This window comes from Trichosurus vulpecula, chromosome 4 (assembly GCF_011100635.1).
Source record: "Trichosurus vulpecula isolate mTriVul1 chromosome 4, mTriVul1.pri, whole genome shotgun sequence".
NCBI lineage: Eukaryota > Metazoa > Chordata > Mammalia > Diprotodontia > Phalangeridae > Trichosurus > Trichosurus vulpecula.
Window position 1 is genome coordinate 370,224,070 of NC_050576.1, and position 1,153,433 is coordinate 371,377,502.

At 37.9% G+C, this 1,153,433-nt stretch overlaps 6 protein-coding genes and 2 pseudogenes across 16 annotated transcripts; 4 read left to right on the plus strand and 4 right to left on the minus strand.

The window, feature by feature from the left end:
* The first annotated feature begins 3,132 nt into the window (after positions 1–3,132).
* IPO5 (importin 5) lies at positions 3,133–57,146 on the plus strand. The gene is made up of 26 exons (XM_036754196.1): positions 3,133–3,305; positions 13,078–13,158; positions 19,136–19,328; positions 21,023–21,125; positions 22,188–22,284; positions 22,521–22,625; positions 26,546–26,668; positions 26,747–26,867; positions 31,206–31,293; positions 33,635–33,741; positions 36,481–36,605; positions 36,712–36,801; positions 36,878–37,051; positions 38,978–39,196; positions 40,043–40,126; positions 41,107–41,239; positions 41,332–41,453; positions 44,783–44,879; positions 45,979–46,151; positions 48,554–48,665; positions 48,789–48,844; positions 50,416–50,538; positions 51,162–51,381; positions 51,819–52,047; positions 53,755–53,896; positions 54,620–57,146. Exons 1-26 carry the CDS (start codon positions 3,207–3,209, stop codon positions 54,704–54,706), a joined length of 3,303 nt encoding a protein of 1,100 aa, XP_036610091.1. The 5' UTR covers positions 3,133–3,206; the 3' UTR covers positions 54,707–57,146.
* Positions 57,147–80,367: 23,221 nt separating this feature from the next.
* Positions 80,368–92,821, plus strand: LOC118847273 (annotated as a pseudogene).
* Positions 92,822–163,058: 70,237 nt separating this feature from the next.
* FARP1 (FERM, ARH/RhoGEF and pleckstrin domain protein 1) lies at positions 163,059–498,233 on the plus strand. Of its 4 annotated transcripts, XM_036754657.1 has the most exons (28): positions 164,036–164,463; positions 171,248–171,301; positions 227,480–227,673; positions 381,019–381,123; positions 385,521–385,563; positions 387,345–387,423; positions 393,835–393,932; positions 403,592–403,706; positions 410,750–410,897; positions 413,383–413,478; positions 415,591–415,754; positions 416,433–416,501; positions 418,767–418,842; positions 420,503–420,743; positions 436,224–436,411; positions 438,737–438,826; positions 441,079–441,212; positions 465,259–465,340; positions 471,646–471,883; positions 473,045–473,175; positions 478,813–478,881; positions 479,320–479,409; positions 482,425–482,507; positions 482,595–482,707; positions 484,008–484,171; positions 490,980–491,087; positions 493,294–493,445; positions 496,553–498,233. In XM_036754657.1, the coding sequence occupies exons 3-28, from the start codon at positions 227,503–227,505 to the stop codon at positions 496,632–496,634; spliced, it is 3,129 nt and encodes a 1,042-aa protein (XP_036610552.1). In that variant the 5' UTR covers positions 164,036–164,463; positions 171,248–171,301; positions 227,480–227,502; the 3' UTR covers positions 496,635–498,233. The 4 variants fall into 4 exon arrangements, with proteins under 4 accessions (XP_036610551.1, XP_036610550.1, XP_036610552.1 ...); XM_036754656.1 differs by lacking the exons at positions 164,036–164,463; positions 171,248–171,301 and adding an exon at positions 163,059–163,180; XM_036754655.1 differs by lacking the exon at positions 171,248–171,301 and having other exon boundaries at positions 163,739–164,463.
* Positions 300,843–301,557, minus strand: LOC118846292 (annotated as a pseudogene).
* Positions 498,234–501,187: 2,954 nt separating the features above from the next.
* STK24 (serine/threonine kinase 24) lies at positions 501,188–650,753 on the minus strand. The gene is made up of 11 exons (XM_036755925.1): positions 650,313–650,753; positions 598,287–598,517; positions 548,794–548,850; positions 530,946–531,054; positions 530,414–530,571; positions 521,805–521,990; positions 518,250–518,395; positions 516,083–516,206; positions 514,905–514,973; positions 505,719–505,855; positions 501,188–503,075 (listed from the first exon to the last, which is right to left on the minus strand). The coding sequence occupies exons 1-11, from the start codon at positions 650,352–650,354 to the stop codon at positions 503,039–503,041; spliced, it is 1,296 nt and encodes a 431-aa protein (XP_036611820.1). The 5' UTR covers positions 650,355–650,753; the 3' UTR covers positions 501,188–503,038.
* A 12,698-nt stretch (positions 650,754–663,451) lies between these two features.
* LOC118847796 (10 kDa heat shock protein, mitochondrial) lies at positions 663,452–664,006 on the plus strand. Its single transcript, XM_036756422.1, has one exon. The coding sequence runs from the start codon at positions 663,506–663,508 to the stop codon at positions 663,812–663,814; it is 309 nt and encodes a 102-aa protein (XP_036612317.1). The 5' UTR covers positions 663,452–663,505; the 3' UTR covers positions 663,815–664,006.
* Positions 664,007–777,139: 113,133 nt separating this feature from the next.
* On the minus strand, positions 777,140–828,186 carry SLC15A1 (solute carrier family 15 member 1). The gene is made up of 24 exons (XM_036755783.1): positions 828,094–828,186; positions 827,004–827,191; positions 822,088–822,174; positions 818,387–818,403; positions 813,307–813,448; positions 812,508–812,627; positions 809,894–809,993; positions 809,600–809,690; positions 802,623–802,706; positions 801,290–801,372; positions 799,902–799,988; positions 798,777–798,866; positions 798,407–798,451; positions 798,285–798,317; positions 798,092–798,180; positions 796,650–796,731; positions 793,699–793,815; positions 790,281–790,424; positions 789,187–789,236; positions 786,432–786,539; positions 781,126–781,210; positions 780,339–780,485; positions 778,317–778,424; positions 777,140–778,032 (listed from the first exon to the last, which is right to left on the minus strand). Exons 1-24 carry the CDS (start codon positions 828,184–828,186, stop codon positions 777,826–777,828), a joined length of 2,397 nt encoding a protein of 798 aa, XP_036611678.1. The 3' UTR covers positions 777,140–777,825.
* A 64,275-nt stretch (positions 828,187–892,461) lies between these two features.
* On the minus strand, positions 892,462–1,119,225 carry DOCK9 (dedicator of cytokinesis 9). 8 transcript variants are annotated; one of them, XM_036756911.1, is made up of 57 exons: positions 1,119,094–1,119,225; positions 1,092,721–1,092,837; positions 1,071,243–1,071,332; positions 1,065,621–1,065,703; positions 1,062,602–1,062,671; positions 1,059,364–1,059,459; positions 1,058,286–1,058,420; positions 1,050,486–1,050,660; positions 1,049,671–1,049,738; positions 1,035,197–1,035,271; positions 1,034,948–1,035,088; positions 1,034,208–1,034,411; positions 1,033,029–1,033,151; positions 1,027,467–1,027,549; positions 1,026,269–1,026,391; positions 1,021,990–1,022,069; positions 1,021,714–1,021,901; positions 1,021,512–1,021,577; positions 1,019,279–1,019,371; positions 1,018,281–1,018,404; positions 1,017,126–1,017,247; positions 1,015,583–1,015,669; positions 1,015,016–1,015,105; positions 1,012,193–1,012,308; positions 1,011,652–1,011,721; positions 1,010,274–1,010,399; positions 1,009,732–1,009,803; positions 1,000,171–1,000,317; positions 999,514–999,597; positions 998,704–998,815; positions 998,279–998,320; positions 994,225–994,403; positions 993,054–993,167; positions 983,335–983,455; positions 977,255–977,388; positions 972,088–972,202; positions 964,631–964,697; positions 962,842–962,889; positions 959,445–959,581; positions 951,411–951,526; positions 944,114–944,251; positions 943,815–943,997; positions 940,201–940,314; positions 939,842–940,057; positions 932,561–932,618; positions 930,308–930,385; positions 928,656–928,762; positions 915,963–916,085; positions 913,989–914,102; positions 913,767–913,772; positions 913,274–913,309; positions 912,206–912,352; positions 909,460–909,670; positions 903,624–903,814; positions 898,800–898,900; positions 897,484–897,622; positions 892,462–893,725 (listed from the first exon to the last, which is right to left on the minus strand). In XM_036756911.1, exons 1-57 carry the CDS (start codon positions 1,119,208–1,119,210, stop codon positions 893,603–893,605), a joined length of 6,435 nt encoding a protein of 2,144 aa, XP_036612806.1. In that variant the 5' UTR covers positions 1,119,211–1,119,225; the 3' UTR covers positions 892,462–893,602. The 8 variants fall into 8 exon arrangements, with proteins under 8 accessions (XP_036612806.1, XP_036612813.1, XP_036612810.1 ...); XM_036756912.1 differs by lacking the exon at positions 930,308–930,385 and having other exon boundaries at positions 893,498–893,725; XM_036756917.1 differs by lacking the exons at positions 930,308–930,385; positions 959,445–959,581; positions 998,279–998,320 and adding an exon at positions 958,729–958,772 and having other exon boundaries at positions 893,498–893,725.
* Positions 1,119,226–1,153,433: the final 34,208 nt, after the last annotated feature.

Genomic DNA, 1,153,433 nt, shown 5'->3' on the forward strand with positions numbered 1-1,153,433 from the left:
ATTAAAAATTATCTGCATAGTTGATTGAAAATAAAAATTTCAATAAAAGTGAAGCCTATTTTCCCATTGACAATCTTTATATAAAATCTGAAATGTATTCCCATAGTGGGAAAAATGTCCAATAAAATTAATTGAACATTTTGGTGTGGGATAAGGGTTACTTTAAGAAATCAGCTAACTGCATAGCATTTTAAATAAATTGTAAAGTGCTTCTACATAACTGTATAAATTGGCTAATAAATATTAGTATTACGATTAGCCAGGTTATGTTATACCCATCAGAAGAGAGCATTTTGGACTTCCTGTTATCTGTCAGTCACCCTTTCTCTCACTAAACCTGCCATTAGTTATGGTCACATGATTTTCTACCACACTTGGGCATCTGATTCTCTCATACTAAGAAATTTCTTTCCTGCTGTTTTAGGTTGAATACTTAACCCAAGTAGGGTTAAATAGGGTTACTTTGTGATTTCACAGTTCACCAGTAGGTGACACCACCTAATATGAAAATTGATTTTTTTAAAAAATGTTGATGAAAATACCCTTCATATAAATAAAATCCTCTTCCTTCTGTTCTTAAGGATTCTAAATGATTGTTATCAGATTATGAAAAAAGGAATTGTCTTTATTCTTTACCACGTTGTTTATCAAGTTTATTAGTCAATATTCATTGCCATAATTAAACAATATTTGAAATTCATATGCAAGTGAAACTAAACTCCCATCAGTTTCTATTTCAAAAACTAATGTCCTACTAATGTTAGAATGCAACACAGGGCCACAATGTAACTGGGCAATCTTTCTAAGCAGCTCATTTTATTCAATGTCAACAGTTTCTCACTGCCCAAATTTCACTACATGATACTCAAGTTTTAGAGAATTTAAAAGTTAATTTTCGAGTGCAGAATCCTCCACAGAACACTAACTCTATCCTATCTACTCTCACAAGTAAACAAAAAAGTAACCACAGCCGGAATAATGGAGTAATTATAAATTAAACCTCAGGAAAAGGTATAGTAATTAATAAGAGACACAAAAAGGGCCCTGTATAGGGTTCCTTCCACTCTAGAATGGCTATAATTTTTAAAATAAAAATTGGTAGACTCTGACAAATGATATTCCATTTTCAAATTTTGATTTAAAATATACTTTTCTTGAAAATCCGAGCTATATATCCACCATAGTAGAGGAAGCCACAGGGCAGTTAAATCTCAGTAGGGGAATTATTTCTACAATTCGATTATAAAGCTTCACAATTCTTAAAGGATAGGGGAAAGAGTTAAAATATTTAATAATTATTTCCTTAAAATTAGTTCTATATGCTTATTTAGGGATTACAGAAAGGAAAGAGCCTAGTGGTTATATACAGGGCCATCCTCGGAGTCAGGAAGACTAGGGTTCACTCTAATCAATACAAGCCGTACTACCTGAGAAAGTCACTAAACCATTCATTGCCCCCCCACCAGACAACTGTAAAACTAACAGGCTAGAGAGAGAGAGCTACCTAACTCCACTACGGAAGGGGATTTCCACACCAGGATTTCCCATGGCATTGAATGACAGGTCCGTTCCAGAACAAAACTCATTAAGGGATGATGAATAAAGTGGGCCCTCCAGCTGCAAATCCTTGCCAAGATGCACCCTTTCACCTAATTTCCCCCCTTAAGGCATTTTATCTTCCTAGTGAAAACTAGGATGTTGGCGGCGGTGCTCTTTGTATTGGCCCTAAGGAGAAATCTCTTTCCTTTGGGATTACTCTGTACTCACACCCCCTTCCCCACTTGAATGACCATTGAATTGTCCTCGTTCCTAGACAGCAGTCCCAACCCTCACAGTCGAGGCAGGCTGATTTATTCGATCATTCCCTTTTTCATGGGATTTGGCTTTAAAGCAGCCCCGATTGTTTTTCATCAACTTTGCCTTCTGGAAGGCAGACACATTTTCTCGCATCAAAGCACTGGCATGAAAATTGGAGCTCCTTGGTACTGGGTCCCCCGTGATTCTCAGTCCGCTTCTTCCTGCCTCAGTTTCTCTATTGTGGTCTTCAAAAGGACACGCTACCCTTTTCGGCCCCTCACAGGGTGGAGTCCCAGAAATTAACATGTAACTGGCCTAGCCCAGACCCAACTAGCTCGCGGTGCAAATTGACTCATCGTCGCCCCGCCCTCCCGGAGGGAAGAGGCAATTCTCGAGGTCTGCAGGGACCCCGTGGCTGACACGGCCTGCGCCCCTAGATTGAAAGGTGCCGGGGAAAGAGTTATCTCCCGAGCATCCCGGGAGCAGACGGATGAGTGAGAGCTGAAAGAAACTCCGGAGAGCTCGAGCAGCTCCTGGGGCGGATCCAACGTGGGGGGCTGGGGGAGGGACTACAGTCAAACGTGGTCACATTTGGCGGGAGAGAGAAGAGGAAGCGGAGGGAGGGGGTGCGCGGAGCCATCTAGGGCCAGGCCTGGCGGGAGTCGGTGACTCACTACCCGGTCCGGAGAGCCTGAGTCACGCAAGCCTCTGGGGGGGGACCTCCGCCGGCGGGGAGAACCAGGGGCGTGGTTCGGGGGAGGGGGCACGTCCAGGGCTACGTTCCACCCCGATACGGTCCTCAGGCGTGGGAGTCCCCGGCCCGGAGGAAGCGGGGGAGGAGGAAGGAAGGGAAGAGCGTACCACGCTCGGCACCGAGGCTCGCGCCTGACCCCGCTACCAGTGACCGACTCCAGGTCCCTTCCCGCCGTCCCAGCTCTGCCTGGACTCACGACCTAGGCAATCTCCTGACCGCGGAGCTCTCCTTCCCCACCCCCAAGCACTCCCCTCGACCCCGCCCCGCCCTCGCGGCCAATGACGCCATCGCAGGACGCTGGGATGCGCGGCCAATCGGAGCGGGGCCGGCGAACAAGGCCGCCTCGGCCTCGAGCCTCCGGGACCAATGAGAGGCTGGCGGCGGTGTCCGCGGGGTGGGAGGGACGGGAGGTGAGAGGTCACGAGGCCCCGCCCCTCCTCTCCTTTCCCCTTTGCCCCGCCTCTCCCGCGCCCAGCGCCGCCGCGGCTGCTCCTGCTGCTGCTGCTGCCGCCGCTGGTGCTGCGCCGCTGCTGCTGGTGCTGGTGGTGGTGCCGGCAGCTCGTGTCCCCTCCCCCTCCCCGCCCGCGAGCGCTCCCGCCTCACGGCTCCGTGTCTCTCTCCCCCTCCTCTCTCCCTCTCTCTCACGCTCAGCGCAATGGCGGCGGCAGCGGCGGCGGCGGCCGAGCAGCAACAGTTTTACCTGCTCCTGGGGAACCTGCTCAGCCCCGACAATGTGGTGCGGAAACAGGCGGAGGTAACTGAGTCTCTCCTCCCTCTCCCCCTCTCCCCGACCCTGATCTTCCGGGCTCCCCCCGGCCCGATCCCCGGCTCCGTGGGCTGCCGGCCCCCACCCCGGCCCCGGGGGCCCCCGGCCGGGTCCTTCCCTCCACCTCAAGCTCCTCTTGCTGCCGCTGTTCTCCCGCCCGGCCTGACCTGGGCCCGGACAGGCGAGCTGGCGAAGCAGAGGCGCCGGGCCGGCCCAGCCCACGTGGGAGCTGGGGCCACCGCCACGGACTTTCCATCCCGGCCCCTCTGCCCCTTACAGTCTGGGATGGGGCGGCCTCGGCTCCCCCTCCCCCCGCCCTGCCCAGTCCGGTCCAGTCCCATCCTGCCTCGACAGTTATCCCCTCCCCGCCCCCCACTTTGGTACCCGGGTGCTGTTATGCATGCATGTAGTCTATGGGGTCAAGGAGGAGAGCCCCAATCCTGCCATTAGGGATGGGGGTGGGGAGGTTGGACCCCTACCCGACTTGGATCATCCCCTTCCCCTCCCCCCCTGCACAGTTTGACCTTTCCCATGCCCCCCCATGCCCCTTTTCCCGCTTTCTCCTCTTGGGATTTCCCCTCCCCCATCCAGGCACGTCTCCACCTCTGTCCCCCTCCCCCCACCGTTCCACCAAATCTCGTGCTGCCGCCTGTCCCATTTCTCCTCATTCTTTTCCACCTGGTACTTACTGTCCTCTTATCATTCTGCACCTTCTCCATCCCCCCTGGCTTGCTTTCTTTGCTGCTGTCACTCTTCCTTTTGGACTCCTTTAGCCTCATTTTCCTAATTATTCCTCTCCTCTCCATTCCCTAAGGCGGCGGGGGGTGGGGGTGTAGTAGATGTTTGTTCTCTCTGGTATTCTCTTCCTTAAAAGACTGCCATTTCTAAAGAACTATCCACAGCCAGCTGCCCAGCTTTATGTATGGGGGGGCCGGGAGGGGGGCAGATTTTCTACGACTCCAGGGAGCCATGTGCTCTCATTTTTGTGACACATGAGGGAAACTAGGGGGTTTTGCTGTTTCCTAGAGCCAGGGGCACAGGTTTTAACGAGTTCAAAAGGACAGAAAGTACAGCTGAGCATTGGAGTACTTGCTGCCTGTTTGGTCCACAGCTTTATCATGTTGGTTACCTGAAGGGACTGAAGGAAACGATCCTCAGCAATACATAATTTGAACTAAATTATTTATCTTGATTACCTATGAATGGACTTCCTTGCCCAAATTTTTGGAAGCTGGGGAATGAAGAAAAGTTCTTCTGAATTGTGTTATTGTACTGTGTGCCAGATATTATCACATAGCAAAGAAGTATTTTGTTTATGGGATACCATGGGCAAAGAATTGTTTTATATACACCTATATCCAGGAAAGTTTATTTGGCATCTTTCTTGGTGCCCCCTCCCCACGAAGGATTTCGTGGTTTTCTTCAAAATCACAGGGATTTTGATAGGTACTTTGAATAGAAATTATAAACTTCAGGTTTTTTTTTTTTTAAAAAAAGTCATTTATTTTGAAAATTTGGTTCTTGGGGAAAATATTTTAAAGAAACTTAATGCTTTTGCCATGGTGCTTTTTGGTTGCTGATTTTCTAAGCAAAATAAAACACTTTATCTCAGCTAACTCTCTGAAGTAGAACTTTTCATGTATTGCAAAAAATGGTATTATAATTAGTAAGCTAGGTTAATTCTCCTTCCTCCAGTTGCTTAAATCTCTATTGTCAAGCTTAGTGGGGAATCTCTCTTCTATTGAACTGAAATAGCAGTGTCTGTTCAGCATGAATTTCTATTGGTGGCTGTCTTTGGTCTTTTATCACTTGCATCACTTTGTTGGTGAGTTCAGCACATTCTTTCATAAGAAACAATTGAGGAAAAAAGCAGTGCTCTCATTAGTCTCATAATGAAGACTCAGGCACTTATTTTTTTCACTTGTGTCTCTTGATTATTATACATTTATCTCAAATCATTTATTTGTGTCTATAATGTTTTTTAAAAGGCCAACATGGTTAAAAGTGATTACACCACTTTATAAGAAGTCAGCTATAAGCCATATAGATCAAATTTTTGTGACTTAATTGATGGCAATAAGCTAATATTAAATAGCTGTCAACATCTAACTTTCAGTAATAGGAAGACTAAGTGCTTATATTACACTAAATTGAATTTATAGATTGAATAATGTATTCACTTTAATAAATCAAACTAAAGATAATTGGCCACCATAGATTAATATGATAAATAGAAAATAGTTACACAAATTTTCTTTGAACTAACTTGAACTGGTATTTAGGAAATGTCCATGTAATATACTAAAAAAAAATGTACTTTGTTGACATACCAATGCCAGAATGTTGAAGAAGTGAACTTGTTTTGTGTTCAAATGTAATCAAGTTTTGGAAATTTCGTTTGGTGAAATGTTACTCTTACTGTGGGTCATATGTTGTTTGTTTCCTTATGTTCCCAACATGTACTGTGTGAATCATTTATCAATAGGCCTTAATACTTTTTCTGTATCTTTGTATTTAAAAAAGGAGACAGTATCAGAATCTTTCAACTTGGTTGAATTTTTTTGTAAGCAAAAGCTTGCTTCACAGTGAGAAAAAAAATTCACCAGGTGTTTTTTTTTCCCCCCACTTTATCCCCAAAGTGAATCTTCACATGTTTTGGGGGAAAATAGAATATTCCCAGTGATTAGAAACAGAAAAATTATAATGAAATGGTAATTGTGAAAGAAAAAATAATTGAAAGTCAGGGTATTCGTTGAGGAAATTGATCTGGATTCTTAGTATAACTTAAAGTCAAAGTTTTTATTCTGAGTGGATTTACTATCCCTGTTCATTTTCCCCAGAAAGTTTATTTCTCTTTGATCCTGGGGGAAGAAAAAAAGCTTCATTAATATCAATGGAAGTTGGGTGAAAGGAATGAGACTAACTCTCTTGAAATGTATTTTAATAGTCTTAGGAACAAGTAGAAGTTGCTTTTTCCTATTTTACTACTCAACCATTTTAAATATTACTTAATCATCCCTTACAAATAAGAGAAGGATAAAAAAGACTTTCCCTAATAGTGACAGAATCAGATATGACCAAAATATTGGTGGATTTTCTTTGCCAGCACTTATGTACTGATAAATGCCTGGTAAATGACCTAGAGTAATGCTTCTAGTTTTTCTACTGTTGAAGTACTACTGAATGGCAGCCTCAAACATGCATAATGGTAATGTATTTTATATGGAACTACTCTGTATCTCTTTATAGTGTGTAAGATAAATGACCCTTAATTCCACAAGTCTGCCAGAGGAATGCAAGCTCTCGAAGGTCCTGCTGGGACTGAAAGGATTCCAATAATAGGCTTATGTTATGTCTGTTGCCCAAAGACCAGCATGGCTAAGTTCAGAAAGACTCATCACCAATTTGGCTGCAGGACAATCAAAAAGGACCATCTGTTGAATTGTTCAGGAAGTCCTAATTTACATCAGTGGAATAGGTGCACACCAAGGAAAAGCCACAGGTCCTTGGATTATTGAAATACAGAGCTAGTCTTAGCAGATCATCTAGAAGGTTGGTTATAGTATCACCTTTCTCAGGATTACCAGGGTTCACAGATCTAGAGCTGGAAAATGACCTTTGAGGTCATTCAGTCAGTCTTAATTTTGAAGATAGAGAAATGAAGTGATTCACCCAAAGTGACAGACAATCAAGAAAATTGACCTCAGGTCTAGTGATTGCAAATCTGGAACTCTACACCATACTCTTAAATTGAAGCCAGTAACTAAAATGAGATCATTTGGATTCTGTCTGTTGGTATTGTTATAGTCTATTAATATGGAATTTAGAGAATGCTGTGCTTCCTTCTCAAAGAACACATTATGTTGTAAGAACCATGATAGGAAGTTGAAGGCAGTAAGCAGACAGATTTTACCTCTTTGTGGTATAATGGAAGGAGAACTGGACTAGAACTCAGACCTGGTTTCAAGAACCTCCTCCAACTCATACCAGCTGTGCGATCCTGGGCTTAACCTCTCAGTGCCCCCGCAATTCTCTAAGACAAGTTTGCAGAAAAAATGCGTACCTGAAGTGGTAGAGGGAGTTTCTTCACCTAGGAGTTCCATATACCAGTGAAATCACTGATCCAGATGGATATCCCTATCAATCATGGCTTGAAATTTTTAACTTGTACTGTACCCAGAAAATTTGTTCATGTGGAACTTTTAAAAGGGACAGAAAAAAAATCTTCTGAATTTGGGTATTTCTTTATTGAAAGCAAGTGTTTCTTTGTCCCAGGATGGTAAATCCTTTTATTCTCAAGCTTTCTTGGCATTCAAGTTTAGATTAAGCTTGTCTTTTTGGGAGCCTTGAATGTAGCCTGGCTTTTTAAAAAATCTAAGCCAGTTATCCTTGTAAGAAATTACCTGTAGTCACAAATAGCTTTCATTTCCAAACTGTTCTTTTCTCAGAAACAAAGTTCCAACCAGAAGCAATACTCACCAACTTGATTTGACAATCACCAAGGCAGTCAAAGTGGGAGCTCATGAACTGAAAATTAAAATAATCCCACTTCCTAGTAGGAGCTGTATTCTAAAACTATACTCCATAGACTGCCAATCTGGAAGAGAATATAATTTGGTATTTTAACCTTCATTTTTAAGGCCATTACAAGGATAAACATAGATACTATGCAGATATCCCATATAGGGCTTATAAGCAGGTGAGAGGGTGGAGCCAAGATGGTGGCTGGAAAGCAGGGACTTTCATGAGCTCCTCCCAGGTCCCTCCAGACACCTATAAAAATGGCTCTGAACAAATTCTAGAACTGCAGAAGGCACAGAATAGCAGAGGGAAGCAGGGTTCCAGCCCAGGACAGACTGGATGGTTGCTGGGTAAAGTCTATCGCACAGAACTGGGAGCAGAGCAGAGCCCAGCGTGAGCTGCGCCTGGACCAACCAGACCAGGAGCTGGGCAGAACAGGCCCTAGTGCCCTGAATCGGTGAGCTGTGGCAGTTACCAGACTTCTCAACCCACAAACACCAAAGACAACAGAGAAGGTTAGTGGGAAAAGCTGCTGGGACAGAGTGAAAAGAGTTTGTGGTTTGGCCACTTCCCTGGGGGCAACAGAGGTGATGCAGCTCTGAGGCTGCTTACAGAGCTACAGCTGCAGTTGCTTCAGGCCCCAGGCCCACCTGGTGGGAGGAATTAAGTGGCAGATCTGAGTAGGAGTGCAGAGCCTGCTTAAGATCTGAGTCCAGTCCAGGTTGGGGGTTCTTGGGGGAGGAGGAGTGCTGGTGTGGCAGAGTGTGCTGTATAGAAATAGCTCTGAACACAAAAGCACATCACCTCAAGCTTGGAACAAAGTACTTTTTACTCTACAAGCAGTCATACCCCGATGAAAACTCAAGGGTCAAGTAAGTTGGCTGGGAACATGGCCAGGCAGCGAAAACAGACTCAGATTCAGGCTCACACTTTGGAATCTTTCTTTGGTGACAAAGAAGACCAAAACATACAACCAGAAGTCAACAAAGTCAAAGAGCCTACATCAAATGCCTCCAAGAAAAACATGAACTGGTCTCAGACCATGGAAGAGCTCAAAAAGGATTTGGAAAAGCAAGTTAGAGAAGTAGAGGAAAAATTGGGAAGAGAAATGAGAGTGATGTGAGAAAACCATGCAGAAGCTGGTGAAAGGAGGTTTACCTTCTAGGCATTTCAAAGAATGGTGGGCCAAGGAAGAAAACGCTTTCCTGACTGGAATTTCACCCTAATCTTTATAATTAGATTTGATTTGTGTGTGCTAAAGAAATCAATGATAACAGTATGAATCTTCTTGAATATCTTGAAGGATCTTTTTGTAAGGATCTTTGAGTAAGCATAGAATATGTAGGCTTAGTTCTAGCTTAGTATTGAGAGGGTGGAGAAATGATAATTATTCTAGAACTAAGCCTATATTACATTTTTTATGTTGTCTATGCTTAAAGATAAATGATACAAAGATTCTCCAAAACATTCTGGGATAAGAATTTAATAGCTCTTCATCTAATACCATTTAAATAAATACCAATATACCTAGTTAATAATCATGATTCAAAATCACATAGTTATTTTTCACCTGAATATTGTATTATGCCTAATTTTATAGAAGAGCAAACTAAGACTCAGATGTTAAGTGACTTGCCCAAAGTCTCATGCCTGGTAAGTATTAGAGGTAGAATTTGAACTGGTCTGATAAAGTCCAATTAGTGTACTTCACATTTCATCTTGCTGCCTCTCATGCCATCCTGCCTCCGATAATAGTTTGTGTAATATTGTATTTTATGTTACACTTTATATTCACTAGTATTGAGTATAAATTGCTAAAGAATCTAAAGATTCAAAAAAGTCTAAAGACTAAGGAGTGTTCACATCATCATATTACAAGTTTGCTACAAAAGTTCAGGGTCATTCAGAGCAAGACATAATAGCTATTCAGATAGGTAAACCATCTGATCTAAATACACTGAACATTTCAATATTTTATTTTTAATCATAAATTTAAGATGATCCACACCTAACTTTACTGATTTTGAGGTTTTCAAACCGCATTCACCAGTTTCTATAAAATTCTGCAGTCATCAGTATTACTTTGAATTTGTGGATCTGTCCTGTTATCCAAAAAGCAGTTTAAGTTTACCAAAACATCTCCCTCCCCTTCACCTCCAAATTTAACTGTTTTCCTCCTACAAGCAGCAGTGTGCCTGCAGTGAGCATATTTCTTATAAAGAAAAGATGAATTAGGCTATCATGTGGGAGAAAAGAGGTGCAGACTTGCATTTGAGTACCAGCAGCTTGACTTGGTTATGCTGGGCAAGTCTTCTAAGTTTCCTAAGCCTCAAAATGGAGATACACTTAACCCGCCTTGGTTTGGTCAAACCAGAGAATATGTGCTTTCTAAACCTTATTGTAAAGTTACCAGCCAAACAGCAAGCTTTACCTTGGTCTACAGTGCTGAGTCTTAAAGAGCTAGTATAGTTGTGGAGCATATTAAATGTAATACTTTCCTTCTATTAATGGTTAGTAAGTGGATAGTAATTTAGGTGAAAAGAGTAAGTGATATCTTGAGAAAAATTAATTTTTACCCAGAAAAAAATAGGGTGTAGTATGAAGTTTAGTCAACTTAAATATTGAGGTGCCTTTGATAAACTGAGTCTGGGCATCCATATCAGTTTAAGTCTTCTCATTTTGAGGTTTGTTCTTTGACTAGTAGATAATTATATGAGACTATTTTAGGTATGGTCTCATTCTAGTAAAGATAAGGAAAATGTAGCTTGGGAAATGGTAGGTTATCTTGTCTCCCTCCCCTGATTTCTGATTCCAGGTTAGATGTAGCTCTGTAGTGGCCTTAAGTAATTTAAACCAATTCTGGGTTATGTTTAGAACTGCGGTGGGGAACCTAACTCCAGGTTTTACAGGACAAATCCTTTTATTAAGGAGATTTGTTCTGTGAAGTTTGCATTCAGTCAAAGGGCCATACTTGAGGACCTAGAAGGCCACATGTGGACTTGAGGCTGCAGGTTCCCCACCCCTGATCTATAGAATACAGGGGAAATGACCTTTCCATTGATAGCCTTGTTCTTGGGAAGAGACTGGCATTAAGTTGTTGAGAGGCTTAGTCCTAAAAAGGAGGATGAACTAATGGGTCCCAAGCCATGGAGCATGGAGTTATTGCAAAGTGTCCTAGAATCCACATGTACATGGAAACATTTATTGGAATACCATTTTGATATATATATAATTATATCAAAATACACAGGGAAAGAAGACCTAGCTTTAGAACCAGGCTGGTTCTAAGTATTATGCTTGTAAAACTTTGGCTCTAGTACTCTCCGTGACACTCAGAAGTCGCAGATTCCTTATTTATAAAGTGATAGCTTTGGACTAGGTGATTTCTAAGGTCCCATCCAATTCTGAATTTCTAGGTGCAAATACAAAATCATTTAAAAGTTGCTGGTTTTTAAAAAATTTGAATAGATACCAATAGTATAACTACTATTATGGGGGGGGGGGGTCCTCAAATTTTTTTTAAAGTGTCCTAATACTCAGCAAAGGTTATTTACTAAGTCATTGTTTCTTCAAGAGGCTCCAGAGAACTCATCCTTGAACCATTGTCACAATCTCTGTATTTTTCATTCCCTTCTGCCAGTTTTTTTAATCCAGGAGAAGGAGAGGAAAGGGGAGCTGACCCGGGTAGGGTGATGGAACAGGAGAGGAGCTAGAAATAGTGACAACTGGGATTGAAAAAGGATAACTATATCTAGTGTATAAGAAATTGATAGGGAAGGGAGGAAGAATTTGGAAAAACAGATGGTTGGATAAATGGCAGGGAGAAAATTTAACCACTAACACCCCTGACATAGGTTCCTGGCCACTGTGTCCCAAGTGTAAAACATATATCACATGTTGAAAAGGGTTGGGGGTTACTGGACACAGTGACCTTCCTTGATCCCTTCCTACCTTGGTTCTATATCATTCCCTTTTTTTGTGCAGCCTTATATCCACATTCTAAGCAATAACAGATACCTACCTCTATATCTAAATTTTCTTGAGTCATTAGGCCTTTTCTAGAGATCTCACCCACACCACTTCTTCTTGTAAGAATCTTGACCTTATCTTCCTATAAATTCTCTATAAGATACTATGGACCTCTAAATCTAGAGACTTAACAGACACAGGAAATGAGGGCTATGCATAAGTAAATCCTAACTCTGTACCTAGGTTACTAGCCTCCGTTTTCTAGGCATATTTTTCTATGATTGTATTCTTTATGTTGGCTGTAATTGATTTAGTCATTCAGCAAGCATTTGCTAATTTCTGACTGTGCTAGATGTTGGGAATGGTGCTAGGCCTCAAGAATCTGGCCTCTGATATTTAACTAGCTGAGACCTCTGTCTCAGTTTTCTCAATTGCAAAATGATGATAATAGCAACTTTCTCCCAGGGTAGTTGTGAGGATCGAATGATGTCTTTGTAATTAGCACACAGCACTGTTATGTTATATAAGCACTAGCTATTGATATATAAAGAAAAATTGAAACAGTCCTTGCCCTCAAAAAAGGTACATTCTTTTAGGGAGAAGAGAATGGTGGTATGTACAAAAACAAATATATTCAAAGTATGTACAAAATCTAAAAAGTAATAGAGGGGATGTTGCTAGCCTTTGAAGGGGACAGGTATAAATACCTCGTTGCTCCCAAATCTTTGGGACAATTTGTACAAAATTACAGAGTATGGTGTACAGAGATCAAGTAGACCAGTCCGGATGGAAACTTAAAGTATGAAGGGAAGTAACATGTGGTTGTGGTAAACCTGGAAAGCCAGGCTAGAGAGAGATTATGGAAGTTTTTAAATGCTAAACAGAAAAGCTTGTTTTTTATCCTAGAGTCCAGAGAGAACCACTTACTCACACCTTCTTAAATAGGGAGTTACATGGTTAAATCTATGCCATAGGAATATCATGGGCAGTTCTGTGGAGAAATGATAGGGTTGCAAGATTAATTAGGAGGCTATTATAATAGTTAAGGCAGTGATAGATGATGAAGACTTGAACTAATGTGTTGGCCATGTGGGTAGAAAAAGTGTGAATGGAGAGATTTGTAGATCAGCAAGAGTTGACCAATGATTGAATAGGGAGGGGCAAGAGATAATGAAGAGTTGAGGTTGCAAACCTTGGTGAAGAGTAGGATGGTTTAGAAGAGATCAATTAATTTATATATTAAATTTTGTTAACTTTTTTTCCTCTTTAGGAAACCTATGAGAATATCCCTGGACAATCTAAGATCACATTCCTCTTGCAAGCCATCAGAAATACAACTGCTGCTGAGGAGGTATTAAAGCATCTGAAAATAACTTCACTTTCTAAAATAATTGAATTATTGTTAGTAGAAAGCAGGGGTAGTAGAAAGCTTATATACAGAGATGTACATTGGAACTACCCTAGAAGAATATAGTTCGACCCCCTCATTAGAAATTCTAAGAAAACTGAAATGTAGAAGGATTATAGAACTGGAACAGGCCTTAGAAATCTGGTCCAGCCCCTCAGTTTACAAATGAGGAAACTGAGATCCATGATGAATCTATTTACCCAGGTAAGTAGCAGTCAGGAATTGAAACTCATATTCTCTCTTTCAAAGTCCTCTGAGATCACCACACTGCTGATTCTATTCATTATATGATTGAATAGTTGACTAAATCTTAAATAAGACCTATGTCCATGTTATTAAACCATCAAAAGGTAAGCTGGTTTTGTTTTTTTGCTAGTAAAAAAGCAAACATTGTTAGTGATACTTATCAAAACTATTTCCTTATTTTTAAGTATATATTCACAAATCAGAAAAACCTAAAAAAAAAATCACTGCTGTTGGACAGTTTTGTATATAAAAACAGTAACCTTGGAATCTCAGTACCTGGAATTAGGTCTCACCTCCCTTGATCTTGCTACTGAGATGTTGAGGGCTCCTGGTTTTTATTATTATTATTATTACTTGAGTTTTAAGGTCACAACTCAGTTTAAAGGAATGTGTTTTCAGATAACACTATGTTTGAGTCTTTTTGGGAAACAATTATCTAAAAATCTTAAGTTTAAAGGTCATGAAAAAATGGGAGAAATTCAGTGTTTACCTAGTAGAAAAAAAAATCTGTCAAAAAGCTAGCTTTAAAAGCTGAGTAAAAGAATTTAAACTTGTCTCAGTTGTTTAATGCCCCGGAATGTACTCATAGGCACATGAAAGCTAACGTTTCTTCTTTGAGACAGATGTAGTGAATTTTATTATGTGACCTACAAGAGGCAGCATTAGTGTAATAATGATAATGATATAATAAGAGCTGGCCTTGATGTCTGTGAGACCTGGGTTAAGGTTGACCTCTGACTCTGTAGTCCTAAGCCGGACACGTGTTAAAAAGCAGCTGCTAATCTGCATTAGACAGTGCCTCACTGGGAGCTTCATACACTGATGAAATCCCAGGTTGGTTTCCTCTGCCTCCTTTTCCACTCCCCAATAAAAAAAGAGTTGGAACTGTACAAATGGGATGGTGGTATTTGTGTGTCTTCTGAGTTATATGCATCATAGTCACACTTTTACCAGGCCACAACCTAAAGGCTATTCCTCTAATTGTATGTCATTTTAGAAAGTACTATAAAACATCCTTTATGCTTTCCTACATTCTATTCTCATGTTGAATGTGGTAGCTAGGTGTGAGATGAGTGACAAGGTGTCGAGATAGATATCTTGCCTTACCCACTTAAATTTTTTCTCCTGATCTTTTCCCCCCAAAGTTACAGGTTAACTTGTTTAGTCTTCTCTTGTATTTGCTGCAGACCAGATTGGGTTTGTCTGCATTTCACAGCTGACCTAATAGAATTTCTTTTGTGCATTTTCATCTGTGGCCTTCAGATTTACTATTTAATAGGTATCTCTGTGGCTCTTTCTTTGCTGGTGGATTGGATGCTTAATTTTCCTGTTTTGTGATCTAAACTTGCCATTCAATATCTAGCTGACTTATAGATGACATTGATTGATAAAATTGCCAAGATAAGATATTAAATGTGATACATGTGCTCACAGAATAATAGAATCTTAAATGGGTCTTAGAGATCATCTGCTTACCCCATAATTTTAAAAAATCAATGAAGTTAAGCCCAGAGATATTAAATAAATTATTAAGGTCACACACAACCCACTGCTTTGGTCCATGTTTCATAGCTATAAAGAAGACCAAAAAAAAACCTTACAGGATAAGAAGGCATGAAGGGGTTGTTACCTAGATGTGAGTTCACAGCTCAGTTAAAGTACAGTCATTTTCACTATGTTAGGGATATGATAGGTAACATTCTGAGCATAATTTTGAATTTGCTGCTGCTCAACTTCTTCCTTGAAAAACAGCAATAATGCTGAAAACTTCCCAATAATTCCCAAGCTACAGCCTCCTTCCACAAGCAGATGTCAAGTTTAGTTCTAGGTAAAGTGCCATGTTTATTGTATATCTTCTGGTGCCGTAGCCATTGTGAGTCAAGAAGGGCTGGTCCTCTGTACCCCTTCCCTTTCGGCCATGTGTCACTTAGTTTTTGAGCTCTGTCCCCCAACCCCATGACTCCCATGATTCCTGTGGGTTTTATTGTGCAAGTTTGCTTAACTTTGAGTGAATACATGTACCTGTCACCTTGTAACAGAACTGACTGTAGTGACATTTCAGTGGATCTGTGATATACTGTCCTCTTCTGGTATTGGTATTGCCTCACCCTGTGTGTCCTTATAGCCATCCTATCTTTGTAAATCCTTGGTAGAGAATCTAATACCTATGCACTGGAGGCCTGCTGTTGTAGTTGGGCTATGGTTGTCTGTCATACTTCACTTTCACAGTGTGACAACTGGCTCTGCTCTTTTTCTGATCATGCTTGGCCTTAACAACAATGTTTTTGAGGCATTTCTCATGCTTGAGGGATCATTATGACCTGCAGCATGCATATACTCATCACAGCTCTCCATCGGCCTTTGGGTCACCTGCAGTTTGCAGTCTTCTGAAATCATGAAAAACAAGAATTGTGTGTGAGAGATGGAAGTAGTACAGATATTCTCATTTTACAGATTAGGAAAGTGAGGTTTGGAGAGTTTGATTACTCAGTAATAAGCTACAAACTATCACTGGCTCCCATGGCCAAGTTTTCTGAGTCCAATCAATACTCTCTCCACTGTGCTCTTCTTTTTCTTCTTCCTTGTTAATGTTATGTTGAGCTATACATTTCTTAAATGGCAGAGTTTAGTGAACACTTTTAGTTGGGTATTAAAACATTTTGATTTTATGGTCTCACTTTGCCCTGTATATGATAAGAGTTTAGGTTCATTGGTGTCTGGTTCATCTGCTGTCTTTTCGCATACATTTCTAGAATAGTCCTTAGCCTACAAGAAATACACCTAAGCATTCTAGAGTACATCAGCATTCAAGCTGATTTTTAAATCTTTGCTAATGATTACATAAATTATCAATATATTTGCTTTTATAAAAGAAATTGTGTGATGTAATATGAGCTTGGGTTTAAATCTTACCTCTACTACATATTTTCAGTGAAACTTTGGATAAATCACTTAACTCCTAGGGCTTAGTTTGCTTACCTATAAAGTGAGGGGGCGTGGCCTAAATAATCTTTTAAGGCACCTTAAAGTTCTTGATCCTATGATCTCATATATAGTCATTCAACAACCTTTAAGTACCACTGATAGGCTAGACAAAGTATTAGGTCCCAGGGAATAAAAAGACAAAAACATAAATCTGCCCTCAGGGGGCATTTTAAATGTTTCCATTTTGCTTGTGAAAAATAGGATGCTTCAGGAGTGTCTTAAACATAGTAGGAAATCTTTTCAAAGACAGCTAAACCATTGGTATGAATCTTTAATACAAGTTAAAACTTGGGAACTAGGCTGTATTTGTTTTTGTCAACATACATGTGTTTGGCAGCAATAATCCTTCCGACATTATTTAGATTTGAAACTTTTAAGAGCGTGTTTGGTTGATAGGAGATAACCAGATGTCTTGGCAAAATTTTATTGAAAACTACACTCCTGTTTAACTAGTTTTTATATGCCTGTCTGGTATTTCCTGAATTAACATTCTCATAGTTTTCTGTACCAATAAAAATAAATAAAAATAATAATTTTTAAGTGAAATTTAACAAAAATTTTAATGAAATAACTCTTAAAGTTTTTTGGTCTTTTTTTTTTAATAGAGGAGTTTGGTATTCATATTACCCTAGTTTGACCATAACTTACTTACTAAGGTTACATAGGTGTCTGAGGTTTGAAACAAAGATGAATCAGGCTAATTCACATCCTTAAGAAAGCTTTACTTTGGGTATCCTATGTTTCACTGAGGCACTTAGTAGATGGAATATCTATTTGGGCTCATGGGTTGCAAGTAGTATCAGTCAACAAGTACTTTCTGTGTATCAGGTGCTGTGCTAGATATGTGGTATATAAATACAAAGACTAAATACCTGTTCCCTGGGGAGATTACATTGTGCCACTGAAGACAAGGGTTAATATTTAGAATACTTTTAATAAAGAAGTTAAGCACAAGTTAATGAATTGGCCTAAAAAAGAGCCTTTGCCAAGGTTGAGTTGGACCTAAATTTGATATTCCTAATAACAACAGTAATGAGAGCTAGCGTTTATATAGCTCTTAAGTGTTGTGAAACACTTTACAGTCTCATTTGGTCATCACAACAACCCTGGGAAGTAGGTGCTATTATTATCCCCACTTTTTTTAAGAGGAGGATACTGAGGCTCAGAGAGGTTAAGTGACTTGCCCAGGGTCACAAAGCTAGTAAGTATCTGAGGTAGGATTTGAACTTAGGTCTTCCTCACTCCAGGTTCAGCGCTCACTGTGTGAACTAACTGCCTTAACAACAGCCATAGATAACAACATGGATGAGAACTAGAAGGTACATAGTATATGAAAGGAAGGCCAAGAAGAGCACCAAATCTGGAAGGATAGATGATTATATGGTCTGGAATTTTTCGATGGTAAGAAAGGAAAGAGAAAGAAAGGAAGAAAGAAAGAAACATTTATTAAGCACTTACTATGTGCCAGCCATTGAAAAATGGAACATGTGTTAGTATTGGGTCTTCTGTTACTATGTAAGACTTAATTGAATATATATAGAATATTAATGTAGAAAGTTCCATCATCTGTCAAGCTTTGAAAAGTAGGATATTGTTTTAAGGCTAAAACAAAGAGATTGGACTAAGTGATTTCTGAGGTTAGCTCCTTCCAACTAACAACTTGAGGATTTTGCTTCCCTATGTGGATTATAAAATTTCAAAAAATTTATAGTAAAACACTACTGATATATTCAAAGTATTTTAAATCTTAAAAGATACTTGAACCTTAAGGATCGTTAAAAGTTTAAGGTGTTAATGAATAAAGAAAATACATTTCGACAGAAAATTCTTATTTCCTGGAATCCAGATTCATAGGTTTACTTTAGGAATTTTAAATATAGCATAAAATAACAATCTATTATTTTGGTCAGCTGCGCCTGAAGTTTTATAGTAAACACTGAGCTGAGAATTCCGACTGAATTTGACAAATAATTATTAAGTACCTACTACATGGGGATGTTCTGTGCTAAGTGCTTAGAATACAAAGATGAAATAAAAAATAGTCCCAGACCTTGGATTTAGAAATCTATTTGGGGAGAAAGGATAGATAACACTGATAACTAGAATGTAAGTTCGTAAGAGAAGTCTGAATAGTTTGATAGTAAGAGCTTATTTATAACAAGAAGTGGGATCGGAGAAGCTTCGTAAAGGAGGTAGCAGCACCTGAGCGAGTCCTTGAAAGAAAGAAATTATTCGACCAAAGTGGAAGAGACTTTAGAAATGGAAAACCAAGGGGGCTCACATACTGCGCTCATTTGTGTAGATGATAGTTAAGGAATAAAATGGCCTTGAAAGCATTCTCTTCAAGCTACTTTGTGAAAAGGCAGCCATGCAGAATGATGGGCAAGGGTTGAAGAACCATGTTTAATATGGAAAGATGAATTTAAAAGGAGCATTATTTAATGGTTTTCCATAGTGATGAAGAACAGTATTGGTTCAAATATTATTATAAGTGGACAAAATCGATGGAAAACTTTCATATACATTAAATTCACTTTATTGGGGGCAGGGCAGTGTCAAAGTAATTTTCTGATGAACTGTAGAAATCTACTAGTGAAAATTGAAATTTATATGTTAATGAGTGGAATGAAATTAACTTCAATTTTTTCTCCCAGTAACATGCAAGGTAACAAAATTTGTTTTATTTTAGGCTAGACAAATGGCTGCTGTCCTCCTACGACGTCTTTTGTCCTCTGCTTTTGAGGAAGTTTATCCAACTCTTCCTTCTGATGTTCAGAATGCCATCAAAACTGAACTACTATTAATTATTCAGATGGAAACACAGTCTAGCATGAGGAAAAAAGTCTGTGATATTGCTGCTGAGCTGGCCAGGAATTTAATAGGTAGGTCTGAAATGAAAATGCAATAATAGAAAATGTACATATATTATTCGCTAAATGTCTTTTAGAGAAGTTCCTGGTTCACTTATGAGGACCTTTGTTCTCTTCCAAATGAGACTAAGGAGTTGAGAATAATCTCTACCCTGTTTCTCCTTATACAATAATTATTTCAGATTTTCAGTGTGTGACAGGCATTAAATTACATCAGCTAATGTACATGCAGATGTTCTTAGTGAGATCAATTTATATCTCTTTTTGTAAGGCCACTCCCTGAGTATTTAGCACTTAACTCACTTTGTAATTAAGAAACAAATCATTTGAACAGTATTGTCGGTGTTTGACTCTTACATTTTGGCAAAGATTTAGTACAAGCAAACCAATAGTAAAACTATCTATTAATTATGCCAGTGAAGCTGTGAAAAATGGCAATTCATTTTTTGAATTACTTGATTTGGGGTATTAGAATCTTTCTAGATGTGCATAATGTTGGTATCCTTAATGTCTGAAAGTTCAGTTGATAAACTTGAAGCCACAATTACAAAGTTGCCTGGTTTTATGATTTTTTTCTTTCCTTGTCTGAACTTTCCTAGTTCCCTCATTCCACTATAAAAATAAATGCTGTTGCATCTGATAGAAATCATTGTTTAGCCACATCTTCCTTATTTATTTAAAGGACTGTTATGGCAAATTCAGTTTCTGTTTCATTTCCCTGTAAATCCATCATATTAAATATTGATAAGCTCAGCTTCATTGAGCCCAATTGATATTTTAGTTTGAGTATTGAGTGGTATACTGGAAAAAGTGGAGTAAGGCAAGAACAGAGTTCACATCCCATCTCCGACACTAGCTGTGCAACTGGGTACAGATACATCACTGAACCTTTTCTGAACCTCAGTTTCCTCATCTCTAAATTAGGGAGTGGATAATAACTTTAGTGCCTGTTTTAGTTTGAAGCAGCTAGTAGTGTTTTGGAGAGAATGCTGGGCAAGTTACATGCTCTACTCTTCACCTTTTGGGGTCCATGGCCTTACCCCAAATCACCCACCACCTCTCTCAGAAGGACACTGCCTCTTTCCATTTTACATTACTCAAAAACTCAGCACTGTTCAGTCACTTAAAGTCCATATTGAAATTTGAATACAATTTGAAATTTGATCCCGTATTGTATTCAAATTTCAATATGGACTTTAAGTGACTGAACAGTGTGGATCCTTAAACTGAAGACCTCTTACAAACTAAGAAAGGCTGAGGGAGGCCTTAGTGACTTTGTTTAACTATATGGATTGTTGAAAAGTTAACCTAAGAAATAAAATTCCCTTGGTGCTATGGAATTATAAAATTTGCTTTAAAATATGAAAGAAATTCATATGGTTTTGAGTCTTAAGTGAAAGTGATACTAAAGGTTAAAATTTATTGAGGTTTTATGGCTATTTTAAAAGATGTGCAAATAATTACATTTAAGAGGAACATTTTGGTACCTACAAATTTAATATTAGATAGTGAACATTATGAATGCACATGGGTTGACCTTTTTTTTGGCAATTAAACTTACCCTTCTGAATTTATTATACTACTATTAAACTATAATATAATACTACATTGACTTCATTTTTTTTCTAAATGGGGAGTCACCCTTTAAGAATCTTTAGTTTTTAAGTCTAATTATACATTTACTGCCTAAATTTCTCTGCTTCCAGATGAGGATGGCAATAACCAGTGGCCAGAAGGTCTGAAGTTCCTTTTTGATTCAGTCAGTTCTCAAAATGTGGGACTGCGGGAAGCTGCCCTTCACATTTTCTGGTATATTCACAGATTTAGTTATTGATGTAATTTTTGGAAGAAAATAAAACATTTAATATTTGTTGCAGCCCCTGTTTAGGAGCTCTGAACTTAAATTGTTCAGCTTTTTATGGTGTTTAAAATACTTTTGAGTGTACATATATATATATCTATGTATATCTATACATAGATATATATCTACGTACATATAAATGCTCTTGGCATTTTGTATTAAAGGTAGATAGTAACGTCTTACTTATATATATTGTGCTTTCTATAGACCAGACTTCTGCCTCTTCTAATAATTCTAAATGGAATTATCTTGCTTTCCTCTATAATTAGGGGCTCAAACAATAATAAATTAATCTCTTTCTGTGTCAAGTAGTGTCTGATATAGCAGGTTTTTAAAAACTATAGTGTTCCAATTTAAGAAAATGTATTTTTTGCAAGCATGTAACACATTTATATGTATATACAAATTAGAAAAATGATACATTAGCGGTACTTATCCACATTACAAAATAATTATTTTGCTTTCAGGGTTATTTTCATTCCCTGGTTGTTAAAATTAAGATATTAACACACCAAGAAGCATAATCAATGTTCACTAAAGTATGCCTTTACTTTCAGTTACGCATTTAAAGAGAAGAGAAATGTAGGTGTCTCATTAGCCTATTCTTATTTTTCTACTTTATCATATTTCTAATTCCTGTTGTATTATCTTGACCACCTGACCTCAGACATCAATAGATAGATTCAGTTTTTCATTGACTTGAATATAGAAGAATTTCAAATGACCTGGATTGCTGGGAGTAGGACCCACGTATTCAACAGCCCCAGTTGTCATTCCTGCTTCAGATTTGATCACTGTCCCTATTCATCTCTTAAACCAGAAGCAGCTTCCAACTAGGAACCAAAGCGATGACAAAGGTGAAAAGCAGCAGGGATTATTACCTTTGCTTACATTTTCTACCCCAACCCAAAATTATATTGTTGAAATGGTAGGCAAGATTCAGTGGTAATTATTAAGAGATCATTTGACATGAAGACCTAGTTACTTTATATATTTTGTAACATTTTTAGGAACTTTCCTGGAATTTTTGGAAATCAACAACAACATTATTTGGATGTCATCAAACGGATGTTGGTTCAGTGTATGCAAGACCAGGAACATCCAGCGGTAATAAAAATGTATATTTCTTGAGATACACAGTGTAACATGGCATCTTGTTAGTAAGGAAATTAATTTAGCAAATATTTCATGGTATTTTCACTTCCAAATAGCTTAATAACTAGGATTTATTAGTAAACTACAGTAAAAAGGAAGTTTACATGATAATATACAGCATTGGAGGATTTGAATTCACAGCAGGAAAAAATTGTTTCTCCTAATCCACACTGTTTGACTCTTTTCAGATCAGGACATTATCTGCAAGAGCTGCAGCTGCATTTGTGCTTGCAAATGAGCATAATGTTGCATTACTCAAACATTTTGCAGACTTGCTACCAGGAATCTTACAGGTAAGAAATAATGTAGCAAGGATGTTACTATCCACTTTTTTTGTTTAAACATACAACTCTTTGCTTTATAAAATGTGTCTTGTGGAGTTTTAAATATTCCAAATTTAGGGTTTAGCCAGGCTACTTTATATAAAGTGGAAGGATATATATTACATGCATATAAACGTACATAAATCTTAATTAGATATAATTCTGTTAGTCCCAAGTTTGTTCTTTTAACCAGTACTCAAAGAGAACGGTTATTCATTGCATACAAGTACAAAGTTTCTAAATTGTCTTTGGATGCTTTTGTTATTTTAAACCTGAGCCATATTATCTTCATACCTTTTTATATCTTTCCCAGTGCCTAACTTTGCACTGAAGTGACCAAATATCAAAGTCTGTGTTGGACTTGGTTAAGTTTTTTGTAGTATTCCTCAATCTCTGTCCTCTCCCAAGAGATGTGAGCATACATACCTACACAAAAACACAACACATTCACTTCCCTTATCCTCATGAGAGTCTTTCCAGTGAGCTCTATAAATTGAGATAACCAAGAGCCTCATGAAAATAATGGTCCTTTTGGCCTTAGGAGAAAACGTGATAAAAATAAACTAAGGAGTACAGAACAGTCTTACTATTTTGCTTAAAATTTTTCTAGCTTCTTTTTTTTATAATACTGATTTAGTTCAATTTAACTAGTTTATTGGAAAAAAAGATTACATTAAAAGTACCAAGTATATTTATTTGTGCTCTCTCTTTTCCTTTTTTTGTTTCTTCTTTCTTGTGGTTTCTCCCATTCATTCTAATTCTTTACAACATGACTAATGTGAAAAGAAGTTCAATATGAATGTGTATGTAAATGTGTATGTAGAGTCTATATCAAATTGCACGTCATCTTGGGCTGCAGGGAGGAGAGAGATAGGGAGAAAATTCAGAACTCAGAATCTTATGGAAGTGAATGTTGAAAACTAAAAATAAATGATTTTTTTTAAAGTACCAAGTAGTTCAGTAAATATTTAGATGGACTAAAAAAGTGATTCTTAGTTCCTACTGCCTCCTTCACTCCCACTCCACTATCAGCATTTGGGAAGTGGGGGTGGGGAAGTAGGAGGAGGCAAAGTAGAACTGTAAGAAATTTTAAATTTCTTTTTAAGTTGCCATAGCCAGAGAACATCATGTAGTGGTAAACCTATTTGTACTCTCACTTAGCTTTTTAAGAATATCAGGACCATGATTTTAAATTTGTTTTCATATATGTGTGTGTGTGTGTGTGTGTGTATGTATGTGTATGTATGTGTATATATGTATATACGTGTGTGTATACGTATATATGTGTGTATATATACATACATATATACACATACATATATATGTACATATATATACATATATATATATTTTATATATATACACACACACATATTGGAAATTCGATACATTTATTCATGGTTATCCACATTTTGAAATACTAATTAGTCCTCCATAGAGTTAATTAGGTTAATCCTTAAATTTCATTACCCATCCTTCACTAAGATACCACATGCAGATTCTTTCAAGTGTAGTTGAACTTGTCAGAATTTTTGATGGCATAGCCTTTGAGAATCCCATGTCATCTCTACATGGTGATAAGAGGTTATAGTAGGATTTTATGGAGTCAGTGAAGTCAACAAGCATTTAGTCAGAAGGTGATGAATATGACAAGCACCCACCCACACACAAAACCCACAAGAAATGAAATAAACAAGAATCAAAGAATAGGCCCAATGTGCACACCATTGACTAGAATAAGCCCAAAATTATATTTTTTAAAAGGTATAAAATGAGGATATCCTGTAAACAATTGCAAGAAATTCAACTTGAAATTCAAATAAACTATTGAGCTTCAAAAATGGGAAATGGAACAGGACACATATACTGATTTTATTTATTACCATTTCCTGAAAAAGTTTAGTTGATTCACCTCAAGGATATGTCCAGAAGAACCCACGCACCAGCTAATGCTTAGCTTCAGAGCCAGTTGCCACCTCATTTCTTTGCCAAGGGGGAACACATAGCAGCCAAAAGTAACATTGGTTTGGAGAGTTGGAATTGAATGCCCCTGGATGATGGGCAAAAAAAGATTTACTGCTAATATTATTGGCAACAAAGTTTAGCAGAAAATATTTTCATTTGCCATATAACATCCTTCCAACTTAAGGTAAAGTACCAAAAAAACAAGTACCAAAGGATATTATTATAGATTAATGTTACCTTCATTCACAGTTACATTTAGAGTTACTGAGAGTTTATGTGATTTTTACAAAGTATTAGATGTAGACTATGTTTATTAAGAGCTTTTTTTTTCCCCCAAAGGGGGTAACAGCTGAGTTGTTCTGCAGATAAAATTGTACAGTGTACAGTTACTAAGCTATTGAAGTTCCATTAATAAAGTGGAATAGTTAAAGTAATTATCAATTTGTATATTTTTAAGATATAATGTTGATAATCATAGCTGATTTCCACTCTTGGGATATTGAATTGGTAGGGTGTATGTGGGTATTGCATACGGGTGTAGACAAGACAGAATATGACTGAACGTATGCCTTCCTCATAGGTTGTATGTGCCCATGTATGGCACAAATGGTTGTTGAATTGAACATAAGAGAGGCAATCCTGGGAGTGATGAGTAGTTTTTGTTTGACCCTGGTTCCATGTTTTACAAAGAATACCAGTGTTGGAGATTGGAGACTTGATTTTATATTTCATTTCAAACACCAGTTGTGTGACTAAGGACAAGTCAGTTAATCTCTCTGAGCCTCAGTTAACTTATCTATGGAATGGGGATAATAATATAGTACATTCTATAGTTTTTATGAGAAGCCATTGTGATAATGTATATAGAGCATTTGGCATATCTTAAAAGCAGTATATAAATACCAATTGTTAAAGAAGGCAGCTCAAGAAGATCTTGTGAATAGGCACAAGTGTTGTAAAATAGAGATTTTTGAGTAGATACCTAAATTGGTGCTTAAATAATAACTGTCCTTGATCAGAAATGTTTTTACATAGAAGAAAAATTAATCATTTTGAACTTGGATTTGCTGTATGGAGGGAATTTAACGAACAACTCCAGCAGAGCAACATTACTGGATATTTCTAATTAGAAGTATCAAATGGCAAGCCTGAAACTTGAGAAATCTGGGCTTATTAAAAAAGGAAATGTTTAACATAATATCCCAAGTGTCTTCTGAAAACTTGAGAAATCAATGTGGATTCTTCATATCTTCATTTAATAAAAATTTATTAATTTCTTATAGCAATCAGACCAGAAGTTTAATAACCATTAGAGCCTTAGACATATTTTCAGCAAATTTTATTCAGACCATTTCAGGCTACTTTTTTTATTATGAATTTAACAAATGCTACTTTACTATTATCAAATACTCTAGTAGCTTTTTATTTTTATTTTTAGATTAGTCTATAGTTTTGACATAGGCTCATAGACTTAGAAAAGACCTCGTGGTTCTTTAGACCAATACCCTCATTTTACAGATAGGAAGCCAAGGCCCAGGGAGATTAATTGGCCTGCCTAATAACATACAGGAAGTGGTAGAATTAAAATTTGAACCTGTGTCTTAGGACTGCAAATCCAACGTTCTTTCCTCTGCATTGTAGTCTCCCAACACGTATTTCCCATTATAACAGCACAAAGAAAAGCACAAATATCAAAAATTGGTTAGAAGATAATCCAGAATCTTATATTGTGGTCATTGGAAATGATTTGCTGATTATCAGTGTATGGAATATTATTCTAAAACAGTGATTACTGAATGAATAATTGTATGACTAAACTAAAAAACCTATAGTCATGGTAGTGTTGATATCCATTTACCTGACATGAATGTTTTGAGAAATAAGGCACTATATAAATAACAGTTTTCCCATTCCATCTCTCATAGGCCGTAAATGACTCATGTTACCAGAATGATGACTCAGTCCTAAAATCCCTTGTTGAGATTGCAGATACTGTTCCAAAGTACTTACGTCCCCACTTAGAAGCTACTCTACAGCTGAGTCTAAAGGTAAACTTTATCACTGTAAGAATATCTTTCCTAAATATTCTTTACTTGTAAATGTACTTAGATCTTCTTGTTTTATAGTTATGTGCAGACACTAGCCTCAATAATATGCAACGTCAACTTGCCCTTGAAGTAATAGTGACCCTGTCTGAGACGGCTGCTGCTATGCTGAGAAAACATACAAATATTGTTGCACAGGCTAGTAAGTAAAAAGTCTTTGTAAAATACTTTGTTTTCAATGATACTTAATTGAGAGAAAGTTGATGTTCTTGAATGATGTCTTCACTTGAACACCAGTTAAAAGTGGTCAGTTTTATCTACTACATAACCTCATTGAATTAAAACTAGGAGCTCATTTCACTAGCCATATCAAAGGATCACTTGAATTAAAGATTATTATGTTAAATTATATTTGGGAAAGCGGGCAGATTTGTTGGCACTCCCTTCCCTATTACTGTTTCCTGCGCTAAGCAGAACAAGTTGATGTTACTTTTCCCCTTTTTTACAACTCTCATCTGAATAGGAACCCCCCCACACCCCAACCCCACCATAACATCCCTGACAAATGATTATCCAATTTTTACTTGAAAAGCTCTAGTAACTTTTTGGACACACTATCTCTCAAGGCAGCCCATTTTGCTTTGGGACAGCTCTTACCATAAAACTTTTCCTTACATCAAATCTAAATTTGCAACCTATTAGCAACTTCAGTTGCTATCATTACTACTTCTGCTCTCCTGAGTCGAAAAGTATCTCATGCTTTTTCACATAGTAGCCTTCATTTACTTCAAGAGAGCAATCACATTCCCCCTCCTCTAGTTTTCATACGCTACCCTAGTACTGTAACAGAGCCTCATTTGACATTATCTTCAGTCCCTTCATTTTTCCTTAGGACCTCCAATTTGTCAGTATCCTTCCTAAAATGTGGTACATAGAAATGAGCATGGTGTTGTTCTAGATGGTCTGACTAGAGCAGAGTACTGTGGGACTACTTTCATTAAATGCACCCTAGGAGCCTGTTACCATTTTTGCTTTCTGTGTCATAGTTCACTCATTGAGTTTGCAGTCCCAGGGCCTTTTCAGCCAAACTTTTATGAATTTGTTTACATATTTTGATAGTTATATTTTAATCAATTCTTTTTACTTTGCAATATTTTATACGTATGTGTTGGACTTTTGCCAGAAATTAAAGTGAGGTTTATTGAACGTAGTTTGAATAATTGGAGTTGAGTATGCCTGTCTCCTTTTTTAAAGCCCCTCTTTTTGTTCTCTAATTTCTAAAAAGTCACTGATAACAACTATTTTTCAGTCATTTATGTAACTTTCAGTTCCCTGGCACGTAAATAATTTGGACCTCTTGGTTTGAACATATTGAGAGTAACCAGGTCCTTTCTAGTTCTCTCCTTGTATAACCTTCAGCATCACATTCTTGTTAGCCATTTTTTTTATTTTTGTAGTCTAAGGGTTGTTCTTATTGGTAGACAAAAATAGAAGATAAGAGTTAGATATTCTGCCCTTTTTTTGATGATAACAGTAATCATTCTATTTATTTACCCATAGCATCGATCTGATCCCTTCTTTGTCCTCACCACAACTCTTTTTTTGAATTATTATTTTTTTAATTTTAATTATACATCCTCACCACAGCTCTTTTAAGAAACAAAGTCTATTTTATTCATCTTAATACTCATTGTCATCTCAGCATCTGCATCATTACCCTTTTTAAAGGACCATTTTGTTCTTTATATTTGCTTCCATCTACTTGCTATTACTTCCATATGCATCATTTTAAAATCTTAACTCATCTCTTAATTCCTACCTATCCCTACAAGTCTTTATCTAGCTTTGACTTCTCTCCCTCACTGGAATCCTTTTGTGTCGTCAGAAATTTCATTCTTGACAGAGGTATCATGGGAACAGTAGAGTGTTGGACTTGACGTTTGGAAGAACACAGGTTTAAAACTTGACCTAAAACTTCAACCATATGGCCTTAAGCGAGTCACTTGACCTTTGAAACTCAGTTTCCTCATAGAGACTTAATTTCCTCATCTTCAGGGAGCTAGAATATTTACCTCAAGATTTAAATTTGTGGACCCCCTTCCTTCATTTAGTTACTGTGTAAAATTCTTGGCCATGGGGCCTGATCAATTGTTTATCACTTGAAAAAGGTACTCTACTCAATTGTAGACAAATGGCAGATATTCGTGAAATCTAAGTTATGTTGTCCTTCTCCCGAGGTTCTTTTTTTCATTTTAGTAAACAGCAGTTCTTCCTTATTGGTAATAATTAGGTCTAAAAAAACCTTTACCCCCATCACTTGGTCCAGTTTTTAAGGAATGAAAATATCTTTCAAATAACCCAGAGTTTATCAGCTGGTTCTTTTAAAAGAAAAAGAACTTTGAAAAAGGTAGTGAGAAATACATTGGATAGAGAGTTCAAAGACTTAGTCTCAGATCCTGACTGTTCTACTTGTGTGACCTTAGACAAGTAACTCCAGCTCACTGGGAACCCTCTCATCTGTAGAATGAGGGAGACTAGGTGACTTGTGATACTTATTTTGGATTCTGATCTATTTGAGAGTCCCTTCTTGTGCCATATCCCGAGGGGGATAGAAAGGAACAACCTGGAGGGTTATATTACCTTAGTCTTTTTGGTTGGGTGAGCTAAAGAGTTCAAGGCATACATCACATAAATCTATACTAATTATCTTTCTGTGTAAATAAGTTTTGTGTTTTGTTTTTTTTTAAACTCCCTCAAAACATTTTATTTGCTTATCCAATAGAAGCAAAACCAAAGGAACACATTGAATTTCTTGTGCAAACCAAAAAGACAACATCTTAGTGTTAATAGAATGCTAGAGTGGAAATTATCTCTTGATGAGGCCCAGGGAGCTAGACAGTCATGGAATTACATGCAAAATACAAGTCTCTTGACTTGTGAAGTTCAGTGGGTTTTTTCCTGCTCAACGACTCATCTCATCTTGCCTCTTGAATTATTTGTTCACAGTGTTTACAAGTAGGTGCTGTATATCTTTTTATTACTTTCACTTTTGGCAACATAAAATGGTGATATACAGGTTTCTTTGTTAGTAGTTTAGTAGGTGTCTAGTATATGTAGCTTATGATGTTAGATGATACAAGGATTGAAGTAGTTACGGTTTCTCCCCTGAGATAAAAATAAAGTTTTGGGCCATGCTGATACTTACGGGCTTTAGTCAAATGATACCATAATTTCATGATATCCTATTGTTACCTAAGTTTGGGTGCATATTGAGTAATTTCCCAAAAGAAAGTTGTAAAACAAGATTCATGTTTTTTAATATACCAAAATCCTTGGAAAGTTTCTTGGTAGAAAGATTTCTCTACACTATGAATCTGGACATTGTCACAAATATCTCATTAGTATACCCTCAATAGCTTTGTTGTGTCCTGACTGTAACAAGAACAGTGACCATCTTCACCTGAGTACCTTTTATTATAACACTCTCTCTTTTAATTCTCAGAAGCTTTAGGCCCATTACAACTCTCAAGCTCTCAGTTCTACTTTAACTTGCTCACAATTCACCTTTTTGTCAAGCCAAAGTGAATTTGGGTGTCAGGACTGATATCCTCCAAAATGCAGCCAGCCATTCCACCCTTGGCTAGTCAACAGCCTTGGTTCTTCCTGCCAGTCAGCAGCCCAGATACCAAGTGTTTATCTCCTTTGCCCCATTATCTCCCATGTGGAGTCTGGATTTTCTCTGTCAACAAACCTTCCGTCTCATTTATACTTGGATACTAAAGAACTAACTGCTTTCTGTGAGGTTGTTTGACCATCATTTATTTACAGAACCATTAACAACATTGAGAGAGATATGCATGTATTTCTCACATAACTGTTTTCTGTGTGCCAATTTAAGGGCAAGATTTGAAGCTTTAATAACTAAAAATCCACCACATATCCTTTCAGTGATAGTTATGTTTGAAGTGCCATACTGTATTCTGGTAGGGAGCGTTACTTTAAGTGTTGAACTCTTGAATTATCGTATATTTCTTGAGTTGATGTTTACAGCTATACTTCCTCTTTCATCATTGTATATATTGAGTTATATACTCATTTTAATAGCCAAAAAAACTGCTGTCCTCTATATTTCTTGGAAGTAATAATAAAATGGAATTATATAGTATCTATTTGACAGAGCACTTCACAGGCATCTCATTTGATCATCACAGCAACTTTTGAAAATAGTCTGCCTATTTTTCTTATATCACAGCTGAGGTTGCAAAGGCTCAAAGAAAATAAGTGATTTGGACACATGGTCTCAGCTTGCAAATATCAGGCAGGATTCAAACCCAAGTCTGTACTGAATCCAAGTCTAGAAGTCTCTCCACTATGCCACATTCCCACCAGAATATTTGGATTTTTATCAGATACCTATTCAGACAACTTTTTTTTAATTTTTTTTTTTTTTTGCTTTCTAGTACGTGTTGGGTGGAGGGGGGATATCAAATTAAGAAACCTGTTTCTGTAGGTAGGAAGTAAGTAATTGTTTTGTATTTAGTTCCTCAGATGTTAGCAATGATGGTAGACCTGGAAGAGGATGAAGACTGGGCAAATGCTGATGAGCTGGAAGATGATGATTTTGACAGGTAATTGCTCAGAGAAAACTCAAACACATGGCCCAATAAAACTCAAGACTAGGAGTGAAAGCTTGTGAGTTCTATAATTCCAGCTCAACTCACTGGCTTCTGGTGTGGTGTTTGCACATTTATCTCAGAAACTACTTTGGAGGAATAAATGAGTAATTACATTTCACTAAGCATGTTTTAAATAGGCAAAGAGGGAGTTAGAATTTGTTATCTAGCTTAAATCTAGAGTATTTGTTGATTAGTCTGTGAATCAATATTTTTTCTCCTGCTCAGTCCTTTTTTATGTTCTATGCATCTTTCTGTTCATTTTGCTTGAGTTTTAGACTTAGACCACATAGTTTACTTTTTTTACAACAGACATTTAAATGCCAGCTACTTGGCATTGTAGTAGACATTATACAGTTGTTAATCTTGATTTTTAGCAGTCTAGAAGAGAGTCAAGAAAAATTAACAAGTACAATCCTAAAAACCTTTTGAAATTATCAGAAAGAGTGTTGGTGTACTTCTAAGCACTGATTTCTTTATATATCAAATAGCACGAAGCCTTTTGTGATGTTCTTTGCAAACCAGAACCCCTGGAAACACTGACTTGAAATGTATCATACAGCTTTCATTTGAGCTTTAATTAAATTATACATACTTGAATGAAGGTGGTGATTTGATTGATAACAAATATTTGATAGCCATATAGGTAAAGGTCTGACAGTCTGTCATTTTTAACATTATTTGTGAGTAAGCAGGAAAGATCTGACAGTCTGTCATTTAACATTATTTCAGAATGAGCAAGGAAACCTGTGCAAAGTCAGCTTTGTTCCCCAGAATATAGTGAATGAATGTAGTAAGACTGTATAATCAAGTTGACGCTTTTTGAAGATGAATTTAGAGAGCTGAGTTTTGCTAGCTTGTTCCTATTACTGTTTTGCTTGACTGAATTCTTAGTTTTTTTCCTCTTATCTGAAAGGTACCACAGACTTACTTCCATAATCTACTGCCACTAGTCTATTAGTATCATCCTCTTTCTGATTGATTGTGATACCACCTATTAACTCATTCATTGAGCTTCTTGGTTTATTGGGAAAAAAATGAAGCCTAGTTGGAACTTTAAATTTTGTATGAATTCCTTTCTTTGTCCAAGCTTTCTGAAAGCCAGATTTGATTGTTAAGTGAATACTCTTTCCCACTGGCTTTATATAGTTAGAGAGTTTCATGTAGCAAAATTCCCGGTAGACACTGATTGAACATTTTGATTAGGTGGGGGTAAGCGTGGTTACCTGGGCAAGGTACTGTGCTCAGAGCAAAACAGATTATGTATTCATTTTCCTTCAGTACTAAATATATTTTTTTGTATTTCTTGCACAAGTAACTAAATGCATTATTTTATCAAATATACTAACATTTTTAAAGAAACATGGCGTTTCCTTCCTAAGGCTTGTGCTTTATTCCTCCTAACCACCTACACATAGTTTTAACAATTAATGCTTTGTTATTTGAAATAATTATTGCTTGATGTACACAAAACAGGTAAATAGGAGATTAAGGAATGCAGGTGTTTTTAGAATATTAAAAAGGTAACTACATTTATTCTAGCAGAGGAAATGAGGTTTAACTGCAGCATATGATTTAGATATTTTGGTTTATTTTAGAAATAGTGAAATTAGCTTACTTGGGGCAAAATCTTCATTTCATTTGGAAGAGTCAAAGTATGTTATCATTTTGCTTTCATTGCAGTGGGGGGAAATGTCCTTTTTGTTACTCATTTACAAATCTGGAATAGATCTAAGGACAAATATTTAGGCCAAAAATGGTGTGAAATATTTGCACTGCTTGTTGAGGAAATTGGAAAATTTTTCTAAGAAGTCTTGAAACACAAAATCTATATTGCAAATACAGGTATGGTCTTTTGGGGATGGAGTAGGGAGAAAGAAAAAACTTTTCGAATGCTTGCCGGCCATAGAATTCTACAATTAATTTGAAACCAAATAGTGTCAGTGCCTTATTCAGTATTACCAGTAAAATCTTAAGTCTATACTATTACTATAGTGAACAAAACATTTAATAAGACTGTGTTTTATACCAGAATCATTTCTTTAGGTTAGTTTTTAAAATTTAAAGTTTAACAAGGTTTTACAAACCAGCGTCAAAAATGTTGCCCCAAACCACTATACTTTTTTCCCACTGATGTTCTAGCTATATTAACCATTTCTTTTTTTGAAATACCTATAACAGCTATCATAAATTTCATATGCTAAAAATATTCGACTAAAACTTCTAATTTACCAGTCTTTTAAAATTTCTCTGACAGTTCTGAATAAATTTATCAATGCATTGTTTCTATGTTTAGTAATGCAGTTGCTGGTGAGAGTGCATTAGACAGAATGGCTTGTGGGCTTGGTGGCAAGCTTGTTTTGCCAATGATCAAGGAACACATCATGCAGATGCTTCAGAACCGTAAGCCATTTTCATGACATTGTTTATGTTAGATTTAATTTTTATTCTTTTCTAGCAAAATTGTACGTAGGCATCATAGGCATTTAACCGGCTATTACCACTCCAGTGTCGTTTTCAATGAGTTGATCAAAATTGTACACTAGGAAAATTTTATATCTTATGGCTTACTTCAGTATATACTGCACAACCATCAACCTTGGGATTTACCTTTGCATTTCCCTTTTCCCTAGCTAATGAATTCAATCAGTAATAACTTTGTGCTTTCTTTACCATCTTCATTGTTCTTACTGTCTTTCCCTTTGCTAACCTTTAATTTCTTAGACCTATTAAATATCTCCGTAACTGGTTTTGTTTAAGATGCCTAGTCTTTTATTTTCAGTGTTTCTTTTTATTTCATAGCATACGAATTTGGTCACTTTGGAACATCTTGAATAATTGCCTAAGAGTTAACAATTCTCTTATATGATGATAAATGCAAATTCGCCATTGTAGTTGCCAAAGATCGATTTGAAGAGTAAATACTAAAGGCAGGAAAGCCAGTTTAGGAGTCTTCTACGTTCATCTAGGTGCGATGAGGCTTGGCAGTGGAAGTAGAAATGATTTTTTGAGGTAAAACATCAGGCCTTGTTGGCAGGCCTGATTGTATTAGTGGGAAGGATAAAAAATAGCTCCTGTGTTTGAAGCCTGGGTAACTGGGAGGATAGTAGTGCTGCCGCCACAGAAATAGAGAAATTAAGAGTCGGGTCAAGTAAGACAAAAAATGGGGGTTTTTGTTTTAGAAATGTTAAACTTGAGGTATTCCTGGGCATTCAGGTGGGAAAGTTCATTTTAAGTTTGATTAGTACTTGAGAGTGTTCAGTGCCGAAGGGAGACAATAGGGTCAGAAAAGTGAAAAGAATCTAGTATGGAAGGTAGTCATGGAAGTGGGCATTCCAGAGGTCATAATGGAAGTTTTATGTGTTGTATTTTTAGCATTCATTTTTACAAGATTTTGAGTTCCAAATTTTTCTCCTTCCTTCCTCTCCCCTCTTCTGAGCATGGTAGGTGGTTTGATATAGATTATACATGTGCTAACATTTAAAACATATGATGGAAATATTTTTTAAAGCCACCCATTCCTCATTGTCATTAGTAATATACTTCTCTTTTCCTGTCCTCACAGTATATATTTGTTCCTAAAAGAACATGGAAAAGTTACAATGGACAATTAACTATCCCACAGTAGCCTTGTAGTATGGTGGTTGTGAGTTAATAGATCAGACCTTCCTTAAATGACACTCTCCTTTGAGTAATCTCTAAATTTTTAAGTGGTTTGGGTTTTTTTGTTTTTGTTTTTTCAAAATAAACTAAAGCTTTTTGTCCATTCCATTTATCAAGAATTGGGCGTACTACCTAGTATTACAATATCCAGTGTGTTAAGTTTAAAATAAGACAGTTGAGAGGGAAAAAAACCTTTTGATCTCCTATGGTTTCCTTTCTTCCCCCCTACCCATCTGTCTATGTGTGTATTTAGCACTAGGATTGGTTTCTTTATTTTTGTTTGTTTTGCCAAATGTATCTCATTCATCATCATATAAATCATATCTTAATGAAATTGCCTAAAATTGCTATTAATTTTTTAGCCAAGAGTATATGCATAATCAATTAAATGATAGGTATTTTGATTTCATGATCTGACAACTGCATTCTTTCTTAGAAATTAAAAAATACAAGCTGAAAAAGTTTTGAGTAAGTACATCAAATGCTGATGTATTCAGTTTCGAGTTTCACCAAAGTTAAAATTTATGTTAATTAAATAACTGAAACTAATTAGGAATCTTGGTAAAAGTGTGGTTGGATGTGGATAAAAGTAGTAGTATACAGACTCAAAAGCTTAATACCTAGTTAACCTTGTTATTGTGGCCAATTTTACATTGACTCAGGTATAAGTTAAATTACACAAAATAATAAAGATGTCCATTGTGACATTTGTTAGTCTTGCATTCCAACCCAGTTTTATATCCGTAAAGTTCTATTGCATTTACATTTCGTTTTCAAATACAGCCAAAAAAACAATGGTTGACTAATTCCAATAAGCAAAAATGGGTATGCTTTGTTAAAGTCTCATTAAATTTGAAATTCAGAGTTTGTGGCATTATTGACATTTGAGCTCTTAATTAAGGAATTTGGGAGGCAATGAATTTTGTGACATTTCTAAATAGCTCCAAAAATCAACAAGCTATAGGAATTTCAGCTATCACTCCTTTATCCTATAATGGTAATCCTATACCAAGCTAATATTTTCTTGGAACTTAGGTTTATTTTCCTGACTTTACTACCATTTATCCTTTTATTTTGCTTCTGTATCTTTTTCTATGAAAATCCCTCTACCTGTCTATTTTCATTTTTATTAGGATTTATATGATGATGAATGAGATGCCAATAGAGTTTAATTTAGAGTGAATTCTTTAAATGTTTGTATTAATTCTGATATATTCTGTTTGTTCCCTCTGTCTGATCTTAAATTGAGAATTGGAATGCAGTTGTATGAAACATTTACTTTATGGTTAATAAAATGAAATTGCTTGTATAGAGTTCATATCTACTTTTTTTTTTTAAGTAAGAACGTTTATGAGAATTAGAAAGTTATGCCTATATTTTGGGGTTTTTAATACTTAAATCTCATCTTTTCTACCTTGTTTCTATAATCATTTTTATTTGTCTGATACTCATTTCTTTATTTGTAATGTTTTTCTGTAGCTGATTGGAAATACCGGCATGCTGGATTAATGGCTTTATCTGCCATTGGAGAGGGTTGTCACCAGCAAATGGAAGGGATTCTAAATGAAATAGTTAATTTTGTTTTGCTTTTTCTTCAAGATCCTGTAAGTGCCATTAGCTGTTTGGTTCAGTTTTTTTTTTTAATTAAATTCACTGCAGCTTTCATTACAATGCATTAACATATTTGCATGTGTGAAAATATGATTTCAGCATCCAAGAGTGAGGTATGCTGCCTGTAATGCAGTTGGACAAATGGCAACAGACTTTGCACCTGGTTTCCAAAAGAAATTCCATGAGAAGGCAAGTAAGCCCTCAAACACAAAAGAAGAAGAAAGTTGCAAAATGATGATTTCCTAAGAGTCTTTGTTTTGTACAGGTGATTGCAGCTCTTTTACAAACCATGGAAGACCAAGGTAATCAGCGTGTCCAAGCGCATGCCGCAGCAGCTCTTATTAATTTTACCGAAGATTGTCCCAAATCGCTGCTTATTCCATATTTAGACAATTTGGTGAAACATCTTCATTCCATAATGGTGATTAAACTTCAGGAGGTAGGTTAAACTAGAATTTGTTGGGGTTTTTTAACACCACTTTCACTTTGACTAAATATATATTCTCTTTGAGAAAATTCATATATAAAACCTTTGATTAGTTCAGCATCCCTCTAGTATAATTTCCAGGCTGAATTAACAATGTAGTACATGTTGTGTTGCCATCAACTAGGTAATAGCATGGTGTTTTATAATACAAAACTGAAAAAATTACTGAGAATAAAAAATGGAAAAAGAAAGGGCTTCAAGCCTGAGATGTTAATGACTGGTCCATTTCTTTCTAGTAGACTGCAAAGCCATGTCAGTGGAAACAAAGGTCTTCAATTTTTCCTTCCTTCAGTGAGGTCCCAGGACCTCAGTTTCCTCATGTGTAAAATGACACATTAAATAAGATGGCCCCAGATGTCCCTCTAGTTCTGTGTCTGATCCTATGAGCTGGTGTAAAAAGCCTCACCACTGCTGTTGCGGAACTGCCTTCCTCTCCATTCCTTACGTCCATTATTGGTAGTTAACCCAGAGAATTACAAGATAAGACATACTTGTTTGCATTCTAAAAATGAGCAAAGCAGGGTCAGTGTGTTGAAGCTACTGGGGATTATGAGGTGTAAGGTGCTGAGATTATATTTTCAGAGACCCACATCTAGCTGTCAAGCAAGCTGACTGGCATTAAAGGCAGTGAAGTGGATAGCATGGTGGTAGGGGGGGATTTGGGGGATGATTCGCAGAAAGAACAGTCTCCATCTAAAGGGTGAAGCTCAAGGATCAGTGACCCAGGAGTGACACTAAGGTACAGAATAAAGTCTGGCCTTCCCATCTTCCTGAGCTGTGAGGGTGACATGGCCATAGATCAGGAAACTAGCCTTGTAACAGAATGGGGTGAAGAAGGAAGGGATTTCTACTTTCAAAAGTAATCTACTTAATCTAGTCTACTTGGTTACAATTTTTTGTGTGCACATCATGTCTTTGGCTAGACTGAAAGGGCCTTGAGGAGAGAAAGTTAACTTTAACTATACAATGGACTCTTAATAGGAGGTCAATGCTAAATTTAATTAAGCTATATAGAAGGTTTGTGGTTTGGAAGATTAGAATCAGGGCGGGAAAAGTCTGAAGAGGGAGATGCCTGGTAGGAAGTATTTAAGAGTGTTGTGTCACAAATAAAATAGACATAAAGGGTTTGGCAGGCAAAAGCACAAGACTTAATCTCAATGTACCAAGTATAGAGAGGTGGTAGAATGATTGTGAGTGTGGGTACAAATACTTAGACATACTCTCTTCTCCCTCCCCCCACCCCCACCCCCCATTAATGCCTGGTAAATCATTCTAAGAAAATTTCTCATTGACATTGTGTTTACCCAGGAAAAGGAGGGAGGTTCTGGAGGAAATGATAATTGAGGCTATAGTACCAGGTTGAATTACTTACATTGCTTCCCTTTTTGGTTGTTTGTCTCAGGTTTCTTTTTTTCTCTGTTTTCACCACTTTTATTTGACATAGTGGTTTTTTGTCTTTGCATCACTGATTTCCCATTTCAGACCCTCCACCTTCTGGAGAGCCATCCCTGATAACAAAGAATATAAAAGAAAAAATCAACTTAGGAAAAAAACATGCAGTGTTCCCATACCCCTAGTGCCCTACTTCTGCAAAGAAGTTGGGAGAAGGTGCCTTCTCATATTTATTCTTGGGGGCTTTCAGTTTGGATTGTTTTGATATTCCCCTTTTAATTGTTATAAGCATGTGTAATTATTTTCACAGTTCAACTTCACTTTGCATCACCTCAAAAATGTTCCTATGATTCTCTATTTTCTATCTCTATATCCATCATGTTTGTCATTTTCTTCAGTATGATAATTTTCCATTATATTCGTATCACAAATTATCTTTTTTTGTGGTTGAATTTTTTTTTCCCTGTGTGTTTTTTCTTTTCCAAGCTGATTCAGAAAGGCACCAAATTGGTTTTGGAACAAGTTGTGACTTCTATTGCATCAGTTGCAGATACGGCAGAAGAAAAATTTGTCCCGTATTATGATTTGTTTATGCCATCTCTAAAACACATAGTCGAAAATGCTGTTCAGAAAGAGCTTAGACTTCTGAGAGGAAAAACTATTGAATGTATTAGTCTTATTGGTCTTGCTGTTGGGAAAGAAAAGGTAAGAATTATGAAGTATTTTGCATTTACTATTTATAATTTGATCATTTAGAATAATAATTTGAGAGTAGAGAAATACATTCCTTTATTATAACTTGATTTTGTGCCTATTAAATCAATTTTCCATTTTCATTTATCTCATATCAGTTACTCTTTTTCTAAAAACATAATCTAGAACTATGAAATAATTTAAAAGAACGAAACTTTTTTTTGCTGCTTCTTAGCCAAAAAGCAGTAAGAGGCTTCGGAATGTATTGCCCATGCATAAAACTCTTCAGAATAATATTTATCAGGGTTATCACAACCTGCTGTTTTCTTTTAGTCTCAAATTTTGAGTTTCTGATATCATAATCTATGTATTCTTGGAGATGTAGCACTTGATCCAGGAAGACTTAAGAACAATTCATACGTGTTAGTGCTCTGCCCCGATCACAAGGGATCCTTTCCTGCACTCCTTGCTTCCTAAACTACTCTTGCTAACTTTTCTGACCTATTTACCTAGCCATTAAAGGTTCAGAAGAACTTTGGTTGATATGAGTAATACTGTAACTCAACTGATGTATGGTTTTAATCAGTTTATATATCCTAACTTAAGAACCCAATCATCATTTATAATTCAATTCCAAAGATCTGACTTTAAAAACAAACTAGAGTATGTTGTGTACAAGATCTATGAAGGCATTGTGATTACTTAAAATTGTGAGGCATCTGCTGACCCAATAAGTATGTTGTGGTTGCGGTTTTTCAGAGTAACCATGAAAAGTTATATAAGAGCAAGTACTTTTCTGTTTCTAATTTGTTTCAGTAATATTTTGCAATTTTATCTTTGAAAATATTTTGTTTCTAGTTTATGCAAGATGCATCAGATGTGATGCAACTATTGCTGAAGACACAGACAGACTTTAGTGAACTGGAAGATGATGACCCACAGGTAAATCATGATGATATTAATTAGTTCATTGTTGTGTGTGTGTGTGTGTGTGTGTGTGTGTGTGTACATATAACATATGTATGTATGTATATGTGTGTATAGCATTAATTGTGATCAAAACAACAGAGCATGTATTTTTTTTTAACCACCCATTCTCCCTCCTTATATCCAGTTAGTTACTAATTCTTGCTGTTTGTACCTGAGTATCTCTTACAGCAGTTCTATTCTCATTTCTCAGACCTCTACCACCTTAATTAAGGCCCTCATCACCTCTCTTTTGGGACTGTTGCATTGGTTTCCTAATTGATCTACCTCTGTCAATCTTTCCCTGTCATTCCATTCTCCACAGAGCTGCCAAAGTGATACTCCTTAAGCACAGATTTTGACTGTGTCACTTCCTTGTTTAATAAACTCTGCTGGCATCTTGCCTCTGGGACCAAGTGATAAACTCCAACATTTGACTTCTATAGCTCTTCACAAGCTATCTCCAACCTATTTTTCTAGCCTTATTCTATCTTGTTGCACTTTCTACTTTGCAGTCTAGCTACATTTGCTTCACTTTGTGTATCTCATAAAGGACCCTTCATCTCCCACTGCCAAGCGTTTGCACTGGCTCTCTTATGCCTGAAATATTCTCCTTCCTCTCCATGCCCTCACTTTCTTTAGGGCTCACTTCCTGTACCACCTTCAGTACAAACCTGTCCCACTTCACTGAGCAGTTCATCTTTATTTTGTTACTTGTTAGATGTTGTCTCCCTTGATCAAATAAAAGTTCTTTACTGGAAGAGGGAACTGTTTCATTTTTTTTTTCCTCCGTGTTCCCAAGAATGTAGTCCCCTGCCTGGTACATAGTAGGCACTTAATAAATGTTGATCAGCTGATCAGTTATAAAATATTATCTTTGTAATGGTCATTAACATTTAATTACACACATACTAAAATCAAATTGTTGGAAGGTTTTTCCTCTTTCAACTCCTTAGATATCTTACATGATCTCAGCATGGGCTAGAATGTGCAAGATCCTAGGAAAAGAGTTTCAGCAGTACCTTCCTGTGGTTATGGGTCCTTTAATGAAGACGGCATCAATTAAACCTGAAGTGGCTCTCTTAGATAGTAAGCATTTTGATATATTATTTTATTTGTGGTAAATTTTCTCCATTTGTTAATGTTTCTTTATCTAATCTCTTTTCTCTTCCTTTTGATAGCACAAGACATGGAAAATATGAGTGATGATGATGGCTGGGAATTTGTGAACCTTGGAGACCAGCAGAGTTTTGGAATTAAAACAGCAGGCCTTGAAGAAAAATCAACTGCTTGCCAGATGCTGGTAAGAGATGGGAACTACCTGTATACTTGTATTACCTTAGGAAATTATACTTCATAGATGCCATTACAATTATTTTGAGAAATTTATCCTCTTAAAAAGAGTTTGTAGGATGGTGTATCATCCAGGACAGTGGTGTCAGCCTCACTGCCCATAGGCCACATTCTTAAATGTGTCCCAAACCAAATTAAGGTATAATTGGGAGATTACATTTCAAAAAAAAAATACAGTAAAACATAGATAATGTTAATTTTCTGTTTTCTGAGTCAATATGCAGCCTGCAGGGATCTGTTTATCTTTTAGTGTGATGCACTAACCTAGAATAAAGAAATATCAACATTAACATTGCATATATATTACTGCCTCCTACTTCGTGCATTTCTGATATCTTTATCATTTTTTCTTATAGAAAATTGGACTGTGTATTTCCCCATGTCTTATTTAAATGCTGATTGTGTTGTGCCATTTATCTCTTTATTCCCTCTACAACCCTTTTTCTCTGTCAGAGGGATGGGCAGCAGGGGCAGGGGCAGAGAACCATACAAATTAATTCTCTTCAACTCCTGCCCTTCTACTAAGAGACTCTCTCAAACTCCTTCCCTATCCTTCTGTTGCTTCAGCCTCCATGAATCGCCTAAGCCACACACAGAGATGATCATACCCTAGATTTTCATTGCCCTCAAGTTACACTCCCCTCTTTAGAAGCTCTGACATTCCCTATCTGACCATAACCTCCCAGCATCCTCTCTAATACCTTCACTTCACCCTTCCTTCACCTGTTCTTAGCCTTCATTGAAACCTCCATCCTCTGTACTCCCCAGGACTTTCTTGGGTCTTTCATCTCTCCACCGACCTGCTCATTAATTCCTTGGGTTCCTTGTCCTATGCTGCTCTTCTTTGCCAAACCTTAACCCCGGATTACTCACCCCATCTCATTTATCTGCTTAGAGTCCCACATGTTAACTGGGCATGTTGCAAATTCATGTTATCCACCTTCAGCTGGGCTTTCACAGTTCTTTCGATCTTCCTCTGCCCACAAAAGGATTTTAAACTATCTAGGAAGCTCTGCACAGAGGCCAGGGTCTGGTCCTGAAGCTGGGAAGACATGATTTCAAATCCATTCTCAGACACTTAGTAGATGGGTGACCCTGGACAAGTCGCTTAACCTCTTTGTTTCATTTTCTTCAACTGTAAAATGAGGATAATTATAGCACCCTCTAACTCTCAGGGGTGTTGTGAAGATCAAATGAGATACTATTTGTAAAACATTTTTGCAAATCTTAAATAGTAGATATGTGTGTGTGTGTGTATATGTATATATACATATACATATGTATGTATATACGTGTGTGTGTGTATATATATGTATATACACACACACACATATATATGCTAGCTGTTAGTGCTATTATAACACTCAAACCTTTCCCATTTCCTCCCTCCCAGCGTTTTAACTATTGAAAAAGAAATGCGACCATTCATGAGCCCTCTTTTTTTCCATTGGCAATATTTCTCTCCTTTTTTATCCACTCTCTGAAAAAGGGCTGACCCGTTTCCTTGCCAACACTAACTCTTCCATGTGTATGTGCACTTGATCCTATCCCCTCTCAAATTCTTCAGCAGATTACATCTTCAGACATCTCCCCCTTTTAGTCTTCAACTTCTTCCTATAGATTAGTTCCTTCCCTGTTGCCCTCAAACATTCCCAAGTGACATCCATCCTTCAAACTACAATCCTTTATCTCTCCTCCCTTTCTCAACCAACCTCCTTGAACTTGTTTTATATACACACTCCTTCTCTGCCCCTTCTTTAAAGTAGTCAGCCTTTTGCCACCTCTAGCTTTTGCTCTCATCATCACCAAATATGATGGTCTCTTCTCAGTCCCAGTCCTTCTCATCTGTCTGCTGCTGCTTTGGGAGACTCTTGACTACACTCCCTCTGGGTATTCTTACCTCTCTGGTTTTCCCTTATGTCACCCTATTCAATATCACATCCCCTAGCTGTGGGGTCTCTCCTGGGGCCTCTCTTGTTAGACATTTCAGCTCCCATAGGTTTAACTATCATCTCTATGCCAAAGATGCTCGGTTCTGTGTGTGCAGCCCAAGGTTTTGCCTTGATCTTCAGTTCCAAATGATCACTTGCATATTGGACGTTTCAAACTAGATGTCCTCAAGATACTTTAAACTGAACTCATCATCTTCTCTTCTAAAAGCCCTACCCTGCTCCAAGCTTTGCTATTTCTCTTGAAGGTACAACCATCTTTGTAGTCTCCAGATTTGTAACTACAGCATTATCTCAAACTCCCCTTTTTTCCTTATCTCACACATGCAGTCAGCTGCTAAATCTTACTATTTCATATCTCAACTAATTCCAGTGATTTCTCTTACAATCTGGCCTCAGCTTTGTCCTTTTAGCACCATTGGACGTTAATCCCCATTCATACTGTGATTCAGCCAAACTAGCCTTCTCTGTTCCTCACATAAGACATTGCATTCCTGGTGTCTGTGCCTTTGCACTATACCTGCTATACCATGTCTAGAATGCACTCCCTCCTTACCTCTGCTTTACAGAGTTCCTCTCTTCATTTAAGATGCAACTTAAACAACTTCATGAAGGCCTCCACTGATCCCTCCCAAACTGCTACCTTGTGTCTATACATATTTACTCTGTATATATTGAATATGTGCTTAATGTCTCCATCAGAAGGTAAGCTCTTGTGAAAAGGGATATTTCCCCTAGCGCAGTACAACTATTTTATAAAGGAGAGAACAGAGGATGAGGAGTTTAATGGTATTTCCCATTGTCAGAGCTAATGTCTTGGAGCTCTAGAACTGCAACCCTAGTCATCTCTTGTCTGATTCTAGTGCCTTTACCAGTGTGCAGTTCTGCCTTTTTGAGTTTAGGCTATATTTCATAGCCTTTCACTCATAAGGTTTTTTAGGTTGATTGATTCATTTGAGATTCCTGTATGCAAGGTCAAGCTTGTCTTACATTGCAAGAATCTAAGTGTCCTTATTCATTTTCTCTTTCTTATTCTTTTCATCCTATGAGTTAAATCGCGAAAAAGTAGGAAGACACATAGATATTTTCTTCAAAATTAAGAAAACTTGGGCATTGAATGACAGTACATTTTGTCTCCAACTTTTAGAAGTGAATGAAAATTCTTTTTATAACCAGAATATTCACAAATAAACACACTTAGAAAAGAAATTGATTCTGTGTATTTATCACTTGGTAGGGCTGAGTCTGAGAACTTGGTCATTTTCTATTCATGTTGTTACATCAGTACTGAAGCAGAGCATTAATATTGATATTTCATTGTTTGTTTCAGGTTTGTTATGCAAAAGAATTAAAGGAAGGATTTGTGGAGTACACCGAACAAGTTGTAAAGCTGATGGTTCCCTTGTTGAAATTCTATTTTCATGATGATATCCTGTGCCTTTTAAACACAAAATTCATTTCCAATTATGGGAAAACAGTTTTTTACCATTCATAGCCTGTTTAAGGTGGTACTGTTATCACCATGTTATAAGCTTGTTCTTTTAAAAAAAGTGCTTTAAGTAGAAGTTGCAAATAAGACTTCAATGATACATTGGCTTGTTTATTATTTGAAAAAACAACGCTTCTTGGAGCTTGAGATTAAAATTCCCTAGTTGCTATAATGTCTCTGGATTCTGTTGCCCTAAGGATTTCAAGAAATATGATAGTGAAATAATTCATAATTCATAGTTTCTGTGTTTACCGATGTCTCATAAGCTACAAATTCACAAAGAATTACCTAAGCTTATGTAATAGCATGCATTGAAGGTAATGAATCATATACTTAGAAGCTTTGAAAGTAATCATTTATTTTCAATATCTAGTTTTTAAAATTTTTTTTACTTTTTGGGTGTAGATCCAACACTATGCCAACTCTGTAGAGAAAATCACAGAAACTAAAAGAAAGAAAATTTGCTGGCTTCTATAATAACATTCAGATCATTTCTTTGAAATTTGAGTTAATTCTGGCATATCAGAGAAAAGGGGCAGTTGAACCCCTGCCAAGATTTAAATACAAATAAGTGGCAAACATTCATTTAGGCATGCTCATGTGGTTTTAAAAAAATATCTCAAGATGCTTATACTAACTAACTGCAGCAAACTTAGATTTAGTTTAGTTAAATGCCCTTTTAAAAATCATTTTGGAGCTCATTAGATTTTGTTCTGTGGCATTAAAGAGAAGCCTAAGCCAGATGAGCTCAATTTATAGTCTAGCTTATCCTAGTTACATTGATATCATTTGGACATGTTTGCTTGGAAAGGCTTGTTTATCCACTCTTGGCATTACCACTTTTCATACTGATTGATGAGAATGAAAATTATCATCCACTCTTGATTTGTTGGGCTTTGACTTAGGTAAACCTATTCTCCCATATTATGTGCTGCAGCTCGCACCATAAGCAAAAGTGATCAAGAAATAGGGAAAAAGATAACACGTGTTTGGAAGTCTGTTTTGTCCCAGTTACTGTCTTTCCTTAATAATGAAACGTGTCCGAGTGGCAGCTGCAGAATCCATGCCCCTTCTCCTGGAATGTGCAAGAGTCCGTGGTCCCGAATACCTCACCCAGATGTGGCACTTCATGTGTGATGCCCTTATCAAAGCTATTGGAACAGAGCCAGATTCTGATGTCCTGTCGGAAATCATGCATTCTTTTGCAAAGGTAATTGTTTTTTTTGTTTTTTTTTTTTCTGGGAGCGAGTTTGTGTGTTACTTGTTTACATTTTCTCAAAATGAAAAAAACTTAGCTTTTGCATCTAACCTAGAACAAAGGTTTGAGTTGAGCTGTATAGTCTGGTTAATACTTGTTCATCTTTTTCATTGTCAAATATAAGCAATCTGAGAAGTTCTTTGTTTTTTAATGCCCAAATATTTCAGAGACCATCAATTAATACACAAACGTTGGTTAAGTGAGGTTCAGACTAAAATACTTTTGTCTCAAGTCCTTTCATAGAAATCATCAAACAAAAGACAGTTCCACAACAGAGTACATAGAAGTATAATAATGTAAATATATGCCACCCATATTGTTGGTTCAATTGAGACCAAGGACTTCAGACCAGGATGCTGATATAATATTAATTCTTAAATGTTTTTTTTTTAACACAGCTAAGGCCTTAGTGTTATTCTTCCACATTCTCCTCCTCTTTGTTGTGAGTGTGAGCCAGTTTCAAGCATAAGCAGTGGTCATTAATTCTAGGATCTAATTTTGTACTTGCTCCTTTTCTTCCATGTACATATATAATTCATTAGCAAGTTAACAGTCTTCTTTTTAGCTCACTAGAAATAAGGTGCTTTCTGCCCTTTTTATTTTCAACATTCTTTTTTTTAATTTTGAGTTCCAAATTCTCTCCCTCCACTTCATATTGAGAAGGCAAGCAATATGTCAGTTATACATGTGAAGTACAAAACCTATCTCTAACCATATGGCAAAAAAAAAAAAAAACAAGCAAAAGCAAGAAACATAAAAAGTTGTTTTTTTTTAAGGTATGCTTCAAGTTCATCAGATCTCTCTTTGTAGTTAGATAATATTTTTCATCATGGATCCTCTGGAATTATCTCGTATCATTGTATTGATCAGAGTAGCCAGGTCTTTTAAAGTTGATCATCATCACAGTATTGCTATTACTGTGTACAATGTTCTGGTCCAGCTCACTTCACTTTGCCTAAGTTCATATGAGACTTCCAAGGTTTTTCTGAAAACCATCCTGCCCTCTATTTCTTACAGCGCAATAGTATTCCATCACAGTCATTCAGCCATTCCCCAATTGAAGGGCATCTCCTCAATTTCCAGTTCCTTGCCACCACAAAAAGAATTACTATAAATATTTTTGTACATATAGGTCCTTTTCCCTTTTCTTTGATCTCTTTGGGATGCAGCCCTAGAAGTGATATTGCTGGGTCAAAGGGGTATAGTTTTATAGTCCCTTGGGCAAGTTCCAACTTGTTTTCCAGAATGTTTGGAGCAGTTCACAACTCCACCAACAGTTTATTAATATATCTAATTTTTTTTACATCCCTTTTAATATTTGTCGTTTTCCCTTTCTGTCATGTTAGCCCATCTAGTAGTTGGAAGGTAGCACCTCAGAGTTGTGGTGATTTGGATTTCTTCAGTTATTAGTGATTAGAGAATTTTTTTTCATACAACTAATAGATAGCTTTGATTTCTTCTTTTGAAATGGTATAGGTACTTTGATTTCTTCCAAAAACTTGCTTGTTCATATCCTTTGACCACTTATCAATGGGGGAATGGCTCTTGTCATATTTATGAGTTAGGTTCAGTTCTTTTGCTCTCTACTTTTTCAGTTCATATTGTGGATACTCTAGAAAAATGAGGTGACAGGAAAACACTGGTGTAGATACTCTAACAGTGTAACAATGGTGGGTGGAGTGGAGGTGTGTCGTCTTGAATATGTGGTAATCTGTACTGATTGCAGTGCAGAAGGCTGTGTGGGAGTGTTGACGAGTGCCCCTTGCAAACTCATCTGAGTCTAGGAGCTTCCAATCAACTTGCAGCTCCATGGCCCTGTCTATAACAGTCTGGAAGAGATTGAGTTAGTTCTGCTAACCCCCGGTAGAATCTTTGGGCTTTTATCATCTGAAGTGGTACCATCTTCTAATTGTTCCAACTAGCAGGCTCATTCTAGGACTCGATGTACATCTCAGAATGAGATCGCAGCATTCACTATAATTGAATCTTGAAAGATTTATTTATGTTCACTGTACTAATTTGGTTTATTAGGAGCAAAGAGTAATTTGAATTTATCTCTTAGGTGACTTGAATTAGTAGCATTTTAACTGTAATTCATCTTAATGGTTTGTGCCAAACTAGCGTAAAACTAAGCATTAAACCATTCATACTTTCTTCAAACAAATAGAGCATGAGTTTGTGTATCTTTCCAGTCATGTTATAGTGCAGTACTGAAATAGAGACCATATTATAGCCAATTAATATTGGCCTTCCCAGGCCTTTAGTAAAATCCAATTGCATTTTAAGGGTGATTACTTTCTTTAAAATATAATAAATTAACATGAACTTTTGTGTTTTGCATTAAAATATTTTAGTGCATTGAAGTAATGGGAGATGGATGCCTTAACAATGAACACTTCGAAGAGCTTGGAGGAATACTGAAAGGCAAACTTGAAGAACACTTTAAAAATCAAGAATTAAGACAGGGTGAGTTACTCGTTATTCTTACTTCCAATTTTAATAATTGAATACTATAATTGCAGTTTTTAAATGCATATGTTAGCAATGTTTAACTTCCATTTAAGAAAATTTTATTTGGATTTGTTTTAGTTAAAAGACAAGATGAAGACTATGATGAACAAGTAGAAGAGTCCTTACAAGATGAGGTAATTTCTTCCGTTGTTAGAACTTAGATCCTTTTTTTTTTAATAATTTTTTCCTAATTATACGTAAAAGCAATTCTTCACTTTTTTTTTTAATTTTGAGTCGGAAATTCTCTTCCTCCTCTTTCTCCCCGAAATGATGAGCAATTTGATATAGGTTATACATGTGCAGTCATGCAAAACACTTCCGTATTAGTTGTGTTGTGAAAGAAAACACAGATTGCCACCACCACCCCGCCCCCCCCAAAAAACCCCTGAAAAATAGTATGTTTCCATCTGCATTCAGCCTATTGTCAGATCACTATTGTCTCTGGAGATGGATAGATAGCATCTTCCATCATGAGTCCTTTGCAATTGTATTGCTGAGAACAGGTAGGTAAGTCCTCCATCACCGATCATCATGCAGTATTGCTGTTGCTGTGTACAGTGTTCTCCTGGTTCTGCTCACAGAACTTAGATCTTTTAGACCGGAAATATAATCCAAATTTAACTGGTCATTTTAATGTAAAGCCAGACTGTACAAGTCTCTGGCAAGAATAAAAAACAAACATGTTTGAATCTTTTTTTTTTCTTTAAGCCATTGCATTGAGTGAAGGGAGTACATTTGATTCAGTTTTGTAGCAGTAGTAAATAATACTGGTAATTATTTTTCATTTTTTACTTACCACTTGAAAGGAAATCAGATGTATTCAGTAATTGTACTCCCATTATAGAACTAATTTTTGCCATCAAACATTTGACTGTTTTTAGGGCCCAAAATGACTAGCTTGTGATGGAAGATCATTACTAAAAAGTATCCAATTAACTGTGGTTTTGCTTTCTCCTGATAACTTTTGTCCTTTCTACCCCCCTCAAAATTGTAACATTTTTTTCATTCCATCTTTGGTTAACTCTTAAAACTGACAGCTACCATGTGTTGTATGTCAGAATGAGGTTGTTTTTCTCATTTGGGAAATTTTGAAGTTAGGACAAATGAGATTGAACTGGTGGTAAACAGAAATGAGAAAATGCATCCCCTAAGATAATTGGGTCACACATTTAGTTCCTAGAAAAGCTCTTAGAGGTCATTTAGTCCACTCCAATTCCTTGAGGCCTAGAAGATTAAATGACTTCTTTATTTACTTGTGATGACATTGCATATCCAGTTCTCTTTTTGCCATCTGGATTGCCCATTTTAGAACTAATAAGAGAATGTATTTTTTATATTTACAATCTTAACTTCCATTAGGAAAACTTTTAATAGAAATTAGATGGGGCATTCTGAGATCAATTTTTACTTGAGTTAGTACCTATACCATGTGGTATTAAGTTATTGTACATAGGGAAGCTTTTAGATACATGTTTCTTTTCAGCTCCTTAAAGGAAATCTGAGCAGCCAAACTAAAATAGAGTTTTTGTTTAGTTTTCTTGATAAAATCATAAAACAAGTTGAAGAGACTTAATTACAGAACCAGTATTTTTTTCCTAATTTGTTATACAAAATTGCAATTAATAATGAAAATTTATAACTATTAATGAAGATAAAGCGTTGTAAAAATTATGCAAAGATTAAACTCTTGTTTTCATTTTTTTAGGATGACAGCGATGTTTATATTCTGACTAAAGTGTCAGATATTTTACATTCAATATTTAGTAGCTACAAGGAAAAGATACTGCCATGGTTTGAACAGCTGCTTCCACTAATTGTCAATTTAATTGTAAGTATTTTCTCCCTGTTTAGTTTCATGACATTATTAGCTATATACTCAGGCAAATGGAGACAAAACTTTTAAATATAGGTTCAACTAAAATCATAGAATGTTAGCAGTACAAAGGAACTCAGAGGTCATCTGGGGCAGCATCTTAATTTTTCTGATGAGCAAACTCAGATCATAGAAGAAACTTCTAAACCACAAATCTCTCCATGTACCTTTTGATTGTCCTCAGCATATTTTTAGCTCACCAGCCTTTTCCCTTTTGCTTTGGACGTTGGCACTTACAGCTTTCCATTACTAGTCACATCCACCGTGGGTTCTTGGATTGGTATCAGATTTTATTATTGGCCTAATTAAGATGGTAAGGGCTACAAAAATAATTCATTTCAAAGGCAGACACAAAAGTATCTACTATTTTGCTTTATCCATGCCAATGTAATCTTTTTTTATGCTCCATGAAGATTTTCTGGTAATCTCAAATATTTTTGAAGTATTTTTGAGAAGAGGAGGCAATTATATATGCTACTTACAGTTGTAATTGTATCCCTAGAAATTGTCACGTTTTATCCTGTGGCACAAAGACTATTCAGAAAAGTTTTGAGAAGTTTTTCTTTTCTATTTTGTAGTGTCCTCATAGACCGTGGCCAGACAGACAGTGGGGATTGTGCATCTTTGATGATGTCATAGAGCACTGCAGTCCATCTTCTTTTAAATACGCAGAATATTTCCTAAGGCCAATGCTACAGTATGTATGTGACAACAGCCCAGAAGTCAGGCAAGCTGCTGCTTATGGCCTAGGCGTTATGGCGCAATTTGGTGGAGAAAATTATCGTCCTTTTTGCACAGGTACTTGTAGTTTCATGACTTTTTCATTCTAGCAGTGCTAGTCACTATCATAGTAGCAGGGCTCATGTATTCCAGATTTCTCCAAATTCTTTTCTTTCTGACCCTCAGTCATGAAGATGATCTGCTTCCACTTCATTCTAATGTAAATTCTCTCCTGACTGCTCTGCTTCTCTTTTCCCATCTTTATATTCCTGTCATAGGAAGGGAGGTCTCAGAGTGCAATCATTAGTAGTTTCTTATCTTTCATGGGCTTCACAGATTTTGTGGAAACTTATTTGTATATATAAAAGAAAAACCATACCTAATTACTGGCTGTCTGAGCCAGAGCCTTTAGCGCACAGGAGTACACAGACTAATAACTTCATAAAGACACACACAGAATTTTCTTTTGAAACTATTAAGATTTAACCAAAATTTTTAATGTTTTTATTTTTTAGAAGCACTTCCATTGCTGGTAAGAGTGATTCAGTCTGCAGATTCTAAAACCAAAGAAAATGTTAATGCAACTGAGAATTGTATCTCTGCAGTAGGGAAAATTATGAAGTTCAAACCTGACTGTGTTAATGTTGAAGAAATCCTACCACACTGGTTATCATGGCTTCCACTTCATGAAGATAAAGAAGAAGCAGTTCATACTTTCAATTATCTATGTGACCTAATTGAGAGGTACACTGTTTTTTAACAAAGAAAAAATAACCATACTTTTCAATATAACATATTGTTCTTTTTCTTTGTAAATATTTTTGAAAAGGATTAACTAGAGTATATATAAGTAGAATATGTATATTAGTTCAGAATCCTTAAAAATATAACCTTCCTGGGTTTAAAAGACCGCCTTATAATTAGATCCTTTTGGTATAAAAAAGATGTACATTGTCCTGAAATTTGCCAAAAAAAAAAAAGATTATGAGAATCCCATGCATTTTCCTTTTTATTTACAAAAAAATCAAAGCATTATTTTAGTTCAGTTGTCTGCTTGCATAGAAATTCTGATATTTTGGTTGCTAGTGCAAGAATTGACAATTGACTAAGCAACACAGCCTAATACAGGTGTTCTTTACCTTTTTTGTGTCATGGACCTTTTTGACAATCTGGTGAAGCCTATGGTCCTCTTCACAGAATCATGTTTTAAAATAATTAAAGGAAATTCTAATTTTTCTTTAAAGGTTAGTGAAAATAAAGATGTCATGTTTTCCTTATGCAAGTTCATAGACTCTGGTCTCAGAGCATTGCTTGATAGTAGAGGTCTGAATTTCTGTTTCTACCTTTGCTACTAGCCATCAGCCTTGAACCCATCACCTTTCTGGGGTTCAGCTTCCTTTTTTATAAAATGACATTTGGAATAGACAACCTAAAATACCTTTTGTCAATAAAATTTTGTAGTCTAAGACAAAGAAAGGATAGTAATATTAAAAATTCTTTCTAGTCCTATGTTTTGCTTAATAACCTTTTTCTACCAGCATATCAATGAAGTATGAGGCTAAATAAATAGTTCACAATAGGTTTGCATACGTACATACGTACATATATTATGTACATATTGAATTGCATTGTTCAGATCCACAGAGAACCAAATATTGTCTCTACACTGTGACATAAGGCTCTATGCATTCCATGGCCATTATAAGATTGTCTCTTTTTCTGGAGAGTCAAGTCTTCCTCTTTTGATTTTTTTTCTGCTGGTGGCATCTGATACACCAAGCAGCCAACCTGTTTTGAAAACATCTGTTTACTCTATTGGTCCTGATTCATAAGCCACACTACTAAAAGGAGATGCTCTGAGTATACACTGAGCAAAAAAAAAAAAAAACAAGGGCCGTGTTTAATGGAGATAATTTATTCAGGTTGCTTAGTTGGCATTGTGTTCAAGGCCCCTAATTGAATATGAAAAGAATGTGTTGCTGAGAATAATAGCTAAGTCATTCACAAGTTGATCACCGTACAGTATTGCTCCTAACTATGTACAGTGTTCTTCTGGTTCTGTTCATTTCACTTTGCATTAGTTCTTATAAGTCTTCACAGGTTTTTCTGAGAATATCTCATCATTTCTTATACCATAACAGTATTCCATTACAGTTATCACATACCACAGCTTGTTTAGCTGTTCTCCAATTGATGGGCATTCCCCTCAATTTCCAATTTTTTGCTACCACTAAAAGTTTGCTATTACTCTTAAAAAGCAACAAAATATCTTTTTGAAGAAAGCTGTTGTTTTTTAAGCAATCCACATTTTTTTCATTTGATATTTCTGTAAATTTTTCATTCTTAGAAGGGAGAATCCATTGTTTCAAATTTTTGCTATGTATAGATGATAACTTTCTACTCATGAGTGTTTGTGTTCGTGTCTTTCTTCTTTTTTTCCCTTTTCATCAGTAATCATCCAATTGTTCTTGGTCCGAACAATTCCAATCTGCCCAAAATATTCAGCATAATTGCAGATGGTGAAATTCATGAGGCTATTAAACATGAAGATCCCTGTGCCAAACGTCTGGCTAATGTTGTTCGCCAAGTACAGGTACGCTCAATTCTTTTAAGTTGAGAGAAAAGGAATACCATTTTCAAATGGGATTAAATTACAGTTTTATGATTCATACTCATTTTAGTGAATTAGTTCCGTTTCTTTTGTTTAAAGGAAAAAAAACTTCGAGATTAAGGTTCCTCCATTCTTAAAATGAATGCTTTCAATTTCAGAAATATATTTAAAGTACTTAAATGTAAAACTAGGTTCAGGAGTGAAAAAGACAAAAAATCAGAAACCCAGTTCTCAAGAAGCTGGCACACTTTATATAAAATATATTATTTTTACACATAAGGCAGCATAGTATTATGTAATGAGTGCCAGATCTGGGATCTGAAGACCTAGCTGTGAATACAGGCTTTGCTTTTTATCACCTGCCTTATAACTTTTTGGCATCTTAGTTTCTTCATCTATAAACTGAAAGGAGGGGGTAGGCTAGATGACTTCTAAGGTGCTTTGATCTTATGATTCTATGAAAATCAAAAATAGCTAATAAGCAAATCCCTTCTCTTAAGATCTACAAAGTCATTAAAGTAGTCTTTGCTTTCTAAATCAATATATTATAAATAACTGAAAATCCTTGCAACATAATAAAAAGTTAATTACTCTCTTTAAGTTTCAGCTTGAAAAGAAAAAAAATCAGATAAACTTGGGAATAGTTGTTGAAATTTTACCTGTTTATCATTTCTGAGTCCTGATGAAAATATTTTTTTTCCGTAGACTTCTGGAGGATTATGGACTGAATGCATATCACAGCTCAGTGCTGAGCAGCAGGCGGCTATACAGGAGCTCCTGAATTCTGCTTGAAGGGCCTTAATATCACCTACCAGAAAAACTAACTCCAAATAAACGTTTACCCTTTTGTTTAGGTTTCTTTGTTTTGTTTTTGAGCACAAAAGAACTGTAGTGCGTGTAGGCCATTCTTCTGCAAAGCGGCCAGGAAGGAGAAGCACCGGGTGTCAGAATGGTGTTTAACTGGATGCCCATCATAAGACCGAAGAAGTTCCCTGTAAACCTTACCGTAGAACTGAAGAGTATTTTTCTATCGGTATATGCCACCTGTGGGAAGGTGAAAGGGAAACAAAATGAATTTTCTCATTAGACATAATGAATTTAAGAAAAACAGCTTTAAGACCAGTTATTCAGCAGTAGATGTGCATTTTAACAGAAAACATTTCTATACATCTAGTGTTAATTGTATTAATTGGAGTGTGAGTCTTTTTGTAGGGTGGAAAGAAGCCTTCTACCCAGCACACCAGTAGATCACAAAGTAAAAATCTGAAGACAAAAACATCAAGCATGAAGATCTCATATTGATGTCACTTTGAGTTCTTTTTTCCTAAAAGACTTGTGCAGTGACTCAATGTGGGAAGCTATTCAGCTTCTAGCCCTTGAATGTGAAGTGTCTTTGGCATGTCTGACAGAGTCTCTCATTCACTCCTCAATAAACAACATTGAATTACAAAAGAGGCTTGTGTACAAATTCAGTGCTGTGTGGCTTTATTCATTTAATTCTTTTAAAGATGTAACAATAACTTGATATCACTTTAAATCACAGCTTGGCTTGTATGTTTGTTTGTTTGTCTTCCTAGTAAGATTTGCCTTATGCAATTCAAATTTTAAGCATTTTGTGTTTTTACCTTTTCCCACTGATTTTAAAATAATTAGCCATTGCTGTGATACTGTTAACTCTTTCACAATTGATGATCACATATTCCTTGAGATTTAGATATCTCAGCAACTACAATTTGTTTTAATTAGGTTTATCCTGATTAATTGCCTATTCCAAACTTAAACGATTTGGTTAATATTCTGGTTTTAAATTGCAGCTACTGGAATGCCACACAAATCGCCAATCTATTGACATTATTATGGAATATTATGACTAAAATATTTAATTGATAAATTCAGCAAAAAGTTTCATGTGTCTGAATGTTTTTTTCTTTATGTATTTATTAACCTCATAGCAGTAAATAGCTTACTGTTGTTTCTTTGAATATACAATTTTCTAAGGGATCTTATAAGATTTCTGTTGAAAGCTTCAGTGTTAACATTTTATAGTTTGTACTAAACTTAACCGTGATATGAAAATGAACTTTATGCCTAGACCAGAAAATTAACTTTTCAGAATTAAAGATTTTTCATTAAATGATTTGCATCACTTTCTTAAAACAAATTCAAAATGTACTGAAGTGCTTGTTATATTTTTAAGGTCCCCCCATTGTTATTTGAAGCATTTGCAGATTTGAGCACAGAGACTATATGGTTTTCAGTAGCTGTAACCAAACAGGACATCAGTCTACCCCTTGGTTAATTTTATTATTTTAAATAATCATCAACTAACTGTGATTGGGTGTTCACTTAATTTTTTGTGTAAGGTGCTCTATCAACTAATATATATATATTTATATATATATATTTAGTATTTCAATAATGAGGTTTTATTCCAAGGCTGGTCATTTGAAACTTCTATAACCTCCAATCCAAGTAAAAGTAAAGCCTAAGAAAAAGCAGTAGTGGGTCTGGTTCAAGTGTGTGGGAGGTCCTTACACTTGATATTTAACATCTGCCCCAAATAATTAAAGCTGAATGTTTTAACTATTTCCTTTGATCAATTAAAAACACCACTTTGAAGTATGTCCTCAGGTTCTCATTCTGAATGTCAGGTGAAATCAGGTACAGTAGTCTGCAAATTGGAACAAAGTAAAACATTGACTTGCACAATAAACCTTACAACTTTTTATATCTTTAAAAACATGTTACATGTTCTGTGTCCCCTTTTGGCTGCAGTTATTTGACATTTACACTAATATTTTGACATTCATTATGAAACCATTCTTTTATCTCTGGATATTAAGCATCTCTTTAAACAGTCCCTCTTTTTTCCAAGTCTAGTGAGTTCTCGGGCCATTGAAGCATATTCATTTCCATCTTGCAGAGAAATTTCTTAACTTCTTGTGACTTGTGGCATGACACGAGGTCATGTTGCAGAATTCTATCCTCAATTTAGTAATTATAGAATTCTGCAACAATTGTGTTTCTTGGTATTATTTAACAGTATTTATAGTACCCTCGGTAATAAGATATCCAAGTCCACTGGAAGTAAAATCCCCAAGACATTTTTAGGATATTTTGGTTAAATGAAAATCTCCACATCTCACAAACTCATCTAGATGTATTCTGAAAAGTTTTTATATAGCTTTGAATGAAGAAGTGGGTTTCACCAATAAAATTTTTACAGTCTTCAGTACTTGAGTCTATATTGTCTGACATTTCTTCATGGCAACTATGAGCAGCGGGGTGTGTGTGTGTGTGTGTGTGTGTGTTTTAACCACTCTGTTCTCTAGCTTCAAGAAATTTAATCACTGTAGAGGAAAAATCACTGATAACCCTTCCAGGTCCTTTGTATATACTTCCCCATATCAAAAGCCACTGCAGAATCACTGAGATGTATTCTTTAAAAGCTGAAACTTTTGCATGTTTTGGGGGGATACATTCTTTATATTCCTTGTCCCAAAAAGACCATATAAAAATTATTGCTTGCCCCCTCTTCTGATTCAGAGGCAGTTTGAACATGACTGATATGTTTGGTTATAAAGAATTAGCAATGATCATGTAACTGAGCTTTGATAATGTCCCAAGTAGAAACTGCATTGACTTGGTTTCTTTGTACTCACTGGATGTAACATTTCAGTTAGTGTTTTACTCGCTGTATTTTGGTAGCTAGGAGTGTGATGAACTGAATTCAAACCCTGCCTTAGATAATTAGTTATCCCTTCCACATTACAACTTTTCCCCATCTCAGTCTCGATAATATCTCAGGTTAGCAAAAGACATTAAATGGGAATTCTTGGGGAGCTTTGCAGGAAGCTGCAGACAACACACGGAGCCCAGCAGATGGCACAGAAAAAGTTAAACTCAGAAACATAAAATATAACTGCAGTAACATGTTCTCTTCTAATACCATAATAATTCAGACTTCTCTGGTATGAAGGGAGGGTCAAAAAATTTTATGCGGATTGTGGGGGCGCTGTTCCCCTAACCCCTGCTTTGTGGAAGGGATAACTAACAGTTATGTGACTCTTGACTTTTTTCCTCATTCCTAAATTCTAAAACCTTAGGATTGTTTTGAAGATTGAGATAACAATGCTTTATAAATCTTAAAGTATCTTCCTGATATTTGTATTTCAATTAATTTTTCAATTTGACATAGCTTTATTTGGTGTCATGAAAAGAACAAAGTAGTTCAGGATAATCTTAGAAGATTAGAAACTAGGAGATTTTTACCCTTTTGCTCGGAAGGCTTTATGAGGAGATAGGAACCTGGTTCTTACTTGTGACCTTTAGGTCCCCCAAGAATTTGAAAATATGCAGCTTTATTTAAAGGTAAGAGTTTTAATTTACCTTAATTCAGACTAATAAACTATGTTTTATCTATGTTAGGATTTTTTTTTTGTGATACAGAAAAGAGTTGAATTGGATATTGGGTGATAAAATTACCTTTAGCAGTGAAGTAAACCAACAAAATTGGCTCCATCTGCAAACTAGCTGCTATACTGCCATTTGCCTGCCTATGATAAAATCCCTAATTACTGCTAGAATTAGCTAACATCCTTTTCTATTAAGTGTCCTTTATGGAAACTTTTCTTGTGGGTCAAAGAGAACGTGATGAAAGGAAATTCTAAGATTAAAATTATAGGTTGCCCCCTCAGCAATTCTAAAGTAGGCAAATGGTGGCGGTGGGAAGTTCCTTTGCAAACAGGAATGACATCTGACAATCGGAGAAATTACTCACGGTCCTTCCAAGAGCTCTACCTACAGTTCTGATTTTCAATAGTTGAAAATGATACTGGAAGAAAATTTAAAACCATGTTGCAGACAAAGCTTCTTTGGGAATCAAACAGGAAATGGACTTTTAAGGAAGAATAAATGAGGTACTGTGACTATTAGTGCTTTGGGTCCTGGCACAAATTTTAAGGATAATTAACACTGGAACTTAGATGCCTATGTGGGAAGGTTAAGGCAAACTTTGATTATGTCTTCAGAAGCATTTAAGCAGAAGGTAACATACTGCTGAGTGCACCAGTGATAAAATAGTGAAAGTCTGCACAGAATGTACGTGAAGTATTTAGTGGTTAGTAATGTGGGTGACATTATCAAGCAGCTGTGAGATCATAAATGGAACTCACATATTGATTGCCGTGTGGTGTGCGTCTCCTGGTCTTACACTAATGAAATCCACCAGTGATCAAATACTTAAGTACCTACCGTGTGTACTGCCTTAACCTTCTTGCCCATGTTAGGGCAGGATGTGATAAGTGTACCATTTAAATGTAATGTAATGCTTATGTGAGATGCAACCACAAGTTGCATGGGGGGTGGGGGAGGGTATATTAACTTTATAGAAGAAAGCTAGTCATCCTTTTATCTCTTTTCCTAAAGAATGCCAGGATAGAATAAAACAAGCATATCTTGAGATGGAATGGTAATGTCTGTTTGACAACTGACTTTAAACAAAGCTTTTCGAGATACAGTAGTTGTCAAGGATCATAAATACATAAAATAATCACAAATATACTATACTTAGTGAAGATTTCTTCTCGCTTTTGCAATGATGCAGCTGAGTAAAATTTTGTTAGATACAACACACAAACTCAGAAGTAAAACCTTCATCAAAACACAAATTTTCTTTTGAAAATCATGATTCAAAGGCAGATGTGTTACTACATGCCATGTTTGCCATTCATTACCAAACAGGTGGCATCCAGTATAGTGGTAAAAGTGATAGACTTGGAATCATAGGACCTCTTATGCGAGGTATTTAATCATCTGAGTGCTTTTCCTCACCTGTAAGATTGGGTTGGACTCAGGAGTGGGGAACTTGAGGCCGTAGGTTCCCCACCTCTGGACCAGATGATTTTTAAGGTACTTTCCAACTCTTGATCTGTGATCCTAAGAGAATCTTAAAGTCCAACCTCTTCATTCTGCAACTGACTAGACTTGGAAAATGTAAGTGACTTATCCAAGGTCAAGCAGCTAATTAATTACCAGCAATATTGGGGGGGGGGTAGGAAATAAAGTCCATAACAAGCTTGAAAAGTATTGTCAAATAGTTCAGAATATAAAGCTTCAGATGTTTCATAGACTACATTTCTGAAGCAATCCAAGGGTATCCCTAAAATTTAGCAGCAAGGCCTTTGAACAACCTAATTCCTGATGACTTGATTCTCAGCTTTCTGATGCTTACATCTGAAAGAAATGTTCTTTTTGTAAGTATATTACATTAAGAGAGAAACTAAATTGTGAAACAGACAAAAAGGGTTTTCTTCGTCAAAGTTTTCTGGTTTTAGAAGTCTTTGGAGAGTAGAAAAACAAGTTCAGAAAATGAGACTGCACAGATTTATATGTCAGGGTTTCCTTGTATCTTTTTCCTTCCCTCAGATCCTTTTTGCAAAGTGATTGATTGCCTTACAAATCTGTTTGACACTAAGGTGTACTTAAATCCAATAACTAATTGAAAGGCTTCTTCAATTAGGTTTTTAAATGGCTTCTTCCACACTAATCCCAAAAGTGCAAGATTCTTTCATGTTTAACCTACAACTTCAAGAGTGACAAATGAAAGCAAAGTGAAAAATTCATACCACAACTTGAAGTAATCCTGGAAGAATGTCCCAGAGTCCAGAAAGCAGATTAACACCTAGAATTAGCAGTGGTTCTATTTAGAGTCCGTATCTTTTGTAGGTTCTTGTCACTGTTGCCTTTTTTTTTTTTAAACAGTTTAATGACCATTTATTAAATGCCTTCTATTTGCGAGGCCCACTGTGCCGGGGCCTTCAAGTTTGCAGGCAATATAAGACATGTATGTTACAAGGCAAAATAAAATGAAGAAAACAAAATGCTTTTAAGAAACTTGAGACAGGTTAAAAAGCACTGCTAGCTGGAAGGATCAGAGAAAACTTCATAGATGAGGTAACAGACTTGGGCTTTGAAGGAAGAGAATTTCAGGAGAATCTTTATCAGAAAACAATCTCATTGAGATTTTGACATCATGTCTTGATCTCATCGAAAGTGGCCTATATCCTGAAGGAGGAAGAGGAATGATACTGGACAGATAGGTTGGGGCCAAATTGTATATGGAGCTAAAAAATAAACAGAGGCTTATGTTTGATCCTAGAGGCAATCAAAAGACAGAAAAATTTATTCAGCAGGAGAATTGACATGGCCAGATCTGAACTTCAGGAAAATCATGTTGGAAAATACAGAGAAGAGAGAATGAAATGGGAAAAAATATTTAAGGTTAGAAGACCGCAGTTTAAAAAAGGGGTGGGGGGAGGGTGATTTAGAGCCTGACCTAAGTTGGTGACTGTGAGTACAGAGAAGTGATCAGGTGCAAGAGATGAGGAAGTACAAATGGCAAAATTTGGCAATGGATTTCTTTGTGGGGTAAGGGATAACAAGGTATCATTGATGACGAAGATGGGAGAGTAGAAGAATATTGGTACCTCTACAGAAGCAGGAAAGCTTTGAAGAGGGGTAGTTTAGGAGGAAAAGAATGAGTTGTTTTTGGATGTGGAGCTTGATGTGTCTTTGGGACATTTACTTTGAAATGTCCAATACATACTGACCTGGGACTAATGCTCAGATGAAACTGAAACTTGGATATGTGGATCTCTGAGCCATCTACATAGAGATGATGAAGGGAGTAGTAGGAGTAGTAGAAGAAGAGAAGAAAGTAGAAAACAAGGAAAAGATGCCCCAAGACAGAGTCTTGGAAAGCACCTACAGCTAGGAGACATCATGTGAATGGTGAGCCACAAAAGGAGACTTAGAAATGACTCACTGAGAGGAAAACCAGGATAGGACAGTGAGAAACCCAGAGTAAAGAGTATCCGGGAGAGGTTGGTCTGCAATGTTAAGTATTGCAGATAGGTAACTCTTACTCTACTCCCTGCCTAATGATTGGAGCAGGTGGAGAGATGCTTGGAAGCTTGATAATCATCTGACCAAATGGGGTTCTTGAAAAGGAAGTCTCCTCTTCAGTATTAGAGAGTATTGGTTCTTGAAACTGAAGTTACTTAACATCCCAGGCTTGGAAGTCTTGGAAGACTCCATGAATCAAGCAACTGTAGCATGCCCATCCTATCCCCCACGTCCCTTTAGTCCTGGACTTAATAACAAAACAAACCCACCTGTGCTAGGGGCAATTTACTTGAAACTGTGGGACTAACCCCATCCTATATGGGATGGAGATCTGATTAGAGGACCAGGATGAATGGTCCATCCCACTTACTAACTTCCCCATGTCTGTGTCAGTATCACTGGGTATTGGTGGTCCAGTGCCTTTCCTGCACCTCAAGATGGAATGCTTCTATTTCTACCTTGGTGAAGCCACCCTCTTCCTGAGGAGGGTGAGTTAGGCCTTGAAGACTTGGAGAACCCAAAGGACACTTCCACATTGGGTGTCCATTTTAAGCTTCTTTTTAATAATCTTTTATAAAGAAAATGTTCATTCCCCTTCCCCAGTCCAGCTGACCCCTTGTCCTCTTGCTCTTTTTTTTTCAGGGTCATTCTGAATCAAAAAGCTATAGCTGGCCAGAATTTGTGCCAAGACTACCTCCCCTGCCCCTGGCCACCTCCTTACCCATTCATCTTTCCTACTCCCTTCCTTTTCATTAAGATTTAAGAGGCTGCCAGCCAAGGCCTTTAGGTACTTCCATATAATTCCATGGATTTTGTGGAGTTTTTTTCCCTTTGGTTTTTATTTTAATTGTTCTTCAAAACCAGCAGGTATTTGAAAACATAAAAATAGTGTCACCAATGGTTGCTGTTAGAACAATAAAGGTCTTAACAAAAAAGATCATTTTTTATTTTGTTTTTGCCATCTTTCTGTTGTTCAATCAGAGATACTTCTGGAAGCACCATCATTTTGCCCCCTAAGGAAAACCTCAAGTTCAATTCAGACTTGTGTCAAACTTGGTGATGGAAGTACTATAAAAAACACACTATATAAAACATCATTTGACTGGTGAATTTGAGAAAAATATGTAGCCACCTTATTTGTAGGATCCATCACTTGTGTTCTATGCTAGCAAAAGTAAGTCCTAATAAATTTGAACCATGAGATATGGCCAACGATGAGGAGTTTGGTGATCTGAGAGATGCTTATTACAACCAAGCACTGTGCTAATACACTGTTTGATGTAGCAGCTGCAAGAATGTACCTCAATGGCATAGAGATCTGGTATGAGGATATGGAAAATAGCCCTATAATTTTTGACAACAAAGTGGATATTAAGGACATAAAAGTCAAGATGAAATCCAGTGTTTTCCATAGGAAGAATATAGTATTATGACATTTTGGCCATAAGTAACTACAACTTTGAGAAGACCTTTCTTTAACTCTCTAGAAAACTTACTGGACCCCCTAATTTGAAGTTTATTGCCATGCCTGCTCATGCATTTCCAGAGGTTGTCATGGACCCATCACTGGCAGCACAGTATAATCTGGATTTGCAGGTTGCTTAGACAGCTGTGGACCCCAATGGAAGATGAAGATCTCTAAGGGAGTGAAGCTAGAGCCCAGTGTCAAAGGTCTAGTGCTCTAGGCAACTGTCTTGTGATGTCCGTGGTGTGATCAGCCGGCCACTTTATCATGTCGCTGAGAAGAACATATGCTTAATTTGGGAGATGCTGAAGTGGATAAATGGGCTTTGGAGTGTATTTGTCAGCTTAAAATACATATTTCATCCATTGCACCTCTGTATTTCTTTTGGACCCAAATTATGTTGTTTCAAATAAGAGACTGCTGTAGTCTCATTACAATAGTCAATGCTGAATCTCGTTCACTACTATCATTCCCATTTCTTTTTCATTTAAATCATTATAACGTTGTATTTCATATGTAAGGGAAGGAAAGAGAGGATGGGAGGAGGGGAGGAGGAAGAGGGAGAGTTCATTGATAACTTCCAAGAGAGAGGTTCCCGCTGTCTGGTGAGGTTAAAAGGCAAATTGCAAAGAGTTGAATGAATGAAAGGAAAGGAAGAGGAGGCGACAAATGTAAACAGCTTTTTTTTTTTTTTGGAATTTGACTGAGAAAGGGAAGAGAGATCTAGGATAATTTGAGGGGTTGACCTTTTATGGTGAAGGTTACTTTTTTCAGAATGGGTTTATATTTGAATGCAGTAGAAAAGGAATGTATAGGTAGGGTCATCAGATCAAAGGAATATGTTAAAGGATTTTAATGGTAAAATTGAATTCTTTAAAATTTAGCAATTTTTACTATTACTTGGAGCCCAAGGATAAAACTTTGAAGATTTTTTTTGTTTGTTTTTGGAGGGGGTTAAGTGACTTGCCCAAGGTCACATAGCTAGTAAGTGTGTCAAGTGTCCGAGGTCAGATTTGAACTCAGGTCCTCCTGACTCCAGGACCGGTGCTCTACTCACTACACCACCTAGTTGCCCCTGAAGATTTTTTTTTTTGCTCTTCTACATCTAGATACAAAGATTATTTAAAAGATTAAATTTTTGATTATTTATATATGAATTTTTTTCATTTTCATCATTCCAAAACTAAAAGGCTGAGGGTTTTTGCTTAGAAAGGAAACAATAAAAAGAAACTAGGTGTTTGAAAGAGGATTTTTTTTAAAAAAATAAATTTATAATGAGAAAAATATATGTTTAAGGATTTTACCTTTAGATTGTGTACATTTTTAAAAAAGATTTTAAGCACCTGTGATTTCATCAGTGATTTTTGAATGATGCAGAAATGTTAACGCTTTACATTTAGTAGGCTTCAGGGGTTCAAAAAAAAACTGTCACCCTGATCTGGTAATAAGCATCTAGCTAGGTTGGTCCTCAGGAGACAAACATGCAGTTCTTCACTTGCCTGGATTCTAACTAAGCCTTTCCAGCTTAGGGCAGGACCTACCAAGGCTTGCAATCCATTGGGATAGCCTTTGAGAACCCAAAATGTCTATGCTATAATGACACATCGGAGTAAAACTATGGAAGCAATCAGGTGGGAGGGGATTTTTTTTTTCATTTATCATATTAAAAAAATACAACCTTCAGAGGGCAGTAGAGAAACATCACACAACCAATGCAAGGTTTAATGCTTTTGTGTGATTTTAATTTGCAAACATTTAGAACTAAATCAATTCTTAAAGGTTTTTCAATTTCTAACACTATTCTTCCAGTTTCTAAAGGATAATGGATTGAGGAAATAGCAGAAACACCTCCAAGTATAGGCCTCTCTTCAGTCGAAGAGGTAAAGTAACTTCCTTATATCTATACTTTGCTAATTTGAAAAATTTAATGTTGGCAAAGTTCTAACACTGATGTTCATTCTGAGTTAATACAGCCCTACTGAATTTAAAGACTCCCTTTCAGTTAATACAGAAGACAAAGAGGTGGCTAAGTTTGTAGCCAGATCTCTTAATAAACTATTGAATAGGAATAAACTTTCTATATATGTTAGTATCTGACATTAATGAGATAGTCTGGAAAGCTTATGGAAGACTTTGTTAGGGAATATAAAATACTATTATAAAATTGGAGTGCATTCCATGACTTAAAGGACAGACTTAGTCTTTGGCTCAATCATTTGGTCCAGTGCAAGACAAAATTAAGTAAAAGGATTAAATTAAGCAAAAAAAAAAATTACATATGAAGAGGCAGCATGATGAAGTGAATTAAACACTGGACTAGGAGTTAGGAGGCGTGGATTTCGTTCTAGTCCTGTCCTGGCCACCAACTTGCTGTGTGACCTTTACACTGCTTTTAGACTCATCGTTTCACCTCTTACGGCTTAATTTGCCTCATTTGTAAAATGAGAGATTCGATGAGAATTTCTGAGGTCCCTTTCATACCTCTCCTTTAAGCCTTCCCGCTTTCCCTGGTCATTAATAATACTTCCTCCACCAAACCTTGTATAGTGTTTGACTTGAGCTTCTCACTTAGACATGTTGTTTCAGAGTTATTTATGTGTGTGTTGTATTGTACTTATACTAAATTAGATGCTCCATTAGCATAAAGGCCAGGTCCGTCTTAATGTCTGTCTCTCCTAAGGTCTAGCCTAGTACTCAGCATGTAGCCGGTAGTCAAAAATCTGTCTAATTCATTCCCATCAACTAGTTAGTTCCCTCTGGGGTGAAGCATAATAAATCAAATCCCTCTTCCATGTGAGAACCTTTTGGATTTCTGAAGACAGTTGCTGTGGCCTACTTAAATTGTCTCTTCTCAAGGCTAAACATCTCCAGATACTTAACTGATGCCATGTTTTAAGCTCTCTTAAAATTTGAAGCTACTACAACATATCAACATCCCCCTTAAGGATCTGACTATGATACAACCTGTAATTATAGAGGAAGTATCACCTCCTTTTCTCTGGACACTTTATTACAAATGCAGCATAAAAATCTGAGTAGGAAAGAACATTTGTGAAGGCTACCTTTTGCTTGCCTGAAAAGAATTCGTAACGTACCTAACAAGTAGTAGTCCAGCCTTTCTTGAACACCAGTGTGGGCTAGCCTACTGCTGCCTTCGGCAGTCCATTCCACTTTTGGATAGTTCTAATTATTAGGAAGTTTTACCTCTCATCAGACCTCCTCCTATCTTCTACCTGTTGTTTCTAGTTCTTCCCGATGGGCTTAAGCACTATTCTAATTTTTCTTCCAGCCTATCAAACACTGGAAGACGGACATCAAGTCTTGAAATAGCCTTTTCTTCACCAGACTGAACATCAACAATTCCTGCAAATGCTCTTCATTTGCTGTGAATTAGCAGGCCTTCGTAATTCTGGTTGCCTTTGTCAAAACGAAAATTCTTGGTTTAGTGAGGCGAAACTCAGGACAAAGAAAATTAAAAGGAATATTTTAAAATATGTCAAGGTAGAAACACATTGACAGGCTGATCCCTAGAGATCAAGGCATTTAAGATGGAGCCAGCTTATATTGATAACTTTCATAATGAGATAGACAATTCATATAAGTTCACATCAGTACCTCAGCACCTCCCCAATTCCCAATACGTGAAGGCTAACAGATAATTCCTTCGTGATGTATAGCAGGTAATAAAAAGGCTGCAAATTGAATGTTGCCTCCTTCCTCAACACTGATTTACAAGTAGGACTATATGGGGTATTCAGGAAGGACAAGGACCTCTGGTGTGAAGGTTTGCTGAGCCCTTTTCAGGGCTGCTCATCCACCTTTATTGTCCACCTTCTCTCAACTCTCACGTGTGACTGAGAAACTTCAGCATGCTCCACTCCCTGGTAAGCCGTCTCAGCACACAGTGAGGGTAACCAACAGGTCTCAAACCTATTGGTGGGTTAGAGGGATGTCTACCTCAAGCATGCGAAGACTTTCCTTACAGGAATGGGCAGAAAAGAACAATTTGTTCCAATGGCCACGTAGGTCATTTTGAAGTTTGGCCAGATATTGGAGATGCCAGGATCATCCACTGCATCCTGGGCCATCTCCGGTCATCTTGACTTTTGTCCTGCCACTGGACTTCAACAATTCAGGAAGAGATAGTGAGGCTGACAGCTTCGTGCCACTCTGCCTCACTTGAATCCAATTCATGCAGAAGTCAAGGTATCACCCAGGATGTCATTGGTCCTCTTTGAAAATGAAAGACCAGCACTAGCAGCAACAAGTAGGACTTGGAACAATGGATCGCTGAATTGGCATAACTTTCAATACTTCCCTTTGGACCCTGCAGCTTGTGGGTGCACTTCCCAAAACATGGAAGGGAAAAGGAAGGAAATGAGCATTTACATAGTGCCTACTATGTACCAGATATTCTGCCAAGCACTTTGCAAATACCTCATTTGATCCCCACAAGCCTAGGTGGTTGGTGCTTTCCCCTGTTTTATTTATTTACTTAGTTTCCCCATTTTATATTTGATGAAATTGAGGCAAACAGAGATTCAGTGACTTTGCCCAGGGTTACACAGGGCAGTTTTGAACTCAGGTCTTCCTGACTCCAGGCCCGGCACTCTTATCTACTAAGACACCTAGCTGCCTCATAGTGCGTAGAACTATGTTCTCCAGATGTGATGTGGCCAGGGTGAAGGACAGGCTTGCATTAGCTTTTCTTAGGTGGCAGTATTGCACTGTTGACTAGTATAGGGGATAGGATGCTGATAATAGCTGTATGACTGTGAGCCTCAGTTTTCTCATCTGTAATAGTTGGACTAGATATGCTCTCAGGCTCCTTCCTCCTTTAAATCTATGATCCTATACAGGCCCTTTTCACATGAACTGACGTCTTGCTATGTCTACCCTAACTTATATTTCTGCAGCTGATTTTTTAACCTAAATATGGCACTTTCAAATCAAATGAAATCGTATTGGTAAAAGTGCTTAGCACAGTGCCTGGCACAGAGTGGGCACTGTATAAATGCATGTTCCCGTCTGGATTCTGCATTGATTAAGTTTCGTTAAATTGCAACTTATTTGGGTTGACTCATCATTCCAACCTTTCAAGATTTTCTTGGATGTTGATTCTGTCAGCCAATAAGTTCATTTGCCTTCCTAGTTCCATGTCACCTGCAAATTTTAATAAGCATATCATATATCGTCAACATTCAGGAACAGAACAGGGCCAAGGACAATATCCTATAACAAATCTCTATGGGAATCTCCCTTTAGTTTTACAGCGATTCACTTGTATGTCATGGCATCACCTCCCTGAAGTCATGGTCCTCTTCGAGAATGAAGGACAAACAACAATCCATTAACCAACTCTATGTATGTTTGTCTTGTTCGGTTGTTTTCCACTCTTTGTGACCCCATTTGGGGTTTTCTTTGCAAAGATACTGGGGTGGTTTGCCATTTCCTTCTCCAGCCCATTTTGCAGATGAGGTAACTGAGGCAGATAGGATTAAGTAATTTCCCCAGGGTCACATGGCTAGTAAGTGTCTGAGGCCAGATTTGAACTCAGGAACATGAGTCTTCCTGACCCCAGTCCAGCACTCAATCCACTGTACCACCTGAGACACACCCAATGTGTGTGTGTGTGTTACAAATCCACCTAACAATATCATCCTACTCACATTTCTCCATCATTTTCCCCCTTGTTATGATTTTTTTCCACTTCTGCTGTAAGCACAATATAATGTGCCTTCAGTTACTTTAGCTTAATATTTTTAAAGGTGGACCTACTCCTACTGGCTTTCTTCCCCTCACCCTCGTACCCCACTCCTGTTTGTTATGTCTTTCCCTTTAGGATCTTACTTTTCAGTTCCTTTTTCTTCCCTGCTTTTTCTGGTTATTAATTCTTCTCCTAGACTCCCTCTTCATCTCCTCCCTTTCAACTAGTCCTGTTCATTAATTTTCTCCCACTTTTTGCCCTCCTTTCCAGAGAGAGTTTCTCTTCATTATCCATCCTCCCTGTCTATTCTAGACCTTAATTCTCTGGTTCATGGCCCCTGTAATTACCTAATCTCTCTTTATTCTCTGTGTTCCTCATGGAATCGAAACATCAGAGGTATCCATTCTTGGTTCTCCTCTCTAGGCAGTTACTACCACTGTCTTAAAGAGTTTACCCCAGTATTCTCCTTGTGTCTCACTCCCAGAACAATACCAATTTCAGCAGGTGACAGAAAGGACACTGCTCCATGGTAAGATCCCCTCCACACCCTCACATCCCTGATTATTCAGTACCCCACCAATCTATTCCCTCCCCCTGGTTACTACTTGCCTCAAAATCTCCCTAGGTCCATGCCCTCCCATTCCTCCAGGTGCCAGTTGCTCCAGGAATTCCAACGCCCCCTCCCCTCTTTTCAAGTACCAAATCCCCGCAGACCACATCCGGTATAAATTTCCCACCTCCCTTCACAGTACATCTCTCTTCAACCCTAAGAGAATTCATCAGTGAAGCCCCCTCTCATCGCCGAAAACCTCCCTCCTTCCCTTCTCAACCATCCCCCTGAAGGTTCTTCTCTTCCTGAGATCACCAGGTCACCTTCCCCTCATTGCTGGCTCTTAAATTGACCCCGGCACATTACAAACTCTCCCTCTATCTTTCACACAATCTTCCATTTTGTAATGTAGTTCCACAAGAGCGATTGATTCACCTATAGGCAGGGTGTTGCCAGGTTCTTCCATAGTGCCCAATCCCCTCTTCACTTTTACCTCCACCTTGCCTTCACTCATCTCCTTCTGTACATTTAGAAAAAAGTCTCTCATCGGTCTCTCTGCATTCACTCTCTCCCTATGGCTGAACTTGGCTGCCGCATTTGTGTACTCTTCCTGTATTCCTATTGTCCGGGGTGGTTCGAAAAGCAAATAAGCTCTTCAGGTCTGGTTTTCTCTCTAAGAACGTTTCAAATGCCTCCATGTTATTGAACATCCATCTTTTTTCATTTATGGTAGAACTCCGACTCACAGAGGCTGCATCCTAACTGTATTGCTTTTAGGAACACATTATTCGCTTCCCTCCAGTATTTTCTGATGGGTGCAAAATGGTCTCGTGTTTTTCAAATTTACAGACCTTTGTGTCTGAAGCTCTTGTTCTGAATCACTTGCAGAGCTTATATCTGAACTGAATGGCTGAATTTAACCACTTGTGTCCTGGAGTCTTGCAGCCTTGGGTTCTGTTCCCCTCACTCCCCGGTGATGCACAAATTCTTTTCATTGGTGTGTCATTTTCTGTGTTCAGAAGTTCTGAAAAGTCCTTTGTATTATTCCTTGCATCATGGTATTCAGGTTTTTTTTGTCTAATTTCTGAGAGATCTATGGTCCTTCGATCACCTCTATGCATCCTGTCTTTGAGATCAGTATGTTCTGCTTAGTGAACATACCTTCTCTTAATGTTATTGTTTTCTGCTTCTCTTTTTCCAGATTATCCTCTTCTGTGTATCTGTGTTCCCGACCCATAGTTCTCTTTTGTTTCTTTGGTAAAACTTACCACCACAGGTACAAGTTTTTCTATTCTTCCCATTATTTTTTTACTGTGTGGGTCATAAATTCAACTCTCATAATTCTCAGTTCTCTTTTAAGCTACAACAGAACAGTGTATTTTGGTTCATGTTCCCCTCACATTACACAGGGTGACAAAACAGAGCCTCTGTTTTGTAGCATTTATTCATAGTGGCCATCAGATGCAACCCTCTTATTTTATAGCTGAAGCAACCAAGTCAGGAATGCCCAATGAGAAGTGGCACCTGTGTGCTTTGAAATTGGACAGGTGGAGGTGTGGAATAAGTACATTTCAGGCTTGGGACACAGCCTATACAAAAGCATAGAATTCAATTCAATTCAAACACATTAAGCAGCTACTATGTGCTAGGCAGTAAGCCAAGTGCTGAGGATACAAATAAGAAAAAGAAAGTTCCTGCCCTCCAAGGCACTTTCAGTCTAATGGGGAAGACAGCACACAAAAGGAAGCTGAAAAGGGAAGGGAGATGGGGAGGTTCTCTGGGGTCATGGTAGAAAACTCTATGTGTTCAAACTAAGCAGAGCTGCTGATTTGGAGAATTACCCGGAAACCTCTGAAAGTTCAAAGCCCCCTAAAAAAGGAAGAGCTTAATGCTCCATCCCCCAGTTATCCAGAGACCACTGAGGAGCTAAGAAGGTGTTGATGGTCAAAAACTTAGTCTAAGAACTGGATGATGAGACTTCAGGTGATCGGCCCATCCTAGGTAGGGCATCGTGTTTAGTGGAGTCAAAAGCAGAACTGCCAATGGAAAATAGAGTCACCTGGAAAAGAGGCAGGAGACAGAATTTATGGGGAACTATTAGGAAGCCAATTTGACTGCAAGAGATATGGTGACTAGGAGCTATAGGAAATGAGCCTGGAAAGATGGCAGGAACCAGATCAAGTAGGGTTTTCCATGACAGTATGAGATGAGAACTACTTATGGTTTTTGAGTAAGGGAATGATGTGATCAGACCTATCCTATAGGAATATCCATTTGGCAGCTGTATGGACAAGATCAACTATTGACATTATTAGAAGTGATACGGGCCTGAACTAGAATGATGGCTCTGTGAGTAGAGAGAGAAAAAAGTGGATGTGAAAGATGTGGCAATAGAGTTGTCTTAAACTTAATTAAATATGGCAAAGAAGAAAAGTCAAAAATAGCTCTGAGATGGTGAATCTCAGTCACTGGAGGGGTGGTTGGCATCTTCATCAACATGCTGCTTTTGGTACACTGGAAAGTGGCATCTCGTAATGAAGAGTACTGGATGTAGATTCATGAGATGCATGCCTTGGAAACCCACTAATCACATTAGCTGTGTGGCTATAGCCAAGTCCTTTAACTTCTCTGAACCTCAGTTTCCATAAGGGAGTTAAGTATAATATCTTTAATACCTACCTTACTGAGATTTTGTGAAGCTCTAATGAGGTATAAAGCATGACATCAGTAAATGAGTTATTATTTTCAGGTGCCATCACATCTGCTCCAATTTCATCTTGGGCTCTCCTCCTTGTTCATACACAAGGGAAGAGCAGACCAGCAAGATGGATAGATTAGAAAGAAAGGCCACCAGCTACTGGGGCTTCCTCCTGGCCTGTACATGACCTAGATAGGACCCCAGCCAGATGTGCTCAGCTCTCTTTTAGTCTCTTCCACAAAAAATCATTTTAAACAGTTCCATAGATCCTTTAAATTATGGCTGGGAACCAATAACCTAAGTAACATCATTCCTTTTCTCTTCTTCCCTTGAAAGCCCAGGTAGGGGGGAAATGCAACTATCACCTAAATTCAAAACAAAGTCAAAAATCCCTGGGAGGGAGATTGGACTAGAGGATCTCTGAGGTCCTTTACAATTCTGATTCTATGATTTTATGAATTTGAATAGACTTAGAAGAAACTTTGAATATTACAACTTTTAGATTTTGGTCATTCTTAAGTCAGTTTTAGAAATTCCTGCATCTGTCATTGGGTGGAGTTCCATTAGGGCCAGATGGAAAAGATGAAGAAATGACTTAATTATTTTATTATTGTTGTTAGTTGTGAATACAAAAGGGAGTTGAAAGAATCCATCTGCTCTGGCACATGCCATATTTTCCAACTGTTTTGTCTTACAATGTGAGCCAAAGCAAAGCAGTTTTACAAAGAGTGATAGAGCCACTGACTCTCAGCTCTAGGTCAGACTCACCGGGGTATTACTGTCCTATTTTTTCAACTGCAAGAATTGAGTCTGCCAGGACCAAGAGAACATTGCACACAGTAACAGCCGCATTGTGCGATGATTAACTTTGATAGACTTGGCCCTTCTCAGCAGTGCAAGGATCTAAGACAACTCCAAAAGACTCATGATGGAAAATGCCATTCACATCCAGACAAAGAACTATGGAGTCTGAATGCAGATTGAAGCACACATACTATCTGTTCTCCTTTTCTTTTGTTGTTTTGTTTTGTTTCTTCTTTCTTGTGGTTCCTCCCCTTTGTTCTAATTCTTCTTTACAATGTGATTAATGTGAAAATATGTTTAATAAGAATGCATATGTAGAGCCTATATCAGATTGCATGTTGTCTTGGGGAGGTGGAAGGGAGGGAGGTGGAGAAAATTCAAAACTCAAAAATTTATGGAAGTGAATGTTGAAAACTAAAAATAAATTAATTAATATTTAAAAAAGAATTGAGTCTGCCACACATCCAGATTTATTCATTCACCACTATTAAGTAGCTAAGTATAAATCTATAGTCATAGACACTGTGCCTATAAAGATGAAAAATGATACAATCTCTGCCTCCAAGGAGCTTTTAGGCTACTGGGAAGTTATGACATACAAACAAATAAATGTAATATAGTAGAGGGAAAGGGATATAATGGGGACAAAGGAGAAGTCTAGAAATTGTGTGCCAGGAAAATTTTATGAGGCAGAGAACACTTTCAACTGAGGAACCATAGAAGGTTTCATAGGAGGTAGCTTCAGGGTGGAGATGAAGAGACATGCATTCCCAGTATAAGAGATGGTCTCTGCAAATGCTGAGTAAGAAGGCATGTTGGATTTGGAAACCTGGTTTGCCTGGAACATAGGGTGTATTATGATAAAAGGCTGAAAGAAGCAAGTCAGAATAAGATCAGAGAGGGCTTTAAATGATGGGCTAAAGGGTTGTAATTTATTAAAGATTTCTGAGCCAGTGGAATGTCATTATCAGACCTTTACTTTAGGGAGAGTGTTTTTTAAACATTTAATTTTTATTTTATTTTTTCTAAATTACATGTTAAATAATTTTCACATTTTTAAAAAATTTTGAATTCCCTATTCTCTACTTCCCGCTCTCCCCTTCCCCCTCCTTGAAAAGCAAGCAAATTGATATAGATCATACTTGAGCAGTCATGTAAAACTTTTCCATATTAGTCATGTTGCAAAAGAAAATGCGGACCCCAAAACCCCCCAAAATAATAAAGAAAGTTTAAAAAAGTATGCTTCAATCTGCATTCAGACCAATTCTTTCTCTGGAGGTGGATAGCATTTTTCATTATAAGCCCTTCAGAACTGTTTTGGATCATTGTATTGCTGAGATAGCTAAGTCATTCATTAAGATCATCATACAATATTTCTATTACTGTGTACAATGTTCTCAGGTTCCTCTCATTTCACTTTGCATCAATCATGTAAGTCTTCCCAGGTTTTTCTGAAAGCATCTTACTTGCCATTTCTTATAGCACAACAGTATTCTATCACATTCAACTTGTTCAGCCATTCCCCTATTGATGGGCATCTCCTCTATTTCCAATTACCTGCCAACACAAAAAGAGCTGCTGTGATTATTTTTGTCCATATAGGTCCTTTTCCTTGCTTTTCAAATCTCTTTGAGGTACAGACCTAGTATTGGTATTACTGGGTGAAATGTTACATGCAGTTTTATAGCCCTTTGGGCATAGTTTCAAATCATTCTCCAGAATGGTTGAATTAGTTCACAACTTCATCAACAATGCATTAGTGTCAGGGAGATTATTTTCTTTTTTTTTTTTTTGAGGGGGGAAGGCAGGGCAATTGGGGTTAAGTAACTTGTCCAAGGTCACACAGCTAGTGTGTCAAGTGTCCAAGGCTGGATTTGAACTCAGATCCTCCTGACTCCAGGGCAGGTGTTCTACTCACTGTGCTACCTAGCTGCCCCTGGGAGATTATTTTCAAGGGTTTGGGTTTTTTTTAATATCTATTTGAAAATGTAAGTCAATAACATTAATAGTAACTGGCAAGATAAGAACACCATCAACAAGGTCCTAAATGAGACCAGACAATCAGCACTGGTTTGCTTCTTGCTATCCCAACTCTCCTAGGCAAAAGACAATCAAACTGATAGCAAAGCTTAGCAAACTACTGGGAGAAAAAATTACTACATGGCTGATACATACATATGTCTATGTATGTATCGTCTTTGTAGTAATTCTATATGTGTGTATATATATATACACATACACATACATTCATTTAGTTAAAATTAGCCTTAATCACTGAATGGGCTTTGCCTCAGTCAAACTGAGGCCTGCTAAAGACCTTAGCTTTAAAAGGCCAATGTCTTCAACTGCATCTGGGGCCATCTCCAGTTGTCCTGAAGTTCATCTGACCACTGGTCCCAGATGGCTCTGGAGGCGAAAGTGGGGCTGGTGAAGAAAGTGACTTTGCACAGCTCTCCCTCACTTAAATCCAATTCATTTCATTTCATGGCATCACCTTCCTGATGCCATGATCCTCTTCCAGAAAGAAGGACAAACAACAGCTATGAGGTGATGAACAAAAATAGAAAACTAGAAACTTCATTGAACATTTCGAGGCAGAGTGATGCCTTTAGAATAAAGGAAATGTGGTACAAATCATGATACAAATAACAAAAAACCATGAAGCAGAAGTTTGCTGCATACCAAAATACAATCTCCATGGGAATCAATTGTGGAAAGAACTTTTTTTCACATTTTTTATCCATGTAAAAGGGTGTTATCTAATATAGGGAATGGTGTTCATATGATACCCATTAAGTATGTCTGAAACATGTATTTACTTATATTATTTCCTTCCTTTCTGAAGAAATTTTATCCATAAGATAATGAAAAGAGAAGATAATGTAGGTCCTGGGAATACTTGAATCCTGCCAACTATTGAAGCCTGGAGTCTAATGTCTCTCCAAGGTGTCAGCATTAATGTTGGTTTCATTAAGCACAGTAGACATCTCTTTCACTGCTCTTACCAAATCATCAGAGGTTTAGGGGTACAGTGGCCTACTAGGGAAAAGAATCAAGTGGAGGAAAGCACCCCAGGTAGAATTGGCAAATTAATTTCTCAGTACAGCGAAAAGTAAGTAACAAGGCAATGAGTGGCTACTTCTCATTGACTCAATCTGTAAGAAATGACAGCTACGTTACTAAGCTGTAGTTTCTAAGAAGTCAAACATATGTGTAGGGGATGAGCTTTTTAAAAGCATGTAAGTTGATAACATGCAATAAATACATAGTGCCTCTACTACCACAAGGTAAAATGATATTTTTGTTAACCCAACTGATTTGGCACGTGAAATATGTATAGAGTTATAGGATTTAAAGATGCAAAAATCACCTAAGCCAATTCCCTTATTTTACAGTTGAAAATACTAAGGATCATAGACTGCCCCCAAAATGAAAGATTAATAGGTAGCCCATTGCCTACCTCCCCTTTTTTTTCATTTACAGTATAATTATTTCAGAATTAATGAATTTAGTATTTGGGTTTTTTTCCATAGAGATAATGCCTGTAGAAGTGTTTTTAAACTGTTAAACAACAGATAAACATGAGCTATTACTATATGTAATTATTGCTGTCCTTTTCTAAAAAGATATAATAAATCCTCACTAATTGAGACTAATTTGAGTAAACCAGTCTAAATTAATGAAAAGTCTGAATTAAAAAACCTTCTTTAAAATATAAATTTTTTCTCTCAAGATTCTACTACTATAAAATAAACTAATAAAAATTTATACATAAGAGGTCCTAAGGAGACTTGTTTTAATAAATAGACCTTTAAATATTTGTAAACTAGCATATCAATTGCACATAAGTGAGCAATTTAAAGTGTATATTTGCTGATCTTTGAAAAGAGTTCATTCATATAAATATAATGTATTTACGTAATTAATATATGAAATACAGTAATATTATTCCATTTCCCTTTATGTAATAGAACTGAAGTTGCCTACTCCCTGTTACTGTATAAGAGTTCTGTAGCATCATCTTTATCTTCATTGAACATGTAATGTACCATTACTACTTACAAAGAGCAGTATAGGCTCTGAGGATACAAAGAGATTTAAGAAGGATACATAGGTTCCCAAAGTGGGTGATACTGCCCCCTATGGGATGCTGGAATGATGAGAGGGCAGTAATAGTCTTGGGTGCAAATGGGGGGCATTCAATAAAAATAAAGGGATGGTGGAAGCATAAGAAAAGAAGATAAGAAAATTTTGAAAAACCATTCATACATGTTTCATCTATTGTGCAATAGAGTTAAAGTCGTAGTGATTACATTGTTTCAAAAAAAAACACAAAAAACAAATTATAACCAATCAGTGGTCAAGTACACCAACAGATCTTAACAAGCAAGTGTTGGCAGGTAAGCATGGTGCACATTGTCAGAAAGTCAAGCATGCATTTGCAGGAATATGTGTGTGTAATGACTTGTTTGCAATATGATAATATATGGTTACATGAAACAATATTGCATCATCAAAATTTCAATGCAGGAAACCCACAAATTTATAATAAGTTATTACATTTAAGATGTATCACTTTTTAAAAATATATTTTATATTTTTGAAATGACACAAATTTTTTAAAAACACATTAAATGGTTAAAGAAACTAGACTCCCAGGGGGTGCTGAATAATTTTTTAAAGGGGGCCATAGGCCAAATAATCTTAGGAACTTCTGATCTATACAGATAAAATCATTCACACTGAGGTCTTTACTGAGAAGGGAAAGTATGGGTACAGGGCAAAAGTGTGCTGGAGCCAGTTCTAATGGCTTGAGTCTGTTGTTAAATTTTCAATGTGGGCATTTACACTTCAGAAATCATCAATACTACTAATAAGGGTTTGATTTACTGTTTTGTTGATTGTCTAGACTTAAGAAAGTGTTAATAACGAAGATTAAACTTAAAAGTGTTTCATATATACTTTTTCCCCTCAGGACAGTCTGGTTGTTAAATATTTACCAGCACACCCATGATATAGAGAATGGGGAAAGTCCAGAGAAATGGAGTGAGTTCAGAACTGGTTGAATGTTGGACCCAAAACAGTCATTAATGGTTCCATATTGAAATCATAAAGAGATTTCTAGTGGAACACCCAGGAACCTGTGCTTATGTAATTCTAAGCTGTTTTAAAAGTTTTAACAGTGACTTAATATTTTATCAGTGACTTTATTACTGTCATCTGCATACCTCCTCCTGTCTGACACTCTGCTACCCTATTGGAAACTTCATCACCATATACTTGTACTACTACAATAGCCTAATAGTTGGTCTTTGTACCTCAAGTCTCTCCCCATTCCATATACCATAATAAACTCCATATGGATATATAAAATAAATAAAATATAAAAGGTAACATCATAAACTGCAGAAGCAGGAAAGAAGATATCCTTCATGACTACAGGTGGTAGAAAAGTCCCTAACCAAACAAGAGAAAGGGAGGATCCCAGGAATTAAAATGAAAATTTTTGATTCTATAAAATTGAAAAGATTTGTTCAAACAAAATCCACAGATTATTAGAATAGAAAGTTACCTTGGGGGAAAAATCTTTGCAGTAAATTTCCCAGATAAAGGTTTTATAGGCAAGATACATGAGGAACTGATATCAAAAAAGAAGAACAAGTGTCCATTCCCAATAGATGGTCAAAGGAAATGAGCTGGAACTTCTAAAAAAATAACTTTTAAAAAGAGCTTTTAGTGATCACATTAAAAAATTATCCAAATCAGTAATAATAAGACAAATTAAAAATTAAAACAACTATAAGTTTCTACCCATCAGATTTTTAAAGATGACAAAGAAGAAAAATGACAATTTTGGGAAGGGTATGAGAGGATTGGCACACAGATGCACTGTTGGTGGAGCTGGAAATGGACCTTGTCATTTTGGAAGGCAATTTGCCCCCTAAAGTCACTAAACTATGTATATATATATATACCCTTTGACCCAAGGCCAAGGTCACCCACTACATCCTGGGCCATTGCCAGTCAACTTGACTTTTGTCTCAGTGCTGGACTTCAAGTAAGGCTGAAGACTTTTTCAGCTCTGCCTCACTTAAATCCAATTCACTCTCAAGTCTTCACCCTCATGATGCCATTGGTCCTTTTTGAGAATGAAGAATGAGCAAGAACAACACTACAAAGCCCATACCCCAGCAAGATCAAAGAAAGAGGAAAAGAACCCATGTGGACAAAAATATACCCAGCTCTCTTTTTGTAGCAAAGAACTGAAAATAAAGTTGTAATATGTGGTATGTGGTACGTAATACATGAATGTAACTATTAAACTGTAAGAAATGGCAAAAAGGATGAACCCAGAGACCCCAGGAAGGACTTGGGTGAACAGATACTGAATGAAATAAATAGACCAAGGAAAGCAATTTATATAATGATGAGGACACTATAGAATATAACACCTTTGAAAGACTTAAGAACTCTGACTGATGCAATGACTAAACACAACTCCAGAAGAATGATCTTGTTTCCCCCCTGTTGGTTAAGAAGTGATGGACTAGAGGTGTAGAGTGAAACACAGATTTTCAGACACAGTCAGTGTGGGAATTTATTTTGTGTAACTATATTTGTTATAAGGCAGAGCTTTTATGTTTTGTTTGGTTGATGAGAGACAATGATAGTGATGCTTAAAAAAAGGAAAAAAAGGAAGAAAATAGCATCATTAAATTACTAAAAATTTAACAAGAAAGAATAAGGAAATTCAGAAAGGGAAGCAGGGAAGTGCAGGAACTTCTATATTAATTTTGATTTTTTTTTATAAAAACAAGTCTATGTCCTAGAGATTCAGTGTTATATACAATTCTCTTTTTCTTTGAATAGGGAAGTGTTCATATTTATTGATGTTCACTAAATTCATAATGATAACAAAGAGAATTTAAAAACCAAATACAAGTTGGGCACAGGAGATGGTTATACTGAAATTTATTTGAAAAAGCCTTGGGGGAAAAAAGAAAGAAAAAGCCTTGGGGAGTTTACCACTCTGAAAGCCCAACAGTATGATGTGGTAGACAAAAAAAGGATAAAGTTTGATCTTGGGATACATTAATGCAACTATTCCTGTTGTTGTTGTTTGGAAGAGGACCAAAATGACATCATGAGGGTGAAACAACCATAATGTCCCCCAAAAGGGATTTCTTTTGCTCATTTCAATTTAATTCTATCATTTATGCACCTACTGTTTGCAGGGCACAGTGGTAGATGATATAGCTACAAGAGGGGGAAAAACGTGATCAATACACTCACGGAACTTAGACTCAATGTGGGGAGATACAGCATGCACACAGTCGGGTAAGCATAATCCAAGGTAATCTGAGAAGGAAGACGTCACTAACAACTGAAGAGATCATAGAAACCTTTGCGGAGGATATTGTACCTGAGCTAAACCTTGCAGAAAGGCTGAGATGAGGAGGGAATGCTTTCCAGATAGGTGATGGCTTGTGTGAAGTGTATGAATATGAGAGATGGAGTGTTGAGTCTGAGGAACAGCTAGTTGTCCAGCACAGCTAGGCTATAGAGTACATGAAAGGGAATGAGAAATAAGGCTGGAAATATAAGTAGGAAACAGAGAACCTAATGAATATCTTTCTAAGAACCTGCCAAGGATAGAAGGCTGAACTGGAGTCCTCTGATGTCATAAAATATTGTCTTCTTGGCACATTTGGGCCTTAGACACTACAGAGAATAGGAACCCATGAGGCTAACTCCTAGCATCCCAGAATCAAAGTTGAGGCAAATCTAGTCCCATGAGCTATAGGAATCCCTCTGTTGGATATAAAGAGCATGCTAAAAGAAGGTGAAGACTGACCTCTAACTTCATCCATGCATATGCAAGAAATATAGTTTACCTTCCCCTGAATCAGCTTTCCCCCGGAAATTTTTGCCTCCATCCATTATTTTAGAAAGTGGTAAGGATTTTAGGAGGAGTTGAGAGGGTTAGAGCTGAGCTTTACTCAACCATTCAATTTTTTTCTCCCTTTGTTATGTTATTTTATGTCTTAATTAAATGCTTTGCTTTTGGATTTGTGGCATGCATGTCTGGCTAGAGTATTGCACGGGGGGTCAGGGAGACAGTTAGCTGTGATTTAGATAATTTATTACCCAGAACGCTTCATAGTGAGCCCATGAAAAGTAACAACTTATTCCTGAAAAGACCTACACGGACTGATGCAAAGTAAAATCAGCAGAACCAGGAGAACATTGTATACAGTAATAGCAATATTGTAACAATGATCAATTGTATATTCTTGTATTCTCAGCAATACAAAGCTCCAAGACAATTCTGAAAGATTTATGATGAGATACGCTATTCATCCCCAGAGAAAGAACTGAAGCATACTATTTTTTACTTTATTTTTTGTGGGATTTTGGTCTGTTTTCTTTCACAACATGACTAATATGGAAATATGCTTTGCATGACTGCACATGTATAACCTAGATAAAATTGCTTGCCTTCTCAGGGAGGGAGGAGGGGAAGAAGGGAGGGAGAGAATTTCGAACTCAATTTTTAAAAAATGAATGTTGACAATTGTTTTTAAAATGTTATTGGAAAAAATAAAATGTTATTAAAATGAAAAATAAATAAACAAACAAGTGATTCCAGAGCCAGACTATGGGAGAATTGCAAGAAGGAAAAAGGATATGGAGAGGCAGTGTTGTAGATTTAACAATATGCCAATTAGTGCAAGATAGAAAATCTCTCCACATTATTTTTCTCTTACAAATGACCCTCTAAATCTCGGATTCTGCAACATCTCTGCTGGAAGTTTATAGAATGATTCTTTTCTAAAGAATATTGGAATGAACATTGGCCAACTTTTCAAAAAAGCTCTTATGCAAAAACCATTTAAGGCACTTGAAAGATGATGGTGAGTGGTCAGTGTTCTGAGAAAGTAAAATTTGTAATTAGCCTGAAAATAAAAACTAAGAAGCCAGAAGTAAGATGCCTTTCCTCCTGGTGAATGAATAGTCAAGATTCTGTAAGCAAAGTCCCTGAATCTAGGCTGAGGCATCTGGAAGACAAATTAGTCCAAGTTGAATAATGCAAATGGATTTCAAAGTCAGCATATAATAAAAGTTAAGGTCAATTATTTCACAGAAAGGTCACAATGAGAAAGACTGCACTTAAAAGCCAGCATTTAAAAAGAGCAGCATCAGTTTTCTATTATTAAATCTTTAAAATGTTTCAATAGTGACAGAATAATGTGTGTTTAAAAAAAAAAGAAACTCAACATTCCAAGCAAACATCCGGGAATAGTTATCTTGATGGAAACAAAGGCTGATTGGTGGAGTTTTGCCAGAAGCCTAATTTGGTTTCTTACTAATACCAGTGGTCTGTCTCTCAACATGTGCAGATAGTTCTCTTGCAGGAAGCTCTTGCTCAAAACAGATTGTAAATGTAAATTTGGTAGGTTGCAACTACAGGAGGTCTTTTTCCTCTTCTCTTAGACTTTCTTCAATTTTGAGGGGGAATGAGGACCTTGCTGAGTAGGACGTTTCTCATCCTTCTCTATCTCCCTTATAATGGATAGACAAAAGGAAAGAACGATGAGAAGGTTTTTTTTGTTTTTGTTCTTTGTGGGGGGGGGTGGGGGGAGGGAGGTTTGATTGATATCTTTTGTTTTTATATCACAGTCTTTTTGGTATATTCTCCTTTTCACTCCCTATCTATCAATAAGCCTTCCCTAGGAATGTAATTAATGTACTGCATAAGCTACCCTCCTGCAGACTTAAAACTGTATTGTCAGTCAGTCTTTATAAATACAGCTGGGAATTTTAATTAAAATGTAATTCTTGTGACTTTTAGACATTATCTATAATGCTCTTGAACAGTGGTCTGAAGAAAAGCATGAGAGTCTCTAGAGCAAGATGATGTCTCCTTGATTTAGCCTAAAAGACTAAGATAACACCTTGTATTACTTATGGTTGTACAATAAAGAGTTTGCTTTATAATATCATCTTAATGGCTCATTAAAATCCATGGATACTACAAATCTACTTGTTTAGCCAGTAGACATAACATTTCTCTTTACCCACCCCTAATTCACTCCCCTCTACCAAATTAAAATCAGCCAATTAACGGTTCTTACTTCCATGTTTCACCCCTCTCTTTCCCTTTCTTTGTCTATGATATATCTATATCTATTTATCTATCTATATCTATATCTATGTCCATGTCTATATCTATATCTGTATCTGTATCTGTATCTGTATCTGTATCTGTATCTGTATCTATATCTACGAGGGAGATCAAGAGGTACAAACTGGATAATGTATAGAGGCAGCTAAGTGATACAGTACATAGAGTGTCTGATCTGGAGTCAGGAAGACACATCTTCCTGAATTCAAATGGGGCCTCAGACACTTACTAGTTGTGTGATTCTGGGCAAGTCACTTCACCTTGGTTGCCTCAGTTTCTTCATCTGTAAAAGGAGCTGGAGAAGGAAATGGTAAACCATTCCAGTATCTTTGCCGATAGAACCCCAAATGGGATCACAAAGAGTTAGGCATGACTGAAATAACTGAACAACAAATAGAAACAACTAGTTGGTTCAATGGATAGAGAGCTGGACCTGAGTTCAAATCCAGCCTTAAACACTCATTAGCCATAGCACCTACCTCCCAGGGCTTTTGTGAGGATAAAATATATTAATATTTGTAAAGCATTTTGCCAAACCTTAGAGAGCTATATAATTGCTAGTTGATGATGATGATGTTGTCAATCCAGGATTCTGAACCACCCCACAGTGGGGTGGAGACTTAGGAAACTCAATCTGGGTACACCCATACCTGGCTCCTCAATTTTCGTATATATGAAGTCAGGTGAAAATGGCTACAAAAGGCGGGCTTGAAAGGAAGACAGAGAGAGAGGCTTATTGTGGAAACCGACCAGAGGCTTTGCTTTGGTGACAGTGGTGAGGAAAGTATGAGCTGACTGTGTGTTTGCACATGGTTAGTAACCCTAGTGTTAGAGGCTCCCTCCTGATACAAAGAGCAGGAGGACATTTTGGGAACTTCTCATTTCTCTGACTCATTGTTCCCATTCATGTGATTTGGGGGGGAGAGAGGGTAGTCACTTGATTTGGGGGGGCCTCAGTTCCTCTGCCTACAAGGTAAGATTAGATTAGATGATTTCTAAGTTTCCTTCCAGTTCTAAATCTAAGAACCTATGAAATTGTGTCTAGGAGTTTGAAAACAGTCTGAACAACTAGTAGGATTCGGGGAGGGGGGTATTTATTTTTTTAGGATTCGTGGGCAAAAGGATCACAATAACAGGCACTTGATGTTTTCTCTTTGTTTCAGCAGATGTGCTGCTATATTGGGAGGGGATAGGGCAAAAGAGCTGATTAATATTCTTCTTCTTTTAAGTATACAGCCTCAACTGTTGATCTTCTCTGGGTCCATGACCAGTCAATCCATTAACAAGTAGTATTTATTAATTTTTAACTCCTCTACACTGTGCTAAGCTCACCAAAATTTAGAACAGGTGGTGGGACCTTTAAATATGCTATAGGAATATCTGAAATTAAGGTTTCAACCATTCTTCACATCTAAAGCAACTGAGGATAAAGATGAATGAGATGATAATTTCAGAATATGACTATAAATTAGTAGAACTTAAGAGAACATTTTACTTTCATTCAAAGACACCAGAGAGTAGAACCCATACTTGACATTTTGGAAAACCCTCCATAAAAATAAAAAATCTTCAAGACTGAAGTTGATGGAGTTCTAGGGAACTGAGAATCTGATGGTTAATTATTGAATCCACAATCAAACTCTAACGATAATCATCAAAAAGTCTTTGTGTTGATTTAGATATATTTTCAAGCTGAGCATATATTAGAGTAAAGATAATCTCCACTCCCTTATCCGTTTGCATGAGAACAGCTGGATAAATGATAACAAGAAAATTTCCAGAAAGATGGCAGAGTGAAAGCTTACCAGGTAACCAGGTTCCTTATGTCCCAATTCCGCTTCTAAGAAAAGTGTGGGAAGCCAAGAGAAACTCTGAAAAGAAGCAAAATTTTCTTGAGATTCTTACAGCATGGTCCACTAGAAAGAATAATAGATTCAGAGTCAAAGGAACTGGATTTGGATCCCATGTTTCCATTGAACTAACATGAAAAGTGAGTGAGAGAAGATAGCAGTAGTAGGGGAAGGGGAGTAAATATGAGAGCAGATTGGTTGGTTGTCTTTCACTCTCAGTGAGGTCCAAAATGACACCTCTATGCTGGGGTAAAAGTAGGGTGTATCTGACTGTAGCTGATCAAACGGTCCAAGCTCAAGAGGCTCTACCCAGGTTCTGCTGCAGGTTGGGCACAAATAGTTCATATCGACATTTCCAATGGAGATATCTCTAAATTTGCACATCTCACATTTCTTTTGAGCTGCTGCAATTCTGCTTTGCACAGCACCTTCTTTGATGCAGCACACCATACTGGTGTGCCAGTGTCTCCCACGTCTCAATCAATTCCGATGGTTCCATGTATGGATGGTGTACTGCTGGCTAGTAGAGAACCTCTGTTTTCTTGTTGTTAATTGTTAGGCCAAAATCAGAACAAGCAGCAGAGAATCAATTCATACTTTTGTAAGGGCAAAATGGAACTTTTTGTTGTCTTTTGTTTTGTTTTGGAGTGCTTCTCAACTCTAAGGCTGATTAAGTGCCTTTGATTGAGTCTTGCCTTTGTTTGTAGGAAGGCCCACACCCTTTTGCCACTAGAGCTGTGAAACACTCAAGAGGTGTGAAGCTCTCTGACCCTGAAAAAGGGTATATATACTCTGAGGTTAGCATTTTGTGTGGGGCTCACTCATTGGAACAGTGTTGATGTGGAGACTCTGGGTAGCCATTAAGGAGCCCCCCTGGCTTTGAAAAACTCACATGTGGGTGCTTATCTCCAGAGAGTTACCAGAGTAATTATGCATGTAATGTCTTGGACAGAGAGCTAGAAGCCTGTCTGCTGATTTGTGTTATTTTGCTCTGTTTATATAATTTCTGCTTGTAACTTCTGTTTGCGTTTTCTCTGAAGTTCAGGGTGCTGAAGTTTTCCCCTGGATGAAGTGAATGATACATGTATTTTGATTAAAGTGAGATTATAAACCTGTTAAAGTTACTTTCCTTAGAAAAGCAAATCAAAGAATCTGTGCTAGCAGCCCTCCTGTGTGCTGGTGTTATTGGCCTTACACAGCCACAGTAGCAGCAAGCAGCCTTGTTGTTACAGCTTTGTTGCATCTCAGCCTTAGAGAGGTATCGAGTACACAATCATCTGTGAACAAAAAGTCATGTACCAACTCTCTGTCCAACTATAGTCTTGGCTTGTAAATTTTTCAGGTTAAATAATTTACAATCAATGTGCAGCTGACCTTGACGCCATTTTCATCCACCTTGAAGGCATCTAAAACCATTGCTGAAAACATCATGCTAAAAAGCATGGAAGCAAGCACGCAGCCCTGCCTTACCCTATTGGTGACTGGACCCATGCAAGCATGCTGTCTAACATACAATATTGATAAATTTCACTGGGCAGGCAAATTTTGCCATAATTTTCCACAAGCCCTCGCAGCTGACAGTATAAAAGGCCTTGGTCAGATCAACAGCAAATGTTGTTTACTGACTTCTGTTCTGCTCCAGGTATCTCTCCTGGAGTTGTCAGATGGTAAACGCCATTTCTACCATTCTTTTGCCATTCCTGAAGCCACACTGGCTCTCGGGTTGATGACCATCTTCCAGGTCAAGGATCAAGCCCATTAAGGAGGACTCTGGCAAGAATCTTGCCGGCAATGACTAAGAGAGAAACCCTCCTCCCTCCCCCCCATCCCCACTTCCCCCATGCCTGCCCCTGTGATTGAGAGCAGATTAAAGAAGTAATGTTTGAAAAGTTGCTCAGTCAGAGCCGGGGCAGAAAAAAACATGAGAAAAGGCTTTTTGGCTCAATGATTCCAGATTGGTCAGACAGAACTGATATTATTGGCCTAGAGACCCACTAACAGCTATTGGAGAAAGCTAAAAAGGCTTTACGTTAGGACTTGTTGCTCTCTGGTGACACCTCTGGCTTGAGAAGGAAGTGCAGAGGATTTTGCATCTGCTTTGATATCCTGGGGATAGAACCTGTGTTGAGGTGAGCTCCATTCTGGTTGGATAGCACAGCATCCAGGTGAGTGAATAACTGTCTGGGATGGTCTATATTACCCCTGAGACAGTTTGATGAGCTTTGCAGTTCTCTAGATGAAATAGAACTTCCATTCACAATAAAAGCTAACATTTTCTAAACATTTAAGGGTGAAGGTTAATTGAAAGAATTTATAAAGGTTGTGTTTGAGTAGAGAAGAGAATTTCTCTAACTGAAGAGAGGTGAAGATGAATAGTCTAGGAGTGGGCAGAGAAGCAATTTTGTGTTGCTGAATAAAAAAGGAACATTGAAGCCCGTAATCTAGAGTTGTGAGTGCCTTAAAGCACTTAAGTTTTCCTCCTTCATGTAACCATGACAGGCTTCCATAAGTGTGTGCCAATTCTTTACTTAAGCTATTGAGTGTGCTGGTGGGATAGTGTGTTTCAGGTTTATTATATATGTATAGTGATATATTTATGTATTTATTTAATAGATTAGTACTCCTAATAGTACTTCTTTTGCTTTGCCAAGTAAATGATTGTGTTTAATAGCCAAAAGTGTCCTTATTGTGAGTGCTTGTTGTTCAGTCATGTCTAGCTCTTTGTGACCCCATTTGAGGGGTTTTTTTTGACAAAGATGCTGGAGTGGTTTGCCATTTTCCACTCATTATACAGATGAGGAAACTGAGGCAAAGAAGGTCAAGTTACTTGCCCAGGGTCACACAGCTAGTAAGTGTCTGAGGCTAGATTTGAACTCGTGATTCCAGGCCCAGGGCTCTATCCCCTGCACTACCTAACTGCCCCAGTAGTTGGTTATATAGATAGGAAACATTGAAAGGGGAATGAAGAACAAGAGTAGTGAATAGAGAAAATGTATTTTCCCTTAAAAGGGTTACCCCTAGGATCCTGAGAGTTTTAATATAACCATGTGATAGTAATCTGTCTCTGGGAACTGAGATTTGCTTGTATGAGAGCAGACTAGAGGACTAAGTCAAACCCAGAGAAAGAGTGTGCCTAACACATCTAGGTAAGTGTGAAGTGCCCAAGTACTACCTATTGTGAGAGTGGACTATATCCCACCATAGCGACTCATTTATCTTGTTACGTTGTGGAGTAACTGAAATAGACCACAGACTACTCACTCCATTCCTATTATTATAAATATCAATCATGAGATAGACATGTCTGGGCCCACTTTGTGAGAATGAGGAGTGCAGGGGTCCTTTGATCAGAGCAGATTGATAACAAGAGGAGGATGCCCCAGGAGTAGAAAACCACCAACAAAAAGGTGAAACCCAAGCCCTGGCCTGGCATGCCAGAAGATAATGGCTGTGAGGGAAACAGAGCCATGGTGAAATATAAAATACCTACTTGGCAATCCCACAAAATGCCTTTAGTTTAGAAGTTAAAGTATTCAAGTTATTACTGCCATTTGTTTAAGTTCTGCTGTTGTTCAGTCATATCCGACTTCATGACCCTGTTGTCCACGGGCTTGTCTTGCAAAGAGGCTGGAGTGGTTTGCTGTTTTCTTCCCTGGTGGATTAAGACAAACAGAGGTTAAGTGACTTGTCCAGAGTCACACAGCTGGTAAGTATCTGAGACCAGATTTGAACTCTGATCTTCCTGACTCCAGGCCCAGAGCTCTATCCACTGAACCACCTAGCTGTCTCCCTTGTTTAAGTTTGATTCTGTCAAATACACACTTGTGAGTGTACTGTTTAGCATTTCTTTTTTCTGAAATAAATTTATTTTTAGTTTGCAACATTCAGTTCCACCAGCTTCTGAGTTCCAAATTTTCTCCCCTCCCTCCTTTCCTTTTTCACCCTTCCCCCCTCCCCAAGATGGCATGGAATCCCATATAGGCTCTACACATATGTTCACATTAAACATATTTTCACATTAATCATGTTGCAAAGAAGAATTAGAACCAATGGGATGAACTATGAGAAAGAAGAAACAAAACAAAAGAGAGAGAGAGAGCAAATAGTCTGCTTCCATCTACCTTTAGCGTTTCTTTTATTGTAAGAAATAAATACCCCTCTCCATGCCTGATTTGCATTGTAGATTGAGTATTTTTCTATTCCTTTTTTGGGGGAGACCTTAAATATAAAACCAGATATTCTGTGTAAATAAATTGGCATTGAGGTCAAGGTTAATGAACTGAATAGTATGAGGAAATTGCCTTAAATGCCAATTAGAGGAAAGGCTCACCAAGAGAAAGGCAGCTAGGTGATGCAGTAGACAGAGTGCTGGGCCTGGAGTCAGGAAGATTCATCTCATGTTCATGAGTTCAAATCTGGCTTCAGGCACTTACTAGCCATGTGACCCTGGGCAAGTCACTTAGCCCTATTTGCCTCAGTTTCCTCATCTATAAAATAAAGTGGAAAAGGAAATGGCAAACCACTCCAGCACCTTTGCCAAGAAAATCCCAAATAGGGTTAAGAAGAGTCTGACACAACTGAAAACAACTAAACAGCAGCAACAACCCCACCAAGACCAAAGTCAGTTGGACTACATGCAAAGGTCTTGAGCAGAGGGGTCCCTTATTGACAAAGAATTGGGCAGTGTCCCCTTGGGGGTGGCAATGCTAACTACTATTAGAATTGGAATAATAGATACTTTTTAATTGTGATTAACTAAATGTTGCCTTATGGGAAGAACCACTGGAGGTTAATTTTTTTAAATGCCATATTTTTTTTAAATTACTAATTGATAATTATGATAGCTGGGAGTTTTAAATTACATTAGATTAGCAAAGTGTTTTATAGACATTATCGCATTCCTTCCTTAAAACTGGCTTGTGAGGTAAGCATTAAAGGTATTTTTATTCTAGTTTTAAAGAAGAGAAAACTGAGACACAGAGACAAGGAGGATCACAGTTAATAAATAACAGTGACGTGATTTGAACCCAGATTTCCTCTGACTCAAAGTCCAGCATGCTTTATGAGACCATGCTGACTCTCAGTAGTATAACTTGTCGAGAGAGAGAGAGAGAGAGAGAGAGAGAGAGAGAGAGAGAGAGAGAGTGGGGGGAAGGAAGGAGTAAGAAAAAATGTAGAAATAATGAAAAAGAGTAGGAAGTGGTGACTATCCCCAGGAGAAGCCTCTATCTTTGCCAAAGAGAGAAGGGGAGGGATAAATTGTAAACATAGATATGGAGCAAAAAATATGGGAATTTTATTTGATGCTCTTCTGTTTAGTTTGGCTTAAGAATAGAAATAGTAAAGTAAGAATCTGCATTCCTTTTTGCAAAAGTCAATAATTTAATGAAGCAGAAGGTCAGTCAAGTTCAATACTTGTGACATTGAACATAAGTGGATTAAATGTCCCGTTGAGAAGAAAAAATAGTTGTAGAATGGATTAACAAACTAAAGTCAATAATATGTTTTGTACAGGATACACATAAAATGCAAAATGAGTCTCAGAAAGTTATGGTGAAAAGATGGAATGAAACTGATCATGCTATATCTAGTAAAAAAATCTGAAGTTGCATTTATGGTATTTGATAAATTCAAGTTCAGATCAGAAGGTAGTAAAAGAGATGAACAAGGAAATTATCTCTTAGCTAAAAGTACCAATAAAAATGAGAACATATTAATTTGGAATATTTAAGTACTTACTAATGTCAACTAAATGTATAAAGGAAAACTTCAATTTTGTAGGAAGAAAAACATAAAATTTAATTTCTCTAAAGAATCTCAGCACCCTGCTTTGAAAATATAAGTCAAACAAAGATAAGTAATAGTTTGAGATAGAATGAATTTATTATTGTTGTTAGTAATGACACATTTATATAGTGATTCGGTTTAACAGACATGGAATGAATCTCTACAAATCCAACTCTGATTTCTTTCTTTTTTTTTTTAGTTTTTTTTTGGGGGGGGGCAGGGCAATTGGGGTTAAGTGACTTGTCCAAGGTCACACAGCTAGTAAATGTGTCAAGTGTCCGATTTGAACTCAGGTCCTCCTGACTCCAGGGCTGGTGCTCTACTCACTGTGCCACCTAGCTGCCCCAACTCTGATTTCTTATGATGTGTCTAGGTTACTCCAGGTTTTTGAAGTTTATGCACTAGAGCACAAATTCTGAATATACTGAGAAGGCTTATAGGCTCGTCCCAGCCACAGAAAAACCAACCTAGCTAAATATAGAGATTATTATCAATAGGCTAATTACTTGGTAATGAATTATTTGGCTGTTGCAAACTATGAAACAAAGAAAAATACAAAATGGCTTTCAATCCTCTGTGGCTCTGAATCCAGATTAGCTTAAACGTCTCCATTTTGGTAAACTATTCTCCATTGGACTTGAAGTGAAAGAGCATATAAACCTGTTTTCTCCCTTGTTTCAGCAACTACATTTTTCTATAGTGAATATACATTGTCCCATTTTTTCTATGCTTAGGAAGATATTGCCCATGAACACTGTGATATTTACCTGTTCTCTTAATTATGCTCATTAAAAATTATAGCACTTTGGCCCACCATAGAGACATTCTTTGAAAAGTGTGATTGTTTCCCAGCTGTTTTAATAAATTCTGAGTCACTTGACCTACTAAACAAAGACTAGTCATCATTCTACAGGGCTGGTAAGAACCACTTAGGTTTTATGTCCTCTATAAACGTCAACTTAGAGGTTACTACTTTAAATGTGAGATCCTGGTCTCATGACCAAATAGATATACTTATTAATGGAGGAACTGAATTATATTAATATTGATATTTTCACTATAAAAGAAACAGAAGTCAGAAAGAAGTCATACCCAATGGAAGGAAGGCTCAGAGGTTCTCCTTAGAGAGGTAAATAAAAATACTGACAGAGTTGGTTTTATTTATGTATAGAAGCAACAACAAACACCATTTCTTGGGGCATCTTGTCATTTTATACTGCAGAGCTTAGTATCTGTAAAGAAACAACCATGAAAATAATTGCAGTTTATTGTTGTGTAGGATGAAAAAGAACTTGGTAAAACCACTCAAATTAAACCAGTGTATAGTTTGATACACAGTAACTTCAATGCAAAAGTGAGACTGGGTAAGGTAGCAAAAATATGTTGGAAAATAGGCCTTCATCCCTTCACACTCCAGAGCCAACATAGGTCAAGTTTGGACCAAGACCGTGAAGAAAATGGTGCAAGTCATCATCGAAAAGTCCACCTGCCTGGGCAATGACTTCCACACCAACCAGGGCATATGCTAGGAGATCGCCGTCATCCCCAGTTAATTTGCAACAGACAAATAATTCATTACCAAATAATCAGCCTATTGGTAATAATCTTCTCTATATTTAGCTAGGCTGGTCTTTGGAAAGAGTATACATCCCTAGCTCCGCAACAAGATAGCGGGATTTGTTACTCATCTGTTTAAGTGGATCCAGAGAGGTCCTGCAAGATGTATCTGCATCAAACTTCAGAAAGAAGAAAGAGAAAGGAGGGATAACTATGTTCCTGAGGTCTCTGCTTTGGATCAGGAAATAGTTGAAGTGGACTTTGACACCAAAGAAATGTTGAAACTCCTGGACTTTGGCAGTTTGTCCAACCTGCAAGTTACCCAGCCTACAGTTGGGATGAACTTCAAAACACCAAGAGGAGCTGTTCAATATTTACTTTTGCCTTCTTTCCAATAAACATGGGAATGCCCCCCCCAAAAAAATAGACCTTTAAAATATCATAAGTAAATAAATATTGTAAGCAGAAAGTAAAGTGGTAAAAGACTCGCAGACTACATAAAAAGCTTACACCTAGGCATCATGAATACTTTGAGAAAACAAATTATAAGATATTAGACATGGTGAATACCAAATGATATACAAACAATGAAATCAATTATATTTACAATAGCTTATTGTGATATGGGAGTCATTTCTGAATCAGTTGACTCCACATATATCACTGACTCGGTAGAACAACGATAAAAATTAGTTTTTTTAAAAACTTAGAAAAATGAGAAAAAGATATGGCATTCAATTAAGACAATTCCAATCTGACCTACTATAAAAAACTCGTGATACCAAAAAAATGAAAACTTGGTAGAGGAAAAGACATTGACGACAACTGTAGTCATTTCATATAGAAATTTAACCCATGTTAATTGATTGCTATAATGAGGAGGCTAAAAGATCCTGAAAATTGTCTTAGCAAATACTTGACTTATTTTCCAAAGAGATAGATATGGTAGTCTAGGCAGTACTAATTTAGAATATGAACTAAAATCTTAAGAATGGTGCAAGATATAAACAATATTGCCTCTAAAACAGCAAGAAGCACTGAAGTAGAAAATCATTTTAAAGACTTTTGTAAAGTCATGCCAGACATTTAAGGATGAAACTGGAAGACAATAAAAAGATGAAAGATACTATGAAATACAATCCTTGCCTCCCCTACCCCCACCTCTACCTCTCCCACACTCCATGTAAGTTAAGCTATTTCTTTTTTTTTCTTTTTAAAGGCAATGAAAAAAAAGGCAATGAAGTAATCACAAAGTCTTGGCCTGTAGCTTCTTTCTGGTCTCAGGGCAAATTAACTGATTTCCTGGTCAAGGGGATAAAAGAGGTCAGCTCACACGGAAACAGACCCTTAAGATTAGGCAGATGTCCTAAAATTGCTCAAATCACCACACTCTACTCAACAGATGTGTTTCAGTCTGGATACCAGGATGCTGGTGTCTACCCAAACTAAGTGCTATGTCTTTGATGAGTATCCTTTCTGTTAAGGGTAAATAAACATACATTTGTTAACTGTTGTATGACCTATAATTTTCTGGTTCAAATATTGGACCAGTAGACCAGCCTGAGTCAGAGCCATGTTATAACATATGGAAAATATCTGCAAATATTTTTCTAATAAATGTTTTTCACCATTGAAGACAGTAGAGTCATCATTTTTTTTTGTCTTTAGCATCACCGTCCCATACATGCTTATCAAGGAAATAGAAATGATGCTAAAGAATTCAAAGTTGGGAAGAACAACTGGACTTCATTAAGTGTAGAGCTAGAGAAGGCCTTTCTACTTCAGAACTATGATCAATGCCATAATCAATCTTGACTTCAGAAGACTAAGAATAAAGCACGCTTCCTACCTCTTGGCAAAGAAACAATGGCCTAGAAATGCAGACTAAGACATTCTCACATATTGCCAGTATGTGGATTTGTTTTACCTAACTATCTTTATTTGTTACAAAGGAAGGCTTCCATGTTAGGTGGAAGGAGGGTTGTTGGGGGGGCAAGGGAGAAAGAAGGGTACTTAATGTAGTAATGATAGAAATGCAAAAAAAAAAAGGAAGAAGAGGAGGAGGAAGGGAAAGGGGAAGGGAAAGGGGAAAGCAAAGACTAATGAAGCATTTAAAATACCCAAAAGGAATTAGAAAGAAGTTCAGAAGGGGACAATTTTGTTGCTACCTTGATAATTTAAAGTACATATTTCTACAACAAATTACATAACAGAAGTTCATAATTTCATATATGATCCTTCCTTTTCATCCTTTATTTATTGACATGTATGTGTTTGTTGACGATTAAGTTCATAATAAAGGGGAAAAAATTAAAATTCAGGATGCTTCCCAACACATAAAATGGACCCCCTGTGGCAAACTCATGGAAGGGCTGGGGCAAGAGTTGCATAGAGTGGGCAGTATGTATGGATTACTATCTGACTCATTGGAGGGAATGTTCCTCATAGGAAGACCCTACTTGATTGTCTTCTCCCTTTAACTTCTCTCTCTGCCAACGGCCTTCCCAGATCCCAACTCAATCACTCAAAAAGGAGACGGAGGAGAAGAGAGAAGAGATCCCAGTGCTGACCATTCAGGGAAACAGAGACAAATGTGAAGAGTTTTGACAAACGTGTAGAGGGAGAGATTGCTCTCCTGGGGGTGGGAGAAATGGGAGGAGACTGGAAGGTAGAAATTAAGGGAATGATTCATTTTGGAGGAAGCACCTTCTGAGTTAGTACTTGAAGGAATTAATCAATCAATCAACACGCATTTGAGGGAAGGACATCCACAGACAAGGATTGGGTAGTTCATTCCAGGAATGGGGAAATCAAATAAGCAAAGGAATGGAAACAGATGGAGAGAGCCAGAACTCTGGAAGAAAATAATTAACTTTGCCTATAGCACATAATACATAAAGAGGAACAGTATGTGATAAGACTGGAAGATAGTAGAACTGGAAACAACCTCAATGTTGAATGACTGGGGAATAGCTTATATATTATGATATATTCATATAATGAAATATTACTGTGCTATTAAAAATGACCACACTAAAGAATACAAATAAATGTAGAAATGGATACTAAACATAGACATATAAAGTGAGACAGAAAGGTGTTAGAACTAGACAAAAAACAGACACATTGACTCTAACTATAGAAAAAATATCATTAAGAAACCTAAAGGACCACAGAGCAAATGCTATATAAACTGTTAGTTTTTCTCTGGTCAAAACATAAGTAGCTTAAATTTTCTAATTTGGGAAGGAGTTTTTCTTCATTTTGTTTCTTTAATTGTTGATGCCTATTTGATTATTTTTAATTATTATTATTAAATTTATAATATAATTATTTTTAATTTACTATAAAGTCATTCTACTACTTATAAGCTTAAGGGTAGGATATATATAGATAATCAAAAATGGAATTTGAGCATTACATATGAGATTAGGGGGTAGTATTTGAAGTTAATAACAAAATAATGAAGACCTTAAAATCAAAGTAGCAATATTCTTGACTTTCTCTCGAGCTTCTTCATGGAATTTTAATTCCTTATGTTTTATCATAATGAAGCAAAATTAAAAGAACACTATTATTTTTGTCATAAAACTTGAGTTTGGGTCATCAGTCAGTTGATGAAGTATTTATGAATTGCCTTTCATGTGCTAGGCACTCTGCTAAGAGCTGGGGATACAAAGAAAGGCAAAAACGTGGTCTCTGTCCTGAAAGAGCTCACACCCTAGTGAAGGAGACATTATGCAAAAGAAAAACTATGTATACACAAAATATACATAGGGTAAGTTAGGGGCAATCTCAGAGAAAAAGCTGTTGGTGGTTGTGGTGGTGGTGGTGGTTCCTTTGTTCTGAATCTAGCATTAAGGGGAAAGATTTCTTGCAGAAGTGGCATTTGAGCTGAATCTTGAAGCAACCCAGGGAAATAAGGAGGCAAAGGTGAGGAGGGGAGGCCCTCCAGGCACGTGGAACAGCCAGTAAAGGCATGGAGTAATTAGATGGAGTGTTGTGTGTGAGGAACAAGTGTAAGAATACTGGAAAGGCAGGAAGGGGCCAGATCACGAAGGGTATTAAAAGCCAAACAGAGGAATCATATCAATGAGTTTTAGAATTAGAAAGAGTCCTTAGAGATCATTTTGTCCCATCTCATCTTATTTTACAGATAAGCAATCAGGTTGAGAGAACTCCCAGATTGAAAGCTCTTAACTAATAAGAACAAAGGAAATTTTCTATTATATTCTGTCAACAAGACCATTCCATTTAACAATTTCATAAGCACTGAAATAGATGGGAGTGGGGTGGGGAAAATCAGAAGGAAGGAGAGAAAGAAGAGTTAGAAAAGGAAAAAGAATCCTTACTATTAAGGAATTCATCAATGAACATATGTACACAGTACAGAAGTTCACAAAATATGCATAAGAACAGTAACAAATGTACATATGTTAACACACAAAACCCTCAAATGAATGATAATAGTGTACTCTCTTTTGAGTGCAAGCATGATAATATTGGCTTATCCTCAAAAGGGCATGAATCTCCTAGTCAGGAGAATGGTAGACACATAAAATAACCAAATCACATAATATTTTATGGTATGGGGAGAACAATTTTGGCTTGAGGAGGAGTTGTTCCAGTCCTGTGTGTTCCCTGGTCACATTGTTTGTTCTTCATTTTAAAAAAGGACCAATGGCATCATGGTTGATGTCTTGACTTGTACATGTATTGGCTTTAAGTGAGGCAGAGCTGCATAGTCATCCATCTCACTCTCTCTTCCAGAGTCATCTAAGTCCCGTGGCAAGACAAAAATCAGGAAAACTGGCGATGGCCTGGGATGCAGTAGATGACCTTGGTGTCTTTAACGTCTGACCTAGCTCTAGGTGTTCCACAGTACCTGCTTCAGCTGCCTTCATGGCTGTTGGAACGAATAGTTCTCATACACCCATTCTGCTAGAGGAAGTCTTCACATGTTTGGGACAGACATCTCTCTAATTCCCTGATGGTTTTGAGGCCTATTTGTTACCCATAAGCTGGTTTAGCTTGTCTGCTAAGACTGCTTTACCAGAGTGTGGCCACTGTACTAGCTACAACTTCTTGGTGGACACCAAAGGTGATGAGCAGCCCTGAAGGAGGCTCAGCAGGACCTCACATGTTCGGTGCTGGTCCTCCCTGAATACCTCATGAGCTCCTCTGGTCATATATGTTCTCTTTATATATCCCCTCCCCCAACTGGTGTTGTGGTAAGTAACCTATATTTCTCTATATGGGGGGCCAGGAATCTTTCTTTTCACTATGTTGTTATATCAAATATGTTTTGCTTTCAGCTAATGTGTCCTTTCTGTAGGTTTAATTCATCCATCATCTATATGCAGATGATTGCCACATCTACCTGTATAATCCTATTGTTTCTCTTGAACTCAGGACAACCCACAAAGTGTCTTGAACCTAGGGCACCTTTCTGGGGTCCTGTATATAAGGAACCATGGGAGCTTCAATAACCAAAAAGATCCTTAGTAAACATTTAGTTTCAACCCCTCTCTTCACAAATGAGGAAACCGAAATCCAAAGCCCAAAATAAAATAGAAAAAGCTGGTAGACCCCTACTCATGTAGTGAAGTTGCATCATAGCTAAGGACAAGCAGATAGATAGATGGTAGCAGGAAGAATCTTGCAGGGCATAGTGACCCATGTCTGTGATCCCAGCTACCAAAAATGCTGAGACTAGTGGATCACTTGAGCTTGGGAATTCTGAGCTACAGTGGGATATCTGACTAGTTGCCTACACTAAATTTGCCATTAATGTGGTGGAGGCCCTAGCAGTGGGGATCACCAGGCTGCCTAAGGAAAGGCAAAAGACCCAGGTTGAAAAGCAAGCGGATGAAAGGTCTTATGCTGATTACTAATGGTATCGAGCCCTTGAGTAGCTGTTCTACTTCCAGCTTTTTTCTTTAAAATTTTTAAAGTAAAATGGAAAGCATCAGAAGCTAGGGAGAGATAAATAGAAAAAAGCGACAATGATGACATAATCCAAGGTCATCAGCAGTTTGGCATTGTCAGAAGTATGAGTTGACCAAGGTCCAAAACTAATGAGTGGCAAAGCCAAAACTAGAAAACACATCTCTTGAACTTCTAGTCCATGCACTTCCTACAAGATCAGGGATTCTTAACATTTTTGTGTTAGGGATCCCCCATTCTCTGTGAAGCAGTGACATTGGCCTCTTTGATGTCACTTAAACCAAACATTCCAGGCATTTTCCCCATCTGCCCCCCATAATGAGAATGTTCTCCCTCCTCATTTCTATCTATTGACTGGCTTCAGTGGCTTCCTCCAAATCCCAGCTAAAATTCAACCTTCTAAAGGAAGTCTTTCCTGATGCCTCTTAATTCTAGTTCCTTCCTTCTCTCTGTTGATTATTGCCAGTTTATCCTGACTAGAGCTTATTTGTACCTAGTTGTTTGCATGTTGTTCCTCCCATTCCAGGGGTGGAGAGGTCACATGTGGCTCTCTAGGTCCTCAAGTGTGGCCCTTTGACTGAATCCAGACTTCACAATGGTCAAAGGACTGCACTTGAGAACCTAGAGAGCCACATGTGACCTCTAGGCCTCAGATTCCCTACCCCTGCATTAGACTGTGAGCAACTTGAGAGCAGAACTGTCTTTTACCTTTCCTTGTACCTCCAGTTCTTAGTACATGGTAGGTACTCAATAAATATTTATTGACAATTTGACATTTGGCAGTCTGGTGAAGGAGGCAGCTAGATGGCCCAGTGGATAGAACGCTGGGTCTGGAGTCAGGAAGACCTGAGTTCAAATCTGGTCTCAGACTCTTACTAGTGTGTTATCCTGTGCAACTCATTTAACCTTTGTTTGCCTTAACTCACTGGAGAAGAAAATGGTGAACCACTCCAGTATCTTTGTCAAGAAAACCCCATGGACAGTATGGTTCACAGGATCACAAAAAGTCAGACACGACTGAACAACAACAAAGTCTGGTGAAACCTATGGACTTTTCTTAGAATAATGTTTTTAAATGCATGAAGTAAAATATATGGGATTATAACACAAACCAATTATATTAAAATAAACTTATTTTTGACAAGTTCATGGACTAAGGTTAAGAATATGTATCTAGACCAATAGTATCAAATTCAAAAATTTTCACTGTGCCATCCAAATCAGATTAAAATATATAGGGAAATATTTAACAAAGCTAATAAAAATACAATATAACATAGTTAATGTTAATTTGTGGTGTTCTAAGTCAGTATGCAGGCCATGGGGATTGTTTCTATTTGAGTTTAATTCCTATGTACTAGACCATACCTTTCTTGGTCTGTTGTTCTAGAGTAGATTGTATTATCAAATTAAAAGAGATCTGGGGAGTTATCTGAACAAAAAAACAAAACAAAACAAAACAAAAAAAAACCTTTTTTTATTGCCTAGACTGGTATGTCCACAAAGAAGTCATAGATAAGAAAGGGTTTTCAGGCTCATTTTTAAAACCCCATCTGCCCAGATGTGCTCAGTGTAGCACTGGTTCATTACAGGTGTCCACGTAGAACAGGGGTTCTTAACTAAGGGTCCCCCCAAAAATGTTTATGGATAGATTTCATGGGGACTATGGACTTAAATGGGAAACATATATATGCATATGAGTGTGTGCGTGTGTACGACTGTTATTAACCTCTAAGTGAAATTTAACATTTTCTTCAATTATTTAAAAAAAACATTGTTCTAAGAAGAGATCCAAAAGTTTTACCAGGCTGCCAAAGGATCCAAGTCACATACACAGAAAGGCTAAGAACCTCAGATCTAGAATAATAGTCTTCTGAACAATCACTCAGGTTTAAGGGAGGGAGTCAGAAAATGGACTTGCTTTATTTAGGTAGCAAGTATACATTTTAATTCTCAAGTTCAAAGACCATGGTGTGAGTAAGATCTCGGTCTGGTTTAGGAGTCTTGCTGCTGGAAGAAGTCAAGGCTGATTTCCGCCCCCACCCCCACCCCAGAAAAGCTCATCCATAGGTCCTACGGAAGCTCTATCCTGAAAGTTTTAGAATAGGAATATCAGCAGTGAGTAGCTGTTAAATGCTTTCTTTTCCTCTGTTGGCTTCCTTTGATTTATTTCTGTTGGAAAATCCTTAAAGCTTTGTGAGACAGTGTATTGCCAAAGCATCTGGTCAGTACAGCATGAGCAATACAAGATTAAGTCCAAGGTATAAGCAAACTGGATATTTGGCATCATCTAGATTGAAAGTCTGGCTGATTGGGGGTGGAGGGGGCTCTTGGACTCGGGTGTCTTGCAATCATATAGTCAATCAGAGAAACAGACGTCCCTCCAATAGTCAGCCCAAGAGGATCTTAATGGTTTCCCCATTTCCCTCCCCCTCAACGTCTTCTCTGTCAGTGTTCTGGGATTATTCTTCTGTTATTTCTCCTTCAGCTGCAGTAAGATGGATCCAAGATTGGCTCTAAGTGAGATGCTGAAGTAAGCAAATACTTGTCTCTACCGATTCCTTTCTCACAGTTGCATTTCCTTTGAACCTTGAAATCCAGAGCTTCTTGACTGCTTAAGTATCCTTATTACGAGCTAGGAGATGCAGTGGATAGAGCACCAGCCCTGGAGACCAGAGGACCTGAGTTCAAATCCTGCCACAGATACTAGCTGTGTGACCCTGGACAAGTCACTTAACCCCGATTGCCTCCCCCCAAAAATTATCCTTATTACAATATTAAACTTAGACCCACATTGTAATACTGCTCTGGTATTCTGAGAAGTAGTTAGTTGTAGTAGAAAGGCAACTATAAAGGAATTTAGGAGACTCATAGAATTATACAATATTTGAGTTGAAAAGAATTTGAGTGGTCACTTAGTCAAACCATCTCAAAGCATGAATCCCTCAGAAATGGTTCTACTAGTTGAAAAACTCAGTGACATAGAACTTATTATCTGCCGAGTTGCCAACCCATTCTTTTTCATAGCTCTAATTGCTAAGAAGTTTTAATTTCCACCCATTGGCCCCTAGGTCTATTTTCTGGCCCAAGAAAAACAAGTTTGGGATCCTCTTTTGTGTGGCAAACCTTCAAAAATTTGAAAAAGGTGATCATGTCTTTAAGTCTTCTCTTCTCCAAAGTGAGCCTCCTGATTTTTCCATTCATTCTTAACATCTTTTTTTTCCTTTTTTAAAAATTTATTTAATATATTTAGTTTTCAGCATTGATTTTCACAAGAGTTTGAATTACAAATTTTCTCCCCATTTCTCCCCTCCCACCCACTCCAAGATGGCATATATTCTGGTTTCCCCATTCCGTAGTCATCCCTCCCTTCTGTCACCCCACTCCCCTCCCAACCCCCTTTCCCTTACTTTCTTGTAGGGCAAGATAAATTTCTACCCACCATTGCCTGTGTATCTTGTTTCCTAGTTGCATGCAAAAACTTTTTTTGTTTGTTTTTGAACATCTGTTTTTAAAACTTTGAGTTCCAAATTCTCTCCCCTCTTCCCTCCCAACCCACCCTCCCTAAGGAGGCAAGCAATTCAGCATAGGTCACATGTGTATCATTATGTAAAACCTTTCCACAATAATGTTGTGAAAGACTAACTATATTTTGCTCCTTCCTAACCTATCCCCCTTTACTGAATTTTCTCCCTTGACTCTGTCCCTTTTTGAAAGGGTTTGTTTTTGATAACCTCCTCCCCCTATCTGCCCTCCCTTCTATCATTGCACCTTTTTTATCTTCTTCCTCCTTCTTTCCTGTGGGGTAAGATACCCAGTTGAGTGTGTATGGTATTCCCTCGTCAGGTCAAATCTGATGAGAGCAAGATTCACTCATTCCCCCTCACCTGCCTTCTCTTTTCCTACAGAACTGCTTTTTCTTGCCACTTTCATGCGAGATAATTTACCCCGTTCTATCTCTCCATTTCTCCCTCTCTCAATATATTCCTCTCTCATCCCTTAATGTGATTTTATTTTTTTAGATATCATCCCTTCATATTCAACTCACCCTGTGCCCTCTGTCTACATATATATATATATATATATGTATATATATATATACATACATACACACACATATATACATAAACACACACATACACACACACACACACACACACACACACACACACACACACACACATATATATATATATATATATATATATATATATATATATATATATATATATATATATGTATGTATGTATTCCCTTCAGCTACCCTAATACTGAGGTCTCATGAATTATACACATCATCTTTCCATGTAGGAGTGTAAACAAAACAGTTCAACTTCAGTAAGTCCCTTATGATTTCTCTTTCTTGTTTACCTTTTCATGCTTCTCTTGATTCTTGTGTTTGAAAGTCAAATTTTCTATTCAGCTCTGGTCCTTTCACTGAGAAAGCTTGAAAGTCCTCTATTTTACTGAAAATCCATATTTCGCCTTAGAGCATGATACTCAGTTTTGCTGGGTAGGTGATTCTTGGTTTTAATCCTAGCTCCATTGACCTCTGGAATATCATATTCCAAGCCCTTCTATCCCTTAATGTAGAAGCTTCTAGATCTTATATTATTCTGATTGTGTTTCCACAATACTCAAATTGTTTCTTTCTGGCTGCTTGCAGTATTTTCTCCTTGATCTGGGAGCTCTGGAATTTGGCAACAATATTTCTAGGAGTTTTCTTTTTGGGATCTTTTTGAGGAGGTAATCTGTGCATTCTTTCAATTTCTATTTTACCCTCTGGCTCTAGAATATCAGGACGATTCTCCTTGATAATTTCTTGAAAGATGATATCTAGGCTCTTTTATTTTGATCATGGCTTTCAGGTAGTCCAATAATTTTTAAATGATCTCTCCTGCATCTGTTTTCCAGGTCAGTGGTTTTTCCAATGAGATATTTCACATTGTCTTCCATTTTTTCATTCCTTTGGTTCTGTTTTATAATATCTTGATTTCTCATAAAGTCACTAGCTTCCACTTGCTCCAATCTAATTTTTAAAGTAGTATTTTCTTCAGTGGTCTTTTGGACCTCCTTTTCCATTTGGCTAATTCTGCCTTTCAAGGCATTCTTCTCCTCATTGGCTTTTTGGAGCTCTTTTGCCATTTGAGTTAGTCTATTTTTAAAGTTGTTGTTTTCTTCAGTATTTTTTTTCAGTATTTTTTTGGTTCTCCTTTAGCAAGTCATTGACTTGTTTTTCATGGTTTTCTCACATCATTCTCATTTCTCTTCCCATTTTTTCCTCTACTTCTCTAAGTTGCTTTTCCAAATCCTTTTTGAGCTCTTCCATGGCCTGAGACCAGTTCATGTTTTTCTTGGAGGCTTTTGATGTAGGCTCTTTGACTTTGTTGACTTCTTCTGGCTGTATGTTTTGGTCTTCTTTGCCACCAAAGAAAGAATGCAAAGTCTGAGAGTGAATCTAAGTGCGTGTTCACTGCCTGGCCGTGTTCCCAGCCAACCTACTTGACCCTTGAGTTTTTCATCAGGGTATGACTGCTTGTAGAGTAAAGAGTACTTTGTTACAAGCTTGAGGGGATGCATTATTGTTTTCAGAACTATTTCTATACAGCCAGCTCTGCCACACCAGCACTCCTCCTTCCCCAAGAACCGCCAACCAGGACCTGACCTAGATCTTAAGCAGGCTGTGCACTCTTGCTCTGATCCACCACTTAATTCCTCCCACCAGGTGGGCCTTGGGCCAGAAGCAACTGCAGCTGTAGTTCTGTAGCTGCACCACCCCCACTGCCTCCAGGGTGGTGGCCAAACCACAAACTCCTTCCACTCTGTCCCTGCAGCTTTTCCCACTAACTTTCTCTGTTGTCTTTGGTGTTTGTGGGTTGAGAAGTCTGGTAACTGCCGCAGCTCACTGATTCAGGGAGCTAGGGCCTGTTTTGCCTGGCTCGTGGTCTGGTTGGTCCTGCCACCACCCATGCTGGGCTCTGCTGGGCTCTGCTGGGCTCTGCTTCCCTCTGCTCCCAGCTCCGTGCATGATAGATCTCACCCAGAGACCATCCAGGTTGTCCTGGGCTGGAGCCCTGCCTCCCTCTGCTATTTTGTGGGTACTGCAGCTCTAGAATTTTTTCAGAGCCATTTTTTATTGGTGTTTGGAAGGACCTGTCAGGGAGCTCATGCAAGTCCCTGCTTTCCCCATTCTTAACATCTTTATAAACTACTAAACAATCTAGTCATTTTCCTTAAGGCCTAGGCAAGTTTATCAAAACACTTCCTAAAATGTGGGGCCCCAAACTGGGTATATTATTCCAGATATGGTCTGATGAGAGCCATGCACAGTGGAATGATTGCCTCCTTCATTCTGAATTCTATTATTGCTATTATTTTAGCATATTAAATATGGAAGGGGGTCCCACCTCCTCATTTTATAGAGTGGGAAATGGAGTACAGAAGAGATGAAGTGCTATAGAGTAATAGTTACATAGAGATTAATTGGCAGAGTTGAGCCTCAAACTTGTCTTCAAATTCATTCAAAGCTGTTGCAGAGACTAGACTTGAAACTATTCTAATCCTCTCTCTGTTCTGTGACAGCTATGTAACATTGTCATCAGCTATGTGACACTGAGCATTTGCTTAGCCTTACTCAGGCACTGTATATCATGGAATCATAAACTGAGAACTAGATGGGATCTTAAAGTCAATATAGGCCAACGCCTTCATTTTGTAGATGAAGAAATAGAGACCTGGAAGAGCAATATAATTTGTCCAAGGCCACACAGTAGTTAGGGAAATCTGGGATTCTGACCTGAATCCTTGGCTCCAAATCCAACACCCTTCTACATAACATCTGGGCAATTCTGTCATGGGAGTAAAATACATAGCACTTGGAAGCAAAAAGGAAATAGATGAAGAAGAATTTGGGAAACATTACAAGCTTGGCACAGAGACGTGTTATAAGAATGACAGGAGACCAATTATCTAAAGAAACGCTGGAACTCTCTATGAAGCAAAGCAGTCAATATTGCCTTCCCTTGTCTTTGTGATAATTTTATTCTCCCAAAGGCGAAAGAATGAACAAAGGGGAATTTTAGATCTTGGTTGTTGGGTTGGAAGTGATGGGGAAAGATTAGGGGGAACTGACCACTTCATCCCAGTGTTTTGATGGAGGAAAGGAAATCTGAGTACAGTTGGATGTCCTCCCTAAATTTTAGGAGAGCAGATTTCAAAGGAAAGATGGGTTAAGATTCAATGAATTATAATGCTTCAGAAAACATGGGCTCAAGAGCGATGGAAGATGCTTGAGGATAAAATTCTGAAGACACAAAGGAAATGATGAGCAAACATGGGGTTTATCTAAAAAAACCACTGTTGATGTGTAGGGAACTTAACAACCAACTCAGATTTTAAAAAGAAAATAGAAGCAGGGCCAGGTAATAATACAAAGGTACAATCCTGTAAAAATAGTGTCAAGAAAGCTAAAGCTCAAAATGAGCAGATGCTAATAAAGGGAGATAAGGACCACGAAAGGTTTTGGTTTAAAAAAAACTATATAAGATACATATATAGTGTGTATATATATGATACATATAATATTACATATATGATATTATATATATATACATATGTGTGTATATGTATGTATATATATAACTATATAAGAGATAAAAGGAGGATCAAAGAAAGGGTAGGATCTTTGCTTGGGGTACATGTGATATCTACCCCAGAGAGAAGACAGAGCTCTTCAATTGTTATTTATTTGTTTTCCGTGCAAGGGAAAACTGTTACCTTAACAGTGTAAAAGACAGAATAAAAGTAACTAACAGAGAGTTGGTACCTGCTGCCAGCGGCTATGGGGCCAGGCCACCGGAGGGAAAATGGATGCCACAGAGAGTGAAAACAAGACACAGGCCAGGCAGGAGAGTATGGCACAGATCCGTTTTTATTAAACTGAGGGAAAGGGCTTATATACTTTTTAGACAAGTTCTCATGCAAAACATTGCATGACTTCCTCCTGCTTTGTTCCCTTTTGCTGCAAAAACAATATTGTGTTAATAGCCCACAGAGGGTATTTAGCATGTGTGTGCTGAGGGGGTTTGGAGAGCCCACATCCTGAGTTATCAGCCCAAGGGCAAGAACAGGCTTCAGTGAAAACCTGGCCTGGACTCATCCTGTTGGGGACTTTCTCAGAGCTGGCCCTCTACAGGCACCTAAGATAAACAAGGACATAAGAAGGTACCCAGTTTCCTTTGATAAATTCTTCACCTGATTCAGATAAACCATATCCTCCATATTCAGAAAGAAATGGCAGGTGTGATTGCTGAGCAATAGCTTATCTGTGATATTTGAAAAAATATGGAAAACAGCAGAGATACCACAAGAATGGAGGTCAAATGTGGTCTTAGTTTTAAAAAAAAAAAAAGGGAGGGAGTTCAGAAACTCTAGGCTGGTGAGCTTGACTTCAATTCCCGAGAATTTGAGAACGAATCACTTGGAGCCGGTTGACAAACATATAGAAAGGGCAGTAGCAATTACAAAAATCCATTATTTCGATGTGACAAGGTGGCAGCATAATGCACAGAATGCTAGGTCTAGAGTCAGGAAGATCTGAGTTCAAATTTGACATTGGACATTTACTAGCTGTATGGCCTTGGGCAGTTTACTTACTTAGTACAATGCCTAGCACAGAGTAGATGCTTAATAAAGACTTATTTCCTTTCTCCCACCCTCTTCTCATCATGGGCCACATCAAAAACAGGTCATGCCGGACCAATCTCCTTTCCTTTTTTGACAGGATTATTAAACTAGTAGATGAGGGGAATGCTACGGATATAGTTTACTTAGATCTGAACAAAGCTCTTGATAAATACTTGATAAAGTATTTCATAATGTTCTTAGGGAGAAGATGAAGTGAGAAGATAGATTTAGACCTGGCTGGCTGGCCAGACTCAAAGAGTGATTGTTAATGATTCATTGTCACTATAATAACAGATAGCCAGCAGAGTACCCCTGGGATCTGTGGTTGTCCCTACAAGTGTTTGAGTTGGAGATGAAGTTAATTCTTTAACACTTTCTTAGTTTTTTTCTTACTGTCTACATATGATGATGATGATCATATCTGAAATTTATCATATTGATCATAGCTGAAATTTATATACCTATTATAGTTTCCAGAAATAATCCCTAACATTTATAGAGTGATCTACAGCCATGGTGTCAAACTCAAATAGAAATATGCCATGAGCCACAGGTTGACTTAGAAAAGCACAAATTAGCATTATCTACGTTGTATTTTTATTTATTTTGTTAACCATTTCCTGTTTATATTTTTGTAAATTAAGATTTTTTAGTTTTAGTTTACAACACTCAGTTCCGCATGATTTTGAGTTCCAGATTCTCTTCCTCCCCCTCTCCTCCTCCTCCCTCAGACAGCATTGAATCCGATATATCTTCTACATATAACTTCATATTAAACTTATTTACACAATAGTCAAGCTGTAAAGAAGAATTATGACCAATGGAATGAATTATGAGAAAGAAGAAACAAAACCAAACCAAAAACAAAAGAGAAAAAAAAACAAAAGAAAAAAAGGAGAAAACAAAAGAGGAAAAAAACAAAAGAAAAAAAAGGAGAGCAAACAGTGTGCCTCAATCTGCATTCAGACTCCATAGTTCTTTCTCTGGATGTAGATAACTCTCTCTGTCATGAGTCCTTTAGAGTTGTCTTTGAACTTTGTACTGCTGAGAAGGCCAAGTCTATCAAGGTTAGTCATCACAGAATCAATATATCTGTGGTTGCGTATAATGTTCTCCTAGTTCTGCTCCACTCATTCATGTAGGTTTTTCCAAGTTATTATGAAGTCCATATCATCCCCATTTCTTACAGCACAATAGTATTCCATTACATTCATATACCACAACTTGTTCAGCCATTCCCCAGTTGATGGGCATCCCCTTGATTTCCAATTCTTTGCTACTACAAAAAGAGCTGCTATAAATATTTTTGTACATATTGGTCCCTTTCCCACTTGTATGATCTCTTTAGGATAGAGCCCTAGAAGTGGCATTCCTGGGTCAAAGGGTATGAACATTTTTATAGCCCTTTGGGCATAAATTGCTCTCCAGAATGGCTGGATCAGTTCACAACTCCACCAACAATGTAATAGTGTTCCAATTTTTCCAAATCCTCTCCAGCATTTATCATTTTCCTGTTTTGTCATTTTAGCCAATCTGACAGGAGAGATGTGGTACATAAGAGTTGTTTTGATTTATATTTCTCTAATCAGTAATGATTTCAAGCATTTTTTCATATGCCTGTAGATATCTTTAATTTCTTCTTCTGAAAACTGTTCATATTCTTTGACCATTTCTCAATTGAGGAATGACTTGTATTCCTATAAATTTGGCTCCTTTCCCTGTATATTTTAGAGACACTAGTTGTAAAGATTTTCTCCCAATTTTCTGCTTCCCTCCTAATCTTTGTTGTATTGGCTTTTTTTTATACAAAAACTTTTCAATTTAACATAATCAAAATTATCCATTTTGCATTTTGTAATGCTCTCTATCTCTTGTTGTGTCATTAATTCTTTCCTTTCCCATAAATCTGACAGGTAAACTATTCCTTGCTCTCCCAAATTGCTTATGGTATCAGCCTTTATTCCTCAATTGTGAACCCATTTTGACTTTATTTTGGTATATGGCATAAGATATTGGTCTATACCCAGTTTCTGCCATACCATTTTCCAATTTTCCCAGAAGTTTTTGTGAAATGGTGAATTCTTGGCCCAGAAGGTGGATTCTTTGGGTTCATCAAAGAGTAGATTGCTATAGTCATTAACTACTGCGTCTTGTGTACCTAACCTATTCCACTGATCCACCACTCTGTTTCTTAGCCAGTATCATGTAGTTTTGATGACTGCTGCTTTATAGTACAGTTTAATATCTGGTATGGCCAGGCCACCTTCCCTAGCATTTCTTTTCATTAATTCCCTAGATATTCTAGACCTCTTGTTCTTCCAGATGAATTTTGTTATTATTTTATCCAACAATGTAAATTAATTTCTTGGTAGTTCAATCCTATTTACATTTTAATATAGTTCAGCTACACTAGAGTGTTTTGTGGGCAGCCCAGGGGCCAGGAGGTTGACACTTCCGATCTACCATTAACTTTTTTGTACATCATCCTGTATAATTCCTATAACTTTTTTTAGAGCTAATACTTATTTTATTTTGATTTTTAGGGGGAGTGGGGAAGGCAGGGCAGTTGGGGTTAAGTGACTTGCCCAAGGTCACACAGCTAGTAAGTGTCAAGTATCTGAGGTTGGATTTGAACTCAGGTCCTCCGGACTCCAGGGTCGATGCTCTACTCACTGTGCCACCTAGCTGCTCCAATTCCTATAACTTCTATTTCTAGAGTACTTTGAAGCTAACAAAAAGCTTTCTTTTTAATAACCCTGTGAGGAAAGTAATTTATCATTATCCCCATTTTACAGATGTGGAAACTGAGGCCCAGAAAAATTTAAATGATTTGCTTATTGTCAGAGTACTAGTTAAGTGCCACAGCTGGAGAAGCAGGTAGGTGGCACAGTGCCAACCCTGGAGTCAGGAGGTCCTGAGCTCAGATGCAGCCTCAGACACTAGCTGTGTGACCCTGGGCAAATCATCTAACCCTGTTTGCCTCAGTTTCTCATCTGTAAAATGACCCGGAGAATGAAATGGCAAATCACTTCAGTATCTTTGCCAAAAGAAAACCCAGAACAAATGGGGTCATGAAGAGTTAGACACAACTCAACAACTCAACAACAACAACCACAGCTGGAGCTTGAACCAAAGTCTTCTGACTTTAAGTACTAGGTAGATGAAGTCAGTCATATCTCCATTTTGCAGATGAGGAAACTGAGGTAGGAAAAAATTTATTTGACTCATCCAAGGACACACAGTTAAAAGAGGTAGGCCTTAAACTCAGGTGTTCTGATACCAAGTTTTTCCACTTATTTCTTTTTTTAACTGTGAGGAAGCAGGCCATTTCCATCTCTTCCAAAAAGGAGGCCATTTGTTATAATATGCTTTATAAACCTATAGCCCAGACTCCACAGGATGTTGATTCAAAATTGTGACCAAAGTGATTAGGAAGGGCAAGATAGAAAACAAAAGAAGGGAAGAATAAAGAATACAAAAGGAGGTGTGAGGAAAAAAGAGAAGCTACCATTTCTATAATTCTAAGGTATGGAATCCATCTTTTTTTTCCTTCCTTCTCTTCCCACTTCTCTATTCTGACCACATGGTTATTAACCTCGGTTGCTTAGCATTGCATTAGTATTGAATTTTTTTAAAAAAAAATAGTTTCTTCTATCTGTCTGAAATAAACCATGTTTCTTTGAAATTGTAGGGTCCAAATAGCCTGGGCAACACCTGCACGGCCATGAAATTAAACTTTCCCATGAATTCCTGCTCAAATTAGATATTATACTTATTTTAACGACTATGAATCTAAACTCAACTGGCATGTCTATATAACAGGGCTTCAGCACTGAGTTGTAGAGGACACATTCTTCTCTGAAGCAAAAGGTCTTTTCCAAGCAGCTTTTCTGTTTGTGACATGTCTCAGTGGAAAATCTAAAATGTGACAAGCCTTCTAATACCCAGAATGATGATGGGTGCTGCAAATCCCAGACAATTCAGTCACATATCCTGTGTTTTGTGTGAATAATTTTCATTCAGGAGGGATTGTACTTTGTTGTTGAGGAAGAAAAAAAAATTAAATGAATACTTCTTTCTGTTGCTAGTAATGCATATGGGATTATGCCGAACAATGCTTATTTTCAAAACCACTATCCGAATCAAATCTATGTCAGGCACAAAATATGTATCGACGAGACCTGTCTAACCCATTCAAAGGTTTATAGATTCCCTGTGCATGTAAAAAATGCTCACACAGTTCTTGAATATTGGATTTGGCATCTTTATTTGAGCTCCCAGAATGATTTGGAAATCATGCATAAGCAAACAGTTTCCTTATTGACTATTCATCCAGGAGGTTTGCAGGTGTTGTTTATTTTTTGGGATCATAGTTTTGGAAGGAAACAAACAGCTCAAGAGGTTGTCAAGCTCATGCCCCTCCATGTACTATTTGTAGTGGGGAAAAGCACTGATTTGGAGGCAGAGGACTGAACTTAGAGCACTGCCTTTGGTACTTATTAGCCAGGGGCCTTTGGTCTTGTCCTTGAGCCATCTAGGCCTTGGTGTTCCTCATTTGCAAAATAAGGAGAGGCCATGCTCTTTCACCCAGAGGCCCCAGGGCTAGGCATATTCCCTAAGGAAGTCAGAAACTTGGATTAGTCAAATAACTTTTGTCAATCTCAGTTTCCTCATCTAGAAAGAAAGGTATCATAAATACCAAAAGAGTTATGGCTTCATTTAGTGATAGCAAAGCTCTAGAAATAGAGCAGGTGGTACGTGTGTGTAATGGAATACAACTGCATTATAAGAATTGTAACACAATATGTAATGGATTATTCCTGTACTAAAACAAATCACGAATATGAAGAATTCATTTTCATGGGAGGATTTCTATGAACTGATGTAGAATGAAGTAAGCAGAACCAGGAAAATAATATATGCAAAGACTACAATGTAAATAGCAAGAACAATAAAAACAAAAATAAGTAGTATATCATTATAAAGTTTGAACTTCAATCTAGACCTTGAGAAAAGTGGAGAAAATGCTTTTTCCTCCCTTCAGTGCGGAGGTGAGAGAATATGGGTACAGAATATTATACATACAGTCAGATATCATTGGTCGATTTTTGCTTAATGGTTTTTATTCTTGTTCTTTTTTAAATCTTTGTTATGAGGAAAGCACTTCTTGGTAGAAGAAGGGGCACGAATTTATTTGGAAATTAATGTGGTATTAAAAAAGGAATAATTTTTTAAAATTTTAAAAATGAGAGAATTTTTAAGGTCTCTTCCAATTATAACTCTCTGATTTAATGATCCTATGACCTAATTGAACCAAGAAAAAATTCCAGTTCTTTACTGCATTTGGGGAAATTTTCAGGTTCAGATGAGGTAAATCTGTATAATTAGTAACAGCCCATATTTTTGTATAGCTATAGACAGTCATAGAGTATTTAACTGGGTGTGTCTGAGTAAAAGGGGAGAGACCAATGGAAATGTTCCCGCAGAGTTATCCTGGCACATCTAGTCCAGCTCTATGAATGCTTATACATATAGCACTACAATTATCATTATAATTATATTTGCATCTGTCTGCTCCTGTTTTAGATGGCATTATACTGATTATAGTAAATTCCATAAAGTTGCAAATCCTCCTAAGTGAGATTCTATACTTGAGCGAAAATAATTTAGTCCATGTAGGAAAAACCAAGTAGATGAAAAATATCTATCATCCAAACCAAGATATTGTAGTTATATTGACAGCTCATAAAGTTATTCAAGATATATGAACTGATGAACCATATTTGCCTAGTAGCATATCATCTTTTTTCCCTTTCTTCTCTTCCCACTTCTCTATTCTAACTGCATTGCATTAGTATTGGAGCTGTCTACCTAATAATATGACATAGTCTGGACTAACCAAATGTATATCAGTCTAAATGAGGAAGAGAGTTGGTTTCACCTTTGGGAAATTGAATGGTAAAGAATGAATGAGAAGGCCTCTCAGGTTCCTTTAGAATTCGTGGTACAGGAGATAAGAGATCAGACTTGGAAAGAGGAAGAGATGGATCCGTTTCCCACCTCAAAATACTTACCAACTGTGTAACACTGGGCAAGTCTCTTAACCTCTCTGGCCTTCATTGTCCTTATCTGTAAAATGAGAGGCTTAAACTCATGATCTCTTAGGTCCTTTTCAATTCTAAATCCATACACCTATGGCCTTGTGACCTATAAACCTGCTAAGATTAAAAAATGAGGATAAGTACCAAGTTTCTCCCTGCTACAAGCAAACAAAATACCTTTTTAACACTAATACTCTTTTAACGATACCATATGGCTCTAAATCATGAAATATCGCAATCTCCAAGAAATCAAAATTGATGGTCACTCAAAGGTCAATGAATATATGGATCATGGATGTAATCAGGCTGCAGCATATTAACGGTGATAAATAGCACACAATGAGAAGTATAAAATATATAATTAAAGAGAAATATGACAAAAAAGGGGACCTTCCCTCTCACCCCCAACCATTAAGGATTTATGGACAGATCTGGACAAGATTCAGAGGGTGAAAAGGCATGGACAGGTTGTGATGTGCATCACGGAGGGAATGTTTATATCAAAGTATTTATGTGATTCTTTAAAGTTTTTGTTTGTTTGTTGCTGTTGTTGTTGAAGGAAGGAAGGCAGAGCAATTAGGGTTAAGTGACTTGCCCAAGGTCACACATCTAGTACATGTGTAAAATGTGTGAGGCTGGATTTGAACTCAGGTCCTCCTGACTCCAGGGCCAGTGCTCTACTCACTGCACCACCTACCTGCCCCTGATTTTTTAAAGTTTAAAGAACACTTTGCTCATATGTCTTTAAACCACAGAACCTCAGAATCTCAGGGATATAAGGCGCATCAGAAACCATCAAGTCCAACTTGTATCTGGCCAAATATCCCCCTCTATAACATCCCCCCCCAAAAAATGGCCATCCAGTTTCTTCTTGAATACCTCCAGGAAGGGGAGCTGTCCCCTTACAGAATCTCAAATTTGCATGGATTGTAGAGCCCATCTAGTCCAATCCATACCTAAATAAAGATTCTCTCTCACCCCACGACTCCTGCAAGTAGAGCAGGACCCTACTGCCTCCAAAGATAGCCCTTTAACTCTTAGGGATAGCTCTAACGGTTAGGAACAATTTTGGACATCAAGCATACATTTATAACTCTTTGCAACCTCTAACCATTGCTCCTGGTTCTGTCCTCTGGGGCCAAGCAGAATGATAATAATAGTTCAGATTTATTTTTTATTTTTGATTTGTGAAATAACACAAGCATTTCCATGACGTAGTAGAATAAAAAAAAGATGATTGTACATAAAACTGCAAATCTGTTATGTAAAATTTGCTATTCCTTTTACATATACAATAAGACTATCATGTAACTTTCTTTTTTTCCATTTTCCCCCCAAGATATCCACCATTAGACAAAATAGGCATGTGTATATGTATATATATACACATACATGTATATATATATACATAAGTAAAATCATTCTATACATATTTTATTTATCAGTTCTTTTTCTGGATGCAGATAGCATTCTTCCTTCCCAGAACCTTTGTAGTTAATTTGGATATTTATTATAGCCAAAATAACTTAGTCACTCAAATAACAAATAAAACAATGAAGCATAAAAAATAAAACAATATTGCTGTTACCGTATACAACGTTCTCTTGGTTCTGCTCATTTCACTCATTATTTTGTGCAGGTCTTTCCATGTTTTCCTACAATCAATGAACTCGCCACTTCTTATAGCACTAGTTCAGATTTATGCAGCACTTTATTGTTCCACAGAGTTTTACATTTAGTATCTTATGTGACTTTCACAACAATCCTCTCAGATAGGTTTACACATGAGAAAGCTAAGTTTCTGAAAGTTCAAGTGACTTGCCCAGGGTCACACTGCTAATAAATATATGAGGTAGGATTTGAACAGATGTCTTTATGTGTTCTATGTCTTTGTGTGTTCTATCCACTGGGCAGAGCAAGCTTAATCCCTCTTGCCCATGACAACCATACAGTTAAATTCAACAAATTACCTATGGGCCAGGAACCATCCTAGGTGCTGAGGGCAAAAAGAAAAAGATAGCCCTTGACCTTAAGTTGATTATAAAGGTTATTTCAAGGATGTTAATAATGAGGGGATGAGGAAAGGTTTTATGTAGGAGGTGGAGCCTGGGTAAAGAGATTCTATAGGGAAGAAGTAAGGAGAGAATGAATTTGAGACAAAAGGAACGTTTTATTCACAGACAGAAGAGGAGAACAAACCGTAGGTCAGTTTGGAATAGAGGATGTGGGAAGGGTAAGAATATGAAAGAAGACTGGAAATGTACATGAGAGCCATATTTTGGAAAGCTTTAAGTGTCCTTCTGAGGAATTTATGACCATCCTGGAGGCAATAGGAAGCCCATTGAAGTTTTTTGAGGGAGGGATGACTTGATCAGATCCATGTTTTGGGAATATCAGTTTGGCAGCTGGGCAGAGAATGCTTTAGGGGTAGCAGAGATTGGAGGCAGAAGAAGACAGTTATCATGTTGTTCTCCATCCCTTCCACCGAGTCTTCTCTTCTCCAGGCTAAATTTCTTCATTTTCTTCAACTAATCCTCACATGATATGAAATTAACACCCTTCACCATCTTGGTTGTCTTTTTGCTGAACATTCTACAGCTTATGAACGTCTTTCATAAAAATCGACACCCTACCTGAACACATTAACATGATCAGACAACACAAGTACTTGAAGACAGCTGTCATTTCCTTGACTCCTCCCAGGTGATTTTTTTCTCTAAGCCTAGAGACACATTTGGTCCCTTTAACTAATGGCTTTGATTCTCTCCACTATCGTATGAATACTTTTCAGCTTGTCAATGTCCTTTCCACAATGCGGCACAAAGAACAGAAAAGAACAGAACATTGTTGCTATGGGTTGACCAGAACAAGAGTGTAGTGGTACTATCACTTCTTACATTCTGAACATTACATCTCCTAATATCGCCAAAGATAGCATTCAGTCAGCAGGAGCCTTCTCCCATTGTGTACTTGCAAAGCTAATTTTATTTGAAGCATTTTCCTTATTAAATATACTCTTACTAAATTTTATCTTACTGGATTTGGGAACTTGACAATAGCACTGTTCACAGAAAATCCAAATGATTATCTATTAGGAACGGTATGGAGGGCTAGTCCTTTGAATATATATGGATATTCCCTACTTGGGTCTAGCCCTATTGATGACATGGAAGCTTGGGATGAGCTCATTTCTGGTCATGATGACTCAGTGGTTTATACCATATAATAATGGAAAGTTCTCTAATTAGTTACAGAATTGGAAGAACTGATGACCCAGTGGTTGCTGAGACAGAATACAGAAAGAGTGCCCCACTTATCTCTCTCTCTCTCTCTCTCTCTCTCTCTCATCCCCTGCCCCTGCCATTACATTCCCCTTCTCTCCCTCTTGGCATTCAGGTGGAAGGGCTCTCTTGAATTGCCTCATAAGAGCCAGGTGAGGGAAAGGGTGGCTGCTTAGGCTTCCCGCTGGCCAAATGGCAGCCTTGAGCACACGTTCTTCCAGTGAGCCCTTCCCCAGGTGAGAGCCACTTCTATTTTGTATTTGTTCTTTTCCGATCTTAGTTGAATAAGTATGCTGAGATGGGAGTGCCCAGACAATGCTATGATTTTGGGAGATCCAGAGGCCCTTTCAGAGTTCTGTTCTCAGAGCTAAATGGCAGCTTGGTCCACTGGAGTAGCCATGGCTGATAGCAGTATCTGAACTGGGGACAGAAATATACCAAGGAAATGTGTAAAGGGAACAATAGTTCTCAGAAGGAATATAGCTTCAAGGAGTGGGACCCCTCAGAATATGTCAAGAAATGCCTCCAATGGACACAAAAGAGGCATGAACTTTAAAGGCCCAGCTGGGATGCCTACCCATCAGAAAGCAGTATATAATAGGAACTTAGTTAAGAAAACATAAAGGGAGAAAATGATTCCCAGTGCCAGGAGCTACAAGGTACCCTTCTGCCCTGCATCTGCCTCGTTACTTTTATATTCCAAGTTGTGTGTATAAGCAGAGAATGTATCCCATATTTGAGGGAATGTTTTATACTAATGGCTTTGATATATTTTCTCAGTAAATCCCTTTTCTAATGCCTAATGGAGTCAACTGGCTGATTACTAACGGGGAGCACAGAGGTGGTAGCTCAGGAGCTATGGTACCAGAAGTACAGACCCTCGGAGTTAACTACCCTTAGAATCCTCAGAGTATTAGCTGTTACATATCCTCTGGAAACTCCAAGCTGTGAGTTTGAGTGCCCAGTTATGAGAGTAGCCCCAGAAGGAGTGCTATGGGATGACAGGATTTAGAGATAGAAGGTATATAGAGTTCATCTAGCTCAACCTTCTCACTTTTATAAATAAGAAAATTGAGGCCCTGAGTGGCTAAGTAACATAATAATGATAATAATGATAACAAAAGTTAACAACAATATAGCACGTTAAAATTTGCAAGACACTTTGTATACGTGACCTCATTTGGTCCCCATAAAAACTCTGTGAGGGAAATACTATAGGTACCCATTTTACATATGAGGAAATTGAGGCTCAGAGAGGTTGTGACTTGCCCAAGATCCCATAGGCGGTAAGTTGCAAAGTTAGGATTCAAACGTAGGTCCTCTGATGCAAAATCGGGTGCTACTTCCACTCTACTTCCATCTCTACTGAGTAAGGGAAGACCTTTACGATCTGACTCCAAGATTCTATGTTTCTTCAGGAATGGTGGATTCCTTGATGGCTGAGTTTCAGAACATCCCCATTTTAGCTGGTTCGTAATAGAAATAGTTCCAACAGACCATATGTAGATTGTCTTCTCTTGTTAGAATACACTGAACATGATTTAAACTTTTGTTAATGACTCAAGGCTGTCATTCTGATTATTGGTTATTATGATGTGCTGTACAGTAGATGGAGCTGTAGATACAGATATTGGAACTGATGTCAGTGGAGTAGGGGGAAACAAGTACATCTGGGTACAGAGGCAGAAGAGAATTCCTGCTGTGCACAACACTCAGGATTCTACTCTTGGAAGATGCTTTGACAGTGCTCTGGCTACTGAGGATGGCTGCTGAAAAGCTGTCTTGTTTCCTCTACATATTCCCCTGGGTGGCTGCAGCCAGCATCATTAAGGGAAGCAGACAGAGGGAAGGCCTGCATACGTGTGTATACTTGGGGGAATATGCTGCTGTTCCCCCCTGTGGATTGTAGGGTATCTGAATTGGAAGACAGATTTAAAGAGAAGCCGAAGGTGGTGTACAAGCATAGTGAAGCAGTGAGGACCCACAAGACCCTGAGCATGCCCCTAATGTGGGACCTTCCCTTGGCGCATGATATCAGGAGAGCTGTGGTATCTGTGACCCTGAGAGGCTGTGTTTCTCACCAGTACTTTTCAGTGCCTGAGAAGCCATTTTGTCTGAGCTTAGGAAGCAGGGCTGTGATGAAAAGATTAGGAGGTGGAGTAATACAGTGGAAAAAGCATTGACTTTGGAGTCAGAGGATCTAGGTAAAAATAACCTGGAAAGACCTACATGATATGATGCTGAGTGAGTGAAGCAGAATCAGGAGAACATTGTACACAACCACAGGTATATTGATTCTGTGATGACTAACCTTGATAGACTTGGCTCTTCTCAAAGACAGCTCCAAAGGACTCATGATGGAAAAAGCTATCCATATCCAGAGGAAAAACTATGGAGTCTGAATGCAGATTGAGGCAAACTATTTGCTCTCTTTTTTTCTCTTCTTTTTTGGTTTTGTTTCTTCTTTCTCATGATTCATTCCATTGGTCATAATTCTTCTTTACAACTTGACTGTTGTATAAATAAGTTTGATGCGAAGGTATGTATAGAATTTATATCAGACTACGTGCCATCTTGAGGGGAAGGAGAGGGGAGGAGAGGGAAGGGAGGAAAATTTGAAACTCAAGAACATGTAGAACTGAGTATTGTAAACTAAAAATAAATCTAATTAAAAAAAATACTGTCTCTTGCCACTTTTAGCAGATCAGTTAACCTGGCAAGCCCCTTAACTTCCCTCAGTTTCCTCATCTGTAAAGTGAAGAGGTTGGCTAAATGGCCTATTCCAGCTTAAAGGGATAAATGGCCCTCGCAGCTCCACATCTACGATGATAGAATGATTCTATGGCCTAGCACATTGCCATGAAAGTAGCAGGCACTCAATGATGTTTCATTATAGCTGTTTTTGTTGTGTCATGAAAATATGAACTACTGCCTTCTGCCTGCCAAGCAGTACCCTTGCTTTCCAGAAAATTATCTTCTTTCCTCTTGTTATCAGGGTCCTCTGACTTGTCAACAGCATTGAAAGCATGACTGCATCCTTGATACAGTAGAGCACAAGTGCTTCCTGGTCACCCTCTCTTCTGTCTCAATTGGATTGTTAATCAACTAGGTATGAAGGAAGAGTAATTCTCATCTTTTCAAGAGATCCTCTTTCTGTGTTTTAAAGAGGGCTTGCTCAAAGACAACAATTCTTCTTTATAATTAGAAGCTGATAACCTTTCTCCAGACATGACATCAGGCCATAATTTTTTCCCCTAAAATTAAGTAAGATAAAATTTAATAGGAATAAATGGGAAATCTTATACTTGGATTCCCAAAATCCACTTCACAAGTAAAAGATGGGAGGGATGTAGTGAAACAGCACCAGTTCATCTGAAAAATATCTGGGTGTCTTACTGAACAGTAAGCTTAAGGTGAGGCAGGAGTGTGATATTTTAGCCAAGTTCATGTAATTTTAGGGTGTAATGAGAGCCAGACTATTGAGAACTAGAGAGGGGGAAATCCCACATGACTCTACTTTGGTTAAACCATAGCAGCAGTATTATAGTCAGGCCTAGGTGCCACATCTTAAGAAGGAAACTGATTAACTGATGAGCAGCCAGAGGAAGGCCTGGAATTCATGCTATAAACGAATCAGTTAAACCAGGAATGGTGGCACACCCCTGTAATCTCAGCTGTGTGGGATGCTGAACCTGGAAGATCTCTTGAGCTCAGGAGTTCTGACCTGGAGTGCACTAGGCCACTCAGTTGTTATCACTAAGTCTAGCACTAGTATGGTGAGCCCTTAGAGAGGTAGAAGGGTACCCCAGACTTTTAAAGAAGGATGAAAGAACCCAGGTCAGAAATGGAGCAAGTCAAAGCTCCCATGTTAATCAGCAGTGGAGTCAAGCCCATGAGTTGTTGTTGAAATTCTAGCTTGGGAGAGAGAGAGAGAGAGAGAGAGAGAGAGAGAGAGAGAGAGAGAGAGAGAGAGAGAGAGTGTGAGAGAGAGACTCAAAAAGAATCAGTTGAAGGAACTGAGGATGTTAAGCCTGGGGAATAGAAAACTTAGAGGGGTATGATAACTGTCTTTAGACATTTGAAAGGCTGTGAAGGGATCAAACTTGTCTTACTTGCCTGAGAAGGTAGAATTAGGAGCAATGGGTGGAAGTTGCAGACATAGATTTTGGCCCAGAATAAGGCAAATCCTCCCCAAAGTGGAAATGGGTTCTTTTCCACAGGAGAGCTTTAAGAACAGGCTGAGTGTTCACTTGATCAGTACTTTGCAAAGGGAATTCTTATTCAGCACTTGGAGATCTGCTGAAAGGATAATCCTTAAAGTTATTCTGAATAGTGGCAGCTAGGTGGTACAATGGATAGAGCAGAGGTCCCTAGAGTCAGGAGGACCTGAGTTCAAAATTGACTTCAGATACTTGACACTTGTTGACCTGGATAAGTCACTTAACCCTGATTCCCTCATCCCCCCAAAAATGTTTTTTAAAAGGTATTCTGATTAGATATAGTTTAGCCATTGGAAATTGAATGAGGGCTATGAGGGATTTCTAACCCTAAGTCAGATAGACACCCAAGATAGAGACCTTGTCTTTCATGAGCAGGAAGTTAAAGTTTAAAAATAGACAATGCTTTCAAGCACTGGGTTGGTTTTTAATCTTTGAATCTGCACCACTTACAACAGTGCTTTTCAACCACTAGGCACTGAGTAAATATTTGTTGAGCTGAATTGGGGCATGGACAAGTTACAGCATCTGCTACTTTGAAATACTTTCTCCTTTTTCCTAACATTTTACATATCATTTTTTACATTTGCATAGACCCATTAACAATCTTTAGTGTATGTTTAAATTCATGTCTTTGAGTCCTCAGTGCCTAGCACAAGGCCTAGAACACAGTAAGTACTTATTAAATGTTTGTGGATTGATTGAACAAATATCTAGAAGCAATATGAAAAGATCAGCAGACTGAGAATTAGGAGACTTGAATTTTTTTTCAGTGACTTTTCCATTACATAATGTCTTTGGGGACCTTGGCAAATTTTATCAACCCTAAGCTTAAGTTAAAATGAAAACAATCATACTTGCCCTGTCAACCTCACAGTGTTGTTATGAAAATTTAATAAAAAATAATGTATTGGAAAGAAATAAAGTGCTACCCACTTGTAAGTTATCATTACTGTTTCACCTTATCTTATCTGTCCTTCAGAAACATGCCAGTGATGGCTTGTGAAAGGATTACTTCTATAAATGTTATGAACTTGGATAGAGAGAGAAAGGTTTATTTTCCTTTTATTATCCATTATCATAAGATTACATGCAATAAGTGCCCCTGTCTGACCTTTATAAGAAATGGTGCTTTTGGAAAACATGCTGTCAGCTGATAATAATTGGCTTGTATCTGATTGCTCTTTAAAGCTGTCACCTGCCAGACATTTTTTTAAAAATCTAAAAAGCAAAATTGAAGATAAAATTCATGATAATTAAGTCATCTACTTTAAATGTACAAAGAGAAAAAAATCCCACTGAATATTCATATAATATGAAGGTGAATAAGGTTTCATGAAGAATCTTAGAAGTAACGGCTAGCATGTCAGTGATGCCTAACAAGAAGACAATAGCAATATGGCAGCTTTGTTTTGGTATTTTTCCTGAGAATTTTTAAACTTATTACAACAAAAGTTACTTTTAATAGTCTATTCTGTCACACTGACTGACTTTCAAGTTGATCAATACCTAAAAGTATTGACTTTAGGGGAAACTATTTCTTAAAATAATTATTGATATCTTGATGCAATGGACATTTTCCAACATAATCTAGCCTTACCCATCTCCAGAGTCATTGCCACAGAAACTGGGTGTGAGTCTTGCCTAGGAACTGTACAGGCTACCCAGAGTTCCTGAGGTTCACATAATCTTGCGGAGGAGAGAGGCTGAGAAGAGAAAGGGAAAGGGGAAAAATAAGGAAAAAGAGAAAGAGAAGGAAAAGGAAAGTCTTAACAAATTAAAAAGGAACTATAACTTTTGTAATTGACTAGAATTCTGGTGCCTCTCTGCGTTGATTCTATTTACATTGTTGTAATTTTAACTTGACTTAAATGTTACAAGTAGCAAATCCTAGGAAAGGAGACAAAATGTTACCGTAAAAGGAAGAAGTAAAGCAAGTTTATCATCGCTCCTCCCCCCTCCTCCAAACAGATCTAGAAAATGCACCAGACTGAATCTCGATCGGAAAATCCCAGAAAGTCACAGTGAATCATTTTTCCGGTTGTGATCGGCAGAGAGAGACAGATTTATGGATGCTCTGGACAGGGTCTGGTCACCAAGAATGCACTGAGCAGGACCCAGAGACTGAAAGAGGACTAACGGCCGTGCCTCAGGGCAAGATGAGGTTTCAGATGCATCTGGGGCACCAGAACCCCTCAGGCTTCAGGAGCAGGTTCCAACTGGCAGCTTTGTCACCCACTACCTAGTTCTGGAAAATAGATTCAGGGTGAACTGAGGAGCAAACCTGCTCTGGGGGTGAGGTGAGGTCCAGCGTCCTTGCCTGTATATTGAGCAATGAGGTAATTTAGAAGCAAGCAACAGCACTGTGTGTAGAGGAGTGGAGCAGGAATCACATTTCAGCTTTCACTCCAATTTGAAGGCTGCTGCGAAATAACCAAAGCAGGAATATGAACCCAAAGGGGAGCCTGCAATTCTTTCACTCTGCCTGAGTTGTGCCCGACCAGTCATAGAGCCTTCCAAAATCACATTGGACTGATAACGCCACAGCCGAACACACTATAATTGTGAAGTCATTGTTTTTCTTCAAGTATGAAAGACTAATCATAACAATAAAGGCTGAACTCAGTAGCAGTCATGGTAGCAGTTAGTCAGACTCAAACAAAGGTCAGAAACTTGCTGAGCTCCCACCAGGGGGCCAGTGATCAGACTTAACCCTGGATTGGACAATTTTGAAAGCATTGAAAGTTTGTAGGTACCCAGCCTGAGCTGTCCCTGAGACCCTGAAATAATACAATACTCAATACCTCAAGAAAGAAGCAACTAGATGAGCCCAGATCTTCCCTCCCGAGGTGCACAGAGCCTGTACCTAGCATAAAATCAGAAAGCAGAATGGAAGAAAGAGTATACAAATAAAAAAAAATCCCACCATAAAAAGGTATTGTGATGACAGGGGTGGTCAAGACATAAACTCAGAAGAAGAGAATGAATCCAAAATATTTAGAAGCAAAGCCTCCAAGAATAAAAATTAATTTAGGCACATATTCAACCAGAATTCCTGGAAGAGATGAAGAAAAGAGTTGTTAAACAAACAAACAAAAGAGGAATAAATGTTTTCAGCAATGAAATGAAGGTGCTAGAGGAAAAAATTGAAAAAGAAATGAGAGCTATGGAAGAAAGAATTGGAAAGGGAATTAGAAACTTGGCACAAGAGATATAAAACTTTACCCAAATAACAAACTTCCTGAAGTTAGAATGGACCAAAAATTAAGAGAAAATCTAAACTATCTCACAGCAAAACCAACTGACCTAAAAAACAAAGTAGAAACAATTTAGGGATCATTAAACTACTTGAAAGCCATAATAGCAACAACAAAAAGCCTAGATGTCATATTTCAGGAAATCTTAAAAGAAAACTGCCCAGACCTCTTAGATTCAGGGGGAAAAGTAGAAATAGAAAGGACCTGCCAGTTCCTTCCTTAAAGAAATCCCAAAATGTAAATTCCCATTATAGTCAGAGCTTCCTGGTCAAAGGTCAAAGAGAAAATACCACAAGCAGACAAAACAAAAAAAGAATTCAAGCTCTGAGGAGCTACCGTTGGAATCACACATGGTTTAGCAGCCAGCATTGAAAAGGAGGGGAGAGTCTGGAATGCAATATTTCAGAAGGCAAAGTATATAGGCTTATACCCAACAATTGCTTCCCAGAAATAATTGAGTAAAATTCTACTAGATTATAAATGTACCTTTAATAAACTAGAAGATTTCTAAGTACTCTTGATCAAAAGATCAGAGTTAAGTAGAAAATGTGCAGTTCAAACACAGGAGTTAAGAGAACATAAAAAAGGTAAACACAAATGAACAATGATAAAGGACTAAATAAAGGAAAAACTTACATTCTAATATGGGGAGATTACAGCGATGTCTACTCTGAACCCCATCATCATGAAGGGGCACTAGAGGGGAATATAATTAGATAGAAGGGCTGAAAGTGGTCCTGTTATGTCTTGATGACCCTAAAAGAAGAATGGAAAGGGAGAGGAAGCAGAACACACTTGAGAGGAGAGAGAAAGGAAGGTTAGGGGAAAGTATTTCACATAATTAGAGTGTACAAGGAGAAATCTATAAAAGCAAAGAGGAAGGGATGAGGGAATGACTAAAATTTGAACTTCACACTCATCTGGTCAATAGGAAGAATACACACACATAATTGGGTGAAGAAATACATATCACTCAACAAGGAAATCAGAATGGAAGGGGGAGAAGGGAAAATTAGAGGGAAGGTAGATTAAGTGAGGAATTAGTCCCAAGAAAAACTAACCCTAAATAAGAATACACAAAAATATTTGTAGAATTTTTTGAGGTTACAAAGAATTAGAATCTGAGGGAGTGCCCACCAATTAGGGAATGGTTGAACAAGTTACATAAATGTGATAGACTACTATTATATATTAAAAAAAATAGGAAGAGGACTGTTTCAAAAAAATCTGGGAAGACCTAAATGCACTGATGCAAAATGAAATCAACAGAGCCAGAAGAAAAATTTACACAATGACAACAATATGGCAAAAACAAACAACTTTGGAAGACTTAGGAGATCTCATCACTGTAATGACTAACATTAGTCTGGAGGACTAATGATGAATCATGCTACCTGTCTCCTGTTAGAGAGGTGACTCACAGTATGGAATGAGACACACACAGACACACATACATGAACACATATTACTATATATAATCATAAAACGTGATAATTTATAATATGTATATTTAGAAATTATGTATAAACATGATGTAATATATACATACACGTACTATATATGCATATATATGATATATGTATATATACACATATGTGCATATACACATATACAGAAATACATACACACACATATTCTTTTGGATATGGCCAATTCAGAAATTTGTTTTGCTTGACTATTTTGTAACAGGGTTTCCACCACCCCCCTTCATTCTCAATTGCAGGGAGGCGCAGCATGTGAAGGCAAATTTTTGCTGATTGGAAAAGAAAACAAATTTAAAAAAAGAAAGTAAATCTTGGGTTTGATTCTGCTTAGATTAAAAATATTAGATAGGAGATTAAACTATAGGTGAAAATTAGTACAACCCAAATTATTGACAAAAACAATTCAGTTGGTTTTGCTGCCAATCTTAACAGGAAAAGTTGAAGTAGTAAATTTTGTCCATAAAAACACTTAATATTAAGGCTCACACTACACAGAAAAGAACATGGTCCCATCTTGTTTTATTTTTAGATGATATCTAAACCAAGGAAATAATCAGCTAAATTATCTGGGATATTCATGTTTTATTGAGATCATTTTCCTTTTTTTTAGTAAGGAAGATGACAACACCAGTTCTGTGAGGGATCTTAGAGAAGAACCTTTCTATTTTCCAGCCAACGTTCACTGTTTGGAATAGATTCATAACTGGTTAACAAAGACATTTGCTTCATTCTTAAATATAATTTTTTATTCTGACCTTAAACACTAAAAAGCAGCATTTTTGCATACACAGCAAAACATACAAAAAGATTGTATATGAAACTATTGATCTGCATTTTATATTGCTTGTTTTTTAAAGGATATTATAAATTCCAAGTGTTTCTTTTTTTAAATTCTGCAAGCACTTAATAAGTATTTTTATTTTTATTGATAGATCGACTTGCACTTTTCTAGGTGGTATTCCTTCTTAATCCTTCCTTTTGACCTTCTCTGTTCCCCACTTCTGTCTCGCTCTGATTTTAGGGGCTCTTCATTGTGTTCCAAAGGATTACTTCTGTCAAAGTCAATGAACAAATTGATCAGCAAATATGTATTAAATGCTGACTATGAACAACCATCTCCCCTGCCCTTTTCTTGCAATCTACACTAGTAATTTCAATGTTGTAGGGAACTGCTAATGAAGAAATGCCTGCAACCAATGCACATCAGCAACTATTCTATAATTTATAGTAGAGATTTGACTGGGTCTTTGAGAGGTTAAGTGGTCTGCCCAGGGTCATGCAACTGACATGTGTTAGAATCTGGACTTTAACCCAGGTTTTTCTGACTCTGAGTCTGGCTTCAATTTTTCATATACAACCCAATGTGTATGATCTCCCATATGTGTTACCTGACCATGCATGTTACTTTATGCACTCATCCTTTTCCATTTCATTTCCTGACCACATATGTTCCTAGGCACATTTGCTCCTCTGCCAGTGGGCAGTTTTCCTTGTAATTTATTTTCCTGTACTTTGGAATTAAATTATTTTTGCTTTAGATTAGTTGTCTCCTAATTGGTCCAGTAGAAACATTGGTATGGACTTATGTGCTATAGTTTTTGATTGAATGCTTATCCAAATTGTGCTTTGAAAACAAAGTATTTTTTGAAAGTGCTCATATAAGAGGTAGAGAAAAGAAATGGAAAACGAGAATCATCATGAAAATATATGCTTAGAAAAAGAAGCTTGGATGTTTGTGTAGAGAGAATGAGGGAAACAGGTACTGTACTGGTGTTCACAAAATGTAAAAAGATCTAAAGGAAGACCTCCAGCACGTTGGCTAAATCCTCTATGGCACACACCTAGGAGAACATGGGCCAGAATCACACAGGATGAACAGGCATGGATGTATTTGAACTTGTGCTGAAGGAGAGAATGAGAACATGGAAGTATGGCTTTGAAGATGGCTCTGAAACTAACAGAGTAAAATAAATAAAATATAATATATAAATATATATAAATAAAAATATAATAAATAAAAACCTATTGTTCTTATAGATCCTGGCAATGGGGGACATGTTTTAAATATCATATATTTTCTTTCACATTTTTTCTTTTTCTTTTTTTTGTAGAAAAATTTGATGAGGCTCTGACTTTTTTTTTTAAATAAATGATCATTTTCTTCCTTCAAATGACTTGAAGGATTCTATTTTTATCATTGTAGTTTTGAAGATTGATGATAATATGCTTTAAATTTTCTATTTTATACCTCTATGTACTCATTTTATTTGCAGACTACCACTTGCCTTTGCTACTTCTGGAAAAAGTTTTTAGAATAATTGCCTAAAATATAGTGATTGGATTATTTTTTCCTCCCTGAAAACACAATAATTCTGAGGTTTCCTTTTCATGGTCTATCCTTCATATCTGTCCTTTCTGCCTGTATTAATACCAAATCTTTTCCCAATTGAATTGTAAAAGCCATTTTAACTACCCATACCAATTCTTAGTCATGGGGTGATTATCCTAATTTTAAAGTACTCTGGGAATTTGCATTCCTAAAACTATAGCTCGTAGGTCCCCATCAATGTATTTACCTTTACTAGTCAGTCAGTTAACACAATCAGCTTAAAGCAAAGGTATTATATATAACATACATACATACATACATACATATATATATGTATATATATATATATATAGGCATAGTATAAATAGTAGTAACAAAACATTCTTCTTATAAACCTTTGGCACTTTCCCACAAACATATACAGAGCCTTTAGGAAGAGAGAATGAACACACAAAGTATACCAGTAGAGGGTAATACTTGTAAAGAATACTTCTTCACACTTCCAGCACTGCAAGGCCCCAATGTCTTTTCATAGTATCCTCACAGTCCTATGTGCATAGACATTTCAATCTTCTGGGCTCCTTGAGACTGCTCCTTTCTGCAGCTCACTTTAACTGCACAATCAGACTTTGTGGGCCTTATTTATGTTGGGCAAGATATAACACACTTGGTAAGTTGTTCTGCTATAAGACACCATTGTTAATGGAATGAAGAGAGTTCCTACCCCTCAGCTGTATTGAGTAAAAAGGCAAAAAGTAATATTTTCTTGAGTTAAGTTCCTTTTCCATAGTTAGCTTTTTTCTCTACTAACAGAGATAACTGACTTGACTGACAGCTTCTCCTTGTGTGACTCCTTAGAGTGTCTTGCTTTTTAAAGGCCACAAAAGGTGGTTATTCCATTACCCAACCAATGGATAACTGCCCTATAATTCCATCAAGAAGTTGATCTAAGAACTTCACCTCTCCTAAGGGAGAAGTGAAGTATAAACACTTCCTTATACTGTCTTTAACATAAAAGCTTTGTACCACCCCTTACAATATGTGAATGCAGGCTACTCCAAGTCACAGAATCACAGAATCTGAAAAGTGGAAGGTACTTTGGAAGTCATCTAGTTAATGTAGTCAAACTTGGCCATGAAAGGTATCACCAGTGTAACATAATCTGATGTGGCCATCCAGCTTTTGCTTGAAAACCTAACTCAGTCATTCAGTGTCTTAGTTATCCCTCCCAGTTCTGTGTTCTCAGAAAATTGGATGATAGATTTACCTTCTATGCCTTTGTCCAAGTAACTGATAGAGAAAGAGATAGGAGAGGGACTGGACTTGGAACTTTATTAGTATAGGAACTCATTGGTAAAAAAAAGTCCTACCAATTCAGGTTAGCACCTTCTCTGAAACTCAGTCTATCTAAAGCACTGAGAGGCTAAATGACTTACCCAGGGTCATACAGCCTGAAATATAGTGATTAAATTATTTTCCAGTACATGTGAGAGGTAGCACTTGAATTTCCTGGCTTTGAGATTGCTCTTTATCTACTATACAATAATACCTTTCATATTGCTAAAATAAATAAGTTAGAGAGCACAGAGCCAAGCACAAATCACTGGAGGCCTCCCAACCACATTGACATTGAGCTATTAATAACTACTCTTTTAATTCAGCCATACAAGCTATTCTGAATTTATCTAATTATACTGTTGTTTCATCTACATCTCTCCATCTTCTTGACAAGAAGAACATGAGATACTTTATCAAAAGCTTTGCTTAAAGTCTAGGGAAACCATATCCACAGCATTCCCCTGTCACAAAATGGAAATGAGATTAGTCTGGCTGACATGACCTGTTCTTGATGAAGCCATGCTGGCTTTTTGTAATCATCACTTCTCTTTCTATATGTTCATCAAATTTCTCTTTAATGATCTTAGAATTTTCCTTGGAATCAAAGTTAAGCTCTTTGGTCTATAGTTTACAGACTGTTCTTTCTCTTTTTTAAAAAATATACTCTTTTCATATTTTATAGATGCCACTATGGCCCTCAGGTTTTCTAATGATTCTTCTTCTTCTCTTTCTACATGGGCAGATCAAATCCTTTTCCATTTGCATGTCCTTGGCAATGGCTTTTACACCACTTCTTGTACACCGTTTTCCTTTGCCAAATCTACCTACTTCCACTACACATCTTTCCATTGCCCACTGAGTTACTTGCAATTCTGATTCTTCAGAAATCATGGTGTTCTAAGATTCATAGCAATATACTATCACCCCTCAAATACTTTATAGTCCAGCCAACATGATCTTCTTGCTGTTCCCTTATTTAAAACTCTGTCTCCCACCTCTCTGCCTTTGCACAGGCTGTACCACATGCCTGGAATGCTTTCCTTTTTCACTTCTGTCTCTTGGAATCTTTAGCTTCATTACTCAGCTCAAATGTCAACCCCAAGTAATCTTTCTAGTTGCTAATGCCCTCATCAATATTACTTTTTATTTAATACATATACATTTGTATTGACCTATCTACATATTTGTATTGGACTATCTGTATGGGATCAGGGGATCAGATTTAGAATCAGAAGAGGCCCTGAAAGTCATCTAGTTCAACTTTTTCATTTTGCAGATGAGGAAACTGAGGCCTAAAGAGACTTAGTATTTTGTCTAAGATTACACAAGGAGTAAATGGCTGAGTCAGGAATTGAACCCAGGTCCTTGGCCTCCCTGCCTAGCTTCTTTTTCCCCACTGCACCATGCTCTTTCTCCCTATGTTGTTTCTGGCTTGAGTGCAGAGATTTGTACATTTTTCTCTTTGTACTACTAGAATTCAACACAGAACACAAGAAGTAGTAAATGTTTAATAAATGCTTGCTTAACAGATGAATGATTAACTTAATATTAGTGTTGAAAATATGGGATTCTTATTTAGCAAGAGATCAGGAACCAAGATGGCTGCCTCAACAGAAGCAGACTGCCTAGCTTCATGATATCCTTCTCCATTTAAAACTTCAAATTGACCATAGACCAAATAATGATCAAGAAATCCAATGATTAAATTAATAGTAAGCGAGTTTCTTTACCTAAGGAAAAAATCTCCCTACCCAAGGGTGAGGGACCTGTGGCCTCAAGGACACACGTGGCCTTCTAGGTCCTTGGGTACAGCATTTTGACTGAGTCCAAGTTTTATAGAACAAAATCCTTTTATTAAGGGGATCTGTTCTGTGAAGTTTGGATTCAGTTCCAACCTACAGGGCCACATGTGGCCTTGAGGCCACAGGTTCCCCAGCCTTGCCATGGACCATCATGGAAAAGGGAACTGCCATCAAAGTTGATGCCCAGAAAGTTTATAACTTCCCAGCTTAACCAGAGAAGGGCAAGTCAGTTGGTCAATAAACATTTATTAGGTGCCTCCTGCGTGTCAGGCACTGTACTAAGCACTGGGGATACAAAGACAAATGAAAACTTTGAGGGCAGTCAGCTTACAATTTAATAGGGAAAGACAACACACAAAAAGAAGCTGAAATCAGGGATGGAGGCTGAGGGGAAAGAACATTTTTGTCTGGCTCACTGGTATGATAAAGAGTTCCAAAAAAGTCCAAAAGCAACGTAGTTGGTGAGAAATAGGGAGAAAAAGTATGCTGAGCCTCAACTTTAAATAGAGGCCCAGGAGCCCGTAGCCCTGACCTCCAGTTACAGGGTCCAGTCAGAGGGGCCAGGGGGTACCTATGAGATGTGAATACCAGGCAGATTCAATCTTGCAGCATAATGAGATTTTCCAATGATCAATTTCCTGAGGGAAGAAGGCCACAGAAATGTGTAGTGTGCAGAGCAAGTGAAAGCAAGAAGAATGGAATAATTCCTCAGAAATCCTCAGGTTACTCAAAAACTAGCAGTGAGAAAGCCAGGCCTAATCACCCCCATAATCCAAAAGCATAGCAGAGAAAAGAGCTGACCCTAGTATGAAGCCTAATTCAAGAACTAAAGCTGAAGGGATGAATAAACTGAAAAAAGAAGTCAATCAACACAAAAAGTTACTATGAATCTATGTATTTCCCAAAAGAAGCAGGAATTAACTTTGAAACAATGCCAAGCAGAAACTCAAAGGAAAAAAAATGTATTTTTCCACAAGGATAGCAGGAATACTTAATACAGCAGAAGCAAGAAGTAAAAATGAAATAAAAGCTTTGGAAGAAAGAATTCAAAGGAGAATAAATAGCTTAGAAGAAAAAGTGGCAAATCTTTCCCAAATAAAGTTTTTGGATTCCCTGAAAAATAGAGAAATCAATGACTCCATTTGGCAGTAAGAAATATTAGAACAAAATCAAAAGATTGAAAAAAGGAAGAAAATCTAAGATGTCTGATATAAAAGCAACTGACCTGGAAACCATGTCAAAGAAAGATAATTTAAGAATCATTGGACTCCCTGAAAGTATGCACACATACTATATTTTAAGGAATCGTAAAAGAAATCTCCCCAGATATATTAGGATCAGAGGACAAAGTAAAGATAGAAAGGACACATTAATTGCTTCCTAAAGGAAAAAAAAGGAAAGCCAAAATCAAGAGTTCTAACATCAAAGAAAAATACTATGAAAGTATAAGAAAGAAGTAATACAAGTTCCAAGGAATCACAGTCAAGCTAACACAAGACCTGGCAACTTTTACTCAAATGAAAGGAGATCTTGGAATATAACATTAAAAAAGACAACAGATATTGCCTTATAATCAAGCATAATTAACCCAGATAAAACCGAATATAATCCAACAGGCAGAAAGAGGATTTTTAACAGAATAGAAGACTGTCATTTCTAATGGAAAGACCAGAAGTGAGTAAGAACTTTGAAATGCTAACAAAAAAGTAAAGAAAACCCTAGAAATGAAATGATAAAGAGACAACTGCAGAGCATCCTGGGTGATATAAACTGGTGCAGAATGAAGTGAGCTGAACCAGGAGAAAAATTTTTACAAAAGCAACTTTGTAAGACTTAACTCTTACCAGATCATGATTCCAGGGGAACAATAAGGGAATATTTTTTCTCACCTCCTGACAGAGAAGCAATCAACACAAGGTGTAGAAAGAGACTTATATTTTAGGACATGACCATTACGTTCATTCAGTTCACTTAGTTATGATTATTTGTTACAAGAATTTTTTTTCTTTTTGTATATTTCTTTTAATAAGGAAAGAAAATGGAGTGGGGGAATTACCAATATTGATGCCAAAATAAAGAGGTCCATGGAAACATTTTTTAAAAGGCATAGAAGAGAACAGAAGGAAGTTCAGAAGGAAGCACAAACAGGACAGTTTTGAAAGGAACATGTGGAATTATTATACATTTTTTTTAAACCTAGTGGTGTGAAATAGAGATTCATGGTTTCATATAAAATCTTTTTGTGTTCTACTGTGTACATGGAAATGCTCTTTTTCAGTGTTTAAGTTTAGAATTTAAACATTTGAACTTTTTTTGCAGGGGGGGAGGCAGGACAATTGGGGTTAGGGACTTTCCCAAGGTCACACAGCTAGTAAGTGTGTCAAGTGTCTGAGGCTGGATTTGAACTCAGGTCCTCCTGACTCCAGGGCCAGTGCTCTACTTACTGCACCACCTAGCTGTCCCAAGAATTTAAACATTTAAAAAGAGAATTGTTAACAACTTAGTTTCTTTTCAGTATGTCTTTCATTATTGTTAAAGGGCATCATGAGGAGCCTGTATTCCTTGTGATCTCTACTATCTATTTTTACTTTTTTATTCTTTCTTCTCCCTGGTTTTTCTATGACTTGCTCTATATTTCATAGCTGTGATTCCAGTAGGCTCAGCTTTTATAAGCATTACCAACCAAATACTGGGCTTTTTTTTTTTCCATTTGCCAACTGGCCAATCATACATTTAAACATTTAGACATTGAAAAACATTTAAAAAGAGAATTAAGCAGTTCGATCTTCTCCCTATTATCAGTTACCATTGTCCCATCACAGGAAGCAAAGTAAATCATATGTCTTTTTTGAGGGACTTCTATTTTCTCTCAATGTGGCTTTTAAAAAAACCTCAACAATGACCTTTTTGTTGTCTTTTGCTTACCTCAGCAGTCTCTGCTCGTTCTGACTCTAATCTGTATAGGACTGTGACACATCACTATATTCATCCTCTGTTACCTAGTCTTTCTTCCAACTTCTTTACACTTCTTTTCAAAAATTTAGTTGATTAATGAGTTCCTTTTGCTTCTACATTGGTCTCTTCAGCCAAATCCCATATGTCTTCCTCATTGGAATTGTTTCTCTTTGTATCATCAAAATTTCATTCTTGAGCATCTCTGGTCCCTTCTGGGATGACTTTGACTACAGTGTTTAGTCCATAGGATCCTACCTATATTCCCTCTGAACTGTTTGAAATCTGCTTTCCCAAAATCTACAATTCATTAAAGACTATGAATGGATTTCTTCTCCTCTATCACAAACTCAAGGAAGGATTAGTCAGTTCCATGATGAGTTCCCATCATTTCCTTTCTAGGAGTTCCTTCTTATTTTTTTCTTATTTTTCTTTTTGCAGGGGGGAAGGCAGGGCAATTGGGGTTAAGTGACTTGCCCAAGGTCACACAGCTAGTAAATGAGGAGTTCCCTCTTATTAGTGAAGAGCAGATTTAGAATAGAATTTCCTCTTGTTGGTTCCTCAACCATTTCAAGTATAAAATTATCACTGACAAGTCAAGAAGTTATTAGTTGCCCTGCATTTGGCAGAGAGAATTCTGCAGATGCTTGAGTAATTAAAGTTGGTCATCATTGCTAAATTGTGTCTCTGTGCTAGGACTGTGATCTGAAAAGTCTGAAAAAAGGAAAAAATGGTAATGGCTCGTTGTTTTTGTGGCCTACTCCTTACATTCTATCATTTTATCAAGTGAAATGGGGGAATTCAACTAGTCCAGGACCCCCTACCACACCCCCACCTATAAAAATGATTATCTAAGCTTCCCCCCTCCATTTCATTGCATTTTCTGCCTATTTCTTTGTATTAATGCTGCTTTTTATGATTCCATTCATATTTTCAAATTGTTTTCCATTTTGATGAGTTTTGTCAATATCTCCTCCTTTTAATTAAAGAAAATTTAATTTTCTATAATCCTCAAAGTGAATCTTTTATTCATTTGAATGCATCTCTCAGGACTTCTTACATCATTTCTGGTGCTACTTCTGATACTTATTTGGCATGCATTTCTTGTGTTCTTCCCTTCTTGTTTTCCTCTTCCCTTTTAATTTTAATTTTCTTGTGAGAATTGTTAACAATTTAGTTTCTTTTCAGTGTGTCTTTCATTATTGTTGAAGGGCATCATGAGGAGCCTGTATTCCTTGTGATCTCTACTATCTATTTTTACTTTTTTTATTCTTTTTTCTCCTTGGTTTTTCTATGACTTGCTCTATATTTCTTAGCTGTGATGCCAGTAGGCTTAACTTTCATAGGCATTGCCAACCAAATACTGTATTTTTCAAATTGCCAGCTGATCAATCACACTATGTCTTACAAAATCTATGATTTTGGGGTTTTTTTTGGGGGGTATGCTATAGCCATGTTTGTGTTCTGATGATGTTTTTGGATAAATCTGATATAAATCTGATTTTGAGGCCATCCAGGACAGCATGTAGATATATGTGGGTCCACATAGATCTATGAAACATTATGTAAATATCATTTACTAAATTAGATCATTTGAGTCAAAAGGAAGTTCTAAGTATGGTACAGAATTACAGAAGAAGACTCCTTGATGAGGAAGCTAGGCAGTACAGTGAATAGAGTTCTCAGCCTCAAGTCATTGAGGAATTATTATCCCCCTGTAAAATGGGGATAATAATAGCACTTACCTCCCAGGAACATTGTAAGGATGAAATGGGAGAATATGTGTAAAGCATTTTGTAAAGCTTCAAGTGCTACAGAAATGCTAGCTATTTTGTATGCTGAGGCTGAATTCTCCTGTCTACTCATATACCTAGAAAGGGTACAAGGGGTGGGAGGAGGAGAGGATGGGTCAATGCAGGAGGGAGAGGGAGAAATGAAAGAGCCAGTCCAACCAGTATCTGAATAAGTATTCATTCTACAATGTAACTGGCAAACGGTTATCCAGTTTTTGATTAAAGACCTCAAATAAGGAGGAAACCATTGTCTCCCAAGGCATCCCTTTTGATATACCTTTAAAAAAACTAATTATTAGGAACATTTTCCTTACTGATAGTCTAAATCTACCTCTTTGCAAATTTCCCCCATTTATCCTTAGCCCTGCCACCTAGGGCAAACAAAAGAAGTCTGCTTCCTTTTACACATAACATTTCTTTAAATACTTTAAGACCACTGTTCATTTTCTTTCTAAGTCTTCTCTTCTCCAGACAAAATACTCATAGTTCCTTCAACTGATCACCATATGGCATGGCATTGATATCTTTCACCATCTCAGTTGCCTTTCTTTGGATGCTCACCAGTTAGTCAAGGGCCTTCCTAAAACATGGTACCGAGAACTAACCACAGTACTCTAGATATGGTCTGACTGTAGGGCAAAGTCCAGCAGGACTGTAACTTCCTATTTTGCTTCTAAATGTTTCCCAAGATCCCATTAGCTTTTTGGCTACCATATCATACTGTTGTCTCATATTGAGACATATCAAAGATCTTTTTCAGATGAACTCTTACTTTCTACATCTTGACCTTATGAAGCAATTTTTTGATTCCTAGGGTGAGATTATATTTTTCCCTATTCAATTTGAACTTATTATATTTAGCCTGACATTCAGGTCATAGCTGTACTGAAACATGACTTGGTATTGCTGACCCATACTCTATTCATGCTCACAATATTTGTCAGGAAATTTTTAGATCCTGATTCTATTATCTAACGTTAACTATCCTTCCCAGCGTAATGGCAAGCAAAGTGGGACTTTTTGATGTTTTTTCTTTTGTAGTGCTTCTCAGCACTAAGGCAATCAGGAGTCTTTGATTGAATCAAGAGACTTTGCTTGGAAACAGTATATATACTTAGAGGTTAGCATTTTTCTTTGGGGCTCACTCATTGGAAGAGTGTTCATGTGATTTGATTAGATGAGACTCTGGGTAGCCATTAAGGATCCCCCCTGCCCCACCCCAGCTTTTAAAACCCAGATGTTGGTGCTTCTCTCTCTGGTAACTGTATCTATTGCTATAGTCAAACAGTTAGAAACCTGTCTGTTGATTTGTGTTATTTTTTCTGTTTGTATTTGCTCTGAAGCTCAGGGTGCTGACTTTTTCCCTGAATTAAGTGAATGATATATGTATGTTTAATTAAAGTAATATTGTTGACCCCTGAAACAGCTATCCTTCCTTAATAAAGCAGATCAAAGAACCTGTGCTAGCAGTCCTCCTGTGTGCTGGTGTTGCAGCTGCAAGCAACATTGCTGTTACACCCAGGTTTGTTCATTTACAATGTTATTGATTGTTCTATCTCTGCCTTCATTGAGGTCATTGACAGGCACAGGGTCACCAGCACTGATCCCAGAGGCACTCCACTAGACACCTTCTGTCATTAAACCATTAATGACTAGTCTTTGATTAATCAACTAGTCCCGAATCTACCTCATCTCTATATTTCATCCATATGATTGATTGCTAAGGTCTATTCTGCTTCCTATGATGTATGATCCCTACAGATTCTGAATCCCAAAATCTTAGAGGCTGTTTGTGTGATAGCAAGGCCTGTGATTTGAGCTGCTTTGTCCAGCTTGCCAATTGCTCCTGTATTAATGGAGATAAAATTGGCACTTAACTGTCTACAAAACTGATACTATGAACTCCTTCACCATAGTGTGTTTGGATCACTGTAAAAGGTAGCTAACTGCCTAGTTGTTAATGGCTCACTTTTTTAATAAGTGTCCCTGCCCCAAAATTGCAGGGAGAGTAGGAGGTGGGCGATATGCTGAGGGTGAATTCTCCTGTCTATTCACATACCTAGAAAGGGTACAAGGGGTGGGAGGAGGGGAGGATGAGTCAATGTAGGAGGGAGAGGGAGAAATGAAAGAGCTATTTCATTCACAAGTTCCATCCCAGCCTAGAATGTGGGTCACTGGAATGGCCTGGGGCTCCCTGTTGCACTCTCAGCAGTCTCCAAGAATTGGTGAGGAAAAGTTTCAGCTTATTATATATTTTTTTTGTTGTAAAATTGCCATTGCTTGCTCTCTCTCCTGTTTCCAGATTCTATTTCCCGTGTGCTTCATATTTGTGAATTTTCAGAATCTTCTACTCCCCACTCCTATCACTGGTTTTACTGTTTTCACATCTAACAATATCCATAATCAGAAAGTTATTCATATAGCTCATTACCTTGAGCTTTGGGGAGAGGGAGGATGTGATAAATAAGCCCTATAAGTAAAGCTTTGAAATGCAATTTTTTAAAGTTTTGCTAATTTTCCTGCAATCAATTCCAATTGATGTTTTGTTTTATCTTCTAGTCTAGCAGCTCTTAACAGTTTTTCCCTGTGTCTGTGATCCTTTGAGCAGTTTAGTGAAGCAGATGGAACCTTTTGAAAGATAATGTTTTTAAATAATTAAAGGAAAAGCTAAATTTCCATTAGAGTTTAGTGAAAATAAAGATGTAATTTTTTTCCTATCCAAGTTGACAAATTCCCTCCTGAAATTTATCCATAGACCCCCCAAATTAAGAACTTTTGTAATAGTTTTATAAAGGTATCTGTATCATAAACTAATATATACATATTTGCATGTGAATGTGTGTGCACACACATATGGATTCTATCATTGAACACTCAAATAAGTTTCGTAAAGCTTTGGCTTATCTATAGTTTTATTTGGCTTTCCTACATCTCAGGAAATTTTAATGATATTCTTCCATTAAAAATTCAATGAAATACATATTTTATGAAATAGCATCAATACATACTTTCTAGCCCACTCCTATGTATTTAAGGTTTTCTTTTCCAGTCCTTAAAACAGGAACTCTTCCATCATTGCTCATCCGAGCACAGATATTGTTTCCCAAAGTGTTATCCAAAATTTTACCTAGATAGCTGGTCTGAAATGAGGTCACTATTTATCTTTCTGGTAGTGACTTTTTCTTCCTTATGTCTCCCCATACATGTTGGCCTAGTTAGTCTCAGTATAATGATTTTTAACCCAGTTCCAGTGCTCCTACTGAATCAATGTCACTATCACAAAAACCACTTTTTCAATTGGCTTCTTTCTCAGGACCCACAGGGAGCTGAGGGCTGTTGTTCTATTTTTTTCTTTTCAGAAAAGGTCATAGGACATATTTCTGAGGCCAGGTGGAAAAAGTCCCTTATGGCTCTTTTTCTGGCTAAGCAAAGGACTGAATTGTATAAGACGGTCAGTTTAAAAAAATCTAAAATTAAGCAGAGGTGGGATAAAAAATGGGGAAAAGGCAGTAGAATGTCTTTAATTAAGATATTATTTTACATATTTTTGAAGTTCCTTTATTGCACTGTAAAAATGTAATTGCAAAAACAAATAAAAGAGATTTATAAATATGCATAGTAGTTATTTAAAATTTAAGGACTACAGGAAGAGATAGAAAGAAAAATTCCATTTAAAATAACTGTAGACAATATAAAATACTTGGGAGTCTACCTGCCAAGACAAATCCAGGAACTATATGAACACAATTATAAACCACTTTTCTCACAAATAAAATTAGATCTAAACAACTGAAAAAATATTAATTGTTCATGGGTAGGCCAAGCCAATATAATAAAAATGAAAATTCTACCTAAATTAATCTATTTATTCAGTGCCATACAAAACTAACAAAAAATATTTTATAGAGCTAGAAAAAATCACAACAAAATTCATCTGGAAGAACAAAAGGTCAAGATATCAAGGGAATCGGTGGAGAAAAAATGTGAAGGAAGATGGTCTAGCTACTAGACTCTCACCATAACAGATCTCAAGTTGTATTATAAAATAGTAATTATTAAAACAATCCGGTAGTGGCTAAGAAATAAAGTGGTAGATCAATGGAATAGATTAGATACACAATACATAGTAGTAAATGACCATAGTAATCCAGTATATGGCAAAACCCAAAGATCCAGGCTTTTGGAACGACAATTCATTATTTGACAAAAACTGCTGGGAAAACTGGAAAACAGCATGGCAAAAACTAGGTATAGACCAACATCTTGTACCATATAACAACATAAGGTCAAAATTTATACATAAAGGGTGATACTATAAACAAATTAGGAGAGCGTGGAATAGTTTTTCTGTCAGATCTATGGAATTTAGAACCAAACATGATATGGAAATTATTACAAAATATAAAATAGATAATTTTGATTATATTAAATTAAAAAGGTTTTGCACAAATAAACCAATGCAATCAAGATTAGAAGAAAAGGGGAAGCTGGAAAACAATATAGCAAGTGCCTCTGATAAAGGCCTCATTTCTCAACTATATACAAGCCATTCCCCAGTTGATAAACGGTCAAATGATATGAACAGGCAGTTTTCAGACAAAGAAATTAAAGCTATTCATGTGAAAAAATGTTCTAAATCACTACTGATTAGAGAAATACAAATTAAAACAATTTTGAGATACCACCTCACACCTATCAAATTGGCTGATACAACAAAAAAGTAAAATGAGAAATGTTGTGGGGGATGTGGGAAAACTGGGACACTAAAACACTGTTGGTGGAGTTGTGAACTTATCCAATTATTCTGGAGAGCAATTTGAAACTATGCCTAAAGGGCTATAAAACTGTGCATACCCTTTGACCCAGCAATACCACTGCTAGGAGACCAAAAAAGGGGGAAAGGACTGTAACGACAATTAGGCTAGCAGCAGCTGTTGTGTGGTGTAAGACCCAACAAAACCATCAACAAGAGCTGCTAGCACAGGTTCTTTTGATCTGCTTTACTAAGGAAAGTAACTTTAAGGGATTAGCAATCTCACTTTAATCCAACATGCAAATATCATTCACTTAGTTCAGAAGGAAAAGCCAGCAACCTGAACTTCAGAGCAAATACAAATAAATTACAAACATCAACAGACAGACCTTATCTTATTCAAATCTCAATTCATAGTTACCAGGTGTAACCAGAATGGCCTATGTTTTCTTTGAGTGACTCAATTTATCTCAGTGAGCTTTACTAGGCGCTAAGCCCCAGGCCCAAACCCCATTAGGTGTTAACATAATCCATGTGGATGTGAACCTCCCAGGATCCTAAGGGGAGGGGCCAACTCAAGAACCAATCACCAGAGCCTGAGCTCTGGTGATTCAGATGATGTCTGATGTCTGAAGCCCTATAAGAAGGGAGGACAAAGCCATTTGTGCGAGGCTCTGGAGATGGTGTTGATGAGGAGACTCCGGGCAGCTGTAGTTAAGGAGCCCTCCAGCTTGTAAACCCGGATGTTGAAACTTTGTTGAACTGTGGTAACTATCTGTTGGGACTTGACTCAGACAAAGTCTATTGATGTCTGTAATTTGCATTTTGTTTTGAAGTTCAGGGTGCTGGTTTTTTCCCCTGAACTAACTGAATGATATTTGAATTAAAAGTAAGCTTGTCAACCCCTTCACCTTGCTTTCCTTAATTAAGCAGATTGAAAGAACCTGTGCTGTTGGCAGCTTTCTGGGTGCTGCCTGTGGGTGAATCTTATACCCCCACAGAAGCTGCTAGCCAGGTTGTTGAAACACCAGGGTTTAACAAAGTCTCAACATCTAGGTTTGCAGGCCAGAGGGCTCTTAACAATGGCTGCCCAGAGTCTGTTCAAGTCACATGACACTCTTCCAGTGAGTGAGAGCCCCAAGGAAAAATGCTGACCTCTGAGTTTATATACTCAGTTCAGAGTCAAAGGGCGTCACAACATGCAATTCAAACCCACAGTGACTTAAAAACATCACAAACATGTGATTCAAACCCATGTAAACTAGGCTTTCCCTTGAGGCAGGGAGGTCATCAAAGACTCCTGGTTTAATCAAAGAAACAAAGGCCAGACTCTTCAAGGGCACTTGATTAAATAAGTGCTCTAAAAGAGAAAACAGTAAAAAAAAAAGTCACACCTTCATTACTGATACAAAAATATCTATAGCAACTCTTTTCGTGGTGGCTAAGAAGAAATTGAGGGGATGCCCATTAATTGGAGAATGGCTGAAGAAGTTGTGGTATATAAGAAATTACAAGCAGGATGATTTCACAAAACTTGGAAAAATTTATATGAGTTGATGCAAAGTGAAGTAAGCTGAAGTCATGTTGTACACAATAACAGCAATATTTTATAATGAAAAACTATGAATGACTTAGCTATCCTCAGTAATACAATGATCCAAGATAATGCCAAAGGACTCATGATGAAGCATGCTATCCACCTCCAGAGAAAGAACTGATAGCTGAATATAGACTGAAGCATACTATTTCTCTTCTCTGTCTGTCTGTGTCTCTGTCTGTCTGCCTCTGTCTCTCTTTCTCTCTCTGTCTCTGTCTGTCTCTCTCTCCCTCTCTTTCTTTTTCAATTCTTCTTGCACAAAATGACTAATATGGAAATATTTTAATGATTGCACATGTATAACCTGTGTCAGATTGCTTACCATCTCAGGGAGAGCAAAAGGGAGGGATAGAATCTGGAACTCAAAGCTTTAAAAAAATGTCTAAAAAAAGTTTTAACATGTAATTGGGGAAAAATAAAATATTATTTTAAAAAACTCTAAAGACTACTGCTTTTTAATTCTTTAAGTTAAGTGATTTTCTCAAATACTTCTTTAAATAGATGTGTTGCATTTATAAAACAGCACTCAATCCTTTAATTAAAAAAAAAACCTGAAACCAGTTTAACATTTTCAATTCTAACTTAAGAAATATTAATCACAAATGATAACCTTAGATGTGGGTTGAAGTGTGAGTTGGAGGCTGAACCAATAAAATAAGTCTTTTAAAAGTTTTTTTCTCTTCTATTCTTATGTTCTCTGGTTATTTTTATTCATCTGAAATTTTATAAAACTTAGGCAATTTTGTGGTTATAATAATAGATACACAACTTTCACCATCCTTAGCATTTTAGTTGAGTTGTGTCATGACTCATTAATTATATATTTGCTCTGAATGAATAGCATTATATGCACTTACTGCTTTCAATTCTCAAAGATTTAAAGAATCATGGAAGACAGGAGAAATACTTGAATATTGAATATAGGCATTGTTGTATCAGTTTTCAAAGACAAGAAAAAGGTTGATACCTACTACAAAAGTATGATGTTGATCTCCATCTGACAAAATTCTAGAATGACTCATTAGACAAATAGTTTGTAGCCGTTTAGATAAGAAAATGGTATTATGGGTCACATGACCAAAAAGATGGAGGACTATACATTTTCTCCTATCCTCATGAGCTCTCAAAATTCTTCAAATATATGAATTATTCCAGAAGATAAGTCATTACAGCTGCCTCTCTAGGCCAAGACATCAATACTCTGATGTGGCAACATCCTGATGAATTAACTGCAGAAAATGCTAATTACTAATCCCTAACACATTCATTCAGCACTCTTTTTCCCTCATTAACCCCCACACTCTGAAATGGCTTGTACTCTGGGATCTATTCATCAAGTGCATTGCTGCTGCAGTAGTCTTTGCCAACACAGCCAGTCTCTGCCCTCAAGCCACCATTCTGTGGCAACAGAAATCAATTCTCCCTCTCTCACCCCCCATGATGTCCCTCCCACCTGTGTAGAGAAGGCAGCGATATAGAAAAAGTGGAGGCATGTTTTACCTGGAGCCACAGAAGCAGCACTCAGCTAGAGAATCAAAGAAGAGAAGGAATTAAGATAGGGTTGCAGCTTGTGTGTACAGCTGCACCAGGCCTGAAGTAAAAGGGACTGGCATTTAGCTGGGCTTATTTCTGTTCTCCCAGAAGTTACTTGAGGAAGGGACTAAGGCAGGTGAAAATTGAATTCCTCCAAGCAGAAGGAGGCTGAGGCAGCATTGAAGTCCAGCCCTGGGGGAGTCTGACAATGAATGGGAAGGAATTGAAAAATTTCAGGAGCAAGAAATTTTAATTTTAAAACCTTGAACAAAAAAACGAATCAACATCTGATGAGGTAAAGGATTCTATCAATTTTTAAGAGTACATAGAGCCACAGCAGGGTCCTATATGGTCCCAGAGAGAAATAAGAGTCATGAAATCAGAATGTATGTCCTACATAGCAAAAATAATTGGCAGAATAGAAAAATTTGAATCATGGTGATAATCTTTATAATGAAATGAAAGAAAAAATGACTAATTAGGAACACAAATGCTCAAAAGTGAAGGATGATTTTGAAGAACAGTAGCAAAAAACAATAAAGTTAAAAGAACAAATGATCTCTATACAAGCAAAATATATTGATCTCAAAAAATGAATGCATAGAAACAACTTAAGGGTTACAGGTCTCCTAGAGGAACATAACAAGTCAAAACACAAGAAATTATAGAATAAAATTGCTCAGAATTCCTGGGCACAGAAAAAAAGTGCCAATCAAAAGAACCCACAAATCACCTAAAAAAATCTCACTATGCTGTAAACTCTAAGGCATAAAGTAGTTAAATTTAACAATTCCAATAATAAAAAAACTTCAAGTAACCAGAAGACCTTTAAATATGAAGGAAATGAAATTTGAATAATATGACTAGTTTGCACCCACCAGACGAAGCCTGAGGTGACATGCCCTGCAAACCTGAGCCTAATCATCAACGAAAACAGATGCATGTAATAAAAGAGAAGCATTTGAAGAATTCCTATTAAAAATCCATATGGGAGCATATATATACATGTGTATATATATGTATATATGTTTTGAAAATACCTCACACAACAGAAATACAGGAAAGGTGATAAATATAGCCACCAAGGAAAGCATAAGTGACAAAATAAACTGCCTCAGAGAGTTACAAAAACCCTCAAAACTACAAGAGACATCTGTGGGGTTAAGAACAAGAACACCACCACCAACAAAATAATTGAGGGACCATTAAGAAATTTCTCTCTAAAACTATTCAAAGAGATAAAGATGAAAACAGAACTTAAAGAGAAGAATTAATCATGGAAGAATAGGCCTGAAACACCCTGGTCTAAAACCTCACAACACCCCACCTATGATTGAATCAATATTTTTTTCTTTTTTTAAAAAAAATTTCTTTGAGATTTAATTTTCCCCCATCACATGTAAAAACAATTTTTAACATTCATTTTTAAAACTTTGAGTTCCAAATTCTCTCCCTTCTTCCGTTCCCATGTGCCACCTCATTGAGAAAGCAAGCAATTTGATATAGGTTATACATGTGTAGTCATGAAAAACATATCCATGATAGTCATGCTGTGAAAGAAAGCATAGACCAAAATTTAAAAAACACCTCAAGAAAAATATAGGTAAAAAATAGTATGCTTCAAACTGTATGCAGACACCATAAGTTGTTTCTCTGGAGATGGATACCATTTTTCATCATAAGTCATTCAGTTTTCATGGATCACTGTATTACTGAGAATAGCTAAGTCATTTGCAGAATTACTTTGTACACAGTACATTTCACTTTGCATCAGGTTCATAGTATTCCATCACAATCACATACCACGATTTGTTCAGCCATTCCCCAATTGATTTGCATCCCCTCAGTCTCCAATTCTTTGCCACCAGAAAAGAGCTGCTGTAAATATTTTTGTATATATAGGTCCTTTTCCTTTTTGTTTTTTTTTTTTCATCTCTTTTGGGATACAGACCCAGTAGTGGTATTTCTAGGTCAAAGGATATGCATGGTTTTATAACCCTTTAGGCATAGTTCCAAATTGCTCTGCAGAATGATTGAATCAGTTCACAACTCCACTAACAATGCATTAATGTCTTATTTTCCCCACATTCCCTCCACCACCCATCATTTTCCTTTTCTGTCCTATCAACCAATCTAATTGTTTTAGAATTGTTTTAATTTGCATTTCTCCAATTAATAGTGAATTAGAGCATTTTTTCATATAGCTTTGATTACTTCATCTGAAAACTCTTCATATCTTTTTATCATTTATCAATTGGGGAATGGCTCTTATTTTTATAAATATGACTCAGTTCTCTATATGTTTGAGAAATGAGGACTTTATCAGAGAAACTTGCTTCCAAAAATTTTTTTTTCACAGTTACTAATGGCTAACTGTATTTCCCTCCATCCTATCTCTCCTGTTTATTCTATTCTCTCTTGTTTCACCCTGTCCCTCCTCAAAAGTGTTTTCCTTCTGACTACCCCCTCCTCTAATCTGCCTTCTCTTCTATGACCCCCACCCCACCCCTTCTCTTATCTTGTTCCTCTCCTATTTTCCTGTACAGTACAAGAGATGTCTATATCCAATTGAGTATATGTTATTCCCTCTTTGATCCAATTCTGATAAGGGTAAGGTTCACTCATTCCCCCTTAACTCCCCCATCTCCCCCCCAACCCCGTAAAAGTTTTTTCTTGCCTCTATTATGTGAGATAATTTACTCCATTGTACCTCTCCCTTTTCCTTTTTCTCAGTACATTCCTCTCTCACCCCTTAATTTTATTTTTTTTAGATATCATCCCTTCATATTCAACTCACAGCTGTGCCCTCTATCTATATATATATATTCCTTATATCTGCCCTAATGATGAGAAAGTTCCTATGAGTTACAAGTATCATCTTCCCATGCAGGAATGAAAACAATTTAACTTTATTAAGTCCCTTATGATTTTCCTTTCCTGTTTTCCTTTTTATGCTTCTCTTGAGTCTTGTATTTGAAAGTCAAATTTTCTATTCAGCTCTGGTCTTTTCATCAAGAATGCTTAAAAGTTCTCTATTTCATTGAATATACATTTCCCCCTCTGAAGGATTATACTCAGTTTTTCTTGGTAGGTGTCTTTTGTTGTTGTTGTTGTTGGGTGTCTTTTTATTTTTTTATTAGTATTATCCTACTTTTATTTTTTTAGATTTTTTTATTTTTAGTTTATGATACTCAGTTCCACAAGTTTTTGAGTTCCAGATTTTCTTCCCTTTCTTCCCCTCCCCTCTTCCCACCAAGACAGCAAGTTGTAAAGAAGAATAATGACCAATGGAATGAATCATGAGAAAGAAGAAACAAAACCAAAAAAGAAGAGAAAAAAGAGAGAGAGAGCAAACAGTTTGCCTCAATCTGCATTCAGATTCCATAATTCTTTCTCTGGATATAGACAGCTCTTTCCATCATGAGTCCTTTGGAGCAGTCTTTGAACCTTGCATTGCTGAGAAGAGCCAAGGCTATCACAGAAGCAATATGTCTGAGGTTGTGTACAATGTTCTCCTGTTTCTGCTCCCCTCATTCATCATCATATCATGTATGTCTTTCCAGGTTATTATGAAGTCTGTATGTTCCCTATTTCTTGTAGCACAATAGTATTCCATTACATTCATATACCACAACTTGTTTAGCCACTCCCCAACTGATGGGAATCCCCTTGATTTCCAATTCTTTGCTTTGGTAGGTGATTCTTGGTTGTAATCCTAGCTCCTTTTCCCTCCAGAATATCATATTCTAAGCCCTCCAATCTTTTAATGTAGAAGCTGCAATATTTTCTCCTTGATCTGGGAGCTCTGGAATTTGGCTATAATGTGCCTGGGAGTTTTCATTTTGGGGTCTCTTTTAGGAGGTGATAAGTGGAGTCTTTCAATTTCTATTTTACCCTTTCGGTCTAGATTATTGGGGCAGTTTTCCTTGATAATTTCTTGAAAGATGATGTCTAGGCTCTTTTTTTTATTGTGGCTTTCAGGTAGTCCAATAATTCAAAAATTATCTCTGCAGATCTATTTTCCAGGTTAGTTGTTTTTTCCAATGAGATATTCCGCATCATCTATTTTTTTCATTCTTTTGGTTTTATTTTATTGCATCTTGATTTCTCATAAAACAATTAGCTTCTATTTGTTCAATTCTAATTTTTAAGGAATTATTTTCTTCAGTGAGCTTTTGGACCTCCTTTTCCATTTTACCAATTTTGCTTTTTAAGGTATTCTTCTCCTCCTTGGCATTTTGGACCTCTTTTATCATTTGGCCTAGTCTATTTTTTAAGGTGTTTTTCTTCAGTATTTTCTTTTCATCTCTTTTACCAAGCTGTTGACTCATTTTTCATAATTTCCTTGCATCACTATCCTTTCTCTTCTCAATTTTTCATCTGCCTCTTTTACTTGATTTTCAAAATCCTTTTTGAGCTCTTCCATGGCTTGAGATCAATTGAAATTTTTCTTAGAGGCTTCGGATGTAGGAGCTTTGACTTCATTATCTTCTTCTGAGTGTGCGTTTTGATCTTCCTTTTCACCATAGTAATTTCTATGGTTAGAATTTTTTCCGTTTCCTCATTTTCACAGCCTATCACTTGACTTTTAACTCTGTTAAAGTAATGTTCTGCTTCCAGGGTGGAGGGTACACTGTCCCAAGCTTCAGGGGTTTTGTGCAGCCATTTTCAGAGACATTTCTAGGGACCTGTAAGGTTTTAGTTCTTCGAAAATGGGATGATTTAAGGAAAGCTGTTTACTATCTTCCTGGCCTGTGCTCTGGTCTATGAATGACCACAGGCACTCTTTTCTGCCCTGGAATGTCAAGAATGTCCCTGCTTGTAACCAGAATGGCCTTTGTTTTCTTTGAGTGACTCAATTTATCTCAGTGAGCTTTACTAGGTGTTACCCCATTAGGTGTTAACATAAACCATGTGGATTGTAACCAGAATGGCCTTTGTTTTCTTTGAGTGACTCAATTTATCTCAGTGAGCTTTACTAGGTGTTACCCCATTAGGTGTTAACATAATCCATGTGGATGTGAACCTCCCAGGGTCCTAAGGGGAGGGGCCAACTCAAGAACCAATCACCAGAGCCTGAGCTCTGGTGATTCAGATGATGTTTGATGTATGAAGCCCTATAAGAAGGGAAGACAGAGCCATTTGTGCAGGGTTCCCGAGATGGTGTTCATGAGCAGGCTCCAGGCAGCTGTAGCTAAGGAGCCTTCCAGCTTGTAAACCCGGATGCTGAAACTTTGATTGAACTCTGGTAACTGTGTTAGGATTTGAATCAGACAAAGTCTGTTGATGTTTGTAATTTGTTTGCATTTTGTTTTGAAGTTCAGGGTGCTGGTTTTTTCCCCTGAACTAACTGAATAATATTTGAATGCTGAATTAAAAGTAAGCTTGTCAACCCCTTCACCTTGCTTCCCTTGCTTAAGCAGATCAGAAGAACCTGTGCCGTTGGCAGCTTTCTGGGTGCTGGCTGTGGGTGAATCTTATACCCCCACAGAAGCTGCTACCCAGATTGTTAAAACACTGCTCCACTGTGGCCACAAGCTCTGGTTTGCTAGTGCTTCTCCTCACCTTGGGACTGACACCCAGGACTCTGACCCAGATCTGAGTATGGGCAAAGCAACAGAGTCCTGCCTCAGTGCTAGCAAAGAAAGCCCTGTAATCTCCTTCTGACCAGTTGTTTTACCCCCTTACCATCTGTGGGCTGAGAGCTCTGGAAGCAGCCACTGCCACTGCTGATTAGTGACTCCCAAGGCCTACTCCTGGTTTGTTGGAACTGTGCTGGACTGCACTCCTCTCTCACCCTGATGTAACAGACCTTTCCTGCCAACCTTCTAAACTGTCTTGGGCTGTAAAGTCGTTTCATTCCATCTTTCTGTGGGTTCTGTTGCTCTAGAATTTGTTTAGAGTCTTTATTTAGAGGGGTTTGGGGGAGAACTCAGGTGAGTCCCTACCTTTATTCCACTATCTTGGCTCCACCTCTGAATTCTACAGAATAGGAGGGAGAAAGGAAATGAAAAATATAAAGGGGAATGTATGATGTACTCTCAAGAAGTCAATGGTAAATAAGGAAGGGAAAATAACTCCTGTAATCTATAAGAAAAAGGATTGCTATGGGGAGATGGGTGAGGTGGCAAAGGGAAGGACTGAAACAAGAGAAAAGTAAAGGGAAAATATTGATTCAGTGGAGGGGAGGGGTCCCATTGAAAAGGGTGTCTTCATCCTTTGGGAAGAGAAAAATATTCCATAATGGGGGACAATATAAAGGGCATAATCTGCAGGAATTTGGTATTTAGAGAGACCACTGCATTTGAGAGAATATCATGCTTCTATAGACACATCCTGCCTCAAGAGAGGCGGAGTCCAAATTCCTAGAGGCCACCAAAATCCTGAAGAATGAGATTTGTCCAAAAATGAGAGAAGGAAATTAAAGTCTCCTGCTACTATTGTACTACTGTCTATGTCTTCCTCTAATTCAGTTAATTTTTTTTCTTTACAGATTTAGATATTAAGATATGTGGAGCATGGGGAAGGGGGGATGACCCCAGGAGCATGGGGACTAAGGGAAAAGGAAAGGCAGGGAACAGGGGAACCCCAAGCAGGACCAGTAGAGGGAAAGAGAGTTCCTTTGGCAATTCATGGGTTTCTGTACGTGGTAATGAACTTAGTAACTCCAGTGAAGATAAATTAGGGACTTAGAAGGGTACTTGAGATTATATAATGTCTTTTCTTTCCAAGTACTTCAAGTACCTTAACATATTCCACATAATTCTCATTCCAACTTACACTTCTTAAAACTTTTTTTCCCAAGGGGAAGGATTAAAATTTAAAATTATTTTTTTAAAAACCCTCAGAACATTATCTTCTGGCACAATTAGGTTTATTACATTTGTTTCAAACAAGTGTTATTACCATTCTTTGTTTTAGTGGTAGAGATCTGTGATTTCAGGTGAGGAAATTTTCTCAACCAATGTAGGTCAGCACCTTCCCTGCAGTTATAATCTTAGAGATGCCTGGGGCACCTTGATGTTAAATTACTCCCCCAGGGTCACACAGCTAGTATGTGTCAGAGATAAGTCCTGAACTCATATTTTGTTGGATTTCAGGCAGCCCTCTGTCTCTTATGCCATGTTGTCTTTCTTCTTTCTTTAGATACAAACATAAAAATTTCAACCTAAAGCAGTAATAATGCCTCATAATTCAAAAAAAAAAGCCATTCATATTCATTTTGGTTCTCATAGTGACCTTTTAAGGTTGATAGGACAGGAATTATGAGTCCCATTTTTCAGATGTGGTAGCTGAGGTTCAGAAACAGTAAGTGACTTGTGTGAGGTTATACAGTAGCAAACTGGGACTAGAATAAAAGTCTTTGAAATGTTATTCTATTCCACTCTCCAGTGCTTTTGCTTTTTTTTCTTGCTCATTTCTGCTCATGGAGAAGATTATTAGATCATCCATGGTCAAGATATCAATTTTGTCTTCTCTATCTATTATGTTATAATGTCCATCTTTTTTCCACATCATTAACTATTGTAGTAAGCTGTATAATTTCTCTATGGTCCTCACTTTTCTGTGTGTTTCAAGCATAGTTTTCAGGAAACAGTGCATCTTCAGTAAATGTTCTTGGCTGATTTACTGACTCAATATACTTTTATATTTCAACCCTTTGATCTCTGGTACTTCCAAATCCTGCACAAAATGAGCACTAAAATATCTTTCTATAGAAGAACATCAGTTCAAGGTATGTAGAAGACAGATAGTATCAGATAAGAAAATGGGGACATAGTTTAAATGACTTACCCTCAAGCAGAGTTATTAGAAATAGGGCACTATTTCCCAGTGTCCTGATTCTTAAACCTTGCCAGTTCTATTAAATCAGTACTTCTAAAACTTTTTCATTTTTCAAACTCATATACCAATATAGCTTTCCAACAAAAACAGGGCATTATTATCTAAAATAAATTTTTATTATTTTTTGTTTTTAGATCACCTGCATTTCCTAGTGAATCCTTCTTGACATTGGATATGTTCCCTCTCCCTGTCTTTTTCTTAAGACTTTTGAACCCCATGTTCACACCATTCTTCTACTTCTCTCTCTTTTTCTCCTTTTTCCTCTTTCTTCCTGTCCTTCCTTCTCCTTCTCCCTCCTTCCCTGAGAAACATTTCTTATATATATATATATTAAAGAACTAAAAGGGAGGAGGAGAGTTCAGGAAAATTAACCATAAAAATTTTAAGAGTGTGATATTATATGTAGCATTCCAAATCCATTGTCCTTCTCCTCTACAATAAGTAGAAGGAGGTTGCCTTCTCATATACGTTGGGGCCAATCTTGCTCATTACAATTTCATATCACTTGGTTTAAAACGTTTTGTTATTATTCTTTCTACTTACATTATTGTAGTAATTCTATATATCATATGCCTGCTTTTTCTTCACTTTGCATCTGCTCATTTAAGTCCTCCCATGCTTCTCTGTATACATCACATTCATCATTTCTTACAGCACCATAATACTCTGTTACATTTATATACAGCCATTTGTTTAGCCATTCCTCAAGCAATGGGTATTTACTTTGTTTACAGGTTGTTGCTACTACAAAAAGAGCAAGCACTTCATTTTGTAAAGTGGTTCTGGGGACAAAGGGACAAAGTTGTTTCCTGGCTGTTGAAAGAAACAGAGATTGGATCACAGAGAGTACCATGGTATAATGGAAAGAGAAGTATAATAGAATAATATAATGGAAAGACTACCTGGGAGTTGAGACCTGAATTCTATTCTGGGTTATGCTATTTATTGGCTGTTTCGCTATCATCAAAGTGAAAAGATTGGACTAGGCAAAGTTAAAGGTGCCTCCCAGCTCTAAAAAAAATCCTAAGTTTATGAGCCTTTAGAAAAGGACCAAGATGCTGAGAGCTGGCGTAAGCCAGGATATAGCACACCTCCAGGTTGTGCTTATCTACTTAACTACCAGCCAGAGTGGTGTTTCACCTTTTACGGGGTGTTTATCGCTACTTGTATACTTCAAGGTACACTTGGCCCGCAACCCAAAATAAGGCTAGTGTCTCCTGAATCCCAAAATCAAACTGCTTAAGAAGTCAAACGGAACATGAAGAAAATGCCTAAAGGGAGGCATATCAGCTTGAATTTTAGTTAGAAGTAGAGAGTTGCTCCAAACCTATTCTATATGTAAGCCAAATCTTTAATAAATGCAAAACTACATGAATGAAATGTAAGATTTAGGCATTCGAACAGAGCATAATAGTTATCACTTCTACTTCATCAATGAATATAAAATGTATCAAAGCATGCTGTCATGGCAACAGCCTTGGAATGGGGAGTCAGAAAACTTAATAGCTTTGGGACTGTGAGGCTATTCAGCCTCTCTGTCTAAAATGAGGGGGTTGGATTGGATAATCTCTAAGATTCCTTCCAACTTTAACACCAATGATTCCTATTAATTAGTTCACAACTGAGTAAAAAAAATAGAGCTCAAAGAATGAGATCAAGAACTGGAAGGATTTCAGAGATCATCTAATTCAATTCTGGTTATTTTGTTGTTAAGTGCACTGATGGTCAGGAAGATTAAGTACCTTGGGAAGTCACACAAGTAGTAAATGTTAGGGGTAGGACTTGGATCCAGGTCTTCTGAATGTAGAAGCAATGCTTCTTATACCCATTGCCAATTGTGGCTTAGGGCAGTGAAGAAAATTAATGAAATCTTAAGCTGCTATTAGAGGCCAAAACAACAACAGATAACAACTAGAAATTATGGTTTCTCTGTTACCTATAAGCTTCATTTTTTGGCGGGAAGACTCTCTCTTAGGGCAGCTAGATGGCTCAATAGATAGAACACTGGGCCTGGAGTCAGGAAGTTCAAATTCAACCTCAGACATTTAGTAGTTGTGTGACCCTGGGCAAGTCACTTAACTCTCTTTGCCTCCGTTTTCTCATCTGTAAAATGAGCTGGAGAAGGAAATGGTAAACTAGTCCAGTATCTCTGCCAAGAAAACTCCAAATGGGGTCATGAAGAGTCTGACACAACTGAACAACAACAACAATTCTATTTTAGACATTGAGTATGTCCCTTCTTTCTTTTTCTTGAAACTTTCCTATCCAATGTTTGCACTCCCTGAGTGTTTGAGGTCTCTTTTACCAGCTAGTACCTATCTCCCTTTTTGTATCTTCAGAGATGAAAAACCAATCTAAGCAAGAACCTACCACCCCCCTGGAAGAACTATGACTTTCAGCACTCACAGAAAGTTGCCCAAATTTTATTAAGAAGGCACACTGTCTCTTTTCATATGGAGCAGAAAAGGTGTTTTTGTACCAAAAAAAGAGGTGATTTGTATTTATCATCAAAGGACATAAGAGATTGCTGCTGTTATAGAAGAACATTTTGATAAACAATACAAACGGGAAAAGACCTTTGTTTTAATATAAAATGCTAAAATGAATATATGAAGAAACAACTTTCAGATGGGATTTTGGACAGTTTTTGAAATAAAATAATTTGTGGTATGGATTTGAGGACTTGGATCTCTTTATTAGCAATGTGGAGTTATTGTGTGGAAACATGTTAATGTTACAAAGAGGCAGAGAAATTAAAATCAAAAATTCAAGAAATATGAATATGAAGTAACACAGATCCAGGGGCTGCAAAGAGACTACTATGTTAAGAATCCCCAAACTGCAATACATGATGGTACATCAGCTAATTTTCGTAGAACTGTTTTGTAACTAAATCTGGTAAAACTAAAGAAGTGAGAAATCATATTAACATTTGGAGATAGAGGTAGGCTTGGAAAAGGATTGTAGATTTGATAGGATCAACTTGGAGAGTTGTGACTTTTTGAGTAAAAGATGTCAAGATGTTCTAAGTTAAGCCATTGAACTACAGTTAGTCTGAGGTGAGGACCACTGGACAAAAGAAGAGAGTAGCAACAGCAGTGGGAGAGGAACCAGAGAAAAAATGAAGACAGCTGGCAGGCTAGTGACAGTCACTCAGAGAATGCCTTAGCCAGCTACTCCAGATTGGTTGGTGAGGAGTTCTAGTGACACATTTTGCCTTTTGGTGCCACCTAGAATTAAAGGAAAGTGAAGTTTTACATAAGAGTTTGCTCTCTGCTGCCACCTCTACCAGGAAGGAAAAGTAAGGGTAGTTTTATGTCCTGGTGGGCTGGCTTCGAGTAAACCTGAACACTGCTGCTGTGAGCTTCATTCTGGTTAAATAGAACAGCATTTAGGTGAGTGAATAACTGGCTGGTCTGGTCTGTACAGTCCAGAGATTGCTAGTGTGATGACATTGGCCGTTGTCTGGCTTAAAGAGAACTACTATTTACATTGTGAGCTAACACTTTCTAGGTGCTTTTTAAGGGACATGGTCAATCGAAAGGGCTTTAAAAGCTCTGTTCCAGCAGAGAAGAGAAAAGGTTTTCCCCAGCTGAAGAGTGGAGAGGTTCAACAGTCAAGCAGAGAGCAGAAATGCAGTTTTGTGTGGTGCAGATTTTCCTGAATGGCCCAGTAACATTGAAGCCTGTAGACCAGAGTCATGAGTTTTCTTAAGCACATCTGTTTTCTTCCCTCATAGGCTTCCCTGGTAGGTTTCTGTAAGTGTGTGTCCACTCTTCACCGTAGCTATTAAGTATATTGGTAGAAGAGTGTGACCTGATTATATGTGTACTGTGACGTACTTTATTATTTATGCATTTGCCTTAATATATTAATTTAAAAAGAATTAATTTAAATTAGTTTAACATATTCATTATAATTTTAATATATTACATAACAGTAACATTGTTTCTTTTGCCTTGTTATTAAATCAGTGGTTATGTTTAAGATTCAAAAGTATCATTATTGCTGAATGGCTGGTTTTGTAGATATAAAACATTGGATTAAAGTGTCAAGGAGTGAGAAGTATGTTTCCCCTTAACAGTGTTACCGCTGGGACCCTGAGAGAGTTGGAATGTAACTACGTTTTGGTATTCTAGCTCTAGACACAAAAATCTACTAGTATGAGAGCAGATGGGAGTGAACAAGCCAAACCCAGAGAGCCTTGAGGTGTCTCACATACTTAGGTAGGGATTTTTATATCCCATATTGTTGGTAGACCCCACCTACAGTACATGTTAGATATTATATCATGGAGGATGGCATTGGAATAGACTACAGAACACCTCATTCCAAGGATTACTGTTACATTGACTAGGATGAAAGAGAGCATGGTATAGCAGGGTGTGTCTAGTGTGACCTCTACAAATGACTTTATGAACACCACTTTCTGCTCCTGTTATATCCTGAGGAAAACCATTGTCTCAAAGGTTCTGGCAACCTCTCTTGTTCTCCTGTGCTCCTACTCCAGGGCATTTTATTTTTAAGCCTCAAAACTCCCCTTAGGTAAGTTAAACACACTGTAATAAACACCTACTTCTGTACCTATTTCTTTCCCCACTGATTTTTAGTTCCATTACTTCTTTTGAGGAAAGGAACATCTAAAAATGCATGATACACATGACTAGGGCCCAGGGTATGGGTGGAAGTGGAAATAGTCTTGTTATACATTATCTTGATCAGGTCACATATGAAGTATGATGTCCAGTTGTGGGTATCATATTTTTGAAATGACATCTTTAAGCTGAGGGCAATCAGGAATGTAAAGAATTTTGGGAATATGTAATATGTGGAGCAGTTGAAGAAAATGCAGGTGGTTAGAATGGAGAAGAGGCTTTGAGGAGATATAATAGCAGTCTTGGAGTATTTGAAAGGCTGTCATAGGGAAGAGGGATTTTTTATGCTTGGCACCAGAGGGCAGAAGTGGAAGCAAGAGGTAGAAGCTGTAAAAGAAGCAAATTTAGGCTCAACGTAAGGAAAGACTTCCTAAAAATTAGAGTTATTAATGACTCCTGTTTCTTGGCAAAGAAGTGATGAACTAGAGAATGTAAAATATATTCATCTGCTTTGCTTAACTGTATTTATTTAGCTATTTTGGGTAGTGAGTTAGTAAATAGTGATAGATATTTTAAAAAAGAAAACCTTGTTCTTTTTCTAATTATTATTAGAATAAGAAAAGAAGTATCAATAAGAAATTAAAATTCACAAAACCACCCCCCCCAATTCCAGAAGGTGACAAAAATAGCAATTTTGTTACCACTTTGTTGGATTTATTATAATTTTTTTAAATGTAAATAATTTTTTTGTATGAAGATGTCTGTTGACTATTGGTAAATTTGTAATAAAATGAAAATTTATACTGAAAAAGTTAAAAAAAAGAATTAAAACTATTCAAAAGTGAAAATGAGCTGCCTCTGGAAGTAGTGGGTTGAGTTTTATGTTTTGGAAATTGTGCAATGCTTTCATTGATCCCCAGCTGCTCCTCCTGAAAAAGCCCATCTCTTTAATACCAATATGTTTCCAGTGATGACATATGGTTTAGAATTTTGAAACACCACACTCTTGAAAGAATCAGAATTAAAAGAAAAAAAGGGGGAAAAATTCATGCTGTTAACACTGTTGCAGCTAGGTGGCACAGTAGATATAGTGCCTGGTTTAGAGTTGAGAAGACCTGATTTCAAATTAAGCCCTAGACATTCAGTAGCTGTGCGACTCTAGGCGAGTCACTTAACCTCTGTTTGCCTCAGTTTCCTTATCTGTAATATGGAGATAATGACAGTACCTCCTCTGAGCGTTGTTGTAAGGATCAAATGAGATAAAAATTATAAAGCGCCTAGCATAGTAAGTGCTCTATAAATGTTAGCTATTTTAAAAATCATTATTATTAACACATGACAAGTTGTATAAAAGATATGTATGACCAGAAAAGGAGATGAGCAATGATTCAGGGCGAGCAAGGGACAAGAATGAGAAGCAGGCAAATTTCTCTATGGGAGATTTCTGACAGATGTGGACAACAAACATACAGGGCAAGGAGTGGAAGAGGAGCTATGATATGTTGGGGGTGGGGTTCCACACCATTGAAGTCATAGATTTGACACAGCAGCAAAGCAATATGAAAAATGGAATTTTAAGAATTGAATGCTTGCAACATAACCAAGATCAGTGACTACAGGAAGTTAATAATTTTCTGGGTTTTTAATCCTTATATTCCCCTCCTCCCCCGAATAGAATTTTGCTTCCATGTATCATTGTTTATGGAGGTTTTCAAAGGCACAGGATTCAAGTGTGACTAGGAGATGTATGGTATTTCTGTCATCTGAAGATCAGTGTAGTTAAATTCAGAGAAGCCAAACATCAGGTCCTATGAAGGATGATGAATTTTTTGGCCATGGCAGTTCTCAAAGACTATTTGCAAGGTCCTAGAGGGCTTGAAATGTGCATCAGTGGAGGAGGTCCAAGTCTGATATGCAGTATCCTCAGAATATGTGAAATATCTTCATATATTTATTTGTTGCAGATTTTTTTTCTGTTTCAGGTAATATAAAAAGTTAGAAAATAAAGGGAGGCAAAAAATAAAAAGGCTGAGTGGGTTTTCTTAAAGGGTCACTGAGGGTAGAAGATATATTATTATATTTTTCTATCTCATATAAGATGGCCTTAAAAACTTTAACTAAAACATCATAAATAAGGTACCAGGATAAAAAAAAGTTATTTCAAAAAAGGAAGTATGAGAAATACTTGCCTAGAAGAACTATAAAAAAAATCTCATTCCTACGATAGAACAGAGTGAACTGGAAATCAATAATTTCTCATTTTATATCAATCAATCAATCAGCTAGATATTATTAAGCACTTATTATGTGCCAGTCACTATGCTAGGTGCTGGGGGATATATAGAAATAATTGACATTTGAAATCAGCTTATGTTCTAATGGGGAATAAATGAAAGTACATATGATAAATATAGATTAGTAAATATGTACAAAGTAGTTAAATACAAGGTAGTTTACTAGGGAGAGGACACATATTTGAGGAGGATCAGGACAGGCTTTGTGCAAAAGATAGTTTTGAGCTGAATCTTCAAGGAAGAATGGGACTCTCCAGGGTAGACATCAAGAGGGAGTATATTCCAGGCATTGGGACAACGCATGCAAAGGCACAGACAGAAAAAAAAAATATGGAGTATCTTATGTGAGGAAGAAAGAGAAGGCTACCTAGGTAGATGACAGGCCATGGAAAGGGATATAATGTCCCATAAGGCTGGAAATACAAATTGGGGCCAGCTTGTGTAGGACTTTAAAAGCTAAGCAGAGTGGTTTATATTTTATTCTAAAGGGAATAGGATGCCCAGATGGTTGAGTAAAAGGGTGACATGGTGGGATTTGGATTTAAGAAAAATTACTTTGGCAATAGTATGGGAGTGGGAAGAGAATTGAGTTAGAGCAATTAGGAGACTGTTGCAATGATCTAGGCGAGAGGTGATACAAGTCTGAACTAAGATGATAGTTGAATAAGTGGAGAGAAGGGGTCAAATGTGAAAGATGTAAAGCTAGAAACAGCAAGATTTGGCATTGGATTGGGTAAATGGGGTGAGTGATTAGTCCGGAATAAAGCTGATGTTATGAACCTAGGTTACTGGAAAGATGGCAGTCCCTTTAAGGGATGGTGGTCCCTTCAAGAGAAATAGAAAAGTTGGAAGAGGACAAGATTTATAGAGAAAGATATGAGTTAAGATTTAGACATGTTGAGTTTAAGATGTCTCCAGAACATCCAGTTTGAAAAGACCAACCAACAATTGGTAATGGGGGACTGAAACTCAGGAGAGAATATGAGGCTGGATATATAGACATGAAGGTCATATTTCATATAACCACAAGGCTCTACTAAGTCCAACTCTAATGCTACATTCTGGCATGGAGGTGGGTCATATATAATTTTAAGTTTCAGGTTTGGGACTTAACCACCTTTTAGTCTTGGGAAGAAGAACCAGTGCTACTTTTGTCTATCCATTGGATTATATGAGCTTTTGTAGGGAAAAACATTTTTCTTTATTCCCTTCTGAAAATATGAATGTTGGGATACAACAAGTGGTGTTCTGAAGGAACAAGCATCAGATTTATATTAGAAAATCTAGGTTTAAGTCCCAAATCTGTTTCATATTAGCAATGACCACAGGGAGGTAATTTTATGTCTAAATCTCAGTATTCTTATTGAGTCAACCACAAGAATAATAGTTGTGCTATTTGCCCCTCAAGTTTTGCTATTCAAATGAGTCACTACAAATAGATTTGTAAATAATGTAACATTATATAAATATCAGTTATTGTTAATAAAAGGACATGGATTATGTAAATAATCTCAGACATTACTCTTGAGACCAGGGTTCTCCTAGTGAGCTCTCTTTATCTTGCTTGGAACCAGGTAACTATGCTACTTCCCAGTAATTTCCAAAGCACTAAGAGTTCTGGTCTCCCTTCTTCTCTTACTAGAACTGCCCAGGGACCTTGGGCTCTGATAGGTGACCTTTCACTTTATCTTGACCAGAACTAGGTACCCACACCATTTGCTAGCCCTTTGCATTCTGTCCTGAGTTGCTACCTCCCCTTGCCTTTCCTGCTTAGCTCCTCTTTAAGTGTTGACCTTAATAGGGTCAACTTCAATAGGGTAGACCTTCATAAGTGCCTTAATAGAGGGCAATAGATCCCTTGGGGGCAAGAGCTTGCCTTGGTATTCCCAGAGCTAAGTAGCGATTGGTACATTGTAAGTGCTTAATAAATGCTTTTTTCATTCATTCAATATTATAAATCCTATCATAACACTTGTGGATATCAAGGTTATTTTAATTAGGACCTTAAACATCTAATCATAAAGCAAGGATATAAGGAGATTAGTTATCTTTAGGGGGAATACACATAATGCATATATAACTTTCCCCTCACAATCCTACTCCCTCCCAGAGGCAAGTAGGTGGGCAGGCAGGCAACAAGTATTTATTACTTACTGTATGCCAGACACTGTACAAAACCTTGGGAATAGGAATACAAGTTATCAAAAAGAAAGACCCCAGCCCTCAAAGAACTTAAATCTAATGGAAGAAAGACAAAACAAAAGGAAATTGAAGGGATGGAGGTGGGGGTGGGGGAAAAAGGTACTCGTCCCATAGCTTGGTGTTGAAGTGTGAAATGTCAGAAGCAGAAGGGAAAGGGGAATGAAGTTTGTAGGGCTGAAATCCTCCCCAAAATGGAGGTCTCAGAGGGACTCATCACTGGGAGAAGGAGGCCAGCATGTTGGTAATGGAAGAATTTCAAGTAACCACCAAACATGACTTATCTTCCCCATTTCACTCTCCAGAGATCAAAAAGCAAGAGACTATGGTCAAATTAAAAATATTAACAGTCTGATGCTCTCTTGTGACATTTTCCTGGATTTCTACCATTCTCCTTCAGAAAAGCAGAGGAAAAAACGGATGACCAGTAAGTCCTTCACTTTTTACCTTATTCCACTTTACTTCCTCCAAGAGCTATGCATTCTAATATTCTTCTCCAGACTTCAGGAGATATAAGATTGGAGTGGTGAGCAGTGAAGGAAGAAAAGATTTCAGAAAGTTTAAAAAGCAGAGGTTAGGTGTGAGGTGACTGCTTTATATCTAGAAAGGCTCTCAGATGTACATAAAGTTTTCTGACCTGCTAAGCTCAGCCCGGAAATTTATGAGAACAATGAGGATTAACTGGGGACCTAGAGGTTTCTGAATTTTTAAGCTTAGATATTTGTGTTGAATAACTGACACAAAATGACAGAAAATTCTCACTTTTTCAGGAACTTCTTTATTGAACACGTAGTCGTTTTCCTATTATCTTCCCAATTAGAATCATTGGGAAAATGGATTGTCTTTTGCCTTTGTTTGTACCCAGAGTACTTAGCACAGTTTGAGATTATAGCTAATCTATAATTATGTCTGTATAGTTTATAAATGCATGTGTTTACATACACACACATATAGGTAGTATTTGTGTGTGTGTGTATATCTATAGCTCTCTCTGTCTCTCTGTCTCTCTGTCTCTCTGTCTCTCGCCTTTGCCATGAAGGGCAAGCCTAGATCTCCTTGAGTCTTAAATTTCCTACTTTGTAAATGGAGGGGGAGTGGGCTAGATTTCTGGTCTCTTCTGAGGTTTGGATCTATGATATACGATCTTATAATTTGGTTTGTGAATTGGGAAGGACTTGGGATTTTTCTGAGCTAATTAGGAGATTTTTTGAGTGCCCTGGTACTTACCTAATACTGTATTTAGCTCTTGATAAGGAACCTTTTAAAATTGCTTTCAATTTAATTAAAAATTATACCAATTTTTGGAGCCAAAGAGTATTGTAGGTGTATCATCCAACCCCCAATTTTACTGATGAGGAAACTGAGGCCTAGAGAGGGGAAAATATCTTACCCAAGGTCATAGTTAATGACAGAGGTCTTTTGATTTCTAGCTCAGTGCCCTTTTCATTACACTTCACTCCTGCTAATCTCTGGAATAATTTTAAAACCACTCAACTGGAGAGGGAGGCTGACCCCTGAGCTTAACCTAATGGCTCATTTTTAATGTGAGACTCAGCTCCACTAGACTCATTGTTGAACTTCCTTAGATCTACTGTTTGCCCTCTTCATTGGCATTTTCACTGCATATGGAGGGTCAAAGAAATGAGATGAAAAATTTAAAAGTCTCTTTTGGAGCCATTCATTAAAATGAGGTCTCCTTAAAGCTTTGACTCTGTACTGAAGTGGGATGCTGGGCTTACCTATACATTTTAGACATCCAAAATAAAGGGGTTCTCTTCCTGACTAGCAAGTTGGTAGCAATGATAAATATAAATACTATACCATTTATTACAACTTTTCTTATTAGAGGAGATGCTCTGACAGCTATGGTCCATAATCCTGAGTAGGAGGTGAACTGGAAAGGGTCTTGGGTCCATTGTCCCTTTAAGTTGAACACACATTCACAAAGTGAGACTTTTTGGTGAATTAGGTGGCAGGAAGATTTGTTTGCACCTTTTTGTTTTTCTCCTTTCTGTCTCTTGAAGCTTAGATTCTGATCAACTGCTACAAAAGATTTTTCAGGTAAAAAAAAAAAATAGGCCAAGAGGTCTCTTATCTGTTAAGATAAGGGAAAAGAGGAGAGACTACCCGGAAGCTAGAAGGTGCTGGAAGGGTGATAAAGAAAGATAGCAGTCTAAAGGGTGAATACTTATGGCAGCACCTGCTGGAACAATATCTCTCTTTTGTCAATCGGGCCACAGGAGCACGCCTTGCCAGTGTTTCTGAGTTCATAGGAGCATTGCAAATGGCTGGGGGCAGAGTCCGCGAGCCTTTCAGGCCAAGGGAGTCCATTCTCCCCCATGGAAACAAAATAAACCTGGTATAGGGACTTTATCTGTCCTCGGGAGTGCCAGGCTTCTTGCTGGGGCGAGAGTGAGGGGCGGCGGATGGAAGGGGAGGAATCCAGGTGTGCCTCCCACCAGGGCGAATCTGTCCTTGCAGCAAAGTCCAGGAGAGGGAAGTAAGGGCCGGAATGGGTGGGAACAGCTAGGGATACTGGTTACGCCTGACCTAGGGCCCACTTAAGGCTCCTCCAGCCGGGTGGGACGGGCTTTTGTGGCAGCTGATCCCTTTGGGATTAACCCCTTTGCCGCCTGTAGGTAGCGGTGGCGCGGGAGAGGCGGAGCGCGGCGGCGAAGGAAAAGGGTGGCGCGGGTGCTTTTGCAGCAAAGACCAGCTCCTGTCCCCAGGGGGCCGCCGAAGGGAAGATACACATAGGTGGGTAGCTAGGTGGGACGTCGCTTTAGATTACCCCAGGGGGAGACGGGGAGAAATCCTCAGGTCTTGGTACCCTCAGTTATTCTTTTCAAACCTCTACAGTCTCGAGGTTTACCTGTTCATCCACCTCGCTAGTTTTCTTTCTTTAAAATCAGCAAACCTGGCTCTTTCTTTTAAAGGGTATAAAGAATGGCTTCAATCTCCCTCTTCCTTCTCCCATTTTTATTCCCTTCTCGGTGGCGTCGCAGAGAGAAAACATGCTCCGACCTTCAGTTACGATAAGGAACTAGGGGTAGGGAGTCCCGCGTGGAGCTTGGGGGAGGGGGTTGTCTCTTCGGGGAGAGGGGAGCATTGTTTGTGCCGGGTGGGAAGGATGGGTGACAATCCCCAGCCCAGCAGCTCCCGCTGCAGAGGCGGCGGCGGCGGCGACAGTCTGCTCAGACACCTCCTAGCTTCCTTTGGCGCTGTCCCCTAAGCTGTGTCCGCGGGACCCGGGGCGTGTCCTGGGGTCTCCCCGGGAGCTTGGGGCGGGGCGGGGCGGGGCGGTGCCTGAGAAGCAGGCTGGCTGGAAGCGGGGCCGAACGCTGGAGGGGGCTGTAGCTCTCCCTCTCCTTCTCTCTTCTCGACCGTAGCTTCCCCTTCCCCCCACCTTCTCCTTCTTCCCCCTCCCCCCTCCGGAGGGGGCTGGCTTAGGGGCGGGGAGGTGCGGCGACCGCGGCGGTGGGGCCGCTGAGTTCAGTTCCCGCTCGCCGGCCGGGTCTACCGGAGACAAGCTATTCACCAGCGTCTTTGCAGCCGCCGTTCCGCCTTTTAATTTTATTTGGAGGGGTGGGGAGGGAAAAGGGGGCGGGGAAGGAAAGAGGCACAGCCGCCGCCTCTCGGGCTTCTCCCGTGCAAATGGTGTTTGCCTAGGCGTCGAGCCGGACATGGCGACCCTGAGCCCGCTACCTTCCCTCTCCTTCTCCCCTCGTCTTTCGTCCTCCTGCTCCTCCCCTTCTTCCCCATCCCCGGGAACCCTTTAATGGCTCGGACCTCCGCCGGCCCCTGCCAGCTCTACTTGCGCGCGGGAGACGGGAGCCACCAGCGCCCGGGAGTATTAATAGAAAGCAGCCGCTGCAGCCCCAGTCCGGGAGCCGCGCGAGCAGCAGCAGCAGCAGCCGCCTCCCTCAGCAGTCCGGGGCCCTCGGCACGGGGGAGGAGGAGGAGGAGGAGAAGCAGCGGGAGCCCGAGCCCCGGACGCTGGGGAGTAGCGGCAGCTCCAGCCCTAGTCCCGAGACGTGGAGGTAAGTATGAGCTGCTATGGGAACAATGAAGGCTGTGTAGGGGGTGGGGTGGGGGGGCGGGGAGTCCAGGTCGGAGGAAGGGGAGGGCATCGGACTTGTCCCCGAGGGGGAGGTGTGGGTGTGGGGAGAGAGAGGGCAGCTGCCGCTGCAGCAACTTGTGGAAGTCTCTTGGCTACTGGAGAAAGCTGGGTGGTGGTGGTGGTGAAGGGCCGAGGAGAAGGAGATCGGACCTTGGACGGCCCCTGGAAGCGGGCTGGGGGTATGGGGCAGGTGAGGATGGTTTCGCCTCGATGGGAGACTGGGTGGTGGGTGGGGCTTTTTGGAAGCCGGAGGTTCCTGGGCCGGGCTGGTGGACACTGCTGTAGCATAACAATAGTAGGGGACTTCGGGTGCCCTGTTGGACTCCCGGGGCAGCGCAAGTATGGGAGGACACTTTCCATTGCTTTCCTTTGACTCCTCGCCAGAGGAATCCCAGGACGTTGGGTCGCCAGACCCTTTCCTTCTTAATCGAACTACCCCGCCCCCCATTCCCCTTCTTTGGTGACAGCATTGGGAAGCTTCTTCTGGACGCTTAGCGTGTAAATTTTAGACCCTAGAGCCAAGTATCAGGCCGATAGCTGTTAAACCTGATTGGGTGTTCTGTGAAGTGTCCGGAGCTTGTTCAGATCTGGTCGCAAAGTTAAGCTGCAGTCCCTAGACTTGGGTGACAAAGATGAATCTGGTCAGAGCACAAGTTAGATTTCATGGAACATCTGCCCCTTTACCCCCCAACCCTTCCTCCCCCTCCCTTCCACGTGTGGCAAACTTCTATCTTTGAAAAAAAAAATGGTGCACATTTTAAAAAATCTTTTGAATGTGATTTAAAAACCCTAAGTTCTGGAAACTTTAAATGTGTGATCCAGCTTGGTGCTGAGTGTGCATCTGTTTATTTTTAAATCAAAGGATAAATTCCTCTTAATGAGTCTGAAGTGCATTTATAGCTGTAATGCCAAATGGACAACTCATTGCTTCCTGCTGGTTTGGGGAATCTGTTCAGTGTCCCCCAGATTGAGCCTTACAAAGGAATGAGTTCCTTGTAGCCCCATGGGCTTGTTCAGTACGAGGACTGGGAGGGAAAAAAAAATCTCGATTTTCATCTGGAACAGCTTAGCAGTACACATAAAAGCAGCGTGGCTAGTGTGCCTTTTTTTAAAAATTCTATTCTGTGGTAAAAATCACATTGAATTTCCAGTTATTTGTTTAGCAGACTGGTCAGGAGAGAATGGACCTTTTCCTCTGTGACGCTTGTAATGCAGTATATGTTTTACAGCTCCTTTCTCTTGCTTCTAGCCCTTCTATAGCACGTGTACTCCATTCCTTATGAACCCAGCTAGGATCTCAATAGATTCCCTGAAGAAACCATAACTCCTCTGCTTCAATAAGCAACATAATCTTAGATCCAAAGCTGCTATGAAGAATCAAATGTGGTCTAGTTGAGCTACCTCACCATTATAGTGTCTGTCGGTTGGTCATTTTCTTTACTTGGCTTTTCCCATCCTAAGAGTGAAAAGGGCTTTGAAGGTTGATTTTAAAATTGGCTTCATTGTTAGGATGAGGCAAAGAAAGCTCTTTGGAGTTCTGTACATCTGGCTGCCTCCCCCCTACCTCCCCCCCTTTCTTGCTGGGGAATGACCCAATTTGGTGCCTGGTAGCCTTTTTTTTTCCTCCTTTTTTTTGGACAGACCTACCTCCAAGCAGTTCGTCTACTGGAAAATAAAAACAAACAAACAAAACAAAATTGTGCCCTTCAGATATGTATACAAGGCGATGGAAATCCAGACGGATAGGATTGTTCTGTATTCTTGCAACACATATCTGTGGCAAGAATTTGGTGTTGGAATTAGTTCAGCCATAATGAAATTGGCAGCTTGGTGGAACCATGAAGAAATAGAATCTAGTCCTGACTGAAACATACTAGCTTTATTACCCAGGGCAATCCTCTAAGGGTGTTATTGAGTAGAATAGTTGCCAACCTGCATTGATAGAGCACTTCCTTACACACAAGGGAATGAAGTCACAGGTACAAATTCCCCAAAATAAAAGAAAGAAATATAATAAAAAATAATAATATCCCACAGTATAGTTATTTAAAGTTTACAGAGCCCTACATACACATTTGATCTTCACAGCAACCATATGAGGGAGGTACAACAGGTGTCCTTAATCGCATTTTACATTTGATGAAACAGGCTTAGGGAGAGTAAGTGATTTCCTCATGATCATACGACTAGTATCAGAACTCTTATTTCACACGACCAAAAAACCCTTAGTTATCTACTTTTTATAATAGTGACATTACTAGGAGTTATTTAGTTTTGGATAACCTAAATTATCCTAAGCCTCACCACTATGTGAAGCAAGAAATACTGGTGGTGGGGGGTACAATGCTCTGGGGTAGAGATAACCAGATTCTAACCTCTTCAGATATAACTCAGAAAATCTGTAACTTCTTTGCTTAGTATGGAATGGAAAGAATCCAGGATTACTTGGATTGTGATGTAAGTTTTTCAGATGTTACTCCTAGTCTTTGCAACATTTGAGCCTGTGATTTTAGAGAGTGTGTTTCACTTCTAAGTGAAAATACTGGCATCCAAGGTAACTAAAGGATGTATTGTGGGGTTTGGTTTTTATAATCTCTTTCCTTATGTATCCTCTTTCTCAAAGGACCCTGGGGATTAAGTGCCATTGGGTCATATTAGAATACTATTGCTGCTCTACTAGTATTCCATCAGCTATGTTTAGCTATCTTTATTCATTTTTCTTCATTGGTTTTAGAAATTGCATCATGCTAATACTGAGACTGTAAATTGCACAAGTACTGTTCACAAAAAAATAGTTTCCAAGAGATTTAATTACTTATTGAACATTAAACAATACAGTGTACAAATTTACACTCCTCAGCAATCACGGTGTTTATGGATATTTGTCTATATAATTTACTGGGAAGTAAGCAATCTGAGAATATGATTTTGAGTAATAATAAATAATAAGATTCTGTTCCTGAAGTAAAGCAAGTTCAAAGAAAGAAAATAAATTTAATCATCATGTTAAAAGTTCTAGAAAAATTCCTTTTTAGAATTTCTCCAGAGAATGAGGGAAATTGCTTTCAGTAAAGATTCTCACCTATCTTTTTGGTAATGTGGTGATTAGGCTCTTTAAACAATCTATTTGCAAACACTTCTGTTTATGCAATGTGTTTTGAGTAATGCTTCTTTTACCTATTTGAGGATTTTGCTCCTAATAGTAGTGATGTTTGTTATTCTAAGGCTGTTGCTGCAAATGACTCAAGTTATTTGGCCCCTGGGCACACAGTTAATCTGCCTCTTGGTTGTCTATGAACTATGGAGACTGTCCACGTCTGTGGATTCTTTGTCTTCCATTCATGTTAGTTATATGCTGGTTTTGTTCAAATTGGGGCCAGCCCATCTCTGATTACTAAATTCCAAGTTGATCTCTATTTCTTTTGCTTAAACTAGTCCCTGATTGTGCTGCTCTGCAAAAATCTCCTTTTCTGAAGAAAGTATTTGATAGCATTTCTTCTTACCCTGCTGCCCACAGTGTTTAGATTACCATATAGAAGCTGCTTAGGTATTATGCCATCATTCATTTTCCAAATGCCCAATTTGAACTAAAATTAAGTAGCAAACAAAATAGCTATCAAAGACCTTGAGAAAGCAAATTTCTTTTAAAAATTAAATTTTTTATTATGAAATTATTAAAAACATGAACATGTTGGAATACAAAGAACAAAAAAGATTGATATGAAATATTGGTTTTATTACACACATTTATTTTCACTCCCAGCTCCCTCAATTAAAGGGAAAATAAACCCCCCATCACAAACATGCAAAACAAATTACCACATTGACCATGTTCAAAACTGTATGTCTCATTCTGAATTTTAATTCTGTCACTTCTTTGGGAAGAGATGAGTAGCACATCTTATCCTTGGTCTTCTGGAATCATGGTTTATCCTTGCAATTATGAGACTGCTAAAGATTTTTTTTAAGAGTTTTGCATCATAAGGTTGGACAAATAAGTTTTGGAGCCTTTTTTTTTTCTAAATACAGATTTCAGTTTTTACTAAGTTGTCTCAAAAATATTTAGTTCGTTTTAAAGTGGAGAAGGTTCTTTATCTAGAGTTTTTTGTTTTTTTTTTGTTCACTCTGTCTCTCCATGTGTGCCATTTAGGATCATAGCATCCTAGCAACACTAAAACTAAAAGCTTTAGTTGAGACATTGAAAAAAACATATTGTGTCTGGAGAACTTGATACTTTTGTGAGTCTGATAGGGCCAGCAAGTACAATGTGACTCTTAGTATCTGTGTTCATTACTGCCAGTGATCTTCAACTTTGACCTGTAATTTCCTGTCTATTAAAGTACTGAATGAAGATTGCCAGGTATGGCAGAAGATTTGCAGATTGAATTTATGTGGGAAGTAGATGAGTTCCCTCAATTTCATGTGTAAAATTGTCCTATGTGGCCATAAGTTTTCAAGAGAGATCTGGGTTGCATTTAGCTTCTAAATGAAGGAAAAGTCAGCTTGGATATTACATTATTATATTAGAGATAATTCACCATTATGAGTGATCTCTTCTGAGTTTACTTTATACAAGATTTTAGTCTAGCCTGATGGTTTGTTTTAAATTACATCACAACAATGGGAAAATGCAATTTTAAGGTAGTCATGTTGATTTTTTGGCTTGATTAGGTATTCACCATGATTTTAGAGTATTTAAAAACTAGTCTTTCATTTTTTTAAAAGGAAGTTTAATATTAATGCTGACAACTTCCTAGTACTCTGGGAAGTTGGAAACTAGATTTTTAATTGCTTATTATCTTGATTTATTTTGAATTTTTTCTACTAATATTGCTAAGAAACACATAAAGTGTAATTTTGCTTTTAGATGCCTAATTCTTTCCCTCTCCCACATCCTAAAATTGAAAAAAAACCCAATTTGTACTCATGGTTTTTAAATTAATAGTTTGTATCCTTATGAAATATTAAATATTGTAGAAATAACTTCCAATGATCAACCTAAGGGTAATGCCACCCCTTTTAACTCAGAAGATGAATGCTCAATGTAGCATGTTGTGCAAAGAAGTCTACCCTTTGGTCAGATCTGCTTTTTATTGCTGAATGATCTGCTGTATTAAAACCTTGCCAAAAGTGGTCCCTGATATTGCTTGTGGGGAAGGCAGTCTATTAGGATGAGCTAACTGTATTGGAGCTAGTAAAGGTCGATTGGCTTATTCAGATCTGAAAGTATAAAATATCAGTAGTCTTGTTCTATGAATTATGAAAAATACTTAGGAATTTGAGGTCAGATCACATTACATTTGAGCACAATTGTTATGTGCTTGATCACAACATATGATAATTTTGCTATTGCATCAATAAAACTGAGCTAAAAAGAGGTATAAAATGAAAATATTACATGCTTGTCTTAAAAAGACAGGAAATAGGAGCTTAAGACTGCAATCAAACAGACAGATGGTCTGAAAGCAAAAATGAAAAGTTGTTCTTCCTCAGAGTGCAGAAAGAGTTTGAGGAAGAAAAGGAAGAAATTATCTATTGATTTAATAGTTAGCATTTATTATAGCATTTTATAAATATTAGTCTCACAACAACTCTGGAACATAGGTGCTATTATTTTTTTTCATTTTACAGATGAGGAAATTAAAGCCAACAGGTTAAATGACTTGGCCAGGGTCATACTACTAGTAAATGTCTGAAACTGGATTTGATCTCAGATCTTCCTGGCTCAAGATCCAGTGCTCTATCCTCTATGCCAGCTACAGAAATGATGCCCCAGAAGTAATGTTACCTCTAAAGTAAGATAAACACGACCTTACCAGAAGTGTCATATCTCTATAAGCCTAGGAAATATTGTTATTTCAATTAATATTACATGATGCTTTAGAAGAAGATAAGCTGATAGAGATACTTCTGCTATAGAGTAGAATTTTGTATAAGATAGGCTTGTCTTCAACGTATTCAAAAAGCTTTAAACTATCATCTTTGCCAGTCTACTGTAAGGTTGAACTTCATAGTTGCTTTGACTTATATTTCTCTAATTTTATTGGTGATTTAGAACATTTTTTTTTCATATGGCTAACTATAATTTGGATTTCTTTCTTCTTTCTCTTTCCTTCTGTCTTCCTTCCTTTCCTTCTTCCTTCCTTTCCTTCTTTCATTCTTTCCTTCTTTCTTTCTTTCTTTCTTTCTTTCTTTCTTTCTTTCTTTCTTTCTTTCTTTCTTTCTTCTGTTATCAATTGGGGAATGGCTCTTATTCTCATAAATTAATTTTCTCTCTCCTCTCCTCTAAGAATTGACTTCCCTGGTTTCCTTTTCAGTCCCAATTAAAATTTCATCTTTTATAGGAAGTCTTCCCCGACCCCTCCCTCTTAATTCCAGTGCCTTCTCTGTTCATTATTTCCTATGTATCCTGTAAGTAGCTTGCTTTGTATATATTTGTCTGCATGTTGTCTCCCATATTAAATTGTAAGGACTATCTTTTGCCTCCCCCCCGCCCCCAGCACTTAGCACAGTGCCTGGCACAGTACGCATTTAATAAATGTTTATTGATTGAGTGATGTATCTGGGAAATGAGGTGATTGACAGAAAACTAATGGAAATTTTTTTCTTAGCTTTTTCCCTTCTGATTTTTAAATGTATTGGTTTTGTTTGTGTAAAAACTTTTAAATTTTATATAATCAAAATTTTTTTTTATCTTCACTTAGGCTCTTTATCATCAATTTCTTCATGAACTGTTCCCTTATTCATAAATGTGAAAGGTAATTTCCTTGCCCTCCTATTTGTTTATAATATGGCTTCTTATATCTAAGTCATGTATCCATTTGGACCTTATTTTGATACATGGTGTAAAGTGTTGGTATAAACCTAATTTGTGTCAAATTATTTTTTTTTCCCTGCAGTTTTTGTCAAATATCAAGGTCTCACCTCTGTAGCTAAAGTCTTTGAGTTTATCCAACTACAAGCTATTAGGATATTGTATACCTAATTTGATTCATTAGTCAACTTCTCTAATTTTTAACCAGTATCAAATCAACTTGTTTGTTCATTACATTCTTTTCTGAATATACCCCTCCCCCTCTACTACCCAGTGAGGCATCACTTTTAGTAAAGATTATAAGAGAAAAAAATCAGTTTAGCAAAAGCAGTAGTACATTTCTATACAGTCAATAGTACATTTCTCACATCTTGCCAAACTCCAACCCCGGATTGTTCCTTCATCTTCTGCCTCTATTCATAATCGACATTCTGTTGAATGGAGCTGTAAGAAGTTATGTAAATGTCTTGACTGAGTCCACAACCGATTTTATTATCTAATATCAAATAGACCTTCACTGCAACAAGGTAGTTCTTTTACTCCTCTAATTGATTCTCTATCCCATTCACCATAATGGCTGTTTCAAACCTTATTGTCTCTCCAAAAAACTCCCATGATACCCCTTTCCTTCTCCACACTGCCACATGTTACTAATAAGTGGAGTATTAGACTCTTACAAGGGTGTAGAGTTGGAGGTGCTTTTGCCAGTTTTAGGATGAAGGTTAGTGTCTTTTCCTAAAGTGGCACAATACCATGTTAGCTGAAGACATTGGCTAAGCCTGAATCTAGAAGTGATGGATGCTATAGTAGCTGTCCAGTAAGGTCAGCCAAGCTGAAGAACATCTTGGAAGAAAAGCATCAGAGAAGTAACTCAGTAGATGGACTAGTCTGATTGCTATGTTACTCAAGCACAGCATGGATGAGCACAGCTTGGCACTGGATGTTTTTGTTAACCAAGAGACCAATCCTCTCAACAGACTTTTATGTACAGTCTATAGTTATGGAGTTGTAAGCTGTCCTGGCCACATGTACTTCCCACATGTGTGCCTCACTACCCTGGGACTTTGAGTGTGTCCAATCACTCTATGGATACTCTGCATTATTGGGAAGTGGGGAAGTATAATTGTGAGTGGAAAATTATATAAATATGTGTTTGCTTTACATTTTTGGTAAATGTTTCAGTGAAAGTTGAGTATCAGTGGCTGATGCATTTATGAGAAACAAATTAGTAAAGGGTATAGGTATAGGGCTTTAGTGTCGATGGGAAGTCAACCACAAGGACTATCCCTTAAGTCCCTGAATAGTAGAATAATAGCTGGGTGGCCACCTCTCTGGGGCACCAATCCAAACTGCTGATGTGGGTTGGTAGGGTGAGTAAACAAGTCCCAGCCCAGGAAGAGAGACAGACTAAGGAAAATTGGGGATTGGAGCCACACATGGGCACGTGTCTTTACCCATATCCCTGCTACCAAAGAAAGGTGCTTCCTAGTGTCCTCCACCTTGTAGACAGCTATTCCATCTTACTCCCTCTCACTTACGTGACTTACTGCAACTTCCACTCCACCAGTTACCTTGCCTGAAACTTTACAGATTGTTGTTTGGTACCCTGGGAAGACTTCAACCTGAGTCAGATCATCTAGGAATTATGATTACCTGCTTGAACTTATTCCTCAATCATTACTGAACTCTCACCATATCATATCCTCTCCTTTACCGGTGATTTTGAACCCCTATCATTGTTCAAACCCCGGTCCTGTGTCCCTCACTGACCTCTTCTCCCCTCCCCCACTCCACTACCCTACTATAAAGCTATCCACCCTTTTGGCTATACTCCTTGGAATGCCTGATCCAAAAGTAACAAGTGTGCTGTCATTTTAAACCTTTTCCTTTCTTGCTCCTTCCATCTTCCTGCTCTCACTGAGACTTGGCTCTTTCCTACTGTCACCCTTTTCCAGTGCTGGCTGCAATTTCACTCATTCCCTGACTCATTGGTCGAGGTGGGGAGTTGGAATTCTCCTTGCTTTCCAGTGCCATGTCCTGGCTTTCCATCTACCACTGTTACTCTTACTTTGAGTTTCATTCAGTCCATATTTACCACCTAATCAAGATTCTGGTAGTTGTTATCTAACAACTTTTAGGATCCTCTTCTTCCTTCTTTTTTAAACTATATATATATATATATATGTATATGTATATGTATATGTGTATATATATATTTTATTAATTTTGTCAAATATTTCTCAATTACATGTAAACTTTTTTTCTAACATTTTTTTAACATTTTGAATTTCAAATTCTCTCCTTCCCTCTTGTCCCTTCCTCCTTGAGAAGGCAAGCAATTTGATATTAATTACATGTGTGACATCATTCAAACACATTGCTATTTTAGCTATGTTGCAAAAGAAGACCCAAACAAACAAAAAAGAAAAATAGAGGTTTTTAAAAAAGGTGAGTTTCATTCAGCATCCAGAGTTCATTAGTTTTCTCTTTGGAGGTGGATAACATTTTTCATCATGAGTCTTTTGATCCAAGACAATTCCATTATATTGCTGAGAATAACTAAGTCATTCACATTTGATCATCATATATGATATTGTTACTATGTACAATATTCTCCTGATTCTGCTCACTTCACTTTGCATCAGTTCACATAAGTCTTCCCAGGTTTTTCTGAAATTATCCTGTTTATCATTTCTTAAGGTACAATAGTATTCCATTACAATCATGTACCACAAAATGACTTGTTCAGTCATTCCCTAATTGATGGGCATTCCCTCAGTTTCCAGTTATTTGCCACAACAAAAAGATCTGCTATAAATATTTTTGTGCAAATACCTATCCTTCTTCCTTTTTTTAAGCCTCTTTGACTTTTTATTCCTAAATAATATTTTAAAATTAAATTTTATTTTTTTACACTTTAAGTTCCTAACTGCCTTGCTCCCTCCTTTCCCACTCTGCACTAGAAAAAAGCCTCTCTCTCTCTCTCTCTCTCTCTCTCTCTCTCTCTCTCTCTCTCTCTCTCACACACACACACACACACACACACACACACACACGCACGACCCATACAATACCTACTTTTATCAGTTCTTTCTCTAGAGGTAGATACCATCTTCCTTCATAATCTCTTAATTAAATCTATTTTAGCTTTAACTTTGTCTGAGGTCATGGTTGCTACCCCCTCTTTTTTTGCATCAGCCGAAGCATAATAAATTCTACTCCACCTTTATTTTTCCTCTGTGTGCATCTCTCATTTTAAAATGTGTTTCTTGTAAACAACATATTGTTAGTTCCTGGTTTTTAATTCATTCTACTATCTCCATCTTACGTATGAGTTCATCTCATTTACATTCAAAGTTGTAATTACTAATTGTGTATTTCTCTCCATCCTATTTTTCCTCACTACTTATCCTTCTCTCCCTTTTTTTCCCATCCTTCCTCCAGTGTAAGTTAAGAAGACTTTTATACCCTTCTAGATGTAAATGTTATTCCCTTTTCAACCCAGTTCTGATGAGAATAAGGCTCTAGCACTACTAGCTGTCCTCTTCCTCCTGCCCTCCGCTGTAGCAGTTCTTTCATTCACTCCTTGTTTTTATTTGATAATTGCTCCATTTTACCTCTCCCTACCCAATTTTATTTTTTAAGATCATCCCATCACTCCCATCCACACTCAACTCAATCCTAAGCCTTTTATCTGTGTATGCTCTTTCAGATTACCCTAGTAATGATAACATTCTTAAGAGTTACAGATAATGTTTTCTCATGTAAGAAGTAAACAGTTTGACCCTATTAAATCTCTTATAATTGGTCTTTCATGTTTATCTTATGTTTCTTTTGATTCTTGTAGGTCAGATTTTCCACTCAGTTCTGGTCTTTTCCTCAAGAATACCTGAAAGTCTTCTAATTCATTAAATATCCTTTTTTTCCTTGCCAGATTACACTTAGCTTTGCTGGGTAAGTTATTCTTGGTTGCAAACCTAGCTCCTTTTCTCTTTGGAATATAATGTTCCATGCCCTTCAGTCCTTTAATGTAGAAGCTGCTAAATCTTGTGTTATCCTGACTGTAGCTCTACAGTACTTGAATTGTTTCTTTCTAGTTGCTTATAGTATTTTCTCCCTGACCTGGAAGCTCCAAAACTTAGCTATAATGTTCCTGTGAGTTTTCATCTTCTGATCTCTTTCAGGTGGTGATTGGTGGATTTTTTCAATTTCTATTTTACCCTCTAAAACTTCAGAGCAATTTTCCTTAGTAATTTCTTGAAGTATGGTGTCTAGACTCTTTGATTATAACTTTCTGGTGTTCAACAGTTCTTAAGTTGTGTTTCCTAGATCTGTTTTTGTGTCATTTCTTTTTCTGGTGTTTTACATTTTCTTCTATTTTTTTCATTTTTTTGATTTTATTTCGTTATTTCTTAGTGTCTTATGAAGTCATTAACTTCTCCTTTCCTGGTTCTAATTTGTAAGGAGTTATTTTCTTCTGTAAGTTTTTGGATCTCTTTTTCCAATTGATTGGCTTTCTTTTCATAATTTTCTTGAATTTTTTGCATTACTCTCCCCCCTCCCCCAATTTTTCCTCAACTTCTTTTATTTAATTTTTGAAGTTCTTTTTATGCTCTTCAAAGAACTCTTTTTGGACTTGTGACCATTTGACATTTTTCTTTGAATTAAAATTAGCTGTTTTGACTTCACTGTTTTTTACTGAGTTTGAACCCTGATCTTCTCTATCAGCATAGTAGCTATCTAGAGTCAGTTTATTTCTCTGTTGCTTACTTTTTTTTTAATGACTTATTTCTTGGCCATTAACTTTATATTAGAGTTGGGCTCTGGTCCCAAGGTGTGAGGAATAATATCTCAAGCTTCAGGTTTTTTGTGCTGTTGTTTTTGAACTCTGTCAGGTACTCCTCTCTACCTCTAAGCATGGATCCAGAGCCCCCAACAGGGATGCTGTCACCTCAAACTCTTTTACTCCCTGCAGTCCCTGGTGGCTACAAGCCCTGCCTTGGAGCTGAAACCAGGAACTTTGTTCTCCTGCTAGTAACCACAACCAACAGAACCCTGACCCTTTGCCACTACATTTACCAGCATGTTTTGATTTCCATATCCACAGCCACAGTCTGGGACCATGTCTGGTCAGTGTACCCAGGCCCCAACTCCAGGGAATGTTCTATCCTTTTTTTTCCTTTGATTTCTTATGACTGTAGCGCACTCCTGAGTTATTCAAATTGGTGTTCCTTCAAATTTGAAAGTCCTTCTCCTGACTTCTTACAATTTGTCGTTAGGCATCAAAATTATAAAATTGAATCATTATATTTTCAACATGGTGGTGTTCTCTGATAATCTGTGTATTTAATCAATCATTTATTTATCAAAAGTTTTGGGAAGTTTTCTTTGATGATGAAATTATCCCTGTGCATCCTGTCTTTCAAGGCAGTTTCTTTGGCTTGTATGGAATGAATCTATTATTTTAAAGTATTTTCCTTTTGATTCTCTTCTTCTTCTGCTTCTGTATTTTTGTGTTCCAAATCTATTATTACCTCATTAAAAATTTATATTTTTTAAGATAAAAAATAGCATGGCATAAGGGACAAAAAACTGGTTTTGAAGCCAGAAATATATTGGTTCAAGTCCTGTTGCCTCACACAGTGAATGGATGTGTGAGGCTGGCAAGTCATATAACCATTTAGTGCTCTGGACATCTGTCTAAGAGTATAAGTTGCAAAGGAGGTACTGACCTGCATGGATAGATGAAGTTCCTCATCTAGGTGTTCCTTATACTAATAATATCACAGATCAAGGCCCTAACCCTAATGCATTTAAAAATTCTATTTTTCTGTGGATTTGAGAACTTCTTGCTGTTATTTATGATTACTGCGGAGGATGCAGAGTCCTTTCTTTCATCAGGGATTTGGTTCTTTTCCCTTAATTGTATAATGTTTGTTCATTGGGTTCTGTCCTCTCATTGAATTTTTAGTCATTTCTCTATATGAGTCTATTGGTTTGTCACACGACCAGGAGAAAGGGACATCCAGTGGTAGAGACACTGAGTACAGATGCAGAGTCTTGTGGAGGTTGTCAATTTCACAACCATATAAGAAAAAAGGAAAGAGGGCAAAAAGTGTCAAACTAATAGGAATGTCAGTTTGCTTAATAACAAAATGTGTTTCAGGAGACCATAAAGGGAAGCACAGAATAGAGGAAAGTTAGGGCTGACATGAATTACCAAGAATTTGCCTTTACTTTTTATTTCCCATTTGATTTCTATATATATTTGGTCATTTTTTCTAATTTTATAGAACAATCCGTTGATATTTTGATTGTCATCATATTGGATAGTCATAGAATCTCATAGTTGGGGAGGGGCAGGCTATGAGGTCTACCAGTATTCCTTACCAAGATCACTTAGAGATTTAGATTTAGAATAAGAATCTTAAATAATACGATTATAACAGGGATTGTAATCCTGTTATTGCTTTAAAAATTAGTAAATAATGCAGGATTAGGTGGTAAAAAATACGCTAGGAGTTGGATATTTAAGAAGGTGGAATAACTTGCCTCAGTCTAAATGTAGCAAAAAGATAGGAGAAATTGGAGAATGAGAAAAACACCTTTAAGGGAGCTCATTTGATAAATGAATTAAATAATCTCCTGGTTTAGCTGGTACTTCTCTATCTACTTTTCTATTGAAAGGAACACCAAAGAGAGCATCTCTATGGTATCTTCCAGCTCTAAAGTTCTAGAGTTCAATAATTCAGCTGTTTGTCTTAAGTAACAGAAGGCCAAATCAGTGATCCTAGCAGGAAGTAAATACATATAAAAAAGGAATAAGTCTTGTAAATGTTTATGTCAAAAGAAAACAGTCTAACTTTAAACTTTAGAACTATTTTAAAAATGCATATGCTATGTGTGAGAATGAATACAGGAACAGTGATGCTGATTAAACTATAAAACAATTTAAAAAGAGTCAGTTGGATAAAATATGTACTATCTTAACCATGGGAAAATAACAAACAAAATCTGGTGAAGAGCTGGTATCAGCATGCCTTTTGAGATTAGTTCTAGTAACAGATATGTTCATTTGCATGTTCTTTGAAGTGGTTTTTTTTTTTAAGTAAGATGGTCAGAACATTGGATTGGTATCAATGAACTCTGAGTTTTTGTTCCAGTTCAGCCAACCAACTAGCTATGTGACCTTGGGAAAATTATCTCACTTCTCTGATCTTCAATTTCCTTATTTATTTTAGAATGGATTGGGTTAGGAAATCTCTAAGGTCTCTTCCAAGTCTAAAGCCAAAATGTATGTTTCCATTTCTAAAAGAGCAAATCTAGTTATGTTAAGCCAGACAAAAACCAAGTCCTGCACCTGTTCTCTCACTTTGTCATTTCTAATAGACCAAGAAAATAATAAATGTGTTATCCAAGACACATTTTAGGCTTGGGAGATTGTGATAGCTTGATAAGTTAGCCCTGTTCAGAGAGTAGAAGTGAGATGATTACTGTGTAATCTGGACTTTTGTTTTTACTGTTTGAGAAATAACATAACACACAAAATCTTCAAAATGAATTTGTCCTGTAGGTTACTAAATTGAGTTCTTTTCTATATTGATCAGTATTCAAAATAGTGTAATTCCTGTTGTGACTATGGCAGAAATAAGTGACGTAGGAATAAAAGGGGACTGCTCTCTTTTTCCTTCTTGATTTTAAGAATAATTGGTATTTCTGTCTTTCTCTTGATGATTGCTGAGTGTTGCTGGCCTAGTTTTGCAAGTAAACAGTGCCAATGAAAGAGTTTTAAATGTGGGAGTGGATAAAGTTGGGACTCTAGCTGCTGCTCAGGTTCATTGAGTATATTCTAGTGGGTACCCTTCACCCTGTGACATTTTAAAAAATTGATGTTTTCTGTTTATTATATTACCATAATATGCAATGTATTTATTCCTCCCTCTCTTGCTAAGAGCCATCCCATATGACAACTAGTGCTTTTGTTTTTTTTTTTTTTGAAAGGAAAAAAAATCAGGGTAACTTATCAATACATTGAGAACATTTGAAAATATTTTTGTAATAACTGTGGTCCTCCAACCTCTGCAAAGATGTGGGTTAGGGATGTTCTCTCATATCTCTTTACTAGAGTCTCGGACAATCTTTATGATTTTGTTACATTTACTTTTGATTTTTTGGTATGTAGTTCTTTCCATTTCCATTTTTGTAATTATTGTGTATATTGTTTTCTTTCATTTTTTTTTTGGAGTGCGGAAGGCAAGGCAATTGGGGTTAAGTGACTTGCCCAAGGTCACACAACTAGTAAATGTCATTTGACAGATTTGAACTCAGGTCCTCCTCACTCCAGGGCCTATGCTCTATTTACTGTGCCACCTTGCTGCCCTGTATTTTGTTTTCTTATCTCTGCACCTCAGTTCATATAGATCTTTTCATAGTTCTCTGTATTCATCACATACATCATCTCATACAGCACAGTAGTATTCCATTACATTCATGTACCACTGTTTGTTTAGCCATTCCCCAATTGATGGGCATCTATTTTGTTTCCAATTCTTCACAATCACAAAAAGTTCCGCTATAAATATTTTGGAGTATGTGGGGACTTTTCTTATCAATGACTTCTTTCAGGTATAAACCCAGTAATAGAGTCTCTGGCTCAAAGGGTATGGACATTTTGGTTACTTTCTTTGCAAAATTTCAAATTGCTTTTCAAAATGGTTGGATTATTACCTAGCTCTACCAAGAATGCATCAGTGTGCCTATCTTCCCACAACTCCTTTAACATTGACTTGCCATTTTTTGACATTTTTGCCAATTTTCAGCAACCCTGTGGCATTTATCCAGGCTTCTCTGAGGAGGCTCTATGGCTAAAACCGGGAGTGCAACAGAAGAAATAGAGGCTATTTAATTCTCTCAACTTCTTTTTCTATTGCTTCCCCCTGACCTTGGTGGACAGATTAGCAAGGTTTAGAATAGGGTTAGGTCATAGTAGCAATCAGGATTTTGTAAATGAATGGTTAGTTTTGTAGTCCAAGTCACATTTTAAATCATAGGAGCCCTTCATCTACCTGTACTGTTTTTGAGGGGAATAAGACCCACGCAATTAAGTTTTCTATTCATTAACAAATTTACTAGGCTACCCTTCGCTACCATCCTACCCTAGGATTATTAGGACTGTCTTTTGCCTTTCTTTGTATGTCTAGCACTTAGCACAATGCCTGGCACATAAAAATTGCTTATTGACTATTTACCTTGCATAAGAATCCTGAAATGATTTTGTTCAACTTTAGCGAGTATGTAACATTAAGGAAATAGGATAGGGCTGGCAATGGCTCATTGGCCATCTGAAGCAAAACTATAGGGTCTGCTAACAGTAAGGAAAATTATAATAGTAATAGTTACACAGCACAGTAGGATTTACAAAACTCTTTACATACCATAACATTGAAGTTGTGGGGGAGCAAGGGAGCTCATAATTGGGAGTGGACATAGGGTGATCCAGATAGGAGAAGAAGTTGGATGTTTCCCTTCTGGATGAGTTGTGTGCCTCTGTGTGTTTCCATGTCCTAACTTATTCAAAGTTGTAGAGCCAAGACAGTGGCAGAATTGGAATGAAGAAAAACAAGTCTTCCAATTCCAAGTCCACTATACTGTGCTTCCTCTTACACTTGAACACTCATTTTTAGAACTGGATTTCTGCTTCCTATGTTGCCTTTAATAGCTAAAACATTTTCTTCTCAGATATATACTACGACAGATTTCTGATAATCCCTGTTCCCCTTTCTTCTGCCCTATACATTTGCTTCACTGCTCAGCCTAGTAGTAGTAAAAGGGGGAAAAAAGTAAAATGAGGAAAGCACTTCTGTTAATAGCATAAGGCAGACTACAGCCAACAACTAGATTTATCATTACAATTTCTTGTAATATAGTGAATTCTTTTCTCTTCATGGAAGTTTAATCACATTGCAAAAGCTTTCAAATATAGCTTGGTTTTGCTTTTGAAGATTTTACTTTTTTTAAAAGCAATTATTGAAATGCTATAGATATTTTTTAATTCTATCTTTGATAAGACTAATAATGTAGATTTGGATAAAATCTTTTAATGTCAGCATGGCCAGAAAGCTATGTGTTCGGCATCAGTGTACTAATGCATCAGAAGAAAGGAGTTCTGTTTTTAAATTAAAGTCACATAATAAAAGGGCTGGGAAATGAAGCCTTCTGAGAATGCTAATGCAATACAACCATTCTCTTTTTGATTCTGTTCTGGAGGCATATTGGAGGAAATGGTCACAGACTGATGACAATCTGTATTATCACCTGGTTTTCTTTTTCAGGTTCTCCTGTAGGTGTTCCTGCAACTCCTAAAGTCCTTAAGGGGACTTTAACGTACCACATATGTACCTTTAATGTAATTTGGATGAGAATGACTGTAATTCCAAAACCAATTCATTAAAGTCATGTATATGGTAGGATAGCCTCACTGTTGAAGGGCACAGATGAAGGCTTGACCTTTGGACATCTGTAGCTTATGGCAGTTTACTGGAAATGTGCTTAGCTCCAAACTGAGCAGGAAGGAGGAATTAGAATAAGCTACCTCCCCTCTCTTTGGAAAGCAATATTAAGGGCAGAGTTCCCCACAAACCCTATTTGCTTTGTTTTACTTTCGGTGGGATGAATGGATACTTTATTTGACTTCCAAAAAATACTGTTGTAAAGCTTTGGAAGAACAGTGGACTCAAAGTTAGAAGTCCTGCATTGAAGTATTGGCTCTGCCATGTCACATTAGTAGGCAAGTCATTTCTCTCTGGGTTTTATTTTCCTCATCTGTAAAATAAAAGGTTTGGATTATGGGCTACCTAAAGCTCTCTGCTCTGACCTTCCCCGATTCCATGTTTTAGAAAATTAAGCACTACAGAGAAATTACAACCTTGTTGTGCCCTCTTTTCTTTGCCTATAAAATGAAGGAACTGGGCTAGATTCTCATTGTCCTAGCTCTGAAATTCTGGTTCTGTGACTTCCTCAGTAAAGTTTTTCAGTACGAAATTCAGTGTGCTAGAGAAGATAAATGAGAACACCATGCTTCAAATATAGACCAAGCATTCATTTTCATTGGTAATCTTGTGACCTCCACATTTGCATCATGTTCAAGGATTTAGTAAGTACTGGGTAAGCAAAGTAAAGTTAGGCAAGAGCTTTGTGTGAATCTACTTTCTTACTTATATGAAGTGAAGCAGTAGATGATAGACAAATGTGGAATTTTGTGTGCCTGCCAAGTAGAGCCTTCTCCAGGCTGTTTGGGGAAAGTTTTGTTTTGTTTTTTGAGCCACTCAATAAAATAGAACTTACTTTCCCTCCAAATGAAACAAGCTATCTCTGCCACTACCTTTAGAAATTAGTGGTTCAGTGGATAGAGTGCTGGGCCTCAAGATTCATCTTCCTGAGTTCAAATCTGGCCTCAGACATGTACTAGCTGTATGACCATGGTTAAGTCACTTAACCCTGTTTGCCTCAGTTTCCTCCTCTGTAAAATGAGCTGGAGAAGAAAATGGCAGACCACTGCAGTATTTTTCCCAAGAAATCCCAAATGGGGTCATTAAGAGTTGGGCTTGACTGGAGAATGACTGAACAACAACTGTTTTGGTTGTAAATAAAAACTTAATAGTCAAAGGAAAGTTGATTCCTCCTATGATAACTAACCTTGACTTTCACATTTTGTTTTTGTTACTGTCTTATTCAAAACTCCAAGTAAAATGATAGAGATTTTGTTTGCCATGTAATGTCTTTAAATAGTTAGGGTATTCTTTAATCAAGTAATTGTAGTTTCTTTAAAACTAAATGAATGCTCAGGTGAAAAAGAAAACCAGGTATTTTGTCAATATAGCATCTTAAATTAGTATCTAACACAAAAAAAAGCATTGTCTTTTTTACACATTGCATGTTTAATTTTCTTCTTGGTTTAAAACTTTGCATATTCCTATATTGCTTTTCTAGGCCACTTGTGAACAATGTTATTGATACAAATTCTTGTCAAGTAATCTTAATATCAGGGAATCTTATAGTTAATAGAATGCAAAAACATAGGAAACGAGGAAAAACTAATAGACCTTTTTTATTTACTGAATTTGATGTGGAAGAACTTCTTTCCCTATTTATGCTCTGTTGATATGACATTCTGTTGTATTATGTACTTTGATAATGCTAAATAGATTTCTGTTTGTTTCTTTAAAGATCATAATATTGTTAAGGATATATCTAACCTTGAAGAAAAAGAGTTAATGGGTTAATCACACCATGAAAAATAACATATGGACAGCCTGAATGCTGTACTGGAATCCTTGAAATATTAAATGAGCCCGAGGAAAGTTTCATTGTGTTTTATAAAAAATAGAAGGTTAGGGTTCTTGTTTGGTTGGTGTTAGGGAAAAAAATGCTAAAATTAATAAATTTATTTTTATAAGGTGATCACCAAATTTTAGAGCTGGAAGGGAACCTAGAGATCATCTGGTACAAGCTTGTCATTTTATAGTGGAGAAAAATGAATCTTGGGGTAAACTGCTTACCAAAACCAGTTGATTGCAAAGACCTGACTAGATGCCAATTCTCCTTGTATTTTCAGTACAATATTCTTTGTATTATACTGCATTACTTTTATTTGTGGTTAATAGCATGTATGACTTTAATCTTTGATGATTTAACATCTTTCTGCTCTGAATAGAAAAGTTTTTATTTTTCTATGGAGAAACCTTAGATCGATGATTTGTGAGAGTGAGTTTAGATCTACTCATTGTTTCAAATATTAGTCAGTTAACTAGCATTTATTAAGCACCTACTAGGTGCTGAGTTCTGAGGTTACAAAAAAAAGACATTCCCTTAGGTTAAGGAGCTCACAGTCTTATAAGGGACACAACATGCAAACAATTACATAGAAACAAGATATATACAGGATCTAAACTGGAGATAATCTTAGAAGGAAGGTGCTAAGATTACGGAGGATTGGGAAAGCCTTTTTATAGAGGGTGATACTTGAAGGAAGTCAGGGAAGTTAGGGACTGAGATATGGAGAGAAAATTCCAGGCCTGGGGGGCAGCTAGTGAAAACAATGAAAGTTGGGAGTTAGGGGATTAAGTGTTATCAGTAGATGGACCGTTGTGTGTGTGAGGAACAGCAAGGAGGCCTGTCACTAGGTTGATCCAAGTTTGTGGAGGGGAGAAAAGTATATGAATTCATATGAGTCTTGAAAAGACAGGTAGGGGATAGGTTATGAAGGACTCAAAAAGCCAAACAGTGGGTTTTATTTTTGATCGTGGAGCTGATAGGAAGCCACTGGAATTTAATGAATGGAGGGGGTGGGGTAATGTAGTCAGATATGTATTGCAGGAAAATCATTTTGAAAATCATTCTCTTAGTGGAGAATGGATTGGAATGGGGAAAGCCTTGAGGCAAGGAGATCCAGTATCAAGCTACTATAATAATCCTGATGATGAAGGCTTGTTACAGGGTGGTTGTGGTAACAAGGGAGAAAAGGGAGACTCTCTTTGAGATGTCAAAAAGGTAAAACCAAGAGTTGACAACTGATTGGATTTAGAGGGTCAGAGTATCAATCAGCTTCTTTCTCTGACATTGTTCTTAGTCACCTCTTCTATTCTCTGAGTTTGTAGAATTATGTGAGATGGATTTCATAGCATAAATAGACATGCAGAAATTATAATAATAGCAATAACTCACATTTACATAGTGTTTCAAAGTTTGGTAAATACATTCCTTTGTTATATTTTATTTATTTTGCTTATTCACGTATTAAATTATATATTTTATAGAAAACAAGACATTTTTATAAAGCATACATTAGTATAAAATATATAACATTTATATTATATATGTCTTATTTATTTTTATATATTTTATTCCCAATCCTCACAACAACCCTGTGAAGTAGGGGCTATAATTATCTCCACTTTACAGATGAGGAAACTGAGGCTCAGATAGGTTAGCTTGTATGTCCAGTGGAAAACTTAATAAGTATTTTAAGTGAATTTGAACCCAAGTCTCTCTGACACCAAATCCACTGCTTTAGTCACTGAAATGGGTGAAAAGGCTTATGTGATTAATTTTAAAATTAATAATAGATCCTAGGAATTAAATTTAAAACAATTTTAAATTTCACGTATCTAGTTTTAGTTATTGATTTTAGTATTGCATTTTATGTTTTATAATTTAAATTGACTACCACTTTTCTGGATGATAATCGTAACCCTATTTATTTAAAAGATAGCCTTAAGATTTTAACTAAACCAATATGGAAATATTGAAGCAATAATGCTGATACCACATGGTCCATTGGTATTTCATATATGTATATATGTATATCCCCAAACCTCCTTAATTTGGATGGCATTAATAAATCTCTGGCAAATCAAATTCTGTTGAGACTAAAGATTTCCTTAGTAAAAATGACTAATGTAAACACAAGTTCGCAGCAGAGTGTGAGAAGAAACTTTTTAAGTACCTTAGAGCGTGTAAATAACATGCTAGTTGCAAATGATTTGTATTTATTAAACAGAGCAGGCAGGGCATCTACTTGTTAAAGTTTTGTCACAGATAAGCTTGAAATAAACAAATGGCCAGGTTGGATAAGCAGGAGAATGAACAGACTGGGAAACTAGAGTATTTTGTCTCTGGATAAGTTGAAGGGATAGTCTGCATTTTTGCCTAAATAATGAGGTGGCAGCAATGATGCACTCAATTAATCGACTATTATATGGTAAAACTGATATCCCTAAATTTCCTTAAATACATTTTGTTTCATTTAGTTTTCTGCCTTCTGTGTAACTGCCCTTTCCCCCCCCAATAGTAATCCACAACGAAGTTATATAACTGTCAGACAATGGAATTGTTCACTTAGTAGCTCAAGAAAAGGGTAATGTTTATTACTTTGCATTTGATGTTGTGTTTGTACAGATCTGAATATGTGTGTCTGTGTCCACACACATGTATCACATTTACTGTTTATTGTCCATCTAACTTTGAAAATAAATGTCAGGTTTAAACTTTCAGTGAAGGAAAATATTTTTGTGGGTGCGTCCTTTTACATCAGGAAAAATGGCAACACAAATTATTATTCCCTTTTATTAGACCTTACAGTCTCCCAGCTCTGAGTTTGGTAGTTATTTTTTTTTTACTGAGCTTTCTAGTTATTTCTTTTTTTCACTTATCCACCATTCTGCAATGACTTTGAACTTTCTTTTAAAAAATGTTCAAAAAATGTTTTTTTTTTTTTCAATTAGCAAGCGTTTATTCTCTACCTTCCCTTCTCACCTCTCTCCTTTTCTCTGGCCATGTCCAAAAATGTTTTCATTTTATATATTGAGTCTATCCTCTTTCTGTCAAGAAGTGTAGCACACCTGACCTAGTACATGAGTTGGGCTCTGCATTGAACAGAGATCTGAAGTTTTTCAAGGTTGTTCCTTTTTACAATATTGTTATTACAGAATAAATTGTTCTCATGGTTCTGTTCACTCTATATCAGTTCTTCCAGATTTTCACAGGTTTGTCTGTAATTGTATCTTTTGTCATTCTTTATGGCAAAATAGTTTTTCATTCTGTTCATGTACCACAATTTGTGTGACCAGTCCCCAGTTGAATTTTCCAAAACCCCCAAAATCCCATTTTGGATTTGAAATGATGGACAGTTTAAGTTGAATAGCTTTTGTAAAGAAATTGGATAGGAAATAAATGAGGAAGATAATAGTTAAAGGATTTTGGGTCTTGAAGCTTCCTATAATAGGCTCTGTCTAGATCAGTCACCTCATTTTATAGATAAAGAAACTGAGTCTCACAGAGGTTGTTACTTATCTATTGTGACTGAGCAACTAATTTGTGGCAGTGCTGAAAGTGCTGAAACTGTAACACAGATGTTAAATCTCCGACTAGTGTTTTCCTACTGTTGACTGCCAATAATGCCTTATAAATTCTGGCTCATGCAGTGATACTTAGTAATTCAGAAAATATAGTATATACCAGGTGTCACAGTTGAAAGGGACTTTAGGTGTTATCTAAACATAGCCTAACCTGACACATGAATCCCTCCAACAAATCCTTAAGGAGTAGTCATCTAGTCTTTGCTGAAACCTTCTAGGAAATTCACTATCTCATAAATACAATCTGTTCTATTTCCAACCTTTAATTGTTAGAAGATTCCTTTATTTTGAGTTAATCTGCTTGCCTTTCACTCACTGGTCCAAGTTGTGTCCTCTTTAGTCCTGACATCTGTTCTAATGCACTGGAAAATGCCTTAGGTACAGTCGGCAGTACTGAGTTATCATGGAAGGAAACTAGGGATAGGAAACTTGGGATAGTGGAAGGAGCTCTGGACTAAGAGTAAGGAGACTCTGACTCTGCCAATAACCAGCTATTTGACCTTGAGGAAAATAACTTAAAATCCCTAGGTTTCAATGAACTCATCTATAAAACTAAAGGGTTGGGTAAGATCTAAGATACACAACATTTTTGTTTATTTTCAGTAGTGGGTCACATGTCAGAAGTCTATGTGTTTGAAGTGAATTTTTTTTAATGATTTCTAATTTTGGTGACACCTTGGAGATTGTAAGTTACTTGACAGCTTTGGTGCTGGGATTGGTGTAACTTGGGGGTGGGATGACAAAAATCTGCCTCTTTTTTAAGCTGACAGACCACGTATTTAGATGGGGGGGAGGGCACAGTTAAGTGATCTCTGTGGTCCTTAGTTTAAGAGTTTTAGATTCTGAGATTGGGTGTGTTGGAGAAAAGGAAAGAAAAGAAAAAAAATAATGGAGATAGAAGAGAAAAAGAATTGATTATGATATGATAATGCCTACTTAAAGAAACAGAGCTATGACATGTGTATGTTGAGGGTGAATCTTGAAACTAGCCAGATGGGGAATGTCCAGGACAATTGTGATTTACCTCCAGATAGCATTTAGATTGTGAACATTTAAAACAATATACATATATTTGGATAAATCCTCGAGATATATTTCAGGAAGTCAGAAAAAGAGCTTATCTTACCACTTTCTTGTCAGATGTTAGAGAAAGCATCCAATGAGAGAAGCAAAATGTTGCATTGGGAAGCCCCTGTGTACACCAAACCCCATTTTATTTTTTATCCTCTTTGATACTTGCAGCAAAAAATTCCCTACTTTTAAAGATAGGAGTACACTTCATTGTGTGTTTAAGATTTGCTCAAATATAACTTCACATTTGTGTATTTTGCTAGGCTAATCCATGTAACACATTTTAATTTGTTTTGTAAATTAAGGTATGCACCCAGGTGGGAATAGCCCTTACATGATTTAATTGTATTTTCAAATTTGCTCCATTCAAAATTATATACCCATCTATATGTGTGTATATAATTTGCATATATATTTACTTCTTTCTTCTCTTTTTGCCGCCCCCCCTTAATCTCTTTAATTCCTAGCCTCCCCCAAATCAGCCTGGCAGCAAAGTTTTTTTTGTTTTTTTTAAAAAGGCTGAGGACAGCAGTATTTTCACTATTCTTTTCTGTGTTTGACAGATCTTCTAGCAACACTTAGCTCATTTTAGCAATTTTCCTCCTCTCTTCTGGGTTGAACAAAGAAAAGATGTTACATGTTAATAATATAGAAATACTTTTTTTTCTTTTTCCACCATGAAAGAATAATATGCATCATAGGGTGTGGTGGGAAAAAAGTATGAGAACCACTGTTTGTGATCAGTAATTTGGTTCAAAGAGTAAAGAGGGTGTGGCTGACAAAGGGAGATAGGGAATTAAGTGATGATGGGTTGTGGAGAGAGTGAGAAGGAGAGGTAAGGTGAGGGGGGAAAACAGATGTGTCTAGAAAGAAGAGAAAGCATCTGTGTTAATGTTGTGGAAGGATGTTATTCTGCCAAGTTATGTTGCTGTCACTTCCAAATAACTGTTTGAAGTTGTAGAGCTACAGTCTCTGATACCACCTCCCCCACCCCACTTGGAATTTCCCCATGACCTCACCACCCCAGGGGTTACAATCATCAGTGTGAGAAACAGTGGACTGCCTGTAGCCAAATAGCCTCGAAGTTCATGTATAAAAGAATTCTTATTAAAACCTAATATGAAATAAGAAAAGTAAAGCTTATCGGAACCTTTATTGGCCTGTTTCCGTATTTTTTTTAGGCCCCAGGCAATCATTATATGCTTATCCTTATGAGAGTGGAGAAGTTGGATAGAGAAGGAAATGAACCAATGCCCAGCTATTCAGCACTGTACTAACTAATTAATGTCACTATAGGAATTTGGGACCTTTGTTTTGAGAAAGTTACTTGTCTGATTCCCTCCTGACCTTATTGAAATTTTGAGGACGGTGGGGTGCTAAAGTTAAATTTTAAAAATGGGGTAGTTAGACATACTTCTGGAAGACCTGAATTGTAGTTCTGGGATCCACCTTATTATGGCAGCAACCTATTACTATATATTCTATTATAACATTTGTTTTAAAAATTAGAATTTATTCCAACGTGATTGATAGATAGGGAACATTTAGAGCATGACATGAATTTTGGGTTTGCTAATGTGAGATTTTGTCCTCAAGAAACAGTGAGAACGGAAAAAACTGCACCACTGAATAATAACTCATAAACTCTATGTTTTTGACTCCCAATTCCATAATCAAACTTCATCTTTTTCAAGGAAAAGTGCTGCATTTATTATCTTCTGGTGCAGTAGAAGTTGTAGGCACCCACACACTCCTCCCCCACCCCCTTTTAATATGTGCTCATGGCATTCCCCCTCCCCCCAAGAGTTGCTTGACCTCTCTGGTAGCCTTCAGCTTTTCCAGCCCAGGCACTATGGGAATAGGGGCAGAGACTGAGAAGCAGCCTAAAGCATTGGACACAGCCACAGTTTACTGTAGTATTTATAGATTTCCTAACATTTAACATGTACAAAACTTTGCTACCCTTTTTATTAGGTTCGTATCTTTTTTTTTCTTATGTGTCACTGACAAAGTATTTGTGTGTTGTGCTTCTAACCCCTTTTCCCCATGAGCCCTGTGGTTTTTAATTGCATGATTTTGCATAGCAAGGTGGTTTTTAGGATCACATGTCAGATTGTAGCAGAACTGACTACTCCCAGTTGACAAGTTTATTAAGACATCTTCAATAGCTCCTGGAGAGCTAGGCCCTACAAATGACCCTGAGGAGGTCACAACTTTAGCTGGTATCCCTTAGGGCTGGAGGCCTGGTGGAGAGATTGCTGCAGTTTGAGCCAGGACTCTCAGGGAGGGAGAGGTCTACTCCAGAGCCATCAATAGCCAATATTCCTTCCTGTAAGGATGTAGATCCCAACAAAAACTCAATCTCTCTTTTCTTTCTATCCCAGTCCGGGACCCAAAACTTGTCCTAACTCATCAGAGACATACAAATGATTTTTCTGCCCCTTTTTGATCAGGGGGCAGTAGGGGAGAGGGACAGAGCTGTTGGTAAACCACGGATTATGTGCTACGATCCACCCCTTTGCCTGGGCCAGGATCTTTGTATCTGGTACCTCTTCAGGAGGGATGTATCAATGGTGCTTAAGCTATTTCCCTTGGGCACTTTCACTCAGTTCTCCGAGGTAATGGAGAGGGACTGTATGAACTATGTTAAGGATTTTTTAAAAAGTGAAATGAAGAAACCTAAAAGGCTTTTCATTTAAAAAAAAAAGCTTTAACAAATAATGATTGCCCCAAAAGGTTTATTCATGGTTTTACATGATAATTACCCTGTTACAATGTCTGTTATCAATAATATCCAATAGCAAATGGGGTGAGAGTGTCCAGACCTGTGATTTAATTGATATGTGGAGAACTGCTGGGGAGGAAACTCTGCCAATGCAGATCTGCAACTGATCTTCTATTTATAATGTTAGAGAAAGACTAACTTCATTTTGCTCCTTCCCAACCCATCCCGCTTTATTGAATTTTCTCCTTTGACCCTGTCCCCTTTCCAAAGTGTTTGTTTTGATTACCTCCACCCCCATCTGCCCTCCCCTCCATCATCCCCCCCCTTTTATTTTTTTTTTTACTTCCTCCCTCTTCTTTCCTGTGGGGTAAGATACCCAACTGAGTATGTATGGTATTCCCTCCTCAGGCCAAATCTGATGAGAGCAAGGTTCACTCATTCCCCCCCTCACCTGCCCTCTCCCCTCCTCCCACAGAACTGCTCCCTCTTGCCACCTTTATGCGAGATAATCCACCCCATTCTATCTCTCCCTATCTCCCTCTCTCAGTATGTGGGGGCTGACTGGGGAACAGGGCAACCAGAATATATTCCATCTTGGAGTGGGGGGGAGGGGAGAAATGGGGAGAAAATTTGTAATTCAAACTGTTGTGAAAATCAATGCTGAAAACTAAATATGTTAAATAAATAAATTTAAATTAAATTAAATTAAATTAATGTTAGAGAATTAGAGGTGCCTGGGACACTGAAAGATTAACTCACTTGCCCAGTAGCAGACATTACAGGAAATATGCCTCTAGGGAGACCTACTGTATACTAATAATATTTATATGGCACTTTAAAGTTTGCAAAGCACTTTACAAATATTATCTCATTTTATCCTCAAACACAACCCTGGGAGGCAGATGAGGAAACAGAGAAATAGAGATTAAATGACTTACCCAGAGCCACTGATGATCAAAAATATCCAAGGATACCTAACATTTCCTTAGTTTAAATTTGGCCTGGCTTCAGATAAAAAAAAGGAATTAATTTGACACTTACATTACCTCAGAAATTATGGATGACCTCTCTGAGGTAGCTAGATAGGGCAGTGGATAAGAAGAGCTCTTGAATTGGAGTTAGGAAGACCGGAATTCGAATCCTGTCTCAGATACCTTCTAGTTGTGTGACTCTGGGCAAGTAATTTAACTTCTCTTAGCTTGTTTCCTCATTTTTAAAATGGGAATAATAGTAGCACCTTCCTAACAAGGTTATCGTAAGGATAAAATATCTTATTTGTCAAGTGCTTCCCAAACCTTGAAGAGCTATAAAAATGTTATTTATTGTTATTTTGCAGATTTGGATTTTTGAACTACTAAAACTCATTTAATCAGACTATTTGTTCTTGAGATGGTTTTTGTAGGAAAGAAACTCTAATCATGAGAAGATTCCATAACAAAAGGTTGAACTTTAATTTGCCTGCCATCTTGTAATGGCTCATTTTCTTTTTCAATTACTAATGTCACATACTCAATTTATCACAGAGATCTGATATTTCTGGTTATAACAGGATCTTTCTTATGCTATAACTTGAATTTCTCTACTTGGAAATGTGATTTTGGACTTGTCCTTGCTATATGTAAATGGATCCTCTATCTAATACTGTTCTTATTAACTTTCCCTCCCTTTGCTACTTAAACCAAAGTTAATAGGGCAGTCAGCCCCAGTGTCTTTGGCAAACACTTAAGCCATAAGCTGAAAGGAGCTATGCAGACCTTTTCTTGTTTGTCTCTGTTGACATAAAACACAGCTGCCAATAAGACTGATTTAGAAAAATTGGGGCCCAATTTAGAAAACATTTTTTTAAACCTTAAAATGTGCTACAAATAAGGGTGATAACTGAGTTTGTTGGAAAAGCCTTTGATAAAGTTTGAGACATTTAGCTGTGTCTGGAAAACAAGGAGTTCACCAAAAATATCTGAAATCTTTTGACAGAAAGTCTGCTGGAAGGAGGAGGAAAAACCATAGATTATTAGAAGTTTTTAATTTCTGCTTAAATCCTTACTTGAAGGTTTCAGATCAGGTGACTAAAATAAGATTTTGACAAAGACTTTCTGAAAAGTAGATGTCAATGCTTATAAATGGCTTTAGAGGCTATTATCTAGCGTAATAAGATTTCTTAGAGCAAAGCTGTGTGTAACATGGATATTTAATATAACAATGAAATGGCAGATTGACTAAATGACTCACCTTTTAGGATTACTTAAACAATTGGCTTTACATACCATTAAACCAGCAGTTCCTCTAACGTAGTGTATCAGGAGGGCAGAGTTTATAATCTCAAAGAGGATCATAAACATGTCTGAAAGGTTCGGAACCGCCGGATATAAGAAACTCTCAAAGTAGAAGGCAGAAGAATCAAAACATTTATTTAGGCTCCACAGTAACCAACCCATGAACCAGAAGCCCCATTTTGATATGTTGATCAAAATCTTCCAGGCCCAATAAGTACGCCTTGCAAGAGTAACCAGGAGGCTACAGAGAAGCATGATTGCGTAAAGCAAAATCATGCTTCCCCCTCGATGGTAATAAGATTACCCACTGGCCTGAAGTCTTTGTTCAGCTTCCTCCCGTAGGTCAGCTCTGCTACTGGCAGCTCCTGCCTCAGCTGTGTCTGTGTCTGTAACTGAAGCTGCAACTGTAACTGACGATGTAACTGTCGCTGTAACTGACGATGTAACTGTCGCTGGCTCCAACCGGAAAAGGAAAAGAAGATCTTCAAGCTGTCCTCTCCCCTCTTATAGGGTTTTTGACATCATCAAGCTCCGCCCGAATGACCAGGGCTGATTGGTTCTTGAGTTGGCCCCTCCCCCTAGGGTAGAGGTTAACACCTCCCCTCAGCCAGCCCCATGACTCATCACACAGGAAGTTGTCTGCTTCCCGGCATGCTCCCCGGGCCTCCTGCCCCGGAAGAGCAAGCCACAGTGTCCAGAGGCTCAATGAGGTAAGCTGAGTCATTCAAAGAAAACAAAAGCCATTCTGGTTACACGTAGGTCCTCTAATAATAAGTTGGGAAGTTTTTATTCATCTCACTATACAACATCTAAGCATAGAAATATTATATAGTGTTGGTTGGCCAATACACTTAATAGCTTTTGCAAAAATCCTAGTGGGTAGTATTGGCAAGGAAAATATAATTTATTTAAGTATTTTGTTGTTGTTGCTGTATTTGGTCCTTAACCTGTGATTTTATCAGAGTAGAGAACTTGCTGAGGAAACACCCTCCACCGATTTAAGTGATTTGCCTGTGATCACAAGCCCTGTGTGTCAGGGACAAGACTTCTATCAGTCAAAATCCAGGTTTTCCTGAATCCAAGCAGGCCATCTATCTACTACACCATAATGACTTTTAGGATCTTAGGATCATAGAATTACAGTTGGAAGAGAAATATAAGAAGAAATAATATTTCTCTGCTCAAAAATCCCTTTTTCCTATTTGAAAATGTGTAAAAGGTGGTGAGGAAGAAAGGCAAAGGTTCCAGGAAGTGGATGGGGGGAGGAATAAAATTTAATGCTTATTGCCTTTACACCCCCGAAATGATTGAATTTCACCTTAGGACAGTGTCTTCCTTTCTATTCAAGGATTAAGATATTGTTCATTGGAAAGAAGCCCTTTCAGTCCTTGAGAGGAAGCACCAAGGAAGGAACTGACTATTGATTATTATTCTAGAATATTAACTTTAGCTGATTTGATCATCTGTCTTTCCCTAAGCTAGAAAATGCTAGGATGTTAGATTAATTTTAGATCACAAGTGATAAAAGAAATGTAGGTAAAAAAAAAACCACTCTGAATTTTCACCTTATATCCAACAAATAGGCAACATGAAAAAATGATGGGAATAATCAGTGTTGGCAGAGTTGGGACACACTAACGTCCATTGTTGATGGAACTATGAATAAGTACAGGTTATCCTTTTCACATCACAACTTTCCCCATTGTAGTTTCAATATATTGGGGGAATTTTGTGGAAGCTGCAGATAACATGGGAAGCCCAGCAGATGACACAGAAAAAGTTTAGAAACTCAGAAATATATAAAGTATATGTATAGTATTGCATAATAGCAATAAAATTATCTTTTAATACCAAACTAATTCAGGCTTCTTCCCTGGTACAAAGAGAGGGCCAAAAATTTTTACATGAATTTTCCAGATCATGGGGGTTCTGTGCCCCTAACACTCCCCATCCCCACCCCATGTGGAAGGGATAACTGTATAACTATTTTGGAAAGCAATTTGGAATTATGCACATAAAGTGGCTAAAATATTCATACTCTTTGACTTAGAAAGTCCATGACTAGGCTTATATCCCCAGAGGCTATTGAGGAGAAAGCCCTTAACTACCCTGAAATATTTATATCTTCACTTTTTGTGATAGCAAATAATTGGAAACAAAGTAGATGCATCAAAATCGATGTAGTAGATGAGTGTAATAGAATATTACTGTGCTGTAAAAAATACAAATGTAAAGAATACAGTTCCTTATGAACTGATGTAGATTGACAATATCCACAATGACTTCAACAGTGTAAATCAAAAGAACTACAAAGAAAATCAAAAGTGAATATTGCAAAATTATAAAGAACAAGAGATATGAGAAGACAGTCTAGCCCTATTCCTTTGCAGAGCTGGGCAATCCACAAGTGTTGTATATTGAACATATTTTCAGACTTTTTTTTTCGTGTATTGATCAGTTGTGCTGATTTTTCCCTCTTTTTCTTTTTTCTGTTTTTAAATACTATTTGTTATATGGGAAGGCTCTCTGAGAGGAGCAGTAGGAGCAGTAGGTAAAATTATGGTGATATAAAAATACATCAACAAAACTTATTTTTTAAAATTGTTTTTGGCAGACTTATGCCTAAAACAGAGTACATTATTAATATTATTCTTTGACAGGATACTACTGAAATTATAGTGAATCTACAACACTTGTTTTTATTTTCTCCCTAAACAGTTTACTGTTTACAAATTGGTAATGGTTTTCAATATTTCCAGAATATGTCTAGCTGTTTGCTTTAATGATGTTCTCACTGAACTTTCAGTATTGTGTTGAGCAGCGCTGACATACTACACTATCCTTGTGAAAGTCTCTGTAGCCAACTTGCAGAATTTCTGAGGAAAATCCTTTGTATGGATAAAGTAGTCTTCCTATCCTTCTTTTTAGTTGGAAGCTAATTTAACACTCACATTTATAGCCAAATAGACCATCTTTTTAGGTTATATCTATTTTATTTTTAGGATATATAATTTTATTGCTAAGGTACTATTCTGTTGTGAATGGGAGAGAATCATTCCCCTTAGCTGGTGAATTTTAACAAGGGCACAGGAGGGATAGTAAAATTAGCTTTCAGTGTTCATAAATATCAATTGTTTGGGGTTATTTTAGTCAAGCTGTGAATTGTTGGTTCTTTTCGTAGCATTTGGACTGAGGTAATGTCTTTTTTTAAGACTGTAGGAATTTGGAATTCTTAAAGTGTTACAAATAATTAGAATTTAAAATTATATATATATATATATATATATATATATATAAAAAACTGATTCTCTGTGTCTATCCCTTACTATACTTTTTTGCTATCCCATTGTTTCTTCCCTGTCCTGACCACCTGTCCAGGATCTTTCCCTTCAGGTCCCTTTCCCCCTCCCCATCTTTGAAGTTTTCCCTACCACTGATGTAATCAGCAACCTCTCCCAGTTTCTTATCCTGCTTGATTCTTGTCCACATTTTCTCTCATAAGTACTCCACAGAAGACCTACCTAATGACTTAGAAGCTTTACTCTTGAACTTTAATCTTAAGGGTAATAAGGTACCATTCCTGTTGTCTCATTCTCTCCATTTGACTTTTCTATCTCCTTTCCTGGTCATGTGTTTATTTCATCCATGATGTCCTTCATACTGCTTCATGTGTGGGTAAAATGCTATAGTTTGCCTATGCCCACCATGTATCTTTTAATTGTCCTTTCCATTGTAATTTTGATTTTCTGGGATTATGGTGTTTCACAAAAATGTTGGTACTAAGATGGGCTTTTGTGGCAACAAGCAGTTTGAGGTCATTGAAAGTGTGATTCAATGTTTCCCAAATGCAATCTAGCCTAATGTCTTTTTGTTACTCAATATTGGACCTAGCTTGTTGTCCATCTATAGTTTCTGGCCAGAGGTAATATATAAAAATTTAAATAAGAGTGAATATTGAGTCAGAAAAGAGTTGGGTTTAAATCCCCTTTCCACAATTTAACTGCCAGGTACATGCCTGTAATCTCTGCTACTGGGAGGAGGTTGAGGCTGATGGATCACTTGAGCTTGAGAGTTCTTCAGTGAAGTTAACATGGATCATGTGTCTGTACTGTTATAAGCAAATATAGTAAGCCCTTAAGAATAGAGGTCCACTAAACTCCCTAAGGAGGGACAGAACCAGCCCAGATCTGAAAAACAAACTAGGTTAAAACTTCTGTGCTGGTCCTCATTGGGATTAGGTTTGTGAGTGAATGCTATACTTTCAGCCTGTGGGAGATAGGGAGACCCAGTCTCAAAATAAATAAACTTGTTAACTGTATGACCCTAATAGACAAGTCACTTATTATATCTAAGCCTCAGTTTCTTAGTATTTAACATGGGCCTAACAATACCTGTAGTATACATTTTGTAGGTCTTCCATGAGAATTAAATGAGATAATATGTATCAAGCACTTGGTAAACCTTAAAGTGCTATATAATGCCAGCCATTCGTTCTCTCTCTCTCTCTCTCTGTCTCTGTCTCTCTGTCTTTCTGTCTCTCTGTGTGTGTATCTGTCTGTCTTTCTCTCTTAAATCATTCATCTACTTTTCCAGCTATATTTCATAGTCTGGGCAATATATGTGCTCTTTCATATGTATTGTTTTCCAATTGTATATGATTAGATAAATGTCTTTTGTATTGTTATGAATTTAATTGAAGAGGTTTTATAATGTTCCAGGCTTAATGCAGCTAGTTGCGTCATTTTCAAATATTGTTGTTTTTCCTTTGTTCTCAAAGAGGACCATGACACAAGGGAGGTGATGCCATGACATGCAAATGAATTGGATTTAAGTGAGGGAGGGCTGTGCAAAGTCACCAGCCTCACTTTCTCCTCCAGAGCCATCTGGGTCCAGTGGCACAAAATAGATCAGGATGACTAGAGATGGCCCTGGATGCAGGGGGAAACGTTGGCCTTTTGATGTAATTAGTTATGTTATTTTCAAATAGGAACATTTGGAAAACCAAACCATCACTAGGATATCCTTCTTTTGTTCCATCTCCATGTGGTATATCTTCTACATCATTTTAGTTGAGCATAAATCACCCTATTTTATAATTTGCTAGATGTTAATAGCTAGTAGATGATTGAACAAAGTAAATGCAAAAGGTAAATTTTTCCTGGTCTTGTATAACTTTCATGCATGTGTGAGATTATACCTTGTTTAAGGAGACCCTTCAAGAGTACCTTTTGTTCACTGGAGACATTTTTTTTAAAATAAAAAGACATACTGAGATCATATATTTTTTACATCTTAGTCATTTATGTGACCGTAACAATATATTCTACTGTAGGAAATAATCTGATAAAAGCCTTCACATAACCTTCTCATGTTTTCAACAAGTATGCCCTTCATGATTGAAGAGACCATTTTCATAAAGATTTTGAAGAGGAAAAAGTAAACATTGTTCAGTAGCTGTTGATATCTCCTCAATCACTTTAAATATTATCCGATCTCATTCCATTCTTTTAGGCTCTTTCTGATATCCTGAAAATTGAGTACCTGAAGGCAACCTAGACTTTACCTTCAGAAAGGATTATATATATTTGTTTGGGTTCAGATGTCATTTCTGACTTAATCATAGGGTCGTAGATTTGGAACAAAGATTTAGGAACTTAGAGGTAAACTATTCCAGTTCCTTCACTTAACATTCAGAGAAATAGGCCCACAAAGGTTGTGACTTTTTCAGGATCACATTAGTAGTAAATAAAATCAGGAATTGAACCCAGCTCCTCTGATCCGAATCCAGCACTTTGCCCTGCCTACCAATGCTGTTGTCTTTAGTTGTAAAATTTAGCTGAAGACTATGCTTGGTTGGATTGGCTCTAAGTATATTTTATGGCGTTTAATCCCTAAGTCCTTCTCCATGATTCAACTTTCTCTGGATAACCTCACTAGCAAACTATTCTTTCTTTTGGTACTGGGAGTGAGGGTTATTCCCTATATAGGGCAGTAGACTAATAACTGACTCGATGGTTCACCCTCACTTAGTGAATGTACCTTTAGTTTGAGATAGCGGAACATCCTCACATCATCTTATCAGGTGCCTTAATATAGACCTTTACTGGCAGGGTTTTCCTCCTTTCTGAAGTGTGTGTGTGTGTGTGTGTGTGTTTTGAAGCAGTTATCTCCTCTCTCCCTTTTCTGCCTCCTACTCTACTTAATTCCTGCCTGTAATTTAATTTCCATCTCATAGGGTCCATGAAGCTTTTCCTAACTCCCTCTGTTTGTACCTCTGTTACACACTTTTCTTGAATCATTTCATTGCATTTCTGTAACAGTTCAAGATTTGCAAAATACTTTACCTGTGTTATCTCATTTGATCCTCACAACAATGCTGTGAGGAAGCTGAGACTGAGCGGTTAAGTGAGAGTAACATAGTTAATATGTAACTGAGGCATCTTCCTGACTCCCAGGTCTGGTACTATCTACTACGCCCCCTAGTTAAATAGATCTTTTTTTTTTAGAGTTAATGATTTTTATGTGATTTTTTTTTTTTAGTTTTCAGCATTGATTTCCACAAGATTTTGAGTTATAAATTTTCTCCCCATTTCTACCGTCCCCACAACTCCAAGATGGCATATATTCTGATTGCCCAGTTCCCCAGTCAGCCCTCCCTTCTATCACCCCACTCCCCCTCCACCCCATCCCTTTTCCCCTTACTTTCTTGTAAGACAAGATAGATTTCTGTGCCCCATTGCCTGTATATCTTATTTCCCGGTTGCATGCAAAAACAACTTTTTTTTTTTTGAGCATCTGCTTTTAAAACTTTGAGTTCCAAATTCTCTCCCCTCTTCTCTCCCTACCCACTCTCCCTAAGGAGGCAAGCAATTCAACATAGGCCACACATGTATCATTATGCAAAACACTCCCATAAGTAGTCATGTTGTGAAAGACTAACTATATTTCCCTCCCTCCTATCCTGTCCCCCTTTATTCAATTTTCTCCCTTGATCCCTTTTCAAAAGTGTTTGCTTTTGATTACTTCTTCTCCCTATCTGCCCTCCCTTCTGTTATTCCCCATTTTTTATCCCCTTCCCCGTACTTTCATGTGGGGTAAGATACCCAATTGAGTGTGTATGTTATTCCCTCCTCAAGTCAAATCCAATGAGACCAAGATTCACTCATTACCCCTCACCTGCCCCCTCTTCCCTTCCAATGAAGTGCTTTTTCTTGCCACTTTTATGTGGGATAATTTACCCCCATTCTATCTCTCCCTTTCTCAATATATTCCTCTCTCATCCCTTAATTTGATTTTATTTTTTAGATATCATCCCTTCATATTCAACTCATCCTGTGGCCTCTGTGTATGTATAGGTATATTCCCTTCAACTACCCTAATACTGAGAAAGGTCCCATGAATTACACAAGTCATCTTTCCATGTAGGAATGTAAGCAAAACAGTTCAACTTTAGTAAGTCTCTTATGATTTCTCTTTCTTGTTTACCTTTTCATGCTTCTCTTGATTCTTGTGTTTGAAAGTCAGATTTTCTATTAGCTCTGACCTTTTCACTGAGAAAGCTTAAAAGTCCTCTATTTTATTGAAAGTCAATATTTTGCCTTGGAGCATTATACTCAGTTTTGCTGGATAGGTGATTGTTGGTTTTAATTCTAATTCCTTTGACTTCTGGAATATCATATTCCAAGCCCTTCAATCCCTTAATGTGGAAGCTGCTAGAGCTTGTGTTATCTTGATTGTGTTTCCACAATACTCAAATTGTTTCTTTCTGGCTGCTTGCAGTATTTTCTCCTTGACCTGGGAATTCTGGAATTTGGTGACAATATTCCTAGGAGTTTTCTTTTTGGGATCTTTTTCAGGAGGTAATCGGTGGATTCTTTCAATTTCTGTTTTACCCTCTGGCTTTAGAATATCAGGGCAATTTTCCTTGTTAATTTCTTGAAAGATGATATCTAGGCTATTTTTTTGATCATGCTTTCAGGTAGTCCCATAATTTTTAAATTATCTCTCTTGGATCTGTTTTCCTGGTCAGTGGTTTTTCCAATGAGATATTTCACATTATCTTCCATTTTTTCATTTCTTTGGTTCTGTTTTATAATACCTTGATTTCTCATATAGTCACTAGCTTCCACTTGCTCCAATCTAATTTTTAAGGTAGTATTTTCTTCAGTGGTCTTTTGGACCTCCTTTTCCATTTGGCTAATTCTGCCTTTCAAGGCATTCTTCTCCTCATTGGCTTTTTGGAGCTCTTTTGCCATTTGAGTTAGTCTATTTTTAAGGTATTGTTTTCTTCAGTATTTTTGAGTCTCCTTTAGCAAGTCATTGACTTGTTTTTCATGGTTTTCTCGCATCACTCTCATTTCTCTTCCCAGTTTTTCTTCTACTTCTCTAACTTGCTTTTCCAAATCCTTTTTGAGCTCTTCCATGGCCTGAGACCAATTCACGTTTTTCTTGGAGGCTTTTGTTGTAGGCTCTTTGACTTTGTTCACTTCTTCTGGCTGTATATTTTGGCCTTCTTTGTACCAAAGAAAGATTCCAAAGTCTGAGTCTGAATCTGAGTGCGTTTTCGCTGCCTGGCCATGTTCCCAGCCAACTACTTGACTCTTGAGCTTTTTGTCAAGGTATGACTGCTTGTAGAATAGAGAGTACTTTGTCCCAAGCTTTAGGGGTTGCACTGCTGTTTTCAGAGCTACTTCTCACAGAAAGCTCTGCCATGCCAGCACTCCTCCTGTCCCAAGAACTGCCAACCCGGACCGTGACTCAGATCCAAGCGGGCTCTGCACTCCTGCTCTGATCTGCCACTTAATTCCTCCCACCAGGTGGACCTGAGGCCAAAAGCAACTATAGCTGGAGCTCTGGAAGCAGACCCAGAGCTGCACTACTTTTGAAGTCCTGGGGCTGGGGCTGAATGCACACTCCTTTCACTCAATTCTAGCAGTTTTTCCCACTAACCTTCTCTGTTGTCTTTGGTGTTTGTGGGTTGAGAAGTCTGGTAACTGCCACAGCTCAGTGATTCAGGGCCCTACCCCCTGTTCCGCCCAGCTCTGGGTCTGGTTGGTCCTGGCGTGTCCCACGCTGGGCTTTGCTCTACTCTGCTCCCAGCTCCCTGTGATAGACCCTTCCTAGTGACCATCCAGGCTTTCCTGGGCTGGAGCCCTCTTTCCTTCTGCTATTTTGTGGGTTCTGTAGCTCTAGAATTTGTTCAGAGCCATTTTTTTACAGTTATTTGGAGGGACGTGGGGAAGAGCTTAAGCAAGCCCCTGCTTTCCAGCTGCCATCTTGGCTCCATGCCTCCCTGCCCCCCCTCCCTCCCCGCAGGATCAATAGATGTGTTTTTCATATTAAGTACTGTAAGAACACCCTGTTTCAGCTGCTTCTTGATTATGGTCCTCTGGGCTCCTCCTTTTGGTGAGTTCTTCCTGGAACCTTCATTTTGGAGGAAGGGCCCCAGACAAGCCATTTCTGTATCTCTAGACTAATACCCATGTCTTAACTACATCCTGACTCTCCTTTTGCAGGCTTCATATCACTAGTGAGTTCTTACCAGTGGTGAGCCTCCATTTTGTGCAAGACTCTAGGAACTCTGATTCCTTGGCCACAACCACCATGCTCCCATGTGGGTACCTTCTCCCCTTGCCACCTGCTTTTCACCTCCTGTTTTCTGTGTTGTCTTTCCACTATTTTAATGTAAACTCTTTGAAGACTGGTAACTACCATTCTTTTTGTTTATATTTGTATTTTTGCTTAGCACAATGCCTAGGATATAATAATTAACAAATATTTAATAAGTGCCTACTATGTGCCAGCCCTGGTAACACTTAATAAATGGTTGTTGCTTGCTTAAGATAGAGACCGTACATAGTTATATCAAGTTAGAAGTAGAAGGGACCTTGGAGGCCATCTGGTCTAACTCCTCATTTTATAGATGAAGAACTGAAACTCAGAGTGTTTAAATGAGTTGCTCAGACTCACAGAGGCAGTAAGTAATGGTTCTGGGATTTGAGCATAGATCTTCAGAATCCAAATCTAGCAGTCACTCTACCATGCCACACTTCTAAATTTTCTACTTCCCGTCACTCCTAGCAAAGTGCTCTGAACATGGTGGACTCTAAATAAATTGAAAATAATAGGAAGTCAATTTCTCTTCTCTATGAAGAATTTCCTAATAATTAGAATTATCTGAAAATAGAATAAGCTGCCTCATGATGATGATATATGCTATCCATCATCCTAAGTGTCAGAGCAAAAGCTCTGTGACCACTTGGAGATGTGGCAGAGTCGATTTTTATTCTAGGTTAGTAGTTAGAATAGATGAACTGTTCTAAGATCCTTACTGCTCTGAAATTCTAGGATTCTGTGAGGGCAATGACTAGGCTTCCATGGGTACTCTGGAGAGGGAGTGATGAAACCTATTACTGTTTGTTGTTGTTCACTTGTTTTAGTTGTGTCCATCTCTTCATGAACCTACTTGGAGTTTTCTTGGCAAGGATGCTGGAGTGGTTTGCAATTTCCTTCTCCATCTGATTTTACACATGAGGAACTGAGGCAAACAGGGTTAAGTGACTTGCCCACGGCTACTGAGTATCTGAGGCCAGATTTGAACTCATGAAGATGATGCTTACTGACTCTAGGTCTGACACTCTCTCCGCTGCATCATTTAGCTGCCCATGTCACTGTTCGGCACCGTTTATATTGAGGAAAAAAAAGAATCCTTTCCAAGAGGATCCCAAGATAAACCATCCCGAATGGTCTTTTTCTTTTCTGTTAACATTTAATTTCCTCTCTTGTAGCAGAGAAACAAACTCCTTGACCTTTGGAACCAGGATATTTCGGGAGTTGAAACTCTATCATAAAAGTGTATGGCAAGTGGCACTTCATCAGGATGCCAGGAAGATACCATACGATTCCTTAGCCTGGTGCCCATTGAGCACTGGAAATGATGCCACCTGTTCTATCACACTTGTTACAATGCTGAGTATGCAGTGGATGCCCAGTACATACCAGCTGACTAAAACTTAGTAAATATTGACTGATTAAAATTTGCCTACTGGAAGGCATAAGTCATACAAAGAATACAGTCACAGAGTTTCTAAGACCATGAAGGTGTTATATGTAGATATTCCAGGCTCAGTTAATTATGTAGCATTGTTAAGATTTGTGAAGGTGAGATTCTCTCTCTCTCTCTCTCCCTCTCCATAGACATAATACATACATATATGTGAAATATATATATATATAAAAATATATATATATAAAATATGTACATATACAGGTACAAATATATGTAATTTTATTTTGTGTAAGCAAGCATTTTTTTTGCTTCCTCCCACATCCCCTCCTCTGAGAAAAAAAATAAAAAAATCCCTTTTAACAAATATACGTACTCAAACAAAACACATTTGTCCTGTCCAAAAAAAAAATAAACTTTATTTTGCATCTTGAATTCATCATCTCTTTGTCAGTAGTTGAGAAGCATGCTTCATCATTGGTCCTCAAGAATCATCTTTAGTCACTACATAACTCATAAATCTTAAAATTTTTTTTTAGGATTAAAAATTTTTTTTGTTACATTTGAGGTCCAAACTGTTTTCTTCCTTCTCTCTCTCTCTCCCTCTCCCTCTCCCTCTCTCCCTCTCCCCCCCTCCCCCCTCTCTCTCTCTTCCCCTCTCTCTCTCCTTCTCTTTCTCCTGATCCTGTATTAGAGAAGGCCAACATTTCTCATATACACATATACACTCACACGTGTACACAACTGTATAATACATCACTCCAGGTATCAAGTTCTTTCTCAGGAGGTGGAAAGCATCTTCCTTCATAGGTCATTTGTAGTTGATGTGAATATTCATGTAACTCAGAATAGTTTAGTCATTCATATTTACTCATTGCTATTACTGTGTACCACATTCTCTTGGTTCTGATCATTTCACTCTTTATTATTTCGTGGAATTTATCCCATGTTTTCCTAAAATCAACCTGCTCATCATTTCTTATGGCACAGTTGTATTCCATCACAATTATGTATCACAACTTCCTCAGCCATTCTCCAATTGATTCCACTTCCTTGCCACCACAAAGAGAGCTGCTATAAATATTTAGAACATATAGATTCTTTTCCTTTTCCCCTAATCACCTTGGGAAACACACCCAATAGTGGTATTGTTGGGTCAAAGGGTATACACAATTTTATAACTCTTTGGGCATAATTCCAGATTGCTTTCCAGAATGATTGGATCAAGTCACAGTTCTACCAGCAGCGTATTAATGGCCCAATTTTTCCACATCCCCTCTAACATTTGTCATTTTCCCCTTCTATCATTTTAGTCAATCTGATAGGTGTGAGGTAGTATCTTGAAGTTGTTTTGATCTTAAGTCTTTCAAAGTTGTTTGTCTTTACAATGCCGTTGTTGTATAAATTGTTTTCCTAGTTCTTCTGAAGTACTACGTTCTGATTCAATAGGTACAAATTTTCCCATGTTTCTCTGAAACTGTGTCTTTCATCCTTTCATATGAAGCAATTACTCTATTACATTCATATTCCATAATTCGTGGGCAGCTCCTTAAATTCCAGTACTTTCACACCCCAGAAAGAACTGCAATAAATATTTTAAAAACCTCTGGGTTCTTTTCTTCCTTCGTTGATCTCTTTAGGTATATTTTAAAACCATGCCGTTGAGAAAGCAAGAAACTAATTGAAAATTGCCAAGTTGTCATTTTCTTCCAATTTTTAAACATTTTTAATTTAAAGTTTTGAGTCCCAATTCTATCTCTCTCTTCCCTGCCTCCCTCCCTGAGATGGTAAGCAATTAGATATAGGTTATTCACGTGCAGGTATGAAAAACATCTCCATATTAGTCATTTTGTACAAGAAGACTAATAAAAGAAAAAAAGTGAAAAATAGCATGCTTCAGTTTCTATTAATCAATATCAGCTTTCTCTGGAGGCAGATAGTATTAGTCCTTTGGGATGGTCTAGGATCATTGTTTTGCTGAGAATAGCCAAGTCTTTCATAGTTCTTCATTGAACAATATTGCTGTTAACTATGTATAATGTTCTCCTGGTTCAGTTCACTTCTCTATGCATCAGTTCATGTAAATCCAAGCTGTCATTTTAAGGCCATCAATCTCAACTGTGTTATTTTTTAAAGATTTTATTTATCTTTATGTCTTTTAGTGCTTTATAGACTAACTTCCTAGGTGATACTTGTTAAGCTGTTCAGTTTTTTTTTTTTTATGTCAAGAAATGCCATCTGCAGAATTAATCTTTTTGGGGGAATGATAGAAAGGTAATTCAAGATTCAACTAAGTAGTTAGGTATTATAATCCTTAATGTAAGAACATGAGAAATAATAATAAATTACCTCTATATGAATACTTCACATTAGAAATTCCCTAACCAGTAAAACATCATGATAAAATTAAATACAAAGCTCAACATTCTAAACGTTGCCTTAAAAATTTTGCATACATTATAAAGAATTTGCAAGCCATGCACTGTTGAATTTTGATTTCAGTGTGAAGTCGAGCTATTAATAAGACGTGGATTGTTCTTTTATTCTTGTTTTCAGTGCCCCAGGAAGACTTCCTGTGAAGATGTGTAATCACAAAACCTTAGGAACAGCAGCTGATTTTTAGTTGATTTCATTTGTATTTTTTTTCCCTTCTCCCTTTCAGACAGCTGTGTCTTTTTTGTCGACAGGATTTTTTTGTTTTTTCCTGTTTTCTCCTTTGTTTCCTTGTGATTTAAGTCTTCGGAGCCCACCTTTCCCTTGATGGAAAAGCATACTTTGCTTCCTTTGTATATCTTTTCTCTGCTATTAATGTATACTTCTTCTTGCTTCCTCTCTTTGACTCCACCTCCCATCTTTTTAACAGCATGTCTTAACTTGAGCAGATCTACTGAAAGAGGAAGTAGTGTTGCTTAGCAATGCCTAGATATTAGTTGGTACTCTTGCATGATATCTTGAGATGAAGGTGGGGACAGAGTGTGCCCTAAAACACCAGAGAAATATATACCATCTATATATTTAATTATTCTCTTTTTAAAGAGTGTTTTACAGCATTATTTCTTTTGAAAGATATTTTGCGTTGAATGACGAACATACAAGAAATACAATTTAAAGCAGCTTTTTTTTCCTACAAAGAATAGAGCAGTACTGTGAAGAATGGAAAAACTTGTGAATGCTGCTCCATCTATTGTTTTTACCAAAGAAGTTTTCCTTAGAGATTAGCCTGTGCATAAGCTGCTGCCTCTGCTAACATTTCATATATTCCTACCACCCCCACCACTGGGGGAGCTAGAAGAGGCATTAAAGCATAGAATGTTAGAGTTGGAAAGAAGCTAAAGATTATGTTTTAAGCAGCAGGTAGGTTTCTAGTTAGCCCAACCCTCTGGTTTTCAGAAAAAAGTAATGCTCAGAGAAATTAAGTGACTTGCTCTTGGTTGCGCAATAAGCTTGTGGTGAGCTGGGACTGGAACTCAGAACCTCTTACTGGGATTGTTTTCTATCAGTGCATAGCCTCTGAGAGTAAAGTGTGGTGTATTTCTGGTATCCCAGTGTGGAAGTTAGGTTGCAGTTTTTCATAAAATAACATTTTTTTGGTGGCTATGGTCTTTAGTATGATAGTTTTGCTGTAGTATGAGAAAATAGTCTTTTGTGGGCAAGCTGGGCACAAATTAATCCTTTTTAGAAATTATTATTTCTGAAGGAAGATGGGTTCTGAGTCCTAAAAGACAAACAGCTTATCAGTTAACTTTTGGGAATACTCCTTTGAAATGTGGGGACTGCCTGTTTAACATTATTCCATTAAGAAAGGTGGTGTAGCAGCTTATTCTACTTTAAAGCTAAAATTCTCAGAAATATGTCTTCATCTTAAAAAAATCTAAAATGTCTGAGCAGACATGTTGAATGAGGAAGGCAGAAAAAGTCATAATAGCAAAAAACCTCTTTGTAGTAAGGGGTGGGGGGAAGAAGAGAAGGAAAACTTTGACATTGATGAACATTTTTTGATCTTCCCCATTTTTTGCCTTTTCCCAATCTAAGAATAGAGTAGTATCTAAGATCGTGGAGCAACAACACTTCAGAAGTGGGTTGGCCATGTTGCTGACCCATTTTTCTAATGTATAACGCAACTCTCATGCTATAATATTAGTCTTATCTCAGATTTTTCCCTTCCCTTCATATTTTGTTTTAGTGCAAATAAAAAACTTGGTGTCTTTATTCAGAGTAACTTAAGGCAGTGTGATGGTATGTACTACTAAAATATGCTTAATGCTATATTAGGTGATTTTGCCATTTAAAAAGTTCTTTGATGAGATAAAATTTTGCTGCTGTCTCAACATTAGTGCTGGTTTAATTTTTAAAAAATATTTTGCTAATTCACAAATTTTATTGAAATATGTAATCATTAATTTTTTTTCTGGTTTTGGACCAGTTTCTTTCTGGTTATGGAACCCAAATCCATTCATTTATACAAAGTAATGTGTGTCATTTAGCTTTCTTCTCTGAAACAATGTTCATTTGAATTTTAAAATTTCTAATTATTTTATTTTGAACAAAAATACTTAAAAGCATTTCCATATGTACAGAAGAACAAAAAAGAGGATTCTATATAAAACTATGAATCTTCATTTTACTGCTTGTTTTTTAAACAATTGTATAATAAATTTTAAACATTACTTTCAAAATTCTTCTTGTTTTGCTTCCTTCTGAACTTCATACAGTTCTGTGCATTTTAAAACATCTTTCAGTGATCCTCTTTATTCTGACATCACTATTGCTAACCTCCTTTCCTTTCAGGTCATTCCCTTCACCACAATTAAAATTGAGGGAAAGGGAGAAGGGGAATAAAACCTCCAAACCTCTTGTAACAAATAGGTTGTCAAACAAAACAAATCCACACAGTGGCCAAGTTGAGGAATGGTTGTCACTTTCTGGCCTCATGTACATAACCTTTTTGTCAGGAGCTGGGTAATGTGCTTTACCATAGGTCCTCTGGAGACATGATTAGTCACTGTATTATTCAGAATTCTTAGGTTTTTCAAAGTTGCACTTCTTTACATCTTTACCATCCTTGTGTGATTTTTCTCCTGGTTCTGCTTACTTCCCAGAATTCTCCAAAATTGTTTCTTCTATCATTTCTTACAGTGTAATAATATTCCCTTATGTTTGTATCCTACAATTGTTCAGTCAGTAACCACTTATGCAACATTCTCTTAGATTCTAGTTGTTTTTCCCCCTTTTAGTCCTCTTTTCAGGATTAGAAAATTTCTTTTGCTTGCAGCTATTCCTTCCCTGGTATTATCCTTCTTCTTGCTCCTTCCTACCCCTACTTGTTCCCCTGTTGAGTTTTATATATGTGTTGTATCTGACTCTGCATGACCTCATTCAGGGTTTTCTTGGCAAAGGTACTGAAATGGTTTGCCATTTTCTTCTTCTCCTCCTCCAGCTTTTCCATATGAGGAACTGAGGCAAATAGGGCCAAGTGACTTACCTGGGGTCACCCAGCTAGTAAGTGTCTGAGGTCACATTTGAACTCAGGAAGATGAGTCTTCTTGACTTCAGGCCTGGCATTCTGTCTACTGTGCTTCCTAGTTGCTGCTGAGTTTCATATATGCCTACACCAAACTTTGTGTGTACGTGTGTGTATGCATACTTGTGTTCAGTCCTCCTCAGAAAAGAGTGAGGGTCATCTGATTCCTTCGCCCTGAACTCCAGTTTACTTTCCTTCTAATTATGAGAACTAGCCAGTTCTAGTTTCTTTCTTCCTCTTTACACCAATGTATTCTTTTTACCTTTACTTTTCTTTGCTCTCTTCAAACCCTCAGAACAGAAACAGTACTCCTCCAGGACCTATTTTTTTCTAATTTAACTCTCTCAGTATCTTTTTAGTCCTAAGTCTGTATCTAAAAATGTTGTATTCTAAGATCTCTCATTTTTAATAGCTGCTGTCAGGTCATGTGTAATCCTGACTGCACTTTCCAGGATACTTGCAGCATTTTTTTTTCCTTTTATGTGGGCACTCTAGATTTTGACTATAACATTCCTGGGACTTTCGCTCTTGGTGTTCCTTTCAGGAGGTGATTAATAGATTTTTTTTCTATCTTTGGCTTTTTGTTCTAATAGATCTGGGCAATTTTCATTTGTAAGTTCTTGAAACATAGTGTCTAGGCCATTTTAAAGGAATCATAGTTTTCAGAGAGTCCAGTGCTTTTTTAATTATTGCTCCTTGACCTATTTTCCAGGTCAGTTGATTTTGATATTTTACATTTTCATTTATTTTTTTCTTTTTTTTAATTTATTTTTATTTTTAGTTTACAACAGATGGTTCTACATAATTTTGAGTTCCAGATTTTCTCCCCTCCCCCCCCTCCCTCCCCAAGATGATTTTTTCAATCTTTTGATTTTGCTCTAAAATTTATTGTTAATTCTTGGGTTGTTCGGGACCTAGGCCTCTAACAAAACGGTAACCATCTGTTTCATTTGTCTAAAATTTAATATGCTTTTAAAATATCAATATACAAAGCAAACACGTAGCATCCTAGGGGACAGATAAATAATTTATCTATTCATGGAGTAAAAGTATCTCGTGGCACAGAATATATCACTCCTATAAACTGACCTTAAGAGCCTCAATATCATCATACTCACTAATAATGTCTTTATTCCCATTTTACAATTTCCCATTTTCATTTCCATTACAGACAGTAGATTTGGTAGTTTGTAAGTTCATAGGATTATAAGAACGTACATTTAGAGTTGGAAAGGACAGAAGGAAGGAATGAAACAAGCATTTATTAAGCACCTGCTATGTTGCAAGCACTGTGTTAAGCACTTTCTGCATATTACCTCATTTAATCCTCACAGTAACTCTGGGAGTTAGGTGCTATTATTCTCATTTCACATTTCAGGAAACTGAAGCAACCTGAGTTGTAAGATCTTGGAATTTTGAAGTTTGTAGAGAAGCAATTTGTCTTTGATTTTTCATTGTAAAACTTTTTCTTCAAATAATTGCTCTTTTGAATCAGAGGATTATGGATATTAGTACTTGAAGGGACCATAAATGTCATTTTTTCCAGTCCCCTTATTTTACAAAACATGAAGCCTAAAAAGGTGAAGTGACTTGCCCATGGGTACACATATAGCAAGTGACAAATCCAGTTTCGTTTATCATGCAAATGACTTCCAGATCATTCCTAGTCTCTCTCCTAAGCTTCAGTCACCTATCACCATATGCCTTCTGAAGGTTTTGAACTAGATACCCCATAATAATCTCAAACTCAGTAGATTCAAAACAGAGCTCATCATCTTTCCCCCCAAACTCACTTTCCTTTCCTCCTTATTTCTTTCAAGGTACTGTTGTTCTAACAGTCCCCCAGCCTTGGAGACAGCCTTGATTCCTTGTTCTCCTAGACTTCATATATGTTCACTTAGTTGCCAAGTCTTGTCAGTTCCTCTTCCACATCACTTCTCACATTCATCTTCTTGCCTTCATTCACATGTCCGCCCATCCTAGTTCAAGCTTTGGTTACCCCTATCCTAGACTTTTGAAATAGTTTCCTCCAAATTGCTCTAGCTCCTTCAAGTCTCTCCCCTTTGCAGTTCATCCTCCATGCAATTGTCAATGTGTTTTCCTAAAAAACCAGTCTCATCATATAATTTCCTTGCTCTGGATATTTTTTTGGCTCTCTGGAATGTAAACTCTTGTTATTTAAAGCCCTTTAGCACATTTCATATACGTGTATGTAGATACACATAATAACATATTGTCTACTTTTCATATATGTGTGCACATATAGGTACATACAATGCATGTATGCATGTACACATGCTTATATATTCATACATGTATATGTGTGTGCACATACATATTTTAATTTTTTTCCCCACGATCGAATGTAAGCTCTGCATAGTCATTGACTGATTCTTGTTTTCATGTTCCCAATACCTAGCCTAAATTGCTAAACTCAGAATCATGAAGGCCAAGGTTAGAATCCTGATTTAGATATTCATTTGTTGAGTGACTGCGGGCAAGTTGCAACTTGACTGGAACTCAGTTTCCTCATTTATAAAATGAGAAGGTTGGATTCTATGTCCTTAAAAGTCCCTTGCATCCCTAAATCTATGATCCTAAATGGTACTTAATAAATGCTGTCTGACTGTTGGTTGATGTAAGGGCAAACAAAGTGGGACTTTTTACTGTTTTTTCTTTGGAGTGCTTCTCGGCACTAAGGCAGTCAAGTTCCTTTGATTGGGCCTTGCCTTTGTTTGTAGGAAGGCCCACACCCTTTTGCTAGTTAGGTCACAAGAGATGTGAAACCTTCTAGAGGTGTGAAGCTCTCTGATCCTGAAGAAGTGTATAAACACTTTGAGGTTAGCATTTTGTTTGGGGCTCATTCATTGGAAGAGTGTTGGTGTGGAGGCTGGGTAGCCGTTAAGGAGCCCTCCGGCTTTGAAAACCCAGATGTTGTTGCTTTTCTCTTTGGTAACTATATATGTATAGCTTTGGTCAGACAGCTAGGGGCCTGTGTGTTGATTTGTGTTATTTGCTCTGTTTGTAATTTCTGTTTGTATTTCCTCTGAAGTTCAGGGTGCTGGCTTTTCTGTCTGAACTAAGTGAATGATATACGTATGTTTGATTAAAGTGAGATTGTAAACCCCTTAAAGTTGCTTTCCTTAGAAAAGCAGATCAAAGAACATGTGCTAGCAGCCCTCCTCTGTTCTGGTGTTGTTGGTGTTGTTGTTGGCCTTATACAGTCACAGTAGCTGCAAGTAATATTGTTGTTACAGTTGATTGATTGAAACCAAGTCTTCTTACTCCGGATCTAGGTTGTTTCTGCCCCACATAGCATTAAGGATAAGTATAAGAAGGAAAAGTTATACAATGATGGGCTGGTAAATGTTTAACAGCTGGTTCTCTGGGAAAAAAGAAAAAGTACTCTAATATATACTTTCAAGTTTAATCTGCATTCTTAACATTTTATTCATCACCTTCTTCAGTCTAGACAATCAACAAAACAATAAATCAAGTCCTAATTCATAGTTTGCCAGTTTCTGAGTCGTAATTGCTCACACTAAAGTGTAGCTACTCACATTGAAAATTTAACATTAGATCTCTGAGCAGGTTCAACCTGGCTTTAACACAACCCTGGTTATATGAATGACACCTTATTATCATGTGTTCTTTATGTAAGATAGGCTTCAGTGATATAGATACAAATTTACTTAAACTTTGAAGCACCTAAAGTAAATATGTAGCTAACTCTTAAAGGCCTTTCAGAATAAATAGATTTTATATTCTTGTCTAATGTGGTAATTTTAGATAGTCTGGAGAAATTTTGATGTGAGTCATATTTGCTATGTCAAAATGTTAGTCTTTTCTCTTCTGGGAGTCTTGTGAGGGAGTAGGAATTCACCCAACCATATACTACTGATTTAAGTCTTCCCTGCAACTTATGCTTTGGACAATAAGTTTCTGTTGTCTAATGAAATTGAAAAATAGAATCTTCTTATTAAATTGAATATTTTAGTCATAGAGTCACTTTATCTCATAAAGGGATTACACTTTTTTTTAAGAATTAGAAATAAAACTATACTAAATTATGATTTTAAAAGTAACAGTATTCCTCTGATTCAGAAGGCATTTCAGGATCTTCAGGGTCACTATACTCCACTGCACCTTGTGCACTGCTTCCTGAAGTTATCCGTATGGGTATTGGTGTGGATCAGACTCCATCCATGCCTTCTTATTCTGTGTGACTCTGGTCCATATTCTTTGGTAAACTATCCTTAATATGCTAGAGATCTTCCTCTATATATTTGCGTGTATGTGTGTGTGTGTGTAATCAGGACAACATTCAAGTTAATATTTCTCATTTTCACTATATGACTAGCCCACTCCTTTCCAATTATGAAGATGCCATTTGTACTACATGCAAATGATCTTTAACATGCTGCCACTTGCATACATCATTTCTTTATGTAACCTACAATTTAGATTCTCCCAAGACCCTGGTGTTCTTTGAGTTGCAGCCATATAGCCTCACCAGATTAACATCAGTATTTGAAAAGATGGGCATTGTGTCTGGGAGCAGCTAAGAACATCACTTTTCATTGTACTGTAAAGCAGTAGAAGTGCTGGTTATGAGAAACTTCTGGCCAAATAGTGAGAGAGTTTAATGTATATTGATCCAGAAATCCAGCAAACATTTATTAAGTTTCTACAGAATGCAAGGGGCTGTGATGCGCCCTGCATACAGATACAAAAATAAGGCTTGGTCTGTGTTGTCAAGGATTTGATCAGTGAATGAAGAGATGGCGATTGAGAAAGAAGCCAGCTGGCTACCTAGGATTCTCACGCTGGTTATGCACTGGTGAAGTCCCTTCAGGTTAAGCTGTGAATTCCATGCTAATTCATTTGAACTTTATTATATGGGTACTAGAAAGTCATTTAAAGTTTTGGAGAGATAGAATAATATAAGTTTAGCATTAGAAAGATTATTTGGTAAGATGGGGGTGGGGTACAAGTGAGAGAACTATAAAGTGAGGAAGTTAATTAGTAGGCTATGAGGATAATGCAGCTAAGTTAATGAAGGCCTGAAGAAGGGTGATGGCTCTGAATGGAAAGGAGGCAAAATTAAGAGACATTTTAGAAGTAGAATCTAAAATTGGTGACCAGATGTGGAGGAAGAGGGAATCAAAGGTAACAGTTTCAAGCCTGAGTGATTAGGAGAAAAGTGATAAAATTAATCGGAATATGGAAGTAAAGGAGAGGAAAAAGAACAGGTTTTTGTTTTGTTTTGTTTTTTTGGAAAACTGATGAGTTCATTTTGTGGTCTTTTGATTTAGAAGTTCTGTTGGTCATTCTGAAGGAGATGTCCAGTTAGCAGTAGAAAATGTGGGTCTGGAGCTTAGGAGAAAAGTTGGGATTGGAAATACAAATTTCAGTTTTCTACATAAAGGCAATATTGGAAGCCAAGGGAATGGATGTATTTGTCACTTTCTTCATATGATTCCTAATTGCTTTTCAGAGTAGTTCGAACAGTTCATAGTTCCATCAACAAAATCAACAGTGTCCCTTTAACACCTATTATTCCCTCTTGTCATCTTTAGCAGTTTGTTAGGTATGAGGTTGTTTGATTGACATTTCTGTTCTTTAATAGCCTGAAGTTCTTTTGATGACCATTTGTTCAGAGATGCTACTTTTTCAAGAAATTTGGCAATAAAAACTCAGTTTTAGTCTGGGTGAGAAAAAGAAAAACCTCTTCCTGGCATAGGAGGAAAGGAAGAAAGAGTGGGTAAACACAGACATTTTCAAGTGTGAGTGTGTGTATATGTGTGGTTTGAAAGAATTATCAGTTTCAATTTTTTTTAAAGTGTAGTCAGAAGTGAAATCAGCTGCTAAAAGTAATGGGTACAGAGATAGGGTTGGGGTCTTGAGGAGAGTGGAAAAAGTTTAGTTGGAAAATTATTTAGAACAGCCACTGTGGGGAATGGTAATATGGGCTTGATAAGAAATATATAATAAGATTGTTTTTTTGAGTTTCAGTTGTGCATGAATTTGTGCAGTTATGTGACTTCATCATGGTCTGTAGTCTGGGCAAAGAAAGTAGATGGCCAATTTTCTACAAGGTTCCTGGGGGTGAGGCATTCTAGAATGGTAGTGAGAGCATTATTGAAATGACTCACTTTGATGGTCCAGACTGGCTAATGGGACAAATGAAGCCAGGCATGAATGAGGTGACAAAATAGGAGACTGAAAGAAGTTGAGGCCACTCTAAGGTTGAAAAGCAGGCTTAGTAGAGACAAGGGCATGGAAGAGGTGGAAGGACAAGACACTGTCAAAGACTTTTCAGACATCTCAGAGTTCAACATCTTCAAGGTGAAACAGTATCAAATGATGGTGAGGTCTAAGGTGTGACCATATGTGTGGATGGTGGAATGGGAATGGTGATAGAAGTGATTTGAATTGCAGAATAGGAAATTTAAGTTGCAGAATAAGAAATGTGAATATAGAGTGTTAAATGGATAATGAATGTAGTACGAGAAATTCTCTTGCAGAGTCTGTTCTGCACCCAAGTGTTGTATCTATAGGGACACATTATATGGGTAGGCCACATCTTGAAAGGTTCCCAATCAAAATTTTTTTCCCAAGACAAATGCCTGCCTTCATCATTTTTTCACCTTGGTTCCATGGTTAAGTCTTTGTGAACTGTTTATTCAAGTATATAAACATTCATTAAGTACCTGGTAGACAGGATGTGTAGATTTTTTTTTAAATCATAGATATTAAGTAAACCCATGCTAATGTGTACGCAGGTAAATATAATACAGGGTGTAATGCACTGTATGAGGTGCTCAGGATGTGTAGATTTTTTAAAAATCATAGATAGTAAGTAAACCCATGCTAATGTGTACACAGGTAAATACAATACAAGGTGTAATGGAGGCAAGGAAGAGATAGAGACAGTGCCCTTTCCAGCCCTTACTTTCTTCTCCAAGAATTTAGCAAGATGGTAATAATTTTTTACCAGACTGGGCTTACTCATGCACTTTTGATTTCAAATTCCACACCTGTAGCTATTTAGTCTAAAGCCTCTGGGGTCGTTGTGGTGCCCCCACCCCCAAATAACCTTAAGTTACTATTAACTAGCTTTTTCCTTATTTGCCTTTTGACATTTTTTGCTATTACTTTACAGAGCAAGTATGTAGCATGGACACTAGTCCTCTGCCAATGTTTCTCTCTCTGTCTCTCTCCATCCATTTTACCACCTATTCCCTGAGTGGTACATTAGGCTTACTTTGTGTTTTATATGGATATAGAGAGAGGACTTGCCAATAGGCAAATAACTTAAATCTTGGGTTTACACTCTTAGAGACTAAGGTGGCACTAAGGTTCACCGAGGTGGGAAATGTGGCATCCTGCCCTTCAAAAATACAGGAATTGGAAGTGTGAAATTGAATAGGTTTTTTCTGGAAACATAGACTGACTGCATTTATACCTGGTTGTTGATTCCCTTGTTTATCTGTGGTTTGGGTTTCACCTGGGATATTAGGTTCCTTTGATTATTTGGCAAATGTTTTCTTTTTGGTATTCTCAGGAAGGTTTCATGGATGACTGGCTCAGCAGCTTTTTAGGCCTAAAGCCCTTTTGTGCTAGAAGGCACAAGCAGATTTTGGAAAGAGAGGGGTACTTTTTAGTTGATGGAATGTGAAATGCATAGAACCAAAGGATTTTAGAATTGAAAGGGACCTTATAGATATAGTTCTACATATTTTTAATAGATTATTATTTATAGATGAGGAAATTAAGGCCCAGAGAGGTTGAATGATTTGTTTAAATTATATGAGCTAAGCAGTGACTAGAATTTGGGTCTTTTGAACCTCAGTAGAGAGTTGTAGCCATCAGGCAGAAACTCATTCATAGTTAATTTGTTTATAGTCCAGACTGTGTCACCACACCAAAATCTTTTCCCTGATATGTTTTTGTTGTTCTGTGACATTTCTAATTCTTTCTTAGACATCAGTTTAATGACTATAATCTAAAAATACTTAAATCTGTGATCTCATCATTTTGGGATTCCCTCCAATTGGTGAATATTGCAGATCACCCATGCCTGCCCATCCTATGTGATTCTTGTCCATTTTCACCTAAAAATTCATCATGTGGGATCCACCTAGCATACTAGAGGGTTTTGCTCAATTTTTCTGGTGAATCTTCCAGTAGAGCACCCTGTTCATCCATCTTTTATCCCTTGCTTTCAACTCATGATCAGTCTATCTTCTCTTTCTGTTATAAAATTGTTTGATAATCTCTTTTATTCCTGTTGAGAGTTCTTAGTTGGTTACATATTACAGTTTGCTCAAACTTGTCATGTGCATTTCTGGTGATGCGCATTAGTTCTTTTAAGGCAGTGAGCTTCCAGGTCTTGCTGCTATACAGAAACATCAGTAAAATGTTTGTATTGAAAATATGATTATGCTCAGTAAACTGGAAAGCATACTATCTAATTTGATGAGGTTGTCTAGTGTAAACGGTTTTAAAAGGAGTAGACATTGAGTCACTAGAACTTAGTCCCAGTTCTAATTTGAATACCTATTATTTCTTTGTTCAAGACTAAGTTCCTTAAGTAGCCTCTCAGAGCCTCCATTTCCTCATCTAAAACAAAAATAACATTTATTATGATATATACCTATATGTTATATAGTATATCATATTAATATATTATTGTTGAATGTAAGGTGGCATGGATCTAATAAGATGCAAGTTCCCAAGATCATGGCCCATAATTGACCCCAGTGGACTTATGCATTATTACATAACCATAAATAATAGAAACATTTCAGTTTAACCTGTAAACATTATACTGCGCCTGCTCTATGCTGACACATCATGATATAACCAAAGCTAATGAAAATTTGTGAGCTTATGGTTGGCATGTTGCCACTTTGTCTTTTTAAAAATCAAATGATCACTGGTCAGTGAATGTGGATGTTTCAGGGGCTGATACACTCCCTCTGCCTCCCGCCTGTCTCTCTGGCCACCACAAGTAGAGTAATTAGGCAGATGCTGTAGGGGCTGAGCTCCCCCACCTCCTCCCAACCCATTGCCATCAGGAAAGATAAAGTAATGTTAACCCCTTATCATGTCTCTGTTGTCCTTTTGTCTGCCCAGATCCAGAGTGAACCTGGTAGAGGCTGGAGAGGAGGAGCTCCTGTCTGACAATTTTGTGTGTGTGTGTGTGTATTACATATACATATACCTATATATACCTCACAGTATTGTGAAGAAATTTTTTTAACCTGTAGAAATATAAAGTGGCGGTTATTAATTAGACTATGGCTTGAGCATCATTTTAATTGTTTTCTTACATAATATTGTGCTTTTAAAATACATTTTTGGTTTTTTAATTAACTTTTAACTCAACTATTAACCTTAATATAAAAATAAGATTTTACTGTAATAAGTATAGCTTTTCAGTGCATGCAGTAACATTGATTGGTGTATTTTTTTACTAGTATGGGAACTATTACTGTATAATTTAACAAACAGCTTTTTTACATGTAGTAGCTTAATAGAGATTGATTTCCCTCTTTCCTTGTTCTACCCTGAGGGGAAACTGTCTTATTTTTAATAAATCAAGTTGGAAAACATTTTCCTATACCTCTTAAAAATTGTGTAAACAGTAAATTATAATTCATTGCAACATTAATGTCAATGAAATACTTTTCTTTAAAGTAGGATATGGTTATGTTTTGTCGTGTAGCTTCTAGAAAATTATTTTCATAGTGGTAAAACTACAGTGAGAATGGAGTGGCTTTCAGTGAAATAACTTCACAAGTGTTTGTGAACTTCATAATAGAGACTTCATTATTAATTAAGGTAGCTGTTAGGGTTATCCTGTCTACATGTCATTCTGAATTAATTTGGAAATACTTTAACAAAACATTAAAAAAAACTTAGAATTAGTTTTGATACATTATTCCAAACTCCTTCATTAATTTATTGCTTTCACATAAAATAGAGGAGCATGGTAAACTCATATTCCCCATGGGACAGCTGAGTTAAATTAATTGCCTCAGGTGTAGAGTTTCTATAATCAAGACTAGACATCATAACTACAAGTTCTACTACAATTTATTGTCTATATTTCTCATAGAATTTGCCTGTATAGTTGTTTCAAAGGGTTTATAAACTCAAATTTCTTCTGCCCCCTGATGAAAATAATTAATGGTTCTTCCTTGCTCTGCCACAACACCAATGTTGAGAAATAAATACTGATCTTATTATCTTTGTACTTTGTGAACTGTTAAGATACTAATTCTGAGATAACAGTAAACAATACTATTATGAGTTTTGTAAACTGTATAACAATAAATTTATTCTTTGCCTTTCCTAAATAATTAGTACCAAGCAATAGGAGGCACTTATAAATTTTGATTTACTGACTCATTCAATCTAATTCTTCTATAATTCTCCATTCGTATTAGAGATTCTGCTGCCTCATTCATCGGAATTACAGTTGATTTATATCTCTAGACTTCATACACAATTCTTAACATAAGGTTTTTGTGGGGGGAGGGGTAATTGCAAGAGTGAATGGTTCTTGTTACTTAGTTTTAAATAGCTTTTAGGCTAAAGAAGATCAGAGGTCTTAGTACCTGTTAGTGAGTGAATGTGAGTTAAGTAGAAAATAATAGCTTATAAACTAGTGAGGTGTACTGCTATGTAGAATTGGGGGCAACCTCTGTGTGTGTGTGTGTGTGTGTGTGTGTGTGTGTGTGTGTGTGTGTTTTGGGGTAGAGGGAGAATCCTTGTGGAATTTGACTCTTCTACTCCTCTCACAGAGGCCCACGAGACTATGAAGAGAAAATTATTATTTTATCTTACCTATTGTTGGAAGTTGTGATGATTGTAATAAAACCTCACCAATTTTGAAAAGAAATTAAGTTTTGTTATTTGTGAGTATATAGGGTAATTGAAGTTGGATTAACCAACCAAGTATTACTTGACAGAGGTCTTATTTAATGAATAGATAAGAATGAGTCAATGTATGTGGCAAAGCCGGAACCTGAAGATTAATGAACTTTGAATCAGGAAGACTTGTGTTTGGATCTTACCTGCTACTTTTGTGAGCTATGTGACCTCTCTTGGCCTCAGTTTTCTCATTTGTAGAATGAAGTGGAGTGAATGTTTAAGGTTCCATATAGTTCTCAATTTACTATGATCCTAAGTAGTAGAAAACTCTACTTACAGAATACTGACATTGCGTTTTATAAAAATAGATATTTCTAAGAATGTTGGAAAAGTATGAGATAATTGCACCTTTTTACCTTTTCCTACCCAATTTTGTTTTTTAGAATCACCCCATCATACTCAACTCAGCCCCAACCTTTCTTTCAAACTACTCTAGTAATGGTTTGACTGTCTACTGCTAAGAAATATCTTAATAACATTTTCATATATAATAAGTAAGTAGTTTGACCTTAAAGAGTTCCTTATAATTAATCTTTAATATTTTCCTTATATTTGTTCTGGATCTCATATATTGAATTTCCCTTTGAGTTCTGGTCTTTTTTTCCCCCACAAATATCTGAAAGTCTTTCAGTTTATTATATGTCCATTTTTTTCCATTCAGGATTATACTCAACTTTGCTGAGTAAGTTATTCTTGGTCACAACCCCAGCTCTTTTGTATGCAAGCATTTTTTGGTAATTAAAGCTATCCATTTGTTCAGCAAAAACAAAATAAGCAAATGTGAAGAAACAACCCAAACTATCTTGTTTATAGAGTTTAACTTTGTGCTACCAGAATCATTATAAAGTGAAGATTAGTGAGCTTTGAATTAATAGTAACAGCTGTTATTTGCATCACTCCTTCAGGGTTTGTGACATGTTTTGCTTGTTATCCATTGAGCTTCACAACAACTTTGTGAGATGTAGAAGTTACAAGTAGTCATCCTTATTTAAAGATCAGGAAAAAGGCTCAGGGAAGTTAAGCAACTTATTCATAGTCACTGAGTTAGTGAGTGCCAGCACTCTCCATCACACCACACTGTCATTATAATATTTTTTTTTAATTTTGTGAACTTTATTTCTCAGTTTGATTTCAGTATACTGCTTTTCAAATGCCTCTACTCTAGCTATATAGGGTATCCCAAAAGTCTTAGTGCAATTTGAAGCTTTAATAATTTAAATAGCTTTGATAGCTATTTAAGAACTTAAAATTGCACTAAGAATTTTGGAATACCCTGTATTATTCATCAGTTTTTATCTCGATATGATCTTTGAGAGGTACTCAAGAGGCAGAGTAGTGGATAGAGAGTCTAGAAGATAATGGGTTCAGATCCCACCTTTGATGATACATAATGTCTCTGTCACCATGGGCAAATTGCTTAAACTTTTGGTGCCTCCAATTAACATTATAAATTGCTGATCAGTTGTTAATTTGCGTTAGTAGAGGGAGTTTCCTTATGGGGTGTTCTTAAGCTGTTGAAATCCCAAGTTGGAATTAAAAATAATGAGGTTTTAAGGTGTGTTGAGCTTTTGGATATGAATACAAACCCAATAACATACATATATGTAGACATCTGTATATATAAAAATATATATAATATGAATGAAATATATAACATGTATAAAAATAATGGACAGACTAGTTTGTCCAGCTAAAACATAGTTTGTTTAATCAGGTAGGGAAAATATGAAAGAGAGTTTTACAGTGTCCGTTTTTTATCACAAAATTGGCACATGATGATAAACTAAGACATTTCAATTCAGTTGCATCACTTTAACTCACTTCTCAGTTTGAGAAAAAAATGGACCAACAAAAGGTTATTTGGGTCAGATTGCAGCCATTAGATTTGAGTAGACTCTCTTTGAGATGATTGAATTTCTTGTGCTGTGATCAAGGAAGATTATATTTTATGCTAATGACCTTAGACATATCATAGAAACTTTTTTATGACTTTTTATGGACTTTTCTTATGACTGGAGAATTTTTGGTGTGATATTTCTTTTTTTTTAAATAGCATTTTGATTATCTACAGAGATGTGTTTAAGGAGAAGTTTGAGTTATTGGGGGAGGGGAGGTGTGGATACTTTATTTGATTTCAGAAGTTTAAATTTTTTTTTTCTTGCTGTGTTGGTAAAATGGTATGCTGCTCCTTGGAGAAAGCTAACATCCTCTTCTGGGTTTCTTCAGATTGTCAAATAGTCCAAACCTTACTTGTTTTAAGTATTTGCATGATGTGAAACAGTGGCTCTTAGGGTTTTTTTCTTCTGAGCACAGACATCTTGAAATAAGTAAATTGACCCCAACAGATAATGGTCTCTGAACATTCTTACAAATACCTTATCTGAGTCTCCATAAGTAGTCAAAACAGAGTCTGCCCTGCTGCTTTAAACAACTGTTCTGATTTAGGCTTGTTTCTTCCCCATGTAGCCCTAGTAGAACCACTTTCTTCAACGGGTTTCTTTGAAGCTTAGATAAACTAGGTTTGGATAAGATTCCAAACATAGAGGAAAATTCACTCAATTTAGTACTTTTTGTGTTTTTGTCCTCCCTTCTCCCCATTGCTAACAAGAGAGTATGAGAGGATGGTTATCCTCGCATGGTACTGAATTTTCTCTCACCTTTGTACCTCCAAAGTATATTTGAGATTGCTTCTGGATCCAAAACTGTTTTTCTGACTGTAGCTTTGAATAAATCCACTTTTTTGGGGAGGGGGGCTTTTCTTTAAGAACTTATCTTAAAGTTGATTTAACTTAGTTTGAATTTAATTTAACATGGAACGCTTCTAATGGTCTATATTTTTGAGAGCTTAATTAAGAGTTGTGAACCCCACTCAGTACAGCATTACATCTTCAGCCTCTATATCTTTGTGTAATTGTCCCCATTTCAAGATTTCACTTCCTCCTCAGCTCCATTCTGGAGAATCCTTGGTTGATGAAAGCACTCTTCAGCTGCCTCTAGCCATAAGAGAAATTTTCCATTTCCCCTAATTATTTGCTCTCTCTCATTCTCTTGAATCATTTTGTATTTACTGGTCACTTGTCTACTTGTATTTCTTCAGTGAATGTAGGCTCCTTGGGGGCAGGGATGGTTTCATTTTCAACTTTTTATCTTTACTGCCTAGCCTGGTGCTTTACCCATAATCAGAGTTTAATAAATGTTTGTTGACATTGGAATCCTTTGGGGAAAAAATGAGGGGAGTAGATTAGATGATTTCAGAAGTTCCAGGCCAACAATTCGTAATATTGGTACTTATGATAGTATTGGTTATGGGATGGTGATGACATATGAACATTATATGGAATTCATGGAAACTGATGGTCTTCCAGTTTGTGGTGTTTTGTTTTTTGTTTTTTTTTTGTGAACTTGTGGAAGTGATAGGATAGTGATTGCAAAGGGATCAACTATGATGCTTCCTGTTTAAGATAAAAGTAGAAATTTTCCCTCCCTGCTCCCCATCATTAATTTTAAATCTATGAGTCTATACAAATCTTATCTATATCTATCTATATCCATAGATACATGTATGTATACATACATATTCGTACATATCTTCCCTCCTTTCCCCTCCCCTCCTCTCTCCTTCCCCTCCCCCCCTCCCCCTGGTTACAAATATCCATTCCTGGCTCATGTGCTACCCGTGTCTCTGGATAATGTGCCCTCCAATCCCTAAGAATCTAATGATCTTGACCATGAAGTTAAATATTTATAAGTTGGTTCAATATATTTCAAGCCCCAAAGTATACTGTTGCCAGATTAGTTTGGGAAAATTCCCTACAGAATTTTTTGTATTCTTGAGGATTGTGGGTTTGCATTTTCACCCTTTATTTATGCCATATCATATGCATAAAGTGGGTTATTCTGAAAAGCAAAAAGAATGAAAAAAACTACCCAAACAAACAAATAGTGTGAGTGGTCTGAGTGGTTACCTGGAAATAGTGGATACAGGATTGGTCTTCAGGTCAGAAATACTTGGGTCTCAGTTGTGTGGTCAATTAACAACTCTGTGACTATGGGCAAGCCATTTTAGGAAGTGCCCCCAGGCAACTCTCTGAGAGTTGATCTATGTCATTGATCTGCATTGCTGGAGAGAGTTTAAACACTTGAGAAATTTTCATATAAATGAAAGCATATGTCTGAATCCTTGTCTCCCAAACCCTCACCAAAGTGAGTGGCTTAGGACTCGTTATAAAGCTAATGATACTGTGAGGGGAGGAGTTAGTGTTGAAATTTAAAGTGAAATTTCTGGATTTCAGTTTCCTCATGTGTAAAACGAAAGGATTTGATTAGATGGCCTGTAAGCCCCCCTTCCAGCTCTAAAGCCTATGATCTTCTAACTAGAGCAACTCTTGAGAAGAGTCTCCTCCCCGCCCCCCGCCACCCCCCCTAAAAAAAGATTGACTTAACTAGGTATCTAGCTTATTGCCTTTAAAGGTCAACAGGGAGTAGCCATCTTTGGGGGGAGATGATGAAGAGGGCACTGAGTATTAGCAGGCATTATTAAGATGATATGCAGGTTCCCTTTTTGTCAGATCAAAGGAAATCCTTTTTAGGAAGTGGTAGTCAGAGCCTTTTGAAACTGACTGGGCAGTAAAAGGAGGGGTAAGGAAGAGTTGAAGTTTAGAGCGAAATTCTGAACCTTCTAGTTTCCGAACATCAATTCTGAACTACTAACTAGAGAGCCAATAGTCCATGCTTTTTTTTTTTTTTTGAGTTATGGATGTGCTTAGTATGATTCATAACAATTCAAGATTTGCCTAGAATTTGTTGAGTTAGGCTCCTGGGTACTTGGTTCTTCAGACAGTAATCTATTTCATTTTGTTATTGTTATAATCACACCCTTGGATGTGAGAGGGACTATGCCTTGGTCTGCTTTATAAAGCTTGAATTGAAAGATGTGAAGAACTGAGAGAAGTCTCAAGGGAGGACAAACAAGGATTAAGCAGGAAGATAGTGGAAATAAGATGAAAGAAATGGATTTTTTCTGAAGAGAAGAAAGGTGAAGTTAACTTTAATTATTGTCTTCAAGTATATAAAGCTTTCTACTTTTTAACACACTTGATGACTTCATCATTCTTGAAACTTTACTTCTTTGATACTAAATAGCCGTTTTTCTTTTCTTAACTCTTGGAACTGTTTAATTGTTCTTTCTACCCAAGCCCTAAATATAAGGTTCATTTCTTGACCCCTTGAATTTCTTTATATTCTTTCCCTTTGAGATCTCATCCGTTTGCATGGCTTCAACTATCTTCTATGTGGGTAGGCTTAATTTTATAGCTTTAGCCTGGTATTTTCCCTAAGCTTCTGTTTTGTATATCCATCTGGCATTACTTCTCATTAATCATATGAAAAAACAGAACTCAGCTTTCTTTTCTGTCTCCCTTCCCCAAGACCATTGGTCTCCCTTTCCTGATTTCTCTATTTTCTCATTCACATCAGTCATTCAGTTTTAAGGCCTTGCAACAGTTTTTTGTTTTTGTTTTTTTACTCCTCTTCCTCATTTATTCCTATATAGAGCCATAGAATGTCACCTGAAAGATTTTCTTATATTCTAGGTGAGGAAAATGAAGTTTGTAGAAGTGAGGTAATTCACCAAAGGTCACAAGTTAGTTAATGTCAGAGGTGATCCTGGCATAAATCTTCTGATTCCTAGGCCATTGCTTTTTCCACCAAAGAATGTGTCTTGGCTGGTTTCTTAGTTAAATGGAACACTGACACCAAGCTTTGAAAACTATGTGCATCTTTGTTAGAGAAGCACTGTGGGAGATTGGAGAGTGTTACCAGATTTGGAGTTTGGATCTCATCTCTGACACTTACTTAACTGTGTAAATGCAAGCAAATCACTTAAGTGTTGAAAAATAGTAGCAATACCTCTAGCACTCACAGTGGATTTCTGTGGGCATCCAGGAGAAAGACCTTTAGCTATTTATCTATCCCTTTCGAATATCCAGTTTAATTCCTATCTTCTTATGAAGCATTTCTTCACCTCTCCAGCTCACTGATTTCTTCCTTCTTTCTACCCTAAAAACTTATTGTTTGGCCTATTCGTTTTGACCTAGTCTTACACTGGCTTGAATTTTTCAGATGTATGTTTATTTCTTCATAACCAGATTGTAAACTTGTTGAGGGCAAAAATTGCATCATATTTATTTTGTATTGTGTAGACCTCACAGCATCTAGTTTGGGTGATGGGCAAATAGTAGGTATTTAACAAATACTTGTTGGATGAATAAATGAATTGGGGAGGGGTGTGCCTTGTAGTGTTTAAGAAATCCATTGTGAATAATTGAGCTGATAGCAAAGTTTTTTGAAAAAAGGAATACTATGCTTCAGAGGAGGATGGTTATTAATCTCTAGCATATAGTACTAAGTAACTTTGAGGAATAATTGGATCTCTAAATCTTATGCACCCTAGTAAAACCCTTGCGATTTTATTAAAAATAGTAAGTTCCCCTACCATTTTGGTTTATCTTATGGATAGTATCCTAGAAACTAAGGGACCAACAGTGAATTACCCTTCCATAATGTGCAGGACTTCTGACAAAAAAATTATGAGTGGTGACAAATACTGTGAAATGGTTAAAAAAAAGTACTCTTCTAATTCAGTTTCTTTTCTTTTTTCCTTCCTCTTAGATATTATATAGATTACTTTAAACATGGGTGAAATAGAGCAGAAGCCAACTCCAGGATCACGGTTAGGAGCACCTGATAATGCTGGGATCAGTACATTGGAACATGGACAGAAATTGCCCACAGCACCACCAGGAAAGCTTATTTCCATTAAAATCCAGATGCTGGATGATACCCAGGAAGCATTTGAAGTTCCAGTAAGTTGTTGGCAAACATGTAAACTCCAAAATATACCTTTTTGTGTGGTGGTAGTGGTGGTGGTGGTGGTGGTGGTGGTGGGAGGGGAATTGAATACTAGGTTGGTGTGAGGGGTATGATCTGGAATGGTAAGAGTTCTGCATTCTATATATGAGTGCAGTGACAGAACTACTTACCCATCTGTGCTGACCCATTTCTGTAATGTTCTGTGAAAGTCTGAGATGGTATACTGCTAGAGGGGAGAGAATAGGTATATGCTTTTCTCTTTGTTCAGTACATGATGGAGCTCTATGCACATCTTGAATGCATCATGAATTTGATAAATTTGGTTACTTATACATTGGTAAGTAGTATTTCATGAACTAGAGAAGATTTAAAAAAGACTAGGGAAGGAAAGGGTCAGAGAGTGAAAGTATTTTAAGACACTGTGAGGAAAAAATGCTTTGTATAGAATATGGGAAAGAAAAGAGCTTTGTGGATGGATTCTAGGTTTCTTTATTAATTACTGTTATTTCTATTGACTTAGAGTAATCCATTGCTTATAATACTGCTATAATTTGAGTGATTATATTTGTACCAAAAAATTATTGAAAAGGCATAGATTAGAATCAAGTGTTATTTAGGCAGAGAACTCTCTAAGAAGAGCTTTGTATAAAACTGCCTTTTAAATATATAGTATAGAAAGCCTTGGTAACTTCTTCATTTTTTGTTGTGGAATTAAAATCTGAATAAAGCTATGTTAATCTTTTGAAACTTTTGGCTATATTGTGGGATATCATATGTTGAAATTAAAATTAGACATTTGAGAACTTTACTGTGTTTTCTGTAGTTTTTATTTTTTTAAGTTAAGAATGGAAGGGTGTTGCTATTAGTCTGCAAACAGGTTTATTAGTGAGATACTTACTTTCAGCATTTCCTACTTATAAAAATATCTTAGGCTTAGTGACTGTTATGAATTGCTAAACCAAATTCTATACCAATAAACTATGTTAAATGATGTTTCCTGCTTGCAGTTTAGAAAATTTATCAAATGCTATTATGTGTAAGAAGTGCAGTAAACGTTAGACTGTATTCTTCTGTAGCCCTGAACCAAAGAAGGTAGAGTTGCTTGCCAGGCAAAGAAATTGTGAGCATAGAAGATAGATATTTACAGGGAGTTTGCAATGATATTGAATGTTTAAAATGTAATAAAATTGAGCTTTTGAAGTGATTTTTTTCGTTGGCAGTTTCTTTGTGCCTATAAATAGCTAGTTTAATTACTGAATAAGGGACACTGGAGGGTGATGGGGATGTGTGTCTTTTATTTTTCACATTCAAAATGACACTTTCATTTTGTCTATAGGAAGATTATTTTGTACTTTATTATTGTTAAGTTGTATACAACTCTTTGTGACCCCATTTGGGTCTTTCTTGGCAAAGATATTGAAATGGTTTGCCATTTCCTTCTTCAGTTCATTTTACAGATGAGGAAACTGAGGCAAAGAGGGTGAAGTGACTTGCCCAGGGTCACACAGCTAGTAAGTGTCTGAGGCTGGATTTGAACTCATGTCTTCCTGACTCCAGGCCCAGAAACCTTTCTGCTTCACCATCTAGCTGTCCCAAGTGCTTCAGGGAACACTTTACCAGAGGTTCCCAAATTTATTTGGCCTACCACCCCCTTTAAAAAAAAAGTACTCAGCACCTCCCTCCCCTCCCCCCACCCCTGGAAATCTACTTTCTTTAACTCTTTAATGATTTTTTGAAATTTGTGTCATTTCAAAAAAAAATATAAATTTTTAAAAAATGTATTTTAAATTTAATAATTTATTCTAAATTTGTGTAAAATTGTAAATTTGTGTGCATTGAAATTTTGATGATGCAGTATTGTGTCATGTAACCGTATGGTATTGCATTGTGAACAAGTCATTACACGCACATATTCCTGTCAGTGCATGCTGGACTTCCCAACAATGCCTAATACACTGGCCTGCCAACACTTGCTTGTTAAGACCTGTGGCGGACTTGACCACTGATAAGTTGTACCTTGCATTTTGTGTGTTTATTTGGAAAATAATTTAATCACAATGACTTTAACTGTTTGTTACACAGAAGATGAAACATATGTGAATGATTTTTCAAAATTTTCTTGTCTTCTTTCCTTATGCTTCCACTGCCCCCTTATTTTTATTCAATGCCCCCCCCAACTACCACCACCACCCCTGCCATCATTCCAGCACACCCCCTCCCTGGGGGCAATATCACCCATTTTGGGAAACTTTGTTTTAAACCAATGAAATCACAGGTCCAATCTCAATCTCTGTTCACTGTAAGTACATACTATACATTGTGGATTGTAATCATCCTAATTTTCATGATGGGATTGCAATTTTCAGATAGAGCAAATAAGATTAAAGTAATAGGCTTTGTATCATAGGGAAATTTTAAAAAGTCATAGATTTAGATCGAGATAGATTCTTAGAGGTCATCTAATCCATTGCTCTCATTTTCCACTGGGGGCCAAGAGAAGTTAAGTGATTTGCTCAAGGTCATGTAGATAATATGCAGCAGAGACAAGATTAAAACTCAGATCTTATAGTTCTAAATCTGGTCCTCTTTTCACTATTATCATGCTGAATTATAAGATTATTTTTTCTGCACAGTATGCTTTTATTCATAGGATTTCTGTCTCTTCTATTCCTTCTTATGCCCCTTCTCCATCTTTTAGAAAATGATTTGTTAGAGTTTTCTTCCTTGGAGTACAGCACATGCTTTCTCTCATCCTTTGCAAAAGAATAGGAAGAAAAGAAAAGAAAGTCACCACTGTATCTGCGGTGTAGAGGAATTGCCCTTTTAAGAAATAGAGTGGTTAGGCCATAAAACAGCTGGAAAACATCGTCTGACCACTGATTGTCTATGCTAGTGCTTACTGAATTGGAAGACTATAAAACAGTGGACAATTATACAGCTTTGCAAAAGAAAAAAATCCCTAAGTCTCTAAACATTTAAAGTCTTTGTTCCTAAAAGTTTACTATTAACCCATTGGGTTAATAATAACTTTCCAATTATTGTGCTAATTTAGGTCTTATACTCGTGTTTTCCTTTTGGAGTCACATGCTTCAGTGAATGAATTCTTATGGTTTATCTTTCCCTCCAAGAAGATGAACTGGGCATATTGCCAAGATTATTTGCAATTTTCCTTTGGGAAAGTTTTGTGGACTGTGTCTTCTTCCCCTGGGGATTTGGTTTCCTGGAACTTTCCTGATTGTTTTTATTTTAAAGTGGCTGTGCAGCCACAGTCGTCATAAAAGCACGGATTCCTTGAATATTTTTCCAGTACCCAATGCTACATCATACTCCTGTGGTTGACATCAATCATTATTTATACCCGCTTTGCCTAAGATTGATAACCCTTCAGGTGGCACACACTGTGTGACATGCTTTTTCTTTCTCTAGACGGATCTACACCCACCCTTTGCTGCTGACTTAAGGTTGGGTAACTTTGCAAGCTTGTCAGTTTTCCCCTCAACAGAGTGGGAAGCAAAAAAAGATGATACTCCTCCCTTTTTTTTTTAACAGCAGTTATCTATCTTTACCTGAATAAGGGTGTATAAATAAACTTTGCCTTATCCATGTATAAGTTGTATTAAATTAATCCTCTGGGTCCTAGAACTCAAATATGCCATCCTGAAGTGATCAGTTTACTTCTTTCTTACCATAAGAGTTAGACTTGGAAGTTAGTAGTAGGAAAATTCTACCCTAAAAACCTTTTGACTATTATCATTATAATTTGAACTCTCCCGCCTCTGCCAGAGACCTGCTATCAAATTATTTTCCAAAAGTTATTTGAGACCATTTCGGCTCTCTACATAATTGGGGGAATGATTTCCCTGTTTTGTTTAGGTATAATTTTGTTTTTGTATCCTTAGTCCCTACCGTAGTACCTGGTACATAGCAGGTAAATAAATGCTTGCTAAATAAATGAATCGTGCCATTACAAGGAGAGCAGGGAGAAGGTAAAGTAAAATTCATATCAGTCCATTTTTCCTAATTCTTCCTATCGACTCTGGGTAACCCACTGCAATTTTGCTAAAAAGGACTTGGGGAAGGGCAGCTAGGTGGCGCAGTGAATAGAGCACCAATCGTGGAATCAGGAGGACTGGAGTTCAAATCCAGCTCTTAGATACTTACTAGCTGTGTGACGCTGGGCAAGTCACTTAACCCTGATCATCTTTAAAAAAAAAAAAAAGGACTTGGGGAAGAAGCCTGGAGCTAAGGCAAAGTCTCTCTCCCTTGGACTGAACTGTTATAGGAAATGGCTAATATCCAAGCAGCTCCTACCTAGTAAGATGGAATTGTACTAATGATATTAATAAAAATTGGCTTTTACATAGTGCTTTAAAACTGGGAAAGTCTTTTATTTACTTTATCTTGTTTGAGGCTTATAACAACCCCATTTGTTAGGGGATATAGGTTTTGTGTTCCCCATTTTACAGATGAGGAAACTGAGGCTGAGAGAGGTTAGATCACTTGCTCATGGCTGTTACACAGTAAGTGTCAGAGACAGGAATTGAATGCGGGTTTTCCTGGATCATAATTCAACACTTTATTCAACACCATGACAATTGTAAGTCAGGTAGGAAGAAGGAACACTCCAAGTGTATACCACAAAATATGTACAAACTTCAACAATAATTTGGCATAGAGTCAGCCAGAAGAAACAGGAAATACAGCAGGCAGATCAAGTAAGAATCTGTCATTCTGAGAGTGTCCTATCTTCTGAATGAGAGTACTGCACCATCCAGGAGGCTGAAGATGCTCAGACAACCTGAGTCTTTTAGATTGTAAGGATGCTGCTACAGACTGAGGTACAGTGATCATGTGAATTATTACCTCCCCAATGCATCATTTCTATCATGTGACTCCCTTGTTCAGAAATCTTTAGTTGAATGCTAGAGGATATAGTCAAAACTCCCTATCCTGGCATTCGAGGTCCTCCAAAATCTGATCACAACTTATCTTTTCACATTCCTTATCCAGTAATTCCTTATATGAACTTCATTCAGATTTATCTACTGAACACACTGTGTAGATTTCCACCTCTTGTATTTCTTTTCACACCATTCCTTCTACCAGCAATGCCTCTCCATTCTTCCAAATCCATCCTATCTTTCAAAGCCTTCTCAAATCTTTTTTCCTTTATGAAGCCATCCATGAGTACTCCAGCCAGTCATATCTCCTCTTTGGACTTATGACAGAAATTTATATGTATTACTCATTTGGGATTTCATCAAGGAATCTCTTACTGGCTTTGCCAATAACTAATGTGTAACCAGTACATAGTATCTTTATTGGGTCTCAGATTTTCTCTGCTATAAAATGGAAAGATTCTCTGGATACCTTAGAGGGTTGCCAGTAAGCTCTCAGATTCCAAATTTTAAAAATCTATCTTGTACCTTGTGGTATTTCTTTTATTTATCTTTACATGTGTGTGTGTATATTTTGTCTCCCCAGATAGATTGGAAGCTCATATAGGGCAGGGACCCTATTTTATGCTCATTTGTATCTCCTTCAGTGTCTAGCACAGGTTTGTTGTTGAGTCATGTGTGACTCTTTGTGACCCCATGGACTGTCCATGGGGTCTTCTTGGCAGAGATACTGGAATGGTTTGCCATTTCCTTCTCTAGTGTGTCCCCATGATGAGGAACTGAAGCAAGTAGGATTAAATGAATTGCCCAGGGTCACACAGCTAGTAAGCGTCTGAAGCTGGATTTGAATTCAGATCTTCCTGACTCTGGGCCCAGTGTAAGAGGTCAAGAAATTGATAACAGAACTTTAAAGTTAAGCTATTTCTTTTTAGAAATAGATTTTTATTATTATGTTTTGTTTTCATATTATCTGCATTTCCCCAGAATCCTTCTCTGCTTCACATCTGGTAGGCCCTCAAGAGTGGCTCCAAGTCAAATTGAATTGAATCCAGGCAGGGTATTGGTTGTCAGAGTAGATACTAGCTTAACTAATTCAATGGGGTTTTGAACTAGTAAAATACTTTTTTTTTTTCGCAAAATAAAGTTTTTCTGGTTTACTCAGATTTCTTTTTGCCAACTTTTAAAAATTTCTGATCAATTTTACTTTTGGCATATATGATTGGTAAGTTTCTGAAATAGTAAATTATTTTTTCTCTGTGGTTTGTTAACTTTTTGTTTTATTTAGCATTATTTAGCATTGAGGACCTAACTAGCACTTTAAAAATAAATGCATTCATCTTTACTTCCATTAGCTTCCTTTTGACTTTCCATTTTTCTGTCTCCCTCCATCCTCCTGACAGGATATATGCCTGCACAGCGTACCACTTGACTTTTAACAGGTTTGCTGGTAGGTTACTTGCAGTCATATGTCAGTTGCTTGCTTTCCTGTTTACCTGCCAGTACCAATTGAAAGAAAAATAAAACAAAACTTTGGACAGGACTGTGCTTGGTTTTCTCATCTGATTTCTATGTCTGGGAGGTTCAAATAAAAGCTACTTCAGTATGTTAAAAATGTAGAACATTTTAAACGAATTATTTTAATCTTCCTTTCTTCCCTTCCTTGAAAGTGGATTTACATACTTGGCCTTGAAGAATTTGCATAGTGCAACAGTGCCCTTGGTTTGGAGTCAGAGGACCTGGTTTCAAATTTTGAATGTTTCACTTAATACTTCTGTGACTTTGGGCAAGTCATTTCGTCCCTCGGGGCCTCAGTTTCCTAATCTGTAAAATAAGATTGTTGGAAGAGATGGCCTCTAGGTCCCTTACAGCTCTAAAACTATGATCTTATGATAATATTTATAGGTGGTCCCTTACTTTTAGTTTGTAGCTTATTTATATTTATATTATATATATATAATGTGTATTTTATATGTAATTTATATTATATATAACATATATTTTATTTAGTTTTAGTTTATTTTATAATCAAAGCAGACTGTCCAAAATTCTGAAAATTATATGGCAGTTATCTTATAGATACATAAGAATTGTTACTCTAATTGGAAGAACCATTACTTTAAAAAATAATGAGAGGCATCCTAGAAGTACTGGATCTAGGGACAATTTTGGGGATTGAAGGGCCTGTGTTGACATCTGCCTCTGACTGTGCTGACTGTGTGACCTTAAGTGAGCCACTTCTCAACACCCCACAGGCAATTCTCAGACTAAATTTCAAATTAACTGCTAATTTCCTTTTTTAGAAGGAACTTCCTTACCTGGTTCTTACTACAGTAAGCAAATCATAGGTCTGGAAACCGCCCCCCCCCCCCCAAAGTTAACAGTAGTTATTGGTGTTACTCTTGAAAATTGTTGTGATTAAAGTATTTGCTTCTCTGTTTGGTATAAATAAAATTAGTTGTTTTAATAGCACTAATTAAAGACCTAGACATTTTATTAACATTTTATTATAAATTTGTAAATTAGGCATAAAGGCATATGGGCAAAGATGGTGCAAAGTATGTAAACAAGCAAATAGCTGAAATAGAAAAAATAAAAACAGATTGACTAAAACATTTGCATCCTTGGGGATTTTCTTTGAATATATTTACTGTAGCACAACTACCCTGGGCCTTGCTTCTCTGCAGGCAGCTGCTTATAAGTCTTGACTGAACATATTTTCCCTGACAATTCCTGGAAAGGAAGTCATCAGTAACTTTTTTATCATCTAATTTTGTTATAGGCTTAACTTTGAGCAATCATATTAAGTTCGTTTGGTCATATGGTGCTTAAATGGGCATTTGTCTATATGTCTGTTGTTGTACTTGCTGCCTAATAGCACACAATTGGTATCTTCTAATGAAGCTTAACACTGAATAGCTACAGTATTGAAAAGACAAGTTTGGAGCCTCTTTGTAAGCTGCTTGGGAATAACCACAATTTTTAACTATGATAATTTCGTTAGTGATATGCTTTTAAAATCACAAGAAAGTAGATTTTCTACATTAATATAATGAAATGAATTAATATAATGAAATGAATTAATATAATGAAAATATAAATTCCAACCTAAGTCTTATGAAGGGTTCCTTTAACACTAGTTTATTTCTACTATGCTTAAAAATGCTTCACTTTCACAATGAAAAAAAATGGAAGAATGACCTTTTCTTCTTATGGTAATGGTTTTTTTTTATTTTTTTGGTAACGGTTTTTTTAAAAAAGAGATTAATGGAGAGAAAAAAGAGGACTGACTTTTGGGTAAAATTGTAACAATCATTAAGATATGTAAAAGGGAAAAATACTGCAAATAGCCTGTTTTAATGTAATTTTAAAATATTGAATTTTAAAGCTTTGAATACTGAATTCTGAAACAGCTATCTTTGAAGAGGGCAGTCAGTGGTATATGGCTGAATTATTTTTGGAAGGTAGAAAGCTCAGGAAAAGCATGGATGTGACTCTTAGTCCTGATTGTTCTGTTTTGCTTTTGTGCATTATGAATTCATTAAGAAATGGTCCAGTGAGTCAGACTGGAACAGCAAAAAAATTTTTAAAAAATGAAGCAATAGCCTAGTATTCAATAAACCCTAGCATATAAATTACTTGGGAGAAGAACTACCTATTTGACAAGAACTACTATGGTAACAAAAGCAATTTAGAAGAAATTAGCTTTAGATCATCATCTTATCCCAAATACCACAATAAGTTCTAAATGGGTAAGTGACAAAGTTCACATCATCAAAAAACAAAGAAAGAAATTTGAGATCAATGAAAGCAGCTATTTTTTGTAACTATGACTATGAGGAAAAACTCTTAAATAGACCACAGATAGAGTAGATCATAAGATAAAATAGTTATCTGTGACTATGTAAATTAAAAAAAAAATTTTTTTCCATGAATAATAGAAGCTGGGGCGGAGGGGGGAGGGACTTCATTTTACATATCCCTGATAAAGTATATAGGGAATTGACAGAAATATAAGACCCAGAACTATTTTCCCATAGCCAAGTGCTCAAAGATAAACAAGAGTTTTCAGAAGGATTTCACACTCAGCAAACTCCCAAAGATGATAAAAGACAAAAATAGTCAATGCTTGAGGGCCTGTGAGAAGAGGGGCACACTAATTCACTGCTGGTGGAACTGTGAGTTTGTTCAAAAGTTCTAGAAAACAATTTGGAATTATGTAAGAAAAGCAAGAAAAGATGCTCAACCTTTCACTCAGAGTTGTACCGCTGGGCCTTTACCTCCTGGAAATCAAAGACAGAAAGGCATCCCATATATACTAAAATATTAGTGGCAGTTAATCTTCATGGTAGCTAAAAGGTCCCAAAACCTGGAAACAAAATTTGCACAATGGAAAGAAATATGTTTCATCTTCTGCTCTTTTCAGCCAAGATAGGTCATTATAGTTACTGAGTTGGACTTTGACTAAGTGGTTTTTTCATTTATGGTTACAACAGTCATTGTGTATGCCACTCTCTTGGTTTTGCATACTTCACTCTGAATTGTTTCATATAAGTCTTACCATGTTTTTTTGAACACGTACCACGCATGTACAGATGTATAACTGCAAGGGACTTTAGTGGTCATCTGGTCCAACTTCCTCATTTTATAGATGTAACTGGAGACTATGGATGTGGAATGTTGCATACCTAGTTAGCTATAGTTATTGTGTTGGCTGGTTTTGCTTAACTGTTTTTCTTTGTTATAAGGGAGAGCTTGTGGGGAGGATATATCTGAAAATGACTGTCATAAGAACAAGAGATTTCCATTAAATGTAAAAAGAAAATAAACTGAATTAACATCATAATTCTAGAAGCTACATAGGGAAAACCATCAGATGCAAACCAGAGGAGTACAATAATTTAATAATACAATATATTTTATTAATAGACATTACAATTAAATTATTAAGCGATCTCAGTTAATGCTAAACAAAGATCTCAGCAGATTATATGGCATATGCTGCACATTTCAATTAAAACAAAACCTATAAATCGACTTTAAAATTTTTTTTATCACATTTAAATCTAATTTCATTAACTTAAAAAATTACTAAGAAAAGTTATTAGAAATGCTAAATTATAAGTCTGTTCTCATAAGATTGCTTTCCCTCCTTTTATTATCTCTCTTTTAACAACTATTTTAACAGTTCATTGTATGCAGTTATATTTTACTGTGATGACTGCAGTTTCTTTTTGCCTGATGTCTGATTAAGTGTAAGGGAAAGATGACAGAGATTGCTTTGATTAGAACTCAGGTGATCTATTAAATTTTGTTATATCCCCTTTGTGCCCGTTAAACAGTAGACAATTATTTTAAAGCTAGATAAGAAAATAATTTCCACTGTTTAATGCTGCCCTTTCTGAAATTCCGTTAAAAACACACATAACCTTTATGAGTTTTTCTGTTTTTCTTTCCCTCCTAACACCTCTTACCTCCTGGGGACCTGTTTTTTTTGGTTTTATTTTATGAAAGAGGTTTCTAAAATACTAATTGGTTGACTAATTCCCCTAAGGTGACCTTTCCCACTGTCTGGTTTCTTTCCCTTTCTTTTTTGCCTTGTTGTTTCTTTTTTGAACCTACTGAAAGGTACATGGAACAGATATCCTTGGAAAATAACATTCTCATTTTGTTCACAAAACTGGTTCACCACTGGCCCAAATGCTGCCAGCTTCTCTCCGTTGTCCTGCCAACCTGTGCCCTATTTCAGAGAGTGCTTTTATGCGGGCAAGGGGGTAGCACAGCTTCCATCTTTATTCTTGGGCTCTATCTTGTTGCTGAAATTGTTGACAAAGGGAGTCAGTGAATTTTGGTTTTGACAATTGTTGAAAGCAACACAAGGAACTGAAGGAAGAGAAGCTCTTTTCAAAACTTGCCACTGAACCCATATGAACTCTCAGAAGGCTGTTGCTTTTTAGTGAACCAAATGAGATTTGGCAAGACCTAGATTTGTGACTTAGAGGTGGAAATGTCACATGTTTTTATCCTAAGCCTAGTAGTGATCTAATTTGTCATTTGTTGATATTCATGCCATAGGTGACCTTGTTCTTTTCTCTCATAGACTCAATTCATGGAAAGATTGGGGAAAAAAAAAAGATTTGTGGTCCTTAATGTTGGGATTCCTTCCTTTGTCCCTTGGAAAGAGCATCATAAAATGGCATGTTTCTCTGGGAAATAGAGCAAAGCTTGGTATGACCCAGTGATGTAGTGATGGGATGTGTTGTAAAGCAGTGAATTGGGTAGGAATAGATCAGCCAAAAAGAGGTCAATGTTTAGCTATGTTAGGTTGAATATCTTTATTACTTAATTCACTTGAGTTATAGGAAAGAGCATTGAGTACAGAGATGTTTGGAGACTCATTTCCTCCCTCCCACTAAGCCTTTGTTACTAGATTTAGTTAATGGGGATGCTGTCTGAGAGTCACTTTATACTTCCTCTCAACAATATCCTATTGAGTGGCTTAACAGTTATCAATCTCATTCTAGCAAACAGACATTCCTTTCTCTCTAGTCAGGGCTGAAAAGACTAAGCCTTCAGTATAAATTCAGGACCCTCCCTGTGTTTAGGAGGTGACAGAAGAGTACATTGTGCCAGACCCAGCAACAACCACTTCTTTTTGGTCGACTTCCAATTCATAGAAAAATAGTCTAGCTGTTAGTTTCTTTTGTGTTATGTTAAAGTCTGATTAGTTATGTATTTCCTCATTAGTTATAGTCCTTGATCTGAAGAATAAAATGGACTTCCAAGTGAAATGTGCCTATAATTCAGACACTTAGGTGTTCTTGTTCCAGCTTTCTCATAGGTTATGAAAGTGAGCATTTGCTCACATCTCTTCTTGACAATTTTATGTTGGCTTGTGTTTTTCACTTTCTTTTTATATAAATATGTCTTGTTTTTCCAAATACATGCTAATTCCTTATAGTCAGGGACCATGTCTTATAATTTGTGTCCCTGGCAACATCTAGTACAGGGATCTACACATAGTAAGTGGTTTTTCTGGCCACCATTTTAAAAACATGCTGCCTACTCCAGGAATTTACCTTATACTCAATGCCTCTCCTTCCCTCTGCCCCCAAGAACCTTGGAAAGTGCTTCTGAAATTACTGTGGCCCCTAACAGGTGAACTTTCACAGTATCTTGCCCTAGAAGACCACCATGCCCCTCTCTGGCTGCCATTTCCAGACCATACAACCTATATGCTAGTTGTAATCTATGTCTTCCCCCACATCAGAACCTCGGACTCTACCATTTGGACTCCATCCCCCAATTTCTAGAACTCTTTTATGTCCTCTCTTTCCTATTAGATTATAAACTCCTTCATGTCAGGGACTGTCTGGTTTACTTGCATTTTTACCTTCATGTTAAGCACAGTGCCTAACGCATATTAAGCACTTAGCAAACGCTATATTTGTCCCTATGTCTTTCTGTCTCTCCCTCTATTTGCTTGGTGGTTAATTAAGTCACTTGTGGGACCACAGGCAAGAGATGTGACCTTCAGGACCAATTGATTTTACATTGGAGTTTGTTGACCATTTTCCTGCAGGATTATGTATGATTTTACAAATACAAATATTCATTGGAATGATAAAAGCAATAAATGTTTAGCAGGTTTCTTTGGGCTGTAGTGAGTTCCCATATGGAAAAATGAAGTAAATATTGCTGTCCTTAGATATTAGTTTCTTTGAAGTTTAAGTAAAGTTTTCTTGGAGAAAATAAGCTAAAAAGTACAGTTATTTAGCACATATCTTCTCTAATTCTGTTTTAAAGTCATGACTAGTGATGTACAATATTCCTAGAAAAAAAAGCTGCCAAGAGATGGCATATAAGGTGCTCCAATTAATTCCTAGCCAGTGGTGAATTTCTTTTCCTTCTTCCAACCCTGCTTACATTTTAGCTTCTATAACGAAAGGTTCATTTAATAATGGAAATGAAGTAATACAAGAAGAATATTTATGTTAGGGTGTTGTAGTTTTAAATGATTGCAATTTTAAATGACTTTTGTCCTAGCCACACAACACATGAAAGAACCTGCCCAGCATTAAGTAGTTGAGCCCAGCTGTTTTCAATTTATATATATTTTACAGTAGGAACTGTGTGAAGTATTATTAATTATTGTAATAGCAACTCTTCTTTTGAGCCCTCAAATATAGATATATAGCTTAATCAACGACAGATACTAGAGGTGGGGGTGAATGAGGTGAGCATCACAGCCCTGAGTGATCATAGTGTAAGACATATTTAGCAACATTGACATAATGTGTAGTGTGGCTCTGAAAATCATACCAAAGCAACTGTGCCCAGAGGGCTATAAAACTGCGCATACCCTTTGATACAGCAATACCATTGCTAGGTATATATCCCAAAGACATAAAAAGGGCAGGGAGGCAGGAAGGACCTGTATGTACAAAACTATAGCAGGTCTTTTTGTTACGGCTAAGAACTGAAAATTGAAGGGAAGCCCATCAATTGGGGAATGGCTAAATAAGCTGTGGTATACAATTGTAATGGAATATTATTGTGCTATCAGAAATGATAAGCAGGATGTTTTCAGAAAAACTGGGACAGACTTACATGACCTGATGTAAAGTGAAGTGAACAGAACCAGGAAAACATTGTATACTGTAACAGTAATTTTGTTTGATGAAGAACTGTGAATGACTTACCTATTCTCAGCAATAAAATGATCCAAGAAAATCCTAAAGGACTAATGATGAAGCATACTATCTGCCTCCAGAGAAAGAACTGATATTGTTTAAATATAGACTGAAGCATGTTATTTTCACTTCCTTTCTTTCATTCTTTTTTTAAATTCAAATTTTCTTATACAGAATGACTATTACGGAAATATTTTACGTGATTCTACATGTATAACCTATATCAGATTGCTTACTGTCTCAGGGAGGGGGGAAGAAGGAAGAGGGAAAGGAGGGATGGAATTCAGAACTCAAAACAAAAAAAAAGTTAAAAGTTGTTTTAATTTGTAGTTGGGGGAAGTAATTTTACAAAATCCTACCAAAGCTTCCAGATTTTCTTTTTCCTTCCTCCCTTACCTCCCCTTACCAAAGAAGAATGGAAAGTAGTAGGAAAGGGAAGGGAGAATAAGCATTTATGTAGCATCCACTATGTGCCAAGCACTGTGATTAGCACGTAACAAATATCCCATTCGATCCTTACAACAGCCCTGGATACTGTTATGTACTCCAGAACTAGGTACTGGACATAACAGTACTAGGTACTGTTATGAACTCCATTGAGGAAACTGAGGGAAATAGTTTAAGTCCAGGGTCACCCAGCTAGAAAATGTCTGAGGCCAGATGTGAATTCAAGTCTTTCTGACTCCAAGCCCAGTATTCCTTCCCACTGCACCATCTAGCTATCTAGGTAGTATTTGAAGAGACTAAATAATTGCATCTTTGGTTAAAGGGGGAGAGAATTCTTCAATGGGGAAGCATGATTTTAAATATATAATGATCTACACAACTCAAATATTATGTAGTGCTTTAAGGTTTTCAAAGTATTTTCCATGTCATTGTTTTGACAGATCTCTTCTGATTCAGACAAATTCTACAAACATTATTTGTTAAAGCACCCACTATGTGCAGAACAAGCTAGACAACTAGATGAGATTCAGTGCTTAAGTAAGACAGGTCCCTTCCCTTTTTCTAGAACTTACAATCCAAAAGAAGGATTGGACATGCATGCAAATAATTAGTTCAAATCAGCTGGCATGGATGAACTCCACTTGAGTGGACTGAAAAAGTTATGATGCAGTGTCAATAATATTGGACTTGGAAATAAGAAGGAAGTTTTAGTTTTGGCTGTGTCACTTACTGTGTGACCTCGGGCAAGGCTTTTTACATTTCTTCAGTTTCCTTATCTGTAAACTGAAGTGTTTAGACGAGATGACATCTCTGGTCCCTTCTAGTTCTGTGTTTCTATGAACTTGCAAATATAAGTGCTAGGAACCCCATTACTGATCTCCAAGGGATCTTGGAAAATGGTAGAGGCATTGCAAGACTAGCAATGAGCAGGTGTCCTCTTTTTAAAAAAAAAAGGAATAAGGTGAATTCTTCAAGCTCTGAGCTAGTAATTTATTGGAATTACTTCTTGTCAGAATTCTGGTAGAACTATTAAAGCAGTGTGGTACAGGTGGTTATTAGAAGGTACGCTTACTGTAAATAGGGGTCATTTCAATCTTTGTACTTGTATCCCCAGTACCTAGTACAGGATAGGGCATAGAGCAGGTACTTAACAAATATTGCTGGTTGATTGATTGCTGGTTTTTTGTTTGCTTTGTGAGCCTATAGATGACTTTATTTATTGTATAATTTGCTTTCATAAATGTATCTTTTCTGTCATTGTTCATTGCTATCTCTTCTCTGAAGCCCATCAGTAGCCATGGAGGGGAGGGGTAGCTACCTCCAAGAAGGTAGATCACAGGGATGGAGGAAATGGACATAAAGAAACTACCATTAAATTATCACTAATGCATATTTACATTTGAAAGATATTTATTATGTACATTTTATGTCCAGAGCACTGAGCTAGGTGCTAATCGGGATACAAAGATGAAATGCTGCTGACATTCTGGAGTTTACAATGGAACACACACACCAGTTGTCGATAAAAGCTTAAAACTGCACTAAAACTTTTGGGTTACCCTTTACATACAAATAAGTACAATACAAAATAAAATATAAATATGTAAGAGTTACAAAAAAATTAGGCATGTGAAACCATGGGTAAAAAGAATTTTTGACTGAGGGCTTGAGCTAAGTTAAAGGGTCAGTAGGAGTGCAACAAACTAAGGGTCAGTATAGTAGAAGGAAGGCTCTATGTTTGCAATTTCTATACCAGTCAACAGGTGGACAGTGTTGTTAGGTTTGGCTGTATAAGTCCAGTGGTTAGGCTTTTCCCCAAGTGTGGATAATTGGGAACGTCATTCATGGCACATTTTCTGGTGGTGTGCTTCTTCTATTAATAAAATAATTATTAATTGAAATAGATACAGATGACTTGGGTTAATAATTAAAATCTTATTTAAAGCAAAATTCAATGTAGAACAAAATTTAAAGACATACAAGCATGTAAATTAATGTGCAGCTACTTAAAGATTATTAAACTACGTCTTCACTTCCATATCCTGGAAAATTTGTACTTTCTTTTAGTTTAAATTGCCTCTGGTTATTGTAAAGTCCCAAGCTCTTGCCTCCTGGGATAGCTTTAAAGTACCAATGGCATTTCTTCAGGTATCTGTGTTAATTAAGATCTGTTGATGCCGTAACATCCTTTTGCTTTTGCTTAACTCTTATTAGAATTGCATCCTCCTCAAAGATAGCTGCCTTGTTCAGGCAATGGTCCTATTTAAGAGGTCCTATTTTATGAACATACTGTGTTTCCCGATATTTTCTTTTCTAGACCAGAAACAGAAAATATAGGGAAAAGAGATTATTCTGTGTCTCTTCCTTCATTTTCATTAAGTCAGCATCTACTTTCATATTTTTTTAACATGAAAAGTTACCATAGCAATCAGATTGCTAACTTGCTCAAATCACTCATCTGTCTTCTCTTATTTATCAATTTTGAAGTAAAATTAAATCAATTTACTCCTAAGACCTGTGTTTTTTTAAACAACCTATCTATATCTTAAAGGAACCAGACTTTTTCCTCTCATTATTTTAAACACATTTGAAATGGTGCAACAGTTACAATTTTGACTCGGCTATTATGAGAATGCTTTTCTCGAAAATTTCAAGTGTGGATAACATAAATAAGTCTCTTGCAGATCTTATAGACTCTAAGACTTTAGAAGAAAAGAATGTGAAAAAAAAGTCTTTAGGACATTTTCCCTTTTCAATTATCAAGTATTGTAGGAAGTGCAGGAGTAGTTGAGGATGCCTTAAGAAGATGCAGTAATTATGTAGAGAACCATGACTCTGAGTAGAGTCCTTGCCCTGGAAGAGCCATTGAGAAGAGAATTCTTTCTCCAGATTGCCTCCTGGAGTCCCTGAGAACAAAGATATACCAGATTTCTTAAATTCTCCTTCCTGGCAAGGATGTTTTCAATTCCAGAGCCCAATAGTTACATGAACTTAGGTGGGAGAAGGTAATCTAAGAATATCTCTTAACATGGGATCCTCTATGATAGAAGGAAGTTTAATTGGGTGGTTGGGGTGGCAATAGAGGAGTTTGGCTATAGATAATGAGTCAGACTTACTAGGGAAACTGGTGGTGAGGTCATGGAGGTCCTTTGGTAATTAACCAGAAAAATCCAGCAGGCAGAGTCATACCTGCAGGTGGTGGGGAGTTGACAGTAAAGAATACAGATTTTTAATGCAATGACTTAGTGTTCAGTGATAAGATGCTAGTCAATAAAGACCGATGCACTCCTGGAGCCTTATATTTTATGTTTCTAAGGTATGGATTGGTCCCAGAGTTTGGAGTAGGGTTAAGTTTATAGGTAGGGGTTAAGAAGCTACAATTATGGTAAATTTGATGGACAGTAAGTAAAGAAGCCCATTCAAATTCTTGAGCAGGGGAAAATAGTTTCCTGATCTCATAGTAACTAAGCTGGAATAAATAGGAGAAATGTTGTGGTGGTGGTGGTTTGGTTTGGTTTTTTGTTTTATTTTAGCAATCAGGGAATTCTAGATAAAGGCTAGAGTCAATTTAGTAAACCCGGGGTTCTTCTTTTTAAGAGATTTCAGAATACCTTTCTCCTCAGGAACTCTCCAGGGTCCTGGAAGACCTCTGACTTGACCTGACCCACGAAACTAAGATGTTCCGCCTTTTACTGATACATCTTCATTTATAGACCCCTTAAATTAAAACCTCAACACAGGTGTGTAAAATGTATAGTAATCTACTGGGTTTCTGGTTCTTTTTTGAGAAATTATTATGATAATACTGGCAAAAAGTACCCTTAGTTTAGTTGTGGTTTCTACCCCCTTCTAGATAATGAGGCTTCTAGAATGAGAGGCAATTTTGCTTTACTAAACAAAATAAAATTAGTTCTCCAGAGTCCTCTTCCAGTAGCACATTGTGGTGAGGAGTTGACCTTAGATTCTTGAAGTCTTTGGCATCAGTCCTTAAGCCCTGGCATATCCTATGAAACTGGACAAATGTTTGAGTGTGAGCCAAGTAATAGACTGTGTGTCTGTTGTATGAACACTAGCCTAGGTCACTTTGTGGAAGCTCATCACCTCCACAAGTTGGCTTATCACCAACTAACAGATTGGATGCAGGGTGATGAATTTTTTTGTCTTAACAACACACAAAGAACACCTGTTGAGTCCTAGATTAGTTTATAATTCTCATTGGTTGAGGGAGGAACCCCACCAACAAAATGATAAATCTTTGAAGTAATGTTTTGTTGTATTTATTGACATACTTTTCTTATTAAACTAACTGATGTGCCTTCTCTGAAATTAAATACTTTTTTTCACATTCCGATTTTGGTTTGCTTTGTGTAAAAAACATTCTTTTGGAGTGGGATGAGGCAGATATAGATTTGTCAACTGCCATACTTATTATATCAGTTCACTAATGTTGAAATTGTTACTACAGATTATGTGCCCACATTCCCCCATCACATAACTAGTAAATGGTATGAGGCAATGGGGGTCATGAATTTGAAAAAAATATTTGGACATTACTTCTTCAACACATACTAGATGTTACTCTAGAGAAATCACTTAACCTTTTATTTTCTTTGGCAACTCTCTGAGACTGTATAAGTTGCAGAACAGGTGTAGAGAGAGCTTCCTCACCAGGAATTCCTTACACAAATAAAATCATATGACTAGAACTCTCCCCACTCCCCCCAAAACAATCTGCGTACCTTTTAGTATAAATTACTTGGCACATTCTTGTTATACATATTTTTAGTTCCACATTATTAATGAAACTGTAATTTTCCAAGCAAACATAAGGTGTGTTACTGAAGTGAAGAAGGGGCAAGGGAGGGAAAAATTGGGACATAATTTATTTGTTGGTTTGAGATAAATAATATGACTTTTATCTTTGAGGTTTTGTATCCTTAACATTTTTTTAGCTTCATTCTATGTTGAGAGGTTTTTCATAATATAATCATTAAACTATATAACATTTTGAAATGTTGGCAGCTGAGAGCCAGTCATCCCTCAGGGATGGAAAGGGGGATGGAGCATGGATAAAGATTGAGTGGATTAAGGAGCTCAGTCAAGAATTCTCATCCCTTCCTCATAGTAATTAAGCAGTATATTCGGAGTTCTGAGTGAAGCAATGTCAACTTGCTGATACTAAGTGGACATGATAGTGACACAAACTATTTATTAGTATAACTTTTGTGGTTTGTGAGTATGTAATACAGTACCTTTTAGATGCATTGGGGAACAACTATGGCTAGCCTTACCTTCTCATTATTTATTCTTCCTCTCTCTGACTTCAAAAGCATCTTAGATGTTTTACAAAGTCTGTCCAACCTTCCTGGGTCTTAGCAAGTAATGCAAGTAAGAATAATAGATAAGGAATTTAGCGTTACCCATTTTTTCCTGACTTGTCTTAGTCTACATACATCTTTCCCTTGTTACCTTCCAACCCATTAAGTCCAATTTTAAAGTGTTATTTAAGTGTTAGTTGCTTTTTCTTAATCATTATCATTGTGATCATCATTTTCTCTTGGTCCCTTTGCTTGATTCTCTAGGAGTCTGTATTCTTCTGATCTAAGCTTTACTTTTTTTTTTAACATACTAGAGAAGTCTAATCTCCAAATAATTTTCAGAATTAATCTTCTCTTTTTTCCTAAACTTTTTATTTCTTCTAGCCTAAATACCTGATTTCTCCATGATCAGCATTGAGATCTCTCTTCAGGAAGGCAGTAAGACATCAGAATCAGACATATTGCCATCCCTAATTATAAGTGTATAGAATTTAAAGTGTGTGTGTGTGCATATGTGTGTGTGTAAAGGAATCATTGAAGTTACTTAGTTCATCCCCTTGTTTAATAGATGAAGAACCTAAAGTCCAGAGAAATGATTTGCTCAACCTCAAAAAGGATTTGCTCGAATAATTTGCCACAAATGTAGCAAAACTAACACCAGAGCCGAGGTGCTCTGACTCACAGTTTACTGGTCATTCCACTGAGATCAGGAAAAAAAAATAACTGCCCAGAATCTATCTCACATTATGGCCCAAGTAGTAAAGCGCAATTCACTACAAGTATTATGTCTGCTTTAGAGCTTCACATATTTAAAAATATTTGAAGATGAGGTGAGTGATAATTTAAGGGGTCTGTAAATGAAGATGTATCAGTAAAGGAAGGGAGATTGAGAGTAGGCTTTGATAACTATATTCAGATGTCCGAAAGGAGATTATGAGAAGGATTCTGAGGAGCTCTATAGAGTACAAGACAAGATAGCACATGTCTAAGATGCAGAAAGATCAAGGGGCTTCTGGTTGCTGGGAGGTTGTTAAACACTCAGACTACCAAAGGATGTACAGTATAAGGATTGCTTTTTGGGGGACTCTGTAAGGGTAGGTGTTCATTCATTCAAGAATCATATTAAGTACTTGTTATTTGTAGAATATCGCCTAGACACTTGGGAAGATACCAAGTTTCTTTAAGATAGAGTTCCTATCCTAGAACTTAACCATGTATCTGGGGTGGTTTAGGAGCAATCATGCTTGAAATAAAGGCTATGGAACAGACGACAGTTTGAGGCCTCAGACCTTTCAGTGCAATTATTCTATGATAGCACTGGGGATTTACATAGAGGTTTTTAACCTGGGGCCCTTAATGGTTTATAGACATGAATTAATTAAGCCCTCTGACTTTTATGACACCCTTGTGCATGGATAACAAGCAGTTAAAGGTTTTACTTCCCACTAGTGAAATAAACACAGCTGCCTGTGATGCAGTACAGCCCAAAATTCCCCCTACCCCCACCTCCATTCCCTTTCCAGTAAAAAAAAAAATGGATCTCAGATACATGGATCTTATTCACAGGTATGTATACCCTCTTTTGAGACTCTATATCAAGGGGCAAAGAACAAAAAATTATTTTTAGAAATATTCTTTAAAATATTCAGATATGTGTACCTTTTTAGTCTTTCTGTGGTCAATATGAAGTACTGGAATATTATATGGAATGGAAAAATCAGCAGTTAGGTTGATACACTTTTTTTTTGCATTATCAGGATTTATTCTTCCCCACAATTCATGTCTTTAATTTTATTTATTAAAACTCCTGTAATTATGATATGCCAAATTTCCATGAAAGGATCTCAGAAAAAATACATTTCTATATTTTGTATTAATTTTCTACAACTTAGATTTTTTTTAATGGGCATAGCTGAATGACTGTAAATTTTATAGCTTCTTATAACCCTTTTAGAGGCATTGTCCACATTGCCTGTTTGCTTTGGCTCTCATTAAATGCTAATTAATTAACACTTCAGCAGTATATAATATATGTAATTGTTATTAGTGATACTTTAAAATAATAAACCAGGTTTTGATTAACCTACTAGTTTTTGACAATTTACCCTTATTTCAGCCTATTATTTCATTAATCATTTCTAGACCATACTAATGTCCAGTAGTTAATTCAGACAGGGATTTAACTTAAATTTATCTTTATGTTATCTATGAAAAAGGTTTACTCAGCAAATTAATTGTATAAGAAAAATTGCCTGGGGAAATATTTTTAAGCATTTAGTATCATTTGCATGCAAATGGATCTTATCCATTGATTGAGGCAGATCTTTGGTTCTTTACTCAATAGCACATTGTTGACATTGAACTATACTTTTAAAATACTGTGTAATAAAGACATTGTTTTATATCAATGAGATTTTGCTAAATTGACTACATTCCATTCCTGACTCTAGAAAATTATGATTTGTATTTAAATTCTATTAGGTCATCCCATAATATAAGTTAAAATGAGACTAAATATGCTTCTGATTTTAGCCCGTGGATTAGAAAATAGATTTTAGAACTCTTCTCAATTTTAAAAACAGATATTTTCCAGAGGAAAAACCAAACCATGTATGATGTTACATCATTTTGAAATGGACTTTTATTGCTAGATTTCAATTAGCTGCTTTCCTGACAAATATTTGACCTAAAATGCTGAAATGTGTCTATTAATAGGTTGAGACTCATTTTAGAGTCTAGTAGTTAAAATCTCCCCTCCAAAATAATTGAATATGTAATAAATGAGAATTTGAAAAATAGCTAATATGTAATCACTAGCTTGGAAGCATAACAGTTATATTTTATTAGAAAATTACTCGAATTGTACATAATGTTGTCTTGAAAATAATCTGTTTTCTAAAATGTTACATTTAGGGCTGTCAGGAACATTGAAAGTCTTCTAATCCAAGCCTCTCATTTTATAAAGGAGGTAACTGAAGCTCAGAAAGGATAAGTGATTTTCCCAAGGAAACATTGGTAGAGCTATGATTCTAACCTAGGTCTTCATCCTCCATAACTCTAAGTATTGTACCTTTTCTTTAGGGAAATGTGTTGCAGGGAGAGAAAACAAAGCAAAAGATGAAATTAATGTGACATGCAAAGTAATATTGATTTTACAGCATATGGAAAATAAGTAATTTGAAATTTTTAAATAAAATTTTATAGTAAGTAAGGTATTATAAACTCCCATGTTTAGGAAGTGGGAGGCACAGCTGGGAAGAAGTCTGACCTTCTTACTTCCAAACAAGCATAACATCCCCAAACATTTGCACCTCCTTCAACTTTCTTTTCCTTAGTATTTAAAACAAATCATGTTTCTGTATATTTTATTTCTTTAGTCAGGTAAGATAATCATATTGGATTCTTATGACATTACACAAAAGAAATTTAATAATTTTTAGTGTAGAACATATACAGTTGTCAATGCGAATAGCAATGAGCTAACATTAATATTATGCTTTGAGATTTGCAAACTGCTTTATATAGATTATATTATCTCCTCTTCATAACAACTCTATGAGGTAGTACTATTATTATCCTTGTTTTGCAGATGATAGAACTGAGACTGAGAAATTAAGTGAATTGTTCAGGCTCACAAAACGAATAAGTGTCTAATACCAGATTCAAATTCAGGTCTTCCTGACTCCAAATCCAGCCCTCTACTACCCTACCTCATAGATAAGTTATTGTTTTTTTTTGTCTGATTAGAAATCAAAAGGGCTTATGTACACAGGCTCAGATTTCATTCTTAGGTTGTTGGTATCTGTTAGCGTGAAGAGAGACCAGCTGATGGTTAGTTAAGTTTAGATAGAGGTGGCAATACTATAACTCTTCTATCTGGTGTGATTACAGAATAAAGTGTTCCACAAGTGAATTTCTATATTCTAGAACTTAACTGGTTAAGTACTAAAGCTTTTATTTAACAATTTTTATAGGAATCTTTCTAAAATGCGTTACATTTTCACCTGCTTTCTTGAATAGAATCTACTAAATATAATCTGACCTTTTCCTTGACTACCAAGGATCATCATTATTAAAGTGGATTGTACTGCATGCTTATATAGTGATGTTCTTGAGATATTGAAGAATGTAAGGTTGTTTGCTCATATTGTAAATGGTCTCAGATTGCTATGTGTTTAATTCTTATGTTTGCTTTTCATAGTTTTTCTATCTTTTCCCATATTGTAAGCTCTCAGGTTGCTGTTTTTTTCCCCTTCTATTATCAATCTTTCTGGACCTGGCCATATCCCTACCTGCCTCCCACCCCTACTTGGCTGATACTAATCTATTGTGGTTTGGGCGACTATATAGCTAGGCTTGCTGGAATTATGTGCAAAGTAAGAATAAAGGGGCCATGGTTGAGCTCTTGTGGACTTCTATTATGTAAAGCTAAAAATTTTTCATGTATTTACTTTGTGCCTTCCATTTTAGCTACATGGAGGTTTTTGTTGCTTCCTGCTTGGTCCTTGATGTGTTCTGGGGAATTGAGGTCCCCTCATGACTGACTCTGGAAAAACAAGATTGTCATTGTACTAGAGATTTTTTTCTGGTTGTCATCTGATGCCAGAGCCATAGCTTGTAGTTTAACACTCAATAAACATATATTTGGGATTTTAAAAAGTAATGTGCTCTTTATATAATAACAATTCAAAGATAGTCCTGTCTCTTAGGTCTTGGTTTTGCTAATACTTCTGAAATGATACTCCTAGTTATATGATTCTTGAGTATCTTCTGCAGTTGCCTTTAACTAAAACAGTAATATGGCCTCTGTAGACTCTGTAAAGGCTTTGTATAGTATTTAGTAAAGAAGTCAGGGACAGTAAGATGTAGAGCTGGAAAGAATCTTAGAGAACATCTATTCCAATGATTTTTAACCTTTTTTGTATCATGGCACAATAGTGGTCAGTCAAGCGACCTTTGGACTCCTCCTCAGAATAATGTTTTAAATGCATAAAAATACATAATATTACAAAGGAAACTAAGTATAATGAATTACAATCATCAGAATATTTTTAAAAAAATTTCACAGACCCCCGTATTGAGAGCTACAGTGTGTTGTTGTTTTAAAGTAATCAATGTAATAACCTACTAATTAGAACTGCAATTATAGATATGAGTGGATTAAGTTATTTAACCAGATCATTGTACCAGTTAACTTGTGGTTACATATTTATATTAACATATGTGTCATTTTAAATCTGGAAAGGATCTTCGAGGTCATGCAGGTAAACTCTTCATTCTGTAAATTAATAAACAGAGGCCCAGATAGATGAAGTAATTTTCACAGAGTGTTTAAGTAATTTGCATATCATTAAAATTTTTGTTCCCTAACCACTGAGAAAGTTTTTGAATACATGAATGTGGCTAACAAGTGCTTTCAGGTTCTTCAGAGAGCCATGTTATATAAAAAAATTGCTGGCTCAGAGTGAATATAAATAGCAATTGTTTCTGTTTGGCCAGAAACCCTGAGCGTCTTCCCCTTCCAGATTAATTTTTTTTTTTGACTAGGTAAAGAGGCCATTCTCTGCCTTATTTCTTACCTAGCTTTAATCACTGAATGGGCATTTTCTCAGTTAAACTGAGACCTGGAAAAGTTTAAAAAGGCCAAGGTATCCCACTGCATCCAGGGCCATCTCCAGTCATCCTGTTTATGTTTTGCCACTGGGTCCAGATGGCTCCAAAGGAGAAAGTGAGGGTGGTGACTTTGCACAGCCCTTCCTCACTTAAATCCAATTCACTTGCGTGTCATAGCATCACTTCCCTGATATCATGGTCCTCTTGAAGAACAAAGGACAAACAACAACAACTCCTTTATTATAGATTTCAAGTAAGATGATTTTACAGGGCACTCATAACTGCTAATTAAATTAAGAGTGTGGAAATTTTTAAAGAAGATGAATTTTGTCCTTTAATCAACCCAAAATACTGACAAAAGATGTATGCCACTTAAACAGTTAATTTTTGTATTTTATTCATTATTGGCAACTCTGTAAGTTTACAGTACGTTATCTCCTGTTAAAATTATTCAGTTGCCTTAGAAGATGTAACATTCTTAGAAGTTTCCTCATCTGGGGTTCCCTTTTCCGGTGAATTCTCAGGTTCAATCAAAAGGGAAAGAAGTCATTCTTTGAATCCCACCCCCACCCCCACTCCATTAGGAGTAGTTAAGTTGGAAATGAGACAGAAATAGTCAGTGGGTTAGGTGTGGTTATGGATTTCTAGGAGCTCTTCCTTTTGCTTCTAGACTCTCAGACTCCTAATCTTTGGGCTTCCAGTTCATTCTTATGATATCTTTCCTCTCTGGGCCACAACTCCTAGGTTTCTCACACCTCTATCATCAATAGATCATCTAAACATACCCTTTTGACCCAGAATTTCCGGGATACTCTGGATAAGGGGAAGAGGAACTGGGAGCAGCTGGATATACAACTTAAGACTTCTCTAATGAGCTGTGTAGTATGTTAGAAAGAGCTTTAGATGTATCCAGGAGACTTGCATTTTATGTCCTTTCTGTGCCACTAATTAGCTGTGTTTCTTTGGTCAAGCCCCAGTTCCATGAATTTTCACTGGTTGTCCTCTTCCTCCTCATCTCTATGTTCTAGTTTCTCTGGCTTCTTTCAAGTCTCAGCTAAAATTCCACCATTGGGAAGAAGCTTTTCTTCATCTCTCTTAATACTTGTGCCTTCCCTGTTGATTATCTTCAGTTTACCCTGCATATGTCTTTTTTGTACGTAGTTGTTTTCCCCATTAGACTATGAACGTCTTTAGAGCAGGGAATATCTTTTACTTTTCTTTATATCTCCAATGGGTAACACAGTGTCTGGCACATAGTAGGTGCTTAATAAATGCTTGTTGTCTGAGTGATTACATTCATTTTTTTGGATGTTTCCCTGTTTGTGAAATAGGTATAATAACTACCTCACCATGTAGTTGTAAGGTTAGATAAGTTAACTTATGTAGAGCACTTTGTAACTATGTTATTATGGAGGAGAAAAGGGTTGAGTAAAAGGGAACAGTGCCTACTATGTGTGCGGCACTGTTCTAAGTGCTGGGAAGGGGGCTTTTGATTGATGGGGAGCAGGATTAAAATCCAGGATTTTAATGTTTAAGTCTAATACTTTTGACCTCTAATATGTGTTTGTGAGAGAAAGGAAAATTAAGCTATATATGGTATCACAGAATATCAGCTTTGAGATTAATTCTAGAGGGCTAATAAAGTAAGAAGAGAAAAAACAGTATTGATTTGGCCAGGTGGCGTGAAAGTTATTACTAATTCTAGTCATTCGCATAAACTGTTTGCCATTTGTGCCTAATTGTCATTCAGCACAAAAATGATTATTTGTAGCATTAAGTATGTGTCAAATTAACTTCTGTAGGTTTTACCTGATAACAGTGTCAGATTCCATTTGTGCTCAAGCTTCATGGTTTGCTGCTTATGTAGAATCACCCTCTATCATGGAGACTCTGGGTGGGCAGACATAATCCTTGTATTTATACTGAACTTTTTACTTTTCACAGTGCTTTTGTTATAAATCATGTCCTTGGGATTTTATACCAACATTGAGAAGTAGACAGGGTAGGAATTAATGGATTTAAAGGCTGCTAGTACTTCAAGGGACCTTAGTGATCAACTACTGTAGAGATTCTTAACTTTCAAGTGTCATAGACCCCTCTGGAAGTCTGGTGAGGCCCTATGGACCTAGGTTCCTTCTCAGAATGATGTTTTTATAGGCATAAGACAGAATACTAAGAATTTTAAAATATAACTTCGATTATGTTTAAATCAAGTATTATATATAAATATATGCGTATGTAGATGTGAGTGTGTGTATGTGTGTACACACACATAATTTTTCCCCCCATCCAAGTTCACAGACTAACTGAAATGCATCCATGGATCCCTAGGTTAAGAACCTGTGAACTTGGGACAGTGAATAGAGTACTGTCAGGAGGACTTGAGTTCAAATTCTATCTCAGACACTTACTAGGTATGTGACCCTGGGCAAGTCACTTAATTCCAATTTCCACAAAACTAATTTTTAAAAACAACTTCTGAACTAATGGAATGCCTTTACAATGAGAAAACTAGAGAGCTGAAGTGACTTGATCACAGTCACACAAAAGTTAGTGGCAGAGGAATAATTCTAACTCAGATATTGCTCAGAGTTCATAAAACTTTGTTCTGTTCCTTATGTTCCTCCCTGTGATAGCTGAGAAACTGGAGACACTGAGGAATTTCTCTAAAAACTCCAAAAATTTTGGAGAGAAGAACAGGATCAAAACTTGGATCTTAAGACTCAGCCCAGAGTTTTCTAGATTGCCTCTATTCTCTGTTTATTGATCATTGCCAGAACTAATTTGTATGTCGTAGTAATTCTGCTCTGGTACTTAGGCATTATGGAATTAGTACACAGCAATATAGTATGCTAGGGAAGTTGCCTCTTCTGAACTTCCCAATATACAATTTTTTGTGTGTGTAAGAGCATCCTTGTTTTGGTTGGTTTGGTACATTAGCTAAGTTCTTAAGTTTCTCTGTAATATATTCAGTCCTTACAAGACATTTTGGTGTAATTTTTTTTTTGGAGGGGGAAGGCAGGGCAATTGGGGTTAAGTGACTTGCCCAAGGTCACACAGTAAGTGTGTCAAGTGTCTGAGGCCGCATTTGAACTCAGGTCCTCCTGACTCCAGGGCTGGTGCTCTATCCACTAGACCGCCTTTCCCTCCTTCATTTGAAATTTTACGTATTCCTACTGCCATTCCAGTTCTTGGTACTAGTAGTTTTTCTTTTATCTTTAGTTCCACAAAGTTAAATTTTTTAAGTGATACTTTCTTTTTTGCAATGTTGTTGATGTGATCCTTTTTAAGATGTACCTTCTTAGAGGACAAATATTATAGGGAAACATTTTGATGTAGCATAAAGAACACTGGATTTGCTTTTAGAAGGCCTGGGTGAGCATTTTCATTCTGGTCCTTACTCCTCTTCCCTTGGGTCCTTGGATTCCTCATCTGTAAAATGAGAGTGTTTGACGAAGTGTCCACTAAGGTTCTTTCCAGGTCTGAATTCATGGTGGGGAGGGGGTGCAGAGTGCAGAAACTATTTTATTTCATCTTTATATTCCTGGTATCTAGCACAGTGAATTGCTGTTGGTCAATCATGAAAAATTAACTTGATATAGTAAATGTCACATTATAGGCCCTTTTCCAACAAGGTATCTTCCATCCATATATCAAAAAAAATTCAAGATTACTTGAATGATGTAACAGCAGAAATTGCCTTCCCTATTCAACAATTCTCTAATTTTAAAAAAAATCATGAGATGATGTGTAAAACAGGGGCATAGAAATGTTTTTAGCTATTGTACTAGAGGAGGTAGAGTGAAGAATTCAGTTCAAGAAGGGATTCCCTGTGGATGGCAAGGTTCTCTACATCAGAGATATCAAATTGGGACAAAATGCAGCCCAAACCAGATTAAAACGTAATTGAGATGTGTTTAACAAAATAAATAAGAATGCAGTGCAACATAGGTAATGTTAATTTATGGCTTTCTGAGTTAAAATACAGCCTGCAGAGATCTCTATTTGAACTTGATGCCAAATTGATGTACTGTTTGTGGATGACTTGTGCTGATTTTATCAATCTCTAAAACACTATAGACCCCCTTGGAAGTGTTCTTTTATTATTCAGAGGACTTTGGCATGTTATCCACACAGGAAAGGCCAAGGCCAAGTTGAAGAATGTTGTCCAGGTTTCAACTTGCGTTTGGATGGACATCCTGTAGAACTTATCTAATAGTATGTATATCTGAGACAAACAGTACAGATGGATGAGGAAAAAGGCCCAGAGTTAGGAGGAAGGGAACATGCTGATTGCTTTTGGGAAATTGTCAAGCTCATGTCCTGAAAGCTCTAAATTTCTTGTGAAAGTAAAAAGACCCATCTTTTAAATATTTCAATAATTTAAAATGGCAAGGAGAGATAGAATACAACTGCTTCTGAAGAACTAAAAACCAGTATCACACAGAGGACAATTAAGAGACACAATGGTGGGTGCGAGCAGGTTTTGACATGTAACTAATAAACAACTCTGGATTACAAATATGAATGTCATTAAGAAACTATATGATAGGAGGAGAATCTAGATTGGTCATAAGGCAAGAATGGGAATGACAGGTGGGTAGTCAGAGGATTCCATTAGTAACTTCATCGTGTCAGGAAGAAGTAAGCTTCCTACAGGTTGAGTGGACTCCTTGTAATGAATCTAGAACGTCATTGACAATGGTCATTTAGATGGTCTGTGATCTGCATTGTTGGAGTAAATTCCTAAATTCAATAAAATTATTTATGTGTGTGTATGTATATGTGTGTATATATATATATATACATACATATATATTTGAGTACTTATTATGATTAATATCACAAATGAAGGCACAGAGTAAGCCAATATCTGTTCTCCATATATGAAAGAATGGTCAACATTCAGCTAATGGGAAGTTAATATTCCTTTGCTGGTGAAAGTATAATTTAAGTAAAACCATTGGAAGCTTTAGTGTGACTTTGGAGTGACAAAAGTGAATGTTAGCTCATTTTGCATTGGGTAAGATATTTTTCTCTCATTTCTCTATGCTGATATAATGAAAGAATAAACATGATGGAAATGTTTTTGTGAGAAGAGTTTTAAAAAGGGACTATTTCTGCACTTCTCTAACTTGCAAATTAGCAAAATTCGGGCTTTTTATACCCAATTTTAGTTAAAGACTATTGTTTAGAATTTTGATGTATTGTTAGCTGTGTTTAAGCCAGAATGGAATTTTAGGAGGACAGGCAGAATTTAGGTTAGGTTAAGACTTAGGTTAGGAGGACAGGCAGAATTTCATGAAAGTATTTGGTGGATTAGTCTAGAGGGAAGGTTACACGGAGAGAATTCCATTCTGGTTATGTTGCTTTCCCAAAGAAAATAAGTTCATTTCACTGTTCAACAAAAGGAGAATATTACTAGAGTTTCCAAAGACTCTTTTTAAATAGCAAAGAGGCCAACAAGTCCTATCAACATTATCCATAGTGTTAATGGTAGTCTTTAAAGACTCATTAAAATAATAGATATGGTCAATGTGGGATTTTTTTTTTGCTTGACTATGCATATTTTTTAAACAAGGATTTTGATTCTTTTTCATTTTTTTCCAGTGGTTAGGGGAAAGTTAAAGGGGGAAAAATGCTTCATAATTAGAAAAAATATTTTAATTATAAAAGATCTAGGGAGACAACAACAACAAAAACAATAGAAAATTTTGTATAGGGGTGGCAGGTCGAAAGATTGTATAATATTTAGTAAAACTGGATGTTGAAATTACCACTAAGCATTCTATTTTGGCTTTTAAAAATCCTTATACATATTTATTAATTCAAATATATTTTTTAGTTACTGATTTCTGTACCAAGTACAGAAGAGAGTCTAGTTTTCTTATTTTCAAAATGACAGTGTTGGCTAGATGATTTCTAAGGTCTCTTCCAGTTCTGACATCCTGTGATTTTATGAATACAAAAGAAATAGGACTCATGATCCCTTACCCTTAGAAGGTAGGGAGATTAAAGTCAGGAGGGGTGGAGGGGAGGGAAAGAGAGAGAGAGAGAGGGAATGGCTTGTGTAGAGTCACAATGGCAGAAATAAGCAAGTATGACAAGCAGATAAAATTACCTTGAGAGAAATGGAAGGATGTAATCCTGCAATAAGGAAAAATGAAATTGGCTAGATGAAGTATTGAGGAGGATCATATTAAAAGTTGTCATTGAAGATAAAGCACTATATGTTCTATGAAATAAACTTGATGCAACAAGATACTCCATCTTCTAACTTCGTGCAATTGCATGGTCTGCCCCCTATGCCTGGAACCCTCTCCCTCCTCATCTCTGCCTCCTAGCTTCCTTGATTTCATTCAGGTCTGACCTAAAGATTTCTGTAGGAAATCTTTCCCTGTCTTCCTTAATACTAGTATCTTCCCTCTGAAACTGTCCCCAGTTTATCCTGTACATAGATTGTTCATACATAGTTGTTTACATGTGGTCTCCTTCTTAGACTTTGAATTCCTTCAGAGCAGGGACTGTTTTTTTCTCCTTTTTTATATATCCCCTTCATTTAACACAGTGCTTGGCACATAGTAAGTGTTCAGTAAATGCTTTAGTGCCTGATTGACATAAGTTGCAGGTGCTTGATATGTGTTTATTGAATCACATCCAATTTGGAAGGAACCTTAGGAGTCATTTACACCAATGTGTACCTGAAGTAGTTTTGTACTCTATAGCTTATACTTAAATATAAGCTTTGGAACATAACAGGCCCTATATATGGCATATTTTGTTCTGATTTTAAAACTTAGGTTATTGCAACTATAGATGGTTCATTGACAAGCACCATTTAAAGCTAGAGTGCATTAAATAAAGTCCATTTTAGATGGACCATTTTGTAAGGTCAATTTTTCAGAAATGTGAAGAAGGCTTGCAGTTGTATATCATTTCTACGATGGTTTCTCTCCCTGCTGGCACTGATTTTTTTTTAAGGAACTTTTAAAAATAAAGGCATTGTAGTAAAATGGATAGAATGCTAGGCATGTAGTCAGGAAAACCTGAAATCAAATCCCCAGTTTCTAGTACTTAGAAAGCTTGTGGTGCTGGCATTGAGCAACTCCCTAGGACTTATCTTTTAAGCTATAGAAGAGTAGTGGTGGGAGTGGTTAAGGTCTACATTGGTCAAAGGAGTTCTCATATTGAGAGTTCACTATGCAGAAAGAGTCACAGATCTTTCTGTACTTTCCAAAGGCTCTTCCTGCATTGTCCAGTGGTATCAAGACAAGAAATAGATCTGTCCTCAGCTGAATTTTGAACTTGAACCCCCTGTTTGTGATCTCTTTTCATATTAAGCAGGAGCAGAGGTGTTTATTTTTCTTTCCCAGGGTGGAAGAATGCCTGTTTTCTATCCTGTTTCACAGTATGAACAATCCCAAATACTTTTCATTTTGTTATTAGCTAGTTATCATTAGAAAGTAGGATCCTCATAAAGATTTCATTAAATCAATACTAGAATCTGAAGGAGAATTTGTGATATTTTGTTCTTCTTTTCTGAGAAATAGATTTAATAAAATTTTGGAGAGTATTTGAAAGGCTGTCATTTGTATGGACATTGGTTTTTAAAGAAAATTCAGAATTGTGCACAGAAGTGCACATATATTGTCCATGACCTTCATTAATGGAAAAACCAAAACTTGTAGTTCTTTTGTTAGGATGACATGTATTGCCTGAAGGAAAAGATTATACCATAGACATTTAACTCAGGAAAAGTGAGACAAACTTTTATCAGTCATTTTTAACATTTATGTTTCAGTTTCAGCTCCTAAAATTCATGTTGCATTGGGGACACAAGTTTATTATATGCTCTATTGAGGTTTTAGTCCTTGTGAGGACTAGGATTCTTTTTTTTTTCCTTCCCTGTCCTCTAAGGATGGTGAATAGTAAGCATCTTTTAAGATATTTTCTTAAAAAAACCCAAACAATTAAATGTCTAGAAGAAGAAGGTTGGGAATCATTCTAGCATATTGATTCCCTTTAGTTGTGGGCCCAGAATGCCATTTTCAAAAGATTCTTTTTTGGAGGCCTCAAAAAACTAAAATTCGGTGTGCCTATGGAAGTAGTATTTGACATTCCCAATCTATTATTTAAATCTGGAGGGATGAGAAGCTGGTAACATAATGGCTATTAGTGTCTATTTCATTCAATGAAAAAGATTTTAAAAATCCTTGTGTTTGTACCATATTTGTGAATTTGATTTGTTCTTTTACTTGGCAGAATGTTGATTATTGAGTTTCAATAGATAATTTTTATTTTTCATTACTGAGCCCTGAGTGGATTCCATTTTTTTGTTGTTTATGTTGTAGAGAGAGATGCTATTGAATTTCAATGTTTTTTTAAAACCTCCTTTAAGATATACTGACATTTATAGGCAAATGGCTAAATATTACTTTTTTAGTAATATTTAAACATGCTTTTCAGTAGCATGTTGAAATTTTTAAATTCCTCACTCCTCCCCTAGTAAAGTTCAAAGTGACTATTGATTATTAATTCCCTAAAGGAAATTTTGGACCTGAATAAAATTACAGCCAGACTTTCATTTTGGTTTAATTATAGCTTAGAACTTAGTCTTATGAATACTGTGAGGTTTTTATGGGTGATTTTCCCCTACCTATATTAAGATTTAAAAATAAAACTACCTCACTAGTGATTGTGTGTTTATTTCTTTTAAAAAGGAATTATGTGCAATCTATGATTTGGGTACAGTGCCTACCAAATTATTTTTCTAGTAAAATCACTTTCAAATATCCAATACTTATTCTGCTTCTGAATACAACTCATTCATATCATGCTTTAAGGGTGATAGAGCCACTTTATTCAAAACAGCTCTGTAAAGTAGGTAATACAAGTTCTGTTATATACCTTGTAAATAGAGAAGAAAATGGAGGCAGAGAAAGAACAAGGAGAAATGTCACGAACATCCATCGTAAGCACAGTGGTATTCATAGGATTATAGACTGAGAGCTAAAAGGACCTTTGGAGGTCACCTAGTCCAGTCCCCTAATTTTAAAGATGAGAATTGTGGCATGAAGAAGTTAACATGCCTGGCCTGGACCCTTGGGAAGAACTGACCAATCAGAGTAAGTGGCTCCCAGGGTTGGATATATCTTACAGAGTGAAAAGCCAGCTGGGAAATGGTGGAGGAAAAAGTCCAGACAGTTAGAATCAGAACCCAGAGAGGAATTAAGGAGTGAACATGGCTGCCCTGAGCCCTTTCTTCACACGGGGGCTCTGGGAGGAGCTGATCAATAAGAGGAAGGGGCAGCAGGAGTGGAGGAATTCTTCAAGATAAGAAGGAATCTTCAACTTCACCTTCATACTCCACAATTTTTGCATGAGTAAGCCTTTTATCAGTTTGAGAGGAAGAATTCTATTCCTATCTCACATCTATTGCTTTCCTGGGATAGAATTGAAGACTTGGGTACAGCAGGAAAGTCAATTGGCTTCTTAGCAGCTCTCAAATTGCATATTTACATTGTGGTTTCCTTATTTTGACAAATTAATTCTTAGTAAGTCAGGTTTGATGGTTGCCACAAAATGACTATTCTCTTCTTGCTTGCTAACAGAAATGGACTGCTATTGCTTAATGTTTAAATGGTTTGTTTTTAATTTTGAGTTTGTGGTAATTATCCTGAGCCAGGGGCTAAGGGAAGAGCAACTTTATTATGAGTCTCCAAACAGAGATAACATGGTAAAGTGAGCAGAGCTGATAACATAAGGTAAGAAAGGTATGATTCTTTATTGAGTTCTGGACTGTATCATCTCTACTCAACAAATGAGCTGAGTGCTAACATTGTTCCTCAGAATTAAAAGAATAATTTAGCAAGAGTTCCAACAGGGGAGTGGTTTCAAAATGGAATGGAAAGAGTCTGCTGTTGTTGGCCACAAAGGAAGTGTAGGTTCCAGGAGGTGATGGGCTTGGCCAACCTATCTTTGTATTCTGAAAGGGGAAAGGAATAGGTATTTATTAAGTGAAGATGACTACTGCTGCTGCTACCGCCGCCGCCACCCCCATCCCCATCCCCATCCCCCCCTCACCCCCATCCCCCCCCTCACCCCCATCCCCCCCCTCACCCCCATCCCCCCCCTCACCCCCATCCCCCCTCCTCACCCCCATCCCCCCTCCTCCTCCTCCTCTTCCTCTTCCTCCTCCTCCTCCTTCTCCTCCTCCTCCTCCTATTTATATTCAGTCTCTGTGATTTACAAAGCACTTGCCTCATATAACCCCTTCTACAGCTGATGATTTTAAAGCCAGGTGTCTCCAAATGGGGCAGTGTTCCTAAATGTCCCCATGTGGGTACAAACCTGGATACTATTGAAATCTTTGAAAGTTGTTAAGCCCTTAGATTCCTTGACTTGATGAGTCTCTCTGATCATGGTTTTTGTATACCTGTGTTTTGTTTGGTCTCAGCATATTGCTTTTGTTGAGTTTATTGTTGTTATGGTTATTTAATACAAAAGAGGTACGTGTTTCTGGATACCTTGGTGAGGTGAGGAAAGGTAGAAAAGTGTTGTTACTTACGTAACTGAATCTGTTCTGTATGGTGGCAATTCAATCACTACTTTGTTCAAAAAGGCTCATATCAAACTGGCACCTTTTAGAAAAGAGGCCAAAAGCTTTTCTGCTGTGGGATGTTAGAAGCTAGATAATGGTTGATTTCTTCATTCCAGCCCTAGACTGGTTTGAAGAGAATAAAGGGAGAGGAATCACATTTGTTACTAGGTCTTAAAATTGAGACAGGTCTTATACCCTTCTCATTCCTCTCTCTAAACCCAGCTTGTGTCATAATTTTATTCATTTATTTTCCAAGTGTTCATCAAAATCATTGAGGTCTAATTTATAAGAATTTGTGTTTTTTTTTTAAAAATTTAGAAGGAAAACCTCATTTACCACCTACCAGTGCCCCATGCTATCTGCAATGATTTTCTCATACATTTTTCAGCTCAAACCATTAGAAAGGAGTATGACTCATGGAATACTGAAGAGACAAATAACATCCAAATATCTATATTGTTTAATTTATGATTGCCTTGGTGACTTTTTGATAAGAACTTCCAAGCTGTTTATGTGATGATAATTAATTTTGTTGATAAGACAGGCCTTCGGCTCCTGTGTTTGATTCAATATTTCCATGACAGAATGATACAGTACTTAAATAACATAGTGAAAACTTCTCTAATTGAAAGCAAGAGATAAGTGCATTTTTTCCAGGGTAACAAGAAGGTCATTTACTATTTGCTGGAACACAAACTCAGTTATTTCTTATCCACTCTAGTTCTCTTCTGCAGGGAGGATGCATAAACAATCCCAAACTGTTTAGAGTAGCAAATATTTCACTTTTAAATTTTATTGCTTTAGAGTATTAGCCTCATATCCTTAACAAATTTCAACTTCTGGATTCATGTCAAAAACAAGCCTTTTCTGATGTTTGTTTGACCTTTCTTAGTTTTTTTTAAATGGGCTCTTCTCATATTGTGTGGCTAGGGAAGACTGATGACAAACGTTTTGGTGAGATTTTCATTTTAATAATATTTTCTGGTATTGGTAGTTTGTCCTTTTCACATTTACAGGTGTTAGTTTTTCAGTTGTTTTATTTTTTGGGGGGCAGGGATTAAAGCTTAGAATCCTTAGTCATGAGTACTGGGATAATACTATGAGGGATTCATTTCAAAAAGTTTAACTTTAACCAGGTGCTTGAGCCCTATGATATCATTTAGGAATTTACTTAATGAATAGACGCTTTGTCCCTGTGCTTATATAGTTTGCTGCTGAAATGCAATATAAATTGTTAATTAAGTTAAAAATAAGTCCAGCTACTTGGTCAGGCCCCTTTAGTCTATATGTGTGATTTCTCTGCTTTTAGCCAGGGGCCTCATCTGTCCCACAGCAAGGTGGTGACATCATCAAATCAAGCTTGAGGCTTATTTCAAGCTGGCTAGTAGGTCGTTCCTACCCTTTCACATCTCATGAGGCTTTGAATTGGCTATGGACAAGACTTATAATTTTAAAAATTCTTCTTTTAGCATCATGAACAAGCTATGAATTATATTTAATGATAGGCAAGGTCACCACCATTGATGCTCTGAATCTGAGCCAGTTCAACCTCATAGTAACTCCAATTACTAAAGCAGAGCCCTGCTGGACTGAGCATACACAGAAGATGTAGAACAGCATGATGCCCAAGCACATACACTTGAGGAAAAGTGGGGTGACTGAAAGAAGGTCTGGGAAGAAAACACTTCCAAGATGTTGGAAGCATGACTTCAAAAGAATGTGGCATAGATTGACACTCTTGGAAATCAACAACCCATCTGAAAGCACCATGAATAGTGGGCTATCTTTGAATGATGACAAACTGGACAGAAGCATATTTTGTCAACAACTTGAGGTATAACAGATAGCGATCACTGTTGAAAATCCAAATATAATATGGTAGAAAGGGTGTTGGAGAACCTGGGTTCAAGTCTTGATTTTTGCTACTTATTTATTGCGTGGTTTTAAGTCATGTAAGCTTTCTGTGCCTCACTTTTTTCATCTTTGAAACGTGGAAGTTCACTAGATTATCATTAAGGTCCCTTCTTCTCTAAAAAGTCTTTGATTTTATTATTATTTTATTTTGGGGTTTAGGTGTACATAATGTGAACTAGATTGTTAAACTTTTTTTTTTTTAACTTTTCGTTGACATGCCTGTACAGAGACAGAAATCATTCTCAGTAATTTCATTATCAACTGTATGTGGGAACACTCTCTGATCAAATATAGAAGCCAACACTCTCTGCCTTTCTTTGTTTCTTTGTCTCTCTTTTTGCACATATACATACACTCACGTATACTATCAAGCAGAATTGAAAATACAGTCTTGAATTTGATTTAGACTGAAGGATTTAGAATTAGTTTGCCTTATATGGTAAATTACGCAATCTCTTTTCCATAAAGACAATAGTTTGTTTCTAAAGTTTCATTTTTACAGTTTATGCATATGGAAGAAAGCTAGAGAAACTTTGGAATTAGCGATTAAGAATTCATAAAGAAGTAGTGAAGTTAGGTGTAAAGGGCATTTGTTTATCGATGTTTAATGCTAGAAAATGCTGTTTTCCATGGCACATGTGTTTACTCTTTGTGGATAAGTCAAATAGTGTATCACATTGAAGGCTGAGTGCCTGTGGTAGGCAGTAACATGTGTTCAGGCCCACAGCTATGAAGGACAGACTTGCTCTGTCTTTCATTTTTGTGGACAGCATGATTTTAAAACTTTGCTTATGGCTCATAATGCCTAGTTTTAGGTCTGTTCTATGATGTGAGTTCCAAACCCTTATTTACCATCCTGATAACTTTGTTTTGGACATAATGTAGATGATCTATGCCTCTCTTAAGTAAAATCACCCAGAACTGAAGATGAGACTCTTGTCCTGTCTCGAACAGGATACTGTTGGCATAAAAATGCATTAGCTTTTTTTTTTTAAGCAGTCATACCATTCCTTGTTCTGAGGCAAGATGCTTAAGGTTTTGTCTGTAAATACTGGCTTCATCTATTTAATAGGTTCACTTAGATTCCCATAAAATTCCTTCCAGAACTGATGTGATATAGGGAAGGTGTGTGTGTTTCCCTTTCTCCCCTTTCCTTCTCACCCTGTCTACTCTGCCTACATCCTGTCTTTTTCTCCTCTTTCCTGTCTTCCTCCTCCCTCTCCCCAATGCTCTCACCCTTGTTTTTCTTCTTCCTCTCTTTCTTCATCCTGACCCTTCCCTCCCTTAACCCCACCCCCTTCACACACACACACACACACACACACACATACACACACACACACACACACACACTGTTGACTTGCAGAGACTGGAAATGAAAAGGAGAAAGTAGCATCTTCTGCCACAAATGGGTCCCAAATTGAGGTAAGTTAGGTCACAAATCACACATTTGTGTGATATAAAAGAACCAGGTGCCACTTGCCTGAAGAACTTAGAAACTTCTTTGCTCAAACCTTGGCTTTTGCTAAATGTGAATCATTTAGGAGGTAAACATTTATATAGTGTGTCCTGTGTGCTAGGCACTATGCTAAATGCTTTTTACAAATAATCTCATTTCATCCTTACAACAAACCTTCAAGGTAAGTGCTATTATTATTCCCTTTTTACTATTGAGGTAACTGAGGCAGAAGTTAAGTGACTTGCCCAGGGTCACCTAGCTAGTAAGCATCTGCCAGGTCTTTCTGACTCCAGGTCTAGTTCTTTGTCTACTGTACCACTAGCAGTCTCAGAATACAAGCCTTGGCAGTTGTCAACAAACTAAAAAGCTTTTGATGAAGAATTTGACAGTCTGACTCTATCTTTAATTCAGGGATTAGCTGAAGTTCAGAGAAGATAGCAACATCAATAAATAGTAACATCTGATACTTGGATGTTGTTTTATAGTATATTGCACGATCCTCACAACAACACAATGCAATATATAGGTCTTATTATCCCCATTTTATAACCAAAGTTAAGTAATATGAACATTTGTAAAAATTATTGTCACTAATCTTGGTAAACAATTCATTTCCTTCACCAAATTAACCATGAGGCTTAAGGAGGGAACATCCAGTTCAACCCCTTTATTTTATATGTGAAGAAAGGGAGGGTCACAAAACTTGTGACTAGCAAGATTTGAATCTAAGGTCTTAAACTCCAAATCTTGGACTCTTTTCAGTAAGGTATTTTCCTTCCCAATATTGTCTAATGATTTCTTATGGTACTGAATCAGAATCAATCACATAGTCTCTCAAGAATCAAAATTCTAAATAATCTGATGAGCAGTGGAGGAATACAATGTAAATATAAGAAGTGGTACAAAAGGTACCTTCCCAGAAATGTATACTTGGAGAATGAGGTGGGTTGATTAATTATGTATCAAGAATAAGGGATACCAGATAGGAATTGGAATCTGTAGAATCTTAAAACAAAACATAGGGGAAAGCTTTTAGCATGATGAGTGGGTCTTCTATGGAATATTTGTAGATGAACATGGACAAGAATAGCACAAGCCAAGAAGACATTGATGGGTGTTGCTTGTGGTAGGTACAGAAGGGAGTAGTCACATGGATGGGATCACAGATGAATGGAAGAATCACAAAATTAATCAAAATTTTATTTTCTATTTGTGTTATGAAAAGGATCCTTATAGTTTTTTTGCATTTGAGACCACAACCAGTGATTTAGCTCCCTAACAGCCATGAAGAAAGCATTTAAAATTCTAGTGTAAAATTGTTTTATACAATAGACACTTCCAATGTTATACTAATTTCGTTAAATTAAGCCAGTTTGTATGAGGCACAATAGTTATTTTAAATGGACATGGTGATTTAATCTTTTCAAATTGAAGATCAGTGACAAAATATTAATTTGAAACTAACTTAGAATGTGGACAGCCAAGTGAATTTACATAATTTACATTTACATAATTTCTCTGTAGTATAGCTTTGTATCTACATGAGTTTAAAAACATCCTTATATATTTCAAAGTATTTTCTTCAACAAAAAATTCTAAAGGGTCTGGGAACACTTATTTTTGACAGAGCTGAGGACCTCAGAATTTTGTAATTCATTCCTTTTTACTGGGGGTTAACTTTGTCCTCCTTCAGGAACCAGCAGCCCTGTCTGATGGATGACAACATTAAGAATAACTTCCTACCTAGTCATTGTTTTACTTTTCCTTTATGGTTACAAGGAATCATTGTAGTCGTGTTAACATAAATCGTACACTTTCTTCATGTTCTCCACAAAAGTTACAGTATTTTGCAGATGACATGTTAAATTGTTTGGCTGTTGAGATGATTGATGCCATAGGGAAGTGCATCTCAGTGTGAGGCATGAATAGAACCAGATGAACTTCCAAGAAATCCAGATCACACAGGTCCTGTTTCTAAGCATTTGCCTCTAGGAATTATCAGAGAAGAAAGGCTGAAGGAGCTGTGAAATAGTATAGCTTTCTCATTGACAGTGTGCAGACAGGCTTTAAAAAAAAATCCTAGCAAGAACAAAACATGTTAGCCATACCTTCGCATTTTCATCTGTGGTGTTGTGTGCTCTAATTGGTGTGTGAGAGACAGTGTAAACTCAGCAATCTCCTTTTGATAGCTTAAAATTAAACATCAGTTTAGGGATGAAGCTTCTAGATACTCTATTACAAATCTTGGCATTCTTTATCTCTTGAGCTTGAGTCTTATTTTCCCATATCTTTCACTGTCCTTCCTCGTGCCCACCTGTACACTGAGTCACCAACTATCCAAGTGCTTATTTATTTGGTTTAGAGGATCTGGTTCTGATGTGACTTTCTTCATATCTTCTACAACAGATTTTGGTTTGTAAGTAGTGCTTAGCACAGGTCCTGACTCATGTATGTAGTATGTGTTTAATAAATGCTTGCTGCTTAATTAGGTTCATGTTCCTCTGTTTGCTTGTGTTCTGCAGTAAGATGGACAAGTGCCCTTTGGAATGTTTGAACATGTTGAAATCAACTTTGCCAACTCCTTTCCCTTTCCAATGATAGCCTAAGAGCCATATTTTTATTTAACTACAACTTCATTTTACCCTTTGGTTTTAATCTAACACAGAGGCTGGCAAACTGAGTTAAGAATGGTTTTGACACTTTTAATTGTATTTAATCCTAATTGCATTTAAAAGTATAAAAGCTATTCTTAGCTCATGATAGGGAGCTGTAATTTACTGAACCCTAATCTAATATATGAATCTTCCACTTCATTGGTCATTGGAGAAAGATTTCACATTTAGAGTACCTACATTTCAGTGAATTTTTATACAGCATCTAAGAACAGCACCATTCTTAGCATCCATCCCTTGCCCTCTTTTCTGCCACTCCATTACCATCCTTGTGAAATTGAAGGAGGCCATTTTTGGTTTTTCTTTCATGGGTGGCCAAGACCAAAGGATACATCATGTAGTGGCCAGCCTAATAATGATGATCCCCTCTGTACTTTAAGGTAGATAGATCTTCAGTGAACAGACTCAGTCTGTCACTGAAATTAGCCCCACTTTTCCCATGAGACCTTTCCTGATCTCTTCCTCCCAGCTGTCCAAAAAGTACTTTGTATTTATCTTGTTTGTAGTCATATTTACATGTTGCCTCATCCCCTATGCTCTTTGAGGGGCAGGACTAGTTAACTTACTGCATTTTTATCATTAGTAATGGATAGAGAGCAGGCCTTAGAACCAGGAAGATCGAAGTCTTACCTCTTGACACATGCTGGCTATGTGACCCTGTGTAAGTCACTTAACTTCTTTAGCATTCTAAACTTTCTAGGACTATAAGTTGCATAGAATGTGCTGACCTGAATTGGTAGTGAGAATTTCTTTTTCAAAATCACAGGTCCATTAGTTATTCCTATCTGTATACTCATATTCTATAGATGGGCCAATCCTAATTGGCCAATTATGGGCCTGTAGGCAGAAAATGGGAAGAGGTTATCTTTATCATCAGGGTATAATAGTATTTTGAGATTTCCCTATTCATGAGAAACTAGTCTAAGCTCTCTGGAGATAGCATGCATTTGCTACATTTAATATGCTTTTGATGATACTGATTGAAATTTTAACTATCAATCTATACTGGACCCTCTGCTTTTTTATGCAGGCATCAAATTTTATGTGTCCGTGGTTGTATATGTAGGTGCATTTTTCTGCAAAGATATTTAAGGAAAACTACACTATCCCACTAAAAGCACTAAAAAATTTAATGGGCCCTAGCAATAACTTAGACTTCAGGAGAACAAGTAATTATAGCATACCCCATATTATCACAGTAAGTTATTTTTTTTTGAAGGAACACTTTTATATGATTTGGAACTAAAATAGAGCAGCTCTTAAAACTCAGTTTTGGCAGGCATCTTCTACTGCAGTTTTAAGTAGCTTTTATGAAAACAAAACCAACTGCTTTCCAAGAGAAAAAGAAACTTCCACTGGACTGATATAGTAAGGATAGACTGAGATAAATTAATAACTGTAAGTTTGTTTGGGACATAATAAAAGCAATTCTGCATAGCTATATTGTTCAGCCAGAAAAATATTTTAATTTAGAATCTTTGAGACTTTAAAACAATTTAAGACATAATAAATTACTGGTGCCTGACCATGGGATTTTTATTGGGAGTATTTGTACTAGTTTCATCTGTTGGCATCATTTATTATATCATAGCAATAGATACGAATATACATATTGCATGCATGTAGCAGGTGGAATAATGGAGGGGCTACATTTGGAAAGTATATTTCCCTGAAATTTAGCTGGAAGTGGGTAAATTCTATTAGTTGTGTTACATGATCTAATCAGTTCTAAGCTGAAGGAATGGAAGATGAGAAGACTTGGGGAAAGGGGTAGGGAGGGGAAGATGGCAGGATGGCCAGGCATGATAGCTATTGTCAAGTATTTGAAAGGCTGTCTTGGGGAAGAGGGAGAGTCAGGTTTTGGCCCCATGTAAGGAAAAGTTTCCTGATAATTAGAGCTCTCCAAAAGCATAATGAGCTGTTCTGAGATGTAGTTGAGTTCCGTATCACCGGAGGTCTTGAATCAGAAGCTGGATGACAGTGTTAGGATGTCATAGGAGGCACTCCAACTTTGAGATTCTGGGAGTCAAGAAACGCAGTTTCCAATCCTGGCTCCATTTATTATGTGCATGACCTTGGGCAAATTGTTAACTTCTCTGTGTTAGTTTCCCTTAACTATAAAATGGGGTTCTTTTTTGCAAACTTCAAAAGGTTGTTCTGAGCATTTGGCCCATTTATTTGTGGAGGTTTTGTTAATAAGAAATTTATTCCTCTCAAAATCATGTTCCATGTTCTAAATGAGATTTAAGCCAGAACGCAAAATGTATAATAATTTACCATGGCCAGCTGGGTACATATTCAGATTCAATCTCAGCACAAATAGCCTTAACATGAATTCTTAAGAAACTGCTGAGAATTCAGTATCTTAGCTCACTGCTGGGATTAATTTCTTTTCAACAGACTGGCTGTCTAGAGAATACTCATAATGCAGTAAATGAAAACATATGTTTGTGTTACTGACGGCAATGGGGAAATAGAAATGGAACTGAGGGATATTCAGGAACCACTTCATGGAGAGAAATTGCTGGCTTGGCAGCTGCTGGTGCAGGGAACAAGATACACTTAGTAAAAAGTTCCTTTTTATGTCCTATTTTTCTTCAATTTGTTTTTTAAGGTTAGAGTGCATTGAAATCTCCAAAATGTGAGAATAGTTTTTCATTAAATAACCATTTTCTGCAATCGGAAAATTTTGATCTTGAGATTAAAACCTTGGTAGAGGCAGGGTTAGTGGCCTTCGTTCTTCAGGCCCTTTTCCTCATCTCAGATTAGCACAAGTAAGGTCCATTGTTTACATGAAAAAAAAATAATTGTAAGTTTGATAATTTTGTTTCAAATGCAGAAGAGGTTGTGCTATAATTATCACATCCACCATAGCATGAGGAGGTCAAAAGATAATGAAACGTTGTTCTTTCTAATTAAGTTTGCTTTTATTGGCTAGTTGTCTTAGAGAAACCTTCAGTAATGAAAAGGACACTGGTTATGTTCAAATAAAATTCCTATAAAAAGAGGAATTCTTTCTTCTCTTGTATATGAGAGCGCAGTCTTTTTGGTTAAATTTTTCCTATTAGCTTAAACACCCCTATATTAAAACCCCTTAAAAGAAATACTATTATTAATTTTTATTAATATATAAAAATTTTATTAATTGTACCCCTTCATTGTATCCCAGTCATTTGCTCTTCTTCCTCCCACCTCATAAAGCTATCCTCCAATTCTATCTTTGGCTGTTTTCTCCCCCGCCCCTCCCAACAATCTCTTAATGATCTCATCTACTCCCAGGGCTTTTCAAATAACTCACATATCTATAGCTCCAGTTCAACCCTGAGTGCTACGTTCATGTTTCCAACTGCCTGCTGGACATTTTAGCCTTGATGTTATTTGGTCAGCTCAAGTTCTACATGTACAAAGGTGAACTCATCTTTCTTCATCATTCTGGCTTCCATATTTCTATGGATGTTAACAACCGTTCTCACAATGACTGATCAAAACCTCAGATACTTCCCCCTCACCTACACCCAATCCATTCATTTACCTAATTATGCAACCCAAATCTCATAATATCTCTGCCATTGGTTCCCTCCATTTTTTCTTCAGATGTATCATGCTAGTTCAGGCTAGCATGATTGGACTGTCACAATAGACTGTAGTACTAGTGTTCAAATTCATCTCATGCCTTCGGTTTCTCTGTGCTCCGGTCTGTACTACAGATGGCCCACAGAGTATTATTCCTGATGCATGTCTTTGATCACATAATTCTCTTACTAAAAAACCTGCATAGGCTCTCCAGTATCTAACAAATAAATTTCAACTACTTAGCCTAACATTCCAGCCCTTCCACAATCTGACTCTAATCTACCCTTGCTTCTAACCTACCCTTTCCACCCTTGCTTCACATTAGTCATCTTTACATGGTATGTGTTCCAATGATAACACTTTATATTTACTGTATATAGAATTTAAAAAAATTACAGTTGCTCATAATAACCTTGCAAAATAGGCAAGACAAGCATTATTAACCCCATTCTACAGATGAGACAACAGAGGCTCTTGGCAGTTAAATGACTTGCTCATGGTCACATAAAAAGCAGAGCTAAGATGTAAAGACAGGTGTTCTGATTGCAAGTCTACTCCTCTTTCTGCCGTGTCCCACTGACATCTCAATATCCCTGTGCCAGGCATGCCTTCTTTCCCCATCCCTGGCCTCTGTCAGCCTCACTTTATCCCTTTTCTTCATTTCTATGAAAGGCAGAAATGACAATAGTACTACCTTTGGCTCTGCTGCTTATTTTATTTGACTTTTGGTAAGTTATTTTAGTTTTCTGAGCCTTGGTTTCCTCAATTGTGGAATGAAAGGGCTGGAATAGGTGATCACTAAGGCCTCTTCCAGCTCCAAAGCTGTTATCCTATGGTGCTACCAATGTACCTGTTGGAATATTTTGGTTCTTCAAGCTGTCTTGAGGCAGCTAAATGGATCAGTAGTTAGAGAACTGGAGTCAGGAAGACCAGGGTTCAAAATGAGTTTCAGATAGTTACTAGTTGTGTGACCCTGAATAAGTCATTTAACCTGTCTGCTTCACTTTCCTCAAAAGTAAAAGGGGGATAATAATAGTACATTCCTCCCAGGGCTGTTGTGAGGATCAAATGAGGGAATATTTGTAAAGCACTTAGCATAGTGCCTGGGACACAGTAGGAGTTTAATAAGTGCTCGTGGTTCCTTCTTTCCTTCCTCTAGTCACCTTTTTTTCCCCCATGAAGCCTTCCCACAAACTTGCATACCCTTGTCATTTCAATTTTGTCTTCTATTTATATTTGTGCCTGTCAGGTTTTCCCTGCTAGAGAGTAAGCTCCTTAAGGAGAGGGAATCTAAATGGCTTCATAGTTATCTTTGAATACCACACAAAGCATAGTCCTTTTCTCTGTTAAGCGCAGTCCTGAATAAATGTTTAAATGAGAATTAAAATTTCCTACTAGAAACATATGTCTTTTTGAGCCACATGTTAAAATTTGTGATATTTATCCAAGTTATTTGATCTAGATGTCAGGTAGAGCTCTTTGGGGAGAAATGTCTTTTAAGTTAGAGCCTCAAGAAAAGAAAGGAGAGTTATACAGAAGACAGTGTAGCAAGACAATTGCTATGAAATATAGATGGCTTTCTATCATTAATGTAGAAATATTATCTGAGGTGTATGTCTTGAGAATTTATCGTGTGTATCTAGTATACTTTTATTAAATGACCTAGGGAGAGTTCATTGGCGTGTGTGTGTGTGTGTGTATGTATATATATATACATATATATTTGTGTGTGTGTGTATATACATATATAGGCATATCATATTGGCTTCATTTGAAGTAGTAGGATAGTATCTAACATGGAGGCACTGTATTATATTCTATTATATTGTTAATTATCAACTGATTGAGTTAGTGACTTTCAAAGTCTGTTCATCATGAGAGCATGTATGGTGCCAGGTGACTAATGTTTGTGAAAAAATTATTTCCCTTGATTGAAAACTTTCTCAAAAAAATCCCAATTCAATCATAGTTTCCTCTTAAAAATTTCAAGCTTGTCATGCAAATGGTAATTGATTTTGCTATGTATTTTTAAAGCATGTCATTGTGTCATTTGTCACTGGACTTGCTGGTATATATAGTTGTGATAATATGAAAGTGGGTATCACTGGAGTGTTCTTATGGCTGCCAACTATGATATTAATTTGAAGAGGGCTAGTGGTGGCAAGATGTGCTAATCTATCTTATTGAGAGAGCCATAACTTGTCAAATTAGACATGAAAATTTATCTACTTTTCTGTTTGCCATCGTCTTCCTCTCATCTCATGCTGATTTCTTTCTTTTTTCTTGACATATATATAGATATAGATATAGACATAGATATAGATACACACATATTTGTAAAATTAAGATCTTTCTGTGAAGAAGTAGATTTCTAATGGATTTCTGCCACAATAAAGGAACCTAGACTCATAATTACATTACCAAAAGTAGCTGATGCTCTATTATTTTATGTCTTTGTTGTTGTGGTTGTTTGATCATTTCAGTTGTGTCTGAGCCTTCATGACCCCATTTGGGGATTTCTTGGCAATGGTACTCCAGTGGTTTGCCATTTCCTTTTCCAGTTCATTTTATGGCTGAAGAACTGAGACAAGTGGGGTTAAGTGACTTGCCCAGAGTCACACAGCTACTAAATGTCTGAAGCCAGGTTTGAACTCAGGTCCTCTTGACTGCAGGCCTGGTGCTCTATCCACTGTACCACCTTGCTGCTAATGAGACAGGATTTAGACAAACAGTCTCTGTGCCCTGGTGAATTTCTTTTCCTTTTGAGAAGGTTAATCAGAGAAGAATTTGATGTTGGCACTTGTTAGACTTGCAGCTGACTCAAGATTATTTTTGAAGTATTTTAACATCTCCAATGTTTAGAATTTGTAAATCACTAATACCTCCACCCCCTGGCCCTCATCTTAGTTTCTTGAAATGCACTGGGACTCTTTGTGAGGATTGGACCATTTAAATGAATGAAAAAGCACTTACTCTGTGCCAAGTACTGTGCTTGGCACATTTCCATTCATTTTAACCAAAACTTAAGTAAATTTAAGTAAAATTTAAAACACATTCATTTAAATTTGAAAAGCAAAATGCTCTATACATATGGGTTTAAAAGGAAGTGTGTAGAAGTATTGCATTAATGGTGAAAGGAAAGTGTAAATATTCGTTAAGGCAACAGATATTCATTAATACTCCTTAAAGCTACAGAACCATTGTTTTTAGGAGCACATGGTAAAAAATTATACCTGGTCTTCACAGTTCATGAGAAGTGGAAAGAAAAATGATAGACCAAGGTAGACTATATTCATTTGACATTTAAAAAAATAATATACAAGTTGTCTGCAAGAGAACTAGACATGAATATTTCAGTCTGTGATAGCTCTTTTATTGAATATTTTACATTTTAAAATGGAATGGCTGATGAGAATTTGTGAATTTCTTCCTTATGTTCTTCTCTACACTTGTGTTAGTATTTAAATTACCTTACAATTTAAGTATGCCTCACATTGTATTTTTTCTCTTTGGTGTTCTTATAAGAATTTCCCATTTACTATTCTGTCTTAGACCTTGAAAGTTTTTCTGGATGACTGCCAGCTTGATCACCAGGGAGTTACGGAATCTTTGCCAGTTCATATACAGGCCAGATTATCCACCGAGAGCCTCCCCAATACATTAGTCCTAGGCTTTCCAATGAAAACAGAATCCACCAGGCCTTTTTGTAGACTGACCGTGGTAACCAGAGTCTGAGCTCTACAAAGCAGGATGAGCAGATTTTTATCATGTCAGGTCAAGATTAAAGTTCCTTTGCCATTCTGGATAAAAGTCTAATTACCAAGGGTAGACATTTTAAACTCGGTGATGCTAAAGATCATGTAGACTTCCATTTTTGGTAGCATGGCAGAGTGCCAGGTGTCAATCTATCTCTCTCTGACTCTGGCTCATTCCATCCTCTTTTCTCTTCCTCTCCTTCTGCCACACCCTCTCTCCCACTTCAGCACTGTTTCTTATCCCTCTTTTAATACTCAATCCAAATATTACCTCCTCCCTGAAACTGTCTATGACTCTCCCTCCCCCTCCCCATCCAGTGCTTTGTAGTAACACATTTCCTCCCTAGACTTGAAATAATACTTGTTTTTTGTACCTTATCAAAGAATATGTGATATTATGTAATATTGTAATGTATTTGTGTTTTCTTCTCCTATTAAATTGTAATGCTGTGAGGACAGAAACTCTGTGTCTTATACGCACTTTGCATCTCCCTTAATTACTAGCACACTTTTCATACAGTACTGTACCACTTAATAAAGTGTCTGTTGCTTGGAGATATGTATGGATTTCCAAATGAATGAATGGACTAGTAAGAGCTCACTACAGCACTTTATACCATCAGGTGTGTATTGTCATAGGTCTTACACTGTCCATCATGCAGGAGAAAATGAAAGAACCTTGGGGGATGGAGGATTTTGGGGTGGAGAAGGAATGGAAGGGAAATTGCCCTCAGTGGAACATATGCAGAGCTAGAGATTTGATTTGGGTTCTTGAACCTGGTATATTTGTCCTTCAGCTTCTGTAAACTTAAGAGCAGACTGATGATGGCATGTTTTTTTAATACACCAAGGTCAATAGCAACTTGCATCCTATGTTTACAGCCTACACCTTGTATTTTGATACAGCCTAAACCTAGTATTTTAAGGTCTGTTGTAGAGAATCTGGGTGGAGACCAAGATGAGTAGAACTTTTTTTTTCCCTAGGCACTTTTGCTTTCCACAGAAATCAACTTGAATATATTCCTTACATGCACATGCTTGATGGTGGTAATTGAGAAAGATGAAAAGAGAGTATAACTCAAAAAAGAATCCCACCTACACACGGCAAGCAGTTTTAATAACATGGGTGGCTTTTAGAAACCATCTGATTATACAAAAAACCAAAGATTTCCTGAATCGGTGAGCAAGCAGAAAAGAGTCATACTCTGGTTCTATGTAGGTATCATAAGCGTCTTAAGAAGTCTGTTTATAAGAGATGTCTTATTCCTCTCATACATTAAGGCCTGTGGATTAAAGGGGCTTTCATCTCCCTTACATGATTTTTAAGCTCACCCAAAACACTAAAATAAATCAATAACTGCGTGAAGCTTAGAGTTAATCAGAACCTAAATAATAGTAGTGTGCATTATTAATGTAGAGTTTTGAGATTTACAAAGCTCTTTACAAGTTATGTTCTTTGATCCTTATAACCATGTGAGATAGGTGGCGTTATTAGTTAATAATAATAACTGGCCTTTACATAGCATTTTTAAGTTTTCAAAGCACTTTCTATGTGTTTTCTCATTTGATCCTTACAACAACCCTGTGAAATAGATGCTATTATTAGTCCTGTTTTACAGATGGTGTAACTAAGTCTGGAAGAGGTTAAGTAAGTGTCTGAGGCATGATTTAAACTCAGGAATTCCTGACTGTAAGTCCAACCACCTTAGCTACCAAGAACTAAAATTGCTTATTCTGCCCAAAAATCTACCACAGGTGATTTGAGGACTCTCTGTCTCCTTTATTGGATATGCCTGTGATAAAACAGAGAAAATAAAGACAATATTTCCTTCAGTTTTTAAACTGCAAATTACTTGTGGTGTCAGAATTTCAAAGTGGATAACTGTAGATTTGCACTTTTAAAAAGACAGTGGAGAGAGAAAGGGCTGAAACCTTAGCTGAAATTGCAGTGTGACTTATTCATATGAGAGAAAATGAGGAACTTTGAGATGGTGACATGAATTTGGGCACATTACTTATCAGATTTAGTCTTCCCATCTGGAAAGTGGGGAGTATGGACTGGATTTTCTTTTAAGAGGCAGTGTTTAGTGGATAGAGCACTGAACTTGGAGTTGGGAGACCGGAGTTTGATGATAATGATGATATATAGCGCAAGACCCTGTGCTAAGCAATTTCCAATTACTATCTCATTTGCTCCTCACCACAACCCTGGTAGGTAGGTTCATTTTACAGATGAGAAAACTAAAGCAAACAGAAGTCACAGAGCTAGTAAGTGTCTGAGACCGGATTTGAACTCGGGTCTTCCTGGCTTCAGGACCTGTACTATAGTGCCTAGCTACCCCTGTTTAAGATCTAACTCGAAAATTTACCTAGCCGTAGCTATACAACCACTGACAAATCACTTCAATTTCTCTATGCATCTCAATTTTTTCATGTAAAAGGCAAATTGAGTTTAATAAAGATTGATTAAATGCCTATTTATATGGAAGGTATTCATGATGTAAAGATGTGTATGATACAAGCCCTGTTCTCTAGGAGCCTGCAGTCTCGTGTGTGGGGTAGACAATGATAGGAATAACCATGATATAAGAGACAGTGACATTAACAAAGGAGGGGGCCGCAGAAAATACTTTGAGAAATTTTAAGAGGAACAGATCACTTTTATCTGGTAGGAAGGGAGTATCACAGAAGGCTTCATGGAGGAGGTACCATTTAAGTTGAGTGCTGAGGGAAGGAAAAAGCTTCAGCAGATGAGGATATGAAAGGGGGGAGGAAGAACAGATTCCAAACTGGAGAATGACAGAAACAAGGGGATCCAGACAGGCAAGGGAGAGATGAGACTGGAGACAGGTTGCAGTAACACATAGAACACAGGAAAGTCAAGGGTATAGTCTTTGTCCCTGTGATATCTCTAATAGGTCAATACCCTTAAAGAGATCAAAGCAGGAGGAAAAGGACCCATATGTATAAAAATAATTGCAGCAAAGAACTGGAAATTTAGAGAGTGAGTGTTCCTCCTTTGGTGAATGGCTTATCAAATTACAGTATGTGAATGTAGTGGAATACTATTTATTGTGCTGTAAAATGATGAAAGGGTTAGATTCAGAGAAACCTGGGAAGACTTGTATGAACTGGTACAGAGTAAAGTAAGCACAATTTGGATGGACTTTAAACTTGGATAGACTTAAAATCTCTGGCTGAAGCAATCACCCATGATGTTTCCAAAGGACTGATGATGAAACCTGCCTCCTGACCATGTGGAATGAGACAAACATTTTTGGACATGGACAACATGGAAATTTGTTTTAACTGTGCAAATTTGCTATAAGTGACCAAAAAAATTTCAGGATATTGTGCTTTTTGTGGCATTCTTTTGATAGGTTAATTAAAATGTTACATCTTTTAAATTTGGGAGAGGTAGGATGGAGAGAAAATATTTATTTTCTTGTTTATTAATTTTGTTTCTTGTTAATTCTTTTTCCTTAATTTTTTTAAAAAGCAAATAAAGTGAAAAATAAAAGGAATAGTATGAGAATAAAATGAAGCTTAGGCTAGAAATATGGGTTGGAACCATACTGTGGAAGATTTGAATATCATGGTTATAAGTTAATATTTGATTTGGTCAGTGATGCTGAGTCATAGGAGGTATTTGTATAGGAGGATGGCATAATAATACACTAGGCTATTTTTCTGTAAACTTTAAAGACATGTATAAGTGTGAGCTAACACCTAAGCTTCATTCTTCTTAGAGGACACTGTGATTCTCTAGTCAGGCTGCTTGTCAGTCTTTGCTATTATTGAACAACTTTAACCAAGGTAATTTAGGTGAATTTGGCTTCATGTGGTGCTAGATGACTTTAATTTCTTAGATGAGTGGTTCATTTTAGAAATTTGAGGATTTTGCAGGAAGCAAGGTGAAACCTCAGAAATTGGGCTTCTGACAACTCACATACCTAGTTTCAAAATAAAAATGTTACTATGCTTTAAGGACTACTGTCTGTCCCTTATTTAGAAGGGGCACTTTCTAATTTTAGCAAGAAAAAAAAATCCATCCACCATTCCAACAAAAAGCTATTACCTTCTTAATCTGGGATATTTGAGTAAGTTACAGGTTTTGGACCTTCCTTCCTTTTCCCAGCCTTTTCCATTTATGAACCTGGCATACAGTTTAGTTGACCTCAGGGAACCAAGGCACTTCACCATGGAAGTTGTATGTAATGGCTTTTTATTTACACATCTTTGTCTATCAGTGGGCACGTCCTGGTTATACAGATGTAAAAATATGTTGTCTTTTTCATAATGCTGAAATGTCTATGTCCAGATAAAACCTTTTTACCTTTAATGCAGTTAAGTGACTTGCCTAGGGTCACACTGCTAAGTTAAAACCCTAACCCAGATACTTTATAGCCAAATATCTCTGGGCAAGTCATTAACCTCTCTGGCCTGAGGTTTCCTTGTCTGTAAAACTAGATTAGGGTTGGATTTGATGGCCTCCAAAGTTCTTTCCAGTCCTAATTTTATGTCCCTCTGATAATACTTCTCTTTATTCTCTTATAATCGATTTTGATATATTTAAAAAGGTTTTCCCAGCAGTAACTATTACCTCTTTTGCTCTTAGCCATTACAAGCAGCCTTTGACTTCTAAACAAACATCATAAGTATTTGAGAGATAGGGTTCATGCTACTCAGTGGTCTGGAACAAACTGAAAACAGTCCCAACTCTGGTTAGTGGAAGCAGAATGATGAAGATTTAACACATTCCAGTCTGTACTGCTTATACATGTTTGTTCTAAAGCACCTTATTGACCTACCTTTTAGATTTCCATTCTTAGAGTGAATTACTCCTTTGCTACTTCCTTTGGGAGAGCACAGGAAAACATTCATGCCACGTGGACAGATGCTCTGATTTTGCTCCATTCTCTGGCTTGCTCCAACATCTGGAGAATGTTAGGAACAGGCCAAGCCAAAATGTGAAGTTAACTTTGTACTTGGGGCTTCACAGCTTTCATTGAACATTGTCAGCAGGGTGAAAGTAAGAGGAAGAGGCATAGCTGGGGATAGCTGTCCTAATCCCTTGTTTTATTTGGAGAGAGCAAAAGCCTTCTTCAATGATAATCCATCCAGAGACAGAAAGATTTGGAGAGAAGATGCTCACGCCTGTTCCTTTGCTGAAATATCTTGTTGTGGCAGTTGGGGGTAGGATAGAAAAATTCCCACTTCTTGGGGAGAAAATAAAGGTGACAAAATGCATTCACACTCAAAGCAAATGCAGCCTCTTATTTTATATTATTATTGTTTTCTGCTCCTCTCATCAAAACTCCCCCAGCATACATTTAAGCTGTCTTCTCCAAATCTTAGTTACTCTATACTTTTTTTGGCTGGGGGAAAAGCCTGCTCTGCTTTGAATGGAATTAGTAAGTGGGAAAGGTGTGGGTGGGAAGGAGATTGTATGAAGTTATATGAAGAGCATTTACTAATGTTTATGAAAATATCAACATTTGTAGTACAGATGGTACTTTTTGATGCAAAACATGCTTGTGTAGGAGTAAAAAAAAAATCAAACATATGTCTTGAATTTTCTCTGTGCAGATCATTCCTTAAATAGCCTTCCTTGTGTTACTTTAGCTTTATACATGTTGAGACCACTATGTCTTATAAACACTCTTCCCCTTCCCCCACCATCCAAAACAAGACAGACAGACAGACTATGGCTGGTTTATTTGGGAGGAGGGGTGGAGAAAGCCTGCAAGCAGCTGGAGGGTAGTCTGTAAATTAGACTACAACTTTTTTTTTTTTTCCAGAGCAGGTTAAGTAACTGGATCTGTTTTCCTTGCTTAGTATAATTGAAAGCTGAGCAAGCCCTAAGGCCCTTCTACAAGTCTACTTTAAAGTGATGCAAAGGTTAGGATGATGAACTTATGTTGTAGAAGAACTTGGAATGACTTTTGGCATAGAATAATGAAACTAGCTGTATTTAAAATTTTTTATATATAGTCAAATCAAATCAGCAAGTATTTATCAGTTGACTACTCTGTACCAGCCACTGTGCTAAGCAGCTAAAGATACAAAATAAAAAGGGCAAAAACAGTCAAGGAACTCACAGTATAATGGGGGCACTGCATATAGAGAGCTATGTACAAACAAGACATTTATAGGATAAATTAGAGAAAAGAGAGAGAAAGCATTAAGGAGGACCGTGAGTTTCATTAATAGCAGTAGGTTAATATGTGACAATGGCATTTGCTCGTAGATTGTATAGGAAAAAAGACAAAGCCTTGTCATTTCTATTTAATGAAATATTTTTAATACATAAAAATAGAATAATGAGAAGCCCAGGGTATAATCCCAGGTAGTTCTTTTAATGCATCATCTTTTTCTAATTCTGATTCTAGGTGATTCTAGGTTGCAGATTACATGTATTGATTTACTTTAGACCAAGTTTTACTTTCATTAATGGACAGTGTGACATGATGGGTACAAGAGAGCCTTCCTTAGACCTAAGAAGACCTGGGTTTAAATCCCAGTTCTGACTGTGTGATACACTGTGCAAGTTACTCAACCTCTCATGGCACTAGGTCCCTCTATAAATTATAATTGCAGAGAAGTTATTAGCCTGTGTTGGTAGAGGGAATGTCTTCATCTATACCAATGAAATCATAGATCCAGTTCTTATCAGTCCTCATCAGCATCTTTATCATCTGTTTTTCTGTTGTCATATAATTTCCTACCAGTTTTTCCTTTGTTGTCTCCAGTTCCATTCCTGGCATTTGGTATTATGTAGCAACCCATTATTTTTTCTACAATTAACCTTTCTGGCTTTTTTTTAGCAACAATTGTTAAAAATTGATTGGTGTCCTGTTTTCACAAAGATAACTACGTATATTTAAGCATTTGTGTGTCTAGGGACCTGTGTGCATTTTCAGGATTTGAATTAGGGTATAAACAGTCAATGGAAACACCACAAATTTATAGGGTATTACCTATAAAATCATAAACAAATGAGATGCAATAATAATGTAGCACCAAATTCTCATGTATAAAATGGAACTTTTATTGAGGTATAAGACAGTTCTGGAAATGAGTAATATTAATCTGATTTTAAGATCTTAAGTTTTTAAAAAAAATTCCTGTTTTGTTTTTAGAGTTAAGTTTATTAAAATTATTGCAGCATCATTTAGAGTTGGAAGTCATAATTTAGAGTACCTCTTTATACCTGTGTTAATTTAAACTCTCCTTGACTTTTAACCAATTTCATTTGGAAAATGTTTTACAAAGTGAAGAACTGACCTCCATTGAGGATCCTGGAATATGAACCTCTGCCAAATTTTTTGCAAGTAAAGTGAATTTTGGCTTTGAGAACTGGAACTCTGGGTCCTAGTTCTGACTCTGTTACTAATTTGCTGTGTAACCTTGGGCAATATGCTCATCACTCTTTCTGGTTCAGTTTCTTTGTCTTTAAAAATGGGAATAATAATATCTGTCTAACCATCACAGGCATCCTGAAGACAAAGCAAAGTTATATATGTTGAAGCATTTTGAAAAATATAAAGTCCATCTCCTTAATGTATTAGCCCTAATGTGGAGAAGGAAATGGCAAGCCACTCTAGTATTTTTGCTAAGAAAATCCCAAATGGGGTCACAAAGTGTCAGATATGATTGAACAACAACAAATGGCTATGTAGGACAGAGCTAGAATGAGAACTTGGGTGTCCTCATCCAGTGCTGGTTACTTTAACTCTGTACATGTCACTTTAGCTATATATATTTTTAAAAAAATTTCCATAGTCAAAGTCAAATCAGTTTTTTACTGATTATTATAAACTTGTGCTAATTACTTTAGCTTTATATGTGTCATTTTAGTTTGTACATGTGCTTGTCTTTCTACATATTATACGTTATCTCTAGGACTGAGTTTGGCAATATCTAATCCCACTTCAGTGGTGTTGAAGTGATCTAGTTTGTTAAGGAAAAACATGATCGTTTGCTTGTTTTATAGGGGAAAAAACAGACACCTGTGTGAATTGGGAGTCACCATTTGGAATGCTATACTTGTTGGCATTTTGGGTACTTACTTGATTAAAGGCGGTTGGAAAGTGTGTCCCAATCCCAAATTTCAAATAGACTTTCAACATTTCCAGGGTTGAAATTTGGATTAAAAAAAATTCCCAAGTTGCTTGTAAAGCTTTTAACAATTGGAATACACTGATGGTATAGAAACATTTGTTAAGTGTTGCAACCAAACTGAGATCATTTTAAGAAAGTATGACGTTTTAATTTCAAGAAAGAATTTTAGCCAGTGGCTAATCCTGAAACAAGCACCACTTTGTACTGTGCAAAGAAATACTCCAATACTGACATAACCTTTTGATTTCCTGGCAATGTCCAGGCGTAGACTGGCTGGAATTGCCCCACAGCTTTGTATCCTTTGCAAGTGGCCTCGCTACAGCCTGACTACTGGGGAGTTAAGTTATTAGCTAATTCTACTTTGAAAAGTGTGCATTTGTCACCATTTTTCCTTTCGAGTTGATTGTTTAGAGTTAAAAAATGCATGTTATTTTCCCCTCCCCCCCTTTCCTTGAACTTTTTGAACAAAGTTAGCTTGGCTGTGCCCCAACTCCTCCCCTTTGGTCAGGAGGGTAAGTACATCCTGATACGTCAGCCAGCTGGCTACCTTCCCTTGTTCACAGCATTAATGTGCTTCCACAAAGTATTCAGCTGCTGTTGGTGAAGGGAGATCCCGTGGAACCTGTCTCAAACTCAGTTTTTCCTGCTTGCAACAAAGAAATCAGGGCTACCTATGCCATACAAATCTAAAGGAATGTGTCTTCATGTTTAGCCTGACAAAAATCATCAGGCAAGGTCAGAAGAAACATGACAGAAATCCAAGCAATGCCTGTCACTGTCATTTCAGATAATGATTTTAGTTTTGTGTTTGCTGTCCGTGTCTTCTCTGTGCTAAATGCAGTACTTTGTGAGTGGTCAATGTTAGCTAATGGTATGTTAATACTGCTCCCAAAGAGTTTACATTACAATGGCAAGGAGATACATACATAATATATACACACAATTATATATATATGTATATATAATATATATGTATTTATATGTATATATACATATGTGTGTGTTACACACATGAAATACAGAATAAAGATGAAGCGAATACACAATAGTTTGAGAGGAAGGGCACTGCCAAGTGAGGGAAACATGATGGAGAAGGTGGTGCTTGAGAAGCATCTTGAAAGAAGAGAGGGACCCAGTGGGGTGAAGGTGAGGAAAGGAGTGAATTCCAGGTATGGGACACTGGCATTGTGAAGACTGGGAGACAGGAGGTGGAGTGTCGTGTATGAGGAACAGAGAGAAGACCAATTTGGGTGGATTGTAAAATATGGAAGAATGAGTATGAGTATGTGGCTAGAAAATTAGAAAGGGCTTTAAAACTGAAACAGTGGCAGTTTTAGCAATAAGATGCCAAAGTGATAGTTTATAATGGTCAGATATTTCTTCTAATTTTAGACAGCTGAGTAGATTAAAAAAAATAAATTTCTTTAAGTACTTATTATAGGAGGTTGGGGGAAGAAGACCATTTTTGTTCTTACACATAACAGCCATTTGATAGGTTTTTTTTTTAATTGGGATAAAAGCTTTTACAAAAAGCACTTTGCCCCCTCTATGGGTTTCTTCTGCTTTAGCTTGTATTATGTCATCTGTATATATGTCCTGTCTCCCTACTAGACTGTAAGCCCCACGAAGACAAGAACTCTGTCTAATCTAAATTTTTTTCTCTTTCTTCATCCAGCATAGTGTCTTACAGGGCACAGTAAATCCATCGATGTTGAGTGAATTGGTGTGGGCCATCAACTCAGAGATGAATTTCCTCATGATTCTGAGAGTTGCTGTGGTTGAAATTTTCAACACACTGTGGCTAGACTAGGCATGAGCCTTTCAGAGTTTAGTTAGACAGCTTATCCAGTGAAGTTGTCTGTCACCACTTCCCATATTTGAATTCTTTCTAGCTTAGTCCAACCTGACAAAACTTTTATGATTTCTGTTGGCATAGACTTAGAGAAGCCATGGTTGCCTTCATGTCATGAGGAGGCATGAAGAAAGATTTTTGGCCAAATAGCAGATAACAATACATGATAAGTAACTGGTGGAGAGAAATGCTGTAGGAATTTAAGGATGGTACAATGTGAGATGGGCCTGAGAGAACTTTTAGTTTAGGGTTTTGAACCTTTTTTGTAACCTTTTGTATGGACCCCTTTGGAAGTCTGATGAAGCATTTCAACTCCTTCTCAGAATAATATTTTTAAATAATTGAAAGAAATGCTAAATTTCAGTTGGATGTTAATGAAAATAAAGATATAATTTTTTCCCATTCCAGTTCATAGTAAGAATCTCTGGTCTAGTCTAATCCCCTCCCCCAGTTTTATAAATAAGGTACCTAGGTCACCCAAGCTTAAGTGCAGAGAGTTCTAAAGAGCAAACTTAGTTTTCTTTTTCTGTAAATATAGGGTTTATTTTATAATACATTTTGTTTTTGAGGGGAAATGTGACTATGGTAGGAGAGGCAAAGGTTCATTTTACTAATTAAATTTTGCTTAGGTACTTCATACATACTGGGTAGTAGAGTTGGCCAGTGAAGACCATGAGGATTGTGTGAGATGGAAGGGGAAAATCATGGTAACCATAGATAAAAGTTAGTTTTGAATTCTGGGAGTCTTACGTTTGTGTGTGTGTGTGTGTGTGTGTGTGTGAGAGAGAGAGAGAGAGAGAGAAGGAAGGAGGGAGGGTTCCTTTTGGCAGTTTGATGAAGCCTATAGACTTCTCAGAATAGTATTTTTAAATTCATAAAATAAAATATGGTTACAAAGGAAGACCATTATATTGAAATAGTTATCAAAATATTAGAAAAAAAGACCAAGTTCATGGATGTCAAGTTAAGACACACACCACCCCCACCCCCAATAGCAAACATGATCTGTAAGCTTCCTTGAGGGCAAGGATTGACTTTTTTGACTTTGTATTCCCTGTGTTTTAACATAGTGCATAGCATATTTGTTGTTGTTCAGTTATTTCAGTTGTGTTCAACTCTTCTTGACCCCATTTGGGGGTTTTCTTGGCAAAGATACTGGAGTGGTTTGCCATTTAGTTCTCCAGCTCATTTTACAGATGGGGAAACTGAGGCAAACAGTGTTAAGTGGCTTGTCCAGGGTCACACAGCTAGTGTCTGAGATGGAATTTGAACTCAAGAAAATTAATCTTCCTGATTCCAGGCCTGGTATTCTATCCCATCCACTACCTAGCTACCCCAGCATAGCATATAGTAGTGCTTAAAGATGCTCATTGCATTCAATAATAGTCAAGTCAAGCCAACAAACATTTATTAAACACCTCTTCAGTGCTAAACACTGTACTAAGGGCTGAGAATATTTAAAAAAAAAAAAAGATCAAAAACCTCCAGTCCCTGCTGTCAAGTAACTCACTCAAACAGAGGAGACAACATGCAAACAATTATGTATAAACAAAAAGTATGCAACGTATTTGTTGCTGATCATATTTTTTTAAAGGAAAAACTGGAATATACTTAGATTCTTTGGATGTTACTAATGCATCTGCTTCAGTTTTGGCCATTTTACATGGGTACAATCCAGACTGATTTAGAACAAGAGCCATTTATTAAGCTGTAATCTTTCCCCATCTGGCTCAGTTCCATCAATACTTTTAACAGAGATTCTATTAGTCAAGTTCCTTCAGTTTCACACTCTTCCTCTTGTCATTGTCAAGAGAAACAAGGAGAACATAATTAACTCAGTAGTAAATGTGGCAAAATAAATTGTGTATTATTTTAGTGTATTTTCCCATAGATGTCACAGGCAACCATAAACACTTTATCACTCTAAGAATATTTTAGCAGTTTAAATATATATGTATATATATGCATAGATACACATACATATTCATATAGAAGATTTTATTGTACTTTGATTTGTAAAAATGTGATGTGACTTTTAATTTTTCAGTATCTCATTTTTAAAAAATCCATGCTATTAAATCTTTAGTAACACTTGCTTAGAAATAGCTTTCTGCTTGGTCATTTGGCAGCATTTGGGAACTTAAGGCCTTTCTTTTTTGTACTGTCAGCCAAGTGTATGAAATCAATAGGTCCTCTTAAAGTTGATAACTTTGAACTTAGCCTAAGCCTCTTGAGGAAAGATAGGCTCTCCAAGGCTGTCATGCTCCCTTTCCATTATTATAGGCCCTTGTTTTTACAAATGGAGATGACTTTTCTTAAGCTATTTCGATGGGAACAATCTTTTTTTTTTGTCCACTCTTTCACTGGTGCCAACTGTATCTTATTTTAGAAGTTAATTTGGTTGGGAGGATATCACTAGAAAGCTGAAATTGGTGTGCATGTCAGTGTATGGGTATATGTGTTTGTATTTTCTCAGAGCTCATATGAGGAGATTTGGGAGAACACTTCAAAATTTTCACATATAAGGAGACATATAAGACAATATAAGGGTAGCTGGGTGGCACAGTAGGTAGATTTCTGGGCCTGGAGTCAAGAAGACTCATTGTCATAAGTTCAAATTTGGACTCAGACACTTACTAGCTGTGTGACCGTGGGCCAGTCACTCCACCCTGTGTGCCTCATCTGTAAAGTGAGTTGGAGAAGGAAATGGCAGACCACTCCAGTATCTTTGCCAAGAAAACCCCAAATGGGGTCACAGAGTCAAACACAACTGAACAATAACAACAAGAAACCAAATACTTGACCGGCATCTAACACTTTAACTCCTTTTCAAGTTCTCTATCAATAAAAGTCCTTTAAAAATGTCAACAGTATTATAATGATTTCTTATATCAAGATGGCAGAAAACCTAAGTCCAGCAAGCAACAAGCCAGTTTATGGAATTTCCACACAAATATCTGAAATAGCTTAAATTTATAAATTATGGTCACAGGAGATATTTATGTTCATTATCACGTTTCGTCTTTACAACCCCTATGTTTTTATGTATAGGAAGAAACATAACCGTAAACCTTGCTTATGATTCTGTCTGCTATGCTCTCTAAGCAATCTTGTAAACGCTGTAATTAAAAATCACATGGGGGCGGAGCCAAGATGGCGGCTGGTAAGCAGGGAATAGTGTGAGCTCCTTACGGAGACCCTCCAAAAACTTATAAAAAATGGCTCTGAACCAATTCTAGAATGGCAGAACCCATGAAACAGCAGAGGGAAGCAGGGCTCCAGCCCAGGACAGCCTGGATGGTCTCTGGGTGAGGTCTATCCCACACGGAGCTCGGAGCTGGGAGCTGGGAACGGAGTGGAGCAGAGCCCAGCCTGAGCGGTGTGGACCATCCAGACCAGAAGCCGGGTGGAGGGGGCCCTAGCGCCCTGATTCAGTGAGCTGCGGCAGTTACGAGACTTCTCAACCCACAAACACCAAAGACTGTGGAGAAGGTTAGTGGGAAAAGCTGCGGGAGTGGAAGGAGATCGCGGTTGGGCTTCCAGCCCCAGGGGCAGCGGAGGTGGGGCAGCTACAGCTGTTGTTACTTCCAGCTCCAGGCCCATCTGGTGGGAGGAATTAAGTGGCTGATCAGAGCAGGGGTGCACAGCCTGCCGAAGATCTAAGCCCAGTTCGGGTTGGGGGTTCTTGGGGAAGGAGCAGTGCTGGTGTGGCAGAGCTGGCACCTCCCCCCAAACGTGGAACATAGAACTCTGTAATCTACAAGCAGTCATACCCCACTGAAAAACTCAAGGATCAAGTTAGTTGGCTGGGAATATGGCCAGGCAGCGAAAACGCACCCAGATTCAGTCTCAGACTTTGCATTCTTTCTTTGCTGACAAAGAAGACCAAAACATACAGACGGAAGAAATTAATAAAGTCAAAGAACCTACAACAGAAACCTCCAAGAAAAACATGAACTGGTCCCAGGCCATGGAAGAGCTCAAAAAGGAGTTGGAAAAGCAAGTTAGAGAAGTAGAGGAAAAATTGGGAAGAGAAATGAGAAGGATGCGAGAAAACCATGAAAAACAAGTCAATGACAAAAAAATACTGAAAAATACACTGAAGAAAACAACACCTTAAAAAACAGACTAACTCAAATGGCAAAAGAGCTCCAAAAAGCCAATGAGGAGAAGAATGCCTTGAAAGGCAGAATTAGCCAAATGGAAAAGGAGGTCCAAAAGACCACTGAAGAAAATACTACTTTAAAAATTAGATTGGAGCAAGTGGAAGCTAGTGACTTTATGAGAAATCAGGATATTATAAAACAGAAACAAAGGAATGAAAAAATGGAAGACAACGTGAAATATCTCCTTGGAAAAACCACTGACCTGGAAAAGAGATCCAGGAGAGATAATTTAAAAATTATTGGACTACCTGAAAGCCATGATCAAAAAAAGAGCCTAGATACCATCTTTCAAGAAATTATCAAGGAGAATTGCCCTGATATTCTAGAGCCACAAGGCAAAATAGAAATTGAAAGAATCCATCAATTGCCTCCTCAAATAGATCCCAAAAAGAAATCTCCTAGGAATATTGTCGCCAAATTCCAGAGCTCCCAGATCAAGGAGAAAATATTGCAAGCAGCCAGAAAGAAACAATTTGAGTATTGTGGAAACCCAATCAGAATAACCCAAGATCTGGCAGCTTCTACATTAAGAGATCGAAGGGCTTGGAATGCGATATTCCGGAAGTCAATGGAGCTAGGATTAAAACTTAGAATCACCTACCCAGCAAAACTGAGTATCATGTTCCAAGGCAAAATATGGATTTTCAATAAAATAGAGGACTTTCAAGCTTTCTCAGTGAAAAGACCAGAACTGAATAGAAAATTTGACTTTCAAATACAAGAATCAAGAGAAGCATGAAAAGGTAATCAAGAAATGGAAATTGCAAGGGACTTACTAAAGTTGAACTGTTTTGTTTACATTCCTACATGGAAAGATGATGTGTATGATTCATGAGACCTCAGTATTAGGGTAGTTGAAAGGAATATGCATATATATATGTTTATGTATATATATATAAGTGAATGTGTATGTATGTATGTATCTATGTGTATATGTATGCGTGTGTATGTATGTATATATGTGTTTTTATATATATATATATATATATGTAAAAGAGATAGAGCAGATACAGGGTGAGTTGAAGATGAAGGGAAGATATCTAAAAGAAATAAAATGAAATTAAGGGATGAGAGAGTAACATACTGAGAGAGGGAGATAGGGAGAGATGGAATGGGGTGGATTATCTCGCATAAAGGTGGCAAGAGGAAGCAGTTCTGTGGGAGGAGGGGAGAGGGCAGGTGAGGGGGGAATGAGTGAACCTTGCTCTCATCAGATTTGGCCTGAGGAGGGAATACCATACACACTCAATTGGGTATCTTACCCCACAGGAAAGAAGAGGGAGGAAGATAAAAAAAAAATAAAAGGGGTAGATGATGGAGGGGAGGGCAGATGGGGGTGGAGGTAATCAAAACAAACACTTTGGAAAGGGGACAGGGTCAAGGGAGAAAATTCAATAAAGCGGGATGGGTTGAAAAGGAGCAAAATGTAGTTAGCCTTTCACAACATGAGTATTGTGGAAGGGTTATACATAATGATACATGTGTGGCCTAGGTTGAAGTGCTCGACTTCTTAGGGAGGGTGGGTGGGAAGGGAAGAGGGGAGAGAATTTGGAACTCAAAGTTTTAAAAACAGATGTTCAAAAACAAAAAAAAAAGTTTTTGCATGCAACTAAAAAATAAGATACACAGGCAATGGGGTGTAGAAATTTATCTTGCCCTACAAGAAAGGAAAGGAAAAGGCAATGAGAGGGGAGAGGGGTGATAGAGGGAAGGGCTGACTGGGGAACAGGGGAACCAGAATATATGCCATCTTGGAGTGGGGGGGAGGGTAGAAATGGGGATAAAATTTGTAATTCAAACTGTTGTGAAAATCAATGCTGAAAACCAAATATGTTAAATAAATTTAAAAACTTTAAAAAAAATCACTGCACATGCCACCTTGTGCACACATGTAATTGAATTAGAGGAGATATGGGAGTATCTATTGCTATCAACGGGAGGTTTATTACTGTCAATTTGACTTGAGGGATATGCCTTGACCTGGTGACATAGACAAAAATTATTTTAAGTAAAAGTTAAACAAAAAAGGCCAAAAACCCATGGTGTCAACATTTGAATAAATACGGGAGTGATTGGTAAAGAATGAATGATTTTCGTAGTCTGTAAATGACCTAATCTGTAAAACAAATAAACCTTTAGTAGTTAAATTATTTTGGGGTTGGCATAGAGCTTTTAAAATTTGGTATTTTTTTCTCATCTCTCTCTAGAGTACAGAAAGCGTATAAAATAGGCATCTCAGTGAATACCTGTTGGATACGTACAAGGGAAAAAACCAAACCTCACGCAAAGACCAACTTGACTTCTACTCCATATCTAATCTCCACTATTTCCATAGTACACTTGGTTATTTCATCAGTGTGCTCTTTAGCTATATAAAATAATTTTTAAATGAGAACTAATTAATGAAAAAAAAAAGTAATTATTAAGCACATAGTATTTATAAGGCACTGGGCTAAGAATTGGGGATACAAATCCAAAAGAGACAGTTCCTATCTCTTAAGTACTTTATATTCAGAGGGGGAAGACCACACATGTGGTTGGGAGCTTGGGAAAAAATGTTTTGATTTGAGAAGTAATAGAAGGTGGTGAGTGGAGCCTTAGGGTGGTGAGCTAACTTGCCTTTAGCATATGTGATGGTAGAATTGAAGTGGAAAATGAGAGTGAAGGGCAGGCCTAACTGCACTGGTAGTGTGGCAGGAAGATGACCAAGTCATCAACTTAAGCATTTATTAAGCACTGACTGTGTGCCAGATTCTTTGCTAAGGGATGGGGATACAAAGAAAAGAAATGAAATAAAATCCACAGACCCTACCTTCAAGGACCTTACTCTCTAATGAAGGTGGAACATAGTTGGGGGCTTTAGGCATACTAGTGGTATAGGGGACTCTCACCAATCCAGAAATCACAGCCCCAGTGTCAGAGTTCCAGTAACTGTAGCTGGATCTTGTCAGAAAGATGGCCTCTGAGGATGTTTTACAAAAATCAGGATGACCCCCCTCCACACCAGTCAGGCAAGGTAATGTTGATGAACCAGGAATTTGAGAAGCATTTCCTCTGGCTGATATAGCTATGGCTTTTTTTTTTAATTCTCCTCCTTTTATCATGTTTCACTTTGTCTCATCCCAGAAAGGAAAGTCTTTGCTCATTTCTCCCTGAGCTCTTGGTCGCCTTATTTTTATCTTAACTTGATAGTAATTGGGCAAGTTTATTTGTCTCATACATTGTTTCCACAGAAGGAAAAAATGAAGTCTTAGAATTCCCGTCGAAAATGACTAAATAAGTACATCAAGGAACAATGAGCAAATTGTACAGTAATCTAGACATGAATGCAGAAATGCCACTTTCCTTTTCTTTTCCATTCTTCTTTTGGACCAGCAATCCTTACAAATGAAGAGAAAAGCTGAAGATATCATTCCATCAGGTGAAACCCCAAAGTGAATTTTTAGCTAGGTGTCACAGAGGATGGAATGCTGAACTTGGAGTCAGGAAGACCTTAGTGAATCAATTTCCTGCCAAAAACATTTAATTAGCTGTATGACCCTGGGCAAGTCACTTAACCTACCTTAGACTCAGTTTCTTGTAAACAATGGAGATAATCTTAGCAATCTATCTCACTGGGTTGAGAGGATCAAGTGACATTAACATATCTAAAACACTTTGTAAACCTTAAAGTGCTATATAAATACTAGTATCACTTTAAGGGAAAATGTAGATTTAAACTTTCCCTAAGGTAAATCTAGAATCAGGATTACAAGATTTAAAGTTGGTGACCTTAAGAGAGTGATTATAGAGTCCAAGTTAAGATCAAACCTTTTCCTCAGTTCTCCTCCCCTGAAGTCCCCATCCCTAGATATAGCTCTAGTTTCAGTCATAGATGGTTCAGAGTTTTGCTGTAGTATTACAGTCAATTCTCAAATAACATGCTTACTTGACAAAGTGGACTACTGCCACATGATACTGCTTCTAGACTATCTTCTAGCCTTCAGGAGTTTGGTGAATTAGGCACATAGCAATACTTGTCACATTATTCTATTTGAGAAAGGTCTGAAAGATTGGAAATATAGGTCTTGTTCAGTGGTAATGTGTAATAAGTGAATGATTTAACCTGTTTTCCAGGGTAACAGCGCTTTCAAAAGAACCCCTCAAAAAGTGAATTCAAGTCTTTGTCATTAATCATGGACTCTGACCTTTGACTGTTGTGCTATGGAATACAAGCAAGGTTATTTTTTTAATTAAAAAAAAGGGTAACTACATGATTTTAAAGTGTCCCCTCCCAAAAGCAAAATATGAATAACTCTGGGGAAAAAATCTGGAGCTCAGAACAATAAGCTAACATTTTGGTATTTTGGAGAAAAAGATCTTTTCCCTTCCTTTTTGTAGTTCTCCAAGACCCAGCTGAGCTATTGTGACAATTAATGAATATAAAATGCCCCTCTCTCCTTGTGAATAGTTTGGCAGTGGTGGCTGAACAATTTCAGGCATGAGAAGAGAATAAAGCCTTAGACCGATGAATAGCTGACATCTAACCCCTGTTCATTTCCTGGACTGGAGGCACACTTGATTCATGTAACAGTTAAAGAAATAAACCTAAAATATTGTGCTACATGTTTCTTATAGATTCCTTGTCCTTCAAAATATCTTTGAGAAATTCTGATAATCACAGCCTGTTATTAAAGTAGTGTAGATGTGAACAAAAACATAAAAATAATTGTTAAAAGTTATAGGTGTACTAAAAAATACCATTTCCTTTCCTCTATGGAATTAAGACAATAATAAAAATGTATTTGTTGAGTTAGCTTTGATGTCACTTTGTCAGATTCATTTCATATCGCCAGTGATATAAAGCATGACTGTATAGTAGACCCTCTTTGTTTGGCCTCCCTGGCGATACAGTTGATGGAAGCCAAATATAAAGAAGATGAGTTCCTTCAGGAATTTTTTGCCTCCCCCTTACCTGTGGGTCTTCCATAGAAGCTTCTAAAAAGAAACAATCATAAAGCTACCATATGTAGCTGATGAAACTGTCCAGGACCCTATAATGCACACAAACATGCGTCCAATCATATGAAATGGGTTCAGCTCTGTGCTCCAAAAGATTAGTCTGAGTGAAACAGAGATCTCAACCCAACCCAGATAAAACTTACCATGTTCAACGATTGTACCCAAACTGGACTTTAGGGACTAAAAAAGAGGTGGGAGGAAGGGAATTGGTATTTTTAAATGCCTATTATGTGCTAGGCACAATAGCAAATTAATCTATTTTAGATGAGTTGATATGTTTTACTAAGAAAAACAAAGATACTTTAGCCTGAGCCATGGGATGTGACACTATGTGGCATCAAATTCCGAACAAGTATTAAAATTTAGTGGTTTTTAGTTCCCTGTGTTGTTCTTCCTCACATCTGAGGCTTGTTTAAGCATAATTTATTTTCTCCAGAGTGGCAGAAATTGACATGTTTTATAGTTGTGTAGTAAAGGGGGAAGGAGGTAGAGAATCACATTTCCCTCTGAAATTAAAACTATTTTTACTGAAGGACACAGTTGAGGAGAGGAGTCTAAATTTTAAGATAAGACAGTTGGAACCATGTGCTTAAAATTTTTTTTTTAATACTGTGGGTTTTACTTGGTTATTCACCATTTAAAAATACTTATCCACCAAACTTTATGTGGAAATATGGAAAAGCTACCAATTGGGTTAGGATAATATGCAAAAAAAATTATGATCTGGATTTTGAGGAATATACATATTTTAAAATGAATCTCTCAGAAATCCTTGTAGTTTTATTCCAGTTTTTAAAATAAACCCATTGACCCTTTAAACTAATTTGTGGATAGAATATCTAGAGAGTAAGATTGCAGTTACCTCCCCATTTTAGAATGATATTGATTTCTACTCTGTGATTTGATTTCAAGCTTTAAGTATCACATGTTTACAACCATTATAATTTAAGCATGAAGATTTGAATATTTTAGGAAGACTGAGGATGCTGTCCAAGTTAGTGTATAGCCCTCAACCATTTTCTGTCAGTTCTGCTTTTGTTGGTATTGAAGGAACTGCTTTCCCTTCCCCATGCCAATTTTTAAAACATTGCTGTAATTTCTATTAGTGTTCTACTAAAGTTGACTCCCTGCTGATTCCATTACTTCGTGAATCAAAAGCCATAGGCTCAGTTTTATTGGAGTTTATTTTTGGTATTTGTGATTTGGCTTGAATAGCAAATACTTGTAACAATGAATAGTTTTCCCTGAGGAGTTGAAAGCTCTTCTTAAACAGTACATAAATCACCATTTAGGTAGAAAGCTGCAATCAGATGATAATTGGTGATAGAAACTTGGGCAAATCCTTATTAATGTTAGATCTAAGATTTGTGGTCTCCAGTGATCCTGTGCACTGAAATGTTTTAGGTTTAATCCTGTTCCCCCTACCCAGTCTATTTTCTACTATTCATTTGAATCCACAATGTTAAAAAAGTAAAAAATAACAAAACCTCTAACTTGTAAAAGTATAGGGACAATATATTCAAGGGATATTTTGCTTAGAGGGGAGTTGAAGGAACAAAATCACATCCACTGACTCCCAACCCAGCACTCTTTCCACTGGGTAGCAGTGGATTCTGGGGGCAAGGAGGTGTCCACTTAAGTCACTGAAAGAAGCTGCAGTTGGAAACTCTCCCTTCTAGATGCCCTGATGGCAAAGTGAAACATTGTACTAGGGTGGAAGCCCACCACTTCCCACTTCTCATTCCTCCTTTCTATTATTGGGATGCTCTGCATCCTCAAAGAACTAACATTCAAAAAAGAGAATTAAGACCCTTGCTGTCCCGATTGAAGAGTGCATCATATGGCTCACCTCTAGCAAACTGATTCCCTCCATGTTTCATATTCCACCCTGCCCATTTCATTCATTCAAAAAACTCTCCCATTAAAGAATGGAATGAAATTCCATTTACCTCTGCAATTAAATTGGAGTAGTTCTAAGAGGGCTAAGCACTATGTGATCCCTTAGAAGGTATTTAATCATTATAGATACAGCTCTACCTATTGCTGTTCTTTGTTTTTTTTTTTCAAAATTATAATTTTAAGCAAAAGGATAGTTAATTTCACAGGAACAATGTTATAAAGGAAGGATAAGCCAACCAGTGTAACAGAATTGGGGATTAGTTATTATTTATCCTAGTGATATTGTAAAACTGTTTGAGTAGCCTTATGAGGGACATATTTCCATGTACTGGTAGATTGTGAGAGATCCTTTAAATCAGGTTGGTTCTGGGTTGCTCCAGAGCAGGTGGACAGCTTTCATAGTTAGGTGTTAATATCCATCATCATGCTCACGCTCTAGCAGTGACCTCTATGGCTAGTATGGCTTTAAGACTGACATGATATCCTGTTCCTTGACCTCTCCAGATGCCCTCGAACCTAATATGACCTGAGGCTGCATAAGAATGCTGAAAACAATGTGGGATAAGGAAGATAAAGAATAATCTGACCTGCTGGTTTGGCCTGAAACCTGAGACCTTCCTTGTCATAACTTTTGCCTGGCCACACTGAGCAGGGTCAGGGAGTAAGAAAAGAGGAGTATTTTCACTTGATTCCTCGTGACCATTTTGATATAAAGGCCTCTGGTTGCCTCCTGTTAGAGAAGTGTAGAACATAGATTCGGAGTGAAGCATAAATTATCAATGACAGTGTGTTTATTTGCTTTGCTTCTTTATTTTAAGTGAAGTTTCTTTTTCTTTCCCTTCTCCTCTTCTTCCTCCTCCTGCTCCTCTTCCTTCTCCTCTTCTTTTTCCTCCTCTTTCTCTTCTTCTCCCTTCTCCTTTTTCCATAATAAAGCAACCATAGTGGTTTTTCTAAGCATCAATAAAACATTTTTTTAAATCCTCAGGTCTTTGAAAAGATGTCATAATTTGGGTTTATGAAATATAGTGGCCACTAGGTTGAATGGAGACTGTGATGTTCAGTTATTTGCATGTGAAACTAAAATAAGCACAAAGCTAGCCTCCAAGGTTATGGTGACATTAGAATTGATTCTTCTTAGTTCATCACTGCTCCAGCCATAACACACATTTTTTCAACCTTGCTTCAGTTCACTTTATCAGCGAGGTCATTTCTTAGACTCATCAGAGTCTGAAAGGCCAGTGTGGGGCAAGGAATGTTTGGTTTCTTTGAGAAATGATCTGCAGCTGTGTAATTCTCCTTTTCCAAGTTTTTCTCCTCCATTTTAATACCTGTTAGAAAAACAAGCAAAGAAACAAAACAAAATAAAATAAAAACCTTTTTGTAGTTTATCTCAAGGCCTCTCTGTAAACTTTTAAGCTTTCCGCTCTCATTTTCATTCTTCTTTGAGAAGACCTGTGCCAGTCAGCAGTGGACCAGTGAAATAAAAGAAGCTTGTTCAGTAGATTATAATTTTGGAGGTACTCAAAGAGAAGAAAGTGGGAAGTCCATTTCCTAATGATCTTTATTGGGCACACCATATAACAAATTGATGGCATGAAAAAAAGTTACAGGAGAGAATATTTTTCTCCTGAAATTGACACAAGACAGGATAGGTACTGAACCTTTGGTTTAAGGTTTCATTTACTTAAGGAACTCTCAGGTGAGGAAGCTCCCTCTATCAATGTAGGTTGGCACCTCAACTTTGACTTAGAGATTTTAAAGTTTAGTCTTAGAGAGTTGACTAGAGCGCTGAAAATTTAGATGATTTATGTAGGGTCACAAAGTCAGTATATGTTGGAGGCAGAACTTGGCCCCAGACACAAAATATGGAAATATTACTAGGTGATGCTTTTAGATGTAATTATTTCTTAAATTTCTTTTTTTGGATGTCATGTGATGGCATTTTAATTAATTAATTTAATTAATGCCATCAACTTCTGGGTTCATCAAAGTGATACTGATAATGGCAGAGCTAAGGATACCCCAGAGCTGATGGTAAGATATTTGAAAAGATTCCCTCACCTTTTGTTTGCATCAGTGTTTTTAGTAAAAAGAATGCTGAATTTGGAGTCCAGAGGCCTGCTGGATTCAAATGCCTGTTCCATCATTAAAAAGCTGTGTGATCTTGATACTGTTTCTTAACCTCCATGGTTAAGTTCTCTGGGCCTCAGTTCTCTGTCTCTAAAATGAGGGTTGGGCTAAATGACCACCAAGGTCCCTTCTGGTTCTAAATCTATGATTCAATAAATTGTTAGAATGTTTTTGAATTAAAACCTGAACCAAAAAAAATTTAAAATACAGCCCCAAACAATCCAAGTTCAGAAATGCCAGTCAAGTCCATTTCCTTTGCCAGAATGTTACCATAAAAAGACTCTGGGCCAACTGCCAAGTGGGGAGAAGGGGCACAGCAGCAAATCCTTCAGATGGGGATCCCCAGCATCACTCTCCACACCAAGGAGAGATTCCCTTGGAATTTGGAGATCTCAGGAGAGGAGGCATTTGCAGATTGCCCTGGTGAGACAGTGTCAATGCCTTGTGCTAGACAAGGAGAGAAGTTAGAGGCTGCAGGGTAGGATGACCTAAAGAGACAACTTCTGCCACCCAGCACCACACTGAGCAGACATATGACACCATTCTGTTTGGGCTTAGTCATCTCCCCAGTCATTGTTGTTTTTTTTTTTTCCCTACAGGTGAGAGACACAAACAAGGCTTAGCAGGTGAGAAACCCCTCAGTTTAGTGAACACAGCCCAGAGCTTATCCCTTTGTTTCTTGAAGCAGCATTGCCAAAAAGAAGATTCCTGTCTTGTTTATACCTGGCTAGAGATTCCATATGCCACTTTTGGTACTGTGGTAGGACATGTATCGGTGGAACATTTGGCATAGAAAGAAGGGACATTAATAGATGGCATCAATGGAGCCTCTGAGTCTTTAAGGGGATAGCTGGAAATGAGAGCATCAGTTAGCTTGAACCATACCAGTTGGGTAGGGAGAAGTCATTGAAAGGATGAGAGACTTGGAATTGTTTGAGAGTAGACTCACTGAAAGTAAAAAGGGAATACCATGGTCCTTGCTATTCCCCCTCCCCACCTATTGAGTGCCTGCTGCCCCAGACTGCCCAGTGGCAGCTGGAGACCAGACCTTTCACTTTGGACATCTTCTTAGTGGGCTCCTGTTGTTCAGCATGAGAGGGGCACTCTGGCTCTGCCAGCTGCTGCTCAGTCTCTTGAACTGATTTTAAAAAGCTACTGCTGTAGCTTTAATGTTTTCTTGATGTTAGTGACCTTGGCCTCCACCTGCTGCTGAGTCCAGCTGAAGTTCTGTTAGGAGGCTCTCAGGACCTGTTGCTCAATCTCTAACAGAACTGCTTCACATCTGTCTCGCCATTGCTGCAAGGTTGTGACAAGATTGATGTCCTTCCTTTGAATATCTTGGTCACTTCAGGAAGCTGGTTGCACTGGTCCAGCTTGCCTTGAATGATGTCTGTGTAGACAGCTTCGAAAATGAGGTCTAGCCTCCGAAGATTCTGCATCTTGAGGTTCTTCAGCAGCACTGAGCAAGGAATACAATTCATTCAGCTTGTTATTCTGGGCCATGGTTAGTTCAGGTGAGCTCTTCTTGTTGACTATGTGATCTAGGTATATTCCATAGGCAAGCAGGCTCAGCAAGTGAAAATAAGCAGCAGTAACACCTTCTGGAAGTTTCTGCTTATTGTTTCACTTGAGCACCTCTCCAAACATGTATACCTCAGAAGCCTCCAGGACTTGTAAGAGCAGTGAGGGCTGAGCTATTGATGTCCTTTGGCTAATAAAATAAATTGCTGCAGGAGTTTAAAGGAGGGTTTCTGTTTGCCTGCCATTGTATAGCCTGGTGATCTGCTCCTGCCACTAAGACTCAGTCTTCTCCTCTGCTTCTCCATGCATCAGCTCCAGGCACCTCCCCACAGGTTGTCACATGGCCTCGTAGGCTTATTTCTGAAGGTTATTTTCATGTATGCTAGGTGAGGCCAAATATCCCAGGCCCAGCCAGTGTGGGAGAAAAGTATACCACCCACTCTCAGTTGTTATGAGATAATATTTGTGAGGCTTTTAGCATAGTGCTTGGAATATAGTAGGTGCTATACATGCTCCCCACCCCCTCCACCCCCATCAGAAGTACAATTCAAAAGGCAAATTACTCATTACAAAGAGCTCAGCATGGTAGAAAATGTTTTGTTTCTTATATGCTATCTTATAGCAGCGGCCAATCTTTATTGTCTACCAGCATAGTTCTTTGTCCGAAGTTCCCTATACCAATTAAATAAACAAATTTGATTTAAAAGAAGCCATTATTGTATGCTATAGCTTACTGGATTGTAGAGGAGCCATTATTGTGTGGAGAAACTACACATTTAAATGCATTAAAGAATGTAGGGGGAAGGCCTTTCATGAAGCCAGCCCCTCTCTCTATTTTTATTACGAACAGTTATTTTAAAAATTTATTTTATTTTATTTTTTTTTACAAACAGTTCTTTTTGTAGTCACTACTTTAGTTGTTCAGCTTTCGGTTCCAGACTGGTAGGTAAGTACTAGCCTGTAGTATGCTTCTCTTTTTTAAAGGGGTGGAGGCAGGGTAGTAAGTGGACCTTCTGTAATTTTATCTGTGTAGGGGACTCCCATTTCTCTACCAGTGAAGAGCTGTTGCTGTTTGGAAACTTCTGGTCTTAAGTCTGGTCTCAGTGCCTGGAGCACTGAGAATTTAAAAGACTTAAGTTGGGCCAAGGACTCCCATAATGGCCCTCTATCCACTAAACCATTCTGCCTCTCATCATTATACTCAATTTTCACACCCTACTTCCCAGATAACTAAACCAGTTTGGTTTACATTCAGCCCATAAACTAAGTAGTTACAACTACTGGACTTTAAAAAACAAAACAAAGTTGTACCTTATTCCTTGGGGCTAAACCTCAAGAAGGTTTAAATAGAGAGCCCTCACTGCTCTTACAAGTTCTGGAGGCTTCTGAGGTATATATATTTGGAGAGGTGCTCATGAATTCTCTTTCTGTGTGTGCAGGAGCAGCTGTCCAATGCTTTCTAAGCACATGATCAGTCTGATTCAGTGGGTTGATATTTTATTTTATAACTTGTTAATATTTGGAGTATACTGTACTCAAATACACAGTCATCTGTCAGCTAGCTCTGTAATAGATCCTAAGAACCCATTAGAATGTACTTTAGTAGTATAATGCATTAATCCTATGCCAAAAATCAGAGGGAACATATTGAATCTAGTGACAGTCTCAGACCATACGCCAAGACTCTGTGTGTGTGTGTGTGTGTGTGCCCGCACGCACATGTGCATATGTAGGGGTGAATGCACCCATACCCACACTTAAGTCCAAACATTCTAAAAATAAGACAAAAAGAATATAGCTTTGTTATTTGAACAAAGCAAGGTGTTTCCATTAAATTAAGTACAGTTCAGGAAATTCCAGAAGGTTATCTCTACAATTAAAAATTCTTCTTTATCCCTGCCCATATGGTACTCAGCATCATGCACTGACTGATCTCAGGCTCTTGCAATTCCACACACAGCATGATGTTTTGAATTAAGGCCATAGGAATAGTCTAGCTCAAAAGAGAAATCCTTTTTTCCCCCTATATTAAATGATTGTCCAAATAGCATTTCCATAAAAGCTTTTTATTGTCAATAATCTATAAAATGTTAATGTAATGTTTGAAATCTCAAGTCAACTAATATGACAGAAAACTATGCTTTTTGTGTCTTAAACTCAATACCTACAAGAAGTGGATTTAGTACTTGGAGGTTAAGTAGTTTAACCTAATCCTGACTAGGTAAACAGATGCTCTCATAGAGAACCTGGCATCTGGGACTGTCAGCACTTATCATAAAGATCCAATGAGACAAAATCATAATTTTTCCTTACAAAAAATTCACAATATCAGCCAAATAAAAATATATTTTGTGTATTAAATTTCACACCCATTTATGTACTGTCATAATTTCAAAATTGATAGCTGGGTGGCTGCCTGTGAAGGTATGATCTTTACAATTCTTCCTAGCCCTCTATCTATAATCCTCTGATCTGAGGATCCCTTCTTAGATAAGCTGAGATTTGCTACAGTATAGAACCTTCAAGAAGCATCCCAAGATGATAGAATCATAGACTTTATGAATTGCAGAGTACATTAGACATCATCTAATTCAACGGTTTTATTTTACTGACAAAGGAACTAAGACTCAAAGAGGTTATTGTCACACTTCTCTGCATGCCTCAAACTCTGAGATCTTGGGTTTATGCAGAAATAACTATTGGAGTATGACTGTGGTTCTGGTCTGGCTTAGAAACTGAACTATTTTGTTGAGACCAGGCACTGTGCTAAAATATTATAGTAAAACCTGGTGAGCCAATTTAACCTCATTGCCTTGGTTATGGTAATATCCTAAGACCATTAACACTTTCTTTGAATGGTTCTGTTTTGGCATCTGCTGAGTTTTTTTTCCCATTATTGGAATATAGACTTTGGGAAGTAAGATCTAAAGAATTTGGCACTGAACATCCCAAGTGCTCATAGAAGGTATAGTGTAGAGATAGCAATAATGTTGAAACATTCCTCATGAACAAAAATGGTAGAATGATCAGCCATCCAGGGAGAAAAAAAATATCCCAAAACTAATAAGCAATTCTTATATATTCACTTGAATTTCCTCCAAGAGTAACTTTAAATCCTAATGTAAGTGGGATTCATAGGAGAATTTTATTAGAGAATTTAGTTCAGATGCTTAGGGTTTTTTTCCCCTATTCCTTGATTTTATTATCAGGCTTGCTAGGAGTTACTTATATACAGAAATTTGTCTCAGAAAATCCAAACACAACTATGCCAAAGGTATATGGGAAGGGAATTTTTGATATCTTAAAGCACCGACCACCAATTTAATATCGTTCCTTTGTTCACCAATTTCCTATTTATGTTTAAATAATAAACACATGATTTCCTTCTTGAACCAACTCATTCATCTGATTTTCCTTTCCCCTACCTTAATTATGGTATCTCAAACAGTATGAAAACATTTCTCTCAAGATAAAGCAAGTAGTAGTAGTAATATGAATTACATGTGGTTAGAAGAATTGGAGTTAGCTATAATCTTTAATGTAGGAGCTCCGTGTTAGAATTTGAGGTAATTGAGAACACATCATTATGGGCATGTGTAGAGTGACTGAGAAGAGATCGTTGAATTCTGTATTTCTGGAGGAAGGGATATACTTGAAGATTAATTTCTTAAATCCTGTAATCTTCAATTTCTCACTGGTTGAAGGATCTCACTATTAACAATGATTGCTTAAAAACATTTTGTACCACGATCGGGTTAGTATCCACCTGGAAATAGCTATGCTAGACACATTTCATTCTGGCTCATGAGTCATTTGGACTCTGGATGATGCCTAAGGTCCTTGATAGCTGTAGAATCTATGATTTGTAAATGCTTTGCAATAAAAACCCACTGAAAATAGATAGTTGCTATTTGAATAGTCTACTTGACTAGAGTATTACTTTCTTTAATAATAGTCATCTGCAGCTGCCTTTTGCCTGTGATATTTCCTATGGCTCTGGGTCACACTTGTTACAGGAAATAGGAAAGGACATTTTTTGTTGCTTGCTAAGTTCACAATAAAAAATAAAAAAGACAAACAGTATGACATCTTTAGAAATGTTGCATGGTAGTGGTATCATCCCTTGTCAGGGCATACTGATATATGCATAAGGACAGTATTATACTTCTTTAAAACTTTGGTAGAGAGAGAGAATGAGAGGGATAAAAGATTGTAAATATTAAAACTGACTTATTAGTTATTTTATTTTGTCCAAAAACCTGTCTTTGTGGGAAAACTCGCATTTTATAAAATGTTTGAATGGATTTTATTTGTTTAGGATTTTCAGAACACTGTATTTTCTCTTTTCTGCCTTATTAATTCATTCAGTTTTGGGAACTGCTCTGCATTAGAGTGAATCAAACAATTCTTACCTCAGATTTCTATATCTGGCTAGTCCGTGCTCTATCACATTCAGCCATTCACCATTTCAATCAATCAGTCAATAAGCATTTATTAAGTGCCTTATGTGTACTAGGTATCTGTACTAAGTGCTGGGGATATAAAGGCAAAAGACAGTTCTTGCCCTCAAGGAATTCATGATCCTATGGCAGAAACAACCTTCAAATAACTATGTACAGACAATCTAGTGCACAGAATGAGAAAATAAGAATGTCTTTTTACTTAAAAAATATTTGAAAATATATACAACTTTGATATAGTTTCACTTTGCTCCAAGGCACTCATGGCCACTTCATGTCTAGAATGGCTTTGAAAAGCTACAACATTATAATCCAATTAAACCTAATGAGGACATATGACACCATCACAAATAAAAAGTGTTTCATTTAATGGTGTTTCCTCTAATCTGTGGTAGTCATGTGGAGACACAAAATGGTACAGTTTGTCATCTTTATTCTCTTCCACTTCATCTTTCTTAGTCTTCCACCTCTACCATTTTTTTTTCTGAGCAGCTTTTCCTGCTCTCTTTGCTTTCTTCAATTTTTCCTTTCATTTTTAAATTCTTTTTGTATTTCTTCAATTTAGCCCTTTGTTGTTATAAAGTTACTTTTCAATGTTATTTAAATGGTTCAGTATTTTATCAAGCTTTTTTGCCACCGTTTGATGGATATGTCAAGGTGTTTTAGTCTTGATTTCAAGATAACATTGTAAACACACCATAAAGGTATGTGATGGTGGTCAGTTATGGACATTGGTATCCTTCTTCTTGCCTTTTTTCATTGGTCCATAGTTCTTCTTTTCTTTTATCATATCATACCTTGTCAGCCTTTGGCATCTCTTCAAATGTAGAGTTCTCTTTCCTTGACCTCTCTGAATACTTTTTAGAAAACTTTGCAAAGTTGATAAAGCCCCTTAGATTCTTTTTCTCATTCTCTTCATGACATGTTAGTGCAATGAAGGCATCAGTAGATATGCCTTCAGGCTGTGTGAGATCACATTTATCCAGGGATGAGCTGGTAAATTTTAACAACTGGCTCCTCAGTGGGGAAAAAAGTACTTAAGACCCACCTTTAAGTTCAATCTGTAATATTAACATTTCCTACAATTAACAGCATAACAACATAATAAATCAAGCCCTGATTTGTAGCATTTGCTGATTTCTCAGGTGTAAATGCTCATACTGAAAATTTAGGGCTCTCATGAGGTATAGGAGCTGACTCCAGCACTCCCTTGCCTTTAGCTGTATGGAACTCTGTATTGTTCCCATAATAGGAAATTAACAGATGCTTCTTGTTCTGTTCACAACTAGAGTTCAGTTCAATTCAGCACTTTGTGTCTGCTATGGTGCTGGTGCAGAGCTTAGCAAGAGGAAGGAAGGAAGGAAAGAAGGGAGGGAGGCAGAATTGCCAAATAAGTATAGTACACAGAAAATTGAAGGGAGAGTATTAACAAATATGGTGAGGACGGGGGGATCTAGGGAGTCTCAGACAAGAGGTAGCACCAAAGATGAGCTTTGAAGGCAGATAAAGATTCAAAGAGACAAAAGGGAATGTTTCAGGCGTAGAGAAACTCTGTGTGTGTGTGTGTGTGTGTGTGTGTGTGTGTGTGTGTGTGTGTGTGTGTGAGAGAGAGAGAGAGAGAGAGAGAGAGTTAGAGAGAGTTTAATTGGAGTGTTGATGTCATGAAGACTGAAATGAAATTGGAAAGATAGATGAGAGCCAGATTGTGGTGTGGCTTAAATGCTAGCCAAGGAATTCAGGTGTTTTTGAGAGTGGGTACTCTTTACCACAATTGAAGTCCATGACAGCTTAGCAAAATTCTTTATCCTAAAACTTAAAATCCTTTAAAAAAAAATAAAGACTTTTTACTCAGTGAATAATCCTGCTTATACCCCCACCAAGCTAGCTTAACCATCCATTCCTTCCTCCCCTCTCCCTTTGGTCTCCACAGGGCCAGGTGGTTGGTTGCTACCTCCTAGGGCAAGGATTCCCAGGGTTTCAAACCTTCAGTGGCTAAATGACCTGGTCTCTGTCAACTCACTATGGTCATCAAGTCTGCCTGTTCCTCCTTTGGGTAAAGCTCATACAGTGTGATCTAATTACACCCAGTACTCTCTGGAAGAATACTTACCTTGGCATAAACTTGGAAACAAAGCCTTACTTGAAAGATAGTTGAAAATAAAGAGGGTTTCTTTGGGCATATACTCTAAATACTTTGGTTAAGTATACTCTAAACTTAAGTGGGCAGATATAGACATGGTTTTTAGTAGGAAACAAAGCTGTAATTAAACTTTTTTTTTATAAACTTCTAGCCCACCCTTATGTGCTCCTTAACAAAATAGAGTGTGGTATAATCAAAGTTATGAAATGTGGTTTTAAATCAAAGCTATCATGCTTACAATAGAAGGGATTAAAAGGTCTTCTAGTTTACTGGCGTCATAGAAATAGGGCCACTCAACCTTTCCTTGTATCAGGGTCCCTGGGAGTGCATACTGACTGGAAAACTTTAACTTTATTTATTATTAACTTTATCTATGTTTGATTGTATTTTAATTTATTTCATTAAATATTTCCTCATTATGTTTTAATCGTGTTCCAGCCACACTTGTGACTGTTGAAAGCCATGTATGTCTGCCTGCACATTTGACTGTGATTTAGGCCATAGTCTTCATTTTTTTTAAATGAGAATTCTGAGGCCAGAGGGGACAAATGATTCATAGTATTGTCAAGTATCGAAGTAGGGGAATGACATGAAAGATTTGGAAACTAAGAGATTTACTTTTGACAGTTACATGAAGGTATATGCTCATGAGTTGGGAAAGCAAGAGAAAGGAAGCAGACTGACCTGTTCACAGTCTATTACAACAAAGGCCCAAATTAAGGTCGTGGAATTGTTATAGAAAAGTAGGAGACAAATGTGAAAGATACTGTGGTGGCCAAATCAGAAGTGATTGGGAGAGAGAAAAATCAATTATGATTTCAGGTTTTTTTTTTTTAATACAAGACATTAGAAGGGTAAACAGAATGGCAAATTTGGAGATATGGCAAAAGTGGGGGAAAAGACGACGAAATTAGTTAGAGGCATGGAGCTTGAGGTGTCAGTGGTTGACAATCACGTCCAGCAGCCAATTTTGGAATTTAGTCCTGGAACTCATATCCAGGGCTGGATATGTAGATTGAGGCATCATCTCCAGTCAGAAGGCAGTCAACAAGCATTTACTAAGTGCTTACTATGCGCTGAATATTGTGTTGAGCTCTGGGTATAGACAAAGCAATAACAGCATCTGTTTTTCAAAGAATCTTCTAATAGAAGAGACAACATTGACATAATTATAACTTATGCACATATGATCTATATGGTTTAGATAATGGAAGGTTGTTGTTGTGTTTGTCCTTCATTTTCAAAGAGGACCATGATGTCAGGGAAATGATGACATGACTTGCAGTTGACTTTGATTTAAATGAGGGAGGGCTGTGCAAGGTCCCCAGCCTCACCTTCTCCTCCAGAGCCATCTGGGTCTGGTAACTGGATATTCATCAGGAGGTAGCCCAGGATGCAATGGGAGACCCTGGCCCCTTTTGGCTAAGGTCTTTTCAGGTTTTCACTGTGAGTGAGGTAACACCCATTCAGTGAATAGGCCTTTTTAAGAAGTGAAGAAGGGATGGCCCCTTTAATTAAACAAAAAAAAAAAGCCAAACCTCAGAAGGATGGCAAAGGGTGAAGTGAGATGGGGAGAGCAGACAAGAAAGACTTCCTTGAGCAACATCTGAGCTGAGAGTTGAAGGAAGCCAGGAAATCTAGGAGGCTTTGTTGCATAAAGGGGGTAAGTAAATCCAGGGGAGTGAGTAAGAATTAGGATGAAGATAAGGATGTAGGGAAAGAAGAGATAAAGGCAAGGACAAAACCTTGGAGTACGTAAGGAGCATGCAGAGGAAGGTGAACCAAAAAAAAGATCAGTAAGAGAGGTAAAGGGAGACAGCAATGTCAAAGAAACCAAGGGATAAGAGAGTATCACAAAGTGGAGAGGGTGATCAATAACAGTGTCTCATGCTGTAACTGTTCAAGGAGGATGAGGACTGTGCAAAGGTTATTGGATCTGGAAATTAAGAGCTCATTGATGATCTTATAGAGAACTGTTTCAGCAAAGCAGTGGGAAATTGAAGCCAAGTTACAGTGGGCTAAGTGGATAGTGAAGAAATAGAATCAGACTATTTTAGAATTTTAGCACTCAAGGAAAGAAGAATGGTAGGATTTTTACTTGAAGTAGTAGCAAGGTCAAGGGAAGATTTGAAGTTTTTATGTTGCCATTATGATTAGAGAGACACAAGGCACATTTGTGTCAGTTGGAAAGGAAGTATTAAAGGTAAGAAAGACAAGGAATGCTCAGTGTAGAAAGGTCCTGCTGTAGATGGGAGGGGAAGGAATGCAGGGCACAAATGAAAGACCACCTTGTCCTCTGAGACTGCAAAGAAAAAGGAAAGGATGGGGAAAGATATATTGAGGTATAGATGAGAAATTTATAAGAGATTGAGTTTTTCTTTTCCGTAAGAGGACAAACTGTTACATGGAAGGAAATATATTTGCCAAGGGCTCTTTTCATCTAAGAAGGAAAGAAGATACATATTAACAGTGATTTTAGAATGTTACACGGAAAAAAAAATAGCAGGAATTGTAGCCGTTCTGTTTTCTCCGTCAGTCTGTCAGCCTGAATTCTAGATAGGAAGGAAAACAACTGAAGGGCTTGGAGATCTCCATTCATCTGAAACTATTCAGTCTGTGTACCCTTGCATTTGGAAAGCATTTGCAAACCTCAACTTTGATGTGTACCAATACTAGAGATATTTCTAGTGCAGTTAGAGTTAGAGAATTGTGAACAGCATCAGAGTTTATTATGCAACTTGTTTGCTTCTACCTTATATCTTTTTAGATTTAACTGTTGAATGCACAAGATGATTTCATTTAGAAATTCATGAAGATGCTTTAGATTTAAAGGGAACAATGCCTGAGAAGATAAGTGGGGCACTAGAGGAGGTGTTTCATAATAGTTATGAATTGTGGGTGATAAAAACTCCCAATAAAGGGCTCTACACTAAACTTTGCCAAACTTTTCCTAACTCCATCCTACACAATTGATATTTTATTATCTTGTTTATCAGACTCATTTAAATAGAGCCAATCGCTTCCCTCCTACCTCTTAATTCCAACAACAGGCAAATTGAGTTTATCACTTTTTCCTTAAACCTGATCGGGCATGCTAGGTAAATATTTACTAACTTGACTAAGGCTTGTGAAAACAGGAGTGGGACATGGATGCCCAGAAGTGGCTAACATTCCCATCATAGCAGTCATGTGAAAGAATTTCACTATCTGAAGTAGAAAGGCTGAAAAACCCTTAAAAATTCTGAGTCATTTATTAAATAATGCAAATGGGGGAGGACCTCAGAACCAGAAGATTAGAGTCCAAACTAAGTATGATTCTATCAGGAAAAGTGAGTGGTAATAAATGTACAAAGAATAAGGATGGAAACTTACAGAGAAGGGACAAAAAAGTTCCTCCTTTATGTTGCCATCAGCCTTTTTATCCTTTTCATTTTCCTCACTTTTCCTCCTGATCAGTTGTATCAAACTCAAATGGAAGTGGGTCCAAATTAACTTAGAAAACCACAAATTAACGTTATCTATGTTATATTGTATTTAGAGGGCAGCTACACAGTTTGGTGGATAAAGCATCAAGGCTGGAGTGAGGAAGATCCATCTTCCTGAGATCAAATCTGGCCTCAGACACTTACTAACTGTGTGAGCCTGGTCAAGTTATTTAACTTTGTTTGCCTCAGTTTCTTCATATTTAAAATGACTAGAGAAGGAAATGACAAACCACTCCAGTATTTTTGCCAAGAAATCCCCAAATGTGGTCACATGAGGTGAAAGGGAGCTGTAAGTACTGTGGTAAGGTGGACCCCGGTAACTAGATGATGGAGCCTAAAAGTAGGAGGTATCAAAGAACTCACATCAGGGAAGGCCTGCTCTTAGAATTTAATGAGATGCTTGCTACTGTCCACAGCTGCCTGTCAGAAACCTTCCCAGATATAATCTGCCCTACAGTGTGATTTAGAAACCTGTTCCTCATGAGATTAAATTGAATACTTTGAGATGGCTTCAGGAAGAAGCCTATGTAAAATGTAAAAATACAAAATGTCTTGTAAATGTTGACATTTTTAGCACCTTGTAAAAACATATGGAAATGAAAATGAGAGATATAATGATGAAATGAATGTAAAGATGATCATGCATAAAATCTGTTCATATGGTCATAGATGTAGAGCTAGAAAAAAGCTAAATAGACCATTGTGTCTATCCCTTTCATCTTACAAATGGGGAAAATGAATCTGAGAAAGATTAAGTGACACCACACAGTTAATAAATACCTGAAAGAGGGTTTGAACTCAGGTCCCCTGAAACCTAGCCAAGAGCTTTGTCCACTGGGATACTTGCCTCTTGGACCATAAGAATCTGTTAAGTTTTTCTCTAGCCCACTTGGATAGTAAAGGTAGGCATATTCTTTTGATAGACTTCTAGGTTAATAGGCACTTATATGGTCAGACCAAAATATTCCTTAAGGTCATCATCTAGTTTTCTTTGCTCAGGTTCTACATTCACCAAACAATCTTTGAGTCTTATTTCAGTTTCTGAAATAGATTTTCATACTGAAAAGAAAATGCACTGACCAGCTAAAATAGGTGTTCCAGTTTGATGGAAGAGGGTTTTTTCCCATTTTTTTCACTTGTTTTTCTGGTACAAAATAGTCTGTCTTGAGTTTGGATTATATAATCTGATTTTACTGGAACTTGATGACTTCTGGTTAAAGTGGCCATGAGGTTGACAGAGGAGAAACACTAATACTCCAGACCTTGAAACTACGGCAATGCCTTTCTATAATGTCCAGCTTAAAAAAACAGGCCTAATTATTCTTCTTACAATGCCTTTTAGTTATTTTGTAAAATCTTACTTCTTCCTTTATCCCTAATTTTAACAGTCTTCCTTCTATAGAAGTGAGGGATATAAAGTCTTATTCTGCAGTAAGAAAATTAGCAGTTAGGCAGTATTTTGCCTCGAGTAGAACTATGTTAACTATATACTTATATTTGGCACTGATGTTTAAGATTAACTGATCCATCAGTGACCCTAAAGGAAACATGCTATGTGGATACTTTGATGAATAGAGTACAGTAAAATGCTGTTTAACTGGTACTTAACTAACCTGAACCCTGGTAATTTTTAACTAATTTTTAATGTAAAAATAAGAGAGAGCTGAAATTGCAAAGAGAGCCTCATGCCAACAAAATTTAAGGGGATTAACTGGAGAGCTGATCAAGTAACTAGTAAAAGGAAACCTTATGGCCAGTTCATAGAAGGTAAGTATGGAAAAGTGAGATGAAGGTAAGGCAGAAAAGGAAAATAGCAAGCTAAAAATCGAATAGACTATCATTCAACAGAGATAACTTCACAAATGCAAGATTGTGGAGGTATTATTAGACAGCAATTTGAAAAAGATCTGAGGAATTTAGTGGACAGCAAGCTCAGTATGAGTCAGTAGTGTTATGTGGAAGCCCCCAAAAGCTCCTACAAACTTGGACTGCATTAAGAGGAGGCCAAGAATGAGGATGTGATAATCCCACCATATTTTACCCTGTTCGTACCACATCTGGAGACATTTATTTTGGGGAACCATAATTCAAGAAGAAAATTGATAAGTTGGAGAGTATTCAAAGGAGAACAACCAAGATGGTGAAGGTCCTTGAGTCCATATCTCAGGAAGATCAGTTGGAGTAACTGGGAATGTTTAGTCTGGAGAGCAGAAGATTCAGACTGGACGTGATCTCAGAATATTTTTAAGTGCATAAAATAAAACATATAGGATTACAAAAGAAACCAATTATGTTGAAATGCAGTTATTAAAATATTTTAAAAATGAGTTCCTGGACCCATGTTAAGAACCCCAATTTTAGAAGGTTGCCTGGGTCCCTGATGGGTTCAGTGACTTTCATAGGGGCATGCTCCCAGTAAAGGTCAGAGGCTAGACTTGAACGTGAATTGTCTTGCCTCCTAGGCAGGTTCCAGCATTTCTTTCTTTAATAACCTACAATCATAGAATCTTAGAGTTGGGAGGAACCTCTACCCCAAAGCATGTCTGGAACTAGAGAAACAGCAGATAAGGGTCACAAGTGTGCCTTCAAAAATGAACTACTCATTCACTATGAATGTGGCCAAGTGTCTCTGAAGTCCGTGGAAGTTTCCTTGTGTTGTGCACCTAGCATTTTGTGAAAGCTGTTTTCTTTTCTGCATGTGTATACTTTATGGAGGTCACCTAAGTAGTTATCCATTCAATAGTATCTACTATGGTTTGGGCTCTCTGAAGCATAACAAAAAGTATGAGACACTGGTTTCTGACTTCATAGGCACGTAGTCTCATTAGAGAGAGAAAAATCAATGCATAGGAAACAATGTCAAATATATGAGACAGAATATAATTAAATGCTTGTGTGTTGCAGAAGTTGAGAGGAGAGGCTCTCCTAGAATATAAAAGTGAAAAGGAACCTTAAGAGACCTTTTGGTCTAAGCCCTTCATTTTATATCTGTAGAAACTGAGGTCCAGAAAAATTAAGTGACTTTTTAAAAGTGAGGTAGCTGAAACTAGAATCCAAATCTACTGACTCTCATTTACAGATTCATCGAAGTATTGAATGTTTGAGCTGGATTGGACCTTCAGGATTGTCTGGTCTAACTGCTTCATTTTGCAGCCCACTGCTCTTCCCAGCTTACCATATTTCTTAAAATTGCTGTGAATGGAAGTAGTCAAGGAAAACTTTTGAAAGAAGTGGGACTTAAGCTTAGCATCAATGGATGATTAGTACTGGGATAGTTGAGAAGGAATAAGTGTGTAAAGTTTACTGCCCCTTATATCTAATCCAGGCAGTTCTGAAAGAACCCAAGAGAAAGGCTGCCCTCCAGAAAAAAATACTCAAGGAGATGTATGTGTGTGTATGCATATATGTTTATATGTATGTATATACGTACACACATATAGTTCTGGAAGAACAAAGTAAAAGCATGTCCTTCAGAAGTAAAAATATTCACTGATACTTTTTTTTAACAAAAAATTAATTTACGTGTGACTGTTTTTAGGACTTGGAAGTTTAATGCTGGGAAACTGGGAGAAGGGTGCTGTTTAGGGACTATGGGTCTATTTTATGCAAAAAATATTTTAATTATATCTGACAAATATGAATGGAGCTTCTCAATCAATGGTGGAGGTGATTTACTACGCATAAGGAAGCATGGGTTGAGGAATTAAGAAAGATGAAAAAGCAGCTTGAGAACATAGAGGGAAGGCAAGTTACTTAGAGAAGCAGGTATCTGAAGCCAGAATACAAAAGTACATAGAACTGAATTTCTGATGGGATCTGAACATAGCAGAGACCAACTGTCTAAAGATAGAGAGGCTCTGTAGGTTGATGCAGGGATATGATCTGATTGGAGAAAAGCTTTAATCCTGGCCAATTGATTTGAGAAAGAAGCATCCTATGCTGTGTGAAGAGTTGTTTGGGAGAAGGGCTGCTTTGCTTTCCAGCACCATCTGTGGTTGGAATGATGGGCAGCTAGGCTTGTGCAGAGTGCTGGTCAGGAAGACCTGCATTCAAACCTGGCCTCAGACACTTAACTAGGGCTTTATAACTTCTAGGCAAGTCACTTAACCCCATTTGCCTCAATTTCCTCATCTGTAAAATGAGCTGGAAAAAGAATGGCAAACTACTACAGCATCTCTGCCAAGAAAACCCCCAAAAGGGGACATAAAGAGTCAGACATGACTAAAGAATGACTGGACTTCTACAAATAGTTTGAATGGGGGAAAACATTCCAGAGACAATCCTCTTGGCTCAAGAGGGGAAAACCCTTCAAAGCCCACAGAGAAAACCAACCTGAACTGCTCGGTAGATCTCAGGCTTAAAGATCTCAGGCTTTTTGCTGAAAGAGTATTATCTTTTCTTAGTGCCCAGCCAAGGGAACAGACTTGGGAAGTTTTTCAGATTTCCAGTATTAAAGCTATTGTTAGCTAAAAGACCCCAGCACTGCTTCAGTGGTGGAAAATAGGAAAAATTCAGAAGAGAAGCAGTCCTGCATGGCAGGTAACACATATGGTGCAGACTGTTCTGTAATCAGAACACAGACATCCAGGCCTGCAGTCTAAAGTCATGACTTACCCCCAAGGAATGTGGATTTACCTACTTGTGTGCCTCACTACTAGATTTCCATACATTTGTATTATTACAAAGGTGTGCTTGGAGAGTGTGTATTGGTTGGAGAATGCGACTCAGATTTATAATTCTTGCTTTTGCCGTATATTTGGTAACTTATAATTATTCTTTCTTTTCCCTTCTTGTTTAGTAAAGGTTTCATGTGTAAGAGTTAAAGATGTCCCGTTACTGATTTATACAAATAGAAAGCACACCAGCAGGGGCTCAGGAGATACAAGACTGAACAGTAGATTTATGTCTCCCTCTACTCCAGCATTATTTCTAGTATCCTGACAGGAAGTTGGAACCATAGCTCGTGGCAAATTTGAGATTCCTTAATTTATGTGTCTGATTCTTGTGGCAAGTTCACTCGTGCTACACAATGTTGCAGCTTCTCTTTGGGGAGGAAAGTGACCTGGAAGTGTAATCTTGCTAGGAAAGTATCTGTACTACAGAATGAGATGTCTCTGACTTTGTGCTCGCCTTAATTGACCTCAGTGGCTTGTTTGTGCAACTTGTTCTTTTAATATTGATTGCCTTTGAGTCCAAAAGGACCCATAAGTTATCACGTGAATTCACAGTAAGGGCATTTCTGGGGTAGTGCAACATCATTTGCGAATATACAATGTTTCAAATAGGGGGGAAACTGAAGTAGAGAGGTTCCAAATCTACATGACATAGAAGATTCCAAACCTGAGAATGTCATTAGATATGCAAAGTAGCTAAACTTAATGTAGGAATTCCCAGCCTGGGTTATGTGTAACTCTTAGGGGAAGGCAAGAAGCTTGTTGAGGGGATGCAGGGAATATTTGGTAAATAATTATCATTCTATTGAAATTGATCTTTTTCATTTTCTTTTATGTGCATGCTAGTCTTGAATAAGGATTTTATATATATATATAATATATATATACATATATATATAATATGTATATACATATATATGATTATAGGAAGCTTACTAAAACACAAGGGATAAAAGAATTGATTTATTAGCTCATATGAATTAGTATCTTTTTTTGAATTAGTATCTTAATGAAATTTCTAGTCATATATATTTTTATATACCCTCAGAAATCCTTCCTGGGCCTCACATTCTTTCTCTATAAAATAAAGGTGCCATACCAGATGGACTCTTGAGTGGACCTTCTCTCTACGAACTATGAACTCTAGTTGGCACCGAGGACTGTGGCTTAAAGATTTCTTTCCTTGTTTTCCCTTTACTTTAGCAGCCATGAAAATCATAGCACTATAGCAAACTCTTCTCTGTCCATGAAAATCTTGGATTAGTCCAATTCTTTTAACATTCTTCTCCCTCCCCATGCACCTAGTTCCCTATTATTAGTAAAAATGAGTGAAATCAATGGATTGGTACAAATACTTTCCTCTTAAGTTAGTGGAAGGGTATTTAAAAGACATACCACTTTGAGAAAACTTGAACAGATTTACCTGTTTAGTTTAACACTTTCAAATCCAGAACTATCAGGTAATATTTGAAAGCACTGAATCTGGTGAGATAAAAATGAAATAAAAATGTAGTGCCCAATGAAAAAGATTTTTAAAAATTATATTTGGTCAGTTGGTTGAGTCACTTTGAAGAATGTATTTATTATATTGACCTTGTTTGTTAGTTAATTTCTCTGTACCAGAGAAGCTTGTCTTTTGAAGATTGGGACTACGTTCAGAATTTTTATTCCCCCTCTAGTTATATGAAGTCTCTCTTCTGCCCTCCTGGAGAAAAGAAGAGCAGCTTGAATTTGCATTAGTTTTTCTGGGGCACCAGGGAGAACATAGGCTAAAATTCTTCACATAGCATTTATATATATATGTGTGTGTGTGTGTGTGTGTGTGTGTGTGTGTGTGTGTGTGTGTGTGTATAGGAGTGTGTATTTATGCATGCATTTTGATCAAAGCAACAGATTTTCTCAGACTCTCTGGCAAAAATAATATTGGAAGAAGCAGTGGATTTATTGTCAAAGGACTTTCAGATTATGGCTTTGCTACTTACTATCTGGGTGACCTTGGGTGAATCCTAATTTCCTTGGGCCGCAGTTTGCTTGTCTCTAACATGAAGAGTTTGACTAAATGACTTCTAAGATTCAGCTCTAAATTCTGTGAAAATTGAACATGAAGCAATTTCTGCTTTACATTGGATTAGAGGTTCCTCAAGAGTAGAGACTGTTATGGGGTTTTTTCCACTCTATTTTAGTTTCTAGTATCCTTACATTGTGGTGGGTGCTTAATAAATGGTTGTAGAATGGAACTATTGGAATAGTGTATTGGTGTCTTTATGTGTTCATATTTTGATTGAGATAACAAGAATTCAGGTTTCACACTTGACAACTTGACTTTAAATTTAAAGAAAAACTAAATACTTTCACCAGAGTTTAGAGCATCACGTTGCATTTGTTCATCAGATTATTTTTTGGTTCATCAATTTAGAGCTGGAAAGGACATCAGAAGTCACCTAATCCAGTTCCATTTACATATGGGGAAAATGAGATTCAGAAAACTGAAGAAACTTGCCCAAGGTTACATGGGTAGCAAAGTCATCTGAACTACAAATCCTGTGCTCTTTACATTGTTGCATCATCTGCTTTCTCTGAGAGAGGGCTAGAGGTGGGGAATGGCACAGTATGTAGTCAACTAACTGGAAACTAGACTTTAGCTAATCACTTGCAGCTAATTAGATGATTCACTTGCCTAGGGAAGTATACATAGTGTTCTAACATTTTTTCCGAATAATTAATAAGCCCGTGAACTTTCTATTTTCTGTGGACTTGAACCTTTTGAAGCCATCTGTGAGTTTGTTTCTGTGAAGCAATTTTGTTGCAGGTGTCCTAACACAAATGAGGTAATGGTTTAATTATTCTGTGAAGCAGTGCATCTTCTGGCCAGGAGAACAGCTTCACAACCTTCTCATCCTTTGATTTTGATAGTTTGTATTTTGGGATTTTCGTACAGCTGGAAATATTGGGACTGTAGTCAAGTTTTGTATGGAAGAGTAAGGTTTAATCAGGTGTCATATTTAAATTAAAACAGAACAGCTGTTTGATCCTCAAGTTAATTTCCTCAGTAAACTCATCATGAATCACACCCATTGTACAAATGGTGTTGGGAGATGTGGCTCCATCTTCAGGTGGATCATGAAGAACAAATTTATTGTTGATATGAAAAATATAGTTAACTTTCAGAAATTGATGTCTTTCTAGACAAGACAATTCTTCTGCTCCTTGTTGCTTGAATGTGATTTGCATCAGCCCATTTTGGGGAACATGGTGCGAAGCAAACTTGCCTGTTAATAAGTGATATCATTCTGTCCGTTTTTTTTTTCTGCATATACTGAGGCTAACCTAGTTTATCTGACTTTTTAAACCCTGAACTAATCATGGAAAATAAGAATGCCAGAGTAGTTGAAATGTACTTGTTTTGGGACTGAATTTCCCATTTCTTTTCCTTGTTTTGTTTTGTTTTTTTTTTTTTTGAGGCAGTGAAGGTAAGAGGTGTGATAAGGCTGAAGCTATTGTATAAAATGAGTTCTTATGGATTATCTATGGATTTTAGTTATTATTACTAGCTGTGACTGGGTAATTGAGAGTTTCTGGTTGTCTTATGTATGCTAGTAGTAACCGGTTACCTTTCAATCTTTTCTTAATTAAGTATTTATTAATTGTCTGTAGTACCCATGTTAGGCATTATAACAACAATAATAATTAACATTTAATGCTTTAAAGATCATGGTTTTGTTCTGTTTTTACGTATCTTAGCAATTTTTAATTTGACAACTACCTTATGATGTAGGGACTACATTTACCATCATCATTTTACAGATGATGAATCTGGATCTCAGAGACGCTTATAGGTTTGGAGCTGGAAAAAACTTCCTGGGAATACAAAGAAAAGGCAAAAATAGTCCCTGCCTCAAGGAGCTTTGATTTTTATGGGAGAGAAAACGTATATGTGAATGTATGTCATACATAGAGATAGAAAATAACCCTGGAGCAGATGCCAGTAGTAATTGGGGGTGGCGGGGAGAGATTGACTTCTTATTTTAGCCATATTAATATAGTATTTTTAGGATTTACAAGGTACTATCTTCATGACAACCCTGTAAGGTGTTGATGAATGCAATGTTATCTTCATTTTACAGATAACAAAGTTGAGAGGTGACTTACTTGAGTTGCGATTTGACTTCAGGTTTCCTAATTCCACAGGGCAATAAATAAGACACAGTTCCCTGTGGGATTGTAAGAAAGGGATTAGACTCTTTGCTTGCAAAAATTGCAAAGTTTGCAAACTTTTATGGATTTGAAGTCTGGAAGACCTCTGTTCAAATGCTGTGTGACCCTGAACAGGTCACTTAGCCCCTGTTTGATTCCATTTGTTCATCCCTAAAACGAGGAGCTTGAATTGGATAATCTCTAAAGGCCCTTCTGGCTCTAAGTCTAAGATTATATAATACTGAGATGCAAATGGAATCCATATACAAGTGAATGAAAAGTGTCCTCCTCCTTTCCCTTCCAATAATGCTGAAAGATATGGAGAATATACATTGAACATTTTCCTCCTCTTGTTGGGCCCTCTAAAGATAAAGCTAACATTTTGCTGGTAGATGGGTTGTCAATACGGGAACATGCTGCTAAGAAGCCACCTGAACAGTTGGGCCATGTGCTTTTCTAGCTTTCCAGCCTGCAATGAATAAATGTATAGGTTATTTTAGCATGATTCAGAATTCCTATATGGTAGTGTTATCCTATCATTTCTCTAAAAGCAGTCCCTTTCTTGGCTTCCTCCATATCTCCCATCTTCACAGAATCCCTCATACTCTGAGAACAAGATGCATACCAGCCAAGGAATAAGGAGAACGCTGCAGTATTCATTCCCTGTCTTAATTTAAAACATGGATCCCAGATGGTGAATTGGATGGAAATTGGGAGACTGCTTTTGAAATCCTAAAAAAAATGACTATTCAAATTGTTCTCTCCCCCCCCACCCAACATTCTAGTATTGTGTGTGTGTGTGTGTGTGTGTATGTATCTGTGCTACTGACTAGCAGCATAATTGTCAAAGGGGGCAAAGTGTAAAGAAATACATGGTTCTAGTCCAAAAGACCTACATTAATGACTTGACTTTAATAATTGGCTAAGGAACTTGAATTTACAAATTAAAAGAATACTATACAATTGGCAAGAGTATTCCTAAGGAATTGGTATTTTTCTTTGGGAAGTCTTAAGTGGAGAGATGATTTCTTAATCTTTTCAGTGGAATGTTGAGGCAAATAACTTGTAACCATAAGTAGTTATGAGAAAGTAGATGGGATTTTATTTATATAATGTAGCTATACTAAGATTATACCCAATACATAAAAAAAGTATTTGTACTAAAGCATATAATTAATTGGTAATGGATATTTTTGAATCTAGCTTTGCCTCTGTCTCTCTAAAGCCTTCTGCTATTTAGTTTCCTCATAGCAATATGAGCTAAAATATTACAGTTTCAATGAAAAATCCCACTCCTCTTCTGCTTTAATGTATTTAAATGTATCTAAAATTGCTTTAAAATAATTTCTTCTTACTAACTCCTCCTGGGCACCAATAACATGCTAGGTATTAAATCTGACCAGTTGGGAGGACTGCATTGACTTCTATCTAAATTAGGCATTCATTGAGTTCAACCTTAGGCTAAAGAAAACAATTACCCTCTTTAGAGGTACATTAACAAAGGCTGCCAACTACTGGATGCTGATGTATCGATGCAGAGACTGTGACTTATTTTTCTTCCAAAGTAATTTTGGGAGGACCTCTGTTCATTTGTAGTTCCATCCTGGGACCCTATCTGGTATGGGGATCTCATCAGGGTCCATGGTTATTAGTCCTAAAAATTACCTAAGTAACTTAATTCTAAGTATGGGAATTTGGAGACTACACAGACAGAAGCAAATTAAGCGACTTTATATAGTACCTGGGATATGCGTGGAAGCATGGACTACATGCTGTTTGATTTTGATGTCCACTGGGAATCTTTTTAGCTTGTGCTCTTAGAATTATGAAATTTTCATGTCCCTCATGCCATTTAAGAGCCTTTAAAGGGCAAATCTGGACTCAGACACTTAGTAGCTGTGTGACTCTGAATAAGTTACTTAACCACATTTGCCTCAGTTTCTTCATCTGTAAAATTAGTTGGAGAAGGAAATGGCAAACCACTTCAAGATATCTTTGCCAAGAAAACCCCAAATGAAGTCACAAAGAGTCAGACAAGACTGATATGTCTAAACTACTATGGGAGTAAGTGGATAAAGTACTGGACTTGGAATCAGGAAGACTAGGTTCATATTCTGCCTTTTATGCTTACTTGCTGTGTGACCATGGGCAAATCATTTAAACTCTTTATGCCTCAGTCTCCTTACCTGTAAAATGAAGGTGTTAGACTCAGTGACCTCTAACATCCCTGTGAGCCCTAAATCTATGATCCCGTGACCCTATGATCTTAAGACTAAAAGAACAATAATAAAAAGAGGCTAAAGTTCCCTTTCAGTTCAGTAGTTTATCATGACTCCTTTCCTCATCTCAGAGCAGTGCTTTAGATTATGACTTTGTTAATAATCCATCTTTTTTAAGAAGAATCCTTTGTGCTACAGAGCACTCAGGCTCCTTCCTCTTGCATCTGGAATACGTTGCTCCTCTACTTGCCATCTGTACTTTAGCCAAACTATACTGCTTACTAGGCTTCACCCTCAGCATCCCTTCTGTCTTTGTGCCCTAGCACAGACTGTTTCTCATGCCTAGAAGTCAATAAACTAACAATCATTTATTAAATGTTTACTATGTGCCAGGCACTGTACTAAGTGCTGAAAACATAAAAAGAAGACAGTCCTTTCCTTCAAGGGCCTTACATTCGGGTGGGAGAGGACAGAATGTAAAAGGGAGCTGAAAAGGAAAGGGATACATTTAGGGGCATCATAGGAAAATCAGGATTAGGGCTGGGAAGAGAACAAAGTATGGCTGGTTTGGGTGCTAACTCCAATGGTGGTTCTAGTTGGAACTCACCGAAAGGTGGGAAAAGCCAAAGGGTCCCAAGGACTCTTTCAAAGTGAGTGCTCCCAGGAGGTAGAAGGAATTTCAAAGGTGAAAATGCGACTGAAGTGTGATGGTGAACTCAGGAGGGGGAGCCAGGACAGGAATGAAGCTTACAAGACAATCTCTTCTCCATCTCTTAAAATCATCTCTCTTCCTGCAAAGTTCACCTCAAATGCCACCTCTGAAATTAAGCCTCTCTTGACTTCTTTTACGCTCAGCTACTAGTGCTTCTTGTCCTCTCAAAAAAAAAAAATTCCCTTGTCTTTATTTTCTGTTATTTTGCATTTGTTGTCTCTCTTCCCACTGCCCCCCGCACTTAAACTTGAAGGTTCCTCCTTTTTTTGATTTTTGGTTTTTCTATACTCAGTATCTAGCACAACAGGCACTTTACAAATAAATGTTGATTGTTTGGCCACCAGGTAGGAGGCTCAGGTTATCAAAGGCAACATAGTGTAGTGAGAAGAATTCTGCCTTTGGAATGGAAATGCTATTGTCAGGTTTTAATATTGGCTCTGGCACTTAACAGCTGGGTGACTTTGGACAAATCACTTAATCTCCTGGAGCTTCAGTTTTCTCATCTGGAAAATCAAGTGGAGCAGACTCATTGGTCTCTAAAGTCTGTCCAGCTCTGACATTCTACTGTTCTATAAGATTCCTTTCTCCTGGGCTAAACCAGGAAAATGCCTTATACCTTACGCTGTGTATTGCTTCTCTTGAGACCTTGCATTTCTCCACAGTGGTCTATTTTGTTTTCAAAGTTCATTTGTCAGATGCAGACTCCTTTGGGTGGGGAGATGAAGGCTCTCTCATGCTTCTTGAGTGTGTCAGATGGGTCTGATTATGAAAAACAGTACTTCCATTGTTTGGCTTGCCTGAGAAGAATTGAATCAACAGTTGTATGAAGGTGTCAGTTTTCTAAGCCACTTTTTAAGTGTCTTTGTTTTTGTCTTTTCCCATTTATGATTTTCCTGGCAGTGACTCTGAAGCTTGGCATTTGTGTACTTTCTGATATTTTGTTTAGGTCTCATGCCATTCCTGTGGCATGGATATTTAGCTTTGTAGACTTCCATTCTTTCTTTACTAAATCAACTCCTAAATTTTATAGGGGTTAATGCCAGACGGAGAATGATTAATTTAAGGGTTTGAAATGGTTTCATTTATACTTTTTAAAGACAAAAAAACCAAACCAAACCAAACCATTGTACATGATACTAGAAATGCACAAAGGAATTCCTTGATTTTTTTGTTAGCTGTTTATCATTGATTTGATTTTTGTTTTAATTTCAGTGTACTCACTTGTACCTAAATACCTCTGCACTTTTTTATGATTCTTTTGGAAGCAAGAAATCAAGAACACCATATAAAATACAAACAAGGCACAAATCTGGGGAAGTATGCTTGGTGTGCTTGTCTTAATCATACTGATCAAATTTCAAAACTGAAGCAACATACCCCAGGTGTGGCATTTATCGTTTTAACAAATACCCATTTCCCTAATAAGGGCTGCTTTTCCTTAAAGAATATTTGTTATGGATGTGCCACAATTTTGACCTATATAAACCCCTTCATTCTTTTGTTCCTGAACTTCCCTGAATGGAAGCCGGAAAGAAAAAGGGCTCTGTTTGACTTAGATGGAATCGTGACTTGTTTTGAGATATAAGGATTATTAAAAGTGCTAATTTCCAATCTATGTTGTGGTGAAAAACTATAACTAGATCTAAAGAAAGGCTTTGACAGTGTCTTGAAACAGAATTTCTGCACCAGAAGGCTTGTGGCAGAGTGGAAATGACCTTTGCCTAAGAATTACTGAGCATGGCTCTGCCACTACCCAACTGTCTGACCTTGGCCAAATCATTCCATCTCTCTGGGCCTCCTTTTCTTTTGAGATGGATTTTGAACTAGATGACCTCTAAGATTTTACATCTATTAAAAAAAATCATGAGGTTGGATTAAATTATCTTTAAAGCCCCTTCTAGCCCTAAAACTTCTATGATTCTCTTCTGTTTCTGATCAATGAATTACCAATTACATTGCTGCGCTTCTCTGTGTGCTGTATGTTCTCCTTTATTTCTATCTATGACTTTAGCATTAAACTAATTGTGGGTGAGTTTGCAGGGGTGTTGGGGAAAATCTGATAATCCTAATGTTTCTCTTACCTGATAATAATTGCTGTTGGGTTTTTTTTAAGTTGGCAACAGTCAATTTTGGATATCATTTATCAAAGATTTGAAGAATTTGGAGGTTAAAACACTTTGGGATAGGAAACTCCTCTCCTGTATTGTCTGAATTTATTTAGTTTTTGCGGTGACCTGTCATTTTCAAGAAATGTCATTTGTGAGGTAAATGTTGGAGAAGTATAAATCAGTCCATATAGTACTTCTTAAACACTTAACCCAGTGACTTCTTTCACTTTTAACTCATTTCTGTCTGGTATTCTTTTCTTTTGAGGTCAATATTATCCATATAAGGAACAGGGATGAGGAGTAAAGACTTTTTAAAAAATGGCTCACAGATTTAAAAGCACTCTAGAAGTGATCTGAGGGGAAAACAAAAGAAAAAGATCAGTATTCCATTAAATTTGTGAATTGGGATGTGTGTGTGTGTGAGTGAGTGTGTGTGTGTGTGATGGCATAATGTAGTGAACAGAGCCAGCCTTCGAATTAGGAAGACCCAGGCTCAAATGTGGCCTCTGTCCAGTACTGTGTGACCATGGGCAAGCCACTTAACCTCTTAGACAGCTTTCTAAGATTAGAAATTGTGGAATAATTTTTTCTGTTTCAGTGGAATAAATTTCTGTACCAGTAGTTCCCTTTATCATAGAAATCATAGGTCCAGATCATGGCTCCCCTGAAAATCTAAAATTGTTTAGTTGTTGGTTTTTTTTTAATCTCCTCCCCTCAATTTCTTCCCTCAAGGAGGTGTATATATATCCTCATGTGTGGCACAGTCACAAAATTGACAAAAGGTAGATTAATATATTAGCTTTTTAGATAGCCACTTTAAACAGGATACATATCCATCTATTAGCTTAGCCTTTAAAGGTTAACCACATCATACACAGCAAACTAGTTAAATCTGTAACCAATGAAGCCCTTTGTGTCTCTGCTTCCTTAAACTATATACTGTGGACTTTGCTGCACTCCACATCTACGTGGTAAAGCATTAACTGTGGCCATATCTTAGTGAGCTATTAACAGTTACCATGATAATTTTTCTAGAGAAGGAAAAAAACAAAGTGAAAGTTTTTATGTAGAATATGCACTTGTTTATTTGTATTAAAATCTTAAAATAAGATGCTTTTCTCAATAGTCAATCGTAAATCTTAGCTTTAAAGCTAGAAGAGGTCTGTCATCTATTCCAAATGCCCCATTCTACAGATGAGGAATCTGAGGCCTGTAGAGGTTAAGTGATTTGCCAAAGGTCATATGGGTAAAACATCAGGATTTGAATGCATTTCCTTTGATTCATAAATTAGCACTCTTTCTACTACGATGAAATTAGAGCACACTCTTTAAGGACAAGTGCATGGTTATAAAACACTTAATGATTTACTTGATCTAAGTTGGTAGATGGTCTGCTTTTTGATTTAACCATATCAGCTTTTTCTATGTCCTTATTTTATCTGATTTCCACATTTGGGAATCTAGATTGTTGATTATTGAGTCTAGATGGGGAAGAGATTGAGAATCTGACCTAGCTGGTAGGTATGTATCTGATTCTGATATAACATCAATGAAAATTTAGTATAAGGGCCTTTTGAATTGCCAGTTGTTTTTGTGTTTATTTGTGGCTCCATTCCCTTGTATTAGCTGAATAATTAAGAACAAATAACAAAGAATAGATGTGTGTATGCACACACACACACACACACACACACACACACACACACACACGCACACACACACACACACCCTTTTGAAAACAGGTGTGGTACAGATGCAAAGAAACTACCTCACATAGGAAGAGGTAAAACATATCCAAACCCCAGTCTCAACTCTACCTTAAGTTTTATTTTATTCTTTCTAGTTCAGGATAACAATGCAGAGTTGTTGGATTGGCAAGATGTTTTGTTATCAGTTACCATGAGAATTTACCTGGTCTCTCCAATACTCCAAATCCCTCAAGGGTAAGTCAGTAGGTTCACACAAGACAGGAATTGGATTTTTTTTTGTCCAGAAAAGGACTTAAACTAGCAATTAGTGTGGAGAAGCAGAATCTAATAGCTCACAAAATACTGGCTTAATGAATTACAGACCACAGAAATCTTATCCTAAGATAACGTTAATCTAACCAAAGGTGACTGGCATAGCTTTCTTGGTGCTAATCTGGCCCTTGTTCTCCACTAACTAGCATCTAAACATGGACCTGCTGTATTGCCAATTGATATGTTTTCTTTGGTGAGAACTTGCAAGCACTATTAAAACACAGTTCCTCTTCTTTCTTTCTATCACCTGTGGTCAGAGTTGGCACCACTTTGGGGACATACATGACAGATCTCATTGGCACAGCAAAAAGGACCAGACACGAATGACTGACACCTTTCCCTGGCCCATCTGCTTGCTTTTCCACCTACCTCCTTAAACCACTTAAGAAGGATTTATTAAGCGTTTGCTGTGTAACAGTATTGTTCTAGATGCTGGGGATACAAATACAAAAGTGAGAACGTGCCTTCAGTGAGCTCTCATTATCCTGGGCGGGTACAAAATGTTCACAGGTATATATTCAAAATAAATACAAAACAATAGAGTATTCACTAACAACTGGGGAAATCAGGAAAGCCCTCTTCAAAGAGTTGGTTCTTGAGCTTAGCTTAGGATTATATAAGGTTGAAGTGAAGAAGTAGAGCTAGTGAGGTGGGAAATGTAATTTAGATTGCATTAGGCAGAATAACATAGAATCATTCTAGAAAGATAGGCTTGAGCCAGATTGTCAAGGGCTTTAAATGACCAACTTAAGAGTTGGTGAGAGGCACAATGGTGGATAAAATGTTGGACTCTGAGTCAGCAGGACCTAGGTTCAAACCCTGCCCCAGTTCCTTACTAGCTGTGTGACCTTGACCAAGCCATTTAGCCTCTTTGTGCTTCAGTTTCCTCATTGGTAAAATGACCTCTAAGGACACTCCCAGCTCTAATCTATGAATAGATTATGTGAATTTGTGTTTTGTTCTAGAGGAAACAGGAAGCCACTGAAATTTAGATTTAATTTAATAAGCATTAAGTGCCTGCTATGTTCAAGGTGCTTTTCTAGGTTCTGGGGGCATAAAAATGAAAAGAAAACAACAAAACCATGTCTATAGAAGAGATGAGATACACTCATATAATTATGTTAGAGAATGGATCTGTATAAACAGTGGTCTGAGAAATTAAGGCATTAAGAATCACTTCTAACTTGGGGGTTCAGGAAATGCTTCGTAGAGGAGGTAGCATCTCATTTCAGCCTTGTAAGATTCAAAAAGTGGAGATAAGGATATGGAGGGGGTGGAGGCAGAAGTCGATTCCAAGATATGTATAGTTGTACAGGTATGGGAGAAGACATTCTGACTGGAGGAACCCAGCCATATGTTTGGCTAGGTGTTTTGAATGCAAAATGGAGAGTAACATGAAATAGTTAGAAAAGTAAATTGGAACCAGATTGTGGAGAGCCTTGAGTGCCAGGCTAAGAAGTTTATATTTGGTTTGGGAAAAAAAAATAGGGAGCCATTAGAGATTTTTGATCAGGGCAATGATGTGATCAGACCTGTACTCTAGGAAAAAGATTATGTTAGCAGTGATGCTTAGGAGCATCTAGGTCTTGCAGCAGATAGGAGTGATAGGACCTCTGACACTAGTCGTATGACACTGGGCAAAGAACTTAAACTCTTTTAGCCTCAGTTTCCTCATTTATAAAATGGGCATAATAATAGCCCCTACCCTTCTCCTCTCCCCACCTCCGGGTTGTGAAGATCCAATGAGATGATGTTTGTCAAGCATAGTTCCTGGTATATAGTAGGCGCATTGTAAATGCTTATTCCTTTCCCCCTTCTCCATGCCACCCCCACCATGGGAGGGGTTAATTTAGAAGGGAAGGTGATTGGAAGTAGGAGACTGTTATAATTGTCTAGGTGAGAGGTAATTAGGACCTGATCTAAGGTAGTGGCTGTGGGAGTGGATAGGAGGTACCACATGTGCTGAAAATCCTGGCTAATAGAGATATCAACCAAGCCAACACCCCATAGGGAAGGAGAACATGAGCGGGGTGAAAAATTCGTGAGATTTCAGAGACAGGACTCTGATCCAATAAGAATCATGACCTTAGGAACCTTCCTGGACCTTAATTTCTTAATCTGTATATTAGACCATCTAAGGTCTTTTCTTCATCTAAAATTCTAGTATTCTTTGCTATTTTGTTCTGAATGCAAGCTACATTTCTTCTCCTAACACATGAACTCTTAGGACAGATAACTGTTGACTGTCGCTCACAGCTACAAAGGGGGCACACTGGAGCTCAGAATCATGGAGTAGAAATATAAATAGTAAAGGGATGCAGGAGTGAAGGGTTCCAGAGAGAGAGAAAATCCAAACTTTCCAAGTGAGCCATGGGGATGCCCTCAGTGTGGAGTGATAAGCTCATATAGAATTTGCTTGCTTTTATTTTAAATAAATGGGTGTGTATATGTATATATGTGTGTGTGTATACATGTACATATGGATTATCACTATAGATATAAAGAAGTCACAGTGACTTCAATGATATGTAGTATCTAAGCTGGAATTTAGCTTTATTCTTTACAGTATTTTATGTAATTATTTACCTTTTCATTTTGTCCCTCTTCTTGCTTTTCATTGACAAGAAACTAAAATAGAGTACCACATCTTTCACCTAACTTCTGTAGAAGGAAAGAAATTACCTGATCCTTTCTGATGTCACTTTAGGTCACAATTCAGCTCTACCCTTTTGGGTAGAAATTCTGTGGGCATACATATGGAAGAAATTGGTGAGGTGCCAGAGCTATGAGCTTTTGAAACTTCAAGGGAAATTGTGGTTATTCGTATTGTCACTTGATGATTTTTTTGGCTTGATTCCTTTTGATTTCTTTACCCTGTATGTTTTAAGAGGTCACTGCTTTGGATTCTATGGCTGTTTTATATGTAGAAATAGTAAATAATTTCTTATCCAGAGAAAGTAATAGATTGAGGGTTACTTCTGAGATTGGATGTTATTTCAATGTGTTCTGTAAGTGTTCATTAAATGACATTGATTTATTTATAATTGGTTGACTTTAGCAACAGGCTAAAGGGATTTTACAAGGTTTATTGGAAGCTGACTTAGAATTCCTCATCCAGGTTATTTGATGAATGGAATTTTTCTTTGAGCACAATTACCTCCTAATGGAAAAGTTAAAGGTCAGTGGCTTTCTTGCGTTCCTAACAACATGTCATGTCTGTTGGAACACTTAGTTTAAAGAATACTGTTTAGTTAGGCTTGTGAGTGAGAGCCAGGCATGAGAAAATGCTTTTAAATCTTAAATGTTACCATAATAGGTGGTATATTAAGCAAATAATAGAAAGGAGGAGGGAAGTGAAGGAGTGTATGTAGGGAGAGGAAGAACCAGAGGAAAAAGGGATAGAGCAGAAAACCAGAGGACAGGAATAAGAAAGAAAAAAAGAGAAAAGATTTTTGGTTAAGTTTTCTACACCCTCCACCCATGCCCTGAAAAAAGAAGCAATGGAAAGAGAGGAAAGGAATAAGGAGAAAACATAAGTTGTAAAGACTTATGATATTTCCCCCTCCCTCCCTGTAGGAAGGGTACTTATGAGGTAATAAGTCTCCAAGCGGAAACAATCTGGATCTTTTCATCTATGGTTCTCTTGCTTTAAGCAGGCAAATTTAAAATTAAAAGATACATATGGAGCATGAGAGACAGAGAAACAAAAATGGGAATTTAATATTATTTTCATGTTGTGGTCAGCCCATCTGTCCCTTACTTCTCTCTTCCCCTTCAATTATTTTTTCCTAGGATAGAGAGACATCAACTTACTTTCCTCAGATAAGGATTCGGATAGGTTAAATAACTTATGTCATCTTCTGTCTGGACCCTCCTCTTCATGCCACTCCTATTTTCCCTAGAGATTATAATGTTAATGGCATTTCCAAAATAATGCTGTTCAACATTTCTCATCTGTGTAACATTGATCCAACTGGACTAAATCTGAATATAGATAAATAGGCATATATAGAGATGAAGTAGATGTCATTTATTATTATTATTATATACAGCTGTGCATAACTTTTATGAGCAGCTACATAAAAATGCATACATAGCATACATATTTAATTGAGTGGTTTTAGGCAGAAAGCTTTTGGAGTTTTAGGGGTGGGGAAGATAGGAGAATGTTTTATGACTTGGAATGTTGACTCACGGGGACTTAGAGGCTGATCAAATCCAAAATGGGATTTAAAGGATCAGTAGGATATCAATCACTGGGTGTGTAATTTTTACTTCCATATAGACACCAGAAAAATGTGGCGAGATTCTAAATGATAGGAAGGAATACTGCCTTAAAATGTGTTGCATTATTAAACCTATAAGTTAAGTATGGACTTTGTTGACATAAAACCATATTTCAAAGGGGTGTTACTTAGGTGAGTTTCCAATTTTTTTTCTTCCAGCTTGATGATCATCTATCCAAAGCTTCTCTTTGGAGGGTTGCTTCCCCCCTCCCCACTTTTTTTTAATTTAAGGAAGGAAGATGGATGAAAAAATGTGTTTTGGTCCAGTGAAATAAGATTTAGGATTTTTTTATCCATCCCATTTCCCTTATTGAGAAACTAAAGATAATTATAAGGGTAAATTCTGGATCCAAACGTCCCCAACTGCTGAAGGTTTTTGCTCCAAAAATCAGTTATTTCATTCACAGTATAGAAATAAAAGAATGGAGAAGAAGTCTAAATGTATGCCCTCTGGGCTCCTTTGAAGATAGACCTTAGGGATTGGGTATTTTCCAGTGCTGTGGTTTTCCAGACCATGGTTTCCTAAGTTTTCCTAGATCTTAAAATTAATCCTCCCCATACTGTGCTATGTGTCTGATTACCAAGTTAATATTTTTTTGGTCTTTTAAAAATCTCCTATCATTCCATTTTCCTTAGTCATTTGGCAACTCCCCTTCCTACAGACTCTCCCTTGAGAATTCCCTTTCTTTCTCCCACTGTGTAATCACTCTTTAATTTTGGTACTCTTTATGACTTTTTGTCTCCTGTTCATTAATCCCTATTCTTTCTAAGTCTTTTCTCTTGCACACCTCAGGGAATATTGGCAAAGCTAGATAGTATTTTTTTGTTTTCATTTTTTAATAATAGTAGGGTGAAGGATGTATTTTTGAATTGCTGTTACATGGTTTTTGATAAACAAAACTAGCCCTTTTCCAGTTTTGAAATATTTTTGCCTGTAGCATAGTTTAAAATGATCCTTAGTTTATAATGAGTTTACCATTTAAAAGTACATCTCAGCTGCTAAAGAAAATTAGGTAAATTGCCCCTGAAAATTTATTGAGGAAGATTGTTCTACTGTAGTAGTTGGCTTGCTTGTAAATTAACTTCTGTTTTTAAGATGGGCATTCATAAATTGCCAGTACTTGTAGTAATTTTCTTTAGATTCTGGGGAAATGGAATCTAGATATACGTTAGCATTTGTTTTACTTCAGACATGAAAAAATGACAAAAATAAGTTTTCATTTGAAGGGAAGGTTAAAATAACTCAAAAATCATTAGTATATGCAGCTTCATCACTTTTATTTTTAAATATGAGTCTTCATATGACAATGACATTATTTTCATGAGAGAAAATTTAAAGCAACAGATATTGTTTACATGACAGAAATAGTAGAGTCTAATTCGAAACAGAACTTTGTGCTGCCCCTTTTCTGAATTCTTGTATTGTTGAAGTGTCAAGCTCTGCAACATGGTCTTTTCATCCTCTATCACCTTCCTTTCTGGGGAGATAACTTGAACTTAATTGGTTTCCACATTCTTAGATTCTTTTAGAACAGCTTGTCAGAAAATGTCCTTAAGCCGACTTTCTGACATGAAATAGGATGGATACATAAATGAAATTTATTGAATTATTAGTATATGATGAAGATCCACCATTTATATCTCTGGTCACCTATGACCATCACTGTTTTGACCTGTGTTTATTAGGTCTGTTCAAAAGACCTGTCTGTAGCAGTGATGTGCCTGGCCTACAATTTCCTACCTAGGCTAGGCCATTATATTCTGGAAGCCTTTCTTTTGTTCAGAAAGTTTTCTTTTCTCTTTTATTACTTTTCTATTATGATAAATAAGATACCAGAAACAGATATAGGTTGAAAAAGAAAATCAACATCTGTTATGTATTTTTTAAAAAAAATGTGTATGTACATGTATGTGTGTGTGTATTTTAACAAAGTTGTGGGATGTATGCTGAATGCCAATAGTATGTTGGGAGATAGGTGACAAAGGGGAAGTAAATTTTTAAAAAATGGTTTTGGGCCAGACTTTTGGTCGATTTCATTGATGTAGAGAAGTGCCCATGAGGACATTCTCCTGTATCAGTGCAAATAGGACATATCTGTTCTTCAATTACATAGCCCTAGATAACTTCCTAGGGTGCTGAGAGATTAAGGGATTTCCCTAGAGTCATCCAGCCAGTAAGTGTCAGAGGCTTTTACCCAAGTCTTCTTGACTTGAGGGCAGCACTCTTTCCATTACACAATGCTGCCTCTTTCTAAGTACGAAATATATCCAAAGAAAATACAAAGGTTTTTTGTTTTGTTTTGTTTTTGAGTAGAGGGGGTGTAGAATGGAGTAAGAGCCCCTAATAACTGAGAGCATTGAGAACGGCTTCGTTATAGGAGGTTATCTCTGGAGCTGTCTTGAAGGAAACTAGGGATTCTTAAGAGGTAGTAATGAGAAAGTGGCATCCAGGCATGGGGGTAATCTGTGTAAGGCCTGGATGTGGGAAAGTCTTGTATGAGGAACCAACAAATAGGCCTATTTGGTTGACATGTAGGATGTACCAAGGAGAATGATATAAAATAAACTAAGTGGCACAGTGGATAGAATTCTGGACCTGGAGTCAAGAGGACTCATCTCCCTGAGGTTAAATCCAGCCTCAGATACTAGCTGTGTGACCCTGGGCAAGTCATTTAACCCTGTTTGCCTCAGTTTCCTCCTTTGTAAAATGAGCTGCAGAAGGAAATGGCAAGCCACTCTAGTATCTTTGCCAAGAAAAACCCCAAATGGGGTCAGAAAGAGTTTTCATGACTGAAATAACTGAACAACAACAGCTTAGAATAGTAAGTTGGAGCTGGACTGTGAAAGACTTTGAATGCCAAACAGAGGAGTTGTATCTGATACTAGCTCATACTCAAGCTCAAGTAGTGTGGTCAGATCAGTACTCGGGGAGTATCAGTTTGACAGCTATGTAGGGCCTGAATTGAAGAAGGGCCAGACTAGAGTTAGAACCATTTGGGGGAATATTATAGTAGTGCAGGTAAGAGCTATTGAAGGCCTAAACTAGATTGGGCTGCCATGTTAGTTTAATAAAAGAAATGGGATGGACACAAGAGACATACTGCCACTGTAACTACTGTAACATCTGTAACTACTGTACCAGAATATAATGCAACTTGAGATCCTCGATTACAATAGTGTTTCCACAAATATATAGCAGGAACATAGGATTCTCTTTTCAATTTATAGGAAAAATTTTACCAAATATGTAATTATTTTAAGGTATACTTGTCGTTCTTTTAGCATAGCTTTCCATTCAGTGGGCTGAGACAAATTGATCAGGCTCTCACCCGCAGGGAATGTAGAACATGTGACCTCTTACCAAAGTAATAAAGATAAATACAGACATACCTCAGAGATATTGTATATTCAGTTCCAGACCCCAAAGTGAATATTACAATAAAATGACTGAAACAAATTTTTTTGGTTTCTGAAGTCTATTAAGTGTCTAATAGTATTATATCCAAAAAAACCAATGTACATACCCTAATAAAAAATACTTTATTGCTAAAAAATATGCTAACCATAATATGAGCCTTCAGCTAGTCATAATCTTTTTGCTGGTGAAGGGTGTCGCCTCAATATTGATGGCTGCTGACTGTTCAGGGTGGTGTTTGCTGGAGGTTGGGGTGGCTGTTACAGTTTCTTTCTTTTTTATATAATTAAGGTTTTTTATTTTTAGTTTACAATGCTCAGTCCCACATAATTTTGAGTTCCAGATTTTCTTCCCCCGCTTCCTCCCCAAGATGGCATGGAATCCGATATATCTTCTACGTATAACTTTGCATTGAACTTATTTACACAATAGTCAAGTTGTAAAGAAAAATTATGACCAATGGAATGGATCAGGAGAAAGAAGAAAAAAAACAAAAAAAAACAAACAAAAGAGAAAAAAAAACAAAGGGGAAAAAAAAAGGAAAGCAAATAGTGCCTCAGTCTGCATTCATACTTCATAGTTCTTTCTCTGGATGTAGATAGCTCTCTCCATCATGAGTCCTTTGGAGTTGTCTTTGAACCTTGTATTGCGAAGTCTACCAGGGTTAGTCATCACAGAATCCATATATCTGTGGTTGTGTTACAGTTTCTTAAAACAAGACAACAATGAAGTTTGCCATAGAGATTGATTCTTCCTTTCACTTGAACACTTAGTGCCCATTGTAGGCTTATTAATTGGTCTAATTTCAGTATTATTTTGTCACAGGGAATGGGGAGGCCTGAGGAGAGGGAGAGTGACTGGGGAACAGCCAGTTGGTGGAGCAGTCAGAACCCACACAACATTTATCAGTTAAGTTCCCCGTTTTATATAGGTGTGGTTCGTGGCTCTCTAAAACAATAACAATAGTAAAATCAAAGATTGCTGATCACAGATCACCATAACAGATATAATATTAATGAACAAGTTTGAAATATTGTGAGAATTATCAAAACGTGACACGCAGATACGATGTGAGCACATGCTGTTTGGGAAAAAATGGCGCCCATAGGCTTGCTTTGACACAGGGTTGCCACAAACCTCCAATTTGTAAAAAAAAAAAAAAAAAACAACCCCCAAAAACCCAAAATACCCCAAACCCGACAAAATCTGCAAAGCACAATAAAAGCTGAAGTGCAGTGAAACAAGGTATGCCTGTAAATGCCTTTGTAGGTGTGCAGTGACCTTGCCAAACAACTAGGGCCAAACACAAGCCGTCACCTCCTGATTGTCCTCTGTTCTTTAACTATATCAGTCTGGCCACGGTAGAGAATGTCATAGGGAATGTGAAGCAAGTGAGGCCAATAAAAAGTTACGGAAATATGAAAGGTGTTAAAAGTATTTTCAGTGCTATACCTCATTAGCTTGCTGAAGTTTTTATGGCACCAAGTCAGTTGATATGTTTTAAAGACAGGTTTTAATTTTCAAAAATGAATATAAACAATTATGGTCTAATTTCAAATGACTTGGCTTGGCTTTAGAGAGGCTTTAATGAGAAAAGAAGGGAAAGTAGGTCAGTTAGGATAGTTGAGGTAAGTACATATTTTTTTAAAAAAATATCCATTTTTGACAGTTCATTCTTATCCATTCTCCTTCCTCCTTATTAGAAAAGATGGGGAAAAGAGACCACATGTCAGTTTTGATTCTATGAAAGTAAATAGTTCACATTGGGGGAAGAACAGAAATAAATTATCTTTGGCTTATTGTTTTTATAGGTTGCTGAGAGTTTTATTCTTTTATTCTATGCTACCTTTTATTTAACTATTTTACATATGTTTGCATTCATTATCTTTATATTTGTGGGGTACTTATTTTTGCAAGTAATTCTTGTCTCCCTCCATTGCAATGTAAGCCCTTTGAAATTAGGGATTGTTTCATTCTTGGTATTTCTATCCCCATAGCCTAGTATGTAGGTAATGAAAACTTGTTGTTGATTGGTCAATTATCTATTTATCCATCCATCTATCTATCTACTTAGGTTAGAGGCAGCAGATGGTAGGAAGATTTGAATCAGAGCAGGTTGGAAAAGTACTAGGGTGAGACTAAGAAAACCAAGAAGCTGAGAAATGGAGAGTTAATTAGCCATGTGTAATACATGGAAAAAAGGGAAAGGGTCTGTTGGCTCTTTGTTTTAAACATACTTCTTTGAACCTTTTCAGGAAATTGAATAACAGCAGTTAATGTCTGATTAAGGATGGAAATTTTTTTAGGGGAAGATCTTCAACAGCTTGCCAGAGGCATAGGTTCTTTTCTGATCAAATCTACTATATCCACCAGTCACTGTCAACTGCCTAGGAAGGTAGCTGCACTTGGGGGCAGTGAGATGTTCCATAGACCATAACTGTCTTAGTAAAAATATATGGTGAATGCAGCCTGCTGCTGCATCTTTCCCTTAACTTGGCAATACTGCTGAGAAGAAAAGAGATGAAGGTAACAGTTAATGTTTGAGTCATTATAATTAGGAGAATTTTTTGCTTGTTTTATGTGTTCTAGACAAGAATATAAACCATTTGGGGAGCAAGAAATGCCAGATCGATTTAAGTATTTGTTTGAGTCTTTACCAACCTCAGATAATTTAGCACAAAGCCTTCTCCCAACCTAGAACATTAAATTATCAATTAACACTTATACAATCCTGTCGCTAATCAGCAAAAAGGGCCTCCTTTTCATTGTAAGGCCCACTTTTCCCACTCATAAAAATTAAATAGACTCTATATAACTAAGCCAAAAATATTTATAATTTCTACATAGTTGTTTAGACTTCATTGCACTAATTTGATTTCTGTTTACTTTCCCCCATGACTCTTAGTGTTTCATCGAATTCTGTACACTCTGGCATATTATTGTTGTTAAATGAATATTGCTATAAGGTCTCAAGGGTGTTTGTATGCTTGATGTAATTGTTGATAATTGGCAGGTTCTATTTGCATTGGAAGCATCTGTTATTGGCTCAGTTGTATCACTCTATTGTAATGCTTGTTACTATGAATGCAGTGTAGCAGGTGATAAGATTTGGGAATTTGAATGTATATAGCTCATGAATTTTTTGTAAAGCATTAACTCAGAACTGGAACAATTTGTGGAAAAATAGATGTGCTTTTTCCATGCTGTCAGTAGTCAACATTCACACTAGATCAGGAGTCCTCAACCTTTTTTTATGTTGTGGATCTCTTGAGCAATTTGTGAAGATTATGGACCTCTTCTCAGAATAATGTTTTTAAATAATTTAAAGAAATGCTAGTTTTCTACTAGAGGATAGTGAAATAACATTTTTTTCTCTTTTCAAAATCATAGACTCCTCAAAATCTATCTGTGGATGACTCATGGGTCCAAGGATCTCAGGTTAATAATCCCCTGTATTAGATAAGCATAAGAAAGATGACTTATTAAATTGATTCCAAAAACATGATCAAATAGTGTATATGAAATGCTAACTTTTTGTGTCTGTGTTATAAAAGTTATAGTTTTACCCTATATAATCATAGAAATTCTTAATTATCTGGCTGTAAAATTTAAATCAAAGTATGTATCATATTTTGATGACATTTGTGACATTTTTATGACACTTGTAACATTTTTACCCATGGCCCCCAACTTCTCCAGTGAAAGGAGGGAAGTACCCTCTTTCCTTGGGGTAAGATTGATCATTAAAATTATACAGCACAACCAATTTCTCTTTAATATAACCTGAAATGAAGTATATCTGCTCCATACACACATAGACACACTTCACCAGTCTGAACAATGGTATGTTCCAGAGTCAAAAACTCACCTTTGAACTTAATACTTGTTTTGTATCATCTGTCCTATTTCTTCAACAATAAAGTAATACCTAACATAGCAATTCAAGGGTTACAAAGCACTTCCCTCACAATAATCCTATTATTTAAGTATAGTAAATATTGATTTCCCTCATTTAAAAAATAGAAAACCGAAGCTCAGAGAGGTTAAAGTGAGTAGTCCAAAGTATCATAGTCATGATCCTAGGTTTAGAGTGTTAAGGATCCTCCAAGGTCATTTAAGGTCAAGGCAACATCCTTATTTAACCAATGAGGAAAGTGAGTGCAAAGGAGGCTAAGGGATTTGCCCAAGATCACACAGGTAGGGGCAGAGATGGGATTTCTTACTAGCTCTACCACTCTCCAAATCCTGACTCTTTTCAGTGTATCACTTGCTTCTCGATTTACTATATAATTGAAAGCTAATTTCTTAAGTCTATGGGGTTCATTAACACCCCCTATACCCTGACCTTGAGGGGAGGGGAAATTACATTCTTATTTTCATTAACCTTTTAACTGAAATATAGCACTTCCTTCAGCTATTTAAAAACATTTATTTTGAGGAATCCATAGGCTTCAGCAGACTGCCAAAGGTTCCACATCATCAAAAAAAAGTCTAAGAACCCATGGTCAAGTTCAACCACACCATGTTATAGATGAGAAACCTGTATGTAACTCAGAGAGGTAAATTAACCTGCCCAGTTACCCAGCTAATAAGTGTCAGAGGTGGGATTTGAGGTCCTCCTGATCTTCTTCCACATCTTCCTGACTCCAATACTAGCCCTCTATCCATGATGTCTCCTTGTCCATGTGACCATAGTTATTTCTTTAAGCAGAGTTAAACCAGCCCAAATCCTGGACAAATCATTTCAAATTCCAGTTTAACAGAGCATGAACTGTCATTATTCCCCTTGGGCCTTATCAGGTCTTGTGGATCTCTTAAGCTTTTCTAGTCATTTGGTTTGCCCAAGACAAAATCTTGGCATATATTCAACAGTTCTGAGTCACACACACGCACTATATCTTCAGTCACTTGGGGAAATGTCAAAACTCAGGGTTGCTTCTAAGCATAAGCAGTTACATTACTAAACTAGGGCAGGCTTGGATTTCTGGGAAGGACAAGAGAAGTGAAGCCAGCTTAAGAGGATGGGAGGCTCTCAAAAACGAAGTCTGTTCGTACGATCATCATTGATTTAGAGGAGAAAGAGGATCTCTTAAAGCGATCAGTGTAGCTGTATATAGAACTCAGTGAACATAGATTATTAAATGACATCTGAAAGAGCTGGATGTAAGAGCTGGTAGCTGAAGATCATAAGGATAAACTCCCTAAAAATAAACAGATTTGTATAACAAATGCTTTGCTAAGGTAACTAGCTTTGAGATGTCATTTATTCTCTGTTATTGGAGGTCTTCAGATAGAAGTTAGAAACCACCTTTTGGGGATGTTGTAGAGAGATGATATTAGGTCCCTACTAATTCTGAGATTTTACAATTCTTTGTATGAATTATTGTTCAGTTGTGTTTCTGCAGCTAAGATTGTATGTTTACAATATATAGTGTGTAAACTGATTCAAAGTGGTGTACCTACTTCTTAGCTACATTTTTAAATTACTAAAATATTTCAAAAGAGGAACTATGAAATCTGTTAAGAAAAATTGAGAAAAAGTACACAATCTCTACTTAAATTCCATTCCCTTCAAATGTAAATAGAAAAAAATATAGTGAAGCATCATTTTATTAAAGAAACAGAATAAAATACATTATCAACTTAATTTAACTGGGCAGAATGAGTGTGTTTCTAAAATAAATAAAATAAACAATTCTCAACTTAGTGTAGCTAGGTGAGATGAGTTCCTTTTCTTTAGGCCTTTCAAATATCTTGTTATAAGCCACTGTTCTCAAACATGTTTTGTCCAAAATATCAGCAGAATGAGATTTATTTAACCAAGAGATGTATAGTCATATTCATTTGCCCAAAAGAAATTAGCTGTCTGGAAAATCTTTCTTTTAGCCATCATTCTAGGTACATTTGTTCTAGGTGGATAATGTTTGCCATTATTACTCAGGGTGATTATGTTTCTGCTGAATCTAATATTCATCGAGAATTCTTTCAACATACATGTTAAACTAGGTTGAGCATTTGTTTTGTTGTTAGCATATTGGTTATATAGAGTGTGTGAGAAACACCATTATCTCTTATCACTTTTTACTTCTCCCTCTGGCTAAGTTCACATCAACGTTCATCATTAACAACTCACATGTAAGATAGTCTTCTGAGTCAAAACAAGAAAAAAACACATTTAGACATCATTAGACTTCATGGATGCTTCTCTTTTGTATTTATTGACAATTGAGACTTTAATTAATGACTTTTTTGCAGACTTTTTCTATATGTTTGATATTTCATTTCCTTACTCAACAGTTCCCTCTCATTTATTTACAACTTAGACTAGTTGACCATCTGCTTAGGGACATTATAAAAGGAATTCTCGCATTGGATGGAAAGCTTTCTGTAATGACCTTTGAAGTCCTTTCTAGCCTGAGGCTTTTTTGAGTTTCAAAGCAGTCAGTTCTCAGTGGAACAGAAAATATCTTAATTTTGTGTATGTATCCAAGCCATACTCATAGATTCATAGCCTTTGTTGTCTTCCTTACAACTCTTTTGCTGTTTATATGATGAAACTTAAATGAAGTGCCCATACTCTGCAAAATGTAAAAAAAATTTACTTGAATAGTTTTTATTACTTTAAAAATAGACAGAAAATCCACCTCTTTGGGTGTCATGTATTTTCAAAAGGTAGAATTGAAAACATCTGAAACTGAAAAACATGAAACAGTTGTGTATAGTCATATTTCCTAAGCTACATTTTTTTTGTTTGCAACTCAAAGTCATCCTAGAGAGTCAATCATTAATGCGAACACTAAAGAAATGATAATGAGGTACAAGAATCTTTTCACTCCATAGTTTCTAATTCAGATTTGGCCACAGCTATTAATATAATAATGTAGAATGGGTACTATCAAACATCTGTTAAGTGCCCTTGGAATGAAGTTGAGTGTCTCAATCGCTTTCTGTTGGACCAGTATTCCCCATCAAGGTCTCACTTCATCAGATAACAGACATGGAGAGGAAATGTCTTTCATTTGTACATCCACTTCATTATCAAAGATGGATCCTGTGATAAGAAGATTAAAGTTAATAAGGAACATTTCATACTGATGAAATCTAGTTCAACCTCTTCTTGAACATAAGGCTAGTCTTTTCTATAATCACCTAATTTCTCTACCTGGATTAAAATGAATTTTATTTCCTAAAATTATGCATTTTGGAATAGTGTTTCTATCCTACTCAAAAGCTTGGTGTTATTCTGTAGCAGTGAAGGGAAGGGGAAGGGAGCAAACATTTATTAAGAGCCTGTGTGCCAAGCACTGTATTAAGTAGGTGCTATTATGATATCCATTTTACAGTTGAAGAAACTGAGTCAGAGTTTAAGTGACTTGCTCTGAGTCACACAGCTAGAAAGTGTTTGAGGCTAGATTTGAACTCAGGTTTATCCTGACCCCAAGCCAAGTGCTCTATCCATTGCCCCACCTAGCACTGGCGCTAGAAGTGCCTGTATCCCTACCTGTATCAGGTAGAGAGAGAGGGGAAAATCATATAAGGCAGTTGCCCAAACTTCTTATTCTTTCTTATTCCTATTAAGCAGTTTATGTACTTTAAGTCAGTTAGCATTTGTTGAGTTCCTACTATGTGTCAGACATTGTTCTAAGCACTGAGGAGTCAAAGAAAGGCAAAAAGCCAAACCAAAACAAAAATAATCCCTGCTCTTAAGGACTTCATAATCTAATAGGGGAGACAACATGCAAAACAACTATGTACCAACGAGACACATATAGGATAAATTGGCAGTAGTCTCAGAAGGAAGGCACTAAGAATTAAGAATAGCTAGGAATAGTTTATTGTAAAAGGTGAGACTTTAGCTGAGACCTAAAGGAAGTCTGGAAATCTAGGAGGGATGAAGAGAGTTCCAAGTGTGGAGGTCCCAGAACTAAATTTGGGCACTTCTATGGTACTGAGTTAGTTCAGCATTTACCATGAAATAGAGATTTAGACATTGTATTTACTTTGTGTTTATCTGTACAGATATTGTTTCCCTCTAGTAGAATGTAAATTGTCATTAAGAAATGGTTGCTGAACTGAATTGAATTCACTGCTTTTTCTTGTTTAGGTGTATATTCTGGAATGTATAATTTGAATAAAACAAAATCTTGCCTCTGAGTTAGAAAAATGTAAGCCCTCTCTGCAGGGATTTCTGAAAACCCTGAATATATTTGGGTTAGAAGGCCTTAACTCAATTAGTTCAGTCAATATCCACTTACTCGTAGGCATTTAACTAAAGTCTATAACATTTTATCTTAAAGTTTGTGGGAAATATGCATCTCAATCATTACTTATTAAGCACCTACTATGTGCCAGGCATTGTGCTAAGTGCCTGGGGATTTCAAAAGAGAGTTGAGAGACAAAAATGATAGTTCCTGCCCTCAAGGAGCTTACAGTCTAATGGAGTAGACAACAAGCAAACAAAACAAGCTGTACATATGATAAATAGGAAATAATTAATGGGGGAAGGCACCGGAAATAAGAGATGTTAGGGTAGATTTCCTCTAGAAGATGGGATTTTAGTTAGGATTTGAAGGAAGCCAGGGAGATCAGTAGTCAGAACAGAGCAAGGAGAGCATTCCAGGCATGGGGGACAGCCAGAGAAAATGCTTGGAACAGAAGAGCTGAGAGGTAGAAGTGGTGTTTTTTTTTTTTTAATGTAGCAGCCAGGAGGCCGGTGTCACTGGATTGAAGAGCACCTCACACTTATAGTTTGTGAAAGGTGATATCATGCATCTCACAAGATGTTCTTGTTCAATTTCATCTGGTTTGGTCAGATAGATGCTTCTCTACTGTCTTCCTGGAACAGATACCCCAACAAATAAATCACCCGCAACCAAACAGGAGAGGAGTCTTTTTCCTTCTTCCTATTTTCCTTCTAACCTGATTTCTAGTCAAGCTAGAGCCTCTACTCTTCACCTCTAGACAAATCACTTCTATTAGCATCCTTAGTCTAAAATGATAACTTTAAACAAAGTCCAAGTTATTTATGAAGATCTAAGTTAGATCTTTTTTTTAGAGATATTTAGGTTTACAAAATGGTATACAACCTTTTAGAAGTATAAAATCAAAGCCAGCTCCATTTTCAGAGAAGGCAAACACAAGACATCATACAATTCAGCCAACGTTTTTACACTCTTTGGCTCCTTAATGTGACGTATGGATTTACATGAAGAAATAAATTATAAAGGGCACGTTGTAGGAAGGAGAAACTGCTAGTGATATTGGAAGAATGACATGTTTTTAGAACATTGTGCAATGGATACTTGACAGGGTTTTTTTTGAAAGCATATAAGGGAGAGTCTCTTTCTTTGACCAACATACCTTCCAAATTTCAACTCTTCAGTTGCTTGAAAGGAAGGTCCGCCTTCTTTGAGTATTAAAACCTAATATTGGGAAATTTTGCTAACAATTAGAGTTGTCCAAAGGTGGAATGAGTGTCCCCAGGAAGTAGCATGTTTCTCTTCTCCCTAGCAAATTTCATGTGATAGCTTAATGACCATTTATTGGGGGTGTCATGGAAGGAATTTTTAATTAGGTACCCATTGCATTAAGTGACCTGAGTTCAGGTCATTCTAAATCCAAGTCCAGCACTGTTCACCATATCATGTAGCTGTCTTAACACTGTTTGCAAAACAACTATTTGATATGGGATGATAAGGATAGTTTTCCTCCCTCAAACCAACTGGCAAATCAGCAAGTATTTATTAAGTGCCATTGGGCACTTATGTGCCAATATGTCAACTGCATTAGGCACTTGAGATTCAAAGACAAAAATGAAACAGTTCTTGCCTGTAAGAAGCTTGTTTTCAGTCTAGGGAAATAAAACATACATATAAAAGTACATACAAAATGTATGCAATTTAAGTGCTAGCTAATTGGTTGAATGTATAGAGCCAATACCAGCTAGAGAAGTCAGGAAAGGATTGAAGTAGGAAGTGGTGCCTGAGCTGACCTTTGAGGGAAGAGAGGGTTTTTAAGCTGTCCAGGTGTGAACAGAGTCTGGGACAGCCTATGCAAAGGCATAGAGATTGGAATATCTCGGTATGAGGAACAGCAATAAGACCTGTTTGAACCCCAAAGTATATGACTCAGAGTAATATTGTAATAACCCTGGAAAGATAGAACTTTGAATGCCAAACAGAGTAGTTTGCATTTGGTCCTAGAGGTAATAGGGAGCCACTTGAATTTATTGAGTAGGAGAGTGATAGAGTCAGACAGGTGATTTAGGAAAATCATTTTGGTGGTGATTTGCAGAATAAATTGGAGAGGGAAGAGACTCCAGCTGGGGAGCTCAATTGGGAGGCTATCACAATAGTCCAGGTGATAGAAGATGAGGTCTTGACTTGAGTGGGTGGACATGTGAGTGAAGAGATGGAGATAGATGTGAAAAGAATGTTTGTTTACCTATACTGTAGCCTACCTTGATAGAGGTTAGAGCAAGGGCCTTCATCTTTTTCTGTGTTAAGGACACATTTAGTATCCTGGTGAAGCCTTCCTATGGATCTCTTCTTATAAGCATACTTTTAAATGCATCAAATAAAATATATATGATTGCCAAGGAAACCAATTCTATTGAAATAAAGATGTAATTCTTTCTCATTAAAGTTCTTGGTCTCTCTAAAAATCTATTCATGGACCCTGGGTTAAGAACTTCTGGTTGAGAGGTAGAACAGTGAGAGGTATTCTTGCATTTGTGACAGATAATCATATAATTCATTGCATGTCATCAGTAAGTAGATTGTTTTCTTGTCACTTATTGTATTTGTTCTTGTAATATCTGGTTTAGTTGTAAAATGGAACTTGTTCTACATAGTACTTGCAATTTTTTCACATCATATAATCTTTTTTTCTTACTATGTTTTTCATCATCATGGTTAGGAGGTTATGGCAAAGCAGTGAAGTCAGATTGGCAATTGGCTTTGATTTAAAATGTGGTTCAAATGTTTTTTCTAATTTGGACCCCTTTGGCCATTTACATTTTTTAATCATGCTCTGCTGAGCTAATTGAGCACAAGGCTGTCACTTTGAAGATAAAGACAGACCTTTAGAATCCTTCCCAGTTGGTCTAAGGTAACAATTTCATTTCTTACACCTGAAGTGGACATTTAGGTTATGCAGTATCACTGTTGTGTTATAAGGGTTTATCATTATTGTATTTAAAATAAACAATTCATTATAATTCTAATGAAAGAATGATTTTGACCTATCAAAAATATAGTCACTGCTACCCCCTACAAATGAAGATATTAAATAAATATTGTAATACATTCATAATCTTAAGTTTCATTCCTTTTTTTAAAGGGAGGATTTGTAAGGGCTGTTGTTTTAAAAGGCTCATAGTTTACACATAGCACAGCACATTGATTATTATGATTCATTTAAAATATTTAATTTTTAAATTATGAATTTAACATTTATCAGCAAACATAAACATTTCTCTATATAAAGGACAGAAAAGAGGATTACACATGAAACTGAATCTACCATGTCCTGCTTGCTGTTATTTTTTTTTAAGTATCAACTTTAATGTAACAATACCAACACTCCTTATCCTTACCACCTTCTGAATATCCTTCTTTCTTCTGTGTATTTATGTGTCTCATTGCCATGCTTGTTTCTTTTTTCTGTTTTGCTTGACTATCATTATCTACCCACTCCCCCATAACATCTCTCTCTTCCCTAATAAAAACAAATTTGTGATGTATTGGTTGTGCCTACAGATGTATGTTTCCTTCCTTGCCTGCAGTTCAACACCTCTATGCCAAAAGGTGGGAATCATTATCAGAATTATGGAATCCTGAATGGTCATTTGATCAGAATCCTTAAGCCTTTCGGAGTTGTAGCCAGTATATAAATTGTTCTGGGTTTTGCTTCCCTCTGCATCAGTTCATACAAGTCTTCCCAGGTTTCTCTGAATCTTTTCCTTTTGTCATTTCTAATTTTACGATGTTATTTACTTTCCAGTTTCCTAAAGACCAGAGACAGCATGGTAAAAGTGGGAAGATTAGAGGACTCAGCCTCGAGTTCCAGTCCCTATTCTGGCACTTAACTAGCCAGTTGACCCAGGGCAAGTCAAATCACTGATCAGTGTTCTCAACTATATGATCAGATTAGATTAGATAACTTTTAAAGTCCATGCTAGCTCTGATATTCTCTAATTCTTGAATGGAAGCATCTTCTAAGCAAAGAATAGATTAAATGAGTCAGTATTTTACTGAAAATTATACTTTGTCACTTCAAAAGATCTATGATCTTCACAATTCCCAAAGACCCATGATAAAACATGCTATCAACCTCCTGACAGAGAGGTGATGCACTCAAGAAGTAGAATGAGGCATATTTTTTGGTATGGTCAATTTTTTTGTTTGACCATACGTGGCTTTTACAAGGGTTTTGTTTTTCTTTTTTTTTATAGGAGGGACTGGGAGAGAGAGAAATAGGTTTTTGTTAAGTGAAAACAATAAATTAAAAAGATCTGTGGTTTTGTTGCAAACCCTGTGGTTTCCCTCTGAAGCAGATCATGGTTCCACCATGCTGAGTGGATTCCCATGAGTGAGTTCCCGTGGCTGAAGAATTCATTGTGTTGAATGGTGGCCAGTCTTGTGATCATAAACGACTTCACTGTATTTCCCTTGACTGGTTCTTTGACAGCAGACACATAATCCTGTTGTAAAAGAACTCTCCTTCCAGAGCCTATCTTCTGCTGGCATAACCTTTAAAAACCCAGAATCACCTCATTGTCAGCATGGATGAGGCATTTGGGGATGGGGCTTTAATGAAGAGCCTAATAAGATAGAGATCATAAGGCTTCATTTCTGTTTCCATCGTTTCAAAATGTATTGTGAATATACATGTATACACAGAGAAATATTTCTGTGTACAGACACACGCAGATAATCTACCTAGCTTTTCAGCTTTTCCAGTGGTAGTTTTTCATATGACAGCAATACCAAAAATCCTGAGACATTCATTTTCCAAATAATTCTGAAGGTGTTAAGAAATGCACACATTTCCCTTACATTTCTTGTTAAAATGTAAGCTCTTTGAAACAGGAACCAGTTATACTTTCTTCTATGTATTCCCAAGGATTGGCCCAGTTCCTGGCACATTGAGAGAACTTAATAAATGGTTGTGAAACCTTTTCAATGTTTTGATCAGTTTTTTTGTTTCCTCTTTTGACTTTTTCTTTTCCTTTTTTAAATTTTTTTTTATTTTTTTTTTGGTTTTTTATTTTTAGTCTTTTTTTTCTTTAAAATATTTGTTATATAGAAGTACTGTCTGGGAGGAAGAAGAGGAAGGCATTTTGGGAGAAATTCTGGTTATATAAAAAGCAAAAGATAATAAGGAAGGAAAAAAGCATTTATTGAGCATCTACTCTGTCCCAGGCACTGTGCTAAGTGCTTTATAAATTCTCATTTGATCCTCACAACAACCTTGTGAGGTAGGTACTTATCCCCATTTTATAGTCACAGAAACTGAGGCAGCAGAGGTTAAGTGACTTGTCCAGGGTTGCACAGCTACTAAATATCTGAGGCTCTTATGTTTTTGGATTTTTTCATGTTGGATTTTCTTAAAAGAATGGATTCATACTTAAATAGTTAAAAGTGCTTATCTCTTTGTTTTTTGAGGAGAAAGGGAATACCTTGTTATGTAAATGGTTTCTCTGTTTCAAAACAATTTTTAATTTTCTTTTTTTTTCAGTTCGTGGTTAAGAAAAAATATATATATTCAGGTTTCTTTCATGCCTTTAACATCCAGTCTTTAAAAAGGAAACCCCATTTTCATATGGAAATTTTGACACTCTGGGCCAAGGTTGTATATCTTGGCAATATGGATAAGGAGAGTACAGTTCTCAATGTTCCCAAGGCTACTTGCATAAAATTTCTTTTGTGGGTGATACCCTTGGTATTTAAGTTTTCCCTACTTAATTTCGTAACTGTCTGCAAGTTTTCAGCCTGCTGAAATCCATGATCCATGAGGTGAGCTTGAATAGTTTGAAGTAATAATAACTTGAATGTTCCTATGAGCTTAGTTTTCTTGAAGCAAATTGACTTTCCCTTCATGAAATATTACCCTGGAGAGAATGCTGTTTTCACAACTTGTTCAAAACAAAGTCATTCTTCACCATAATTTAAAAAAAAACCTACTGAGTACTTACTATGCTACTTTCCACTGTCAAAATGTGTTGTCAGCTCTCGGTAAATATGCCAGTTGTCGTGTCTGCAGATATTTTTATCTGCTCCCTGTCTCTCCCTTCTCATAACCCCTATTCAAATAGTATGTTGTTCTTACCCTCCCCCTGGGAGATTATGAGATCTTTGAGAACAAGGATTGTTTCATTTTTGGTTTTGTGTCCTCAACACCTAGATCTTTTGCTGTAGGCCCTTATTAAAGGCATGTTGAATTTAAGCAATTTAAACAGGTGGCAAAGGGAGCTTTACTTTAGGCCTGTGCCATGGATAATTTAAAAGACTGGCAGTGTAGTAAAAACTGCAGCATTTTTCTAAGTGGTAAATTGAAGAGTTTAGGAGTATTGTTCTTATGTCATTTGGTGGGAGCTTTTCTCTCCACTGAGAGAACTAGATGACTGGACTAATAGTGACTTGGGGAAGTTTTAAACTCCTGGTTATGGGAACATGTCTTACCTATCACTTGTTTAAGGTTACTGTTTGGGATTTTTCTTTGTAGATCATTGAAAAGTAGTCAAATGTAATCACATTTTTTTAAAATCAGCTGATTTGAGAAATAACTGGGGAGGGAGATTAGTGGAATTCATTATACATAATAAATATTTGCTATATTTCAAAGTGTTTTCGGTAGTTGAAGCATCAAACTGTTATAAGACTTTAGGAATATGGTGTAGGTTTGGTACCTTTCTGATGTCAACCACCACTGGGTGATGGGTTTTTTGCATTCTATTGTAATATAGGTATTGACAGACTGAGTGATGCCAGTCATCTTAATACCTGATGATTTCCTGGCAGTACTTGGTATTTTTGGTGTAACTTTCTTTCTTAATAAGCTTTCTTCCTGGTCATATGCTTTCTTGTTTTTACAGTCATTGGAATTTGAAAAGAATAAGTTCATAGAACTAGATAGTGTCATTAGGACAGGGAAGCAGAGGAGACTCATCTGAGTTCCTTATGATTTTCAGATACCCAGGGTACCTATTTTAGCTCAGACTTGTACCCTATACATTTTGTATGTTGTAGTGGATAAAGATGGATCTTGGAGGGGTAGGTGATTAGATTCTAGGGATCTCTACAAAGTCTCTCCAGTGCATTCTTCCAGACTTTTCTGTAGAATAGCAGTAATCCTAATTTGGGATAATGTTAATCCTTGTCTTTTGTTCTTATTTCCTTGAAAGCTAAAAAACTAATATGACACTTAAATATTTAGGTTGGCTTTTGGATCCAAAGTAACATTGTCAAGACCTGTCATCATCTGTGATAAGCATGCTCAGTTTGAACTACCTGCCCATGCAGGAAACTGTGGTAATTTGTGGTATGAGAATCCCATCCTACCCCTTTCAGGGACAAACAATGGATTCTCTGTCCCCACTGCTCTAAATCTTTTACTCCACAGCCCCTCTTCAAGAGATTCTGAGACACAGTGTTCCCTATAGCTGAGGATAGTGAGAGAGCTTATTCACTAAAATCTTCAACCTGGGAGTGGTTGGAGGGTGGGGTAGGGAGAGACTCATCATATTTGCTCAGTCCTCCTGGAATCAGTCATAAGAAGGAGGAGGAAAGGAGAGCCCCTTGTCATTCCTGCTCAAAAAGCATGTAGATGAGCACAGCATTCATGATAAACATAAAAATGCAACTTGCAACTGGAGAAAATGGCTCATATTGTGTAATGCTATTAAAGCAGTATGGGTTTGTTATTTTAAAAAATCCAACCCCCACCCTAAGTTTATGTATAACGTATGCTTTTTATGGACTTCAAACCTGTGATTTCTTTGGGAAAGAGAATTCCACACTTAGAAACTCTGTTATGATTTATAATCTTAGAGAATTGCCCAGGGCACTGAGAGGTTAAGTATATATCAGTGGCAGAACTGAAAACAATCTCTTTCTTACTCCAAGACTGGCTTTCTATTCATTGTCTCACTCTGCTTCATAATATTCAATGGAGAAGCTATAATTAGATATGTAAATCTGAGTTAAAGATTTCTCTAGAAGGCAGGGTTAGATTATCCATGAATCATATTAGGTTTTGGTGAGCTTTTGGTTATGACAATGTACTTTCAAAGACAGCTAACTGTATAGTTAATATGTTGACTCATATTGAGTTTCCAGTTTACTTTTCTGAGTTTCCCTGCTCTTGGATGCCCCCAATGCTCTCATTGACCATTCTGGTCATTTTCTGGACCCAAGTTCCTTTCTTTCATCACCACTTCTTTATGTGTGTTTTCCCTACTTTGAAAGTAAGATCACTATGGGCAGAAATAGTCTTTGCTTTTATGTTTATATCCCCAGGGTTTGGCTTTTTCATTTACTCACTAAAACCCTCAGATCTTTTCCCCAGCAATCAGGTAAAAAATGGGAAAAGAAAAATCAATGAACAAAAAAAGAAAGTAAAGTAAAAGAAAAATGAATCCTTTATTCCTTTTATGATGTGGAAAGTCTTTATCAACCATTTGTCAGATGCCTTTTTCAAAGGACTAAGAGTCTTTCCCTAAATACAGGATGGATAACTGTATTAGAACTAAGTATATGGGAAGACAACAAGAGTCATGATTCAGTGTTAGCACAGGGCTTTACCTTGGTGATTATCCTTAAAAGGGTTGGTGTTTTGTACCAGTCTGAAGTGGTATGGTCCTACCATAATTCCAGATAAATCTTGATTTAAGATACAGTCCTTCAAGTGGCACTGTCAAATGCTATGCTTTTTCCTATACAACATGTAAGAGTCTCATGTGGAGTAAAATACAATGATTTCTGGATCTAAAGTTAGAAAACCTGAATTCAAATGTGGACTCTGCTCTTTACAACCTAGATGACTTTGGGCAAGTCACTTAACCATACTCTCTGCTCCTCAGTTCCTTCATCTGTAAATTGGGAGAGGTAGCTTAGATGGCTTCTAAAGTCCTGGCTAACTCTTAAATCATGATTTGATATTACTTCTACCACCTGCCTATCCATTGTTCACAGTGACTATTCAAAAAAAAAAAACTTTCCTCTCTCTACTAGCTCTCAACACCATTCTTTGCCTAAAATTCACTCTTGAGCAAACTATATTAAAAATAAGCAAACTGGAACTCATAGGGGTTGTCACTTGCTCTAGGTTACATAATGGTAGATCTGGGGATGAGGCCCCAGGTTTCCCATTTCTAGTCCCTCATTCTTTCAACCATACCACACTATTACCATTCCATTGGTCATAATTCCGCCCTATGGAGTAACAACAGAAATAGTCTCCCTTTTATTTTAAATATTGGAATATCATTCAGAATTATCCTCTTGCCCAGGCAGTACATCCTCCTAACTCCAGGTCCAGTACTCTGTCCATTGTGCCACCTTGCTGCAAGGCAGCTGGCAATGCAGTGGATAGAGTGCTAGACCTGGAGTCAAGGAGACCTGAGTTCCAATCCAGGATCAGACATTTACTTGCTGTGTGATCTTGAGCAAATCACTCAACCTCTGTTTGCCTGTTTCCTTATCTGTAAAATGGGGATGATAATAACAGCTCTCAGGGTTATTGGTGAATAAAAATGAGATAATAATTGTAAACTGCTTAATACAGTGCCTGGCCCATATTAAACATTATACAGTATAAATGTTAGCCTTTATTAACTATTATTCTTGCCAGGCACTATGCTAAGTACTGGGGATACCAAAGAAAGGCAAAAACAAAAAAAACAGTCTCTGCTCTCAAGCAAGACTGATGGGAAGACAAGATACAAACAACTATGTAGAAGATATTTAGGGAATAAATTGTGATTGATATCAGAGAGAAGGTTCTAAGATGAAGAAGGACTAGGAAAGACATTTCTTATCTGTCTTTTTTTTTGGATGGTCCTTAACACAAGAATTCTTAAATAATTATACCTAATTCTCCTTCTCCTCTCTAAATGGGGGTACATTCAGCTTTGAATCAGTTGAGGTTCAAAGACAGTCATCACATAGACAGGTGACTGCTGATTTAATGGTTTGACCACAGTGTTGTAGAGCTGAGTTTTGGAGTTGTGGAGGATGTAGTCAACCAGTTGATTCTACTGGACAATATTGTTTACCCATTCGCTGACATGTTCCATCCTGCATTTGTTAAATATCCAGATTAGGCATATACAGAAAGTGAGGTAAAGAAGTAGGTAAGGGAGCTAGACTTGGAGTCAGGAAGACACGAGTTCAAATCCTGTCTTTGACAGTTGCTGGGCAAGTCTTTTAATCTTTTTTTGGCCCCAATTTCTTAACTATAAAATGGAAATATTTATAGCACCTACTGTACAGGGTTTTGAGGATCAAAGATAATATGAGTAAAGTACTTTGTAAACTCTAAAGCGCTAAATAAGTGTTAAGTCCTCTTTCTCCTTCTTACAGAACATACCCAGTAGGAGAGGTGGCAAATACCTAGGCCACAGGTCAGTAGCTTAGGTCTGCTTTTGCATGGCTGGGAACTGGGGGTGGTTTTTACATTTTTAAATAAAGTTGTGTCATATTTAAAAATTTAAAAGCTATCCTTACCTGTCTGGCCATACAAAAAGTAGGAAGCTGACCCTACTTCGCCAGCCTTCCTGGCCTAGGAGTTGGAATTTCCCCATTGACTAAACTGAATATTTGAATGTCTCAAATACTACATCAACAGACTGTATGTGATAAGCATTGAGTCTTGTAGACCCAATAAGTTTATTGACTCAGTACACCAAGACTATATGTGATAAGCATTGAGTCTTATAGACCTAAAAGGTTAATGACTCAGTACATCAAGTTATTGGTTAAAATTTTGAGTTGTGTACCAAATTTTGAGTCTTTCTAGGTTAACATAAATCCAGTTATCATTTGAGTAAGATTGTTTACCCAGTTACAAATCCATCTAATAATACTATCTTCCCACCCACTTTACTTCATCTCCTCTACAAAGTTGTCATGACAAATTGTCAGATTTCTTGCTAACATCTCAATATGTTGTCATTCATTCATCCAACAAATATTTATTGTGTATCCTGTGTGTATGGCACAATGTTAAACACTTGGAAAATACAAAGATGAATAGAACAGTCACTGCCCACTGTCAAGATGGTATGAAAGACAAGTATAATATGACTATAATTCAAGACAGAGTGTCATAAGTTCCAACAGAAAGAAGTACAAAGTAAAAGTTGTGAGTTTTCAAGGAAAGAACAATTACATGGAGAAGTAGAACTAGGGATCAAGAAAGCCTTCACAGAGAAAGAAGTAGCATTTAAAGAAGACCATGAAGTCAGGTGGATTTTTACAAGTCAAATCTACTACAAGCCTTTTATAAGTGCTCACTATGTACCAGGCATCATGCTAAGTGTTGGGAAGGTAGACCCAAGCAAATAGACCATCTGTGCCTTTAAGGAGCTCAACTTTTTGCCCTTTTTTGTGAAAATTAGTATTACATTTTCATCATCTCCTGTCTTCTGGCGTTCTTCTAGTCTTCATGGTATATGAAATCTGACGATGGTTCTATAATTATACCTAAAATTTGTTTCAGTAAATTAGTAGGTAATTTTTTTCCGGGCCTGGGCACTAAGCTCATAAAAGGTAGCTAGGTCCTCTATTATTTGGACTTCTGTTCTCTCTTGATGGTGTTTGTTGTACTTCATATGATTTGGAAATCATTCTCCTCCATGGAGCAAATGAAAGGAAAATAGGTGTTTAGTGGTTCTGGTTTTTCTGAGTCATCCATTACCACTTCATTAATCTTTGGGTCTTTCTTACATTTTTCCTTTGTTTTGCTCTGAATATTAGTAGAAGCAATAAAAAAGAGGAAAGAACACTGGATTTGTAGTCAGAGAACCCCAGTTTAAATCACCTTCAATTTCATTCCAGTTCACTCACAAGTTCCTTAAGAACTCTGACCTTAGACAAATTAGTTTATCTCTGGGATTCAGTTTCCTCATCTGTTGATTATCATAACTAGTTTATTAATCTAATTTGTATTTTTGAAGCCAGCATCAGAGTTTTCCGTAGGATTATATGTGTGTCTAAAAGATTTATGAGTTAAAACCCAGTAGTATTTTAGTGCTTAGTACAGTACCTGGTGCATAATAGGCCCTTAATAAATACTGTTCCCTTCCCTTCAGTTATATAACATTGCTAATATGACTTTACCTGCAGAAATAACTTAAAAATTGCTAACCTTCATTGTTATTCTTTATGTACATAAATGTAAATAAATATATTTATTCCTAATATTCTTCTGTAGAATGGTAGTTTAGGTGCTTTGTGAACAGAAGTTTAAAAAAAGGTGCTTTTTTTTCTCCCATTAGTTTCTGTATGCAAAACACATGTGTTTGGTAGTTATCTAACTTAAATATAGCTATGGCAAATCTGGACAGCATACTAAAAAGCTGAGGCATCATTTTGCCAACAAAGGTATAAATAGTCAAAGCTATAGTTTTTCCAGTAGCAGTGTATGACTGTGAGAGTTGAACTATAAGGAAAACTAAGTACCACAGAATCGATGCTTTTGAATTGTGGTGCCGGAGAAGGCTTTTGAGAGTCCTTTGAACATCAAGGAGGTCAAATCAATAAGAAATTAATTTAGGCTTTTCACTGGAATGTCCTATACTGATGCTGAAGCTTAAATACTTTGGCTACATAATGAGAAGATGGGATTCATTGGAAAAGACCCCGATGTTGGAAAAGATTGAAGGCAAAAAGAAAAGGGATGGATAGATAATGTCCTGGGCAGACTTCTAGAGATAGTGGAAGATAGAGGGGCCTGGCGTGCCATGGTCCATGGGATCACAAAGAGTTGGACATGACTGAACAGCATATCTGATCTGGACCATCCTATTTCCTCCTTTGTGGAAAGTTAAAAGAAGTTGTTAATATACAGATAGGATCTAGGACTTCTGTGGCTGGTAGATCTCTCCCTTATTCTCCTGTCTCCTAGAAGAATGTTAGCCTCAAATTATGTCTACCACACATCAAATATAGAGCAGCAGTTCTCAAAGTATGGTCTAGGGACCCCTGGGGTCCTTAAAGACCCTAAAGGAGGCTTTGTGAGTGCAAACACATTTTCATAATAGTGCGAGGATGTTTTAATTCCTTAATACAGTAACTATTGATAGGTGCGACCCACAAGCAAAAGCTCTTTGTGGGGGTCTTCATTAATGTTTAAAAAGGTAAAGGAGTCCTGAGACCAAGAAAAAATTGAGAACTGTGGTCTATGAGTGCAATAAGGGTGCGGAATCAAATCTACTTTTCTTGATCACAATCAATGGAAGGCTTAACTTACTCTCATCAGCTTAGTTCATTCCCTCTAAGGATAGTTTACACAAAAGAGAATAAGGAATCAGTCTCTTTATCAAAGAAATATTAAACAGAAATTGGAGAAATTATACAGATTAATGAAACAATAGAATACACCAGAGTAAATTAGCTTATCCACTTGGGATCATGTCCATTTTTAGCAATCTTTATGTTGTAGGTGTTAGGAATCAAGGTATGTTTAGCGTCCTACTTTTCCTCATATCTGCAGCTTTAGGGAAATCTCCCAACTGCCATTCAAAAGTTTGTGCTTATTTGTTTACCAGAGGTCTGCAAATTCCTGTCTGAAGTATCTGTCCTCTAGGGTAGACAGAAGGCTCTTCCTCGGGAAAAATGCCTCAGGCTTGAGTGGGATTGCATATAAAACATAATGGGAACTGTAATTCACAATGAGTATGTAGCCTAACTTTTTTTGCTTGGATGGTTGTGAGGCCACTAAAAATATTTTCAAAATCTTAACTCCTATTGTTCATATGACAGACCTTATTAGCAGAGGAGAAAAAAAAAATTAAAGCTTTTAGAATCCTTCAGTTCCTCTTGGACAATGTGAGCTAAGAGTATTTGATGAATTTCCTATAAGTAAAAGGAAATTTTTTGTCAAAATATAATCATTGCATGGTGAGGTGATTCAGAACGTAGGCATTTGAGCCGTACTTGAAGAAACTAGGGAAGTTTAGCGTGGACTACAGTAGACTTGGGAAAAAATAATTGCAATGTACGAAATATTTGTAGTGTTATATGGAAGGAGATATATGACTTCTGCTTGGCACCAGAGGGCAAATCTAGGAACCAGTGGGTAAAAGAAGGTGCCTAGCCCAGCGCCTGGCACAGAGGTGCTTAATAAATGTTTACTGAAATCAGACTAAAAGTAATAGAAAAGCAAGTTTCAGCCCAATATAAGGAAAAACTTCCTAAGAGTAATGTTGTCCAAAATGGAGTGAGCAGTTTCAGGAAATAACAAATTACTTGAAGTCTTCAAGGGATATCTGCATGATCATGTATTGAAAATGTTGATATGATTCATGATCCAGATGTGAGTAGGATTTGTAATATCTTAGGTCCCCTCCAACTTTAGGATCCTATGAATTCTTTGATTTTTATTTCTTTTGTTGTTGTTTTTTAATTATTTGCTTTAAGCACTAAAAGTTCTTATGTTCAATTACGACCCTTTATTGTTGGTGGAACACTATCTCCATACATAGCAAAGTTGTGTACTTAGGGGAGGCAAATCAGTTTTTGATGGTACTAAGTGGCCAATAGATGTTGCCAAAATTTTTAGTTATATAGTCTTCTTTGCAATGAAATCCTAAAACATGAAATGATTTGTCTTTTTCCTTTCTAGTAGGGACTGTTTTATTTAACTCACAGCATTTTTATGGTTTCTTTTGATATGCTTTTCAGAAAAAAATCTGTAGAATATAGTATAAGCCCTTTATAATGCTGGCACTTAGAGAGAAATAAAACCTGCTTTGTAGACTGGCCAAGTCCAACTATACTGAATTTAGTTGATATTTAAAAAACCTAATGTAAAGCATAAGCTCTATTTTACATCATGTAAAATAAATTTATTTTCACTGTCAGCCACCCTTTCACCCATCCTCCCCAATAGCAGGACAGCTATTTTCTGTAAAGACAGAATTCTACATAAGAATGGAAATTTGCTAGAATGACCTCTTTTATCATCTTGTCTTAGAACTCGGGATTTGACTTGAGCAATGAAACAAACCAGATTATGGTTCATTAATGAGGTGTATCCCAACCATACTTTTGTAGCAAATTGTGGACCCAATTATTTTTTAAAAAGAAAGCAAATATAAGCCACTAGAAACCCCACTTCTTTTACGAATCCTTCCCAATCTCTTGCAAGTGAAAGTGATTTGCTTTCTCAAATTTTCCCAGAGTTCTTTGGAGTGCATAGTCTACTTTAATTCATATTTAGATGTGTACATTCTTGCCTTCCCTTTTATGTTATAAGCCCTTCTTCAGGGGTAGAGACTGTGTGTGTTTATCTTTATGCCCTCAGCTACTATGACAGTACTTGTTGTCAGGTGCTTAATTCATGTTTGTTGAAATGATATTTTCACATGGTAAGCTTTGTTTTGCACTGAATAGCTTCATTCTTGCATTGGGTTAAAGTTAGAATTCCATCTTTTATTTTGCCATTCTTGGAATGTTAGAAGCGGTTGTCCTTTCATTAATTGTTTCTGTAACTATTTTGTGGAAGTAAAAGGTAAAGTTTTTGAGCAAGAATGATTTGAAATGAAAATGATTTTTCTGATTAGCCTCCGTGATAGTCAAGGGAAATTCTACACTGAGTAATATTCAGTACTCCAGAATTCTATATAGTAAGGCATACCTCAACACACATATAGAGGAGTCTTCCTTCTAATGAGAAAAAGAATGAAATTCCCTTGACAAAATGTACTGCTCTTCTCTGAGTTTTTTGTGTGATATGGCCTTTTCCCCTAGCATTGATGAAATACACATTCATGGGGTTGTAAAAATAAGGATTGACACACTTATTAATACCTTACTGCTCAGGAATTTCACAAATTATACTCTACCTTTCAAAGGAGAAGAGCACTTGAAAGAAAGCAGCAGCCTGGTCAAGGAGTAAAAGATATGCCACATATACATATCCCACGTACCATTGGAGGAATGGAAGGACACCATTCCTTTAGAGCCACAAACCCAATACTCATCAGAAAACTAGATTCACTGAGTCAAAGTGGATTAGGTTCCCTTGAAAAATCCCTACCTATCCAAATAGCTCCTCAGGAGCTTGGAGGAGAAACAACTTGGATCTGTCCTAGTGGTACTGTGATTCATCTGGACTGCATGGGTTCCTGGGGAAGCCGAGACCACTGCAAAAGTTGTCTTGATTGTTTGAGTTGAATTGTCCTGGCTTCTTATTAAATTGGATGTCCTTTGTATTTTCTGTCAAATTAAATAAAACTTTTACTATATTCATTGTCCTGTTAGCCTGAATGCTTTCAGGGGAGATGAAAAACCTTTTAAGTTTAGTTTTTTTCCCCCAAAGATATGAACCAAGTTCTTTAGTTCCCATGAGAAATCTTAGGTGGGTGTTATGAGTCAGAGATTTTACAGAGAAGTTCTAAGATTAAACCTATTCATTGAGATCCAGGAGTTGCAGTAATGAGCTATAGGTAACATGTAATTTTTAAAATGATTTGATAAGCATAATAGAACCAAATCAAATCTCGGCATTACATCAATAAAAGATACATTACTTTGATAAATCCACTGCACTTAGGAAGCCACTTACAATGTTTTCATTTACAAAGTTAGAATTAGGCATTTGCTACCATAGCAGAAGTCTTTCTTTTTTTAAAAAAAATTAATCTCTAAGATAATTCCAGAAAAGATCAGTTTTCCCAGAACATATTGAAGAACACAGTCAAATTTCAAGGAAATTTTTTTTTAATTTCATGCAACAAAAACGGAAAATGAACATAAATGAATTAGCCATAGGCAATGTTTAATTTTTGGTATTAGGTAGAAATTCAGGTAGAAATTATTTTGTTACACCCACACTCATTCAGTAGTTCTCCAATCCACTCTGTCCTCCACTCAATGGTCAAATCTTTCTACACTGCAAATCTGATTATGTCACTTCATTCAACTCAGTAAATTTCAGGGGCTCTCCATCACCTCCTGGATCAAATATAAAATTCTCTTTTTGACGTTCAAAGTCCTTTATAATCTGACCCTCTCCTACCTCTGCAATCTTCTTGTACCTTAGTCCCTCACACATACTCTGTGATCCAGCAACACTGGTCTCCTTGCATTTCCTAACACAAGACATTCTATCTCCCTCCTGACTCCAGGTATTTTCATTGGTTTTCCTCCATGTCTGGAATGCTCTTCCTCCTTATCTCCACTTCTTGGCTTCTTTGGCTTCCTTCAAGTCTCAGCTAAAGCCCTACCTTCTGGTCCTCTGTCTTAATGACTTCCCTCTGATATTGTTTCTAGTTTTTTATGCATACCTATATACATACACAGTACACATACATGTATAGTGCGAATATGTGTACACATACATACACATGCATATGTGTGTATAAATATAAATACATATCTATATCTATCTATAATATGTGCATAAAAAATTCTGCTTGCATATGCTTTATATCTATAGTGCTTAGTGCAGTGTCTGGCACATAGTAGGCATTTAATAAATTCTTGTTGACTGACCAGTGCCAAAAGAATAAAATCTTCAGAGCTCAAAGAGTTTTGTCAACAAGTAAATGATGCAAACTATACAAAATGTTTGTTAGTCCCTGTGTCCATTCTTATGTCCATGCTGATAGCAACTCTGCTAGGAAAGAAGAGGTTGAAACATTCCCATTCACTCTCTGTTTCAAACACAACATAATATTTAAGAAATAAACATACCTTCATTTACACACAAGCATAGTCATAAAGTAGAATGTTCATGAGGGAGAGGAACTTAGAACAAAACGTTTTGTTAACAGAAAGTCAAACATATTTGTTGTGAGACTTCTAGACATCTTTCCAATGAGATGTGTCCAAGGCAACCTCTATTATTCACTGTTTTTGAACAAAGTTGAAAGCTTCTTTGCTAAATTTGTTATTCATGAGTTGTATAGGGCAGTAGTATCAAACTAAAATAGAATAGGGGGGCCATCAAATCATATATAAAGTTCCTTGTGGGCCACATGTTGACTTAGACCACATGTTAGTATTATCTATGTTTTATTGTATTTTTACTTATTTTGTTAAATATTTCCCAATTACATTTTAATCTGGTTCCAGCCACACTTGGGGCGTTGTGGGGGTGTGCAGTAGAAGCTGAATGTTTGACACCTCTAATGTAGGCAATAATTGCTCCACTTAGTTCAGACAATTGCAAGATGCACAAAGCAAGTAAATTTGGGGCAAGGAGCCCCAGATTTGGAGTCAGGTGACCTGGGTTCACATTCTAGAACTTCCGTTTACTTCCTAGGGTAAGTGACCTAGCATAAATCATGACCTCTCTGGGCCACAGTTTCCTAATTTGTAATGATAGAAACAATAGCTAATATTTACATATCATGTATTAGGTGCTCCGCACATAACTAAGCCACAGTTCTAAGTGACTTGCAATTGTTATCTCATTCAGTCCTCACAAACACCTGTAAAGATGAGTGCTATTATTAACTACATTTTATGGGTGAGGAAACCGAGGCAGTGAATTTTCCAGGGTCACATAGCAAGTAGGTGTCTGAGGTCATATTTGAACACAGGTCTTTGTGACTCCAGCCTCAACACTTCATCCACTGTGCCACCTAGCTGCCATTATAAAATGAGGAGGTTGGACTCCCTGGCTTTTAAGATCCCTGTCCATGGTGGGGACGGCAAGATGAACTGTCACGATTTCAGCATGGGCTCTCAAATGTGTAGAGTAGTTGAGTGTTCACCATCACATTTGATCCCAATTACAACTTTGTTCAATAATGATATTATTTATTATTATTAATGTTGCAGAAGTTTCCAAATAGGGAGTGATCCATCAGCTCTGCAGAATTATTTCACCATTTTTTTCTGTTATAGACCAGAATTGGTAGCTAGATGTTACAATGGATGAGAGATTGGACTTTGATTCAAGAATATCTAACTTCAGACCTCCCTCAAACCACCCACTAGCTATGTAGCCCTGCTGGGCAAATCACTTAAACTCTCAGGATCAGTTTCCTGGTCTGTAAAATAGGTTTACTAATACTTGTGTGGTTCTGGGAATCAAATGAGATAATGTATGTCTATTACTTTTGCAAAACTTAAAGGCCAATATAAATGTTAATTATTAATATTATTGTTATTATTTTCTTATTTTTAGAGGTACTCCCTCCACCACCACTACCCCCCAACTTCCTTTTGGAATGCTTTTCCTGATTTTTTGAAATGCTCTCAGTTTATATAAATTAATGGTCTTGTGTGTGAGTATTCTGTGGATCTCATTCATCCCAATTTTTATTTCAAACATGGTGGCATAGAAAGTATTTCACTTTTATTTCTCTTCGATGGTAACTTTCATATACTTTGCTTCATAAAGGAAAGAGCCTATAATTGTTCATTTGCCCAGTTGGAATTTGGGCTTCTGGGCTCTGTCTCAGTGTCATTTATAAGTGATTGCCTCCCTGTCCTCACCTCACCTAAACTTTAGTTGGCAGATGCCTTCAAACCTTACCATGTAACCTGGAATGCCATCTTCAAAAGATAAAACCCTGAAAGAATTTCAGAAAGATGTCTTTGATAGGCAGACAGGCTTTAGTAAATGCTGTACTAGAAGAGTCTCTTAAATGGACCGTGACTTTTGATCACTATTTCTTTCTTATTAAATTTGAGAGAACTTGTAGCTTTTGTGTTTCATGAACAACCTGAATGATTCTCCTTTTGCCTGAGGCCTTCTTTTTATTAGTTCCTACATGCATATGTTCTGTATAGTAAGAAAAATTGGAGTATATACAAATCTGATTGCTTCAATGGCCCATTTAATTTTTGTTTCTAGTTGTGTATTTGCTTATAAAATGTCTTTTGGATGGCTTCTTAAGCATTTCAATGGCTGCTCCCTGCAAGGACTATTTTATACAATTGATGTACCTAATTATCTAGGAAATCCTTCCCATTGTTTCCCTGCCTCTCACTTTAGATTAAGTTCCTTGAGGACAGAGACTGTCTTTTGCCTCTTTTTGTATCCCCAGCGCTCAGCACGATATCTGGCACAGAGGTGTTTAAGAAATATTTCTTGATAGATTGATACCTACTTTTTTTTGGCCAATTATTCATTTTTCAAAACTTTTACCCCAATGATGAGTAAGTGGTAAGGAAAGAAATAATGCCCTAAGTTGAAACTTCTAGTGGAAGTTATTATGATAACAAGATCTTTGAGCTGGAAGGGACTTTAATGTTTGTGTTATTTCATGAGAGAAAAATTTCCACACTAAAAATGAAACATGACCTTTCAAAATTTTCAAACCTGGAAATGTTGTTTATGATTTAAAAATTAGGGAAAAGATGGTTCTCAAAAAAAAGGCCTATACTGCCCTAAATCTGTTTATAACTATGAAAACTATGCCCATGTTTTTTCATCTTAAAATTTGCATTTCCTGACAGAAGACCAGTATTCATTGGTTAGAGTTTCATACCCTACTTCCCCCTGAATTCTTTTTCCATACATGTTTTAAGAAAAAGGTTCAGGATGACTTTTTAAACGTATTAGAAGACTCCTCATCAGCCTTACAGGGAACTTGAACCTTCCATTTGGATAAGTTGATACTCAAGGCTGTATGCAGGAGTTCTATATTAATGAGATTCCAGAAATAATGGGGTACTTAAGTTTGTTATATCATTAGTGGACTTGTTAGATTTGCTTCATCATTAGATTTCATCAATCCAGATGAATAAAGTTGGTGTTTAAGTTGATTCTCAGGGATCATTTCTTTGTTGTAAATAAAGGCCAAAACAGATTCCTTCAATAGAAAGTCAGTGGTCCCAATTCTCCTTATTAAGTATTCTTTCGACTTTCTGTTCCCTTTCCTAGCTGTTCTCATTCTGTCTTCAGAACTTCAAAATGTTCATTGATGGAGTACCTTGTACTGCTTTGAAACTACTTCTCATAATTACTGTTCCTTGGATGGGAGAAGGGGGTTGTGTTAGGAGGATTGTAAGCAGGCCGGATATAAAAGTCTGCATTCAAAACAACATCAGGAGAAAACCTGAATGAATTCTAAAAATAGAGAACAGGAAATACTGTATAGAGCTTAAGGATCTGCATTGCACTTTTTTCACCTGTTCAGATTTACAAATTTAAAACAGATAAATGGGGACTTTTCTCCACACACCTCTCCATTTGAACAAATTGTTTTGGAAACTGAATATATGACAAATCAAACAAGTTTTCATTCAGATGATTCAGTTGCAGTGATGTACACTGGGATAACATGGATTGATTGGACTTTTGAGTCCAAAGAGAAAATTGCCAAGCCACATACATGTAAGGAAAAACAGTAAGTTCTGTTCTGTTATTGGCTGTAGTGCAATGCATTCTGATTTATACTTATTCATTATCTGTGCAATATTTTATTCTTTCCTTACTGCACTTAAAATTATAAACATTATTATGGGGGATTTTTACCCTGCTACTTGTTTTGCATTTTTCATTTTTTGGGAGGAGGTAATCATAAGATGGCAAATCAAATAGGGAAAGTAATATCAAAGTAGTATCACACTCGGCATTATGAATGCTGAAATTTCCCCTATAAACATTTTCTGCTCATTGCTTAACTGGTTTACAAGAGAGCTACAGAAATGCTGCCCCAACAGCCTGTCTTTGCAAAGTCTTGTTAGGAAGAAGGCGGGCTCTGTCCCTAATGACATCGTGGTTGTTACAAAGCTAAATTACAGTGAGGAGTCTGAATGGGGCCATTCTATTCCTCTCCCAAAGTTGTGGGCTATGAAATTCAATCTGAAGTATGTTTAATGAGTGTTCAGAATGTAGGATTCTGTACCACGGGGGGAACAAGGAGCCCAGTGTGCTGCTAAATGGCACTGAGGCCAGGGGTTAGACTCATTCAGTGTTTTGTGGGAGGGAAGAAAAATGTCAATATTTGTTGAACAGGTATATGTCCAGACCTAAAAGTGTAGCAAAATTTTCCCCCCACATTAAGGCTCAGTGACAGTTACTCACGGCTAAAACCTTGAGGTTTTATGTCACTTCTTGCTTTTGTTGGCATATTCTAATAACATAGATCAGAGCCCACAGACTATAGCCGGGCTTGTCTAGTGAGTGCCCTATCCGCTGTGTGGCTTTTGAACTGTTTTGATGATGTCATCCAACCAAAGAAAGTGAGTTCAGGTGGGCGATCTGTTTTCTGCTTGCTTTAAATTTCCACTAATCATATCTCAGCTGCCCAGGAAAGCTTTATACAAAGGGACTCTATCTCTTTGTGTGAAGTGAAAGGTGTTGGCTCATCAGAAACACCACCACATTTAAAGGGGTTTTGTTTTAACTATAGCCAGACTTGGTTCCTGGAATTATATCACTTAGTGATAGAGTCTTTCCACCTCATCACAAGAGGCTCTGTAGTGTTGTCTGAAACTCGATTCAGGGTTGATGATTGAGGAGCGCCTTAACTACAACATCTTGTCACTCCCTTCCACATTCCCTTCTATCTCTGTGGAAACTTGTGGGGGTATTCAAAAAAGAACTCCAAATCCAGGTCAGTAAACAGCACCTCTATCTTGGGATTGAAGGAACCAACTAAAGTTTCTCCCACTACCCACAACCAAGGTCACTGCTGAGGCCAGAAATTCCTTGCTGTTTTCTTCCCTCTTTGTTGTTCAGTTGGTCACTCGTGTCTGAATCTATGTGACCCCATGGACTTTGTCTGTGTGGATTTTTCTTGGCAAAGATACTGGGGTGGTTTGTCATTTCCTTCTTCCAGTGTGTCCCCATTTTACAGATGAGAAACTGAGGCAAATTGGGGTTAAGTGACTTGCCCATGGTCACACAGCTAGTAAGTGTCCGAGGCGAGATCTGAACTCAGATCTTCCTGACTCCAGGTCTGGCGCTCTATCCACTATACCAGACCTAGCTATACTGCAATAGTGAAGGATCGAGGGAGGAGAGCAAGCATTTATTAAGCACCTACTATGTGCCATGTATTCCACTTCTGCACTACTCTGGACTTAAGAAATAAAACAGATATTTCCATAACATAGTAGAATAGGGAAAAAAAGTTGATTGCACGTGAAACAGCAAATCTATTATGTACAACTTACTATTCCTTTTAAATATATAATAAAGTTTATCATGTAAATTTTTTTTTCTTCCCTCTCTCCCCACCTCTGCCCTAGAGATTGCTACCATTAGACTATATATATCCCTATGTATATGTGTATGTGTTTTGTATATATGTGTGTGTATATTTATATGTATATACACACATATATGTAAAAATCATTCTATATATACTTCTATATATCAGCTCTGTCTCTGGTTACAGATAGTGCCTTTCTTCATAGGTTCTTTATGGTTAATTTGGGTATTTGTGATAGTCAAAATTACTTAGTCACCCAGAGTTGTTCTGAAGACAACATTGCATTTAATAGCATATATTAAATGCCTACTATGCACTAAGCATTGAGCTAAGTACTTCACAAATATATCTCATGCAATCCTCACAACAACCCTGTGAGGTGTATATTGTTATAATCCCCAATTTACAATTGAGGAAACTGAGGCAGATAGTTTGTAGACTTTGTAAATGGTCTTGCAGAATTGCTGTGACCAGACAGTTAATCACCCAATGGCCAACCTGACATTTTCTGAATTCAACTGGGTAGCTGTGTTTGGTCTGTATGTACCCAGGGCTTTTCTGTGTTTTTGAAATTACATCACTCTAGGAAGCTCTGTTATGGTCTTTCAGCCTTGATTCTGAACCTTGATTTGTAGCTTTCCTCAGCTTTGCTGTGACCTGCCAAAGCTTAGAGGTGAAGATCACCTACCTTCTCTCGAGATGGGTATTGGGTATAAAAATAATTACTGCCACGGCCACCACAGTAATAACCAACATTTTCTTAGGGCTAGAGGTTTAAAGTGGGAGCTAGATCTGTGATTTCATTAGTATAGGCAATTGACATTTATGTAACACTATAAAGTTTGCAATGAACTTGACATGTGGTCTCATTTGAACCTAATCATAACTCAATGAGGTAGATTATACAAATGTTATTGTTGTCGTCGTCATCATCATCATCATCATCCTCATACTGTGAGCTCCATGAGGGTAAGGTCTGTCTTTTGTGTTTCTTTATATTTCCAGTGTTTAGCATGATACCTGGCATGCAATAGGTGCTTAATAAATGCTTATTGGCTAACTTAGTTGCTATCTTCATCATCATCATCATCATCACTACTACTATGACCATCATCATCCTCATTTGATAGATGAGTAAACAGACTCCCTATTTTCCAGTGACTAACCCAAATACAAGATGAGCTAGAAAGTTTCATAACAAAGGTACAAATATAATAGCTTTCAAAAGAAGTGGGAGAGGCTCCTCTTTAAGGCATTGAAGTCCTAAACTGTAGAAGAGATGTTGAGGGTGGTTAGGTACTTTTTAATTTATGTTTTTGTGTTCATATAAATACAGCCTAATTGTTGGCGATACCTTCCATGGACCCTTAGGGACCTCACCTAGTAACAGAAGAAAAAAATTATTATCTAAAATTCATATTACTGAGATGTTTTGAAGTATAGATCTACCCAAAGGTGTCAGAGGATACCATCCTCAATTAGGATTTTGAGATTATTTGGAAGATTTTTTTTGCTTCTAGCACATACCATACTTAATTTACTTTTCTTTCTAAGGGAGTAATTTTTTTTCAAAGGTAATCCCTTCTAGGAAGAAGGCAATTTACATTATAATAGAATTTATTGTTAGAGCCCCTGGAGGAGAAAATTATGAGATCATCTATTTATTACATTAAGTGTTCATTATAGTTTTACTTTGGGTTGTGGGTTATTAAAAGGAAATTAATCTTTCCATGAAAGAAAATGTACTTTTCCCTCTCAGTTTCAAATACACTTTGCACAGTTTTATTTTTCTAACTAGAGTGGGTTGAGAGGAACTTTAAAGACTGGAAAAGTAGGTAGGTACCTTGCTGTGGGGGGTGGAGACTTGATTGCTGGGCAAAGAAAACAGTTTTGTTTTGTGAAGATTTGTGAAGAGAGAAATGACATGACTAAACTAGATATAGGTATAAGAAACATTCTGGTAGTGTTATGGAGAATTGTTGATGGTTCTATAACAGTTTGGGAACAAAATTACATTTTCCTTTAATTTCTGCCCCTTTTATAATTGGTCCTTCCATTTGTAATTGGTTGCCTAAGGGTTTAGGCTTCCTTAAGAGAGCTGACATATTTTCCCAGGAGCACTGCAGTCTTGGCAAGTGGGAAAGGAAGGGTAAGAGAACAAACATTTATTAAGCATCTACTATGTGTCAGGCACTGTGCTAAATATTGAGCATAATAAAAAGGTAAAAGTCAGTCCTACCCCTGGAGGAACTCACAATCTACTGGGGAAAAGACCTTTTGGAGAAGGTGGAATTTGAATAGAATCTTGAAGTTAGGAGGTTGGGTTGAGGAGCTATCCTCCATGCAATTTAGGTGTGGGGGACAGCCAGTAAGTATCACGTGTGAAGAGCAGCAAGAAGACCAATGTCACTGGATGACAGAGTACATGAAAAGGAATAAGAAGACTGGAAAGGTGGGAAGGGACCAGGTAGTAAAAGGTGTTAAAAGTTAAGAGGATTTTAAACTTGATCCTAGAGGTGAAACAGTGGCATTTATTGAACATGCAAGTGGGGATGGGTGGAGAGTGACATGATCAGACCTGTACTTTAGGAAGATCACTTGGGCAGATGAGCAGAGGATAGACTGGAGCAGAGAGACCATCCAGAAGTATATTTTAGTAATAGAGGTGTGGAAAGATAAAGGTTTGTCAAGGTGGCAACTGTGTGAGCAGAGAGAACTATAAGAGAGATGTTATGAAGCTAGAAACAACAGATCTAGCAACAGATTGTATGTGTGGGCTGAGCAGGCAGAAGTGAGAAATTGAGAATGACCCTGAGGTTGCAAGCCTGGAGATGGTGGTACTTTCAACAGTAGTAAGCAAACTGGGAAGAGAGAAGAGTTTGGGATGAAAGATAATGAATTTTGTTTTGGAAGTGTTGAATTTGAGATATGAGATAGACAGTTGGTGATTCAAGCCTGGTGGTCAGGAAAGAAGTTAGGAGTGGTGGGTAAATAGATGAAATGAACACAGGAAGCATATGCATAGAAATGATCATTGAACTCATGGGAGATCAGCTTATTTGGATAGTAATTTTGTTCTGTCATTCATTCTTTGCTATTGAAAATGGCACGGATGATAATTCAGTTCAATTCAAGGAGTACTTATTAAATGACTACTGTGTGCCGGTCTTTGTACTGAGGGTAGGAAACACAAAAAAAAAAAAAACACAGGTGTGCTCTAAAGAAATACCGGTCATTTGTCCTTTGCACACTGTATAAACATTGAGATTATTTTTTAATACTTTATTGACATTCTTGCTGTATTTGATTCTGTTTGCCAGACTCAAAAGGATGAGCCAAACTTGAAGCCTTTCTCCAAAAAAGAAAGATCAGTTTTTGCTTGCTTCTAATGAAATTGTTCAATTTGCTATAGCAGTTCCCAAGTTTCCATACCTGTGTTCATTATTTGAAACTGTACCTAAATGGAAAATGAAGTAATTTCTTCTGCCCTCCATTTCAGAGCCATCATATAACCAATAGAGGCAGAGTGGAAGGATAGAAGACAGGGGCTTTTTATAAAAATGGGGCCAATCACATGGTGGGGCTTAAATTCCTCTTCTTCCCAGTAACATTTAAATTTAGTTGGGTAATGTTAAAGTGAACCTCAAGGGAAGCCCACAAAGGAAAAAGGACTTATAAAAAACATAGCTCAAGCAGTATTCCAGGAAGGAGATATATTTATGCACTGATTTGTATTTATAATAAATGTAATTTTTTTTAAAAGATAGAACTTTTTTAAAAAGCCTGATTAAAAATAAAGATAGGACTTTATTTCTGTGAGAAAGTTGTGGTCATAAAGTTACATTACAATTTCCTGAAGGGGCACTCTCCTCCTGTTCAATTCTATGCCCAGCTCATTGCCCATTTGTACTGTTTATCCCAGGTACAGATACTGATGAACAAGCTATGTTTGTCCACCCAAATGAATGTCAAACTATGGGCAATAGACATTATTCAACCATTTGGTCTTCGGTTGTGGAGGATAAAGTCAAACTTTTTTGAGTGGTTACAGATCTAATTCTGTGATAGCTTGAGGGCTCAGTGCCATCAGGATGATGTCATCTATAAACAGGGATATCTGGAGGACCTCACCATCCACAGGGACTCCTTTGACTTCAACTCTGAATTGGATCTCTTCCATAACAGTGACATATACCTTTGGCAAATGTACGTCTCCCTATTTTATGCCTCCCACTGTGAGGAGCTGTTGGGGCAATTTGGTAGTCTAGTGGACAGAGGGCTGGACCTGGAGTCGGGAAGTTGTTGTCGTTCAGAATTGTTTCTGGTTGGTTTCATTTAGGTTTTTTTAGGCAAAGATACTGAGTGATTTGCCATTTCCTCCTCCAACTCATTTTATAGATCAGGAAACTGAGGAAGACAGGGTTAAGTTACTTGTTGAGGGTCACCTAGCTAGTAAGTGTCTAGGCCAGATTTGAACTTGGGAAGATGAGTCTTCCTGACTCTAGGTCCCACACTCTACCCACTGCACCACCTGGCTTCTCTAGAAGCCTAAAAGACCTGAGTTCTAATCCTACTTCAGTTACTTTAGTATATGGCCTTAGTCAATTCCCTTAACCTCCCATAATCTCAGTTTTCTCATCTGCAAAGTGGGGATAAGGTTATTGCACAAATCAAATGAAAATGTTTATGCAAAGTATTTTGTAAACTTTAAAAAGTAGCCTCACAGGGGGCAGAGCCAAGATGGCGGCTGGTAAGCAGGGACTGGAGTGAGCTCGGTACCGAGCCCCTCCAAAAACCTATAAAAAATGGCTCTGAACCAATTCTAGAACGGCAGAACCCACAAAACAGCAGAGGGAAGCAGGGCTCCAGCCCAGGACAGCCTGGATGGTCTCTGGGTGAGGTCTATCCCACACGGAGCTGGGAGCTGGGAACGGAGTGGAGCAGAGCCCAGCCTGAGCGGCGTGGAACATCCAGACCAGAAGCCGGGCGGAGGGGGGCTCTAGCGCCCTGGATTAGTGAGCTGCGGCAGTTACCAGACCCCTCGACCCACAAACACCAAAGACTGTGGAGAAGGTTAGTGGGAAAAGCTGCGGGAGTAGAAGGAGTTCGCAGTTCGGCTTCCAGCCCCGGGGCAGCGGAGGTGGGGCAGCTACAGCTGTTGTTACTTCCAGCTCCAGGCCCACCTGGTGGGAGGAATTAAGTGGCGGATCAGAGCAGGAGTGCAGCAGCCTACTGAAGATCTAAGCCCAGTCTGGACTGGGGGTCCTTGGGGAAGGAGGAGTGCGGCTCTGACAGAGCTGGCACCTCCCCCCCAAACGTGGAACATAGAACTCTGTAGCCTACAAGCAGTCATACTCCACTGAAAAACTCAAAGGTCAAGTTAGTTGGCTGGGAATATGGCCAGGCAGCGAAAACGCACCGAGAGTCAGTCTCAGACTTTGGATTCTTTCTTTGCTGACAAAGAAGACCAAAACATACAGCCTAAAGAAGTCAATAAAGTGCAAGAGCCTACACCAAAAGCCTCCAAGAAAAACATGAACTGGTCCCAGGCCATGGAAGAGCTCAAAAAGGATTTGGAAAAGCAAGTTAGAGAAATAGAGGAAACATTGGGAAGAGAAATGAGAAGGATGCGAGAAAACCATGAAAAACAAGTCAATGACTTGCTAAAGGAGAACCAAAAAAATACTGAAAAATACACTGAAGAAAACAACACCTTAAAAAACAGACTAACTCAAATGGCAAAAGAGCTCCAAAAAGCCAATGAGGAGAAGAATGCCTTGAAAGGCAGAATTAGCCAAATGGAAAAGGAGGTCCAAAAGACCACTGAAGAAAATACTACTTTAAAAATTAGATTGGAGCAAGTGGAAGCTAGTGACTTTATGAGAAATCAGGATATTATAAAACAGAAACAAAGGAATGAAAAAATGGAAGACAATGTGAAATATCTCATTGGAAAAACCACTGACCTGGAAAAGAGATCCAGGAGAGATAATTTAAAAATTATTGGACTACCTGAAAGCCATGATCAAAAAAAGAGCCTAGATACCATCTTTCAAGAAATTATCAAGGAGAATTGCCCTGATATTCTAGAGCCACAAGGCAAAATAGAAATTGAAAGAATCCATCGATTGCCTCCTCAAATAGATCCCAAAAAGAAATCTCCTAGGAATATTGTTGCCAAATTCCAGAGCTCCCAGATCAAGGAGAAAATACTGCAAGCAGCCAGAAAGAAACAATTTGAGTATTGTGGAAACCCAATCAGAATAACCCAAGATCTGGCAGCTTCTACATTAAGAGATCGAAGGGCTTGGAATGCGATATTCTGGAGGTCAATGGAGCTAGGATTAAAACCTAGAATCACCTACCCAGCAAAACTGAGTATCATGTTCCAAGGCAAAATATGGATTTTCAATAAAATAGAGGACTTTCAAGCTTTCTCAGTGAAAAGACCAGAACTGAATAGAAAATCTGACTTTCAAACACAAGGATCAAGAGAAGCATGAAAAGGTAATCAAGAAACAGAAATTGCAAGGGACTTACTAAAGTTGAACTGATTTGTTTACATTCCTACATGGAAAGATGATGTGTATGATTCATGAGACCTCAGTATTAGGGTAGTTGAAGGGAATATGCATATATATGTGTATATATATATATATATATATATATATATATATATATATATATATATATATGTTTATGTATATATAGGTGTATGTATGTATATATCTATGTGTATATGTATGTATGTGTATATATATGTATATGTATATATATATGTAAAAGAGAGAGAGTAGACACAGGGTGAGCTGAAGATGAAGGGAAGATATCTAAAAGAAATAAAATGAAATTAAGGGATGAGAGAGCAACATACTGAGAGAGGGAGATAGGGAAAGATAGAATGGGGTGGATTATCTTGCATAAAGGTAGCAAGAGGAAGCAGCTCTGTGGGAGGAGGGAAAGGGCAGGCGAGGGGGGAATGAATGAACCTTGCTCTCATCAGATTTGGCCTGAAGAGGGAATACCATACATACTCAGTTGAGTATCTTACCCCACAGGAAAGAAGAGGGAGGAAGATAAAAAAAAATAAAAGGGGGGGGATGATGGAGGAGAGGGCAGATGGGGGTGGAGGTGATCAAAACAAACACTTTGGAAAGGGGACAGGGTCAAGGGAGAAAATTCAATAAAGCGGGATGGGTTGGGAAGGAGCAAAATGTAGTTAGCCTTTCACAACATGAGTATTGTGGAAGGGTTATACATAATGATACACATGTGGCCTAGGTTGAATTGCTCGACTTCTTAAGGAGGGTGGGTGGGAAGGGAAGAGGGGAGAGAATTTGGAACTCAAAGTTTTAAAAACAGATGTTAAAAAAAAAAAGTTTTTGCATGCAACTAAAAAATAAGATACACAGGCAATGGGGTGTAGAAATTTATCTTGCCCTACAAGAAAGGAAGGGAAAAGGGGATGAGAGGGGAGGGGGGGTGGTAGAGGGGAGGGCTGACTGGGGAACAGGGCAACCAGAATATATGCCATCTTGGAGTGGGGGGGAGGGTAGAAATGGGGAGAAAATTTGTAATCCAAACTGTTGTGAAAATCAATATTGAAAACCAAATATGTTAAATAAATAAATTTAAATTAAAAAAAAAACTTTAAAAAGTACTATATAAATTACAGCTATTATTATGTTTTATCTGGGTTTTTGAATGAGGTTATTTCTATCATATCCAAAGAATTTTGAATGATTTTGATGTATAAGTGGGAGAGATGCTGTTTCTTATTGTATGGCTATGAGACATAGAGGGAATAAAAAAAAATAGAACACAGAGGGCAAAGCGAAATCAATGAGGAACTTTGAAGGAGAGTTGGAGGAAAAGATATCATCGGAGAAAGAAAAAGAAGTAGGGTGGTCGTGGGATAAGAACAAAGAATGACAGATGGACAGCCAAAGTGCTTTATTGCAATGTCAAGAGTAAGCGAGGAAGGCATCCAGCATGTTGGGTGGATCCTTTTGTTGAAATTGGGGAGGACATGGATGAGAATTTGTGCAAGATGAGCAGGCACGGATGGGTTGTGGTCTGCATTGTTAGAAGGAATAGCCAAATAAACGAGTTGGCATTTCTATTTGAGTGTCTGACAGTGAGTGGCAACAAGTATCCCAAGCTTTGAAAAGCCCTGTGTATTGTGTCAATATATACTTTGACCGCCTGTAAGGTTTGGGGCTGATACCTGGATCTGAAGTCAGTTGACCTAGGTTTATATCCCACCTCTAAAGGTTCTATGATCAAAGTCATTCAACAAGCAGGCAGATTTAGATTTTTAGTTCATCCTGTAGATTATTCACCTAAGGATGAGTGAGTCCTTTTTTAGGGAACCTGGGTACCACTTAACAATAGTACTTCTCACCTTGTTTTTATAGTGTTGTTTTCCTTGGAACTTGAAAGCACACACACGAGAGAAGGAGACTATAGGTCCTTTCCCCACAAATCCTCTTTTCTGACTGCAAACTATGTTTGTGTATGTACCTGGTTGGTTGGTTGTTGTCCTTTGTTCTTGAAGAGGACCAAAATGACATCACTATGCTAGAGTCAGTTTCAGTGTGTCTGACTGTGGCTGATCAGACCAATGTGAGCTCAGAATGTTCTACCACAGGTCAGGCATAAATAGTCCCTGTGAACATTTGGGGTGGATACTCTAAATTTGTGCATGCTGCATTTCCTTTGAGCTATTTCAATTCTGCTTTACTCAAAAAGCACAGCACCCTCTCACATATGAACATGCCGTGTTGAGTGGTCCTATGCCAGTGTCTCCCATCCTGTTTGGGGGGATGGGGTGAGAAGAAATTAGAGAGCGGGAAAGAGAGAGAGAGAGAGTTCTAATTCCCACTTTGCTGTTTATTCCCTGTGTGGCCTTGCACATTCAACCAATATATATTTATATGTCTTGTACTATGTCCCAGGCATTGATCAAAGAACTTAACCTTCCTGGGCCCCATCTATAAAATGATGTAGAAGTGAGGCAAAGTAAACCTAGTGCCTTTAAGAGAGGGGCCTTTACCTCACTCGTATGAGCATGGCTTCCATAGCTACATCAAAACACAGTGTGAAGGCCAAAACAGTTCCCCACACAACAGCCAGAAACTTCAGGAGGTGTAACTTTTATAAATATAGCCATGTATCAGCTTTAGAGGTTTCTTTATCTGAAGGCATACCACAGGAAACCTATTGGACTATACCTCACTTTAAATGGAGCGATGTGTTCCCTTGGACAGACTGTTTTTGATCGCTACATTAGCCCTCTTAGGATTGAAGAGGTAGCATGGGGTTGGTGGAATGCTTTTCCAAAGAAGTAGTTACACTTTAATTCTCCTGAAGATCAATGGGGTGAAAGAGATTTTATTTAATCAAAATAACTTGAAGATAGGAAGAATTTAAAACGCATGGTTAACTGAGGCAAGTTTGATTCAATATTTTGATGACTTGCAGCTAAATGTGGAAATGCATATTATTTATAATCCAAAGCTTACTTGCTGGACATTCCCCCAAAATACTTATATTATTCCTGCCCTCCCCCCAACTCGTTACAATTTTGTCTCGTAGGATATGAATATCCCATTAAAACTCGGGAAACAGTATGAATCCGCATTTTGAAATCAGTCTACTTGTTTTTCTGACACATTAAAACTCAGATGTCATTTGGGTTGCAAGTAAAAACCACCAAAAAGAAAAACAGCAAAAATTTTGTCATGTAATCACTTTTCTCTGGACCTCAGTCTGTTAATTTGCAAAATGAGAGGAATAGGACTAAGTGATTTATAAGGTTGCTTTCCACAACCTGCGATTGCATTGTTATTTTTAAAATAATTTAAAATAATTAGTAGCTCTTCCTAATGTTTCTGTATGCATGTTTTGCCAATATCATTCCACCAGGATCTTATAATAGTGACGTGGAAGTATATTTGACTCAAAGAGCATACACACTCAAGACACATGGGTTGGTTTTTGTTTTGTGGGTTTTTGCCTATGTTTAGCATAAAAATCCTGTACCATATTCAAATAATAATGAAGGCATTTTCAAATTATTTTATGTTTTTTGTTCAACTTTTAAAATCAGTATTTCATAATAGTTTTATCTCAGTATTTTTTATTAAATATTTATTCAGTTGCTGAGTTTCCTTTAGGGGTTCTTATGTGCTTATTTTTAATGATGAATATTGTATACCTACTTTAAACCTCAGTAGTTTCACGGCAGTTTTACTTTAACAATTCAGGATCATGAATCTTGTAGTTTTAAAATCATTTTGTCAGCTTTCAATAGAAAAATGTGCCTAGAATGCATCATTTGAAATTAAGTACCTTTTTGCACAGCTGACTTTTAGATGCCTCATCTTTTCTGGGAAGAATAAAGACTTCACTAATATATTATTTGGCATACAGCAATGCAGGAGGCTTAGTGATAAATGATTTATGCTTCCTCTTCCACAAAATCTCCAAGGAAGGATGGCTTGACTATTATTATCATTATCATTATTATTGTTATTATTATTATTATTATTATAATCTCTTAAAGATGTAATGGAGAGATCCAAAATGGAAACTGTGCTCAGTTTATAGTTAGAGAACTGGATTTTAAATCCTGACTCTGTCATTTACTACTTGTACAATCTTGGAGACTTAACCTCTCTGCTCCTCAGTTTCCCCATTTGTAAAATAAGAGGGCTAGACTAAATAACCTTTTAAGTATTTTCAGGTTTTAAATCTCATTATCTGAGTATTTGACCTGAGGTTGTGACAGTTCGTCATCGGTTGGTGGATTAGTTTTGGCCTTATGGAGGAGGTGGTAGCATTTGAATTGAACTTTTAAGGATGGGCAAGACTTCAACAGATGTAGAAGAGAAAAAGATAATCCAGGCTGAGGGAAAAGAACAAGCAAACACAAGGAGGTGGAGAGGTAGGAAAACAGAGAGAACATTCAAGAAAAGTTAGCAATCCAGTTTCACTGATACATAGCATATACAGAGAAAAATCTCATGAGATACACATTGGGGGAATTCTCTCCCCTGTACCGCCTTGGTCTGGGAGAGGGGGTGTCATATAGGAAATGACCACTGGATTTGTCTTCATCTCAGCTTCCTCTGGCCTTGAATCACCAAAGGGTGTTCTTGGGGCGTTGATGCAGCTCTGGCTCTGGAATCCAAGCTGTGAAGCACTGAAATGTTGTAATACCCTCCTGATAATTTGAGCTTACTGACTCAGACGCCCTTTCACAGGTCTATCTGACCTCAGAGGGGAAAGGACCCTGTGGCCTTTCTCTTTACTTCATTATCTCTCACCATACATTATGAATAAAGGAATCACCGAATAAGGCCCTTGGGAAATGCCTGAAATTGATAAACCCCTTTGATCAGCCTCTGCAGCCAATCCACAAGCCTCCTCTTCCATACATGGTTAGTCAGCCAGAATCAGTTGTTGTTGTTTGTCCTTTGTTTTCGAAGAGGACCAATGACATCACAAGGTGATGTCTAGACTTGTGTGTGAATTGGATTGAAGTGAGCTAGTTAACAGAATTTCTGTACTTACTCCACAGTCTCTCCAAAGCACTTCCATTCGTTGACTTCTTGACTCTTCTGGAAGCATGATCCACAGCCCCATATGAAGAAGTTGCTTTATCCAAACAGGCCGATGGGGTCTGGACATGCCTCAGACCTTTATTATATAGTTAGTATTTCCCTCCTACATTTAGAAGGATTGGACTTTGGTCAAAAGAGACATGAAAAGTTCACTTTCTTTTGCTTTCCTATCCTAAGCTTTTTTGACTTTTTATAGGCAGATGAATTCAAAATGATCAGTTCTTTTAGGGGAGACATTAAATGCCCTGGACTCTGTCAGAAATATGAGGAAAAGGATGTTCACAGAAAGCTTAGATGACTAACCTGGCATATTGATGGAACCCTTTTGTAGACTGCTTCAACTCTATATAGCAAGAATAAAAAGTTGTCCTACAGGAAGGAAGGAATAGAAAACCCTTGTCTAACTTTTCTTTTGAAAGTGGTAGGAATCTTTTCACTCTGCTTCTGTTAGGATAATCCTTTCATATTATCAAATCCAGCTGTGTGGGCAATGATGTACCCAGGCAAGCTTGCAAAACCATAAGGATCCAAGGTATTTTGACACCATGGTATCTGAACATGTTTTTAATTGTGCTCAGTAATCTCACATAGAAAAGTAGAAATATTAAGTCAAAAGTCCTTGGTGTCCATTATAGTGCTATTAGCCTGTAGAGAAGTGCTCAACAGATAGTTATCGGATTAAATTCATTATTCTGTGGCTACCATGTATGTTATTTTAGACCCTGATAATGGAATTTCAATGGTAGCACTATGTATCCTCTTGCTCAGAAACACAATCAACATATATGTGTATGCGTGTATTACAATCACATAGAAATGAATTCAGTGTTTTAAGACACACTGTTTTAGTGGGCCTCTCTCGTTGACCTACAAGAGTATTGAGCAAACAGGAAGCTGTGTTGAATTTTAGGTACTCTGTGAGTCAACCTGTCAGTCAACAAACATTGATTTAAAGTTACCCTTTATAGGAATGTGATCACATTGTGGGGTGGGGTAGGGGGAAAGGGGAGAGTTTTGGGTTTGTTCCTTAAAGCAGGTCTAGAACATTCTACAAAAAATGTTAGTCATCTGGTTTTACATTTTCTAATTAGTTTCTAGATATCAAATAGAGATGCAGAGACTTAGAGACTTAGGCATGTGATTCTTGCATAACTGAGATAGAGCATAGGTGGTATTTGAAATGCTTATATAAGGCTGATAGATTTAAGGTTTACCACAACTGATTAATAATAAACATTCTCACTAGTTTCAAAAACTCCTTATTTTTTTTAACAGCTCCTCATTTTAGGATATTGATGGTATTTTACTTCAATCAATCAATCTATCAAATATTTATTATGTACCTACTGTGTGCCAGGCACTATACTAAGCTTCTTTAATATATCCTTTTAAAGTACTTAGGATAAGGTCAGGTCTACGAAGGTATTCATTGCATTTTGGTTTTTGTACTCAATTCAGACTTACAGTGTTGAATTTATAAGGTTTGTTTCCCAGATTTTTCAAACCCAGACCAGATCGGGTTTGTGAAGTTCATTTAGTTCCAGGAATTCTTTGGGAAATTTGAGCACTTGCCAATTGATCTGGAAGTTGGTTGGTCATTCCTGTAATTTACCTCCAAAAGGAAGTATTACTTGGTGTTGTCATCAAGGGATTAGAAATCTTGGGTTTTTTTTCTGTTTGGTTTAAAAAAACAAACTCTATAGTGTAAGATTCTTACACAACTCTTTATTTATCCTATTTAAAAGACCACTACCCTTATATTTGCTTATTTTGCTGTAGTAAGCCTATAAGAGACTGTTGACTAAATAATTAATTCCCTATTCTTTTAGGCCTTTTAGATGAATTCTTGAATCAATATAGTCCTCTAAGGACCTAAGAAAAAAGGCCTGTATGGTTTGGGTAGAGTATAGGGGCATGGTGATAGAATAAGAATGAGAAATTTAAGCTTTTATGGCTTCATTCAAGTCTCTGCTAAAATCCCACGTTCTCCAGGAAGCCCTTTGTTGTCATCACGCTCAATTCTAGTGCCTTCCCTCTTTTGCTTTTTTTCAATTCATCCTGTATAGAGCTTGTTTGTATGTAGTTTTTTTTTTTTTTAACATCTCATCTATTAAACTGTGAGCTTGGAGAAGGGGAGTGTCTGGGTGCCGTCTTTTGCCTTCTTTACATTCCTAGCACTTAACACATTGCCTAACGCATAATAGGCACTTAATAAATGTTTATTGACTTAGTGACTGGCTATATTTTATGCTCACTATTGGTGCCATGGGAGTAGCTGTTAGTATTTTTCTGGTTGAGCTCCTAGGACTAGTACATTCTGTTTTGTTATATCCCTGGAGGCTCTCCTATAATATAATGTGGCATTATATATCACTTTGGGCATATGGTAAGAATTCTAGGAGCACAGGTGACCTTTAAGGGAAAAAATTAATTTAGTATTTCATATGGATGTACTTTTAATATATCTTTATGCGTTAGCATGGGTCAGTTGCTTTGTAAATTCACTAGGTCCCTGGCTGCCGTTGCCAAGTATATCTTTTGGGCAATTAATTGGTTCTTGAAATGTACCTCACTCTTATCAGAGGTCAGGTTAAAACAATGCAAAACTGCCAACCACATATAATACATTTATGATATTGTTCTCTTTGGGCTACAGGCCACAGTTTGGTCCATTTTAGCTTGTTAATTTAAATTATAACTCAAGAGACTAAGAAGAAACTAGAGTTCATTAGACTGTGAGCTCCTTGAGAGCAGTGATTATTTTGCCTTCTTTTGTATCTACAGCACTTAGCACAGTGCCTGGTACACAGTAGGTGCTTAATAAGTGCAAATTGACTGACTGGGCTGTGTGATTATAAAAACCTTGAGGGCAATTTTTCCAATGAATTTCTCCTGCCTACCCCCAGCCCTATCCTGCCAATAGTACTGGCACTTAGACTTTAGTAAATGGGTATTGCATGTTCATTGCTTTGAGTTGCTTCTGTCATCCGTTGAGGTGAAATTTCTTGTTTTATTTCCCAGCAAAGAGCTCCAGGGAAGGTGTTGCTGGATGCAGTTTGTAACCACCTAAACCTAGTTGAAGGAGACTACTTTGGCCTTGAGTTTCCAGATCATAAAAAGATCACGGTAGGTGAAATAATTTTAATCCTTCTTTCAGTTTATAGTTATCAGATTTGGGGGATAGACATCAATCATATGCTTATAGGTGAAAGAGGAATTACTCCCATCCTCAAGTGCCCTTCTTTTCTCTAGGTCCCGTTTTCATTTCATTTGCTTTTAACAGTGAAGAGTATGACATTAAAATCTTTTGTGTCATATACCATTAAAAAAATTCAAGAGGCTATGGGCAAAACCTACCATAGCAATCATGGTCTCATCCAGTTATGGGAAAAGGAACAGAATGCTAACAGGAAGCTAATAGGATAAAAACCACTCACATTACACCCACCCTCTAAGCATATATGCATAATAATCTCTTTTATTAGTATGACATATGACTCTACCAATTGAATTTCCTCCACAACACATAATCATCATGTACTTCCTTTATGTTATGACTCTCCCCCACCCCATTCACTCTGAATTGTAAAATATTGATACTACAGAAGGGTCCCTTGTGACTATCATTTACAGTTGTATCAAGCTTTAATTTTTAGGATTTTGAATTCTTCTTATAGTATACAAAAATTTTTAATTTAATTATTAAATACAGTAAGTCTTGTATTATCATAGTGTGCATATAAAATGCTTAAATGTCCTAAAATCTCAAACGTTAAACCTTAATATTCAATCTTGACATTATCTCGGAACTTTTTCACGTGTTTTGTGACCTGATATATATATATATATATATATATATATATATATATATATATATATATATATATATATATATATATATATATATATATATATATATATATATATGAACTATGTATGATTTTACCCTGTTTAAATTTGGAAGTAGATGATTATTTTCCGTCCTGCTTTTCCCCTCCTTTAAAACTGAAACTCCAGTTCTTCCCTTTTGCAGAGATGAATTTAAGAGGTGTTAAATGTTGCATATATTTTCAAACTTTTTCAATGTATTGATTAGTTGTGCTAACTTCTTCCTCTTTTTATTTTTTATTGTCCTTAAAAACAAAAAAAAATACCAATGGGAAGAGGTTGGAAAGGGATATTGGGGGAAACTATCTTGATTTTTTTTAAAAAAACATCAACAAAAGACTATTTTATAATAAAACATGTCTTGGCATGGGATTTTGTGTAAATGCTCAGACATGCATAATTTTGTGCTAACACAAGACTTACTGATTTGTATTTTGTGGGAGAAGAGGAAGGGACTACATTGTAAACTTTGGGAATCACAATGGCAATAAAAGAGATGAATTCAAAATCCCTATTTCTTTTTATGATCATATTTATGCTAGTGGATTTAAATTGCTTGGGGGATTTAAATTTTCCAATCCTAAGTGTGTGCTGTTATTGTGGTTACTATTTTTATTATTTCTAAGTGGACAGGAAAGTGTATTCTACTGTCTCTTTGTACTTTGCACCTTTACCCGTGACCATAATTGAGCAAACTTCACCTGCTGTTGCTTCCTAAGAGTACAGTTTGGTTGGCTGATCCATAACGGTGACTTTGTTTAAAGACCAATGCTATTTCTTTTTTTAATTTTATCTATTTTATTCTAAACTCAAGAAATAAAACAAGCATTTCTACAACACATAGGATAGGAAAAAAAAGATGATTGCACATGAAACTGCGAATCTATTATTTAAAAGTAACTTACTATTACTTTTAAATATATAATATAGTTATCATGTAACTATTTTTCCCTATTTTCCTCCCTCACCCTCACCCTAGAGATGGTTATTTCTTAAATATTTCATATGAAATATAAACAAGGAACTTATAATACTGGTACTATATTTTTTCTTTGTTTAGGGAGGTGGGGGAGAGAAGAAAAAAGAAAAAAATTATATGATAACTATTATATACTTAAAGGGAATAACAAGTTGTACATAATAGATTTACAATTTCATGTGCGATCAACTTTCTTATTATACTATGTTATGGAAATGGTTGTTTTATAGCATAAATTTAAAAAATAAATAAATGTGAAAAAATAAAATAAAATAATGTGAGAACCTCAAAACCCTTCACTATAACTTCAAATTATCAAATTCACCTAAGACTGGTCATGTGATAGACTCTTCAGATCACAAACCCTTGCTGACTCTGTAATAATAATCATCAGCAACATTTGATTTAATGGAGAGGGCAAAATGAGATGATTTTTTTAAAGTTCCGTTTTATGTTGCCCAGACCTGCATTTTTCAAAACCACATGCCTAGTTGGCTCATACTGGTGTTTGTGTTAGGTGGTTTTCACAAAAATGCCAAAGACTGAATAGAGTTGTTGTTGCTGTTTAAAAACAGTTCTAAAAATGTTGCCAAGATATAGTTACTTTGTACTGAATTGCTTGCAAAATGCTTTTTTCTTTTGGTCTGAACATGTCTGTGATTTCACTTATGTAGGGAGATTCCCATGAACAACCTCCCTTTCCAAATTCAATTCTGTAACTGTTAGGCAGCTGAGAGACTTAGGGACTTGCCTAGGGTTCTCAGATGTTAAATGGCTCTCCCATGGTCACCCAGCCAGTCTGAGTAAGAAGAGACCAGGTATTTGGGTGCCATGCCTCTCCTCTTTGCCGTAGATAAGTGGAAAATACAGAAGTGATATGAAGTATCAGACATTAGTGATAACATTTTATTTCCTTTTTAAGGCTATATTGACAATGAACATCAATATAGCTAATTGAAAGGAAGTTTAATATAATCATTTTATCTTTTATCTTTTCTTCCCCTTTTTCTTGGGGGAGGGGATTGATGGAGGGCTGGAAAAGTAAATAGTGAGTAGTAAGGATAATTTAATTGTAAAATCTTACTAATTTAGATGTAATAAGGAAGAAGGCTAGCGTGAATTAGTGAAGTAAAGATTATAGAATCAGTGAATTAGAAGAATGTTTTAAAGGAAAGTAATTTTTATTACTTCCAAGTATATAAAGTAAAAAATAATCACTAGCAGAATATTACTGGGTAAAGAGATCTTACCAAGTTTCTTTTAATGAATAGATTAAATTAATTTATAATTATAGTAAAATCCTGCTATGTAAAAAATCATTATGTTAGTATCTTAACAGTTTGTAATTTAGGGTAGTTCTTTTAAATATATGAGCATGTGGTCTTTTATGCTATTAATTTGAGAGTAAACGCACCTCAATGTGGGGTAGGAAAATAAATTTCATCTCAGTCTACATCAAATTAGACTAGTGGCTTCCCCTAGAATTTGACATTACATTGCCCCTTCATTGTACAAGGTATTCCCCATGCCTAGAATGCCCTCTTTCCTCATTTGTAGCTATCAGAATCCTCATATGCCTTCAAGGCTCAACCTTCTTCCATGATTTCTTCAGTTGGTAGTAAATTCTTCAATAAAGCCACAAAAGTGCCTATACAAAAGAAACAGCAAGGACCTTATGTTATGTCAGGGGAAACCTTGTAAGTACATATTGTTTTTGGAGGGTTTTTTTTTTTTAAGCAGTCCTGTGATTTCTTGTGTGTAGAGGTTTCTCAGTGAGAAACTCCTATTACTGCTGCAGATTGGAAGCTTTTCTTCAACTTATACTTTTATAGAGTTACCTGGGGTATTGAGAAGTTAAGTGACTTGCCCAGGATCACAGTAGTCTGCATGAAAGAGAGGAGAATAATCCAGGTCTAGCTGACTCCAACCTGGGCTCTCTACCTACTCCACTGCCCCTTGACACATATAATTATCTTCCTTAAATCACCCTATATTTGCTTATCTGTGAAGATGATGTATGCCTCCAGTGAGAATGTGAAGTCCTTGAGAGTAGGGACTATGTAATTTTTGTCTTTGTTTCTCTAGTTCTTGGCATAGTGCTTTGCCAATATGATACATGTGAAATTAATGTTCCCCTAATCCAAGTTAGTGGAATCCACATTAATTCATGTCGGTAAAGAGGAGAAAGAGATGAATTTACTTTTTAGAAGCAAATTGAATCAATTTTCAGTAATTTCCCTCTCATTTAAAACTTGTCCTACATATTTGCAAGGTGTCACACTGTAATACTTTTTGTTTATTTAAGAGGGAGGAGGAGGCATGAACACTTCACAGAGCTCACAGCTAGGGCTGATGTTTTCTGAATTGTTGGCAATGATGAAATGCAAATGAAAAGAGAAAACTTCCTAGTTGACTCCTAGTCACTTGTTGAGTTGGGGCTATGTTTTGATTTTCAGGATCATTCTTAGTAGCATATTAGCTTATTCTGTTCCATGAAAATAGCAGACAATGCAGGAGATCTTGTTCTGGAGAATTAAGTAGCAGACGGTCCAAAATACACTGAAAAAAATATTTTGAATTTCAACAGATTTGAGCAGTCTTAAAATGTTTGTAGTCATTCATTAGGAGCTAATGTCTCAATCTGCTTTTCTTTTAGGTATGGCTGGATCTTTTAAAACCTATTGTGAAACAGATCAGAAGTAAGTATATTTATTTACTTAATAGTGCTGGTAAATGCTGAATTAAAAGTAGCTTTCTTCTTACATAGTTAAACATAGAGTCTTAGGAGGTTTTTTTTTGGTCTCTTTGGTTGTCTTTCATCATGCAGCATGCTATGATCTTTGAAAATTATACTGTTTTAAATGTAACAAGTTGGCAATCAGAATTTGATTTTGCAAACCAAAAATATCTTTGATTAGTAACTAGCACATATCATTAAGCTAAAGAGTAATTTGGTCTGTCACACACACACACACACACACACACACACGTGTTACTGGCATCTTGGAGGAGGAGAAAGTAAGGGAATTACTTGTGGAACACATTTTAGCTCTCATATCCTATTGCCACCTCTAAATCTCATCTTTTTAAAAAGTCTATAAAATCAAGGTGTGAAGAGTTAAATTCATGTTTTCTTTATATCAAGTGTATAAGTCTCTTTTTAATTGAAGCAACTCTGAGAGTAAGCCTATATTCATACTCTCCGCTGACTGAATTTTGTGTTCAACTTTTCAAAAGTTAATTGGAGAAGCTATGAATATAGAAAATGAAATATACTCATTTAATTAACAGTTATTGGGATTGTTTAGCAATTCCCTTATTTCACATGGGCCCATATGAAAGAGAAGACACATTAATCCTTGTCCTGAGGAATTTTACAATCTAGAAGTATTGTAATCAAAACATTCAATTTTTATATGAAATAAAGACAGTCACTTTTTTTTTTAGTGTTGTGAAGGTACCTATTTAATGAGCCCATATGAAATTCAGGATAGCAAAATCTCCACAATACACCTTCATTGTCTTTACTAGATGCGTTGCAGTAACCCTTTTGAAGGATTTTTACTTTTTTACTTCTGTTTCGGATGCTTTGATTTAACCACAAGAGCAGAGGGGTCATCTTATGGTTAGCATCAGTGTCTACCTAGCTTTGATATTTCCTAAATATCTAAGGGAAGAGCCTGGTCATGATTTAGCTTCCATGGAAATCACTGAGGGAAGTTTGAGTGTCTCACCCTTTGACTATATTAGATGTAACATATAGCAACTGCGATAGGAGGGAATATTCTGTGTTCACTTTCATAAGCCTACTGAAAAAGCTCTGTGCTCAATTTTTGATGAATTTATTACTGCCACAGTAGTTTACTTCTGTATTTAGAGTCTCTAGTTTTTGGACTTTTGTAAAGATGCTTTACCTTCTATTTATTATATCTATGTCTAAAATTCTGTATGTGATCACAGAACATTAGAATCCAGACCATACCTCTTGTGTCAGAAGAAAGCAGGACTAAATCTTTCCCACTTCTATTTCCCTTGGAAAATTCATGTGAAGATTTTATTCACTGATGTGTATTTTGATATGTGAATTCAGTTCCAACACTTAAAAACACAGAACTGATGGTAGACTTCATTTGGTTTATACAACAAAACCTTAAACTGTGACCTGCTTTACACAGTGCATCCATTTGCTGTTTTATGGCAAAATCCAGAAAATAAAAATGTCCTATGTTTATATCTTAACAGAATGCCCTTTTTAACATACTTGACTGAATATTAAGTCTTTTTATAGAAATTTTTAAAAACCAAGAGTTTATTTTAATTTTAATTTTATATCCTTTCCTTTTTTTTATTTAAATGTGTTGTTTATTATAGAACTGACAATCAGGAAATCATTTCTGGGACTTTTTGGAAGCTCTGTTAACTTAGAAATCAAGGTTCCGTGTAGAGAACCTAAAGGCAACTTCTTTTCCATTTCCCTTAGGGCCAAAGCATGTCGTTGTTAAATTTGTGGTGAAATTCTTTCCACCTGACCATGCTCAACTTCAAGAAGAACTTACAAGGTTAGTATCCTCTTGGTGGCAATTGTATAGTTCTTATGGTATTTACTTGACCAACATTTGTTCTCATATCTACCCACAATACCCATAAAATTTGCATATAAGAAATTTGCCCTTTTTACCTGGTCTGCTTTTTATAAAAATGATTTTAAGTGGATTAAATGTGATTAAACCTGGGATGTTTTGCATGTTTGCTTTTTTCTTAGACGTTCTTTCATTATGTCTTAGTACAATTCTAGTAATTCATTTCTGAAGCTCCAGTGTAATCTCAATATTGGTATAGTCTTAATGTGTATTAATGAGAATCATGGTGGGTATAGTGAATAGAAATCTTGCCCCTGGAGTCAGAAAGACCCAAGTTCAGTCTTACCTCTGATACATACTGGCTGTGTGATGGTAGACAGGTCATTTGCCCTCCCAGTTCTGCAGACAACTCTTTGAGACCATCAAGTTGTGATAGTAGACAGGTAATTTACCCTCCCAGTTCTATAGGCAACTCTATGAGACCATCAAGTTTCAGAGAAAGATATAGATTATTGATAGGAGTTCTTCAGTGCAAACTCCCTATACTGATGAAAACACAAGTCAGGTTTTTTAAAAGTGTCATTCTGCTTCAAAGCTTTAGAGTATCTGTCATTTCATCTACATGCATCCTACCCCCAGTAGTACACTTCTCTTCTCATCCTTCAATGCCCTCTTGTCCTATGCTACTCTAGTGTGTTAACTTTTACAGGAATCATCTAAAATACTTATTGATATCTTGATAGAGTGTATGGTCTCTCATCTAGAGATGAATGGGTATTTTCTTAAATATCAATATTCTCAATAATTTGTTTTTCCACTTATTAACAAAGAGTAGGAACACTAGACCTACAAATTTCTCAGGAGGTGTGAGTGTGATGCTCACTGGCCAGGAGAATATAAGCTGCTTCAGGACCAGGGCTGTGTTTGGTATATTTCTTTCTAATAGCACTTACATAATCAATGAATGTTTGTTGAATGAATGAATAACATAATGAGGGTGGTGCTTTTTAATTTTTTCACAAGTGACTATCTAATTCCCTGCTATCAGCTTAAGACTAAAGAAGGCAGCCATTAATGGGTCAAAATCCTTAGCTTAAAAACTCCTGATTTCACATCAGTCTTATGGGGACTTTCTGATTTTTGATAAAGCTCCAAGTTTAGATGAGAGGTAGTAAGGTTTAGTGAATAGTAATAATGGATAATCCACTTATGTTGATCCATTTAGGAAGACCTGGTTCAAATCCCATCTCAGAAACTCATTAGCTGTATGAACATCACCTATCTCTCTGAGCCTCCTTTTTTTTAGAATTTTTTAGAATAAGAATAATGGCAATAGGTGTCTTGTGATACTTCAGTGAGATAATGTATGTCAAGAGCTTTGCAAAAACTTTAATGTGCTATATATATGGTAGCATTTTTAAAAATTATTATTTTGAGGGGTAATTACCCTTTGAACAAGCCCCAGGTCATTCTGGAGGAAAGTTTCCTACCAATCCCTACTGACAACTTAATACATTTTACTGTCTTTGGTGATAATATATGACTTGTAATGAATAGTCAACTACAATAGTCATGTGTAAGAGTTAGTCAGCAAGCATTTATTAATCACTTAATGCATGCCGGCACTATGCTGAGCACCAAGGACACAAAGAAAGACAAAAACAGCCTATATGTTCAAGGGGCTTACACTCTAATAGAGGAGACTAAATAATTCCATATATACATGACATACAGAGTAGAAGGTAGGTAATATCACAAATGAGTGAAAAAGTATTTTGTTATATGGGTTTGGTTCACCAGTTCGATGATCCCCCTTTATTTTCATTTTATGAGGTTTGGGAGGAAAATGTTGCATCCATTGTTCTGTTCTTTATGGCCACTTTGGAGCCACTTTTTTGGGAAATGAGAGGGGAAGAACCCAGTGCAGTGTAGATGGCTTTTTTTGTATGTTTCCCCTATTGAGTTTCTAGATTTATACAATCTTGTGTACCTTACTGTCATCAAACCAAACCTGCATGAGTACTGCACTAGCTTCTCTATCAAAACAGATAAACATCCGCGTTTCTACATTCTCAGCTGAAGGTATTAAGTTTGTTCTCTTCCGGCTCTCACTATGGTCATTAAAAAAAAATTCCCATGAGAAAATTCCTCTAGTACAGTGTGAAATAAAACTGGTCTGAAATTTCTGATCTATTAAAATCTGGTGACAGCAACCAACTGGTGTTATAAGGTAAATAACATCTGCTCAGTCTCTTGAAATGCTCTGAGAGTCAATCAGAGCTGCCACACTGCCAGATTCCCACATCAGCAAAATCAGACTATAAAGCAATTAAGACATAACCTACTTTCTCATTATGAGGGTTTCATGGTGCTTTCGGTGTCTCAGGTATGGACTGTATGAGACAAGTAAGGAAGCATTAGAGTTGAGCTGGATACGAACTCTTCTAATTGTGCCATTAATCCTCTGGTCATCCAAGAATTGTTTCTCACTTGCCTTTTATAAAGTCATAAGATGGGTTGAACTTTTCTATTGAACAAGAAGAAGTAAAATTCTTTCATATTTATCAAATAGCACATTCCATGTGCTTGAAAACCTGTGTTTCCTTTGTATCTAAAAGGGAAAACAGGAAAATACATATATAAAACTTTTTTTATTTTTAGAAGCTCATTTTTTCCCTTATTATGGAACCCTGAGTCATTTATTCTGTGTTGACCAGCCTTGGCATATTTCTGTGTGCAAAATATCTTTTCTTTCTGTCACAGGGAGCATATTTTCCCTAAGAACAGTCACTGATCCCCTCTCCAGCTGGCTATGAATTTCCTTGTGAATGGGATGGATAATATTTGAAGTGGCTGCTGCAGCTTGCTGACAGATTGAAGTATCAAGTGTTTGCTGTTGTTTCTTCAGAGTAGCAGAGGAGTTAGGAATTTCTTCTGTGAAACACACATACCAAAAAATGGGACAGAAATTAGATAAGGATTCCCAAGCAAAGCTAATTAAAATAGAAATTTAAAAAGGATAGCATTAAAATCAGTGTTACTATAACTGTTAGATTCCCTCTTTCCTACTCAAATTAAGAAAACAAGGCAATTCTGAGCTATTATCACCAACCAAACCTTCCATTTAAAGTTTAATTCTTCTGGAATGATACTATCATTGTGTTTTCAGGGTAATTTTTGCAAGCTTCTGAATGTGATATTTTACAAACCAACAAACTTCTTAGTTCTGATTAATTGTGTCAGAATCAGTTAGCAAATGTTTATTCAATACTTGTGTCCCAAGCACGGGGAATACAACTGGGAGAAAGTCTCTGTCCTCAAGGAACTTTATGTCCTTTTGGGTGATGGGGGTGGGTCACAGGCAACGGTCACATATAGGTGAGTATAGGATATATTCAAAATAAATATAAAATGATGGAGAAGGGAGGACAGACCAACAACTAGGTGAATAAGAAAAGGAAAATCTTCAATCCGAAGTCTTGAGGATTTTGTTTTTTCTTTAGTGTCAGAAATGCTTTTAAGTTACCTGGGAAATAATAGTAATCTCTCTGAGGAGCCTTTAGAACCATTGGCTTCGTTAAGAAGAATATTTATACCTGCAATCAAAGTTCGGGGAAGAGCCCGAGAGCAGAGCAGGAGAGATACCTGCCAGTGCCCAGACAACAGGGGTCTCCAGGCAGTCTACAACAGCCTCATGGTATTCTCCAGCTTGGTCATCCCATTGCCAACACCTGTGGTAGAGCATTCCAAGTTCTGTTGGTCTGATCAGCCATAGTCAGATACACTATAACTTGAACCTAACATAGTGATGTCACTTTGGTCCTCTTTGAGAATGAAGGACAACAACCAACCAACCATTTATACCTACACTCTGTGGACATCCATGTCTTAATACTATCTTAGACTCAAAACCCTATAGAGAAGAGAACTTTGGAGTTTTGATGTATATTTGTGGAGAACATTATAGGATTTTTAAAAGAGGCACTAGTGATCACTGTTTTACATTGGACAAGATCTTATAGTGTCACAAACCAAACAAGAAGAGTCACCAGAAAGTTTGGCTGGGGAGAGGATGGAGAAAGAATGGAAATTGCTTTAGTCTTGAAAAAGGAACCTGGTCCTCTAAAAAGGTATGCTTTCAAACCCAGAGAGCACTTATAGCCTACCAGAATGACTGCTTCCAAAGATCAGCAAAACCTGTGATTCTCCCCATGGATCTTTTCCTGATCACTTATTTGTAAAAACACAAGGAGTGTGTTTTTGGAATAGTAAATGCTGTAGTATTTGAAATTTTAGTACAATAATGTCCTCTGCTTTTTATTTGAAAAAGAAAATTGGCCATGTAAATGTGAATTTCAACATATCAAAATGGTGGTATCTTTGTTTTTTTAATAAATGAGGTAGTCATTATCTAAAAAGAGATTATACCATATTGTATACTTCTTCCTTCCCCTTTGTATCTCTGAACTATAGAGATGCACTTTTTGTACTATTGAGTTTACTTTATTCATATCCTATTTTTTCTCTTGCTTCTTCCTTAATAGATAGAACCTTGGGCAGAGGCTATGTGTGTGTGTCTGTGTAAAATGATGGTGCTAGGGGAAATTTTAAGAACTGCCCTTCAATCTTAAATTTGGAGCTCAAAGGCCTTGGGGCACATTTAATAACGGGCATTAGAAGACATTATTTTAAGTTTTTATCTGACATTATCGAAGGGACAAATCATGGAGAAGGGGCCCACTTTCCTCATCACTGCAGGCAGCAACTACTGATTAGTTCCCAGTGATGGCTAGATGGGCACTATGGCAGATGGGCATAAGAGCCCTGAAAATGACAGCATGGTCCTCAATGCCATCATCTGAGGAAGCATCTCTTGTGGAGAGAGGGTCAGCCATCTCTACCAGCTGCTAAACAACTACCCACAGGGCAGGTAAGCCAGTCTAGCTGAAGCAATAGGACACCCTGAAGGAGAGACAGGGGCAACATGTGCAAGGTGAGTCAAATCTCCACCACAACCTTAACCACCATCTTCTCTCAGGTACCAATGGAGACAGACCCAGGAGCCATGGGAATAACCATGCTTCTAGCATATTCCCTTTAGTCCTCATACTGGGAAACAAGCCCTGTGAAGATGCAGCCTAGCAACTGCTCCTGCAGCTACTGAAGATGCAGAAAAGAAAGTCCTTGCCACCAAAGCCCTTAACACTGTCAAGTCATTCAACATCAGAAATCAATATGATTTTATCAATAGAAATTGCATTAGAGAAGAGACCGACCGTGAACTGCTAAGACCTCAGAACCTTTCCATCTGGTTTGAGCTGAAAGCTTCCATACATGCTGTCTCCCCATTAGAATGTGAGCTCTTTGAGAGCAGAGACTGTCTGACTTCTATTTGTATCCCCAGTGCTTAGCACAGTGCTTTGTACATAGAAAGTCCTTAATAAATGCTTGTTTATTCCTCCCTCTCTCCTTCCCTCCTTCTTTCCTTCCCTCCTTCCTTCCCCCTTTCTTCCCTCTTCCCTCCCTCCTTCCCCCCTCCTTCTCTCCTTCCTTCCCTCCCTCCCTCCTTCCCTCCCTCCTTCCTTCCTTCCTTCCTTCCCTCCTTCCTTCTCCCTTCCTTCCTTGCTTCTCCCTTCCTTCCTTCCTTGCTTCCTTCCCTCCTTCCTTCCTTCCTAGTTATAATTTCTATTACCATCTTCTAAACCATATGAGGAATAATCCTGTAGAAGGTGAACACTGCTTAGAACTATAACTTTTAAAATCTAACACAACTATTTGTCATTTTAAAAAAATTTATTATGTGTGCTAACCAGTATATTTTTTTTTCTCAAGAAAACATGGGGTAGTGTTGTACCTAATGCTATCATTTGCCAATTATGTGACCTTGTGCAACTTATGCCACTTCTTGGAGTCTCTGTTGCCTGATCTCTAAAATAATATTTGTACAAGATTATCAGGATCAAATGAGATAAAGTACAATTCTGTATCATGGCTCTAGAACTGGAAGAGGCTTTTGAGGCCATCTGATCCCACCCCTCATTTTATAGATAGAAAAACTGAGATCTAACGAGATTAAATGGCTTTCCTAAGGTCACACAGGTTATAAGTGTTAGAAGAAGGATCACAAAGAAGCGTATAAGTAGAAGCTATTATCTTTATTTTAGGCGAGATAGATATTTATGTTGTTACTCATATGTAGAATCTAATTATAATGAATATCGAGTCTAAATTATTCTTTGTTTTGGGTTTAGCCTTTAAGCCTGATGATTTTTTCAGTTTTTCCTTGGTTTCTAACTGCATCTCCATGCAGACTTGTTGCCAAGGGAGAGTCTAATCTTAATGTCTTTTCCTGGTCTTGGTTGATTCCTGTGTTCTCTTCTGTGTTTGCAGGTACCTGTTTGCTCTGCAGGTGAAGCAGGACCTGGCTCAGGGCAGGCTAACATGTAATGAAACCAGTGCTGCACTCTTGATCTCACACATTGTACAATGTAAGTCTTACTCTTTTTCCTTTAAAAAATTAGATAGAGAATGACCCAGGAGTTAGGCACATAAACTGCCATGCTCTTCTTACGCTGCCTCCACAGGGATGAGTGAGAGAGAGAGACAGAGAGACAGACGGACACACACAGAGAGAGAGACAGAGACAGAGAGAGAGAAACCACATAGACACACTCACCATGATCATCACAAATGAATAAAGTGAAACATTAAAGTATCAAATCTATGTTCTGATGTTTCTTTGATTTCTATGGACTATGCTCAATAATTGTCTGAAAAATATTTGAAAAATGACAAATAGCTTGTATTATTTGACTGGGTCCTTGTTTTAATATTGATATTATTTATTTATCATAACCACTATTAAAGTAAAAACTACCACCTATTCATCATCTTGTTTTATGCTGCCTACAGTAAAAGAGGACACTTGGAATGACAGATTGAAACTTAGTGATTTCCGAAGTGAGGTATTTTAACTTGTCTTTATCTAGAAATATTAGAAATGAGATTATGGTCATTCTCATTCAAACCTATTGAGAGTCTATCAGAGCTATTTTTAATCAGACAATTTTAAATCATAGGTATTTGAAGTAGAATGTGTGCCTTCTGTTTTGGGGAAGGTCACTTTATGAAAATCAAATGTGAACCATTTAAACTATGCCAAAAGATCAAAGTTGTCTTGTCTTATCATTTTTAATTACCTTTGTATAAAATGCAGTACTCTGTTCTGCACTGCCAAATCTAAATTGCTTGCCCAGTTGAGAAGCTTGTCTTGGTTCTAGAGAGTAATATCTTTGTCAGTCGTGGGGAAAACTCTGTTTTTATATAATAAGGTGATGTTTGAAAGAACTCTCCTTCTTAATCTTGTCTTTAGGCAGTTGCTGACCCATCTGTTCATTTAAATGGTCTTCTACTTTCTGTCAATCGGTCTTTATTTGGCACCAATGGCATTTAGTGGATTCTGCGTGCTTTCTCTATTTTGTTTAGAGCAGTCATGAAAACAAGCAAACACAGCCACCTCAGGGACTTACTGTGTTACTTATAGTTTAAGATTTGGTAACATTTTGTGTTTCAGAAGTAAGTTTATTCTACCTCTTATGTGCCAGTCATATATATTGTAATAGAAACGGAATGTTTTAGTACAAAGTCTATTCCCCTCCCTCTGTTTTGGCATTCCCTCAGCTCAAATGATTTATTACTCTTCCTACATAATGTGAAGTATGGAAACATGACTTGCTTATCTAAGTAGTAACTTGATGAAACATGACTGAAGCATCTTTTTTCTTTTTGAATGAGAAGAAAGCTTGCAATGGTGGGGTAGAGAAGGGAGAAGAATATTCTCCCCATTCCACTTGGATTTCATAGGTTTTTTTCTGAAAGGAGTTCTAAATTGTTTTTCCAGTGCTCCAGAAAGACTTGCATGCATTTCATTCATCTGAGAAATTACGTAAATTTTTTTCATTGTCTTAACACAGAATTCTAAGTACCATTTTATTATAATGAAACTCACTTGGGTATATAAAAACAGAATTCACAACGCTCCAGAGAAACTTTTTTTCCCCCTCTCTATTTATCTTCTGAGGATCCAATATGGTACTAAAAATCTCTTACAAATCTTGAATTCTCTAAAGGAAATGACATTTTGAAGTTCAGATGTCCTTATATTTCTGTATATTTACTAGATGGTCATTAGAAATATAAATTTTCTATCCTTTTTTGTTATTGAGAATCTAGAACCTAAATGTAGTATGGGGCATTTTTTTTTTTTGCAATTCAAGAATACTGAATTGTTTAAAGGGGAAAATCCTCAATGAAAATTTATCTGATTGGTTTAAATTGTTAGATGTGTCATTCATTATTGCTAAGATGGAGGGTGCCTACAAATATGGCATAGTCCCATAAGAATATGAAGGTCATCCTGAGCTGAAACTGGCAAAAAAAAAAACTAATAAATTTTTTTTTAAAAAACTATGTTGACAGAAAGAGGAGAATCCAGGAAAGAACTGGACTAGTATTCCTGGTATGTGAAATGATGATAATCAGTGAGTTGGAGAAAAAAGAGCTGCTCAATTATTATTTTCCTACTCTTTTCTCTTCCAAAGAAAATGACTTTTGGATTAGAAAGAACAGAACCAAAATGACCATCCAGGATAAGTGGAGAGGTAACAAGAGAGTACCTATTGAACTTGATGAATTCAATTGACTAGGTTTCAAAGAACTTCATCCCAGGCTCAAAAGAATCGGCAGAGGTGATTGCTATCACATCGCTATTCCTGGAACACAGATAGAACTGTACCATGCTCTCACTCAAACACCTTCAGTGACTTTCTTGTGCCGCTATAAAAAATTCAGAATTCTTGTCCTGGCTTTTAAAGCCTTCCACAATCTAGCTTCTATTTTTCCAATTTTATTTATTATTACAGAGCTTCACACACTCTCTAGTTCAGACAAGTTGGCCTTCTAGCTCTTCCCCATATATATGATATTTCATCTCATGTCCCCATTCCTTTCCATAAATGGTCTCCATGTCTGGAATCCATTCCCTCCTCACTTAACCTCTGGCTTCCGACTTTTCTTCATTACCCCTCTGTTATTAACACTCTCTATATCTTATAATTTTATCCCCCTGTACGCATTTTGTATGTACTTTTATACACATCATATCCTATCTCTACCCCCAGGAGGAGGGAAACAACTTTTAGTGTCTTTTTCCCCCTTGCATCCCCAGAGCCTCACCTAGTGTCATGCTTACTTAATAAATGTTTGAGCTGCTGTCTGATAGTTAAAAGATTGTAAAGAAAAATGAGGTCTAGTAGGACTGGAAAATTCAAATGCTCCAATTTTCAGAAAGGGAGTAATAATAAGAATTGCTAACATTTGTGTAGTACTTGAGGAAGAGGCCATTGAGTTAACTTTTGAATCTTGGCAAAATTCTAGAATATATCATTAGAGAAAGCAATGATCACTAAAAGGCAACATGCTTTCATCGAGAACAGGTTTACTTTAACATCAATTTCCTTTCATTTTTTTTAACAGGAACACTAGACTTGTAGTTTAGGGGGATGCCGTAGCTATCATTTACTTAGATTACATGAAAGCTTGGGACAAAGTTTCTCCATGCTCTTCCTATAGAAAAGATGAAGCTATGTTGGCTATAACATCTTACAGTTAGTTGGCTTTGAAAAACAGCAGAATGACTGGGCCCAGAGACTATTCATTAATGCTTCAATATCAGCTTAGGTTGGAGTGATCCAGGGATCTGTGATGGTTAATATTTTTATCTGTTTGCTGATTCAGATCTTTGTCAATGATTTCAATAAGGCAGAGATGGATGTTTACAAACTTGCAAATGACAAGAAACTGGAACAAATAGCAAACACATTGACAGATGGAGGATCTAAAAAGTTTTGGCAAACTGGAACATTGGGCTGGATTTAATAAGATAAAATTCACTAAAAAAATGCCTGTGGGCATTATTTCCAACTGCATATTTCATAGACATCTTGATTTGACCCAAATTTTACTGCCAGGCTAAAGAAAAGTCAGCTGCGTAAAAAGAATGGGGGTAGCATGGTTAGACTTGGAAAATATCTGGAAGTTTTATTATATTGTAGACTGAGACAGCAGAACAGTATGCTACGATAGCTAAAATTATAATGTACATTACACATATATAATCTATATCAGATTGCTTGCCATCTTGGGGTGGGGGGGTGGGGAGGGAGAAAAAATTGTAAAATTTTTGCATTTACATAATGTAAAAAAATTGTAACTCAAATTTGTAACTCAAAAAAAACTTTCTAAAAATGAATGTTGAAAATTATCTTTACGTGTAATTGGAAAAACAAAATAATATTAAAAAAAGGAAACCAGAATTCAAAACTAAAAAATAAAATTATTAATATAACTTTGGGCTGCTCTGAGAAAGACAGTGTCCATGATGATCTTCTTGTACTCTGCTACTGAGAATTGTGTTAAGTTCTGAGAGAACAGCGTATTTTATTAAAGAACATATTATCAGCGGAATAGGTCAGCATCCAGAAGAGGACGGTGAAGCACCTTGAAATTTGCTGGAGGAATAATGACTTTTAACATGAAGACAAGAAGCCTTTGGGTCTTGGTGAGGGGGAAGATCTGTTTTCAAGCATTTGAAGAATTGTCACTTAAAAGAGGGATTAAAACTACCCTTTGACCCACAAGGACATAATTAAAAGCAATGGGTGGCAGTTGCAGAAAGGCAAATTTAGGTTTAATGTTAGGGAAAATTTCCTATTAGAAAGCTATCTGAAAGTGGAATGGCTGCCTTGGGGAATAGTGTCCATCATGTGTTGAGTAGGTTATAGGTAGAATTCTTTTGTGGGGATGGATTGGACCAAGGTGGTCTCTATTGTCTTAATCCAAATCAGATTCCATGAATTATCACTTTGTTTTATTTTTTTTTAAATTCTATTTTAAGACCAGTCATTAAAATCTGAATAATTAGCATTGGAGATTATTTCAAAGTTTCATCTCCTCCTAATCCTCCCTAGCAATAATTCCAAACCTCTCTTCTACGTTGCCTTACCTTCTCTCCTCCATTCATGCTTTACTGATAAAATAGAAGTCATTTGCCACAAACTCCCCCTTCTCTGCATCTCAAAATTCCTTGGCATCTTTTTGCATCCTTTTCTTTATTCTAGTCTTTCATGCAGAAGTGGTCCTTCTCCTAAAGGTAGATCCCCCTTATTTGTGTATTTGATCATATCTCCTTCTGTCACTTATTGCCGTATCACCCTTTAATCATCTCTTCCCTGTCCCTAATCTTCATTTTCTCCATTTCTGCTGGTTTCTTCCTGGCTGTATACAGATGCCTCGTTCTCCACATCCTTCAAAAATCCATGCTCGGCCTCACTCCCCATACCAAACTAGCATCCTGTATTTCTCCTTCCTTTCACAGTCATTCTCATGGTAAGAGCTGTCTACACTCTTTGCCTCCATTTCCTCTCTACTCAGTCATTCATTTCTCTTTGTAGCATAGCTTCTGACCTCGTATCTCAGCTGAAACTACTCTCTCCTTAAGTTGTCAATGATCTCTCAATTATAAAATCCAATGGCCCTTTCTTACCCTTTATCTTTTTTGGCCTCTCTGCAGTATTTGGCCTTTCCTCCTAGGATTTCATGATCTTAGTTCTCTTCCTACCTATCTGACTGCAGGTTCTCATTCTCCTTTGCTGGGTCATCCTCTATGTCCTGCTGGGTCATCCTGCATGTCCTGCCTCCTAACCATGGGTGTCCCCTCAAACTCTTTCCCAGGCATCTTTCTTTTCTTTGTTTCTTTCCTTCCTTCCTTGCTTGCTTCCTCCCTCCCTCCCTTTCTCTCTCTCTCTCCCACCCACCCACTCTCTTTCTTTCTTTCTTCCTGTCTGTCTATCTATCTATTCTCTTTTGGTGAGTTCACCAAGAAAGAGAATAAGTATATTTAATCAATTCCCACAGTCAAATGATTATCTCCTTGCTTTATTAGAACCCTATATCCAACTGTAGTCTCTCTCCTGAGCTCAGTTCTCACATTACCAATTTCTTATTGGACATTTCCAATTATATGTCCTACAGGCATTTCAAATCCATCACATACAAAATAGAAATTACCATTTTCCCCTAAAACCTATTCCTCTTCCACACTTACCTATTTCTGCCAAGGCTAACCATAGTCCTTCTAGTCACCCACATTTGCAGACTTGAAGTCCTCAACTATTCATTCTCCCTTATCCCAGTTTATCAAATAAATTGCCGAGTCTTGCCAATTTTTCTTGTACAGCATCTCTCACATTTATCTCCTCATTATTCACATGTCTACTACCTTAATTGAGTTTCATTGCAAAAGCTGTATAGTTATTTCCCACTGGCATTCTCTCCTACCTCCAGGTCATCCTACAGAGGTGCTGAAGCAGTATTTTTTTTTATTAAAAATTTTTTGAAGTAATATTTTTAAAGCACAGGTCTGAGCATGTTACACCCCTGCTCAATAAACTCTACTGGCTCCCTATTGCCTGTAGGGAAAAATATGAACTTCTCTGTTTGGCATGTAACATCCTTTATAATCTGGCTTCAGTTTACCTTTCTAGCCTTATTATACCATACTTGCCTTTATACACTCTCTCATTTAGTCAAACTGGCCTATTTGCTATCCTTCACACATCACATTCCTTTACCTTTGCACAGGCAAAAATGCCTAACATCCCACTCCCTTCCTTACTGCAACTTCTTAGAATCCCTTGCTTCCTACCAAGCTTATTAGATCAGAAATACCATCTTCTCGATGCAGCCTTTCCTGCTCTCCACATCTACGGATGTCTCCACCCTACTCCACCCAAATTGACTTTATACTTACTTTGCGTATGCTCAACATCTACTTATACGTATCCATGTTGTTTTCTCTGATAGAATATGAGTTGCTTGGGAACAGGAAATATTTATTTTTGACCCATCCCCAGCACTCAGCATAGTAGTTGGTAAATGCTTCTTGATTAATGGATACATGTGACTAAAATCTCTCTATTTTTTCCTCTTCTTTCTACCATATACTAAATTCATCTTATAGACTAGATTCATTACTGAGTTGCTTCTAAACTTGAAATAAAGAAGTTCTAGATTCAGATCTCCCCTGTGACACTTAATAGTTATCTGTCCACGAAACAAGTCAGTAAACCTCTTTAAACCTGTAGAGTAGGGATAATAATCCCTATAGTGCTTACCTTCCAGGGTTGTTGTGAGACTCAAATGAGCTAAAGTATGTGAAGTGCTTTGCAGAGCTTTAAAACACTATGCATTTTAGTTATCATTACTATTATGTTTTTATGTGTTCTTTACTGAAGAGATCGTAGTTAGTTTCCTGCCTTTGTGTGGTTGTAGTATCTTTTCTGTAATATTTAGTGTCTGAATTTCAATAAAGTGTGATTTTTATCATCTGTTAAATACAATTTTTTGCTAATAGAAGGAAGAGATAGTGATATAAATAATGAAATAGGAGTAAGATCTGAGGTGTAGTGGATGGGTTAATTTCTGCCTGTTATATTCCTGTTAACCTTTGAGTTATCTGGTATAAAATGATTGTCTAAAAGTATCCTTGCGAAAATATCTCATTTAGCAAAACCTAATTTTACAAAGCCCTATGACAATCAAAAAATGGAACTTTGTTATTTATGTAAAACAAGACAATTTGTGTGGCATACTGTGTATTATGAGTAAAAAGTTTTAGGATGTTTCAGTAAAGACTTTCTGTTGTTTATGAAGAGCAGCTAGGTGGCAGAGTAGATAGAGTGCATGGCCTGAAGTCAGAAAGATTCATCTTACTGAGTTCATATGTAGCCTAGACACTAGCTGTGTGACCCTGGGCAAATCATTTAACTTTGTTTGCCTCAGTTTCTTCATCTATAAAATGAGCTGAAGAAGGAAGTGGCTCTAGTAACTCTGCCAAGAAAATCTCAAAATGGGTCTGGAAGAGTAGGACATAACTGAAACAACTAAACAACAAATTGTCCATATATGCATAGAAAACAAGAAGATAAGATAATTCAGGGTAGGAAATATGGCATTTTCTGATCTTCGTATTCCAGAGTTTAGCTTGCTTCCTGATACATGGTGGGTACTTTCATTAAATGTTTGTTGATTGAATAAAAAAGATAAATTTCTAAGGAAAATTCAGGGAGGGAAAACAGATAAGAAAATGAGTTTACTAGTCAGTAAAATGCTGAAGGCTCTTTTAGGTGGTATATGAAGGACAAATGTTCCAGAGGGGGATGAGAATTACAAAGGGTTATTCATCCTGCTGAGACAAGAAAATAATTGGGATTCTTTGTTGTGTGCCTGCTCAGTTTTAGAAAAGAGCAATTTAGACAGTCCTTGAAAATTAAACACTTGATAGAAATTCATTGGAAAGCTGCATTCTCCCTTGAGCTCTCCTTTTGGTAGAAGGCAGAAACAGTGGTGCTGAAGCAAAGGCACTATACAGCTAAGGAGACCAACTTAGGATGAAAGATAAGATCTGGTCATTATTTTGTATTTCAGTACTTTTTCTGTGATAGAGATTTTAAGAGGGCTCTGGTTTCCCAGGTGGCAATTTCAGACTGTTTAAGGGAAGAGCTATTCAAGAAATGAAGACATGCATCTGGAAATTAGGAAATTGGATGATGTTATTGACCTGTCTGTTGTAAGAGAAGGAAGCAGATGAATGCAGAAAATGGCACTGCTATTTAGTGTGTTGGTGGCTGCTATTCTGTGTAAAGCAAGCAAGCACGATAGGGGTGAAATGTGACTGCTGGCTTGGCAGCAGCAGTGTTTACGCTATGTTTTGTGTAATTACAATAGGTAGATGTCCCCCAAAGTGACATCCAGTCTAGTTTGACAAGGCCCAAAAGATAGGTTACATAGCAACAAGTGACTTACATTTAAGCCTCAAAACTGTGACAGATGGGCCTCAGTCTATAGTGCAATTTCTTATTAAGTCTTGCTGAAGACCATGACACAGGAAGAAAGTGGCACACAAGATTAAGTTTTAACCTCTGACACTTATGTCTTTAAAATAGTATGGTTTTAATTTCCATATTATAGCAACTTTGAGACTATATTATGGTAAAGTGAGAGGATAAACCAGATTCTTATGTTAGAAGGTTAATTCAAGGAACTACTATTTTGACCAGCAATTTTTGTCATAGAAATCAAAGAACACCAGTCTGAGGTTTTACAAATTATCATTCAAAAAATAGTCCCTTTTCTTTACCCATTTATTACCATATAAACTCCTCTTCATGGTATTTAGAGTTTCAGAGCTAGAATGGGCCTTAGAGATCACCCAGTCAATACCCTCATTTCACAAATGAGGAAATTTAAAATGTTTCAGTTTTCCATGTAATCAAATTACTTTTAGAAGCTCACTGAAAAATGCAGTACATAAATTCTGGAATTTCCCATGGGATTTCTAAGATTCCAAAAGTGGTGACTGAGATGCAGCTGATGGATTTCCAAGAATGTAGGGGGATAGAATTATCTAGTGATGTGTCTAGGAGGGAGAATATCATGCAACCAAGCAATAGGACTGCTGAAGAAGATACAATCTTTTGAATTTTTTTTTAACCAGCAACAAGTTACTGGAATATATGCACTAAAGATATATGTACATGTGTAACTTAATTGTAAGCTATGTGTATGTGCATATAGATTCGTGTAATATATATAACTATGTGTACATATGTGTGCATATCTGTACATACGTAATGTACATTTTCTATATGTATATATGTACACATAGCCATGCATATGTATGTGTGTATGTATACATATAAATATGTATACTAGAAAATTTAATGGAAACATTCTTAGATTTTTCAAAATCACTTTAGATTCTAGCAGGTAATTAAACCAATCTCCATCATTTCTAAAACATAAGGGAATGAAAGTGATGATTTTGTCCTACGTGATTTGTAGAAGGCTTCTCATAGATCAGTCTTCAATCCCTCACTTTTTTATTCGATGTGTACCCCAGAAAAACAGCTACACTTAAGTTGCATTATCAGGCAAGAGCAATTATGTTTGGCAGCTATGCTTTTGACAATCCAGAACCAGTCAAGCGACAGCTAAATGTGACCTTTGTTTTTTCTTTATTATTTGTTAGCTGAAATTGGGGATTTTGATGAAACAGTAGATCGGGAGCACTTAGCAAAGAACAAGTACATACCTCAGCAAGATGCACTAGAAGACAAAATCGTGGAATTTCACCACAACCACATGTAAGTCTCATTACTTTTGCTCATATTTTCCTGTAATTTATTTCTTTATCATAGATTTGTAAGGCAAGAAGGGAACTAGGGATGTCCATTCCTCACCATCCCGATTTTGAGGAATTAACACTCCCAAAATACCCCAGATAATTTTCTGGAAATTTAAAAAAAAATTTTGTTTAAAAAAAATTTAAAGACCTCCTGGGAAGGCAATTCTACAACTTAAGCCATTTTACAATAGGTAACAATTTTATGGTTCAAAACTTTATCCTCATATCTGACTTTTTATTTGAAAGGAAACCTTTTTTCTCTCCTTTGTTCCTTCATTCTCAGCCTGTGATATTATCTACATTATTGAGATATGAATATATATATATACATACATATATGTATATGTATATATGTGTGTATATATATATGTGTGTGTGTGTATGTATATATATATGTATATGTATATGTGTATATATATAATCTGACATAAGGAAGAGGGAATGTGGAAGGGAAAAGCCTTTATATAGTTCCTGCTATGTGCCAGGCACTGTGCTAAGTGCTTTACAAATATAGATAGATCCCTTTGCTCCATTTCTCTACAGCCTAGAACTTGCTCATCTCTTATCCTTTGCCACAATACTCATCTCAGAGTCAAAAGAAATGTTACTCCTTCTTGCCAAAGGTAACCCGCTCTACCTCTAACTTAGATCCCAACCCTTCCCCCATTTTGATCAATTAATCCTCACCTGTCTTTTGTTGTATCCCACATTTTTCTATCTCCACTGACTAATCCTCCTCTCTCCGTATAAATATGCTTATGTCTTCTCTATCCTAAAAAAAAACCCCAAAATTTAAAAAAAAACTCTTTCTTTTACCTTCTTAACTTTTTAAGCTGTATCCTATCACCTTCTCTTCTATCACTACCAAACTTCTAGAAACAACAATAAATATGTGCTTCCTCCATTTCCTCAATATCCGTTCACTCTCCAACCCATTGCAGTATGGTCTCCACCCTGATCCTTACTGCCAGAAGTAGTCTTTCTGCCCTGCATATTCTTGGTGTGTAATTTGATCCTTAGATACAGACACCTAGTCCACCAATAAAAGTTATTCTGGCTTAGCAAGACCTGCCTGCTTAAGAGAATTTAAATAAGACACTAACTTGATTTTGCAGTTACTTCCTTGTTCTTTTATTATAACATTTTGGGTGTGCAGGAATTCATTGTTGATTTATTAATGAAGCATTTATATTAGTTTATTATTACCATTAGTACTACGTTAGTTGTTGAGCTATCACCCATCAGGTTTCTAAAGAAAGCGGCTTTAAGAGTTGGTGTCTGATGAGATGTGAGAAGAATGAGATTTGGATGACTGAAAGAATGTCCTAGTGAAAAAAAAAACTGATAGTAGAGGACAGGAGAACAGATTTTAAAGGGGAGGACATGATGGCTTTAGCTTTTGACACTTTGAGTTTTAGAAGACAAGGGGCATTCCATGTGGAAACACCCAGAAGGCAGTTAGAAATGTACACATGGGATTGAACAGAGAGATCAGTACAATTTGCATAGTTTTTCAAAATTGTGTACATAAATGTACACATGTTAAGTGAAACTATAGAAGTGGTTGAAGTTTACAGAGAAATTGTAAAGCAAAAAAAGGGAAGAAGGTCAAGAAAACAGCTTTAGAGAATATCTACATATAGAGGGCTGAAAGGAGTATATCCTAGCATAACAAATTTAACACTGGAAAAGACCTATTTTTCAAATCCTTCATTTTACAGGTGAGAATACTGAGACCAGGGAATTTAAATAACATTTCCAGGGTTATACAGGTAGTAAGTGATGAAGCCAAGATTTGAGCCCAGGTACTCTGACTCCATGTACACCAACATGCAGAATGTGACAGAGAAGGGGCAATCATAGAGAAACCAGAAGAGTGAAATATCATGGAAATCAAAGGAAGAGAGAATTTCAAGATATATGAAATGATCAAAGGTGTAAGCTATTTGGGAACAAAGCGCCTTAGTGATTAAGAGGTTCATGAGTGAAGTGAGGGAAGAGGTCAAATTCCAAGGACTCAAGGAATGAGAAGATGGTAGAATAGAAGCAGTGAGTATAAACCACTTTCTCAAAGTTGGGTAATGAAAGGAAGGAAAGAGTTAGTTTGATAGCTTGGTGGGGTGGTAACCAGGTTTTTCATTCTAGCAACAGACAATCTAAATTGATTGACAAGAAAGGTCTGTTTCGTCTTACCACTTTAGTATTTGGTTATGGGCTCTGTATGTCCCGATCAACAAATATTGATTGAAGTCTGGAAAACATAGCAGTTCTCCATTTCCAGGGGTTATTAGGTCTTGGAAAAAACTGACTCATGATGAACAATTTCTTAAGAGGCTGGTTTTAAAAATCCAGAAAGCCAATTTTCATCATTTATACTGAAAAAACATAACTGCCAAATGGATATTTGTTTGTGTTGGTTAATGGTAAGTTCTCTCTTAGTGGGGAAGTATATTCAAGAAATCAAATAGCTCCAATAGGTCTAATAGGGATATGTGTATAGTCAGGTACTTATGTTTAAAAAAAATCATACTAGTGATTCCATAGGTTGGAAGAGAATTAGCTAGTCAGTTTATATGAGAAAGATTTGTGGAATTCAGTTGGCCACAAGCTTGATGTGAGCCAATAGTGTGACATGAAAGCCAAAAAAGTTAACTTGGTCTTACACTGCAATACGCCACCCTGGCCAGACCATATTTCAAATATTGTCTTTATTTCTGGGCAGTGTTAAAAAAAAAGTATGTTTGTTTTTTCTTTAATGGTGGGAGTTTAGAAGACAGTGGATGGCACTTTCTCTGGGGTACTGTCTGTGTTGTGTTATGAAATATTTTAAATCTAAATAAATTATTTCCCTAAAATTAAAAAAAAACAAGGGAATTTAAAATTCATATCATAAGAGGATTATTTCAAGTAAAAGCAGCTGTTTAACTTATAAATAAAAGACCTGAGGGAGAATATTGTCTAATCGGGTGAGATATATTCTATAGACTTCCAGAAGAGAGAACTGAGACTAGTGGGTAGTGTTTAGAGCAAAGCTTTTGACTCATCATAAAGGAAGATTCTAACCTTGACACCATTTGTCTTATTCCTCTGCTTCTTTCTGGCATAGAGATAATGCTGGATTCCCAAAAGCTAGAAACGGCAAGATGTAAGCTCTCGAAGGGTCTACCAGGATTGAGAAGCTTTAGGCACAGAAAGTGTGTGGGACTGTACATCTGTCATTTGAAGGCCAACCTAGCTAAGCTTGAAGGGGCCACTTGAGAAGGAGAATTGGGACTGATTCTTACTACATTTGTGTCCTTAGACAAGTATCTTCCCTTTTTTATGTCTCTGCTTCTTCACCTTTAAAATAAGGGGAATTGGATTAGGTTGATTTCAGCTTTCAATCCTAAGATCAATGCCAGATTGATCATAAGGAAGTGAATATTGGCCATATTTTGGTAACTCACCAAAAAATCTACTATTATAAAGGGGTAGCAGATTGTATTAGGAGGGGAAACTGTGCACAATGGTGAGATCCCAGATCCTTAAATGTGATTTCTCTTGAAGTAATGAATTCTCTACCAATGGAGTTCAAGTATGGCTGGAGCTATTATAGAAGGATAATGGACTAGGTGATGTTTCAATTCTCTTTTTAATCTACCAAATTAAGAAACTGCTCTAGACCTGCATTCAACTAGTTCACTTATGTACATCTCATCCTTCTCAGACTGTAAACTCCTTGAGAATGGCTACTATGTCCTTTTCATTTTTTGCATGGTGCTTTACACATAATCTTTTTAAAATTTTTGAATTGCATCATTCTTGAGCTTTTTAACTACTGACATAATCTGAAATTTGTATTTACAATCAGTCAGGTCAACAGAGCATTCATTAGAAGCAAAGACCTTAGGGAAATAGCAGTTCCTGTGCCACTACCTTTTTCCTCCCTCATATCCTCCCCTCCCCCACCCCATTTCCTTTTAAGAGATTTGAATCCTGAACTTATTACAAGTCTGAAAGTTGAGGAAATTTTACATTAGGTCTTGAAGTGGATGTTGACTTATTTTTAGATTCTGAGGTTGGTCAGAGCTCTAAAAATGTTGACAAAGCTGACTTAAAAATTGACAGTCATTGTGTTATACGTTATTTCCCATCGAAACATAGGTATTTTATATATTACAATACTTATCTTTAATTTATGATCATTGAGGTGATTGCAGTAGTGGCAAACTATCAGGAAGGTTGAACAGTGTAATATACTTGAAGAAGCAATGCAATGGGAGTCAAAAGACCTGAGCTCAATTTCTAGTCCAGTTACTCTCTACATGCGTGACTTTGTGCATGTCATTTGGCTTCTCTTACCTTCAGTTTCTAGTACCTTCTTCTCCTATTTCACTACTAAAATCCCTGAATTACAGAATTTGTGAGTTGAAGGAACCTCAGTGGTCATCTGGTCCAAAGCACAAAGGAATCTCCACCTCCCTACCATGTATAGCCAACAAACAGTCCAGCCTGTGCTTCAACATCACCAAGGAGCTGGATCCAACAGTTCTTGTGGCAACCTATTATACTGTGGGACAACTCTAATTATTAGGAAGTATTTCCTGAAATCAAGCCTAAAAATCATCTCCCATTGCTCCGGATTCTGCCCTCTGGGACCAAACAGAACAAATCTAATTCCTCTTCCATGTGATAACTCTTCATATACTTGAAAACAGTGACTATATTCTTCCCTGGATTTTCTCCAGGTTAATCAGGCTCAGTTCCTTGAACAAATTCTCATATGACATGGGCTCAAAGCCTTTTACCAACCTGTCTTTATATCACGTGGACTCAAGTGCCATTCACCATCCTGATTCCATTCTTCTGGACGGTCTCAAACTTATGAACATCCTTTTTAAATCATAGCGCGCAGAACTGAACACAGTATTCCAGATTAGGTCTCAGTAGGTCACAATACAGTGAGACAGTCACCCCCCTATTCCTGGAAGCTATGTCCCTCTTAATGTGGTCTAAAATTCCATTGGTCTTTGGCTGTCATATTACAGTGCTGACTTATTGAGCATGCAGGTCACTAAAAATCCTAGAACTCTTTCAAGACTACTATATAATCATGCCTTCCCTATCTTATACGTCTGAAGTTGATTTTTGTTTTGTACCCAAGTGCTCTGCTTTACACTTACCCTATTAAATTTCATTTTCTTAGCTCCAACACAATGCTCTAGTCTGTCAAGATTGTTTTGGATCCTTAGTCCGTCTCCAGTGTTTTAGCTGTCTCTTCCAGCTTGGTGCCATCTCTGCATTTATCTATGTCATGGATTTTAAAATGTTAAATAGTACAGGGTCAAACACATCTCATAAGGGCAACTCCACCTGAAGCTTCCTGCTAGGTTGATATTGAACCATTAAACTACCTCTTTGAGTGTGGCTGTCTAAACAAATCTGATTGGATCTAGTCTCTGTCTCTCTATATTATCCACAACTATGAGATACTTTAATCAAAAAATTTACTGAAATCTAGGTGTTCAAAGCATTCCTCTCAATTGCCTAAAGTAGTGGTCCTATCCCAAAAGGAAATGAATGATTTGTTCTGAATGAAGTCATCCTGTCTCTTTATAAGCATCTCTTCCCTATCTAGAAGCTTGCTAACCATCTTTTTCATCTAAGATCTGTTTTAGAATTTTCCTAGGAATTGTAGTCAAGCTCATTGGGGTGTGGTTTGTAGACTCTTCTCCCCCTTTTTTGGAAAACTGGTGCAGCAATTGCCCTCTTAAGTCTTTATGGTACCTTTCCTGTGTTCTATGATCTTTCTTTTATCACTAATAATAATTCTGCAGTCACATCTGCCAGTTCTTTCAAGACCTGAGCATATAGTTCATCCGGCTGTAGTGATTTGAATTCATTAAGGTGCTCTCTTGTAATCTCCTTACTGATCTTAGGTATCAGCTACGTTTCGGTGTTTTTTATTCTGTCTTTTCCAGTGTTAAAGCCATTGTCCTTTGCATAAAAAATAAAAATAAAAAAAGAATGGAGCACCTTTGCCTTCAGTTATCATTGCCCATCCACACCAGGCAAAAGTCTTATCCTTTTTTTGATCCTTCATTTTGTTCTCCCACCTCCAGTTATCTTGGATTCATTTTGAAAATATTTTCTATGTAGCCATAGTGTCCATGTTGTCTCACGCAATGAAATGTAAATTCCTCGAGGGCAAAGACTGCTCCACTTTTGTTTTTGTTTCCCAAGACCTCAACATGGTGCCTAGTACATAGTAGGTACTTAAGAAATGCTTGTGAGTTGATTTATTCATTTGTAAAATAAGGGTATGATAATCCTTGCCCTACCCACTTAGCTTACCAGATTGTGAGAACTAAATGGTTATGTGAAAGCCATTTGTAAATGTCAAAGCAGTATGAAAATGGAAATGATCATACATAGGAAGACTCCATTGCATAGTTATTTACAAAACAAAAACAAAAAACTGTGCACCAGGTAATGTGCCTTGAAAAAGTCTCATATGACATAGCCTAAAAGATAGGTCAGGTCCTGACTCACAACCCTACTATTATGGAGGATTCCATTGGCTTTTCTTTTTGTTGTTGCTGCCTTGTTTTTTAAATAAAGCTTTTAAGACATGACGATGCTATAATCCCTGTTCTCTAAAGTACGGTTTTGAACTTGATTTACAGCACTAGGTCTATTGTAAATGACTGAAAAACTTGTTTTAACACAATGGGTTTTTTTTTCCTTTTGTATAACCTTAAAGGAAATTCTTTGAGATTCTGAAAATTGGCAGAATTTGAAGTAGACATTTGGGGTTTTGAATTACATGAGCAATAGAGCTTTTGTTCCAGCTGCTAGACTTTGGGTAGGAATGAATGGGAGTTTGGATATCATCTGATCAGCTAGCCTCAGTGTTTGGATGAAATGCTTCTTTATGTCCCTAGAGAAGCCACTTAATCCCAAATTAATAGACGTAGGGAATTCAAATCTTCTGCCCTTTCTTTTTAATTTTTGTTTTATAAGTGGACAAACACCAGCAGAATCAGATTTCCAGCTCCTGGAGATTGCCCGCCGGCTGGAGATGTATGGAATCCGGTTGCACCCAGCAAAGGACAGGGAAGGTACTAAGATCAACCTGGCTGTTGCCAACACAGGAATTCTAGTGTTTCAGGTGAGAGCCACTTCAGAATACTGTTCACATCCCTTAACCAGGAGATGGGGAAGAAAATTGGGCCTTTGAACTCAATTCCAGATTAACTATTTATTGAAACTGGTGGAGAGGATCAGACAAAGTCATACCCTTCTTATTGTTATTTTTTGGTGAGAGATGGTACACCCCTTTTCCCCCTACTGTACACACACACTTTTCTATTTTCTTACTCTATGACTTTGGTCTATGTGCTAGAGAGAGGCCAGAGAGGCCAGTAGAAAGAAAAGCCTGCTTTGGAACCAGGAAAAACATCCTACCTCTTACACATGCTGGCTGTCACTTAAATTCTGATCAAGTCTCCTAACTTTGCGACAATGATATAGGCAAATCTCTAAGATTTTAAGTATGAATGTGCTAATTAAATCATAGGTCTAGTTTCTTTCACTATCCCTTTACTCAGTTAACTCCTGCATCCAATTTAATTAGCAGTTTTCCATGTAATTAAGAAATTCTCAATTAAGGATTTATTTGGGTTATGAGAGCCAACATATGGCATCTACTGTATCAAAAAAACCAAACCCACTTACTATTAAGTCATGCTTTTTCTAAACCTCAGCCCAGGAAATAGCTTTTGCATTATTGAATTTTTTTATAATGCTACTCTGGAGTAAGGTCTTAGTAATTTCATTCCAATCACAATATTTTCTATGATAGCACATGACTGAGGCTATCTATAATTGTAATTATTTTGCGAAATGTGGAATATGCATTATGTATATGTGTATGTATATGTATCCGTATAATTTGTATGCATACATACCTGTATAATCATACATGCATACATATATACATACATACATGCCAGACCTGTAAATCTCAGAAATTCACCAGGAGAGATATTCATACTATTGCAATTATTACATCAACATAACATCAACATAACATCAACATAGCGGATAAGCCTGGTAAACATTCTGTTGGCCTGCTTGTCAGTGCTGTCCATATTTAACTCTGCTTGTTCTGATCACAGGAACCCAAAGTCATTCAGTGACCCCGTGTGATCTAGAACATAAGCTCTCTTGAACTTAGCTGTAAACATATTAGATCCTATGCTTTTCAGATCTGTGCTTTTCTCACGAAACAAAAGCAATTAGCACTTGCTTTGATTTTCAGGCATTGGTGGAAGAGACATTTTTGCTTTCCTCAAATGCTGTAGTGTCTTATGATTAAATTTCACCAAATTTCTTGGAATTTAAGTTAACCATTGCATACCTGTATTGCCAAGTTTTCTTCAAATCAAGAAAAATAACACTGTGAGGGCTTATTTCAGTGCTTTACCCTTCTCACAGTTTAAGAAAATGGACATTGCTGTTCTGCTGTTGTGTCTTGAGGGTTAATGACTAGCTGGTTATTTGGGGATAATTTTTAAAAGAGGATTCAAAGAAATGTCTCTTTCTGTGTCAAATAGCTTTCAGATTGTCACTATCTGCTTACGATATGTGGCAGGAGGGATCTGTCTTCCAAAACCTTTTTCTTGATATGATCACTATTGCAAAAGTAAATATATATTTTAGTATAAAATATTAAAAACCCAAAGTAACACTAATCTACCATGAAGACTAAAAACCACTTAAGTTTACATCCAAATCCTGAAATATGAAAGCTGGGTTCCTTATAGCATTATTAAGTTTCTTCCCTTTCATTCTAGGTAATTTGAATATTGGGAATTACATAGTAATTTAATAATGTAAAAAGTACTACATACTAAAGTTAATCTTCTTGCTAGTCCTTCATTTATTTATTCTTATAATTTTGAATTTGGTGCCCTTTTGCTTGTACCTACTGAATTCCTATGATTTCCTTACCAAATATGACCCAGTTGCCAAAACCCCAGAAGCCAAAGATATAGTAGTTTATCTATACCAGGCTTAAAGACTGTACTTTAGACTTAAAGAATGGCTGTCTTATAGTTCAATTACTTGTGTTTTCCAGTATCAGCCTTGTTCCTAAGTTTTGGCTGTGTCATTCCAAGTTCAATTGACACTGGAATCAAAGAAATTTGAATTTTTCAAGGTCAATTCAAGATCATAGTAAATTCCTGGTGTACTTAGATTTGGTGGTGGGACATTATATTCAAACAAAAGAAAGCAAAACAAATACTAGAAAGCAAATCCTAAGCAAATGATTAGTTCTGAGTGGGCCTGTTGAATTACACAGTAAAAATAATGATAATCTATCAGGCCCTCAGAGCTTCAATTACCCATCCTGAGCAGCGGTTCGTTGGTTTGATCGAACCAAAGAACTCCCTACATATTCGAAGGTTTTGTTAAGGCGATAATTCACGTCTAGCCAACTTTTGTAGGAACACTTTTGTATCCCTAATGAACTAGTGGTGTGTTAGTGTGTTAATGTCCTTTTATGATTTGTGGCCATATCCCTTAAATTTGCTGTTGTACTTCATTCGATGGCTATGTGTTTTATTGGATGGTTTTGTGTTTCTTCTTAGGGTTTTACTAAAATCAATGCCTTCAATTGGGCTAAGGTGAGGAAGCTGAGCTTCAAAAGGAAACGTTTTCTCATCAAGCTGCGCCCTGATGCTAATGTAAGTAGGTCAGGGAAGTTTAGGGGAGACCTAATTTGGCTATCCCAGTACAAATTAAATAAATACTTAGGGTCTGTCTGTGGTTTATCGAATTAAATTTGAAGAATTGATTTTGACAATTACTAAGATGCCCTTGTGAATTGGAGTTGGGGGTCTCCATAATTAGAAAATGCGTCCAAATGGGAAAGGAGCTTCTTAACTGTCATCTTTATGAGTGGCAGTAGCAGGTGGTAGGTAGGATATTTGAAACCGAGAAGACCTAAGTTCAAAACCCACCTCAGACATTTTTTAGCTATGTGACCCTGCATAAGTCATACAGCTTTTCTTTGCATCAGTGTCCTCATTTTTAAAAAGGATATGGTTAAACTTAAGGTCCTTTCTGCTTCTAAATCTGTGATCCTTAGTAAAGAGAAAATGTACTAGCACCTGCATAAGGATAGGTAGGATGTCTGAGGCTAGTGGTATAACTTATTTTTTTTAATTCAGGAAATCCCTTTACATGTGCATTGCTGTACTCTTGGGGTCCCAACCGGAGTTGCCACATAGAAAAAACTACTTCTGATGTCCAGAAGGAACAGAAAATGCCCTCCCAAGTCCCTTCTGCCCCACTGTCTCTTTTTCTTATCATCCTTATTACCTAGCTGGATCCCTTGATACCCTAAAAGTATCTACCAACACTAGAGTCCCTACCTCCTCCTCCCCCATTTTAAGCCTTCTACATTTCCATTCCATGGACCCCTACTCCACACCTGCATCTATAGCAGCAATAACTCAGACCAAGGAATTCTCTAGAATTCTTCAGGAATAGACATTCTCTCTTAAGAGGGAAAAAAAACCCAAAAACTTTGCTCTTATGACTGGGACTATGGAATTAATAAATGCATTTCTGGTATCTTTACTTTGAATATAGACCATGTTTTATCATAATAATGATGTTAGAAAAGATGATTAGATTCTAAAGACTAAATAGGCTTATTTAGACTGACCTGGGTACTCAGTCCTATTTGTAATATTCTTTCTATGTAAAAATGCACTCTTAACTTCCAAATAGTTGACCAAAAATGAGATTTTGAAATATAATCTGTTTGTTTCTTGGGTATTGTGTATCAGGTAAATTCCCTATGAAAATTTGTCTCTCAAGAATTATAGGAACTATTTGTTCTAGATGGCTAGATAGACTCATGGATATATACATGGGCAGCTGGGTGGCTCAGTGGAAAAAGCACTGGGCCTGAAGTCAGGAAGAGCTGGGTTCAAATCTAGCCTCAGACACTTACAAATTGTGTAACCCTGGGCAAGTCACTTTACCCTGTTTGCCTCAGTTTCCTCATCTGTAAAATGAGGTGGAGAAGGAAATGGAAAACCACTCCAGCGTTTTTGCTAAGAAAACCTCAAATTAGATCATGACTGAAACCAATCAACAACAACAAATAAGCATATATACACGCATGTGTATGTGGATAGATCCTGGATGGATGGATGGATAGCCTTTTAAATTAGGGATAGTTAATGGTAAAAGGGACATATTAGGACCCCAAAGAATATCTCTGTGTCTATTTCCAGAAGCAAAATCTATAGACTTATTATCTTAAAGTGGAGCTTTAGTTCCCCTAGAAGTGATTTTCCTTTCCAGAATGGCACCTGATACCTCCTTTAGTCCTGACACATGTGCTAAGAAGACACAAGATAATGTCCCAACATTGGCATGAAAACTAGGGAAGAAAAATTATGAACCTTAGCCACTAAGGCTTTGCAAGAGAATTTCTGTACTTAGGCATGTCTAAGCATAATTGTAAATGAAGAATGCGTATTTTGTTTATGAATCCTATTAAAGAAATTTGATCAGTCCTGCTGGAAGCCAAACTTTCTTTGTTAATTCTTCTGGGCAGGATTAAGTGTGTGGAGAATTAAATGTATGTGCCGAATTATGACTTAGATCATCACTGGCAAATGTAATTGCCAAACATTGAAGGGGAATGTTTGCCCTAGTGAATTCAAAACTGAAATGGAATATGGCCTATTACTTTCTCATCCCCTTTCTTTTTTGTATAGCTCAGACAATTTTTCTGTAGGTAAGAGGAAAAACAAAGTCATGACTTTCTTTCTCTTTAGAGCTCGTACCAGGACACATTGGAGTTCCTAATGGCCAGTAGGGATTTCTGCAAGTCCTTCTGGAAAATATGTGTGGAACATCATGCCTTTTTCAGACTTTTTGAAGAGCCTAAACCAAAGCCCAAGCCTGTTCTCTTCACAAGAGGGTCATCATTTAGGTTCAGGTAAAGTAGAGTCTATCTCCAAGACCTATAACTGCAATTTGTCACTTCTGAACTATTTCCGTAAAAGTTTCCTTAAATTGAATTAATTCTATGACTGAAGTGTTAGAATTTACAGCCTATACAGCTGTTGTTTTATGTAGTAGGGACACTACTTGAAACCCATTAGCCTCTGCAAATGATGAAAAGTAAGGTCTTTCCCGAGCTGCCCAAGTTGTAGAAATCCAGTGCTTTCAAAGCAAAGCCCCTTGGTGTCTGCTTTCAGATTTGCCATCAACACTAGATTTAAAACTGTAAACAGCCTTCCTTTCTAGGAGTGAAAATAATTTAATAATCTCTGTAGAGTCTGAAGTGTCTTATTATGCTTAGAGTCCTAAAAAGAAAGAATGCCCAGCAATGGCAATGCCTATAATTATGCAGTAACAAAACACAAAATCTTCATGAACAATGCTTCTCCTCCCCTGTTCATTAGCGAAACCCAGAGCTTCTGAAGAATAAGAGGAAAAGGATTCTGTTGTTATTATCGTTTTTACTTCTGACCCATTGAAAAGTTTATTTCAAGTGTAACAGCTCACTGTTCTGGAAGAAAGGAAAACAAGATGACCGATCTTTGTATTTGTCTGTATAAATGAGAACGATTGTATATTCTCTCTCTTCCCATAATTGTGGTCTTTATCCTAGTGGTCGGACTCAGAAGCAGGTTCTTGACTATGTTAAAGAAGGAGGACATAAGAAAGTCCCATTTGAAAGGTGAGAGAAACTTTGATGCTATTTCTGATTTGAGGTCAATGATACTCTCCAGGTAACCTTTCATTATTGCCAAGAATGTCTGTCTCCATGAAGACTCAGTGTCCCATCACAGATTTACTGCTTCTCAACTATATTCCCAACCCCTACACTGACCCTGGGCAAATAAATTCCTCTTGTCTATCACATATTTTTTTCACTATCTTCTCAGGGGACACTTTTTTTTAAAATAATATTTCATTTTTTCCCCAATTGCATGTAAAAACAATTTTTTAACATTTTAAAAAAATTTTGAGTTCCAAGTTCAATCCTTCCTTCCCTCCCCTCACCACTCCTTGAGATGATAAGCAATCTAATATAGGTTATGCATGTGCAGTCATGCAAAACATTTCCATACTAGTCATTTTGTGGAAAGAAACTCAAAAAAGGAAGGAAGGAAAGAAAGGAGGAAGGGGGAAGGAGGGAGGAAGGAAAGAAAAATAGTATGCTTCAGTCTATATTCAGACTGTCAGTTCTTTCTCTGGAGGTGGATGGTATTTTTCATCATGAGTCCTTTGAGATTGTTTTGGATCATTGTATTGCTGAGAATAGCAAAGTCATTCACAGTTGATCATATAGTCTTGCTGTTACTGTGTACAACGTTCTCCTGGTTCTGTTCGTTTCACTCTGTATCACAGTTCATGTAAGTCTTTCCAGTTTTTTTCTGAAATCATCTTATTTCTTATAGCACAATAATATTCCATTACAACCTTATACCACATTTTCAGACATTCCCCAGTTGATGGGCATCTATTCAATTTTCAATTCCTAGCCATCACAAAAAGAAGCTGCTATAAATATTTTTATACAAATAGATTTTCTCCCTTGGGGTTACAGACCTAGTAATGGTATTGCAAGGTCAAAGGGTATTTACAGTTTTATAGCCCTTTGGGCATAATTCCAAACTGTTCTACAGAGTGGTTGGATCAGTTCAAAATCAGGGGACATTTCTATATCTGTATAAAGGAATATGAAAGAAAGAAACAGGCCAAGACCATTAAGTAAGGAATGAGAGCTATTTATCCAAAGATAGCAGAGAAAGACTCCCGTTGGAAAAAAAAAAAGGACAAAAATACAAAACAGAAAATTGAGTATAAAGGATTGGAAAGGAATACTTACACAGGTAAGCACATGATAAATATTTATTGACCTTAAATTTTATGAATTTTTATGAGTTTGTAAATTAGATAAGCCATGGATGAGAAGATAGGATTAGAAAATATAGCAGAGAGTAAGGGAAAAAAGGCATGAAAGGAGAGACTATGACAGGAAAGTAACAAAATCTTCATCATAGGTGAGACTATGACAATTGTTTGCATTATTAATTATTTTAAAGCATTTATATTTTTTTAATATTGGCAAAATTGCGGGTTAAATTTGAATATAGCTAAGTCCATGTTCTTCTCATAAGTCATCTTGAATAGTATTTTCATCCTGAGATAGCAATCTTTTCTGGATCTTTAAGTCATCGATAAAAGATCTTTATTTAATTTTTACCTTTTTAACATGTGAAAATGCCTTGCAATTCAATTTTTATTAGTAGTGTCAAATTTTTGATAACTATATAATTTGCTTTCTTTCATTATGTTTCTCAGAAAAAGTTCCTAAGTTTCTGTTCAGTTTTATTATTTTTCAGAGGAAGGAGAAATGTAAAGGGAGATGTTATTGATGAAATCATGGTCCAATTCAGCTGCCATGTTTGAGTTTATAATTGCAGTGGTCCCAAGATAAGTCTTTTATCATAGATATCCATTCTTATTGGCAGGCAGCTTCTTCTTTTCCTTTGAATTTCATGTACTAGATAGTATAAGCTGATTAAATAGGTACTGTCTGTTTTACAAAACTAACCTAGAAAGTAAATATATTAAATACACAGAACTAATTGCAAAATGTTAGCCTGGAGCTTGCAGCTCAGAGTATGCCAGATTCCATGGAATTCTCTTTCTGTATCCATTGACATTTGCAAGTTGCAAGGCATTTCTAAGATTTGTGATGATCCTTGAAACTGAGTCAACTGTGACCTTCTCTTCAATCATACTTAAGTAACTCACAAGGTATTCTTGGGATGAGAAAAGGCAGAATTTGTGTCACTTTCAGAACAAATTATAAAAGTTTGCTTTGAGGATTTGGGGGTGTGGCTTTATTTTTTTTTAAGAAAGTGCTCAATGTTAGTTTTTCATGAAAAAAAAAACTTTATATAACATAGTTAACTGATGTGATTTCTCCCAGGAAACACAGCAAGATTCGGTCAATCAGAAGCCTCTCTGCTCAGCCTTCCGAACAGAACTCAGAGGTGCCAAAACAAGTCAGTAATGGTGATAAGTATCCAGTATTGTGCATAAGTTATCCAAGTGGCTTCCTCTAATTAGTAATGCTAAATATTTTACTTTCACTATTCTTCCTACTTAACTTTAGCAATCTTAATCTAATTTTAATTTTAGCTTTTTTTTTTAGCTGTTTTTGCAAAGACTCTAGTACTAAAGCATGAAGTTCTATTATGTATGCCCAAGTTTTAGGCCATCGGTTTCTTTTACCTCTCAGCCTGGAATTAAAATTTGCCATGGGCTCCCGTGGGATTTAACCCACTTGGTGTTTCCTATTCAGTTGTATGTGTGATATAAACCCTAGAGAAGGTTGCCATGTTGTCACAAACTTAGCTAAATGGTAAAATTAAAGAAGCCTGCTTGTGGAGCTAAGGTCTCCCTCAGCTAAACAGGTTCACTTGCCTGAAAAGATTAGGAACCGTTATGCTAGCTGATGGGTGTAACTGCAGCTCATTGCCAAGGTCCTAACCCTTAGTTGGCATCAAACTGAGGAATGAGTTCCCAGGGTTTATTTTACAGGGCAGTAACTGCTGTTCTCAGTGAGAGGCATTATCACTGTGTTGTTCTGAGGGTAGCTAAAGCATATTTTCCTGGAGGTAATTTCTGGAAGAGTTTTGAGTTTTCTCTGATGGAGAATAAGAACTTTATTAAGGTTTAACCTTAAGGAATTCCATTACATAAATATGTCCATTTAGCACATAGAATTTAGGCACAGAAGTTTTTTTTTAAAGATTTTTTTTTTGTCTTTAACCTTAACTCATAAAGACAAGCTAACAAAAAAATGTTTTAAAAAAGTTGAGAAAAAACAAAAATGACAAAATTAAATTGCCCCTGAGTTCCCCAGAGCTACTTATAGATGAGAAGGGTTTCTTTGTTTCATGTAAACTTCAAACACTAAACAAGAACTTTTGCTTGCTTCTGGAGAACAGGGGCCAGCATTTGTCAGGCACCTAGCTCTGTCCTTTCCACATGTGGTAGAATACCAAGCAGAGAATATTAGGAGACTAAGGTTTCTATCCCAGCTTTGTCCACAGAGTGTGTGACCTTAGACATAGAAGGTCACTTCACTGTTCTGGGTTTCAATCTCTTCATTTTGCTAGACAAGATGATTTCTGAGGTCCTTTCAAGCTAAAATTCTGTGTTCCTAAATTCTTTTTCTGTATGATGTTCAAATATATTTTGTGAATTAATACTTATTACCCACAATGCTCTTCAAAATACCAAATGAGAATGTATGTGAAAATGCTTTGAAAACTTTGAAGTGTTGTATCTATAATGTGGGCAGTATTACTATATTTAAATACTATCTGGAGGAGTTTATCATTTTTATTATTATTTCTCCCAGTAACCAGAGTAAGTAGTGGTTTGCATCAACAGAAGAAGTTTCTGCATGGGGAATTTCCTATGTCAATCACAGGTCTGGTCTAACCCTCTTACCCCCACCTCTTTTCTCCAATAAAAACTAAACAAATACCCCCTTGAAATGGTGGTTTTAATGAGATTTCATTCATTTGGACTCAGATATAGGGAAACAAATCAAACAAACCAAGGAGTCCAAATCTAATCTTATTCTCTTTCCTCATTTTCTCTACCTCCTCTCCCTATCTCTGTTTTCCTACTTACCCTCCCTTTCCACTGCAGAGCTCAAGTTTTACCTATGGAGATGGTGCTGATTCACCAGGGGGCCAGAGTTGCCACCAAGGGAAAGAACTGAACATTTCTGCCGAGGAATCTGGGCAACACAGGAGCCCTTCTCTGAAGAAGAGTCCCAAGGATGGCCGGCAGGTTGATGGTGTGGTGATGGCAACGATGGAGGAAGAGGAGGAGGTCGCTAAGGATAGAACACGGCAGAGTAATCCTCAGTCGCAGCAGCCGAGCACAGGTCCAGCATCGAGGGCTGCTCGGGGCAGCAGCACCTCCATTCCTTTCATTGACTGCAGTGATGTAGATAGTGAATATGACCTTCTAAGAGAACCAGTAACTCAGTTGCATTCCCCAACAAATGACAATCATGAGGGTGATTTGACCAGTGGTGTTTATATGCTCTCTAGAGATGAAAACTGGAACAAGCCTAGGCACAGGGATTCCCCCAACTCTTGGAAGTCTTCCCAGCCCATTTCCAGAGAGTACATTGATGATGATGATTTAGAAGACATAACCTTTTATGGTAGTGGGAGCCCCAGACTTCAAAGACATAGCTCCCTGGTGGATGAAATGTTTAGGGGGTCTGGTAATCGTAGTCCTCTTGCCACTCCATTGTCTCCTAGTAGCAGAGGATCAAGTCCTAATTTGAGTTGGGATAGAACTGGGTCTCAGGGCTATGTCTCAGAAAATGGGCATGACTATAGAAATGCAATTATCGAAGAGGACATTGTCCCAAACAGACATCTTCATCATGGAAATCATTCCCCTGTCTTGCAAAGGCCACACTTAAAAAATGTTTCTCATGCATTTAATAAGTCAGAAACAGACCCATTCATCCTTAGCCATGTAGTCTCAACCCCAGGGGAAGAAAGCAGACTAGACAGCTGTGGAAAGGGAGAGCTCACCAAAATGGCTAGTTCAGAAGGCAAAGCATTGGCAAATGGTGTAGCTGTTCTTGGCCCAAACAAGAAGATTGGGTGTGCCAGTGGTATGATAGACCGTATGGCTGCTATCCAAATAGCAGAGGGTTCCACCAGCAGTGGAACTGAATCGAGTGATTCAGACTCTGAAATAGTAAGCCCCTTCAACCAGCCCCTCATGTTTGGTAATCCTGTTGTACTGAATTCCCCTCCCTTACCTAGGAACAAGTATTCCTTTGGTAATCTTCAGCTTGATGAGGAAACAGAGTAGGGGGTGTGTGAATGTCTATCTTAATGATGAGGATGCCATGCATGCATTTAGCTGCTGGGAGCCTAGGATCATAGATCCTGAATTTAGATTGGGGCCTCCTCTCTGATGACTCATTTATTTTCACCACTATTTATTAGAAAGAAAGAAAAAGGTCTGCACAAGCAAAGTTTTAGATAGTATACATAATATTTTCAAGTTCTTAATGAAAAAATAAATCAAATTCCTGAACGGTATAGCTTTCTTCAACATTTGTTTAACCAGGTAGATAAGAGGTATGGCAGTAACGGATCATCATAATATGCCTATTACTGCTTTCTTTTTTGGTGGTAGCTAGCAAAAGGAAATTCATAATCAATTTAATGTGACTTGTAAGTGGGTTGTGTTTATGCAGAAAATATTCATGTAGGTCCAATCATGTAAATTAGATTGTCTTCACGTTGATTAATTGAGTGCTTGGGCTAGATTGTCTTTGAAATTAGAGGAAGGTGTACTGGCTTTACTTGACTCCTTAAGAGGAGATCCACTTTTTAGTGCCTCATAAATAGAGGTAAGGATGAAACTTAATTCTAGGCTAAATGTAAGTTGTTATTTATAATCAAATATTGATGAAATATTGGTCAAAAATAATGCACATTTTGGTAGGAAGAATTTATTTAGTTTTGTTTCTCTCTGGGACTTGCTTAATTGGTATTAAAGTCAGCATAATGTCCATTAACTGTAACTTAATTAAAGAGGGCTAGTTTCCGAGTAGTTGGTGGAATAAACTGTTGTTGCTCAGTAGTAACTCTGGTCCTCGTAATATCTATATGAAAGAAAAACATTATTGACTGTTGATCAGTAGATTAGATGACTAAATAACCATCTCTGAACAGGGTACAAGACAGGAGAATATTTTCCTGCACAGTTACTTCTATATTTACACTTTTATTATACTTTGTATGTTCCCGTTCTTGCTAAAAATAACTAGGGTCCTTTCCTGACCAGAAAAAAAAAACTTACATAGACAAGACCTTATAGTTGATGGTGGTTGACTTATTTTAAAGGTGCCTCCTTTGTGTTGCTGCCTTTTTTCATTATGTTTTGGTATAAAGAAGTAAAGAGTCTTGTCCTTCAAAAGGTCCATTCTCAGCCATACTCCCACCCCTCTCCCCCTAGTGCAAAATACGAGACATTAAAGTACTTTGGTACGTATGTATGTAGGAGTAGGAGAAGGATCACAGTAATGTTCTCATGCCTTTTATTTCACTGCTTGCTACATTTATTACTAATGTGAATCATGGAACAAATTTTGTAGCTATTAATTAACCACCAGAATGTTGAAATTGGTTGCAACTGTGAAATCCCTGCCAGCGGCCTTACTGTAATAACTTTATGACGTTATATTGTAGGAAGAACTGGATATATTTGGCTAACTTAAGTAGAATTTGGCAGTAATATAAGCTCAACAAAAATATCGGTTGACCTTAAGTGCACCATAAATAATTGTCTGCCCACATGAATGTTGATAAACCTGTTTTAAATATTCTTAAAACTTAATCAGTTTTAATACAGTTTTTTTTATGGGTTCTGGGAAACTTCCATTTTCCTATTGATTCAGAGGGTGATTTAACATTTAGCTTGATTGTTGGTGAGTTTGAGAGATGTTTGTACTATTGGCATCCTTAGGTTTGTTTATTTTTTCAGATTTAATTATTTCACAGGATTTCTGAATTTTCAGCTTGAGAGTATCATTAGTGGACATCTAATTCAACATTCATATTTTACAGATGAGAAAAATGATGCCTAGAAAGCAAAAGTGACTTACCTAGAGTCATGTGACTAATTAGGGGCAGAGCCAGGACTAGAAACTCAACTGTACCAACTCCCAGACTAGGGCTCTTTGCATGACATATGGTACCTTATAGAAATGAGTTTGTTTATTTTTCTTTTAATTTATCACCGAATTTCAATTTAGAGTGTTCTCTAATGGGTGAATATTTGAATTTGAAGAATGGTAATAATTATATAGAATTTTCATAGGTAATAATAGTTGACTGATAAATGGTATGAATACCTTATTCTTGTATTATAGTTATATGGAGGTACATCTGTTAGATCTTGTTAGAGTAAAAGTTTTCTTGCACATGCCATTGTTTTTTTACTTAGAAATTGATGTCAAATGAGTGCCCCAACTGCATTCAAATGTAGATTAAGTGGAACCAGGTGTGAGCAGCTTGTGGATTCTGTTTCTTTAGGTGTCCGTTGTTTGTCTCTATACCCTCAATTCTTTTCTTCTGTTGATGCTTACATAATATGTTTCTGAAAAAGGTAGTCAAATGAATTAAAACCTTATCCGGTGTACAGTGTATAAATAACAGAGATGAATCTTCAAAGGCAAATTGGTATAATGCAAATTTTCTTTCTCAGAAGTAGTTTGATATCAAATATTTTAGAGAAGAAGGTGTTTAGTTGTAGGATAGAGCATGTCTTTGAGGACAAAACTGCCTACCTTTTCACTGGTGTTTAAGGTGTTTCTTCTTTCCATTTTGTAGAAACCAAGATGTGTGCTTTATCTATTCTTTATAAGCTTCAGGATTTGAAGTGCTTGTGATTTATTTGATATGAATGCTCTCTTCAATGACAAAGGTGGAAACCATTTGCCATGGCTGAAATTGTGATCACCTTGTGACCAACAAGATCTTAAGGTACTCCAGTGTAGCTGAGCTTAGTCTTAGGTTTGGAGACATACAGATCATCACTGGGTCTGCACTTGGAGCCTTTCCAACTTGGTAGGACCTTCCAGGTTTGGAATGACACATGTGTAGCCTCTGCGAATCTTAGGTTGCCCCTACAAGATGAGCCATCAGAGGATGACATCTGCAGAGGTTACCTACTCCTACTTCTTTACTATTTCTGAAAGGAGTAACATTGGCATCATTAGTTTTCAGTAAGTTCCTAGATAAAAAGTTTTTAAATGCACACCTATTAGTGTCCTCAGAAAATCAAAAATATAGTGGATGCTATTATTTCTAGAAGGAAGCCTATCTTACATTAACATATAAAATAAATGTTTTTAAACACTAATCAGAGAATTATTCCAAACACCTTTTAGCCCAATTAAACAAATAGATGACATACTTTGTCTGTTGCACAGGATGTATAACATAGGATATAAGCAGGGACTCTGTCAGTACATCCTCTGGACTCTCTTTTTCCCCAGAAACTTTCCATCCTCTAAACACATTTCACTTCATCCTACAGAATCTGATTGTGAGGGGTATGACCACAAATATGTATAAAGTAAGTTCTGCAGTACGGTAAGAGGATGTTAAAAATATACTCAGATGCCAAAAGTGGTTTTTATCAGATAGACCAACTGTTGCTAACTTTCTTTAAGGCAGTATTTGATCTTTAGAGCCTATTACTCCGTAGTCAGAATAACCCTTCAAATGACCAACATATCACAGTTGGCCTAGGAGTTGATGGTTTTAAGGCTCAAGTATGTAAAACAAATCGTATTTTAATATAGAAGGCTTTGGCAGTCGTACCCATATGCTTAGTAATTAGTATTTTCCTTTTCTTTTGTTGGATAATATTGCAAGATATTCAGACTGAAAAATGTTTTTGTTGTTTAGTTTTTTTTTTCCCTTAAGGCTTAGTCAAGCTATAAGAAATTCTTTCAGTGTGAAGAAATGTACTTAATGAGTTCCATAACTTGAAGGGAGTAATTCCAACCTCTATGACAATCATCTGTATGCTATTGAAGTTGTGTGATTAGACAGACATTTAATTAAAGGCAGTCTGTGGGCCAGATTCTTTCCTAGATATGTGATGGGAATTTGGGAATTTGCCAGGACTCTTAGTCATTGAGCTGTGATAAATTGCTTCTGCCATTTAAAATAAGAACCATTCAAATTTTTCTCTCAAGAATGGCTTCAAAGCCAACATATTACACTCATAGAGAATGAGGGAGAAAAAGCTGGGCAATTATAGATGAAGCAGTGTGTGATATACCTTTTCTTTCCACAAAGTACACAGAAATCCAATTTTCATTGCTGGCTTCAGACATTTGCATATCAGTAGAGAGCACCATTTTAGAAATGCTCCTAGGTCTGTACTACTGGTTGTGCTTGCATTTTTTAAGTACCAGTCCTCTTAAAATATTTTGCCCATGAAATTATTTTGTATTTTAACATGTGACTGAGAATTTTCCCACAGACAAATGCAATTTTCTGCCAGATGTAGTTTTTCTTAAAGTCTTGACCCATAGCCCTTGTAACTTACTGATATTTGAATTCATTATAGTAATTTCTCTCAAGAATCAATCTAGAAGACCTCAGATAATGTCCATTAGTAGGGAATTCTCAATTATTTCAAGACTTACTCCCATGTCAGCTTGCATAATGGGTTATAGGCTATTCCATCTCCCCTCTGCTGAAAGTGAATGATGTGTGGTACTAAGGTTGTATCTATATGATACTGAAACAATCTGGTGGTTTAGTAAAAAATCAGAATATTTTCTGTGGGGCCAAACAACTGGTTGAAGTTTTGTTTTTACCTTTAGGCAGATTACTGTGCTGTTGTGTAGATTCAGTTTTGGATTAAGTAAATTCTTCCCCTTTTCTTTCACTGGTCACAAACTGAATTTGAATTTATATACTTTCGTTAAAACTTTTCTGTACCTATGTACTTTTAACCTATTTAAATCAGCCATATCACTCTTAAGAATCCTTGGAGTCCCCAAAAAAGGGATACTTTTCTACTTTTCCTCAAAATTTTCCTGTCATTTGTCTAATAGTAATGAACTTGAGTTACTCTTAACAAGTGTGATTTTATACAGAAAACATTTTTATCATCATTCTAGATTTAGAGCTGTAGGAGACTTTTGAGATGATCTAAACCCCCTCATTTTGCAAGTGAGGAAATGTGGCCCAGAGAGGTTAAATGCCTTGCCCAAGATTAGTCAGCTATTAAGTGGCAAGGCAGAAATTTGACCTCATATCTTCCCAGAAAGTCCAGTGTTCTTTTCACTTCACTTTATGTGGCTTTCTCATGGTCTAATAACACAAGTCTATTTTTACTCCTGATTAATTGTATTGATTAAAAAGTGTGAATATGTTCAGAGGCTTGTAATTTGTACATTGAAGGAAGTAAATGAGTCACAGAGTACAATTCAAATAGGACATGTTCTTTAAGTCCCCATTTCTCTTGCAAATTGTATGGCACATATAGTGGATAAAAAGTAGATACATGCACTTCCCACTAATTTCATGTAAGGCTTACAGGTGTGAACATTTGAAAACAGTCCCCTGGAAATATCCGTTTCATAATGGTATTCCGTTGGACTAAGTTAGCCATGCACAAAAGGCAAGTTACTCCCAAATAAGCTATTAGATACAGTTGGAGATTAGAGTAGTTTACACTGGCAGCATTAAAATATGCTGGCAGTGTATTTTCCCCTTGGTTTGATTCCATGTGCTTCTGTTAAATTGAGTGAAATGTAATACTTAGAGCCCTTACGTATTTTCCTCGACATTGGCCTATATTTAAGGTTGCCATAGGTTTTTTAGGTCAGTGTTAAGATGTCACATAATAAAGAAATTTGAATTTTTTAAAAAGGGAAATACAAGTTTCCTTGATTACTTTTTCTGGCAAAAGGATTGGGAGAAATGTTGGCAATGCGAAATTAATTCATGATTTGGGATGCACAATTGCGCAGAAAAAGAATAAAATAAAAGTGTCATCTAGCCTAAAACAAGCCCAATCTTATCATTAAATCATACTTCTCACTAGTCTGGGATATTTGGCTGGTAGAGTTAATAAGTACTCACAGACTCAGACTATAATTATTTTAATTTTTTCATCTCTTCTATTTATTTTCACATTTCTACTTTACTGAGCCAAGGAAGAGAGTTATAATGGTGGTTCTTGACATTGAGAATGAAATAAAAAGTTCACTTGTTATAAAAAACAATTTAATTAGAGGTACTCTAGTACTGGGTGCCAATTAGGTCCTTGAAGAAGTGCTTAATATCAATTCTTCCAGGTTTCTTGAGTATTTTTTTATCAAAAAATAGGCACTTTCACTTCTTATTAGGAATGTATCTTTAGTCATTTGACAGCTAGAGGTATTTAAAGGTAGATTTATAAATGAGTATATTGTGGTCACTTTTCACACATTTATATTTGCTGCTTGTATTCTACTCCCAGGAGTCATTGCCAAGGGCCCATCAAACTCTTAAGTCATTTTTAAAAGTGTCCAATAAGTCAGAACATTTCAGCTCCTTATACCAATGAAAAAGGCACATTTCTAAGGAGCTTTTTCATGACAGATACAGACTGTATGTATGTTAATAGATCCTAGAAGTATTATACATATGAGATTAGGGAAGAAATTTACAGGTTTCAAAAATATTCTTGCCCCAAAAGTTGACCAGCATATTTCTTGCCTTATGGAGGACCTAAGAGGAAATGTATTTCAGCTTTAGAATGAGGCTGTGAGATTTACCATTCTGAAAAAAAGCCAGCAAAAAAAAAATTATTAAATATCCCAAGGAACCTGGATGAATTTTTTTTCTTAAAAAACTCTCATCCATTTGGGGTAATTTAAGTATGACTCAGTCCAAGTTTGATGTACTATCCCTGTAATTCTACAGTAGCCTTTAACCATCAGGGTTTTTCCCTTTGGCTGGAATTTTGTTGGAAATTTTGAATGGTGAAGGCTGCTTATACACTTGAATTCCCGAAAGTATGCTCTAGGTCAACTGACTTAATCCAGTGAATATTAAGAAAATTTCTTGGAAAGTAATTTTGGAATATGGTTTGAAATCAAAGTGTCATATTACAAATTAGTGAGGATTAAGAGGACAGATGACATAAGATACGTGGACATTGACAAGTTTGTATATTTGCGAGCTGGCCTCCATGGAGTACATCAAATTGATGTTGCCGTACCAGCAGGGTGGTAACTCCCCTATGCCAGGTGTGATATCTTCAGAATGTTATGGAGGGCAACTTAGGCACTTCCCTTGAACACATAACAGGCAGGGAAGAGGAATTAAACACACACACATATACGTGCACACACATGTATAACTTGTATGCACAGTCTAGTGAATGTGTGAAATCTTTAAAATAATTAACTCTTATGTAAGATATAGTGATGGGGGTAAACCTGAGAGTGTTTAAAACTCTGGTTTTGTTTCATTCTAAATTGATTTTTTTTTTCAGTGAGTTTTAAAACAGGAAAAAGTAAAATGTCTTTGATAGAGTATGAATTGGTTGTTGTCCATTCTTTGAGAATTCTTTGAGTACCAAAATGACATTACTGTTATTGGGGTCAAGGTACAGTGTGTCTAACTGTAACTGATCAGACCAGTAGGAGCTCAGAAGGCTCTTCCACAAGTCAGGCACAAATAGTCCATGTGAACATTTGGAATAGAGTATGAGGTGACAGTGATGACCCATGAGCTCACAATCATTAGATAAGAGTTTTCTGGTCCAAGAAAGTGGGTTAACAGTTCCTTTTCATGTGTTTCAAATTTCCTTGGTGAGAAGAAAACAGTTGTCATTCTGCCTGTGATGATTTATGGTGAGATCAAAGGTAGGTCTTATGTAGTTCAGAGCTTAAACTTGTTGCTTTCTCAGTAAGCACTTAAAATGACTGATGGGCTAATAAATTCCCTTTCCCCTCACTTTTTCCTCCTGAGAAATTGACTTGGGAAAACTAACCAAATTTCATAAGCTTGGCTGTATATCATTAATCCCTTTCTGTGTTTTAAAAATTTGTATATATAAGGCAGTATAGCGAATATATATTTAATAAAATCTCTAACAAACCAAATTAATTTTTAAATAGAAAATGCTGGGGACTTCATTCTCATTTTTGTCATTTGTTTAATAAAATTTAAGAAAAAACATTTTTATTTTGTTGATCCATTGTATGCACTGTTTTGTCAGCATGTACCTCTCTGGGAGAAAATCTTTTCAATGTTCTGTCTTTATCCTCAAAGCATGGTGTGCCTTCTGTTCCTTGCATTGTTTCGAGCGCTGTCTGATGTCTTTTTTTTTAACTGCAGAATACCTATTTGTACTTGGAATACGTGTTTTCCCCACATACAGTGACCCTGTTCACTTCAAATAATGATCATGATAACCCAAAAGCTCTGGGTTATTTCTCTGAACCATACTTCCTTAGAGGTGGGTGAAATAAAAGGAGGGAGGACTAGCCTCTGCTGTCATTTGGAGGGTATCCTGTTTATATTTAATTTTCTTGTATCTTTCTTGTGATTTTTAAAAATTTATATACATGAAGACTTATTTTGAAGCAAGCAGGACCACTGTAGTTGTGGGAAGATATCTTGCTGAAACTGACAGTGTCTGTGGCAGTCGTTTACAGAAGGGATTAGTTAGGCAAAGGATTGGGTCTCACATTTTGAGTATGTGTGTTCCTGATATTTAAGTGTGGGACTGGACATTTTACACTTAATTCTATTTCTTGTCAATTTTTTTTTGAGGGGAGGGGGTTGGAAGGAGAGGAAATGGGAAGATTTGATCAATCCCTAGTCTTGTTGAGCAAGATGTTAACCCTAAATGTAGATGAGCTGCAGCCAAGCACTGTCTGATTTCACCTTTTTCACTGCCTAATATTGCAGTATATCAATAAGCATGGATTTGTACCACTTGAAGGGTTGCTGGCTTCTCCCAATAACACTGAGCTTGGTGACTCTTTAAGCATGTCAAGCCAAACTCATGTAACATTGTATGCACGGTATTAATATCTTTTGTTATCTAAACTGAAAGCTTTTACTTGTTCTAACAGGTATCTTTGCTGTAAAAATTGTCAATGGTTTAACTATTCTATCTCACTGATGGCTGAAGCTTTGTCCCAAGTACAAGATGATATTTTTCATTGGTATGATGTGTTATACTCCCTAATCTCATGACCCCTGCCACCGCCACTGCCACCACCACCACCACCACCACCACTACCACCACCACCACCACCACCCCACCACCACCACTACCACTGCCACTACTACCACCACCATGTTCAAATAAAGGAGGTTTTCCTTTCTTGTCTTCCCCATAACGTCAGAGCAAAGTAGTGCATTAGTTATCCAACACTACTTCTCCATTAATAGCATCTCTTTATTTTCCTGCAAAATTTGTTTCTATTGCTTTTCTGAGTTGTTTGATTTTGAGCTCCCTGAACTAACGTTTAGCTGTTGGTGAAACTTTTCTCAAAGGATTTTATTATAGATAGACAAAACCTCATTGTCCTTGTAACATATTTATGTTAACAGAGGACAACATCCCTAATAAACTGGTAATCCTGTAAAATAGTTATTCTCATGGAACCTTATGATTTAAATAAAAAAATTCCTAAGGCCTGTTTGACGAAGTCATTCAGGGAAAGCTTTATATAGTCACTGAACTGTAGTAAAGCCTGTTTAAGGAAACTCCACCTAGTAATGGTTCTATAGAAAAGTGATATTCAGGGACAGATTAAATCTATACACAGATTTCACTGTAGTCTTTCTGAAAGCAATTATTATAGCTCTCAAAAAGTCCTTTTTTAAAAGGGGGAGAAAAGAATTGTTTTAATGTGTTTCCTCTATGTACCTTTGAATCATATCTTGGTACTCAAAGATAAAGACCTCCAGTATTTTAGGATGAAAATATGGAAGACAAAAATGTTTTAGAGGTGGCTTCTTGAAAACAGCTAAATGGATTTTGATTATGTAATCATCTTTATTTGAGGCACTGAAAAAGGCAGAGAGAATATTTAAAATATTTCTGACGTATTTCAAAAGAGATACGGAGAAAACATTCTGTTATTTTTTTTTTCAATTGCAACCATCTGCAAATGTATGGATGGGTTACATGTTGATGGAGGCAGTACTTATACCAATTTAAAAATACAAATTACTTCATTCCTATCTTCTCAATGACCAAGCAGACTCTTGTAGGCCTTGAAGAAGAGAATAAAGTTGCTCAAGATTCTATCTCAGATCTTTGATTTTTCCTATTAAAAAAAAACTCAACCCTTTGAATTATAGTTCTAAAGACATAAAATTTGCTTATTTGTTTAATGTTCAGTTTGGGCACAACCCCTCACTTCCAACCCAGATAACAAAGTCACAGTGCATATAGAAGCCAAATGAGGGTTGTTAATCATAAACTCTTACCCTAAATATATTACAGTTCTTGTGATTAAGAGGCTAGGGGGGAAATACTGACATGCCTCTCCAATGTACAACCCTGCAAATTTCCTCTTCCCCAGAGCTGCCAGTAAAAGAGAATTATGAGTGTGTTTTAAATTAATAAAATGAAGGAGCCCAACTGGCTGTTGTGCTGGGTGATAAATTGAAAAGTACAGTAAATAGCATTGCTGTGCTATTTTGGAACCCCTTGACTCTGTATCAGGGGAATAAATATGTACATTTAAAAGGAATTTTAAAAGCAATTATTAGAAATGCTTCCCTTGGGGTTTTATATGTTAAAGGGCTTCCATTTCATGGAGACAATGTAATGTCTTCCAGCTAAACACTCAATCTCTTGAGGCACATTAAAGTGGCAAAAAAAAAAGTAATGTCCCTAGAGAAATCATTGGGAGAGATGAGAAGAATTTGAAAGCCATTAACCTTTAGATCTATTTGAAGGTTTAAAAAATTCTAGCTCAACTTCTAGAAACAGTAAAAATGTCCATAACATTTCCAAAGTCTCCTAACTTTCAATGTGTAATTTAGTTTTGTAATAACCTCATCTCTTTTCCCCGTCTTTCTCCCTTTTGCCATAATACTAAGCTACTTACTTAACAAGGCTGGTAAAATTACACATTTACTTTGAGACTTTTTTTAAAGGACTAGCTTCTTGCGGTGAGAAGAAGTAGGTAAAGGATTAGAAAATTGAAGAACCAAAGTTCATTGTTAAAAAAAATCAACTAATAATGGCTTCTCCCCCAATGTCCCTAGACCTGGGGCCTCCTAGAACAGCATCAGAGCATGTGACCTGGGCACTTATCTAGGAGACAAGCTAACTCAAAACCATGCTTCAAAACAGACTATCTTAGGAGAAATTAAATTACTCAGTGTATTGTATAGACAATTTAGTAGCTTTAAACATAATGCTGTTATTTCTCTTTACAATTTCCAGAGGATAAACAAATAGTGTAGAATTCGGTTTGTATATACTCCAAATGTCATCAATTTGGTCAGATAGTTTTATATCGAAGTAGAATTCTAGATAATTCACAAACTGCTAAATGAACTATTCATTACCTTTGTCAGCATATTTTACTGACTGCCTGAATTGTAAATAGCCTCCAAATTAAGTTAGTCATTATTATTTGAACCTCCTTCTCCCTTTCCCCCACCAATGTGGTGACTACAAGTATCAACTTTCTAAAATGTTTCAAGATATACCTTCTTATAGGTCAAGAATGTGCCTTAAGACTCCGTTGGCTCTTTCAGAGCTAACTGGCCAATCATAAGAGTTAGATATTATTATTACAAAATTATAGGATCATAGATCTAGAGATGGAAGGGACCAGTGGCCATCTAGTCCAGTGCCCTCATTTTTCAGCCCCCATTCAGAAAGACTTGCCCAAATCTACCTAGCTAGTAAGAATTAGAGTCAGGATTAAACCCAGTCTTCTAACTCCAAAGCCAGTTCTCTTGATAACTTTATATGGGTGTAAAAATTACCTTCAGGAAGCCTTAGGCCTTGTGCTTAGTCTTTAGAATTCTTGGAATTGTTAATAGACTTACAGACAAGAGTAGTTGGTAATTTATTGATATGACAGTTCCTGTGCCCCTTTTCCCATCAATTTTAAACTTCTTGACTCCTCCTATATACACTAAATAAATATTTAAAGCTAGTCTGAGGCAAGATAAAATTGATAAATCTAATTAGATTGTTGATACTTAACCAGCATCACAAAGGGTGGAAAAATGTACATTGTATATGTGAAATGGTAGTAGGTTCTATCTATTGAAAAATACTGAATTTGTCCATACTGCCGTGAATTATACTGGTTGTATTGAAGTCTACTTTCCACTGTCTATTACTGCCGGTCTCTGAACTAGTCAAATGCATTTCTTCTCAATTTAGACTGTCTGCTTTTGAATGCCATTTTCTTCTTCCTTACATATATTCCCCAATGAGCTTGGTCCTTTTGGTCTGCTGTGCTCCTTTTTCTAGTTCAAACTTTTTCCCAAGTAGAGTCTAATTTAAACTTTCCCAACTACAAGGATAGCTTCTTTCCTTCCTGTGGGTGTGGTAGTGGTTGTATTTGAATTTAGTCACCATTATTTTCCCCCTTCAAACAAATGAGGTACTTTCATCATGCTTGTTTGTTGGGCATGGTCCAGCAACCAATTGCTTTCCTTTTTGCCCAATCTCCATTCAAACTAGTCGTGTTGCTATGTTCACCGTGCTGGTGCTTGTACTATTTGACACAAGACACCAGGGAACAAAAACAAAAGGTCATGAATACAAATCCATTATATGGTCGCTTGTTGTTTCATCTGGTATACTTTAAAATTCAGCTACTCAGAATATGAACCTCTTCTTATTCCAAGCGACCGTGTCAGGGCTGTAGGTCAGCCTACGTGTGTCCTGGGTAATCGTGGTCCAATTAAAGAAAGTCACACCCAAGGTTGTCACTCATGAGTGCTCAAAGCATTTGTAATCTTTGAAATCAGGCAGAGGAAGTATCAGAATTTCTCTTGTAAATCAGATCTAGAGTAATAATGTTTTTTCTTATATGATTTATAAAGAGTAGTATAGTACTTCTTTTAAAAATTGCCTTTTAAATTGGTTTCACCATTTCTACGTGACGAGTTTCAATACTTTTGCTATCATTGTATTCAGTTATGTACTAGTGTCAATAAAATTGACATTTGTGAAGCAAGCTCTGTCCTTTCTCTGGGATTTTACTGGGCACGGTGATGTGTGGTGAAACTGGGTGCTAAATAACACTATATTGTCTCTTGTGTGTTCTCTCCGGCTATAAAAGTGGTTAACTTTTGGATTTACCTTTTAAAATACTTATTTTCTGTTCTTTCTCTACAAAGATCACTACCAATAGAGCACATACTCTCATCTGTTTTTTCCAGAAGTGGTGGCTTTTCATACACTCGATGATGGTGACATGATGCCTTTGTGAGAGAGCTGTCTGGGGCCAATTAGGGGGTGCTCACTGAGATTGGGGAAAAGTTTGTTGTTGGTTTTTTCTTTGTGAAGTGATATAACCAATATGAAGATTACACCCATAACATTTTAGCTTTGATAGCACAATGCTGAAATCACCTGAGCTAACTCTCCCTAGTTTTTATTGTAGTTGTTTTCAATAGTCATGAAGTAAATATTAACCAATCAAGAAGCAAGAGATAAAAGGTCAAAGTTCGATCAATTTGAAGCTCTCTCTGAAACAAATTTTATTTCACACATCTTACCTCTGTTGTGGTTGTGCCTTATTGGAATGGGCCTTGGTTATATGTTGTGCAGCCAGCAGGCCAGACATTACAGTCTACAAAATAGACAAAGTCTTCATATTTTCTTTGCCTTTAATTATTATCACTTCTATAGGTTAAATATTTTTACTTTGAAGACCAAATATTAGTCATTGAAATCAGCAACTTCCTTGTTGAAACTTTTAAAGTATAAAGTAGAAACCAGATTAAATTATGATTTTTTTAAAGCTATGGTATATTAGACATTAAAGGAAGGGAAGTTGAATATTTGGATAAGCTTTTTCATTTAAACATTCAGTAACCTGGTTGACTTTTAAGAGTCCGTGAATACATTTTTAGAATTTTTAATATTCTGTATTTCCCTGCACAGAGAATTGACTGTCACTTTTTGCTACATAAAGTGGATTTGTGGTAATTTCTCATGATCTCCAGCTTTGCACATACAAAATGATGAGCTTTGCATGTAAATGTGATGCTAGTGTTTCTATCTCAAAACAGTGAGAGAAGCATGGAGTGACACTACCAGGTACTCTAAGCTTGCTTCTGTTCTTTGTAGAAATGAGGCATTAGTTGCTATCCTTTTGTGTTATCTATGATGTAATAGTGCATTTCTTCCCAAAGTGCATTAATAATTTAGATTCCTATTAGTATAGTTTATTTCCTAATGATTTACCCACATCTCTTTGTGAAATATACTATTTTTGTGGACTAATTTTTAGGAGCAATTGTAGTACCCAAGAGAAAAGAATACTGTTATATCTATATCTATATATATATCATAGTCTTAAACTTTTACAGTTACAATCTGGGTATATCAGAGAGATTCGTACATTATCTCAAATTAGCTAGTGGAAGTTTATCTAAGGGGCAGTTCCTCTCATTCTGGTATCTTTAGCTGTAAAGGCAGCTAGAATTCAGAGGAGCAATTTATTAAGGAGCTAACAAGGTTGAGTTTCCCAAATACTAGTCAAAGTCATAAAGCTACGAAATAGTAAGCCAGGTCCTTGTAGGAATTATTTTGTTTGTTGTTTGTTGTTGTTTGTTGTTTAAAATCTCCCATCCCCAAACAGGCTCCCTGACTGGTAGTCCTCATCTCTCAGAACTGTCAATCAACTCTCAGGGAGGACCAACTGCAGCCAACATGACCTTGTCTCCAAACTTGAGCCCTGATACCAAGCAATCATCTCCACTAGTCAGCCCACTGCTAAATGACCAGACCTGTACAAGGACAGATGATGAGGAAGATGTAAGGAGAAAGGTATCTAGCTGAGCTTATTTGGATTTTGCAAAGTTTCTTCCTGAACTAAGCTGTGCAATGGTGGTCCTGGAGTCAGAAAGCCCTGAGTTCAAATGTAACCTCAGATACTTAGTTGCTGTGTGACTCTGGGCAAGTTACTTAGGCTCTGCACAATATAACTGCTTCTTCCCTTCTGAAAGAAGGGTGTATGTGTGTGTGTGTGTGTGTGTGTGTGTGTGTGTGTGTGTGTGTGTGTATACATGTTGGGAAGAGGGGCAGGGAGGATGAAGTTGGTATATCACCAACTTATTTTTTAAAAAAGACAGTGACTTCCGGTCTGCTCTGAGATTCATCGAAATAGCAGATAAGAATAACCAGCTTGCCAACTTTCCTGTTTAACTCATACTTAATGGCTTTTTAAAAAAAATTTTTTGTGATGCCCTCTGCTACCAATTACCACATTCCAACTCTTATAACCCTGCTGGTAGCCAGCTGAAGACAGAGCAGTCTGTGTAGCTTTTGTTCGTTTCCCAAAAGGAAACATGACTCTGTTATTTTTGCTTACTAATTAATTGGATTTCTTGTGCACTTTTCCTGCAAAAAAAAAAAGGCTTAATTATATGAATAAATAGCAATCAGTGGCAGCTAAGTTTAAGATCTTAACCTTTTGGATATTAAGTAACATAAAGAGATATATAAACCAACCACAAATAAGGAAGATCTTTCATTTTCACCTTAAAAAGGCCCAGTTTATTCCTATGAAACATTCTCTCCACAGAAACTGAACTGGTAATGCTAAATCCAAGCAATAAAACTAGAAAGGTAATACTGCCTTTTTAAACACACAGATATAACCTGAGGAAAAGGTTAGACAATATCATACCCCCATCTTATGTTTTTCTTTGGGAATTAACCTTTTCCTTCCATTTTTAGGTAATACTTTTTCAATAGTGATGTGAGATGAAAAGGAACCTGTTAAAAAAATGCAAACCAATCACACGAAGGATTTTGTTTGTTCTTCTCAGTTGCTGCTCCAGGATGTCTCCATTCTTTTCAGGAAGGCAAGATAGTACTCTTGCTAGACAAAATATGTGATGTTAATGAATTCTTTTTAACATGGAAGAAATTTTTTTAAAAAAAAAAACACCCAACATCCAAACCACAGAACTTGGCTTTTTAGAAAAAATTCACACACATAAATTCAGATTGTGCATTTTTGTTAGATCTATAAAATTCCATGGTATCTATTTTGTGCTCAGGAAATGCTTTAAAAAAATTTAGCTCTCTTTAAGATTTATGAAGTACTTTCCTTCCCACACCCCTATAATGTAGGGAGCACAGATCTTATTACTTCTTTTATATACACAACAAAACTGAAACCGAAAGATTAAATACCTAGCCACAATCCTAGTGAGTATCTTTGCTAGCATTCAAATCTAGATATCTCTTCCCCAAGTTCACAACACTCTCCATTATTTGGTACAACACTAACTCTTTTTGATGACAATGATGTTAATAAGAAGGGGAAATGATTTACGAAACTGTGCATACCCTTTTTGTCCAGTGATTCCATCCATTAAATCCATATCCCAAAGAGATCAAAGAAAGACGAAAAAGGACAGCTCTGTGCAAAACAAACAAAAAAACCTAACATTGTTAGCAGTTCTTTCTGTGGGAAAAAAGGGGCATAAAGAAGATGCCCATCAATTAGAGAATGGTCAAACAAATTATAGCGTATGAATATAGTTGAATACTATTGTGCTATTAGAAATGATGAAAGATTTCATTTCAGAGAAATCTGGGTACACTTGTACACAAAGTGAAGTAAACAGGATGTATAGAACAACAGCAGTAATATTGTAAAGACAAGCAACTTGGAAAGACTTAAAAACTAATCATTACAGTGTCCTACCACGCTTGTGGAGGACTCACAATGAAACATGCTACCCACCTCCTAACAGAGAGGTTTTGGAACTCTGGGTGCAGACTGAGACATATCCTTTTTTTTTAGTTTTGTCCTTAATTATGTATATTTGTTCCAAAGATTTTGTTTTTCTTTTATTCTTATGAGACAGTGGGGGGAGTGAGAGAGAATCGATTTTTCAACTAAAAAAATTAAGTTTAAAAAAATGAGGAAAAACAGTACTAATTTCTGTTTTTCTTCTACCAACCCATTCCGTAGGTACTTCTCTAGCTCATCAGAGCTTAGTCTTGATACCAGCTACCCCAAATGGACAAATAACAGACACTTATAGACACTTAGGTTTATCAATAGAGCCATTTTTCACTCTAAGATTTGTCTCTTAAGATCTAGCTTCTTTTACCTCTGTGTTTTGCATTTTACAGAGATTTCCAACTGACAAAGCATATTTCATTGCTAAAGAAGTATCCACCACTGAAAGGACTTATCTGAAGGATCTTGAAGTCATCACTTCAGTATGTTTACTTTTAACATTTTGCCCCCAACCTCCATTTTTTCCTGTGTCTATACTCTATCATTAATAAAGAAGTTGGGTCATCTTAAATTCTGTGCATGCAGGGAAAGGACTTTGGTCCTTGGAGACTGATTAGACATCTGCAGTGTGTTTAGTTTGGAATGTACCCTGCAAAATAATTTTAGTAATTGTGGCTTAAAAATGCAAAAGAAGCAATTAAATTCTATAGTGTTGGAAATATGAATTAAACATTTTACTTCCAGTGTGCACTGATCCGGAACACTTTGTGTTTTGCTGGTTGTCAAAATGTAGTCACTTCTTTTCACCCTAGGGAGACTTGGAGGTGAGTGGAAGCTTCATTGTAACTTTGGTAACAAAATAAATCCTGACAGCAGTATCTAACACACACCCCACCCCCAAAAAGTGCCTTTTATTATTCTAGTCAGTCTTGGGAACTGATTCCAGCCTTCCTTGCTTAAATTTATTTTCCATTAATTATTGAAGATACCTCTTCTAAAGTCTCAGGATTTTAAAATACAACTAGGCACTTCAGAGATTATTTAAGATCTATTGAGTTTTTATTTATTATCGTGGACTACTAGTCCAAACTCCATAACCTAAGTGACTTTATACTTACAAAGTAGCATTATGTTGCTTGTTTAGCCACATTAGAATTTTGTCATTCTTAATAAAGGTGTAAGATCTTGTCCCTATATAGACCTACACAAAGAGTGACACAGGCGCTAATTTTTTTAATTGGAGTATCAGAGCTAACGGAATTATAATCAAGCAGAGTTCTAACAGGGATTAGTATAGAGATGGCTGTGAATATCTGGAAAAGGAACTAGTCATCATGAAGATTCAGCCTGGCTTTGGTAAAAACAAGTAAAACCAGATTGCATTTAACTTTTTTTCTAAACTGATAAATCAAGAAAATAATTTAGGTATAGTTTATCTAGACTTTATTAGCTAAGTGTAGTAGAGTATGCTATTCTTGTGGAATAGATGTGCCTCTATATAAGCATTCTTAACCTTCTCTGTTTCATGGACACCTTTGGCTGTCTGGTGAACTTGATGGACCTCTCTCTTTTCACAATAAAGTTTTTAAATGCATAAAGTAAAATGCAAGGATTGCAAAGAAAACCACTTATATTGAAATACAATTATCAGAAAGTTCACAGGCCCCAGATTAGGAATCCTGGCTCTAAGTCTATATGATAATACAATTAGGGGGATTTAGAATTGGTTGAATGCTTGCACTCACAAGAGTAGTCATTAATGGTTGTGTCAGATTGGAAAGAGATCTAGAAGTCTTAGAAGAGGTCTTAGAAGTCATCCAGCCTCATGCTTTCATTTGTTTTGGGTGGGACTTTCTAAAAAAATTTTTTTCTTAAAAAATTCTAGCCAGTGGCAAGTCAGATCAAATACCACTCAAAGATCCTTCATGTTTTAGACCAACCAGTTGGTCTAGTGTTTGGGCTCTTCCAAGGCTCTTGCTTGGCCTTATGATTGGGATAACATTTTTATCACCTGGATAAAGGAGTAGATAGAATGACTACTAACTTTGCATATAACAACTTATGTTTGATGGAAAGAAAAACTTTGTAATAATTTACACTGTCCCAGAGTGGAATGGGGTTCCTCAAGAGATAATTGTTTCCCACTAACTAGAGGTCTTTAAGCAAAGGCTGGACGATCACTTGGAGGAAATGTCCTTAGGAGGGATTCTTTTTCCAAAATGGATTGGGCTGGATGGCTGCTAAATTCCCTCCTAATTCTGAGATTGTGAGACACTTGGATTTATTTATCACTTTCAAGTTTACAAAATGCTTTCTTAAAATAACAACCTTTTGGAAATAAGGAAGAGTGGACACTTGGTGGGTGCATGCAATTAAGTATCTCTATCATAAATTATGGCTGGAAACAGATGCAGCTGGGTACAGGTTGGGTGTGAGAAGCTTCATATTTAGAGATTTGCCTAAGTTATGACAATCAAATTATCGCAAATCTAGAAAAGAGCTAGCGAGAGAAATAGTACTTTTTACCCCCTTGTGTGAAGAAACTATACCTACCCATGATACTGTGCCCATCCATGTGGGAAGTATACCTTGTAATAATGTCTTGAGCTATTAAAAATCCCATAGTAGACTGCTTTTAGCCTGTAATTTCATTTGATTCTAGGTTTAATTCTATGTAAGTTAAAAATTCATTCTTTAATCTTTATACTTGAAATTTTGTTCTTCTTCCTTCCAGTGGTTTCAGAGCGCCGTGAGCAAGGATGAATCGATGCCTGAAACCTTAAAAAGTCTCATCTTCTCTAACTTCGAACCTTTGCACAAATTTCATACAAGTTTTCTCAAGGAAATTGAGCACAGACTTGCCCTTTGGTAAGGATAACCTTTTCTGTTTTTCTCTTTCACCAAACTGAGAAGTTATTCATCACGTCCCTAAGTAGCAGACTGGAAATACTTATTCATAAGAGGGTAAAATGAAACACTCTGACCTGGTACCAGATTAATTGAGTTATCATAAAACCCATATTTTTTTCAGTTAAATAGTAAGATTTTTGCATTTAATGTTTTTAGTTTTTGGTGCGTATATATTTTTTTGATAGTGGGAAACCAGTTTTTGGATATGTAGCGGTTTTGCTAGGTATGACTTAGATGATTGCAGTTTTGTTGGCAGCTTCCAAAGCATTACAGTTAGGAATGAGTCATATAGGAGCCTTTTGCTCTCCATCAGACTAGAGCAGTGTATTGTCCTCGACCCTCGTGATATAATGCAACTTCTTTATAGGCTGTTTAATCTGTTGCTTGTTGGCTGGACAGCCACGGTCAGTACCAGGTAGTTATTGTCCTCAACTTTCTTCATTATTGGCTCAGTAGTTGGGGAGAACTCCTCAAAGGTATGATGCTCCAACTTGTTCCTCCTAGGTGATTCTCTTCAAGAGTACCTGAGTTGCCTGAGGAGTCTCAGTGTCTTCTGAGGGTTGGGAACAATTGGATTTTCTTTTCACTGTGGCACTGAGAAGCCTTTTAATGCCATTTCTTTTAGGGCCTTTTGCCCCATCTGGAGAAAAGAGTGATTCATAATTTTTAAAAACATTCCTATATTAAATAATCCAAATAACAGTCATCTCAGAACAGCAAAAGAGACTATGAAAAATGGAAAGGATGGATCTCATGTTTTGTGTGGTATTTGGCCTGACTTGTCATTGCCTAGAATTTTTAAAGAAAATAATTTTTTAAAAAAGCCCCTCCCAAAATAAATGAAAGCATTGGACTAGGTCCAAAGCAAAGGACTTAAGGTCCTTTCTGATTCCAATTTATGAACATTGATCCATATATGGTAACCTTGATATAAAGGGTAATTTCATATCCAAATCTATCTTGGACAGTATCCAGTGATGGGGGGAGAGGGGAGACATTCTTCCTCATAGTTGAAAAAGATTGTCTTAAAAGCTTGTATCTTGCCCCATAGGCATGGAACATAAGATTTCATGTATAAAGTTGTCAACAACCACCAAGTTATGACCATAGCATAGGGTGCTAACTGCAGTCTTTATATAGAATTGTATAAAGATATAAGAGCTTTATGTAAAGATTCTGCTACTACTCTGCATCTAGTGAGGCCTTCAGGAGGAAGTCAGATACACTCCAAGGACAAGGGGTCATACAACTGTGTAAAAAGAATCCCAAGCAAGAAAATCTAGCTTTCAGTGGAAAACAGCAAACTCACCTCCACATAAATCAGCTTTAGATAAAAAGAGAAAGAATAAGAAATTCTCAGATTATCAGAGGTTTGGCTTTTGATTATTGTTGTAAATAAAGGAAAAAGAGGCATTATATATACATATATATATACACACACACACATATATATGTATATATACATATACATTAAACTCTGACTTTGTCTGAAAGGTGAATGGTTTTGTTCAATGACTTCATTGTAACTTTTCAACTTTGTCTAATAGTCAGCTAGATGGTGAAGGGGATAGAGAGTGGAAAAGAGTCAGGAAGACCTGAATTTGAAGACACTAGTAATGTGATCCTGGGCAAAGCACTGTCTCAGTTTCCTTATCTATAAAATGGGGAAAATTGTAACCCCTAAGTGTCTCTAAAATATAAATGGGAGTAAAAGCACCTACCTCACAGGATAGACTTCTACAAAACACCTTTTAAACCTTAAAATACTATATAAACATGAACCAGCATTATTAATAGCATTAGAATTTTTCAGGCAGAATAAAAGAGCACCTTCAAACATAAATAAATCATAATTCTACCTATAACAGCTTGCATTTATATAGTGCTTTAAGATCTATAAAGCTTTACATACATTAACTCATCTGATCCTCACAACAAACCCTATCATGTCAGTAGCTTAAGTCCTGATTCTGCAGTCAGGAAAATCTGAGTTCAAATTCGGTCTCGGACACTTACTAGCTAGCTATGCAACTAACCCTGGGCAAATCACCTTATCTCTCTTTGCCTTAGTTTCTTCAGTTGTTAAATCAGGATAGTAACAGCACCTACCTTATAGAATCATTGTGAGTGAAGATCAACTGAGATACTGTTTGTAAAGGTCTCTCCAGGACATTGCCACGCACACAGTAGGCGCTATATACAAGCTTATTCCCTCCCTACTACTCTTAGTCCCCTTACAGATGAGGAAATTCCTTTAAGGTCAGAGAGGTAAAATGATTTTTATAGGACCATATAGCCACTAAATGGCCGTAAAATTGAAACCCAAATATTTTTACTCCAACCATTAATTTGACCAAATTGTATGCCATTTCAGCTCAGTTGGATGTCATCTTCAGAATTCAATAGAAACCATAATAAACCTACCTTCTTTCACCTGACAGACATGTCAAGACCTGAAAGGAAAACTGTAGATTAAATCCACTGTGTTGTTCTCTCCACCTTCCTCTATTTAGGAGGCCAACAGTTCCATCATAGAAATGTTTTTAGGATTTAGCAAGGCATTAAAATTTTTCTCAAACTAAATCTCCACATAGATCGATCCCTTGTAGATCATCTGAATCTGTTTACAGTGTAGCTTCCATAGTAGGCAGCTACATGGCCCAGTGGATAGAGTGCTGGGCCTGTAGTCAGGAAGACTCATCTTCCTGAATTCACATCTGGCCTCAGACACTAGCTGTGTGACCCTGGGCAAGTCACTTCACCCTGTTTGCCTCAGTTTCCTCATCTGTAAATTGAGCTGGAGCATGAAATGGCAAATCATTCTAGTATCTTTGCAAAGAAAACCCCAAACAGGGTTAGGAAGAGATGGATGCAACAGAAATTACTAACCACTAACAATAATTGGGGAGGGGAGCTGTCACTCTGGGAGATGACTGACATTAGTCATAATTTAACTATATGAAAGTTTCCCCATTCGTGAGGAATAGATTCTATAAGGCCCTAAACATAGGTAGGTGGTACAGTGCATAGAGTGTTGGGCCTGGAATCAGGAAGACCTGAGTTCAAATCTGACTTCAGACACTAACTAGTTGTGTGACCTTGGGCAAGTCACCTAACGGCTATGTGCTTCAGTTTCCTCTACTATAAAATGAGGATAATAATACTACCTACCTCCCAAGGTTGTTGTGAAGATCATGTGAGATATTTGTAAAGCTCTTAGCACAGTGCCTGGCACAGAGGCTCATGAGAAATGCTTCCTTCCTTCCCTTCACAAAGGGAAATATGAAATACACCAATATTGTATCCATTCCTGAAATAAAATGTTTTAGACATTTAATCAACCCAAAGTTCTTCCTTTTTTTTTTTTTTCGATTCTTCCAATCACATTAGGAAGAAAACCTCAATGAAGTGTTGAGCCATCTTTAACACTTCATAGCTTCTGGTTATCTTCAAACAAGTTAGAATGCAAATTCCTCTTTTAACAACGGAAGCTGTTCAGGGGCCAATGTTGGAAGAAAGCAGCAGCAACAGCTGTGGCTAAAATACCAGTGTTGAGGAGAGATCAGTTTTTATAGATGAGGAAACTAAGTGAACAGGCTTAAGTGACTTGCCCAGGGCCACATGGCTAGTAAGTATCTGAGGTCACATTTGAACTCAGATCTTTCTAACTCCTGGAGAAGGAAATGGCAAGCCACTCCGGTATCTTTGCCAAGAAAACCTCATAGGGGCTCATGAAAGATCAGACTTGACTAAAAACAACTGAAAAACAACAGCCTTTCTTTATGTGTTATATATTTACATTTAATGATACATCTTGTTAACACCACTGACACCAAACCTTGCCTTACAGATTTCGTTCCCTGAAAATTGGGATGTATGCCTTCCTTCGGCAGTATGTTACTCATGGGTTTAATTGATTGGTTCCCTTTATGCATCGATTTTATTTACATTTTTTGTGCTGTTCTATGTAATAATCTTTTGGTTCTCCTTTATCCAAATTATGTTATTTTTCTCAAGTCTACTCATGTTTTTCGGAATTCATATTTCTAATTCCTTATAGCAAAGTGACATTCAATTACAGTGCTGTACCATAATTTGTTTAAGCCTTACCCAATCATTGGAACATGTTTTGTTTCTAGCTTTTTGTTTCCACAAAAAGTGTTGTCTATATAGATCTTTTCTTGCTGGTGGTGATTTCTTCAGTGCTCAGTAGTAGAATATTGAGGTTAAAGTGTGTGAAAATGTTTACAATTTTTCTTACAAATTGTTTTCTGGGAACAATTAGTAAGCATTTCTTTTTTAAATAATACTTTGATTTTCCCCCAATTATATGTTAAACAATTTTTAGCATTTTTTTCAGTTTTGAGTTCCAAATTCTCTCTCTCCCTCTCTGTCTCTCTCTCTCTCTCCCTCCCTCCCTCTCTCCACCCCCCCTCTCCCTCCCTCTCTCCCCTTCTGCCCCCCCACTCCTTCCCTCTCTCCCCCTCTCTCCCGCCTCTCCCTCCTTCCCTCCCTCCCTCCCTCCCCGCCTCCCTCTCTCCCTCAAACTCTCCCCCTCTCTCTCATTCCCTCCTTCCCTCCCTCCCTGTCTCCCTCTCCCTCCCTCCCTCTCTCTCTCTCTCTCTCTCTCTCTCTCTCTCTCTCTCTCTCTCTCTCTCTCTCTCTCTCTCTCCCTCTCCCTCCCTCCCCCTGTCTCTCTCTCCCTCTCTTCCTCTCCCTCTCTCTCCCTCTTTCCCTGTCTCTCTCCCCCTTTCCCTCTCCCTCCCTCCCTCTGTGTCTCTGTCCCTCCCTCCCTCTCCTCCCCCACTCCTCCTTTCTCTGAGACAGTAAGCAATCTAAAATAGGTTTTACATGTGCAATCATGTAAAACATTTCCATATATTTTTTGCAAGAAGACTTGAAAAAAAAAGAATAAATAAAGTGAAAAACAACATACCTCAGTCTGTATTCAGAAAATATCAGTTCTTCCTCTGGAGGGAGGATAGCATGCTTCATCATGAGTCCTTTGGGATTGTCATTGTATTACTGAGAATAGCTAAATCATTCACAATTCATCATACAATATTGCTGTTACTGTGTGTAATGTTCTCCTGGTTCTCTTGACTTTGATCAGTTCATGTAAGTCTTTCTAGGTTTTTCTGAAGCCATCCTGCTTGTCATTTCTCATAGCACAATAATATTCCATCACAATCATGTACCATAACCTGTTCGGCCATTCCCCAATTGATGGGCATCCCCTCAATTTCCAGTTCTTAGCCACTGCAAAAAGAGCTTCAGCAAGCATTTCTTTAAGTGCTTGGGAATACCAAAAAAAAAAAAAAAAAAAAAAGCAAAACAGTCCCTGCCTTTAAGGAGCTTACATTCTAATGGGAGAAAATTAACTTTTTCTCAGCTTCATTAATAGAGAGTCAGCATGTTTGTCTTCCTGTATTTTCCCATAAGCTACCTTGTTTGCTATCTTGATGAGTATTCAGTAATACCGGATAGTATTAATTTGTATTTTTCTGTGATTGTGAACATTTTTCATGTGGTTTTTCATAGTTTTTACTACTTTAGAAAACGTTTTTTCATTTGACCACCTTTCTGCTGGGGAATGGCTCTTAATATATTTTTGTCAGTTCCTTTAAATTGTGAATGTCAGACATTATCACAAGTAGGTTATACAAAGATGTTTTTTTCCCAGTCTATATGTTTTCTTTTTACTGCATTAATTATTCAGTAAGAACTCTGGTTTAATTCCTTGTCTCTTCAATTCTTTTATTTTTTTAAAGCATGTATTAAGTACCTAATGTGTGCCAGGATCTATGCTAGGCACTTTACAAATATTGTCTCATTTGACCCTCACAAGAACCCTGCACGGTCCAAGGTGCTGTTATTACCCCAATTTTGCAGTGAGGTAACTGAAAAAGACAGAGGTTTAGTGACTTGCCCCGTATTGAGTAGCATGGAAGTGACTGAGGTCAGAGTTGAACTCAGCTCTTCTTGACCCATCCCCAGTGCCCTATCCACTGTGCCACCTAGCTGCCTTTTAAGCTTCCTCAAGACTTTTGATGTTCTTTTGAACATTCCATTTTCTTTTCTTTGGTTCTGGTTGTATTTATTGCAGAATTACACTCTTATTTGAGAGATTTATTCTAGTATTCTTTTATTGTGTGGTATTAATTCATTTTATAAATAGTTTTTCTTTACCCACTCATTCTTGTCTTTGATTATTCTACGTGAATTTCCTTCTTTTTCCCCTCTTTTGGTCATTCTTGGGTTTTGTTTTTGTTTCTTAACTCGGTTTTTTTATAAGCATTTTCTAGCTATTTTCAGTTAGAGCCCCTAAATTTAAATACAGCCTCTAATTCAGTCATTTTGCTGGAAGGTACAGACTTCATCTTGACAAAAGAAAATGTTCTTATAACAACTAATGCTCTCTAGTAACAGCACAGATTGCTTGTAAGATATTCCCCACCAGTGGAGATGTTTAAGCAAAGCCTGGTTGATTATGTTTCTAGCCTCCTCAAGAAAGAATTCTTTCATTGAGTGGGAAGTATTAAGATCCCTATTACTCCAAGGTTCTGTGATCTCCATTTTGTAGTTAAAGCCTAGAGCTGCTTGGCAAGAGACATTAAACAGAGTTAGTGATCAAGAGAGATCTATGTTCTCCATAAAAAGCATTTTTATCCATTCTTTTTTTCCAGCCAAGGAAAAAGACAAAGTTTATTAAGGGTTTGCCACATTGGGTTGTCTTAAGAAATCCCACCTTTTGTGATGCCTGTTTCCACAAGTGGGCCAGATGCAATTTACTGAGCTAGATTGAATGTGAGCCATTTTTATCCATTCTTATTAAGACTTATAAAGTGCATGTTGTCTCAGATCTTTGAGTGGAATAGAAATTAATTGTAAAGGTTACTTAGTAACAAGAGCTCCTCAGAATATGGAACCATATTATATTAAATTCATAATATCAATAGCCTATGTATACATGTATATAAGGATATGTAATAAACTTTTGTCAACAGTAGGAAGCTTCTGGGGCAGATACTTACCAGGAAGCAACTCCTGGAGTCGTGGTTCAAATAAACACACCTGTTTACATCCTTAAGTACTAGTGGGTACTCCCAAGCAAATACACCTGGTTAGGGCATATAACAATTCCACAAAACCTCCTTCTCACTAGAAAAACCAAGCTAATAATATTTCTTCAAAAGCAAAGGAACAGGTTTGGTGACTTCTGAAAACAGTGAAACTACTTTAAAAGGTTTGTGGGGGTTCCAAAAAAAATTTAAAAAAGGTTTGTGGGTTGTTTTTTTCTCTTGTTCTACTCTAAAGTCTAACTCTGGTATGGAGAGGACCCTGAGTTCTGCAAGGCTATGCCTACGGAATCCTAGCTCTGGAAGGCCCTAACAAACTGGAACAACTTTAAGGACAAGCCTATCAGTGCACTGTTGTGCAAGGGCCCATATAACTAAACTTAAAACAGCTTTTAATCAGTCAACTAAAAAGTTAGTTGAAACAATTAATAATTTCAGCAAACTAGCAGGATTCTCCTAAATTCCCCTAAATCGTCAGCATTCCTATATATCACAAGCAAAATTCTGCAAGAAGAGATAGTAATAAATACTCCACTTAAGATAACTCTATATAAATACCTGGGAGTACACTTGCCAAAAGAAATCCAGGAACTATATAAACAAAATTATAAAAAAATATTTTATAAAAATAAAATCATATTTAAATAAACAGAGAAGTATTTATTATTCATGGGTAGGTAGGGCCAGTATAATAAAAATGACAATTTTACCCAAACTATATATTCAATGCCATCCCACTTAAATTACCAAAAAATAATTTTGCTGGCTTAAAATAGTAACGAAATTCATTTGGAAAAGGAAAAAGTCAGGAATATCAAAGGAAATAATGGGGAAAAAATGTAAAGGAAGAAGGTTAGCAGTACCAGATCTTAAACTATATGATAAGGCAGTAATTATCAAAACTATCTGCTAATGGCTAAGAAATAGAAAGTAATAGAAATAGAAGTGGAATAAAGTTGACATGTACTTTACAGCAACAAATAAACATAAGAATCAGAAAGTTGGCCAGCAGGTAATGGGTGTTCCTAACCATTGTAACTGAAGAACAGTGTCTACTAAGATGCAGAGGCAGTTGTCATATGAATAAACATCAAATCCTTGAAGTATCTGGATTCACCTAGTTGGTGGCAGAAGAATAAGCCATTTGCAAATTTTGGCATTAAGTTTATATTTCCAAACTAGTCCAAAAATGACTGCTCTGCTGGCTCCTTTAGTAACTAGGTGAAGATGCTTTTTTTTTTAACTTCGAGAGAAGTGACTCTTTGGTTAAATAATTGTAGCAATATTTAGAAATACATAAATGACAAGAATTATATTTCAAGTTTCCAGAAATTATGAGCTTTTCAGTTCCTTTAGTTTTTAATTCATTGGAGTGAGGGACTCACAGAAGCTTGCAAATTTCATAATAATGGATAAAATATGCTACAGCATATCACCAGTGATGCCTTGTGAGCAAAGGACTTCATCAAGGACAAGGAAAAGGAGGTAGGCTGGTAGTGGTTGAGAGCATAGGAGATGAGAAGATGACAGACAGACATACCAAGTGTTGCCCAAGTCTTAAGTGAGTTGAGGGAATTCATTGTGGAAGACTGATGGAAAGGTATGTACACTAATTGTGCAGAATGGTTAAAAAAAAGACAGAGAGAGAGGTTGCAATCTGTATCAGAGGAGAGAGCACCCACAACCTAGGAGATCTCATTCCCATTGAAGGAAGTAAAAGAATTCTAGAAACTTAATAAATAGGGCCTTGACTAGAGATTAGAGGGAAAAGGTTGTTTCTGTTATGATCAAGCCTGCTTTCTTTTCTGTCTGGCTTGTACTTTAATAGGTTAAACTGGGCTAAATTAAGTCCTCAAGATACGATACTTAGGAATGGTTTGAGCCTTATCCTTTGATCACTCAAGACATTTGTCTATGAACGTTTCCTGATATTAGCATCCTTAGCCTGGTACATTTCCCTCTCTATATAAACCAGATAGTACTTTGTTTTTTATCTGAAATTTTAATTTTTAGAAAATCTATCCATTTTCATCTCATTATATAACATCGTTATCAAGGAAATAAGACACCTTTTTAAAAAATATTCAAGAAAAGGAGCGGAGATGACATTGCAGGCCCCCATAACAAGAATTATAACTAAATAGAAGTGAACTCAGCTGTGCTAGAAATAAAAATAAAATAAATGGATTTTATTGTTTGGAGATTTTCCCTGTCAACAGTTAAATTTCATAATATTTGTGTTCATTAAGTATTTCTGGTGATTTTTTTTAGCTTGACTCCCTATCAAGTTAGAACAAAGGGCACCATTTTACACTATTCGTGATCTTTTTTATTGCTCTAATAACTGAAGGAAGAAGAAGAAAAATGCACTTCCTCCTCTCCTTCCCTCACTATTTAGTTTCTTTTTAAACAGTGTGGGCTGTTTGGCACTCATTTCTTTGATAAGTGCATCCTGAGAAAACTTTTGCTCCTCACTCTTGACTTAGGGAAGCTTTCGTTATTCTTAAAATCTTGTTTGCGTCTTAGAAGCTTTGGGGAATCACATTTTTGTCTCTGTTTTCTTAACCCTCCTGTAGTGTCTGGGAAATTCTTGAGGCATAGTGGGGTTTTTCCTCTCCTCTATGGCATAAAACCAGGCCAGATGTTGGATTTAGTACCTAAAGTTGAGAAGGCTTCAGCTTATCTCCATAGCAAAAGTTTCCAGAGAGGTTTTTAAATGATTCTGGCATCATGTGAGGAGATCTCTACTGCTGTAGAGTTCACTTATAAGAAGTCAGGATCCTTCACTGCTCTGATAGTTGGTGGCACTAATGTACAGAGGGGCTTTTACCACTTCAGGGGATTTGGGTGAGTTTTGGGGATTTGGGTGAGACTGCCACAAAAAGTGGTAGGTTAGTACTTCTGTTCTGGGAGTCTTTCATGGAAAAAAAGGCTAAGGAAATAGGATGTTACCAAGGTTCATCAAACCACCCAATAAGTTTTTCAGTCTGCATTATGATACTAACATTGCAATGTTACTAAGTTATGTTTCAGGTTAAGGGTGGAGGTACTCACTTACTCATTCCTCATAGTCTACATATTACATACATGCATACCTCCCTCCACAGTGGTTCCCAACTCACAGCTTCTTTCTCTACTCCACACCTTGATGTGTTATACACTAGGTTGATTGAGGGAATAATTCATCCCAATTCAAATATTAATGCTGCTCAACCATTATAGTTTTTATAGCTTCATATCAAGCTTTGCCCAGTCTCTTGAGGTATTTAGATTCAGACCATGTTCATGTCTTTGTAAGGAGTTTGCCAGAAGCAGGTAGAAAAGTTTATTTGGCAAACCCTTTAAGAGTGCCTCTTGGGGTGACTGCCAATTATGTTGACGGCAACAGCAAAAAATGTTATGAAAATCTGGTTAAGATCACAGAAGTTCTATGCCATGAGAATGAAATGAATAAGATTCTTTTCAGGCCCCTCATGCAGCTGGGGAAGAAAATATTCTGTATCCCTCCTAACTCTCCCTCCTTCTCTGGTGGAGGTGGGTATGGGAATGAGAAATAAAGAAACCCTTGCTTTTTCACCTGTCATGGCTTTCTTCCCTCTTAGGAAGAGCGAGCTAATTGGATTACTGCAGCTACTTTCGGCTAAATGGTGAGATTTCTAAATAAATTCAGTTCAACAAATGTTTATTGAGTACTGAGTGTGTAAATGCAAACACAGAGAAAAACTGAAACATTTCCTGCCCTTAATAAACTTAAATTTTACTGTTTTTATTGCAACATAATAATGTTAACAACATTTTCAAAGACTTTTAAAGTCTGCCAAGCACTGTACATACATGATTTTTCTGTGAGGCCAGTGCTGCAGGTTCTATCATGCCTGTTTTTCAGATGATGAAGTAGGGGCTTAGCCAAGCACTGATTTTACTATACAATTGCTGTTTCTTCCACATGTATACAAATAAGTAAATATAAGATAATCTTAAAAGGACAAGGGCACTAATGATGGGGAGGATCAAGAAAAGCATCTGATGAATATGAAGTGGTACCTGAACTGTAGACTACTGGGGGCAGAGCCAGGATGGTGGCATGAAAACAGGGACTCGCTTGAGCATTCCCCCAAAGCCCTCCAAACACCTGTAAAAAATGACTCTAAACAAATTCTAGAGTTACAGAGCCCACAAAATGACAGAGTGAAACAAGTCTCCAGCCCAAGATGGCCTGGATGGCCTCTGGGAAGGGTCTTTCACACTGTGCTGGGAGCATAGCTCAGCCCAGCATGGGCCATGCTAGGACAGACCAGGCCTGAGCAGGCCTCAGGGCACTGAATTACTGGCAGCTGTGGCAGTTTCCAGACTTCTCAACCCACAAACACTAAAGACAACGGAGCAGGTCAGTGGGCAAACTGTTGGACCTGGGTGAGAGAAGGGTGCAGCTGCTTCTGGAGCTCCAGGCCCACAGATGGTGGGGGCAATCAAGCAGCAAATCAGAATGGGATTTCAGGGATCTCTTTGCTGGTGCAGAGGCAAGGTTCTCTTGCTTTGCCCTGCTTGGATCTGGGTTGCAGTCCTGGTTGGCAGTTCTTGGGGGAGGAGGGGTGCTGGTATGGCAGAGCTTGTGGTGACTGTGGAGAAGGAATCCTCCTGGTAGTTACAAGGCAGAAAGGAGTGCTTGCACTCACAGACCAGAGCACAGGCCAGGAGAGGAGTATCATACCACCTCAGAATAGAAGTAACTCTGAAAACAGCAGCGCAAAACCCCTTAAGCTTGGGACAAAGCACACTGGAAGCAGTCATACCCTGACAAAGAGCTCAAAAGTCAAGTAATTGGTGGGGAAAATGAGCAGGCAGCATAAAAGGATTCAGACTATAGAATCTTACTTTGGTGACAAAGAAGAGCAAAACGTACAGCCAGAAGTCAACAAAGTCAAAAGACTCCAAGAAAAATATAAATTGGTCTCAGGTCATGGAAGAGCTCAAAAAGGATTTGGAAAAGCAAGTAAGAGAAGTAAAGGAAAAATTGGGAAGAGAAATGAGAGTGATGCAAGAAAATCATGAAAAACAAATCAACAGCTTGCTAAAGGAGACCCAAAAAATACTGAAGAAAATAACACCTTCAGAAATAGACTAACCCAAATGGCAAAAGAGGTTCAAAAAGCCAATGAGAAGAGTGCCATGAAAAACAGAATTAGCCAAATGGAAAAAGAGGTCCAAAAGATCACTGAAGAAAATAATACCATAACAATTAGAATGGAACAAGTGGAAGCTAGTGACTTTATGAGAAATCAAGAAATTATAAAACAGAACCAAAAGAATGAAAAAATGGAAGACAATTTGAAATATCTCATTGGAAAAACCACTAACCTGGAGAATAGATCCATTCAGGAGAGATAATTTAAAAATTATTGGACTACCTGAAAGCCATGATCAAAAAAGAGCCTAGACATCATCTTTCAAGAAATTATCAAGGAAAACTGCCCTGATATTCTAGAACCAAAGGGTAAAATAGAAATTGAAAGAATCCACGGATCACTTCTTGCAAAAGATCCCAAAAAGAAAACTCCTAGGTAAACGAAGTTGCAAGCCTTTAAATGCTATGTCATTGCTATGTTACAGTGTACATGTACATAATGGATAAAGAGTTTGGGAAGGTATTTCTTCTCTGTCTTGATTTTCAAAGTTAGTGGCAATATCAGAATCACCAGAATTAGCCAGATAAAACCTTTTCTCTGCTTTATAAAGTGAAAGCAACCACAAAGTTATTTGCTGTCATTTTTGAAGAACAATCCACAGAGACAGGTAATAGTTGATAAAACTTGCTTATACTGCTGTTTAGTCATTTTAATTGTATCGAACTTCATGACTATTTGAGGTTTGCATGGCAAAGATGCTAGAGTGGTTTGCCATTCCTTCCATAGCTCATTTCATTCCTTCATAGCTCATTCAGATAACTGAAGCAGTTAAGTGACTTGCCCAGGGTCACACAGCTAGTCAGTGTCTGAGGCCGGATTTGAACTCATGAAGATGAGTCTTCCTGATTCCAAGCCCAGTGCTCTATCCACCTTTGAACTAATGGCTAAGGGAGAAAAAACAATGGATAAATCTTGAGAGTTGGAAAAAGAGATGGTGGGATGGTATTGAGAGTGGAAATTTTCTTACTTTAAGGAGGACTAGTGAATAAAGAAGACAGAGGTTATATCCCTTAGGACTAGTCAGTGGAAGAGCAGTTGATTGACACTTTTCCATACCCTTTATGATTTACTGCTACAGACAAGTAGGGTCTTCATTTACTACTTCCTTGGAATCCAGAGCGATGACCCAAGATTCCCCTGCTGCTCTTTTTCGTTTGTCCTGAAAATACAATGAGTGATCTTATCGAAGATGGAATAGCATTACAATCCATATTCATTTATAAAATTTAAACCTCCATCTGTGTAATAGTATCCCAAACATTTAATATAAAAGAATAGTAGGAGAACAGTTTGTTCTAGGACTGTTTCCATCTGAACTGTATCAAATATTGGATGAGGAGAATTAGAACCATGATACAGCCCCCATTTATATAGCACTCTGAGGTATGTTTACATATGTAATTTTACCATTATCACAGCTGTGTTTTAGAGAGGTACTCATGACAAAGTCGAAATAGCCCTGGATTTGGTGTCAAATGACTTCAGCTAATCACTGGGTGACTTATCACTAGGTAAGACCCCACTCAACTGGGCACCAATACCCTCATCTATAAAATGAGAGGGTCATACTAGAGATGTTTCTAAGATATCTTCTAGTTCCAAATACTACAAATGTATTTTCCCCTTAAGAGCAAAATATAATATTAAAATATACTTTGTTCCTTGTTACCTAATAATATATTACCATCTTTTCAAAAATGCTTTCCTTTTAAAAATTATTTTTTCTTGCAGAGGATTCTGGGAAGATGGCAGAGTAGGTGAGAAAATTTCAAGCTCTTTAGGTTTTCCCCCACAAAAGAGATAAAATAGCACCTTAGGGTGAACAAAGTGTGGGTATAGATAAATAAGAACAGGGGCACAGCAAGGGTCTTCCTGGGACAATTTGAGAAGATCAGAAGAAAAATCCCAGGACTAGGTTGGGCCCCTGTGAAGAGTAAACACCTCCAGGCTAGGGTCCTCTTTAATAACAAGCAGCAAGCCCTGGGGTCACTTGGTTTGAAAGGTTGCCTAGTTCCCAGCCAATGTGCTTTGAAGTAGAAGAGCTGAGGGGTGAGAAGGAACCAGCACAAGCTCAATGAGTGAAGAAGCAGTGGGGCAGCTCTGGCTGTGGGCACTTACAGGAGGCTGGTTGTCTTGGTTTGAGTTCAAGGTCAGAGGGGAGAACTGAAGATCTGGGGCAAGAGGCACCATTCCCATAGAAAACTATAGTAGGAATGAATAGAGAAGACTGTGGTTCATCTTCAGAGGAGGATATTGAAGTAAAGAAACCCCCACAGAGTAATGTCGAATGGTCGCCTGCGCAAAATGAATTCATAGAAGATCTTTAAAAAGACTTTAAAAATCAAATTACAGATATGGAGGAAAAACTAAAAAAAAAAATAAGAATAATCCAAGAAAAACAAGAACATTATGAAAGGAAAGTCAACCAATTAGAAAAGGAGATCCAGAATCGTAAGGAGGAAAATGACACCTTGAAAATTAGAATTAGAAGCTAGTAAAATTATAAGACCTCAAGAAATAATTAAACAAAATATGAATAATGAAAAAATAGAAGAGAAAATGAAACATCTAATAAGAAAAACAACAGATTTGGAGAATAGATCAAGAAGAGAAAACAAAAATAATCAGACTAACTGAAAGTTATGATTAAAAAAAAGGAATCTTGATATGATAATACAAGAAATAATTAAAGAAAATTGTCCTGAAGCATTAGAGCAAGAGGGAAAAGTAGAAATAGAAATAATCCATCAATCTCCACTTCAAAGAGATCCTGTGAGGAAAACTCATAGGAATAACATAGTCAAATTCCAAAACCCCCAGCTCAAGGATAAAGTATTAAAAGCATCAAGATTAAAACAATTTAAATATGATGGTACCACAATTAGAATCACACAAGACCTAGCAGCAGAGACATTAAAGGACCACAGGTCTAGGAACACTACATATTGAAGAGCAAAAGACCTGGGACTCTGGCCAAAAATATCATACCCAGCAAAGTTAAACATAATCCTGAATGAAAAAACTGGGTATTTGACCAACTATCAGACTTTCAAGACTTTGTTTTAAAAAAAAAAATACCCTGAACTTAAGAGAAGATGTGACATACAAGAGCTAAGAGAAATATAAGACACATACCAGAGACTGATTATAAGGGATTCAATAAGGACAGACTATTTACTTTTTTATATATGTAAAATGTAGAATGTGTGTCTAAGATTCTTATTAATAATTGGGTGGCTCATAAGAAAGATTGGGGTAAACCTGAGTATGATATGAATTTAAAAAGTAAAACCATTTAGGAACAGCTAAAAAGAGTAATTATTTTATACAAATGAGGGGCAAGAGGAAGAATCAATACAGAGGAATTAGATGTGGGAAGAGGACTGGTAGTTGTGGTAACCTACTTTCATCAGGAATGGGTTTAAGAGGGAATAATACATATGTATTTAGAAGAGCATAAAAGCCTTCTAAATTCAAAAGAAGTAAAACGGAAGGGCATAGGGAAGGGAGAGAGGGCAAGGGAGGGATCTTTAGAGGGGAAGGTGAGGGTATAGGTAAAAGGGGGAGTATGGAAGGGTGTTTAGATTTATGGGAATGGGAGGATAGGGGAGAGATCCTTGAAGGGAGGTAGACAAGTAATAGGGCAAGGTGGCAGTTAGAAGTAAAGGCAGGAGGAATAGGAAACAAGAGATATGCACAAACATAAAAACAAAGATCAGGAGTAGAATTTGTTTGGGAAAGCATATGTCTATATATACATATGTATATATGTATGTCTATATCTATAGTTGTAGAGAAACACATCCAAACTTAATTGTAGCCTTCTGGAGGAGAACAAAGTAAAAAAGTACACATCAAAGAAAAAAAGAAAACTTATAAGGAAGCAAAAAAAAGACAGTTCTCAACATAAAATGTATTTATCAAACAGGCTTTCTTGAAATGAAAATTTATTGTTACGTATTTTGAATCCTCTCTTGTGTTTTACTGTGCACATGACATGCTTTTCTTTCTTTGTATTTAAGTTGTAGATATGTTTTTGTTTCTTTTCTCTATTCTGTATTTGTGTTCTGGCATTTGAGTCTAAAATAAAATTAAAAAATAAAATTATCATATCTTTTTTAAAAAAAGGATAAAAGCCGTACGTAGTTGATCATTCCATTTTGCAAATAAGAAAATGAAGCCATAAGAAGTTAAAAACCATTTTATTACTCTTTAAATTTTTTCTCTTTTAATATGAACTTAAGTATTAAACATAAAACATTTAAAATTGATTGCATGTGAAACTGAACATCTATTATACACAGTTTTAAAAAAGCTGTATATTAAATTTGAAACAATGTTCTTTCTACTCCAGCATTCTGCTTCCCATAACCTAATTATCTTTACATTAGGCTTCTTAATGTGGAATCCGTATATAAATATAGATACAGATATACACAAATGGAACTTTATTTCAATACATACTTAAGTAATTGTATTTTGGTATAACTGATTTCCTCTGAAACTCTATGTATTTTATGTTATACGTTTTAAAATGTTATTCTGAGAATGGGTCCATAGGTTTTACCCATCTTCTACAGGGGTCTGCAAAACAAAAAATATTAGGGACCCTCTCTGTAATGTTTCAGGTGTTTCAGTCACGTCCAACTTTTTGTGACCCCATGTGGGGTTTTCTTGTCAAAAATGCTGGGGTGGCTTACCATTTCTTTCTCCACCTCATTTTACATTTGAAGAAACTGAGGCAAACAGGGTTAAGGGACTTGCCCCAGGGTCACAGCTTAGTAAGTATTTGAGGCCAGATTTTAACTCAGGAAGATGAATCTTCCTGACTCCAGACCAGGCAATTTCAGTATACTCTTTAATTGGTAAAGAATCTACTTAAACCCTCCAGAAGAGCCCATTTTAAATTTATTGCATTCAAAAGCTACATTCCCAAAGGGAGCCCCTATTCTCAGGCTTATAACATTTTATAGGATAGTTCTGCAACTTTATTGCAGACAAGGTCATCATTACCCAGTAAATTGTGTTTCTTTCACAGTTTTGAATAGATTTTATATTGACCATAACTGAGGGGAAAGGTGTAGAGTGAAGCAAGGAGCTATGTTTTTATTTAGCCTGGTTTATTTTCCACTGATTCTTACTGCCTCATGACTGTTCCCCAGAAGCCTGAAGAAATAATGTATAGTGATAACGTGGTGTACGCCTACGTGGGACACAGCTGTACACTTTAGTATTTTTCAACACTTTAGAGATAAACTTATCAGTTCATTTTTCAGAGTCCAGACTATGATTCCTTATTGGCAGATGTCCGCTCTTTTTCTTCTCTAACACTCAGTGACTTTGTGCAAATTACTTAACACCTCCCCCTCCCCCTCTCCCCCCTCTGTTTCCTAAGCAGGTTGATAAATTAGATCTTTAAGGTCTCCCAGCCCACCAGCTTTTACAGGATATGACTACTTTCTCTGTTCTTTGTCCTTCTGTATACAGTTCATTGTTGAATTATATACTAGTTGTAAAATGTTTAAACAGAGTCAAGATCATTTGAAAACAGGGTGCTATTTTTTTTTCACTTGCTAAGAAGAGGAAGGAAGAGAACAAGCATTTATGTGGAGCCTACTATGTGTCAAGCACTGTGCTAAGTGTTTTTTATAAATAATACCTAATTTCATCCTTTACAACCACCCTGTGAGGTAGGTGCTATCCTTATCCTCATTTTATTTTTGAGGAAATTGAAGCAAACACAGGTTAAGTGCCTTGCCCAGGGTCGCACAGCTAGTAAGTGTCTGTGTCCCCATTTGATTGGGGTCTGACTGGTAGCCCAGAGCTCTATCCACTGTACCACCTCCAAACATTGTATTTGTTCATTGATGAATGTTAAATTCGTTATAACATGCAAGTTAAAGCGTGTGGCATTTATAAGACCTGTTAGGCCTCCCCTGATTTTCTCATGTTGAAAACGCCAAACAAATGTTCTTGCTATGGGCAGTTCCTTCATTGCAACACTACATATTTGCATTGACGACTTCTCCAGGCAAATAGGCTTTCTATACAAGGAGTCTTTTCACTTGTGGGATTAACATCCGGAGGATGTTTTGAAAGAGTTATAATTCCTTTTTCATGTTATTCACGACAAACATGACCTTTTCACGGTTGTTCACAGTAGAACAAATGCCATGGTGATTTAGTTGTTTCTCTGATTATGTTTTTAGAGGACTGAGTTTTTGTTTTGCTTTTTAAAATACAGGGTTTCTAGAGTTTTGAGATAAATAACATGTAGGAAAAATGAAATTAGGAAGATTTCTCCACATGATGAAGCAGCAGCATCTGAAACCACATAATGACCCAAGGACATGTAGACTGGCTGATTTCTGTGCCTAGTGATGACAAAAGACTGGGGTGTGGGCGGGAAATGAGTTTTACTTGATGTACAAAGGAATTCTTTGAAAATTACTTATAAAAAGCTCAGTCTACTTTCTTTCCCCTGTAAGTAGTGATAGGCATCAGAAGTCCAGATCTAGTTTTTGAGAGTTTAGTAAATGAACAGAAAACATTTCATTGTTAATTGTTGAGCTCTAGGGTACGATCCTCTCACCTTCCATGGTGACCTCATCATCTGGCTATTTTTTTTCCTACTTATCATTCTTGGCTTTGGTGTTCTTGCTGATGATCTTTATGCCTTTGCCTGCCAGTTCTGTAACCTCTCCAACTCGTACCTTGTTTATCACTAACTTCTAAAAGTAAGTATTTGTTGAGTTGAATTCCTTACTCTTACCGAACCTGGCTCATCTGCACCAGCATTCAATCAACAAGCATTTATTAAGCCCCTGCTTATACTGTATGTATACACTGTGTCCTAGTAGGATGCTGGGAACAAAAATACAATGAATGAAACAATCATTGCTTAAAACAAGCTTACATTCTACTGGGAAGACAAGTATGTGTACGTGTGTATCACATATATACTTGTATATTTATATAGATACACTTGTATATTTAAATACAGACCTAAGCATGTATGTATACATGTTCGTGTGTAAATATATGTGCATACAGAAGTAAATGTAAAGATAATAAGTACAAAGTAATTTGGGAGGAAAGGGGGGAGGGCACTGGCAGTTGAGAGGATCAGGAAAGGCTTCATCTAACAAGATGGTTTTGGAGTTGAGGTGAGAGGTGATGAGGGTCTCAACCAAGATAATCATTGTATGAGTGGAGAGAAGTGGTTGGATACAGTAGATATGGAGGTAAAATCAGCAAGACTTAACAACAGATTAGATATGTGAGGTGAGAAACGTATAAGATACTGCTAAGGTTAAGAATAGAGGAAACTGGAAGAATGATGACGCCTTTAGCAAAATAAGGAACTTTGACAGAGAAGTGGGTTTTTGAGAGAAAGATACTGACTTCAGTTTTGGATGTGTTGGATTTGGGGTGTCTCTGGAACATCATGACCTCGATCCTTTCAACTTTCCTTGTTCTCATGGTCCATTACCCCGATTTATCTTTACTTTTCTACTTAACCACTCTTGCTCCCTTCCTTCCAAGGCTAATCCGTCTTCCAAGTGGTATTAATCCCATATCCTTTGACATTTCCAGAACCTTGCTACATCAATTTTCCCTACTTTCTCTGAGATCTTGACTCTATCTTTATTTGTTATTTCAGTTAACCAGAGAAGCAACAAGCATTTATTAAGCTCTTAAATGCCCGGAACTATGCTGAGTGCTGTGGATCCAAAGATAGAAATTAAATAGTCCCTGATCTAAAGGAATTTATATTATTTTAGGGAAAATATCTGAGTGTGCATGCATGTGCTCTCACGCTCTCTTGCGCTCGCTCTCTCTTCCTCTTCCTTCTCTCTCTCTCTCTCTCTCTCTCGCTCTCTCTCTCTCTCTCTCTCTCTCTCACACACACACACACACACACACACACACACACACACACCACTGTGTTGGTGCTGGGAATACAAAGGCAAAAAACAAAACAGTTTCTGACTACTAAGAGCTTGTGTTCTACAGGATAAAAGGAGGCACAAACTTCCTGGTGTTTCTTCTTGAAATAGTCCATTTTATTTTTAGAGAGCTCTAATTATTAAGAAGTTCTTCCTTATATTGAGCCAAAATGAACCTTTCTGCGGTTTTTATCCATTGGCCCAACACCTGCCCCGTGGGGGAAAATTAACATAAATCCATCAACATTGTGCTGGCATATATTTAATAAGTGGATCTCAAAAGACCTGTGTCCGTGACACAGTTTTAAGTTTAATGTGCATTATTGACATTTTCTCCATCATTTTTTAAGTCTCAATGATCAACAAAACAATAAATCCAGCCCTGATTTGTAGCATCTGCCGATTTCTGAAGTGTAAAAGCTCACACTGAAAATCTAACAATCGACTCTTGTGAAACTGTTCAAGCTGGCTCCAGTACATTCCTGGCAGTTCCTCTTCCACATAATAATCTTTTGAATATTTGAAGACAGCCATCTTATTCCCACTCTCATCTTTCCAAACTTAGAATTCCCAATTCCTTCATGTGCTCATATGAAATCATCCTGGTCACATTTTTCTGTTCTTTCCCTGCTTGTTGATAACCCTCCCTAAAATGAAGTATTGAGAACTGAACATATTACTTTAGATGTGGTCTAGTCGCTGTCAAGATAGACAATAGTAGTTTTCAGAATTTTAGATCTCATTCTGTACAATTGCAGAAGATATGCCTCACTTGAAAACCTTGTATACTTGCAGATCATTTAAACAACTCACAAATCTGAATTAAGCAATGTCTCTTGGGACCATTACAATTTGATCAACATATGGCAGCTTTGGATGCGAAGTGTTCATGCTGATGCAAAAACTTAACTTTCTAGTTAAGGGCTTAGATATTCATGGGTCATTTTTGAGTATTTATGTGTCTGGTCTAGAATTGGAGGACTTTGGTGTTAATGGAATGAACTGTAAACTAGAGTGTCGTTGTGATATAAAGTTAATAAATGCAGAGTTGGAGCCTGGATTCAGAGGTTTTTCTCTAGAGGTCGTAGTTTTATCATCATCATTATTTTATTTATTGTGTAGAGAAATAAAAGATGTTATATTGAAGGTTCCTAACTTCCCTGACTTCCTCCAAGCCTCAGCCAAACTTCCATTTTCTGCAAAAAGTCTTTCCAGACCCCTTTTAATGGTAGCGTTTTCCCTTTGTCATTTATTTCCAATTTATCCTGTATATATCTTGTTTGCTGATTAGTCTTTCCTCCCCCCACTGCACCTTAGACTGTGAACTGCTTGAGAGCAGGGACCATCTTTTGCCTTTCTTTGTATCCCTCATGCTTACCACCATGCTAAAGCACATAGTTGGTCCTTAATAAATGACAGTTGACTGACTGATCAAAGGAGAGGTTGTAAGGCAGCCTTTGCAGGCTTTCAGCTGCCTATCTACTTAATTAAGTGCAATCAACAAATCTCAGCCAATTATCTCAACGATATTTTGAAGTCAGAAAAGTAGTCCTCTGATAAACTTTTGTTCTTTCCAGATTTGAGGTAATGATGATTTAGGCTAAAAGCCAGACAATGTTTAAGTTACTACAGTGCCATAAAGTGGTAAGATTTATGTCCCCCAAAGTGAGAGTTCAGTAGCAGTTACAAGTTAAGGTTTTTGTTCCTTACAGTAGTCCAATTGGTAGATACGGTAGCTATGTGGACTGTAGCTTATGTGCAGGAAACTATCCCTGAGAACTCACTGGGTGACACGGAGTTGAGGGAGACAGAAATTTGCTTTGTTGTTGCTTAATTGCTCTGACACTGTATACCGAAACTTGCTTAATGTCGTCTGTTCTCTTGGACCTCATCCAAGGTATTAATTACTGAAGCATTGAAAGGATCTTACTTAAATACATCTCACCTGTGAGGCAACTCGAAGATCAGGGATTCTGAGGAGGAAAGGGTCATCTCTGTCAATTTTACCAGCACAGTGGTGGTGTATTTCCCCCTTCCCCGCTTTGATAACACGTCAACATGATAAAAGTTATTGTCTTAAATTGTTAGAAGAAAGAAATGCTCTTGGTAGATCAATTTTCTTTTGAATCTTAATTAAAAAGTAAAGGAAAAGGAATGAAAAATGGAGAGGGAAAGACAGATTGGGATTTCAGGAAACCTTGCTGGGGGAAGAGGATGAATGAGCCTGTTCCAAGCCTGGAAAGCATGTGCTCTGTCTTCAGAACTTTCATGATAGCAGAGATTTAATTAGTTAATGGGATTTGGGGCTCTCGGTTGTCACTGCAACATTATTTACTCAATATGCTTAGTTGGAGCCACCAAAATGAATAGCGTGCTACTTACTTGTCGCGTGTTTATTTTCCTATGACCCGCGGGCCTGTTGTAATTTATGAGATGAATTTATTGTTTCCAACCAGCAAGACTTCTCTTGCCCCCTTATAAACTATCCTTGGTTTGTTTAATTAAGCATGAGGGTGCACCCTGCCATCAAGCTCCCTCCATCCTCTCCCTTCCCCGGGAGAAATGCTTGATATAGTAAAGATTAAACAATACGATTCTCGACACAGTGAATGTTGTTCAGCCTGACTTTCAGCTGAAATGGAAGCCATTATGTTCTATTGTTTGAAGCTATTAGATACCACATCTTTGAGATATACAGTCTGAGGTTTCCCACTGATTTGTGTTCTGTGTGGCAGCATTCTCTTTTAGTGGACAATCCACCTCAGACATCAAGCATAGAAATGCACACCTTAAGTTTACTTATACATCACCTGAGGAGTTTGTCTGGATGCGTAACCTTTGATTTACTGGGAATAGTTCTTTTAAAAAAAATCTAGCTATGACAATCCTGTCTGGGTAAATTTTCTGTAAACTTATACACCCATGTATAACCTCTAGCTGTGGAAATTGAATTGTCAGCCCTACCTTTGTTTCTCATAGTGGCATGCCAGTCAACTGCCTGTTGCTCCATTAAATTTCTCTGATTTTTTTAGACCAAAATACTTGACGTTGGCCATCACTCCTCTCTATGTGTCCCTCTATGTTCTTGAGGGCAATGACTGTCTCGCTTTTGTATTTGTACGCCTAGGGCTTACCACAATGCCTAGCATAGAGTAAGCAATTAATGTTTTTTCATTAATTCATTCAAGCATAATATATTTAGAGTATGTATATTGACCCCTTCCTCTTTATCTCTCTTAACATCGACATGGAGCTTTTAGGTTTTTTCTATGTCCAGTTTTCCTATCTGTGACTGCGCAGATTTTTATTTTAAGTATTTTATTTTCTTCTTCCTAGGCTTTCCTGACTACCTTGGTCTAATTGAGATAAAGAGCTCTTCAAGGCAAAATCTCCTTTGTGTCTTCAGCTCTATAAACTGCTGTGTATACTTGGGTTAGTCTATAAATAGCAAGTCATCAGAAGCCAGGATTTCAGCTACTAGTTGTTAAAAATGGCATTTAGACTTCTGTAGGAACTCTGAAATTATCCAGATGTAACGTGAAAAATGATGTTGGAATTAATTAGTTTAAAAATGTTTTTTACTATCACACACACACGAAAAGTTTCTTCCCTATCTAATCCAAAACAGGCTACGTACTCTGAAAGTAATCAGAGATTTGGAGAACATGGATGGAATCTTATGACATTTGAAAAAAAAATGCCTCTTGGTCTTCTGCGAAGTGATGGCCTATTTACTGTGATATTGGTCAAACTGGGCAATAATTCGAATTCTCTTTGCCTTTGCTCCTAGGGAAGGCCGCTCAAATGCGCACATCAAAGGAGATTACCAAAGAATTGGTGATGTTATGCTGAAGAACATTCAAGGCATGAAGGTAAGCCCAGTGGCAACATCATCATCCCATGTAAAGAGAGTTCATTCTCTTTACTTCTGTGGGAGCCCTAAATGGACACACTAGTAGTGAAAATGCCCCTTCCCCTCCCAGGGAGAGGAAAGAGGAAGAGAATTTGGAACTCAACATTTGCAAAAAGAATGCTAAAATTGTACATATGTGCAATTTGGAAAAAAAAATATTAAATTACCCCCAAAAAAATGCCCCCTGGAGTTGAAACTTCTCTAAGATTTGGTAATGCCAGAAGTACTGTAGTCAATGTGTACAGCAAGCATTTCTTCATTCTTCATGCCTGAATTCCTATGGGATTTTTTTTAATAAAGCTGTGAAGGAGGGTATTTCAGCAAATTGGTTTTCAGGCCAAGAAATCTCTTTGAAGGTATGCCGAAATTATAGGGCCTGTCTTGGGAAGCTGTTTTTGTACCTTTTAAAGAGAAGGATTCTGAGAGTCAGAATGCCATGGTGGGTAAACAGCTGGTTTTAGAGTCAGGACAACCTGGATTTGTGTCATACTTTTAACAGAAATCAGCTGTGTCACCATGCGCAAATCATTTAATTCCTGAGGGAGCCAGTAAATTTATTAAGACTTGGTTGTTTGGTGCTTTCCTGTTTAGGAAAAATCACATGTGGACCAAAAAAAAACCAAAAATAAAATACAGAAAAAGGGAAAGTTTCTGAATGTGCAGTATCAAAACATACAGTAATATCACTGAAAACATAGAGCAAAACAGTTGCTTAGTATTTTGTATGCTAAACTGTTGGTCAGCAAGGTGGTTCAGTAGATGGAGCACCATACCTCAAATCAGGAAGACTCATTTTCCTGAGCTCAAATCTGGCCTCACACACTTACTAGCTGTGTGACCCTGGGCAAGTCACTTAATCCTGTTTGCCTCAGTTTCCTCATTGGTAGAATGAGCTGGAGAAGGAAATGAAGAACTACTCCAGTATCTTTACCAAGAAAACCCCAAATGGAGTCATGAAGACTCAGATATGACTAAGACTCAGACAACGGCTGAGCAACAACCTAATAAATACTTGATTTGTTGATTGTGTCATTTGTTGATAAATGTGGTGAAATTTTTTATTTTTTTTTTAAATGAATGTTTTAGTATTGCCTCAACAGGACCCAAATCTGAATTCAGAAATGTATGGAAATTCCTAGTCAATTCTATCATTTACATTCAAGATAGAGAACATGCGAGTTTTCTTGTCCTGAGAGAGAATAGAACATTGTAGTGCAGAGATCTGGACTCTGACATAATTCAATTCAACAAACATTTGCATATAAAATTATATAGGGTAATTCATTTTATACCTCAGTGACTTGGTTTCCTCATCTGTGAAACAGATAATATTAATCACTCAAAAGAATTTATAAAGTATGGACTACATTCCCTGTGTTCCTAGTTAATCTCCTTAGAGTATAAGGTCTTTGAGTCCGGGAAACTATTTTAATTCTTCCTTTTTGTCCCCACCACCTGGAACAATAACTGGCATGTAGTTAGTACTTAATTACTGTTTGTTGATTTATTGATTACCTATGTAACTTGGTTGTTATGCATCTTGGAAGGTAAGCTGCTTCTGTTATTATCGCCCTGAGTGCAAAGATCACCAGTCACATCTAAGGATCATACGTCAATGACAGTAGTTATGCAAAAGATTACAAACAGTTCTCACTTTAAGTAAATTCACATTACACAAATTTCACTTTATGTGAAAGAAATATACATTCCCAAAAAACCACATGTTAACTTTATTGTACAGTACTGTGCCTTTCTCTTTCCACTCCTGCCCTTCGCTTGGTGTTCTGTGGCTTCCCTACCCACCTCACCTCCCACCCCACCCCAAAAAAACATTTTTTTCAAAAACCCTTCAAGTGAAGGAAGAACAGACATGTGGAGAGACCAACACTGGATTGGGGGCTTGGCTTGAGACCTCTAGCACTGAGGGAGGAGACCGTTGCTCTGCTCCACCACCCACCTATGTGTCTGGCCCCACGAATCTATCTTCTGTCCATCCAGGCTCAGGTACCTCATGTATGTCCACAGCCCCCTGGGTCACCTGGCCCCCACATGTCTGCCTCTACACACATTCTTCCTCTTGCTTACCGCCAGGCCCCCACATGGCTGGCCCTGGCACCCATGCATTCCTCCTCCTGCTCTTACTTCTCTATCCCGAGCTCCCACATGTCCTTAAGTCATGTGCTGGCTCCCTTCTTCCATGGGCAAAAGGCCCTTTCCTATTTCCTTCCCTCCCTCCCTTTCCTACATCCTTGGGCAAATTTCCATTACATAAAAATCACTTTACATAGAGGCCTGCTGATTGGTCTGCTTACATAAAGCAAGAACTGTCTGTATGTTCAGAAGACAAATAGAATACATTTGGAGTGCTTTGTAATTTTAAGTTCTATTAAATTGTAAAACAGTGCCCAACTTTTTGCAATTAAACTTTAGTTTTAGGTTGTTTTCAAGGAATTAAACTTTATTTACAAATTCTGTAAATTTAAAATTTTCTCTTCATGAATATGGAGTATAAAGGTCTGTAAATGTTTAAAATGACTAGTCTTCATCCTTTTTAATCTCCCTACTGCTTTTGACACAGTTGCCCACCCCTGTCTCATGGATACCCTCTCCTCTTTCAGCTTTCATGGTACTATTCTTCCAAATTTCCTTTTTCTCTTGTGGGTACCATAATCCTTTTGGTCAGCTAAGTTCACAACCTCAGAGTCATCTTAGAGTCTTCATTCTCACTCGCCATAGCCAATAAACGGCCAAGTCTTGTCCATTTTACTTTCACGGTGTCTTATATGCATCTCCCCTTTTCCTCTCCCATCACTAACATTCTAGTCCCATGCTTATTAACCTATTACTTGGACTATCGCAGTAGCCTCCTAATTGGTCTACTTCCTTCTTCGTCTTTTCCCTCCCCAATCCATCTTCCACAAAGCTACCAAAATAATCTTCCAGGTCTACCATGTCACTCCCCTGTTCAGGAATCATCATTGACTCCATGTTGCCTCTAAGGCCAAATACAAATGCCTCTGTTTTAAAACGCTTCCTAACTTGGGTTCTCCCTTTTGTTACAGATTATTTCACATTATTCCTCTTTATATATTCTGTGTTCCATCCAGATTGGACAACTTTATGTTCTTTAACTTTAGTATCTCATCTGCCGTCTCTGTCTGTCTGTCCAATTGGAATTCTTTCCTTTGAATGTGCTCCTTTTCCTCACTCCCACATTTTAGAATCCTTTGCTTCTCATCTTAAGTCTCATCGCGGTACCCGTGGAAGCCTTTCCTGGTTCCTTTAATTGTTAGTGCTTTTGTCCTTTAATTATATGGTATTGATTTACCCGATGTAAACATTCGGTCCCTCCAATATAATGGAAGCTTTATGAAGGGTCTGGGTTTTTCTTTTCTCTTTGTATCACCTGTGCCTAACTTAACACCATAAATGCCTTTAAATTAAATTAAAAACAAACTTTTTCCATCCCAGTTGGCCAGATACTATTAGAGAGCATAACTTTTAGGAGCAAGCAAAATACTCAAGCAGGCCAAGACAATAAAAAGTATGCTTGAGGCTTGAATTAATGCACTTACCAAAGAGATTAACTTAGTCAGAGACGTGATTTAGGTAAGTATTTCTTTTTCTTGAGTAGCAATGCAGTATGGTAGAGAGAGCATTGAACTGGGAAATCAGAAGCTCCAGCTTTGCCACAAATCAGTTGTGGCAAGTTAAGTAGCCTTGGACCTATTGCTTCACCTCTATGTGTCTCAGTTTTCTCATCTGTCAGATGACAGGGATGGGCAAGATGAGCTTTGATGTCTCTTCCAGATTTAATATTCTGTGATTATATGTCTCATAGGAAATTTGGAGCATGCAGTGAGGAGGAAAGGAAAACTGTTGAGAGTCTTTCTTGAACTCACCAGTCCCTCTCACTTTTTTTTCTTTTGGTTGGAATATTTTATTGATAATGAATATCACATTAATTAATCATTCATATTATAATATTTGTGGTGGTTCAGTTGTTTCAGTCATATCCATCTTTATGACCCCATCTTGGTTTTTCTTGGCAAAAATACTGGAGTGGTTTCCCATTTCCTTCTCCAGCTCATTTTAGAGATGAGGAAACTGAGGCAAACAGGGTCAAGTGACTTGCCCAGGGCCACACAGTTAGTACATGTTTGAGGTCAGATTTGAACTCAGGTCTTCCTGACTCCAGGACCAGTGCTCTATCTACTGTGCCACCTAGCTGCACCATTATAGTATTATTAGTAATTAAATAATGTGCCCTGTTTGTTCTTTTACTAATTACTTAAGTGTTGCTCTTATTTTAGATGTAATATAGTAGAATGGTGTGAGAGCAGGACTGAAGGTCAGCTAAAATGAATTTGGGTCCTTACTCTGCCACTGATTGACTGTATGACCTCAGTCAAGTAATTTCACTTTTCTGAGGCTCTTTCCTATTTCCTGATCTATACAGTTTAATGATTTGGACTACATGATATTTTAAGGTTTCCTTCAAGTTCAAATACTCTGATAATCTTGCATGCGATATCAGAATATGTTTGATTTGTGGTGATAAAAGAATTCCTGCCAAACATGTTTCTCAGGCAAAGATAAAATGGCTATGCCTTAATTATAGCTTGAAGCACACAGACTGGTGTGTTGCAGACTAACTCATATCTTTTCCATTTCTAAAGTTTTGCCTCCTATCCTCCTTTGCTCTGTTCATGCCATTGTCCTCACAGCTTTTTTATGACATCTACTTTCTAGATTCCCTGTTTCTTGTCCCCTTCATTCTTTCCTCTTTTCCTCCTCATCTACTCAGAAAGCTTGTTATAAATATCATTATCCTTGCTTACTAGTCTTCCTTTGGCGTCCTCTGTGCTTAAGCTTTTCAGGCTCTAAGATTTTAAACCTCTGTGCCTACTTTAACTCTCATCTTGCAGTACCTAGTACCACGCCATAAGCCACTAAATGCTCAGTGTCCATTGGGTCTCCCTTGCCTTGTCCTACGCTATCTTCCTGCTCTGCCCTTCTTTATCTTTCTGACTGTGGTAGATTTCTCTTTTACAGCTGCCTTCCTGGCTACTTTCAGCATTTCACTTTCATACCAAGTGCTGACACTCAGTCCCTATCAGATCTCTTTTCTTCCAGCCCAATCCAGTCCTCTTACAAGGCCACATGGACTGTGATGGTTTCCATTTATAACCACCCTTCCCCCCACTCCATAGACACACACACACACACACACACACACTCCACACTCCACTCCCTCTCTATGTACTACATCTTCAGCCTTGTGACCTAATGTGTTATTCTGTAAGCTTCCCTTGCTGCTTTGGCATTTCAGATATTGTACTAATGCTGTAAATGTTTACAGGACGGTGGCCAGTGCAAGCAAAAGAAAAAGAAGTAAAGAAATTTCCCAAGTGCCCTTGTATCATTGTTGTGCCTAAAGTCATCATTACCAGAAACCTGTTAAAAATGTTAGAAGGAGTATACCTCTGTCATTTCCCTACCTCCTCTCCCACACATTTTGCACATACTTGCAGGAGTGATGTAGTGAATATCTTATTATTAGTCTTCTATTTTGGGGGCGGGGGGCTATTACTAGCCTATATGCAAGGGAGGATATTGACATTATTCAGGGAGCTTTGCCAGTTGAGAATATTAGCTGGGATATTTTTGCTGACATTAGTTTTATTTTCCTGTCTTTATTATGTGTCCTCTCTGTTTTAGCCACACTACACAATGTAGAAAAATAGCCAGTCCCTACACTCAAAATCTGCCTAATTATTTTCCAATAGATATAAATTTAACACCGTCAATATTGTTTTGAACTTAGGTAGAATGCTTTGCTAGTTCAAAAACCTTTTTTTTAAAGTGAGCTGTAATATGGGTGCAAACTTATTGTGTCATTGGTCAGTTGGGGTCCACCTCTTTGTGAACCTGTTTGGGGTTTTCTTGACAAAGATGCTGGAGTGATTTGCCATTTCCTTCTCCAGCTCACTTTACAGATGAGGAAACTGAGGTGAATGAGGTTAAGTGACTTGCCCGGGGTCACACAGCTAGTATATGTCTGAGGCCAGATTGGAACTTGGGTCGTCCTGGCTCCAGGTCCTACCCTCTATCCACTGCACCACCTGGTTGCCCTGTTTATCTTTGTACTTTCCCCAATACCTTGAATAATGGACAGGTACTACATTGATCCAAATATAGGCTGCGTTTTTACAAACATCAAATCTGTTTCTTCCCCATCTCCCTTTTTTCCCCTCCTCTAAGCAATTGACAAATCACCTGTGGAAGCACAACGAGGCTTTGGTAGAGCTGGAGAATGGAATCAAGAACTCTCGTAGACTGGAGAGCTTTTGTCGAGACTTTGAGCTGCAGAAAGTCTGTTATCTGCCTCTCAACACCTTCCTCCTCCGGCCTTTGCACAGGCTTATGCACTATAAGCAGATAATGGAGAGGTTGTGCAAGCATTACCCACCAAACCACTCGGATTTCAGGGACTGCAGGGGTAAGTAGAAAGAGCCCCCTGTACCATCCATAAGGAGCACTGGATGCATTCAGCTTTCATGGATTTTAATGCCACCTCTGCAATTTTGCCACCTAGAGGGACTTTAATACCAGAAAAGACATTCTGTAGGAAGTGGGACGTGGTGGAATTTCTGTACGTTATTAACTCTGAAGTTTAAAAAGTGATGGCAATGGATTTTCTGGGTGATGTTTTGTTTTCTTCTAATGCTGTTGATATAGGTGGAAAACGTTCCCGAGTTTGTTTTCTTTCCAGAGAAAGAGTTAATTGGAGCCCCTCCTAACCTGGAAAGCTAGATTGCAGTGGTTTGAAAGTAATATGCCACTGGCAACAATCTTTTCCCCAGAGTCTGTCAGAGAATGTAATCCCTGGTTTGGCCTGCCTTTAGCCTTCCCCTAGTCTTGGGCAACTTTGGATTTAGCCTTTGAAATATTTACCTTTTTTTATAGGGATCATAGATCTAGGACTAAAAGATCCCTCCTGTTCATTCAGGTACAGCTTATACCAGATGGCTTCCAAGGTACCTTCCAAGTGTGAGATTCCGTGACTAAAAGAAATTTGGGTTCTTGCCCCACTTCTACCATCAGCACTGTTACCTTGGGCAAATTAATTCACTTTTCTGGGTCTCATTTACTTTATCTATAAAATGATCTCTCTAGTTCCTTCTAGTTGTACCAATCTGAGAATAAACCTAGCTAAATTCAGAGAGGCTATATTCAGAATGACCACAAGGTGATGAATTTTTCAGTTACAATAACTTTCACAGATCTTTTGTATCCTGGTGACAGAATCTATAAGCACTCTCATTTGGTCCTTTCTCTTTACTACCTGCCACAAGGTTACTATCTTTGAAGACCAATTGTACCCCATGGAAACTAAGAGTAAAAGGATTGTTTATATGTGTCAAATGCTGTTGGGAAACCAAAGCAAAGCAAGCTAACACTGGAAGTAAATCACCACATTTTTATTATGCTGGTGTCTGTTAGGGAAGCAATGCTGTTTAAACCCTAGGAAGATAGTTTCTGACATCGTCATCCTAGAGGGTTTTATCCTGAAGCTTAAACTGGAGAAGGGGGAAAAGACCCAACAGCCCCCATGTCTCTCATAAACACTTAGAGCTTTCTTTCCTTTTTATTTTATTAGCTGCGCTGGCAGAGATTACAGAAATGGTGGCGCAGCTTCATGGCACCATGATAAAGATGGAGAATTTCCAGAAACTCCATGAACTCAAGAAAGATCTGATTGGCATTGACAATCTTGTGATCCCAGGAAGGGTAAGTAGGACAGGTCAGTGTGTGGTACTTGTTAGCAAAGCAAAAGGTGAGATCCACCTGCTTTCATGTTAAATCAGTTTGTATCTGAGATAGGCAGATAGACTGCAACATTGGACTTGGAGTCAGGAAAACTGGAGTTCAAATCCAGCCTTAGAAACTGCTACGTCCCGTAACCTGCCTCAGTTTCCTCATCTGTAAAATGGGGGTAAAAATAGCACCTGCCTCACTGGGTTGTTGTGAGAACCAAATGAGATCACATTTTGCAAACCTTGGAACTCTAAATCGGCGTATCTCAGAGATGTTGTGGGTTTGGTTCCAGACCCCCATGATAAAGTGATTATTGCAATAAAGTGAGTCACATGAATTTTCTTGGTTTCCCAGTGCAAATAAAAGTTATGTTTACACCATATTCTAGTCTATTAAGTGTGCAATAGAATTCTGTCTGCAAATACAATGCATATAACAATTAAAAATACTTTATTGCTTAAAAAAATTGCTAGCCAGCATCTGAGCCTTCAGTGGGTCATGATCTTTTTGCTAGAGGAGGGTCTTGCCTCGATATTGATGGCTGCTGAGTGATCAGGGTGGTGTTTGCTGAAGATTGGGGTGGCTGTGGCAATTTCTTAAAATAAAACAACGATGAAGTTTGCCACATCGCTTGACTCTTCCTTTCATTTGAACACTTTATTCATTGGCCAAATTTCAATATTGTTGTGTCTCAGGGAACAGGGAGGCCTGAAGAAAGGACGGGAGACAGACAGGAGAGAGAGATTTGGGGGAATGGCCGGTCAATAGAGTAGTCAGAACACATGTTTATTGATTACATTTACCATCTTCCACGGGCATGGTTTGTGGCACCCTAAAACAATAACAACGTCAAAGATCATGGGTCACAGATCACCATGACAGATGTGATAATAATGAAAAAGATTGAAATGTTGGCTAGAATTACCAAAATGTGACACCAGGACATGGCATGAGCACATGCTGTTAGAAAAACGGCACCTATAGAGTTGCTTGATACAGGGTTGCCACAAACCTTCAATTTGTAAAAAAGAAAAAAAAATGCAACCTTTTGAATTGTAATAAAATGAGTTCTGCCTGTATAAATGCTCTTTCATTAAGCCTCAGTGGCAAACTGTCTTCTCTCTTGGGTTTTTCTTTTTACCCCTAATATGTTGAGGCAAATGCTGTGAAGATCACGATGCACTTAGCACAGTGCTTGGCACATCGTAAGTACTTAATACACTTAATATTGATTGATGCCATGAATCGAGTTGAAGGAGAATCATAGCAACCCTTTAATTCTTGCCTAATGGTTTGCTTTTCTCCCAAGGGTGTCTTTTTTTTTTCTTCCCTCACAAGCTGCTCAGGAATCAAATGCCAGCTCATGGTTCTGGGAATGAGGCAAGCTCATTTATGTCATTTTGCATTCATCTAACCAGAATCCTCCAGCAGCCCAGAGCTACATGTTGACCTCTTTGAATGAAGCAAAGCCTGTTATAGAGATGCATTCATCCCAAGGCAAAGAGAATCACACTGACTAACTTAAAGGGAAAATCACAAACCTATTACATAGCCTATATTTTTTAAAACTTGCTTTCCAGAATGCAGTCCTTTTACAGGAACTATTTGCATCACTGTGCCAAATGTATCAAAATGGTACCTAAAGTATCTTAAAGATACGCAGAGAGAGACAGCATTGCAGAGTGGGTCCAGAAGACCTGGCTTAAAGTCAAGCATGTAACACTAGCTGTGTGACCCGCAGCAAGTTATCATACTGAAACTTTGAGTTTCCACATCTATACAATGGGGATAATATAATAGCACAGAGATGTGAGGATCATATTAGATTACGTTTATTGCCAAGTCCTTTGCAGACTTTAAAGGGCTTTGTAAATGACAATAGTTGTTATAAACAACATTGTTTATACAGGATTGATTGGATGTTGAGAATTAATATGGGATCACCAGTTTCCTGATCCGTACGTGTAAACTCCATAGACATAAATCTACCTTTTTTTGTGAAATGCTTCGGTCTTATATGAGAGAGATATACACTGGAAACCTTAATTTATCTAACGCAGGAAAGATGAATTGACCTTCCAAAGTTGGAACCTTTGGTTCCAGGAAGCCTGGGCATTTCAGACTTGAAAATCACAAAACAGTTCCTCTTTGGCTGGAAGCATGTTGCAATAGTTATATATGGAAAGAGGTGGGTGGAAATTGAAGTTAGTATTTGTCTCTGCCTTGCAGGACTAGAAACTACTTAATCCTTTAAGGCTTTAGTGTCATATTTGGTTCATGTGGGTCCTAGGGAAACTACTTGGGAAGTTGCCTGCAAGCGTCTTGAGACCTCAGTTTTCTCTGGATAATTTTGTATATTAAAGCAAGTGACTAACAAGTTTTCCATGGGAAATTATTATAAACAAATTTTCTTTGCTCTCCAACATGTATAATTGGAAGGGTATTTTTTTAGCCATGTGAGTATGTGGCTATAATTTTGTTGGGCCTACCCTATAGTTAGTAGGAAATCTGAATAAAGATCAAGGCCCTAGTTAGTATTGCAGAATCGCCTTATCACTGTGTTTTCTTACTCATCCAGTTGACATGACTCATTGTCTGAACTCCTATCTGAAGAGAATGAAGCATTTATGCCTATTAGGCATCAGGAAGATTCTCTAATGGATGATTTTAATTCTGCAAGGTTGAATGAACCATTTTAAAATAATTTGAAGGGATTGATGTGGGGCAAAAGAGCTCTGATAAATTAGTTTATAAACAGAATTTGAAAAATTGTTATTTGAGGGTGAAAAGTCTTAAAACTGCTCACATAAAAATGCCAACTTGTTTTTCCATTTAAAATCTATTTTCTAAAATGATTTATGGTACAGCTGTGTATCCTATGGGGACATCATTTGTATGCACTGCCCAGCAGGATTCAGATTGGGACAGTATTGGTGCCTGGTAGATAGACCTTTCTTAGTACATGGTATTTTTGACCTCTAGCCAGAAGCTCAACCTGTATTAATACATCACAGACATGAAGTGGAGCTGGTAGCTAGTTTCCTCCCAGACTGAATTTCTTGTTCAAGAGAAAGGTGGTTCTCCTATCTGCTTCCTTTCTCTGTTTCCCAAAGAAGAAAGAGAAGGCAGCAACTGGAAGGGAAAATCTGGTGTAGTGAACTATTTATTATTTTGACTTAGAAGCCTTGGGGCCTTTCCTTCATTCTAGAAGAGAAGGATCCCAAGTTTAAAGATGCTGTCATCTGTTTCCTTCCCCTTTCTATGGTTAACAGTGTCTTGGCAGAGACTTTTATTGAAGGCAGTATGACTGTAAATAGCCCACAGATAACAAATGAGAAACTTAATCGCTGGTGAAACAGCCTGTCACAATAGGATGGACTTCTTCAGCCCCTAGTTAATGCATTTAGTATATTCCTGTTTGATGCTTTGTTGTATGAAACCTTTCCCCGCTTTTGAATTGGTTTGATATAATAAGTATTATCTCCCATCTCTGTCTCCATAGGATTGAACTCTGACTCCACACCTCCTTTGTTCTCACTTATCTGTAGGCTCCAGGGGCTGGAAAAAAAATGCCTTCTCCTTTTTCTTTCTTTAATCGTTTATGGTGTTAAATGCAACACTGCTGTCTTTCTACATTCGGTTCCATTAGAGGCATCTGTTGGAAGTGTATCCCCTTTTAAATAGATGGTTAGCTCTTCCTCTGTTATCAGAACTCAGTTCTAACACCATTTCCTCAAATAACAACCATGATATGTCATGGTCTTCTTGCGTCCTTCAAGCAAGGATATTCAAATGTTTCCTGAATGTTATTTTGCTGATCTTCAAAATATACCACTTCAATTGATAAATTGCTTCCCAGTCAGAGTCAATCTCTCTTCTGCTCCTGAACTTTTTTAGCCTTCATGACACACCTCTCTCAGGCACTTGTCATGTCCTAGTTTGTATGGTAGCTGTTTTTGTATGGTTTATTTTTCCTACAATATTGAAAGCTCCTTAGAGAGGGTCTTTTTTCCTCTTTATATTTTGCTTTGCACAGAGGAAAAGTTTTGTTAATATTTTTGGTTGTTCAAATGAAAACACATTTTTAGTAGCTTGAATATAGGTCACTTTTGACCCTAAATCTGGCCTGGAATGTGGGTGCTAGATGGGTATAAACTAAAAATATTTGTTTCCTTTTCTGAGAGATTTTATTTTAGGCTTCTGGCCTATATTCTGGGTGGAAGACTATATTCAGATAAGGATTGGGAGCGGTTTGTGAAGACCTATTATTTCATTGGCATGTACAATTTCCAGTGTGGAAACTTCTTTCACTAGTGCAGATTGTCAACTTATATATCCTATACTCTTAGAGAGTTGCTTACAGCACTGAGAACCTTAAGTGACTTTCCCAGGGTGACACTGCTGTTATGTGTCAAAGGCAGGACTTACACCAGGTCTTCCTGACTCCAAGGTTGGTCTTCTCTCCTTTGTGCCACATTACTTATTTGGATCAGTATAGTGATGAAATTCATCTTTCCTAAAAGCACATCCAGGCCCAAGGAATAGTTTGTGCAAGGATATGTTAAGTGTAAAGAATCAATTATTTATGTGCACAAGTATTATGGATAAAACATGGGGCCTTCCCTTGAGGAACCTAGAGTCTGGAAAGGCAATAGGACAACTCGTTCTTTGCTAATTTGTCTACGTGCAGAGTTTTATTTTCTAGGACCTGTGTGTCTATTACATTAAAGAACCCTGCTTTAGATAAGCAACCATGTGATACCAGATAAGAAATGAGAAGTCAGCATGATAAGTGGCATATACACCAACTACAGCTATATTAAAATAGCAAGACTTTGCTCTTTGTGCTGCCTTGGAAACACCTATCTATAAACAGATTCAAAACTGGACATAGAATAAATATATTAGGATTTTCTTATCTTGTTGCAATTAGAGAATCTGCATGACATGGTAGAAAGATTAGGGAATTTACAATTACGAATTCTGATGCCACTGTTGCTGGCATAAACCTGGGCAAGTCAGTTACTCTCTCTAGGCCACAGTATCCTCATATGGAAATTGAGGACTTTGGACTACGTGTAGCTTCTGTCTCCAGATCCTATTACCTTGTGTTATTTTTTCTCAGTTATGCATGGAAATCATTTGAATTTGTTATCGTTCAGTTGTTTCAGTCATGACAGTCAGACAACAGTCTTTTGTGACCCTTTTTGGGGTTTTCTTGGCAGAGTTCTGGAGTAGTTTGCCATTTCCTTCTCCAAAAGCTTATTGCTTTATTTGGCTTATTTATTTGTTGAGAGTGTTAAATTTCTAATTTGAGAAAAATTAATAACATCCCTTGTATAGGGCGGGATAGAATACAAATTGCAGTAAGCAATCCCATGGACAAATAGGTTCCTCTCAGATGCACGTAGGATGTCTCACCCTCCTGTTTGTCCTCCCCTCTGTAACATCTCTCTTCTTGAAGAGCACTGAAATCTGCACCATGGTTCAGATCCTTTCTGGACATTCCAGCTAGGAATAAAGGGCAGTGTTTTCTCCAAGTCAAGGATCTTGGCATTAACTTGACTTGAGAATCTATCAGGAGGCACTCATGACTTGCTTCTTCCACAGGAATTCATTCGCCTGGGCAGCCTCAGTAAGCTGTCTGGAAAAGGGCTACAGCAGCGTATGTTTTTCTTGGTAAGTAAGGACAGCTATTTTGTGCTTACTGTATACTTAAATGAAACCTAGTACCAAGGAATGAAGTGGCATTATTTGAATTGGGTCACACAAGTGGGAACTGGGAAGCAAAAAGGTAGTGATTGCTTAGGCTCAAGGTCTACAAGTTAATGAAATGCTATGAATCTATTTATAAACCTGGGTGGTATTTTTGATTTAGGGATCATAGTTTCTTCTTTCCAGTGTGGAAACTCCCTTCACCAGTAGAGATTGTCAACTCATATATCTTATAGCCTTAGAGAGTTGCTTTACCTTACTTTGGGGCTTATCATTTATTGTTTTTTGGATTATTTAGGTTTATTTATTATTATTGGTCTCTTAAAATAGAATAATTTCAGTTTTAAGTGAGCTTCTTTACTTGTTCTTCGTCTTACATTTTGACCTTCCTTACCTTCCTAGTTTAATGATGTCTTGCTGTACACAAGTAGAGGACTGACCGCCACCAATCAGTTCAAAGTTCACGGACAACTCCCACTCTATGGCATGACAGTGAGTATGCAGTGGGTTAGCAGAATAATATCAGACCTGGGGGGCCTTTTGCTTATAGTAGCTGACAGATTATAAGTGATGGTAGAAGAAAGCATGGGTTGTTGACATGTGTGGGCAAAAATATTGGAAAGTTTTAAAGTTTATCTCAGAGGCCTTCTTTATATGAGAACCCTTGCCTTGGCCAAAAAAACAGATGGTCTCCCAAGTTCTCTCCACTTTCCTCCCTCTCTTCTAACAATTGGGTAGGTATAAAGAATGTTTGCCTTTCAGTTCTCCTCTAGAGTGACATTGGGGAAACTTTCTCTGCTTTGATGGACCTAAGAGTAGAAATGAGTTCTTGGGGGCCCAGTGAGAGAGAGGCCCCTTATGTAATGAGTAACCCAGAGTAAACACTGGGAAATTGGATTATGGTTTTACTTATTTCCTCAAAACTGCAAGGGACCTGTGATTTCATCTGTGTGGGGACCACTTCAACCACACCTTCACATCCTGTGTCTTTTTGCCAGAGCAATGGAAGCCTTTTCTGGTTCTTCTAACATCTCTTCTATATAATTACTTATGCGGTTACCTTCATCTGACCCAGAAAGCAATGCCATCTTTAGATCCTCTGTCCACTGATTAGATTGGGGTTTCTTAAACTTTTTTGTGTCACGGATACCTTGGGCAGTCTAACGAAGCCTCTGAATTCCTTCTGAGAATAATGTTTTTAAAATGCATAAAATATATAGGATTACAAAGGAAACCAATTGTAGCAAAACATGGTTATCACAATATTTAAAAAACAAGTTCACAGTCCCCAGGTTAAGAACTCTCTGATTAGATCTTGCTTTAATGAGCTGGTATTAGTTTTTCCTTGCTGCTGAAGTCTCTTCCTGGTATTAATCTAGAAAGCATGCTGATTAATACCATTTAATGAATTGATCCTTGCCTGGCCTACACACCTTCCCTCAACACTACCTTTTCTTATTCTTGTAGCACTTTGATTCTTTCCTTTGCCCATATCATCATCTACCTTTTATTGCATTTATTTGCAGACAGGTAATAGAACATTGTAGGTTCTGTGAAGGCAAGGTACTTGTTGTTCTCCATCTTCATTTCCATATTGCCTGAGCAAAGTGCTTACTATTGATTTTGATTGTTGGCACAGCCCTGATACGTACCGTGGCACTGTTGTGTTCATGGTTGAATCTCCCAAGTTTAGCAGAAATGTTATGGTTTTCTATGTGGTGAAAAACTACTTCTTTTGTTGTGTCTGTTCATGAATGGAAGAGTTAAGTTTTCGTGTCTATTTGTATAATAGCTGTGGTTATTCCAAGTGCATTTATTTAAAGTCTCAGATTGAATGAAGGGAGAGGAATTAACTATGTGATATCCATTCCCCTCATCCATTTTATCATTCTGGTTTTCAATGTTCATTCTTCATCCTTTCCCAGCTTAAAGTTATAGAATCACAAAGGTCATGTCCGTGTCATACCTGAACAGCAGGGTACTCTACAACATTCCAGACAGGTATTCATCCAAATTTCTCCCGGAAGACTTCTCTTGAAGGGAATCCTTCTAAGGCCACACATTCCAATCACGGGCAGTCAGATTGTTAATATTCTTTTCTTTACATCAAGACTAAATCTTGCTGTTTTTCTTCTTTTGGAAAAAAAATAATGCTTTTTATTCTGAACTTAAGATCAAGTAAAATGGGCATTTCCATAGCTACAATAGAACAGAAAATGAGGATTGTAGATGAAATTGATGATCTCCATTATGTACTTTTCAATTTTCTTTTTAAGTTAATAGATCAAGCTATAACTTTCAAAGCTTTCCTACTTATCTGCAGTTCTTTCTGGCCTTACTTTGGTTATTTTCTGTGTAATTTTCTAAAAAGATGCCTCAATGATCCTCTTTTTTTGGTTTTCCTATCCCCCTTCTTGCTCCCAGCCACCCTCCCATTAGAAAAAAAGAAAAAGAAAAAAAAACCCTTGCCACCAATGTGCATAATCATAGGAATCAAATTCCCCCATTAGCTGTGTCCAGAACATATCTTAAAACATCTTGAGTCTGTTACCTTTTTGTCAAGAAGTGGGAAGAATTCTTCATCATTAGTTCCCTAGAATCATGATCATCCATTTTATCCAGAGTTCTCAAGCCTTCCAAAGCTTGGTGTGTGTGTGTGTGTGTGTGTGTGTGTGTGTGTGTGTGTGTGCACATATGTATGTATGTGCGTCTGTTTTCCCCATCATTTCTTATGGCACCAGAAATTCCTTTACATTCATATGTATAATCTGTTTGGTCATTTTCCAATAGATGGGCACTCCCTTGTTTTCCCATTCTTTGCTATTAGAAAAAAAAACTATCATCAATTTTGGACCCATAGGTCTTTTTCTTGTTGCTTTGACCTCTTTAGGGCAAGGTATGCACATTTTAGAGACTTTGGTGACATAGCTCCAGTGTCCTTTCCAAAGTGGCTAGACCAAATCACCCAGTGATTCACTGAACCAAAACTTTGTGTTTATCTCTAACTAATTTCCATCATACTGGATCAATCTAATTTTTCTAGTCATTTGAGAGCTTTTTGGTTCCTGTCATTCAACATGTTAGCTTTTCTTCCTATTATCTTCAAACTTGATGAGCATGCCATCTATACTTTCATCTCATCTATACTTATCAATCTTCATTGATAAAAAAAGATAAAAAATTCTTGGAGCATTCTACTAGAGACTACCCTCTAAAATGACATTAACCCCCCCCCCCAAAAAATAAAATGACATTGAACCATAAATGACCAATGACCATTCTTTGGGCTCAATCATTCAACAGAGTTTTAAATCCACAAACTGTACTAATGTCTAGCCCAAATGTCCATGAGAGTATTCTGAGACTTCTGTATGTACACTCTTTTGAATTCAGGGCATGACTTGAATGATACATTTAGTTATTGTTTAAAAAGAAATTGACTTTTCCTCACTCTGTCAGCAGTTTTCTCTGTCTAGTAACAGTACACTGTAAACTTGTGTCTTACAGATAGAAGAAAGTGAGGAAGAGTGGGGTGTTCCTCATTGTCTTACACTTTGTGGTCAACATCAGTCCATTATCGTTGCAGCAAGGTAATTGAATGAAGTAGCCCCTTACCTGTTGGTTTTTTCTGTCACCTGCTTTGGGTCTGAAAATGAAATGTAATTTGCTATCTCCAGTTCTCGGCTTGAGATGGAAAAGTGGATCGAGGACATACAGATGGCAATCGATCTAGCAGAAAAAAGCAGTGGCCCCACCCCTGAATTACTAGCGAGTAGTCCACCTGAAAATAGTAAGTACGGTGGTTAAGCGGCAACCTTGACCCAATGTTCTCAATCAACCCACTGACACAAGATTAATTAGGGGAAGTAAGTGGGATGTTAGGGAAAATTAGTATTGTGATCCATTTTTAAAAAATCCTATTTCTGGCCATCTTTTATGCCTGTAATACAGATACTTTAAGATGCATGCTGAGAAATCAGATATCCTAATAGTAACCTATTGGAATAGTGTAGGGGGCAAGAAAGGATTTGCAGGGGGACAAGACTGTAAAATGAGGCAGAATTTTTTTTATTGCTTTCTTTTGTTTCTGCATTGCCTTGATTTCTCAGCATATACCTATTCCTAATATACCCTGAGAGCTATTACTTATTTACAAAGAATAAAAGAAAAAAGGCATTTCAGACAAACTAATATAACCATCAACCAAGCTTGATTTTATATGCCATGTTTCCTATATATCAATGGTGTCAAATAGAAATGGGGGCCACAAGATTGCGCATAAGGATCCCTGCAGGCACATATTGACTTCGAAAAATACATATTAACATCATCTCTGTATTAATTGTATTTTAAAATTTATTTTGTTAAATGTATCTCAATTCTATTTTAATCTGTTTCGTGCTGCACTTAGACGCATTGCAGGTCACACGCGTGTTTTTGACACCTGTACCATACATAGTCCTCCATTTCTGTTTAGAGAGAGCGGGGAGGGGAGGAAGATGCATTTTCATCTCTTCTTTGGGGATAAGCTTGGTTATAACCTTACTACTTATATAATGAAGCACTGGGGTAGAAAGAGCACTGGATCTTTGACTCAGAAGACCTACATTTAAATTCCAGCCCTGCTACTTATTGCCCACGTATGTCTCCTTAAGCAAGCCATTAACCTCTCTAGGCTTTAACTGCCTCCTTTTTAAAATGAAGGGGTTGTACAAGAAGATTTCTAAGGACCTCCCTCTAGCTTTAAATCCATGGTCTCTGCCACCTAGTAGGGGAAGAAAACAAGAAAACCCAAAAGCCAGAGTGAGTACCACAAGCCCCTGTTGTAAATGGAGTCAGTTTCCTTCAGAGCAAAAAAAAAGAGAGAGAGAAAGATAACTCATGGAAAAGAAGCAAATGTTTGTGGTTCTAACAATAGCAGTTACACTGTTTTAGACATTTGAAAGTGTATCATACTGTAGGCTGACAAGGTATCTCCAGAGAGCTAAGCCTCAGTGAGCTCCAGTCTACTTCATAAGTCTTGGTAATGATAACAGGGAAACATTGTGTACATTTGCAAGAAGAGATGCTTTTTTACCTTCATCCCGCAGAGTCCCCTGATGACGCCACAGCAGACCAAGAATCAGAGGATGACCTCAGTGCCTCCCGCACCTCCCTTGAGCGGCAGTCTCCCCACCGGGGCAACACGATGGTTCATGTTTGCTGGCACCGAAATACCAGCGTCTCTATGATCGACTTCAGCATTGCTGTGGAGGTATCTACCTGGGCCACCCAACTAGTGACTACCTCCCAGTAACAGCACTTCCTTTTGGTCTAAGGCCAGCCTACCTTGAGCTTTTTTGCCAAGCTGAAACATGTTTCCCACCACTACCATTAAGGGTCCAGCTGTGCTCTGCCATTTTGAGTAACAGTGGCAAGCCTTGAAAATTCGAGTTTCCCCGTTGGGACCTGATGGGCTATTGCAGTATTATCTGTGCTTGTGGAACCTTCATCTATTTTTATCTAAACCCTAGGGCTGGTGGAATTAGGGAAGAAGGAATCTGAACCAACAACAAGCAAAGAAAATGTTTCTATTACTGAGCACAGGGTATAAAATCCCTCATACCTAAAAAGCCAAAAGGGTATCGTTGCTGGGCTTGGTAGGTGCAGAGCTGTCTCTTGGTTTTAATTCTTCTCTTCTTTCCATACCAATAATCACTTCTCCTTTTTTAAGATGTTTTCTTCCAGTCTCTTCATGTGTTCAGTCCGTCATGGCCTTTTCTTTACATGTGATTTATTTCCCATCATTTCATTCCTTAAATGGTGGAACTAAAATCTTGGCCACAGGCTAAACCAAGTTTACAGCGGGTATTCAGAATCAAGAATGGTTTGGGGTGGGAGGGGAGTTTTGGGTGGTTCACTAGGAGTGAAATATTTGAAGAAAGGTATTTGAAATATTAAGAAAGCTTACCTTCAGGTGTCTGGTGCCTTTCATGGTGGTCTTCATTTAAATATGGAGATGGCAGTGTAGGGCTTTATAGAAACTCTGATTTTTTTTGTTTAAAGATCTGTTTAATGTATCTTTCCTCAAAACAGCAACAATTGGCAATATAGCAAAATACCTTTGACCAGAAAGCTGCCTCAGGGTCACAGTCCTTAACCTTTTCAAGTATGAAGATCTATTTTTAATATTGCAACAGTTCACAGACTCCCCCCCAAAATGAGAATTGTGTGACTAATGTTTGCTGATAGAGACAATACATGACAGAAAGCTACTGCTCAGCAGTGCTTTTAAATGGATTTATTAATTATAGCATGATCTATATACATTTGAAACATATTGATACATATATGAGACTTTGTATACAGAAGGAATTTATATTCTTATGCTTATATTGCCCTGCATAATTTGTTAGAGCTAAAGAAAGATACAGGTAACTAGATGGCACAGGATAAAGTGCCAGGCCTGGAGTCAGGAAGACTCATCTCCTAGAGTTCAATGCCAGCCTTACTATGTGACCGTGGGCAAGTCACTTAACCCAGTTTGCCTCAGTTTTCTCATCTGTAAAAATGAGCTAGAGAAGGAACTAAAAAACTGCACCAGTATCTCTGCCCCAAATGGCATCACAGAGAGTCGGACATGACTGAAAAACAACTGGACAACAAAAAGAATGCTCAGAACCATCATACTTTGTGCTCATTTGGATCAGAGGACCCACCAATAGCAACTGCTGTTGGTAATAGCTCTATTACCCACCCCCACCCCCACCCCAGGGATCCTTAGCCCGTAGGTCAGGAACTCCTGCATTAACAAACTCTTTATAAGAAAGTAGAGTGTCTCCAGACCTAATCTTGGTAGGGGGCAAGGAAAGCTGTTATATTGTCCTATGTATAAAGAGGCATAGGGACTGGACCTATGATTTATTGGTAAAGGGGACTCCCAGGTCAGCAAACTCCCTGTACCATTACAGGTTGGCTCCTCCTCCTGCAATCTATAGTCTTAGAAAGTTGCCTAGAGCGTTGAGAGGTGGTGACTTCTGGCCCAGGGTCACATACCCAATATGTGTCAGAGGCCCAACTTGAACCTGGGTTTGGCACACTTCTGCTACTACTGTATTAGTTCCATTTAAACCCATTGTATATGATATAAACAGAAACACTCAGAAAGTGGTTCATCTTAGGGGTGTTGGGGTGGGGGGGCTGGAAAGAACTACTTATCCTATAGGATGCCTTTAGGCTGTTTTAGGTAGGGTGTATTGTACTCACAGAGCTCTTTGTTTGCCCAACTCATCTGATATATAAGATAAACTATTTCGTCTTAAAATGAAAATCTGACGAGGTCAACTGCTCTTGTTACACTGGGGGTTGGATGCAGAGAAGCAATACTAGCTTGGCTTTCTGTCATGTGCTGTGATGCTGATCTTGGAAAATTGGTTACTAAAATCTGAATCGACTTCCATTCAGGAGATGGCTTGAGCATAGTCTTTCCAGTTATGTTCTAACACCCACAGCCTTGAAAACTTGCCCAAATGTCTGCTTAATGAAAGTCTGGTGGGTGGTTTTATTTTCACCCCCTTGAAGGTAAAACCTTTGTGTCGGAGTTGTTTGCTGAAGCACTTTACAGTCTATCGTTCTGTCATCTCCTCAGCCCAACAGAAATAGATCTGGGTCCCCACAGTCTACGGCCACCCTTCCTTCCCAGTTGTCCCCTGTATCCGGGAGCCCTCCATTCATCCTCTTCTTGGTGTAACTTTCTTGTGGGCACTAGAGTTTATTCTTCTCTGTGTCTTTTCTTCCCTCTTGCCATCCCTCCTCTCCCCACAACTTTCCACCCCTCCCTTTTTCTTCTTTGTGATTTTGTCCTTCATGGCCTGCTGAGCTGTTCAGTGGTCAGCAAACTGTCCACTTCACACCTCTGATGGTAGCAAATGCAAAGTGTCATTTTGTGAAATCTTCCAGATGAGGGAGGGAACCACAAAGGAAAAGGGGTGCTTATGTATCGTGAGGAGAAGGAAAAGAATGGATAGCTGTCTTATTTTTAAAAAGTAAATCAAATTGATATCTTGCCGATCTGGCTAAACTCTAGGAAGGGGAATATTTAGGGGAAGAGAGAAACCGTCACCTGTCCTTGCTTACGCCTTTGCAGCTTTTGAGTTTGTATGCTAGAAGCTGGCTTGTGATAGAGTTTGAGGGAATCTTTTTGGACCCAACCAATGCGATAGGGGTGTTGAATCCTAAAGCTAGCACAGGCCCTTTGATCACAGTAAAGTGACGTCCTGAGATGCACACTGTGGAGCTTCAAGTCTAATTTCATTTAAGTAACAAGTCCTACTGGGCATAGATCTTCTTCCCTGGATGGTAGAGGTGATTCTGTACAATTATGGTCATGAATTATTTAAGTGGCTCTAAGGTATTTAAGAAATCTCTTCATGAAGATGTCCTTAGCTAGTCAGAAAATACTGAATGGGATTCATGAATGCCTGCTGGAGTGTTTCAGATTTGTTATAGACTCCAGACTCTTGATTCCAGGCAAACATTTTCTGTGAAAGGCAGCTCAGGCCCATTTTCCTCCTGTTCATTTGTCTTCATCCACAAACACGCATGGTATTTATTCTAGGCATTACAGATGGAGTAATAGCATAAACAAAGGGGACACACGAGACATATTCAGAAGAGTACTAAAAATAGTTACAATAGAATTGAGGGTCTTTAAAGTTGGAAAGGTTGGTAAAGCCCAGGTTATCGTGGGCCTTGGATGTCAGACTAAGGATTTTGGACTTAATCTCATGCCAAGAGTATCCTTGAGAGTTGACAGGATGAAAGAAAGGTTTGAGAAAGCTAAGGATTAAATCTGGCTGTAATGTACAGGATGGATTAGAACAAGAATAGCAACGGGGAGCCAAGTTAGAACATTATATACTAGTCTTGTCATGAATTAAAAGTAGCCTTGATATAGGTGATGGCAGTGGAAATGGAAAGATGGAAGCAAGAGATTTTGCAAGGTGTGGTGACTTATTGGATATGGAGAACAAGGGAGAGGGAGGGGAAATCAAAGACAGTAATTCATGATTGGGAAAAGGAAGTTAGGAGGAAGACTAGTTTTGAGGGGAAGATGACGGGCTCAGTTTTAGACTTAGGAGGTGAGATTCAGGTAGAACCATCCAGTAGACAATTGGAAATAGAGGATTATTTGATTAGAAAGAGGTCAGGAGTGAAGATGGGAAAAGTCATTCAAGTGGATGATCTTCCAAAGGAAAGGTTGTACAGAGAGAATAACAAAGAGGCAAGCACTGAATCTTTTCATGCAAACAAGAGGATAAAGTAGGCACTAGCTGGCAAAGGACGTGTCATCAGAAGAGTAGTACTAAGTCCCCTAATGTGGTGTCAGTAAAATCAACAAAGGCTAAAGGTTGCAAATGGAGAATAATGTTTCACTATACCAGGTACTGGGGAAAGTCGAAAAGAATGGGTTAGAACAAGGTCATTGGATCTGATGACCAGTGGACATCTCAGTGTGGTGAATGTGCAGGAGCCAGACTGTGGGCTTTCTGGTTAACCACGATGAACATTCTAGCTAATCGAAGTTATCTTCTGTATTAATTTGGTCCGTGTCACACTGGGAACTTCCTATCACATGCTTGTTTTAAAGTGAATTTGATATAAGGCCTGTGTCTCTTAAACTCCATTTAAAGGAGCTTTACTCTTAAATTACCTGAGGCACCTTATCTTCCAGAAGACTCATCTATAAATGGCAAAACGCATTGTACAACCCTCCCCTAATATTTCAGTAATACAGTGAGTCTCTGCCATATCCTATTATGGTGTGTGTGTGTGTGTGTGTGTGTGTGTATAGATATAGATATAGATATGTATACACACATATGTATGTTTATCACATATATATATATATGATATTTAACCTTAAATTCTATAGGATTGTCGCTGTAGAACAGGAGTTCTGTACTCTAAAGGGATTGGAAAGATTTCAGGGGGTCCATGAATTTAGATGAGGAAAAAAATCACATCTTTATTTTAACCTTAAATTCCATAGGATCGTCACTCTAGAACAGGAGTTCTGTACTCCAAAGGGATCATTACAAAGATTTCAGGGGGTCCATGAATTTAGACGGGGAAAAAAATTCCATCTTTATTTTCATTCATCTCTGCCTGAGATGTAGCATTTATTTAAAGACATTATTCTGATGAGGGGTCCACAGGCTCCAACAGAATGCCAAAGAGGCAGCTAAGTGATGTAAAGAATAGAGCATAGTAGATTCAAAGTCAGGGATCCATGAGTCTGAATCTTGCCTCAGACACGTAACAGCCATGTGATCTTTGGGCAAGCCACTTAACCTTTGTCAGCCTCAGTTTCATTGTTTGTAAAATGAAGATCATAATAACGGCTACCTCTCAAGGTTGTGGTGAGGAGCCAGTGAGAGAACACGTTAAGTGCTTTGCAAATCTTAAAAATTGCCATCATGTGTTATTATTATTATATGATACAAACAAAGTTAAGAACTCCAGTTCTGGACCTCGGACGCTATCTAGTCCAGTTTTCTCATTTTATAGACCAGAAAACCAAGGCCAGGGGAAGTTAATTTGGCCAGACCAAACTGATGTTAAGCATGAGAGGCAGGATTTGAAGCCAAGTCCTCTTCACTCCAGGGTCAGCGTGCTTTTCTGTCTGCCACATCTATCAAAATCCTTTTGTTAGGTAGCATGAAATAGCTGCTTTATCCTAATTCTTTTTAAACAAGTTGCCAAGTATTTTCTACTTCATCATCTCACAGCCAATTTGGGGAGGAGGGTTTGATGGGGGCTGCTTCCCATGCATTGCTTTTCATCCACAGTGTACCCGTAAGGGACACTGTACAATGCTATGTCATTGTTAGGTAGAAAACAGATAAAGTGTCACTCTGTCTTGTTAACTCGAGTCATGGGAAACAGAGCCCATCATGTGTATCTGCTTTCATTGGCCCCTCCACAGGAACAAAGGACCCAAACGGGCAGCCTATTTTTCAAGGCTTAGGTTCACTGCCCGTTTGTCCAGCTCTCTTCTCAGATGTAGAAACTCCGTGCTGAGGGGTCATTTCCTGATCAGGAAGAATTTAAACTTTCTGTTCTTTTAACTTCCAATCTGAACCTTAGAGGATGTTTTTGTTTCATTTTTGCTGGCAGTTATTACAGCTCCTGATATAAACCCCCAAATCCTTGCCCTTGGGCCAAAGGAGCATTCTCCCTTACTGAAATGACCATTCCTTAGGAGAACGTTTTCCATCTGAAAACAAGAAAACTAGGCAGCTAAACAGAGGCCCGAGGAAGGTATCCTCCCTCGTAAGGAAGGGCAGGATGCTCTGAGATTTTCCAGGTGGAAAGGAAGGAAACTTCAAACCTTCATCTCCAGTAACTTTAAAAGCAAGGGCAGGGTCTCTTTCATTCTCTACCAAAGGAGGAATGTCTTTTATCCTCCCTTCTCCCCTCCACCTGCCCTCCTCCCCCCCCCCCCCCCAATCCTTCCCAGGACTGGGAAGCCCTGAGCAAAGTTTAGGATCAACAGGCTGCTCTGTTATCTGGGCACAGCCACAGTATCTGGCTTAGCTCCTTCTGCAATGCACTAGATGGCAGTAAAGAGCTTTTAAACCATTACTCATGATTGGGCTGCCAGCTCCTATTGCACAGGATTCACTCCACCCCCCAAGAGGAATGCAAAATGCTTACAGTGGACTTGGACAAAAAATTCCAAGCTTGTGAGGGATGATTGAAGAAGAATTAATCATACTAAGCTTATCTAATTCCACAAGGATTTCTGCATTTAAAGAACAGCAGACCATTTTTTCTTAGGTTATAGACAAGCTTCATTTAGAGGAAGATTAATTTTTCTAGAAAGGTTTCTAGGAAAGGTTGTTGGGCCCTTGGTAGAGGTGTTGCTCCTTTGTAACTAAAAATTGAAAGGGTGGGGGATGAAATTTCTTTTTACGTGGGGTTTTGCTTCTTTCCAGGCAGAGATTCTCAATTTTCAGTGCAGAAATATGTATGCTCACACATCCTTCTGCTTCTCTCTCACTGGTTTTTCTCCATTTCAGAATCAGTTATCCGGGAACTTGTTAAGGAAATTTAAAAACAGCAATGGATGGCAGAAGCTCTGGGTGGTGTTTACCAATTTCTGCCTGTTCTTCTACAAATCACACCAGGTAAATACCTTGTGTGGCTTGAAAAACTTGTTTCTACAGTGACATTGGTTCAAGAAAGCATATAGAGATCTGGGAGTTATGGGGTCTGGGATAGAATTGAATCCAACCTCCCAAGAGACTTGGTCTTGCAGACTTGAGAAAACTTGCCTCATGGCCTCATTCCCCTAAATATGGCTTCCACGCTGTGTTTTGAAGCTAGCACTCCAGGAAGCCTTGGCCAAAGAATGGTGATGGACTAAATCAAACCAGTAAATCAGGGCTGTGCATAAAGGTTTATAAATGAGACATCAGGTGGATGCTTCTAACAACTAATTTAAAAAGCATAAGGAAATCAAACTATGATAATGGGAATGGTAATTAAGGGAGTTAGGTTTTGAAGTGATCTTCTGGAGGGTGGGTTTGCTTTTTTTTCCCTCCCTTCAAGGGCAGGCAATAACCCATTCTATTCTATGTATTTGTGGCTATGGCAAGAGAAAGTCGGGTCCTCTTGTACTGCACAGCAGGACTGGTTACTCCAAATGAACCTGTCTGGCTTGGAGGCCTTTGGTCCAGAAGCAGACAGAGATGGTCATTAGGCAAGCACATGCAGACTCCAAGATTGTATTCCCAGAGTGTTTCTCTGCCTTTGTCCCTCTGTACCCTAATGTAGTTAAGGCCAGTTTAATCCAAGTGACTTTACCAACTAAGAAAGCCTTGGGTTCATACTTGGGTTCCTGCATTTTGTTTTAACACAGCACCATTGAAAGCACATTGGATGTCCAAGGCCCAGTGACAGGATCGGGCACGTAGCACTCGGTGCTATTGATAGGTTATGCTATCAATCTTGGGATGTTACTCAGAAGGCCTTTGAGGGTTAGTGCATTAGACTATGTAAATGGCTCGGCATTTTAAGTTCCATTAGAAAGCTAATGCAACATTTTTGCTGCTAGAATGAACCTTTGTGAACGTGGATTCCAGCTTAAGTGCTCTCCCCAGAAGACACCCAGGGAGGAATGAGTGGTTAATTTACAGCCAGGGAATAGGGAATTTATACCAGAGAAGAGGCCCCCAAAATAACCTGGGGCCTCTCTTATTCTTAGGCAGCTAGATGGTAAATGAATAGAGGACTGGGCTTGGAGTCTGGAGGATCTGAGTTCAAATCAAGCTTTGGACACTTAAGGACTGTATGATCCTAGACAAGTCACTTAATCTCTGTCATATAGTTTCTTCATCTGTGAAATGAGGATAGTATCTCCCAGGATTGTTAAGAATGAGATATTTGTAGGGCACTTTGCAAACCTTAAATGTGGTTATTATTCTTCACCTGAGAAAAAAAAATTAATCACAACTGACTTCCACTTATAAAAATTTAGATACAGGTGAAATCAATTTAAAGTTTGCATCAGTGGTAGTCTAAAACATAGAGTTGTTAAACTGAAATAGAAACAGTGTATAAGTAACCTTGCATATTGACTTAGTTTTAAAATGTAATAGTCTTATGTTACATTTTATTTTTTATTCAAAATATTTTACGATTCCATTTTAATCTGGTTTGGCCTGCATTCTGGGACATATATGTGATGTCTCTAGTCCAAGGGTTAATTTTATCCAAGTTTAAAACACACAAACCAACCAGAGACTGCCATCCAAAGTCATGCCAGTGTCCAGTCCTGCCCTGAAGAGCAGCACATCCCCAGTGTGGCCTGGCTTGGACACCAACTTGTCCTAGTCCAACTCATTTTCCTGTTAATCAGGGCTGTGATGAAAAGGAAGAGGAAGAGGACTGGAGACAGCCAAGAAAGATTGAACTGGTTCTAACTCTTCGGTGTAACCTTCCGGACAACACCTAAAGTTAGCGCACAGGTCAACTTCTCCAAGGGAGAACAGCATCAGTCACTTTTACATGGGCTTGTTCGTCTTATAAGAGTTAGCTGGTATGGGGCAATAGTTATCCACGTTGGAGGAGAAAAGAATGATGATTTAATTTAATATCTTTGTGGATAGGTAGCACGGGGTGGACCAGTTGGCCAGTTACATAGCTACCGATGGTACCCCCAACCTAACAGGGTTGTTATCAATGGGATTACTTGGATTTACCAGTTCTCATGAGTGCCTGAGCATCAAGGATGGTGCTGAGAAAGACTTTATTCTTAAGGCTTTAGAAACAATTTACAAGGTTGAGCTAGCCTCTGACTGCTTTCAAATCCATTCTACCCATTATTTCTAGGACAATCATCCCTTAGCCAGCCTGCCTTTACTAGGATATTCACTCACCATTCCCTCGGAATCGGAGAACATCCACAAGGACTTTGTGTTCAAACTACACTTCAAGTCCCATGTCTATTACTTCAGGGCTGAGAGCGAATATACATTTGAAAGGTAGGGTTTTTTGTTTGTTTGACCTCTTCCCTGGGCAGTGTTTGTTGAATGCCAGGCTTTCCTTGTAATGATGGAGTTAGAGAGCCTCTTTTGGCTACAAGAACTGTAGCCCCACTGTGTGTCTTCACCATGTGTGCTATGTTTCATAAATAAGAATTACTTTATTTGATATGGATGGGAATACAAAGTCTAATACTAGACTACACTTCAGTTCCATATACAGCAGCTAAAAGAAGAATCCTGAGTGAAGGCCTCAATGCTTCATTTGGTGCAATGTGGTTCTTCTACTGTGCAACATTTGACGTTTCCTAGTATGAAGCAAAAACAAACCAATTGTTTTAATAACTCTGAATTCACCTAAACACTCACAGCAGCCAAGAATATATCTGACTGGGGGCCATCTTTCATCTGGGTACTTGGGGTTGAATTTCCCTTCTTCATTTCTTTTCCCTCCACCATCCTAGGAATTCTAGTTCCAGAAGCATTTTCTTGTGCAAAACAGAAAATAAATGTGTGAATGAAGATGGGGGGAGAACTTGCTAATGACAGTCTGATGGAAAAAAAAAAATTCAGTTTCCAGAAAACAAGAGGCAGCGCAAAAGATATCTGACAAGAGATAACTGATGGGGGAGGGAAAGCAATGCTCACCTGTTCATAAATACCATTTTTGTAAGCAAAGTATATGAAATAAACTTCAATACTCAGGTTGAATGGCTAGGGAAAGGAAATGCATGACCTGAATATACACATTATAAGTATGTGTCGTATATAAATGCTAGGTGATAGCACAGGAAAGTCTTTCATCTAAATTATGAGGTTTTACATAGAACTAAAACTCTAGATGACAGTCCTATGTGTAATGTCTCATCTTGCACTTGGAATTTAGGTTTACAGATATACACCCCTATTCTTATGTCTAGCAAGTGATTTAGAGAATGCTGACACATTTCTCCAAAAGGAATCCTTGGAGGATCCCTAAGGCCATGAATCGGGACGAACCAGTATTTTCCCTTCCTAAAATGCACCATCCAGAACTAAATGTAGCATTCTGAATGTGGTCTGATGAAAGTACATTGGGACCATCATGTTTCTTGTTCTGGACAGCATGTCAACAACTGAAGTACCAGTCCACTAGCCGCGCCCCGACACCCCCACCCCGGTCTTGTACATAATACAGAATATCCTCTTAAGCTTTAATAGTGTTGTCTCATTTTTTATAAGTTAGATTAATCTAATTAAACTAAGGACAATAAATGTAAAGTTCTACATTGTCACTGTCAGAAGCAGTTTGACCTTGTGAAATCCTGTTAGGATCCTCTTAACTTTGCAATGTCTGCAAACCTGACACACTCACCTTCTAGAGATTCAAATCACTTACAAAAATATTGAACAGTAGAAGGCCAAGAGCAGAACACTACAGTACACTCCATGGGAGACTTTCCCCTAAGTGGTCATCGATTCACTTACAACCCTTCTTCGCAGGAGTCATCCAGCCACTTCTGAATCCTTAGTTTATAGCAGCTTCTTATTCAAAAATGAATGCCTCATGTACTTTGCTGAAATAAAAGCATGCACCTGTGTCATGCTATCAGAAACTGAAATGAGCATATGGCCTGTTATACGAATTTATGCCTACTTTTTGAAGCGCTCATAAACCACCATCCTTTTCATGTTTTAGAATTTTGCCCTAATTCAAATTTCCTGGCCTTTATTTTCCGTACACTACTTGTTTTTTAGAAAATCAAGCCATTGTTTTAATGTCACCTCTCCTGTTCCCCGAGATCTTTCGGAGGTCAGTGAGAATGGCTTAGCAATCACATTTCAGGATGGAGTTACTCTTTTGGCTACAAGAACGTGAAGCTTCCTTTCCATCTCTTCCATATTTTTGGTCTCGACTTACTCTCCTTGGAAGACAAAGGCAAGACAAGAGCCTTTGCTCCCTCCCAGTGAATGGTCCTTTAGACTCCCTCTTGCCCTTTTTTTGTTGGACTTCCTACTAATTGTGAGCTTCGTTTTGGAGCTTCCAGATGCAGTTCTTACACACACACACACACACACACACTCTCCTCTTGTGCAATCATTCTGCTACATGCCCGTGTTTACATGTGTGCGTTTATGATCACAGCTGGCCTGGGAGTTTCCAGAATACAGAGATTGGTCTCTTCAGGCAATTTTCCCTTTTCTCATTCAAAATCACATCTCTTCAGAATTTCACTTTGAGAGTGTCCCAGCCCTTTGGAGTAAAATTCACCTGCAGAATACTAGGTCATGGATTTTACCATTTTCTCTCCTTGAACTTTTGAACTGACCTCCCCAAAAGACTATCATCTATCTTTGCTCTCCTCTATTGCAAACTCTAGGATGAAAATTTGTCCCAAAGTTCCCTTCATTTCTTCTTCAGTAACTAGTTCCAGAATGACAACTCCCCTTATCACTTCTACTTGTAGAAGACTGAGTGAACAAGCCTTTAAGTGATTACTACATGCCAAGCGCTATGGAAACAGAGAGGCAAAAACAGCATGAGGGGAGTTAGTTTGTGATTGCCTCAATTAAACATAGATTTTCAGCATCAAGTGGCCAAAGGGGCTATTAAAAACTAGAAGGTAGTTTATTTGAATTTGCTTTTAAGTATCAGCTTCTTTTCACTGCTTTATCAAAGTGACATGTAGCTTGTGAGGTATTAGTGAGTAAGAGGGATATACAGTACAGGGTTTTGAACCACTGAACTAATAAAATAGCCGGATACAGTAACAATAACAAAAAAGCCATACTTAAAAGACTTTGAGTGGGAAAGAGACCTTAGAGGTCAGACTAGATCTCTCCAAGAACCCCTCTAGCTATAGGTCCTAAACTCTAGTCCAAGTAACTGATGATACGTACCTTTGGACGAAGGTTGGTGACTATGAATCTTCATCTCCCAACTCCAAATATAGTGTGACTGACCTTGCAGTCCCTTCTAGAATACCGTACTGATTCTCCAGTACCAAATGCTATGCTTACCTTTATTACTGACACTTGCTCACAGAAATCATCAGTATAGCTAAGATTGTGTGGGTTGGATAAAAAAAAAATTTGGAAGAATCTAATCTTTTGTTTTCCCTGTCTAGGTGGATGGAGGTGATCCGGAGTGCCACCACTTCTGCCTCGCGTGCTTGTGTCCTCAGTCACAAAGAATCTCATGTGTATTGATGGCTGAACACCCACCTTTCTCATTCCAGCAGTTGCTGCTTTTCTAGAGGACATCTGAAGTTACTTTCTCCTGTATTAACGAAGCCTAGTAAAATTAAAACAAGTGGTTTTGCAGCAACTCTTGTCTGTCCCAGCAAAACTGTTTTTAATATAGTCTTTTCAGCTGTTTGACTCCCCCATCCTGGTGGTAATAGAACCACACCACCTCCTGTCCTGTGTGGCATTCTGTGGGTCCTTCTCTTGGTGTGCTGGTTTTTTTTTTGTTTTGTTTTTAGCTTGTGCCAGTATTAAAATACCGTTCTTAGAGTGCCAAATGACATTTCCTTTCCTCCAAGATTGCACCTTAAAAAGCAGTACAAATGTACCTGCCCCCCCCCAATGAAAAACGTGATCCCATGTGCAAGTGCTATTTCTTTTTCTTAAAAAAAAAGGGAAAAAAAGAAAAAAACTTTTTATTGTTTTGATCACTAGACTGCATTTTTAAATGTAATAATGGCTTTTTCACAGTGTATGATACACACACAATAGAGGCAGTCTTACAGTAAAGGAGGTCATTTTCAGATTTTGTTTTTCACTCTTTCTACTTTATTAATCAAGGAATTCCTACTAATTTTCTATTGTTCTAAAAGTTCGCAGCACACAAACAATATTTCACTTTGGGGTTTCATGTTGTAACGAGCTACTTACTCTGACATTTATCGGACCTTTGTCTTGGTGCAAGTTGACCAAACCGTTTACCTGTTGATTTTGACAAGTGATGACTTTGCAAAATGTAGTTTGTTTTGTAAACAGAGACAATGAAACAAGCCCAGTGCAATATTATTTGGGCTATAAATGTACTGTGAATGGCGTGTACAGTGGGAAGCTATTAAGCTGTGGTGTTTTGCTGTTTGTTTCACAAGCATGAAAAATACCTGTATGTCATTAACCATGGGCCATTTGTGACATGTTAAGTTATGAAGAGTGTTTTTTGTTGGCTTAAGTGGATGCAGAAACACTATAAAGTAATGGTACTTATTCCCCTTCCCCAGGTTTTCATTATTAAGACCTATATCCTACTGAAAAGAATTCATTTAAAACGAAGCATTCTATGGGCATACAGATTGTGATTTGTCTCTTCATAAACAAGATTCAGCTGTTATCTACCCCTTGCCCTGTGGTCACGGGTTATAAATGGTAGTTTGATATTTCATGTGCTGGACTGCTGGTATCCACAGGGAATCAGGTGCAAAGATAGGCTGCATCTGAAACATTCTCTTAAATATTCCCACTACAAAAAAGCATCTGTGACTGTTCCCTTACGGGTTTGAAGGTCTTTTCTAATGCAAGTCTGAAAAACCACAGAAGAGCAAATTAACACACCTCTCTTCCCCCTCCCCCACCAGCCAGGTTGATGCTGCCTAATTGAGGATATGGAGGAAGGAATTTTTGCTGGAATACAAAGACTTCACGGAGCTGAGGCTGGCTTTGATACAAATGGAAACTGCAATTTTGAAATGGACCAGTAGCTTTAGACTTGTTAATCACTTGCCTTACAACATGTACCAGATGGTTTAAAGTACTAACAACAAAAGGGAATAAAAATACCTCACACCACCACTGAGCATACTGCCGTCTGAAGGCAATACAACTTGTCCTTTCCTCGTTCCTCCCGCCCCGCCCCCGCCCCCCTCTGATCCGGGGTGGTGGGATTATCACCCTGCACACTACAATTTCCTTGCCAGGGTGGAGGCACACAGGGAGGAAAACTCGGCAAGAAGGCAAGATTGCTGGAGTCAAAAGGGGATGAACTGACGAGATGAAATACACTAAACTGTAACTAGTTACAGGGTAAAGGAGTAACCTCTGATGTCAATGCCACCATGAGAAAATTGGGGGCAAAGGAAGATACCCCCCCACCCCCCACTGGCTTCTTATACTTTGCCCTCCATCATTAAGCTATGCTGAGAGGAAAACCCACAGAGCTAAAAGTGGGATCTTTTAGTCCAACCTTCCTTTCCAGAGGTAAATCTTGAAGAACAGAGAGATGAAAGGGCAAAGGTGGTGAGTGTCAGAAGCTGGATTTGAGCCAAGGCCTACAAAAAACTTAGGACAGAAACGGCCCTAGAGGCAGTGAGTTCATTAATTACCCCCCATCAAAGTGATTGGCTGACAGCTGGTCCTGTGCTCAGTGTTCACACAGCTAACCAAGATACTCAGAGGTTGTCTTCAAGCTCACCCTCAGGGCAGAGTTGAGATAAACTGGTCACATACCACTTAGGCGTTTTTGCCAACAGCTAGCTATCTGCTCACCTACACCACAAGGATAGATAGGCAAGGTGGGAGAGAACAACTTTGTGAAAGAAAGGAGAGCAGAACTTAAAAAAAAAAAAAGCTCAGCAACAAGCCAGCAGCCCAGTTATCAGCCCCTTCCCCTGGCTCCTGGCCTGTCCATCCATCAGGAATGGTTTATGAATGACTACCCTAGTTTTCCAACAGGTTTGAATTGAGATAGGAGACTCCCCCTGTGAGGCTCGATGCCTGGCTGATGGTGTACTGTAAAGATGCAATGACATGTTCAGAATCATGGCCTCATGGATGTTTACCATCTCTTTGAAGAATTCCATTCACTGACTTTTCATGTAAACCTTGACCCAGCAAGTGAGTTTTCAAATACAGACCAAATGACAAGTACGGGCAACGTTTTGACTTGAGGCACATTAAAATGTTTACATTTTGAAAGCCGTTTGTGGCATGAAGTGGTCTCTGTGTCAACACTTTCTACTAGATGTACAGTTCCAAATACAAATGGACATTGTCTCAGAAATGTTTTTTACAATAATGATATTTCCCCTCCCCCTCCAACATCTCCCTTTCTTTTGCTCCTTCCAAAGTACATCAATAGCTTCCTCTTAAGTCTAGTCTGCAGGAATTTGCTAACCATGCCTATCAAACTGACATTAAATGTCCCCTTAATTTTTCTGTTGCATGAGGTACGCTGTTTAGCTCCAAATCCAATGACTGGTGCGGGTTCTTTAAAGTTTTCACACGTCTGGGGTGGGCATCTACACGAGGGGACATGATTGGAGAACAAAGCCACACCTGATAAGTAACATTATATGGGCCCAGTGGGCCCAAGCCATGACTGGATTTTCAGAGACATCATGTACACACATTACCAAAAAAAAAGCATCATTTTCTGTGATCTTTATCGTCCCTTACATTTTACAGTATCTGTGCTTAAGAACACTTCCTCCCTTCTACCCTCTTATTGCTGTGTGTGTGACACAAATACAGCCTCTATGTTTTCACTTTTAGAGGAAGAAAATATAAAAAACTTACAAACTCACCATATGTTTATATGTTTTAAACACACACACACGCACACACCACTCTACATAAAGCCCAAGAACTGAACCAGACACTATCAGTACAACTCAGAGCCAAGGGGGAGAGAGAACCGTTTCACAACTTTACCAAGGTATCGCCTATTCCAACAGCAGGCCCCACAAAGACAGAGCTCATCCATTCCACTAGCACAATCCCAGGGATGCTGAAAAAGGTTGCCAAAATGGTAAGGTAACAACCCCAAATAGTGAGTTGGACATTGGCTTGCCACTTCTGAAAGGCTAGGCACGTGGTTACTGTCTTTACCCAAATAAAACAAGTAACCTTTTTCTACAATGAGCGGATGTATGACTTAAGTATCATCGTATCACTAAGCTTTATTCTAAGCCAAACTTCCAGTCTATCTCTACAGGCCCATGAAGGATGTCTCATCTAGTATAGATCTAATTTTAAGTCCTACAGCGCTCATACTGCTGGAATTAAGGGCTGTAAGTATGTACAAAAGATGAACTTTGAAGTGAGATGGAATCTCTGCTTTGGAGGGAGAGCAACTAGTGCGAATCAAGCCAGATTCCCTTAGGAAGACTTCCTATCACAAGAGACTCTAATCTCCTATTAACAGAGTCTTTCCTTTTTGGGGGGTGAAGGGACATTATAATGCATAAAAGTATACTATATAATGCATTTACAATTCAGAATTTTCTGAATTTAGATAAATGCTGCTACTCATAAGAAAGTCTCAGCTCTCCCAAAGAAAGTTAATAACCCTCCACAAGTTTTCCCCAAATGTGAAGTAATTTAAGGCAGTTCTACAAGTAACAGAATTCAGATCTATAATTTTAAAATGATTAAAGACTATTTAACTATTAATATCAAAGAATCCTGAATAATAAGCCTGGTCCTTCAGAACAAAATCTACTATTATGTAAGATTGGCCTCAGCGCTGACAAGTATCCATAATCTTTGTTTCTAAGTTTACACAGAATTACAAATCTTTCCCCATTTTACCTGTAAAATGATGCTAGTAACACAGCTACCAGAGAAAAATAGCTCTTTATTTCTTTTAGTGGTCCCTATTTCTCAAATGAAGTTTGGTGCCTGCCTGACACATGGAAGTCAATTCTGATCCTAGAGACTCGGCAACACAGGTTGAAATAGGCCCAAAATTGCTGGCCAACATAAAACATTTGTTGTAATGTGTCAGAGACAGAGATGTACAACTAGACTTAACAAATTAAGTTGTGTTTATTTCCCACAACCAAATCGTATCCCACACAGAAATTCATGGCTCAACCAAGGTCTGTTTCTAATTATTATCATAATATAATTGAAGGTAGAGTTAAAAAAAAAAAGTGCTCCCCTCATTCAGATAATGTCCACCCACCTGAAAACCACTTGGGAATCTTTTTTCCTTATCACTACAGTACACAGTGCCCTAAGCCCATGAGTGTCTCACATGCCTAAACTTTTCATACAACTGGTTTCCAGGAATTACATGCCTTTTGGCTTTAACATGAGGACAGGTAATGAGATATCTAAAATTCTTTAAAAATGACAATTCTTAAAATATATATGAGAAACAAAGGCGCCAACATATCAATACAACCTTATGTTAAGACATTTAGTCATGAAACCCTAGTGCCATTGAATGACCCTCCCACATTCAGGGAAACCAGGAGTTTCTTTGAACCCCTGGAAAGGCAGGCTCGGCAAGAAGTCGGTGGTGCCCTGAGAAGAACACAATGACTGACAGACTGTCCCTGTTACACCTGTGGTTTTAAAGGAAATGAACACAGCAATCTCACAAATATCTGTCAAAAAACACCAGCAACATTCATCCACATCTCTTCAAGGAAATGCACAGGAGGCCTGAATAAAATTCAGTGTTTTAAAATTGGCCACTTCTAGTAGTCTTCTGTATGGTTTCCTTCAAAAATTGAGGGTATATCTATACTCACACACAAGCAAGACACAGAAAATAGTGGAAGGAAACAACTTTCCTCTTACAGTCACATTTCAAAAAGATTTTTCACAACTGGTGTAATATAAAATTTATTCATGTAAGCATTCAGACATGTTTAGGTGGGAAAGATGATATTCAGATTCCACTACAAGTTTCAACAGAATATAGTACTGAGAGGGATGATACATCTGGTGCAAAATTGGCAGTGGTACAATTTAAAACCAAAGTGAAATGAGGATGCTTATTCTGGGGGTAGGGAGAGAACTTAAAATAATTTAAAGCTTTGTGAGGCTAGCCGCGTTCCAATTTAAAACACTGAGAAATAGTACCATCATTGCGAAATGAAAGCAACCTCTGCGTGTACCAAAAGAGAGATGGGGGAAGAAAATTCTGCATTTGTTCAGGTACAAACAGGAGTTGTCCATAGGAGGGCATAATTATTATTCAATGGCAAACCCTGCAGATACCAAATCAAACCCAAATCACTGGTCACATCATTCCAAATGTACATGTAATAAAGGCAAGGCAATATATTCAGTTATGGCCTGTCAAATATTTACTCCACTAAAATTATCTACAGAAGCACTTGGCCATTTTGTACACAGTGATTTCTTATGCACGCTGAAAGGGTTTCAGTAAAAATGACACTATATACAAATCTGTACACAGATCCAACAGAGCGATTCTCCATCTCCTGTGGGAGTTATCAACTTAAAGCAGGATACCTGAGGTTTCACAATATCTTTAGTTGCCTTATCACAATCCCAAATATACATTTCAGGGTTGGTTTATTTGTTTTTGCTTTTTAAAAGATATTTCCCTTGAATATATGCTCTACGGTTAAAATTAAAAACAGTAGGAATAACAGTAATAAAATAAAACTAGCTTTAAGAAGCTGACACACCACCCGACGGGAGACTTCACCTCGCTGTGGGCCACCGAGGAATGTTTGTTCTGTGGACAGCTCTCCCTCCTCCGGCCGTGGGAGATGATCCCTGCAGTCAGTCACACACCTCTTCAGTGGAGTCACCACAGGGTCTTGTTGATTTTTTTTTTTAAAATAGAAAAGGAAAGAGAAAGAAGGAAAAACAAAAACCCAAATACTAAAAAAACTTCAGTGGGATGAAGTTCCTCCACCACTCAGTGAGTATCTGGGAAAGAAAAGGAAAAGTGACATCACTTCCTTGACACAGTTCACTAAGCCAAGCAGTAGCCAAGAACAGGTGAATTTTAACAAGGAGAAAACACAATCCCCGCCCCCGCCCCTTGCACTTACCCAATTTGTTCTTCCAGAGATATCAAAAGTGAACCTAAGACCCACAAGCCACATTAAGAAAAGGGAGAAGGGGCAGGGCAATTAAGGAGAGAGCCCTTCCAGCTAAGCTTCCATGCCAGAGTGCTTCCTAGTTTCCTTAAAGGCATTTCTTTAAAAATTAATTATTTCATTTTCAAGTTCATAACGCACCTGGAGCCCTTCAGGAACACCACACCTATTTATCCAGGGTGTCCCCAAAGTATTAGTCCAATCACTTAAAACAGCACTAAAACTTTTGGGACTCCTGTGTAAGATACATCCACCCAACTCCTGGGTACAATGTCTGTTTTTAAGAAATTAAAATCTGTAGCTGAAGAAGTGATGTTCAGAGCCTAGATTTATATAAACACTTGACTGATGTCACAGAGGAAAATACACACAGACATACATACCCACACACACACAATACCAATCACACAGCCCAATCCAGAGAAAGATTGGCCATGTTTAATACTAAGGACAAGTGTCCTTTTATGTCTCTAAGGAGAGCCAACTTGCTATCATAACCATACTGGAAAAGAGGCAGGGTAGGAAAAAGAGTGGCAGATTTGCAGTTGGAGCTCTGGTTTAAAGGCTGTTACTGCCTGTATGACCTCTGACAATCACTTCACCTCCTGGGCCAATGTAGATGGGAAGCAGCACATCGTCTACACAAGTTGCCAGGGACCAACACTGAGGTTCAGAGCTATTAATTTCACACAGGCCTGGCCAAAGGGGAAGACAAGGGTGCTGGAAACACCTCTCTACACGAGGTTAACACAGTGGTGACTGGGGATTCCCTCCATGCTACTAATCATCTTCACAATGAGAAAAAAGGTGGCGCTTAACTATATTAAAACTCAATATGAAATCCCAGATATTTACATAGGTTTCAGGAAATGCCTTCACATGCATGAAGGGAGAAGGGTCACCTGCTCTCACTCCCTCCCCTGAGGGGAAGCCACCTTGCTAGCCATTTCTTTCCATCTCCATTCCACAGGAAAACAAAGGAGAAGGCAAGCCTTACTGAAAATTGGTTCACCTGACTCAAAACCTCTTTATGCCACACAATGACGCTCCCACTAAGCTACACCAATGAAGGGGAACATCGGCACAGATAATCGAGTTACGACAGCGAGGTGGAGACACACAACACGGCTGAAAGCACGCTAAGCAGGAGCCCCAGGCTCCAAGGGGCCCCAGAGAGGCGGGGACATACACCGAGCACAATGCGCAGTACCAGGGAGCAGGACACAGGAACTCCACTTAGGACAAGGAGGAGCAATGGAAACTATCTACGAAGGAGACTCAGCCTGATGCTACTTTAATTAATTTGAATATTCTAAGCTATGTCTGAAGGACATTCAAGGCTCAGAACTTTTACCTTATTTTGCCTAAAATGACGCCACAAACGTCTGATCACAGGAGCATGAAATGAAGTCCAAGTCCCCTCGTTTTACAAATGAGGAAACTTAGGCGCTCAAGTTAAGCAATTTGACAAGCCTCATTCGGCTGGTAAATATCTGAGGCGGGCTAGCAGCCAGGGTCTTTCTGACTTCAATCACAGCACAATCCATCAAAAAAGTATTTTACTATGTGCTATCTGCCATAATGCCATATTGTGATAAACACAGAATTCTGACTAGAGCACTGGATTTCATAGCTGCTGGAAGGGACCTTCTAAACATCATTTCTGTGTCTGTCATTCCCGATGAGTCTTACAAATACAAATTCAGTGAATACCTTTAAGGAGAGACAACTATTGGAGAAGCAGAGTGGCAGAGTGGAGAGTGCTGGATCTGGAGCCAGGAGACCCAGGTTCAAATCCTACCTCTGCCCCTTTAGTGACTTTAGGTGAGTCACTCCAACGCTCCACAGTTTGATTTCCTTCGTTTTAAGATAAGCTATGTTAACTAGAGGACTCCTAGGTGTCCATGCTAGCTCAAAATTCATAATCTTTTCCAGAACACTACGCACTGCTCTGGGCCAAATCTGCCATGATCCTCTGCAGAAGGAATAGCCCCATGGCAGGGCTCAAATGGACTTTATCAGGCCGAAAGCTTTGGAAATCAATGCTGGAGTGACAGATATAGTCTGGTATGTGGCCAAGGGATTGCTCCAATTTCAGCTGTTGGTCGTGGCTTTAAGCTCCCAAAGCATCGTAATGATTTTTTTTTCTTTTTAAAGAGATCTTCATATGTGTTGGGGGTAGGGGCAGAAAGAAGGGGGAAGAAAAATAAGAACTCCATAAGCACAGAATGCAGTGACAGTCTCAGAAGGGCCTAAGGTTCTCTCCCATCTACTGGGCTTGGTTATTCCTCTCTGTTCTTGACTAGCTTTGCTTTGCTTTACAAGAAATGAGGTCTGTTCCTTTTTGAAGCCTCTTCATGCCCAAAGTTTAAAAAGAACAATAAATCCATATACTACCACTGCTTCCCAATACATGCTTGGGCTCATCTCCAAGGCAGCCATTTCCCATGGAAGCTGAGGAGTTAGTTACCTCTGCAGCCTCTGTACAAGCTGAGACACCATGGTGTCCGAGATCCCAGGACAGGCTTCTTCTGCCAAATAAATTGCACCTCTCAGTTCTTCAATGGATCCCATGTTGCCTCCACTTGCCTGGCTCTTCTCTTTCAACTTAAAAACCAATAAAAAAAAATATTAGCAAGGGAACAGCTAGTAAGATGTAACATGAACATATGGGCACAGCACTGAGTTAAATTTGCATATCTCTTGGGTTGTATTTCCAGCTTTACTCCTGAGGATCCAAGTGGTCCTGGAACTATCTGGTTTCTCCTAAACAAGGACAGGTAGGGGAATACTGTCTCCCAGATGTCTAGAGAACATGCTGTAAACAGTATTTGAATAGTAGTACTTACATATTACTTATGTATCTTACATGTGGAAAAATAGGCATTACTCAAGTTAATAGCATACTCTTTTCTCACATTATTGTAATCTTTTTTTAAACACAGCCTTCATTTCCAATCTATCCCTTTCACTTCTCCTACCTAGCAAACTATCACTTGAAACAAAGGTTAAAAACCAAGCACACACAAAAAGGTCTGAGCAAACCCACCCCCATGATGCGACCATCATCTCTCAGAGTCTGGGGTCAAGCTTGGTCCTTTTAAATGACAGTGTTCACTTTCTAGTCACTGTTTATTTTGTTTCTCTGGTTCTGCCCTCCATGAATTCATCTCAGTAGCGCCCCTTCCCTCCCCACCCCACGCCCCCAGGCTGTAATATTCTATCACATTTATGTACCACCATTTGTTCAGTCATTTTCCAATCGATGGGCACTACTCTGTTTCCAGTTCTTTGCTCCCACATAAAGCACTACCACCATGATGTATTTAGAGTTTACAGAAGTTTAAGGCCATCTTTGACTTCCTTGGGTTAAATGCCTAGCAGTGGAAATGATTAGTTCAAAAAGTCTAACTGGACAACTTCTCAAAGGAATTTTATCACATTGTAGTCCTCTGCCATATAGATTCCTTCTTAAAAAAAAAAAAAAAGAGTTGTTACTTGGAACTATAACCAAAGTCCCTAAACTGTGCATACTCTTTGACCCAGCAAAGGCCTATACCCCAAAGAGATCAAAGAAAGAGGAAAATAACACACATGTACAAAATATGTCAGTTCTTTTTTTTTCCACAGGTTCTTTTGATCTGCTTTACTAAGGAAAGCAACGGTTAAGGGGTTAACAATCTTCCTTTAATCCAGCATACAAATATCATTCACTTAGTTCAGGGGAAAAGGCCAGCACCTTGAACTTCAGAGCAAATACAATCAAATTACAAACGTCAACAAACAGACCTTGTCTGATTCAAATCTCAATGCATAGTTACCAGAGTTTTAACAAAGTCCCAACATCCGGGTTTACAAGCTGGAGGGCTCTCAACTAAAGCTGCCCAGAGTCTCCACATCAGCACTCCGCCAAGAGTGAGAGCACCTAGCAAATAGCTCTGTTCTCTCTTTTTATATCCTCTTTAGCTATCATCAAACATCATCTGAGCAACCAGAACTAAGGCTCCTACTATTGGCTCTGGTCTTAGCAACTCCCCTTAGGACCCTGAGGGCTTCACACCCACATAGGCTTAGCACCTAGCAGACAGGGGGTTTGGGCCTGAGGTTTAGCACCTAGTAAGACTCAATCAAAGACACTTAATTAATCATTTTAAGACAGTAAGAAAGCCCACCTTAATTGATATTACAGTCACCAGCCTCACTTTCTCCTCCAAAGCCATGTGGGTCCAGTGGCCAGATATAGATCAGAACAAGTGAAGATGGCCCAGCACACAGCGGAAGACCTTGGCCTTTTTAAGCAAAGGTCTTTAACAGGTCTCAGTTTGAGGCAAAGCCCACTTAGTGATTAAGGCTTAATCTTTGCCGTGGCAAAAAAAAAAAAAAACAAAAAAAACAAACAAACAAAAAAAAAAACACAAAATTGTAAAGACAAACAACTTTGAAAGATTTAGGAACTCTGATCAATATCATGACCAAGCAGATTTCCAGTGAGGCTGACACATCCCAATTCAGAGGGGTCCAACTGACACATCTATGTTTTAGACATGCCTATGCAGAAATGTGTTTTGCTTGACTATGCTACTTGTTACAAAGGTTTTGTTTTTCTTGTGTCCATCTCCTTCCCCTCCTCCACCCCAGCAATGAGGGTCAAGCAGGTGGGAAGGAAAGGATTTTTGTTCATTTTTAAAAAATCAAATCAAATTAAAAAAAAAACAAAGAAAACTGCTGCTTCACTGTTTTACTACAGGCACTATACAAACTATTTCCCGTTTGAACCCCGCTCAGGTCATCAATGCTCCCAGAATTCTAGATTTCATTGATGTCAATGTTCTCAGAGAGATTTCTACACTTCAAACAATGTATGGTCTTTAGGACAAGTGTGTGGTCTTGAGCTGCCGCAGCTAACTCTCCCTAGGACTGACAGAGCTTCTCTCTGTGTGATATATGATATCATATGAGATGATATATATATGACATATATGTATACACACACATATACATATATATTATGCATTCAATGATAGACGTAAAGTGCACCACTGATTCCGTAACTCAAAAACTTATCCAGTTTAAGTTCTAGCCAAGGCTGGCAATCATCCAGAATTTAAGCCATGATAAAGTGTCAGAGCAGGACTTTAGTGGAAACACTCATCAAAAAGCAACCCCAAATCTCCTGATACCCCACACCAAGAGTTCAGCTTTGATTTTTAGTAGAGTTGTATTTACTAATTAGAGTCTTTAGAACACCACGCATCTGAATTACCTTCTAAATATTAAAGGGACTAGTCTAAAGATGTAGCAATCTGTCTTCTGTCTTGAGCCACATGGCTCAATTTGGCAGTCCAGGAATGCCTGGAAATTCACTGCGCTGACCTAACCTGAATAACTATTTGCACCTTTGCTCCAACAATAATTTAGGTCAATTTTCCTAGGAACTTCAACAATTATAAAAGTAACTGGTCTACTATAGGTAAAATCCACATATGCAAACAACACTGGCCAGAACAAGAGGAACTTAAGACATGAAATCACAAAGACGACTACTTACAACCCTCCCAACTTCCTGTCAACCAAGAAGCATTTTATAAGCACCTACTATGCGTCAGTCACTGTGCTGAACACATTGTGCTTAAAAGTACCAGAGACAATGAAGTAATATCAAAATTTTTTACAGCAAGTTTCTGATAAAAGTTTCATCTCTCAAATATATACTGAGTATACAGGGTGTTCCTAAAGTCTGGACACATAGGAAAAAAATGCATATTTTCAAGAAATGAAATGAATGAAATTTTCAGCAACATTTTATTTAATAGGAATATTAATGAATAACATCTTCAATATGATTTCCATGCAAAGGTTGATGCACTTTGCAAGATTCACGTGAACTCGATGCAGTAACACCACACTGCCATCAATTTTTGCACAATCATCCTTTATGCGTTCAATCAAGTGTGCTGCATCTGTGATTTTCACTGAGTGAATCTTCTCCTTTAGCATACCCCAGAAAAAGAAGTCAAGGGGGCTAAGGTGTGTTAATATTTCAAAATATGCATTTCTGCCTATGTGTCCAGACTTTAGAGACACCCTGCAGAATTGAGTCAAATTTATAAAAATAAGAGTCATTCCCCAATTGATACATGGTCAAAGAATATAAACAGGCAGTTTTCTATAGAAGAAATCAAAACTGTAAACTTACACAAAAAATGCTCTCTAAATCACTACTGATTAGAGAAAGGCAAATTAAAATAATTGTGAGGTACCACTTCACACCTATCAGAAAATGACAAATGCTGGAGGGAATGAGGGAAAAATAGGTATGCTAATGAACTGTTGGTGGAGTAGTGAACTGGTACAACCATTCTGGAGAACAATTTGGAATGAGGCCCAAGGAGTTATAAAACTATGTAAATCCTTTAATCCAATAATACCACTATGAGGTCTGCACAACAAAGAAATCAAAGAAAAAGGAAAAGAACCTATACGCACAAAAATATTTATAGCAACTTTATGTGGCAGCACAGAATTGGAAACCAAGGGGATGCTCATCAATTGGGGAACAGTTAAATGATTTGTGGCATTGGTGGCATATAGATTATGATGGAGTACCACTGTGCTGTGGGAAATGACAAGGGCAGTGGTTTCAGGAAAAAACATGGCAAGACCTACATGATCTAATGCAAAGCGAAATGAGAAGAACTGGGGAACCATTATGCACAGTAACAGCAATGCTGTAATGGTGATCAACTGTGAGAGACACATGGCTACTCTGATCAAGACAATGAGCCAAAACAATTCCCAAGGACTCAGGATGAAAAAATGCTATCCATCTCCAGAGGGAGAAATGAAGAACTCTGAGTGCAAACAAAGTCTAATTTTCTCACTTTCTTTGTTTTTCTTCCTTTTTTTGTGTGTGCAATGTGGATAACATGGAAATGTTTTGTATGATTTCACATGTACAACTGATACATATATACATATATATATATCATATTGATACACACACATATGTATCATATAGGTTACCTTCTCAGTGAGTGGGGGAAGGGAAAGAAGGGAACTCAAAATGCAAAAAGAAAAGAATTTTTAAAATACATTTAAAAACATTTTTGAAAAAAAAAAAAAGCAAACATGACATTATTAAGGAAAATCCAAAGTTAGGGATACCCTGTAAAACTCATGTTGGTCTATTTATGGTGTAAATCAGAGGCATAAAATACACAGCCAGCTGGCCACATGCCGCCCACAACACTCCTGAGTGCCACCAGAGCCAGATTAAAATGCAATTGAGAAATATTTAACAAAAACGAAATAAAAATACAATAAAACATAGATAATATTATAAAAAAATGAATAAGCTGAGGAAATCAAGAGGTTAGAGGGTTAAGAGTATGTTAAAGACAATGACCAACCATAATTCCAGAGGACTTTTGATGGAAAACATTATCCATCTCCAAACAGAGAAGTGATAACCTCTTATACAAATTGAGATATTTAAAAAAAAAAAAAAAAAAAAGGCCAGGGGAGGTGGGGAGAATAAGGTGATTACTCCTACCATGATGGCAGAAATTGAGGAAAGATTACGAGCCAGACACTGAACTCACTGAGAAAGGAAGATGGAGTCTTGGAGATGAGTAGGCCAGAATCTTAATTGGGTGACAGATATGGATTGAATGAACATGAAAGGAAGAGAGGATACTGAGTGATAGCATTGGAGGGAGAAAGCAGAAAGTATCACAACAAGCAGGGAGTTTGGGTTATGTGTGAAAGTATAACTAATGGTGAAGAGGGTGGCCACAGCTGTGCCATCAAGATGGAACTAGATCTCAGCAAGTACAAGAAAACTGAGGGAATGAGAAAGGAAAAGACAAAAGCGAGTTTAAGATGAAAGCTAGTTTGCTCTCTATGGAACGGACATTCCAGAAAGCACAGGGGGAGGGCTGGGTAGCACTAGAGTGGGATACTGGTGGAGTGGGGCTGCAGGGGGAAAGGAATAAGGGAACAGTTACTTGCAAACAGAGGACAGGGTTTGAACAATGAGAGCTGAGGGTTCAGAATCACTGGGATGGGAAGGAAATGGAAGAGAGGGAGTTCAGATAGGTTATCATCATCCACAGGGATTCAGCCTAGGGTGGAGTTGTCCGAAGGTATCAGGCAGTACTGTGTAGCTGGAAGGGTTTTCCCAGAGGAAGGCAAGGCAACTACTGTGGAGCTGCAGGGGTCTAGACAGAGTGCTGGAGAGGATCAAATGGCTGCTCTGGGAAGCCCTCATGGAAGCCTTCCTACGCGGGCATAGGCTGGAGGTTGTAATGGTGTGTCAGTATCCAGAGAGAGTGCCTGGAACGTTTTGCAAATGTCCAGCTCTGGTGTTTCAAGAGCATTTGGAAAGTTTCAGTGTCCCATTCCTGGAAAGTTTTTCTCGTTAGCTCTTATCATTCCAGAATCAATTATTTGCTTGAATTTTTACTAAATGGCAACGGAATCAGAAAAACAAGATGTCGCATGAGACTTAACATTAGGGAAAACTGAGCGACTCAACTTTGTAACATAGATCCCTTCCTCTTCTACCCAGATTGCAACACGTCTGACCTCCAGACTTGCACTGAGAGGAGCCTGAATTTCTCAGAGCTAAATATACAATAGCAAGTAAGAGTCTTTAAATGAGTAATCTGTGATTGTCCACTGCTCCCATTCTTTCAAGACCCTAACGCTGGCCATTACAAGGTCTATATTAGCATTTTAAGTGATAGTTTTGAAATGCTGTAGAAATATAAGAAGCAGGGCAAGAGAAAACTCTGAAAAGTGACTAAGTAAATCAAAGACCTTATAAAATCATAGGACCAGAGATCTCAGTCTGTTAAGGTACTCAAATACTACCTAGTCCAAACCCCATCACGTAACTAGTTAAAACCTGGAACACTATAATTTTGTTTCTTCCTGTCTTGTTTCCCCACCACCCATTTGCTTCTTAGGACAGTTATGTCCTAGAAAGTTCCTTCAGTTACATAAAATTCTGTTTGTGAAATGACATCATCCCATTCATAATTCATGTCCTGTTAGGGTTCTTCCACTTAGTAGACTGAACTTTCAGATCTCTTGCTTCTGAAAAGTGGAAGGGTCTCAATTTTGTCTTGTTTTCACCATTTTATTTTTTTGGTTTTTTTTTTAAATAAAGCTATCTAAAGTTGTAGATTAAATAGGATAAATTTCTAAGCTTAAAAGCAAAAAACAAATGCACACACAAATAAATAAATGGCATGCCCAATCAAGGTCAAACAGGTGGGAGGCATCAGAGTCAGAATCTGAACCCAGATTCCCAAGCAAGGGTTCTTTGCGCTACTTTTCCAACATTTAAGGATCATTTGGCCCAATGAAGCATTCTGCAATATGAGTGAAATTAAAACATAGAGCACTTTGGCACTTCTTCAAAGAAGTACTTTCCCAATTCAAGGTATGATTTATTCTTTTTTATTGGGGCAAATTTGGGGAGGTTTCCTTTCTTTTTTTTTAACTGTTGCTTTGGTTTAAGTTCATGAAAAAATAATAAATTTAGTTGAAAGATAGGACATGAAAGACTGCCAGGGAATTTAAAGAACAAATTGATAATTATTCAAGATGTACTAGTTATAATTAGGTTGTGAGCTCCTCAAGGGTAAGGACTGCCTTTCTGTGTATCCCCAGCTCTTAGCTTGGGGCTTGGCATATAGTAGGCAGCTAATGTGCTGAATGGCTGACAGAAAAGGAAAGAGAATGCACTATCTTCCTTCTAGTGTTAACTAAGGAAATATTCCTGAATATTTTTGACATGTGCCTACCAAAATAAAACCAAACCCTGACTACAACTTAGCAAATCCTATGACTAGTGTGGATCTTCAGCCTATCAAAGTGACGAGCGGACAACTGAATGAACACCCAGGAAACCATAAATCTTGCTCCATCAGACAAAGAGAATCAAAACGGTATCATATAAATACACAGGAATGGTAATGAGACAAAGAATGAAGGGAAGCATAACGCCTTTAAATTTAAGCATGAATGCAGCCCAATGGAAGAGCTGGTTTTAAAATCAATAAACCTGGGTGTGCAGTATTGCTAAATTATCCGCCAATACTGCCATCTGTACAATCGAGTGCTGGTCCATAGATTAAATCAGATCTACTAAACATTTTCAAAAGGGACACTCTAAAACATAGAGAGAGAAGCAGACAGAAGTTATGCCTGGCATAATAGCGGACAGGTCATGGACTTGGAGTCAGGAACAGACAAGTAAGATTCTACCTAGACACTTAAGTCCCTTGCCTCAGTCTCCTCACCTATAAAAGGAGAGGAACTGGACTAAGTGGCAGCTAAGATCCTTTCTAGCTCTAAATCCGATGATTGTTCCCGTTTCTGCAACAGGAGTTATACCCAGCCTAACCGTAGTCTGTACCCTACTACTATGCTCTAGTTTTGTTAGAGGCAGGAAACCAGGGTTACTAAATGAGCCTATGATGAGACACACTTGAGTTGGAATTCTGATGAAAGAGTGTAAAATGTATCCTGCAGCTCCTCAAAGGCCTAAAGGAAGAGAATGAACAGGAGGAAAAATTCCCTTTGAAGGAAGTCGATCTTAAGGGAATCTTCCACAATGTCTCCTACCTGGCCCTTCTAGTTCAAAAGAGTTGTGGAAATTTCGTAAGATAACATCTCTGGAAAGGCCCTTAAAACAGAAACTAATGACTCAGTGAAAACACTAACAAACAACACGCAGGACTAGTTAACTGTTGATTATAGGCATAGCTTGGTCCAAGCCAGGAATACTTTCTGCTTTCTAAGTAATGGCTAAGGAGCAATTAGCATTCTCTTTGTATTTAAGGGGACCTTTTCCAGAAAGAACACCAACTGCAGGGATATCAACATCACCCTGAGGCAAGTGAGAGTCCCACTGAGAAGGAACAGGAAAATGTCCATCAGAGAGAGAACCAAGGCACAAAGGAAAGAAAAGAGTACATCATCAGACTCCTAATATCCTGCTCTCACATCTAAAACATGTGCTCTCATTCTTTTGATGGAAATGCTTTAAGTGGTTAGAAAAAAAAAATCGAAGGGCAACAGCTGTTAGATAAATTAAAGAGATTAAAGGTGCTAAAAAAAAAGTATTCACTGAGCCTACTGCTCTTCTTATGATAGAATCTACTTTTGGCAAAGCCATGTAAGTAAGAAGATGCCCAAAGTCAAAAGCAAAATGGATTGAACTAAAATTATACTTCTGGGGGTAAGAGTTACAACTAAAATTAAAATTCAGACCCATGCTGCATAGACTCACATACTTTCAGTACTAGTGTTCACTGGTTGTCCCCACACAGGAACAAGATTACAGGATACCCCTGAGACCAACCCTCAGCCTGCAAAGGGGTGAAAAACTGGCCACGGCTCAGTTGGCTGGGGGTGAGGCGGAAGAGGCATGTGAAGACAGGTGTGGGGATAGGAGATTGTCTTAGAATAATGACACTAAGCATTCTTAGTACCTAAGTGCAGCTTCATGCCAGACATACCCTGAGTTTCTGAACCTCTTTGAAAGCGTACATTTCTCTCATTTACCATTCTTCTTGACATCACCACCACCACCACAGGAAGAACAATTCCTAAAATAAAATGCTGACAACGTTAGCAATCTTACCTCTGCAAATAGAGGAGAAATAACTGTAGATAAGCACTGAGACAAAGGCCTCTTTGGGATATCTTTCACCTTAAAAAAAAAATCAATAGTATTACTAAACATAATTTGATAATTTGTTCAGCATTTAATAAAATTTATTCATTTCAAATCTTTCACTCAGAGCATAACTCTATTTCTGCTTACACTAAATTTGATTATCTCTCATTAGACCAGAAGTTTTACATATAAAACAAAATCAAACATACAAGGGAAGGCAAACAGCTTGTATAACACAATGGAAAATTGTCACTAGGTTAAAAAGAAGTAATATTTGTTTAAAAAACAAAACATAACTCTATACTGTTATGCTACTAGAGGAAGGGGGGAGCCACCCCTCCATAGGGAGTTTTCACTCTAAAGGGTAAAGACCAACAGAGGAAAGATAATTTAAAGAGAAGAATAACAAACTATTAGGACAGTCTATAACAACTTACAATGTTTCTCCTCACTGTGGCAGAAAAGTACAACAAAATCTTACTATTTTGATTCATAATAATTCCTGGTACACATCCACTCCATAAAGAAGCTGGGATGAATTTTATCTTTAAATTATTTATGGAGAAAGGTTTTGATAAATTAAATTAACACTATAATCAAGATGGGGGATGGGAGGGGCCCCTCATTTAAGACTTTTTTAGAGAAACTATCCTAACACTACAGCGACACCTACTCGCACACATAAACAGCTACTGAACTAATTCTAAATGATTCCGCTCTATGTTAAAGCAGAATTAGTAAGACCATTACTAGGTAACCATTAGTTTGGAGATGTACTGAAAGCTACAGCTACTGTATGGTAGCAACAAAAAGTGGGAAGAGACAACGTGCTAAACAAGATCGATGGAAGGAATCAGGTACGAGGCTTAAAGGCCTGCCTAAGACAACTGTGTTCAAGCATCTAAAGGTCAAGTCAGTCTTTTAAGTTCCCACAGTCTGTTCCCAGATTTTTAAATTAAACAGCAAAATTCCATAAATCGAGTGAGATAAGAGGTATAACTGTTCAGAACTGAAAAAGTACTTGGCAAGTATCATTAATAACAATATTTAAATAATCAGGTTCTATTTATACCTTCGTATTTAATTTATATTTAAACATCTGTTTAAATAATTCTATTTCTATTTAAGTAATCAGATGCTACCTTATTTCTTTCCAGTTCCTGTGGCTGAACTGCTCCATTCTCCAGGTTCTTAGGATCTTTTTCTCTGATTGTGAAGATCCAGTCGCCTGAGTCACTGCCGCCTGATGCCTGACCTTCTGTTTCTCTTAAAACAAAAATTCAGAAGTCTTCCATCACTAAGCATATTAATGCTGAAAGCACTCAATTCAATAAAACGGGAAGCAAGATAAAACGCTACAGACACCAATCAAGGACTGGACAGGCCTTTGAGACATAAAGGGCAGCTCTATATCCTGGGTGGCCTATTGAAGCCGAGCTCAACAAAGCTTCTCCTGGGTCTGTTTGAATTGTGCAGCTGGCAGTACATTTGCTATGTTGTGCCACAGAACTGAGTCCTTCTGAAGGGAGATTTGGACAACCAGCATGGCAGCCCCTTCAATTAGATGCCTTGTGATTTTATAAGCCAAACTGAAAACGTTGCACTTTCTCATTTACACAGAAAAAGCAGCCACTGCTTAGAAAATGAGGTGGCCACCACTTTGCTAGACAGGAATGAAGGCTTGCTGCCATAATCTTCAATCTTTAGGTTCCCACAGTTCACAAATCAGCCTGAAATCCAGAAATGAACCACAAATTTTCTACTCGACTGGTTTTTTTAAATAAAAAATAGTATCTCAAAAGTAGGATTTTTAAAGGTATCAAAACAACATCAGGTATACTTTGAAACTTTTCTCATAAATCTTAATCATTTTCAGTTTTAGGCTAATCTAAATCTGTGTACAGTCTTAATCTCATGTATTTTTAGAATGTTACTGTCTCACTAACTCTCAATTTTTTAGTCTGAATTTTCCCAGGACTCTGGGGTTTTAGGACTAAAAGTCCTGTCCAGTTATCAGTCCTAAAATGGCTACTGTTATTTTCTGCCTTAATCATACAAAGTCTATTATCTGCTTAAGGTTGTGGGAGCTAAAAAGGTTACTTCAGGCTTTCTTTCCTAACCTCATTCAGTTAAGAAGGAATAGAAGTTCGAAGGATCAGTTAGGAACAAACAAAATTAATAGTATTTTGAAGTAGACTCATCACACAAGTACTTTTAGGAAAAGAAAACTAGTTAAGGATTAGCAACTTTCATTCTTGGGAAGTTTCACTCATGACATCGAGGGGTTAACAGAACATTAACACGTTCTAAAAAGGAATCTTAACAAAGGCATCATTTCAATCTGGTACATTTACTGCCAAAAATTCATAAAGTAATTTGAAGTGACATTTTCTGCTCTGCGATTCTCTGATTATAAGAGATGTAGAAGGCTGATTAACACTGCGGTCAACTCAAGCAAGGAGCTAAAGGCACCCAAAAAGTGTATAAAGCCAAGGAAACCTGTTCACTAACTTGTGTTTGCTCATGTAGGCTGCCAAATGAATTAACTGCGAGAAAAGGAACCCAAACCGCCCACCACAACTGAGCATTTCCACTACTAAATGTCCATAGAAAAAGGGATTTATTTGGCAGTGGCGACATATGAACTTCACTCACAGAAGATGTCAGATCCTAGGGAACATATAAGAAAGATGTAGCCATTTGCTAAAATTCACAGGGATTTGGGTGTCAGGTAATCACAATGGCCTTTTAATCTGGATAAAGTCATAAAATACACCTCAGGTAGGAGTTTCACTTAGCTCTCCTGATACATGTACATACGTTTTTTAAAGTTCTGGTGCTTATCATCCAATGACTTTACACACATGGTTTTATCTGTTTTTATTGCTGTCTAATAGCCTTCTCTCTCTCTAAAGAGAGATGTATATTCCAATGTTATCACACACATCAATTTCCTTCCCCATCCCCAACCACATTCAGTTTGTACATTATATTTTGGACCATTCCTGGTTTTATATCCAAATAATGTATCAGATTCACTCATTTTTTTTTTTCCATTTTCATTTGGCTTGAAACATCGAAACATTTCTTTTGGAGAAACCATGGGAAACAAATGTACTTCATGGTGAAACTTCTTTCCCATCCCTGAAGCCCTAAAATGATGGCTTGCAAGACCAGCTATCTGGTATCTGAAGCCCAGTACAGGTGGTGGATATCAGAGGACAAGTGACAGCTGGGAGAGGAGGAGGAAAAGGACCAAGCATATTCTATGTTGTTTGATGAAAGAGTTAACAGTTGGAAGATACTCACGTGTCTGAATCTTCTGAACTGGAGTCATCCTGGCTCTGTTCAGCCTTCCATCTCTTGTACCTATCAATGAGCTCTGTCAGGTAAGATGTTTTCTTTGCATTCCTTATTATAAATTTGTGTTTCAACAATTCCTTTGCTGTAGGTCTCTTGAAAAAACAAAAGTCAATAAGATTTTGTTCACTACCTTCTACTTGAAAGTACCTCTAGAATCCCTCCCTTCTCGGTGCTTCCAATATCAACACCACTACAAAAGTGGACCTTCCAGCTGAGCACATAGGAAGGTGCCCTATGTTGTCTTTCCCCACATTGTCTTTGTCTTGATACTCATTCAATCCAAACATGTTATGAACCTACTATGTGCCAGGTACTATGCTGGAGACACAAAGAAAATAAAAAGAAGAGCTAATATTCAACTGGGAAAATAAAGCATGCATACAGATGAAACTTAGATAAGTGATACTCTGATATATAAAGCTATGTACAGACCAGGTTAAGTTCTAGGTTCTGCAGGTTTATTTCAATTATCATGTTACCTCTTTTTTTTTGATTACTAAAAGGCTATCATGGCTCAGTTTTTAGGAACAAGTTTTTCTCTTTTTGGAATATCTTCTGAAAAGAAATTCATACAACACTGTCTATATGGCCTAGGGTTAGGTACACTGTCCAGGGGGAAGCTATGAAGGACTGGAAATTTGAAAAAGGAGAAAGACAGTCAGTTCCTTCCTTTACTTTCTATGCCCAGCTTTGCTCTGTAACAAAATACAATAACTGCCTCTAATATGATTAGAGGAAATTAAGTAGCATGCTGTAAACATCATTGTCTTCAAAATATTCATTTGCCAATAGCTTTTTTTTTTTAAAGAAAATCAGTATTTTGTCATTTTTTGAACCTCGACAATTTTAAGAACGTTTGACCAAGTAACTTCCCAAATGTCGCTCACATTCTGGGCATGCACCTTCCCTCATGACTACTTAAGTCAAGAATTGTTTCATGCTTCTAGCATAGCAACAGCCACGACCCAGAGGTGCTACAGGTCAAGACCTGCCAACTGCTTTTGCTACTTAAGAGAGGACAATGGGTACCAACTGCAGGGAGGGATAAAATGAAAGCCCAAATCACCAGTTGGTGGAAATACAGAAACAACAATTGGGGTTAGATCAAACCTCTTTTCTTAGAACAAATGATATACTTAATGAGAGTATCATATTACTCAGTCTTGTGAAAAAGAAAGTATCTGTAGACACACTTGGCAATATCAGATGTCTTCTCACTTCCTTCTCATTCCCAATGCCCTTACATCGTGTTCCCTACCTTCCTTCTTGAACTGGGTAGGCAAATGGCTACGTTATCAATATCCATGGTATATGTATTTTAATTTACAGGAGGGTCAAATCAAAGTCAGATCAATTAGTCTCTACAACTGCTGATTCCCTGCAACACCACAAAGACAAGGTCCATCTTACAAGATTGATAAGGTTTGGAACCAATTTTACCTGAAGAACAGATAGAGATTTTAGTTTCTGACTCTATCAGTTCTCTTAATTCACTATTCCCTGACTCAGTCTCTGACAAGGTGTCAGCACACCCTAGTACACTGATATAATCCATGCTTTACATCTTAAGACAGAAGTCAATGAGAAAATGAAGATCAGCGCCATATTACAACCAACAGCTAAAAAATTCAGGACTACTAAGTGGAAGGGACATGTGTAATGTGGAAACAGGACCTGCTTTTGGACTCAGAGGATCTAGCTCTGCTATTCATGACTGATGTTCCTATAGACAGGTCACTTAACCTCTCTTAGACCTCAGTTTCCTCATCTGTAAAGAGGGGGCCAGACTAGATTAGCACTAAGGCCTCTTCCAGCTCTACATCCTATCATCCAATGTTGCTACTCCAAACTCCACCTAAAATATCAGCCTCATGTACTTGACTAATCTGGAGCAGAAGCTAAGCCAAAACTACATAATCATCAGTGTTCTTTGGCTTTTGCACCTCTAATTACATGTAAATGGAGGGAAAGAAGAGGAAAAGGGCAAAGAGAGAGAAGAGGGAAGAATCTAACACATGTGCCCTTCTGAGTGCCAATTATGTTGAAGTTTTTTTTCCTTTCCTGTTTCAAGCCAAGCTGAAGCTGAAAACAGTTACATAAAAATCTACTTGGCTATTATAATTTTTCTCACTTGCCTCTGACATTGTTAATACTTCACAATTTGTTCTTGATAAAATTCTAATATTATTTGCAGGATTTTCTGTGCTTAATAAAATTATCTTCCAGACTCAAACTGAGGATCAGAATCCAGGAGAGAAAAAGCATGCATCATCAGGAACAGAGAACCTGGATGTACAGGGCCTTAAAAGGCAAAGCAACCACAAAAACAATTTTACATGTAGAAATCAGTCACAAAAGGGCTAGGGAGCAACATGGGTATGTAACAAGGTGAAGCCTGGTTACCAGGAGCAAAGACAGAAATGAAAGGAACACATCTATTAGGCCTGAGACGCTGTTCTGAACCTGCTAGTAATGAAAACAAACTGTGGACAGGATGTGTCCAAAGACTTAAAAACAGCAATGCTTTCCATGCGATAACGAACGGGAATGTTTCCCACTCTATCAGGGGTCAAGTTCACAGGTTTTAAATGCTGCCATCTATCAAAGGGGACAAACCCCACAAGAACAAACAAAAAACAGAGGCGAGAGTCATCTTCCTCATGGCTGTAGGTCCTTTGAACTGCCTCTTCTTATAAAGGAGCTTAAAGAGCAGTGCCTGGTAGAAAGAGCACTGGATTTAGAGGCAGAAGACCTGGGTTCAAATCCCAGCTTTCAAACTTGCTATCAATGTGACCTTGGGTAAGTCATTTAACTTCTTTCTTAGCTTCCACATCTATTCTATATTTCAAAAAAAGCCCAAGGTTCAAGTTCACAGTCACAGGAACAGTAACACAACAGATTCTTCTGGAAGTTGCAAAAAGGCAAGCAATCTCTAGGCTAAGATTTGCAAAGAATGGGTGAGCTTATAATTAAGATTTTTAAAATGCATGGATCTTTACAAGAATTCAAAATCATAATGTGACTGAACTAAAATCATGTTTATGTACAGAAACTCTGAGATAAGACTTTACACTTTAATGTTATATTCAGATCCATTCTTCCATTAAAGGACATTTCGATGTGCTTGGACAACAAGACTGAGCAGTGGAAAATTCACCTACAAGTGATTTTTTCTGATTTCAATTTAGAAGCCTTTGGGGCAAAATTCCAACAGAAAGTTTGTGTAGCTCTTCTTATATTCAAGATACTCTTGTGGTTGGTTGGCATGCCAATACCTGTGCACCCCTGCTATGACCACACCTAATTTAAATGAAAATATTTTCACAGTTGGCTGTGATTTCTTCCTGACTCCATATTGTTATTTAAAAAATTTTGCATCCCAACACCTGTTTGTCTAATGGAAATATTTCCATACCAAAGTTTCTCTGTGATTTAAAAAGAAAACAAATTCTAGCACCATGAATCCATTCTTTACAAGAGTGAGCCATTGATAAAACTTACAAAGCTTGGTTCCTTGTTTAGACAGGCCTCCACAAACTCTTTGAGGGGTTTGCTGTAGTTCCCTTCCAGTGTTGGTGGATTGTTCTTTGGAATGAGGAATAACACCTTCATTGGGTGCAGCTCCGAATGGGGAGGTTCTCCTTTAGCCAGCTCTATCGCTGTTATGCCCAGGGACCAGATATCTGCCTGCAACACAAAACAGTCTTTAGGAACCAACAGCAGGATTATATGGATCACATTTTCATTCTGGGGAGAAGCAGCTTGAGAAAAGACGTACCAATAGTATTCTAATCTTTGGAAAGTATTAACAACTGCCACTTGGCCAGCTCAAAGACACTTAAGTAAACACGTCATATCTCGTTAGGAACGCTGGGCTCAGTCCTGGGCACATTTTAAGAAGGACAATGATGAGCTGAATCAAGTCCCAAGGAGGGCAACCAAGATGGCAAGGAGGCTGCAAGACCAAGCTCAGAGGACTCAGAGGTTGAATACGGCAGGAGAAAATGACAGTTGTCTTCTAGTATGTGAAAGAAATTAGATTTGTCTGTGTTGGGGAAATTAAGAACAACAGACAAGCTACAGAGAAGTACACTTCAAGTCCCTAAGATGAAAGCTTTACTGTTAAAGCCACCCAAAGGTGGAGACTGGGGGATGTCAGGACTAAGAGATCAAAAAGGGGCAGTTATGTGATCCAGGGCATAGAATAACAGCCCTAGAGTGAACAAGACCTGAGTTCAAATGTGGCTTCAGGTACTTAATGAGATGTGTAACCCTGCAAGTCATTTCACTTCTGCCTGGCTGAGTTTCCTCAAGTGTAAAATGGGGATGAGCAATAGTCCTTACCTGTCAGAGTTGTTATGAGAACCAAATGGGATGATATTTGCAAAGCTCTCAGCACAGTGCTTGGCACAAAGCAGGCATTTCATAGATCCTTAGCAGAAGTGCTTGTGAGTCACCCCCATAAATGGGGCAACCAGATGTAATCTACTAGCTATCAGAAGAAATAAGCATAGAAAAAGAAGGTAGCCAATACAGACCCTTGAGGGAGAAGAAAGGGACCACTTCTCTTGGTGAACTTCCCATGAGAAGGCTCAAAACTGAGCAGAAAGGTAAATGCTATGAAAACTCTCATAGCAAAAAAAGGAGGCAGTTATAAAAAACTGATAAGAACTGGGCCTGTGATTTCACTGACACAGGGTACTCCCGGGTGAGAAAACTCCCTTGACCAATGTAGGCTGGCCCCTTCCCTGCAAAGCACTGAGAGCTGTGTGTGACCACTTGAGCATTCATGAACCAATATTTGTTAGAGACAGAACCAGAAGCCAAGGATCGATGGTTTCCAGGCTCTCAAGCCTCCACATCATGCAACCTGAAAGAAGGAACTGAGCTGAATGTGATCCACACCAGATTTGTATCACCTACTGCTGGCCAACTTAAGAATCCACATTCACATTCAACAGCTAACAGGAAACCACAGAATTTCCTATCATGACTCCTATATCCTACTGAAAGGACAGGCTTTGGGCTTAGGCTTTAGAGCTGGAAGGATCTTGAGAGATTACCTCAAACTGTTAGGCCCCTCCATCATTTTGAAAAAGAGGAAATCAAGACCCCAAAAGAAGTGACTTATAACCTATCCTGAGCCTGAGTAGAGAGCAGAGGTAAAAGTGAACCCAGATCTTCTGGCTCCAAATCCAGTGTCTTGCCACACTATTCTGACAGTTATTAAATAAGAAGAATCAGCTTTTCTCTGCCTCTCAGTGACAGTGCTGGCTTGGCTAGAGCTAGAATATGATCTCGCTTCAGCCCTTAAGTTCCCCTCTACAAATACAACTCTCCTATTTGCCACAAGTCACTGGAGTTTATATGTTTATACACAAAGACACACACAGAGTATGAAATGTATAATACAGCAGAATACTCCTCTTTTCTAGACCTAAGGGCAACAACAGCACGGCCAAGCATATCACTGGGGTCAACTTTAGAAACACAGATTCAAATAATAACCGGGCAAAAAAAAAAAAAAAAAAAAAGAGCTGTCCCCTACCTAGGGTAGAGAATCAATACTAAAAAGCCCCTTAATCTTGTCAAAGAGAAGTCCACCCCTTCGGGAGGGACATTTAAACCAGCCCAGCAGTTACCTATGCTATCATCTCCTTTTTATTCAAGAGACAATGTCTGAAAGCTCTAAAAACACTGAAGGACAGGTGCCAGGTGTGCATTCTGACTCAGTGACCTACTTTCTCTATGACGAAATCTTGTCATGTTACAACTCTCTGGGCTAAGTTCCTTTCCATAAAATAGAGACAAGTGGAGAATTCTCTGTGAAGGCAAAGGCAGCGAAGGATGAGGGAAAGAACAGAATGTGAAAGTTAGACCTTTCCAAAACTGGGGAAGGAGGGAACAGATGAATCTGCTTTAAAAAAAGAGTCAACCTATAAGGTCTGAAGATGACTCTAAAAGTAGTTAGTGGCTACAGGACCGAGTGTGTTAGTCAACAGGAAACAAATCATGCTGTCTTTCAAGATCTGTTGTTGGTGATAAATTCGTATTTGGATAGCCCCCAAGTTTCCCACTGGTTTCTATGTGATCACCTCTGAAGAGATGAAAATAAAGATGACAAAAGATGTCTACAAAGACCTTTAGCCATCAACCTTTAGAGCATTTCCCAAGCCTCCTGGGTCCAAGCAACTAGGATGAAAACTTCAGATAAACAAACTTTTTGAGCTTGATTTAAACCCTGATGAGTAATCTATTCCTGGTAAAAAACAAAAAAACAAGCAGAAGTTATTTGCAATACAAGAGATAAATAGTAAAAAGATGCAATGATGGGAGAGCTAAGAATTCTAGATCACAGGAAGACAAAGCTTCTGGTTGAAGGCAGGAGCAAAGGTATGACTTGCGTGCAGCTGAGGTGGTTCAGAGGAAGAGGTGAAGGAGCTGTGCACTTTGAGGGTATCTGAGCAAACACGTGCATGTACACGGAAGTCCTCGGGTATATGGACAAATGGAAAGCCACTCAAGGTTTTTAAGCAGGTGAATAACAGCCCCATATGTGCAGAAGGGAAAATAACTGTGGTAGTAGTTGGTGAGAAGGGACTCTGGGCTCTTGCCCAAGGGATGGCGGCAGCAGTGTGAGTAGAGAGGTGGGGACAGATGACAAAGATTCAAGGAGATAAAAATCAGTATGGGGCTAGCAACTAAATGGAGAAGATGGGTGAGGGGAAAAGGTGAGTTGGAGGAAGAGCTGCTATCACCTGAAAAGGGGAAGTCAAGAAGTGGGACAAGTTTCAGTGGGAAAGATGATGAGCTCGGGTTTAGACATATTAAAGTAGTGAGTAACAAGACACCTAGATGAAGAAGTCCAGAAGGTAGGTGAAAATGTGGGACTATAACTCAGACAGACGTTCAAGCTGCATCAAACAACTGGGAAAGGAGAACAGACTTCCATGAGAGAAAAAACATAGAAGGTGAAAAACAAAGGTGTGGGGGCTTGCTGCACTTTACTGTGCATCTGGGGACACCTTCTGTTGAAGTCTAGGCTCCAGAAGGACTTGGTGGTTATTAGTATTCACAAAGTCAGTGAAAATCGAACCTTTGACCTTTCTGAACCATCCCTCATTCTCCTGGATATCTCTGTGTCAAGAGTTCATGAGATGCAGACAGAGAAAAGTTGGAGAATATAACAGAAGCTCATTTAAAAATAAAGGTATATGAAAAAAATCTTAAAAGGAACAAGAATAAAATTATCAGAAAGAAGTAAAAAGACTATCAGAACCATGCCATCTTGCTGCTAATAAGTCTTCCTCCTACGTAGTTTAAAAAGGAGGAAAGAATGATTAATGTATAAAATAGGCCAAGAGGGGAAAAAAGGAAGCTCTAAGTCACTTCATCCAATTCTTTAAAAAAATTATAGCTTGTGGATTACACACATACCCTTCAAATCACATTTACTGCACATTTGTTCACCACCTTTCGTTAAAACAGGAAGAAAAATCAATCCTTAGCCCAACTTTGTACAGGGAAGGTCAGCTCAAGCAGGCTAGATCAGTGTGCTCATGAGGTCAGGGTCATGAGTTCAAATGCAGTGTAGGTCAGTCAGCACAGTTCTGTTTCATGGCCATGGTTATGTGCCCCTAATCCTGAGCAGCCATCTCACCAATGCACACTAATGGTCACAGAGGGGATGAAAACAGAGTATGAGTGTGTATGTCCTCATCACCATTTAAGGAAAAGGCTTAGTACAGCATCATCCATATGTGAAGAAAAGTATTTGTGATAAAACCCATGGGTAAACTGGGGTTTCTTTCTGATTGTGTGTGGTTTTGACTCATACATGCCATAAGTAGGCATAGATAATTAAGGGCTGGCTTTGCCTCATCGCAATTTTCCTCAACTGCCTCCTCCCAGAGCCCTGGGGCAGCCAGAGGTTTCACTTTGGTCAAAGCCTCAGCTTAAGAAAGCATACTCAAGAGTGCTTCAGCATTAAAGGAAAGCATATAAAGTCACCTCAGAGCCTTGAGACAGATAAAGGCAAAGCAGCTCAGCAAGAATGATTTGTTGGGTAGGAAGAAATGCATTACATCTCTTGTCTGACACTGGTAGGGAATTTATGAGAATGTTGAGTGTGGCCAACTATTAAAGATAATGGGCGATAAGAACATCATTAAGAGCCTATTTCAGCAAAAAACATTAAATGTACTTAAATAGTAAATGTGCCTTTAAAACAATAAAGAGAAATTTCACTGAAAAGATTGCACATAATGAATCAGACCTTCAAATAATAGTCAACATATCTATAAGGCGATGAAAATGACACTTAACATCTACAAGAGTAAGGCTCTTCATCAAAAAGCTCTTCCAGAATAGGCCATAATTCCAATTATTCATAGTCCTAACGAGGCCCTGGAGAACATAAACTATTTCCCATACCTAAGAATTGCTCTCATGCATGCCCAACCATAATGAAGAAATTCCATATCCCTTTAAATGTAGAAGTGAGGCTTTTAAATAGAATTACATTTGGACTCCTAAACCTTAGTCCCCAATGTGCTACGGGAACAAGGGGAACTGGCAATAAGGCTGAGGAAGCAGCTAGACCAGCTAAATACAGAAGAAATCTAGGATGAAGGTAAGAGAATCTTTTAAAGCACTGAGTGATGAATTTTCAAGGTATCTGAAAGAAGAGTAGAAAAAAACTGCAGATTTTAAAATATCACTTTTTAAAGAGATTAAGGAGACATCAGAGACTATATATTCATATTCCTACTTTCTCTTTCCAATGATATTTTTCTGAAAATGATCTCCAAATATATCAAGAATAATCTTGATGAAAATCTGAAAAGGGAGGGAACTGGAAGATTTTTGCAAGTTATTTCCCATAGGAGACATATTCTAATCATATAACTGACAGATTCCCAATGTTTGTCAATCCGAAAAAAAAAAAAAAGCATCTGACCTGAGAAAAGCCAGATGGAACCACAAAGGTTCTTCTCCCACAAGGTATCTCCTACACAAAAGTTACAACTACATAAGATTCCTTAATAGCTGGAACCACTGACAGAACTTTGTTCCATGATTTCCTCAATACCAAGTGAGACATAAAACAGGACAGAGAGTCTTATGAACATCACAGGATCATAGATTTATAGTTGGAAAAAGACCTCAGAGGTAGGTCATCTAGTCCAACCCCCTCATTTTTTAGATAAATAGAAACTCAAGGCAAATGTACTTGCCACAGTAATAGAAGATGCGTTGTACAGAATCTACCTGGAAGATGAATCTCTTGTAGATTATTTTTTTTAAGTCTTCTCCCTTATATTATGATGTCCTCCATGTACATTTGTTCTTACATGACACTGTGTTGATTATAGACATCATACCCCAAGATCTCTTCGAGGAGATTCAAAATGACTCAAAAGAAACCAAAGGAAGAAAGCTTTCCCTAATTAAGAGATGTAGTCATCAAATAAAGTCATTACAAATGGACAGCGAGTTTGGGCCCAGAACTGAAAAAAGAGAAGAAAACGCGCTAGACTGTATTTTGGAAATGGCACAGCATTTCTTATATACCAAGCTGCTCTATGGCACATATCCCCCTTTTTTTAATTTAAATTTATTTATTTAACATATTTGGTTTTCAGCATTGATTTTCACAACAGTTTGAATTACAAATTTTCTCCCCATTTCTACTCTCCCCCCCACTCCAAGATGGCATATATTCTGGTTGCCCTGTTCCCCAGTCAGCCTTCCCCTCTCATCCCCTTTTCCCTTCCTTTCTTGTAGGGCAAGATAAATTTCTACGCCCCATTGCCTGTGTATCTTATTTTTTAGTTGCATGCAATAACTTTTTTTTTTTTGAACATCTGATTTTAAAACTTTGAGTTCCAAATTCTCTCCCCTCTTCCCTTCCCACCCACCCTCCCTAAGAAGCCGAGCAATTCAACCTAGGCCACACATGTATCATTATGTATAACCCTTCCACAATACTCATGTTGTGAAAGGCTAACTACATTTTGCTCCTTTTCAACCCATCCCGCTTTATTCAATTTTCTCCCTTGACCCTGTCCCCTTTCCAAAGTGTTTGTTTTGATTACCTCCACCCCCATCTGCCCTCCCCTCCATCATCCCCCCACCTTTTATTTTTTTTTTATCTTCCTCCCTCTTCTTTCCTGTGGGGTAAGACACCCAACTGAGTATGTATGGTATTCCCCCTCAGACCAAATCTGATGAGAGCAAGGTTCACTCATTCCCCCCTCACCTGCCCTCTCCCCTCCTCCCACAGAACTGCTTATATATATGCATATTCCCTTCAACTACCCTAATACTGAGGTCTCATGAATCATACACATCATCTTTCCATGTAGGAATGTAAACAAAACAGTTCAACTTTAGTAAGTCCCTTGCAATTTCCATTTCTTGATTACCTTTTCATGCTTCTCTTGATCCTTGTGTTTGAAAGTCAAATTTTCTATTCAGTTCTGGTCTTTTCACTGAGAAAGCTTGAAAGTCCTCTATTTTATTGAAAATCCATATTTTGCCTTGGAACATGATATATCCCCCTTTTTTTAAACAACAATATTCTTCTGGGGTAAGAAATATTGTAGAATAGTACATAGCAAGGCATGAAATCATGGACAGTGGGAGATGCCCTCCAAATCAGGAAAACTTAAGATTCTGGCTTTCCTCTCATATACTGGCTATATGGCCTTGGGTAAACCACTTGATTTCTTGGTAGCAGCTTTACAAGACCTTGTGTTGGAAAATATCTGCTGATCTTCATTGAGAAAGGGAGTTTCCTACACTGGTAAATCACAAATCTGGACCATTCCCAATTCCCACCACCACCACCCCAAACCTCCTCAAATCCTTTTCAACGATGCTAAATGTCTGACAATCATCAAATGTTGCAATCTTTAAGGAATCAAGATTGTCAGTGGTTCTAAAAAGCAAGAGAGAAAAAGACTAAGGACATAACTAGGCTGCTACACGTCCTGTCAGTAAGGTCATGTGCACAAGGAGTGATATAAAGGACATCAAGAAACGTTCAATCTGAAGGAACATGGGCCATTCAGAGCAAAACTGAGGGCCAACAGACAAATATCCTTAGGGATGCATGGGTATCCAAGCATTAGACAGCCTCTACAGTTCTAGAGCTTGCTGGCTCTGATTCTATAATTTTACAAGACCTAGGAGGAAAAAGCCTCTAGCACTTTAGGTAGGTCTTCAATGGAAGAAAAGATAACTGCATAAAAATAGCACAGGATGAGAAGACCTGGAAGGGTCACACCTCAGTGCTAGAAGGAATACCCTCATGGATGGCTCCATGGCAACACTCAAGAAGTATGCATTACTATGGAACCTTACCTTATTCATCTAAATATGTGGTATACATAAAACTGCTAACTTTATGTTTCTAACATCTCAGAAGTTTTAGTGCAGCTTTAAGCCGGACAGATAGATAGTATTTCTCTGAGGAAAATCAACAGCTCCTGTATGAACTAGACTCTCTTCCACAAGCTGTACAGAAAGTGGGTACAATCCAACAACAACAACAAAAAAAAACTTTTTTAAACACTTCTGTTAAAGAAAAAATGAAGGCACAGTGGTCTGCTTAAATACTGATAAGGAAACAACTATTAATTGTTGGACTGAATTGTAAAAATAAAGGCAATCTAGCTACAAACCAAAGTAACCCAAACAATAACTTGAGATTTGAAAGAAAGTCAGGGTTGAGACTTAGTTTAGCTAAAGGCTTCTCAACTTCTTCCCAGGCTCATTTCATAAAAGATTTAGGTCACCAGGTATGGAAGCTACCAGGTCTGGAGATTGGCAAATGCTGACAAAAGTGAACAATCACGTTAATGATATTGTTTTGTTTTAATGACAAAAGGGGAAGATGGAGGTGAGAAACAGGGCTTTAGAGAGCTAAAATGTGTGTGTATTGGGACACGGACAGACAGACGGACACACACACACACACTCACACACAGTGGTTGTGTCATTTGTTTTTTTAATAGATTAAGAACTAGGCATTTATAGTCTGTTTCAAGGCCTGCTTTAAAAGAGGTTATTGCTGGAAGTTACATAAAGCTTTGTTCTGATCTTACCTTTGAATCATAGGCAGACTGCTTGATCACTTCAGGTGCCATCCAGAATGGGGTGCCCACAAAGGTGTTTCTTTTTATTTGGGTATCTGTCAGCTGCCCAGCTACTCCAAAATCGGCAAGTTTCACTTCCCCTTGTTCAGATAGCAGAACGTTTGCAGCTAGAAAACAAAAACACGCGCTGCCTTGTGACATCTTGTGCAATATTGTCATGTACTATTCAATTCTGGGCCCACTTTTGTTTCTCACACCTATGGAGCCGACATCCCAATTCACCTATAAAGAGTAAGTGATAGGAATCAAGTTTTACACATTTTTATATGTACAAATCTTTACACCACATCAACCCTTTCTCCCCACCAAAAGCCAGCACAATGCTTCACACTTAAGAGGAATGAATGCAAGACTTATTAGCTGAAACAAGATCCTGCCAAAACCAGAGAGAGCCTTAGAGCTCTGGGAATCACACTTGTCCTCAGCTGCATGATAAATTGCCCCAAATTTAAGGGAGTAAAAAGCAACATGTTTTTCTTACCTTTGATATCTCGATGAATTTTCTTTTCTGAATGCAAATAATCGAGTCCTTTCAAGATTTCTCTTAATATAGTAGCAATCTGAATTTCATCTAGAGCGCCAGGTTCTAACTATCAGAAACATAAATTGGTGATAGTCATTAAAATGACACCTTCAATCACAAAGTAATTTGCCTGGGGTGAGAGTAGATAATGTATCAGACCTCCCATAACCGGCAACTAATAACAATGATGACAGCGGTTCACGTTTCTGTAGAGTTTTAAGTTTTACAAAATACTTTTCCCCAAAAACCCCAGAAGGGAAAGGTTATGGGTGTGCATGTGTGCGTGTGTGCGTGTGTGTGTGTGTAATATATCTATCATTTCATTAGTAAATAGAAATTCTGACAAGGAAATTCAGATGATGTTTGTTCCTACTTTATAACTTAAGAGTCTTCAAGACTTAGGGCCACACAGCTAGAATTAAGTGCGAGGCATTCCTAACTCTCAAGGAAGGCATTATCATTTCCGTTTTCCGGATGAGAAAGTATATGCCCCTCATCCAGGGTATGTAAAACCCTCTTCTACATGAATAAACCTTTTATCAAAAATATTTAAGGGGGGAAAAAAATGGTGAAAGCAGCTCCTTGTCCTGCCCCCAGCCAATGTTCTCAATAGGTTACTAAGAGGGATAGTTGGTCTCAGACGAAAGAAATATTTTTAGGTCTGTGGTTTCAGTGACCTGCACCCCAATCTGTTGCAGACTTATATTAAGTTCTGGTCCACCATTCGGTACAGGAAGGGAACAGCTGGAATCCAAAGCCCAAAGAGGCATAACCCCTTAAGACAAGAAGGCCAGGAAATCAAGGCATGTCAAAGGGCCTATCTCATGTCTTTGCAAGGTCTCTACTGAATCCTACCATTTTTGGTCATCCTATGAAAAGGGAACATGAATTTTCTGTGCCAAATAAAAATATCTCTGTCGGCTGAAAAAAAAGAGGCATGATAGAGCATGGTTTACTGTTTGCAGCACACCAAAAGGTTGGGGGAGGGGGGTGTTTTAAAAATCAAACACCTGAACGTTTTATCTACACAAGGTCAAATATCAAAAGAGAGAGGTAGAGAGAAATCCAGATTCCTGGTAAGACTAAAGAAGCTGGAGAAAAATAATTCAAAGAAAAGAAGATATTTACTTAGTCGTCTGCAGGCTGGACTTGAGAACTGGTTCAAATAGCAATAACTTTGCTCTCCCGCATAAGGCGGCAAGCAGTAACTATATACACATTAGCATGACTCCCATACAACGATGATTAATGATAACAACAAACGGCCTGCATGTATATATACATGCTTTAAGGCTTGCAAAGCACTTCACACACATCATCTCATTTTATCCTTACAACTACCTTGGGGGGTTGGTGCTATTATTATCTCTCAGAGTACAGAGGTAGTAAGTGTCTGAGGCGGGATTTGAACTCTGGCCTTGCTGACTCCAGATCCAGTACTCCAGCCACCGTACCACCATGTTTAATGTTTTGTGGGTACTTTAGAGTCTATTATGGATTCATGGGATGTTCACTGACCAAAAAGAAACTGAAAGAGCATTATTATTATTATATTGTTAATTAATTAGGAAATTAATCAAGAATTTTCAAAGACATGGGGGAGGGTATCCAAAAAAAAAACCTATTCAGTAACATAACAATTCTGTGTCTCTAATACTTTTATTATTTGTGACAATAATACTTTTTCCTTGATAGACTTCTTCATCTCTGAGAATTATCAATAGTTTCCTCAATTTTATCAATATTCTTCTTGATCTTGGGAAGCAACATCAACTAACTTACTAGATGAGAGAAAAATAACAAAATATTCATGATCGGATCAAAATTGGTCAGTGATATAATCCAAATGTGAAGAAGTAAGAAGTGAAATCTCCGCTAATTATGTAAATTACTTCCTTGAGAAACAAGGCCTACATATGGACCTCAAAGGCTATGAAACAAGGAGCCTAGGACTGGGTGGGGGTGGGGTGGCGGCGGCACAAAAGCCTGGAGAGACCCAGTAACTCAACGTTCACCTTCAACAAGATAACCAGTATATTCTGTATGCTGCTAGTGATGCACTTACTTGTATTTTTAAAATCTGGTCACTATTTATCAATACTGGTCTCTATAGTTTTGCACATGCCGGTGAAAAGTACCTAATACTCTGTACTTGCAACTCAAGTAAAAATAGCATCTGCAGTAAAGTCAGAAAGAAATGAAACTAAAATGTTCATCATAAGGTCAAATGCATTACTGACAAATCCACAGTTGGTGGATAAACATAGACTACTCTATTTATATAACTCAGGTCTTTCCTCAAAGAAAACACCATAAGAGAGGCGTACTTTGTGCTATACAACGTGTTCTTGAAAAGTTAAGTGTAAATCAATTTTTTTAAACTGAGTCATTTTTTTCACTGCTGTACATTATAATTTCACATTGTGATATTGTGGTTTTCTTTCCTATTGATAATTGCCTCCTATCCAAGCTATGAACTCTGACAGTCACAAAGCACTAACATTTAGCTGGAAATCTATTTTGCAATTAGCCAAGATGGATCTGTTTCTGAATGTCTGGCTGGGGAGTTCAGAATTTAAACTCCAACTGATCATACTCATCTAGATTCTAGTACAATTTGATTTTCTTAAAGGAAGGTAATGGTTATATAAGCAACCAACTCATTCGCTCTCTCAATCTTATGTAAGATTCTACCTCTGGAACTCGGGCAAAACGCCTGTAATGCGTCACTGCACAAGTCAGCTCTCAGTCATTCCCTGCTCTAATTCTGTGTTTGTTTCACCTATTGTAAGAGTTTGTTCAACAGTAAAAAGTTACCTGGCTCCATTTTGAATATTAGTTTATACCAGGGGGAATAAGACCTTCAACAGCAATTCTACCATCTATCAGTTTAAATGTTGAGTTTATTCTGTACTCAATTCACTAATGCACTGCTCATGGGAATGGATGGCAAAGCCATCTCCTCCCCCATCAAACTAAGGCAGAACTGCATGAAGCAGTGTGATACAACGGAGTAAGTGCTGGACTTGGAATCAAGAAACCTGGCTTCAAATCCCAGCTTCAAAAATAGCTGTGTTCTCACAAGCTCTGAACCTTCTCCAATTCACTAGTTTCCTTCCTTATAAAATGGGTATAATATTTGTGTAACCTACCTCAGGTAGTCACTGTGAGGAAAGTACTAAGTGTTCCATAAATGTCACTTGTTCTTATAGGAAATAATAAAGATTGCCGCATGGGAATTTTACCTGCTCCTACTTCCAGTTTCTGTTGAAGCTGCCATTCTAATGATGAGTAAGGAAATAGTCAAATACCATGAAAAACAATGAAGCAGTAGTAAAGTAGATCAGCTAAACTAAATGGATAATATGACCCTGAGTTGGCTACATGACTTACGTTTTACTAGCTCAATTAAAGTACAAAATTTACTGGTCAATTTTAACTTTTTTCTGATACCACTCTTGGAGAGAGGGAAAAAAAACTCTAACAAACACCTGTACTGAATGCTTTTATCTGCAAAGGGATACAGAAACAGCACACTCAAATGTGTGGCTTATAAAAAATTAAAACCATGATGCCAACCCAAGTTTTCTTATGCAGTGTAGAATAAGAAAGACTACATTTTGCATTACTGTCACTTCCAGGGAGCAGAACATCAGAAAGAACCTGGTCACTTAAAACAGGTTTACAGGAAATCCTTGCCCTCACAAAGACATTCTGGACAAGTTGCTTCCTTTGCCTCCTTTGTGGAAGGCTGTGAGAACACTCATTTTTCAACTGGTCACATGCCCTGGCCTGAAACTCATGACTAAGAGTGATCGATGAAAGCAGCATGGAGCTTTCTCAATTAAGACTCCCAGGCTGTCACTTAGTCATTCTGGAAATACTGATTGATCCATTAATCGGCTAAAATCTTTTCAGTCTCTAGTTTCAGTGACTGAGCTTCAATTTACTGCCATTCAATAATTTAAAGCAAGAATTCATGAACGAGATGGTAATTTCTGCTTTAGAAAGGTCTTGTGCTTACTCAATACTAAACAATCTCTAAGCTCACTTCCTCCCATAGGTGTCCATCTATTAGAATTTTTTAAATAACTTAATTTTTAAAAAGCGTTTTAACTAATGATTTGTCCATGTCTTTTTTCACTGTTATTTTAATGACAAAGGTTCCTCTTGTCCTCAACATCTTCCTTTTTGACACCTTCTTTCCAGGGGCTATTACTCTTCCAAAGATTTCAACATTCAGGTCATGATAGTGGTAAAAAGGCCACTGGAGACGAGGTCTAAGACCCTGGATTAAAGTCCTATCTCTGCCACTTACTGGTTCAGTGAACAAGTTATTTCCTTTCTCTAGGTCTTTGTTGACTCATTTGGGTCAAAGCATATTTTCTCCAAGGTCCCTTCCAGATTTAAATTTTTCATTCAAATGAAATCCAACATTTATTAAAACTCTATGTGTACTGTGCTAGTAATTAAAGATTTAAAAAAAATGAAAAGTAGTCTCTGCCCTGAAGAAGCTTTTATTCTACTAGTTAATCTCATTTAAAATCCTAAGTTTTTAATGTACCTATTCAAAATAATGAAAAGAAAATCTCAAATCAAACTTCCTATGCCTGAGACATTTACTATTTACATATTCATAGAGAAGCTACTTGCCTCAGACTCAATATCCTCATCTTTAAAATGGGGCTGGAGAGACATAACGTCAGAGCATAGAGAGCTAGTCTTAGCGTCATGAAGGCTGGCTTCAAGGCTCACTTGTTTGGAAGCCTGGGCATGTCACTTCATATCTCAATGGCCCAGGCAACTCTCTAAGATTATAACAAGATAAATGGGTGTTAAACTGGATTGGTGGAGTGACATCACAAGTTTGGTCTAAGAAAAAAACAGAGATACGGTACCTATGGTACCTACCCCAAGCTGTGCATGAAGAAAGAAGCACTTGGTAACCTGTAAAGCACTATATCTATATCTGTATCTCTACCTATATATATACATATATAAATTATTATTATTACTGCTATCAAAATCATCATCTAAGACCTATCTAACATGATAAAATAAAGTTTAATTTTTAAGGCCTCTATAAAAATCCTATGAAGCAAAATCATAGGAATTAAATTGCAAAAAGTTTTTGAAAGGTTCAAGATATCCTTTATCGCCATTATAGAATTATATATGTAAATAATGAGCTGCATACGTATGTATCAATTATATAGAAATGACAAGAATGGTCATCAGGCACACTGGGAGTTCACACACTTGCTCTGTGAACGGGGAAGAAAATGCAACATTCTGCTTCACTTGTTCTTAGAATCTGATCATTAATCTCTGAATACGCAAAGTTTCTCCTCAGTTTAAATAGACATTCCAGAAGTTTGGTCATGAGACCTTGCTTCCACCTCCAAATCTCAGAGGCTGTCTAGTCCAATCTCCTCATTTTATAGATATGTAAATGGAGCTGCACAAAGGGTAAGCTGGGACTCAAATGCAGGCTGATTGCTAATCCAGCGTGTTTCCTACTATACTCCGAATCAACCACAGCAGTGTAGAAATGGAAGGGAATTTAGAGACTGTGTGGTCCAACACCCATCCTTTTACTTCCATTTTACCCAAAGCTAGGTGGCAGAGTGACTTCAACAGTGACTTGTTTCCCAAATAAAGACAGTGCTGAACCTGGAGTCAGGAAGACCTGAGTTCAAATCCAGCAACGGTGACGTACTAGCTGTGTGATTCTGGACAAATTATCTACTGTCTGCCTCAGTTTCCTCATCTCTAAACTGGGGACAATAATAGCATCTACCTCCCTGGGCTGTTGTGAAAATTAATGATTTAAAATTTGTTAAGTGCTTTGCAAACCTCAAAGCGCTAGACAAATACTAGCTGTTATTATTAAATATTCTATCCACAGGCTACACTGCCTACAATAATTTGAAAAGAACTCTGCTTGAGGGTAGGAGAATGGAACTGGCAATCTCTCAAGGAAGTGGTGTCCAACTCTTAGAAAATGGCTCCTGACCTCTTCATTCTCCCAAAACCGTTCTCTCCAAAGTTAACCATGACCTCTTCAACGCCAAATCCAAAAGCCTTTTCTCGACATTCACTCTCCTCAACCTTTCTGCAGCCTTTGACGATGCTCATTCCCACTTTCCTCCTCAATTCTCTTTGCTGGTTCCCCTTCCAGATCATACACTCTAACCACTGGTGTCCCTCAGGGTTCTATCCGGGGTCCTCTTCCCTTCTCTCTCTAATACTATTTCATTTGATGATCTCCTTGGCTCCCATGGATTTAATTACCATCTCCATGCTAACGATTCTCAAATCTACCTCTCCTCCAATCTTGGGTCTCTGCCTTTCAGACATTTAGAACTGGATGGCCACTAGACATCTTAAATTCTGCATGTCCAAAACCTAACTCTTTGTCTTTCATCCTAACCCCAGCCCCGCCCCGCCTCCTACTTTTCTTACTATCCTCCCCCATCCTCCGAGTCCCTCAGGCTCACAACCAAGGAGTCATCCTGGCTCCTCACTCTCTCACCCCACATATCCAATCTGTCGCCAAGGCCTGCCAATTTCACTTTTATAACATCTCTCAAATATGTTCCCTTCTGTCCTCTGATAATGCCTTTATTATGGTGCAAGCCTTCATTACCTCATGCCAGTGTTATTTAAATAGCCTACTGGTGGCCTGCCTGCCTCAAGCCTCTCTCCACTCCAATTCATGCTTCATTCAGCCACCTACGTGATTTTCCTCAAGTGCACGTCTCACACAATAATCTCACACATAAATGCCCTCCTCAAAAAACTCCAGTGGCTCCCTTTTCCCTCCAGGATCAAATATAGATGCTCTGTTTGGTGGTCAAAGCCCTTTACAACAACCTTTCCAGTCTTTCTATACCTTACTCCTCAACACAAACTCTTCCATCGAGTGACACTGGCCTCCAAGCTGATCCATGAACAAGACACTCATCTCTTGGCTCCAGGCATTCTCTCTAACTACCCCCGAGTCTGGAATGCTCTTCTTCCTCATTTCCGCCTACTGGCTTCCTTTAAGTCCCAACTAAAATCTCCTTTCTATAATACAAGAAGCTTTTCCCAATACCTCTTCATTCTGGTGCCTTCCTTCTGTTGACTATTTACTATTTATCCTGTACATAGCTTGCTTTGTATATATTTGTTTCCATGTTGTCTCCCCCACTAGACTGTAAATTCCTGGACAGCAGGGATTGTCTTTTGACTCTCTGTATCCTCAACATTTAGCACAGTGCCTGGCACATAGTACATAAACATTTAACAAATGTTAGAGCAAGTCCCAATCTTAGTTCAGGCTGGGCCTCAATTTTCTCATCTGCAAAATGAAAGGTTTTTTCCAACTCTAAATGTTACGATCTTCTCAGTTTTGTTGCTATACAGATTCAAATAGGTTAGTTAATCCACCTGTCCCCAGGATGAAATGTAAGAATAGCAGCTCTGGCCTAATAAGTGTTCAAATAGGATCACCCAACAGACAGAAAAGGGAGAATAAATTTACCTACATGAAATACTTTTTTAAAAAGTAGCTAATGAAAAAGACTCTTCTAATACAACAGAATAATTCTGCCTAAAGAAACAAGAGATGGGAAGGGAATTAATGAAAAAATATGTTATAACAATGGAGCATTTACTTCCAATCCTCAAATGCCCATTAAGACTTGTCAGAATAACAATAATAGTTAACGTATATATACATGTATAGATATGTGTGTGTGTGTGTGTGTATGGCTTTAAGGTTTACAAAACACTCTGCACACAGTGTCTGCGGCTATTATCATCCCCATTTTATAGATTAGGAAACTGCAACTTGGAGGGGCTGACTTGTTCAAGGCCATATAACTTTCCCTTCTCTCACTCCCATCCAACTTCTCTCTTATTTTGATTGAGAATCTGAGAAAGTCCTTGGGATTATCTCTGCCCTCCCCCCTTCAATGCCCACCCCCACACCAAGGTCTGATGGCAACAGAAAATCAGAGGAACAACACGGGGACATGCAGCTTATCGGTACTGGAGACACTCTCTGCCCAGAGAGGAACTCGAGGATCCATATCCTTCTGCTAACATTGCAGGTATCCCTGCCGGCTGAGCAGATGACTGCCACCCAAACAAGCAGGCAGATGCTAAGAGGTTTATCCAAGGGACAGACCCGTAGCAATCTCAAGAAACGGTACTTTTCTGAACAGATAGACACAGTATATTTGAAGAAGCGCGGCCTCTCTAGAGTCCTCCCTCTGCTGTGCTCCTCATCTGATACAGTGCTATGGTAAGTTAATAGCTGATTATGAGTCAAAGATAAGAAAGAAGGGAGGAAAGGATGCCACAAAGAGCCATGCTTTCTTTCTCTCAGTCACTCCTAATCATAATTCGTCATTTTTACACAGCCCCGTGCCATTCGTGTCCTTTCCGCCCCTCAAAAACACTCAGCCAGTAGCCATATAAGGAGAAGGGAAATGGGGGCTCACCTGAAGTCCGAGTCTAAGACTGAGTCCCACCCTTGTTCACTTAATGGATTTCAAAAGCTGTCTTATTATTCTACCTTTATTGTGTAGCATGAGGTACTTTTTAAAATGAAGAATTTTATTAAAATGTTTAGATAGACAAAGATGACATGAAAAATTACGACATCTTGTTCTATCGTTTCAGTTGCATTCAACCCTTCATGACCCCTTTTGAGGTTTTCTTGGTAAAGATACCAGCGTGGTTTACTATTTCCTTCTCCAGCTTATTTTACAGATGAGGAAACTGAGGCAAACAAGGTTAAGTGATTTGCCCAGGGTCACACAGCCATTAAGTGTCTGGGGTCAGTTATGAACTCTGGTCTTCCTGACTCCAGGCCAGGAGATTTATCCACTGTGCTACCCAGCTGCCCTAAATAAGGAGAGTGGTTTTATTGCTGTTCAGTCACATCTGACTGTTTGCGACACCACATGGGGCTTTCTTGGCTAAGATACTGGAGTGGTTCTGCCATTTCTTTCTCCAGTGGCAACCAGAAGTTAAGTGACTTGACCAGGGTGATGCAACTAATGCGTATCTGAGGCCAAATTTGAACTCAAGTCTTCTTGACTCCAGGCCCACCACTCCATCCACTGATCCACCCAGATAGCAGCTTTCCATTAATTCCATACAGTTCTATGGTTCAATGGAGGATTTGTCACTGGTGTGATGGCCTAAGCAAAGAGATATTATGGGTTATTGTGACAATTAGGAGACCTCAATCTACAGAGAATATAAATGACTTAAGATCTCCCTTTCCTGCCCCAGCTAGACTAACCAAGGGAAAGGGAGGAGAGACAAAAATACAAAGAAAATAATAAAGCATGAAAAAGAAATGATATACTGTTATCCTTGAACTATATTTTCTTAATAAATTTTAACTATAAATATATTCCAAGAATAAACTAATAAGAGATTTTCAAATAAATGACCAAATCCCTTATGTTAGCAAGACCAAGAAGGATAAAAACACATCAATAAAATCCTTTTTGATCTTTTATTGGTAGCTCACGCTTGATAAACCAAAGTTTTGGTTTTTTTTAAATCTCTTAAATCTCATAGTCAAATACTTAAGTCATGCCTTTAAGTCTAGAGGGTGTTCCACTTCACCATGGCTGTCCCCCAAAATCCAATAAAAATAATTAAATCATTGTTGTTTTAAAACTGAACAGCTTGGTGCAGTAGAAAGAATACTAGCTCTGGAGTCAGTGGAAAAATAGTTTTGATTCCTGCTACTGATACACACCAGCCATGAATTACTCTCGCTGTAAAATGGGTATAATACCTGTAGTATTTGCCTCACAGGGCTCCTATAAGGATCAAATGAGATCACAGGTTCAGAATTAGGAGGGACCTTAGATGGCATCTTAGTCTATACCAGATGAAATAAGCTCTTAAGAAATCTTAGTGTGACCATTATCACCATCATCACTATTAACAGTGAACTAAAACATTCAGACCCCAGAGAGCTGAAAATTTTGCCAATTATGCCAAGTAAGAGAAACAGCAACTTTAAATAATTTTGAGGAGCAAAAATGAAGTTTTAACTTAAAATGTTAGTGTATATAATTCTCTAACATTTGAATAATTTGTTACTCTAACCTTCCCTTAAGCATGACTCCCCAAGAGGATAGGAAGTAAAAAGACATTAACATATTTAATGGGTTTATCACAGTCAATTAGCAGAACAGGACAAGTCACTAGGGTGTTTTTATGTTTGTTTGCTTACATTTTGTCCCCTCTCCCCCAGCACATTTTTTTTTACAACAATCCTATTGCTCTTCTAGATTTTCAAACAAACTTTCCAATAAATATCTCTGCACTTGTTTCATGCTAGTCACTGTATTAGGTGCTGGAAACTCAAAGACAGGAAGAAAGCCATCCCTGCCCTCAAGGAACTTACATTCTACTGGGAGATAAAATAAACAGATTTTTTTTCCTGTTAATTATAATTCAGATGGCTTTGCATTTAAAGACACTACCATACTATTTTAAAAATCATTATTTAAACATTATTAAAAAGAATTTTTGAAAATAAATTGTGTTTGTCACCTAAAGGAGTTATGGGACTCGAATTTGAAAACAGTTTAACATTAGAGGGGCCTTTAAATTCTCTAGCTATCACTTCCCAATTGTTTGCCTGTAAACAAGCCTCTTTATCTAAACCTCAATTTCCGTGTCTGTAAAATGGAAGTATTTACATTACCTTCTTGAAAATGTTATAAGTAAAATCTTTTGTAAACTTTAGGACTTCTGTGTATACAAGACCTCTTCTTCTCAGAACTCATATAATTTTCTACCTCCCCCACCATGTCTGATTTCTATATTAAACAAATAATAATCTGTCTTCCCCCATTCCCTATGTCATAAGCCATATGATTTCCAGAGAAGAGGCCAAGATGTGAATATAGGATAAGGGTTCTACATATGGAGGTTTATGGAAAGATTTTAAGCCATCCCTGAACTTGTAGGGAGCAGGGAGGGGTGGTGATCACATTTTTATTTTCAATAACCTGTAACTGAAACTGAGTATTTCTTTTAATTATTTAGAAACGTAATTCTAAAGGGTCCACAGGACTCACCAGAATGCTAAAGGGGTCCATGAAAATAAAAATATTAACTCCAGGCACTGGTGTCTAGGACATCTGTTTCAGGCACACAAGCACATAAACCACTAATATCTCCAGGAGATGTTTAAGGGGGGAGTACCACATCAGTGCTAGATAGCCGAAGTCCAGGGAAGGGAGCCTATATGGGGTAGCTAGAGAAGGAACTTGAGTCTACAGGTCCATGCCCAGAAAGACAACTGACTACAAATTTATTCATTGCCTGTCAGAAACCTGGGAAAAGGGCTTGTCATAGGGATCTGAAAAGCAAGTGCCTAAGGGAGGCATATACTTCTATACACAGAGTTCAGGGATGGGGAAATGAGCTGACATACATTATTAATGACCTTGCCAAAGACAATCTACATCAACTAGAAATGTGAGGCACTCTACCTGGACAGGACTGGGCGAGTCAGCTAAGCTGAAAACAGGACTAGAAACACTGAGAAATGTCAAGCACTTGCTCCTGGACATTTGCATGTAAAACCATGATTAATTTAAGTCAGGAAACTATCCCTATCTTTGTTAACTATAAGTGAAACCCAACCCTCCAACACATTTTTATAATGCTTCACAGAAAGAAAAGTAGTATAGTACAGTCGACAGAAAGAACACCAGCCTTGGAGCAGCCTCTGACACTACTAGCTAAGTAACCTGGGCAAGTCACTCTCAGCTCCCTAAGCAACTCTCTAATTCATGAGTGGCAAAGAAGGCACCAACCTACACCGGTGGAGGGAGCTTCCCCATCTAAAAGTTCCCTATTGTGTGAGGTAAATAAAATGTGAAGACTTCACAGGAAAGATATGTATAAATATATATTTATAGCTATACTAAGAAATGTTCAAAAATCAAGAAATAGGGAAATAGGGAAGTGGAAAAATTCTGAGGCCTTGAGAGTCTGATGGCTCAGCCTCTGGGAAAGTTTACCCTGAAACTTTTTGTTCTTTCTTATGGTTCTGGTTTAAAGATGTGCTCAGTAAGAATAGGGTCACTGTGACCTGCTTTCCTTTACTGTAAAAAGTACTGTCGAAGAATGGAGAGGGTCTCCCCCTCCCCTTATCCTATTCTCCTTCAGATTTATAGATGTCACCTCAGTTGTAATCTTTAACTAAGGGAACGGGAATTGGAGTTTCTGTGCCTTGATTTCCTGGTTCTTTGTCTAGCTTCCGTGCTCAGACTGTAAACCTGCCTCCCAGCCTATGGTGAGAAGGGTCAGAGGTGGGTGGGAATTCTCTTGTGTTAGGTATAATTATTGGTGCTTTGCCCCTTGTAAAGGGCCTCCTTTACTGGTTCCACTCTGTGCTAGCAGAGGACGCCCTATTCTCAAGAATGGAATAAAATTTATTTCTGTTCCCACCCTGAGATGGCTCCTTATTATGAATTAACTTTTAACTGGTGAGGGTCTTTCATCCCACACAGTTTTGGGGGCTCATCCGGGATCTGCCCACTTTGTAAGAATGGAGAGGGTCTCCCCCTCTAAATTGAAATGGGGAAAAATTAATCAAAGTCTATTATTTCGGAGTGAGGATTTCCAGGTATACCGGTAGATAGTCTTTTAGGGAAAAAGCCTTTGGATTTCTGTACCTACCTGTCTGTGTTTTTGTGTGTTTGTGTGAATGAGTGAGTGTAACAGGTCAGAAGCAGCAGCAGCGGCGGCAGCAGAATGGTCAGTAAACTCCCCCTTGCCCCTCCCTATCCCACTGGCATTCCTGAGGAAACAGGATGGAGCAGCGGCAGTGGGAAGGAGTGAGGGGGATCAGAGCAAGCAATTCAGTTTTGTTCTATGTGTCCATGGTCTGGTTAAAGTTTACCATTGTAAGGAGAAATACCCACAAGTTACTGTCAGTGAAAGCCTAGTTGGGGGGGGGGGGGGGGGGGGGGGGAGGAAGGGGGTTGATTTATGTTGAAAACAGGGAGAAAACAGGGTATGTGAGAAAGAAAGACTGAGAAGTGTCAGACCGAGTTCTCAGGGCTATGGATGTTTATTATAACCTCCACTCAAGAGGCAGAGTTATCTGAGCAGGAGGAAGACTTAAAGGTACATGGGAAAAGTTCTTTTTGAACTTCTCTGCACTAAAAAAAGTTTCAAGATAAGAAAGGGTTTCTATAGAAATAAGAAAGAAAGAAGGGGGGAACTTTTCACTCATGACAAAGGGAGGCAGGCTAGACAAGTATGTTAACCCTTTTCCTGCTTACCTAAAAAAGTTTTTGGGTAATGGGACCCAACCAGAAAAGAACTGAACTAAATGTGAAAAGTGAAGATGTGTCATTCCTAATTTAATGCTTAAGATAAATTAGATTTCATTTTACTGTTTGTCACTAAAGTTTATGGGAAAAGGCAGAGAGACCGTGATAAAAGTGGAAAATGAGTAAATTAAAATCTTGAGCAGGCAGCTTAGAGTAAAAGGCTTGATAGCCTGAGTTAAAAACCCAATAGATGAAGTTATAGAGAAATAGAAGGGATTCCGTCCACCCACCCTTTGGACTAGATCTGTGAGTGGGTTCTATTAAATTTAATATGAATATTGGCCCAGTATGTCACTTTAAACTGACCTGGTTATAACAGGTGATTCAAAATTGTTTGTAAAACTTTCACAAGAAAATGTGGACATGAATGGGAGACTGAAAAACTAAGGAAATATATGAAATTGTGGATAATAATTTTTTTAAGGAGATGGAGTATTAGAATTGTGTCACCCTAAGAAAGTTAATTCACTGTTCAGTGAGGGGATGAGGGTGGAATTCACTCCTAAAAATAATATGGGAATCACATAACTGTAAAGTATTTGGCATAATGATTGGGGTTAAATATAATTGCTTCACATGTGGATTTTCTCAGATGTGAAGTTTATGTCAATGGCGATAAGATGAAGGTGGAAACATATCCAACCCAGACTGGTAATTAATTAATTATGGTTTTAAAAGGTTTAAATACATGACTACTGTTTATGGTATTATTTTATTTCTAAAAATTCTGTTGTATTGTTTGGTAAACTGTATCATCTGTGTTGTTGGAGAGGCAATTTCTCTAAGTGTTGTTAGGTTGACAATTGTACTGTTAAAATAATGAAGGGATTAGGAAACTGTTAAGTTATTTTATTTGATCATGTCTTTTAAATAAGTTTAATTTAAGAAGTTATAAACTTCCAAGTTTTGTAGCAGCAGTTACTGGGATCCCTATTTGTACCATAAGTTAGGAAAGCCTGGAAGTTTTACTGAAAGAGAGAGAACAGTGGGGTCAGAAACTAGCTGACCTCTGAACCTGGCTTTTAAAACTAGTAGGACTAATTTTTAGTAATTGGTTTTTAGGACATTCTTTTAGAAATTAAAATTTGATTGTGAAGTCCTGATAAAGCTTTAAAAGGAAAGGTATTTGTCAGAAAATGCTATTATTGTGAAGTTGTGATACCCAAAGACCTAGAAGGTTTTATGGGGGGAAATGAAAAATCTGATTAATGCAAATACGTGAAATCTTGTTGTTTTTAGTCAAATAATTGGGTAAATTGGTACTCTTGTATAGCCACGTGAAGGATAACATTTTTTTTTAATATTAATGATAAAAGGAGAAGGATAAATTACTATCCTATAGATTAAGGCTGGGATTTAATATTACATTTTATCTATGTAGGATAAGGTTAAATGTTTTAAAGTGGCGTAAGAGCAATTAGGTATTACTACAAATGGTAATTAATCACCAGTAATTAATCACTGGAACTAAATCAGAGACATCTTCAGTTTAGGAAAAAGAATTTCAAGTAAGTCTCCTTAAGAGACAGAAGTTGTAAAATATTTTTGCATTGATGGGAAAAGTTAAATATGTGATTTGAATTCATTCCATCATCTAAACATAAAGATAAAGTTACATGGTTCAATTCTTTCAGATCAGGCATAATAAGAGAAGAATAGAAAAATAGAGGAGAAACTGATGCAAATGTGTTAGAGCAATAACTTATGATCTTAATGGGAAGATTTTATGAATGAGGGAGGAAATGCATGCAAGCTATTTAGAGCTAAGGATGTTCCTTAAGCAATGTGAGATCATAGTCATATCCTAAACCGATTATTGGAACTTGCTATTCAAGACGTAATGGGACTGTTAACTGACTGTTTTTCTGAGTCTAACTCCAGATGTGAGTATCAAGGAAGGCTGACCCAGGATGCCAGCAGCCCTGTGGAAGGGCAGGCATGAGCTGAAGGTCTGATTTCTTGGCAAAGTTGAGAGGGCAACTGTTCAGCATGTGCTGAGGTTGGACCCTCTTGACTTGATCCCCTTAACTGAAGCCTGACAGACTAGGCCTGGCTCAATGCAGCTTGCAGTTTGACACAACCTCTGCCTGGAGTTGATAGGAAGCTGGGGAAAATATGTTCCCCTTACTCTTAAGTCCCTACTCTCTTGGTGGCAAATTTCTATAATCAGAAGGTTTTGTAAGTATAGTAACAAATCTATTAAAATAATTGATTATGGAACATCTCAGGTTGTTATAGGTCTGGAACTAGCATTCTGTATAAGTTAGGTTTTTTCTTGGAATGGTATGGAGACAATTAGGTCAAGAGCTTGTGAGGATATTATTTTGTTATTCGGTTAATATCAAGCTTGTCCAAGGTTTTGTTACAATTAATAATGTTAAAAGAATAATGGTTTGTGGCTTATTTTGTAATGCCATCAAAGAAACATGGCATGACTAAAAGGTTAAGATTTATATGTACTGTGTTAAAAAAAAATTGGTTATTTAATGTATTTATGTGCGTACTGGAGTCTCATCCTCCTGGTGGGGAAATTAATAATGAGTCAATGTAAAGTATGAGAATTTGAGTTCTGATGTGAATTTCTTAAATATGGCATTTGGCCAAAGTTTCAATGTTGAATTTGTAAAAATGATCAGGGTATAATTATTAGAAATGGTAACTTAAAATTGTGCTAAGGTAACTTTTGTAGGAGAATGGACAGAAAGCTGGTTCCTACAAGAAGCAGCAGCTGTGGAAGTAGCTGAAACAACCAAGGACCAGAAGACTTCACTGATGCTCCTTGCCAGACAGCTGTATGGAAGAGACTTTTGAAATTTAAAGGGACGATTGTATTATAGTTTTCTTTTGGGCCTCTGTATTTGTATTTATAAAGGGGACTACCCCAATTTCATTTGTCAATATGCTGATCAATCTTTCCCATATTTATTAAAAAGGGTAATGGGGATACCAGCATGATGGGAAAGAAAATGTGGTTAAAGGTGTGATGAATGAAGAAGATAGGTGGATGGATAATATATATCTGCAATGGTGTGTGATGTCTTTAAAATAGTGTCAAGAAGAAGGGGGGACTGTGTGAGGTAAATAAAATGTGAAGACTTCACAGGGAAGATATATATATAAATATATATTTATAGCTATACTAAGAAATGTTCAAAAATCAAGCAATAGGGAAACAGGGAAGTAGAAAAATTCTGAGGCCTTGAGAGTCTGACGGCTCAGCCTCTAGGAAAGTTTACCCTGAAACTTTTCATTCTTTCTTATGGTTCTGGTTTAAAGATGTGCTCAGTAAGAATAGGGTCACTGTGACCTGCTTTCCTTTATTGTGAAAGTACTGTAGAAGAATGGAGAGGGTCTCCCCCTCCCCTTATCCTATTCTCCTTCTTTAGATTTATAGATGTCACCTCAGTTGTAATCTTTAACTAAGGGAACGGGAATTGGAGTTTCTGTGCCTTGATTTCCTGGTTCTTTGTCTAGCTTCCGTGCTCAGACTGTAAACCTGCCTCCCAGCCTATGGTGAGAAGGGTCAGAGGTGGGTGGGAATTCTCTTGTGTTAGGTATAATTATTGGTGCTTTGCCCCTTGTAAAGGGCCTCCTTTGCTGGTTCCACTCTGTGCTAGCAGAGGACGCCCTATTCTCGAGAATGGAATAAAATTTATTTCTGTTCCCACCCTGAGATGGCTCCTTGTTATGAATTAACTTTTAATTGGTGAGGGTCTTTCATCCCACACACTATGCTAGTAAAATCATCAGATCAGCTCCTACAAAAGCCTCAAAAAGACCTAAAGGAAGGATTACACATAGGAGGCCCCACACTCCAAAAAAATCATTTAAGATAAGGCCCGAAGTCAGTTATAAGCTCGGACAACAGAAGTAACCAAGTCCTATGCACCAGAGATACCCTAACTAGGCATTCCCTATTACTTCAAGGGATGGTCTTTATAAAAAATTGTAAAACAAAGGTTTTATTCAATTTAATTTTGAAACTCATCATTCAGAGAGTAGAGAAATGTGGGCACTTCTAAAGCTCAAATATAATGAATGACAAAGGGTATCAGTTATATGAAGTTTGAGAATCACTGTCATCACTAGGTCTTCACAATCAGAGAAATGAAAAGTTCCCCTAGGTCACCAGGTTGGGGAAAAACTTTTGAGGAATAGGTTCATTTGCTTATAACATTTATCATCCTGTTAACGGAAATAAATTGAGTTCAAAATTATAATTGTCATTTCAGGCTATGAAAAAATTAAGCAAACAATTCTGTTAAGAATACATTTGGTGGGGGCCGTGAGGGGTTCCTTTTGATGTAAATATTACTCTTGTGAAAGAATACAAGGAAATGATAATTTAACTAAAGCCAAAGCAGTTCTTTTTTTTTTTTTAAGTTTCTCTAAGAAAATACTACATGAGGAAACTCTAAGGTTATACTTACTAGATCTAATGCAGAGCCTCCACCAAGATATTCCATTATTATCCACAATTTGGTATCCTAGAAAACAAAATAAAAAAGAAGTTTAAGAAATAAAAGAATCAAAATAAAGGTTTCTTTCTGAACATAATTTGGAGATAAAAAATTTTATAACTCCATTTAACAGGTTCAATTTAGAAAGGAATAAGAAGCTGTCACAATGCGTATTGAACAGTGAACACATTAAAGTAAACTCATTAATAGTAAAGCTTCTGCTAATTGGAGATCAGTCTTCTAGAACTAAAAGGATAAAGTTAGATGAGATGGCCTGAGTACCATTCCCCTGCCAGAATTATTATTGTATGAATCTATTCTTCTGTAGTGACTCAAGACCCAGAAATGGTTAGATGTCCTTTAAAAAAAAAACAAAAACCAAAGACTTTAAAAGCAGAACAGCCATCTCTGAGGCAAAAGAATAAAACTGAGAAGAATGAAACCAACAAAACTTCTGATAGGATTATCCTGGCCTGTTCATTGCGCCAAAGTAAAAGAGGTCTGGATAGCTGATATTGACAAAAGGTTAGGCGTTTTGTACAAAACAGGGAGAGATGATAAGAGATGAAAGAAAAAGAGAAAAGAAAATGGATGAGCAATATAAATATAAAAGTTCATATAAATATCATAGAAAGGAAGAAGATATCTCTCATAATTATGGCTAAGAAGAAAATCCTAACTTAAGAAATAGAGATAAAAGATAAATTGTAAAATTTCACTAACACAAAATTGAAAACTTTTTGCACAAGCATAATAGATCTAGTTTAAAACTTAGAGTGGAAAACTGGAGAAAAATCTTTACAGAAAATTTTGATAAAATTCTAATATTGAACGTACATAAAGAATTTACAAATACATAAGAACATGAACCATCCCAACAGATTACTACAAAACAATGAAGAAGTGCATTTGCTATGGACCTTTGTGGCAGAAAGAGAAGTAGGTGATGGATTCAAGGTGAAGGAGACATTTTCAAAGATGGACAATGTCTGAAACGTTTTGCTTGACCATGTATATTTGTTACAAAGACTTGGTTTATATTTTATTTTTTAAAGTGAGAAAAGGAGAGAATCATAAGGATAAGACGATCACTAAAACATCTTTTAAGATGCAGTTAACCTAAGAAGGCCAGAAGCTAGACAGATTTCAAAGCTCCATGCTGAATTTATATACTTAAAAGAAAAAGCAAGCTATATGGAACGGATTCATGGCTTCACGTGAAATCCTCTTTTTCTGTTCTATGGAAGTGCTTATTTTATTCAGTTTATTAAATTCAAAATTTTTAAAAATTTAAAAAGAAAAACACATAGGTGATCACAAAAGATAAAGTAGAACATTAGATTACAAAAAATTCAATGCTTTTGCACAAGCAACATAAATGTAGTTACAATTAAAAGGAAAATTACAGAATATCATTACAGCTAATTTTTCTGATCAAGCTATTTAAAAATTTAGACATAGGGACACGAACAATTTTCTAATAGTGAAATAGTCTAAAGATATAACAAACTCTCAAATGAAGAAATTCAAACTATTAAAAATGCCCTAAGTCTAAATCTCTAAATACTTAGAGAAATGCAAATTAAAACTATAAAGTCACATTTCATACCCATCATATTGGCAAAGATTATAAACAAGGAAAATGGCATTTGTAGAAGAGGTTATGTGAGAACAGACATACTGAAAAAGACTGGTGAAGCTGTGAACTGATTCAATCACATCCAAAACAGTCTGCAACTACATCACTAAATCAATCTCTTTCTCTATCTCCCTAGCTGTCCCCACCCCCACCACACACACACACACACACACACTCTCTCTCTCTCTCTCTCTCTCTCTCTCTCTCTCTCTCTTTCCCCCCCCTCCTCCCCCACACCCGCCAAGGATAGGAAAAAGTGTTCATATGCACAAGAATATTTATAAAAGCACTTTATGTAGTAGCAAAGAATCTGAAACAAAACAGGTGCTCAGTAATTATGAATTATGTCATATGAATGTAATGGAATGCCATAAGAAATGATAAACACGGTAGATTGAAAGAAACATGAGAAGACATACTAAATGATGCAGACTTACGAGCAGGACCAGGAAGACAATCTACAATACATAACAACAATGATATAAGGGTGGGAAACTGAAAGACCTAAAAACCCTGACCAAAGCAGCTAATCAATCATGACTTCAGAAAGTTGGTGTTGACATATAACTGCCACCTCTTGGCAGAGAAGTAACTAACTTTTGAGATGCAGGATGGGCTGTATGCACAGATATGCCTATTAATTTGTTCTGCAAGAATATACGTACTTATTACAAGAGAGGGCTTCTACTGGAGTGGGGGTTGGGGAGTAGTGGTGGTAAGGTAGTGGGCAGTAAAAGATATCAAAAAAAGGATACCAATAAGATATGCATTTTAAAAATACACATTAGGAAACCGGGTAGAAGATAAAAAAGTTTGTTAATAGCTTGTTTAAATTTGAAAGTTGTACATAGTAAAAGCTTAGTTTCTTACATAAACATTCTTTTTCATCTTAAAAATTGTATTTATTGATTGTTAGATCCATAATGAAGAAAGAAAATGTTTTTTAAAAGACACAAGAGATCAGTGGTTATCAATGAGCAGTAGCTACTAAGGTAAGGGACAAAGATAGAGAACAAAGTTTCTGCAGTGCTTGTTCAGGGCAAGGGGACAATGAGCAGAGTTTATGAGCACTCTGATATCCCAACAAGAGCAGTTCCATAGGATACCAGAGGGAAATCTATTGCTGTGTGCTCTAGTATGGGAAGAAGTGAGGGAGAGACGTTTTTATGTGTCTTTTGATCTCACCAGCTCCCCACGAGGCAGAAATATTGTAGGCACATCAGCCACAAAGCTGTACAATTCTAAAACTCACTCCCAGGGAGCAGGGTATCTGGTAATATTTTCCAAGCTTCTTGCCTGCCAATGTTACTTCACTGATATTAGGGTGTTATTCAGGATATGAATATGCCACTACAGAAAGAATACCATGAGACAGACATTTGCTCCCAAAGGCAACCCACAGAACTTAAGTCTTGCTGTACCAATTAAATAGCAATTTTCAATTCTTTTCCTGAGCTTGGAATTCTATTCAAAGACAGATATTAAGAGAATAATTTGGAAAAAATTAAGGCTTATTTTCATGCCTGAGGAACTGTCATCTTTTCTGCTGAAGTCTTTGGAGTGAACTTTCTCCAAAAAACACTGGGGCAAGTTCTTTACGGTGAAAGCTATTACTGCTTCGCATCCCATGAACAAACCCAGGGCAAGTGAAACAGAAGAATAGGAGTGTTAACTGTGGACGGAGGTGTGAATGAGTCCTACTGCTCTGGAAAAACTATGTGGAGTCATACTAGACAAATAGTCACTAAGCTGTGCATGTTAACCCAATCATACCACTAGAAGGAATCGATATCCATGATTAGAAAACAGCTAAACAAATTGTGGTATATAAATGGTATAAAGGAAAAAACTAAAATATTTGAAACGATGAATATGAAGAATTCAAAGAAACTGAGAAGGACTTGTATAAACTGATGCAGAAGACAGTAAGCAGAAGCAGGAGAACAATATGCTCAATGATATAATGAAATACTTCAGAACCCTAAACACAGCAACCAGTCATCATGCCTGAAGACGTATCTCACAAACCCGGTCTCATTTTACTGGCTAGCCCCCATTCCTGGAAATCCTCTCTCTCTCTCTCTCTCTCTCTCTCTCTCTCTCCTTAGCTTCTAGCTTTCCAAACATCTTTCAAGATTGAGCTCAAATCTCACCTTCTACAAGAGGCCTTTCCTGACCCCACCTACCTAAGCATTGCTTATATTTACACTGTATATCTCTTGTATGCGCATAGGTATTTGCATTTGGAATGTAAGATCATTGAGGGCAGATACTATTAAAAAAAATTTTTTGCATTGTCTTGCCAGCATATAGCATAATCTCTGGCACACAGTAAAGACTTAACAAATGCTTGTTGGCTGAGTTAGCAATATATAAAAATAACTGGAAAATTTACTGGATGTTACAGGCAAATCAAAAGTCACTGATAATAACCTTAGAGAATGTCATGGGTTTTCTTGGAGGACCAAAAGAAAGCTTTTTAATCCAAGAGTTAATACTTTTTTTGTTGGTTGGATAGTTTTGTTTTTTGGCAGAAAAGCAGCCCCATCCTTTACAAAAACTAGAAAGATGATTGTTTTTATTTTAACTTCATTTAATATTTGCCTAAACTTATGACAATAATCTATATATTTATGTGCACATAATCTCCCAAAGTACAGTAAGTAAGCTACTTGAGGGCAGGCACAGTTCATTTTATCCTCAGAACCTAGCCAGTAGCATGCCTACAGTAGCAACTTGATAAATGTTTAATTAAATTATTCCCTCTAGGAACTCCCTAGAGGGCTTTTTTTCCCTTGGTATAACAGCAGAAAACAATTTCCAATTAAGACTAGTATCACTATATTGTATGTTACAACCTGTCCCAATCATAGGTCCACCTATGGTGCAACGGATCACTCACTGTCCAAAGGTTCAGATAAACAATTACTTTTGTAAAAATATTCAACAATCCCCAGGTAAAATACAATCCATGAGATAGTAAAAAGCAGTCTAGAAGATAAAATCCAGTAGCAAAGAGACTAGCGGCTACCAAGGAATTTTTCTAGGTCTCAGCAATACTCTTCTCCCAAGTCCTAAAACCTATTTTTATATCTTCCTTGCCTCAAGGACCCAGAGCAGAGTCATAGATCAATCCACCGGGAAACAAAGTTAACTCAATCTGCCCCAGATCTGCTTGATTGCTTCTGGGATCACAACAATCCCAGCTAGTATTTGTTGAGGGGGAGTGTGGAGATTAATAAAAGCCTCTCTAGCTCCATTAGTATTCTAGACCACAATTGATACAGGACAACAGAACAGCACCCAAACGCTGAATTCCTGAACTCTTCTATTAATCTGTTACAGAGGAATAAGGTACTTAAACACATATGTACCATTCTCTTCTCACAGTTATTAATGTCTCTTAGTCTATGGTATGATTTTATGGAGCATCAAAAGGAAGGCCCTACTGATGTCAAGATAAGTCTACCCTGGGTGGATAATCTTTCCTCACCTTCCCTTAATCTTTTTAAAGAGAAATCAAGCAAGTCCCATTTGCAGCCAACTGTGGAATACTATTCTCTGGGAAAATTCTCTTGCTGACCCCAGAGATTTAACATCCACACACAGGACTTCCTGGACAGCAACAGGCCACAAACTATCCCCTTAATAATTTATCCTAAAAACTCCATCCCCCATCAACTACTTCTAAGCTTCTCTCCTCCTAATTAGGCAGCAAAAAACTAGTCTTCAAAGGAAAAAAAAGTAAGAAATACTCCCTCATGGGGGATGGGGGATGGGTGAGAAGGAATACCCTATCAACAACAAAAATCAGAAGTGGGTTTTATTATTCATTCTTTAACAAGCAAAACTGGCACAGAAATCAAACAACGTTCTGTACCAATGTTTTGCTTTGCCCTTTGGTCAAATAAAAGCCAACAAAAAATAATCAGTGACTTAACAGCAAAGGCAAGTGACCACTCAATGTTTTGAAATACCAACAATGCCACCCCCAGTTATGGCTACTATCTTCCACTTGGATGGAGGAGAGGGAGCAGAAGTACTAGTCTGACTTCTGTACTTTTTATGAATGTGACTCAATTTCTACCTAATCTGGGTGCGGAAGTGAAAACCCTGTGCTGCGTATGGAAGGAGAATGAAAAAGCATGAGGGAGCAGAGTTGGGAGTAGAATTGGTGCCAGAGCTTCTTGGGGGTGAGAATCCAATGATTCACGAGTAAGCTGCAGCCATGTAGGCAAAAAGCTGGCTTCTCAACATGTCCCTGATTTCTAGATTGCTTTACCAGAAGTTTTGGAGACTTTCCTCTTGGGTGACATTGAAGCTTCTTTCTGGTTTGAGCTGTCATGTTCTTTCCAGCAGAGTGCTTTCTTTAATTTTGTGTATTTTCTAGTATATTCTAATCTGTAGAACTTCTCCAATGTGTTTGCTACTTTGCTTAGATAAGTGGGTTTGCTTGCTCTTCACTATTTGTGAGGGCCCTTTGTGTAAATATCATTTAGTGGGAATGAGTTAAGCTGTAACCTTAAAAGGTTAAGAGTGAAGCCAGGGTTTTGTTTGGAAACCCTAAAATTACCTGTACCACTAGACAAACAATATTTAGAGGTACACAGAATTATCATTTTCACCAGGAACACCTCAGATACCCAACCAAAACTGCCTGGCTTCATTGTTCTGGTGGAGCCTACTGCCTCTCCTCCCACCCCACCCCCCACCTTGTCAGAGATGTAGGCTTTCTTCTTTCCACAGAGGCAGTCTTCTAGACCTCAGATGTATCTAGCCATGCATCTATGAGCCCTGTCTATGACATACTCTGGTTGAATGTTATTCTTCCTTACAAAATATTATTTGATCTCCAAGACCTCTAAACTTGGTGTTTCTTTTTTCTAAAAATAACTTCTATTTTCTCTGCCCAAAGGTCCACAGAGGAATTTTTTTTTTGGGGGGGGGGGGGACAGGAGGGGAGAAGGCAAGGTAATTGAGGTTGAGTGACTAGCAAGGTAATTGGGGTTGAGTGACTTGCCCAAGGTCACAGAGCTAGTAAGTGTCAAGTGTCTGAGACCAAATCTGAACTCAGGTCCTCCTGACTCCAGGGCTGGTGCTCTTATTCACTGCGCCACCTGGCTGCCCCAACAGAGCATTTCTAAGAGAGAAAAACAAAACCTTCACATAACCAGGCAGATCTGGCCTACTAGGAGGAGTGAGCAATAAGGAAGGGGTGTGCCCCCCTTGGCTTCTCTCCCATTCTTCCTTCCAACCAAGGGTATTCCCTGAAACAGAATACTTATAATTAAGAATTTAGCTTTTTGCTCTTCTCTTTCAATCCCAAATCTCTTAACCCTAGGCTGAAGTTGTTAAACAAGTTCTGGTCTCCTATCTCTATCTACTATATTTTTCCAATTAAATATAATCCTGCCCTCCTCTTTTCTATCCCCTCCCACAACACCAGACTCCAAGTCAGGAGCCGTGAGCCCTATTTTTGGCTGTGTCACAAACTAGCTGTATGACTGCAAACAAGGCACTTAACCTCTGCTGGTCCCTATTTCCTCATCTATAAAATGAAATCTCAAAAGTTCTTTCCCAGCTAAAATAATAGGATCCTACTATGAACAGGCAGTTTTCAGATAAGGTATCTATCAGTCATATGAAAAAAAATGCTATATATCACTACTGATGAGAGAAATGCAAATTAAAACAACTCTAAGGTACCATCTCATATCTATCAGATTGACTAATACAACGGAAAACGAAAATGATAAATATTGGAGAAGATGTGAAAAAACTGGGACACTAATCCAACCATTCTAGGGAGCAATTTGGAATTATGCCCAAAGGGCAATCAAACTGTGCTTTACCCTTTGATCCAGCAATACCACTACTACTAGGTCTGTATCCCAAAGAGATCATAAAAACAGGAAAAAGCACGTATATATACAAAAATATTTAAAGCAGTTCTTTTTGTGGTGGCAAAGAACTGGAAGTTGAGGAGATGTCCATCAACCGCAGAATGGCTAAACAAGTTGTCGTATATGAATGTAATGGAATACTATTGTGCTACAGGAAATGTTGAACAGGAATATTTCAGAAAAACCTGGAAAGACTGGCATGAACTGAGGCTGAGTGAAGTGAGCAGAACCAAGAGAACATTGCACACAGCAACACCACCACTGTGTGATGATGGACTATGAATGGCTAAGCTCTTCTCAACAGTGCAGTGATCCAAGGCGATCTTAAAGGACTCGTGATATTAAATGTTATCCACATCCACAGAAAAAACTGATGGAGTCTGAATGCAGATCGAAGAATACTATCTTCACTTTCTTTGAGGTGTGGGTGTGTATTCTGTTCCTTCTTTTACTACAAGACTAACGTGGAAATATGTTTTATATAATAGCACATGATTGCTTGTTGTCTTGGGGAGGAGGGAGAAAAATTTGCAACTCAAAATCTTGGAGAAAACGAATGTTGAATATCGTCTTTACATGAAATTGCAAAAAATAAAATACTATTTAAAAAATAAAATACGGGATCCTATAAACAAAATCAAGCTCTTCTTCCTCATAATTTTCTCCTCTCAACTTGGCCATTGTGTCAATGGAGTGATTATTCTTTTGAGCTCGAACACCTCAATATCACCTCTGACACTTTTCTTCTTTCCACCTCACATCCAATACTTTACTTATTATTCCATTTTAAGCGGTAAAACCTCTCTTGTTCATCCTTTCTGTTATACTTGAATTCCAACACACTCATCCTGACTCTAATCAACTCACACTTAGATACTTCAAGTAGCTTATAACTCATCTCCTGGTCAGCAGTCTCTCCTCCAAAGGTCTCCTTCTTCCTTCACAACGCTTCCAAAGTCACATTCTGAAAAACACTGTTTTTCATCAGGAGGATTCTGTGAAGATAGCTGAGTAGGTCAGAAAATTTTCAGCTCTCCAAATTTCCTCCATTAAAAAAACAAACCAGCACATAGCCTCAGAGCAGCAGAAATAAACTTGGGCAAAGCAGATGTCCTCCTAAGACAATTCGAGCAGACTCTAGCAAAGACCCAATCTGCAGGGGCCAGGTTCAGCCAGAGTGAAGTGCCAACAAACACCCCCAAGGCCAACTTGATAGAATCAACAAACAAGGCCGGGATGGGGAGCAGCACAGCTGAATGGAGAGGCAGCAGCGGCCTTAGAAACTTTCATTGGCTGGGGGAGGTACCTGCCTAATGCCCGAGTAGAAGATTGAAGGACCTTCCAATCAGGGGGGCTCCAAGCACAGCTGTGCTGACCAGACAAGTCCAGGCTTCGGGGAGAAGGCATTACCACACACCTGGGGAGTGTAGTCGCAAGGAACGGGGCTCCCGTTGGCTGTGGGCACTCACAAGACAGCAAAGTCCCTGGTTTCAGTTCCAGGACAGAGGGGACAGCTGCAGTTTGCAGCTACCTGAGGGGCCACAGGGAGTAAGATCATTTGCACACTGTATGGTTGGGGGCCCTAGCCATGGCTTAGGAGTAGAAAGAAGAACCCAAGTTTGGGCGCTGAGACAGACCTCAGAAAATAACAATATGAAGGACTCAAGACTTGGGGCATCATTCCTTATACCTCAGGACTATAACTTGATTATACTAATAGCTGCTAAAAACAAAACAAAACAAAAAATAAATAAATAAAATGAGTAAGCAAAGAAGAAAGAACCCAACCACAGATAGTAACTATGGTGATATAGAAAATCTGGGTTCATATTCAGAGAAAGATAATGGAGCTAAAAAAGCCACTCCTTTTTCAATGAGGAACATCAAATGGTACCCAGCACAAAAAGAATTCTTGGGAAAACTCAAAGAGGACTTTAAAACTCAAATAAGAGAGACTGAAGATAAAGTAGGGGGAAAAAAGAGCAACCTAAGAAAATTAAGAAAGTCAACCAACTGCAAATAGAGAAATCAAAAAATTAGAGAAAATAACTCCTTAAAAACTAGATGTGGGCAAGATTAAGCTAATGCCGTTCTAAGACCCCAAGAAATCATAAAACGAAATCAAATGAATGAAAAAACAGAAGAGAAAGTGAAACATCTACCAATCAAACTGCTAAAAATTATTTTATAGAGCTTGGAAAAATAATAATAAAATTCATCTGGAAGAAGAAATGGTCCAGAATATCACGGGAATTAATGAAAAGAAATGCTAGGGAAAGTGGCCTAGCCACACCAGATCTTAAATTGTACTATATAGCAGCAATCATCAAACTACTTGGTATTGGCTAGAGTGGTGGATCAGTGGAATAGGTTAGGTACACAAGACGCAGTAGTCAATGACTATAGTAATCTACTGTCTGATAAACCCAAAGAGTCCAGCTTCTGGGATAAGAACTCACTATCTGACAAAAACTGCAAAATAGTATGGCAGAAACTGGGCATAGACCAATGTCTTACACCATATATGAAAATAAAGTCAAATTGGGTTCATGATTTAGATATAAAGGCTGATACTATAAGCAAATTAGGAGAGCAAGAAATAGTTTATTTCTTTGATTTATGGAGAACAGAGGAATTTATGACCAAACAAGAGAGAACATTATGAAATGCAAAATGGATTATTTTGATTATGTTAAATTGAAAAGTTTTTGTACAAAGCCAATGCAACCAAGATTAGGAGGGAAGCAAAAAACTAGGAAAGAATTTTTGCAACCAATGTCTCTGATAAGCCCTCATTTCTAAAATATATATATAGAGAGAACTGAGTCAAATTTATAAGAATACAAGTCATTCCCCAACTGAAAAATGATCACAGGATATGAACAGGCAGTTTTCAGAGGAAGAAATTGAAGCACATGAAAAAATGTTCTAAATCACTACTGATCAGAGAATTGCAAATTAAAACATCACACCCATCAGATTGGCTAACATGACAAAAGAAGAAAATGACAAATGCTGGAGAAGATGTGGGAATATTGGAACACTAATTCATTATTAGTGGAGTTGTGAACTGATCCAACCATTTTGGAGAGCAAACTGTGCTTACCCTTTGATACAGAAATACTACTACTACGTCTGTATCCCCAAGAGATCATAAAAACAGGAAAAGCACCCACATATATAAGAATATTTATAGCAGCTCTTTTTGTGGTGGCCAAGGACTGGAAACTGAGGGAATGCCCATCAACTGGGGAATGGCTAAACAAATTGTGGTATATAAACGTAATAAAATACTACTGTGCTATAAGAAATGATGAGCAGGCAGACTTCAGAAAAACCTGGAAAGACCTCAGAACCAGGAGAACACTGAACACAGTAACAGCCACACTATTCGATGACTGACTTTGATATACTTAGCTCTTCTCAGTAATGTAAGCACCTAAAATAATTATAACAGACTCATGATGGAAAATGCCACGCACATCCAGAGAAAGAAATATGAAGTCTGAGTGCAGATCGAAGCATACTATTTGCTCTTTTTTGTTTTGTTTTTTCTTTCCCATGGTTCCTCCCATTCATTCTAATTCTTCTATACAACACAACCAATGTGAAAATATGTTTAATAAAAATGTGTATGTAGAACCTATATCAGATGGCATATCGTTTTGTGATGGGAGGTAGAGAAAAATTAAAATTTATGGAAGTGAATGTTGGAAACAAAACAAAAAATGTATTAAAAAAAAAAACCTCAAACATCTCATCAAAAAATCAACTGATCTGGAGAACAAATCAAGGAGCAATAATGTAAGAATAGTTGGACTACCTGGAAAATGATTTTTTAAAAAAGAATCTTGATACAGTATTACAAGAAATTATTGAAGAAAATTGCCCTGAAGTTCCAGAACAAGAAAGCAAAACAAAAAAAGAAAAAAAATTCACCTATCACCACCTGAAAGAGATCCCAGGAGGAAAACTTACAGAAATATCATAGCCAAGTTTCAACGCTCTGAGGTTAAGGAGAAAATATTGAAAGCAACAAGAAAAAAAAATTTTTAACGTCATGGAGCTGTAATAAGTATTACACAAGTCTTAGCAGCTACTACATTGAAAGACCACAGGTCTTGGAATACAATATTCCATATTGGAAATGAGCTGGGATTACAACCAAGGGTAACTTACTCAGCAAAATTAAGTATAATCCTGATTGGAAGAAAAAAAATGACATTTAATGAACAAAGACTTTCAGGTTTTTGTGACAAAAATACCATAACTTAAGGGAAAATTCAACATATAACAGCCATATAAAGGACTCAATAAGGTCAAATTGTTTACTTTATATGTGAAAATATTATTAGTTCTTTTATGACTGTCGTTTATATTTGGGTAGTTTGAAAGAGGCTTGGGCTGAGCTGACTATGATGTAAGGATTCTAAAAAAAAAATAAAACTGTAGGGAGAGATAAAAAAGAGTAATTATCTCATACAAATGAGGCATAAAAAGAAAAACTGATACAGAAGAAGCTAACGGAGAGAAGGTGGGTAGTGTTGGAACCTTACTCTCATTAGAAATGGGTTAATGATGGAACACTAAATATATCTAGAAGGGTATAAAAGTCTTCTAAATTCAGAAAGAAATAAGAGGGCAAGGGGATTGGGGGGAGGATAAGAGAAGGACTTTTAGAGGGGTGAATAAGAACAGAAGGGTAAGGTAATGAGTAGAAGTAAAGCAAAGGAGTAAGGAGAGAGAGGGTAAAGAGAATGAGGATAGTGAGGAAAAAACACAACTAGTAATTGTAGCTTAGAATGTGAATGGGAAGAATTTACCCATAAAACGGAAATGGATACCAGATTAACTATTTGGAATTCAACAATATGTAGCTTTCAAGAAACATAAAAATGAGAGTTACACACAAAGATAAAATAAAGGCCAGGAGTTAAAAAAAAAAAAAAAGCAGGGATAGTAATTATGATCTCAGACAAAGTTAAAGTGAAAATAGATTTAATCCAAAGTGGAAAATAAAGCAACTATACTATGTGCCAGCAATATTATTCAATACAGCTTCAGACCATTTAAAATAACTAGACAATATAAAACACTTGAGTGTATACCTGCCAAAACAGACAAGGGAACTAAATGAAAATAAATATATAACACTTTCTATACAAATAAACTCAGATCTAAATAATTGAAATAATATTTATTGTTCATGGGTAGGTAAAGCAAATATAATTTTTAAAATGATGATTTTACCTTATTAATCTATTTATTCAATGTCGTCCCAATTAAAGTACTAAAAAAATTATTTTACTGAGTTAGAAAAAATAATAACAAAGTTCATTTGGAAGAACAAAAGGTCAGGAACTTCAAAGAAACCAGGAAAAAAAATGTAAAGTAGATTCAGCAGTATCAGACCTTAAATCATATTATAAAGGAAAGTGTTGTTGAAGTGTAAAAAGGATTATTTCAATTATTTTAAATCAAAATTTTCTTGCATAAGTAAAACCTATGCAGCCAAGAATAGAAGGAATGCAGAAAAGTGGGGGAAAAAACTTTCACAATCTCTCAGATAGAACGTGATTAGGACAGAATACTCCTAGGATGAACTGGTTGATTCAGAAAAACATGGAAAGACTTGGACATATGAAGGAAAATTCCATCCATCCTCAGAGAAACAGATGACAGGTAGAAATAAGCATAGTATGGTCTTACATACATGCGTATGAGTGTATATGCGTGTATGTTTACAGATACGTATGTTTGTCCATGCTTGGGGGGGGGGGGGGGGGGGACAATAAAGTAAAAAATGCACAGCTAAGGAAGCAAAGAACAGCTGGGCAGCTTCGAAAATAACACATTCATTATATAGGTTTTCTTGAAATGGAAATTTATTGTTTTATAGAGAATCATCTCCTATGGTCCGCTGTGTACATGGCAGTGCTTTTTTCTTTTCTCATTTTGTATTTAAGTTTAAAATTTTTTTAAATTATATTAAAAAAGACAAGTAATAAATCACCTACCACCTTCCACTTGAAAAAAATAAATAATACTGCTTTTATAAGGGAAGGAATGGAAATGAGTTTATATAGCACTTATGATGTGCCAGGCACTATGCTAAGCATCTTACAAATATCTCATTTGCATCTCACAGCAACCTCACAAGAAAGGCTTCACTATTATTATCCTCATTTTACAGCTGAGGAAAGTTGAGGCAGAGAGAAGCTAAGAGACCAACCACAAAGTGCCTGAGATTAGGCATGAACTCAGGCCTTCCTGACTCCAGGCCCAGTGCTCTATCCCCTGTGCCAGCTATCTGCTTCACTGCTACTCCTTACAAATTATACATAAATACATAAATTAGGTCACTCTTCTTATAAAAGATTTCAGTGGCTCTCAAATCCCTCTGGACACACTCTAAGCACCTCCTCCTGACTTTTAAGGACCTCAACAATCTAATTTGAGCCTAACTATGCAATCTTATCTCCTGTTACTCCCTGCTCTAGCCAGGTTCCCTATATAGACAATGAGAGTGCCTCTGGTTCTGATAACCCATACCTGTACTAACATTTATACTGCTCCCTCTATTTAACTAAGCAAACTGAAGCTACCCCCTTTAAGTCCCACCTCTTCCACAAAGCTGTAAACTATTTTAGGTGGGCCCACTGGATAAAGTACTGGATCAGGAGTCAGAAAGTCCCAAGTTCAAATCCAGCTTCAGACAGTTCCTAGTTATGTGACCCTGGGTAAATCACTTAACCTTTCCCACTCCTCTTATTTTTTCATAACAATCTTTTATCCTGGTCCTGAAACATGGTTCTTTGTTGGTAAAATAAAAGAAGCCTTTTCACATCCCTGATACATCTCTTCCCTGCCCTTTAGGAGTCCTAAGACTATCCAAACAAAACCAGAAAATCCAGGATGCCTACTTCCAAGACTGATACGCAAATGAATCTAGAGATCATAGAGCTGGGCCAACTATATCTATATCTTGGACTGATTCTATGGGGGAAAATGAACCGGCCTACCAACCGAATTTAGAAAACTGCACAGTGGTTTTGGAAAACTCCCAAGTATTTTCCTGAAACAAAAGCTCACTTTTCACAGTACCAGTATTCTTCCATTGATACTGTGCGGCTAATTTGAATTATGGACTAAATTGCTTCATAAATGAGAATTATAGCGCCAATAGTATTCCCATCTTTGCTCACCCTCCAACCCCTGCCAAATCCTCACAGGGCCAGTTAGTAATGAAGCTGAGACTTGAGTCACAGAAGGAAGAAGTCATCTACCCCAATCTGCACCTCAAGTAGGGACATGAACCTGTCCTTCAATTCTGAAATCTAGGCCTAATGTTCTTTCCATTACACTATTTCCCAAGTTTTTCTAAGGAACTTTGTTATCCTGCACCACTATGTGAAAGGCAGCATAAAGCAATGGAAAGGATATTTAGGCTTGGCGTTAGAAAGGTTGGATCCAATGCCCAATTCTTTGGCAAAGTCACCTATCGTAATGTTCCCTTCCCTCTGTAAAAGTGGGGGACTGGACTAGATGGCTTCTAAGGTCCCTCACAGCTCCGAATCTGTAATCCAAGGATCTATGATGCAAACCTATATTCTTTAAGAAAATTAAGATGCTAGCAACTTTGCCCTCCTAAAGAATTAAACGTGACATTATTTCATGAAAATATTTATCACATGGTAAAAATTCTTGCTATAAAATCAACCTTAACTACTTCTATTTTGCTCTGAAATCCCCCAAAAGCCTTCTCCAGTGGAACTCCATACCCCTGAACACTGAACCAGCACGAAATATATCAACATAATTCACAAGTCCCAAAATGTTTTCAAGGAAATTACTTTTGAAAATGCTTTAACTATACCACACTCCCTTGAATCCAAGCCAATGTTGCCATCCCCAAAGTACCTTTCTTACCATCGGTCTCTAATATATACCAGAAAGAATCTTTCCATTCTAATTAATAAGATCCAAGTTCACCAAGAGTTTGGGATTAGAAATTAGGAAACACAAGTTCTGGGCCCAGCTCTGTGACTTAATTACTGTCCAAAGCTGTTAATCACTTCCCTTCTCTGAATCCCAGTTTTCTTGCCTAGCATTTGAGGATATACTCCCCATTCTGTTGTGTATCACATGAAATATTGTATGTAAAATATAAGCTCTCAGTGTTATCGCCATAATCTATGGTTCAAAATAACTTGATAAATGCCTGAATGACACAAAATTTAATGAAAAACCAGAAGAGTATTCCGTTTGATGCAAATTCCTGGCCAAAGTGAAATTTGTCTTCATGTTTCATAAATGTTTTAAAAGCTTGCAACAAGATGTAGCTACAAATGACTGTCTCAGAAGGGTAAAGGAAAGACCAACAAGGTGTGTTTAATAAAGACACCTCCTTCCTGGTTTTCAAGTAAAGGATGATTGCTTTTATTTGCCAAGATATCTAATCATAACCTTCACAAAACCTACCGCAATTTGGCTTGTGAAGCATTTGTTTCCAAAGACTGGAAAAATGGATAGTTTTAAATGAACGTTGTTTTTACTTGTCAGGAGTTTCAGATGAAGAAAATCATCTCAACTGATTTAAAACAGGAATGATCACATAACACAATTTTAAAAGCTACACTTACAATGCACTTATATAGAGCTAGTTTTACTAAGGAAGATTAAATGCCACAAGATGTAGACCTATTATGACCTAAGTTCACTGCTCCCTCAGAAACCTACCTTTTCAAAGAAGTCCACAGGCTCCTGGGTTTCAAGTTGGATGATCTTAACAGATCATCTAATCCTAAGAGGTTAAAGTCACATAAGAAAATGGCAGAGCCAAAACTGAACCCAGGTCCTCTGACTCCAAAGCCATCATTCGCTCAACTCCTAACTGGATAAGCAGGTGAAAGGGAAATAAAAGACAACAAAAATAAGCAAAAATTATATTTGATGATTTTTAAAGTGAGATCTCTTTTTTTTTTTCATTTTAAATACGTACACAAGTGCACAACTTGCGGCCCCCAGGTCTCTTGCAGCACACCAAAGGATTCTGGGTGGCCCATGAAAAATGAAGAGGAAAACATCCACAGGTTGTGTAGGCCTGATCTTTAAGAAATCCAAAGTACAAACAACAATTCACAGAGAATTGTACTCTAGTAGAATGTTTAATGGGAGCAGGAGACATAAAACAGTGCAGCATTGAAAGAACTTTCTGACTAATTTGTCATGCTATACCATCTTCAGTTTCTTTTATAAAATGAAAGTATGTCTGACTATTCTAGTTAACAAAGAATTACTGAGCTAGGTCCTATAAAGACATAGTCCCGTGGTAAAGAGCTTACAACATGGCATCTGGCAATTCCTTCTTAACACAAACGGATGGGGTGATGGGGTGTGTGTGTGTGTGTGTGTGTGTGTGTGTACACAGAATGCAAAATACATGCACATGTGAGGTACATTAGGGAGGGATAAGATCAGGAAAATGCTTTCTATTCAAAGTGGTGCTTGAGCTCAGCCTTGAAGAAAGGCCAGGATCTTACAACCCTGCTGACAGAGGACCCTCTTCTTTTAGACACTCTCTCCTCTTGTGACTTCAAATTTATCATACTCTTCCGGATCTCTTCCCACCTCTTTAACCAACCTTTCACTGGCTCTTCATCTTCTAATCAAATCTCAGCTTGAAAATTCTCCAAGAACCAGTCCTTAGCCCTCTTCTTCCTCTTTATTCCTCTCTCAAAAATCTCATTCACTCCCACACCTCCAACTATCATTTCTATGCAGATGGCCCTCAAGCATACCTCCAATCCTGACCTTCCCTTCTGAACTCAACACATTATTTACCAGTCTACAAGACAATTCTACACAGATGTCCAACTGACACTTCAAACTCGATGTCCAAAACCAAGTTTATAATAGTTCCTTCTAAACCTCCTTTAATAATTCTTTCATTAGCATTCACTATGAACCCGCTCGAAGCTTCAGCCTCGGCATTGACTTTCACTCTTCTCCCTTAAGTTTCCTATGTGATCAAGGTTTCCTAATCCTTTTGATTCCACCTCTGTAACACTGGCCTCCCATATGGCCTCTTTTGTTGTTGTTCAGTCATGCCTGACTTCTCGGCAAAGATACTGGAGTGGTTTGCCACTTCCTTCTCCAGCTCATTTTACAGGAGAGGAAACTGAGGTAAACAGGGTGAAGTGACTTGCCCAGGGTCTCACAGCTAGTGAGTATCTGAGGACACATTTGAACTCAGGAAGATCAATCTTCCTGACTCCAGGCCCAGCATTTTATCATCTGCGCCACCTAGCTGCTCAACACAACCTCTTTCCTCCCATACATGACAGGATTTCATTACTTCCCTTAACATGCCTTGTGACTTCTTTCTCTTCTCCACAATTCATCCTTCCCATTACTGCCAAATTAATCAATCATCAAGCATTCACTGAACAATTACTATATATGAGCACACACAAAACAATTCCTACTTTCAAGGAGTTTTCAAATCTCGTCACGTCCCTCTGCCATCAGAAATACTTAGTGGCACCCCATTACACTCCACCACCCTACTTCCACGCTTCTGCCAGCTGCACACACTTCCCTATGCTCATGTGGTAACTTCCCTCCTCTTATGCATTTGTTGAATTTCTGTCCTTTGAGATCTAATCAAACTAAACCACTCCCACTAAACTTTCCCAGCTCTCCCAGTTAGTAATATACTGCCCTACCCTCCCCCTTCAGATTCACACAACTCTTTAGTTCACTTATCCCATCACCTCTAGGATCCAGCCGACTACTTACAAATTATCAGAAAGGGCACCCTACCTCCCTTCTCAATTTTTTTTTGCTTTGTTGTTGTTTTTTTTTTTGGGGGGGGGTCTGGGGGGAGATTGCACAGTAGCTATCACACAGGTCTGGAATGCCCCGGTACCCCATCTCAACCTTACAGTTTCCCCTGCTTCCTTCAAGATTGCTCACATTCCACAGTGTAGGTCCTTCCCCAGTACTCCTTCTCCTCTTCTTTTGCATCCCATCTACTCTGTATATATTTTGCATGTACCTAATTATCTACATATTGGCATCCCTCCCATTATATCAGCCTAAGGGCAAAAACTGTTTTTGCCTTTCTTTGACATCCCAGCACTCAGCCCAGTGACTGACACGTAATAAGCACTTAACACTAGCTGAAAAAGGCATTCGCCGACAGGTAAATAATCAAAAGACATGAAGGAGCCATTTCAAAAGCAGAAATCCAAGCTATCAACAGCCTAATAGAAAAAAAAATGCTCCAAACCACTAATAATTAGAGAAAAGCAAATTAAAGCAACTCCAAGTTTCCAGCTCATACCTATCAGATTGGCAACAATGACCAAAAAAAGAAAATGACAAACGTCGGGAGGAGCTGCAGGAGAACGGGCCCACTGACGTACCTCTGGTGGAGCTGGACACTGGTCCTGCCGTTGAGGAACGCAATTCGGAAAATGCCAATAAAGACGTTAAATTGTTCATACTCTGTGGTAAAAGTGATAGTGCTGCTCACCTACATTCCAAAGAGATCAAATTAAGAAGAACAGGATCCTTATCAACAAAAAGCTTTAACAGCTCTTTTTCTGGTAGCAAAGAACTGGAAACTAAGAGGGTACCCATCAGTTAGAGAATGGCTGAAATACGGAATATGAATATAATGGAATATCATAAGAAATAATGATGGGGATGATTTCAGAGAAACCTAGGAAGACTTGTATAAACTGGTGCAGAGTAAAATAAGCAGAACCAAAAGAACATTTTGTTAAATAACAGTATTATGTAAGACAAAAAAAAACTTTAAAAGACTGGAAAAAAACACTGAAAACAAACAAAAAAAAAGACTGAAAGTTTAAAAAAATACTGATCAATATATTGCTCAAACATGATTCCAGAGGACTGAAGATAATGCATGCTACCCATCTCTTGACAGAGAAGTAAAGGACTCAAGATACAAAATGAGACATACATTTTTGGACATGTTCAAACGCAGGAAATTGTTTTGCTTGATTAAGCATATTTTAAAAGAATTTTTTCACAAGGGGGGAGTTTGAGGGTGGGAACGAAAGGAGAGAAAAATGTTTATTTATTGAAAAAAATACATTTTTTTAAAATGCCTGTTAACTGTTATCCTGTATGTTTGTTGCTCCCTATGTCTTGAGGCTTATTACATATTCATATTCATATTCATGTCCTTCATACATTTTATAGTCCAGCAAAACTGGCCTTGCTTTTCCTCACAAAATATTCCACCTTCTCCCTCTGTACCTTTGTAGAAGCAGTTCCACAAGTCTGAAATGTCCCCCTCCTCGAATTCTTCCCCTTCTTTCAAAGTTCACTTCAAAGGACACCCCTTAACTGATCCACCCAACTGCTAGTGCCTTCCAACTTGAAAATTACCCTGTAATTATTTTGCATATATCTTATATTTGGTTACATGTTGTCTGCCCTAAGAACAGGGACTGCCTGTTTCATTGCCTAGCCCTAGGACAGTACTTGACACACAGAGCAGACGCTAATAAAAGCCTGTTGACTGATCTCACTATTACCAAATTATAAACTTCAGGAGGATAAGGACTCTGTCTTATCTAAAACTTTTATTTCCCATTGTATAGAATAGCATTTTCCACATATAACTGATGCTGGATGTTAAAACTGAATTGAATTTTTTTAAAGGGGGAGAGGCGAAGAGAATCTTCAATGAAACAAACTCATAGTAAAACAGAAAATGTGGGAGATTCAAAGACATGACATAGATCACCTCCTCTTTCCCCTTCCTGCACTCATCCAAAAAGTATAATTAAATAAACAAAACCAACTCTTGATCATTCATTTGCCAAAGCTTTCCACCCCTCCTCTCAAGAATATGCAGTAAAAGTACAGTTCATCAAATCAAATGTACTAAAACCAGGACATATCTTATCACATTCCTGCCTCTGAATGTGCCCAGGAATAATCTAAGGGTCAAAACAGGGACACAGAAATACTGAAATATTGTCTTTTCCCACACCAATCAAGGACCCAAAGGTTTACTCTCAAAAATAGAATGTTTTGCCTTTACTCACTGCTGAGCCATTTCTCAAGGGCACAATTTTTAAAAAAGTAAATGCCCACAACAAATAAAGCAGTAGTATAAAGAATTGGCTCTTCCCTGAAGGATCTACAGTCTAGAGAAGGACACAATTAACAGAATGAGTAAAGACATTCTTTTCTTGTTTTTAATATTCTGCAGCCGTCTGTGAGAAAGAATAAAAGAAGGAGATATAAGAAGCACCTGAAATAGGGTAAGATTTTGTTAAGGTATTGTGTTTATGTTTCTTCTTCCCATCCCACTTCCCACATCCAAACCTTCTTCAAAGACTGCCCCTTATCCTTGGGAGTATTTCCTCTTCGTTTCATCCTTTCAGAATTCCAAGCTTAGCTCAGATGTTTCTCCCTGCATAATAAGATCTCTGATTTAGAACTGGAAGTTTACAGATAAGGAAACTGAAGCCTAGAGAGGGTAAATGACATGGGCCTCCTTGGTCCTCACTTAAACCAACCCTAAACCTCTCCCACACACACACCAATTTGATGTGGTATCAAGTTGCTGGAAACCTCGAAATGTCAGGGTGCAGGGCAGCGTCCACCTGGAAAGAATTCACACATTTAAACGATCTTCCAGTCAAAGTGACAAGGTTTATCATAATACCAATAGTCTGGGTAGACTCCTGGGGAATCTGCATAATGGGGGTGAGACTGATACTTATATCTACAAAAAGGGAGACAGTGAAAAGATCTGGATAAGATTAAGGAGTTGTAAGTAGCCTGGGGTGGGCTAGGTGCCTTGGGACAGACAGTGATCTGGGCTATGGAAATGTATGGGAAATTTCAGAGAATGGGTTGTTTTCAAAAACATGGTCTTCCTTTTAGGGGTCCAGGTCCCATCACTACATCAAATCCACCCAGTTATTAATATATTCTACTCCTTGAAATTACTTTGTATTACTTGGTATACTTTTGTTTTTACTTACTTGTGTGATATATCGCCCCGGAAAGCTTCTTGAAGGCAGAAATTCTTTTATTTTTTTTCTTTGTAACGTAAACAAAAGGTGGGCACAAAACTGCCATCTACTACTTCAATTTATCAACAATTAAGTCTAACAACATCCATTCCCAGGATCCCTAGATTATCCTTGCAGTAAAATAACACAATGGATAAAAGTACAAGGCATCTTAAATTTTAGGACCCCTTCAAATCTCAAAGATCTAATATAACATTAGCTCACTAATGGGGATTCATTTTCTTGGCCAAAAATTAAAATACTTAGTCCACTTGAGAACTTTCATTTCATTTATTTGGAGGGAGAAGAAACAAAGAAAGCAAAGCAACCAAATGTCTTGAGGGATTTTTCTCAATTGCTTTAAGATAGAATGATCAGGGAAAAAAAGAAGTTTCCTCACCAACCTCCATTCTTCACAATACTCTGATGTAACACATTTCTTCTGCATTATCCTTGGCAATCAGTCTCACTTTTTAAACAATTGACTGGCTAATGAAAAGCTATCTCCTGTTAGTTCAAATCAGACTTTGCCTGATGTTTGTTTAGCCTACCTAAAAGAAAAATGAATAGCTTTGTACCTCCTTTACTTATTGGCATTCAATAGAGGCTTAATGTACTGAAACAATTTCTACTTTTCCCAGAAACATGGGGACAAATGGATACTTGGTGTGCTAAAAATTACTCTCAGAGGAAACAGATGTGCTTTTCCCTTGCCCAGAAGTTCCATCTGTTCTGAGCCAATCAGAAATTCAGATGACCTCCCAAAACCAAAGTAAGGCTGACAGGGTGAGTCTAATTCTACGTGACTGAATACTGAACCTGTTACTTCACAGATGCTCATACCCATGTGATGGGAATCCTTGAACCACGGCTGTATCACCTACAGATGACCAAAGATGAATTTGGGGAAATTTGACAATCAGAACTTTCAAATCTCAATAGGAAGAACTGCGGCAAAGGCCAATTTCACTAGTAAGAAAAGTACCTTGCTCACTGCTCATGGATATGCAATCTTCACAGGGAAATGAACTCGAGAACCTATAACATCAACTTGTGACTACAGCACTGGGAAAAAAGAAATCTCCTAAGTGCTGACTGCCCATCATTAAGTGCAATCAGAGATGGATAGATAACAAACAGCTGTATATCCATCAGACCTAAAAGATCTCTGTGTACTATTGATACCATTACTATCTTGGGTCCTGACGTTAGTGTTTCCCTGGGTGTGGCCACATGCAAATGACTAACAATTTGGCCTTTTCTTTTTTTTTTTTGATAGAAGCCTTGTTTAAAAAAACACATACACAACAAAAATCTGGAAAAAATTACTGCCCTAGAACAATTTGTAAAAAACCCAAACAATTATTCAGTTGACCATGTTGATATAAATCTGCAAGATCCCCAGGTCTGTTTCTAGCAACTCCAAAAACATATTGCCAGAGCTTCTTACATCCTTCTAGTTTAAATGCAATCATAAATCCAAATCCATTTTCTTTAAAAGGCAAACTATCCTGAGGGAATTAGATAGAAAAATAATAGGTAGCATAAACATGAGTTATTTTTAAATGGCTTCTAAAAAAATTTTAATAGAGGTTAATACCCATGAAATAAATAACCTAAAGGAATCATTGCATGACCAAAGATAAAAACATCAAATAATTCAGATTGTAGGTCAATAGAGAGATGCAAGACACTGTGTGTGTGTGTAAGCAGTCTACATTCAGAAGAGTTGTTGCTCAGGGCAAGAAACAAACTATATCATCAAAAATAAACATAACCAGAAAAGAAGTCAGTCACATCACAAGATAGAGCATATTGTTGGACAGGATTCAGGGTCCAATGACAATCATATAATGTCAGAGAATACATAGATAACTGGTTAAAATGCCACTAAATTGCCAGACAATACTTGCTTCTGGCTAAAGCTAGCTGGACACTTTCCCTGAAACCAGGAAATATTCTTATGGTCATTTTCTTGAGTATCACCTAAAGCAATTACCAGCAGAACAGATCAAGGCAAAAAGGTCACCAAAATGGTTTGAAAAGTCCCACTGTAGCCCACCCAGCTACGTAAATCACGTGCATGGAGGGATACAGCAAAGGCAAGTTTGACATGACATCAAATACTTTGATGGACTGATGAACTCATCGTCATGGGTCCTGTGTAGACAGCAAACCACTTATCTTTATCTTATCCTGTGAAACTCTTCTATGAGACAGGTTACACCTAGCACATCTGAAGACTTCCACTAACATTTAATTCTGAATGTGATTGTTTATTTGCAAAATCTGTCAAATATGAAAGAGCTCTGCATGTGAATGCACCCTGTAAGCTTACGCTACCGCTAATGCCAACCATTAATCTCCACTGGCTGATTATTTGTTTGTGGCTGAAGTTTCCTCATTGTGGGGGTATCATACAACTTCTGGTGGGTTTGGCTTGGGGTTTTGTTTTGTTTTGGGGGGAGGAGATCTACAACCTGTTTATACAAGTTAGGTTGGAACTTCCAGAAACAAATATAATGCTATCTTCTTTATCTTTCCTCTAACTCATTAATGAGCTTGACATTTACGCTAATGATACTGATGATCAGACTACATATAAAAAGTCGATTCTGCAACGACTTTCAAGGTAATAACTAAGAATTTATCTGTTAAAATATATCTTCTCTGTCCTACTGTTTCAACCTGATTACATCAAATATCTTTGGTTCTCTTTCTCAAGGGCTGTATTAATGATGTGGGTGTGATATTTCTGAATAGTCTACAAAAGCCTTTAGTCTCTTTTCTTAATCTAAGCCATTTTTCCCAACATATTTTGTCTGGAATGCAGACACTTAATATAAACCAATTTTGAATTGGTTTGCACTATTTTGTCAAGTTTTTCCACTCAATTTTCCCTCTGCATCTTCTGAACATGTTTATTTTCCTCGAGTAAGCTTAGCAAAAAATCGTGAGATCATGATTCTTGTTGCCTTTGCATACATCAGGACACTAGCTCCTTTATTTTTTCTCCATGAGGAACCTATGAGTTTTGTTGTTCAGCCACTTCTCAGCTGTGTTCATGACCCCATTTGAAGTTTTCTTGGCGAAGACACTGTAATGGTTTGCCATTTCCTTCTCCAGATCATTTTACAGATGAAGAAACTGAAGCAAACAGGATAAAGTGACTTGACAAGGGTCACACAGCTAGTAAGTATCTGAGGCCATATCTGAACTCAGGAAGATGAGGCTTCCTGACTCCAGGGCCCCTCAACTCTACCCACTCCACCAGCTAGCTGCTGTATGAGACTACCTTCCATTTAACAGCAACTTTTATGTGTCTTTTGGTTTCAAGGTACAGCAAGAAAGTAAATACAGATGTCATTCAGTTGCTACAACATATCAATGTATTTATTGGTCATGGACAAATATCACATACATAAGAGTACCAACAGTTAAAAGAATGTGGATAGTCAAGGAATTGTGAAATTCTCATCCTGTGCCCTGTTCCACCATTCTTAGAAATGGAAAAGGGACAACATAGGACTGAGGGCCATCTCGTACTTTTAGGTTTCACGGTTGGGCAAAAAATTGATTATCTTAATGTCTGATACTCTGGCTTATTGATAAGCCTCTCCACACTGATCAAAGTGCAAATGATACATTCACTTGATTTACAATTCCTAAGATACACTAATTAGTAACATAATAATGATATGAACATATTCATTCTATCTCAAGCAATCATATAATCAATCAATAAACATTTATTAAGTGCTTAATATGTGACAGGTATTATTCTAAGCAATGGAGATACAAAATGAGGCAAAAGACAGCCCTGCCCTCAAGGAGGTTGCAATTTAATGGGGAAAGACAACATTCAGACAACGTATGCAAAGCAAGCTCTACACAGCATAAACAGGAAGGCATTAGAAACAAGGAGGCAACGAGGAAGGCTAGAAGATGAGATTTTTGTTGGGATTCAAAGCCATAAAGGTTAGTAATTGGAGCAGAGGGCAGAGTGCTCTAGGCATGGGGGTCAGCCAGAGATGGAGTACCTTGCTCCTAGAACAGCCAGGACAACAGTATCAAAGGTTTGAAGAGTATATGCTGAGGAGTAAGATTATAAGAAGACTGGATATGTAAGAGGTGGTTAGGTTATGAAGAGCTTTGAATGCCAAATAACATTTTGGAGTTGATCCTGGGGGGGTAGGGGTGGGGGGGTGCGCTGCAGAATGGCCAGGATGTGCATGGAAAGTCACTTTAGTGGCTGAATGGCGGATGGATTGGAGTGGGGAAGAAATGTGAGGCAACTAGATCCACTAGCAGGACATTATAATTATCAAGGTATGAGGTGATGAGGGCCTGCACTAGAGAGAAGGGAGCATATTTGAGAAATGTCACAAAGGTGAAATTGACAAGCCTTAACAGACTTAATATGTGAGGATGAGAGATGTTGCGGAATCCACGATGACTCCTTGATTACAAGCCTGAGGGACATGGAGGATGGCGGACTATTGCCTTCTATAGTGACAGGGCAGGAAGGAGGGAAAATAGGGAGAAAGGATGAATTCTATTTTGGACATGTTGAGTTTAATCTACTGGATATCCAGTTTGAAACGTCTGCAAGTAGGCTGGAGATGTCTGAGATTGAAGGTCAGCAGGGAGGGTGGTTCAAGCTAGGTAGATGTGAGAATCACCAATACAGAGACACAGTAATTAAATCTATGAGAGTGGATGAGATCACCAACTGATGTACTGAAGAGGGACAAGGACAGAACACTGAGGGACTCCTGTGTGTTACTGGCAATGATCTGGATGAGGACCCAGCAAAGGAGACAGAGAAGGGAATGGTCAGATAAGTAGAACTAGGAGAGAGTACGGTCCAAAAAAAAAAAAATGAGAACTGAAAAAAAGCCACTGGATTTAGCAAGTAAGAGATCATTGATAACTTTAAGGAAAATAGTTTTGGTGGAATGATGAGGTCAGGAGCCATATTATAAGGTGTTAGAAGAAGAGCGGGAGGAGTCAAAGCAGAGACATCTGCTGAAGTCGGCCTTTTCAAGGAATTCAACTACAAAGGACAGAAAAGATAGAATGATAGTTAGCAGGCATGGAAGGTTCAAATGAGGGGTTTTTTTGAGGATAGAAATGTTTGTAGGTAGTAGTAGGGAGTGAACCAGTAAACAGGGAAAGATTGAAAATAAGTGAAATAGTGAAAGATGACAGAGGAGGCAATCTGTTATAGGAAATAGGATCAGAGATCAAGAGCTAGAAGGGATCTCAGAAGCCATCGAACCAAAACCTCTTAAGAAGAAAGTAAGCTCAGGGAACTTAAATGAACTGCCCAAGGTGACATAGGTAGTAAGCATGAGACAGCTAACACATTCGCTTCTGAAAACCAATTTGCTCACTCAAACTATTCAAATAGAAATGTAAGAATTCAAACAAATGCAGAAAAATGAGATAATTCGGCAATGAATATTGTTATGGACTATAACCTATATTTCTTTAAACATTCATCCTCACACCATAGCTCTTGCTTCATACTAGTAGTTTAAAACACATCTCTGCCTAACCAGTAACAATCAGCCTGGCTCTTAAAAGAAGAAAAAAAGGAGCAGTTTATAGCCACTGAAGGGGTAAATCAGTAAGACAATATAGATGCCTTACAAAATACTTTTTTTCCATGTCCTTTTTAAGTGTACCACGTGGAAGAAAGCAAAGGTAGGTGAGGATGACTATCTTTTATATTCATATAAAACATGACAGCATAGTCTTGGCAGAACAATGTCAGAAGTGCTAGAATGTCAAAAGTGCTAAAATTCAGAGTGAGCTGAAGCTGGCAATGAATGTTAAAGACAACAGAAAGGATTTTTATTTAGAGATTTGCTGGGGCCCAGAAGATGATTAAAAAAGAAAAGGACTGGTACTCAGGGAAGATGAGATGATGGAACACAAAGCTCCATGTAGGCACTACCTGTAAGGTTAAATAACAAGGTGATAAAAGAGGACAAAGGCATTCTTAATGAATTCAAGTCACCAAGACCGGACAAACTGCACCAGAGGCTCCCCCCAGCCTCTTCCCCACCAAAAAAAACCAGTGAAGACTATTATTAATGGTTATTAAGAATGGTAGAGATGTGTCACAAGACTAAAGCAGAGCAAATGTCAGGTTTCTAAAAAGATCAGAGGGCAGAATTTTCAAAAGGGGGCAGGGGGAGCATGTTTAATTTCAATTCCTTGCAAAATTCTAAAACATATTAAAGAAATTGTAAACATTTGGAGAAGAAAAGTAGTGATCAGTAAGGGCTACATCAAGAACAGATCTCATGTCAAATGTTACCTAAGAGAACAATTACAAGAAAATTTCTGTATCGATCATTTAACTCTTGAGTTTTTATGTTAGGGTTAACAGTTCAAAGGAGACAAGGGAACAATAAACTGGGAAAGGACTCTGGTATAAAAAGAAAGGGCATCAATAAAAAGAAAGGGCATCAATTTCTTGTTTAAAAAAGAGATCATGTTTAAATAATCTCATTTTCTTTTCCAAAAAGGTCACCAGACTGTAAAGTCTGGGGAATGCTACAGAAATTGTGCACGTGATTCCACAAAGCATGACAATGTCTCTTTATGCTATCCAGTGATCTAGAGAGGTCCAATTCAATTCAAACACACAGGTAGGCTGTATGATGGCACAACTGAAAGAGTCCATATCAATGGAATAACTTGACCTAAAGAGTAGTAGTTAATAGATTAATAGCAACTTCGAGGGAGAGCTCTAATAGAGTACACAAGGGATCTGTCCTTGGCTGGGATGTTCAACATCTTTATCAGTGATATGGATGAAAGCAGAGATGGCAAGTTTATAAAATTTACAAATAAAACAATGCTGGAAGAGATAACTTGAATTCCTATAGCACTTTAATATCTACCATATGCTTTCTCCACAACAACCCCAAGAGATAAGTGATCCACAAACCCACAAAAGCCAAGCAAGCAATTAACAAAGGTTCCTTAAAATGTCTGTTTGTACTAACCACCAGGGACATACAATTCTTTATTGTTATTATTATCACCACCATTTCATGGATAAAAGGTATGAGGCTGAAAGAGGTTAAGTGACTTTAAAAGGTTAACACTGCTGTTCATCACCAGAGCAAAGACTTGGCCTGACATACTCAAGACCAGTATTCCTTCTACTACTCTACACTGTCTCTGACCAGTGGTTCTACACTGCATTTAAGATAATCAACATGTTGAATGAAAGGATCCCAAGAAATCTTGACATACTAGAACAATGGGTGAAACAAAAATGCAAAACCCTATCAAATGTGTAAGTAAAGGTTAGGAAGGGAGGTGTAGCCAGTAATATGATACAGAAGCCCCCCAAAAGCTGACACAACCTTAATCTGCATTAATAGACTATCTAGAATGAAAATAAAGAGAATCCTCAATTGTTGGACCCTATCTGTTGTGTTATGTTCAATCCAGGGCACCATATTTTAGGAAGAACATTGACAAAAAGAAATGGAGAGGAAACTTTTGTTCTGCTATGCATGTACAACCAAGTAGGCTCTCTTCCACCTCAAAAGATTTTATGTGTCCTATATGGTTGCACATTCCTAAACTGAAACAAAAAATGTTAGTTCTCAATTTTTTTATATTCTGCTGTTACTGAAGAAACAAGGATTTTACATTTTTATTTATATTGGACATATCTAGTCAATCAACAAACATTAGGCCCCTACTATGTGACAGGCACTGTGTTAAGATACTGTAGTCAACCTAAGTTAGTCAGCCAGCTAAGGTATAAAATTTATTAAAGTAAAACAAAATTTATCTTACTTTTTATGTGGGCAATGGTAGCTAACAGACTTAATGTTCATTTGGTCCAAATTTATCTTCTGGCTGCCAGAGTTCATAAAATAGAAGCTGCTACTTGTTAGAAATTATGATCAAATATGGTACATTACTCATGCATGCAAAGAGACAATACTATTTAGAAACCATCAGCTTATTTCCTAAATGATATATTACTTCTTATGTTGCCACCTTTAAAATATATTTTCTTATTAATGCAATCTGTAAGACAAAGATCTAGGAACCAAAGAGAAACTACAAACCAATCAAAAATTTGAGTTTGCAGTGTACTATTACTCTTAAAATGTAAACTTTAAATAACCGTGTAAAATCTCTTAGTACCCAGCATTGTTTAGAGCCTTTCTGCTGGGTAGTGTCAAGATTCAACATATTGACTTAAAAAAGGAATAATGTAGCACTTAGCGAAGGCTCAGATCATAGTCACAATTATGTTTAAAGAGTTAGAAATTAGATGGAAGACAATTAAAAATGAAACAAAAACAAAGTCTAAAGATTTTTTCCTTTCCAAAAAGTAATACTTTTTCTGAAACTTCACCCATTTCTATGAAATATTTACTCTTCTGTGGCGATACGGACATAAAGAGCTTCAGCAATTTTCTACAGATGATTCCTAGTGTCTTCAGAAAGCAACTCCTATTTAAACTCAATCTATACAACACCTTAACGCACACCACTGTACCCAGTAAATCTGCAATTCTGGCAAATACATACAAAATGCTCGCCTTTGCTATTTCTAGCATGTGGCCATCAGATAAAACAGCAGCCAGTCTGATAAACTACATTTTGGCTAAGATCAATTCTCTTTTCAATAGAAACACTCAACTTCTACCAACTTTTTAATCCCTTAAGAGATTACAAATAGTCAATAGAATATTCACACCTACTCTGTTTTCCCCAAGAATAGCTTCCAACTTTGTATCTTGTCTCCAAAACCCCAAAATGCACATATCTATGCACACGCACGTGCGCACGCACACACACATATATTTACAGATGCAGCAAATGAAAATCTGGCTAAGCGATTCTGCTAATTCATGCTATTTTTTCTGATACTCATTTCTTAAAGACTTACAGAGCAAATACACAGATAATGGGGAAACTATTAACTGCCACTTGGCACTAAGAACCTGTCAATGTAACCAAGTATCCTTTGGGTTTTATATATTTATTCATTCCACAACTTCCCCAACAGGCACAATACTCTAACGAAATGCAAAGTTTCTGGTCCATACTGCTGTTCCAGTATCAAGATCAGGGGTAATTCCTCCTAGGAAATCCAAGAGTTCAGTTTCTGGATCAATTACCATTTGGGGAGGAGACAACTAACGCTAAAAAGATTTTGCACTCCCAACCCAAATATAAAAAATTAGGAGAGTGAGACTCTGCAAGTTGTCCTCAAATGGCAACATGAACTCGAAGGAGGCAGAACTGAAACTGAATTAAGATCACAACCATCTCAAACCAGGGGGGAAAAAGTATTCTGTGCGTTCAGATATATGTCTGTCCTCAATCAGAGGAAAGATGAAATAGCTTTTTTCCCCTGTCTCGACCCCTTTTCTGGGCCAAAAGGAAAAAGAAGGCTGTTGGCAGCAGTGGTTATTTCTGTGAACCTATGCACAGCCAGAACCAGAAGACAAAGCCTGAAGGAGTTTTCATGGCATGGTCTACACAAGACTTGGACGGAGCTCACTGGGTGGGAGGGATGAGCAGGAAGTATATATTTGTCTGAGGAGTACCAACAGAGGTGCTTACCTCCTCTGAAGTCTGCGGAGGTCAGGGTGATTGCCAGCTGTTTTTCAGCCTGCCATCCCTTTTGAGGAGAGGGAGACACTGATGGGCCCAAAGGTTCTTCTAAAGTCAAGTTCTTACTTCAGGCTGGCCAAAAAGTCCCTGCAATCAAAGAAATTATTGTGGTTTTGCATTTGGCATCTTTATGCCCCTTTCTTCTGGGGACTGGTCTGTCAGCCTTTGAATGATCTGAACCACAAAAAGCAAATGATCCAGGATCTGAAACAGATCTGGGGAGAAAAGAGGTGTTTGAATGCTGCATATATAGACAACAACAGCTTATCACACACCAAAGCAAACCATTCATTATTCCCTCTGAGAGACATTGACAACCTACATTTCAAAAATACCTGCCTTCTCCAGGCCAGCAGTACCATAATATCACAATTTTCCAAGTAAGAGGTGATCACTGAGCGCTCTAGAGACCCACTCTCAATGCCAAATGCCCAGTACCACCTGAAGAACCACAGAATATACAGAATGCAGTATTATGTATATAAAACTACAGAATATTAGAGATTAGATTCTGTAACCACTAGACTAAAATTATTCTTTGCTAATTATTTTCAAAACTTCCTACCAGAGTATTCCTACCAAAAAAGTCCTACCAAATACCAGAAAAACCCATTATTCAGAAACTAAGGAAGGATACAATCAGAAAATCAATAATACTGAGTCAAACAAAAGGACTCAAATCTAGGGGGCACTGTACTGAGCACTAAATCTAGTGCATTTCTTCATCTACTTGACAAGTTATGTAAATTTCATTCCTAACAATTTAATCTCCTGAGAACCTGAAGCCAAAAGTAATTTAATACCATAATAAAACCTCTTATATTATTCACATACACATATCATATCAGTAATATACACTTGCTATCTAACTTAACTTCAAAATTTCCCTTTAAACATATCAAACAATCTTGCCTTCCTTTTCCAAAAAATGACTAACACTACCTGGAAAAAAAAAGCAAAACCCCAAAATACCTTGCCCGCCCATCCTACTATACTCACAATACATATAATCCATATAACAGAGGGGAAACCAAGGGCAATTTTCTAATAACAGTAAGTAGCATTTTCACACAATGAACTCTCAATAAAAATAAGGAAGCATGTATTCAAGTCTAGAGTACAAAAGTCAATTAAATTCAAAGATTTTAAGCACCTGTAATGTACCAGATATTGTGCGAGGCCCTGAACATACAGACACACAGACACACACATACAGGCACACACACAAAACCAGTTCTTGTGCTCAAAGAGCACGCACCCTATCGGCGGGAAACAGCATATACACTAATAAATATACACAAAAACACATACAGAACAAATGCAAGGTGGGGAAAAGGAGGGACCACTATGGGAAGATCAGAAAAGCCTGCCCAGAGTAGGTGATACCAGAATACACTCTGAAGAAATATTATAGGGATTAAGGCAAAAGTAAAGAAGAGCACATCTCTCTCCCAAGTCTTTTCTGCACAGCTACAATAATCTCATAACATTTAACACCTATCCACTGCTAGGTGGCACAGAGGATAGAGTGCTGGGCTAGGAGTCAGAAAGACTCATCTCCCTGAGTTCAAATCTGGGCTCAGAAATTTACTAGCTGTATGACCCTGGGCAAGTCACTTAACAATGGTCTGCCTCAGTTTCCTCATCTGTAAAGTGAGCAGGAGAAGGAAATGGCAAACCATTCCATTTCCTTTGCCAAAAAAAAAAAAAAAAGAAAGAAAAGATGGGAGTCACAATGAGTCAGACACTACTGAAAAGCAACTCAACAAGAAGAACAATTAACATTTAAGACCCTGATACAAAACGGATCACAAGATCACAAATTCAGCACTGAAAGAGGCCTTAGAGGTTATCTAGACCTATTTAAATATAAAGAAATGAGGCCCTAAGAAGGAAGAGACTTAAGGTTATGATTCAGACCCAGTTTCTCTGATTTGTAGCCAGCATTCTCAGCCCTCTACTATGTTGCTCCATCCTTGGATTTCTGGCTATCCCAAACCACAATGAAGGAGAATAAAAAGCTGAGAGTCTCTCTGGAGAACGGAAAGTAGAATGGAGAATGAACAGCACTGTGATGAAACAATCAACAAGCATAGATTAAGTCCCTAGTATGTGCCAGGCACTCTGCTAGTTGCTGGAGATACAAAGTCAACCAGTCAAAAAAGCATTTATTAAGCACTTAACATGTGCCAGGAACTGCTCAAGCACTGGAGAAGAATAACAACACTGCCTGATCTCAAGAAGCTCAAAGTCTAAGGAGGCAACATGTAAAATAACTATATCTATACAAAAGATGTACCAAGAATAACACAAGGTGGGACGGGGATGTTGCACAGAGCCAAGATGGTTGCCTGAAAACAGGGACTCACTTAGGCTCTCCCCCAAACGCCTCCAAACACCTGTAAAAAATTACTCTAAACAAATTCTAGAGCTACATAATCCACGAAACAACAGAGGGAAACAAGTCTCCAGCCCAAGACCACCTGGATGGTGGCTGGGAAGGGTCTATCGCACCATGCTGGGAGGGGTGGGCCGAGCCAGGACAGACCAGGCCTGGAACAGACTGAGTACAGCAGGCCTCAGGGCCCTGAATCACTGAGCTGTGGCAGTTACCAGACTTCTCAACCCACAAACGCCAAAGACAACAGAGCAGGTCAGTGGGAAAACTGCTGGATCTGGGTGAGAGAAGTGCACGGTCCAGCCCCAGCCTGGGGGTGGCGGAGGTGGTGCAGCGGCAGCAACAGGAAGTTCTTGCAGCTGCTTCCAGAGCTCCTGGCCTGCACGGCAGGAGGAATCAAGCAGCAGATCAGAGTGGGAGTGCAGGGAGCGCTTTGCTGGCTCAGGAACAGGGTTCTCTAGCTTTGCCCTGCTTGGATCTGGGTCACAGTCCTAGTTGGCAGTTCTGGGGAGGGGAGCAGGGGGGGAGTGCTGATGTGGCCGAGCTTTGTGGTAGCTGTGGAGAGGGAGTCCTCCTGTTAGTTACACAGAAGAAAGGCGTGCTTGACGTGACTCATAGACGAGAGCACAGGCCAGGAGAGGAGTATCATATCGCCTCAGAATAGAAGTAGCTCTGAAAACAGCAGCACGAAACCCCTGAAACTTGGGACACAGCACCCTCCACTCTGAAGGCAGTCATACCCTGGCAAAGAGCTCAAAAGTCAAGTAACTGGCTGGGAAAATGAGCAAGCAGCATAAAAGGACTCAGACCATAGAATCTTTTTTTGTTGACAAAATCAAAACATACAGTCAGAAGAAGTCAACGAAGTCAAAGAGCCTACAGGAAAAGCCTCCAAGAAAAACATGAATTGGTCTCAGGCCATGGAAGAGCTCAAAAAGGATTTGGAAAAGCAAGTTAAAGAAGTAGAGGAAAAATTGGGAAAAGAAATGAGAGTAATGCAAGAAAACCATGAAAAACAAGTCAATTACTTGCTAAAGGAGACCCCAAAAAATACTGAAGAAAATAGACTTAAAAATAGACTACACTTAACCCCAATTGCCCTGCCTTCCCCCCTGAAAAAAAAATAGACTAACTTAAATGGCAAAAGAGCTCCAAAAAGACAATGAGGAGAAAAATTCCTTAAAAGGCAGAACGAGCCAAATGGAAAAGGTGGTCCAAAAGACCACCAAAAGACCAAAAGAAAATAATGCCTTAAAAATTAGAATGGAGCAAGTGGAAGCTAGTGACTATGAGAAATCAAGAAATTATAAAACAGAACCAAAAGAATGAGAAAATGGAAGATAATGTGAAATATCTCACTGCAAAAACCACTGACCTGGAGAATAGAGCCAGGAGAGATAATTTAAAAATTAGTAGACTACCTGAAAGCCATGATCATCTTTCAAGAAATTATCAAGGAACACTGCCCTGATATTCTAGAACCAGAGGGTAAAATAGAAATTGAAAGAATCTACCAATTGCCTCTTGAAAAAGATCCCAAAAAGAAAAGTCCTAGGAATATTGTAGCCAAATTCCAGAGTTCCCAGGTCAAGGAGAACATACTACAAGCAGCCAGAAAGAAACAATTTGAGTATTGTGGAAACAATTAGAATAACACAACATCTAGCAGCTTCTACATTAAGGGATCAAAGGGTTTGGAATATGATATTCCAGAGGTCAAATGAGCCTAAAACCAAGAATCACTTACCCAGCAAAATTGAGTATAATACTCCCAGTATGGACTTTCAATAAAATAGAGGACTTTCAAGCATTCTCGATAAATAGACCAGAGCTGAACAGAAAATGTGACTTTCAAATACAAGAATCAAGAGAAGTACAAAAAGGTAAACAAGAAAGAGAAATCAGAAGGGACTTACTAAAGTTGAACCATTTTGTTTACATTCCTACATGGAAAGATGATATTTGTAACTCATGAAACCTTTCTCAGTATTAGGGTAGTTGAAGGGAATATACCTATATGAAAGGACAGAGTGAGTTGAATATGAAGGGACAATATCTAAAAATAAAATAAAATTAAGGGGTAAGAGAGGAATATATTGGGAGAAGGAGAAAAGGAAAGACAGAATAGGGTAAATTATCTCATATAAAAGTGGCAAGAAAAAGCAGTTACAATGGAAGGGAAGAGGGGGCAGGTGAAAGGGAAGGAGTGAATCTTGCTCTTATCAAATCTGACTTAAGGAGAGAACAACACACTCAATTGGGTACCTTACCCTACAGAAAAGTAGGGAGGAAGGACATGGGGGGGGGGGGGGTGGAAGGAGGCAGGGGGAAGGGAGATGATAGAAGGGAGGGCAGATTAGGGGAAGAGGTAGTCAAAAGCAACACTTTTGAAAAGGGACAGAGTCAAGACAGAAAACTGAATAAAGAGGGACAGAATAGCATGGAGGGAAAAATAGTTTTTCACAACATGACTATTATGGAAGTGTTTTGCATAATGACACATGTGTGGCCTATGTTGAATTGCTTGCCTTCCTAGCGTGGGTGGGGAGGGAAGAAGGGAGAGAATTTGGAACTCAAAGTTCTAAAAACAAATGTTCAAAAAAAATTATTTTTACATGCAACTGGGAAATAACATATACAGGCAATGGGGTATAGAAATCTATCTTGCCCTACAAGAAAGGGGAAATAGGATAAGGTGGCGGGGGGGGGGGGGGGGGAGTGGGGTGACAGAAGGGAGGGCAGACTAGGGAAAGGGGCAATCAGAATATATGCCATCTTAGGGTGGGAGGGAAGGTAGAAATGGGGAGAAAATTTGTAACTCAAAATCTTGTGGAAATTAATGTTGAAAACTAAAAATATTAAATAATAAGACAAGCAAAAAAAAAAGAGTAATACAATCCCTATTCTTGGGGAACTTGCATTCTATATCTTTGGTAGGTTTTAATTCAGGAAGCTGGAAGCATGAATTTCCCTGATTCCTTTGATGCTAGCTCCCTGAATTCTAGTGTCAGACTAGAGGACTGATTCTCCTTCCATCTCCAGGTAAAAATTGCTTAGTTCTGCCCTGACAGGAAACTCTAGACCAGAAAAGCAGTAGAGGTAGTTGTGAAGACTGTAATCTTGTTTTCACTTGTCTAACATATATTCAACTCACTCATCAAACAAGTTATTTGATACCAAAGGAAAGGAGATTTATTTTATTTATGGTCTTTGGACCAAGCAGATGAAGTATACATGCCTCAAAAGAGAAAACAGTAATAAACATTCAATGAGGAATGAATGAAAGAAAGAAGGAAAGAAAGAAAGAAAGAAAAGGGCCCAGTAAAAGATCAGGATTGAGATCTTCTGGGGAGTATTCTCTCCTCCATGCTGATTCCCATGTCTTCAGCATTCTGTCACAATACTGTGACAAAGGCAGAAAAACTGATGAGTGAATCCTTTCACACAGCTTTTTGGGCATCTCTCTGTGTAATCGTGGTCCTAGTATGATTCACCGGCTGTGAATCCCCTATTAGTAATGAGATGAACTCAATTAAATGAAAAAGAAAAGGGCTCTTCCCTCCTCCAAAGGACTGAAGAGAAGGAGCGCACCATCTTGCTTGTGCATCTGGTCAGTTCTCTTCAGAAAAGTAAGATCAAGCAGAATGAGGCAATGGTGATCAGCAGAGGGAAGATGGCCAAACTAGTACCTTCAAGAAAACAACCAGGATGGAGATCATTAGAGACAAAAACCGGCTAGAGAAATAGAGGTGTTTAGCTGGGAGAAGAGAAGATTTAGGGGAGATTAGAATGTGAAGGGCTAAAATGTGGAACACATTCTGTCTTCTTGGTCCAAGAGGGCAGAAGTTGGAAAAACCTGCAGGAAGCAGATTTGGACTTGGCATAAGGACAAATTGCCTAACAATTCAAGTAGACTTTCTTAACTAAGTTCCATGAACTTATGCTTTATTTTTAATTTAAATTGTATTTTTTGGTAATTATACTCACCCACTTCAATACCAGCAGATTCCTTTGTAAGACTACATATATCATTTTATGCATCTAAACGTATTTTTCTGAGAAGGCATCCAAGGTTTCACCAGAATGACAAAGGGATTCATGATGGAAAAAAAAAAGATTAAGAACTCCTAAATTAGAGCTATCCAAAAGTGAAACTGCCTATATTGCAAGAGTGATGAGTCTCACATATGTACTTGCTGCTGCCTCCTCCCCACTGGAATGAAGCTCCTTTTCAATGGGGATGTTTTATTCATTCTATTCAAATTCTTATTAGTTCTTGGGTATCTTCTGACACCACATTCCCAGAACTCTTCTACACCCAACTCCGTGTTCAAAGGTCATTGGAATCTCAGGCTGGAAGCCATCTTCATTGCCTTGAATGACAGCATAGCAAAGGAAATGAGGTGAGATTTCCAAGTCAATGTCAACAAGTGATAAAAGCACCATCATCACTGAAATCTCATCATAGTTACATCAGAGTTCTACTTTAGAACTCAAATTGTACAGCAACTCTCCTATTTGGGGAGGGGGGGGTGTCTTTCCTAGCTCCCCTGGGACAGCTTTTCATTGAAGTGAAACCCTATACTTGAAAACAAGTCCAAAAATGTAGATTGCCAACACTCTCCTCAGACACCATCTGACCCACTATGGCCAAATTCACTCACAGTAGCTCGGAGCATAATTCAAAACAAAAATGCCTACTAAGAAACCTCAACCAAGCCCTCATTCCCAACTATCTATGCTTATCAGTCCCTAAGCAACAGAATTCTCTACAAATTAGGGAAATGTCATCACACTGAACAGCAATTAAACTACCACGACCTTGGGCATTGTGTGTTTTTAGTTGAAACAACATAAATATTATCTCTCCGTATGAGAAACACTGCAAGTTGTGGTCATATGTATGCAGAAAGCTCGTGGGCTCAGGATCTGAATAACTCAATGACTGATTACAAATTTCAATCTGGAATCCTCTGTCTCAGCACTTTTCCAAACCCATGACCGGAAAGGAAATGCTAGGAAAGAAATCCACCAACAGCCGCCTTGGCAATACCTTATTGTCCTCAGTAGGGTCAAAGATTCCTTTCTGCAAAGGGTGCAGGTTACCATAAGAAACTGTCTTTGACAGGGAAAAAAAACAGCTAAGTATAACCACAAAAACAGGTCCTTTTTGCCTCTCTCAGCTTCCACAACTGCTCTAACAAGAGGTGATGGAGGATTTAAAGTTTACCCTCCAATCTGGATGAAAATGCCAGAAGGAAGAATGCTAAAAAGGCATTCTTCTTCAAGGATTTTAAGAGAGAAACTCCAAGTCCAGAAAATGTCATCTCTAATCACAGCTCAAAGTTCAGCCTGCCACTGCAGAGTTATCTGGTTGGTGGGCTACACCTACTTAGCGACATTTTCCATAGGAGGCCCTGAGAAAGTGACTGACCAATAGCTGTACTGACCAAGGTGACAACAAACAAAAGACTACAGAACATGATGGAATCCAAATGAGAGACAAATCAAACTTCAATAGATTTCCTAAACAGAGAACAAATCTGTTTTCCTTCCTTAGAAAGAAAAATTCTCAAGAGAACCGGGTAACTCACTCTTCATAGAATCATGAGATTACTCACTTCAAGGTAAAGTGATATTGTAGATTATCTAGTGCAATCACCTCATTTTACAGATATGGAAACTGAGGCCCAGAAAGGTTAAATAAATTGCCCCCAGACTGCATAGGTAGTAAGTGGCAGATTCCGGACTCAAATCCAGGGCCCCTTTGACCCCACTAACCAGTCAGTCAATAAGTATTTTATTATTTGCCAGGCACATGGTTCTAAATGCTGGGGATAAAAAGATAGATGCATTTCTCAAGGAGCTCACAATCTAATACGGGAAAAAAACATGTAAACACAAACAAACAAGATATACAGGATAAACTGGAGATAATCAACAGAAGAGGGCACTAGCAATTAAGGGAAATCAGAAACGCCTTCTTATGGAAGGTAGGATTTTAGCCTAGACTTGAAGGAATCCAGAGAAGTCAGGGACAGAGATGAGGAGGGAGAAAATTTCAGGACAGCCAGTGAAAATGTCCAGAGTTAAGAAGCAGACTGTCTTGGGTGAAGAAAAGGAAGGAAGCCAACATTACTTGATCAGAGAGTACCCTGAGGGGAGTGAGGTGTGAGAAGACTAGAAAAGTAGGAGAAAACAGAATTATAATCAGCTTTAGCCAGACAGACAGTTTAAAGTTAGATCCAGGAGGTAAAAAGGCATCACCAGAGTCACCAGAATTGCCCCCTAAGTGGGGGTATGGTGTGGTGGAGTGTCAGACTTTAGTTTTAAGAATATCAATTTGATAGTTGGGTGGAAGATGAGTTAGAGTGGGAAGAGAAGAGGCAGGGAAACTAACCAGCAAGCTATCTCAATAGTCCAGGAATGAAATGATGAGGGCCTACACTAGGGGGATGGGAGTGTCAGAAGAGAGAGGGGGGCATGTATGAGAGACACGATGGAAAGTAAAATCAATAGGTTTGGCAACAGACCAAACAAAAGGAGTGGGGTGGGGTGTGGTAAGTTGAGGATGACATTTAGGGTGCACATCTGTCATTGGGAGAATGGTGGTAACACCAACACTAATAGGGAAATTAGGAAGAAAGGACTGTTTGAGAAGGAGAATGAATTCCGTTTTTGACATGTTGCATTTAAGATGTCCCTGGGTCATCCAGCTGGAGAAGAGAGTCTGGAGGTTAGGACTGGCTAAGTAGATCTGAGAATCACCAACACAGAAATAATTGAATCCACGGGAGCTGATGAGGTCACCAAGTGAAAAAGTATAAATACAGAATAGAAGTCCTAGGATAGAGACTCAGGGGATACTCACATTATTAGGCATTACCTAGACAAAAACCCAGCTAATTCAACTAAGGAAACTCATCCTGTGCTCTAGATCTTACCTAGAAAATTCAGAAAATGGCAAGGGGAGTTGTCCATAGCACAACAGAGGATGAGATTAAATTAAGGAGTGGTCCATGAAGACTGTCTTCATTTTGGAATAAATATACTGATTTATCTGGGCCAGACTACGGCTCAGTTATTTTGATGAAAGCTCCCTAGCTTGAGGAATAAGCGAGGGTTAAAAATCACTGGTTGAAAGCATAGACACAGGTAAGGGATAGAATCACAGTGCCAAAAAGGCAAGACCAAGAACCAAGATTATAGATCACAGACGAAAGGCCAAAGGTAGGAACCCAGTTCTGAAGCAGAAGAGTCAAAATTAGGATCACAAGGTCCCTAAGTAAGCCAGTGAGAGGGGGAGTGGTGGGGGGTGGGGGGGTGGGAATGGGGGTGGTGACGGTAGTAGTGATGGTGGTGGTGGTGGTAATAGTAGTGATGGTAGTGGTGGTGGTGGTAGCAGAAGCAACGGTGATAGCAATAACAATCAGAATCAGGGTTAGGCATCTATATAGTCCCTACCATGTGCTTTAGCAAAGTTCTTTACAAATATTATCTTTTTTGACCTAACAACCCTGGAAAGTAGGTGCTTACTATTATTTTTCCCATTTTGCAGAAGTAATTTGCCCAGAATCACACTACTAGTATTTCAGGCCACATGTGAACTCAGAGCTTCCTGACTCCAGATCCAGTTCCTTAACTAGTAAATAAAAGGACACTGAGCTAGACAAGGAATGATCACAATTTTTCAAAGTTGTTCTCTAGATAAATCTTTATTTTGCTCTATTTTTCTTTACACTGCTGTCCTGCCTTTAAAATTTCTGAAGTCCCTTCAGCTAAGCAAAATTCCTCGCTCTTCTCAACAGCAACAGCCAATGTGAAACAGCCAGAACAAGAAGCCAAATACCCTAGGAAGAAGAGAATTAAGTCCGGGCCTTACCACCAGCTCAGACAACATTTAATTAGTGAAATAATTCAGGCTCTTTTGGTGGAGCACAAATATTGTTTAATAAACAAGGAAATTTGGTCCAACTTTTTTTTATTGTTTCATTTAGAGAAAAATTTGTTATGTGTACTAGAAAAACCCTCACCCCCAACATTCAGGCCAGCATTTAGAATCAACGACAAATATTTTTAACATGTCACTTTCAGTACTCCAGCAATCTTCTCTCTCAGATGTTCCCACAAACCTTATATCCTTTCACATGAATACAAATAATCTACATTTGTCTTTCGGAGGCTACCGTGACAAAATGCCTATTTGACACTCTGAAGGTATTTCTGACAGCTTTACACCTTTTTTTGTCACAGACCTATATGGCAGTCTGGTGAAAGCTATAGACCCCTTTTCAGAAATACGCTTTAAAATAACTGAACGAAATGCCAAATTTCAGTTAGAAGCTGGTGAAAATAAAGATATAACTTTTTTCCCCATCAAAGTTCAGGGACCCCTTGAACTCTTTCTGTGGACCCTAGGTTAAGAATCCTGCCTTAAAGGCAGAAAAGGTACTTCGGCAGCCAGCTCAAACTATTCACATAGATACTAAATTCACTGTTCATGCTTCCACAAATTTTAAGTTAGGTAATTACTCATTCAACATGAGTTTATTAAATTGCCTACTATGTGACAGGCTCTGTGCTAGGCACTAGGGATATGAAGAAAATAAGAAAACTGTTCCTAAAGGAAGCCTATATTATCCTGGAGAAAGATGTGGAAGTTGAACAACACACATGCAGAGTATAAAACATAAACTACTATGTACTTTCGGGGTGGGGAGGTGCTGGGAAAAGGGATAAAGGGGCACCACCAACCCTGGATCTGGGATTTGATGAAAGTTGAAGACTCTACCGAGTCTATAAGCCACAGAATTCTAAGTCTGGAGCTCTCTAAAGAACCTTTGCAGCTGCTCCTGATTTACGTTTCTACTTGGCTTTGAGGCTTACAGAGCAACTTCACAATAAATCCCAGAGGCAGACAGTCGAAGCATCATTACCCAAATTACCAGTAAGCCAGCTTGGCTTAGAGATATCAAGTGATTTGACAGGTCTAAAACTAGCAACTATCAAAAAGAAAGAGTCAAACACAGACCTTTTGATTCTAATTCCATTTGCCAATCTAAATTAGCTTATAAAATCCTACAAGGTCCCAATGGTCAGTTTTAGAAATATTAATGTTCTTCCAATTCATATTTAAGTGCAAGGTCTTTGTTTTTATTATTCCATAAGAATCTATTGTCTAAAAAAATTGGCACACATTGACCCAGCCCCCCACCCCCACCTCAATTTCCTGCTCTGTAAAACTCAGACTAAATGATCTCTAAGGTCTCTTCTAGCTCTATTTTGATTTCCTGGGTAATGCCTAGCACGTAATAAATGCTTGTTATCAGCTGACCTTTCTTACAGGGACTACATAAGAAAATTGAATATAAATAAAGAACATAAGCAGACCACATATTTTTATAACAATGCTTAGATTAACTAATAGCATTATTTGGAAGAACCAATTTTTTTTCCCCTGAGATAGTACATTTCCAACATTATAATGCAAAGTTAATGAAAAAGCATACTTGACACACTTTTTCGGGAATATATCTAATTAATAAAAGGTCAACATGAGTTGAAGAAATTAACATGCTTTGCTGAACATTTGTTCCTGTTGTTGAGTATGCTCCTTTAAGAACAATAAATCATTCTGTCTCAAATTGCATAAAATCGGGAAGACACAACAAACAACACTTCCACTGACAGAAGCTGCCTCTGCAGGGCAAATGTTCACTTTTGTTAACACTAACAAATTCCTCTGCCATATAGTAATCCATCCTCTTCTTTTTATACTCAGGAATTGATAAAAGCTGATGTCTCAGGAGCACCCCATAACTTGCCCTTGACAGAATGCTCAGGTATAAACAGCAATCACGAAATCAACTACATTAAATAAAATGAAGAAAAAAGTCACCGAAGTAATACTTGAGAGTCTTTCTGTATCAAACCCACTTAGGCCTATGGCATCAATTGAAACCCCCAAACATTCATCTGCTCTTGACCTCTTTTGTCTTGAAGTAGAAGGGATGAACTCTTGGCTGGAATTCACCTGAAATATGACAAGAGTCCTCTTATAAGCCACACAGAACAGGTCCTAACATTTCAGGTAGGGACACGAGAGAAAATCTCTCAATGCTACATAATTCCTAAGGGAATGCTGTGGCCAGTATTCATCTTGGCAACCAGGACCAAACTATGAAAATGAAAGAACTGCTGAAGTTTTACCTCAGACCCCAGCAAACTGGCAAAAGTGACAAAAGACAGGATATCTCAATGTTGGCAGAACTGTAGAAAGACAGATACACTAATGCATCACTGGCGGAGATATGAAAGAATCCCCATCCACCATTCAGGAATGGATAAATAAAATACAAAACATGAAAATAATGGAATATTATTATAAAGTAATGAGTATTACGAATACAGAGAAGCATGGAAAGACCTACATGAACTGATGCAAAGTAAGGAGAGTCAAGAAAATAACATACGCAAAGACCACAATAGGGAAAAAAAAAACCACAACGAATAAAAATGTATGTGGCAAAATTACAAAGTATTAGTTTGGCCCCAAAAAAAGACATAAGAAGACATTTATCTCCTCTTATTCTTAAATGAAGAAGTTGTTCTATTTGAGTTCTAAAGTACCTGCTAGCTTTAGTTCTATGTATGACAGGTTCCTGTTTTCTAAAGCCAACAGTAATAAAAGTCTTCTCATTTAAAATTCCCTTATTACCTATTTAATATTTTTCTTATTCCCAAAGAGAGTCTGCGATTGAAGAAAGCACAAAGGTTTATAATACAGCTTTTGGTCCCCGAGTCCTTTCCCACATATATAAAATATGATGCTCATAATTTAACTTTATTTGAGGCCTTCAAAAGTGAGTTATAATCTAGGAACAATAATGTAGATAGGTAATCCTTCTGTTGCAAGGTGAGAACTGGTTCAGTTGGCTCAACATCAGTTCCATTTTATACCTCTTCTCTCTTCTGTCCCTTGTAAATGAGCTTCCATTCTCTTGGCCAGATGGCACCCACATTCTGAGACTGGGGAGCATCTGACTAGTGGACAGGAATTCTTCTTTTTCTCAGAGTTTTTAAGGCATGTTATCCTTTTCCCAAGTCAAATAAGTTTTCCAATTCTCCTTATGTACCACATTATCATCCTGATTTTTGCCATATGTAACACACATATCACTAGGCCAAAAGCAAAGTGGAGTGATTTCGTTTGCCTTTTTAAGACAAAAACAGAAATGGGGGGGGGGGGGGGGGCTATCAAGGTTGTTCATGTCTTTCAGGGATATAAAAGATTAAATTAAATTCCAGGCACACAGATCTGAACTGAAATGCATTTTCAGAAAAACATCATGTATATTCCTGAATTCTAGATGTCAATATGGGGGGAAAGTGGAGTCAAATTAACACTCAGTTGAGAATGTTACAATAACTCTAAATCCTCTATTAATCAATCAACCAAATCAAATTTTTAAAGCACCTACTATGAGCCAAGCCCTGGGGCAGTAAAATATACATAATTCTAAGTTTTATCAAGTAAATTGTACATAACTGACATTTGTAATAACTCTTCTCTGAGCATCCCAAAGTATTCCTTCATAAGGAAATACTCAATTTTGACAATTTCCTTTTGAAACTCTTTTTTTTTTGGTGCTGTCTTCATTTCAAATATGGAGAAATTTAGGCAGAATCAAGTGAAAGCCCAAGTCAAAAAAATAATAGTTAAATCTACAGAAATCTGAACCCAGGATTTGATTCTCAATTTTCTGCTTTGTTTTCCACTAGAGACTATATGCCTCAATACTAAAAATCAGTCCTAGGATCATTTCCAGTATCTTGACTTGACATAGTTGATTTTCTTCTGATAAACACAAATTACCTCTCTCACCCCAGCACAATCTCCTTTTCTTCTCATAGCATTGCTTTGGAGTACGGAGCACAAAGAATGGTAAACTGTAATTTATCCATAATGGCTGGGAGACAATGGGCTCTTAGGTACCACATACTGATATAGCACATTGTAGATCATTTTTCAAAGATGTCTCCTGAAAACTACATTGAATACACTTTAATATATATTTCAGTGTTCCCTGAGAGAGAAATTGGCCTCACCCACTCAGGGGACCTGGGTTTTGGCAGGTCCGTACCTCCCCATTTTTGTATATTGCAAGAATCCTCTTCCTTTTATATCCTTAGTTTTTGATTGTGAAAGCATGTGCAGGTTGTTCATTTTTATTCTGGAACATGATCTGCCAGTTTTTGTAATTAGCCTACTTCATTATCTAGAACCTAGGTAACCAGTTACTGTCTCACCTTGCAGCATTATACAGTGGTGATTAATGTTCTTAAGGAAAGTAGTGGCTAAGATACCATAAGGGCTTCAATCGTAGGCATTCGTTAAGCACTTATTAGGTGCCAGGCATTGTGGTAGGCATATAAATTTAAAAATTAAATAGGCCTTGCATTCAAGACACTTACAAGGTCCAAAAGTGTTTGTTATACCATGAAATACATATTAAAGTGTATTCAATGTGGTTTTCAAGAGACATCTTTGAAAAATGATCTACAACTAACTCACTTATAATGCTTTCAACACAGTTTTCTAGATCAATTGAAACACAGAATAGCTAGCTGACTTTTACAATGATCACTATGTGATGAAAAAAATCACACACTTAGCAACACATTCCTCTAAGGTATCTTATAACATGGAATGTGGAGCCTAAAGGCCCTTTACCCTATACCCTATTTGTATTTACAGAACTAAAGTCAGCAGCCATGAATGTGAAGATATTGAAGGGTGGCAAAAAACAAAACAAAACCCCACATAATACCATCATATGCAAAACTATTTTCAAACTTATGGCACAGTCCTACTTTTTTCTGGAAAGTCACTTGTCTATCTCTTACTTCAAAGTTAAGATTATATTCACTTAACATCCATGTAGTCTTTAATTCTTAACCACTCTTCTGAACCAAGGCATGTTTGAAGGGCAAACAATAACATACAATAGGCTAAATCATGCTAATAATTTACAGGGTCTGGAATTTCCAATTCAAATTTATAGTGCCTAATGTCATTTTACAAGATTCATTCTCTTATATTCCTTTAGCAAAGCAGCACATAATCTTCTATTTCAGTGACTTAAGAAAAAGGTATAATTTTCCCAAACAGGCTATACTGTTATTTAGCGCATGAATGTCACTGAATATCTGTAAAATAGGCAACTTTGTATATAGAATGTAGTTGTGTAGATAAAATGCAGAACAGCATTATTTCTACTTTTAATTACATATCTTCACTGAAAAGAATTCACAGAGTTTGAAAGTTAGAAAAGACTTCAATGAACATCTTTTTTTAACCCCACACAACAAAGCAATTCTCAATTTAACACTCTCAACAAATGGTCATCTCATTTATACCTGAAGCTCACAATTTTATACATACAAACATCTTTGTTAATGACCATTACATGTATAATAAAAAAGAAAATGAAAGCTTTTTAAAAAGTTTTGCCCCATCCAAAGGAAACGATAGAGGTAAAAAGAGTCACCTCTGAACTATCCTACAATCAAAAAAAGGGGTAGGGAAGATCACGAAAAGTCAAAACAGACAATTTTAATATCATGCTACTTTATGCACTGCTTTTATATGAACAAAATCAAGATATCTTGTCAGGTGAGTGAGGAAATTCTTTACATCAAATATCCTGATATTTAAATACATGGGGGAAAGTAACGAAAATGCAGGATGTCCCAAAAATCTTAGTGCAGTTTTAAGCTGTAACTGTTTAGAACTACACTAAGACTTTTGGGACACTACCTACATAAGATAACAATTTCCTAAAGAAGAGATGATTGAATGAGGAAAAATATTCGTATTAAATACCTTAAAGCTCTATTAAAAATGTCAAGAGGATTAACAAATATATAAGACCAAGAGCAGTTTCCAAGTTAGTCTTATAAGAAGCTAAAGGATATGAACAATTTTCAAAAGAAATACAAACCATTAATATACCAAAAAATACTTCAAATCGTTTTAAGAGACCCATAAATTAAAACAATTCTGAAATTTTCTCTCACTCTTAGCAAGTAAGCAAAGATGATAAAATACAAAATTAGTCAAACTTGTAGAGACTGTGGGGAAAATGGGCACATTAATGTAAGACTGGCAAAGCTACAAAACAGTCCTATCATTCCAGTGAACAATTCTGGAATATATCATTTCATCAGAAGAAATAATGAATGAGGGATTCGGGAAATTTCTAGAAAGACAAATGAGACAGAATGAAAAAAGCAGAATCAAGAGGAGAATACATATACACTGACGGCAATGGTGTAAAGAAAGACATCAAAATTCAAATCCATGCAATCTTGACTTCAAAATATTGATAACATTATGCCTTTTTAAAGAATGACAATGAGATATAGTTCCCCACTTTCAATGGAACAATAGAGGAGAAGTGCAAAATAGGGCATATGTTGTTAGAAAAAATAGATGTGTCCCTTTGTTTTACTTAACTGTAAATTCAGTTTGAGGTAGGATTCTATGGTTAGGTTTAACTGAGAGAAGTTTCTGAGGAAGCTTATTATACTCAAAGCTGCTTACATGAGTTTTAAAAATATAAAAAGGTAACTTGTGATAAACTAAAACTACTTTGTTAAAAAGCTAAGTATCTTAAAACTTCCACTTAATAGTCCAATGGTTCTCAAACTTTTTACGTCAGACAATTCCCCATCTTCTATATCATTTTTAAACTACAAACCCCTCCAACTCCTCTTAGAAAAAAAACCCTAAACCAATGCAAACCTAAACTAATATATGTTCTTAGTATCAGAAGATACTTATGTAGCAGAAATGGAGGGGGGAAACCCAGAGGTAAAAGGGACCAACTCATTCTATCCACAGTTTATTGTGTTGTCAATAGGTGAAGTTCAGGTTTCTACAAGAATCTCCTCAGAACTCTCCAACAAAGCAATCCTCGGAGAATTCCCTAATCCCCAACACAGAAAACACTCCGTCAGGTCAAACAACAAGACAGGACTTGAGATGGAGATGAAAAAAGAAATGACTGGTATTCTAGTTCTTCTTTAGAGAAAGCTAATTCAAGTGGGCCTACATTCACTTTACTTGACTCACGGGGGAAAAGGAAAAAGCAGAAAAATGTTGCTCCAACACCAATGAATAAAGACAAATCATGGTTACTGTACCTGTACTGAGCCTCTAATTTTTCCTAAAGGGCATTATGATCATTCATTGGCCCAAGAGCCTTAAAAGCAAAACTAAAATACAAATTGTATGTTCAATTTAAAAAAAAAACAACTCAGGCAATCTTCAATTAAATAATGCAAACACTATGACCGGCAAACTCCTAAGTCTATGTGAACTTTATTAAGAATTCTTTCTAAAATCAGGTAATCTACATTGGTTGCTAAAATAATTTAAGAAATTCACTGCGTTCTTTTTTCAAGGACAAAGATCCTAAGTTACTACCACCACCAACACCATGCCCCAAGCTCAGTATAAGCGGATTTGAATTTTAACTTCCAAACAATCTGTCCTATAATACATATATATGTACATTATCTCACAATCTTAAATGTCACCAAAGTACAAACCCAAAAATTTATGCTTTAGATAGCAAAGTCTGCTAGATTGCAAAGGTCAAAATGTTTCCTCTTCTCTTTTGTAAGCAAGCTATGCTATCCCAGCCTTTCACATAAACTCTCTGCATATCTGCAAAAGGCTTTCACATTCAAAAATCAAAAGGATGTTTTAAAAAATGTCTTACCTTGAGATAAGATCCATAATACTTGGTGACATAGGGACTATCGCACTGGCTCAGCACTGTGATTTCTTGCTGAATGTCTTCAATTTCGTCTTCTGCTTCTTCCAAATCAATGATTTTTATGGCAACTACTTTCTGAGTCCGATTGTCAATGCCTTTAAACACTTCACCAAAAGATCCTTTTCCAATTTTTTCAAGTTTTGTAAAAAGCTCTTCTGGATCTGCTTTGAGATTCTATTGTAGAGAAGAAAGGGGGGGAGGGTGCAGAGTTACTTGCATTGTCATCACAGTATTTTTCTGTGTAGCTCCAGATCTATCTCTATGAGAAGTCTTATAATAACTTAACTATTTCCTATATTTAGACAGAGCAGTCTTCTAAGTTTCAAATACTTGCTAAACAGTTATATGTAATATAAATTAAAATATATCAGTGTTTATAATTCCATATAGTACTTCTTTACAACAGTAAGAATACAGATTTTAAACAAGTATTGATAAAGAAAAATAAATAATAATAAAAAAGTTCTCCAAAATGAATATTTAGACTCACTGTATACCAGGGCAGCTACGTGGCAAAGTGGATAGAGTGTGGGGCCTATAGTAAGGAACTCTCAATCTTCCCTAGCTGTGTAAGCCTGGGCAAGTAAGCCATTTAACCCTGTATATCTCAGTTTCCTCATCTGTAAAATGAGCTGGAGAAGGAAATGGTAAAGCACTCCAGTATCTTTGCCAAGAAAACCCCAATTGCAGTCACTAAAAGTCAGGTAAGATTGAAAACGACTGAACATTTTCACTAAATACTAACATCTTAAGAAAATGATCAGGATTAGTCACAGTGACTGTGGAAAAAGTACTAGCCTTGGACCCAAGAGACCTGGATTTCAGTTCTGACTGCCACTTTTTAGTTTAGGGAAGTCACTTAACCTCTTTTCTTTGTGCCTTAATTCATGCTACTGTTCTCACTGGGCTGTTGTGAGGAAATTAACTTTGTAAACCAAAGAGCACCACATAGGATCCTGGATTTTTGAGCTGGAAGGGACCTTAGTGGTCATCTTAGTCCAAATCCCTCATTTTACAAATGAGACTGGAAAACGTTAAAGCAAACTGACCAAGGTCACCCAGGAAACTAGGAGGAAGCCTGGGACTGGGACCAAGGTTCTGTCTTCAAAGTCAACATTTTTTTCATAACTTTCTGCACATAAAATGTGTTATTAATATCAGTTTGGGGAAACGGCATGATATATGAAATGAGTGCTGGATTTTTTCAGAGGAACCAGGTTCAAATTCTGGCTCTACTATATATCAATTCTATGACCTTGGGGGAAAGTTCTAATTCTCCTGTCTGGGTTTTAGCTTTGTCACCTCTACAATAACTAGCTTCAATGAGATGGCTTTATAGCTCTAAATCCTATGTGTCTGTGTTTCTATTAGCCTAGTTTTAATCTGTGAAATAAGCCGTTAACAAAAAAGCTGGAAAAAAATAACATTTTCAAAGCCTCTTAACTAAGGGACTCAATTTACTCACCCCCTCCCCCAAAAAAAACTCCCACTGTATTTGCAAAACTATCAGTTCACTTTGCTGCAGTCCTGGTCAGAGAGAAGTATTCCCCAAGTCTCAGAACTCTCTTCTTGCCCAAGGTTATGAAATGCAGTTTTTCAAAGAAACAATTTTATGACTGGCTGTTAAGTTTACAGACTACCAAAAAAAAAAGCCTTTTAACCCATAATAAGGCTGTAGAAATATAAAAAGTGTATCAAGGAAGATCACCTAGAGAAGAAAGAAGAGCAAAAAAGTGGGAGGGAAGCAGACAGGGAAGGAAACAAGAAGAGAATTCCATAAAGTATGAGTAAGTAAACTAAAAGGGGAAGAATACATTTTTTGTGATCTTTTGCACCACTACTTAGATAGCAGGAAGACCTGAGTTCAGATTTGACCTGAGACACTAGCCAAGTGACCCAAAGTAAATGGTTCCCCACCCCTGACTTAACCTGTCTGCCTCAGTTTCCTCAACTGTAAAATAGGGAATAATAACAGTACCTACTTCATGGGGTTGTTGAGAGGATCAAATGGGATAATATTTATAAAGGGCTTAGCACAATGTCTGACACATACTGGTGTTAAATAACAGATTCTTGTTCCCTTTCCCCCTCTACCCCCTTTGTAATGCTGCTTCTTGCAGGAAAAGCATTATGCTTTTTGAACTGACATTTCTAAACCAAGAGTTCTTAAATTGCAGTTTATGGGCTTAAAAAAAAAACTACATAACTAGTTACCTTTGACATCTTATGTATTTTAAAAAATCATTATTCTAAGAAGTGATCCATAGGCTTCACCAGACTGACAATGAGGTCCATGAAACAAAAAAAGGTAAAGAACTTTTTGTTCTAGGAATACCCCATCCCCAAAAAGTATGCCTGCTGAAACAAAAATGTATGTAATTTCACCCTTTTCCCCTATAGTCATTAACCAGAACAGCATAATTATACACTTAAGACACTAACCTATAATAATGAGACTGATACTACCTACCAGTCTTCATTTCTCCTTGAAAATATATGCTAAATGTATCAATTACCATCTCTCATCCCATAATCGTCGCAGATTTTATGCCTTTTTTAAAAACTGTTCCAGTATTACTTAAAAATCATTTATTAGTAAACTGTCTTTAGTACAAGATTAGGATGCATGGAATACTTGTGAATATGTTAAAATCGAATAAACAATGCTTGTGGGCTGAGAACTCTAGGCTCGGGGGCTCGCAATACTAGAAAGACAAATGTGTATCCATCTGCCACTGGTGAATACATTGCTGCTCTGTTTACCTTTTAAGCAGCCTGACAAACAGAATTATACCATGTGATGATTACACGATGAAAGGTAATAAACCAAATTTTTGGACTGGGGAAAAAACAAGGTACGAAGATTATGCGGTAGAACTTTAGATCGTGGAGAGCAATGTTTCAAATGTCTTTATAGGCATTATGTAATATTCAGAAAATGGAAGGCACAGCCTACCTTCTTTTCTTGGCCAGGTGAAAGACTATGATTGTGAAATGTCACATACAATTTTGGCTGACTTCTTTTTCAGCTTTGTTAGAAGGTAAGGCTAGTAAGCATGAGGGGCACACTCGGAAATGAATGTGATAGAAAAACAAAAATATCAAAAAAATTTCAAATTAAATGCATCTAAAAAGTTATAAAAACTACCCTATTTAAGTTAAAAGTCACTGACTAAATCTAATTATTTATTCTGTAGCCCTTCAGCAAAAGGTTTTTTAGAATGTACGCCCCCCAATATGCATAAATTTTTTTATAAATGATGCATACGTACCACTTCACTAATTATAATTTATGCAAAAAAATTAAGAAAGAATGAAATAAAGATGAAATGGCATTTGATCCTGTAGTCAACAGGGGACCCTGAACTGACAGAATAGCAGAATAACACAGATAGGCCTACTCTTTAGGATAATCAATTTGACAACTATCTCAAAGGCTGGAGTGGAAAAAGTAAAGACCTGAGACAGGAAGACCAATTAGGAGGCTACTGCAAGAGTCTAGGAAGGTTGTGACACGGGCCTGAACCACATGGTGGCTGTATGAGTAAAGAGAAAGAGGCAGCTGCCAGAGACAAAAAATTTCCAATCCTGGAAAAATAACACTGACCTTAATGTCAACAAAGGACAAGAGTCAGAAGCTAGAAAATAATGTTCCAGTTTAACTAGCTGCTTGGTTTCAGATAGGTTAGAAAACAGCTATTTTCTCAACAACTTCTGCCACTGCTTTTTAAAAAAATGCATTTCCAGAAGAGTCTGCCACTTGTAAACTTAGCAGAAGTGGTAGCTTTGTTGTCACATCTGTTCTCTAGGACTCTGAGTCATTAAGAGCTCTTTGCCACTGTGTTCGCAACTGGAAACCTGGCTAAAAACTGTCTCAGTTAAGACATATGCTCTGATAGCTTGACGCTAAATGCAGTATGGTTCCGTAACACCTCTGTTCTTTGCCCTTTGGCAACTCTTCCTTAAACTCATTACTATCTAGTGCTTCATTGTGGCATAGAAATATAAGCCAAAAAACATGTGGCTACTTCAAAAAGCGACCTCATATTCTTTTATCAGGGTTGTTCCTTCCAGAAAATATTCTTGATGATGGGAAGGGGGGAAAGATTGTGAGGAAGTCAAGATCAGTATAATGAACAGAGTGCTAGGTTTGGAGTCAGGACCTTGGTCTCAATTCCAATCTTCCTCCTTTTACCCTGTGTGACCTTGGAAAAGTTCCTTTAACCTTTCCCAGCCTCATTTGTAAAATTAGAGGTTTGCAGGAAAAAGGCATGAAGGTCCTTCAAGCTCAAAATCCATGATCCATGTGGGTGCTCTCTAGTTTGCAAAATTAATTTCCTCACAACAACCCAGTGAGATTGGTAGCGTAAGTTAACACAGTAGTATTATCATTATCACTGGTAGGATGAGTCAACATTGTGGTTATCATTAGAAGTTAAAAAGGTACCTTTCCATAAACTACTCTCAAGGATTTTTTCCTGAAAAAACTTACTTTGATTTAAAATGGTCACATCAAGTGAGTTCTCTTAAACCTATTCACAGGTCCACGCCATTCCTCCAAACAAATAATGGGTTAACTTCCCACTAAAAAGGAAGCCAGAGGAGAGGTGCTAGGAGTGAGTTGTTTCAACACAAGGCAGGAAGCAGGGAGTACAATTTAATAACACTCCCAAGGAAATTTTATTTCATCACTGTATACAATTCTCATTGTGGGAACTCCTTGGTATAGCAGGAAAAAGCACTGCTTCGGAGTCAAAGGGACTTCCACCCCTGACTTTAGGCAAATCGCTTAATTTCGTTAGGCCTCAGTTTCCTCACATGTAAATAGTTAAGGAGTTAAATAGACGGTCTCTGAGGTCCCTTCCAGCTCTAGAACTCAGAACTATGATCCTTTGACCTTGGACAAGTTACTTAAACCTCCCTAGGACTCCATTTCCACTCTTGGAAAATATGACCTTGGACTAAATATCCTGTAAGGGCCTTTCCAGCTGTAGCTGGGATCCAAAAACTAAATCCAGTCTGTAATTTTGCTGATAAATCCTGGGGAGCTTTGCCTGAGGCAGGCAGAGCTTAAGTGACTTGGGGGTGGGGGTTTTGAAATAGTGTTACAAGGTGCTACAGAATTCTATTAAATCAGTGAAAATCAGACTACTTTCTCCTCCTTGACCATCCAACCTCCAACTGACTTTCTGGAAGAATGTTTCTCTTCAAAGTCACAGTTTTCAATGGCTTCCCACTGAAGCACATTCCAGTCCTGTAAATTAGCTGAGTATCAGAGCAGCACAGGACTCAAGCTAGGTCGCCTGGGGCTGTGACTTAAATAGAAGTACACTAGCCCCAGAAGTTGGCTAGGGAACAAAGCAAAATACTGGGGAAACAGCCAAATGCCCACACTTCCTTGGCTTCAGCAGAACACCGAATAACCCCAGAGCATCAACAAAATAGGCCAGAATTGAGCTCCTTCATGGTAAAGAGACTACCTATCAATCGCCAAAGTGGTCAGTCAGCCACTGAGTCCTCTCTGTCTTCAGATGTCCCTAAGTCCGTTAACTGAATAACTGAGCTAGTACACCACTACTACTGAGAAGGATAGAACACTCACTCTCCCTGCTTCCTTCAAAGATTCTCGTTCAGTTCAACGTTCACTTAGGTGGCTTTCTAAATCATCAGCTCCTTATTAACCACAACGCTATTTATCATATGCTCAGAAAACAAGACTATTTTACTTTTCTCAGCATTTAAAGTTCCATACCTAGGAAAAACAACATTGAGCCTTCCTATTTCTTCAGGCTTGCATTCTCAGGGCTTGCAGAATTACCTTGTTTGCCTCTCAATCCAACTCACTGAAGCAATTCTTTAACATAGTGGTTCACAGTAACAACCGATTGCTACCTGTCACAGGAGTCAGCATTTGAACCCAAGCCCTCTGGCCCCAATGTTAAAGGTCTCTCTCACAGGTAGTAACCAGTATTACTTCGACCCACTTATCTTTTCTTCATCTGTTTCCTCATCTATAAAATCAGAGTTGGATTAGATGGAGGACAAAGGTTCCTCCACCATCCTGAAACCCGTGATACTTAGTGGTTAGACTTGAATAAAAATGTTAAGTGACAAAACAAAGTACAAACTTACCTATAGCAAGTTATTTGTGTTAATGGTGACATCAGATTCTTTTACATACTAATGAGCCTTCTAATTTTCGAAATGACAATTATTCTGGCTAGCTAGTCAATCATTGAGAGTAGTATTACTCCCACAGAAGAAAGTAATAATAAATCCTAAAAGTCAATGGAAAATAAAAACATTTCTCCATACCTATTCACTTTAACATGATTTCTGATGCCCGGGTGAATAACTGGGGGAAAAAAAATCCCCTTTGTGACAGTGCTCACTCTATTATCTATCATCAAGACAAAACTTACTCAGCCAGGTATAAGCTAGATCAATTCTTTTAGTTTTCCATCCACTAGCATTACCATCTGTGAACACTTTCCCAGGCAGATAAACACATGGGGCCTCTTCATTGTTACAGTGCCCAAGAAACCATGAGATCATTTGTTTAACCTTGGCCAGTGAAAAATTTAACTGGGAAACTATGAAGTGGTATAATATGTGAACAATTGTGATTATTCCCCACATAGCCACAGAAATCATCTTCACCTTTATGAAGGAACAAATGCCTTCTCAACTTCTAATAGTAACAACAATGTTGAACTAACCTAGGCCTCTAGCTAATGGTGACTCATCTCTAGAGTTTACCCACCCAGGCCTGCCAGAGCGCTTTCACTGCCCAGAATTCCCCTTTAATCACCCTCCCCATTAGAAGACAATTAAAAATTAAGAGAGGAGGGCGGAATAAAGGGGATGGCAGGAAAAGAGCAGAAAGGGTAGAGAGGTGGAAAGCTGGAGCAATACAAAATCTGGTTGACGGACCTAAATGGACTCAGAAATAAGGAAAAGAGGTAAGGTGTTAGTTAAGTTATGCAGTTCAAGAAGCAAAGATACAAAGAGACTGGATAAACAGACATTACATGCAAACTAAAAGAACAAAGGGATTTTTTTAACACATCTTTTTTGGCTTGGACCTGTAAATTCCTCATTCAATGGTGTAGGAAGTAGAAAGGAACTCCCTCTAGCAATATCAGGCTCCTGAGCACCTTAACATCTTTGTTGCCCGGGGCACTGAGATGGTAAGTGGCTCAGTGAGTCTCTAGGAAGAGAGAGCTGAACCAGGTTTCCTGACTCTAAGACCAGTTCTCCATCCCCTATACCACACTGCTGACTCTTTTTATGCAGGCTTAATTAACACCTGTTTACTAACTGACAGATGAAATTTCAATACAAAGAATACTAGATCACAGCCTGGTACAGTGGTAAGTTAAGATTAGATAGACAGATAATAGAAAGGAGAGTTGGAAGAGGAAGAGACCTGGGAAGCATGGGAGGCCTGGTTCTCAGAAGATAATGAAAAAGCTTAGTTATCAAGAACCAAACACATTTAGTAAGAAGTAAAAGGAAAATAGTAAATCTCTCATCTCTCCTACAAATTCCAACCAGTCTCAACACAAAAATGACCACAGAAGGTTTTGTGAAACTCAAAAGCTCTCTCTGCTCTTATCTATTAAGGAGGCAACATTAATTTGTTGTTAGGCTAGATGTAGATTGGTTTCTCTGACATACAAGTGAAAATTAACTATATCCCTGTCACTTTAGAGCCAAAGAGAAACATCAGGGATTTGTTTGGAGTTCAGGTTTCTTCAGGGTTGCATTAGAATTTTATAGACCCTAGGGAGAATTCATCAAGGTAAACTATCTTTTAAGGTAAACAGCTTTTAAGTATTTTATACTCTAAAACCTGACCGCTCTTATGGCTTCCTTTTGTCTTGTCACTGTAAAATACAGTTAGTATTAGTTATGAATGCTTAAGGTCACTCAGCCTGAGGTGTACTAACATGGCCACACCTTCCTCTGCTTTTCTGGGCAATGGCCAAAGTTCTTCACTTGCTTTTTCATGAAGATAAAGAATTACACCAGCTTAAGGTGCTTTTAATAGTATGCACTTACTACACAACCAGTGCCACAGCACTAAACAGAAAAACAACACCTATAATTGTGGTAGCTCTTGCATAGTTACAGAAATGTATTTCCATAGTTTTATGCTGAGATCAACTTGCATACAAACTATTTGTACCCAGATTCTACCATCCTTTCAATGTACACTTTCCAGTGGCTTCAGTCTAGATCAAATAAAAGTGCACTTTTGTCAGTGCCAGGGCCACAGAATAAATTTGTGGCTTTAAAACTAAGGCAACCAAGTGGATTCAGTAAGAGTCATTCCTAAATGATCATAATCACCTGTTCCAACAATCCGGCTAGCAGCTACTGTGGGGGGTGTAAAACCAACAGCAACCAGCTCACAGAACAGTGCAAGCCCAAGTTCTTTTGATCTGCTTTACTAAGGAAAGCAACGTTAAGGGGTTAACAATCTTACTTTAATCCGGCATACAAATATCATTCACTTAGCTCAGGAAAAAAAGCCAGCACCCTGAACTTCAGAGCAAATACAAACAAATTACAAACATACATTTATAAACAGATCAAATACAATACGTAGTTACCAACACCTGAGTTCAGCGGGGAACTCGACAACGGCTGGCTCAGTCACTCGTCACTACTGCTGCCATTCAGAGCTCCAAAAAAAAGAAAACCAACCTCTGGTTTATATATAATCTGGTTTATCTTTTTCAGGGTCAAAGGTGAGTCAAACATGCAACTAGCCCACCTGACCTAAAATCGTCACGAAAATACAACTTAAACCCACGTGGTCTAAAAGCCTCTGATGTCACAAACATGTCACTCAAACCCATGTAAACTAGGCTTCCCCTTGAGGCAACAGGGCCATCAAAGACTCCTAATTTAATCAAGGAAACAAAGGCCAAACTCTTCAAGGGCACTTGGTTGAGTAAGTGCTAAGAGCCCATCTTGATTCCCAATACATCAGCAGAACACCTTACATTTCTATAAGACTTTACCACTAGCAAAGCACTTTCACATTCTCATCTGACCTCATCTGGTAGGTATTATCCTCATTTTCATAGATGAGGAAACTTGAGACTGTAACACAAGATGGAGTCAGAAAACAACTGAAACATTTATTAAGTACCAAGGTACTATGTTGAGTAATGAGAATAAAAAGTAAATAAAAATAACAGTGCTGGCCCTCAACAAACTTACAAACTAACAGGAAAGGTAAGATGTATGCAGACAACTGTAACACAAGTCAGAAAATGAAAAGCACAGAACAGGTGAGAAAAAAACATCAGAAAATACAAGTGAGAAAGGACCACTTCTGTTGGGTAGGCGGGGATGGGCAGTAAATCACCACATGAGGAAGGAGTAGCCTGGTACCATGGGTTTCAAGTCAGAGGATCAAGGCCTGAAGTGGTTTTCTGCTATTTGCTACCCTGACCAAGTCACTTAACTGGACTATATCTTGGTAAAAGTGAGGGGATTGGATGAGATGACCTTTCAGGTCCCATAAATCTACAATGGAGAAAATGGTATTTCAGCTAGGCCCTGGAGGATTTTAATAGCCTGAGAGTCTTATCTAAAATCTGAGGTTATCTCAACCTCTATCACAGGGCTCTACACACAGAAGACACTGAACGAATATTTGTTAAAATGGGAAGGGGGGAGTGGGGATTGGAAAAGAGATGAATACACTCCAGACATAGAGGACAGCGCATACAAATGTATGGAGGAAGTAGAGGGCAGAATGAAAAGTAAAAGCACCATGAACTACTAACACTCCTCGAGTATTAGCCATACTACATACTCGTAGCCATACTCAAGTAGCCATAGCTCCACTTCGACCCCATTGGGCTCCTAATGGCTTCTGGTTGAGAGACTGCTCATTCTGCATGAGTGGTCATTCATACCGAGGCCTGTCTGTTTACTTCACCAAGCATATTAACTGGTACTCACCAATTAGAAACTGGAGATCAATTCCTCTCTACTTATTTATCAAAACTTGCTCATCCTTCATGAAGCCATCTCCCACAACTATTTATGCTTTCATTTTTCTCTTGCTTCTCTCAACTCTTACAACTTGGCTCCCCATCACCGCTGCTTTATTTCTTGCCTTTGGTTTGTTTTTCCAATGAGTCAAGTTCCCAAAGGGCAAGGATATCACATATATCAAGTAGCACAAGCGCTGAGCACAGCACTTGTTAAAGGAATGGCTAAGGTCCCCAAGAGCGTCACACCCATAGTTGCTACCAGTGACAGCCATGCTGGTAGTAACTCACAACAGCGCTACGCCCACAGAAAGGGTTTAATCAATGTCTCTGATGATGAAAATCAGTAAGGATGGTGGAGCTGCTTTCAAGAGAAGCCACTAAATTTTTTCAGCCTTTCTTTACATTTCCATCTGGTCACCCTGTAATGATTAGGAATAATCCATCTTCATAAAGCACTTCATAGCTTTAAAAAACAATTTCTTCCACAACAGCCCCAAGAGAAATGTAGCGCAAGTTTCATTAAACCCATTTTCCAGATGAGGAAAGGAACATGCGAGAGTTCACAGCCTTGCCAAAGCTCAAATACCTACTAGACAGATCTCAGATCTAGGACTTCTGGTTCCAACTCCATGATCCTTTCTGCTCCCTGCATTAACCAGCTCATTAGCATAAAGAAATTAGCAATCACTCTTCACAACTTTCCTGCCCAAAGGAGGTAGAGCTCATCTTGAGCCTTACCCTGACCCCTGGGGGACTTTACTATAGAAGAAAACAATCTGCCTTTAAATGTTCACGTCAAATGCAAGGTCTTTGAGAGCAGAGACTTGTATCTCACCTTTGTGCCCATAACACAAAGTAGGAGCAGGAGGCAAGGAAGAGGCAGGAATGAGCATTCAAAGAGTGCCCATACCATGCCAGGCACTGTGCTAAGCACTGTACAACAATTATCTCCTTTAGTCCTCACAACAACTCTGAAAGGTGGGAGCTGTTATTATCTTCATTTTAGTTGAAGAAACTGAAGCAAACAAAGGCAAAGGGATATTTGCATAGGGTCACACAGCTAGAAAGCGTCTGAGGCCAGGCTTGTACTCAGGTCTTCCTGACTCCCAGCCTAGCACTCTGTCCGGTATGCCAACAGCTGCCTCTGGAGAGTGCTTGCCTGGCCCAAAGTAAATGCTTAATAAAGGCTTGCCAAACTGAACTAAATGTAATGAATGGTCATGGTGAAAATTTTTAAGAAACTTGGTAGAATACAGGAATTAATCCAGATCTGAAATTGATAAAGTAGAGCAAGGAAATCACAAAAGCCAAGAAAATTTCCCATCCTTATTACCACTGTTCTCTCAATAGCCTTATACAATTAGCAGATGGGAGGCCACAATCCTAGGCACCATGTCACTGAAACACATAGCAATTTCACTGTGGGGCTGGCATAGTTGGTAAAAATCTTACCTGAAGCTTCAGATGGGCTTTGTTCTTCCCATTTGCTCATACTTCCTGTATTTTGCTCTCAACATACCTTGAAGAGGCCACTGCATAGTACCACAAATCATAAGCATCATTAGGAAACCTCTTGGGGTCTATGTGATTTCTCAGCTACAACTGTTTCAATGCATGCACTGTTGTTCCCGGCATGCACTGAGCTAAGGCACAGAGTGGGAAGGGCTTCAGTCCACCAACACTTCAGAAAGCGAGCTTTCCCAAAACACCCCTTGAAAGCCTTTTCTAGATCCCTTGGGTAACTATAATTTGGGTCCTGACCTAAGACTGGCATCCAAAGAGGTTATTTGATTTTTCTAAAGTTACGCAGGTGGTCAATAACAGAGTGAGGAACAGAATCCCACTCGCCATCTCCTGGGACAGTGTTCTTTACGACATACAGCAGTACGGTCAACTATGAGAGCTTCCCAGAACCCCCGGCGGCTAGTACGTATGTTTTGTACGCTTACGTGTTTACTTGTTGTCTCCCCTGTTGTAATGTAACTTCCTTGAGTGCTAGAATTACTTCACTTTTGTCCTGGTATCCCAGATCATAGAACAGCTCGGGGCACTAAGACTCTTTAGGTAAGATAGCTCAAATAGTTGCATTCATACTTTATACTTTTATCCACCTAATATTTCTCCAATCTTGTTCACCTTGAGAGACTGTCATATTCTTTGATAAAATCAATATACATTATGTCTCTGGCATGTTCTCTACCACCCTGCAAAACCCTAAACAAAAAGGAAATGGGGTTACTGTGACATGACATTTTTAGAGAACCCAAGTTTGTATTTAATAATCAGCACATTCTTTTCGAAATGCTCACAAATCATCTGCCATCTACTCAACTGCCTTCTCCAAACTTTTGCCAGGCAGCAACGTCAGGCTTTGGGGCCTGTAACCTCTCATCCCAACACTTACTACTGTACTTCCAGTTTCCTGGCTCCTCTCCCGTTCCCCATGAATTTGCAATGATTACTAGTTGGAGTTCCGAGACCACAACTGTAATTTCTTTCAGAACCTGGAATATAATTCATCTAGGTCTGAATATCTGAGCTCATTTAAAGCAGCTCTTAGCTAGTTTTAATTTGCTCTAACATGCTAGTTCCAGGCTCTTCAGTTTGAAAATCATTCTCCTTCTTGGATAAAACAGAAGTAAAAGAGTTAACTAGAACTGTCTTTTCTTTGTCTTTCTAACTATTATACTATTTTCCCCAAAGAATAACTTGATAATGAAAGCCCACAGGTGATTTACTTCTATTACAATATATTCAGTGGGAGAACAAATACAGTTTGCAGCTTTGAAGTTATTTACACAGGAAGAGGGGGGGAAATCCCATGGCATTTTTTTTTAATATATTCACATACAAAGCAAGCAAATTGGACACTTAATGAGTGAGACATCTGTAAAAATAAGTGGGTCGGGTCTCAAAGGTGCAAAACAACTCTAAAAGCAAATCAGAATCTACATGCAATTTTTCTACATACTGCTAAAGACTTATGAACTGAACCCAGGTTGACCTAAGGGAGAGTTTTTAAAAATAAAATATTTACTAAAACGAAATTCTCATATCCACGCAACTAAAGTAGGTATCAAAATGACCTGGCTTTCCCCCACCACAAATCAGAGGAAAACTGCAGCACTAAGCAGTGAAACCATTAGACTTGGTTGTCCTGTATCTATCTGACCTAGGAGGCAGAAGCTCAGAGATTAGAGTTGGAAAAGTATTTAGAAATCATCTAGTCTAAATCCCACATTTTGCAGATAAATAAAGTCAAGAGAATCAACACTAACAGTTCACATTTATACAGACTTTATTCCAAAAATTACTTCCCTCACAACAACCCTTTGAGGTAGATAATGCAAGTATTATTTCCATTTTGCAGATTAGGAAATTGAACTTTCAAAAGTTTGGGAAACAGTGGAAGGTCACAAAATAAGCTAACGGCTAGAACCTGAGTGCCTCCGGTTTCCTGGCCCAGTGTTCTTTCCAATATGCCCCATCTCCCCTCCCCCTTTCTACAATGGGGATAATGAGGTGATAGATCACTCAAAGAACACTGAAAGCTACTTCTGAAACAGTGCTTTAGTTTTGAGAACTCTCAAAGTTAAAAACACCTTTCTTCAACCTTTTGTTAGCACCCTACTTTTGGTGAAATGCTGATTAATTCTATGTTTCTATGTACATTCTCTCATTTATTTAAACATGAATCCTTCTTTTCTATAAATAATATGCACTAGGGATCTGCAAACAATTTGGTGACTTTGAAAAGCCTGCCTTTCAGATGAATTGGACCAGTCAATCCCACCAAGCAGACAGAATTTGTCTAAAACACAGACATCTGTAAACTGCTAAATGCTCCACTGAAAATCCTGCTACGGTTTCAGATTCTCTACATTCCAGCTGAGTGCCAGGAGTTTGTCCAAATTGGGCTTGCTAATCCACACAGGTCTGTTCACTCTTTCCAACAAGTTTGCAATTCAATCACCACCAAAAACTCCCTGAGATCTGACAGAGAACTGAGGTTTAAATGGTCAATACTCCTTTTATGGAGACTATACAGGGAATATAAGTTTACAACATAAGGACAAAATTTCACCACTAATCACAGAAAAAAAAATCTACTTTCTGAGGATATTTTAAAATCAGGAATCTTGACTTGGATAAGTTTATTCTACTTTTGTTTTTCAGAGATATCAAATATCTACACAACCCTAGAAGTAAGTGTAAACAAAAAGGTTTTCTAAAATAATGCATAACGTTTAATTCTTGCCTTCATTCAAGCTTTTACTAGGAAAAAAGTCACACATTTTTTGAGAAAGTTCAGGTAGTTGAGAAAATTGATCCTTAAACTTCATCAAGGATGTTTTACTCAGGCGTCAGCATTAGACATCTGAAGTAGCCTACCTTCCTTTAAGACTAAAGGGAGAGGTTCCAAACCTACTTCTGAGGGACAGAGCCAAGATGGCAGTGCAAAGACAAAGACTCACCTAAGCTCCCCGCAAACCCCTCCAAATAACTTTAAATAATGACGCTAAGCAAATTCTAGAGTAGCTGAACCCACAAAATGACAGAGTGAAGCAATCTTCCAGCCCAAAACAACTTAGAAGGTCAGCAAGAAAGGTCTGTTGCACCAGGGTGAAAGAGGAGCACAGTCCAGCACTAGCAGCAGACCAGACCCCAGGAAACCAGGAGCAGTTTTCAGGCTGGCTGTGGCATAGCAGTGGTTTCAAGATCTCTCAGCCCACAGCTGGTAAGGGAAATCAGACAACAGGTCAGAAGGAGATTTACAGGGGTCCCTTTACTGACACCAGGGGCACAACTCTGTTGCATTACCTATACCTATATCTGAGTCTTAGTCCCAGTATGAGGAGGAGAGCTAGCACAGCAGAGCTTGCAGCTGCAGGGGAGCAGAGACCCTGGTCACAGTTCCAGGATTAAAAAGAGTGCTTGTGGTGGCTCACAAACTAGTGCACAGTACAGGAGAATAGTAAGTAAACACACCTCTCTCTAGATCATACCACCTTGAAAGAGCCAAAAACTTACAAGTCCCAGAATTACCTCTGAAAACAATGGCACAAAAAACCTGAAGCTTAGGACAGTGCCCCTCCCCTTGGAAAGCAGGGCCCCATTTTTGTACAGAGTTAAAAGTCAAGAAAAAGGGCAGTTAGGTGGTGCAGTGAGTAGAGCACCGGCCCTGGAGTCAGGAGGACCTGAGTCCAAATATGGCCTCAGACACCTGACACATGTACTAGCTGTGTGACTTTGGGCAAGTCACTTAACCCCAATTGCCCTGCCCCCTTCCAAAAGTCAGAAAATAGGCCAGAAAATGAGCAAAAAACAGAAATAAAAAAAACCCCGATAGTAGAAAGTTACTATGGTGACAAGGTGGAAACCCATACTCAGAAGAAGATAACAAAGTCAAAATTCTTGCATCCAATGGCTCAAAAAAAATTAATTGGTCTCAGGCCATTGAAGAGCTCAAAAAAGATCTTAAAAATCAAGTGAGAGAGTGAGAGAGAGAGAGAGAGAGAGAGAGAGAGAGAGAGAGAGAGGAAAAATTGGGAAGAGAAATGAGAGTGATGCAAGAAAATCATGAAAAAAGTCTACAGCTTGGTAAAGGAGGCACGCATGTGTGCGTACACACACACGCACACACCTTAAAAAAGAGAACAGGCCAAATGGTAAAAGAGGCACAAAAATCCAATGAAGAGAAGAGTGTACCTTGAAAAGCAGAATTGGCCAAAAGAAAAAAGACATACAAAAATTCACTGACGAGAACGCCTTAAAAAGTAGACTGGCCAAAAGGAAAAGGAAGAACAAAAGCTCACTGAAGAAACTGAGTCCTTAAAAGTTAGAACTGGGTGAGTAGAGGCTAATGACTTTGAGACATCAAGAAACAACCAAACAAAATCAAAAGAATGAAAATATAGAAGAAAATGTGAAATATCTCACTGGAAAAACAACTGACCAGGAGATTCAGGAGAGATGATTTAAGAATTATTGGACTACATGAAAGACATGATCAAAAGGAGCCTAGACATCATCTTTCAAGAAGTTATCAAGGATATTCTAAAACTAGAGGGTAAAATAGAAATGTAAAAAATTCACCAATCACGTCCTGAAAGACTCCAAAATGAAAACTCCCAGGAATATAAGAGCAAAACTGAATATAATCCTTCCAGGGAAAAAATGGGTATTCAATTAAATAGAGGACTTTCAAACATTCCTGATGAAAAGAGCTGAATAGAAAATCTGACTTTCAAATACAAGATGCAAAAGAAGCATAAAAAAGTAAACAGGAAAGAGAAATCATAAAGGATCTGATAAGGTTAAACTGTTTATGACCCTACACAGGAAAATATAAGTCCTAAATACTTTCTCATTATTAGGGCAGTTAGAAGGAATATACACAGAAAGCAGAGGTATGAGTTGAATGTGATGGTATGATTATCTAAAAAATAAAATTAAGGGATGAGAAAGAAGAATGCACTTGGAGAAGGGGAAGTAGAATGAGATAAATTATCTGACTTGAAAAGAGGCCTGAAAGATTTTACAGTGGAGGGGAAAATGGGGGAAGTGAGGACAGGAGCAAGTGAACCTTACTCTCATCAGACTTGGCTCAAAGAGGGAATAATATACACATTCAGTTGGGTGCAGAAATCTATCTTACCATACAGGAAAGCAGGAAGAAGGGGATGGGGAGGGATGGAGGGAGCTGATACAAGAGAAGACAGTTTGGGGGAGGTAAAGGTCAGAAGCAAAACACTTTTCAGCATCGACAGGGTAAAAGGAGAGAGAAAGTACGATAAATGGGGAAAACAGAATAGAGGGAAATACATCATTGATAATCATTACTGTGAAATAAGTATTTTACATTGAGTTTTTCTGAAAAAGACTTCATTTCTCTAACATACAGAAAAGTGAGTCAGATTCATAGAAATAAGAGTCATTCCTCGATTGACAAATGCTCAAAGGATATAAACAGGCAGTTTTCAGACAAAGTAATCAAAGCTATCTATAGTCATGTGAAAAAACGCTCTAACTCACTATTGATGAGAGAAATGCAAATTAAACAACTCTGAGCTATACCTCACCCCTGTCAGATTGGATAATATGACAGAAAAGGAAAATGACAAAAGTTGGAAAAAAAGGTGAAAAATTAAAACACTAGTCTATTATTGGTGAAGTTGTATACTGATTCAATCATTTTGGAGAACAATTTGGAATTATGCCTGAAGGACTATTTTTAAAAGGGCTATAAAACCTCTGACCAAGTAATGCTAGGTCTGTATCCCAGAGAGATTAATAAAGAAAAAGAGGAAAAGGGCATATGTGTACAAAAACATGTATAGCAGGTCTTTTAAGGTGGGTAAGAATTGGAAATTGAGGGGCTGTCCATCAATTGGGAAATGGCTGAACAAATTGTATATGACTGTGATGGAATACTATCGTGCTTTAAGAAATGATGGGCAGGATGCTCAGAAAAACATGGAAAGAAGAACATTGTACACAGTAACAGCAATACTGTATGATGATCTACTATGAATAACTCAGCTATCCTCAGCAATACAATGATCCAAGACAATTCCGTAGGGCTTATGATGAAAGGTGCTGTCCATCTCCAGAGATCATCAGAAAAAGAACTGGTAGAACCTGAATGCAGACCAAAGATACTTTCTCTATGTTTTGGGGTTTTTTTTTGTTTGTGTTTTCTTTCACAGAATGACTTACATGGAAATGTGTTTTGCATGACTACACATGTATAATGTATGTCAAATTGCCTGCCTCCTAAATGGGGGGGGAGAGGAGTACAGAAGAGAATCTGAAACTCAAAATTTCAAGAAAAAAGAATGTTAAAATTGTTTTTACATGTAATTGGGAAAAAATAAAATATTACATAAGATTAAAAAAAAAAAACAACCTACTACCGAGCTCAAGACCAACATGAAGAGGCTTATGGCACTGTGATAAAACAAACACCAGGCAGGCAACATTATCTGGGTAAAGAAAACCCTATCGTTACAGAGAAAGTTTATTTCTGTGTTCAGGTAGTAGAGGAGACTGGACCTACCCTAATAGCCACGTATTTCCAAAGAGCAGAGTATGAACTAATAAGGTATTACTGTATTAGTAAGGGGCATTATACCCACCTAACACAAAAGGATCTTGAGGCATGAAGTGATTAAGTCCTCTCTGGGCTCCTATTTTCCAAATGTTGCCCTAAAACTTCCTGTTTCTAAGTATTCTATTACTTACTGAATAACACACTATATGAACACAGAGAAATTGAGATATCTCTGATTAATGGAAATGAAAACAGGTATCTTAGACAGTGCTCCAAGTCAGTGAGTCAGGAGTCCAAGCCCAGACTCGGACACTGACTAGCTGGGCAAGTAATTTACTCTTCTTGGCCTCAGTTTCCTCACTTCTAAAATGTGGATGATGATAATAAAAGTACCCACCTCTTAGGGCTGTTGAGGCTCAAGAGAGAAAATACACATGTAAACCACTTTGCAAACCTTAAAATGCTATGTAAATATTTAGCTATTAATATTTTTGTAATTACTGTTAATAATACTGCAGTACTATTTTGTCTCTGGCCTCTTAAAACGGAAATTAGAACGTGCAATTTCTAACTTCCTTCTACGATACAAAAGAACTTCTGTTTCCACCACCTTAACACCCCATGTAGTTTTCCATGGTGAGTGGCTGCAAAAGTTCCTGCCCCATCAACAGCTATTTGGGAACATGCTTGTGAATTTCAGGTGTGATCATATCTCAAGTAGAGGAATCTTTGGCAAAATGTGGTCCTTCTCATTTATTTCTAGACTACCAAGATTCCAACATCAGATTTAGATTAAGGGCAAGCAGACGCTGAATGCACAAAATAAGTTTTTTTCCCTTTCTCTATATGACTGCTTAACTAACAGTGAATATTCATGCCCTCTACCTTCAACTACACACTCAGATCAAATGTCATATTAGCCCATTTTCAACCCTATAACTGTCTTCATAAACAGCCTTGGGTTAAATATGTTTCAAGCAGCATTCATGTTCCCTTTATTTCAAGAGTTCTTCAAACTGTAGAAAGCAACTGGAAAAAAAGTGAATAGAAAAGAAAACAGTTAAGTCCAAAAACAAAGTTAAATTTTCATGATGTTACCTTGCAAAGGAAAAAAAAAAAACCCATTATGGGGCATTTTTTGAAGGTAGGAGAGAAACAAATTTTTGGCAAGAGGTAAGGAATATACCAATTTAATGTATTTAGGATAGGACAAACTCCATTATTCACCGAGAGAACAGCAGGCACCAATTCAATCACTGAATCAGTTCTCCAGTCTCTTGTCCTTTTTCTTCGGTGTAATGACTTTCTGCAGAAGAGATCCTGGATTGGGCAGCTAAATCCAACCCTTTCTATAGATACATCTATCACACAATTGTGGAGCGGCCAGATCATCACATGGCAACCCAATAGGAGGTACTTTTAAAAAGTAGGATGAGATTATTCTTCCAAAGACCATTTTCCCTGAACAAGTCCACAGAACTCCTCCCACAACTTCCTTTCCCTTCCCCTACCCTACCTTCTTCACTGGACTAAACAACTCCCCCTTCTTCCCTGCCATCTCATTCAGTCCTCCTGCCCAGATGAGCAGCTAGCTTTCTTCAAGGCTCGTAAGTGAACAAAGTGATGAAGGAACTAGCTACCTGCTAAGGAATTATTTTGATATTCACTTCCTGTGACAGACAGTCCTATAATCACAGTAGAAATCTCTTTCCGGGATCATGTGAAATAAGGCTCTCAGGCAGGTTTTCTAGTGAGTGAAACATCAATTAGCAAAATTTCAATAAATTTTAATATAATTCCTGGTAACAAAATACATCAAGATTTCTGATGCAGAATTAGATGTGGTTTTTCTGAACCTGATAGTGAACTGTGTAATTTCCATGTATATATTAAGGTCGGAGTAGTAGTTTCTATCCTGTAGCCTGAAGGTAGGAAAATATACTTCAAATCAAAAATAGCCAGCTACGAGAATGAGATTTCTCCTCTTTAGTAGCCCGCTTAATTTTCTAACCTAAGATACAGAATCAAAGAATTCTAGAACTGAAAGAAGTCAACATTTGAAAGGTCATCTCCTTTAATAATCTAATATATACATTTGTTGAATAGAGTGAACTGAATGAAAGCGTTGAAGAGCAGCATGGAGAAATGGTACTAAAGATCTGGATTTTTAGTCCTGGCTTTGTGATTACTTAATTCAACTCTGGGCAAGTGTCTAGGCTAAAAAGTGAGGGGACTAGACCAGGTGATCTCTTAAGGTTCCTTGCAGGCTCTTAAAATACAATCATCAAAGTCTTACTAAACTGTTGCCTGGTAACTCCAATATATACAAATATAAGTATTTCAAAAGCAAAGATAGAAAAATCACTATTTGCTATTAGGAGGGCAAAAATAAGTCCCAATTCATTTTTTGTTTAATTTTCAGAAAGGATCAATATCACACATTAAAGCTAGAAGGTACCTTAGAGGCTCAACTCCTCTCATTTTATTTATGAAGCAACTGAAGGTCCCTAAGAGAATAAGTGATTAGACCAAAATCACAAAGCTAACAGGGGACACAACCAAGATTAGAACTCACATTCTTTGACTCGGGATCCAATACATTATGTACTTTTCCATGCCGCCTCCCCTACATTTGTAGGGCAACTTCAGAACTCTCACTAATTTGAGGATACTTTTCCCCTTCCCTTTCTTCCCTTTTAAACTTTGTTTTTAACATGTGAGAATTTTGGGAATGTTCTTCAGTTACAGGCAATGACAGCTCTCTGTGTAACAAGACCTGTTTTCATCTAAGCAGAACAGAATTTTACAAAATTTGCTCCCAATTTCAACTAGCCATATGATCATCCATTTTCTCCTGACAGTACTTTCCCTAGTGTAGGGGGGAGGGGTAGAAAGGAAGGAAGAGAAAGTGAAAAAGGGTGGGAGGGAAGGAAGAAGGAAAGGACTGAAGAAGTACTGAAGTGTTTCTCTTCTTGCCTCCAAGTCCAGTCCTCTATCCACTGTGCTTCGGTGCCTCTTAACATCCAACATCATTAACATTTCACTATTACTTAGAATCTGAAAGAATACCTGCTACCAAGCAGCCTGTTCTGAGGGACCTGATCAAAACGCTGCATCACTTTCACTCCCTTAACCTTGGCCAAGGAATCACACTGTCACACTTGGGCTTTTTTCTTCTCAGTAGTTTTTTTTGCCACTTGGTCTTGACCAAGAGGCTTGAGAGGGAGGAATGGAGAATTAAGAACTTGCTTAAGAGGTTCTTAGGGGAAGAGGGGAGAGGGGATGGGAATTACCTAATAGTTCTCACTGCAAAAAGTGCCTATGACACCAGTAAGGCCTCCTCTGTTTCTAGCCTTCAACTAGGCATGATGTCCTTGTCCTTCAGTAAAGCCCTCAATCAGCTGAGGAGTCAAGATCAAGTTCATCCATGTTCATGGGAAGGCATCTGGCCAGAGCAGTCAGCAACCAGGCTACCTCCTGACTTCCTACAGTCAGTGGTTTGCTTTACACCACACTCATCACAAATACCCACTAATTCTTTTACAAGTCTCTCTGCCACGGCCTGAGACTTGTCTCATATGCCAACTCCTCAGGCTCTAGCAAGAAAGGAAAAAAGACAAGCTTCCAATACTTTCTTCATTTAGTCCCTTAGCTTCCACCTTGAACTAACCCTGGGCACAAATAGGGGAGGAAAGCTGAAAAGTTTTTAGAAAATTATTAATCTTCTAAAAATTTTATTTGGTACCTAAGGTTTCCATAAGCCTTGCCTTGTTTTTATTGCTTCCATGTCTCTGACACTTCTTTCCTCTGCTCCAGGCATTCCAAGGCTTTTTAAAAAAAGGCAACCACCTGACTGCAACAATATTTCTTATGCTAAAGTCACAATTCCTAGCAGGATATTTCAAAGATGACAACATGTCAATGCTACTTTTATTCCAATATATTATATCGGAATTGCCTGCTTCCCTTCCTAGTCACTTGACCACTAGCTTATTTTCCATCAGCACTTGGAGATACTTTGGTGTAGTAGTGTAAATACTGGAGGGTTTGGTGTGGAAGGAACTGGGTTCAAATACTGGCTCTGCCATTTCTATAAGATTTTGTGTAGGTCTGCTCAAAGTCAGTCTCCTCACCTGTAAATTAAGGAAGCTGGCCTAGATAACTTTTTTTAACTGGGAAGGGACTTTATAGGTCCAATTCCCCTCATCTTACAGATGAGGAAACTGAGGTTCAGAGAGGTTAAATGACTTGACCAGAGTCACACAATTTCTTGGTGCCTGAAGTAGGATTCAGATTCAGGTAGTCCTGACTCCAAGCACTCCACTGTATCATGCTGCCTTGCAAATTTCACAAGGTTGTTGTAAAAAAGGTCCTTCATAAATATGATTTAAGGTTATGCCATATAAATAAAATCAGTCAATGAAAAATCAGTCAATAAGCATTTAAGTGCCTACTGTGCCAGACATTGTGCAAAAGTGCTGAAGATACAAAAAAGGTAAAAGGCAGTCCCGCCCCTCAAAGAGCTCACAGAAAGAGACCACAAAGATCAGGTGATTGTATAAAATTTATAAAAAGGTGATTTGATAAAACCTATCCAAGATGATACCAGATACCATTCCATGTACTTTCATTATTTTTAGCCTTTGAACATAGTCTATCCACAGCTAGATTAAGCTAACTGCGATTTCAAAGTGCTTCACAAGCTCATCCAGCACGCTGGCACACTGAGCTCAGCTTTATTTTCCATTAAAGAAATTAATTTAATCATAAATGCTGGAGAGGATGCAGGAAAATTGGAACACTGTTACATTGTTGAAGTTGTGAACCGATCCAGCGGGAGAGCAAATTGGAACTATGCTCAAAGGGCTATAAATGTGCATACCCTTTGACCCAGCAATACCACTTCTAGGGCTATATCCCAAAGAGATCACACAAGTGGGTAAGGGACCAGTATGTACAAAAATATTTACAGTACCTCTTTTTGTGGTGGCAAAGAACTGGAAATCAAGGGGATGCCCATCAATTGGGGAATGGCTAAAAAAGTGGTGGTATATGAATGTAATGGAGTAGTATTGTGCTATAAGAAATGAGAAGCAGATGGACTTCATAATAACCTGGAAAGATTTATATGAACTGATACTGAAGGAGGCGAACAGAATCAGGAAAACATTATACACAATTACAGACCACAGTATCTGTAAGGACTAACTGGATAGACTTGGCTTTTCTCAGCAACACAAAGTTCAAAGACAGCTCCAAAAGACTCATGATGGAAAAAGCTATCCACATCCAGAGGAAGAATTACGGTGTCTGAATGCAGATTGAGGCAACTATTTGCTCTTTTTTTTCCTCTTCTTTTTTGGTTTTGTTTCTTCTTTCTCATGATACATTCCATTCATTATAATTATTTTTTACAACTGGACTAATTGTGTAAATAAATTAAATGCGAAGGTATACGTAGAACCTCTATCAGATTACATGCCATCTTGGGAGGGAAAGGAGGGAGGAGAGGAAGGGACAGAAAATTTGGAATTCAAAAAACCTGTGGAACTGAGTGTTGTAAACGAAAAATAAAAAATAAATAAAAAAAGAAATTATCAAAGAAAAGAAGATACTTTTTTCTTTATTTTTCTTGGTTTTTTTGTCTGGTTTTTTTTTTTCACAGAATGACTTAAATGGAAATGTGTTTTGCATGACTACACATGTATAAGCGATGTTAAATTGCTTGCCTTTTCAATGGGGGAGGGAGGGAGAGAATTAGGAACTCAAAATCTGGAAAAAAAAATGTTAAAATTGTTTTTACATGTAATTGGGAAAAAATAACATATTAAATTTAAAAAATCACCACTAAAAAAAAAAGGAAAAAAAGAAATGAATTTAAATGTCATTCAATCATCAACTGCAACCTAAAATCAGTTACAGAGGTGAAACTTAAGGATATAAGCTACTAAAGACAAGGAACCTCTCAAGGCTGAGAAGAATTACAGGTCATGTCAGTTCTATTCAAGAAAACTTTCCAGGAGTTTAAAAAAGTCACAGGATTTGAGTCTATATTAATATACCATTGCCCTCTCCACCTTTACTACCAACATAGAATAAAAAAGATCAAGACAACCTAGGAAAATAAAAAAAAATTCACTTGCATTCATTTACCAAGTTAAAGCCATTATGACAAAATTTCCTCATTATGGTACTTGCACACAACATGAACATGTTGTCTAGTTCTGTTCTTTCCTGTTGCCAATCCCTTCGGCCATAGCCCACAATTAATTGCTCTGACTTCAGCAGAAATCCAATGCTGGGAAGGACATCAGAACTGGATTAGTCACAGAGTCATAAAAAGTTGGAGTTGGAAGGGGTCTTAACTTTAAGGATTCTTAATCTTTTTCTGTGTCATGGACCCTTTGGAGAATCCAGTGACATCTATGTATCCCAGCTGAGAAGAATCCTCATAGCCCCCTCCTCTTTCCGCTAGGTTAAGAACCCCTGATCTTACCCAATCTTTTTATTTAACAAATGAAGAAAGTTTGGCACAGAGAGATAAAGTGAACTTGCCTACAATCACATAGCTAGTGAGCGGATAGAGCCCAGACTGGAAACCAGGAATCCTAAATCCTAGGCCAATGCTCTTTTCAGTGCACTTTGGATCAGTTACATAGCCTAATAGTTGGCTTAAAAAAAGATAAATACCTTTAGGCACAATTCTGGAGTCTGGACCACCTGATGTAAAATGTTAAGATATTTTATGTATACTAATAATATGTATCTTCACTCTTCTTATGCCTCAGGTGATCCTAGGTTCTCCAAAGCCATCTCAGAAGACAGTAAGCTCTGGTTTACTTAAGATAGAACCCTGGGGGCAGCTAGGTGGCAGTGAGTAGAGCACCAGCCCTGGAGTCAGGAGGGCCTGAGTTCAAATCCAGTCTCAGACACTTGACACATGTACTAGCTGTGACCTTGGGCAAATCACTTAACCCCAACTGCCCTACCAAAAAACAACAACAACAAACAAAAAGATAGAACTCTGGCAGCTCTACCCATGAGTAAGAGCCCTGCACTGTCCGAGGCCCAATCCAAAGAACAACCTAGCCAAGTCCAAAGACATTCACTACAAGAAGGGTGTCTGGCCATGAAGTAATAGAAACATTTTGGCCACAGCAACTCGTGAAATGGTCTACTAAGGTATGGAAGAATTGGTCGATGGAGAACCCACAGATGAGCTCATGAATCTTTTTCAATACTACAGTAAACTGATGTGTAATATTCACTCAGGGTTTGCATATCTCAAACGTGTATCTCATGTGACTAATGCTGGAAAGGAAGTAGTTTGATGGACTTAGCTTCTTGATTGCTACAAATGCCTTCGACTTCAGGTTCCCACACTGAAAATGGGAATCTTTTACTCAGTGAAGGCTTACACTAGAAAGGAACCAACCAGTTCCAAGCTTCAGATCATTTTCATTTTACTTTCTATTCTATGAACAAAGAAGGGCCTACCTAAATTTAGCAACTTTTTACAAGATCTATCAAAACTTGCCATTAACACCTTCTTCTGGTAGAACAGGTCTGTACAACTTGTGGCCCATGGGTGGCATGTTGTACAGGCCTGTTTTACATGCTCTACATTTTTCTCAATCCATCCAAAATCCTTTTCCACACTGCAAGCAGCACACAGGACAAATGTCAGTATCACTTTATAATTCACCCAATACAAATGAGCCATCTTTGTGTTATTCGTTTGCTCACTGTTATATAATGCAAGGGAGATATAGAAGTCTCAAGTTTCTGATAACAAAATCTAAGTTCCTCGAAAGCAGGTACTGCTTCATTTTGTCTTTGTACCCCCATCACCAAGTATGCTACTTGGAATACAGGTGCTCTTACTGAATTTAATTCAGTGTTCAGTCCTTACTGAATTTAGTGAACATGGACATTATCAACTTCATACAAATTTCCAATCAGAAATTATACTATCATGGAAAAGCCCTAGTCCCTCCCCACCCCACCCCCCAAAAAAGAGTGGGGCTAACCTCCCCATTCCTTCAAAGACTATTATGTCATTCTAATACAACAAAGCTGGTGTCCATTGCTGAGAATTTACATTTTTAACACAGATCTTCAAAAATCTAAGTCTAAAGGAGTAAGTAGTGAGTGGGTAGGATTATAGATTTAAAGAGCTTTTCGGGCCCTTAAAAAGTTTCTCATTTCATAGATGAGAAAACTGGAATTAAATGACTGGGCCACAATCACACAGGCAGCAAATGGCAGTCAGGACTAGAAGAACCTAGCTTTATGGGTTCCTAGTCTACTATTCCAATCATCACAGAATACCTGTAATTAAAAGTGAGATTTGATTACCTAATGAACTGTATTTCAGTATTTGTTACAAACCATATTTCTTACAACTTACAGATTCTTCAACAGATCCTTGGTGATAACTTTAAAAGTTAATCAACAGTATTTACCAAATAATTACTGTGCGATGAGCTAATATATTGTGGAGTATAAGATATAGTTCCTATCCTCAAGATCTTACAGTACAGTCAGCACATACACAGAAGATATTTAACGAAGCAGCAGATAAATGCCAAGAGTGGTATGCTAAATATCTAAATACTATGGGAGGAAAAGTACATCAGGAGGACAATATCACTAGCATCCTCGTAACTTTTACAGAGTGCTTTAAGGTTTGCAAAGAGCTTTACAAATATTGCCTCATTTTAATCTTTATAACAACTGAGGTAGGTATTATCATTCCTATTGTACAGATAAGGAAACTGAGGCAGGCGGCAGTTAAATGACTATTAACAATGCTGCTAGCAACTGCTGCCAAAACACCAGCACACAGGAAGGCTGCTAGCACAGGTTATTTGATCTGCTTTTCTAAGGAAAGCAACTTTAAGGGGTTTACAATCTCACTTTAATTAAACATATATATATAAAAAAAATTCACTTAGTTCAGGGAGAAAGTTAGCATCCTGAACTTCAGAGAGAACACAAACAGAAATTACAAACAGAACTTATATAAACAGAGCAAAATAATACAAATCAGCACACAGGCTTCTAGCTGTCTGACCAAAGCTATACAAACACAGTTATCAGAGAGAGAAGCATCAACATCTGGGTTTGGGGGGGTGGGGAGGGAAGGTGCTCCTTAACAGCTACCCAGAGTCTCCATGCCAACACTGTTCCAATGAGTGAGCCCCAAGCAAAATGCTATATATACACTTCTTCAGGGTCAGGGAGCATTACAACCATGCCACTCAAACCCATGTGACCCAGGCCTTCCCGTGACTTAAGCAGATCATCAAAGACTCCAGATTCAATCAAAGACTCTTGGTTGAAACAATGGCAAGACTCAAAGGCACTTGATGGACTTTGTGCTGAGAAGCACTCAAATGGCTGGATAATACAGTAGACAGAACACTGGATTTGGATTTAGGAAGACCTGAGTTCGAATTTGACCTTGGACTCTTACTTACAGGGTCTAAGCACAGAACTTGGGCAAGTCATTGTTAATGGCAAGCAGGGTGAGATATTTTGTTGTTTTTTGTTTTAAACTAACATGGGCTAAAGTGGTCAGGGAAGGCTTCACAGAGGAGGCAAACTTGAATTGGGCCTTGAAAGGGAGGTGGAATTAAGATAAATGGACAGAAGGGAAGACATTCCAAGTAGAAGACTAAACAAAAGGACAAAGACAACAGAAAGAAATTTGTGGATGTTCAAGAGATAACAATAGCTGGAGTGGTAAAAACCTCCACCTCCAGAGTTTGTTGAAACTAACTAGAAAACGCATCATTTCGACTGTAGAGAGAGGATGATAGTGCTATCCCCATTAAGGGACTCTACTTGAATGTGAAATCAGTGCCACTAACTGAAATTGTTCAGCCAACAGTCACCAGCCTATGTGATGCCTGGCCTTGAAAATCCACTAATCCAAAGCTGGTTGCATCCCCAGAGTCAATCGCACTACAATCCTTGACCACAATGCAAAAATTCTCAGCTACGCATCATCCAAGATAGACACCATTCGTCTGGATAGGAGGGCACCCACTTACTTGGCCAAAGAAGACTCACATCCATGAAAGCTCTAAAGCAAATCCATCAGTGACCTCTGGCAAGACACCAGTCTGCATGGACACACCTCTGGATTTGGAAGCAAAGGGTTTCAGATATTTGGCATTAAATTTTCTCCTCACTGTTCTAAAAACTGCTCAATGACTTTAACCTCAAACTATTTATAACTATTTTGTAAAGGGGAACAGGAGGTTCTTTTCTTTTTAATAACCAGCTGGAAAACTGAGGGCCCTCACAAGTCTTAATTATTTTCTTCATGTGACAGGCCCATCTGATGATATGGTATTGTTTTCTGGATGCATCATTCTGATTGCTCAGTGCTTACTGAGAACATCAATTGTATAACCAATTACAAAAGGGTGCTTACACAAAATACATATGGGGGTATGAACTGAACAGAGCACTGCAAATCATGGGCAGCTCTCTCCAGCCCTACCATTCATAGTAACAAACTACCAAAAAATCCAGAATTGTCAGACATGCCAAACATCATCTAGTTTGAGTAGCCCCCAAATCCACACTGCCACTATTTTATACATGAAGTGAGTGGTTCAGAAGGGTTCAGGAATGAGGGTTAGTAGTGATTAAATTAGGTTAATAGTATAAAGATAATAATGCCAAAAAATAAGAAAATGGTGTCATTGAAGCACTTTTCTTAATGCACATGACAACAGAAGAAAATTCAGAAGTCACAAATAAGCGGTATAGCTTTGAAACATACTGAATTTACTACATACTTTAAAATACAAACTGCTCACAAATACTTTATATGACATTTCCTTTTTCTGTTCTTCTACATGTAAATATTCATGTTTACTAGTGTTAACATTCAGAATAGCAAAAAAATAAAATCAGGAAACAAATGAACAAAGTATGAAAGGCAATAAAACAATTTAAAAAGAAAAAAGAGAATAGGGAAAAGGACTAGCAGTGGGAAGGTATAAGGAGCAAGGATACTGCTTTGTTAGACGCAAGGAAAAAGATTAAGTAGCTCACACTGGCTAGCCTTCATCTTCAGAGTGAAATAGGAGGACAATCTGTTTAGTATAGGGACTGGGATGGTTGTAGAATTGAGGAGAGAGGGAAAGGATCCAAATAGTCACTGTGGGGAATATGACAAGAGAGGAATTTGTTTTTTCATCCATACAGCAAATCAATACTTGAAACTCAATTCCTTTGGAGGTAATAACTTGCCTCAATGTGTAATAGAATATGTCTCAACTGAAGCTACACTGACCTTTACTAAGGGGAAAGAAGACATAAAAACTGACTTTATTTTTGGACTAGAAAAAAACAGCCATTGCTGATATCACATGAAAGGATTTAGGGGTAATAATTCTTTTCTCTCCAAATACTCCGTAGTGAAGATTTATTTTTTGAAAATTTGTTTAAGAAGATTTAAAAAAAAACAAAAAAGGCAAAAATCAAACATTTGAAGGACAAGCCACAAGAATAAATTCCTACTGGGCACATTGTAAGAGGGAGGAAGGGGGAGAGAGAACACTTGTTTCTTGTTCAGGTATAATCTAGATGGTGCTGAAATTCTGATACAAACAGTAACATCACAGTTACCACCATTTCCTCTCAATCTGTCCAACTGTAGTGGTATACATTTTTGAGAGCATAGAAGAGTTACTGCAATGGCCCAGTAAGGTCCTAACACATGCCCAATGTTGTACATTTTACAACACTCAATGAATATTTGTCTAACTGAACCAAATCTGAGTATTTTACTCATCTACCAATAGCACTAGATAACCTGTATTATAAGACACTCCCCCCACCCCCTCCTGAAAGCTTTCTGGTTCTAGGGCTATTCATCATAAGAACACACTGTAAGAAGACAAATTTTCTGAATAAACTTTCTAATATAGAGTTAGTTAACAGTAAAAATAACTTTGAAAATTGGGGGAGAGCAACTGAAGGTCTTTGTCTTATTATATACAGCCTCTTCCAGGACAAAAGAATCTTGTCAGGTGCTAACATAAATCAGGTGAGGAAACTACCTCTGCCAGTGCAGCTTAGCACCTTCCCTGCCAATTCACAGACTTACAGAGTTGCCTAGAAACACCCCATGAGACCTGTAGCACTCAAACCAGATTATAATATAACTAGCCAATGTTTAACAAAATAAATAAAAATACAATAAAACACAGACTATATTACATTTTAAATTAGGTCAATACGTGGCCTCCAGGGATCCTTACGTATGGATTAGTGGTCCCCATTTCTATTTGAGTCTGACACCACTGACTTGCCCAAGGTCAGAGAGCCAGAGTAGGTCAAAGGAAGGCTTTGAACCGAGGTCTTTATGACTTTGAGGCCAGCTCTCTATCCACTCTGCCATACCTCTCTCCTATTATGTCTGCTTTTTACAACTGCTTCATTTCCCTTCTCTCCCACCTACACACATTATAAGCTCCTTAAAGGCAAGGACTGAGCTTTATTATCTTAACTCCTCCCACACACACAGCATTTGGCATAATGCTTTAAGTTTGCTGAATTGAACTTATGAGTATAAGCAACTTATATTTTCTTACATTTAACAAAACAATGTATCTTCAAGTTGTTCAAAGCAGCTTACCAGCACCTGACATACTTTAAGAGACAATAACCATAAATCTAAAAAAGATCACACACACTTCAAAATTCAATTATGAATCAACCATCGCAGCGGCTGAGCATTAATCTGTTACAGATAGTCTCTGGGGATGATGAATACCATAACTGCTTTGGCACAAGTGTTCAGAATAAGCATCCTACTCCACCGTACCCAACACAAGATGCTATTGAGGCCACACCCCTGTAGCTGGCAAAGTCACCTCTCCCCAACTTCAATTAATCATTCTCATTCCACCCACAATTAACAAGGGCCAATTATGTGCTGGGGATACAAATAACAAAAGCTCATACAGATAAATGGGTATGATATACACAGATTAATGCAAAGTGAGGAGAGGTGAGGCAGGAGTTGCTTGCAGTAACAAGGAGAAATTGAAAAAGGTCTCTTAAAGAAGGGAGCATTGGAACAGAGGCTTGAAGAGAGCTAGGGGTTCCAAGAGGCCGAGATGAGGAGAGCATTCCAGGAAAGAGTCACAAGGCCTGTGCTATGCAAAGGGACAGAGACCACAGCTTTAGTCCATGCAAACTATCAAGACAACAGAGGGGATTTCCATTCAGGCATAGGTTGGACTAGGCAACCTCCGTGTTTCTGTCTAATTTTAATTCTATGACAACTACCAATGGAAAGATCACCAAAGAAGCCTTCCCAAACCACAAATACAGGGGCAAATAGATTTAAGATTCAAATAGATAAAATCTGACCAACAAAGAAAACCTTTGCATCAGTGACCTATAAGTCTAAAAATATCCCAATGAAGTCTGTACCAACTAGCTTTTAATTCTTACCTCTAAGAAATTTGGACGGTATTAAAAAACAAAATAGCAAGTGTTCTGATACGCTAGATTAAGCAACCTGAATCATGTCAGACTGACTCACCCCTGACTATTGTATGAGAGAAGACAGACAGGCAGCACATGGATAAATCCTAAAAAGCTTGATGCAAATTTGAAACACTAAGTAAAATTAATTTCCCCCCACATTTATATCAGGAATTTTTTAAAGTATTCCTTAAGATTAAAAAAAGGTACCTGAGGAGATGATAGGCATATAACCAAATGAAAAGGGCACAGTCCAATACAGTTTCTCAGATGAGTATTTTGATTCTATTCAGCTGGGTTTCCAAAGCTTTGTCTTCTTAAAGGGAACCAGAAATAAGGGGAAAGAAATAACACATGATATGTGAAATAGTTCTAAGAATTAAGCAGCTCTGACGCAATGAAAAGATAGCATGTTTAATTACATGTGCTCCCTTTCAGGAATGAAAGAACAAGATGTGGCAAGATAATTACTGCAAAGAAAACTGATGAACTCTAGGCTTTTAAACCGCTCAGTGTTACCAGAGCTCAAGATAATAAACTATGATTCACGTTTCAGAAGGTAAACGTGAACTCATTCAGAATGGACTTACTGGCAAAAGCAGTCAGGGTGCCTTCTCGCCAGCAGTGTCCTTTAGACTCAGTCATCTCTGTTATTAACATGCACAGTATGTGTTGCAGCATGAATGCAGAAACCTCAATCCCTTAACTAAAGAGCCTAACTCTTCTTTCTACTAAATGTTGTAATACGTAAGTATATAAATATATATATAGTGTGTGTACACACACACACAGTTGTTCATTCATTTACAAAAGTCTTCTTCTTCTCAAGCTCCCTACGCATCCCTCTCAGGAGAAGACCTTGACTCCTACTTCAATGAGAAAAATAAAGCCCATTTGCAGAGCTCCTCCCCTCCCTCTTGCCCCAGGAGCTTACCCAGTCCATTATCTCCCTCCTTTTTTCTCACCAACCTCCATCTTCAACCCCTCTTTATCCACTGATTCCTTCCTAGTAGCTAAAAATATACCCAGATAGATAGTCCCAGTCGGTGTAAGAACTTTACTTAACTCTGACATTCCCTCAAACCATTTTCATTTTAAGTCTCTTCTCTCTCTCAGAACCAAATTCCTTGCTTCTACTTCCTCTCCTCCCTCTCACCATTTTATTCCTTTGTAATCACGATGCTTGTGTAATAGTTATTTCTCAGCCAGCTCCCTGAGGTGACTATCTCCTTAGGCAGCCAGTAACGATTATACTAGGCTGAAAACATAGATATGGTATGTGTGAGGTACCAATTTGAGACTTCTCAATTGGGAAATCTACCAATCAAGTAAAAACATTAACAAAGGCAGTTGGAAACGAAGACTTAAAATTCTGCAGAGAAGTCAAAGCCAGAGACAAAGGTTTGGGCTTCATCTGCATGGAAGTAATAAATGAGACAGTGGGAGCGGACTAGATTGGCAAAGGAAGAATACATAGCAAGAAAAACATAGTGGGCCAAGAACCCCTTCACCTAAGGGGCAGAAGTCCTGCAGAAAGGCAGGAAACCAAGAGTATCATGGAAGCCAAGGGAAAAGAACAAAGAAGAGGAAGGAGATTGCCCAGTATAAAAAGCTGTAGCCAATTCAAGGAGGCTGAGGCCAGAAATAAGACCACTGGATTTAATGACAAGGTGATTTTGGAGAGTTGTTGGTATTGTGTCGTGACCTACTTAAAACTACAGAGCAAGGGAGGGGATGATGCTTTCTTTTTTCAGGGATTACTTGCTTACTACTAGACACTGAATGACAGAGTACTGTCAAAGGCAGACATGACCACCACTACCCAGGATGGTCCTCCCCTTTTTTTGGTCAGCTAAACCCTAGAAAAGCAGTCCAGCTGCCAATCTCTAAATACTACAAAACAATGGACAATAATAGGCCTTCTATCTTCAACTCTACAAATGCAGAAGGGGTGACCTCCAACCTCAAAGTCAAATTTATTTTTCTCTTTCATTTCCAGAAGGTGTCAAGAACAGTTTGAAACAGACTCAAGAGATAAGTATGTTTTTCTCCACTAAAAACTGCCCTATCACACACATGCACATTCTGTCTGTCCCTCTCCTCTCTCCTCCTCCCCCATCTCAGTCTCTCTCTCCAGCACATACACACACACACACACACACACACACACACACACACATTCCCTGTCCTGCAAACCTTTGTAGCTACAACCACTCCTTGATTTCTGATGTTCTCAACAACACTCTCACCTCCTTTACACTCATAGTACAATTTTCAAATGTAATTCTCTAATACAGTAACATTCTACTCACCAGTCACCTTTCTGTGACTCCAGCACTCCAGCTTCCACCTCCAACCCAGGAATCCAAACTGGCTCTATGTAGCTTAGATTCAGATCTGTCACCTCCTTACTCAGTTGTCAACTTCATTCCAGGCCACCACACCTATACCTTCCTCCTTCTCTTTTCTTCCATAGCTCGAAGAATAAAAATCAATCCACCAGTACAAAGCACTCCTCTCTGACTACCACTCCCTATGTAAGTTGTCTTCCCACATTAGAATATGAGCTCTTTGAGGATAGGGACTGTCTCACTTGCTTTGCATTTTTATCCCTAGAGCTTTAGTCCAGTCCCTGGCAGATAAATACTTAATAAAAGTTGTTCCATTCTTTCCAATCCACATTATTAGTAAATAATCATACAAGATGCAAGTTCCAAGCTGTTTTTTCCTTCCAAATAGTTACATTTGTGCCTTCCAGGACACAAATTGCCCTGTCTCTTTATGACCAATGGTATGTGAGGTAGCTAGTTTGAATTAGGGGATTCAGAAGGTATCCTGAGATACAAAAATATCTTTATTCAAGACAAACTGTCCATCATGTGGCTGTAAAAACAAAAACTATCAGTGAAGATTTAAAATTAAAAAAAAAAAAGGCCAACTATCCTATACACGGATCAAGGCCAAAACTAATTTCATTAGCCCACTTTCTTACCAAGCTACCCAATTCAGACATACCACAAAGTGGAACACCAACTTTTATGTTTCAACAAAATGCCAAAGCAAGTATTTCTCCATTCACTGATTAGAAACTCATTATTACTCCAGCCAAACATCTCTAAAATAATCTTCTATTCCTATGGATTATATCATTCGGATTCTTCCTGAAGCTGAAGTCACCTACTCCTCCTCGGCCAAAGTACAGATGATAGTCAAGACTAGTGGGGACCTGCTTCTTCTCCAGGACAGACAGCACCAGCATCTCTGTACCCCTCACCACTTAACGTTCGTGTCTGCCCTCTCATAAGCATGAAAATCAAGGCCCTCTCCTCCCCATTACAAAGACTCCTATACTGGGTACCAACCATCTTCGCAGCAGACAGAAGTCCACGTAAGCCACTTTTTCTGGTCTGATGGTCAGGGCCCCAAGTCCCAAGGGCAAAGAGAAACTTCAAAAACACTTTTCAAGTGATCACCAAGAAGTGAATAATAGTTTATCACAGAAGTGAAAAGATCAATTGTTGACCCCTCCAAGGCCCTACCTCAACTTTATCCTTTTATTTCGTGTCTTTGATTTCTACTTAATCATCGCCTATTACTAGAGAAGGTTCATAAAATAAGGAATTCATAATCCGAATTTCATCATATACCAGATCTATGGTCAAAAGTAGACCAGATATCAGATTTAAAGGAGCACAGATATGCAGCTGGAAGGAACCTCATAGTCTTACAAAATGCATTTGACAGGCTCAGAGTCAACCTAGGTCAGTAGCCTGAATCTGGCCCGCTTGTGAAAACAAGCATCACAAACAGTGAGATTTCTTAAGACAACCCAAGATGGCAAATCCTGAATAAACTTTGTTTTTCTTTGGCTGAAAAAAAATTGCATTTGACAAATGAATAAGATTTAAGTAGACCAAGTGAGTTTATAATCCACATTTCTCTAACTAGTGATTTAGAGCACTTTTTCATATTACTATTGAAAGCTTTGAGTTCTTTGTCTGAAAACTGCCTGTTCATATCCTTTGACCATTTTATCAATTGGAGAATGGCTCCTTTATGTTGCTGAATAAATAAATGTTTGAGGTACCAGAATACAATGGAATATTATTGGACTGTAGGAGATGAAAAATATAGAAAGGGGAAATATGTATATATACATATGTGTGTGTATATATATATATATATGTGTGTGTGTGTGTATATGTGTATATATTTACACACACATATATACACACATATATATGAACTGATACAAAATGAAGTAGAACAGGGAAATAATATGTACAAAAGTGACCATAATGTTAGCTGGAAGAATGATAATGTAAATGGAACTGGATGCTCCAAAACTATGACGGTGATAGGCCCCAAAGAAGAAACATGGAAATGTACCTCCCTCTCTTTTGGGACTGGGGGAGAAATAAGCAAAAAAATTAAGCCTATAATATCAGATTTGTTGATATGTGTTGATTAGTTTTACTAAACGGTTATAAGGAACAGTTCTCTGAGGAGTAGGAAAATTGGGTAATGTAGGTTATGGGAAACAGATATTTAATTTTTTTTTAAGAATTGAAGGAAATGTTGAAGGTTCAAGAAAGTCAGCCCATAAATGCTCTCCAAGAGCTCAGAAGTTTTATAATTTATCAGGCTCAAAAACGTATTGCAGATGAGAGAAACAAAAAGAAGACTTGAGCAAAATTATCCGATTGCTGCCTTTTCATGGTGGGCTGCCGGAAGTAGCTACTTCCTTGGCAATAATAACTCACATTTAAATAGCACCTTCAAGTCTTCGAAGTACTTTTCACACCAACCTTGGGAAGGTAGGTAGTGATATCTTACCCTATTTTATAGGCGATTAAAACTGATGCCCCAAGAGGTGAAGCCATCTGGTCAGGGACACACAGTAAGTATCCCAGCTGGGGGGGCAGCTAGATGGCACAGTGAGTAGAGCACTGGCTCTGGAATCAAGAGGACCCGTGTTCAAATCTGGCCTCAGACACGTGACATACTTACTAGCTGTGTGACCTTGGGCAAGTCACTCAACCCCAATTGCCCTGCCTTCCCCCCTCCAAAAAAAAAAAAAAAAAAAACACAAAAGTATCTGAGCTGAGAACAAAACTTTCCAAGTCCATTACTGTCTTTACTAACTCAAAATCCCCAAGATTTTTTTTAATGCTTACTGTTTTGTACATGGAATAGGGCTCAGTTTCCAAACAGGGCTTTCCAATCTAATTACTAAATAATTCTTTATGTCAAGCTAGCATTATAGAGAAGTTACTTGGCAAATAGAGAGGCTATAAAATTCCTCATGTTTGGACCCCAAATGTTGACTACTGCATACCAACATCTCTAATAGAATAAAAATCCAAAATTACATGCAATTTCAAAATTTCCTTCTCCGCACAAAACTAGCATTTTAAAGAAAAAATCTTAAGAAATGTCCTATGAATTAAAAATCTTACATTCAAAAAACCCACTGTGACTCTTCTATACGGTTTGTCTTCCTTCAAACATTTCTTTGGCATTGACTTCAATACCACTGTCTTTGAAGGCCACTATTCCATTAGGTGAGTGCCAGGACACCCAGAGTTCATTAAAAGTGTTCCTGGTTGCATCACCCAAGCTGTGGAATGCCCACAACAGGGTGTGTCACTCCCAGGCAAGCCAAGTCTTCGAATTTCCTTTGCCTGCTCTCAAAGGGCCCAGCCCAAGACAGAGCCCCTACAGTAGCCATTTGAGGGAATATAAAGCAAGCCTACTCTGACTCAGTTTTGCTCCATACTCCACTTCTTGTGCCTATCACCAATCCAAGCCACCTCCCAAAGGCAAGGTGCAGCAGTAAAGCACCTAGGACACTGCAAGCTAGGGAAAACAATGTGCTGATTGAGGAGACAAATGTGCAAGAAGGAAGAGGAGAGAGAACACCAAAGACAAAGTCTACATACTTTGAAATTCTGTCCAGAGCTGGACCTTCACCAGAAAGAAAGCAGTTTCTCTTTATCAGAAATAGGCATGACACTGAAACTCAGGTATCAAGCACAATTTACTATAGAAGAATCCAAAGGAACTGGAAAATGTTCCTGGCCAGGAGCAGGCTTCACTCTTCTTTGGGAAGAGGAAGCAGGGAATACAGGACCGAGACCAGCTTTATTCTGTTAGACAGACACAGTACCTCCCTTCAGAGAACTGGTACATTCCCCTTCCAGGTTACAATCTTCCCAACATGCCCTTTACATGCTGCAAATCGGTATGTTCCCCACCTCAACATACATCCCATGTTCAAAGATGGTGGAAAACCCCTCCCTGTGGGTGTATAAGGTAAAATGCAATTAGCCAATTAAGCATGCATGGTAGCCATTTGACCCAGCTCTCTCCTCAACCCTGTTATCTGGCCGGTTTAGGCCAGTTTTGCCTATATCCTGAGTTTGCGGTTTTCAGAAAACCACTATGTATTCTCTGATTGGCTGGGTCCACCTGCCTTAGTCAATTTTTATTCCCTTCTTTGTTCAAACTGACACTTCATTAATTATTCTGTGGAAACTTAATTTTCACTGATCTCACATCTTATTTGCATATTCCTACTCCCAGGACCCCAAATTTGGTGCTATAATTCAGCAGGCACCTTACATTTTAAACTTCAGGGGTATAAGTTCATCAACGTAAATGCCACTTCCTCCAAGACTTAGTAGATATTCTTCAAAAATTGCTATAGCCTACATATTGACGAGCCTTTAAGTTCTAATCCTCAAATAGCAGACCCACCGTCTATCAAGATGGTCATCTTTGAAGCCATTCAAGCTTCTTGGGGACTGCTAGAGCTTTCAATCCACTGGCATAGCTTTCAAAAAGCCCAAGGTCATCTCCATGGAAGACATCAAAGCAGGGCTTGAGTAGAGAAATCCAGCTATATTATAAGCTAAATATCAGTAATGAGAACTTTCATTTACGTGACATTTAAAATTTGAACAAAACCTTATACCCTAACCTCCATTTATAGCATTGTTGCAAAGGAACAGTAAGTTCCAAGTTCCAAAGAATGAACTTTCAACTTATAAATACCTGTAAGCTGGGAACTACCCCTTTCATCCGTCGCATGAAAGAGCTTTGCTTCCTTTTGAATAGTTGTATATCAAATTAAAATACCAGCACTCAAGAGAATAAAGCACAAAATATTAATATTCCCAAGTACACATAACTATATCAGATAACAACAAGCTAACCTCCTACATTTATATAACTTTCATCTTAAGATATCAAAGGGTTTCAAACACTAATTAAGCCTAAAAGTGCTTGACATTTTTAAAAATTATGTTTCCAATAAACTATTTTCTTCCTCTTCACACTCTGAAGAATACTTAACCAAATCAAGTACCCAGCCCCACCCCCAAGTTTAACTTATCATAGGAGCAACAACATACAAAAATCCATTCACTCTATTGCCTTCTGAAATTTAATTTCTCCTCTCCCCAATTTTCCTATCTGTAAAAGATAGCAGTAATACTATGACTCAATGACAATAATTACAATATAATGTAAGTTCCTCAAGGGAAAGGGCGCTTTCATTTTTGTCTTGCTATCTATCCCCAGCACCTAACACAGCGCCTGACATAAAATGTTAAGTTCACGTGCATGTGGCACTCTTAAGGTTGCAAAAGTACTTCCTTCAAAAATAAGACCTTGAAGTAGGTGGCACATGTATTATTTCTATTTTTTCATGAAAGGAAACAGACACTTAGAGATGGAATGACTTGCCCAGGGTCATGAAGTTAGTGGGCCTTAGTTTTCTCATCAAGGAGTTGAAGCGAATGACTGCCAGTCTCTCCCTTGGACTCTAACACTGGAATGCACCTCAAACCTCGCATTCCAAGCTCAGTGTTGTTTCTACTTGACTTAGCTAGTTGTAGTGTTAAGAGCACCAGACTGGTGATACTAGCTGCACAAACAAAAGCAATTACTCCCTCTCAGCCTGTTTCTTCATTTGCAAAAATAGAGATAACTACGTTGGGGGAAGGGAAAAAAGAAAGGGAGGAAGAGAAGGAGGAAGAAGAAGTAAGAGGGGGATGAATGGGGCAAGAAGAGGAGGAGTTAATATGTTTATAGCACTTCAAGGTTACTAAAGTGCTTTACATATATTAACTCATTTTAGACTAGTAACAATTGTAGATCAATAAGCATTTATTGAATGTTTACTATGTGTCAGGAACTGGGCTAGAGGCTGGGAATACAACGTAAAAAGTTAAGATTCCTACTCCCAAGAAGCTTACTTCTATCAGGGAAAATAATATGTACATAGTAAAATACAAGATAATTATATATTTTTACAATACAAGCAGGGAGGAAACAGCAGCTGAGGATGGAGCATAGGGAATGTGCACCAAGCATTGGGCCAGGATTCAAATTTGCTAAATGAGAAAAAGCGTTCTCTACAAGTTACTTTAGGCTGCCCTACACATTATTCTTGCCAATGAAAAAACTTGGTTAAGTAAAACCAACTTACAGGATGACAAGATGTTAGACTTTAAGGGAAGGAGGGAACAGAGTAATCATCTACTCCAACCCAACTTCTTCCTTTAAATGAAAAGGAAACCGAGCCTCAGTGACTCGCCCAAGGTTACTCCGCTGACTAGTATCAGAGACCAAAGTAGAATCCAGGTCTCTTCACTTCTAGCTCAGCGCCACTACATTCTCAAAATTCTCAAGACTTTTTTTAAAAGTTCCCTTCTAATTTTAAAATACAATTTCACTTCGTGCCTCCTAGAGAACTGAGCAGCATCTACTATTACCCAAAGTCACACACTGGCAGGAAGTTAAAGGTTGTAGGTCAATGTGGCTATTGTGTTAAGATGACCAGTATGACTTCACCCACAGATTTTAATTAGAGCTCAGCTACAACTTCAGAGATATAAATACAGATGGTCTTAGAAGTAGGCCGTGAAGCTTGATTGTACTTCATACATGTTATTTATTTTTTTTTAAGGAAACAATCTGACTTACCCTAAAACAAAGATTCAGAGATTTTCATTGATGAGGGAAAAAACAGGACATATAACTAACTGGTTTCCCTGATCCATTTAGTCCCTCAACCCCTCACCCCACCCCCAAGTCTACCAAATAGAGAAACTTGGTTTCCCATGAATTTAAAAAGCAACCAAAACATAAAATTTCCCTCTTCATTAGTGATGAACTATGGTGAACACCTAACACCTATAAAGTTACATTTTCCAGAAAACCAATAAAAAATGCTACATTAGAATTCAGACTGACATATAGCCAGAGCTAAAGTCCAATAACGGAATCAATCAACAAACTTTGTCTACCATAAAGTATTTAATATAGACACTCTCTGGGCTAAAAGTAAAATTTAACATCTACAGTACTGAAGGCCTCTGACCTGTTGGCTGGAGACATTTTTTTTTTCTCCAAAATCAAGAATTTACATACCCTTTTAAAACTTCAGTAAGAGGAAAAATATAAAATATCTAAACAAGGATTACAAAGACAAAAATTCAATACAACCAAGAGAAGAATTAGGCTGCTGCCTAACTGGGCCACTGCCACTGCCAGAAAAGCTGACATTCATTCATAAAGGAGGGGAAGAGTACAGTTAGCATGTATTAAGCAAAATCTATTATGTGCCAAGCGCTACATTATGCACTGGGACAAAAAAAAACAAAAACAAAAACAGAAAAGTCTCTCCACTCAAGAAGCTTACACAGGGAAAGTAAAGGGAGGAAGAGAACCATACCATGTACACATTCAATCTCAACTGTGATATTTACTACCTTCTGTAACCTTGGTCAAGTCGCTTGGTTTCCCCTAAGCCTCAGTTTCCTCATCTGTAAAACAAGGGAGCTAGACAGGATTACCTCTGAGATTCCTTCCAGCTCTATTAACTATGATCCTAAGTAAATAGAAAGCGTATTTAAGTTAAAGGATGCCCTCTACAGCATTGCTAACGTAGAGATCTATGTTTTTTCCTTGTAGTGTAGAACTACAAGAGAAAAGGTGGCCCTGGAGGTTTCAAACTAAGTGGTTAAAACAAAGTGCAGAATGATGCAACTAGAAAATACAAATGCAAGTGATATTACAGCACAAAATGTAAGAAAAATGTCCTAAAGGAGTAGACAGGGTAGGATGGGTCATTTTTTAAGACATTTTGAGGTGATGAGTCAGAAGGCTGAGCTTTGGAGAAGGGGATGAAAATAAATTTGCATACATAAAGTCCAAGAGAATTCTAGGTATGGAGAAGTTGCAGAGATGACACAGGGCAAGTCTGGGCCTCACTTTCCTCCTCATCTGTAAAATGAAGAAGTTGGATCAGAGGATCTCTAAGACTCTTATGCAGCTTTAAATCCTACATTTCTTCAAAACTGGCTTTGCTTTGGGTAGGGGAAGAGTGGAGCTTAAAAGAAGCAAGATGAGGCTGAAGAACTGAGTTGGGAAGACTCAATGCTAGAGTTGAGAGGTAGCAGGAAACCACCATGGACTTTTGAGCAGAGGAAATGTGGTAACCACCGCAGCGGTTATGAAGACTGTTCTGACACTTTATGAAGGATAGACTGGAATAAAGAAGACCAATTCAGAGGCAGCTGACTTATACTAGCAACGATGGCAGAAATGGAGAAAGGGACAAATCCACAAGGATTTGAGTAAAAATCAATATATTTGGGTGACCGAACATGGAGAATCCATGTGCTCAGGCATAGCATCAGGATTTGAAAGGCCATGAAGCAGGTTAACTATGTGACAAGGCTAACAACACCGACAGAAATAAACAAATCCAAAAAGACTGTAAAATGACAGCCTTGAAAATAACCTATCTCAATGAATACCACTGGTCTCAATCTCTTTTTCTTGAGATTCTCACCTACCCTATTCTTGCTGCTGAGATCTTACATGAATGGACCTTTGAAGAAAAATAGCATGAAATTTGGCAAATGAAAATTTAAGTGCTCTCTCTCAATACAATAAGGCAGTGATTTTGGAAAAAAAAAAGTTATGTTTTTAGTGACATTCAGAACCACTTAATAGCAAGATTACAATTTAAGCCACTTTCTCTACCAATTAGTACCTTTAACATAGGTAAATATGAGAGGGATAACCTCAGACATTAAAAAAATGCCTGAAAGTACACACTAGTGAATGAATTAGTCCTTCATTCTTGGATACCTTTTTTCCCCTAAGTCCCAGGAAACTGAAGTTGTGCCAAGGCAATATTCAAGTTACAACAGTTCCCTTCATCAAGACTTCAGGTCGTATTTTATAAACTTAAATGAGCCGCTGTGGACATTTAGAGTCATAAACCAAATATGATATGGTAGCTATTTGACTACGGAATAACACCGTACACTAAGGTTGAGAGCTTCCTATTGCCATTTAACCTTTTCAATCACTAGAGTACACCGGACCAAAGCAGATCATAACTGTTACAAAATATTCTTATTCTGCAAGAGTTGAGTGTCTTTTTTTTTTTCTCGGTACTCTTATTAACAAAAGTCAGCATGCACAGTGGATACAGAGAAAGATCTAAGTTCAAGTTCTACCTCTGAAAATCACTTAACCTCTGGGTGCTCCAAGGGAACTCTCAAAGATCTGCATCAGTAGTTTCCTCCTTTGGAGTTCCCCGAGTGAAAGCAAGCACAGGGCCCCTTTCATCACCTTGGAAGCGATGGTTCACCTAGGATGCCCGCGTCAAGCACTTTTCAAATCCACAGACTTGAAATTATCTTGCTTTTTGAAGCAAGCAAGCAAAGGCCTATCTTGTTTGTAACCTATCTCCACGGAAACAGGAGAGTAACATAAGGTTAAGATAAGGAAGCCAATCTCATTCAGCCTCACTGATGAGATACTATTAAAGCATTTTCTTCCTTCCTCAACCAATGCAATTTTCAGATCTGCATACATATTCCATGGCACAACTGAGATGGAGGAAGCATAGATGGCTCAATAACAGTGAATCTAAGCTGTAATACTGGAGTAACACAGTTCAAAAGTTGTCTCCACTTAATGGATAGGAGCCCTTTTATGACAGTAATTTTGTATTCAAGCATGCAAAAAGCCATGCTAAGAATAAGTCAGGAGTGGTCTGCTCCCTGTAGATAAAAAAGCACAGGCTTATCAAACAGAAAATTCTAGTGTTGGGAGAAATTTTCTAAATGAAGAATGACATCTCTTAGAAAACCTCATCTGCCCCTTGGGACCTAAGTCTGCCTTCAAAGTATGCCTGAAATAAATAGATGAAATAGTATTTTTTCCCCAACTATGACAAAGAAGAGAGTCATCAACATGCTGTTGTCTTTTGGATCTTCCTTTTCTCACTGCCCCAATGTCCAATACAGTACTTGAATATACAATAGATACTCAATAATTACTTGCCATATTGAAGGAAAGGCTGCTCCAACCTGAGGCCCAGTATCAAAATAGCACCTGCTCTTCATACAAGCAGCTTCACATCATTAGCGACTATTCATAGAACGCCATAAAGTAACTTTAGGAAGCGGGTTAGAAACCAACCCTAGCAACCTAAACAAAACTGTCTTAGAGGCATTTTCTATCTGCAGTGTCAGTTTTTACTCAGAAACAATTTCAAGGCCTGTCAAATAAACTTTCTCCAGTTCTAGAGGGTCAGGGAGAACATGGAAAACTCAAGTTTACATATATAACCCCCAAAAGAGAACAAATCCTTCTGTTCTCTAGGGTTCCTACCAATTCTTGAGATGTTTCTAGTATTCTTCCATTAAAACTTTTCACTGCATTACAAGCACAGAAGAAAAATTCAGCTGGTGTCAATTTCATTTGTCGTCACTTCTTGACCAACCTTATTTGCAAATTTAGTCATAGTAAGAATCCATATTTATACAGCAGCTTGAAGTTTACAAAGCACTTCCTTACAACCCTGCAAATTCGGTACCATAAGTATTATTCCCGATATAGAGGCAGCACTACATAGTGGATAAAAAGTTAGCCTTGAAACCAGGAAGACCAAGGTTCAAGTTCAGTCTCTGAAGCAAACTCACTATACAACTTTAGGGAAGTCACTTAACCTCTCAGCATCCTAACCAGTTTTCTAAGACCACAACTTGTAAAGAAGGTGCTGACCTTAACTGGCTGGGCATCCCCTCATCTAAGATTTGCTATACCAATGAAATCACCAATCCTATCCATGTTCCTTTATTTTACAAATTAGGAAACTGGAGCTCTGTGAAGTTAAGGGACTTACCACAGCCACTATTTAGAAATCATCCAATCCAGTGGTTCTAAACCAAAGGTCCCCGAACTTTGTTTCTTAAAATATTTTGATAACTGTATTTTAACATAGCTGGCTTCCTTTGTAATCCTATGTATTTTATATTATGCATTTTAAAACATCATCCTGAGAGGGGGTTTATAGGTTTCACCAGACTGTTGAAGGGGTCCACGAAACAAGAAAAGGTTAAGTACCTCTGATCTAGTCCAATCTCCCTATTTTATAGTTACCCTATTTTATAGATACCGAGTCCCAGACAGGTGATCTGTCTTGCCAAGATTACATTGCCAATCATTGGTAAAGTAGGACTAAAACTCATATCTCCTCTCAGTCCAATTTTCTCCCCACTACAATCGGTAGTAAAAATAATAAAACGTCTAAAATACATAGGGGTAAGGGGCAAAGAAACAGCAAAAAAGATCTGGATTAACAGCAAATCAACAGAAGACCCTAAAAAAACAAGATTTAAACATAACTTCCCTTGACCCTTTCTCTCCCACATCTCCAAATCCACTGGTGCCTTAAGAACACTTGTTTATACTCCTATATTTGTAATGCTATTAAACTCCTGAGAAATCTACTTCTCAGCCCCTTGCAAACTGACCTTCTCCTCACCACTCCAGTGACACCATCTTTGCAAACTCACTAATTACTTATTTTTAACTGACAAACCCAGTGGCCTTTCTTAGCCCTCCTTCTCCTTAACTTTTCTGCTGCACTGACCTTGCTGACCACCACCCCTTCTTGAAAATCTTTACTCCTTTGGTTTCCGTGCCTCTGCTCTTAACTGTCCTTTTCAGTCTCCTTTCACTGGCTCTTATTCCATCTCCCACCCCTTAACATCTATCATTGGCTATCACCATTGTCGCTTTCAATATTAAGTATACCCAGAAGACTTCCAAATCTTTATCTCAACCCGAAACCTTTCTCCTTAGTCCCAGGTACGCATTTCCACCTGCCTACTTGGAATCTCCACTATGCTCTCCAGGCACATTTGGATTTAGGGCTGAAAGGAACCTAGGCCAACCTTCTCATTTTACAGATGATGAAAGAGAGGACAAAGTAAGTGAAGTGACTTGCCCAAGATTACATGGTTGGCTGGTTATTATCCTTCATTCTCAAAGACGATCAAAATGAAACCACCATGTTAGAGTCAAGTTACAGTGTGTCTGTCGGTAGCTGATCAGACCAAAGCTCTACCACAGGTCAAGCACCAATAGTCCATGTGAACATTTGTGGTGGATTCTCTTAATCTGCAGATCTCTCGTTTCTTTCCAGGTACTTCAATTCTGCTTTGCTCAAGATTACATGGGTGCAACTATCAGTCTGGATGCAAACCCAGATCCTCTGCCTCCAAACGTTACTCTTCCAATTACACCACAGCTCCCAATTTAACATGACTAGCCCAAAACTGATCTTATTATCTTCCTCCATTAGACCTACACTTACTACTAACTTCCCTATCACCCACGTGGAGTTCCTGGAGTTCTGTGGCTTCATTTCCATATCCAATTAGCTACCAAAATGATGTCCTCCTAGTAGAATGAAAACTCCTTGCAAGCAAGGACTGTCTTACTTTTGTATTTATGCCACCAGTGCCTAGTACAGCGCTTGGCATATAGCAGATACTTAATACTTGCTGAATGACACCCCTAAAACACAAATCTCAACACATTACTCCTCCACACAAGAATCTTCATGTATCAACCTTCTTGTCTCTTGTACGAAGGTTCTCAACTGAGGGTCCATACATAGATTCCAGGGGATCTTTTAATTTGGATGGAAAAAAAAAAACTTACATCTTTATTTTCACTAATCTCTGGGGTCCTTTCTAATCCTAAGTATTTTATAGTATGCATTTTAAAACATTATTCTGTGAAGGGGTCCATAGGCTTCAAACTGCCAAAGGCATCCAGGACACAAAAAAGGTTAAGAACCTCTGCTTTAGGATATAATACAAAACTCTCAATTTAGAATTTAAAATATTCCATAATATAGTTTTTATCGAACTTTTCACTCTTCCTTCATGTTATCTGCCTTCTCTTACTCTCCATTCCTCTCCAACTGACCTGTTTCCCATCTATCCTGCACCTCTGCAGCTTTGTCCTCCATATCTGGACCGGACTGCATCTCTTAGAACCCCTAGCTTCCTAAAAAGTATAATTCGGGTGCCACTTCCTATTCAAGGTCCTCCCTCCACCCACCCCCCAAATGTTAGTGTTCTCAACCTCTTACAATTGCTCTGTATTACTTCATTTTGGGGGTACCTACTTAACTGTGTACATGTTGTACTGTCATAGAACCTAAGTTCTTTAAGGGTAGAAACTGCTTCATTTTTGTCTTTGTATTACAGTAGGTACTAAATAAATATGGTCGAACTAAATTGCTAAGTCCTATCTGATTCTATTTCTGGAACATTTTTTTATATCCACATTCTATTCACTCTGAACACCACCAAGTTGATTCAGGTACTCAATACTTCTCACCTGGACTAACGGAGCAGCCTTTCAACTGCTTGGTCTTCCTGTAGGGAGTCTCCCCTCTCCAAATCCTCTCATTCACTCTTCTGTGTCAAAATAATCTTCACAATTCCAGGGTCAGAATCATCCTCCCCATTCCCCTGACTCAAAGACTTTCATGTCTCCTCATTAACTATACTCAAACACCTTACACTAACATGCAACCTACCTCTTTAGCATTACTTAATGACAGCTTCCATTTATAGAGGACTTTTAAGGTTTACAATGCTGTCTATACAGTAGCTCATTGGATCCTAATAAGCCCATGAAGTAGGAAATATGACTATCATTCCACTTTACAATGAGAAAACTGAAGCTGAGGGAGGCTAAGTGATTTTTTTTTTGTGGTTACAAAGCTACTAAATGTCCAAGTGACACAGGTTTTCTGATTCCAATTTCAGGACTTTTTCTACTAACCTACACTTATTTCACATTATTGGCCTTAATACACTCTATGTTCTGGCCAAACTGGAGTATTGGCTGTTCTCCCACAGCATTCTTGACTCTCCAACCTTTGTAGTTAACAAAGGTTAGCTTAAAGGAATAGAACCTGCATCCATCCCCTATTCCTACAATGGTCCATTTGCTTATGAGTGCCTCCCTCTTCCTTAAGATCTATCTCAGATGCCACTTCCTTCAAGAAGTTCTTACAGATTTCCTCATCTAGAAAGAAGTAGCAATTCCCAGAATCTCTCTTCTGTCCTCTCCAATGCATTTTTATCACAGCCTATATAACTGTAAGAAAGTACAACTCATAGCTGTGATACAGTATAGTATAGCTATACTTAGTTCTTTGTGTACTTGGCTCTAACTCTCAAAAAGTTTACAATCTAAAAGAAAGTTATGTCCCTTCCCCCCCATCATTGTATCCCACGGTACAATGATCATAGTAGACACAATACTTTAATTGAATTTTTAAAAGAAATATTGCAGAGATGTGTTGCAAATAAATTGAAGTGAGTGTTTGGTATTGCACACTCTTCAAATTTCAGGTTTAGACCATGAGTAATTCTGGACCAAAATGAACTAAGACTAACCTACTCTTCCATCTACCTATATTTTATACCAAAACCTCACACCAAAAGTCTAGTCAGAGGTAAGAGATGGGGGGAAGAGAGGCCTCATAGGTAGTATAGAGGATTACAGAGTAGCCTGGGCAATGGCAAGTGGCCAGCTACTCCTTTAATTTAACCATCTACTTACCCAGGCTATTAAAAAAAAATTAGCTCTCCTTAATGAAGGTTCTAAGAAGTTGCTGTTTCAACTGGAGACAAAAGGTGATGGTGGGAAGCTGGAGGGGCCAACAAAGAAGGGAAAACATTTTCTTATTTTCTTCCCAAATGGAGTAAGACATATAAACAAATACTAAGGCACACAGATGATGCCTTCATATCACACTGGCAATCCTAAACTCACTACGAACATGTCAAAATTTGGATAACTTTCTGGTTAAGACATTTTTTCATGTCTTTTTTTTTTTTTTTCAAAAAGACCAAAACAAATTTTTTTTCACTATGCAGTTACCAAGGAAAGTGTACTTGTTTACTGTTAAGGCAAGACATTTTTTTTCTGTTAAAAAAAAAAATTTAATGAGAGCATCTCTCTTAAGCAGTTGCTGATAATGGATACCCAAATGATTCCCACAATTTTATACTGACTTAGTACCTCCAACGTATACAAGTCTCTAAGAAGTTATTTCCTATTACAATCCACTTTGTGCAAACAAAACCATAGTATCTAGCACTTAGTACATAAATGGGTCACTTTTACCACTTATCTAATTCCTAAGTGTCTGAGAAAATTAGTTCCAAGATGGTCTGGTGGTATCTGACACTGTCACAGAGAAACCAGTCAACATGAAATGCCTCCTGATTAACTTTATTACAAGAAACCATTCTTGTTTCACTGGTTAGGTAACATTCAATGCCACCTTCCAAAATTAGACCAAAGAAGGAACTTCAACCCAAACCAAGATACAAGAACTGACCTTTTTCACTACAGTTTTACCAACATTTTAAAAATAAGCCACTTTAAATTATTATGCAATTAGCATAATTACTTTATTTCATTGAATCAAGAATTTCAGAGCCTGTTTCACAACATCCACTGTCACCATCTTCACTTTTATTTCTGAAAGCCCATAGCTAAATTACAACTGAAAATACAGCTGTCATGAACCCTCAATTGCACATACAAATTTATAAAAATCCAAAATCCCCAAAATGAAAGCATCTCTTATGAACACAGATGAGACTTTTAATTTCCTTTTAAAAAAAATCTAAAACTTTGAAGAATGGTATAGTCACAATTCAATTGAATATTTACTGTGCACCTTAAGATGCAAGTTCTTAGAAATGGTGACAGAAATAAGTGACAGTTATACACCTTAAAGTTTACAAAGTGATTTTCTCACAAGTACCAAGAGAAATAAATAGTCAAAATCATTATTATTCTGAATTGAAAGATAAGGAAATGGAGGGCTGGAGAATTTAAGAGACTTACTCATCTATTAAGTGTCAAAATTAAGGTTTAAATTCAGATTTACCAACCACAAAGTCAGGCCTCATTCCTCTACCAAGAGAAGGAGTTCTTTTTTTTTTATTCCATTGGGCAGTTCAGTGAAACCTAAAGACACCTTATCAGAAAAAGATTTTTGCAAAAAAAAAAAAATACCAACAACGAAGAATTACAAAGGAAATAAACTATACTGAAATAGTTTCCAAAATATTTTTTAAAACAAGGTGACATCCTCCTGACCTAAAAGCCTAGCACCTTCCCATTGGGAGCTTACAATGTATTAAGAAGGTTAAGTTCATTACACAAATAACTGAAGCATAAGGGAGAATGTTAAGCCCATAAGAAAGGTACAAAGTGTCATGGGGTTGTTCTCTGGCCAGAAGAAAGATTATTGGCTAGCAGTCTTCAAATTGCTTAGGAACAGGGATGAACCCCTAAGGACTGGTCACCAAAATTATTTATGTAAATCTGTAAAGCCATGTTGGTTAATTTTAAGAAAAAGTAATTACACCGTGTACATATTACTTCGATTTAGTGTTTTAGTAAAAAATAAATAAATCAAATGTGAAAACAATGTGTCGATATGTGAGGGGTGGTGGTGGGGATTTTACACCCTGATAATTCTGAAGCTGTTCATTCACTTTAAAACAGCATAAACTTATGGAAGTATGAGGAGACTATGAAGGGCATCCCAAAAGCCTTGGTACAGTTTAAAACTGCACTAAGATTTTTGGAAAACGCTGTACGTCAAATGGCCAAAAAAGTTTCACAATTGGAGAAAAATTGCTCCAAAAAACGTAATTTTTATTCAAGATGCCGGAAAGTATCAACATAAAGTTCACTGGGGTAGCTAAACTATACCCCATGAAAACAGGAAGTCAAACTAAAAAAAAGAAAATATGGTGTCCTGGAATTTGTTGTCGAGAGTCTGAAGCTAGGGTGAGAGTATGAGTAACATTGTATCCACCACAAGAATCGCCTCCTCTTCCTATATGGCCTTTGAGGGGCTTTCTTCCAGAGGTTACCACCTTAAGCTTCCCTCGGCCACTGGCACCAAAACAAGCTCCAAGTTTGGTACTTTAATAGTGTAGGAGCCAGCAAAGCAGGTTTAAAAAAATACCACCCAAACCAACCCCCCACCCCATCCTCCCCAAGCCGGGGCCCGCAGGCAGGCTGAAGCAGCTCATGTGTGCACGGAAGAGGACGAGTCTGGACCTGCTCGCCTTTCTTCCTCCCAAGTTCACAGCCCGCCAGTCCGGGCGGTAGCCCCAGGAGGGTTTGGCCAACCTCTGCCTTCATTGCCCACTTCAGTACGGCGAACCGGTGGTGTTTACGCCTCGAGACCCATAGTAAACAGGGGACCTCCGCGGGCACTTCTTAACATCACTTCTCCCCAGAGCCCGGGCTGGACGTGGAGGGCTACAGGGGTGAGAGGAGCTTGAGAAGGAGAGGGAAGCCTTTGCGAAGGAGAACGAGCACTCTTTCCCCCCGCCCCCACCCCGAAAAGACCCCCTTCCTGGAGGCCGGGGAGGCCTCTCCACGGAGCTAGGCCATGTTCACGTCCGCAGCCCCCCACCCGCGGCGGGGAAGGTCAGGAGGACCCTCTTCTCCTCCTCCACTTCCTCCTCCCCCCTCCGTAGAGCAGGCAGCGTGTCCGGGTGCACGGAGCCTACGAGACCTCGCCCTCCCCTCGCCCCTCCAACCAGCCGGGGGAAAACCCTGAGGAGTTGGGGGACGGACTGGGGGGCGGGACCTGCCTCGCCAGCGCCCCCCCCCTCCCGGAAGGGTGAGCGGAGCTGGGGGGGGGGGTGTCTGTGTTTACTGGGATAAGTTCTGGGGTGTGCTCCCCCTTCTTCCCCCCAAACTTACATACTCAAACTCACACATACACTTACTCTCACGTTTTCACACTCATATTCACACAATCACACACTCGCACTCACACACACACTCATAGCCACACATTTCATGCACTCATTCACTCACACTACCATACACACAATCATTCACACTCACTCCCATGCAGTTCACACTAACACACACTCACACTCTCGCTCCCCGCCCTCCCGCGGCGGGGGCAGCAGCGGCGGCGGTTCTCACCTGCATCCCGGGCAGGCCCGGCTGCACGGGCGAGTGAGCCATGGCTGCGCCGCCGCTCCGGACGGGCCAGGCCGGGCCGGGCCCTTTCCCCGCGACGGCGGCGGCGGGCGGATCGGACGAGGATCAGGGCGGGCGGCAGCGGCGGCCTGCCCAGCCCGGTACCCCCACGCTCGTCCCGGCCGGGGCGGCGGGGGATCGGGGATCAGCGGCTCTGCGCGGGTCGCGCAGTCTCCATGCACGACGGTCGGGCGGCAGCGCCTCCTCCTCCTCTTCTTCCTCCTCCTCCTGGGCTGGCAGAGGCGACGGCGGCGGCGGCGGCTCCTTCCGGGCTCTCCGGGGCGGCCGCGGGACGCTCGGCGACTCCCCACGCACACCCAGCCAGGAGCCGTGTCCGCCCCGCCCAGGGCAGCAGCAGCAGCCCCCGCCCCAGCCTCCGCCTCCTCCTCCTCCCCCCGGCCGGCCCCGGGGTGTGGGATCCCCCCCCGCCCGGTGTTTCCGGGAGAAGGAGGCGGCCTCCGACAGACAGCCGGCCCCGGCAACCCAAGTCCGCAGCCGCGAGAGCTCCTCACCTTCCGGGGCCTCGGGCGGGGGCGGGGGCGGAGGCGGGCTCCTGGGAGGGGAGGAGCTTTCGCGGCCGCCGCCGACGCTGATTGGGCTCCGGGAGCGGCCGGGGAGGGCGGAGAAGGGGCGACGCGGCGGCGGCGGCGGCGGCGGCGGCGGGGTCAGCCTGCTCCTCCCCCAAGGTTGGGGCGGGGGGGGGGGGGGGGGGGGGAGGGCAAGGAAGCTGGGTGGAGGGAAGTGCTCTCCGCGGTCTTGGGTCACCAGGAACTAGGGGTGGCCGCGAGGATTGGGCATTCAGTCAACAATCCCTGGGCCGGAGTACCCAAGGGGATAGTAACCAAAACTGGCTAGGGAGGAGGAAGCAATTAGCCTTTCCACCCACTCTTAGAATTCCCTCGTGTCCTCCCCCCTTCCATGTCCCTGTTCATCAGCTGTCACGCTGTTACTAGTTAGGCTAAAAGAAACATTCCTCGTGGAAGTAAATAGTCCTTCACAGGGCACTCCGAACTAATCCGAGATGCAGGCGGGGGAGAGAGATGGAAACACAATAGGGAGAGTAGCCAGTGGGTGCTCCAGCGCTCGGACGGACTTCCTAGCCAGGACAGTAAAGAGAGAAACCGAGAAGGGACGTCCCTCTGGGGGACTTTATTGCTGGAAACTCGATGACTACAGCTTGGGAGCATCGAACACAGCTGGCACCACGACTAGTGATAAATAAAAAGTGACATTGCTGGATTCCTGCATCTCCGAGCTCTGGACCCAGGCAAAAGAGTCCACCCACAGGCGTGGGAAAGGAAGCAAATGGGGACGGGAGGGGGAGGGGACTATAGAGTCCAAGAAAGAAATAAGAAGCTCTTACGTATGGAGCAGCTTAGCAAAGTCTAAAGCACTTTACCCTGGGCAGCCCTGCGAGAAAGCTAACACAAACATATTATTCCTTCCCCCATCGTACAAAGGTTTTTCAGTAACTTTCCTTGGTCTCAGTAGCAATGGACGCCAGAACTTCTGACGCCAGCCCTAATTTCTGTCCTCTGCACCACGCTGCCCACTAATGCTCTGCTTTTGATCCCATGTAACCCTCATTCCTAATTTAACCCACTTTCAGGAGTTTCTGGGGAAGAAAGGAGGTGCTGAGTGCTGAATATGATATCGTAGTACCTTGGTTTGAATCCCAGCTTGGGGATTTACTACCTGTATGATCCTGGGTCCTGAATCTGTAAAAAGAGGAAATTAGGCTAGATGTATTCTCAAATTCTTTCCAGCTTTGAAACTATGATCCATTCTTACTCTCGGTCCCTCGACCCTGATCCATGTAGCCATCTTTTTTAACAAAAGTGTGAAATAAGCTCCAGCAGCCAACAGTAAAGTAAATCAAAAGGACACTTCCTTCCTTTCTCTCCTTCCTTCCTACCTTTCTCCCCTTCCTTCCTTTCTCCCCTTCCTTCCTCCCTTCCTTCCTCCTTCTTCCTTTCCTTCCTCCTTCCTCCCTTCCCCCATTTCTTCCTCCCTTCCTTCATCCCTTCCTTCCTCCTTTCCTCCATTTCTTTCTTCTATCCTCCCGCCTTCCCTTTCTCCCTCCCTTCCTTTCTTCCTTCCTTCCTCCTTCCCTCCTTTCCTCCATTTGTTCCTTCCTCCTTCCCTCCTTTTCTCCATTTCTTCCTTCCTTCCTCCCTCCCTTCTTTTCTTCCTTGCTTCCTTCCTCCTTCCCTCCTTTCCTCCATTTCTTTCTTTCTTCCTTCCTCCCTCCCTTCCTTCCTTCCTTTCAAAAGTAGAATAACCAGTAAGTCCTAAGGCTTCTCTTTGGTCTCACCTTGGTGCAAACAACAGAAAAGTTCTCTCCGATCCTCACTAAACAAGAAGGGCAAAGATTTCCTTGCCTGCATCAGCTCCACCTACAATATCTCACTTAGAGTGCTGCACAAAGGGAAAGGAGAGGTGGCTTCCCTAGTGCTCTAGGTAACCTTGAACAAGTTACAACCTTTCTGGACCTCAGTGTTTTCATCTGTAAAATGAGGAAATTAGACTTGAGTTATCTGTAGGGTCTTTTGGCTCAGATCCAGGTTGAAGGCCTTACTCTTCTCTCTCCACTTTCTGCTGAAAAACAAGATCATAGAGATAGAGCTGAAAGGGACCTCAGAGGCCATCTAATCTAACACCTTCGTTTTTGCCAGCAAGACAACTGAAGCCCAGAAAGGTTAAATTACTTGCTCAACCCAGCTAATGGCAAAGCCTCCTGATTCCAAATCCAGTGTTCCTTCCACTATATCAAGCTACTTGGTGAATTCCCACAAATAACATTAAAGTTATCACCTAATCCTGTTTTGTTCCTGATTTGTTATCTTTCAAGAACAAAGGCCAAAGGGTTTGGGAGTTCAGTGTGAAATTATCACACCAGATCCATAAATGGAGTCATAAAACTGACTTAGTAATGCTGTCATTTTTGTGAGAGAAAAAAACTTGTCCCTTTCCTTGTTATGAAGTATCTATTATCAATCAATTAACAAGTATTTATAAAGCACTTACTATGTATGTGCCAGGCACTGTGTTAGGCTCTATAAACACAAAAAGTTAGATTAGGTCCTGGGAACACCTTACCTGCCGTCAGTCTTACATGAGAGGTGACATTTATGTAAATATACTAGGCAGAATATGAAAATGGAAAGGTTCCCACAAAAAGCCATCAAAAATCTGATGAGAAAGAGACCATTTGTAGCTGAGTGGATCAGGAATGGCATGAAGAAAGGCAGTACCTGAATTGGACCCTGGGAGATGGGAGGGAACTTAAGAAACTGAGAATTGGGGGTTGGGGAAATTATAGTATATATTCCAGGCTCAATGAATGGCATGAATACAAATGAGTAGAGATGGAAAGGAACAGGGCTAGGACAGGAGATAGGGAGTCATCCATTTTAGCTACAGTGTAGAGCATGAGAATGAAACTAGGTGAAATGAAGCTTAAAAATAAAAGTTGCTACAAGATTGAGAAAGGCCATGGAATACCAGGTTTAGGAGTTCAACTTTATTGGGTAGCACAGAAGAAGACACTGAAGTGATAGTCACAAATTACATCATTAGCTGGAGGTGAGAACGTGCCCCAGCTTTGGGTCATAGTATATCTGCTTCTGAATAGCAGTTTACAACTACCTAGGACCAGAAAACTTTTCCTGCCTAACATGCTTCTATGTCTATATATATATATATGTATGCATGTATGTGTATGTATATGTATATGTATGTATGTGTGCGTGCGTGTGTGTGTGTGTGTGTATATAAGCAGTGGAAAGTGCACTAAGCTAGACATCAAGATCAATCAGTTATTCAGGAAGTATCTTTTTAAGTGCATTTATGCTCCAGTCACTGTAATTTAGGAACTAGGGTATTAAAGACAAAAATAGAACCATCCCTGTTCTCAAGGAGCTTACATTCTATTGTTATCCTCACCTATTAGAGAGATAGATAGATAGATAGATAGATGATAGATAGATAGATAGATAGAGATGATAAAGGAAAAGGCATTTTTAAGCACCTACTATGTCCTATGAACTGTGTTAAATACCTATCTTATTTGATGAGCTATTGTCTCAAGTGATTATCTCATTCAATCCTCCTGACAGTCCTAAGATGTGGATAAATAGATACAAAAACAATTATGGGGATGAGATGAAATGACCTGTAAGTCCCTTCTGTAGCTACTATTCTGTACGCTAAAAATAGCTGAATATTTTTCTAACCACATAGGTGAAAAAATATGAAATAGCTACTCATTATTTAAATTCAAGTAGATCACAGAATTTTAGTGTTATGAGGAACCTTCTTGGTCATCTAGTCCAATGGTGTCAAACTCAAACAGAATGGTACATGATGATCTCTATGGGTCCCATATTGACTTTGAAAACCACTTATTAGCTTTATCTATGTCCTATTGTATTTTTATTATTTTTCTAAATATTTCCCAATTCCATTTTAACCATCTGGTTTGGCAGGCATTCAGGAGAGTTGCCAATTTTTTTGACACCTCTGATCTAACTCTTCATTTTACAGATATGGAAAATGAAGTCCAGAAAGTGGTTTGCCTTTCTTAAGGTTGTGCAGCTATCTGGTTGGAAACTACAGACTAGGTCTTCTAATTTGAAAGTCACTCTTTCCAATACATCCTATTGTCCAACTAAGAGAAGGGGTAAAAGAGAAGTGGGGGAATTTAAGGGACTGTAGGACTAAATTCACTGACTTTTTCCTGGACACAATACTTGCCCTTTGTTTGTTTGTTTTTTTCTAAGACTCTCAAAGATATGTTGTCCTTGATCAAATATTTACTAAGCATATCTTTGTCCCCCTTCTTCTTCCCCCTAACCCCACCCATAGTGCACACATGCTTTGAACTATGTTATATATCTGATGGGAAGGACAAGTGTAATACAAAGACTTATAAGATGTGATTTCTGCCTTCAAGAGATTGACATTCAATTGGGGAGCCAGTACACATAGACAAAAACATAAATAACAATATGAAATATCATATGCCAAGTGCCAAATGAATTGTGTTAACAAGAATTTTTGATCATTGCTTCCCTATCAGTGAACCAGGAAGGACACAACAGTACACTGTGAACAGCTAATTAATGTGTTATGGCTACAATGCCAGTTCCTATTTGTAGAAGACTGCCAAGTTCGTAGAGAGCTTGAAATGATGCGATTCAATTTGACAAATACTTATTAAGGCGGTCATCAAAGCACCTACATCAATTGATGGTAACAGCTACAACCAAGGCAGGAATGTGTCTGGTGTGGTTAAAAAAAAAAAGTGATAGTGATTTTCCTTAGTTATTTGTATTAAAGCCAGAAGCACAACTATTTTAGGGCAGCCTAGAATCAGGAGGATCTGAGTTCAAATCCTGATCCAGCATGACCCTGGGGCAAGTCACTTAAGCTTGTTTGCCTCCATTCCTTATTTATAAAATGAGCTGGAGAGGAAATGGCAAACCACTCCAGTATCTTTGCCAAGAAAACCCCAAATGGGGTCACCAAGAGTCAGACACAACTGAAATGAGTCAACAACACAATGTTTTAAGAAGAGGCATGATAAAAATATGTCCAAACACCTCTCTCCCTGCTTCTAAAACGCTCCAAGTCATGACATTGTGAACACAGGCAAGTGTTGGCCCTCAGCAAGATTTTCAAGTTACTGAAGGAAATAAAAGTAACTGGGACCCAGAGCCTATTCCCAAAGTTTCAAGATCATGAGTGGGTGGAAAACCTCAGCCCGGTATGTTCAGCTGCCAGTAAAGATGTTCTTCCCCTGTAAAGAAATGTTTTATAATACATTGTAACACTTTAGCCATGTAGGGTAGGGTGGGGAGGACTTTCACCAGCCTGGGAGTCAAAAGGACTGGGCTCTGGCTATGATTTTAGTTCTGTCATGAACTATACGATGTTGAAAAAGTTACTTCACTCTAGGCCTGGGCATCCTCAACCACAAAATGAAGGAGCTAGACAAGACGATCTTTATGGTACCTTCCACCTCTTAAAATTCTATTAGTTAATGAGTACGTTCTATCATATGACCAGAGCAGGGACCCTGAACTGGTCAATTTGGGGGTTTCTCTTCTTTCAGATTTAGTTGATGATAGCAGTGACCCATATTTAACATACATCTGAAAACAAGGAGTGACAGCAAGACGTAGTGGGTAGAGAGTTGGCCTTGAAGACCAGAAGATTTGGATTCAAGCCCCACCCCTGAAGCCTTCTGGATACCTAATCTCCTAGTTTTCTAGGCAGTTCTCCAACACTGGAAGTTACAGAGAATGTGCTGCCTTCCATTGCTCAAGGGAGTAATCACCTTGGAATTCCTCATACAAATAAAATTAAAGGTTCAGTCCCTATCTAGAAACTAAGAAAGAAATGGCTCATTGTGTAAAAAATGAGCATCAGAAATGTGAAAGGTCTTAGAGGTTATGCAGGGCAGCTAGATAGTGGAGTGGATAGTGTGCCAGACCTGGAATCAGAGACACTAATCATCTTCCTGAGTTCAAATCTGCCCTCAGACACTTGCTAGCTATGTGACCCTGTGTAATGCAAGTCATTAAACTCTGTTTGCCTTGGTTTCCTCTTCTGTAAAATAAGCTGGAGAAGGAAATGGCAAACCACTCTAGCATCTTTGCCAAGAAAACCCCAAATGGCGTCATGAAGTCAGACAACAACTGAACTACGCAGGAATCTCCTCTTTGACATTCTCTTTGACATATGATCTAATTCTCCAGCTTGTATTTGGGTATTGCCTGAGACGGGAACCTCGCACATTCCATTTGTAAACACCTCTCTAATTGTTAGAAAGTGTTTCCTAATATAGACTCCAAATTGGTCCTAATTCTGCCTCTGGAACTACATGGTCTAACCTTCTTCCACAGAATAGTCTTTCCAAAAGTTGATATCAGCTGTCATGTCTCCCCTAAGGTTTCCCTTTATGCTAGCTAATTATCCAACATTCTCCATATGCTATGTTTTCCAGACCATTCAGCATCTTGGTGCTCTTACTCCATCTTAAAATCTAATGCTTAGAACGAAACATAATATTCTAGGTGTAGTTTGACGGTTTAAAATGAGGCTATTACACCCTTTATTCTGGATATTGTACTTCGATAAATGCTATGAGAAATTGCTTCAGCTTATTTGACAGCCGTGTCACATCGCTGATTAGTATTGGATTTTCAGTAAAATAAAATCTCTAGGTCTTTTTTTCCTCATCGACTGCATTTAAGCCAAGTTATCTCCACACATAGGATACTGTGTAACTGATTTCTTTGAACCCAGGCACCGGACTTTATATTTTTCCTTATGAAATTTCATTCCAAATGCTATTATTCACAGATGACAATTGTACTGATTGTATCAAAAACCTAATGAAATCCATAATCATTTGATGAAGAATGGCCTAACCCCTATGCTAAAAACCAAATTGGATGAAAAGCACAATTTGCCCAAATTACAGTATCCATCCAGTTGGACGGGTAATTCATTGAGTTATCTCACCCACACGTATACTTTGGATAGCCACTTCAGATGCATAATGAACTGAGTCCAGAACCAAACAGGAAAAAGAGAGGTAGATGCATCACATCCTTAAGAGCACATTGACTCAACCTTTCAAATTGTTTCCAAAATTTCACAGTTAGAATGGACCTTGGGGGTTGTAAATGTTGTATCGCTTTTAGAATCCAGGCTGGTCTCTGCCACAAAAGCCCCATCTACTTCTTCCAGTGAAATAGCATCCTCAACGCATAACACTGAAAATGCAGATGACCCAAAAGGCAATGGAAAAATTCATGGTGAGTTGTGAGTAAGCATATTGTCAACGATGACTTGTGTGAGAGAATTGGTGCCATCATTCAGGACAAGTAGGACCAGAAAAGGAAGGGAGATAGTCATTTGCTAAGGAGAAGGGAATAGAGATAAACAGTCTGAACGTTGCCTTAGTGCCCTGGAATATTAAAAGAACCAGGAGAAGGCCTCCAGTGCATAAGTTAGATCTTCTAAGGATTATTTAGAAACATGGACGATAATCACACAGGATGAGGTATAGATGAGTTGCAATCTGTACCAGGAAAGGGAACACCCACATTGATAAGATCATGGATTCATTGAAGTACATAAATAAATTTCATTTCGGTGGTTTCAACCTACCATTTCAGCTAGTTGAGAACTTTGAATTTTGTCTTCAAAGTCTTAGGCTCCACCACCCCCAACCCTACTTTTCATCATTCGGAGCTTAAATAAGCAGCACAAATCCGGGGTCTTCATTTTAAATTACTGATTAAAAAGTTGAATGTGATATGACCAAGTAGAAAGCGCACCATAAGAGACCTCCCTTCAGACCGATAGTTTTGGACTAACCGATATCCTCTGGGTCTTGTTCAACTAGCTAAGAATCTTTCTTCAACATATCGTCATGAAAGATATGAAATGCCTTTCTAAAAATCAAGATGCACTATGCTTTTGGCATTCTTCTGATCTGCCAGTCTGGAAAATAAAAAAAAATAAAAAAGGAAATAAGGATAGCTTGGAATGACTTCGTTCTTAGTGAATCTATGCTAGTTCTTAAGGATCACCTCTTCTTTTCTCTATGTGCTCACAAACCATCTATTTTAATCAATCGTTCAGTTTAGATTTTTGTTTATCCTTGATTCTGCTGCTGGCTTGCTGTGTGATTTCGGGCATGTCACTGAACCAGTCTGCTTCTCAGGTTCTCAATCAATCTGATGTAAAATAACATCTATCCTCTACCTTATATTAAGAGTGGAAAAGATAATTGAGACATAGATATGCTTTCCGCTCTGAAGAAAAAATGATACAGGAAAATAAAATGTTATTTTCATTTAGTATGGGGAACACTGGTAATGCTCTTATTGTACTCTCAGAGATGTAATTACAACAGCTCCTATATCAACATAAAGCCAGAAGGAAGAATTTTGAGGGTCTCTATAAGGATGACTCATTCCCTTGTCTCCATGGTGACGCAACTGACCTTCAAATGGTTTTGCTTTATAGACTCTATCCCAAGGGCTAAATTAAAATGTTCACCACATGGCAAGGGTTCTGTCTCTGTCTTCCAAATGCAATCTTCTCAACTCCACAAAGCATCCCCACAACTAGCAAAGTAATGTGTACAGTGGAAAGAGACTCAGCCTTGGGACCAGAAAATGAGGAGTTCACCACTTTCTGTCTGTGTTACTATGGTCAGGTCTTATCTTCTCTGAACTTACAAAATGAGGAGAGTAATTCCTGTATTTCTTTCTTTGGGGGGTGGTACTATATAAACGGGAGTAAAGGTTATTTCCCTAGAATGAGTATCTTTGAGTATAGACTCCCACTTCCTGACCTGAACTCTTCCATTTGAACAGCCGTGCTGTCTCAGGAGTGCTATGAGGATCCTCTTCACCTTTGTATTTGAAAAGGTAAACACTCCAAATGCCCCATTACAAGGAAGAGTTAAACAAGCAGAGCATTAGAAATTGAGATTCCTGGATTAAAGAGATGGCTTTAAAAGAGAGAGTCTTTCTGGAGCTAGAAGTGGGTAGCTGGGATAGATAACTTGGACAAGTAACTAACAGAAGGCCTAACAAATCGCTACATATGCTTAAAAGTCATAAAAGAAGGATAAATAATTTACTTTCATATAAAGTAACATAACTAGAAAAAAATGAGGTGACATAAGGGGAGTAATATGTAGGCAGAAAAATCTAGGAAAAAGACCCTTAATACACAGAAGAATGATCAATGCCTTATAGACTCTGAAGAAAGTCCCAGGCTGTGGTTTTGAGGCTCAGGGAGCAGTTGTTGGCAGGCTTGCCAACTGTGGGTCAGATGAGCTCTACCCCATTCACTCTTCAGCAGTGCCTGAGTGGCCCTGTTGTTCAGGGACTTTGGGGCACAAAGATTCTGCATTTTAGTCGTGAATGAGGAAGCTTTTCTTGACTGAATCCTCTCTGCCAGGAGCAGGAAACCTTCTTTGCTCACTTCCTTGGGCGTGTAATTCTCAAGCCTTATCTCCTAGAATGTGTAACCAGAACACAGGCCTCCCTCGCAGGAATCCAGAGACCACTGATAGCAAAGGCCAGGCACAACTGGGTGGTTTCTTGATAACGTGTTTCTGACTAAGAGAAAACACCCAGAGTCCATGGCAAAATGTGTCAGAAATAAGTTACATTGTTTGTAGGGAGACTTTCTTTTGATTCTAATAAATATGCCTTTCAGCCAAAAGGCTGAAAACATTTCTGCTGTTGGAAAAAGGTCTGACAGTTTCTGGGGGTACCACTCAATGCCACCCCCTCCCCAAGACTTTCATCTTCAAACTTTATTATATTTAAAGGACATGTAATTTCTAATTCTAGATACTCTAATTTTGGGCAAAGTAGTGGCTAATTCTGGGCCTCAGTTTCCTCACATGTACAATGAGAAGTTTGTACTAAATGATCTCTAAGAGACATTTCTAAGTCTAATATTCTATGTTTCTGTGATTGAGACTCCAGACCGAACACTCCCAAAGACCAGACTTTTTTTTTATAAGCTTTGAGAATTTTGAACGGCAGTTCTTGGGGCTCACAATAGTGAGTCGTCTTAAGATGCTCAAAAGGCTCATTGGAGCATGTTCACAACTGAAATCCTCATTAGCAGTCCTGCTTGGCAGAGAGCCAATTAACAAGACTACTGGTCACCTACTGAACCGTCACCGTTTGACCTCAGCTCAAACTGAAAAGCCCCTAAGCATGGAAGGGCTCAAGCTCTATGACTTGTGACTCTGTGAAGATTTCCAACTCTCCCCAGGCTGGAATTTGTTTTCAATTTTTGAAAGGCAGAAATGAAGCATTGCTTATAAAGAAGACATTATCCCAGGTCACAGTCATACAACTGTAGGAAGCAAAACTTAGGGGCCATTAGGTCTGTTTTCAGACAAGAAGTGGCAGCTTGGGGGAATATTTCTTCACTTTATATAGTCCCAGGCTGTGTATTTAACTTTATGTAGAGCTGGGCAATGTATTTAAGATAGGCAATATATTACATAAGGCCAAAATGTGATGATGAATTGCAGTACTAAATGTTGCAGAAAGAGGCTTAGATTTGGAGTCAGGGAACCTGAATTCTGACACTTGCTAGTGGTGTGACCTTTGGCAGCTCATTCAATCTCCCCCTACAAGAGTGTGCTAGGGCTAGCTTGCTCTGGCTCTAATTGTCAAATTTTCAACATGAGCATTTACACCTTAGAAGCCGGAGAAAGCCAAAACCCAAGGCTTATTTATTGTTTTACTGATTGTCTAAACTTGGGATAGCGATGGAGAAAATATTAATGATTCAGATTAAAGTATGTCATGAGTGTATTTTTTTTTCAGTAAAGTGTTACATTTACCAGCACACCCCTGTCTCTAGCCCTATAACATGAATGAGTTGGGCTAGGTGACCTCTGAGGTCTTTTCCAACTGATCTTATTAAATATGGTACATGATGAGATCTTTTTTAGAATGACCATTAAAATAAATTTTACTTACTATCAACATCTATCCTAGTGGAAACCATTTATGCTCTGCTTCCTCTTTCTAGGCCTGGGGGTGGTTTGGTTTCCATGAGAATTTATACCAATGGGGACCGCCGAATGCTTTTGTTATATGTAAAAACTATGTGGGTCCTTTCAGCCCCGTGTCAGGAGGAGCACCTTCTGAGAAGGCCTTGGAAAATCAGATCAAAATTCAAGTAACCTTGGCACTTGTCGTTCAGTTGTTTCAGTAACGTCCAACTCTTTGTGACCCCAATTGGGGTTTTCTTGGCAAAGATACTGGAGCGGTTTGCCATTTCCTTCTCCAGCTCATTTTACAGATGAAGAAACTGAGGCAAACAGGGTTAAGTGACTTGCCAGGGGTCATCCACCTAGTAAGTGTCTGAGGCCAGATTTGAACTCAGGAAGATGAGTCTTTCTGATTCCAAGCCCAGTGCTCAATCCACTGAGCCACCTAGCATTTCATGTGAGTTTTCATAAATCAGTAGAATGAGACTCAAATAGAAGGAGTTCAGGATAGCACCTAAACCAACTGCAGTTATGTAACAGATATAATAGAAAATGGCAAGACCAGCTACTGGCCTGTATATTCTAAGTAAGTCTGCGTGATCTCAGACTGCATCTGAATAAGTCTTCAGTGTAGTAATATTGTAGTTAAAAGAAAGAAGGAAGCATGATCCCAGAGTAAATCTAAATTAGTCTGCAGTGGAGTAATATAGTTAAAGAAATAGGGAAACATGATCCCGGAGTGCATTTAAAATAGGAGCAGAGCATGGGGAGTCTTGAAGCAATTGTCTTAATCTCAAATTGAAAACTTCTGGGATCTTTATCAGGGAATGGAACATCATTCTGTGCTACGTGGTCAATCACAGAAGTGAAAAACTTGGAAGAGGTTCAGAGACGTAGTGAGTAAAGAGTTAGGAAACAAACCTTTTAGGAAAAGAGAACCATCATGGAAGAATGAATAGAGGAGAGGTGGGGAAAAAAAGCAAGAGCAAAAAGGGAAGCAGTGAAAAGGGAAGAAGAGGGGAACTCTGGAGATTTTTACCCTTGATCTTGGGGGCAAAGAGGAATTGGCACAAAATGAGGGAAATTCTCACCTTTTCCTGAGAAATTCCATGGACTAAGGTATGGAACAGGGAGAGCCACGGGAATGTCTGGAAGCTAGAGAAAGACAAAACACCTCCCATCCCATACTCCTGGATAGTGATAAAGTTAAGATAAACCCTTGATGTCAAGACGTGTGTGTGTGTGTGTGTGTGTGTGTGTGTGTGTGTGTGTGTGTGTGTGTGTGTGTTGGGGAGTGGGGAGTTCTACAAGAAGAGCCTTCTTATCTGGGATTATAAGTGAAGCTGAGGATCTAAATAAATCTTAGGAACTAATGGGTGTTCACTCAGTAGTCTGTTTTCTTTCTACTTTTTGTACAACTTTATTGGATGTAATTGGAAGTAGGTACCTCTGACAACTATAGTTAGGGAGAATAATTCTTAACCAAACAGGGACAGAAGAGATCAAGAAGAACTAAATGAAGACCGGCGCCAGGGGAGGGACGGAGGGAACGGACTGAGCTTGAGGAACAGCTACGGAAGCTATGGCAGGGCAAGCTTTTAGAAAGTTTCTTCCCCTCCTTGACCGAGTTTTGGTTGAAAGGAGTGCAGCTGAGACTGTTACCAAAGGAGGTATTATGCTTCCAGAAAAATCTCAAGGAAAAGTATTACATGCAACGGTGGTAGCTGTTGGATCAGGATCTAAAGGAAAGAGTGGAGAAATTCAACCAGTTAGCGTGAAAGTGGGAGATAAAGTTCTTCTTCCAGAATATGGTGGAACCAAAGTAGTTATAGAAGACAAGGACTATTTCTTATTTAGAGATAGTGACATTCTGGGGAAATACGTGGACTGAAATCACTAATAAAGTGGCGTCATGAAAGTTGCCCATTCCGCTGAAGTTCTGAAATCTATTGTTTCATCATGTAAATAATTTCCAGGTCTCTTGTTTTATAATAAATGGATCTCTTGTGTCTCTAAAATCTAATTTCTCTGCATCGATATGAACATTTCCAAATAAAAAGATGTAAAAATGAATGGTAAACTATTTCATGTGTTAAGAATTCTCTGAAGTTATTTTAATCTCATACCTTTACAGAGTATTAGAGTTAAAAGACTTAAAGATTAGGGCTTTGCCTTTAGCTTTGTTACAATTGTATCTAATTAAAAACAAGAATAAACAGTAACATTCCTCTTTGTGATTTTGTAAAAAAAAAAAAAAAAAAAAAGAAGAAGAACTAAATGAACAATTCTTCTTAAATGAAATTGAAAAGCTTTTGGACAAAGTCAGTGAAGCTAGGATAACAAGGAAAAACCTTTGCATCGAATATCTCTGATAAAGGTCTGCTATCCAAGATATGTATTAATACAAATACAAAAGATGCCCCAATTCATAAGTGGTCAAAGGATATGAAGAAACATATGAAAGATTGCTCTAAATCACTAACAATAAGAGAAATACAAATTAAAACAACTCTGAGGTTTCACCTCATACTCAACAAATTGTCAAAAGTGACAAAAGATGGGAATTTTCAATGTTGGATGAACTACGGCACAAAAGACATACAAATATACTGTTGGAGCTGGGATTTGGTCTAATCATGCTGGAAAATAATCTGGATTTATGCTAAAACAAAAAGTGACTAAAATGTTCATTGTGAAGGATTTTAAATGCCAAACCGAGGAGCTTGTATTTGATCCTAGAGACAATAGGGAGCCAGTGGAGTTTATTGAGTAGGATAGCGACATGATTATCTGAAAATCACTTTCACAGCTGTAATGAGGATGGATTGGAAAGCAGAGATACTTGAAGCAGGAAATACAATTGAGAGGCTATTAAGATTATCCAGGCAAGAAGTATCAGATCTGGGGTGATGGCAGGGTAGTGATCTAGAGAAGGGAGGTGATGGATACAAGATAAAGTATGGAAGTAGAACTGACAGGACATGTTACGGTGACTCCAAGGTTACAAACCTTAGTGACTGGAAGGATGGCCCCAACCTAGATAAGGAAATTCAAAAGAGGGGATGGTTTGATGAGGAAGATAATGAGTTTTGGTCATGTTAAATCTGAGATGTCTATGAGATAGCCAGTTTAGAATGTATAATAGACAGCTGGTGATATGGGACTCAGGATAAAGTCATTGAGCAGAGACTGAATGCTGAATAATTTTAATGACCTATCTTGATGAGACAGAAGAGATAAGCAAATGCAACTCACTCCTATTTGGATAGATAACGGACTATGGATAACGGATGTTACAAATTTTCTCAGATGTGATAGAAGCATTGGCTGTTTTCAAATAACTGTTTTTCTTCTTTGTTTATAAAAGAAAACTTACTGCATAGGGGAGGGAAGAGAAACATACTTGGAAATGACTATGTTGTAAAAACAAAAGGAGTGACCAAAAACAAAATCCAATCCACCTCTGGCTTCTGGCATACTGGGAACTGCACTTGTACGTTGCAAGTTGATCTCAGTATATTGGAGAGAGGGTGTGTGGAGGTAGATAGGACCCTACACAGGACCCTACACTCAGATTTCCTGAGTGAGGACATAAGAGGGAAGGAGAAGTTAGAAAACTTCTAAAAGTATGCCTGGGCCCTTTTGTTGTCATGAGTCTCTGACATAAGTATTACATTAGTAAATATTACATTGAGAGAAAAAATACTATGTTGAGGGATTGGAGAAGAAAAGTTTGAGGAGTAGTTTCAAAGTATTTAAAAAGCTATAGCATAACCTAGAAAATGCTAACCACTTGTTTTCTATCTCTACTTGATCCAAAACAAAAAGAAAGAGGACTTAGTGCTATACTGGACATGAAAAAGAATTTCCCAACAGTGAGAATTGTTAAAAAGGGAAACACTATAGAATCTCTTTTCCTGAAGGCCTTTTAAAAATAGATTTTCTTCCCCCTGTCTGGAATGGTTTGAGTGTGTTCATGCCTGAAGAAGGAAGACATGAATCAGAAGACCTTCCAAGGTTATTTATTTTCAGGTTTAATATTCTTCAACTTGGGAAGGATAGGAAAAGTATTTTAGAAAGTGGCAATGCCTTGGATAGGAACAGAATGTTGTTGTTGAATATACTTCCATGAGTCCCGGCCATCTATCCCCACAAATAGTTTACGGTGGGTCTGCCCACCTCTCTGAAGACCTTCTAGATCTCTTGACGTTGTTTGAATACCAGTGTATGTCCATTATTTGCATGGGCATGACCAGCCCTCCTCCCTTCCCAGAATGCAGTTTTTTTTTCTTTCATGCAGTTCTTTAATGCCATCCTTTACACTATTTATCCTGCATTGGAAGTAGGTTGTAGCCTAGCTACACCTACCATGATGAATATAATAATTTTTTTAAAACCCTCACATGCATTTGTGATCTCATCCTTTGAATATTCCCTCTAATGATACAGGGAGCAATGACTGTCTATCCTGTATTATTTTTCCCAACATCTTTTCATAAGTGTTAACAGCTAAGTTAAAATTTATTATTTTATTTGTTGTGATTTTTAGCATCCCCCACCCACTGTTACTATCACTAAAAATACTGAAGGGGGTTACATAAAAGTAATGACTACTTTGTATTTCTCTTTCTTTTGTGGACTGCCATGACCAACAAATTCCTCATTAAATGACTACCCTATCATGGATGAGCCTCTCCATACTTCAGTTAGATGGACCTCAGAAACCATCCACAGTCTGTTATTAGGACAATACACAAAACCTTTCCAGCATAATGCAACCTTTCAATGCTTATCCCCTATTGGTAAAGATTTCAAGAATCAAACGTCACCTGTATGCCATGATAAGTAGAATTGGAGTAGGATTTTGTAGACTCCTAACATAGAGTATGTGGAATTCTTATCAGCTTAATGATTTTGGAAGCTATTTGCTAACTAATCTGCTTTTGTTCTTGTACATAACAATAAGTGGTCTGAAATGCTTCCTATTCCTGGGAATCTGTCTCATTCTGGGCCAAATATATAGACATATCGATCCAAAAAGGGAAAAAGACTAGAAGGTTTGGCCTTTCTAATATATCCAATTTGTTCTCATATCATTAATTTCACTCTAGAAATTTCCTAGTATCTCTCTATATATTGTATGATTGGACTAAAGTCTAAAATCATTGAATTTCAGATCTTAGATATAGTCCCACCCCCAGAGAGGAAAATGAGACCCAGAAAGTTTGAGTTATATAATCGCTTTATCTTTTTCATTGTTTAACCACTAGGTGGTGCTAAGAGCTATTCTGCATGGGGGTGTCCCACACCCTGGTATTTTGTACATACCCTACTGGGGCAAAAGTGCTGAATTATTGTTATATTCTTTGTGTAACCAGCTCTGCTTCTCTCTATGGGCCAGTGCTACTAATTGTCCAGAGGGGTGTGGACCTGAGTATCTACCTAATCAAAATCAGCTGTGAGCCCCCATCTACTGTATTAACCCCTACCTCCCTGTGAATGTGCTATATATTCTATTAACACTAGTTACACAGACTGCTCATAATGAAGTTGGCAAGGTGCTACTGTTTTTTCTCTTAGCCTAGAGTCAATAAGTAAATATACAGTGTATAATTACTTAAACATCATGCATAATAAAGCATGTAGATATCTACAAATCAGCAGCAAGCTTGTCACTTTTCTAGAGCGTCTCTCTAAGTCTATAAGAGGTCTCTGCCCTTAAACAAAAGATTGATTGGGACCCACATATATACACCATGTGAGTCCTTCTTGAGTAATCAAAAAAGTGCAGTAACACTTCCTTAGGGATGCTTCACACACACACACACACACACACACACACACACACACATCATGTCGCATAGGACTAGTTATCAGGTACAAATGCAGAAATTCTGAAGTTGGAAACTCAGCTCATATACAACATGGGAGCCAAAAAAGGGGATCTGGTGCAAATAAAAACTCAGGATGGCTGTTGGTTTATCTGGCCTCTGGATGGGTCCTGCATCCTTGTCTGGAAGTAGTAAACTCACAAGCCATGTCTGGTGTAGCCCACCTGGACAAGGGGCAGTGCCGCTATTGTTCTTATACGACTTTGCCCTTGAGCACAGGACCACTTCTCCCTACTGCTGCTATCTGTCCTTTCTAGTCACTTCCTGTCATCAACTGCAATCCCAGTCTGAGTCAATACTACTGGGGAAGGATAGAAAGAGTAAGAGCGAAAGAGCATCACATTAAGAAATTTAGTTGTTTCTGTTATGCATCCCTTTCTGACATAATCTTAGCTCCCTCTTTGCAGCTTGGAATTCAGTCAGGGGATCTGATGTAATCACTATACTGTAGAAGAACTTTGGAAGGGGGAAAGGACCTATAAATATGGCTATATTTGGGAAAGTTCATTTCAGTCATTTTTCAATCATGTCTAATTCTTCTTGACCCCATTTGGGGTTTTCTTGGCAAAGATACTGGAGGGGTTTGCCATTTCCATCTGCACCTCATTTTACAGATAAGGAAACTGAGGCAAACAGGGCTAAGTAACTTGCTTAGGATCGCACAGCTAGAAAATATCTGAGGCTGGATTTGAACTCAGAAGGATGAGTCTCCCTGACTTCAAACCTAGTGCTCTATCCACTGTGCCATTCTGTGGGATCCATTTATCGATTCAACAAATATTTATTAATTTTCTATTTGCAAGGTATTGAGCTTAGTACTATAGAGAATGCAAAAATCTTCCTTCATCCTCCTTTCCTCTGGGACCTCACATAGTGCCCCCCTTTTTATAATTCTCTAATTTACTTATTGTGTAATAGCATTATTTATTTGAAATCAAATTTATTTGGGTTCAGATCTTGACTTCAATAATAACTATCCACAGGACCATGGGCAAGTTGAACTACTCTTATGAGTCCCAATTTCTTCACCTGTAAATGGGATTAATAATGCCTTCATTAGTACCTCATAGAGTCTCGTCGAGGATTAATGAGATAGAGCAAATAAAATGTTTTACAAATATTAAAGGGCTATGAATGTCAAGAAAGGACAGCCAGGTGGCTCGGTGGATAGAATGCCAATCTTGGAGTCAGAAAGACTCATGTTCTGGAGTTCAGATCTGGCCTCAGACATTTACTAGCTGTGTGACCCTCAACGAGTCACTTAACCGTGTTAGCCTCAGTTTCCTCTTCTGTAAAATGAGCCAGAGAAGGAAATGGCAAACCACTCCAATGTCTTTGCCAAGAAAATCCCAAATGGGGTCATGAGTAGTCGGACATGACTGAAAACAACTGAACAATAACAAGGTTAATGATGGTGAAGAGGAGGAGGAGAGGAAGCAGCATAGTGTAGTGGGAGGAGAGATGACATCGAGATGATCCTGGATTCAATTCTCACTCTGACAAATACTGGCCATGTGACCCTGGGCAAGTCACTTAACTTCTCAATGATCTAGGCATTTCTCTAAGCAGTAGAGAAGGTGCTGACCTGATTTTGTAGTGGGAGTTTCCTCGCCAGGGGGTTACTTAGTCCTAGTCACTGTCCCTATCCCTTTATGAGCATAGGGACTGTGCTTTGTCTAAGATCTGTACCACCCCTCAGTTCAGGGCACAAAATAGAAAATAGATGCTTAGTGAATAAAGTATAGCAGGCATTTCATCTCCTTTTCCTGTTAATAATTTTGCACACTAGTTTGTAAAAATAAATAAATAAAAATAAAATAATAAAATAAAATAAATAAAAAATCTACTTGAAGCAAGTGATAAGAATCTAATAGAACTTGACAAACGCCTTTATCCCCTTTATTCAAATCAGGATTTGTTTTTTTAAAGTGATCCCACTAGTAATTAAGGTTGCTAAATTACTTTGCAATGCCTTTCCTATAAAACCTTACAGTGCTTCTCCCATAAAACCTTATAGTGCCTGCTGGTAAGAATTTATAATCCACATAAGTAATTGTACTTTTCCATCTCATGTTGAACGACTTCCTGGATGTTTGCCATTTCACAGACAAAATTTATTTCAGTAGATTAAGGGGACAATAAATGGATTAAAGGATATTTGTAAAAAATTCATGGCTATTCAGAATAGGGCCATTGCAACAAGGGCTGCTAAGACATCCAAGGGGGTGAGCCTTGTTCTTAGGCTTTTTTAATAGTGAAAAGAGCAGAGTTCTTTTCTTTACTGGGACTCTAACTGTACTTATGGGATCAGAAAAAGAAACGAGATACAGAGAACTGAGGAGAACTGAGAATTCTATCTCTGCTGATTGGGAAGCTGGAGTAAGTATGCTTTGGACAGGTTTAGGTAGGGTGGTTAAGTTATGAGAAAGAAGTATTAGATATGTGCTTAAAATACTGGAAAGATCATGCCATTGGTAATTGCTTTACAGATAAAAAAATTATCTTTAAGGACAAGAGGAACACTCAATAAAATATTATTACTTCTGTTGTTAACTCTTCCCCATGTAATTGGTCAGGCTGAAAAGAAATCTAGATCAAGGATGTCCTGGAGAAGAAGCTGACCACCAAGTTCTACCCATTTCTCATCATTTGTATTCTGGGTCTTAGATAACCAAGGCCCTATTTTCTTAAGTATGTCATCTGGAATCCACTTTGGCCCAAATCCATAGTTTCTAGCCAAGCAAAATTAGCAAAGCAAAAATTAGCCAAGAATGGATTAATACAGGAGCAGCTAGGTCATCTAAAAACATTGTCATCTAAAAGCAACACATACTCTCAATGCAGCAGTGGATAGAGCACCAGCCCTAGAGTCAGGAGAACCTGACTTCAAATCTGGCCTCAGACACTTGACACTAGCTATGTGATAGCTATGTGACCCAAGGGAAGTCACTTAACCCACTGCCTCAAAAAAAAAATAGATGAATATGGATCAACACATCAGTCACTCAATATCAATCAATAAACACTTATCAAGTGCATGCTATGTGCCAGGCCTGTGCTAAGCACCGAGATTACAAAAACAGACAAAAGACAGTCCTCACCCTCAAGGAGCATGCAAGCTAATGTATGTTCTTATTCGTATTGTAAATTCTCATATACATCTGGATGGAAACTGTTGAGACAAGTTTTAAATCATTATTCCATTAGTAATTTAGTGGAACTGTCTCAAATTGTTGAAAATAGGGTAATATGTTGAATGATGGGAAAAGGACAGAAATTAGTAGCCAGTTTCATCCAAAAATCTGCTTCAGGGTACTTTGTATCTCTTTTCAGCTCAACCATTTAATTCAGAATAATTTGGTACCATGGTGACAACTTAGATAGCAGTCTTGTTAAGAAATCCACAGATTCCTTAAGTTCTAGTGAGGTAAATATATACCCATTGTCTAAAATGTTGGAAATCCTAGAGTTGCCAAAAAACCAGCAGAGAACTCCTACTTGACCATTTCTCAAAAAGTGCCATAGAAAGACTTCATCATGAAGGCCGCATGCAAAACAGACTGAAAACACGCCATCTAAGAAACCCACTGAATTTTAACTTTGATCCAGATGGTGCAGCTTGCATTATATATGTCAATATCCCCATCAGGCTGTTCAGTTCCCTTTGATAAACATTTTTAAAAGCAACTACTACTACAAGGTACTATGCTAGGCCCTAAGATACAGAGACAAAAAATGGAACAATCCCTGCCCTTAAGGTGTTTACATTCTGGGAAGGGGGTGGGGGTGGGGGGAGGTAGGTGAGTGAAGGAATCAACATGTACATGAAACATGACATACAAAATGCATGTGAAATAATATTTGGTGGTAGTGCATTAGCAAGTGTGACAATTAGAAGGGGCTTCCTCAAGAAGCTAGCACTTTAGCGGAGCTTGGAGGAAGTAATGCCGTCTGTGAGTTGAAGATGAGAATGACTCCAGGTATGGGGCGTGTGTGTGTGTGTGTGTGTGTGTGTGTGTGTGTGTGTGTGTGTGTGTGTGAGAGAGAGAGAGAGAGAGAGAGAGAGAGAGAGAGAGAGAGAGAAAGAGAGAGAGAGAGAGAGAGAGAGAGAGAGAGAGAGAGAGAGAGGGAGAGAGAGATGGAGAGACAGAGAGACACAGACAGAGAGAGAGACAAAGAGAGAGAGAAAGGTGGAAGGAATTGGAAAGACCAGGTCAAGGATTTTTTAGGGACGAGGAGGATATGAGCATGTTTGTAAGTAAGGGAGAAGGGGCTATTAGGTAAGGTTAAAAATGCTTTTGCTTTGGGCTATTACCTTCCTTCTGGTCACATTCCTACTCCCTCTCTCACCACACTCCTTTTTTTTTTTTAGCTTTTATTTAGTATTTTATTTTTCCCCAGCTACACACAAAAACAATTTTTAACATTCATTTTTAAAACTTCGAGTTCCAAATCCTCTCCTTTCCTCCCTCCCCAGCCCTGCCTTATTGAGAAGGCAAGCAATTTGATATAGGTTATATATATATGGTCATACAAAACATTTCCATAATAGTCATGTTATGAAAGAAAACATAGATCAAGAAAAATAAAGTACAAAAAGTGTGTTTCAATCTGTATTTAGTTCTTCATCAGTTCTTTCTCTGGGGATGGGTAGCATTTTTTATCCTAAGTCCTTCAAAGTTGTCTAGGATCATTGTATTGCTGAGAATAGCTAAGCCATTCACAGCTGATCATCTTACAATATTACTGTTACTTTGTACACGGTACATTTCACTTTGCATCAACTCATGCATGTCTCTCCAGGCTTTTCCGAGAGCATCCCACTCACCATTTGCCATAGTACAGCAGTATTCCATTACAATCACATACCACAACTTGTTTAGCCATTCCCCAGTTAATGTGCAACCCCTTGGTTTCCAATTCTTTGTCACAAGAAAAGAGCTGCTATAAATATTTTGTACATATACATGCTTTTCATTTTTGTTTTTGTTTTTTAAATCTCTTTTGGGATACAGACCTACTAGTACCGCACTCTGTTCTCTTGTGATTGTTTGTGTGGTGAAACTGGAGATTTCCCCCTCCAGGTAGTTAAAGCAGCTCAACCTACGTGACATAAGATTAGCTATGAGGAATTTAACTTTGGGAAGATTTTGCACAGACCCACATATATTCTTTTCTCTGCAAATTGAGAGTTTAAAGAATAAATTATTAATAAAAACCCAGAACCCCCAAACTAGAGTAACCTCCAGTTATCAGGCCAGAGACGAATATCTCTGATCTGTTAAATTCTGTGTTTTCAAATAACCAATAATTTTCCCCATCCATATTGTTTATATAGAAAGACATACTCAGAACACAATTAAGATCACCATGTCTTCACGTGGAGAAAAACATTGTCATCTAAAAGCAACATATACTCTCAATACAGCAAGTTAAGAAAAAAAATTTTTTTAAATGGGAAAACACTTAGGAGTAAACAATTCTGGCTGTTTTTCAGGTGGCAGTAAAACAGATGGAGAAGCCATGAGTGGAGCAATTTCACAGTTGTTCTGACAGTCTTTCCAGGTAATCCCTAGCTGGATTCTCTCAAAAAGTAGGGCCAAAAACAAAGAAAAAAACTCCAGCTGCTCAAGACTTACCGTCAATCTTCTTGCACAGCATCCTCCATCTCCCTCTTCATTCTCATCGCAGACATTTAATTTTTTGGGCTGATGTAACCTGTCTCAGTCCAGTCCAAGAATCCTATCTCTTTCTAGGCTGAGAAGAGGGCTCTTTGAGACACCATGCTGTGTCTCATGGACTCTCAGGAGTCCATGCAAGTAGTTTCTGGAGACTCCTTTTTTTCTTGCAGAGCTGTTTCCAAGAAGCCAGATTTATAAAATGCGTTTATGATATTTTCGTAAAGGCATAATAAAAGAAATTATTGTTACTATATCATTAGTATGAATCCAGAAAATCTAAGCCCTTTAATTACCAAAAAAAGTTCTTCATTTAAATCCTGGACATTTTGAGACATAATGTGGTAGGACTTTGAGACGTAGGAAAATTACTAGCTGTGACCATCATGACCAAATATCCCTTTAATCTGTGAAGGTAGGTTTAATGCATAGTATTGAGTATTTAAAACCGAATTGAGATCGTATTATTAAAATAGACCTGAAGTGTTACATATTTACAAGAAAATGATTTCTCACTTCTCACTTCTCAATGACATTCTTATATAGAAAGATTAATTTTAAAAACATAAGAAAGAAATTTGGGGATAGGAAAAAGTAATTGAGCCTAATATATTTGTTCTATTTTGATTTGTTTTAACTTTGACTCCAAACCACTCCAGTATCTTTGCCAAGGAAACCTCAAAATGGGGTCATGAAGAGTCAGACACAACTGAAACAACACAACAACTTTGCTTCTCAGTATATCCACTCAGAAACAGATTAAAGTGTCTCTGATACTTGTCTGTATTTTTTGGCTTGTTCGAAGATTTTCTCTGGAGGCTTATTCTTTATTTACAACTCTGTGTGAAATTATTTTCTGGATTTTGATATAATGTGCTTGGCCCCTTTTGCCCACATTTGTGGAGTCTGAAACACGAGCAATAGGCTGATATTTCCAGGAGAAGGTCTGAGAAGAAAGACAAGCCAAATTTTGAGGTTCCCAGAGGAACATGAGTCAAAGAATGATTTATGAGAGGCTCCCAAGATTAAACTTATCCTGTATAAGCATAGAATATGGGGTTCTGGCTCATGGGTTACATAAGGATTTGTTTTCTGGTCTTTAGAAATTCACATACATTATCTGATATCTTCATAGCTCTTTGAACTCTATTTTGCAAAATGTAGACCTCCATAATTCTAGGGAGAATAACACAAAGGTCTAATCTGTCACTGTACTTTGGCATTCATTAATTAAGCAAGTGATAACAACAGGAACAAATAGCCTGAAGAGAAAAATATGTTAGGAATGATTTTAATTAAATCTGCTTCAGTGAACCAAAAAGATAAAATTGAACCAACTTTTCTTAAAGGGCTTATATGAGCAAGGCACTATACTAGACACTGGGGAGCACAAAGATGAAAAAATATATTCAGCCTTTGCCCTTAAGGAACCTATATTCTGCTTGAGGGGTTGGGGGAGGTGGGTGTAGAACCCATGAAAGAAAGGATTCTACTTATTCAAAAATTTATTGCTCACACGTTCTCCTCCTAAATCCATTTATAAATCCAAACCTCAGTGTCTAACCATAGCCTACTCTTGATGGGAACATACTCAAATAGGAAGAAGGAAACAACCTCTCTGGACACATTATAATTATGGTTGGATAGTTACTTCAGAGCAGAGCTGTTTTCTAAAACTCTGAGCAATGAAGAGAAAAAGGAATCTCAGAGAGCCCTAATCCAGTCCTACAATCTTGTTTCCAGATCAGTGGGTGATTGGACTAAGTGGGAACAGGGCAAAAATAACAGGGCAGAAACCAAAGCATCAGCAAGAGGTCCTTTGATCCCTGACTTAATGCCCTTTGATAGTGGTAACCTGGATGTGTGACCTCCTCATTCATCCCCTGGAATCCCTTTTTATTCTCAAACTTGTTTTCTAAATACTCCCAACTTTCTTGGGGAAGGAAGAAGTTCACGTAAGCAGAGTTTTGAGGTGCTCATGGTTATAGCTGTCCTTTCTTCTGCTCCCATTCCTTCCTTGCCTCATCCTCCAGAGATACTAAGAAAAATGATTAGTATATGCATTCGTGGAGAAATTGTATTTTCCAAAGACAAGGAGAATTAATCATCTAGAAACTTATTTTTCATGTAACTACCTAGAAGACAGTAGGAAAAAGAGGATCCTGTGTTCATAGCAGGGAATAGGAGATTGGGATTAGACCTACAATTTCATAGATACAAAGAATCCCAGATAAGGTACCTTCTCTGCAATTTATAGTCTTACCAAGTTGCTTAGAGAGCACAAGGGACTCACACAGAGATATTAACCTTGTATAGTAAGAATAAGAAATCATACAGTACTAATAAAAAACATACAGTCTGTAACTTAGATGAAATGATTATAAATACCTATTTTAGCTGTAATATCTTTGATGACTCTTATAAACTTAGAGAAAAGAATTCATTAGATAACAAAGGTGGAGACCCAGAACTTAGTGTTCTTATTTCAATCAGAAAAAGAATTAAAAGAGATTATGTTCACTTTAACCATGGGGAAATATATTTTTAACTCAATTTTATTTTCAGTTTCAATTTATCTCTTTCTCTCCACCTCTCTCTTATCTATTGAGAAGGCAAGAAAAACAAAAATGAGGGATACATTCAGTGTAAGCTGAGAGGAGGTATTAATTCATTGAGGTAATTAATTTAATGAGTAGGAAGAATATTAACTCATTTATTAAGACCTTTCCTTGCACATCACCTTTATTAGCAATTAAGGATTCAATAGCACTTGAATAATGACTTCTTAGAATATCAAGATCTTTTCAAATCTCAAAGTCTCTTGGATCTGCTTTTCAGTTGTTTCTTCTGTTTCACTCACAAATAGCTCCATGATATTAATGTTGTAAGAAAAAGGAGAAACTTGAATATTGGCTTCTTAGAATATGAAGAAGTTTCAGATCTCAGTCTCTTGAATCTGCTTTTCAGCAATTTATTGTTCTGCTTACAAATAACTCCATGACACTAATGTCATAAGCAAAGGTAGAAATCTCTGTTTGATATGCTGTTCATAACAAGTTGAGTGATTTTCCTCAACACTAGATGGTCTTATTGCATCAACTTGTTTAATTCTTGACTTCTTATCCCTTGCATTTAGCACAATATCTGGTGCTAGTACCTGATATTGGCATAGTGGGCGTTAATAAATGCATGTAGATTGACTGATTCCAAGAATACTGGTTTGGGTTTTTGTTGTTATTTTTGCTCCATAAGTAATTTTATTTAAAGTATGAAATTAATATCAAGACCATCAAATATTGAAATCAACAAAAATCTGTCTAATGACTAGTCATTTCTAGAGTAATAATAGCTAACATTTATATAGTGCTTACAGGGCAGCCAGATGGCACAGCATATAGAATACCAGACTTGGAGTCAGGAATAGCCATCTTCCTGAATTCAAATGTGACCTCAGACACTTCCTAGCTGTGGGACCCTGGGCAAGTCACTTCACCCTCTTTGCCTCAGTTTCCTCATATGTAAAATGAGCTGGGGAAGGAAACGGCAAACCACTCCAGTATCTTTGCCAAGAAAACCACACATAGGGTCATGAAGAGTTGGACATGACTGAACGACAAGTATAGGGCTTGCTATGTGCCAAGCACTTTACAATTATTCTCTCACAACAACCCAGAGAAGCAGATGCCCGTTTTACAGATGAGGATACTAAGGCAAGTAGAGATTAAGTGACTTGGGTTGCACAACTAGGCTGGAGTCAAGATGATGGAGTGAAGAGTTATAACTGCCAAACTTTCCTCTAAACGTCTCCTACAAAATGACCACAGACAATGCCAAATTGAATCCTGAGGAGAAAAGTCAACAAAAAAGTTAGAGTGAATTATTATTCCAACCCAGGGCAGCTTAGATAGACAGAAAGAGGGGATCTTTGAACACTGGGATAGGGGCTGTCTGGGAGCTCAGTGCACAGGTTGAAGTGAGCCTTGGAGGCAGCAGCTCTAGCAGCAACAGTAACAGGAAGGCCAGGGATGCCCAACACACAACTGGGTGGTAAGGAGATCAAACCTCTGATCAGAAAGAGATTCTAGGGGTAGCTGTTTTAGCATTATGCACAGGATTCAGCACCATTTGGCAACTTTGTAGCCTATTATCCAGTTCTAGGTCACAATTCCAGGGTAGAAAAGAGAAGCCACAGTCACAAGAGACCAGGGGCCCTACCTGGGTAAGGACCAGAGCATAGAGCAGGTGGGAAGTGACCAAACTACTCTCTGCATCATACTACCCAACAAGCAACAAAAACCTACAGGTCCCAGATGGAGCTACAGAACCTTAAGCTGATTATCACTCCCTAAAGGTGAGTACAGGCCAAATCTAACATAAAGTCCAAAATCAAGAAATTGGAAAAATAAGCAAACAACAAAGAAAGAACCTGACCACAAAAAGTTTCTGTGATCAAACTCAAGACACAAACTTGGAAGAAGACAATGACTTGAAAATATCTATAAGCAAAGCCTCAGAGAAAAAAGTAGATTGTACACAAGCCCAATAAGGATTCCTAAAGGAAATAAAGAAAAATATATTATAGGAAGAGAAAAATAACTTTAAAAAGCAAGTAAGAACAATAGAGGAAAAATTGAAAAAAGAAAGGTGAGTGTTATAAGAAAATTATGAAAAGAGAATTAACAGCTTGGCAAAAGAGGTACAAAAACCTCCCTGAAGAAAATAGCTCCTAAAAAATTAGAACTGTTCAGGGGGAAACTAAGAACTCCATGAGATATAAAGAAATAAAACAAAGTGAAAAGACTGAAAAAAAACAGAAGAAAATGTGTAATATTTCATTGGAAAAACAATTAACCTGGAAAATGGATCAAGGAAAGATAAATTTAAGAATTATTGGACTGCCTAAAATCTATGACCAGGAAAAGAGCCTAGACATCATATTTCAAGGACAATTGCCTAGATATCATAGAACCAGAGAGCAAAGTAGAAATGGAAAGAATCAACCTCCTGAATGAGATCCCAGAATAAAAACTCCTAGGAATATTGTAGCCAAATTCCAGAGCTCCCAGGTCAAGGTGAAAATACTGAAAGTAGTCATAAAGAAATAATTCAAATATTGTGGAGCCACAGTCAGGATCACACAAGATTTAGTAGCAACCACTACAAAGGCATAGAGGGCTTGGAATATGATATTCTGAAGGCAAAATATCTAGGATTACAACGAAAAATAACCTACCCAGTAAAAAAAAATGACCCTGTTAAGGGGAAGGAATGAACATTTAAATAGAGGATTTTCAAGCATTGAGTCATATACCTAGCAAGTGTTTGAAGCTGGATAAATTCAGGTCTTTCTGACTCCAGGCCCTCCAATGTGCCACCTAACTGCCTCTAGCAGTACCTAAGAAGGAAAAACATGATACAGCTAAAGAAGAAACAGACTAGTGGTCTGGAGAAATGAGTTGTAGTCCAGTTTTGGCATCAGCTAGTTATATGGCTTTTGGCAAGTCACTTAAACTCAGACTCTGTGCCTCAGTTTCCTAATTTGTAAAATTGGGATAATAATACCTCAGATTTTAAAAATTGAAGTACTCTACTAAGCTCAGAGACAATTTTGAGCATAAAATGAAATACTAGAAATAAACATGCTTTTAAATATGAAAAATTATAGGTGATATATGTATACATATATAGTCAACAAAAATATATTTAATTAAAAATACATAATAGGCAAGTAACAATATATACATATATATATATAGTTTATATATGTTTCTATATATGTATATTGGATGTATATATGTATGTGTTTGTGTATATAACAAGGTTTTTATCTGTGGGGCATATGTGGGAATAGCCTTGTATGGACCATCCCATGGAGCATAAATTGAGTTACTCCACCTACTTTCAGGGAAATATGCTCACAACAAATGGATTTGTCACTTTGGGACAATAAGCAAATTCTGGGAGATCCCTTGGTCCCATACCCAGTGATAGCCGAAGGAAGATTTGGAGGATGTATTAAAATTGCATCAGTTAGGTTTGGGGACTGAATCATTCAATGGACCTTAAAAAGAGGGATGATTCCACCATGTGTCTCTCTCTTCCTTCAACTCTCATGCATCTTTGCTAGACTTCATATGAAGCGGTAGAAGAGGGATGGCACCTTTTCTTGTACCCTGGCAACATGGTAGTAGCCTCAGGACCATGGCAGCTAAAACAGGGGCTTGGCTAGACTTTGGGCCCTTTGATGCCTTTTTTTTGCTTTGTATTCTTTTCCCTAAGCATAGGTGACCATAGTGATTCAGAGATGGATGTGTCCAGTCTTGAAGGCAATGTTATGAGTTTTATGAATTTGTATTACTCTTCTCCATAAGTCTACATGTGGTTTCCACAGTCTATGTCCTAAGGGAGGTGTCCTCTTTATGCCACTATCAGGAGGATAAGACCTTATCTAGCTTCCAAAAGATATGAACTTGGAAGAAATTGTTTGGATGGTGCAAAGCCAAAGTCAAATGTAAAATGTCAGTACAAGCAGTATGCCAAACTTCTTCATGTTTAGATGTTTACTCACCAACTTCCCCAGGAAAACATAATAGTTATGTTATTACTACTTTTAAAAGTTTTTCTGTTAATATGCAGCTGTGAGTCAAAAATGTTAAGAATTCTTTTTGCATAGAGGAAGTAAAGGGTAGCCTACTTGATCTCCATCGTATATCAAACACTTTTCTGGTCTTCTTTTGGAGGAGACCCTACACATGAGTTAGACTTAAACTGGGTTCCAGAATAGTGCCGTAAAGACCCAAAGAAACAACAAGGCAAAAGAACCTAATCCCTCACTTTGGAGTCAATGTCCCTTTAGAACTGAACCAAGTCCATGCATGGATCCTGAAAGCAAAGAGAATCTCCATAGTGCAGAGGGAAAGGATGCAGTGTGACGGGCCCTGGGGGCTAAGCAGTAGTTTATTGTTGGTCATACGTATACACATACATACACATAGATAGGTCAAAGAAAACACACACAGAGATTTCCTTTTACGTCCATCTGTCTCTTCTTGCCATCTTCAGTTTTGTGTTCATACATAGATGATATCACAGGCAAGATTCAAGCCTAGGTCTTCCTGACTAACTATAAGTTCAATACTGTCATCATTATGATATTCTGCCTCGCAATCTCTTGACCTCCATCAATCCCTGACCTTTATTCCTTTGAGATTTATTCCTTTAATCCAGTCTATATTCTTCTGGCTGTCTTCTGCCATACTACAGAACAGTGTAGATTTGTTGCAATCAAAGTTTTACAATGTCAATCAATAAAGAAGGGAGGAGTCTAGGAGGACCCCAAAGACAGAGGTATTTAATTCCCGTTTTTGTTGGCAGTCATTTCAGACTTTTCATAACCCCATCTGGGGTTTTCTTATAGTGGCTTCCCATTTCCTTTTCCAGCTCATTTTACAGATGAGGAAACTAAGACAAACAGGGTTAAGTGATTTGCCCAGGGTCACATAGCTAGTAAGTATCTGAGGCTGGATTTGAACTAAGGTTCTCCTGATTCCAAATTCAGTGAAGTATCCACTGCCCTCCTAGCTGCCCACTTAATTCCCTTAATGCCTGTAAAGCTCTTAATGTGAGGATGCAGGTTCACAGCAAAACATGAAGTCTGTGGTCAACCTCTGTGCATTATAAATGTTGTCCAAGCCTCTCTGCAGGACTGAATGACAAATGAATGGCTCTTCAGAAAAGTCAATGGTGGTAAATACAACAATGATGGCAGCCCATCCAGCAAAAAGATGCTGATTGGGATGCATTTGGCATGAAATGATGAGCAATCTAACTAATAGACTGGACCATAGATGACTGACAGGGAGGCTGAAAACTTGGTGAGAGGAGCTGACATTCTAGCTGTTTTAAAAAAATCAATGGAGCCAAATAACCAAGTAAACACAAACACACAGTCTAGAGTTTTACATAAAACCCAGGAAACCAATTAGCAGAAAGCAATCAAACAAGAAATATCCTTTTTCTTTGTCCCTTTCTGATGAGTAATAATAGGTAGCATTTATATAGCACCGACGATATGCCAGGCACTATGCTAAGTGCTTTACAAGTATTATTTCATTTGATCTTCACAACAATCCTGAGAGATGAGTGCTACCATTATCCCCATTTTATAGTTGAGGAAGTGAGGCAAACAAAGGTTAAGTGACTTGCCCAAGGTCACAAAGCAAGAAAGTGTCTGAGGCCAGATTTGAAATCAGGTCTTCCTGATTCCTCTATCCACTGTGCCACCTAGCTACCCCCTCTCTCGGAACTTTCTTTCTCTTTCTTTCCTTCTTCCTTCTTTGCTTCCTTCCTTCCTTCCTTCTCCTCCCTCCCTTTCTATCTTTTTCTTTCTTTCTTTCTTTCTTTCTTTCTTTCTTTCTTTCTTTCTTTCTTTCTTTCTTCCTTCCTTCCTTCCTTCCTTCCTTCCTTCCTTCCTTCCTTCCTTCCTTTCTTTCTTTCTTTTTTTTTCTTTCTTTCTTCCTCTCTTTCTTTCTTTCTCTCTTTCTTTCTTTTTCTTCCTTCCTTCCTTCTTTCCTCTCTCTCTCTCTCTCTCTCTCTCTCTCTCTCTCTCTCTCTCTCTCCCCCTTTCTGTATAGTTGCAGTCACTATGCATACAATTCTGGTTTTGCTAATCTTAGTTGGCTTCGTAAAGGACTTTCCACATTTCTTTGTAACCTTATTTTTTTCAATAACATTATATTATTCTATTATATTAATATGTCATACCACATTATTCTCCAATAGTTTGGATATATATTTTGTTTCTAGATTTTTGCCATTAAAAACAAATACTACAAATGAATATTTTTGTAGATCTATAAAACCATTTTGCTAATAGATAATTTTTTCTTTTACATTATTTTTTTTTTAAATTTTGAGGACAAAATTGTAGGAAAGGAATGGCTGGGTCAGAAGGTATAGTGGAAAGAGAGTCAGGAAGACGTGGATTCCAATCCTACCTCTGACACTCTGACCACAGACTTGTCATTTATTTTTTCTGAGTCTATTTCATCATCAGTAAAATAATTAATAATGTTTAGAGGACTTACCTCACACGTGTTTTAGGACACAAACGAGATAACATATATAAAGCATTATGTATACTTTAAAAAGCACTATACAAATGTCAATTATCATTATAAAACTTTGTTATTCTTGCTGTATATTGCCAAGTTGCATTCACTCTAGTCTCCAGTTTCACCAACAAGGTAGCAGAGTTCCGTAACCCCCGTAGCAATGTCAACATTAACACTGAACCCCTTTGTTCTTATTTTTATAATCCTCATGGGTGAATGTTGGTGTCATGAGGTTTTCTTGATTTTCTTTTCTCTGACAATTAGTGAATTGGGAATTATTTAACAGCATAGTTTTCTCCTTTGAAAGTTGGTGCTTCTAAATTGTTCCACTGGGCACTATGTACCAGTTTTATAGATCTGTGTCACATCTTTAGATTCTAGATATGAGATCGGATACATTTTACAGACAATATTTTCCCTCAGCTAGGTGGCACAGTGGACAGAGTGCTGGGCCTGGAGTCAGGAAGACTACTGTTCATGAGTTCAAATCTGGGTTTAGACATTTACTAGCGGCGTGACCCTGGGCAAGTCACTTAACCCTGTTTGCCTCAGTTTCCTCATCTGTAAAATGAGCTGGAGAAGGAAATGGCAAATTACTCCAGTATCTTTGCCAAGAAAACCTCCAAGTGGGGTCACAAAGAGTAGGACACGACTGAAAACAACTAAGCAACAACAATTTTTCCTCAATCTATTTAAAAAAAATTTCTGTGGTGTTGCTTTTTGTTCAATGAAATCCTTTTATCTGTGTTATAATCCAGCTCATTGATTTTGTCTCAATCTATTTAATTTACTCGATTGCGAAAAAATGTTCATCCTCTCCATAATTGGGATAAGACATTATTCCTTTTTTTTCAGTATTTTTATTAGAGAGATCAATCCGTTTTCTTTTACTTTTACAGCTGTTATGTTTGTCTTTTATTAGATCCTATTGAAATATCTACTTTCTTACTCTTGTTATTTCTATTATTAACCTGAAGTTAACAAAATCGCTCCATACAAAGTTTTCCTGTATTATCCTAATGACTTTAAGATTTACTTTAACATTACTTTAACTTTACATTTAACATTACATACTTTAACATTACCTTCCATAAAACATGACTTTTATAATACTTCTCTCCTTTTTGAATTCCCCTCCCCCATACTTTTTTCTCTCTCTGACATGCCCTTCAGAAACATTTAGTAACTTAGCCAACATGATAATGTAAGTGTTCTTGCGTTGCTAGAAACTGGTTTATTTTGCTTTAAGAAGTGTAAATTGTCTTAAGTACTTATCTTCTTGGCTTGGAAACTTGGCCATTATTAAACTTCTTTTAAGTAGATCTATATCTTTCTGCAATCATTGCAAAGTCTCACTGCTCTCCATATGTCTATCACTTGTTTTGAAATTATATAAAAGTTTTTCTGGATTTTTCCTGGGTCCTAAATTTATATATGCTATACTCCAGACTTTCCCACTGTCTCTTGTACTATACACACACACACACACACACATACATATACACACACACATACGCTCACTCACTCATCATATAATATATATTACGTGTAATATACATATGTATATATTCTTAGGTACATGTTGTGTCCCCCAGTAAAGGATATGATCCTTGAGGACGAGGGCCGGTTTATTTTTATCTTTATATTGCCAATGCACAGCATAGTGCCAGGCATATAGTAGGTATATAATAAATGCTTATTGATTGATTGACATGTGAAAAAGGGAGACCAAAAGCTTTGAATAATCCTGACACTTAATACCAAAAGAGAGGCAGCATAGAAAATAATAATAATTACTGACCTAGCAATCTGTACTTCCACTTCTGCAAAATATTTATTAGAATAGTAGACATGTGTATTGGAGGATTTCTTGAGGAATGATGAGAAGGGGGAAAGTAGGCTTTTTGATACTCTACAGTAGGCTGCAACTTTACAATCACACACTTGACTGGTATAGAGAATACTAGGTCTCACTGTGCTTCTTCACTGACTATAAAAAAAATAATTTACAGAGCAAAATGCCACTTCAAAGGCTCTCCTCCAAGGTCTCTCACATGCATATTTAAAACCTTAAAAGATTCCTTGAAAGATATAACAATGGAGATAATTTTGTTCAGTTTGAAGAGCAAAAGGTGACCTTAAAAACTTTCTTCCAACAAGATATTTCCCATGAACTTGTCAAAATTATACAGGATTCCTCTAAAGATAAAACACATGACATTTAACAAAGAGATAACTTTGTTCAGTATCCCTCTTCTTAATATTATCAAGTGAGGGATAAAATATGGAGACATGTTTGCCAAAGATATTTGCTGTTGTACAGAGGGTGTCCAACCCAGAGTCCAAATGACAGAACGATTCCCTAGAAATGGTAGATTCCCCCAAATTCTCCTATTTGCAGATGAATCCTTTGGTTGTACAACAAAAGCTTTTGATCTGATAATATTCAGTATCATTGTACCAAAGTTTTTGTTGGTATAAGGATGAGCCCAGAGCCTGAAACCTTTGACTGCTGTGTTTATAAATGATAGACCAAGAATGTAGCTAGACAATAGCTTTAGCCTCTGGGCTTAGCTTTGTCTCTGGGATTTTCCCACTTCTGCCAACCCTCTACTAATTTTGTCTACCCCAAGCATGTGAAGACTTCCCCTGGCAGAATGGGCAGATGAGAACAATTTTTTTCCAGCAGCCATGAAGGTGGCTGAAGCAGATGCTGTGGGACACTTAGAGCTTTGCCAGACATCTAAGATATCAAGGTCATCCACTGCTTCCTGGGCCACTACCAGTCTCTTGACTTTTGTCTTGCCATTGCCTTGATGGTTCTGAAAGAGAGAGTGGGGCTGATAACCCTGTGCAATGCTGCCTCACTTAAATCCAATTCATGCACAAGGCAAGACAATCATCCCCTGATGTCATTGATACTCTTTGAAATCAAAGAACAACAACAAGGGGTTGAGAATTGGGAGACTGGGGGACATGAAACTCTAAAGCCCTTGGTAGTTTGTTGAAAGAACCAGCTCTGCCTGGATAAAGATGAGGTGTGTTTGAACCACGAAGTTGACTAAATGCTAAGATGAAATCTCTTAGACACCCAAGCCTGGGACCAAGAAATTAAGATTAAATAAAATAATAAACCTGAGGCACTAGTTATTTAGCTAGGAGAGTATCTGCCCTATTTTCTAAGGAGATTGACAACTGATTTAAGCTACTGCTGGAAATGGAAGGCTTTCTAATCATGATGCTAAAGGAACAAGACAAGTGACTTCATAATGGAAAAAAAGAAACAAGCACCCATCGTCTGCTAGGGAAAGATTTTCTTTTTCCTAGTCCATAGCTAAGGGCTGCTGCTTTGCTTTCTTTAAATTTTTTGTTTTTGAACTTGACAAACACCAAGTAAAAACATGCATTTCCATACACAAGGTAGACCAGATATGGAGGGTGTGATTGTTCAACTGCTGTACCAGGAGCGTGAACAATATCAACCCAGAGCTTTAGACATCTCACTAAAAGGCTATTTGATATCTCTGACTGAGCCCAACACAACTACTTTAGTATTGTTTTGCCCCAGGTGCTGCGCCTCTTCCTTCTCCCCCTCAACTCACCCAAAGTCTATGCTGGTCAGGCAACAAAGTATTACAGCACTGGGGGCGTTGAGAAGAAAGGTCCAAGTCAAGAGCAAGCTGTTGACTCGTTTTTCATGATTTTCCCGTATCACTCTCATTACTCTTTCCAATTTTTCCTCTATTTCTCTTACTTGATTTTCTAAATCCTTTTTGAGCTCTTCCGTGGCCTGAGCCCAATTCATATTTTTCTTAGAGGCTTTGGATGTAGGAGCTTTGACTTCGTTGTCTTATTCTGGTTGTATGTTTTGATCTTCTTTGTCACCAAAGTAAGATTCTATAGTCAAGAGGTTTTTTTTCTGATATTTGCTCATATTCCAAGCCAATTACTTGACTTTTTAACACTTTGTTAAGGTAGGGCTCTGCTTCCAATGTGCAGAGTGTACCGTCCCGAGCTTCAGGGGTTTTGTGCAGCTGTTTTCAGAGATACTTCTCGTAAATTTTGAGTTCTTCCAAGATGGTATGATCAAAAGAGACATGTTCACTCCTCTCTTGGCCTGTGCTCTGGGCTTATCCAGGACTGTGATCTAGATCCAAGCACAAGCAAAGCAAGAGAATCCTGCCTCAGCACCAGCCAAGAGATCCCTGTAATCTCCCTCTGATCAGCCGCTTGATCCCCCCCACCGTCTGTGGGCCAACAGCTCCAGAAGCAGCCGCTGCCGCCGCTGTGCCACTGTTGCCACTGTCCAGGGGGTCAGAGCATACTCCTATCTCACCCAGGTCCGACAGACCTTTCCTACTGACCTTCTAAGTTGCCTTTGGTGTTTGTGGGTTGAGAAGTCTGGAAACCTCCACATCTTTCAGTGATTCAGTCCCCTGAGGCCTGCTCTGGGTTTGCTGGGGTCCTAGTCGGTACTGACACATTTTGCACTAGACTTGTGTTCTTCTCTCAGATTGGTGCCACAGACCTTTCCTGTCAACCTTTCAGGTTGTCTTGGGCTGGAAATTTGTCTCACTCTGTCATTTTGTGGGTTTCGCTACTCTAGAATTTGTCATTTTTTACAGGTATTTGGAGGGGTTTGGGGGAGAGCTCAAGTAAATCCCTATTTTTACTCTGCCATCTTGGCTCAGCCCTGAGACAGGATTTTCAATCACTTTAGTAGGTACATACTAAGACCTTGTATTTTTAGAGCTGGAGTCGTCTTTATGCTTCTGACAAGAGAGACTCAGTGCCTAACTCTGGAGACTTCCACACTACTTGACCCTCACAAACCAGTCAGTGGCTCTGTGGTCTTCTCTCTCTCTCTCTCTCTCTCACACACACACACACACACACACACACACACACACACACACACCAAGACCCTCTCTACCTCTCAGGGTACAGAAGGGCAAACAATTCTTTCTCTAATTTGTCCAGGTGTCCACATATGGGCACATTTATACAGATTGGACACTAACACGTAGCTCATTCTTATAGGCACATTAAGTTGGATCATATCAAAGGCACACTTGCTTCTTAAACTTCACTCATGACACTAAGCTTCCAGAGCCCTTAAATCTATCCACTGCAACTCTGTTCAACCACAGGAGAGCCTGCCTTTTCCATTAATGCCAAGGCTCGGGCAAGACTTTGATGCTTCTCCTATGGTCCTGGGAGGGTGGTGAGGTCAATCTCAAAGGCTATGGGCAGCTGGGAGGTTTTCAGTTCTGCTCACAGATGATGAACCCTCAGATCTAACATATACAGGCTTTGCATGCTTGGCTCAATGTGTTGCTGTCTAGTGATCTTTGTCTTTTCTTTTAATCAGTCTTCCTTCTTGCTGTTTTTTCAAAGGACTGGGTTGCACTAAGAACTATTCCAATTGTTTCTTGTTCCCTTTGTACCTTCAGAATTCTTCCAGGAGGAGTACATTGCATCATCCATTCATCTAATAATCATTTATTAAGCCTCTACTATGTGACAGACTATACCAAGCATTTGGGATACAAAGGCCCAAATTGAAATAATCTCTGCCCCTCAAGAAGCTTATATTCTGGTTGGGAGGAAATAACATGTACATAGATAGGCCTTTGTCAGGCCTCTACTTGCCCACTTTTCCATCCCCACTGTTTTTCTAAGGGCTCTGCTCTATGGGGTCAATCCTGGGCACTGTGGTATTCCTTGGCTGGATGATCAGAGGTCATAGTAGATTGCAGGAGTTCTTAAACTGGCACCTGTGAATTTGTTATCTAAAATATTCTGAAAACTGTATCTCAATATATAATTGGCTTTCTTTGTAATTCTCTGTATTTTAATTTACTCATTTTAAAATATTGTTCTAAGAATGGATCCATAGGCTTCCCCAGACTGCCAAAGGGATCCATGACACACACAGAAAAATTAAGATCTCTTTAACTAGATATATAGGTCACAGTGAACTCAATACTGTCATCCCTTGCTGACCTCTACTTGCTTAGATTCAGTCTCTCCTCCTGATCCTATGGGTCTGCTTAGTTTTCCTGAGCCCAAGCCTATTCCCTTTTCCTGTTTTCTAGATGAGCATTCAACTGAATTGTTGTATTATTTAATGTCATGTCATTCAATTTAATATCATTTAATTTGCCACACCCCCAGGAAAAGGCTATCAAGTGGTCTATTAAGTTTTCATTCAAGCCTTCTATTAGTACCACTTCCTCCCACAACAAGGTGGCTCTCCAGTTGGTAGAATTTATTTATCTGTGTCTATAGCTATATCCTATAGTCTACATCATATATGCTATATCTATTTCCATATCATTTATATCTGTATCTTCTCTACAAACATCTTCTATGTCCACGTCTATATCTTCTATTAAAATGTATCATCCTTGTTGGACATCTAGCATGGAAGGATCTGTTTCCTACTTGGGATGGAGAAACCCTCAAATGCCGGGAACATCCTAAGAACTCTTTGATAGGGTCCCATCTGGGGATTTCCTTTCTTTAGTAGAAGAATTTCCTAGTCCAAAGCAGTTTCTGCATCCCACCCTCATAGCCTCTTGCCAACAATAAGGGTTATTGTCATGAATGACCCTCTCACCACGAGATGACCTAGGAAGATCAGTGTTTGCTATTGTAGATCCTGCATCATGGGTGGGGAAATGATGATGGATGCAGGAAATGGCATGCCCTTGTAGATGGGGGGTACATGGTCAGTTTGGAGGTACTTGTGCTATGCCACATACAAGTAAGCCAGTACGGTCCTTACCCTTATAATGATGGTGTTGATAGCCAACGTTTATATAGCACTTACTGTGTGCTAACCACTTTACGATTACTATCTAATTGATGTTCACAACAATCCTGGGAGCTAAGTGCTATTAGTAGTCCCGTTTCACAAATGAAGAAGCTGATGCAAACAGGGATTAAGTGACTTACCCAGGGTCACACAGCTAGTAAATGTCTGAGGCCAAATTTGAACTCAGGTCTTCCTGACTCTGAGCCTGGTCCTACTATCTACTGCACCACCTAGCTGCCGTGTAACTTCCATTAGGTTCCCTAGGTTTACAGGAGCAATGGGGTCAGGTAGACGAGACCTTAGACTTCTGGTTTGTAGGACTGTACAATCTGTAGCTCTACACTGTCTGATGTTATCCTATTTATGTGAAACTACACGGTTTCTGTGTAGGCGCTTAACCCTGTGCCTGGCACATTGGAGGCTCCTTCCTTCTTTCTTTCTGATGTTCAGGAGTCTCTCTCCCCCAGACTGATAAAGGAAACCAGAGCAGATCACCAACATTGGAGATATCTCCGATATCAGTTCTTGTCTCAGCTAAAGTCCCACCTTCTGCAAGAAAGCCTTCTCGTCCTCCCTAATCTTTGTGCCTTCCCTCTGAGATTATCTCCAATTTATTCTGTACCTATATTTACCATGTTTAGTCAGGGTTGTTTGTATGTTGTTTTCCCCATTAGAAAGTGAGCTCCTTGGGGGCAGGGTCTGTTTTTGTTTGTTTTACCTTACTTTGAATACCTAGCACATAACACAGTGGCAGGCAGGCGCACAGCTGGAACTTAAGTTCTTGTTGACTTCACTTGACCTGTTGACGTATAGGCTCAAGCTACCTGCCAATAGAGGGGGCAGCCTTGTCCAAGCTGGACCATCTATATATCGAATTTCCCTCTGCCTCATATCTCTACCTTTGCTTTCTGCAGGAATACAGGTTCTGCTGTCTGTTTTTACAATTAAAATTATCTTTGATGGTGTCTTATCACCAGCAAAATGACTGCCCAGCAAGCAATTACACATACATTTTGCATATTCTTAAGCTCTTTAAGAGCAGAAATGGTGTCTTACTCAAACTTTGACTCTCCCCTGACATCCAGCACTGTGGTCTTTACACAGAGGTGCTCACAAAAATCACAGAATTTGCAGGTTATGAAGGACCTCCATTAATATCCAGACCAACCCAAATATAGTAGGAATCTCTACTATAACAGAGCAGACAAATAGCATCCAGTCTGCTTGAGAACTTCCAAGGAAGGAAGGCTAACCACCTTCGGAGGCAGCCCTTTCCACTCTGGGACAGTTCTAATTACTAGGAATTTTTTTTTCTTGGCATTAAATTTAAGTTTGCCTCTTTGTAATTTTACTCAGTGCTTCTTTTTCTGCCCTCTAGGGGAAAAAAATCCCTTCTCTACATTATAATTTTTCAAATACTTGAAGACAACCATCATGTCTTCCCCTAGGGCTTCATTGCTCCAGTCTAAATACACTCAGTTCCTTTAACCAGTCCTCTTATGTAGGTCTTCCGCTCCCAGACTGATTTTTTTTTTTTGGATAAGGTAGAGAGATCATTCTCTGCCTCATTTCTTATTAAGCCTTAATCACTGAATGGACTTTGCCTCAAACTGAGACCTTTTGAAGACCTTAGCTTGAAAAGGCCAAGTTCCCCCATTGCATCCTGAGCCATCTCCAGTCGTCCTGATCTATATCTGGCCACTGGACCCAGATGGCTCCAGAGGAGGAAGTGAGGCTGGTGATTTCACACAGCCCTCCCTCATTTAAATCCAATTCACTTGCATGTCCTGGCATCACCTCCTTGATGTCATGGTCCTCTTCAAGAACAAAGGACAGATAGCAGTATATCATGGGCTCAAGGCCCTGCATCATCTTCTCAATATCCTTAAACTGTGATATCTGGAAATGAACACAATACTCCAGATTAAGTTTAATGAGTTCTATCACCTCCCTGTTCCTGGAAGCTATTCCTTTCTTAATATAACTCAAGACTGCTTGAACTTTTTTGGTTGACATATGTCCTGCCCAAAGACGGAATGACGAAATAAATCCTAGGATAGTTTTGCCCACAAAAAGGTGGGAGTGGGCCTGTGAGGGGTGGAGTGCAAAATGACTGCTCAACAAGCACTTACATATACATTTTGTATATATTTATGTATGTCAATGTTGTCTCCCTGGATAGAATGTAAGCTCCATGAAGGCAAGGGTGGCTTTATTTTTGTCTTAGGTGACACACCTTACTACCTGGGTGACCCTGAGCAAGTCACTTAACCCTGTTTGCCTCAGTTTCTTCATCTGTAAAATGAGCTGCAGAAGGAAATGGCCAGCCACTCCAGTATATTTGCCATGAAAACCCCAAATGAGGTCATGAAGAGTCAAGCAAGGCTGAAATGACTGAACAGCACCCCTAGACAGTAGACATAGGAACTTGTGGATTGATGGACCCTTAAGCTAAGTGATAGTCATTGGCTAGAGTACTGGAGTCAAGAAGATTTGAATTTGAATCTGGCTTCAGAGACTTACTTTGGGGAAGTCACTTAACCTCTATTTGTCTCAGTTTCCTCCTCTGTAAAATAGGAATAATGATACCATCTGCCTCCCAGGGTTGTTGTGAGAACCAAATGAGATAACAATTGATATGAGATACGAGGTAACTTAGCACAGTGCCTGGGATACAGAAGATGCCATCTAAATGTTAGCTATCATCACCATCATAATCATCTGCTTCTTACAAAGCAGTCTTGGTCAGAGTGGGCACAACATATAGGCAGGAAAAGTACTTATTACAGTGATAGGGGATAGTTATCACTTGGTACAAAGGAAAGAATCTGTTCTTGTTAGCCCAGCTATTTATATTACACCATTACATTTATATTACAGTTTTATCAGTCTTTTTGAAAAATCAGTTTATCAGTGGATTCATTGACTTTGTCAGTCAACCAGCATTTGTTAAGCACCAACGACCTGAGGACTCAAGGTCAATGATACCCAGAACAGAACAGAAGACTCCAGATTAGGTCTAATGAGGACTATTACCAATGAGGACATTATTAGATGGGAGAAGGAGAAGGTGACAACTCCCTTGAACTGTCACAGTCCCCCTGACTCTTCTCTTGTAAAGTGACTAGGAGGAAGAGAGATTTTGAAGGGGAGAGACATTTTGCTTTAAGCTGTCCCTGCATATGTCCTGAGACACGACATAGCTTAAAAAAAAAAAACCCAACTACAGAAAAAAAAATGGAGTTAGTTATGCCAACTTTTTACAGACCACTTTTAGCTCTTAGAAAAAAAAAAATCCTTTCAACGCCTCCATTGATGCATACCTTATTATGCTTGCTCCAGCTAAGACCATGTGTTAGAGGCCAGGTGTTATTTCTCTCATCCATGACTGATCAAGCAAGATAGTACACCATGCTGGAAGGCAGCTTTAGGCTAAGATCTTCATTCTATATTGTTTGTTCTCTGTCCTACATACCATTAACTGGGTTGGAGCACCGAGCATTTGCTTGGTGATCTGCCCAGTAACCCTAACCTTCTGCTGGGAAAATGAAAGAGACAGGTGATGACCAATCACACACACCTCAGGCTTTTTTTTCCTAATGGAACTGTGCTGTTCAGGGGAAAGGGAAGGGAACAAATACTTATTATGTACTTAATCTAAAATACTTAAGTATTTATTAAGTAGTTAACAGTTAAGTAAAGCATTAAGCACTTAATATTAATTACTTATTTAATATCAGTTAAGTACTTATTAAGTATTTAATATTAATTTATTAAGTACTTAAACTGTCTGACATTGTGCCAAACAATTTACAAATATTTCATTTGATCCTCACAACAACCCTGAGGTGTGGGTGCTATTATTATCTCCGTTTTATGGTTGAGGAAATTGTGGTAAACAGAGGTTAAGTGATGTCTCAGGTTCACATAGCTAGCAAACAGTCTGAGGCCAGATTTGAGGTAAGGTCTTCCAGACTCCAGGCTCAGCTCTATTTGATGTACCACCTAGCTCCCCAACTGCTGGAAGCATCACTCCTGCAGACTCTTGTAAAACCTTGCAAATATCCTGCCCCCTCTGCTTTGGAGCCTGATAGGATCAGAGCTGGCTGGACCTTGGCTGGCATTAGAGCCTGCAAAATGCAAACCTGAGCTCACTAGGCCTTTTGTGTGATGACACATTCCTAAAAGAACCAGTTTCTTGCTTCAGCAGGCTTCCTGGAAAAACCAGTTTCTCCAGTTTGCTATGATGAGAAACTATGTTTGTACACGGCTAGCACTAAACCTCTCCATGTCAACTGGTCCCTCCCACTGTCAGTAAGTTTAGGTGCACAAAGAGGCCTTTTTTGGCAACTGGGCAGAGGAACTGGGTGAAGGGGAAACAGGCAGTGGGTCAGCGGGGCAGAAACCCGGAGGCCAGGCAAGAGATAATTAGGAAGTGGAACTAGAAACTAGAATAAACACCCCACCCAAGGATGACGATGGAACGTTGTTTTCATGAATTTGGACTGTTAGCTTTCATCAGAGAAGAGAGTTGACAGAGAAGCATTTGCCTGAATCCTTTTAGCACAATTATCTGACAATATCTGGCCTGGTCATTCCTGATAACGGAGAACTCATCAAGCTATCATAAGTTGGAGAAAAAATCTTCCATTTGGCCACCTCTTTTCCCTATGTTTCATTTTGTTGTTGTCAGGCAACCTTAAATACACGCACACGCATGCCTCTGTGTGCGTGTGTGTGTGTGTGTGTGTGTGTGTGTGTGTGTGTGTGTTTATTTAAGAGATAGTGAATACTAGATAGAGAGAGAGGTCACCAGATCAGGGAGGCCTGGGTTCACGCTTGCCTCTGACAAATGTTAGCTGTGTGACCCCATAAGCTACTGAGCAATTGTGGATCTTCAATGATGAAAGGAATTAGGAATTCCTTATGCCAATATAACTGCCAGTATTGGGTGCCATCCTATAATTTTTAAAAATCAAAAACTAAAAAATGGGGACTGGATATGTGATTTTGTTTTTTCGTGCCCCCAGAATAGGTAGATTCTACCTCCCATTGCAGGCCAGCACCATCTCTGAAACTTAGAGTTGCCTAGACTTATACATTAAGTGACTGCCTAAGGTCACGCAGCCACTATGTGTGAGTTGGACTTAAACTCAAGTTTTCCAGACTCTCAGGTCAGTTCTCTATACCACACTGCCTCTAAAAACTAAAATCATGCTACCCTCCCAAAAAAAAACCCCAAACCCAATAGCAAATAAACCAAAAACAAACAAAAAACCAAGCAATCCAAATGAAGCTAGAGAAATTCTTCCCTACTTCTCCTGTTATTAGGGGCAATGAAATGTCCCTGGAAGAACAGAAGTCCTTTCTCCAAAGTCAGAGAACCTGGGTTCAAATCCAGCCTCCAATGATGCCTGTATGAAAGTCACTTAACTTCATCTGTAAATGAGAAGGATGAGCCCCCTGGCCTCTGAAGTCCTTTCCAGCTGTAAATATGTAATCTTATAAATACTTAGAGATTTTAAAAAAAGAAAAGAAAAAAGAAACAGGATCAAGAGGCAGGTTGTCAGGAGGTTTGAGAACAGTAGAATGTGACAAAGGAGAAGGAAGGAAGGGAACAAGGACCACTGAACATTTGGGACTAAGTAAAAGCCATGACTCTCTTCCTGAAGTGAAGGTGGTGGTGGTGGTGATGGATTTGCTCAGGAAGAGTTATTATCTTTTTGTGCTCCAAGGGATAATAACTGGGTCTGTGTTAACCTGACGCATCAGCTCATCATGTTCAGTTTGGAATTACAAGGGGATGGAAGTGATTTATGTGGCAGTTTGAAAAGGCTAGAGATAGTTACTAAAGTATACTCAGGTGGAGGTGAAAATGCCTTCTGCTGGCACTGAGGTGGCTCTGGTTTGCAAGGATTCTCAAGACATGAGGTAAACATAAATGTGTTCAGATTAGAAGTAATTTCTTACAAAATGGTCTCGGAAAGCATTATGCTAAATTGGCTTTTTGAACGCGTCTCAGCAAGGAACCTAATTTTCTGAGAAATCTGGAAAGATTTTGCATATTAGGAATTTTCCCACTTTTACCAAGGCAAAAAATAGCCTCCTACACTGCTTCCTTGGAGGCTTTATGGGTTGTTAGGGAAGCTCAAGATTCATTCTATGCCCTGATATACTTCCCTTTGCTCCAGGGTCTCCAGTTTTGCAGATTCTGAAACTCTCAGTTCCTTGATGAACTGACCAGCACTGACCAGCTGCATAGGAGACTAGTCCATAAATGAGGATACTCATTAATTTAGAACATGAGTTATATCCTTTATGCCATGTCTTGCAGATAGTTCATTTTTGGAAATATATTGCAGCCTACCTTCATCTACCATGCATTTACTTCTTCATGGCCATTTGGGTTAGCTGCCATTTTGATTCTTAGGTTTTGGTTTTCCTAGATTTGCAACCACACAGCATCACTGAGACAACATTTGAGTTAAAAATATGGACTTTTGTACCAGAGAACTTGGGTTCATTAAAAACAAGAGATAGTCTCTGAAGAGCAATGGGGCCCACTGTCTTCCTCCCATTTGATTCTGGGCCCAACTTATATGTTGGCCGTTAATTATTTACAATTCTCTTGGTTGTATTTTTTGGTAATAACGAAATCTGAGATTTTTTTTCCATGCATTTAGAAGCCTTCTCCTCTTTCATGTAACCTTGAGAGTCAATCCCTTAGTACCTCTAAATTGTATTCTTTAGCATGAATCTCCTTTATGTCTATTAGGTTTAGTCCAACCATTTTTCCTATCTTTGTTTTCATCAGTGTACACCTGGGATGTTAGAATCCAAACGTGGAGGATCTTTGATGGGGAAAAAAATTGTTATAAAAATCTTGACGCAACTTTCCATTGTTCATCTCTTTACTGGCTCTGTCAAGTTGTATCCTTAAATGCCCTCAAGATGACTTTGCTTAGGTGGGTTTATCACCAAGCTGGTTTTCCTTTAAATTTATTTTTTCTTCCACCATTTCTCATTATTTTATTCATTTTTTTTGAGAGAATGCATTTTATTGGTATTTAGTTCTATTTGGCTCATTATGTGCTGTTTTTTTTCTTATGCCATGGATTTGTTTACTTGCTTAGGTTTTCAAATTTTTATAATTCTTATGTCTCAATCCCTCCATACCTTGGTTTAAAATCTTTTTTTATTTAGTATTTTATTTTTCCCCAGTTACATGTAAAAACAATTTTAACATTCATTTTTAAAACTTTGAGTTTCAAATTCTCTCCCTTCCTCCCTTCCCACCACTCCGCCCCAATTGTGAAGGTAAGCAATTCAATATAAGTTATACATGTGTAGTCATGCAAAACATTACCATTATTAGTCATGTTGTAAAAAACTAACTATATTTCCCTGAATCCTATCCTGCCCCCTTGTTTATTCTATTCTCTTTCTCCCTTCACCTTGTCCATCCTCAAAAGCATTTTGCTTCTGACTACCTCTTCCCCAATCTACCCTCCCTTCTATCCCCACCTCCCCCCCCCCCGCCGCTTTTATCCTCTTCCCCTACTTTCCTATAGGGTAAGATAGATTTCTATATCCAATTGAGTGTGTATGTTATTCCCTCTTTGAGCCAATTATGATGAGAGTAAGGTTTACTCACTCCCTCTCATCTCTTCCCTCCTCTTCCCCTCCACTGTAAAAGCTTTTTCTTGCCTCTTTTATGTGAGATAATTTACCCCATTCTACCTCTCCCTTTCTCTTTCTCCCAGTACATTCCTCTCTCACCCCTTAATTTTAATTTTTAGATATCACCCTTCATATTCAACTCACACCTGTGCCCTCTGTCTAGATGTATTACTTCTAACTACCCTAATAATGAGAAAGATCTTATGGATTACAAATATCTTTCCATATAGGAATGTAAACAGTTGAACTTTAATAAGTCCCTTATGGTTTCTCTTTCCTGTTCACCTTTTCATGTTTCTCTTGAATCTTGTATTTGAAAGTCAAATTTTCTATTTAGCTCTGGTCTTTTCTCAAGTATGCTTAAAATTCCTCTATATCATTGAATATCCATTTTTTTCCTCTTATGGATTATACTCAGTTTTGCTGAAGAGGTGATTCTTGGTTGTAATGCTAGCTCCTTTGCCCTCCGGAATATCATATTCCAAGCCCTCTGATCCTTTAATGTAGGAGCTGCTGTCTTGTGTTATCCTTATTATGGCTCTACAATACTTGAGTTGTTTCTTTCTGGCTGTTTGCAATATTTTGTCCTTGATCTGGGAGCTCAGGAATTTGGCTTTAATATTCCTGGAAGTTTTCATTTTGAGATCTGTTTCAGGAGGTAATTGGTGGATTCTTTCAATTTTTATTTTACCCTTATATTCTATAATATCAGGGCAGTTTTCCTTGATTAATTTCTCGAAAGATGATGCCTAGGCTCTTTTTTTGATCATGGCTTTCAGGTAATCCAATAATTTTAAAATTATCTCTTCTGGCTCTATTCTCCAGGTCAGTTGTTTTTCCAATGAGATATTTCACATTGTCTTCCAAGTTTTCATTCTTTTGGTTTTGTTTTGCTGTTTCTTGATTTCTCATAAAGCCATTAGCTTTCATTTGCTCCATTCTAATTTTTAAGGAATTATTTTCTTCAGTGAGCTTTTGGACCTCCTTTTCCATTTTGCTAATTCTTCTTTTTAAGGCATTCTTCTCCTCCCTGGCTTTTTGGACCTCTTTGACATTTGGGTTAGTTTATTTTTAAGGTATTATTTTCTTCAGCATTTTTGGGATCTCCTTTAGCAAGCTGTTGACTCTTTTTTTCATGATTTTCTTGCATCACTCTCATTTCTCTTCCCAATTTTTCCTTTACTTCTCTTACTTGATTTTCAAAATCCTTTTTGAGCTCTTCTGTGGCCTGAGATCAATTCATATTTTCCTTGGAGGCTTTGGTTGTAGGAACTGTGACTTTGTTGTTTTCTTCTGAGTGTGTGTTTTGATCTTCCTTAGCACCAAAGTAAGTTTCTATAGTCAGAGGGTTGTTTTCTGTTGTTTGCTCATTTTCCCAGCCAGTTACTTGACTTTTTAACTCTTTGTTAAGGTAGAGCTCTGCTTCCAATGTGAACTGCCCCAAGCTTCAGGGGTTTTGTGCAGCTATTTTCAGAGATACTTCTAAGGACCTGTAAGTTTTCAGTTCTTCCAAGGTGGTGTGATCTAAGGAGAGGTGTTTACTTCTCTCCTGGCCTGTGTCTGGTCTGTGAGTGACCAGAAGCACTCTTTTAGGCCCAGGAACTGTGAGGAGGGTCTCTGCTGAACTGTGTCCACAAGCTCTACTGTGCTAGTGCTCCTCCTCACCCCCAGACTGCTACCCAGGACTGCAACCCAGATCGAAATATGGGCAAAGCAGCAGAGTCCCACCTTAGTGCTAGCAAAGAGACTCCTGTAATCTCCTTCTGACCAGTTATTTGATTCCCTTGCTGTCTATGGGCTGAGAGCTCCAGAAGCAGCCACTGCTGCTGCCACTGTTAATTCAGTCACTCCTGGTGCCTGCTCCTAGTTTGCTGGGGTGGGGACTATGCTGGTACAACTTGTGCTGAACTGTGCTCCTCTCTCACCAAGGTCCAACCGACCTTTCCTGCTGACCTTCTAAGTTGTCTTTGGCATCTGTGGGCTGAGAAGTCTGGAAACCTCCACTGCTGCCAATGATTAAGTCAACCCAAGGCCTGCTCTGAGTTTGCTGGAGCCATCTGCACTGGCCAAGCCTGTGCTGGACCGCACTCCTCTCTCAGCCTGGTGCAAGAGACCTTTCCTGTCAACCTTCCAGGTTGTTTTGGGCTAGAAATTTGTTTCATTCTGTCTTTTTGTGAGTTCTGCTGCTCTAGAATTTGTTTAGAGTCATTTTATAAAGGTATTTGGAGGGGCTTGGGGAAGAGCATTCCCTACCTTTACTCCACCCCCTTCTTACTGTTATGAGGTGATACTATTCATAGTCTTCTATTATCTCCCATTAGACTTTTCAAATAAGTTTATATTCCTAAAGCAGTGCTCCTTTTGTCTGCTATTTCTCTTTGTTTGGCAAGAATATCAAATGTTCACACTGGCAGAGGAGGTTTCTGGGGTCTTTCGTTCTTGTCTTTAGGGCAATTCACTTATGTAAGTTAAACTTCTGCCTGAAATTGCGATACTTGGTATTGATGCTTTTTTATCTTTATGCATTTCTTATTTTTGGTACAAATCAGATTGGAGTTGTTTTATTTGCATACTGTACTTTTTCTCATTTTTTCTTCTAGTTTTAAAACTTTATTTTGATATTACTAAGTTAGTGGTCTGAGCGTATAAGGATAGCTGATTTAGAGAGAATTCCCATATCAGGAGTTGCCTACTCTATGCTTGTGTGACTTTTGTTCGTGTATTCCCATAAGTTTATCACAGATGAATTTGGAAGCCTTCACAAAATGTTAAGAGCCTCCATGAACATTGTGAAGATACTAGTGAGTACGCATGTGACTAGCCCATTTTCTGTCTTTAGTGACATGCTTTCTATCACTTTTTCTGCATAAATCCTTGTTGACACTGTGTTCCAGCCAGCTAACACCCACCATATGCTTCTTCGTTGTACTTTGGGTGATCCTCAATATTAGTATTTTGCAGGCTGTAGTATTCAATGACTCATAGCTATGTAACAGTACTGGTGTTAAAAAGATGGACTTTTGTTTCAAGGAGAAACTTGAATTCGTTAAAAGAATTGTATAATTTTCCAAAGGCAGGTCAGTATGCTTTTCTAATCCTACTCAGTTTCAAACACAGCTGTACCATTTGCCAGATGCCCATTGTAGCATCTGTCTCAGATTTAAAAAACAAGATTCAAGAAAGCCTGGCAAGGGACCTAGTTAAATAAAGTTATCCTAAGGCCATTTGAGGCTGCAGTTGGGAGGACAACAAGTGATCAATGATAGAAAAGATCAGTAAAGATTTTCATAGCAAACTTCTTTCAATGTCAATCAAGCAATCAGCAGACATTTACTAAGCACATACTATGTGATGGGTACAATGCTAGACATGGGGGATACAAAACCAAAAGTGAGACGGTCCTTGTTCTCAAGGAGCTATCACTCTATTGAGATTCTGACATCACAGTTCTGAATATGCTTCCTGAAGAAGTAGAAATAGAATTGAAGAAAAAAGAGATGTGAAAAACAGCTGGGTTAAATCTGATCTATCTGTCCTTTTGTCTGTCTGTCAGAGACACAGATAGATCTATATCTATATATCTAGACATGGAGCGGCAAGGTGCTACGGTGGGCAGAGCACTGAGTTTGGAATCAGGAAGACTCATCTTCATGAATTCAAACTTGGCCTCAGATGCTTACTAGCTGTGTGACCTTGGGCAAGTCACTTAACCCTGTTTGTCTCAGTTTCCTCATCAATAAAATGAGCTGGAGAAGGAAATGGCAAACCACTCCAATATCTTTGCCAAGAAAATCCCAAATGGGGTCACAAAGAGTCAGCCAGGGCTGAAACTACTGGACAACAACAACATATCTAGACATAGATAGATATAGGTATGTGTATATATATATATATATATATATATATATATATATATATATATATACATATATGTGTGTGTATGTATACATAGGTTTCTTATGAGCATATACTTATAGATATATATGTATATACACATAATTTTGTTGTTCAGTTGTTTCAGTTATGTCTGACTCTTCTCACCCCATTTTGGGGTTTTCTTGTCAAAGATACTGGAGTGTGGTTTGCCATTTCCTTCTCCAGCTCATTTTACAAATGAGGAACTGAGGCAAACACGATTAAGTGACTTGCCCAGGGCCACGTAGTTAGTAAGTGTCTGAGGCCAGATTTGAACTCATGAAAATGAGTCTTCCTGATTCCAAGCCCAGCGCTCTATGTGCCACCTAGTTGCCCCGAGAATTCCAGAATAGAATATGTATGTGTGCATATACACATGTATATATGTACATATTCCATTATATATGCACACAAATATATGTGTATCTATTATATATACATTATATTTTATATATTTACTATTTTTTATTTATGAAATAACACAAGAATTTCCATAACATAATAGAATTTTTTTAAAAAGATAACACATGAAACTGCAAATCTATTATGTACAACTTGCTATTCCTTTTAAATATATAATAGTTATCATGTAACTTCTTTCCTTTATTTTTTCTTCCTTCTCCCCCAACCTTAGAGATGGCTACCATTAGCCATAAATATGTATATGTATGTAAAATCATTCTATAAATACTTTTATTTATCAGTTCTTTCTCTGGATGCTGATAGCATCTTCCTTCATAGGTCTTTTGTAGTTAACTTGAGTATTTATAATAGTCAAAATGACTTAGTTGCTCAAAGTTGTTTTCAAAATAATAATGTTATTACTATGCATTCTATATGCATTATCTATATATGTTCCATTATGTATACATACACACATGTATGCATGTATATGTGTGTATATATTCCATTCCAGAGAGAATACTTTTCAAAGGGAGTTTTCTCACCAGGAATCCCTTATTACCAATGAAATCATAGGTTCAACTCCCCTTCTAATTAATAATAGCTACTTAAAATACTGATAAGCAAACAGGCCTTCAATCAACAACCCCCAAACAGCAACAACAAAAACAAACTAGAAATAACTCCAATGTTCAACAATAGGGAACAGCTAAACAAACTATGGGGTCATAGTATAATGTAATAGTATGTAGTTATTTTCAATTATGAATGTGTCTATGAAATAATATCACAAGAAAAAAGCAAAGCACAAAATAATATCTACACATATATTACACATGTGTGAAGACATATGGTCCGTTAACAAAGGCAGGTAGAGAACTAAGAGATGTCAACTCATTTCTTTAACTCTTTTTTCCTCTTGTAGGTTGCTCAACTTCATCATTATTAAAAGCGCACGGTCCAAAGTCCTACAAATATACCTTAACACCTAATCATGATGTAAAGGTGCACCTGGGTCTTCGATGGCTACAGTCAACGAGCATAAGCCCTAGTAGCTGGAAGGGCTTTGAACACAGGCCTGTGCTTGTTGTTGGAGGAACCACTTCACTAAGTTTGGAGAGGTTCATCTCCAGCTTGGTCTTGGGATGAGAAATTCTTCATCCCTAGTAGTTCTTGAAGATTTTCTACGAAGTCATTGAGAATTATGATAGATACATCCCACACTGATGAAATCTCTGACTTTTAAGTATTGAAGTAAAACAAGCAAGCAAGCAACCAACCCACCAACAAATAAAAAATGTCTTCAGGCCATGTAAAAATTGAATCAATGGCAGTTCTTTTCTTCTCAATACTTGATTTTCAGGCTCAATACTTATCAAATACCCAAAACTAGGAGGCAATCAACCTGTCTCCCAAGCTATGATTCTTTTTTTTATTTGAATACATTTATTCAAATCAAATTCTTTTTTTATTTTAACACATTTATTCAAATAAAATTCAAAATCAAATCAAATTAAAAATTATTTTATTCTTATGTCAAATATGCGTGAATAATAAAAACTCCATCAAATTCCTTGAACAATATACTCTATATTTAATGTTATGTATCTTAATATTATAATAAAATCTGAATTTATTAATGAGGCATTGTTTTTGCGCAGGCATAGAAAATTCAAACAAAGCATTGATGTGGCTGGACAATTATGCTCTAATCAGATTGAACAAACCTACGATTCCTTATGCAAGTGGAGTTAATTTACTTGACAAACCTCTTTCTCTTCCTTAAGCAACTGAAGAACCCTCCTGACCAACATCAATAACTCTTCCAAGACCCAGCTCCACTCAAATCTGCATTTGGGAGCATCAGAAAGGCAGGAATTATTATTATTATTATTATTATTGATTTTTTAGCATAATACCTTGCTGGCCACTAGCCTGCTGCATTTGGTTGTTCTGGGACCCCAATAATACCAGGTAGAAGGATGTGCTTGCTCTGAGATAGCATTGATAAAGGGAAAATTTGGGGTCTATCTTTCCAGTCCCTGAGAAATCAGACCTTACCTGCAGTCAGTGTCTCCAGTCCTCCCCAAGGGTATAGCTCTCTCCATGTAGCTGGCATGGTGAGGATGTCTAGTATAATTCAGCAAGTCATAATTCAGCATTTAGAAGGGCTGGCTCTACAGGGTAGGTAAGCGAAACTGATCCACTTCATCATGAAAAGACAAAAGAAGTTCCTCCAGAACAAAGACTGTTCATAGCCCCTCTTGATTGCTATATGTATATATGGCTCTGCTGACGTAACTCTTCTGACTCAATTCTAGTTTCCCCTTGGGATTTCCCAGCCACTATCTTAAACTATTCAGATTATGGGCTATGAATATTTGTCCATGACCCTCTACCTGGTTTTATAGTAATAGCAGCAGATAGAATGCTAGACCTGGAATCAGTATGACCTAAGTTCAAATTTGGCCTCAGACACTTATTAGTTGTGACCCTGCATAAGTCACTTCCTCATTTATAAAATGGGGATAATAATTGCACCTATCTGCCAGGAGTGTAAAATGAGATCATATTTGTAAAGCACTTTGCAAACCTGCAAGCACACTATAGATATGAGCTTTTATTCTTAAGATGTGCAGAGCTCTTTCTTTCAAAAAAAAAATTCTATGAGGTGCATTGTGTAAGTTTTGTGTCCACAAGGAAGTGGAAAAGTCAGAGAGGTTAAGTGACTTGGTAATAGTCACATGGCTTCCAAGTGTGAGAATCCGATCCTGAACTGAGGTCTTCTGACACCAAGCCTAGGACTTTTCCCCCAAAAGTTGCGACCGACCCATACTTTGTGATTCTGTGATGGCTTATTCTCTTCCTGCTAGGTTCTACCTCATCCAGGCTGGGGACCTTGTGGCTTCCTAATCGATGGCCAGTCTTACTAACAAAGCTCACTATGTGTAACCCACAGAATTTCACGGGTTCTTTAAGACTATAAGCTCCAGCAACAATTTGGACAATAATGTTGTAAGTAAACAAACAAACAAAAAGACTTTGAAAGACTTGTGAACTTCAATCAGGGCAATGATCAATACGATTTCAGAGGACCAGTGATGAAATGTGCTGCCCACTTCCTGACAAAGAGGTGATGGACTCAAAATGTACAACGAGAAATGTAGCTTTTGGACTTGGCCTAGGCATAAATTTGTGTTTTGCTTGGCTACACATATCTGTTACAAAGGTTTTATTTTTATCTTTTTTTTCTTTTTTAGTGGCAAAAGTGGATTAGGAGGGAAAAAAAGAGATTTTTTTGTTCATTGAAAAAAATGAAGTTTAATTTTTTAAAAGTAAGTTCCATGAGGGCAGGGACTATTTCTAGTCTAAACTTGGTAACATCATTTCATCATCTCCCCCATCCTAGGAGGCACTCAATTTATATCTGTAGAATTAATTGAGTGAATTAATAGATGACGAAACCTTTTATTCTCTTGCCACATTGGAAAGAATAAGGAAGAGAGGTGGATTGAAGCAAGGTATAGGTCACTGAGTGGGGATGGGGCAGGAAATGATACTTGGCTTACTGTATTAGGAAGATATCTAAGCCTAGAACTGGTGATGGATCATGGAAGGACATAAGGTTAGACAGAGAGAGCAATGGCTTGAATTGGACAAGTCTAGAGGGTTTGGACAGGCCTTAAATGTCAAGGGAGGCAAAGTACATGGTCCAGAAAGTTGGAGGGTTCACAGAAGTAACAGTATTGAGCAATGCATACCAGAATGACCTTGGGGCTGTTTACTCTCTGGTCTCTGTTATATTTCCTTCTGGGTGTGGGTGACCTTTACCACACAAATACATGGTTAAAGCCAAAGAGAAAGTCAGTGGCAGGAGCATAGTGATGGGGTTACTTATAGTTCATCCTGTCAGAAGGATGTGGAAGTTAGTGGACTTAAGACATTGTTTTTGCATGAAGCTTGCTGAGACAATAAATTGATTTTGATAAATGACTTAGGTATGAAAAAAAGAGTCCTGTGATGTAAGTCATTGATAAGACATTGCTCTTTCAATGGAGGTAGTGGTTGGCCTGGTTCCCTAGTCCTACATCCTGCTAATTGTAGAGATGCTTGACTTCTTCTCGTAGATTTTTCCCACACCAGGCTATGGAATGAACCTAGACCCATAAAGCAGAGATATATAAAGATCCATGGATCCTTACCTCTCAAAGAGCCCCTACTTCTGGTCCCTCTTTGACCTCGTATAATGGGGTTCTTGCCTCCACCTCTCATTTCCTTTATTTTTAATTGGTACCTCACTTTCACATTGCAAACATTTCCCGATACACTAACCCCATCCATCCAATCTTCTCTTGAAATAAAGATAAACAATTGAGCAAAATCGACTGACAAAACAATCTCATATGGCATCGTAAGCAACATTCTGTGCACATGGTCCCCCTTCTCTCTAAAGAGCGGAGTTATGAGTATTTCATTCTCTATCTTCTAGAATCAAGGTTTTTCATTGTAATTAAGCCAACTGCCCATTAGTGTTGTTTTTGATTTACATTATGGTAGCTGTTTCGTATGTTTTTCTCTTGGTCTTGTTTTCTTTGTTCTGCATTACTTCTTTTCTTTTTTTGTTCTGCATTATTTCAGTCAATCAATAAACCAAGCATTTATTAAGTGCCAGCTAGTGAGCTAGGCAGTGGCAGCACAAAGACAATGAAAGTCCCCACCCTCAAAGAGCTTATATTCTATCAGGGGAGGAAAAACAATTATATATGTTTATACAAAAATATAAGAGAAATTCTTTGGAAGGAGATGCTAACAAAGGCCTCATGCAGAAGGTAGCACCATAAAGAGAGAGTGCATTCCAGGAAGGAAGACCAGCCAGTGCAAATGTATTAAGACCAGAGATAGAGTGTTTATATTTGAGGAGTAACAAGGCCAGGTTGGCTGGATTGCAGAGTGTGCAAATGCAAATAAAGTATAATATAGTTGAAAAAGAAGGTTAGATCCAAGTTGTGGGGGGCTTTATAAACCAAATAGAAGAGTTTGTATTTTATCCTAGGGGTAATAGTGAACCACTGGAGTTTATTGAGTGGGGGAGTAATGTGGTAATGCTTTAGGAAAACCACTTTGGAACCTGGGTGGAATGAACTAGAGAAGAAAGAGAGAAAGTTGAGGTAGGAAGAACAATTAGGGAGTTATTACAACAATCCAGGAAAGAAGTGAGGAGGGCCTGAACTAGGGTGGGAGTGAAGAAAAAGAGACAGATGTGAGAGATGTTGGGGAGGTAGAATCCACAACTTTTGGTATTCAGTCATGTTTGACTCTTTGTGACCCCATTTGGGGTTTTCTTGGCAAAGATGCCAGAGTGGTTTGCCATTTCCTTCTCCAGCTCATTTTACAGATGAGGAAATGGAGGCAAACAAGGTTAAGTGACTTGACTAGGGTCACACAGCTAGTAAGTATCTGAGGCCACATTTGGATTCAGGTCTTCCTGACTCCTGGCCCAGGGGTCTATCCACTGCACCAGCTAACTGCCAGCTGAATAAGTGAGATGAGGAAAGGTCAAGGATAACTCTAAGGTTTTGAAACTAGGAGACTGAAAGAATGATGGTACCCTTAACAAAAATAGGGAAAGTCAAAAGAAAGGTATATTCTCAGGAGAAAGATAGTGAGTTCATTTCTGGGTATGTTAAGCTTGAGATGCCTATGAGACATGCAGTTCCAAGCATCTAATAAACAGGCAGTTGGTAATATAGTGCTGAAGCTCAGCTCCAGGGAGAGAGACTAGAGTTGGATAAACAGATCTGTGATTCACTACAGAGGAATGATAATTAAAGTCAAGGGAGCTGATAAGAGAGTGAAACTGTAGGGAGAAAGGGCAGAGCCTTGGGGAACACCCATAGTTGGGAGGGGGGGATATTTTATGTATTATGACCTAGAAAAGGATCGTTCATTTCATGTAAGTCTCATATTTCTTTAACTTATCTCTTAAGTTGCGATATCAATCAATAAACATTTATTAAGTGCCAATTATATGCCAGGCAATATATTTATTCAAATATGTTTATTGTACCCCAATTTATTCAGCTATTCTCTAATGGATGGGCATTCACAGTATGTTCTGTATTTTTTTCCTACGATAAAGAGGGTTGATATGAATGCTTTGGGTATACGTGAGACCTTTCTTTCTGTCACTGACCTCCTTGAGGTATATGCTGAATAGTGAGATCACTGAGTCAAAGAGAATGAATACTTTAGTGACTTCTCTCACTCTGGTTTGCTTCACTGTGACCAAGGAGCCACCTTCTACTCCAATCTCTCAGCATATTGGTATCTGTTTTGGTCTTTCATGCCTACATCCTTAACTTTGGCAGCAGGTCTCACGCCCAGGGCTAATGCCATAGGCAGCTTGAACAGGCTCAAGAGTCAAATGTTAAATATTCATTATGAGCATTTACACTTAAATCAACAAAGGCTACAAATTCAGGACTGATTTATTGTTCTGTTGATTGTCTAGACTCAAGAAAGTAAAGGGGCGCAGGGTGGCACAGTTGGTAGAGCACCGGGCTTGGAATCAGGAGGATTCATTTTTGTGAGTTCAAATCTGACCTCAGACACATATTAGCTGTGTGACCCTGGGAAAGTCACATAACCCTGTATGCCTCAGTTTCCTCATCTGTAAAGTGAACTGGAGAAGGAAATGGCAAACCATTCTATTTTCTTTGCCAAGAAAACCCCAAAATGGGGTCATGAAGAGTCAGACACGACTGAAACAACTCAACAACAGCAACAAGAAAGTAAGGACAAAATGTTAGTAATGCAGGTTAAACTTAAGAGCGTGTCCCAGAGAACACTTTTTAAAAAGAGCTAGTTTTTAAACATTCACCGGCACATCCTTACTCGTATCCAATCGCCCTTTTCCTAAGTCCCTGTCCCCATGGCTGGATTCCTGCCACCTCCTTCTGTCTCTCTCTGATGCTGGCTGCCTGCCTAGATATTCGTATATGATATGTCGTCAGAACCCACGACCCCTGAGGTCACATTTCATCCACCTTGCATGGCGTCCACGTGCTTCCCATCACTAGACCTCCCTTATGCGAACAACCTGCCTGCCTGCCTGCTTGGTTCTCTGCCCGTTACCTGCTGTCACACTCCCCTGACAGTCCATCCACCTGTCCGTGCTTTCTCCGACCACCCGCCCCCTGCCTCAGTGATTCTTCCTAGTCGACAGATCCCGGCCATCTCTTGTCTGGCTCATCTGGCACTCACTAAACCCTCAGTATTCCCTCCTGTGGATTTAGACTGAACTGCTTTTTCCCATCTTTGGCTAATTCCCCTGATCCTGGATGTGCACCTGGTTTTTCAGTCCTTTTAGTCATGTCTGACTCTTCATGACCCCATTTGGGGTTTTCTTGGCAAAGACACTGGCGTGGTTGGCCATTTCCTTCTCCAGCTCATTTTGCAAATGAGGAAACTGAGGCAAACAGGGTTAAGTGACTTGTCCGAGATACTGGAGTGGTTTGCCACTTCTTTCTCCCATACATTTTATAGATGAAGAAACTGAGGCAAATAGGGTTAAGTGACTTTCCCAGGGTCACACAGCTAGTATGTGTCTGAGGTCAGATTTGAACTCAGGAAGATGAGTCTTCTTGACTCCAGCGCTCTAACCACTATGCCACTTAGATGCCCTAGGATGTGCACCTTCATCTGTTACAAAACTATAAGGAAATAGGGAATGTCTGACGTTGTAGAAAGAGAACTGGACCTCGAGTCAGTGGATCTGGGTTTGGATCCTGGTTCTGTCACCTACATGTAAGCACATCACCCATTTGGATTATTGAAAGCTTGATTTGCAAAACTGTAAAATGTTGAGAGTTGGACCAGATGATCTTTAAAATAAGGTAATATGGTGCAGTGGGAGGAGAGCTAGATCTGGGGTCAGAGGATCTGGGTTTGAATTCCGGTTCTGTCACTTATACCTTTAATTGCACTAGGCACATCACTTAGCTCCTTGGGCCACAGTTTCCTCATCTACAAACCTTGTCTAGGTAGATGCCAGAGTTCCCTTGTAGATTTAAATCTGAGAATTCCATGTTGGCCCTTCCAGTTCTAAAATCTTATTATCTTATTCTGTAAAATGATTACATGCAAGCAATAAGGGAAAACTAAAGTCTAAAATGGTAAATGTTTCTTCCCCTCCAAAATATGAATAAGTGAAGGGAAAATTATAACAAATTGTTGGTCTGTCCACACTTTCATATCTCTTCCATCTCTGTTTGAAGTTTTGAAACCCCATGAGAAAACACTTCTTTATTTAAAAAAATAATATTTTATTTTCCCCCACTTACATGTAAAGATAATTTTTAACATTCATATTAAAAAAATTTTGAGTTTCAAATTTTTTCTCTCCCTCCCTCACCTCCCCTCTCCCTGCGACAATAAGCAATTTGATATAATTTATACATGTTCAATCATGCAAAACACATTTCCATATTAGTCATGTTGTGAGAGAAGACACAGACCCAAAAGAAAAAAAATCATGAAAAAATACAGAAAGTGAAATAGCATGCTTTAATCTGCATTCAGACTCCATCAGTTCTTTCTCTGGAGGTGGATAGCATTTTTCATTACTGAGTCCTTTAGAATTGTCTTGGATCATTGTATGAGAATATATTTCTTTAAATGAGAAAGCACAAGATCTGTGGAATGGGGATTAGGGAGGAGAGTATTTGGGGGAGCTGGGGAGGGAGGACAAAATTCAAATCTGCTTAGTTGTAATATCTTCCTCCCAAAAATGTTACTAAGAAAGGCTTATCCCTCAATCCATAAATTGTTCTTAGTCAAGCATGCTAGCATTGACATCATGCCAATATAGGTCCTTTCAGTTCACTGGTGCCCAGGACCTATTATTAGAATAATTTCTTTTGCTCTGAACTGTTAATAAAAAGGAGTTAGGCTTTCAAAATGTTTTAACAGAGCATTCCTTCTGGAAGCATGTTTTATCTTTGTCTTTTTCCTGTTCTTATTTTTATGGCATTTTCATTTCCCTGGGAGTCTCAGTGATTAAATACAGCTCACTAAGAGAAAGCACCAGCATGAGTAAGAACTGAAGGAGAAGAATATTAAACTCGAACAGGCTAGGAAAGGCTCCCTATTCATCAGGGGTTGCATGACATGATAATTATTCCCAAATGGGGATTTAGAGATTAGGAAATTATGATTAAATGGGGACTTGGAAAATAGAAATATTAAAGCTTCTTAAATATAATGCTTAGCACTCCTCTTCAGTAGGATTTTTAAAAATTGATACATTCTGTGTATAAAACGTAAGCTCCTTGAGGGAAAGGGACTATTCAGTTTTTGTCTTTTTTATCCCAGCAGTTAGCACAGAGCCTGACACAAAATAGATGCTTACTAAATGGTTTGTTGATCTTGACACATGTATTACTTCCCAACAAATATCCATTCCCAAGTAACTTCCCATAATAACTTCAACTAAATCGCTTATATGACTAAAAACAATAGCATGCATCAGATACAAATACATAAGAACAAGAGCCATTCCCCAATAGATAAATAACAAAAGCTAGCATTTATATTGTATTTTAAGGTTTGAAAAGCACATATCATCTCATTTGACCCTCAAAAAAAACACTGAAGTAGTGTCTACTGTTATCTCCATTTTGCAGATGAGGAAACTGGGGCAATCAGAGGATAAGGGACTTGCCTAGGATCGCACAGCTAGAAAGTATCTGAGACTAAATTCAAACTCTGGTCTTCCTGGCTCCAGGTACAGCACTCTATCCACTGTACCAGCTACCCACCTAATGAACAGAATGATAAAATGAGGAAAAGCAAACTGCTAACATACGAACCATATGAAAAAAGTTCCAAATCACTATTAATATAATTTAATACAATTCTGTGGTTCTTCTTCACTTCTATCACATTGCTAATTAAATAATTAATTAATTGAAATTGTTGGAGGTACAGAAATGCATTCTTGGTGAAGCTATGAATTGGTCTAACCATTCTGGAAACTATACCCCCAAAAGTCACTAAATTGTAGATTACCTTTGTCTCAAAGATATTTCTACTAGGCATATACTCCAAAGAGGAAAAAGAAAGGGAAAAGACCCAAAGCTACAACAATATTTATAGCAGCTCTTTTTACGGTAGAAAAGATTCCCATCAACTAGGGAAGAGCTAAATAAATTATGATATATGTGTGTAATGGAATATTATTATGCTTCAAGACACAATGAAAAGGTCAGATTCAGAAAAATCTGAAAACAGTTTTAAGAACTAATGGAAAATGTAGTGAGCAGTACCAGGAGAACAATCTTTACAATGACTACAATAATGTAAAAGAAAGAAACTTTGAAAGACTTGAGAACTCTCTTCAGTTCAGTGACCAATCATGACTCCGGAAGGCTAATAAGGAAGCATGCTTCCCACTTCTTGGCAGAGATATAATGGACTGATGGAACAGAACGAAGCCTACATTTTCAGATACAAGCACTGTGAGAATTTGTTTTGGTTGACTACATTTACTTGTTACAAGGAAAAGCTTTCATATTTTGTGGATAAGAGTTGTGGCAAGAAGGGAGAGGGGGGAAGGGGCAGAAGAAAAGAAAAAGAAACATTTTTTAAAAAATACATAGAAGTCAGTCATCAAATAAACATTTATCAGACATCTTCTATATGCCAGGAACTGTGTCAAATGCCAAAGATACAAAGAATGTCAAAAGAGAGAAAAGGTACAAAAAACCATGTACCAGAAAAGCTATATAAAGGAAAAATAGGAAACAATCAACAGAGGTAAGGCACTAGAATTAAGAGAGAATGGGGGAGTGGGGAGGACACTAAGGAAGCCAGTGAGGACAGGTGGAAAAGATGAGGAGGGAGAGCATTTCAGGCATGGGGGATTGGCAGTATAAATTCCCAGAGTTGGAAGATGGAGTATCTTGTCCAAGGAATAATAAGAAGGCCAATGTCACTGGATCAAAGAATACATGTCAGAAGAGGTGAAAGAAGACTGGAAAGGGAGACTATAAAGAGTTTTGAATATCAAACAGAGGATTTTGTACGTAATCTTGGATACAATAGGGAGCCATTGGAGTTAAGAGTGACTTGAGAACAGAAGGAAATTCAGAAGGGAACACAGCCAATCAGGGTAGTGTTGGTACTAATAGGTATAATTTAATTTAGACCTAGAAAATAAGCTGTATATACTATAGATTTGATTTCATATAAAATTCTCTTTTATGTTCATTGCATATGGAAATATTCATGTTTGTTGATGTTTGACAAGTTCATAATCTAAAAATAAAATTTATTAATTGATTTTTTAAAATGGTAAGCATTATTTTCTCTTTTGTTGTTTTTTAACAGAAAGGATTTTGAAATCAGCATTGTCCATTGTACATGACTTGAATTATATTGTCTGTTGGTGTTGCCTTTATTTACATAGAGTCACCATTGTGGAAACAAGATTCAAGTCCTGTCCTTCCTTCTTTACTGTACTTCTAGAGTTGACATAACTGCAAAGAGTAATGTGTAGACCAGCACTGCTACCCAGAGGGACCATGAAAAATTATCTTTCCCCTGAAAACTTGGCAGAACAACAGAAAGCACTTGCCCAGCATGTTGTAATCAATTTTTCTGTCAGTATGTTACTTGTTCCCACAATGCTCTGTACTACTTTCCCTCCCCCACCATTTGTCTTTCAACTGTGCACCGCCTACATCTATCTTTTGGCTTTGTAATCCACTTTGAGGACTAAGAATTAAACATTCTGCTTTCAGGTCAGGGAAGACTATGTCTAAGGAACCCAGTAATGTATCCATGGTTTGGTTCTTTCCTGTACATACAAAAAAATTGACTAAGCAAATTCATAGTCCTGGGTCAATTTTTTCAGTACTGTGTATGTTGTTCTTTGACTCTGCTTTGTTTATTCTGTATCAGTTTGAACAAGTCTTCTCTCTTTATCATTCTTTACATTAATCAATCTGAAAATTCTTTACGTCATTCTTAACATCCTTTACAAAATACTATCTTATGTTCATATACCACCATTTCTTTATTGATTCCCCAATTCTGGGCATATGGTTAGTTTCTTGCTGTTACAAATAGGGGTATCATGATCATTTCGGTACGTAAATTACTTGGTAATTTGGCCCTTTCTGTCAGTGGGGCATAAATCCAGGAGAAGGATTCATGAACAAATTAGTAGCTTGTCTCAAGTAATTACCAATTATTTCCCAGAGTGATTAACCTACTAATGGTGAATTAGCATACTTATTTTCCTATAGCTCTTTCAACATTGAATTTTTGCATCTTTTATCATTTTTTGCCAATTTCATGGATTTGAAGTGATGTCTCAGAGTGGTTTTGATTTGCATTTCCCCAACAGAGATTTTGAATAGTTTTGGACAAAAATATAGCTATTAATAGTTTTTATTTCTTCATTTGAAAAATGCTAAAATTAAGAGAACCCTGAGGTATCTCCTCTTACCCATAAAGATTGCAAAGATATTAAAAGACAGGGAAAATTCTTTGTTGAAGGGGCTGTTGGAAAAAAAGAAAAAATTTGTGCTAATTCCATTCCTCATGGAATTGTGAATTACTTCCAATTATTTTAAGAGAAAAATAGATATATTATGAAAGAAAAGTTACTAAATTGTCTAGATCCCTTTAACCAAAGATCTCACTACTAGAACAATATCCTAAGGATTTTATTCATGTCAACAAAAGACTGTCTTGTGCAAAAATATTCATATTGTATTTTTAGTGATTTTTTTAAAAAAGCTGGAAAACATATGATCAACGATTATCATATGATTATCATACAATTAGCAACGATTATCAATGATTATCATATGTTGATTAATGATTACGTTGATCAACATATGATCAGCAATTATAGACTAATTGAACAAAGTATGGCAGATGAATGTAATGGACTATTACTGCAACATACAGAATGACAAATATAAAAAATCTTGGGAAATAATGGTGAGACCTGTATGAAGTGATTGGATCAGGTCGGAGTGTTCACATCATTTTAAAAATAGCTCCAGAACAAGTTGATAATATTGCACATCACTATCAAACTGATATAGTCACATTTATTTTATGGCTAGATTTAGGCAATAAGATTGCAAACAAATTGTTCACTTAGAATTTTCAAATGAGATACTGCTTCGTAACCATAAAGTGTCATATAAATGTGAGTTATTATTTTTACTTGTGAATTCACATGTGATTTTGCACACATTTGATTTATCATTTCATTTCCTTATAGAGCAATATTCCCCACTGTGGATCTACAGACTGAATTATTACACAACAAATTTTTATTGTTCTACAAAAGTTTTATTTGGCATGGTGTCTGTCACTTTGATGTTGTTGTTGTTCAATTGTATCCAACTCTTCATGACCCCATGGACTTGTTCATGGGGTTTTCTTGGCAAAGATACTGGAGTGGTTTGCTATTTCCTTCTCCAATGTGTCCCCATTTTACAGATGAGGAACTGAGGCAAATAGGGCTTATGTGACTTGCCCGGGGTCACACAGCTAGTAAGTATCTGAGGCCACATTTGAACTCATGAAGATAAGTCTTCCTGACTCCAGGCTCAGCACTCTATCCAGTGTGTCACGTAGCTGTCCTATGAAGGTAAAAATGATAAAATTTCGTAATAGATTGGATATGGGTGGAGGGAGTAAAGAGTGAGTGATTGAAGAGGATATCAAATTCTGTAAACCTGGGTGACATGTAAGGTGGTGGTGACCTGAACAGTAATAGGGCCATTTGGAAGAGAAAGTTATAGGGGGTTCTGTTTTGGATGTGTTGAGTTTGAACTATGAGCAATCCAATTCAAGATGTCCAAAAAGGAAATTAATGATGTGGAACAGGAGCTCAGGAGAGAGATTAGGGCTGAATATATAGATCTGAGAAATGTCTGCATAAGATAATAGCTAAACCCATGAGAACTGATGAAATCATCAAGCAAGATGATATATAGGAAGAAAAGAAGAGATACATCTAGATGGAGATACTACAAAGAGGACTAAGGAGTAGTCAAACATACAGGAGAGAGCATTGTCATGAAAACTAGACAAGAGAAAGTTTCCAGAAGGAGAAATCAATCAACAAGAACATATTGCAGAGAAATCAAGAAGGATGAGGGCTGAGAGAAGGCCGTTGGATTTGGCAATTAAGACATCAATGGGGACTTTGGAAGAAGTAGTTTCAGTTGAATGATGAGGTCTGAAGCAAGATTTCAAGATGGCTTAAAAGCAAGTGAGAGAAAAGTAAGTATAGGAATCTAATGTAGATGGCTTTCTCAAGAAGTTTTGCTAAAAAGAGAAGGAAAGTTGAAGGATAACTAGTATGGATAGTTGGATCAAATAAATGTTTTTTTTACAGATTAGGAGGGACATGAACATGTTTATAAGCAGCAGGGAATGAGCCAGTGACGAGGGAAAGATTGAAGCTTAGCTAGACAGTAGATATGATAGTAGGGACAATTTACTGGAGAAGACAGGAGGGTAAAACCTTTTTAAAGAAAGCTTGGAAAGAAAGCCTGCTAAACAGTCACACTGAAGACATATAAAGACAAAAAAATGAAACATTCTTCTATTTTATAGTTACTTTATTAATTACTATGATGATGATAAAGAACTGCTAATAATGAAAGAAGTATTGTGTTCTACTGAAATATCTTTTAGAACTAGTTTGTAATTAATTAACTAATTAAGTTAATGCATTGACATATTGGTAATATATTTCTTGATTGGTAATGTGTTAGATTATGTACAGATGGGGCAACAAATACAATTGGCAGCCATTCTGGGGTGAGACTGAAAATTAAAGAAGTTGTGACAGATAAAATTACATTTGTATATTTTAAAAATTATCCATTTTGTAATTTTTTTAATTAACCATGTATATTTAGAAGCAAAATACAAATGCTCAATTGAAGTTCTTACACAATCAGTAGAGTTTGCAAAGTATATTAAAAGCAGAGCATTGAATTAACAAATATTTGCAATTTGGTTTATAAATATGGGCTCTGAACAGAAGCATTTACAAATTACTGTTCAAGCCCATCGGCTATCATAAGACAGATGTATAGACCCACTGAGAGGATAAGATTTGAAAATAAATATTTAAATGTCATGAAATCAAAAGAATTTAAATTCGGCTAAATGTTTTCACGATAAATTGCAAAACTTGATTATTTATTTGATCTCTTTTCATTCATGAATGATTTAACTTTGAATCTCCAAGATATTAAAGCTACCATCTTCAATTTGTGTAATGAAACCCCCATGTTTAATTAAGAAGAAAAAGTGAAAAGTTTGACTGACGCATGCCAGAGAGAATAATTGTGAAATGTTCCCTTCATTCTCTGAATTTTCATACTTAAATATTAGAGGAAGTTCAAGCATTAGCTATAAGCACTTGGGGAAATACTTGCATAGATCTTTAATGACTGATTTTAAATCCTCTGGTGAATTACCAAAACAACAACCTTATGGACATATAGTAAGGAAAGACTTAGAGAATTATCTTCAGGTTTTGGATTACAATCAATAATTAATTTAATAAATTTGACTCAGTATGGGATAAGAACAAAGAGAGAATTCTAGCTTTCCACAAAAAGACAATGAAGAATTCACTGCCTTTTTCAACCGTGTACCTAGATGAAGCATCATTTTTAGGCTTGATTATAAAATAAAAACTAATTTGATGGGGGTCTGGCGCATGTGCCTGATCAGATGGCATCTCCACATGGAGGATGCTAGGCAGCTGCTTCCAGGAGAATCATAATGACTTGTAATGGAAGTGCACGTTTGTACATTCTATAACTGAGTCTTCCTTTCCCACCTTTATTCCCTTTAGAACTTCCTCCAGTGGGACAGGGTGCATCACACACATCTGACTGTATCTCCGTAGAGGTTCTAAACAATGTGTGCTGGCCTTTTAATATTTTGTGGGTCCCAGTGCAATATTCAGGTTATCTGTTATCCATGATATTGGTATATACCCTTACCTTACATCCAGAGCCAGCTAGATAGTAGAATAGATAAAGTGTTAGACCCAGAGTCAGAAGATGTGAATTCAAATCCCACCTTAAACAGTAACCTGACATATGACCTTGGATAAGTCATTTAACCTATGTCTGCCTCAGTTTCCTCAGCTGTAAATTATGGACAATAATAGCACCTACTTCCCACTATCATTGTGAGGATAAAATGGGACAATATTTGTAAAGTGCTTTGTAAACCTTAAAAAGCTATATAAATGCCAGCTATTGTTATTAGGGCAGCTAGGTGGCACAATGGATTGAGCACTGGAATCAGGAAGACTCATCCTCCTGAATTCAAATCTGGCCTCAGACACTTACTAGTTGTGTGACCCTGGGTGAGTCACTTAACTCTGTTTGCCTTAGTTTCCTCATCTGTAAAATGAGCTGGAGAAGGAAATGGCAAACCACTCCAGTACCCTTGCCAAGAAAGCCCCAAATGGGATCACAGAGAGTCAGACACGACTGAAACAACACAACAAAACTTATTATTATTATTATTATTATTAATTATCCATCTTCCTTTCTGGTCATAAATTCCCTCGATGCTACTTTTTACACCATATCTTTTGTGCTCTTTCTTTTATGGAAGTCATTAGCAGCATGCTGTAGGCAATTATCTAGACTCTGCATTTCATCGCTGCTCTTTGGGTCACCCACATTTTTACTTATTCATAAACTGGCATTCTATAATTCATGACCCCTAGCATCCTATAGAGAATGTTGGTGCTTAAAATGTTTTTGTGTGTGTGTGTGTGTGTGTGTGTGTGTGTGTATCCAGAAGCTGCTTAAAATTTTTGAAGATATGGTACAATTCCCTCAAATGTAATGCAATTCACTGTCTCGTATTCAATCTCGGGCCTAGTTCATGGTCCACCTATAGCTGCTGTTAAGATCTGTTTTGATGGACTGAGTCAATGGGCTGCTCCTCCTATGGTATGTCTTAACGTTGAGAATTTGATTTCTCCATTCATTTAGTTTTCCCTGTACGGATTGTTAGGCTGATTTCATCTGAGTTGTTATGGCTTTCACTGAGAAGATACTATGGGAAGGAACTAGTCATAGGACTCACTAAACAACAAAAGAAAAAAATGAAATTGACTACATCCTGAGCAACCATAAACCCCTGGTTACTAGCATGGGAGTTGTTTCGGAAGCAAATTTCAAGGTAAAAACCACTGAAAAGAGGAAAAAGTCAAAATCAGTACCATATGAGAAGATAGGAATTATTACCAAAAAAAAGTTTTTGATATATTACCCAAGCATTTTACTACTTTGTTATCTTTCTAAAACAGTCATGAGGATGAGCAACTTATGCACTTATCCAAGGGTCTCTTTGATGAGGAGTATGGAAAGACAATGGGGGTAATAGGAATCTAAAGCTGGAATCAGCCTCAGAGACCACCTAGTCTAATTCCATTATATCAGACAGATAATGCCTGGGTTAAGTGCCTTTTCCATGGACACACAGGTAGTGTCAGAGTCAGGAATTGAATCCAGATCTTCTTCCAGAATTTTTTTTTCCCACTGTACCATTATCCCTCTCTAGACAACTTTTACAGTAGATTACAATTTCATATTTATAATACATTATTGGCTAACACGTGTAAACAATACAGAATCCTGCTATATTTATGGTTTGTGGACTATAAAACAGTATATGACCAAGAAGAACAAAATTCAGCTTTAAAGGTTTCAAAAATACAATCCTAGAGATACATTTGTTCATCAGTCCTCTGGTCATCACTATCAAGTAAGGAGAGAGAGAGAGAGAGAGGGAGAGAGAGAGAGAGCGCGACTCTCATTGCTTTGCCACTCCCAGGCTGTGACCTCAGAGGTAAAAAAACTAAATAGACAGGTCTTAGCCAGCCCCACCTCTAGCCTGTAAAATTCTTCAACTGCCCAGATCTCCAATTGTCTCAAGCCCAGAGCTTTCTTGGGTAGCTATGTACCGATTCCTGGGAGTAGCTTCTTTCGAGATCATTATAGATTCCCTCCTCGTGCCATGACTTGAAGAACTCTGGGTGTCCAAAATACCCTGGCAACATTCCCTTCTCTTCCTTTCAGAGTTTTCTTCTGGAGGTAATAGGCCTGGCTCCAATGTCAGGGGTTGATGGGCTGTTGGTAGGTTTACTACCTAAATCTTATCACTACTGCCTGCCTCTCCCACCTCACCTGTGATCTCCTTAAGGCATCTTCAATTATCCATGTAGCTTTGAAGATGCCAATAAAGGGGGCCTATTGATATTGGCATGTTTATCTAATCTGTCTATAAATTTTCAGCAACAGGCTCTTTGATCCAGGCACAACAGATAGCTGTTTCTAGTGCTATCATCATTGGCATTGTGTTGGCATCAGCTAGTACATCTATGCTTACCTCTGGTAAACTTACTTTCTTCACGTAGGAATTCCTATTTCCCTGTTATGTAGTATAGTCTTTCCCTCCAGGACTGTTTCTGCTTGCACTGCTGGGTTGGTACCATACTGGAAACACAGACCACGGTAAAACCTGCAGGGCAAGAGCCTAAGGAACTGAGGTTTATTATTGGCTGCCATTTTCTATGGGTTTTAGGGTCCTCGTGATGGCCCCCTGCCCTGCCTTATAATTCCACCAAAATACTTCCTTCTTCTCCATGCATCACCTTCAACATCTCTTCTAGGTAACCATTTAGAGTTACCATTTAGAGAAGTTAAACGTCCAGGGTCATGCAGGAAGTGCGTGCCAGAGGCTGGTCTTGAATGCATGTCTTCCTGGTTCTGAAATGGGCTATATATCCACTCATTCATACACTCTATAAGTCATTGAACAAGGATATATTCAGCATATATTACTATGAGCTAGGCATTGGGAATACAAAGAATAAAACCAAAACAACCTTTGTCCTCAAGGAGTTTAGATCCTTTAGGAGGAATGACTACATTGCTTCCTGGAGAGTTCCTGGACAGCTTTTACTCTCCTCCATTCCTGGTGCTTACATTACTGCCTGTAGGTGACTCATAGTCTGGTGAAAGAAGATGCTAAACAAGGAGAGGAAAAATGTGCGATGAGGAGCATTGGCTCATTGTAGGTCAGCCTTCTAATGATATTGACCATATTGGTAGATTCAATGTTCTTCATATCACTCCCTGTGCTTCTCTCATATCTGCCAGGAGGCAAAGGGTATATCACCAATGCTCGACCAGGTTATGGACTAAAGCCACAATGATTTCAAGAATGCAGCAGCTGGTTCAAAGGGACTCTCTCCAGAGCACAGTATCGATAGTTAACAAATGAAAAAACATCCCCTCTTTTAATCAACTTGTATTCTGTCTAAAATGAAACATCATTCCCTGACTCCATCCTCCCTTCTCTTGTCCCTGAGTAAACCTGCTGATAACTCCTTCTTCTCTGTGAAATAGCCATCCTCAGCAAGGCTCAAAACCTCAGAATTATTTCACTTTTTTTCAGATGAAGCCCTAATGAAATATGCCTTGCATCCACCCTCTCCTCTCCATTTTCACTGTCATTACACCAGTTCAGGCTCTTATTACCTATTGCCAACCTTCTAACTGGCTTCCCTTTCTCCACTCTGTTTCTCCACTCTGTAGACAAGTCTGAGCTGGAGCCCTAAACGCTGGTACACAACCTCAGGTCTGAGCTGCAATCTGTTCGAGGTCCCCACTGGAGTTCAGGGTCATAATGACACAGGTGCCAGCTGGCTTCTGTTCCTGCTCCCTGCATGGTACACAGCTTGTATTGGCTGTTCGATTCATTAATAATCCACAATCCTAGGGCTACATCTCCCCTGGAACCCCCTTTCACCTCTGATGCTGTTGTCTGTTTCCTCCTAGAGCTGCCGCTTTCATCTGCTGTGCTGGTGATGCCATATGGCGATAGCACTCCTTCTGCAAATGGCTAGAGTTCCTCTGCCATACTTGGTCCTCTTTGTCTGCCATCTATTAATGTTTCTGCTGATTCTCCGATGCTGCCACCTGTTGGCTTTCTTCTGAATGGTATCTACTGAGTAACCTTTTCCCCATGGGGGAGAAGACTCAACTCTTTTAGCTCATAGTCCCAGGGTTTATTTTAACTCTTTGTGATTCTCGGACCCACAGCCAGCCAGAGGAGCCCTTGGGCATTTTCTGACATTACAACTGCTTTACTTCTACCTTAGCTGCCACCTTTTGAATTCAACCTCACCTCTGAGCTAGGATAGGAATATTCCTTTTAGACCTCATCAAAGAGAGTTTCATTTAGGAAGCCTGGAATTTGTTGGGTGAGGCTGGCTACTTTTATCCTGCTTTCCTGCCAGAAATGAAGTCACAACTCTCTCAGGATCTGACTTTACAATCCTAGGCTCCAATCATAAAGTGGTTGGTTTGAACTTCTAAGTTTCCTATTAGAAACTCCTGGACACATCTGTAATTATAGCTATCAATGTTGTAGTGGTAGACATTAGTTTACTTGTCATTCTATACTCCAAACCAGGCCTGCAAGAAAATTCTGGAAGTTCAGGGCTTAGATTGCCAGAAAGGACTAGAATAGGGAAAGATTTTTTTTCTTAAGGGAAGAGAAGAAAACATCTGTGTGTGAGGACTGTGACATTTTAGGAGGTCTATGTTCCTTTTTGCTTAATATACTCCAGTTTATGTGAGTCACTGGAGAGCTCTTTAGAAAAGAACTCTCTAAATTGCTTGAGGAATGAAGCTGACTCACCAACTCACATTTACTTTTTTCCCTTGCTTCCTATTAGTAAAACTATCTGGTGAGTCAGGACTAAAATAAACACATTAGAATCAGGGAGTGGGGAGCTGTGTGTGAAAAGCATCCTAGATGGGGGGTGAAGAGAGGGAAGGAATCTTGATATGCCACAGTGATGGGCCTTCTTGAGCTGTGTAAGAAATACTGTATGTTTTAAATCCTAGACTATATTTTTAAATTCAGCAAATATTTTTATGGAGGGCCTGCTTATACGTAAGGCATTGTGCTAAATGCTAAGAAGGGTTAAAATGGCACAATGGATAGAATGCTGACTCTGGAATCAGGAAGACCCAAGTTCAAATTTGGCCTTAGATGCTTGTGACCCTGGGCAAGTCACTTGAGGTCTGCCTGCCTCAGTTTTTTCATCTGTAAAATAGGGATAATACAGCACCTACCTCCTAGTGTTGTTATGAGGATCAAATGAGATAATTGTAAAATGCGTAGCATAGTGCCTGGCACATGGTAAGTACTACATAATGTTAGTTATTATTATTATTATTATTATTATTTTAAAGGCCTCTACAGAAACTACCTCCTCAACTCACTCATGGGCTGAGTCCTTCATAGGGCAGCTACTCTTGTAGATTTTAGGGTAGAATCATTCAGTTGAGATCCAAGGGTTCTTTGATCTGTGGATAGATTTCAGAGCAGTAGGAACTTGCGTGAGAAAAAAACCTAACATCATTATTTTCATGAATTTCTAACAGAAATTTAGTGTTTCCTTTAATTACTTAAAAGCATTATTGAGAAGGGGTCTATTGCCATTACTGTTCTGCCAAAGGGGTCTATGACAAGAAATGTTAAGAACCCCTGTTGTAGAGGTTACCCTACAGGTCCATACTCCTAAAACTACAGGTGGTTATCCCCTCTATAATCCCCTATAAGCAGAAGACGTTTTGCTAAGGCATCAAAACGAAGGCATTTTGCTAAGATGGCATGATAGGAACAGTAGCTACAAACACCTCTCCCTTCATCTTCCTGCCCCAGTCTGTGATACACTCTCCCACAAATATACAAACCATCCATGAAAAAGATGGGCACAAACTACAATGGTGATGAGGTACACAGATAGAGAATACATGTGGCCAATACGATTCATTACAATTGAGTCTAAATATTCTTCATCTTTTCATGAAGTCTTACAAGAGACCCTGAGCAGGTGGCTAACCTAGATTCCCTGGAGTCTATTCTTCTCTGCAGATCCACTCTTAATAGATAGTTTTGTCTTAAATTCCTAAGCAGCTCTTTTCTACGCTGCCAAAGGGTTTCATTCCTTGAAACTGTTTCCTGTCTTGAATGCTATCTGTATCTGTCTTTAATGAATAAAATAAAGTCCTTTATGAATTAATATTTGAAAATCTGTCTTTAAAAAATTAGAACTAAAATTCTCCAGCTACACAGGGGAACAAGGAAAGCCCAGAAAATCAAGAGTGCAACCTGGAGAGGAATGAAACATCTATGGCCAAGAGTGCGGGGATTGGTTCCACTGATGGCTGATTGGGAAGAGGTAAGCATTGGGTCTTATCTGCAATGAACAATTTGTTAAGGGGTCAGTAGAAAGAGAGTTCCAAAGATCTAGGGACAAAAATTATATCTTCTAAATTTAGCAAAGTGGATCCTCAGTGGGACCCAGAAGCAATGATGAAAGTTGGGGAGGCATCGTGGAGTGGGAAAAACCCTTGGCTTGGTGACAGAAATCTTGGCTTTGCCTCTTATTACCTATGTAACCTTCCGCAAGTCACTTCCTCTCTGTAGATTTCTTTTCTTCAAATGCAAAATGAGGAGATTTGATTAGATAATCACCGTGGTCCCTTTTGGCTCTGACCTTCTATGAAAATCAGAGTCCTGGACCATAGCAGTGGAGCAGCAAGACAGGAAGCAAGGTGGATCAAGGGAAGTAGTTGCAAAGAGTCTTTTGCAATAGTTATGCTGGTAGAATGGGGATTGGCTGTGGGCTGTTATGGCAGCTTTTAGGCTGGCTTAATAGTCCTGATCTCCTTGAAGGGCCATCATAGTAGGGTGTGTCTACTTGCTGGCCAGCTTCCTCATTCTCTTGCTACAGAGGCAGCTATGCTAGGGCCGTGGTGGACCTCCCAATTGGTGTGTCTGCTGTACCATCTGCTCTGAGGTCCAGCAATGGATGTGCCTAAAATGCAGCCCAGTCTCTAAGGCTTGAAAGTCATTGGTTTTAGTAGTGATGTTAAACTCAGATAGAAACCCTGCAGGTTATATGTTGACTGAGAAAATCATAAATTAACAATTATATTATAGTCTGGTTCCAACTGCACTTGGAGGTTTGTGGGCAGCTTGTAAGCTTTGAGTTTGACACCTCTGGTTTAGAGCATCATATTTTCCAGCCTTTGCTATATTTCTTTACTTTATCAAATTATCAAAGAAAAATGGGAAAAAAGAGGAAGACTAGATGGTTAAAGTATTCATAGGAAACAGGTGCATAGGGCTATTTTATGGAGTGACAAATAGGAAGATGGCGGGGTGGAGAAAGGAGAAAAAGAAATTGAGTCATGTACAAGTGTATCCTTTTATTTTTTAAAACAATAACCCTCACACCAAAATAGAAAGTAGGTGATGTTGAAATGATATTTACATCTGTAATTGGGTCCTTAAATCAAAAAAGGAGTCCCCCCCATGGGGGTGACAACATAGCTAGAAAAAAATCAGTAATAATAATGATAGCTAGTATCTAAATGAGGATGAGAGTTTGAAAGAATGGAAAGGACATGATTAGAATTCTTACAAATAAATAAACAACAATCGAGAAAATAGCAAGAACCGAGAATACACATGCCTACTTTGTACCTCTATAAAATCTTCATGAGAATGTCTACACAGGCATGGGGGATGTCCTCCTTGAGGAAGACATAAATAAGCTTTTGAAGTTTGATTATGACATCTTCATGTCATAAAACTGACTGAGACACGTAAAAGATATAAAATCCTGTTTTATTTATTATTTGTTGATTACAAAAAAAAAAAAAATCCCCAACAATGACTCAGTAGAGGCAGTTGGGTGGTGCAGTGGATAGAACAGTAGTAATAATCCGAGTCCTGACCTGATATCCATGAAATATTAAAAGAACCTGTGCATTATGCACATAATAATAGCAATTAGCATTTAGACAGTGCTTTAAATTTTACATTGTGCTTTATAATAGAACATTAGACCCGGAGTTTGAAAGACCTGAGTTCAAATCCAGCCTTAGACACTTATCAATGTTTGTTTGTTACCTTGTTTGTTACCAGTGTTTGTTACCTTGGGCAAGTCATTTAACCTCTGCCTGCTTCAGTTTATTTATCTGTCAAACAGCGATAACAGCACAAGTCCCAGGGTTATTGTAAGGATAAAATGAGATGAAGCACTTTGCAAACCTTAAAGCACTATCTAATATTATTATTACAATAAAATGTAACTGCAAAGTCTCTTTTCTAGCAAGGTGTTTCTCGTGAATATATTATGATTATATAATAACAACCTCCATTTCTATCATGGAATATGAGATTTCATGATAGGTGCAGCAGCAGAGATAATTTTTTTTCAACTTTCCTCTTAGCATCAACATCAAGAGAGGCATAAAACACAGAGCCATCTGCTTGAATGCCAAATGTGTTTTCTAGTGTCAATGGAACAAAGATAGCCTCGGGAGAAGGATGAATTGCCTAGAGATAGTGACGTTCTCTAGACGCTCTTATTTGTGGATAACATCATGCTGTCTTCACTCCTTGATGAGATACATAGTCATTCAAAAAAAGATTGATCTAATTATCTGCATGGGAAAAAGCAAATGGATAAAGAATGCGTATTGCCCAGAGTATGATAGGCAATTAAATAGGATGGCCCTTTAACCAGTCTATTAGTTCATGTATCTTGGACACATGCAGTAGATAGACAATGAGCTAGGCTCGAATCAAAGGAGCAGCTCAGGCCGGCCTGAACATGGGAGACTAATGAACATTTTCAGAGATCCCAGTGCTACAAATCCCTGCAACAAAGGTTCAACTTTTAAAAAATTACCAATATTCTTTCAGTGATGCTGACTGCAAATCATGAAACATTATGGTCTAGGAAGAAAAAGGATGGCAGGTGAGCCAAAGGACAACGGAAAGACACATGGGGGGTTGTATGTAAGCAGTAGCAGCATAATATCCATTACAATTTGTGCACTAGAAATGGTGTAAGAGACATAATCAAAGACATTTATTTCTGGAAAAGGAGATGGGCTTGTTAGCTAGCTAGAAAAAGAGGTAATAGTCCGAGTCCTGACCTGATAGTCACGAAATATTAAAAGAACCCGCACATTATGTAAATAATGATACTAATAACCAGCATTTAGATAGTGCTTTGAGGTTTGTGATGTGCTTTATAAATATTATTTCATTTTTTTATCCTCACAACAACTGTGGGAGATAGTTGCTATTCTTTTCTTACTTTGCAAATGAGGAAATTGAGGCTTAAGTGGTTTTTTAAAGTGGTTAAAGTGATTTGTCCAAGGTAACAGAACTAGTAAGTATCTGAGGCTGGATGTAAACTCTTCTTCAATGAAGACTCAGTCCTTTATTTGCTGAACCACCAATTAAAAACCATGAGTAAGAATTACACAATATAAAAAGGTAAACAGTTGGTAGAGGGAGTGGCTATAGCCATAAAAATCATGGACCAACTGAAGTTTCAAGGCATACTAGGCTGAAAAATCAGGGAGATGCCATAAATTGCCTGGAATTGGCAAAAGCATATGGCTGAGTCTTTCATGCTCTTCTGTGGATAAGAGACAAATAGACAGAAACAGAGAGAAGAAGAGAAAAAGAGAGATCTGAGCAAGAATATGGTATAGTTAGCTAGATTTCAAACTGGTGGAATGCTCGAACTCAAATTTGATGTCAACTTAGGAGGAGTTGTTAATATAATACCTCAGGGGTCTTTCCTTGGCTTTTTCCCCCCTTCTGATCAACATTAATCAGTGACTTGGATGAAAGTTTAGATGCTATATTCATATTTTTGGATGACACAAAGCTGGGAGGTATAGCTAATTCATTAGGTTGTAGATTAAGCATCCAAAAAAGATTTTGACCCATAAGGATGGTGATTGCCTATTTGTACTTATTCCTCAATGATTGGTAAACTCCCGCTCAATCAAACCCTTTCCCCTGAACCCTTGGCTACCATTGTTCAAACCCCATTCTCCATCCCCACTGAAAGATCCACACCCCACCCCAACCCCAATCCCCAATGTCCCACTCTGAGGCTACCTACCCCTTCTAATGTGCTCTCTGGGATGCTTGTTCTATAGATAACAAAGCTATCTTCATTTGAGGTTCACTCAATGTATATTTGTCACCCAACTAAGATTCTGGGAGCTGTTATCTACAGATCTCTAGGATTCTCTCCTTTCCTCAAGAAATTCAGTGGCTGGTTCAAAGTCTCTCTCCTCTTCAACTCTTGCCTTCAAACTAGGGGACTTCAATGAGCAGATTGATACACCTTCAAACATCCTAACCTTCCAGTTCTTCAAATTACTCATTTCGCATGACATATTCTTCCACCCCACTTCAGCTATACACAAGCACTGAGATGGCCATACCCTTGATCTTGCCATCACCCACAAATACTCCCTCCTTATACTTTCATGTTCACAGATTCTGAAATTCCCTTATCTAATCAGGATCTGTTGCCATTCCATCTCTTCAGCCATAACCCCAACCTTATTCTTAGTTCATACTGTGATCATCAATCCCTTAACCCCTTAGTTCTTCCCTGGGCCACCACCCATGTTACTCTCAAAGTTGCTACCATCTTCCCAGAAACCTTGTGCTTGCCCACATATCCAATCTGTTGCCAAGTCTTGGGGCTGCTACCTTCACAACCTCTCTCCTGTATATCCCATTCTCTATACTTATACAGCTACTCACTTCCATAGTCTTTTGGTCTCCCTGCCTCAAGACTTTCCCCACTGCAGTCTCTCTTCTGTTTGACTGCTAAAGTAAGCACAGACCTGAGTATGTTATCCCCTCTTCCCACTCAATAAACTCCAATGGCTCCCTGTTACCTCCAGGATCAAACAGATAATTCTGTCTGGCTTTTAAAATTAGTCACACCCTGGTCCCTTCCCAACCCTTCTTTGGGTTTAAATCTTCTGATACCATGTTTCTCCCTGTGAGAAGCTCAGTGACACAGCCTCCGTTGCTGTTTTTAGTGCACAGGACTTCCATCTCTAACTACATGCTTTTTAAAGCGATTTCCTTGCTTGGAATGCTTCTTGCTACTTGTTTCCATCTCCTGATTCCCCTGGCTTCCTCAAGACTCAGCTCAAATCCCACCTTCTGCAAAAAATTCTTTCCTGATTCTCCTTCCCCACTTCCCCTTCCCACACCTTTTAGAGGCTCCCCAAAATGTGTGTGTTTATGATGCATACACACATATCTTATATGTACCTAGTTGTGTTTCTGTTGTCTCATCCATTTCAAAGGTGAACTCCTTCAGAGCGTGAATCATCTTTTTGCTTTTCTTTGTATCCCCAGCACTCAGCACAGTCTCTGGCACTTAGTAAGTTGTTGACCAATGTATTTCTTGCTTCTCTTTCCAATGAGCTGAGTGAGAGTGGAATTTCGGAGCATTTCTGACTCCGGTAGTGGTGGTGGATGGGGTGGGGGCCATAAAGGCAAGAAGGGAGGGAGAGGACCAGTGATGTTATGGGTGATGTCTTGACTTGTATGTGAACTGGATTTAAGCAAGACAGAGTTGCACAAAGTTGTCAGCCTCACTCTCTCTTCCAGAGAAAGTCCAGTGGCAAGACAAAAGTCAAGATGACTGACAATGACCCAAGATGTGGTGGATGACCTTGGCTTCTTTGAGGGATGAAGGATGGTATGGAGGACAAAGAAAGGGAGAAGACTTACTCCTCCAGAAAATACACAAGGGCTTCCCAAACCAGGCAGTGTTGAGAAGTTTACTCTGCTATAGTAGGCCCAACTGAAGTCATGAGACCTGGGTTCAAATCTTGATTCTGCCACTTTTGTGAGCAAGAACTTTCTTCTCTCTGAGCCACAGTTTCTTCATCTGTAAAATGAGTGGCTTCCATGAGATGACCTCTACGGTCTCTTCTAGCTCTTCCTACCTGTAGAGTCCAATAACAAAGAAAAAGGGAATGAAAAAGAAGTCTCAAGCTATTTAAGTCAAGTTAACAAGCAGTTATTAAGTCCTACTGCATGTTAGGTATAGAGAGTCAGCATGGCATAGCAGATAGGGTAGTGGAATTGGAGTCAGGAAGACCTCTTGCCTCAGACATTAACTAACTGAGTGACCCTGGACAAGTCACCTAACATTAGTGGGTCTCAGTTGCCTCAAATGTAAAATGACAAGGATGGACTCAAAGTCCCTTCCAATTGTAAATCTATGATCCCATGATGGTAATAAATATAGCTCGACCTTAATTAAAACCCAAGTAATTCTATAATGTGTCCAATCACCTATGTATTTGCCCAAAGCACAGATGCATTTGATATGTTGATCAGGCAGCTGGGTGGTGCAGTGGATAGAGCTCAGGAAGAGCTGAGTTCACATCTGGTCTCAGACACTTACTAGCTGTGTGACCTGGGGAAGTCATTTAACCCTGTTTGCCTCAGTTTCTTCATCTGTAAAATGAGCTGGAGAAGAAAATGGCAAACCACTGTAGTATCTTTGCCAAAAAAAACCTGAGTGAGGTCACAAAGAGACATATATGATTAAAACAACTAAACAATTAATGCCCTTCCCTTCCCTTACACATATCTTTGTCTTTTCGAAATACAAATGACAAATGGAAAATAAAATAAAGATTTGCCTCTTAGAAGTATAATTGCATTTAAAAATAGACTAGAATCATACATATTTTATTCAAATAATTTTGAGTTTCCATTTCAATTTGATTACAAACATCTCTGTCTTAATAGTTGTTTCATATTCAAATCTACGTGGTGGAGCTCTGAAGAGAAAAACTTATAATCTGGAGGTGTGATTTATTGGACATCTGTGGAACACAGTCCCATTAATTTGACTAATAATATTCTTATCATCTATAAATAATATTCCTGGATGCTAGTCTCCCTCAAATTATCATGTTATTAGAAAACATTTCACATTTTTCACAGAGGCCACTAATGAATTAATGGTATAATTAGACTGAAAGCCCTACTTACTTGGGAGATGGTAATAGATGTCATTATTCAAATATAGATGATCAAAATTTAGGATCCTCAGAACTGTTTGGTTGTGTTTTTTGTTCAGTTGTTTCAGTCGTGTTTGACTCTTTGTGACCCCATTTGAGGTTTTCTTAGCAGAGATACTGGAGTGGTTTGCCATTTCCTTCTCCAGTTCATTTTACAGATGAGGAAACTGACGCAAATAGGGTTAAGTGACATGCCGAGGGTCATACAACGAATAAGTATCTGAGGCCAGATTTGAACTCAGAGAGAGGAGTCTTCCTGACTCCAGGGCTGGCATTCTAGCGCCACCTAGTGCCCCCAAAGTCCTAGACCCATAGAAGCTCAAGATTGGAAGAAATCATAGAAGTACACTAGTTCCTGCTCATATCATACTTCCTTTTGCCATATCCTTGATGAGTGGTCATCCATGCTTTGCTTGAAGACCCCTAGTGATAGGGAACTTAGCACCTTCATCTTGGAGAGTTCTGGTTATTAGGAAGTCTGTCATTATTTTGAGTCAAACTTTATCTTCCTGTGATTTTCTGAACAAGTTTGCATTCCAAGTTCTATGCCGCAGAGATAAAGCAGAACAAGCTTATTCTGTCCTTCCTATGACAAACATACAAATATTTGGACATAGCTATCATGTATCTTCTAAGTCTTCTCTCTTTAATTATTATAGTAATAATAACAAACACTAATATAGCACTTTAAGGTTGGCAAAGCTCCATATATATATATATATATATATATATATATATATATATGTATATATATATATATATAAACTCACTTGATGCTCACAACAAGGTAGGTGCTATCATTATCCCCAGTTTACAGATGGAGGAAACTGAGGCCCAGGTTCACACAACTAACAAGTGTCTGAGGCAAGACTCACACTCAAGATCTTCCTGACTCTAACTCCTGTATTCTATCTGCTATGCCATCATATTTCCTTCAACTGCTATGGTAGGGTATCATTCAAAGTTCTCACACCTCATCTCCCTGCTCTGACTGAGGTCCAGTTTGTCAATGTCCTTTCTAATATGTGTCACCCAGAACTGGATACAACGATCCAACATGGCGCAATTCCTTCCCTCACTCTGGACATTATACTTTTACTAATGTACCCAAAGAAGGCATTTACTCTTTTTGGCTTCCCTGTTTCACCGATGACCCAAATTAAGTTGGCAGTCCCCAAAAACTCTTAGGTCTTTCTTCGTGTGAACTAATTTTTAGCTAGGTTTGCTCTGTTTTGTACTTGGGTAGATTTTTTTTCTATCTAGAGTATATGACTTGATATTTATCCCTTATAAAGTGAGAGGGTTGAACTAGAAGGCCTCTGAGGTCCCTGCCCATTCTAGATCTATGATCCCTATTCAGTTTTAACTTATTAGTTTCAGCCTTTAAAGATCTTTCCTGAATACTAATTCTGTCATCTGATCAATCTCTTCTACTTTTGTGTGATCTGCATATTTAATAAGTATACTATCCATAGCTCCATCCAAGTCATGGAAACAAGGTGGAGCACAAAAGGACAATGGCACCACAACCTCCCATTAGATTGATACGAATTGATTAATAACTACTTTTTACACTGGGGCAGTTAATCAGTTTTGAACCTACTTCAATATACCATTATCTAGTCTCCATTCATAATTTCACAAAATTATATACACACATATATAATATACATATATAATGTACATATATATACACACACAGACACATACAAAATATTTATATTTGTTGTTGCTATTTTTTAGTCATGCCACTCAGGACTGAAAGTCCAGTGGCAAGACAAAAGTCAAGATGACTGGCAATGACCCAAGATGCAGTGGATGACCTTGGCTTCTTTGAGGGATGAAGGATGATATGGAGGACAAAGAAAGGGAGATGTCTAACTCTTTGTGATCCAATTTTAGGGTTTTTGGCAAAGGTACCAGAGAGTTTTGCCATCTTCTTCTCCTGTTCATTTTATAGATGAGGAAACTGTTAAGTGACTTGTCCGGGGTCACACTGCTAATAAGTGTCTGAGGCTGGATTTGAACTCACGAAGCTGAGTCTCCTAGACTCCAGGTCCAGTACACTAGCTACTGCACCACCTACCTGCAGTGTGTGTGTGTGTATCACATATATTTACATACTTATCTTTTGTTTTTATATCAATGTCATTTCCCAATATATCCCTCAGCCTTCCCCACCCCAAAAGACCAAGCCTTTTAACAAATAAAGAAAAGAAAAAGTAGTTTAGCAAAACTAATCAACATACAAACTAAGTTTGACTTCATATGCAGAGTTCCATACCCATAATCCCCAACCCGTACAAAGAAGAGAGGGAGGTGCAGCATCATACCTCTTCTTCAAAAAAAAATTTAGTCATTATAATTATATATCATTCAGCTTTGAATCTTTAAATTTATTTTTACATCTCATTCGTTGCTTATATTGTTTTGTGAGTTCTACTCCATTTTCATCAGTTCATATAAGTCTTGTCATATTTTTTCCATATTCTTCATTTTTACTGTCTCTTATGGCACACAGTAATAATGTTCCATTACATTCATCTATTACAATTATTTAGCCATTCCCCAATTAATGGCATCTCCTTTGTTTCCAATTCTTTACTACTAAAAAAAAAGTGTTGCTTTATAGATCTTGTGGTATGTAGGACTTTTCTACCTTTTACCTCTCAGTGGGATATTGGTGTTTTCTCTAGATCAAAAGATGGTTACTTAGTCAGTAGCACAATTCCAAATCACTTTCTAAAATGATTTAAACAATTCACAGCTCCACCAATAATGTATTCATATACTTTCCTTTCTACAACCTCTCCATCTTTCGTCATCTTTGCCAATTTGCTGAGTGTGGGATGAAACCTGAGAGATATTTTGATTTGTATTTCCATAAACATTTGGCACAATTTTGATCTGGTGCAGTCTTTCATATGGTTGAGTTCACAATTTTTTTTTGAGAACTGTTTGTTCATTTCCTTTGACCATCTATCCATGGGGGAATGACTTTTAATCATATATTAATATTAACTCCCTATATATCTTAAATATAAAACTTTTTTGAAGATGATTTGTGTGAAGATTTTCCCCCCATAATTGACTGTTTCCTTTCTTATGCTAGTTGCATTGATTTTGTTCATGCAATAACCTTTCAGTTTCATACAACTGAAATTATCTGTCATGTTTTTCTTTAAAAAGTTGTTATTTCCTCTGTTCCTTATTTGGGTAATAATTACTCCCCTAGATTTAACTGTGAGAGATACCTGATCTGAGTCTCATTTAATTTTTTTTGTTTATTGTGTGACCTTGAATATTCAGATTATGCATTTTGATCTTATTGTAATATATGGCCTAAGATGTTGATCTAAACCTAATTTCTGTCAAACCACCTTTTAGTTTTTCTAGCCCTTTTTGTCAAACAGGGAGTTCCGCCCCCCCAAGTAGTTTATATACTTGACTTTACTGAAGCCTAGATCACTGAATTTAATAATTTCTTTTTCTTCTTTATCTAGTCTTTCACTGATCTAATTTTCTAACCAGCACCAAAATTTTTAAAATTGTTATTGCTTTATAGGATAATTTGGGATCTGGGGGTGCTAGTTCCTTCTCTCACCTACTTTTCTCCCATCTCCCCAGATATTATATAGATCCTTTATTTGTCCAAATGTATTTTTAAACTTAGCTTTATGAATTATATCCTTGGCAGTTTGATTAATATAGCATTAAATCTGTACAATTATTTCAGTGATATCATTTTATTATATTAACATGATTCACCCATGGGGATTGAATATGTATCCGGATATTGACCCCTATTTATAGTTATTTTGAATGGGGTTTCCATTTCTGTAATTTCTCCTTGGATTTTTGATTGTTATATAGCGATGGTATTGTTTTTTTGTGTGGGTTATTTTATATCATGCTACTTTACTGAAACTATTATATCAATTTCATTACTAAATCTTTAGTTTTTTAAGAACCATCATCAATAGTTGGGGGTAGTTTTATCTTTCCCTTGCCAATTTTTATATCTTTGATTTCTTTCTTTTGTTATATTGCTACCATTGCTATCAGGACTGTTATTAGCTGTTACTATCAGAACAATATCAAATAACAAGGGTGGGGGGAAGGAGTATCTGTGCTTTATTCTTGTATTTGTTGGAAAAAATTTCTAGTGTTTCCCCATTTACATATAATGCTAGCTTTTGGTTTATACATTTTTTCATATTTTTTGCTTTTCCAAATCCTTTTTGAGCTCTTCTATGGCCTGGGGCCAGTTCATGTTTTTCTTGGAGGCTTTTGTTGTAGGCTCTATGACTTTGTTGTCTTCTTTAGGCTGTATGTTTTGGTATTCTTTGTCACCAAAGAAAGAATCCAAAGTCTGAGACTGAGTCTGGGCGCGTTTTCGCTGCCTGGCCATATTCCCAACCAACTAACTTGACCCTTTAGTTTTTCAGTGGGGTATGACTGCTTGTAGACTAACGAGTTCTATGTTCCACGTTTGGGGGGGAGGTGCCAGCTCTGTCAGACCCGCACTCCTCCTTCCCCAAGGACCCCCAGTCCAGACTGGGCTCAGATCTTCGGCAGGCTGTGCACCCCTGCTCTGATCCGCCACTTAATTCCTCCCACCAGGTGGGCCTGGAGCCGGAAGTAACAACAGCTGTAGCTGCCCCACCTCCGCTGCCCCCGGGGCTGGAAGCCGAACCATGAACTCCTTCCACTCCCGCAGCTTTTCCCACTAACCTTCTCCGCAGTCTTTGGTGTTTGTGGGTCGAGGGGTCTGGTAACTGCCGCAGCTCACATATTCAGGGCGCTAGGGCCCCCTCCGCCCGGCTTCTGGTCTGGATGGTCCATGTCGCTCAGGCTGGGCTCTGCTCCACTCCGTTCCCAGCTCCCAGCTCCGTGTGGAATAGACCTCACCCAGAGACCATCCAGGCTGTCCTGGGCTGGAGCCCTGCTTCCCTCTGCTGTTCTGTGGGTTCTCCCATTCTAGAATTGGTTCAGAGCCATTTTTTATAGGTTTTTGGAGGGACTCGGGTACGGAGCTCACTCTAGTCCATGCTTACCAGCCGCCATCTTGGTTCCGCCCCTCCTTTTTCATATTTTTTGAAAAAATCCTTTTATGCCTATGTTTTGTGAGTTTAATGTGAGATTAATGTTTTACTTAGTCAAAAATTTTCTGCATATATTGATATAATCATGTTTTAAATATTTTATATGGTTATGTTAAATGTTGAAGTTTCCTTTCTTCTTTGGTATAAATTCAATTTGATAATATTTTCCACATATTACTCTAGTCTTTTTTGTCTGTGTTATGTTTAAAAATTAAGAATCTGTGTTAATTAGTGATATGGTCTATAGTTCTCTTTCTTTGCCTTCTCCTTCCCTGGTTTAGGTATTAGGATTGTATTTAGGTTATAAAAGGAGTTTGATGGAGTGTTTTCTTTCTCAATTTTTGAGAATAATTTGTGCCATATAGGTAGTAATTTTTATTTATAAAGCTGAAAAAATTTACCTCTAAATTCATCTGGATCAGGATCCTCACCCTTCCACTCAGTTCCTTTATAGTTTGTTCAAATTCTTTCTCTAAAATTGAATTAAGATCTCTATTTGGCATTCTGTTATTTTGGATAGTTTATTTTTTGTAGGTAGTCCTCTATTTCTTTTAAATTCTAAGTTTCACTGTCATATAATTGTATAGAAGGGTCCAATAATTCTTTTTATTTCTTCTCTGTTATGAATTCACCTTACCCATTTTTTTATTAATTTGATTCCTTTCCCTCTTACTTTAAATTTATCTTTTTTTATAGCATTTTAAAAGATTTTTTTCATCAGTTCTATAGTGTTTATGTTATTCCAACTTACCTATTTCTTTTGTAATTTTATGATTTCCTATTTTGTGTTCATCTTATAATTTTTAAATTGCTTATTCAGTTCATTAATCTTTTCTTTTTCTAGTCATTAGCATATGTTCTTGGGGATATGATTTTTAACCTGAGGACTTTTTTAGCCGGTTCCCAGAAATTCTGGTATGTTTTCTTTCTTTTTCTTTTTTTTTAATTAAATGATATATATTTTTGTTATATTTTAAGTTCTGAACTGTCTCTAACCCTCCCTTCCTCCCTCCCCAGCATGCATTAGAGAAGGCCACCATTTGACACAGATTTATAAATATTTATAAAACCAAACTATGCATTCTTCTATTTATCAGTTCTTTCTCTGGAGATAGCTAGCATTGTCCTTCATAGGTTCTTCATAGTTAATTTGAGTATGTATAGTATGCAGAATAACTTGGTTGTTCACAATTATTCTTTGAACAATAATGGTGAGACTGTATACAACATTCTCTTGGTTCTGCTCACTTTACTCAGCATCAGTTCATGCAAGTCTTCCATGTTTTTCTAAAATCAACCAGCTCATCATTTCTTCCAGCAAAGTAGTAGTATTCTATCACCATTCCCATCAGCACACTTAACAGAGATTATCCCTCTGCAAAGTCTGTCTTCCTGCTACCTTTGGTGAGTTCTTCTTGGAACTTCTATTTTGTGGAGGGGCCCAGGCCAACTAGCCTTTATTCCCCTTCTGGCCCTGCTCCTTATTTCTCCTAGACCTTAAAACCAGCCCCCTTTAGCTCTCTTTTCATATGTGGTTCCCCCCCACCCCACTAGAATGTAAGTTCCTTGAGGGCCAGGGTTATCTTTTCTTTTTGTTTGTGTTTGTGCTGCATAACAGCAAAACTGAGAATCTGAAAGAAATAGAGAATTGTCTAAAAAATGTAAAAGATCCAAATAAACAGAGTACCAACTCAATTTCAGGGGAACAAAATTGAACTAGCTATAAAGGAACTTGTGGGTAGGGTTGGGACATGGAAATCTTGATCCAGATGAACTTGGAGGTGAATTTCATCCAACACAAACACTTGGGATAGTGCAATACAATGATCCAAGACAGTTCTGAAGGACTCATGATGAAAAATGCTATCCACCTCCAGAGAAAGAACTGATGTTGTCAGGATCCAGACTTAAAGCATACTATATTTCCTTTCCTTTCCTTTCCTTCCTTCCTTCCATCCTTCCTTCCTTCCTTCCTTCCTTCCTTCCTTCCTTCCTTCCTTCCTTCCTTTCTTCATTGTTTGAGTTCTCTTGCACAAAATGATTAATATGGAAATGTTTTACATGATTGCATATATATAACCTATATCAGATTGCTTACTGTCTCAGGAAGGGGACAGGAGAGGGAGGGAGGGAGGGAGGGAGGGATAGAATTTGGAACTCAAAATTTAAAAAAATGAATATTAAAAATTGTTTTTACATTTAATTGGGAAAAAATAATTTTTTTTTTAGAAAAATTCAAGCATGAGGAAAGGGCAATGAGTCAAGCCTCTACTTGCAAATATAATTGGTCTCTGGTGACAATTACTCTCTTGGTACAGAACAGATTCCAAACCTTCTAGGCTGGTATCTGTGTGGACAACAAAAGTTTTGCTTGGATCTCAATAAGTAAACATTAATTCTTGGGTAAGGCAGCTTGCTGCTTGCAGTATCCTGCTAGAATTTTGAAAAGGTTGGAATTTGTTCTCATCAGTGATACATAGCGCTTTTTATGTGCCAGGCGCTGTGCTAAGGGCTTTACAGTTTTTGTCTCGTTTGCTCCTCACAATAACTCTGAGAGATAGATGCTATTATTATCCCTATTTTACAGAAACTGAAGCAAATGGGTGAAGTGACTTGCCCAGGGTCACATACCTAGCAAGGTCCTGAACATAGATTTGAACTCAGGTCTTCCTGATTTCAGGCCTAGTATTCTATCCCCTGCACCACCAAGCTGCCCCCTAGGATCTGAACATACCAGGGTCACAGTGTCCACTTTCTTGTGGATGACAACAGCTTCCTCAGGGAATATCAAACTCACCTTGATGTATCCTTGATGCGGCATTTATCACTCAGTCCAACAAGCCCAAGTCCCCCCATAGGTTTTACAGGTATTTTTCTCAAGAATATGCCATAAAAAGATTGAGAAATTAAGGCAACTTGAGCCTCACCACCCAGGACAGCGTTGCAATTCACATGCTCGATCTTTACCGTCATCCTGCACAAAATCCTATATGAAATGCAGCAGATGATGAGGTCAGTGAGGCAGTGAGGTCATCATCTTGGGGTCGGGAAAGCCTCTTTCCCTGGCCCTGCCTAGGTCTCCTCAAGTTGGGAAAAGAAGACATCAGCTTTTGTACAAGCGACTCCTCATTTCCATGTTCTAACGCAGGGGAGTCAGAAACATGGCCCACAGGTAGGCCACATGTGACCCACAACACCCCCCAGTGTACCCTGAACCAGATCAAAATGCACTTCCTAGCTGATTCTAATGTGTTAATGTATATATACCTACATATACACATAAAAAAAGTGTGATTTTTCAAAGTCAGTATGCAGCCTACAGGGATTAGTGGTCCCTACTTCTACATGAGTTTGACACCACTGCTCAGGTTATCCTGGATCTTGTCTGATGGAGGAGTTCTCCTGTCGGGGCTTTGCACCTTTCTTCCCCTTGATCCTCTGTCTCCCCTAGGAGAATGGTTTTAAACTCTGCTCTGTCTCTCATCACCTTTGGGCTTGGGGCTGTGGTTCCTCACTTATAGAGCTTTTGTGGCATGCTTTCAAGAAGGAGATCCTGGGCCGGTCAGCGCTGACCAGCCTCACGTTCCATGCTCAGGAGAACATCCCTTATTTTAGGCAGTATTGTCAGTGGCTTGTGTCCACTTAAGAGAAATGATCTTGAACAGGTCAGGGTCACCTAATCATACCTTCTCTTGCTGGCTTTTCTACATAAAATTAGAATGTGCTTCTCGTAATGTCTTTCCTCCACCATGCTCAGCTTCTAACTTTTCAAAACAAAACAAACTACTGAATCCAAGCCTGCTGTTCTTCTGCAGGGGCATAGTTTCTTTTCAAAGAAGACGCCATAATTTGGACTACAGCATCTATTAACAGGAGGCGGCTAGGTGTCTTAATGGCTAGAGTGCTGGGCCTAGAGTCAGGAAGACCCAAGTTCAAATCCAGCTTCAAACACTTACTAGCTGTGTGACCCTGGGAAAGTCACTTAACCTCTGTTTGCCTTAATCTACCAGAGAAAGAAATGGCAAATGCCGAGAAAAACCCCATGGATAGTATGGTCCATGGGGTCGCAAGTGTTAGACATGATTGAACAGCATCTATCCACAGCAGGAAGTATGGCCTCAGCCTTGCCCAGGGATGGGGAACCTGCAGCTTTGAGGCCACATGCAGCCTTCTAGATCCTTAAGTGCGGCCTTTTGGCTGAATCTAATTAAGCTGCACTTAAGGATCTAGAAGATGGCCTGAAGTCCGAAGGTTCCCCACCCCTGGCCTTACCCATAGCTGAAGTAATATTTCTAAACATTAGTCAGACAACAAACATTCGTCGTCTACTACGTGCTAGGCAATATGCTAAGATCTGAAAACACAGAGAAGGGTAAGAGACAGTCCCTGCTCTCCAGGCACTCACATTCCATTAAGGGAGGCAACATGCAAACAGCCATGTACCAACAAACTACACACAAGATATTTGAGATAATCGACCAAGGGAAACGCTAGCATTCCAAGAGAACAGGAGAAGCTTCCTGTAGAAGGTGGGACTTTAGCTGGGACCTGAAGGAAGCCAAGGAAGCCTGGAGGCAAAGATGAGGAGGGAGCACATTACGGGTACTGGGGACAGCCAGAGGAAATGTCTGAAGCTAAGAGAGTGTCTTGTTTGTGGAACAGAAAGGAGGCCAGCGTTGATGGATCACAGAGTCACCAAATGGAAGATGAGAGAGAATGTAAGAGGCAGGGGGACAGGTTATGAAGGGCCTTGAATGCCGAATAGAGGATTTTATATTTGATCTTGAAGGTAATAAGGAACCACTGAAATTTATTGAGCAAGGACATGGCATAGTAAGACCCTTGCTTCTTTCTTTTTGTTTGTTTTTTTGTTTCCAAGGCAATCAGGGTTAAGTGACTTGCTCAGAATCACCCGCCTAGTAAGTGTCTGGGGCCGGGTTTGAACTCAGGTCCTCCTGACTCCTGAGATTCTCTCCACTGTGCCACCTAGTTGCTCCTAAGACCCATGCTTTTGGAAGACCACTTAGGCACCTAAATAAAGGAGTAGGTATTGATGAGAAAAGACTTTTGGCAGGTAGACCTACTAGAAGGCTATTGCAACAGTCTAGGAGTGAGGTGATGAGGACCTGTGCCAGGGGAGTAGCAGTGTCAGATAAGGGTACATATGTGGAAGATGTGCATTGGCAACAGAAAGGGGAGGAATAAGGAGCTGTGGATGACACCTAGATCGCAAGCCAGGGTGACAGGGAGGGTGGCAGTACCATCAACAGGTTTTTGGGGGGAAAATAATGAGTTTAGTTTTGGACATATTGACTTTAAGATGTCTACAATGAAGACATTCATTTTGGAATGTTGAAGAACTGTGAAATCAGAGTTTAGAGAAGGTATCAAAATGGATATTGAAGTCCCTTAGCATGAGGGTAGGTGTTAAGGAAGAAATCCTGTGAGCCAGGCACTGTACTTACTGACGAAAGAAGGGGAGTATCCTGGGAAGTCAGTAGACAGCAGCTACCAGGATTTTGATTGGGTAGTATATACGGATTTACTGAACCTCAAAGGAGGAGGCTACTGAGTGATGATGGTTGAAGGAGAACATAGAAGTGCCATTCATTTTCTCCTTGTAAAAACCTTTTTTGTTAGTATGGGCCCTGGTTTTTTAATAGCTCTTCATCCTCAGAGGGTGAACTGCTTCATAGTTTCCAGATATTATTTCCTAATGTCAGTCCCTCTGGGAGGTATCGATAAGGTGTAGAAAATATCACAAACACTTTCTGAATGGTGTCACCTGCTTTTGAGCTAGTAACCTTCTTTGTACAGTCTTCTAAACCCTTCACACTCCTGTGCAAAATTCTTTAAATATATTTATCCTTAAAATCAGGACTATACCTATTAAGAACCCAGACAGGTGATAATACGATTCAAATGCTTCAACTCCCATCTTTTTAAGGGACGGCATAATGTGTAACATCGCAAATACCCAAAAAGTTATTTCAGGCAACACAATTGTGACTATTACAGCAAGCTAAGCTCTATGCAATTCGTATTCTGTGCATAAACCACTATGCAAGAAACGTCAAAGCTCCAGGCATGACTTGAAACTCATGAGAACAGTGTCAATGACTTTTTTATGTACTAATATATAGCAAATAAGTATGCAAACAGCTGGCATCCAAAACCTTTTTATAAACATGTACCACATCAATAAAATTCAGCGGGACATGTTTCATAACAATATTTTCATGTTAGTATCAGATAGAATATGAGAAACCAAGCTGGTCTGGAAAAATTGCTAGGCACCCCTGTAAAAATAAATAAATAAAATAGTAAATAATAGATTTTTTCTGGAATAATCACTGGGAAAAAATAATTCCAGCATATAACCGGGAAATGAAACAAAACTGTCTCCAAAAAAAAATCTGTTCACTAGGGGGAAAATGCCAAACAAAATGTGAATCCCTTTCTGAGGCAAAATAGCCATAGCAAAGCATAGGAGACTAAGAAGAAGAAAAAGAATGGCCAGAGGATGCTGTCCTGCTGGAAGCACAATGGAAGCACAATTACAATTATATCCATGTCTAAGCACCAAACAACCTGGGCTCCCAGAGAAAGAAATGTACCTGCTGAAGTGATCAGCTCAAATTAAAATAACACTACCAACATGTCAAGGCTAAGCTTATACAATTAGTAAAAGAAGAGAAAAAAGGGGCAGCTAGGTGGCACAGTGAGTAGAACACCGGCCCTGGAGTCAGGAGGACCTGAGTTCAAATCTGACCTCAGACACTTGACACACTTACTAGCTATGTGACCTTGGGCAAGTCACTTAACCCGAATTGCCCTGCCTTCCCCCCTCCAAAAAAAAAAAAAGAAACCAGAAAAAAGTGATGGAAGCAAAATCAGGTGTTGAGGACCAGCTTTCACATGTGGCATTGCTTAAAGGGATGAGGACAGAGGTGTTTAGATGCAGACCTCCCTTTGATATAGGGTAGCAGTGGTTTTATGACTACCCACAAACGGGCTTCTTGCTTGGATACAGGAGAGGAGAGCAGCCAATCACAGCCTTCACCATCCCTTAAGGGGAACCATCAGAAGGGAAAGCATCACTGAGGGTTTTTCCCACTGAACTCAGCAGTGTTTCTGAGGTCGTTGGTTCTCAGTCCCTCTGGATTCGGGTGCTGGGGAAGAAACAAGACCCTCCATATGTTCTTCCACAAGACAGAAAACACACCTCATCTCTCATTCTCTGAGCCTATCTCTCTTCTCTACTTCTTCCATCACCCCTCAAAACTTCTCCATCAGTTTGGAGTCATGTCTCCCTTACACACCAATCAGGAGTTATGTCTCCCTACAGATATGCAGAATCCTATGCTGACTTTCAGTGGACTACCAAGCCCACCTGGGAAAGGAGCTATCTATAGGAACTGTGTTGTAAATTTTATCAATGGTTGATTGGCCAAATGATATTAACAGTGAAGTATTATGACATTATTTTGGGGTTTATAATGTATTAATAACATGATTGTGCAGCAATAATGTATTAATAACATGATTTTGCATTTATAATGTATTAATAATGTGATAATAGTATTATAAAGTTTTTATGAAATCACTCAGGGATGGTGCCAGGAAAACTTACAACCTGCCCTTGTGAGAAGCAAAGTGAAGGAGCGGGAAGGTCAATAACTAAGCTAAAGGAGCACACCTGGACTTCTGATAGGAGTTTCTTCATTTCCAGAGCTTTGAACAGAAACTAGCAAGCAATCCAAATGATTTGTCACGAGAAATATCTTTTCAACACCTAAAAAAAAATCCCTGTAATTTTTATCAGTGTACCTTACTCTTTTCAGCTATGCAGATGGAATCCAACTCTGGGTACAGCAGGTTCTTAGGATTTGCTGTGGCCAGTTCAATCCAACAGCCTACTATCAATTACTGTATGGGGATCTAACAACAAAAAGGAACCGCCCCCCCAAGAAGCTTGCATTCTATTGTGAGAAATGGCATATATTAAAATAAATGAAAAAGGGAATAAAGTAAATAAATAAATTAAAAAGGAAATAAAAAATATACACAACATGTAATTTTTTTGGGGTGGGGAGAGCTTTAACAAGGGAAGGGAGGGGAATCAATAAACACTTTTTATAGGAAGTGAACAAAAAATTCTACACCTGGTAGGCAATCTTCTGATGAGCCACGACTTAATTTTTGCTTTTAAAAAAACACAACACACAAAGTAAAAATAAAAAATAAAGGAAAACTAGTAAGCACAATATTGTCAGAAAGAGCTCATTCTTTTTTCCTTAGAGAATACCTTTGGACCAAACCATTTTCCCCAGTGATGAGACCAATGGGATTCATTTGGGTCAATTCAATTAAGCAATCATTTAATAAGCACCTCCTGTGTGTATCCCCACAGCTTCTGCCTCTGCAGTCTGAGTCAGGAGTTGCCCTGGGCTTGAAGGAGTGTGGTCCTCCCGGACAGAGGTGGATGGTTTGTGAGAGGACCACTTCACAAGTACCCTGTTATACACTAAACCACCACACAGAGACAAAAATGAAATGGTTGTTGCCTTCAAGGTGCTTATATCTCAGTGTTTATAGAAATAGCTAAGGATAGAATCATTTGTATAAGAGGGAGCCTTAGTCACCCAATGGATAAGGACATTCAGACCATTTGGCATAGTGAATAGAGTGTGGGGCGTTGGAGTCAGGAAGACTCATCATCCTGAGTTCAAATATGGCTTTAGACACTTATTAGCTACGTGACCCTGAGCAAGTCACTTAACCCTGTTTGCCTCAATTTCCACATCTTTAGAAGGAACTGGAGAAGGAAATGGCAAACCACTCCAGTATCTTTAAAAAAACAAAACAAAACCCAAAACCAAATGGGGTCATGAAGAGTCAGACACAACTGAAAAACGACTGAATAATGTTTCTCTCTTTCCATGTTTCAAATCCATCTCCCCAAGACCACCACACTGTAAATGGCCATTTGGTTTGTTTTGAATTCTGGTTTTGCTTGGGAGCATTGAAGGGGACAGAGCGAGTGAGGATGATGTAATGACATCCATTTCCAGTTGCAAGAGAATGATCTAGGGAGCTTCAGAAAACCAATTTGGAAGCAAATTCTTCCTTCAATTGTCCTCTGGCATTGTGGTGGCCTACTTACTCCTACCATAATTTCAACCTGGAAACCAGAAGCAAACCTAAATCATCATCTGATTTCTAATTCCTCCACCTCCCCACATCCATGAGTCTCTTTTCTTTTCATCTAGGAAATACATCCAAGTCTACATACCAGGTGTTCTTGTAGCAGTGAACTAGAAATTCCTAAATTATTAAGATTCTATGTAGCTTCTCTTCTGGATGAAATTCCTTTGTCTCCTAGAACGCTCTTGAGTCATATACGTTTCTGCCATCTAGTGGCTAAGAGTCAACATTCCACATTTAACATTTACAATAGAAACCTGTCATCAATCATATTAAAAGAATGAAGGCAAGGGTTGGACTTGCAGAAGGCAGAAGGCCAAAAGCCTGTTGTCACTCTTTGACCAAACTCTGATCCTGCTCAGCTTCTCAAGCTCCCCCACTGTTTAGGGCCCTCAGAAAGCAAATCAATAGCTGTTGATTAAGCACAGCCTACTGTGTGTGAGGCCCTTACGAGACACCGTGGGGAATATAAAGATACATAAACCATAGTCCTGGATCTCCAGGAGTTCTGGTTATTATTGTGAACATAAATGAAAGTCCACACTATGTCAAGTGACACAAAGCTCAGAATGAAAAATATGAACACATAAATTCAAGGTATTGTTCTCACAATATTATAGGTACAGCTCACACACTATGTTCCCAACTGTTATACGTTTTCAGGCATTATTTAGAAGGTGGTGTTCTCTAATATTTAACAGGCCTTTTCATTTTTCTAATAAAAATCTGGGACAATGAATTAGAATTCACGTATTCTTATTCAAAGCATAATAAACTATTTTTTTTCTTTTTGGAAACAGGGTTTTTCATAACAAAATTTTTATTCAGAAGACATGTATTTTAAAAAACATAATCCTGTCAGAGACTCTCTTAACATGAAGGGTACAGAGACACTTCAGGTGATTTTTGCATTGTCTTGGTTTATAAAGCCCAATCCTGGGTAAATGTCTGCATGGCGTTTCCTGGGCTGTAAAATGAGGGGGTTGCAACAATCTTGCTACTGCTCCCCAGTATCCGCATATCAGCTCCTCATTTGGAAAGACATAGTTCACAGAATTACAGAAGTTTTATTTAAGGAACGTGAGGAATGGTTAAAACTTTTGTTTTCACAGAAATTATGTAATGCGTGACTTATGAAATCTAGGGGATTCACACATACCAGAATGTCTTTTGACTTGCAGCAAATGCAAGAAGATAAATTGATTGTAGAAGACACCATCAACATAGATTAGTACCGGTTTATCTTCTAGCAGAAGAAGAGGGAAACTGAGAGATGTAACGGGGAAATTTGTTTCAATATGTTCAGAATAACAATTGGCAGAATGGGAGACATAACGAAGGAATTATGTCTCACACAGAAGATAACGGGCAAAGCAAGGATCCAACTGGTTTTATCTTGTTTTGAGGTTAGAAGTGAGCTAAGTAGAGTAAAAGTTAAGTCTAGCTTGGAATGCTCATGTGTAATAAGCTTATGAATATTAACTTCTCCTCCTCCAGGAGGACTCAAGTCTCATTTTAATAGTCATACAATACACGTAGTGGGAGGGGGAACATGTCAAGGGAACTACGTAGTAGGGGTATCAGAAAGTTGTACACCCTGTATTACCCAGCCAGTGGGGAGACAGGGGAGGGACTTTAAGGTCCTGCATAGGTTTTTAAGGCTTACTTTTGTTTCTGGAGGGCGTATCTATTTTACAAGACACCTGCCACTGCAGTAGTGACTAATAAACTTTTCCTTTATTTCATTTATTATTCCTCCTGAGCCTGAATGAGTTATTTCTCACAGGAAGGAGGAAAACAAAATACGAATCCTCAAGTGAGCAGATATTAGTAGCAAAGTTAGCTATACATATTTGTTGTTTAGCCATTTATAGTCATGTCTGACTCTTCGTGACCCCATTTGGGATTTTCTTGGCAAAGATGCTGGAGTGGTTTGCCATTTCCTTCTCCAGATCATTTTACAGATGAGGAAACTGAGGCAAACAGGGTGACTTGCTTGGGGTCACACAGCTAGTAAGTGTCTGAGACCAGATTTGAACTCAGGAAGATGAGCCTTCCTGATTCCAGACTTAGAGCGTTATCCACTGTGCCACCTAGCTGGCCCATTCATACATACAGATATATCTATACATATCCCTATATGTCTTTAGATATTTTTGCCCCTGGGGTCACCATCTTGAATTCCCTCTAGGAAAGGTTCCCCTATAACACCCTCCGAAGTCCTTTTTGACTCACTGCTCCATGTAGGTCAATAAGGAAGGACTAGATAGTATTTGTTTATCATCTCTCTCTACCTTCCAGTTGTTTCTCTGTAGGATGATTCTCTGGCTCTACCAGTTTCTCCGCAATAACATTGGACAGAAATAAGCCTTATCTTTCTAGGCCATCTCTCTTGTGCAGCATGAGGACAAAATCCTATCTTCTCTCCTAGTTGCTTCTGCCAAATCTTCCATTTTCTTTTTTTCCCCTTCAGTTTCTCTCAGTGACTGGCCCCATCCATCACATACCTACTATGGTGCTGGACACACTTTCTTTTTCCTAGTTACTCAAACTGGGCAACTCTCTAAGAGTATACATTGCAGAGCAGGTTCCCTTCCAAGTTTTTTCATAGGGAATTTCCATCGCCTCCCACTCAAACAGAAGGAGGGGAGGGTAGAGAATATGTCCTGGCACTCACTATATGTAGTCAAGTTCCCAAAGAGAGTGTGGTAGTGAAATGAGTATTACACTAGGAATCAGAAGACCTTGGCAGTAGTAACCTCTGCCTATGATCTACGGGGTACAACATAGGTCAAGTAACTTAATCACTTTTACTTGCTTTAGTTTCCTCATCTATAAAAAATTATGTTAGGCTAGATAACTTGTAAGGTCTTTCTGGCTTAAAAGCTCTATGCTTCTTAGATGTTAGTAGGTATAAATGGTTTGGCTGGATCTACCTAAATGAAACACGGTCACAACAAGCGTAGAGTAGATGTGGCTTGGTCCAACTCCTTCATTTTACAGATGAGTAAATCTGAACTCCAGGGAGCTTGTTCCTTATCCTAAATAATATAAATGATTGAGGAAACATGTTAGTAGAATTTAGTCAGTCAGCGAGCATTTATTAGGCACCTATTATACTACATGCCTATGAACCTAAGGCAGCTAGGTGGTACACTGGATAGAGCTATGGGTCTGGAGTCAGGAAGACTTATCTTCCTGAGTTCAAATCTGGCCTCAGACACTTACTAGCTGTATTACCCTGGCCGAGTCACTTAACCCTGTTTGCCTCAGTTTCCTCATCTATAAAATGAGCTGGAGAAGGAAATTGCCAAGAAAACCCCAAATGGGGTCACGCAGAGTTGGACATGATTGAAAAATGGCCGAACAACATTTACATGCCAGGCACTTTGCTAAGCACTAGACATACAAAGAAAGGTTAAAAACAAACAAACAATTATTCAATATTGTATTGGAAATCCTAGCAATAGCAATAAAAGGAGAAAAAGAAATAGAAGGAATCAGAATAGTGAATGAGGTAATAAAACTATCTCTTTTACAGATGATATGATGATATGCTCAGAAAATACCGAAGACTCAACTAAAAAGTTAGTTGAAACAATTCATGATTTTAGCAAAGCAGCAGGATATAAAGTAAATCCACACAAATCAGCAGCATTCCTACATATCACGAACAAAACCCTACAAGAAGAGATAATAAGAGATACCCCGCTTAAAATAACTCCAGACAGTATGAAATACTGGGAGTACATCAGCCAAAACGACCCCAGAAAATATAAATTATAAAAATTATTTAAACTTTTATACACATAATTGGAAAAATATTAATGTTCATGGTTAGGCAGGGCCAATATAATAAAAATGACAATTTACCTAAACTAATGTATATATTCAATACCATCCCAATTAAATTACCAAAAATTCTGTTACTGAATTAGAAAAAATAATAACAAAATTCATTTGGAAGAACAAAAAGTAAAGAATATCAAAGTAACTAATGAAAAAAATATAAATGAAAGAAGTTTAGCAGTACCAGATCTTAAACTATATTATAAGGTAGTAATTATCAAAACTATCTGATACTGGCTAAGAAATAGAAAGGTAGATTAATGGACCAGAATGGAAATGCTATTTATAGCAGCAAATATATGTGTGTATATATGTGTGTGTGTGTGTGTGTGTATATGTGTATATATATACATATATTACCCTTGTATTTGACAAGTGTAAAGACAAGATTTTGGGATGAGAATTCATCATTTGGTAATAGTTATTGGGAAAACAGAAAAACAGTATGGCAGAAACTAGGCATAGACCAGTTTCTTACACCATTTACCAAGATAAGGTCAAAATGGATACATGACCTAGATATAAAGAGCTACTACAAGAAAATTTGAAGAATATGAAACATATTATTTATCAGACAGGAATAGGCAAACAATTTATGAAGAAACAAGAGATAGAGAGCATTGTGAGGTATAAAATGGATTAATTTCAATTATGTTAAATTAAAAAGGTTTTGTACAAATAAAACCAATGTAGCCAAGACCAGAAGAAAAGCAAAAAATTGGGGAAAATTTTTGTAGACAGTTTCTCAGATAAAGGTCTCATATCTCAAATATATAAAAAACTTTGTCAAATCTATAATAATATGAGTCATTCCCCAATTGATAAATGGTCAAAGGATATGAATAGACAGTTTTCCAATGAAGGAATCAAAACAATTTATAGTGATATAAAAAAGTCCTAAATTATTATTGATTAGAGAAATGAAAATTAAAACAACCTTGAGATATCATTTTACACCTATTAGATTGACTAAAATGATAGAAGGTCACAGTGACAACTGTTGCAGAGAATGTGGAAAAACTGGGACCTTAATTCATTGTTGGTGGAGCTGATCCAACCATTTTGGAGCGCAATCTGGAATCATGCCCAAAGAGTTATTAAATTGCCCATATTGTTTGACCCAGTAATACCACTCTTGGGTCTGTTTCCCAAGATGATCAGGGAAAAAGGAAAAGAACCTCTATGTTCTAAAATATTTATAGCAGCTCTCTTTGTGGTGGCAGAGAACTGGAATATTGAGGGGAGGCCTGTCGATTATGATTGTGATAGAATACTACGATGCTATAAGAAATGATGATCATGATGATCTTAGAAAAACATGGATGGACTTGCATAAAATAATGAAGAGCAAAATGAACAGAACCAAGAGAACGTTGTGTACAGTAACAGCAATATTATTTTAAGAACAACTTTGACTAAGTCATTTTAACTATTATAAATACCCAAATTAACTGCAAAGGACCTATGAAGGAAGATGCTGTCTGCATCTGGAGAAAAAATTGATAAATACATGCATAGAATGATTTTACATACACACATTTGTGTCTAATGGTAGCCATCTCTAGGGCAGAGTGGAGAAAGGGAAGAAAAAAAAAGAAATTTACACGATAACTTTATTATATATTTAAAAGGAATAGCAAGTAGTATATAATAGATTTGCAGTGTCATATACAATCATCTTTTTTTTTATTATACTATGTTATGGGAATGCTTGTTTTATTCCATACATTACAAACAAAACAAAAAATGAAAAACAAACAAAACAGTTCCTGTTTTCAAGCAACTTATAGTCTAAGGGAGAAAAAACGCAACTAACTGTGTACAGACAAGATATATACAGAATACATTGGAAATAATTAATGGAGAAGGCACTAGCATTCAGGGGTCAGGAACACTTCCAGCAGGCGGCGAGATTTTAGCTGGGACTTGAAGGAAGGTGGAGAGAGAGAGAGAGGGAGAGGGAGAAGGAGAGGGAGAGGGAGAGGGAGAGGGAGAGGGAGAGGGAGAGGGAGAGGGAGAGGGAGAGGGAGAGGAAGAGGGAGAGGGAGAGGGAGAGGGAGGGGGAGAGGGAGAGGGAGGGGGAGAGGGAGAGGGAGGGGGAGAGGGAGAGGGAGAGGGAGAGGAAGAGAGAGAGAAAGAGAGTTCTAGGCATGAGGAACAGCAAGGAAAATGCCCGGAGTGTCCGGTTAAAGAAAGAATAAGGAGGTCAGTGTAACTGGATTGAAGAGTTGGCAGAAGAGGGGGGTGGGGGAAGGAAGGTTTAAAAAGATAGGAAGGGGCTAAGTTATGGAGGGTTTTAAGAGCCACAGAGGATCCCTTCCCATTTTGTCATTCTAGTAACACAGCCAAGATTAAAATCAAGATATCCTCATTCCATCCAGCATTATTTTTTTACCACGTCTGTGAGATGACATCATAACCACAACAGACCACTAAGTGTCTATGAATGACTTGTTTGTTTGTTTGCTATTCTAACTCTCCAACTTGTTGTTCAGTTGTTTTGATTGACTCGTCATGACTCCATTTGGGGTTTTCTTGGCAAAGATACTGGAGCGGTTTGTCATTTCCTTCTCCAGATCATTTTACAGATAAAGAAACTGAGGGTTAAGTGATTTGCCCAGGTTCACACGGCTAGTAAGTGTCTATGAATAACTGTTTTCCTTATTTGCTATTCTAACTCTGACTAGAAACTAGCAATTTGGACTTTGCCATTACGCCAATGAATGACAACTTATTATTGTTAACGGAATAGCTCATAAAAACACAATCCTTGGATCAGAGATGCAGACTGACTCATATTTGGTATTCAGCACCTCCAAGCACCCTTAATTGCCTCTTCCCTCTAATTGGAGGGCTGTAAACCTGAGCAACAAACCCTCCCAAAGCCTTCCTTTACAGACGGCTCAGAATTTTTCAGTTAACTTTTCATTTTCCACCGATGGATCTGCTTGGTTTTTGACTCCATGAACATCAGGGCCCTGTTGTGGGTACCCCTGGGAACCCCCTTCAGATGTCTTTTTGTGTATTGTCTTCCCCCATTAGATTATATGCTTCTTGAGAGAAGAGATTGTCTTTCTTTTCTTTTTTATTTGCATCCCTGCTGCTTAGCACAGTGTCTGGCACACAGCAGACATTTAACAAATGTTTATTGACTAACTGGCTGATACTTACGGCACAAAGGGCTCATGTTCCTTGGGGGAGATGTCATACTATAGGAAAGTGTAGTTGAAGGCAATCAAATACTTTTTTATATTTTTTATTTCATTAAATATTTTCCAAATTCATTTAAAATTTTTAACATTCATTTTTAAAAATTTTGACTTCCAAATTCTGTATCTCTCTTTCGACCTTGAGAATATAAGCAATATGATATGTGAAGTCATACAAAATATTTCCACTTTAGCCACGTTGCAACAGAAAAACACACACAGACACACAAACAAGAAAAGTAAAGAAAATGAAAAAAAAACTATGCTTTGGTCTGCACTTAGAGTTCATCAGTTCTTTTTCTGAAGGTGGATAGCATTTTTCATCATGGGGCCTTCGGAATTATTTTGGATCATTGTCTTGATCAGAGTAGCTAAGTCTTTCACAATTGATCATTGTTACAACATTGCTGTTATTGTGTACAATGTTCTTCTGCTTCTTCTCACTTCACTTTGAATCAGCTCATGTAAGTCTTCCTAGGTTTTTTCTAAAACCATCCTGCTAGTCATTTTTTATAGCACAATGTATTCCATTGCAATCTCATACCACAATTGGTTTAGCCATTCCCCAATTAATGTGCATTCTCTTAATTTTCAATAGTTTGCAACCATAAAAAGAGCTGCTATAAATATTTTTGTACAAATACTTCCTTTTCCCTTTTCTTTGATCTCTTTGGGACACAGACCTAGTAGTGGTATGAACGCAATTGACTTCTAATCTGAAAATATGAATTCAAGTCCCAGCTCTGCCACTTACTATAAGATTATGATTTTGGGTAAGTCACCATTTCTTTGGACTAGACTTAGAGTCCAGAGATTTGGGTTAAAGTGCTAGCTCTGTTGCTTTCTCATCTACAAAATAAAAGGGTTGGATTACATGACTTCTAATGCCCTATCCAGCTCTAAATCCTGTGATTTATAATGTCTGAGATTCCATTTCCTCACATGTAAAATGAAGGGGATGGAACAGATGACGTCCAAAGTCTCTTCCAGCTCTAACATCCCCCTTTTTTTTCTTGGTTTAAATACCCACTGAGAAACTGAGGATGATCTTCCCACTAGACAGCCCACCCTTGGAAGCTGGAACCAATTCTCACTTACATGTAGACTGGCATGATGTAGCAAAAGAAAATATTATTAGTTGGAAATAAAAATCAACAAATATTCTGTTTCCTGCAACAAAAATCATAGATCAAATCCCACAAGATCCTATATCTAGTATTTCCTTGGGTCATTTACTCTCCCAACATGAAAAATCTTTTTCATGTTAGGGTGTTCTATGCACTGTTTCCATGATTGCTGCTCCCAAAAGGATGCATCTGAATAAGATTAAACTGTGCAAAGAAAGTGAGATTTTTTTTCTTGATCAGTGTGTTCTCTAGGTTATTGGGGGGCTCACTACTTATTATGGATACTCTAGCTCAGTGGTTCTCAAACTTTTTGGTCTCAGGACCCCTTTACACTTTTAAAAATTACTGAATACCTCAAAAATCTTTTTTAAAATGTGGGTTATATCTGTCAATGTTTTCCATATTAAAGTTTTAAAATATTTATTAATTTAAATAATAATAATAATAATAAAGCATTACATGTTAACATAAATAAGTGACCGAATTTCCTGCATGCACCGAGGCTAACAAAATGTCAAACAAAGAATAGGTTTATTAGTTACCAACACAAAGGCAAAATAAATGGACCCCTTCCGTGAGCTCCCCTTCTAATGAGGTTTGACCGCAGTCTCTGAAAACTCAGGGAGTACTTAGTGAACAGACTTCAGGGCCTCAGTGAAGTCGCAGGTTTCTCTTTGGGGTGGCTCACTCCTCCCCCCTCCCCCCACTGCTGTTGGGTGGTCACCAATGTTAGATAAGCTAGGCATTTCAGTGGACAGAGTGGCCTACCTGGAAACAGGAAGAACTGCGTTCAAATCCAGCCTTAGACACTTACTAGATGTGTGATCCGGAGGGAGTCACTAAGTCTCTGTCTGCCTCAGTCAATGTTATCTGTAAAATGGGGTTGATAATAGTTACTTACCTTCCAGGGATTGTTGAGAGGATAAAGCAAGATAATATTTGCCAAGCATTTTGTAAACCCTAAAACTGCGTCAATGATTATTTTTGTTATTATTCTTGTTGCTCCTTTGCAGGCGCCCCCCCTCCCCCCCCCCCCACTCTCTTTTGGTCTGAGGTTCTCCTGAGCGATCCTGGCTTAGCTTTTCTTCTACAGGCTTTTTGGAAAGCGGGTTGCGTTGAGCGGGTGACCTGGCAGAAGTCTAGCTGCGTATCACAAGCTGGCATTCTCCCTCAATACCATCTCCTGTTCTTGTGCAAGGAAGAGATGCTACTCATTCCTTTGGGACTTCCTGCTGCATAAGTGACCTACCCAAGATCACACAGCTGTTAAACAGCAGGATTAGAACCACGGAGATTCACTGTGGAAGATAGCTGTGCAATGACCTTGAATATCCTGCCTCACCAGCAGTTCCCCTCCCAAGCTGCGTGAAAGCCGGCCGGACAGACTCCTTTTGTAGGTAGGGTTACTGAAACCTTAGCTCAATTTTGACGTCTTTCTTAACATTTCTACATAAGGATTGGGCTCTCCTCTCCTAAGGGACTGCTCCCGAACGGCCTAAGGGCTGACTAGGTGCCCCAATCGCTTTCTCATCTACTCTCCTGGAGCATGAGGTGAAGTCAAATCACCTTGACTGGACCAGTATCTCTGCTGCTCGTAAAATAGAGCATCGCGGGCCGCCAGCAACTCAGATCAAAATTAAAATCGTTCTTCAGAGAGATCTAGGGTAGGAAAATAATATTGGAGAAGGAAATGGCAATATCTTTGCCAAGAAAACCCCACGGACAAAAGAGTTGGATACAATATAACTGAACACCAAAAGGAAAATAATAAATGGGTTCATTAGATTTAGAGGTGGCAGAAACCTTTAGAAGAGGAGTGCTGATTTGGGAGGGCAGATAGTTAAATTTTCAATGTGAGTATCGACACCAAATGCTCCAAATCAGGGCTTGATGAATTGTTTTATTTTGTCAATTGTCTACACTTAAGAAAGAGATGGAGAAAATGATAATAATAATACAGGTTAAACTTAAAAGTATGTCGTGTAGACATTCCCCTCCCCCCACCCCAGGAGAGCTGGTTGTTAAACACTTACCAGCACACATGCTGGGTCACTTTAGAGACCATCTAGATTAGAACATTTTCTCCTTTAACAGATGGGGAAATTGGGACTCTAGCAGCTGAGAAGTAGTGATAGGGGTGAGATGCAACCCCAGGTTCTCTAACTCCCAAACTGCCGTTCTTTTTACTGTACTTATGCTGCCTAGGCTTAGCAACTTCCAAGGATTCAAGGCAATTTAAGAAATTGTTAATTTAAAAGACTTTAGGCTTCCAGAAGTACCTCTCATCTTCCTCCTCCACTCCCACCCCCAATGCATGGTAACCACCAGGAGGCATCTAATCCAGACGTCATGGTTCCTCACATCATTAAAAATTGTGTTTTCCAAGATTCGTCTAACCCCAGGGGACTGGAAAGAAACCCTTTGGCTGAATAAGAAAATATACAAATTAACTACAACTTTCTTAGAGGCTGAGTGTTGTAGTGGATAGAATGCTGACTTGAAGCCAGGAAAATCTGCCTTCAAATTTGGTTTTTTTATTCCTACTTACTAGCTGCCCTGACAATAGGACAAGACCTCTGAGCTTTAGTTTCCTCATTTGTAAGATATGGCTAGTATGATCTACCACAGATATGTAAAGTGCTAAACAAACAGTTATTATCAAAACAGTCAATGAAACATTCTAACTACATGTTGTTGTTCAGTCGTGTCCAACTTTTTATGACCCCAGTTAGGGGTTTTCTTGACAAAGACACCGGAGTGGTTTGACATTTCCTGCTCCAGTTCTTTTTCCAAATGAGAAAGGGCAAGGGGGTTAAGTGACTTGCCCAGGGTACCAGCTATATAGTAGTAAATGTGGATTTGAACTCAGGTCTTCCTGACTTCAGGTCCAACATGCTACCCACTTTGCCACCTAGCTGCCCTAAGTATATAGCCCTGTTCAAAGAGGATAGAGGATAGATCGTTACTGATTTTTCTAAAGTTTATTATTAAAATATAAATAGCTTGAATTTTTACTTGGGATTTAAAAATTTTCTTTGATTTGTATATCATAGGATCATAGATTCAGAGCTGAAAGAGATCTCAGAGGCCATTTAGTCCAACTTCCTCTTTTTATGGATGAGAAAAGTGATTCTCAGAAGGTTAGGTAATTTGTTTTTGTCAATATTAAGCATCAGAGGCAGGATATGAACCCAAGTCCTCTGACTCAAGAGGCTCTTTCGTATTTTTTTCAGTGTCTTATTAAGTTGATAATTTTTTAAAGGGGCTTTTTAGCTTCCCTGATGTTTTGCACTGGGTCCATGGAAATGACCTGTAACAAAATATAAGTGGAAGTATCATCCCTTCATTTGAGAGAATCATAGCACCAGAGAATGCCAGAGGTGAAGGAATTTTTTATTATTTTATATGTATATGTATATATATATATATATATATGTGTGTGTGTGTGTGTACATATATATCATATACACATACACATACAAACACACACATATATATACATATAATTTAGTTATCACTTAGTCCAAGCCCGTCAGTTTATTTTTTTTATCCTTCATTCTTTTTTTTTTTTTTTAGTTTACAACACTCAGTTCTACATAATTTTGAGTTCCAGATTTTCTTCCCCCACCCCCCCCAAGATGGCATGGAATCTGATGTATCTTCTACGTATAACTTCGCATTGAGCTTATTTACACACTAGTCAAGTTGTGAAGAAGACAAGCCCTTCACTTTAAATGGGAGGAAACCAAGACCCAAAAACTTAGACACAACAGTGACTCACCCATCTTGTTAGTAGCAAAGCTGGGACAGAACTGAGATGAGAACCCAGGCCATAGAATCAGAACCTCTCAGAATTGGAAGGGATCTCAAAGACCATCTAGTCCAACCAATATCTGAACAAGAATCATCCCTATAACATACCTGACATGTCTCCTAACTCCCATTTCATTGTTCTTTGTACCATGCACATGAGTACACATATGTGAAAGCATATGTTAGGGGAATGTCTCTCATGTTTATAGAGACCAGACCACCCAAAGAGGTTTTTAGGAGAGGAGCAGGCAGTTCAAACTGAAGAATGAGAGAAGAGGGTTATTTGAAGCTTAAAGGTTGTGTGTAGATGGATGAGGGGACCATATTTTTTTCAAAGTAAAAGTCAGTTCATGTGGTTTGTTAAATAATTTTTTTCCTATTTGTGAATTTCTATGAGAAGCCTTATAAAATATAAAAATTAAGTAATAGAGACTACAATTCTATTGGTAGAGGGAATTTCTAGGTGAGGGAACTTCCTCTATCAATGCAGCTTCTCTGAAATACACCATCTTAGAGTTGCCTAGAACAAAGATGGTTAAGTGACTTGCCCAGGGTCACACAGCCAATATGTGTCCAAGGTGGGACTTAAAGCCAGCTCTTCCTGGAATTGAGGACAGCTCTCCATACACTACAGCATGCTGCTTCTCATAAAAAATCAAATCACATTTACTTATGCATATGATAAATATTCTTTGTTGAAAAGAACTTATATGAATTGTAATTTACATGCATTGTAATTTGCAATTATATGAATGCTCTAAAACTCCAGTGGATCTGTGATTTCATTGTTTTAACAACATAGAGCACAATCCATCCCTGCCTGCCCATCCTGTGTATTATCCATATTTTCCCATAAGTTCATCACAGAGAAATCCACCCAATATTTGGGGAGGGGAGAGGGAGAGGAGAGAGTCTTCCTCAAACTGACTTGACATTATGAGAATACCAATGGAGCATGTAGACTAATCATTAGTGATTCCTGGTTCTTAACATATGATTGGTTCATCTTTTTCCATCATTCATTTTTAATATCTTTTGCACTTCTCCATCATAGTCTCTTGTTTGTAATATTTGTATGTTCAGGCTCACTATGCATTTTCCCACTGTCCTCTCTCTTCTTTAATTCTTCATAGAGTGCCAGGTTCTATGACTCAAAGTCATTTCTGTCTAGAAGTATATTGGTGTTCCAAAGATGGACCTTTTTTATTAAAATATTTCATTTTAATTTCAAGTCTAAATATTTTTAAATTACCAATTTTTTTTTTACCAAAATGTTTTAATACTGATGTAGTATAGAAAATGAACAGGAAAAAGTGGCAATAATCAGTATTGGACGAGTTGTTGAATGATAGGTACACTAATACATTGTTGGTGGAGCTGGGAAATGGAACAAACATTTTTTAAAGAGTGATTTGGAATTATGCAAATAAGTGACTAAAATGTCCATGCCCTTTGAACCAGAGACTCCATTACTGGGTTTATACCCCAAAGAAGCCATTGTTAAGAAGTTTCTATATGCACCAAAAAATTTATAGCAACACCTTTTGTGATAGTAAAGAATTGGAAACGAAGTAGATGCACATTGTTTGGGGAACGATTAAACAAATTGTGGTACATGAAGGTAATGGAATATGCTGTAAGAAATGATGTGTATGATGAATGTGGAAAAGCATAGAGAGAGCTCTAGTAACTGATGCAGAGTGAAGCAAGTAGAAACAAGAAAACAGTATACACAATACCTATAACAATGTAAATAACAACTACATACCAAAAAAATCAAAAATAAATGCAGCAAAATTTTAAAGATCAAACAGGTCTCAAATGAGGAGTTACAAAAGGACATCCCAACCTACCCTTTTGTGGAGGTCAGAGGTCCATAGGTGTTATACATTGCACATGTTTTTGGACTTTTTCAACGTATTGATAAGTTGTGCTGATTTTTTTTTCCTCTTAAAAATACTGCTGATTATATAGGATGGTTCTATCAGAAGGATAGGGGGAAGGATATTGGGAATAATTAGGATGATGTAAGGAATAGAAGGCATCAAGAACAAACTTAAAGAACTTTGTAATTTCCTTTGGCAATTTGGTGTGGCACTGAAAAAGTACATTAATTTAAGTAGTATTATCATTTTTATTATATTGGCTCAGCCTACTCATGAGCAATTAATACTTCTCCAGTTATTTAGGTCTGTCTCCTCTTTCTCTTGTTAAATTTTGGTCTGAGCTCATTTTGTTCTTACAATGTCTGTCTGATATCTCTCTCTCTGTCTCTCTCTCTGTCTTTGCATATGTGTGTATGTACACAGACACACACACATATCTTGATAATTATCTAAATATATATTTATATTTCACTATGCTGCATAGTGAGATATAGATATATAGTTAGTTATCAAGATATATATTTATAGAGAGAGCCAGAGCCAGAGCCAGAGCCATTCAGACAGACAGACAGACACACACACACACACACATACACACACACACACACACAGAGAAACAGAGATCCTTATAGTTTGTACAACCTGTCCATCATAGTCTTAATAACATGCATTCTTAATCCACTTCATTTTTCCTGCATAGAGAATTAGGGCAAACTCTTAGCACAGTGCCTGGCACATAATTGGCACTTAATAAGTGTTTATTGATTGGTTTATTAGTAATTGTTTTTGATTATGTTCTGTTTAATGTAATCAGCATAATGTAAGCTGCAAACAAGGCTATCTGCAGAATCTCACTATCTATAAAGAGTCTCTCTCTTCTGGATCTCCTCCATGATGGTGGTGAATTGCCATGAATTACATGAAAAGAAATACAAAATTCAGCCAAAAATATATATCAGTTAATACAATAGCTGTATTGTAATCTTCATCACTCATGTCCTATTGGAGTTGATGGTGCTACTCATAACCGTTTGAAAAACTACACTTGCTCATTAGTTATCTATTCTTAATTTTATTTTCCAAACTCTCTCATCAAGACCCTGAGTAATTCCCTTGGTGTACCAAAATAGATTTTACATTTTCAGTGTTCATTGATGATTTCTACTTCCATCTGCCTCAGCAGTGAAAAGGTCAATTTGTACATTTTCTTTATATTTAGAATACTCATATTTCACACTAAGAATATCTAGTGTTATTTTGGGATTCACAGGAATAATTGAAAAGGAAATTGATTAAATTCTCTTGTCCGTGTTATTTTCTACATTTAGCAGCATCACTCCCTAAATGAGGGATATTGTGGAAAACTATTTAACTTGCTAGAAAGAAAAGAAAAAAATCCGTATACATTGAAGGATATTGTTTATAGCCAGAAGAGGTCTTATGAAGAACGAGAATAGGGGTTGTATGACCCCTCAAGTCTTCATCTTGAGTTGGGTCTCCACCAGCTCTCTGAGCAGACACATAGGAGCTTGTGATCTTAGTTCAGCTCATTAGAGGGGTGGGAGATGGCCCTTGGGTTTGCAACACTAAAAAGGGCTCATTATCTTTTCCTTTTTAACAGAAAAAGTCCCATTGCTGATGCGTATCAACTTTATTTAAATTTTCCAGTTCCCAGGGATCTGACGGCAGTAACTGGCTAAACAGGAAGGCAAGTATATATAAGACACACGTATGGCTAATATAGGATTTTTTTTTTCTGAACTATGCATTTATGCATTGAGGGTCTTATTTTTCATTTTAAAATATTGCTCGGGGCAGCTAGGTGGCGCAGTGAGTAGAGCACCGGCCCTGGAGTCAGGAGGACCTCAGATACTTGACATACTTACAAGCTGTGTGACCTTGGGCAAGTCACTTAACCCCAATTGCTCTGCCTTCCCCCCTCCAAAAAAATTACTTAAAAAATATTGCTCAATGAAGGTGAGAGGTATAATAATGGGAACCACATAATAAGAGAAAAGGGGAGAAAAAGAAAGCCTCTCTTAACTACTCAGGATACAGAAATGTGATCTATGGAAATGAGGGAACCCTAAAAAAAGACCATGTTTGGGCTGAGATGAGCATTATCTATGAAATACAGTAGTAATTTTTTGAAACAGGGAAAGATCTCAGCAGTTTAGGAATAGAAAGCCAAATAATAGAAAACAAAAATTGCATAGCTAAGCAGGAAAATACAGTCCAAAGTCTAAAGAGGCAAACTGTATAGGTAAGCAGAAAATACAGCTAGTATCCTAGAGGGAGTTGTTTTATCTCTAAATGCTTTGACCAAGGCCAAGGGAAATGACCTTGAGGCATATTCCTTTGGTGAAAAGACAATAGGGTCTTTCCTTAAAGAGATTTTAGCTTTCCTTAGCAAGCAAAGTCAATTCATTCATAATAGGAAAGGAAGTATTTGTAGTTATAATAATATTAAATAACAAACCTCTGAAAGGCAATATTATGTAGTGAATAGAGAGCCAGCCTCAGAATCAGGCAGATGGTTCAAGACCTGCCTCTGACTACTCACTGTCTGAGCAATCCTGGGCAAGTCTGACCTCTCTGTGTTCTGATCTAAGTAATGCTTTAAGAGAAGATGCTGAACTGCCATTGGTGGAGGGAGTGAAAACATAGGTCGAGTCCTTATCTCTAATAAACATAAGCGAGGTACATAGTGGATTGAGAGTTGGCCTCCAAGTCAAGAAGACCAGGACTCAGTCTTGGCTCTGACACCTACAGCCTGTGTGACCCTGGACAAATCACTTGATTTCTCTTTGTCCCAGGCTACTCTCTAAGACTATTAAATACAGGGCAGGGCAAGTGTTGATTTGCATTTCTGAAGAGCTTTCCTCTTCTGGGAATTTCCTATACCAATGAAATCATATATCCAGAACAAAGTACTTATATAATTATAGCATTTATATAAGGCTTTAAGGTTTACAAAAAACGTTACATACACTACCTCATTTGACATCTCACAATAGACTTGTGAAGTAGGTGCTGTCATTTCCATTTTACAGATGAGAAATCTGAGGCTTGCCCTGAGTTATACTCTTAGTAAATGTGTGAGGCAGGATTTGAATTCAGTTCTTTTGACTCCATGTACAACATCCTAGCCACTGTGCCACCTAGATGCCTCATATACGTTATGAAAGGAAAATATTACAGCAGTGCTAGTTTCACTGGGACTGTGACAATATCACGAAGAAATTCAACCATCTCTGATCCATGGATACCTTCTCCTTGTCTCACTGGATTAACCAGCAGTCATTAAGATATGATTTGAGGATAGAACCTAAGAAGATGACTATCAACAAGTCAGGAAGAATACCTTTACAAAGCTTCCTTGTCTTCTTCCCATCATCCCATTTAGGCCTTACACACCAACCTCACCCCTACCTACTTCCCGCAGTTAGATCCAGGATAATTGAAACAGCCTATCAAGATTTCTGTTCCCCAGATCAAGATGACTCAGACAATGAAAAGAGAAATCCAAGTATAATCGTCTTTATTTTTTTCCTATCCTACTGTTATGGAAAACTTGCTTTATTTCTTAAGTTCAGAATAAAATACATAAAATTAAAAAAAAAAGAAGCAGGTGAAAAAGGAGCTAGGAGAGAGATACATAGGCATAAAATTGAAGCTTAAAGCATATGATATGTTCCTATCACATAGAAGGCAAATATTAATAAAGTTTTGATACCTTTTGATTCAAAAAAAAAGAGAGAACTCCCAATTACCATTTTTTCCTCCCATGTTTATCTTTTCTCTCCAGTTAGATTATAACTCCTTTAAGAAAAGGATCATGGTTTCTACTTGTGTATTCTCTATAATGCCTAACACAGGACATACAGTCCATATATAATAAATTATATTTGAATGTCAGTTACAATCCACACATAACACAGTTCATATATAATAAATTAAATTTGAAGGTCACTTATAAAATTCAAATATGACTTGACATTTATAGAATGCTACGTCTTCAACAAGTCCCTCAACCTTAGTGGGTTTCAGTTTCCTCTTCTGTAAAATAAGGGGATTCTACATTCCCTTCTAACTCTAAAATTGTAGAGGCTTTTGGCTCTAACATAACAGAACATAAATTCCTGGAGGGCAGGTACGGTTTGATTATTGTCTTCGTACCCTTGGAACTTGGCACAATGCCTGGCACAGAGTAGGAGCATAATAAACATTTGTTGATTAACTCGAGCAAGATGATAGATGTAGCCTGAGAATCCCTCTAGGTGTTCAAAACCGATAGCCACAGCAAGACAAATAAGATGTCAGCTGAACAGCAGGGGGCAGCTGGAATCGTAATACCTGCGCAAAGGTGCTGCTTGGGTTTCTATTTGGTGCAAGGATCATAAACATATCAGAGATGAGGGGGCATCATTAGATAGTACATTGGACTCTGGTAATTAGAGCTGAAAAGAATCATGGTCATAAATTTAGAACTGGATACCACTTTAAAGTTCATTTCGTTTAACCTCCTCATTTAACAGATAAGGAAACTGAGGCTAGATAATTAATAAATTCATAGCTGTAGATCTGGAAGGGCCTTAGTAGTCACTGACTCAAACCTCCACATTTTTGAGAGGATGAAACTGAAGACCAGACAAGTGACTCACCCGAGGCCACAGAGCTATAGATTAAAACTTAGGTCCATTGACCTCTCTAAATCTGTGAAACAGCAAGCACTCTAGCATACCTAGGATGGCCTGCTAGCACAGGGTCTTTACTCTGCTTTTCTAGGAAAGACTGCTCAAAAAGGGGTTAACAATCCTACTTTTAATTACATTCACTAGTTCAGGGGAAAAGTCAGCACCCAGAACATCGGAGAAAATACAAGCAGAGAAATTAGCCTAAAGACCAGCAGACAGGGCTCTTAACCGCCCCAATCAAAGCAATACACTTTACATACACCCCTGGATCTAGAGGGCCTTTACATCTGAGCAGTCAGAGCCCTGAACATATGGCTCAACCAGGAAATCAAAAAGTCCTTCTCATAAGCGAGCCCCCAAAGCAAAACCTCACCTCAGAGTATATATACACCTTTGGCTAATAGGCTCAGAGACAGAAGGCATCACAACCTTCCTGAGTCAGTACCTAATTAGCTTTAGTACCAAAAAATGTGAAAGCCTTCCTACAAGTAAGCCTCCCTCTAAGCAAGCTTCTCCTTAAGGCAAGTTCCTCCCCATGGGTTCCCTGTGTGGCCTATTAATGGGTGGGGAAGATCTTATTATCCCATTAATATTATAATCTGGTATTCTTTGTACTATTTCATCCTTTTTTGTTGCTATTGTCCAGTCTTTTAGTTGTGTCTGACTCTTTGTGACACCCACGGACCACACTGTCCATGGGGTTTTCATGGCAAAGATACTGGAGCGGTTTGTCGTTTCCTTCTCCAATGTCTATTTCATGCTACCATGTCTCAAATGACTTGCTCGAGTTCACTCAGATGTTACCTAGAGTGACAGTCTCCTTTGACAGATAAGGAAGCTGAGGCCAGAGAGTGATTTCCGTGAAGCCACACATGTACTTAGTGGCAGAATCAGGCCTAGCACACAAAATTTCTGACTCCCAAATCAGTGGTATTTGCCCATAACAAGGAACTTAGGGAAAGCCTGTCAAACTTACATCTATATGAACACTTACTTGGTGCTGCTGATTCCTCTTCTCCTTTTTTTCTTGGGAGGGATGGAATATGCTTAAGTTTCCAAAAGTCACTTATGAAATGGAAACTGTTACAGAAAAAAAACAATCTATATTAGATATATTTTGTACCTCTTGTATCTTTGTATCTCACTAACAGTGGAAACAGTGACCAAGCCCAAAGCCCCAGTCCTGTACTGGGGAGTTATCCTTTGGTTCCCATAGAACTGAAAGAATCTTAAAATCCCAAAGATACCTTCAGAAAATGAATCCCAAAAGGAAAAAAAAAAGATCGGTCTTCAGCCCAGCAGGTAGAAACTCAAGAATAACAGATACAAAGAAACAGCTTCATGTCCATACAGCTAGCTACCTGCTCCATTCAAATCTCCGAGGACTTCCTAGAGCCAGGGGTCCTCATTAGAACAACCTGGCTGTTGTAGAAAAATAAAAGCCAGAGGGATTTTGAGATTTTGAGATTCAGGCTGCGTAGGAGGATGTTTGAACACACATTTCTGTTCTGAGATTAAAAGCAACTGTTCCCATGGAAGGGGGTAGGAGTGGGGGGGAGGGGTCACCATTGCTGATACCTGGTAAAGACATCACAAGGTATAGACCCCTCCTTGTTTGTGCCTTTGATCCATTTCTCTCACTTTAATATATGTTAGGCTGTTGACAAAGAATACTGTGATGTCCCCACAATAGAACTTGCCTCTAGAAAAATAAAATAGAAATCTGTCATAGCCCTTTAGTGCATATGAGTCCAGAGAACAAGTTTAAATCTCACTTTAAACCTCACCTCCCCTGAAATGGTGGGAAGAAGTAAAAGTGCAACAGGAACATTTTCAGGTCTTTTTAAGGCCTGGGGAATATAGAAAGCACTTGATATTGGTAAGACTAGGTAAGACTAAGTCTAGGTGGAAGCCCCCTGGGAATCTTTTCTTAGTGAGAGTTGAACAAAAGGACAAGGAAAGGAGAAAAAGTCCCTTTTTAAAAAAATTAGACTTAAAATGTTGGAAAATGAGAGAATGTCTGGATTCTCTCAAGCAAAAATATGATAGAGTTGCAAAACAAAATTGTAATTCCCTCCGCCAAACAAACACTGAAGACTCAGACTCAGTCTTCAGTGTAAGCCATGAGTTTCAAATCCTATCCAAGGTTCCTTTGCTACCAAAAGTCCTAGAAGGACCTTGAAGCAACAATTCTACCTGCCACTGGATCTGGAGGGGTAGGGAGAACACTGTGATGGATAATTCCAGACATTTTGAATGTTGTCTGTGTTTGTATCGAGAAATAGTGACGAGAATAATTCAAAAGTAATTCACTTGTTATTTTATGATGCAATTTGACCGCCCCCTCACCAAGATTAATCTTGCTAATTTTATTTTTCTTTAAGTCAATCTGAAAATTAGTTGGGTTCTCTAAGCACATGTCAAATGACAAGTAGAAGAGGCAATCTAGGAGTGTGTTGGGAAGGAGAGAGGAAACAAGTATTTATAAAGCATCTACTATGTGCCAGTCACTGTGCTTAACATTATGTCATTTGGTCCTCACAACATCCCTGGGAGGTAGGTGCTTTTATCAGTTGAGGAAACCAAGGCAGACATAGGGTTAAGTGACTTCCTTAAGGTCATACAGCTAGTGAAGCAGGATTTGAACTCAGATTATCCTGACTCTATCCATTGAACCACCCAGGATAGCTGTAGGCAGCTAGCTTAGAATTATAATTTCCTCCCCTCTTCCATTTCTTTTAATTTCATGTAATAGTAGTTTTCAGTTACAGACTGCATTCATGTAGTTACCTCTTCTTATAACAACCATAACAAGGGAAATTTACATGGTGGGATGGAGCATTTGATTTAGACTCAAAGTCCCTGGGTTCGAGTCTTCCCTTTTATATTTATCACCAATGTAACTTGGGGCAAAGCCTTTAACTTCTTTGGACCTCAGTTTCCTCAACTGTTAAATGAGGGAGTTAGACTAGATTGTCCGTAAAGTCCATTCTGTCTCTAAGATCCTATGACATAGCACTTTATAATTTGCACAGCTGTTTTACATCCTGTATTTCATTTGTACTCTCACAAACCTAGGAGATATGGGCTACAGGTAATACTATCCCCATCTTTCAGACAAAGAATAGGCTGGGACAGGTCAGGTCACTTGTTCAGAGTCATAAAGCTACTGTCTATCAGACGTAGACTTCAAACCCAGGGTTTCTTGTCTGCAAGAACAGTGTTTTCTCCATTGCATAACTCTTGTGCAATATCCAATTCAGTCATTTTGGACGGCTTGACAACTGAAAATGACCAGATTATATCTATATTATTGGGCCATTTAAAATTACTGCTGAGACTGTCAAAATGACTGATGATGTTACCTATGCTTGTGTTGAGTTGTGCTCACTTGTACTGGGAGACAGAGCATACACTTGCTTAGAGGAAATGAATGCAGAAGCATTTAATCATTTGTTCATTCAAAGAGCATTTATGAAGTGCCAGGCACTGTGCGAGATGAAGGGGAAATTTTTTTTGGTAAAGAGAGCCTCCCGTGAGGAAACTCCTTCTCCCAAAGCAGATCAGCAGCTCTCTTGTAATTTAGTGTTGCCTAGAGCACTCAGAGGTTCAATAATTTGCCCAGGGTTGCACAGTCAGTATGCGTAAGACATAGGCCTTGAAAGCTCATTGTCTATATGAGGCCAGCCTTTTATCCATTACATTAGATATAATTGTACGCAATTTCTTATGGTGCAATAATATTTCCTAGAAAGATTGTTAGTGACAGGTACGAGGACAAATACTACCTAACACTGTTTCATTTCTTGCTAGTGGGAAAATACAACTCTAAAATAAAAGAATTTAAACTTATAATTTAGTGAATTAGCATCAATCACCAAATTCTATTCCTTATTTCCAAAAGGACTTATTAGAGCATACCTACCAACATCTCTATGATTATAAAACATTATTTTTATGGCATTTTTGAATTTTAAAATGCACCCTTCTTCCCTTCTATATTCACATTGAGAAAGAAAGAAAAACAAAATTCCCAATATAACCATGTATAGCCAAACAAAAAAAATACCTTCATTGGTAATTTTTTAAAAAATGTGTGTCAATACTGTCATTGATTGTCTTTCTCCCAGTTCTCTTCACTTCATTCTTTTTTATTTTTTCCAGTTATACATAAAACAATTTTTAACTTTTGTTTTTCTTAAATTTTTAGTTCTAAATTTTCTCCGTCCCTCCCTCCTCATTAAGAAGGCAAGCAATTTGATATAGGTTATATATGTGTAGTTATACAAAACATATTTCCATATTAGTCATGTTGTGAAATAAAAGACAGACTCCAAAACCCTAAACAAACCGAGAACAATAAAGGAAGTTTTTTAAAAAGTATGCTTTTTTTGCATTCGGCCTCCATCAGTTCTTTCTCTGGAGGTGGATAGCATTTTTCATCATGAGTCCTTCAGAACTGTCTTGGATTATCGTATTGCTGAGAACAGCTAAGTCACATTATCATATAATATTATTGACAATGTGTACAATGTTCTGTTTCCGCTCACTTTACTTTGAATCAGTTCACGTAAATCTTTTCAGGTTTTTCTGAAAGCGTTCTGCTCATCAATTCATATTTCATCACAATTATATATAATAGTATTCCATTATATTCCTATACTAGAACTTGTTCAGCCATTCTCCAATTGATGGGCATTCCTTAAATTTCTAATTCTTAGCCACCACAAAAAGAGCTACTATAAATATTTTTGTACAAATAGGTTCTTTTCCCTTTTTTAAAAAAATAAATCTCTTCGGGATACAGACCGTGACATCAGGGAAATGATGACATGACTTGCAGTTGACTTTGATTTGAGTGAAGGAGGGTTGTTCAAGGTCACCAACCTCACTTTCCTCTCCAGAGCCAAGTGGTTCCAGTAGCCAGATATTCATCAGGACGACTGGAGATGACCCAGGATGCATTTAGGAGACCCCAGCCCTTCCAGGCTAAGGTCTTTTCAAGGTTCTGGCTTTGAGAGAGGTAACACCCATTCAGTGAATAGGCCTCTTTAAGAAGTTAATCAAGGGATGGCCACTTTAATGAAAAACTCAAAAACAAACAAACAAATAAAAATACCAAAAAAAAAAAATCAAACTGGGAGGGAAAGACCCTCAGGGTTCCTGCCCAAAAGAGAAACAGTTACTATTTATATTTACATTCACAGAAGGGCAGGGACCTATAGTCCAATCTATGAGCTCCCAAATGACTTGGGTTTAAGGCTTGGTTTTTGAGAAAGAAATCTGGCCAGTAAACCCAAAGTTAGGGAGACAGCCTTTGGCTGTAGTCAAAGTGTACCTTCCTTTGGGCAAAGCACCCTCAGGAGACAGAGGGAGAGGGAGAGGCAGAGGCTACTCACAGGTTGTGTTTGTCCTTTGTGCTGGAAGAGGACCATGACATCAGGGAAATGATGATACGATTTGGGGTTGACTTTGATTTGAATGAGGGAGGGCTGTACAAGATCACCAGCCTCATTTTCTCCTCTTGAGCCATATGGTTCTAGTGGCCTGATATTCACCAGGATGACTGGAGATGGCCCAGGATGCATTGGGAGACCCTGGCCCTTTTAGGTTAAGGTCTTTTCAGGTTCTCACTTTGAGTGAGGTAACACCCATTCAGTGAATAGGCCTCTTTAAGAAGACCCTTTAATGAAAAACTCAAAAACAAAAACAAACAAAACAAAAAAAAATTAAACTGGGAGGGAAACACCCTCAGGGTTCCTGCCCAAAAGAGAAACACTTACTATTTAGTATTACTGGATCAAAGGACGTGCACAGTTTTATACTCCCTTAAGTATAGTTCCAAACTGCTCCCTAGAATGGTTGGATCAGTTCACAACTCCACCAATACTGCATTAGTGTCCAAGTTTCCACACATCCCCTCCAACATTTATCATTTTCCTTTTTTGTCATATTAGTCAATCTGATAGGTGTGAGGTTGTACCTCAGAGTTGTTTTAATTAGCATTTCTCTAATCAGTAGTGATTTAGAGCATTTTTTCATGTCTATAGATAGCTTTGACTTCTTCATCTGAAAACTGCCTGTTCGTGCCTTTGACCATTTATGAATTGGAAAATGACTTATATTCTTATAAATTTGATTCAGTTCTTTATAAATCTGAGAAATGAGGCCTTTATCAGAGAAACTTAATATAAAAATTTCTCACAGTTTTCTGCTTTACTTCTAATCTTGGCTGCTTTGGTTTTGTTTGTATAAAACCTTTTAATTTTATGTAATCAAAATTATCTATTTTACATCCCCTAATGTTCTCTATCTCTTATTTGGTCATAAATTCTTCCCTTGGAAGAAGTATGGATCTGACAGATAAACTATTCCATGCTCCCCTAATTTGCTTATGGTATCACCCTTTATGTCTAAATCATGTGCCTATTTTGATCTTACCTTGGTATACAGTGTGAGATGTTTTTACCAAATTGCTTTCCAATTTTCCCAGCAGTGTTTGTCAAGTAATGTGGGGGGTTTTTGTCCCAAAACCTTGGGTCTTTGGGTTTGTCAAACACTAGATCACCATAGTCATTTACTACTGTGTATTGTATACCTGACCTATTCTACTACTCTATTTCTTAGCCAATATCAGATTTTTTTGATGATAACTGCTTTGCAGTACAGTTTGAGACCACTTTCCTCCACATTTTTAAAAATTAATGCCCTTGATAACCCTGACTTTTTCTTCTTCCAGATGAATTTTCTCATTATTTTTCTAGCTCTATAAAATAATTTTTTGAAGTTTGATTGGTATGGTATTGAACAAGTAAATTAATTTAGGTAGAATTGTCCTTTTTGTTATATTGGCTTAGCCTACTCATGAGCAATTGATATTTTTCCCATTGTTTAGATCTGACTTTATTTGCGTGAAAAGTGTTTTGTAGTTGTGTTCATTTAGTTCCTGGATTTGTCTTGGCAGGTAGACTCTCAAGTATTTTATATTGCCTACAGTTACTTAAAATGGAATTCTCTTTCTCTTGTTGCTGGGCTTTGTTGATGATTAATGAAGATTTATTTTATATCCTGCAACTTTGCTGAAGTTGTTAATTATTTTAAGTAGTTTTTTAGTTGATTCTCTAGGATTCTCCAAGTATGCCATCATATCATCTGCAAAGAGTTATAGTTTTGTTTCTTCATTGCCTATTCTAATTTCTTCAATTTCTTTTTCTTCTCTTATTGCTATAGTTGCATTTCTAGTACAATATTGAATAATAGTGGTGATAATGGGCACCCTTACTTGACCCCTGATCTTATTGGGAAGGCTTCAAACTTATCCCCATTACCAATAATGCTTCCTGATGGTTTTAGAAAGATACTGCTTTCCAGGGCAGCTAGGTGGCACAGTGAGTAGAGCACCAGCCCTTGAGTAAGGAGAACCTGAGTTCAAATCCAGCCTTAGACACTTGACGCACTTGCTAGCTGTGTGACCTTGGGCAAATCACTTAATCCCAATTGCCCTGCCTTCCCCCCTGCAAAAAAAAAAAAATTAAAAAAAAGAAAGATACTACTTTTCATTTTAAGGAAAGCTCTACTTATTCTTATGCACTCTGGTGTTTTAAATAAGAATGAGTGATATATTTTGTAAAAAGGTTTTTTTGCATCTGATCTATTGAGATAATCATATGCTTTTTGTTGCTTTTGTTACTGATATAGTCAATTATGCTGATAGTTTTCCTAATATTGAACAAGCACTGTATTCATACTATAAATCCCACCTGGTCATAGTGTATGATCCTTGGTGATATATTGCTGTAATCTCTTTGCTAGTATTTTACTAAAAATTTTTGCATCAATATTCATTAAGGAAATTGATCTGTAGTTTTCCTTCTCTGTTTTTTGCTCTTCTGGGTTTAGGTATCAGTACTATATTTGTATCATAAAAGGAATTTGGTAGGACTCCTTCTTTGCCTATTTTTCCAAATAATCTATATAGTATTGGAATTAATTATTCTTTAGATGTTTGGTAGAATTCACTTGTGAATCCATCTAGTCTTGGGGGTTTTTTCTTAGGGAGATCATTAATGACTTATTCAATTTCTTTTTTTTTTTTTGGAGGGGGGAAGGCAGGGCAGTTGGGGTTAAGTGACTTGCCCAAGGTCACACAGCTAGTAAGTGTGTCAAGTATCTGAGGCCAGATTTGAACTCAGGTCCTCCAAACTTCAGGGCTGGTGCTCTACTCACTGCACCACCTAGCTGCCCCAGACTTATTCAATTTCTTTTGCTAAAATAGGATTATTTAAGTATTCTACTTCTTCTGTTAATCTGGGCAATGGATATTTTTGTAAATATTCATCTATGTCCACTTCAATCTGCAACAGTTCATATAAGTCTTCCCAGATTTCTCTGAAACCATTCCCTTTATTATTTCTCAGAGCACAGTATTATTCCACCACATTTATATACTGTAACTTGTTTTCTTTTTTTTGCAATTTTAAAATTTTAAACTTAAATGTAAAATAAGAAAAGAAAAAAAACAAACTTAAATGCTAAAACTAAAACAATGCAAAACAGGAAAAGAAAAAAAAAGCATTACTACAAGCACAGAACATTAGAGAAGATTCAAAATATGCTGCAATAAATTTCCATTTCAAGAAACCCTATAAATAAATACTGAACTACCAGCCTTCCTCCCCTATCTAATTCCTCTGTATTGGTTCTTCCTCTTGTACCTCATTTGTGTAAGATAATTACTCTTTTTAGCTGTTCTAAGTGGTTTTACTTTTTAAAATCATATACTCAAGTCTACCCCAATCTTTCTTACAAACTACCCAATTACTAATAACCAATGGTAGGATTCAACTAAATTAACAACCAATTCTCCACAGAACCTACCCGAGGTACCACTGCTGCTGACATGGCTAACAACCAGTTTGCTGAACTCAACCTAAAATTAGGTACCAGGTCTGCCGAACCGGTACAAACCAGCTGAATCCCACCACTGCTAATAACAATCTTAGACATACATTTTACAAATATAAAAGGCAAACAATCTGTCCTTATTGAGTCCCTTGCAATTAGTCTTTGGTATGTATACTATGACTTGTTTAGCCATTCCCCCACTGATGTGCATCTCCTCAGTTTCCAATTCTTTGCCATGGCAAAAAGAGCTGCTATAGATATTTTTGTACATTCTTAGAACTTGTTTTGCTTAGGGCTAATTCTTAACTCTTATTCCACCCCTCTCCCTTTTATGCCTTTGTTAAGTGAAGTGTATTTCTATGTCCAATTATGTGTGTGTATTTTTCTTCCTTTGAGGTTCAAGTATCAACCATTCCTCCCATCCCATCCTCCTTGTTTGCATAAGACTTCTACTTGTGAATTTTGATTATGGAGATTATTTTTCACACCTTTACTCTCCTATTCCCCTCCTAGTCCTCTTCCCTTCCTTTTCCATTCTTCTTTTAAGATAATCAAAATACAAGAGAAACATTTCCAGACTGTCTAATTAGACTCACACTAAAACCCCTGATGGCAGGGTTCTGAAGGGACACATGTAAACAGTTTCTCCTTGCTTGGTCTCTTATGATTGTTTATTCATGTTTATCTTTTTGGGTCTCTCTTGACTCCTGTGTTTATATGTCAAAGTTTCTATGCAGTTCTGGTCTTTACGTTAGAAATACTTGGAAGTTCTCTAATTCAGTGGTATCAAATTCAAATAGGAAAGAGGATCACTAATCTGTAAATAAGGGTCCCTACAGGTTGCATATTGACTTAGTTTTAAAATGTAATTATTATAATGCATTATTCAAATTGTTAAAATGTAATTATTATTGTATTTTTATTTATTGTTAAATATTTCCTAAATACATTTTATTCTGGTTTGGGCTAAGCTCGGAAGTGTTATATGCTGCATACAGCCCATAAATTACTGTGGACTGACCACTTATTTCTTTTCCAATTTTTTCCTCTAGCACTCACTGCTTGACATCTCTGCTCTATTCATTAAAGGTTCTGAGAGAAATGATTCTTTCTTTCTTATATTAATAACCAATTATTAAATCAGGATTGAGTTTTTTCCTTTTTATTTCCTCATTCAGAAATGAGAAACCTGTAGGTTGTTGTCAGTCAGTCTCTGAAGGACGTTGCTGATGGATGAAAGTGCCCAGATCCTTGGGGTACAAAGGATATTACAAACAGAATCCATTCTAGTTAGGATCTTGCCCTTACCTGTCCTTGGAACCTTCCATTAGAATTTAAGGTGACCCAGCTTACAAAGGGGAAAAACATTCAGTGAGATCTGAGTAGAGATGGATTTTTTTTTCCAGATTGATGGAGGTGGCTGAGACTCATGATTAGGTCATATTCTCTGCAGGAAGAGCTGAAGACTTTTTGCCCACCTCCTCATTAATATTTCTACCCCTCATTGATTGTTAACCAATCAGAGTTGATTTCCACCCTCAGGTACCTCTCTTTCAAAGGTTTTTTAAGTGTTCATCCCTCAAAGTTCATCTCTGGTTTAAGGATAGAAAGCCACTGACCACATTTTGTTAATTTTTCACTGGCTATAGTTAAGAAAAGGATTGTTAATTACCCAGAAATTATGTCTCTCAGAGTTTTATTCGTCACAGTTCCTATAGGATTATACTCAACTTTGATAACTAAATTATTCTTGGTTGTAAACCTATATCCTTTACCTTTTGGAATGTTGTATTCCAAGCTCTCCTCTCTTTAAAGTTGTGGCTGCTAAATCATGTGCGATATTGACTTTAGCTCCTCAGTAGTTGAGTTCTTTCTTTCTCTCAGTTTGCAATATTTTTCTGTGACCTGGAAGTTTTGGATTTTGGCTATATTACTCCTGGGAGTTTTCATTTTGGGGTTTCTTTCAGAAGGTAACCAATGGATTCTTTCCACTTTACCCTCTGGTTCTAAGAGATTTGAGCAGTTTCTACACACTTCAAGGAAGAATGTCTGTGATGGGCTTTTGTCCTCTCAGGTCTTTTTTGCTTCTTTCTTGACATACTGAATGTTGCATTATTATATGATCTCAGGGACAGCTCAGGCTGGAAACCTATTTGCTTACAGCATTCCCAAAGTGGTCTGATCCAGTTCTGATCATTGTTCTTTTCATCTAAGCTCAGCAAGATCTTTGGGTCTAGAAATAAAAACCTAAAAATTAAGTGTAAAGAGGGGGGAGAGGAAGTATTTGAATTGCTGTTATTGCTCAGTTATTTCAGTTATATCTGACTCTTCATGACCCCATTTGGGATTTTCTTGGCAAAGATGCTGGTATTGTTTTCCATTTCCTTCTCCAGCTCATTTTACAGATGACCTAACTGAGACAAACAGGGTTAAGTGATTGCCCAGGGTCACACAACTAGTAAGTGTCTGTGGCTGGATGTGAACTGAAGAAGATGAGTCTTCCTGATTCCAAGCCCAGTGCTCTATCCACTGAGCCATCTAGCTGCCCAATATATTATTCCATGGTTAAGCATTAAACTACTTGATCTCTGGGCTTCCCACCTACTCAGGAAAAAAAGTACACATTGAAATCCCAAAAATAAAAAAAAAATTAATCTTTTCCAGGCGGTAAATGAAATATCAAGCTGATGGAGATAAACTACAGAAAGATCTCACTAGAGTGTATGAGTTTGCAAAGATGCCACATAAGCAGTTCAGTAGGGATGAGTCACAACCTCTCTGGGCATTAGTGTTCTCATTTTAAAATGATGGGGTTGGACTAGATTCAGGATCAGTATATAAGAGGTCATCTAGTTCAACCCTTATGGCCAATATAATTCCCCTGTACAATATTGTCAATGAATGGCCATCTACTTCTACACAGTGAAGGAATGTTATAAGTAGCATTTCATATCGTCAGCTTAGCCTACTTTTAAAGCACTTGGTCTCATGATGTCCCCTCAGGAAATGTTATGTATAAGTTTTCAAGGTAACTCTGGAGCGATCTAGGCCTGTCCAGTTCTAACATGGAGCCGCCTTGAGGGGCCTTTGAGCACGTCTAATTCATCTAACATGGAGGCCTTTGCATCTACCACCATGTAGGTAGTGATAGCCTTCTTGAGTGACTGCCTATATTTTGAAAACTGGTGAGACCGAGCCGGTCTCTCTCTTTTTCCATCTTTCAACTGTGTTCTTTTCAGTAACTTTTATCTGCTGTGCTCATCATGGATGCCATGAACTGAACTCATGAGAGGGGAAAGGGCATTCGCAACAAGTATTTGCCTTTTCCTACTTATCTGTCTTTTACCCCAGCTCCGAGGAATTGTCTGGTGGTGTGTGTTTGTTTTGTGTTGTTTGTCCTTCTAAGTTTCAGTTCCTAGAGGCAATACCCATGCAATGGTGAGTTCAAGCCATAATGACCTTAGAGCTATACTCATAGGCAGAGCAGGGGCCTCCGACCCCAACTGCTTGCTTCTCTTCTTGGCAGGGATTAAATTAAGTACCAGCAAACTGTTCCAGGTGCACTCTACCGTAATGATCCACATCTTGATGAGTCTTGTGGTTAGCTCATCTTATATTTATTTTCTAGTCATGAGTTAGATTATGATCTTAGAGAGGAAATGTCAGCAATGAATAGGGAAGATCTGGGTTTGACTTACACTTCACTGTGTGATCTCAGGAAAGTCAATTAATTTCTCTGAGTCTTAGTTTCATCATCTGAAATATAAGGATGATAATAATACATACCTTATGGGGTTGCTAGGATTCCCAAATGAGGTAACATGTGCTGAACACTTTGCAAACTTTAAACCACTGTATCAATATTGTTTATTATTATTAGATTAATTATTAATATTATTAAAGTTTTAATAAAAATATATGTAAATATAACTAATTAATATTATTAATATTACTTATCATTATAATTATTCTTATTTACTGCCTTTATGAGCAGTAGAGGAGTTAACTTTTCCTGTTTGGACACAGTTCACATCAATTTGGTTTCCTATAGAAACCTCCCTGACATTACAAGTGGGAACAGGGAGTATTTGAATTGTTACTCAGTTACTTCACTCTTGCCAAGGCCTGTTGATTTTACCTTCACCACATTTCTCATGTATGCCTCCTTCTCTCCTCTGACACTGCCACCACCCTGGTGTAGACCTTCATCACCTCAGGCCTGAGTTATTTGCAATAGCTTCCTGGTGGGTCTCTTTGTCACAAGTATCTCCCTGCTCACTCCTACTTCTCCTTTCAGGTCCTAAAAGTGGTCTTCCAAAGCAGGGGTCATATTATATCACCTCCCTACTCAATAAACTCCAGTTACCTCCTGATAAAATCTCTTTGAACAACCTCAGGACTTCAGAGGATTAAGATTCTCCCCATTCTGTGAGGAATTACCAGGGATTCAGTTTAACCTGGGTGAGGAGGAAGAGAGGACCAAAAAAACAACCCCAACAGCATCTAAAAGAGAGAGTCTACCATGGCCTCACTTCTCAGTTCATTGAACTCAGAGAACACAGAAGACTGGCTATAAGGAGATGAAATTTTTGGTTGTGAAGACCATCAAAGGCATGTAAGGGTTCTGTTTAGGTTGGCAGAGTGAATATCCACACTAATTATTTCAAAAGAACTGATTTCACTGACATTCTAGATTGACTTACTCAAGAAGCACACAAATTGAGGACAGAAATTGGGAAAATATGAATTTGTGGGACACGAACTGCTCCTGAGAAATAAATTTGGGATGTCCAACCATTGAAATGATAATCTGTCAAGTAGCCAAGATCCAACAGGTAAAACTGTTCACCTCCCCCAAAGCAAAAATTCTAAACATTTATTTTTAGGAACAGGAATTTATTCAATAAACCGTTTATACACCCAGTACCATAACTGGCCATCACCTGAGTGGTTTTCTGAGTTACATACACAGCTTAAAAAGACATAAGGGTTGGTGAAAGTGGACGGTGAAGTAATACTAACTGGTATTCATATTCTGAAATATGGGTTGGTTGGTTGATTTTTAGCATGGGTTTTAGTTGCATTTCCTAACATCATCTCTCTTGTTAGAAATGTGCTGAAGTGCAGACAGGATAGCATATTTTGAAAGATGCTTTTTCACAATAAAAAAAGGAACACACAGGAAATGGTTAGTTCTCTTCATGGTGGAGATGAGGACAGTATAGTATATTTTGAAAGATGCTTTTTCACAATAAAAAAAAAAGGAATATACAAGAAATGGTTAGTTCTCTTCATGGTGGAGATGAGGATAGTCCTCAACAAAGTTGAATTTGTATTATAAAAATTAATTTTGTGCTTTCTTTTTAGAAGCAAATCTGTCTTTTAAATGCTTCCAGAGTTTGTTGTTCACTACAGTTGAGAAGAGTTAGCTTGATATGGTTGCCCACCATAGGTGGTGACAAATTAAATTCTTCCTCCTCAGTCACAGTCCAATAGTGCTCTGCTTACATTAAAGTAGTCTTGATGTGAGTTCTACTGTTGTCAACATTTGTGCTTAACATTCACATCGCTGTCTGTGAAAATGAGTTAGGTTTTTCATATGCATCGGATACACCCCCAATTTTTCCAAGCTTCTTTTTTTTCTCATCTTCAGCATCAAACTGGGCTTCAATCTCCGCTGGATTGACGTAGGTGTAGTAATACGCCATGATGGCAAATATAAAGCAAACAACCAATAGAAGCGCAGCAAAGAGAATGTACTCAGCCCACTTTAAAGGTACAGAAGTAGTAGAGAAACAAGGGAGGGAAAAATTGTTAATATATACATACTTCGGGGAAATTCTCCTGTGTCTAACAGCTACCCATGGCCACTACGTAGAAAGTACAGGGAAAGCCATGGAGCCCTTGCTACTGCAACAAAGACAGCTGGGTCACTGGTACTAACAATCCTGAGGACTGTGAATATGAACTGAACAATGGAGCCAATTCTCTCTGCTCAAGTGGAGCTCGAAGGGACTAAACATAACCAGGGCTCTTTCAAGCATCTACTTACCTGTTTACTGAACTGGCCTGCTCCAGCCACAATAAGAACAATGATGTTCCCAAAAGCCACCGTGAGCAGCCAGCCTGCTTGAAGTACTGACTTCATGTTGGAAGGAGACTATAGAAATGAGACATTAACAAAAAGATTCAAAGTCAACAGCAGGAAGATTTGATTGGCTGCTTGGTTGGTACTAAAATTTTATCATAAGCCAATCATTCTGGTTTACACATAGAAGAGAAAAAGGATCATTAACTAAGCCAAGTGTCAAAATACTCTTGCAATAGTCACCTACCTAGTACAAGATAAGGAATCATATCTATATCTAAATATATATGTATAAATACATATATGTAAATTACATTTATGTTTTTGTTAAAATTTCAAGTTCTGAACTGTTTCCCTCCCTCCTTTTCCATCCTGCACTAGAGACGGCCACCACTTGACACAGATTTATAAATATTTGTAAAACCATACTGTACATACTTCTGTTTATCAGTTCTTTCTCTGGAGGTGGATGACATTTTCCTTCATAGGTCATTTATTAGTTGATCTGAGTATTCGTAGTACTCAGAATAATCTGGTTGTTCACAATTATTCTTCGGACAATACTGCTGTTACCATACATGATGTTCTCTTGGTTCATCCCAACTTTTCATTATTTCATGCAAATATTTCCATGTTTTTCTAAAATCAACCAGCTCAGCATTTGTTAGGAAAAAAAAAAACTTTCTCCCTAAGCTGCCTAGACACATACTAGGTTGACATCGAACATGTGACCTTAATGAGTCTTTTAAAATATTGTTTCTGGGGATAATTCCTATGTGAGCCAGTCTAGTTACTACCATATAGCTGCTGAATTAGGGTATTTATTATCATTAATACAGTATATCCTCTGAAGAAGAGTCTAAAATTATTAGATGGAAACAATCATTCTCAACATGAGTAAGTCATAATCTCTGGCACCAACCTGCCCCATCAAACTTTTCCCGTGCACAAATGTTTCCCTAGAAAATTGTCCATCTTGAGAAAAATAATTTGATGAGAGAGAACTGTAACAATTTAGGATTCTAGACTTTGTGTAGTAGACATTTGATTAAAGTAACAATTCTAATGAATTGGATCTATTAAACTCCTCCAACTGCTTAACCCACACAATTGTTAATGGAGTACCTTCCTAGCTATTACAAAGAAAGTTTGGCTGGGTGGGAAATCAAACAGCATTTGGGTTATACTGAACTTTATTCTGAAGTGATAATGTAGTTTGATGCCTCAAAAATATTTTATGGATTCTCATGATAGCATCGAAAAAATGAGTATGACTGGAATTGTACTGATAACTGTTAATGACACTGATATGGCCACATACCTAAGTGCTTATGGGAAGATCTATGAGGATCCTAGGGTTTTAGAGATGGAGAAGATCTAGTTCAATCTCTTAACTTTTACAGGTGAGAGGTGAAGTAACCCGAGGTTGCAAGGAAAGGAAATGGTGGAGATGGCATCTATAACTGATTCAATTCAGTGCTCATTCCACTATAATGCAGTTCTAAGGGCATTTCAGAATAGATAAATATTTACCTCATGATCTAAGTCGCGAAGTCATAGGAGTATAACCATTCTTTTAGTCAATGCTTTATGAAGTATTATTTTGCTACTTTTAAGGGCTTTTTAAGTGTTCTCAACTCCTTCACAACTGGACTTTCCCAAGACTTAGTTAATAGAGAATGACAAATCTATGCTTGAATATCACCCTTTGCTCCAGAACTTGAGTCAATGGCTAGCCTGATCCTCAGGTGGGGAGAGTCCCTACTTCCCATCATTCCAATTCAGATTGGGTCAACTGCTTATATGGTTTAGGATGAATGAATTTTCACATGAACGTTAAATGAGATTAAGGACAAAATTGTTCTAATACTGCTTCGAAGAGAAATGTATTCAATGGTTATGAACTCATGATATTGCTAGATCTACAATCTAAGTAACAAGGGCAGACATGAATGTTTTTGGGGAGAGGAGAAGTGAATACAGAACCTGTGAATATGAGAACTCCAAGCCAGTTACAGAGAAGACAACTTCGCCACAGGTCAGAAGGAAGTATTGTGGGATCTGTAGAGCCATATTGATTGTATTGGGTGGGACATCTACAAAACTCTTGAATTCTAGGCCGTTGGCATCACACTAAAGTAGTAAGAAAAGAGATAGAGGGAGAGAGAGATTAATACATTTTTTCTTCTTAAAAAAGAACAGTAATGGGGTTTTAAAGGTTTTAAAGGATTTTAAAGGACAGTCATGAGTTTTGTTTTCTTTTAACCAAGACACACAATGAGCATTTCTAATGAAGTTTAAGGAAGATACCCTAATTCACATGAAAGAATTAAGGAATTATATCTTAATGAACTATAAAAATGTTTGCCACCAATACTTCTTCCAAAGGGTGAGAATAAAATCTGAGCAAAGATACAGTTTGCTTACAGAATTTTAACAGTATAAAAATCTGTCTCAAATTCTACTCATCACTAATATCTCAAGAATACAGGGCTTGATTTTTAAATTTCAGAACAGGATTGCTCCATTTTAGAACAAAACAAACAAGAAGATTGTTTAAATATTCTCTGGTTTTAAGGAATTAGAATTAAAGTTAGAAAGAATGTTTAATGAGATAAATCCCAAATTAAAACAAATACATACTGAATTGATAATTACCTTCAAAACACTGGAAATATAATAGTATTAACTATAATGATATTAGGGGGAAGAGGTAGACACAAATAGCACAGAATTCTGTAGCAAATCTTCTACAATGGGATTGGTGGCTTACCTTTGTTATCACATAAGTATATGCACTGCCAAATTCAAGTCTTGGAGAAGGACTTTCACATCTCCCTAAAACGCGGATAAGTTTTCTATCGAAGGGGGAAAAAAGAATTTCTCATTTAATAGCCAATTTTTCATAAGCAGAGGTTTTTACATACTATTTTTAATTGAAAAATGTTCAACTAATAAACATCTATTTCTTCATCACCATCACTGGTGGGGGGGAACCCTTTGTAATAAACACGCATAGATAAATGAAATCCCACACTGGTTGTGTCCAAAAAACGTCTTATTCTGCATCCCAAGTCTATCATCTCTTTGTCAGGAGTTGGGTAGCATGCTTTATCAATGGGCCTCCTAGTATTGTAGGCAGTTATTGCTTTGATTAGCATTGCTTTCAAAGTTGCCTTTACAATATTGTTATTATATAAATTATTCTGATTAAGCTCATTTTATTCTGCATCAGTTCATACAATTCTTCCCAGGTTTCTCTGAAAACAACCTTTTCATAATTTCTTATAGTAAAAGAATATTCCATTACATTCATGTACCATAATGTGTTCAGCCATTCCCCAATTGATAGACATGCCTTTCTAGTTCTTTCTCACCATAAAATGTTGTCATAAATATTTTGTACACAAGAATTCTTTTCCTCTTTTATCTCTTTGGGATATAAGCCTAGTAGTGATATTTTGAGTTTCTACTGTATGCACCATTTAGTAAGTTTTGGATAGTATTTCTAACTTGCTTTCCTGAATGACTCGACCAATTCACAACTACAAACAGCATACTAGTATACCTATTTTTCTACAACCCTTTCAACATTTTTTTCTGTCATTTTTGCCAATTTGATGGGTGGGGTGTGAGGTGGGACTTCAGAGATACTTTAATTTGTATTTCTCTAATTATTAGTGAGCTAAAGCATTATTTCATATGCTATTAATAACAGAGATTTTGGGGGCAGCTAGGTGGCGCATCGAGTAGAGCACTGGCCCTGGAGTCAGGAGGACTTGAGTTCAAAAATGACCTCAGACACTTGACACATGTACTAGCTGTGTGACCTTGGGCAAGTCACTTTAACCCCAATTGCCCTGCCTTCTCCCCTCCAAAAAAAATAGATTTTTTTCCTCTGAAGACTGCCTATTCATAGTGCTTGAGTATTTGTCATTTGGGAAATGACTCTTATTCTTACAAATTTGAATTGGTTCTTTATGTATTTTGGAAATGACAGACTTATCAGAAAAACTTGCTGCAAAGATTTTTTTCCTTAGTTACCTGCTCCCCTTCTGATTTTAGCTGAATTGATTTTGTTTGTGTAAAACCTTTTAGATTTTTTGTAATAAAAATTGTCCACTCTATCTTCTGGGATTTTCTCCAACCTTTGTTTGGTCATGAACTGTTCCCTAATCCATAGAGCTGAAAGGGAATCACTTTTGTTGTTGTTCTAATTTAATTATTGTTGCCCTTTATATTTGAGGCATGTATTCAGTGGAACTTACTTTGGTATACTGCATGAGATATCTAGTTTTTGTCAGACTGCATCTCAGTTTTGTCAGAATTCTTTGTCAAAGATTAAGCTCTTCAGTTTCTAGGTTTTTCAAACATTCTTCTACTGCGTTTGTGTGTTCCTCCATGTTCCACTGATTGACTGTTTCTTAAACAGTACCCAGTCATTGTGATGACTGCTTTAATTTCGTGTGAGATCTGGTAATGATAGGCATCCTTTCTTCCCACTTTTTTTTCATTATTTCCTTTAAGGTTCTTGACCTTTCATTCATCTAGATGAATTTTGTTATTTTTTTCTAGCTTTATAAAGTAATCCTTTGGTAGTTTGACTGGTATGGCATGAATAAATTAATTTAGGTAGCATGGTCATTTTATTATATTGGTCTTGTCTACCCAAGAACAATTAATATTTCTCCAACATGGAATATGATGTCCCACCAGGACAAACTGATCCTCTGAAATGTCATCATTACACCATTAACTCAGCTTTGAGTACTCAATACCTTCCCAACTCCCTCAGCCTCCTCTCCTGTCTACTTTCCTTTAAAGACAGGGTAAGAATCTAGACTTTTCAGATAGTCCTCCACTTTACATCTATAGCTGTGCTTGGTTTGAACTGTGCAGGATGTGATACTCCAGTGCTGGCTACCCTCTGGTGCCCCACCCCTGCTTTCCAGCTTCCTTTGGTGTATTGTCTTCTGCCATTAAATTGTAAGCTCTTTGAGGGCAGGGACTCTTTCTTTTCCTTTGTATCTCCAGTACTCAGTACAGTGCCTGGCACATAGTAGGCACTTTATAAATGTTTATCGTATGTCTCTATTTCTGTAATGTGTTTTTTGCTTATACTCATAAAAGTTCCTATGTTTTGGTAGGCAGACTTCCACAATTTTATAGATTCTGTAGTTGTTCTAAATTGAATTTCTCATTATAAGTATACATACTTCCTAAATATATACACTTTATAAAGACACATACTTCCTGCTGTGTTTTATTGCTTATAGGGATACTGATGATTTATGTAGATTTTTAATATTTTACAAGTTTGCTGACATTGTTTTAATAATTTTTATTTTCCTCTCTAAGGTTCACTAAATAAACCATGATGTTACATGCAAAAAGCAATACTTTTGTTTTCTCTTTGTCTATGTTTATTTCCTCAATTTCTTTTTCTAGTCTTAATTCCATAGCTAGCATTTCTAGGACTATATCAAACATTAATGGTAATAATAGACATTTTTGCTTTTACTCTTGATCTTCCTGTAAAGATTTTTAGTTCATCCTCATTATATATAATGTTCACTCTTAGTTTTAGATAAATACTACTTTCATTATAGAAATGTTTATTTATTCCTAAGTTTTCTATTACAGAAATAGATGTATATTTTCAAAAGCTTTTTCTGCATCTACTGGAAATAATCATGTTTTTTGGTGTTCTTATTGTCACTCTAGTTTATTCTGGTGATAATTGTCCTAATATTAAACCAACCTGGACTTCCTAATATAAATCCAACCTGGCCATAGTGTATATCTTTGTGGTATGTTACTGTAGTCTCCTTACTAATATTTTACTTAAATGTTTAATTAAAAATTGTTCTAGAGTTATAGGACCTTGTTTTATAGTTTTCTGTTTTGGTTCTCCCTGGTTTAGGTATCAAAAGCATATTTATATTACAAAAGGAATTTGGTAGTACTCATTCTTTTCCTACTTTTTTCAAACAGCTGATATAATATTGGAAGTGTTCTTTGAATTTCAATAGAATTTGCTTGTAAATCCAAATGACCTCAAGCTTTTTTTTTTCTTTTGGAAACTCATTTATGGTTTATTCAGTGTCTTTTTCTGAGAAGGGGTTATTTAAATTTCTGTTTAATATTCTGCTAACCTGGACAGTTTATATTTTTGTAAATTATCATTCATTTCATTTATATTTTTGTTTTGTTTTATAGTGGACAAAATACTTCATAAATTCCTTGTTTCTTCATTTGTTGTGAATGTTCCTTTTTCTTTTTGATAATGGTAATTTGGTTTCCTTTCTTAAAAAAAAATCAAATCAGCTAGTGACTTTTTCTTTTTTCCTTAAATCAGTAGGTTGTTTGGTTTTTGTTTTTGTTCTGTTTTTCTTTCAGTATTGTTAATCTCTTCTTTGATTTTCTGAATTTCTATTTTGTGTGTTTAACTGGGGTTTTAAATTTTTTTTGGTTTTCTAGGTTTTTCTTAGTTGCTTGCATGCCCATTTCATTGATTCTTTTTTCTTTTTTTTGTTCATAAACATGTTTAGAGATATAAATTTTTCCTGAAGAATTGCTTTGACAGTATCTCACAAATTTTGGCTTGTTGTCCAGTTGCTGTCATTATCATTAATGAAATTAACTATTATTTCTACAATTTGCTTTTTGACCCACCAATTCTTTAAGATAAAGTTATTTAATTTTTAATTTTTAACTATTTCTTCAGTGGCCCTTTATTAAATGTAATTTTTACTACATTGTGATCAGTAAAATATATATCTTTAATGTTTATGCTTTTGTGTACTTTTCGAGTTTTTTATGCCCTAGTACATGATAAATTTTTGTAAAGTTGTCATGTACAGCTGAGATAAATGTATACTTCTATTTAATTGATAATCATCAGATGCCTGTTATAGTCAGTTTCTATAATTCCATTAAATAATTAAATACTTATTTATATTTTCATTAGATTAGCTAACTGCTCTGAAATAGGTACATTGCGATTCCCCACTATTAAGTTTCATTGTCTATATCTCCTGTAATTTATTTAGCCTTTAAGTATTTATGTACTATACTATTTGGTACATATTTTATATATTGTTATTAATTTATTTTCTATTATATCTTCAGTATAACGTAATCTCCCTGACTATTTCTTTAACTAAAGATAATTTTGAGGTTGTCTTATCTGAGATTATGATCACTACCTCTGCCTCTTTGACTCTAGTTGAAACAGAATATATTTTTAAAATTCTGTGTAAACTTGTTTCAAGTATGTCTTTTTTTTTTAACGACTTATTGTTGGATTCTGCTTTCTAATCCGCTTGCTGTAATCTTCCATTTTGGGGGTAGGGGTGAGTTCATTCCATTCACATTGAGAGTTGTGATCATTAACTGTGCATTCCCCTCCATGCTGTCACAAATATTTTTTTCATCTTTTTGCTCTCCACCCCTTTTTACAAAGAAGAGGGAGGTAAGAGATGAATGCGTTCAGAATCAGCATTATGCACTTGATGCATTTTGCTTCTGCCTCCCTGCCTCACCCAATGGCTTTCCTTTTTCCTCAGCTGAGACTGCAATCATAAGTTCTTGCTCTTTCTCTTTTTCCTTAAAATCTCTCTTTGAAATCCATTCTCCTGGGTTAGAGTTCATTTTGCTTCTGATTAATCCTTTCCTGAATTTACCTCCCCTCTTATTATCTTCTCCTCCCTCTTAACTCTCTATCCTCTCCTGTTTCTCTGTTGACTGAAGTGTAATCCTGGATCTAATTCTTTGCATGTGTGTGAGTGAGTGAATGTGGAATATTTTACCTTCCTTTGACTAATTCAGATGAAAACAAGGTTCATGTGTTGTCTGATCCCCCAACCTCTTCATCCTTATTTTGTATAATCTTCTAACTGCACACCTTGGTTGTGGGAATCTGATGCTCTAAGTCTTTGCTGGAATAATTGTAGGGTGGAGCTGTGCTGTACCACTTCCTTCTGTTTCACCGTCTTTACTGATCTTTGCCTTGACTCTACTATTTTTAAAGAAAATAGAGCTAAAACTCCCCATTTGAAATTTTCTGAATGTACTTACATGCCGGAAGGAAGAAACTTATAATCACTGGCATTGTAACTGGTGATATTCTCATAGAGTGCTTCATCCATGCTGACAGTGATGGTTTCATTCAAGGCATTGGCAAACCTGAAAGATTTGACAATGATTTAGGTGCCTTTTAAAATACAATAAAGGACAGATCTTGAGCATTTAACATGTCATTACTAGTTTTCCAAGACAGCCTTTATGTTTTATTATTTTTCCTAAGATTTACTCTTTCACTGAATTTCTGTTCAAAATATTTGTCTACAACACTTACAAAAGAATAGTTCCAGAGGCAGCCAGGTGGCACAGTGGATATAGCACCTTCCCTGGAGTCAGGAAGACCTGAGAAAATCCAGCCTCAGACACATACTAGCTGTGTGACCCTAGGCAAGTCACTTAACCCTGATTGCCTTCCCCACAATAAAATCAATTTTTTAAAAAAAATTAGAGTTCCCCAATATTTAAACACATCTACTATAGCATTTACTCTATAGGCTGCTTTGTTTAGCACAAAATCTGAAGAAATTCCTTTACTTATTTTGCATTATGAAAAGAAATCCATTAAAGCAAAAAGAAAAGTTTCAGATATGAAACAAACATTGTAAATAAGGTATAAAATTCTAAAGGTGCTAAAATGACCATAATGACAAATCAGAAAGAACACTGAACTAGGGGCTGAAAAACTTGGGTTCTAATACTGGCTTTTCTATCCAGAGACCATATGACTTTGGGCAAGAAAATTAAGGTTGAAAGCTTTGGGTTTTTTTTTTTCTAAAAAAATCAGGATATGCTAACAAGGAAAATAAGTACTTTGAATGTCTTAAATCACTATAAGAATTATCAGAGTTTAAATAATTAATAAAAGGTAATCTATGGATTATGAAACAATCCAGGTTGAAACTTAATCTCTTCTCTGAGATTCTAAAGCACCTATAGAAATGCAAGATACATTTAATATACAACTATTTCAAATTCTAAAATTACCAGAATTTTCTGGTCACCACTTATAGGAGAAAGATTCAAAACAAAGAGACCAGTTCATTTCAGGTATTCAATTTTTTGAAGTATTTCTAGAATGTATGCTGGAGTCAATCTATATAGTCTAAATATCTGCTATGCCAAGTTTCTAACCAGATCATTAGAATTTATTTCACTGACTGAATATTAATAGTATCATATTAAGAAGAACGATTAATTAGCTAAGGGTCAGAAGTTATAGATTCTAGTCCAAGAGCCACCATTCATTTGCCCCTGAGGTCACATGATAAGTCACAGTTATTGAGCCTCAGTTTACATTTCTCTAAAAATGGAAAAACCTTCCCAACCCACCCCCACTGAAAGGGGATTAAGCAAAATGCTACATGTGAAAGTGACCTATAGAAACTCAATTGTGTAACATGAGGTAATGTAATAGGGTTTGACTGGAACATGGAATTCAGAGGAAGAAGTGCTCCTTCCTAACCCTAAGAAAGACATGAACTATATTGATCTTTGAACTTGTAGGTGAACTCGAGTCTTGCCTACGCATTTAAAAAGACATGAATCCACAAGAGGGCAGATGGATAGGAAAGAGATAAGATTTTCATGAGTGGAACAGCAGCATTAGCTCCGCCTAATGGAGTGAACTGCTAGGGAGGTGATGGGGAATGGGGATAGCATGAGAGAGCTGAGCTGTAGCAAAATCTCAAATCTCTATTATAATAATATCTCCTTGACAGACAGACTATAACACAAATAGCAACATAAACACAAAAGAATAGATTTTAGGGGAAGACTCTCTTAAAGTACTTTATTGATGTTCTAAAAAAAAACAAACAACCCTCTCACTTCCCATCGATTCTCCATCCAATGTGAGAGCTTTTACTCATTGACAAATAAGTACAATCAAGCAAAACAAATTCAGGTGTATAAGATCCACTTTTCAAGGACAGCTGAAACAGAGTTTTAGAGAGGCATCATACTGTAAAGGAAACAACACTAGACCTCCATTTGAGAGATCCCAACTAAAGGTGAGTCATGATGCTGACATTTAATAGGTGTGTGATCTTGATACAGTCACTTTATGTTTTTGAGCCTCAAGAAAAGTGTTCAGTGGTATGAGCTTATTATTAAAAACTAATGAATGTGTGATAAAATAGGATCTTGATAAATCCTAGAGCATACTGAAGACTTTATGTTAAACTGAGTAAGTCAACATGTTCCAAAGTGAAATATGTAGAGATCCAAAGGCACTTATGTTAGGGCCATCATAGAGAAGGATGAGAAAATACCAAACTTAAATAAGAATCAGAACTCCCTTTTACAAGATCCATCTTTGGAGATTAAGACTTAGGTTAATTTAAGGCTAGATCATACAAACTTCACTTCTTGACCTTGTCATATTATTAAATGAAGTCAACCTTTGGCCAAAAATAGTTGAGATCATTCCTGAGCTTCATAATCAGGTATTCAGGTATTCAATTTTTTTTAAATCATGTTGATATGTTATATGATATATATCAACAAATATGTTGATATTTTACTTGGCATAGCATAAATTGAATACTTCCTCAGAAGTGACAGATTGTGGCTTTTTAAAGCTATTGCTAATACTTCTCTCCAAATGAATACAAACTATAAGTTGACTCAGCAAAGTGATTGGGGAAAATAGTAAAAATTATACTGAAAATGTCAAATCCTCAGTGAAATCTAGACTGCTGAAGAGAAAAATGTAGATTTGTTAAAAAAAAAAAACAACAACAAAAGATACCTGATTCCATTTTCTCCTTTTTCTGGCTTGCTTTTAATGCTGTCTCGCAGCTGAGAGAAAGGAAAAAAAATGTTTTTAATTGAATTTGTTTAAGTATGTATTTCTCAGAGAATAAAGGTCAGATTAAGTATTAACCATAAGCATCTTTAAAGTAGGGGGACACTTAGTTCAAGGGCTGGATGGTGTAATGGGCAGAGCAATTGATTTCTTCAGCCTCTTTGTTGTTGAGGTGTGTCGATAGAAGACCTTGTATATATCTGCATTCCCTTACTGTTTAATAGGGTTTAGTGTCACCAAATTAATTTCATTGGGAAATGTAGCTTCTCGAGTACTTAAGAGAAGTAAGGTGATGTTGGTGTCTTTCTGGTTCATTGGAAAGAACACTGATGGTTTCAATGTTCAGTGTCCCTTCCACACCGTGGGGCTTAGGGTCATGATATCCCTGCATTCTGGTAAATCCACATAAAATTTTTTTTGGCCCTCTCTTTGTACCAGAGAAGTGTCAATTATTATGGTATTAAAAGATAAAATATGTTGATATTTTACAGTACTAAACATACGTTTTATGCATTTCTGAGTTTCTAAACTTTTTCTGTGATGTCTGCTGGCCTTCATGTATCATCTGCAGCTTCTACAAAATTCCCCAAAAATTCCCATTTAATTTCTTATGCTGACCCACAATATCAAAACCTCTATGAGGAAAGTCATAATGTGGAAGGGATAACTAATCTCCTTCAGAATGAGAATTCTTAACTTTGTATTTTTATCCTCAGTGCCTAGCATAGTTTCTGGCACATAATAAATGCTTGATTCATCTTCTTTCTTTCTTGATCTCCTTTCTTCTCAAGGAAATCAGATGGACTAACACCCTTGTAACCAAGATCAAGTATTATCTTCTTAGCTTCATCTACCAACTTATATGGGAAGGAGGTAAAATAACTTATGTTTGTGAGCAACAAGAACAGAGACAATTCTTTTTAAAAAGACCCACAATAATCTACAAAATGGTATTTAACTACAATAAGAAGCCAATGACATCAACTATTGGCCCCACCAACACAGAGCTAGTACTTTTCTTTAATAAAAAGACTTACCACAACAATGTTGTTGATATCCCATGCTAGAATACTGTGGCGATAGCCCTCTTCAAAGTTATTTGGAATTGTGTAGTGTTGCTGCCCATAAGTAATGTTTATATTTGGTGGGATACTGGCTTCCAAAGTCTGGAAGCCGCTGGACTGTAGAAGAGAAAAAGGTGGCCATAGTCATAAATCTAGTCTATTCTATCATGTCAAATTGGAAACTTCAGGATTCTGGAATTCAGTTGCTTGTGGAACACACCCCATCATTCCTGAATCATCTTCTTGCTTGTCTAAACGAACAAGTTTTTTTTTCTTTACATTTGCTTTATTTGTCTAGACCTTCCATCCAACAACCTTTGCCTGTAGCCTTTGCCTCAAGATATCTTAGGATTAGAGAAGGCATGATAAGTTTCCACAAGGTCTGTCATATCTGTCTTTATTATATTCTATAAAGGTCAAAGAACATAACCAAAGAAATTACTACCACTGGGTAGAATATAACAATAGGTCTAGCTATCCTGTCTGGGCTATGAAGCTTCAGATGATTGCAGCTTCTATGACCTTACCCTATTTTCACTTACATGGGTTTTAGTTGCTTGTTTTGTTTTATCTTTGCCAGTCGGAAGATTCTTTTTGGCAAAGTAAGCAGAAGAAAAATTGTGAGTAATTTTCTCATTATCTGTTATCATCCTAGCCGTAATAATCAAGGGTCTTATACCTCCCTTTTTATGTCATGCCCAACAATTAAAAGGGAAAAAAATGATCCTTTTTACTGTACAAAGGGGTATACTAGAATTTCTCAAAAGTCTCAGTTCAGACTGGATGTCATATATTTTGAGCTTTCTACTAAGTATAATATAATGACTATGTAATAGAACAATGAACTAGATTCAAATCCTGTTTCTGATACTTATTGATCTGATACTTATATGAGACCAAGGGCAATCACTTAACTTGAGCCTGAGTTCTTTCACCTGTAAGATAGGGATAATACATGTTACACCTATTTCAGAGTGTGGATAAAATGAGATATAAACCTTAACATGCCATGTAGATATCAGCTATCATCACTGGACCAATTTTACAACTAGAGAGGACTTTGGAGGTCAAGTCCAACTCTCTCATTTTATAGATGAGTAATCTAAGGCCTTGAGAGGTTAAGTGATTCGATGACAGTCATTAAACTGCTGTTATAGGTGGAATTCAAGCCCAGGTCTATTTGACTACAATTACTTTTACAATTACAATTAAAGTTTTTTCATATTCTCTGTCTGGTTTGAAATAGAATCAGTTTCCTAGTCTTGTCAAGTCAGTTAGCTTTATCCTGTGACTTAAGTCATAGCACTTGCTGCAAATCTCTCTATTCCTTTGGAACAAGACAACTCAAGTGTCAAATGTCTACTTATTTTGTGATCACTTTAATTAATAACTCAAGCCAAAGATGACCTAACCCTGGAGAAGTTTCCATGACGTTAGTCCTTATCACTTTAGTCATTCTGACATCAGAGGGTGTTCCAGTAAAGAAGTTACTTTATCAAATATATGTCCAGTCATAGTCTGAAAGGTAAGAACTAATGTCAGTTTAACACAAAAGTTAAGGATAAAAAGCCTATCACAGGAAAAGCAAAATTTTTTTGTCCAACAGACATCAACAAGACTAAGCCATCTTAGAATCTATAATAATGAGGGAAACTGAGTCACAGTTTGACTTAAACCCTGGACTTTAAGAGGGTGGATTTCGGGAATTCAGATATAGGATTGATAGGATACCATGACCTAAATAAAGATTTTTAATGAGTGAAGTTACCTCACAAGTGATGGGAGACTTTCAGGAACTAAATCTGGTAGCCTAGTCACACTTGATTAGAATGAGGAGGAAAAGTGGAAGGGGGTATAGTTAAGGAGAATGCCTAGGGAGATCAAAGATTTTAAATGTGCAAGACACTGATGCTGTGGTAAGTGAAGACAAATAGAAAAAAAATAATGGCAAAGTCCTGTACGAGTCCTATCGGGAAGAATAAAATTCAATAGGTATTGAGGATTGTAATAAGTGCTAAAAACAAAAAAACACCTTTTTCCCCCTTATGTTAGGGATAAGAAAAAATATCAGGAAGTTACTGGACTCTTGCTTTTCATAGACGAGAAAATTGGAGTTGACAGCAAAGAAAGGCAAAGAAATAAATTAAGAGGTGGTAAGAGAGCTTAGCTTTCCTTAATGGGTTCAAGTCATTTCTCTAGACTAACCATATACCAATGTACTAAAAACAACAAAAAGAAGACAAAAATTAAAACAACCAGCCCAGGCAATTATGTTCGTTCTTGGAAAAGTTGTAGAGAATGGGAAAGTGCTTAGAACTGGAGATGAATAATCAAAGCATTGTCACAATTTTTAAAAGGGAAAAGAATGGATGCTTCACTGGCTTAGCTTACCTTCAATATGTAACAGAATTCTACATTGAATTAAGGGTTTAACAGTGTTTAGCAAGTGATTACCAAGAACGAAATGGCCTCATTAAGAATAGGTCATTTCAACTGACTTCATTTCCCGCCTCAGTTGTAGCTATTTGAATTATGACAATTCTTTCATGGATAGTTTTGGAATATTGACTGACTACGAGCAAATGGCAGAGTGGGCTTGAGAATACTACCCCACCTCCCAACCATAAGTCACTAATAAGCCAGAGAGTATTTTGATTTTAACATGTCTATTTTAGAGCTAGTAGGGATTCTAGAGGTCCAAATCCAAATGTTTTATAAAGAAATTCAAGACACAAGAAGAGAAATGAGCTTCTAAAGTTCACAAAGGTAGTTATTGATAGAGATTAGACTAGCTCCCAAATCTCCTTACTGACTACTAGTCCTATTTGAAATAGTTTGAGATCTTAAAAGTAAGTCTATTGCAATTATTCTAGGTGGCAGTTAGACAATCAAATATGTTGTTTCAAACATCAGGAACCAGCAAAAGTAATTCTTCCTATAAAAATAGTTTCAGGATTTCAAGACTCAGGAAAAGCAACTAGTAAGAATGACTATATAAAACTCATTTGTTAAAAACAAAATCAAGCCATGCCATTCAAAATTGTTCCATATTGATCATCTCTATACATGCTTCAGGACTCGTGACATATACATATACATACACATATGTACGCATACACATACACATATACACATGTACGCATACACATACGCATATATATGTATATGCATATGTGTGTGTCTATACATGTATATACACATATAAACATGAATACGCACACACACACATACTCATGGACAAGCTCTGTAAATTGTCCATCTAGATATTTACCATAGTCTAAGCAACAGGCATTCTTCATCTATTTGGTTTATCGGAGAATAGTTTCTCCAAATCAAAGTGAAAGCAGGTGAGAAGTCAAAAATACAAAAAATTGTACTCAATTCTACTTACCTGGTTCACTTGTAAGTCCATACCATGTCCAGGAAAAGATACATATAAGGGTTCATTGCCTACATTCAGTACCTGAACTTGGATTTCATTGCTTGTAGGAAAGACTGGAAGAGTTTTCTGGGCACAATGGGAAAAAAAAAAGTAGGTAGAGGAATATGTTTAGAGCAGTAATTACGATCAGTGAAATTTTATCTAAATAAAAACTGCATAAAAGTAACCTTAATCATAAGGAAAAACCTCTAAATTGGCTCATACACAGGCATGTTCTAGAAGCATCTCAAACTGGCCCACAAGAACTGAATGTTAAATTTTCAGCATGAGTATTTACACCTTATTATTTTTTTTTATCATGTAGACTTAAGTAAGTGATGGAGAAAATATTAAAAATGAAGATTAAACTTGAAAATGTGTTAGGTATATTCCCTTTCCCCTCCCCAGATCTGATTATTAAACATTTACCAGCACACCATTACATATCTGTCGCCTAATATAACACACATATACACATGCTTGCACATACACATTTCTTCATTGTTAGTTGTGCTATTTGCTAAGCCAGCCTACTTGTATGGCCCTGTTTGGCAAATTCTAGGAGATGTAGGCCCAAAACTGCATCTTAGGGTATACACCATACATCTTTTCTATTTCCTTGCACTGAGTTCAATATAAACATTTAGGTTTACTCTGAGCAAAGCCAAGATAAAAACAGAAGAATAACAGTCCTCAGAGTGGGTGGGTAGAATACCCAGATAAGTAAATAAAAGGTAATTTGAAAAGGCAGAGGGAGGGAACACTAGTAGGTAGGCTAAGGGAAGGTAGTGTGTGATGTAATTCCTACAGTGAGCGAATCTAAGAAGAATATAGGTGGAAACAAGTGGAGGTATGCAGAGGAACACATTCTAATTTGGGGTGGGGCAGTGGAGAAACAGCAAAGGCTGGAGGTTGTATGTGAAGTCTGGGGTAGGGAGTGAAAACCAAGCATAAAAGCAAGCTAGAACAAAGGACATAAAACCATTCTAGAAAAATGGCTAGGACAATGGACATAAAAGCTAGAGCAACAGCTAGAACAATGGACATAAAACCATCAAGAACAACGGCTAGAATAATGGACATAAAAGCAAGCTAGAACAAGCAAGCTAGAACAATGAACATACAAACAAGCTGGAACAAGCAAAATAGAATAATGAACATAAAGCCAATCTAGAACAATGGACATAAAACCATCAAGAACAACGGCTAGAATAATGGACATAAAAGCAAGCTAGAACAAGCAAGCTAGAACAATGAACACATAAGCAGGCTAGAATAAGCAAGATAGAATAATGAACATAAAGCCAATCTAGAACAATGGACATAAAACCATCAAGAACAACGGCTAGAATAATGGACATAAAAGCAAGCTAGAACAAGCAAGCTAGAGCAATGAACACACAAGCAAGCTAGAATAAGCAAGACAGAATAATGAACATAAAACCAATCTAGAACAATGGACATAAAACCATCAAGAACAACGGCTAGAATAATGGACATAAAAGCAAGCTAGAACAAGCAAGCTAGAACAATGAACATACAAACAAGCTGGAACAAGCAAAATAGAATAATGAACATAAAGCCAATCTAGAACAATGGACATAAAACCATCAAGAACAACGGCTAGAATAATGGACATAAAAGCAAGCTAGAACAAGCAAGCTAGAACAATGAACACATAAGCAAGCTAGAATAAGCAAGATAGAATAATGAACATAAAACCAATCTAGAACAATGGACATAAAACCATCAAGAACAACGGCTAGAATATGGACATACAAGCAAGCTACAACAATGAACATACAAGCAAGCTGGAACAAGCAAGCTAGAACAATGAACACATAAGCAAGCTAGAATAAGCAAGACAGAATAATGAACATAAAACCAATCTAGAACAATGGACATAAAACCATCAAGAACAACGGCTAGAATAATGGACATAAAAGCAAGCTAGAACAAGCAAGCTAGAACAATGAACACATAAGCAAGCTAGAATAAGCAAGATAGAATAATGAACATAAAGCCAATCTAGAACAATGGACATAAAACCATCAAGAACAATGGCTAGAATGATGGACATAAAAGCAAGCTAGAACAATGGACACAAAAGGAAGTAACGTGCCATGATGTCTTAGACAGGTATGCCAGAGCTAGCCTGCAGATTCAGGATTCACTTCACTGAAGAAAAAGAAACACTCCCAATAATATTAGTTTTAACCTCTTTGGGGAAGAGTGGGCTGCACCTAGGGAAATGAGTATGGAAAAATAAAGGGAGGAGAAGGAGGAGAAGGAGGCTGCCAAAAGAGGAAAGAGAACATGTTTAAAACTGGTCAAGGATCTGCCCTAATGCCTTGTTTCTCCACTTTATAAATGGCATTTGAGAAGCCACTTTCTTCCCTCCCATTCAAACAAGTTTCTCAGAAATTCCCAAAAGTTTTTCACAATCTTTTTGTTTTTTATCCCCTTGACTGGGGGGAAGGTCAAAGCTGACAGCTTGTCCAGCCCTATCTTTTAGTGATGTGTTAATTCACTCAGAAAGTTCAATGTTTTGGTAAGGTTCATTCATTCCTTCCAGGGGTGGGGAACCTGAGACCTTGAGGCCACAGGTGACCTTCTAGGTCTTTGAGTGTGGCCTTTTGACTGAATCCAAGTTTTCCAAATGAATCCTTTTATTAATCCTTATATAAGGGACTTGTTCTGTGAAGTTTGGATTCAGTCAAAGGGCTGCTCTTGAGGACCTAGAGGGCTACATGTGGCCTTGAGGCCGCAGATTTCCCCATCCCTGCCTTAGACTTTTGGGGCTTTCATGGGAAGAAAAGAACCTGAATTCTCTTTCTTTCATTGTCCAAGGAACCCCCACCTCCCTAGAGCCACTGGGAGAAATACCTTCAGATGCTACCTAATTACAAAGGGCGACTTACCTCAATTTCCAGTTGCACAATTGCAGCCGCAACAAACGCCATAGAAGCTAAGAACATGCCCGTTGTCATCTTCCTCAGGGCCCTGCGGAGGGAAGATGCAGAGCATTTACACTAATTACATCTAATATAAATTCCTCATCTACTGCTTTGTATGAACGCAATAAACATAGCCCAGGACTGAATTCCATTAGATTTGGATGATCAATATGAGAACAAGATGGAGGCAGAGAAGGAGTAGGAGAAGGTAGGGAAGTAAAAGGAGGAGAACAAAATCCTAACGGCTCAAAAAAATTAATAAGACAAATTGATCTTAAAGGCCTGTGAAACACTAATCTACAACCAGAGGTAACACTGTACAATGGACAGAAGGCTTGCCTTGGAGTTAGAAGCTCTAGGTTGGAGTCCTGTTTCTTAGAGGAATGTGTAAGGCAGTTCCTTCTTCACTACAGGTGAAGTGACTCAGTTGCAAACCTAGTGGATGGACTTTCTACATTGAGAACTCCTGACGCTACAGGTCTGGACTAAAGAAGAAGAATTTGACATTAGTCTGAAAAGACCAGCCAAACCATTAAAAAAAAAACCCCTCCAAAAATAAAATAGGGGGTGTCTTAAGTTTTCACCAACGGACCACATTAGAAATTCATGTCTCTGCCAGCTGTAATTAATTACATTCAGATTTAATTGCAGTTCCTAATTACTAGGAGGCTTTCATTTACAATACTTATTCACTGTTGGCCTACTGGAGATGACTTCATTAGGAGAAAAAAACAATTTAGCTAAAAAAAAAAATCTCAGATTGGCCTCATCTGAGTCAAAGGCTGTTTCTTGAGGCAGCCAGGTTGCCCAGTGGATAGAGCACTGGACCTGTAGTCAAAAAGACCCAAGTTCAAATCCTGCCTCAGATGCTTAGGATCTGTGTGATCCTAATTAGTTTCCCCATCTATAAAAGGAGCAAGTCTCCAAGGTCCTTATAGTTCTAAATCTATTGTTCCATAAGGAAGATATCCAGAATTGTCTAATCGATGTTCACCTTTCCTAAATCAGAGATCACATACATTCATAATTTCTTTAAAGGGTGCTTAATTTTAAAGGCTAAGTCCTCAGAGGCCCATGAGCATATACTTGACCAACTTAAGTAAATGTATTTATCGGACTCTTGGTTGCAAAGCACTAATAAGCATTATAGTTGGGAGGTGAGAGGAAATAAATAAAAAGTCATCTCCTTCCAGAAACTCAGTTTAGTTGAGGCACAGAGCCTCTAAGCAACATAAATCATATGTGTGTGCATTTATATAAATAAAATTATATTATATATAATTAAAATGCATTTTTGTATTTATATGCAAATATATGTATACACATATTTGCATGTGTGTATACATACACATATATGCATATATGTATACACACATATATAGATATATGAAGTAACTTATACTTACGTGAAATTTAACCCACACTTGGCAATTAAAGGATAAACCACGGCATCTACAATTGGTACCATGATAACAATCAGGATGGCATTCACAGTCTATTATAAGTAAATCAGGAATAAAGTAAACACAATTAATTTAGTCACTTCCAAAGTTTCGAGTCATTTTCAAGAATTAAAGTAGCCCAAGTCCTCGACCATACCTGCATCTGATCAGGCTGAATTTCAATTGCTCCCTAAAAGAGAGAAAGGAGGCTTCATTGATCATCTAACCCAGAGGAGCAACACATGTCTAAGGTTGGGGGAAGATATTTTATACACTTACAAAGTTTCCATTCATGGTTGTTGCTTGTAGAGTCCATCTTGAGCCCTTGAAAATAACATGATTGTAAATACCCAATGATATAGTAAAAATTAAATTGTCTGAATTCTTGGTAAGCAATGGCTGTTTTAAGCTGTTCTGCTGGCTACACTTCTACCTCAGATACTGAAGTGATTTATTTTTTTAAAAAATGGCCAAAGCTTTCACAGGATTTTTTGGCCAAATATTTCTCATCTAACATCTGAGTTAGAAGCATAGCCAGCCATGAGGCTAAGAATGGGACAGGGACCCAGAATGCTCTCCCACCTTGCCAAATGGATGCCTCCTAGGAAGTTAAATATTTAAAATGCACACCTGGCAATAGCTTTATTACCTGTTGATCAAACAGAGCCCAAAACATTGGGAGAGGAATATACAGCAACAACACCCTTGTGACCATCTTTATTTGGGTAATAAGCCGCTCCTAAAACAGGGGGAAGCAAAACAAAACACCTCATGAAAGTACTTCCCTCATCTCTCACCTGCCAACTCCAGTGTGTCTCCCTTTGTTATATGTGTCAAAAAAATTGACAAGCAATTGGAAATTCACATGATTAAAAAGCCTAAAAGTTATGGAAGAATTTGACAAGTTTTTCAAACTGTGGTCCAAATTTATACTTATTTCAGGACTGCACAAAAGCAAGGTTTGCCTTTGAAATCATAAAAATTAGCATACATGAAAGTGTTATCAACCTATGAACAAGAAATTTATTGAGTACCTATCATGTGCCATTCCCTGTGTTAGTCATGAGGGATACAAATACAAAAAACGAAAATTCTTCCTTCACAAGGAGCTTAAGTTCAAAGGAGGAAGACAATAAGCACAGATGTAGGTGTACATAGAATAAGTGTATACAGAATAAAGACAAATATATAAAAAGTAATTAAATACAAGGTGGCTTAGGGAGGGAGAAAACTAGTAGTTAAGGAAGGGTAGAATTGGGAAATTTTTCACCTAGAAGAGAGATTTTAAAGTTAGGGTCCACAGATACTTTCTTAAGACTTTGTTAATTAAAAATGTATTTAGATAACTTTTTTATATAATTGGCTTCCTTGGCGTGCGTACACACACACACACACACACAAACACACGTATATAACTTTATGCATTTAAAAATATTTTTCTGAGAAGGGGCCCATAAGCTTAAGACTAACAAATGTCTCCTTGTCACAAAAAGAGTTAAGAAATCTTGATATACAAGTCAGTGCTGAGAGAGAGACTACATGAGGCAGAAAGACCAATGGTAGAATATAATTAAGCAGTTAAAGGAATACATTCAGAAACATAGCAATATGCCTGTTAAGTATTTCAGAAACAAATAGGGTGGTTTCATATTACAACACTGATGATGAATTAAATTAAATTCAAACAGTGACTACCATATGGAAAGCCCTACTGAAGCTCTTTCCAGAGGGAAGCAACTGATTGAGTCCAATCTAAGCTGAATAAAGCACTTACATCATATTTTTCTTTAGCCCAATCCAGCCAGTGCTCCCTCTTTGGGAATTCTCTACTCCGGTGATTAAATCTATTCTTAATTGCAAACTGGAAAAACAAAACAAAAAAAAGGTATCACTATTAAAGATAGTCAGAAATTAAATAGGGAAAGACTACAGCAATTAAAAGGCAAGAGTAAAGGGAATGTCTTGATCTTATAAGACAGAAGAGAATTGATAACGAGCAATGACAGAGTAGTTCAACCTAAGGGGTTTTTTTTTGGTCAAATACTAAACACAATAACATTAATTACTAGTTTTGCAAAATAAAAGAAAGGTGTTTCAAGGTCGGGCAACTAGGTGGTGCAGTGGAGAGAGAGCTGGGCCTGGAGTCAGGAAGACTTGAGTTCAAATCCGGCTACAGACACTCACTAGCCGTATGACCCTGGGTAACGGGTTTGCCTCAGTTTTCTCGTCTGTAAATTGAGCTGGAGAAGGAAATGGCAAACAGCTCCAGTATCTTTGCCAAGAAAATCGCAAATGGGGTCACAAAGAGTCAGACGTGACTGTAACAACTGAATGACAACAAAAACCAAGATAATGATTTTGTTGAATGAATACTAGATTAGGAGAAGGTCAAAATTCTACCCCCCTTTTGGTTATTAAATATCTTGGACAAGACAGCAAGCTTCCCTGGACTTCGGTTTCACATTTAAAAGGATTGAACCAGATGGCATGAGAAATGACCCTTAGGTCATCCATGATTTTTAAAGTATGAACAGCTTAACTCTTCACTTGGAGTGTTCAAGGAGTCACACCCTCTAAAGGTCAAATGTTTCACGTAAGGGATGATGAATCTTGCAATCTAGAACCGGAGTGGTACTATAGAAGGAGCACTGGGTAAAGAATCAGAAGGCCAGGATTGGACATCCCAGGTCTGAGGTCCACAATGCCCGAAGTGACTTGTTCAAAGGCGCACAGTCAGTTAGTGGCAGGTTCCTCATTTAAATGTTAGTTAAAGCTCTTTTAAGGAGGAGAATCTTCAGGTTTTAAAATAGAAGCCAAGGAGAAGAAGATTGTTTGAAGTGGATCTATTCTTGCAGGCAATTTTTTAGGAATACATCTATCTATTGTAAGAAGAGTACATTTGCAGAGCTTCTTAAAGATGTAAAGCCAAGCATATAAGTTAGCCTAATTCAAACTAGAAGAGACCCAAGACTATTTTAGAACTGCCTAATATTTTCAAAAAAGTCTTTCAGTGCAAATTACATGACCTTAAAAAAAAGTGAAGTAGTAAGAAGAATATGGATCTAACACACACAGGGAAATTGTCTTCCCCAACGGGAAACAGAAAGATTTTTCTAAGATGGTTAAATTAAATATAAACATGGAATAGTTTGTCATACTTACACCAATGCAGTTGGCAACTTTAGACAATATATTGCCCTGAGGTCGAACCTTCTTGTACATGCTACTGCCAATGATGAACACAACTAGAGAGGAACATATCAGAGAATCAGTCAGCAAGCCTTTATTATACTCTTATTTTTCATGTGCTGAGCTAGGAATACAAAGACAAAACTCAAACAGGTTTTGCCATCAAGGAGCTTACATTCTATTGGGATGTATCAAATTCAAAAGGACCTTGTGACCTTTAAGGTATACATGGCTATCTGATTTGACTCATGCCATAACTACTTTCTACTATGTCAGCTCTCATTGATTTCCTCAGCTTCCATAGGTTAACCATTTCTAGACAGATGACTCCCAAATCTCCATATAGAGCCTTTGTCTCTTCTTTGAGCACCAATCATCTTATATCAATAGCTCCCTGTTAGATGCCTCCCCTTGGATGTCCCATAGGCATTTCAAATACTACATGTCCCCAAAAGAATTTGTTTTCTTCATCCTTAAACTGCCCTCCCATAGTTTCCCTACTTTGGTTGACAATGCCACTATTCTTCTAGCCCTCAATTTTCACAACCTCAGAGTCATCTTCTCTTCCCTCACCCTCACTTATCTCATATAATCTAGGAGGGGAAAGACAGAAGATTACAGGTATCGTATAAGGTTGAAGCTTGGCAAAGCATGATTGGTTAAGAGGGCAAGGGACTTGATCATTGAGGAGGTTCACCAAGGGGTCAAGCAGAGAAGGGAGGAGAGTGTATAGCTAATGTAGGGATTATAGCCTAAGAAAGAGCTGGAGGTCACAGTGAAGATAAAGAATTGGGTTAGGCATTGCAAAGCAGAAAGAACTACTGATTATGATCAGATAAAGGAATTTCAATTTATAAACATGGAAGTAGAACATTTGTAGGTGATGGCAAGGTCAAAGGTGTAACCATATCTAGATTTAGAGGTAGAGTGGAAGAATTGGTCATAGGAAATGAATAAATTGAGCAACTGGAAAGTTCAGGTGTTTGAGGGAGTAGCAACATGGAGGCTGAAGTCCCTTAGTATTAGAGAAGTAGTTTGGAAAAAGAGAAAGACGATCAGTCAGTTGCTGAACTCAATGAGGAAGAAAGAAGGAATCAGCCAGCTTGATGTACAAGACAATATGCTAGGTGCTAGGGAAACAAAGGCAAAACATGAAATCATTCATACTTAGATTCTAGAAAGAGGAATATAATCTTTCTACCTGGATTCTCAAAGATAGTAAACATTTAAAAAATAGCTATCCACAGTGCTGTGTATGATGGTAGACTGAGTAAATTTGTCGTATTAGTGAAATGGAGAGACTTACATAAAGAAATGGCCATCAGAGCAGCAGGAACTCCAAATGCCAAGGGATAACATGCTTGTTTGCTATGAATGCCACACTCTTGAACTGTAGGAAAATTAAGTCAGACCATAGTTCATTATAGTAATGAAAAGAAATTTCTTTCACACATACTTTATTTAATAAAAGCTAGATTATTTACCAATTTAAAGATAAAATGCTTATTAAGTACCTACCACATAAAAAGCACCATGCTAGATGAAGCAGATTTTGAATATTGGCCCTGCCCTCAAGGAGCTTACAGTTAACTTAAATATATTTTATGTTTACTCTACCTGGACTTTCCCTTTTACCTCTGACACCTCCTATTTCAGTAGGCTAAATTATAATGAAGAAAGAAAAAGGAATAGGGAAGAGTAATGACCTTGGAGAGGAGATAGGTTTCTTATTCCAACTTGACCTACAGCCTTAGACAAGACACCTCTCTAGGCCTGTTTCTTCATGGGGGAAAAAAAGTAAGTTGGCATACATAAAAGCAGCGAGTCCTTAACAAAAAAAAAAATTCTACGACTCAGTTCTGTAGTATTTTCTATAGAGAAAAAAGAGAAATAAGTTACCATGAAATGTAATCACATGGTAATTCTGCCACATGTTTTAGATCAATGTTTAATTTTTAATATAAACCTGGATATCATGAAGCTTGTGTTTGAGTCACAAAATAGATTCTCTAATAGAATCTCTCCTGGAAATTAAACAAACAAAAATTCAAATTGATGGTTCTGATCTTTTTTTGCCTCCTCAAAAAAAAATGTTACAAATTAAATAACCATCTGCAGAAACATTTTGCATCCATTATATTTAAATATATCTGTGACTTCATTGACTTGGATACCGTGTCTTTTGAGCCTTCTATGCTCATAGATGGCCTTAAAGCCCATCTATGCCTTCTTATCCTGTGAGATATTTGATCATGTCATCTCATGGGTCCTCCCCAGGAGATCTTCTCAATGTGTATTCTAAAGATCTACTTCTGGGCATTTCTGCATTTTGTCAGTACCAATGTATCAGTCTAGTTATCCATCGGTTATGTCTTACTCTTTCTACATAACAGGGCCATCTTTCTCACAACTCATTTCCTAGTTATTCTCCATTCCACACTTTTTGCAGCATGTGATAATTAGAAACATGGTGCAGCCTACTAGCATGCTTCTCAGTTCTTATGCTACTGTAGGTCTTTGAACACTGGAAGGTGAAGGAAGATTTGCAATCCTACAGCATCACCAGAAGAAGATTTGGGTTAACAAAAAGGGCTTTTGTGCTGAGGAGCATCTTGGGGTAAAAAATTAGCCTAAAGTTGTAGAAAAAAAGAGAAGAAATTGCATGTAAGCCAAACTACGACATGCAGTTGGATAGCAAGTCCATTAACTTATATACATATATACAGACACACACACACATATATATTAGGGAGAGGCAGTTCCGATGAGCAATGAATTGGAATCAGAATCCAGTTGAAGGAAAAAAGAAGACTGGATAACATACGAGAAATTGTGAAATGTTTATAACAGATTTGAATACATAATGAATTTTTAAACTATGAATTGTAAGATTTCAGAATGATAGTATTTTCATTTCAAATACATACAACTTTGATGAAAGAATGACAGAATTGGGTTCACGTCTCTTTCTAAACTTTTTTCTTTCCTAGATTTTATTTCCATCATTAACATAGCTATAAACTATGTGTCTATAATTAGTTTGGATTTTGATTCTGCATTATTTTATATAAAAATCTTCTCATAGTGTTTTGAAGTTTTCATACTTATTATAGCACAAGACTATAAGTGATTTATCCAAAGTCACACAGCTAGTGTCTGAAGCTGGATTTAAATTCAGGTCTTCTTGATTCCAGGCCCTGAACTCTATCCACTACACATTTGGCTGGGTTTTGTTTGTCTTGATTTCTCAATGAGTGGGGAGAGGTGAGAGAGGAGAGAGAGAATTTGGATCTGAAAGCTGAATTTTTTAAAAAAAATCTCCTACTATGCTAATAATTGCGTACTTTGATATGCACACAAGAAAATTCAGTAAGTGTAGGGAGCTCTCTGTTTTAAAATGTGTTTCTTTATCTACTACCCTCCCCTGGTATAATGTGAAAGAACAAGGGATTTGTAGTCAGAAGACCTCAGTCCAAATACTGTCTCTGCCACTTTCGTTGTGAGAACTTGTCCTTTTACTTATCTGGTCTCAATTTTCTTATCAGCAAAACGAAGGGGTTGGAATCAGTGCCCTCAGTGCCTTCTAGCCCTAAACTTATAAGTCTATGATCCCTTCTTTGCATGGGGGGCTACAGGTGAGAAATATTGCATATGCTGCCACATTTACTGGATATGCTGGTTGACTTGATTTGTCCCCTCCCTACACACAGTTTTTTTTTTCCCCTTCCTTACAACATATGTCTCACTGAGCAAAAAAGGGAGTGGGGTATATGTAAGAAAATATTTAATAATGTGTGTCTAATGGCAGCTCTGTCTAAAGTGGGAGGAAGGGAGAGAGAGAAGGAAAAAAAGGAAATTTACATGATAATTTTGTTGTATATTTGGAAGGACTAGCAAGTTGTGCATAATAGATTTGCAGTTTCATGTGTGGTCATCTTTTTTATTGTACTGTTTTATGGAAATGTTTGTTTTACTCCATAAATTAAAGAGAAATAAATTTTAAAAGAAAATATATCAATTAACAATTTTGGAAAAGTTTTTAAATGATAGCTCCAAATAAATACTTCATGTTGGTAAATCTTTCCTGTCTCAGTAGAGATAAAAAACCATCCAAAACAAAATCCCCAAAACTTGATAAATAGACCCCTTTAGCCAAAAAAAAAAAATATTATATTCAATGGTTCCTTTTGGTGAACTGATCAATGAACAACACAACCCAGCTAAAATTTAATAGCTGGTCTTTGAGAATTGCTGCAACTGGGGTAAACTCGCAGTTGTCCTCAGGAGCTCTTCCAAACTTTTCTAGGTTGGTTCTCCAACAAAAGTCATTTTTTTACCTCGGTAGGACCTGCCAGAATTTGTGTTTAATTCACAGCTTTTGAGATCCCAGGGCCTTTTCAATGACCCAGGGCAGTGGCTTTTAACGTGAGGGTCCATGGATAGATTTCCATGATCCATGGACTTGGGGGAAAATTCTTCATTTCAATATAACTCGTTTTCCATCATTCTGAGAAGGGAGTCCATAGGCTTCACCTACGGATCCATGATACAAAGAAGGGATCCATATTATATTATTATATTAAGGGATCCATAATACAAAAAAGGTTGAGAACCCCTGGATTAGATTCTGGTCCTTAAGGTCTCTTCCAACTCTATGATCTCCACTAGGTCATTCAGTGTTTTCTTGAATACTCAGTGACAAGTTGCTTACTACTTCCCCAAGACGCTTGATCCATTTGGAATGGCTCTGGTGCTTACTCTGAAACTGGCCTTCGTAGAAGAGGCATCCTTTGGTCCCAGGTCTGCCCTCTGGGACCAGTTCCCAAGATCTTTCCCAAGGGACCCCCTCCAACCCCTTTGAGACTACTTGGAGGAGGGAACAGCAAGTAGAAGCTGGATGCAGTGGTCAAGTTACAGCACTTCAACCTCTCTTCTCCAGTGCATCCCACTGAGTCTCTCTGCAGTCCTCACGGTCAGTCTCTTTCTCAGTTCCCTGGCTTCTTGGATGCCTGTACTTTCTCCTCTCAGCCAGCAGAAAGGTTTCTGTAAACATCTATTTCTCCCTACCCACACCCCTTAACTTATCATTGTTCACAGGTATGTAAACTTAGATTGAAAAAAAAATACATCTTTATTTCAATATAATTGGTTTCCTTTGTCATCCTATGTGTTTTATTCATTTAAAAAATTATTCTGAGAAGGGGATCCATTAGGCTTCATCAGACTGCCAAAGGAGTCTCTGACACAAAGAAGGTTAAGAACCCCTGCAACAGGACACTGTAGTAGAATGTTGGGCAGCTATGTGGCACAGTGGATAGAGTGCTGGGCCTGGAGTCAGGAAGACTCCTCTTCAAAATCTGGCCTCAGACACTTAACGAGCTGTGTGACCCTGGGCAAGTCACTTAACCGTGCTTGTCTTGGTTTCCTCATCTATAAAATGAGCTAGAGAAGAAAATGGCAAATCACTCCAGTATCTTTGTGGAGAAAATCCCAAATAGGGTCACAAAGAGTCAGACATGACTGAAAAATACTAAGCCACAAAGCAGAACTTTAATAGAAGCAATTATACTGATTGACTTAATACTGACTCATCTTTGCAGTCAATTCCACACATCCTACTTGATCATTATAATCATTTTGACATGTTTATTTTAATTACTGGTTTAACATTCACCCTCATCAGTGATATGTCTATAGTTCTCTACCTCATTCTTAACAGATTTGGGGATCATGTCTGTATTTACCTCATGGGACTGCCTATTTTTTAAGAAATTAATTTAACATGATGATACATTCTTTGTTAATTGACTGGGAATCCATCAGATTCTGGAGTTTTTAACGTATCAGCTTTTTATTAACTTGTTTAAATGCCTTTTTCCACAATTAATAGAGTTTTGCTTTCTCATTTCATCAGTTTGGGTTTGATTTTTTCTATTAATCCACTTATTTATGCTTAGTTTTTTAATAATGTATCATGTAATATATAATCATATAAGTATATAACATATAAAACTATAATACATTTTTCTAGATTTCTACATTGATTGAGATCTCTCATTTTAATCACTTGATTCATTTCTTCATTCTGGATTCAATTCACTATTGGTTTATTAAGTTTGTCTTCATAAAAACCAGATCTATTTTTATTAATTTGATAATTCTTTAATTTTTATATGTTTCTTTGCCTTTTTCAGACGTAGTAGTTCTCTAACTGCAAATTCAAGTTGCTAGATTCTTGTTGATGTGTTCACTGATATAATTTGTTTCAATCTCAAATTTTTGTATGCTATGTTTATATGATTGTGCTATTGTTTCTGTAACTTAATGGAAGAATTGGTTATACACATCATTTTTCTCCTCTTTGTACGGTACCTTCTGATCTTATTTTCTGAATTATTATTACTTTTTTTTTTAGTGTAGAATTGTAATGACCAGTGTAGAGAACTCCCAGTGAGGAAATTGCCTCTTCTAATACAAAATACAGTTCTGCCACTGATAGTCTTAGAGAGCTATCTAGAACACTGAGATAAGGATACTTGTCTGGGGACAGAGACAATATAACACTTTTTAAAATGTGCTTGAATTTTTTTCATTGATGTTCTATACCCATTTTTGAATCTTTGTTATTTTAAAAAATAGTGTATGTTCTCTATATTTTTCATTAAGTTCTCTCCAAAAGTAACCCAATTTCTATATTCCATCTATATCATAATTTCTGATCTTTGCTTGATTTTTCATCTATCATATGCCATTAGTGTTAAAACTTCTCATTACTATTGATTTTCTAACTTTTTAGAATTCTATTAATTCTTCCTTTATAAATATAATTGCTATTCAATTAGGTACCTATATGCTTAATATTGATGTTCTGTTAATGAAACATGCTATAACATTGCTGCTTGGAGGCAACATTGTTGGATTGTGTTTTAAGGCCTTAAATATCTGTTCTTCTAAACAGGGCAACTCAATCTATTTACATTAAATTTTATTATAATCATTAAGCTCTATTTGTCTTCTATCCTATTTTGATAAAATCGTTTCATCAGAAGGCAACAGACACCTTCATTTCATTAGTATTAACTCTATACGTACAAGCATATACAACTCAACATAGTTCTGTTTTGGACTATTAACTCTAGATTTCATTTGAAATCTAGATTTTCTAGTCCTCTCTTCTTTTCTCCCCAAACATACTTCTACTTCTGCTTAATTTGGGAGTGTTGTTTAGGGATCTACCCATCTAATCTTTGCCTTATTCTTATATTTTTTCAGATTTTTTTCAATGTATTGGTCAGTTTTGTTGATTTTAAAAATCTTTTTACTCCCATTTTCCCCTCAAAAATATGATTTCTTATATAGATGGCTGTCTGGAAGGGGGAGGGATATGGGGAGAAATTTAGGTGATTAAAAATAAAAAATACCAACATAATTTTATTTATTAAAAAATACAGTTTTGCTGAGGAGCTGGTTTGGAAAGTAACTATCAGAATATTTTATTCAAACTATTGTTTTTCTTGTAGTTTTTTTGGTAGAAAAATTTTGTTGGCTGAATGATGAATTTTTAATGTGATCCCTTTCTACTTAGCTATTATGAAATCAACCTTGTTGTAGTCATAAAACATGACAACATCCAGATGAGCTACATTGGAAGTTTACTCCTATTGGTGTCCTGTGAATTCTGTTGATTTTCAAATTGTCTTTTCCATTTTTTTCCTAGGAAATACTTGTACCATTTTCTTAATGGTCATATTCTTTTCTTTAGTTTTTAAGAAAAAAACTTCTGGTTCATATAGTGTATAAGGGCAGGGAGGTGGGAATGTCAACTAGCCTCCTTTGCTTGAAATAAATTGTATTGTAGATTAAAAATTAGTGAATAAAAATTTCTTATAGGTTTCTTTGAGATTTAGCATATAACTATTAAGGGACTAGAATGTAAAGATAAAATTGAGTAGAAACTGAGTCCAGATTTGTCTTCCTAGACTGAGCTGCAAGAAGGGGAAAGCACTTTCTTTTCCTATAAGGTAAGTAGTAAGGGAAAAAGGAAAGGTTTGTAGGACCAGGGTTAGTACTGAAAAGAACCCCTTAAGTGATCTAGTCAAACTCCCTCATTTTACAGTTGAGGAAAGTGAGGACAATAGAGATTAAGAGGCTTGGCCTAAATTGATATATTGTCAGTTAGCAGAGTTGGAATTGAAATTCAAGCTCTGACTCCCAAAGTGCAATGATGTGATTTTGCCATCCAAGAAAGAAGAAGTAGGAACTCTATGGGTCAAGAGATTTTACCTCTGAGTATGGGAGTTACGATTGTAGAAATCAGACTTCCAGCATTGATGGCCAGATAAAAGATGGAAAAAAATCTGTTTCTTTGTTTTTCCTGTATTGAAAAGGATATTAAAAAATAGTGAACACAAATCAATAGCAACTGGTAAGGACAAAAACCAAATGGTCACTTCTATCACTATATATGTTACTCCAAGCATACTTGGAAAAAACAAGTGGCTGATGGAACTTATGCCAATGGAATTTTATTCCTAAACATATTGATCCAATCATCCATTTTCAACAAAGGGCACATACCTGATTTTCTTCAAACTGATCTCCACCAAATGCCGACACGCAAGGTTTTATTCCACCGGTACCAAAAGCAATCAGAACAAGCCCCACCATAGCCAAAGTTCTAGGGGAAGGAATTAACTTTTAAATACATCCATTCCTTAAAGGTAGAGGGTCTCTTCTCTGTTCTTAACAATCCTTCCTTTTTGCAATATTTGATATGGTGACACAGAGCAGGTTCAAATATTTATTGAAGAAAGTGAAATTCTGATTCCTATAAATTTTGTCTACAATGTCTTAGTAGCATATAATAAATTTTCTCTCCTCGCAGTAAACAGCATATCTAGAGAAATGTCATAAGCCTAATGCCTTTGAATGGTTCCACAAAAAGTAAGTAAGCAAGTAAGGCAACGTTATAAGGGACAGTTAAGTTCCATAGCTACAATATATACCTGGAAGGGGTATATTTGAACAGCTAAGGCTTGTATACAATCAGCTTAAAATCAGCCTTTAGGGACCTATTAGGATTAATAGTGCTGGGTGGTAGGTGGGTCTGTTTGGCTATGCTAACAGATGCAAAGTGTTGAGATCTATATATCAAGTTACCAGAGGAACACCTGAGGTTTACACATAGCATGCAGAAGGGCCAAGAGATGGTTTATTCAAGGACAGGAGATGAATTTTCAAGTAACTTTCTTGAAGTAGAATGGGAAGAGGGACTTGTGTTTTTCCCTAGTGATCTTCTCAAGTAGAGATTATAACTCGAATGAGTTTAGACTGACTTAGGAGGAAAATCTATTCACTACTTTTAGGGGTCCCACAATGGTTCCCACAAAAACAGAGAAGGTCCTAAGTGTTAGTCTAACAAGTTGTATGGAGTAGGTAGACCAAAGCTGGAACTTGGGGATTAGGAAGCCAAATATCCCTGACACCCTTTATGTAAGAGGCTGTAGATGTTGAGTAAACCAATGGGACAGTGACCTAAAATTATGGAACACAGCCTAAAAGCTTTTTAAATGGGGCTTTTCTCTTTGTTTTCTTGATCACATCCAAGTAGCCACATCTCAACAACTTGTCATGAATTAGGCAACCAGGTAGCAGAATGGATAGAGTGCTGAACTTTGAGTCAGAAAACCTGAGTTTGAATCCTGCCTTATTTATTAGCTGTGTTACTCTGGGAAAGTCAATTAACTCTATCTCTAAGGATAATGGCACCTAGTTCACCAGGCTGTTATGAGGATCAAATGAGCTAACATTTGTAAACCTTAGAATGCTACAAAATGCTAGTTAATAGTGTTATTACTACTGACAAAGAAATAGTCCTTAAATATGGACAGCTTATGTAAAGTAACTGGCATCGTTATAAAACTCAAGTCCTCACATAAAGATATGAAACTGGATAGGCTGGGATAGTCTCTGTGGATTGGTTAAAGACTCTTGGGGTGGGGAATCCCAATTGTAGGGTGTAGTATAAAATAGTGATAATATTATTACAAAATGACACAGGTTAGGGAAGTTATTTTGGGGTCCAGATGTGATTTCATGCATGTAGGGATTGTCAGTGATATCAGTCTGCTGATAAAGGCTGACATTTCATCTGTTACTGTCTTAGAGTTCCCTAAAACCCTAATAGGTTAAATAACTTGTCTTAACTCCAGAGTTGGCAGAGACTAAGTACCCCACATTCTCTCTCAATGTCTTTTTCTTTTTAAAATGAAAAGGGGTTTGGTTTGGTTTTGCTTTTACTAGAGTCCAAAACAAGTTAATGCCAACAAACCAGCAAGTTTTAGCCAGGAAATTCAGATATATGTACATGAAGAGAAAAGTTAGGTGAAATTATTTGTTTTATATTAAGGATATTCACCAAATACATTGTAAACTTCAGAAAAACCAGGAGGAAAACCAGAGGTTATTGTCTAAAAGTAAGAAATTCTTTAAAATTTTTGTTTTTCTGGCTTATCTGGCAATAGGGGCTTTCAAATGTTACATTTCCTTCCTGGAAGTGATGTTAAATGTTATTACTATTAGCATTAAAAAAATTTACTATTACTTGGATGACCACAGTTCTCCACAGAAGTAAATTACTTTGAGTGATCTAATTTTTGAAGGAACAATTTTTCCCAGCTTGGCTTGTCCAGCTTGCAAAGCATAATATTAATTCTCAGCTTCACTTTCTATAGACCTATGGAAACAAGATAATATACAACAAAAGACACTATTAAGCCTTTGGCCATTAGGCCACGCTGCACTGAAGAGAAAATTAATTCAGTCTAGAAAAAGTTAACATTTGGCTTAAACATTGAAGTAAGCAAGAAGGTGCCATTTAAGCCTTGAGAAAGTGGCTACTTGTTACTTGGGAATCTTTCAATTGCCTCAAGGAAAGTCAGATCACAATACAAATTGCTTGTTTATGACTAAGACTTGGAGGTAGGTGGAACATCAAAACCAGAGGACAGAAAATACCGTCTGAAACCAAAATGATGATGTACTCAAGACCCAATTTATGATTGAGAGGAATGGTCTCTTTTATTTCTATAAGTTAACTATAGAAGAACAGGCACATTTTTTAGGGGGCAAGAGAGAATGAAGTTAAACAGATAAAGCTGAAAGAAATACATAAGAGAATGTTTCAACTTACACGTGTAAAGCAATGCTATCAGGTTGTCCATCACGGTTAGCGTCGGAGAGGTCATTAATGGAACTTATGGCAATGACTACTTGCCCCAAAGCATAAACAATGGACAACGAGATGATTGTTCTTTAAAACAAAGAAAAAGTTGGGATAAGAAGATCTATCTATACTTGCAAACTTTTCCCTGTGTCAAAAAAGATTCTCCATTTCATAAATATCAATTGCTCATGATACCATATTCACAACAAATTGTACTAAGTTACTTTGAGATCTTTTATAACTATCTGTCTCATATAATGATAAGTATTATGGAAAATGCATGTTGAATTAAACAGAACAGTAGCAAAGCATGCTTTTTATTTTAGTGTGATTAAAATCAGACATTCTAGCCTCTGTATCCTTGCTCAAGCCATTCTTCTATCTAAGAATGCCTTCCTACACTTCCTTCATTTTACAACTCAAGTCCTCCCACTTTCTTTGACCACCTATAGCATAGTCTCATTAATTCAAAGTTAGCACATTCTATTTTTGTGTGTGTCCAGGTTTCCAACTCCAGTGAAATTACGAGGCCAAGGAGGAAAGATGTCCCATGTATCCATCCTTAATGTACTTCAGCATAGTGCCTTATATATAGCATGTGCTTAAATGTTGTTCGATTACTTGAAGAATGTTAAAGCTTAACTCTATATACATTAAAGAAAAAGGACATATTTGGCTTAGTCCATAACTCTCAGACTCTCAAAAGAAAACTATCTGAATTGATAAAGAAGATTATCTCCTTAGATAAAAAATAGAAACTACTCACTTGAACTTTCCCAGCCACGAGTCAGCGATGAGAGCTCCGAGGATTGGTGTTAGATAGCATAGAGCAACAAATGTGTGATAGATGGCAGTAGACAGATTATCCTCCCATCCAAGGAAACGTTGGAAATACAGAACTAGAATTGCTGTATGTGGAGGGGGCAGGGAGTGGAAAAAGGAGATGTTCAAATATTCAAGACAATCATTTGTTGAAGCTAATGGAAGAGTGTGGATTCAAATAGTTACCTCTCATTCCATAGTAGGAAAATCTTTCACAGAATTCATTGACGATAATGAAAAAGATGCTTAAAGGATAACCAAGACAACTCTGAAGAGGAAGGGGAGAAAATATTCTACTTACACAACTGAAGTGTACATCATGGACTCATAGAAATTTATTTCACATAAGTATTCTCAGAGACAAGAAAAGAAACAGCTATATTTAGTTTCTTATTCAAAGTTCCAAAGTTGTGCAACAATTCAGAGTTTAAAAATTCAAATTCTTTGTCTTAAATCACTTTACACCTACTATAAGTTGGTCTAGGAAAAAAGTTTATTTACAGTGTTTATGAATGAAACATTTGATATAAATTAGCTATATAAAAGTGAAACATTTGATATAAATTAACTAGTCTTCATAATTAAAAAGGCATAGGTATTGTAGACTACTTGATGGTTATCAATAAAAATTTAAGAATATAACAGAATTGTTTACACATATGGAAGTCTTAAAAAAAGGAAGACATTAAGCAATAACTGAAATGATATACTCACCAGTGATTTCTTAGTCCCTAAAATGGGAGAAAAAATATTCAGTTAAGAACAGGAAGTCAAATAAAATATTTCTAAATATTTTATATATTAATCTCATAAATACTGAAACTTGAATTCAAATGTATTGGTTAGTGACTGGGTAACTCAGGTTACTGTGAATACAACGAATATGATCTTTCAGTTATGAAATAACTCTTTCTAGAACATCATAAACAATTGTGCTGTAATTTTACCTTAATGCACTTTAGGTTTATTTTCTAGATGAAAAACAGAAATAAAGATCTACGATTTATGTCGCTGAGCAGGGCAGTTTTAAATTTTGATTTAAAAACCTTCCTAGTCACAAGGGGATTAACAAAAGAAAAACTCAGAACTTAACCAAGCTTGTCCCACCTACGCATATGCAAATCAAATTGTGAAATATCCTGGATTCTATTTTTTCTTCTTGAAAAAAGGAAGAGCACATTATACCTATGACATGATTGTGTTCACCTTGAAAAGACCAAAGCAACATTCTGACTTGGTCACCCCTGATTTACTCAGTGAAGACACAAGTGAATGATTCCCAGATATCTTAAGAGTCTTTACCTCATAGTCCTTTTGTAGGTTTATAGAACCTAATTATGCCCTGGTTTAATTGGTATAGTGATAGGCTTATTGGGAAACTTACCCATTAGATTATCTGGAAGAGAACTGAACTGGTTTCCCACTTGGAAGAGGGTGCTCTGGCTACCAAAGTAGGGATGGGCAGGGAGAAAGGCAATGGCTTCCTAGCTACTTTAGAAGAGTCACAGAATTATACCAGTCACTTTCGTATTTAAATTAAGTACTAGATAGCTCAGTGGATAGAGAGATAGGCCTAAAAAAAAAAAAGACAAGTCAAAATCCAGCCTCAAATACTTACTAGCTATATGACCCTGGGCAAGTCACTTGACCTCTCTCTGCCTGTTTCTTCAACTGTAAAATGGGGATGGGTGATAATAGCATCTACTTCACAAGGCTATTGTGAGTCTTAAAAAAAAGAAATTTGTAAAAAGTGCTTAGCACAGTGATACATAGTAGATGCTATATAGATGGTGATTTTTTTTCCTCCCTGTCACCTTCATGTCAAGACTGGAAAGACTGGGAGCTCAATATATGGGTATTGTGATAGCCAAGGCAAGTGGTGTATGATCTGAACTAGAAAGGTGGGTGTGTGTGTGTGTGTGTGTGTGACAGAGAGAGAGAGAGAGCGAGAGAGACAACACCAAGAGAAGGGGCTGGATACATAAAATATTGTGATGATATAATTGACAGGATTTGGCAACTGATTAGATGGGAGCGGGGAAATGAAAGATCCCAGGAGTGAGGCTGTAATCCTGGGTGACTGGGGAGATTGTGGTACCATTGTTTCATGACAGATTGAGAGGAAGAACAGATTCAGGGAGAGGAAAGAAAAAGAGTTTTTGTTTTGGATTTGTTTGATCTGAGTTGCTATTGATGGCTACAGACTATGTCTAATAAGAGGTTGGAGATACAGGACTAGACTTCATGAGAAGTTCAGACTGGAGATATAACTTGGGGAATCGTCTGCATAGATGTGATATGGAAACAGATGGGTTCAATAAAGCAGTCCAGGATACAGCCTTGAATCATATTCCATACTCTGGAAACAAGAGATAAAGAGGCTGGGGAGACTCACAAGTTGCTACGAGAAAGGAACACAGCCAGGAGAGAAGTGTCAGAGAAGTCAAAGGAAGAGAAATTGTCCAGAAGGAAGGAATTTTTGGTATTGAAACCTGTAGAAAGATTGTGGGAGATGAAGAATGAGAAAATGCCATTGAATATCACAATAAAGAGATGAATGGTTTCCTTTAAGGGATTAGTTTCAATAGAGAGGTGGGGTCTTACTACAGTTTGGATTGGATTGGATTTGGTTTGGATTACTACATGATTGAATCTATGATCTCATTGACGTGGGTCAATCAACCAGTCATCATAACTAGTACTAAAAAAAGTCAAGTTAACAGACATATCCATGTTCTATCATGAAAAGACCCCTGAATTTGGCATCTGGAGGTCTTGGGTTTTAACAGCTATGTTATTTTGGATATAGATTTGGATAACCTGAGAATCAAATTTCCTTGTATATAAAATGAGAATATTGGAATAGTTCATCCTCAAGGTCCCTTCCAGCTCTAAAATATAAGAAACTGCAAGTAAAATCTGGGATTGAATACTTGACCTCTGGCATTGAAGGAAGGCTCCACCAATAGTACTTCCAGTAGTCACTTTTATAGCCTTCCTGAAGGGGAACATTCTTTACAAGAGAGATCAGAGATTACTGTACTTTAAGATTAAGAGGGCCTCAGGCTATCTGTTGCCTATAATTATGGTCAGCATTTCTTATCTTAATATACTACAGGTAAACCGATTTATCAGGGACTGAAGGCTCAAGTGCAAAGATGATGATGTGAACTTTGATACTTAAGTTTTTATGCTTATGAGATTTTAAGTTTATGTGCTGGGTCATATGTTTGCTTTCTTTGGTACCATGGCTTGTTTATAATTTGCGAACATAAACTTAACTTTCTCTGTAGGAAGATGATACAAATATACTGAGAGAAAGGCACATGCTCAGAAAAAAAAAATCTTGCTTAGACAGTTGGCCAATGAGCTGGACCCAGACTTTATAAATAAGACATCAGGCTGGAGTTATCATCCGGCAAGTTGCTCGGTATTTTCAGTAATCCAAAGCTATTCGTTGCTGTGAAAGCTAGCCCATTTTATCCAATCAGTGCTCCATGGTGGCAAATCATAAAATATCACAACCTGAGGAATTTAAAATACAAGTATCCCAAGGGTAACGAAAAGACATAATGAGCACGAAGGATAGGGCAGTATCACTTAAGTAATAAAGTATCAAAAAGAGGGGGACCCAAGAAACAGAAAACAGATGTATAGAGCAAGGGCTATGCTTATATTCACTCTATACTTTAGACAACCAGGCTATACATACCCAAGTTAAGCTTTCCAGAAAGAAAAACTTCTGGGAAGCTGAATTTTTTTTGACTTACTGAAATAATAATAGGGTCAGTTTGGATATCTCTTTAGGTTCTCTAACATAAAACAAAATGTGATTTAACATAAAGTACTTGAAATAACAATGGTAAACTACAGTTCTTAGGTTAGTTTGACCTAACACAAGGCATGAGGGAAATGTGGTGTCATCCCAAGGGGAGGTGAGGCAAGTGGATTCTTACAGCATCAGGTGAACCTAGAATGGTGTTCTCTATTGGCATTTTGAGACAGGAAGTAATGACAGGAAGGCACTGAATTTCTAGGAGTTAGTAGTGAGACCGATTTTTAGCACTTACCTTGGGAACATTAAAATTATTATCTTTTGCAAGTGAATAGATAGGATCAGGTAGCATAGCAACACAGAGATGGAAGTGAAATGATGATTCAGGCTCAGATTGGAGCTTCTACTCACTTTGATTTTCGGTAGAGGTCTGAAACAACTGGTTTCTGGCACCTATGACCCCTTTGTCATTTTGAAAAGTGACTACCAATAGGAAGCATCAGGGGAAGCGGGGCTTCCCCACTCCCTGCTTTTAAGGCTTAATGTTAGGTGGTTAATGGCCAATTTGCCTTCAGTATATCTTCTTCTTCTCTTCCCCCTTCCCAAAATGAAAGGTGTTGTTAATCTTGGCATGGCTCTTTCCAAGAACAGTTAATCTCCTCTTGTTATGGGGTCAGCTGCTAGTGTAACATTCTGAAGCTAGTAGGTGAGGAATCTCATTGAAAAAAAGGATGTTTCAAACATCCAGAGCATGGGGGCATATGATATAGTTGAATCTTATATTATGACAGAAAGGTCCTGAGAAATCTAGTCAATCCCAACATTCTGCAGGAGACAAATAGGGACGTTTTATTTTCATATGCTAAGAACCTAGTACAGTGCCTTGTACACAATAGGCACTTAATAATTGCACAGCTATACTATTTTATGCACCCCCATCTTGGTGTGACTTTAGACAGGATAGTTTTTTTTTAGGTAAGGTTTTTCTCTTTATGCTCTCTTTACTTACTAAGCAGTTTTATGCATTTCCTTCTTAAAGAACTCTCTTCTTTCAAGGTGTAGTTCAAACATTACTTCCTGATGACTGCTCCCCTCACCAACAGCTAGTGCCCTTCCTCCCCAACTACCTTCCTAACTGCTATTATCTCAATGCTTATACATGTATTCATTCTCGCATTAGAATGCATACTCCTTGGAGGGGATAGGGACAGTTTCTTTGTGTTGGTATCCCCTACACCATGCACCGTACCTGGAACATAATAGTTGCTGGAAGTGGAACACAAAATACCTCTATATTACAAACACTCAGGGATAGGTTTGGACCTATGAAAGTGTTGGTAGAGGCAACTCCCAGGTGAGGAAATTCTTTCTACCAGAGCATGTCAGTACCTTCTCTGAAATTTATCATCTTAGAGAGTTACCTAAAGCAGGGAGGTGTTAAGTGACTTGCCTAGCCATATGTGTGTCTTTCTGGCTCTGTCTATTCACTATGCCATGCTGCCTCCCACACACAGTTAACCCAAATTCTTGGGCCATATTTTATTTAGTACTTTCTGCTTCTTTTAAGCTCCTACCTCCCATTTTAAAATCAATAATGAAAAAAGGAAAAAGACCTATATGTATAAATATTTATAGCAGTTCTTTTTGTGTTAGCAGGAATTAGAAGTTGAGGGGATGCTCATCAATTGGGGAATGGCTGAACCAGTCAGTCAGGTATATAGTTGTGATGGAATGTTGTTGTTGAATGGTTTCAGACATGTTCAAACCTCTGCGACCCCATTTGGGGTTTTCTTGGCAAAGATACTAAAGTCATTTGCCATTTCCTTCTCCAGAACATTTTACTGATGAGGAACTGAGGAAAACAGGTTTAAGTGAAGTGAAATGAGCAGACTGAGGAGAATATTGTGCACAATGACAGCAATATTATACAATGATCAATTGTGAACGATTTAGCTATTCTCAGAAATACAATGATCCAAGACAACTCTGAAGGACTTATGATGAAAAATGCTGGCCACCTCCAGAGAAAGAACAGATGGAGTCTGAATACAGATTGAAGCATACTTTTAAAAATTCTTTATTATTCTTTTTTTGTCTGCATTTTTTTTTGCAAGATGGTTAATGTTGAAATGTTTTGCATGACTGTACATGTATAATGTATATCAAATCGCTTGCTTTCTCAAGGGGGGAGAGGAGAGGACAGAAGAGAGAGAATTTGGAACTCAAAATTTTAAAAAATGAATGTTAAAATTTTTATTTACATGTAATTGGCAAAAAATAAAATAAAAATTAAATGTAATTCTCACAAGAAAAACCAACACTGCTAACAAGACATAAACAACTAGTTTTGAAGCAGACACTTCGTTTTCCTTGACTACTTTTTTAAAAGGAAAAAACCAATCACGAACAGTGAAATGAATGGTCAGCAATAAAGAACAGCATTAATAATGCCCAAAGTAGGTAATTAAGAGTGGCTAGCTCTTGAAAGACTTTTTCTCCGGGACACTTTCTAAGTTATAGTAAAAAACCTTTAACAATAGCCCAGGACTAGGGCATTCTGGGTATTTGTTCCTTCTGAGTATCAATTATTAGTCTTGACCAAATCATAGACACTGAATTCTAGTTATTGCTCCTTCCTCAAGCAGCATATTCCACTGCTAGAGACAGCGACCTGACCTGTGATTTCATAGGTATAGAAAATTCCCAAGTGAAGAAACTCCTACAAAAGCAGGTCAGTCACATATCACAAAAGACTATGAAATTTATCAAAGAGATGGAGTCTGGGAATTTGCCTGATTTAAACCCTGCTGAAAACCTATGAGCTATAATCAAGGGTACAACTGAAAAACAAGTTTGTCAAAAGGATGCTTTATATCCAATGTAATAAAAATATGGTTTCATGGTGAATTTTAAAATGTCCGAACTCAGTATCAAATCACATAAAACAAGGATTGAAGCAAAAACAAGGTATGTTTTATATTTAATGTTTTTAAAGCTTTAAGTACTTTATGTTTCCCAAATAATTTGCATAATACTATTTGATTGCAAAGTGGGTGGTGTTGGTATTCACTGGGAATGCAGACTTGCTGGGATCTTAAGTCCTAGCAGCAAAAGATTACATACACAGATAAGCGTGATACAAATTAAAACATAGATACATGTGTTTCATATGGGGGGGGTGGCGAAATTCTACGTAGATGTGGTTAATTTTGTAGGTCATTAAGACCCACCTCTCCATCTTTTTTTGTATGAACTATGTACCCACACCGTGTTTGTATCCTTGGATTTTTTTTTAACATAAGTCCAGTTCCCTACACTGACACTTGTTTTACTTCATCTTCCTCATCCCATTGTTCCTACCTAGCCCACCTTTGTGGGTTCCAACTCTGTCATCCAATATGGTGGATGTTTTGGTTTGTCATCTCCAAATCTGATAAAGGGGACCATCTAATCATTGATCAAAAACTGACTATTGATTTCTTAGTCCTGTGACAACTCTCCCATTTTCCATTATTTTTTTTTGTGCTAAAATATTGGCACGGCCATCATTTATAAATTATACTTATAATTTATAAATATATATTTATATATTTATAATTATATTTATAAATTATTTTATTAATTTTTGTTTTTTTAATCAAAGCTCCTAGCTTGACTTCATGAAAGGCAGGTAAGTACTCTCACTAAGTCATCTCACTTATCATAGGTTTTATCTTACTACTCACTAATTTAAATTTTATGTCTTAACCTGAAGATCTTTGTCTTTATTAGAAAATACAGAAGCAAAATAGAGTAGTTCTATGCTATGTCTTAAACTTTCCAAGCAATAGACCTATCCTTTCTTTTATCTTCTTAATCATCCTTACTCCTTTCCACCCTCCCACACTCGCAATGTCCATAGTTAGTAATGGCTAGGTTATTTTGCCTTCGGAGTTTGGACTACCTTTGTTTGGGCTGGAAGAATAATAGTTCACATTTGTATAGCATTTTCAACTACTTTAATCTCTCACCCTCTATGCTAAATAGTACAAGTAACTTGGAAACTAAGGCTTGAATGATTTTCTCTACGTTACACTACTAAGACTTTCCCCACTCTAGTCCATTCTTTACTCAACTATCAAAGTTACCTTTCTAAAGTGCAGATCTGACCATCTCTCTTTCCTATTCAATAAACTACTTCTTAATAAATAATATTTATTAGATAAACTACTTAATAAACTACTTCTATTCAATAAACAAGCTCTTTCTTGCCTCCAAGATCAAGTATAAAATGCTGTTTGGCTTTCAAAACTCTTTCTAACCTGTTTTCTTCCTACTTTACCAGTGTTCTCACATCCTTCCCTCCTTCACTTACTCTATGTTACAGTGACTCCGCTGTTCCTATAACTCCTCCCAACTCCATGTACTTTCACTGGCTTTCATACCTGGAATTCTCCCCCTTCTCATCTTTACTTCCTGGTCTCCTTGGCTTCCTTCCAATCTCAGCTAAAGCCCTACCTTTTCCAAGAAGTCTTTCCCTGCCCAGTGTCTCTTTTCAGAGATAACTCTAATCCAGTGCCTTTCCTCCGAGACTAACTCCAGTTTATCATATGTATATGTGTGTATGTATACACATATACTCATACACACACACATGCATGCACACACGCGCGCTTGCACACACGCGCACACACACACACACACACACACATACACGCCTTGTTTGTAGGTTGCCTCCCCATTAGACTGTGAGCTCCTTGACATCCAAGGTTGTTTTTGTCTTTATATCCCTACTGTGTCACATAGTACCTGGTACATAGTAGGTACATAATAAAACCTTGTTGACTTGGTATGGTAGAGGTAGAATTCAAACCTAGGTTTTGATATAAGTGAGAGGAAGTGGATGCACCAGGTATAGATAGCTTTTTCAATGAATTCAGCTGAGAAGGGGACGACAGTATAAGACAATACCTAACAGGAATGGTAGGAGCAAATGAGGATTTTTTAAAGGATGTTGGAGACATGGGCATATTTGGAGGCAGCAGGGAATGTAGCAGCCTATAGATAAGAAGAACAAAGATTAGTGAGAAAGTAGAGATGATAGAGAAGGCAATCTGCTGGAGATAACAGATGGAATAGGATCAGAAGTCCAAATAGAGGGGTCCAGAGGTTTCAAGAGTGCTCAAGGGGTCCATAATACAAAAAAGGATAACAACTGTGGTCTAGAGATTAAGAAAATTGTAAGTACAGCTAAGTGGCAAAAATGATAGAGTTCCAGGCCTGGAGTCAGGAAGTGTCGTCTTGCTGAGTTCAAATTTGGCCTCAGACACTTACTAGCTGTGTGTCATTCAACCCTGTTAGCCACAGTTTTCCTCATCTGTAAAATGAGCTGTGGAAGGAAATGGCAAAACCACTCTAGTATCTTTGCCAAGAAAACCCCTAAACAACATTGAAAACAACTAAACAACAGCAACAAAAGGGTATCATGGCAAATCAGGAAAGTACCACAGGTGCTAGGGCTAATGGACCGATGACTAGGAATTTACAATGGAAAGTGGCTACCAGATTATACTAGTCAATCAAAAGGAACCTTCCCGTGAAGACCTCATCAACGTGCAACTGACCTCAATCAGTCCCCTGAATGCCCCTAGGAATAGAATGGATCTCTCCTCTCTCTCTGACTCACGTCTGCTTTTTAATATTGTCATCATGATTATTCTATCTGGATCTGTTGACTCTGGATTTGGTATTCCAATCCAGTTCCTTGAATCCTGGCTGGTATCCCAGTAATGTTCTCTCACCCATCCTACTGACCATTTCCTTCAAGCCCTCTGTGCCTACCTTTGGCTGAACCCCCTTTAACAAGGCTATTTATAAACCAGGTTCTCTGGAGGTAATTTCTCCATATCAATGTTGTTAGCCTACTCAATGACTGGATGAAAGAAGCCAAGGTCCTCCACTGCATCCTGGGCCATCTCCAGGCATCCTGATCTTTATCTGCCCACTGGACCCAGATGGCTCTGGAGGAGAAAGTGAGGCTAGTGACTTTGCACAGCCCTCCTACACTCAAATCCAATTCAATTGCAAGTCATGATGTCATGGTCCTCTTTGAGAACAAAGGACAACCCACAACCACAACCTATTGTAAATAATAACTGCATAAATTTTTTACTACATATTTCTATACTAATATTTAATTAATTAATACTAGTACTTCAATACCAAATTAGCTTTGCAAACAATTTCTTTTATTGTTTATATTTGTCTGATACAATTTGTCAAAATTTTGAACTAAACATTTTTTATATCCCACATTTTCCTATTCTGCCTCAAAAATCTGACTCCCCCTCCCTATGAATAACTATACTGGGATGGACACTACATTCGATTCCCAGGATCCTTATTCCATTCCATGCCAAATTCAGCCAATAAGTATTTTTTTACTGCTGACTTCAGGCACTATTAAGTATTAGGGAGATGAAGAAAAGGCAAAAACAGTCCCTGCTCTCAGGGAACTTACAGGCTAATGGGGAGACACTCTCTCACATGTAAAAATCAGTACCTTCAAGACTAATAAGAGTAGATGGAGGGTAGGTAGCCTTAGATGAGATGGTACTAATAGCCAGGGAAGCAGAAGAAGGCTTCCTAGAGCAAGTAGCACTAGAGCTATCATTTTTCCTTTTTTTTATTCTCCACTTAAAACACCAAATAAATGAGCATTTTTACATGCATCGTAGAGCAGTGAATTGTACTTGAAAGTGGAAATATCTATAATGCAGAGCATGTCAAACTTAGTCTTAAAGTAAGCCAGAGATTCTCTTCTAACACTTTATCATCTTGCCCCCTTCTCAGACTTTAAGGATCATAGGAACATGTATTCAGAAGTGGAAGAGATCTCAGAGGTCATTCAGTCTAACCCTAGAGCAGCTAATATGTCTAAAAGTCAGTTTTTTTTTCTAACATAGTACTGCCCTTAGAGGGCAACCCTCTGGATACAGTCACCTATCACTTGAGTAACAATTTTCCCCTACATATTCCCAGTTTCAAGTGTCCAGTTGAGATAGTCATTATAGGTTTAAGATTTAAGATCATTAATCTTCTACCACACCTCCAACTTCCACATAACTTGTACAATGCAAGCCAAGGATTTAGTCAAGATTTCATTAATATTTCTTGTAGAGAGCTAAGGTACAGGTCCTAGACCATACTTAAAATAATCTAGAGGAGAAATGCAATACAGAGAGTTATGGGACACATAACTCCCTAATGAGGCCAGAAACATATTGAAAAGTAATTGGGAAAAATTAAATGAAATAAGTTAAAATACAATAAAATATAGATAACATTACATTTTAGAACTAAGCCAATATGCAGCCCAAAGTCACCCTCATGTATGGATTAGTAGCTCCTATTAATTTCGAATTTCTCAGACCAGATTTCTATTTGAGTTTGACACCACTGGTCTAGGGAACTTAATTGAAGCTGTCCAAAGCTGTTCGAGATCATCCAAGTTCTTCCTGCTAACTCCAGGTTATCTCCCAAAGTTCTCGGCTCACTTCTCTTGCCACATACAATCAATAATCTCATTGATTGTTTCTATGTAGGTGACTCCCATGTCTATATATCCAGCCCTCATATCTGAGTTTCTGTTCTGCCTACTAGACATTGCCACCTGGATATGCCATATGCTTCCTCAAAATTAGCATATCCCAAAACAGAACTCATCTCTCCTCCTAAACTTGCCCTCCTGCTCCCTTTACTTATTTCTTATTACTTATTGAAATCATTAACATCTTTTTAGTGTCTCAGGTTCAAAAACCTCCAGTCTTCGGTCTTCCTCATCCTTTATATCCCAGAAGTTTCCAAGGCTTCTTTATTCTACCTCCACCATATCTCACAACCATCATTTTCTCTCCATTCACCCTCTCAGTCCATCATTTCTCACCAGAACTACTGCAATAGTCTCCTGCTGGCCTAGTGGATAGAGCACTGGGCCTGAAGTCAGAAAGACTCAAGTTCCCTCAGATACTTACTAGCTGAGAGACCCTGGGCAAGTCACTTAGGTTAAGTGACTTTGCCTCAGTTTCCTCAATCCCCTAAAATGGGGATGATAATAGTACCTACCTCCCACGGTTGTTGTGAAGATCAAATGAAATATTAGCAACACGCTTATCATAGTGTTGGGCATACAATAGGTACTTAGTAAATGCTTATTTCCTTCCTAATTGGTATTAGTGCTTCTAGTCTTTTCTCCAATCCATCCTTCACATGACTATCCAATGATATTCCTGGAGCACAGTATTCCTGATCAAGAAATTCCAGTGGCTCCCTATTGCCTCTAGGACAAAATATAAATTTCTTGGTTTGGCATTCAAACTTTTCAAAATTTGGTTTCAATGAACTTATCCAGATGTGTTTTGCATTGTTCCCCACTCACTTTATGTTTCAGCCCAACTGGCTGATTTGCTGTTTCTCTATAAACTGGATGCAATGCCTGGTATGAGCTGGGGCCACTTATGCTTTGTAGATGCAGAATTAAACTTTAGCTTAAAAAGCATTGGCATTAGCTCCAGAACATTAAACAATGACCCTCAAAAGGCATTGATTCTTTTTCCCTGGCAGAGTAGTTGCTATCAAGGGCCCATTTCACAAGAATGGTAAAGAGGGAAGACAATACAAACAGAACCTAGCTGCTGGAGATCAACACTTCTTTAAACCCCTGCCAAACAAGCCCACAATCTGATAGTATTCATTCATCCCCAGGTGACAGATTTAACCATTTGTAAGAACTATACTCGAGAAACTTGGGAGTTCCATTTTTCTGCCCATTTCCACCCCCATTCCTTCCTTCCCATTGTCTAGGCAGGACAAATTTCTCTTCCTCCCCTATCTCCACCAAAACCAAAGACACAGCCAAAAATTTTTATCAAGTTAAACACATGGAGTATGGAGGAGAAGGGCAGGAATGACAAATCTAGATGCCAAATTTTAAGAAAAATACTGACAAATTCGAGTCTATCCAGAACTGTGAAAGGTACCAGTTAGTGAGAAAATCATGCCACATTAAAAAAAATAAGTTGTGAACTAGGATCTCTGAGGAGAAGAGGAGGAGGGAGTATACAGCTGTCTCCAAAGTTTTGCAGGAGTCTCCTCTCCAAGAGGGAGTCAGAACTAGGACCGACTGATATTACTTGGATACTTCAATTTGTGGTTGTTACTTCAATTTGGCAAAAGAAGAAATTTTGAAACAGCTGGCTATTTAGAGTGGAGTGCCTCCCAAGATAGCATCGCCTAGTTTGTGTCTTGTTCAGACAGCAAGGGTGCATAATTGCTTCTAGGATGTAGAAAGGATGCCCGGTTAGGGAAGGACTCAAATAGGAATCTTTCGGACAAAGAGGGGATGTTTAGTTTCTTCCTTTTTCAGACAAACACACAAACACACGCACGCACGCACACACACACACACACAAACACATAAACACAAACATCCTTTTTCTACCAGCGGGAGCTCTCCTCCTGTCTCCACTTCTTCCTTCCCAACCTCCCATCTCCATCACAAAAGAGTCCGGAAGCATCCCCTTGGCCCAGAAAAGGCTACGTCCTCGTTTCTCTTTCCTAAAGGCAGAGGCTCCCTGGAGGTGGCCAAAGTGCCTCCCAAGTAGGCAGACCCCCATTTGGTGCCTCCCACCTAGCGCGCTCCCAGCCAGTGTAGCCCTCTGACATTGTTTCAGCATTTGAGCTACAGGGGTTAGACTGTAGGTCCCACAGGCTAAGCAACCTCCGTGACCTCTAGGCACTCATTCTTTTTCCTATCTCCTATTCCGCGTGATCTGGCATCTCTTTTTTTCGGTCCCACCTCTCTAATCCCCCCTCCCCCCACCACAGACGTGGGACGGTGAGGACTCCTGGGCTGGCCGGTAAAGAATGTGCCCACTAGTCCAGGGCTGAGCTCTGACTTGGCACTCAGCTGAATCCTCCGTTTCAGCTTCATATACTGGAGGGGGCTCGCTGTTACTGCTGGTGGGGAAGGGTCGCTGCTCCTCAGAATGAGCTCTGAGTAGTAGGATTGCTGCGCCTGAGCGGAGGCGGAGGAGGGTCTCCGTGCTACTCCGAGAGGGCTCGCTGCTGCTGTGGTGGGCTACTCCGTGACCTGACTAATGGGCTAGCTGCTGCTCAGGGGGTAGTTTGGTGCTGGGGGTGGGGGGAGCTCCGGGGCACTTAGGGGGAATCTCGGAGCGGGAGGCGGGAAGGGGAGCTCCGTGCTACTCGGAGGCTTGCAACTAATAAAGGAGAACGTCGGTGCTATGGGGGAGGAAGAGGGGACCCCTCGCTTCCCGGGGTGGGCCAGCTTGCTACTACGGGAGGGAGCGCGAGCTTGCTGCTACCCGGAGCCCGCTATCACCCCCATCTGCTACTACCCTGCGCTCTTCAGCCTCTGGAAGTCTAAGAGCTCCAGTTTGAGCACGTTCCTCTTAGCTCACCCGCTAGGTCCGAGGTCTTTAGACAGCAGGCATTCTGCACTAAAGAAAGGAAGTTCAAGAAGTTGGGCAAAGCTTTTGATTTTGACCCGCCAAGTTTCTAGCCCCTCTCACTTACCCATGGTGGCAGGTTGGAGCGCCTCTACGGGACTGCCGAGACAGAGGAACTGGGAAGATTTTTTATCTTTGGTTGGTGTTTTTTTTTCTTCCTCCTATAAAGGTGTTGCTCCAAGACCAGCCCAGCTACCTGGCCAGCTGCAATTGTAGGAGGCTGGGGCGGGCCCGGGCTCCACCCTCCAGGTGGGGGAAGGGGTGGGAAGCAGTAAGGTTTGATGCTCAGTGAAGACCTGAGCAGGTTAAGGATACTAGGGGTTTCCCAAAGAGCCGGGTGCCAAATTTCCTAATAACAGGTGTGGGGGAGGGCAGCTGTAGCATCTCTGGGGAAGCTCAAAGCAAAGCGGGATATTAAGGAACATTGGCACAGCCTTGGGAGTTTTGCCTCGACAGTCAAGTGGAGAATGAATGAGAACATCTGAAAGGACAGGTTGGGAAATCGAGCTAGTTTTCCCTTGTCTGACCACAAGCGGGTCATGCTCGACACAGGTGGCCCGGAGAATGGAGATGTGTCACATTCTCCTGGGCGTCTTGGCCTTATGCACGTCCCGCACCTCCACTTTAGATGCTTCTCTCGCCCACATCAGAAACTTGTTAGGGGTTCGGAAGGGCTGACTGGTCACAAAGATTCCCAGCCCTGATTAGGCAACGTGAATCTGGGACAGAAGGGCCTCCTGTCTCCACCTTTCTTCATCCTCAGGGGTGTGGTGATCACGTGAAGTCATGGCATACATTCTTCTTAAATGGCAACTGCTCACGTTAGCCAAGGGCATAAGGGCTTGAGCAAAAGATACGGGATCTGCAGAAGCATAACCAGAGTTCACTTCTGGAAAAGAAAGAAGAATGTTTCCTAGTTATTACCTTAAACTTAAGCAGAAGGTAGAAAGGTCAATCTGGGTTGTTTTATCTTGATCAATGTTTTCTCTATTTGGAATTTCTCTTTTTGCCATTCTCGTGCACCTTTGACTGAATTGGAAATACTGTTCTGTTGCTTCCACAAGGAATGGAGTTTTCATCAGATTCAGACAGGAATCAGATCTGTGAGCGGAAGAAGTGAATAACATTTTTTTTTTTTGCCTATATCGTGGCCCTTGAAATAGAGTCTCATCTATTATTGTTTTAAGGGAAAAAAATAATCTTTCCCAAGGTGGAGTATTGAGAGAACAAAAAAAATGGGGAAGGGAAGAGAACACAATGAGATTCTAGGGGAGCTAGATGGTTTGGGTAACTCCTGGGTTTCCTAGGGTCTCCTGAGATACTCCTGACTCCCAGACAGAGGCATTTTTCTTTGGGAATGTCAGGGACTGTCTTAGCATAGCTGGTACAGTTGGCAAACTTGACTGTGACTTTTCCTGCCCTTATTTAAGTAGTATGCTGTCCACAGAACATTCATTAAACATTTATTAAGCTTCTCTAGCACTGTGTTGGATGCTGGGGGTACAAAGGGGAAAAAAGTAAAGTCTGCTATTAAGAAACTTTCTGTATTGCCTTCCTTTATCTCCCAGTTGAATGCCTGCAGATTCTTTAAAATCCAGTTCAAATGCTATCTCCTCCAAGAGGTCTTCCCTGATTTCTCCTGGGCCTCATGTAGGACCTCTCAAAAGTACTTTTCATATAATTTTTTTTTGAATCTCTAAAGTATTTCTCTTTATTTTAGGGCTCCTGGAATAGCCAACAAAAGTTTAAGGTATTTTGTGGGTCTACATCCATTTGAAACCATAGTTCACAATAACTTTTTCACTAGTAACATTGTTGTTATCGTTCAGTCATTTCAGTCATGTCTGACTCCTTGTGATGCCATTTTTGGGGTTTTCTTGGCGAAGATACTGAAGTGGCTTACCATTTCCTTCTCTGGCTCATTTTACAGATGAGGAAATTGAGGTAAACAGGCTTAAGTGACTTGCCCAGGGTCACACAGCTAGTAGCTGAGGATTTGAATTCATGAAGATGACTCTTCCTGATTCCAGACCCTGTGCTCTATCCATTGTGCCACCTAGCTGCCCCTTTTTTCACTAATAAACAAAGGATGCAATTATTGCAAAGTTAATTTAATGAAAAAATATAATAATAAAAATTTCAATAGAACATTCCTCCCCATAAACCTAGGACACACTCACAAATAAGCACCCTATTAGTGGGGAGACAGTAAATGTACAGGGGCTGGGATGGGGGACATGAAAATATGTGGCAGGTACATGTGCACAAAGAGCAATCCATGCCTATGATGCTGATCTTCTGATAATGTCATCAAACTTCTCCCACTGGGGATTTTATCTCTCCTGATCTTGTGGTGATTTCTGGGTCTTGTGGTAGCTGCTGGGTACATAGTCTTAGCTAGGCATTATTTCTTGCCACCAGGTTCTTGGATCATGTCTTCAGGGTCACTCACTGTCCATATCAGCTCATTAATTAGGGTTCAGTAACTAAAATCTCTCCATGATAAGGAAAATCTTATAGATCTTTAGTAGTCGCCACTATATTATCTAATAAAGGCTAGGCATATTGTCCCTAGGCTAAGATTGTTTTCTTTTCAACCCCTAAATTTGAGAACATTAGTACTTCATTCCAGATAATTATCTAACTTAGGTTTAGACATTACAAATTCCTTTATGGTTTGGCATGCAAGCAAATTTGTGTCCCAACCAAAGGTAAGCTAAGGAGACAAAAATGTTCTCTACTCACATGCATTTCTGCCTTTATTTACTGTATTTGTCAGAAGCAATACTGTATTTGCCCAGGGAAAAACTTTATCTGTCCCTTTGTAGTATTCCTCCCAGGTAAAGAATTTGCAGTCCTGGGAAATCATACAGATTACACATGAACATCTGTAAATACACATCATAAGCAAAATAATAATACATAATTGCTAATGGTTAGTTATGAATACAGTGCTTACTTGGAACAGTGACTTGTAAAGAACCTCTCTTTGTATAAGTCAAGTCAATAAGCATTTAGGTGTCTACAGTATGCCAAGTTGGAGGTAAAAATAAAGGCAAAAATAGTCCCTGCTCTTAAAGAGCTTATTGTCCAATGGCAGAAATAACATTACAAACAACTATGTACAAACTATACATACGTACAAACATACACACACGAGATAAATTGTAGGTGATCTCAGAGGGAAAGGAGTAATATTAAGAGGGATGAGATAGACTCTTGCAAAAGGTGGGACGTTAGCTAAGACTTGAAGGAAACTGGGAGGTAGAGATAAGGAGGTTAAGAATTTCAGGCCTGAGGGAGAGTCAGTGAAGATGTGGAGAAGCAGCAATGGTAATTATTTATTGTTTACTTCTAAGTCACTTTGTAATAAGAAGATAAGCTATTCTAAAAAGAAAAAAAAACCTCCTGGAGCAAGTTGCCCAGAAACGTCTTTAAATAAAAACATTTTTCACTTCATCTTATTGCCTCATTCTCCTAAGGTAAAATGAGATTTTTTAAAAGATGACTTTTCCATGTGGGAAGATGGAGGAGAAATTTAAAATAAGGCAATTTTAGTTGCTATAGAAATGCTAATAATTTAGAAGTAAATCCTGCAGCAACCAATTTGAGAATCAAGAAGCATTTTGAAAAAATCAAATTTGGAGACTTTTCCACAAAACACATTGTCATTCAGAAAGGAAACAGTCATAGAAAGGAGGTCAGACCAGTCATCCTGATGGATATCTGGCCACTGGACCCAGATGGCTCTGAAGGAGAAAGTGAGGCTGGAGACTTTGCACAGTCCTCCCTCACTCAAATCAAAGTCAATTGCAAGTGATTTCATCATCTCCCTGTGACTTGGTCCTCTTCGAGAATGAAGGACAAATCACAACCACAACCAGACCAGTTATGTTACCTTTGGACTGAGCTGCTATGCAAAATTTGAATGCCAAAAAAAAAAGTTTACAAAATTGAGCAATTGAAATCAAGGTGAGAGAAGTTCTCTGAGAATGACAAGCTTTGTGTCATGGTGTCCTTTTTGTAGCACTGCGAGTCAAAGAGGGTAAGAGGAACTCCAGGAGTCCTTAGACCACACTTTAAAATCTAAGTTATTGGCTAATGTGAAAATATGTTTAATAGGAATGTATATGTAGAGCCTATGTTGGATTGCATGCTGTCTTGGGGAGGGGTAGGGGAGGGAGGGAGAGAAAATTTAATACTTATGAAAGTGAATGTTGAAAACTAAAAATAAACAAGTTAACTTATTAAATAAAAAAAAGACAAAAAAAAGAAAAGTAAAAAAAAAATAGTCATTTGTCCAAAGGTATTTGATGGAATTGAACAATGAACCTCATGGAGTTAATTTTTCTGTATGGAGTTGAACTACAAACTAATGTTTTGCATATTCTGCCCAGCCAAAAATAGAGCACATAGATGCAATGTGCATAGATTTTTACCTTTGGTCAGATAAGAGAATAAATATAATATCTTTGCTAAAAAGAAGATCTAAGTCATTGATAAACACTATGAAGAAAACACAATGAAGGACAGAATCTTGTGGCACCCTTCTGTCAACTCTCTTCCAGTGTGGTACATATCCATTAATCACTAATCTTTGCATCTCATCATTTAATGAGTTCTGAATCCATCTAATTGTACTATCTTCCAACCCACAAATTTCCATTTCCCCAATGTATCATCAGATACATTGCCAAATGCCTTGCTGAAGTTAGGAATTCTATGTAGAGATCCGTTTCCTGCTAGTCTTGTAACCCTATTAGAAAAAAAAAGGAAATGAAGTTTAAATGGGATGGATTAATACTTATGGAGCCTGTACTGGTGGTTAAGATTTTTTTTTCTAAGGACTCATTAAACAACTTCTTCAATCACTTGTTCTAGAATTTTGCCAGGAATCATACCTGCTGGTTCTTTGTACATCCTAGGGTGCAGTTGGACTAGGAGAAGTGATTTGAACTCTTAAAGGCATCTAAGGGTTCACTTACTTTGTCATCACTTATGGGGTTCAGTTCCCTTCTGATCCTCAGTTATATGACCACAACACTCTGGAAGAAATTGGAAAGATTTTATTGTTCTAGTCACATAGTTCTCACCTAATAAGAAGCTTTGGAAATTTTAATCAATCTACAAACATTTGCTGAGTATCCAAAATGTACAAAGCTCCAAGGGAGACTGAAAGATATACAAGGCAGACTCTTTTCTTCAAGAGTTTACAACTTAGGGGCAGCTAGATGGCACAATGAGTACAGCACCAGCCCTGGAGTCAGGAGGACCTGAGTTCAAATCCAGCCTCAGACACTTGACACACTTTCTAGCTGTGTGACCTTGGGCAAGTCACTTAACCCCAATTGTCCTGCCCTCTCCCCCTCCAAAAAAAGAAAAAGAGTTTACAACTTAGCTAGAAAGGGGAGGCAAGATATCTACAAGTGAAGTCAGCTAACGATATTGAAAATATATAGTTCTTAATTAACTAAGGCGTTAATATATAAATGTTAATATTAAAATCTAGAAGAGGAAGAGATCAGAGTCTTTGGGCAAAGTCACACAAGGCTGTTTAAGTGATATGCTTTTTGACCTGGGCTTTAAAGGATGGGTCAGATTTAGATAAGCAGAAGGTGGGTACTCAGGCATGAGAAGGGGTCTCAGTCAAAGTGAAGAAGTAGGAATGCACAAGGCATATTGTGGGTCAGGCTAGTTGAAGTGTAAGGCTTATGTGAGAGAATAATAGGAAATAAGTTGGGAATGGTAAATTGGTACTAATTTGTAGAAAGCTTTAATGACAGCTAATACTATAGATAACATTGCTTTATACTGTTTTAATAATAACTGCCTCTCATTTTATCATATTTTCCTTTTGCTCAAGCCTAGAAGAGAGCCAGATTTATTGTGTTTTAAGGATCTATAGTTTACATTTTAAATTTTTCTTTCATATTATCATGAACTTGACAAATATCTATAAACATGAATGTTTCCATGCACAAGGAATAGCAGAAAAATCAGATTATATTGAAAACCATGAATTTATAGGTAAAGCTTACTTTTAAATATGTATATTAAATGTAACAAAAGTTCCAACACTGTCCTGCTTGTCTATATCCCCTTCTTAACTTTCTTCTGTTTTTTTCTATGTATTTCAATTTTTAAAATTTTTATTTTCAGTTCCAAATTCTCTTTCTCCTTCCCATGTATCTTAAAAATGTTTCATTAATATTTTTTCTTTCTTCTCTTCTTTTGACATCACTATCACAATCTCCTCTTCTTCCTCTTTTCTTTCTGTCTCCTTCCCTCCCTCCATAAATCTCTCACACATACAAAAAGCCTCTCCTTGAAACAAATATAGTAGAGCAATGAAAATCTACATATTACCTGTGTCTAAAAAATGTGTCATTCTGTCCATTATTGTTGTCAGGTACATACCTGGTTGTAGTAGTAGTAGTAGTAGTAGTAATAGCTAGCATTTATATAGTATTTACCATCATGTGCCAGGCACTGTGCTAAGTGCTTGACAATTGCTATGTCACTTGATCTCACAACAATCCTGAGAGGTAGGTGCTATTATTATCCCCATTTTACAGATAAGAAAACTGAGACAAGTGGAGGTTAAGTCACTTGCCCATGGTCACACAGCTAGTAAACATCTGAGGCCAAATTTGAACTTGGGTCTTTCTGACTCCAGGTGCAGTGGTCACTATTATGTCACATAACTGGTTTTGCTTACTTCAGTCTGCATCAGTTCACGTAAGTCTTCCCACATTTCTCTGAATATGTCTCTTTCGTTATTTCTTACAGGACAATAATATTCCATTTCATTCAACCATTCCTCAATTACTGGATACTCACTTTAATAATGTAGCAAAATGTGCTGCTATAAATATATTTGTGCATACTGGTCCTTTCCCTCAGCCTTTGGTATGTTTGGTTATATGCCTAGTAGTGGTAATTACTGGGTCAAAGGAAGAACACAGTTCAGTGATTTTTTTTCAGTGTAGTTCCAAATTGTTTTTCAAAATGCAAAGGATCAATTCACATATCTTTATGTTGCCTATTTTCTCACAGCCCCTCCAACAATTTTCCTTTTCCTTTTTTGTCATCTTTGCCAATCTGATGACGGCGAGGTACAACTTCACATTTGTTTTATTTCACATTTCTCTTATTATTAGAGATTTGGAACATTCTTTATTATTGTTATTATTATTAAATTTTTTTACTTTTAGTTTACAACACTCAGTTCCACATGTTTTGGAGTTCCAAATTTTCTTCCCCTCACTCCCCTCCTCCCTCCCCTCCAAGATATGATGGAATCCGATATATGTTCTACATAGACCTTCACATTAAACTTATTTACACAATAGTCAAGTTGTAAAGAAGAATTATGACCAATGGAATGAATTGTGAGAATAAAGATACAAAACTCCCCAAAAAAGAGGAAAAAAAAGTGAGCAAAAAGTTTGCCTCAATCTGCATTCAGACTCCATAGTTCTTTCTCTGGATGTAGATAGCTCTTTCCATCACGAGTCCTTTGGAGTTGTCTTTGAACCTTGTATTGCTGAGAAGAGCCAAGTCTACAAAAGTCAGTCCTCACAGAAGCAATATATCTGTGGTTATGTACAATGTTCTCCTGGTTCTGCTCCACTCACTCAGCCAGCATCATATCATGTAGGTCTTTCCAGGTTCTTATGGAGTCTGTACCTTCCCCATTTCTTATAGTACAATAGTATTCCATTACATTCATATACCACAACTTGTTTAGCCATTCCCCAGTTGATGGTCATCCCCTTGATTTCCAATTCTTTGCTACCACAAAAAGAGCTGCTATAAATATTTTTGTACATACAGGTCCCTTTTCCATTTGTGTGATATCTTTGGGATACAGCCCTAGAAGTGATATTGCTGGGTCAAAGCATATGTATATTTTTGTAGCCCTTTAGGCATAGTTCCAAATTGCTCTCCAGAATAGCTGGATCAGTTCACAACTCCACCAACAAAGTAACAGTGTTCCAATTTTCCCACATCCTCTTCAATATTTATCATTTTCTGGTATTGTCATGTTAGCCAATGTGACAGGAGAGATGTGGTACCTAAGAGTTGTTTTGATTTGCATTTCTCTAGTCAATAGTGATTTAGAGCATTTTTTCATATGCCTATAGATATCTTTAATTTCTTCTTCTGAAAACTGCCTGTTCATATCCTTTGACCATTTCTCAATTGGGGAATGACTTGTATTCCTATAAATTTGGCTCCGTTCCCTGTATATTTTACAGATGAGGCCTTTATCTGCAACACTGGTTGTAAAGATTTTCTCCCAATTTTCTGCTTCCCTCCTTATCTTTGTTGCATTGGCTTTGTTTATACAAAAACTTTTCAATTTAACATAATGAAAATTATTCATTTTGCACTTTGTAATGCCCTCTATTTCTTGTTGGGTCATGAATTCCTCCCATTCCCATAAATCTGATAGGTAAACTATTCCTTGCTCCCTCAAATTGCTTATAGTATCATCCTTCATTACTAAATCATGAACCCATTTTGACTTTATTTTGGTATACAGTGTAAGATATTGGTCTATACCCAGTTTCTGCCATACCATTTTCCAATTTTCCCAGCAGTTTTTGTGAAATAGTGAATTCTCAGCCCAGAAGCTGGATTCTTTGGGTTTGCCAAAGAGTAGGTTGCTATAGTTGTTGACTACTGCATCTTGTGCACCTTTCCTATTCCACTGATCCACCACTCTGTTTCTTAGCCAGTACCAAGTAGTTTTAATGACTGCTGCTATATAGTACAGTTTAAAATCTGGTATGGCTGGGCCACCTTCCCTAGCATTTCTTTTCATTAATCCCCTTGATAGTCTGGACCTTTTGTTTTCCAGAAGAATTTTGTTATTATTTTATCCAGCTCTGTAAAATAATTTTTGGTAGTTCTATTGGTACGGTACTGAATAAGTAAATTAATTTAGGTAAAGTTGTCATTCTTATTATATTGGCTCAGCCTAATCATGAGCAACTGGTGTTATTCCATTTATTTAGATCTGACTTTATTTGTGTGAAAAGTGTTTCATAATTGTGTTCACATAGGCCTTGGGTTTGTCTTGGCAGGTAGACTCCCAAATATTTTATGGTGTCGACAGTAACTTTAAATGGAATTTCTCTTTCTATCTCTTGCTTGGAACATTCTTTAATACATTTGCTGATAGCTTGCATTTTTTTTTTCTTTTGAGAACTGCCTTTCAATATCCTTTGAGCACTTATCTATTGGATAATATTCTGATATATTTGTATCACTTTCTTATATATCATGCACATAAGAACTTTATCAGAAACTTGCTGAGAGAGTTCTTTCAGTAACAGTTATTTTTCCAACTTGCATTAACTTTTTTTTAGAGTGCATTAATCTGAAGAAAATTCAATGAAATGAATTCTACAGACATTTATTAAGTACCAATTGTATGCAAGCCACTATTCTAGGCACTTGAGAGAAAAAAAATTGTTTTAAAGAAACACTTCCTACCCTTATTGGCTCTTACCTATTGCTCCATCCTCCATTGGAGGAATAAAACATGCATACTAGTAAATAAATACAAAGTACATCCAAAGTAACACCATATATGTTTTTAAAAAGGAGAGTTTGCTATCCTTCTTGAAGGATAAGGAAAGGTTTTGTACAGGAAGTGGAAGTGAACTGTTCTTTGTTTTTTTTTATTTTTTTTTTATTTTTTATTTTTAGTTTACAACATCGGTTCTACATAATTTTGAGTTCCAGATTTTCTTCCTTCTCTCCCACCCTCCCTCCCCAAGATGGCATGGAATCCCATATATCTTCCACGTATAACTTCACATTGAATTAATTTACACACTAGTCAAGTTGTGGAGAAGAATCATGACCAATGGAATGAATCATGAGAAAGAAGAAACAGAACCAAACCCCCCCCCCAAAAAACAAAAACAAAAGAGAGAAAAAAAAGGGGGGAAAAAGGCGAGCATAAAGTGTGCCTCAATCTGCATTCATACTTCATAGTTCTTTCTCTGGATGTAGATAGTATTCTCCATCGTGAGTCCTTTGGAGCTGCACCTCGTGTTGCTGAGAAGAGCAAAGTCTATCAGGGTTAGTCACCACAGAATCCGTATATCTGTGGTTGTGTATAATGTTCTCCTGGCTCTGCTCCTCTCACTCAGCATTATGTTGTGTAGGTTTTTCCAGGTTGTTATGAAGTCCGTATCATCCCCATTTCTTATAGTACAATAGTATTCCATTACCTTCATATACCACAACTTGTTCAGCCATTCCCCAATTGATGGGTATCCCTTTGATTTCCAATTCTTAGCTACCACAAAAAGAGCCACTATAAATATTTTTGTACATATGGATCCTTTTCACACTTGTGTGATCTCTTTGGGATACAACCCTAGAAGTGGTTGCTGGATCCCAGGGTATGAACATTTTTATAGCCCTTTGGGCATAGTAGTGAACTGTTCTTTGAAGGAAGCTCTACGGATTTTATGAGATGGAGGTGAGGAAGAAATTCCTGCCAACATAGGGGGACATTTGTGTTAAGACATGGAGCAAGAGATATAGTGTCATGTAAAGGAAAAAGAGAAGTTCATGAAGGATAGTAATATTAAGTAAGACTAGTCAGTCAGTAAGCATTTATTAAGCACCTACTATGTGCCAGACACAGGAGCTACAAAGAAAAGCTAAAAAAAGATCCCTCCTCAGTCTAATAGTGACAGTCATACTGTGGGAGGGTTTTAAGTGACAGGTTGAAGAATTTGTTTTTGATCCTAGAAATAATAAGGAGCCTTTGAAGATGTGTAAGTTACTAAGTAGCATAGATCTGTGTTTTTTAAAAAAATGATAAATTTAGCAGTAATGTGGAAAATGGACAAGAGAAGGAAGAAATAATCCCCACATTCATTAGAATAATAACATTTTGCTTTCATTTTAAATTTTCTCTTTGTCAAACCGATTCCTTTTTATTATTAACAATAACCTTTTTTTTTCTTGGAAATTGAAAAGAAAGAAAGAATTACCCTTAGTGTTTATGTACAGGAAGTGGACAGTGATTTTTTTTCATACTAGAAACTCATATCTATGTATTAGTTAATAATTAATAATAGGATTATACTTTTTCTACCCCTCATCACTAATTGAAATGTTGCAAGTTTGATATAAAATTTAAAAACTTTCCAAGAACTAAATGAATATAGTGATACATTAACAAATTTGCAGTAGATTTATATTTGAAAAAAAGGTTTTTGTGAGGAAAAAAGTATCTAAAATCTAAGATGACGTGAATAATGCTGAATTTGGAGCCAGAAGACATAGATTCTAATCTGAGCCCTGCCATTTACTATCTCTGTGACCCTGGGCAAGTAGTTTCATCTCTCTGCTTCCTGATCTGTAAAATAAAAGGGTCAGACTAGATGATTTCCAATGTCCCTTCTAGATGTAAACTTATGAGTCTATGAGTTGAGCTTTGTAGATGACATTTGAAAAAATAATATGCTTTCAGGAAAAATAAGAAATGTCAGATGATTCATCTTCATGATTTTATAAATGCAACTGGATGACCTAAGGAGAAGGTAGAAAAAAAAACAAAGCCAAAATTTCTTTCCTTTTGAAGGGCATTTCTGGAACTGAATGTCTATTTGTCCATAGAGAGCAAATCACAGAGAGAAACTGAGGAAATTGCGGGAATTGAGTGAACCACATTGATTCCATCTTGTGATTCAATTCTGGATCTAGCTCAATTCCTTTTTTATTCAGTTATGGACAGTACAATTTTTGTCTCGTGAGAAAACTTTATTTAATTATGGCAATTGGGAGAAAACTTTATTGCATTATTTGAACCTAGCCCTGTATGGTTGGGAAGCTGGACCACCTCTACCTGTTGTTTAGAGATCCTTAACTAAGGACCTAGGTCATACTGACCAGAAACCCAGTTATACCCAAAGAGTGATGCAAGGAGTTTTCTCACAATCATGCATCTCAAGCAACCTATATGTCTTATCTAAAAACTGGCCCTATATAGGTCAATCAGTTATTGTTTCTTTGTTCCTTTGATTGAATACAGACACTTGAGAGAAGTGGAACACCTCTTTTTCTGATTTCAGAGAATTGCATCTATTTGCTACCCCCCTCCCAGGTCTTGAAAATCACCCATCCCCTTCCCAAACCAGAAAGCCCCTAACCTTTCCTCCAATTAGAAATCAGATTACCTAATCTTACACTCTAGTTTACATCCCGCTAATTGTTTTCTTTTAATGCACAAAAATCTGTCTCCCCCTGTATTAGGAGTCCAGTTCCAAACTGAGGAGGCCTGGTCCTGATTTGCTACCCAACTGGCATGTGTTGCTTAATAAACCGATATGTTCAGAAGCTCAAACCTTTGTTTCCTCAGTTATTTCAGATTCTGCATCTTACACAACAGTATAACTTCTTTTTCACCGTAACTTAGTGGTAACTTAAGGAGGCCTACAGTATGTAGAGATAAGCACAGTATGTATTTCTAATTCATTGACTTATCTGGCAGAATAAGAAACAGAGTTTTTAAAATTCCTCTTATCTATAAGGAAAATCTTTAGTTGTTACGTAGAATAATGACGCTGTTGCCATTTTTTGAATCATGAAGGCTTTCACCTCAGATTATAATCTTACCAATGGTTGTCTTAATTTTTATAAAACAATATGTAACCTGTGATCCAGCATCCCTTCTTCACCCCTTGCCAAAAGACTCTGGGCTCACATGGACCCCCAGAGGGTTGTTATCTCTCTTGGCTAGGCTTAACACAAGGAAAGAGCTTTCCAAAACTGTAATGGGCTAGAGGACAAGTGGTCCTGCATTTCCCCAATATATTTTAAATTGTTCCACAATTTGTACTCAAAGCTATTGTCTAGGTCTTTCTAAATGTAGGTAATAGAGTCCCCAGCTCCCATATAAGTACTTGAGCTCCAGAATGGATATAGGGTGCAGATGGCATTTATTTCACCATAAGACACAGAGAATTCACAGAAGACAGATATAGAAACATAAAATGTGTTCAAATAGCCTATCAGCTTCCCCTAGAAGGAAATAAAACTCAAGGTTGCCAATAAGGCAACTTTCTAGCATTCAAGTCAAAAACCTCTCTCCCATGTAGTCATATGTAGTCACTCAGTCTTGAGAGCAGTTTAGGAGCCAGATGTAGAAATTAAGTCACATACTATAGCTCTAAAAGAAACCCAATATTCAAGAAGTGGATTGAGAGAAACAAAGGGGACCTGGACCTCAAGAGTCAGAAAGAATCCTCAACACAAGGGCAATACGCCAAAGAAAGGAAGAAAAAGTAAAGCTGATGTGCAAAAAAGGAAAGACAGATCAAGCAAGGCCATTAGTCTCTACGGATATCTCAGAGCAGAAGACTGGGACTGAAGGCACCATTTATACCCAACCTTCTCAAGGACCGAGGGAAGTTAAATGAATAGGTCTGCTCTTCACTCAAGTTGCCTTGCTGGTACCTGTCCATTAATAGGCACTGTAACATGCCCTAATTTTTTCTTTACCTTTTAACTTGAATTTTTGCCTCACTTATAAAGAGGTGAAGGGTTAGCTAAAAGTAAACATAAATTCAGGAAAACTGGGGGCTTGAAGCTATTTTAAGTACACTCCTAACTGTGTTACTCCCTAAACTTCTTAAGAAGGTCATTTACAGTAGATGTTTCCACTTCTTCTACTTTCATTCTCTTAACTCTCTACAATTAGACTTCTGGCATCATTATTCAACCAGAACTGTTCTTGACAATGTTTCTAGCGATCTCTTAATCACCATATTCAAATGCCTTTTCTCAGTCCTCATCCTTCTTGACTTCTCTGTAGCCTTTGACACTCAAAAAGCAATTGATTGTTGTCCACTTTAAAATGTTCACAACCAATGTAAGAGAGCTTTATGAAGGTCAGACAAGTATCTGCCATGTCAAAGTGCTACTTGGAAGGTCAGCTCACTTTTTTTCCTTCTATAAAAAGTCCCAATTTTATCTTTCTCCAAGGGGTTTCCTTCTTCTTAAGGTTTGGATTAGACTAGATAGCTTCTGTATTCCCTTTTAGATCTGAGGTTCAGACATCTTGTGACTAAAAAATCCTAAATTATTCCATTCAAAAAATATTTTAAGTGATCTATTAATATTAGTAATGTTGCCCAACTTATGCTATATTATCAATATTTATTTTTTGAATGAAATTCAAATTCAGCCATTAGTTATGAAATACTTACTATGTGCTAGGCAAGAGAGGCAGTGCAATACATTAACTAGAAATCTTCCTGAGTCAGGAATACCTATGACACATACTAGTTGTGTAACCTTGAACGATCCACTTAATATCTTAGTGTTCTAGACAGACTGTCAACTCAAATAGAAACAAACCCTGCTGGCTACATATCGATTTACAAAACAACAACAAACATTGTCAATGTTGTCATTTTTTATTTATTTTGTTAAACATTTCCCAATTACATTTTAATCTGGTTCTATAGCACTGAGCAGTTTTGTAGGGCTTGTGGCCTTTAGGTAAAAAAAAAAATTTTTTTCATTTTGAACTTAAAAACATAAAGACAAAAAAAAGAACATTTCCACGTACATAAAAAGAGGATTCACCATTTACTTTTAAAAAACTATATAGTAAGTACTATAAATTGTTTTCAAAGCTACCCCACTTTTCTGTGCTTCCTTCTAAGTTTTCTTTTTTTCCTGATATGCCTAGATAACTTTCTAATCCCACAAGTTTCTGGCAAGGTAGAAATCTGCATTAACAAAGGGTAATTGCCTCACCCAGGAATTCTCTGCAATAGCAATGAAGTCACATGTCTAGCCCCTGCCATAATCCTATTAAGTTATAGCTGGTTGCCCTTGAATTGGTTGAGGAAATTCACCTATCTACAAAATCACAGACACTTGATACATTGATGTGTTAGGTACTGTGAGAATGCAGGGGCGGGGGCGGGGAGGGCGGGCGCCGGAGCAGACTGCAAAGCACACGTGAAGCGGCAGAATGTATCAGCTCCTTTATGGTACATATCTGCAAATCCAGTAAAGGAAAACATATAAAAACTGAAAAAGCAAGTTTAGCATAAACAGGGTTGTAAATGAGTAACACTGATAGGCAGTATTACAAGGTTCACTTAACACATTTCCTCTCTGATAGTTACATGGTCAGATTTCCATCATCTAGGATCTGCACAGGGTAAAGTAGCTGCAAATGAAATATATTTACGAAATTAGGCTATTTATAAATATGAATCTCATTTTATTACATCCATGTCCCAGAAATCCTTTTATATTTTAGCCTTCTACTCATTGTTGGTGAGTTGTTTTAGTTGTGTCTGACTCTCCATGACCTGGATTTTCAGTTTTCTTGGCAAAGATATTGGAGTGGTTTGCCATTTCCTTCTCCATCACTTTTTACAAATGAGGAGCTGAGGCAAACAGGGTTAAGTGACTTGCCCAGGATCACACAGCTAGTAAGGCCAGATTTGAAGTCAGATAGTTTTGTCTCCAGGACTAGGTTCTATCTACTGTACCACTTAGCTGCCCTACTTTTTCTTGTACTTCTTTCAAATAGCTGGAATGTTAATGAATGACTTTAATAATTTTTTCACATGTATCCTTTTCTATAGTCCAGATATTTTTACCTGTACTTTGATATAAACTTGTAAAACATTATAGAGATTTGTTTGTTTCCATTCTGATGCTGTTAAGATTTTTTCCTGATGGAGAATGCTGAGTGGGAAAACCAATCTTTTTTTTGGGTGGGGGGAAGAAAGTTTCTTCAATTTCTCCATAGATATTTTTTTCCTGTGATGTATGCAAGGCTACATAATTGTATCAAAGAGTGTGAATACTACCCTAATTTCCACTTTATTATCAAGTGAGAAAATAATTTTCTTGATAGGAATAAACTAAGTATTCATATATTAAAAGGCTATTTCGTATCCCTGCTAGAAAGCCCTGGGAAATTTTATACCCTTGTGGCCAGGAGGGAACCTGGAATAGTAGAAAGAGCTGCTCTCTGAGTAAGGAAATCCTTAATTCCAATATTGACTCTGACATACTGTGTTCACCCTGGGCAAACCATTCGATCTCTTTATACTCTCTCTCTCTATATGTATATAATATATAGAAGGGGCAGCTAGGTGGCACAGTGGATAGAGTGCCAGGCCTACAGTCAGGAAGACTCATCTTCCTGAGTTCAAATCTGGCCTCAGACATTTACTAGCTGTGTGACCCTGGGTGAGTCACTTAACCCTGTTTGCCCCAATTTCCTCATCTGTGAAATGAGCCAGAGAAGGAACTGGCAAACCATTCTAGTGTCTTTGCAAAAAAAAGCAAAAAACAAACAAACCCAAACGGGCTCCCAAAGAGCCAGACATGACTGAATGACTGAACAAAAAACACCAACAATAAATGTAGAAAGGTGACCAAATCTTGCATCCAATTCCATCCCATCTTTTGTAGCATAGATCACATCTGAAATACAGAAACACTTTTGGCACAGTGGCTGGGACAACAGGGCTTAGAATTTGGCCAAGAGAAAAAATCAGGGCTGTAATGTCATGGATAATTTATAATAATTGACTCTTGCCAATGTCATAATATGGCTCTTTACAAACATGCTCTAATTTAGGGTTTACAACAGCTCTATGAGACAGACACTACAGATTTTCTTATCCTCATTTAACAGATGGAGAAACCAAGACTCAGGAAGGTTAAGTCACTTGCCCAGTTTTAGACAGGTAATAATCGTTAAAGGCAGGATTTGAGCCCAGGGCTTCCTGATTCCAAGTCCATTGTCTATTACATCACCCTGCAGGGAGGTGAACTGAAGAAATAAAAGTCCTGTAGAACACAATTTTAACTGCAACAATAATAATAATTGCAATTTGTTTGCAGATTACAAAGCACTTTACAGGAATCCTTTCATTTGATGCTCACAATAAACCTGTGAGTTAGATAGGACAAAAGATTATTATCTTTCATTTTACAGAAGAAGAAATTGAAGCTCAGTTTCCCAAGGTCATCCAGTTACTGAGAGGCATACCTGGGACCAAAACATGGGTTTTCTGATTTCAGATCCAGTGCTCTTGCCATACAAACGAATTGTGTGAAGAGGGAGATCTCTCTGGATTACAAGAAAGTAAAACAATATAGAGAATAGAAATGTTTTGACAAACTGGCTTCAGTAAAAACTCAGAGTTATATAAATCTTTAATGCACTTAATATATGCCTCTACTCCTTCCAAAAAGAAGGGTAAGAGCTAATATTAAGTCATTCTCTCCTGAAGTGTGCCCCACCTAATGGCTCAGTGGGATGTTAGCTTTCCAGCTCTGTAGCCCATAGCTAACATCCCACAGTTATATAAACCAGTTTTTTAGATGCATATACATACAGCTGGTCGGTTGGTTGGTTGTCCTTTGTTTTCAAAGAGAACCAAAATGACATCAGCATGTTCGAGTCAAGTTACAGTGTGTCCAATTGTGGCCGATCAAACCAATCCCAGCTTGGAATGCAGAGGTTGGACTCAAATAGTCCATGTGAACATCTGGGATGGAGTCTCTAAATTTGTGCATCTCACGTTTCTTTTGAGCTACTTCAATCCTGCTTTGCTCATAGAGCACAGAACCTTTTCTGATGAGGGCACAGCATGCTGGGCAATCCTGTGCCAGTGTCTCCCATGTGGCACAATCAATTCTAAAGTTTTTAAGAGAAACCTTGAGAATGTCCTTGTATCGCTTCTTCTAACCACCACGTGAGTACTTGCCCTGTGTGAGTTCTTCATAAAACAGTCTTTGAGGCAAGCATACGTTTGGCATGTGAACATCCCACAGTTATATAAACAAGATTTTTTTTTATATACACAATGTCCCACAAGTTATTTTCAGAATCCTCTAATAAAGCCAAACTCAAAGCCCCCTTTAACCAAGAGATGAGTTTAACTTATTAGTCTAGGACGATCAATTTGAGAGAAATTGGAATAGGTTATAAAGAGCAATGATCTTGGGATTAAGAGGTATGGGCTTATAACTCCAAATGATAATATAAGGAAAAATCTTCAACCCATCAACTTTAAATTAAATGAATGGTTCTAAAACTTTATTTTTATATAATAGAAGGACTGGACAATGAAGGCTCAGATTGGCCCTTCCTGCTGAGTTATACAGAGCATGTGAAGATATTCCTTATCTGGTTTTGATCCAACATGTGGAATTTTGGGGAGCCAGTTTCCAGATATAAATGATTGAATGGTACTGGTATGGCGTGATGACAAAATCTTTTAATTGGCTGCAGAACCGGAAATGTCAATGCCTAACGAGGTACTGAGCCAGGACTAAGTTCACACACAAAAGGGAACACAATGATTTCTCAGTCTCTTTTCCTTCCTGGTCACCAACTATGGCAAGGATTGCTACAGAGTATGCAAAGAATGAGGGAGGGCAGCAGCCCCATTTCTCATATACTCGCCATGTGTCCATAGACACAGCACTTTTTTCTTTTGTGTTTGTTCTTCCCTGATTTTGAATGAAGATTCTGAAAGGGTACTGTGTACAGGTTACTGGGAGATCTATCAAAGCCATCAGTGGTCCCACCATCAACTGTAATTAATAGCAGAGTCCACTGGAATAGTAGAGGTTGACAACAGAGGAAGTACCTTAAGATAGAAATGGATAGAAAGCCACCTGAGGATAGAAACAGCTTCAGTGATCATGACCCCCTATGAAAGAGAGAATTGTTGGCAATGGATCAGAACAGCACTGATCCTCAGAGCCCAGCAGAGAATTATACCTAAAGGGAAACTCATGAGAACTCCACAAAGGTAGAAAAGTACTTCTGGGACCAGGAATTGAGAGATACCCCTTGGTCACATTTGTTCTCTGCACATATGCCTCACTACCATTGTATTTTAAGTTTGTACCCACTCTCCCCAGGTACCTTTTGTGTACAAGGGGAGAGCACACAGCAGAGTTTGGGAAGAATATTTTTGAAATTATTTTTCTTACTATATTGCTTTTTAAAATAACTTTTTCTAAGGCTAATAGAATTCTACTGATTGATAGATTATAGGGACCAAAACAGATGGAGGCTCAGGAGCTACAGGGTTACACATCCCAGCCCCTTAGTTATCCCTAGAATCCTGAGAATAGTAGTAGTCAGCTACCTTCTAGGTACCTGGCCCATTAATGCAAATGGGAGTTAAATGACAGTAGAATTCCCTTCAGGGAAAAGGTTGATTTTTTTCACTTAGTAAGTAACACAAAAGCTAGCAAGCTTGGTAGAGAGGTTATACGTGTTGAAAGAAGCAAAAATAAAATAAATATAACCTCAGAGGCTTTCTCAAAGATATATGAAGTATGCCACCAAAAAGATTTGATTTTCAAATTTTTTTTGGAGGGGGGAAGGCAAGGCAATTGGGGTTAAGTGACTTGCCCAAGGTCACACAGCTAGTAAGTGTGTTAAGTGTCTGAAGCCAGATTTGAACTCAGGTTCTTCTGACTCCAGGGCCAATGCTCTACTCACTGCACCATCTAGCTGCCTCCACCAAAAGTATTTAAAGGGAAATAAAGTGTACAATCAGTTCTGCTGCAACATGTTTCAAAAACACAAATTTGTTCCAACGTGATTGATATGTTAGGAAACATTTCAACATAAGCCAAATTTCCAGTTTCTCCTGTGAGATTTCTTCTATAAGAAACATAAAAAATGTAGACTACTGTACCACTTCACAATAACTCACAAGTTGCAATCCTTCCAATGTCCACTTCCATAAGCAAGCTAGATCTTTGTCAAGGTAAAGCGCCATATTTATTATGCATCTTCTGGTGCAGTAGGGGCTGTGAGGTACCACCATCCTGCCAGAACTTTTCCCTTGCCCAACTTGATACAACCATGTACACAAGCCAAACAGCTAACCAAATCTGGGGACAAACCCTTGATAGCAATATTTTTTTAAATAGTATTTTATTTTTTCCCAATTACAAGTAAAGATAATTTTTAACATTCATTTTTTAAAAAAAAATTTGAGTTCCAAATATTCTTCCTTTCCCTCCCCTTCCCCTTCCCTAAGACAATAAGCAATTTGATATAGGTTATATATGTGTAATCATATAAAACAGATTTCCAAATCAGTCATGTTGTGAAAGAGGAAACAGACCAAAAAAAAAAAAAAGAAAAAACATGAAAAAAATTAAGTTAAAAAAGTGTGCTTCAATGTGTATTCAGATTCCATTAGTTCTTTCCCTAGATGTGCATAGCGTTTTTCTTCATGACTCTGTAGTAGTATTTATATTGTTTAACCATTTAACTTGCATATTTTTATGCATTACAAAGTTTTTATCATTGTGCCACAACCCAATTTTCCCCATAAACATCGGTTCTTAGTGAATGATTTTGCAAATTGAAGTGCTTCTGGCAAATTCATATATCATAGCAGAACTGCCTGTACATAATTAGTTTCAAGTAGTTATATATGTATGTATGTATGTGTGTATATACATATATATGTATGTATATGACATTACTTTCACATTAACCAAGATAAAGAGGAAAATTAAGTGCTCATTTGTGTAGAAAAATGTCACATAAAACCTTGGCGAAAATTTGGGAAGGCCCCAAAGTTACATTACCCTTAATGGCTTGAAGGAGTGAAAGGTGAATTCCAAAGGTGTCTGACATAACCCAAGCACAGCTCGGAGAACTTGGATTGTTATCTTAGTGAATTCCTTCTTATTATCACTTTTCCAAAGGTGAACTTTGAACTGTTCTGGGTGTATATGGTTGTATATGACGTTGCAACTGATCACTGTAGGACAAGGTCTTGTGTTCCTGCGTGTGTTCTTTTGGCTTTGTTCTGGATCATTGGATGCTGAGGACATCCAGGACTCCAGGATGGGGACAATTTCTATTATCTCTTGTAATTACTTCTTCCCTGTCCCATTGTCACCTAGTGCTCTGACCTAGCAAGCTCCCAACAAATTAGTGATCGACAGCCCATTCATTATTCTCTATTCCTGAAAACTTCTTTATGGCAGAGACTACTTGGACAACATTTACACAACTGAACTTATTTATTTATTCATTGTATAGTTAACTGATTTATTCATTGGATCCTGATCTAGGATTTCATCTGTCTAGGGAACTCCCATTATAGAAATTTCCTTCTTCCCCACCCTCTCCCCCTTCTTCCGGGTCAGAAATTCATTTGTAACTTGAGTTACCTGGCACTGAGAGGCTAAGATACTTGGCCAAGGTAATACAGCTTATGTGTGTCAGAGGAAGGACCTGTTCCTATGTGTTTCTAAATCTGAAGTCAACCCTTAATCTGCCTTGCCTTGCTACCTCATATAAATGGGTATTCTACCTCAATATAGAAACTTGTTTTTCTATGGGTTCCTTTTTGATGATACATGTTTATCCCTCTAAAAGATGAAGAGGATTATCTTAATCACTACCCTATGTACAGCTATAATTTTCTTTGGTACTTGTTTAATGCCCTAATGAATGGTCTTAATTTACAGGACTGAAAATTAGGAATTGGTTTCCCCATTCCTCTACCTTTCCAGGAGGAAAAATACCAACACCAGAGTACACAATCAATCAATAAGCATTTATTGATTTCCTGTTATGCACCATGCTAGGCACTAGGGATACAAAGACAAAAAAGAAACGGTCCCTGCCCTCAAGGAGCTTACATTCTATCAAGTACAATATATTCTATTTTGTTGTTTATTCATTTCAGTTGTGTCCAACTCTTCGTGACCCCATTTGGGGTTTTCTTGGCAAAGATTGGAGTGGTTTGTCATTTACTTCTCTAGCTCATTTTACACGAGGCAAACAGGGTTAAGTGATTTGCCTAGGGTCACACTTTTAATCAATATTCTCTGAATATGACTTGTATTCCTATCTTTATGCCTTTTCCTTATTCTATTCCCTCTTACTGGAATGCCTTTCTTCATCTTCCCTTCCCCACCCCTACCATTTACCACCTTTGAAATCCTATCCAACTGTACAAAGCCCAGATCAAATGCTACTTTTTCCATGACGGTTTGATTCCTCCAGCCTTTCCTTCCGTTGGATTCACATATAGCACTTTGTACCTTTGTTAAAACACTCATCATATTCAAGATGAGTCTATACCTTCTCTGTATTTGGCTTATCACTTTCTGCTAGACTATAAATCCTTTGTGACAGAACTATTATTATATATTATCACTGTATTATCAGGTATTATCAGTTTGGTATCCTGGTAAATATTGCTTGAATGAATGATGAGCAGTGCTAATTGTCCTCTGGAATTTGATTGTGATATCCTCCACATAGTAAACTCTGACTTTCTTGAGGACTTAGCTTTCTCTGTTTTTTTTTATAATTAAGAGTTTTTATTTTTAGTTTACAACACTCAGTTCCATATATTTTTGAGTTCCAGATTTTCTCCCCCTCCCCCAAGAGGGCATGGAATCCAATATATCTTCTACATATAACTTTGCATTGAACTTATTTACACAATAGTCAAGTTGTAAAGAAGAATTATGACCAATGGAATGAATCAGGAGAAAGAAGAAACAAAACCAAAAAAAACAAAAACAAACAAAAGAGAAAAGAAAAACAAAGGGAAAAAAAGGGAGAGCGAACAGTGTGCCTCAATCTGCATTCATAGTTCATAGTTCTTTCTCTGGGTGTAGATAGCTCTCTCCATCATGAGTCCTTTGGAGTTGTCTTTGCACCTTGCATTGCTGAGAAGAGCAAAGTTTATCAGGGTTAGTCATCACAGAATCCATATATCTGTGGTTATTTTTAGCAGCTAAAGGAGGCAACATCTTGATATCCTTATTACTCTGATATTTCTTAATAACTTTATCAAGAAGGGGTAAGGTTTCTGTTTAGAAATTTTTCCCTGATTGCTTCCAAGTATTTATATTTTTGGCTTGGTTCTACAATGCCATGAAATATATGTTTTCTAAATAGTTGATTATTCAGGGATGCCCATCAATTGGGGAATGGCTGAACAAGTTGTTGTGTATGATTGTAATGGAATACTATTATGCTATAAGAAATGATGAGCAGGATGGTTTCAAAAAAACCTGGAAAGACTTACATGAACTGATGCAGAGTGAAGTAAGCAGAACCAGGGGCACATTATACACAATAAGAACATTACCATATGATAAACAACTGTGAATGACTTAGCTGTTCCATAGGACTAATGATGAAACTGCCTTCAGAGAAAGACTTGATGGAGTCTAAATGTAGCCTGAAACAAACTATTCTTCACTTTTTATTTTTGGTTTGAGTTTTATTCCACAAAATTACTAATACGGAAATGTTTTACATGATTGTGCATGAGACAGAATTTGGAAGTCAAAATTTTTAAAAATGAATGTTGAAAGTTGTTTTTACATGTACTTGGGGGGAAAAATAAAACTATTAAAATTGTTAATTATTCATTCTTTATTATTCATGCTTCCTGTTTGAATAAGGTTACAAAATACATTTGTGCTTTTTTTTTTTAAGCTCAGCAAGCAATAGCTTGGGGTGGAAACAGATAGTCTTCATTGGAGACAGGTAGTTCTTTTCTAAGTAGACCTATTTATGTGTCATGGCTCAAGGGAGCTTTGGACAGGAATCAGGAGATAATCTAAATTGCAACTCTATCATGGCAAATTTGCCTGGCTTACTTGCTTCAGTACCTTCTCTGCCTCATTTTACTAACTGCAGCTGAAAACAACTTCCCCTTCCAAATGTCTCATAGACAATTTTGGAGGTATATTTTTTGACTTCAGTCCTACTGCTGCTCAGAACTCCCATGCTCAAGTGATCCACTCCAGTAGCATCCCAGTAGCAGAGATTATAGGTGTTCAATACCATATCCAGCTGAGGTACATTTTTTCACTTCAGCATTTTCAGAGGTCTTCTGAAATAGTAGACTTCAGTGTGGCTCCATTCACTAGTTATCTTGGTGTGGTCAGGCCTGAGGATGCTCACTACTAGCAACAGAATATGTAATGAATGAAGGAATGAATGAAAAGTCATTTATTAAAATGACTAAACAATGTGCTAAATGCCGAGGGAAACAAATAGAAAAGCAAGACTGACCTTGCTTCCAAGATCACATTCTTTATATCTTCCCCTTCCAACCAACCACTAAGTCCTCTCTGGTTCCAAACTTCCCTTGTACTGTTCAGGTACCACCATCTTTCCAGTTGTCCAGCCTTCCAATCTAGGTGTCATCCTCAGCTCCTCCCCTACTCCACCTCTCTCATTCCCCCCATATCAGTTCTGTTGCCAACTCTATCAATTCTACCTTCATAACATTTCTTGTTTATGCCCCTTTCTGTCTTTTGACACTGCTGTCAAACTGGTACATGCCCTCATCACCTCTAGCCTGGACGATTACACTAGTGTAGTGGTTGGTCTCCCTGCCTCAAAGTCTCTTCTCAGTTCAGTCCATCCTCTGCTAAGCTGTAAAAGTTATCTTCTTAAAGTACGTTTGACCATATCACCTCCCTATTCAATCAACTCCAATGACTCCTATTACTCCAAGATCAAATACAAAATCCATTGTTTTGCTTTTAGAGTCCTTCATAACCTGGCTTCTTCCTACCTTTCCAGTCTTCTTACACCTTCCTCCCCAATGCCATATATACTATGATCCAGTGACACCAGTCTTTATCCCATTCTTCACACAAAACATTCCATCTCCCTCTCCGTTTTTCTTCCATGAGAAAGTGAAACAGTAGGGAACAAAACACTTTGATAATAATATTTAGAGCTACAAAAGACCTTTAAAGTTATCCAAAACAACACTCCTCATGAGATTCAGAGAAATAAAGGTCATTTAGGTCTTAAGTAGCAGGGCCAAGATTCATCACAATATCTACAATTCCAAACCCAGTGCTCTTTACCTAAACCTAAACTTAAATTTTTCTTTTACTTGCCTTTCTTTGTATCCCCAGCATTTAGCATAGAGCCTGGTACACAGTAAGTACTTAATAAATTCTAGTTCGCTGACTGCCAGGGGGACAGTAAAATCAGACAAAATGTGGTGATTATAAAACATTTCCCTCTAAACTGAGAGAGGAGAGGAAGTGGAACAGAGTGTCCTGACTGGCTCTGGTAGTTATCTTCTCCTTTGGAGGTATGCCCACCAAGTTCACTTCCAGGTAAGAGAGAGCAAAGGACAATTAGCCCTCTTCCTTGAAGGGGTAGCTGTTTTTACTGTGAGATTGAGATAAGGGTCTGAAGTCCCTCTGAGAATACTCTTCACAGCCTTACAGAAAATTAATTTTACAAATAATTCATAATGTAGTGCCAGATAGTAAGAATACCACAATATTTTCTTCTGGAAAAAAGCAAAAAAGAAAGAAAGAAAGAACAAATCATAAAAAATAGATAATTTCATTAAAGATAATGACAACAATGAGAATACACTGAAATTTGGGGGATGCAGTCCTTAGGGGAAATTTAAATCTGTAAACATTTTCATCAACAAAAGAGAATAAGGGCATATCTATGAATTGCAAATGTAATTAAAATGAACTAGAAAACACTTGAATTTTTTTTTTAAATTAAACACTCAAAATAGAAATACAGAGAATTGAGAAAGAAATTAGTCAAACTGATAGAAAAAACGAACAAATATTGAATTAACAAATAAAACTAGGGGTTATTTTTTGAACAATAAAATAGATAAGCCATTAGATATTTTTTATGTTTTTCCTTAAGGAGCATAACTAAATTACTATTAACAAAAGAAAAAAAATTCACAACAAAAGAAGGATAAAGGAAATTATTAGAAATTATTTTTACTGACTATATGCTGATATAAAACAAAAACTTAAATGAAACAATTATATACAAAAATATAACATTTCCAGATTAACAGAACAAGAAACAAAGAATTTTAATAACAACATTTTAGAATAAAAAAAGACATAGACCATGAGTTTTTAAAGAAAAGAACCATGTGATCAGATGGACTTACAAGTGAATCAAAGAACGCTTAATTCCAACATAACAGAAAGTGCTTGCAAAAACAGGAAATCAAAGGATGTAACCAAATTCAACCTGTAGCACAAATATACCTTTAATACCTAAGCCAGGAAGAGTCAATACAGAAAAAAAAACCAACTATAGACCAATATCCTAATAAATACTGACACCAAAATTTTAAATAAAATATTAGCAAAGAGGCCAATATATCAAAAAGGTCATACACTATGACCACATTGGCTTTATATCAGGAAGGCAGGGCTGGTTTAATATTAATTATTAACTATTATTTATTTATTATTCATTAAATATTAATATTATCTTTTAAAAACTCATGGAAACACTTGCATGAAATAATGAAGAGTGAAATGAGCAGAACCAAAAGAACATGGCATACAGCGACAGCAATATCATTTTAAAAACAGCTTTGAGCAAATAAGTCATTTTGACTATTATAAATGTTGAAATTAACTATAAAGGATATATGAAGAAAGATACTATCTGCATCCAGAGAAAGGAGTGATAAATAGAAGTATGTATAGAATAATTTTACATACATGTACCTATTTGTGTCTAATGATAGCCAGCTCTAAGTCAGGGGAGGAAAGGAGGAAAGAAAAAAAGGAAAAAATAAATTTATATGATTACTTTATTATGTATTTAAAAGCAATAGGAAGTTGTCCATAATAGATTTACAGTGTCGTGTGTGATCATCTTTTTTATTATACTATGTTATGGAAATGCTCATTTCATGCCATATATTTTAAAAAAGATAACTATGGCCAAACTAGACCATATTAATAACAAGAACAATGAAACATCATGTCATTCTATTAATTGATATGGAAAAAGCTTTTTAACAAGATACAATGCCTATCCCTGTTTAAAGCACTAGAAAAAATAGGAACAAATCGACTTTTCCTTAGTGTGATAAGCAGTATCTATCTAAACCAAGAGTCAACATTATATATAGTAGGAATAAACTTTCCATCAAGATCAGAGGGAAAGCAAGGATGTCCATTATCACTGCTACTAGTTTTAGAAATTCTAGTTATAGCAATAAGACAAGAAAAAGATATGTAGAGTGTAAGTGGGGGCAAAAAGGAAATAGATTTATTACTTTTTGCAGATGATATAGTTTACTTAGAGAATCCTAGAGAGCCAACTAAAACCAATTGAAGTAATTAACTTCAGCAAAATAATAGGATGTGAAGTTAATACACAAATCATCAGCATTTCTGTGTATTATCAATGAAACCCATTAGGAAGAAAAATCCCATTTAAAATAACTACTAAATGTATAAAATACTTACTAAGACACACATAGGAACAGCCTGAATATAAATACAAAACAGTATTTACAAAAATAAAGATAGACCTAAAAATTGAAAAAATCTTGGAAAACATTGGAGAAATGACAATTGCTCATGGGTAGGCTGAGTCAATATAATAAAAACAATAAACTGCTTAAGATTATTTGGTGCCATACCAATCAAAGTACTAAAGGATGACTTTTTTAAAACTAGAAAAAATTCATCTGGAGGAACAAAATTACAATTAAACAATTAACTTCTAGAGCAAAATGGGAAAAAAATGGGAAGGAAGGAAGCATAGCAGTACCAGATCCCAAACTATTCTTTAAAGCAATAATCATCAAAACAACTTGGTATGGGTTAAAAAAAATAGAGCAGCCAATCTCTGAAACATATTAGGTCTACAATATATAGAAGTAAACAAAACTAGTAGCCTAGTATTTGATAAACCCAAAGAACCATAGTTACTAGGGTGAGGACTCACTATCCAACAAAAACTCAACAGCAAATATTGGGTTTAGAGTTTAGACCAACACCTCATACCATGTACCGAGATAATCTCCAAGTAGATAGATGACAGATATAAAAATTCACATCATAACCAAATTAGAGGGACAAGGAAGAAATCAAATCTATAGATGGGACAAGAGTTTGTGACCAAACAATGAACAGAGAAGATTATAGAAGATAAAATGGACAATTTTGATTACATAAAATTTAAAAGGTTTTGCAAAACAAATCCAATGAAACCTGTATTAGAAAGGAAACAGTTAATGGGAAAATCTTTGCAGCAGGTTTCTCTGAAAAGAGTTTTATTTCCACATATATATGAATGTAACCTGAACCCCAAAGTCCACTGTCCTGGGACTCTCTCCTTATTATTGGAGATCATTGCCCTATACCTGTATGAGGGGCAGTCAGAAAAGAGAGATCTGGTCTCTTCAAGTGCTTCGGAAGAGAAAAGATCCATGCTATGCTACCCTTTCTTAGGTCAATAAAGAGAGAAGGTGACTCTGGGAAGAAGTCAGCATGAGAAGAGTTGGTGATCTTTTCATGTCCCTATCCACAGCTTGCTACACTAGTGACTTTGTGGAATTTCCCCCTGTGAGATCTGGGACTTTCCCCTCTTAGCTGAGTTGCTTCCTTTACTCCCAAAGGGAGAGTTCCTTCAATCAGAATTGTCTGGTTTATCTTCTTATATGTACCTTTTTTTTCCGATTTGTTCTGCTATCAACTTGGCTAAATGGATTTCTTTGTATATACTGTGTGTGTTCATTATGGAATTGGCATTTGGTGGGTAGTTAAGCTTGGAGCCTTCCTTCCCCATTAAGAAACAGTGATCAGGGGTTTAGCTTAAACCTGAAAACTACATGCCCTAGACTAATAATATTTAAGACAAGAGATATAATTCTATCCTGAAATCTGAGGAAAGTAGAGCAACTTCTGGCCCCAACCTCCTTCTTCTCTTCCTGGTAAGAACAAGTCTCCATTGCAGAAGAGTGGAGCAGATAGTGGGGGGTGGGGAAAGAGACACTAGGAATGTACCTATTTTTGCCTTTCTGTGAGTCACACAACACCAAATTAAGCCAGCCTTGTTAAATAAAGAACTGATTCAAATGACAAGAATAAGATCCATTCCCCAAAAGAAAAATGGTCAAAGGATATGAACAGGCAGGTTTCAAAAGAAGAAATATAAACCACCAACAAACGTTTGAAAAAAATGCTCCGGAACACTATTAGAGAAATGTCAATTAAAGCAACTCCGAGGTTCTACTTCATACCCACCAGACTGGTAACTGTCGAAGGGGTGATGGGAAAACATTGCTTATGAACTGTTGGTAGATCTGTGAATTGGTTCAGCTGTTCTTGAACGCAATTTGGAACTATACTCACAGTTGCATATGGGGCAAGTAGGTGGCACAGTGAATAGGGCACTAGGCCTATAATCAGGAAGACCCGCATTTAAATCTGGCCTCAGACACTTACTAGCTGTTCCCCTGGGCAAGTCACTTAACCTTGTTTTCCTCAGTTTCTTCATCTATAAAATGAGCTGGAGAAAGAAATAGCAAATCACTCTAAGATCTTTGCCAAGAAAACCCCAAATGGGATTACAAAGAGTCAGACATAACTGAAATGGCTGAATAAAAACTAAACTGCAAACCAGTTCTTTTCTTTCTGTATTGGATAAACAAATTATGGTGTATGATATATGGTTTATATGGTATATAAACAAAATATGGTATATATGGTAATGGAGTATTATTATGCCATAAGTAATGATGAAATGGATAATGTCAGAGGAAATTGTGGAGACCTCTATGAATTGATTCAGAGTGAAGTAACCAAAAACTAAAATAAATTTCTATATTGACAACATTACAGAGAAAAACAACTTTGAAAGACTTTGGAACTCTGATTATAGTATGATAAACCTTGAGTCCAGAAGACTGAGATGAAACAGCACCTCCTACCAGAGAGGTGTTGAACTCAATATGACATACATTTTTTAGAAAGAATAAGACATTTTTCAACATGGCCATTGGAAGAATTCACTTTGCTTGACTGTATTATTTGTCAAAAGGATTTTATTTTTGTTTTTGCTTTTCATTCCAAATGGTGTTGGTTGTGTTTGCCCTGCGTTCTTGAAGAGGACCCTGACATCAGAGAAGTGATGACATGACTTGCAGTTGACTTTGATTTGAGTGAGGGAGAGCTGTGCAAGATCACCAGCCTTACTTTCTCTTCCAGAGCCTTCTAGTTCCAGTCACCTGATACTCACCAGGATGATGAGATGGCCCAGGGGAAGGCGGAAGGAAGAGAAAATAATTGTTCATTGAAAAAAATGAAATTTTAAAAAATCAATTATAATGGTCTAAGTAGAAATGCTGCCATGTTATGGATCTTTGTTCCATTTGCAAACTATCTATTTTTCTGGGATTCCTGTCAATCATGACAAACTTTTTACTGGAATAATTAAAAAAATTGTCCTTTTATTCAAAGTGCTCTAAATGTCTATAAATTTGGAAGCCTATCCCATAGAGACAGAAAATCTGAAAGACTTTTATGATTCTTGAAGAGATGGAAAAAGGGGGTGGAGCCAAGATGGCAGCGGGTAAGCAGGGACTAGAGTGAGCTCTGTACCGAATCCCTCCAAAAACCTATAAAAAATGGCTCTGAACCAATTCTAGAACGGCAGAACCCACAGAACAGCAGAGGGAAGCAGGGCTCCAGCCCAGGACAGCCTGAATGGTCTCTGGGTGAGGTCTATCCCACACGGAGCTGGGAGCTGGGAATGGAGTGGAGCAGAGCCCAGCCTGAGCGCCGTGGAACAACCAAACTTGGAGTCGGGCGGATGGGGCCCCTAGCGCCCTGAATATGTGAGCTGCAGCAGTTACCAGACCCCTCGACCCACAAACACCAAAGACTGCGGAGAAGGTTAGTGGGAAAAGCTGCGGGAGTGGAAGGAGTTCATGGTTCGGCTTCCAGCCCCGGGGGTAGCGGAGGTGGGGCAGCTACAGCTGTTGTTACCTCCGGCTCCAGGCCCACCTGGTGGGAGGAATTAAGTGGCGGATCAGAGCAGGAGTGCACAGCCTGCCGAAGATCTAAGCCCAGTCCGGGTTGGGGGTTGGGGAAGGAGCAGTGCTGGTGTGGCAGAGCTGGCACCTCCCCCCCAAACGTGGAACATAGAACTCATTAGTCTACAAGCAGTCATAGCCCACTGAAAAACTCAAGGGTCAAGTTAGTTGGTTGGGAATATGGCCAGGCAGCGAAAGCACACCCAGATTCAGTCTCAGACTTTGGATTCTTTCTTTGGTGACAAAGAAGACCAAAACATACAGCCTAAAGAAGACAACAAAGTCATAGAGTCTACAACAAAAGCCTCCAAGAAAAACATGAACTGGCCCCAGGCCATAGAAGAACTCAAAAAGGAGTTGGAAAAGCAAGTTAGAGAAGTAGAGGAAAAATTGGGAAGAGAAATGAGAAGGATGTGGGAAAACCATGAAAAAACAAGTCAATGACTTGCTAAAGGAGACCCAAAAAAATACTGAAAAATACACTGAAGAAAACAACACCTTAAAAAACAGACTAACTCAAATGGCAAAAGAGCTCCAAAAAGCCAATGAGGAGAAGAATGCCTTGAAAGGCAGAATTAGCAAAATGGAAAGGGAGGTCCAAAAGACCACTGAAGAAAATACTACTTTAAAAATTAGATTGGAGCAAGTGGAAGCTAGTGACTTTATGAGAAATCAGGATATTATAAAACAGAACCAAAGGAATGAAAAAATGGAAGACAATGTGAAATATCTCCTTGGAAAAACCACTGACCTGGAAAATAGATCCAGGAGAGATAATTTAAAAATTATTGGACTACCTGAAAGCCATGATCAAAAAAAGAGCCTAGATACCATCTTTCAAGAAATTATCAAGGAGAACTGCCCTGATATTCTAGAGCCACAGGGCAAAATAGAAATTGAAAGAATCCATCGATCGCCTCCTCAAATAGATGCCAAAAAGAAATCTCCTAGGAATATTGTCGCCAAATTCCAGAGCTCCCAGATCAAGGAGAAAATACTGCAAGCAGCCAGAAAGAAACAATTTGAGTATTGTGGAAACCCAATCAGAATAACCCAAGATCTGGCAGCTTCTACATTAAGAGATCGAAGGACTTGGAATGCGATATTCCGGAGGTCAATGGAGCTAGGATTAAAACCTAGAATCACCTACCCAGCAAAACTGAGTATCATGCTCCAAGGCAAAATATGGATTTTCAATAAAATAGAGGACTTTCAAGCTTTCTCAGTGAAAAGACCAGAACTGAATAGAAAATTTGACTTTCAAACACAAGAATCAAGAGAAGCATGAAAAGGTAATCAAGAAACGGAAATTGCAAGGGACTTACTAAAGTTGAACTGTTTTGTTTACATTCCTACATGGAAAGATGATGTGTGTGATTCATGAGACCTCAGTATTAGGGTAGTTGAAGGGAATATGCATATATATATATATATGTATATATATATATATGTTTATGTATATATATAAGTGAATATATGTATGTATGTGTATATCTATGTGTATATGTATGTATGGGTATGCATGTATATATATGTGTGTGTGTTTTTATATATATATATATATATATATATATATATATATATGTAAAAGAGAGAGAGCAGACACAGGGTGAGTTGAAGATGAAGGGAAGATATCTAAAAGAAATAAAATGAAATTAAGGGATGAGAAAGCAACATACTGAGAGAGGGAGATAGGGAGAGATAGAATGGGGTGGATTATCTCACATAAAGGTGGCAAGAGGAAGCAGTTCTGTGGGAGGAGGGGAGAGGGCAGGTGAGGGGGGAATGGGTGAACCTTGCTCTCATCAGATTTGGCCTGAGGAGGGAATACCATACATACTCAGTTGGGTATTTTACCCCACAGGAAAGAAGAGGGAGGAAGATAAAAAAAAATAAAAGGGGGGGGGGATGATGGAGGGGAGGGCAGATAGGGGTGGAGGTAATCAAAACAAACACTTTGGAAGGGGGACAGGGTCAAGGGAGAAAATTCAATAAAGCGGGATGGGTTGGGATGGAGCAAAATGTAGTTAGCCTTTCACAGCATGAGTATTGTGGAAGGGTTATACATAATGATACATGTGTGGCCTAGGTTGAATTGCTCGACTTCTTGGGGAGGGTGGGTGGGAAGGGAAGAGGGGAGAGAATTTGGAACTCAAAGTTTTAAAAACAGTTGTTCAAAAACAAAAAAAAAAAGTTTTTGCATGCAACTAAAAAATAAGATACACAGGCAATGGGGTGTAGAAATTTATCTTGCCCTACAAGAAAGGAAGGGAAAAGGGGATGAGAGGGGAGGGGGGTGATAGAGGGGAGGGCTGACTGGGGAACAGGGCAACCAGAATATATGCCATCTTGGAGTGGGGGGGGGGAGGGTGGAAATGGGGAGAAAATTTGTAATTCAAACTGTTGTGAAAATCAATGCTGAAAACCAAATATGCTAAATAAATAAATAAATAAATGAACAAACAAACAAACAAATAAATAAATAAATGAAAAAGAGATGGAGAAAACAGCGAAGTGCTATATTTCTATATATGAGGTTCAAATTCCACCAGGAAGAAAGGGAGGTATTACAAGGACTTTTCAAAGGGAGGTGGATATGATGTTGGGAGCAGATTGATGCATCAGCACTATTTCCTCCCTCATTTTTATCACTACTGTTTTCTTCTTTTCCTAATCACCTTTTTCCTTGGCTTCTTGCCCTGACCCTCCCTTGGATCCTGCTATCACCAAAGGCCACCTTTCTCAAGTGGCAAATGTCATCTTCAGCCCACACTGTTTTCCAAACATCTCTAACATGTGAACACAGCCTCAAAAACTTCAGTACTTGATTTTGTATCATCCTGTGTGACCTTAGGCAAATTACCTTGACAATGACATCTTGTTTCATCATCTGTAAATGAGATTAGCCTAAGGGTCTTCCAAGATCCCTTCCAACTCAAAAATTCTATGACTATGTCATGTACCAATATCTTCTAGGCTACCTAGCTCCTCACTGGGTCCATAATAAGCATTCAATAATTTTTTTTAGTTTAGTGAAGCAAAATTCAACTTTAAAATTAAATGCCTCCCAGACTGGATTTTAAATCCTGCCTGAGACAGGTGTGACCTTGAGTAAGTCACCTAACCTCTTTCAGAATCAGTTTCCTCTTCTATAAAATGAGGATCATAATAGCACCTCCTCACAGGGTTGTTGTGAGGATCAAATGCTATAACTATGTGGCATGCTTTTTAGATCTTAAAATGCCAAATAAATATTTCTTATCATTCATACAAAGCATGGGTATAGGTTCTGGAGAGAAAAAAATTGAAAAATAACACAGATTTTTGTGCACTTAAATATTATCTGATTTGATCCTGACAACAACCCTGGGAGATATGTGCTAGTATTATCCCCATTTTACAGATGAGGAAACTGAGGCAAATAGAGGACAAGTGACTTGCTCAGAGAGAAAAACACAGAGACAGAGAAAAAACAAAAGGAAGGAAGGGGGGAGAGAGAGAGAGAGAGGAAGAAGGAGAGAGAGAGAGAGAGAGAGAGAGAGAGAGAGAGAGAGAGAGAATGACAATGAGCAAGGAGAGACTTACTCATGGAGGACATTGCAATTAGGCTGCAGGTGTTCTTTCCTATATGTCTCAGATACATTGATCAGGTATATGTCCTCAGAGAAGTCTTGGGTGACTAGCCATGCTGCAAGTACACCCAAGTGCTGAATTGGTGATGAATTCTTCTTCCAAAACCAGGAGCAAGGTTTGCCTTAGATAACACCTGAGTAATTCCTTCTTCTTGGAGGTTGTGAGACCCTGACACCCAACCTTAAAAGAGTCTACAATCTAGTAGTCATGTAGTGATGTGGCCCTAGGATATTTTGTAAATAAGATTTACAGAAAGAAGTTTAAGGACTTTAGTCTCAACTTTGGAACTGACTCACTTTATTCCTTTTTGTTCCCACTTTCTATTACAATCAGTGCCTGTCAATGAGTTGATGAAAAATAACAAGATAAGCATTTTTAAGTACAAGATCAGATATTTTTTCAGCATTTACCAGATGGGATTTCAGTTCTAGAATTTCCATTGAGAAGTCTTGAGAAAGCACTATTAATAGATTGGCAGTAGGATTGTTGCCCTGGGGGCAGGACACTGGTTCAAGATCCACTCTAGGACTATGACACTTTGAAGAGTACAGAAAGCTTCAGGGCAAGATAGAGGTACCATATATATAGGTGAAAAAGGAAGGCTTGCAGTAGAAGTTATTGAGATGAAAAATTATTCAGAAAAACATAACTGGATTTGGTAAGAGTTGTTATCATCAGGCATCTCCCTGAGGGAACCCTCTGCTTTTCTGGACTTGTTCCACAGAGAAAGGCATAATTACTGGTTGTGGCAATTCATATCATGGAGAATACTCTGACCTCAACTTGAACCTCATACATTGAATCTTTTCAGTGCAAGGGTGAGTGGGAGATTGTTTCTGTTTTTTTCCCCTGTTCTAGATATATTGAAAGTCATTCAACAGAGTGATACAATTTATCTATCAAAAAACATTTATTAAGCATCTACTCTGTAGCAGACACTGGGGATACAAATACAAAAGTGAGACAGTCCCTGAACTAACATAATTTATTGTGGAGAGACACACACTCTCTCTCTTCCCTTCCCTCCCCTCCCCTCCGCTCCCCTCCCCCCTCCCCTCCCCCCTCTCTCCCCCTCCCTCCCTCTCTTTCTCTCTCTCTTTTGTTTTTTCTATCTCTGTTTTTCTGATTCTCTCTCATATACATGTTATTTGTATATATATATATATATATATATATATATATATATATATATGTGTGTGTGTGTGTGTGTGTGTGTGTGTGTGTGTAGATATATAAAGATCTATACATGCATATAAAGACCCAGAATATGTCCATATATCTACACACATATATGTATATATCCATATCACATATATATGTATATATACACACAACAATAGACACAAAGGACAAAGGCTTGAGAGATTGAAGGATAAGGAAAGTTTGAATGTAGAAGGTGACACCTGAGCAGAGACTTTAAGGAAAGGAAGGATTTTAAGAGATGGCAATGAGGAGGGATTCCACTCCAAGTATGGGTTACAGCCAGTACAAAAGCAAAGAGATGTAATGGATGAGGAATGGTAAAAAGACCGATTTGAGTAGATCATAGCATGTGTGCCTTGTAGAATGAAGTCGGAAAGGTAGGTCAGGAATAGTTGTGAAGGACTTTAAATGTCAACTAGAGGAGTTTCAATTTGATTCAAAAGGCAATAGAGAGGCATTAGAGCAAGGATCCCAAGGGACTGGAATAACCAAAAAAATCCCTTCTTTCTTCATATTTCCCTGCAAATGTAGGAGTTGTAAATCAGAGCAGAATTTCCCATGGGTGTGTAAATACACCAAGATATTATTCATTAAACTTCAATATATATAATCTCAATGAGTTTCCTTGCTCCAACAGTGAATATGGTAGTCTATCTATGCATATCTGTCATGTGATGCTCTTGTCTAGGGGTGAGGAACCTGTGGCCTCGAGGACACGTGTGGCCTTCTTGGTCCTTGGATTCAGCCTTTTGACTGAGTCCAAGTTTTACCAAACAAATCCTTTTATTAAGTGGATTTGTTCTGTGACGTTTGGATTCGGTCAAAGGGCCACACTTGAGGACCTAGAGGGCCTTGAGGCTACAGGTTCCCCACCCATGCATCTTGTCTATGAGGGGATCATAGACGTGAATCTACCATAAGGGGTGCATCCAATGTGCTGTGGTGGATAGGGGGTCTTTTTAAAATTGTCCTTATGTCCTATGAATGCTAGGGGAATACATTTAGTCATCAATTATCTCTCACTTTTACCATTTGACCAACTTATTTTCTGATCGTACTTTCTCTGATGATATCTATTACACTGCTTCTTCCATGTAGTTTCTTATTTGTAACATATTGCAGCCTATTCATAGCTGCCATGCATCTTTCCATTGCTCACTGGGTGATCTGGAATTTCACTTCTTCATGGTGGTATTCCATGACTTACTGGCACATAATATCACCTAAAGAAAGTTGTTATTCGATGTTGTTTAAGGGAGAAACTTGAGTAAGAGTAAGAAATAAGTCATTTCTCAAAGCAAATCTAGCCCATCCTCTTCCTATTCAACTACCAACCCAATGTACTAATGAATGAACTCTCTACTGTATTCATCCATCTGAATAGTGGGTTGTTGTCCTTTCTTGAAGAGGACCAAAATGATATCACTATGTTAGAGTCAAATCACAGTGTGTCTGACTGTGGTTGATCAGACCAATATGAGCCTGGGGTGCTCCACCACAGGTTGGATGCAAATAGTCCATGTGAACATTTGGCGTGGATTCTCTAAATTTGTGCATCTCAATTTTTTTGGGAGCTACTTTAATTCTGCTTTGCTCATAGAGCACAGCACCTTCTCTGATGAGGGCATGCCATGCCAGGCAGTCCTATGCCAGTGCCTCCCACATTGAGAGACCTTGAAAGTGTCCTTGAATAGCTTTTTCTGACCACTGTGTGAGGACTTGTACTATAAAATAGTCTTTTTGGCAAGCATTTGTTTGGTATTTGAACAACCAGCGCATTGGAGTTGTGCTCTCTGCAGTAGAATTTGAATGCTTGGCAATTTATGTTGAGAAAGGATTTCAGTGTCTGGTATCTTATCTTGCCAGGTGATCTTCAGAATTTTCCTAAGACAATTCAAGTGAAAGGTGATTCAGTTTCCTGGCATGGCACTGGTAGACTGTCCAGGTTTCACAGGCATATAACAATGAGGTAAGCACAATGGCTCTGTAGACCTTCGGGTTGGTAGTCAGTCTAATACCTTTTCTCTCCTACACTTTCCTTTGGACCTTCTCAAGCACTGAGTTTGTTCTGACAATATGTGTGTCAATCTCTTTATCGATGTGCACATCCCAGGAAAGTATATTGCCAAGGTAAATGAACTTATCCACAATATTCAGAACTTTTCCATTTGCTGCTGTTAACTCGTGATTCTTCATATGGATGGTATGGTGCTGGCTGGTGGAACACCTGTGCTTTCTTGGTGTTTATTGCTAGGCCAAAATTAGCACAATCATCCCAGTTTCAGAGGCTGAAATGAGTGCACAACCACCTGCAAACAAAAAATCATGCAACAATATTCCCTCCACTTTAGCCTTGGCTTGAAGCCTTTTCAAGTCGAAGAATTCTCCATCAGTGTGGCAGCTGATCTTGATGCTGTGTTCATTATCATTGAAGGTGTTTGATAATATGGCTGAAAACATCTTGCTAAAAAGGCTGGAAGCAAACACTCAGCCTTGTTTCCACTCCATTGGTGATTGGGAAAACATGAAAGCATTGTCCATTATCCAGAACCCAGCCATGCTGTCATGAAATTGACATACAATGCTAATGAACTTCTTCGGGCAACCAAATTTTGACATAATTTTCCATAAGACCTCATGACTGACAGCATCAAAGGCCTTGATCAAATCTACAAACATTGTGTACAGACCTCTGTTCTGTTCCTGGCATTTGTCCTGGAGTTGCTGGGTAGCAAATACCATATTGACTGATTCTTGGCCTTTTCTGTAGCTACGCTGGCTCTCAGACAGATGACCATCTTCCAGGTGAAGGATAGCCAATTAAGGAGGGCTGTGGCAAGAATTTTGCCAGCAATGACTAAGAGAGGGACCCCACTGTGATTGTCATAGGACAATCTATCTCCTTTACCTTTATAGAGATGGACAACAGAGGCATCCTCGAACTCCTGGGGGATAACCCCTTCTTGCCATATAACCCAGAAAATTTCAGTATCTTTGTTATGAGCAATGGACTCCACCACCACCACCTTGTAAATCTGAGCTGGAATAGAATCAGCACCAGGTGTTTTGCCACATGAAGGGAGCCTAATGGCATTCAAAACCTCCTCTTCAGTTGGAACTTCAGCTAGGGAAGAATTGACTTCATCTTCATATAGATAGCCAATGGCTTCAGCATTGACTGATGATGGTCTGTTGAGAACAATATGGAAATGTTCAGCACATCTCTCTAGGCTCACACCCTTTTCACTAATCAATGTGGCACCATCAGCACTGAGTTGAGATGCACCATAGGGTCTTTGGCTCACAAATAGCCTTCAGGGCTTCATAAAAGCATTTTGTATTATTACTTGTAACCAGAATGGCCTTTGTTTTCTTTGAGTGACTCAATTTATCTCAGTGAGCTTTACTAGGTGCTAAGCCCTGGGCCCAAACCCCATTAGGTGTTTCCATGTGGATGTGAACCTCCCAGGGTCCTAAGGGGAGGGGCCAACTCAAGAACCTATCACTGGAGCCTGAGCTCTGGTGATTCAGATGATGTTCGATGATATCTGAAGCCCTATAAGAAGGGAGGACAGAGCCATTTGTGCAGGGCTCTGGAGCTGGTGTTGATGAGGAGACTCCGGGCAGCTGTAGCTAAGGAGCCCTTCAGCTTGTAAATCCGGATGTTGAGATTTTGTTGAACTCTGGTAACTATGTGTTGGGATTGAATCAGACAAAGTCTGTTGATGTTTGTAATTTGTTTGCATTTTATTTTGAAGTTCAGGGTGCTGGATTTTTCCCCTGAACTAACAGAATGATATTTGAATGCTGAATTAAAAGTAAGCTTGTCAACCCCTTCACCTTGCTTTCCTTAATTAAGCAGATCAGAAGAACCTGTGCAGTTGGCAGCTTTCTGGGTGCTGGCTGTGGGTGAATCTTATACCCCCACAGAAGCTGCTAGCCAGATTGTTCAAACACATGGCGTAGTCAGCAGGATCTGGCTTTAACAAGGAAGCATGGCATGTTGGGGTACTGGGCTGGTTGAATGTTTCCCAGTTTTTGGATTGCTCTTTGTACTTGGAGTGGCTATGGTTCTGTGCAGCCTCAGGAGCAACAAAGTCCTGAAGGAAAACAGGCTGGTGGAAGTGATGGGCGTGGTTTCCCAGGGGCCCAGAGCAGGAGATAATCCCTTTTTCCCAGGGCTTAAGCTGATAAACCTGGCCCCTGAGGACTGTGCTGAAAGGGTGAGTGTCTTGAGATTATATTATATATGGAGTTTTGAAACAGGAGTGGAGAATGGCCTTCCTACAGATTTGGCAGGAGGGGCCGGTGAGGAGAAAGAAGAAGCAGACAGCAGCTGCCAAAATAATGATCCAAGAGACTGCCTGCATGAGATCCAGGAGGGAGGCATGGATTTGTTTTTGTTGGGGTGGGGGAAGTGCCTTGGACCCCCAGGGACCCCCCCCTGTTGGCTTTATTGCCCAGTGGACCCTCGGAACTTGGAACCGGGGACTGGAACTTAATGGGGAGAATAGACCCTAAAAGAACTTTGTTTGAACTCTTTCTTTGAAACTGGGACTTTGGGTGCCACGTGGAAGCCTGCAACAGCAGTTTGGGGAGGAGATATCCCCAAGAGAACTCTATTTGTTTGTGTTTGCTTTAGGACTTTGCTAACTAAAGCATGCCCCGTGCCTCAGGGTACTAGGAAAAAACCTGCGATGGCCGTGTGCTGCTGAAGAAGCACTTTATTTGGACATTTTATGAGCTTAAGAGATTAACTTGCTTTGACCTAGGGGTGGACATTTGCATAGTTAACAATTATTTTGGGAATGATTGGGGAAGGTGCCTACCAATTTGTGGCTGTTGTTCCATTCTTCAGTTGTGTCCAACTTTTTGTGACCCTGTGGACCATACTGTTCATGGCATTTTCTAGGCAAATATACTGGAGTGGTTTGCCTTTTCCTTCTCCAGTGGATTAAAACAAACAGAGGTTAAGTTACTTGTCCAGGGTCACACAGCTAGTAAGTGTCTAAGGCCACATTTGAACTCAGGTTTTTCTGACCTATCAATTAGGCAATAGCTAAACATATCGTGGTAGATGAATACAATGGAATATTATAGTGCTGCTAGAAATTTCAGAGAATTCTGAACGGATTCGAAATGAAGTGAGCAGAACCAGGAAAGCAAATTTATATAACAACCCTGTAAAGACAAACAACTTTGAAAGATGTAAGAATTTTGATTGATTCCAAATTCCAGGGGACCAATTGATGATTCATGCTACCCACATTTTATCATTTTTGGACATGGTAAACATAGGAATTTGTCTTGTTTGACTATGAATATCTGTTACAAGGTTGTTTTTTTACTTTTTTTTCCCATAGTAAGTGGAGGGGTAGAAGGAAAAGAAGTTAAATGCCTGCTAATTGAAATTTTTTAAAGTTATAGGATAATAAGAATTTTGAAAAATAAATGATGAGAGACACTTTCAGACAATTCTGTGAATTATAAATTGATACAGAGTGAAATGAACAGAACTAGGACAATTTATACATGAACAACAACTGTTAAAAAAAAAAGCAACTTTGAAAGTCTTAAGAACTCTGATCAATGTAGTGGCATGCCTCCAGAGAGCAGTAATGTATGGATTTTATACTATATTTTATTTTTTAAAAGCAAGTGGTATAAAAGTTCAGAATTTTAAAAATTTAAAGAGTATCTGAAAATGCATGATCAAAACATTCAACAAGCTTTTGATAGCCCTGTCAGCCTGAGGCCAGATCACATTTTTCCAGTTTGATGTTAGGTGTTGACCACTTTATAGCATATATAATTCAAGTTTTTTAAAAAAAGGAAAGTGTGAAATAGTGATAGCACTGTAGAAAATACAGATATAAATCAAGTCAGATTGTTCTGCCTGGATTAACTGCTCTTAACCTCAGATGAGATGATGGGAGACATAGAGTCCATGAAGGTATATGGAGACTTGACTTAGTTATTGCCATAACTAATGGCCAGAGCCCAGACATAGACCTACATGCCATGACTGATAAATCAGGGTTCTAGGTTCCAGAAGCTTTCACAAAGGACTTTAGTCCTGGTCCACCTGCTAAGCCCATCCTGCAAGCTTCAGGCCATGTAGGAAGTGCCATGGTTGTTGCCTAGGAGGCTAGGCATTAAGGACCCATAGAAGATGTTTAAGAGAAATGATCCACAGGTCTGGGAACACGCTAGAGACAGACATGGGGTAAGGGAGGGGGTGGAAATCAAGGCACTGGAGACAGTGGGGTCTGGCACCTTCTGCAACAGGTTAACAGTAGAGAATAGCACAGTAACAATGCTGAACCAGAGTAGCTCATTAGCCATTGTTACCTATGCTGTCCTAGACACCCATAGCTCGTTACCTCACACCCCAGCTGCTCAGGCTTTCTTCTTATGGTAATAAGACAATGATCCTTACACTGCATTCTTGGAATCACCTGGAACACAAACTCTGTCTGTACCATGGTGTGGCCCTCTAACCAGAGGACATAGCTGGAGATCTAAAAGCTAGCTAATGAAATGATTCCTGTAATCCTCAGACAATTGGGGGTGGGAGGAGCACCCCCAATGGGCACTACCTGCTGGGAGTTGTAGTAGGTGTTATGTGATAAAAAGACAGGGCCTGTTGGGAGCCCTGCTTACTGGGTGACTGCAAATGGCTGAAGCTATAGAAAGATCTCTTTAGCAGGTGTTCATAGTTTTCAGGAGTTCTCATACGAGTTCAATCTGTCCTACAAAATGACCTACAAATAAACTTTTTCTTCTTTAAGACTGCTGATTGGAGAGACTGTGAGCTTCTCGAGGGTGGTTTTGGCCTTTCTACATATCCCCAGTGCCTGGCATGTGCTTCATATCCCCAGTGCTTAATAAATGTTTACTGACTGACTGACTGAAGTGTGCACTTAGAGTGAAAATATACTAAGCGGTATCCACATACTTGAAAATTCAATTTTTTGCTACTTTGCGGGGGGGGGGGAGTTGGGGGGGTAGAGCCAAGATGGCAGCTGGAAAGCAGGGACTTGCTTAAGCTCCCCGCCAAACCCTTCCAAACACCTGTAAAAAATGGCTCTGAACAAATTCTAGAGCTGCAGAACCCACAAAATAACAGAGGGAAACAGGTCTCCAGCCCAGGAGAGCCTGGATGGTCTCCGGGAAGGGTCTATTGCACAGTGGTGAGAGCAGAGGGCAGCCCAGCGTGGGCCCTGCCGGGACAGACCAGACCCAGAGTCAGCCAGCTGGAAGAGGCCTTGGGGCCATGAAACAGCGAGCTGTGACAGTTACCAGACTTCTCAACCCATGAACGCCTAAGAGCAGGTTAGGGGGAAACTACGGGATCAAGTTCAGAGCAGTACAGCTGCCAGCTCTGAGGGTGGAGGAGGTCGTGCAGCAGTGGTGTTGGCAGCAGCAGGAAGCTCCTGAGGCTGCTTCCAGAGCTACAGTGCCAGCTTCTTCCTAAGTCCCTGGATCACACAGTGGGAGGAATCTAACAGAGGATCAGAGCAGGAGTGCAAGGAACACTTTGTGGGCACAAAGGCCAATTCTCTTGCTGTGCCCTGCTTGGATCTGTATTGCGTCCTGGTTGGTGGTTCTTGGGGGAGGAGGAGCATTGCTGTGACAGGGCCTGGGGTGATGGTGGAGTAGAAGTAGCTCTAAAAACAGCAGTACTTGGACTCTAAAGCTTGGGACAAAGTACTCTCAACGCTACAAGTAGTCATATCCTTACAAAAAGCTCAAGGGTCAAGTAGTTGGCTGGGAACATGAACAGGCAGCAAAAATGAACTCAGACTCAAACTCAAACTCTAGATTCCTTTTTTGGTGACAAAGAAGAACAAAACATACAGCCAGAAGAGGTCAACAAAGTCAAAGAGCCTACATCAAAAGCCTCCAAGAAAAATGTGTATTGGTCTCAGGTCATGGAAGAGCTCAAAAAGGATTTGGAAAAGCAAGTTAGAGAAGTAGAGGAAAAATTGGGACAAGAAATGAGAGTGATGCAAGAAAACCATGAAAAACAAGTCAATGACTTGCCAAAGGAGACCCAAAAACATACTGAAGAAAATAATACCTTAAAGAATAGACTAACCCAAATGGCAAAAGAGCTCCAAAAAGCCAATGAGGAGAAGAATGCCTTGAAAAGCAGAATTAGCCAAATGCAAAAGGAGGCCCAAAAAACCACTGAAGAAAATACTACCTTAAAAATTAGATTGGAGCAAGTGGACTTTATGAAAAACCAAGACATTATAAAACAGAACCAAAGGAATGAAAAAATGGAAGACAATGTGAAATATCTAATTGGAAAAACCACTGACCTGGAAAATAGATTCAGGAGAGATAATTTAAAAATTATTGGACTACCTGAAAGCCATGATCAGAAAAAGAGCCTAGATATTATCTTTCAAGAAATTATCAAGGAAAACTGCCCTGATATTCTAGAGCCAGAAGGTAAAATAGAAATTGAAAGAATCCACCGATCGCCTCTTGAAAAAGATGCTGAGAAGAAAACTCCTAGGAATATTGTTGCCAAATTCCAGAGTTTCTAGGTCAAGGAGAAAATACTACAAGCAGCTGGAAAGAAACAATTTGAATATTGTGGAAACACAATCAGAATAATACAAGATCTAGCAGCTTCTACATTAAGGGATAGAAGGGCTTGGAATATGATATTCCAGAGGTCAAAGGAGCTAGAATTAAAACCAAGAATCACCTGCCCAGCAAAAGTGAGTATCATGCTCCAAGGCAAAATGATGGATTTTCGATAAAATAGAGGACTTTCAAGCTTTCTCAATGAAAATACCAGAGCTGAATAGAAAATTTGACTTTCAAACACAAGAATCAAGAGAAGCATGAAAAGGTAAACAAGAAAGAGAAATGATAAGAGACTCACTAAAGTTGAACTGTTATGTTTACATTCCCACATGGAAAGATGATGTGGGTAATTCATGAGACCTTTCTCAGTACTAGGGGAGTTGAAGGCAATATAGACAGAGGGCACAGGATGAGTTGAATATGAAGGGATGATATCTAAAAAAAGGAAATAAATGTAAGGGGTGAGAGAAGACTATATTGAGAGAGAGAGAAAGGAAGAGATAGAATGGGGTAAATTATCTCACATAAAATGGCAAGGAAAAGAAGTTCTGTTGGAAGGGAAGAGGAAGCAGGTGAGGGGGAATGAGTTAATCTTACTCTCATCAGATTCAACTTGAGGAGGGAACAACATACACCTGCGATTGGGTATCTTACTCCACAGGAAAGTAAGGGGAAGGGAATAAAAAGGCGGGACGATAGAAGGGAGGGCAGATGGGGGAGGAGGTAATCAAAAGCAAACACTTTTGAAAAGGGACAGGGTCAAAGGAGAAAACTGAATAAAGAGGGACAGGATAGGATGGAAGGAAATATAGTTAGCCTTTCACAACATGACCATTGTGGAAGTGTTTTACATAATGATATATGTGTGATCTATGTTGAATTGCTTGCCTTCCTAGAGAGGGTGGGTGGGAAGGGAAGAGGGGAGGGAATTTGGAACTCAAAGTTTTAAAAGTGGATGCTTAAAAAAAATTTTTAAAAAGTTGTTTTTTTGCATGCAGCTGGGAAACAAGATATATAGGGAATGGGGCATAGAAATCTATCCTGCCCTACAAGAAAGTAAAGGGAAAGGGGATGGGGGGGGTGAAAAAGGGGAGGGCTGACTGGGGAACAAGGCAAACAGAATATATGCCATCTTGGAATGGGGGGAGGGTAGAAATGGGGAGAAAATTTGTAACTCAAAATCTTGTGGAAATCAATGTTGAAAACTAAAATATTAAGTAAAATATATACAGAGTTTCAAAAAAAAAAAGGAAGTTCAATTTTTTTCCAGGGGGAGGGATAGAGATGTGATCAGGAACTCTATGTCATATAAGAAGTTCTGATATAAACTATTTTAATAAATACAAACACTCTTTAAGATGCCAAAAACCAAGCCAGTCCAACAAGCATGTATGAAGTGCTTATACCACATAAGACTCCAGAGCTCTTAAGTCCAAAATCAATATCATCTGTGTCATTAATATGAAAGAACACTGGGATGGGGATGAAAAGGACTTAGCCACCTAATTGTGTACAGGTGCTCTGTCACAGGCAGGAGTCCACCAGGTAAAGGAAATCATATTCGCCCATCTCCAACCCCTTAATAACAGCTCCTAAGAAGGCAATTTGCCTCTAAACAAGTTTTCCTTGAGAGTGGAACTTCAATTTTTACTACCTAATAGATCTGGTAGGTGCTCTGCAGTTAAAGGGTATAGGAAAAAAAAAGAAACAAAATAAAAGTCTTAACTCAGATCAAGATCTGTATGGATTTTGTTGTTCAGTTATTTCACACACTTCATGACCCCATTTGGGGTTTTCTTGACAAAGATACTTCAATAGTTTACCATTTCATTCTCTGACTCATTTTATAGATGGGGAAACTGAGGCTAACAGGGCTAAGTGACTTTCCCAGGGTTACATAGCTAGTAAGTGTCTGAGGCCAGATTTGAATTTAGGTCTTCCTGACTCCAAGCCCAGCACTCTATCTATCTGCCCTAGCAGTAGGGATAGAAAATATTTAAACACCCTGATTGAAGATATGACATAATTTTTTGTCCCTAACACTTGGTAAAATGAATCCTTTTGAAATTTAAAGACATAGAGAAAGAAAGCAAAGAGGTATATTTGTTCAAGGCCAGAATAAAAATCCTACATCCAAAGGGAGGAACAGAATTCATACCTATTCTATTTTTAAAAGTGATTTATTATTTGCTTTTACTATTATGAAAAGAAAGGGGGAAATGTTCCTTGCAGCCAGAAAACTACTGCGCTGCCAGGATTTACAAAGAAAAATCTTCAGATTCAAAGAATTTTTGGCATCTAAATCACATGTGCAAAAAAACCATAGGTACCAGAATGATGAAATGCCCTTACTTTCATCTTGACTGGGTGTCCTACCCATATTCCACTCTTTGTGCTTGAGCTGTGTTTTTAACCTTCCCACTGTCAAGTGAAATAACTTTGTTCTGTGTAGAGCCTACTGGACTGTTGATTGTGGCCAAAAATGGATTATTATTATTTCTGAATGACAAGGAGAGAAAACTCTTAAGTTCCAACTAATATACATGCACAGGCTGTCCTGAAAGTCTCAGTGCAGATTTAAACATGTTTTAAAGCAAGCTTAATAGTGACCTTTGGGACCCCCCTGACCCACACAGCTACTAGGAGCAATGAGCAGAAGTGGTGGAGGTAGGTTTTTGTTTGACATAAGGAAACACTTTCTTGTATTTTTATTTTATTTTTATTTGTGGAATAAAACAAGCATTTCCATAACACAGTATAATAAAAAAAGATGATTGCATATGAAACTGCAAATCTATTATGGACAACTTATTCCTTTAAATATACTATAAAGTTATCATGTAAATTTCTCTTTGTTCTTTCCTCCCTCTCCCCCCTGCCCTAGAGATGGCTACCATTAGACATAAGTAGGTATACATATATATGTATATATATGCACATATATTATTCTGTACATACTTCTATTTGTCACTTCTTTCACTGGATGCAGATAGCATCTTTCTTCATAGTTCTTCATCAGTTAAGTGGGGTATTTATAATAGTCAAAATGACTTATTCACTCAAAGTCATTCTTAAAACAATATAGCTGTTACTTTATACAATGTTCTCTTAGTTCTGCTCATTTCACTCTTCATTATTTTATCTGAGTTTTTCCATATTTTTCTAGTTATTAGAGCTGTCCATGGGCTGCCTCAGGAGGGATTGGGTTCCGCATCAACAGATATCTTTAGGAAGAGGCCAGTTGACTTCTTGCTGGAGATGTTTTAGAGAGATTCTTGTTCAAATATAGGTTAGACTAGATGTAAAAGGAGCACATGGGTCATGGGTCATAACTGCTGACTGCTGCCCTACTTCATTGCCTATATTGGCTAAAACAAGGGAGTCAGTGTCTGATGAGAGGAGCCACAGGATGCCTTGTGCCTCTTGGGCCTGGAAGGGGGGGCTCTTTCAAGAGGGGTGGGCTCAGTTGAAGAAGGAACCTAAGATCATGAGAAGAAGAAGGAACCACCTGGGGGAGTTCTAATGAGTTTGCAGTTGTTGAAGTTGAAGAAGAAGAAAAATGCTATTTGGGTTGAGTCTGTTTCTTTTTCAACTCACTTTACTATCCCTTCCTTCCTTTTAAAAATTATTTTATTATGAACTTAACCAACTGAAATACTCATATTCTAATCAACAAAGAACATTAAAAAGGGATCACATGTAGAACTGTGAGCTTCTCTTCTTAAAGCTTTTGAAAATATTTGAATTTTTTTTCTGATAATAACAAATCTATACTGCCTGTTGTGCTCCCTTCTGAACTTTTTTCTGTTCCCTTCTCTTTGCTGATTTTCAAATGTCTTAGTAAGATCAAAGGATCATAGATTTAGAGATAGAAGGGACCAAAGAAGCTAACGAGTCCAACAGATGAGGAAATTAAGGCCCAAGTATAAGTATCAAAGGTGGAATTTGAACCCAGGTCCTCTGACTTCAGGGCCAGTGTTCTTTTCATTGCACCATTCAGCTTTCCCAAAATACTCATTTCTTATCTTCCTTTTTTGGGGGTGGGGGAAGTATCACTCTCATTAACTGCTAATTCCTACCCCTTGAAATAAAAATCCTTTCATGTAATCAGTAAGTATAATCAAGCAAAGCAAATAAACATATTGGCTTTATGTCTATAAATGTCTCTCTTTTCTTCCTTTCTCTGCCAATTTTCTTTTTGAACAAATAACCTACACTCACTGCCAATTCTGTTTCCTTATTACTGCCACACCTCAGATCTTTGTGATCTGGTTTCCGTCCTCACCCTTGTATTGATTTGTTCTTTCAATAGACTCCAACCATCTAATTAAATGGCCTTTTGGGGTCTCATCCTATGCATCTCTGTGGCATTTAATCCTGTTGACCACTTTCTTCCTTAATCTTTTCTACCCCATGGACTTCTACCTTAATTCAGCCCAATTCAACAAACTATGCAAAAGTCATAAACAGGAACAAAAGTCATCAACATCAGAACTGGGCCCTCAATAGCCAGTTCTCACATTATATTCTGATAACATGGAAGCCCTCTAATGCTAAAGAATGTGATTTTCTATTTTTAGAGTACACTTTTATAAAAGAAAGAGGACTACATGCTCTTAGCAAATTTTTATTTTGTAATGCTCATTTTTTACTTTTTGTACTTCTTTCCATCCCCCAGTAATCAGTAATGTTCTGATTTATTTTTTTCCCCTTTGATGATATCTTTTAAAAAAGGAAAAAGAAAAAAGTCCCTATTACTCTGTCTCCAAGCAGAGGCTGGATGACCACTCAGTGACATTGTAGAGAGGATTCATGTTTTAGGTGGATGACCACTAAAGGCCCTTCCAATTCTTGAGTTCTTCCTTCCTATTTTCCTTCTTCCTTCCTTTGCTCCTTCCTTCACTCCATCATTCCTTCCATCCTTCCTTCCTTCCTAATCTGCTCCATTTTTTCCACCCTAGACCAGTTTGCCTTTCCTTAGGCAGCCTGGTGGCCTCCCACTCTTGAGTTGGGTCTAATGGGCTCACCATATTGGTGCCAGAATTAGTGTGCACAACTAATCAGCATTAGCCCTAAAGTAGCTCAGAACTCTAGAACTCAAGCAATCTACCAAGCTGGCTTCCCCCAGCAGCAGAGATTATGGGCATGTGCCCAATTTCAGGATTTTATGATTTATTTTGAGATGAGAAATCAGGGTAGCTAGTTGGCATTAATCTTTTCAATAAAGTAGAAGGTCATGTCATGTGCTGAGAATGCAGTTGGATTTTGAGGATAAAGGGGAAGATTTAGGATAGACCTGGTGAGGAATGAAGTAAAGGATTGATGTGATATGAAAGAATTGACAAGCAGCATCAAGGGCCCTCCTTGAAACTATGCAGGTCATTTGGAACACATAAAATTGGCAGTTTCTTGGCTTCCTCTACAATGTTGGAGTAGGAGTGATAAAAATGAATGGATGGGATTCCCCAAGTTTGAGCACCACTGGGATGGAAGAGGGAGTGAGCAAGAGAATGAAATTCTAAGTTGGTGGCTAGTCCATTGAGGATGTCAGTGGCTGACACTGAGGCTCAAGACAAGTAGGGAAGTTGATGAGGAAGAAAAGTTTATGAGGAGAGTTGATTCAGGAGCCCTTTACTTCTCAGCCTAGCCTCATCTATGCTTCATTTCTGTGCATACCATGGTATGAATAATTGCTTATAAACGTAAATGAAACTCACATTGGTAGAATTTCAGACTCCACCAATAAGAGAAACATTTAAGTCAGTGAAGGGACTTTTTTCTTTTTTTCGAAAGGGGAATTTGTTGAACTTCTGTGAGCCCTTTCAATCACACTACGGATCATAAGGGCAGCTAGGTGGTACAGCCTGGAGTCAGGAAGATTTGCATAGAATTTTCAATAGAAGTTGACTTAAGAAAATCATAACAACTGAAACAGTTGGTTCCTGGTCCCTGTGCCATATTGTTGACTTTTCCTTTGATGTAGGAGATGTTTGGATGTTACTCACTGATGCCCATGGTCTGAAGTGCTCCTGAAATGTACACATTTAGGACATTTGGTTGCTCGACTTGGATTCAACAGATTTTAGGCTGTCTCTCCATAGACAAGTTGAAGAGCTGGTAATTCCAGGTGCTTCTTAAATATTTTATGGGGCTGGAAAAACAAACTACAATTGTAGCAAACCTGGAGGGAGGGAGAGAGAAAGAAAAGAAAGAGAGAGGGAAAGAGAGAGAGAAAGGAAAACACAGACAGAAAGGGAGAGACAGACAGACAGAGACAGAGAGACAGAGACAGACAGAGAGAAGAGAAGAGAAGAGAAAAGGAGGGGGCGGGGAGAGGGGAATAAAAGGAAGAGAGGGAGAAGGAGAAACAGAAAGGAATTTTTATTGGACTTGGCTTGGAATATGCCAACACACTAAGAAGAGATTAAATACTCAGCACACTCTGAGCTGAAAGGTTGCTAGATTCTAGAACTCTGGGAAATTTGCTCTCAGGTGGGGCTGGACTCTGCTTTCCTGAAGATGCGTGAGTGTGCAAATTTTCAAGGGAAGTGCTAGTGTTTCTTGGGATTTGTCCGTTGCTTTATTTGAGAATGTAAGATGTGGAATCCCACCTTCCTGAGTCTAATAAGAGGAATCCTCAACTAAAATAATCAGTTACAGATTTGAGCCCCCACCCAGAAACATGGGATACTTGTTTGACCTAACAGTTCAGTTAAATTGAACAACTGGGTGATGTCACTGAGAGGAAGAAGGAGAAGGGGAAGGACAGGTAAAGCGAGGATATGAGTTTTGCTGGGACTAGAAAAGAACACATCCTTCCTTAGCCTCTATGACAGCACGTGGAGCCCACGGCCCTTCCCACCACACCAGGCTGCTCTTCAGAACTATAGGAAGGACTCCGGAGGTAGCTGATCTGGTCTAACCAGCTCGTTCTACAGCTGAAGAAACTGAGGGGAATAGAAAGGAAGTGACTTGCCCAAGTGTGCCCGGGTGGTAGCTAAGTGGCAGGGAGGGGATTCAAGCCTAGTCATTGTGATTCTAAATCCAGGGCTCTTCCCACCCCCACCAAGAAATACAACTGGGCAGGTCAATTCTCCTACTTGCAAGTGTGTGTTCACACTCGGAGAGCTTTGTTGGCAACTAGCCAAACAAGGCTGAGTTTCCTAGGATTGGCACTAAAGTCCAGTAGCCTATAGTTTTATGTTCCCCAATGTCACTCAGTTGTCAATGGATAGTCAGTTTCTTCAGGGGCCTGATGTCCATTCCTCTATTCCTGTCTGATTACGAGGAGAAGGAAGGAAAAACACAACCTGGAAGTAACCTCTCCCTCTCCCTCTCCCTCTCCCTCCCCTTCCCCCTCCTTCTCCCTCTTCTTGATTCACTTCTTAAAGAGGCCTATTCACTGAGTGGGTGTTACCTCACTCAAAATGGGAACCTGAAAAGACCTTAGCCTGAAAGGGTCAAAGTCTCTCAATGCATCCTGGGTCATCTCCAGTCATCCTGATGAATATCTGGTCACTGGATCCAGGTGGTTCTGGAGGAGAAAGTGAGGCTGGTGACCTTGCACAGCCTTTCCTCACTCAAATCAAAGTCAACTGCAAGTCATGTCATCATTACCCTGGTGTCATGGTCCTCTTTGAGAACAAAGGACAAACACAACAACCTGATTATGTTATTTCACCTAACTCAGCTGTGCAACCCTATGGCTGATATAAGATTCATGGACCTCTATCTTTGTAAATTATTTTTATTACATATAAGTTATATATATTTATAAATTGTAGTATTATTTATAAACTATAAATTATTTATAAATCTTTATAAATTATTTGTTTGCCTTGTACCTTTCCAGCTAGGTTGCTCAGTGGATAGAGCACTGGCCCTTGGAGCCAGGATAGACCTGAGTTCAAATCCCCAACCTCATATACTACTTATGTAACCCCAGGCAAGTCACTTAAAAATCTATCTGCCTCAGTTTCTCCAACTATAAAATGGGGATAATAACAGCACCAATAGCACCCGCTTCTCCTGGTTGGGGATCAAATGAGATAATACTTGTAAAGTGCTTAGCACATAGTAGGTGCTTACCAAATGCCAGCTTCCTTCCTTTGCCCCTCCTCCCTGCTCAGGAGAACGTAATCTCCTCCAGGACAGGGAGTGTTTTATCATTTGATCATTGCATCCCAGTTCCCTGAATACAGCAAACACTGAAATGCTTTTCATATAGGATCAGACCATTCAGAATGCTACCGTTCATCTTCTGCTCTGGTGAAGTGGCTGGTGTGCACCCAAGCTGCCCTGTGGCATCTGCAGGATGCCTTGGATTTCTTCCCAGATTCTACTTTGTATTTATTTACAGGACTGATGTAGGAGAGAGCCAGCAAATGACCACATATATTTCAGCCTAGTATGCAGCTCTTGTAGTATGAATTCCAGGAGCTAGTTACTTCCCAGTACTTCTGAACAGATTGGCCACATTACTGAACATAGGCAGAATTCCTGAACCCAAAAGAGGGTCCTACTGCCTCCCCCAATGCTCCATTCCCTTGTTTTTTAGAGCTTCTTCCAATATTCTGAACCTGAGAGGGCCAGTTTCACTTTCTTGCTCAATCTCATTCATAGTATCCTTTTAGTAGCCTTAGAATGGGACTAGACACCACTTTTCCCCCAAACTATAATCTAATTGCCGGGAGCTGGCAAGTAGTCCCATAGATTTTTACTATTTTCCTCTTTTTAGGTACAGAAAGCACGTAGAGAATTCCTCAGCTTACTGGCTGTGTAACTGTGGGTAAAATTTTAGGTGGAAGAGATTTAGGGAAATAGCCCTACCACTGGATGGACTGGGTAGACCTTCACTTTTATGCTTGACTCACCATTGGGGAAAAAAAAAATTGTGGGTAGAAAATGGAAGAAGCTGAACCTGAATTCAAATCTCAGCCACTTACTAGTTGTATGATCAGGACACTTCTGAAGTCTCTTCCAGTTCTAGATCAATGGTCTTAAGAAACATAAGAACTACACCCCAAAGACAGGTTATGTAGGCAAGTTATTCTGAGCCTCAGTTTCCTCATCTGTAAAATGGAGGTAATATGACTTATTATAACTACCTCATGGGGTTATTATAAGGAAAATACTTTACATTCAACTCAACAAAAGTGTATGAGTGCATAGAACATAATGAGGGAAATTTTCAAATACAGCTGCCCTCAAAAGGGAATGGTTTGTCTTAAGTCATCAAACAAAAGTTGGATGGTGACTTGTTGGAGATGTTGGAGAGGGGAATTCTGTCCAAGTACAAGGCTGGACTAGACGGCCCTTTCACCTCTGCTATTCTGTGTAATTCACTGGGACAGGCCCCAGGAGAGAAGCAAAGTTTACACCAGAGAGACTCTCAGCCCTTTGCCTGTGGAGCCTCTGGGTGTGTCCAACTTTCAAGTACTAGGAACATGTGATTATCATTGCTGCTATAGGTGACATACGGTAGGGGCCAATGCTCCCACCCCAGGGTGGGACTACATTCCAGTCATATACCCCCGAGGCATTACTATTTTTATTTCTTCCAGGTAGGAGACCTTCACCCTTTTCAGAAGTCAAACTCTGGGTAAATGGTGGTTACCATTTATATGTACTTAGGATGTACACCTGTATTCTTCCTGTGTTAGAGATGAGTCAGATAGGGAGAAAGCCGTTAAATGGTTATGCTCATGTATGAAGCAATCTTTGACGTTTTGTCCAGTGTGTTGGTCCAGTCTTACACATCTCGAACTTCTACTTTCTTTTGCCTACTGTTAATCAAGACTAATTCATTCTGTGAAGGAGGTAAGCAGAAGACCAGACAGAGTTATCAGTGCACATTCCTGTCTGCTCTCCTCTCCCCCAACTCCCCACAAAGAAATGAAGATGAAGTCTAGAAAGCCAGAAGGTCACATCCAGTTACTGTGTCCTCCTCTCCATGATCCTCTGAGTCAAAGACCCATAGGATCACTGATTTTGTGCCTGAAGGGATCTTGAAGGGACCTTGAAGGGTCATTTGGTCCCAACTCAATGTTACAGATAAGGAAATAAACCTAGAGAGGTTAAATGACTTGCCCAACATCATGCAGTAAGTGAAAAAGGTTAAATTCAATTGAATAAGCATTTGTTAGGATTCTGCTAGATTCTGGGAATACAAAGATGAAAAATGAGACAGGCCCTGACCTCAAGGACCTTATATTCTACTGAAGGGAAATAACAGGTGTACATGTAAGTAAATATAAAATACTTTATTTGGAAGGGAGTACTAAGAACAGGGAAAGGGTGTGGGAGAAGAGGGTCAGGAAAGACTCCCACAGGAGGCGGTGCTTGAGATGAATTTTGGGAGAAGTAAGAAATTTCAAGAAGTAGAAGTAAGGTCAGAGAACATTCTCACTATACCAATAACTTCATATCCAGTCAAAACATGAACAAGGACCAAATAATAGCATGAGGCTTTATTGATCAACTGGCAAAATGAACATCAGTCTTTTAAAGCCTGTTAAAATACCAACACTACGGAGTGTTCAATAATTATAGATTGTGGATTTTTCCATGATGTTACGGTTATTACAGTGCAGTTTTTCTACCACTAAAATGTGGCCTTGGTTCCAGTGCTAGAATCAGAAAGGGTGTGGTGATGTGGGAAAGGGAAAAGGAATAAAGTCTTGCCAAGATTAAGTGAGCATGGTATATATCTTCTAGATGTCCAGGGGTTGAGAGGGGAACTGTTGGAAAGATTTGGCCCTAAGACTGCATCCAGATCTCCTATTTACTATATAAAGCCAGTACATGGCCTTGGGCAAAAATACTTCTTTGAGCCTCAGTTTACCCATCAGTTGAATAGGGATAACAGTGGTTGTACTACATGCCCTTGTAAGTCATAAAATGTGATAAGTGACTAGACTGTCAAAGTTAGAAAAGACCTAAGAATTCATTTGATTTGATCTCCTCCATTTTATAGATGGGGAATCAGGCCTGTCACATATGTGGTGACCTAACAGGTTTTTGACAAGTTGAGTTTAAGATGTCTACAGGACATCCAGTTTGAGGTCTTCAGTGGGTAGTTGGAGAGAGAGGGACTATGATTCAGGTGAATTAGGGGTAGATCAACAGATCTGAGAATCATCCCCCTAGAGATGATATTTGAATCCATAGGAACTGAAATAGTGGAGAGAGAAGAGACGATGGCCTAGAAAAGAGTCTTGGGAGACTCTCATGATTAGTGGGCATAGCCTGGATAGACATAACAAATAGTGGCTTTTGAGTGACAGAATTAGAAACCATAACCCTTCAAGGTTGCCCCTAGGACCCTCAGCAGAGAATTAGTCATTGGCTTGGACTCAGCCACCTGTTTTTGAAAGTCAGGAGAGTGAGCCCAGAGTGGGTCCTTCCCTCAAATGACACCATTGCCTTTAGTCATTGCATGAAAGATAAATTAACTACAATATTCAGCTGTTTCCATAGATTAGAGAATATTCACTCTCTTATAAAAAGATTTGTCTTAGATGATATTTCTCTAGTGTCATACGCATTATTTGTATGGGGATTGGTGGACAGAATTACATACAAACAACAGTGCAGTCGAGAAAAGTGTTGTTCTGATTCTTCCAATTTCTGGTCAATGGAATTATTATTTAGTTCAAGTAACATTTTTAAGCACCTTCTATGTGCAAGCACTGAGAATACAAAGGCAAAATACGCCATAGATCCTCTAGAAATTGAAAGTTTAATTGAGAAGATATAGTAATATAAAATGTTGGAGAAGATGTGGGAAAATTGGAATACTAATGTATTGTTGCTGGAGTTGTGAACTGATCCAACCATTCTGGAGAGCAATTAGGCACTTACTAGTTGTGTGCCCCTATTTGCCTCAGTTTCTTCATCTGTAAAATGAACTGGAGAAGGAAATGGCAAAACCACTCCAGTATCTTTGCCAAGAAAACCTTAAATGGGATCATGAAGAGTCAGACACTACTGATAGACTAAACGACAACCACCACCAGCAACAATGCCAAAATTAGAAACACTGGCCAAAGAGGATTCTGAATATTACTAATGAACGAGACTCGCCATGACTCCACCATTGCTACAGGATCACAGTCTCAAAAACTACAAGGGAACTTTAAAATCATCTAGACTAGTTTTACAGATGACCGAGTGAGGAAAAGTGAATTGTCCACGGTCACACAGTCAGTAAGTAGCAAAGAAGGGATTTTGAACCAGGCACTGCTGACTTCCAATTAAAGTCTTTCTACCACACCACACGACTTCCTACATTCCTCAGGATTTGAACTCCACACAAGATGGAGTAGCTTAAATGACATTGACAAACACTTGCCCTGGGTCTTGAAACAAAGAGAGTGACCTACATTATTAATGACAGTGCACACATGTGAAGGGAAGACCCATGTTTCCTCACACCCTGTCACATATGCTGTGACAGGGTGTGTCACAGCTGTCAGCAAACTAATACATCTGGGCACGGTTCCTTATTCATCACAGATTAGCTCAATCGCTGTGTCTAATCAGGAAGTGTAGGGTAGGGTGAGGAACAGGAGGAAGGAATTGAAGGAAGAAATTGAAGTAGAAAAAGTTTATTTCACTTTTTTTATTTTGCTAATGTTGGCAAGATTAGCAACCTATAATTTGCATAAATCTTCACAAAAACTCTTAATTCAACCAATATTCATTTAGGTGTTTGGTGTTTATTTTAAAAACTGTATAGATTTTCTGTCTGTCTGTCTCTCTCTCTCTCTTTGTCTCTACCCATCTCTGTCTCTCTATGTCTCTCTCTTTCTCTCTATCTCCCCATCTCTCTCTCCATCCCTCTCTCTCCATCTCCCTCTCCTTCTTCCTCTCTCTCCCTCTTTTTCTCTCTCCCTCTCCCTCCCCCACGCCTCTCCCTCTCTCTCATTTTCTTCAACCTTATAACCACCTGCCCTGATGACTTGATTACAGTGGTACTGGCCAAATATGCAGTGGGTTCTCTCACCCATCACTCCACTTGGAAGCACAAGGCAAATTACTTTCAGAATTACAGCTTTAAACCTGGAAGGGTTAGAGGCCATCTCATTCAACTCCCTCATTTTATAATTGAAGAAACTGAGACCCAGACAGGGTAAGTGACTTGCCAAATCCATTGTTCTTTCCACCCTGCTACAAGAACATAATGCTCTTTAAATAGCTCTGTGCATTTATGTGGCTGGGGGAAATGCAGATCCTGCTTTCTTTTTTAACTTTTCAAACAGAGAAAACTGAATGTGAAGGGGGATAATGTTTGCAGTAGTCCTGTAGAGTAATAGATGAATTAAACAACGTGATAGATAATAGTAATAATTGTCTTTCAGATAGATGATTACCCTATTGGTTTTGGTTTAGCCCTGGCTCAGAGTGTTTTAGAAGCATCCACAAACTTTCACTGACTATTTCCACACGTATAAAATGTAGTTCATGACATTTGCTGTAACTGTGTCATTAAGTTTGCAAAGCCTATCTCCCCGAAGGGATTTATTCATTTCTCTGAAAAAATGAAATACAGTTTAGGTAGGCTATCACCACAGCTTGCTATAACTACAACATCCAAGAACTAAGTTATGAATTATAAGCATATTTAAGGTTTAGACAACAAGAATTTATTAAGGACTAGGCTTAGGCATTGGAAATACAAAGATTTAAAACAATCTGCCCTCAAGGAGGTTACATTCTATTATGGGTGGCAGACTGGTGGCTACATTGCAAATTAAATACAAAATGTACACAAAGTAATTTTGAAAGGGTTAGACTAGTATCATTTCTGATTTCCTTTTACTAGCAAAAGTAAATCTCTTTGTTACAACTATTGAACTTTATCTGTATTGACCAGTAAAAACCAGATCATTTCTTTTAAAAGCTTCACAAAGACTTACTGCCTATGAGACAATCTGGTACTTTTCTAACTCAGCTTTGTTCAGTCAAGTCTGACTCTTTATGACCCAGGGGACCATGTTGTCCATGGGGTTTTCTTGGCAAGGACACTGGAGGGGTTTGCTATTTCTTTCTCCAGTGGACTAAGGCAAATAGAGGTTAAGGGATGTTTGCCTAGGGTTACACAGCTAGTTAAGTGTCTGAGGCTGGACTTGAACTCAGGTCTTCTGATCCAGGCCCAATACTATCCACTGAGCCATCTAGCTGCCCCCAACTAGGTCTTAACTGTGATCAAATTATTGTAAACCTAATTTTTTGTACTAAGCTTGATAAGAAGGCTTTATTTTAATATATTCTAGTTTAGGCAGAAGTTAAAATATTTCTGACTTTATACATAGCTTGAGGGCCTCTCATTAGAGGTAGTCTAACCCCATCCTTTCACAGATGAAGAAACTGAAGCCCAAGGTCACACAAGGGGAAGGGAAGGAGTGTTTATATATGGCCTACTATGGCTAGGTACTTTACAAATATTATCTCATTTGATCCTCACAACAGCTCTGTGACATATGTACTAGTGTTCGCACCATTTTACAGTTGGGGAAACTGAGGTTAAATGACTTGCCCAAGGTCACACAGCATGAGTCTGAGGCAGGATCTGAACTCAGGCTTTCCTGACTCCACACCCAGCACTTTATCCATTGAGCCACCTAGTTACCTTAAGATAGGAAGTACCAGAATTTCAATTAGAACTCATCATCTGACTCCAAATTTAGAGCTCCTTTAATTATGCTTTTTATTATGTTTCCTTCTGAGCTCATCAGATAAGGGCATTTGTTTGCTTTTCTAGCATTCTCTATTTTGTTTTCCAACCTCTAAGAGCAGCTATCAACTTTCTTCATAGAGGTAGCTGCTGAAAAATAGCTGCCAAGACTGTTTTAAACTAATCATTATCAGGTGGTCACTTTCAAATCCTTCCCATTTTTTTTAATGGCTGCCAACTTACCATATATAATTTCTCCTTTTCCATCAGCTTTCATTAGCTTGGCCCCTGAATTAATTTACATACTATTGTATATATTAGTTGCTACCCTGAGGTAGCTAGCTAGCTTCCTTTACAAAAAAACAAACAAACAAAAAAAAATAAAACCCCTAGCAACAGTGTACCAAGCAGGTATCTCAAGAAGTCATTTTCTCATAAGATACAAATCCCTGGCATGTAACAGAATGTTGTGAACAAAATTTAATTCAGATTTTTAAACACACATAGAATGTTTTTCTGTTAGAGCCTATAATAAAGAGCCTCTGCCTGGGATACAGTGATCTGGGAGGTTTTGTGATCCTCCACAAAATGACTATATTCCCTGTGACCATTAGATCGTTGAGAGTCCCAGACTTGACTAGCTTCTGGGCTTTGTCTGATGTGATAGAGGTACTGGAAGTGGGGGTGTTTGGGTGTTGCCTCCATCAAAGCAAATCACTGCCAACCTTTCCACTTTGTGTATTTTGTGATTCTTATTTATGTTTGACTATCAATCTCATAAAGAGAATATACCAACTCTTTTAGAGGACTCATTTTGTTTTGATTTAATATTTTAGGGGTGCTCACATAACCATTTGGACTGTTCATCAGTCCTCCTGATTTTTCTCCACATACATATCCTTCTCTGATTATCCATGTTTGCAATTCTCTCTTTTAAAACACTTTTTATACCATAACAACAATGCTGCTTGCCGCTACTGTGGCTGTGTAAGACCAACAACACCAGCACACAGAAGGGCTGCCAGCACAAGTTTTTTGATCTGCTTTGCTAAAGAAAGCAACTTTAAGGGGTTAACAATCTTACTTTAATTAAACATACGAAAATATGTAATACATATTTTTAATATGTATTATGTATGTATGTATTAATATGTAAACATACATATTAAACCATTCATTTAGTTCAAGGGGAAAAGCCAGCACCCTGAACTTCAGAGCAAATACAATCAGAAATTACAAACAAAGACAATATAAATAGAGCAAATAACACAGAGAGATCAACAGACAGGCCTCTGTCTGACCAAAGAATTAAGTAGTTGCCAGAGAGAGGCACCAACATCTGGGTTTCCAAAGCTGAAGAATTTTAACTCTTTGAATGCTTCTTTTATTTAAAATCTGCACAGGACATCTTTCCTGATACTAGCTATTATCTTAGGTGAGCTTATATATCTCTATTTTTCTCACTTTCCTTCAATAATGATGTTTTATGTAGCTTTGTAAAGTTTTCAAAACATTTTATACGTATTATCTTGTTTAAACCTCACAATAACTTCTATCCCTTCTCCCAAAATCTGTTGCTGGTTTTTCATATTTAAGTGTTTCCCTTGGTTTCTGTACATGTGTTATTATCCTCTTTTTATGCATGAGGAAACTAAGGTTCAGGTAAGTTAGATGATTTGTCAAGGGTCACACAGCTAAGAAGTGGGATCTGAACCAGGTACAGTACTCCTTACATACACCATGCTACTTCGCAATTCTAAGTGAAACAGTAAACAAAATTATCTCTATAGTGAAATTTCTCAGAATATCTTATGATTTTAATGCAAATATAGAAACTAATTGTCAAAAAAACCCCTCAATAAACAAATATTAGGTTTTTCCCTAAACCTGAGCTCCTCCATATTTCCTTATTTCAAAGACACCACTGCCCTTCTAGACACACAGATTATAATTTTAGATTCATCCTTAACTCTTCCCTTTCCCTCCCACCATATAGCCAATAAATTGATGTTGTCAATTTTACCTCTACAACAGCTTTCATCTCTATGCCTTTTTCCCCTCACAAAGGTACACATTCCATTAATTCAGAGCCTTGGCACTTTTTACCTGGACTCTCCCAGTAGCCTCTTAATTGATCTTCCTGTTTCTAGTGTCTCACCTCTACAATTTATCTGGCAAAACAAAATTTCTAAATCACAGGTCTGATTGTGTCAATGCTCAGTCAGTCAACAATCATTTCTTAATGTACCAGGCACTGTGCTAAGCACTAAAAAGCGGTCCTTGTCCTCAGGAAACTCACATTCAAGTTGGGGGAGATGACATTCAAACAACTATACACATGTATGAAATGAACAGTATAAAAGGGAGTCATCTCAGAAGGAAGGCACTGGAAGTGGGGTGGGACCAGGACAGGCCTCTTGCAGAAGAAGATAGGATTTCAGTTGAATCTTGAAGAAAGCCAGGGAAGCTACTAAGTGGACATGAAGAAGAAGAACTTTCCAGACACAGGTGACAGTTAGGTCAAGAGCAAAGAATCAGGAGATGGAGTATTGTGTACAAGGAACAGCAGGAGAACTGGTTTCATTGGATGATAGATTATGTGGACCAACGACATCGGGAGGGTCATGTCTTGACTTGCAAGTAGAAGGAAGTAAAGTAAAAGAAGATCGAGAAGGTTGTTATTCTAGACATAGTAAAGAACTACTGGAGGGGTGTGTGTGTGTGTGTGTGTGACAGAGACAGACAGAGGCAGAGACAGAGATGGTCAGACCAATCACTGATGAGATCATTAAGCAAGGCAGTATAGATGGAGAAGGGAAGAGGTCCCAGGACAGAGCTTTGGGGGACATCCATAATAAGTGGGTGTGACCTGGATGGATAACCAGCCAAGAAGACTGAGGAGTGGTCACACAGGTAGAAGAGGAGCCAAGAGAAAGCAATGTCATGAAAACTTAAAGAAGAGGCCAAAAATGATGAGGATCAAGAAAAGGTCATTCATTTTGGTAATTAGGAGTTCATTGGTAACGTTGGAGAGAACAATGAATGATAAGGTAGCTAGGCATACTACAGAAGGTTTAGAAGCCAGTGAGAGAAGTGGAGACATTGATAGTAAATGGCTTTCTTAAGGAATTTAGTCCTGAAAGGAGAGATATACAGTGATAGTGATGTTAATAGCATCAAGTGAGGACATTTTTAGGATGGGGGAGATATGGATGTGTTTGTAGGCCTCAGGGAAGAAGCCTGTAGATAGAGAGATTAGAGATTAGTGAGAGAATAAAGATGATGGATGGGATTATCTGCTGGACAATACAGGATGTGATGGCATCAGGGGTATCTGTGGAAGGGTTTTCCTTGGCAAGCACAAGGGCCAATTCTTTGTGTGAGACAGGAGTGAAGGAGGGGATAATGGGGGAAGACATCTGAGTGATATGAGATGAGAGGAGAGTCAGCTTTCAACAAATTGTCTTTTCTCAGTGAAGTATGAGGTCAAACTCTCAGCTCTCAGAAGGTGGATAAAGGGGGTGCCATGAGAGATAAAAAGCTTTGGAAGAGCCACAATTGTGGCTGGGATAGTGGAGTAATTAGGGAGGTAAAAAAGCATTGCCTTGTTATATAGTGAGGGCCTAGATATTTTCTGCCTCCATCAGATGCTCTCCTTCGTCCCTCAAAAGGGTCAGTGCATGGACCCCAGTCTTTCAATCCACCACAACGCCTGTTCTTATATTAGGAGACATGTATACATACATACATATATATATATATATATATATATATATATATATATATATATATATATGTATATATAGATAGATAGATAGATATATAGAAAGATATAGATACAGATAGATATAGAAAGATTTAGATATAGATACAGATAGATATAGAAAGACATAGATATAGATAGATACAAATAGATATAGATAGATAGATAGATGAAAGATACTCCTTCACCATGTAACACATTTGTAGTGAACCCTATCAATACCATTCAATGATTTTCACCAGCTCTGTTCAATAGCATGTAAATAGGAGTAAAAGCAATTGATGGTGGGAGCCAACTGGGCAGAGGTGGGGCTTGGCAAGGAACGATCAGCAGTAGGATAAGGGGTCAAGTGAGGCACATATAGAGTATGGTGCAGAGGATTTGCCCAAGGGATGGGATAGGGAAGTTGAGAGAATGTTAAATGTAGTCAGTGTAACAGCAATGGCCTGGGAAAGAACTGAATTGGAGGGACTGAAGTTCATAGTGAGGACTTAGAATGGATTGGGGCTCATAAGGCAGAGAAAAAGATGGAATGATAAAATATTATGTTCTGATGAAGGAATTTTGGAGTTTATGAACATCAAGGTGAAACACTTTTTGGTGACCATTTTTATGTACAGCTAGGGTAGAGTGAAGGAGTAGGTCATGGAAACTGAGTAGACTAAAGAACTATCTATCTATCTATCTATCTGTCTGTCTGTCTGTCTGTCTATCTATTTGTGGTCCCCTAATATATGAACAGGAATTGTGGTCCAAAGAAAGACTGTGATCTAGGCATTGAACCCAATGAGAAAGGAAGGAGACCCTTGTGGGGACAGTAGATAACAGTCACCTCTGCTCATGTATCCTATAAGCAAAGTGGAATCAAATTCCTTAAACTGGCATTTTTGGCTCCCACCTCATTTCACTGTTCTTCCTTCATGAACTCTATATTCTAATCAAACTAGATTACTATCTGTTCCCTGAACTCATTCTGTCTCCTATGTCCATGTATTTACACAGTGTTCCCAATACCTGGCCGGCTGGCATTCTCCCCTCATCTTTGCCATTCCATAGCTTTCTCTTCCTTCAAGGGTCAGTTCAGGTGCTAGCTCCTATAGGAACCCTTCCCCCATCTCTTCCACTTACTATGATGTTGGTGTCTTGGAATCCCAAGAGCCTAAAGCAGTGCTTTACTAAGCATTCATTAAATGTGTGTTGGATCAAATTATTTTGGAATTGAATTGTGAATTGCCTTTGACTACCATAGTTTCTCTCTCTCTCTCTCTCTCTTTCTCCCTCTCTCTCCTCTCTCTCTCTCTCAAACCACCTTCCCACTATGGCAATTGTCTATTTGAGTTCAACTTCTCTGGGAAATAGTGATTATGAATTTCCTTATACTCATTCAAACCCCATTTTTCAGGGTTGTCAGCTTATTAAACAGGTGAGGCTGGAACTGCTGTAGTCATATGCAGGGATACTTATGTAGTTATCCTCTTTTCTAATTCGGTGCATGTGCTGACTTCTGCTCTTACCATTTGATGACTGGTCTGCACGCAGGGTTATTCTGAAATAACTCCTCTATCTCTAACCATTGTCTTTCTCTTAAATTATATAGTAAGTCCATTTTTTAACACAATGCCATTCAGTACTTGACACATTCAGGGCTGATGGTGTCTCTTCTTGAAACATGTAGTCATGATGTCTAAGTTTTTTCACTCCTTGATCCTCAAATAAAAGTTTTGAAATTATCCCTCATCCTGCCCCCCCTTTTTTGCTGCCCTCCCCTTTCACAATGAAATCCATACATGTTTGATTAAAGCGAGATTGTTAATGCCTTAAAGTTGCTTTCCTTAGAAAAGCAGATCAAAGAACCTGTGCTAGCAGCCCTACTGTGTGCTAGTGTTGTTGGTCTTACACAGCCACGGTAGCAGCAAGCAACATTGTTGTTACATGCAGTCTTTTCCTCTATTCTTAGGGACCTTATCCCTTCCCAAATCAGTCATGAACAATAATACTGAAGACACAATACAGAGAAATCACCAATATTTTTTGCTTGTTTGTTTGTTTTTAATACAGGTGTGGTACAGAATGTTTAATTACAGCAGGGCAGTGATTCCAGTTAAATAAAATTAAAAACTTTTATTCTCCCAAATATAAAATTACTAAATTAATGTCTTAAAAGAACAACAACGTGGTAAAAGCTTTAAATTATGCCACCATTGACCACAGGATTTCTGTTTACCAATCCCTAAACCATCATTTTGGCAAAAAGGTGAATTTTTTTAAACAGTGTATAAACCTAACAGAGCAAAGACTGTATACATCTTCATATTGCACTTATTTATGTACAAGAATAAAACTGTCGAGTCAAATATAGAGCCTATACGAAGAATACCACAAATCAGTTACAATTAAACTTAATGCAGAAGCTGGTATGAGTATTAAAAAAAAGTTTAGAAATGCCATACATGTATGTACAGAATGTCGATTCTGTATTAACAAACTCTATGTACATGTCAATTTTTGTACTGCTTTTTAAATTGTAGCATAACTGTATTTTATTAATACAGACATTTGGTTCTAAATGGCATGATCGGTTTTAAGCTCACATACTTTGTAAATACCAGTAAGTATAAAATAGGACTTTTTCTTTCTTGTTCACTGGTACAAAAAACTATAATTATCAGTTCCCTTACAGCATCAAAAACTAATGTCTATCTAGGCACAAAAATAGTTCTTATCCTTGTACTCAATCTGAATGTGCCACGGGAGAAAAATAGAGAATACCTAAATATTTTCAACATTCACAAGCCTCGCCCAGAAGCATAAGGCTAACCCAACCCTAAACAGTGTTGTTCTCACTGCTATATACATTCACCAACACTTCTTTAAATGTGCCATTTATTTTAATACTACTGCATAAGGAATAAGGAATATTAGCTCTAGCTGCAGGGTTTCCAACACACACCTCTGCTGAGACATAATGACATGACGACAACTGTATGTAATGCCAGTGGAATTGAAAAAAAAAATGTGCATCCCTTTATTACTTCTACAAAAGTTTACTATGAAACAACACAGTTTACTTCCAACTTTTCTCATGCTCATTGTCTTGTCCGTGTTTGCGATATGAGGTCCTCCAGAGTCTGTAAATGACAAAACAAAACCCCACATCCTCTAAATGTCTGACGAGGAACAATCATGCAAGTGAAGAAGAACTAGGCATCCCATGAACGGTTGTGCTTGTTGGCGTCCCACTGATGGCATTGAAAATGTGAAGTGAGTTAGGTAAGACGTTTGCCTTCTCTTCCATGGGACAAATCTCAAAAAAAAATAGATTAAAAAAATAAGAAGAAAAAGGCAATATTAGAAAACAGTTCTATCAGCTAAGAATAAATATTTCTCAAAATAGACTATTTCAGGCAATATGGACTAATTTTCTCATGAGGTCCTTCAGTTATTGGGGATAATGGTGTGGTCTGACACCTGACTGATAATTTACAAAGCCAAATTTTTCATCTCATATAGTAAGTTAGTCAGTAAGCATTTATTAAGCATCTATTTATGTGCTGAGTAATGTACTAAACTCTGGGGATACAAAAAAAGGACCATTATCAGACCAACATTTCCCTAAAGGCTTAAATACCCTTTTTTCCTTTATAAGTTACTAGAAGTTTTTACTCTAAAACAGGGGCATTCAACTGAGAATCCACAAACTTGTTTTATTTTTAAAATATATTTTGATAACTGTATTTTAATGTATTTTTCCATGTATTTTATTTTACACATTTAAAAACATTATTTTGAGAAGGGGTACGTTGACTTCGGACCCCCAAAGGCGCCCAGGTCACAAGGCAAGTTGAGAACTCCACTTTTAGAACAAGAAGAGATCTTGGGGATAATTGAGCTCAAAGCCCTTATTTTACTATTGAGGCCCCACTAGACGGCCAGCTAAAAATACATATTATATATCTTTGTATTATACAGTGCCTACAATTGTCTTACAGTTTCTTACAATTCAGCTCAATTTATTTATTTTGACTATTTTATTTCATTAAATATTTCCCAATTGCATGTAAAAAAATTTTAACACTCATTTTAAAAAATTTAGAGTTCCAAATTCATTCTCTCCCACCCCTCCCCCCTCTTTGAGAAGGCAAGCAATTCAATTATCAATTATACATGTGAAGTCATGCAAAACATTACTTCCCTGTTAGCTATGTTGCAAAAGAGAACACAAACAAAATGAAAAAAATAAAAATAATGAGAGTGAGAAAAAACCATGCTTTCGGTCTGCATTTAGAGTTCATCAGTTCTTTCTCTGGAGGTAGATAGCATCTTTCATCATAGGTCCTTTGGAATCTTACAATTCAATTTAAACATTTATTTAGCTTCTACTTTGTATTATGCAGTTGGATATAAAGATAAATGTGAAAAATAGTCCCCATCTTGAAGAAGCTCATATTTGACTTCAGTATATACATAGAGACAGACAATGAGCATGAGATAACTTGAGGGAGAAAGTGCGAACAACCATTTGTGGATGTGGAAGATCAAGAGAAATATTGCATTGCAGGTGGCATCTCGGCTGAGCCTTGAAGTAGACTAGAGATACCAAGAGAGGAGAGTGTACATTCCAGGAAGGAGGGATTACTAGACACAGGAAAGGAGTAGGGAAATAGAATGTTATGTTCAGGGAAAACGGTCTGCCAGTTTGGCTGAAAAATAGAGTGGATGAATTAGTCAATCCATCAATTAACAAGCATTTATTGGGCACTGAGAACTTACTAAGTGCCAGCCAGAAGGGTAGGTGCTAGGCTTATAAAGATAAAAATGAAACAGACCCTGCCCTCAAGGGGTTAACATTCTACTGGGCGGGGGAAGGATTTGAGCAGGGGAGTGGGATGATCAGACCTATGTCTTAGAAATATTAATCTGGCAGCTGTGTGGGAACTGGATTGAAGATGGAAGACTAGCCTACTGTTGCAATAGTCTATGCAAGATATAAGGGTTTCAATCAGGGCAATGGTCATATGAATGAAGATAAGGGTGACTATATACATATATATGCATGTATGTGTACATATGTGTATGTATATGTATTTGTATATGTATGTTTAGAGAAAGAGAGAGAAGAAGAAGAAGAGGAAGAAAAAGAAGGAGAGGGAGAGAGACAGAGAGACAAAGAGAAAGTTGGTATGGAGGATCATAAGATTACAGAATCAGATCAGATCACAGGTTCAGGTCTGGAAAGGTGCTTAGAGGTGATCTAATCCAAAGAAGTTAAGTCACTTGCCTAAGGTTACACAGACAGGTGTCAGAACTGGGTCTGAAATCAGGTCTTTGACTTCAAATTAAATACTCCTTGTACCATATCTCACTGTCTCTCAATGTTGAGACAATGTACTCAGTGAACTTGTGCCCTGGGATTTGGCACAGCTTCATCCTGCTCCCAGACCAAAAGGTGCACATGGGGAGCTAAATACAAGTCCACTCTGATAACATTTTCTTTCTGGTTTCATGGTTTGATGTGGCTCAATCTTTTTACATTTTTGGGGGAGACTCAGAAGATTAAGTGAAAACAAAGCTGATACTCAACATGACAAAGCACTATATTAATCATGCCATATTCTCCTGGATTCTTAGTACATTAGGTTCTATGACTTCTTTCTTTCTTTCTTTCTTTCTTTCTTTCTTTCTTTCTTTCTTTCTGTCTGTCTTTCTTTCTGTCTTTCTTTCTGTCTTTCTGTCTTTCTGTCTCTTCCTTCCTTCCTTCCTTTCTGGTTTGTCTCCCTCATATCCAAATTGCCCTCCATTTAAGCTTTCATTTCTTTTTTTTAATTATATTTTAGTTTATAACACTTAGTTTTACATGTTCTTGAGTTTCAAATTTTCTTCCCTTCCCTCCCCTCCCCCTTCCCCTCAAAGACGACATGTAGTCTGATATAGATTCTACATAAACCTACGCATTAAACTTATTTACACAAAAGTCAAGTTGCAAAGAAGAATTATGACCAACGGAATGCATCACGAGATATAAGCTTTCATTTCTATTACTGCTCTAGGACACCAGTGTGAACCCAGGATGGCTATAAAGGACAGCTTCCTTGTAACTCTGGAAAGCCATACATGAAACACTCTGGAAAGCAAAACTCTAAAATGCCCAGAAAAAGGTTTGTTTCCTTTCTCTACGAATTTATCTATATCAATATGGTACTCAGTATTTTAACACGATATAGTCAATCAAGTTTAGCAGCAAAAAAGCAAAACCAAGAAATGTTACCATCCCAGCTGCTCACGTTTGCATGGGGGAGAAAAGAGGTGAGAGAGTTAAAGTTTGAGAATTTCAATTTATAAAAATTTGTAAATAAAGTTATCCCAGGACAGATGACAACTTTGTACACAAAAGATATTGACTTACATTCTAAAGATATTGTCGTTACGTCAGTTAACATATAAGTTAATACTGGAAATATATGAGATGCGTCATGTGCTAAATGACGCTGACATTAATTATGATGCACACAAGAAATAAAGTTATGAGAGTCATCCAGATTAGTTTTAAACTATATAAACTTAAAAATCTACATACCTACAGAATATGAAAAAGCAAGTGATAATTGCATACTATATTTATTTAATCCAAATTAGTCAGTGCTCTAAATTCTGGAGAACTGATGGATAAAGATGCTTATGAGTAAGGCATGTGTAAGTATTATAGGTCAAATTTATAGTGGCAAAATGACTGAAAAGAATTCCCATAGAGGGGATGGAGGTTTATGATGAAGGTACATTTTAGAGATTGAAAACCTAGGCACTACTCTCCCCAGTCCACTTTATATTGCAACCAATGGGTAATTTGACTGTAATCTTATTTAGCGATGAAGACCTTCAAAAAGAATATATTCTTTGGTGATGAGCGAAAAAAAATGTGAAATCCTTCTATTCTTTAGAAGGAAAAATAACAGACAAAATGTGGAAAGTCTAGGTAAGTCTGGAGAGAATCCAGAAGGAGAAGTCACTGGTATTTCCTAAAGGATTACTTCTCTGGATCTTCCAAGGTTAGAATTTGGCACTTACCTGTTCATGCATGATTTCCGAAAGCTCTTTTGCCATTTCTCTGTAGTTGGCCTTCATTTCCTCCTGGTATTCTATTTGGTCTTCCTTAATAAGACGTTCGTTTACTGCCAGAGCTTGGCCACAAGCTTCAACAAATTGCCTGAAATTGGGAAAGAGAGGGAGGTCAGATGCATACTTTTCTCTCACTGTCAATATCTGACCCCTACATGGCTTTCTAGTAATTTAGTGATATTTTAAAAGAGAAGCAAGTTCTAAGTATCCTTGGGTATTGGGGAAGAAAAACATTAGAATTAGAATTTGAAAAACATTAGAATTCAGATAAACTCGATGAATGACCAATAAAAATAATCAATCTTGATTCTACAGGATTAATAACAACTATCACTTCAAGGTTTGCAAAGTACTTGAAAAATATTATCCTCCCAACAACGCTCTGAGGAAGGAGCTATTATTATGCCAATTTTAAAGAAACTGGGGCTGACGGAATTTTGAGTGACTTGGCCCACGTATGAATTGTCTGAGCCTGTGTTTGAATTATGGCCTTCCTGAATCAGGAAGTTGTTGTTCAACGTGTCCTACTCTTCATGACCCCATTTGGGGTGTTCTTGGCAAAGCCACCGGAGCAGTTGGCCATTTCCTTCTCCAGTACATTTTGTTGTTTTTCAGTTGTTTGGCTGTGACCTATTCGTTGTGACTCCACGGACCATATCATGTCAATACTGGCCATGGGATTTTCTTGGCAAGGACACTGGAATAGTATGCCATTTCCTTTTCCAGAGGCAAATAGAGGTTAGGTAACTTCCCCAGGTTAACAGAGTTAATAAGTGTCAAGACAGGATTTGAATTCGGGTCTTCCTGACTCCAGAACCAGTGCTCTGTCCACTGAGCCATCCCATCTAGCTGCCTGAGTTCAAATCTGTACTCAGACACTTACTAAGTGTGTGACCCACACAAGTCACTTAAATGTCCTTCAGCCTCAGTTTCCTCAAGTTCAAAACAGGAATAAAAATGCCAATTACCTTGCAAGGTTGTTACAAGGAGCAAATGAGATAATATCTGTAAAGCAGTTAGTACAGTGCCTAGCAGAAAGTAGGCACTCTATAAATGCTTATTCCCTTCCATTTCCCTTCCATTTCCCTTCCTGGCTCTAGATCCAAGACTTTATCCACTGCAAACTACAGGTATGGAATGTTGTATACCTGTCAGACAGGGGCTGTGTTGGTTGGTTTTGCTCAATTGTTTTTCCTTGTTATAAAAACAAACAAACAAAAAATCAATACAATCTTTCTTTAAACCTGAAAATTTTGTGCTTTTACCTGAAAACTTCCTTCAAGAGCTTTACTTTATTATCAGCATATCTTTTGGTATTTGAGTCATCTAAGAAAGCTCGGGCATATGCAAGAGGGCCAGCATTAACCTACATAAAAGAACAATGCATTCTAAATTAATAAGACAAATTACCGTGAGACTTTATCACTTTTCCCATGACACCATACAAAGGGCTACACAAACAATTTAGATTTCATGTCAACCTCCTAAATGCAGAGACATTTCTAGAGAAATTCAGCCACTGTAGTCATTTGTAAAGTATTACATATATGTGAGCTATAATCATTTTAAGGTATAGTATCAGAGTAATTTGGAGTGAAAGGTCAAGAAGATTCCATAAACTGCTGTGTTCTAGAAAACAGCAATCTAGGGAAGCGCTTCAGTAAAAGGCTGGCATCAGCTTAAGAGATCAACCGGCAGCCTCGTTGTTATTTTGGTGGACTCAGCAGAAACCTGATTTCACCATTTTCATCACTTAATCCTTCCTTCATGTTTCAAGTCAAGCTAAGCATTTCAGGAAGCTGTCGAGTAAATGTAGAAGCACTTCATGCTTTCCCTGTATCTTCTGCCCTTATGATAGTCCCTCAGCTGGACAGCAACATTTCTGTTACAGATACTCATACCTCACCACCGAACTTCCTTGTGTGCCTTGTCTGCTTCCAGGCTACAATGACAATAATCAGTACAGTTCCCGTTACCACTGGCTTTGTTTTTCACCGGATAAAAAAACCTGGCCAGATGCCATAGTCACAGAATCATACATATGGCTGGGATATTTGTCACAGTTAATTGCTAACTTGTTTTGACACATAAATTTTTCATATTCACAAGAGAAATTGGAACAGCTTTTCTGGAAAGTGGATTCTTTTTTGTCTGTTAAGCAATGACATGTGATTCTTTTTTGAACCTATCAGGAATCTAAAGTTAAAGAAAACTATGATTGGTTTACAGATAAAGGGAAGGGGCAGGTACTGAAGCCAAACAGATAATAAGAAAAAAAAAGGGGAAGGATATGAAAGAGATAATGGCAGTGAGGCCCTGCGGTTTTACATATTTGGTCATATCAAAATACAAATTTTTGCCTCTTCTTGTATCCTCAGGCTTAGCACAATGTCTGGCACATAGTAGGCATTTCATATAACTTGACAACATGTATATATATAAAACACATTACATATAAATACATTATACATATAATATATAATATATTATATATAAATTATAAAATATATATTATATAAATATAAAAATAATACAATATATACAAATCTATTATATATATTATGTGTAATAATATATAATAAATGTTTATTGCTCAAATGATTGATGATGAGGAAAAGGAGGGGAGGAAATGGCTACTATTAAAAAGGGATGTTAACATTTTCTTCTCACTGGGAAATACATTTAAAATAGTCACAACTTTTGATTAAACATAAGTTGCTTAGAAGTCAGGAATTCATGTAACATCTGAACTTAGATTTAATGCTATGTAACCAAAGAACCCCAAGTCATGTCAACAAACATTTATTAAGGGCCTACTATGTGGCACTGTGCCAGTTACTGGGGATGCAAAGAAAGGCAAAGAATAAAAAACAAAAAACAAAGTAGTTCCTGCTTAAGGAGCTTGTAGTCTAATGGGGGAGGTGGTGAACATGTAAACAACTATATTTTTTGTCTTTCTCTGTATGTCTAGAGTTTAGCACAATGCCTGGCAAACAGTAGGTGCTTAATAAATGCTAGGTGACCAACTACAAACAAATATACAAGTTAAGCTGGAAGAGAAAAGGCAATAACATCAAGGGGGATCAGGAAAAGTTTCTGGTAAAAGGTTGGATTTTAGCTGGAATGTGAAGGAAGTCAGGGAAAGCAGGAGGGAGAGATAAGGAGGGAGAACATCTCAGGTATGGGGAACAGCCAGAGAAAATTCCTGGGGTTGGGAGATGCAGTATCTTGTTTGAGGGACAGCAAGGAAGCCAGTATCACTGGATCACACATGAGAGTAAGGTGTAAGAAGAACAGGAAGGAGCCAGGTGGTGAAGGACTTTTAATGCCAAAAGCAAGATTTTATATATGGTACTATAGGTAATGGGGAGCCAGTGCACTTTACTGACTAGAGAGTGACGTAGTCAGACCTGCGCTTTAGGAATTTGACTTCCTGACAATGCATGACAAGCTCACCTGCCAACACTTGCTTGTTAAGATCTGTCAGCAGACTTGATCACTGATTGGCTATAACTTGCATTTTGTGTGTTTATTTGGAAAATAATGTAATGACTATGACTTTATCTCTGTTACACAACAGATGAAACATGTACTTATTTTCTCTTTTTTCCTACCACCCCCTTATTTTTATTCAATACCTCCCAACTGCACCCAAGGCTACTACTGCCCCCTGGATTGGTCCAGCACCCACACTTTGGGAATCTATGGATAGATTAACAGTGGAATCCATGGGAACTGATAAGATTACCAAGTGAAACAGTATACAGAGAGAAGAGAAGAGGACCTGGATGAAGATACGAGACTGAGAGGGAGTGGTCTGACAAACAGGAGAAGAACTAGGTGAGTATATCACAAAAGGCCAGAGAAGAAAGTATCAAGAAGAAGGTGTTCTTTAGTGTTGAAGACTCCAGAAAAGTCAAGAAGGGTGAGGATTGAGAAAAGGCCATTAGATTAGGTGATTAAGAGATCACTGGTAGAAAAATATGAAAAGACCTGCACTTATAAAGGAAGATGTTACCCACCCTCAGAGAAATGGAGCACAAACAAGCATAATATGGTCTTATATGATGTATATGAAACATTTATATATGAGTCTGGTTATAGATATCTCAATATATGCGTGTGTATGTAAGTGTATACATGTGTATATGTTTTTGTGTGCATATGTATGTAGGTATATATTGTACATATATATATGTCTGTATAAACACATACATACACACACACATATATATCTCCACAGTTAATTGTAGCCTTCTTGAGGGAGCGGGGAAAGGAAGAAGGAAAAAAGAACAAAGTAAAAAGTACACAGCAGAGAACAAAAGAAAACTTACAAGGAAGCAAAGAAAAGATGGACAGCTCTGAACACAATGTGTAATATTTATTATATAGGCTTTCCTGAAATGGAAATTTTATTGCTGTATATTTTGGATCCTCTCAAGTTCTGCTGTGCACATGACAATGCTTTTTTTTCTTATTTTTTATTTAGGTTTATGTTTCTTTTTCTATTCTTATTTTGTATTTAAGTGTTAGTTTTTAAGTTTGAAATAAACCAATTTTTTAAAAAAGAGAGTGATCATTGGCAGCTTTCAAGAGAGCAGTTTTAGTTGAATGACGAGGTCAGGAGTTAGAACGCAGTGAGTTAAAAAATGAGAGTGAGAGGCACCAATAACTAAATGGCTTTCTCAAAGACTTTAGCCACAAAGAAGAACAGGGGTAAAAGATGCTGTCAAGGTAGGAAGGTAAGATAGGAAAACAAAACTGACCAATCACCTGGTGAGGAAGAGAGATGATTGGTGGATAGCCCGAATGTTTCTTGAGAGTAGGGATTGTTTCATTCTTTGGATTTGTATCTCTAGTACTTGGCACAATGACTAGCACATAGTCTTACTTATTTACAAATACTTTTTGACTGACCGATCCTCCTGGTGTCAGAAGAAAGTGAGGAAGATCTCCAAGACATTGGGGAGACTTTTTATGAAGAATTTACGTACAGCAGATAGAGTACAGACAAGCCTCAGAAGATGGTAGGCGTAGATGGGTTGCAAGCTATATCACTGAAGGGGACTTCCAAGTGAATGAGATTATAGGTACATTTAATTTATTTCAAACTTAAAAACTAAAACTTAAATGCAGAATAAGAATAGAAAAAGAAACCTAAACTTAAATAAAAAGAAAAAAAAGCATTGCCATGTGCACAGCAGAACTTGAAAGAATTCAAAATATACAGCAATAAAACGTCCATTTCAAGAAAGCCTATATGATAAATATTACACATTGTGATAGAGCTAAGTGTAATGCCATGGGTGTTGAATGCTGCATATGTTGTCTAATGTGGTTGCTTCATTAATTGGTTTTTACTTAACCATTTTTCCTGGCTACAAGGCAAGATTTTATGGCATGGGACTGCTATACTGGGAAGTGACTGGGTCATGACTGGAACTTTTAAAAAGAGTTATTATAGCTTTGCAAGTGACTTCCTTGCTTTCCTCCCTAACAAGATCAAGTTTGCTACGTTGTATTTAGATTAGAGCCTTGATCCTTTTAGTTAAATGGGACTGGGGATCCCTTCCTTATAAGATCAATAAAAACCATGCAGAGTACAGCAGTCCATTTGTATGAACCTATACTTCTGTGAGACCACCAGGACTTTCAAGCTGACCTGCAGATGAATTCCTTGAGAAAAGAAGCTGCTCTTTCTTTTTCTATTTGAATCCCCAATGCCTAGTAGGGTGCTTTGAACATAGTAAAGGCTTAATAAAAGCCTTTCCTCCATTCATTTCATACATGTGTTATTCTGTTAGGACAGGGTTTAAATGGGGAATTCTCCAAAGCTGGCAGCCAATCTATTTTCCCCAGCTGATTTCAAGGCTTTATGCTGTCCTCTTCCGTGTGTGTGTGTGTGTATGCGTGTGTGCACATGTGTGTGTATGTGTGTTCGTGCATGTATATGTGTGTGTGTACACACATCTATATACATACTGGTGTATACTTGATTGTGGTATTTTTTTCCTTGCAAAGATTAAGAGAAATCACCTTCTCTTCCCTTTCACTGTAGAAATTTAAAACAAGGCAAGCTGCGCTCTCACCTGAACACTGACACTGCCCTGTAGCTTTAACTGAAGTTTGATCATATCCACTTCGGCGGAGGCACACAGCTGCCTGAGCTCAGCCACCTTCTTACTCATCTCATCAATGGCCACCTCAATGGGATTCAGGTCCGTATGGTGCTGGTACATCACAGGAATGCGCTTCTTCACATAAGGGAAGCAGTGGATTGCTGATGGAATACAAACAGATCATACAGAGTTACTACCTTTACAATACAGAGTTGTCCCAAAAGTCTTAGTGCATTAAAGCTTCATTAGCTTTCCAAAGTTCTAATCTCTTTTCCTCACCCCCACCAACTCTACCACTAACTAGACCACTAGGCAACCAGTAACTAGGCAAAGTCACAGCCTCTCTGGGAATAATACCATCTGAATCACCTAACTCATAGGGTTCATGTGAACTAAGCAGCCCGTTTCCATTTCACGTTTTCATCAAAAATTACCTTCAACTCATGCAGAGATTATTCTTAAGAAAATTTCAGACATGGAGAAGAAAATATATGGCTCAGTAGTTACTGATTTTTTTGGGTCACCATTTTATTTTTGTTATTGCTGTTAATACTATTCACAATTTTTTTCAATTCCTTTGCAATCTTCACTTCTTTTAAATATCTTGAAAATCTGTGAGTGGCTGTAAAATTGCATTCTAGGACAGAAATCAGCTGCTATTCCCAAATTCCTTTCCAAATGTGGGAGTTCTTTTATCATCAATGAGGAGAGATTCCAGTAGCAACTCTGACAGATCTATTCTGTTTTATTCCTTTTTCAGTCTCCTCTCTTAGCAGGATCTCATTTTGTTAGGTATTATTTCACATTTTCTGTAGGTTCATCTTTCCCTCTACCAAAAAGTTCTGCTTTAATCACATGATTTTGCTTATGATCTTTCATCTCGGGAAGTGTCTCTACTTGACAAGCAAACCAAATGTCCTCTGGCTGAGGAGTTTTGGGGTTCTTCTGGCTACCCCAGTGTTGTGATTATTTTATGTTAATTAAGTCTCTAAGAAAGAGCAATGAATCAATGTCTTTGCCAATGACCAGTGAAGAAGACAAAAAACCAAAATGGTTTTATTGGTATCTGGTAACTAGAGGAAGGTAAGGTGGCATGGTATCTAAGAGTACACTGGATTTAGAATAAGGAAGAGCTGAATTCAAATCCTGCCTCAGACCCTTGCTAGCTGTGAGATAAATCTCAGCTAGTTTGTTAGCCGTGTGACCCCAGGCAAGACATCTGACCTTTCTCAGTCTCAGTTTCCTGATACGTAAAATGGTAATGACAACTAAGGCATTTGTGAGGATTAAATAAGATAACATGTACAATGTACAGATAAGAATCACATAACCTTTTGTATAACAATTCAATTCAATTTATGAAACATTTATTAAGTATCTATGTATTAGGTTAGAAAAGATGAGGGACGGTACAAAAATATATAAAATAATTGGGAAAGGGGCATGGAATGTTACGTATGGTGGACAGAAAACAGGCTTGGGACACAGTATGGGTGTGAAGGGGTGATCCGTGACTGTAAGCTTGTAGTGGCAAGCACAGCATGGTTATTTAATTAATATTAAAAAGAGCTGGGTGAACACTGATGTTAAGCCTGGTACACTGAAGTATTCTCCTCCCTCCCCCAACAGAGAAGCTTAAAACATAAGGCAGACAGCAGTATATTGGGAACTGTGTCACTTGGTATCTCTCTATAGACTTGTACCCCTTCTATAACTCAAAACACATTCATTTTCCTCATATACTTTGTCTCTCTGTACTGAAGGAAGAAATTCTTCCTTTTGGTGTCCCATTAGTGCAGGCTTAAAGATATGGACAACCATTACTTCTGATTCAACTCTTGGGTTGAGGTAGTTCTATTATAGTAGAACAAACTATAATCCTTCACATAATGTTCTCCATGCCAAAATCCATGAATGATGCATTTTAATGGAAGAATCAAAAATTCTGACTTGGACTCATCAGTGAACTGTTTCCTTGTAGAATGAGAAATAAAAATGCTTGAGTAGCTACAGTAGTTGCAGCTGTAGCCGAAAAATGCTGTTAGTTGATAATTTCCATGGAGACCTCCCCTCCCCCAAGACCTTTCCCAATGTAGTAATTCTGTCTAACAAAGATTTCCTGGCAAGGCAGGCATTTCTGTGGTTGCCATAGTAACCTGGAAGAAAGGAAGAGTCTATTTACATATAGAATTAGATATTCTAATTATGGAAAAAAAATTTAAAGGAAAAGAAATTTCTCATTATTTCAATGGGGGTGGTGCTCATTATTATCCGATGGGGAATGAGACATTTCTTGAAACAGGCTATCCTGATACCGTTATTTAAAATCAGGTACAAACATCAAGTTTGAAAAGATGAGTTATTTTATAATAAACCTGGCACACTTCTTCCTAAATCTTCACTAAAGACTATGCTGGAATTATACTTAAAATTTAAATGGCGTCCCTCAGAGCTATTGTGCTATAAATTATTCTATTTAAATTAAGCAGGGCCATCTCTAGTCATCCTGATCGATATCTGGCCACTGGACCCAGATGGCTCTGGAGGAGAAAGTGAGGCTGGTGACTTTGTACAGCCTTCCCTCACTGAAATCCAATTCACTTGCAAGTCATGGCATCACCTCCCTGATGTCATGGTCCCCTTAGAGAACAAAGGACAATCAACACTTAAATTAACAACGATAGCTAGAACTGATGTTTAGATGGTGTTTTAAGGTTTGTAAAGCACCCTGAATACCTTCTCTCATTTGATCCTCACAATAAACAGCTAAGTACAAGGCTATTTGTGCCTTATCCCCCACTATGAGACTATAAGCCTCATTAGGGCAAGGACTGTTTCTAACCTGAACTTGGTACCTTTCCCAGTGTCTAGCAGAGTGCTCCTGCATACAAAAGTTGTTCAATGAATGGTTTTTTTTAAAAAAAAAATGTTAATAATGATAATAATAACCTGCATTTCTATAGCACTTTAAGGTTTACAGAATGCTTTCCTTAGAGAAACCTTGAGAGGTAGGTAGTATGTGATCATTCCCGGAGGCTTGGGGAAATTAAGTTATTTGTTCCTGATCATACCATTAGTAAGGCTCTGAGGCAGGATCCAAAAGCAGGTCTCCTCTCTAAGTTCAGTGCCCTGCTTGCTATACACTGAATACAGAGAGAATGAGGTTATATAGGTTTGGTCACACTTCTGATTCTACCCTGTTCTCTGAGACCCTGTCCTGATGTCAAAGGGTCTCCTTCTTATCCCATTTTAGTCCTAAATACATTTAGAGCTAGAATGCAACTTCCCAACCTGCTAGAGCATTCTCTAGGCTTGACCTTGAGATACTCTGCCTCCCTCCCTGGCCAGATACAGACTTGAGATACCTTGCCATCTGGCTTATTGTGGTCCCCTTCTCCCCCTACCTAGAACCTCTGGACCAGAACTCTAGAAACCATATGAATCAATGCACTCAGCTTTGGCACTGTGCCTCAGGTCTAAGCTGTCTTGAATGGGGAGTGAGAGAGTGTAAACTCACCTAAAACTATTTTTAGCTATCCCCAGACTATATTTCATATAATCAAAACAAAACAAGCATTTTTAACTGCTTATTATGTGCAAGGCACCGTGCTAAGTGCTTTACAAATATTATCTAGCCGGATCCTCACAATAACCCTGGGATGCTATTATCATCATCATTTTACGGTTGAGCAACAGAGGCAAACAGCTATGGAGTGACAAGCTGAGGGTCACACGACTAGAAAGTATCTGAAGCTGGATTTGAACTCATGGCTTCCTAACTGCACGCCTGGTGCTCTATCCATCACACCACTTAGCTGCTCCTAGCTTCCTTGCCACCACGTATGTCTCACCCCTTCCAACAGACCTAGAGTAATCAAATCAATATAATCACAGCTTCCAGAAAGGGCACAGTAATCTACTACATGCTGATTTTACTCACCATTCATGTGATTCCCCAGACCAAAAAAAAAAATCCCTTCCTCTCCACAGGTGCCATTTTCTCCCATTAGAATGTAACACCAAGGACAAAGACCATCTATTTTATTTGTATTATTTGAATCACTAGCACCTGGCATAGTGCCTGGCATATAGAAGGCCCTTAAGGACTTTCTGATTCATTCATTCATCAGTTCATTGGTTTTCCTCATCATTAGCTGCTGAAGATTAGCAGGGCTGAAAACCAAAAATAAAAATCACTATGCACTGACTCCTTGGAGATAAGCATCCTACAAACTCTAGACATCCCTACGGCTATAATTGTTCAACGGGGATTCAAAGCATTTACAAAAGTGGTTAATGATTTTCATCCCTTTAAGCATCTTTCTGTACAGGGCAAAAGGCAATAAATACATCTTGTTGCCAGCTTTGAGATCTTCCATTTCTCTCTGTCCCTTCAGAGTACTTTAATCTTCTTTTCTTTCACTGCTCCTTATAGACCTTGGTCCACACAAACCTGTGAATTCCATAAAGTCTTTTTCCCCCAGGGAAACAGAACAAATTCAGTCAACTGTGACCAAGAAACCCATGCACTTCAGATATTGTGGTTCATTTTGCCCAGAGCGGGGTTAGTATACAAACAAACCAGGTGAGAGGTGAATAAGTCTCTTTCATTTACTCCTCTGCTCAACAAGTCCCATGGTGACCCAGGAATGATAAACAGAAGCTCTACTAGAGAAGAGTAAAGCCTAGGTTAGGAATTAGGATGGAAAATCGAAAGGCTTTTATAAAATCAAAATTAAAGTGTTATATATGAAGAGAGAATCAGGATTCATCTAGAGTGCCAAGCTAAGTTATACTTGGGTGAAAAATTCATTCATTCATTTTAAAGAAACCAAATTTCCCTCTATCAAGCACATAAAACCTGAACAAATCTAGATTAAACTATAGAATTCACTATACTATATAGACCATCAGAAAGCACAGTAATATAAACATCCTAGTTTTGATCTTACACACGATAGTTTCTCTCTTCATTATATCTTAAATGATTAGACCAGTCAATGCCTACCCAATAAATTTATTTTACAATTAGACAAAGGATTCTGAGCATATGTGAAATTATGCCTAGTGCAGTGTCTTATACACGTATTGTAGTTCATTTGTTTCAGTTGTGTCCAACTCTCTGTAACACCATCTGGGGTTTTCTTGGCAAAGATACTGGAGTGGTTTGCTATTTCCTTCTGTAACTCATTTTACAAATAAGGAAACTGAGGCAAACAGGGTTAAGTGACTTGCCCAGGATCACACAGCTACTAAGTATCTGAGGCCAAATTTGAACTCAGGTCTTCCTGACTCCAGGCCCAGTGCTCTATCCACTATCTATCCCACTCTTGGATCTTTAGCTGCAGGTTCCCAATAGAGGTAAATTACTTTTGGGTACATCTGACAAATCCAATGGTATGGATATGCTCTCAGGGAGGGGAAGGGGTATCCTGTACTGGTTGGGCAGAGTGGTATTATGGAAACTGCCAGTTTTGGAATCCAAGGTCTTGGGTTCAAACTCTGGCTTGGCTACTTTACTATATGTAAAAGTCACTTCAATCTCTGAACACTCAGGTTCTTAATCTTTGAAATGAAGATAAATTGATGACCTATAATATTCTTCTCCACTCTAAACCGATGATCCTAAATAGTTCTAGGGTTCCTTCAAATCCTAATGAATCGGTTGTTTCAGAAAGCGCCTTTTCTAAGCGTCAGTGGTCAATATCTGGTTCCAACGAAAAACTAAGAAAAAAAGCACAATATTGTCTTTACCCCCTTGAGACCCAAACCACATAGCTCCCAGATAGTAACGGAAAATCCATACCTGTCAATATTGTACGTCGTTTGCACTGTTCTTCAACTCCACCCTGTCGCTTACCACTCTGAGTAAAGGGCATTTCAAACATGAAACGGCGGATGTTATGAGTTCTTTCGAAGTCAGTTTTCCTTTCCTGCAATTCCTTTTCATCAAAGAATGGGATTACATGTGTCACTTGGATATAGGCATACTTTGAATCCAAATCCTTAGGGTTGACCTTTAAATGAAAAAAGAAAAAAAGGAAGGTAGAAAATATTGAAGGGAGAATAATTACTTTTCTTTTCCCCTGAAAGGACCTTTATAGATTTGTTGTAGAAAGTAAACACTAGGTTAGTAACAGTGTTTCAAGTCCAAGTATAAAAGTCATAGCTTCTCCATTATATAACCACCCAATTATAAAAAAGAGGAAATACTGAGCTGCAATGGTCCTGTTTCTCATTATCATGTAATTTAGTCATTAAACTTGAGAAATTAGCATATTTCTATGAAAGATTTATTTAGAAGATACATATGTATATACATATATGTATATATGCACACACACATATGTATATGTGTATATACACACATACACACATAAATACATATATACACACATATGCTAAACCTAAAAGCTCATAAGAAATTAAAGCTGGGTAATTTTAAGAGAAAGCATAGGATGTCTCATTAAGTGTTTCTGAATCATTTTTGATAAGTGTTCATTGTATTTAAGGCATATTTACCTTCTAGGCCAAGAGAAAAGAGAATATGTCTGGGTAAGAGATTGGAGGGGGAGGTTGGGGAGACAGGCAGAAAATGTCAGTAACTGTAATATTACAAGAAAAAACAGAATAGTGAATGAGAAAGGCACAGGTTTAACGGACTTGAGGCCATTAATGAATACTTCCCCTATTCACAGATACAATGTGGAGATTAAAAGAAAATTTTAAAAGACAATCATGCTTTGGACTTTTAAGGAAGAAAGATATTACATAAAACCAGGGAATTAAAATAATCCAATTACTTTAAAAAGCCCAAATCATTGCCATTCAGTGTGTTGTATGACTTTTAAAAATTAGATTAGTATTTAATATGCTCACGCATTTTCCCTCTTTAGCAGAGGACCTTTCCTCATATCATACTGAGAAAACAGGAACTGCCCACTAGGAACACTGTATTCTACATCCTCCGACTTGCGGACATCATTGCCCATTCTCTACTCCTTTGCTTCAGTCTCTGATGTACTTGCGCTTCTTATAGTTTACAAGCATTACAAGTCTCTCCCATTCTTAAAAAATTCTCACTGGATCCTATCACCCTGTCAAGCAATTAACCCATAACTCTCCAATTTCTCACCACTAAACACATTTATTCTCCTCATTTTATTTAACTCTAAACTCATTTAACATTTAACACTAAACTCATTTATTCATTTATTAAACTCTACTTATTCTCCTCAACCCCTTGCAAAACACCTTCAAATCCAATTGCTCCATCTGGAAATGGTGCCCTACCAAAGGTGGCAGTGACCTCTTAACTGCTGGATCTAATTGTCCCTTCTCGGTCCTCTTCTTTCTTGGCCCTTCTGAAACAGGAGACATTGCTGACCCCCCTCAGGATGATTCTTTCGTCACTGTCTTGGTTCTTCTCCTACCTGCCTGACCATTCCTTCTTGGTCTCCTCTGCTGAATCATCATCCATGCCCTGCCTCACAACTCTGTGTGTACACCCCAAGGCACAGTGATGGGTCTTATGTTTCTCCTTTGCCATGCTCTTAGTTGGAGATCTCTTCAGATCCCATGGTTATAACTGTCATGGGTTCCTAAAGGATGTACCTCAAGTTTTTGCTGGGTAAGCTGCAAAATTTTTTGTGTTATAAGAGAAAAATTATAAATAATTTTGTTCATTGTAAAATTTCCTTACTCAGATTTGAAAAAGAAGCATTTTCTTTCCACACCAATTTCCCCATTTCTTTTCCAATTCATGTATATACATTAGACCAACTCATTGAATGACCTGTTTAGGTAGGGTATGATAATGGAAGGATTGGAAAAGAGTTGCTTGGGTGAAGAGACAGGTTTGGCCCCTCTCCTTTAGGGGTTGGATTGAAAAAGGAAGTAGAAAAATGTGGGAGAACCTTGAAAAACAAGGTTACAATGGCCTGGGTAATCCATTAACTGAGATCAATATACTAGCTTTGGTGCTGGGAATATTACTCCCAAGATCTGTGGCATTATCTTTTTCTTGGCATAATTTTGAATAGGTTGGCAATGAACTTGCCAGGAAGGAGGGACTGAAAGATTAAGAAGACGTCTAGAGTAACTCCAAATTATTTGTGACAAGCATGATGTTCCACAAAGAAGAAGGCAGTTGTTGATGGCCGTGGGCATGTCTAATACATAGAAAGTAGTTAACAAATATTCATCAAATTGAATAGCAAGATTTTTGAGTGAAAAGAGTAGAAGGTAAATAAATTTATATATAAAAAAAGAATACGAGTTTTGTCTTTTCCCAGGTGAGTTTTAGACAATACAAATATGTCTAGTAGGAGACGTGGTTTTATGCACTGAATGTTCAGGGTAAACATTGTGTCTTGAGAAGAGAATAAGAGAAGCTAGTCTCCAGAAATAGAAATGAAAAATACAGACAGAAAATAGGCATTTTCTAAACTATAGGCTAGAGATGTTGAAGCCTCATGAGATACCAGTTTGGTTTTAAGCAAAAATGAAGCAAAATCAACAGTGCTATCAAAATCATCCACCTGTACTCATACCTTGCCAGAATCTTGGATCATTTTGACATTTTCAGAACCAAATTTGTCTGAGTAAAGCTTTAGTAGTCTCTGAGAGATCTCTGACAAAGGCGTTAGTTTAGGTTCTTTGTAAATGTACTCCTTTCCATCCTCATCTTCGAAGAATCCCTGTGGGAAAAAAGTTAAATTAGGACTGTTTCTAGCACTTCAATAGCTCAGGCCTATAATAACCCAGACAGTGGTTTTGGGATTTTTTTATGTTTTACAAATAGTACTTTCAACATTTCTTGTTAGGATTCAAAACAAAAATCAACAACTCAAAAAAAAATAAAACCTTATGTAAATATGCTTCCTGAAGGGAAGAAAAAAAATGTGAATAACAGAAAAGTCTGGGTAGAGGAAGGGTGCAAAAAATGAAGAAAGAACACAAAATTGCAAACATATTTGAGGATGCTGTCATCACGTGCTTGAGTGTAATTAAAGGTCTGGGAATCAAGACTTTGTTTTCTCATTCAGCTGGAGAGACTAGGTTCATCCCTGTTTCACATTCCCAAGACTGGCCTTCATCCAAAAATGGTGCCATTGTTTGCTAAAGGCAGTTTCCCATATGACCTGCAAAAATATCCCATTTTTTGTCCCTATTTACACTAGATTTTATAGCATAATTTAAAAAAAAACAGATCTGGAGAAGGGCAAATATATTATAAAGGAAACATTATGCCAATTCTATTATATTTAATTAATTTCAAAAGTACTTGTTTGTCAGTGCAACAGCAAGATACAGCCGTATTATCTCCAGCTAACGTCTGTTTTAGATTCAATCTCAGATGAATTCAACAATGTGGCATGAGAAGTGAAAGAGGATGAAATTTTAAAAAGCCAAATATCAGTTAATATTTGAAATAATGAGTTAAAAAAATCCCCTGTCTAAAGATAAAACAGACAAAACAACAGAAAGAACATAGAACACATTCAAAACAAAACAAAACAAGGCAGGCTAGACTGAACAAAAATATCCACATCAAACTAGGGGTTGAAATGCAGTCATTTGACTACAGCACTTGCTTCATAAGCATTTACTGTAATTACCTCCACATCTGTCTCAGTGTCTGTAAACTGGTATTGCTATAAAGTTGTGAAAGACAACAGAATAAATTGAAGGTTATATAATGCTCATAGGAATGCACACTTCCTAAATACACGGATGACAGTTTACACAGTGTAATAATGTTAGATACTTGTAGGTTAAAACTCAAGTTAAATGAGAAAGAACCCTTCCTTGTGGGCTCTCTGAAATATTATAATGGTCAATCTACTGTGGAGATATTATATTACAAAAAGGTGAAGATGCCACGTACACAAGGGCAGCCAGAAATTCTTAATTTTTGGTTTAAAACATGCAATACAGATGTATAGGAGACAGGTGATTTATTTCTGTAAATGGAATCAAATGTTATTGTTTGGAGCTATGATGACTAGATATACATACAGGTTTTAAAAGGCAACTGGCAAACCACACAGAAGCACCAGAGATGCCGCTCAATAAACATTCTTAGGAATGTCTTACGTAGGAAGAACTTACCGCTGCCTTAAGAAAGTAATAAAAGAAAAGACAGGAAGAAAAAAGCAGAAAGTTTACTGAGGAAGATCAGAATTATACCAAACATTAAATTTAACAGATCAAAGAAAACTGCATCATATATAAAATTTATAATGCATGAAACAGAAAAAGGTGCAAAATATAATTGTGTAAACATCTTTTCAGTACTTCATATCATTTTTAGAAAGGGGAGGTTATGCTCACCTGTCCAAAGAATGCCACTCTGAAATAAGTCCCTAGAAGTCTCTTGCCTGTATGCATAACTTCTGTGACTTTGCTGTATGCTCGATGGAGAGTGTCATATAGATGGGCTAGTCTCTAGAAATATGGAAGAGAATGGTTTCTTTTAAACTTGTAAACAGTGGATTCAAGTTCCCACACAATGTTAAATATAAAAAACAGAAAAAAAGCTTTCCTTTTAGCCCTCTTCTCTTAAAAAGTTATTTTCAAATTTTTCTTTCAAAAAACCAAATAAACCAAAGTGACAAGATGATTTGAGAATAAATGAGTTACTTCAATTTTTAAAAGCAAACTCAGGGATCTTCCCAGCAAAGCTGTTTTTAAAAGTAGAATTCCACAAAAGAAAATCAAATTAAGCTAAAACATTGACAGCTGGATACCTTTCAAACAGAAAACCAGTCTCCTTTTCTCATAAGATTTGCAGCAGATTATAAAAAAAAAAAATGACCACTAATTGAAAAAAAAATGACTTTTAAACGTAAGTAGATAAAATGTTAGCTTTATCAACTCAACTTTTTTGGGAAATTCAAAAGTGATGTTTTGAATACTAACATCCAATTCCTGTACAAAGGATTAGCTTGTCTATAAGATACAGCAGCTAGGTGGCACAGTGGATAGAGTGTTGGGCCTGAAGTCAGGAAGATTCATCTTCCTGAGTTCAAATCTGGCCTCAGACACTTACTAGCTGTGTGACCCTGGGCAAGTCACTTAACCCTGCTTCCCTCAGTTTCTTCATCCATAAAATGAGCTGGAGAAGGAAATGGCAAACCATTCCTGTATCTTTGCCAAGAAAACCCCAAATGGGGTCAAGAAGAGTCAGACCCAATTGAAACAACCCAACAACGACAAAACTAAGATATAGTCAATTCTGGATTACTAAGTGGCTGAATATTCAAATTATATAAAAATTGCTTTAAATTTCTCAAAATATTAAAGTGGAATAAACAATACAGTTCTGTGCTGTCTGTACACAGGAACTCTCCTTGACTTGTTGACCTAGCACTCTCTCCTACCCAGAGTTGCCTGCAGAAAACCTTTGAAGGTGAGATATTTATTTCCCTCAACAGAAGGTAGGAGACATAATGTCCTATTTAGGATATGTTCATAATTGAAATAAAGCCATTTTCAGCATGGAGTAGGGAGCCAGGAGAGTTGTGAACAAAGCCAGATGGGAAAGCTTGGTAAATTTCTTGGTCAGACATCTGGCAACCTATCAATACGTTCAGTGCCAAGTGGATGACCTTCGTCCAGAGGCCTATAGTGTGGAGGGCTCCACTGATACAAGGAGGGTGTTCAGAATGGTACAGATGCCACTTCCCTAACAAATGTGGTGGGTGTTTATTTACATGCTGACTATTGTCAGCAGTGAAGGCAGAGGTATTAATTTTGGCAAATGGCAGAAGAGAAGGACATAGAGGTAGCAATTAAGCCTCCATTGAAAAATCTGGGCACTCTCTTTGTCCCATGTGCTATACAAAGGTGCTGCCTAAACCCTGTTCTAACTCTTCTAGAACCCTGCGGATCTTCACAGTGTAATTTCATTATCTTGTTATGAATCTCAAAAATCCAAAACACCTGTATTCAAATATAAGAGCAAAACCATCTTCTAAAGTAAAATAAATTTATATTTAAATTAACTGCCATTTTGGATTTTCCACACTGCTGCTCTCCTCCAGTGGTGTGGATAATTGAGAGTTGACTACATGGTTCCCAATTTCAGCAGACTAATTTATTTTCATCTGTTTAAGCACCCCATATATTCAAAATTTTAGACAGCGCAACAACCTCATTTCCATTTTTTTTTTTTACTTTTTAGAAAAAGAAAGGAAAATCATAAAGTGACTTTATTTCTCAGAAAACTTCAAAATTATGTAGAAACAAGAAAAGGAAGTTTGTCTGACAAATGTCATGAAAAGTAGAAAACCCAAAATAAGATACCTCAAAATCTCTGCGTTTCTCATAAATGGGAATTATGAGTTTATAGATGTCAGCAATCAGCTCGTAGCGTTCGGCCTTCCAGAGCCCATCTGCACACTGTTCTAGCAATTCCATTAACACGTCCTGATTGCAGAAGAAAACACAATGGAAAGAAAAGGCAATTATCAGTGAAATAATTTATAGAGAAGTATAAGTTGGACAGTACAGTAATGTTAACTTAACAGTAGTACATTAAAGTTTCCTTCTTGGTTTAAAGTTAGGCCACTATCTTCTTTCAGGGGACATTTTTTAAGTGCCATCAGGTGCTTTGCAAACAACATAAGAATTAGTTAAGTAACAAAGCTCAGAATTGGCTATGGTGTGATGACCATGGGTATCTAGTGAAGGAAACAAACTTGTCATTTATATTTTCCACAAAGACTACTTAAATCACCTCTTGCTGGGGCCCAGGCATCCACCACCACTTCCTGGCTTGCTTGGAACATCACCTCTCCTTCCTTCCCTACCAGTAACCTGTACTCTGCTCCTGGGTCACCTTGGCTCTGATAAGTGAACCTTTATCTTGGAGGGACTCGGGCCTCCCTGCCACTTCAGACCAGCTCCACAAAATGCCATCCCACCTCCCCTTCTGGCTTCCCTTTATGGGTTGTCTTCCCCCATTAGAATAGAAGCCCTCTGAGGGCAGGGGCTATCCTTGCTTGCTGGTATCTGTGTCCCCAGTACTTAGCACAATGCCTGGCACACCGTGACTGTTTAATAAATGCTTTCTCTATCCATCCATCTACTTTTCCAAGGTTTGCAAAGCATTTCAGTTATTGGTAGATGCTTCCTTTCCTCTACTCCATCTACAATGAATAAATCTGGTAGGATATTTACTGCCTTCAAAAAAAGAAAATTGAGTTTATGTGAAGCTCAAATGGGAGTGTAATCATGTGGAGAGTTACATCCTTAATGCGTGTTCAGGATAACTTTATAATGAGGCAGCAGTGGGAGAAAACAGGAAGAATGACCCATCAATAATAAGTAGGTAGAAGTCCACAGGTTCAGAGCCAGCTTAAGTGCATAAGGGGAAGGCCTTGAAGTCATGAAGACTTGGGTTTTAAGCTTGCTTCTTTTACATGCTAGATGTGTGACCCTGGTTAGTCATTTAACTTCTCAGTGCCTTAAGTAATCATTAAGAGGCCACTAGATGTGTGACCCTAGGTAAGTCATGTAACTTCTCAATGCCTTAAGTAATTCATTAAGAGGCCACTAGGTGGACAGAGTACTGATCTGGAGTTAGGGAAGACCCCAGTTCAAGTCTAGCCTCAGATACTTCCTAGCCCTGGGCAAGTTACTTATTCCCCCCTCAACTACAGTTTTCACTTCTGTAAAGCAGGGATGATAATAGCATCTCCCTCCCCGGGTTGTTGTGAGGACAAAATAAGATATCTGTACAATGTTTTGCTGACCTTAAAGTACTACATACATGTTAGCTATCATTAAGACTTCAAATAATAAATTAGCTGCTTGAAAATCTGAATTGGTGGAGAGAGACAGGGGTTTTCAGAAATTAATAAAATGACAGAAATGAGCCTTCTTATAACTACTATCCACTAGGTCCTGTCCTATGAGGCCAAACAGGTGAGAGAAGGAAGGGAATAAGCATTTATTAGACTGCTGCTGTGTGCCAGGCACTGTGCTAAGAGTTTTACAAATATCTCATTTGATTCTCAGAACAAGTATATTCACTCCTATATATGACTGTTCTTCTACTTGAACACAGCTGTCATGGTCTCTCCCCACCCCCCCCACCCCCCCCAGCCCTCGCAAATACTTCTCTCCAAGCTAAATGTGCTCCATTCCTTCAATCGCTCCTCCTCTGTCATGAACTCAAGGTCCTTCAGCATCCTGGCAGCCTTCCTCTGGACTCTCTCCAGCTAATCAATGTCTCTCTTAAACCATGGTGCCCAAAACTGAACAAAATATTCCAGGAAAGAATTGACAAAGGCAAGGCACAGTGGGATTATCACCTCTGTATTCCTGGAAGGTATATCACTCCTCGGGCAGCTAGGTGGCACAGCGGATACAACACCAGCCCTAGAGTCAGGAAGACCTGAGTTCAAATCTAGTCTCAGCTACTTACCAGCTGTGTGACCCTGTTGGCCTCAGTTCCTCATCTGTAAAATGAGTCGGAGAAAGGAATGGAAAATAAACCACTCCGGTGTGTTTGCCAAGGTAACCCCAAATGGGGTCACAAAGAGTAGGAGACAACTGAACAATTCTCAAGATCAGATTACTCTTTTGGCTTCCTCATGCCATCTTTTTGGCTGATTGACAACTCACACCCCCCACCCCCACTCCCATATTCTGTAATCCAGTGACAGTGTCCTTTTTGCTATTCCTCACACAACATACTCCATCTCTCAACTTTGGGCATTTTTACTAGCTGTTGCTGTGGTTGAAATTCTCTTCTTCATCTCCATCTCCTGGCTTCCTTCAAATCCCACCTTCTACAAGAAGTCTTTCTCAGTCTGCCACAATTCTAGTGCCTTCTTTCTGTTAGCTCCATTTTACACTACATGAATGTGTATATGTACATATATATATATGTGTATATATGTATCTGTATATACACACACACACATATATATATAATATATTATGCACACACACAAGCCTAAACTCTAACCCTAATAACGTGTGTGTGTGTATGTGTGTGTGTGTATGTATTCCACAGAAATCCAGTTCACACGTAATTGTTAACTCGTATCCCCCACCGGACTGTGAGCTGCCTGAAAGCACGGACTTCTGCCTTTCTTTGCGTCTCCAATGATTAGCACAATACCTCATGTATGCTTAATAAAAGTTTATTGACTGATTGACTTTTATTGAGTTTGTAGTCCACTAAGAACTTCAGATCCTCTTCACACATTTATTATTTATCCATGCTTCAAGCTTTCTTTCCCCATTAGATTACTGAGGAGAAACTAGGAGCTACAACCAGTAATAGGCTACTACCATATCTAGTTAAAACAATAACAGTTCTGTTCTGGGTTTCCCGTCTATACTAGGATATTTTTGCCTTACTTCAACAAGCATTTGTCTTTCATCTTGAGATTTTAAAAAGAATTATTGCTTTTCACATATTTGTTTTCCAGACTTAAATATTCTTATCCTGTGATTTGAAGTAAGTTCTTTTCAAGTGGCAGGAAATACTCTGTTGTGAATTTTTAATCTTTTCTAAAAACATTGGTTTTATAAAAAACACTGCCAGGGCAAGACAGTCTCTACTTTTGTGACCTCCTTTAGGCATACAAATCATAAAATTGCTATGTGCCTGACTGAACTCTGGGATCAATGCTTATAAAAGGAGAACCAGATGTCTAATGGTTTTTATTATAATACCAATTAACTAATGAGGGCAAAGAAGGCATATATACATAGCAACCAACAGAGTTCTTTAAAAAAGATGCATTAGTGTGCATATTTACGTTCAGCATATTTTCTTATAGGTTCTGCTTTATGAAATCTTTATAAGCGAAGGATCCACCATGACCAAATATGCCTTGCTCCCACCTGACTATCAAAAAAGCTGAATGAAGTTCAAAGAAAAGCACAGGAATGAAACAAGAAATCAACCACTGTTAATATGGAGCATCTTTTCACATATTTGATATATATTTTAGCAACATAATATAGAAGGCAATTGGCCTTGAGAGACAATAAAGAGAGTATAGAGAGCACTGGCCTTGGAATCAGGAAGACTTGGGCTTGAATTCTGATTTAGACACTATATGACTATAGGCAAGTCACCTCACTACTTTTAACCTCATCTGTGAAATGGGTGCCCTAGACAGGGATTCTCGGAGAGTTAACTAAGATAGTATATATAAAATACTTTGTAAACCTTAAATGCTATAAAAATGTCAACAATATAATTTGCTAAAGCTTTAATAAGTGGCTGACCCATTCCTTGGCTGGCTGATAAATGCCTTGGGATGGGGAATTATGCTTGGAGCTAAGTTGGGCGATACATTACAGTCCTTACTTATGAACAGAATCCCACTGGCCCATGTATGTGACTGTCCAAGATGGTTAATGTCATACTATGATGCATAAATTCATTTAGGACATTCTGACCTCGCTCAGTATGCCTGCAATCTGACTCTTAACTACTCTTCCTCCTAGTGAGATGTTGAAGAACTGTTTATGATGTCTGCTACTGGGGAGGACTGGCCATCCCTCCTGGAATCAGACATTCCCAAACAGAAATGTTCTCCAGGATGTTTTGAGAACAGCTCCTTTCCCATCAATCACGCATGTAATTAATTGGCAAGATGTCTTCTTGATTAGAAGGAACTACTAAAGGCAGGTGGTCTTGAGCCATCTTTGGGAGCTCCCCCTCCGTGGTATGGACGTGCAGTCGGGGACCTTGCCATCAGTTCTCTGAAGGCTTACTTAGGACTCTCCAGCTGCATGATCCAGGTGCAGATAATTCCCTCATGAGTGTTGATTAATTGTGTTCATATTGGATAACTATTGAGACTTACTGATTGTGGCATAACTATTGAGATTTGCTGATTGTGGCATAACTGTTGAGATTCACTGATTGTGACATAACTTGAGATCTACTGACTGTGACATAACTATTAAGATTTATTGATTGTGACATAATTATTGTTCACTTACAGATTGAGACCTATAGTACTGTTCACTTACTGATTGAGACCTTTATTATTATTATTTTATTAATAAATATTAGTACTATATACTCAAACTTGAGACTCCATGCCATTTCTGAACCAATCTGAACTGAAACTAAATTAAGCTGCAGTAAATAAGGTTGCTTCACAACACACACGTCATTCCAAATGCTCATGGTCAGCGGTATATGACAATCTAAAAGTGACTCTACATTTATTCAATTACTGATGACCTGGAATGGCTGTCCTTCCGAGTGTTTAAAGCAAGCCTGGATTTGAACACTTATTCAATAAATATTTCCTTACTGAATGAATGCCTACCCTGTGCAGAGGGCCCTGTACTAGGGGTGGGGACACAAAGAAATGAGGCATGATTCCTATTTCAAGGAATCTGTTGAAACTTGGTCTCCCATCTACTCCTTCAACCTTACCATCTCAAAAGTATGCTACTGTAATGGGGGGGGAGGGGAGAAATAAAATATTTAAAGGGAAAACAAACAAAATAAAAGGATGCTACCTGTCTGGGGAGGTCTCTTCCCTTGGGAGATTGTGAAATTACAAAGGAAAAAGTATGGGATTAGAAATAGAAGACCTGGGTTCTGATCTTGGCTTTACCACTAATTAGGTAAGTGGATCATAGGAACAAGGATAAGAAGGGGACTTTGAAGTGATCTAATCGAATACCTTCATCTTACAGATGAAGAAACCATGGCTCTTGGGAGATAAGTGACTTGCCCTGTATCACACTGATAGTAAATAGCAGATCCAGAATTCAAACTCAGGTCTTTTGACTCCAAATTCAGGGCTCTTTCCACTAGCTAAGTCACTTGTGACACTTAGAGAAAGCCTTCAGTTTACAACTATAAAAGATTTGTCTAAGTGATCTCTAAAGTCCCTTTCAGAACTAAAATTCCATATCCATGTTGAATTTATAAGAGCTGTCAAGCAGTAAATTATTGCATTTCTTTTTTTTTATCCTCTAACAGGTACAACAACTTTCCCGCCAACCCCAATTACACTGGGCTTGTGCTTGTCTTATGCGTTGGTGTAGTATTCTAGACCAGAGGTGTCAAACTTGAGTGCATCTAGCCCACAAAACTCCCAAGTGTGGCCTGAACCAGATTAAAATGGAATTGAGAAATATATAACACAATAAATAAAAATACAACATAGATAATTGTCAATCTGTGGCTTTCTAAGTCAATATGAAGCTGCCTGGGATCCCTTTCTATTTGAGTTTGACAGCGCTGTTGTATATTACATTTATTTACATATGTGTATATTCTCTTATGAAAGAGTAAGATCCATGAAGACAGGACCCATGTATTTTCAAAGGTTTGTATCTGACCCGGCACTTGCTCTGCTGACAACAGATGTTTACTAAGTACCTACTGAATTAAAATTGATTGAACCCTAATTTAATGGCATTATTTTTAGCAATAACAACTTCCCTTTACATAAATCATTTATAGTTGAGAAAGAACCTTCAACAATCCTGATCAGTGGACAGTTGCAAGCATCTTTATCTCCATTTTATAGATGAATTAGCTGAGGTTTATAGATGAGGGAATGGAGGCTCTGTGCAGTGTTTGGTCAACAAGCATTTGGTCTGTCAGTCAATTAGCATTTTTAAGTGTCTACCATGTAGCAAGCTAAGTGAGCCCTGGTCAAGTGATCCGTCCAAGTTTATACAGCTAATAAGTAACAGAGTGGAATCTTCAACTTGGATGCTTTAACTCCAAACATAATGCCTATTGTATGACTCCACAGATCTGCTAATATATTTATTGAATATTCTCAGCCTCAATGGCATTAGTGTGCAAAGAGGGACCAAGGCATTATAATTTAGGAGAAGATATGTCTGTCTCCTATTGGAGTTTATAGTTTGGTTTGGAAAACAACCACATAGTCAAGGCATTCTTGTGTCAATGGAAATATATTCCTAAGTGAAATGACTGTTTTTAAAAAATCACTAATTATTTTGCACTTGCTGCTGCTTGCTCTAGGACAGAATTCATATGGATGTTAAAACAAGTCATTACTTCTATATTCAAGGCGCTTACAATGTGGTGGTATAAGATAACACTAGCTACACACACACACACACACACACACACATATATATATATATATATATACTATAATATGGTATAATATGATTTTATATTATATGTATGTTATATATATATATAACATATATACATTTCATATATAACATAAATTTCATCAAAGTGGTAGCTCTATGATGTCTCTTCATGACGTGGATTTAATAGGATCATAGATTTAGAGCTAGAAGGGACCCTAAAATCCATCAAATCCAACCCTTTCATTTTACAGATGAGATAACTGAGGCACATAGAGAGCTAAAGTGACTTGTCCGGGGTCATACAGACAGTAAGCATCCAAGGCAGGATTTGAACCCAAGTCTGCCTGATTCGCAGTCTGGTACCCCAACTACCATGCCATGTGTCCCAGCTCATAGATTGGACCACAATAGGTCCCTGCCCAAGCTCCACTTAATGCCTGTATTTTGGGCCCTCCTGGCTTAGAGTGAATGTCAATGGTAACTGTTTCTCTTTGCAACAGCACTCCTGAGGGTCTTCCCCTCACAGCTTGATTTTTTTCCTAATTAAAGGGGCCATCCCTTGACTCACTTCTTAAAGACTCACTGAATGGGTATTACCTCATTCTAAGTGAGATCATGAAAAGACCTTAGCCTAAAAGGGCCAGGGTCCCCCATTGCATCTTGCATCATCTCCAGTCCTGATGAATAGCAGGCCACTAGACCCAGATGGCTCTGGAGGAGTAAGTGAGGTTGGTGACCTTGCACAGCCCTTCCTCACTCAAACTAAAGTCAACTGCAAGTCGTGTCATCATTTCCCTGATGCCATGGTCCTCTTTGAGAACGAAGGACAAACACAACCTGTTGGAACTTTTATCGGATTTTTTTCATCAGATTTCACCAGATTTTTATCTGTCTCCAGCACATACTAGCTGAGTGACCACAGATAACACATTTGATCTCCCTGAGATTCTGTTTCTTCATCTATAAAACAGAGAGAATATTAACCTACTTCATAGGGTTACTGTGAGACTAGAATAAGACTGACACTTTGCAAACCTAAAGAACGGTATAAATGCTGTTATCATTGTGTTATCACTGTCAGAGTCCCTGGCTCAGGTCCTCCATGAGGCCTTGGACATATACTAGCTGGGTGACCACCTGCAAGAAATTTAACCTCTAAAAACACCAGGCAACTCTGTTAAGACTATAAGTTACAGACCACAGTGTGTGATGACTGACTTTGACAAACTTAGCTCTTCTCAGCAATGCAAGGACCTAAAACAATTCTAAAAGACTCGTGATGGAAAATGCCATCCACATCCAGAGAAAGAAATATAGAGTCTGCATGCAGATCAAAGCAGACTATTTTCTTTTTTTGTTTTTTTTTTCTCTTATGGTTCCGCCTATTTGTTCTAACTCTTCCATACAACATGACTAATGTAAAAATATGTTTAATAGGAATGCATATGAAGAGCCCATATCGGATTGCACGCCATCTTGGGGAGCGGAAGGAAAAGGGGGAGAAAATTTAAAACTTATGGAAGTAATGTTGCAAACTAAAAATAAATTAACTTATTATTTTTAAAAAAAACTGTAAGTTACAGACAGTTGCTGATATGCATCAGCGGAGGGAGTTTCCAAATAGGGTATCAAGGTTAAAAAAAAAAAAGAGCCCCTTCTTATAGCATGCAGTCAGCGTTCTGAAGTGAGATTGTGGCATAGGGCAGAAAGCACTGGATTTGGGATCAGAAAACATGGGTTCAAATCCCAGCTCTGTACCTTACTATGTGAGTGACATTGGGTAAGTCATTTCCCTTCCACAGATTCCTCATCTGTAAAATGATGGGGCGGAGGGTAGGACTAGGATGACCTCTAAAGTTTCTTTCTACCTCTAGCTCTTCAGTCTTATGTTGTCCTTTTTATAAAGTCAATGTAAGGGGAAGCGAGGTGGCACAATGAACACTGGCCCTGGAGTCAGGAGGACCTGAGTTCAAAACTGGCCTCAGACACTTGACACTTACTAGCTGTGCGACCTTGGGTAAGCTGCTTAACCCTGATTGTCTTGCGTCCTCCCTTCTTAGAGGCGAGGGACGATTCATGATTAACCTATTTTGTAAAGTACCTCTAGAACATAAGTTCCTTGAGGGCAGAGATTTTTGTTTTTGTTTTTTGTCTCTGTGTGTCTAGTGCCTGGCATAAAGGACATCCCTAAGAAGGTGAACTGAATCGGACAGTATGTGTCATAATGATTTTGTAACACGACAACTTATATCCAATTGCCTATAAGCTGTTCTCTGTCAGAAGTAGGTTCCTGAAGACAGAGTCAGGAATTCATGCACAGAAGTTCACTCCAAAAATATCTGTGGAGAGCTGGCTATGTATGTGCAAGACAGACCAAAAGGTATACTTTGCAAACACTTATCAAAGACGACTATGACCTCATGAACAAACTGAGATGAAGGGAATGATTTTTTTGGAGGAAGGATTTTAGACATTACAAATCAACCAGTTAAGCACCCCATGATAATGACTATATCCCACTAGAGGTCAGCCTTTATAGAACTATTGGAATAATAGTAATAATAACTCTAACCATAGCTAGCATCTATATAGCATCTACTATGTGCTAGGCACTGTGCTAAGAGCTTTACAAATACCTCATTTGATCTCCCCAACAACCTTATTATGCCCCTTTTACAGTCAAGGAAACTGAGACAAACAGAAGTTAAGTGACTTGCCCAAGGTCATACAAAGTAAGTGTGTAAAGTCACATTTGAACTCAAGTCCATCTTCTAGGTGACCTAGGAACAGTCATGGTTTTTCTGTGCCCTGTCTAGGGAAAGAAGTCATTATTTCCTTTTCAAAGCAATGAAAGGAGCATCCCTTTTGCTAGTCCAAGAGAAGAGGAGGGTCATCTCCTTTAGTCCAGAGTCATGAGCAAAGAAGTTCACTATCTCTATAAATCCAGTTGAGACTTGCTATCTATCAGAGACGAGTCTATTTTTGAGATGGTTCCTTTGGAACCTCTTGAGGGGACCAATTTATGTGCTTAATTGCATCTGGCAGTAAAAATTATACTAGCAATTATTTCCAGCAAATCATGTGCATCTTTTCACTTCAGCTTTTCCATAATAAAGAAACATCTGGCAGAGATAATCACCTTTCATAATGGAAGTCACTGTTTCCTGAAAAATCCTGACAGTCAGATAAAAGTACTGTAAAACGCGAGGCATGTGGCTTCTCTCCCTCCTCCTGCATGTATGCCGAAGTCTCCAAAGTTCTTGAAGTTTCACTTTTGATGCTTTTATCTTTTGCTAAATCCTTTATATGTTACATCCTAATCCCTTCAGAATTACATGCACTCTGGACGTTGTTAAAGATTAATTTTATGCTTTAAAAACAAAACAGGCAAACTTGTCTGCTGGATAATTAGATATTAAAAATATCTTGGATCCTCAGTTTATTTATAATAGCTCAAGATTTTTATTCACTTTGCTACTTCAAATTGATCTCAGTTAGTCAAAGAGGATTTTATTAAAGCACCCACTGCGTGCTAGGTACTGTACTAAGTACTAGGGACAGAAAGATAGGTAAAAGACAATGGCTTTCCTCAAGAAGTTCACAATAATCTCTTTACTTTTGTGCTTACCAATTCATAAGGCTGCAGGAATGATTCCATTTTACTATGTCAACCAGATGAACATAATCAGAGTTTCACTTTTTGGCTCCTACATTTCTTATCTTACTGCTGATCACCAAGTTTAAGATGGGCAGCTAGGTGGTGACATGGATATAGTACTGGATCTGGAACCTAAGTTCAAATCTGGCCTCAGACACTTACTAGCTGGGTGACCCTGTTTGCCTCAGTTTCCTTATCTGTCAAATGAGTTGGAGAAGGAAATGGCAAACTGCTCCACCATATTTGCCAAGAAAACCCCAAAATGGGGTCAGGAAGGCTCAGACGCAACCGAGACGATTGAACAAGGTTACAAAGATACGTTTACATCTTGATCGACTTGCATCCTGCCTTGGTATTCCCCAAGTACAAAGCGGGGACTGGCTTGATAGGCTGATTTGGTCAGCATCTGGTACCCCACCATCCAGTTCTGCTTTTTTATTTGTATTATTTTAAGTGTTACTAAGTGCTTTCCTCACAACAACCCCACAAGGCAGTGAGGTCACGTACTATTATCTGCATTTTATAAATAAGGAAAAGGAGACTCAGAGAGAAATGAAGTGACCCATCCATAGTCACAAAGCTAGCAAGTTTCATGGCTAAGACTCAAAACCAGATCTTCAGATCAAACAATCGGTGTGTTGTAATGGAAAGAAAACTGCAACGGAGTCAGATGGATTGGGTCACAATTCCAAATTTGTTTTTTTTTTAATACTAAGGGGATGCTATAGCCCAATATTTTTCAAGGAAGAAGTCTAGGCAAAAACTGAACTTCTGAGTCCAACCAAAACTCAACTCCTTGAGCCCAGGGAGCTGTAGGCTTAGCTACAGTAGTGACTATTTTCAAGCTACCAAGTAAAAGAAATATTTCAAGACTGGACATTCCAATAAGAAAGTTATAACCAAAGTTTTCACAAGCATGAACCAGATCTTCATTATTTTTTGAAAATAGAATGTTCCCAGCAGTCTTTGGAAAACGTTTTTGTTAGCTGAAACAATCCTCATGCTTTGTAACCAGTTTGTTCATTTAGAAGGCTATTCTGTGCCACGGGTAATTGGGGGAGTTTGTTTTGGAAACAGATATGCTTAATCATTTCTCACTAGCTGCTATTTCCCGAGTTGGGTCATTTTTATTTAAAGTTATCCAAATTCTTTAAAGTGTATACACTTTAAATGAGGTGTAGCAGAGAGAGTATTGTATTTAGAGTCAGGGGTGTTGTTGTTCAGTCATTTCAGTTGTGTCTGATTTGTCATCTCCCCATTTGGGGTTTTCTTGGCAAAGATACTCGATTTGCCACTCATTTCCTTCTCCAGCTCATTTTACAGATGAGGAAACTGAGGCAAATAGAATTGAACTCCTTGCCCAGAGTCACACAGCTAGTAAGTATTTGAGGCCATATTTGAACTCAGAGAGAGTCTTCCTGATTCCAGGCTTGGCACTCTATCCACTGTACCACCTCGCTGCCCTTAGAGAAAGGGGTTCCTGGGTTCAAATCTCTACCCTGCCATGTGACCTGGAGTGACTTAATTTCTCTGGGCCTGCTTCTATAAAATTAGAGGATTAGCTTACATGACAGCCAAGTTCCTTCCAGCTCTAAATACAAGAGCATCTTATTAAAGATCTATCAAGGGGCAGCTAGGTGGTGCAGTGAGTCGGGCACAGACCCTGGAGGCAGGAGGACCTGAGATCTTAGACATTTGACACACTTTCACTAGCTGTGTGACCTTGTGCAAGTCACTTAACCCCAACTGCCTTGCCTTTTCCCCTCCAAAAAAAAAAATCAATCAAACATAAGAAAATGGAAAAGATGTCTAGGCAATTGCCCTAAAGTGGGAGCCAAGCAGTATCTAACTGCTTTGAGTTCCATGTAGTGTGTCTAAGGCTGAATTTTAAAGAAGATTAAATATGAGCAATGATTTCTAAAGCTAAAGCGTTTTAATTCCTAGTTCCAGAGCAATGGAGGGTTACTGTGAAGCTCTTTACAGCCAGCTTTTGTTGCTCTCTCATGGAACGCTTACACGTGCAGCTTCCCCAACACCCCTCCCCAGAGCTGAGAGCGCGCTTCCTAGCAAGGAAGAATTACAGCCTTTGTGGCTTGGACAGAATGATCTTAATAAGATCTGAGAGTGGCTGCAGCTGCAGAGGAAAGAAAAGCATGAAAAAAGGTGGTGGGTCTGGAAGCCTGTTGGGAAGCAAATAGCAGGAAAAGGCCAATCGTGATTTGCTCAAGTAATGGAGCCACCCAATGGGAAATAAAAGTACTCACCTCATTAAAATGGACATCCTGCATCCCAACGTCTTCCATCATTGAGGCCTCTTCATCTATATTGGGGGTAATTACCCTGAAGGCTGTGCATCCTTGCCTAAACATGCCTAGGAAATTTGAGAGAAAAAGATTTGAAGGGTTAATTGCCTGAAAGTAGGTGAACTCAATTAACTCAAGGTTCCTTCCTGCTGAGGGCAGGGGAGGTGTTTCCATTTTCAAAGGGATGTGGCCAAATCTTGAAACAGGCCAAGCCTTAAGGACACACTCACAGGAGTGAAGTCAATGCTGCTGTTTACTTCTCCTGAGCGTTAGTCCTTTCTTTTAGACACCCCCTCCTTTCATATTTTTCTTTAACTTTAATCTTCAAATTTCCCAATCAGTTCTCCTTTTAACAAGTTCATGTATTTTAAAACACTGTTTAATGTTAGCCTATAATATCTAAAGGCTCTCCATATCATGATTATGGGCTATCAATCAAATTCACAGTAAATACATAATTCCTGAGTTGCAGGAAATAGCATTCACAGTAAAATTATGTTAAATTAAATCAGAACAGATTTGTCAGAATAATCACCGCCTAGATACCAAGATAAATGAGCAAACCAAGACCATCAAAAGAGGAAAACAGGCAAGTCAAAGAATCCCACTTCCCTCAAGCCTCAATAATATAACAAAATATAATTTGCTTCACCAAGCGTGACTGGGAGTAGAACAACAAATCATAATTTACATGTCGCCTTCCCTCTCTAAAATGAGATGGGGATATTAAATGAAAACATTTCTATAGTGTCATTTACATGGGGAAACTTGGAGACTGGATTAGCTGGTTTTCCCATTAGTTGCCTCTAGAACATGATGAGGTCTTTTACCTCACCCAAGATGGATACAGGATAAGGAATGGCACTGGTGCTTTGGAAATTCAGATACACCCATATTCTAGGGGAAAAAACTGAACAACTTAAAAAAAAAACCTAGGTTAAAGTTAGAGCTAGAAGAAACAGCTGGGATCAACTTCCTTAAAGTACTTCCAACTATTTCAATGATGTTGATGATGGTGATGGTGATGGTGGTGGTGGTGGAACAATATCTTGCCTTAGTTGGGCAACCACTTGAAATGTCAGCTGAGTAATAGCTATTACGTGGTTTAGTTCTTTAACCCATAGAATGACATGTGTTCATACACATAGAAAAGACTGCTTTCTATTTCACAATCAGATACTTTCCACCATATGTAAGGGAAATGGGCCCTTGACATTAATGGATTAATATGATGATGTCACTAATTAAGTTGTTTGTTTATTCTATTACTTCTGTAACAGGGTTTATGAATGAAAATTGTGAACAGAGAAGCCAAAACATGAGTTTGGCAGGGGCAAACAAAATATGACCTTTAAAAACCTCAGGCTAAGCTACAAAGTCAGTTGACAAAATATAATTTGGCATTAGCAGGGTTAAATCGAGATGTTAAGGAGTTTTATATAGATGAGCTCTCTCTTGTCAACCATAAGAGAGTGCAAGAAAGGGAGGGACAGAGGGGAGGAAAATGAAAGGCATCTGTTCAAGGCATCTGACCAAGAAAAACCCAACACCAATGGATGGTAGCAAGTAGTGGCAATCCTGGCTGCTAGAGGAGAGGCCACTCCCAGGCTCACCTCCCCGGCTGCTCCTCTGGAAGGTGCTGTGGCTGTAGGGGAGGTAGGATAGCTCCCGTCGGGATGTTATGTCTGCTTCTAAATACGAGGAAATAGATTACCTGATTGATGGTCTTAACAGAGAATCCTAATAGTACTAATAGGACATGCTACCTTCTTTGAAATTTTTTTTTCTTTTGCCATCCTCTTTGGATGGCAGTGGACAGCCTTGCATGCCAAAATGCATCCCCTTTATTCTTTGCATTCAACCCTAGGTTCAATACCACATCTGGAATGACCCTCCCTTTTCCTTCTGGCTTAATGCTGATGCTCTCCAGGGTATTTTCCTGTACTGAAGAATGACCTTAAAACCAGCTTCTTCTCCAGAAGCAAAGGTTGCTAGCAGATACTGTGATCATCTTGGAAAGGAAAAAGACTGACAAATAAGAAAAGGAATTAGTCTAGGTGAGTTTGTCAAATGCCCAGTTAGCTTGTAACAGAACAGCAGCTCACATTCAAAGCTTACAAAGCGCTTCCCCTCTGCATAAGTAACACTGTGTCCATTCTATAGATGAGAGAACTCAAGCATGGAGACATTACATGACTTTACTGGAGCCACGCAGGTAGTGGGGTCAACAGAAATCCTTCTAACTTTAAAGTGTTTTGTGGAGAGGCAGCTGTGATGTAAGGGAGGACAACAGGAACTCGGTTGCGATTCCTGCTGTGCCAGTTTCTAGTTACGTGACACTGGGCAAGTCGCTTAACCGCTATGAACCTCAACTTCCTCACCTGCAAAATGGGATAAAACAACTTACACTAGCCTGCCTTTCTGAGTTTCTGTGAGGAGGGGACAGGAAAAAATATAACAGCAACTACAATAATAATAATAATAATAATAGCTAACATTTATCTAGTGCCTACTAGGTGCCAGGCACTGTGCAAAACACTTTACAAATCCTATCTCATTTGATTCTTACAATAACCCTGGAAGGTAGGTGTTCTTATTATCCCCATTTTACATTTTGGGAGACTGAGGCAGACAGAGGTTAAGGGACTTACCTAGGGTCACACAGTTAAGGCTGGATTTGAAGTCAGCCCTTCCTAACTCCTGGCCCAGTGCTCTATCCACTGTACCACCTAGCTGTCCCTAGGGATATAGGGAGCTATAGAGCTCTCCTACATGGAAAAACTCCCTCTGTAAATGCAAGTCAGCCCTTTTCTGAAACTTTTGGTATTAGAGACCCACTTAGAGATTTTGGAAGTTAAGTGACTTGCCCAGGGTCACAAAGTCGGTATGTATCAGAGGCAATGCATGAACCCACAAGACTTCCTGGCTTTGAGGCTAACTCAAACCTTAATTCCTAGGTCTAGGTCTTAATTTCTAGGTCCTCAAGTGTGGCCCTTTGACTGAATCCAACTGCAGCCTCGAGGCGGCAGGTTCCTCACCCCTGCCTTAATTCCTATTTAAACATGAGTTATTTTTCATTATTCTATCCCCCCAATCCAGCACCCAAAACACAGGTACTTAAAAAAAACATTTGTTGAATTAAACTCATGCCCCTAGATTAGAAAATGAACATGAACAGACTGATAAAATGAGCATTTTCATCCTGACCTCTACCCCTTCAATCTCTTCCTTTTGTCCCCAAGACCCACATTTCTTTTCGATTGGGATGAAGGCCATATATCTAGAAAATTTGCCAGGTTCTCAAAAATGAACTATATGCCCAATAGAGTGCTTGGAGCTGACCATGACATCATATTCCTGAAGACCTTGAATTATGATCTAAGCCTTCAAAAGGAAAAGGAGTTGGTCCTATGAGAGTGGACTACTTTGAGAAAGATCAAGTCCTTTTGGCCCTAGGTTTACTAAGTGTACTTAGCAACAAGCATTACAACTGTTGTTAGAAACCTTCAGCAAAAACTGCAGTATAAAGCTTTAGGAAGGAAAAAAGTCTTCCAATGTTGGTACTCAGCCTGAGACTCCTTCCTCAAACAAGGGTGTCTGACAATCTACATCTTTCTGCTGGTACTGTCTTTAAAGAGTCATTTTTAGGTCTATTTTTTCTTTTAAAAACCTTTGCTTCCTCTTTTGTTTCAAAAGGTTTGCTTTGGAGGGTCCCAGAATGGTGTCCACACAGCTTTATACTTAACATTCTCGTAAGCTGTCTACGTACCAGAAGAAGAAAATGTTTCCAGCACAGCAGTCCACTAAACGCACCTCATAAATCTAGACAAAGTTAGCTTCACAAAACATTGGCAATCGCTTCTTACCTTTCCTTGTAAGATATTCAGCCACCAAGGCTGTTACGTGGACATAGCACATAGCTGCCTGTAAAATAAAACATCATACGTTAGACACATCATTAATGACATTTTGTATTTGGGTAATACTTTACAGTTACCAGGCCCTTTACATATATTCTATTATGTGCTATAATAACTTGGTAAAGTAACTGTAGTCACTTTTAGTTACTAAGGTAACTAAAAAAAAAAACTAATTAGGCTGACCTTTCACTGGTTGAGGAAGGATCAAAAAGAAAAATATTGTGTAGCCATGGAACCAAAAATTCCATAACTGGCTGTTGGAAATTAAAGTTTATGGATGGAAAAAGGGAATAAAAAAACAGATGCTTGTTCCATAACCACAGAAGGCTTCAAAATTCAAAAACAGTATATGTGTGTCTCTTTGAGGAGCTGCTACCATTGTTCACCCTAATGTAATGACCCCATATATTCAGTAAGAGATTGGTCATACATGATCTGCTTCAATTTAAAATTTGTAAATAAACAGAGCGCCAAAATATAATCATCAGGACTATTATCCACTAAATCTCAATTCTGATTACAGATATTGTTTTAACCAGAAAGATAAAACGCAAACATCATTATCTTTCCCGCCAGGATTGGGGAACCTGTGGCCTTGAGGCCATATGTGGCCCTCTAGGTCCTCAAGTGTGGCCCTTTGACTGAATCCAAACTGCACCCTGGAGGCTGCAGGTTCCCCACCCCTGCCTCAAACCTAAGCCTCATCTGAACTTCTCTATTGTGGGTGAAGGCAATGCCATTCTTGTTGTTACCCAGCTTTACAATCATGGCATCATCCTTGATTCCTAACTCTTCTTCATCCCATATATCTGATCAATTATACAATCTTGTCATTTCTAGCTCCACAGCATCTTCTGCATAAATCTCTTCTCTCAATTCACTTGGCTACCACTTGAGTTCAAGCCCTCATCACCTCTCACCTGTATGAACTACTTAACTAACCTCCTAATTAATCTGTCTGTCTGAAGTTGTGCCCCACTCCAATCCATTCTCCACAAAGTAGAGTGATCCTTCTAAAGTACAGGTCTGACCATGTCCCTCTTTTTTTTAAATCTTTCATACAATACAATACATACAATAATTTTAATTATTACTTTGATTCAGTTTTTAATTTTAATTATTTTAATTATTACTTTGATTTGGCTTTTTAAATAGTTTGCCATTATGAATTTCAGTTACATACATTCCAATGACTCCTAATCACAAGGATCAGATATAAATTCCTCTGGTTTGGCATTCAAAACTCTTCACAAAAAAACTGGAAAGACTTACATGAACTGATGCAAAGGGAAATGAGCAGAACCAGGACAACACTGTATACAGTAACAGCAATACTGTATGATGATCATCTGTGAATGACTTAGCTATTCTCAGTAATACAATGATCCAACATAATTCTGAAGGACTTCCGATGAAAAATGCTACCCATTTCCAGAGGAAGAACTGATGGAGTCTGAATGCAGATTGAAGCATATTTATTTTTCTTGGGGTTTTTTTGTCTGTTTTATTTTACAACATGACTAACAAAACTAACAAGTTTTGTATGACTGCACATGTAGAAAACCTATATCAAATTGCTTGCCTTCTCAATGAGGGGGAAGGAGAGAAAGGAGGGGAGAGAATCTGGAACTCAAGATTTTAAAAAAACAAATGTTAAAAAATTGTTTTTATAAGCAATTGGAGGGGGAAATAAAATGTTAAATTAAAAAAAAAACTTCACAACCTGGTTCCATCTTACCTTTCCACCTTTATTATACTGACTTGCATTCATGCACTCTATGGTTTAGCCAAACTGGCCTTTTTACTATCTCATACTCAACACGCCAATTCTCGTCTTCATGCCTTTACAGTGACTGTTCCTCATGCCTGGAATTCACTTTATCTTCATCTATGCCTCTCAGAACCCTAAAGTCCTTCAAGATGCAGTTCAAATGCCACTTTATACATGAAAATCTTCACTGATCCACTCAGCTGCTAATGTAGAAGTCCCCAAACTTTCTTGCTTCACAGTGCCCTCAGAGTCTCAGTAATTTTTTCACAGCACTCCGAGGCCAAAAGAAATACCTAACAAGAGTTCTACTTTTTAAGTAGTTAGGACAAAATTTTAAAATATCTTGCACCATTCCTGTGAACCATGGCACCATGGGATATGGTGGTACATAGTTTTAGAATTGAAGTGCTAGTGCCTTCTTTTCCAATTTTGTGTGTATGTGTATATCTGTGAGTGTGTATTTGTATGTGTGTGGTGGGTGTGAGCATATATAGGGGCATGGGTATGTTCATCCATATATATGTATGTACGTACACATATATATAGAGAGATAGATATAGACAGATATCTAGATATCTATATATATATATGTGAGTGTAAACATACACACATTTGTGCGTATATATACACACAAAATATATATATAATTTATTTATTTATAATTATATATATTTATATAAATATTGATATATACTATATTTATATTTTTAAATTTATTATATATGTATATAGAAACACATATTCATACATTTGTCTACCTCTAAAAGTTCATTGAGAGCTGGGACTATTTCATTTTTGCCTTCATAACCCCATAAACCAGCATAGTGCCTGGCATATCAATGACACCTAATAGATGAGCACTGAATTACTGATTCTCTGATTTTTGTTAAAAATTTCTCTAACATCTACTGTATTTTCTTAAAGTGGATAAAATAAATGAGATTATTCTCATTTTAAACTGCTCAAGAAATGGGAATTAGCTTTTTGCAGATTCTAAAAAGAGACTCTCTATCTAGTCTCTCAGTTTTAAGATAAATATATGTGTGTATACACACATATCTTTATATTAGGTAAATATACATTTTACCACATATTATATGTATACATACATATATCTTTATATTTGATACATATTGATACATATATTTACCAAATACATATATTCACCCCATACATACACACATATATACACACGCTCTCAAATATATTTAACTTGAAATTGAGACACACACATATATTTCTGGTCTTTCAATTTAAGTGACTTGCCCAAGGTCACACAGCTAGTACACGTGTCAAGTATCTGAGGCTGAATTTGAACTCAGGTCCTCCTGACTCTAGGGCCAGTTGCTCTACTCACTGCGCCACCTAGCTGCCCCTGGTCTTTCAATTTTAAGATGTCTTGGATAGGCAAAATTTAATTACAAAAATCCAACCAGCTGACCTAATCATAAAAGAGAAGTCATTCTGGCAGGAGACCAAACACATATAAGGTACTAATTATTAAGAATCTAATTAACTGATTTACGACTAGAAATAAAAGCTGAAAAACCTAGCTATCAGATCATTGCCAGCGACAAGAAATTTTGAGATGGCATGTAATACTACAACTATTTATAATAAAGATAATAATTCATATTTTAAAATATTTTGTTGCTCATAAGTTACTTCATCACAATAATTCTTTGAGGTAGGTACTTCGTGCTTCATTATTTCTGTTTTATGGAGGGGTTAACTCAGATCTGGAGAGATTAATTAACTTACCCATGCCCCTAGAGTTATTAAATGTTAAGAATCTTGATTAAAATCCAGGTCTTTTCCTTATAACACACTGCTAGGAATGATTTCACATAGAGTCCTGTCCAGTGAACACTTGGCTGTGGGTTGCTGTTACCACCATGTTGCCATGAAGGCTGGCAGAAGCTGCATGATAATCTGGCCGAGGGTGGGCAGCTTGGCTGCTCTCTGTAGCATGAAGTGGTGGAAACAGCTAGCGTAGGAGTTGGGAGAGACCTGAAATCAGATCCCAGCTCTCATGCTTATTAGTTCTGTGATCCCAAGCAAGTGAACTAACTCTTCTAACGCTCAGTTCCCTCAACTGTAAAGTGAGGTGGCCAATATCTCTCACAGGGTGGTTATGAGGATTCAGTGAGACAATGTATACAAAGAGCTCTGGGGACTTTAAGGCGCCATATAAATACCAGTTACTGTTACTTTTTTCCTTGTTGTTCTTTGCATGCACAGAGCCAAAGATGACTTGAAATACTTGTTCAGGCACCCTCACACCTGAGCTAAGCAGACACTATGATGGAGGCTTTGGGGGTGGAAAAGAAGGGATGGCCTCCTTACATTCTGCACTAATGGACAGGACTATGATAGGGAAAACTCTCTCAGGAAAACTTAAACCTCTGGTCATGATAGCATAGGTAACAGTCTGTCTCTCAAGAATTTTTGGTCTTTGGTCTCCATTCATTCAACCAAAGAGAATTTATTAAGAGTTTATGGTACTACTGCAGCCCTTTTCTCCTAATGGTGAAATCTTCCCAGCGTCTACTTTGGGCCACTCTCAAGAAAGTCCCAGATCAGCCATGGCCCACTCTCTGGATTCTGCCACAATGTGGCATCCTATCCCCTCTTCTTGCTCCCTTTCATATGCTGTCCCGTCCCCATTAGGATCTAAGCTCATGAAGAACAGAGTTTGTCTGCAAGGTTCTAAGACAACTCCAAAAGACTCATGATGGAAAATGCTGTCCACATCCAGAGGAAGAACTATGGAGTCTGAATGCAGAACAAAGCAGACTATTCGTTCTCTTTTTTGTTTTGTTTCTTCTTTCTTGTGGTTCGTTCCATTGATTATAATTCTTCTTTGCAACATGACTAATGTGAAAATATGTTTAATATGAATGTATATGTAGAGCCTCTATCGGATTACATGCCATCTTTGGGGTGGGGAGGGAAAAGAAGAGGGAGGAGGAGAAAATTTGGAACTCAAAAAACTTGTGGAACTAAATGTTGTAAACTAAAAATAAACAAATAAATTTTTTTTTAAAAAAGAAGAGAGACTGTCTTTCTTTTTGTTCGTATTTGATCCCCAGAGTTGAGACAAAAGAAAGCACTTAATAAACGTTTAGTTGCTTGATTTGACTTGATTGTGTGCAAAGCACTGGGTACATAAAGGAGGAGGGGCGGAGTATAAGCATTCATATAGCACCTATTATTTTCCAGACATAGTGCCAAGTGCTTTTTACAAATATTATCTCATTTGATCCTCATAACAACCCTGTGAGATAAGTGTAATTAATATAAATGTCTTTTGACTCTTTTGCTGTCCCCAGCACTTAGCATGGCGCCTGGCACATAGTAGGTGCTTAATAAATGTTTATTGACTGATTGAAGAGGATTCAGAAAAACACTGGTTTTTAATAAACTAAAGTTATTCAGTGTTGCAAATCTCATCACAAAGTAGTGGGCAGAGAACTGGCCTTTAAGTCAAGAAGACTTGTTCAAATTGTGCCTCAGACATTTACTGTGTGACCCTGGGTAAGTCACTTAACCCCTCAGTTTCCTCATCTGTAAAAGGATTAGACTGGATGGCCTCTCAGGTCCCTTTCAGCTCTAAAATCTATAATTCTATGATCCCTCTAGTTTAGGTTATAACAACTCAGGCCTGATAGCAGAGAATAAAATGCAAGAATAATTAGTTCCTTTTGGCATCCAGGAGGCTTATTCTTTTGAAATAACCACTTATCATATCCTCAAACCCCAGACAACATGACTTCCTTTAACTTGAAATATAGTCACAGGAGAGTTGACGTAGGTTCTAAATGTCAATAAAATATAATACGCTTTTAACGCTTGGATAGGTGGCTTAATAGGTATTGATCAAAACACATAAATCTTTGTGTTTTTTTTTTGTACACTGCCTTTCCTATATATTGAATTTTATTTGGAAAAAATATTGATGGTGGATTTTAAAAGTAGCTCTAGCAGCAATAATTAAAATACTTTAAGTTATACATAACAGACATCAAAGTGAACATAGTTTCCCAATTATTGTAGGCTATAAAAATGATTTTGCTGATGGGATGTATAAGGGTAGGGAGAAGGGGAAATTTTCCCACAGCATTTCTTCCCAATACCCATTCATAAAGAATAATTTCCCACAGTGAGTCCTCATCTAAGAAGAAACAGGAAAAGTCTCTGAGCCCAGCTGATTGCCCTGGCTTTGAAAACCCGGAGCCTAAAAGAAATCCGGCTGGGAGGAGGCAATTATTTTAATGTTTGAAAATTCATCAATATTAGTACTGCAATTAGATTACTACAAGTTTTCTATCTGATCTCTCTGACTTCAGTGTCTTCTTCTTTCAATCAATCCTGTGCAGTGATGGCTGAATAATTATCCTAAAACATTATTTGGATCATATCATTTGCCCCTGATCAAAAGCCTTCAGTAGTTCCTCAAAGGTTATAGGATAAATTATAAACTCACTATCGTGACATTCAAGGCCTTCAAAATCTGACCCCAACCTACTTTTCTTTTTTTTTTTTTTCTTTTTTTTGGAGGGGGAGGAGGGCAGGACAATTGGGGTTAAGTGACTTGCCCAAGGTCACACAGCTACTAAGTGCATCAAGTGTCTGAGGTCGAATTTGAACCCAGGTCCTCCCGATTCCAGGGCCGGTGCTCTACTCACTGCGCCACCTAGCTGCCTCCCAACCTATTTTTCTAACCTTATTACTTCTTATTACTTCACCAACTGATACCCTCTAGTACAACTGCTGAATGTCATTTACATTTAAACGTTTTCCTTCTAAATTCAAGTGCTGCTGATCCTTCAAGGTTCAATTTGATCTTTTCCTGGCCACTACAATCCACAGTGATCTCATCCTGTCTTGTCTGAACTCACCAGCACTTTTAAATTTTAATATTTTATTTTTTCCAAGTGAAAACAATTTTTAAGCTTTGTTTTTGTTTTTTACAATTTTGAGTTTCAAATTCTCTCCCACTCTCCCTCCCTGCCTTGAGAAGGCAAGCAACTTGATAAAGGTTATACATAGCACTTCTTAGGTAAGACTCTTAATGTTAATAAACTTTTTGTGTGTGTCTTATCTCCCCAGTTAGACTAGAAACTCCCTTGAAGGAGGGCCTTATATTTCTTTCTATCCCCTATAACAGAGGTGTCAAACAGGGACCAGGCTTGTAACTCTCCCAAGTGGGGAACCATATTAAAATGTAACTGGGAAATAATTTAACAAAATAAACAAAAATACAATGAACATAGTTAATATAATTACGTGGCTTTCGGGGATCCATTATGTATACTTTGGTGACCCTTGTTTCTGTTTGAGTTTGACACTACCACTCTACAGTCTTCACTGAATGTTTATGCACAAAATCTTAATTGATGAATAACGCCTTATTAACTTGTCTAAATCACAAAACCAAAGCTTTTTCAGGCTACCTCAGAGAGATCCCCATTTTTGACATGGATTCTTGCCATGCTGTCCAGCCACGTTTTTCTGAGTTCTGGAGTACTTGCGTAGGACTTGGCCAAACTGTACTGGAGGTCCACCAACATCTCGGGATCATTTTCATGCTCCTTCATTTGCGCTGTGGCCATTAAGACTGTGCGAATCCGTTTGGTCAAATCCTTGACATCCGATGAGAAGCTAGTGTGCTAGAATGAGAGAAGATGGACACATATAATCCTTCGAGGATTCAGTTCCTGGTACAAACACGTCTTGGAGTACTGGTCAGAAACTGAGGCTTTCTACTCCCCCCTCTCCAAAGGCAAGGGAGAGGAGAAACTCAGCTACCTACCTTAATAAGCCTGTCACTGTTGGCACAATTATTGATGATGGAAAGGGACTGCTGGAACCTGGTTCCTCCAATTCCGACAACATCTGCTATCAGTTGGCTTACAGAAATGATAACCTTGAAGAGACACCAAGGAGATCTAATCAATTTGCATTCAAACATCTACTCCATGAGGCTGTATTTTCAATTAGGATGTTAATAGGGATAACATTAACTGTTTTAAGCAGTGGTTCTTTAAATGTAGCTAAAAAAAATGTTCACAAAACATTTTTATTCCTTTAGATTTCCTCTGGAAGGTAACTTCAAATTCATTTGAGGACTTGTATACTGAAACTTGCATTAGCAGAACATCTAATGACAGGAATTAGACATCTTGACTGGTAATAACTCATAAAACAATTCACATTTTTCTTTTTTTGTGACTTTTAATTTTTTTCCAATTATATGTAAAACCAATTTTCATAACTTTGAGTTCCAAATTCTCTCTCATCCTCCCTCCCCACCCCTCTCATTGAGAAAGCAAGCAATTTGATAAAGCTTATTTGTGAATTCACGTTTTGCTAATGCCTTAAGGTTTACAAAGGGCTTTCCTCCTAATACAGTGAATCAATACAATCAGTAAGTATTTGTTAAGTGCCTACCATGTGCCAGGCACTGTTCCAGGTGCTAGTGATACTGTGATACCTAATGTGATACCTGAGCAGCCAGCTTTTGCTAAAAAAAAACCCTGCCCCCACCCCCTAACTAAAAAAAACCCAGTTTGCATAAGAAGAACAGACTTAGTTCCTGCCATTTGGCGTTCAGCGGCTGTCCTTGGCCCCCGTGACTGTTCTGGGAGTATGGATTGTATGGCCAGGGGAGTACAGCCAGGGGAAGGGCCTGATGCTCAGCAATCTCTGTTTGTTTCCTGAGCAGGCTGAGAGATGTCTCTATCTTGTGTCAACAAACCCAGCTGGAGCATCCCTTGGTCGGCCTATGGCCTTGAAGGATGAAGGCCTCAGCCCCAGACATTCTCTTGAATTATGTGACTGTTCCCTATCTTATGTTGTGGGATGTAAATGGCAAATTGGACACAGAGATCCTGGGTTGTTATTCAGTTGACACTTTGTCAGCTTTCTGATACGCTGTATTTACAATCTATTCAGGAGGTTCCTCTTCGTGTATCATGATCATAAAAGTGAAATAACAAAGGCTTGCCAAGCCTGCTAAAAATAACATATGTAAGTTTCAAGAGATCATTAACCACTGCACCTTGATCTACTGTGTAAATTTGACTTCTCCACCCCAACTCCTGGCAATTCTGATTTGGGTTGAACCCCGAATGGCCGCCGGCTAATAAATTCTCCATTTAAAACTTATACTCTGTGGCGTGTCTCACTCTCTCTTGGTATAACAATACAAGTGTAAATGCGACAAGACAAGAAAGTAGGTATGTTATTAGGAATCCTATTTTACAGTGGGGAAGGGAAATGGAACAAAAACTTGTAAGTACCTACGCTGTGCCAGGCACTGCGCTAAGCACATTATAAATATTGTCTCTGTTGATCTTCCCAACAAAACTGTGAGTTAGGTGATCTTATGAACCCCTTTTTAGAGTTGGGGAAATCAAGGCAAATTGGGGTTACCAATGAGAACGCTGAGCTTCAGGAAGGCTAGGTAATTTATAAGATCACAATAATGTGGAAAGGATGCTGAACTTGAGAGTCGGGAGAGACCAGGATTTGATTTACATCTCTTAAACACATACCGTGCTGCTGAAAATCTCTGAACTCCATTTCCTCATCTGAGAAATGAGGATATTAGCCCTGGTACTCTACCTGGCAGAGGCGTTGTGACGGTCAAAGGAAATTAGGTGTGAAGGCAAACCCTAAAGTCTTGCAAACAGCAGCTACTAAATTCCTTACTCATGGTCAGAGAGTGACTGAATTATGACTTATCTTCTGACTCCAAGGCTACTGTTCTTACTTAGTCAATGGTACCTTCCCTAAATGTTATTTGTACATTTACTTATTGCCTTCCACAGCTTGGTGTTTTGGGGGGAGGAAGTAGAGTGGGAGTAAAAGGTGGGGGAAGAGATACTCCACTCTCAATGAGGACACTTTTCTTGCAAGTTCCTTGAAGCAGTGTCTTTTATCAGGTCTCCCACTGTATCCAGGGCATCTCCAGTTGTTCTGATCTGTATCTGGCCACTAGATCCAAATGGCTCTGGAGGAAAAAGTGAGGCTGGTGACTTTGCACAGCCCTCCCTCACTTAAATCCAATTCACTTACAAGTCATGGCATCGCTTTCCTGATGTCATGGTCCTCTAAGAGAATCAAGGACAAATAACAAACTGTGGGTATTATGAGCTGGCTAGTTCTAGCTAGGCAATGCCCTTCCTTCCTTCCCTCCTTCTTTCCTTCCTTCCCTCCTTCTTTCCTTCCTTCCATCCATCCATCTTGTCACTGGACCCAGATGGCTTTGGAGGAAAAAGTGAGGCTGGTGACTTTGCACAGCTCTCCCTCACTTAAATCCAATTCATTCGCAGGTCATGGCATCACTTCCCTGACGTCACAGGCCTCTTTGAGAACAAAGGACAAACAATAACAACTCTCTCTCAGAATGTGGTATACCATACATTGCAAAGAGGTCAATAAACATGGATGAAAACTAATAAATGAAATGGAAATGGAAAAATTAAAAGGAATTCCATCATTTATATGTGGAAAGGAGAAAGGACAATAAATGTGGCATCTTGAGCAATCAGCAAAAAGAAATTTAGAATTAGCGAATCCAAAAAAAGATGGTAGCGTTTTGGATTAGCCAAAAGCCAGAAAAATAATACTGGGGAACAAGGGGGAAAAGGATGATAATTGGAGGCCTCTCTCCTTTCATAATCAGTGTGCTTACTAGAGAAGCTCTTCACAGAAGGTGGCATCATAATATAGTGTCCTTGTTTAGAGACAGACAGCCTGGGTTCAAATCCTGCCTCTACCTATGCGACCTTGAGAAAATTACTTATTCTCTCTCAGCCTCAATCTTGCATCTATAAAATGAAGGGGTTAGAAATGGAGCTCTCAGGCAGATAGGTGGTACAGTGGATTGAATGCTGGGCCTGCACTCAGGAAGAGCTGAGATCAAATCCGACCTTAGACATTTACTAGTTGTATGACCATAGGCCAGATACTTCACCTCCTCTCTGCCTCAGTTTCCTCAACTGTAATAGCATCTACCTTCCAGGGCTGTTGTGAGGGTCAAATGAGATACTCTTTGTAAAGTACAGGCACATAGTAGGTACTTAATAAATACCTATCTCCTTCCTCCCTTGTCCCCTATATCTAAGCCTCTGAGATCTTTTTTTATTTAAATATTAAATGGAATTCCCAAGACTTGAGCTAAGTGTTTCAGTCCATTTTATGACATTGTCTCAATATTTAAATTACAATAATAGTTTCATGCTAATTCTTGTAGAATTTGGGAAAATAACACACGGGAAAGCCAAAATGGCATTTTGCCATTACAATAATACATCTTTGGAGCCAGAATATTATCATTTGAAAGAGGAGATGGATCAATAAATAGGACATTCAAATTATCCAGCTAAAATTTAAGAAATGAAAACAATACATCACACTTACTTGCAGATGTGTCCTCACAAAGGACTTTTTCCCTGTGTAGTCAAAATTATTCCTCATTAGGAAATACAGCAGCTGGGAGGCATCAGTGCGAATGGAGCTCAGCTTGGAATTACAGTACTTAAGGATCTCATAGCACAAGGCAGCGCACATGTCTGCCCTCCCTTCGTAAAACGTAGAGGGAAACTGTGGGGAAAGGGGAGCCAATGCTGTAAAAACTGGTGCCCAATAAATTGTCCTTGAATCTCAGGTGCAGAAAATGGGATGCAGAAGTAACAAATTATCTCCATTCAATGACTCACCTTGTAAATTAATGACCTCAAGGCAGTGAAGACATTTTTCAAAGCTGTCTCTGATTGGTGTTTTTGAAGAAAACACAGGTAAACATCAAAAACCTTTTTCATCAGTGGATTATGTCCATGATCAGCCAGGAGCTGGTTCTTAAAATAGACAGTCACAACAGTTAGTAAGACAGACCAAGAATCCCCAGGAATTTTGACAGCATTTCCAAGTAAGGGTGGGTCTCACTTTACACAATAGCCATGTTTCTCGACCAGCTGTGTAGAAATCAGAACTTTTATTTTTTAAAACTAAAACGAGTTGTGTTGTAAGTACCCTGGTTAGGCCCCCTAAGATACCATGCATGAAGTCTTTCCGTGAAGCAAAGAATCCTTATGCCACACAAATAATATTCCAAGTTTAGTCTCATGATTTTAGATGCTTATGTAGCATATAGGTTTTTTTTGTAAGTAGAGTTTTACGTCACGTCATTCAAAAGTCAACCTGTCATAGATTTTAAGTTTATTATACTTTATTATTTATGTTATTTATATATTATATTATTCATTATTTCTAATATTATTTATTATACTTTAAGATCATTGTATTTCATTGATATTTATTTCTAACATCATTCATTATATTTTATTATTACATATTTATGTTGTTATACTTTATTATCATACCTTAAGGTTATACTTTATTATTTATTTATAGTATGTATATATTATTTATTATTTGTACTATTATTTGTTATACTTTAAGATTATTGTATTTCATTATTTATTATTATATATAACATATTTTATGTTATATATTATATATTATGTTATATATTTATAACAATATTCATTATATTCTTATTGATTTTATATTATTATATTATAATATATAAATAATATAATTTACCATATATTTATATTATTTCTTATACTTTATTATTATTATTATACCTTAAGATTATTATACTTTAAAGCAGATTCCTGAATTATCTTTTTTGTGAATGAGAGCAGTAATTAAAGAGGTGATAAATGTAGCACAGGCCTTTGTCATTTACAATTATTAGCTGGAGCCACAGAGGGAAGCCCCACAACTAATGTTCTCTAATTAAAGACTATGTAAAAAGACTGAAATATAATCCAGGAAACAATCATACCAACAAGGAAGAGGGAGGAATCGTGTGTAGCTTCTGAGTTATTTTAATGTTCAAAGTGGAATAAAATTTTTTTAAACTAACTTTTATTCATTTATTAAAGGAAAAAAAAAACTACAAAGCAAGTCACGATAGAAAGACTGACTGAATAGGAGTTTGGGTAGCTCCAATTAACTTTCAAGATTTCCCCCATGCAAATGACTTCATTAATTCAGTATTTTCTAAGTCTGGCTGGTCAAATAATTGACATCAGTTGCCTAAAAATGCAGAACAGCAAGAAGCTTATACACATGGACTTTCTCACCTAAATATGAATATGAAATGGTCCAGGGGCATTTTCAGGTAGGGACAAAATATATGCTATTCTACATGCATGTTTGCAGAAGCAACTATTGACCATCAGGAGCAAAGTGTCTACAGGCAGACTCTGGAATCCAGAATAAAATTCTAACAAGAATCTTCCAAAGGATGACATTCCAAATTCATCTTATGGTTTGGACTAGCCAGGCAATAGATAAATATGGAAGACAGCAAACCACTGACACTAACTTTGTTGCAAAGTAAACTTCATGAAGTTATAGTTACAGAAATTCAGAATTAGTATTTATTCGCTCAACTCACGGTGACTGAGTACATAAAACTCATAGGATCACAGAACTGAGGTTCAAAGGAACCTTAGAGAAAATCTAATTCAACTCCATTTTACCAAGGAAACTGTTAAAACTATTGGGAGAAGGAAAAGGCAAAAACCACTCCAATATTTTTGCTTAGGAAATCCCAAATGGGGTCAAGAAGAGTCAGACATGACTGAAACAACTGAATTTGTTCAAGGATGAAGTCACAGAATCGGTAATCAAACAAATTAGTAGAAATGGGGCCTTTTGTAAAACTGAATCAGCTCCTTGAAGGCAAGACTATTTTCACCTTTCTTCATATATGCTATGTATTGGTAAGTGCTAAACTTCCTAAGTTTTTGATTGATTAACATCAGTCTGCTTAAAGGCTCATATTAATAAACAGGCCTAAAAAGGGACACAGGCTTTTCGAGCACTAAAATGAGACACTAGAAACAGTCCTATTTAAGAAGACGTTACTACCTAAGCAACTGTCATACAGGTGTGTTCAGGTTTTTTTGCTTTGAGATTTCACTCTTCTAAAATTCATTTTTAGAAAAGCACCCTTTTGGGCAACCTAGGTGGTGCAGTGGATAGAGTGCCAAACCTGGAGTCAGGAAGAGTTCCTGAGTTCAAATCTGGCCTCAGACACTTAAGTAGTTGTGTGACCCTGGGTGAGTCACTTAACTCTCTTCACCTCAGTTTCCTCATCTGTAAAATGAGCTGGAGAAGAAAATGGTAAACCACTCCAGTAGCTTTGCCAAGAAAACCCCACAGGGGGTCATGAAGAGTCAGACAAAACTCAACAACAACTAAACAGCACCTTTCAATCACAGAAGCAGTGAACTGACCTCACTTAACAGAGTCAACTAAGTTAAAAAATTTATCAGTTCAACAATTTTTTTAAATTTTTTGAATCCAAGCACAAAACTTTAAATTTATATCTCTTAATCATCATCTTATTAGATTCAACCCAATGCTTTCAGTTATCAAGATTTTTAAAATTCTGTCAGTCAAGGATTTATATTTGAACTACTGCTTTTTGCAAATCAATAGTTTTTTTTTTAACCAACTTCCTAGCAACTCACTCTTCAGTTACTTGTGTGAGCACTCTTATAATTCTTATTGCTCTCTGTAATTATATCTAAGTTTTTAAAATCAGTCCAAGTGTTGTGTTAATTTATCACCCCATAAAGCTGTTTTAAGAGAAATAAAAAGGAGTTTTACTAGAAGTGGATTATTATTAAAATTACTTTAGGAGCAAAGAGAGTTCAGTACTATGTTAAAAAAGCAGGTTCACACTGGGACAGCTCAACATACTTTAAAATTTTGTAGGGGGAGGGACTGGACCTGGGTGATTCAGGTAGAAGGAACCTTCTTTTACCAATGCAAGCTAGCACTTTCTTTTCAATTTAAGGTTAGTCTTAAGAGGTTTACTTAGACTCTAGATTCTATTAAGAAGTTAAGTGACTTGTTCTGGGATGACACTGACAGGATGCCCTGGGTTCCTCACTTGAACCCAGGTCTTCTGCTTTTGAAGTCAGCCTTGTATCCTATGCACCAACTACCCTGCCTCTCTTCACAATTTTATAAAGCATTTTATCTATCTATATCTCAAATAAAATGATCTACGTGTATAGATAGATAAGATACCATATATAAATATACATATATATATATATCTATAAGAAAGAATTATATTAGGTTTGCATGAGAAATCTGAGCAGCTGAAAGGTGATAATTATGTTACCTAAGAGATTTAAAAAGCACTTTCCTTTTGGGAAGTCAAAACATGGATCTAGACAAGTTGGTAGTTACAGGCAAGGGTGTGCTAGTACCAGCTTGTCCTGGCTCTCAAGGTGATTCACTATGAGCATTTTATACTTGGGAAATTGATAAATGCTACAAGTCAGGAATTGATTTGTTATTCTGTTAATTGTATAGACTTAAGAAAATTACAGAGAAAATGGTAACAATGCAGATTCAACTGAAAAGTGAATCCTGTATGAATCCCCCTCCCCCCACCCTTTTTTTCTTCCTAGAGACCTGATTGTTAAACATTTATTGGTACATCTCCACAGGCATTACTGAAAGAATGCCCACCTAAGTTAGACACTGTTGAAGATACTCTTTGCTAGGTCTTTAACAGGATGCACGTTTGATATTTCTGAACATTTTCTTCATTTTTGTTTTTTAAATCTACTCATCTTCCAACTTGCTACAGGAGGCAGTTCATCAAAAGTGGCCAACTTGGAAAGGGTCCTTTATGACAAGACTGCTCTTTATTTCTCTATAGGATCACTGAAGTCACATTCATGGTTTAGAACTATCCTTTCCCAACTGACCTTGACCTGTGCGCCCTTTGAGGGACTCCTAGTAAAGATCCCTATTAGTGGTATGTTCTGTTAGCAAAAAAGTCAAGACCTGGCCCCTGATGACTGTTAGGAAAAATCTCCCTATGGCCAGGCCATAGAAAATCTCAGAAATCTTCCAGTTCTGAATATGTGCAGTGCCACAGGGCCAGAGGTTGAACCCTTTAGTAGAGCAAGAAGCCCTGACAAACATATGCCCTCAGTCCTAAACCTGCATCTGCATTCAATCCTGCCTCCAAATCTTAGATCCCTAGTCACAGCCTTTAGCTTTTTTTTTGGTAAAGTGATGAGGAAGCTAGGACCCCAGTACAACAAATAGGCTATTAACAGTAGCAGATCACAAGCAAGCTCTGTTTTGAGATCACCTAGCCCTGTTTTTTCCTGGCCAGTAAAATGGTGTAGTACATAGAGTGCTGGATTTGGGCTAGTTGACCTGAGCTCAAATACTGTCTCTAATACCTACTAGCTGTGTGACTACAGGTAAATCCCTTAACACATCTAAGCGTTGGTTTCCACATTGGTAAAATGAGAGGAATGGGCTCTACAGCAACCTGGTTCATGGGGTTCTTGTGAAACTCAAGTGAGATAATGTATGTATAGCACTTTTTATACCTTTAAACACTACATCAATGTCCTTTGTCACTATATAGGGTGTTCCAAAAATCTTAACCGCAGTTTTAAGCTAGAAAATGTTTAAGCTCTTAAGTCTTAAAATCTGCACTAACACTTTTGGGACACCATTCTGCAGGTAAGAAATCTGAATTCCTAGCACATCTATATCATAAGTCCTAACCATTATGAAACAACTCAAAAACTGAAATTCCATCAACGTCGTCCTTTTAATTCTGTAAAGGCTATATTATAACTTCATAATTTATTCCTGTCTTAACACAATTGAAGGGTTTAATTCTCAGACTAGAACTTATTTTCTCCAAATAGTTGCAGACCAATTGTGAGGACATCTGAGAAATGATTCTCTGTATTTCTGGTGGGTGCTCCCTAGACCACACCTCTTATGGTTACGTGCTGTTTTCACTTTATACCATTCACCTTCCTCTTCCTCCTTCCCGTTTAGATCAGCATGGTTACTCAACAGTTTTGGTAACTCTGCATGTGTGTGTGTGTGTGTGTGTGGGTGTGTTTTAAGGGTATGAATGGATGACATGGAACACAGGTGTTATCAAATAATTAGGAATGCAGGGGGTCTGATTGGCAGGGCAGGGCAGGAGTGGCTGCTGCCTAACCAGAGCAACAACCAACAGGCAGTGTATGAAAAGTAACCAGAGTAGGGGGATCTATAAGCTGCTGGGTTTTTTGTCTGTTTGTTGTAAGACTGGCCTCTTGGTAAAGGTACAGATGCAGAAAAGAGTTAAAGCAAGAAATCCGAGTGAGAGGTCATTGCTGCTGACCTATGAAGCTCTGGGAGTATGGTGCTCCCTATATATCTGAATTTGTGCTCCCGTGTTTTGTGTGTGTCCCTGTGAAAATCCTTTGCACTAGGTTGCCCGAAGTCTTAATTATAAAGAGCAAGGGCTGAGAAGTGATGACTAATCGCTGTTGAATTGTTTTTCAGTTGTGTCTGACTCTTTGTGACCCCATTTGGGGTTTTCTTGGCAAAGATACTGGAGTGGTTTACCATTTTCTTCTCCAGCTCACTTTACAGATGAGGAAACTGAGACAGAGTTAAGTGACTCACCCAGCGTGACACAGCTAGCAAGTGTCTGAGACCAGATTTGAACTCAGATGAGTCTTCCCGACTCCAGGCTGGGCACTCCTATCTACTGTGCCACCTAGCTGCCCTAGTGACAGATGACCAGTCACAGACTAGCTATAGCTATATCACTGATACCGCTTTATAAACCTTTCCCTATTCCTGTTGCCTATGTCCAGGTCCGAGGATCATGAGACCCTGACAATGAGGAGTTGTGGCCTAAAAGTGTGAACAAAGACAATGGACAACTTTGATGAGAATTTTTAACTTAAAAGAAAAACCAAATGAAAATAGAGATTGAAACTCAGTACACCAAACATAGCTCTCTTCCCTAGCCCCATGCTAAATACAGCTATGGAGAACATCTATTCTTTATGTTTCCATTTGTTCATCTGTAAGATGGGGTTTAAGATAATGACTTGCTTTATCGGGAATAGGGGCAAAGAAGTAATTTTTAAAAATAAAGGTTTTCAAAGCATTCACAAATATTGCAAGCCACCACATAAACGATCTTCTACCCCAAATATTTTAATCACTTTAATTTATATTGCAGACATCTCAGCTCTATCAGAGATTAATGAGAGATCACCATGCGACAAGAATATTGCTATCTGGGAAACAAGTAAACTAATAGAGTAATTTGAGTCCACGTTAAGGCAAGGTGAACTTCTCTCGGACTCTCGTTCAAATAGAATTGTTGGCTTCAATCTTCATTGTTTATCGTCATTAGTTGCCCTTTCTGACTTGGAAAAGAAAATAACCACTTAGTAGAAAAGGGCTGTTAGGTTCCTGAACACAAAAACGAGGCTGTGCAGGAATCTGCCTTTCTTCTCTTAATTATAATACACCACGATCTCATGATACCAGAAGAACTTAAACATTGATTTTTAAAGCATTTTTAAAAGCTTCTTTTTCTTATCTCCAAATATACCTTTTTTTGGTATCACTCAAAGACTACGGAGGGCAGACAAATAAAAATGAACACAAATTCATTTGTACTAGTTAATTTAAATTATTTTAAGGCGTTGTCCTCAATTTAAATCTAGACTTTCACGGCATGCAGCATTTGGATCCATTCAGAAGAACAAAGATATAAGAAGACAGAAATGCCTGATGAGGTCATTGAGTTTATCATCCCCTAGGGTGCAGTACTGTGGAGAAATGTTTCCTTTGGTAAATGTTTTGTTCTACCCAAGCTTTAATTACCTCCAGAGGCTGTGTTTCCATCATTTCAAAGCATGTTGTACAGACTAACAAATTAAGCTTTATTATATTTCAGGGAATTCAAGTCATTAAGCTGTAAAATGGTTTCATTAATGGTATTTATGGATTAGCAACTTCCTAGGATGATTTATAACTAACAAAGAAAACTCGCTGCTGGAAGAGGGTAACATCTTCAAGCAGGGTTCAATCCAATGAATGAACTTAAAAGCATTAAAAACTAATCAGGAAATTCTTGATCAGACAAACCTTAAATGCCAATGTGAATAACGATAAAGTGTCCAGAGCAGTGAGACAAACTTCAGTGGCAATGTTTGCTTCTAGTAACGACTGGTGAAGAACATCGGCATCAGAGTGGCCGTAGCCTGTATGAATTATACAATATGAGCATTACTACATAATGGGTTTGAATTCTGACATAAAGGCTTGTTCTAGGGTGCAATGAAAGGAGAGTCAACTCTAGATTATTTAGAGGCAAATTATCCAGGCCCATTCCTCCAGTTCTTCTCTTGGAATGTCCAATTTCCTGATTTTGTGTTATTGGTCAATTCTCCCCACTGGCCAGCCTTTCCACAGGAAGGAGAACACAAATTTATCCACATAGCCACTTCAATTTGACACAAATTTATTGTCTATTGTGTGCAAGGCTACTACATTTTTTTATTTTAAAAAATATTTGGTGGGGGAGATTGTTAAAACTATTGCTTAAATGAGACTGATAGACATTTATGTGGACCCTCGCTGCTCTCAGTCACCACAGACAATCTAGAGTTGACAACATTGCTTCCTAGTTGCTGCAAGCCTTCTTAAGAAAAAGCACGAAAGTCACTTCCAGTGAAAGAAATATTTAAGAAAAGAAAAGAAACTTTAGGGTGTGAACTTATGGTTTTTCTAACCTAATTACACAAACATGAATATACAATTTACTCTTCTCTTTATACAATGGTGAAACAAATTTTGTATTAATGTGAGTGTAATCGATGGGAAATTTGAGAAATTAAACTGTGAAATGGCACACATTAGCAAAAAGGCGTTTAGTGATGAGAAGTTATTGTACTGACCTAGACAGCAAAGAAAGAGCATGTATCAACATTACATAATTCCACATAATAGTGTCTTTCTCCAAGGACCTCAAAGAGCACTACAAATGAATAGGCAATTTACATGATACCCCAGCGAGGTGAATAAGTGGTCCCATTTTATAGCTCAGGAAAGTGAGGCACAGAATGCATAAAGGATTCTCACAAGGTTAGTAAAAGGATAGAAACAGAGCCTCGATCTCCAAATTCCTTATTCAATTCACTATGTCCCAGTCCCTCTACAGTTATATAATTAGAATAAAATCAATCAGTTTAAATAGCATAAAATGAGAAATTATGAATAAAATATAATAACTCAAGTGAAAGCCAGTTCTACATTGTGATTTAAAGAACCCATTATATGACTTCAAACTTCAGTATGGATTTAAAAATACAAGGACCTAAATATGTGTTTATTAAATTCCATCTTGTTTTTAAAAAGTGGTAAAATTGCAAAACTTTAGGTTTTGTGCTTCGGTAAAGCAGTATCATCAATGATGTAACATTTGCTAGTCATTCGTTTTTGGTGAATCGTCCTCTTGTTTGAGTTTTTCTTGTTTAATATTACATTCTGGCTTTCTTTTTCTTGTGTTTTGCAGTAAATCTTCCCTAGAGGATGAATATGAATCTATTTTTGGTTTTTGAATAATAATACCTTTGGTTTATGAGAGAAGTCTATGAAAACAGTGTGGTGATGGAAAGAAAGTTAAAGGGAAAAAATCGAATTGATGTGAAAGTGATCTTATATCACGGTCAGGTTGTGTAACTTACGTACAGTACTTGTTATTGGACCAACCAAAAATATCCTGCAGGTATTAGGTTAAAGGGACCTTTCCTTAGGTGCTACAATTTCCCCCAAAATAAATTTTAAGTTGGATAAGACAGTAACAGGTAATTCATTTCAGTGACTTTGGGTGGGGACTATTCTTTCTCTGGCAGAAAGGTGCACCATGGTTAGAGCTCTGAGCCCGAAGGCAGATGAGCTGAATGACCTGAATTCAAATCTGAACCTGGCTATACATGTATGTGTTTATATATAAATAAATATACGTTTTTTCTAACTCATTTTGAGTCTCAAACTGTCTACTTGATTCCATTCTATAAGCAAATAGCTAACTGTACCTAGATCATTTTTTCCCTGTAACTTACTATCTATAACCAAGGGGCTTTCCTAATGATCAGAGCATCTGGGAGGGAAAACAACTCTAAATATTTAGAATCCTTTTGAAGCTTCCTATAGCCTTTCCTGAAACTAGAAATTTTTTCTCCTCCAATGGTTCAAAATGCCAGTGATAGACCCTGAAAAGAATTTCAACCAGGAGAAGCATTAGATTTGCAGCAGGAGAAACTGGGTACAGATCCCAGATCTTCCACTTAGCACCTCTATAGCAAGTGACTTAACCTACCTGGGCCTCAATTTTCTCACCTTTAAAATGACAGGGTTAAACTGGATGACTTCTAAACTCCTTTTCATCACTGAATCTAGAGTTTTATGATTTACAAAAGCATCTTTTAAACAGCACACAGCCACTTACTGAAAGAAGTATCCCAAAGCACAAATTTCCCATAAACAATCTCCAAATAACTTGAACATGTCTTAACTGATGTGCTACTGTCACTGTGACATTGTGACTTAACTTTAACAATCATGTAAAATTCCTCTTTCCTGCCTTTTAGCTGTTAAAAGCCAGGGCACCATGAATACTTTTTCTTTACACCTAAATGGTTGATAGGGAAGGTCATTGAGAATACGTATTCAAGTTGAAAACAGATACTGACTATTATCCTTTTTTCTCCAACTTGCACATGAAAAAACAAATTTGTGTCAAATGACAAGAAATGTGGTTTCCAGAAGGCTAAAGTGAAGGCATACTCTGAGATAAGAATATTACCTCTACCCACTGTCTCTACAGGACGTGATGATTTTCCTGATTATGTATGTGAATGACATAGGACATGGGATATACTGTTGAAAAAAAATTTAAGCTTATAGAAAAACTCATTAGGGACATCTTCCAAAAATGGATCCATTTTAATATATTTTAAAAAGACCTAATTGAAATGGATCGTCAAATTGCACAAAACATTTTTTTTGGCATCGATTTTAAAATTCCATCAATCTAAGTCTTAGCTAACGTCTAAAAATGTTTTTTCTGTATTACATAATGTTTAAAACACTTGCTTCTTTAGGTCTAAATGATTATATTTATACACAGAGATTGTGCCTATAGGTCTAGATGAAATTCAAACATATTTAATATCATGCCTAGTAAAGAAACATGATATATTTTTATATAGTATATTAACATTAACATGTGCATTCATTTTTTCTCCAAACCGAGTGCGGATTTTTCTTACGGAAAAGGTTTTGTATTCATCTCTCATGACGTCAGTTATGTCATTCGGCACAGATCTATCAACTTAGAGACATCTAGGTAAACGGATAGTGGAGTCAAGGAGATGAGTTCAGATCCCACCTCAGGCATTTACTAGCTGTGTGATCCTGGACAAGTCACCTGATCTCTCTCAGTTTTTTCCCTCATCTATAAAATGCGTATAATAACAGTTATCTACCTCAGAAGGTTCTTGTGAGGACCAAATGAAACAACATAAATAAAGTACTTTGCAAACCTGAAACTGCTATATACATATATATATATAAATGCTAACTATTATTATTATGAGTTTGTTGTTATTAGTTGTTTTCAGTCATGTTCAACTCTTTGTGACCCCATCTGGGGTTTTCTTGGCAATGATATGGGAGTGGTTTGCCATTTCCTTCTTCAGTCCATTTTAGAGATGAGGAAACTGAGGCAAACAAGGTTAAGTGATTTGCTCAGGGTCACACAGCTAGTGAGTATCTGAGGCCAAATTTGAACTCAGGTCCTCCTGACTCCAGGATGGCCTAGACCACCTAGCTGACCTGTTATCTTTATTATTTACACGTGCAAATTATAGTAAATATGTTAATATAACCCACATTAACTTTTTATATGCTCTGGAAATATCTCAAAAGGGAATCATGGCCCAGGGAATCACGGCCCCCTCTGTAGTCTTATTTGTAGAATCCAAGTTTATTGGATTAAAGAAGTATACTTAACTACCTCTTAATTTTCTCATATGAAAAAATGAGTGGGTTGGAGTAGGTGACCTCCCTGTCTCTTCCCACTTTAACCTGTGATAGCTATGATGTACATACATACTTTTAATTCACATTATTTCTTGCCCAAATGTTGGGGCAAAATAACGTACCTGCAGGAGTCATCTGCAAATACAGCGAGTCTGTTCTGACTTTTGCATGAATTCAGTTTTTTGCAGTCCTCTGCTGCTACCTGGTGGCCACTTTGATGCTTACAGGGGCCTCTCCTAATCCTCAGGCCTCTAGAGATGAGATTGTCCATACCCAAGATGGTGCACAGAGGAGTAAGGGTAATCTCTTTGGTAATGTGAGTAATTTCCTCCTTGTTAAATTCATGCCAGATTTACACATATACCTGGCAAGCCTCTCATGACAGAATAAAGAACCCTCCTTATCTTTATCGTTTTGGTTGGTCCAATAGAAGGCGCTGCATTAGTCATCAAACAAGTATGGTTTTCCTAGAACGAACATGGTTACAAACCTTCCCAGCACATGATCACGGACAGAGTGCTTCAGGTTTGACACATACCTATACACATGTGTTTATACACACATACATACATGTTGTGCTCTTCTTCTTGTTGGCTGAACTGAACAGGAGATTAAAAACTTAGGGGAAAGTTGCAGCCACTTGAAAATGTCAGAACTAGAAGGTGGAAGATGAACAGGTGAATTTGAGAGGTGGGCGCAACTATTTGCAAGAAGTAACAGTTATATTTGAATGAGCAGATGCTAGAGAAAAAAAAGACACCCAGGCTAAGACTAAACAAAACCAGCTCTGTGTTATTTGTCAAACATCAGGTAAAGCACTAGTCTGAAATCAGACTTAGGATAGAGGAAAGGTACAATTTTTTCACTCAAAATAAGACACTAACAAATTTTACATCAATTTAAATTAAGAAACAAAATAAATGCTCATATTTATAAGCCTAAAATGTTAGTCAATTTGAAAATTAACCTTTCTGTATAGCTTTAACATCAATTATTTAACAACTGTACATTCTTTTGTTCTCTGAATTTATTCTGATTTCAGGTTATAAAATATCCAGGCTCAACAACAGGGAGGTGTAGGGGTACATCAGTCTTCTGAGAAGCCTTGTAACTTTCTGCCTAAACAAAGTCTTTCTCAGCTGGCTCTTTCACTGTCTAGAAAAAGGATGCCTGACCTCCTTGAGACAGGTTAACCTGCTCTTTCATGAGATTTTCTGAGACCCGGCAATTCAGTCAGAGAAAACCAGATTAGTCACTCCTGTAAAATGACCTGACAAGCCAACTATTTGTTAAATAGTGACTAAAGGCCTGATGGCTGTGGTCCTTAATAAGAAACAGTTAGTTTACCTCTAGCTTCTCCTTAGGTCACCTGGATACCTATTCTAGTGGTAACTAAGAACACCTGAAATTGACTTGATTTCTGGAAGCTAGTGATGTTCAGATGTTGTCCTGACCCTGATTAAAGCACAGGCCACTGGATTTGCTTCTAAATGAAAGAGGTGTTTTATATTTTTGTGGTGAGGGTGCAATGTGACTGTTTATGAATGTCTTAATGTTTAACCTATATCAGATTGCCTGCCATCTTGGGAAGCGGAAAGGGCTAAAAATTTGGAACTCAAAATCTTTCAAAAAATGAATGTTCAAAATTGTCTTTACAATTGGAAAAGATAAAATACTATTAATTTTTTTAATTAACATTTTGTTTGCTATATGTGCCCTTTGTACTTTCATCTTCTGTGTTTCTTAAACTATAAAAATCTCAAGGTCACTTTCCTCATCTTACAAATGCACCCTAAAATTCAACAATTTTTTTGAAGAAGGACCAGACCTGTGATTTCAGTGATACAAGAAATGCTGTCAATTCAGGTTGGCACATGCTTTGTAACTAACTGTCTGAGAGAGTTCCCTAAGGTTGAGAGGTTAAGTCACTTGCCTAGAGTTACCTAGTCTGTAGGTGTCATGGGCAGGGCTGGAACCCTATACTGATTGACTCCAAGGCCAGTTTTCTCTACCATGCCATGTGGTCCCTTCAAGCATCAATTACAAATTATTAAATGAAGGAATTAGTCTGCAGGATGTATCTTTGCCTCCTAGCTTCCCTTGGGTCTCAGCAAAAGTCCTTGCCTTCTGCAAGAAAACCTTCCTAAGTGTTTCTTAAGACACTAGCCTTCCCTTTGAGATGACCTCAAATCTGTCCTGCATGTATCTTGTTTGCAGTGTTGTTTGCGTGTTGTCTCCCCCATTCAACCGTGAGCTCCAAGAAAGCAGGGACTTTTTTGTCATTTTTTTTTTGTACCGCTAATGATTAGCACAGTATCTGGTGCAGGGTGAGCAGTTAGGTAGTGTTTGTTGACTTGATTAAATATAACTGCCTAAGTGAAGACTGTCTAGTAGGTTTCCATTCTTTGCTAGATTTAATTTGTTTTCTAAGTAGGAAGGAAGTATAGAGGCAAGAAACTTTGTGTTGTGATTTTTTAAAAAAAATTTAATTACTTCGCCTACAGGCCTAGAAGTATCAATCTCTAATAGACATTAAGTATGTGACAAATTAATACAAATTATTATTAAGGCATGGCATTAATAGCCAATCTACAGGAAAGCAGGACATAAAACATGGATTTTTGATGTTTTTTCAATTCATTTTTTGACAGACTGGCATAATATTGGTATAAGAGAATTTGAGATTTAGCCTATGACTTCACCATGGCTTAGGCTGTATTAAAGGCATTTTAACTCTGCTAGAGTACAAGAGTAGGGATTTTTGTTACTTTCCATATCTCCTCTCCCTTACAAAAGGTCATCTTAAATTTGAGCAATGGTGAATAAACAGAGCTGATGATGTTCTCTTTACCCTTAGCCCGTGTTAGGACATGAGCATGAAAACCACAGCAAATGGAGTCCCCAGCCATTAGAAATAACCATGAACTGGAGAGGATATTTTTCATTAACATGTAAGAAACTTGTCCTAGTATTGAACCTTAATTACAGTCATGCTCTCAGAGGAGGTGGAGCAACCTGTGGGCCACACCCCTAATACGAATGGCATTGATTACAGATGGGTGTATTAGTCTTTGTCATGCTGGATGGTAGGCAGAGTTTAGGGTTTCTGCTTTGTGAGCTCCTAATGTGTCTGAAAAACTTAATTTTCTAGGGACACTACAAACACCAGGTCCCTTTGGCTCGCGGATAAAAATCAATCAAACGGCACCCCTCCCCCCATGTATTGGCAGAATCTCTATTTTGAAGTTAGAAAGCCCCATAGTTAGGAAGGCAGGATGAACAACAAGAACAAAAATAAAAGTTTCTGTTTACAAGTGAAGCGGTCTTAGAAGCCGACTTCAACCTGATTAAATCTTACCATTGTCTACAGAAATTCCAAGCACACTTGATATCTTTCTCACACTGAAAACAGAAAAAGTCACTTGGTTATTGGGCACTTTTCCACATCTACAGAAATTGATTCACGGGATTTATGTTCTCATAGCAGTTTTAAGGATTAAAATACACACTTTTTTTTTTTCTCCTGGCAGATTTGTCAAAATGTGGAAACATGATTAATTACATGCACTTTGTCAGGGAGGGGAGGAGGAGGAAGAGAAGGAAGAGATCCCACCAGATGTTCTCAGCATCTACAATCAAAATTGGTCCTTAACAAAAAATTTAAGAGTACAACATTGAATTCCTCTTCTGGAACACAAATCTAAGTCAGTCGCTGCAAAGATTTCAAACATGGATTTTAAAGACAAGAGAAGCTGTCTTTTTATGAATCTCTCTTTCTTTTTTTTAATGGAAGGGGGTAGTGTGACAGTGGGGTGTCTGATTCCTGGTGATTTATTGCCATAATTGACCATGTTCCACATTATGTCACTGCCAGAGGCTGACTTCATTACTGAAAAAAAAAGGGGGGGTGCGTAGTTGTGACATGAGCTCTCTCTCTCTCTCTTCATCCCCATTTGTTTTGACCTGGAAAGAGAATCGAGTTTGTGATGTGTGCTCTGGTGTGGCCTGGGGCTCTCCCCTCTGATGTGCAGGATGAGATGGTCGGCTGTTACGATGGCACGTCATGGAACTTACTGTGGTTAAATGTGAGAGAGTTATCCAGGCTGCTCAGCTGTTGCAATCTGGCATGCATCATTCCTGTTCTGTTACGGGAAACAGGCAATGTCTGAGACTTTCGATCATGAACTATGGGTCCCAACCCCTCCTGGTTCCTGCAGTATGGGTGAAATGGGACAGAAGCAAAAGTTAGACTTGTTACACTGCAGAGGGGAGAGGGAGCATTAGTGAAGCGGTTATGGCATAAACAGGGGCAGGCGAGCCATTTATAAATGCAGCCTATCTGTTGTATTGTGGAAAGCAAAAACAAGAGGCAGCCGCTTTACAAAATATCACAGCAAAATTTCTGACCCCCCCAAAAAATCATTAATGAAAGCCAAAGCTAATAACCTCTAAAGGGTGGCCATAGCTCATTAATATTAAATTTCATTAAGTAGTTTTTTTTAAAAGAGGGTCAGCTCAATGTGACACCAGAGATTCAAATTTTTTGACAAGTATCCAAACAGCGCTAACTTCTTTGGCTTACACAAGAGACTGAAGGACAAAACAAAACAAACAAACAAAGGAAAAATAAATAAAACTGGAAACTAGTACAGCATAAGAGATGGAAGGCAAACATGCAGTGGAAGGTGGATTAGATTAAGTAGTCTTCACACCCATGTCTTACCCAGGCAGGAAGGGAGAAGAGCCATACACTTTGTTAAACTTGTCGGCAATCAAGTAGAGAAAAGAGAAAAGTGGTCTGTGTTAGCAATCAGAACAGACTACCTTCCTACAGTGTACCATCACCAGAGCTCATGAAAACATGGAAATCAGTGCCGGAATTACAAACAACCCATTTGCAACCTGTTTTATTCTCACTGTGTTATTCTGTGTGGTATAACAGACCATGCATTTACTGTCTTCAGACAAAACATGCTATTGAGGGATTCCAATGTGACAAACTTAGGAAAGAAGCATAGTAGGAATGGTGGCCACCAGACACAATCAAGACCTCTAAAGCACTTAAAGTCGAAATCCTGGTTCAGCATTTTTAACATGCAGTAGAAGCTGAACGGGATTTTACTGTCAAGTGCAGCATAACATAACATTCCACACTGAACATAACCCAACAACATTATTTACCAATCCTCCCTTCTATAGTTCTCATTTTAATGCCGGTACATCAAGCACACGTACATACAGTCATATATCACCGGGTGCTTATTAAATCCTGGTCAGAAATGAGTTCTTTGTGTTGTTTATGACTTTCCACCCACTGAAGGAAGAAATGGACTTTCACATTTCCCAATCCTAAGAATTTTTTTGAGGCTTCTAGGATCCATGCCCTTTCCTGTTCACCATTTTAAACATTCTGTCATTCAATCGTAACATGTAACACATTCTTGAGAGGCTGAAATATGAAATAAGTCACAGGATCCAAGAATTAGAGCTGGAAAGGACATTAGTGGCCATCTAGACCAACTTTAGAGCAGCTGGGGGCGGGGTGCAGTGGATAAAGTACCAGGTCTGGAGTCAGGAAGACTGAGGTCTTCCTGAAAAATACTTAAGAGTTCTGTCACAACCTTATAATGTTATAAAATATACTAATCACTCATCTTCATGAGAAAAAAATTGCAGAGACTTAAATGAAGGGAATGAGAGACCAAGAGCATAAAAAACACCCAGTATATATTCAAATGCATTTTGCATTCAAAAATCTAGGTTAAATAATTACTGTGCTTTAAACATGATAATAGGTTAGAAAAGTTTAAGCAGTATTAAATCTAACACATAATTACTATAAATCAACATCCTAGATTTTTTGGGAAAAAGATTATAGGAAAAAAGTTACAGCTGCATATTTCTATTCAAATTATATCCTTTTAAATTCATGCACATTAACATAAAACACAAACCAGACAAGATTAAAGATATTCTGAAGAGAGACTAACATGAACACAAGAAGATGATTTTTTTCACATTCAGGTTGGACATTCTATTAAGTGTCACTCCCCCATTTTTATAGCTATTGGTATACAGAATCATATCTCTAATACCATAAGAGAGAGTGGAGGGGAGTCTCTCGATGAGTCAATACATTTGGAAGCCTTTCTTTAAATCATGAATATTAGTTTATATTCAAACTGTTCAAAAATATACATTGTAGTGGTGAGAAATGCATAACAAAAGCATAATCTCTGCGTCAAGGATCTCACCCAACATACACGGAACAACTCAAAACATGGAAAAGTTGAGCGTGGGTAATTGAGCAAAATGGAGGAAGCAGGATGGGGATATTTGCTACAACAGATGTGGTTTGGGTGACTCTTTCCCAAGGAAGATATATATGCTGTCAACGTAAGTCAACTAGGTAAATTCTAGCTAGTTTTGAACATAGGACTAAACGGATACAGATAGAACAAGATGGCACCAACAATTCGAGTACAGACACACCAACATAAGAGTGTCTTAGCTAGTGCATTTAATAATCATATTAATATAACTAGATGTTATCATCAAGTCACAAAACTTGCAGTAATATCATCCATCCAAGGTATAATGTGGATTGCTGGCAACAATCTGAATTAGAACTTGGGGCCCAACAGTGTTACCTTCCCTAAACAAGAATCTACTTAGGCTTACTGTATGTGCATAAACACTGTCCCCATGGGAATTAACTTGGAATGGTAATCTTGTCTTGCACAACATTGTTCACAAAACAAATTACAGCATTAGGAAAGAAATGCCTGTACTTAGGACAGTGTTTTGTTCATTTGTTCAGATAAGCGTCTAGGAAAATGTTTTTGGATTATTCCAAAGAAGGTAATAGCTTCAATTTTACTTAAAGTCTCATGAGGTAGATCCAAATACCTAGAGATGGATATGTGTTCAATGATCTGGGTGCACCAAAGAAAGGAGAGAAGTGATCAGAAATTTGTGTTTTTGTGGTTGAGAACAGGTATGGGGTTGACAGATTTTGAAACTAAAAGGAATAGACAGGTGCTTGCGGTGAAGGAGAGGGCAAAGGGTGAGGGATGAGGAAAAACACAGGAAAATAAAGACAGAAGGAAGAGATGGTGAACTAGGACCTTAATAGGAAGGGCTTAGAAGTATAGATATGGGCAGACAGGCCAATAAAAAGCTCTCCAGAAGACAGGGAGATTTGAGGCATTAGTTATAAGGCAATAAAAAGCCTAAATGTAGGTGGAAGATCCTTATAAATTTTTGTAGAGACAAGTAAAATATCTGCCAACTGTCTTCATAATAGATTATGATACTTTGAATTGTCAAGCATCACAGAGTGACACTTTCCATATATTGAGATACACTTAACACAAAAGAGAAAGGGAATAGATGGGTGGGAGGGTGGACAAGAGAAGTAAGAAAACCGACATTGCTGAATAAAATTACAAATTGAAATTCCACACAGTACCTTGCTATATATCTTTTTCCCATGTACTGGAACTGATGTAAGCACACTCTATAAAAGATAAATTGGAAAACTATTTTAAACACTTAATTATAATATTAACAATGATGAATGAATTCTAAAAGATTTTTTCCCAATAACTCTTTACATTCTATCACTGTCCTTTTCTCCCAGCTGCCATAAATCTTCTGAAAGGTCTAAACCTCTTATCTACCTACTTTTGACAAAACACTCATTTAGTTTTTGGCTACAATAGGTTATCAGCAGGATAAAAATGAAAAATAACTGCTGTTCACATTTACACAGCAACTATGCCCTTTGTTCATCATCCTCCTGTGAGTTATAATTATTGGGTATAATCATTCTTTTCCCAAATGAGGAAAATGAGATCCAGAGAATTGAAAGCCTTGCTCGTGGTCATGCAACTAGCATAGAACTGTAGGGATTATGACTTAAAACACAAGCCTTATGACCCTAGATCCAATGGCCTTTCCACTAAACCAACTGTAAACTCTTGCCAGTCATAAGCAATTATTTAATAAGAACCTAGGCATTTTCTCAAAATTGCTTGGCCAAGGAAGTCTTATTGAGTGTCCAAAGCTTCTTCATTTATTTCTTGGTCATAACAACTTATACACTATATAGCATTTTATGGTTGACAGAGCTCTTTCCTTCCAATAACTGTACGGGGTAGGAAAGGCAAGTATTAATTACCTTAATTTTACAGATAAGGAAGCTGAGCAACAAAGAGGATAAATGACAATTGAGTAAAGAGAACTCCTTTTTGGTTCAAGTGTTTGTGCTGTTCTTGTTTTAAATAAGTGCAGGTGAAAATGATGAGCAAATATTTTTAAAGCATCAATTATTTATCTGATAGGAGGAATTAAAAGGAATTATCCAATGGGTTTCCACAGGCATTTTACTTAATATCAACTATCTGTCAACTGTATTATTAATCCAGCGGAGGGAGGGAGTCAAATTTTTGCATGTGATATTCACAGGGAACATATAAATACTTAAAAGTAAAGAGAAAATACACTGGTAGAGGAGTTGGAAACAGCTCGGGAAGGCAAAATTAGATAATTTATTTAAACACGTAATTCTTTTTTCTAATATTGTATCCCCAAAAGTCATTGATTTTCCTATGCTAGGTCCTCATTTGGTGCATCTAATTTTCATGAGAATCAACATACAAAAAACTAATAATGTTAATACAGTAACAGACTCCGAATTTGAACCCAGATCCTTTAACTCAAAATATAGCACGCTTTCCACTCTTGTTTTTTGGACTCTCTGTTTCTTCCTCTGCCTACTGGGTCCTAGACCACTGATAGGGAGGGATCAAGGTCAGGCATAGAGCAATGATTGAATGAGGATGCAGGCATTTATCCAAGGATGAGTCAGCACCTATATTTCAAAGCAAAACATACCTTGTGTGTCTCTCTTCATCTCTGTTAGGATCAAGAATTGACTACATTATGATCCAATGGCTAATGGGTATAAAATTTTCTTATTTTTCATTACATTATATTATGTTATATTAATTATATTATATCATAATGTTATATCATATTACATTAATTTATTTTCATTACATTTGAGTTCCAAGCTATTTCCCTACCTCCCTCCTAACCCAGGAAGGAGGCCAACAATATATGGTTCCATATATCAGTTCTTTCTCTGCAGGTAGAGAGCATCTTCCTTCATAGGTCCTTTGTAGTTTATTTGAATATTCATACAACTCCGAACAGCTTAATATGAGCATGATTTTCAAAAAACTAAAACCACTCACTCTGATATTGTGAAAAAGTCCATAAGTTCAGATGTTGAAGCCTTGTTCCAATATGTAAATAAAGCATCTAGAAAATGAAAATATTGTTGATCAGAAAAGCAACTTACACATATGACCCTACTCACTTCATTCTCAGCATCTGGAGTAACTCATCTATATAACCATCTGTATAAAGACCTTAGAGCTGAGGAATACTGGAGCATGGTTAAATGACATTCTTCTTTCTACAGATAAAGAAAATTAGGTCTGAAGAGATTAATGGAATTGTATGTAATACCTCGACCCATTATTTGTTTGGAGAATCAGCAGTTTAAAAGCTTTGGACTTTAGAGTGATCATAATATTTAAAACAATTGCTAAGTTTCCACTTGAATCCTGTTTTGATGCTTTTTTTTCGGCATGGACATGAAGCTGGATTCCCAAAACTTCTGACAGCAGAGCCTGGACTCAAATAGGTCCTACTCCAGCTGGAATAGACAGAGGATCTGTTCTACAGGGTCAATCCTAGCTAAGTTCAGTGATCCTTATAACCAGGTTGGCCAAAGGGTAAAGATACTTCCAGTCACAACAATGCTTCAAGATTATTAAGTTTTAAAAGTGAAACTGAGTCAACTTAAGTAAAATTGAAAGTATTGCTCACTCCTTTGGAAAAAGGTATAAAAGGTTTGAAGAACTGTGCTGGAGTAAGAATACTAGGAAGGATGAAATCACAAATTAAGTATTCAACATGTCACACCTAATTCTATGTGTACATATATATATACACATATACAAACATTTTCTTGACTAACAATTTTTTTCTACTATTCTTGGGGAAGAATAAATCTAATTTGGGGTTTTTGAATGAGAGTAAACTTCTACAATTCAGATAAACCCCAAATGATAAACATTCAGTAGAGGTTCATTATGGAATTACAGTTGGAAAAATGCAAGTAATTACTATTAATTCAAAACACTCATTGTACGCTTACATATATTTGGTACTTGAGAAACAGGTGAAATTTTCTCATCATCAATAAATCAGTTTGGTTTTCTGGTAACAAACTGCTTTACTGATTAAACAGAAGTAGACATTACCAGAACCAAAAAAAAAAAAACCAACCCAAACAAAAAAAAACAAATCTTTATTCCAAACCCAGAGATGGGTAGAAAGGAAAGAGAACAGACAGGATTTATTGGAGAGAATAGAACCTATCAATAAGACTGCCCACATGTACACAGAGGTCCAGGGTCAAGTTTTCCTAATCAGGTCAACTCCTGGAGTTCACTTTATCCTGGTGAACTGCAGCTGTTACTTTGAATAAGATGCTGAGGAACACCAAAGATGCAAACTACCTACACGACCAGAGTAACTGATGTGCTGAATCAAATTTGATACCATGTAATAGGCTTTGTAAACCCCAAAGCATTACATAAATAATAATAATTCTTCTTCTTCTTCTTCTTCTTCTCCTTCTTCTTCTTCTTCTTTTCTTCTTCTTCTCCTCATCTCCTCCTCCTCCTCCTTTTTCTCCTCCTCCTCCTCTTCCTCCTTCTCCTCATCTCCTTCTCCTCTTCCTCCTTCTCCTTCTTCTTTATTCTTCTAATTCTTCTTCTTATCATCCTTTGTGCAGGAATGGCTCTAATCTTTCAAGGAGATCACTGTCCTTGCCCAAAAATTTACCTCACCTAGACCATCCTATCTAGGTAGAGTTGTTGCCTACCCAATTAGAAAAAACTTACAAAGAAAATCTAATCTGGGTGAAATCTGGCTCTTGTGTAATGGAAATTTTATCAGGGACCCTATAGCCAAATGAGTTCTATCTCCTAGAAGGACCTCCTAGAAAGGAAAAAATGTTCATGCTAAATCTTCCCTATATCTCTGAAAGGCTATCAGGAAATTTATCTCTAGTGTTTAATAAGGGCTAGCATTTATATAGCATTTTAAACTTTGCAAAGTATTTTATATGTGCTATTTCAATTGATTCTCACAATTCTAGGAGGTAGTTACTATTATTATCCCTGTTTTACAGATTAAAAAACTGAGGCTAAGAGAGTTGCCTAGAGTCACACTGCTACTAAGTTTTTGAAGTAGGATTTAAACTTCATTCTTCCTAACTCCATTAACTATTTCAGTTAATCAATAAACATTTATTATGCACCTACTATGTGCCTGGCACTGTGCTAAGTGCTGGGCATACAAAAAGAGGCAAAAGATAGTCCCTGCCCTCAATGAGCTTCCAATCTAATGGACTCTACATGTTGAATTTTTATTTTTTAAAAATTACACTGATATTTATATTTCTGGTGTCAACTAAAAATTTACGTGAATTATAAAGTTTTATTTGCTTATTAACAAATTTGAAAATGGTTCCCAATTGAGTTCTCTCTACCTACAATCTTCAGGCTACCAAGGAAACAAGAATGCCATATAAATGGCAAATGGAGGGTGGGAGACCCTTGCTGCTCACCAAAGATAAAAACAGAAGTTTATCCTGTCGGGGGAACTCACACATTGTGAATGAAAATGTCATAGGCAACATGCAATTTGCATGGCTGGTAGTTCCCTTTTTGCCTTCTCAAGAACCTTTCGGCATTCACACTGATTAGGTCAGCAGTATAAAATGCTTAGCAGGTAGAAAAGCTCATTGGATGCAATTTTTCTGCAAGGTTAAAAACAATTAATTGGCAACTGAGAAACTCACTTAAAGAAGCAGGGGCAAAACCTTTACTCATAAGAGAATATAAGGAAGTCAGCATGGCTTTCCCAAATGGAATCTCTGTTAAATACCTAGAATGACAGGTACAGCTACGGAAAGATTCACAGGTTTCAAGTCAGAGAAAATTCCCTACGCTATGAGAATTGAGGGTCTGGTACATTTTTCTTGTGTGTTTAAGCAGGTCCAGTCACATAGATTGATGATTACATTCTTAGAGAAGCTGTGCATGAGAGAGAAGCAAAGATCACACATTTTGTGGAATGCTTGCTGAAGTGACTATAACATTAAAAATTGGCCATTTTTATCAGGTGTATGGACTCAATTTTTTTTCCTATGGAAGTATGTTTCAAAAATCAAATGTAATAATCAAATGTAAATATAAAAAAGTCAATGTAATAATATAATTTGATTTTCAAGTATTTTTTCTATACACAGCTTGTTTGTTTTTTCCTCCAAGAAAGTACCCAATGCAAAAACGGAGGCCAATCTCTTTTACAATTCCCTTGGTAGTCATAGGTAAGAAGCTCTTGACTTAGAGCAATTTCAGTTGACCACTTAACCACTTACAACTCCACAAATGCACTAAAATCAGTCTGCCTCCAGATCTGCCGTGGGCAAGGCTTCTCCTTGGCTCCTAGCCTTGGTCTGGGCCCAGAGCCTCATGCCCATCCCTCATTCCCAGTCAGCACATGCATAAACCTAACCTGCTGGCACAAAGATTTAGGTGTTAAAGGGGAGGAAGAAGGAATACAACTGACCTAATCTTAGGGGATGAGGGGAAGAGATGGGGAATATGGAGTTGAGAGATATCAGAAGTTATCTGTCCATCTATCTGAAGAAAAATCTCATCATTCAGCCTTGTCATGAAAACTCCCAATGAGGAAGAAATTACTAATAATAATAATAGTAGCTAACATTCATATAGCACCTACTATGTGCTAGATACTGTGTTAAATGCTTCACAATTATTATCTCATTTGATCCTTACAGCAATGCCGTGAGATAAGTGCTACTATTATCCCCATTTTAAGCTGAGAAAATCAGGCAAATAAATGTTATGTGACTTGCCCAGGGTCACACAACTAGTAAATGTCTGAGGCAAGATCTGAACTCAGGAAGATGAGTCTTCTCGATTCCATGTAGTTGCTCCTCCAGTGTATTACACAGCCTCATCTTCCTCTGAATCCACTGTATTTAAACCCTTGAAGTCATCTTTGATGCTTTCCTTCTCACAATACTCATCCAACCAAGCTATTAACTCCTACACATTTTTTTTTACATTGACAAGCACTCTGTCATAGTAGATAAAGGACTAAATTAGGAGGTAGGAAAAACTCAAATTCTAATCCTAATGAGAAAAATAACTATTTCTCTCTTATATTAAATAACCAATTACTGGGGAGATCCAGAGTTTTTTTTTTCCTTTTTCCTATTTCCTCATTCAAAGTCTAGTCTTTCAAGGAGATCACTAACCTTGTTCAAAAATTTACCTCACCTAGACATCTTATCTAGGTAGAGTTGTTACCCACCCAACTAGAAAAACCTTATAAAGAAAATCTAATCTGGGTGAAATCTGGCCCATTGTGTTCTAGTCAGATAGGTCTGAGTGATCCGAGTCATGGCCCCCAGCCCCTCATTAGAATAGGTCCATCTGTCATTATAATATTCATTCTCTCATTAATTGCTAACCAATCAGAGTTGATTGCCATCTGTCAGGAACACACCCTCTTCCAAGGGCATATAAACGTCAAGAAGCTGCCATGATCCATCACTGGTTCACAAGAGACAGCCAAATGATTAATCCTTTTAATAGTTACTTGCTAGCTATAATTAATAAAATGATTAATTCCCTAGAAATTATGTCTCTCAAACTTTTTATACATCACACTACCTTTAATTTCTGGACATGACTAATGTGAGGATGTATTTCACTTGACTGTGCATATTTGCCACAAAAGTTTTTTTCCCTCCTAGTAAGGTGTGGGTATGTGGGTATGTGTGTGTGTGTGGGGGGGAAGTGGAAAGAAAAGAAAATAAATCCTTAATTGAAAAAAGTTGTAATTAAAAAAAATCTATTCCCACCTCCAACAGTTACAAGCTAAATAACAAAAAACATATCATGTAATCTCTTTGAGGTTAAATAACTTATAAAATTGAGATAATAACAAATGTAGGACTGCCTTAGCTGTTAGAAAGATTACACTATAATATTCAATGAGATAATTCATGCAATGGGGTTCAATGGGTTTCAAAGTGCTTCACATATTCCATCATCATCATTACTGTTTCTGTTTCCAAGATATCTCTCAAATATAAGGCACGACTGCCATTCAGTTCCCAATTATTTCTCACCTGAATTACTGCAATAGCTTCCTAATCTGTCTCTCCAGCTTCTAAACCACCATGTATCACCGCCATATTTATTTTAATACTATTGTTTAAAAACCTTTAACGGCTTCTGGATTGAGCCCAAACTCCTTAGACTGGTCTTCAAGTCTCTCCATAACCTGCCTGTAACCACCTCTTCCTCCTTATCTTATACCATTCCCTAACATAAAAGAGTACTTTTAGCCAAACTGAGCAACTTGTCAGTCTCCAATCAAGTCCTACCATTTCTGGTCACTTTCTGAACCTTTTTTTTTTCTCACATTACTCTTTATTCTGGGAAGACCCTTTCCTTCCATCTTACCTGCTGAAATCCTCTCCTTCCAAGGCCTGCTCAAATGCCATACCTTCTAGAAAGCCTTTCATGAATCACTAAATGGAATTTTATCCTTCTCCTCTGTGTGCTGATGGCATCTTCCAAATACACTTCACTATCTGTATTAAGAATTGTGTGTAAATAACTACATCTCTCCTCTCTGACTGTAAGTCCCTTAGAAGTAGGGACAGCCTGTTATCTTTATTTTCCCCCTTGGTGCCTTAAACACAGAGCTTTTAAAAATATTTTTGCTATACTGAATTTAACACCAATTTAAAACTTTGAGTCTGGCCACATGTAAGCTAGAGGTTTGTGGCTTTTTACAATGAGAAAAAGTAATGCGATGGGGGATTAAGGAATAAAAAATTCAGCACGTACGAAATTTCATTCAGGATTTTAAAGGCAGGCATACATTGTATTAACAGTAGAATATGTCACTGTTAATACCAACCCCTGAGATGGCAGTTTCAGAATATGAATAAGTTTTCTGCTTTGAATGGAGGGGGAGGGAAGGGAAGAAGCATTTAAATGGCACCTATTACATGCCAAGCACTGTGATAAGCATTTTACAAATCTTATCTCATTTAGATAATGCTTTGAAAGCATTAGGATAATTAAAACTTGATCTCCTGTTTGTTGGCTACAGGGAAATTCGCAATATGAAAAAAGCAGCCAAACATATATCCCTGAATCAGGTTTTTCACAAACAGCCCTAAGCCTCCCTAATCATCTTCTCAAAGAGGCCATTGTGAATTCTAGGGCCCTGCTGGAGGTTCCTTCATTCTGCTGATTCACTGAACTGACAATATGGCAGAAATTCTGAAGTAGATGGTAAGAACTTCATACAGAACACTATGATATTACTTTATCTGAAACACAAACTTAAATAATGTAGGAAGCAATGGGACATAACAAAAAGAGCCCTGAGGAAAGGAACCAGGAGACCTGGGTCTAAGTCTCAGCACTGTCATACTGCCTAGCCTCTCCAAGAGTCAGTTTTCTCATTTGATAGTTACATACAAGAAAAAAAAAAAAGAAACCTATAAAATGCTTTCCTGTTCTAAGATCTTAAGACTCTTTTCCCCGAGTATTCAATGCATAATCATTAGAAAGTCTTATGCTTCTATTCCTTATTTTATTGCCCTGGATCTCCATTTCATCTGTGGATATTTGAATAAATAATTTTTAAGGTGTCTTAGAGCCCTAAGTGACCTCCTTTGCTAACTTGTACACATTTTAGAGACCTTATGTTCAACACACACTGGCATGTATAGCGCATGGACCAGGTAGGCCAGCACACTCTAGGGCAGCATTCTCATTGGCTTTTGCCTTGAGAGGAAGAGCCAATGGGAATGATCTCACAAAGTGTGTGGCATGCCTAGTGTTCTCTGGATCCCTTATACTGCAGATCTGTATCTTTTACAGTTGACTATGGTACTTGTGATCATATATTTTAAAAGTTGAGAATCAGGACCATGGTGAGGAACACAGCCCCCTCCCCGCCCCCATCATGTCACTGGATGGTGAGGGGGATAGAATCTGATTGGATTTACATCATCTTAATTTATTGCATATTTCCACAGAACTACTTAGAAGGATTGCCTGTAAATGAAGACATTGATATTGTTTCAGCTGACCCGATCCAAATTCTCTGCCATTTTAATTAACAGATACAGGCTTGGAAACAATGATTTAAGTACAGATAAAAGTATCACTATTACTATATGCACCAGTACTGATATAAGCCACTACTACAGGTAATATTTCATTTTAGACAAAAAAGGGTAATTGCTGTTCTCCCTGTTGGAAAAGGTAGATCCTGTCTTTTAGGGTTTTTTTTTAAAGGGCGATCAATTAAATTATTGGTTAAAAGGAAATTGAATTCTTCTGTAGCTCCTAGTTTATCTATCCCCACACTAAAAGAAAAGAAAAAAAGAAGTAAAGATGACTTCAATTGAAATATTCTCATTTATTTCAAAATACTTCTCGTTTTTTTTCCCCTCATTTTCTCATCCTATAAAATGAATGAAATAAAATGGAATCTGTCATTTACCTACCATCAGACATGCTCTTTAAGATGTATAGGAAGCACATGAGAAGACTCTTAATCTCTGACTGGTCAAGTTTGTCACAGCGGACTACCGAGCTCCCTAAAGTACCACTCTGTTGGTGCTGAAAAAAAATAATAGGGAATGGTTTTATTAATTTCAAGGGAAAAATAGTATCTCAATTCCACATTTTTTACTACCTTGAAAAAGAAAGGTTCTCAAAACTGAGGGAGATTACTGAACCTGGGATACTCCAGGTATGAGTAACCCCTCACTACAATATTTCAGGTACAGGCACACCTTTCCCGCCTCTGCCCCCACCATAAACAAGGGCTTTTCCAAAGTAGCTGCAGCCATTATCTCTTGATGGATATCTAAAAGGAGGGGAAGAAAGGACACACCCAAGCCTCAGAGTCCAATGTTGCCACAGCCTAGGCTATTGACGTAGGCCTTTAATAAAATGAAATAACATGCAAAACAGGGTGTCCCATGAGCAGTATGCTGAAGAGATGATGGAGAAAACAACACTGCAGAACTAAAAACTACTCTAAGGAAGACACTAATGGTAGACACAGCAAAAATAAACAAACCAAACCAAACCTATGGTGCTGCCCAGGTATCAGCAGGCAGATGTCTCTGCAAACAAGTCACTGCCAGTCGGGAGATATCAATGGAGGGTTCTCACAGCAGAAAAGAGCCTGCAGGTACCTAGTAGATAGATAGCTGAGCCAAGCAACACCAGAGACAGCCTAAACTGATGAGGTCCTTCTGTCATCAGCTTATCTGAACACTGCAAATGTCCAAACAAGATCTGTCAGAAAGCTTAGTGTGTAGTGACTAGCTAGTTCAGTTTTGCCACAGAGCAGCAGTAAACAAAGAATATACATTTATAAAAGTATAAGAATATTTAGCCCATGCTTTAAAAACAAATAAGCAAACACCTGTAAGGTATTTCAGTAGAAAATCAATAGGGTTTTCCCTCTCCCAAAAATATCAGTTTAAAAAAAGAGCATGTTTTATTTATTCAGTGTTAGAGATGAGTAGTATTTTAGATCATATTTTGGTTTTATAGCTAACACTATTCTTTTTAGACTTTGAAAGATCCATGATTCCATCAACACGGACACTCCCTTTGCTCAAGCAGACTGCAGCCCATCAACAGCTGGTTTCATGAGTTACTGTGGCCCCCCCCAAATTCATCACCTGGCAGCCAACTTTGTGGTGATGAGTATTGCCAACTAGCTGGACCAGTCCTCCGATGGCAGACATAGGGTCTGATGCAAATTCCAAGCTTTTCCATTCTGGCTGGACTTGCAATAGCTGGCAATATGCAAAGTACCCTGGGTCACCTCCATGCCACAGTGAGGCAAAGGAAAAGGGCTTCAGTGATGTTCGTATCTCATGCCCTTAATATATTTTAGATTTAGAGGCAACAAAGTGGGCACAATAGAGAGTGTGCTGGACTTGGAAGTCAGAAAGATTCAACTTAAAACCCTACATTAGAAAATGACTTGCTGTTTTACCCATGACAAGTCATTTTACTTTTCCGAGTCCCAGTTTCCACATCTATGAAATGATGGATAAAAATGGTGGGCAAAATGGGGACTAGAATGGTGGGTAGGACGGCGATAATAATGTCAGTCACTTCACAGGGCTGATATGAGGCTCAAATCTAATAACATGGGTAAAGCAATTTGCATTTAAATCAGTGTTAAATTATTCATTATTATAATTAAATATAATTACCATATGTAATCTAATAATAAATAATATATCATTCTATTGATTTATTAATATATTGTATGAAATAATTAAAATGTTGATTATTAATTAAATTTGTTGTTAATATATTAAATTAAAGTGGTACATAAATGTACCACCATTATTACTGTTATTTTATTTTTCCAGGAAGAAAAAAACCGGTTTAAGTTTGTGGCAAAACTGTACTGCTAGTGTCATCACTCCAAACATCAGCTCACACTCAGACAACTACAAGAACCAAGTACTTCTTGCAAAGGCAACGGAAGCGTGGCATGCAAGGGGTCCTCTGGCAAAGGCGGAATTGTCAGGAGGGAAAAGTCCATGGTGACCCGATTTCTCCTGGCTGACTGGCAGCTCTCTTCCTCCTCTCCAGGGCTGCGCGTGACATAGGCGGAATGCCTTCTGAGAAGCTTCTCCCTCTGTCACACGAAAGCATGTTAGGGTCAAGGGGAAAGGTTAAACACATGTCATGAGACTTCCACCACCAAGAGGCCTCTACCTCTACAAGACGGCTTCCTCCCAAGTCCAGGGAGAGTCAGCTACTGAAACGTAAGGTGAGATTACAAATGTTACTTGCTGGGGGAGAAGGGCGTTTTTCAAGTCCTGGAGAAGTGGTGACTCTCTACCGAATGAAGAGCTGAAATGGTATTGAATGATATGCTTAAGATTTGGGGATTAAAAAAAATGATAAAAGTTTCCAAAACTCAAACCGTGGTGCTGATGATAAGGCTGACAACATTTGTTTCCAGGTGCCCGTCAAAATTTTTAGGCTTTTCTACAAAACATCATAAAGTCTAAGCCTTGGTTATTTCAGGAAAACAGGACTGAAATGGAAGAAAGGAAGAAGAGGGATATGAACTAGGTCCTGCTCTTGATTAATTCCTTACGATGTGGATGAAGTCAATTCTCCTCTTTGTATTTAATTAGGCAGCTAAGTGGTACAACAGCTAGTGTTTGGACTGGGAGTCATACGCTATCTTGGACACTTACTAGCTGTGTGATCCTGGGCAAGTCACTTAACTTCTCAAGCCTCAGTTTTGTCGTCTGTAAAATGGGGCTAATGAAAGCACCCCCTTCACAGGGTTGTTCTGGAGTTTAAATGAAGTGACATATGTGTGTGTATGTATATATGTGTGTGTATACATATATATGTGTGTGTGTATGTGTATATATGTATGTATGTGTGTACACATGTATATATGTATGCATATGTGTATGCATGTATATGTGTGTATAGGTGTGTATGTGTGTATGTATAGATGGGTATGTATATATGTGTATATATGTATGCATATATGTGCATGTATATATGTGTATATATGTGTGTATGTATGTGTATACGTGTATGTGTATGTATGTGTATGTGTATATATGTATGTATATGTGTGTATGTATGTGCATATGTGCATGTGTATGTATGTATAGATGTATATGTAGGTGTATAGATGTATATATATGTGTACGTATGTATATGTGTGTATAGATGTGTATATATGTATGTATATGTATGTGTATATATGTATGTATATGTATGTGTATATATGTATGTATATATGTGCACATAAAGACATACACATACATAGCACTTTCCAAAAGATACATGCTTACTATTATTATCATGAATAATAATAATAATAATAATAATAATAATAATAATAACAATAATAATTCTAGGTTCTTCGGGGATAACTAAGGTAACAACTACAGTGTGCTCTCCATTCCTTCGGAGAAAATCATGTGGACTCCTTATGCTATCTTGATTACAAGGGGAGCTTTCTCTTCTCTACCTTTTTTCTTCCTTTTGGTAGGATGCCTGCTATTCCTAGTTTCCTTCAAAGTTCAGCTTATGAAGTATGAAGCCTTTTCTGATCCCATTAGCTGCTACAGCTTTCCCCCCTCAAATTATCTTATATCTATTTTATATACATATATTACACATATACACACATATATACATATGTATGTGTGTATGTATATATGTATATGTGTGTCTATATGCATATATGTGTTCATACACACACACATCTATATATATCCCTAACACCCAGTCCATCGCCTTTCACAGCTGTAGGCAGTTAATAAATGTTTGTGGACTGATTATTATTCTTACTGCTTATAGAAAGCACTTTCATAATTAGTATAAACCATGTAACAAATTTCTAGAATTTAGATGATAACCACCCCCTGGCGGTTCCCTTAGTGATATATCTGACTTCAAAGAGAACCTGAGAGAGTGGGTAGAATGAGTAACTCGATCCAGGTAAAAAATGTGATTAGTCATTGAACTCTGGGCCCTGCCAGTGAGCTAAGAATCAGAGCCATTCCCTTAGGTTCAAAAGGAGATAGGAGGCCAGCCCCGGAGGGAGCATGAACTTTGAAAAAGGAGGAAGAGACAAAGGGTCTGACGTGGGCCTTTGTAGGTAGCTGGCAGGAGGTAAACAGGCTCCAGACGTGACTGTGCGCAGGGACGATTTGTAGGCACAGATATGATCTTGGATAGAATCAACTTTAACCTGACAGATCAGCTGTTTAGTGAACATTTTTCAAGGATAATGGAACATGACAGAGAATAGTCTGGGGGAAGGGTAGCAGGGCTTCAGAGATAAAGAAACCTTAAAGAGATAACAAAGGACGACCTGAAACTCAGGAGAGGAATCTGGGAGGCCTGATTCCATCCAACAAGCATTCATTAGATGCTTACTATGTGTAAAGCACCGGAGAGCCAAAGCGGAAAAAAACCAATAGTCTCTGCATTAAAAGAACTAATAATCTACTGCAGGGAGACAAGGACGTAGACAATGAAGAACACTAACAGGTTAATTACTATAAAGGCATAGGAAAAGCTCTAGACAATGCTATGAGCAATTAGAAGACACTGTCGGCTGAGCAGAACAAGTCTGAAAATCAGGAAAGCCTTCATGAAAAGAAGTGATACCTGATCTAAGCCTCGAGAGAAAATAGAGAATTTTTAAAAAGCTGAAATGTGAAGAGTAGATGGAGACATTAGGGGGCGATCTGAGTGATAGAATGGAGGAGGGAAAGGGCAGGATAAGATTAGGGAATCTTTGTCCAATTTGACTAGTTCTGACAGATTTTTAATGAAACGAGAAAAAATAAGGCTAGAGAAACAGGCAAAAGCCAGACTTGGAAGGCCTTAAATGCCAGGGTGGGAAGTTTGTCCTAGAACTCGGGAGTTCTGAGTCATAGTGGGCTAAGGTGAGTAGATGAGAAAGGGGGGCCACCCGGCTGCTTAAAAAGGGGTAAAGCAGCCTGGGGCAGAAATGGAGCAGGTCAAAGTTCCCAGGCCCACTTTCTTTTGGTAAATGGCTAGGATTTATTGAGGCAAATTTTCATGATCTTGAATTAAATCCAATCACATGAGGAACAATTATGAGAGACATGAAAAAACAACTACCTTGTCGAGAGAATTGGTCTTCTCGATGTTCCTTTCTGGAAGGCTGTTCACCGAATCGGTGCTGACGAGAGAGCCTCTTGAATCAGCACTTCGCACACTACTGATATTCGGTGTTGATGTGGTATAGGGTGATGCTAAAAATTTTTTTTTAAAAAGAAAAAATAGGGGATAAAATGTTAAATATATAGCTATATATTGCAATTTTTTAAAAACTGTGCTATTATTTCTGTTAGGAAGTTGAATCAAGCATTTTATTCAACTACTCCACCTTTTAAAATTCAGGCAATATCAATTTTGAGATTAAAAAGCACACATGCATGGAAAGTACGACTTCATATACACAGTAACCTTGATCCCAAAGACCCCAAAGAAGCCACACTGCTTCAGAAGTGCAGCATTACTGAAGTGAAACCAATTGGTTTTTTGTTTGTTTTGTTTTTGTTTTTCCCCAAAGAAGATAAAACGTACCTTTACCCGTAGCAACCACAATGAAAAAAACAAATAAGTCTCTATATTGTCATACTACACAACAGTGAAAGGAATTAAGAACTCATGAAAGTCTTAGGAACTGCACCATAAGATTGATTTACAATGGCAAGGACCTTAGAGATTACCTTGCCCTAAAATCAAAGTTAGATGAGACCTCAGTGACCATCTAGTCCTGTCCAGATCTCTATCAAAATTCCTTCTTCAAGATCCTCAAATGATCATCAAAAAAATCACCTGAAGATCTCTAATGAGAGGGAACCCACAAATTTCTGAAGCCACACGTTCTACTTCTGGATAGTTTCTAATTGTTAGGAAGTTTTTTTCCTTATATTAGGCCTCATTCTATTCTAACAACTGTAAGGGCAAGCAAATTGGGACTTTTTGTTGTCTTTTGTTTGGAGTGCTTCTCAGCACTAAGGTAATCAAGTGCCTTTGACTGAGTCTTGCCTTTGTCTGTAGGAAGGCCCACACCCTTGCTAGTCAGGAGAGGTGTGAAGCCCTCGGACCCTGATAAAGGGTATATATACACTCTGAGGTTAGCATTTTGCTTGAGGCTCACTCACTGGAAGAGTGTTATGTGATTTGACCAGACAAGACTCTGGGTAGCTGTTAAGAAACCCCCCTCTTCCCCCACCTCCCAGCTTTGAAAAACACAGATGTTGGTGCGTCTCTCTCTGGTAACTGCATGTATTACTATGGTCAGACAGAATCCTGTCTGTTGATTTGTGTTACTTTTCTCTGCCTGTAATTTCTGTTTGTGTTGTCTCTGAAGTTCAGAGTACTGACTTTTCCCCCTGAACTAAGCAAATGATATATGTATGTTCAATTAAAGTGAGATTGTAAACCCCTTAAAGTTGCTTTCCTTAGAAAAGCAGATCAAAGCACCTGCACTAGCAGCCCTCCTGTGTTATTGGCAAGTAGCACTGTTGTTACAACAACTTTCACCAGCTATTCCCATTTCTGAATCATGTGCCCAAGCAAAACAATAATAACTGGCATTTATATAGCACTTCGAGATTTGCAATGGGCAGCTAGGTGGCCCCATAGTACATACATAGATTGCCAGGCCTGGGAAGACTCAACTTCACGAGTTCAAATATGTCCTCAGATACTTACTAGCTGTGTGATCTTGGGTAAGCCACTTAACTCTGTTTGCCTCAGTTTCCTCATCTGTAAAGTGAGCTGGAGAAGAAATGGCCAAGCACACCAGCATCTTTGCCAAGAAAGACCTGAGTGAGGTCGTGAAGATTCAGATACAACTGATGATCAAACAACAATAAGGTTTGCAAAACACTTTACCTATGTTACCTCACTTGGTTCTCACAACAACACTGTGGGGTAAATGCTCCTATTATCTCCACTTTACATATGAGCAAACTGAGGCTGGCAGAGGCTAAGTGATTAGCCCACTTATAGCTTGTTAGTGTCTGAGGTGGGATTTGAACTCCATTCTTCCTGACTTCAAATCCAGCACTCCATTCACAGAACTGGTCATAAATCTCAGTTCATAAATTGTTCATAAAAAACAACACTGACCAATCAGCTTTCCACATGATAGGGCTTAAAATACTGGAAGCCCAAACTCGCTCATCTTACCGACGAGGATGCTAAACCCCCGGAAGGAGGTTGACTTGCCAAAGATCATACAAGTCACAGGCTAGACCCTGGTTCCAAATCTAATATTCTTGGAACAAGACATTATGGGGCTGGTGTGAAAAATATGCCTCTGGAGACACAACTAGCGTTTCACTTCTCTTTGATGGTCATTAAGGAGTTAGGATTGCTGCCTGATGCAAAACAGCATTTCCACTATCAAAAGGCCACTGAAGCCACAGGTTAACATGTTGTAAGCCTAAACGCCCCAATTTTAACAGTTATGGATGCAAAGGGCATGCTACTAACCAGAAATGACACTGACATTTGGTTTTGCAGATGGCATCCGATGCTTTTTTGGCACTGCAGTCTTGCAAATGCAGGCAGCAGCCTTAGGTACACATTATCAATTTGAAGCCACAGTTACTGGGGTTAGGTTACTACTGATCACCTGGGAAGGGACTGGCCATTTGGAATTCAATAGGTCTAACAGCTGTTCATGGGACTGAAGCACTCACCTACCTGAGTTCTGGCTTTCTGTAATAGAGGAGGTAGGGGGTAGGATTAGCTCTGGATTCAGGCATAAACTTTCTACCAAGTCACACATTTGCTGCATTTCTTAATTAATTGGTTTCTGGCATCACGATTAACACATTAAAGGCAACTCCAAGCAAAGTCTTTTGACTCAGCGAAGAGGCAGGGTCACAAACTTTTCCCAGTGCCTTCCCTTGGCTGATTATCTATAATTTATCCTGTACATGCTTGTTTATACAATTGTTTGCATGATATCTCGCCCATTAGACTGTGAGCTCTATGAAAGACTATCTATTACTTTTCTCTGTATCACCAGGATTTAGCACAGTGCCTGGCACATAGTAGGTACCTGATAAATGTTTATTGACTGACTGACAAACTGACCCCAGGCATCAGCATTTAATTTAAGCCACCCCTGAATGGGGGCGCCCAGTGTTCCCAGAGATTATTTAAAAATTTCAGGGGTGGGGAACCAGCAGCCTTGAGGTCACATGTGGCCCTCTAGGAATTCAAGTGCAGCCTTTTGACAAAATCCAAACTTCACAGAACAAATCTCCTTAATAAAAGGATTGGTTCTATAAAACTTGGACTCTGTCAAAAGACCACACTTGAGGACCTAGAAGGCCACATGTGGCCTTCAGGCCGCAGGTTCTCCATCCCTGGTAGATTACAGCAGTTTACACTTATATGCTGCAAATGCTTTTTGTACCATAGTAACCCAGGTGAGTTAGAACTGAAGTGATGAAAACCCCCTTCCCAGCTCCAATCCCTCATCCTCACTTTTAGTAGATGAGAAAAATGAACTTGTCCCAAGGCAAACATCTAGGAAGTATCTGAAGTGACATTGGAACCTAGGTCAGCTGATTTCAAGGGCAAAGCTCTTTCTATCACACCAAGTTGTCTCCCAAGCTTAATAACAGCAGCCAACCTTTATCCTCACAACACTGTGAGGTGTGAGGTAGCAAGGTACCACAGCGGATAGAGCACCTGACTTAGAGACATGAATTCAAATCCTGCTGCAGACGCTTACTTACTAGATGGGTGACCCTGGACAAGCCACTTCATTTGTCTCAGTCATTGTGTCCTCATCATGTAAAAGGAGGGAGCAGAACTTGATGGCTTCTAAGGGCCCTTCCCACTCTAAATCTATGATCTAATGACTATTCTCCCCATTTACAGATGAAAAAATTAAGACATAGAGGTTTGAATCCATGCTTCTTCCAGTTCCAAGTCCAGAATTCTCTCTACCATATCAGGAATGAGAACAGAGAGAGAAAGGCAAATTTGAAAATAGAAACAAAGACTGAAAAGTGTAAAAAAAAATCCAAGAACAGGAGGCTTATTTTGCTCATCCTGTGCTGCACAGACAGCAAGAACAGTGTATGCTGGAGGCCACAGAAGAGGAAGGTGAAGAGAGGACAAAACTCTCAGCTGTTCTATACTCGTGGACAGATGGAAGCCTGAACAAGAGATAATCCCAGGGTCTTTCTGACCTCCTTGTGACTTAGCTCTGGTGTGCTAGATAGGATTTAGATGGGGGAGAAAAAAAACTTTCAATATCATTTTAAGACTCAGGAGCTCGGAGTAAAATGGCTCCTAAAATCTCAGAATTCCAGGCCAGATTCCAGAACCAACATCCTAGTCTCAAGGAAACAGATGGTGGTATAATGACTCAAAATCAGCTAACATACATAGCAGAATTACATTCATGTTTTCAACAGTTGGACTCTACAGATGACTAAAAATTCTTTGATAAGCAGCATGTAAATGAAATAAAGATTTAGAAAGATTCTTCCCCCTTTAATTACCATGCAGATTGCTTGGGGCAACAGAGAAAAGAGAGGGCAGAGCAGGCATACCTGAGGCAAAGAATATTTGCTTTTTGAAACGAAGCTAATCATAGGCAAACTTCGCCTGAGCAACAGATCAGCAGGTTTCAAGCATCCTCGTATAAATACTGCACTTGAACAAGATAAGGCCATCTGGTGAGGAATCTATGTGGGCAGGACTGAGAGTCTATGAGGCAGTTTTAAGGAAAAGTCTGGCTAGAAGATAGACATTTGGACTCAAATCAACTGGAATTTTTTCACAGACTAAAAGAACAAGTTCAAATTTGACTATGTAGCTCACCAACAGGCTAATGGAATGAAGGGGAACAAAGGATCTGGGGATTTAAAATTTGGGTTTTGGTTTCGTTTATTGTTTTTCAGCGGTGAAGAATATATCCGACATTTGAGTATATGCCTGGATATGTATCAGAGACTTCCCATGAAATGTGGCGTGGACAATGAAATTCAAACACAATTGAGTGGTGGGGAGGGGGCAAATCATTTTAGTTTAGTCCTATGTACATGCACCAAGGTCAGCACACAGCTGGTACAGTGAGGGGGGGAAAAGAGAGGACCTGTGTTCAAAATCCAGCTCTGCAGCCAACTGATGACCTTGGACAGGTCATTTCAGCCGTCTGAGGCTCAGTTTCTCAATCTGCTAAAACAAGGGGGTTTCTCTAATTGGCTTCTGATGTCCCTTCTGGTCCCTAGTCTCTGATACCATGACACTCAAACATCCAAGCTTCAAATAGGGATAGTTTGTTTGAAATTCAGATTTCACAAAATCCTACAATGTACATTGGAAAGTGAAGAATTCCAAGATTTCATTCTGGTTTTTCTATTAACTCATAGTGTGATCTCAGGCAACCTTTCCAAAGCTTATCTGCAAGCCGTGATACAATTTAAAATCAATCCAGATCGAAAGAGACAGAGAGACCGTGAAAAACGTGTGTGACAATTTAGTTACAAGGTATTTAAAATATTTCTCTAGCCCTGGGTCTGGGCTGACATCTCACATAGTAAAGGATTGGCAAGATAACAGATTTTCCTCTCTGCATCCATGAAAGGCCCTAATTTGCAACCCCACACAATGAAAACCTTGATCTTGGTCATCCTTTCCCCCTTATGCAGGACTGCCTTTAAACCATTCAAGATATTCTAGACTCTTTCTATTTAAGGATATTTTGCAAAATTTCACCAGCAACACATTACTATTTCTTTCAGGATGCTCTCCTTTATACCCAGTGTGAAACTCTATTGTCCAAATTGAGACTATGTACAATCTATCTTTGATTTCCCCCCACCCCAACCTAACTTTCTAAAAGCATAAACAACAGAATTTTAAGTTAAAATGCTTAAATATGGAATAAAAATCTACAGTAATATAAAGGCTCTAAATATTATACTTAAGCTATTTTAAAAAGCTTTCTTTGCATTTTCATATAAAATCAGTCATTATGTCAATCAAGTACTGGAAGATTCTAGGGTTTTTTTTCCCCCAATTAAGACAAAAAAGAAAAAATTCAAAGCAGAAACTCAAGCTTTAAAAATGTTAACTCATTCACTCAGACATTAAAAGATCATTTTGGCAGAAAGTTAAAACTAAAGGAAAGCAGACAACATGAAAAGCGTTACCAATGCCAGAGATAACTCCAAAGAGGTCTTTATGTAGGTTGTTATCCAGTGTGTTTCCTGATTTCTGTGGGGTTACCAATGGATTTGTAGTTGGCATATTTAGTGATTCATCCTTTGCATTCTGTTAACCCCCCAAAAAGAGAAAGAAAGGGAAAAAAGTCATTATTATTACTGAACAGTTCGTATTTATTACCTAAAATCATTCCATTTTGGGGAGTGTGAGGGCACTTTTTTCTTCTTTTAACAAACTACGAACAACCTCACACTAACTAGGAGAAAGTGGGAAATGAGGCAGCAAAAGTGAGAAGGAGGAATGATATGAGGATAGAAATAGGAGGGAAGGAGAGGAGATAAGGCATATTTACAATCTGAGAATATCATAATAACCTGCATTTGTAGAGTGTTTCTGGGTTTGCAAATCACTTTTACAGATATTTCATTTGATCAGGTGAGATAAAGTAGACAAAGCGATCAAGCTTCAACATTTCTCTCTTAATCCCCTTCGACTGAGCTGTAGGATGACTTGCATTTCTCCTTTTTCTGGAGCTGACTTTATGACCTTAATTAGTCTATCTATCAGTGCCTCTATCAGAGGTAGCTAGGTGGTGCAGTGGATAGAACGCTGGACCTCGATTTAGGAAAATGAATTTGAATCCAGTCTCAGACACTCAGTAGTTGTATAACCCTAAACAAATGAAGTTGTCTGCCTCAGTTTCCTTATCTGTAAAATGGGGATAATAATAGTGCCTCCCACCCTATGAGAATTAAAATGAGCAAATATTTGAAAAGCATTTTGCAAACCTTAATGTATTATATAAACATGAGCTATCATTATTACTATTATTAATTAATTATCTTGTACAGGTACTGAAGATGGTGAGCCCAGGATGAAAGGGAGAGAACACTGGCTCAAAACTGGGAAATTATCTAGCACTCTCAGCCATCACAGGTTGCTCCCTGTTGCCAAAGCCCAAAGTTTTATTTTGTTTTCTTTAGTTTTAATACATTGGTTCTCTTCATGATGATAGGTGGCTGTCAATCATGGAATACCTTGATCTTCCAAGAATCTAAATGACAGCTGACCCAAAGGGCATGGGATAGATGTATGGTGGATGTAAGAGGGCTGCAGCCCTGTACTGAAGAGAACTCACAAGAAACAAAGGGCAGAAAAGATATTAAGGACTGTTGGATGGGAAAAGAGCGTAAGCCAGCCCCGCAAAAGTGAAAGAAAACAGACAGCCATCCTGAATGTTGTGATGATAGTCACAAAATATGAAGAGGTCCAGAGAAACGCCCCCAATATATTGTATTGCTCCTTTGGATCAGGGGTTCTTAGCCCATGGTATATCAACTTGTTTTTAAAATATTTTGATAACTCCATTTCACCTTGGGATTTTTCATAACTCCACTGATAACTTCATTTCCTTTGTAATCCTATGAATTTTACTTAACATATTTTTAAAAGTATGTTGAGGAGGAATCTATAAGTGTCCCCAGACTGCATAAGGGGTGCAAAACACACAAAAAGTCAACCACCTCTGCTCTATAGAGTATGTAAGGAAAGCTATGAACAAGAATGAGGGCATAAGTTGAAAATATTCACTTCCAACTTCTGTACCCACATATCTGTTTTCCTACAGGACAGTCTCCACAGTACTCTCTAAATTAACTGGAGCCTTCCAATATAAGCTCTTAAACTTTAAAACTATACTAAGACTTTTGGGACACCCTGTATTTCCCAAAGACAGAAATAATCTTTCCTTTGACCTTATATCCCTCTTACTGAACTTTTACACAATGTCGTGCACCAGTTACTTGGGTACATGTCTTACATCCCCTGATGGCTATAAGATCTATGGAGGCAGGGACCCTATCTTATTATTTTCTGAATCTTTTCTTTTCCCCAAAGGATGTACCACATGCACAGTAACTACCCAATAAAAGTAATGAACAAATAGATAAGTATTATTTTAATAATTCAGGGGGGAAAGTGGGTCCACTTTGCCAGCTAATAAATATTCCCCATGTTAAAAGACCCAAATTCACACAATTATTGCTTCAGTTCTGCAAAGACCTGACCTTCTCTACATTTATGGGAAATTAATTCATACTAAAAGGAAAAATGCAGATGGCTTTGGACACCTTTTTTAAAGGACATTTCTTTATTGCCAAGATAGTGGTATAGTTATGCCTCTTAAAAACCTCAGGCTCTTTCCCCAGAAAAGAACAGCCTGAACCTGATTAACCATAGGTCTTCCTTAGACAATAGTGTTGACTAAGTAAAGTGTCACATTAGTGTTGACTAAGCCTTCAAGAATGAGACATGTGATATAGTTAAACCCTACCCTTGTACAAAAGAGAATTAAAAAAAATACAGGTCCCATATGCAAAAGTGAGCAAGACTGAATGACCACAAAATCCTCACAGGTACTTGGAGAGCCTAAAAAATTGTTAACCCTTATATGTTAAAAATTAATGAATTAATTTAAATGTAAATAGTAACTAAGCATAGTTAAAGAACTGTATTGACATTTAATATTGAGTTTCTCACAAAACATTTAATTTTAAGAGTAATTAGACCCAACACAAATAAAGTCAGATCTAAATAATTGGAAAAACATCAGTTGCTCGTGGGTAGGCTGAACTAACACAATAAAAATGACAATTCTACCTAAATCAATTTGCTTATTCAGTGTCATACCAATCAAACTACAAAAAATTATTATGTAGAGCTAGAAAAAAAAATAACAAAATTCATCTGGAAGAACAAAAGGTCCAGAATATCAAGGGAATTAATGAAAAGAAATGCAAGGGAAGGTGACTTAGACATACCAGATCTTAAATTGTATTATAAAGCAGCAATCATGAAAACTGCTTGGTACCGGCTAAGAAATAGAGAGGTAGATCAGTGGAATAGGTTAGGTACACAAGACACAGTAGTCAATGACTATAGTAATCTACTGTTTGATAAACCCAGAGACTCTAACTTCTGGTATAAGAACTCACCATTTGACAAAAATTGCTGGGAAAATTGGAAAATAGCATGGCAGGAACTATGCATAGACCAACATCTTACACCACTGTAATGGCAAGCAAAGTGGGACTTTTTGTTTTGCTCTTTTTTCTTTTGGAGTTCTAGTTCTTCTCAGCGTTAAAGTAATCAAGTGCCTTGGATTGAGTCTTGCCTTTGTTTGAATCAAGAGTCTTTGACTGAATCAAGAGTCCTTAATTGGAAACAGTCTATATACTCTGAGGTTAGAATTTTGCTTTGGGGTCTAACTCATTGGAAGAGTGTTCCTGTGACTTGGCCAGAAGAGACTCTGGGTAGCCGTTAAGGACCTGCCCCTCTGGCTTTGAAAACCCAGATGTTGGTGCTTCTCTCTCTGGTAACTATGTATGTATTGCTATGGTCAGACAGCAGCCTACAGACTAGTCCTCAAATGGTGTCTCTAGATAGAAGTTACTAAAATTGAATTTCTATCTGAATGCATCTATCTAGATTCTAGAATAAGTTTTTATCTGAAAGAATCTATCTAAACGAACTAATTTACCATTATAATGAATGATGATTTCTGTCTTTGTTCCTGAACCCAAATTTTCCCAAAGTTCATGCTTAATAAATTGACACTCCTCTTGCAAAAGAAGGACCCAGTGTGAGCGTGAGTCATTGGGTGTGATCTTCTAAGCTACATTTTCTCCAAGGCTCATAAGCTAAAAAGAAGCATATGCTTCTTTTAGAAGACAGTCCTCCTGTGGTTCTGCTTTAAGTGTTTCTATGCTTAGCTTTTCCAAATGTAATTCCTATTGTAATAAAGGACCAGTAAGAAACGGAATAGGAAGAAAGAGATAATGACTGAGTTGTTTTTTTTTTTTTCTACGCAACATTAGCATAGAACACATTTGGAAAGGAACCTTCTAAACGGAGTAGAAAAGTATTTTCCAAAGAGCAAATCAACTTCTGAAATATTTAGAGACTTGTTCATAACCCTTTCCACACTTGCCTCCAATGACCCTGAAATCATCATTTTGCTGCAAAGGAAGCACTGCTCAGTTTGCTTTCCTGATATTTAAGAGTCACTTCCTGCCCCCTAAAAATCTTATGGAAAGCAATTGCTGTCTATGCATTTTAGCAGATGGAAGATCACAAGGACTGGTAATTTAAAAAAAAAATCAGTGTTTAAGTTTTTAATGAAATCTTATCCTATAAATAGACATGAATTTTTAAAAAATCACATTTCTAAAGCATGTCTTTGCAACAGCCCCTGGTGGTAGGTAGTACAATTACTACAATTCATTATACAAATGAAGAAACTGAGACATAGAGAAGCTAAGTGGGAGACGCACAGCTAGTAATAATACTTCAGGACTAGAAAGTGAACCGAGGTCTTCTGCTCTGAAGTACAACGTTCTTTTTCATTTTGCTACCTATGCCTTTTATAATATACAACAAAACCTTAATGAATCTGAATGCATCTAATCCAAACCCTCCATTCATAGGTGCAACAGGATGTGTCAGAAGGAGTGCTAGCCCAGGATTCTGGAGAGCCAAGTTCAAATCCAGCCTCGCCCATTAATTAGCTTGAAGGCTTTTGGTGACTCATGGAATGTTAGAGCTGGAAAGGAACCTAGGAATCATTTAGTATCCAACTCAAGAAGAAGTAGGGCACACTAAACTGTACATAAAGTTCCCTGTGGGCTGCCTATTGACTAACAAAACCACAACATTGTGTTGCTTTTGTTTAGTTGTGTCTAATTCTTCGTGACCCCATTTGAGGTTTTCTTGGCAAAGATACTCCAGCTCATTTTACAGATGAGGAAACCGAGGCAAACAGGGTTAAGAGGCTTACCCAGGATCTCACCTGAGATTGGATTTGAACCCAGGTGTTCCTGACTCCAGGTCCAGTGCTGTATCACACGGCGCCACCTAGTTGCTCCTTTACTCCATATCACTCCCTTTCATATCCTACATTCCAGTTAAACCTGTCTAGCCACAATTTCCCAAACTCAGCAGTCTACCTCCATCTTCATGAGCTTTCGCATAGGCTACCCACCATGCCTGAAGGCACTTCCACCTCATCTCCCCCTCCTAGAATCTCTAGCTTCGTTCTAGGTTCTGCGGAATGTAAACTTTGTGGGGGCAAGGAAAGTTTGTGTTTTCCCTCTGTATCCCAAGCACCAAACACAATGCCTTATATGTGTGTGTGTATTGCATATACATATATATAATATATATACATACACACATATGCATGCATGTATGTGTATGTGCATGTGTATGTGTATACACACACATACATATATATCCCTTTACTGGAAAACTGAGCTGCTGGTTGGATTTGATTGAATGAACTGCCTTACTAAAACTTCTGAAATAATATGATGGTACGATATGCTGACATGAAATGGATCCTCAGGGTCACTGGAGGTTAGGAAATGAAGTGAAAAGGGAGAAGGGAGTGAGGCAAGGCTGCCACACAGCTCATTACTCTGTGGTTAATTTGTAGGTTTTATAGGAAAGTATGTTCAAAAGCAAAAGAACCATAGCCGGACATGTAAAAGAGGCAGTAATAGCCAAGCTGGCCTGCTTATTGCTTACACAGAGACATTATCCTGCAAAGAGAAGGAACTATTTAAAATTTGTTTAAAAAAATAATAAATCAGATGAGGCAGGAGTTAATGAAACTGAGGGTAATATCATGAAAAAAGAATAATCTATATTGAAAACATTACAGGGACCACTGAGCATTTCTAATTTATATTTCAAAGGGAAAAAAGATTTCAGAGATGCTGGAAAATTAATATAGAGAAAGCAAACACGGGGCATCTAGAAGTTTTTGTTAAAAAATGGGTAAATGTGATGGGCAGCTAGGTGGTACAGGAGATAGAGTGCTGGGCCCAGAGTCGAGAAGATCTGAGTTCAAATCTGACCTCAGACACTTAGCTATGTGACCCTGGACAAGTCACTTATCCCTGTTTGCCTCAGTTTCCTCATCGATATAACGGGAATAATGATAACACCTACCTCCCAGAGTTATTGTGAGAATCAAATGAGATAATTGTAAAGCATTTAGCACTGCATCATATCTGGCACATAGTAAGCACTATATAATGTTTATTATTATTATGATTACTATTAAGATCAATCAATTTCTAGTGGTAATTTTCTTACATGTTAATTACATAAGATTCTCACCAGTCAGCTATGTGGTTCAGCTGATAGGATCCTTATTTATGTGCCTGTAGAACACAGGGGTTCTAAACTTTTTTGGGGTCATGGACATAGGTCCGACCTCTTCTCAGAGTAATGTTTTTAAATAATTAAAGAAAACGCTAAAATTGAATTAGAGGTTAGTGAAAATAAGGATGTATTTTTCCCCCATCCAAGTTCATGGATCTCCTGAAATCTATCGTTGGTTAGAGACAGATTTGAGGGTACACTTGGGAGTGGGAGGAGTCTGTGGACCCTAGGTTAGTAACCCCTGCTATATATAACAGTAACAGGGCAAACATGGATAGAAGGTATAATAAATAATAATAATGTGATAGCCACTAGAGAAAGTTAAGCATTGATTTAATGTCTGTGTCTCTCCACTTGAATAAGGCAGAGGATGATGAGAGAGGAAAAGCTTCAAAGTTCTACTTGACCACAGGAGAACAATTAGTGAAAAGGGATTGCACTGCACTAAAAGGTGGAAAATTTCATAAACCTAAAAGGGCAACCTGTGAAAACATGTGAAGATGATCCAGAATGGAGGATAAAGGCACAGAAGCTAAAAAGGAATTTCAGGAAAGTAGTATACGAAAAACTGTCAAATGAGGAAGCTAGGTGGTGTCCTCAACAGAGCACAGGACTGGGAGCCAGGAAGAACTGAGTTCAAATTCGGCCACGGATACTTCTAAGATGTGTTACCCTAGGCAAGTCACTTAACCCCTCTTAACTTATTTTTCTTCTTCTTCAAAATAAGGATAATGACAGCACCTGCTTCACTGGGTTGTTGCGAGCATCAAATAGATAATATTTGTAAAGGGCTCTGCAAACCTTGAAGTGCTATATAGAGGTTAGGTTTTATTATTTTATTACTATTTTAGGGCAGCTAGGGTGCACAGTGGGCAGAGTGCTGGATCTGGAGTCATGAACACTCATGCTCCTGAATTCAAAGCTGGCCTAAGGCACTTACTAGCTGTGTGACCCTGAGCAAGTCACTTAACCTTGTTTGCCTCAGTTTCCTGTAAAATGAGCTGGAGAAGGAAATGGCAAATCACTCCAGTATCTCTGCGAAGAAAACTCCAAAGGGGTCACAAAGAGTCAGACACAACTGAAAAATGACTGGACAATGAATTACTATTTTTACTCACAAAATAGAAATAGGAATGAGGACATTAAAAAGATCTTTAAGGCTTTCTATTTCCTTGCAGGGGCAAGGAAAGAGGTCATTCAATTCAGGAAACATTTATGAAGAAAAGGCACTGTATTAGGCATTGGAGTTACAAAGAAAAAAATGAAAAAAAAAAGTCTCTGCCCTCCTGGAGTTTCATTCTATTGAGAGGAAGACACATTTATATATAAAGAATTACAAAATAAAGGGTATTCCAAAAAGTCTTAGTGTGGTTTTATACATTAAAATCACACTAAGACTTTGGGGACACATTGTGTTCACAAAGCAAATACTGTATAAAGGAATTTAGGGAAGTCAGAGATCGCTAGCCACTGGGGGCATCAGGAAAGATCTGATGGAGGAGGGACCTGAATGGAGGTAAGGATTTCAAGAGAGAGAGGTGAGGGCAGAGGGCCAGGTGGAAGATAGAGATAAACAGAATGTCAAATTCCTTGGAAGGGAAGACAGCATCTGTTAAAGAGAGGAGGTGGAAAGGGGGAAAAGGAGATACATGTGCATTTGGCTTCTGAATCTGCCTGAGTAAAAGCCTTTTGACGCTGGTGACTGAAGATGGGAGGAAAAAAAGAAAGGATGAACTACAATTCCAAAGGCAATCAAAGTACAAGTTAGGGACCTGCTCCAAAAGCCAAAGTTTATGAAGGAGGGAGAAAGAGTGAGAAGAAATAAATCACAGTGATCTTGGTAATGAAGAGCCCTGCGAGTCGAAAGGGGATGAAAAATATAAAGGTTTTAAGAGTCCAGAGAAGAATGAAACACATAAAAGATGAAAGGAGGCTAAAAAGGAAAGGGAAAGCAAATACATTTCTAGGGGACTGACTTAACACCAACAAAAGAGACGTTCGATGTCTAAGAAAACATTTTGGCTTTTCTGGGCAGCAGGAGAATATCTGCAGATACGGGACATAATAAGATCAGAGGACCAGAAGGGATTTACAGGATTATCTAGTCCAGCACAGTTCTCCACATCTGGTACCGGGAACCTGGGGGGTCCCTGAATCCCTTCCCAGAGGTCTATGAGGTCAAAAGTCATAATAAGAAGAAGTTGAAATTAATATTTTCAACTACAATAAATAGAGATATAACCTGCATAAACGAAAAGATTTTGGCTAATGGGGGGAGGTCCTCAATCATTTCTAAGAGTGTAAAGAGGTCCTGAGATCAACAGTTTGAGAACCACTGATCTCATCATCTCATCCCATAGCTAAGCAAAGAGTACCCCAGAGAGGTTAATGCCCACGGTCGCACGAGCAGGAAGCGACAGAATGAACATTCAAATCCAAGGCCATTAACTAAATCCATATTACTACATACTGCCTTCTAATACCAACTCTCACATACACGGAGTGTAACTCTTACATATACAGGGTGTCCCAAAAGCCTTAGTGCATTTTAAAAGCTCTAATAACCATGGTACTTACTGCATATAGATTACATATTGGATGTCTCACAATTTCACAAGATATGTGAAGCAAGACTTGTCATTCCCATTTTATTTAGGAAACAGGCCCAGAGATGTTAAATTGTTTGTATAGCGTAACAGGGGCAGCGATAGAACACCGCCTGAGCCTGGAGTCAGGAAGACTCATCTTCATGGGTTCAAATCCAGCCTCACGCATTTACTAGCCGAGTGACCCTGGGGAAGTCACTTAACCCTGCTGGCCTCAGTTTACTCATCTGTAAAATGAGCTGGAGAAGGAAATGGCAAACCACTCTTCGCTGAGAAAACCCCAAATGGGGTCGCAAAGAGTTGGACATGACTGAAACAACTGAGCAACAACAAATGTTACAACAGGAGTGGTAAGTCGGAAAGCCTGGATTACGAAGTAGAATCAATCCTCACTTGTCCTCAACATTATTATCTCAGGTATATCCTACCTTCCTTTTTCCTTATGGTCCAACATCTCTGAGCTATTCTGATTCTAAGGTGAGGGTCCTTTGGGACTTTCCATGACCTGATGCTGTTGGGGTTTCTGCAAGCACATTATAGTCTGTGGTCACTCACTAAATGTAATAAGTGAATGTCCAATGTGTAATATGTATAAATTCATTAAAATTATTTTTTTAAAGTCAACACCTGTGATAGTCAAATGATACAAAGGCAAGCTGATGCGACTTTGACGAGTTAGACATACATTAAAGATGTCAAGTCTCCCCGCCCCTAGACTGTAGTTCTAGAATGGGGGAACAGTGTGAGGGCTAAACCTGAAAAGTCTAGTAACTACAAAACCTGATTGACCAGAACATCTCATTCCCCACTCATTGAAGTTCACTGAGATCTTACAGAGCCACTAAAATAACAAACCAGCCAAAATGCTCACTTACGCTGCTAGGGTTGACTGGGAAGGGAGATACATCTTTCACATTGATTCGCTGGACATTTTCTATTAGTAGGCCAAACAGAGGTAGATATAAAGTAGCGATCCTTGCTTGGTGACTCTGAAATAAGACACAAACACCAGAGGCTCACTTACCACATCACCAGGATAATTTAAGAGAAGGATGATTTTTTTCAATATGTCTTCATCTACAGCTGTGGTGACAAACTCAGATAGAAATGGATCTTTGTGGGCCACTTAATGACTTAAAAATCCATAAATTAACATTGCTTATGTAGTAATTTTTTAAAAATTGATTTTGTTAAACATTTTCCAATTGAGTTTTACTCCGGTTTGGGCCGTGAGCTAGACATGCTCTGCTCTAGTGTGGTACCTAACAGTCTTGTGTGACTTAACAGAGAAAACTATTAGATGTAAAAAGTTCGTTTGATGTTCTATGGGCATATTAATTGTCAAGCAAACAATCAATAAGCACTTATTAAGCACCTACTATGTGCCAGGCATAGCGTTTGGCACTGGGGATACAAATACATTCCTTGACCACGAGAGACTTGGGGATACAATATATTTACAGATAAATACAGGATATATGAACAATAAAGACACAGTGCTTCAGGGAGAGGGGTACAGTTATCTCTTCCACATTGCAGGGGTTAGGGGCATGGCACTCCTGTGACCTGGAAAATCCATGTAAAATTTTTTGGTCCTCCCTTTGTACTGGAGAACACATCTGAATTTTTTATTTTTCTTTTAGAGGATGTTTACAGTACCTTATTATAAAATTTGGGTTGATATTATACAATACTATTTCTGAGTTTCTAAACTTTTTCTGTGTCGTCTGCTGGCCTTCACATGTTGTCTGCCACTTCCACAAAATTCCCCCAAGATTCCCATTTAATTTCTTATGCTGACCCTCAATATATTGAAACTGCGATGGGAAAAGTTATGATGTGGAAGGCACAACTGCACTATCAAATGGCAGAATCAGGAAAGGAATCCTGTAAATAGGTGTCCCATTTGAGTTGAACCTTGAAGGGAACCAGGGGTCCCAGGAAGCAAAGGGGAGGAGGTAGAACATTCTAATAGGCTAAAATCTTCATAAAACCTGAAAAAAAATACTTCTTATAATCCTCTATCTTCTGTTGTAGAAAACTCACCCTTGAAGTATATCTGTCATCAAAAGAATGCTTTATCAACAGATTCTTCAGCACACTAATTGCAATCTGCCGGACATCTCTGAATTCTTGCAGGGCATTTCCCACCTCCCTTAGCAGTAGGCCCACTAGGAAATGGTACTTGCAGAACTCATCTGTTAATGAGTAGTCAAGCTGAAGATCTAAAGTAAGAATGAACATCAACTTAATTAGGGGCACAAGCAATATGATTTTAATCATCAAAAACAAACAAATAAAACATACTCCCATTTTACTTATCGCAACCCTATCCATGCCAAAATAGGTTGAATTATTAGATTTAGCTTCAAATCTCTTAAGGGTTAATTGAGCAGAAAACTGCTCTAATAAAGAAACCAATTTCCTTTCATGTTTGCTTAACTTTTAGGAATGAAGAACTCATTTAAATACAAATCCTTGATTTGGCTTTGTAACAAATTGCTTCTAACTTAATTACGAAGTTAATGAGTCATTGTCTATACTGATTTTCAGTATGCCATACAGTACAGATAGCATAAAAATGAAATTTTATTACTATGAAATAAAAATTAAAATGTTTTGTCATAGTTCTATTCAATGGAAGGACAGAAGCCATCTGTAACTAATATGCATATAATTAATAAAACTGATTTAATGTGTGGTGATTGAATAAAATGTCTTATTCTGGTATATCCACCTGTTTCTAACAACCACATCTATTCTTTTCCTGTTTTACTCATTATTAGCTCAATGTGCACTCCATTAAATTCCAAAGGGAAATGGGAACAGGGGATATGAACTGACGCTTACCTAATGAGCTATGCAAATCAGAAGTTACTTTATTAATCATACAATGACAGCCATGCACTCATCACCTAATCAATATTTATGCTTCTCTAAAAGCAAACAAGATCAATAGAAGCTAAAACTAAAATGAATAGCACACCACAAACCAAACTAACAAACCATCGGCAAGCTGAACAACAAATATTAACTGAAAGCTTATTCTATGAGAGAGAGAAGCAAACACATCCTCTACTTTGGGGGAAAGCAGTGTTGTTATCACCTCATGAACTTTTTAAAAAAAATAATGTAGATAGTGATTTTAATTCCTCAACATACAGACTTAGGCCTATTTATTTTGTTGTTGAGTCATTTCAGTCGTGTCTGACTCTGTGACCCTACTGAGGGTTTTCTTGGCAAAGATATTGGAGTGATTTGCCATTTCCTTCTCCAGCTCATTTTGTAAATGAGGAAACTGAGGGAAAGAGCTAATAAGTGTCTGAGGCTAGATTTGAACTCAGGTCCTACCTGACTCCAGGACTGGTGCTCTACCTACTGTGCCACTTGGGTCTACTTGTAAGATGAACTTAAAGTTTATGACCCTGTCCAGGGGCACCACTCAGAGAATGTTCATCTTTACGGAATGACTACTTTTATAGTCATTGGAACTCCAAGCCATGGGTCAGAGATTGGATCCACTTAATCTCTCAAAGGAATAACTTCATCTTTACATGGGACATGTCAATGTGGAGACATTGTAGAGAGGGTCATAGCTAAGACATATCACTTGATCTTAGGCTCCTGTGCATTGCAACACAGGACAAAATGACCAGAGAAGGAAGTCTTGGAATAGAATTATTGATAGGGCAGTCAACAGCAATGGCCCAGGTATTTTCTCAATATTTATTAGCCAGGATCTAACTGCTGAATTATTTTGCTAGGCAAATAATAATAGTAATTTTTAAAAAAAAATCATGGGAGGATATTATTAAAAGAGGGTTTTTGTTCATGATTCTACATTATTCTACTTTACTATGTGCCATACATCTTAAGGAGATGGAAAATTTGATTGATAAAATTTCAGAAGTATCACTGAAATGTTAATTTATATGGCTGAAAATTGATGTTTTTATATAAAGAGCTATTCAATGAAAACATCAATTGTTAGTATACATAGGTCTGGCTAAAATATCACTTGTAATTATTATGGAAAGTAGTGTTCTAGGGTACTACATAACCCTTATCTGTCAGAGCAAATGTTTAAAGAGTTTAGAGAAAGAGGGAGAGAAGAGAGGCAATAGAAAGGCAGAAGAGAAGAGATCTAAAAAAAGAAGAGAAAAAAGAAAAATGGGGAGAAAGGGTAGGAAAAAGAGAGAAACAGGGAGAGTGAAAACCTGCTGATGCTGTTTTGCACCAAGGGGGAAAAACAGTGCTTTGACAGCTTGCCTGCAGATACAGAAAGTCCAGGGGTGGATTAGGTGAATTAGAATTAGAATTGGATAAATCAAAAGTTTTTCAAGAATGAAAATAAGAACCTTTATGTCCCTTCTGTTGTAAACAGAAATGGCCCAGATAGAAAAGGCTACATAATTATTGGGCTGGAACTGCCTACGTCAGCACTTATTATTGTAAACATACTCTGGCTCTTGGCTCTGGGCACTTTCCCTGGCTGTCCCCCATGCCTAGAATTCCCTTCCTCTTTATCTCTGACTACTAGCTTCTCTGGCTTCCTTCAAGTCTCAACTAAAACCCCATCTTCCCAAAGCCTTTCCCAAACCCTTCCCCGCTTCTGAAGCTTTCCTTCTATTAACTATTTTCTATTAGTCCTGTATATGTCTTGTTTGTACATATTTGTTTACTTATTGTCTCCTGCATTAGATTGTGAGTGCCTTGAGGGCAGGGACTTTCTTTTGCCTCTTTCTGTATTCCCAGAGCTGAGCATTGTGCCTGGCAAAGGATGAGAGCTTAATAAATGACTGACTGTTCTTAAATTCCTTGAAAGCAAAGACTGCTTCCACTTTTTCTGTCTGTACCTCACATAGACAAATCTTGATTATCCTTCAGTACGTTTTCTACAAGGCAGCTAGGTGATGCAGTGGATAGAGAGTAGGGTCTGAAGTTGGGATGACCTGAATTAAAATCCGGCCTCAGATACCTATTAGATATTGGGCAAGACACTTAACATCTCTGTTCACCTTAATCTACTGGAGAAGGAAATGGAAAACCACTTCAGTATCTTTGCCAAGAAAATCCCATATGGGGTCACGAAGAGTCAGACACCACCGAACAACAATAAAACATTTTCCATAGGACCATGGTGCCTCCTCCATTCAAATCAAGTCAAATCATTAAGCATCTAATGTTTGCAGTAGTATAGCAAAGGAATATTTCAATCATTAAGGATCTACTGTATGCAGTGTACTATGCAAGACATCGGGGGGGGTGACAGATTCTTAGATAGAACACCTACCCTCATGGAGCTTATACTTTGGGTCAGCCACAATGTGGTGGAGTTTCTCTTTGTTGAAAACCTCTGAATTTGTACTGGAATGAGTATACCTGATTGTTCATATATGCACTCCAAAATCAAATTATTCTGGAGTTATGATTTTATTTTATCCACCTGCTTCTCTCCTTCATTAACAAATAATCAATATCCCTCCACGTGATGTATCAGTACTTGAAGGATGCTAAACACAATACATATTGTATTGGTTGGTATCTTATGTCAAGTTTGATTAATTTGATTCACTTATGAGGACAAGAATTAATCGGCTACGAACTATTGTTCGTTTGTTCATTAAACAAAATTGTGTAAGTTTAAGGCACTGTACAAAAGAGGAGACAAAAGATAAGACATTTCGTTCAAATTCAAGGATTAAGCTGGACATTTATATCAAAACACAACGATACAAACAAAAAAGGCATGTGAATGAGATACGTTATTTGTGTTTATGGCTGGTGTCAACACTATGTGAACAAGAGCTGTGAGAATGTGGAAAGCTAATGCATGGGCCAGAACACAAATGGGACCCTTCCTCTCCTTTAAAGGGATGCCCTAGAGCTCCTAACGCACCACAGGCAAAGGGTCTTGACATTTTTCGGGAGGTTCCTGGTGCTAGCATAAAATGCATATTAACCGATTTGTCACTAGTTTTGAAACTGCTAAGAGAGCTCAGGAAAGGTCTAGACGAACAGCCAAGGGAATCAGCAGCACTTGCATTCTTTTTAAAGGAGGGAAATGCAAGAAAGAGCAAACGTCACACCTCACACCTACCTAGAGGAGTGTCATGAGACTCCACGGTTGGTGAAAGAAAAGCTAAGTCATAAAAAAAAAAGAGGAAATAAAGTGGAACAAACAAACAAAAAAAAAGCTCCCATAAGTAAAATGGATTTTTGTTATTCAAGCAAAGAAAATTTACAAAGGAAAAAAAGTTACATTCTGCCACAAGTCTATCTTATTGCTTGATAAGCTGACTACATTCATTACCTAAAGTATTTTGAAATTCAGTGATTTTTCCACAGATGCAATTCCCTTGCAGCTTAATAGGACTTAGGGGGAGGGAGATGTCTTCATACCCTATCCAGCCCAGTTTGCAAAGTTCAAGATATCTTAATTGTACATTTGAATTTTTTTTGCCCACATCATAAATCAAAGTCTATTTCTTTACTTAACATTAGTACAGCTGAGGAATGAGTTACCTTGATATCTCTGAATCCTGCCTTTTCCAAATGGCATTGGCAAATTCAAAGGGATATAGTGTTCATGATTGCACACTACACGGAGAAATTCAAACTTGAATTCAAAAAGGGTCTGCAGGAAAAATGGTTTAGCTGTAAATAATGAGGTTTAGTAATTCATTGGACACTTTGCTGACCATCTTAAATAAGAATACTTACTGGAACCAGGCACCCTCAGTCTTCATCTCTTTGACTCCCTTGGAAACGTGTTTGCTACACTTTACAAGCCCAAGAATCACTGGAGTAAATTGTTTTAAAAATCAAAGCACTTGAACCCTCACCCACTACTGCCTTTTAGGTCTGTGAGTAGTGACATGCATAATCACAACATCTGGAATCTGTGAGGTCCTACATGCTAAGTAAAATACATACTTCTGGTTTTGTAATACAGCAGAGGGATATTTCAAAGTATAGCCGTCTGCTACTTATCTGACTTGAGGCAAGGCATTTAACTTTTCTGGGCCCCATTTGGAAAATGAGAGAGTTAGACCAGAAAATCTCAAATATTCCTTCCAGCTGTTAATCTGTGGTCCTATGATCCTAAATGACAGGGAGAAAAATTCATACTTTCTTTTCCCTCCTTCCTTTTTTTTCTCATGCCCTCATGGGTCTACGGAGTAACAAAAGTATATTGAACATTAGTAGCTGAGTTCAGTCTCATGGAAAATTCTGATATGAATAGTGAGAGAAATGAAAGGATTTCTAAATGTGAATATGAAAGAAGAAAAGAAAATATCCAAAGATCTAGGGAAGACAAACAAGAAAGGATACCTTTGGATCTCCGGGTGCAAAACAGCTGATATAGTTGTTGATCTGTTTGAAAACAAAGCCTCTGTCCATAAAGGTGAAACATCTCTGTAGCAAGAAAAAAAAGTGAAAATATTTTCTGAAGAACAGCTTTCTACCTTTTTTTTTTTAGCATTAATAACTTAGCATTTAATTAAAATAAACCTATGTGCTCAAGGAATCTGCAAATCGATAAGTTATAGGGATGAAAAGGAGATGGTCCTTCAAACACACACAATGCCTCTCCTAGGTGTTTTTACTCTCCAGACTTTGCCACCATTCCTGAGCTGCCTTCTCCCACTAGAAGTTCTCACAATCCCTGTAGTCTTCTCATCCTGGAACATCCCTCTACTCTTGCAGACCCCTTCTCCCACTGGTGTATTCCTTCCAGAACCACCATTTTGAAAAAGGGCCCAGACCATTCATCTTTCCTTCCTTCCTCTCCTGGCTCTGTTCCTGACTCTCACCTTTTCCTTGCCTTTCAGCTCCCTTTTTTGTGTGATGTCTTTCCCTCATTAAAATGTAGGTTCTTTGAGGGAAGGTCTTTCTTTTTTCTTGTTTTTGTATCCACAGTATCTGGCACAGAGTAAGGACTCAAATGTTTGCTGACTTGACTCAACCATCACTATTTGGTGTACTCACCTTTATAAAAACTGCAAGGCTGTGGTTGGCATTTTTTGAGGCCTCTGGATTGTCTTTGAATTTCTGAGTGATGTGCGGCATCAGCATATTAACAACTGTCTCAACCGCATGATGATAGGAAGCAGGAAATCTCTGGTTTCGCAACAACTGAAAAAACAAATTTAATACAAATACCTGCTATTATTTGAAGTTGAAAACCTGGGAACCAAAAAAAAATCACTGCAGATTCTATGTGAAAAATACTTTTAAAAATACAAGATTCTAACAATTCTAACTAGAATGATTTCTTAAATGTTATTTTCAAAGCAGTAGAAAAGGGTTTTCAGTACCTCAAAGTTTAAAACTAAGAAAAAAAATTAAAGATTTGTAATTAAGCTATTCAACTTAAAGATTTATAATTAAACTATTTAAATGCAGTAATCTTCAAATTGATGATTTACTCCAGTGTTGTGGGTTGGGTTTTTTTTCAATCAGGAATTTTTTTTAACCAAATATCTGCAAACTAACTGATTCAAGATTGTAGAATAGATAGACAGTTGGCCTCAGAATCAGGAAGAACTGCGTTCAAATCCTGCTTATTGCTAGCAGCAAGTCAACTAACCTCTAAGTGCCCCCAGCCAACTCTACAAAGATGCTCATTTTGTTTGGTTTCGGTTAAGTTCAAAACTTAAATAAATTTAATTAATTAAATTTAATTAAAATAAATGATTAATTAATAAATTGATATTATTTTAAAATTATTCATAAAATAATTATAATTTGAATAAAACAATTAAACTTTTAAATAAAACATTTTTTAAAGGACTATAGAGTATAAGATTGTAAGAAGATATCAATCTGCATTGATAAAGGAAATGCCTCACTGACAGCTCCCTGTATTCATTAAGTTACAGTTCTGATTTTTTTTTTTAAATCAAGTTTAAAGCATGAAAATTATAAAAGATTGGTCCTGGGATTGTCTAAGGCACTCATGATGTTTTATCAAAACCCATGCATGAACTTGGAACTATGCCCAAAAGGCTATAAAAATGTGCATACCCTTTGAGCCTGCAATACTACTTCTAGGGCTGTATCCCAAAGAGATCATACAAATGGGAAAAGAACTCACATGTACAAAAATATTTATAGCAGCTCTTTTTGTGTTGGCAAGGAACTGGAAATTGAGGGGATGCCCAACAACTGGGAAATGGCTGAACAATTTGTGGTATATGAATGTAATGGAATACCATTGTGCTATAAGAAATGATGAGCAGGCGGACTTCAGAAAAACCTGGAAAGACTTACATGAATTGATGTTGAGTGAAGTGAGCAGAACCAGAACATTGTACAGAGTAACAGCCGCACTGTACGATAACTAACTTTGATAGACTTAGCTCTTCTCAGCAATGCAAGGATCTAAGACAACTCCAAAAGACTCATGATGGAAAATGCTATCCAGATCCAGAGAAAGAATTATGGAGTCTGAATGCAGATGGAAGCATACTATTTGCTCATTCTCTCTTTCTCTCTCTCTCTCTCTCTCTCTCTCTCTCTCTCTCTCTCTTTTGTTTTATTTCTTCTTTCTTGAGGTTCATTCCATTGGTTATAATTCTTCTTTGTAATATGACTAATGTGAAAAGACATGTTTAATGTGAATGTATATGTAGAGCCTATATCAGATTGCATGCCATCTTGGGGAGGGGGGAAGAGAGGGAGGGGGAGAAAATTTGGAATTCAAAAGTTTTTGGAATTGAATGTTGTAAACTAAAAATAAATATTAAATAAACAATTAAAATTAAAATAATTTAAAATTTTTTTAAAAAAACTCATGCACGCTGCCAGGTATCACCTAATTGCTCTCCTTGCTTCCATTTTCTTACCCTACCTATTTTCTCCTTTTTAAACTTAAAAAAAAAAGGAAGAAACACAAAGTAGGTTACTCAGTCTGGAACATGGGGTTTGTGACACAAGGTAACATACTATAAGCCAGATAGCGGAAGACTTTAAAATGGCAAGTTGGGGAGTTTTCACTTAATTTTTAGAGGCAAAAGAGTCACTGATGATTCTTAAACAGAGAAATTACTTCCACCAAATTAGGCCCCATGTAAACATGATTCTCAAAAAGGGCTCTTCAGATGATGTATCAGCACCCACAACCCTCTCTGCATTTAGTTTCTGTCTCACAAAGCTATTCTTTCCCAGAACCCTTTAACTGACTCCCAGGGAATCCTCACATGTCTTGACAGGTACTTAACATTCAATTCATTCAAAGCAGCCCCTGTCAGCTTCGGCTGCTTAGATATGTTTTATAAACAAGTCCTTTGACCTCCTGTTATGAAAATGAACACAAAATGCTTTTTGACCTGGCACTGAAAGCCACAACTATCCACAACCTAAAGAACTATTTTTATAAAAACTCACACTCTACTTGGCATGGTGGCACTTAGCTGCGGGCCCTGCTACTGGGGATGCCGAGGCTTGCAGATTGCTTGAGCTCAGGAGTTCTGAGCTGCAATGAGCTAAGTCAATCGAGTGTCCAAACAAAGTCTGTCTGTCACCACTACGGTGAACTCCTAGAAGGGGGGCTCAATAGACTGCCTAAAGGCGACACTAGTCATCTTGCCACTGGACTTCAATGACTCTGGAGCAGTAAGGCTGAAAACTTTGTGCAACTCTACCTCATTTAAGTCCTACTCAAGAGCGATGTCATTGGTCCTCTTCAAGAACAAAGGACAAACAACAACAACAAAGAGGAGGCAACACCATTATCAACTATCTACTATGTCCCATGAGGTGGTGCAGTGGGTAGAAAGCGCCTGCAGTGGAGTCAAGAAGAGTGATCTTCTCCAGTTCAAATCTGGCCTCAGAGACTTACTACCTAGATGACCCTGAGCAAGTCACTTAACCCTGTTTGCCTGAGTTTCCTTATCTGTAAAATGAGCTGGAGAAGCAAACGGCAAACTACTCCAGCATCTTTGCCAAGAAAACCCCAAATGGAGTCATGAAGAGTCAGACACGACTGAAATGACTGAACGATAACAACCATATGCCAGGTTCTGCATTGGGTAATGGGAATAAAAATAAAATAATAAAGATAAAAATTTATAATGTAAAAAGAGAAAATACAAAAGTAAAAAATTAAATAGTTCCTGCCCTCAAGGAGCTTAGACTCTACTGTAGGGAAAACAACATGGATTCAGGTAATGCAAAATGTTTACCAAAATGACAAGAGGAGGGACCAGCTTAGCCAGACTGAAGTGTGTAAGGGAAGGGGGAAGGGAAGGGATAAGTGTGTGTGTGTGTGTATATATATATATATACACACACACACACACACATATATATATATGTGTGTGTGTGTGTGTGTGTCTGTGTATATTATATATTACATATATGTTATATATAGTATATATAATACACACACATACAGACATAATGTATATACATGTATATATACATATTATATATGCACACATATATGTATATGTATGTATAAATATATTCACACATATATACATATATAATATATACATTATATATATAGTATATATACCTATATATACATACATATGAATGTTAACACTTACGACATACCAGGCACTGTGATAAACACTTTACCAATATTATCTCATTTGTTCTCATTTGAAGGAGAGTCATGTACGGTTACGTACATGTGCATACTGCAAAACTTAAAATGCTATAAAAGTGTCATCAATTGTTTGTATTTAAATATGCTTGTGGGTACATGACCAATCAACCAGCAGGATTCTGGTTGATAAAGCGGCATTTGCATGATGAATTTTAAATATAAACATTCCTTGGTGGTAACTACTCCTTCTATGACTATCCCTAAAGAGTAAATACCATTCTTAACAAATCTTAACTCTTCTTTGCCTTGAATAGCAGTGTTCTCAAGTCATGAATCCAATTCAGATCTAGTTTAAATGAATTCAAATGAAAAGGACTCCTCCAGTATGAATAAATTCAGGTTACTCCACTTAATTTAGATTTGCTTTTTGTTTGGACCTAGTGACAGACTCTATATCAGCTGCCTGAAGACCAGCTTAGCTTAAGTTTAGAGAAGTTCATTACCAGATGGTTCATTCCCATTGGGGATGGGGAGGGGTGGAACAGAAGGGGGAGAATGTATGGTTTTTTGACAGTCACATAACTGTCCACTAAAGTATGAAGGTTATCTGCACTAGTAAAGCGAGAGCCCACAATGATGAAATCCTGACTCTTCTGAAATATCTGAAGAAGTACTCCAGTTCTGCTTTAGATTCATAGAATATCCCAAGTCAAGAAATATGTGGATAAGCTGCCCAAATGCCCCTTCTATACAAACATCTCTCTGTCTGTACATGGTGACTGAATTCTGTTAGCACTAGCACATGTCTATTACATTAAAAATTTCTAATCCATTTTTACACCACTTCAGAATAAATCTATTATTAAATATTTCATGAAAATGACTATTGTTTTTGAACATATGGAGATGCCAAAGAAAGATGTTTTAATTTGCAGATTTCTCCAGTAAAGCTCAGTTTGGGTGGGGGTGAGAAATAGAATTTTAACAGGATGATTTTTAGTTCTTAAATGCTAGAAACAGACAAGAGTATAATCATTGAATTCAGTTCTCTCTATCACAGGGATCAAGTTCTCCCTCTTTGAGTGTGGCACAAAAAAAATCTATTCTACCCCTTTTCCCGAATTTTGCCCAAGTTTTGGCCTATGCAGAGAGAGAATCAGCACATTGCCTTTGGAAGCTGTGGGGTTTTTTTTGTTTGTTTGTTTCAGTGTTGTTGTTTTTTTCTGTAGACTGACAGTCATCTGCAAAACAGATATTTCCTGTGTAAAGAAAGGTGACACACACTGGGGATACTGTAGGATTTGGAAGCAAATGGCACTTTGGAGGACATCTAATCTGACTCCTTTATCTTACAGATGGAGAAATTGAAGCCATGCAGCATCAACTGGCTTCCCAGATGTAGAGATCAGACTTAGATCCTGAAAGATTAAGTATTCAAAGAGTAAAAATATTGAAACTTCAGAAGTAGTAAGCGGATGGTCTGGGACTCCTTTTTATAGCATAGTATGTTAAACATCTTCCTCCCCAGGTGCTTCTCTCCCACTGCTAGCTAACATTTCTAAAATTAAATAAATTTTTTTTAAAAAACCTCTGTAGTTTGGGATAAAGTTGTCATTAACTTATAGCAAAGGTTTTACACAGTTGCATTTTAGTGGTTACTTCAGAGCACAGAAGACTTTTTTCCTGACTGTTTCGGTGTTTTAGGATAAAAAAAAAACCTAGGAAATCACAATGTAAATGAGTCATAAATTTGGGAAACTGGTACTGGACTTTTGCTCAGCTAGAGGGTCTTGGGCTATAAGGTTGGGAAGTACCTGTCAAAGGTTATGTCGGTCAGTCAATAGACACTTATTAAGCACCTACTATGTGCAAGGCACTGTGCAAAGAGTCAGGAATACAATGAAAGGCAAAAGACAGTCTCTGTTCTCAAGGACCTCACAATGGGATGGGAAAAATAACACGAAAACAACTATGTACAAACAAGAGATAGCTAGCTAGCTAGCTACAGATGACAAGACACATACGCACACACACACAGACAGACACACACAGACAGACACACACACACACACACACACACACACATATATATATACACACCTATATGTGTGTGTGTGTTTGTGTATATGTATATGACAAATCAGAGATGATCCCAGAGCACTCAGGAAAGGATTCTTGTAGAAATTAGAATTTTAGTTGGGATTCAAAGGAAGCCAGGGAAGAAGCCAAGTGAGGGAGATGAAGAGGGAAGAGTAATTATTGGCAGACACAGAAACTGAGGTGCAAAAATCTGATGCGACTTGGCTAAAGTTGAACGTATTCTGCAAAGGAGGTAGGATTTTAATCAAAGTCTTTGGAAGCAAAACCTAGTTCTTTTCCCCCTAAAGCCCACTGCATTGTTGAGCGTTTTTTTTTATTTTAATTTTATTTTATCTTATCTTATTGCAAAAAGCACAGCAGTTGAAAAATTACTACTTGCCTTCGGGGTAAACCACATGCCTCTAAATCTGGAAGCAAGTGATGAGTGATCAGTTCTTCTAGACCGAATTCTTACCAGTAAGAAGAATCTGCTGCTATGTCACCCGGGCCTCCATTTCCTCATTTCTAAAATGAAATTGTTGGACTAGAAGGTCTCGGTGATTCTCAAACTCCACTGGATGACTGAAAAACCTACGCACAACTGCTACTGATTTGGGAGAGGAGCACTGTGATACAGGAGATGAGGGCCCAGCCCTGGAGCAAAGAAGACTTGGCTCTGAGGCCTTCCTTTGACATCTACTGGCTATGTGACCCTGATCAATTCGCTTTACCTCTGTGCTCTAGACTGGAAACTGTAGATGAATTCCTGAATCTGCTCTAGGAGAAAGAAACTCCTGCAACTGGTGAAATCACAGGTCTTGACCAAAAACAACAATTTTCTAGAAATGAGATTTTACTGGTTTCTAATTTTGTCTGCCTGATCAAGAGACAACAACATGGTGGAACTAGGAAAAACCCCGGAAAGGTATCTGGGATTCTAGCTCCAGATTAGTCTCACACACACACACACACACACACACACACACACACACACACACACACACCCTTGGAGGGGTGCTGCTGCAAGACTCAAAGAAGATAGCTCCTCCAATCTATCCTTCATAAGGTCATGGATTTTATTTATTTTTTGAGGGGAGAAGGCAGGGCAATTCGGGTTAAGTGACTTGCCCAAGGTCACACAGATAGTAAGTATGTCAAGTGTCTGAGGCCAGATTTGAACTCAGGTACTCCTGACTCCAGGGCCGGTGCGCTACTCACTGAGCCACCCAGCTGCCCCAAGATCATGGATTTTGAGATGGAAAGGACTTTATCAGTCACTTTGTCTCCTTCCCTCATTTTATTTTATTTATTTTTTGCAGATGAGGAAATTAAGGGTGAAGGTAGCTTTCCCAAAATTCCAGAGCTAGGACTAAAATTTGGTGAAACATAACTCTCAAGTGTTTTCATCATCATGATGATGATCAGGGGGCTAAAATAGTTTGGGTACACAATTCATGACCCAAACCCTCAGGCTTTGTAATGTGGAGCAAGACAGATGCATAAAAGAGGTCCTCCAAGACTTGGTTCAAACCTGACCTTGTACAGGGTGAATGTTCTCCTCTCCTCACTTACACTCCTCCTTAATGTCTTTCCCTCCCACATTGTCTTTGATCTTCCCTGCCTAAATGTCCTATGTAGCCATGGTATTTGCATGTTTTTCTTTTCCATTAGAATGCATGCCTCTTGAGGGCAGGAACTGTTTTCACCTTTCTTTTGTATCCCTAGAGGTTAGCACAGTGCTAGGTACCTAGTAAGTGTTTAATAAATGCTTGTTGATTGATTGATCTTTACAATCTAGTGAGCTTCACTGCCAGATAAACCTTCCTTAAACATAGAGCTGCTCAAAACCTCTGAATGGCCTCGCACAGCCTACTGAATAAAGTCCGCACTGCTCAGCCCGGCATTCAAGGCTTTTCACAATACTGTATTCTGCCTGATCTTTCCAGAGTCTTCTCACAACACTCCCCTCTAACATTTCCCTGTCCTCTATCTATGCCCCATCCTCTCCCATCTTTTACACCGAGCAATCATTGCACAGCACTTTGAGGTTTGCAAAACACTTTGCAAATACTATTTATCCTCCCAATAATCCCAGGAGGTAGGTGCTATTGTCATCTTCATTTTACATATGAGAAAACGAGGCAGATGGAGGCTAAGTGATTTGCCCAGGGTCATACAGCCAGTAATCATCTAGGGCTGGATTTGAACTCAGGTCTAGCGCTCTATCCGATGCGCTGCCTCATGTGGCATTCTATGCAAGCCACCTGCTGCTGACCTCTTCTTTTACTCCAGTTCAGATATGCCCTTGCCAGATGTTCCATGCCAGTAACAATCACTTCCCTCTTGAGTATTAACTAGGAATTGGCATGCATCTCCTTTACATACAGGTTATCTTTATGTGTGTCATATCTCCTCCCACTAAACTATAAGAGCCTCTTGCCAGTTCCTCCTGCTCCCCAGCTCTCTACTGCCTCTAGAATAAAGAACAAAGTTCTTCGCTTGGCATTTAAAGCTTTTCACAGTCTGGGTCTGGTGGTCTTTCCCAGGTACACTGCATACTCTTCCCCTTCATACACTCTTCTTTGCAAACAAACTGCTATTCTGGATGCTTCCCAAACTTGGCTTTGTGTCTCTTGCATCTCCTAGGGGCCTGTGCATGGCACTGGAAGGCACTCCCACCTTGTCCCCTGTGACATATCACTTGTTTCAAGGCTCTGATAACATGCCACCTCTTCTGGGAAGCTTTTTGCAATCCCCTTAGTTGTTAATGTTCTTTTCTTTCTCAAATAAGCATAACAGCCAGCATTTATATAGCGCCTAAAGGTTTGAAAGGTTTCTCATGTATAATAAAATATTATATAAATAATATCACAAATATAAAAAATTAAAATATATTTATAAATCTATATCTATAAATGTATATTTATAAATCTAGACATATCAAAAAATTCCTCATATATAATTAAATAATATCACAAATATCAAAAATTATAATATATTTAAAAATCTATATCTACAGATTTATAAATATAGACATAAAAAGCTTCTCATATATAAATAGTATATAATATCAATAATATCATAAATATAAAATGATAATATATTTACGAATCTATATGTATAAATATGTATTTGTAAATATAGACATATAAAAGTTTCTCATATATAATTAAATCATATATAAATAATATCAATAATGTAAATATCAAAAATTATAATATATTTACAAAGCTATCATATCTATAAATATATTTATAAATACAGACATATAAAAGTTTCTCATATATAATTAAATTGTATATCAATAATATAAATATAAAAGATTATAATGTATTTACAAATCTATTATATCTTTAAATATTATAAATTATAATATATTTATAAATACATACAAATAATACACATTATATATGTGCAACCTAGTACAATAACATTGTAGGTAATAAGAAATACTTTTTAAATTGAATTGTAGGTTCAATTATTTTGTACATTATTTTGTATATTATTTTATATTTTGTTTATATTTGTACATATGCTAGATTTCCCAACGAGATTGTGAGTTCCGAGACAGAGCCACGTCTTCTATGATTGTTTTATCTCCCCTAATGCCAAGGACATTATCATGTCTGTTGTAAGTGTTTAATTAAAATCTGCTGAAACATGACTGTCAAGTGTTTTCATGATGATGATGATGAATCAGAGGGCTAAAATAGTCTGGGTAGACAATTTATGATCTCAAACCCTCAGGTTTTGTAATGTGGAGCAAGGTAGATGCTTAAAAAATAACCCCTGCACTTGGACCAAGTTTAAGGCATTAATTAGGACATTAGAAGGAAAAGGCAACCCCTCCCCTAGGCGAAGATGAGGTCAGAGGTGCTCCCTAAACAGTGGCTCCTGGAGGGCAGATGACGTACCTTGACTTTCGAGTTTTCTATCAGGTGCTGAGCCATGGATTTTATCAAAACTTCAAAGAAAAACCAAGAATACTGAAAGGAAAGAAATGCATAGTCATATGAAAAATGAATAATAACACTGTCCTGTGCAAAAATCTCTACTCCAGAGTGTTGTCTGGCCGTTTTGCATCTAAATTCAATTACTTAGTGAGAGTGGAGAATGGGGTGGGGTGTGGGGTGTCTGAGTGCAGTTACATCATACTGTCACCTATACGGCTCTGGCTTCAGAATCTTGCTTAGACACATGGTGTAGGAAAGTCCCATGACCCCTATCTGGGTTGGTGGAGCTTAGCTCCTGCATCACTCCATGGTCTTGGACTCCCATTGGTTCAGCATTAGTACTGCAGAGCTACGATATTTTCTTTCATTTAAAAATGTTTTATGGGTGCTTTAATGGGTTTTTATTTATACCACCATCACTCCTAAATTCTCACAAAACCTATCCTTGTAATAGAGCAAATAATTAGGCAAGACAAACCACTCACTCCAGTTTTCTGACCTACCTTGAGAAGTTTATTGCTGGTGAGGAAGTCAGCAGAAGGTTTCAGGATCGTGGTCATGGATTTGGCCAGTTCTTCATGCACAGTCTTATATTCTGAAGCAACATATGGCTCAGCTTTATAAGCATACTTGGGGAAAAGAAAGAAAATAAAAACTGAGATTTTAATAGGCCCTACGACCTGGTTATAGTCTCAAGGTGAGGCTGATGCAGTGGTTAAAAGTTCCAGAGGAAAAGATCTGCCCCTGAGAACTGCAACATACCGAGGAAGGGAAGGCAAGCCATCAAGCCAGAACTTAGCTGGCCAGAAGAGAGAAATTCAAGTCACAAGTCAACAAACATTAATTGCTTACTATGCGCAAAACATGAGGAGATGGGGGACCAGGGAAGAAAGGGCCCTGGGATATTTCTGGGTAAACATGAAAACAAGAATGTAAGACACTTTATGCCAAGTCTATCTTTTTGCTTTATTATGTCTCTAACAGTAATGTCAACAGCCATCATGCAGGACAATTTGGTAATTTATATCCTTATTACTTAAAAACTTATCCAGAATATATTTAAATGTCTTTTAATAATCTACCATTCATGAATTTTTAAAAATCTGTTCTTTATTGTAGAACTTCTTTGGACGATTACGTTTGCTACATTCTGTGTAAAGAAATATCTTATTATTGGCACTAAAAGAACCCCAAAACCAACAACCCAAACTGAAAAACTTCTTGAAGCTTCAAAGAGGGTTCCCCAGTTCTAATATAAACATTAACTGTTTAGTATAGACAATGACATTTATTTTTTTAATTTATTTTTTAAACATTTACTTTATTTTCAGTTCCAAATGTTCTCCCTCACTCCATTCTTTCTCCCACCCATTGAGAGGGGAAGCAATATGATACTCATACATGTGAAGTCATGCAAAACATATTTCCAGATTAGCCATGTTAAAAAAGCAAGAAAAATAAGAAAAGTGAAAAAAACATGCTTCCATCTTCACTCAGAGTTCAATTCCCTGACACTGACATTTAAGTATTAGGTAAAGAATATTTAGCTGCAGATACTGAAGAGCTCTTCAGTGCAAATCTCAAAGAGCCACAGTTTTAAATAGTTTTTGATGAAACCGACTTCAGAAGAGTAGCCTAGGAATGAGGATCTTTGTTCATGTATTTATGCATTCACTGAATGAACATTTATCAGGCATCTACTGTATGCAAGGCACCATTCTAGATGGTAGAAATATAACGGCAAAAGCCAAACAGTCCTTGCCCTCAAGAAATTTATATTCTACTGGGGTAAACAATATGTATTTGGATAAGTAAATCCAAAATATCTACAGTGCAAATCCATGTGATTTTTTTTTTTGCCAGGGGAAGGCATCAACATACCTTTACATAGGACCTCAAGTGGCTTTCCAATCCTTCTTCATGGCACTGGGCAACCACATGGATGATGACTCTAACATCAAAGAGACAAATAAATCAATGAGCATTAGTGTTAAAAGGAAACCATTTCAGTTCTAACCATAGCTGTTGTTAACAAATCTGTTGAGTAAAATGATGTTTAGGACAGGAAGGATGGAGTAAGCAGAACTTTATGAAGTCCTGCCTTTATTCTATATTCTATGGACACAGACTATGGGTAAGTCATTTAACTTCTCAATGTCCCAGGTGACTCTCTCAGATTTTAAGCTATGCAAGACTTCCTGATCTGTATTGGTGCAAGGAATTTCCATACTAGGAGTTCCATAAGCAGATGAAATCAAAGGTGCAGGGCAAAACAAGACAAAAACAGTGATGCCACCCAAACCACGTGAAAACAAGAAATGGATGGAAAAACTACAGTCGTGGATAGGAATAGGAGACGGAGAGGGAACTACGACAAGCTCCATACACTGATACGCTCAAAGATAGGGTGTTTTTACCTTACCTTGTCACATTAACTGCTACTTCCTCTTGGGTAGTTCTGGTGAGAACTCGGAAGAGCTGATTGAGGATGGTGGGCAAGAAAGCTATCATGACGTGACCCTCCATCGCATGAAGGCTCTACAGACAGGGAATGACATGGTAGCTATTACCATTTAATAATAAAGTGTGTTGGTGTCTTTTGTCATCCTAGTATAATAATAACGACCAGGTTCGTGCTTTGTAAAGAGCTTTATAGATACATTATCTCATCTTATCATCACAAAAACCCTGGGAGATAGGTGCTATTATCATCATCCCATTTTACAGGTGAGGAAACAGGAGACAGCCGCTAAGTGATATATATATATATATATATATATATGAGGTCACATAGCTAGAAAATATCTGGGCCAAATTTGAATTCAGGTCTTCCTGACTCCAAGCCCAGCGCTCAATACAATGTGCCACCAAGCTGCCATTAGATTAAAGGCATTTTTGGATATGTCTCTACACCTAGGACTGAACCCTCCTTTGTACCTAAGAAAAACATTATGGCAATCAAAACACAACAATCTTCCCTTGTAATTCCCCACCTCTCTGACAAGAGGAGGGAGGTACAATTCATTATTTATTCTTCAGAAGTATTAAGGTTTTTTCCACTGTAGTCCCGGCTCACACGACTCTTCTAGTTCTGTTTGCCTCAATTTACTTATCTGCAAAATGGGGATAATAAATGCATTTATCTCTAGGGTTGTTGTGAGAATGAAATGAGATGATCATTATAAAGCGTCTGGTATAAAGTAAGCACTATATAAATTTAGCTATTATTATTACTATTATTACCATGGTGTTTCTCTGAATTTCTCACATTTGTCATTTTTTATCGCATTCTAATAATATTAACCTAATACTGTTTATTCAACCATTCGCCAAGTAGAGGGCTACCCAGTTTATTTCCATTTCCTTGAGCCTGCAAAAAAGTACTGAAATGATTATTTTGGTATTTTCTAGACCAGAGGCATTAAACTCACTGTCTATGGGCTGCCCCCAAAACCCCTAACGGTGGCCAAACCAGATTAAAATGTGATTGGGAAATAGTTAACAAAATAAATAAAAATACAATACAATATAGATAATGTTAACTTATGGTTTTCTAAGTCAATAAGTTGCTGAGTCTGACACTACTGTCTTAGACTTTTCTTTCTGTTTTTTTTTTAACTTCTTTGGAGTATGCACCTAGAATAAACTATTCCAACCAAAGCTTATTCTACATGTTGGTACTCTTATAAATAAAAATGAAGGAGGTATTTCCTTTGAGGAAGAATGAGAGATGAATCTAAAGTATAAAAGGGTCTTTAGTCAAAATGTCAGAGTGAGAGGTTTTGGGAGTCAAGTTATTCACATTCCCCTCAAAAAAAAGGAAAGAAAAATAGCTAAAAATATACAGTACAAAAAATTCATTATAAAGGAAATAAAAATATGCAAAACAAAGAGTACAATACCATTTTTTTAAAATCCCATAATAGCAAACAAAACAAGTAAAATGCCCAAGGCAATGCAGATGGATAAAAACACCACAGGATAACTTGAAAGAAAGTCCTCAGAAGGAAAAATGATGTGTTTAAAGAATTTAAGTGAGAATGAACACTGGTAAAAAAAAACTCACAAGAGGATATGAAAGAGTTTATAGAAATTAAAGAAACAGAAGAGGAACTACAGCTAGAATTAAAATATGCTTTAAGAAAGGTTGGGAAGAAACAAAAACAATTGCTAACATGGAGAATATAATAAAAATAAAGTAGTTCTATATGGAAAAGCAAAAGAGATGTTATTGGCAAGGCATAAATTTGAGAAAACCCAATTCCTTGTCTTCTGGCCAAGTCCAGCAAATTGCTTCATTGTTCTTTGCAAAGCACATGCTGGGACCCCTCAACTCCTGCCCAACAAATCACATAAAGCTTCTCTCTTCATGGACTGAGCCTTCTTAGACTAATTTTACCTGGCTCTAGTCCCTTCAATGATTCTAGCAGCCCCCATAAAAACTTAAACAAAGCCAGGATTGCTCATCTTTCCAATGGATGGAAATTATAGGAAAACAGAGTAGATGAGACATCCAATTGGAATCTATATAAGATTATGAATTTTTATTGAAAACGGGAAAATAGCAAAGGCAGATAATTAGATGGCTGGGATATGGAACATGGGAGAAAGAATTATCACATCCTGTCTCAGAAAGCACCTTGAGAAACACGTGTATATATGAAAATGAGAAAACATGAAAAATTTTATTAAATCAGACCAGTGATCCATCCAATCATCGTATTTTGTTTGACAATGAAACCAGGAGACATTCTTCAGGGTAGGATAACTTTGTGTTTTGGCTTGCATTTCTACTAGTACTTGTCTTTTCTCCCTCTATTAAACGATTAGCATCTCAAAGGCACGAATGATGCCCTGCTTCCCATCATACCTAAGATAGACCTCAAAACAGAACAGGCACTCAATAAATATTGAATAATAGAAGTAAAACCTACATAAAGAAGGATGGTTGTGTGAAAGAGGAGAGGAGTGTGTGTGAAAAGTATGGAAGATGTTAGAGATGGAAAGGGGATGAAGTCAGGAGTAGTGCCTGTCACTCTTAATATCATTATTCTTAAAAACACAGGATAATAAATGTGAATTATTACCATTACATACAAAGACCTTCAAGTCAGTTTCTCATCTCTTAAAAGGAACCCATACTAAGCTCTCCAGTGAAAGAATACAATTCACGCCCAGACAAAAACCCACCCAATACCAAACTTATTTTTAAAATATATTTTCTAAAGAGAAAATAATTTGATACCTTAAGATATTTTACAAGATCATTCCCTAAGGCCTGTGCTCCAGATTCTGTTTTCTGGCAGTACTGAAAAAAATTATGCAAGTGCTGATCCTAGGAAAGAAGAAAAAAAAATTCATCAAGGTAATGCATTTTCAGAAACAAGTCAAAATGTTTAGCAATTGTTTTACTTTTAGTTAGAAATGCTTGACGCTAAGAGAAATGCAACTTCATTTTTAGGAAGAGAAACATTTCCATTCATAAAACATGCATGATCAATAATGCTTTATGACACTGTGAAAATGATAAATGAGAACAACCACCAAGCACATTAATTTGCTCTAAGATATCTCAAAAAAACAGTTTTCTTCTTATCTGGACATTTTATTTCTATCCACACTTATCCATAGCTGATGATTTTAAACCAGTAATGTACATTTTTTTTACTTTGCTCTACTAAAAGAACAAATAAACATGAGCTTAATACAGAGTGTTTATAAAGTAGAGTAAAAAATAAGATTTCATTTTCCGGAAGAACACGTGACTTTAGCTACACAGCTCTTCTATTCATCTCACCAGCATATCATTTACCTGAGTATACACAGTAGAAACTAGATGCGTCGAAACTCTCAACAGCGGCTTGCCTCCATCCACCCATTTAATTTCCGGCCCATGATGCTGGATGAATATGGAAAACACAAAATATCAGCACAACTCCGTTCCCTTATTTAGGCTAACTCACAGTTCAGGTAGGGAGTTGGCAGGTGGGGGGAGGGGTAGCTTTCAGGAAGAGAAAATAATGATAAAAATATAGAATTTTAGATCTGAAGAGGATCTTCAGATGAGGTAAAAAGACTTCAGGGCGGTGAGTGAATCACCCACAATGACTAACTAGGTACTAGTAGAATGGGAATGGAAATAAAAACTAAATCTGATTTCAAGTATGGTACTCACTCCACTTTTTCCAAATCACTCTTGTATTTAGCCTGTTAGCTGGTAATGTCATTTTAATGCTGGGTTGGGAATAAATATAGTACCCACACTATTTGTAACTCAGTCATGATTTAGCATAGTGGAGAAGATTGAATATTTGGGGAATAGATATGTCTGGCTCTACAAATAAGCCATTTAAATATCTGCAAATTTGTGTAACATCTGTAATTTAAATTTCTTTGTTTATAAACTACAATAATAACAAGAACAACTGACATTTATATGGTAACTACGTTTGAAAGCACTTTACATGTATTATCGCAGATGAATCTGAGAATGACACTGTGAGGACGGTAGTATGGCTAAATTGCTGTTCCCATTTTACAGACAGGAAAAATAAGGTTGCAGAAGTTCGATACCTTGTCCACAATTAGACCATTAGTAAGTGTTTGAGGGAGGATCTAAATCCAGGTCTTCCTGATTCTAAATTTTAGAATTCTAAATTCTAAATCCTGATTCTATTTACCCTGTCCCTGCTGCCTCCTAGAAAAAATATCATTTACCTTCATCCTGAGGATATACTATGGAGTAACAGAGTGCCAATTAGCCATGGCCAAATGCAAAAACAACCACAATAAAAAAAGAGACCTCAAATGACCATTTGAAAATAGCTGAAATAGGACACACACTTAGAAAGAGGTTTATTAGCGATATAAATGGAGACTTTAAGGATGGATGGCAAAAAAGACAATTAAACCTATTAAAAGATTTTTAAAACATTCAAGCTTTGCTGAATTAGAAAAGCAAAGAGAGATATTTCTTCAAATTGCTTATCTGAAGCCAGGGCCAAAAATCCTAATGATGGTGAATAGCTCTACACAGTTCTCTGCTTTTGGGCATGGCCCTTTTGCAGAGAGGCCATCAAACATCTAGGAAGGGACAAACACTGAGTAAGATAGATATCTCTGTCTTACTACAAAGGCTCCTCTGGGATAGCTACCTTAAAACATTCCAACAGTAATGCTGGCCTAGCCCCAGAGATCATATTAACGTTATCAGCATTGTCTGCTTCTTCTCCTACCCTCCTGTAATATAAATAATTGAAAATGAAATGCTGCCCCCTCCTGTCTCAAGCACTGTGTGGTCTTTGACATGCTCTGATGAAACAAGGATTAAAAAAAAATCCCTCGGGATCGTATACCTTGCCCATTCCAAGCTCTTGGTAACCAAGGTAGCCAGATGGAAGATTAGCTGATACGGGAATGTGCTGCTCACTGGTTACCACCCTTCCGTCTTTCAGGAGTGGAAGCCAAGAATATCCGACTGGAAGAAAAGGAGGAAAGGTCAGTTTCAAATGAAAAGTTGTTATGCAAAGGTGCTTGGCCTATAATGAATCGCTTTTGGAGTTGTTAAGTGATTACTACATGCAGAGCACTGTGCCAGGCACTAAGAGAGATCCACAGATTAAATAAGACAAAGTCTCTGCCCTCATGGGAATTATACATAATAATAATAATAATAATAAATATACAAGGTAAGTACGTAAGCAGGGTATAAACAAATGCTAAGTGACCTCAGATGGTGGGTGGGTAGGAGTTATTGCTGGCTGTGGGGACCACGGATGGCCATATTCACAAAACAGTTGGCATATAAGCTGAACCTTAAAAGACAGGTAAGTTTTCAGCATTCAGAGGAGGAGGCAGAGGCATGCCAGATACTAAGAACATAGTACGAAGGCTTGGGGGCCAAACAGTATAGGACCAGTATAGGGGAAAGCAAGTAGTTTAGTCTGAGAACAATATATGTACAAGGGGGTGGTTTGAGATTAAGCTGGAAAAGTAGGGTATTATACAACAGTGGAAGGACCCTGAATGCCAGAGTAAGGAATTAAAAAAAAAAAGATTTTCCATTGGCAACAGGGAATCAATCTTCCCTTTGGAGCTGAAAAGATTATATATATAAAGTATATATATATATATATATATATATAAAGTCTCTATGCATTCTATTCTAATTTATATATATATAAATATATATATATATTAATATAATATATATATATGTATATATATATACATATATAAATTAGAATAAAATGCATAGAGACTCCTGAACATGGGCCTACATAGGCATTTTAAATAGGTGTTTTGCCCTTTTTAGGTTAAGAATTTAAAATTATGTTTTGCGAAACGTCAACAAAAAACTAGGTGAGCCACTTCTGCACACCGCGAATTATTAAAACATTACACCAAAAATAATGTTTTTAGTCAGCAGCAAAACAGTTTCCAAATAAAACAAGAAAACGATCTGAGAAGCAAACTTAAAATGACTAAACTAAGACGCTGGTAGACCAGACCTTGGGTTTCAACAACATCTTTCTTTTTCGTGCTCCCTTTACTGGAATTATCACAGCTGACATGGTAGAACGTGAACAGCAAATGGTGCTTTTCGTGGAGCTGTGTGGGCAATTCTATTTTAATCTGAAAACACAGGAAAGAGAATACCAGAGCTATTGATTCCCCTTAAACAATTGACAAAAATTCCTGGCCAGCACAGTGCCACACAACATGCATGTCACCCAAAGCACAAACATACACTTATTCTCTGCCTCCCCGTACAACGCTTCCATTTAAAGACCTCGGACTGGGCTGGAGGAGAAATAAATACTCCTTCAGCCCCAAAGTAGAAACAGGTGGGGAGTTAACTAGGAACCTTGACTTAGAAAGATATTTTCACAGTGCCTGGCACTTAGTAGGTTGCTTAATAAATGTTGATCGATTAATGAACGGATTAGTATTTAAATGAAAAAAGCAGCATACGCCGCAGTCGCTTTACACAGTCGAGGTTATGTCAAGGGATGGCATAAAAGAACTAAGTGGAACAGGTGGTTTTTAATAGAGGTTCTCCAATAATTTTAATTCTGGGTACTCTAATTACAATAATAAAAAGCAGCGAGGACTAGTGGGTAGGTCTCACAGACAAGAGCCCTGGCCTCAAGCATCTCTGACATGCAGTAGCTGTATAACTCTGGGTAAATTACTTAATCTCTCAGAGCAGGGGAAGGAAATCTCTTAAGACTAAAAACTAAAGTTCTGCTTTGGTAGGGGGAGTTCCCCCGTGGGAGCTCTCTAAATCTGACATTTGGGTATCTCCCCCATCCTTGCCCAAATTCAAGTAACTCCAACATGAACAAAGTCCTGAGGTGAAGATAACTGACAATGAAAGTTAAGAAACGTCAAGCATTTAATTCAGTAGAGGCATCTTGACCCTTGGGGTCACTTTTTCCTAAGTGGGCAATGAAGAGAAATAGCTAAAACTGGCTAAACTCATTTTAATCCTAAGGACATTCCTTACCTCATCATAAAGTTCTGGGTTTTGGTGATGATGTAAAACAGCTGCAGAAGAACTTCGGGTAAATACTGGCCCACCAGGTCTGCCATAGATGCACTAAGAAAGAGTAAAGATGGGAAATGCATTTTGAAACAGAGATCCAACTTTGTAAAATGAAGGTTTTAAAACCGAGGGAAGGTGAATTACTCCCTAAAGAAACAGGGGTCCTTAAAAATGAAATTCAAAACAGCAACATATTAAATACTGACAAAATCCTCTTCTTACCATTCATTTAGTTTGCTATTATTAATAATAGCTGGTAATAACTAATATTATAACTAATAATATTAATCCTGAATTAAGAATATTAATTATTTAATTTGTTATTTAATTTGCATTAATATGGAGTGACATAATTACTTATTTTGTTGGTTCCTACTGAGTAAAGCTAATTAAGCACACGCAAAAGATGCTCACCATTAGATAAAGGGAAATGGTCAGTTGCACATACTTTTTTTTTTTTAGCTAAGTTTTAAGGTTTGCAAAGCACTTTACAAATACTATCTCATTTGATCCTTACAACTACCCCAGGATGGCAGGGGGAGGGAAAGAGTTATTATTATCCCATTTTGCAGATGAGGAAACTGAGTCAGACAGAGGTTAAACAACTTATCCCGTGTCACATAGCTAGTAAGTGTCTGAGGCTGGATTTGAACTCAGCTCTTTCCACTGTGCCTCCTAGCCAGCTGTAAACGGGCTACATTTGAAATGAATCAATTTTACTTTTATTTGTACTTTTAAATTCTTAATATTTACTTCTACTATCTATGTGGGTGTATACATTTAAATATATATGTACATATACACACACATATATATTTATGTATTTTATTTGTATATATCCTTCCATGGAGGAACTCCTATCAAAATAGGTTAAATTATGTAATTATATGGATATCAAATACAGGTAATAATATATATTTTCTTCACATAGTGTCTGGGACAGAATTGGACAGCAATTCTCCTCTAACGGGCTCCATCATTCAAAGCCTGTGGCACTTTTCACATTTGCACTTGAGTGCAGAAAACCTTGCTTCCTTCATAATAGAGCATTCCCAACTCTGTACTATGAAGATCCTAGCCATATTATGGGCCATATCATGTCACATGACTGGCTGAAGGGCTTTGATGACAACCTTCACCCAAGATGGGGGAAAGAAAGGGGGCATAGTTGTGTGTGGTGGAGGGGTGGGGGTGGGAGGTTGTAAAAACCAAAAATTCCTTATATTGTCTTTTAAAAATGAGACTCTAGTATCTTGGGGTCAAGGCTCCTTCTCAACACTTCCTTTCCCCCTAAGCTCTTGCTACCAGTGTACCCACACTTCCTTCCCACCCCAGGTCTTCCCAGGATGACTAGTGAAAACACTATAAAACCCCCCAACCCTCCCTTATTTCTTTAGCACCACCCCTTCCCTCCTTGCCTTAAGAAATCCTTCCCTATCCCCAAGCCTGTATAGGATAGAAAACTGGAACTGGACCCAGCAGAAAAAAGATTTAGATTTGAATCCTGAACCTGAAATTAGCGGCGTAAACCAGGGCAACTCACTTAACCTGAGCCTTATTTTCCTCATCTGTAAAAAGAGGATGATGATCCTCACACTACATAGTTCATAGGGTTGGTGTGAGGAAACAACTGGGGAATGGCCGAACAAATTATGATATATGAATGTGATGAAATATTATATAATGGGTAATTTCTGTGGTTTCTTTGTTACTATTTTATTTAACATTTTTGTCTTGATGTTTATTGGTAAAAGTGTTTCTGGGGTTCCTTTTCTCTGCTTTATCCCTTTTTATTCATAAAGGAAATTTGAAAAAAAGCAAACCAAATCCACTATTATTATGTAACACGGTAAAACAAAGAGTACGAGATTTGGGATCCAAGCACCTGAATAGGAATCCTGTCTCATCGGTTTATCAGCTGTGTGAAATGGGGCTAGTTCAGAGGTGGGGAACCTGCAGCCTTAAGGCCATGTGTGGCCTTCTAAATCCTTGAGTGCGGCCTTTTGACTGAATCCAAATCCTCATTTAAGGATTTAGAAGACCACTTGTGGCCTTAAGGCTTAAGGTTCCCCACCCTTAGGCTAGTCATTTAACTTCCCCAGGCCTTACCTACTTTATCTGTAAAATGAGGTTAGAATGACTGAGCATTCAAGTCCTTCCCATATGATCAAATATATTGAAAAAACAAACAAACCTTAAGAGGCTGAGAATCCTCTTCATCGGAATCTTTGAACTCAATGCAAATTGCAATATTCCTGGCCTACAATAGAACAAATAACAAACATACATGAAATCAGACGTGGCGTAGGTTAAGAAGGAAGGCTACAAGAAAGCCCAAATCTGAAAAGCAACTTTGGAATCCACAGCGAGAATTCAGTAGTATCTTTTTCACTCACCTTTGCAAAAGACTTTTGACTGTCATATTTCAAGGACTTGGGATAAACATAAAGGTGATTATTGTAGATGGTGAAAGGCTGAGTGTGTTTTGGTATGCAGGGAACAAACTCTTCTACTTCAAACGTGACTAGAGTTTTGGTACTGTGTTCAAACTGTTTCATGGGAATGTATGATGAATTAACATAATCTGAAAATATATGAAAAACAAACAAAATTGAAGTGAAAACCAAACTGACCAAAAACGTGTCTGGTTATGATAGAGAATTCATACTTACTGGGAAAGTCTGAAGAAACGTTATCAATTGTAATGTCTAGGTTGCCTAAAATAACAGGTAATTTGGCCATCTTCTCAGGCCTATAGAAGAGAATAAGAGAAAATGCAAAATTTAAAAGGTGAATTCCATAAATGAGGAGTGGGATAGGATGGAGGGAAATATAGTCAGTCTTGCACAACATATGGAAATGTTTTGCATAACTACACATATATAACCTATATAGAATTGCTTTCCTTCCCAATGAGGGTGGGTGGGGAGGGAAGAAGGGAGAGAATTTGGAACTCAGAGTTTTAAAAATGAATGTTAAAAATTGCTTGTACATGCAAAATGCATGTTTTTACATGCAATATACATACAATGGGGTATAGAACTCTATCTCATCCTACAAGAAAGTAAGGTGGAAGGGGATAAGAAGGGGGGAGTGTTAAAAAGGTGGGGCAGACTGAGGGAAGGGATAATTAGAATGCATGCCATCTTGGGGTGGGTGAACAGGAGAGATAGAGTGAAAATTTCGAACTAAAAATCTTGTGGAAATGAAATGTTGAAAACTAAAAATAGTTTTTAAAACAGAAAGCAAAAAAATAAAATAAAAGGTGAATTCCCGACCCTGAAAAGAATATATGGAAAAGTAAGGAAAAGTATCCATTTAGAATCAAAACTACTCATTTATTTTTCCAATGATTATGAAAAAAGAATCACAAGTCTATTAACATCTGGCTCAACTGGCACTATCGGAGAACGACAAGTGAATACCCCAGACATGCTATAGCCTTTTAAACATTGCTATTTTCATTTTCAGTATTTTATATGCAGCTTCTTAAAACATGTGACATTCTTCCCCAATTCATAAGCCAAATTAATCAACATGAATTTAGTAAATGGTTGTTCTGTGCCAGGAACTGTGCTAACCAATTTGAATATAGAGACAAAAATGAAATAATCCCTGCCCTGAAAGAAATTATGTTCTGAGAGGAAAAACAAATAGAAACTATATATATATATATATAAAGGAAATTATATATATTTGTATATCATATATGCACATATACGTGTGCATGTATAGATGGGTATATATAGTATATATACATACATATACCTATACACGTGTATTATATATGTGTGTGTATGTATGTGCATATATATATGTATACATACATGCATGCATATATGTGTATATGAGAAATACAAGTTAAATTCAAAGAGAAGGTACTAGCAGCTAGGGCGATCAGGAAAGTCCTCATGCAGGAAGTGATGCTTGATCTGAGTTTTTGAAGGAAAGCAGTCATTCTAAAGAGGCAGTGGTGAGGGGAAGGTGTTTTCAAGGTATGGGGTGGGGGCATATCAAGATGAAAGATGGAACATCATTTGTGAGGAACAGATATGTTGTTTAAAAAGCCCAACATCCAGAGAGTATTTTCTTAACCAGTTTGGGCAAAGAGTTCAAGAAAGGGAGTAGTGAATTCATTCCAGGCAACTCTGCCTTGGCACTCTCCATAACAACCTTGTCAATAGGGTAACAGAAAAATAGGATGCAGCCAGGTGTGAAGGACTTTAAACGTGAAACGAGAGAGGCTCTGTCTGAGCCACTGAAGAGCTTCTGGAGAGTGACTTGTGCTGTAGGAATCATTTGGACAAATGTGAGAAGGATGGCATGGAGAGCAGAGAGACATTAGGAAGTTTGGGCAACGGTCCAGAGAAGAAGTGATAAGGTTTAAATGAGGGAGGTGGCTACAGTAGTTAGAATCTCTTCTGTCTCCTCCCTCCAATGTCAGCGTATCCCGATGTTTTACATTACTTGCAAACTCAAGGGTGATCAAAAGCCCCTCCTACTCTGTAGGCCTTGTGACAGGTGTTTTAGTATTTTCCTTTACATTGAGGGGCCTTTTCAGCTTTACTTTTCAGCATTTCTGTCTCTGTTATGGATAGTCTCTATTTCTACAAATGAGTAACTACTATAAGTGCTTTGGAACTATACAGCACTATGTCATAAAATGTAAGTTATTTGTGTGTGTGTGTGTGTAATGTGTGTAGTGTGTGTGTGTGTGTGTGTGTGTGTGTGTGTGTGTGTGAAGGGGGGATGGGGAGGGAGGGAGGGAGGGGGAAAGGAGGGAGGCAGGGAGAGAGACAGAGAGACAGAGAGACAGAGAGACAGAGAGACAGAGACAGAGAATATTTCTACAAAAGCTTTAAAAAAATAGCTTTGTATGGCTTCACTTTGTATACAAAATATATTTGAAAGTGTTCAAATTTGGGGCATATTTCCCAATTTTATGGACCAGCTTTTCAAACCTCTTTTGTTAGACGTAAGTTATGCAAAAGAGACACTGGTGGACTTTTGAATTCCTAGGCATTTCAAAAGCAACATAACAACAGCATAAGCATACGGTTGGCTGTCATCACCAAAGGAGATAAATTTCCCTAGGACTGGGCCCCATCTTCTATCTCAATGGTAGGTAATCCTACCTTTCTGATGCTAACAACTGGGCACTCAAAAATCCTAACTAAGCCTACAAAGTAAAATTACATGTTAACATTGCATTGTCTGAACATACTTGCAATAAACTACCTGTCTGGGACATAAGAGACCTAATTACGAGTAAAAAAAAAAAGCTGTTTTTGCAGCCCTGGTCCTGGGGTCACACAGATGCAACTCCTTTCTAAGGAAAAATAATATTTCCTACACTCCCACTAACCACACATCCTGGCTGACCCAATACAGAAGGGGAAAAGCAACTCTGAAACTATCCAAAGCATGTTCTATATTTTTGTTCATTTGTTTTTTCAGCCTCTTTCTCCTCTTCTATTTCCTGTATAGACCCACAGCTCAGGAAAGTAGCAAACTGGTTAGTTGGGTGAGTTTTTTTTTTTTAAGCAAATTGCATAGCTGTCCCAAAAGGAAATACACTCTTTAGAAGCTATTGTTTAAAAAAGAGAGAAAATAGAAGATACAAATTTAAGCCACCTTGGGTAATTTGAGCCTATTTTTTTTTGTCTGAACTGGATCACTGAATACATGCATCCCAGAACTTCATTATGCATACAACGTTCACAAATGCATGCAAATACAGATAGTATTTTACATGCAAACACAGAGGCGTTCTTAGTCCTTCTAGTCAATGTCATGGAATTAAGGTAAGTTAATATTTTATGGAAAAATTCTTATTATGGAGACTGCTACTTAGGAGCTATCAGGTTTTCTACAGGATTAAGACAGGACGGGAGCAGTCATCACAAAACTATACAGAACAAATTATAAAGATCTGGATCTAGCTATGTAAATGTCAATAGTACTCTTCAGTGGGGAAGAAATTACTACGACCACTCAATGCCTACAGGAGTCCTTGCCCAGAATCCCTAAGGTTATCTTCCAACTACTCTGTTATATATTTGTATGTAACCACTTATTTATTTATTTATTCATTTATGACTTGCCCAGGGTCACACAGCTGAGGCTGGATTTGAACTTGGGTCCTCCTGACTTCAGGACCCATGCTCTCTCCACTGTGCCACCTAGCTGCCTCCCCCCACTGTTCTAAGGCAAAACTAGTTGTGAAAATGATGTCTCCATGGTTAGAATGTAAACTCCTTGAGTAGGGAACACATTCTATTTTTTTCTTTGTATCCCTAATGTTTATTGATTGATTCATTCGTACCTATCCAGATCTCTTACAGGACCGTTGTGAGAAAAGCACTTTGTAAGTCTTAAAGGAGCAGGCAAATCTATGTCTGTACTATTTTTAGCCTATTACAAAAAGCTCCCTAAGAGATCTCCCCACCTCTAGTTGGTATCACCTTTAATCCATTTTAAAGACCACTTCCACAGTAATTTTCTTTGTGCATAGACATGGTCATGTCATTCCCTGCTCAAAATTCTTCAGTGTCTCTTTATTGGCCCACTGAGTGAGGCTTAGGCTCCCTTGACTGGTATTTAAGGCCCCCCAGAATCAGGCACCACCTATCTATGCAAGAGAGAGGGAGAGAAAACGAGAACAAGAGAGAGAAAGAAAGGTAGGATAGGGTGGAAGAAAGAACAGATTTCATAGATAACTGGCTAGTGTTAGCATTATGCCTTACACTTCTTCTCTGGGTAGAAATGGTGTGTAAGTATGGATGTATTAAGGTGGAAATTAGGGTCAAAATTGTAAAGGAATGTGGCGACAAGGAGCAATCCTTTTCTACTGCTTTTGTGCCAATGTCTCTTGTGATATCCATGTTCAACCATTAATGATTGCTTTTTTCCCTCTAAGACATGAAAATAAATATAAGAGTTTGAACTCACTTCCGGAAATCTGCTAGTAACTTAAGCATGTCTTCATTTGATAGCTTATTGCTGTCTTGTCTGTAGAGTGCAGAAAATCTAGCGTTTTTATCAAGGTTTCCAGATGAATCTTTAAACAACGTTCTGAAAAATCAAAGTAGCAAGCTTTAAAATAGCTTATGGCAAGCCAAGACAAATACAGCAATTGAACACTAATTTCTAAATGAAGAACCATTATTATTATACTAACTGTAACCAAGGACAATTTAATTATGTGAGAACATGGTAGATTGATATAGAAGGACCAATAGTAGCTTCATTTACATAGGAAACTCCACAGTGACAGTGAATGGTTTGTGTTTATAAAAACAATGTGCAGCCAACTCCTTATGGTACGGATGACCACAATGGCGATTAGCTGCAGCTCTCCCATAGCTGATGCTCAGTCCCCCTGCTTTCCTGTTCAGGATACTCTTACAATCTAAGTTCCCTTCACTCTTCCAGTCATCACACAATACCAATAAGACTTCTTCTGTTATAAAACAATGACCCATAAACACACACTGGCCAAGGTGAAAATATAGTCCTTTCCTAAAACTAATAAGATCACTAATTTAGTACAGAAAGAACTTTAAAAGTCATCTAGCCCAGGGGTGGGGAACCTGTAGCCTCAGGGCCACATGTGGGGCTCTAGATCCTCAAGAACGGCCCTTTGACCTTCTAGCCTAGCCCCTATAGCTTACAAAGGACATTGAGTCCCAGAAGGATTATGTGACTTGCCCCAAGTCACTTAGCTAATAAGTTGTTGGTCAGTCATTTCAGTTATGTCTGACACTTCATGACCCCACTTGGGGTTTTCTTGGCAAAAATACTGAAGTTGTTTGCCATTTCCTTCTCAAGCTCATTTGATAAGATGAGGAAACTGAAGTAAACAGGGCTAAGTGACTTGCCCAGGGTCACATAGCCAATAATTATCTGAGGCTACATTTGAACTCAGATATTCCTGACTCTATACCCAGCGCTCTGTCTATCGTGCCAGCAAAGTCAAAATTAGAATCTGGATCTTCTGACTCCAAATCCCATGCCTTTTCCATTCTATCACAAAGTTTCCACTTTGAACAGTGGAATCAGAAAACATTTTGACTCAAATACAAGCACCCTAGAGAACCACATCAGGAAGAGCTGGCCAGTGAAATGGTTTATAGGCTTGCTGCCTTACCTTGCTGCCCAAGCAAATGGCATCCTGTACTGTCCTAGTCTTTGGCAGGCCTGCTTAGCATTTTTCAGCACCTTCTGGGCAACCTGCAGGAAATCAAAGTAAAGTCAGGAGATAAGCAAACGGTAGCAGGACATAGGCTGTGTCACAGACATAGAGAGAAAGAACCAGATCACAGAGGAGCATTACAAAGACAGCAAATAGCAAAGATTTATCCCCTGAGCCCTAGGAATAGCAGCACTACAAACCTGAAAAGAAATTCGTTTCTTTATAAATGGCAGAATGTGGAAAGATTTATATACTCTGTAGCCACAGGTCTTTGCAAAAGGTATTCCATGGGAAAAATCTGGGAGTATGCGGGAGCTACCTCAAACCAGTTTGCGAGAGCTGATTTGCTAAATTTTCCAAGCAGGCATTTACACCTCAAAAATCAGCAAACACCACAAATCAGGACTTGATTTACCACTTGTTGATTTTTTAAAGTCTCTTTAATCTCTCTGGACATTTTTAAAATGAAGCAGCTAAACTAGATGATCCCTAAGGTCACTCTTTCAACCCTAAAATCCTACAAAAATCACATATTCAAACTGTCCTTACGAGGGAAGGAGTAGACTAGCACAGACACACGAAACTGGAATTAATGTTCTAGGGTAGCCTTCTAATTTCTTTTGCCAAGATGAGGGGCTGTACACAAAACATTAAGTAAAAAACAGGAAAAATCAAAGGGTATTTATTAAACCTCTAATTATGTGTAGCACAAAGATTCGTCTATACTTTTTTTTTAACCAATGATCCCCATAGGGCAGCTTAATGCTTCAGCTTTTCTACATAACATATATTTATGTTATATATGGGGGTCATAAAACTTCTCTCCCCATGGCAGCTTTTACCAAAAGTTTCCATTCTTATCAGGTGAATGCTGTTCCTTGACCACTGCTTTGCAATAAGATTTATGGGCCCACAGGAAAGTTATTTCACCATGTACTGGGTCCTGTTGCATTAGTGGAGTTCACATTCCATGGTAAGTGAAGAAAAAGAAAAATTCAAGTGAGACATTAGTCAAACCCTGAAAAGCTTTCGATGTAAAACTTAACTAGGGGAGATAACATCATCTCCATGGTAAACAGTCCCATGAGCAGCAGCATAACACAAAAGTGGTCTAGAATCAAGAAGACCTAGGTTTGGGTCCTCTTTTAGACACATACTAGCTGTGTGACCATGGACAGGTTACATAACTTTTCACTGAACGCAGGCAACGCTACATGTATGATACAGACAAATTGCTCAGCTGTATTGGTGGAGGGAATGTCCATACTAGGAATTCCCTTACCAATGAAATCACAGGTACAGACCCCACTCCACCCCCCCCCAAAAAAAAGAATTGCTTTCTGCAGAAGACAGGATGTGGCCAGTAGAGAGATAAGTGGACTTTACTTAGGCCTTGGACACAAATCCCATATATACAGTAAACACTGTGTTTGATCTTTCACACTCATAGATTATTAGTCAGAACATAAAAGAATGTATCATTCTAAGATTTCACCCTTTTTAAAAGTCCCTCCAGGGATTAACTTTTACTATACTTTAATCAGCCAAAAAGATTTACTGTTGGAAATACTGTGGCCGAACGAACAGCACCAGGGTGGGTGACTTCAAGCGCCCAGGAGCCTCCTATTAAATACCTCAAATCTTAGCTGAGATTTCCCCCAGTTCTCTACCCCCTGATGCTAATAAGCTTCTAACACAATGCTCCGGTCTCCTTTCCTGCCTTCTTCTTATCCAAATCAAATCAAAAAATGCCTAATATTGTTACTAGTCTGGTAAACCAGGGGATCATATGATCTCCGTTATCTCACTAAAACAGCCAGGATTCGGGGACAGAAAGTACATGATCGGGCAGTTAAGAGATCTGACTCTTGGAACCTCATGCAAATCACAACCCTTCTGGGCTCTCTTCTGGGCTTCTGTGTCTCCATAGAGAGATGAAGGTTTTAGGATAGTAGTTTCTAAGATTCTATGCTAAGTCTATAGGGACTTCCCAAGCATACGATGTATGTATAAGTGGTCCCTTACCTTTTAGCTACTAGGTGCAGACTGCTTCTTCCTTGTACCCACTACCAGGCTGTTGTTTAACCCACCCTGCTCCTCTCTAGTCTTCAATGAAGCTATTCTTGGTCAGTGGCACCAGAAGCTAGTATGAGAAATCCCTTGACTTTCTTTCCCTTTGGGGCAACACACATCTGTTTTGTTTCTCCTAGGGCTCTGTCTTACATTACTCACAACTCAGTTTTCTCTCAAATCAAAGATATGCATAAATATTTTATTTCACAGAAAGCTAGCATCTTAGACTACATTAAGAAAATTATAGCATATAGGAATAAGGAGGTAAGAGTCTCACTGTACTCTCTCCTCATGAGACTACATGTGGAGTGTGGTGTCCAAACTGGGCATCCCATTTTAGGAAGGACACTGATAAGAATCACAGATCCCTGGCACAATTGACATTAATACACTGGAGTGTATTCTGGGGAGGGCAGCCAGGATTATGGAGGACCCTAATTTCATGAGATACAAAAGAGAATTATTTGAAGAATACAGGAAAAAGAGGGACAAGATAGCTGTCTGCAAGTATCAGAGAGGCTGTCATATCTAAGGGATTAGCATTGTTTTGCTTGGCTCCAGAGGGCAAAACAGAATGAGTGGAAGGTGCAAATACAAGTTTTTATTTACCTCAAGCCTATTAAAATTGTTTAAAAAAAAAGAAAGAAAAAAGAAAAGAAAGAAGGAGAAAGGAAAGGAGGAAGAGAAGAGAAGAAGGAAAAGAAAGGGAAGAAAGGAAGGAAGGAAGGAAGGAAGGAAGGAAAGAAAAAAGGAAAGAAAGAAGAAAAAGGAAAAGAAGGAAGAAAGAAAGAAAGAAAGAAAGAAAGAAAGAAAGAAAGAAAGAAAGAAAGAAAGAAAGAAAGAAAAAGAAAGAAAGAAAGAAAGAACAATAACTCTAGAACTCAAAAGGATCTCAGAGGTCATTTAGTCCAACCCCTTCATTTTACAAACTGAGGCCCAAAAGGTTGAAGTCAAATCAAGAAGCATTTATTAAGCAACTACTGTGTACCAGACACTGTGGTAGGGACTGAAGGTCACAAAGTAATAAGCATCAGAGGTGGAATAGGAATGAATCCAGGTCCCATATCTCCAGAGTCAGTGTTTTCCCCCTTTAACCAAATGGTGAGATTTCATTTGAGGTCTTTAAGCAAAAGGCAGATGATCACTTGTCAGGTGTGCTGTAGAAGGAATTGTTAAAGTTTGGATTGAACTAGGTAGCCATTGAGGTCCCTTCCCACTTGGGAGATTCCTGGGTTCTCTCTCACTATATTATGTTCATTGTTCTGTGACCCTCCACCGTCTCTGCTGCCCTCCTGCCTACTTGCATTTGTAAAATCTCTTCCTCCTTTCCTCTCCTCCCTCCCTTCCCTCCTCCTTTTCTCTATCCCTCTTTTTCTCTCTATATAGAAAGTGATAAGGAAGCTAATTGTTGACTGATATGTTTCAGAGTAAGGTTGCTGATACAGCTGTATCAAGGAAAAAGACAATGGTAGGATATGAAGTACAACCAGATGTAACAAAGAATCAGTGTCACCCATCTCTAAAGCTGCTTCATGGACTCAGAAGTCTCTTTCAGCATCTCCACCAAAATTTCTATTCACTGGATCACCTTCCTCTAGATTCGATAAACATTTTCCTAAAATGTCATCAGTAAAGGTGAAAAAGGCCTTTTTTTCTATTTTATTTCTCTTCTTTCATTCAACTACTAGTACTTCATGGTGGGTTTTTTTTTTTTAAATTATTGACTGTTTTCATCATAAATTTATCCCATTTTAACTGTATTCTGGGTTAAATAGGCTTTTGTGGGCTAAATCCATTAATGATACTGTTTCCAATGGAAAATGCATGTTTGCTGAATTAAAGTGAACTAAAAAGCTCTCAAAATACAATGCATTTGTAAGTTAAGGACTTTAAAGGTTTTTAGGGCAGGCCCTCATCTCACTTTTTAATTACTACAAATAGCTTATTAATGGATCTGCCTGCCTCAAGGCTCTCCCCATTCCAACCCACTCTCCATTCAACACTAAAGTGATTTTCCTAAAAGGAAGGTCTGTTCATGGCACCCTCCTACTCAATAAACTCCAGTGGCTCCCTATTGCTTCCAGGAGCAAATATAAAATGCTCTGGTTTGGTATTCAAAGCCCTTCATAACCTAGCCCCTCCTACCTTTCCATTCTTCTTATTCATTACTCCTGGACCTACATTCTTCTAGTGACTTGGCCTCCTGGCTGTTCCACAAACAAGAAACTCCATCTCTCTGCATCATGCATTTTCTCTGGTGGTACTTCATGTCTGGAATGTTCTTCCTCTTCTGCTCCAACTACTGTCCTCTCTAGCTTCTTTTAAGTCTCAAAAAAAAACCTCACTTTCCACAGGAAGTCTTCCCTCTTAATTCTAATGTTTTCCCTCTGTTAATTATTTCCTATTTATCCTATAAATAGCTGGCTTTGCATATATTTGTTTCCATGTTGTCTCCCCTATTTGATTGTAAGCTCCTTGAGGGCACAGATTTAGCCTCTGTTTGTATCCTCAGCCCTTAGGATAGTACCTTAGCAACTGCTTAATAAATGTTTATCGACTGATAGCCAAAAGAGCTAGAAATAAGATTTCACAGGATGACCCAAACACCCCTTTCTTTTCTTAGTAACAATAACTCATGTTTATTAAGATTGACAAAGTACTTTCCCCTACAAGTCTACGGGGTAAGTAGTACAAGTATTATTAACCTCATATTACAGAGGAGAACACTAAGGCAGAGACACTAAGTAACTTGATCATTGTCACAAAATTACTAAATTCCAAAGGTGGGATTTGAATATAGGTTTCCTGACTCCAAGTCAATACTCTGATTATACTATGCTGTTTACTGTACTGCTATTTAATATCAATTCACATTCTCAATTTAGATAGGCAAAATCACAGCTACCTGCATATTAAATATGTAGTCTTCCAAAATAATTGAGTTTAAGAGATTCATTAAAATGAAATTCAAAAGCCCAAAACAGGATGAAATAGCAAAATAACTATGTATGTGGAAGTGAATAAAACTTTTTTAAAAAAAAATCTGGGTATTTTGGTTGATAAAAGTCTTGTCTTCACAAATGCCTTTTAGAGTAGGATGAACAGGATTTGATATTTTACACACACACACACACACACACACACACACACACACACAACCTTTTATTACCAACCCAAAATACAAAGTTAGAAATATTACATGTTAGAAAACACTTCAGTAAAATGTATGCTCCCTGAGAGCAATGCCTCCTTTTCATTTTGTTTTGATATTCCCAGCATCTAACAAAATACATGCAAAATAAATACATATTGGATTGAATTAGAATGTAAACAATGGCTCAGACTTGGGTCTTTTTGGGCATTAGTACTATAAACTTAAAATAAGCAAAAGCTTCAGCTTCTCTTCATTCTTTTTGTCATCACAAAGCATAAGATGCCTCCTACCTTAGATGAGTCTGAACTTTTCATGTATGGCTCAGCACAATGTGTAATGCTTCCCTGGAGGACTTTTTCAATTCTAGCCACAAGAAATATATCAGGATGGGGACATGTGACTGAGAAAATTCCCTGCAGTAGAAACATAATTTTTTCAATAAGTATAACTTATAACATTATACAAATCACATACACACACGTTTCTAAAGTAGTGGGACATGTGGATACATTCCAATTATCAATGGTTGAACAAGTCGTAGTATATGATTGGGATGGAATACTACTGTGCTGTAAGAAATGATCACCTGAACAATTTTAGAAAAACATGGATGGATTTGCACAAAATAATGAAGAGTGAAATAAACAAAACCAAGAGCATATTGTATATAGTGACAGCAACATTATTTGAAGAACAACTTTGACTAAGTCATTCTGACGATTACAAATACCCAAATTAGCTACAAAGGACATATGAAGGAAGGTACTATCTGCATCCAGAGAAAGAATTGATAAATATAAGTATGCATAGAATTATTTTAAATATATATACATATTTGTGTCTAATGGTAGCCATGGTGGGCGGGGAAGGAAGAAAAAAAGGAAAAAAAAAAGAAATCTACGTGATAACTTTATTATATATTTAAAAGGAATAGCAAGGTATACATAATAGATTTGTAGTTTCATGTTCAATCATTTTTTATTATACTATATTATGGAAATGCTTGCTTTATTCCATAAATTAAAAATTAAATTTAAAAAAAAATTATCAGCATATCAAATTAGGTAACAAATGGAAAGTTTATACCAATCAAAGAAAACACTTGCAAGTTGGGAAGGAGAAAAAGTAAAAAGAAAGCTCTAAACTAAGAAAGAGGAAATGAGTAAGGCCTCTTCCTTCTTTTTTCCTTCAAGCCAATTTGTTATCCCTCCACCAGTAATCAATTACATTTAACCCTAAATCCATGATAAAAAATGCTCTTACTCAATATTGGAAATTTAAATTTTATTTCCATTCTTAAACATTACTATCCTAATCACAGTTCTTCATTGTGAAATTTTTGAAGGTTTATAGTGGTAGGCTTTGAAGTGAAAACAGATAAAACAAAGAATGACTGTCATCCATCTCTAAAGTTGCCCTAGTAAGATGGGCATTAACATCATTAATGCAGTACCTTTCTTTGTCCATACCTGCTTTGGATACTGCAACATGGCTTCATGAAAGAAATTTTGAATCCTCTGTAAACTGTCTCCACTGCCATTTACCATATGCTGGGGTGGGCCAGGTAGCATTTGCCTCACTGAGAAGTGGTTCAAATCCACATGAAAATCGGCAGAAATCTTTCTATTATGCTTTATGTCAAATAGTGAGAGGGTCACAAAGAAAGGCTCTACCTGGAGGGGAAGGAACAAAATATTGGTTACCATCTTTATTACCTAACTTGTGAAAAGGAAGCACTGGTTAATGAAGAAATACTGGCTGTAAGCTACTAAGGTTGAAAATGTGTATTATTCCTTAGTTATTTATATTATATAACAGGACTACTCTGTGGGAAAAAAAATGTTTAATTTCAACAGGTACAACAGGAACCAGATTTATAATACGGTTTGTCTCTATTCCTGGTCTATTTTTGTGATCCACAGAAAATAAATCATGGCTCTGAAAAAGCCTTAAACATAAAACATCAACAGCATCCAGCATAAAACCAACATCTTATCATTCACATCCGTCTTGACCCTGGAGGCCAAACAATGCCCATGACTACATCTGCGCGCACGGTTGTTCTAAAAGCATTCCTAAACTCCCTGAGTAGGGAAATGGAGATTCCCAGGCTGGACTGCCCTGAAAACTGCTTATCATATCGAAAGGATCTCAATGCCTCTGATGCCACACACAAAAAAGATAAACAAATATTTTCAAAAGCAATTACATTTGTTGTGGGTCCTTCCTCATTCTCAGCAACACAGCATTGCAAATTAAAAGACAAATCATTGCACTTGACGAGAATCCTTTTCCCAGACTTCTCTTCAAATGGCTTCACTTCTGGTTCGAGTCCCATAAAGTCAAGCTTCTTAAAAAGAAAATGAGGAAATGGTAAATACTACCATTTTAAAATGCATAGCATAAGTAATATCTCTGCTTGGTTCTGGAAGATGTCAAACAAAAACACACTTCTCACCTGGGCATCTGGATCCAAGACAAAGAGTTTAACTCTGCTTTCACTTTTTAATTTGATCTCTGCTTCTCGGGTACTCTGTCATTAATAACAAGGGGAACAGGTTATATTTATTTTGTCATTCGGCAATTTCATAGAATCGTACAAATGTGTTGCCATCTTTCCTAATCTAAAGCCTTAAAAGATTCAACAATAGTTTCTTTATCTATCACTAGCAGTGTGCTGTTAATCGCTTAATAATCAGCTCTCCAGAAAGAAAGATAATGCATGCACAACACTTTTAAGTTTAATGCATATTATTGACATTTTCTCCATCACTTTGTTAAATCTAGACCATCCATGAAACAATAAATCAAGCCCTGATTTGAAGTGTTTGCCAAATCCCAAGGTGTAAATGGTCACACTGAAAATTTAACAATCGGTTCTCACCTGCCAGTGTAAGCTTTCTCCAGCACACCCCTATTATCACCTACCATATGTCTGGCATGCTGATGTGTGGCTGGAAGTGCAAAAATAGTGTAAGCCACGGTCACTACCCCTCAAGAAGTTTACAACATGGTAGGGGAGAAAACCATTGCACACCAAAGAAAGAACAATTAAGTATTTAATAATGTGCATTGACTTTGGAAGTCCAGTAGGAATTCAGTTAAGGACGAGTTGAACGTAAATAGGCAAGAGAAGACTTCAAAGAGAAGATAGAACTTGAAGCACAGGTGGGATTTCTTTAGACAATGCAGGTGAGGAGGAAAGGCTTTATTGAGAAGAATAGCATCAATCAATCAATCAATCGCAAACCCCATACTACTATTTGACAGACTCTATACAAAGCGCTGGAGAACAAAGACAAGAACAAAATTCCCTACACTCAAGGAGCTTATGTTCAACTCAGGAGAAACAACATGTATGTATAGAAATATGCCCAAAATAAATGCAAATTAGTTGGAGGAAAGAAGAGCCTTACACGTTTTAGGAACTCAAAATATATTTAATGGATGAATGCTCAAATGACATTTGGGAGACAACGCACATCAACGCTTACCACAGAACTCTGACAAATAAAAGCCCTACAATAAACATTAATTTAATTAAAGCACTCCAAGTAATCCATTCAATCTTGGGTTACTTTACTTAATTTCTCAAGGCCTCAGTTTCTTAATCTGTTAAGTGGTGGCACTGGTTTAACTGATCTTAAGGTCCCTTCCAGCTTGAACTCTATTATGCCTGGTTATAACTGTCCACTGGTAACAAATGATCAAAGAGTCACAGAGGTTTTGCAACCACTGTTAACTCCAAAAATACCAAAGAGCTCACACAGGTTAAAAGCAAAAAGCTTTCTTTATTCCGATGGGGAAGAGAAATTAGACACACGTGTCAGAGCTTCCTCCAGTAGGAGACCCGAGGTAGTGGGGCTAAACCTTGATTTATATATTTGTGAGTAGACAAAGAATCAGTGTAGCATACTGTAGCAACAGTGGTGAGGCACAGCAGCAACTGTGTCTAGTGACAAAAAGTCCATTCATAGCAGGCCTTCACGTCTGGGCCTATTGGTGCTTGCCCAAGCTCAGGGACCATCAGTTCTGTGATTTAGTTGCAGCAAAGTTCATCCAGAGAGCAAAGGATTGCTGTTATGTCAAGCTCAGGGCACAGCTAGCTTGCTGGGCCTTAGCTCTGGAAAACAGGGTGTCTAAAAAGAAAGAAGATCCTGACATAACCTAAAATTCATTGTCATAAGTAAGCTGCCAAAGGATTGGTATTCCAAAACGTACATAGTACAGACATGTCTTGGAGCAGAAATAACAACCTGTATTCTTTCTCTAGATATTCCATAATCAGTACAGGGCTGGGGGAAGGGGAAGAAGACGAAATGCAATAGATTTCTTACATGCAACCCTGAGACCACAGCCTCCCTTCATCTATCAAACACTATGTACTTAGAAAAAAAAGAGTAGAAAAGAGAACATGAAAATAAAAAGGAAAGAATAAAAAAGAAGATAAATGAAGAAGAACTGTTTATAAAGCTTTATATTCCCTCAGAAATGGGGAAAAACAGTGAAATTTTTCGAAGGAATAACTACTTTTCACTTCTTTCCTACTCGTTCTCCTTGCCACGTTCTAGATACTGCAAAAGTCTTCGATGATAGTTTTTATAAGGTGAGGATGACCTATTCCACTGTCTCAAAGGTATAACAGCTTTCAGAATAACATGATAATTATAGCTGATACTTCATTCGTTTCCCAGTCACAAAGCATTTCCAGCCGGTCCTCAAAACAACCTTCTGACATAGATAGTACAAATATAATAATCCCCATTTTACATCATAGGAAACAGTCTCATAAAGGCTAAGTGATCAGAGGGGCCTGAGAGTTCATCTAGCCAGTGTCCTTATCTTACAGGAAAGGAAAGTGAGACCAAAATGTGTAGTCACTTGCTCAAGAGTGGACATGTGGAAGAGTCAGGAATTTAGAACCCTTATAGCTACTGGGGTATAGGTATTAATGTTATGTGTATATATATGTATATATATATATTATGTATATATACACACACACACACACACACACACATACATACATACTCTAAGTCTTATTAATTAGGGACAAATCCAATTCAACAAACGCTTATTAAGGAATAGAATACAGAGCATCGTGCTAGCACTGGGGATGATACAAACATTGGCTAAGACAGATTCCCTACCTTTCTGAAGGTTAAATCGCACATACATATATAATAAGTGCATTGTGAAGAAAGAAAAGGTATTATATGAGAAAAGTATTAAAAGGCAATCTAGTCTAGTGGATAGAGCACTGGATCTGGAGTCAGGAAGACCCGCGTTTGACTCTCAGCTGAGAAACTTATAAGCTTTGGGTCACTTAAACTCTCTGGGTATCAGTTTCAGCATCTGTAAAGTGAGAGGGTTGGGTCTGATGGTGCCCTTCTATTCTAAGCCTATGAGACTATGATTCCTAAATGGTGAATAGAATATGGAAAGACAATGATTAACCAGGGATATCAGGGGAAAAGCTTCATGAAGTAAGTGGGGCTTTCAGGGACAGGTAAAATTTCAAAAAGTGGACAGAGAAAGAGTATCCTGGCCAGAGAAGGAGAGAAAACAAACTCAGAGATGAGAAAACAAGGAGTGTCTTTGGGTGTTGGCTAGTTGTCTTAGTTTGGTTGGCACAGAGAATGAACACAGGAAAGTTCAAGATAAGCCTGGAAAGATGGATGAATGGAAGAGAAAAGAATGCTAGACCTTGAACAGGTAGGTTAACGAGTTCTAACTATTTCATTAGCAATAAGGATCTTAGAAGGAAGTTCTCTTTTGAAAACACTACGGTCATTAACAACACTAGGCATGAGGAAGATTAACCTGGTAGGAATATGAAAGAGACAGGTGGGATGGGAGGAAGGGAAGGAGTGTAGAGACTGGTAAAGAAGTTATTCCAAAATCTCAGAAGATAATGAGGCCCTGTTCTAGGGTGAGACCAGAGGGAATGAAAAGAAATGAACAGATGCAAGAGAATGAGGAGGAAGAATCAACAGGATGTGGTAAGTGATTAGATCTAAGAGCTGAAGGAAGAAGTCAAAGAAAATAATGAGGTTTCAAACATGGGACACTGGGTGGTATCTGAGTTAGAGAACTGAAAAAGAGTTGTAGAAAAGAAAAGGTATTAAAGTGACAGATAAACTTAGTTTTGGAGAAAAGAAAAGGTATTAAAATGACAGATAAACTTAGTTTTGGAGATATCAACTGTGATGTGTCCTGCAAGCATATGGAGATACTGGTCATTATGCTTGGCACAGAGATCAGGGTTGAAGATATATATGAGTCATCAACGCAGATAGTTGGAGCCATGGGGGTGAGTAAGAATGTTAGGACAGAAAATGGAAGACAGAAGTGGGGGAGAGGAGGGGAGGGGAGAAGAGAGATGAGGGGTGGAGAATGGATTAGGAGAGAGGAGAGGAAAGGAAGGAAAGGGAAGGGAGGGGAGAGGAGAATGTTGAGCACAGAAATTGGGCAAATGTTAACATTATAGGGATGAGGAAAAGAATCTAGCAAAGGAGACAGAAAAGGAACAGGCAGAGAAAGTGTGAGGAAGATCAGCAGAGAGAAGCATTCCAAAAGCCACAAGATGAAAGAGAATCTAGGAGGAAAGGTTTAGTAGCAGTGTTAAATGACATAGAATGGTCTAGGAGGCTAACAGAAAAAAGACAATTGGATATGGTGAGTAGGAAGTGAGAGAACAATTTTCCTGCTAGGTACAGAAGCCAAATCACAGGGATTGAAAGAGTTCTGAGTTCTGAGAAAGTGAAGGTATGTAGGCGCTAGGTTACCATTTCAACAAGTCCTACAATAAAAATCCTAAAAAAGATGGGAGAATAAGAAAAGTTAAACCCTAAATTGAAAGTACTCACCCTAATGATGAATTGTCAGAAAATAAAATTTGTTCACCTATTTTTTTTAAACAGAGAGTGCTGATCCTGAAAATTTACTGGAACTTTTTAGTCACAGATTTTTTTTTTAATGAAGTTCCTTTACAGGTTATTTTTCTTACTTCTGAGAATAACTGTATTCTTTCCTCCCCAAGAATATTTCCCATCCCCTATGTGACAGGACAAGTCCCTGAGGCAGTTTCTTCCTCTCACCTACAGCATGGAGAGACTTTATCTAAAAGAAAACAAAGCTGCCTCTGGAACCCGACTGGCCTAAATGACTGGCCCTGGCTTCCTTGACACAGCTTCCCACTCATCTAAAGATGTAAAAAGTCCCAGCCACGTAGAATCTAGATCTGTTGGAACTGGACTTCTGAAGCTCACACAAGTGGGGCTTCATGTTACCCCACCCTGTTGGCCAGACACACTTGCACAGAGAGATAACTAAGGGGTGAGGGATGAGATGGAGGTTGAGCTTCCTTACTGTGTCAGGGCAAAATAAACCATCTTGTGTTAAATGTTCGATGACTTGTGAGTATTTCATTTCTTCTCAATACTGAACCTGAACTAAGAAGATGCTGATATTGGAGCCCTGCTTCTGACACCCTACTATATCCTAGATTATATGTCACATATGTATGACAGGAGGATGTGGAAGGTGAGGTGGGAAGAAAGCAGTGGATTGGACTTTAAGAAGCCTCGATTTCGACTTAAGCTCTGTGACTCACTAGACTATCTTAGGTAATTCACGTAATCTCTCTAGACCTCTGTTCCCTCACCTGTAAACTAGATCATCTCTATGGTTCTTTCAAAAACTTACTATTTTGGGGGGCTGAGTCTCTGAGGCTGGGAGTATAGCTGCCACTCATGGGCTGATCCCACTCCTGATCAGCACACAAACTTTGATTTTCTCTGTTTCTGACCTGAGCAGGTTTCCCTTCTTTAAGCAGCCCAGTAGCCCCTCTGCTTTCAGGGGTTCAGTATATTGATTCCCAACTTAGTATGGACATCCTATGAGCTTAGCCTACTGAAGCTCAAGCAATCCACCAGCCTCAGCTTCCCCAGAAGCAGGGACTACAGGCAATGACTACCACATCCAGCTCTGGTTCTTTTTCAGCTGTGAAAGTCTCTAAGACATAATGCAACTGAAAAAGTCAGATTAGCTACCTTCCCAATCACAATTCTATCAAATTTCTTGATCTCAAAATGCAAAGGAAATGACCTTCTTGGGGGAAAGAAAATATAGGGAGGGTCAGAGTAAAAAAAAATCAGAAAAAAATAGGGAGTGACCAAGAGCAAAGGACTCTGGGAACTAGCTCACCCTAAGCATTATGAGGCCAAAAGCAAAGGACTCTGAGAACTAGCTCACCCTAACCATTATGAGGCGTATCCAGCCCCAACTAAGTTAAAAAGAGCAAGACACACATCTTCTGGATCTGTCACTTGACATAAATGTTTGCTGAATGGAATTGGACATCAATATAATGGAGTGGAAACTGGAAAGACAGGGTTGTTTGTTCAAAAACAATAACTAGGGTGGGGAACAAGTTGGGCTTGTGACAGAACCAGGTGTTCTGGTTTCAAAATGTCATGCTGAAAACAATTTAGGACGGAGATGACTCTCATTTGGCGTGGACCCAAGTTTAAAGTAGGAGCAACTGTTAGGGGGAAGAATAAAGCAGGAATGCTTTGTTTTGTTTCTGGTATGTCTTTAGACAAAGTGGGGACAGGGGTTGACTAACAAACTCTCTGTAAAACCAAGACAACCAGAAGACATTGCACCACTTTTATTGAATAATAAGTATTAAGCAGATACTAGGAGGCTGAAATGCTGGTTGTTGAATTAGAAGACGAAAATGGATAATACCGGCAGGCAAGGAAGCTCTGATCATCATTTACCCCATAACTATCCGTGGAAGAAATTAACTCTCCAAATACTAACTTTGATTGGTGGTAGTGGTGGGAGATGCATATTTATTAAATTATTAAATCAAAATATTAAATTTCAAAGCCTCTGATAAAGACTTACTCCATGCCTAATTTTTACATAAAAGGGATAATGCTTTCTTAAAGGTTATGCTAGTGAGGCCAAAACTCTGGCAGATCCCATCAATCTGTAATTATAATAACAATAATAATAATGTTTATATAGCAATTACTCTGTGCCATGCACTGTGTTAAGCTTGCTTTAAAATTAAAGATTTAGAGTCCAAATGATGGACTGTACATCCATGTTAGAAGAAAGAATACAGCTATTTTAATTCCAATAAGCAGTATTTATATAGAATTTTAAGGTTCGTAGTGTGACATAGTAGATAGAGGAAGACCTGAGTTCAAGTCTTGACCTTGACACATTGGTTCTGTGGCTTTAGCTAGGCAAGTCACTTAACATCTCAGTAATCTGGGCAACTCTAACTAGAAGTCAAAAAGAAGGTATTGATTTACACTGGTAAAGGGAAATTCTTCACCTGGGAGTTCCACATACTAATGAAATCACAGGTCAGGTCCCTATCCCTATACATCATAGTACAAACACCACACCGTTTGCTTCTAACAACAACCCTCTGATGTACTATACATACTATGGCATATTTTTATTCTTGAACTGAGGCCCTGAGAGGTCAGTTAATTTACTTGTCCAAGTTCACATAGCTAGTGAAATTTAGCCTCAGACATTTATTAGATGTGTGATCCTAGGCAAGTCATTTAACCTTTATTTGATTTAATCCAGTAAAGAAAGAAATGGCAAACTACCACCACCACCACAACAAAACAAACAACAACAAATATCCTGTCCAACCTATTCATTTGACAGAGGAAAAATCCAAGATGCAGAGCAGTTAACTGCCTTGCCTGAAGTCACATATTGAGAGGCAGTGCTAGGATTCAATTCCGAGTCCTTTGAATTAAAATCCAGGGCTCTTTAACCTGCATCTCCCGACTCCAAATCCAGCCTTCTCACTACTGTACCACAGTGTCTTTAAATTTGGATAGGCTCATCATCACAAAACTGATCATAAAGTGATAGGTTTGGGTTTTTTTTCGGCCATGGCAACTCATAAAGAGTCTCTAAGATAAGGAAGGAGTAGCAGTCTGCATCTGCAGAGGGAGTCCCCTCACCTATGACATCACAAACCCCTGAGGAACCGAAATTGTTTAAAACAGTGCATATTGTCATAGATAAATATAGATACTATATCACTAAGATATTGTAGATACTAGAGATACTATACCCTAAGATGTTCACAACACATTCATGGTCGGTTGGAGATAAGATTAACAGGCTAAAAGAAAAAATAAAGCTTTGGGTATAGAAAGGACATGTCCCCTAACCTACGAGCTGACGGTGTATAGCGCTGAATGGATAAATAATAAAGTCCAATTAGCCTGCAAAACATTCTAAAGGGCTTGGACCCACATTACTCATCCCACAAGCAAAAGCAATCTTTAGGAAAATCTAGAGTATTTGTCTACTAAGACAACTTCCTGTCAATCATATCCTGCATGGTTATGCTTCGGTCACAAAGGAAACACAAAGAAACATGGCAACAGGATGAGCGGACAGAGGCAGAAAGGAACAGGGAGGAGGCTGTACTAATCAAAGTACACCCCTAACAAGCTCCCACATTCATTCCCTCATTGTTCTATTTCTACTCCAATTTAGATCCAACCAACACACCTATTCCCATCCCTTCATATTCCTTGATTGTTTCATCTGGTTGGGTTTTTTTAAAAATTTTTATTTATTTATTTGTTTTTTATCATTTAACCCATGTTTCTCCTTCCCCTCACAGCATTTATTCTCTCACCTTAGCATGGTGTAGGAGAAAAAGAACTAAACTTGAAAGTCCAAGAACCAAGGTACCAGATGTCGTGGGCAGATTCAAAGACACAAGGGTGTTGCTTAGAGATTTCCAGCTGTTTAACATTGGGCCCAGAATAAGACTCATTCTATTTAGTAGCAATTAAGTTCATGCATTAAAATTTTTTAATATCGTGCTTTCTTTTTATTTCTGAAATTATGCCATTAAATACACGCAAAACTAAATGTAATCCTTCTCTACAAGTCTGTTTGTTGTGAGACACTGGTAACAAAGCCCCACCCCCTCAGATTTAGTGTAAGAAAAGTTAACGGCTTTAGAATGTTTCCTTTCCCCAAAATGAAGTCAATAAATTTAAAAACTTAACTTTCACTTTATAAAAAGTATCTGTTGTCATCTTCTTATAAATCTTGAAATGCTTATAAAAAAGCCAGAAAATACATTTAAAAGTGCTATTTTTAAACACAAAGATCCACCCTTTAAAACACAGTTATGGTCAGAAAAGTTACAGCTAAAATGGCATCTCAGGAGTGTAAATTTCCCCTCTCATCCAATTCCAAATTATATTACTGCATGATGCACTAAAATTTTTACAGACAAACTTCACCTGTAAAATGATGGCATTAGATTAGTTGATCACTAAGCTGTCTTCCAGCTCTCACATCCTATGATCTTATGATTCAACCTCCAGATGTCCTCCTCCAAACTGCTCTCACCCCACTTTATATATACAAACATAAAAACAAGAGTCAGGCTAAACGGAACAGCCTGAATGACACCACTGAAGGACCCATATCTCAACATGTTGGTGAGCACTGCAGCTGCTCTGGGGAGTAAAATGAACCACCAGCTACCTCCCGCCAACTAGATTATAAGTTTCCTGAAGTCAATATCCATGTCCTTTATCTGTCTTGTCCTTCCAACACAGCCAAATGCAGTTGATAGAGCACTGGGCTTGGAATCAGGAAGACTCATCTTCATGAGTTCAAATCCAGCCTCAGACACTTACTAGCTATGTGACCCTGGGCAAGTCACATAACCTCCTTTGCCTCAGTTCCTCATCTGGAAAATGAGCTGGAGAAGGAAATGGCAGATCACTCCAGTATCTTTGCCAAGAAAACCCCAAATGGGATCATGAAAATAACTAAACAACAACAAAAACACACAGAAAGCTGTCTTAAGAGAGGAAAGGGAGTAGGAGGGGGAGAAGGAAGAGTCACTTACTACAAAATAAGTGGGAAAGATTTTTTTTTCAGAGAAACATGGAAAGGCTGGTATGAAATGATGCAAAGTGAAGCGAGCAAAACCAGGGGAACAATTTATACAATAATAACAATACTGTAAAGAGAAGCAACTTTGAAAGAATTTAGAACTGATCAATACAAAAAGACACACCATAAATCAAAAGGACGGGTAAAGAAGTGTGCTTTCCAACTCTTGACAGAGAGGTGAATAATTCAAGATATATAGCCTCAGACATAGCCAATATATGGATCTGTTTTGCTTAACTTTGCATATGTTAGAAAGTTTGGTTTTTCTTTTCTTTTTTCTTTTCAATTTAGGAGTGGGGATAGAAGGGAGAGGGAGCTAGGTAATCTCAAAAAAGGAACAAAAGAGGATCATTTAAGCAATTATAGATATGCAGAAAAAAACAGAAGCAAAGTCAGGAAGAAGCACAAATAATGAGCAGGACAGATTTGAAAGTTATATGTGACTCCACATGTATAACCTATATTTAATTGCTTGCCTTCTCAATGAGGGGTGTGCTAGGGAGGGAAGAAAGGAGAGAATTTGGAACTCAAAGTTTTAAATATGAATGTTAAAAATTGTTTTTACATTTAACTGGGGAAAAATTAAATACTTAAAAAATATGTGTTAGAGAATAAAAACTTCACAACCAAATGCAGAAAAGAAGAAATATTAAATGCATCCTTTTCATATCGCAATGCAATAAAAATTACATTCAATAATGAAAAGAAGAAAAAGAAAGTTACATGTTAGACTTTTATATTTTAAAAGAAAGCAAGCTAAACATTATAGAGAGTAGCAGCTTCATGCATAACCCTCTTTCTCTGATTTATGGTGGACATGGAAGTGCTCGTTTTATTTTGGTGTTTGCAAAGTAGAAACTAAAATTTTTTCTTAAAATTTTCTTAAAATCCCTACTCTCAGGGAGCTTACAATCTAATTGGAAAAATGTCATGTACACCCTAATTACTGTGCAAAGAATAGTATTTTTTAAGAGTTATAAAGTACTGAACTCTCCTAGCTCAGAGGAGTAAGAGATCATTTCTGATACTGTGTACCTGGTTAAAGTAAAATAATATCCTGACCTGGATATTTAGTAGTTTCAGATTTATTGATTTATATAAATCCAAATGGGACCACAAGAAGCTAGAGGAAAGAGTGGGTGGTGAAAGAACAGAGGCAACTAGATCTCCAAGTACCAACAGTGCTGGGACTTGAAGTCTGAAAGACCCCAGATCAAATCCCACCTCAGACGCTTGTTATCTGTGTAACCCCAGATAAGTTGCTTAACCTGAGTCTCTGTTTCCTCATCTGTAAAATGAAGACAACATCATGTGTCTCCCAAGATTTCTTGTGAGGATCAAACAAGATAGCATTGATAAAGTACTTTAAGGTACTTTGTAAATGTAAGCCATCCAGAAGTGTAGCAGTCGGAGGAGTCACATGCTGGAAAATGCTAACCACATCCAGAGAAAGAACTATGGCATCTGAATGCAGATTGAAGCACACTATTTTCACTTTTTTTGTTGTTTTTTGTGGCTTTTCCCTTTTGTTCTGTACTTCTTTCACAACATGACTAATGTGGAAATATAGTTACCATGATTGCATGTGTATAACCCATATCGGATGGCTTGCCTTCTTGGGGAGGATAGATGGGAGGAAGGAAGAAAAATTTGTAACTCAGAATCTTATAAAAATAAATGCTAAAAACTATCTTAACATATAAATGGAAAAAATAAAATACTATTTGCTAAAAAACAAAAAAGAAATAGAGGAGTCAAAGTGAAGGCTTCTTTTGGTTTAGAGAGATCTGAATATGTTTGTAGGGCTGATGGGAAGGGACCAGTAGAGAAGGGAATACTGAAAACTCATGACAGAGACAGGGGATGACAGGTAGATCAAGGGTCCTGGGAGAGGCAGAGGAAATGAGATCAGTTAGAATGGTTAGCATTAGTGAGGACTAAGGAAATCTCTTCTGTGACTAATCAATTAATCAATTAATAAATATTCATTACATGCCTACTGTGTGGCAGGAAAAGAAGACAGTGTATAATGATGCTGACCCGTTTCCAAAATACAGGAGGGTAACCGATAGAAGCTATTTTCTGATGGTCTCTATCTAAAGAGGAATCTAGGTCATCTTTATTTTTTTTTAAATGAGTGACTTGAAAAATGGGAGCAGGGAAAAAAAAGATATTGGAATATATGCTATGGTAGATGAGAGGGATCAATAAGGGTAAAATAAGAAGACTGTCAAGCAGCAGAGGCTCAGTGAATTTGTACATTATATTGTACATGTACACCGTGCATGTAAATTACATGTACAGTACATTGTTAATATACACTGTACATGTAAATTACATATACACTACATGTGCATGTACACGTAAATTACATGTACATTACATTGTGTGTAAATTACATGTATATTAAATTGTGCATGTACATTGTACATGTAAATGAATTTGTAATGGGTAAGATTAGCTCAATTTCATGACAATGTCCAGTTACTTTGGATGGATGAAATGGGCTTTGCCAACCTTAAAATCTTAAATAAAGGTTATCTATTTTATCATCATTATCACCATTATCATCCTCATTCTCCTCAACAGTCCTAGAACAAGCAGGCACATCAAGGCACAGGAATAAAAAAAAATGATTGGTCCAGGGAAGCCAAGGATTCTAAGGTAGTAACTAATAATACATTAAAATAGCAAACTATGAGATCAAGGCTGAGGAAGTAGAGAAGAAAAACCAGAGTGGATGACGGCTGAGAGGTGAGTTAAGGGGGCTGGAGTTCATAAAAAGGGTGAAGAGTAGATTTTATGTGCCTGAGAATGGGAGAGGTTGGACAGAAGGTTTCGGTCAGAGATCAGAAATTCAAAGTTCTGGATTTTGGAAGAAGTCCAAATCTGAGGGATTGTGAGGTCTATGGCAAAGCCATGTTGGCCTATGGCTTAAATCAGGTAGGGAAGGTCACTGGGATTGACAAGGCAGAAGAATTTATCTGATTCTGTTGCTAGAGGGTCCAATAATATAATAATACTCAGTAATTATGGTCACCAAGTAGAAAGGAAGGCCATGACCTAGGTATAAAAGTGATTATGAAAGCTTGGAGAAAAATTAGGCAGTCTACAGATGACAATGACAAGACTGGGGGCTCAGTGGACTGCATATCTCTCAAAGGAGGAAAGGTCATTAAGAGGAATGGTCTAGAAAGAGGATTAAAACCACCTTTCCTTCTGGCCTTGGGAGTCAGGGGAAGCATGAAAAGTGGCCTCCCGTGGAAAGGCTTGCTAGGGATCTCATGTGCTCCTGAAAGATGCAGTTTTCTGTTAATCTGATGCAATGGAAAGAATCTTGGTTGAAAAATTCAAGGCCTCAGGGGAGTTTGTTAGAGCTGGAACCATTTAGACTTAAAATAGGATTCTTTCTAATAGGTAGCAACTAGATACTATTTCACTTTTTAGCAACTGAGAGCGATTTAACATTTGGGCTTAAAAGAGGACTCTTTCTAGTTGGTGGCAACAAGTTGGTTCACAGACTAAATTTTACACAATTATTTTCTGGATTCCACTCCACTCTCATAAAGAAGTATTTCAGGAAGCTAAGAACATGTCATGAAAGGTTTAAAAGCACTCATGATCTTTCAAAACATAGTAACATATAGCAAATCTCAGTGATATAAAGGAAAAGAAAAAAAGTATTGAATAACTCTTTAAATACGAAGATAGAAACCTAGAGTAAGGAACATCTTCTGACCTCGACTTCATGGAAACAGGAACCAACAATGGCAGTACTAAAATTAGCTTTAATAGGTAGGTGCTAAAAAAGACACTGTGGTTACTTCCAAACCCTAAAGACATTTAGGTAGCTAAATTCTCACTGTAGGAGGAGAGTTGGTATTTGAGAAAAAGTAGCTCTGTTTGAAAATGAAAGTCAGAGTTCAGTGCCAGCATACTGTTATTTGTATTTCTGTAAATCAATTACAATCTATCAGGTATGTTGTTCAGTCGTATCTGACTCTTCATGACCCCATTTGGGGTTTTCTTGGCAGAGATACTGAAGTGGTTTTCCATTTCCTTCTCCAGCTCATTTTACAGATGAGAAAACTGAGGCAAACAGGGTTAAGTGACTTGCCCAGGGTCACACAGCCACTAAGTGTCTGAGGCCATATTTGAGGTTAGGAAGATGAGTCTGGGCACTCTAGCCACAAAGCCACCATCAGGTATGTTAGCAGCACCAAAATTAAATGGTATTGTGGAATGATATTCAGTCAAAACTTTGTTCCTAATGCGAACCTTCCTCCCCACTCCAAAAAAATAAATAAAATTGAAAGATAAAAAGAGAGAAACCATGCAGAGCAAGTAAGACAAAGACAATTTTCTTTTCTTTTCTTCTTCATTAAAAAGTTTAAAAGAACCAGCAAACACTTCTATCTTGAGCAAACACCAGGCAGAGTATTGTAGTGACCCAGGGCACTGAATATTTGTCAGTGGTTCTCAATCCCAAACCTAAACCTTAATTCCTTTTGCTTGAATGAAGAATTTATTTCCAGTGGAGGAAGAAGGACATTCATGGAGAAGGATAGCACAGACAGACCTGAGAAATGCGAATCACTATAATCATGTGAAAAAAAAATTCATCAGGATTTTGGTTGTTCTCCTAGCTTTTGCAAAACAGTGTTCAATGACTTGAAGTATAATTTTAAAAAAAGCTAAAACTGCCACTGAGTATCTGTTTATTGTCACTGGCAAAATAAACTGAAGTTTGACTCAAAAACAAATTCTCTTTTTTTGATCTAACAATATTGCAGCTCATATCATTCATCTTTAAATAAAGAAATAGACATAAATCATAGAAAATTAACTGCTAATAAGTCCAGCAGGTATAATTCTAGTTTCCAGCAAATACAACAAATAAAGCAACGTTTGAATTTCATCCCACCAACATCAGAAGCTTTAAAGAATGATTACCTTGGCGAGTTCAGGCAGGTAACTATCTAAACCGGAGGAAGAGCTTTCCAATTTGCTTTGTTCATCATCTACAATTCAAAACAGATCATCTCAGTCACTGGTAATTAAAAATGCTTTATTTTACATAGGGATATAAAAGCAATTTCTTTCCTCTACACTCTGTTAGATTTAGACATAACATCAACTGGGAGTAACGAAGCATGGGTTTTTACCCACCAGTTTAGTCTGATCCAGTCATCCAAGCAAACTTTACAGAGATTATTTGCCTGACTTGAAAATACCTAAGAGAGCTAATTCCTCCTATTTAAAAAAAATGCTGCAGAAGCAATTTAACACTTTCTTTCATTGTCAGGAGAGGTCCTGTGCAGCCTCTTGTTACATTAATGGAATTGAAAGACTGCTAGGTCTTTCCTCCAGGTTCTACTTTCTTCTCTACATTCAACCCCTAAAAAATCAGTCAGCCAAGGAGCAATTATGAAGTGCTTACTGTATGCCAAACACTGTACTAAACCTTAGGGATACAAAGAATAGCAAAAACAGGATACCTGCCCACAATGAGTAGATGGAAGGAAATCTCAGAGGAAAATTCTTGGGGAGAGATGGAGGAGTAATGGGCAGGGATAGGAGAAGGAAGGGACAAGAAAAGTCTTTCAATTACCAATTAATCAATAAACAGTTATTAAGCACCTACTATGTGCTAAGAACTGGGGATACAAAAAGACAATTCCTGCCCTCAAGGACTTAAAATTTAATGATTGCAACACTACACATTACATACTATAACAGTATCACTAAGTCAGACTTGAACAGCTTACCTTCGTGAGCTTCTCCATTACGTTTTTCTTGCATTGCGGCTTCAAAATTGAGCTGCAGAATTTTATTGAGTGTTGTAATCCAGTCTTCCATTTCCAACTCACTATCTGCTGCCAAAAGATAACTACTCTTATCCTGCATCTTGAGCTCGAAAGCAAAGCGCCGGACTTTATTGTTCTAAAGTGAAAAAAAGAATGTACCACATTTTTACAGAAATTCCCGAGGATTCACTTTTCTTTAACACTGAGAAAATTTGTTGACCAGTGAAATCTTTGTCAAGTTATTTAAATGGTACTTCAAATTTATTATAATTTATATCTAAAAGACAGGTGGCATAGTGTAATAGATAAAGAGCTTGGACTAAGAACCAAGAAATTCTGACACAAACTGGCTGTTTGACCTTCAAACGTCACCTCCCTTTTCAGAGATCTGGGCAGTTTTCTAAGAGTTACCCAGAAGGTCCCAAGCTGTATTGGTTAGAGAGAATTTCTTCAATCACCAATTTTCCATACCAATGAAATCACAGATACAGTCCTACATCCAAAAAGGAATTTATATGCCATTTCTAAAATCAAACGCTACATCTTGAATACTTAACGAGGCAGGTCCTAATAAACATTCAACTACGAGATGCCTGGAACACTTACTTACCCAGTCCCCTGCTTCTCTCACTTATGCCTATTCACTTCTAGACTCTATACGTGACAAAGCATAAAAATGTTAATATCTTTATACAAAGAGGTAAAAAGTGAAAATTCTTCATACAGTAGATTAAAAGGACAGTGACAGACAGTGTGGTATGAAGACAGAGGGCTGTCCTTACAGGCACAAAGTCCTGCCTCTGATATATATGGACTAGTTGTTTAACATCTCAAGGTCTTCAGTAGTTTTCTAAGATACTAAGTTATGAATGAGTTGTTGATGTGCTTCAGTGAAGGGAGTTGATGATAGGTAAATATAATATCATAAATGAAATTATAGGTCTAGACTCCCCGCCCCCCATAAAAAAGAAGGGATGATATGGGGTTGCTTGCGAGCACAAGCTAAGCAGGGTGCAGATCTCCGATTCCTGGCTCAAACCAGAATTCTCTAAGCTGTACCTCCAAAAGGGAGAAGGAAAGGAAGCAGGAAGTCAGAGGTGGAGGAGGCTTTTTTGTTGTTGGATTTGTTTGTTTGTTTTCCCTTCTCCACTATTCCCTTCTCCACTATGGGGTATGTGGAGGTGCCCCTTGGAACTGCTGCAGACAATTACACAATGAAACAGTCCTAAAGATCTCAAAGGTTAACATACTTGGCATACACCCGAAAATGTCCATGGAAATCTAACACAAAGGCAAGAAAAAGGACTTAAGTGTGATATCATGTAAGCTGAATCATGAGACAAAGATTTTAGTCTCAGTTCTCCCACTAAATTGTGCAACTTTGGACCTGAGCTTACAAATAAACGTGAAGGAATTAAATAATCTCTAAAATCTTTTAGAATTTAACTAACACTCGATATTGTTTTTAGATATCTGAAAAGAATAGTAAGTAGGTGTTCGTTTAATATTAGCAAGTTAGACTGTTCTTTATTTCTACAACATATGTAAATCAATATGTTATAATGAGTTTCAAAATTGCTAACTTAAAAAAAGTAGTAAGTACTGATAGGAAACTAAGGAGTAAAAGGAAAAATGGGAAAGAATTAGTGGAAGGAAGGAAGGAAGGAAGAAAGGAAGGAAGGAAGAAGTTTGAAGTGGTATTTGGAAATAAGCATATTCCTGAAACATATCAAATTTAATATTTGGAAACATGTTGTCATATATAGAAAGTGAAAAAAATCTAAGGGATAGAGTACATGAGTTTGAATTTAAAATGTTGAATTTTTTTACTTCAACATAGTAAGACACAGGGCTCAAATCTGGTTCGTCCATTCGTTAAACATGTAAAATAAGACTTTACTGCTTTATCATCTTGCTTATCATTTCATTAAATGTGCCATTCTTCCTGGAGAAGGAATATTTCTCTTTCAATGACCTGAATAAAAACACCATAGGGTACTCAAACCATTTTGTCCCACCACCAGCTAGAGATTTTTCCCAGCACAGCAAATTCACTTATTCACCCTGTTCCCCAAGAATGCATCCATGTTGAACAAATAAGAAGGTACTTTGTAACTATACAAAGAACATGCTCTTAAGAGCAGACCATCCTGCTCTCAAAGTTAGCCTTACTTTATTCTTCTGTAAAATAAGGAGGTTGAACCCACTGGTCTCTAAAGTCTTCCCCCATACACATTCAGAACCTATGATCCTGTAACTACTTCTTTATCTTCACCTTCCCACCCATTAAATGTGGGTGTCCCCCAAGTCTGTATCTTTAGTTCTCTTCACTTATTATAAATAGCCTCTGCCTTAGAGACCTCATCTGCTCCCATGACTTCAATTATCACCTTTAGGCAGATGACTAGAAAACCACCATCTGGCCCAATCTCTCACCATGATTGTAGTCCCACCTCTCCAACGGCCTGATAGGCACTTTATCTGGATGTCCTATCAGCATCTTACATGCACCACCATTTCCAATACTGAATTCATTAACTTACCCCCAGCTATCTTGGTAGGAAAAAAACATGCTTCTCTTCTCAACTTTCCTTTTTTGTTTCATGATATCATCACCATCTTCCATAATCACCTAGAATCGAAACCTTAGAACCACTTTTTGACTCTTCCCCAGCTTCTCACACCCAATGAGTTGACAAGTTTTATCAATTCAGTATCCATGGTTTTTGTCTCCTTCATCCTCTCCTCTCCATTCTCTCTGTCACCCTCCCAGTTCAGGCCCTCAATAATCTTCAAACCGATACGATCATAATAGTTTCCTGTCTCCATTCTCTCTCTGATCAATCACTCAGGCCAACCATTCATCCATCAACAAGCATTTACTGTGTTTACTCCATGCTAGGCATTGTGCTAAACTCTGGGGATACAAAGAAGGGTGAAAATAGTCTTTGTGAATGTCTGGCCATGTCAATGATCTACTCAAAAGTCTTCAGAAGTTCCCTATATATATATAGGACAAAATATAAATTCCTTAGTATGGCTTCTGAAAGACTTCCATAGTCTGACTCTTACTGCCTCTCCTTCCTGATTTTACTCTACTTTTCCTCCCACATTCTACGTCCAATCAAATTGGATTGTAGCCCATGTGCTGTGCCTTGATCTCATTCTGGGTTCTTCCGCTGCCATTCCTTTGCATAAGCTGACTGTAAAGACCAAGTCCAAGTGTCTTCTCTCATTTCATTTCCCTTCCCAAATTTACTACAAGTATATTAAATATTATAATATTATTATATAATAATAATAATATTATGATAATATATTTTAATATACTCAAATACACTAAATATACTATTTTCTGAATTTCTTCTTTGGCCTCTATCTTGCGTCATCCCTATTTGTGTATGTGTTTAACTCTCTCATCTGACACTGAAATCTTTGCAGGTGAAGAGATTTTCCACCTTGGCATCCCCATCCACAGGTATCGTGCTTTGCATATAGTAGATGCTTTATTGTTGTTTGTCCTTTGTTTTCAAAGAGGACCAGTGATATTACAGGGGGATATCCTGACTCATGGGTGAACTGACTCATGGGTGAACTGAATTTAAGTGAGGCAGAACTGCACAAAGTTGTCAGCCTCACTCTCTTTTCCAGTCATCAAAGTCCAATGGCAAGACAAAAAAATCAGGACAACTGGTGATGATCCAGGATGCAGTGGATGACCATGGCATCTTCAATGTCTAACCAAGTTCTAAGTGTACCACAGTGCCCACTTCAGCCACCTTCATGGCCACTGGAACATGCTTAGGTAGACAGCCCCCTAACTCACCAGTGGGTTTGTGGCCTTTTGGTTACCCTTAGACTGGTTTAGCTCATCTGCCGATATGTTTTATGGGGGTGTGCCTGCTGTGCATGACACAGCTTTTTGGAGCCATAGGTGAGAGGTGAGTATCAGGTAGACACGAAAAGTGGATAAGCAGCCCTGAAAAAGGCTCAGCAAGCCCTCACACCAGCGGTACTTGTCCTCCTTGAACACCCACATACCCCAGATACTTTATAAATGTTCAATGAATTTTATGGCAAGCACTTAATAAATGTTGGCCAAATTAAATTAGTTGAATTAAATGCAACTATTATTTTGAAACTCCTTGCTTATGTGTGTATCCATATATTTCTTGGAAGAACAAATATATTTCTATGAATGCTCAGTTACATAAATATGCAAGATGCATATAAGTATCCACGGCACCTAATACTTGCTAAAGGGAGATGATTTATTGGTCTTAGCAATGAAAAATGACAGAACAGCCTTCTGGACTCAGCAATTCAAAGGCAAACAATTATAAGTACAGATGCATTTCTAATGCTTCTCTTGATAGGCTATATCTAAACAACATTTAAAGATTTTGGACAAATACTTCTTTGAAAATGTGGGGGGGGGTAGCACTTAAAAGAAACCAGTCCATGAGCTAGTTGACTGTAGTTGATATTTATAATATGAAAACATGCCTACTTTATATTTTATCTTCAAATTAATAATTCACTTATGACCCTTAATAAAAAACAAATATTATTTCTAAGGAGTCTAATCAGAAGAAATGTTATGATTTCCTTAAATTATGAGAAAAGAGAATATTAGATCTGTTTTAAGTCTATTTCCTAAAAAATGATTCTTGATGGAATTTCAGGGGGATAGGAGGTTCCTAAGTAACTTCTCAACTTATTTTTTGAACCTGGAAAATTTGGGAATTTGTTTTCCTTGCCTATGCTTATATGTTGCAAGGGTGTTGTTGGTGGGGGGGGGGGCAGTTATATTTCCCTCCTTGGGGGATAGAGGGAGGTAGAAGGGAGAAAAAATTGATTTTTGTTCATTTTAAAAAATTAAATTAAGTTTTTTTAAAGTTCCTTCTCAAGGGCAATATACTCTTTCCTAAATACCAATTTAGAATTTGGGCATTCCATCTACATAATAACACAGAACAACAGTTGGGAATTGCTCCTCAAAGAAACATATCTAAAAAATAAGTAACTTCACTTGAACTAATCTAAAAAGTGCCCAGGAGACCTGATAGAAAACAAAGGACAGTTTTTGAACTAGCTGTGTAAAACTGAGAAAATCACCAAGTCTTAATTTTGTCGTAAAATGACAGGGTAGAACTACAGATGATAACTAATAGCTACCTTCCGCCTCAGAGGTTCTGTGATTCTAAAACAAGGGATTTTAACCTAGAGTTCATGGATAGATTTCCAGGAGGTTCAGATACTAGGATGAAAAAAGAAATTACATCTTTATTTTCACTAATCCCTAACTAAAAATTAGCACTTTCTTCAATTATTTAAAAACATAATTTGAGAAGTGGGCCACATGTTTCACCAGATCAAAGATCACTGACACACAAAAAAATGAAGAACCCTTCTTCTAAAAGAACCATAATACATCTTATCATGTGGGGTAGAAAATAAGCAAATGCTAGCAAAATCTAATAAACAAGTAGATTCTATTGATTATCCCCAAAGAGTTTTAGGAAGCCAATTAGTCTTATGTAAGACATTGAATAATTGTATCTTTAAGAAAAGCATAAATTATTTTAATCAATTTTCAAAGCCTGATACAACTTATTAAAAGCAAATAAACCTATGCCTACACCACTCTGCCATGCCCTTATTCCAAAGGAATATGAAGAAAGAGTCTTCCCTTAAAGATAGCTACTTGGACTTTGAAATACGTGTACTAAAGATCTCCTTAATTCCACAGTCCAACAGAATATCTACATATTGTGCTGTACACATAGCAAAGGTTCTCACATAATATAATAAATCAGCCAGATTGTTGTTGTTTTTCTGGCTCTTATTACTTATGGCTGCAAAAGCTGTCTTGCCAAATACCACACACAATAACATGTGTTTTGCTTCAAACTTTTTTTTTTAATGCTAGCATTGTAAAGGTCAACTCAAAGTAGCCAGAAAGATGCTGTGCTCAGCTACATACTCCAGGCAACTACCATTAAAGTTCTCCATTAATGCCATCGATAACTCCAGGCTTCTTTATTGCATTATTAACAGAGGTAGCTTTTTCCTAGGGTGTTACAACCAATGGGAGATATATAAAGCTCATTAAAAAAAAAACAAAACCTCCATGACATGGTGCTACGTACTAGATCAGGTAGCCCAATACACATGTGGGCACAGAAAATGAAGGTGCCCCTATAGAGATGCCCATTACAGACAGGTGGGCAAAAGTATTCTCGTTCAATAGCCCCATACAAAGATAGTAGAGTGTGATATGAAAAGCACTTAACTAGAAGTCAAGAGACGCAGGATCGAATCCTGGCTCTGCTACCAACTAGCTCTTCTTGGTACCTAAGAGTCTCCATCAGAATAATGAAAGGAATGAGCCAATGATCTCCAAAAATCACCTCCAACTCTAACTATAGCATGCGTAGATAAGGCCACAGCTCTGCTCACATTCCTCACGTGGAGGACTACAGCAGGAGATGAACTGAAATGATGTCACTGTCTACTCGGGCCTTTTGGGACAAGCTAGTGAAAAGGATGAATCCCTATTTTCCTGTTGGGCCTGATAAAGAAATGGGGCAAAATACATGAAAAAGCACCAGAAATTTTATCTGTTTTCAAAAACAACCCTAAAGCCCTCTCCAAAGCAACTCCAAAGAGCATATAAATAAACCTTCCCTCCTTTAGTAATCTGTACTGGAATATATGAGAACATACGTACACACACATATACGAATAAAACTTAAAGCCCTGTTTTTGCCACTATCTATCTGATCTGTAATACATCAGGAAGTTTCTTCGTCTCTCTAGGCTTACCTCTCCAACTGTAAAACTGGAGGTGAACTATACAATCTATCTTTCCAAATCTTAAAATGGTATCCTATTCCAAGTTCAGATAAAAGCAGCTAGATGGCACAGTGGATAGAGTGCTAGGCTGGTGTCATGAAAACTTGAGTTCAAGTACAGTCTGACACCTTCTGGGAGTGTGTGTGTGTGTGTGTATGTGTTAACGTATGTGTTTGTGTTGTGTGTTTGACCCTGAACAAGTCATTTAACCTCTGTCTGACTCAACTTCATTGAATGTGAAATGGGAATAATAGATCCTACCTCACAGGCCTAATTATAGTTCCTACCTTATAGAGTGGATGTGAGAATTAAAAAAGATAATATTTGTACACAGTTCCTCACACATAGCAGACACTTAATCAATGCTTATTCCCTTTTCCTCTCCCCTTTACTTCAACTCAGTTTCACTGAAAGGACCTTTTCCAGAAGTTAAACTTGATTATAAGAAGGTACACAAGGCCACAGCAGCATGTGGCCAAGGCAGAGAGGGAAGCCATGTTCAAGCGAATTGGTGCTGTATCCTTGGTGAGTATTCTTTCCATATTGTGGCTAAATAAACTTCCTTCTGTTCACTGTTTAGAAAAATTAAAACCTCCCACATGATTGGCTTTGCATCTCCCTTGAGGCCCTTAGCACATTTTAGCCTTAAGTTACATAGGTGTTTATTTGTCTTATCTCTCTCACTAGACTCTAAGCTTGCTGAGGGCAGGGACCATATCTTAGACATCACTGCGTACCCTAGTAAAATCTGAACATAGTAACTGTTCAATGATTTTTAAATGAATGCTCATATACAACATTTCAAGTATAAATACACCCATTTTAGAATTGTTTTTTTTAACCACATTTACAATTTAACAACAACAGCAACAAAACCTGAAAATGCAATTATTCTAAATTTACCTGAACTACACCCATACAGGAATCCAAAAATATTGATCCTTTTGGCTCCTTGGAGATTTTTTCGTCTTTGTAGAAATTCAAATTATAGGATCCATCGCCAAGTTGAATCAAATGGAAGAATCGTCTCTTAAATGACTAAGAGAAAAAAAATAATTTTGTTGCTATCATTTCAAAATAAAATAAAGATCTCATTGTTTCTGCAGATAACTGAAACTATAAAAATATACAATTATTATTTTAGAGAGCTCCAAAACTGACTGGACTGAAGTAAATATTCCCAGATTTTAGAATGAGCTACAAGATAATTACAGTATTTTATTCATACAGAGATAAAGAGAGGGAGTTAACTCTCTTAATCGACTTAATCTCTAAGAATTACCTCCCTCATGTAGGGAATAGAAATATGATGTAATATTACTATCAAGCAGAAATGATATAAATTCCATTTGGGAAGGAATGAAAGTAATTAAAATTCAGATAACTTTTTTTTAAACCACTAGAATGGCATGCTTTATAATATTCCTCATTGCCTTTCCAGCATGAGAGTAACCACAATCAACATTTCTATTCTTTTCTACACATTTGCTTTTTTCCCCATTTTCTTACCTCTCCCCTTCTGTACTATCTTAATTACTAATCGTGGACTTTATTCAGCCTTCTTATTCTCTGTACTAATGTTTGGCTCATGGCTTCTCTTTTTAACCACTTCCTTTACACTTTCATGACATTCACACATTTTTTTTTTCCCTTTAGGGTTGTACTCAATTAGTGGTCATTATTTCAGTCATGGGAGAAGCTGAATTTAGCTCAAGAAATTTACATTCCGTAAGTGATACCGTGTAGGTAGCAATGATTTGTTCCATGACAGAGGAGGAAGCCTCAGCTCTCTCAGACATCACCTTTAACCTGTCCCAGATGTTCAGGGCATATACCTGAGCAGGGTGAGCTAGGAAAAAGCAAGTATGACTGGTTGATAGGATCAATGCTATCTGTTTTATACATAAAATCCAGTGCAGCCATTCATTTCTAGCACTGTCACCAAAGGATAAAATCACTTCGGGATGACACGCTGCCTTACCCTCATGGTCACACTTATGGCACTGTTCATGTTGCCTTTGTACAGCCATCCATGCTTGGTTATGCCACCTTTCTGAGACCCAAGGGATGCAGCATCCTAGGAGAAGGGAAAATACTGATGATTCTTTATTCCCAGCTATATTTATAGGAAACTTGGTCAACTAGCACACTACTCATATTTTTCTCAAATCTCCTTCGTGTCACTTTGGAGGAATAAGCATCATTATGTCAATGACCGTACATATTACAATGCAATACTGAGCATTAAGTTCTACTGTCCTTTCCATCAAAACATTCATTTGTAAATTAGAAGAATCCTAACTTTCCAAAACCAACACTAACACCTAAAAGCACAGCAGATGTACAATATAGTTTCTTAAAACCAAGTTTTTAATAAGCTGCATAAAAGTACATGCCATGCTTGACCACTTACGCCCAGTTTCATGAAAAATGTTTTCAGATTACACTCCCACATGGTAAGAGGACAACATCGAATTCTTGGAAAACTTCCCAGAGGCTTGGTTCAGGGAAAGGTAAAGAAAGGGAGTGAAGGCAAAGAAACTGAGAAAGCACGGAGAAAATCATGGGTTCAGTTTGGAATGAGAAAGGAAAAGAGGAAGAAAGACAAAGGATTTTTTTAAAAGGACTGGAGGAAGAGTTAGAAAAAATGAAGCAACAAAAGGCAAATTAGTAAGAAGAACACAAAAGCAGCCTCCTTCACTGATTACTGTTTCACAGAATCACAGCCCTAGATCTGTAAGGGATCTCAGGGGTCACTTGGTCCAAAGCTCACAATTTACAGATGAGGAAGTGAAAAGTGAAGCGATTCACCCAAGATCACACAGGTAGAAAGCATCAGAGGTGTGATTTGGACCCAGGTCTTCTAACTCTGCCAGGGCTCATTTCACTTGACCATCCCCATTCACAACAGGGTTTTTGCTGCTGTCAAATGAGAAGTTGCCAGGGGAAGGAGATGGTCTAACTAGCTGGTGCTAAAAAAAAATCCTTGAGGCTTATAATCTACAATCAGCAAGCTGACCTCTCTACTTAGACACACACACATACATGTACACGCACATGCACACACACACACTCAAACTGACTTTCTGTGACTTCTTTTCCCTTTCAAGATTATATATGATGTTCATTTTCACCTGCTTCTAGTTTAAAGGGAGGACAAATGATGGGAACACACAATGAGATTTGATTCCAATCATCCCACACCAGTCTAGGTCCTGAATCTCACTGGGAATGTGCTCCATTTTTAAAAAAAATTCAAATGACATTTGAGGAAAAAAAAAATCCTGGATCTGGTTTGTGAACCTTTTCAACACAACACTGGTTTGTAAGTATTAGATTTGCAAAGTATCTTATACCATAAAGTTCATGTACATAATATCTCTATGTTTTCCAAAATTATATAAATGTATATAGATGCAATGTTGGCTCTTAATATAGTATTCAGGGAGAATCTGCTACCAGAAGATATTTTAAAAGTTCGTTAATGAGTGGCTGATAGTGTATAACTAAGCTGACAGCTCTGGAAAGCATCTAAACTCCAACTGGGACATTTGACATCTCAAATAAGTAGGAAAATATGGAAAATACTAGGTAAGCTAACAATTTAATGGTTTTAAAAATGAGGTTAAATTTATTCCTCTTAATGCCTTAATGTGTTGTTAAGCAAAAATGGGCTCCTTAGCACTTAGTTCAACAAGTGCCCTTGAATAGTTTGGCTTTTGTTCCTTTTGTGTAATTCATTGAGCCTTACTAGGTGCTAAGCCCCAGGCCCAAACGCTATTAGGTGTAAAACCTTAGTGGGTGTGGATTGGCAACTAAGGTGGGGCCCAAGGTGGGGTTAACTCCAGGGAGGGCCTAGTTTACATGTCTGGGACAGCAGAGGCTTTTAGACCACGTGGGTTTAAGTCGCCTCTTTGTGACTTTGTGACGATTCATTCTAGGTCACGTTGGTGAGTCGCATGTGTGACTCACCCCTGACGCTGAAAAAGATATAAAAACCAGGGGTTGGCTGTCTGTTCTTTGGAGCTCTCTTACTCACAGCAGTGATGGCACGTGTGACTCTGGGCCAGCCCTTGTTCTGAGCTCCCGGGCTGAACCTAGATGTTGGTAACTATGAATCTGTATTTGGTCTGTCTGTTAATGTTTGTAATTTGTTTGTATTTTGTTCTGAAGTTCAGGGTGCTGGATTTTTCCTCTGAACTAAGTGGATGATATTTGTACGCTGAATTAAAGTAAGCTTGTCAACCTTTCACCTTGCTTTCCTTAGTTAAGCAGATCAAAAGAACCTGTGCTGTTGGCAGCTTTCCGGGTGCTGGCTGTGGGTGGATCTCGCACCCCCACAGAAGCTGCTAGCCGGATTGTTGAAACACTTAATATGGGGGCAACTATGTGGCACCATAGTGCATACAATGCCAGGCCTGGAGGCAGGAAGACTCCTCTTCCCGAGTTCAAATCGGACCTCAGGCACTTACTAGCTGTGTGACCCTGGGCAAATCACTTAACTCTATTTGCCTCAGTTGTCTCATCTGTAAAATGAGCTAGAGAAGGAAATGGTAAACCACTCCAGTATCTTTGCCAAGAAAACCCGAAAATGGGATTACAAAGAGTTGGACAAGACTGGAAAATGACTCAACAACAACAAAAATGCCTTAATATATTTGCATATTTTCCACCATTCTAAGCTACAGTCTCTTCCCATTTTTAAAGATAGCAAAGGGTTTTAAAAAAAAGGAATGGTTTTGTAAACCAAAGAATTAATATAGTACAATCAGGGAAGATGTGCCCATCTAGAGATTTAATTTCTCCCATTTTTCTTCCATGGTAAATAACTACAATTCAAAGTTAGAGAGTACAGATGCTGATATATTTTAGTAATGTATGAAATCTGATAAATGAGTGTTACATCTTGCCACCACGCTAGCAGGAATACCTATTAAATTCAAGCCTTAGGAACTAATCAGTCAATTCCTTTAAAATTTTGGGGGAATAAACAGATAAACAAGAATAGCAAAGTTTAAAAAATTTGTCTCATTCATTTTGTCAATTAAGCAAGTATCACTATTATCCCTTTAAAAGAAACATGAGAAATAACATTTTATGGAGAAATAGTTGATTTTCCAATTGTCCAACCTGTTATAAAAATAAAAAGGCTCCATTTGACAAATATTTCTTACTAATAACTAAGATAAAAAGGAAACAATAATATGCAGTCAACCTACCTCATCCTTGTCAGCCTCTTCATCCACTTCATAAACATGGACAGGAAGTTTATCCAATTTTGCCACTTTGCTTTAAAAAAAAGGAAGAAAAAGTTTTAACATAAATTATAAATATCAATATATTTATTATCTATAAATTATCTAGTGAATGAGGATTATTAATAGTCACATCCTTCAGCCATTATATTAGCTCTAGGGAAACTGGGAATTTATAGAGGCTATTTAGTGCACTTGGAGAAGGAGATCAATTCATACCAGTATTTCAATAATCAGCCAGTCAATAAGCATTTGCTACATGCCAGTCACCGTGCTGGTGAAATAAAGAAAAATCAAAACAATCCTTGCTCTCATGGAGATTATAGTCTATTGGGAAAGACAACATGCATTTAAATTGGCACATGGGAAAACAGAGTAGTTGTAATAGAACTTTAAAGGGGAAGGCTCCAGCAACTGTAGGAACTGGGAAAGACCTCTTGTAGAAGGCAGTGGAGTCTCTAAGGAAGCCATGACTATCAAGAAGTACAGGTGAGGAAGGGGGAACATTTCAGGCATAGAGGACAGCTAGTACAGGGATTTACTAGTATGCTCCAAGAGAACATGGGATGAAAAAGCTTGCCAATCATTAGCCACAAATTCATAGTATCACCAGGTCAACAGATTCAGAGGTAGAAGAGGTCATCTAATCCAACCTTATTGTACAGATGGGGAAACAGTAGGCCCAGAGAGGTGTCATAAAAGCAATAAGTGCAGAGTCAGGATTTGAACTCTGTTTCTGAAATTCCATACCCAGAATGTTTTCCTTGCTTTCTACTCTTGGCCTAATGCCAACGCATCATGATGATTCACAGTGATGAAAGATGTGGACAACGTGGACAACCCACTGGACTCCAGAAAGAATCAATAAATGACATATTCCCTGGAAGTCAGGATAAATCACACTCTAGACCTAATTTTACTACTAACTCAATACATAACCTTGGGAAAGTTGCTTGATCCATCAATAAAATAAGGGCTTTTAACAAGATGATAATTAAATGTTCCTTCCTATTCTAATGTGCCATAAGTCTATGATTCTGAGCAGGAAAATCTACTGCTCATTCTAAGAATGATAATGAACAACTGGCCAAAAAGTAGGTCACAAGAGAGAAACAAAGATGAAGGAGGTGCCAGAATAATTTCAACTGTTCATTTGATAGCCCTAAGACAAATATTCTTCCAACATAAGCACCTGAAGATAAAATCACACTTGGAATAAAGCAATTTTATAGCAAGATAGATAATGCTTTAATTAAGTGCTTACTATATGTGCTACATGCTGAAGATTTGTATATAAGTTAACAAGAAAATCTCTACCCTCAAGGAGGCTGCATTCTAATAGAAGAAGACAACACATGAAGGAGAATGAGCAAGGGGAGGGTGGCATAGCAGGTAAGACTGATGATAAGGTAATGGGAAAGTCCTGAAAATGAGTGGAGCATGGTTGGGGTCCCTCATTAAATGGAGGATAGGGACTCACCAATCAAGAGAGCAGGTTTCAGGCAGCACTATCTCCAACTCTTAAGGGAAAAAAATCTTAACTTTCTAAGATAGTCATGTCAAATTCAAATAAAAATGGCATTCAGGAGTTTGCAGGCCAAGTTTTGCTGTTTTAGTTTGACACCTCGGCTCTAAGAATTGGAAGGGCCAGTAAAGGCCTTTTACTATAACCCAAACCTCTCTTATACATCAAATATTTAAGATAGAAGTCACAGTAGAAAGGACCAAATGGAATTTAAATCAAGATATTAAATATTAATGTTCATCATATTTATGAATGAAATATTAAATCCACACTACAATTACAACTAGGGCTAGGGTGAGAAGAGAAATCCCATGTCTCTGGGAGTATGCGCACCAGAACACAAAGAATTCTGCAAACAGTTTGTTGCCACCTCTATCATCAGGATTGTTGGGTGACAGTTACCAGTGCCCATGGATCAATTCCACTTGTAGTAGAAAAAGGTCAAAATATTTAATGATACAACTCATATTGTCTCCCAATAAGGATTTTATGGGAAAGAAGACCAGGGAAAATCAATTACACAGAGAGAATGACAAGTCCCCAAGTGGAAGATTTTGAAACTGTAGTACAGTTGGAGAGAAGACCATCTGGAAGAGATAATGTTTGGAGGGAGTGTTCTATGTTAAGGTTAGCAAAGAGGCAATTGGAAAGCTGGCTGGACATTATTAAGGAGTGGTTGAACCACACAAATCGAAAAAATAAACAGTTTCATCCTCTGAGAATACTACAAGAAAGGTTACCTCGGCTCACAGATGAAACCAACACAAAGTAAACCAGATGAATAGGTGCTCAAGAAAATTTATTTTTCATTCACTGGAATCAGTTTACTTTTTTGAAAGGATAATGTCAGATTCTGCTTTCAATTTTCATATTGAACAAAATGTACACATCCCCCAGTCAACCTTCAAGGCAAAATCTGCCATTGGCCCACTGGAGGTGCCACTAGTCAACTTCAATGTCCTCAACTTTGTTAAAAACTTGGAAGAGTTAATATTTTCAAGATGGGGCACAAGGCACTTAGGAGAATGTTTGGGCTTGGATAAAACACAAAGCCCAAACAAGGTCAGACCTTCTCTTACAAAGCCCCAAGATGACAACATTCCTTACAAGATACCTGAACGCTTAATTTTCTATCCTTAACTTTCCTGCCTAATAAATTTCCCCTAAGTTATCATTTTTATTAGTAGTTTATTAATATTTATTATTAGTGCATGCCTTGGAAAACACTAACGGTAAAAGTTAAAATGTAATCCAGTAATTCTCTAACAGATTCCATCTAGGTCTTTATTGACTCACAAAGGCAGAAGCAAAGATACCCCAAGCCAACTACATCTTTTAAAAAAATCACTGGAATATCCTCTTTATATTTATTTGTACATGAAAATTGTACCTCTCAAGCACAAATCACGCACTCAGCATGGCTCAATCCCATAATACGATATCAGATGATTTACTTACTTTGGAAGCTGCCGGAATTCTCCGGAATAGTCTTCATATTTATAGTTCACAACATGCCAGTCAGAGTTGTAGGTTTTGATGCACTATGTGGGTGGAAATAAATAGCAAATGGTGTTAGTTTAAAAACAGTAGCCCAAGGCAGGCTATACTCATAGGTAAAATACCTAACTGCCCCAATGGAGTGATTTCAGAGTTACCAAGTACTACACCTCCCCTCACCGAAACCTTCCCCTATACTGGGGCAAAGGAATTAAATTCTACTAGGAGAATTTCATCAGTTGAACTTGTCAGTCAATTAAAGAGAATTTAATAAGTTCTTCTATGTACCAGGCACTGTGCTAAGTGCTGGGGATACAAGAAAAGTTAAAAAAAAAATCAGTATCTCCCCTCAAGAAGTTTCCATTCTAACGGGAGAAGACAATGCATCCAATAACTTGAGTATATACAAGATATAAGACCAGGCAGATGAAGATAATCTGAAAGAGGAAGGCATTAGGAGTTGGTGGGGGGACTAGGAAAGGCCTACTGGAGATGGTAGAATTTGAGCTGGGTCTTAAAGGGAGCCAGTGAAACCAAGAGGCAAAGGTGAGGGAGGAAAGTATTCCAGCCATGAGGGAAAGCCAATGCAAAGCACATAAATGGGAGGTGGAGTCATGTTTGAAGAATTACAAGGGGAAGCTAGGTAACGCCATAGTGTATAGAGTGCCGGACCTAGAGTCAGGAAGACTCATTTTCCCGAGTTCAAATCTGGCCTCAGACCCTTACTAGCTATGTGACGCTAGGCAAGTCACTTAACCCTGTTTGCCTCAGTTTCCTCATCTGTAAAATGAGCTGGAGAAGGAAAAGGCAAACCACTTCAGTATCTTTGCCAAGAAAACCCCAAACGGGGTCACAGAGAGTCAGACAAGACTAAAAAAGACTTGAACCAGTAGACAGGAAAATAGCTGGAAAATGGGATGCATGGAAAGAAGTAATGTCTGGAAAGGTAGAAAGAGGCCACTTTATGAAGAGCTTTAAATGCCAAACAGAGGCCTTTATACTTTGAAATTCTGCTGTTAACCAGATATAAACATAATTATTTCTTCCCTTTGTCACTTGAGTTCTTTAGAAGAGTAATAGAAATCTCTCCATGAATATGTAAACTAATGAGAACTTTAGCTCAGTTTAACTTTAAAATGTTAATTGAAATTTAATTGTTATTACTATGCTCTCAAAGATGGATGAAAACTGTACCTTTTACCCATCTTTCCAAAGAGCTTTTCCTAAGAGCATTCCTAAGTCTTAGGGTTTTTTCCCTTCTTTTTATTAAAATGGGATTCTTATAAGGCAAGACTATAAGACAGATTCCATTTCATAGTAACCCTTATGATTTATTCATAAACATTTTTCTTAAATTTATACACCATTCCATGCCAAGGCTTCTATTAGTGGCACTAACCTAAATACATTTCATTTGTATCACTTCAGCTATAGCAATTCATATACAATCTCCATTAACATCCATCCAAGCATGGGGGAGTTTTTTACACCCTAAAAAATAACACAATTAGACCTTCATATAGGAATGATTCTGAATCTACACAGGATAAGTAGTATGATGCAGCACCAGCATTTCATTTGAAACAAGTCGCAAAGCATACATGCATTTTCTGATTGGTTATTGGCTAATCGGAAACAGATTCACCACAATGCAGCTCCCTCCTGGATATCAATATGGATCTTTCACTATTAAAATTATTCCTAGAACTCAGTAAGATCAGGGATAAGCTTCTCAATATGGCTCAAATACCATGACTGGCCTTCTAGACCGCAACATTTTGCTAACTCCCCCAAGTCCATGGAAACTAAGCCAAACGGAAGCCAGGAAGGAGACAGCTTAGGATGGTGCTTTGCATCAGTCTAACTCAGGAAATGAACACACTATAGCAGGGAGCTAGAAAGCATTCAGCAACTCCTAATACGGTGTTTTTAGTTTTTAATTATCCTTTTAAATTATGGATTTAATTATCATAAAAACAAGCATTTCAATATACAAAAAAGAACAAGAAAAGAGATTTATATAAGAAACTATGAATTGTTACTTACAATTTGGTTTTTAAGAAGTACATATAAAATTTAATGAGCACATATAAGGATATAAAAAATTTAACAGGTTATAGCAAAACTCTATTAGTGTTTCCTTCTATACTCTTTTTTCATTCTGTTCATATAAAAATCATTAATAGTCTTTAAAAAACTATATATCTATCACTACCCATTAATATCTACCCCAAGAAGCAGCCCTCCCTCATAACAAATAAGAATTAAGTCTCATTTTCCACCTCTAGTCCATTCAGTCCTAATTATTTTAAAATATGCTTTATATTTATAAATGCATTTAACTTTAAAGTGATTAGAACAAAGGACTACTTTTAAACACAAGAAACATTAGAGAGCCAAAGTTTACCTTTCCTAAGGGAAAGGCAGGGGGTGTGGCGAGGCAATTGGGGCGAAGTGACTTGCCCAGAGTCACAGCTAGTAAGTATCAAGCTTCTGAGGCCAGATTTGAACTCAGGTCTTCCTGACTCCAGGGCCAGTATTCTATCCACTGCACCACCTAGCTGTCCCCAGAACAAACGCTTATTAAGTGTCTAGTGTATGTCAGGCACTGTACTAAGTGCTTTACAAATCTTACCTTATTTAATCCACACAATAACCCTGGGAGGTAAGTCCTAATATAATCCCAATTTTACAGTTGAGGAAATTGTGACAGAGATGTCAAATAACTTGCCTGGAGTCACACAGCTAGTGAGCCTCTGAAGTCACATGTGAACATAGGTCTTTCCTGACTCCAGGCTCAGCTCTCTTTAAACATCTTTAAAACTAACTGCTTCATTAGCATGTAGGAGCAAAATAGAGTTTTTTCCTAAAAATGGCTACTTGGCTGGCAACAGGAGAGATCTTTTGCCTCTTGTTTTCCTTAAAATCAAGGGAAAGCCACCATAACACTCTCTGCAATGTATTAATATATTTGTTACACAATGAATTAGTATACTAGAGAAGTCACACAGTCACAGTAGAGTAGTGAAAAATTCCTTTAAAATGATTCGGCAAAGAGCTGTAAAACTGTGCATACCCTTTGACCCAGAAATACCACTACTAGATCTGTGTTCCAAAAAGATTTAAAAAAAAAGAAAAGGAACTATATGTACAAAAATATTTATAGCAGCTCTTTGTGGTGGCAAAGAATTGGAAATTGAGGTGATGCCCATCAATTGGGGAATCGCTGAACAAAATGTGGTACATGATAGTGATGGAATACTATACTGTGCCATACGAGCAGGTGGATTTCAGAAAAACCTGGGAAAAACTTACATGAACTGATGCAAAATGAAATGAGCAGATCCAGGAGATTATCATACATAGTAACAGTAATATTGTACAATGGTCGAATGTGATTGACTTAGCCATTCTCAGCAATTCAAAGATCCAGGAAAATTCTGAAGGATTTATGATGAAAAATGCTATTCACCTCCAGAGAAAGAACTAATGGATTGCAAATTGAATGTACACTTTTTACTTTAGTATTCTTGGGGTTTTTTTGGTCCGGTTTTTCTTTTGCAATGTGGCAAATATAGAAGTGCTTTACATGACTGCACATGTATAATCCATATCAAGTTGCTTGCCTTCTCAAGAAGGGGGGAAGGGGGGAAGTCAGGGAAAGAATTTAGAACTCAAAAATTTTAAAAACCAATGCTAAAAATTTTTGTTTACATGTAATTGAGAAAAAATAAAATAAAAATTAAATGTAAAATAATGATTCTGATTCAATTCTGTAAGAAGGGAATAAGGTATTCTAATTATTTTAAATGTACAGTATTCATTTAAATATTATAAGTACTTTCAATATAACACGAGTAAGTTGCCTCAAATTGTTTTTGAGAAATAGATGGGACATAAATCCTAAGCAAATAAGACATCTATATACTCAGAATTTGCATACAAATGAAAATGCCATTAGGAAAAAATGCGAAAACATCATAACTCTGTGGTGACTAAATGAAAAAGTACAACGATACACACACACAAAGAATTAACCACATCTGATGGAATTATTTTTTTTAAAAGACAGTCATTTCAATCTAGAACTAGATGTCAAAAAGCAGTAAATCAGTGCAGCAGTAAAAGTCTGGCAACAATGATTTGGTTTGAATTGAAGCTTCCATGCCTCTGCTCGGGATGCATCAATATTTTGAAGCTATGCTCAATATTCTTTGAAACTTTAAACAGCTATTATGTCATTCTCTTTGGGGCCAGAAGGCAGACAGGAAGCATTCTTTACTCCACCCTTGGTGGCAGCATCACCAAAGCGTTAAATTAGGTTGGCTCCAAGAGCAACAGAATAAATCCATCCATGCTGCAGCTATACCAGAATTAAGGTATAAAATATCTACTTTCTCTTAATATTTTATATGAGTACACTACAATAAGCGTTCATTCTCACATGGAAGATTCTCAAAGAATTCAACTGGAGTCATTTCATTACCGTGGCACAGTACTGTGGACAGGGGGATGAATAAGCATTTATGTAGCATCTACAACATACCAGTCTAAATAAGCATTTATATAGCATCTATGACACACCATGCTAAAAGCTTTATATAACATTATTTAATTTAATCCTGATGGGTTTCTGAACTTCTTTAAGAACAGGTAGCTGCTCTAATGAAATTCTGAGTTTAAACTCAAATCTTCCAAATTTTCAACTATCACCATCTCAACAGTCTCATTGGTTGGTCTTCACTCATAAAAGTATATATAACTTGCTGGTATGAAGAATATCCTAACAATCTATTGATCAGGAATATGGGAATTAAAATATCCTTATTTTATGCCAATTTCTATTTAGGGGTATGATGTGGGAAGAAAGACAATAATTTGTTATGTATTTTTTTCTATTCAAAACATCCAGATTAAAAAAACAACAAATCTGACAAAAATCTAAAACAGCTAAAAGTGCTGTTCCATTCTTAGCAAGATAGAGTCTATTTGTAATTCTCAGCAACAGTAGTTATAAAAACATACCAAGCAGGGACCATACCAGAAATACTCTTTCTCTCTATTACCTACCACATTGCTGGCAGGCATACCATACATGTGAAACTAGTCTTAAAGATAACTTTGAAAAAGAACCTCCCACCCTCTTAAAAAAAATACCAACCCATCCTCCTTTCAAGATATAATATGGCAGTTAAATTGATCTATATTGTTACTCATTCTGGGTAAATGGACAAGTCATTTGCACGTCTGCATTAAATAGTGATTGGATAACAGCCAATCCACCCATATTAGTTCACAACTAATTCATCATCCTAGTCACACTACAGGAATTGTGTAGAATGCATGCTTTGGGGTCAGAAGTACTCACTGCTGACAAGTCCTTCTTCAAGCTTTGGAAGCAAGCCAGGAATGAGCTAGGGTGTGCTTGTCTGCACATTCAACTTTTCCCCATAAAAACGCAGTTACTTCTGGGACAATTTTTTGGAAAACAATCGCTGAAGCCAAAAGGGGCAAAAATCATCAAAAATTCCCCAAACGACAGAGATGTGTAAATTCCTTAGGAGAAATACTAAAAAGCATTACCTCTGTAACAAATAAGCTCTGGGCTTCCTTCTCTGCATTTGGAGGAACTGTTGAACATACGTATCGACCCTGTTTCCTCAGTATTGCTGTCTGTAAACAAAAACACATAGAAAAGTCTTTTGTTAAATGGAAAATCAAAATGTGACATAGCAAAATGGAGCCAAGAGTAAAGGAATCAATGTATCCCCATCCATATAGTCATTTAACATCAGATGTTGGATTGTCCTGTCAGTCAGCAGAAGAAATAGCAACATGCAGTTTTTATTTGTTGTATAAAATACAAAACTCTGTATTTTTTTTTTAAATTTCAAAAAAGAACAAGCCCCTCCAGGACCACTTTAGTTTCTGAGTATCAACCAGCTATGGATGAGAGACCATGCAACCTTCCCCAGAGGTGAGCCAGCCCTATCTGTTGTAGGCCGACTTATTGGAAAATGATTATAAAAAGTGATTTACTGGTTATTTAGCCCAAAGGTTCTTAACTCTTAACTTTTGCTATATCATGGTGAAGCCTGTGGACCTCTTTTCAGAATAATATTTTTGAATTAATAAAATAAAATATATGGTATTAAAAAGAAACAAATTAGATCAAAATATAGTTATCAGAAAAATTTGTTAAGTATTCAAACTTTAGATTAAGAACTTCTGGTCTAGTCCAACTCCTTCATGACAACCACTGGGATGCTAGGCCCTGAACAGAGGGAAAGGTCTTATGTATTATCCCAGCTGGTTAGTAATTTACAATGGTCTAGCCATCGAGATTCCTCAATGTTAAACAGGATCAAAAGGTCATAATTTTGGTAGAGGACAGGAGCTCATAGTTCGGAAGCTATCTATCTAATCCAATCCCCTAATTAACAGATAAAGGAAAAGAGGGTAACTGCAGGGAATCACCATGAATACAATACATTGTGTTATATATAACACAGGAACAGTGTACATTTTCCCCACAGGAAAACACACACTGATGGTACAATTATTAATTGTCCATGTGTAATACTCCACGGTCCCAGGCAGGGAGGAGATTCCCTGAATGACAGCTCTGTGAATCCTCATGATGGTTAAGAGAAAGAGCTCTAAGCTAGGAGTTAGACATGTTCAAACTATCTAATACAATGACCTTCCACAACCAATTAGGGACCCAGAACACTCACTCCCCTCCCTCCATCTCTGCTGATAAATACTCAAGAGATGTGAACCAATTGTAGAATGTGCTGCCTTGGCATGGTATGATTAAGAAACTTAATCATAACACATTCAAAAGCCAAATAAAACTGATTTTTGATTACCCTTTTTCTTTTAGATTATCTTCACCTCAGCTCTCCATTAACAGAGAACAGTGGAATATAATGTGGTGTAAAAGAAAGAGCAGAGTGGGAAGACCTGAGTTTGAATCTTGGCTCTGCCACTTAATGTGATCTTGGGTAAAACAATCGACCTTGCTGGATCTCAGATTCCTAATCTCTAAAGTGAGGAAGTTGCATTAGATGACCAAAAAGGTCCCTTCTAGCTGCAAATCCTTCTAGCTGCAAATCTATGCTCCTATGACTTCTCTTGGGCTCTTGTTTTCTCATCTGTAAAATGATGGCATTAGGGCCTCTAGGGTCCCCCTCAGACCTAATTTACTATGATTTATGTCTTTCCCTTGTTATACTTAGAATCGTCATAATAATAATTCATTTATTAGCCCTTCAAGGTTTACAAAGTACTTTCCTTATGATCCTCCAGATTGGCAATGCAAATATGTTATCATTTTCATCTCCCCAAATGAGCCAGCTAAAGCTGAGAAGGGTTAAAAGTTTTGCTGAAGGTCACAAGATTTTAGCCAGAGTTCTTTCTTTTTGCTTGTTATTTGTGCGCCCATCGCTTAGCACAGTACCTGGCATGTAACTATTTAATAAATGTGCATTGCCAGCCTGCCTGCCTAATTCCGAATTCAACACTCTATTCAATACATTCCCTCTCATTAATATCAATCTCACTTGAATGGGAGATTGTTAAAGAAACTTTCTCTACTTTAGGAAGTGATGAAATCCTAAATATCAGCACATATTTACTACCTATTCCCATCCTATCTGATTCAGAATATCCATAATTATGTAAACTATTATACTTTTATAACATCTGTCCAATGTCATGGGACCAGAAGAACTATTCTGAGATCTATTTTTCCCCAAGAAAGGAGTCTTTCAAGAAAACCAGCTGCCATGTTTTCCTCAAATCATTTTCACAATGGTCTTATCATCTCTTGAATTTCCCAGGTGATACTTTTCCAATACACTTTAGAGAGGAAATAAAAACAAGGATGGGAAGTAGATATTGTCAATCCTCCTGACAAGAAAGTACAGCCACGTCAGAAAAAAAAACCACTTAAATATTAAAGGGAAGCTTTAATTTAAAACAGGTAAGATGCTCTGTCATCTTGATTGAGGATGACATGCTGACTTTCTGAAGAGTTCTAAGTATGTTTTGGCTCCTGGCTGGAGAGACAAAGCCCTGTCTTCCTATTCAACAGAAATTTTTTAAAGGTGCTAGAATTTAAATAATCATTTTCCTCCATTTAAAGTAGATACATTTCTTTAAGACATAATTTTTCATCTTTGTGCCTCTCCGGGCACAAGTCTCTGAACACAGTAGGTGTCGGATATATTTTGAACACATTGATATTCACTGATGTGAATTTTTAAACTCCATGGAAAACTGCTAGAGATAAAGACTCCAGAAATAGCTTAAATCAACAAATATTTATTAAATACCTACTTTGTGCCCAACACTGTGCTAGGTGCTGGAGATACAAGGACAAAAAGTGAAAAAAGTTCATTCTCTCAAAGAGCTTACAATCCAGCCAAGAATGACAGTATGTTCAGATATAAATATATATAGATATAGATATAGATATAGGTATAGATATAGATATAGATATATATCACTGCAAGGTGATTTTGAGAAGCAGGGACCAGTAGCTGGGGATCCCAAGAAAGGTTTCATGTATAAGGTAGCTCTTGAGCTATGTTTTTAAGGAAACTAGGGATTCTTTTTTTTTTCCATTTTTTAAACATTTTTATTTAAAGTTTTGAGTTCCAAGTTCTATCTTTTTCTCCTTCCCTTCCCCCTTCCCTGAGACAGTAAGCAATCAGATATAGGTTGTACATATGCAATTGTGTAAAACATTTCCATATTAGTCATTTTGTACAAGAAGACTCGAATAAAAGAAAAAAATGAAAGAAAGTGAAAAATGTCATGCTTCAGTCTGTATTCACCCAATATCAGTTCTTTCTCTGGAGGAGAATGCTCCATCCTTAGTCCTTTGGGACTGTCTTGGATCATTGAAACTAGGGATTCTAGAGGTGAGATGGGAGTCCATTCCCAACATGGGGGATAGCCTGTGCATAAGTGTTAGATGGAGTGCTATGTGTAATGAAGAAGGAGGCCAGGTGACTGGAACACAGTTTGCATGGAGGCTAGTCATATGCAATAAAACTGAAAACATTTTGGTGGGGGGGAAACAGGTGATGAAGGGCTGTAAATATCAAGGGAGTTTATATTTGAACTTCAAGACCAAGGTGTAAAGAATACTACCACTTTCATGATAATGGAATTCCAAATGTTAGGTTAGTTACTCTACGGCATGGTTCATAGTTTATCAGCAAAAGATGCAGTCTTAGTTTAGACGTGACCAGATTTACCCTAGGATTGAGACAGGAAGTATATTTCTAGTAGTTATTCCTAGGAGCGGTGATCTGGAATTTTTTGACAACACAGTTCCTTCTAAAAGGTGAGCTTAGAAGTCAGAGAGCTAGAGTTTACTCCGGCTCACTGGGTTTTAAAAAAATCATTTGAAGAACAAGTCAGTTTCAGAGCTAGAAATTCTCTCAGAAGTACCATCAAATAAGTCCAAAATATTTATGGACCACAAGAACTACCAAAATAAATGTGTTTTTTTTTAAAGCCCTATATTTGTCTCTAAAGGAGATGAGCCTACATTAAGCATGTCTACATTTGAAGACTCCCTCACCCATTAAAGAAAGCAACAAGGAACTAACAAAAAAGCAAAAACCTCGTACTTAAAATAGAGAGTTTTTAGGTTACCAATTTTTTCTTCACAATAACCCTGAGGCAGGTACAGTAAGTACTGACTTAACTAAATTTTCTGAAACAACAAAAGCTCAGGTAAATTAAATGTCTTGTCTGTACTCATAGTACAGACTAGTGTCAGAACCTAGTTTTCCTGACTCCAAATCCTGTACTTTTTTCAGATGCATATGAAATATCGTAGACACTATAGTTTCAATTCTCCTTTGGTTCAGATTTTTTTTTCTTTAAAAAGTTAGCATTTCAATGATAGTCAACTTTGCATTAGTTCATACACATCTTTCCACATTTGGCAAAGGAATGATAGACTAGAGATACAGAACAAGGCACACACCCTTACATATGAGCAATGTATGGATCTGTTTTGATTGAATGTACAAATTTGTTGGGTAGCTAGGTGGTACAGTGGATAGAGTATCAGGCTTGGAGTCAGGAAGACTCATCTTCCTAAGTTCAAATCTGGCCTCAAACACTTACTAGCTGTGTGACCCTGGGCGAGTCACTTGACCTCTATTTGCCTCAGTTTTCTCAACTATAAAATAGAGATAATCACAGGATCACAAGGTTGGTATGAGGATCAAATGCAATTAGCATTTGCAGAAAGCACTTAGCACAGGTCTCAGAGATCATATTATATTCCTTTGGGCAGAGCACCCGCAGGCTAGGGTATGATACCCTATGTGGACAGAGAGAAAGAAAAGAAGGGAAAGGAAGGGGAAGCGGAAGGGAAAAGAAGGGAAGGGAGAAAGCGGAAGGAGGGAAGGGGAAGGACAGAAGGGGGAAGGGGAAAGGGGAAGGGAGAAGGGAGGAAAGGGAAGGGAAGGGAAGGAGAAGGTGGAAGGGGAAGGGAAAAGAAGGGAAGGGAAAGAGAAGGGGAAGGGAAGGAAAGGGAAGGGAAGGGGGAGGGGGGAAGGGAGGAAGGGGGGGAGAGAGAAAGAGACAGAGAGAGAGAGAAAGAGAGAGAGAGAGAGAGAGAGAGAGAGAGAGAGAGACAGGGAGGGAAGGAAAGAAGGAAGGAAGGAAGGAAGGAAGGAAGGAAGGAAGGAAGGAAGGAAAGAAAGAAAGAAAGAAAGAAAGAAAGAAAGAAAGAAAGAAAGAAAGAAAGAAAGAAAGAAAGAAAGAAAGAAATTAAGAAAGAAAGAAAGAAAGAAATTAAGAAAGAAAGAAAGAAAGAAAGGAAAAAAGAAAGAAAGAAAACTGTGTTGTCCAACTGGCCAGTTTCACTGAACAGAGCTGACAGCAGTGACTGAGAACCAAAGTTGGTCACGACAGGAGGTAGCCAGACGAAAGTCGGAGACCGTTCTTTTCCAAACTGTCTCCTTCACAAAGCCAGCAAGACAAATCTCTGACAGTGCTCAGTGATGCCCAAGGGTAAACTTTTTCTTTACCAAAATTAACTTCACTTTTAAACCGCTCCTTTGGACATATGGATAAAAACAGCTCTCCAGTCTTGTCTCAAGTGTCTAATATAGCCATATCCCTGTAATATCTTCTTGGAAAAATCTCTCTGTACCTTCAAAGTCTTGTGTTGAGTGTGGTATTAAACACTATTATTGGATATCTCTGGGAACTTTATCCTACTATATTGAACAGAGTAGTGATGGAACCACCCCAGGAATCTGGAAGGCTCATTTGCTTCATAATATATGGTTTGCTTGTGAAATGATCAGAACCCAGCTAGACTAGAAAACAAACATTCACAAAGGGCGTTCCCCACATCTCCAAGTAAAGCTGACATTTTGGCAAGCTCAATCTAGACCGGTCTAACAATTGCAGAGAATTCCTTTTTTTTCTTTTAAGGGAATCAGTTTCCTGAACTTTCAAAAGAAAATTAATATGCTTGCTTTAAAAAATGAACCAAGTGATAACTAAAGAAAGGACTAAGAAAGGGTATGACACAAAGAAGGATTTTTATTCATGTTCCTAAAAGGCTAGATTAAAATTTTTCTCAAAGGACTAACAAAAATTATTGAAGCTAAGGAATTTCCAAATAAGAAAATTCTCACTTTATGAGATTATCAATCGAGAGGTAGAAGGGACCTAAGAGATGATCTAACTCATTCATTTTACAAATGAGGAAATGGAAGCCCAGGGTATTAATTTTTAATGACAGGATTTGAACCCAGATCCTCTTACTCTCTAGATTCGCTGTGTTAAGATGTGTTAAACCTACAGACAGAAGCAGGGAATGAAATCTTCCACTGTGAGCATATTGTTAGGTTCCAAGGGGAAGATGAGTATCCTTGACCTCTATCATGCTATCCTGACCGCTGAGTCCATTTTCTCCCCAGTTCTTTCACTGCAACTGGTTAGAAACAGACTAACATTTTCATTATCCTTACAATCTGTCCCTTAGAGTACATGATAAAGATGAATGAATCACATAATGACAAAGATGCAAGTGGCCTGATCCCTGCAAGATGTGTCCTGAAATGTTTTGTACAGCACCCCCAACAAATGGTCAACCAGACTCTTGACCAGTGATTAACCAACTTCCATTTGTAAACCTCCAGAGAGGACTGTGATGATAATAACAGCTAATATTTATAGCATAAGGTTTGAAAAGTGCTTCACAGATATGATTTCATTTGATCATCACAAAAACTGTGTGAGTTAACTATAGAAATGGGGAGCTCCCTTCATCCCATTCTATCTTTAGACAGTCCCACTCATTAGGAAGTTTTTTCCCTTAAAAACGAAAGGTTGTCTCTGACTCAGGATCATAGTCCAGCATTAGAAAGGACCTTGGCATTCACTTAGCCCAATACACCCATATTGACCCCTAGCTTTGCCCTTTGGGGTCCAAGCAAAACATTTTACGATTTTCAACCACAAAGTTTCATAAGCAAAAATAAAAATTACTATGCCAGAAAACTGCCTCCTTCCACCTAACTGCTATGGACATGAGGAGAAGATTTAGTATGCACCTTTTTTCTCTTTTTTTTCCTTCCCCTTCCAATGTGGAACCAGAAAGGTGTGGTTTAAATGTGACCTCACTTACTAGTTGTGACCCTGGGTTGTTGTACAGATAAAATGCAAAAATCTTTGTAAGTATTTTGCAAACCTGAAAGTTATATATATATATATATATATACACATATATATATATATATATATATGTATGTATATATATATACATATATATATATATAATATACAGAGAGACAGAGAGGGAGGGAGAGGGAGAGGGGGGGGAGGGAGGGAGAGGGAGAGGCAGAGGCAGAGGGAGGGGGGGGGGAGAGAGAGAGAGAGAGAGAGAGAGAGAGAGAGAGAGAGAGAGAGAATTATTATTATTATTATTCCTGAATGGAATGTGTCAATCCACTGCCATACAGTCACTCTCTCTCTAACTTTTTAGACCAAAGAGCTCCTCCTTGGCTATCACTCCCCTAACTGTGTTTGTTTTCCCCAGTTAGAATGTAAGTTCCTTGAGGGAGGGTGCTATCTGTTTTTGCATTTTTGTATGCCCAGTGCTTGGCACTCAATAAGTACATAATAAATGCTTTTTTATTCATTCCTTCTTACTCTGCTTATCTACATGTGGCAGTTTTGTTTCTGTTTAAAATGTCGTTTCCATGTGTTATGTGTGAGCACCGATAGGATGAAAAGCACCCCTTTATATAGGTATAGATCTGGACAATGTACAAAGCACTTTTGTTTGCATTATCTAATTGGACCCAACTCTATGAAGAAAGGAGTTTGGACATTCTTCTTATACCTTTTTTTTATAGCTAAGGATGTTCGGGTTCAGAGTTTAGTAACTTGCCTAAGGTTACAATGCTAGTAGTCAGTGGCAAGGCTAATAATCAAAAACCCAGTCCTTCTAACTTCTGGTCCGGTCTTCCTTCCATAATTAGTCATTTCTTCTCAAATGGATCTTCCTAAAGCACAAGTCTGACTATGATATACCCTGTCCCACCCCTTCCCACAGTCCCCATTCAGCTGAACTACCATGGCTTATATTACCTCCAAGACCAAATAAAGAAATCTTTTAAAGAAAGCCCTTTTAAAAAGCCTCTCTTAAATAAAGACCTTCCCTGATTTCAGAGAAACCTGGGATTTCAGAAAAACCTGGAAAGACTTGCATGAGCTTATGCCGAATGAAGTGAGCAGAACCAGGAGAATATTGTACACAGTAACAGCAACACTGTGCCATGAAACTTTGTTAGACTTAAAACAATTCCAAAAGACTCATGATGGAAAATGCCACCCACATCCAGAGAAAGAACTATGGAGTCTGATCTTGTGGAAGTGAATGTTGAAAACTGAAAATAAATTTACATTAAAAAAAAAAGAAAAAAAAAGAACTATGGAGTCTGAATGCAGATCAAAGCATACTATTTTCTCTCTCCTTTTTTTGTTTGTTTTTCTTTCTCGTGGTTTTTCCCTTTTGTTCTGATTCTTCTTTCACAACATGACTACCGTGGAAATATTATAAATTTGGTTGTGCATGTATAGCCTTTATCACATTGCATACCGTCTTGGGGGAGGGAATTTAGAACTCATAATCTTATAAAAGTGAATATTAAAAACTAAATACTAATAAATATATATTAATAAATAAATAAATATATGAAGCCTTTCCTGACACGGCCCCTTTCTGCCCTTCCATCTTCTTTCATCTCATTTACCTCCACATCTTCTTCCAGTCACCCAGCTGTCCCTTACACAAGATATTCCATTTCCTAACTAGGAACTTCTTCTCTCGCTGTCCTCCGTACCTGGAATTCTCTTCTTCTTCATCCCTATCTCCTGGTTTCCAAGGCTTTCTTCAAATACCAGCTAAAATCCTACCTTCTACAAGAAAGCTTTCCCTATCCCCCTGAATGCTAGTGACTTCCCTCTGCCATGATTTCTTCTTTGTACCTAGTTATATGCATGTTTTCTCCTCCATCAGACAAAAGCTCCCTGAGGGTAGGAATTGTTTTTGCCTTCCTTTGTCTCCCCAGTATCTAGCAGACAGTAGGTGCCCAATAAATAATTATTGACTTGACTTAAGAATTTTTAATACCTAGTCAGCATTATTTTCACATAGTTAGTACATATGTAAGCCAGCAGCAGCCACCGAACCATTCCTCCTTTTTGCCTTCTCCTCTCCCCTCCATCCCACTGTAAGGCAGGATATAAGAATGAACAAAAGAAACCTCCACCTCCTGTAACGCTCTGAGACCAGGGTGCGTGGATAGAAAAAAGTGAATAGGGATTTCCGGTGAGAAGATGCACAAGGGGCATAAAAATCTTCCAGAAGTTGTTGGCAGTGGGTGGAGGCCACAGCTGCCACGATACCTGCTAGGAGAGCCTGAGGCAAGCCAGGAACTGCAACAAATTCTGGAAAACATGATTACAATGGGAAGTAGGTAGAGTGGCTGAGAGTCAGGGTATGTTAGCAGCAGAGGGAGTCTTGGCCCCCAAGGGATGCAAGTATGGGGCAGGGGAGTTGCAATTACTACTGCACAGGTCCCAAGACCCACATAGCAGACCCTTTTGACTACCATACTTTTCTTTCTGGTCATATTACTCTCTTTCAGGGGACTACAACTAAATACTTCTGGGGAAAGAGGGATGAGAAATAGTACTCATCGGGAAATTGGGATTAATTAGCTACTTTCTTGCTAAGGAAACCCAAGTTAGAGTCTCCTTATTTGTTCTTTAAAAAGCCTTAAAATAAAACTGCTTTAAATTCAAAATCATAGTCGTTTCAGTTTCTTGCACCAAAGAAAATGAGTACCCCTAGGAATGAGCTAAAAACAAAACTGCTTATAATATTCCCTTAGAGACACCAGAAGAAGAGGCAAATGTGAGCCACAGACATCACGGAAAGTAATCATTATTGAAAGGACTCCAAGAATGTTGAAAACTACCTTTACATGTAATTGGGAAAAAACAAAATACAACTAAGAAATAAAAAAAGGACTCCAGCAAACGGTCTGCAGCAAAGGTGTCAAACTAGTGTCTGACTGGGGCAAAACTCCCAAGTGTGGCTTGAATCTGATTAAAATGCAGTTGATAGATGCTTAACAAAATAAACAAAAAGACAATAAAATAGATAATATTAATATGTGGTTTTCTAAGTCAATATGTGGCCTGCAGGAATCTGATTCTCTTGGAGTCTGACCCCACAGGTGTGTAGCTTACATCAACATTCTATGTATCAAATTTTATATGTACATCCTACTTTAGGAAGATACGCTTCCTCATATATCCTGTACTGAAAATTCTTCCTACTCTTTCTCTTTGTCTATCAGCATCACTTCAGTCTGCTCAAAGCTGCATTTCAACATCTTGGATGGCATCCAAAAATCTTATCTCAAACATATCAAATACAAAACAGATGTACAGCTCCTTCTCACTCATTTCCTTGCAGAGCCCAAGGACTACGAGTTCTGATTCTCTCTTCAATGACTCATGCATTTATTCAACAATATTTCTCCGATAAGACTAGGTGACCTATCAGGACTCAAGCAATATATCTAGGTTTGATCAAGGAACAATGAAAGGAACAGGAGTTGTTGTTTTTCAGAACATTTTAGCATTAATTTTTTAAAAGAGTATTTAGTAATCATGGAAATCAGCACATTATCTTCAAATAAACAACTTATTTTTAAAGAAAAGTAAAATGACTCTGATTAGTGACCTCACATGTTATGTTTCTTATTCTCTCTATATTCTTTCTTCTTTGGGAAGAGATGTTATTATTACTGCCACTGCAATCTACACATGAATGATTCCCAAATTCTTCTGTTCATTGAACAAATATTCCTTAAGGGTCTATTACTGAGATGGCTGTCAACATTGTGGTGTATGAGTGTCATGAAGACATACAAGAATTCACCCCCCTCCTTTCTTTGCAAAGTGAAGTACTATGGAGGTGGAACATAACATACACTGTCAAACTGGATGGATGTGTTTGTTAGTTGTGATAAATTGGTTTTTCCCCTCCACCCTATATTTTCTGTTTTAAGGGATAGCTCTTTAATGGGGGAGGGAGAAGACCACATTGGGAAATGAAGGAATTGTACAAACAAAAGACATAAATAAAAAACAATTTTTAAAGAAAGCCTGTGTAAGACCCTGCACCAGGAATTACCAGAATAAGGAAATACATGATACATGCCCTAGTGGTCTAGTAGACAAGATGTCGTGTGAAAGAGTAACTATTAAAAAGCATTATGAGATCTGTGCCATTGAGAGAGGTACAATACTTCTCCCCATTATTCTGAGAAGGCATCCATAGGCTTCACCAAACTGTCAAGGGACCCATAATAGACCCCCCCAAAAAAACAACAACAAAAAAGGTAAAGAATTCCTGCTTTAAATCTCTGATCTCTCTGATCTTCGTAAGGGAAATGACCAAAAATACAAAGGATGAGGATATTCCTCAAGAGATGTCTGTTGCTGCTGGTCTGGAATCTGTGTTCAGAAACCACTCTGGCCATCACACCATCCTATTCCTCCCTTCCTTAGGTCTAGGCTGATAGTACTGGTTTAAAACAGGCCAAAGCTGATTCTCTGCTTGGTCCAAAGTGGTTTCAGTTAATCACCTTATCTAAAGCCCCAAACATTCAATGAGCCACAAATACATTTCTTTTTTCTGCTTCATTTCTAATGAATAAAAGAATACTTTTCAAGTGTTTGGTTTAGATTCCCTCCTCATCACATAGAAGAGTTAAGAGAAGTCTTAGGAGTGGCCATTTCACATCTACTTTTTAAGGTTACGAAAGGAAAGAGAGGAGTGTGGTTTTTGTTTTTCAGTCGTGTTCTACTCTTCATGACTCCGTTTGGGGTTTTCTTGGCAAAGATACTGGAGTGGTTTGCCATTTCTTCCTCCAGCTCATTTTACAGATGAGGAAACTACGGCAAACAGGGTTAAGTGACTTGCTCAGGGTCACGCAGCTAGTAAGTATCTGAGATCAAATTTGAACTTGGGAAAATGAGTCTTTCTGACTCCAAGCCTGGCACTCTATCCACTGTGCCACCTAGAATACGACATATTGTCAGACTTTTTCGATATGTTAATTAATTTTGCAGAACTATTTATTACTCTTTTTAAATTCATCATAAAAGATTACTCTCTGAAGGAGGATTCAGTGGGAAATGCCAGTGATCATAAAAAAAGACATCAATAAAAATTATCTTATAAAGAAATGTCAATTTACTTACTTAACCAACATAAAAAAGTTTGTATTTGTCATCTGAAGAGGAATGCTTTTCATAGGATCATAGATCTAGAGTTGAAATGAACCTTAGATACCACAGTATCTAACACTCTCATTTTATAAATAAGGAAACTGAGACCCAAAGGAGTAAAGAGGAATGCTTTTCATAGGATCATAGATCTAGAGCTGAAATGAACCTTAGATGTCACAGTATCTAACACTCTCATTTTACAAATAAGGAAACTGAGACCCAAAGAAGTTAACGGATTAGTTCAAGGTCACACAATTTAGCAAATGGCAGAGCTAAGATTTGAATTAAAGTCCTGTGGAGTCCAAGTTCAGGGCTCTTCCCACAGCCACATGCTGCTTTATATCCATTTAATATAAAAATCTGTTAATCCTCATTAGGGAGGGCAGGTGACTTTGTAGAACTCGTTGCAGCTAGCAAATTTTTGTCAATTTTAAAGTTGCTTTATGCCTATCTTTCTTCATCTCATCAATGAGTTGTGAAAAAAGTTCTTTACCGTTTTGCTTAGTCTCTACTTGAAAGAAAAACTATACTCTAAAATTGGAATGCCATTTTTCTATTAAAACATCATCTAAAATAAAATTATATCAACAGTCTTGTGAGAGAGAAAATGTGGAATGGTGCTTAGAACACTGGAGTCATAGTCCTGGGTTCAAATTTAGGCTCTGCCATTTATTATAACCTGTATGACCTTGATTAGAAGCCGTTTAATTCTCTGAGTCTCAAAATGTGGGAGTTGAATTAAATTATTTCTAAGGCTCCCTCCAGCTCTTGGACCTAGGAACCTAAAATAATTTGGTGGCAAATTTCAACTCGGAAATTTTTTTCCCAGGATTTTGGGACATGTTCAATCCTGAACATTGAATAATATCCCAGAAACCACAATGGTTATTGAAAGTTATACTGCAGACTACTGAATTCCAAGAAAGAAACTTCGAGGAATTTATTTCTTAAAAAACCCCAACACTTTTCAATAAAACAGCTAAAGGAAAGCACAGAACTTTTTCTGAACACTATATCATAATATTCATATACAATAGCTCCACTGCTAATTTTCTTTTCAAAGGGACAGACCGGAATTGTGATTGGGAACTTCCAGGCCCTTTGTAAGTAGCAGGGCTTGGCTTCCTTTTGGGGTCAGTAGTTTTTAGACCATTATCAGTCTCATGTAAGTAGAAAAGGAAAAGAACTAGAGGAAAAATTAAAATCAGGATGTTATTTAAAGGGAAATGGGTTAGCCACATTTTTCTATACAATGTTGAGAGAATGTAACGATCCATATGAATTGAAATGTTTTCAAATGTGAATATTTTACAGGGGTCTCCGATGATCTTTAGTCTATACTGCGCTTTCTTGCTAATAATTATCATATTGATAATATCATCAAGGAGTACCATAAATGACAGGGCATATGAGTTATATATTCATCAACAACTGAATTCACACATATGTACCACATGTTGTAAACATATTTACATACACACACATATATGAAGAGAGAGAGGGAGAGTATAGAAATCTCAGAGTAGCACACTCCTTTTTATTAAAAGCTCAAAATCATCCTCAGGCTAAAATACATGATATTCTATTCCCTCTTAGTTTATCCAGGATATTACAGTTCAATTTTAAATCCATAAGTGGTATCCCTAAAGTCACTCAAACCTAAATCCATCTTTATATGGACTCTCCATCATAACTATATTGTAACTAAGCATGCCAACTTTGCACACCTAGTCATTTCCAAGCATCTATAATGGTCCAATATACAAGAACTAGACAAGTATGAGGCAGGGGGCCATCTGACTGATCACAGAAGCTGTACATGATAGATTTGCAGTTTCATATGCAATCATCTTTTTATTATAGTGTGTTATGGAAATGCTTGTTTTGTTCTGAGAATTGAAAATAAAATAATTTTCTAATCCAAATATAAATAAATAAAACAGGGCTAAAAATCATAACCAATAGCCTCTTCAATTCACTGCAATGCAAGGGAAAAGGTATCATTTGGTAATGGGCCCTTTCAAGAGAAAAGGTGTAAGATTTGAGGCCAGCAGTCTGATACACAGTAGAATATGCTGGGTCTTTGAGATCAAATTAAAAGGTAAAAATCCTGGCTGGTACATTCAGCTTTGATCAAGATTCCCCCGTCAGCTGACAATCCAACTTGTCTAATTTGTTCTATGTTCAGGCCAAAGGAGTACCTCTGCCATCTGGGATATTTAGGCTCAACGAATGCTCCCGAAATATAAGTTTTTAGGTGAGAACCATCACATATTATGAGATCAAAATTTTTTAAAGTGCTGCTTCAAAACCCAAGGGTCATCAGATCGTAGATTTAAAGTCATAAGGGCATTTAACAATTATCTCACACAACTCCATCAATTTACAAATGGAGTAAAATGAGGTCCAAATAGTTTAAGTGAATTACCTAATGTGACACCAGTAAGTAGCAGACCAGGCAATCAAACCTAGACTCTCTGACTACAAATTTACCACCCCCCCTTTTTTTTCTTCCTGTGCCACCTCTCGGTATTATCTCTTTTACTTCAGAAAATATCTAATCACCACTGATCTATACTCTATAACAACATATTCTTACTCTTAACAGATGTTCTCTAAATGGAAGTCCCCATTTACATTAGAACAAAGGTAACTGATGCTCATAATGATGAGCTTTGTGAATTCCTTCTGAATCAAATAAGAAGGAAAACTGTATTTAATACAGATTTGATAGCCTTCAAATCAATCAACACAAAATTATAAAAAAACCTACTATGGAGCTGTGTGTCATAGAAGTTAAGCATAAAACATGGATAGTCTCTGTCCTTGATTGAGGAGCCAAGGATGTAGTTGGGGTACAAAACCAAAATATATGCAACAATTAGACAATAAGATAAGAAAGAATATACATATATATGTGTGTATATATATATATATATAAAACTAATAAATTAGGTGAAACAGGAGATAAATGATTAAGGTCAGAGAAGATGAAGGTATTAATGGGAGCTGGTGTAATCATGGGAAGTTTGACAAGGTGGGGTGGGAAGTGAGTATCAGTAGTAGTACATGAAATGAGGAGGGTATTCCAGGCCTTAGACCTAGTGAACCAGTACAAGTGATGGTGGGTGTCACTAAGAGCAGATTGTCACTAAGGGTGACAATGAACACAGCATAAATGAGGGAGTTCAAAGGCTCTGGTCTCTTTCAATCCTGGCTCAGTTCTCCAGCCTAGGGCCCGGGAGGCCTGACTCAGGCAAGATCTGGCCACCAGCCTCCTGACTTCCAGGGATCCTGCCCCAGGGCATTCTCCCTTTAAGCAAGACCCAGACATCCATGTGCCTCCCACTTTCTTTAGTCTCCAGGGCATTCTCCAGCTCTGAGGAACCGGGATAAGATCTCTTTACCTGCTGCCTGCTAGGACCTTCTACTAACTTGGCACCTGTCTGCTGTCAAGACTGGCCCCCTGGAGTCCCATCAGGTACAACATCAACATCTACTTTTCTCAAGAGAGGACCCTGAACAGTTTAATCAAGTACCTTTCTCACTAGACTTATCTCCAACCCCTAATACTTTACTCGGACTTATTCCTCAAAGGTTAGCATACTCTGACCCTCCTCATACTCTCCCTATTCCAGTGATTCTTAAGCCCTGGCTATCAAGGTGCAAACCTCTATTGCTCATCCCCAACTGACCACCCCCTTAACTCTATCCGCCTGTTCGACTTCAGAACTTGAATACTTGATCCATAATTAACAAAATTCCTTTCATCTTAAAACTCTCTGTTTCTCACTAGATTATCTGGCACTTAATGAAATCTGTCTTTTTCCTGATACCACTGCTTCTTCCACTACTCCTAGTACTGCTTTCACCTTCACTCATAACACTCCCCACCAAAAAAAAACTTATTTGCCACAGTGGATGGGGCTGAATACTCCTTGCTTCCAGACTGTCCTTTCATCTCCATCAATAAGGAACACTCTCCACACCAACTCTTGCCTTCATACTCAAGAATTTTAAACATCAATACTGATGTACCTTCAAATAACCTAATTTGTAGTTCAAGACTCAATCCACATGATCAACTCTTGGTATCAAGTATTCTACTTCCATATCCGAATTAACTAACTCTGAAATTCCCTCAGTCTGACCATAATTTTTTCCCCTCTTTTTACAAACCCTAACCCCGTTCTTTGTCCTCTCTGTGACTTCCATTCTCCCCAACACTCAAGTTCTTTCTCAGCCTTCATCCCTGAAGGGGCTATATTCTTTCCTATCTCAACCCCTTACTGAACCAGTCCAATTCTACATCATTCTCTGCTCTCAGATCACTACCTTCTTGTTCTATCATTGACCATGCCTTGACAAACCCCATTCCTGGATCATTCCAACCATCGGCTTCTTTGTTCTTATTCAAGTGCTGCTGCATGTGGTTGGAGAAAATGCACTACAGAAAATCACAAACCACTACAAATATATGTTATCTTATCTCAGCTGGGCTGGAGAACTCCAGAAGAAGACTTGAAAGAAGCCAGAGCCTTTGAGCTCCCTCATTTATGCTGTGTTCACTGCTACTCTCAGGCCATCATTCACGTTGGTTCCTAGGTCTATGATCGGTAACATGGCAATTACTCTATTCTTCCCTAATGAATTTTCTATTCCATTACCCATAGTGGCTGCTCCAAACCTTTTAATCTCTCACGAAGTTTCTCCCTGTACCTCTACCATATTTGTTGAGGACTTCATCTTACACTTAACTAAAAAAAATTGAGGTCATTCAGTAGAGGTCGCCCTTTTTCCCTCCTCAAATCCACCTTTTACAAGAGGCCTTTCCTGGTCTCCTTAACTGCCAGTGCCTGAGATGACCTAATTTGTTCTGTATACATCATTGTGTACATATTGTCAGCATGTTGTCTTTCCCAGTAGAAGGAGATCTCTTTAGGACAGGGAGTGTTTTTGCCTTCCTCTGAGTCTCCAGTGCTTATTACAGTACCTGGCATATAGTAAGCACTTAGTAATTTTCTTTTTTACTAATTCTTTGCAATCCAGCTATACACACATTTCTTCATCAATATGACAATTCTCAATCAATAAGAAAACTCGACTGATTCTAGTACTTCAGTCCTTTACTGTACTAATAAGAGAATTAATTTATAAATGTTCTGAAAAATATAAAAAACTTCCCTCTTCCTCTTTTTTACTGTATGCTTCTTTATCTACCGATTAGAAAAGCTGTGAAGCATTTTTCCTGTTCCCTTTTGATCCTTTTCTACCATAAGATACTTTTTTCCACACAAATCCCCACATAACTAGATCAATGACTATCTTAATGCATATCTTACAAGCAAGATAGGTTGCCCTCTATTTAAAAGTCCGACCAGATCAATTGAAAGTCTATAGTAATGAGAACTAACTCAAGCCCTGTTCATCTCTCGTTAAACATACATCTCATATTTTCCCTGAACAATATTTCATCCTCTCCTAAATTTATACCTTAATTTAATAATTAAGCATATTTGGCAGAGACAGTGTGTATCTCTATATTCTTTACAACATCTAGCATCTGTTTAATTAATGAAATTTTAATTCAGTACAGTTGAATTAGCCCCAATCATGCATACAATAGTAAGCAGCTTGAGGCCAAGGTGGACACAAAAGCCGCCTGATTCCTTGATGTTCAGGGCTCAGTCCATTCCCTTTTCTATTTTAAGTGAATTGCTTTCTTTGACCTACCCCTAAGATTAAAAAAAATCCCCTCAAGTAAAAGTAGTTAGCTAAGGAAGCTGATCCTATCATGCTAAATTTTCTGTCTACTCAGCTCCTTTAATTACTGTAATAATTTAGTTAAGACTACAGGGGCTCTGCTGATGCTTTGAAAAATGCAGGATCTCATGGATGTGGGCAGATCACAACCTCTCCACACTTCATCATGAGCTATCTTACTGATGGAGTCCTAACAGAGCTGCCCCCAGTCCCAGTATTCTAACTTCAAGGCCCACTGTAACTAGCTAGCACCCCCCACCTCCCCCATCAATGTCCTAACTTCTTCATATATGCCTCACTGCTCACTAGAACAACAAGTGTGTTCATGAACTCATAGTTCTCACAGAAACAGCAGGTGTGTGTGTCCATGTGATGGGAACCCAGCCACTGCCTCTACCTAGCTACTGCCCCCAGACCCATTCCCACAGAAACAGGTGTATTCTTATATTCCATCACAATCACATCATCCATCTAGCCCAAGACAGGACCACAACACCTAACTTTCTATCTTGACCAGACAGGACCACAATAACTAGCAAATTGGAGGGCAGAATGACCAGAATGTTTAACCACCGAACCAAAGATGGGACCCCTCCTCCATCACCTAATCCCTTAACAAACTCCTCCTGCCTTTTTAATATTAATCATATTCCTATATTCTGCGTAAATTTTGACTGTGTAATAAGAATCTTTACCCTATAAAATCCATCTTGCTTTCTCTGAAGCTGCTGGTTCCTCTTGGAACCTAGTCAGCTTCATGAGAGGCGTCAATCTCAATAAATGCCTATACTTGGATTAGAGGTGGTCTGACTCTGTCTTCGAGATGGTTCCACCACAACACATCATGAAGTCACAACAATTTTTGGCCCTACGTACGCAGAGACTAAACTTCAATACTACTCCGTATTTTCCCATGACCCTACATATTTCTTATTGTCATTTTTCCAAAAGGAGAAACAGGTATGGCATCGTGGATAGAAAATGGGCCCCATCATCCCTTTGCTACATACTAGTTATGAGACTCTGGAGATGTCAGAAATTGTCTCAGTGCTCTGGGCAACTCTCTAAAATTGTAGGTTGAAGAGAGGGTGCCCACCTCCATTCTTAAGAAGGAACTTTCTCACCAGGAAGTAACCTACACCAATGAAATCCCATGCTTGGGTCCTATTTCCTCAATGGAGAAACAACCTACTGCCATGGAGGACTTCCTCCCTTAATAAATAACTGCCCTCATGTCATACCTCACTCACTTTCTTTTGTCATACATATCCCCACCGATGTTATTTCTCCTACTTCTTCCACACAACTTGCCATTAGAAGCACGAAACACTGTTAACATGAACCCTTGGAGAGCACTTGGCACCTTGTAGGAAATGAATAAGTTTTGGTGACATGAATGGACAAATAAGCATCATACACCCTGTTACACCTATGCACTGCCTTTTAGTTTCTTTCTCTGATGTGAATTCTTCCGAGATCATGATGGTGCCTGCTTCACAGAGACACAGCAGCATCCCTGAGAGAACAAGAAAGTTCTCAGGTTGTTAGAGAGTTAAGCTACTAATTTGATACCACTGAGAAACTCAGACACCTTCAATGTATATAGAAGAATTCATGATACCCCTGAAACCAACCACTACTCTAATAAAACCCTATTTGAAATTATCATGGTTGAAAGAGGGGCAGTGTGGTATAGAGGATAGAGAGTTGGCCTTGGAACCAGGAAGATGTGGATTCAAGTCCTACCTTTGACACATACTGGCTTTGTGATCCTAGGAAAGTTATGTAACCTCTCAGTACTCCAGGCAAATCTAAGACTATAAATTGCATAGAAGATACAAAACTGCATTGGTAAAAGGAGTTTCTTCATCAAGGGAATTCCATACATTTGCGAAATCCCAGGGCCAGACCTTACTCCCTATTTTACAATTGAAAATTTGGGTTGAAATATATAGTCCCTCATTTTGAAGAAAACTAGGAAAATGAGAAAAAACAGCACCCATTTTTAGTGAGAGAAGGTGGAGGGTTTGTGTTTCTGTCAGAGGCACGCCTGGTACCTGACATCTCCAGAGCAGTAGTTAATATGTAAAATGCCTATGAGCGTTTTTCATGTAATTTCAACCAGCTACTTCTGCTGTGTTCAGTAACAGGTAGGTCCTGTGTCTCCAGGGATAAAGATGATACTCAATTATTCTTCTCGCTTCTTAAACACTTGCATCACAATCCCTTCCCAAAAAGAACTTGGTGTTCTAGATTTGCAAAATTAAAATGGTTTCTAGAGAATCCATTTTGTTGCAGTATAAAAACACACACTCTAAGGCCAGTCATGTTCAGTGAACCTCGAGATAACCTTTAGTTTCCACAAAGGCCTCCACAGGAAAAATATGTCAACATTTAGTATAATTTGTAGTAATCCGTTTTTACTGTGCGAATGTAACACGAACCTTGCCAAATTTACTGGCAAAAAAACCTGTCATTTTTCAGCTTTCCACTTGTTTTCTTTTTGCTATGTGATATTATTTTGTGAGGTAGTTTTAAAAATATCCAGTTCATAATAAATTCAAAAACTATTATCACTAGAAAGAGTTCTCTGGGAGAATTTTCCCATTAACAGTGAATCATGTTACCAAAGATTTTTTCCCCCCATCAGGAAAGTGATAAGTTTATTTGCATACTTTAATTCTATAGAGAGGCAAAATAAAATTGTGCTCTTTCTTTGTTAAACATCCTAACCCTTGGATTGTAAAACACAGGCTTCTAAAATTGCTTAGAACCCATTAATGATTCTGTCTCTCCTAGGGGAACTTGAAAGTAGCATTTTCCAGACTTTTTCTGTGAGAAATTTTTAATTGATCAATCTACCGACCATTTTAAGGGCCTACCATGAAGATGCTATATCCTAGTAATATTTTTCCTATTAATATCATCGTAAATTTAGAGGGGGGAAATTTAACAAGTCATCTAATCGATCCACTCCCCAATGCATTTTACAGATGAGAAAATTGTATCTCAGAGGTTAAGTGACTTGCCCAAAGTGATACAGGTGGGTGAAGTGACAGAAAGTGGGGATTGAAACCCAGGGACTCTCATCCAAAGTCAGTGTTCTTTCTACCCTGCCTCTTCACCTTGTAATTTGTTCATAATCCCTTGGATAGGTATACTTAGGTTTGCCATACTCATACTATTAGCAAAATCAACCCCCATAGAGCAGGTTGGAAATATACTACTATCTGCATATTACAAACTGTCTGCCATTTTATTTTTATCATGGCTAAGAGACTTCAAAAAGGAAGAAAAAAGTCCAAAGCAAAACATTCATCCAGTAGAAAGAGTTAAATTGAATCCCTGAATTAAAAGGCAACAAATGTCTTTATATCCTACCAATTATCTCTAAAGACCAATCACATGATTTCAAAGGATAGGAAAATCCAGTTACCTGAAAGTCATCATAAGGAAAGAGCAGCATCTCCCGTAAACCATCGTTCAAAATTTGAGTCTTCTTCTGGACAATGACATTTTCATAGTCGAGCGGCTCAATTAGCTTTGGTTTTGCCTAGAAAAGAAACCAAATAATACAGCTTGCTTTAGCACCTGGAGTTTCCTAAGTAAGGACAATTCATTGAACTATGGAATATACCATCTACACATTTTTCTTTCAAGAGGAAAATAAATCCCTAAAAAACCCATAATTCTCTGTTTGAATGCATAATCTATGAGTAGGAAAACATTAGGATGAATAGTAGATAATCTTATATTTTAAATTGAAAGAGAACTTGACTTTTGATGACATTCATTCATGTTTTATATACCATAAACAAAAGTTAAAAAAAAGACCAGGAGCACAAGCATAAATGTGTTCTATTTATTCAACTTCTCAATCAGTTCTCCTATTTGTCCACTACTCTCTATTTCCATCACTGCCACCCTACTATAGAACCTCATAACCATCCTCTTGGGCAGTTAAAGTAGTCACCCAATAGGTTTTCCCATTCTTGCTATCTTCCCTTTAAACTATCCTTCATATAGTCACCAAAATAATCTTTCACTAGATTTCAAACTATGTAGAGGGGAATGAGGCATAAGAAGACTGGAAAGGTAGTAAGAGGCCAGGTTATGAAGGTATTCAAAGCCTTCCACAACCTTACCCTTATCTACCTTTTCAGCTGTTTCTCTCACTCTTCCCATCTACACAGGTGAAACAGTATAAGAGGTCATCAGGGAAACATAGGACAGGAAAAGTAGATGGACCAGTCATGTTACAAGAGCTGGGGATAGCATATGGACAGCTGAGGTACTTCACTGGTTCCCATGGGATGTCAAGAAAAAGACAGAAAGATTCCCTTGCAAGTTGGGCAGTCCTCCTCACGCAGACCTGCACATGGAAAAGAGTTGAACAGGACAGACAGACAAGGGCTGGCTAGGATCTTCCTCTCTGAAAGGAGCAGTGGCATCCAAAAAAATCACAGATCCATGAGAAGGAGCATTAAAATATACTCCCTCACTTCCCCACTACCACCCTACTCCAACGTTAGCCAAGCTAGTCTTCCCAGAAAAGGCCTGGAGTACTTCCGAGCTCATGTGCCCCAGCTCATGCCCTTCTCCCTTCCACCTTCTTTATCTGTCTTTCCTGTCTTTCAAGACCTAGCTCAAAATGCAATCCCAGTAGGTTATAATTGACTAAGAGTTAAAAAACATGGGTTAAAATCTTTGCTCTGACATTTCTGGTTCTGTGACCATGGGTTAGTCACTTTTCTCACCTGTAAAATGGAGATAAAACATTCCCAACAGATAAATGGCCAAAAGCCATGAACACAGTTCTCAAAGAAACAAACTTTTAATAACTCAGTTGAAAAACTGTTCGAAGTTTCTAATAATCGGAAAAAACCCAAAAAACTTTAGTTAACCACTTCTGACATACAAAAAATCAACAGTGATGAAGTTATGAGGAAACAGACCCCTATGACACTACTAGTGGAGCTATAAATTGGTATAATCTTTCCAGAAAATGACCTGTCAACACACAATAAGAGTTACGAAACGGATCATGCTTTTCCATTCACTGATCCTCCTGTTAGGACAGTATCCTGAGAATGTGAGTAAAAGGTGGGGAGAGATCTAGCTGTACAAAAATATTTATACTGGCCTTATTTGTAATAGCAACAACAAATTAGGGAATACTGGATAACTTTGTGCTACATCACTTTATTGTTATACTATAAAAATGACAACATAAAGGATAGGAAGAAACTGGGAAATGATTATACTAAGCAATGGGGACACTGACCTTGACCATGACGAACCTGACAAAGACACAGGGGAAAAAAAGATCGATTGGAAAACAATATGGAAGCATATGAGATGTTAGTGTTACCATCTGGTTAAATCTACTCAAATTGATGCAGACAGATAGAAAGATAGATTCTTATCAAGTTTGGTATTTATGGTTTTATATATGACTTTATTCCTCATTTTATTTTAGTTGATAGTTATGATAAAAAATTATTTAAAAAAAATTAAATAGATTACAATACCTACTTTACATAGTTGTTGCGAGGAAATGTCTTTGTAAACCTTAAAGATAGACATAATCGGTCAGTCAATAAACATTTATTAAATGCCTACTATGTGCCAGGCCCTGTGCAGAGTACAAGGAATACAAAGAAAAGCAAAAGACAATGTCTGTTCTCAAGGAACTCACAGTCTAATGGGGAAGACAATATGAAAACAATTATATTCATACAAGATATAAATAGGATATACTGGAAATAACAAACAAAAAGAAAGGCACTAGAATTAAGGGGGATCAGGAAAGGCTTCCTGTAGAAAGTGGGATTTTAGCTGGGACCCTAAGGAAGCCAGGGAGGTCAAGAGGTGGAAATGAGGGGGATGGAGGACATTCCGGACTTGGAGGACAGACTTGTGATTTCATTTGTTTAGAGCAGGGGTGGGAAACCTGTCGCCTCAAGGCCACATGTGGCCTTCTTGGTTCTTGGGTGTGGCCCTTTGACTGAGTCCAAGTTTTACAGGACAAATCCTTTTATTAAGGGGCTTTGTTTTGTGAAGTTTGGATTCAGTCTAAGGACTACATTTGAGGACCTAGAGGGCCACATGTGGCGTCGAGGCTGCAGGCTCCCCACCCCTGGTTTAGAGCTTCCTCAGCCAATGTAGGCCAGTGCCTTCTCTATCAACTCAGAATCTTAGAAAATTGCTTAAGAACTGAGAGGTTAAATCACTCACCCAGAGTCATAGAGCCAGTACAGGCAAAGACTGGACTTATACCCAAGTTTTCCTGACTCTGAGGCCAGCTCTCTAGTAGGCAACATGGCTTTTACAGAAACTATAGCAATTTCTCTGTTTTCTACTTATAAAACTCCCTGAGGGCCGGGACTCCATCTTGTACATCTTTGGTGGCCCTCACTATACTTGGCACAGAGCTTTGCACGCCTTAAGTGTTTCATAAATATTTGTATCTACCTGCCTCTTTCCCCAGTGAGAGCCCTTTTCTTGCCTAACTAAAACTCTAAAGAAAAATTCTCCACCAAGAAAGTTTCTTGAATAAATGGGTAGCCTACAATTAATACTGCAGATGCAAAAGTTTTCTAGTTAACTCTTTCACATGAATCCTATATTCCCCTCTTCCATTCACTCTTCATTAAAAAAAAGCTATATGTCCCAATGGGGGGTTGGGAGTTGGCCCCTGAGTGTAATGAAATCATTAAAGAAAGCAATTATTGAAAATAACATGGTTACAAAAAAGACTTCCTTATAAAAATATTAATACTTTGTTCTAATCAAATGGTCACAAACTTAAATAATAACTTAATATGAAGATAAAAATCCCATACTAAATATTTTGATCTCTCTCCCTCCTCCTCCTCCTCTTCCTTCTTTTTCTTCTTTCTCTCCCCGCCTCAACTATTACTGTCACTTCTGCAGCAGACAATCCCTAAAGCTCTGACAAATTGGGTTGCTTTCTACCAACTTTGAAAAACTTCACACTTCTAGTTTTAAATCCATAATTTGTTTTTGTATTTGTTCCCTCAAATTTTTTTCGAGACAATTTCACTCATCAAACCTGTACAATTTGTTATAATAATCTGAACAGTCAGAATGATCCAGTTAAGAGATAAGGAACAGAAAATCTAGCCCTTACTTAGCAACAGGGGGGCTTCTTCCTCTCTACTTGAATACAGAGTTGCCTGACAGCCAATTCCCATCTGAAAATAACCAGAAAACAAAAAAGACTAGACTATACACTTATGTCAAAAAATTTGCTCTCGGTGCAAAGGCAGATCACTCATTTTATGACTGAATTGTAATATCCTTACTAGGAACTAGCAGCATGAGAAAAGTGTCTTTTGAGTCCAGGAAAGTGTCAAATGTTGAAAACTGCCAGTTGCTAGAATGAAGCTACAGCACATATGGGGGGGAGGGGATACCAACTAGTCGTACTGGTAGCAGCTGTCAAATGTTGGGTATAAGACTGCTCCACAGGACTCTTAGATCCTATTAAATACAAGGCTTTCTATTTTATAAAGTTAATCTGTCACATAACTCTCTAAATTTGGGACACTCCTCATTGAATCTCTGCTAGCAAGGAATATCTAAACTGTTTTCATCATTAAAAATGTAGGGGATGTTTTGGAAAGTCTCCCAATATGTTAATAAGGAATATTCCTTTATCGAGTAAAGTTATTGATCAGCTATATTGAGTAGATACTGGAGGGAGTACAAGACACATAAAAACCAATAAAATTTAGTTGATGAGTAATATCTATCGGGTAAGATTATGGACTAAAAATGTTAGTTAGGAAATGACCATGGGATCGTAGATCTAGAGATTGAAAGGTCCTCAGAGGCCTGCCTAGTCTAACTCCATCATTTTAGAGAGGAAGAAAGAGGGGCCGGGGGATAGTGCTTAGCCCAAAGAGCTATTAAGCATCAGGGAATCATAATAATAATAGCTGTGTTGCTGTTGAATCATTTCAGTTGTTACTCTTTGTTGACCCCATTCGAGGTCTCCTTGGCAAAGATAATGGAGTGGTTTGCCACTTGCCCAAGGTTACACAGCTAGTAAGTTGTCTGAGGCCAGACAGATTTGAACTCAGGTCCTCCTTACTCCGGGACCAGCACTCCATTCACTGCACCAGCTGGCTGCACTTATTTAGCTCCATACTATACCGTAAGCTCTTTAAAGGGCAGGAGCCCAATCTCCTCATTTGTAAAATGAGGGGGCTGGGTTAGATGACCTTGAGGGTTCCTTCCAGCTCTAAATCTATGGATTTATGTAAATGGTCTTGGACAAGCCACATCACTTCTCTACTCCTCAGTTTCTTTATCTGTTAAAATAAGGGAGCTGAACTACATCATCACCTTTCTATGACCTATTCTTATATTATAAAAAGAATTAAGTGTTGATGTTATAGGCCTACTTACCACTTCCACACACAAAATGCTTTTTTTTCCAACTCAGTTTAAACAATCATGCATTTATTAAGCACCTACTGTATGCAAAGTACTGGGGTTACAAAGATAAAAGGTTTGTAAATAGGGCAAAGGACGAATAAAATGTCATTACTATATAGTCAATAAATAGTTCATTGTATTATACTATTAGACTATTATGCATTAGACTTAATTATATGTATTATAATATTATGTATTATACTATTAGACTATAGATATTAGACTATTATGTAGTCACTACATTTATTAAGTATCTACTATGTGCCAGGCACTTGTACTAAATACTGGCATTACAAAGATAAAAAATTTGTAAGTAAGGCAAAGGATAAATAAAATATTACTACTACATATCAGGCAATAAACATTTATTAAGCACCTAGTATGTACCAGGCACTGTGCTAAGTACTGGGATTACAAAGATAAAAAATTTGTATAAGTAAGGCAAAGGATAAATAAAATATTACTACTACATATCAAGCAATAAACAGTTATTAAGCACCTACTATGTGGCAAAAGACAGTCCCTGTCTTCATCAGGGCAGACAGAGAAACACAAAACTTAGAAGAGGGGAGGGATAGCAGTCCAAAAAAAAGGGAGAATATTCAAGAAAAAAAGGAATGAAGAGTTAAGCGTGAAGAATGATGATGATGATAGATGATACTGATATTTCACTTTAAGGTTTCAAAGGGCTTTACATATATCATCTCATTTGATCCTCACAACAACCCTGGAAGCCAAATACACCAGGCATTATTTTCCTCATTTTGCACGTGGGGCTTACAGAGGTTAAGACATTTGCCCATGTTATTGTTCGTCCTTAGTTCTCGAAGAGAACCATGGCACCAGGAGAGTAATGTCATGACATGAAAGTGAACTGGATTTAAGTGAGGCAGGGCTGTGCAAAGTCACCAGCCTCACTCTCTCCTTCAGAGCCTTCTAGGTCCAGTGGCAAGATACAGATCAGGACGACTAGAGACGGCCCTGCTTTGCCCATGATCGCATAGCTGGTAACTGTTGGGAACAAGAATTAAGGTCCCTCCTGACTAGTTCTGACATTCCTTCCCACTACAACCTTCTTGCCAAGTATATAGACAGAAGATATATTCAGTATTCCAAGGCAGCCTGGAAGGGAAATTGGTAGCAAAGGGTCAAGGACCCCTGGCTTTGAAGGAGTGCCTCCACAGCATTCTGAAGATAAAATGAATGTGATCAAAGGGATAGATGAGAAGGATGGCTTTGAGCCTTGATAAAAGGAACACCAAAGCTTAAGTGAGGAGTGCCCTTCATCGTAGGTCAAATATTTACACACACAGACGCAAACACGATCCAACCCACCAGCTCCCCGCCCCCCCCCATCACCACTTCCTGGAAAAAAAAAAGACCAACAGTACACTGAACCCTCAGTGCCCTGAGCACACTAGAGCTTTGACAGGCACCCAGAGAGGACGATTCTAAAATGTCCTGCCAATTAATTACTCTTTTATAATCTTTGACTTTTCTCCAACTATCATTCATTTCCCCCTTTCAAATCTATTTGCTGCTCTTGGTCGGGCTACATGATACTCATGAGTATAAAATGTTCAGATTCTAAATGAAATCAATTTCCAGGGTATCACAACTCTGGGAAAACTACAGATTCCCTCAGACAACACCAGACAGGCTATGTCCGACACATTCAATCGTTCAACCATTTTGGCTGTGTGTGAAAAGCCAACAGACATGTGTGACAGCTATGATTTACTCATCAACTTAAGTGAAATTCCTCAGACTTAACCATTCTTCTGACAAGCTGACTTGCCCATAAAACTTCTATATTTGGCCCAATCACCACCTTCTCTTACTTCCCTCCATTTCTCATCTCCAACAAGGCACAGATAGGCTGAAAATGCTAAAGCTGTTGTTTTCAACACAATTCAATCAATCATGCAATTTATTAATCACCTATCACGTACACGACACTGGATATACAAAGACAAAAATAAAAGTGGCCTTCCTCACAAGGTCAACTTTTATTGTGGAAGCGGAAAAGGGAACAACATTTACTCCTACAAGTGGAAAGGAGCTAGCAAATATGATGGATATTTGTTTTAAAACATAAGAAGGAATAAATGCTCAGCTCAACAGAGCTACAAATTTCTTTGATCATCCCATGGGATTACAAATTCAATCAGGTTTTTCAAGCTGGGGTAATATCCCTCGCTATTTTAAAATACAAATCTTTTTCATTTCATATGGAAACAATACAAGTTAGAATGACTCCTGAGCTAATTAGTATCCAAACTGTGGTCATATAAAGAGAGAACTTCTTCTTCTTGTTGTTTTGGTTGATTTTTTATTTCTGAAGTGGGATGATATCTTGACATTTGAGTGAATTTTATTTAAGTGAGGCAGATTTGCACGAAGTCATCAGCCCCAGTCTTTCTTCCAGAGTCACTGAAGTCCATTGGCAAGGCAAAAGTGATGGTCTGGCATGCAGTGAATGACCTTAGCATCTTGGATGTCTGACCAAGCTCTAAGTGCTCCACTTTAGCCACCTTCATGGCCGTTAGAATAAATGGAGAAGAGAGAATTTCTGAAGGTAGTTACAGATGGTGATGAGTCCATGATGTCTGACTGAATTAATATTGGTCTGACACCACACATGTATGTGTGCTCTCTCTCTCCCTCTGTATGTATATATAAATATGCATATGTCTGTGTATATACATATATATATATATATATACATACACATATAGACATATATAGATACACACTCTCAACAATTCTAGAAGTACTAAGTTCTCAAGAGTGGCTGCCTCTGGATGGGAACCTTCCACTCCAAATGATTAGTATTGAATGTACAAGTCAAGTCATGTAGTGATAGGAGTGGGAGGGGGAGAAACCACTCCAAAAGATATGTTCCTTTCCTCCATCCCCGAAATGATGGGTAAGCATGAGAAACAAGGAAGAGAGGCAGACACTCTCTGTGACTAGAATATAAACTCTCTGAGTAGGGTTGTTTTAATTTTCATTCTGAATCCTTAGCACCTAGCATACAGTAAGCATTTAATAAATTCTTTCTGATTGAGTGCTAGCTTGACTCTGAAAATGTCCCCTTCCATATATTCTGGTCATGCAAACTCAGATATGGAATGGAGACCATGTTGCAGAGGACCACAAGGCTAAAAACCAGAGATCACTAAGATGATAAAGAGAGAAAACATCTCCTCCACACTTGAAAGTACATATTTTCTTTCTTTTTCCTTTTAGACACAGAACCTCCAACAACTGAGGGAAGGATGATAACAAAAATGCGACGTTACCAGTAGTTGCAAATGTTCTTTGCTAGACTGGAGAAGGAGGGGCAAAAGAGATGAATTAAGTCTCATAACTCCTGTTTGTGAGCAACTTTTTTAAAAGGAAAAAAAATGGAAGGTGTCCACAAGTGAAAATCACATTTTTAGCTTTTGAATTTTAAGGGGGGAAAGGAGGAAATACTCAATATAAACCACCAGCCTGAATTTAGAAGCAGTCTCGAAATCTCTTTTCCTGGACACTAAACCACAACAAGTCAGGGATTTCTGAGAATGTTTCAAAGAATGTAAAATGAACACCAAGCTCTCTAGACAACTAAATATATTTCTCTTCGCACTATAAAAAGTTCTATTGTGTGGAGAACAGACTAGCCCAAAGAATGACATGGCTTTGAGGAGTTTTTTTTATTTCATTAAATGTAATTGTTTTTCAATTAATAAGCATTTATTTTCTCTCTCCCATTTCACTTCTCAACCACAGAAAAAGAAAAGAAAAAAGAAACCTTTTTGTAATAAATACATCATTAAGCCCAGCAAATTCCCACATTGGCCAACATTTTCTATTGCAAATACCAATATGATGGATCAGTTTTTAAGCAACTCCACAAAGGCTGTCAATAAATTAAGTCTTTCAGAGGCAGTGTGTCATGGTAGATAAAGGGTTAGCTTTGGGGTCCAAAAGATCTGGGTTCAAATCCTACCCTCTGATCCATACTAGGCGCATTAACTTAGAAGTTTTGACTTTTCTCTTGACTCCAGAAAACTCTTTAGGACTATAAAGTTATAAAGGAGTTGCTGATCTGAATCTACAAAGAGTTAACACACCAGGAACTCCTTACACAGATGAAACCACAGGTTCAGGCAAGTTTAGAGAGAGGAGATTAAGAATCAGAGCGCCAGGCCTAGAGTCAGGGAGTCCTGGGTTCAAACATGGCCTCAAACATTTAATAGCTGTGTCATCCTGGGCAAGTCACTTAGCCCCGTCTGCCTCAGTTTCCTCATCTGTAAAATGAGCTGGAATGGAAATGGCAAGCCACTCCAGTATCTTTGCCAAGGAAAACCCTAAATGGGGTCACAACTGAAAAACGACTCAACAACAACCAACAAGCATGTCTCGAGTGCCTAATATGTGCCAGGTACCTATGTTATGGAAACAAATACAAAAACAAGATGTGTCTCTATCCTCAGGAAACTTAGATTTTACTGAAGTGACACACATTTACAGATTAGTAAATACTATATACATATGTACGTATATTACACATATATTACTTATATAGATAAATATGAAAATATAAAATAATTTTGGGAGAGGGGTGACAGGGAAAGGAATAAGCATTTATTAAGTGCCTATTATGTGTCGGGCACTGCTCTAAGTACTTTACAAATATAATTTTATTTTATCCTCACAACAATTCTAGGAGGTAGGCACTATTATCTCCTCCATGTTACAGTTGAGGAAAGTGAAGCAAACAAGTTAACTGAATTGCCCAAATTCACACAGGCAATGAATACCTGAAGCTGGACTTTAACTCAGGTCTTCCTGACTCCTGACCCAGCACTCTATCTACTGTGTCACCTACCTGCCTCAAAGAGGCTGAACAGAAAAGACTTCTGGAAGGAGGCAGCATCTGCTTTGACTTTAAAGGGAACCAGGGGTTCCAAGATGTTGAGGTCAAGAATCAGAACATTTCGGGCATAGGGGACAACCTGCGCATTAACACAAAGGTAGGCCAGTTTGGCTGGACCACAGAAAGATGGGGAAGTTCTCATCTTTCAGCCTGAAAACTTTGGCTGAAGCCAGAGTGTGAAGGGCTTTTAGGAGCCAACCAAAGGAACTCTAGATTATTCTAGAGTCCACTGACCCATCTTGAGCAGAGGAATGACATGGTCAGACCTGTGCTTAAAGAATAGCTATTTGGCAATTGTATGGAGGTACTCAAAAACTTTTTTCTTAAAAAAATCAATTCGATGGGGCGAAATTTTTTTTTTTAAATTATATCAACTTCAATTTCTAAAGTGAACACAATTTAAGTGACCCAGATGAAAAGCTGTCAAGGTAATAGAACCTGGAACAAAGACACAAGGAAATTATCACTAATGACAACAATTAAGAATTAAACTAAATTGCAGCATGTTCAAATGAGCCACAACTCCTATAAGGAGCTGCTTGTAATTGTCAGCTGCATCCAACTGGGATGCAGTGAGAATGCTAATGAAGAAAGTCAGACAAGACAGGGCTATGGATGGGAGAATTACTGCACGCCTTGTGCCGTGGAGTCACATGAGAAAGAGAGCAGAGTGGAATTGTAGTGATTCTCTTGTAACACAGGGCTTTGAGTGTCTTCTTGCTATTAAGAAATGGGGGATGGGAGATCTAAAGGGCAGGGAGAGATAGGAAGGAGAAAGGATGAGGAGAGAGGAAAGTGGAACTCAGAAAGATGAGAGAATATATTTCCAGGAAAGTATAGATTTGATCAGACCCTTTTAATTAATAAAGTTCCTCACTGCCTACTGAATACAGTATGTTTCCAATCTACTTAGCCAGATTTAGCTTATAATATCTCCCTTCACATGCCCTATACTCCTAACACTATTCCTGAAGCACTCCCCACACTTGACCACCTTGATGTCTTTGCTTTCACGAGGCTGAGAATTCCTGATGCCTCAACCAAAAGGGATTCCTCCCTTTCATGTACTCTCGCAGAACTTTGTATCCCTCAAACGTGGTTATTCTCAATTTTGTATTATTTTTATATTTTTTTCTCCCCTTATCAGACTGTAGGCTTCCTTAGGGCAAGAACCATGAAGTACCTGGCATGGTACCCTGCATAGATCTTTCAAAAAACGTTTCCTAAATTTAATTATCATATATGCCTGAAGTACTGGCAAATACCAACTATAAGATCTATTTTTCATTTTCTGTACAAGGGGGAATGATAGAAGAAGGGAGGAAATGTAGAGTTAATAAGATCCATTTCATTCCTAATCCATACTTCAGGATAATATCTTTTCTTCTTCATCAGTTACTTCTATTAATATTACAGCCTCATCAAAGTTGTTCTGGATATTATATTGAAGCTTGAGATTACCTCCAAATTCAGATTACCTGGGTGAAAAATTAGATCCGTGTCAGCTTTTAGCTAGGTGGAAAACCATTTCCAAAACCATAAACACACCTAAGAAAACTATCATTTTGATTGAACTAGCTGATCAGTTCAAGCTAACTTTTTTTTTTCCACGCAGAACTGACCGACCGGTTTAACTAGTAAATTAAATCTAAGAAGACTGAGCCGGTTGTGTTTGGCCTTGAAGGGAACAACCAGGAGCCATGGTCAAGCCACAAAGAGGCAGGTTTAGGTTTTACATAAGGAAAAATTCCCCAACAATTAGAGATGGACAAAATTGGTAGTGAGGTTCCCCATCCCTAGAGAACTTTTAGAAGAAGCTGCATGACTTTTGTCTGTTCCCTTGGGGGGGCGGGGCGGTCTTGTTCAGAGATGGACTGCTGAGATTTCTTCCAACTCTGAGATTGAGGGTATGTGTACATTTTGTTGTTTTTACTGATCTCTCACAGAGGCAGGATGGTGTTGGTTGAGTTGTTAAGCTTAAAATCAAGAAGCCAAAGGTTCAAATCTTGTCTTCAAATCCTGTCCAATTAGCAGTGTGACCCCAGGTAAAACATTTAACCTCTAAGAGCCTCAAGCAATTTCCCAGGATTTGTCTACTAAGTCGAAGAAAGGTTGCTCTCTGAACAGGTAGGGGGGGATTTGAGTTCCGTTTCAGAAAGTTCTCCACACTGATGAAATTATAAATCCTTTGTTTATTCACATACCAATGTCTGTGAGGTAACCTCTGGAAAGGTAATAAAGAAGCTATATAATTAAAGTAAAGGATTCTGTAAGAAAGGATAGGGGGAGGGGCAGTCTTGAAAACAACTATTAACTTTAAGATAATATTCTAAAAAGAGCTTAGGAAAATCTCCATACATATAATTGGTGAACAAAAGCTTATGTATACTCACTGGATCGAGCACTGAAAATCATATGGAATCTTCAACACAACCGTTTCGTTTTAAATAAATATTTTCTTTAACTTTTTAAAAATTTTCTTGATTTTCTTATTTTTAAAGCTTCGCAATCCCTTCCCTATGACCCCACACATTCCTTAAACTCCGTCAGATCTCCCTTTTGGAAGAAGAAAATTTTACCAAAACAAATCAACAAGCTGGCCATGTTCAATGATACATGCCTGATACTATAACTATAATCTATCTCTACCAAGGAGAGAGAGTCAGTCTTCTGAAGTCAAAAAGCGTAACGCCTTTGGTCACAATTTTGATGTCATCTATTGTGGTTTTCCTTTACTTTACTGTGAACATTAACATAAATCTTCAAAATGTATACACAACTAGGATTCAAGAGAAATTGCCACCATTTAGGAATTCCAGATTCTACCTGGCACTTCTGTTTTTACTGCCCAAGAAACTATAATACAGGAACAGGATGGATGAGATCTAGTATTAGACAATATCACATGGACATTATTATAACATACTTTGGATCATAAGACTCAAAAAGAACGTGTAAAACTCATTTTAAGAAGAAATTCTTCCTTCTCTTCAATATTATTTGATGCTAAACAAATTTTTAAAAAATTCCCTGTCTAAAAGGTCAAGCATTGTATTAATGCTATCAGACGTCACATTTATCAAATTAGCAATTATTGCAAAGTATTTTAAGTTCTAAGAGTGACATCAAGATAAGTCAAAGAGTGCATAAACCATAATAAGACTAAATTAAAATAAGGACACACATTTTAGAATGGATAATAGAGTACTGAATTTGGGGTTAGAGGGCATGGATTCAATCCTGGTTGGTTTTTTAAAATTTAATTGTTTTCCAAATGACATTTATTTTCTCTCCCTCTTAGTTGCACTAACAAGTGAACACTTTAAAAAAAATAGGGAAACGAAAACCCTCATAAGAAATATGCCTGATCAAGTAAAATAAATTCTTATGTGTCATTCTCTATTTTAGGTCCATCACCTCAATCCGCATCCTTCTTGACCTCTTGGAAGCCTTTACACTCACTGTAGATCACTCTCTTCTCCACGATACTCTCTTTTCTCCAGGTTTTCATGACATTGCTCTCTTCTCCTACCTGTCTGAATTCTCCTTCTGTGTCACCTTTGCTAGATCTTATCCAGATCATGTCTGCTAACCACTGGGTCCCCCAAGGCTCTATCCTGAGTCTTCTTTCTCTTTTCCCTCTATGCTATTTTATTAATTATCTCATTAGCCTCTATCAATTCAATTATTATTGTTTCTAGGAAGGTGATTCTCAGATCTGCTTGCCCAGCCCTAACCCCTAGCTCCACATCTCTAACTGTATACTGGCATCTCAAAGTAGATGTCCGCACAGATATCTTAAAACTCATGATGTCCTTAAAGGAACTTACTCTCTTTCCCCACCAAATCCTCCTCTTTTCTAACTTCCCTATTACCATTGAGGGACTCACTATCTTCCCACTAGGCTCACAACCTAAGTTTCAGCATCTTCTCACTCCTCCTCCTCAACCCCCAAAACTATATCCAATCATCAGTCGAGTTCTGCGGTTTCGACCTTTGTAACATTCGTCATGACAATGGCAGAAACTCTCCTCTGACACTGCTACTGCTCTAGTTTAAGCCCTTATCACCTCACTCCTGCAATAGCCTAATGGTGGTCTCCCAGCCACAAATCCCTCCCCACTCTAGTCCATCCTCTACACAGCTGTCAACTTGATTTTACCAAAACACAAGTCTAACCATGTCACCAAACCCCCCATGCAATCAACTCCAGTGACCCCTCTCCCCACTACCTCCAGGATCACATATAAAATCCTATTTGGCTTTTAAAGCCATTCATATGCAATGGAATACTATTGTGCTATAAGAAGTGATAAACAGGTAGATTTCAGAAAAACTTGATACGACTCATGTGAACTAATGCAAAGTGAAATGAGCAGAACCAGGAGAACACCGGACACTGTAACAGCAACACTGTACGATGATCAACTACAAATGACTGCTCTTCTCAGCAATACAATGATTCAAGACAATTCCAAAGGATTCATGGTAGAAAATGCTATCTACATCCAGAGAAAGAACTATGGAGTCTGAACGCAGATCAAAGCATACTGATTTCACTTTATTTTTCTCATGGTGCTTCCCCCCTCTTTCAGTCTGTTTCTTCTGTTACAACATGACTAATATGGGAATGTTTTACTTGATTGCACATATGTAACCTACATCAACAAATTGCTTACTGTTTTAGGGAAGGGGGAGGGGAAGGGAAGAGGGAGAAAAATTTGCAACTTAAATTTTTTTAAATGAATGTTTAAAATTGTCTTTATTCGTAATAGGAAGAAATACAATACATTTTTAAAAGCCATTCATAACTTAGCGCCTTCCTCCTTTTCCAGTCTTCTTACACATTACACCCCTCAACATACTCTCCAATCCAGTGACATTGGCCTCCTTATTATTCATTACACACTCCACCCTGCTTCCTAATGCTGGCCATAGTCACTGGCTGCCCACCATGTCTGCAACTTTTTCCCTCATCTCTATGTCTTGGCTTCCCTGGCTTCCTTTTGTTGTTGGTTGCTGGGTCGTTTTTTAGTCATGTCTAACTCTTTGTGACCCCATTTGGGGTCTTCTTGGCAAAGATACTAGAGTGATTTGCCATTTCCTTCTCCAGCTCATTTTACAGATAAGGAAACTGAGGAAAACAGGGTCCAGTGACTTGCTCAGTCACATAGCTAGTAAGTATCTGAGGTTGGATTTGAACTCAGAAAGATAAGTTTTCCTGAGTCCACACCCGGCACTCTATCCACTGCACCTCTGTCTCTGTGAAACTCCTACCTTCTATAAGAAGCCTTTCCCAGTCCTTAACATTAGTGCCTTCTCTTTGTGACCAACCCCAATTTATCCTTTATATATTCTGTCTCCCCCATTAGCCTGGAAGTTCCTTGAGAGCAGCAACTGCTTTCTCTGTCTGTTTGGCATACCTTTTTTTATTCCCAGGGCTTAGTAAATAGCACTTATTTAATGAACTTAATAAAAAGCAGTTTAAAATGCTTGTTGATTTCATCTCTGGCCCTCTGAAATCATAGCTTGACACTGCATGGATCAGTATTCTCAAGTCTTTCAAAATAGCTTTTTATTTCTTGGTTATATATCATCCGTCTATAAATTGCTCTCTCAATTCTCACTTCACTCTGCTTCAGTCCATAGACATTATCCACTGAAACTAGACATTTTTTCTAATGTAATAATAATACATTAAATCCATATACCATAATTTCTTCACCCATTCCCCAGTTGATGGGCACTCCCTTAGTTTTTAAGTTTTTGCTACCATAAAAGAGCTGCTATAAATATTTTTGTACGTATGAGTCCTTTATCTTTTTGATCTCTTAGGGGAATATGCCCAGCAGTGATATTGCTAGGTCAATGAGTAAGTACAGGTGAAGGGCATAGTTCCAAACTGCTTTCCAGAGAGGCTGGACCAAATCACTGCTTCACCAACACTGCACTGGTGTGTCTGCCACCCTGCTTCTTACGGGCTATATGTTCTCAGGCAAGTTATAGCATCTTAGGCTTCTGTTTTCTTTTTGCGTGAAATGGTAGTAATAATGCTCCTACCTCACACGACATATAAGGATCAAATGAGATAATGTATATGATAATACTTTGTAACCATAAACATTATATAAATGTAAGCTATCATTATATATAATCTCAGAGACCAAAACTCATTTTCCCTTTTAAATTGCTCTCTTCTTCCTTAGACAGTTTCAGCACTCAACATAAAATGGTGTGTTTATTTTGGAGGCAGAATTAGCCTTGGGGGATATAACCAAGAAGCCAGTTGGTAGTGATGGCATTCTGAAATGAGACTGTCTCTGTCTCTTTCCCAAAGACTTGATAAACCCTTCAAAAGAATCACTGTTTTAGTAGTACATACAGCACAACTCTTATTAAGTGAATGAATAAGCTCCAAAAAGAGCTTCTAAAGCCTCAGTACCTGATTCCAAGAAAAATTGGGAAGGAAACAATATCAGGTTACAGGGATATTTCAAACATGATTTCAATCTAGAAAGTTGATGCCAAACTATAATTTTCAACAGTCTTGGCTCCACTCACATATTGACAACAAAGCATCATCTGTTGGCTCAAGTGAGGATTCTTGCTTCTTCCTTGTAGTATTTCTTAACTTCAGACTCTGCCCTCATTTTATTACATCCAGGTTACTCAACCTACCTCGCCCATCTTACTACGAAGATCCCTTGCTCATCTAGCAAGAATTCAACTTGAATCTTGAAGCCTATTTTAAATCTCTTATATCTCAAAGTATAAAGAATTTTCACTCTTCACTCATACTACTGAGGCCCCTGTCTGAGCTCATCTCTCACTTGGGCTATTTCAATAGCATCTTAAAAGTGTACCAGCCTCCAGCACTTTTTCCAATTAATCAACCATATATGAATTACATCTAGAATATATATGTATATATGTGTATTTATATATACATATATATACACAGAGAGGGAGAGGGAGAGAGAGAGAGAGATTGAGAGAGAGAGAGAGAGAGAGAGAGAGAGATTGAGAGAGAGAGAGAGAGGACAAATAATACAAGAAGAAGCGGTTAAATACAAGGTATGTTACAAGAGAAGGCATTAGCCATTGGAACTTAGGGAAGCATTTGTGTAGAAGGCAAGGCTATGTCTTAAAGGAAGAGAAAGATTCTGTGAGCCTGGGGTGGATATCAGGCATGGAAATGGCCAGTTGAAAGGCACAGGGGCAGGAGTGCTGTGAATAAGGAACAGAGAGAAGGCCAATTTGGCTAGATCATAAAAGTGAGGCAAAGGAAGTAATGCGAATGTTGGGATCAGTTTATAAAGGATTCTAAAAGCCAAATAAAGGAGTTTATATTTTACCCTAAAGGCAATATGGGAGGGATATGGTCTGATACGATAGAGCATTGAGTCTGGACTTAGGAAGACTTTAGTTCAAATTCAGCCTCATGTACTTACTGGTTCAGTGTCTGGGAAAGTCACTTAATCTGTTTGCCTCAGTTTCCTCGACTGCAAAGTGGGACTGTAGCACCTACTTCACAGGGTTATTGTTAGGATCGAATAAGATAATGCTGCAAAGCATTTAGCATAGTGCTTGGCACACAGGCAATGTTTTTGTTGTTTGTTGGTATCTGTGCTTAAGGAAAATCATTTTGGCAACTTCATGGAGGATGAAACGGAACACAAAGACTTCCAGCAGGAAGACTAATCAGGGGGCCATTGCAATTAGTCTATATGAGAAGCGATGAGAGTGAGCCTGAACTAAGGTGGGGCTTTGAGAGCAGTCAAGACAGTAGAAAGAGACTGGAGATGTAGTTGAGGAAAATCCTAAGATTTGGTAGCTGACCAGATAGGTGCAGGGAAGGAAACTGAGTAGTGAAGAGGGATGTGTAAATTACAAACCTAGGAGATAGAAAGAATGGCGGTGCCTTTGACAAAAACAAGCAAGGGTCGAAGTCAATTAGTTAGCCAGTCAACAAGCACTTATTAAGCGCCTACTATTTATCCAGCACTGTGCTAAGCACTAAGGATCCAAAGAAAGGAAAATAATACGAATATATTGAACCTAGTTCTGCTACTCATTTTTTTCTTTTTTGTGAACAAAGTTAATTATTTAAGTAACTTCACTGCTATGGATACGCATAACCTTTTAAAGAATTTCCTATATTTGTCCAGCAATGATTATCATTCCCATTTTACAGATTAGTAAACAAAAGACACAGTGGTTAAGGGACTTGACCAGGCTTCCACAGACCTGGAAGAAAACCAGAAAAGAATCAAACCATCCACCTCAGATACTTACTAGCCATGTGACCCTAAGTAAGTCACTTAAACTCTCTGTTCCTCGGTTTCCTCATCTGTAAGATGGGGACAAGTTAGTTCAGTCCTCAACCCCTTTGAACTCTAAATCTGTAATTTAAACCATTCATATTTCCAGATTCTGATAAGGCAATCTCTCTCTTTATATTTATAAGGTACATAATTTGTGCTTTCCAACAACTATGCTTCTGCCACTCTTAATTAATTTTTCTTTCTCAATTTTTAAATGCACAGAAATCTAAACATTCCCATTAGTGAACAAACTACTAGTTAGTTAACAGAAAGATTTTTATGGTTATGGACTTCACAGCTTAAGTAGAATATGGGAAAAATTTTAAAGGGTTCAGAGGAATGCCTACAAACACAATTAGTTTGGAAAAATGAGATATTAAAAAAATAAGTTGGAGAAGGAATGTTTACAGGTCTTTTTCAGTTCCAAAATACCATGCTTTTATGAATCTGAGGAGAAAAGAAATGATGATGGCATGTGGGCTAAGACGGTGTCGAAGGTGAGGATACAGCTGAAGAAAAAAAGGCCTCAAACTATAGTGAATTTAAGCTGGAGGATTGGGATTTAGAGACAATAGTTAAGCATTCTAATGGGTTACCAAAGGAACTTGTGGAACCTTTTTCTCCTGAGGTTTTTTATAAACAGGATGGTTTCTCATGTGTCTGGGGTGGTGATCTGACTCAACCCCACCCTGTCTAAATATGCATTCTCAAGGCTCCCTTTTGCTCACTACTCCAACAAGAAGGTTGTGCACTGAATACCTTTACATGCTTCTTAATTGCCTATTAAGTTGCTAGTAAATCTTTTATAAGCCTAGTTACATCTGCAGTGCCTCCACCTTAGATGGCAAACACACTTAGAAGGCAAGAATTACACCTGATTAACATTATATAAAGGCAACAGTGCTTTGGAGTCTTAGGCCCGAGGTTCAAATTGGAACTGTGCAATTATTATCTGTACGACCTATCAACTTACCAGCCATGTAACCTTGAGTGACTCAAGTCACTTAACCTAGGTGGGAGAGGTTTTCTCATCTGTGAAATGAAGGCATTGGCCTACTTTTCTAAGTTTCCCTTCCAGTTCTCCCAGACTGCATTCTTCTTCTATGAGTACCAAGCATGGGTGACATAGAAGGGCACATGCCAGGGGTATGATAGCCTCCCTTCCTGCTCCATTATCACACAATAAATCACCTCTTTAAAGGTGAGTAACAATTATTTATTCTATTTTATAGGAAAACCAAAGGCCACAGGAAGCCATTTGGTTGCTGCAGAGTGACATTTCTTGCTCTGTACCATCTGGGAAATTAGACACTGTAAAATTTGCCAACAGTTTCTTTTCACATCTGTATCCCCATTATGTATGATCCAACCTTATAAAAATCATTCAAAATAAATATTAAAAATGCAACATCATTTGCAACTGATTAAACCCACAAAAGTGTTACTTGGGAGAAGGGGACAGCTGGCTGGTGAAGTGGATAGAGCACTGGACTTGGAATCAGAAGCTGAGTTCAAATCCAGCCTCAGATACTTACTAGCTGTGTCATCCTGGGCAAGTCACTTAATTCTGTTTGCCACAGCTTCCTCATCTGTAAAATGAGCTGGAGAAGAAAATGGCAAACCACTCCAGTATCTTTGCCAAGAAAACTCCAAATAGGGTCACAAAGAGTCAGACATAACTGAAATGACGAAACAACGCAAAAATTATCTAGGGGGCACTTTTGGTATAATGACAATTTTTTTTTAACAGAACTGTGATTTCACTGCATAAGGAGCTCCCAGTCTGGAAATTACCTCTACCACTTATTTACACACACACACACACACACACACACACATTTGTGTGTATATATATATATATATATATATATATATACATATACATATATATATTATATAAGTAAATGTCTCCTTCAATAGAATATAAGTGCCTAGCCAGCAGGAACTGTGTAGGGGCCTTTGGCCCACCACTGGGGCAGATAGACAGTTTTATTCTTGTCACTGAATTTTCAATTCAAAGATAAGTTAATTGTTAAACACCTACTATGTGTACATTGGGGCAGACATTGCCTAGCACACAGTGGGTGCTTATTAAATGTTCATTGATTTATCTACCCGTACAGATCAACAACTGTTAGACAACTTATAGTCTTAGAGAGTTGCCTAGGACACCAGAAAAAAACTCATAGGATCACAGACTGAGAGCTGGAGGGAACTGTAGTCCAACCTCTTCATTTTACAGATGAAAAAAGCAAGGAGCAAAGACCTTAAGTGACTTACTCACAGAAGCCCAAGACCTCTGACTCCAAAGCCAGTGTCTAGCTATATCACCATTTGACTTACATTTAGCCTAACTCAATTTCATACTAGTCCATACTATAAGAAAAGAGAGCACTTAGGAGGTTATTTTATCCTGCCCGCTTATTTTTTATAGTGTTAAGGAAATAAATCTGTGCCGCTGAATTTATCAAGGATACATCTTTATGGCAATATTGCACAGAAGGGAGATGGGAAGCCAGAAGTACAGCTCTCCCCCAAGGGTAACACACAGAGATTCTTAGACATTCCAAGAGAACAAAGATTAGCAATTAATACCATTAATAGTTTGCAGAGAAAAACCAGATACAACCTAGATTGCAGTTTTGTTGAGTCATTTTTCAGTCATGTTTGACTCTTCATGATCCTATTTGGGGTTTTTTAGGCTTCTCCCTTTCCTTCTCCCGCTCATTTTTTACTGGTGAAAAATTGAGGCAAACATGATTAAGTGACTTGCCCTGGGTCACACAGCTAGTATATGTCTGAGGCCAGATTTGAACCTTGTTCCTCCTGACTCCAGGGTTAGCACTTTATCCACTGCATCACCTAACTATCCTAGATTGCAGTACATTATCAATTACAGTAATCAATATAGTGCCATCTCAGTAGCTCTGTGATCTAGAGTCAGAGTAGAGTCAGAGATTCTGGATTCAAAGCTTACCTGTGCGACTTTAGAAAATGCCCATTACATCCCTAGGCCTTAGTTTCTCATTTGCAAAATGAGGGGTTTGAGCTAGATATCCTCTGAGCTTCCTTTTGCCTTTTAAAAATCTCTGAGCCTATGATGATGGCATTTAGTCTCTTCTTTTCAAATGATTTATTCTCTCATTATTTAGCTGCTTCCTTTCAAGCTACCTTTTTTCCTTACCTCTCTCCTTGTCCGACTTAGAATTTCTCTCCCCTCCTCTAGCTCTTTCCCTTACTTCTGGCTACCACCATGAATTCCCCATTCTCCTCCACCCTATTCCCATGACTTGAGTCAGGCTTATCACCAAGGTAACATCTGTAGTAGCAGGATTGGTGGTAGCAAGTGAGAAAGAAAGGGAGGAATGAAGAGAAGCACAAAGGCTGGTGGCCAAAGTCACCATCTTGTTTCATCACTTCATGCCTATTCATCCTGCTGTTTTAGCCCAGAGCTCCTTCTCCATCCTTAGACAAGAAGCCCAGTTGCAAGGATTGGGTGAGGAGGCAAAAACTTGAAAGGACACAGAAAGAAGTAGATGGGGAGCCTCCTAGAGAGGTGACTGGTTGCAGTATCTGAGGAGTCCCCACGAGGTTTGAGCTGCCTTGGACTGGGAGCCAAAATATAGCAGCTTAATATCACCAGGCACTGTCTACTGATCAGGAAATGCCAACAACTACAGCCTATCCTCAGAAAGAGTAACTCAGTCAATAATCGTATTAATGGCATGCTTTGTGACAGGTGCTGTGCAGGGGATACAAAAACAGGCAAAATATAGTTCGTGCCCTCAAGAGCTTACAATCTAATGAGGAAAAGAAGAAGCAAACATGCTGTGTAGAGGATACAAAGGGGTGTGGGGTGGTAAAAGAGGGGGAAAGTACTAGCATTAAGCAGGTTTGGTAAAGGTTTTCTGTAGAAGACAAGGTTTTAGTTGAGACTTAAAGGAAGCCAGGGAAGCAAGTAGACAGAGATCAGGAGAGAGGGGTATTTCAGGCAGGGAGGAAAAGACAGTGAAAATTCTTGGAGCTAAGAGATGGAGTATCTCAGCAAAGAGGCTGAGAAGTAAGGTATAAGAAGACTGGAAAGGTAGGAAGGGGCTAAGTTTTAAAGAGCTTTGTTTGGCAAACAAAGGATTTTGTAGTTGATCTTAGAGGTAAAGGAGCCATTGGAGTTTATTGAGTAGTGGGGGTAGGGGTGGCCAGTGACATGGTTGGAACTGCATTTTAGAAGAAGAAAACCCAGGAAATCAACTCCATATAGACTGAGCTGGCAATCCAGAGCCAGGGTCTGGAAACAATTCAGCTCCAAGGAGATACAAAAGATTTCTATGCTAAAACAGTTAAGGAATGCTGAGATGGGATGGAGAAATGACTGACAGTTTCCTTACTCCATCCACTCACATGATAGGAGGAATAGATTTCCTACCTAATTTTATGTTTTCCCTGGCAAGTTTTTTTTTTCTTTATCCACAACCAAAGGTAGGATAGGAGAACCCATTTGTTTGTGTATGAGGGCAGAGAATGATCCTACTTTTAAAATTCTCTTTAGCTATCTCTAGTTTTATGTCTTAATTAAATACTTTGCTATTGGATTTGTGGTTCCTGAATGGTGTATAAATACAAAATATGACAGTGATAGAGGTTCAGTCTAAGAACTTGTATGACTGATTACCTGTCAAAGTAGCAAAGAGCTGAAGAGCAAAAATATAAGGTAGGCCCAAATCACATGAATCATCATGCATTTTAGGTTGATTATACACAAACAGGTAATACTAGATTGTTCTGTTAGCCACCCTTCGGATGCTGTTCCTATGCAGAAAATGTGTTTCAAGTCCCAAGCGAATGACTTTCAAAAGACTTTTAGAGAATTTATAAGTTGGGAAGTACTCGTATTCTGATATCCCTTGATAACTGACCCAACCCCCTATCACCACCAAGGACCTTTCTTTAGAATGTCCCTCTGTTGTTACTCACCCACAAAGTAGTTTTTTAGTTAACTTTGGAGGTGAGCCCAGAAGTAGGATGGAAAAGTTTCACCATTAACCTCTTCCTCTTACTGTCACAAGGCTGGGGGTGCATAATACCTACTACATATTTATATGCCTATAAATTTACCTTTCAGCCCGATGACCTTTACAAATTGTTTCTAGTGATTTATTACTCTCAAAAACGCATGCAAACTTTACTGACCATTGAAATACAGCCACTGTTTAGGCGAAATACAGCTATCATAGTTTTGGAAAGGGGAAAGAAAAAAACAGGTGCCAATTGCAAGTGGAAGAGGAAAACGGGACTTTTACATTAGAAGTATGTGAGCATAAGTAAGATTACAAGAATTAACAAAGGTACACTTTGAGTTTTAAAAATGAGTCTTGTGGCGGGGGCGGGGGGGGGGGGGGCGGAAGAAAGGGGTATTGGTCCAGACTTGTCATTTCATCAACACAGGTGAACTTTGAGTGTGAAAACTCCCTCCAACGATGCAGATCGCCACTTCATCTGAAACTTACGGTCTTAGAGAATCATCTATCCGACTGAGTGGATTGGACTTGGCCATGGTCATACAGCTAGCAAGTGTCAGCATTTAAACTTAGGTCTTTCTGACTACCTGCTACGCCATGTTACAATATCTGTCTTAAACATCAAATTCTATGAATCGCTGGGCAGCCAGCTCAAAATATTAGGAGGTGAAAATTGGCTGACACTGTGTTACCCAGAGTCACTTAAGCTGTCTGCTTCAGCTTCCTTAACTGTAAAATGGGGATAATGAGAGCTCCTACCTCCCAGGGTTGTTGTGAGGATTAAGTGAGATAAAATCTGTAAAGCACAATGCCTGGCACACAGTAGGCACTTAAAAAAATTTTTTCCCTTCATTCCTTTCTAAAAATGAATACCATGACAGCAGACTGATTGTTGTGGCTATGTTTATCTATAAGCATTGTCTAAAGAGAGATAAAGTGAATTCCATCGGTTCACCAGTCAATAGTTCCAGCAATTGGCTAGTCAGATTCAGCAATTTGTCAAAGCATCTTAAGACTGAACTTAATGCATTAAAAATGAGTAAGGGGATCTGGCCGGCACAGACGCCCTGTTTAAGTAGACTTGTTACTCTTATTGTTCATTAACCATCTTATCTTTCTAACTTCTAAGACAACAAAGGCTACTTGTTATCTGATAAGAGGAAAAAAAAATCTCTTGCCAGATAACTGTTGCCTCTACCTCTCCTTTACAGGGAGAGATCAGGTCTTTATTCTGCAAGGGGTTCACTGTTTCAAGCAAAGCCTTTTCCCAGGCTGATGCCCCATCTTTACGTTTTATAAGAGAAAAAAATACTGAATCTGATAGTAGATTAGTTAGCAACAAAAGTAGTCAGTTCCACACTACTGCTATGTTTTCAGGCTATTTTCTGATCAGCTGAAAGAAAGAAAACTCTCAAAAAGTCGGATGTGCAATGATAAATGACCTATTATAGTGCAGCTGTCTGCTTTGTATACCCCTGGACAAAAATATTTCTAAACATCTGGAGAATCATTATCAAAAGATTTTTTTTTCCAGGATATTCTCAAGGGGACCTAAACCACACAACTTCCTCCAAAAAGTCCAAAGCAACTTTAGGAGAGCTTTTTACCAGCTGAGGACTATAAAGCTATACGGTCTTGCACTTTGCAACTAGAAAACAAACCACTGTCGTCATAGAATGGGGCAGATGAGAACCAATGGCTTTCTAAAGAATACACCAGGGAGGAAAAGAAACCTAAACTTCACAGCTGAAAACTTGGATTAAAAAGTTGTAGCATTTCACTGATTTTTCCAACTTTGGCGTTAGCACACAGTTCATGATTTTAAAGAAGGGTTTTTTCACCTTGTGTGTGTGTGTATCTGTGGCAGTCTAGTGAAGCCTAGGGACCTCTTCTCAGAATATTGCTTTTATATGCATAAGATAAAACACATGGCATTACAAGGGAAAACAATTTTAGTGAAATGCAATTATCGAAATATTTTTTAAACAAATTCATGGATCCGCAAGTTAAGAATCCCTCTTTTACAGGGCAGTATAAGGTAATACAGTGTCTCATGTCATAGGAAAAGGGAAGCAATTAAAATTAAATCTTACTTGTTGGTGAAAGGAATATTTAAGTTCAGGTTCTTAACTACATGCTTAGTTTAATTGCAAATTAGTTAAAATGATACCTAAATACTTTATGACAATAGCAGTTGAGCCCACAACATTTTTAATCACTATATAAAATCACTAACTACTAGTTTAACAATCCCTGTAGAAGACATCTGAAAAGCTCAATTGTCTCCACTGGAGTGTGGGTTTTTGCAGCTTGCTTAAAAAAATTATGTGCCTTTTATTGTACTAAAGAAATTCCAGCAGAAGCACAGCCTACTCATTGATAACAACAACTCACTATTTTTCACATTCCTCACTCAGAAAGTCCCTTGAAGTGTTTCACGTTTTCCTTTCTGCAAAACTTGGCTAATGTAATCAACTGAAACTTTACTCTGGGGTGGCAGAGGGGTTAGTCTCCTCCCGAGTTGGTTCAAAATTTGCCTTCTAAATAAAATGAATGAGACAGAATGCCCTTCCACAGCTCTGCTCTTCAAGACATCAGAAGCTCTGAAAAAATGCTTTACGTTAATGTTTTCTGGTTGCTCTGGGAGCGAAGAAAATAAATAAACCCTTAATTGATAAGCATGAACTCTTGGAAAAAGACACCCTCCTTCCACCCCCTCTTAAAGCCCAAGACAATTGCAACCGTACAGACCCAAGTTGGCGGAGGTTTAAATTTAGAAAGGCAGCAGCAGCTAGGTGGGACTCCTGTCCTGAACAATGTCTAATTGTTCTTCCACAAAGGAGTCTCCTGGAAACAAAGCCACCAACAAAAAATGTAAACGTTTCTGGGACTGAGGAAGAAGAATTCTAAGTTAGAAGATCTGGCCAGGGAAGCAAGGGCGTACTGGTTAACAAGTGAGCGAAACAGGAGCAACACACTGATATCAAACTCGGTAACAAAATGCTGAAGCTTCTTAGAAGGACCAGGAGTCCCGGTGTAGAAAAGGAAATCAAGCTGTCACTTTAAGATTCTCTTACCGGCACTTCTACTGGCGGCTCCATCTCCACTTCGCCCTGGGGTGCATCCTTGTACTGGAGCGGGGATTCTATCACAAGTTCTTTTTTGGCATTTCTATTATTTGTCCTCGCCTGCATCCTCAGCTGAAAACCCACTTCAGACTGACCGTAAGAGCGACGACAAGTCCTGAATCCCTGGACATCCAAGTTAAGGGCATGCCAATTATCCAACCCCAGGAAAGGAGAGCTTCCTTTTCCCCCCCAGGCACAAGTGGTCACACATACACACTGGGCTAATTCAACTACCAAAGCTGTAATCTGCAAAGCCTGTTGTGGTGGGAATGCATGACAGAGGAAGGCCGGCCTCCAAGGGGTGTACTATTCCTCTGGAAATGGGAGGAACCCACTTTCATGCCAAATGAAAACAAACCAAAAAAAAAAAAAAGATACAATACACAGTGTGCTGCTTCTGTGATAAAGACATGCCTTATTGCATCATTCTACAAATGCTAGTTGGCTTTTAAGCAATTTCCATACAAGGTGGGCAAAATTAAATTAGTAACCAGAATCTCAGTACAGAGCAGAAAACTTTTCCTAACTCTGATACAGCATAAAGACTGAAAATGAAAGGCTTTCAAGTTGATCTGACGTACTTATTTTCTGCTTAGTAAAAATAATGGCTAGCATTTATAGGACTCTTTAAGATTTGCAAAGTGCTTTACATGTTATCTCATCTGATAATCATATGGGATTTGCTTCAGTCTGTAAGTCATCATACCTAAACAAGTGCCTGGCTAATATGGGAAGCAGGGAAGAATAATTGGCTGCTTCCATTTTGGTCCCCAAAGCTAAGTGTTTATTGGTTTAAGAGGTTTTTTTTTCCTTGATTACGGATTCTTATTAAAAAGCTATTTGTGTTTCATAACACCAACGAAACTAAAACTCATTTGCATTTCGTACCAGGAAGTCCATCAAGTGTTTTCATGTGAATATTCCTTTGATGAAAGTCAATGGCCTTTATCAAGCAAAAATAAGCCTCAGTCAATTAAGGATTCATTGAACACCTATTATGTGCCCAGTACTTTACCAGGTACTTCAAAGGGAAAAATCCAAGACAGCCCAGACCTAAAAGGAATCAACAATCTATTTGTGAAGATAAAACTAAATCCAATGAAATAACCAGTGAGCTATGCAAGACAATATATAATTAAGTGCTAAATTGAGAAGAGAGAGAGATACAAATGCACACTCAATGAATGAGGTAATTATTACCTCCTGGTGGAGTTAATATACATGTGCACAAACACACTTTAATCTACCATCATGTTTTTATTATTTCCTAACAACAACTCTAGAAATAATTTAAGAATATGATCTCATCTTACAGGCAAGAAAATCAAGGCACAGAGAGTTTGTTAAGTGATTTAACAAAAGTCACAAGGGGAACAAGCATTAAAGGTGTGATTAAATGCTTTACTTGCCCAGATTCGGCAATGCTTCTCCCAATGAGCCACTATGCCTCATTTCCTTGGGAGGGGAGGAGGGGGGAGGGGAAGGGTGTGTGTGTGTGTGTGTGTGTGTGTGTGTGTGTGTGTGTGTGTGTGTGTTTGCCATTCCATCTTAGCAATATGAATGAGTCATTGTCACCTCTTGAAGTAGGAACACTGTTACCTAGGTGTGGACATTGAAATTTTGTTTATAATGTTTTATAATGTAAATTATCCAACAGCCTCCCTTCCACAAGCACAACTGTTGATTTTGTAACAAGAATAATTAAGTTTTTGTACTTAATTCAAAACTTTAGAGATTCCTTATTTCAGTGGCACTGATCCTCTCTGAGACAGAACTCAACTTTAAGTAGCATTCTTTAGCTTAAAAATGTTCATCTCCTGGTGTGAGCCTTACTTCTGCTGACAATGCCCTCCAAACTTAGCTAGTAATGGTTCTCAGAGAAGACCATAGAGTCAAATACTTTCCAGCTTGGTAGAATATGCTGGAAATTACTACAATTCCATTGAAAGCCTTCAAGAAGTAAAGTTCATAAAGATCAAAGAAAGAGGAAAAGTACCCATATTTACGAAAGCTTTTTAGCAGTTCTTTTTGTAGTGGCAAAAAAACAACAACAACCAAAACTGGGGAATGGCTGAACAAATTATGATATGTGAATTGTAATGGAATACTATTGTTTTGGGAGAAGTGACAAATGGATGCTTTCACAAACACCTGAGATTACTCATAGACACTGACACAAAGTGAAGCGAGACCAATTTATACAGTACTGACAACAAAAAATTTTAAGACATAAAAATTCTTATCAATGCAATGGCCCACCATGATTCTAGAGGCAGGATAATGAAACATGCTACTCAGCTTCTGACAGAGAGCTGATGGACTTAAGATGAAGAAACGGACATACATTTTTGGACAAGGCTCATGTGATAATTTAGTTTGGTTATGCATTTTCATTACTAAGCTTTTGCTTCTGTGTTCCTTTTTTTCAAATGGGGAAAGGGGAGAAATATATACTGGTTAATTGAAAAAAATTTATTAAATTTTAAAAATAAGTAAAGGTCACTTTTATACCCTGAGAAGTTCTCAAAACGATCAAAATATTACCAACTTTTACTACCCTTCCACAGTCAGATTTAAGCTTTCATTGGGTCTCAGTTTAAAAATACCACGATCTAAACACAGAAAAGCTTTCTTTTCATTCCCCTTATTTAAAATGCTGAAAGACGATAAAAAAGAATATGGTCTTGGTTATGTAAATAGGAACATACATTAAAAATTAGGAATATGGTAATGAATGTCTTAAATGGGAGAGATCAGTCTAATGTTCAGCATCTTCCTAAAACCTAAAAAGCTGAACCTTAAGAAAGTAGTTTCCACTCATAACACAGCACTGACCAATGTCATTTGAAATAATATTCTTAATACATTATAACTAAATTCAACCGTATTATTCCCAACACTGCTACAATATCTGTAGATCAAGGGCCTGAAATTTTCTCAGCTTTGCCCCTATTCTGTACTACTCCACTTAGATCTCAGAGGTCATTTAGGGGAGCCCCAACATTTTGCAGATCACAAGACTAAGGGCGCAGAGAAGTGTCTTGCCAAAGTCATGCGGGTAATGATGGTAAGAGGTAGGATCTGCACCCAGGTTGCATGACTCCAGGGCCAGTTTGCTTTCCACTGTGTCTTCCTTTCTCCTTGAACCCCCTCCAGGTTCCCTTGCCCCTGTTAGCTGAGATAGTTCCTCACACTCTATGTTGCATGGTAGTTCTATACCACCTTTCATGGTAAGTTTAAGTTTGTTATGATTTTCTAAAGGAGCCAGTTCTCACTTCCAAGTGAACTGCCTTTAACAACATCTTTTTGCTAATATCACATTTCTTTGGAGCCAATGGAAGATATCCCTGCAAGGTACAATCAAACAGGGTTTAAAAACCTATTCAAAAATCTCAAGGCCAGTCTTAAGAAATCCTTCACCTGAGGCAAAGAGTTGGGTAAGACAGAACAGCACCAAGGACAGTCTGACCACTCCGGCAATGGTGCCAGGAAAGAAAGTGGTTATTCCTAACTCTGAGATTCTATGATTTTGATCCGCTATAGCATGAAAGCAGACCTGTGCAAAGCCACTGATTCATTCTTAGTTCCAAAAATTGAGTGTAGATAGAAAAGGTCTTTAAATTTATTTATTCCTTCATAATAATGGGGCAGCTAGGCTGTGCTATGGATAGTAGCCTGGAGTTGGGAAGATGTGAGTTCAAATCTAGCCTCAGACACTTATGAGATGTGTGACCCTGGGCAGGTCACTTAACCTCTGTTTCCCCCCAATTTCTTGATCTGTTAAACGGGGACAACACCTACCTCCTAGTAGTTATGAGGATCAAATGAGAAAGTAATTATAAAATGCCTAGCACATAGTAAGGGTCATATAAACGTTATTTATTATTATCATCTCACAAGGGTTAGTGCCAAATTACATATTCTTCAGACTTTTATTCTTTGTCCACTTTTCCTACACGTACTAGGAGTTGGGGGTATTTCAATACCACCAGCATCCCCAGCTGAATCTTTCATTGTGACAATAAATAATTAAGCAAAAATATCCTATACAGGGACCACATTTTATTATCTCCTAGTAGCCCACCAGCTCTCTGCCATGAAGGAGGAGGTATGTTTTATTATCCCTTCTCTGTGATCTTCTTGATTTTTCATTACTCAAGGTTCACCTTTCTCTAGGTGATCTTTTCTTCTCCATCATTGTATTCATTACGTTCATAGTATTCCTGATTAGGCTTTCTTGATTACTCTACATTAATTTGTATGTAGTCTGTATTTCTCTAAATTCTTCCTAACAATAATAATAATAATAAATTTTAATTTTATAATACTATCCATTACATTCACCTAACATAGTTTTTTCAGCCATTCCCCAATCTAAAAGACACCTAAATGTCCATCAACTGGGGAATGGCTGAACAAGTTGTGGTATATGAATGGAATGGAATACTATTGTGCTATAAGAAATGATGGGCAGGCAGGCTTCAGAAAAACCTGGAAAGACTTACATGAACTGATGCTGAGTGAAATGAGCAGGACCAGGAGAACATTGTACACAGTAATATGCACATTGTGTGATGACTGACTTTGAGAGACTTAGCTCTTCTTGGCAATGCAAGGACCTAAAACAACTCCAAAAGACTCATGATAGAAAATGCCATCCACATCCAGTGAAAGAAATATTGAGTCTGAATGCAGATCAAAGCATACTATTTGCTCTCTTTTTTTGTTTTGTTTTTTCTTTCTTATGGTTCCTCCCATTCATTCTAATTCTTCTATACAATATGACTAATGTGAAAATATGTTTAATAAGAATGTATATGTAGAGTCTATATCAGATTACATACCATCTTGGGGAGGGGAAAGGCAAGGGAGGCAGAGAAAATTTAAAACTTATGGAAGTGAATGCTGAAAACTAAAAATAAATTTATTAATTAAAAAATATACCCAACTTGTCTCCAGTTTTTTTGGTGACCACAAAGAGTGCTTCTAGGAATTTTTTTTTATATACTGGACTTTTGTTTCTGTCTTTGATTTCCTTGAGGTATGTGGTAGTAGTAGGATTGCCAAGAAAAGGGGCAAAGGCAATTTAGTCACTTTTCTTACATAATTCCAAGATAAACTCTATATAGATAGACTGCTTCACAACTCCTCTCATAGTTCATTAATATGTTGGTTTTCCCACAGCCCTGCCAATATTGACTGTTCACCTCTTTTTTTAAGGGGAGAAGACAAGGCGATTGGGGTTAAGTGACTTGCCCAAGGTCACACAATTAGTAAATGTGTCAAGTGTCTGAAGCCAGATTTAAACTCAGGTCCTCCTGACTCCAGGGCTGGTGCTCTACTCACTGCACCACCTAGTTGCCCCAACTGTTCCCCTCTTTGGTCAGCAATTTGCATGGTATGAGAAGAAATCTCAAAATTACTCTTTTTTGTATTTCTCTTAGCATTATTTTTAGGAGCATTTTTCATGGAGTTATTTACAATTTGCTGTTCTTCATTTGAAAATTCTTTGTTTATGTTGTCTGATCACTTCTCTATTAGGGACAGGCTTTTGGTGTTTTATATTTGCGTCAATTCCACGGGAAAAGTTTTCTCTTTTCTCTTGTTGAACACTATTCCTAGAAAGGCCTAATGACATTTTTAAATTGCCCCTTCTTAAGTTATTAAGCGGTATATACCTTTTGATCCTATGATTCCACCAGTCAGAATATACCCCACTGAGAGAAATGATTATTTCTCTCTCATACTAATAACCAAATATTTAATTAAGAATAAGATTTTTCCCCCTTTTCATTTAGAAATCAGCCCCTGTAAGTTATTCAGGCAGCCTTTGAAGTACAGGGCTGATAATGAGAGGCATAACTTAGATCTGTTCAAAAAGTAAAGAAATTTTAGTTTAGGTGAATTGATGGATTCCAGCACATCGTGTTTTACTCAGACAGGTCTGGGAAAAAGTAGATTCTCAATTTTGTCTAGATTACCTTAGATGGGGTGATATGTGTATAGATAAGTCTCTCTAAGACTGAGTGATCATCAACATTGCCCTCAGACCCTCACTAGAATAAGCCCACTTCTCATTTTAATGTTCATTCTCTCATTACTTGTTAACCAATCAGAGTTGATTGCCACCCTCAGGAACATCCACTCTTCCAAAGGCATGTAAGCATTGAGTGGGGTCTTTGGCATTCAAGAGTGCCACTGACTCTATTATTAATTATTGCTAGCATGATTAATAAAATGATCAATTACCCAGGAATTATGTCTCTCAAACTTTTTATATGTCACACCACTGAAGTCATAAAGAAATAAAAGATAAAAAGAAAAATGTTATCCATATATACACTTATACATATATATACACACAGCATAGACATAGATGTCCATATATATGTATATTCATGCTGCTGATGTAAAGAACCATGAGAACTTTTTACTTGTATATACACATATGTATTATGTATGACATGTATATGAATATACACACATAATATACAAGTTACAATCATGTAAATTAAAACATCATTAAGAAGGAGCTTGATTCAAACTAATTCAAATGATTGATACTCATTCAGAGAACAGACAATGAAACATACTTCCTTTGCAGTAGAAAGGGTCAGACTACAGATGTGGAACTGCATGCCCTGAGGTCACTCATTTCACTTGTTTTGCCTTACTGGTTTTCTTTGTGACAAAGAGGGGTCCTATGTGCAGGAGGTTGGCATTGATATACAGAAAGTGTCTATGCTGCAGAAAACAGAGAATATCAGTAAAACTTGTAGAATTTGTGGAAAGAAAGAAGGTAGCCTATACCCCTAAAGGGTTCAGTTTATGCCCTCCTAAATTTGGGGAGAGGAAGAAAGGTGGCCCTCAGAAAAGGAGGGCCATGGTGGCAGGACCCTTGTGGGGCAGCCCAAGGCCAAATGATGAGGATAGGGGGAAAGACCTTAGTTTAAAAAGGCCAAGGCCTCCCACTGCATCTGGGGCCATCTCTAGTCGTCTTGACCTATGTCTTGCCACTGGACTCCAATGACTCTGGAGGAGAGAGTGAGGCTAATATCTTTGCACAGCCCTGCCTCACTTCAATTCAATTCATAAGAGTCAAGATATCACCCTCCTGATGTCACTGGTTCTCTTTGAGAAAAAAGGACAAACAACAAAAAACAAGACGGAGGCAGGGTTGTGAAGACTATTGACAATGGGAAGAAACCACATGTGCCAGGTGAAAGCTGGTTAACCCATTGTTCTGTTCATGATTGCAACTCTGAATTCTCTCCCACATCCCCATACAAATTAATATGCCAAAGACTTTGTTATAAAAAAGTGGTGAGGGAGGGGGAATATCAATTTCCTTGAGGTTAAAATATTTCATGGACATTCTAGAAATAAATGTTACTGAAAACTGAGAGGCAACTTTACAGGTGCCTGCTGAGGAAGTGGGATACTATGAAACCTGAAGCATTTAGCCTTAAGCCAGGCTCCTCCTCATCATGAAGTAAAAGGCAGTGCAGTCAGATGTTACTCCAAGTTTAAGAGCAATTCAACCACCTACTAATTCAGCTGCTACTCTGACACTGTTTTGTGACTATGACAGCTTTAATAACAATAATGATGATGGCTTACAAAGCACTTTGCAGATATCTCATTTTATATTCGTAACCATGGGACGTAGGTGCTTTTATTGTCCTCATTTTACAAACGAGATAATAACTGTAAAGCTCTAGCACAATGCCTGGCAAATAATAAGCACTATGCAAATGTTGGCTATCATTAGCGAGTAATCATAATAGTAATGAAGAGCTAACATTTATTTAGCCCTTACTATGAGCCAGGCACCATGCTAAGTGCTTTGCAATTATTATCTTATTTGATCTTTACAACAATTCTGCAAAGGAGGCGTTATTATCCCCATTTTACAGATGAAGAAACTGAGGCAAACAGAGGTTAAGTGACTTGTCCGGGGTCAAATAGCTAGTAAGTATCTGAGCTCAGGTTTTCCTGACTCCAGGTTGAGTGCTCTATCCACTGAGCCACCTAGAGGATTCCCTGTACCATCTAGCTGCCTCTAAATCAGGCAATATTGATTTAGTACTTTCCATCTATCATAAGGCATGGTTACGGAGCTGCATAAATACAAAATAAAAGGGGCACATTAACCCTGCCAAAAAGCTACTCCCACGCAGTTAATTCCCTCAGGCATCTTCCCACCTAACTTCCCAAGTAGCCACATGTCCCTGGTTCCCTGCCATTACTGTAACCCTGGACAAGTGGAAAGGAGGGAAGCTGTAGCAACCTGCCCTCCAGGATCCTAGCTACCTGTTAATAAGGAAAGTAAGCATGGGGGCATGGAGGGAAGGGAGATGAACCCATTAATTTGGATCCCCTCACTGGATCTCAGGCTATACTAACTGAACACTCACCCCCTTATTGTCTACCCACATCCTTCTATGCTGACACTAGAGGATACCAGACGGTGGTTGTTGTTTTCTTTTTAGGAATAACTACAAGGAATAATAACTACATGGAAACGTAAGGATTCTGGATCACTAATTTATATATGAGGTAGGAATTCCATCATCTCCTACTAATTAGAAATCAACCACTAAGTTGAATTTTCACTGCATCTTTGGATAAACAACCTGTTGGTTAATTAAAAGGTGAGAACAGAGAAGAGTAGTTTTCTTATAATCTCTCTCCTCTTAACATACAAAAAAATCCTCGCCTCTCAAATGAGTATGTACAAATTTTTCCAGTATTTATTTCATTCAATCAAGACCTAAGTCTTAGTATTGAACATGAGACAAAAATGACCTTGGACATTGACTATTACTATCTTCTGGCATATATAGCAAAAAATAAGACTCTTGTAATGATTTATGATTTGGTTAATGTCCGTAACTGAGAAGAAAATTAAGAGAGTCTGTACATGTTAATATTTCTATTCTCAATGAGATTAGTTCTCATTAGGGACCTTTGGCATAAATGAAATATTTTACAGAATAATCAAGAAGAACCAAAGATCCAAAGATTACATGCTACTTGATTCATTGGCTAGAAGCATCCAAATTATCAAGTAATCGTCAGTCAGTGAATAAACTTTTGTTAAACATCTACTTTGTGCCAGGTACTGTGCTAATGAGCTCTGGGAACACAAAGAAACTTGAAAGTCCTGCTATCAAGGATTTAACAGTCTAATGGAGAGAAAAGACAAACAACTGTATACAAATAAATGGAAATAACCATCAGAGGGAACACACTAGAGTTAAGAGGGATTGGGAAAGGTTTTCTGAAGAAGGGATTTTAGCTGAGACATGAAGGAAGGAAATTTCAGAGGCAGAGATAATGAAAGAGGGTATTCCAGGCCTGGGGGACAGTCAGTGAAAAATGTCTGGGTGTCTCATTCAAGGAACACAAGAAGTCAGTGCCATTGGATGGAGAGGCATAAGATATAAGAAGACTGGAAAGGTAAGAAGGGGGTCAGGTTATAAAAGATTGTGAACGCCAAACAGAAGATTTTATATTTGACCCTGGAGGTGAAAGGGAAACATTGGTGGTAATTAAAGAAGTAATGAGAAGAAATAGTACCAGATTCTTCAACAAGCATAGAGAGTGTCACCAAAAGGAGGAAAAAATAAAGACAAAGCTTTGCAAAAGGGGGAGGAAGAAAGAATGCCTTTACCTAAAGAAGAGAACAAGGACCCATGTGTAAAAAAATACTTATAACAGCTCTTTTGTGCTGGCAAAGAACAGGAAACTAAGGAAATGTCAACAAATGGGAACAGCTGAATAAATCACGGCATAAGAACGTGATAGACTATGATTGCGCTGTAAGAAATGATGAAAAGGACAGTTTCAGAAAAACTTGAGAGGACGTATATGAATCGATACAGAGTGAAGTGAGCAGAACCAGGAGAACAATTCATACACCAACATCAATATTGTAAAAAATGAACAATTTTGAAAGGCTTTGGAACTTTAATCTATCTATGTGTATATATATATATATATATATATATATAGATAGATAGATTAAAGTATATATATATATATACACATTATATATGTGTGGATAAATAGATAGACCTCCACATAGGGGTAATGGACTGAATATACAAAATGAGATGCACATTTTTGCACATGGTCAATATAAGAATTTGTTTCACTTGATTGTGAATATTTGTAACAAGGATTTTGTTGTTTTTTTTCTGGGGCAGAGAGAGGTGGGAGAGAGGATAATTGAAAATAATAAAATTTAATTTTAAAATTTTACAAAAAAGAAGTACACATATAAGACAATATATTGTTCTATTTGAAAAAGGGAAGGAATCAATCACTAATTAATCAATATACATTTATTAAGGGCCTACTACGGCCAGGCACTGCGCTAGAGCACTGGGGATACAAAAAGAGGCAAAAACCAGTTCCTGCTCTCAGTAGCTTACAATCTAATGGGGGAGACAACATGAGAATAAATACGTACAAAGTAAGCTATATACAGCAAAAATAGGAAACTATTTTAAAAGGAAAGGCACTGGAATTAACAGGAGTTAGGGAAAACTTTCTGTAGAGGGTAGGATTTTAGTTGGGACTTAAAGGAAGAAAAGAAGGAGGCTAGGTAGCTCAATGGATAGAGTGCTGGGCCTGGAGTCAGGAAGACCTGAGTTCAAATGCTGCCTCAGACACTCACTAGCTCCATGACCTTGGGCAAGTCCCTTAACTTCTATTTGCTTTAATTCACTGGAGAAGGAAATGGCAAACCATTCCAATATCTTTGCCAAGAAAAGTGAAAAGCCAAACATGACTCAACAACAACAATGAAGAAAGATAGGGAGATCAATAAGGAAGAAAGGACAGGCTATGTAGAAAAAATTTCATCAAAAAAAGATAAAAACTAGTTCAAATACTGACTAGATTAAACCCTTAGTTACTTGGAAAAGCTTATTACATAGATTCAGTTCACAAATGCTGCCTAACAGAGGATATTGGCACTAGTTAAAGAGGCCATCAATTAGAGATTTAACGTATTTGCAGTCGAGCTTGCACATTCTTTTTGTGTGTTGGTCATTTTTTTTAAGTTTCATAGATACGTTTTGTTTTGTTTATATATTACAAATATTTATTGATTACTCTCACCTGATGAGAGGTCTCTTGTAACAAAGTAAAATAGTTAAGTAATACTAGTACTGCCATTAAGTCATTTGAAAGTATATGCAACATTTTACATCTATAGCACCTACATCTCTCTATTTTTTTAATTAAAAAAGAAATCTACTCTCTCTTCTTCCTATGCTCTCCATTGGAAAGAAAAAAGGAAAAGAAAAAAATTTCTTGCAACAAATGTGCATAGTCAAGTAAAACAAAGTGGCTTAGTACATAAGTGCATGAACACTCAATGGTTGAGTATGATATATACACATATACTATATACATATTATATATACACATACATATACACACATATGTGTGTATATATACATATATGTGTATGTATATCTATGTGTGTTTATGTGTGTGTATATATATGCATATATATACACATACATGTATGTATGTATGTATGTATGTATACGTATCTCTCATTCCGAACCCTAACTCCAGCAACACCTTTCTGTTATGAATAGCACATTTCATCACTCATCCTCTGGAATCATGATTGGTCATTTTATTGATCATAGTTTTTACAGCTTTCAAAATTTATAGTGTTTTTGTCAATGTATAAATTGTTCACCTAGCTGGTTCTCATTTTATTCTTTCTCAGCATGTAAAAGTTCTCAAAATTGTTCCCTTTTGTAATATTGATATCAATAGCATAAAATTATTCTTCTGGTTCTACTTATTTCATTCTGCATCCATTTTGATCAGTCTTTGCACCTCTCTTTGAAATCATCTATTTCTTACAGCACAACAGTATTCCACTATATTGATATACCACAATTTATTCCGTCGTTCCTCAATTGATGGACATATCTTGTTAGTTTCTAGTTTTTTGTTTTCATGAAAACGCTCCTATAAATATTTTTATACATAAAGGATCTTTTCCTATTTCTTTGCTCTCTTTTGGGTATAGGCCTAGCAGAATATAGCTGAGTCTGTGCTGTTTTGTAACTTTTTGTACATAATTCCATGTTGCTTTCCAGAATGATTTTACCCATTCACGAGTACACCAACATTTATACCAACAGTGCATCAAAGTGCCAGTCTTGCGACAGTCCCTGCAACATTTATCATTTTTGTCATCTTTGCCACCCTGAAGGGTGTGAGATGGAATTTCAGAATTGCTTTAATTTGCAATTCTCTAATTAGTTGTGATTTGGAACATTTTATCATATGGCTATAGATAGCCCAGGCTTCTTCCCTTGAGAAGTGTCTGTTTATATCTTTAGAAAATTTATCAATCAGGAAACAGTTCTATTTCTTATGTTTGAATCAATTCCCATATATCTTGGAAGTGAGATTTTTATCAGAGAAGTTTGCTGCAAAGATTTTCCCCCAGTTGCCTTGCTTTTAATCTTAGCTTTATTGGATTTTCTTGTTCAAAAACTTTTAAATTTTATGTAATCAAAATTATCCATTTTATTTTCTATGATCCTTCTATTCCTTGTTTGGTCTCTTCTCCCATCTACAGATGTGATATTTCATTTTCTCCTAAACAGAAGTTTGGTACTAGTTAAAAATAGATCTGTCAGTGGAACTGTTTAGGAACATATCATACAGAAGGTATAATATTTGATAAGCGTGAAGATGCCAGATACTGGGATAAGTTCTCACTATATGACAATAAAGTGCTGGGAAAATTGGACAGCTGTATGGAAGAAATTTGATTTAGACCAACATCTCACATCTTGTACAACGATAAGCCTCAAATGAAAAGATAACAGCTATAAAATTCACATCATAAATCAATTAGAGAAATGCCTGAACATCCTATTAAATTTTTTTATTGGAGCACATTTACTGGTAGACATGTACCTCTAGTAAAAGCAATAAAATGGAGTTGATAATCTTTAGAATTAAAAAAACCCACATGCAAACTAATCTAACCTTTCTGAAGAGCAATCTGGAACTATGCCCAAAGGGTAATCAAACTATGGATACCCTTTGATCCAGCAATACCACAACTAGAAGGTCTGTAGGGGAAAGGACCTTTTTGTAAAAAAATATTTATAGCAGCTTTTTTTGTGGTGGCAAAGAATTGAAAATCGAGGGGATGCCTATCAATTAGGAAATGGCTGAACAAGTTTTGGCATTCGAATATAATGGAATAATATTGTGCTATAGGAATGCTATATGGTGGATTTCAGAAAAAAACTAGAAAGACTTATATGAACTGATGCTGAGTGAAGTGAGCAGAACCAGAACATTGTACATAGTAACAGCAACATTACGCGATGATCAACTATGAATGATTTAGTTATTTTCAGCAACATAATGATCTAAAACAATTCCAAAAGACTCATGACGAAAAATGCTATCCACCTCCAGAGAAAGAAGTGATGGAGTTTGAATGCAGATTAAAGCATACTATTTTCATTTTTTTTCTCATGATTTTTTTTTCTTTTGGTCTGTTTCTTCTTTCACAACATGACTAATGTGGAAATATGTTTTCATGATACCATCTTAGGGAAAGGGATGAGGGAAGGAGGGAGAAAATTTGGAACTCAAAAATTTTTTAAATGAATGATAAAAATTTTTTCTTTACCTGTAATTGGAAAATAACATGGAAAGAACATGGAGCCATCTTAACCAAATCTATACCTTGTTACCATGATACATGGAATCTTACAAAATCCCCAATCCTAGAATTTTCTGAATTACTATTTTTAAAAGCCCATGTGCAGCCCTTGTTTTGTGTCCACTTCTGAACTTGCTGAATTGAAAGGCACTGATGAATTGAAACAAAAAGCACTGCAATAAACTGGACCTTCTGGGAGATTTATTCCTCTTCATTCATTAGACTCTCCAAATTTCAACCAGCCCCATACCCAAGGGCTGCAGTGGTAGGGGGGGGCAGGATACTACAGGGAGGAGATTATGTGTTGTTTTTAAAAGATTAGGGCTCCCAGGCTCTTAGCAAAAAGCAAATCACCAAGTGCTATAATTTTCCTATGAACTACTATATTGCCCATTTGTCTTAATAATTGGCACCCTTGTAAGTCTAATTTAGACATGAAAGGTTACAAATTAAAACCTGATCTAGAGGGTGGATCACTAGTCAGAAGACCTGGGTTTAAGTCCACTCCTCTTCACTAATTAGTTATGTGACAATGACTGAGTCACTTAATCTCTGAGTCTGTTTCCTCATCAGTAAGTCTCATACCATTGTTATGAAGGATGACATTTATAAACTTTAAACCCGTATGAATGGAAAAAATGACTATTTTCTGTATCCCCATGAATTTCCCATGCTTAGAATGCTCTCTCTTTTCATCCCTGCCTCCTGACTTCCCTGGCTTCCTTTAAATCCCAGCTGAAATCTCACCTTCTATAGGAAACCTTTCCCAATCCTCTTAAATTCTAGTGCCTTCCTTCTCTTAATTATTTTCTATTTGTCTTGTATGTAGTTTATTTGTACATAGTTGTTTGCATGTTGTCTCCCTCATTAGATGGTGAGCTCCTGGAGATCAAAGACTGCTTTTATCTTTCTTTATATCCCCAGTGCTTAGCACTATGCCTAGCCCACAGAAGGTGATTAATAAATGTTTACTGACTGAGTGACTGCATAGGATCTTGACCTCTGAGCAGAACCTGCCTGAGATGTTTCCCAGGACACTAACCTCCAGTAAAGGTGGTAAAAAAAACAAACAAACAAAAAAAAAATCAGACTGTTTTAGTAAAACTAGAACATGGAGCCATCTTAACCAAATCTATACCTTGTTACCATGATACGTGGAATCTTACAAAATCCCCAATCCTAGAATTTTCTGAATCTTAGTTTTATTTTTAAAAAAACAACAGTTCTTTTTTTCTTTATTAAAATGCAGATGGTTTTCTAACATAGAATAGCTCACACAACTATGATTAGGAGATGAACCCTCCTTCTTTCACTAAGTCCATATCTCAGCAGGACTTGGTGGAAATAAAGACAGGAAGAATGGTTTTGTAATTAATTATTTTTTTAAAGAAATCAAATAATCACCCTCCAATGTATCTGTTTGAGAGATCTGATGTGCTTAAAGCATTTATTTATACATAAAAGATCATAATCATAAAATGTCACTAGTGGAAGGTACCTTAGAGGCCAGCTAATCTAACTTCCTCATTTTTACAAGAAAGGAACTGAGGCTGCAAGATAATAATAATAGGTAACAGTTATTTTACATAATATACATAACAATATGTATTATTATTACAGCTTACCAGGTGTCAAGAACTTTGCTAAGTGCTTAACAATTATTATCTCATTGATCCTCACAACAACCCTGGGAGGCAGGTGTTATTCTTATCACCATCTTACAGATGAGGAAACTGAGGCCAACAGTGGCTAACTGATTTGCCCAGGGTCACATGGCAAGTATCTAAGGCTGCATTTGAATTCAGGTCTTCCTGACTTTGGACCCAATGCTCTAACTACTACAGCACCTAGCTGTCTCAATGGGGCCAAAAAAGGGGGGAAATATCTAAAAATCATTGCTCATGACCTCTAATACAGTGGTTTTTCCATTATACCATGATGCCTACGTCTGATCTATGCCAGGTAAAGAGAATGATTGGCTTGAGTTACCAAAAAAAATTAACAGATGATCTACCTGTGTGACACAGACTCAAGTCTTAATGGATGACAGTGTTGGTGCCACGTAGGACAGAATGTATTGGCAAGAGGAGACACTGGAGTTGAGGAGATCCCATAGATTGCTATTTCAATATTTTAAAAAAGTATAAAAGGACCACTATTGAGGATGGGAATGAATAATGGGACTGGTGGGGCCTCCTCATACTCTCCATTCCTTTGGATTTTATAACAGCACACTCCACTGATTCTCTTCCTCTAAATTTCACTTCTCTGTCTCTTTCTCCTCTTACCCCCTAACGCAGTCATTCCCCAAATCTTTGTTCTTGGTTATTTCTTCTTCTTTCTTTAAATCTGTTCCCCATCAGTGGTCTCATCCACTTTTCCAGCTTCACCTTCCCCTCTCAAGTCTATAAAGGTGCCTCCCAGATAAACGTCTCTCCAGTTACCTACTAAACATCTCTAACTGGATGCCCCTCTTAGGCCCAATGTCAGAATGCATTTTTTTTCCTCTGAATAGTGCTTTTCTTACTGATTCCTTTATCTATGGACAACACAATCAACCCTGGTTTTCTCCATCTATGCTGATGGTTTGGGGTTCTCTTGCCTATTATTGTCTTACAGTTTCTAACTTCATTTGCCTTTTTTATATTCAGGGTAGAAGGTTTTGCTTTATATTCCTGTCACCCTAACCATAATTGGGAAAATCCCCTCAATTTTTAATTAGTGAACTATTGTTTTCCTTTTAGGATAACATGAGAAGCGGAAGAAGTGATATGTTCCTTCCTCTTCTGCTACCTCAATGACCACCTATTAACATAAGTTCCCTGTTACCAATTTCCTATAAGAGTGTAAGAGCTTGCCAAGAAAAAAATATATAAATAAAGCCAGACAATTTTGTTGAGCGCATTTCTGAGAAGTAAAACTCATATTTTCCCCTCTCATTTTTTTTAACTAAACCTGTGATTTCATTGGAGTAGGGGATTTCATCGCAGTAGGGATTTTGTCTGAGGGAATCTCCCACTGGATAAATTTCTCGATCATTAGGACTGGTACCTTGTCTGTAATTTATATCCTTAGTTGTCTGGGGAGTCAAAGAAATGAAGTGATTTGCTTAGGGTCACATAGCGAGGATGGCTCAAAGGAAGGGCTAGAATTTAACTGCTTCCGAAGCTAGCTCCCAATCCACTACCATCTTTCCCCCTTGTGACTTAAAAAAAATACAACTTAGGATCATAGCTTTGTGGCTAATTCTCTAGGCCAATTGGTCACTGGCCAATCCTAGGCCAATGAGCAAACTGGGGTGACTTTTTTTCAAGGGCACACGAGTGACTGAGTCAGGATTGAAACCAGGTCCTCTTTCTCTAATCCATTCTATTCACCGGGAGTGCCAGGACTGGAGTCAGGAAGACTCATCTTCCTGAATTCAAATCTGGCTTCAGACACTTATTGGCTATGTGACCCTGGATGAGTCACTTAATCCTGTTTGCCTCAGTTTCCTCATCTGTAAAATGAGCTAGAGAAGGAAATAGCAAACCACTCCTGTATCCTTGTCAAGAAAACCTTGAGTGGGGTCACAAAGAGGTCAATACAACTGAAAAATGACTGAACAATCCACTTCACAAATTTTAGGAATAAGATTATTTTTCCCTATGTGAAAGATGACACAAATATTCTATAAATACAAACAAAATCATACTTTATCGATAAATGTCTTTTTAAATTCTCCAGATTCTTTTCCATTCACTCATCGTGCAAGTTTAGAATTCAATATCTCTCATCACAAAGGATGGTAGAATGGTGTAGGTTTGACAACAAAAAACATTTCCCTTTATACCTCTCCTCCCTCTTCGGAGGGTTTCTTCTGTGTTTTAATTCAGGAAAATGGTAAATTTAAAGCTACTATGAATGCTACAAAAATTCAGAGGTAGATTAGATTCCCATTTGTCATACCAATAAAAACAATATCTCTTTTTAGAGCTGTTACTCTGGCTGAAGATTTAAACTTTCCTCTTTAATTGGTCACCATCCATCACAAGATGTAAACCTCTAGATCTGGCATGTATTTGGCATATCCTCCAAAAGATGATAGATCATAAAAATGGAATCTTTTTGAAAGGTTCAAAACCCAAGCCACCTAAATCTCCTTTTAGAATTTTTCATTTGTCTATGTCTGATATTTGCAAAACCATAGCATGCTGAGGAGGCGTGGAATAAAGTGAAGGAAATAAGAGGTGAGAGCATGTAGGAAATTCCTTCTCGGAAGGAAGAAGGGAAGTATCCCCATAGTAAAACGATTAGGTATCATTTCCAGCTTTCTCTCTGGGTTAATGGAAATTCCTGAATTAAGGCAATTTCTTCCTTTATTAATATGAGATGATACAAGTCTTTTCTGGTAAGGAAGACCATAAAATACTTTCAAAGTCACTGATAAATACTCAAAACGTCATACTGCTGACTCTTTTTCAAACTTACGGATAGATACTATTGAGCAAGACAAATACTAAACGCCAAGCAAAGAATTAAATGCCATGGGAAAGAGAAGGAAACGAGCATTTATAAAGTGCCTTTTAAGTGGCAGGCACTGTGTGCTAAGTGCTTTACAAATATTACATCGCTGACCCGCACAACAACTCTGAGAAGTAGGTAATATTATTATCCCCATTTCACAAGTAGGAAAACTGAGGCAGAGAGAGGTTAAGTGACTTACCCAGGGTCATACAGAGTACCTGTATTTGAATTCAGGTCTTCCTGACTCCAGGTACAGCACCTGTTCAGCTGGTTCCTTCACAATATATCTTAGCTACTCCCTAATCAATATCAATATCCAGCAGCTCATTTAAATCCTATCTATAGCTTATAGTTATGTCAATAGCTAACAGATCCTTCAAGTTTCTTAGTCCCCAAATCCACATAGAAGACAAAAAGATATGATGGTCCCTGGCCAAAAACAATGGAGAAATTCTGATGAGAGAAAGGTAAACGTTTCTGAGGATTTCCCTTTCTCTCCCTTAAGGGGAATAAAATGCCAAAGCTGCATCCTCCATATGCATCCTTTATAACTCGCTGCAGTTACAACATAATGGAAAAATGCCTGCTGTATAATTTTACAAACCTAATAATGCTGCTGTCTTTACAACCAGACCCCCTAATTCAAAACACATTATTTTAAATGACTTTGGTGAACTCACCTACTACATAAAACAAACCTTAAGTAAATAGAACTTGTAGCAATGAAGCGTATTTAACGATATTGTTTCCAAGTTAAAAATACACATTTTAAAGACTTCTTTTCTAAAGTAGTTCTTTTTCAAGTAAATCCAGAATATTGTCAAAATGGCCACAAACAGCATATTGAGTCTATAAAGTTAGCTGGCCTTGGAGCATTCAGGACCTTGGTTCAAGCCTTGCCTCTGGCACATGCCACCATGAGGCTCTGGGCAAATCACTTAACTTCTCCATGTTGCAGGCCACTCTTAGAGACTATAATTAGAGACTATAAGAGCGAGTATTAAATCTAATTTGGAATAGGGAATTTCCTCACCCGGAATTCCCTGTATCAATGAAATCATAGGTCCAGTCCAGTATAAAAATAAACTTGCTGGATTTGGAAACGCTTCAATAGATTTGTTCATTGTTTCTTATCATTGTATATGTTCCTTGAATGATCTGCAAAAGCACAGCAAGGGTTCACAAATGAAAAATTAGTACCACATTAATACATTGTACAGCAGAATGAAATGAACCAAAAGATTTGGAGGACCCAATTCACCAGTTGTTTCATGGATGATGGGAATGAAGATGAAGGGACCGATTCAAAAGATACTGAGGAGGCAGAGTCTGTCGAATTTAGCAAATGACTAGAGGAGACATGGGAGAAGTTGAGGGGAAGAAGAAAAATCAAAGGTATTACTTATGTTTCAAGCATGGAAGAATGAAGAGGAATGTCATTGACAGACACAGTGGAGTCAGGAGGAAGAGGGATTTTGGGGTAGAAACGCATATGATAGCTGAATTTTTGGACACACTGAGTTTGAGGTTGTCAGTCAATAGGTATTTGTTGACTTTCTGTGTGCCAGGTACTATGCTAAGAATCAGGGACATAAAAAAAGCAAAAGATAGTCCCTGCTCTCAAGAAGCTCATATTTGAAGGACTCCAAGGTCTATAAATAGTTGGAAATCTGGAATTCGGGAAAAAGGTTAGGTCTGGACATATTATTTTGGGCATCATCTACATAGAGGAGAGGATTGAATGAAAATCCAAAGATTACAAAGGGGATGAGAAAAGCGGAACATGGAAGACATAATTAATTTCTACCCTTTCCCATCCATCTGACATACAAGTACCAGAGTAACTTTCCCATAGATCTGACTCAGAGGTTTCCCTGATAAATATAGGCCAAACTCCATAGTCTGGCATTCAAGCTCCTTGTCATTTTGGCCCCAAGTTATTTTTTAAGGTTTTTCTTTTACTGTTCTTAAAGCAATCCAGTGACCCTCCTTTCCCACCACCATGCCCTTGCTCATAGTGTTCCCTCTGACAGGAGTGTTGTTTTCCACATTCTACCTGTCCAATTTTTATTCACTGCACATAAGAATCAGCTCATAAGTCATCTCCTTCATGAATATTTTCCTTATTCCCCGCCCTCAGCCAAAAGTAATATGTTATTCTTCATAGGATCATAGGTTCCTATGAAGGGAGTCCAATTCCTTCTTTTTCCAGATGATAAAACTTGTTCAGCAGAAGCATCTGAGGTGGAATTAGAACCCACTATATCAATACGGTACTTAGTATACTTGGTTCTTCTATCTTGAATAATTATTTGTTTATATGGAGTATGCAATACTTATAAAAGATGTAAAACTTTCTCCTGTTAGTTTATGCAAATAAATCATTGCGGGGAAAGGTACAGAGGCAATACATGCCCTCTGGGAAATTTCATTGTTTCTTCAGGATGTTCAGCTGTTTTCTTTGCTTTTCTATAGGCAGATTAGCTACTTGAGACCTCATATCCTTTAGGAATTACAAATAAGGCTTCTTATTTTGGGGGTGATTATTGGACAAACAGCCACCGTCTGGTTGTGGACAAGCTTGCAGAAATGAAAACTTGAGGAGTGTAATGGATGAGTTAGGTTCACCTCTAACCAAGATGACCCAGCCCTGTCCCAGGAAGAGTCAATGAAAGGAAAAGGATAATCCTAGAGGGCACTGGCTTGCCAGGACCACCTTGTTCTCCTACCTCCAGCCTGAGAGATGGCAGGTCCCATAAGCCGAGCTGTGCAGGAACACAATTTAGTAAATTTATACCAGGTGTAAGGATAAGGATCCTTGCTCTTTCTCAGTTGGGAGAAGGCAAGAAAAGTGGAAGCATCCCCAGAAAAGAGAGCAAGAAAGATCTCACACTGAAGTGTTTGGACAGAGTATCTGACTAGGGGTTCACAGCTTAAGAAAAGCTTAAGAAAAAAGAGAGAGAGAATTACCTATCTTATTGTATAATGTTTAAACTGTGAAACTCATCTAAGCAATGTGTCATTCATAGGGTAGGGGGCAAACAGGAATGGTTCACCACTCTACCCACACTGCTGCTACATCAAAAGCATATGAAATCAGCATGGTGGCTCTGTATTTGTAGAAGGAGCGCTAGACTATTAATCATGATACCTAAATTATAGCATCAGTTTGCTATGTGATACCATATCATTGGATCCATGATAGAGTGGAAAGAAAGCTGGATTTGCAATTAGATGACCAGGATTCAAAATCTTACTCTGATACTTACTGCCTGTGACAACTCACCTCTCTGGTCCTCAGTTTCCTCATTTGTACAATAAGGTGATTGAATTACTTGACCTCCAAGTTCCCTTCCAGATCTAAATCTGAGATCCTATTCCCAATTTTTAAAATGTGAGGGGTACCTACCTATCTACTTCACAAGAATACTTTGGAGATAAATATGGGAATATACATTAAATAATTTAAAATGTCTTTCACATTCAAATAATTATTTTTTTAAAAAAAATAGGTACCAATTATAACATAATGCATATGGAGAACTGCTTTGGATCACAAGAATTGTCAGACATAGTCATGAAAGAAAGGAAGGCATGTACTTAGGAATTCTTTTCAAGGGTTTCCCTTTGAGGACCCTGCAGGCAAGTATTGAGATCAGAGAAACCAATCTAGTTATTAATCTACCAAATTGAACTAAAAAAAAAACAAAACAAAACAGGTATTAGGACTTTGTGCTGTACCACAGTCATATCTTAGCCTGTTTTCAATATCAAGTGTATCCCCCTCTTACTATATAATGGATGGCATGATAGATTTAGGAGTTTGTAAGACCTAGATTCAAATCCCAACTTACTAGTGATGTGACCATGGCTAAATCATTCAACTTCTTTCAGCCTCAGTTGGTTCATTTGTAAAATAGGCGTAATCATGCCTGTAATGGGGACGTCATGAGGCTCAGATGAAATAATGCAGTAAAGTGCTTTGCAAAATCTAACAGCACTTTAAAAATGGCAGCTGTTGTTATTATTGGTTCTGTCTTTGTGAAAGAAGCACAAAAGTCATGAGTCTGAATTAGATTCCCTTCTCATTAATAGGCTAGTTGACCAGGAACTACCATGGAGCTCAAGCAAAAAGGTATCATAATGGATGATACCTCAGTTTACATAGGATTGCAAATCCTCCTTGGACACTTGCTTGCTGTGTGACCCTGGGCAAATCAATTAACCTCTCTCGGTCTCAGTTTCCTCATTTGTAAAATAGTGCCCGCCTCACAGACTTAATGGAATAATCAAGTGAGATAATATAAGTAAAGGGCTTTGCAAATCTTAAAGCACTGCATACATGTTAGCTAGCATTATCATCAGGGCAGCTAGATGGCACATTGAATAGTAGTGCACGAGGCTTGGAGACAGGAAGATGCATCTTCCTGAGCTCCAATTTGGTCTCAGACACTTCCTAGGTGTGTGACCCTGGGCAAGTCACTTAACACTGCTTGCTTCAGTTTTCTCATCTTTAAAATTGGCTGGAGAAGGAACAAACCACTCCAGTATTTTTCCTAAGGAAACTTCAAATGGTGTCATGAAGAGCCAAACACAACTGAAATAACTGAACAACAGCAACGAAATCTTCCTCCTCCTCCTCCTCCTCCTTCTCCTCCTCCTTATCATCATTATAGTATCTCAGTTTTCCTCATTTACTAAATGGAAATTACACCTACCTTCTATCTACCTAAAAAAATACTCTAGAGATGAGTCAGGAAATAAAAGATAAATTCCACTTAGATTCACCAGAAAAAGAGAGAGGTAAAAGGAATTACTAGGTAAAGGATTCTGAAATAATTACGTGCCATTTTTAGTAAGTACCCACCTAAATGGTAGTAAGAGATTTTGCTGGAAGAACAGTGTTTTGGGTTTCTAAAAATATTAAGAGGAAGATCTATTTTGAGCCAAAATATTCTTTATTCCATGCAGAAGCCAAATAGCCCCTTTGCAACTATTATGAAAAAAGTAATCAAAATATTTTCAGAGATTTATTTCCCACTGGAGTTAAGAAATTAAATGAATATTATGCACATAAGATTTGCTTCTCTCGGAGAGTCAAAGGGCTAAACTTTATTTGTCTCCAGCTGTGAAAATCAGCTATTTGATTCAAGTAGTTTGTCTCATGATACGGCAGAGTTCGGAAGCATCAGAAGAAGCTTTTGATCGGTAGCATTCACGTGGCTTAACTTTTTCAGAGCATGTTCACATGTACTGCTTCATTTCACTGACACACTGGACTCCAGTGGGAATTGAGGAATATCTGAGCTCAATTCTTGTTTTACTTCCCATGTTAGATATGACTCTGGACAAGCCTCTCAGCCTATTAGCTGCCATTTTACTCCTCTATTTACCAACAATGATAACCACTTGGTGCCCCGGGCATCTCCCTAAGACTTCTAAGTTACAGAGAAGATGCTGATAGAGATTAGCTGAAGGAGTTCCTCACAAGGACCTCCCTATTCCAGTGAAATAATAGCTCTGGTTTAAAAAAATCATTATAATAAAACCACTCTACCAGCACAAAGATGGAGCAAAGTCCTGAGACTAACACCAGTTACTTACATTGCTGCTGCTGTTCTTCCAGCGACTCAAGGCCTCTTTTGAAAACTCATTATTTGCAGAAATTATCTATTTAATGATAAAGCCTACACTGATCATCCTTTAGTTCCATCTCCTGAGAACCTCTCCTCTCCCTTTTTTCGTATGACACCAGTTGGTACCAGTTTCAGGCTTATTCTGTATTTGTTCCCATGCTGCTCTACCATTTTTTGTCTCAGATTAATTGGCAAGCTCCTTAAGAACAGACACTCTGGTGTTTATTAAATGTCTTCGTGTGGAACACTGTACCAGATGCTGAGAAGGGCAAGGAAAGGTAAATGATTATTTTACATCAAATTTGATGATGATGGTGATGATGGCATTTATAATTATTGTCTCATTTGATCCTCACAACAACCCTATAGGTGCTATGTTATCCCCATTTTGTTGGTGAAGACACTGAGGACAACTGAGGTTAAGTGACTTGCCTAGGGTCACACAGCTAATAAGGGTCAGGCTGAATTTGAAGTCAGGTTTTCCTGACTCCAGGTCTTTCACTCTATCCACTGTGCCACCTAGCTGCCTCCAAACCACGTTCAGGGTCCCCTACCTTTTCACCTTGTTTGTTAGTCTCTCCTCATCTCTCATCCACCATCTGAAGAGCTAAAAATTAATCATCCTAGAACGCACATCTGACCATGTCATTCCTCTCCTTAAAAAGCCTAAGCAGCTACCAATTGCCTGTATGATAATGTTACAAACTCCTCAGCCTGACATTTAAAACCCTCCACAATCTGGCATCCAATTACTTTTCTAAACTTATTCCAAATAACTGCTCTTTATGCACGCTTCATTCTAAGTAAACTGGACAACTTGCTAGTCTATATAACTGAGGGCTTGCTATTCTTAACATCCCATTTTCCACCTCTGCGCTTTTCCATATCCCTTGTCTAGAATGTTCTTTTTCCTCTCAGAATCCCTTTAAGACTAGACTAAACTCATGGACAACCAGAAAGAAACCTTTTCAGGTCAACCTAATAGATATTAAGTTATTTGAGCATTTGAGCTAGGTCCTCTGAATCTAGACCAAGTGTTCTTTCCATTGTATCTCTACCTCTGTCTATCTATCTATCTATCTATCTATCTATCTATCTATCTATCTATCTATCCACACATACATATATATGCAAAAAGAGGCAAAAGATAGTCCCTGCCCTCAAGGAGCTTATAATCTAATGGAGAAGACAACATGCAAAGAATTCATATAAAGCAGACTACATACAGGATAAATAGGAAATAATTGACAGAGGAAAAGCACTAGAATTAAGACGGATTGGGGAAGGTTAAATCCCTAATTGGAACTTAAAAGAAGCCAGGGAGGTGAATAGTCAGAGAGGAGAAGGGAAAGTGTTCTAGGTGAGGAGAACAGCCAGAGAAAATGCCTGAAGCTAAAAGGTTGAGTGTCTTACTTGTAGAACAGCCAGGAGGTCAATATCACCGGGATCAAAGAGTATGTCGGGGAATAAAGTGTGTGAAGGATGGAAAAGTAGGAGGCAGCTAGGTTATGAAGGACTTTGAATATTGAACAGAACAGTTTTTATTTGATCCTGGAAGCAATAGGGAGCCACTGAAGTTTATGGAGAAGAGGACTGACGTAGACCTGTGCTTTAGGAGAATGAATGGAGGATGGGTTGGTATGGGAGGAGACTTGAGGCAGCTAGACTCACCAGCAGGTTATTGCGATAGTCCAGACATGAGGTGATGAGGGCTTGCGCTAGAGTGGTGGCAGTGTCAGAGGAGAGGAGGGGGGGTGTATTTGAGGGATGCTACAAAAGTGAAATCAGCAGGCCTGAGAACAGCTTAAAAACAACTCCAAAACACTCATGATGGAAAATGCTAACCACATCCAGAGAAAGAACTGAATGCAGATCGAAGCAGACTATTTTCACTTTTTTTGTTTGCTTTTTGTCTTCTATTGGTTTTCCCCTTTTGTTCTGATTCTTCTTTCAAAACACGACTAATGTGGAAATACATTTAACATGACTGTACATGTATAGGCTATATCAGAATGCTTGATGTCTTAGGGAGGGGACAGAGAAAGGTGGGAAGGAGAAAAAATTGGAACTCAAAATTTTGCAAAAATGTATGTTGAAAACTATCTTTACATGTAATTGGGAAAAAATAAAATACTATTAAGAAAAAAAAGAGAACAGCTTAAATATGGAGAGTAAGAAACAGTGAGGAATCCAGGAGGACTCCGAGGTTGTGAGCCTGATGGATTGGGAGGACAGTACAGCAGAAGAGGCAGAAAGTTTTAGGCTGAATTATAAGGAGTTCCATTTTGGACCAACTGAGTTTAAGATGCCTACGGGGCAACGAATTCAAGATGTCTATAAGGCAGTTGGAGATATGAGACTGGAGGTCAGAATAGAGATTGGGGCACAATTAAAGACTTATGCCTTCCAGCAGGCTCAAAGCTGATGCCGATATGTTCTTTTGTGTTCTTTATTACTCTTTTCAAATCTTTGCTCAACAAGCTTAGGAAAAATTAAAATGAACACGCCAGTCCTGTGATTTGTGTAGTCCTCTCCGGAAAAATTACTAAAAAATCATTAATGAATCAAGAATCCCCCAAGTTATACATGATTCAATTTATAAATCTCAGTTAATATGCATTCTAATCTCTTCCAATCTATCACCAATATTTACTGAGGACAAACAATATGGGGAGGGTGGGGAAAGTACAACAGTCTGTGGAGGTAGAAGAGTACATTTTGTATCTTAATTATCACTTTGTGACCTTGGACACGGCACTTAACTTCCCTGGGCCTGAGTTTCCTCATTTGTAGTGGGAGGCATTCTGGGTATAATGTTAGCTTTGGATTAAAAGGACCTGGGTTCAAATCTTACCTCGAATACTTAATACCCTTGGAAAACTTACCGAACCTCCCTAGTCCTCAGCTGCCTCACCAATAAAGGAAAGAAAGGTGATACAATGAAAAGAACACTGGCTCTAGATTCAGAGGACCTAGTTCAAATCCCTCCTCAAACACTTAATATCTACGTGACCTTGGACAAGTCACGCTGGGGAATACAAAGGAGGCACAACCAAGGCATGTTCGCTACCCCTATGGCATAGATAGTCTGAAGAAAGAAACAAGACTAACACACATGGGACAAATTAGAAAACAACTAAATACTAAGATGGGGAGTCCTGAAAGAAGTGTGATAGGAGTTCAGAATTGGGAATAATCAGTATAGACCAGCCCATCTAGGGAAGGCTTTCCAGAAAAAAGTGAAACTTTGGCCAGGCCTCAAAAGGATAGATCAGCAGAGGGAATAATTATAATAGTTTATGTAGCACTGTACCTACTACCCTATAAAGTAGGTATTATGGTTGGTATCCTAATTTTACATGGAAGAGAAAAATGAAATTACTTTTCCAGGGTCACATAGCTAGCAAGCGGCAGAGCCAGGACTCATACCCGGGACTTCTGACTTCAAACCTAGTGCTCCTTCAACTCATCTAAGATAACTCTTGCTAGAATGGCAAGAAGAGAGTCCTAAAGATGGGCAGATGTGCCTCATATGAGAAGGGAAGCCAAGAAGGAATTCTTGTTGGGGAATAATGTGGTAGGTAAAATGGGACAAGATTTTGGAAGGTCTTAAAATCTAGGCAGAGGGGTCTTGGATTGATGCAGTAAGAAACAGGCAGCAGTATTAGGTTCTTGAGGAATTTATATGAAGAAAGATGAAAGGAGTATTTTAGGAGTATTAATCTGACAACTGCATGTTGGACTGTTGGTCAGTGGAAAGAAATCCTAGTAGGCTTGAAGGGACTAGTATAGGATAATAGCTCTGTGATCAGAAGTTAACAGAAGAAGATGAACTAGGTTAAATAGTGTACTAGGCTAGAAAGTTAATATGTCTCATGAGCTCTTTACCAACCCTACTTTGCAGAGCACACATGGCTGAAGAAACTTCATCTACCTGCAAAATAACACAAGCTTACCCATAAAAGCAGAACCCTAGAGAATAGACTAGGATGGTCACTAGACAAATGAGGTGTATGTAAGCAGGGAGTTCACAGGATTTTTAGAGCTAGAAAGGAATCTTGGAACACGTAATCTAGACTTCTCATTTTCTTCTAAAAGATGAAGAAATTGAGGCCAAGAAAGGTAAAAGTATTTGCTCAGGGTAGCAGTTATTTAATAGTACAGGCTAGATCTCCTAGGCTCATTCCCCAGCATCAAGGAGCCTACGCTTAAATTAAAGATGAGAGAATCTTTTTAGCTCTTCATTTTTCTACTCAGAAAGGACAAATGTCTTAACAATAGAAATATAAGCTTCCTGAAGTCAGAAGCCACAGTTATAAATTATTATCAGCAACCCCTAAGGTGTGGAACGAGTATTAAATTACAAACATTCTGACCCTACAAGGAAATGGAAAGGGGTCACTGTCAAACTGATGAGTGTGCTTACCCATAAGGACATTGAAACTTAAGTCTATAGCCACTTAACTCTGACTGAAGTACTCAGTCAAGGTCATGACCAGATGACCAGGACATGAAAAACCATTCCAAAAGTTCTTGGCTCAAAGTATCAAATGGTGGTACAAATGATAAAGGAGTGCTGGGGTGGTAGAGGATGAGGTCAAAGAAAGGGTCATGACTCCTTCCATTGGCTGACAACCACAAACCTTTCTCTCCTTACAGACTTCCCCTCTCCTGGTCTCTCCATTTCCCCAGCCCTCCTTTCCCCTTCCCTCCCCCCTATTTCCTGTCACACCATGCCTTTCCATCCACTCCAGAGAGCCAGATGCTCCTTTCACTTCTCCCACTGCAGCAGACCAAGGGAAATACTCTCAGGGGAGAAAAACAAATGCGTCAACAAGCTAACTGTTTGAACCCAGGACACCCAGACCATTCTTATTGATTAATGCTATTAATTAATTAGCAATGTGTGTGTAATATAAAAATTATCTATATTTGGCTACAGAATATATGCTATGACTTTTTTTTGCAATATATTTGTCTTCCTAATTATATTTCCTTTGTAATCCTTATCATATAGTGGGGTGTGGGGGTATGGAGAATCAGCCACCAAGATTGTCCCAGAGGGATTAGGGGAAAGAGCCTAGAATTACCATTTTTTCCTGTGGATAATCCACAAACAGATAACTGATTTAGTCACAAGAAAAGCTTTCTCAATAAAGAAAGAAAACAAGCAAAGTATTTAAACATGAGTATTTTGCTTTAAAGAAAGAAAAACACTTAACATATTCCAAACACGTAAGAGTCTGGCCCATAGAACCTCCACACTCTCTATTTTGGAAATAAATTTCCTAAATCTCCTCCAAAACCCTGTGTGGTAACTCCCAAGATTCCTTCAACACTCTCCAGTTAATTAATCTCTCTGTTCAGAAGACACATGCAAGTGCAGGCATGTGGCCGAAGAATATGGGTCACACATTGGAGACATGCACATACACACACATACATACACAGAGAGAAGAAGGTAGCTAAGGTGAGGAATCGAAAACAGCACTGCTTTTAATCAGTCAAAGCAAAAAAATTGTCTAGCTTGTTAAGTTTGTGGTTTTGATTCTTTTTTTTTTTTTTAAAGTTCATCTGCCAGAGAAAGAATTCATTACATTCTCAATGACTCTGCTTACTCAGGATTATCTGAAATTCTTACAGATTCAGTAATTGTATGGTTTTAGCCAAGTCACATCTGATGCTGATGCTATGGGTTTTCGGAGTAGATAAAGTAAATAATAATAATCTAATCTTGGAACTCCCTTACCATTGACCCCAACCCACACCCCCAAAAAGGGAGGCAGAAGCATAAAAAAAAGTTGCGGAAAATCTTAAGCAGCCAAGTTTTAAAAGCTTATGGGTAAGTCCAACTCCTGTACCGATACAGCCTGTTTTTAGATTATGACCATTACCGTCTGCTTGAACTTTTGGCCCTCAACCAGTTTTTTTACATAAACAGGCATCTGCACAAACTGTCAGAATTTCCACTTGTTTTAAAACACCAGTCACCAGAGATTACAATTTGGCCAATGGCCTACATCTTTCTGTAACAGCCCAGTCTTAAGGGGCAGTAAAGTTTTCAGGGCAAACAGGGAAAGGTAAAGTTTAGTGACGACTTGCTTATCTGAAAGTTTTGAAAAGAAAAAAAAGCTTCCTGGTTTTTTTTTTTTAATCTGACATGAACTCAAGAAGTATTGTATTGCTATTGACTAATAACAGAAAACAACGACAAAAAGTATTGTTTCTCAATATTAAAGTTTAAATTTTTCGTATCCCTTTGTCACCCAATATAGGTAATCCATCTCAGGGTAAGGAAAGGATACAGAGAGATCCATGGAGGCTTAGGGTACTCTGCATTAGTCCTGAGCATAAGGAAATGTGGAGAGGGGGTACAGTACTTGTTAATTTCCTGGCTAAGGATTTCCATCTGCTAATTTATTATGATGATGAGACTTGAACTATCCTTTTGTCCCAGTTATGACTTTCCTCAAAGTATAGCAATCACAGAGCATCCTCGGTACAGAGGCACTGATTTTTTTTACAGAAGGGGAGAAAAATATTTTCTGTTCTGATTCTGAACCCTACTGGATGAAACCTAATTTTAATAATAATAAATGTCCACTAATTTGGCTATATAATGAATAAGGTGTTTTTGTTGTTGTTCCTACACGCTTCCTTTAAAATCTGAAAAATTCATGATTAAAAAATCTGGCTGGCAGACAAGTTCCAACCATGTGTCAGAAATCTCACTGCCACCTGATGGCAGCATCTCTGAATTGCAGGATAAACTTTCGAGGGCTAATTTTCAGCTCTGGGTCCTAACAAATACTAGATTAAGGGGAAAGAAGGTTTCTCTGGCAATGCAGAAAGAGAAAAGAAAGACAGAGGTTTTAGGTTTTAGCAAAAGAAAAACATTACTCTGTTAGCTACGGGAAAGAGTTGATGATGAGTTGTTGGGTTTTTTGTTTTTCTTTTTCTTTTGGTAATAGGGGAAAACATATTGGAACTAAAAAATCAAGCAGACTTCTTAGGGAATTAGACAGAAAGATCAGAGATCAGAAACAGATTGGAATTAGGTGACTGGATAAATACACAGAACTTTAGTCAGATCTATTTCTTAAGTTGGACAAATTGGCACTCTATATTTAATTTATGTAACTGATTTCTTATTTATATATCATCTATTATTCTCAAAATCTCAATATTATAGTTAAGTCATTTTTAGCTGTATTCCATGTGGCTGCTATTAAAAGGAGAAATGCAGGTGATAAATAAAGCAGGGTGCTACATCCCCCAGACCACAGTCACAAGAATAATTGTTCAAACTGAAAGGGATCTTTGAAATCATCTAATCTGCTGGTGCTCAGACTTTTTCAGTCTTAGTCCTCTTTTGTACTCTTAAAAATGATTGAAAATTCCAAAGAACCTTTGTCTATGTGGGTTATATCTATTTATATTTACTGTATTAGAAATTAAAACATCGTAATATTATTATAAGAATTAATTTTAACCTCATGGGCCCCATGAAAGAGCTTCATGGACCATTTGTTGTTATTCAGTCATTCAGTGGTTTCCTATTCTACATGACCCCATGGACTTTTACCCACGGGGTTTTCTTGGTAAAGAAACTGGAATGGTTTGCCATTTCCTTCTCCGGGGTGTCCCCATTTTACAGATGAGGAACTGAAGTAAACAGAGGTTAAATGACTTGCCCAGTATCACACAGCTAATATCTGAGGCTGGACTTGAACCCAGGTCTTCTTGACTCCAGGCCCAGAGCTCTATCCACTGAGCCACCAAGCTGCCTCCTGTTAAGAATTAGGTAGAGGGGATCCTTGGTCATGTAGAGGCTGGATTCAGATGACCTGTGAGAGCCCCCTCAGTTCTGAGGTTCTGCGAAAGATCTTATTCTTCACCATAACTCAATTCTAACCCAACAAATGTTGTGCTTTTTGACGTCAATGCAATTGCTGGCCACATGTATTAATTAGCTATTGTCCACAGTAGGATTAGAATCATAGCAACTCAGAGATGGATGGAGTCTTAGAGAACATCTTAATTTAACTACCTATCCAGCACAAGATTTACTTCTACAGCTTTCTAGAGAGTAAGTTATCCAGCTCTTCCTAGGGAGAAAAAACTCAGGAGCATCATACTATCTGTCTTCAATTATCTGAAAAGTTGTTCTGTGAAAGATGGATAGATTTGTTTGGCCCCAGAGGGCAAAGCTTAGAACAGTGGGTGGAGGTTTCAGGCAGGCATATTTTGGCTTGATGTAAATAAAATTTTCTTGGCAATGAGAAGTGTATAAGCATGGAATGTGGATAAGAGCGCCAGGACTGGAGTCGGGAAGACTCATCTTCATAAGTTCAATATCTGGCCTCACACACTACCTGTGTGACTCTGGGCAAGTCACTTAACCCTGTTTGCCCCAGTTGCCTCACCTGTAAAATGAGCCTTTAACTTCTAAATGGGTATTGCCTCAGACAACCTGAAAGACCTTAGCTTAAGAAGGCCAAATTCTCCCCCTTCATCGAGTCATCGCCAGTCCTCCAGACCTATGTCTTGCCACTGGACTCCAATGATGCTAGAAGAGAGAATGAGGTTGATGACTTGACACAGCCCTGCTTCACTTAAATCGAATTCACCTGCAAGTCAAGATGTCATTGATCTTGATCTCTGATGTCATTGGTCCTCTTAAAATGAAGGACGAACAGCAACATTGGAGAAAGTAATGGAAAACCACTCTCGTATCTTTGCCTAGAAAACCCCAAATGGGGTCACAAAGAGTTGGACATGACTGAGAATAACAGAAAAACAACACAAGCACTGGAATGAGATGCCTCAGAACATAGTGGACCCCACCCCTCCCCATTCCTGGATAGATCATTTGTTGCGGGGTGTTGCAGCTAGGATTCAGCTAAGGATTCAGGCTTAATCAAGGAAACCTTCAAAGTCTGAGATCCAGTGATTCTGTGAAATAGGCCTACTTGCATCCAGGCAGGCAAGAGCAGCCTAAATTCAGAGAAAACATTGATAAAGGCTAACATTTATAGCAAATGACAGTTTATAAAGTGCTCTCACTTTGAGGAGAATTGGACTAATGACTATCAACTCAGCAGATGATTAGAGGGACCAGGATTAAAAGGCTTCTGTTATTGAAAAAAATCATCATAACTAATAAAATTTATAGTATCCCCATGAGAAGCCATATGGGATAAGTGACAAAATCTAGCCTGGAAGCTAGGAAAACTCAAGTCTCTGCCACCAACAGAAACTGGTAATCCAAGGCAAGTCTCTAGCACACTTTAGACAACTCTCTAAGACTACAAGTTGCAGAGAGAAAACCAGTAAGTCAGGAGATAACTGCTACCCACCCCCCCAGGTACTAGAGCATCTTGGCACAGGGTGGGGGAGGGGGGAAGGATTAGGGTGAGAATGAATGGAGTTACTTGTTAAACTGAAGAACAAAAGTCCCCTTAACTTTTAAGGTGTTTAGATACAAGAAAGAACACTTTTTTCACTGCGTGACACCAAGCATAGACCTTTTCTGCTAAAAAGAAAGGGAAACTTAGGAGACAAAGGATTTGAGACCTTTTTTCTATGTAGGAAGAAATGAACAATGAAAAGCATCCAATTAAAACTAAGTTAAGCCATCAAATCAGGGATTCTTAACCCTTTTTATATGTCATGGACCTCTTTAGCAGTCTAATGAAGCCTACGGATCCTTCTCAGCATAAATAGTTTTAGAATCATAATGAAAGGAAATGCTAAATTTAATTTGGAGATTAGTAAAAAGAAAAAGTAAACCATTCATCTTCAGGAATACTGCATAAATCTGGATCCATTCATTGTATTTCTCTCCAGGGCATCAAATATGTCTCAGTTAAGCTCTGTAAATATAAGAGTCACTAGCATAGGGATGGAATCTGAAGGTACCCCACAAAAAGCTTAGGGATGATGATGATGATGGTAAATGATGACGAGATTATATATTCTGTAAGTGCTGGGGCCATCTCCATACTTTGCAATCCTATAACACTTAGGAAAATATTATATATAAAGTATTATCTAATAAGCTTGGGAAGCTAATATATTATTACATGACAGCCACGCTGTACTTTTAATGCCAAAGGCTTAAATGCACAAAAGAAAAAAAAAACCAATACTTCAAAGTCTGCTTTTCAGTTGGGTATAACACTATTACTTAACTGTAACTTGGTACTTATTTCCTCGAGGAATGAGCAAGAGTATCTTCCAATAGATATCTGGCAATAAAAGAAAACTTGGTAGGACAGCTGGGGGCACAGTGGATAGAGTACCAGGCTCATCTTCCTGAGTTCAAATCTGGCCACTTACTAGGTGTATGACCCTGGGCAAGTCATTTAACCCTGTTTGCCTCAGTTTCCTCATCTGTAAAATGAGCCAGAGAAGGA

Excerpts from the sequence above, each read along its gene's own strand:
- SLC15A1 (XM_036755783.1), bottom strand. The coding sequence starts at position 828,186 with ATGACCCGCTTGTGGTCAGACAAGGGAAAACTAGCTCGATTTCCCAAC. Across the intron at positions 827,192-828,093 it reads TTCTCCACTTGACTGTCGAG|GCGCAGCAATCCTACTACTC; the intron begins GCAAAACTCCCA and ends GCCTCCGCTCAG. Across the intron at positions 789,237-790,280 it reads ATATCAACAACATTGTTGTG|CTGCGAGACAGCATTAAAAG; the intron begins GTAAGTCTTTTT and ends CCTTTCTCTCAG.
- FARP1 (XM_036754656.1), top strand. The coding sequence starts at position 227,503 with ATGGGTGAAATAGAGCAGAAGCCAACTCCAGGATCACGGTTAGGAGCA. Across the intron at positions 415,755-416,432 it reads GGGTCATCATTTAGGTTCAG|TGGTCGGACTCAGAAGCAGG; the intron begins GTAAAGTAGAGT and ends TCTTTATCCTAG. Across the intron at positions 478,882-479,319 it reads AGCAGCGTATGTTTTTCTTG|TTTAATGATGTCTTGCTGTA; the intron begins GTAAGTAAGGAC and ends TTACCTTCCTAG.
- IPO5 (XM_036754196.1), top strand. The coding sequence starts at position 3,207 with ATGGCGGCGGCAGCGGCGGCGGCGGCCGAGCAGCAACAGTTTTACCTG. Across the intron at positions 22,626-26,545 it reads TGCTACCAGGAATCTTACAG|GCCGTAAATGACTCATGTTA; the intron begins GTAAGAAATAAT and ends CATCTCTCATAG. Across the intron at positions 37,052-38,977 it reads TGGTGATTAAACTTCAGGAG|CTGATTCAGAAAGGCACCAA; the intron begins GTAGGTTAAACT and ends TTCTTTTCCAAG.
- STK24 (XM_036755925.1), bottom strand. The coding sequence starts at position 650,354 with ATGGCTCACTCGCCCGTGCAGCCGGGCCTGCCCGGGATGCAG. Across the intron at positions 548,851-598,286 it reads ATTATGGATCTTATCTCAAG|GATACCAAATTGTGGATAAT; the intron begins GTAAGACATTTT and ends TTTGTTTTCTAG. Across the intron at positions 531,055-548,793 it reads GAGGCTCTGCATTAGATCTA|TTAGAACCTGGCGCTCTAGA; the intron begins GTAAGTATAACC and ends TGTTTCTGATAG.
- LOC118847796 (XM_036756422.1), top strand. The coding sequence starts at position 663,506 with ATGGCAGGGCAAGCTTTTAGAAAGTTTCTTCCCCTCCTTGACCGAGTT.
- DOCK9 (XM_036756911.1), bottom strand. The coding sequence starts at position 1,119,210 with ATGCAGGCGAGGACAAATAATAGAAATGCCAAAAAAGAACTTGTGATA. Across the intron at positions 1,015,670-1,017,125 it reads AAGAGCTTGGAATGGGCAAG|CATCATGGGCCGGAAATTAA; the intron begins GTATACGATCCC and ends ATATTCATCCAG. Across the intron at positions 930,386-932,560 it reads TGAATATCTTACAAGGAAAG|AAGCAGACATAACATCCCGA; the intron begins GTAAGAAGCGAT and ends CCTCGTATTTAG.